The sequence below is a fragment of the Stenella coeruleoalba genome (genome assembly GCF_951394435.1).
Source record: "Stenella coeruleoalba genome assembly, chromosome: 1".
Taxonomy (NCBI): Eukaryota; Metazoa; Chordata; class Mammalia; order Artiodactyla; family Delphinidae; genus Stenella; species Stenella coeruleoalba.
In genome coordinates, this window is record NC_137169.1 from 61,363,371 (window position 1) to 62,516,803 (window position 1,153,433).

Here is a 1,153,433-nt window from a genome sequence, read left to right on the forward strand (position 1 = left end):
CAATGAAGCCTGTTGTTTCAATGAAGGAAAAAAATAAAAGAATGTTGAAGTGAAGCTATGACAGAATTTTTTTTTTTTTAACAGTAAACCACTTTACAGAGAGTTGTACTTGTCTGAACACCAGAGAGGAAGGGTAAGTTATGGAGTTATCATGATACTTCATGGGGTTGCCCATGAGTTTTTACTATAGGTTCCAAGACCACATAGCATGCTTTTCCTTAAAGCATGACTATTATTTCTTGTCTTCATGGGGTACAAAGTGTTGCTTTTATCTGCTACGGTACATTTTAACCTTTGAGCTGGAAGGAGAAAATATGTTCTTTGAATTGTGCATTCTCCTGATGAAATTGTGGCTGTCAACCTAAAGTTTATGTTGTAACTTTTGGTCATTTTGAGTGACAAATGAAAACCTTTCTATGGAAAATTCAGTAGTGCTTTGAGTCTAACCAGCAAATGTGATTACAGAATACTGAGATTGGAAGAAATATCTTGTACATTATGTTGATTATTGTAAAAATCTGAGTTGGATTAATTATGCAGTCTTGAGATGAAAATACTCTTGATGTGTGAGACTTCCAAAAAGGCTTGCTTTCTGTTACTTATCTGTTATGTATTTAGTACTCCAGTTGTTAACTCATGAAAAAAAATTTAGGCAAAATTTTGGTTTCCTTTCAACTTACCACGTCAAAATTTACCTTATCTATAATGATGTTTTCAGATATTAAACAGGACTGCTTGACCTGTGTCAGAACATGGTATTTCATAAATAATATTCTATCAACATAAAAATAAAGGCTGGCTCAGTTTATGTTTCATTTCTCCTTGTTCTTCTGAATATCCCTTCAGCTCATCTCAGACAAACCTAATTATTATCTGTGGTATGCAGTATTCTCAAACTGTGGGTCCTTTCTTTAGCTGCTGAATACTTTCATTTGTTTACTCAGTTATGCTTTCAAGTGTACACTATATAAGTCAGATAACAAATAGCATTTATTTTCGATAATGCTAATTTACTGATATTTATAGATAAATTTTTAAAAATGTATTTCTGCTGTAAAGCTGGGTATCTTGCATGCTTTGTTGGTTTTTTGTTTGGATACATTTTCACCATAGCTAGGGTGACCATATAATTTATTGTCCATAACAGAATACTTTGAGATTAAAAGGGGAACCAGTTAATAATTGGGTCAGGCCAATAGATGCAAAGTGAGTCTGTCCTTGGAAAACTATGTTCCATGGACAAAATCTTGTTCCATGGACCAAATCCAGGCCACCACCTGTTTTTGAACAGCCCACAGATTAAGAATGATTTTTACATTTTTTAATGGTTAGAAAAAATCAAGAGAAGAATATCTTATGAAGTGAAATTATACAGAGTAATTTGTGTACATAAATAAAGTTTTATTGAAACAGGGTCACATCAAGTAATTTAGCCATGGTCTATGGCTGCTTTCATGCTACAATGGCAGAGTTGAATAGTTGCAACACACTATATTGCCTAGAATATTTATTGTTTGATTCTTCAGAGAAAAAGTGTACTGACCCTTGATGTAGAGTAATACTAACCATAGCCCAATTTAGACCATTTGTTTCAATAGGGCAGAATCCTTATTTTCTTATAGTGCCCATGAAATGGTATATCTACAAATAATACTTACATGTATTATTATCTGTATTATAATACTGATGTTGATGATGGTGTTTCTGGTGACATTTTTATCTACTCTGTAGTTTCCTATTGACTAGAGGCTCTTCTAGGTCACATTTTTGGTTCCATCATAAAGTCTTCCAGGAGATCTTTTAGTCCTTCAACAATATACTTTTGCATGTAGTTATTCAAGTTGTTACTTTTGATAGGAAGTAAATATAGTTTTTTCTTCAAGAACCAGATTGCTGCCATTTTCTGTGACATAAAATTATTAGGTGACCTTCAAAGCAGTTTTGGGTTTTTGTCTGAATGCTTTTAAAAGTGTAGGGGTAGAGCAGTGTTTTCAAGTAACCTCATTCTGTCTCTTTAGTATTGAATCGAATGAGTTACAGGAATTCTACCTCATTGTCCAGTGGGCCAGACAAATTTTTCCCTTAAAGTGAGTCATTTATTTATTGGCTAACTAACAAGCCATATACTCTAGTAGAAGTTGGCACAATTGGCCCATTTGCAACATTATTGTCTATTAAGTTTACCTGAACTGTATGGCTATTGACTCTTCACCATGTTTCAGATTAGATTGGATCTGCCAGTAGGTACATGTAGAATATTTTAAAGAACAATTTAAAAATCATGTAGATCTAGAAATTAAATTAATTAAAAGTTAAATTACCAGCACATTAACAACAGATATATTGTCCTTGTACTTTTATTTATGGATTAAATATCCAAATGTTGACTTTTATGAGATATGGAACAATTACCAAATGGCAGCCAGTGTGAGCTTGAAGCCTGTTAAGAATGAGGTCTGAATTAATATTCTCCTGGCACCAAAAATGTGCCATTCATACCTTTTCATTTGTAACACTAATTGCATATAATAATTCTAGGTTTTAGTTTTAAAAAAGAACCCCTCATGTATAGGGTACTGTAGAACTATTCAGTTCATATGTCAACCCTAATTAAAACTTATCTCAGAATTCATTAAAATCTGGCTCAACTGTTTAATATCTCTTACAGCAGTGTACCTTTAGATGAAAAACACTGCACCTTCAATTTTTTCCCTTTTCAGTTTTTGTTGTCTAATTAATAGAAACCATTAATTTGAAGGGATGAATTAAAAATGGAATGAATAGTATAGGCTTTGTGTAATTCTCTAAAGGTTTTATATGCCATAATCATGGTGAAAAAAAATGCTTATTGCAGATGTCCTGAGCTGACAGACTGTATATTTAGAATCATTAAGTCTGTGGTAACTAGTGAAAATAAAATGTATAATGAGGATAAAATTAAATGGATGATAGAATTCAAGCTTTAATGAGTCAAAGAAAAAAAAAAATCCTGTCTCCAGTTCCTAAGTCCATGCTAGTCAAAGGAAATAAAACTCTTCACTTATTTTTTACATTTGGCAAGAAAAATTACTGAATTAAGATGCTTTAAAATTTTATCCAATTTGTAATGTGGTAATGGAAATTTGTTGAAGAAGTGGTTCTAGTAGACATTATAAATATATATGTTAAAGAATACTGAGTCTTTTGCTATTCAGAGAAAAATAAAGGGAAAATATGATTTGCTGAGTAACTGAGAAAGAAAATATATGCTTTCCATGAGGGCAGAAGCATGAGAAGTACTATGTCTTCACATCAATACCAAAGTGTTTTCCTTGCATTCCAGAATAAAACTTTGAGAAGACATCCACAGACAAAAGCCTCACTTATATGGATGTCTATAGTAATATATTGGGTGTCTTATACAAAAATCATTTATTTCTCACAGTTCTGGAGACTGAAAAGTTTAATATCAAGGTGCTGACATATTTGGTATCTGGTGAGAGCTGCTTCCTGGTTCATAGACAGTAGTTTTCTTGCTATTTCCTCACTTGTCAGAAGGAGCAAGAGAGTTCTCTGTGGTCTCTTTTGTAGGGCACTTATCTCATTTATGAGGGTTCCACTCCCGTGATCTAATCACCTCTCAAAGGCCTCACATTAATACCATCATATTGAGGATTAGGATTTCAACATATGAATTTGGGGGGGACACACACTTTCAGTCCATAACAGGACATTAATAACCTTGAAGGTGAATCACAATGAGGCTAATACCTTAGCTTTGCACAGGTTATCCATCAGAGATTAAAACTAATAATGAAGGAGTTAAAATGATAGAGGTGAAAACTAGAGGTAATTGTTTGTTATTCTTTTAAAGAGACATAGACAAAATTTACCATTTGTTGATTTGTTCTGAAAAACTCCATCAAGGAATTTTAGAGATATTTAGGCTGGTCATACTTTACTTCCTGCTCCTGGTTCTACCTTTAACCATAAGGAATGAGCTACGTGTATGTGGAGTCTCCCAGTAAGCTCACATTTTTGCTCCTGTCATTAATCATCCCTTCAGCTGAACTACTACTAGAAGCTGGAATCTGTAGTGCTTTAGTGGAAAACCTATCTTGGAAATTAATGCAGTGGATAACAACACCCTGAAGACTCTGTTCTCACTCTAAGATTGCTCCTGGGATTTCTGCATGAAAAAAAATTCCACACACTAGTCATTCATACATAAATTAAAAAGATAATTTGATTTGATGCTTTGGTACTTTCACCAAAGAATAATTCATATTGTCATAGGAAACATGTTTCTTCTAATGCTTAAACATTTCATTAAGGACACATAGTTGATCACAGTGATATTAAGATTTATTAGTTGATTTCTTAAAAATTCATAAGAATGCATTCATATCCTCTTCCACTCCCCTGAGTCTTGAATATTTCCCAAGATTGGTATGGGTATATAACAATGAAAACTGCCTTTCACGAGCTAAGGGTTTAGTGGGGAAGACAGACAAGAAGCGTGTTCAAAGCACATGATTCTAAAACCAAGCCAAAGAAAGATAAGGCAGAATGAGTCTTTTATTTCTTCAAAACTATGCTATTTGTGTCCTTTTTTTCAGTTTTTGAAATCAAGCTATTATTATTAGAGCAAGATTTCCCAGAAAATGAAATCCTCATGAACATTATATATTTCACACAATTCTAAGATTTCCTTGTCATCGTCTTTTATATCACGAAATCTTAAGACAAAACAAAACAAAAATCTGCCCTCCAAATTGTAATAATCCTTTAAACTTAATAGTTATTGCAGAAATTGGCTGGCTGCTTACCAGACTGGTTTTCCTTTCTGTTAAGTCCTCAACTGGACTTCATTTCTAAGCCTTTCCTGAAGTTGGGTAGGGCCTCATGACTGACGTCTGGCTCACTGGCCCACGGATTGTGAATGGGAATGATATATCCTACTTCTAGGCCTGGATCAAGAAATCAAAGAAAATGAAGTATAGAAATTTGAGAGTAGAAAGGGATGGAAAAATGGCTGCCATTGCACTTCTAAAGATAGGAAATAAAATTGAAATAGCTTTGGAGGGTCCAGTGGCCTACGTCAAGCATCAGATTAAGGATGTGGCCTTCTAACTAAAGTAGGAATCAGACTTCCAAATTCTCTACAGCCCCAAAGGAGGGCCTGATCTCTCATGCCAACTTCAGGTGTGGTGATGAGAATCAAGGAAGAAGTTTTCAAAGGATGGAGAAGGGACCAGGGAGAAAAATGGGTAAAGGAGATGTTCCCAGAAATTAAACTCAGAGCCTAATCAAGAAATTTGCGCCTCCTCGTGTGTAGGGGCCCTTTAAATGGTCAGCTCTGCAGGGCTTCATAAATCCTTGCCATGGCCTCTTTTTCCCTTTCTGAATTGAAGCTTTTATTATGGTTACTTTATTTTTTTAACTACCTTCGTAAAGTGCGTATGTGTATAGTTCGGGAGTAGAGGATGGAAATATGTTGTTTTATGTTCATAAGAGCCACATTTGAACTTAATGGAGAGTTTTTGTATCACTAGAAGATACTAAACTTAATGCTGAATGCAGTGACTGGATAGGACTTTAGGAGAGTGGAAGAATTAGTGCTGTATGTGGCAGAAAAAGGAAAAATGGATATTTAGTGACTAAAAGAGAAGACTGCAGCAGAGACTGGCTAAATTAAAAAAAAAAATCTATTTCTTCTTTGTCTTTGGTACACATTTTCCAGACTTTCTTGTCATAGGTTGAAGCTGGAAGTCTGAGTGCTGGCTGACAGAATGTAGATATGATTTATGCCACGCCTAAGCCTAGCCCATAAAAACTTCCTGCATGCTCCTCTACTCTTTCTCTTCCTTTGCCTGGCAGTAGGATATTGAATGCTTGAGTTGACTGTGGAAGCCATGCTTTGAAGATGGCAGAGGCTTCATCAGCCTGGTCTTTGAATACCTCCATGAAGGAAAGTACCCCTCACCTCAACCGTTCAGCTCTGTATTTGGCTTTGGCATAAATGAAAAATAAACTTAAATTGAGATAAGCCACTGAGATCTCAACTTTTATCTGTTATATAAGTTAGGGCATCTAAAAAAAAAATACCACTCAAAATAGATAGCTTTTAAAAATCCCACTGAAAATAGTAATTTTGAAGATTAAGAAATCTAGCATAGCTTATTTCTGATTTTAATTGAGATTGTTTAAAATTGTAAAATTTTGGATGCTCATCTCAACAACAAAACAACTATTTTGTTTACAATAACGTTGCTATAATTGGCATGGAAAGTCAATAGAGTTAATTTTTTATATTCCAATGGAAATATTTTGTATGAATTTCTGGAAGAAATAGAACATGAAGTGGCAAAAATCACAATATTACACACAAGGTTGACCATATATATTTAGCAAATCCTTCAGTGGAGTGAGTAATCCCAATTAGAAACATCAAAACAAATAAAATGAATCTTTGGCCAGGGTTAAAATTGGGTAAGCTTTTAGGGAAAGTAGAAGAAAAACTGGGAAACACATTCTTTCATGGAAAGAATGACAATATTTGTTAAAGTTCAGCTTCAGAACTGTCACCACCTCAACTTTCAGCTGGAATTCTGGCCTGGGAAGAAATCAGTGTAGACTTTGAGACAGGGATTCATGCCTTGATGTATTGCTCCCTTCCTTCTCCCAGTTGAAAGGGTCTCTGATTTGGCAAGAAATATAAATATTAACACTTCTTTTTTAGTAACTTCCTCAGAGCACAAGAGGAATAAATCCTCAGTACTGATACTGATTTCTATAATCCTGAATCCCTACATTGTATAGCACATATTTATTTAATAAACATTTATTGGGCATCTATTATGTGTCAGGCACTGCTTCTAAATATTAGAGATATAGTAGTGAACAGAACATACAAAAGTCTCTGCCATAATAAAGCATACTCTGATGGGAAAGACAGAGAATAAAAAAGATAAATGGGTAAATTACATAGTGTTAGTTAAAGTGCTAAAGAGAAAAATAAAACAAAGAAGAGGGATACAAATAATTGGGATGGAAATTACAATCTTAGAAAGAGTAAGATTTCACTGAAAAGGTAAAGTTGAGGAAAGACCTAAAGGAAGGTATGGATCTATCCATATTGATCTGCAAGGAAGTTCATTCCAGGTGGAAGGAAGAGCAAGTGTGAATACCTGAAGTGGGAGCATGCTTGGCATGCATGAGAAACAGTATGGAGGCAAGTGAGACTGGAGTCAAATGAATATGGGGAAGAGTTGTAAGGAATTATGATATAGAGAAAATGAGATATTGGATCACGTAGGACTTTGTGATTCATAGCAAAAATTTTGGTTCCACTCAGTGACATGGAGAAATATGAGAGGGTTTTTAGCAGATCTGACAGGATTGCTATGACTCCAATGTTGAAATAGAGTGAAGAAGCCTAGACTAGAATCGGTGACCAGTTAGAAGGTTATTGTGAAAATCCAGGCAAGAGATGATGTGGCTCAGACCAGGGCAGTGAAGGTAATGAGAAGTCATCATGTTCTAGATGTATTTTGAAACTAGAGTTTACAGGACTTAATGATGGACCCAATGTGGAGTCTGAGAGAAAAATGAGTCAAAGATGACTTGAAATTTTAGGGCTTGAACAACTGAAAGGATGGAATTCCATTTCCTGAGATGGGGATGACAGCAGGAGGAGCTAGTTTAGAGGGAAATATGTGGAGATCAGATTTAACATCTTTCAGTGTGGGATGTTTTCTTGACATTACAAGTGGAGTTACTGAGAGTGTGGGTGGGTACATCAGCCTTGAGTTTGATGCTGACTTTTCAGCTAGAGATACAGATGTGGAGCAGCATATAGAGGCTTAAAGCTGAGAGACTGAATAACATTTCTTAGGGATTGAGTATAGCAGGAAAAGAGAAGCAAGGGAATGCACTCTCACATTTATGTATTTGGAAGAAAAGGAGGAATCATCAAAAGAATCTGAGGGTGTCCCTGGTGGCACAGTGGTTGAGTGTCCGCCTGCCGATGCAGGGGACATGGGTTCGTGCCCCGGTCTGAGAAGATCCCACAGGCCGCGGAGCTGCTGGGTCCGTGAGCCATGGCCGCTAAGCCTGCGCGTCCGGAGCCTGTGCTCCGCAACAGGAGAGGCCACAACAGTGAGAGGCCCACGTACCACAAAACAAAAAAAAGAAAAAAAAGAATCTGAAAAGGAAAAGACAGAAAGGAGAAAAATACGCAAATGTGGTTTTATGGAAGCCAAGTATTGAAAATACTTTTAAAATTATTTTTAAGAAGGAGAAAGCAATCCATTAACCAAGTCAAGTAAGACAAGGACTGAGAAATTACATTTGGATTTAGCAACATGGAGGTCATTTATGACAGAGTTTTACCTAACTGTGGGAACAGAAACCTGACTACAGTGAATTCAACAGGGATGGGAAGGAAAAGATAGTTAGAGGCAGTGAGTATCAACTTTGCATTTGATGTATGTAAGTGATAATGTTTTGGCCATAAATTAAAAAGAATTTTAGTGTTTTGACATGAGGACTCAAGCTCATATTTATCAAAATTGTACTGCAGTTTCCAGTCAGCACAAAACTGTCATATTGCAAGATCAAACTTCAGTGTCTCCTTTTCTGTGAAGTCTTTTCTGCCTCCCTCATACAGTTAATTGCTCTGTCTTCTGTGCTCCCCAAACACTTCATAAATACATTTGCAGTGTTTGTGTTTAATACTGTGTTGCAAAATTTGTGTTCTAATCATTTATGTATCCGTCTCTCCCATTACATTGTGATGCCTCATCCTTGTATTACAACTCAGTGTTTTGGTAAAAGTATGCACTCAATAAATGTGTGGTGAATAAATGAATATCACATTTTAAGTCAGGCTAAATGACGTAGGGCAATGCAAAAAGGAAATATATTGAGTATTAAGGATTACAGGTGGATACAGGGTCCTTACTCACTTTTCCAAAGATTTTAAGTCCATTACTTTAGGAAGATAATGGCACCTATTTCTCTGAATGTAGCCGCTCAATGTCCCTTTATTATGAAATAAAGGACCTGTAAAATAATTAGCCATGAATGTGCCATTCAATGAATTATTATGCTTTTATTTTTTTGCTTTTTCAGATTAATAATTTTTTGACTCTTTTTCTCATTATAACATCATTCAAATTATTAATTTAGGAACTATTAATTTAGAATTTAGGTAAAGTTTTTTCTCTAGGACAGAAATCTGGAATTCAGTTCACAGAGTTTTTGAAAATCTCCATATCATCAGAGCTTATCAGTGCTTAAACTAACATTACTATAATTTCAATTTAAAAGAGAGACAGTTGATCTGATTTGGAATACTGGGCTGTTCTGTGAAGCTACTTTCTCAAGGGTGATTAGTTTCAATATTAATTTTTAATATGACCCTTTTACAGCCTTCTTACACACATGATCCTGTTTGATGCATTGAATTAAGAATACAAGAAAAATGCCTATTAAACTAAAATATTAAGGGTGGGGAGGATGGACAGATTGGGAGTTTAGGATTGACATGTACACACTGCTATATTTAAAATAGGTAACCAACAAGGACCTACTGTACAGCACAGGGAACTCTTGTTCAATACTCTGTAATAACCTAAATGGGAAAATAATTTGAAAAAGAATAGGTGTATGTATATGTTTAACTGAATCACTTTGCTGTATATCTGAAACTAACACAACATTGTTAATCAACTCTACTCCAATTAAAAAATTTAAAAAAACTAAAATATTAAATGTGATATAAAATATTTTATGCTTCTCTACATTTAAAACAAATAATTGACATGGAAGCCAGACTACACCTAAGAAAACCCTTACTTGAACTATGCACTGAAAGAAGTATATAGATTCAGGATAATATGCTAATTCAACTCTAAATATTAGACAGATATTTTGAGTGAGGGAGACTTTTTGTCTGGTTTGATTGTTGCTTTTAAAAAGGAAACTTTAAGCAAAGAAATGGCTTTCAAGTTTTTCCCCTACTAGGAAATGTTCATGTTGAGAGAAGTTGTATCTATCTATGTATCTATCTATCAATCTATCTAAATATATCTCCCCAAATTAAATTTTTAGTACTTATGAAATATTAACTTTAGAATTTGTATAAATTCCACTATACTTTTCAAGACTACATCAAATAAAATATAAAATTCTGATAAATTGTTCAATATATTCATTTCAATGAGCAGCCAAAGAACCTTGTGCAGAAAACCCTAACTATGCAGGCATAATTAAACCATTTTCTCAGATAATAGTTAAAATGGAGAATATCCACTAAATTAGGTTGACAGCAAATGTATAATGGCTTTCCATGTACAACATTTTACAAACTCACCTGCTTAGAGGCACGTGTAATGGGCAATTTTCATATTTTGACTAGATAGAATCTGAACACCCTATCACTTTGGAAATAGCTCCTATGAATGGATCTTAGTGAAAGAAAGAGCCCCACCTCATGCTTCTAAAACTCAAGTGAGGTAGATTTTTCCTGCATCTGACAGCTTAGTTCTTGAGTGTAGAAACGTAGGTTTGGTCAACTGCTCAGGTCTTTGGATCTTAGGGAAGTGAAGCAGATATGGGAACAGTTAGATATTACTCAGGGTAGCAATAGTAGAGCTGAGATTCCAATGGAGATGACAGATGTCCATGAAGGTGGTATCCTTACCTGTAGCATGACCTTAGCTGTGTGCTTGGCTGCCTATTGGCTGCACTTTTGGTTGCATTTCCTGTCTTGATGTCATCCTGTTCTCCAGATTTTCCATCATTCTGAGAGCTAGCCAAGATTCTTCCAATGAATTCCTTTTCTGCTCAAATTAGCCAGTTTGTTTCTGTTGTTTGCAACCAAGACTGATAGAGTATGACATATGAATATACTGGTATCACAGATTTATAAAACATTGAGACCCCTTAAAGTTTTACTTTATTTACTTTTGAAAAATATTTTTCACTTTTTCTGAAAGCCTGAAATTAAGAGTTAAATTCTCAGGACTTAAGGGATTTTTTTTCAAACATCACTAAAACTTATTCCTGACAATTACAGAAGATCTGACTCTTTATTTTACTGTGCCTATTTATAAAGTGGTAAACTATTCAAATTCAGCTTTTATTTTCTTACTAAGCAATTTCTTAGGAAAATTCACTATTAACTATCCAAGTCACAGAGCAATGGATGTTTTATCACTTTCATTATAATATGTGATGAAATATTGTCATATTTTCTTGAGAAAACAGTATGATATGCTAACCCAAATATAATTTAAGATGAAGAGTAATTAAACTTTTAAAGAAACAAGAGGAATGACAACTTGGAAAATATAGAATAACAACCTTTATTCACCTCACTGTATTTACTGATTATAAATGTGGAAACTGAAGTCATATTGCGAAGAAAAGACATTGTTGTTCATTATATAATAGATCTGGGCAGCAGTAAGTACACACACCAACACACACACACAGGAAGTCTTTCTTTGGCAATATTTTCCTATTATTTTTCCGAACAGAAAATACACTGTTAATTTCTCTGTCTCTCTGTCTCTCTCTTCCTCCCTCCTCCTTTTCTCCTCCCTCCCTCCCTCCCTCTCCTCCTCCTCTTTTCCCTCTTTTTTCCCTTCTCCTTCTTTCTCTTTTCAGATTTAAGGTGAGGTTGGCTTCCTAGAGAAAGGATTAGAGAAACAGAGAACTTTTGCTCCAGTTTGGTGACTGTCTTCTAAACATCCAGATTAACTCTATCAGATAATTCCTTTTAAAATTCTCTTCGAAGGTTACCAATCACACTTTCCTGTAGGATAAGTGCATGAAAGGATGGATGTCATGTGAACATTTTGAGTTATCTGACAAAAATTAAGGTAAATGTCTTTTTATTCTAAACTAAGTTTATTTTTAACATATCCAAAATCAACAGATGACAGATTCTTCTTGAAATGATACTAGCCTGAGGATGTACCCAAACATAAAAATGAAGCTCATTGTATAATTTCTTGTGTTACTTTGTAAAAGACATTCATTCCTCATATATTAAACTATGAAAATTTTGTTAATATATTGTTACAACTGAATTATGAGAGAATAGAAATTTCTGGACACACATGCTAGTTGTCTATCTATAAATTGGAAATATACATTTCCAGCAAAAAAAAAAATTCCAAATTAAAGAAAAAAACAATCTTTCTCCTTGTCAACATTTAAAATTATTAGACAGTAAGACTTTCAAAAGCATAAACTAGTTACATATCTATCAACAGGAAAAATGTATTTCCAGAAATAAATTTTATTCCAAAAAAATCTGTTTTTCTCCATGTCAGCATTTAAAGCAGGTGCCATCTTCTGAATAATTAAATCACAAGATGTTACTTATGTGAAAATCTTAGCAAATGAAACAAACAGAAACTGCTGGCTGCACTGTTGTCATTTCTTCTTGTTTTTATGAATTATCCAGAACACCACATGGCTGGCTTGGAAGCTTATTTTCCAGATCACTGATAGCAATGTGATTTTTTGTTTGTACGTGTGAGTATGTGCTTTGTTTTGAAAGACATCAGCTTGAAGCAGTTTCAAATCTCTGGCAACAATTTCTTAAGGTGTATGTCATAAATGAGCTGTTGACCACATTTTTGCCAGGTCACTTGTCAAATGTGCTGTAGGGAGATATCAAGTTTCAGGGCAACCACAACCCACATTTATGAAACTACTTAGAAAACTATGTAAGAGTTCTGTGGATTCTATTAGGTGCTTTAGAACAACCAAGAAAACTTTGTTCTTTTTTATTAGCATATTATAGTCTCCAAAGAATATTGTATAAGTTCTTTTTCTAAAATAAGGTCCCCAAATTTTCTCAGGAAATTGCATGTGCTTGGAGTATTTGTTTAAGCACAATTCAAACCTGCAGGAGGTAGAAGTCTGCTGCATTTAGTGTAAAGTTAACTTTTTTGATTGCAAAAAGGTCAAAATTAATGAAGAAACTAGCAAATTCAAAGTTCCACTGAGGAACATCCCAATGATTTTAGCAATTCACTTGAAATGAAGGAGGAAAACCACCCCTTTTAACATTTTGAAGCTTTGAAAGCCTAATGGACCATGCTACCTCCTGTAGTTTTACCAAACCAAAATTTGCAAGGACTGGGCTCATTAGCATTAAGTGGAAGCAGACCATTCAGCTCAGCAGTAGTCTTACAATGTTTTCACCATTACCGTTGATTTTGGTTGAAGAGATATTGCCATCTCAACTGCTACTTCATTTTCCTTATTGCTGTTCATATAAAATTCCTGTTATCCCCTGAATTAAATGCCCCTCCCTCCAAATGACAAAAAAACTTTTTCTTTTAACAAGTGTCCAAAATATATTCATTTTTCAACAAGGTAGATTCTTGAAGCAAGGCCATCCTTGTTATGTTTTGTTTATTTCTCCTTCTGTATGTTCCAAACTATTGGGTAATGGTTTGTGGATTAAGGAAGAAAATGAGTAATTAGAATATGGAGAATGTAGAATATTAGATATATAGATAACTTGTTTTTTTTTTTTCTGAGTCATTGCAAGAGATATTATCGAACCTTAAAATATTGGCAATTCATTAAATTCAACTGCTTTTAAGATTTTTGCATCTCATCATTTTAGGGGAAAATTTGGATTGCAATGAAAAACCCATGCATTATTTAGCACACACCCATCCAGGTTACCTGGTTCTGATTCTGTGGGGACTCCACCTTTCATTGCATTTGAACTATTTTAAAAGTTGTAGATAAATGATAGCAAGGCAAAGTATTTCTTGTCAGTCAACACATAAATAAATTCTGTTGGTCAAAGTTTCAATTGAATTCTTTATTCTGGAAGAAGCCAGTTTTACCTCTATTAGCATATTAATTTCAATATTCTTGATCTATAAATGTGCCTGTTCTTTGGATTATCCTTTTATCTGGTTGTAACATCTTAGTCCTTCATTAATGAATTAATATGTTCATTTTACATGTGTGTGAAAGTTATGCTTTTCATTTTTTTCAAACTAGAGTGATATTCACAGGATTCGCGTTATATTTCTATTTTGACAACAAAATACAAATGTATTCCTTAGGTTGTATATAGTTTAATTTCTAAAATTAGAATCTTTCTCTTGTTCTACTGCCCCAGCACAAACAGATGTGCATATAATTAGTATTTTGATATAAATTGGCTCAAACAACATTGCTCAAGATTAAAATCAGTATTCTATTGTGAATTTAAAAAAATGTGTATATATTCTGCTCTCCATTTCCCTAAGAATTCTGTTGATTGCAGATGCCTAGGAAATAGTCTTAGTGGATTATTCAAAACTTGGCAGGTTTTTGCAAAATGCTATATTAAAAAATACATATGATTATGACAAGATCCTCCATTTAGTGTGATGGGCCTAATATTATCACGGGCTGTGTGTCCAAAGGCAGTTGCACCCCAAAAGTTTTAGATGAGATGTATAATGTGATTTGTCTTTAAACCACATACCCTCTGGAGGCATTGGAAAATAAAAGGATGGCATTAAAGGAAAAAAATTTATCTACATATAAACAGTTACTTATATATAAATATAAATGTACATATAGTTGTTTGTGAAGCTAGTAATGTGATCACATCCTTTTTCTATTTCTAAGAAGGCTCATGGAAACTGAAACAAATTGGGAGTATTTTTGCATTGCACATTTGGCTCAAATCTGCCACTTAGTGGAAGTATAATCTTTAGCAAGTGACTTAAAATTTCTGAATATCATGTTCATCATCAATGAGACAATAATAACGTTTTAAAGTACATTTAAAGTCATAGTAGTAATGTCTGCTGAAGTACTTTGCCATCGTAAAATTCAAGGTAGAGATAGCTGTGACCCTTCAGGAGTAATTCTAACTGCCACATCTGTCTCTGAGGTGGAGCATGTTTCTTAGATTGAAGACCTTGGGGGAGTCATGGTATTCTTAAGAGGACTGTGGGAGGAGATTTTAGGGAGATGACTGAAAACTATTCCTTCTTTCTTCCTCTCCAGGAAGATTGGAAAGTATTTATTTGATTCATTTGCCAATTTTTTTCTTTTTCTACTAAACATGTCAATTCCTAAATATTTTCAGTAAGTTTGGGATTATTAGACAAAAGCTTATATGAATGTGAAGGTATATGCTTCTTCAAAAGTTCGGGGGAGTACATTGACACTCTGGTGTTTGGATCAAATTACATTATCTTGAATGAATTATTCTTGGAAATTTTTCTCTTAAAATTCTTAAATTTCTGCCTGCCAGGCAAAAGCAAGTAATTATTTTCCAAATACCTAAATGTCATTTTGAAGTATCTCTATTTTGACCTATTATGTTCAGTGAGAAAATAGCTCTGCTTCATATGCTAGCTTTCAGGGTCTGAGACTTGATGCTTCTGTTTCCATGTGATTATTTGCAGAATAGAATTTACAAAGGGAGAAATAATGAGCCAGTGGGAAAATCAGATGTTTATTAGTGTGTGTTTTCATTTTTTGAGGGGGAAAGGATTCGGTAGATATGGTTTTCCCAGAATATCAATGACACCCATATTTCAAAATAGCCTGTTACACCAAGTACAGATAGTCTATTGTTTTGTTTATCTACCATATTGTTCCTTTTTATTTGGTTGATGAGCATAAATGGACAGATTTGGAAAAGATGGCTTAAATCATTCATTTGGGGTGGCTCTCATTTGCATATTATAACCATCACAAAAAATGAGCTTTCAACCAAATCACATTTTGTTTGGAAAGCAAGGTGTTTTTTTTACTGAAATTGTATCTGAATGCCTTGAAGTGGAGTATATACTCCCTGTCTTATACCCAGCTGTCTTATGAAATTGTACTATCTGCCTGGATGTTTAGCCTGAAAAACCAACAGGATTTCATCATCAGTCTCTGTTACTAACTTTGATGCATTTCAGCAGGTAAAAGTTCTAAATAATTGATCATAAAATCTTTCCAGAAAATTTCTTCTTTAGGCTAGATGTAGTTCAGCTTGTTAGACTGAACTTTGGGAATCAGCAATAGAGAGAAAGGCTACAAAATGGATCCTTTAAAACTGCATCTAACATTTTCACCTGGTATTTCATTGGAGTATCTGAAAGATGTGAATGTGGTACAGTGGATGCAGCAGAAAATGAAGAAGGGAATAGCAGAAATATGTTTACTATTTCTTCCTTTTTCCCTTAAACTAATAGAGTTTTCAAATGAGTCAAATACATATTTTAATTGATAAACTGACTTTATATTCACCTATTGGAAACAGTACAACATATTTTTACATCAGATTATGAAATACGGATGTTTTACTAAAAGACAGGAAGAGCTTGTTCCAGTCTTTAAAGTAAATACATATTCAAAGGATCTTAAGGCATACCATTTATTCATATTCATATCTATTGAAATACTGTACATCCACATACTTCAATAAATAGTTAAAAACCTGACCTCTTTTTAAATCATTTCTGAGTTTCAAAAAACAATTTTTATTGAAAAGATTAAATAGATAACTTTTGGCTGTGTCACAAAGCTAAGCACAATGGATAAATTAACAATTATTCAGTAAATTTGATCAATATAGATAATTGGCTTTGATAAATTTCTCAGAGTTTTCTGAGTTCACACACTGGGGTATTTTTTTATATATATATATATATATATATATATATATATATATATATATATATATATATATATATAGTCCTGAATTATCTGGTAATTTTCTCAGTTCTCCAGTCTACTTTCTAGATATAGCTTAAAAGTTATGATGAAGCATTAATCTTTCAGTTAAGTCTAAACTCCCCAAAAGTGGCTTTAAGTTTGACATTCTCTCTCTCAAATCTTTTAGTGTCACCCCATAACACAATACTGTAATTTGGGCAGTACTTTTTGTTATATAATTGCTGCATAATAGGAACTTAATGGTGTAACAGGACTTATGTTTCAAATGGGATCGTTGTAAAACATAACTACACCAGTTGCAGTTAAAAGAATGTAAATGTATTAAGTCAGCTACCCTAATATTCTGGTTCCTCCCTCCCTCCTTTCCTTTCTTCTTTCTTTCTTTTTTTTTGCTTCTCCCTTTACCTCTTTCCCTTTTCAGTCTTTTTCTTTTCTTTCTACTCTCCTTTCTCAACGGCTCTTTATTTTTCTTTTTTCTTTCTTTGAAAAAAATTCAGGGGCAACAAAAAGAGTCCCACAAATGAAACCCATGGAAATATAATGCTGAAATGAATAGCTAGAAAAATTGTTATAGATCAAAAGATAAATCAGTTTCATAAAACTGCTATTTTGAAATTGCAACAATCTTGTACAATCAGGACTGATAAAATGGAGTAATCAGACGTTTCATATGTCCATAAATGTAAAATCATCTACTTGAACATTATATGCAATACATTCACACAAGAAAGCAAATACTGTAGCCTTATTTGAACAATATTGAACTCATAAATACTCATGATTTCACTCTGTCCAGGGGCCTAACAACTAGGAATGCTGCTTGATACAGAAAAACATAGTGAATACCTCCTCTATTTAAAAAGTCACTCAAGAAATTCTCTTCTAACATAAAGGCAAATACATATAGCTACTGAGCTATGACTGTACTTCTGTCACATCCTATGGGAAAAACACCAGACTCCACAAATTCGGAATCATGACAACACTTTGAACTAATTATTTGGTTCATCCATAGTTTATACCTCAATTTACCTCACATTTACCCTATAAACCTTACAAAGAGGAGGTATTTTTAACTCTAGGAAAGCGATCACTGTATAATATGCATTCTTGATCTGTTTCTTTCTCCCAAACAATGGTACTGATGGTTAACACTTTTGTGGTAGCACCACTATTTCTAGTAAGTAGATTATCATGGAGTGTGCCACTTTAAAGCTGCAATACACACAAAAAATATTTTGTAGTTTACTCACCAATTCCACAAAGAATATTTTTAGAAAGCAAATCAATAATAATCAAAGTTAAAATGCCATATGTGTTTAAGAAAAACCCTATATCAGTCAAAATAATGTAATAAATTATTACAGTGGGTAAATTTAATAGCATTATGCCATATTATTGCCATTTTATGGAAATATTGTACATTTATGCCTCCTCATCTAGGATTCACATTTCTAATTAAAACAGATTTATGGTGTACTTTGAGACTAAATTTTACTTACATTTTACTTATATTCATTTCTTTCAGGGCAAAATATTAGATATCTTAAATGTATACAATCTCTGTGAAATATCTTGTTTCTAACTATATTAGTAGGTGTTTTGTAGTTATTATGACTTGCAAAAGGGAACTATTTGCAGAAATCTCTCTAGGTATAGTGAAATTGGTAACTTTATTAAACCTGTAAAATGGCTTCCAAGGCTATGGTCTTTCTTTAGTAAAGAGTAACACCAACAAACTATTCTTGTAATATAATGCTTCTTAGAGTAACAGCATTTTCTTTCAAAAATGTAATTTTCATTCTTTATGATAGAAATAATTTAATATCCATGATAAATTAATAATTAGTAGATTTTAAGATATCCTTCATCACTGGTGGCTGGTCTCCATTTGAACACATCTTACATATATCATATAAGAAGAACTAAAGCATGGTAATTTTTTTTTTTTTTCTTTTTGGCCTTGTTTGTTTGAGCTACTGGCTATAGAGAAAGATTTAACTGCAGAATTTGTTATTTCAGAGATTGATCTGTTGCATACCAGCATGAAATATTTGTTATAATATATTTTGGAGCTTTCTAAATACAATATGCATACCAAACTATCAACTGAGTGATGTTTTCAGATGGAAAATAGGCAAAATACACCTATCCACAGGAACACTATATCTAGCATACCAACTTACCTGCCACAGAACCAAAAATTTTGAGTGCTTACCAACTCATGTAATATTAGGTAATTGGACTTTGTGTCCTTTCTGACAAACCATCTTAAAAATTTTGGCCTGGAACAGTGAAAGGAAAAGTTGCTGTATTGCTAGGCAATCCTTTGGATAGACTGTACTATCATTTTAAAGGGAATTATTTCTCATAGTGGATCTAATATTTAGCTACAACTAAAGAAATCATATGGTAGATTTACCTGTACTATGTTAGTTAAATTGTTTTTCATCACAAAACTGAGTCATCGTGGGGCAAAATTCTCAAAATGTGGGAAGAGATTTTTACAGCTTGATAACTCCTTTGTTCTTTAGAGATAGGATATAGTTTAACTTTATCATTGTGGTTTACTTTTGCTTTCAAATTGTAGAATTTGGCAAAAACACTTTTATTAGTTGGAGATGAAGAGAAAATTATTATTTCATGAAGGCACACCCATGCTGAACTTACAGGAAAGAGAAGCAGAGCTGCACAGCCAGTTATATTACAAGGCTCATTCCTGAAACCTGAATATCATGCGAGCAGAAAAATCTAGATATGTTATATTTTGAAGAAATGATCTGAAGGCAGTACTATTTGCTTTTTTATCAAAAAAGAAAAAAATGCATCTTTGTAAATGTGGATTGACTCTTATTGAAACAGGGAAATGAATGCTTGTATTGCAGCCTTAAAGAATCACATATTCACTGCAATATTCGTTTTTTGTAAACTACAGCCTGCAACCTAGCAGACCATGACTGAATGCTTTTGAAAAGTTGTAGATTACAAACATGAAATCACAATTAATATCCTCTAAAAGTAATTTCAGAGCTTTCACATCTTAAAAAAAGGACAATGTGTACTGCTTCACAAGGTAATGTAGCTAATCAAAAAAAGAGTAGAATTAAAGTATTTACATAATGAGCAATTCTACAGAAGGCGATCATCCCCATGTAAGCACTGCTGATTATATCCCACGCTGCTTTTAACAAACTGTACCAGATTGGATCCAGCCATCAGCACTTTCAGAGAATCCTTAAAAGCCTTTTATGGGTCTTTAAATTTATTGTAGAATGGCATTCTTCAGGTAGAATATGCTGGTGAAAGAGGACAGTGTCAACACAAGGTACCAGCAGGAGAAAAGAACGTCAGCGCTCCCGGTAATTCCATACTGGGCTGTACTTGGAGCTGGAAAGAAATGGAAAAGAATAAATCAAAATCTAATTTGTGTCTTTCAAGATCTTAACAATAATCAAAAGGCAGCCGGGTGTACTGGGGAAAACACTGGCATTGGAGTCAGACAGACTTAGGTTCACATCAGGTTCTGCTGTATGACAATGTGTGGCCTATTTGACTAACCTCTCTGAGCTTCACTTTTCTCAAGGGCAAAATAGAAATAATATAATCCACCTGGCAGGGCTGCAGTGAGAATTGGAGATGAAGCACATGTAGCACATTGCACTGGGCTGGACACACACTAAGTATTCAACAAATATCAGCTAACATTATTATTCCTATTATATTCATGCAGATTTCAACTCCAAGATACCTGTTTTTGTTTGTTTGTTTTGATGGCTGCTATTTTCTTGTCAAACTTCTCATTTTGTTCCTGTATTGTTTTCCTAATTTTGTTTTGTTGTCTGTCTGTTTTCTTATAATTAAGAGGATTATTCTGAATTCTTTGACAGTTCATAGATTTCCATTTATCTAGGGTAAGTTATTGGAGCTTTATTAGCGTCCTTTGGTGTTGTCATATTTACCGGATTTTCCATGATCCTTGATTCCTTACATTAGTATCTGTTCATTTGAGTAATGGGGTTACTCTTCATTTTTACAGGTTTGCTTTGGCAGAGACAGTTTTTCACCAGTCAGCTCAGTTTGGATTTATGGGTGTGTTTGCTGGTAAATGTCTTTGAGCAGGTGGGTTCTGCTATTCGGGTCTATTTTGGGTGAGACACCCTTTTAAAGGAGATGAAAGATGCATTGGCCTCTGCCAGTGGGGAGTTTTCTTGACAGTACAATTGTTGATTCTGTGTGAGATTCAAGGGCTGAGACTACTACTCTTTAGTAAACATGGAGCAAAATCAACTATTTGATGTTTTTATTTGCATCACAAATGAGTTTTAAACAAGGAGAAGATGATGAAGAAAATAAGTCTATTGTTGAACAGATAGCTTTTCAAGTTTTGATATGTAAGAAGCCTAATTTAAAACCACAAAACTCCTTAAATTATTTTCTCTTGTTCAAGACCTAGAACGATGTTTTATTTTTTTAATATAAACAAATATTTAATTGGTCTGTTACCTTCTCAGTGACAGCTATTTCAGAGTTGTTTTTGCTGTATTTTTAAGAATCTTGAGTGCAATAAAACTGGTATAATAATACAGGACTAATAATAAGCAAAACACATAAAATGATTTCATAAATAAGAAATAGATCTTAAAAGCCAAGCACACAAAGCAAAGATAACATTTTTATATCATGACAATTTAAATAGTACATTAAGTGGGTAGAGTATAAAAGACTCTCAAAACTCCTTACTCATCCTTTAAAATGCATTTTTGGGGCAATCTTTCCTGAATTCCTTCTATTTCTCCAACAAGCTGAGCAGATTACCCTATTGTGTCATTAGGTCACAATATGTATTCCTTTTTATACAACTATCATACTGCATTGCAAATATTTGTGTACATATCTATTTCTCTCACCAGACTGTAAACTCTCCTAGATCATGTTTTATTTATCTTAGTGTTTCCAGACACAATGTCTGGCAAGTTCTGGTACACAGTGGATATTCAAGAAATATCTGTTCAATGAACAATTCAATTAAATAAATAAATAGGTCAGAGTTAAAAGGAGTATGTCTCTCCTACAAAACAGAATCTCTTCTGAAGCAAGCCATTGTCTATAAGCTAGAGAATCTACCATATGCTTTCTTTCATTCATTCAGCAAATATTTATTAAACTAGGTACCAGGGACTATACTAAGTACTGGAAATACAATATATAATAAGGTGGGTATGATCCTTTTGTTACTCAATTTCATATATCTCCATATATATTCCTTTTTATCATATACCTTAAATGCCATCTTTTTCTCCAATGTGCCTTTGTCTTCTACTCAGCCTCCTATTGTTTTAGACATGACAAATCTATATCATATTTAAAAATTAAATATTACTTTGTAATTAACAGTATATATATTTTTCCATGGATGTCTCAAATGGATGTATTTTTTAGTTGTTTGTGAATGCAATATTTCCATTAGTCCTAAAATAAAGTAGGAGCCTTTTGCAGCACTGTTACTTGCAATTATTGAATATTATCAAAAATGTACTGTAAAGTAGCTATTGACAATTAGTAGGCCCCAAAATAAACAGCAAAGTTAGTTAAGGGAATGTGAGGTCAGATATCTAATGCCAAGTCTTATATCATGTATCATCTTTAAGTATACATCGAGCATCGTTTTTTGGTCCTGGGAATTGAACACAAGGAAAGATAAATAAAACTCAATCTCCTCTCAGGAAAGTTTCATTCTAGTTGGAGATATAAATAAAAAGGCAAATATTGAACATTAGGATTTATATAATCACTATAAGGATAATGAATGAACACGGGAGGGCTCCCCAAGGACTCATGGCAGGTATGTAGTCCAGGCAGCAGACACAGTAACAATTATTTTTTATAAAATGCGGTGATATACACATATTAGTACATATATATATCTCACTTAAAAAAACTACAACATAGTAAAGTAGCCCATTGACTTAGGTATCTTATTATTATGTAATGTTTATCTCATTGACTGATATTTATTATGTGTTTTGGGGGGACTTGTAAACTGAGTGATTTAGAGTACAAGGCTAATGGTACTAAAGTTAGGGGTCTTAGTGCTATTTGGGCCACTTAGATTTGCTTGGCATGTTAAATCCCAATCAGCTATTTAAGAAATTACAGAAAATGTTAAGAAATTAAAGAAAATAACTGTTAGCTATTAGAAATTAGCTTTAAGAATCAATTCAAATATCATCTTTAAAAAGTGAAATGTCTTTATAAAACCATATGAGAAATTAACTTGGCATTATATTTAATATCATATTTACATATCTATCTTTCCGCATTAGACCAAGAATGTCTTCAAGACAAGATTTATTATATGTATATTTTATCACTGGTACAGAACACAGAGTCTAGTACTTAGTAAGTGTTCAATTAAGTATTTGTTGAATGATGATAAAGTTCACATCCATTTCCAATATTATCACCATAAACACATAAGGGGACACAATATCTTGACTTCTTTTTTCAGAAGAATACTTTCATGACCATATTTTATTCTTTCTTCTCTTTCTACTTTTAAACTCATTCTTACCTTCTAAGACCTGTACAGATTCAGAATACCTTCCTTCAGCATTTCAGCAGGACCAGGAAGAAAGATCATGAGGCAGATTATAGGGGAAGAGCATGTATCAAACTTTGTAGCATCATCCTCTTGCAGCAAAAGACAGCGAGTGTAGAGTAACCTGGGCCCCCATATATGGTCCTGAATATGAAGACATCCAACTATGTCTCTGGGATGGTCAGATCTGTTGTATGTTCCCTGCCATGTTTTTAGTTGCCTGTGAATATCATACTGCTACTCATTCTAAGTAGTAGTAGAAGGGAAAGGGCATGTGATCACAGGTGTAGTTGGGCTATAGTGAGGGTTTGGTTTCCTTCTGAGAGATATGAGAAGCCACAAGACAGTTTCATGCAGAGGAGGCTAGCTGAAATTTTAAAATATACTCTTGACTACTCTGTGGACAGTAGATTGTACTAGTGTAGGCAAGAGTAGAAGCCTACGTTAGCCCCAACCTTCAGGGGTTTCCATTGCCTGTGGAGGGAAGCCAAAGTTGTGTAGCTCAGTATTCAGGGACATCTATTATCTGGTTCTAGTCAACTTATCCAGACTCATACACACTGTTAGCTCCAGTCACATGAGCCATTTTCTAAACACATAGAGTGTTTTCATTATTCCCTGTCATTTGCACATACTATATCCTTAAGCCTAAAAGGTGTTACTTCCTATTCTCCTTCTCCACCTATCAAAGTCCTATTCCTCCTTAAAGATCTAAAATACCACCTCCTCCATAAGGCCCCCCCAATCTCTCTAATAAGAATTGTTAGTCTCCTGCTTATACCCGATTTCATAAATATATCCTTTTTTACTTATAATAAATTATATATATGTATAATATATATGTAGAAAGATATTTATATCTTTCTCTTCCACTGGACTATAAGCATGTTGAAATTATGGAACATTCCTCCTTGTCATATGTGCATTTGTATCTTATATCAAATGTGTTTAACAGATGTATTTTGAATTGAATGTGGGAAAATATTCCTAAATATATTTGTGTAATCCATGACCACTTTGATAAAATACCCTATTTCAATAGTTGTTCCTATGATTTCTTACTTTTAAGGCAAAGTGTGGAAGGAGGAAACTTCTGTTTCTTTCTTACTACCTATTTAATTGTCTTTGGTTTCCGAGGAGAAGAATGAAGAGAGGAGAAGACATTTAAATGGAGAAAGAAAGGAGAAAGAAAAGGGAAGGGAAAGGAGGAATAAAACAAAAGGGTGAAGATTTAAAACTAAGAGAGAGAATGAGAATACCCAGCCCTTGAGCAATGTGTTAGATGCTTTCAAGTTTGCCATTTTATTTAAGAAAAAGAAAGAGAAAGAATTAATGAAATGGGGTATGTCAGGGAGGCTACTTTGGTGTGGTTTACAGATCAGAATTTAAAACAAAGAACAGAAAAGGTTGGTTGTTATTCTTCCCACTTTCCTAGTAAAGCTAAAGGCACTCTAGTTTTAAAATATGATGTGCATAATACATGGACGGTAGATCCAGATTTGGTTCAAAGTCCAGCTCCACCTCTTTCTAAATAGACTAACCTAGGCACGTTTCTTAGCTGTGCTTAGTTCAGCATCCTCATCTGCAAATGAGGATTGGTAGTATCTCAAAAGTGATCATGAAGATTAAATGTGCTGATACATTTAAAGTACCCAGTACAATATTTAACACAAGATAAACACTCCCTCAAGTATTATCTAAACGCTATTCATTTGCTCATTCATTTAGCAAATTTAGTGTGTGCTATGTGGGAGGCATTCTCTGAGTCACTGAGCCAAATAGAAATGCCTCCTGTCCCCATAGAGCTTTCTCTTTAGCTTGAGATGTTTTCCCTGGAAAAAGCCTATTTTACATCATTCTTGATCTATACTTGGATAAATCAATGTATCTTTGGTCTTACAAAGCTGTCCTCCATTTTATCTTACAAAAATATTTATTCTCTTCATTACCTTGGCTTCTTTCAGAGGACTTTAATTTAATGCCAATTACTGCTAGATAACTGGCCAGTTTCTTCTGGTTTGCAGGCTCCTTGAAAGCAGGGAGTATGACCTCTTCCATTTCTTCTTTTCCTCTGTCTCTTCCCAAGAGGAACAGTGTGGTGCATGACCTTGGGTGTGGTTTCAGGGCTGATCTAATGCCAAGTTTGGTTTCAGAGGGGCTCTCAGGCATGAAGCAGAAGTGTGTGGGCTATGTGTGGGGTCCAGGCCTTTGGGATTTCTCCCCGTTGCCAACAGGAAGATCCAATCTGCGCTTTAATACATATCTTACATCTTGTCTAATTATGATTATCACTTCCAATTACTTACAGCTGCTGCATATTATTTTCAGTCTTGGCAGTTTTCCCTTGTATTGCTCCAGTTTTTATTTTTAGGCAAAAGCAAATGTAACTGTGAAATATTTAGTTTGGTATAATACCAATTACTTGCCTAGGCAATTTCCTTAAATTACTGAAGCTTTAACTAAACTAGCTTTGAGTCATATTTTTAAGATTCTTGTTGCAATCTTAGGTAGAGTTATTTAGCCACATTAACTTTGCTTCCATAAGAAAAACCTGTCCTCAACTTACATTTTACTAAGGAAGCTTATACCTTAATGGGAAGTGAACTATTTACACCTAAATTAGATTTCAAATAAAAGAAAGTGATTAACGTGGATTCAAAATAGAGTGTATATTAGTCTACTGAGAAATTATGCACCATGGATTCAACCCAAAACACAGTGCAACTCTGTTTCATTACATACTGTGGGAGGAGTTTGCTTGAAAGATAGTTTAATCCTCTCTTTAGCAATGTCCACCACCCCTTAACACCATCAGCTGGTGTCAGGGATAACACATCAGAGGCTAAGATCACACCCAGATTTTTTGCATCATTTAATTCTGCCTAAATACTGGGTGGAGATTAGGGGAAGAGAGGAGCACCAGAATGGGATATGCTTTACAACTGCATGTACAACTTTTGATTATGGTGTCTGGATGAATCATGCAAGCCTTAGCACAGGCAACATCATCTTATTGTTCCTTTCTGCACTATTTCTTATGCAATAAAATGGTCCACGCCCTAAGATGGGATGTTCTGCATTAAAGACACAGCACAAACCATGTCTTCTCAGGAACCATCCCACACCTATGGAACAGTGATTTCCAGCGGGGAGGGTTTTGTTTGTGTCATTACTGCATGTTCCTATACTATAGACCCTCTAAGATCTTCTTCCTCCCCTGGGATTGAAATTGAGGAATGCCTGAGTAGCATAGCTGTCATGTGGTAGGGCTACCAATGTATAGATTTTTAGTTGTTTTTACTCAACACACCTTTATTGTGCCATACATTGTTTGCTGAAATACAGAGAAATAAACATAATATAGTCCACTTTTCAAGCAGCTCTCAGTCCTTCAGAGTAAGGCTTAATTTGTGAGCCTCTACAACAGCTAGCTCCACTCGTATTTAGGGAAAGATTTGGGTAGCTGGCTTCGAATTCCTGCCAGTCAGTCTTCTTTTTTATCTTCTTTAGAAGGAATCAGGCTAACAAGTGCACATTTGTGCGCTTTTCGAAAATTAGAGGCCTAAGTTTATAGAAAATCTGTATTTCGATACTTATCCTAACATTTTAGATTTTTATTTTTCATTTGGTCAAAAACTGAATGCCGATCTTTAGAAAGTTCTGACGTTTTTTACAAACTGATCCTTCACAAGCATAAAAGTGTACAATAATTTTCACAAAAAGTACCTCCATTTTGTGTTATAAACAATGAGCAGAATGGCTAGAGAAATCACACCATTTCTTTCTCTTTTTGACTCATGGAATTTCCCTGCGAGCTTGTTCTTAGTAACTACTAAGGTATTTCTCTGGCAAACCACCATCCTTGAATCCTTTTCTACTTGCTAAATAGCCATTTTGCCAAAGTTCACAGTATATAATCCTATTTACTCAGCATAAACTACATTAGGAATTTTAAACATATGTTTGTCTCTGTTATTACCTATATTCAGAAATCTGCCTATTTGTAGATAAATACTTTTTTTCTGCAAATAACCAGATGAAACTCTCCAAGGCTATTACCTCTAATTTGAGTGAAAGAGAATAGGTAAGCAATCACCCAAATGGAAAGAAATTCTGCTGCCTTTTTTTCTGTCCTTCACAATCATTGAAAAAAAATTTCACTCTGTATTATTCATCAGCATCTTCTAAATGTGTTAGATATTTTTATTTTTTGCAAGTCAGAAGTGATGTACATGAATCTATAGTAGCTCTGTTTTGAAGTATGTTGGCAACAGAGGTAATTTTGTAGAACCCGAAATGGTTCTTTGAACTCGGGCAAAGTCCAGTTTTTCATTCCAGGTTGGTTTGCAAATGGGTTCTTTATAAGTGTCATTACATATTTTGTGTGTATGTGTGTGTATATGTGTTTTAAAAGCTGCCTTTGTTGTGTGAAATATATACACAAACATACAATACAAATTGCCTTGACTATATAGATTTTAGTTTGGCCCTTTAAGGCATCATCTAGCTGAAGAAAGAAGGTTTTACAGAAATAAAAATAGAAACTCAGCTGTGTTCTTAAGGTCACTGATAATCACTGACATTAGCTATATCATTACTGTGACATTGCTAGTTTGGTAAAAATGGGTGAAATTGCAAACTGGTAAACATTTTTGCAAGTGGAAGGAGTTTGTAAGATTATATATGTGTGGCTGTGTGGATGTGAAATTATTTAAGTTTTTATGTAAGTGTTTAAACTTGAAGCTGTAATGATCAAATTTTCTTGTTTACTAAACTTTGTTCTTTTTATCTTTTGCGTTAGGAAAGTTACCCCAAACCAGCTTCTTTTCTGTTATTCTGTAACATTGTTCTCTCAGCATTAAGGATAAAGAATTTCATATGGCATATAGATTATTTTTTTCCAGTTTTTGGAATATTCCATTTACCTTCCAATTTTTTTCTTAGCTTTTCAAATGCAATAAAGACCAGTGATTACCTGGCTCTGTAGTTCTGATTTACTTAAATTGTTCCACTTGTTATGCTCCAGATTCATTCTCAGTTATTCTCAATGATTCTCTAATCATTGCCATTATATTCTGGCTATTTAAAACACCTTAATAAAATCCAGATGCCTTTGTATGGAATTCAAAACCCTCTTTAAACTTTCCCAAAGTTACCTTTCCAGTCCTATTGCTGGCTGCTCTCTGACACAGCAGGCACGCTAGGCAGGAAGGCTCTCCATTCTCAGGGCACACCCAGGCCTTTGCTGTATTTGCAGATTTGCTCACACTCTGCCTTCATCTGGGATGGGCGTCTGCATCGCTACATGTTGGAATAGTACCCATCTTTCAATGCTCATCTCAAATGCAACCTGCTCACAAAGTTAGAACCTGTCAGAACTCTAAGGGATACTGGGGATCGTTTAATGCAAACCTTCACTTTGTAGATGAGGAGATGAGGCTGGTAGAGATTGAATGATGTGCTTAAGTCAGAGGCAAAAATAAGACTAGAACTCAAGTATGCTGAATCTCTATGCTTCTACTCCTATGTGGTATTATTAAATTACTGAATTACCACCTAACTCTAGTTGGAATTCATCTGCCAGTTCCTCTTTTGTCCCATAGCCATTTACTTTTACTTATACTTTATCACTCTGGTGTTCATCTCCTTCAATAGAGTCTAAGTTTCTTGAAAACAATGGTAATATTTAATTTACTTTTGTATCACTCACAGGATTTAATCAAGTGATTGGCACTGTCAAAATATTTATTATAGAGAATTATAAATGAATTATTTTAACTTCTGCAGTTTAATGAGGTTTTACTATAAAGCTCAAGAAAAAGGTAATATCATCAATCAATAATTCAGGATTTGGAAACATTGACTACCATTGCAAAGGAAGGTCGGTTCTAGTTTAGAGAAAAGAAGAAACTTGTATTCTTTGATGTCTCTGAAGACATCATACCATAAACATACAGAGTTAAATACACACACACACACACACACACACACACACACACACACACACACCCTCCAAGAGAACTGTTAAAGAATCCCTCTTGTCTGTGACGTCTACTTGAATTTGTTAGTTATGGATGGAGACTATATTTATAACAATCAAGCACACCATGTACTAGCTTAGCCCCTCTGTGCCTCAGTTTTCTCCAGCTGAACAAAGGGGATAAAAGTATCTTCCTCATAGTGTTGTTGTGATAGGTAAATGAGCCAACTAGGTAAAGTGCTGAATACAGTGCTAATTTAAGTGTTCATTAAATGGTAGCTTTTAAAATACATTGGTACTTATACAAGACATACCAACGGAAGCCCCTACCTTGGTCCAAGAAGAAATATCCAAGGTGTTGGAATAAAGTCTTGTGTGCCTCAAAGTCCTATACATTTGAAACAGTAACAACCATACCAAGAATATGCTCCATTTAAAGCACAGCTCTAAAGGTACAGAGCAGAAAATTCACTCATTAAACAAATAATACTTGATTACCTATTAATACTTATTGAGCACTTCTATGCCCATTGTACTGTTCTGTGTGCTGGGGTACAGTCTTCGTATATTGGTATAATTCCTCACAGTCCTCTAAGTAGATCACAATACTCTGAACAAACTCTATCCTTTACCCCGCTGGGCTGCAATCCTTGTTTCTTCTATTTGGCATCACCCTCTTCCACTTCCTCCCAATTTTCCAGCCTCTGTATGAAATAATTTTCCTTCTCCTTAAGAACTTAGTTCCAGGGTTACCTCTGTGATAACTTACTTGACCCTTTAACCATTAATTCTTCCTCCCTTGAGACTCCTTTGCATTTCAAACTCCTCTCTCCTGACCTTGCTCACAGACTTGCCACCTCACCTAGACTGAGTTCCTAAAGGGCAGGGATCATGTTTTGTTCATCTTTCTTTGCTTCTCTTTTTCTCTTCCCCAGAGGCTAACACAGTGACTGCTCCTAATAAGAGCTTCATAAATAGCTGTTCTTTTTATCTTCATGAGATAAATTTGCCAAGTATGTTTCACTCACCTTTTGTGTCTTGCCTTACATCGTCTCATTACCTTTTTGTTTTAGCTGGTGCTATGACCACCAGCTGTGTGCAGGGCAAAGGATTCTGAGATGCGTTCCACCTGGCTCCTCAGAGGATCCCCAGTGGGATGGAGCCCAGTGACCCACAGCAGGGACCAGCTCAATAACACATTCTTGGACTGGCTTTTCCTCCTTCCCTGTTTAACTTGTTCCAATCTCCCACCACTCTTTCTTGAAATTACTTTCCACAGTAATCACTTATAAGTGAGCTGCTCATTTTGGCAGGACCCAGACAAAGATAACACTCTTCTATGAAGAAGAGAAGAGTAGCAGGTTATTAATACTGTGCAATTTCACATTCCCCCACAGAGCATGGTGCTTTGCACATAATAGGTGTGCAATAAATTAATTTTGGATAAATAAGTCAATTGAAAGTCAACAATTATCCTATCTCTTTGCTTCCAGTTTTCTTGGCTCACGGTAATTCAGTTGCATCACTTTTTTGAGGTTGGCATTAACTATCTTATTAGGCACATACCCTTAATAATGAAAAAGGGGCCTTAAAATCTTAATTAAATCTGATATTTTTTTCCTCATAGATTTTATCCCAGGAATATTATCCACTGTTTTATGCTACCATCATTTTGGTTTCTGCTACAACAGCAACATTGCCTAATGAAAGTTCTGTCTCCTATTATATTTCTTAAATATTTTAAAGCACTTATGGTCCTTATATTTTTATTATGATTTCAGCTATAAAATACTCCTCTCCCTACAACATCAAAATGCTCTTTTCTCAAGCCTCCAGCTTGCCTTACATTTTCTACCTAAAGTGATCCAACTTCTAATATGGGAAAATGGTATATACAACTGCTATGAAAGGAGCCTGAGGACATGCACACAAAAATCACATGCTAGGGAATTCTAGTCCAAAGGACAGTCCAGCAAAGGATGAAAAGAAAAAAGATGGCTGCATTTGCATAGTGATTCTAGCAATGAACATATTCTGCAATCTGGATTCATGTTTATTTTAAAGTATGATTAGTAATTTTCTTTCTGGAAAATATAGACAATATGCTGCTCATAACTTTTCTGGACACTAATCAAGATATTGAAAAAAGAAGGGTGGGGATTTTTTCAACTATTACATCAGAACACCTCACCTCTGCCTCACTTTTATAGATATTGCAAATTTGGCCACTTACATTACTGTTTGAAAGAGTTTTTGACTGAAACTTAAATAAGGCTTCCTGGGACTACATTGATAAGTTATTCAGTCTATCAGCTGATAAGTTTATATCCACAGTCCCTTTGATCACAAAACACTAGGAGAAGCCTTGTCATTTCTTAAGACAAGACTTTATTGAGATTCCTCTACTTTAGCAGTATTTTCAGTTATCCTTAACCTAAATATATGCACTTGAACCTCAAACTGGAAAATTAATCTTAGATAAGTCAGAAAATGAATAACTGACTTTTGTAACAGTAATCACATTATTTATTCAACAAGCCTACTGAGCACCTTCTTTGTGACAGTCATTGTGCTCAGGGTTGAATACACAAGGATAAACAGGACCTAATCTGGGCTTTGAGGAACTTACAGTCAAGTAGAAACAAAACATTCTACTCTAGAAGAAAAGGGATGATTTTCACCAAATCAAATATTAGAATTCTAGGGTTAAAGGAACTTTGAGATTCTATTAGCCTTTGTCAAACTATAATCAAATCAGAAATCTAGTTAGAGAAAGACATTTTAGGGTTATGCCATTTTAAAGCCAGAAGAATCTGAGGCCTAGAGAGGAAAGACCTACGTAGAGAATTAATGCAAGTCTCTAGACTTTGAGTTTGGTGTCCTTTCCAGAACACTGCACTGCCCACATTAATTTATTTAGCATCTTGTTTCACGTTTTTATAGCTCTCACTTGCTTATTAATATTGAATGTATCAAATACAACCTTAAAATGTTTCTAAATAGAAAGTGATAAAAATAATTTTATAGTCTAGTAAACTATACAACAGTGACACACCACTTTAGTCATGTCAATCAATAAGATACAGAATGAGTTTTTCTATATACACGCTAACTATGATACAATTATTTTGAAATATCAAATGTTTGAAATAATTTCTAAGATCTGTAGTCAATGTATGTTTTATTTGCATCTCTCATTAGGTGCTCAACTTGGACTTTTTTCATCCATCCAGCATATGAACCTCATAATAGTTCTTTTCTTTTTTCTTTTGCCTTGAATTAACACATTTTATTGGCAAAAATGAATCACTTGACCACACGTAACTTCAAAGTGGGTGGAGAAGTGCCATCTTCCCAAGCTCTCAGAAGAAGGATAATCAAAATATTTGTTTGATAGCCCTAATGATTACAGCAGTGCATCCTTACGGTCAACAAATATTTGGTTCACTCTTCTTGTCACATGCAAAACATTCTTGCTCTTCTTGTGAGCAGCTATTAGTCAAAAGAGATAGTTGCTCCATGCATCTTCTTCCCCCCCCAGTTTTATTGAGAAATAATTGATGTACATCACTGTATATGTTTAAGGTGTACAGCATGATGGTTTGATTTACATATATTGTAAAATGATTATCACAGTAGATTCAGCTAACATCCATCTTCTCATATAGATACAATTAAAAGAAAAGCAGGAAGAAAAGAATAAAACCCCTTCTCCTTGTAAGGAGAATTCTTAGGATTGCCTCTCTCAACAACTTTCACATATGTCATACAGCAGTGTTAGCTATAGTCATCATGTTGTACATTACATCCCTAGTACTTATTTATCTTATAACTAACCACCTTTCTCCAGTTCCTCTTCTACCCACCCTCTGCCTCTGATAGCCATAAGAGTCTGATCTCTTTTTCTATGAGTTTAGTTTTTTTCTTTCTTTTTTTTCTTTTCTTTTCTTCTTCTTCTTCTTTTTTTTTTGGTAGATTCCATATATAAGTGAGATCATACAGTATTTGTCTTCCTCTGACTTATTTCACTTATCATAACACCTTCCAGGTCCATCTATGTTGTCACAAATGACAAAATTTACTCAGTTTTAAAGTCTGAATAAATTCCATTGTATGTATATATACCACAACTTCTTTATTTGTTCATCCATTGCTGGACACTTAGGTTGTCTCCATGTCTTGGCTATTGTAAACGATGCTGCTCTGAACATGGGGATGTAGATATCTTTCTGAGTTAATGCTCTCATTATCTTTAAATATATTCCCAGAAGTGGAATTGGTGGGTCATAAGGTCATTTTTTTAAATATTTTGAGGATCCTCCAAAGTATTTTCCATAGTGACTGTACCAATTTACAATCCCACTAACAGTGTACAAGGGTTCCCTTTTTACCACATCCATGCCAGCATTTGTTATCTCTTATCTTTTTGATGATGGTCTAACAGGTGTAAGGTGATTATCATTGTGGTTTAAAATTGCATTTCCCTAATGACTGGTGATGTTGAGCATCTTTTCATGTATCTTTTGGCCTTTCAAATATCTTCTTTGGAGAAGTGTCTATTCAGGTCCTTTGCCCATTTTTAAAGTGGGTTACTTATTTATTTATAACTTTTAAACTAGAGTTGTGAGGTATGTACCACTCTTACCATATTGCATAATCTAACTATGACTATATATTTACCATTACCAGTGAGATTTATGCTACCTTTTTGTGTTTTTATGGTGTTAATTAACATTCTTTTACTTCCACTCAGAGAACTCCCTTTAGCATTTCTTGTAAAGCAGGCCCAGGGGTAATAAACTCCCTCAGCTTTTGTTTGTTCGGAAAAGTCTCTATCCCTCCTTCATTTCTGAACGACAGCTTCACCAGGTATAGAATTCTTGGTTGACAATTATTTTCTTTCAATATTTTGAATATGTCATCCCATTCTCTCCTGGTCTGAAAGGTTTCTGTTGAGATATCTGCCAATAATCCTATGGAGATTCCCTTGTATATAATTTCTCTCTTTTCTCTTACTGCTCTTAAAAGTCTTTCATTGTCTTTGACTTATGAAAATTTAATTATAATATATCTCAGTGTAGCTCTAGTTGGCTTCAATCTATTTGGGATCTTTTGGGCCTCACTGATCTGGAGAGCCTGATGGATCTGGGTCCATTTCTCTTTCCAGATTTTGGAAGTTTTCAGCCATTATTGCTTTATACTTTCTGTCCCTTTTTCAATTTCCCATAATGTGAATATTGTTTCTTTTCATTGTGTCTCATAATTCCCATAGGCTTCCTTCACTATTTTTTTTTTCATCCTTTTTTCTTTCTGCTCCTTTGGTTAATTTCCAATGTCCTGTCCTCCGTTTCTGATTCTTTCCTGTGCATGGTTGTGTCTACTTTTGAAACTCTCTATTGAATTCTTCAGTTCAGCTATTGTAGTTTTCAACTCTAAGATACCTGTTTTTGTTTGTTTGTTTTGATGGCTGCTATTTCCTTGTCAAACTTCTCATTTTGTTCCTGTATTGTTTTCCTAATTTTGTTTTGTTGTCTGTCTGTTTTCTTATAATTAAGAGGATTATTCTGAATTCTTTGACAGTTCATAGATTTCCATTTATCTAGGGTAAGTTATTGGAGCTTTATTAGCTTCCTTTGGTGTTGTCATATTTACCGGATTTTCCATGATCCTTGATTCCTTATATTAGTATCTGTTCATTTGAGTAATGGGGTTACTCTTCATATTTTACAGGTTTGCTTTGGCAGAGACAGTTTTTCACCAGTCAGCCCAGTTTGGGTTTATGGGTGTGTTTGCTGGTAAATGTCTTTGAGCAGGTGGGTTCTGCTATTCGGGTCTATTTTGGATTAGACACCCTTTGAGCTTTGAGGATTGGGATTGGGGAGCATGCCACTGGCTGAGAACAGATGGATAGGACTGCTGGTTTGATCTCCTACCCAAGAGAGGCTATAGGATGGGCTCTGAAGTTGCCTGAATTCTCTGGTCAAGCTTACTAGATGGTCAGGACTGGGTACTCTATTTAGTAATAGATGGGACTATGAATTAGCTTTCCTGTCCTGGCCTATACAACTTGTTGTTTGGGGGCCTGAATCAGGCCTGAGTATGCACTGAATTCCCTGGGCAGATAAGACCACCTGTTTTGCTCTACACATAGGCGAAGCCATGGGCTGTGCTCTCTGTTCAAGTGCCACTGTGCATAGGACTATTGGATGGGCTCTGCAGCTTCCTGTGTGCTCTGGTTAGGTTCCCTGGTCAGGCAGGTTAAAAGCTGTCTTCAGTGATGAGCAGGGTAATAAATTAGATTTCCTGCCCAGGCTCAGCAGGAAAAGCAGTTCTAAAAACCTGTAAGCTCTTTGTTGTCTTAGCTCAAGCTGACCCACACCCCAAGTCCCCCAGCTGGACAGGGCCACTGGCTTTGCTTTGCAAACTATAGGCTCTGCCTGCCATTCTCTTGGCTTGAACACTGCTGGTCCACACAGCTTTCAGGTGTTTTCATCAACCCTTCTGGTCAGACACAGCCAAAGACACAGTGAGTGGGGCTATGGCTAGATTATGTCTTGATTCATCAGATTCTCAAAGGTACACATAAAATCAGAAAATTATTTAGAACATCTCTGCATAAAATGCAGGGTTTTGGTTTTTTTCTTCAAGTGAAGGACAAGCTTCAGTTTCTTATTTGTGCTTGGGGTCAGGACATGAAAACTTGAAAAATGGAAAAGGGGTTAAAGGAACCATAGATTATTAGAGAGCAAAGCTTAATTTAAAGACAATTAATGTGTTCATTTGGTTTTATTGCAATAACATTTCTCCACCTTCCTAGTATACCGATAGCTAAGAGTAATTGCTAAAGAAATCAGAAAACCACTTTAAAAATACGTGTTCTAATATACATTTTCCATTTCACACTAAATTTAGTTATGATCACAATTAATAAGAAAATTTAACATCACCCTGGTGGTCAAAATGATTTCCAAATTTCCATGTAAGTTTATGTGTAGAATTTAAGGAAAGCAACCATAATGTCATTTCCTTTCCTGTGTATACTTAGAAACATGTCTTATTATAATAAGGTTTGGGCTACATAATTGCACTTGGGTGTACTTTTATTAATCTTAAAATTAGAAAAGACAGATGATTATTTTCTCCTTTCACCAAAAGGGAAAAGATATTAAATGTTAATATCTCATTGTTACACTTTTTTTTCCCTGAAGATAAAGGGAAATAAAAAGAATGCAATAAGCACTGTGCATGTTCCTAGTAATCTTACCAGAAACTCCTCCTATATTAAACTATTCTTGTCTATCCTATTTAAACTATTCTTCTGATATTCTTCACATATGACCAAGATGATCCTTTGCTAAGTTTAAGCATTATGGCAGCTACCAGCTTAGGAAGAGTAATAGAGCAGCTTTTTCCACATGTGTGAATCAGAAGCAAGAAACTCACCAATAATACAAATAGAATTTTTCATTAAGCAGCATGCCTGTTTATTACAGAGCAACAATAATAAATTTTTTGGATTTCAATTTAACATTGAAAACAAATCCCAATTCCCCCATCTCTTTGATGCAGCTGGCTGCACTGTGCATAATGTCTGGTATACAATGGCAGTGTCTATTGTTACAGAACTGGCTTATTTGTGCATTGAAAGCTTCATTCAAATTTGTATGGTTCAGAATGTTCAATGAAATACACAAATTGACTAGTTCAATATTTCTCAATTTGTCATAGTGGTTTTTATGTGAATGCTTTCCTTATTTATGGCAACCATAATGCCATTTTTATTTCATAGGGAACAAGGCGACAAGTCCCGTGAAGTCTCACAGTCTTGTGTGAAAGGCAGGGCCCTAGGTCAAGCTCAAAGTCACTTTTAGGACCATGAAAACCACCTCAGACTAGATCTGGGCTTAGCAGCTATAGAAAAATAACCCATGGAAAGCCTTATTTTATTGTTTGCTGACAATGAAATGAAATATAATAAGGACGTATTATAAAAAGGATTTTGTAAGTGAAAGGGAGTGATTGAGAAGATGCAAGGTGAGTGTTGGAAAAGATACTGAAACTTAAACGATGTTGGGAGGAAGGAGTCATTCATCCAGGGAGACCCCCATGATTGAAAACATCAGCAGAAGCACAAACATACTCAGTTTGGAGCCCTGCAAATACATGTCTTCACATTGGACATTTTGAGTCATTTTCTATTCCTAGGTATGTTTACTAAATTACATGAATCTAGTAATTCCAATTATCCTTTGAATATCCATCCTAAAATGCATTTTACACCATTGAATTGCATTTGGTTTTGTTTTTAAGTTACAGAAAAGAAATCTTGAGTCAGTAAATATGGTTTGATCTCCAGGTCACTGAATCATGAAAGAAATAGATTCAAAAAGCTATTTTAAAATAAAGGAAAATGATAAAACCCTGGAAGAAAAAGTTGAACGTCACTATTCCTTAGGTGCTAATTAGAGACATGCTTAATCGCATGTTGTTCGTTTGAAGATATTACCTCTTCATCACTTCACTGGTATGTAGAGATCATTGGTCCTTTTCCAGCTGGTTACACATGATGCTGGGAAAACTAGACTCTTCTACTTGACATAGATAACTTACTATTTTAATTCCTGAGGTGACGTATTTCCAGTGTTAAATACAGACCAGAATAACAATTGCATTATAATTATCAAACATTTGAGCAAGGCAAGTAAAGGACTGCCCAGAGTACTCTTTCTTTTTTTTTTTTTAACATTTTTTCACTTCATTTTGTTCTCTGATTACATAAATATTACCCCTCCTTTTCTTTTGCAAAGTAAATTGCTTTCAGAAAATTTTTAGTATAAATAATTAAGACCTTCAACAAAATACTGTGAAGTGCTGTGAACCTCAATTTTCTATCTGTAGGATGGGGTTATTAATACCCATGGGTCATTATGAGTGTTAGAGGAGATAACTACTTGTCATGTATAAATCAGTTTATAAAGGCAATTTTGTTCCAGGGCATAATTCTCAGATGCTGATAATTGGATCTTTAAAGAAAAAAAAAAAAAACCCTCTTAAATTGGTTGTCATTTGTTAAACAAAGAATGGTATGTCTTCAGGTGACCAATCACCTCAATCATGGCTGTAAGGTGAATTGTAATGGCCCCAAACTAACTTATTCGGGTAAAATAAAATTCTACTCACTTGGAGGCTCAGTTTTATCTATTAGTAATTGGCTTGGTAAGATATCTGACTTCTAAAAGTGTCTTTTATCATTCATTCATGCAGGCATTTATGGATCCATATAAGAAATATTTTTTTATTATCCACACGGAACAGAATTGGCTGGGTGTCACAGGTACCCCCCTTCCCCATCTCCCAAGATTTCTATTCCCTGGTTGATCAAGCAACACTAATCTTGGTACTACTGTGAAAGAATTTTGCAGATGTAATTAAAGTCCCAAGTTAGTTGGCCTTAAAATATGGAGATGGTCTGGGTGGGCCTAACCTAGTCTCATGAGTCCCATTAAAAATAGGAACTTTCTGCACTGGTGGCAGAAGAGGAGGTCAGAGACTAAAACCTTGAGGGAGATTTGACTTGATGTTGCTGGCTTGAGGATAGAGGGGCCCACGCGTTTAGAAATGCAAGTGATCTTTAGAAGCAGAGAGTAGCCTTTGTCCAACTGTCAACAAGGAAATGAGACCTCAGTCCCATAATCACAAGGAACTGGATCCTGACAACAACCTGAATAAACCTGAAAGTGACTTCTTCCCTGGAGCCTTATAGACACCTTGATTTCAGCCTGGTGAGATCATACATAGAGAACCCAGTTGAGCCATGTTGCACTTCAGGAGTACAGAACTGAACTGTAAGCTAATAAATTTGTGTTGCTTTTTTAAAACCACTACGTTCATGGAAATTGTTTCATAGCAACAGAAAAAGAAAGCAATCATTGATCTCCTTTCATGCTGTGACACATCACATAAACTACTGAAAATGATGCAAGGGTTAAAGAGGCAAAAGTTAGAAATGGAAAACCAAAAGACATGTCAAGGTGAAATGACTGAGTGTTAAATAAGCAGCACATATAATAAGTGCTCTTAGTTCCAAGAAAGGTGTTTCACAGTGGGCTGGACTGTTTTGAGTTCTTCCTGGAGTAGGGGGGCACAAAAAGCATGGGAAGGTTTGGCAGGGCAGAATTTCTCTTATAGTTTCAAATAAATCTCTCTTTGATCCTATTTGTCTATCTTTAATTCAAGTTTTTGTCTAGATGACATTCTATAATCCTGTGCTATGTCTGTTCTCCATGTTTCTTACACAGCTTTCCTCACCTTTGCAAACAATAAAAACAAAGCCTCCAATCAGAGACTCCAGGGGTCAGTACCATTGTTCCATTGAGTTGAAAGGAAATAATCATAAGCCACTTATAAATCCAAGATTACTCCAATTCCATGCAGAGCCCTGAATGAGATAATATGTGCATATATGTAATCTCTATCCAGAGTACAAGAAAACTTGACCAGAAGCCCTGAGTGTACACTTTTTAAATATAAATGCCTTAATCTGAACACTTATCAATGAATAACTAATCCTAGTAAGCACATCACCATGCTCATTTTCTAACTCCTTTGTGGTCAAATAATGAATACAGATGATACAGAAAATAGGCACCACGGCAAATTTGGACAAATAGAATTTAGAGGCAGTGAGAGAAAGCTTAGTCAAGCATAATGGGCACAAAACAAAAAATAAAAACCAGGACAAAAACCATCAAACATTCCTCAGAGGCTCAGAGGCTCATGATTTCATAAGAGTCTGCCTCTAGAGTCCTTTGGCTTAGTGCGACCTCCTCCTTTTCTAGCAATCACACTCTGACAGCTAAAAGATGTTTGGACTATAACACTCACTATTTACAGTAGCTATTGATGCTGCTAGAATACATACATACATACATACATAAATCAATAAATCAGTAAATAAATATGTAGAAGATAAAGAGTAAAGCCCTGGGTTCATCTTACTTCCCCAAGGTTGCAATCTAATTGTGTTTCCAGTGGGGAAATAGGCACACAAACAGTCTCATAAAAAACATTTTTTTTTACATACAAAAAGTAAAGCCAACGTACTTTTTTTCTTGTACCATCTCTCCATTTAAACTGCTATTTGCTACTTATCATGCATGAATAGAAGAATGGATGGAATGAACAAAGCATGGATTTTTGTTGTTCCTGTCATGTAAAGTTACAGCAAATAAATTGCACAGAGGAAAGAATAAATGTAGAAATAACCTAAACCTTTTTATGTAGATGAAGTGAAAAAGTGGCCTCCTTTAGAATTGCTTCTTTAGATTATAATAGCAATTTATGTTAAAAGTGACTATGACAAATCAGCCCATAATTTATTTTAAGAAGTCAAACTAGCAAGATCAAGTGTACTGGAGGTGGTATTTCATCTTATCATATTAAAACAGTCTTCCCAAATGTAAAAGATAATCTCAACTGCTGTGTTCTGTAAGCAAGCAGAAAATTATGTTAATCTGATTTCCTTACTATGCATTTGCTATCTCTTTAAAGCTTACTAAATCATATCCAGATTTGTAAACACAAAAGCACTGGATCCAAGATACATTTGCTTTTCAAACACTCAGAATGAAAAAAGGTATTTTGCAAGGTGTAATTGAAAAATTCCTATCTGTTTTCAAAAGCTAACAAATCAACGGTTGTGTGAGATTAAAAAAAAAATACAAAACATCACCTCTTAACTTGTTATGGGCTTAATTGCTTCCTCATAATGGACTGTGACAATGTGATTGCAATAAGAATAGCACCTGCCTTGAAAATCACATATCAAAGAGATGCCAGGGAGGAGCAGGAAACCCACACAGCAGCCATGTTGAAGTTCTTCATCTACTCCTTAGTTTGCTCCATTTCTTACCCATCTCCTTTAAGCCTATTTAGACTCATTGCCTGAATAACTGGTGTTTATTCTGTTAGCTCACTTAAAAATATCTGCACCTGTATGAGACAGGACATCTAAGTCCGAGACTTCTAAGACATAGAGACACATGCAAGTAGGTGGGTATTTATCTGAGCCCAAACTCAGAGATTGTCTTCCTTACAGACACAGAAGCCCCCTGCATATGGTCAATCTGCTCTCCTGTGTGAGAGAAGACAAAGCCTATGAGCCAGATTGCACAAGCATCTCGAGTCAATAACCATGCCGAAAGGGTGGATTATCCTCATTCTTCCTTTGATATGAGGAAGAAAATTCTTTGATATTAAGGTTAGTTGGTTAAGTTCATTTCTATTATGGATTTGCATTTGTTTGCATTAACGTAGCTTAATCTTTTCATATATATACATCTAATGCTATGCATTCTTTCACCAATAATTTATTTTGTATTTAGAGTAAGAGAGGAAATCCTTTAATTTTTCTATGAGGAGTTGACCAAGGACAATAAATCAATAGATTAAAAGATATTTAACTTACTACTAGCTATGTTTCAGTTAATAGAAATGTATAGTATTTCATGCACCTTTTAAAAATGAGAATAATAAAAACATACTCTGTTTCCAGTTCCTGGCATACAGGAGGTAGTTAAATGTTTGTTAAGCAAATGAGTAAGCAATAAATTCAGTAAACAAACAAACATACATTTTGGTTCTATGTTAATGAATCGTGTCAACTGTAATAAGTTAATACTCCATCCTAACTCTAATACCCTAGAATTTTAAGTGATAGATTGATTCAATGACATAAAGAGAGTAAAGAAAAGAGTGTTCTGCACTTAGATATGGTATGAGCCATACAAAGAGAATGGCCAACAAAGACAGTAGGAGAAATAATAATGAGAGATGTGCTTAAAGGAAATTATGCAGTTAAACATAACACATAGAGAAACTGACAACACCTCCCCGCCCCACCCCCAAACCCCTCATACGTACCAACGATTCAGAGACACACATAGACACTTATTGAAAGGGCAAAGGGATACTGAGAAATATTATGGGTGGGAGGGAGACAGCCCCAGCATGTGTGTTTATAGGATAATGCTCCAAAAAAATTGCAAGTTCCCTCTTGTATCTTCACAGCTGAAGATATGAATGGCAACAACAACATTTGGTGCTTGCCCTTCTGGCTAGATATTAAGCTGGGTGCATGTTTAGCCTGGGGGCTGAAGGTTTTCACACCTGCTGTAAAAGCAGTCTGTGTTCAGTCACATCGTAAATAGCACACATGCAGTAACAGTGTTCAAACCAAAGCTTCACAAAAATAAGACTTGCCTTTATCCATAAAACTGCTGTAATGGTAAGGCACTGAGTATAAGCCCTAATAATTTCAAATGCTGGGGACATATCGTCAGTGCATCAGTGAAATACACAGCTAAAGAGAAGGAATAATTTGCATATTTGGGTATCTCTGGGACAGAACAAAATAATAAATAGGCCTACTGTGTTTAAATATTGTTCTAAAAACTTTACATATATAAAAGTATTTAATCCTCACAACAGTCTATATTATTTTCTCCATTTTATATATAGGGAAGACTGATACACATAAACATTGGAAATCTGTTTTAACCCAGTCTGTGTGACTTTAAGATCTTTGCTCTTCACCATTTTACTATGCTGCCCCTCAAAGATATAAGCACAAAATATAAAGGTTAAAACAATTTAGAATAAGATCTGCCATTAAAAACAAACAAACAAAACAACCTTTGGAGTTTCTCTAAGAAAGAAAAGGCTACTTTAAAAATTGTTATCACCTACAGGTAATAAAGCCTTTTTAAGACTTCTCTTTTATAAACCAGTATGAAGTAAGGAGAAACCTTGGCATGATCAACATATAACTTTTTGGTTCTATTATTCAGAGGTAACATCTGGGTAATTTTAGAATTTTTTTCATAAACCATATTGACTAGAACTGCTGATACTGGCAAACATAGCCATGTTATTGGCAATGAACTTAGATTCAGTGAACAATCTATTTCTAAAGAAGGAACAAACTACCACCTAATATTTAAATAAATTATTTTACAAGTCAGGAATATACATCACTATGTACCATAGCAGTTTTTATTATTTTTAAGGTAAAATTAAGACCAAAAAAAAGGGCTAAAAGACATGTAAATTCTAACTTGCATTTCATTTTTAATTCAAATGCTCAGTGGATTGCACAATGAAATCCTTATCAGTGAAAGATGGGCTGAGTAAAACTTCTTCTTGTTAGTAGCTTGAGGCAAATCACCTAGAGCCCATGGCCTCTGAGGCAATCTGTCTAGAAAGCCATCCATCTGAAACTTTCTCCATCTGTTAAGTCCACTGTACAGTGCATACCATTTTGCTCTTGCCCTGGGAGCTCTCTAGCCATTCCTAGACCCATCCATACCCCATTATCCTGCAGTCAGACAAACGACAGCAATTATAACATCTTGGTAGGGATGACATACTATGGCATGGTTGAGAAGGCCCTTCCATTTAAAAAAACACTGTTTTGTGGTGCTTAAAACTTTCCAAAGATATTCTTCACATGGAAACTTTGTGTTTTCTTTCAGCTCAAAGTGAATCTGTAAGAGAAATATTTAAGAGACCTGTTTTGTTTTAAATTGAAAAGATCCTTGTGGGTTACCCTTACTTATTTATGAAGGATTCACTGGGAGGGTAATTTACACTTATTATTCAACAAAGTGTGTTGTGGCCTATAAGGTTCAAGGCCCTTTGCCAGCCTCAGTCTTGGTCTTTCTTCTCAGAATACTAATTTCCTGGAAGGACAGGTAAAGCAAAGGCACAAGTAAATGTTACAGAAGTGCCAAGTCCCACTTCTCCTAAGACTGCAGGGCCACCGTTCATGACCAGTACTGCAGTATCAAAAGGAGACAATGTCCTTCTGTTCCACTTGGACAACTCATTTCTGAACAATGAAATTGTTCCATCAGCCTTTGGCCACTGTGGCTTCTGATTCCTGGTTTGAAGACACTTTTCATCTCTGCTTTGACTCTTTGGTCTCATTTGGATCTCAGCTCCTTTCCTGACTTGGCTCCTTCTCCTGGGTTTTGCCCTAATGTATCCTTCTTCTGCAGCTCTCTGCTCTTTTATTTTGGGACTCAACTGGGTGACTGGGAGATGTATTGTGACTTTTTTCTTGTTTTTATTTAAAATGAAATTTCATGTTTTAGATTCTTTCCAATGGAATTGAAATTTCTTATACTTAAAGTAGTCATACCATATTTTCACTCTAAAACTCTTAGATTATCCAGATGTGCCAAAGTTTACAGCACAGAGTTGCTTATAAACCATCCAAATTTTAGCTTGGTAATGCAGAAAGTGTATAATTCACACATTTCAGCTAAATTTTCATAAGTGGTGTGTCATAGCTTTTTACAGCTGTGAGCCTTCATATAAGAATAAAAATAGGATCAATTATTTTTTTGTAATCAGGCAATAGGTACATATTCCCTGGCATTGTTTAGATGTACTCAAAACCCCCCAAAACTGATTTTAAAGCAAATAAAAATGTCTCTGAAAACATGATGCAGCTATAAATCATGAATCCAGTTTATATAAGGTTAAAATACACAAAAATACAGTTTGAATAAAGTAAAAAATGCTTGTAAGCTTCCAATTTTTCTAGTGAAACATGAACTAATGGAAGAAGAAGAGATGAAAAAGGACTATCCAAGATCCTACTACAGAACGTTGGTGATCAAGCCTCCTCATTGCTTCCAATATTTTATCCACTGACTATAAAATGCCAGCTCTAAAACCAGGCTTGTAGTTAGCTTGTCTGATTAGAAAACTCTCTTTTAAATCTTTCAAAGTTTTCTTCAAGTTGAAATCAAATCAAGCATTCTTTTATCTAAATGGACTCATATTATACCATATCAGAAATAATTTTAGAGCTAAAGGCTAATTTGTAGCCCTAAAAACAGAGTTAATCATTTTGAATTATACTCAAAAAAAAAAAATAATAATAAAACAGCCTATAGAAATTCCATACTTCTATTTTGGAGGTATTTTATCTGAAGGGAAGAGGATCAATATTTCTTCTCTTTCATTCATTTACCTATTTGTCCAATTAATCACTCATTCATTCATTCATCCATTCATTCAACATTTATTAAATACCTACTATTACTCCAGTACTACTTAAGCACTAGGGATACAGCAGTACACAAACAAGTTTCTTGCTAGCAGGGAACTTACATGTGGGCAGGAAAAGGGAGAACAATCAGTCAAATGTCAGGTGGTGGTGATGAGTATTAAGAATAGGATAAATGTGGGCTTCCCTGGTGGTGCAGTGGTTGGGAGTCTGCCTGCCGATGCAGGGGATGCAGGTTCGTGCCCCGGGCCGAGAGGGGCTGGGCCTGTGAGCCATGGCCGCTTGAGCCTGCGCGTCCGGAGCCTGTGCTCCGCAACAGGAGAGGCCACAGTGGTGAGGCCCGCGTACCGCAAAAAAAGAAAAAAGAGAATAGGATAAGGGAATAGAAAGTGAATGGGAGGGAAGGGTGCTATATTTTGCATGATCAGGAATTTGGAGATTTTTGACTAGAAATTTGAATAAAGTAACAACATGAGCCATAAAAAGATTTGAGAAAACTGTATTAAACAGAGGGACCAATTAGCACTAATGCCCCAAGGCAGGCGCATGCTTGGTGTGTTTAAAAAACAGCAATAAATCAGAATGGCTGGAGTACAATAGGAGAGGCTGGTGAGAGAATGTTTATGAGAGTTAAGGGTATAGAAGTGGGGACAGTATTATACAGGCCACAGTGGGAACTTTGAATTTTATTTTTAGTGAGACAGAAAGCTATTGGATGGTTTTGAGCAGAGGACAAGTTTTAAATATATCACTCAGGCTCTTTGTGGTAGAGAGTAGATTAAGATGAGGAAATGTGGGAAGTAGGCAGTTGAATTAGGAGTCCATAGCAATAGTCCAAGTGAGACATGTTTTAGCAGTTGCCTTTAAAAAATCTTCAAAGTGGACACAAATCACTGTGCTTCACATTGCCTTAAAACTTCCCTGTGTAATAAAGAAGTATGTGCGTCTGAGACAGAGAGATTGTCTTTCTCTGCAAGCTTAAAGGTTTATTACTGGAAATAGGCATGGCAGGTATCTATATTCCAAAACAACTTCATAAGCAGATGGAAATAATTGAAAATATATTTTAGTAAAAAAATATTTTTTAGTGAAATACATTTTAAAAATATTGAAGTCATATTGAGGTTGAATCAGTAATGAGACAATAAATTAGAAATAAGTGCTGTTTCAATGGCTGGTCAAAGTGTATTTATATATATTCTTAACTATATGTTCATTCATAAAGCTTTAAACACAAACTATAATAGCAGTCCTACAAACATTGTAGGTATATGATGTTGTAAATATATGGCTCGGAGAAACAAAATACTTTTTTAAGAATATGAAATATATTTACTTGTATAAAGTTAATCGGTAAAAATAATGAAAAAATCCTAACATTTCATTTCCATGAAATGCTTAGAGTAGGCAAATATATAGAGACAGAAAGATGAGTGATTGCTTAGGGCTGAGAGGGCTGAGAGGTATGTGTGGGGATGATAGCTAGAGGCTACAGGATTTCTCTTTCATGAGTGCTAAAAGTGTTCTAAAATTGATTGTGGTGATGGGTGCATAACTCTGTGAATGCATATACAGTTGATTCTTGCCCAACACGGGTTTGAATTGCACAAGTCCACTATACACAGATTTTTTTCAGTCAGTACTGTAGCACTACATGATATGTGGTTGGCTGAATCTGTGGATGCGGAACCAGGGATTCAAAGGGCCAACTATAAAGTTATATACGAATTCTCAGTTGGGCAGGGGGTTGGCCACCCTAATTCCTGCATTGTTCAAGGGCCAACTGTATTAAAAACAATAAAATGGTACGCTTTCAATAGGTTAATGGTATGGTGTGAATTATATCTTAATAAAGCTGTTACCCAAAAGATAGTGATAAAACTGATGGATGCAGTCTCATCTATATAAAGCAATGGTCACATAATTCATGTTTTATTTTACATAATTTGTGTTAATTGTGAAAAGCTAACATATCAGTGAGCCAAGAAATTAAAGTGATTCTGTGCTAAATTTCTTGAGAATGTTTACAAACTTTCTGTGCACTTTGCATTTGTGAATGGGTATGTTCATCTATGTATTTTATATTATCTCTGGGAAAATTGGGGAGAAGGGGAGGTCAGATTGAACATGAATTCTTTGGAAAGGAAAAAGTATCACTAATCATTAGTTGACTATCATCTATCGTTAATTAACTGCCCCAAGAAAATTAAGTGTCTGAGTTTGTGTTTGTCTTAGATATGTCTAGAAGAGTTATTTGAAGTATCCTTAGGGCTCTTGGTAAATTTCTGGCAAGGAGTGCTCTCCAAGACAGGCATTGAGAAAGAATGACTTTCTTTAAGTTAAGAAAGACCATCTATAATGAACACAGACTTTCTGAAGCAACACTGCCTTCCAGAGGCTTCTTAAGAATTCTCATTATTAGTAATAAACTTTTATCTGGAGATACTTTCTCACAGGGGCTGCATGCTCTGATGGACATGGTTCTTATACCTACTTCTATTACCAATAGCTGTCAATCCATGGTTCAAAACAGCTACCTACCAAATTACAGTATTTGTTGAGAGTTTTAATAGTAATAAGATCCATCCATGTAGGTTGTCTGGATAGATTTGAGGATGCACAAATATTATTTATGAGCCTTTAGTCAAAGACTGCTGAGCTTGGTGGTGTACAAATGACAAAATAACAGGTGTTCTGATATCTGGGGTTATGCTTACATTTTGCACCAAGAATTAATGGAGCTTATGCAGAGGTACTTAGAACTGCTTCTTGTGAAAAGTACATCTGTACTTACATCCAAACTCCTATAATATTTCCCTATCATGAAGCATTTCTATCAGATTAAAATGATACTTCAAATGTGATGAATCCTAGCACCATTTTCTTTGTGGTGCTGAAAAATTACCCTGCATAATAAACCCTCTAAACAAACATAATTGCTTTCTCATCCCACTGAAAAGAAGGATAAGAACTACTTTCAGGGAAATAAATTAAAGGGTTTGTTGTTGTTGTTTTGTTTTGTTTTAGATTGAAAGAGTACCTGGGCACAATAGTATTTTGTACTGGTTTGGAGCACCAGACAAAAGAAACGGCCCTGGATTAGGGTGCTGTGATGAACTGGTCTCAATCCAAGCTCATAATTCAATGAGGTTGTCAGTGAAGCCTAGACATCTCATACAGACTGTCACAAGTGAAATGGGGCCAGGCACTCTTGAGAGAGCACCTAGTCCCACTGGATGCTATTATGGCTAGAACCTGAATGTGCTGATGTGGAAGATGGGCAAGTGTCCCTGGCCAGTGATGATGCAGTGGAAACCTGGACTGTTCTTGGTACGTGCACAGGAAGAGCAGGCTGTAGAGGCAGGAACACATGTGGACAGGTGCTTACTTATGTGTCTGGCTAAAGTATGTTTCTTTGTGTCCTGCCCTGACCAGGAAATAGCTAACTGTTCACTATCCTTAGCCTCAAATTCACACTAAAATTAAAGTTCCCCTACAGACTTTTCTGAGTGAACAAATCCCCAAATTCCATTTTCTGGAATCTTCACTCCCGATTTCATTTTCTGTTACTGTTTTTATTCTTCTCCAAACTACTTCAATTTTTTAAAAAAATTTATTTATTTTTATTTTTTAACATCTTTTTGGAGTATAATTGCTTTACAATTGTGTGTTAGTTTATGCTTTATAACAAAGTGAATCAGCTATACACATACACAAACTATTTCAGTTAATGATGTCTTTCAAGCACTATATAGGGCTGTAATCGATTCTGAGAAGGGCTCTGTGTTTTAGAAGATGAACTCATTTTACGGAAGCAAAAATTGAGAAAGGTGAGTGGAAAAGTAACTCTGGAGGAAGGAGCAAAAGTGTAAAGTATGACTACAATTTATTTGTTGGGTTTCTAGGCCTTGAATGGAATTTCACCACGTTACCTTTTCTCTCAATAAATTTTAAAATATACTGAAATACTTCCACCTAACATTGATGCCATATGTTTCCCTGACCATGCTTTATTAAAGGTCCTAAACAGGATGCTGGCTGAGAGATTCTTATTTTTTCTTTTATAGACTTCCTTAGCACTTCTCTTCATTTCTTAGGAAAATTAGTGCTTCCTGCATTGTTTTATTATTAATATCCATTTCTGTTCCCTGATTTGTAAGCTTATTGAGGATAGGTGTCATGTGTCATCTACCACTGTTTCACTTACAATACCTATCACCATGTCATGTACCAGTAGGTACTAAATATTTTTGAGTGACTAAAATAAGTGCCAAAATATATTGCACATTATTCTACAAGTAAATTAATACATTTTGTTAGTTAATAAACACAACAACTGATGATTTATTATGAAGTGAGAAATATTGAATTATCAGTAAATTCTCAGGAGCGTTACTTGTCCAGGTGTAATTCTGCATTAATTGCTAACAATCAGAACGTGTGATAAAGCAGTAGTTGCTATTTGATGAATATGATTTATTTTGGTTAGAGATCTATCTCCAAAATATAATTTCTATTTATTTTCATCACATAAAAGTATAGCTGGTCTCTGATATATGAAAAAAAATCTACAATAATTTACGTGTTGAGGTCACTTCTCATTACTTTTTTAAAATGAGGTTTTTAGAAGACTCATGGATAAAGATTTTATTCTGAAAAGGATACTAATAAATCCTTTAGAGTCTTGCCATTTCAGTGTGGTTTGGGCACCAACAGCAATCAACATGACCTGGAATTTACTAAAAAGGTAGATCAGACCTCACCCCAGACTACCGGATCAGAATGTGCATTTTAACAAGATTCCTGGTTGATTCAAAAGCACATTAAAGTTTGAGAGGCACTACCTTAGGTCTTTATTTTTGTCATTGGAATTAGAAATGTCATATTTATAGAACTGAAAGAATCAAATCTTGTTGTGTCTGAATTTGATTGGCCCTATAACCTCAATCAGCTTAGCTGATGCAGGTGAGCGGCTTAGTAAGGTTTTGAATATTAATGCTTCCATATGATCAGAATCATGGAAACATATTGGTCACCTAAATTTTGAAATGGGATAAAGCAGTCAGTTAAAAGGTAGCATTTATAGGGTGCTCGCTGTGTGCAGAAATTTAGGTGAGGGTCTCCAGGTCATCACAAATGAATATGTTTCTTGGAAGACATGCTTCCAAGTACCTACAGCTGAATATAGGACACATAGGTCCAAAATCATTATCATACAAGCGAGGCCAGAATATACTTTTCCCAGGCAAAATGCATGGTCCTGTCTGGGACTGTGGTCAACCACACGACCAATGTGCTGTGTGATTAACAATTACTCAGAAGTAAAGTGAGGATATCAACTATTTTGGAATTAGTGTGGCAGAGTACAGAAAAGAGTCAGGAATCCGAAGAACACAAAATCATATAAATTTGCACATATCCTGGTGTGGTAGATTGTATTATTGGCCCCAGTGCTTTAGTCCTCTCTGTATCTGTGCCCTTTGCCATGTAATTTTCAGGGCCTCCCACTGTGGGTAGCATGTACTTCCCTGCCTCATGACTTTGGTTCAGCTATGAGACTTGCTCTAGTCAGTGACATGAGATAGAAATGACAATGTGCCAGTTCTGACCCTTGGCATCAGAAGAACTTAGTGAATTATGATGAGCACAAGTGCATGAACTGAGGCTGGGGAGATGAGCAGAGGTCAGAGCAATAGTAATAGAATTGGATTTTACTTTTAGTGATCATGGGATTTTACGGATTCCCATTCTGCTAGTAGCATAGCTGTCTGAATGCATGTTATTGTCTATATTAGATTTTTAGCTCCTTGAAGATGGGAATCTATATTATCTATCGTTGAATACTTCCATGGAAGCCCATGGTGGATATTTGGTAAATATGCCAAGAGGTAACTGAAATGGTTACATGTGTTAATATGCTACCAAGAACACAAATATGGACAAGCATTTACAAAAAAAGAAAATCCAATCAGAGGGGGAAAACCCTACAAAATTACAAAAGACTGTTTTATCCTACCCATATCTTTTGTACTTCTGATCCTTGAAGATGGGAATCTAAATTGTCCAACAATGAATATCCTCCATACTTAGCGCAAGGTTGATATTTTGTTAAATATGTCAGATAGTAACCAAAATGGGCACATGTAATTTATAAGTCAATGTTTTTTTAAAATTGCTGATTATTACATCCTATAAAAGAAATTGAACAATTAAAAGTATAGGTGCTCATTTACCATGTTAGAAAACACATTTCCATGACTTACCTTGAAAAAGACATACTTCTACATAGATGCATTAGCAAATAGTAATTCCACTTGTTACATGAACATTCCAATATGAAGCATTTGAAAATACTTTAAATGTTTAAAATAACTTTAAAAAAAACCCTGGATATTATATGCTTCTTTTTTTTTTATCTTCTATAAGCAACACAGGAAATGTGGCACCATCCTAGCAACCTTTTAAAATTGCAGTGGCAGTAAGCCAGGGTAATGGAAATTAGTCATGGTTAGAAAAGCTTAAGCCAAAAAGGTGAGACAGTTCAGAGACAACATCAGGAATCCCTCTACTGGTCATTGTTTAGGTAGAAGTTTATGGTTGACTCCCACCTTTTGTCAGAAGCATTTGAGGGTTACTTTGAACAGTCATCTTCCTTCATGTTAAAGAGTCTGAGGTTTCAGGAAAAATCCTATGTTCCTTTTCTCCCTCTGTTCAGGACCCTACTACGTTCAGGTTAATCTGTGATATCTACACTCTAAGGCACAGCCCTCAGTGGGAGATAGGTGGAAAGTGGGCAGAACTGATGACTCCCACCACTGAGTGGATATTTGTTTTCCTTGAACTTCCTGGTGGATCTAGGGGCAGGTGGATCTAGGCTGGCAATTTTACCTACTGTGTCCTTTCTTTTCAGCTATATAAATTCTTATTTATTTATGCAACCAACATTTACTGGATGTTTATTTACCCTTGAAATTCCTTTGTGAGCCTCTTCTCTACCAGAGAGGCTTCAATGACCACTCTAGATCTCAATGATCCATTCCTCCCCACAACTGTTCCAGCCTTTATTGCCTATATTACTTCTTTGACACTTAAAAAGGAATTGCCTTCAAATGCCTTCTGTTTTAAGTTAATATTAAAACCTTTCACTAGATCTACTTTTATTAACTATATATTATCTCCCCAATTAAAATGTTGCTGAGGGACAGAGACAGTTTCTCATCTGTCTTTGTGTGTCCACAGCACTTAGTACAAAATAGCCATCAAAGCATTTTTGTTGATCAACTGCATAAAGGAATGAATGAGTGGCTTTGTGAGGATCTTCATTAATTCTTTCATTAAATTATATAGTGCTTGTTCTTGTGAAGCTCATATTATAATTGGAAAAAACACACATCCTTGTATTTCTATCACTTGGAAATGTTTCATCTAATTCTAATAATTTTAATAATTTGTGAGAAACATACATTAGCTTACTTTTTTTCTGATGGAGTTAGTAATATTCATTTGATGTTTACAGTTTATAGAAGATGGTAATCTACAGCCAACACTTGATTAACTGATGTATAGAGTTTCTAGATTTTTCATTTGCACCTTCAACTGTGTGGGAGGATAAAAATGAGTAGTTAATTTCAATTTCTGTTGTAAAGAATTGTTGTTGTACAATACACTACTTAATAATGAAGTGATCACTGAAGAAATCAAAGAGGAAATCAAAAAAATACCTAGAAACAAATGACAGTGGAGACACAATGACCCAAAACGTATGGGATGCAGCAAAAGCAGTTCTAAGAGGGAAGTTTATAGCAATACAATCCTAGCTTAAGAAACAGGAAACTTCTCAAATAAACAACCTAACCTTGCACCTAAAGCAATTAGAGAAAGAAGAACAAAAAAACCCCAAAGTTAGCAGAAGGAAAGAAATCATAAAGATCAGATCAGAAATAAATGAAAAAGAAATGAAGGAAATGATAACAAAGATCAATAAAACTAAAAGCTGGTTCTTTGAGAAGATAAATAAAATTGATAAACCATTAGCCAGACTCATCAAGAAAAAAAGGGAGAAGACTCAAATCAATAGAATTAGAAATGAAAAAGAAGTAACTACTGACACTGCAGAAATACAAAGAATCATGAGAAATTACTACAAGCAACTCTATGCCAATAAAATGGACAACCTGGAAGAAATGGACAAATTCTTAGAAATACACAACCTGCCGAGACTGAACCAGGAAGAAATAGAAAATATGAGCAGACCAAACACAAGCACTGAAATTGAAACTGTGATTAAAAATCCTCCAACAAACAAAAGCCCAGGACCAGATGGCTTCACAGGCGAATTGTATCAAACATTTAGAGAAGAGCTAACACCTATCCTTCTCAAACTCTTCCACAATATAGCAGAGGAAGGAGCACTCCCAAACTCATACTATGAAGCCACCATCACCCTGATACCAAAACCAGACAAAGATGTCACAAAGAAAGAAAACTACAGGCCAATATCACTGATGAACATAGATGAAAAAATCCTCAACAAAATACTAACAAACAGAATCTAGCAGCACATTAAAAGGATCATACACCGTGATCAAGTGGAGTTTATTCCAGGAATGCAAGGATTCTTCAATATATGAAAATCAATCAACGTGATACATCATATTAACAAATTGAAGGAGAAAAACCATATGATCATCTCAATACATGCAGAGAAAGCTTTCGACAAAATTCAACACCCATTGATGATAAAAACCCTCCAGAAAGTAGGCATAGAGGGAACTTTCCTCAACATAATAAAGGCCATATATGACAAACCCAACATCGTCCTCAATGGTGAAAAACTGAAACCACTTCCACTAAGATCAGGAAGAAGACAAGGTTGCCCACTCTCACCACTCTTATTCAACATAGTTTTGGAAGTTTTAGCTACAGCAATCAGAGAAGAAAAATAAATAAAAGGAATCCAAACTGGAAAAGAAGAAGTAAAGCTGTCACTGTCTGCAGACGACATGATACTATACATAGAGAATCCTAAAGATGCTACCAGAAAACTACGAGAGCTAATCAATGAATTTGGTAAAGTAGCAGGATACAAAATTAATGCACAGAAATCTGGTGCATTCCTATACACTAATGATGAAAAATCTGAAAGTGAAATTAAGAAAACACTCCCATTTACCACTGCAACAAAAAGAATAAAATATCTGGGGATAAACCTACCTAAGGAGAGAAAATACCTGTATGCAGAAAATTATTAGACACTGATGAAATAAATTAAAGATGATACAAATAGATGGAGAGATATACCATGTTCTTGGATTGGAAGAATCCACATTGTGAAAATGACTCTACTACCCAAAGCAATCTACAGATTCAATGCAATCCCTAGCAAACTACCACTGGCATTTTTCACAGAACTAGAATAAAAAATTTTCACAATTTGTATGGATACACAAAAGACTCTGAATAGCCAAAGCAATCTTGAGAATGAAAAATGGAGCTGGAGGAATCAGGCTCCCTGACTTCAGACTATACTACAAAGCTACAGTAATCAAGAAAGTATGGTACTGGCACAAAACCAGAAATATAGATCAATGGAACAGGATAGAAAGCCCAGAGATAAACCCACGCACATATGGTCACCTTATCTTTGATAAAGGAGGCAAGACTATACAGTGGAGAAAAGACAGCCTGTTGAATAAGTGGTGCTGGGAAAACTGGACAAGTTCATGTAGAAGTATGAAATCAGAACACTCCCTAACACCATACACAAAAATAAACTCAAAATGGATTAAAGACCTAAATGTAAGGCCAGACACTATCAAACTCTTAGAGAAAAACAAACGCAGAATGCTCTATGACATAAATCACAGCAAGATCCTTTTTGACCCACCTCCTAGAGAAATGGAAATAAAAACAAAAATAAACAAATGGGACCTAATGAAACTTAAAAGCTTTTTCACAGCAAAGGAAACCATAAACAAGACCAAAAAGACAAACCTCAGAATGGGAGAAAATATTTGCAAATGAATCAACTGACAAAGGATTAATCTCCAAAATTTACAAGCAGCACATGCAGCTCAATAACAAAATAACAAACAACCCAATCCAAAAATGGCAGAAAACCTAAATAGACATTTCTCCAAAGAAGATATACAGATTGCCAAGAAAAACGTGAAGGAATGCTCAACGTCATTAATCATTAGAGAAATGGAAATCAAAACTACAATGAGATATCATCTCATACCGGTCAAAATGGCCATCATCAAAAAATCGAGAAACAATAAATGCTGGAGAGGGTGTGGAGAAAAGGGAACCCTCTTGCACTGTTGGTGGGAATGTAAGTTGATACAGCCACTATGGAGAACAGTATGGAGGTTCCTTTAAAACTAGAAATACAACTACCATACGACCCAGCAATCCCACTACTGGGCATATACCCTGAGCAAACCATAATTCAAAAAGAGTCACGTACCAATATGTTCATTGCAGCTGTATTTACAATAGCTAGGACATGGAAGCAACCTAAGTGTCCATCAACAGATGAATGGATAAAGAAAATGTGGCACATATATACAATGGAATATTAGTCATAAAAGAAACGAAATAGAGTTATTTGTAGTGAGGTGGATGGACCTAGAGTCTGTCATACAGAGTGAAGTAAGTCATAAAGAGAGAAACAAATACCATATGCTAACACATATATATGGAATCTAAGAAAAAAAAATGGTCCTGAAGTACCTAGGGGTAAGACGGGAATAAAGACACAGACCTACTAGGGCATGGACTTCAGGATATGGGAAGGGGGAAGGGTAAGTTGTGCCAAAGTGAGAGAGTGGCATGGACATATATACACTACCAAACGTAAAATAGATAGCTAGTGGGAAGAAGCTGCATAGCACAGGGAGATCAACTAGATGGTTTGTGACCACCTAGAGGGGTGGGATAGGGAGGGTGGGAGGGAGGGAGTTGCAAGAGGGAAGAGATATGGGAACATATGTATACGTATAACTGAGTCACTTTGTTATAAAACAGAAACTAACACACCATTGTACAGCTATTATACTCCAATAAAGATGTTAAAAAAAATGAATTTTTGTTGTAAAGTTGATAGATGAGAAGCCTAGCCCTATTGATTTATGGGACTCTTGAACATCACCTGTGAACTTCATTTATGTATTTGATTCTTGAATCAATAATTATCAGTAACTTGAGAATTGTGTACTATATTTACAGAATCTCTCCAGCAGGTGTGGAATACCATCTTACTCTTTCTCTCGTATCATTACTAAGTTTAATTATAGGAACCCCGGCTCCAAAAATCTAAAGTTTTGAACTTTTTACATGTTTTCAGGATATGGAGATTGCTGTAATCAGAGAATGTGAGGACAAATTTCCTATTGTTTCCAGCCTTATTTTTCAAAGATTCTGCTATACAATTTATTTAATAGTTGCAACTACTCAACTTTGCCACTAGAACACAAATGCATTCATAGACAATATGAAAATCAGTGGGCATGCCTATGTTCCACTAAAACGTTATTTCCTAGCACTGAAACTTTAAGTTATATAATTTTCAAGTGTCATGGGACTTTTGATTTTTAAAAAACATTTAAAAATCTAAAAACCACTTTTGGCTCAAGGGCCGTATAAAAACTGGGCATGGGTAGCCTGGCTGCCTGTTTATTCCTTTACAGGTTGTCTGTGGCTACTTTTGTGCTGCTACTGCAGCAGAATTGAGTACTTGTAAGAGAGACCATAAGAAACACAGCAAAAACTATTCACGATCTGGCCTTCCAAAGAAAGTTTGCCAATTCCTCATTTAGACAGTCATATATTTCCATCAAAAAGCAGTGAGCATTCAAATGATATGCTGTACACATACAACAAATAAAGTACAATATAAAACACAGTTTTTGCCCAAAAGGCAGCAAACATCCTAACACAATAATATTTATGCACTCAAATAATATGTTTTGAGCAGCTACTACGTGCTGAACACTATTCTAAGCATCAGAGATACTACAACCCAGGTAGGTAAATGGGTGGAATCTCTGCCTTCATGGAGTTTACAGTTTTGGATGAGAACCACATAACACATAAACATGTACACATACAATGCATACATGTAATGTATAGTCAAAAGTGATTTCCACAAACACTTCTGGCTTCTGAGAAATATTGGAAATGATAGAAGCAGTACCAGCAATCCCCTTTTAGGGTTATCCAGGCTCGATGCTACCAGTCTGCCCATTTAAACTCTAATTGGGGTTAATGACTTATCATGAAGACAAGCTTAATCCTTGTCTTCTCAGAAACTACAATAAATCAAGGAGAAAATACAAACTTAATTTTAAGACACAGCCTTAAGGCAATTTTTTTTTAACTGGCTTAAGCTATCAAAACTGTCTTAAAGCAAAGATTGTAGATTATGGGATGATATAATTAGATAAATTTGGAATTCTCTATGGAACCCTAGAAACAAAAATCTCTAAATATTGTTGCACCTGAAGTTAGTTGAGGATTTATGTCCTTAGAGGAGGGGGTTGATGTACTATAAAAAACTGAATTAGAAATGATGACTAGACATAAGGTAAGTGATCTGCTTGGAGTCTGACACACTGACTCCTGAGTGTTCTGACTCTAGAAAAGTTCTCAAAGCAGGTAACTTCAATCTAAACTGAGGAGATCTGAGAGGAATTCAATTTATGATCCTGGGAAAAGAAGACCTAGGAAATTTATATGGCTTTAAATAAAACTAGAAAACCCCAATATGCTTATTCTTATGTTTCAGCAAGTAGTTGACTTCTTGATGGGAACCCGTGTGAGAGAAGTCCAGTGGGCAAGTCCAACGTTGCAGTCATGGTTATGTGACCTACTGTACATTCCCAAGGACATTTAGCAAAAGCTCTATCTGATGTGATTCTGTGGTGCAAAATCTGACACTGAATTTCCTAGCTTTCTGTTATAAGAATTGAAAAGGAATAAAAAAAAAAAAAGGAAAAGAGACTATATTGTATCTTTATTTTCAAATTGTCCATCATATTTTTACATTACTTATTAGATTACCCTTTGTAAGGAATTATCAAAATAGCACTAAAATAAACACTACTATTGTTTTAAAATAGTTAAGACAACTCAGAATATAAAGTTTGAATCATGTTACTATAAAGAGTTATAAGTATAGAAGACTTCATGTGGCCTTTAGTGCATCTATGACCACATTAGAAGATATTTTTCTCTTTACTAGAAGCCATGCTGAATCATTTGTGATGAACTCATTGGAAATCATTTTACAGAAAACTGTGAAGAAGAGGAAGTAGGAGGCGTTTCAAATCAGTTGTGTATCAAATAGATTTCTATTTAGTTTGTTCTGAGACAGCCGTCTCTGGAAAACGGAGCTGGGGAGGTTTTGTGTTGTTTTAGAAGGAAAAAGCTATATTTTCTTAAATGTCATCAAATAGTGAACTGTTTCACAAAATCAGGAGGCAAGCCTCTACAATGTGCTCATTATTTTGCGAGAGTAAAATGAACTATTTTTGACAAAATTGACTTTTAAGAATTGCACACAATATTATTGAGAAGGGGAAGTAATTCAAAACTGACATGTTTTACATGGATTATGTCGCTATGACCAACTTAAGTGACTACAAATTTAGTTGGCATACTTAGATTTTAATTAAAGATGACAATATTAGGCTGTTGTATGTTCATAATAGAATCTAGTTACTCGTATTCCTTTATGTTCTTAATGTAAACTTATAATTGAAATAGATCAGAAATGTGCATAAATTGTAACTGTATAGCATGATAAGTTTTCACAAAGGAAATACAGCCATACAACAGCATCCAGATCGAGAAGCACTCCCGAAGCCACCCTTTTCCCCTTCTAGTAACTAAGCAAATTCCTAAGAGTAATCACTATGTTGACTTCTAATTGTGGCAATGTTTTAACTTTAAATAAATGGAATCAAACAATATATACTCTTTTGTGTCTGACATTTTCATTCAATATTATTTTTGTAACATTCATTCATGATGTTGTGTGTAGCTGTAGTTCATTCATTCTCATTGCTGTATAAGATTCCATCGTATAAATATATCACAACTTGTTTATCTGTTCTGCTGATGGACATTTGTGTTGTTTCTAGATTTGGGCTATTATGAATAACACAACTCTGCACATTCTTGTATATAACTTTTGGTGAACATATGTCTTCATTTCTGTACGTATCCCTAGAAGTGGAATTGCTAGGTCATAGGGTAGGAATATGTTCAACTTGGTTGATATTGTCTAACAGTTTTCCCAAATGGCTGTGCCAATTTACATTCTTATCCAAGTGTCTGAAAATGCAGTTTGATCCTAGCCAACCATTGTACTTTTTTGTCTTTTTCATTTTTGCCACTTTGTTGGGTCTGGAGAGGTTTCAAATTGTGATTTTAATATGCATTTGCCTGATGACTAATGCCATGGAGTGTCTTTTCATATATTTGTTGACTATTTGGATATGCTCTTTTGTGCCTATTCACTTTTTTTTATCCATTTTTCTATCACATGGTCTGCCTTAATCTTATTGTTTATAGGAATTTTTGATATATTCAAGATACAAGTCCTTTCTTGGATATGTGTATTACAAATACATTCTACAAAACTGTAGTTTGCCTTTTTACTTTTTCTGATTGTCTTGTGTCATATTATTGAATAGAGACATTGTCACTTTTTAACATTATCTTCAGTTATTATTTTTCTTTTACTCCCTCATTACAGTAAAACACACTGTGTGTCTGAGTTTTATGAAGCCCCAAATAGGAAGATCTATTTAATCAATGTCCTCAAACTTGGTCCATATTCCAGAATTCCATTTAGGAATTTTGTCCCAAAGGTATGGTTTAGAAAATCAGGCTATATAATATGTGTTTACCTTTTTAATCATCAAATTCATTTCATCCTAGTGTTTTACTTTGAAATTAATTCATACTAAAGTTCATATTTAAAATAGGATCTTTTTCTATTTTAAATATAAAGAAATGCTCAAAAGACTTGCAGATCATTGAAAATAAAAATTATGACATTTTGTTGGCTTTCTGACTATGGATGTCTCATACTCAGTATTTCTATTCCAAAACTTCTTCATCTACTATATGTGATGTGACTCCTTGGAGCCTGTTATATTTTGCATTTTCCTCCTGACTAATATCCCTGTAGTGCCTGCTCCCCCTGTATGTAATCTACCCTCTTCCCTGTTACCAGAAATATCTTTATAAATGTACATTGACATAAAACACTTCTCGGGTCAAAACATTGGGATAAAATTCAAGTCCCTTGGTCCAGCACATGAGATTGTAAATAATATGGTTGCCTCTTCTCCAGTCACCTGACTTTATTTGCAGTTCCTTGAAGAGTCAGGAGGTAGCACCCTTCTGCATTTAGAATGAATTTATCCCCATTTTTTCTGCCTGCCAGACTCTGACTCCTTTAAATCTCAGTTCCTATACATCTGAAAAGCCTTCCCTGACCTTCCTAAGCACAGTGAATTCCACTATCTGTTCTCCTCAAATGTTCTCACATAACCCATATTTATCTCCCTGTTTATACATTTTTCTCTCTAAGAAACTATGACACTTCAGGCAGAGACAAATGTCTTATTCATTTTTGTGTTCACAATGCCTAGAATGGGCCTAACAAAGTGTCCTGTATACGTTTATTGAGCAAGTAAATGAATTTACCATTCTTTCCTGTAAGTTTTTTTTTCCTTTCCAAAATACTTCAAGAATATCAATAAAATTTTATCACAGAAATTACATCTTCTACAATAAGGAATAATTAAAAGATAAAGAATAAAGGTATATATTTGCTATGGGGACTGGAAGAAGAAACTCTTGAATAAACTTGCATTTCTTGATACTTTCACAAGGCTGAACGATAACCCTATGGTAAAGAACAAAATAACCCAAGAGGAGAACAGTATAAACAACTTTTTCCTTTTGTCCACTTAGCCAAGAGAAACCTTGTTTATGGGTTGTCGAAAGGTTATTTAGAAATTTTAGTATCTGGTGCCTTTGGTCAGTGTTGAAAGACAAGTGCTGGAAGATAAAAGTGAGGCTTAACAGAGCTTAGAAGAAAGAGATGGCTTGCAGTGCCTGCTGAGAAAAAAAAATAAAAAGCCATTATTCCTTGCACCCTGTCAGATAAGGGAAGTTCTTGGTAAGAAGTGGCTGAGAGAGATTAGAGAAGATGATGTAATATTCCAGAAGCAGAAAACTCTGAAAGCAGGTGGTAGGGCAAAGTCTCCCAATGGATGCAGGGCAGGCTTACAACAAATACAGTCTGACAAAAACGCAAAGAAGGTTATGGTGCTCCCCAAATTAGATGTGATTTATACAATTGGCTCCAACTGTACCATAGTAAACATTCTGTTACATCATGAAGAGCTTTCTGGAATCTTTTTTTTTGAATTTAATTTAATTTTTTTACACAGCAGGTTCTTATTAGTTATCTATTTTATACAAATTAGTGTATATATGTCAATCTCAATCTCCCAGTTCATCCCACCACCACTGCCCCCGCTTTCCCCCCTTGGAATCTTTGATTAGAGTGACAACTGCACAATACAAGGGCGTAGGATAAAAATCTCTTCTCATTTTTTTCTCCGTTCAAGAGGCTTATAATATGGTTTGATGGTATGTCTTTGTCAAATTTATTTGAGTTGTGAAAGATTAATGTAAGATTGTCACAGAGATAGTCTGAAAGTATGCTCTCCTACTTAGTCTGTGTATGATTCACATGCAGGTGTCATGTTATAATCCATACACCAGGCGATATAGCTGTTAGATACTTCATACAGTCAGCAGCTCTTCTCAACTCTACAAACTCTAACCTGACACAGCAGAATTCATATTCACTATTGCAGTATCAAGGCTGGGAGAGGTATGAGAAAGAGTTAATGCAAAAATTCAGTTGTCCATGTGGACATTTTATTGTTTCACAATATAAGCTAACCTGATTAGGAATTGCTAACGTCAATTAGTTTGACACTATTTACACTGACTAAAACTATATTCAGTGGTACTACATTTAAAGTTTGAAACAAGCATTATTATGGAAAAATAAAACAAAACTGCATTCAAGGCTGTTATTTGGATAGAAAGGTCACCTTACTGATGTTCAAATCTGAGTGTTGAAACCACATCTGAATCTCTTTAACTTGGAAAAATACATGTTTCTTTTTGTTTTTAATAACATCTTTATTGGAGTATAATTTCTTTACAATGTTGTGTTAGTTTCTGATGTATAACAAAGTGAATCAGCTATACGTATACATATATCCCCATATCCCCTCCCTCTTGTGTCTCCCTCCCACCCTCCTATCCCACCCCTCTAGGGGGTCACAAAGCACAGAGCTGATCTCCCTGTACGATGCGGCTGCTTCCCACTAGCTATCTATTTTACATTTGGTAGTGTATATAATGCCAATGCTACTCTCTCACTTCCTCCCAGCTTACCCTTCCTCCTCCCCGTGTCCTCAAGTCCATTCTCTACATCTGCATCTTTATTCCTGTCCTGCCCCTAGGTTCAAAACAAAACAATTTTTGTTTTTTTTTTAGATTCCATATATATATGTTAGCATATGGCATTTGTTTTTCTCTGACTTACTTCACTCTATAAGACAGACTCTAGGTCTATCCACCTCACCTCAAATAACTCAGTTTCGTTCCCTTTTATGGCTGAGTAATATTCCATTGTATATATGTGCCACATCTTCTTTATCCATTCATCTGTTGATGGACACTTAGGTTGCTTCCATGTTCTGGCTATTGTAAAGAGTGCTGCAATGAACATTGTGGTACATGACTCTTTTTGAATTATGGTTTTCTCAGGGTATATGCCCAGTAGTGGGATTGCTGGGTCATATGGTAGTTCTAAAAAATACATGTTTTAAAAGAAAGCGTGTGGCTTCTTCACAGTCTTTGATGTGTTTTAAATCTTTAACCTGGTCTAACCTCCAGTGTATTGGACTTCAGAGAAAAGTTCAATTATTATCTTCTTTTCACCAGACCAGGAATTAACCTTTCATTTCTTAGTCAATTACACCAGTTGGACACTTAGAATATGCCCCTTCAACCCCAAGTACTTCAGAGCTCCCTCAGGTAGGCTAGATCTGCTTCTTCAAGATAGGACCTTTCATAGCAGAAGTTCTTAAATTGTTCTAGGACTGTTTTAACAAAAGTCTGAGTTTCTTTTCTTTAGCCAGGTCTACAGGGGAAAAAATGATCCCTGGAGAGAACCAGCGGAACCAAGAGGTGCCCAGTATGTACCACAGATTTCACAGTAGGTGGTACCACTACTCATTCTATAGCCTGACTACTTACTGATCTTGAGGCCAATACTATGCATATAGAATAGCCAGAGTTCTGTTGTTGTCCTTGAGGAGACTGTGTGAAAACTATGCTAACAGGTTTATAAAAGCAAGTATTTAAAGTTCCTTTGAAAAGGGATATTTTAAATCTGATTATGCCCATTAAAAATATTCAACAATCTTGTTCTATATACTAGCACGTAATCTTGAAAAAAAATGAGTCCTAAGTGTGATTTTATTTTTGAACATGTAATCTTCACTAGACTGTGAATTCTTTCAGGGCAGGGTCCATATCTTACACACATTTACACCCACATCCTATCCCCCAGCATCAGTAGGGGCTCAAAATTATCAGCTGAATTGGATGAATAAATTGAATTCAAACATCATAAGGGAGTCTTCCATGATACACTGAAAATAGTTGTAATTTTACTATGGGAAAAAATACTAGTTCTGATGCCTGACAAATTGTGCCAATTTATAGACCAATCCAATACACACACACACATTCACACCCATAGACTCACGATTAGCATGAACCTTTTTTTTTTTTTGTCCTTTTAAGTATCTGTTTGGATGGCTAATACAGCATTAGATTTTCCTAGTGCAGAGATGCAAAGATAATCCTTAATGATGTCACTACACATGAAACTCTACAAAATATCTTTTTTTTTCTTTACTTTAACAAGCTTTTTGGTTAAAGTAGCCATCTACATTGCTACAAGGTTTGAAAATAATTTGTCTTTTATAACTAAACTGTTGAAGTTTCTCATTTAATGGTCCAGATACAGCAGGGGTTTCCACGGGGGCAATATTAAAAAATTGTCCCTAGACATACTCAGAGAAGGAGAAAATACTTCGTGAAGACGTGATTCATTGGGGAAAACATGGACTTGAGTAGGCACTAAATCCATGCCCTTGTCTCAAAGTAAAATAGGGTTCATACTGTCCTTTCAGTAGTGATTCTGAAGCCCATTTTGACTGACACACCCCCATGCTTTTTTCCTGGCCATCAGATCACATTAACACTGCCTGCCATTTATCAAATTATGAAGTTTCAGAGAAATGAAAGTAGTTATCAATGAGAAAAATTGGCATCCAATCATTTAAAACAACTAAGAAAAGTGCATAAAAGGTAATTGCAGGGAATATACAACAGATAATAGTGCTAGTTCCAACAGTGTCACTTGTACTAACAACCTTTATAAAAATACCTATGGTAGATTTATTTCACTAGCATAAACACTGAAGAGTCCTTTGACTTCCAAGAAGATGAAATAATACGTAGGTCATGAATACATAAGTTTTATTTTTATAACCGAAAGTATTTTACCACTTCCAGAAGTATTTATGAGACAAATTACTGGAATAGTACAGAATTAAATTTGGTTTTATATGGCATCTATCATACCCCAAGTATCTCAATAGCTTTTTGGAAGTACAGAAATGCAGTGACAATTGGAAGCTGAAGAAGCTGGTATACATTTAAGGGCAGATGATACAGGCTTGGATTCAGAGAGGTGCTTTATGGATTCAGAGAACAGGATATTCTCCTACTCATCGTTTACAAGTTCTGTGTCATCTTTATGTTTTACCTGAGCTGCAATCAAGGACATGCAGTGGGGCTTTAGTACAATAGCTCCCTTAATCATACGGTAAACTGTCCCTGGGTTGTGGGGACAGGGTTGCATGCAATATTAGATAGCTTTGGTTATAAGATTTGAATTCCTCAAATCTCTGGCCCTGTAACAATTAAGTCATGATAGTTGGCATAGAATATTCAGTGTAAAATGCCATTCAATATCCAGGATATAAATAAACTTACATTTAATTTCATGGGAAGATGGTAGTGACTAGACCAAGTTTTAATGTCAGGATGGTCAAGAAACGGAAAAATCGGAGACAAATTGGCTTTTCATGTGGTGGAATTACAACTTATACCAGGCTGGAGAAAGATCTGAAATAACACCAGCACCTTTTTCAATATTACATGGGGAAAAGTAATATAAACAAGTGCTATTGCCCTTCATGATATTTTATGCGGCAGAACTGTTTGTAACTGGAAAGTATTGTTCACGTCAGAGAGAAATTCCCAGGGAAATGAAGAGCTAATAAGTATCAGCATGAAATCTGGAATGGTTCTGAGCGATTGTTCACTGATGGGGAGCATTACTAAATGGAAAAAGCCCTACACTCAGCAGTGCAAAGGTTAGAAATCAGAATTGTACACAAAAGAAATAACCTCTGCCCTTTCCCTTTACTCTAAAATAAGCCCCAATTATGCTGCAAATGTTAGTTTCACATTTACCCACAAAAACTGGTGGCTGGCTGCCCCACTATTTTACTTTTTTTCCTTCTCTTCAGCCTTAATTCATGAGCTTGCTTTCTTATTTTTGAACTTAAATCTTATTCCATAGACTTGATTTCTCCATTTCTCAAGGACATTTATAGTCTTAATTTATTCTTGACCACTCTTAAGCAACTCTTTCTCCATCAGTATCAAATGACAGTTTAAATTACACATAATTTTCACTAACTTTAAGCATTCCTGTGCATTTTTGTGTTTAAGAAATTCTTACTAAAGAAGATTTCCTGCTTTCCTTTTCTTTAGAGCTTATGATGCTACGGCTATTGTCAGTAATTCTGGATCGAACTTTTTTTTTTTTCTATTTGATTCAACTTCTTGTCCCATTATTTTATGGGAAGTCTTTGACATCTATAATATCTTCCACATTGATAATTTCAAGGCATTATTTCTACTCTCTGACATTTTCTCATCTTCTGACATTCAATCACATCCCTTCTTTGAAACACTTTTTGTTTTTTTTTTTTTTTTGCGGTACGCGGGCTTCTCACTGTTGTGGCCTCTCCCGTTGCGGAGCACAGGCTCCGGACGCGCAGGCTCAGCGGCCATGGCTCACGGGCCCAGCCGCTCCGCGGCATGTGGGATCTTCCCGGACCGGGGCACGAATCCGTGTCCCCTGCATCGGCAGGCGGACTCTCAACCACTGCGCCACCAGGGAAGCTCTGAAACACTTTTTAATTTTTTTTTTTTTTGACATGGGTCCTTTATCATTTACCCAAATATCCAGCTTTCACTGTGAAGTTTCTTTTATTTACCTTCCACTCCTACAATGTGGATCCTAAAACTCTGAGTTGGGTAGAAATTACTCAAGAGGAGCACAGGAAGAAAAGAGCATTAACATTTGTGACCAGAAGACCTAGCTTCAGGTTTTGGCTCTGCCACTTACAGTGTAAGCTTGGATAAATCACTCCTCTCTATTGTCTTGTCTAGAAAATGAAGGTATTCATACCATTTGCCCTTCCTATACCACAGAGTGAGGTGGAGGATCAAATGTGGTAACAAATGCAAAGAGGCTTTGTAAATTACTGCAGTGGACACTGGATGTGTCATCTTGCTCAGTATCCTTTCTTAGGACACCGTCCCTTCCCTTTTGAAACTTGTGGTTTGGGGGGGGGGGGATGGCTCTAGCCTCCTTCAGCCCTACCCTGGGGGGAGGCATGCTTCCAGGTTTGGCCAATCAGATCCATATCAATTGCTTTAGGGATAGGCACAGCTGCAAGTGAGGCAGTAAGACTGTCTGCCAGAAACTTAAATATCAAATAATAGTTGGGAGTCATTTATTGAGTGAACCCAATGATGGCATTCTGAAGAAGCTATCCATTATTTTCTATGATGTAGATTCCAAGAACTGATTTCCATCCTATTGCAAAGACAAGTTTTTCAATATTTCCTACAAGTCTAAGAGGAACCCAGTATTCAACCCAAAGAATCAACAGTGCTGAGGTTGAGAAACCTTGCCCTAGAGGCTAGTATATAGTGCTTGATACGTAAAACATTCATTCTTTCACTCCTCTCTCAGTATTAATTGAACAACTGAATGACTGAATCAATGAATGTAGGTGATCAAATAGAAATATAATGTCATTGACAGCTTTTTCAAGTTCATGCAGTTAGCTTTTAGCAAAGATGGTACGTGAGTTAAGATCTTCTATCAGGCTGGTGCTTTTATTTACACTTTCGTGGTTACCTTTTCACATCTCTAAATTATAGTTCTTAACTTATAATTCATCACTGTCAAATCATAAATTTATTTTCTTATCTTCTTTCCATTTTCTGTGACTCATAAGCCCAAAGACATCAAACTCCAGGTTACAGTATATGTATGCTTCTCTGATAGATAATGAAGTATTTTGTGTTGCTCCACGGAAATTCCAGTTGGTTCAGAATTTCAAAATACAGATCTTCCTCGGCTTACAATGGGATTATGTCCTGGTAAACCCATCATAATCTGAAAACATTGTAAATTGAAAATGCATCCAATACACCTAACCTACAGAGAACATCATAGCTTAGCCCATCAGCTCGGTGCTTTGTGACCGCCTGGAGCAGTGGGATAGGGAGGGTGGGAGGGAGGGAGATGCAAGAGGGAAGAGACATGGGAACATATGTATATGTATAACTGATTCACTTTGTTATAAAGCAGAAACTAACACGCCATTGTAAAGCAATTATACTCCAATAAAGATGTAAAAAAAAAAAAAACATGCTCAGAACACTTACGTTAGTCTACAGTTGGGCAGGATCATCTAACACAAAGCCTATTTTGTAATGAAATGTTGACTATCTCATGTAGTTTGTTGAATACAGTACCAAAAGTGAAAAACAGAATGGTTGTATGGCTACAGAATGGTTGTAAGTGTATTGGTGGTTTACCTTTGTGATTGTGTGGCTGACTGGGAGCTGTGGCTTTTGGTGCTGCTGGCCAACATCATGAGAGTGTGTCTACCCAGGAAAAACTCATAATTCAAAATTTGAAGTATGGTTTCTACTGAGTGTGTATCCCTTTTGCACCATTGTAAAGTCAAAAAAAAAAAAAATTAAATCCAACCATTGTGTAAATCGAGAATTGAATGTATGGAAAAAGTTCCCTTAGTTATAACAACGACTTTTTCAAAAAAGACATGTACCTTGTAATTCTCAGAAGATGGGATTAAAAAATAATCATGTAGGGCTTCCCTGATGGCGCAGTGGTTGAGAGTCCGCCTGCCGATGCAGGGGACACGGGTTCGTGCCCCGGTCCGGGAAGATCCCACATGCCGCGGAGCGGCTGGGCCCGTGAGCCATGGCCGCTGAGCCTGCGCGTCCAGAGCCTGTGCTCCGCAACGGGAGAGGCCACAACAGTGAGAGGCCCACGTACCGCAAAAAAAAAAAATTAAAAATTAAAAAAAATCATGTAAAGCAATCTCACGAAAATTCAAAACTGGAGTCAAATTAGAAGACTTCTAAGATCTCTTTAAGGTTTAGAAATATAGTTAAATACTTGCTCAAGTACACATAGAAAGATATATCTTGAGCGATTCTAAGAAAAGCACTGAAAAATCTGAGCCCCAAAGGGAATCATGGCTAGGTTTCAGTAAGGGTAATTTTAGTAGAGTGGAGGCTCTGACTGCCGGGTCCCTCTTTGTTCAGAGTGCAAGTAGAGAGCGTGTTGTCCAGCGTAATGAGGCACACACAGATCTGCTCAGATGATGAGAGCCTTGACAATTTTGGAAGGTGGTAAATGTGTCTTAATCATTTATTCTTCCCCACAATGGCTGGCTCATGGCAAGTCTTCCTCACATATTTGTAGGATAGTTCCTAGGCCACTATTGCACAAAACTGTGGAAAGTTGAAAGGAATGAGACTTATCTATACAGAGGTAAAAATGGTGGTGACATGATCACTGGTGCTGCTTATAGTTGTGTGTCATATAAGAAATCTGTGGGATTTTGAGGGTTTCCTTTGCCTCTGAAACTCTTCTGTTCTGGGAAGCTCCTCTTATCTAGGTAAACCAGGATGGTTGGTCACTCTATCTTGCTTCCCCGATTGGTTTCTATTGGAAGCACTAATACCTTCCTCTGGTTTCTAAGAGTTCTTGCACCTTTTACTTCCTTCTCTCTCTCTTCATTTAGTCACTAGGTCCTGGGATTCTTCATTCATAAGGCCTCACATCTACCTTTTCCCCTCCTTCCACTCTCTTGATCCAATTCCTCCTCCCTTCTCCTCACTACCTGGTTGCCAGAACAATATTTGTAATGTACCACTCCATCACATCACTCCTTTGCTTAAGGGCTTTCAGTGATGCTTCACTGCCCAAAAGATAAAGCTAAGAACCAAAGAACAGGAGCAGCCTCAGACTTCAATTTCCAATATTTGGTCTCAGTTTTTTTCTGACGTGAACTTTGCCACAGAAATAGGTCCACTCATGACACCCAAATCCACTTTTAATATTTTCAGTTATTCATCACATGTTTATAGTCATATAAGCTCCAGGAACTAGGGAAAAGAGGAAACAAGAGAGACAGGAACTCTGTCCTTACATAGATTGTTGTCTAGCAGGTTTTTCTTATTGCAGACTTAGTGAGGGAATTCGCATTTTATACATGCATACTTGGACCTGACTTTATATATATTGTTTCCTTTAGTTCTCATAACAACTATGTGAAATAGGACCTCTTATTATTTTTCCTATTTAACAAGAAAGGTAACTAAGGCTTAAAGAAGCTACATCACTACTGAAAAATCACACATCACACACATACATGTGTGTTTTATCTTAGATCTCTTTGCCTGCACGCTCATGTCTTTTTCCGTGTACCAAATCACTACTCTGAGGAGCTCATCTATTCAATCCTAAATGACATGAGACTCTTGGCAAATCCAATTGGTCCATTAAGGTGCAGCTTAATCCAATTGGTCCATTAAGGTGGCTGCTCTATAATGTCTTCCCTTAGAGTCAAATGGTCTCTAAACTCCCATATAGTCTCTGTACCAGTCCTTTGTCATTAGATTAAACATTGTCTTGCTTTAACCTCTTGTGTATTTGTGTCTCCCAAACCCAGACAGGTTATGGGCTCTTGAAGACTGGGATTGAGTTGTTTATTTTACAATGGCCTCTATAATGTCCACCATAGTAGTGCTCACATGTCATAGCAGGTTCTTATTAAATATATATTTTTGATTGTCAAATTGCATTGCTCTGTTCCACATAATTTCCCTGAGATTGTCACTTTGCTGCCCAATTTTGATATGGTTTTAACCATACCAGTAAGCCGTAAGTATCTTGGAAGTTGGGACTATATTAACTTTTGTGAGCCCAGCTCCTATCACAGGGTCTGGCACACCTGACACAGAACACTCATTCCTTAAATGGATGAATGACTGAATTAGGGGCTCTGACTTCCTCATGGAAACACGGGATACATCTTCTAGGTCCTTCTCCAAATGTTAATCAAATATGACTTTGACATGGACTTATATTGGATCCAGGACTTCATCAATTTTACCTAAATGACTTTAACTTTTACTTTAAAGGCTCTCATGCCTCAGTGTCTCCCAGTTTCCATCAGTCTCATATGTCTCTGACAAAATTATCTCCCCTCTGCCTCTTTGATCATGTCATCCCATTTCTCAAAGCTCTCCCCTGACACACAAAACCAAACCAAGTTACATACAGCAAGCTTCAAGTTCTTTATCAGTCCTGGCTATTTTTTTCTTGTCTTGTTTATCTCTTTTCATTGATTTAAGCATCTTCTTTCTTTAAGTAAAAATTAAATTCGCCCCCTTCCATCTTTTAGTTGATATTTTGATACTATTCCAACTTGGGGATACCTTTTCTTCGAATTACAGCCATTCTTAACTTTAAAAGATCAGCTTTGAGATTTTCTCTTCCATAAAGTCTTTTCTGACCCTCTTCTAAGAAAAAAGAAAAAAAAGTCCCTCTTTAGATAACAAGTTAATTTCTCAAATGGTTCACTGAGATTAGAGTGATCACATGCCTCAGTTTTATTTTTTACTCTAATATAAAGCTGCACGATGAAATTTTATAGCTCTAATTATGTCACTTTCCCACTCCATATCCTTCAAAACCTTTCTGCTGCCCATCAGATTGGGCTGGCATTTAAAGCCCCTGATGGGCTAGTCCTAATTTACTCTATATCGTACCTGCCATGCCACTATCCTGGCAAAGCTTTCTTACCTCTGTTTCTTTGCTCTTAAAAAATCCTTCTCCCAGGAATTCTCCCCTTGCCCCACGTCTGCATGTCCGAATCCTGCCAATCCGACAACATACAGGCTAAATGCCAACCCTTCAATGGGGCTTGCCCTAACTACCTCCAGCTAGAACCCCTACCTGAGCACTCAGACTGATTCCTTTGCACAGTTTATCACATTCTGCATTATATATGAATTACTTATGCATGTGTCTTTCCCTACATGCTCCCATACCTAGTATTTTCATACTGCTCTCTTCATGTAGTAAGTTCCTCATCCTTTGGATATTTTAATCATCACTTGCTCAGAATCCTAAGAATAATCTGAACAGGACAAATATCAGTATTACTGTCATTCATAGCACTGTGTACTTGTTCATGGCACTTGTCACAGTTACAATTTACTTTCATTTGTATGATTATTTCATTAACGTCTGTTTCTCCCTCTAGACCATAAAAGCAAGTCACCAGGTCTCTTTTGCCCCGTCAATGTATATATTTCGAACTAGGCACAGTATTTTGATTGTAGCAGTTATTTAATTAACATTAGTTGAATAAATGAATGAGTGATACATCTTTTATTTCAGGCTGAGGATGATGTTTCCTAGAAAGAATAATATATTAAAGTGATTTGTTAATTGAGCAGTATCAACAATATTTCTGAGTTGGTCAGTGTCATTGAATGGACCAAGCACAAGCTCTGGAGCTAGACTGCTTCAGTTCTTTTAAATACTATTTGTGTGACCACGGGCTGCAAGGCCCAGGCTAAGGTAAGCCCAGGGTTAGGGCACAGAATTTATGTAAGTTCTTACTCACAGCTCAGAGAGTAAATACCACCCTAAATTTAGCTTCCTAGGAGCCTTATTTCCTTTAGCCCAGTCTCTTAGCCCTGAGGGGCAATTTCCTTAGCCTCTGTCAGCCCTGGTTTTCTCAATTATAAAATGAAGATTAAAAAAATGCATCTATCCTATAAGGTTGTTTTGAATATTATATGAGATGGTAAGAGAGTGTACCTGGTGTCTAGGGCTTCTCAATAGATACTAGCTTTATTACCCATTGACGCCAAGCCTATAGTAGACTTGAGGCAAAGGGCTTAGGGTAGGTTTGGATGGCATGACTAAGTAGGGAAAATGTTGAAGTTATCTGGAGGAAGAAGTCAAAAAGCACTTTAGATAGTTGGAAGAAATATATAGACACCAGGCATAAGAGAAAGAGGCGTAGAAAAATGCCAGAAACAGATTCATTTGCTTACTGCGCAATTTGCCTGGGCCTGAACAATTTATACTAACAGTAAAAACAAGTGTTGGTGTTTTGGTTTTTGGCTTAATTCCAGTTGTATAATTTTTCAAAACTTATCCCACATGATTGCCATATAATTTTTTTATTTCTTTTGAGGCTGACTGGTATCTGAACCTGGAGTAAACCTATTCTGCCTTTCTCATGGATGATGAACTTTCCACTAAGGCCTTATTTGTCTTTATGATAGAAAAACTGCTGCTTTATTTTCAGTCAATTGGTGTTCACCCAATGTTATCTATTTACAATATAAAGGATAAAACATCTTATTATAAAAATTGTTCATTGCTGTTCTCAAAAAAGCTGTTCCAAGTCTTTGGCTAAATTAACAAAAATATCATACAATTTTTTTTGCCAATCTATCATGTCACAAAGTTTTCTTTTTTTCCCCCAAATCATATGTTAGCCTAATGCATACTTTTTAAAAGTAAGAGAGATCACTTCTAAATGACTGTCCTTAAGATTTGCATAATTAGCTAAACTAAATTAACATCCTAAACTTGGTCATGATTGCTAAATTTGAAGGTCTTCTTCCATTTTTGTTGAAGAAGTTTGAATTAATTATTCCCTTATAAAACTTGAATGCATCATCAGTTTCTAATTTGAATAAGCAAACTGGCCCACAAAATTTTGCAAATTACTCTAATAAGTTCTCTTGGCATTTCCCACAGAAGGCTGAACAAATGTTGACAGAGGGACACACTGTTTGCTTATGTCTAATCTTCCCATCTGACTTATATAAATGTCACAAATGAATCTCAGACACATAGCCAATGTCAAATATCCATAAGGTGGCTCAGGAAAGAGGCAATCTACATTTAGGACTGATTAGAGAAGATGGATTTTTAGCTTGAAAGAAACAGATTATTGGGGTGCAGAGGGTGGGAGAGCATAAAAGTGTGAAGGGAGCTTTGAAGGAGGGTATCGATTCAGAAATACATAAAGATATTGTTGAGAAAGTAGAGCCCATGCCATTTTCTCTCTAATGCCCTGTGATAGGCATTGTTATAAAGGCTATATGTAACTTTTCTCATTTAATCTTCATAGGCCCCTTAGCCTGTGAGAAATGGGATCTTAAAGAGGTCAAATAACAGCCTCAGTTGCCACAGTGGCAGAACAAATGGCAGAATGGGATTTGAACCCTTATTTGTCTCATTCCTGACTTTATGATTTTAAGCACCAAGTCATACAGAAACTATTAACCTGCATCTTTTTTAACCTTGGTGTTGTAAAACAGTTAGCCTTATTAGAGTAGTAGATAACTGCATATAAAACCTTTAAATAAAATCCACTTATAAGTAAAATCAATGATGTAATCTAATGTACTGGGGTAGGGGAGATACTTAGCAGTATTAGACTGAAACACATTAACTGTTTCTTAGGTAGGAATGGCCTAAATTTGTTGTTAGGAATTCCTTTTATCCTTCTTTCAGGATAGGACAACTCTTCTAAGATCAAGTAAAGATTTAATAGCTGGTATTTGGGAAATTCAACAGACCCTTCGGAAGAAGAGGCTTTCATGAAGTGTGCCAGTTAGAGAGCAATGGAGATGCAAAGAGGAAAATCAAGCACTAATAGGTGCTCTTAAGATAGTTCCCTTTTGTAGTGCAAAGCAGGCCTTAGAAAGCAGGGCCTTGCCCAGCAGGATGACTCCCTACCTGTCTGGTGACTGGGAACATCAGGCCAATCATAGAAGAAACTTCAAATGATTTTCTGTGGGAGTGTAGTGAGAGAGGCTTTTGTATTAAAAGCCAGAGATTACACTCGAATTACAGTTAGAGGAGACATTCAGCCATGATGAAAACAATAACCCAACAATTCTGTCATCAGAGAATTTGAGGAGCACTGTTCATCTTTTGGGTGCAGCTTATTTAAAAACAATCAATTAATTGATCAACAAAAGTTTTGGTACCCAATTTCATTTATCATTGTGAGTCTCAAAAGGAATAGTTCATTCATGATGACAAAATTGAGAAGATTTACAAAGATATGTGTACACGTATCTGTTGTGTGTATGCACACATACGTGTGTGTGTTTACAGTAACATTAGATAAAATGTAAGTAGTATATGAGGAAATCAGAGGGGAAAGCCATGGTAAGAAAATAAGGTGAAGCTGGGTGTATGCATGCTGTGAGGATTTGTGTAGTTCATTCATCCTTTTACTTAATACATAGTTATTGAGGGTCTCTTATGTACCTGACGCTCTTCTAGTCACTGGGAAATTTGCAGTGACAAAGAAGATAAAAATGTCTGCCCTCATGTAAATTACAGTGCAGGTTGGATGAGAGTTGGAAGGACGGATAAACATGATACCTCTGTAAATTATACACATTGTACATAAAAAGGTGACAAAAGCCATGGAACAAAATTAAGCAGTGAAAAGGAGACCGGGAAATGCTGGGAGAGGGGCATACCATTTTAAACAGAGTGCTATTTTAGTGTTTAGGGAGATATACTATATCCTTGTTCATCTCCTTCCAGGAACATGATAGGACTGCACTCCCCAACCCTGTTGAATTTTGACTGATCACGTCACCCACAATAAAATGTGAACAGAAATTGTGCATCATATTTGAACAGAAATCTTTTTGAAAAGTTCATGATTCTCCAAGTTTTCTTCCTCCTACTCTGTCAATCACTGACTAGTTGGTACAGGTTCCTGAGTCCAGGGGTAAGAAGACAGGAAGCAGTGCGCTTTGTTAACGCTGATGGTCATGCAATGTGAGCAAGAAACAAACAGACAGATTTGATGGTTATTTGTTATGGCACTATTATACCCATGTGAGAAGCATAGGTGGTCAGAGTCCATTTTAAATAGTTGCTAGAACCAGGCTGCCAAGTTGTTTCTCAGACTACCAGCAGGCAATGTTAAGGGAGGGTGGGAGGGAGACACAAGAGGGAGAGGATATGGGGATATATGTATACATATAGCTGATTCACTTTGTTATACAGCAGAAACTAACACACCACTGTAAAGCAATTATACTCCAATAAAGACGTTAAAAAAAAAAAAAAAAAAGATGGGGTTTAGCAGGGGTCCATAAACTACAGACCAAATCTGATCTGCCACTTGTTTTGTAGGACCTTGGAGTTAAGAGTAGTTTTGACATTTTAAGTAGTTTAAAAAAAATCAAAATATACATCCTATTGTGTGAACCATAAAAATTGTATAGAATTTGAATTTTAGTGTGGATAAATAAAATTTTATTGGAATATAGCCACACCCTTTTAATGTATTGTTTATGGCTGCTTTCCTGATACAGCAGCAGAGTTGAGTAATTGTGATAGGGTTGAGTAGTTGAGTTGAGATTGAAAATCCTAAAACATTACTGGGCCCTTTACAGAAAGTCTTTGCTGCGCCCAGAGCAGTCACACGGCTCATATTATTGCTCAGAAAATGTAGACTAATTGTTCCTGGGCATGAAACCTCTAATGTATGAAACTTTTTCTAAAGATTCTCTTATGGAAGAATTTGGGAAACACAGTTAACAAATTCACTAGGAGAGTTTCTTATCTGCATCTCTTATTGTGGCAAAGTAAACTCATAGTTCATTAAAAGCAATTCTACATTGGGATGAAGCCGTGCAACTACATATTTTGTACAAGGTTCTGTGCTAGACTCTTGCCTTAACCCTGAAGGAATTTATAATCTAATTAGAGAGAAAAGACCCAAAAGAATACTGAAGATAAATAGATGGAGGTACACTAGATGAATGGTAAAGCCAGGAATCCAAGGGAGAATTGATCGCTCAGAAGTGGGGCATGTCTTTATGGAGAAGGTCAGAGTTAGACTCATCTCTTTCCTGGGCTGCTGTTGTTTTTAAATCCCGGTTGGATTTCGAGACATCTGCAAAGGCTCTATGTAGTTAATAAAAGTAGATTAGAGTCAAGTTTTCATCCCCTGTAAACAGCTTGCTTATCTAGTCTCTGCATTAAAGAAATAAAACAAAATAAAACAGAATCTCAGGTCAAATTTGACCCAGTATTGTATCATCAACTCAGGTTGCAAAACTACCATATATTACTATTACTAGGCTACATATGACTAGTACCACATATTATTCTGATTGTGTTTAAGTATGCCTCACAATGATTCAGGAGTGTGGCACATCTGTTGGATTAGGAAAGATTGCAATGGCTTTTTGTTGTCACTGGCAACATGGTAAGTTTAAAAGGGGAAGCAAAATGAACTAAAATTAAAGATAACTAAAGAGCGTGCACCAAAGGAAAGGATTAAGAAAAAGATAAGGAGCAATGAATGATACCTAATCAAATTATAGCTTTATCCTCATTAGTGCCATCCCCATTTTGATTTAACTTTGCCAAGTTAACTAAACCAAAATATTTTTAAAAATCTGCCAGAAATGGAAAATGAAAAATAGAGGTTTTATCACAGAGTACAATAGCCTCCTAAGGATGCAGTCGTGTTGCAGCCTCAAGTCCATACGTAGATGTATATAAATAAAAGAACTTTCTTGGGCTTCCCTGGTGGTACAGTGGTTAAGAATCCACCTGCCAATGCAGGGGGCATGGGTTTGATCCCTGGTCCGGAAAGATCCCACATGCCGTGGAGCAACTAAGCCCATGTGCCTCAACTACTGAGCCTGTGCTCTAGAGCCTGCACGCTGCAACAAGAGAAGCCACCACAATGAGAAACCCACGCACCACAACGAAGAGTAGCCCCTGCTCACCACAACTAGAGAAAGCCTGCGTGCAGCAATGAAGACCCAACGCAGCCAAAAATAAATAAATAAATTTAAAAAAAAAGAGCTTTCTACACAGTAGAGTGCAGAAAATGAAGAGCACCTGTGAACCGATTCATCTGGGAAAATACGCTTACCATAATTAAATAAAAACATGCTGCCTCAATCTTGTGTATACTGTTAACTAGACAGAGCAATTCGCACTGCCAACTGGAGGGTCTTGGTGTTGAGGAAAGTCTACACAATGGAGTCTAATATAATAACAAACCGAAACCTGGCCTCTAATGGTTGAAACAACAAGAAAGGCAGAGGTATACTGTTCTGCAAGGGAGAACGGAGCTTGGCCGTTTATTCACTCTTAAGAAAATCCATGTCAGTTATCATCAGATGACAATTAGGGATTCAAGACAAAGCACTTCAGATCCTTCTTTCATGTGGAAAGGACCATTCTGAGACTGTTTGGATGCCATTTCAGACTTTAGAATTTTTACCATTTATTTCATTAAAGATCTTAAATTCCTGCATCTCTTGCAATGTTACTGTAAATGTTGTACATATAATGGGAAAAAAAAGAGCTAAAAATTAAAGTTTGGATGAGAAGAGTAGCAATAAAAACAATAAAGTATTGATTGATTTTTACTCTGTGCTAGTCACTACAATAGATACTGAAGAAATAGCATGAATAGGATAGTCTCTGACTTCATGGGACTTCCTGGTTGGCTACTGACACCATCTGAAAGTTATCTACTTAATTATTTCTGGAGCAGAATGGAGCAGAAAACTGGTCCCCAGTCTTTCTGCTCAACATTGAAGCAGTTAGGATCTGGGTACTGTATCTACCCCTAGTCTTCTACAACTCATTCTAACAACAAGTACACGTGCTGATTTACAGAAAAGGAGAGATAATCTTTTTGACAACAATGATGGTACTAGGATTACAACCTTTTTTTTTTTTTTTGCGGTTGTTGTGGCCTCTCACTGTTGTGGCCTCTCCCATTGCGGAGCACAGGCTCCGAACGCGCAGGCTCAGCGGCCATGGCTCACGGGCCCAGCCGCTCCGCGGCATGTGGGATCTTCCCAGACCGGGGCACGAACCCGTGTTTCCTGCATCGGCAGGCGTACTCTCAACCACTGCGCCACCAGGGAAGCCCAAGGGTTACAACCTTTTCAAAACTTGATATTCATAAAGCCATTAAGTTATATACAGGACTCAACAGTGTAGACTGCTCATACTCATTTCATTGCTAGTTTCTTCAAGTCCAGCTTTCTTACTCTGTGGGAATTGGGGAGGGAAAGCTGCATCAGTGGATAAGTAAACTGGGGTCATACAATAAAGAGAATATGTGCTTAATGGAGACACATTGGAGGCCTCTGATCAGATTAATGGCATGATTACAGCTGTACTTCAGGCCAATTAAACGAGCACAGGGAACAGAATGGATTGGAGTAGAAAGAGGAATATAAGGAAATTATTCTTAGTTCAAGTGACAAATAATAGGTCCTTGAGTAAAAGTGTATATATAAAGGATATTAAGAAAATAATTATTATTATGACCCACTTTTACCAAATTGATATTAGAGATGAGCATTTTATGTGTTGTCTAATGGTTAATAGTAAAATCTCTGGAGATGGACAGACTCGTGTTCCACTCCCACCTCCTCCATTTCCTAGCTGTGTGACCACTTAAATTCTTTGAATCCCAACCTCTTCATGTGTAAAATGGTGATAATAATATGTAAGTAACAGGGGCATTGAACAGAAACATGATGATTTGTGTGAAACAGTTAATGGTGCCTGGCATACCGTATAAAGGCTTTAGTGAAAGAAGTAGTAGTTGTAGGAATAGTACTACTAAAATGCTTATCCCTGCATGTAATCAATGTTCAGGACTTAAAGCATATGTTTACTGTTTTCAGTTCATTGATTCAAAAGATATCTCTTGACCACTGACTTTCTGCCAGGCCCACCCCGCTCTGGGCCCTGGGGATGCATTTAGTTAACAAAACACCTCCAAATTCCTGTCCTCTCGGAGCTTACGTTCCAGTGGGAGCAGATAGATTATAAAACGTAAGTATTACAAGTAATTAAATTATACATAGAATATGATATGTGTACTATGAAAAATATAGAGCATAAGTGACATGGCACGTTCTGGAAAGTGTAGCCAGTCTACATGCTTGGTCAGAGGTGACCTCAGTGAGAGGGTGATAATTAAAGAAAGATTTGAAAGGAAAGCGGGAGAGTCATGTGATGTCTGGGAGAAGAATGTTGCAAGCAGAGGGAATATAAGCCTGTCTGGTGTGTAACAGGTTGGCAAGGAAGCCAATGTACATGGAGCAGAGCAAGCAAAGGGAATGGGATGAGAGAGCAGCTATGGAGATAACCATGTGGGGGGAACACACAGCAGCCCAAGGACCACGTTTCCACCAATGCTTACTGAGGCTGGAGGAGACGAGAGTCTAAATCCAGTCTGTGGAGTAAAGATTCAGACAACCTTTCACCCTGTCCAGATTGTCCAGCCTGCAGAGTAAACTGTGGGTTGCCCTTGAGCCAGCTCTTGCACAAACCCGGAAACCTCTTTCTTATAACTTTGACAGATTTTTATTTTATAGGTCATAGCCAGATTTAGTCCTTGTCCATTGTCAACATTTATGTGGTAATGCTACAAAACATGTATTCATACAATATTACTTATAAAATTAATAAATAAAAGGAAAATAAGATAAAATTAACCTATGTCTTCTCAGGTCATACATTTTGGCACAAAGCTTGAGACTGGATTGTTTCTTTAGGTTAGTCAGTCAGTTAAATTTAGAACTAAAATTATATGAACGAATCCTGAGGCTGTGTTGGCATTTAAGAGAAGTATACCTGAGGTCTGTTAGTTTGCTAAAGTAGGCATCATGGTGTAAAAATGGAAAACAAGGTAATAAATGAATGCCCAGAGCATAAACTGCATTGCACTTGTTATTTGTCATTTGTGCTTATATTTTAGAGTCAAATTTCAATAATGCTTCGGTAATAGTATGCTAAAGGACTGTTTCATTTTTCACTGTCATATTTTAGAAAGTAAGAGGTTTTTAATATGAAAGGACATTTTAACTAGTGAACTAATTATTTTAATTTGATAGAATTTTTCTCATTTGCATTTTTGACAATTATTTATGACTACTATAGATAATTAGGGGTTGTGTATTTTTCAGAATACTGTAAACAGCATTATAGACATTAGCTGAACCATTAATTTCAACAGAGTATGAAACACTTTCTACTTTTTACCTTTTATAAAATATTCTGCTTGAAAAAAATTGCTTGTCAAAATTATAGTTATCTGTCCAATTGATATCTGCCATTGTAAACAAGCTCTCGACTTACATATAGCATATTTAAATCTAAGTATTTGGTAACCATTGATAATTGTCCTCATAAATCAAACTTCACTGGCTTTGTATATTTGAAATGGAGTCATATAGCATATTGTAAATAATAAGTTGTCATTACCTTTTAGTGAAAATCCTGTGCTTTTCAGCATATTTAATTATCACTCCTCTTAACATATCTAAGGGTGAAAAACTCAAGTTTCTTGTTCCACAGACGAGAAAACAAAATAGATTCCATATATACATATATAACATTAATAACTTAAGATTATCCAGCAGTATTATTTGCCTTTTTCTTTATAATCAAATTAAATGATTTGGGGGAAGACAATGGTATGTGTATATATATATATTTTAGATGATTATTTTGATGTTTCATTGATTATTTCTATTTATTATGTTAGCTTAGACTATGGACTATGTCTAACTCTTACTATTAATGCATTTCCTTATCCATAGATGAGTCTTACACATCTGATGAATCCATTAATGTTAAAAGTCTTACTACCAAAATTAAGCAAACACATTCCCTAAGACCTTATCAACCTTGGCATGGAACAGATGAGCAAAAAGCTGAGTTGAATTGATAAAAGGTATACCAAGTCATTAACTACTAATGATGGAGCTTGTAAAGTACAACATCTCTGGAGAAAGGAACTGACTTGACTTATATGCATCATATTTTTATCTGCATTTCAATACTGCTTAAATATGTACTTCATTACAGGGCACAACTGAAATAGAAGGGCACCTGCTAAGTCAGAGCTATAAAACAGATCTACAGCCTGCTGGCATGTGAAATTTCTCTAATTTATATTTTTTATGAAACTACCCTCACACTATGTGGTTGGCAGCAAAAATAATAAAGCATGTTACTTAAGCAATTTTACATTTACTGTATTAGTAAGTAAATGCAATAGCCACCCTATTCTCAAACAATAAAAACTACCCAGCCTTTTCATGAAAGATGATTCCAATTTCCATTGGCCTGTATATGAAATAAAAAAACATAACTCATCAAAATTTTAGCTATTTTCTCTTAAGATAGAAGAGCATTTTGCTTGAACATTGAACATGATATTAAATATTCATGAAATGAATAGAGTTTAAATACTAAGTAAAGCTCAAATTCTTTTCAACTAGATTGAAATTCTTTTTGAGCCAGGTAAAAACTGCCACTAACCTGAAGAGCTGTTCAAAAACACCATAAAGAGATTGTATAATATGTTCAAAGTGTTATAGTTATTTGGGATTGATTTTTCTGAAAAGCCTGTTCCTCCTCTGAAATTGATTCATGATAACAGCCTCCATTTGGGTCAAACGGTATTTAACCACTTGTAAATTTTAATTAAATGATTTGTCACTTTGAACACATAGTTTGTCATGTTGCAACTAAACGATGTGTCTTTATCAGAAAATGACTCAGGGGGAAGACATTCATCTAATTTGTCACTTGGACACCCATTCAGATAATTTGGTTGTTGCATAGGGATAAAGTTGAAGATTTGTAAAATAGAGTGCATCATTTTTAGTAAGCAGGATCACAATGTAAGCTATTAAATAAACATAATTTCCTCTGTAATTAAATTCTAATAAGTACTTTATTTCTGGTCATTTTTCATTAGCCGATGTTTAACTTTCTGAGAAGAGAAAATCCTCCAGTTGAATCTAGTATCTACAGGAAAATATGGGCTGCACATGAGAAGCAATAAGCTGAATTGGAATTATCTGGGGGAAAAAGCGCTTTCATCAGAAGCATTTACATCACTGTAGACCCAGCTGAGACCTTGTCTAAAGCTTGGATAATATGATCAGAGACAGCCTGGGACAGAGTGAAAGGGACAACTGAGGAATTATTGAGGAAATAGCAGAGGTCATGAAACCTTTTGCTAAAGAGGGCTATATCTGGTAAAAAGGAAGGTATTAAAATATATTAATTTAGTGTCGAAAAGTTATTAAAAATTTAGTGTGTGTATATTTGAGTGCTCAAGTTGAGCAGGCTAGAGTCACTAATCACTGCATATTACAGTGCCCTTTGTCCTTTTCTGCACTGATACAGTGATGACTATATGTTGTTAATATTACCCAATGAGGAACAGATATGTCAGTCAAAATTACAAAGTATGTTCATACATAAATTTATTTTGAAACTGAAAAGTCCAGTCTTTTTAGACCTTTCTAGATTCTCAGAAAGTCCTGAAGGGCATGACAATATCACAGGCTTGTATGAAATAAAGGGAAAGGGACCTTACCTGGAATATCTTTTTCCAACTAAAGTCTAAGTTCCTTGAAGTCAAAGACCAAGCAAGCATTAGATGTCAATATTCCCTGTCAGGATCTATATGCTCACAGTGCATCAAAATCATCTGGGAGCTTTTAAAAAATTCTGATGCCTAGATCCTATGAATGCATTTTCCATAAATGCAGTTTCATTTGTTCTGGAGTACGGGCCAAAGTATTGGTATTTTTATATTCTAATTTGTAGCCAGTGTTAAGAAGCACTGGGCTGATATAGGCAGTGCTGAAGTAATATGTAATGGATGGGACTATCCTCATAAAAGATGTGAGAAATGGGCTTCCCTGGTGGCACAGTGGTTGAGAGTCTGCCTTCCGATGCAGGGTACACGGGTTCGTGCCCCGGTCCGGGAAGATCCCACATGCCGCGGAGCGTCTGGGCCCGTGAGCCATGGCCGCTGAGCCTGCGCGTCCGGAGCCTGTGCTCCGGAACGGGAGGGGCCACAGCAGTGAGACGCCCGAGTACCGCAAAAAAAAAAAGAGGTCTGTTTCTGTTTGTAGTATTAGTGATCTCATAGTCATGCAGATTTAAAATTTAACACTATCTTGAATTTCTCTCTCTTCCTAACATCCTTTAATCTTCCCTCATCCCACTACTACCAACCTACCCAACTGTTTATTCTTCCTCTTTGATATCCTTTTTTCTCCCTCCTCATTTTGTTTCAAATATTCAGGCACATTTACTAATTGCTATTGCAAAAGAATTTCTCAGCTAATGCTGTTCTCTGATACCAAAATCCTCCCTCAGTTTAGTTTTCACTAGAACTTTTGTGGGAAACTTATAATACGGTTAAACAATTAGGATTAGATGATCTCTATGTTTGCTTTGACTTCTTTTACTTTAAGATCTATCCTTGAGTCTGTACCAGCAGTGACATATGGAGTGAAAGATAGAAGGGGCATTGGCTATAAGAATGGAATGACTTTGGTTAATGATAATAAGTATGTCTATGACAAAAATCACCTAACAACTTACTATTTTTTTTCCTAATTTTAAGATATTTACAAACTTGAGCTTTCACTTTACCTTCTCCCACTGTTTGCTGGCAAGTCTGCCTAAATATAGCCTTAGTGAAATATCAATATGCAAACTTTTTGATTCTTCATCCTCAAGGATCCTGATTGTGGTGTGAAAGATGAAATCCAACTGGCCAAGTGAGATGTGTGCCTCATAAAGATGTATTGATTCTTTCTTAGTATTTCAGGATTTTTTCAGAACTTGAAAATTGAAAGCAACTGGATTTATCTGCAGCTCCATTACCTCCCTAGGCTGTAGAACCTAGCTGACAGATCTGTAGATGTCAGATCTTGGTCTCTATTTATTTAGAAAGTGTAGGGCATCGGAAACCTTTTATACTGTATGGAAGTTGGTAGTAGAAAACGGCGATTTTTGTTTCACTCTGATTCTTTTTTTTGTGTGGTATGCGGGCCTCTCACTGTTGTGGCCTCTCCCATTGCGGAGCACAGGCTCCGGACGTGCAGGCTCAGCAGCCATGGCTCATGGGCCCAGCTGCTCCATGGCATGTGGGATCCTCCTGGACAAGGGCACGAACCCGCGTTCTCTGCATCGGCAGGCGGACTCCCAACTACTGCGCCACCAGGGAAGCCCTCACTCTGATTCTTGAAAAAAGAGTACATTTATATTTTCTAAGTGAGAATTCAGACCCAGGGGTCACTTAAACATACATTCAAAAAAAGAAGAAATTATAAAACAAAAAAAAGGTAGAAATGAAAATAAAAGTATAAATATGGAAAATATATTAATGTTCTGAAAGTGAAGAATTAAAACAGACTAAAGATGTGGTGAGCTTTACTTTGGGACAGTGGGAACAGGGAAAACGTGAGCGAGAAGAGAAATTCATAGCCAGAGTGATAAACTGATTTGAAAACGTCTGTGTTCGTGAATATTTGTGTAGTTAAGAAAAACGGAAGGTAGATTGAAGGGCTCCAACAATTGTCTGAAATGAATTTCTGCAGAAGAAAACAGGGAACAATAGGAAAGCAATACCTGATAAAAAACAGATGAGATTTTTCCAGAATTAAATAAACATATGAGTGTTAAGGCTGAAAGGACTCATTGAGCACCAGTTAAGATAAATGAAATTAAATACATGCTCAGACACAGTATAACATTATAATGAACCTGCAAAGGACAATAATAAGGAGACTATCTTAAAAGCTAACAGAAATAGAAGATAGATTACCTACAAAGGAGCAACAATTAGACTGACAGCAAATTTCTCATTAGCAACTAGTGGACGTCAGGAGATTATGAATGACAGCTTCAAAGAACTGAGGGTAAAAACAAAATTAAACACAAAAAAGCCTGTCAACCCGGAATTAGACATCCCATAAAACAACTGGGAGGAAAAGGGTTAACGCCAGTCTGCAACTCTCTCATGCTCTACTGGAAACCTGGTTGAGAGTGGAAGGCTGGGAGTGAATGACCTTCAACTTCCTTCCTTCCTTATGAACATGCTAATGACCTTGAATAGACCTCTTTGCAGGATGATAATGATGTTTACTACAGATAAGGAGTCTTTATTTAGAGAATGCTTTTCCTAGGATGTACTTGGTATAACTAGCTTGCTTATTGTAAATGAACCTGGGCTTTATGGATTTATGGGGCATAGCTTGCTGGAGAATGGGAGTAGTCATCTAAGCATTCTCTCTCTCTCTGTAATTATCAGAGTATAAAACAAAGGGCTCCAAATCCCTAACGGCTTCTTTTGAGAACAATTTAGCATATATTGCTCATCACTATTCTATTTATCTGAAATGAAAACACATCCTAAAGTAGGGAAAGGGACATTTTTGGAAGCTGAATAAGTTGGTTTTGAGCTCCTGCAGGAAATGAATGTTTTGCCTGAGCCTACTGCTTGCCCATGTCCTTTGAATCATTAATAAAGTATGGTGCTAGGTAAGATCTATAATGTGCACGAATGTTCTTTGACAATTCAACCCTTTGGGTTAACACAGCTATCATTCAAAAATCCTGAACAAATTTTCAAGCATACCTAAGGTAAGAAAGCTTGCCACCCACAGACTCACACCGAAAGAACAAAAAAATGTACTTTAATGAAAAGACAAGTTAACTGAGAGGGACAGATGATGTGAAAGAAACAATGGTGAACACAAAAAGTGGTATATTTTAGTAAAGTTAATTAACTGTTGAAAAAGAAAACATAATAAGACTAGTATGTGTCCAGCATGTGTGTGTGTGTGTGTGTGTGTGTGTGTATGTTTGTGTGATTAAATAGCAAAATAAAAATTGAAAACAGCACTAAGAAGACTATGTGTGTATGTTGGGATGAGAGAGGAGGCTGTTCAGTGAGAAAGTAAACCATACTGTTTCTTGTCTTGCTTGGGAAAAGATTACTGAATAAATTTGAGAAAATTAGAAAAATCTATAGTTAACTCAGCATATTAAAATATAAGAGAAACCACTAAAAGAATGGAAATGGAAATACAAATGTATAACTTTCAACTCAGCAGAGAAAAAAATGTAAAAAAAGAAACAGAGTAGGGTAAGGAGAAAGAAAGAGCATGTAAAATTTAGAAACACAATTTCCCGAAATATATATTTTTATGGGTGCATAAAAATACGGTTGGTAAAAATACATCCCAAACTCAGGATCGGGGGAGTACAGGAGAATAGGACAAAGGGAACTGCAACTCTACCACAAAAAGAGATCTGAAGCAAATAATAGTAAACGTTAGCTTTTGTTAAGCCTGATTGGTGTGCACATGGATTTTATATTAATCCCTACTTTTCTGAATAATTGAATGATTTATGATTTTAAAGAATGAAAGTATTACTTTCCAACAATGGCTATTAAGTATTTCATAAATATGATTTGAAACCCATGGAGTAGATAGGCTCTTCTTCAAAGAAGTTACAAGGAAGTTTGAAAAATATTCTGAGTTTATGTTATCAAACAAAGCTTTTCCAAATAGAAAGGAAATACAGAGAATTGGTTATATCATCTGAGATTTTTGTGACAGGAATAGAATATACTTGACATATTTGTATGCTAACAATGTGTAATTTTGTGTAATTTTTGGGGGGTATGTAATAAGTGTTCTGAATTGTATTTCCCCATGTACACTATTGCTCAAAATTATAGAAGTTAAAACAATGACAACAAAAGCTAGCATTATTCTAGCATGTCTGAGTATAATTTTAAAATTTAGAAGTAGCATAAGAGATTTTATATTTATTTGCTTAAGCAAGAGTAAAACATTCCTAACAACATCTTATTTTTAAAATATTATTATTCCTAATTGTGTTTGAAAAATAAATCCTGGCCTAAATTTTAAAACACAAGATGTTATCACCAAGCTCAATTAACCATTTACATTCTCTCTTCCTTTCTGATAAAAATTTGATATTATCTAATTTATTCAATTTATATTCTAATAATTTAGTGTTACATTTTATTCCCATACTGTTTTTCTCTAGGGACTATAATATCTTCAATTATTCTTTATTTCATTCATGTTCACTTGTTCAAGTATTTAGGCTTTAATTTATGAGACTTCATTTAAAGTCTCATAGTAATATGCATCTGGTGTTTATAAAACCTGATTTCTCCTTTGAGAGTTTTGCCTGGAGGTTGTAGTAAGATGGATTTTCTATTTTTTCCAGGCCTCTTTAAAATATATTTTTCTTTAAAGAATATTTAAACATCTTTGATATGTGTCATGTTTTATATAATCTCTTATAAAATTTTTCTTATAGCAACCTGGTCTACCTAGAGAAAATATAAATTACTTGATTTGTTTATAATTGAATGGCAGGAAAAAAAAAAGGAAAGACCATACTGTTCTTTAATAGCTTTAATAAATTGTGGAGTCCACCCTTGATTCATATCTCTCTTTTCTAGCATTGAACTGTCATTTATGACAAGACAAATCAAAATTTAAAAATTATATATAATCACTCATATTTTATTAGGTGTGTGGTTAAGGAATTTAAACCAACGACAGATCTGACCTTTGCTCCTGGCTTCTGAGAAGAACCTCTAAGCCCTTGGAATGCCATGCTTGATAGGAAGGTCTTTGTCTGGGGGTCTTGTGTCAACCAGATAGTAACAAAGTGGCATGAAGGCTTTGAACCACATCAACAATGTGACTTAGGGCAGAAGCTTTGCTTCACAAGGTATCAGCTCCATCTTCTGAAGGGCTGGAAACCGAGATCCATCATGTGGGCAGTCACTTGTGTCTACATGATGGAGTCCTATAAAAGGCTTTGGACACCAAGGTCTAGGTGAGTTTCCCTGGTTGGCAATACGCAGTGCGTGTTGTCACACATCAATACCAGGAAAGTAACTTGGTCTTGACTCTATGGGGGGAGGACAATAGAAGCTCCATGTTCGTAACTTTTCTTGGACGCTGCCCCATGTTCTTCCCTTGGCTGATTTTAATGTGTATCTTTTAGCTGTAATGAACAGTAATCATGAGTACAACAGCTTTCAGTGAGTTTTGTGAGTCCTTCTGGTGAATTACTAAAACTAAGGGTTGAATCCACTGAACTAGTAATAGGTAAAATATTAATGCATGTTCTTGCATGCAATTATAAGTTTATTTCTTTCACCATGGTATGTCAATAATGAGCAAGTATTGTTGAGTGTCAGCTTGATATGTACACTGAGAAGACTGTCCTCTATGAATCAATTTTAACACCAACAAAGGCTATTGGTGAGCATCCCTTATCTTAATAAATTGCTTAATCTGTGCAGTTTTAAAGCGTGTTTTTTTTTTTTTTTTTAAAGCCTGCCTTGCTTAGTATTGATAATATCAGGTAACTGGCAGATATTTCAAAGACTGCTGTTGTGTGTATTTTAGCAGCAAATTTTGTTGACTTTCACTGGAAACCATCTTTAGGGCAGAAAAATTGGCAGATGCTTTTGTTCAGCAGGTTTCTTGACAACCGTATATGGAAAGCTATTTTTTGCCTTTCACAGGGATTGGTCAAAGGCTGAGGTTTGCTTTTGGTGACATTATGTTAATTGTCTCCCTTGAGGCTGCCAGAATGCTGAAGGCAAGTTAGCGTTTCCTGACTCTTGTCTCCTCTGAGTCCACGCTTCTTGCCTTCTAACAGTACTGTTTATGCCTGCAGCGTCTGCCACCCTCCCTAGTTTGCTGGGGTTTCCACTTTCACCTTTTACTTATGCCTCTCTACTGAATTTATGGGAGAAAGTGTGCAGTTCCTTTAGTCTAGTTAGCTGCAGTCAATGCTCTACCAGCAGGGGAGTGGTTTTAGGAAGAAGCAGGGTTAGTAGAAGGTGAAGCCCTTGCTTGAAACTCCATGACCCTACCGCTTGAAGCATTTTGTTTCCTTTAGGAGATTATGGTGCGTCGTTATACTTATTTTCAGTATACATTTTGGGTTTTGATCTCATTTGTCTCACACAGAGACTGAGGAGATATCCCCCAAGTCAGACAACGGTATTTCATGCTGGGAAGTGGTTTTAATTTTTACGTACAAGGTTAAAGATCAAAACCTTGAAGCCATGAGAAATTTTTTTTTAAAAATCACAATGATGTTGTACTTTTCTTGTATCATTTTATCAGTGTTTTCAAATAAGCCGAGGACAGTCTCTGTTGAATTGGGGTGTTTGGGGTGTTTTTTCATAGGTTCCTCACAAGACAAACATATACCTTTATTCTTTGTCCCACTCTACTTTATTCTCTAGGAATTGACCTCTCTCATACTATTGATTTCTTTTGCTATTAAAAAACACTCACTGTAGCAAACTCAAGATGTGTGTGTGTGGGGGGGGCACGCACACAAGTGTATGTGGTATAAAAATACTCTGACCCTTCTAATGAAGGTAAAGGCTGAGCATGTTATTTTCCTGATTTAAGTCCTTCAAAATCCCCATTAGCAAGGGAGAAAATCTCAAATTCCGTGGCATGGCATTTAAAGTATTTCGTGAACTGGCCTCATGAAAAATAGTTCACAGTTACAAAGATTATTTGTGAATACACTGACACTGCTCACTCTCACAGAAAACATTTTTAGTGGTAAATAGGTTGAGCCCTTAAAAAGGATTTCTTAATTGCCTTCCCAGTGTCTGTCTTTTTCTCCTTTGTGCACAGTAAGTAGATGTTTATCTGCAAATGGTACTCTTCTTCATCTCATTTTGGGTAGGATTAATTTCTCTAGACTTAATATATAAGCATATTCTATTTTTCTGGACATAGTAAATGGTTAATGAACTACTTTGGGCCACAGAGTGAAAGCAGGTCCCAGAATATATGATGTAGGAACAACCAGAAGAAATCACTTTTTTGCACCCCTGGATGGTATTATGTGAGAATGAGAAGTCTGTAACTTGTATATCATTTTGCTACTGCAGAGAGAGAATTAAGTTGTTGGATGTTAGTGGAGATGCCTGAGGATGAAGCTGCTATCATACATGATAGAGAGACAAAGGGGAAAAATAATTTCTCAGTGATACTTAATGAGCAGCTATATCAAATCATACCTGAAGCCTATACTCTTATATTTTTTCCAGCTTTATTGCGATACAATTGACATATAACATTGTGTGAGTTTAAGGTGTACAGCACATTGATTTGATACACTTATATGTTGTAAAATGATTACCACCATTGATCAAACCTTATCTGAAGCCAGTCTCATTTATCATTTCAGTTACATGAATCAATATATTCCTTTTATTAAGCCATTTTAGGTTTTTGTCTGACATTTTAAAATACAGCAATACAGTCCTACAAACCAATGCTTAAAACATATAAAATGTGTAATCTAATTATAAAAATTTCTTTATTAATAAAATATTTTTCCATATAAACTAGGTAGAAATGATCATTTCACTTAACTATTATAAAATAATATAGATCAAGGAACCTGACTGAGCTTCTTGAGTTTCCAAATCTTAACACTACTTATCCTAGGGGCTGATTAGCTGTGCTGGTGGTTGCATCTGCTCTAATGATTTTCATTGTGCTTCATTAGTTGTCCTGGATTAGCTTCCTACTATCTTATTTTTGTCTGCTTTTCTTTTCACCTGCTGCATCTCTCTTACCTATGCACTACAGTAATACCCTGACATGGGATAGAAAATCAGAAAACCAGCATCCTATTTTAGCTGGTTGGATGTAATCCAGATAAATTCACTATACAGTAGAATCAATTGGTAGAAAAAAGTCGTTATGAAAGGATGTCTCACTTGTTTTCTCTTCCAGATAAGCTAAATATTTAATAGAAATCCAGGTGTTATTTATTCACTGTTATTAGGTCCTTCTGACATCCAGTCGTACCTTGTGATGGGCAATTAAGGTAAATATATGCTTGAGGGAGAAAACTTTGCTTCTGGGAAACTATTTTCACACCAATCCCAGTCCAAATGATATATGGCTTAAATATCCATTGTTTAAAATCTTTAGTTATAGGTAGTAGATATATTTTAAACTATTTGAATGCTCTCGTCATGAGATAATCAGAAACTCTGACTGGTAGGGGATCTTTCTTCCCTGCCAATATGCAACTAATATTGTCATTGATTTTGTTATCTACAGTGGTGTTGTTGCTTATTAAAGTTTCCTAGTAGCTCTGTGATTGCTTCCATGTAAATAAACTACAACTACACAATTGTTTAGGATGCTTTGAATATCTGTGCTTCCTTTACATGGTTTATCTAAATTATACTTGGCTATGAAATTTTCAAGGACAGCTCACTTTACGTTTTCAGGCTTTTGAAACAGTGAAAATTAGATAATTAGAATAGCTTGAAATCAGTGACGTTGGTAGACTACATTTTAGTCAACCGATATAATTACAGTGGCCATATTTCCCTAACTCCTATTAATAATAATAATAATAGTAGTAGTAATATTAATAACCAATACCTACTAAATTTACTGTGAGTTTACTATGTGCTAGGCATTGTTCCAAGTTCTATACAGGGAATAATTCATTTAAGCATCAAAGCAATTTTATTATTGGCAATACTATTTTGGCAATATTACTGTCCCATTTTGTAGATGAAGAAACTGAGGCCACAGAGGTTAAGTAACTTGCATAAGGTTTTAGGATAATAAGTAACTATTAAGTAAAATTGCAAATCCTCATCCCTTTTACTTTGTACAGTTCACTACTCTTCCCACCTTCCTCTCTTGTTTTTCCCTCTCTCTTTTCCTTTTTTCCTTCTCTCTCTCTATCTCTCTTTCTTAAATAGCATTTATCACCTTCTAATATACTATGTAATTTACTTATTTATTATGTTTATTTTTTGTCTTCCTTTACTAGAAGGGGAGCTCCATAAGGGCATGGAATCTTTGTTTGTTTACTGCTGTATCCCAGTCTATACCAGGAACTATGCTTATCATCTTACAACTCTAATTTCTAATTCTCTCAAAGAACCCTTAAAAGTAAGGACACTTATTCTTAGTTTAGAATTAATGAAGCAGGGTCTCAGAGCAGTCAAATAACTTACCTAAAAGTAATATGACTAATAAAGATTGGAGGCTGAGTCTAATTTGCTTTTTTTCAGTTCTAAATCTTAGGCTCCTTCTATTAAACTCTAATTCCTTTATTTTATATAATAACAATAACTAATGCTTATTAAGAGATAAGCATAATTACAACTGTTTTGCATGCTTATTTCATGTAATAAATTTCATTTCATAACTCCATGAGGTAGACTTTATTATTAAACCTTCACCAGGTAAGGAAATGGATGTAGCACTTGCATGAGTTCACAAGCTGGTGAGTCAGAAAAGCATTTCAGAAAGCCCAAACCCAGGCCACCCTATCTTTCCACTAGAAGTTGCTCCCATAACCCGGCACAGTGGGTACACAGTCAGTGCTCAGCCACTTGAAAAACATGGGACAAAATATGTGATGAATTTAGCATCTATAGACAACTACTTTTAAAAACTGTAATCCTTTCTCTTTACTATAACCATCCTTCATGCAATGTCTTTTTGAGACCTAAATCCTTTGGATAATTGTAATTCTTTTTCTTGGTTTTGTCCACATATATTCAGTATATGTAGATGTCACTTTGCTTCCTCAGTTTTCCCTTTCCAAAATGGCAAAAAAAATGTAAAAATGAACTGTATCTATCAAGTATCAAAATAAAACAAACCCTTTGAGTTGATTGGTATTCTTTGGAGCATGGTCTCATATGAATAGTCTTTAGATATTTAGATATTTCTACCAGTGAACACTTTAGTAACTACCACTTTTCCCCTTTGGTAACTATAAGTTTGTTTTCTATGTCTGTGAGTTTGTGTCTGACTTCAGACTGTACTACAAAGCTACAGTAATCAAAACAGTATGGTAATGGCAAAAAACAAAACAGAAACATTGATCAATGGAAAAGAATAGAAAACCCAGAAATAAACCCACACACCCGTGGTCAATTAATCCATGACAAAAGAGGTAAGATTATACAATGAAGGAAAGACAGTCCTTCAATAAGTGGTGCTGGGAAAATGGGACAGCTAAATTAGAACACTCTCTAACAGTGAGCAAAAAAATAAACTCAAAATAGACTAAAGACCTAAATGTAAGACTGGATACTATAAAACTCCTAGAAGAAAACATAGGCAGGACACTCTTTGACATGTATCAAAACAAGTTCTTTTTGGATCTGTCTCTTAGAGTAATGGAAATAAAAACAAAAATAGACAAATGGGACTTAATTAAACTTAGAAGCTTTTGCACAGCAAAGGAAACCATAAACAAAATGAAAAGACAACATACAGAATGGGAGAAAATATCTGGAAATGATGAAACCGACTAGGGATTAATCTCCAAAATACACAAACAGCTCATACAGCTCAATATAAACAAACAAACAAAAAAACCAACCCAATCAACAAATGGGCAGAAGATCTAAATAAACATTTCTCCAAAGAAGACATACAGATAGCCAAAAGGTACATGAAAAGATACTCAACATCACTAATTATTAGAGAAATGAAAATCAAAACTACAATGAGGTATCACCTCACACCAGTCAGAATGACCATCATCAAAAAAGTCTACAAATAATGAATGCTGGAGAGGGTGTGGAGAAAAGGGAACCCTCCTACACTGTTGGTGGGAATGTAAATTGGTACAACCACTATGGAGAACAGTATGGAGATTCATTAAAAAACTAAAAATAGAGCTACCGCATGATCCTGCAACTCCACTCCTGGACATATATCTGGAGAAAACCATAATTTGAAAAGATACATGCACCTCAATGTTCATAGCAGCACTATTTACAATAGCCAAGACATGGAAGCAACCTAAATGTCCAGTGACAGACGAATGGATAAAGAAGGTGTGGTAAATATATACAAAGGAATATTACTCAGCCATAAAAAAGAATGAAATAATGCCATTTGCAGCAACATGCATGGACCTAGAGATTGGACTAAGTGAAGTAAGACAGACAGAGAAAGACAAATATCATCTGATATCACTTATATGTGGAATCTAAAAATATGATACAAATGAACATATTCATTGTATGTTCTTTTAAAATAAAACCACTTTGTAAACTTTATTGGTAAGAGATGATATAGAATCTTAGACACTGATTTGTTTGATACTCCCCTACCCATTTTTTTCCTTTTAAGTATTTATTTGAGAGACTGCTTTTATAAATATAACTTTTTATTTAAACTGTTTGCCTCTTTTATTTCATTTGCTTGCCTGGTGATGAATTGTTTTTAGTCATTTTGTAGGTAAAAGTTATATTCATGCCATTGGTTTAAAATTTATTGATTTGCCTTTTGCTCCTCTCCTTTATATTTCTGGGCTTTATTTTTCTCACTCTTCCTGTACCCTTATTTTCTAGATACTTGCCTAATCCTGAAGACCAGAAGCCTAAGTTCTGTAGCAAATTATAAACCACTAAGTATCAGAACTAATGTACCATCTCATTTCCAGCATTAGGTCTTTTGATATTGATGAAACACTGGATCAAGAGCAATGAAGATTAAACCCCTGCTTATTTTCTGAAGCACTATTAACTCTTCATACTGATACCTCTACACACTAAGTAGCCAAAAGACAGAAACAAAACCCACACCACAAATAGCTTTGTTGTTACCAAAGTGGAAACATATAAATATTAAACAACTAGTTTAGGAAGCAGTAAGAAAAAGGTATTTTGGGCCGACTTGCTGAAAAACATCTTACATACATAGAATTTTTTTTAACATGAGAGAACTCATTTTTTCTAAACAAAATGAAACAAACTGTTAGGTGGTGGGAAACAGTGAAGAAAAATATTTACCTAATTCACAAAGTCTCTTATGATTAAAAAATCTTTATACTTGTCAAGAAAGTAATTACTATTTTAGACAAACTGCACTATCAAATGTTATGACAGAAATTTCTATGTTCTGCCTTTCCATTTAAAATGTTCATTTCTTTAGTTTTTCATAGAAATTTGTGCTGTTAGAGGATTTTGAGATACTCACCATGAAATAAAAATGTTTTTATAGATATTATTTTTAAGCCACAAATTACAAGTCTCCAAACTGGACACAAGTAGAAGCTGTGTTTATCAAGATTTTCTCACTACCTATTTCACATCTGTATTTCCCTAAGTCATTGTGGGCATAACATTAAATCATTGAGTCATGTAGTCATTAATTCAACAGATAATTGACAGCTAACTATATATCATCTGCACTAGATGCTGGGGATAAACTTGTGAAACAAGCACTGCCGTGTTATAATTTACATTCTAGTTGAGGAGGGAGAAGGCAATTATATAATGCAAAAATTATTTAGTATAAGTGAGATAAAGAAATAAATTAATCAGGGAAGGGAAATTAAGAGTGGTAGGGTGGGACGCAATTAGAAAGAGGGTGGTCAGAGTAGGGCACACCAAGATGGTGAGCAAAGACTTGAAGTCAATGAGAGGCCATGTGGATATCTGGAAGAAGTGTATTCCAGGTAGAGGAATAGCCAGTGTAAAACTCATGAGATGTCTGTCTGGCATGGCATGTTCTAGAACTAGCACAGAGGCCAGTCTGGTTGAAACACATTGACCAAAGCTGGATGGGTTAGGAAATGAAGTCAGAGTAATGGCAGAGTGCCAGATCATGTAGGGTTATAAGGTTTTGAGCTTTTACTCCAAGTGCAAGGGACACCTATGGAGAATTTTGAGTAAAGGAATGAGTTGATATGACTTATGTTTTAATAGTTGCAAATAGACTGGGCGGTGGGGGGGAGCGGGGACAGCAGTAGCATGGGACCCATTTAGGAGGTTTTGAAGTAATCCATGATAACTGGATTTTGAAGTAATCCATGATATCAGCATTATATGTTATTCTCTAGAGCTTATTGGACTCTAATGAGCCATTTGTTTGTATATATACATACGTAGATCTATGCATATGAATGTATCCAACCTTTAAGGCAGGTATGGCTCATAGGCTTTATCTTCAGCGCCAGCTCTCATCTACTGGTAGTGGCTGCCAGGTGTGCTGTGATGAGAAAGAGTCTAAGGCCATATTCAGGCTAAAAGGGAAAGCGTCCCATTGTGAGAGGAGGCAGGGCAGCATGATGTCAGGTATGTTCCACCTCTGTTGAAAGGCAACTGTCATCAGTGGATTTTAAATAGCCAAGACTTTCTTTCTTTTGGCTTAAAACATGTAAAATAAATGAAAGTGCTCAGCATTTAACAGTAATTTCCACAATAGCAGTATCCAAAAGGGTTTTTAAAATGGCACTTTCACTAAGAATTTCCTTCACCTAGATTTCTATTCCTTAGGGCTAAAGAGCAAAAATGTACAGGTCGTTTTCTATGCTCTGGAAAATAACTGGTATGCTCTTGGGGTAAACTTGAAAACCATACGGGTTTTTTAGATAAACTGATCAACTATTTTCATATTCTTCTTAATAGGACTTGAATTTTGAGGCTTGACTGAGAACTAGCTTTGCTGACATCAGCCCTCCATTCTGTCTCAGCTTTTTAAGTAGGCTTTATGTTCACTGATTATCATGGCATTTTGAGTAATTTTAAAGTACTCCATTTGGGGACATGGATAAAATACCAGCTAGATGTTGCCCTCTAGTATTAGGATACTTTTCCCTTTCACATAATGTTATATTTTTCATCCTCAGGGTCAGCTAACTTTATTTATTGCTACTGCCTATAATCCTTAAATATATAAGAATCTCCATATACATCTGTATAAAATAAAGCTTCGAAATTATTTCTTCAAAATAGCAATCATTTGCATTTAGCAGGCAGTGCAAATTTATCTTTCTGTATAATGCTGCTACATCTTAAAAAGGCAATATCATAAATGAGATTATCCCTTCAGAAAGCAATCCCAGACTAAAATAAATCAAGATATGGAAACCTTAGAAATGGTCTTTAATATATTTGATATTACCAGAAAGTGTGTGCAACTCAAATGTTCTAAGACAATTTATTGCTGAATTCTCAATGTACGTTTTTCTTTTAAAAATATATTATCAGCCTCTATCCAATAGTATTAATAATCTCTCATTTTTTCACAGCCTGGAAAATGGGGACAGCATTATACAAATTGAAGTCTCCATTCTCTTTATAAGGATGGGGAAACTGAGGCCCGGGGAAGATGACTGATACTCCAAAATGACACAGTTAGTGAACAACAACGACAAGAAACTACTCCTAACTCACGAAGAACTCTTTTCATGATACTACACTGATCTGATTCAAACTTTTCTTATATAAAACTCTCTCCAGCTTTCATGAGAAATCAAACATAACACAATAAACTTTTAATATTTGGAAGTGATAACTGAACTATACTACTTTTTCGACTAATGGAAAGATTCTACAGTGTTTTCTAACAGCAGACATGAAAAGTACTAATTAAATAACTCTCCAAGATTAAGGTTATTCCAGTGAGATGTGGGACAGGATTCTGACCTTGGTAATTTTAGTCTTTGTTTAGTTAGTAGATAATGGTGGGAATAGATGGAGGGGAGAGAGGAGAAAAGGCAGAGCCGGAGGTGTGTGTGGGAGGAGACGGAGAAAGGAGGAAAGGCAAGTTCACTGCATCTCTTATCCTCCTCCCTTCTGGCCATGTCTGTTACCTTGTGATTTTCATGGTGAAAGAGAAGAAGGCAAAATTCTACCTATCTCTTTAGGCCTAAGATGAATATGAAAGGATTGTGAGGGACCTTTCCTAATGGCCTAATGACCCAGCTGATGCTTCAATTATCTTTAGCATATCCCCAAACAAGGTGACATTCAGACTCAAACATAGCCTACTAGGCACAAAACAGGCCTTGCCCTTTTAGTCTCTGGAACCGTTCTATTGCTAATTCAGCTTCTGCTGTTAGAAAGTTGGGTTTTAATGGAATATCTTTCTGAGGGTACGTTATGTGAGTCCCACACAGACATTTCAGGGTTCGGGGTCTTTTTGTTTTTCCTAAATGCAAACCAAGCAAGAGCTAGAGATAAAAACATGTATGCTGATATTTGTAAAGTATTTAGCACAGTTCCTGGTAACAGTAACAAGTCAATAAATGCCATTAATAATAATAATATTAACAATACTTTAAATTATAATTAACAATGCTATTATTCCTCTTTTCATTATGTAAAATCATACCATCTCTAACATCTTTAGATGTTTTTTTCTCCATGATGCTCTATACAACAGTCGAGATATTGGTCAGACAAAAGACTAATTTGGCTTGATTTTCCAAAACAGCAAGGTGATTTAGGAGTTAAAAAGGTGTTGACCACTTCGACTCCATACAGAAGCAGAAAAATGAAGAAGAAACAGAATACAGAGAAATTTTTTGCACCTCTTAAGCGGTTGAAAAATGAAAGAAGATCTATCTTAAAAACATCCAGTCGTGGGCTTCCCTGGTGGCGCAGTTGTTGAGAGCCTGCCTGCCGATGCAGGAAACACGGGTTCGTGCTCGGTCCGGGAAGATCCCACGTGCCGCGGAGGGGCTGGGCCCGTGAGCCATGGCCGCTGAGCCTGCGCGTCCGGAGCCTGTGCTCCACAACGGGAGAGGCCACAACAGTGAGAGGCCTGCGTGCCGGGGAAAAAAAAAAAACCCAAACCCCATCCAGTCTTTCCTTTATAAGACCACATCACATTTCCAGGGAGTGATCCCTAGTAATCATTTTGACAGCTCAGCAGAGCAATATCAGGAATGTTCTCCATGAAATAGTCCTACATAGTATTGCTTTGTCTAATGACACAATAACATCTGAAAATTCACACTCCTCTTCACCTACTAAGGGACTACTTTCTTTTCTCTTTTCCTCACTGCTGTCTCCCAGGCAGATGATTTTAGTATAATTTCTGTAACTACTCAAGAGCTCTCTCCTCGTGTATATTTTATTCTCTGAACCCTTTTAGGTTGTAGCCCTTCTGATTATTTTTGGTCCCAGAGTTTCATGCCTTTTACACATTGTTATTCTAAATTCCACAAGTCACTTATTTGCTCATAATCCAGGTCTTTCAAACTCTTTTGAGTTTGCACACTCTTTTGCACACTATTTGCCCCCACTTTTGTAACATTAGCCAAATTGAATATAAAAGCTGCTCAGGATGGTTCAAAATGAAAATAATGAGCTAGGTGAGGAGTAAATAATACTGATTTACAAATGACAAAGTTTTGCTCAAAAACTTTGCTTCTGGTGTAAATAGCTTGTTCTGATGCCTACATACTCTAGCATCCAGTAAAACAAACAAATAAAAATACAATATTTTGGTAAAAATGGGCAAAAGTTTCCTTTTGTAAGCAAATGAACTTTTCCTTGAAATTTAAGAAGTCATATTTGCATATTAATTTTCTTTACAATGTAATAAATTTGCAGCAACCAAATTCTATTTGAAATCCACATTTTCTAAAACATGCAAATGATGTGGTAAATAGAACAGATTAGCTTACTTGGCATTTTTTTCCAACTGTCTGATGTGTTTTCTTGTACTGCAGAGGCTGGAAAGCTAAAAGTGACATTCTCTGACTCCTTTGGAATTAGGTTTCAAGACATGATTTATATTCCAAAAATCAAATGTATATGCTCAAGACTGAAATTCAGAACTTAATTTAACAGATAGGAAGGAAGTGGGATGTGAATCTCTTTTGCTCCTAAGAAACTCAGTAGGAATGATGTGGCTCTGGAGTTCACAGTGTCGGCTACTCCCAGCTGATCTCAAGATTCCAATTAAGGCAGGATTTTTCCAGAAGCAATAGTTTTGTGATGGACTTCCTGAATTCTGCAGCTTCCTGACCTTTGCTAGTATAGCAGTTTCCTTGGTGGAAAGGTATACAATGTTCTGGCAGCCAATCCTGGAGGCCAGCCTAGATCCTGTTACTGTAGCATTTTCAAACAATCTTTCAGCCTAATTCCCTGTAAAAAGTCACTTTCTGCTTATGAGTCTAGAGCAGTTTTTTCAATAGAACTCTCACTGATTCAAGTCTGAGGCCTTGAAATTGGGATTTGAAGTACTGAATGTTCTTGAATCATCTCCAAATTTACCATTTCATTCCTCCAGGGTCCACTCTTTCCCCAAACACTGCCATAACTTTTTACCTACGTTGTCATTCAGTAACTCGCAGAAACAGATTCTTCATCAATTACTGGCTAAATTAACCAAATATTTTTATTATTTTGCCACCATGTACCATGACCTACTTGCATCCCTTCTATTATGAACAGATTTCCTCTGACTTTAAACATAAACCATTCAGATAATGTATCCCAGATTCCTATCTTTGAGTGTTGCCTGCAACCAGAAAGATTATATCATTCATAATTCAATAAAATTAGAGAGTTTTTTTCCCCCACAAAGATCATATGGTATAATAAAAAAGACTGTAAAACTTGGAAACAAATGGATCTAGACGTGAAAACTGGCTCCACCATTTTACTTATTATTGGTGCGACTTTGGAATAATTATTTAACCTTTTTTTAAATAAATAAATTTTTAAAATTAATTTAAAAAACCCTTGCCACTTCTACCTACCACTTTTATTTGCAGAGTGCATTACAAAAAGAAAAGGTGCATAAAAGCAAAGTAGGTTGTCAATTATTTAGAATGTTAGTGTTGCTTTAGACCAGTACCAGCCAGTGGAACTCTTTGTGATGGAAGTGTTGTGCTGTCCCATACAGTAACCACTAACTGTGTGACTGAAGAAGTCAATTTTTAACAGTATTTGATTTTAATTAACTTAAATTTAAGTAGCCACATGTGGCTTGTAGCTACCATACTGGACAGCTCAAAAGACTATTAAGATTAAAAGAACCATGGAATTTGCTCAATTGCACTTCCAGATAATGTCATGAATTAACTCATCCTAAATCATCAAGAAACAATTAATTAGTGGTTAAGAGCACAGGCACTGAGGCCAGATACCTGGGTTCACATCTGACATCTGTATAGTTGGTCTAGAGCAAGTTATGTTGCCAATCTCTCTGTAATTTAGTTTCCTCCTTTATATGATGGAGTTAAAGAATAGTGCCTACCCCTTAGGGTGTTTATGACAATTAATTGATTTAGCATATTCAGTGTGCTTAGAATATTGCCTTCTGCCATTAGTAGTACTAATAATAATGCTTTGGCATTCTGTACGGAAGGAGGTAACCTATTCTGGAAGGAAAATTGTAAGAGTTAGTTTCCTTCAGGGTAGCTATAAATATGTTATCCATCACAGCCAGTGTGGCATCACTTGTATCTCTAGAGATTTTTTTTTGTTCAATTTTTGAATTTTATTTTATTTTTTTTTATACAGCAGGTTCTTATTAGTTATCCATTTTATACATATTAGTGTATACATGTCAATCCCAATCTCCCAATTCATCCCACCACCACCACCCCATCCCTGCCACTTCCCCCCTTGGTGTCCATACATTTGTTTTCTACATCTATGTCTCTATTTCTGCCCTGCAAACCAGTTCATCTGTACCATTTTTCTAGGTTCCACATATATGCGTTAAAATACGGTATTTGTTTTTCTCTGACTTACCTCACTCAGTGTGACAGTCTCTAGATCCATCCATGTCTCTACAAGTGACCCAATTTTGTTCCTATATATGGCTGAGTAATATTCCATTGTGTATATGTACCACATCTTCTTTATCCATTCTTATGTCAATGGGCATTTAGGTTGCTTCCATGTCCTGGCTATTGTAAATAGTGCTGCAATGAACATTGGGGTGCATGTGTCTTTTTGAATTATGGTTTTCTCTGGGTATATGCCCAATAGTGGGATTGCTGGGTCATATGGTAATTCTATTTTTCATTTTCTAAGGAACATTCATACTGTTCTCCATAGTGGCTGCATCCATTTACATTCCCACCAACAGTGCAAGAGCATTCCCTTTTTTCCTCACCATCTCCAGCATTTGTTGTTTGTAGATTTTCTGATGATGCCCATTCCAACTGGTGTGAGGTGATACCTCATTGTAGTTTTGATTTGCATTTCTCTAATAATTAGTGATGTTGAGCAGCTTTTCACATGCTACTTGGCCGTCTGTATGTCTTCTTTGGAGAAATGTCTATTTAAGTCTTCTGCACATTTTTGGATTGGGTTGTCTTTTTTAATATTGAGCTGCATGAGCTGTTTATATATTTTGGACATTTGGAAATATTTTCTCCTGTTCTGAGGGTTGTCTTTTCGTCGTTTGTTGTTTCCTTTGCTGTGCAAAAGATTTTAAGTTTCCTTAGGTCCCATTTGTTTATTTCTGTTTTTATTTCCATTACTCTAGGAGGTGGATCAAAAAAGATCTTGCTGTGATTTATGTCAAACTGTTTTTCCTATGTTGTCCTCAAAGAGTTTTATAGTGTCTGGTCTTACATTTAGGTCTCTAATCCATGTTGAGTTAATTTTTGTGTATGGTGTTAGGGAGTGTTCTAATATCATTCTTTTACATGTAGCCGTCCAGTTTTTCCAGCACCAGTAACTGAAGAGACTATCTTTTCTCCATTGTATATCCTTGCCTCCTTTGTCATAGATTAGTTGACCATAGGTGCATGGGTTTATCCCTGGGCTTTCTATCCTGTTCCATTGATCTATATTTCTGTTTTTGTGCCAGAACCATATTGTCTTGATTATCGTAGCTTTGTAGTATAGCCTGAAGTCAGGGAGTCAGATTCCTCCTACTCCGCTTTTTTCCTCTCAAGACCGCTTTGTCTATTCAGGTTGTTTTGTGTCTCCATACAAATTTTAAGATGTTTTGTTCTAGTTCTGTAAAAAATGCCATTGGTAATTTGATAGGGATTGCATTGAATCTGTAGATTGCTTTGGGTAGTGTAGGCATTTTCACAATATTGATTCTTCCAATCCAAGAACATGGAATATCTCTCCCTGTGTTTGTATCACCTTTAATTTCTTTCATCAGTGTCTTATAGTTTTCTGCATATGGGTCTTGGGTTTCCCTAGGTAGGTTTATTCCTAGGTATTTTATTCTTTTTGTTGCAATGGTAAATGGGAGTGTTTCCTTAATTTCTCTTTTAGATTTTTCATCATTAGTGTATACGAATGCAAGAGATTCCTGTGCATTAATTTTGTATCATGCAACTTTACCGAATTCATTGATTAGCTCTAGTTTTCTGGTGGCATCTTTAGGCTTCTCTGTGTATAGTATCATGTCATCTGCAAACAATGAGAATTTTAATTCTTTTCCAATTTGTATTCCTTTTATTTCTTTTTCTTCTCTGTTTGCCGTGGCTAGGACTTCCAAAACTGTTGAATAATAGTGGTGAGAGTGGATATCCTTCTTTTCCTGATCTTAGAGGAAATGCTTTCAGATTTTCACCATTGAGAATGATGTTTGCTGCGGGTTTGTTGTATATGGCCTTTATTATGTTGAGGTAGGTTCCCTCTATGCCCATTTTCTGGAGAGTTTTTATCATAAATATGTGTTGAATTTTGTCAAAAGCTTTTTCTGCATCTATTGAGATGATCATATGGTTTTTATTGTTCAATTTGTCAATATGGCGTATCACATTGATTGATTTGTGTATATTGAAGAATCCTTCCATCCCTGGGATAAATCCCACTTGATCATGGTGTATGATCCTTTTAATGTGTTGTTAGATTCTGTTTGCTAGTATTTTGTTGAGTATGTTTTCATCTATATTCATCAGTGGAATTGGTCTGTAATTTTCTTTTTTTGTTGTATCTTTGTCTGTTTTTGGTATCAGGGTGATGGCGGCCTCATAGATTGAGTTTGGGAGTATTCCTTCCTCCGCAATTTTTTGGAAGAGTTTGAGAAGGGTGGATGTTAGCTCTTCTCTAAATGTTTTATAGAATTGACCTGTGAAGCCATCTGGTCCTGGACTTTTGTTTGTTGGAAGATGTTTAATCACAGTTTCAATTTCATTACTCGTGATTGGTCTGTTCATATTTTCTGCTTCTTCCTTGTTCAGTCTTAGAAGGTTATACCTTTCTACGAATGTGTCCATTTCTTCCAGGTTGTCCATTTTATTGGCATAGAGTTGCTTGTAGTAGTCTCTTAGGATGCTTTGTATTCCTGCGGTGTCTGTTGTAACTTTTCCTTTTTCATTTCTAATTTTATTGATTTAAGTCCTCTCCCTCTTTTTCTTGATGAGTCTGGCTAATGGTTTATCAATTTTGTTTATCTTCTCAAAGAACCAGCTGTTAGTTTTATTGATCTTTGTTATTGTTTTCTTTGTTTCTGTTTCATTTATTTCTGCTCTGATCTTTATGATTTCTTTCCTTCTACTAACTTTGGGTTTTGTTTGTTGTTCTTTCTCTAGTTCCTTTAGGTGTAAGGTTAGATTGTTTATTTGAGATGTTTGTTGTTTCTTGAGGTAGGATTGTATTGCTATAAACTTCCCTCTTAGAACTGCTTTTGCTGCATCCCATAGGTTTTTGATCATTGTGTTTTCATTGTCATTTGTCTCTAGGTATTTTTTGATTTCCTCTTTGATTTCTTCAGTGATCTCTTGGTTATTTAGTAACATAGTGTTTAGCCTCCATGTGTTTGTGTTTTTTTGCCTGTAATTGATTTCTAATCTCATAGCATTGTGGTCAGAAAAGATGCTTGATGTGATTTCAATTTTCTTAAATTTACTGAGGCTTGAATTTTGACCCAAGATGTGATCTATTCTGCAGAATGTTCCATGCACACTTGAGAAGAAAGTGTAATCTGCTGTTTTTGGGTGGAATGTTCTATAAATATTAATTAAATCTATCTGGTCTATTATGTCATTTAAAGCTTGTTTTTCCTTATTAATTTTCTGTTTGGATGATCTGTCCATTGGTGTAAGTGAGGTGTTAAAGTCCCCCACTATTATTGTGTTACTGTCAATTTCTTCTTTTATACCTGTTAGCAGTCTCCTTATGTATTGAGGTGCTCCAGTGTTGGGTGCATATATATTTATAATTGTTGTATCTTCTTCTTGGGTTGATCTCTTGATCATTATGTAGTGTCCGTCCTTGTCTCTTGTAACATTCTTTATTTTAAAGTCTACTTTATCTGATATGAGTATTGCTACTGCAGCTTTCTTATGATTTCCATTTGGATGGAATATCTTTTTCCATCCCCTCACTTTCAGTGTGTATGTCTCCCTAGGTCCGAAGTGGGTCTCTTGTGGACAGCATACATATGGGTTTTGTTTTTGTATCCATTCAGCAAGCCTGTGTCTTTTGGTTGGAGCATTTAATCCATTCACGTTTTAGGTAATTATTGATATGTATGTTCCTATGACCATTTTCTTAATTGTTTTGGGTTTGTTTTTGTAGGTCCTTTTCTTCTTTTGTGTTTCCCACCTAGGGAAGTTCCTTTAGCATTTGTTGTAGAGCTGATTTGGTGGTGCTGGATTCTTTTATCTTTTGCTTGTCTGTAAAGCTTTTGATTTCTCCATCGAATCTGAATGAGATCCTTGTTGGGTAGAGTAATCTTGGTTCTAGGTTCTTCCCTTTAATCATGTGAAATATGTCATGCCACTCCCTTCTGGTTTGTAGAGTTTCTGCTGAGAAATCAGCTGTTAACCTTATGGGGATTCCCTTGTATGTTATTTGTCATTTTTCCCTTGCTGCTTTCAATAATTCTTCTTTGTCTTTAATTTTTGCCTATTTGATTACTATGTGTCTCAGCATGTTTCTCCTTGGGTTTATCCTGTATGGGACTCACTGCGCTTCCTGGACTTGGGTTGCTATTTCCTTTCCCATGTTAGGGAAGTTTTCGACTATAATCTCTTCAAATATTTTCTCTGGTCCTTTCTCTCTCTCTTCTCCTTCTGGAACCCTTATAATGCGAATGTTGTTGTATTTAATGTTGTCTCAGAGGTCTCTTAAGCTGTCTTCATTTCTTTTCATTCTTTTTTCTTTATTCTGTTGCACCCCAGTGTATTCCACCATTCTGTCTTCCAGGTCACTTATCTGTTCTTCTGCCTCAGTTATTCTGCTATTGAGTGTAGTTTTCATTTCAGGTATTGTATTGTTCATCTCTGTTTGTTCTTTTATTCTTCTAGGTCTTTGTTAAACATTTCTTGCATCTTCTCGATCTTTGCCTCCATTCTTTATCCGAGGTCCTGGATCATCTTCCCTATCATTATTCTGAATTCTTTTTCTGGAAGGTTGCTTATCTCCACTTCATTTAGTTGTTTTTCTGGGGTTTTATCTTGTTCCTTCATCTGGAAGGAACTTCATCTACATCCTTCATAGCTCTCTGCCTTTTCATCTTGTCTATCTTTCTGTGAATGTGGCTTTTGTTCCACAGGCTGCAGGATTGTAGTTCTTCTTGCTTCTGCTGTCTGCCCTCTGGTGGATGAGTCTATCTAAGAGGTTTGTGCAAGTTTCCTGATGGGGGGGACTGGTGGTGGCTGGAGCTGGCTGTTGCTCTGGTGGGCAGAACTCAGTAAAACTTTAATCTGCTTTTCTGATGGTGGGTGGGGCTCGGTTCCCTCCCTGTTGTTTGTTTGGCCTGGGGTGACCCAACACTGGAGCCTACCCAGGCTCTTTGTTGGGGCTAATGGCAGACTCTGAAAGGGCTCACACCAAGGAGTACTTCCCAGAACTTCTGCTGCCAGTGTCCTTGTCCTCACGGTGAGACACATCCACCCACACCTCTTCAGGAGACCCTCCAACACTAGCAGGTAGGTTTGGTTCAGTCTCCTATCAGGTCACTGCTCCTTCCCCTGGGTCCCTATGTGCACACTACTTTGTGTGTGCCCTCCAAGAGTGGATTCTCTGTTTCCCCCAGTCCTGTTGAAGTCCTGCAATCAAATCCCTCTAGCCGTCAAAGTCTGATTCTCTAGGAATTCTTCCTCACATTGCCGGACCCCCAGGTCAGGAAGCCTGGCATGGGCTCAGAACCTTCACTCCAGTGGGTGGACTTCTGTGGTATAAGTGTTCTCCAGTCTGTGAGTCACCCACCAAGCAGTTATGGGATTTGATTTTATTGTGATTGTGCCCCTCCTACTGTATCATTGTGGCTTCTCCTTTGTCTTTGGATTATCTTTTTTGGTGAGTTCTATTGTCTTCCTTTCCATGATTGTTCAGCAGTTAGTTGTGATTCCAGTTCTCTTGCAAGAGGGAGTGAGAGCATGCCCTTCTACTCCTCTTGAACCAATCTCCTATTTAACATTTTTTAGTCTATTTCCTGAAATTCAAATGCTTCACAGAGTCCTTGTGATGATTAAATGAGAAATACATGCACATGAACATAACACATGTTTTCCCTATTGGAGAATGACTACTTCTCCTTTGCATGTAGCTTTGTTTACAGAAGTATTAAAGGTAAACATGTTCTACAATATAAGCCAAAAGAGGTAAGTATTTCCTTTGTCTGTCTCAGGCTACATAAGGAACATGTCCAGTGACTAAGTTCAGTGAATCAGAAGCTCCTTCATGAGATTTGAAATCCCCCAGGGAGATTGGAGGTTATTCATTAAAGAGACCAAAGTAGTATCAGGGCAGTACTGCCCAGTCAGTCTTATGCTGAGTTTCCAGTTTCCTAATTTTTGGCTCTCAAGCATTTCCTCCTCCTGGTCTATTCTCAGGCCTGGTTCCCCAGTCTCTTACTGATGTCATTAGCTCCAAAAATATCTTTTCAATAAATTACTTCCTATTTAAGTTCTTCATAGTTTGCTTCTGTTGTTTCCTATAAAGAATACTGATTGATAGAGTACTACTTTTCTATTCTATAAAAGATGAAACTAAGCCACAGAAAGATTGTGTTACTATTCCAAAGTCACAAAGCTAGTAAGTAGTGAAGCCATGATTAAAATTGGGTCTTTCAGAATGCAAAACCCTAGTAAAAGCCATTTTTTCTGCTTAAACAGAGCTGTCTCACTAAGCCCAAATTTGTCTAACTGGCTTTATTTCCCTGGAGTATACCCAGGATGCTCCCATTAAAGCCAATTTGAGTTACTTTAAAATAGGAAGGGCAGAAAACACAAGCCCATACAGTTGTAAAGGAGAAGGATTTCCTGTACTGCTTTCAATTCATCATATCTTGGCACCAAAATGGGATAAAGATGAAATGATTGCACTTTCTGGAGAGAAAAAAAATAGTCCTTCACCTTCAAATAAAGCAATAACCTTATGTTAATCCATGATTTAAACTGAATCACATTATTACTTAAGTACTAATCTATATAATCCACTTAAAATTTAAATGTATGACTCAGATGAATGCTATGTATTGTTCTTTATATTATAAAGTAATCTTGGAAATGTCAATGTGATGTCTATTGCAGATACTGATAAATTTCTTGTTCTTAAATAATGATATATTATTTTCTAAATGATTCTTTTGCAAGACTGTGTTCTTATTTTTATACCAAGATTGTATGATATACAGCCAAAGGTGACAATGACCATTATATATTTGTTTCGATTTTTAAATACAAATTTAGAACATTTGTTACTAACCTAACTGAAACTGAAACTACATTATTCTTATTCAAATAATGTTCATAACAATAGGATACAATGTGCATGGCCAATGACGTTCTTCAAGAAAAACGTGAGATGCACAGTGTGACCTAAATGAGCATTGTTTCTCCAACTTTTCATTGATCTGTTTTATCTTCTAGAATAACATTTATAGATATATAATGTAACCCCCATTAGCCTCAACCAGTCTAGGTAATGTAGTTCCACTTGTGTGTGATAGGTTTAAGAAGGGACTTGTGACAGTTTTGGCAATGAATTAGTTACATCTTAGCAATGACTGAGTCACATCTTAGCAATGACATGTGAAGGGAAGGCAGCCATGGGATTTGGGGAAATGTTTCCTCAAGATGAAAAGAAACACAGAGAAGAAATGGCTCCTTTTCTTCCTTTGGACATGGATGTGTCTACATGGAAAGCCTGGAACTGCAGCAGTCAACCTGTGATGATAAGGGCCATTAGCCCAACACAGAGCAGAATTAATGGAGAGAGCATAATCTTTGAGTCACTAAATTAACTAACTCTGGAGCTGCTTTCTTGTTATGTGAAATAATAATGTTTCCTTATTGTTTAAGGAACTTTGACTTGGCATTTTCTTTTACATGCAGCCCAAAGCACCCTAACTTATACATGGAGCAAGTATTTCACAGAAGATCTCAGTACCTTGACTGGCTCAAAGCAAGTGTTCAAGTAGTATTTATTAAATAAACAATGAATGCAAGGAAGTTAACATTATTTGGGACTTACAGATTGAGGAAACATTAAGAAATCCATATTTATTGGGGATAATGATGATAATAATAGAGAGTGACTACAAGGAAATAATGGATATAAAGTAAGTGGTATGATTGGGGGAAAAGACAGGAAAAGGTACATTTTAGAACCTCTAGTGACCACCTCAGGGCTTGACCCTTTTTTTTTGAAGTGAAAACATGAATTCACAGCAGAGTGTTTTTCTCACCCTCGATCCTAGTGTGGATGGCATTCAATCCTTTCATAGCAAAAGTCAGCCCCTCCACATTTCTAGCACCATACTAGCAAACTTTCTCTCATTCCCAAAGGGCTACAGTTTCAAAATAGAAAAATAGAACAGCCACCAAATGCATAAAATATAAACAAAACAAAAACAAAATAGAAGAATGTGCTTATTGGCTTTTCCTTCTATCAGCATTCTAGGAGAGAGACACTTGTCTCTTGCAGGCTCATTTAGTTGGGCATGGAGAAAATACAAACTGAAATGCAAGGAAGAGTTTCAGATGAGGGAGGAAGGTACAGACAGCACTGAAGAGAGAACCTATCTGCCTCTGTAAGTGTACCTGAGGCACACGGTACATTTTCCTTCTAATGAAAAGTTCTAAACCATTTACAATAATGTCAGTATCTCTTGAAAATTATCCATTAAGCCTTTACTGAAAACACACAAAAGCCTTTTCTCCATCCTCATTATCAAGACCTCATAATCAGCCAGACCTTTGATCTTGAAACTCTCACTTTCAAGTATCCATAACAATGCACTACCCTGATCTTTCTCCTGTTTCTCCAACTCCTAGACTCCTAATTCAGAAAATTTCCCCTCTCTTCTCCAAGCCGTCAGCCCTCTCTTGCTATTTTTTTTCTCCATATGCACTTACATTTTTTATATTTAAGTAATTTAATACCAGAATATTTACTGGAAATGTGCTACACACAAAACTGGTTTGGTAAAATAAAAGAATATATGAAAATTTGACCCCATTCTTAAGAATCTCAAAATCAAGTTTAGGAGAAAGATACTTAAGTAGTTCTAATATAAGACATATTGTGATAAATGCCATAACAAAAGTCTTTAAGCAGGCTTCCCTGGTGGTGCAGTGGTTGAGAGTCCGCCTGCCGATGCAAGGGACACGCATTCGTGCCCCGGTCCGGGAAGATCCCACATGCCGCGGAGCGGCTGGACCCGTGAGCCATGGCCGCTGAGCCTGCGCATCCGGAGCCTGTGCTCCGCAACGGGAGAGGCCACAACAGTGAGAGTCCCGCGTACCGCAAAAAAAAAAAAAAAAAAAAAAAAGTCTTTAAGCAATGAAAATAGAAGTCACTGGCCTCCCACTGGAGTCTAAATGTTAAATGTCTCACCATGTTTAAGAAGACTTCACCATCTTTCCTCCAAAAATTGTTCTCCATTGTGATGACTGTTTCCACTAGCAGTTCCACAGTTAGCCTCGTCACTCACACTTGGAAGATGGGTATTCTTTGCATTTTTCTCAGTTTGCATTTTTCTCAGATTCATGCTCCCCATCTAGCCATTCACCACACTCTGTTCATTTCTTTTTTGAAATGTCTCCTTTATCCTTCTGTTGTATGGTCATTGCCACCTCCCTAGTCCAAAATTGGATCACTTTATACCTATATTCCTGCAGTTTCCTAGCAGATGTCTATGGACCCAGGCCTTTCCTCTCCTAAATTATCCTGTCTATTTCAAAGAACCACAGAATTCTAAAATAGTAAGAGACATTGCCTTCCAATGCAAAAATCTCTACAAATTAATTTGGAAATGTAGGTAAGTAGCCATCCACTACCCGAATACTTATTGATGGAAAAATAATTTCTCAAAACATTTATCATTTTTCTCCCTTCAATCCTAATTTTGCTTATCTGAAATTTGAAATTCCATCAGGCCTTTGAAGAAAGCTATTTTGTCTCTTTAAGTTCTGTTTTTGAAAAATTTATAAATATACACTGTTCCCATTATTGGGCCTGATATAAATTTTAGGCCTCACCATTTTGACTGCTCTCCTGTTCGTACTTTATAATTGCCAGCATTATTTAAAATGTGGGGTCTAGAAATAAAGAGAATACTCTGAAATTGCTTCATGTAGAGTTTTTGTCATTCTGCTTATCCCACAAATTCAAGAATTTTAAATATTTCCAATTGTTATTGCTTCAAAGCAGAACTCCTCAGCTCTACTTGACTTTTAAGGCCATTCAGAATCTGTGTCCTTTGTTCTAGCCCAAATCATTCATCTTCAGTTTTCTATAAAGCATCTCCTTCTTTAGCTAAACTGGGATTCTCATGTTGGCATTCCCTTTCATTGTTTCACTTACATTTCCAAACCTGTCCTTACACTTATCCTTTTGCTTGGAATGACTTACCTCCTCTCTACCTATCTTAATCTTCTCTTTCCTTTAAAACTCAGTTCCAGACTGTATAGTATAGAATCTGGACTCAGCCAAAGAGAGGATTGGACTCTGCCCTTGGCTCCTGGGTGGAGATCTCTAGGCCCCCAGAATGTCCTGCCTGATAGAAGTGTTTTTGTTTGCCTGGGGTCTTTGGCCACCACCAGACAGTCTAATAATGTGATGTAGGACGGGGACCACACTGTATCGGTTCTGACCTCTGGAAGAACTGATGACGAAAGGTAGCCTGACCTCTGTGAGGGGCTGGAGACTGAAAGGTAGTCACATGGGTAGGACATAATTAAGCCTTAATAAAAACTCTGGACACCAAGTGCTCAAATGAGTTTCTCTGGTTGGCAATACCCTGTGTGTATCCTCACACATTGTAGCCAGAGGAGGTAACACTATCCGTGATTCCACAGGGAGAAGATAGCCAGAAGCTGTGCATTTGGACCCTCCCAGACTCTGCCTTATGCATTTCTTCCTTTGGCTGATTTTCTATATCTTTTATTAACCATGAGCATAATAGCTTTCAATGAGTGCTTGAGTCCCTCCAGTGGATTATCAAACCCAAAGATGGATCCTTGAATTCACAGCCAGCTGGTTTGAAGTGATGATGGTCTTGGGGACCCACAAACTTGTGGCTTATGTCTGAAGTAAGGGCAGTCTTACAGGGACTGTTTCCTCAAACTGTACAGTTGGTTAAACACATTGCACAGACCCACTTCCTTCTCGAAGCACGCTTCAAGTACTATCTCCCTCACTGATATCCTCTTCCTCTAACTAACTATAGTATTTATATTAGTATCACAAAATCTGTCACTAACATATATTATTGCAGGTAGGTAATAAACAAACATTCTAAGCAAAGGTTTGGATTTTGGTAACCAAAGAAATTTAGTAATCTGGTAACTTCTGAAATGAGGGGGAAGTAAAAGAAGGGAAGAAATGACTATCTGTATAATGCTATATAAAAGTGTCAGAAAAAGAAGGCGGCAGTGATACCAGCCAGATGATACTAGCATCTTCCTAAGGAACCACTGCATTAAAGAGATAGTTCAACAGTTCTACCAACATTTATTGAGCACATGGTAGACATCGAAAATGTGCCACCAACTCTCTAGGGATGAATACCTAAGGAAGGTAACTGATAATTGTTCCAACATTTTTTTTTAACATCTTTATTGGGGTATAATTGCTTTACAATGGTGGGTTAGTTTCTGTTTATAACAAAGTGAATCAGTTATACATATACATATGTTCCCATATCTCTTCCCTCTTGCATCTCCCTCCCTCCCACCCTCCCTATCCCACCCCTCCAGGTGGTCACAAAGCGCCGAGCCGATATCCCTGTGCCATGTGGCTGCTTCCCACTAGCTATCTACCTTATGTTTGTTAGTGTATATATGTCCATGTCTCTCTCGCGCCCTGCAACATTTTGTTTTTTGACAGAAAATTATTCCTTTCTCTGACTGGTAGCTTAATTCTTTATTAGAATTTTTCTTATCTCCTTTTCCCATGTAAGATGCCAATGGTCAGTGTGGGGCTCCTGCCCAGTTTAACAGAAAGGGATAATTCTATGTGACGTATTATATTCTAAAATATACGGAAAGAGTAGTCATGAGCAATACATAAATAGAGCAAAATGGAAATAGGGCACAAGAAACCAGAAGGAATAGAGGAATTAAATGGCCAGAAGTGGGCTCCATTGGCTTCTGCAACTAATTTGGGGAATACAGCCATGGACACTTAGAAAAGTCCTGAGATCAGAAATGGTGATGAACTGATTCCTGGTTTGAGCACAGCAGCAGGTGGTGAAACAGGGGATGGAAAGAATGAGGTCCTTATTGGCTAGAAGTTTGATATCCTTTCCTTGTATAATACATCTTGCTTTCCTGGTTTTATTTTTACTTCTCTGAGAACTGTAAGGGGATCAGGATTCACATTTCCTTGGGCTGGGATTATGACAAACTACATTCTTTTTTTTTATCCCAAGATAATGTATTTCAGAAAGAAAAACATCTCAAATAGGCATCCTGGAGGGTCCTGAAGGACTCTAAATTGGGACAATTCTGTAAAAACAGAATGTTTGATTATCTGCTTGTTCTCTCAAATAACACTCCAGATCCTGGCTGAGTAAGGGAGATGTGCAGTAGATCAGTAACAAGGCAAGAAATCATTATTTACCTGCTAGAGTCCTATGATAACCTATCCACGGAATAAATGTGTAACTCCCTAATTTATAAGCAGTCATCACATTCCACTAGACCCCTTCATAGATAGTTAAACCACCTGCAACTTTGCTCACATCCACCCTCAATACTGGAAAATGGATCAATCAAAATAAAGCATTCGACTTTGATGTGCTTAATCTGGTTTCTGTTTGAAGCATTAGCTTTTATGAATTAGATAAGCAAAACATAGTGTGTCCAGTTTCATAACGTTATCTGACTCCAACATACTAGAAAGAATTGGGAGAAAAGCTTATTAATGTTGAAATTTCAGATAAGAAATGCATGTTTAGTTGAAGTCATAGCTAGTACTTTACATACTGGGTTGATAAGTACCAATCAACTGGCAGATGGTGCTGTTCTTGGATAAAGAGAAACTGTTCTTTCTGGTTAAAAAAGATGCATTTATTCAGCAAACAAAATATATCTTTATGAGATTCTATATTCAAAAGTTTTCTGAAATAATGCCATATGTTAGTATAAATATATGTGGAAATATCAGGACTAAACCAGCAAATTGTTTGAAATACGTATTTCTATTTTCAGCAGAAAATTTTATAGTTTAAAATTTTTTTCCAAATGTGCTTAAGACAATTTGAGAACCTTTTTGAAGCTGAGGGTTTTTAATATCTTTTATTTCATTTTATTTTTTTTAACATCTTTATTGGGGTATAATTACTTTACAATGGTGTGTTAGTTTCTGCTTTATAACAAAGTGAATCAGTTATACATATACATATGTTCCCATATCTCTTCCCTCTTGCGTCTCCCTCCCTCCCACCCTCCCTATCCCACCCCTCCAGGCTGTCACAAAGCACCGAGCCAATATCCCTGTGCCATGCGGCTGCTTCCCACTAGCTATCTACCTTACTACGTTTGTTAGTGTGTATATGTCCATGACTCTCTCTCGCCCCGTCACAGCTCGCCCTTCCCCCTCCCCATAACCTCAAGTCCGTTCTCTAGGAGGTCTGCGTCTCTATTCCTGCCTTACCCCTAGGTTCTTCATGACACATTTTTTTTTTCTTAAATTCCATATATATGTGTTAGCATACTGTATTTGTCTTTTTCTTTCTGACTTACTTCACTGTGTATGACAGACTCTAGGTCTATCCACCTCATTACAAATAGCTGAATTTCGTTTCTTTTTATGGCTGAGTAATATTCCATTGTATATATGTGCCACATCTTCTTTATCCATTCATCCGATGATGGACACTTAGGTTGTTTCCATCTCCGGGCTATTGTAAATAGAGCTGCGATGAACATTTTGGTACATGACTCTTTTTGAATTTCGGTTTTCTCAGGGTATATGCCCAGTAGTGGGATTGCTGGGTCATATGGTAGTTCTATTTTTAGTTTTTTAAGGAACCTCCATACTGTTCTCCATAGTGGCTGAACCAATTCACATTCCCACCAGCAGTGCAAGAGGGTTCCCTTTTCTCCACACCCTCTCCAGCATTTATTGTTTCTAGATTTTTTGGTGATGGCCATTCTGACTGGTATGAGATGATATCTCATTGTAGTTTTGATTTGCATTTCTCTAATGATTAATGATGTTGAGCATTCTTTCATGTGTTTGTTGGCAGTCTGTATATCTTCTTTGGAGAAATGTCTATTTAGGTCTTCTGCCCATTTTTGGATTGGATTGTTTGTTTTTTTGTTGTTGAGCTTCATGAGCTGCTTGTAAATTTTGGAGATTAATCCTTTGTCGGTTGCTTCATTTGCAAATATTTTCTCCCATTCTGAGGGTTGTCTTTTGGTCTTGTTTAATATCTTTTATGAGATCAGATGACTAAATTACTTTCAAGTAATCAAGGTAGCTGATTCCCCAGAGTAGAACTGATGTGTTGTTTCCCTAAATTTTGGTGGTTTAAGCACTCATATTTTGTTTTGTTTTAAATATATAATCACTACTTACTTAAGAAGCTAAATAGAAAAGATGAAGAAAAAATACATAATTGTAAAATATACAGATGTAAATACCTTCATCATAGGGAAAGAGGAACATAGATCAAACAAAATATCTCAGGTAAAATAAAAGTAATATTTTCTATGAATAAAATCTCCTTTTCCATTTATTAATATCTGTTTCATTCAGAATAGAATGTTAAATTATATAATTTTTATGTTTCATTCAGAATAGGATGCTAAATGAGATGAAAATTTATATCTTTTTTTTTTTTTTTTTTTTTTTTTTTTTTTGCGGTACACGGGCCTCTCACTGTTGTGGCCTCTCCCGTTGCGGAGCACAGGCTCCGGACGCGCAAGGCTCAGCGGCCATGGCTCACGAGCCCAGCCACTGCGCGGCATGTGGGATCTTCCCGGACCGGGGCACAAACCTGTGTCCCCTGCATCGGCAGGCGGACTCTCAACCACTGTGCCACCAGGGAAGCCCAGAATTCATATCTTTTTACATTACAGAAACAAGTGTATGCTGAATTAAAACTTATGAGCTAATAACCCCCATGGTCCCTAACACAGTACTAAAAACTCACATGAGTTTATTAATAATTATTGAAATGAATATTGTTTCTGTAAGTCTGAGCTTAAGCCTGTCTAATAAAATGTACAAACAGAAAAACAGGGACTGCTCTCACAGCTGAGAGGTAGTGGTCATTTAATATCCCATTTTCTTGGAATGGTTTGGCAATTCTCAGCATGTGTTATGATGAAGTTTGTTGCATTCAAAATCACAACACTGAAAACATGCCTTTATCTCTCTCAAACCCTTCCTTCTGGGTTAGGAAGTATCCTGCAGTAAGACAATGTGATGGACTAGTTGACTTCCCAAGTTCTATTAATCTGTGAAGTGAAAATTAATATCCTTTCATCAGACGAGGCTGGTATCCAATTATCAGTAGAGCAGATGTTGTGCTTTTCTGCTGGGTATAAAGAAAAGGGATGTGTATATCATGCTTCAAGAGGTGTACCAATATAAGTAGGACATTCACACTCTGCCTTGCTACTCTCCTGAAGGTAAATTGCTCGAGTGTGCAGCAACCTCCTGCAGTCCCTCCAAATATCAGAAATGAAAAGCACAGCTATGAAAGGTCCAGGTTTGGCTCTCTTCATCAGTAAATTATGGGAATGTAACTCATACAGCTGCTGTGGGTACCTGCTGTCTGCCAGATCCCCTTCTTCCATTTCTTCTGCTCCCTGGGTATAGTCAGTCATTTCCAAAAGGTAATTTGCAGTTGATTATGCAATCTGCCAAACCCAATCAATGTGCTTACTCATGACCACTCATAAGATTATTTGCCTTAATCACAGGAGACCTCCAGGTGATTACACCACCGCAGGGAGTATATTCAGTGGAGATAGTTGTGGGGGGTGCCCACTACCCAGCTGCCTGCTGGGTCTCTTGGCTTCCATTATTTTCATCCTTTGGATGCAGCCTGTTCTATCCAAAGCCGCTTCAAAGGCAAACCCATTCGCTGTCACTGAGAAGCCCTCTGCTGACTACTGACTTCTGAGGCAGCAGGATAAATACAAAGACCTTGAGGACACTTCAGGATTCAGGCCTCTTTTGCTTTATCTCTTTTTAAAAAATATATATTAATATTAGTTTTCAGCAAGAGTTTATTCTCTTCTGTGTAGCAAAATAAACTTTCCTTAGGTGTCTAAAAGAATGATCTTTTAAAAATCAGACCTTTTGTTGGAATTTATTGGGTTTGTGATACCTCTCCATATGTATAAATCACTGTTTGATTTTATTTTGTATTCATAAAATTCTTTTTAAAAAATGAACTGGATCATCATATTTCAACATATACACAGGGATTGTGACTTATAGACCTTGGAAGTAGACAACCACTTAGTGCAGAGAAGGCAAAGATGTACCATGTGTGTTGCTATTCTCCTTTCTCTCTTCACACATCATATATATATATCTATATATATATCTATATATATAGATATATGTATGAAGAAAAAATACATAATTGAAAATATACAGATGTAAATACATTCATCATAGGGAAAGAGGAACAATAGATCAAACAAAATATCTCAGGTAAAATAAAAGAGTACTGTTTTATTATATGAGTAATATTTTACTCATATTAAAAATATCATATTAAAAATATATTACTCAAGGAGTAATATTTTATTATATATATTTATTTTATTATATAATAAAACATTATGTTTTATTAATGTTTATATATATATATATATATATATATATACATATGGCACTATGATAGGCACTAAGGATGCAACAGAAAACAAACAAGACAATGTTCCTGCCCTCATAGTACTTACATTCTAGTGGGGATAGAAACACTGGTACCCTTATCACAGCATCATTTCTTCTTGAGCCCTGACAGAGCTTTCCCAACCTCGGCTTCACTACCAATCAAAGAGCGTGTGCATGCAGAATGATATCTATCAGTCACCTCTGATCTAGTGCAGTCTATCAGTGATAGAGAAGAAGCTCAGCCACAAAACAAAGTTCATACTGCATTATACTGAAACACCCAAATCAAAATATTTAAGCCATAATAAATGCCAGATCAATGTATGGACCACTGACTGTTCAACCAAAACCTCTTCTCAACACTTAGTATTATTGAACCGCCAAATAATGTGATTCTGTTTATTGACTTAAACTTCAATTTTACAAATATAACTGAAAATGTTTATTTGTTAACAAATAACAGAGAAATGTTCATGAACCAAAAACTCAAACATAATACCAAAAAAATCAGTTGTATATTTTCTTCTGTACATACAAGTATATTTCAGGAAAATTATCTGTGATTAAATTTTAACTCAACATGTCATAGATTAATATGGCTACAGTTGTATTATATACATTATTGTCAATGATATCTTAGGTTTTTTTTTTTTTTTTTTTTTTTTTGGTATGTGGGCCTCTCACTGTTGTGACCTCTCCCGTTGTGGAGCACAGGCTCCAGACACGCAGGCTCAGACACGCAGGCTCAGTGGCCATGGCTCACGGGTCCAGCCGCTCCGTGGCATGTGGGATCTTCCTGGACTGGGGCACGAACCCGTGTCCTCTGAATCGGCAGGCGGACTCTCAACCACTGTGCCACCAGGGAAGCCCTTAGTTTTTTTTTTAATTTAATATTTATTTAATATTGGGGTATAGTTGGTTTACAATGTTGTGTTAGTTTCAGTTGTACAGCAAAGTGGTTCAGTTACACATATACATATATTCATTCTTTTTCAGATTCTTTTCCCATATAAGTTATTACAGAATATTGAGTAGGGTTCCCTGTGCTATATAGTAGGTCCTTAGTGATTATCTATTTTATATATAGTAGTATGCATATGTTAATCCCAAACTCCTAATTTATCCCTGATAACTCAATGAATAAAATAAACTTTAACTTACTATGAAGTAAATATTTTCAACAAGATAACGTAATTTGAGGTCTAAATGACCCCACTATCTGGAATATTGTTGAAGGTCTCAACCATCAGTTTTCTGGATTGTCAAATAGATTTGCTCTGAATAGAGAAACATTAAACCAAGATTTTATCACCTGACTCTGCTTCTAATATCTGTATGACTCCAGACAAGTTATTCAGTCTTGAAAATACTTAGTTTATCTATCTATAAAACGGAAACTAGGTGGTCTCTCTGGGCCCTTTACAAATAAAAAACAATGCTTCTGTGTTAATACAAATATGTCTACTCCTTGGTAATATGTCAAAGAATGCCAGAATATATAACATGAGAGCGAAAAAACAACATTCATAGAAATATAAATAGAAAGAAATTTCATGAAGCATAAGTACAAATGAGAAGGAGGAAAAAATACAGGGACCATTTATAAATCTGCTCTCAATAGAATTAATAACGGCTACTGTAAATCACACAAAAACCCTTTGTTAGAATAAAACATATTAATTATTTATATGTTAAAGTTAAATATTGATCAGCATCTTGCCACGTGTACAAAGTTCTCTTTACTTCTTTGTTCCATAAGGGAAAATACATTGAAATAATCAACAATGAAGTAAAAGGGATTCTATTTAAACTTCAGTTTTTTTGTAAATTTGAATATATAGTTAGATATGACCTACGGTTATTTGGTCAGAAACCAAATCTTTTGGAAAAGAAAGCTACGCCCCGAACTGAAGGTTGTAACATCGAGTGTACACGTAATTCTCTCAGGCCTTGACATGCCTCCTAAGGCACAATTTAGTCAGTAAAACTCTTGCGGTCTGAAACAATGTTAAAATGCCCCCCAAGTCTAGGGCTGACTCCTGGGATTGGCTTGATGACTTTGCAGATCCAGGCTACAAAGAACTTTTGGAGCATGACTTGAGAAGAGGGAGTAATATGAAGATAAAGCATTTTGACTGCTTTTGAGGCACCTTAACTGCAATCCACAGCATGTTCAGCCTAATATGCTATGCGAAGCTAGGTGTTGGTTAATACAAAAGGAAGAGTAGCATTCCATGCTTAAGTGAGGTTAGGAAATGCTGAATTAAACAATGTACCAGGTTAGTTTATTGCGGGGTTTTTTTCAGACTCTCTAGTGTGTTTAATGTATAACTTGAATCTTCGAGACAATGATCTAGTACTCAGAGTCTCCAAATCTATTTGGCCAATAGAAACATTTTGTCTTAAAATACGCTGCAAGACTAGTATTTGTGGTCAAGTATATAAATTTCCCTCTATCTTCAAAAGCCTTCGTTTCACTATTACACATCACATGTATTACATTTAATTGTTCATCAGAGGCACAACTAAACAAAGTGGAAAGCGTTTAGTTTTCAAGAGCCCTGAGACTTTCACAGAAGTTCCACAGAGTTGAAACATTATTTTTACTTATTGAATCTATGTAGATCCCTGCCAGGATGTTGTAAAATAAATCATCTGATAGGGAATGCTTCCCTGGTTGTGTTGAGATAAGCTGAATCAAAGAGAGATATGTCCTTTTGTTAATATTCTCATGGTCACAAAATATCAGCCTCTGTATTTACACCGAGATGATTAGTCAAAGACACCCAGAGCCAATGTTAACTATAACTGATGTGAATAGCCTTGTCATGTAAATAAACACATAATAAGGCACATCTTTCTTCCTTTTCATGCAAACTTAAATTGGACAAATTCTATGTCAGGATTTTAGAAAAAAGAAACCTCAAAGAATGCATCCTTTTTAGGATTTCATATTTTAATATCTACAGTATAATTATATTCTGCAGACACAGGTGGACTCATTGGGAATGCGTTAAAGTGGAAATTACTGGAATTTGGTATGTAAGTAAATTATAAAATGTGATGCGTGAGAAACTCCATAATAGTTTTCTTAAAGTAGCATAATTGTTCTTTATTCTCAAACCAAAACCAATATTTTCTCTCAAAATAGAAATATTTCTTCCTTTTGTAGAATCAAATATATCTTAAAAATAACTGTCAATTATGTGAAAATAAATCTTCCTGATATGAAATTTTTCTGTTGGGAATATTAAATGTAAAAATAGTTTTTACCATTCCCCCATAATATATTTGTAAAGAAAACCAGGGCTTCCCTGGTGGCACAGTGGTTGGGAGTCTGCCTGCCGATGCAGGGGACACGCATTCGTGCCCCGGTCCGGGAAGATCCCACATGCCGCGGAGCGGCTGGGCCCGTGAGCCATGGCCGCTGAGCCTGCACGTCCGGAGCCTGTGCTCCGCAACGGGAGAGGCCACAACAGTGAGAGGCCCGCGTACCGCAAAAAAAAAAAAAAAAAAAAAAAAACACCAATAGCAACAATAGCAAAGTATTTAACATAATGCTTTATTAAACAAAAGTAAAACATATTATTTGTGATAACTGGACTATATTTAAGGAAAAATAATCTCTACTTTTTAATGTCTAGTTTCCCACTGTTTTAAATGGTGTGGTGTTTAGTTTGAGTACAGTATATTCAAGGACTGAACATCAGTGACACAAAATTTGTGTATTATCTGTTCAGAGAAAAACTATATACAAAATTTTTAAGCTAAGTAATACTTGGAAACAAATACTAACAAAAATTTTTAAATTGTGTAAGTAAAATATGTTATAGGAATAAAACACAAAAGGAACTAAGGTTATTTAAAAAACTAACAGTTTTGTTGTATATATAACATGGACAAGAAATACCACATATACATAGTAAACTAATAATTATGACAGATTAATTTCTCCTAATAGAAGAGTTGTAGATACAACTATACATATGATTTTGAAAGGCTTAATTCAGAAGAATCTTGTAGTAGTCAGTTGTAATACCTTATAAGTAGATTTTATACAATAACTCAAAAAGTTAAAGTCTGGGGTTTTTTGTGTGTAAGCTGGGCATATTTAGTTCACTAGTTTGTTAAATATATCTTCCTACCTATTTTCTGCCTGACTGATACAGAAATCTGTCTGCATCTCTACTTCCCAAAATAGTGAGCTTATAAGAAAAGCACCCTGAGTGGTTTTTATCTTGGCAAATCAGCCATTACTTACGGTCTGGGTCGTAGTTTTTTGAGACCAGAAACCTATTTTTTTCTATATTCTTTAATTGTCAGAATTGGGTGAGGGAAATTTGCTACATAAATTTAGAAGACACTAAAGAAGATATGCCATTTTCTAAATGTATATTAAAAACATTGTCGTTGATCAGCATCTTTCTCCTGAAAGCAAATGAACATTAACACTGATATTTACCTTTATTAAGTACATTAGAGTTTATATATATTTTATTAAGATATCTCAAAGCCCTAATAGGTATACATTTTTACCTTAATTTTATAGAAGAAACGGAGGCTCAGGGAAGTTAAGTAGCCTGTTTAAGATCACATAGCTAGTAAATCACAGAGTCAAATTCAAACTGAGGTCTTAGCTTATTTTTATACAGTGTTTCCTGAGATATGTATGAATTCTTTTTAAAGCAATAATATGATCCTGTAGACCTGAGAAGACATGCATGGACCTGGAATTTTTTAAACTTGCTCATTATTGACTGTAAAGAGAATGTATTTTTTTTTTCTTTTGTATCTGGTAAAATTATACTTTAACGATTATCATAAAAAAAGGAAAAGACAAATTTCAAACTTCTCATAGAATCTGTGAGCCCTTAACAGTATGGGTGAGAATCTCAGCTGAGAAACTGGTTTATTTTTAAGATCACAGGATTTTGAGTCAGATAAATCCTGACTGCAATGGCTTGCTCACTCATTAGCTCTTGCAGCTTCAGTTTCTTCTGTAAATTGGGAGGAAAATATCCACTGTTAGGGTTGTCATGAAGGTTAACTGAGATAATATGTTTAAAATTATTTAATACAGTGTCTGCCACAGTGTAATTGCTTAATAAATGGTAATGACTGTGATCTGGATTTTCACCTCAGTGCTGTCCACTAAGGCATGCTGGTTATCATAATGCTGCTCGTTAAGCCTGGAATCAGATTCAGCCCCAAGAGTCCATTGTTCTCTGCGATGCAATCCCAGGTACATTTGTCTGCTGAAAAAACTCTCCTGGACAGGACTTAGAAGGGCAATAAATGGTTTTGTCTCAATGATTCCCTTGGCAGGCTACCAATTCACACCCTACATTCTTTAACTGGATACTTTAAAATCTACAAACTGTTTACAAGACAGTCACGGGCCTACAACCCTTCTTTGTTTGTTTGGTCAAGGTAATATTTAAGCCTTAGCTCTTTACTCTTGGAAAGCAGACATATTTCCAAGTTCTTGAAGTAGCACTTAATTTTGTCTCATGTGCACTACTTACTATGAAAAATATCTGGGTGAAAATTATGTTAAATCAGCTAATCCATAGCCCCTCTCTGGTGTTACAGGCATGACTGAGACAGGGAAAGGCAAGAGGGGAGAGCAGATGGAGAAAATGATGGCAAGTCCACCTTAAGAAGGTAAAATGTACCTTCTTTTATTTGCCCAGAGGAACTTTCTGTCACTCCATCCCAATCTAGCAGACTTTGAAAGGGTCATTGATCTGTGGTTAGGTGAGCCCACTGGAAATTTTTACATTTGCATAAGACCCATGGTCTTTGTAATTTGCTAGAGTGATGGACAAGTTAGATGGACTTGCCAGTCTTGGGAATTTTAATTAGTAGCCTAATGGTATGAGAATTTATAGAATTGTTTTCTCTCACTTGAGCTTAGTTTCAGGGCCTCTGACCTGGGCCAGAGATTTATGTCTGAGTTGAATATTCCTCATTCTAAATTCCTGGATTCAGTGCAGATATTTCAGAATAAACTATATTCAGAAAAGTGCTATGTACCCATCTGACTGGGAAATAGTCAATTTAACTAAAAGCTCATAAGGAACGCTAAGGCAATTTCACAGCTGATTTAGACCTATAAACCTTTTATACCCTTTTTACTGGAAAGTCATAGAATTTAAGAGTTGGAAGCAAACTTTAAGATCATCTGGCCCAATCACTCCATTTTACAGTCTATACTCCCAGGAGAATGGGAGTTCCTTGAGGACAGAAACCACAACTTATTCATCAATATTTTGAATGAGTTGAGACATGCCTAAAACTCTAAACTAGCAAAGAACTTGATTTCAGGTGTTTTTGGATAACTAACAATGTCCTAATCACTGTACCATATTGCCTAAGTAGATCATTCTATTTCACTCAGTGCCAAACAAATGAAATATTAAATGCAAATAGATGGTGTGGCATAGTGTGCTTCAGTGCTTCAGTAACCAGGCAATGACTGTATTTTTCATTTTTCAATTGGCAGTGGGTAGGGACAACAATTTCAATATGTTGCTATCAAGTCTATAGAAGCAACCTTTGTTCAAGGGGTTAGTGCATATCACACTCTGATGAATATTACTGTAGGAGGGAAGAAAATAACACAAAATGTCAACACAAATCATTAGTACATGGAAAGGACACCCGCGAGTCTTCAGTAGAGACTATAGCACAGAGGTGTCACCTAGTGACTGCATTCTTCTGGCCCTAAAACGCACACATTTGTTAGTATGGAGAATGAGATTTGTATATATTCAGGTCATCTTTAAATGCATTATAGCACAAAATATCTATTCATAATTTTCTCTGCTCTGTTAAATTCAGAAGATAAAGAGAGTAATGCTCTGCAAGCCTTTAAAAGCCACAAAAGCAAAAGAAAATACAGTGTAAGATGTTTCTGGGTGCACATATCCTCACTTCTAAATAAATCCCATACACAGAATTTCTAACATATAATATAATGAAAAGGATAGAAGACATTCCTGTCTCCACTATTATATTTTAGTATTATCACCTAAGATTATTATTATTTTTTTAATTTATCACAGTGTATAGCACATGGCAGATACTTGATAAAGGATTTTGAACAAGTGAATGCATTAATGAATGGATAACTGCATGAATCTTGAACTTAAGGAAATTCAATAGAGATGACATTACCTTGAAAAGTGTACAGGGAAGATTTGTCCTCACTATCTACGTGACCAGCAGTAAGACAGCCATCTAGGTATCTGGGTATAATCTCATTTTGAAATCTGAGAGAAATCTGGAAATCAAAGAACTTTGGTGATTCAAGTTGAGGAGAGTGGCAGAAGAGGTAAAACCAGAAACAGGCCATAAAAAGGGCTATAAATGAAATATGAGGATTGGTGAGAACTACCACCATTTCTTTCTCCTTCGTAGCAGAAATAACATCTAATAAAATATGCTTATTCATGGTGTGACCTAGTCAAGTTACCATTGTAAAACAGGTATACAAGATGTCCCTGTCTCTCTCTCTCTCTGTCTCTTCTCTCTCTCTTCTCTCCCTCTCTTCTACACACACTCACACACACACACACACACACACACACACACACACACACACACACACAAACGTTTTTAAAGTCAAGTCATTAGTAAAGGCACAGGCTCTTATGCTCACATGTGTGGTTGCCTAACAACCGTAATGCCCTGCTGAATTGATTGGTGCTACTCTGATACAATTAAAAAGCACTAAGTAAATGTGATGGGCAGTTTTTGAATTGGAAAGATTTTGATTGCCTAGCTGCATGATCAGAGGCAGACAGTCCTATAGACAGTCCAGACAGACCCATGAACCAATTAATGGTTTTTTGAAAACCACTAACATTTTCTCTCTTCCAAACCTGTAAGACACAAGATGTGATATTAAAGAACGGCATTTATTTTGTTTGTCTGTTTGTTTCTTTAGATGAGCAAAAGATAGTTGGCACACTTCAGGAAGAAAACTAGTTGGTGTATTATTAGAAAAAAATGCCGAAACGGGCTTCTCAATCTATTAGAACTCAGATTTGTGATCATTATCAAGGAGCCAATCAACCGATGAATCTGGGTTGCTAGATTGTTGTGACAATGGGATGAGAAGGTACGTAAAACCCTAAACATTACGCAGGAAAACTCCTTACAAAAAAATATTTGCTGAGTTTGTAGGTCTTTGGGTAAATTATTTAACCTCCCTAAATTTAAAACTCCTTACCTTTAAAATGTTGATACAAACAATTCATATACCACAAGATTATTTTGAGAAGTAGATGTTTGTTGAAAATATGTTTTAAAGCTGTAATTCACTTTGAAATATGAGTAATGTTTATCACCATCTTCAAACAAGCACAAAAGAGCCTTGTCTATTTGCAAAGTCTTTATTTAGGCTACTTAAGGTAAATAATGGGAAACATGCAAAATCAGATACTACAGCTGATCAGGTGATCAGGCAGAGGCCTGGGATCTGGATCCTTCGATTATTGATTTATGTGCCAATAGAAAGGCTCTTCTGCCTAATAATATTCCTTCAATGTGCACAGTTAACTTTGACATTTGCACCATTAGAAATAACTTATTTAGGGTTAAATAGGTAGCTCCTCTTAAAACACAGATACCCCTAGGATGGTGCATATTGAGGTTCTCATTAAGACTGACACACCAGCATGCACTGGTTTAATAACAGATATACTAATAATAACTGGCTGAAATTTGTTCACTTCAGGCTACAGGCATTGTCCTGGATTCTCAGTACAGTGAGACACTCTGGGCTGGAAGGCCCGACTGAGGATATGGGCATTCTACAGGAGGCAAGGGGCAGTAAAGGGAACACTGTTTCTCCAAAGGTGGTCGAGAAAAACAGAAATTAGAGAGCTTACTTTCTAAGCAATTTTACCCTATTCCCATAAATGCAAAAATCTCCATTAAAACATGTTTTTTCCTTTCCAGTTTGTTTTTAGTATTTTAGAATTAAAGTCAACTTAAAATATATGCATTCCTACTTAGAAGAACTACAGACAAACATTCGCTGGTTGGCTTTTACAGAATTTTGCGTCCAAGAACAAAGGAACTCTTTCCTACATGTATTACTGAGAGACAAATCACTTATTGCACCAAAAGTCATTAAATCCAATTGTTTTAAGATTTCCTAGTATTTCTGATTCTTTCCTATATAGATTCTTTCTCTAATTGACCAGAGAGCCAGTTGGGATTTATCTCACATTAAGAGATTTCAGTCTTCTTTTTATGTGGTGCGTGCATGTGTGCAATATCAGCTCATTTGTTTTATAAAATATTGTAATGATGTTGGCAATAATGTAGCCTGACAAATATAATCTTCTTAATAGATATTTTTACCTCCTCTACAAAGAAATAGAAACATTTATATTTCATTACAAACATTTAATATAAAATCAACGTTCAAATAATTGTTAAAAAAATTCAATATTCCAAAAAATTCTCGAAAACTCGTTACCTGAATATTGGAAAAATCCAAGGAGGCTTGGTAGTTTCTAAGGGAAAATATTAGATGCAGAGAAAAGGAGTTATTTGATCACCTGATGTGTTAGGCAGAATAATGACCTCCCAATGATGACTATATCTTAATTCCTGGAACCTACAAAGTTATTACATTACATGGCAGAGGAGAATTAAGATGACAGATGGAATTATGGTTGCTAATCAACTGACCTTAAAATAGGGAGATTATTCTGGATTATCTGGGTGGGTTCGATGTAATCACAGGGGTCCTTAACTGTCAAAGAGTGAGACAGAAGAGTCAGTGTCACAGTCATGTAATATGAGAAATACTTGAATGGCCATTGCTGGCTTTGAAGATAGAAGAACGTAAATAATGGAACTTGGTCTCTAGAAGCTGGAAAAAGGCAAGAGAACAATTCTCCCATAAAGCGTCCGGAAAAGACTACAGTCCTGATGATACCTTGATTTTAGCCAGTGAGCTTCATTTCAAATTTCTGACCTCCAGAACTATAATATATTTCTGTTGTTTTAAGCCATTATGTTTGTGATAATTTGTTAAAGCAGCAATAGGAAACTAATATGCATTGGAAATCATTCATTCATCCATCCATTTGTCCATTCAACAACCCTAATTGTAATTGTAATCCTAATTGTCTCCTAATTGTAAGACACTGACACATTCATGTAACTAGGGTTCAGCCAGTAGTGCTGCCTTTTGTTGACTTCTGTTTTCTTTCTTTCCACTGGTAAGCCAGGAAGGATTAAATGAGGAATAGATCTTCCCTTTTTCATAGGGATTTTGGGAGGAAATTCTATTTTCCATCAGTGTTTTGTTCTCTCCATTTTTGAGTATATATTATGGGAACTCTCTCCTAATATAAATCTGGGCTCTACATTGGATTTGGTAAAATGCATGCTTATTCCTTTTGCAATATAAAATATAAAGATATGACTTTCAATTCTTCTAACTTTACATCCTGCTAAAATCTTCCTTACAGTAACTCACTGCTTCATGTATGCATTCATTCAATAAGTTTTAATGTTCCAGTCACTCAGACACTGTGATATAAAGATTAAAAGACAAACAAACTGGTCTTCTTCTGTAAAGGATCTTGCAAGCCAGAGGTGTGATAGACACATATCTACAAATATAATGCAAGTCATTAAGTGCTTTTATGATTGTGATATAACCCTATAATTTCTTATACAGTACAATGTACTAATATGTATTTGGTAAATACTTATTAGGAACTCATATTCATAAGTCTATATTATTTTATGTGTATAAAGTAGGATAAGTGGTCATTATTAGTAATCTGAATACTTCTGCTATATATCCATTTTTTTATTTAAAAGCTTGTTATTAGCACGTGAGGTGTTTGACTCTGAGGCATTGATTGGTACGTTTGGTGATGCTTTAATCTGAGCCCAGAGTAAGTCAAAGGACCAATAGCCTAAAATGATATTTAGAGACAGAGCTGAAGATATATCAAGGAAGAAAGGGTTGAATAAATAGTGAGAGCAGAGAGTGGAGAACAACCCACTTTTTTCATCTTTAAAAAGAAGAGCATCATATTCTAAATTGCATCATAGATTTTCTGCTACAGTTTTATCTGGAAATTAATCAACTAATTATGGATAATTATAATTAATATCTGAATTCATTATATTCAGGCATATTAATTAGAATTTGAAATTTATTCTGAGCTGTCTTAAATTCCTTACACTCTAACAATCAGAGAATAATGGAAGCTTGATTGTTTCAAATTAGAGAAAAAAACCCCACAAACCTTAAAATAAATTTTCAAATAATAGCACAAGTTTGAGAGTTATTTTGTAGGAACTCATCACCAGCTTGTAGAGAGCTGTTTGTACTTGGCCGTTTTCCTAAGAGATGGCACCAAACTTGTAACTAGGGACTGTGCTTTCACAGACTTTGCTTGATGCCTCCTCTCCTCTATTCTTCCTTTCCTACTTTCACAGAATTATATTTGCAAAACATCCAGTAATAGTATTTCCCTGTTTAAAACATTGAATCCTTTTCCAAACAACAAGATAAAGTCCAAACCATTTGGTATGATATTTGGATTATTTTTGCTACCTTGGCTGGTGTCCCCACCGTCTACAGAGACAGGTAGAAGCCATCCTTGCTTGACCATCTCTTTGCCCTCCAAATCTAAGCAATAACCAAACCTTGATAAATTTTCCTTCTAAGTAACTTTTGACTAGATTGCATTCTCTCCCTGCTATAACAACTGTCTTATATGAGGCTCTCATCATCTCTCCCTTGATATTATACCTTTCCTGATGCCAGTCTTGCTCATATCAATAAATCCTTCACCCTGACCCTCAGAGTTACATAGGAAGTCTAATAATCAGCCCCACGTCTCAGGTCAAATAGACCAAGCTTCCAAGCGATGTGTATAATGCCCTTCAGGTCTTGCCCTGTCCACCTCCCTAGTCCCATTATACTCTCTGCTGCTCATTTTGCACTCCAGAAATTACCTGGAATTTCTCTCAAACACACTGTGCTGTTTTATGCCTCTGTTCCTTTGCCCATGCTGAGCTCTCTGTCTAGAATGGCTTTTGACTTTACCTCTATGTTTAAACTACCAGAAAGCCTTTTCTGATGTTCCTCAGGCGGGACCAGAGTTCCCAGAGTCCTTTACACATATCTCTATTACAATACATATTGCATTATGTTAATTTCTTCTGCTTCCATGTCTCTCTCATTATTTGGAAGGTAAGATTCTTGACAGACAAGCAGTGGGACAATCCCTTTTGCATCTCTAATACATAGTAAAGTATCTGACACATTCAGGTGCTCTATAAGCACCCTGCAGTTCTTGGAAATTGACAGAAGCTTTGCAAGCTGACTTATTTTTTCAACTTCTGCCAGTATCCTCACTTTTCTTATGCTCTAGCCCTATGGACCACATGTAAGTTTGTTATCCATCCATCTATCCATGGGTAGTCAGGTATATGCCTTTGATCTAGGCATTGAGATTTTTGAATTTCCTATTTGGTAAACCAATGGATAAATTACCCAGCCTTTTCTTGCTCTCATACAATTACTTGATTTTTTATTATTTTCACCCCTCTCTATTCCTGAATGAATTTTACTGAAGCACATTACTATTACTTCTGATATTCTGTAACCATGTGGGCTACATACAGATTTCTAACGTTCATTCCTTCATTCATTTCTTGAGGAAGGATAAGCCGTTGACAAGTGGACATTTTTATTTTCTAGCGTAGAACTTGATGATACAATTAAAAAACTGGTTTAATATCCTTTCTCAATTGCCATGGGAAATCCTACTATAAAAAGTATTTTTTTTAGGAACATTTAATATCTATAGACTGACGCAAGAGAGTGAGTTTGGGTAGTAAATATCAGCTAATATTAATTTTTTTGTTTTTATTTTATTATCTAATTTTTAGATGAGTTAAAAAATGGTAAAAGTTACTTATGACCTAATGTAAACCAAAAGGTGTTATGTAGTGAGTTGTCAGAAAATCTCCTAACTTTTGTATTTAATTTTTGGTTCAAATGTTTTGTTAAGTGGGTTGGTTCAGTATTTTCGTTGAAACCGTCTGGCATACATGGAAAACCTGCTAAGTACCAGTCAGAGTAGTAGATAATAAAGATACAGAAATCAAATGAGATTTTACCCTCAGTTTTCTACACTTTCTACTTCTTTGACTATTCTAGCGTTTCCTTTGCTGGTGATGGTACCCCCATTCTTTGCCAACTATGCCTAATCTATGAAGACCTTGTTCATATATATGATGACTTCCTCCAGGCAAAATTGTCTGCTTGCTTCTCTAGACAGAAATTATGGAATATGTTATTTTAGATAATGATTAGTTACACATATGCCTGTCTCTTTAATAGATTACAAGTCCCTTTAAGATAATAACCTTATGCTCCCAGCACTCAACAAATGATACATTTGTTACTCAATATATATTTGCTAAATGATGAACAGTATCCTTCAGAGGAAGACAGGAAATGGGCTTCCTTGGGTAAGTTGAATAAAAAGCATTCTTCTTTTTTAAAAAAAACAGGAATCCAATAAAGTGAAAAATTATTTGCAAAGTAGAGGAATCAGGAATTATTCAATTTAAAATGGAATTTCTTTACATAATGTGGTATCTTGTGGTGAATTTAACTGATTCTGTTTACAAACTCTATATTCTGTTTTTTTAAAAAATAATTTCTGTTGTTTAAAGTGAGATACACATACTTGATAATCCAGTATTGGGCATTTTAATTTTGGTTTTGGCATGTACTTGCTGAGTGACCTTGGTTAAAACAATCATTTTGTCTCTAAAATGGAGCTAGGCTTGTTGCATGGACTTAAAAATGATCTTAAAACACTGATAAATACAATGGGCTTCACAATAGCCATTATTAAATAGTGAAGTTTTCCAAGTGCAACTGAAGGGTCTGCCTTGACTTTTTCGCTTGTTTCTAGATATGGAAAAATCGTATTTTTAAAGCACTTCCATTTGTCTAAAGATCTATAAATAAAGCAATTTTTGCTATGAATATCAATGGAATAAACTTAACAATTAATTTAACAAATAATTTTAATCGATGGCTTCTAAAGATTATGTCTAGGACAAAGTAAGGGTAAATGTTAGGTGGGACATCTTGTAATACATTAACAAACCCCAGATAGACTAAAAAACGTTGGCAGAATTAATTTGTGTGTGTGTGTGTGTGTCTACATGAAGCCAAGTGAATGCTGGTTTGGTTGGACTTTTCACTTTTTGAATAATCACTTTGATGCTCTGTAGATAGTTAAAACCTAAGAACATAAAACCAGAAGTAGAGCATAACTGTGAATTTGATTCTAGACCAGGAATTTCAGCCTTGATTTGTTGGACTCAAGGTTACAGTAGAGCATACTTGTGTAATGCTCTCAGGCTGCACTAGCAAACCAATAGAAAGTGTTAAGTATATTATTTTATCTTATTCAAGGTAGACAGACTTCAACCTTAATCTCCTTTCCATCCTTTAAGAAATAAAAGTCAAATATCAGTATTAAAATATACTTCAAAAGTGATCACAAAATGTAATTTTAAAAAATTGCGTGGAAATGGTTAAGTTGCTTTAATAGGACTCAGTTGTTATTGGCCTAATGGTAGGCATTTTTAAACTTGAAGACCATTACCTAGAATACCATAGGGTCTAGCATGGCAATCACAATAAAAGTAGTCTAAGTTTTCAAATTCACTGCATATCTCATTCATCACGAAAAATGTCCCTTACCTTTCAAACTTTGAGACCCTGAGACCTATCAAAGAAGGGTTTTCTTTTGTTTTTATTACTTACTATATTCCATGGCCTTTTCTTGAATAATGATGTTAATAATTAAATTTTCATTCCCTTCAACTGAAACAGATTCTGACTTGTCAAGAATATATAAAAATATAAGTTATGACTTCAAGACCTTCATTTCTTTAGAACTTATGTATATAAATGATATAAATCCACTTTCAATATATTTTCAATGTGTCTAATATTTTCATAACTATATCCACTTTATCTTTGCTTTAACTCTCTGTCAGTAATATTACAAAATATGAAATCTGTCTGGAGTTATTTTTAAAATTTTTTTTTGCGGTACGTGGGCCTCTCACTGTTGTGGCCTCTCCCGTTGCGGAGCACAGGCTCCGGAAACGCAGGATCAGCGGCCATGGCTCACGGGCCCAGCCACTCCGCGGCATGTGGGATCTTCCCGGACCGGGGCACGAACCCGTGTCCCATGCATCGGCAGGCGGACTCCCAACCGCTGCACCACCAGGGAAGCCCTGGAGTTATTTTATATTCTGTTTTTCCACCTATGTAGAAGCAATAAATGGACTAGTTAGAAAATCTGATATTTCTTATCCCCTGAATACTTTTGTGAGAATTTTCACTTACTATTTTTATTTGGATAATGTCTTTTTAAAGCTTTGTTTTAAATGACTGGGACTTTTAACAGTTTGGCACTATTCATAGGTTAAATTATTTTCCCATCTACCTTTATGATCTTTTGCTTAGAGTTATATATTGCCAAATTTTTCTTTTTTTGTATCTTGAACGGCAGACTGCACATACTTTTAAAAGCTTTTGTTTATCATTTATACCACTCTTTAAATCCTGCTATAACCACACGTCCAAATCCCTGACTAACCAAACTGTTCTCTGAGGCCTTTAACAAATTCACAATTAACGATGAGTTTCATTGAAAGCTGTGCTTGTTCTTCTACCCTTCAATTCAATTCAACATATATTTATTAATCTTTCCACAATAATCTTTTTTTTTTTTTGCGTTACGCGGGCCTCTCACTGCTGTGGCCTCTCCCGCTGCGGAGCACAGGCTCCGGACGCGCAGACCCAGCGGCCATGGCTCACGAGCCCAGCCTCTCCGCGGCATGTAGGATCCTCCCGGACCGGGGCACGAACCCGTGTCCCCTGCATTGGCAGGTGGACTCTCAACCACTGCGCCACCAGGGAAGTCCCACAATAATCCTTTTTAAAAAAGCTTACATTATCTCCTTCAAAGCTCGCAGTGCTAAGGAATTCAATTTTAAACTATTTTTCATGTGTTCGTAGTTTTGAAACATTGAATCCTAGCAATGAATCGACCAATTTGGGGTCAATGGCTCTTTGATCATTTGAATGGCTGTTGCTTTAGGCATTCTATAGGCATTGGCAATAAGTATAAGGTCTCAGAGTATTTGAGAGACTATATAGTCTAATATATCAATATGTATATATGTTATACATATGTATATTTTATATACATATATGCTATATATATGAATATTTTCCTCAAAATTACTCAATTTTCATAATATGAAATTACTCTATGTAGTGGGTACTATTATTAACCTACCCCCACCCCATTTTACAAATGAAGAATCTGAGGCAGAGAGAGGTTAAGTAACTTGGTTCTCATTTACGCAGCTAAAAGGTAGCAGAGCTAGGATTCAAACCTAGGCAGTTTGTTCGAAAGTCTTGTTCTTAACCCTTATGCTGCACATTGGTTGAAGAAATATGAATCTTTGTAGAGGTAAGAATAACTTCTTTGTTTGCTTTATGACATGTGAAGTTTTTGTAAGAGTTCCTACCATTGAAAGGAACTTGCAGTGAACTTTTGATACAGATGGCCTACTGAAAAAGAGTATTTTTATACTTCAATAAAACTTTCTCCAAAACCACAAAGTTTGCCACCAGACACCACTTCTTAAACTATTTTGCATTCCACTCTTGTTTATTTGAATAGATAAGAAAGGTAATCTATCCTTTTAATTTATGAGGACTTTATTCAATAATTCGGGCAATACCTAGGAAGGAAAGTAAGTACTTATCTAATCTTCACTTCAGTCATCTAGGTGACATAGCGATATGGAAATAATTTAATATCCTCTTTAAAACTGATGGAGAAAAAGAGATCAAAAAGTTTATGAACAAGATTAATAACTCTAAGTTCTCATATAAACCTGAGAATATATAACTCTGTGGAGACCATAAGTATTCATTGCAATCAGACTTAATGAGTTCTTTTATCAGTTAAGAGAAAAATCATATTCAAATGACTGAGCATTCTAATTATATTATCATGACCCTCAAACTTGGGAGGCTATTAACCCTATCTGTAAAATGGAAAACTCCTATTAATCCTATTACTTAAACCTTGTATGTATCAACTATAAAATAATTTAAAGTAGACTACTCAAATATGCTTCAGTTTGAGAGGTTATAAAGACATATTTTATAATCTGACCATAAAGTGTTATCTTATGAGATTCTTTAAATACGTAATCATCGACTTGCTCAAAATTGTTTCATTTGGGGGGTGGGGGTAATTCATAATCATCTAAAGTAATTTTAAGCATTTTTTGATTGATTACAATTTGAGATAGAATTTTTTTTTTAATTTCTAAAACACTCAGTTTCTCAGATCAGCAAATCCTGTTTTAGACTAAAATTTGAGCCATTTCTGGAATGAGAGGAGAAACAACTATTTAATCAACTTATACCTCCTTATGGATCGACAGCATCAACAAATCCTTTAACTCAGCAGTTATAAGAAATCCCTATGAACTTTTCAAAGCTAAATAACTTTAGCAACTCCACTTTCTTCTTTAAATAGCCAGCAGCCCACATTCAAAATGAACTGCTAAATTCCTATATAACAAGATTAGATTTGTTTCTAATACCAATAGCTTTTATCTAAATTTCATGTCACCCAGAAATGTTCACAGTTGAAAACAACACTTAAAAACACGCTTATAGCAATGGCTTATCTTTTCAGACTGAGTATTTATGGTTGAATTAGGAACTATCTGAAAATAAAAGACAATAACTGAAATAAGTCCATGGACTTGACAGTTTCAAGAGACCAAATCTTCCACTATAATATTCCAAGAGTGAAAGTGTAGGTTTTCCCCCAGCTATTGTTCCTTTCAGAAGTGCTAAACACTGTTGTTTCATAATGATTTTATAATAATGAAATACCAAACCATTAGTTTTTTAATAGATACTCAGAAAACCTTGTAAACTCTCTACAGCTCTGTTTGCAAAGATATCGCAGAAGCTAATCACCTTGCAACTATTCCACAATATGACACAGATTTACTGCACAAGCCTTAAAGAATAAAGTAAAAGATGTTAGCCTCAAATCAGGGTCAGATCACAAAATCCAAAGGAAGGGCAAATCACAAATAGACGAGGACAAGTAACAGACATTAGAGCAGTGCCGCAAGCATGCGGCCCACATTCAACTCGGTTTATTTCTATGACAATGCGGAGGTCTTGTTTAATGGAGAAAGTACCCAGACATACTTTGTGAATGTATGTGGATACTGACCTGGACTTGTGACAGGACTAGAGGTAGTAGGCTCAATAATGTCTACAAAAAGGGAAAAGGAAAGAAAAGAAAAACATTTTGTGTGTTATTTACAAAGAAGACAAACACTCATGACACAATCAACAGTCATGCAACATATACACAGGTGGTCTTTTATTTGAAGGCTTCCCTGACCATGGAAACCACTGAACAAAATCCAGTCTCTGAGGGGTACACAGCACATAATCACTGTCTTTGACATTAAGTCATCTTTCATTCCCAGCCAACATTTAGGAGTCATTTTCACATTCTAGTCTATAGCATCAAGTTATGCTGTGCTAAGGTTAAGGACCTCAGAGTTCTCAAGCAACAGTTTTCAAGCCTTTCTTCTAGAAAAATACAAGGAGAATGCCTTCTTCTGAGAGAGCTGATGCCAGCTCCTATAAATCAGTCAGTCATGTGTTACTTCTTAATATGTACTAAAAATTAAATTATGGGTAAAATTCAGATGTTCTCAAAATGTCTTTTTGAAGTAAATCTCATATTTTACGAGGATATCTATAGAATTTGGCCACTGGGAAGACCAGTTATGTCTGCCTTTATGTCTCTGCGTAAAAAAGGAAACACATACACACATACCACATACATATACACGAACATGTACATGTTTTGAATGACCTAAAATATATTTGCATGTCTATAAGACATTGCTGGCTATAATTTACGCATAATTAAAGGGAAACTTTGTCACTTGTGTATAAATATAATTTTCCAGCAGGTATCTAACAAATAATAAACACCACGGCATATATATTTATGGCATATTTTTAAATCATGCTTTTTTTTTTTTTTTTTTTTTTGGCCATGGCACGCTGCTTGTGGAACCTTAGTTCTCCGACCAGGGATTGAACCCAGGCCCTCAGCAATGAGAGTGTGGAGTCCTAACCACTGGACCACCAGGGAATTCCCTAAATCAGGTATGTATTTTTATTTAAGATTTCCATTTTAACTTATCTTTTAATAGGATTCTTTTTCAAGTGTTAAATGATGGTGATCATTAAAAATACAGTAGTATAAAAATTACACATCATAACTGGCAATCCTAAAGGACATGAACAATTTTTAATGAGGGAGAATGAAAATATTAGGAAAACATGGCATTTTTGAGGAACTCTAATAATGTAGCAGCCTGAGAGAATAATTTCAGTATTAATTTCATATAAGTAACATACTCCTCTTTCACCTAGTTAATTAGCAAGCTCTGTGATAGTGAAAAACTAATCTGGATTCTTAGAAACAAACACAGTGAGTATGGCTATAAGAGGTAAAGGCAGACACCCTCATGCAAAATCTTGTCTCTGAGTATGAGATGCTGCAGAGCCAAAAAATAAAAAGTGTTTTGTTTTTTTTATTTGTCAACGTCTTTGGGGCTTGCTTTTGCTGTCTTTCATTGCTTCGTCCACTGATAATGCTATGGCAATTACCAATTCCATTGGTAAGGGGAGAGTGTGAACTCACACTCTTATCTATTAGTCTAGTTCAGCCACTCATTTGAATAATAAAACTCTAGCAAGCATTATGAAATGGAGCTTCCAAAGAACATTTTTGGGTGTCAATAATTTGGGAGACTAAAGTCTGTGTCCTAGTCTACAGGGTTGATTCTCTGAAAGAGGCATTCTCAAGTGGCTAAATAATTAGTCAAATAACAAGCTGCAATTAAAAATTCAAAAGTCTAGCCATCCATCTGGCTGTGTGATTTGGCATTGCTGAGAAGTGGAAACTTACTAAGGCAGCTCTGCATTAGCTTACTTAAAAATGTAAAAGTTTTTCTATTTTCCTTTTTCAAGGAAAGCAATTAATATTCCAATTCCTTCTATGTGTTAAGCAATATTCTAGGTGCTGGGATTACAGTGGCTAATTAAACAGTTAAAACTGCCTGGTCTCATAGAGCCTATGGGTTGTATAATGCAGGGCTTTGAAATATTAAAGTATTCAATCTTTATGTCAAAATTCCATTAATTATAGAAAATTAAAATTTGAAATACAAAATCATAGAGAAATGTTGCTCTCTTTTAGAAACTATTCTTTTGTTAGGCTGACATAAACCCTCAAGTATTTTTATGCTATTCTACTTCTAAGTTTTAAAAAAAGCTCTTTCAAAGATAATGAAAATTTATGGTAAACTTAGTTTAATGCTGTATAGTAATCTCATTAATATACACTAAGGCTGTGTATGTAAGTGAAAGAATTTTATAATCAAAAGAGAAGCACAAAATGAGAAGCACAAAAAGAGAAGCACAAAATGGCTTGAAAGGTAAAAGCTGAATCAGAATGTTTATTCACGGGAAAACTAAATTCAGTAGGACAGTGAACAGAGTTTTCTATATTCAGAAATTTGGACATTTGAACTTCAATTTCTTCAACTGTTTGGCTTCCATTGTTTTGAATTTCTAATGCTGATTTGAGAGTTCATTGAAAAAGATGGCATAGCATAAAACTACAACTTCCTCTCAATACAAGGATGGTAGAAACAAATAGCTATCCCATTGAACCAAGCTCTTCATTGTGCTTGCTTATGTAGAGCAAAATTGCTTATGTAAAGCCACTTGGTCTCACAGAAGGGGCTTTTAAAAGAATACAGGAATTTAGTGCATGAAAAATTACGTTGCACGCAGGATCCACTTCATAATTTTAGTTTCACAGTCAAAACAAGCTATATTTTCCCTACACAGGCCAGGATATAGTAGAATCCCTAGTGAGGTAATTTTATGTAAAACAAGAATTGGGACTAGAGAAGTTGGTTGAGTTGGAGATTCAGATTATAAAAAGCTAGAGGTCACACACAGGGCATGAAGCAGAGAAACCAGAGTGAGGTCAAAGCACCCAGACGAGGAAAAGCTGTGGCTGAGGGTTGTGGACAATGAATGAGAGTCAACTAGAATCCTTGACCTTGATACAGTTTGGTTAGTTAAAAAGGACCAGGTAAAAATGGGATCAGATCTCAAACCTGCTATTTTTCAGCTGCATGATGGTGAGCAAGTTAATGAACCTCTCCAATTCCCCAGTGTCCTCATTTGTTGAACTTAGCTCCTACTTTGTAGGGATACTGGTAGGATTAAAGACACTTTATATAAACAACCAAGTGAGAGTGAGTAGCAGTAGTAGTCTTTATTACTTATAGAAGTGAATGGAAACCTTAGTATCTAAATCAACGAAGAGAAAATTAAGTACAGTGTTGGGATTTGGGAAGAGTTTAACTTTACCAAGAAGAAGCAAAGATGAGAGAGCATCATGAATAACTGAAACTATATAAATAACAAAATTCCACGAAGAATGTGGGCATTAATTTTTACAGTTAAAAGGTTAATATACTATGCTTTGGGGTAGTTATTTAGGAGTCACATTGACTCTTGGAAGATAACTATAGAATCCAAAACATTTTTAACAGTTCTGATTTAGGTAAGAGTAGAAATTTACAGATCAAGATCTTATAATTTTTGTGAAAGACAAATGTGCTTTAATTTTTAAATGGGATTTTTGTGCCAAATTGTAGACATATATTATTAACATAAACAGACATACTTAAATTTAAAAATGTCCCCCTTGTAACTCCAAACAAATTAGAATGATAATATTTTATTACTTAGGAAATATAGTCTGGATAATATTTGAAGCTGACTAGATCGAAATCTGCTATAGATTTTCTTATACTCTTTAAATATCAATTCAATTTTTTATAAACTACTTTTTTTAACAGTTCTTATAACGATAGAAATTATTATTATATTAGTTACAATTGATGACGTATATTGAACTCTTATTATATGCCAGGCACAGTCACCTATATGAACTCATTTCCTTCTCCCAACAACTCTGTGAGGTACATATTATTATTAATTCCCTTTTTTGCAGATGAGATAATGGAGCACAGAGAGGTTAACTATCTTGCTCATAGTCACAGCCAATAAGGAGTAGTGTTGGGGGAGAGTCAGTGCTAGGATATCTTAGCATTTCATTTTCTCACCTTCCAGAATAAATACCATCTTCAGTCTTATTATATATATAATTACTTAAATGGGATATTCTATGCAAGGGATCTTACAACTTTTCACTGATACTAGCTTTCTCAACAATATAGTCTTTCTATTTTAGGTACCTAATAAATGAGTGGCTTCTGTCACCAAAATAGAAGAGAGGCAAATTTAATGTCAATTTCTGGAGGCTTCTATAATAGAGGACTCTGCATAGAGAAAAGGGTTTATAACACATGATTTTCCAATCTTCTTCTCATATTCCAAGCCCACACCAAATATAGTTGTTTGCTTCTGTATAAGCCTTGATGCCATAGAAGGACAATTCTCCAAATAGCTCAGAGGACGTTATCATAACTGGATTACACAATCAAATAAGAATCTTGAACTTGTAAACTCCTACTCTGTCAGCACAGTAGTTTGACCAGAGATTGCTTAGCTTTCAGGAACTTTGGTTGTTTTTACAAGGATCAGATTTGAGCTGTTGTTCCATCATCTTAATAATCAATGTAAGCAGTGAAATATTCTTCAGGAGGCACCAAGTGGGCTCTCCTGATGAACAACAGTAAAGGTTCTCAGTGCGACTTTCTTATGTGTCTCATTATGTGGAGAATCAGAATGAGTGCTCCAGGGTTAATGGCAGAATATATCATCGTGGGCAATTGCATTTACTGTAGGGAATGGTCTCAGCAAAGAGATGATTTTAATTGTACATAAAACAGAGGTGAAGAGAAGTTCACCAAGACAGGCATTTTCAACACTTATGTGGAAAAATGAGGTGTCATGTAAAACAAGATTTTACTTTGTTAGTAAATGTGATTTTGACCGTGACAAGAGGAAATGCTATTATATTAAAACAAGGTATTGAGGACATAGAGTGGTGTTATATGAAGGAGCCATTTGTAATGACCCTTTCTATAGACCTCGTTAATTATCGTTTTATAACTCTGCATGCACAACATATTAGAATTATCCAGTATCAAACCCCTTCATTTCTCTGTATTTTGGAAGGTCATATTTGGTTTTTGGGTTGTTATTTTATCTGGTTGCTATTACACAGCTCTGACGTGTGTGAGTTATCTTTCAGACTGTTGAGAGATAACATGCTTGTGTGTTAAGGCAAGGCAGCAATTAATCCTTTTGGTCGCCATGGTTTCATCAGAAAGCTCTGACTCCCAATCATTGAGGTGTGGAGGTAATGTCATTTTCACAGTAGAATGAAGAGGATGTTGCCCTGGACCAAAGTTAGTGCTGATGGAAGCCACAGAAGACAGACTGTGAGCTAGTTGGACACCAAAGGCAGAAAAGGTGACCCTTCGTTTTTACCTTTATGGAGAGGCCCATAAAGGGTATGTCAGTCCTCTGAGGGCACTGGAATACCAGAGACTTTGTGCAGAGAGGTCAATTTAGGCATTATACTTTTGCCTCCAGGAAAGAAATGCATGATCTGTGAGCATATATGAGTTGTAGTTGACATCAGAGACCACATGGTATTACTGTCTAATATAGACAGCACTGTCCTGGTTGTCAGAAGACTTAGGTTCCATTCCATCTGCCAACCTTAGGTGTATGATTCTAACCCAAGGTCTGGTTTTTACTTTTCTGATGTATAATTAAGAAGTTATATTAGTTGGTCCATATACTTCCCTGGGTTATTTTGGTTCCCATCACATGGTTGTTGTTTAAAAGGTGGTTTAGCACAATGGTTGATAGTAGAGGTTCTGGAGGAAAACTACTTAGGACCAAATCTTGGGTCCAATATTTAGAGGTTACGCCCCCTGTGTAAGTTTACACATTTAATAAAATGGAGATAACAATAACGCCTACTATTCAGTATTGTAGTGAGGGTAAATGAGATAATGCATACAAATCACTTCACACAGTGACTGCCTGGAAAACAACTAATCATGGATCTATAAAAGTTAACTTATTTTTTAAATGAAGTTATGGGAAATGACCTTTAAAGCCATTAGTGCACTATCAACACTTTGTTATTTTAAGTAACTATCATATAATTTAACCTTAAAAGTAAATATTTTTTCCCTCAAGAAAATCATTTCTATTAATGAAAAAAACTATAAAAATATTTCCAAATGTTTACAAGGGAAAGCCTACATGTTAACATTATCTGCGCTCAACCACCAAAAATTCACTGTAACTTTACAAATGCACGAGATTATTCAGCTTTTTTTTTTTTGAGAAGTTTTGTGCCTAGTGAAAGGAATATGCTACATGCAGCTATTGTTTGCCAGTGCTGGGGTGTGTATGTGTATGTGACATGGTAATAGAGGATTCACAGAGGTGTAAGAATTAAAGGGTTGCATTAAATATCTCTGTATGTGTGTATACCTCCAGGATCCATTTGAAAACAAAGCCCTATGTGAAAACTAAGAAAAGCATGTCTGTTAATCATCCTGGTAAATATCCTGAGGCAGTAGAAATGTTACTATACTTAATCTTGGTCAAAACTACTTCTCTGAATATAAAAATATCCTCTCAGTCAACCTAAAGCCAGTTCTGAGTGAGGAAAATGTTTTCTGTAGTAACAGAGGGGCATTAATAACAAAAGGTACATTCATATGCTTAAAAATATTAATACAATAACTTTCTAGACATGTTCACAGTTGCTCCAACATATTTCTCTACCGGATGAGATTTTGAGAGGACAATTTTGGAAAAATTTTGGCCCATGCTTTTAATTCCTAGGGTGAAATGTTTGTTCCAGACTTCTTTTAATAAACTACCAGCTTTTGGTAATTGTAACATTGACTCAAAAGGCCACTGAAGAACTTTGGGTTTTAGTGAATATTTCATATGGCACTGTGATGCCAAAGACTGTGTAATTTTCATCATTATACAGATAATCTTTAAAAAGAATCTGATGAGAGTGTGGTGTTATTTCTGAAACATGCCTCTCAATATCACAGGAGAATAAAAGTCTCAACTTTCAGCAAACACACTTGGTTTTCTCTCTAACACAAATCAGAATAAAAATTAAAGTAAAGGGAATGTAGTTAAGGATACAACAGGATGCAAAAGAGGAGTAGTAACCACTGATATTATAAAAGTCCATTGTATTGATGTCGTGCAAGGAGATGCAGGCCCTAGACACCTGGTAATTAAAACTTGGACTGTTTGTGGTCTTAAACCTATAAAATCCTAATTATCAATACCTTCAAGGGCTGAATTGCAACCTGTGTGCTCTTTCCAGTTCTTCCCCATGTATGACTGGGCAGAGGAATGGCTTTTAGTGGCCACCTTTGGATTTTTGTTGGCATAGGGCTCCCCAAGGAGTTGGCAAATGACCAGATGCTTTGTGATACCCATTTCACTGTATTAGCACACTACTCCTCAGTTTGACATCTTGGCTCTAAAAGGTGGTTTGATGAATTGAAATCAACACTATTACTAAGACTTAGCCAAGTGAAGTATGCCTTTCATATGGTTGGAGTCATAGAGAAATGGATTCAAATCACTGCCACATACTCGCTATGAGATCTTTTACAAGTTAGCAATCATAGGCAAGATCAGTTTTTCATGATGAATCACCAAGATAAGACACCTACCATAGTGACTGACATATAGTAGGATGATACCGAGTTTTGTATCCTTCCTCTCTGATCGACATAAAAAAATTCTGATATCATAGAAGTAAGATCTTAATCTCTAGCTATTCTTAGACCCTATTTGGGCAATATATTTATGAACAAGTGAGTAATAAAGAAAAAAACCTGAAAAGTAGTAATAAAAAGGCAGCTTGAGGATGGTGACAAATGTCCTTCAAGTATTGGCTCCACTGAAAATATGTTAAATGAGTCCACCTGTTGGCCAGTGTGAAATGGCCTACAATGACAAACTGACAAAGAAGGATACTATGGGATATCTCTTTCAGGCAGTAAAGTGGGTTGCACTCACATCCAGCTTCTGTGATCCAGGTGAGTTGAAGGACAGGTTAACCTGGAACAGCAGGAACAGAACAGGCTGGCAGAATACAAGTTACTATGGTCCTCCCGACACTCTGTTTGAAGCCATGTGGCAATGGTACAGCTTTCTCGGATACTAATGCTAGCAGAAAACCAGGCCTGCCAAGGAGCAGCTATGCTATTGGCTCAGCTAAGGAGAAAACACAAAAGGCAGAGCTTTGAGAAGTAACCACAGAGGCTTTCCTAGAGAAGAGCTGCCTGATATTGCCACACTGACAGGTCAGGTTATTATGAAGTTATTAATTCCTTTTTCAACACAAATTTTGAGAATATTCTATTGAATATTTTCCTGACATGCTAGGTGTGTTGATACAGTGGTGAATAAGACAAATTCCCTTCTTTGGAAAATATATTGTAAGCAAGACTGGCAATAAATAAAAACAACAAAATAGTTACATAATTTACACTGTGGTAAAACTATGGAAAATAAATATGGGGTACTTTAGGAGCATGTAGCAGGGGAATCTATCATGGAACTATGATACCTGCTTAGGGAAAACCTCTCTGAAGTCCGAAACACTTAACTTTAGTGTCCATATTTGAATTATGTACTTTGTTCAGGCTGGTGACAGACAACAGAAGGGGATGTCACATGGGTTGATTGCTGGTGCGAGCCTGCTAACAACAATTTTAGCTACAGCATAGTCTGCACTGGGCAATGCTCTTGAGAATATGAGATGTTGAGCGGGCATGACATGCTGTGCTCTTGAGTAGCAAGGTACTGAGTAAATGATCCCAGTTAGAAGTAAAGGATGCTACGGCCTGAAGACATTTTAGAGGCTATTCTGACCCCACCTGTTCATCTAATAGATGAGGAAAATGAGCCCCAGACAGATACAGTGATGTGCCCAAATCATACAGCCAGTATACCACAGAGATGGAATTAGAGGCCCAGTGTTTTTACTCCCAATCCAGCGATAATGAGGAAGAGAGAAACCTTGCAGTGCTCTACTCAGCAACATTAGTCTAAAAATGAAGAATCAAAAGGAGCCAAGTCTTTTTAGTAATGTGCCAGGGTAGGTATATCATAATTTCATTCATGTCATAAAATTTGGTCCTGATAATTCCATAAGGCAAGGAGAGTAGGCAACTAAAGATCAAGGGCCCTGCAACAATTTTACTTGGTGTCAAAGTCTGACCTAACCAATTCTGGAGCACATTTAACTTTGGAAACTTTTCCTTTTTGTCTTAAACTGACTTGAAAAAGTACAATTTTGTACAGATCTTCTCCGATTCATAATGGGGTTTTGTCCCAATAAATCCTTCGTAAGTTTAACATATCATAAATAAAAAAATGCATTTTTAAAATTACACTTAACCTACTGAAAAACATCAAAGCTTAGCCTCGCCTACCTTAAATTTGCTCAGAACACTTACATTAGCTTATAGTTGGACAAAATCATCTAACACAAAGCCTATTTTATCATAAAATATATATATGCAATTTATCAAATACTGTACTGAACGTGAAAAGCGGATGGTTGTATGGGTACAGAATTGGTGTAAGGGTATCAGTTGTTTACCCATGTGATCATATGACTGACTGGGAGCTTCGGCTAGTTGCCGCTGCCCAACATCATAAGACACTATATACCACATGTTGCTATATAGTGGAAAAGATCAAAATTTAAAATTCAAAGTGCAGTTTCTACCAAATATGTTTCACTTTTGCACCTTGGTAAAGTCAAAACATTAGGCCAAACCATTGTAAGTTGGGGACTGTCGGTATGTGTATATATAACAGAGTATATGGTGATATATGTGTGTGTGTATATGTATGTATATACAGTACACATACATGTTTGCACACACTCACACATAAATACATATATGATGTTCACACACATGCACATATATGCATGTACACCCACAGGCATATGTGTGCATGAATATGTGCATTGTGCATATATGCACATGCACACAAGCACATGTATATGCACATGTGCACGTATGTATTATATAAGTACACATAAATGTATGCATGTTGTATGATATGAACATATATGACCTGATAAACATTTTAAAATATTTACTTCTTGCCTTTCTCACTGGAAAATAAAAATCACAAAGGCAGGAACTTTACCTGTCTTGTTATTGTATTCTCATTGCCTAGAACACTGCCTGGCACATAGTAGATACACAATAGAATATTTACTAAGTGATTGAAAGAACATGTGTATAATTGCATATATGTATGGGGTGCATCTGCTCATGTGTGAATGTTCTGATGTGGACATTTGTACACACATACATGTCATGCACATGTGATAATCCTACAAAATCTGCTGGAATAGGAGGATTCGTGGACAGTAGTGACTCAGACACCAACCAAACGTCTTAAGGTTACAATTTAAAATGGGTTCCCAAGATGAGAGGACTTCTATTACTGAGTCCAAATGGGAGTTTCAGCTTTGTTTGCACATGCAAGCTTTTTCAAAAAATGGATTTTCTTTTTAATTAGGCAGAATTGAAGCAGTTACTATTATGCAACTTGAAATAGTAAAGTCTGACCAAGGCTCTTGCTGCCCTGACCATGTGATAATTTTTCTATATTTTATTCTCCTGTCATTTAATTACAAGATGTTTCAGTATCACAAAGAAAGAAAAGATAGATAATGCAGGAGGGCATAATTAGTTGGACATAAATGTGTCCTAATTGCACAATCTACTGTATGTACATATAAAAGACATACAATGTCAGTTAAGTTTGGTTTTAGAGAGCAATCTGGCTTCAGGTTCAGAGCATGTAGGTTTTTCCTGGTCTGTAGCTTCTCGTAAATGTTATTAACACCGATACCTTTAATAAATTCAGAAACAATTTAAGTTTAAAAATTTGAGCAGAATATTAGTTATGACTGATTTTTACCCAAATTACATATTTCAATGAAGCAAGTTATTCTCAGGCACACAAAATTAAGCCCTTGGGAAATGAATCCAGGGTAGAGCACCAGTTGGTTAAGTTGGATAGAACATTTAGCTATTAAAGTTTTATTAGGTTTTCAGCCTTATATAAAGTCAAAACAGTTGTTTGAGCATTTTTTGTTTGTTTGACTTCCTTTGCTCACCACAGCTGTACTTGAGGAAGATGCAGTCATAGAAGCAACTTTCAGAAAACAACCTTGTCTATACGTTGCCTGGCCAAATTCAGTAATCTCTCAACCTTCCTCAAACTTGTAGGCTCTTCTTTCCCTTCCTGCTCACTAAATGTTCCTACTATTTGCTGAAATAGTACATGTATAGTAAGATGTATATTTTTTAAGTGACCGTTTATGTCATGTTCATTTATCTAAGTTATTCGAATAGTACTGTATTTTTGCCAAATAAACACTGGTTTTGCATCAAAAGTGCCCAGAGGAATGGATAAGAAGAAAAGATAATCTATGCTGGCAGTCAGGAAACTTGAGTTCAGGTAGTGTCCTATACTAGTTCAGTAATTTTGGAAAAGTCAAATTCTTTGAGCTTCACGTTGTCACCTAGAAAATTGGGGTAAGTATCTCATAGTGGTAACACTGAATAAATTAATTAACTTCTTTGGGCCTCAGTTTACCCAGCTATAGAATGGGGAAAATAATCACTTGCCTTATAAGATGATTGTGAAAATTAAGTAATTTCTGTAAAGATTTTAGCATAGTGCCTGCTACATAATAGACACTGAAAAAAGTTAGTAATTATTATTAACATAATGTAAATAAGTTTCATAATTATTATTATATTCTATCTATCTAATGATAGACCAGGATGGAAGATTGTTGGGGAGGTGGGTAGGAAGCAGTCTGAATATCTGTGGCTGGTACCAGTAAGTAAGTTTATAATTCCATTGAGATTCAAGTTACCTTACAGCAACACAGCAAAGTACAGTGGAAAGAAGGTGGACTTGGGAATCTATCCTGGCTCTATGATGAACTCTTCAGCCCTGGGCAACTTATCTAACTTCTCTAGGACTGTTTCCTCAATCAAAAATTGGAGCAGACAACCGAGAGAGAGAGAGGGAAAGAAAGAGAGGGAGAGGGAGAAAATGTCAGTTGTTACAACGCTGGTTAGGATCAGAATGAGATAAGAATTCAGATTTTCTGACTGCAAGGTCAGCTCTCCTGCTTTAGCAGCTGATTGGCTGCTGGCTCCACTTGTTAGTTCATGTTCAAAGATTATTAATTATTATATGCCAAGTGCAATGTTAGATGCCAGAAATATAACAGTGTGCAGCAAGAGACAGTATGTCACCCTGGTAAAGCCCAGGCTAGTAGGTTTGGGGGGTGGGGTCCCATGATGGATTTAGAGAACTTGGGCTGAGCTCAAAATCACAGATCAGGATCTGCTTGTCTGCCTTTGACCTGTCTACAGAAGGAACAAGGTGTTGTACTTAGCAGGAAGGAGCATACTACATATGTTCCCTCACCTTTCAGGAGTTTCACTTTGAGCTTTGCTGACTTCCATGGCGACTGCTAAAAAGGTTTTGTGGAAAAGAAAATCTCTCCTGAACTATCTCAGCTTGGAGGTGATTAGACTGCTTTGAAAGCCAATGCCCTTTGCTGATTTCAGGGTTTTATATATCCCTTCTAAATCCCAAGTTGGTTTCTGTTTCTCTGTCTCTGTCTGTCTCTCTCTCCATACTCTTGCCTTAACTTTTTTGCTTTTGTCTTTTAACTGTGTGTGGGCTGTGGCACTTTCATAGACATGATTCATCTTGTGACAAATCTCCCAAAATTTCCATTTCCTATAGATTTGATGAGCAACATGAAGCAGGCGGCCCTGGCAGCTGCCTCTATAGGAAGAATCAGACTTGTTGGGAGAAACTCAGGCTACGTGTAGAGAAGTGAGGCATAACTTGAGGGTTGACAAGGATGGAATCTCTCTCTACAACTTCTCTCATGTACAGGTTTCTATATTTTGGATCCTAATTAACTATGTGATTTTGCCATCATTTGCTTCATTCCTCCCTATAAAATTAGCAATCTGAATGTATGGTATCCATGATAGAATCCAATTCAAAGATATTATGATTTTATGGATCAAATTGTTTTATCTGTGAAGAGGAATCTTGGTCTTATAAGCATATGAGATACACTATCAAAAGCAAAAGTAATCCTTTATTTCTTCGGTCATTAGTGTCTCTACCAAGTTATTTAACCGGGGTTTGGTTGTAGTTAGTGTAAAGATGAATTGACCAGACTTTTCTTTAATCCAAATAAATAAGGAAAGCCCATGGCACACACAGTTTTCAGAAATGCTCATTCATTACATAGAGGGTAAAATAATTTGACAATGAAGAATAAAATCACTTGATTTATTTGTTAATTAATTAATTCATCTATTTATTCAAAAGTCGACTAAGTACCTACTATGCGCCAAGTATTATACTACGCACTGAGGGTACAAAGATAAATAAGACAGCACTCACTTTCAACTGGGGCAAAATAATTAAAGTAAAAATTGATATAACATAAGCATAAAATATAAATTGTTACCAAATAAAGAGGACAAATATGTTTTTAAAGGTGTTGATTTTAGTGGCATATATGTATTCAGTACCTGCCAGGCAACGTTCTAAATGCTAAACACATTAACCCTTCTACTCATCACAACAATCCAGGGAAGTGATTACCATTATAATCCCCATTACTAAAGAGAAGAAAGAACTATGCATCAATAAACTGAGTCACCTGTCTAAGGTGACACAGAAAGTAAGTGGCCTAGCCAGAATTCAAATCCAGAGTGTCTGGACTCACTAGAGCCTGTACACTTAGCAATTAAGCCTTAGTAGGTATTACAGTCCATAGATGCTATTGGGTAAGGGGTATTCCTCTGGACTTAAGGAACACGTGTAATATGAGTGAAGATCTGCATCACCAACTATCAGTTTTCTATATAAAGAAGTGCCCTATTGGTTGGTGCCTCTTATGTAAGTCATTTCCAGCTACTAGCTAATAAGGCCACACATTTAGATGGATCAGAATGAAGTGAAAAACTAGAGGGAGGCTGGCAAATTGGTTTGACACACAAATCTCTGTTAAAGTTGTTTGTAGTTTATTTTTAAAACGAATTTTCTATTATGGTAAATAACTGTGTCTTCCGACTTTCTTTTCTTCCAGAATGTTTTGATGTTTCAGATGTTTTCGTATAGCTAAAGTAAGAGGTGGAAAATCCTTTATGAATAGCTCTCCTATTCTTCTAAGTTTCTTTGTTTGAATCTTCACTTCACTGCCAATTCAAAGCAATAGTCCATTTCCTTGTTGTCTGATACTGTCCATCTAATTTGTTCATTTGTCAAGAGACAGAGACAAGAGACTGGGAAGTATTCGTTTGCGGATAATTAATTGGAAATGAGAGCACATGTATTTTGCAATTTAGCAAAATCACTGGAGAGGAAAGGGGATAGACTGTTTTTGCCACTCATAGTCTATTCTTGTGTCTTTCCTATTTGGGAAGAGGCATTCTAAAAACTGGACTCCTAGCTCTGCAGCTTTAATATGTCTTGCAGAAGAATCAAAACAAGAATGGTCCACTACAGAAAGAGAAGATAAAGTGAAAGATACTTAGAGATGTACAAAAATTTTAAAAGTAAAAACGAGAGATTAATAAATAGGATATTCTTCCATATCAGTGTGATCCTAACAGAAGTGTGGACTGTATGCTCATCTTAGACAACTGGCCCAGCAGAAGGAAAAAAGAGCAGCGAAGAGCACTGTTTTGCCAGTTCTGCTACAGCCATGGCCTCGATGGTGGCCAGCCTTCAAGCTGGCTTCTAACGATCCTGACCTTGGTATTCATGCCATTGTACCAGAGCTGCTGTGTTTGGACCAATAGGCTGTGGCAGAAGTGATAGTATGTCACTTTGCTCTAGATTAAAAAAGCCAACACAGCTTCTGTCTTGAGGGCTTCACCCACTGCCCACCCCTCTGATCAGTAGCTTGGGAAAAGGCATGCTATGAGCAGCTCTATAAAAAAACTCACATGGAAGTGACTGAGGTCTCCTGCCAACAACACTCTGAGTGCCCTTGTAAGCAAATCCTCTAGACTCATCAAACCTCAGATGACTACAGCCTCAGCTGTCACCTCAATTGCTGCCTCATGAGAGACCCTAAGCTAGAACCACCTAGTTAAACCACTCCTGGAATCCTGACCCAGAGACATGAGATAATAAATGTTTGCTGTTTTAAGCCAATAAGTTTGGGGTAGTTTATTATGCAGCAAAATATCACCAGAACAGTCCCACCACCTCTCGTCTTGACATGGGGCTGGTTCTGCCATCATGATGAGACTTTCCATAGCTGGTGCTTTTCTGAGCAGCAACATTCCTGCTGCTTAGGGTATAACACTTCTCTGAGATAGCTTTACACTAAACGACGTCACTCCATGCTGCCGTCCAATGCAACGGATTGTCAAGATGGATTTCATAGGGGTTCAGCCCCCAAGGTCAAAACTGTGCCCTACACATTTCTCAGCTTTCAGAAAAAAGAACACAACATTCTTTCAGGCATTGGGCTCCAATCTGGATTTGACTTCAGCTTCTTGTAGCTGTTGCAAAGACATCTTACATTCTTGGATATTCTTGACGTTTGAATCATGTGTCAAGATGTTGTTGATTCTAGTGATGGCAAAGTCTCATCTCATATGCATAGCAGATTGTTAAAACATGCCGAGGCTGTGGTGCTCCTTTCCATTCTGCTGTTCCCAATTTTATTGTCACTTCAGAAATAAACTACAACATATAAAGGAGCACTGAGAAGGCGGCTTTAAGAGCCCTGGGGTAGAGCTAAAAGCAGCTCCCTTGATTTTATGTTTGAGCCATCTGGTGCTTACATCAGCTACCACTTGTTTTCAAATATATATTATTTGCGACTTTGTGGAGCTGAATAACATGAGCCCCTTTGGTACAGCAAATATTGTCAACGTACAGTGATTTAAATAAAAGAAGGAGCTAGTCATTTCATATGAGTCTGTGTGGAGAGAAGTTGATAGCTTCCTTGTACCGAGAATAAGAGAGTTCTTATACTAAGAGAAACGTCTAAAACTTCAACTTCCTGGACACCGGAAAATAAACTAAGCATTTTCAGAGAAACCATCTGTGTATAGAGTGAAGGCTAGCATTTATTGAGTGTTTGCTATATCCCAGACATTGTGCAAAATACTTTAAATGCTTTATTTAATCCAGAATAAATTAGGCAATGCTGCAGTAATAAGCAATCTTAAAATCTCAAGGAATTAGAATAACAAATATTTATTGTCTTGCTACATGCATATTTATATATCCCTCAGAGATCAGGTTAATTGTCATGCTATTGTACCATTTGGAAAGAACAAATGTTCTCCTTGGTCAACTTGAGAGGGAAAGAGAATGTTATGCATTGGTTCTTCTACACTTTGATATGGAAGCCTCACATATGATTGCTCAAAATCTCATTGTTTGAAACAAGTCATATGATCTTGCCTAAAATGTTGCCATATTCCTGGAAGGAAAAGAGAATCAGATCTAGTTTCTTCTGCTAGAAATCTCTAAAATACGTTCTTTTAGCAGACATTTTATATGTGCAGAAACAAGGACACAGAGAGGTAAAGTGATTTTTCAAGGCCATTTACCTCATAAGTGGTGGAACTGAATAAATTTAAACCTGGGTCTGTTAAAACCCAAAGCTCATGCTCTTGAGCATTACCTATGGAGGAGAGAATTCCTGGCCTATAGCAACACTAATTGAAGGAAGGTGAACGGTCATAAGGTATCTATTCTGCCTGCATAATATTATTTCATGGATTTTTTCAAATATTTATTCTGTATGAGGGCAGGGACCATGTCAGCATTTGACCACCATTGAAAGCTCAAGTTCCTAGTGTACTGCTAGGCACATAGCAAGTGTTCAGTAAATTTTGGTTGAAATCTATCAAATGGATTCTAAATTTGTGACATGAATTACATAGTGTTATACATACCAGAGTCCAGAAAGTACACTTGGTGCTGCTTTAGGAATAATAAGGAAGTTCCTAATGATCTATACTTCTGTCCTCATTTATATAGTAATATAGTAAAATTAAAGTATATTATGAATTGCCCACTCCTCCAAATATGTAGCAGAATTGTAGGACAATCACTTCTACTGTCAAAGGCCAAGTGGTCGAGTGGTCATTTATTCTTTGAGTTTTTTTGGCTTCTCCATCCTTCACCACCTACCATGTGTTGTGTGGAGCTCCTAAGTTCAACACATATTAACTTCTCCATTTATGATCATTTTCATTCTCCTTCTCATTGCCATATTACCTTTCAAGCCCTTCACAGATTTTTTTTTCCTCACTCACGCTATTCTATAAATGGCATAACATTTTAAAGTTGAAACTGTCTGGACCTTGCTGTGCTACGTCCTTAAGAGCTTCTTCCTCTACTAGGTTCTGGAGTTGCCATTTCCTAGAAACACCATTGCTTCAAGAGACCTTTCCAGGTTCTAACTCAGACCTGCTCCACAGGATCCTAAAGCTGATTTTTTGCCTCTAACCCAATTTGTCTCTGTCTACTGCTGTGGACATGACTTTTCTTGAATCCTTTCATGCAGGAACCATGTGACCACAGATATGAAACATTCACGCTCTCATCCAAACCTGAGATGCATGGTTCTGAAATTCTTACTTCCTTCTGTAAAATGCTCTGTATCCATAGTCAGCTGCTGCTCTAGCTCCTAAGACCACAGCCTAGACTAGTGTGCAAGGGATACCCCCCTACCATCCACTTTCAGCTCCTTATCCAAATCAATGGGTAGGAGAGATTGGTCCATACTTTTCCATGGTACAGGAAAATCTACTTGAATTATTTAGAGCAACAATCAGCTTGTGGGATAGGATTTAAGGAATTCTGTCCCCTTTCTGGGGTCCTGAAATATACCACCTAGGCAAAATATGAAGTCAGTCCTACTTACATAATCACCACTTTAAGTGTATAATACATCTCTCTGAATATAACTTAGAACACCTATATCATGGGCATTATGCTGTTGTGGAGACCAGCATTATAAAAGAAATTTACTATACCATAGTGTGGAACTCTACATTTTATGCCCTTAAGAAGAATTTTTATAGATATTATTTATAAGGACTTAATTAAATAATATTGCAAACTCTATTAGGATTGCCAATGGAATTTCTCCTACCTTAACACAAAAGTGTAAGCATTACTCTTTAACAATATGCAAGCATTATACTTTCACAATGATCTTTACTTCTTCAACAAGTGTAAACATTGAAAGTATCCAAAAATAAATCAGATTCCGTTACAGACAAGCATGAAGGAAAAATCAATCATAATTTTATTTAATTGAGGGAATTTTAATTATTTGTTCTCCTATTTTCAAATAAATGAGAAAGAGAAATTGAGAGATGCATTGCCTGATAGGCCACTTGTATAGCTGAGTGTTTCAAAGGCATATTCAGACAACTATACACACATGTACACACATAGATGCTTATAGCATATGAATACGTACACAAAGAATAAATTCAGATATATTATTCAGTGTAATATTTAGAAAAAGGACTAGAAATCAAGAGTCCTGAGGTCTTGTCTTTTCCTGCACTTACTCATGTTTAAGATCCTGGGCAAATTACTTTGTTTAGCGAGCTATAGAATGAAAAAATTAAATCAGGGCAAAGAACACATATGATAGTTTCCTCTCTCCCACACATGGTAGTCACTGCTTAGCCATCAGGGCACTCATTTCCGCTGGCCAGGATGGCAGTCTCAAAACCCTTTCCAGTACTAGGCTCCAGGCAACTCCTCCAGCTGACTTGATTTTACACCTGATACAAAGTTCATTGGTCAGCAGGTACAGATTCAGGGCAGATGACCCAAAGCTTCCTTTTGTAGCTAATTTTTAGAAGTATATTTAGAAGTATATTTGTAGCTAATTTTTAGAAGTATATTCCTTTTGTAGCTAATTTTTAGAAGCTAATTTTTAGAAGAATATACTTTTAGAAGTATATTCCTTTTGTAGCTAATTTTGAAAGGATTTGGAGCCTGAAAATAACTCATTTATACTCATGTGCATAATATTAGCAAAACAAGTGCTATTAGCAGAAGAAGTGTGAAAACTTCTATACCTTTAATCACAGATATACTTTCTTCCTTCCATCTCTTCCTCCTCATCCTTTTGCTCCTTTCTTCCTCTTCTTCTCCATTCCCTTCCTTTTCTCCTCCTTCTTAGAATACATTGTTTATAAATAGGCAAAATAGGTTTTATTTTACACCATATTCTCCAGAGAATTTTACAATTGAAACTCCCCAATTCCTCCACAACATAGAAAACTGGCATTGTCAGGAAAAGATGTTTCTTTGCATTTGACCTAAACATAGTGACATACACTATATGTCATACTTAACTTTTTTTTTTTTTTTTTTTTTTGCGGTACGCGGGCCTCTCACTGTTGTGGCCTCTCCCGTTGCGGAGCACAGGCTCCGGACGCGCAGGCTCAGCGGCCATGGCTCACGGGCCCAGCCGCTCCGCGGCATGTGGGATCTTCCCGGACCGAGGCACGAACCCGTGTCCCCTGCATTGGCAGGCGGACTCTCAACCACTGCGCCACCAGGGAAGCCCCCTATTCTTAACTTTTTATAACATAGATTTTATTTATTTACAGTTCATATCCTTCCACAAAAGAATAAAGTAACCTTGTAAAAATTACATGTACTGATGATGTAATTTCCTGCTTTTTTCTCTTTTCCCCATTATTAAAAATTCTACTGAGTATATACTTTCTAGAAATGAGATTACATTTTGAACTACATTCCTTCCCATAGGATACCTTTCTTAACAGCATATACCATTGTATCTTATATCTTATACTTATCCTCTTTTTAAGTGACCGGTCTCATCTGTAAATTTTCCTATGTCTATAAGTAATGAGGCTATTTCCAGCATTTCAAAATGAGTAATTAATTGCCTAGCCTGGAATTGTCTGATATCAAAGTATTAATGCCTGAATTAATTTTCAACTTATAACTGTTTTCATTTACACCTACTTCCTTGGTAGTTATTTAAGGCGATTTCATCTTCCCCATCTGTGGCTTATATGTTAATGTACTTCATTTTAATGAACCCACTTTAAGCCATTGAAGTAGGCCAGACACTATCAGAATATGTCATAAGAGAAATCTCACTTATAGATAAGCCTTTCAGATGAAAAGGTTTAAAAGGAATGGTACAATGGAGATATTTTTAAGTCATAGCTGAGTCATAAGTCATCTGAAATATATTTCTATAATGGGTTCTATCCTTTTCTAGGAATACAGACAAGGATTCACATCTGTTTGTGCATAGTTTTTAAAGTTTTTACCTGAGACTGTGGTTGTACACACAAACCAATATGCAAATAATAATAATAATAAAGTTTAATAGCTGATGGCTTTCAAAAAATCTTGTTACGTGATTGAACTCAAATTTGAATGTGTAAATACAGCCCAGTGTCTTTATATTATTAGCATACTCCTAATAATTACATTTAATTACATACAAAATTCCTGTCCTTATTTATTTCCTTTTGTTAGTATCAAATATCTTCATCATAGAACATTTTAAAAGTAGGATTTAATAGTAAATTTTGCTTGCATGAAAGGACTTTTATTGCAATAACTAAATCAGCATCCTAAATGAAGATTCATTCCTTTAATTAATACTTTTGAGAATTAATAAAAATAATTTTGTGGTTTGGCTTTCATCTTTATGCCTTTCAGACATATTAGATGCTAGAGTAGGCAAATAAAAATGGTTTATCATTACATAAATAACTTTTTAGCCCTAAAAACATTTCTTTTTTAGAATATTGTTTTTTCTATTACTGAAAAACTGGGCATTAATGAAGTATAAGTGAGACAGGTGTCAGTCAAGTGCTAACTGCATGTTGTATTATTTTGCTGATTAGACAACATTAAGTTGCTAATTAGAGACGTATTTTTAAAGGATGGAATACTAATATAAAAATCAAACAATCTTATTATTCTCTTACTACTTCAGCTAGCAGAGGCTACTTAATTATCATAGGGTGTTCTTTAGTTTCCAAGATAGAGAATTTCTGTCTTTAGGAAGAATGAGTCACTTAATTGTTCAAAAGGTTAAGCGTTCGCAGCCAGAAAATCATTCATTATATTGGGGTTTCTAACCCTCTGCATCCTATTATTGCCCTCAAGTTCCAAGAAGTACAACATAGGGTATTAAATCTCCATTCTGGGATAGGACTTCTTCACAGAGCCTTGCTCTCTTCCTTTTCCTGGTAAAAAGATTTGGACAACCTAGAAGAAAAACTTGAGGCCTAATTCATTATTTCTCTTAATTAGAGAATCATTTGGAGCATCAAGCTCCTGGATTTTTTCTCCTCTGGATTTCATCAATTAGGTTACCAGAACCAAAGATGCCCTGCATGTAGAGCCTGCTAGAAGGTTGAAATGAGAGCAGTTCAAGCATTTAAAGTGGAAGCTTCAGAGATTCTAAAGTCCCAGGAAATCGAGAGCCTTAAACTCAAGATCTTTTCAGTGTTTCCAGTGAAAAACACCAAGAAGTACCCCAAAAGTACTCAACAGTTTTGCTTTTCTCCATCCCTCCTGAAAGTGCAACTCTTTCAAAGGAATCCATTTTTCCTCCAAATGGAGGAAAGCATTACTAGCCTTGTAAGTAATGAATTGAGAAGCCCTAGTTGGATATTGCTGCTCTCTACCTCCCTCAGTCCCATTACAGTTCACATATATTTTATATCATATCCCAGTTTAAACAGCTGATCATTTTCAAATATCTCTAAGCAAATAGATATTTCTTACATGTCAACTATGACTGATTGGTAGTGGATATCTGGAGGCTGCAATTTGCTAAGCAGCAAAAAGGACCAAGGCTGATTAGCAATGTCTTCCAGGGGAGAGAAGAGGAGAGATGTCTGTGTGTCATGTTATCCTCCCCACCTTAGAGAGAGAGAAAATGTCCTTTCTGAATCTTGGTTCATAATATTACCTCCTATATAAGGATAGACATTTTTAGAACATTTACTACTTGCAAAATATATATAGGTAAAGATGACAGATATGTGTCCTCTGCCCATAAGGAAGGAGAAAATGAACCTTCTACTCTAAATAGTTACCAGGAGTGAAAATTTCATGAGTCCAGCTAAGTATACACAGAACATAGGAATAGCCAGTCAATGTTCAAAGTTTAATATTTTGCCAAATTCTATTCCTTTCACAGGTAATTTAGAAAATGAAGTCAGCAAAGATCCATTAAAAGAAAATAAATATTCTTTGGTAAGGCTGTACTCTATCTTTGAATGGATGAGAATCACTTCTGGTGCTCCTTTGTTGCTCTCTGTAGCCCTAGGGATTGAGAGTATCTTCAAGTGTCCTTCACCCTCACTGGGGTATTAGTACTACATAAGTTTGAGGAAAAGATCCTTGTGAAATTCTTTCAGGTTTTTGTTAGGTTTCTATCTGATAATGTTCTTAAATATCAGCCTGTACATTTAGTAAAGGGTATTTTCTATGATGTTATGTAATCTAAGAAAATATGAATATAGGTCATCTCATACTTGACATAACTAGATCATAAAAGATGGTACAAAGTACTGAACTTGACATAGCTATTTAGAGAATATTATTTAATGTACTATAAGATATCAGTTACTAAACCTCTTCTCTTTAGATGAAAAGAACGTAGTTTTTAGATGAATTCTAAGAGCCCAGATTCATCAAACTTTAATGCACAATAGCAGTCTCTACATTGCACTGAAACCTGGAGTTTTCCTGATGGATTTTAGCATTTGAAGCACAGAACTCACATTTCCATGTAATATATCTGAAAATCTTTTGCCTTATATGTCTAAGACAATCTGCTCATCATCTAGTCAAGAGATGGGCCGGACAGAAGGTGGGAAGTATTTGCTGAATAGAGAGGTGCACATAGCTCTATTAGTGAATGGAAAATAATTTCTTTACTGTCTGAAGAATTAATACAATGTGGCCATTATGTCAAATTAAATGTCTTGGTTTAGTTAGCAATTCCAGAAACATTTACTAAGATAATGTATGAATCCTGGTGCACACATTATCTTGGATATACATAAAACTCTACGAAAAATCATCAATGTGCCACAATTCACTGTTCTGTCCTCTCACTGACAATGTTTCGAAATGAATTTTGATCTATTTCCTAATTACACACACAAGTCAATGGACACACATACTCACACTCACACAACCACACTCAGGGAAAATGAAACATAAAAGAAGAGAGAGGGAGAGTTATATTCCCAAAGTGCAAACATGGAGGGGAGGAATATATATTCTGTTCTGAAGGTACATATAAATGTTCAATTAACCTATTTCTCATGTCTTTTTTTATGACTACATATGATGACAAATCTTCCTAATAAGAAGGGTCACAGAACAACAGATGTGTAAAATAGCAAACTGAAAACACCTCAACAGATGTATAATTTTTATTTTGCATGAAATGAATAGGAATGTGGAAAGCACATTTGGCAAAGCATGAAAAGCTCTTAAATTAAGAAGGCTATGAGTTGGAATGGTTTTAGAAATATTCTATGGATTGATTTGAAGAATTCAGGAAAGACCTTCCCCACTGCAGACAGCCACATACTGTAAAGCCTGATAGCTTGTAGTTAAAGAATTAGTTCCATAAGGTAGGTATAGTTCCTCTCCCACATTTCTTTTTGGAAAATGCAAATGCCTTTCCAAAGGGCACATCTGAGAAACAACCTCCTTGAGAATTGCACAAAATAACTGGGAGATATCCTGGCGAGATAAGAAAGTAGCAGAGTCTTAAATCCTGAGTTGGTATGAGAGAGATAGGAAAGTAGCAGAGTCTTAAATCCTGAGTTGGTATGTGAGAGCCTGGAATTGCTGATATTTGAGTATGGTAAAGCCTGGAGAAGTTGGCTCTGTTCCAGATAAGTGCTGGCTGGAGGTTGCATTTAGTTCTCATTTCTCTTTAGTCTCCTCCAGTCTGTGATAGGTATTTGGTGTCTTTCATAACCTTGACACTGAAACTTACTGATTGGTATTTTGCAGAATATTCTTCAATTTGGATTTATATATTTGCGGGAAGAATACCACAGAGCTGATATGCCCTTCTCTGCTTATCATATCAGGGGTACATTATATCAATATGTCTTATTACTGGTGATAGTAACTATAATTGTTTAGTGTGATAGTTTCCACTGTGTGATGTTTTTCCACTGTAAAGTTACTATTTTTCCTCTTTATACTCCATTCATTAGCTGTGAGTCACTAAGTCCAGTCCATAGCAAAGGGGAGAGGAATTAAACTCCACCTCTGAAGGATGGAGTATCAAAGAATTTGTGGACAAATTTTAGAATCAGTACAGTAATGTATACATATTTGGGGGAGATATTTTAAGGATATGCAAATAAATTGTTTCTATTTTAAAATTTTCCACTTATTTTAATATATATCATAGACCATACCTGCAGCAATTACTATTGATACTATGATGTTCTGACAGTGGTTTTAAATTTCTCATTCTTAAATTTGTTAATTGGTATTCTTCTGTAAGGAAGGATTGCTCCTCCCCCTTTTGTCTATGTATTAAATCATTTATTATATCAATATGGACTCATGGATATTAATTTTATTCTTTGAGTTATAATCCAGTACTATCAATATTTATTTTGTAGGTCAAATTGTTCCAGTTTTTGTCATTTGAAGCTCTTTTAGGAAGTTCCTGTGTTTTTTTGACATGTCCCTCATCCTTTTTTCTTAAATCACTTCCTTGCATCTTGGTACCTCAAAATAGTCTAGGCTCACCTTGCATTTTACCAGCCCAGCCCTAGAATCAGCCTTTAATCCAAGGATGCCTGGTTTTGTTTATTGGAGAGTGGTATTAGGAACCAAGATCTGGGTGCTATATGTGCTCATCGCTAATGGGGTATCATGCTTGTAGGCTTCTCAGCAGGCAGTGTCAGGGAATGTGTGGATTTGTATTAACGCATGTATACACACATCTATATTTATTTCTGTATCTATTTGCATATATATTAAAATCAACATAAAATTCCATATTGATATCTCAAACTCCAATAAAGCACCACGTGATTAATTCTGGAATTTTGTCTTTGCTTATTTGTAATTCCTTTCTTAGACAATGGGAAAGCTGACTCTCATTATCTAATACATTTACTTACTTGTTCAACCCTAGTATATATGTAATATTAGTTTCAGAATTGCTAACCATAATCTCATGAGAAATAAATTTACCAGTTTGAGTACAGTTAATTTTTATCTTTAGCCTTACAGTATCAAATCAAAAGACAATTTTACAAAGTTCCTCAGATCAGCTCCTTTCCTCCTCACCTGTTCCATTGTGGGTATGTGATTCATTTGTTACACAGTTAGATTCATGTGTCACAGTCTGCATTCTATCTTGGGTTTTCTCAACATCTTATTTAATTTTTCAGATTTGCATACAATAAGTTCACTTTTTATGGTGTATATTTTTATGGGCTTCGACAAAGACATAAGGTATCTACTACCCCAGTACCATGCAGAATAGTTCCATCATCATGAAAGTTTCCAGCAAAGTACTTAGAAACCAACCAACAAACAAAACAATAATACTTCAAGCTTTTTATCAAATTCCTAAGACATGTATTTGAAGTGCCTGTCAGGGTTAACTGTTATTGGCTCTGGGTGAATCCTACTATTTGCAGGGAATCTACTACTCAGAAAAACACTGTCAAATGTATATTCTTTTACATGCTAATATCTCTTATGCCAATATAGTTCAGATTACCATTCTGGCAAAAAATCATCAGGGATTTCAAATGCTAGGCATATTTTTTGGTCTTCAAAAGACTCCCAAGTTCTGTTTGGACCTGCTTTTTCAACCTCAGATTCTACCGTTCCCCCTTTGCCTATTATATTCTACTCAGTGGTTCTCAAAGTGCTGTCTGAAGATAAACTGCAACACTTTCACTTGAAGTCCACCGTCTATGGTTAACAACTACATGGATAATGTCCTAGTCACAAAGAAGCTGTGGTGATGATGGAGATGATAATGATAGTAACTATATTTGGAATCATTATTTATAAAGAACTTTCATATGCAACTTACAGTGATCATGAGAAATATTAGGAGCACCTATTGTTACAATATCCACTTAAAGGGGAGGAAATTGAGTCTCAGAGATTATCTCTAGGCTAAAAAGCTGATAAACAGCGGAGCTGGGACTTAAATCCAGATATTCTTTTTCAAATTTCTTTCCCTTCCCATTATCTATGTTGAAACCCTTCAGCGCTATCAGGGAGGAGAAGTAATAAAATCAACATTCCCTACATGTGATTTTAATATGTTCCAGGCATTGTATAATTTTCCATCATATATCTAATCCAATTTACTGTCATTCTTTCAATTCTGTAAGGCAAATACTACCAGATGAGGACACTAAGACTTTAGGAGGCAGAAGAAATTTCCCAAAATCACCCACCAGATTTCAATCCCAAGTTGTTTGAGCACAAATTCCATCTTTCTTCCACTAGATCACACTGGATTTTTGTTGAGGTGATTAGAATTACCTTTAGCTCTCAAACCCAACATTTTTTGTCTCATGAAGGACCAGCCAAGATTCTAATAGCTGCTACCTGAGGACAGATTTGATACTATATAAAAGGGTGAGCTAGATATCCATTCTCTTCTCTGAAGTAGGAAAAAAGTCTCCTGACTTTTGCCTCCTAGCCTGATGAAGCCTGGACCTAAGGGAAAAATTCTCAATAGCTTTAAAAAAGAGTGTAGCTTTTGCTAGCTAGAAAGAACTGAGCTGGAATCAGGCTCCACTTTGCACTAGCTATATGGAGTTGGACAAGTTATTTACTATCTCTGAAACTCAATTTTATGTTTTTTAAAATAGAGAAACTATGCCATAATGCTGTAGTAAGGAATAAATAACACACCATCCATAAAGTCCTTAGCACATCCTGTCTGTCATCAATGCCATCAGGTCTCAGGGCAGGCAACTCTTAATCTCACTAAGCCATTTTGACAGCCCCACCTTCCTCTTAGCCAGTAAAGTGACTGAGTGAGTTTAAGAAGTTTCCCATGAACATAATTAAAGCAAGACTCTTAACACCGATCGATGGTCCTATTAATTTTGAGTCAGCATTTATATTCCAGTTGTTCCCATAGCCAGTGTGACTATATGTCCTTGTTTACCTGGGACAATCATTATATAATTTTTAATAGAGCCTTCTTTTACTCTCAGAAGTTTCCCAATTTGGATGATAAACTATATGGTTGTACTACTTAAAAGGTTTTCTGTTTGTTTGTTTGTTTTTGTTTCTAATTCTGTACTCACTAGTTCCAATGTCTTTTACTCCCTAAGGATAAACAAAAGGGACTTTCTTAACTGGAAAATATTATGTGCTCGCTTGAATTGATAAAATACCAACCTTAAGCCAAATTTGAGTGATAACTCTAAACATTTTGTATACTGAAAATAAAGCATCTATTAAAAATAGTCATTTGATAAAGAAATGTTTAGGGTCCCAAATTTTGATATCGTTATTTCTCCATACACTTTGGTGTCCAAATAGCTAAAGGCAACCATGAATCCTGAAAGCACAGACCGTCAAAATCCTGTGTGGCCAATCACGTTGAGTTCTAGAGTTTTCAGAAGAACATATGGCTTAGGTGTCATTTTAGTATCTGTTCTGCCTACATCAAAAAAAGAAAAAAGTGACAAAGTATTCTTTTTATGTTATGTCTTTCTTTCATGAATATGCATAAATATAGAATTCATGAATCACTAAGACGTAGGAGACTGTTAAATTGCATTTTTGCTAGAGTTTAAAAAAACATATGATTAACCATACTTTTCACTGTGAGTAATTACAGTTCCTTATTTAGAGGTCATTTTCTGAATCTGTTCCACTACTGGCTTGTGGGCTGAAGTGAAATGAAGGCATAAAGATACACTAATGATGAATTATTAAAGCTCTTTTTAATTCCTTTGTGGCTAAAAAGCTTTCTAGTTACAATGTAGGTGCCAAAGGTTTGATTCAGATTATCATGAATAAATCACATAATCTGGCAAAATAATATTAATAAAATATAATAATTTTTAAATAATTATAATAAGTAATAATCATAACAAACTTTCTTATCAGATCTTACTCTGCTTTGTTACCTTTTCTGTTGTTATCTTGACATCCATTGGAAAGCATAAATTTTCCCTAGAATCCAGAGAAGTTGTATTTCCTTTTAAAATGCTGCATATAAATCTTCAGGTTTACCTTGTTATTTTTCCTGATTCTAGAACAAGGATAGCAAATGTATTGCAGTGCTTACAATTACTCCCATCACATGCATGACAATATTAATCTATTTTTTTACCATACGCACCTCACCGTCATTTTCCTCCCAAGCATTCAAGACAGGTACTTCCAAGTAAGCACTAGAGCCCAGATGAAATCTGTATACCTTCTCTGGAACAGATTTCCTAAGGCACAAGGCAGAATGTGACCTTTGAGTTCTCACTAACCTTTTAAAATTGCTGTAGACAATTATGTGACTACTTAGCTCATTTTTTATTCTATAGTTGAGAGGTTTCATTCTCCTTTCTTTCAAATCACTTGTATAGGTGTAATGGCACTAATCCAGCCATCTTTTTCTAGATTATGCTGTGGTCTTAAAATCTCAGTGATGGGCTTCCCTGGTGGTGCAGTGGTTGAGAATCTGCCTGCTAATGCAGGGGACACGGGTTTGAGCCCTGGTCTGGGAAGATCCCACACGCCGCGGAGCAACTAGGTCTGTGAGCCATGGCCGCTAAGCCTGCGCGTCTGGAGCCTGTGCTCTGCAATAAGAGAGGCCGCGACAGTGAGAAGCCTGCGCACCGCGATGAAGAGTGGCCCCCGCTTGCCACAACTAGAGAAAATCCTCGCACAGAAATTAAGGCCCAACACGGCCAAAAATAAATAAATAAATAAAAAGCCAAGCATTTGAAGCCCTTTAAAAAAAAAAACAAAAAAAAGGCTTCCCTGGCGGCGCACTGGTTGAGAGTCCGTCTGCCGATGCAGCGTCCCGGTCCGTGAGATCCCACATGCCACGGAGCGTCTGGGCCCGTGAGTCATGGTCGCTGAGCCTGCGCATCCGGAGCCTGTGCTCCGCAACGGGAGAGGCCACAACCGTGAGAGGCCCGCGTATCGAAAAAAAAAAAGAATCTCAGTGACTCTGACAACAAAATTTATTTCTTGCCCACAGGACTTGTTAACTGTAAGTCAGTGGCAACTCTGTTCCTTCCCCATGTGTCTTCTCCGTTTTAGGGCCAGGTTCAAGGAATATCTCTTACCTGGCTCATGACATTCTCATGACAGAGGGGGCCTGAGGCAGAACAATTAATAGTATTGGGGCTTCTGTTCATATGTGGGGCACAAGGATTCTGCTATTTCATTGGCCAAAGCAAGTCACATAATCACTGATATCAATGGAAGGGAGGCCTTGCACATCATTTAGAAATTGGTAGTGATGTATAATCCTCTTGCAGGGAGGGAAGAGAATATTTGTGAAAAATCATAGAATCTCCCACAGGCATGTATTTCTTTGTTTGCTGTTTGTTTTTTAGAGAGTTATTGTTCCATCAACATATTGGGATAGGAAGAGATAGGACTAACTGCTATTTAAGTGCAGGAAGAGAAGATTCCAAGTTTCCTGCTGACCTGGGAGACACTGTCTCCTGGGAGGACATATGTATGGCTTTTGCCTAGGAGCTGGTACATAAATTGGCTAGTGCATGAACCCAAGATATGGTTAATTTTTCCCTCAGTGTTTTTATGCTGCTTTGCATCTGGACTCTATGAGCTAGATCAAAGAAAGCCCACAGAGCATTTTTGCAGAATAATGTCCTAAATGCCCACGTAATTTTAATTACAGACCCAGCTTAAATGGATAATTTAAAATACACTCCAATCATACAGAGGGAGAGTAAATTATCTTCTATTATTTACTGTAAGAACTAGAAAGACAAGTAAATGGTTGCTAGGCCTTTTGCTATCACTTGGAGAAATAGAAAAGCATAAAAATGGTAAAACCGTGAGCCTGGAAGAACGTGAGATTTTTTTGTTGTTGTTACATTTTCTTAACGAAGGAAGTTTGAAAAGCAAAGACAAGCAAAGACAAAGAATTTTACTGAGAATACTTGTCTTTCTGGTGTAAAGGAGAGTGATGCCTTTAATCAATAATTTTTAGCATTTGAGAGCTGGCAGCAGTGGCTGAAAGAAGGAAAGAATCACAGAGCTGAGTGAAAGTTTGGGGAACTTGTCCCAGCAGGTTGACATGCGATGACTTGAAAATGATACACTGTTGGTGTCCTTTGCCTGACTACAGGTGATAGATGACTTTGATACAAAGCAGGCATGCTGATCAGAAAAAAACCAAAACCCCCAAAAACCAAAACCAACCTTCCAATCTATCATTTCAAAGTAAATAAGTACTTATTTTTGAAGGGGAAAAGATGAAGGACAAAGGCACTCTGTGTTTATTAAAAATCTGTACCCCTGCTACTCAAAGCTTTGGTATTATCTGGGAGCTTTTTGAAATGCAGATTCTTAGGCCCCAGCTTAAACCTACTGAATCAGAATCTACATTTTATCAAGATTCCCAGGTGATCTGCATGAGCTTGAAAGTTTTAAGAAGCACTGCTCTAGGATGACGGCTCCTTGCTAGGGAACGTCTGTACATCACCTAACACAATCATCACCACACAGTCATAACATTTGTTTCCAAAATTTAAGAATTAGTGAACTTGATATCAGCTCTCAAAAATTCTACAAAATCATATACATAATAACTAATGAATCCCCTAGTTTTTACTTCCCCCACTCTGTCATCTTCTTTTGTTTTTATTTTTTTTGCTCCGGAAACAGAGAAAAATAAAAGCTCTGCTTCTTTAGCACCTCAATTTTCTACAATTCAAAACCCAGTGCCTCCTCTACTCGTATTCTATCTATCTTCCTCTCCTCCCTTAATGCTCACAGGTACACAGATGTACTCTAGACAGGAAAAAAAAAAAAAAAAAAAACCCTCAAAATTTGATCAAATTTCTCTTTTGTGGTTTAAAGAAATAAGGAAAATTTTATGAATAACTATGTTTTATCAATACCAATAATTTTCATAAAACTGCCAAGGCAACAAATAATGTATGCATATGATAGACTATTTAAAACTATGTCCCACAAGGGTAAAACTGGAACTTGCAGATCATATAGTCATTGACTCAGAGCTAGAATGGGATTTAGAGATAATCTTATCCCACACCTTGAGACTTTAAGGTGACTTTCCAAGCTCTCCTAATGCAAAGCTGTGGTTAAAATCCAGGTCTTCTGATTCTCACTGTGGGGTTTATCCATTTCTACTATATTTCACACTGCCTCTAAGGATAAAAGCTAAGAGCACCTGTCAATTAGAAATCACTAGGGAATCATATAAATTTTGCATGCCATTTTCAGGTGAAGAACCAGTACTGAGATCCTCTCCTCATACCAGTCAATAGCCCATTTATTGAGAGGTAATCAGGTAGAATAAAATGGTAGTAAAGAAAACACTCCCTGATGGTTCCTGGGAGGAAGCCATACTTCCACTGCTTTCAGCCTTTGTATGAATTCTATCCAGAAATAGGGCTGGATCAGATTCCCACTGAGATACTATTTGACTTAATCCTTGGCTTGGGGTTGCTAGAGAAGGCACATTCAAAAGAAAAGGAAAAAAATTAAACAGCTGGAGTTTGTGTGCTTATGCATGCTTCTGTGTATACATACACAATAGGTTAAGCCTGACTAAGACTTTTATGATTCATGTCATTTCCTATATACAGACTGCATCTCAGCTCTTAGCGGTTTTTGGTAATAAGCTATTTGCTTAGCAGGGAAAATAAGTGTTTCTCCCTATGATTGCCAACATTGTATTGGTCTCTGTGCAGAGCATATTTCCTCATCAAGAACTCAGGCCCTCTAAATAGGACAGAGCAACAAGTATTGGCATGCAGACAGGAACATGCTGAGAGCGCCAGCTGACTGTTCAGTTTCTGCACCAGGTACATAGAGAGACAGAAAAAAGAAACAGCACACAAGCTTGAGGAAAGCTTATGATGGAAAATGAATATGATGGATGAAGTGGAAGTTGAAGATATTGAAAAAGAGAGAATACTATTGGGTTTAGCGAGGGAGGAGGTTAGCTGGAGAAGATGGGTTCCTGGAAACACTTTGGGTGTTGTCAAAGAATGGTTATGGGGGTGGAGAGAAAGTGGTTTAGGAAATGTCAGGAGAGTGGACCCTCAAGAGACAACAGTAAGGACAAGATTAGAGGTACCAGGAGCTAATCGGGAGCTGTCTTCTTGCCAGTGAAGAGCCCTGCCTTCAAATTACCTGCAACCCAGCATAAGCCAGGTGATCTCCAGTTCTGCCTGCAGGAGGGAACTCCACATTGTCTTTCCTAACTCGTCAGTTGACTGTACAACACGACTGATCCCAGATGGAGCAAGAGATATCTATGTTCCTTCTTGACTCTTTTTACCCCATGTAGGTACTACATCACCATATTGACAGGCCATCTGGTAAGATCATAGGAGGCCATGGACTCAGCCTCCTATATTTGATGTTATGGGGGTAGAATGTTATGGGGGTAGAATTCCTCATGATATCCCTGAGCTGAGGAAATGTTTATTGATGCCCCCTTGTTAATGTCTTAAAGCTGTGGCTTAGCTTTCATCTCTCTCTTTTAAATCAGATTTACAATTTTAAATGTAAAATAATCAATCTACTATCATGTAAAACTTTTTAATGGACACTGATGCAGAAGTAGAGAATACAGTAAAGTATGCAATCAATGGCTTAAGCACTAGGGGTCTAGAAAAATTTTCTAAATCCTTGAGGACAATTTGAGACTAAAATAAAGAAAGGAAAATGTCTCACTTTTGTTTAGAGAAATGCAAACCAGCCAGCATTATTTTCTTTGTTTTTTGTTGTGTTTTTTACCCCCTTTTGTCCCTATTTCCATTATATTTCCAACCAACCGCTTGAGATAAAATGTATTAGGTATTGCAGAGTTCGGAGCAGTTTCAAAAGTATATTTCTTATTTAGATTCTTCTATGAATGTAGTAGTTGAGTATTAGAAAAATGACTCGAGGGAAGATTGTTCTAAAAATAATATTTCCCAGAAAAGACAGAAATGATACAGGAATTGATAAGCATTTGCTATTACCTATACTTTAATCTAATCATCTGTAATTTTGTTTGAACAGTTTTGTTTTCTAGTAATGATTGTTTATATACAGCTACCTTTCTGCTTTCTTGATACTCAGAATAAAATTTAGGTAAACTGTGCAATTGCTCCACTATCATTTGATTTTCACATAATGGAGAAATATAGGAATTCACAGTTTTCTGTGCTATCCATTCTAGATTTCATATTGTAATTGATTTTTGTCATTGTTCACTCACAATAAAGTATATCAGCATATGCAATGTATGTAAGTTCAAAGATTCATAAAGTGATAACATTTCCATCCCACCCATTCAATCACGTTGTGTGTCAAGAAAAAAGGCACTTTTTGCTTATTGTCAGTTAGAGTACTATTTCCTTGATTGCTTTAGGGAAGTCATTTTATTAACCTGTTTATGAAATGAGCAGATTAGAGGCCTCTTCAAGCTTCCTTGACAGCGAATATGAATTCTACAGCTGAGATCTCCACAGCATGATGAGCTCTAGTGAAGAATCATTTCTGCTAAACGTTTAGCTTTTGCACCACTGATTCTATTCTTTTACCCGTGAGTGATTGTCTAGAGACCCAAGGAGAAAACCTGGGAGAACAGGAACAAGGCTAGGTTTTCAGGAGTCCCCGAGGAGCTTAGAGGTCATTCATACATTCCAGATGAGCAAACTCAGAAAATAAGTAATTTGTTTATTGTTAGTCAAATACTTATTGAAGTTACTGTGTGATGAGTCCTGTGCTGGGAATTAGTTTTCCAATGGTAAATTAAAAACACATAAGCGGGGGTCTTCCCTGGTGGCGCAGTGGTTGAGAGTCCGCCTGCCAATGCAGGGGACACGGGTTCGTGCCCCGGTCCGGGAAGATCCCACATGCCGCAGCTCGGCTGGGCCCCTGAGCCATGGCCGCTGAGCCTGCGCGTCCGGAGCCTGTGCTCCGCAACAGGAGAGGCCACAACAGTGAGAGGCCCACGTACCGCAAAAACAAACACAAAAAAACAACAAAAAATAACATATAAGTGGGGATGTGAATGAACACCCCAAAATAAAAGTATAAAAATCTGTTTTTTGGGGCTTCCCTGGCGGCGCAGTGGTTGAGAGTCCGCCTGCCGATGCAGGGGACACGGGTTCGTGCCCCGGTCTGGGAAGATCCCACATGCCGCGGAGCGGCTGGGCCCGTGAGCCATGGCTGCTGAGCCTGCGCGTCCGGAGCCTGTGCTCCGCAACGGGAGAGGCCACAGCAGTGAGAGGCTCGCGTACAGCAAAAAAAAAAAAAAAAAAAAAAAAAAAAAATCTGTTTTTTTATATATATATAGTATATATATATATATATATATATATATATTTTGTGCGTTACATGTCTATATATGTGCATGCATCTAGATTTGTGTACACGTGGTATATTTAAGAATGATATATAATTCATAGGTGTATGTGTGTATATGTATGTGTTTGTGCACATATATGTGCATTTTATATATACACACACACACACATACTGTTTCTCAGGGGCAAGTTCCCTTTGTTATCTCTTGTTAAAGGTATTGTATAAATTTTAGAATTTTAGATAAATATATGAATCACTTCACGTACGAAAGGAATTAAGAAAGAAAAATTAATAATCTGGTGATGAATGGAGGGGGTGACAAAAAGGGAAGGAAGGAGAAAGAATGTGAGCCAGCACAGCTTGGAAGGGAGACAGAAGAAAACAATATTTGAGCAGTTAACGTGAGGTTGAGTTTCAGAGAGAAATGTAAAGGTTTATTATTATTGCTGTTGGAATGAATAATTTGGTGACTTTCCCACATTCTTAAGAAGATTTTCAGTAAAGATTTAGATGACCGTTTCAAGTTTTCTAAAGTCACATTTGCTTATTTACTTAATTTTAAAACAACATAACACAGTTTTATTGGGGTTACACGTGGTTCTTGCCTTCACTGAGTGTAGACTTGAGATAATAAATATCTGGTGCTTGGACTTTATTTGGGTTACTTCGAGAGAGAGCAGCAGTGTGTCTCCTTGGTGAAAGGAGACAGAACGCATCCTTCCATGTGAAGTCACTGAGGGATTTTCTTCCCAGTTGAGCTATAAACTGGTGACTTCAACCATATTTCAGGTGACCCTCAAAACAGTTCAGACATACATGTTGCTTGCCAATGGGGTCACTCCATCTTCCCCGTTCCTGCTTAAGCACTGTCTATTTCTTTTCCAGTGGTGGTGGTTATAGTGTAACAGGTACTAATTTTTACAAAACAAAGTTCTGGCTTCATAAATGCCACTAATTATTGCTGTGACTTTGGACTACTTAATCCCTTCATGCCTCAGTTTTCTGAAAAACTGGATAAAAGAAGTTCCTATGCAAGATAATTTTGAGAACCAGATAAAGTGTTTTTAGAGTGTATTTAGGTACTTACTATAGTTTGGACAATGCTATCTACTGTTGTTTTTCATAATCTGTTGACACACATAGGAGTTTTCTAACGGCAGCCATTTTTTTTTTTTTTTTTTTTTGTGGTACGCGGTCCTCTCACTGCTGTGGCCTCTCCCGTTGCGGAGCACAGGCTCTGGACGCGCAGGCTCAGCGGCCATGGCTCACGGGCCCAGCCGCTCCGCGGCGTGCGGGATCTTCCCGGACCAGGGCAGGAACCCGTGTTCCCTGCATCGGCAGGTGGACTCAACTATTGCGCCACCAGGGAAGCCTGGCAGCCATGTTTTAAAGAGATTCTAGGAGAGAACAGCTTACAAGTTTTTATGTCTTTTAAAACAAGAAGATGTTTCTAATTTGTTATTATTATAGGCTTGGATTTTTTAATGCACGGTCTTTTCTTTGACAAGTGGCACATAGCTACATTTGTACCTCAATGCCACTGACAATCTCTCAGAACTTTATATTTGTCCTCCCTACCTAAGAATATACATGGCTCATTGGGGGTCTGAATATACGTTTTTTCCACTAGTTCTATACATTAGCCTGAGTAATATACTGGGTGTGCATGGCTTTACAAGTAATAAAATTACCTACATTTATAAATTGGAAAGTGACATATAACTGCTGCCCTGTAGTTACATGTACCTTTCAGGTAAAAGATACCATATGAAATCTTTGTATTGTAAATACTTTTCCTACTTGTACATGCATACTTCCAGTGGTCAAATTATTTTATGCTGCACAGTAAAACTTATCCTTAATAGGACTTATAAACTTTGTTTATACTGGGTACTTATTATTACTTTTTAAAGAAAAATGTTGTGAAATATTACTGTATTTCATACACCTCTTTCTGTTTAATGCATAAAGGCATAACGATTAAATTTTATAGAACAAATCATTGTAGTCCCCAGAGGAAAACTAGCTAACATGTTCATAAGCTTTAACCACATTGAAAGGCTAGAGTTAATAAAGCATTTCCTTTGTAGCAGATGGCTTAGTCCAAAGCTTTTGCAATTTTTGTGGTGCTGATTGTTGTGCTTGTGTGGTTTTTGTTTATCTGTTTCACATTCATGGAAAAAGACAGTTTCCTGATGTCTATCTTTGATTCTAGGGATGTTATCTAATTGCCAAGTTAAACTGATGATGTGTCAAGAAATAAAAGAAGTTTTCATTTTGAACCTTGAATTAAACAAACTAATACATTACTGGATGAAGAGCTTATATATCATGTGACAGTCATATTAGAAAGTGGGACACATTTTAGCCAAAAATAGCATATTACTATTACTTCCTACTTACTATTACTTCCTTCCATACTACTACTCCTTCCTTCTTATATATCATGTGACAGTCATATTAGAAAGTGGGACACATTTTAGCCAAAAATAGCATATTACTATTACTTCCTTCTTAGTCATGAATACAATTTGGGACAGACTTTTATCTAAAGTTTTCTGAAAGTCATGATGGAGGAGCTGCCATGTGTTTAGTTACCTCACAAAGCATATTTAGGAAAGTTGCCATCACATTATTTAATCAGTACAGGACTATTCTCATAATTTTCCCTGAAGTGCAAATACATCTATTGTTAATCATAGTCTCAGTCAGCAACATGAATTTACCATTTTTAAAAATAAATAGTTTTCCATATGATTGACCAAACTGATTTTGTCATGATCCAGGTCAAACACAATAATTGGCAGAAACATGCAAGACTCACAGCAACAAAAACAATAAAAACATGTTCAAATCTGAAATATGAGATGCTTATACACAAAGCTGATGTCTTCAAAGTACACTTTTCAGAACATACATTTTTCAGAAGTCAAGGGTGTGAAACTGTTACAGACTAATATACCTTGCCTACATTGTAGCTAATTTTCATTTGATCGCCAGTATAAGTCTGGAGTGGGGCAGGGATGACAGACAATTCTTTGTACTGTAAATTCGTACCATGTTTAGGCCATATTTTGGAGCTTTAATTTTTCAGATTAACTCTGGGCATCAGCTTTTGTCTCTATATTAGAACACTGATGGTTTCTGGGTTTGTATAAGCTTTGTTTAGCTCTTGCAAGTTGATCTTTAGAGTTTACAATTCTAACAAGCCATCTAAGCATTTTTGACCTCTCTGATCTCCATTCCGTACTCTTAATCACAACTACTGAAAGTGCCCATCAGGTGTGTGACATACAGCAAGTCTAAACAAAGGCAGAAAGCAGGCTGTTGAGGTTCTGGGAAAGTCTTATTGCTCCTAGGGAAGAGGACAAGTAAAAAACGGCAATGCAAGGCTCTGTTCAGACCAAGACCACTTCATCATCATTTCTATTACAAAGGGCTTCTTTGTCTGAGGTGAGCATAAGCTCATAACACATACTTCTTTTCAAGATTCTGAACAGGAGATAATATGCTCAGTACCAGTACCCTGCACATTAACTCCTTTCTCACTATCGAGAAAAGCAAAGCATCTGGTGCTGTTAATTGCAGGGCATTTTATACAACCGCAAACTCTTGCTTAAAGCAGTGATTTCCAATATAGGCACCAGATATGTACACGTGTCAGTGGGTAGAGCTTCTGGGAAAGTTCCTCAAAAGATAGCAGATTCAGTGATCCTATTCCCTTCCCTTCTTACTTGGAACATGGTTGTGATTTTGGAGTGCCATCTGCCCTCTTGTGCACATAAGACAACAAGAATATGCTAGGTAGGTAGAAGGGATTATTGTTTGGTCCCTGTTTACACTGTGGTGCTAACATCATGGACTAGTTTACTTATCTCTAGACTTTCAGTCACACAAGGAAAAAAACACAAAGAAAACAAAACCAAGACACTATTTATCAGGCTTCTTTTACTTGCTATGGAACTTAATCCCTAACTGATATCTATAAAGGTATATAAATGTACATGTGCTCACATAAGAACATGCTAATTAAAGTCTCTGAGTCTAATGCATAATACTACAAATGCATGTTATCTTAAATTAGAACTCTGAATACTATAGTACAAATTATGCCTAACAGAGTAGGTATATTCCATTGTATAATTACTTCTATCCTTGAAGCAATGTTTGTAGGGAGAATCAGGTGATGTGGCTTCTGGTCTGGGCTCTACCACTAACTCTCAGGGAAATGTTGGACTAGTTATTGGGTGTCAATTTCCCCAACCAAAATATTAGGAGTTAGTTAAGATGACCTTTTTAGGACTCTTACGGCCTTTACACCTAGGATTCAACAACTAAATCTTTTCCCTTTGCCTTGTCTTAATCAATCTGTGATTCCACTTTAAGTGAGTCTAAACAAAGACTTAAATTATGGGTTAAATGGACTTTTGTGAACCTGCCTGGGAAATAGTCTTTCTTACCCCGGGAATTTATACATACTGTTTCACCTGAAGTCTTCTAGCCTCTCCATTTTGCCTCATTCTTCAGACTACATATCAATTTCTTCAGAAAGTCATGCTGACCCTTAAGTATCATACTTGTCTGATAACATGTTTATATCAGCCACAGATGATACATTTCTTGAAGATTGGGGCTGTGTCTGTCTTATTGCCATTGTATTACAGCAATTAATGCACATCTGGCACAGAGTTCATATTTAGTAATGAAAAGATGAATAAATACATGAGGGAACATTGTTTCTGTAGAGAAAGGATATTCTAATTTTCAAATAGTGGGCTAAAAAAATAATTGCCAATGAAACATGGTTTATTTGTTTGTAGAGATAGTTTGGCTGTAGTTTTTATGATATACATATGTATAAGATTGAAGCCTTTTCATAGTATTAGGTTTTAGATAAATTTGCTAAGTGCATACAGGTTCTGGATGGATTAGTCATAGAAATTTTATAGGAATATTGAATAATATTTGATATGGTTGAACTGAGGTAGGATAACTCATGTGTGTGGCCTTCAATGGCAGTTTTCCAAAAAGCTCATTTACAATTTTTTATTTGCGAGTATTTGTTTATTCTTACAGGGTCCCCAAATAATCTGTTGAGGAAATAATCTGTTGAGGCAAAAAAACAATTGGCTGGACTTTGACTGAATTATCTTTTGGATGGGCTATACCTCCACCTCACCTGCAGAATTGAAAATGAGGGAAATCACCTGGCCCTCTGAGAGTTAACTTATGAAAGTAACAGATCAAAATAGGTATATGCAAAATTACCTTTTAAAGACAAAAAAGATTCTGCAGTAAACAGAACTTGAAAGAAACCTGATTGAATATATGAACACATCTAAACAAAGAATGTATTACTCTAAAGGGAAGGAAGTGGAGACCTAGGATTTGGTCAGCTGCATACATAGACAAAGGAAAGTCACAGAGGTAAATTGAGATTGGGGGTTGGGGGAAGGATTTGGAGATGGGTGGGATGTATGTACCTCTCAGAGAAAAGGGAGCCAGAATTATTGAACTTAATGCATATTTTGTCCCACTGGTAAAATGGCCATTTTTTGTGAGCTGAATGAAGAAATGCTGATTTTAGATTAATGCCATTTACTGTTTGATTTATTTATCTCCCCTTGTTCTGATTCTATGTTCACCAAACAATCTGCTGCTGATGATTTGGTGTCCTATGCAGGTCTGCTGAGCTTACAGACTTTAAGTATTTTGTGTCCTCAGACAGTGATTTCTCTTGAAAAATTAATAAAATTACTTCTGATTATGATGTGGCTTCTAATATAACTTCATTTTAGGAACAAAATGAGCTGCTCATGCCAATGTGAACATTATAACCCAAGTCAATCTCTTTTGTAAATCGATAAATCAGTATCCAGGGGTCTACTCAGAATATATGTTGTGGTCTCCTATATTTTTTAGCGAGTCCCTCACAGTCTGTTAAGTCCTAGGCAGTGGACTAGAAAGACTTTCTATGGCTTCAAAATAGAAGTCCAGAATCTAGATTATGGCTGCCTATATAAGCCATTCTCAGATGCAACCAGACGTCCCCTGGAGTTTGCTATTTAATGATGTGTGGTTCCCAGACTCACAGCATTAGCATCCCTGGGAACTGGAAGAAACTCAGAACCTCAATCTCTTCCCCAGAATCACTGAATCAGTCTGCATTTTACCGGGGTCCTCAGTATAGCAGTGTGCATAATACAATTTAAGAAGTGCTGCTTTGAGGATAAGTCCACCTTTTTATCTCTCTTTCTCTACAGGTTATTGGGAGACATTCCTTCAGGGGTATTTCCCACTCCACTTGTTTTGCTGAGAATGGCAAGACTGTGAAGTCACAGTAAAAAATAAAGTGTAAATGCTCTTTATTCAGGCCACTTCTTGTGGGATGAGGTAATGCCTCATTCTTAGCAAGCTTGCTTACTGGCTGCCATAAAACACTGGGTTCCTGAGCTCAGTATTCTTGTCTTTTAACAGGAGCTAAGGCATGTGCCAGCATCCATGTAGGTCATCCATGTTGCTCCTGTGGGAATCTGGGGCTCAGGGAACAAATGCAAACATGCTGACTCTCTGGCTACTGTTTTTGCTGCAAGGAATATGGTCTGACCCAGGAGTCTTGTGTTTTCCACCAGCATCCATGGTACTGGGGCAAGCTAACATTAGCCTGTAAGCAGAGTAAAATCTCAGACACTTCAAAGTTGTTGACACAGACTTCTTAGGCCTTTTTTTAGCACAGTTGCAAAAAGCAAAGTGCTAAGAGAACTGAGTTCTTATCCAAGGTCTACCATTAACTAGTTACGGTTACTAGTTATGCCACAGAATAGCTATTACCTCTCCTCTCTGGAATGATTTCTTCATGAATAAAATAAGGGGAGGGGGGAGAGGGATAAAGTAGTTAATGAGAGTTTATAGATCATTAGTTCCTCAGGACAGGGTCCATGTCATAAGGATTCTTCATGATCAACCTTCCTAGTAAGAATCAGCCCATTTCTTTGAATGTGGTGATATCAATAAATACACGCTCTGTTTTGGACACAAAGACTTGAGAAAGGGTTTTTTCTTAGAAAACCCTATTAAGTTATTTTCCTTACCCACTCTAATTCTACATTAAGGTATGTGCCTATGTTCTATGCATGCATGGTGCCTTATTTGGTGAAGATAATTATTTTTCGTTGAACTCAAAATACATGAATTGTTTTGATCATCTCTGATTCAGCTGAACGTTGATAATTTTCCGGTCCCTATTCGTTTGGGGGTATTTTGGAATAAGGACCTCTTTTGAAAAAATTTGTTCAACATATAATATGAAATTCTTCTGAGACTAAACCCACAGATATGGTGATCTTCAAGGAATAGACAGCAATAGGAGACTTTAGAAGGCTAATGTGTGTTGCCTGCATTATGCCACTTTCAGAATCCTGTATTCAGCATAGTGCTAGCTGGTCTATAGAGATGGAAAGGAATGCACCTCTGCTAAAGGGGGAAGCTAGCTGTATCCTACAATCTAAATTGATGGAGAGTCTGGTAACTTATATCTTGCAACACTGCAAAAGCCAATTGCTTCTATCTCCAATTAAAACTGTAAAGAAGTCGCCGCAAAGCATCAGCCTTAACATGAAAGAAGACTAGTGCTCTGTCATGGGAAGTCCGCGAGCTTTGAGGGGACAGACAAGACAAAAGGTATTGCCTTTCCAACCAAACCCACCATTTCAGATCTCTTTAATGTAGCTGCTGTTTGACTGAGAGAGAACAAAGATCATAGTAAGTAAAAGATGGAAGCCATCAGCATTCTAAACTCTTTCTATAAGAAACATTATTCTAAGGTTGCTAACCGATAAAATTAACTAGGGTGGAAGCCTATTCATTTCTTTTTTTTTTTTTTTTTTTTTTTTTTTTTTTGCGGCACGCGGGCCTCTCGCCGCTGGGAGACCGTTGCGGAGCAGAGGCTCCGCACGCGCAGGCCCAGAGGCCATAGCTCATTGGCCCAGCCGCTCCGCGGCATGCAGGATCCTCCCAGACCGGGGCACAAACCCACGTCCCCCGCATCGGTAGGCGAACCCCCAACCACTGTGCCACCAGGGAAGCCCCAGAAGCCTACTCATTTTTTGAGCTTATTGTTTTGTCAAAGAAACCACAAACCTGGTCTACTATTGTAGTTGTTAACCATTAAAGAGACTTCTCTATTCCTAATCTACATCAGCACAAAATAGGCCACACAGGCTATTCAGCCCCCAATGCTTTCTTCAGGTGTAGTCATGGAGCCTACTGTCCAAGAAAGAATTTCCAAAAGGAAAGAGACAAGGGCCACAGAGAACAAGGGACTTGGGAGTTCTTCCCAGAACAAGAATGAGTAGCTGCCTAGTGATCTATCTGAGGAACATACAATACTGCCAGAAAAAGGAGTCTGGATTCTTCAAACTGGCAGGGTCTGATCATTGCCATCGATAAGTGGCTACTGTGGGTTTCCCCTTCTCCCTGTCTCAGAATGGGAGTGCTATCACAGAGTTCTGGTTTATATGCCACCATAGTATATTGGGCTTGTGTGTAGCAGAAAACGTTTGTTTTAATCTCAAGGTGAGCTGACCAGGCCACACTACATTCAGGCTGACAGAAGAGACTGTGCATCACCCAGATATCCTAGACCTCAGCTAGAGTCAATATATGATGGAAGACTATGGTCTTCTACCTTTGCCAGGAGTGGATATGTTCTATATGTAGGAAGAAGGGCATGCCTGGATATTTGGTTCACAAAGAGATCAACTGTGGTAAAGACAGCTAGTTGTCCCTCAGTATCCACAGTATCCTTTAACTATAAGAAAATAACCACAGTTTTTGGCAGAGCATTGACCTGTCGCTAACAAGAATAGTATGCTAAGTGAAATAAGCAGGTAGAAAGAAAACAAAATGACACGATCTCACCTATATGTGGAATTCTAAAAAGTCAAATACACAGAAGCAGAGATCAGAATGGTGGTTACCAGGAGTGGGGAGGTGGGGGAAATAGGGAGATGCTGGTCAAAGGGTACAAAGTTGCAGCTATGTAAGGTGAATGTCTAGAGATCTACTGTACAGCATGCTTACTGTAGTTAATAATCTCATGTTGAATACTGGAAATTTACTATGACAGTAGATTTCGGGGTCTCTCCTCCCACACCCAAAACATGGTAACTATGTGAGAAAAAGATATAATCATTAGATTGACTGTAGGAATCATTTCACTATATATACAAAATCACCATGTTGTATACCTTAAATATATATTTTTTATTAAAAGTGTAAAAATATAAACACTTTTACATGCAAAAAAAGTGTAAGTAGTGTGTACAGATTTGTGGAAGTATTTGTAAAAGAAAAGAGGGAGCCCTTCTCCTTTCCTTTATTTTTCCTACAGCCTAAAGTACAGACATGATGCTGTGAACTGCAGGGGACACCTCTGACCACCGAGTAACTTGGGCATGGGTGCTATGAAGAGGAACAAAATCACACAAGGAGGCTATGTCCTGGATATTATGATGCCATTCTAGTCCTGGATTGTCTATTGCAGGCTTCCATGTGACAGAGAAAGAAAACCATTTTTTTTAAGTCATTATTTTGGATTTTGTCACAACTGTTCTCAATCTTAGCTAGCACAGATGCTTTAGAAAAATTATCTAGCAAGTTACTTATAGATTTAAAAAAATTGTGTTTGCTGTTTACAAGTCTCACAGGATTTTAATAGTAATGAACAAAAAATGATAAGTTAGTTTTTGAAATACTGCCCTTCTGATGGAAGGTCTCTAAGCACTTTGGTTCAACAGAATTTTAGGGTAAAGTAGAATGTAGATAAAATAATTTGCTTTTGTTTCTAGACCTTTGTTTTAAACATTTCATTTTCAAAGGTCATTTTAAATAACAAGTGTCAGAATTTTATTGCTTTAAAGGAACACCTATGAAGAAGCCTATGGCATGGCTGCAACCATCGCTAAGCTATCAACAATGCTGGAGGAACAACCAAGCTCCTTTGAAGTGACAAACATAAACAAGTACTTAAATGACTGTGTGCCTGTTGGTCTTTTAGAATGGGTAGGTTATAAACAATACACATACTGCTGGTCATGAAGAAATGGAATCAGTAATAGGTGATTTTTAGTATAGCTTTATACACACACACAAACACACAAGCATTGTTAAAAGAACAATTTCCATACATTTTAATAAGTTCCATTTTTTTTTTGCTTTCCATCTAGGCAGTAATTAGCCCAATTTCCAACCTGAAATTTTTCTCTGTCTAAGCTTTTCACTTTGCTGCACTTTCATCTATCAATAACAACAGTAACAAGAACAATATAATGTAGCATTTTTCAAAATTGTTAAAAGTTAGGTCCATCTCACATTGAATTCAGCTATTGTAAATCTCAAAAGATAATAAAGTTGTCCTTTGTATTTGAAGATAATGATTCTGAATCACCATCAGCAGAATACTTGCTTGGAGCTTTTTTTTTTTTTTCCCCAGTGCTTTGATACTCACCCTCTCAAAGCCATGATTATCTTATCTAGATATAGCTCTGCATTACATTTTGCCTTTCCTCATTCTCTAAGGGAGCCTAGATACTAAGTCTGATCTCACACCAGCCACAATGAACAGAAGAATGCTGTACTTCTGTCCTAACACTTCTCTTCTCCATACCTTTACCCTCCAGCCATTAAGAGAGTGTGGTATACATAGGCATTTATATTTACTTGCTGATTAATAGTGAGGCTGGATTTATGCTAAACTATCTCATCTCTCACCTGGTTCCTACCATAACCAATTGCAAGATGGTAAACTGGGACTAGAGATATAGGTTATTAAAAACTAAAGCAAAACAAACGAAACACATAAAAAAACAAAGGCAGATTCTCCTAGAGAGCATAACTCTTCTTTGGTGTGTGACTGGGGTAAGTACATATTATGCCACATATTTCATTGGATAGAACAGACTGTCACTTAATTGGTAAAACTATCTTTATGGGCTGTTTTTCAGGACATGGAAATAACTTTTAGTGTTTACCTATCAGCTGTTACCATGATATTACTAGTCAAGTGATTCTATAATAAGAAGATAAGGTGTTATAAACATATATAGGCAAGTTCTCTGTGGGTTACTTCAGGGCTGACAGTATTTAACTTTAATGCATTATTCAGTGATAAAGATTTTGCTCCAAAGTACCTTTGGAGAGCTTTTTTGCAACATCCTGTATAATTGGAAGGAAAAAGAGATTAGACTGAACAATTATGGTATGCATTATTGAACAGATTAACTGTGCTAGAAAAAAAAGTTAGGGAAGGATATATTAGAAAAAGGTTAAACACCTCATTAAATGGTTAAGTACTAATTATTTTACTATTTGATCAGCATAATAGATCAACGGAGTGAAGTAATTGCTCTTCCTTTAAGTAAAATTGGTACAAATATGTATGATTTTCTAGAAACATATGAGGAGGTGCTGAATAAGTAGTGTATGTATCTGAAGAGTGCCAATAGTGGCAGAGGGATTAATGCTCAGACCAAAAGTTGTCTTTATCTTAGCAAGTGAGGTTGTTTCACATACATTGTGAGACATCTTAAGAACCAAAGTATCACTATAATCCGGTAATAAGTATTTGTCTTTTTTGTCACTCACATTTTAAAAGCTATCAGTAGTATATGGAAAAAAAAAAAGGTTTTGGCCAATGACACTTCTGTAACAGGCTAAAGAAGGTAGCATTTGCTTACAAGGCCATTCACAAGCTAGCATCTGCCTTTCTTTCCATCCTCATGTCTGTTTACTTTTCCTTTAATTGTCCTCTGTGCTCCAGCCATATGGGATTTCTTTTATTCATTCATTTTTGTCATTCTCTCACTTACCTCTAGAAATTGACCACATTCTGTGATAGCTGCTTTTGTCCCCAGCTTCTCCTTCAAAAATAGCAGTCTTCAAAAAGTTAGGAATCAATAGGAGTCTTATTAGCTCACCTCTGTATTCCCAACACAGCATGGGACTAGGCATTTAGATAGTCAATAGATTGATAAGTGAATAAATACTAAAGTTTTAAAATTATGGCATTACTGGTTAATCTTATGTCCCAAAGTATGCAGCCTACAAACTACAGTCTTCTTGCTTTAAATGGGTAACAATGAGAAAAAAAAACAATTTTAAGACTTTTTTGGGGTGGGGTGTGCTGATATGGAAGGGAACTGATTCCACACACTTCAAAGCAATTTAAAATATGTATTCCTCCTCCCCTGACTCTGGCCACGTTGGTGGAGAGATACGGAGAGATAACTTTGGATCTGGAACCTACTGTGATGTTAATACAAGACACTGAAAACTTTTTATGACTAGGTAATATATTTTTCTCTCTGGCTTCAGACAATTAAAACTTTACAAGATAAGTATTTCCTGAGAACTCACAACTTTAGATTAAAACGTTGCTTAAAAACCAGTGTGGGGTGAGAATGAGGCATAGTGACAGAGTCAGTTTTAAGGGGAAATGCATTATGTTTCAGCAAATGTAAGTGAGAAATGCTACATGTGTGGATACAGATACACATGAGCTTATCATAGAAACAGAATAAAATCCCATTGTATCAGGGTCATTATATGGATTTGGAGATACTGAATCAAGTCATCCCCATGAGACAGTAAAGTTAAGGAAATTATAGATATAATGAGGGTGATTGAAGTTATATAAGAGGGAAAGGAAAGACAACTAATGTATGAATCCCTACCACAGACCAAGTGCTTTACATATATCTTGTTTAACATAAGATACAGTTGTCCCTTGGTATCTGTGGGGGATTGGATCCAGGACTCCCCACGATATCAAAATCCACAGATGCTCCAGTCCCTTATATAAAATAGTGCAGTACTTGCATATAACCTACACACATCCTCATGTATACTTTAAATCATCTCTAGATTACTTATAATACCAAATACAATGTAAATGCTATGTAAAGTATTATTGGTCGCATGATAAATTCAAGGTTTGCTTTTTTGGAATTTTCTGGAATTTAAAAAATAACATGAATTTTTGATTCATGGTTGGTTGAATCCGTGGATATAGAACCCATAGATATGGATGGCTGATAGTACTTCCACCTTCATGTGAGCAAGGTATTACTGACTTCATTTCACAAGGATAAATTGAAGATAAGAGAGCTTATGTAATTTGCCTAGACTCATGCCATTTGCACATGGAGAAGCCAAATTTTCCTTTATATTTACTCAGGTATAGTGGCATACTGAAACTGGCTTGTACCAGGTCATGAAAGCCAATTGTTAAATTTGAAGGAATTTTGCAAGCAGTTTTTTAAACATGGCCATTGTTTAAATTATATTAAAAACAGATGTAATAACTACTCAACTACATTTTTATTATTATCTATGATCTTCAGTTGTTTTCCATTATGTCTCTATTGTAAAATTATTATATAACGGTGTCATACTGTGCATATTTTCCCAACTCTCTGTTCAGTAACATCACTTGGTAGCTTAAAATCTTCCATAATGAGAATATTGACACCATGGAAATTGGCAAGAGCTCCAAATTAGGGGTTGATTTATTTATTTTTGTTGTTGTTGATTGTCTAGACTTAAGAAAATGATGGAGAAAAATGGAGATTAAACATAAAAATATATTGTGTCTAGCCATTACATTGTGGATAGTGCAAAAAATTGAGAATTTTCTTTCAGGAGTCCAAAACTATTATCTGTTTCAGCAAAAATTTACTTTCATCTTACTCTTTATCATAAATATAAATACCAACCCATCTTCATGTCAGAATAATACTTAGAGTGGGGATACAACTCCATTTGTCAAATCATGGTTAAATTGCAACCATAAGTTGGCTACAGTTACAAGATTTTGGCAAAAATCAATGACACCATTCTATGAGAAGAAATTGGTTATATGGAATTTATGATAAAGTGTATTCTATATTTTATTATTATTTGTAAATTTTGTGATACATATTCTTTTCAGTTACCAACACACCACTAAATATATAAATAGTGAAGCCACCAAAGTATTATTTAATAAACCTAAATAGAAATATGGGGAAGTTTTTGCAAGGTGAAAAATTGAATCTATTGTATTATTATAAATATGTAAAATAAATACATAAAGACAGTAAGGTTTATGTGAAACTAAAAGGAGTTTTGTGAGTAGGGGAGATGATATATGATTAGTATACAGTACAGGGAGGTAAACATGAGAAATAAAAATGCATAACAAAAGTCCGTTATGCCTAGAAGAGTAACTGTAATGTTTCTTAATTACAATCTTATAAAATATTTCAGAAAGGAAAGAGGGAGGTGTTGTCACAGCATACACTCTTATGAAGAAGGTTCATTTGCTTCCATCACAGTAAACATGTTTGTTTTTTAATTTTTACTTCTAAAATTGTAAAACATAATAGTAGAATATTATATTGCCTTACTTTTCCTCATTAATTTCCATTTCCCTTAAATTTTAGTACACATACTGATGAGTTTAGTACACAAACTCATCTTTTTAAAGTCAGTAGAGATTCTCTGGGAGAAGCGAAGTTTTCTCAAATCAAAACCATCATAAAAACAAATAAAATATCCTTTGGGCAGCCCATTCTGTGACTAAGAATATATTTTTTAAAGTACGCCTGCCTTTTCCCAGGAACATATGAGAAAATCTTCCTCCAAATTTCAAGCACAACCAAGTTGCCTCCCAAATTGGCCATTTGCACTCCAGGGCTAGAGCTGAAAGTGTAGAGAATTGCCTAATTCGATTGCAGGCAGAATCGATGCAAGTGTGAGTACTGCCCTGGTCAAAGGTTGGCCCTTAGGCTGCAACTTAAATCAATTGGGGGTAAGCTAAGTTTGATTACATTTTCAGTGATGAAGCTTTCAAAAGCAACTTTGAGCTTGTCTATTCAGAGGCTGTTTGGTTCTATCTTGAACCTATATTCCTGGTTAGAAAAGCATCTATCTACCTATCTGTTTTGGAGATGATTAAGTCCCAGAGTTGAGGAACAATGAGAGAAAGGAAGAGAAAAAAAAAACAACAAAAAAAAGAGGGAATGATCCAGAAAGCAAAAAATAAACAGCAGATGAGAGCCTATCACTAATAATATGTGGGTCATTATTTTATTTTATTTTATCTTTTTAAAAATTTATATAAGACTAAGAGGGAGAAAGAATCAGGGAGCATGCTAACAAGAAAAAAATAATATATGGAAGATTATTATGATAATGATAGGTGGCAGTCTAAGAATACTCTGGCTTATGAGACTCATTCTTTCAGGTGCTGCTGGCAGGAGGGATGTGGGGGAAATACAGTGGTTTGAAGTATGAAGCAAAATGGGTGTAAGAAAGGATGGCAAATATGGACTCCAACAGGCAATGTGCTAGTGTGAGAGAAATGAACCCTTTCAATTTATCTTTTTCCAGTACAGTCACGCCTGCAGTTGTTGTGCATCCATAGCTTATGCAAGTCTTCCTAAAAATGTGTTTCCTCAGTTAAATAGTTTGATTATAGATCTTATCTACGTTTGGGTAAGCATGTTATTATACCATAAACTACAGTGCTCCCAAGAAGTTATGATTTTTTTTTCAGAAAGTATAAATTTCCCCACAGGTATGCAGGTATGACCACTCATTCTTAAAACATAGGCTATTATCCTGCCAGTTTTAGGAAAATATGTTGCTACATTGTGCTTACGAAGTAGTTTAGAAAACTTGCGATTCCTTCTAAGTGGACTGAGTGGTGACCCTAATAGTTCTTTGACAAGAATTATGATCTGCCTTACTAATGAGGCTGCTTCACATATGCACTAACTAGATTGATTTAAAAAATCAAAGAAAGGAAACTGAAGAGCATGCGATTATCTAATACCACAATTTAGAACTGGGTAACTCAAGTTACATCTTTGCCTTAAAACTATCGAAAGAGAAAGCTTTTTTTTTTTTTTTAAAAAAAAGGATAAAGTTGGAAAAATCCTACCTATTGAAAATGTCTGCCCATGTCATAGACGATATAACATTTACATACCAGAAAGTCTTGCTTGCTTTATTCAAATCTTACTTAAATATATACTGGGCAGACACCTAATTTTTGTCTCAGGAGAGAAATCCCAATTGAATTATATTTATAAGGAAGGAAATCTAGCCCATGCTGGATAGACACATTCAATGAGGACATGTGATTTTCAGTCCCTTTCAAAGCAGTTTTATGGCTATTAAGACAGAATTTACAGTGCTTTAGAGAAAGGGTGGTCCACTGAAATATCATTGCTTTCACAATTAATTCTTCCCCTTTTTTCTGTTATCTGGAACACCAAAACAGACCAAAAAAAAAAAAAAAAGCTAATTTCACTTTTCTTTTTGGTGATTTTAATTATGCTTCACATTGCCTGAGGAGAAATGGTAAGTTTAATAATAATAGCACTAGGCACTTCATAATTATCATTTTCTTCACACATAACCATGTATCTTATATTAGGGGTCACATTTAAATTTTTCAGAAAAAGAAATCACAGTGCAGAAGTGGAGGTAGGAGAGCAGCTCAGACAGCTACCATGTAATGTGCTCAAACCATTAGATCGGACTTTAAATCTAGGCACAGCTTCAGGGAAAACAGTGCATGCTGGGTAAATATTCTCTAAGATACTTCTTAGAAGTAATAGGAGGGGAATCTCTCACAGGACCTCCAGTACGCTCTGTCAGAGAAAAGACTAGGGAAGTAGCTGCAGAAGGTAGAGGCTGCTAATATGTTTTCTTTAGGCTGGAAATGTTGGAATGTTCTCATTTTTACAAAGTCTTAATAGCAACAACTCCCATATATATAGTGTCACATTTTGGCCTAAGTTGTTATAGTGTTAGAGCTTTGTGAAATAAAATAGCAAGCAAGGAGGTCTATTCTAGTGCCTTTTCACAGGTTATTGGCTAACAGAATTGAAACTGTGAACATAAAGGAAATTTCCCTGGAGAGTAAAATTATTTGTAGAGATGACAAAATGATTAGGCCAGCAGTGGAAACGCACCAAAGAGAAAAACACATTAAAATACAATTTTTTCTGTCAATAAAAAAATAATTAGGAGTTCAATGACAAAAAATGTACAGAAGGGAAAAATATTGTCAGTATTTCTACTTTGTTAAGAAGTAAGTGTAACTGTTTTTAATAACAATCCATACATAAATACTACTTTTAAAAAACATATATAGATTTCTTAGAATCTTAAAGATTACAGATGAAAGAAAACTTGGAGATTAGATATTCTATTCTCTTCATTTTATAAATGAGGAAACTGAGTCCAGTGAGTTAAGTGCTTTGCTTAAGAACCCCTCCAAGTAAGGGCCAGAAACTAAATTGTCTGACTCTCAGGCTAGAGCTCCTAATAAAATTTTGTGGTTAAATTTGAAACATCTTTTGATCTTTTTGGTACCAAACTTCCACAAGCCTGATACATTTCAAGTCTGATCACTGACAACGGCAAATACCAAATCTCCCTTCTCCCTTTGGCATTTACTGACCCTTGTCAGCTGTATGAATGTATATGCCATCTCAGCAGCTTGAGGATGCAGCTGTCAAATTGCCTCTTAACCTGAGAGAAACACATCAGTAGAGTAATTAATTTTGTACAACCCTCTCTATCAACCTGACCACTTTTTTTTTCATCATTACAAGTGAATACTTATGTGCATAGCTGATTTAATTAATAATTCTAATAAAAAAGACAATATCACAGCAATATATATAAGTGCATTAATAAAGGAATCAAGAACTAGTCTGTTCTCTGATATCTAGTGAGATCAAGTTACAGTTATTGAGGTTATATAGCTCCAAGCCTCTATTGGTTTACTCTTCAACATTTGGATTATATGTAACAGAGAGGACAGAAAAGCAAACTAACATTTAATGAGCACTTTCTCTGGATTAGGTGCTTTATACAACATTTTACATATCCTATCCCAATTAATCATCACAACAACCCTATAAGAATACGTTATTTACCCTATTTTGTAGGTGAGACAACTGAGGTTTAAAGATTGGGTTTGAGAGAACTGTCTAACATCTTGCACGCAGGATTGTGGTTTCAATTCAGATCTGTTTGATTCCAAAGCTTTTGGTGGTTGGCCTAGAGAGTGGAAAGAACACTGGAATGAGAGCAGGAAAACTAAGTTCTAGCTCTAGATCTGCTGTGCAACGTACAACTTTGGGTTCTCAATCACCTTCTTTGGGCCTCAGTCCCCCTCACCTACAAAGTAAAAGGATAGATCTAGCCTGGAAGATTTCAAACCTAATTTTCTGGACAGGCCTGCGGGTCACTATGCATTGTGATATAAAGGAAAAAGATGGGATTTTCCAGATTTACCTCCAAATCAACCAAATGAACTCCGATTTTATCTTTGGTTTATATTAAGGGTTTGCATAAGGTTTTATTTGTGGAAACAAAAGAACGCATTGCTTTAAAAAGTTTGAAAAAATTTGACTAGGTAATATCTGAGACCTACTCTAGCTCCAGAGTTCTGCCATTTGACACGGATAACAAAAGCTCTGTCAGCATCTGTTTTTGGTTCTCACTAGCAGCAATTTGATGAACTGGAACACCACAGGTTTTAACAGTTATTCTAACTGCTTCAACTGTTTAGCAGATTTTGGTCTTGTCCAAAATGTCCATGAGACATTGGTACACGCCAAAAGGTCTTTGATATTTAGTCCTGTCCAATACCATTTGGAAAGGACCAAATACACTTATGGACGTTTTGAATAGGACCAAATTTTAAGGACCTTTTAGTGTAGACCAATTTTTTTGTGGTTGTTTTGTACAGGACCAAATATCCTTTAAGACTTCAAACTGTTGGATATCATCTCTTAAGTATGGCAATGAATGACCATTTTGTGTCTAGCTTCTTGAGAATACATAGGATCTAGGTATGAGGTCAGGGAGCAAAAATTCTCCTCTGGCTGTACTCATAACTCCATTTCAGCAAATTTGTATACATCCACTATTTGTGTGATGATTATGACTGTGCATGTATATTTCAGTTTAGTAGAGTGCCATCTGATAGGCCGATTTAGCTATATCAAAATCTACCTGTATCTGCAAACCTAATTTTTGTCAAATATTTATTGCTAGAGCATCCAAGAGAGGGTTTCCATTAACATCATAAAGCTGTGAGGATAAAGCAAGTTGGCTCACATAGCATGCTGTCTTTAATAATCAACGAGTCTAAATTTATTGCTGCCTCTTTCAACCAAAATGAAAACCCTATCTCTTTTAAGTTGCAGGAGGGGAGATCAATTTCAATCTAAAATATGAATCATTCAAATTCATGGTATCACCTTTCACATGAAATCAGGGTTCATTATAATAGGCAAAAGTAACAGAGCGCATACAGTTGCTTAGTGGCATGTGGGGACATTTGAAGCAAGCAGAGAGCTGAAATATTACTTGCAAGGGCACAGCTGGTTCCATATTCAACAAATCAGTCAAAAAATAAAGTTTGCCTGCATCAGTCAGATCTAAACAGGGAAAAACTGTTATGCTACACACATTCTTTCTCCAATAGTCCTTCTCATTTTCTCTTTGGTTAAGAGCTACTGACTTTTTTTTTTTTTAATCTCAGAGGAGGTGTCCATCAAATTAAATAGACTGGGAAGAAATATTCTCTAAAATGAGAAGAGATTTTCCAGAAAGTTAAATAGCCCTTGATTGTATAAAGCATTTAAAATTGGAACTTCATTATTGTCTCCACAGCGTTACTAAGAGAGGGAAAAGACAAAGTTTTGGTGAGTCCTTTGAATATTTTATGTGTAATATTTCTGAGGTAAATAAATACTTTGTTATTTGAATAAATGCAGATTCATGCATATGTGTGCACACACACACCCCACGCTCACAAGAAAAGGAGATAAGTCCCTGTAGCATCATTAGGACCTATGTTCTAGCAAAATATTTGACACCACCTTTAGGAAACATATTAAAGGGTGGTTTGGCAACCATGCGTTGTAGCAATATTATTGTTACCTATTTGAGACTGTAAGAAAAGATTTTCTTAATATTAAACCTTGAGTTGTTCTAAATACTTTCACATATTAGGTCTCATGAGAAGACTGTATTAAACCAAAGCTATATAAATGTTAAGTATATTGTTTATATAGAGTCCTAAGATTTCTTCCTTCTTAAGTAATTATCTTTCCTTATTTCCCTTTAGATTGAGCCTTATAATATGTGTCCTATAATGAGAAAGTAGGAAACAAAGCATATACATGTTTTACTTATGAAAATGATTTTACTGGTAACTAAATTACTGATCAAATGATGATGCACATTTGATGAACTGGACCCATAGATGGCAGGATGGGACTATTCAGTTCACATTCTTTAAGGAGAAGACTTAGAAGAATCATCTCTTTCAGTTGCTCACGTTCAGGAAGCAAAAAACACGATTTAAAAATAATAATAAAATCCCCAATAATTCTGAATCCCAAATTTTTTACTTAATAAGGAATTTTGCTATGAATAGTTGACACGCTGTCATCCATTATTGTTTGTTAAAGCATTGATCCCTGAGGCTGATCTACAGTGATCTGCAGAATATTTTCCCTTTCTCTCTCCCTCTCTCTCTCTGTCTCTGTCTCTTTCTCTACCTCTCTCTCACAAAGAGACTTTATATAACGCAGACATACTTCAGAAATTTCTGGACACGTAATCTAGAGGATGAGGGATTCATTGTATACTAGCTCTCCTATAGTTTTTTTTCCATAAATTTTGCTTTCCCCTTACTTGAAAAAGTATATACTCTCTACCTGAAGTAATTCTATTGATGAAATTACTGACATCTCTGCTTAGAATGACAGCTCCTCTTACAATTACAGTCTAAAGTCTATAGGTCACGGAAGGCAAAAGAATTTAAGGTGACTTCATATTAAATCAAAGCCATTTCTTGCTTCTCTGGGACCCGAGAAAGATGTGAGAAAAGAGGCTAAGAAACTGGAATGAGGGAGGCTTGCAAAAAAGCAAAAGCATGAGAAGTATTGTTCACCAAAGACTACAGTGCTGCATCTTTGCAGGTCAGGGAGTTGTTGATATACACCTGACCATTAGGCCTATTCGTCAGAAAAGAAGCCCACGTCAGGCCAGCTGATGAAGCATCAAGGCAGATCATCAGTCTGTGTTCTTCCTTTCAGAGCCTAGCCTATAGAAAGAGTATTTAGTACACATGTCTCTATTTCTTCATCAACTAGTTAAATTGAATCTACTTATTTAAATTTAATCTGGCTTCTACTCCCAGTTTTCTATAGAAACTGCTTTGGCAAAGATCACCAGCAGCTGCCAATTGTCAGAGACAGTGGCTGATTTTCAGACTTTCTCTGGCCCGATGTAGCATCAGACACTGCTGACCCTCTCTCTTGCGGACAGGTCTACTCCCATGGCTTCCGTGGCACTGTCCTCCTCTGGCATCTCCATCCACCCCGAATCCACATGCTTCTACAGGATGCTTCTCTTTCTCTCCTCACTCCTCAATGCTGATTTTACTTGGATTTCAGTCTTTGCTCATCTTTTCACTCCACGTGGCCTTCAAGAGAAATCTTATTTACTCTCAGAGTGGAAACTACCACACCCATGCTGAGAGCTTCCAGATCATATCTCCATTCTGGACTTTATAAAGTGCAGCTACCTATTGGACATTGCCTCCAACTGAGTATGTCTAAAGTTAAAAACATTTCTCTTTTTCAATCTCCACCTTCTCTCCAAATATAAAATGGCTAATCCTCCTGTTATGTTCTAGCTTGGTTAATGTCACCCAAACTAAACTTTGGAAGTTATCTAAATTCCCACAATTTCCTTCCCATTCTCTTCAGATTTGGTCATTAACTGTCCTAATTATCTCTCTCATCTCTGTTACTCTTTTTGTGCAGTTAGCCCTCCACATTGCCTAAGAAAGTGTTTCAGAAACTAAATCAGTTTATGTCCTTCCTTTATTAAAATGCTTCAGTGGATCTACAAAACCAGAAGGATAAAGTCCAAACTCATCTGCAGTCCTTTCTGTCCTAAGTCCCCCAACTTGTCCAGTCTCATCTGTTAACATTCTCTTCTCCCAACTTTTACTCTAACCATATTAAAATACTACCGTGTCTTCAAATGTATCAGATTGCTTCATACCGCCATGTCTTTACATGAGCTGTTCCATACAGGAGTATTTTTCTCTCTCCCATTCCCACACCCAGGCTCAACCCAATCACATCCTTATTTCAAGGGTCTCCTCTATAGCTTGCCCTGAGTCATTAAGACTGAGTATATCATTCTTTCATCTGTGTCACTACATTGTGCTCATGATTGTTGTTGAATGCACTCTGCAAAGTTCTGCCTTTGAAAATAAGACAATGATGGCTAAAATAATATTTTGAGTTTTAGCTTAGTTATAATTCATATGGTGATATACCTACTCTAGCTGACAGTCATTTCATGGCCCTCAAACTGGATTAAGAGGCTCTTCTCTGCCCTTGTATGCTACTGTTGACTATACTGCGTTACAGTTATCTGTTTCTTGTACCTCTCCGCTCATTCACTTGAGAACTCTTTGAGGAAGTTCCCTTTCTATGAATACTTTTCTTTCCAACATCTAGCACAGTGTTTTGTACATTGTAGACAGTCAATATATATATTTGATGAATGAATATTGCTATTGAATAAACGATCAGAGCCTCATAGAACAATCGTTTTACTTATGCCTTTACTCTTTAAATCTCCTAGATGTCTGAACCTCTATGCTGTGAACATCATATTTAACCTGGAATTAGTGCCATAAAGTCTGGTTCATGCACTGAGCAAGGGATGAGGTTAAGTTATGAGCTAGAGTTGGGACATTATATCAAATTTGCATGCCTTCTCCCTGGCTTGCCAATGACAACTTACTTTCTAAACCCTCAGTAAAGTACTGGACAGTCAGTCATCAAATAAGTTCAGCCATCTATATATAGTTTTTGAAAACAATTGAACTGAGTGTTCTTTAGGGATGTGATATAATAACAATGACTAGCATTTATTCAATGCTTACTTTGATCCAGGCTAAGTGTTAAGTGCTTTACATGCATCCTCCCATTTAATTTTTATCCCGTAGGTGGGAGCTATTATTGCCCTCATTTTATAAGTGAAGTAACTGAAGCTTTGGCATTTAGGTAACTTACTCAAAATCTCACAACTATATGCGGTAGAACTGTGGTTCACATTATGACCTGCTTGTCTCCCTTTATGTGAAACACACACACACACACACACACACATTTATACACCAAAAAGTGCTACATTCCTTTTTGGATGGTCTTAGTTATGGCAGAACTCTAAACTACAACTTCTTGCCTTTTGCTTTCTTGTTGATCTGGAAAATGTAGGTTATTACAAATCAGGAGTAGATTGTAACAGAGTCAGGATTTATCCTAAATAGTTATAGATGGGGACCTGATTCTCAGTGGATAACACTCAATAGAGTGTTTGCTATGTATAAGCACTATACTAGGAGATTCACATTTATGATTACCTTCTCTTTGAGCATATTAACTATTCATGGATACAAATCATGAAAATATGATTTTTTTTTTTTACTCATGGTATGTTCCACATATCATCATGGACACATGTGGCAGACTCTTTGGAGCCTAACTCTTTTCTCCTAGATTAGAAGATGGGCGAGTTAGTTTTACACACTCCCTTGACTATAGGAAGGGCTGATAGTCAATAAAAGATTTTTTAAAATTCTTTAGCAGGTCATAGGCTAATATTAGATCAGCTTAGGACTGGCCACTAGTTTTGGATCAGTTTAGAGGTTGAAGACCTTCCCATCCACAGACCTTGTGAATATACGACAGGAATTCTTATTAAGGGACACATTGCTCTCTCCAGCTAGTTTCATAAGAACTTTAAGAAAGCTGAAGATTTCAATGAAGACTTACAATGCCTGTGTTGGATAACTGTACCATTCCAAGGAGTTTTAAAATCCCATAAAAATGTGTGTTTAAATGTCTCTGAGTCTCATTTTTAATAATTTTTCAGTCAAACATTAACCCCATTCATCTTTCATATTACTTAAATTTTATATCTGGTGGATGTTGTTTATTTCTAAACATTTATTTAAATAGAGTTTTTATCTATTGAAGAATAACACCCTAAATCATTTAAGTTCATAAAAACCCTAAGAAGGGCAAGCATGTTACATGTAGAGGTATATCTTTCCAAAATATGTTGCAAATGATAAAATTTATCTCCATCGATGGTTTTATGTTTATCATAGTGGGAGACAGTGAAACATAGAAGTTAAAAGCTGAGGCCCTGAACCCAGACTGTCAGGATTCAGATTTTTGCTTTGTCACTTATGAACCATTTGACTTTGGTCAAGCTTTTAACTCTCTTCATCTTGTTTTCCTCATCTGTAAGAAGGGAATTACAGAATTTACCTTTTTGGATTGTGTGAGTATTAAAGGAACAAATCCATATGAAGAGATTAGAATAGGATCTATTCTATAGTAAGCTCACAACAAGTGTTGTCATCACTGTGATATTGCCTTGTATAGCTAGAGATTATAATACACATTCTACAGCTAAAACTCAGTTCATTCATTCATTTATTCATGATACATTCTATCACTTATTCAATGTTTAACTAATTCACTTATTCACTAAAGATTTGCTAATTGTCTATTAAATAGCGGACACTGTGCATAACGATATGGGAGATAAAATGATTAATCAGATATTGATACTGTCTTCTCAACAAATATAATTTGGTGGAGAGATAAAAACTAACAAAAGTAATTAATGTAAAAAATAGAAATGCTTAGTGCAATAAGAGTTTCCGGTGAGGTCATACAAGAGTTTTGAATATACAGATATTTCTTCAAACTTCAGGGCTGTGTTCAAAATTACAGGCAAGATTTGCAGGTCTTTCTTAACGAATTAATCAAATTTCACTAGTAATTCTAAGCACTTCTACCTACAGAAAGCCAGTGGCAAAGGAAGACAATTAGAGTCCATTCTGAAGATACCACATTTAGGAGCCTTTTCAGCAGTGCATTATATCCAGAGGACTGCACTAAGGTTGCCAGGGTAAAGCAAACAGACCAGTGATAATTGTTCCTAATTCGTCACAGTCATTAATGCTTCGGTTTTGAAAATCAGAGTGTGATTTAGAAATTTAAATAGCAAAAGTTAATGTGTTATTAAGCCTTAAATTTGTCTTTATTTTGTTTAATTCATTTACTCCTTCAGGTTCTTGAATATTTAAAACATTTAAAATATTAATAACATACCAAAAGAAGTATCAATATTTACATTAAATTGGAATTCATATTGCTCTATAATATTTTCAATGATATTATTCATAATTACACAAAATAAATAATCCTCATGGAAGAAACTTAAGCAAGTATATTATACTTTGGCTATTGCACAGCAAGCAATGCTTTTCTTTCAGAGTGCGGGATACTAAGAAATACTTCGTAATATTAAGCTGGAATAATAAATGATGTGATGCTTTAAAAGTACATATAGCACAAATCATTTTCAAATGATTATTTTCTATTAACAACCAACTGATATATTTTATTTAACAACAGAGTTTCTTAAATCATGGCAATTCAAAGTTCATAAATCATGAAACTTCTTATTATAGTATGTTTTTAAACAGTAAGGATATTACATATCCCATTCCCCATTTCTGCAAAATAGAAATGATCATGTTTGTGATGAACTCACAGTGTTTTCATTTTTCAGAGACAGCTTACTAACACAGGATGATAACATAAATATACATATGTCAGGTTACTATAAAAATATAAATTATCAAAGATCAGTATGGTTTAGATAACTTTGTGGAACTGAAAAGACCGCGTATTCTCTATAGTTTTCTGTGAACATTTTGAGAAACACTCCACTTCAAAATCAGGAATAGTTTATGGTTATAACAATTTGTTGGTTACTCAGCTTCTGAAAAGCACTAAAACTAATTGTAGGAGAAAACATTAACATATATTTCTTTCCCTTCCACTAATCCTTGTGTTTGCTCTTCTTTTTTCATTTCTAGTCCTTCGGAACTAAGACACATTAGAAATAAAGTACCTATTTTAGTAAAACCTTAAGTTGTATTTCAAAATACACTTTTGAGTAAAAACATTATCTATGTGGATAAAATATTTTGTCCATGATCATTTACTTACTATTTTATCTTGTTTATGGCATGTGAAATTCTCACTATCTCAAGATAAACATCTAAAGAAAGCCAACCAAGAGTAAATTCAATCTAAATTAATCTATGCTGAAATATAACACATTTTTAAAAACAAAACAAAACAAAAACTAAATTCTACCAAACCAACTGTCTTCAGTCAGAAGACATTTTTAGTGGATCCTATTATTTATATGATTTTTCCCTTTTCTCAGATCTAAGATATTTTTCTAAGCACATATGGAATTCTATAGGGATTATAAAATTCTCCAACACGCTGATTATTTTGGGGCCAAATTTCCTGTGTAAGGATATTGTGTAAGGAACATGTCACATCAGGCTGAGCTCTATAGATAGGAGCCAAAAGGCCCTGGGAGCATTTTGGCAACCCTGTGTTACTTACGGTTGAGAGGCAGGCTCGCATTGGTTGTGCCTAGCTTGTTGACAGCCACACAAGTATAGTTGCCGAAGTGCTCCTGTGTCACATTGGTAACAGTGAGAATGGATCTTGTGCTAAAATTCTGAATAATAATTCCTTGTTGGCCACTGAAGAGCCTAAAGGACAAAAATAAACTCTAGGTAAATACGTGTTGTGAATACCATTTTTATCTTAGATGGGGTTGTCATGGCAACACACAGACAGTTTTGACCATGCTGCTGTTAGCATATAACATGATAATAGTGCAATTATATTTCCTTACAGTAGTAGATATTAGGGAAGAGAGGTTGTATGACAGCGGTAGACTGTTCCCATGGGATTATTTGTGCTATATAACAAACAAAGCTTAGATAGCCACATGTCCTATTCATACATTGACTTGTATTTTAGAAAATTAAACACACTACAGCAATGGTATCTCAACTGTTAAAGTCAAGAAAAAGTAAAGGGAATTAAATATAACGATTCCTTTAAAAACACAAACTCATGATTTCTAAAAAGTTGGCTAGAATATGTCTTAGCCATCTCAGATGATATTATTAGGTAACTTTCATGAAAGTTAATCCTACAACTGTGGTGGGATGGTTCTGAGTCCAGGGTCAACACTTACTGCTACTTTGTAGATATAACCCAGACAGATGACTTGCTGTTAAACCTAGGAAAAGCCTGCAGTATAATACTGAGGATCGTATTTAAAGTTGAGTCTTATCTTTGTCACACTTTACTAATGTGTTTCGGAAACTCCTTTAACCTTTCTGGGCCTCCATATAGGATTCAGTTTTACCTGATTCCACCCTGACTACTCAACGTTCTCGCTCCAGACTTACCAGCAGAGGCCCCTACTCTCAGATAGGCCGGCATAGCTCTACTGTTTTCAATGCTTGACAGTCTCGCTTTTGCTTCACACTTTTCCTGAATCTTCCCCCAATGGCCACCATTCCCTTTTATCTCTGAGAACCAGATTCCTCCCTCCTCATTTAAGTCTGACCTATGTCCTATCTCTCCTACTCTACTCTCCTTAAACGACTCTCCTCTCTCTCTGTCTCTGCCTCTTGCTCTACATGTTACTCTCCAAATTGTTGTAGAATTTATAAAACCAAAGCCATATTCTTGCGTTGTTCTCTCTAGCAGCTTCCATACATACGAGTCTACCCAAATAAACTGAATTGTTTTAAATTTCTTAAAAGGCAAGGCCATATGGACATACTTCATTTTATATTTGAGTTCTACCTAGCACTTTAATAGTGGTATCTTGGATATATAATACATAGTTCATAGGTCAGTGGAGTTCGGGTGACAGCCCCACAACACAAGGATTGTTAAGTCCCCTTCAGTGGCCCTGTCAAAAAATTCTCTCTCTAAATATGAATTCTGCTATAATGAGATGCCAACCAAATAATAACTTCTCCCTAACTAACCCCAAAGTTTATTGTGAAAGAAATGTGCTGATCACAATATGTGATATGTAAGCTCATAGCTCAAATGGCAGTTAGCTTTTCTTCTTTAATGTGTTCAAGTCTTAGTACTAAATATTTAATCATGAAGATGCTAATAAATGGCATTCCCCTGAGAGTTTAGGTTGAACACCTTTGCATTATGTTATGTGGCTTGCATCTGAATTTAGATAAAATATACTGTAGTTAAATGCAGATTAAAATAAGCAACCATGCTTGATCATCTGGGAATTATTTGTATTTCATGTAATAGCTGAATTTGGCTTATCCAAATCTCAAACTTTAATCAGATTAATAAAACGTTGAGTTGAATAAATATTAAAAAACTTTAACTTGAGCAATAAACCTAATGACCTCCAACTCTGACACAAGAAAACAGGTTATCAAATATCAAGGATATGACAGCATTTAGTCATCTGTCTCATATTGCAAATCTATCAATATTTATGCTAAAATCCCACAATGGTTATTCCCTACTTTTCTGCATCACATCAATACATTTATTTTTAACCAATTAGTATATGTTATGTATAAAAATTCACAGTTTCATTGTCCTGCAAGCTTCAGCATTATGGCTTAAATCAATTTGCCCATGTCTCTGCTATGGCTACATTCTCCAGAGGACTCAGCAACTCCCAAGACTATTAAACCCCTTTTGTGCCCTATCTCCCAAAACCAAGATTCATTTTGCTACTAAAGAATTGAGAAAAGATTAGTTAGGGTCTTCATTTGGCTAGGCTCTGGGGAGGAAATATCAAGGGAGTGTAATCAGTTACTTCACAGCACTGTTTGCTTATGTTCCTTATGGCTGTCGTTCTGAGTTGGGTTCCAATTCTCTGCCCTTTAACGTGTCTGAAGGCAAGCCCCAGATGGTGCTAAATCATGCAGTGCATCCATGCTCTGTGCATGCAGACCCATTCCTGGCCCGTGTCCAGCAGTGTTATGTGAATTCTTACCAAAGTGGCACATCAGTCACACTTTAGCAGCATCAACTCCTGCTGCTGCGATCAGCCTGGCAGGTGATTATGGTCAATAAAAAAAGGAAAGCATCTTCTCTGGGGGAATGTTCTTCCTCTAGAGGACGTTATCTCTCTGAGATGACTGGAAGAGTCCAAAGCTTCCTTTCATCCATAGTTGGGAGTTTTAGAAGTACTGACTCATCAAGCACCATTTAAGAACCTGTCTTCACCTGGTAGATGACTGGGGCAGCATTTCCAAAGCTGACATTGAGGGAGAGAGACTTCTGAGATGATGTATATCTCTGGAAGGTGTATTTCTGTGATTTTCCTACAGAGATCCTGGGGGTAGTGGTAGATGGAGGGTTTCTCAGCTATTTAAACCAATTCTGAAAATAGTCATTACTTACTACAAAGATGAGTTCTATATTAGGTGATTAGGGGTTAAGCTGGACAACACATAATCTTTGAAGATCTTTCAAGAAGAATCAGATATACAAACAGGTGTTTACAACAGCGGGTGGTTTAGTCACTGTGGGGACCCTTTTAAGATGAATACGTCTACCCTTAGGTATTAGATACAAAAAAATTGAACCATGCCTAGAAATCCCATCATGTATGACCCTAATGTAATTTCACTCCTTGACTAAAAACAAATAAGAAAAGAGCTCTTTAACTGATGACGCTTTTTTTTATGAAACACTTATCCTAATATGTTTGGATATAATTATATTTTCTGAAAAGAAAATCATTCTTTTTTTTATCAAACATGTATTTGACAAACTGAATTGTTATTCTGTGTTAAAGAAAATCCTTGACAGGCTTCAGGCATGTGCACATGAGCCTATTCACAGGATGACCCTCATCCCACTGGATTTTTCATATTTATCCCAGACTTGCTTGAAACCAGACTTCCTTGCATCAGTGATGTGAAATCTGAAAGTGACAACTCAAGCAATAGTTAACAACACACCTTGCAATGAAACCAGGGAACTAAATCCAGAATATTGCCTTTTTAGGAGTTCATTCTCTCTTTTCCTAAATACTTAACTCTTTCAAGTTATAAAAGAATGGTTCTTATACTGACTTAGATTATAGAATGAGAGATGTTTTCTTATAGCCCCTACCCTCAAAAAGAGAGAAACAAATTCTAATAAGCTAGGAATGAAATATGGCATTCCTTTCCTCAGCAGGAGATCAGAAACATATAGTGGTTGCTTAGAAATGCCTGGTCATTTCTATTTTTTGCATTTTTACCATTCAGTGGACCCCATGTATATAAGATTCTTCTATTACTGTGGACTCTGCTGTCCTCTACCCTCTGCCTCCAATAGGAATTTGTTCCAAACCACTATGATCTGACTGTGTCCTCCCAAAATTCATACATTAAAATCCTAAGTCCCAAAGACAATGGGGTTAGTAGGTGGGGTCTTTGTGAGGTGCTTAAAAGTCATGAAGGTGGAAGCTTCATGGTTGAGATGAGTACTTTATAAAAGAGGCTCCAGAGAGATCCTTAGCTTCTTCTGCCATACGAGGATACAATGAAAAGTCTGGGACCCAAAAGAGGACTCTCACTGGACCATGCTGGCACCCTGATCTTGGACTTTTAGCCTCCAGAACTGTGAGATAAATTTCTTTTGTTTATAAGCTACTCAGTCTGTGGTATTTTGTTATAGTAGCTCAAATGGACTAGGACACATACTGAATACCATTGCCCTCCCTCTTCTTTCTTCTGTCTTTTGCTAATGTCTCATAAATCCGTGCACTGCAAGCTATTTGCTTTGCCAGCAGATGCAGCCAACTCATAACTGACATAACCTGACCAACGAACTAGCTCTGAATTAGAATAGTTCTTTACATTTTTTAGTGTCAGTCAGAAGCACCACGTGGAAAACATACTAATAATGACGGTACTTCTATTTCTGACACATGAAATGTTAACAAGCTTCACAATCATAACCTCTCTTAGGCAGTAGCTATCTAGGATGGCCACAACATAACAACAGCAGAACTGACCACATAGCCATTGGCACTGATTGTTGAGGGTGCAAAAATAAATGGAGCAGCTAAACCTGACCTCATTCATTTTCTATATAAATCCAGCCTCACTACACATTTTGGGACTATTGTTTATTATCTGCTTTCCCAGATCAGGAGTAACAATAGATATTTCTAGATAAACAAACTTTCAGGTGCAAATAGTCACAGAAAAACTTCATTGTTGGTATAGGAAACATGTGTGTGTCAGAAAACAACACTGTATTAAAATAACTTGAAATCAGAGTGGGAGAGGTGTTCTTGAATGATAATAGATCTTTTATCAGACTAGAATTGCAAAAGAACAGGATAATAATATATCATGTTGTACAACTGGATAAGATGAATACAGTCTTATTAATTGATATTTGGGTGGTAGCATAGGAAAGATGGAAGACAGTAGGGGAAGGTAAGTAGTTCTGGAGTCATAAGAGTTATATTTACAAAGAAAAGGAACGTTACTTCCAGCATTAGATTTCAGGCTTGTGGGAGTTCCAAGAAGTAGTATGAACTAAAGATATAACTCAAAAAAAAGAGCTTTAGAAAAAGTCATGGGTAATAGTAAGAACTCTGGTATGGTCTTAATGGAAATGAATTTTAATTTAGTTATCAAATGATGAGTAAACGCCTCTTATACTTGATTTAGGAACCAAAGGAAAAAAGACAAATATGACACAGTTACTATCTAAAGGGCCTTAGCTATACCTGAAAATCTGAAGATGACACTGAGGTGGCATATAGGTCCTTGCACAACACACCTTATAATGCCTCTCTCAGTGATAAAGTTCCAGCTTAGGTATATATTTGGCTTTGAATTCATGACTGTATTTCTAGTCTTTTCAGTGTGAGCAGGAATGCTTTATGTATGTAGAAAATGTTAGCTATTCTCAACACATTTATGACTGAAGTAATCTAACATAAAAATTTCAACATTGTACAAAAAAAGTTTAGTGTTAAGAGTGTGGAAAACTGACATTTAAGCATTTTCAAATGTATAACAACTAATCTTCATAGCAATCCTAGGAGGTAAGCATTATTAGTCCCATTTTACAGATGAGAAAAAAAATTTAGAAAAATTAAGTAAATTTATTTTCTACCATCTGATAAGTGGTAGAACCAAAATTCAAATCCAGGTCTTCTGACTATTGGTATCCTCCCAAAGTAGCAATTGATATATTCAGATCACCAAGTAGAAACCAGGATATTGTATTTGAGTTTGGAGAGACAAGTCAGAAATCATGGTTGGTTGAAGGAAATCAAGTTAAACCAGGGAATAAAACCAGTGGAGCTAAATAACAAAGTGCTATGTGGCATTCATGCCAGGAAAGCCAGGTTCAATCCATAAGGTGAAACTAATGGGGTAGAAAGTCAAACAAAAATGTAGGGTCCAGTTCAGCCAGCTGTCTGGAGATTTCCCTGGACTCGAGGCCTTTTAACCATCTATTATGGGCTTAACTCTGTCCATCAGTGCAGCATCTTACAGCAGGTGTCTTTAGCCTCCAATGGAGTCAGCCTTTCAGACTACTCACAGTCCCAAGATGAGAAGCATGAAGTGGGCTTTCACCTCCCTCCTCAGGCTACCTTCCTTGACACACACACACACACACACACACACACACACACACACACACACACACACACACACACACCCCTACATCAATTCTCAGCATCAATTCTCTTTTGTTTTTCTTCCCCTAGGTTCACTAAATATTTGGGTGGTAGTAAATCTCTCCCCACAGTGTATATGCATGCTATATCAAGAATGACAGAAAAAAATAAAACCTAGAAGAGTGTCAAGAATGCAACATTTTTAAGTCCAGAATTGTCTCTAAAGTCCAAATTCTAGTGATGCTATGGAGTTACTTTGTTCTCTCTGACTTGGTCAAATCATGATTATAACATCAAATACGTCTCTTTGTAACACCATTTCAGTTGTAAGTTTTCATATATTTGTGTGACTTTTGATTATGTTCTATATTTCCCATTAGAGTGTAACTCCATTCAGTCAAGTATCCTGGTTGGTTTTGTTATTCATTGTACTCTAAATATGTAGTAGAGCGCTGGGCACTTAATAGTTGCACAGTAAGTAATTATTGCGTGTTCTACTGAATGAATTATGTCTTTACTTTTTTTTAATGCTTAGTTTTTTCATCTGTGAAATGGGAAAAATGAAGCCAATCTCAAAGTGTTGATGTAAGAATGTTTTTTAAATGTATAAAATGTAATATCTATGCATATATATATATATATATATACACACACAAACATATATATCAAATGCAGTAGGCACTAGATATATGATAGGTGTTATTATTGTTCAATGATAGGGTCTGTTTCTTAGAATGGATACATTTCCTCTCAGAGGGCAGGAAAATATTAAAATATTGGCTTACAGGAAATTATTTTTAAAGAAAAGATCTAGGAGAGTGACTGAAAGGATCATGGCATCATGATTTCAAGATGTGCCAAACTCAGTATCAATTACATGCACATTATCAACCTCATCTAGGCTTTTCACAGACGTGCAAGGTAAATTAAAAAAAAAAAAGTAAAAAGAGGGAGGAGTAGGAACTGCTAGAAACCAGCGAGAACATGTGAACATGCTGCTATAGCAACCTATTGGTTTACTGTATTGCTTGGCACTTAAGGCTCAAAAACAATGTATCATTTATTCCCAGGAACAGACTGAAGAATATCATGCATCGCTGTCTTAGCCCCAAGGGGTATCTATCTTTAGTTGTACATTTGAATAAATTAATGTTATTATAATATGTTAGGACATTTTAATGATTTTAGACTTTATTAGCCTATTTAAAATGTATGTCTTATTTATTTTATGAATTTTAATGAAATTAATAATTTTAGATTAGAGACCTTTGGGCTGCCTTACTTGTGACAGATTGATTTGCACAGGGAGGATATTGCCTTTTAACCCTACATCAAATAAACAAAGGCTACAGTGCAGGTGTCAATCTCCCTGACTGCAGTGAGTCCTGTATCCCTGACAACCTGGCCTTGACTAGATTTCTCCTCTCTGCTTGAACTGCTTTTCTAATATCAATGTGCCCATGATTTTAATGTCAAATTTCATCCCACAATATACCAACACAACCACTTTGCAGAGACCACGTTCACAAAGAAGAAATCCTGGGAAGTCAGAATTGAGCAACATATACCAGCTTCTCTTCTGTAATCACACATTGGGTTTACAGTGTTCCTCAGTCTAAGGGGATGATACAATTCTACTAATATTCTCTTATCAATTTGAAAGTGTATTAAAATAAGAATGGCTCTACTTTATCAATATGAAAAGGCCACAATGCTTTCTTGCAACAGAGTGTGTTCCAAACACCATGTTAGATGCTGTGAACATGAGGGTTAACACAGCATCTTTGTGCTTTGACAGAGGTGAGCAAATAGGAGTGCATCTGGAGAGCTTCCTCTTCTAGGAGAAAAGGTTCAGGGTATTTTCTGAGAGAAGGTGACATCTGAATTGAGACTAAAGGCCTAGTGGAAGGCAGCCAGTCAAAGGTAGCCAGGGTTGGGGTATGTGGAAGGGGCTTATAAGCAAAGCGGCCAACATATGAAGAGGCTTGAAAGACAGAGATCATGTCACAGCTTGGGAATTAAATATTTCAGGATGGCTAAACCCCTATTGTGAGACAGCAGAATGGCAAGATTCATAGCCAGAGAGGTCAACAGGTGCTAGAACACAAAGGCCTCCTATGCCATGCTGTGCTGTTAGGACTTGATTCTAGGGACAATCAGAAATCACTGGGGCTTCCCTGGTGGCGCAGTGGTTGAGAGTCCGCCTGCCAATGCAGGGGACACAGGTTCGTGCCCCGGTCCGGGAAGATCCCACATATCTCAGAGTGGCTAGGCCCGTGAGCCATGGCCGCTGAGCCTGCGCGTCTGGAGCCTGTGCTCCGCAACGGGAGAGGCCGCAAGAGTGAGAGGCCCATGTACTGCAAAAAAAAAAAAAAAGAAACCACTGAAGGATTCAAGGACCAAGTGATAAGATCAAATATTTATTTTGGAAATATCGCTATGAATTTTAAGAACACAACCAAAATCCTGCTTGCTGGTGGACTGTGTATCCAGTATTAACACCCGATTTCAGAATGTCCCAAACCAAACTCAGCACTCAGATCTCTTCCAAATCTCTTTTCCTGTGCTCCCAGCCTCAGCTAATAACTTCACTATTCAACCTTGTTATTGAGATAGAAAACTTGGAATTACCTTCAAATTATCCTTTCCTTGTATTTAATCAGACACTGAAACATACAAATACTACCTTTTCTCTCTCTTGATTTTAAACTGCACAACCAATACCCTAGTTTAAGCCATATTTTATCTTTCCCACCCATTCCTCCCAACTGCTTCCAGAAACATTTTGTGAAGATGGGGAGTAGATCATTTTACTATTCTTGCAAAGCCCTCCGATGGCTTCCCAATGCCTATGGAATCCAGCCCAAATGTCTTATCATGACATTTAAGATCCCTCAAGTCTTGCCCTAAGAGACCTTTCTAAACCTACCATCTATTACACCATATTTCACATCCTGTACCCCAGAGTATAAAAAACTCTCCACACAATGCTCAGATGAATTGACTGCGTTCTTTTCTTGCTAATGATTATTCTTCACCCCTTGCGATATTTGGAAATACTATTCATTCTTTCGTGCCCAGCACAAAAGCTACCTTTTCCCTGAAGCACTTGTTAATGCTCTGATTTGAGTTGAATGGACCCTGGTTGTGTACTTTCAAGGACTTAGGATTCCCTTAGGGTTTTCTTAGTACTTATTTCATTTTGGTGATTTTTGTAAGTTGTAAATTCTAAGTCAGGAGATGCAAACTGGAATTGGTCCACTTTCAACTTTGTCTGACTGGCCCAAAGTTTTCAATGTAATAATATGTATTTATGTCTTACATGTACAGGTGCTCTCCAGTTCCCAGTAATTGAGATGCTCCCATTTGTTTCAGATATTTACCCTTTATCATCTTGGCCTTGGATGACCAAGTCATCACAGGGGTGATGGAGTTGTATTGATAAGACTTTGGTTGTAAAAAAGAGTGAAATATCATCAGGATTAAATTAATAAACTAACAAACAAACAAGCAAATACATAATAATGAGATAACATTAGAAATGCAAGTTCTTTCAACACAGGAATTTATTTCCTTTTCAAATTTTGCAGATTATCTCACAGATAAGGGCCCAATGAGAAAGAGTAAAATCTCAGGTCATCAGGGAAGATCATTTTTAACATGGGGTGGCAATGAGGCTATTTCTAGTACCATTCTAAATCAAAATATGTAACTGCTACTCTTATAATAACGGCCTTGCAAATGAGAGGATGAAAGGGGTGATGGGCAGGGGGTGTGTGCGTGTGCGTGTGCATGTGCGTGTGTGTGTGTAGAGAATTATAATTCTAGTCTCTTCCTAATAATCAAAAATATGGTATAAAATCTAGAAAAGAGATATCTTGACACAAGAGTCAGAAAATTAAGGATTTTTTTAAGATTTATTAATTTTTTTTTTAAATTTTTGTATTTTATTTTATTTATTTTTTATACAGTTATCCATTTTATACATATGTTAGGGTTTTTATTGTTTTTTAAATCACTTTATTGAGGTATAATTGATGTATATGAAGTTGTACATATTTTATATATACAACTCAATGAGTTTGGAAATTACTATACACCTGTGAAACCATCCATATCAAGACCATAAACATATCCATTACCTCCCAAGTTCTCCTTGAAATTAGATTTTACTTCCCATTCTGTACTTCCCTTCAACAAGTTATTTTACCTTTATGAGATAGCATTTTTCTCAGGCATAATCTAGTTAGAATTTTGCAAGGAATGGGTAAGTTAGTACATTAAGTTACATAATATGTGTTGTAAGACTGCAAAGTCAGCATGTAGGGTAAAAGTTGCATGTCATTAAAACTGCCCTTGACAATTCCCTAAACGTCTTTACTTTAAACTAACGTACTTTACAAGAGTCTCCAAAATGGAGGGCAAGTACTTCAAGGTGGGTACAAAGTGATCTGTTGGAGTATGAGAAAAAAATAATAAAATGTCCATTTATGTTGCATTTGTATCTCATCTTTTAAATTTTATCTGTTGTCGGTCATTTAATGTAAGCAATATACCAGTTCAGAAATGCATATACATAATTTACAAGTAAGTATGCATATATTGCTAGTTTTGCTAAGTTTCAAATTTTACTCATAGGGATATATGTTCCAAAAATGTTGTGGACCACTGCTTTACATCATTCTCCATGGTTGGGCACTGGGTGAAATAGTTGCTTTTTGTTTTAGAACGATGTTATATTAGATACCCATTTTCCACCTGAGAATCTCACTTAGAATGGAGAGATACACTATCAGAGGCAAATGAGAATGAAGCATGATTGAAGTTTTAGCAAGGAATATGTCTCCTATTGTACATCTTTAGAGTAGCAAGGCCATGTCATTTAAATTGTTACTATTATATATTTATCTCTTTCTCATTTTCTCTCTTATGTAGCACCCAAAGCTTGAAGAGTTGACTCTGCTTAAGTGCAATGTAAAAACGCGCACATTTTGTTAAACTACCGTATATAAAAATGCTTGAAAATCATAACGGGTTATACAAATGTGATGTATTCATAACTTTGACACACATAAATTAAATGAAAAAACAGCAAAGAAGATACAGAAAAATATTTTAACTCATTTTTCTGGTCCCCTTGAAAATAAAAGAAGGAAAGAAGACCCTCCCTCTTACATTCATTCATCAAAGTGAATAACTCAGATGAAATTTATGGCCCATCAAGATGATTCAGTAGTAAATAATCTAGAATAGGAAAAAAGAGAGGAAAGGTCACTCCACTTCACTATGATTTCTCAAGTTCACCTTACCTCTGTAAAGCCAATAGTAAAAAATCATCATTCCTTAAAATGAAAACCTAACCTGATTGAAAAAGGTCATCATACTTCTGTGTAATGTGAACCTGGCATTCTCTACCTGGTTGATTTTGGCATTTTTCTGTCCATTCAGTGGTACCTGTATACATTTTGTGACATGTGCATGCATGTTTTATGCACATAGATAATAAATCCTTTACAATAGGCAATAAGGTAATGCTCATCATATTTCCTCTGAAGCAGTGGTGTAGACTGAACCATTAACAGGATTCTGAAGTGAGAGGTGTGCTGACATGTTATTTGTTGTAAAGAATGACAAAAATTCATAGACTAAATTTGAAATTCATTGCTTAAAAAGTCAAAATATTATAAGTTCTCATCATAAAATGTTCAATTTTTAGATACATGTTTGTTTTTTAACTGATATATTGATCATTTTAATGTTTTATAACATATTTGTTTTTCACTTATGGATGAAATTTGTATTTACTTATTTGTAACATTTGTATCCCTATCTTAAATCATAACAGAGAATTAAGAGAGAAACCCTGTTGTGATTAAAGAACTCTAAAAAGACATTGCTACAATTGTCCATTTACCTAAAAATAGGCAAAGTGAATAAAGTATGTAGTATTTTATAAGATTGGAGCAGTTAAACTCATCATAAAAAATAAGAAGGCATGTCTTTCTAGGTTGCAGGCTTGGATTTGAGGAAAGCTAAAAAAAAATAGGAGGGAATTCAACTAAGTAAACAAATAATAAAATTCTGATCTAAGACAAGATGGTAATACCATCTCCACAAAGTGATACAAAACCTATGTTTTTGCAATACCAATTTAAATGTTAGTCCATTAAGATTTAGGTTATGTTTTTGGTCTTAATCCTAAGTGAATGTACTGTTCTCAAGCTATAGATGAACTTATTTCATGTTATCAAAAACATTATTTACTTAGCGTATTCTGAAGTGTCCTTTCACTGCATATAAGGAGTGTATTTCTTTTTATCAATCTCCTCTGTTATTAAGAAAAAAAAGTTTAAAATTTTGGTTCTCTGTGTAATTGAACTCTGAACTTTAGTTTTCCCAATACTTAAAATGTTTTTATATAGAGAGTAAAATTTAGCCTATTAGAATTTTCCCTGCCAGGTATGCTGAAAGAGAATATAGTGTTAAAAAATGACCATTTTATACAAAGTGATATCTTAATAACAAGTATATAACTTTAGTCTTTCTCATGATGCTTACCCAAACAGTGCAATAGACTAAAGGTCAAATAGCTAATATTTCTAATATATAAACAATTACATCATCCATGAGGGAGACAATGTAACAGCCATCTTTGAAGATGGCATCTGATGATTCTCACCTCTTGATATTTATGTTCCCCTATTACCTCTCCCTTTTTGAATAGAGTCACCTTTTATAACCAATAATATATTGCAGAAAAGATAGAGATTTCTGAGACTAGATCATGAACAGCTTCTATCGTTTCTCTTGAATCACTAGTTCTGGGGAAAGTCAACTGTGTTGCCATGAAGACGTCTAGCAGCCCTATTTATAGGTCTGTATGGTGATTAACAGAGGCCTTCAGTCAATAACAGGCACCAACTTGTAGGACATGTGAGCGAGCTACCTCAGAAGCTGATCCTCCTGCCCTAGGCAAGCCTTCGGAGGATCAGCGCCAGGTGACATTTGACAGGAACTAAGTCAAAGACACTGAGCCATATCCCGCTAACTGCTCCTGGATTCCTGACCCACGGACACTGAGCTAACAAAAGCTTACTGTTTTAAGCTGCTAAATTTTGGGTTGATTTGTACTTCGCAATAGATAACCAATAATGACAATGTATACGAGGGAAAGAACATGGGCTGAGGGGTTGACAAATCTAAAATGTGTCCCGACAGCATCTTTTAATTGAGTGCTCTTAGACAGGTTAAGTCTCTTATGTTTCCGTTTTGCCATCAGTAAATTGAGGATAATAAATCATACCTCACAGAGGTCTGAAGAATAAATGAGAGAGAATTTAAAGGTCCTGGAAAGTGATTTATCCTCAGTAACGTTTCTTTCTTTTCTTTAAATTGTGCTTCATTTTGCAGGTTTTTTTTTTTAAAGGCTTTCAAGCATATTATTCCCAGCACACAGAAACGGATTGTACAGGATGTGGAAGAACTATACGCAGAGATAAGATTAGAGATGATCAGGTACTTCCTCTTGTTTATTTGTTTGTGTTTATTTGTTTATATTTATTTGAATGAAGATCTGGCTTTGAAGATCTTGATTTAAGCGAGATGAGTTTTTATAAACATCCCCTTAAGTATAAGTGAAGAGAGTAAGTTATTTCTGAATGTTTTTTGTAAACCTCAAGTATAAAAGATCTCTAGGAAATAAAACTCAAGATCTTGTAAAAACTATGCTCTGCTCCGACAGTCTCTGTCAGCCTCATGCTCCTGGTAATGACCTTGAGGTCAAGAAAACAACTTGAAAACATGGTGTATCTGTTTCTTTTCTGTCTGGTTACCTTGAATCCATTATTTCTGTGTCTTTGATGAAACCAATTGGGAAAGTATAAGTGAGTGTTCGTACGTGCAGTCTTTTATTTTGCTAACTTGTAAATTACCTGCAATGCATTTACCCTGGCATTTAACATTGATATTTCAAATTATTTTTGATAGACTCTGAGGTCCCATGAACAATACTGGGTGCCATAGCATAAGGGTTAAATCCACAGACTCTGCATGAATATTTGCAAGACTTCCTGGGCTCAAATCCCAGCTCTGTCACTAACTATAGACTTGTGCAAATTACTTAAAAACACTGTGCTTTTGTTTCTCTTCAGCAAAAGGTGAGTAGTATCTATCTTATAGGTTTGTTGTGAAAATAAAATGGGTTAATGTTAAATATCAGGCGCTCATTACATAGTTTTTCTTTGCTTTTTTTTTTTTTTTTTTTTTTTTGTGGTACGTGGGTCTCTCACTGTTGTGGCCTCTCCCGTTAAGGAGCACAGGCTCCGGAAGCGCAGGCTCAGTGGCCATGGCTCACGGGCCCAGCCGCTCCATGGCATGTGGGATCTTCCTGGACCGGGGCACGAACCCGTGTCCCCTGCATCGGCAGGCGGACTCCCAACCACACATAGTTTTTCATTTTGATGAAATAAATATTTTAAATGGCCTGGGCCCTTTAGATATCACGGCAGATGCTCTTAGTGAGTGTAACAACAATCATTCAGCAAGCAGAATTTTTCTCTCTCTTACTCCCTGCATATACTCAAACTTGCTTTTCTATAATTTTAAGAGGAATTTATATATTCTAGTGGTATTTGAGAATTTGAATATTTCCTCAAATATAACTCTAACAAATGATAAATGTATACTTCATTCTGAAGTGAAAATATGTTTGCCTTTGATAAGTGCATTTGATTTTCATAGCGGCTAGATTTTCTCACGTGTGAGTGTATTGGGGAGGGGCACTGACTGGGGGCAATCTATCTACCTTTTTTAGCAGTGATTCTAAACTCCTTTGAAAATCTAATAAAAGCTATAGTCCATCTCCCCACTTGGAAAAACAAAAATCACTGAAGCTATGACTGTGGACACCAATTGGCTCTTTGCTACCTTTGCTATAGGCCAAGAAAGTGGGCTGAGGATTGTTGTTGCCTGTTTTGACAATGGTCACTGAATTTAGGAAAGGGGAAGAGAGAGGTATAGCAAAAAAAATTATTAGAAACAAAATGGACTTTAGCAAAGGAGTTCTCACTTGTGCTGCCAACAATAATTCTGCTTGTTAGCCTTTAAGAAAGGTATGACACAGTTTCAAAAGTGACTTTGAAAGATATGTAAAATAATTTAAGTCAATTTTTAAGACTGTGCTTTGCGGAGAACCAGAGATGGAGAGGAGGGGCTGCAAGGACATCCTAATGGAAGGGCAGGCTCAGAGCAGATGGAACTGAGGCTCCATTCACCTTTACTTTCACAGATATTACATATTGGTCTTCCAAAAAAGATTGCATTTGAACAAAGGGTTTCATAATTTTCAAAGGACTGAGAACCACTCTCCCAGATGTTTATCTCTAAAGACCTCCACAAACTGAAGACTTCCCAGCCTGGATTATCAGAATCTGAGAAATGTTATATTGCCAGATATGTAATCCTGTAACATGGGACAAGGGTGATCACAGACCAGTTTATCTAATTCTAGGTATAGAAAAATATAGGGGCTTCCAGGAAGATACAAAGATTTAGAATTAGTAAAAGCATTAATTAATTAGTAAAAAGAAGTAGTAATTGAGCAGCCCAAATTGTAGAATAGGTTGCATAAAAAACAACTATGAAAATTTTTAGGTAAAACCACTGTCAGTTATCCAAAACAAATGAGATAGCTATGGGGATATCTTTTATTGTTAAGCCTGATGTTGAAAGAGAATATCTTCCATAAATCCTCTTTTGATTACAGTTTAAGAAACAAAATACCTGCTTATGTCACATCCATGCTCATCCATTGTGGCAACATCTAAGTTCTTATGTGATTTCACCTGTTTTCTGTTCAGACGTTTAGCTGTAATTAGTTATGAGCCATGACACTAATAAATAAACCCCATACGTATATGTTGAATAGTATGAGATTGCCAACATTTAGCCTTTTTGACTGAAAAATGGAAAGTTCATATGGTCCAAACTAACATTTTCTTGAATACATCCCTTCCCTAGTTTTGAAGCAAAAAAATATATATTATAGATAATACCCTCCCCTCTGCATTACATCTGCCATTTTACCCAGGGGGGCCTATTCTTCTTTGATGGCTTGATAAGAGCAGGTGAAGAGATCTGACTGAGCCCACTGGTTGAAAGTAAAGAGGAAGTCATCAAGTTCTGTCTTCTCTTGTTCAACAGCTCTTGCTAAGGCTTTCTGAAGCTCCCCAAGCTCCTCTGAAGTTAGAGTAGTCCTCAAATCCCCTTGGTTAGTCATTCAACCATGTATTTTATCCCTCTACAGTCCCTTTAGTGATAGAATACTTAAATGCCACATTCTGTGAAAGAAAATGTTAAAATGACTTGTGGGAGAGGGAAGCAGGTCAAAGGGTTGAGGATTATCAAGGAAGCCAGGTGGAGTCCACAGCTCCTATTGCTTTTGGAGTGCTCTCATGGAAACTGTGCCCAAGTCCTTTAAGAGCTGGTTTATTTCCCAAGTAAACATGGTTGCCGGCAAGAGCAATGGTGTGCTGGCTCAGAAGGGAGGGAAAGAAACGAAATGCACCAGTGATGGGGGATTTGAAAGCATTTCTGAGATCATATAAACCAAAGTGGACATTTCTTCTGGATGCTGTTAGCTACTCATCCCCACCACGTGGGCCTCTTCAGTTTGCCTGCCCGAGAAAAGGCTGCTGAGAATCATTCAAGCCAGTTAAGGAAACTGCTTAAAGTAAATATCTGAAACACAAACACATTAGCTCAAAGTGCTTGAAACAGAGTAATAATCACAAGGTCCTTACTTCTTCTCTCCTTTGTACCATTCAAAGGCCGGAGGCGGCACACCCGCACCTTCACATCTTATCAATCCGCTGCGTCCCGGGGCCACAGTGCCAGATTTAATTTCCTGAATCGTAGGAGCAACTGAAAAAGAAACAAAGAAAGAAAGAAACTGCGGATAAGTTAAAATAATCTTCAACCAAAATATAGAGCACACATAGTTTTATTCCTTCTATATTCAAAGTAATCTTACATCTGATAGGCCAATGCATCACATTTTCAGTGTTTTATGCTTCTCTTACGAAACTAGTCATTTTCAGCTTCATTTTTCAAGTTGGACAATAGATGAATGTTCCCAGGGAGTGCAGAGTAAATGCAATACATTTTGGCCTTGCTTGCTATTGGAAAGTGGCATTGTTGAGGGGAACATTTCATCTGTACTCCAGTCAAACTACACTCCAATAATAGCTCTTATTCACTGAGTGATGGCTGGGAGTAAGTCAGGGGGTTTGGTGCTTTATGTTCATGATTTCCTCACAGAATACTCTAGGCGAGATGGCATTATCCCAATTTTACAGATGTGAGAACTGAAACTCAGAGAGGTTAAATAATTTGTCTAAGGTCACACAGCTACTTAGCTTCAGAGTTTGGATTTGACGTCAGACATGTTGACTCAAAGTCTGAGTTCTTTCCATACTCTGTGGTTTTCCCTACTCCCTATGCTTTAGCACATTAGTGATTTTTTAAAATGTTGTTCCTTCTACCTAGAATGCTATTCTTCACCATTTCTACAGATCCAAGACCCAAATTTAGGGGTCACCATTTCTATACTCTCCCCTGCTGCTCTGGCTGGAAATACCTTTCCCCTTTGAGTAGTTTATCTAAATCTCTCATACAACACACTTTCTATCTTGTATTGTAATTATTTATGGGTATGCCAGGCATCTTTGTCACTGCCTAAAGGCAGGGTAAATATCTGATTCATCTCTGCATATTCAGAGGTCAAAGCACAGTGCTCGGCACAAAATGATGCTTAAAAAGCTTCATTATATATAATATATATATATATTATATATAGCATAGCCATTTCTTTTATTCATCAAATAGTTATTGAGCCATTGATACATACCAGGCCTTTCTCAAGGCACAAGCAGTTAAACTCCCTGACATGATAAAGCTTACATTCTAGACGGGGGTGGGGTGGGGGGTGGGGGTGGGGGTGGGGGTGAATGAGGAGACAGAGTATCAGCAGTAAATAAAATAAATAATTTAAATAAAATGTTAGAAGAAATATCGTAAAAAAAAAAGCATTAGAGCAAAGTAAGAAGAATTAGAGCAAGGAATGGGTTGCAATTTTATAAAAGCTAATCTGAGTAGGACTCATTGACAAGGAAAGATTTAAGCAAAGATGATGTGGATGAGCGAGTTTGCTATGTGAGTATCTGGAGAAAGAGCCTTACTGGTAGAGGAAACAGCTTGTAGTAAGGCTCTGAGGCTGAAGCAAGCCTGGTTCAGTTGAGAAATAGCAAGGAGATCAGTGTGACTGAAGCAAAGAGAAAGAAGGGGCAGTAGCAGGAGACAGAGTGTGATGGTTAATTTTGCGACAACTTGATTGGGTCATAGAGCATTCAGATATTTGCTAAACATTATTTCTGGGTGTGACTGTGAGGGTATTTCTAATGTGATTAGAATTTGAATCAGTGAATTCAGCAGCATACTGCCCTTCCCATATTGGGTGCACATCATACAGTCAATTGAAGGCCAGAATAGAAAAGGCAGAGGAAAAGAGACTGTCCCTTCTCTACCTGACTGCTTGAGCTAAGGTATCAGTCTTCTGCTGTCAAACTGAGATTTACACAACTGGCTCCCCTGGTTCTCAGGCCTTTGGACTTGGACCGAACTACACCACTGACTTTCCTGGGTCTCTAGCTTGCAGACAGTAGTTTGTGGGACTTCTCAGCCAGCTAAGAAGTGAACCATTTCCTCATAATATAATCTCTCTCTGTCTCTGTCTCTCTCTCTATATGTACATCGTATATATATCACATATGTATGTATGTATATGTGTGTATAGGTATGTGTGTGTATATAGATACACACATATATTATGGGTTTTGTTTGTCTGCAGAACCCTGAATAATATATGGAGCCAAAGGAGGAAAGATCAGATAGGACCTTGAGGGCCATTTTAAGGACTTGGCTTCTACTCTGAGTGAAATGGTGAACCACTGCAGAGGAGGGATATAATCTGACTTTTGTTTTAAAAGTATCACATCACTCAGGCTGCCGTGTTGAGAAGCGACCACTGCGAGGTCAGGATGAAAGCTGTTGCAGTAAGAAGACAAGTGATGTTGGGAGCTCATACCTGGGTGGTAGCACCTGAGGCACTGGAAAGTGACCAGCTTTGGGGTCTATTGTGAAGTTGGAGCCAACATGATTTCTGGACAGACTTTTTATAAAAAACGAGGGTGATTTCACTTGACTTAAATAGAAAGTTAGAAATACCAGTTGATTGAGATGGGTTAGACTGGAGGTAGATGAGTTTTGGAGGGAAACATTAGGAGTTGTATGCATGTCTCACTTTTTTTTAATAGACTATTTTTAGAGCAGTTTTAAGTTCACACAAAATTGAGTGGAAGATGCAAAGATTTCCCATATACTCCTTTCCCTAACACATGGATAGCCTCTCCATTGTCAATATCTCCTACCAGAGTGGTACATTTGTTGCAAGTGGTGAACCTGCACTGACACATTATTATGACTTAAAGTCATAGTTTACATTACGGTTCACTCTTGCTGCTGTACATTCTATGGGTTTGGACAAAAGCACAATGACACATATCCATCATCACGATACCGTACGAAGTATTTTCACTGGCCTTAAAACCCTCCTATTCCTAAATTTTCCTATATCTGCCTATTCATTTTTTACTACCTCACCACCCTCATCAACCACTGATTTTTAAATTTTCTCCATAGTTTTGCTTTTTCCAGAATGTTAAATAGTTGGGGTCATATAGCATGTAGCCTTTTCAGCTTGGCTTCTTCACTTAGTAATATGCATTTAAGATTCCTCTACGTCTTTCCATGGCTTGATAACTCATTTCTTTTTAGCCCTGAGTAATATTCCATTGTCTGTATGTACTACAGTTTATCCATCCACCTGCTGAAGAACTTCTTGGTTGCTTCCAAGCATTGGCAATCATATGGAAAGCCACTCTAAACATCTATTTTTTGTGTGGAACTAAGTTTTCAACTATTTTGGGTAAATACCAAGAAGTGTAATTGCTGGATTGTATGGTAAGAGTATGTTTAGTTTTGTAAGAAACTGACAAACTATCTTCCCGCCAGCAACGTATGGGAGTTCCTGTTGCTCCATGTCCTCACTAGCATTTGGAGTTGTCAGTGCTCCAGATTATTCGAATAGATATGTAGTGGTATCTCATTGTTTTAATTTGCATTTCACTGATGATATGATGTGAAGTGTCTTTTCATATGCTTATTTACCATCTGTATATCTTTGGTGAGGTCTTTGGTCCATTTTTAATTGGGTTGTTTGTATTATTTTTATTGTGTTTTATGGTTCTTTGTATATTTTAGATAATAGTCCTTTATCAGATGTGTATTTTGCAAATATTTTCTCTCAGTCTGTGGCTTGTCTTTTTATTTTCTTGATATTGTGTTTCACAGAGTCAAAACTTCTCATTTTAACGAGGTTCAACTTATCAACTATCTCTTCCATGAATTGTGCTTTTGGTATTGTATCTAAAAAGTCATCACCAATCCCAAGGTCATCTAGATTTTCTCCTATGCTATCTTCTAGTTTTATATGCATGTCATTTTCCATAAATATTTTCTTTCCTACCAATTTACATTTAACATAGTACATATTTCAAATAACACTATGGGAAACAGCTCAATACAACAGGAACCTAGAAGGTGCAAATACTAATTCATTCAGACAAAAGATCTGAGTAAGTGTGCACTTTGGATTTATTTTAAGTTTCTTTAGAAAGCAATAAAAAAAGTACAGAGTTTAATGATTTTTCAATATGCAGTGAAAGTGAAAACTGTAAACACTCTTACAACAGAATATTGCCTTTCATTTTAAAAATACCTGAGCAGAGTAATCATTTTCTGTTAAGGGTGATACTTCACTTTGAAATTATAGCACCTCTATTTCTCTGTGAGATTCTTATTCTTAATAGTAAAGGTTCAATTGGAAAAAAACTTGCAAATAAATATTTTTATAAAAGTGCTTGCTAATAACTTGGTGAAAAATAATAAAAAATGATTACCAGAGAAGTTTGAATAAGAAAATGTTATGAGATAATACACATACACACATTTATAAATACACAAATACAAACACATGCATATCTCTAACTCAATATAAGGAACCATTTGATAAATTTTAACTTTCTTTGTTAAGCAAAGATTCACATCCTCCCCTTATAAGGCAATAAAATTACAAAAGATATTCATAAATGAAAACCCTCTTATTGTCAATTAATATGATACTCTTTTGCTTGTGAGAAGTATAAGTAAGATTATATTTTTACTCTTGTTCTCACAGGCTTTCATCTCTTTCTCTCTGTCTGTCACACTAAGAGGCCATAATCTTTTATGATATCCAACTATTATTGAAGATGAAATAACATATGCAACAGGAGATCCATCACAAGCTTCTATTGATAACCTGGTTAGTTTAATTACTCCTTGTTTGTCAATGGGGCCATGACTCATTACAAACAAAACCATGAAATCCGGAACATTGCCTGAAAACTCAGGCATAATGAAACGAAATAAAAATCTAATTTGTCATTAAAAGGCTATTATGCAGTACAGTGTGCATATGGCTCAGCACTAGGTACCATACAAGTTAAAGGGGCATGATCATGTTGTCTAGGGGGTTCACAGGCTGTTGTGAAGGACATGGAAAATGGAGAGATACTAAAATGACATATGGAAGCCTAGATAAAGAACAAAACAGAAATTAACACTTGTGAATAAGAAAAAGGCCTAAGAGCATTTTATGTGTTAGAGAATTAAAGGGCTATGGGGTGTAAGTAATAAATATGGAGAGGGGAGTCTTAAGTAGATTTCATTTTGAGGCTAAAATTATAAACTTGAACTTGAAAGCTGTACTGATTTTTCTTGGGGACATGAATGAACCCTTATGCTATTATTTTGCCTCTTCTGAAAATGACTATTCAAGAGGAAGAGGATTCATCCACTTATTTATTCTTCATTCCTTCATCAATTCAACAAGTATTTTTACTGGGGACTACATTAATGAAAAAGTAACATCCCTGGCCTCACAGGGCTAATATTCTTGACTTTGTATGTGTGTGTGCATGTACATGAATATGCAAACAGTAAATACATAAATACACAGTACAAGAGCCATATGAACTAAGATGGAAACTGAGCAGGGTAAAAGAAAAATGAATGCAAAGTGGGTTATTTTATATGGTGCAGTTACAGAGCTCCTTATTGATAAGGCAATATTTGAGCAGAGAATTAAATGATATGAGGAAAGGAATCATGTGGTTATTTGTAGGAAACTATTAAAATAAGAGGAAACAGAAAAGTCAAAGACCCTGAGTTGAGACCATTGAGGTAGAAACATGCTCAACAAGTTTGAGAAGCAGCAAAATGGTCAACATGACTTGAGCAGGTGAGAGGAAGAATCCAGAAGAGAAGGTTGGGTGGGTAGCTGGAACTCAGATTCGGAGGGTCCGGTAGCCCATCGTAAAGCCTTTGAATTTTATTGTAAGAAGATGAGGTTTTGGAGATTTTGAGCAGAGGTGGGACGTGGTTTGATTAACATTTTATGCAGATTTTTTGGCCAATGTATGGAACATGTTCTGCATAGAGGCAGAAGAGGAAACAGGCGGAACAGCTAGGAAGCTGTTGTAGAAAATCATTGGCCAATCCACAGAAAAGGCAGGAATTGAGAGAAAATTTAATTAAATAGATCATTGGTCACATTGGACCTGAGTCAACTCATTTTAGTTAACTAGCAGTGAGAAGACATTTTTAGTGAAATTCCAAGTTTACACCATTCTGAACCACATTACTTTGTATAAATAAAAGTTATATGGCCACTGAAATGTCTAATTAAACCTAATAGGTTTCTTTTCTAGAGCACATCCTAGAGACTATGATGTCCATATATGCCTTATGAATCTCTTATAGTATGGAGCTTTTCCAAATTTATGAGACCACACAGAATTATAGAAAATTTTATATTGGAGTTTCTGTGGGCCTAATAATTCTTGGGACATATTCTGGATATGCTGGACAGTTGGAAAAGTAGATGTCTAATGTCTATTCCACATCCTATATTATGTGATACATGAGTTTTCAAGTCAACAGTCATCACTGGTTCAACAGACTTCTGTGTGCTTATGAGCTATAATGGACTAATGAGTTTTATGTGATGAAATTATTTGCATCAGAAGGATAGGGTCACTTGTTTGCTAGAAATATATACCTCATAACAATTATGACTAATTAAATCTCCAGCTGGAGCTGTAACAGTGAATTTTATGTATGCTTGGTTAAGTTGTACCAAACACTCATTTTCCACGGGAATGTTCCATGTTTTAGGAAATCATATTGGGCTCTTCCTAGAAAAGACAATCAAATGGTAAAACCTGAGTGGTTGCTCGCAGGGCTTACTTCTTTCACCTTCACTATAGGCATTTTTATTTCTGGAACTGTTTTTCCTTCCACGGAGATAGTTTTTTTATTCTACTCAGATGTAACTTCTTTTAATTACACCAAAGCAGCAAAGAAGGTGATTACTTGGGCCCCTCAAATTCATAAGTACAAAGGCATCCTTTGGAATAGACTGATTTATGTGCAATGCTGAAATTTAGGCATCCCGCCCTTGTATCAAATTGTATATGGTTGTGAGCTGAAACAATTGCACAGTGAAAAAAAATCAATTTCAGACGAATGTTATTGGACAGATGTGGGGAATGGCAAAGGACAGATGTTGGGGAAGGTCAACAGTGAAAGGGTCAAGAAGGGATATTTAACACCTGTGTGATTAGATGCTCATAAAAAAAAATGAGTCTTCCCTTTTCATCTACTCAGTGGGATTATTTCCTTTTATTGTTTAGCCAGTCATTTCAGGATGAAGATAATTAAATGTTCTTCATTCAAAACTCCAGGCTCTGCAGGTGCAAGCAACAGAACCTCTGCGCTTGGCACCCAACAAGCCTAATCCAGATTCAAGTTTTCTTAGTTACATGACAATAGCCACAAAGACCTTCTTCCTCTCTTGCCATCCTCAATGGGAGCTTTGGTTTTGTACAAAGTCTTATTATCAAAAAAAAGAGTGAATTGGAGAATTGCTTTAATAGCTTTAGTGAAGTGAAGTTGCTTCAGTGAAACTTTAGAATTTCAAAGGCAAAAGAATTTGATCACTACCCTGCCACCTCAAAATAATGGACAAAGATAAAGGTGCCATGTTGAATAATTACAACAATAAAGAAGAGTGAGAAATAATAATGAGAAGTGAATCATGAAGAAATCCATCCTAGAGAAGCTACATAGGAGAACACTGTGGTAAATAAGCATGTTGACCTTGGTCTAGATTCTGAAACTTGTGAGCTACATTAAGGCAGCCTTGGTCAAATGCAGTTTTTGAAAAAAAAAAAAAAATTAAGGTTTCCAGTACCTACCAGAGAACACATCATGTAAGACGTGCCTGCTCAACACACTACTGTTACAGGTGAGGATGATGATAGTTGAAAAATTTCTTCCTTGAAGATAGGTTGTAACTCAGGGTGGGAAATATATGAAAATCTTTCCAAGGTTGTCATAGATCTCACAGAAATGGATCACATGATCAATAAAACATTTCTATGAAGCACATATGTCCTTATCTTATGGACTAATTTGATTTTAAAGAAAACTAAGAACTCCATGCTCTTGCTAAGAGAAAATTAAAAAATATATATATCTAGTTAGTTTTTTTTTTTTTTTAATCAAACTACTGTAGTATAGTTAAATCATAGTCTTCATGACATAAAGGACTTTCACATTGATTACACCTCTGGTCAGCTTTCACAGGGAGTGAAAATAATCCAGCTTGTAAGGTACTTCCTGCTTCCCCAAGACCTTAAACATTTACACAGTGGCAAAACAGTGTAGTAAAAAGGCCCCGCTATGCAGTCAAGAAAAAATGGTTCTAACATTTATCATCTGAGTTACTTAACGCTTTTAAACTCCAGTTTTTGCGTCTGTAAATAGTGCCTACTTCATAAGGTTGCTATACAGACAACATAAAACCCTTCTTTTAAAGTGCTTACCCTAGTGTTTTGCACTGAGCAGTCAATAAAATCTTTGGCTATTATTAAACAGAATTATTACAAGTGAATAGGGTATCACAGCTATGTTCCCTTTAAGAGCATAGAATCATGATAAGATACAGATAGAAAAGGAAACTAAGTTTTTTTGTTGTTTTTTGGTTTTTTTTTTTTTGAATCATTGTCTTTGTGCTGCAGGCATGTGATTAATTTAATTCAAAGCTAGACTAGTATATCACTTTTTACTCTCCCAGAATTCCATCATTATCCTTTTTTACTGTAGTTAACCAAGAAAAATTTACCTTGTAATGCATTTGTGGCAGACCTTGTCTTATGTCTCATTGACCAAGAAGTAAGAGACTTGGGTTCAACAATGTGATAGAACATCAAAAGTGTATGGAACACATAGGTGTCCCTTCTAGAAAGATGTGTAACTGTGGAGGTATGTCATGTGTTAGGGCATATACAAAATCAATGTACTAATTCAGTTAAGCATATGATGAGGTCATTTTCTCTTTGAAAAGAATGACAATGATAAGAATTTTGCATGTAAACTAAACTTCAATATTCAATATTCATTATGACAGTGTACTAAGCTGTGATCTCTAATTCCCTTATGTTTACGCAGGTGTGTAAAAAGTAAAATATTTTGTAAAAAAAATCCAGAGCTAAGATCTATAACTGCGTAGTAAGTCCGATTTTAGGGGCATTGGTGAAGGTCCTAGCACTGGTCCCCTAAACCCTCAAAGAAAAATCTGTGCATTGTTTAACATTACAACATAAGGGATTCTTTTCCTAAACTCATGGTTTAACGCTATTGTAATATTTAATCCTTTCAAGGGAGTTGAATATACCTAAGCTTTTATTAGTCAAAAATATTGTGGTGTGAATGATCTTATATTGTGTTATGAGTATACATCTGTGAGAAGCCGTTTAAGGATGGATGATTATGTTATTTGTGACTCATGAAGAAGTAGATAAAAGAACAGGAGAGAAAGGGTTATATAATGAGAAGTTTGTTCGTGATTAGGCAGAATTCATTCATATCATGCTTTTGGCAAGGGTCGGCACTACTGAAATTACAGCCTGAAGTAGCTGTCCCCTTGTAGTCAGCAATGCTCACTCCAGTGATGCATCCACTGTAAAATATGTCTGAGATTTATTGGGCCACTAGCTGTATCAATAGGAATTAAATGGTTCACTGTTTTCCTAGCTGTTCACCAGACTTTCTTTCTTTAGACTTCATTCATGATTTGCTCTCTTCTCTGTTGTCAGTCATGCTGAATTATAGCTGTATGTGATTGATTTGGATACACTGAACAAGTTTGCAAGAACTGTGAAGTTGGGATTCTCTAAAGGCATCTCTTTTCCCAGCACATATGATCCTGTAACAAAAGTTGTCCATCGTACAAACCTTCAAATTCTTAAATATTTGAATGCATTCTTCTCATATTGAAGCTGTTATAAATTTCCTGATATAAAAATTATTTTTTAGTGAATCCTCCCCCCCCCCAAAAAAAACACAGATTAGAAGAATTCAGATGCTTTCTATAGATTACCTGTAAAATATGAAAATATCCTTGGGACTATTTTTCTCATGGGGAAAATTTTCTAGTTGTATTAATCAGTTAAGATATGCTATTTAAGCCTCTATTATGTTTATTGTCATGCTTTAAGTCATGGCACATTTTTTAAAGCTTAATATTTATCTCTCAGAATGTGAATAAACTAGACTTATATATAAATTTAAGATTTTTGCAGTTAATCAGTGTAAAATAAATGATAGCAATAAAGATTTAATCTGTAATAGATGGGGATAGCATTGGTAGAATCTTTCCTTAGGCTAATTTTTAAGCTGTTCATGTTTCCCTCTGGTCTCAGGGCCAGCTTCCTCCAAGGTCCTACTGGTAAATCTGAAGGCACCAAGGACTCTTGGGATGGTATAACTTCTGACCTCTGCAGAATAATCACTGGATCAGATTTCTTAGTTGACTGAATGGTTTATTATTTCTTCTTGTTTCTGTGGCCTTCAATAATCTTAAAATAGCACATTTTAAAATTTGATTAAAATTCAGTTATTAAAATTGTTTAATTCTGAGAGATGAATAATTCATATTACTAATATATTCTAAAGAATTACTTTCCAAACACATTGTCTTGGAGGGAAAGAAAAGAAAGCCTTTGAGTAGCTAGAAAAAAAAAGGGCGGAAATTAAAGAAAAAATAAGATTTATATTACAGAAATCTAATTGTAAACTACCCATTTCTCCCTGCCCACTGCCCTCAAATGTATGAAGGAGAATGTTGGAAGTCTAGCAAGACTATAGGAAATATGTTAAGTGAATGAAATTTTCCAAGACTATAGGCACAGATTCTCTAGTAAGAAGATGAACATTAAACTGAACCACTTTACCTCTTCATTTATTTCGAGTTGTCAATCAGCTGTGTGCTCCGACCTGCAACCTGGAGGTTTTCCTGTTATATTACTTCTACATGGTTCAAAGAGTAAAGCCACAGAGGTCATGACTGTGAAACAGATGTGCTTTATCCATAGACTTGCCATGGACTTATGAACAAGGAGAAAAACAACCTAGCAGGAAGTGATACTAGTTGTAGAATTGAGAGGTAGTTTTTCTTCCTATTTGAAAAACACAGTCTTGGACACTTCTATTTATGGAGAATGAAAGCTAAATCAGAGCAAACACAGTAAGTAGTAACTAAGACCAAAAGAATAAGAAGAAAGCGGGAGAGACATTGTGCCTACAAATAGTGTATCTTAAAGAAATTTAAAGATGTGGGACGGAGGGGTGGTAGAAAAAATGTAATTTTCAGAAACAGTAGTATGGGTTTATTTGGGACTAAGAATGTTTTACAAGGGGAAAAAAATGTCATCCTTCTTGAAATGATTAAATAAAATGTGGTTTGAGAAAACTCTGCCTAACAGCAAAAGCAATTTGACAACTGATGGGTTTGTCAAGAAAGGAGAAGTCTGACTAACAAATAAGAAATTCCATGTCAGCAACAGCAGCACATGAATAAATTATTAGCAAAAATGTTTAGGCTCTTTCCTCTTCTGCTCAGAAATAAAATATATATATATATATATATATATGCAGCTGATACCCTCCTTATAATCTCAGTCTTATTTAGTGCCCTTTAAATCGAAATCACTAGATTCCTCTCTATTTACTGCTCTCATCCTGCAAAGCTTATCTCTGCATTTGATGAACAGTTGGTATTACCAGTTTAACAGTGTCATTACAAAATATTTCAAAGTCTTGAGGGAGTCAATAATATTGTAGGTTCTACCTTTAAAATGCATCTTATCACTCCTCACCACCCCATAACTCTCATGCTGGTGCAAGTTAACACTACTTCTTGCTTAGAATATTGCAAGTCTCCTAACTGGCCCCCTTGCTCTCTCCACAGGCCATTCTCAATATAGCTTATGTTTTTTCATCCCTTTATACTTAGTTAGATGAATATATATGTATAGATAATGCATAATATATATTAATAATAAATAATAAATACATGTTGAATATATTTATTATATATAAATATATTATATTTATTTATATATGTAATTAAATTTAATATATTCCTTATTTAGATATGGTTTGGAACAAAGCATCCGAAATTAAATAGCTAACTTTAGCATTTCATTTGTATGTATTATATACTACCACATGTAGTACTATATAACTCAGCACTAAAATACTACGTACCTGGGAAGCAGAGTTCTAGAAAAAATGCAAGCAGTATTTGTCTATGGCTTCCACCAATATATGGTGCCTAAGAAAGCAATCACAGATAACCTTTAGGCTTATGCCATGTTTCAGTCAGCTATTGCCACAATAATACTATGTAACAAATCACCACCTCATTTTGGTGACATATAACAACCAACATCTATTTCTCACTTATGTGTCTACTCTGTCATAACACCCATTCAAAGCAGTCACATGGTCAAGCCCATCATCAGTGGGGCTGCAAAACAGTATTCCATCTACATTTAGAGGAGGTTGGGAGTCAACATTGCCAAGGAACAATCTAGACTCTTACTTGTAAGTAGAATTTTCTTTTCTTTTGTTTTTTTTTTTGGCCACGCCACACGGCTTGTGGCATCTTAGTTCCCCAACCAGGGATCAAACCTGGGCCCTCAGCAGTGAAAGCATGGAGTCTTTTTTTTTTTTTGTGGTACACGGGCCTCTCACTGTTGTGGTCTCTCCCATTGCAGAGCACAGGCTCCGGATGAGCAGGCTTAACGGCCATGGCTCACGGGCCCAGCCGCTCCGCGGCATGTGGGATCTTCCGGGACCGGGGCACGAACCCACGTCCCCTGCATCGGCAGGCAGACTCTCAACCACTGCGCCACCAGGGAAGCCCAAGCATGGAGTCTTAACCACTGGACTGCCAGGGAATTCCCAAGAATTTTCCAAAGCCATTCGGGCTAAAAGTCTCTTCCATACTTAACGCAAAGAGAGTTATATATGTCTGCCTTGAAAAGGAAAGTTTTTTATCTTCTGCTAAGGAAATGGAGTATCTGAAATGAATTATGGATTTCAGAGTAAGCTAATGTGAGGAATATCTGACTGAAGATATACCATAGAGAACAGAGCTGCCATGGAAACCAAAAGAATAGCAAGTGCTATGCAAACCAAGTACTGTGGAAAGCTAGCATGTCAGGAAGATGTTGTTAGAGCACCCCAGAAAGGCTGATGAGGACTCACTTTAGGAAGACTCCCTGCTTCTTCAGCCATTACAAATGAAATGCATTTGAAAATTGGGAGGTTTTTCCATGTTCCCGTATCATCTACTGACAATAATTTTTCTTGAGTTATTGTCTGTTCTCAATCATTTATTTACTCAGTGCTATTGGTCAAGAATAGATTAAAACAACTCTTGCCTTAGAGAAGCTCAGGGCTCTAGTGGAATTAAAAACTGGCCAACGATGTGTCATAATCTTCTGTGTTTCCTTAACGCCTAGCCCAGTATGAGGGACATAGTGAACACTTAAAAAATGTTCATTGAATAAATGAACGTGATGAATGATAATTTCTATAAAATATTATAATTCTATGACTTGCTATAATTAATCCTCCAGGTTTTTCAGCTCAATACAGTTAATTCCAATGAGTTAGATTCAATGTTGTGTTTATTATGTTCATGTAATATATAATTGATACTTAAGTACATATGTATTATATTGGTAAATATTGACATCATTGCCATTTGTAAATAATGTATATTTCTTAAAGAATTTTCTAATAAAGACATTTTTTTGAGCAGCATATGGAAATAACAAAATTTGGGGCATATTTCACCTAAAATGTAATCTAAAGCTAAAAATTTCTTTGAAAAAGTTCTATGTTCTAGAAATAAAGGGCTGTATGTTGGCCAAATAAATGGATATGCTTGCTAAGGAAATGAGTATTCATTTTGACTAGAAATCCTTGTTGTTAGTTGATCTGAAATATATTTATGAGTCCAAACAATTTATTTACTTTGTGTATAAATTGCAGGATATGATTATAAACTAGAAAGGTGACCTGTATATACTGGGCATATTAGAAGCAGTTTATATGTTTGTGTATAAAAGAAGCAGGATGAATGGTTCCAGAACAATGTTAGAAGCAATGTGTCCTGCTTCTATTATCATTTTGGTTAAATGCTCAGTTTAGGATTTCTGCCTGAATCTGATTTCACCATTTTTTTTTAAAAGTGGAAATTCATAGTAGGAGGTGAGTATGACTATAATGTAAAAAGTGTAAAGACTTGTCAAGACAATGCTCCCTGTTGGGTCTATTATCTTCAGGCTCTTTCCAGTGTGTTCCACTGTGTGCCCCATGAAATAATGGTCCATTATGGTTTTATGTTCTTCTTACTGAAGTAATCCTATGAGGTGGTCTAATAGCATCAAATAACTATTTCAATGTGGTTTTGTGCATGTGTGTGCATGTGTGTATTAGCTCTGTTCCTTCCAAATGGAAATAAGCCTGTATTTGGTAACTAAACCAAATGTTTCCAGGGCATTTTCAATGCATAATTCATAAAAACCAAAAATGGTAAAACAATGTACAGACTCTACTGGCATTCATTTAGCTATAGAAAATATGCAAAACACTAGGTAGAACAGGTTTTGTGTTTTACATTTTAATGAGCTTTGGGATTTTCATGCATATTAGTTATGTTGCCCTAATTACTCATTATAATTCTAATGTGCGTTTTATATTTAATTGCAATGCTTATAAAGATTTGGTATGGACAGTAAATTATTATAACTAGCATGTGCATAACGATTATGAACTGAATTTATTAACTTTTATACCAGGATTCTGTGTTAGTAACTTTCAGTTTCACCTTGGTGATTAACCACATTGTCTGATTAAACAAATATTTGTGTGGAATTAATTGTAAATGTCAAACTTTTTTTGCTTTTTGCCAATTTTCATCAAATTTTATTCTTAGTTTCCTTATTTAATTACTAGACAAACTCATTTCAAAATATTAAAGTGTTATTACTTTTCTTAATTATTTAAAAGACTGTAAACTTGTTAACACATTTCAACAGGGAGCCCAATGTCAGATGATTAGAAGTTTTCTGCTAGGGTAGGTAAAGCTAAATGGTTTTCCAAGATATCAGCTAATTTATATCCTAAACACAAAAGTATGCGATTTAAAAAAATTCTCATATCTTATTATCATTAAGAATTTGGCTTCTATCAACAAGAATTTCTCTTCCCATTTGGCACAGTGCATTTCCACAAGTCTTAAATGTTAAGTTTTTGCCAAATAATTGATAATTAGAATGATAAAATTTTTTCTTGTAAAATTCACATTCATTTTTGGAGGAAAAAGAGTAACCAGAAACTGAATGTGAATTAGACAATAACTTTGTCAGATGAGGTCTATATTTTTTCCCTCCAGATATTTTTTCAGCTACCATATGATCCAGCAATCCCACTACTGACCCAGGTAATATTTATCTTCAGTGAAAAAAAGGAGGGTATAAAAGACAAAGATTATATAAGATTTAGCAAGGAGGTTTTTAATCTGAGAATTTCCTAAATATAAACATCTATATAGTATAGCATTAAGGATTCAATTCGGATCTTAGCTTATGGATAGTTACTAGTTATGGGATGGTAGGCAAATATGGTAACATTTAAAATTTTAATTCCTGCCTATGTAATACAGGGATGATACAATCTACCTCAACAAGTCTTTTTTGTGGCAATTCAATGAGATGTTGTATATAAAGAATGACTATGTCTTCTTTGGAGAAACGTCTATTTAGGTCTTCAGCTCATTTTTGGATTGGGTTATTTGTTTCTTTGATATTGAGCTGTATGAGCTGTTTGTATATTTTGGAGATTAATCCTTTGTCAGCTGTTTCATTTGCAAATGTTTTCTCCCATTCTGAGGGTTGTCTTTTTGTCTTGTTTATGGTTTCCTTTGCTGTGCAAAAGCTTTGAAGTTTCATTAGGTCCCATTTGTTTATTTTTGTTTTTATTTCCATTATTCTGGGAGGTGGTTCAAAAAGGATCTTGCTGTGATTCCTGTCATAGAGTGTTCTGCCTATGTTTTCCTCTAAGAGTTTTATAGTGCCTGGCTTTACACTTAGGTCCTTAATCCATTTTGAGTTTATTTTTGTGTATGGTGTTAGGAAGTGTTCTAATTTCATTCTTTTACATGTAGCTATACAGTTTTATGAGCACCACTTATTGAAGAGGCTCTCTTTTCTCCATTGTAGGCTCTTGACTTCTTTGTCATAAATTAGATGACCATATGTGCATGGGTTTGTCTCTGGGCTTTCTAACCTGTACTATTGATATATATTTCTGTTTTTGTGCCAGCACCATACTGTCTTGATTACTGTAGCTTTGTAGTATAGTCTGAAGTCAGGGAGCCTGCTTCCTCCAGCTCCGTTTACCTTTCTCAAGATTGCTTTGCCTATTCAGGGTCTTTTGTGTTTCCATACAAATTGTAAAATTTTTTGTTCTAATTCTGTGAAGAATGCCATTGGTAATTTGATAGGGATTGCATTGAATCTGTAGATTGCTTTGGGTAGTATGGTCATTTTCACAATATTGCCAACAAACACATGAAAAGATGCTCAGCATCAGTAATCATTAGAGAAATGCAAATCAAAACCACCATTAGGTATCACCTTACACCAGTCAGAATGGCCATCATCAAAAAATCTACAAACAATAAATGTTGGAGAGGGTGTGGAGAAAAGGGAACACTCTTGCATTGTTGGTGGGAATGTAAATTGATACAGCCACTATGGAGAACAGTATAGAGGTTCCTTAAAAAACTAAAAATAGAACTACCATATGATCCAGCAATCCCACTACTGGGCATATACCCTGAGAAAACCATAATTTAAAAAGAGTCATGTACCACAATGTTCATTGCAGCATTATTTACAATAGCCAGGACATGGAAGCAACCTAAATGTCCATCGACAGATGAATTGATAAAGAAGATGTGACACATATATACAATGACATATTATTCAGCCATAAAAAGGAATGAAATTGAGTTATTTGTAGTGAGGTGGATGGACCTAAAGACTGTCATACAGAGTGAAGTAAGTCAGAAAGAGAAAAGCAAATACCATATGCTAACACATATATATGGAATCTAGAAAAATGGTACTGATGAATCTAGTGGCAGGGCAGGAATAGAGATGCAGATGTAGAGAATGGATTTGAGGACACAGGGGGAAGGGAAGGCTGGGACAAAGTGAGAGAGTAGCATTGACATATATACACTATCAAATGTAAAATAGATAGGTAGTGGGAAGCTGCTACACAGCACAGGGAGACCAGCTCGGTGCTTTATGACAACCTAGAGGGGTGGGATAGGGAAGGTTGGAGGGAGGCTCAAGAAGGAGGGGAGGGCTTCCCTGGTGGTGCAGTGGTTGAGAGTCCGCCTGCCGATGCAGGGGACACGGGTTCGTGCCCCGGTCCGGGAAGATCCCATATGCCGCAGAGCGGCTGGGCCTGTGAGCCATGGCCGCTGAGCCTGCACGTCCGGAGCCTGTGCTCCGCAACGGGAGAGGCCACAACAGTGAAAGGCCCGCGTACCGCTAAGAAAGAAAGAAAAAAAAAAAAAAAAAAGAAGGAGGGGATATGGGGTTATATGTATACATATAGCTGATTCACTTTGTTGCACAGTGGAAACTAACACAACATTGTAACACAATTATACTCCAATAAAGATGTAAAAAAAAAAAAAGAACGAGTATAGGGAAGGCCTGGCATATAATGCACATTTGAAAATGTGAGGTGCTTTCACACAAACACTATTGCCACCATGATTCAAAGTGATTATTTTTCAGAGCAATGTAGGCAGCTAACATTCATCTTCCTCAAATCCTCCAGTGTGATCTATCCATTGATGAATGTGGTATGTATATATGTACACATCTAATTACGTATGCATATATGTATTACATATTCATTTGTAGGTTATAGGTACATAAATATATGTATATATTTGCATAAATGTTTTATTAAAAACCACTAACTTGCCATTACTTGACCACTTAGGATACAGATATAAAATCTCATATACTGTTCCATTGTTTACCATGTACTTGAATTCCTAGTTCAACTTTTGCATTACTCTTATGAAAACCATCATCTATAGACTTTATGATATATATTTATGTATGCTATTAAATGATATTGTTGAATTTCTATATCAGTATCATAACTTTAATAGTAAAGCCATTATATATAATTATTATATTACTATGTGCAAATTATATTATACAATTATGTATAGAAAATACATATAGTTGTATAGTAATACAGCATATTATTTTTAGAGCGTCACTATCAATAGTGATGCTATTATCTAATAATGCTATATTATGTATCATAACTACATAAGTCTTTTGAAGTATTTCTAACAAGATTAAATTCTAAAAATTTACTTTTAAATTACCATTGTGCCAAATTGTATATTGTTTGTGGTAATCTATGCACAGCAATACAATAGTAAATTAAAATATCTTTTGTTTGTTTACCCATTTCTTTGTCATCCATGCATTTGATCCAACATGCCCAATCTTACTACTCTCATAACTGAACAGTCTGTACTTTTTCCATACTTGGAGCTCCCTGCTACCAGCAGATGCCCAGGAATTCTTTGTCATCTCTTCAGTAATTAGCTGTTACTGTCTCTTGGCAGTCACAGATCTAATGTTTACACTTCTTAACTTTCACTGAGTTATTTCAAAGGCCCGTGACTTGTACTGTTGGTCATTTTTCTGTGGTGCAAAATTGAATCTTGTGTGATTATATTGTGGGTAGTGTGGACTGGAGAGGTTTGAATCTAAAAATGTGAAATTGGCTCAGCTCACTTCAGCAGTCAAGGGCTGAACTATGGAAGTTTCAACAAGAATGGACAGTCCTGGGGGAAGAAATTAACTGAAGGTGGGAGCTGGGCAGAAGTGTTTATCTTCACGGAGAGTCAAGGATATAGGAGGGATGTCAATTTAATATATTTTGCTTCTCTCTATCCCCTAGGTCACTCCCAGCCAAGTGTAGGAAAGGAATGGCTGTGTATAGATTGACCACCTCTCTCTCTTTGGTCGTGGTCACCAGCTCTCAGCAGGACATAAACATTCTGCTCGGTGACTCCATGGAGGAGTTTTACAAAAGCAGGCAGCCCACGTTGGGCGGCTTGTGGTTTGCTATTTTGTCTGTAATTGGAAGATAAGTTCACTTCTCATGAGTATTATCACCTGGTGCACTGGACCAGAATCCTCAAGGAATAGGCAAGGAGAGGGGTTTAAGGAGCAAAATAAGCATTCAGAGGTAGAGGCTTTTAGAGGGCCCAGGTTGTTTTGGACTTGGAATTACAGGCACTCTGTGGGTAATTTTCATAGTCCTGTGGCTTTCTTTGAACTGCTCTGACCAGAATGCAGCTTTAAGTCTTAGGTGTGAGCTATATGGGATTTTCACACTAGCTTGTGGGTCTTTGTCCTGCATCTTTGCCCTGGGAGAATGACCTTTATGATATAGGTGAGCAGAAAAACTATATAGAAACAGAGCCATTTTTAACTGGAGTGGCCTGAAGCAAGCAGGAAGGCCAAGCCTGACCTTAAGCAAAGAACAGGTGGTCCCAGTGGGTGGCCCTAGCAAAACACTAGAACAATAAGCCAGGCCAAGTATGGCAAAGACAAGCAGCACGAGAAGACCTTGACAGGCACCAGCCAAGCTGGCTTTAATGTGTAGGCTGCTGAAGCTTAACTTGGAACTCTCCCGGCACATGTAGCCTGGTAATGTAGATGCGGTGGGAATCTTCCACATTTCTATTGTGTTTTTTAGCCAGGTCTGTAGGATGAAAGCCCAGAACCTTTTAATAGCAATGATCCTGAGTTCCCAAATAGGTAGAAACTGCTAGTTCAGCTGCAGTTTGGTTTCTCTTTTATGATTTGAATTTGTATCAGGACTCAAAGAGAAGATTCTGAAGGGACTAACCTTGGAAGCATGAGGCTTGTTCACAGCTCTGAAGAGTCATTTCCCACTACTGTGAGGCCAAGTTGAGTCTGGACTTATTAATGACACAGACTCAGGAAACAGCTTTTAATTGCTGAGATACAAATTGTAGCTTTATTCACAGAAGAGCCTTAGATTTTATTAATAAGTAAAAAGGATTAAGGACTCTTATTATAAGGAGAATATTCCATCTTCTTGGATGGAAGTGGAGAAACAATTCAATACTATTGCTGCAGATTCGAGCAATAAAAGAGGTAGTTTTAAAGCCGCCTGGGCAGAAATAAGTAATCAGGTTTGTTCAGAAAGTTAAGGAAGAAATGGAAAGATACAAAACATTTGTTTCGGTCATAACTGAGGAGCAATGGATAATTCAAAACCAAAAAAAGGAATCCAGACTAATTAAATGGTAGAAGAGGAAGAAGGTATCAGCAAACAGTTGAAATCTTAGAAGCCAGTCCAGATAGATATGAAGGAGAACATGACATATTAAAAACCTGAAGATGGTGATATATAGGAAAAAGGAATACTCAGTTTCAATCAGGGTATCAGGAAAGGGACATATGCTAGTTATTTACTAGCTCAAAACAAAACAAGCAACCCCATTCCCCATCAAAAAAACAAAACGAGAATAAAACAAGCTATCACTGGCTGCAGGGTGAATCTAATATTGGAGAGACAGAGGGGATGAGAGGGAAGAGTCAGGAACACATTGTAGCAATTAATAAGGTCGAGGTACAGAAGTTGAGTTACAGTGGTAAAGACAGAAGATAAGGAAGGATTTGGGAGAATTACGTAAGAGGCAAAATGGATAGGACTGGTTATAGATTGGATATAAGGAGAGAGGATGATGGGAATGTTAAAAATTACTCCCGGTTTTTGGCTAGCACAACTGGATGGATGATCATGACAGTGGAAAATAATGTAAGTAGTTGATGATAGAAGGTGCCCGCGAATCCGAAATTCGATCTGGGAATATACTGAGTTTGAGATACTCTTAAGCCATCCAAGAGTCAATATCAAATGAAGAGATGGGTAGAAATGTCTCGAGTCCAGAGGAGAAGCTGGCCCATGTTTTGAATGAGTCACCTGTACAAAGGTATTAATTGATGTCTTAAGTAGGCATGAGACTGCAGGATTGAGAGAGAGATTTTAAAATCTGGTGTCTCCTATTTTGTTACTATGCACTGTAAGAATCCTTCACATTGTCTAAGTCATGCTACTCATATGGTATCTTGATTACCAATAACTATATTAAGTTCTTGCCCTGGAAGAAATAACATTGTACAAAAACAGAGAATCTTAAAAAAAAAAAAAAAAAGCAAGCAAACACTCAAAGACAAACTAATACAAAGATAGAAGTAACTTGTATCTCAGAAGTGCTCTTAATCTTTCTCAGGTACATGCAATGATCTGTATTACACAAATATAGATAAGTTTTTCATACCCTTTAAATATTTTCTGAATAGAAATCCTTAGAGTGGTAGTGTGAGGGGAGACCTAGAAATAACTAAATAATTTGTTTAAAAATACATTACAGGAAGTTCTGAGAAAGAATAGTGTTGGCCTTGTCAAAAGATAAAGTAAATAATAGAAGATAAATAATAAATAAATATTATTTAAAGTAAATAATAGAATAATAATAAAAATTTCAAGAGACATGAAAAAAATAATTTCTCTTTCTAATTGGTTTTGGGGAAATTAATCATCTGAAAATTTTCTACATATATTTCATACCTTCCTAGTCTTCATTAAATCATTTCATTTTTATGTCTTTTAGTTTAGTTTTTTTTTTTTCTCAAAATCGTAGAAATATTTTTTGAAAGGCAAAGGTAAATAGACATCTATGTGATGAGTAAAACAAACTGTGAAGGATTAGAATTACTATCAGGGCAAGATATATCATGGAATGGTAGACTAAGAAGAATTAGCACTGAATCATTACCATCGAAAGGCAAGCTTCTTCATATTGAGAGAAGATTTCATAAGATTCTATCAGATTCTAATGCTTTCTAAGAGACATTTTCAAACAATATTTTCCAGATATACATGGTATATTTGTATTTAATTTTATAGAATGGCTTACTATTTTGATTTGACTACTATATTGTTTGGCATTTAAAAAAAAATTGTGAAACGCTTTACATAACTGAATGTTATCCAGTGGAGACTTTAGTAACAACTATAAAATATGTGCGTTCCATTTAGCAAAAGCAGATGATATTTATAAATGTGCTTGGAGCTCTTTAGAGGAATCTTTCCCCATCAGCCCAAGGTCCTATTTCTTTAAGAGTAGCCCCGTTCTTTGAAGTCAGGGAAAGGACTGGAGTAAATGCAGATCCTTACAAGTACTTATGTGGGAAATAGGAGTAGGGTGAATAAGAAAAAATGTATAAAATGTATAGTGTGAAGAGTACCAACAGATTTGTTCTATGTCTCCCTTTTCAATCAGAGGTGAAAAAATCAGGTTTAACAATGTTTCCCACAGTCATGAGGTTCTAGTAATATAGCGTATGATTCTCTCCACGTCCTGTTGATGTGAACAGCTTTGATAAGCCTCCCTTAATATGCATATGTCTAAACAAACCAAATATGTCAGGGTGTTATTATATACTGTCAAGCTCTGAGTTTTTTTTTAGAAACAAATATTAATTAAGTAACATATGTCCTAGAACTTCAGGGCATTTACAGATGAATAAAATAAATTCCTCTCATTTCAAAAATTTACACATTCCCCATATTATTGTTTGATTATTTACTCAATTATATATGATCACACAAAAGTAAAATACCCTAATATAAAATTAAAGGAGTGCTTAGTTTAACTGAGAGGGGCTTTACAGTGATTATTATCTTTAGGTATATAACTTGGTATTAAGAAATCCGACTTCTATAGATAGCAAGGTAGTGACAGTAGAAGTCTAAATGTTCACTGCTTATAGAAATTATATAAAAATCTATATAAAACTTTTTAGATGCTATGTAATTATAATCACAGTGAAGGTAGAATAGGAAAGCAGTCCCACTGCTGTTACTACAGTTAATCAAAATTTACTAAGTATATCTTTCTTTAGGAGGACTAGGAGAATAAAAGGAGAAGAAAGGAAAGAAGGCGCAAAGGATGATGGGAAAGAGGAAGTAAAAGAAAATCACCTGCGTAATAGGGTTGGTAGAGATTTACAATGGTCACTTAACCCGTGTTACTGTCTCAAGGCATCATAAACCCAATCTCTCCTCATTCACAGTATCCCTAGCCAAATAGTAATCATGATAATTAATGTAAACTAAGCGTATACTATATGTCAGAAATAGCAAAATTCCTTAAAGGCACTCTCTTATTTAAGAATCACATGTGTCTGTTGCTATTTTATTTTTATCTTAAAGATGAAAAGGCTGAAGTTAGAGAGGAAGTTACCTTCCCAAGTTCACTTAGCTGACAAATTAGATTCAAGTCCGGATCTGTCTCACTTAGAAATTCTCATTATAGAGATAAACATAGATTATTCCACAAGCAGTTTGGTCTGTTCAATTAATTTCATCATGAGAGAATATTCTTTTCATTCTCAATTAACATACCACCTCTTCTTTGAAGCCCAACTAAATCTTTCCAGAAAGACATCCTCCCTCCCTCCAGTGTGTTCTCCTCTAATGGATCACTTGGGACCTGTTAGCATGGCAGCACAGTACAGCTCTGAAATGGATTTAAATTCTGTATGAGTCTTTCAGCATGTTCTCTAACTTCCATAATACTGTTTACTCATTAGTTAAATGGGAATGACACTCTCCTTGTAGAATGTTGTAAAAATCGGATCATGAAGATAAAGCATTTAGCAAGTGTCTGGTTCAAAAGAGGAACTCAAAAACAAGAATTTTCTTTTGATGCTTGATTCTCCAAGTAGGACATGAGCTACACAGTGATAAGAACACAGTCATTCTTTATATCCTCAAAATTAACCAGAGAACCCAGTATATATAAGTACAGAAAATTAAAATTTGGCCAATTATATCCCATCCCAATGAAGACAAGGTACGTGACAAAAGCTATCATGGACTGAACATTTATTCTATGCCAGGACCTATTCTAAGCACTTTTCATGTGCCAACTTATTTAACTTTCACAAAGATTCTTTAAGTACTGTTATGATTTACATTTCACAACTGAGGCAAAGAATGTATAATGTATCTGGAATCAAACACTTAAGCACTATTGTCTTATGGATCATAAACCTTTGCATTTAATAACCCTTCATATTCTCAGAGAGAGCCATTATTAGTATACTGTGGCATTTCCCATGTTTCACATGTGGACGTAATACTAGCCATTAATATTTTCTGGATCCTTTAAGAATCCCTTTGTTCCCCACATTCAGAATTTTTCACTGAATGATACCAAAGTGTCTAAATACTGACGGAAAATTGACTTAGCTTTTAACAGCTATACTCATATTCATTTCACCTGGTACAAGGGGAAGGAATGAAATAAAGACACAATGAGTGAGAATAAACCTATACCCCAAATTCACACACTCACACAAGTGCTGAAGCCTCTTGTGGGCAGGCACTACTGTGTCAAAGAAAATGCACATTCATTTTCTCTGCCACATGTGCCAGTGCTCAGAGTACTGTGGGAGTAAACAGACAAATAGACTATCTTTGCAGGGAATGCTTCTGTGTATTTGATGAATATATGTGCGGGGGAAAAGAGGGTACAAAGCACATTCCCTATGCCCAATCACAGGCTTTGTCAACTAGGTGAGTTTATGCTTTATGATTTTCATCAGCAAAATAAAGTTGCAATTACTGAGCATTTTCATAATTCTTCAAGTTGCAGCTACAAAGAACTGGCTCAACAAAGCTCCTTTTCATAGCAAAGGTTCATGCTATTTCTTTTGTTGTTGATCTTGCTGAAGACATTTTGTCAATATTTGCTCAGTTTCTATGTTTCTGGTGGTATGTGGGTTAGTGTGTATGATGGTCTGGCAGTGTGGTAGAAGAATATGTGTGTGTGTGTGTGTGTGTGTGTGTGTGTGTGTGTGTATGTAGGAAGTTGGATGGTGGGACATAGTCCCTGTACATTACTGTATTAAAAGCTTTTCTCAGAGCAAACACTGCACTGCTGGTGAAGGGGGAAATCAGAGTCACCAACTTTTACTCACTTGCTGCAGGCATTTGTGACCTGCCAAGTAATGTCATGTGGGCCCAACAAGTATGCATCATTAACACACCTGAGTACCAGAGGCAGCATGGATGCAGATATACATTTCATCTACAGTGTCTTCGTGATGTATTTAGTAGACCAGTGGAGGAATGGGATGGAAGAACACAAAACCAATCAGGACTTTCCAGGGAGAAAAATCAGGTCACTCATCTTAATACATATTTCCTCATCTCAGTCCTAAATTCACTACTCTCTTTGCAAACAAACATCCATGGATCGAGGCAGAACTTCTCTGCTTCTTTTCTGGAATAGTCAATTCCAGACTTATATATTACCTTCCCTCACAAGTCATACTTTCAGTTACCACAATTATGGGCCTACTGTGTGGTCTCTAATATTATTCCCTAAGAGCAAGTAATGTTTGTAACAGGAATGAAATTCTGTTCAGTCAAAAATTTCCAGTGCAGGAACAGATCATGTGTTAGATGCAGTTCAGTGTGAGAATCTCTCTTGGCTGACTTGTGACCACACTGCTGTCACAATGAGAGTGAAAACCATGGCTACAGAGAGAGTTGTGTGGTATGCAAAATTGGCTCTGTAGCGACTAAGCTTCCTGGAACATGGAGCTCCCTTGAAACTAAAATAATGCTCTTGGTTTCAAAAGACACATTGCAGAGGAGAAGATGTCTCTAGACTGTCAAAGTGAATTACTCCCCTTTCCACCCTTCCCCAGTCTCCTCTAGTGATTCGAGCCAGGGAAACAACAGAAATGGAGTATCCTGGCTCCTGTTATTGGCAGGAAGTTCTTTTCTTAACAAAAGTGATGCAGCATGATAAGTAGTTACTAAATTTTCAGGCTTTGGAATTGAATATTCCCACCAATCTAAATTTCTCCCAAGGAGACAGTTACTTGAAAAATAAACTTGATTAAGAATTCAGTATCAACTAGAGGAAATTATTTCAAGAACTGACTACATAAGAGCTGAAATATTCAACCTCAGATTGGAAAATTAAGAAGTCATTTATTATTTACAAAAAATTGAGAGAGCTCTGACTACAGCACAATGTCTAGACACTCTAGCTTGGAGTGACGAGATATCTGCTTTATTAATAGATTGGAACAAATGGGTGAAAACAGACACTATTCTTATTTCTTTTCATATTCCCAATACTTAAGAGTGGTGAACACATAGTTAAAAACTGAATGGATACTTATGGGATGAATGGTGGGTGACTCCTCACCGCTGGACAATTAATCAAAACTTCTGAAACAAAGAAACTCCTCCAAAATCTTTGTAGAAAACCAGCTGCTAATTCTGCTGGTGTTGATTTTGCAGAACCCATACAACAAAGTATGTAAATCCACTAACTCAGATTGTGTTTCTGAGGACACCGCTCATTACGACTGTATAGTAAATGGGAGTGCACAAGTCACCATTAGCACAGAACAGATTGTTTGGGTAGCAAAGACAGCAGCTGTCACAGCTTGACAGCTTTCTTGTTAGTGAATCAGCTTTACTGACAGCCTGTTTGATTGAAAACCACTGTTCACTGACAGTGTGTTATAGCTGATATACATATGTATCTCATGAAAAATGAGACAGTTGCTGAATACCCATGAAAGGTTGAGAAGCTACAGCTCTATGAACTACATTAAAAAGTAATGAATTTCTTATAAAGCAGGTCTATTAGTGTATAAAAACATTTTGCTTACAGAAAAGCACACACCAACAAAAGTGCATGTGAAATCATGACAGGTGACCCAGCAGAAGGTTTCCAGTGCATTGTTTAAATTAGTCTTCCTGTCATAGAAATTTTATTTGCAACCAAATGAGGCCAATGTGAAAACAGAACCTTTGGGAGACATACACTCATTCCACTTCTTAAGTCTCATGATTGTCATAGAACGAATGTCGGGGTTGGGGGAGGTCCCTTCTCAGGTTTGAACCTGGGGTAGAAGAACCATAAGCAGAATGAGGATGACTTCCGTAAGCAGAACCAGTCATGTATAATGCAGGCAAGTGTGGTGTATGCTACCTAGCACAGACTTGACAATGTACTTCAATGCTGAGAAGTTTCTGTTTCAGCAGCGCGGAGCCTCTGCATGAGTAGAGATATGGGGATAAGAATAGTTCAGATATTCTGGGGTTACCTGAAAAGTGACAAGAATGACATCTTCCTGCAACAGGAAGCACCAGATTCACTCATTTGGACTTTTCTGCAAGGTTCACTAATTTACGTTCCCCAAGGTCTTCCCGAGAATGATCCATATGCTTGGGACCTTAGGAAGTATGGTGAGTTAATGCGTTTACCTTAGAGCTTTGTCCAAGCTCCCATTTGTCTTCATCACATAATTTGGCAGTTTCTGGCCTCTCTACAAATGAGAGGCAGGATCAGGATAGCCAACATGCCTGCAGGTCAGGGAGGCAGAGTAGCTGCACTCAGACATTGATTGGGGTAGGCTGGCAGGGCTGTGCCTCGCACTACTGGCAAAGCCAACTATTCTTGGTGCAGGTGTTGCTAATAATGAGTGCAAACATGGCTGAAAAACAAGTGCTTGAACCAGTGGTGAAATGTTTAAACTGTGGAATAAAGATAAATTATAAAACTGATCGTGTTAAAAAAAGTATAGTGAGGTGTAATTTGGTGAATGTGAGAAAGAAAGAGAGAAGGAAGAGAGGGAGAAAGAGAAAGTGGGAGAAAAAACAGAGAGAAAAAGACAAAATAAGAACAAAAGAGATCATCTGTGTATAAATGAAATACTTTTTAAATGGTAATGAGTCAGAAATCAATTAGGGAATCAGGTTTTTTTTTGTTGTTTTGTTTAATTTGTTCATTCATTTGTTCATTCCCCAGATTCATTAGAGCTAATAAAGTACACTGTTCTTGCTTCAGTATTTAGTATGTGGTAGGAAATCTATAAATGTTTATTATAGCCTAAAGTAGGCAATTTATAAATATCTGTTCTATAAAAGATGACTGTTTCTCCCTCATCTCTTGATATTTCTTTTTCTGAGAGCCTGTGGCAGCAAGAGTCCTAGGCAGATAGATAGTCACTGTTTTATGTGGGATTGGGCTTGTGAGTATCACTGAGATTTTAAGGCAGGGCTAAATTTATTCAGAAGTGAATAAGGAAAGTTAAAAATAAAGAGGGAAAGTAAAAAAGCAAACTTGGTATTGCAAATCCCTTCAAATGGAAATAGTTGCTATTCTGATTTGGGCAACCAGGTCAGCCTAATAAAAAACGGAGCCTCTTCTTTAGTGTAAGATAAGGTGATATGAAACCACAAATACTTCCAAATATTTGCCCTTGCCTTCCCCCAACCTGAACTGAAGTTTCCCTATTTTTCTCCATGTTAGAATTTTCAACAAGTCTATAGAATACAATCACTAAAGTACATTAATGAAACTTTGGGGGCAGAAGTTTCATGTAACATGTCTTTTGAGTGAGGGTGGTGGTGTTGGTGATATAGTGTTTGGAGGAGCATCTTAGGCCAGAGAAAAATGGACCATTGGAAAACTGGTGGTTAAATTTGGGACTTTATTGCAACGACAAGCAGCAAAGGTTACGCCAGATACATATTTCATTGACTTTTCAATTGTACGGGGCTAAACCTTCCTGAAAAAATACCTCATCCTGTTATGTTGTCTCTAAGTTCTTAAGACCCTGCTCTTAGGAAGGAGGAGAGGTAGAGAAGAAAATCAGCATTTCAAAACGAGAAGAGAGAATACTGTTATTCTGAAACTGTCACTATTCCAATCATGATCCAAGCACAAATGTACATGCATGTGGGTGGTTGCTACAATGTGTAAACTCCAAGCGTCTTCAAATTCTGGCTCAGAAATATTGTAATTTTCCTAAATCCAATACAGACTCATTTAGTGGTAAATAGAATGCCTTCAGGACTGGTATTTGATATGATTTGGAATCATAAACAGTCAATAGAAATCATTAATTAGCTTTCTTCACGGATTTTGCAAAAACTGAATCAAATTTAAATGAACAATAAACAATTGATGGCAGTTTTTATTACTTACAGAAAATATGATACGTTTCCTGTGGAAAAGCTATTCATCTGCCTCAGGGAAGCGAACACAAAATAATGAAGCATTCTTCTATTGCCCGGTTTAGGCTGACAATGGCAGAGATCCTAGCAGCCTGAGGGAGCTCCATTTTACCACTGGGATCAAAAGCCAAAACCACTACAATGGCCCTCACCATCACATACATTCACCCTTGTGACTCCGACTGCATCTTCTATTCTTTGACTGATTTCATTCCTCTCCAGCTGCAGTGGTCTCACCTCCAGGCCTCTAGATTTTCCCTGGGGCTGGAATGCTCTTCTCTCCATAGCCACCTGGCTCACTTCCTTCAAGTCCCTGCTCAAATGTCACCTTCTCAAGGAGACCTATGTGGAAAGCTCTATCAAAAACATAATTCCCAACCTCCCATATCTCTTTACCTTTCTACTTTAAAATTGTTTTCCATAGTGCTATTATTTTCTAATATATAATTTACTTTTGTTGTTCTGTTTTTAATGTCAATTGCTTGTTGTCTGTCTTTTGCTAAAGTAGAAGTTTCATGAAGCCAGGTTCTATTTTATCTATTCTTGTATCCCAAGACTCTAAGACAGAGTCTGACATGTAATAAGTACTCAATAAATAGTTGTTGAATGAATATAATAGGTGTGAGTTCTTGAGAAAGGTACTTGAAATATATGCCTCAATTTTTACATCTTTTAAATGGAAATACTGTCTATTGTGGTGAGGATTACATGCAAGAGGTATCAAAGTGCTAATCATCAAGCTTGGTAGAACATGTGTAAAATGTAACATCCTTATTATTAACATTAAAAGTAGCTTCAACATCCTCTTGTGTTATTTCCAGTACTGAGTGATCTTATTCCAGGAGCTTATTCTGACAACTTTCCCATTCTGGTGTCTGTTCAGATATTGTAAAAGAAGGATTCTGCAGTCTGCTAGAAAGAACTAATTTTTCCCCTGTATGCAACTTCCTTCTTTAGTCATTTTCTTACTGGCTTTTCCTACCAGCTGCTCTCATACCATTTATACATTTGTACAACTCTGTATCATGCAATTTTGCTACCTTGACAAGTTATATTAAGACATTTTCTTATGCACCCCACCACTCGAACCCAAATTAGGGTTCCAAACAACCCATGTAATAAGTCAGGTTTGCATCATGCCCTTTCAGCTTTGCTTTTTTCAATTCTAGCACAAATCTTAGATTATGTTCCAGTTTGGATTATTTTTAGAGAAACCACACATTTTCTGACTTTTGAAAAATGCAAGCACTTTTAGAGTGCTTTGCACACAGTATGCATGGAATACACATTTGTTGAACATTAGGTAAATCAAACTCTGCTGTATATTTTGAGCATAATAGCTCAATATACTAAATATCCAAGACAGTGGTATTTCCTCAAAAACTTTAATCCTTGAATGCAGAAAAAAATATAAGCACTTAATAATAGTGTTACTTATCACATACTGAGTTTTATTGATATAACTTAGTTTTAGGAATATAACATATTCCTGAAGTAGGTGTTTTTTCTCATTCCCAAAGCAGCAAATAATAGTAGTCTCTTAATAATTATTTTTATAGTTAAGTGACAAATGAGTGAAATAAATCTTTACCTTAGGACTTTTTATGCTTTTTAAATATTCAGTACAACCATTTTTGAAGCCCATGTTAAGATTTAATTTCTTTTAGAGGAAATGACTAAGCCTGAAGTGTCTGGATGTTTGAAGAATAGACCGGAAGTAAGAGGCTAACATCCATCTCCACATTGTCTGTAGTTCTTTGTCAGATTAGATAGAACAGGAAAAATGGGTATTAAATTTCAGTCAGGGTTAATCAGCAGACACACCTTGGGCTGGTGAGAAGTTGAGTAATTATTGGGAAGTTCCATATTTAATGATTGGCTGGCTGCTTTGCCCTGCATAAATCATGCACTCTTGGCAGGTATTTTTGGATTATAACATTCTTTGGAAAAAAAATGTTTCTCAGAAGGTTATCCTATTCCTCTATTACTGCTCCCCTTACCTTAGAGAAGTGTAAATAGTATTGGCACTTTGCCTCAAAATGTAAAATTTATGAATATAGTATCTTGGTCTTTGAATACTATATATATAGTGTTCAAAAGTATACATATGTATATGTATATGTGTGTATACACACACACACACACACGAATGATATAAACTAATTTTTAAGTGGCATTTCATTTTCTTTTCTGTGGTCTCCTAAGGGTTTAGTGGATCCAAATTGGTAGATCACCCTGAACTAGCATAATATCTCTTCTGGAAAAGGAGCATATCCTAGGAATTTAACTCTAATATAACTCACCTGAACTCTCATTACTTAGGAAAATCTGCCATAGATACCCAGAAATTAACTGATTTTTTAACCTGAGAACTATAGAACATGACAATTACGAGAAGATTAATCTTATGTCAGACCTAAAACACTGGGTTCATCCTGGCTTTCCCACGTTAGAACGTGTACCAGAGAGCAAAGCAATCTGTTTGCGTACAAGAGTATAGTTAATGAGCACTACACATTTGAAAAATGGCTTCTCTCTGAATGTTTAGAAATACATACATTATTTCAAAGTAAGGCATAACTGAGTCTGTTTCTTTTTGACCAGAGGTAACATCTAAGTCTCAGAGAGAAAACCAATCTGTGTCTTGCAGCATTTCTGAGAGGGATCTTCTGGGACTTTCCAACAGAAATATTGAAAGGGTGTGAATGAAACCAAAAGATAACAACTTCTATACTACTGAATTAATGTTTCTAACTTAAAATATTGTCCCTCCATATATTAATTTTTCTACTAATTATTATTATGGATACAAACCATGAGTGCATATGTTAAGAAATTGTTAGTTATGGATATAGTATTTCACTTTAAGGAAAAATAGTCTTCATGTTTAGAATGTGTTGACTCTAGTTATGTCACATTACTTTATTTTAAAAGATATGCTAAAGGAATAAGCTTCTTTCTCCAGTAGAGGCAAAACCAACAATTCTCTATATTGTACCAAATGTGTTCAGGACTCTTTTGATTCAAGCTCAGTCATTCTGCATATGCTATATCCAGTCCCAAGTCTAAGTCACAGGAAAGTTTCTTTTCTCACCATTTTCTGTCTTTGGGAACCAACTGGGTCCCCTGATTCATTTGGTGGGGTTTCTAAATGCTTGCCTGCAGTAATCATTCCTTTCTATCCCAGGGATCCATTAACCTAGCCTTACAAGAAACTTTCAGAAATTTGATCAGCAAAAATTTCACTGCATCTACAGATTTTCCATTGACCTCATCCCTGGTATGGAAGGAGAGCCATACATTTCCCCAATATTCTTAACTACATCACTATTGGTGAAGAGATAGTCATTTGCTCACAATAAACATTTGAGACGACATATAAGTAATTTGGTTCTGTGCTAGTAGATGAACTACCTTTAAGCCATGTTTCTTTTTACTTCCTCCTCCCTCCTAACAAGCTCCCATGACCATTCAGTGATTCATGTGTGAGCTTTTGTTCATTTGTTAGTTTCCCTCCAGTAGTGATAGATTTATACTACGTCCTCTACACCTTCTTCTTTATTCACATTTACAACTAAGTTACTACAAGCAGCTATGGGAGAAGGAGAACCAAAGAATATGAAATGAATGTGTGATCTTAGCCTTGTTAGCACCATACGCTGATCTATGGCTGTCACTTCCAACCAACAAAGGCCAAACAGGTAGCTTCTGACAGTGTCTGCAATTAACACACTATGCACGTGAGCATGTCACTGATATATTTCCATGAAAATCAAATTATGTCATGGCTACTTCAAATATCATCCATAAAAGCATAAGAAGCAAGGAAAATAGGTAAAAATATATATGGGGAAAGCAAAGCAGGACACCTTCAATTATAATGAAAAATAATATTTAATATATCCTACTAGTTTTTCATGAGCCAGAAAAATATGTAGTCAACTAGCACTGTCCCCATTCACAGTTGTTTATAACTTTCTTAAAATAATGCTTTGGGGGCTAAAATATCTCAGAAGTCATCTTGGCCAAGAAACAATTTTGTTCAGAAAATTCAATTTAAAACAAAAAACCAGAGCAGTTTCTGAATTACCTGACCACAGGGAAGAAGAAAGCATTTCAACTATCTAAAAGTGTATATGCAGGGAAACACTTTTTTTTTTTTTTTTTAAGATTAGCATGGCCCAGAAAACAAAGAACTTGAGTGTCAGATATAAGCAGGTAAAATTCAATCATTCTGACAAAAACTAAGAGCGTTCATGTTCATTTGGTCCTGTCTTCTCATTTTAAAGATGAGGAAACTGAGTTTCAGAGAAGTCTTCAGAGAAGAATTAAATAATTCATTCAAGGGACAAACATAACATTACAACTCTCTTTGCTTGAAGATGTTTTAGTCCTGTAAAATTGCTCAGAAAGCATTCAGCTGAGAATGAGGAGGCCTGAATTCTATTTCTGGCTCTTTAAACAAGATGACACCCTAGGCAAAGCACTTAACTGCTCAGTTCCCTCATGTGGAAACTGTACAGTTGAACTAGAACATTTCCAGAAGTCCCTTCCAACTCTGAAGAGCCATGATTCAATCACAGAAATTGCTAGATTGTTTCTCTTTCTTTTAGTTTGTTTTTCCATGAGCCTTTAAGGGTATCCTGACCACCACTCTTCCTGTCAATTACTCACAGAACTGGGAGCAGAAACTTTTACTTGTCTTTTCTAAAAACTATATGTGTTCTCTGATCATCTCAGACGAAATTGATTATTCTTTTCCTTGTCCACAGTTTCTTAATTTTACCACTTTCTATTTAGTTATTTAGATATATGTAGAAATGTCCAAGAAGCATGTGAAAAGTCTTCAATTTTACTTTTAATCAATGAAAATTAAAATTGGATGCTACATTTTACCTATCAAACATGAAATTATTAGGAAGTGATAATATTCAATGTTAGCTGTATGTGCAGGAAAACAAAATTTTCATATTCTGAGAGTGTAATTGTAAACTGGTACGGCCTTTGCAGAAGGATATTTGGCAACACATATCAGAAGGCTAAAATGAGTATCTCATGACCCAAGAAATCCAATTAAAAGAATTTATCTTAAAGACATAAACAAAAATGTACAAAAGAGCAGTGTACATCATAGTATTATTAAATAAGCAAATTAGAAACAACCTATCAAACAATAAAACACTGTTTTAAGTTGTGGTACACCTATATAAGATACCATTCCACCATTAAAAAGCATGTTCATAAAGACAGATTAGGAAAAGGATAAAATGGGAAGGACACAAAACTGTATGTACAAAATGTATGAAAACATAAAATCCAAAATTTTAACAGTGATTGCTTTTGGATGAATATTCTTCTTCTCTTTATTCTCTGATTTGTAAAATCTTTGATGAACCTGTATTAAATAATAATGAGAAGTCAGATATGCTATGTTTTCTCTGGCAGGGTTTCCAAGCCTAGTCAGTTTGAACACAGAGGTGAACACTAGTTGGGAACTCAGAGGTCTATGGCTTCTCTCTTATGTCTCCTATGAGTGGGCTGAAGGCAGGTCAGACAAACTTCCTGACCTTCAGTCTCCACATTTCTGAAATGATGTGATTGGGAAAGGGCAATCTTTTTTATATTCCCAATATCTATTTATTCTATAAGTCCATTAAATACTCAATTTATGAAAGAGAAAAGGAGTGTTATACTCTTGTAAACAAAACATGAAACAAAAATGAGTACACATGAAAAAATACAATGAGGGGTTGGTGATAATAGAGAATATTTTATTCTTAAATCTGACACTTCAGATTTTTAAATATTCCAAATAAAAATAAATGAATGGATGGATCGCAGAAAAATACCTTATTTCTTCCTGATTCATTTATTGGTGGAAAAGTTCTAAACAATTAAATCAGCCCATATGGGAATGCTGTGATGTTAAACAGAACTTCCAGTGACCCTTGCAGAACAGGAGCCCTGATTGCCAGTTTCTTTCTGGTTTGAACTGGAAGTTACAGCTCACACTATTTATGGTGTAATGATGCCATACAGATGGGGAAATCAGATCAAGTGGAATTAGAAATTTGGGTTCTAATTAGATCCAGCTGTTCCATGGAAACTGAATCTTTATCTCTAGGCCTTAAAACTAGTAAGCACAAGTTTCACATTTTAAAGAGCATTTTGAACCTGTGAAGATATAAATGCAGAAATAACAAATTTTGAAATCTTGACTATGTCTGCCTTATAAACAGGTTCTGTGTTTTTACTGCTATTACTGAGAAAAGGTCATTAGCTTTCTGCCTACTGTTTGCTTATGAGAGTATGTGCTACTTTTCGGCCTTGAATATTTTAAGAAAACTTTCTACCAATGAAGCTTTATTCTTTTAGATGTATTTTTCTAAGTTTTGATTAAAATAAATATAATGTAATTACCACATTCACTAAAACAGAGCTGTGATTTTTTTTTTTTTTTGCGGCACACGGGCCTCTCACTGTTGTGGCCTCTCCCGCTGTGAGCACAGGCTCCGGACGCGCAAGCTCAGCGGCCATGGCTCCCGGGCCCAGCTGCTCCGCGGAATGTGGGATCCTCCCGGACCGAGACACGAACCCGTGTCCCCTAAATAGGCAGGCGGACTCTAAACCACTGAGCCACCAGGGAAGTCCCAAGAGCTGTGACTTTTAGTGTAAAAAGAAAAAATTTAAAAGTAAATATCAGCTAATACCAACCATATGGAGATCTCATCTTGTTTTCTTATAACTGTGAGACATCAGTATTTTAATATCTTTATTTTGGAGAATAGATTGATAATTAGATAACAAATGACTTGTACTTTTCTCTGAGAGAAACAGTAACAGTGTTTTAATAATACATTCTTACCTCAATCTTTAAAAAAAATTTTTTTTAAAGAGTAAAAAAACAAACAAACCAAAGCTCATAACTGTGTGGCAAAAATATTTATCTGTTTTATTTACTGATGTATGCCACCCCCTAGAATAGTCATTGCACATGGTAGAAATTCAAAAATATTCTGTGCATGAATAAGGAAATTAAATTCAAATATATAATTATTTTTGATTAATGAATGAAATGTGAGATATAAAAATATTTACCACATCAAAGAGTAAAAGCTGACCTACATGTGGTTATTAAGCTTCTACTAAGCTCCACCTGCTTTCAGAGAGTTTGTATAATGGAGCGGTAATAACACTCACTTTGGAAAATGATCTGAGTTCAATTCCAGGATGAGCACTTTACTTGTATGACCTTGGGAAAGTCATCAAATCTTTTGAATCCAGATTGCTTTTCTACAAAGTATGTATAATAATATCCAGCACACAGGTTACTTTGAGGTCTGAATGAGAAATGAGTAGATTCAATAAACAGTATCATATTAGTTACTACTCACTGTACATACCTATCAAATCCCTGCTTCCTTTCTTTGCTCTTATCCTTTGTTTAATCTTTAACACCTTTCAGCTACTCTAACTGAAATACAATTCATTCTACCTAGACAGCTCAAATGTCATGCCTCTATGAATCCTTTTCTGATTCCCCCAATCAGATGTGACTTCTGTATCTTTGTCATATTATTTGTCACATTCTCTCCTGCACATTTTAAACTCACGGATGAATGTATATAACTTGTGCATTACTCTGTTTAATAATAATAACAACAACAATAACAGAAGCAGCTAATATCAATTGAACATTTACTAGGTGCCAAGCACTGTGCTGAGTGTTTAAGTGCTTTTTTTAATACATTACTCCTATTTAATCTTCACAATCTTACATAAAGTACTATTATTACCTTTTTTTCAACTTTCTGTGTTGAAGTTTAAGTTACCCAACAAGTAAAGAATTACCTGTAAATTCCCTGAGTGCACCTACTGCATTCCAGGAATTATATCAAGTGCTTTACACAAGATCTTTTGCTTAAAGAATATAGCTATTTTATGATGTAGGATTTATCCATATTTTACAAATAGGGCAATTAAGGCTCAGAAAAGTTAAGTAACATTCCCAAGATCATATGACCCATAAACTAACAGTTAAGATGAAAAATTATGTCCAATTTCAATTCTAAAACCGCTATTTTTCTTTTGCCTAACATAGAGCAGTGTCTTCTTTCTACCAAATGCTCAATAAATACTTCTTTTAAAAAACTGTATTTTTTTCTCACACATGTGATCTTTCATTATTTGCACTACGTTGTATTATGAAACTGTATCTTTCTTTATCTAATGTGGGAATATTTGGCTAAAAACAGTTTGGTTATTTATTTTAGCTTGTAATCCGAATAAAATGTTTTCAGGTTAATTCCACATTTTTCTCATTTTCTAACCCAGAAGTCAGCAAACTGTAGTCAAATCCAGCCATCTGATTATATTCATAAATAAAGTTTTATTGAAATATAGCATACCCATCTGTTTACATATTATCTGTGGCTACTTGCACATTATAATATCAGAGTTGAGTAGCTGCAATAGAGACCATAGGACCCACAAAGCCTAAAATATTTACTATTTGGCCCTTTGCAGAAAAAGTTTGCCAGTCCCTGTCTTAAATAATCATGGGTTCTATCTTGTGGTCTTATCTTTAGTAAATTAACTCCTTCTCTTTGAACTCAGTATTTTAAACCACCTTGGCAGAAGTAAAAATTCATTGACTCATAACCCACTCCCCACCACTTCAAAATAGGTTCCAGGTCTTGAGGAGAGGTCTTGGAATTCAAAGTTCTGTCTCAGGTACTTCAAATACAGTGTATAACCAATAATAATGCTAAAAATAATTTTATTTCTTCAATTTTTCTGTTTTAAAATATCAAAAATTTTTAGGCTCATAATTTATTATAATCTTAATAAAAGGCTGAAGAATAATGAGTGACAAAGGTGGCTGCCCATAAACATAGACAGTCTATGAATCTGCAACTCTTGATTCTCCTTTTAATCTATAGTCTTTGATTCAACTATAGCATTTCTTTGGAGTATTTATATGTATTTATATATATATACTTAGTAAATATGAAGTAACTTTAAAATATTTTAGAATAGACTAATATTCATATACAATAAATTTTCTTTCCTGAAACTAAACAACTACATTGAAATTTTAAAAGCCTGCCATTTCAGAAATTCCTATCCAATTAGATGTATTAAATAGGAAATCTTTTCCCACCTCACACCCTTTATTTTGTATGCTTATTATTTTGTATTAGATTGAAGCATTTTATTTTTCATTTATTATATATATATATATTTTTTCATTTGACTGTATAGCCTTATCTGATTGCTATTCATTATTGTACTAATCTATCTGTTTATAAAATAAGTGATGATCACAGCTGCTGAGTCTGTTGCTGTTGGCATGACCAAGTGCTATGCTATGACTTTACATGTTATTTATTATCATGACAATTTCAAGGTAGATATTAATATTTTAATTTGAAAGATGGCAAGCTGCAGCTCTGAGATCTTTGTAAACTGTCCAAGCTCACAGTTAAAACATGGCAAAGCTACTTTTAAAACCCATGGCTAAAGGCTCCAAAGTCTTACTTTTTCCCCTACATGACACCTCAAATAACCCCATTTATTCCTGGAAAACAGCCATTATATAAATATGGCTAAATATTATTTAGCACTTAAATGAGATGAGCTATCAAGACTTGAAAAGACATGGAGCAAACTTAAACACATATTGTTAAGTGAAAGAAGTCAGTCTGCAAAGACTATATATGGTATGATTTTGACTATAAGACATTCTGGAAAAAGCAAAATTATGGAGACAGCAAAAAAGATCAGTAGTTTCCAAGGGTTCAAGGGAAGGGGAAAAGGGATGAATAAATGGAACATAGGGCATATTTAAGGCAATGAAACTACTCTGTGTTATGCTGTAACAGTAGATACCGACATTATATATTTGTCAAAACCACAGTATGTACAATATCAAACTATAGAACCTAATATAAACTATAGACTTAGTTAATATTAACATATCAATATTGGTTCATCAATTGTAACAAACGTACCACACTAATGCAAGATGTTAATAATAGAGCAAACTGGTGGTGGGAGAGGTAGAGGTGATATATGGAACTCTCTATACTTTCTGCACAGTTTTTCTCAAATCTAACACAGGCTCAAAAAAATAAATTCTAGGACTCCCAGTTTCCAGCTCTGCATATAAGGAGCTTGGAAGTCTCTAGTCAGTCCTAAAAATGAGTAAAAAGCTGAACAAAATGAAAAATCAAAAACTATTCTTGTATCTTAAGAAAGGGGAGGACACAGTGCAAACCACTGCACCCAAGATTGGAGAGACAGGTGAATACAGGGAATCATGGCTTACATGAGCAGAAACTGACCAGAGATACAGTGTTGTTACTGGTGAATTTCTGGAAACTTAGTGGGGAAAGCTCTGAGGGTTAAAAATTCTGGGAGGACTTAAAGGGGCCTCCATAGTATTATAAGATTTACTTCTAGGAGGTTAACCAGATTCCCACAGTAAATATCTGAGAAAAATCCCTTCAGGCTTCCAGCAGGGGAAGGGGAAAAGGAACCATTTTGAACTACATAATATACAAATAGAATCTTTGAAATCTGAAAAGCAAAGAGAAAAAAGACTGAACAAAACAGAACAGAGCATTCAAGGACTGTGGGACAACAATAAAGGAGTAACATATGCATAAAGGGAATATCAGAAGGAGAAGAAAGAAAGAAAGGAACAGAGGAAATGTTTGAAACAATAATAACCAAATTTTCTCAGATTAATGTCAGGCAACAAACCACAGATCCAGGGAGCTCAGAGAACACCAAGTATGATAAATACAAAAACAAAACAAAACAGAACAAAAACCCATATAAGCATATCATTTTCAAATTACAGAAAATTAAGCATAAGTAAAAAATCCTGAAAGAATCCAGAGGGAAAAAAACACCTTATCTACAGAGGAACAAAAACAAGAATTACATCTGACTTCTCCTAAGAAACCACATAAACAAGAAGAGAGCAGAGTGAAATATTTAAAGTGCTAAGAGGGGAAAAAAAACCCTAAAATTCTGTACTCTGTGAAATTATCCTTCAAAAGTAAAGGAGGGCTTCCCTGGTGGCGCAGTGGTTGAGAGTCCACCTGCCAATGCAGGGGACATGGGTTCGTGCCCCGGTCTGGGAGGATCCCACATGCCATGGAGCGGCTGGGCCCATGAGCCATGGCCATTGAGCCTGCACCTCCGGAGCCTGTGCTCCACAACAGGAGAGGCCACGGCGGTGAGAGGCCCACATACTGCAAAAAAAAAAAAAAAAAAAAAAAAAAAGTAAAGGAGAAATAAAGACTTTCTCAGACAAACAAAAATTGAGGGAAATTGTTGTCAGTAGACCTACCTTGCCAGAACTGTTAAAAGAAGTTCTTCAGAGAAAAGGAAATTAACACAGGTCAGAAACTCAGATCTACATAAAAAAAGGAAGAACACCAAAGAAAGAAAAATTGAAAGTAAAATAAAAACTTTTATTTTTCTTATTCATAAGTGAGCTAACAGTAACAGTTTGTTCAAAATAATAGTAAAAATGTACTTAATTATTTAAGCTTATGTATTTTATATATATATATATATATATATATGCATATATGTGTGTATGTGTGTGTGTGCTTTATATATAAGCAAAGTGAATGACAGCAATGATACAATGGATGGGAAAAAGGAATTATAATTATTTTGTTATTATAAGGCACTTATACTACCTGTGAGGTGATATGATGTTCTTTGAAAATGGACTTGAATTAGCTGAAAATGTACATTGTAAACTATAGGACAACCATTTAAAAGAAAAGTATAACTGAAATGCTAAGAAAGAAAAGAAAAATGGAATCACATGAAATGCTCAATTAAAACCATAAAAAGCAGAAGAGTAGAAGACAAAAATAGGAACAACAGTCTGGGAACCAAGAGGGCAGAGTAGAAGAATGTGCTCTCACACCCTCTTGTGATAATACGAGAATCACAACTAGCTGCTGGAAAATCATGGGCAGGAGGACACTGGAACTCACCAACAAAGATACCCCACATCCAAAGAAAAAGGAGAAGCCACAATGAGACAGTAGGAGGGGTGCAATCACAGTAAAATCAAATCCCATAACTGCTGGGTGAGTGACTCACAGACTGGAGAACACTTATACCACAGAAGTCCACCCACTGGAGTGAAGGTTCTGAGTCCCACGTCAGGCTCCCCAACCTGGGGGTCCAACAATGGGAGAAGGAATTCCTAGAGAATCAGATCTTGAAGGCTAGCGGGATTTGACTGCAGGACTTTGACAGGACAGGGGGAAACAGAAACTCCACTCTTGGAGGACACACACAAAGTAGTGTGTGCATCAGGACCCAGGGAAGGAGCAGTGACGCCAGGGGACACTGAACTAGACCTACCTGCCAGTGTTGGAGGGTCTCCTGTAGAGGTGGGGGGTGGCTGTGTCTCACTGTGAGGACAAGGACACTGGCAGCAGAAGTTCCGGGAAGTACTCCTTGGCGTGAGCCGCAGAGTCCGCCATTAGCCCCACCAAAGAGCATGGACAGGCTCCAGTGTTGGGTTGCCTCTGGCAAAAAAACCAACAGGGAGGGAACCCAGACCCACCCATGAGCAGTCAAGCAGATTAAAGTTTTACTGAGCTCTGTCCACCAGAGCAACAGTCAGCTCTACCCACCACCAGTCCCTCCCATCAGGAAATGTACACAAGCCTCTTAGATAGCCACATCCACCAAAGGGCAGACAGCAGAAGCAAGAAGACTATAATCCTGCAGGCTGTGGGGAAAAAAAAAAAAAAAAAAACACTTTCACAAAAAGATAGACAAGATGAAAAGGCAGAGGGCTATGTACCAGATGAAGGAACAAGATAAAACCCCAGGAAAACAACTAAATGAAGTGGAGATAGGCAACCTTCCAGAAAAAATAATTCAGAATAATGATAGTGAAGATGATCCAGAACCTCGGAAAAAGAATGGAGGCAAAGATGGAGAAGATGCAAGAAATGTTTAACAAAGACCTGGAAGAATTAAAGAACAAACAAACAGAGATGAACAATACAATAACTGAAATGAAAAATACACTAGAAGGAATCAATAGCAGAATAACTGAGGCAGAAAAACGGATAAGTGACCTGGAAGACAGAATGGTGGACTGCACTGCTGTGCAACAGAATAAAGAAAAAAGAATGAAAAGAAATGAAGACAGCCTAAGAGACCTCTGGAACAACATTAAACATGACAACATTCACATTATAGGGGTCCCAGGAGAAGAGAGAGAGAAAGGACCAGAGAAAATATTTGAAGAGATTATAGTCGAAAACTTCCCTAACATGGGAAAGGAAATAGTCACCCAAGTCCAGGAAGTGCAGTGAGTCCCATATAGGATAAACCCAAAGAGAAACACACCAAGACACATAGTAATAAAACTGGCAAAAATTAAAGACATAGAAGAATTATTGAAAGCAGCAAGGGAAAAATGACAAATAACATACAAAGGAACTCACATAAGTTTAACAGCTGATTTCTCAGCAGAAGCTCTACAAGCCAGAAGGGAGTGGCATGATATACTTAAAGTGATGAAAGGGAAGAACCTACAACCAAGATTACTCTACTGGGCAAGGATCTCATTCAGATTCCATGGAGAAATCAAAAGCTTTACAGACAAGCGAAAGCTACAAGAATTCAGCACCACCAAACTATCTCTACAACAAATGCTAAAGGAACTTCTCTAAGTGGGAAACACAAGAGAAGAAAAGGACCTATAAAAACGAACCCAAAACAATTAAGAAAATGATCATAGGAACATACATATCGATAATTACCTTAAATGTGAATGGATTAAATGCTCCAACCAAAAGACACAGTCTTGCTGAATGGATACAAAAACAAGACCCACATATATACATATATATATGTATACTGTCTACAAGAGACCCACTTCAGATCTAGGGACACATACAGACTGAAAATGAGGGGATGGAAAAAGATATTCCATGCAAATGGAAATCAAAAGAAAGCTGGAGTAGCAATACTCATATCAGATAAAATAGACTTTAAAATAAAGAATGTTACAAGAGACAAGGAAGGACACTACATAATGATCAAGGGATCAATCCAAGGAGAAGATACAACAATTATAAATATATATGCACCCAACATAGGAGCACCTTGTGTTCCTATATAAGGCAACTGTTAACAGCTATAAAAGAGGAAATTGACAGTAATACAATAATAGTGGGGGACTTTAACACCTCACTTACACCAATGGACAGATCATCCAAAATGAAAATAAATAAGGAAACAAAAGCTTTAAATGACACAATACACCAGATAGATTTAATTGATATTTATAGGACATTCCATCCAAAAACGGCAGATTACACCTTCTTCTCAAGTGTGCATGGAACATTCTCCAGGATAGATCACATCCTGCGTCACAAATCAAGCCTCAGCAAATTTAAGAAAATTGAAATCATATCACGCATCTTTTCTGACCACAGTGCTATGAGGTTAGAAATCAATTACAGGGAAAAAAACATAAAAAAACACAAACACATGGAGGCTAAACAATATGTTACTAAATAACCAAGAGATCACTGAAGAAATCAAAGAGGAAATCAAAAAATACCTAGAGACAAATGACAATGAAAACACGACAACCCAAAACCTATGGCATGCAGAAAAAGCAGTTCTAAGAGGGAAGTTTATAGCTATACAAGCCTACCTCAAGAAAGAAGAAAAATCTCAAATAAACAATCTAATCTTACATCTGGAGAAACTAGAGAAAGAAGAACAAACAAAACCCAGAGTTAGCAGAAGGAGAGAAATCATAAAGATCACAGCAGAAATAAATGAAACAGAAACAAAGACAAAAATAGCAAAGATCAATAAAACTAAAAACTGGTTATTTGAGAAGATAAACAAAATTGATAAACCATTAGCCAGACTCATCAAGAAAAAGAGAGAAGACTCAAATCAATAAAATTAGACATGAAAAAGGAATAGTTACAACAGATACCACAGAAATACAAAGCATCCTAACAGACTACTACAAGCAACTCTATGCCAATAAAATGGACAACCTGGAAGAAATGGACAAATTCGTAGAAAGGTATAACCTTCCAAGACTGAACCAGGAAGAAATAGAAAACATGAACAGACCAATCATAAGTAATGAAATTGAAACTGTGATTAAAAATCTTCCAACAAACAAACGTCCAGGACCAGATGGCTTCACAGGTGAATTCTATCCAACATTTAGAGAAGAGCTAACATCCATCCTTCTCAAACTCTTCCAAAATATTGTGGAGGAAGGAACACTCCCAAACTCATTCTATGAGGCCACCATCACCCTGGTACCAAAACCAGACAAAGATACTACAAAAAAAAAAAAAGAAAATTACAGACCAATATCACTGATGATTATAGATGCAAAAATCCTCAACAAAATAATAGCAAACAGAATCCAACAACACATTAAAAGCATCATACACCATGATCAAGTGGGATTTATCCCAGGGATGCAAGGATTCTTCAATATATGCAAATCAATCAGTGTGATACACCATATTAACAAATTGAAGAAGAAAAAACATATGACCATATCAATACATGCAGACAAAGCTTCTGACAAAATTCAACACCTATTTATGATAAAAACTCTCCAGAAAGTGGGCATAGAGGGAACCTACCTCAACATAATAAAGGCCATATATGACAAACCCACAGCAAACATCATTCTCAATGGTGAAAAACTGAAAGCATTTCCTCTAAGATCAGGAAGAAGACAAGGGTGTGCACTCTCACCACTATTATTCAATATAGTTTTGAAGTCCTACCACGGCAATCAGAGAAGAAAAAGAAATAAAAGGAATACAAATTGGAAAAGAAGAAGTAAAACTGTCACTGTTTGCAGATGACATGATACTATACACAGAGAATCCTAAAGATGTCACCAGAAAAATACTAGAGCTAATCAATAAATTTGGTAAAGTTGCAGGATACAAAATTAATGCACAGAAATCTCTGGCATTCCTATGCACTAATGATGAAAAATCTGAAAGAGAAATTAAAGAAACATGCCCATTTACCATTGCAACAAAAAGAATAAAATAACTAGGAATAAACCTACCTAAGGAGACAAAAGACCTGTATGCATAAAACTATAAGACACTGATGAAATAAATTAAATATGATACCAACATATGGAGAGATATACCATGTTCTTGGATTGGAAGAATCAATATTGTGAAAATGACTATATTACCAAAATCAATCTACAGATTCAATGCAATCCCTATCAAATTACCAATGGCATTTTTTAAGGAACTAGAACAAAAAAATTTTAAATTTGTATGGAGACACTTAAGACCTCGAATAGCCAAAGCAGTCTTGAGGGAAAAATACAGAGCTGGAGGAATCAGACTCACTGACTTCAGACTATACTACAAAGCTGCAGGAATCAAGACAATATGGTACTGGCACAAAAACAGATACATAGATCAATGGAAAAAGATAGAAAGCCCAGAGATAAACCCACACACCTATGGTCAACTAATCTATGAAAAAGGAGGCAAGGATATACAATGGAGAAAAGAGAGTCTCTTCAATAAGTGGTGCTGGGAAAACTGGACAGCTACGTGTAAAAGAATGAAATTAGAACATTCCCTAACACCATACACAAAAATAAACTCAAAATGGATTAGAGACCTAAATGTAAGACTGGACACTATAAAACTCTTAGAGGAAAACATAGTAAGAACACTCTTTGACATAAATCACAGCAAGATCTTTTTTGATCCACCTCTTAGAGTAATGGAAATAAAAACAAAAATAAACAAATGAGACCTAATGAAACTTCAAAGCTTTTGCACAGCCAAGGAAACCATAAACAAGATGAAAAGACAACCCTCAGAATGGGAGAAAATATTTGCAAATGAATCAATGGACAAAGGATTAATCTCCAAAATATATAAACAGCTCATGCAGCTCAATTAAAAAAAAATAAAAAACCCAATCCCTAAATGGGCAGAAGACCTAAATAGACATTTCTCCAAAGAAGACATAGAGATGGTCAAGAAGCACATGAAAAGCTGCTGAATATCACTAATTATTAGAGAAATGCAAATGAAAACTACAATGAGGTATCACCTCACACCAGTTAGAATGGGCTTCATCAGATAATCTATAAACAACAAATGCTGGAGAGGGTGTGGAGAAAAGGGAACCCTCTTGCACTGTTGGTGGGAACGTAAATTGATACAGCCACTATGGAGAACAGTATCGAGGTTCCTTAAAAAACTAAAAATACAATTATGATATGATCCAGCAATCCCACTACTGGGCATATATGCAGAGAAAACCATAATTCAGAAAGACACATGTACCTCAATGTTCACTGCAGCAACTATTTACAATAGGTAGGTCATGGAAGCAACCTAAATTACCATTGACAGATGAATGGATAAAGAATATGTGGTACATATATACAGTGGAATATTAGCCATAAAAAGGAACAAATCTGGGTCATTTGTTGAGACATGGATGGATCTAGAGACTGTCATACAGAGTGAAGTAAGTCAGAAAGAGAAAAACAAATATTGTATATTAATGCATATATGTGGAACCGACAAAAATGGTACAGATGAACCAGTTTGCAGGGCAGAAATTGAGACACAGATTTAGAGAACAAATGTATGGATACCAAGGGGGGAAAGCAGCAGGGTGTGGGGTGGGGGTGGGGGTGTGATGAATTGGATGATTGGGATTGAAATTCATACACTGATATGTATAAAATTAATGACAAATAAGAACCTGCTGTATAAAAAATTAAATAAAATTAAAATTTTTTGAAAAAAGAAATAAAAACATATGTCCATACAAAAAAAAAAAAGGCTCTGTAACAAAGACAGCATAGTATTGACAGAAGAAGAGACAAATAGATCAACAGAACAGAACAGAGAGCCCAGGAATACACCCACATAAATATAGTCAACTGATCTTTGACAAAGGAGCAAAGAAAAAAAAATGGAGCAAAGACAGTCTTTTCAACAATGGTACTGGGACAACTGATGTCCACATGCAAATAAATGAATCTAGACTCAGACATTATATCCTTCACAAAAATTCACTCAAAATGGATCACAGGCTTAAACATAAAATGCAAAGCTATAAAACTCCTAGAAGGTAACATAGGAGAATACCTACATGAACTTGGGTATGGCAATGACCTTTTTATGTTGTTTTTTTTGAGGTTGGGTCAGCCAATCTAGAGTGTTTGATCTATTGATTATTTTCTATATACCAGACAGATCATCCAAGGATGCTATAATGTAGGAAAGTGAGACTTAGAGTAAGTGAACGTCCAAAGCCTCAGTGCCGTGAGGAGGGGAGATAGGATTGAAGCCCAAGACTGTCTGGTCTCAGAGCTCATATCTTCTCACCGTGCCCGGGGGACTCTAGATTACCACTTTATTATGCAAGGACATAAGTCAGGAACAGCCAGGTAGAAGAGATGCATAGGGCAAACTATGTGGGAAGTGATGAAGAGCTTCTATACCCTCTCCAGGTGCAACACTGTCCTAGAATCTCTATGTGTTCACCAACCTGGAAGCTTGGTGATGACTTTTTTAGATACAACACCAAAGGCACACAATCCATGAAGTAAATAACTGATAAACGGAACTTTCATTAAAATAAAAATCTTCTGCACTGTGAAAGACAATGTCAAGAGAGTGAGAAAACGAGCCATGGACTGGGAGAAAAGATTTGCAAAAGACACAGCTAATAAAAGACTGTCATCCAAATTATATGAAGAACTCTCAAAACTGAATAAGAAAACAACCTGTTTAAAAAAGTGGGCCACAGACCTTAACACACACCTCACCAAAGAGGATACAGAGATGGCAAATAAGCATATTAAAAGATGTTCCATACCCTCCACATCATATGTTACCAGGGAAATGTAAATTAAAACAGAGAGAATAAAGAGAAGAGTTCAATAAAACTGATAAGAAGAGATCAAAAAACTGATAAGCTTCTAACCAGTCTAAGAAAAAAAGAGAGAACACATAAATTACTAATATCAGAAATGAAAGAGGGGATATCACTCTTTCCCCACAGAACTTAAAAGAATAATAAAGGAATATGATAAACAACTCTATGCCTATAAATTTGATAACCTAGACGAAATAGACCAATTCCTTGACAGGCAAAATCTGAGAAAACTCACATAAAAAGAAGTAGACAATCTGAATAGGCCTATATTTATTAAATCAATTGAATCCATAATTAATTACATTCCAAAACAGAAAGCAGCAGGCCCAAGTTGGTTTACTGGTGAATTCTATCAAATATTTAAGGAATAAATTATACCAATTCTCTACAATCTCTTTCAAAGTATAGAAGTGAAAAGAATACTTCCTAATTTATTTTTTGTGGCCCTAATACTCAAACCAGATGAAAACATTTCAAGAAAAGCTTTACAGACTAATAACTCTCGTGAATGTTGGTGGAAAAATCCTCAAAAAAATTAGCAATTTCAGTTCAAAAATGTACACAAAGAATTATACACCACAATCAAGTTGGTTTTATCCTAGGTAGGCAAGGCTGGTTCAACTTTCAAAAATCAATTAATGTAGTCCATGACATCAACAGACTAAAAAACAAAAATCATACTATGGTATCAAAGATACAAAAAAAAAATCATTTGACAAAATGTGAAACTCATTCATGATAAAAACTCTCAGTAAACTAGGAATAGAAGGGAACTTCCCCAACTTGATAAATACTATCAATAAAAACCCTACAGCCAGGCTTCCCTGGTTGCACAGTGGTTGAGAGTCCTCCTGCTGATGCAGGGAACATGGGTTCATGCCCCGCTCCGGGAAGATCCCACATGCCACGGAGCGGCTGGGCCCGTGAGCCATGGCTGCTGAGCCTGCGCGCCTGGATCCTGTGCTCCGCAACGGGAGAGGCCACAACAGTGAGAGGCCCGCGTACCACAAAAAAAAAAAAAAAAAAAAATCCTACAGCCAACATCATACTTAATGGTGAGGAACTTGCAGCTTTTACTCTAAGATCAGGTACAAAGCAAGAATGTTCTCTCACAACACTCCTTTCAACATCATACTAGAAGTCCTTCCCAATGCAATAACGCAAGTAAAGGAAATAAAATGTAAACAGACTGGGAAGAAAGATATAAACTTGTCTTTATTCACAGATGATAATTATCTATGTATAAAATCAGAAGAATCAATTATAAAAACTGAAACTAATAATTGAGTACAGCAAGGTTGCTGGATACAAGGTAAATATAGAAAAGTCAATTATTTGCCTATATACCAAAAATGAACAAATAGAATTTGAAATTACAAACACAATATCATTTACATTAGCACCTCCCAAAATGAAATAATTAGGTACAAGTCTAATAAAATATATACAGATCTATATGAGGAAACCTACAAAAATCTGATGAATAAACTCAGAGAACTAACTAAATGGAGAGATATTACATATTCATGGGTAGGAGGACTCAATAGTATAAAGATGTCAGGTTTTCCCAACTTTATCTATGGGTTCAATGCAATACAATCAAAAGCCTAACATGTTATTTTATGGATATCAACAACAGAATTCTAAAATGTATATGTATAGGCAAAAGACTCAGAAAAGCCAGTGCAATATTGAAGGACAAGAACAAAGTTGGAGGACTGATACTACTGACTTCAAGACATAAGATGACAGTAGTCAGGATAGTATGGTATTAGCAAAAGAATAAACAAATAGATCAATGGAACAGATAGAGAGCCAATCATTAGACCCCATAAATATAGTCAACTGATCTTTGACAAAGGAGCAAAGGCAAAACAATGAAACAAAGATTGTCTTTTCAACAAAATAGTGCTAGAACTGGACATCAACATGTAGAAAAATGACATAGACCTTACACCCATCAAAAATTAACTCAAAATGAAACCATGACCTAAATGTAAAACACAAAACTATAAAACTCTTAGAAAATAATATAGTAGAAAATCTTAAAGAGCTTGTATATGGTGATGTCTTTTTAGATATAACAACAAAGACACAATCAATGCAAGAAAAAATTGATAAGCTGAACTTGATTAAAGTTTTTTTAAAAAATGGCTCTGTGAAAGACAATGTCAACAGAAAAAAGACCAGCCATAGACTGGGAGAAAATATTTTGCAAAAGTCATGTCTGGAAAGGACTGTTATCCAAATGTCAAAAAAGCCCAACAAACAAAAAACAAAAACCTTTAAAATTCAACACTAAGAAAACAAACAATCCCCTTAAAAAATGGGCCAAAGATCTTAACAGATACCACACCAAAGAAGATACACAGATGGCAAACAGGCATAAGAAAAGATGTTCCACATTATATGACATCATGGGAATGTAAATTAAAACAATGATGAGATATCATTATACTTCTATTAGAATGGCTAAAATCCAGAACACTGACAACACCAAATGCTGGTGAAGATGTGGAGCAACAGGAACTCTTATACATTGCTAGTGTGAATGCATAATTGTACAGCCACTTTGGAAGGTTTCTTACAAAACTAAACTTACTTTTACTATAAGATCCAGCAATCATTCACCTTGGTACTTCCCAAAGGAACTGAAAACTTATGTCCACATAAAATCCTGCAGGCAGATGTTTATAACATCTTTATTCATAATTGCCAAAACTTGAAGGCAATGAAGATGTCCTTCAGTAGGTGAATGAATAAATAAGCTGTGGTACATTCAGACAATGGAATATAATTTAGTGCTAAAAAGAAATGAGTTAACAAACCATGAAAAGATATGGAGGAACTTTAAATGCATATTGCTAAGTTAAAGAAGCCAATCCAAAAAGGCTTCATACTGTATGAGTCCAATGATATATGTCATTCTAGAAAAGGAAAAACTGTGGAGACAATAAAAAAGATCAGTGATTTCCAGCAGTGTAAACAGAAATGAATATGCAAAACACAGAGGATTTTTAGGACAGTGAAAATACTTTGTATGATATTATGATGATGGATGTGTCATTAAACTTTCGTCCAAACCCATAGAATGTACAACACCAAGAGTGAACCCTAAGGTAAATTATGGAGTATGGGTGATTATGATGTGTCAATGTTAAGGTTCATCCTTGGTAAAAAATGTACCCTTCTGGTGAGTGATGTCGATAATGGGGAAGATATGCATGTGTTTGGGGCAGGAGTATAATGAGATATCTCTGTACATTCTTCTCAAGTTTTTTGTAAACCTAAAACTTCTCTAAAATATAAAGTCCTTGGAAAAATAATCTACTAAGAATAAAATAAATCGTAAATATGGTTATGACTTCACTCACAATTAACTCCATTCCTCTGCTCATTATCTGATTTTGAAAGTGCATATTCTGTACCCTGAACATATTCAGTAGGGTGTGGAAAGTCAGTGCCAGCGATGAGATAGGATGCAAGATTTACTGTAGGTTAATATCAAATAAGTCCGTGATAGATAATTTCTGAACTTATTCTGACAGAAATGACTAGTGATACTTTTAACACAAGTAGATACCTTCTAAGCATAAATAAAGTTTTGACATCATGGGGTGCTGGTTTTCAATGAATACATAAATTTGGGAGGGGACTTTCTAACCCATGAGTTCGACGATGGAATACTAAGTATTTTTCCCACTGACAAAAAAAAAATTCAGTAGATAAATGGTGATGGAGAAATACAGCACATTTTATACTGTAAGATTCAGTGTTGAAGTTGCAGGAAAACTGCCCATCACAGCCGGTCTGTATATATTTGAATTTGCACGTTTGTCAAATTGAATTTTTAGTTCTGTTTTTGGCTACGTTCAATTGAAACTCTTCCTATGGCGTCAAAACTACATACTTTTAATTCCATTCAGAGGAGGATTTATTGTTCTTGTATTCATTTACACAAGAAGCATTTATTAAGTATCTTCATTTCAGCAGAGTCCAGAACTAATTGCTGAAGTGGGAGGTTAAAAAGAAATTATAGCGATGTTCTACACCATTAAGAGGCTTACAAAAAGTTGAAGAGCCATCTCAAGCAAAGGAAATGATAGTGTTATGGCCCTGTGTACTGACATATCTGATGTAGAGAAATGATCAGACCAAATGTACGAAACAGGCAGGGATTCCTATGAAAAAAACACCATCTATAGCCTAAAGCCTTAAGATAGACTTAAAAGAATAGATCACTTGAATGAAAATTGTATAGAAACATTTACACTAATATGTTTGCATCCAAATTTAGAGAATTCAGGATTCCCTTTTTCCTACGGTGAATGATTCTTTAGTATTGGTAATCTCCTAGCATTTATGTATACAAACATAAAACATAAATTTTGCACAGGTAACAAGCAGAATAGCTGTATCACAAAGCAGCCTTGCCATCCTAAAGGACAGGAGTATCTGGTAAAGTGTGGATTTTTGCTTTTCCGGGTGCTTGGGAAGGTCCCACACTAAACTGATTCAAATTTCTCTCTTCTTTTTGCCTTGGGAGGACATAGCTTTGCAGTTATGACCCATGGCACAGACTTCTGAAGACCCACTTCTCTCCTTCATTCTCTTCCACTCCACTCTTCCTCTACTATTTCAGAGTTTGAAAAACAGGATAGTTTAGAAGTTTGGGATTAGCAGATGCAAACTATTATATATAAGATAGATAAACAAGGTCCTACAGGATAGCACAGGGCATTATATTCAATATCCTGTAATAAACCATAAGGGAAAAGAATATGAAAAAGAATATATATGTAATGTATAACTGAATCACTTTGCTGTATACCAGAAACTAACATAACATTATAAATCAAGTATACTTCAATAAGAAATAAATTAAAAAAATAAACAATAGTAATATGTATTGTTTATTTTCCATACACTGTGCTAGTTACTTGAGGAGTAGAATGGCAAGCAAGACAGACCTATCCTTGTCCTTCTACAGGTATAGAAGGAACTGAGAAAATTATGACATGAATGACTCTTTAATTAAATTTTTGAAATATACCACAAAGAAATAGTAACAACTGCCATAATGGTCTATTACAAAGCACTATGACTTAATTTTTACCCCAAGGTCTCCTGGGCAGTGACCCTAACAACTTCAGCTTAGTAACATTAAGTACAATTATTACTGCACACATTAACATTATTACTCTTTTGCGGTATTACATACCCTGCCAAATTTTAAGCTAAAAGCACTGTATATATCACTTAACCTTGCACACAGCACCATGGAATTTCCTCCTGTTTAGAAGTGAAGAAAGTGAATAAAGCTTGCCCAGATTCAGAGTATTTAAGAACCAGAACTGAGTTCTCACTTAGGTCTGATTGGTCCCAAAGTCAATTCCGGTACTTCACACCCCCAATCTGGTGCATTGACTGTTTTAAACATCTACTGTATTGGCATAAAAATGGATTCATTATTATTATACCCTAATGGTGTCGTGAAAAGGCAAAATTTCCCAGTAGAAGGCAGAGCAGTTTTGCTGGCCCCTCTGTCCCATCTTCTGTAGGAACGAATTTCTTAACCTTTCTGAGTCTTGGTTTATCTACAAAATGAGAGATTAGGCCAGATATTTCTTAGGCTTTTTCTATCATTGAATTATGAAAGCTTTTATTAATTAGCTTCTACAGACCTGACATAAGGGGAATGTTCCTCATAAAGGAGAGAATTTGGTGATTTGTTTCTATTGATAATTTAAGTAAAACCTTCTGAAACTCAATTATCTGGATGTATCTGGTTATATTCTTGGGGAAGGTTTTGACCCGGATTTTCCAAATAACTGCAACATGTCTCTCTAACTCATTTATTAACACATGAAATGGGTGTCCCCAAATTGGCCCCAAGGTCATGATATTGCAACATGGACATCTAATAATATTGTTCACTTCAAAAATAATAGCTAGGATTTGTCACACAGAATACAGAAAGATGCAAGAGTATTGAGCAAGGAACCCCATGGGTCACTGCAGTTTGATAAAGGAGATCTGAAACAGCAGTCCACAAAGAATATCTTGAAATAGCTTTACACTCAGACAGTGAAGCACAATAGTATAAAGAACTAGTGAATTCTTTAAAAGGCAAACAAAACCTCATGTTTCTTCACAGGAACCATCTCTGGGAATGGGCTCTAACAATGGTTCAAAGGGATATTATCTCGACCTTCACAAAAACTGTAATAAGTGTTGGAAAAAAGTCTAACGATCAAGAATAAAATACAATTCTCTGCCAAACATCTGTCCTTTGGCGAATCAAGTATGCACATTAGTTCAAAACATTACACTAATAAGTAACATTAACATGTACACTGATTTATTTATTGTTTGAAATTACTATAAAGCCAAAACACGAGTCACAAAAGATGCCTGAAGTTTTGTTACTATATTTAGAAAGAAACACTCAGTTTTTTTCTCATGAGAAATGCCCAACATGAAGAAACAAATTTAGAAACAAAAAGATCTTTCAGGAAAGAGGATTTTTATTTAATAATGGCAAAGATAAAAAGGGAAGGTAGCATTAGGGTCTGGCAAGAGAAGGGAGCAGATGCCAACATGTACGGACACAAGCTTACAAAGAGCAGGCTGGGGACACTGGGTGTGAACTTTATACATGCCAGCTTTGATGGTGTGATGTTCCCTGTGGCTTGCCTCCTTTGGCAATAGATAATAAGGAGGAAGTTTGTTACAACAAACTATTTGGAATGCTTAACAAGTGCTTCCACAATAGAGAAAAGGATTATTGTTTTCAAAATCCGTAGCTAGATTTAGAACTGAATTAATAACTACAACAGCACAGCTGAAAACCTTATACTCACTTGTGTAGTAACATTAATCCAGAAACAGGTTCAGTCACTTGTCCAGCATCCCAAAGCTAGGCATTCTTTCTCTATTAAAAGTATAATCTTTTCAGTCACAATTCAAATGTCATTTCCTTCCATGGCCCCTGCACGGCCCTGTCCAAAGCATAATTGCTTCTTGCTTTCTGCATCCATAACATCAGATGCACAGTCCTTTTGTACTGCAAGTTCTCTTTCCATGTTTTACTTTATATTAGAGGGCCAGCTCCTTAGGGGCAGGAAGTGTTCATTTATCATCAGATCCACAATATTCAGCATGGTGCTTGATGCATAGAGATTACTCTACATTAAGGGTTTCCTTTTTTTAAGGGAAACATGAGTATGTGATTAAATTCTTAATTAAATGAGCTACTTTTTGATGCCTACTTGCTTTATTCATTAATTATCTTACGTGGGCAGGAATAAGCCACATTTTTTTTTTTTTCTGCACCAAAGAATTCAGAAACCTGAATTTTCAAGTCTCTGTCAAATGCCTTTGTAAATGTGCCAGACTTCTCAGTCACTTAATGCAGGCCAGGTGAAAGAGCTGCTGAATTGTTTATTATGGCAGATGGTGGCTACTGCACCTCTATCTCATACATGTAATTGCTTTTTCTTCTGGGAAGAACAGTTTTAAGGTGAGGACTCTAATTATATGTAGGTCTATTTAATAATTAAGTAAAATACTAATAAACAATTCGAAAATAGAAAATTAACAAGCGTTTCTACAAGAATATACATTTATTTTACCTATTTTAAAAGAACTCTGGAAAGCTAAAATCTTTAGAGAACTACAGGCTTCTGGATATATTCTACTTTGGTAAGTTTTATACTTGTCAGTTATTGTGAAAGTATTGTAGGCCACAAAATTGTTATTCCAACGAATTGTTCAGCAAAACCATAATGTTAGGTAAGAGGTCTCCATCTAAAAGGTTAGATGATTATTTTTTGTATTATAACTGCGCAGGCTATAAATCTTCCATTTTCTGTAGCAGGCTTGACCCAATATGATGAACAGAATGTAGTGACTTCATGGAAAGTTCATTGGACTTGGCATTGGAAGGCCTTTACTGATGTTCAACTTTCTTACTTATGTTAGCATAAGTTCATGTGCCTGACACACAGTGAGGCCAGACCAACCATAACGTCAGAGTTTGGCACAGAGAAAGGTTTATTGCAGGGCAATGCAAGGAGACGGGTGGCTCATGCTCTAAAAAACCCCTGAGCTCCCCAAAGGGCTTCAGCAAAGCATTTTTAAAAGCCAGGTAAGGGAGGGGGCTCGTGGGGTATGATTAGCTTGTGCACAGATCTCTGATTGGCTGATGGTGAGGTAACAGGGTGGCGTCATAGGGGTTAACATTATCAGCCCTTAGGTCCCAGTAGGCCAGGCGCTATGTGCTCATGGTCATCAAGTAGTTAATGTCTTCCATTTAATGGGGGGGGGGTTCACATCTGTAAAACAACTCAGGAAATGTGCATCAGATACTGTTATCTAGGTACTTCAGAGAGGAGCTAAAGTAGAGAATATGGGGGAAGGGCCTGTCCCAGGAAGGCCCCAGAGGGTCCTGCTCGGTTACAATTATTAGCCATTTGACCCTATTCAAGTTCTTGACTTCTCTGAGTGCCGTTTAAAACAGCCAAAGAAAAGTTTTAATCCTCGGTGTTACTTGAGTGGGGCAACCATAAACAGGTGGTGCAAAGGCACCCATACAAGTGAACAAATGGGCTCAAGATCCAGTCTGTTTTTCAACAACCAAATCAGGAGTCCTGGAGTGGGCTTCATCTGTCAGGAGCAGAGAGGGTATTTTTCTTTCCAAAGTTTCCTTCTGCATACCCAACCTTATACCCTCAGGGCTTCATCTGCCCAGAGAAGGTGCTTTTTTATAGTTCACTCAAAGTTGCCATATAGGCTAGCTGAAGCCCAGGTTATAAAAAACCAAAAACCATAGCTATTGAATCCTACACATATAGAAAATATTATTAATTTTAAACATTTTTTGGCTTTTTATGTGGTCTTTTATAATGCATGTTATGGCAACCAGATCACAAAATCATAGAACAAGTAATTATGCTTTAAATTTATATCATATAATGTAAATAAAGTTTAGTATTTTATGGCTAGTGCAAACTTTTTTTTCATTCTGTAAATCACTGAATGATTTCTAGTAGAGATATTTATCCAAAGGATGGATAAGTGAAAATATAATAGAAATTGTTACCATTTATTGGCCATCTACCACATCACGTATATTATGTATATAGTCTCTAATCCTCATGACAGTTCTGATATATAATTATTATTATGACCATTTCAGAAAAGAACTGAACTCAGAAGAAAGAAATGTTCAAAGTCAGACAGCCAGTATGTGACAAACTGAGAATTAGAACACATCTATCTGATGTTAAATTCTATGTCCTTTCTTTCCATCCTAACATCTTACCTATATTAATAGAGTTAAAATAGTTTTCTATTCTGTTTATTACTAGTTGTATGGCTTTAGGCTAATGGCTTAGAAGAAATGTAGCATGGAGATTAAGATTTTAGGCTCAGGAATCAAAGACCTGGATTTAAAATCTAACTGGCAACTAAATGGCACAGAACTGTGTGACACTGGAAAAAATTATAACCTTTCTTTGTAGAACAAGGATAATGGTAGTACCTACCTCTTAGAGTTGTTGTAAAAATTAAATGAAATAATATATGTAGAGCTGTTAGCACCATTCTTGGCACATCATGAGTGGTCAATAAATTTTTTATGGGAAGCAGTGCAGTATAGTGCTTAAGTGATCAAATTTTGGAGTCTGAAAGAATTTGTAGTTTAAATATAAATCCTGCCATTGACTAGGTGACAGAACCTGAACAAGTTATTTAAGGCTTAAAACTCTAAGCCTCAGTTTTTCTCATCAGTAAATGGGACTAATATCAGTACCTACCTCATTGTGATTGAGAAAGAATCAAACAATCAAATGTAATTAACACAGTGCCAAATGCTAAAGTCTACTGGAATTCTATTTAATTATTTTTGCATATCCTTTGCTTCTGCCAGTTCACTCAGTTGCCACTTTTTAATTTAGCTCATGTCATCTTCTTTCTTACAGCCTTTTAAAATTTTACTGGAGCACCTTATTGAGAAATTGAGCTAAACTCTGTGTCTTTGCCTATTTGAAAATGTCTCTATTTTGCCTTCACACACGATTGATAATTTGGCTTGTATGGAATTCTAGGACCCAAAGTATTGCTTCTCTGTTATATATACACATTATTAAAGGGCTACGTTTACATGCCTGGTTAGCAGTCACGGGTTTTCTCTGAAGGTATGTAAGTTGTCTATTTCTCTATTAGACCTCTCTGTTGAAAAATTAACCACCTCTTTTGAGAGATAATTATGGGGTCTATAAAAGTGGATATACTGACTGTATACTGACTGGCCACTTCCGTTTCATAATGCCTGAAAGTAAAGCTGTCACACATGCTGAGACCTTTTATTGTCAAAATAAGAGTCCATTTTAATTCAGCAATGGAGAACTCCAGTGCGTTTCCCTCTTAAGTACAGTTGACCACTTTTTAATTTTTTTAACTTGTGTTCTCCATGTCTCCTGTTAACATTTAGCATCCTTCTCTTTCTTAGATTCCCCCATCCACATCATAAGTTTATTCTATGCAGAAAATTATCTTCCTAGAATACAGTACTTGGATTTTATCTGTACGTTGAGTGAAAGCAAGTGGGATGAAAAAATGGAGTTCTGCTATCCCAGCTGCTCTAGAAGTAGTTCTTTCATTAATTATCTCCCTAACTGCCAGAAAACTCACTTCTGAAATTGGCATATAATGTTTCTGAACTTGGAAAAGACAGCTCCTATCCTTGTATTTTCTACTTCATTGTTTTCTATTTCAATCTTATTTTGTTTAATATTTTATATTCTAAGTTTTCCTCATAATTTCCAGTTTGCTACTGCTTCCCTTTTCTCACCAAGACTACTATGATTTTCTCAAGTTCTTCATATATATTACATATATTATATATATATATATATATATATATATATATATATATGGGGAGTTTAGAGGAGGAGATAGTTGCATGTCAAGTTTATTATTTTTTGCTAAAATAAATAATATTAAATAAATTAAATTTGCTATTTATTGAACATAATTTACAATGAAATTGTATGAGAATTCATCAAATTTCTTTTTCTCACTATCAATCCAAACCTTGCCTTGTGTTATTTGGCCTCTTAGGGGGGAAAAAAAAAAGATCATATCTCCCTGGCAAGGTTAGGGTATATTGTACAAAGTATCTCTTTGTGTTTCTGACACTCTTTTTACCTTGACATGTTTAAGTTGATCCTATTATTGCAGCAGAATAGCAACAGAGCAGTAGCCTGCCATTTGGACTTACTTTATGTAGAAAAATGTAAGTTTCTAGGATAGATAACCTTTAATAAGAAGGTATAAACACACATATTCTATAAATCTTTCTTTGGAATGACTATCCAAATGTGGAAATGACTTAAATCCAATAAGATCAGGCCAAAGTAAAATAACTGTCAAAAGGTTAGGTCAGCAAAAGAAAATTTAATAACAGCATATCAAATATTTACCAAAGCTATTTGCAAAGTTAAACCATTCATGAAAATATATTAAACACTTTAAAATAGGCTAACTTTCATGTGACAAATGAGGGATACTTAAGAAGAAAGAGTACCATCTTCTGTAATAATAATACTAATTTTTTCTAAAACTATAGTTTCTTTTATAAACAATTTTCATTCATCTTGGCTGTCTGGGGACAAAAATACATATGACTTTAGTTCAATTCTTAAGTTCAATGTACTTCTTACTGACTTTAAGTTATAGGGAAGTAGTGGGGCTTCTGCAAACAAAACAGATGTATAGGTTAAACAGGGAGAAGTGAGCAAGGCTACATGCCTGAAAGATTTCTACTGAGTCTGTGCTATATTCATTCCATAAACATGTGTTGAATATTTCCATGTGATAAACATGCTTATAGATACAAGGGACACAACAAGATTTTTGGCTTTCAGGGACTCATATCAAATTTTGCTTAAACACTTGCAGTGATGTAGCATCCACTCACAGTACTCAGTTTGTTCCAATGCTGCACAGCTCTAAATTAAAAAAATAATGTTTTCCTTTAAATTGAGCTCCATTGTTTTTCATTAAATTCTTATCCACTGGTTCTGATTCTTTTTCTTAGAACTACACAGATGTTTATTCCTCTTTTCACTGTGTAGAATTTCATACATTTAGAGACTAATTATAACTTCCTAAATCTTTGTTTTTCTGAACAGAATATTCCCAGTTATTTCAATTGTAGCTTATAGATCATGTGCTCGAGACCTCATAACACCCTAGCTATCTTCCTCTAAGGTATGCATTTTATTTTCTTTTGAAGCTCTATGGGCTATCTGATGCCTACAAGATAGAGTCTATATTCTAATACAGGGCTCATTCACACCTTAAAATATTAAATGTTATTTGTCAGATTCTGTGCTGTACATTTGGAATACAGTGGTAAACTACAGATAGCCCCTGCCTTCAGGAAGTTACCAGTTCAGTCATCAGTTTCATTTCATCTACTCTTCGTTCACATTAAACACTAACACTGCTCCTCGATGTCAATGCACAGATAAATCTAAAGGCTTCAGAGCATGGGTCTCAAACCCATGGGTTCCTTATGGTAGCCACACACTAAGAAAGCCCTCGAAGCGGGTTTTGTTTGCCTACTTTTGATTGCAAAGTGTGGAAAAGAAAACCCCCCATGGAAATAGAAGAGTTAGTTCTTTTAGAAGCCAAAGCATAGGCAGGCAAACAGCGTTAAAAAAAATGAAACTTACGAACATCCACTCTGGATCTGTTACTGCAGACCTTTAATTTTGATTGGGGCACAGCATAGGCAGTGTTTATCTTTGGAAATGCCATGCAAGCCTTTCACAGACATAAGGACTGCTCCCATTGTGAAATATTTCAAGCCCAAACTGCAAATATGTTGGGATTTACTACAAATCCCCCATCTAGCAATATACCTACTCAGCAGCAAAAGCTCACTCTCCTTTTGTTCTGTAAATTTATGCCAAAGTATAGTTCTTGTTTTACTTCAGAGGTTGAACATACCAGAAGAAGCTCTGCAGACAGGGCTGAATAACTCTGCATTCCATCATCCTTTAAAGTGTAATTTTGAATCATTTTTAAGTTGCATTGTAAACCACATTCCAATCCAAGATTTATTTTGCTACTGAAGCCATTCTATTATTTCCCAACTATAAGAGCCTAAAGAAAAATGTCTCATGACCTCATATTTAACAAACCAATTTCTAGTATTCCAAAGGCATCTGTTGATAGGCTTTGACAAATATTTGGTAAGGTATCAACATTTTGAATATTATTATAGCATACCTTTCTATAGAGAAATATTAATTATTAAGTCTGGTCATAAATTGAAGTCTGTAAGTCAAAAGAAACCAGAGCATGCTGTACAGAGAGGCAGTGTGCTTCACCAATATTAAGTGTTCCCTAACAGAAAAGATGAAAAACATATACTGAGGAAACAGAATCTTACCAAATGCCAAAATTAAATAATTTATTCCTTGGTAGGTTTAAGGCTAGAATTACAAAGGTTTAGTTTTCAATGTAACTGTTGTTAAGTCAGTTGAAAAGTAAATTCAGAATGTTTTGAGTGATCCAATGCAAACTGCCACAATGACAGTAAAAGCTGGTTTCCAAAACGTGATAATGAATTAAGCTCTTATGTGTAATTATGCAATAAAACCGAAGTCTGTGAAATACACATAAGTGAGAATGTGAATAATAATTGCAGAAATACGGTGCCAGATAGAGAAATCAGTGTTGCAATCTGGTGACATGGTGGACAGAGGCCTGATGGGGTCAGGAGATCTGGATTCTAGCTCCAATTCCATGCCTTGGTGTTTGGTGGAGAGAGCTGTCAAAATGGGAGAAACGTAGTACAGAAGAATTACTGGAATGCTCCTAAAGAAAATCTGTTATTTCATAATTTTGAGAGGAAGCCAGAATAAGGTGTCTCAACAGTAGATGGGAGTTTTACTAAAACTCGTCCTTTACTTTTGAATCTGTTATAGCAAAATGATTAAAGGGACAGCCTCCCAAACCAGACTGTCTGGGTTCAAATAGCCTCTTTATAGTCACTAACTTTGTGACTCTGGGCAAGCTACTTAATCTCTCCTATAATTAATTTTCACATCTATAAAATAAGCATCATAGTAGGTTGCGAAGAATTAATAATTGTTCAGTGCTTAGAACAATGTTTGACCTGGTTTAGGCACTATATAAGTTTTAGCTATTATTTTATTATCATTACAGATATCATTAATCTATAGGAAAGTATCGATAGATTTTATCTAATCCATCAGTTTACTCCCTGTTTTCCTTTTTTGCTGAAGTACCTAACATTTTTCCTTTTATTTATTTATTTTTAATACATGCTAGGAATTAGTTTAAAATCATTATTTTAGTTGGTTTTAGCCAAATATTTCTTCCTGATAAGAAAATATTTTTTCTTTTAAATTGAAGTATAGTCGATGTATAATATTATATGTTACAAGTGTACAAAGTACTGATTTATAATTTTTGAAGGTTATACTCTATAGTTATAATGAAACATTGGCTATATTCACTGTGTTATACAATATATCCTTGTAACTTACTTTATACATAATAGTTTGGACCTCTTAAACCCCTACACCTGTATTGCCCCTCCCCCCCTTCCCACAAGAAAATCTTTTTTGTGTTTCATCTGGACATGTTAGAACAGCTATCAGAGTATCAGAGAATTTCATTCAGCTGGTGAATTGCCCATTACTCTTGCTCCTCTTTCTCATGGGAGAAGAATACATCCTCATTTGATCAGAAAAAACTGAAACTCTTGTACTCTCCTTTTATTAGAGAAAGACCTGGGTAATTAAAGCCTGTGCCATTCCCAGAGTAGCAGTGGAAGCAGCCATTGAGAACTAGCATGTCATTTTTTGTGACTCTCAGCTAACAGAGAAGGAAAGAGCCCAGTGCTTTTTAGCACAATGAAGAGGGTATAGGATTACTCAAAGCTAGAGTTAGGGCTCATTCTTGGATAACTATTCTTTCTTCAATTGATAGAATGTTTGTCTTTGAGAGTTAAATGTCACTAAAGAGTTCACTAGCACTGGAAATAGCAGTTCCACGTTCTCACTAATGAAGAATAGAACTTGCCTGAGAGGTCTTATATTCATTTTCTTCTTGGGGCCTAGAATCCATCCTTTACCTAGATCCTGGAAAAATCAGAGTCATCTGGAAGACACCTGGAATTTCCTGGAGACTTAGGAAAGGACCAAAAATGGGAATGCCTTGTTTAAAATAGTTGGTGTTTTCTCAAGGAAGGTGGAGGCGGGGGAGCTCCAGAGAGGGATTCCTGTGATTATAGGTGTGAATACGCAGATGGAAAGCCAAGCCAGGAACGAAGGGAATGTTTCTGAGAGCAGCCTGCTTTGTGTCACATATGTCGCCTGTGTTGTTCTCATCTAATACAGGGTTACTGATTTTGGGTTTGCTTGTTCTACCAGTTATTTATTGAGAGAAGTTTAAGTTCTCCATATAATTGTGGATTTGCCTATATCTCTTTTGAATTGCATTGATTTTTTTCTTTATATATTTCGATGCTGTGTTATTGAGTACATGCAGTTATAAAATTTTGATGTAGTTCTAGTAGTAAACCTCTTTACCATTATGAAATGTTCTTTTCCCCTAATAAAACTTCTTATTTTAAAATCTAATTTGATTTATAGCAGTGAAGTTACACAAACTCTTGTTTTAGTTCATGTTTCTTGGTTTACCTTTCTATCTTTTTGTATTCAGTGCTAAAATCCTTATATTTAAGGTAAGTCTAAACAACCTTAGTCTTTTAATCAGAGCATACATTCCATTTACATTTAATATATTTAAGGAAATATTTAAGTGTATATCTACCATCTTATTATTTGTTTTCTTTAACCTACTTATTTTAAGTTCCATCTAATCTTCTTTCTTACTTCCCTTAGAATACTTAAGTATTCTTATTGTTTTATTTTTCTTCTATCACTTTTTTAGTTTAGGATATTTTACTATCCTTTGGTAGTTTTTCTAGATGTTAAAGCATGCAGTCTTGATTTACTGCAGTCTAATTTAAATAATTATTTTTACCATTTTACGTATAAAACTAGGACCTTAAACACTTTAGTTTTATTAATCTCCTCTCACCTTTAGTGTTGTTGCCATCATATGTTTTAATTTTAGATATGATTTTAATATTCTAAGACATTATTAATGTTTTGTATCATCAATATTCATCTCTATGTACTGCATATTTACTTTCTATTGCTTTTCACCTCTTCCTATATTTTCGTATTACCCTCTGTAATCACTTTTCTTCTGCCTGAAGAACTTTTTTTTTTTAGATTTTTTTTTTTTTTAATGCTCATTTGCCAGTGATGAATTCTCTTAGCTTTGGTTTATCTGAAAGCATTTTGATTTACCTTTATTTCTGAATAGTATTTTTCTGTTATACATTTCTAGTTTGGTGTTATTTTTGTTCAGCATTTACAGTTATTTGCCCATGATCTTTTAGTTCTCATCTTTTTTTTTAATTGAAAAATTATGTTAGTCTTATTGATGCCGTTTTGAAATTATTAACTATTTTTTTCTAGCTGCTTTTAAGATTTTCCTCACTGGTTTCAGTTTTCAGAAGTTTGCCTATGATGTACTTAGCATAGACCTCTTTGTATTTTCCTCCATGTGGTTTATACCTTTTTTGAATTGTGATTTCATGTTTTTCATCAGTTTTGGAAAAATCGTAGCCACTATTTTTTCAAATATTTCTTCTGGTCAGTTATTTCTCTCTTCTCTTGAAATTCCAATTATCCATATATAATTAGTGCTGTGTCTACTATGACTCATATTCTTTTCTATACATTCTGTCTTGTTTTTCTCTCTGGGTTTACTTTGGATATTTGCTATTGACTTATCTTCCAATTCATTAATATTCTCTTCTGCTATGTTTGGTATGTTATTTAACCCATCTGTTGATTTCTTAATTTCAGTTGTCATATTTTTATTTTTTAGAATTTCCACTTGATTCTTTTCCACTGATGTCAATAAGCTGATAAGATTCTCCACCATTTCATCGGTTGACTTAAAAAATATATCCACAACGAGAGAGTTGCGAGTTAAGTTTTGTTTGGGGCAAGATGAGGACTGCAGCCGGGAGACAGTGTTTCAAATAACTCTGAGAAACTGCTCTGAGGAGGTGAGGGGAGAAGCCAGGATATATAGGAGTTTTGCAACAAAGGACAGGTAGTCAGGAACATCAAAGGTTATTGTTAATTAAAGAAACCAGATATCTCAAGTTAAGGAATTTAGCACTTTTCTATGTATGGGCAGATGCAAAAGTCTGGGGTCATTGAAATCATTCCTTTGATATACACCTCAGCTATCTGAGGCCAGTATCCTGACACATCCTGGGTTTCCTCAGGGCTCACCACAGGCAGTGGCTGCAGTCTGATGGCTGCTAGATGGCAGGTATTCTTTTCAGCCCTGAATTTCCTGGCTCACAGGCTCACGTTGGAAGGCTGCAATCGTTGATGACTGTGATATCTTCTGTCTATTGGTATGGCAGAAAATATTCCATTTCTCACATCTATTGCTTTGAAACTATCCATCATAATTACCTTATAGTCATTAACATAGACTGTAACAGTCTGTAACATAGTAACATAGTCTGTTACTTCAGCTTCTGGGTTATGTGTGGGTCTATATCTATTATCTGTTTTTAATCTCTTGGGTTTTGCCATTTGTACCTGTCTTTGGTATGCTATTTTTTACTTGAATATTTGCATATTAAAAATTATAGAGATTTTAGATCATGTTATCTTCCTCCAAAAAAAAAATCACCTTTCTTCTAGAAAAAATAGGGTGGGGAAATGGTTGTTTTAATCAAATATTCTGATCTCAATTAGGTCTGGGTTGAAGTTTTTTTAGAGCCTCCATATATCTCTGGCTGGCCCGCATTCACGGGCATAGCTTTCTGTGAGTACAAAATAAAAGCTGGGGTGCTTACCAGGGTCCTTCTTCTTGGAAGTTCTGGAATACCAAATCTTTTCTCCTTAGTATAGAAAGAATTGTGAAAATTCCACTGTCTTTTTAAAAAATTATTAATTAATTATTATTATTTTTTTTGAGTCTTCCTGTTTAGTTTCTTAAATTTCTGTCCTGTTCATCTTAAGAACTGGCATGTATTTTGAAGGTAACTGGCAGTGTGTCAGGCTTAATTCTTTAATACTGGTTTCTAAAGTTAGTAACCTTGCTGCTGGGAAAATCTGGGTTAATAAACCATAGTCATAATATTATCATTTGTTTAAATTAAGAATGCTTCAGGTGGAGACAAAATAAAATTAATGAAAATTATTATATTCATTAAAAAATTAACCAAGTCACATCTTTGTAACTTTTAGATAAAGATAAAAGATACCCTGGAGTAACACTTTTTAAAAATGTATTTCAAAGGATATTTTTTCCTTGCTGTATTGTAAATTCTATTAACGCAGAGAGCATGTCAGTATTGTTCACCACTATGTATCCAGATCTTTTCATAGTGGTATAGTGTAGGTGCTTAAAAATATTTGTTATATCCATAAATAAATGCAAGAGAAATACTGATGTCAATAATGCCAATCAGTGTTCTATTCTTCACAATCTTTCAGAGCCTTTCATTGGGAAGTTCTCTGTGATTACCCAATACAGGGATAGAATATTCAATGTTTCCCAAACGTAGCTTTCAAAATAGCACGCTGTGGTAAGTACTTTGACAGAGGCTTATTATTATCATTTTTATTTTTAACACAGGCTTATTCTTCGAGACAAAGCTCAATTGACACCAGAAAAAAATGTTGGTATCAATCAATAAATATGAAATAATAAAACTATAGATCATTAATGAGCTAGAATAGGGGATGTTAAATTGGAATTTTTATTGCTTATCACACCACAATTAACTGTATGGCAGGACACTGTGGGGGTTGAACCCAACAAATGCCACTTAGTAACTGTATCCATATGCTATGTCTAGGACATCAACTTATTAGCACACTAATGAGTACCTTTGTAAAAAGTCAACCAGGCATTGAGATGTAGACAAGACAGCCCAAATATATAATCCACTGTTCACCTTTGAACATTCAATATGCTTAGTGCCTTCATCCTGTCAGGTACTGAGGACACAAATACAACTCTGTTCCTGCCTCTATGGAGCTTATGATCTATTATAGAAGACAGCTATAAAAACAAATACTCTAATAAAGCATTATAGGGTTTAGGATGGTTTGTTCATGCATATCAGTCCTCTAAAAATTAGAAACATTATTTTCCTTAAGGGAGAATATTATTTCCTGTAAACATTGAAGGTGAGGTATATGAAAAAAGTGGAAAGCCTCAGTGCATTTTAGACCCAAATAGTCTGTTTTATAAAGTATAAAAGAGGTTTCACTTGACTTCTGATAATATGTGAAACAGCCAAATCAGTGCCGATCATAATCCTACAAAGTCGATATCCACATACATATATTTCCATAACAATATTCTTTTTTTCCCATTCAATAAATATTTGTCAAGAAACTACTATTCTCTAGATACAGTTCTATGAAGTTTAGTCTTTATGGAGAACACAGGCATGCAAACAATTAACAGAGAAATTTAGGGAGGCTACTAAGTGTTAGGAACACACTTTTTGTACATTACTTTTTTTTTTTTTTCTTTGCGGTACTTGGGCCTCTCATTGTTGCGGCCTCTCCCGTTGCGGAGCACAGGCTCCAGAGGCGCAGGCTCAACTGTCATGGCTCACGGACCCAGCCGCTCCGCGGCATGTGGGATCCTCCCAGACCGGGACACGAACCCGTGTCCCCTGCATCGGCAGGCAGACTCTCAACCACTGCGCCACCAGGGAAGCCCTGTACATTACTTTTTAAAATTCATACAATTAAATATTAGTATTAATGTTATATTAATCCAAGAATGCCTTAGTTGGTACTTAATGTGGAAAAATGATCTCTCAATATTTTCTTTCTTAACACCAAAAAAAGAAGCTTTGGAAAATGTATTTATTTCTCAAAAAGCATTTGCCTATAAGGAATAGCATCATTTGTTTCTTCTATTTTAAGGGCAAATAGAGATCTAGACATACTCAACCTTCTCATGTTATTAACAAAGAATGTTTCCAGGAATTATCTAGAAGTCTAACTTCTTTTCACCTTTTGGAAGCATCAATATAAAATCTACACTACTATTTTAAACAGGTCAAAATAATGAAGTTATCACATTCTCCAATTTTTCACTTTCAGAAAGGTCTTGAAAACTACAACATGAACAGTAGATCACTAAATCAGATGCATGGTATAATCCCAAAGTAGGATATGTGAGCACTTCCTATGCATTTATTATTGAATTCAGTTGAAGTTATTTTTCCAGCTACTCCACTCAACCCTTCTTTATTTATAAAAGATGGTTAAGTACTTTTCTGCCTATACTGTGTATATTTTACATTGTGTTGCACGTCTAAAGCTTCTATGCAATGAATCTTTCCATAATCCCATTGGCCCAGTTGATCCACAGATTCTGGAAGCTTTTATAGGGAGGGCGCGTGTCCACACACACATGCACACTCGATGCTGTAATTTAAAATGTGTAATGTCAGGCTAGCCTTCTCAATGAGTTCAAGAGTAGGAATTATAATGATAACCATGCACTGAAAACTAACACTGTATATATGATTGCCTTAAATGAACTGGATATACACATGGTTCTTTCCATTACATGCCTCGATGAAATTCAAATGTAAACTTACCAGAAGGCCTTCTCTGATCATGCTACTTAGAATTTCTCTGTCACTTTCTATCTAATTTTTACCTTTTGTTCCTTCATAGCACTAATCATGATCTGCCATATTATATATTTGTTCATTGCATGTTTTCATCTAACAGAATGTAAGGACCTTAAAACTTATCTGTTTTGTATCCTTAGTGACACCAGCAGTACTTGTAACATTCTAACACTAAGTACCAGTTGAAAAACTGAATATGTGCCAGATATTTTATATATATTACACAGAATTCTGAGAAGCAATATTCAAAGTATGGCCAGTTAACAAATAAGAAAGTTGAACTCAGTTAAGTAACTCTTTAGGTACAGAGTTAGGTATCTTTTAACTCAGGTCTGGAGTGACACCAGACCTAACACCTACTCTGCATATGAGTCTTCTGGATTCCGCAGGTACCCAGGAGTCCTTGCACAGAAAAATCCATGACATCCTGAGCTATTCTGTGGGAACAGTAAAGAGAAAAGAATTTCCCATTCACCACTAGACCAGCAAGAAGAGAGAGGAAGGTATTTTATTTTAGGGAGTGCAGAAAGAACTGTTCTTGGCATCTGGGGTTATGAGCTTGAACTTAGGTTGGAGTTTCAAAACAAATACTGAGAAATTACTATTTAATACTAGGAATAGAGTTTAGATGCAATTAATTAGGTTCTGTGGTCCAGCTGGGAACCAAACATATATATGGTGTATAGTAGAAGGAGCTAACTAGATCTTGTACAAAAATACATTTCAGCCTCAATACTGATACTAAACAGTGGTTTGACTTTCAGCATGTTACTGAATTTTTATAGAAATCAGTTATTCAATCTGCAAAATAGGAAACATAGAATGGTTGCGAGAGTTAAAATGAGATAATGTATATGAAAGTGTTTTGTAAAGTCTAAATTTAAAAAAATCGCATTTTCTTGTTTGAGAAAAGTGTTCCAAGGCACTAAAGACATTTCTGGGTGAGTATACTGTAAATTGGGGCTATCATTATTCTAAAAGTTACTGTCGAGAATGATTTTCTTCTTCTGTGACTCCAAGGTTTTGTGGTTTAATAATGAAAATAAGGGAGTCACTGTCTTCTAAATTTTATCTCTCAACTAAATATTATTAGCAGCTGGTAAGAAAAAAATATCACGAGACCCCCTTATGACATTTTCTCTAAGCCCCAAGCTCCAATGAGCTACAATCAAGCAAATACAGTGGCTGCACAAAGAAATGATTGCTGTAAGACAGGGAAAAAAAAAAAAACAAACAAGGAAGGGAGAGTGACCCCCATGAAGTAGGATATTTCTTTTCTATCAGCACTTTCTTCAGTCCTCATTGGGTGCCTTGCTTGGTACAAATCTCCCAGCCAGTGGTCTCCTCTGCCTTGCTAACCACAATTTTGTTTTAATGTAACCCAAAGGGTACATCGCAGGACGTTTATTATTGTTCTTTTCTTGTAAGATACAGCTATCTGATGAAATAGATGAAAAAGTAAAATAATTCTACTCACTAAGTCTCCCTTGTAAATCATGAAAGGAAGAAAGTGAGAAGAGAGACTTAAAAGAATTCTGAGGGAAAGAGGATATTCCTAAAAAACAGCTGTTAGAAAGTAAATTATAAACGTCATGGCTGGCAAGCACCAAGCACGTTAAGATGCATAGCTAACTTTGCAGATTTTCACTGGAGAGAGTGTAAATAGCAATACAAAGCTTGGGCTTTCCAATCAGAAATATCACACTCCCCATTATGCAGTGTATGACCATGTGTGGGTCTTAAATTCTCAGAACATCATTTCCTTCATCTGTAAAATGGAGATAATAATAGACTCCCTTGGATTGTTGTAAAGATTAAGTGAGATAATGTAAGTAAGTGTTTAGCTCCGGGCTGGTACATTGTTAGTCCTCTATAATGGCAGTCATTATTCTGCCCCACATGTTCTCAGGGCAACCCTCTGTTTCAATTTCCATCCTCCATGATGCATTGATGGTGACAGGAGCCATTTGTTCCCACAATCTGCTCCTTGGATAGGATAAAATTGCAACTTATCACCATCCAGGCAGCATTGTCTTTACTGCACACTTTTTAATGATTAACAATCAATTACAATATCATCCTTTAAATCCAGTCTATAGCACTGTCAAATGATTATGCACTATAATTAAATTAATGATATTGAACTTTAATTTTAGTTGCATGGCTGCTTTTATTTGATGTCCGCTGTACTCTCATTGAGTGAACATTGGGTTCTGGTGTGAAGTTATCGTATTTATTTTACAGCCACAAAAGAGCAAATCCTTTAAAACAATAACCACAAATAGAAATATTTCCACATAAGGCCATTTGGAGGTACACATTTGCTATTCATTAATTTAGGATTTGACAATTTAACATAAGTTAAAATAAAAGCCTGTTTCACGGAGCATGTATCTCATTCTTCACTATCTCAGCATGACCACACTGATTCTCATGTTTAGTAATGTCCTTAAACATAATTTACAAATGAGGAAGTTAGTGGGGCTGGAGTAATGCATATATAACTTGCAGCATAGCTTCCTATGACATTAAAATCTTGTTAATCTGTGAAGGAAGAATCAAAATTATCAAGCATAAACCAGCATTTTCCATATAAAATGTAATCGAAAAATGCTAATAAGATTTATAGGTAACAAGAAATTGGATTATAACATCTATTTTAAGTCAATTTGAAAGTTGGCCTCAAAATTTGTGTCCTGATATAGACTGAGCCTCAGATTCTATTACATTATTTTTTCACAAAGCACATGCAGAAACACAGTAATAGATTTATAAAATACAGTAATAAAAGGAAAAGAATGCACACACCTCTCAAACAATTTATGCAAACAAGTAATACAAAATGTATGCATTATTAAATTTACACTATGAGGAAAGATAAGGAACTGGTCATTTATGTCTATTTAGAGGTAATCAAAAGGAGATAAAGATAATTTAAACCACATACTTTTCTTATGTGTATTTGGAACAGTGAGCAGCTATGATATATGGTAAAATGAATATTCATATTAAAAGCTTTTCTCTTTACTATATTACATTGAAGCTTAGCATCTATTTCATCAGTCAATTACATGGTGTGGTAAGAATATGATTTAATTCATAACAAAATTGGTATAATGCAGGAACTAATGAAGTGTTTATTCAAAATTTATCTAAAATGCTTAACTCTGAACACATTCTGAATGCCTGCTCATTGACAAATTTAGTAATATCTCCTTACAAACTGCTTGTCTGGTCCGCCCAGAGCAAGTTTAGTATAATGGCCACAGCAAAGAATTCAATTGCATATGCATATAAGACCCATGTGTGGAAATTTCCTTGAATTGTGAACAGGCTTTTTAGTAGGAGGGCAGAAAAGGAAGTCTTCAAGATGGTATGTTCAAACACTCAGAGCCAGGAAACCATTGTGAATTCAGGAAACTTTAAGTACCTCTGAATGGGTGGGACATCATACAAAGAAGAATAAGGAACAGGGAGTCTGAAAGGACACTGAGTAAACAGGCAGAGAACAGATCAAGAAGAGAATAGCATGGCACATCAAGAGATTGACACAGAAAGGGAAGCCACAGAAGATTTTAAATAGGACAGTGACAGTATCTGATTTGTATTTTGTAAAGATTATTCTGGAAGTTACATGGAGGAGCTTGAAAATCAAATAGACATGGATTTGAATTTCAACTGTAATGTTTGCCTATTACTTTGTTTCTGGTCTCTCTATCTTTGCTTCCATCCATACCACAGTATCTAAATTATAATGATGTTATACCCCCAATTTTTTTCTTCTTTAGGACTGTCTTAAGTCTTCTTGATTTCTTGCTCCTCCATGTCAATTCTAGAATCAGTTTTTCAAGTTTGACAAAAGTATCTATCGTGATCATGATTGGAATTGTATTTAATTTATAGATCAATCTGGAAACAATTAACATGTTCACTACATTTACAATATTGAGTTTTCAGATCTAAAAATACAACATACTTCTCTATTCATTTCAAGTCTCTTAAATTCATTTTAATAAAGTGTGTAACTTTTTCCATAAAGGGTTTACATATTTTCTCTAATATATATTTATATATATTTACAATTGTAAATGAATTTTTAAAAAATAACTACAGTTTCTGATTGTTGATGGATTATACAGCATCACTGCTAAAATCTCTTATTAATTTTAATAATTTTAATATAGATTATTTTGACTTACAATATAAAGCATGCTATCATCCACAAATAAAAATAATTTGATAAGTGCTTTTTTTTCCTTTTAAGTTTTTACATCTTTTATTTCTTTGTCTTTTTGTACTGCAAGTGTAAGAACCTGCACTAAAATGTTGAATATGGGTGCTAATTGTCAAGTCTTTTTCCCGATCTGAAATGGAAGCATATAATTTTTCAATATTAAGTAAGGTGCTTGATGTAGAAATTTTGTACATGCCTCTCATCAGGTGAAGTTCCCTTCTCTTCATAGTTTACTAAGAGTTTGTATAGTAAATATATGTTGAATTTTATAATATTTTTCTTGAATATACTAAAATTACCTTATGATTTTTCCATATATTTCAATAATACTGAAAATATTCTGAGCCATTTTTTTCTGTATTGACTTTTGCCCACTTCCCCAGTTCTGTGTAACATGTCCTTATGGAATTATATTCTATGTCTTTTAGACATTTATACAATATTCTTCATATCACTTTCTTAAATTCTATCTTTTGTTATCTCTGAATAGTATTCCATATAATTTCTCCAGATCATTGTTTGAATTCACTAATTCTCTCTTTAGCTATAGCTAACCCATTTTTCTGGTTGTGATGTTCTTCATTTCATTTATTCTAATTTTCATATCTGTAAATTCTGTAAGATTTTCATTCATAATTGCTTATTCTTTACTGATATTCAAACTTCATTCTTATGTAAATTTATATTTCTGAAATTCAGAATCTAAAGTTTTTAAGTTTACTTTTCTTGTCTGTTGCTCTTGCTGATTTTCATTCATGTCTCATTATTTCATTGTAAGTTATGTGATTTTTGGCTCTGAGATTTTCATTTTACTTGGCATTTTGCCTAGAGAAATTTTTAAGGAGTAGAATGAAGTCACACTTCTCCTGAGAAGATTTTTGTTTTTGTGTTTAGTTTTACTTTTCCAATTTTTGTTTTTTGAGTTTCCTGTGGACTTCACCTATTTTGGACAAGAGTAAATTCAATTAACACCTTTACATTTTTAAAATAAAACTGCCTATGTGGCTGCAAATAAGTTGAGGTTATAGATTCTCAGAGGATAATTTTCTTCCATGAAATTAGGACAAGGTTTGTGATAGGAAAAATTCCTTAAATCTCCTTTTGAGACATGGAGTACATTTCTCATTCATCCTTATAATACTACAGATCTAGCCTTTTGGGGGTCTTAACTTTATGCAGGAGGGGTCTCCTATAGTTTTAATGAGTATTGAACTTAATCTCCTAATCCTAATAAAAAGCTATTAAAATTATAAAGTTACTCCTGAATATAGTTTTCCTTGAATCTGGTCTTTTTTGCTATATGGTATACTTGCTCCTGCTGTTTCTTAAATGGGCACCAAAAAAAGATATTTAAGAGTTTAATTTTTTATTTTCAGAAGTTTGGGATCTTGTCATTGTAGTTTGGGGATTTAAACATTTATTATTAAAGTTGGATCAGAAAATATGACTCATCCAATTTCTGCTTTGTGAGATCTATTGAGATTTTTTATTTTGTGTCCTGGTAGATAAACACTATTTATAAAAATTCTGTGGTTGCCATTAAACATAGTTTATTCTTTGAGGGTGCAAAATCCAATGTGCATATTAATTTAACATCACTAATATTATTATTAAAATTCTTTATCTTCTTATTTATTTCTACTTGATCTAGCAAAAGATGAGGACTTTTAAGTAAAACTTTCTCCAACCACTTGTGAATTGGTAAATATTTCCTATCTTTCTTTCTAAAAAGACTTGACATATATATATATATGTATACATATATATACACACATATGCACACATGCACACATATGTATTTATATACATACATCCACACATATATTAATATATGTATTTTATATTACTTGACTAATAAGGTTCTTTATTGGCATGGATTATTAGGGAAGGCACTTCCATTTTCCTGACCTTATAATTCTATGTGGAGCGTTTTTCCCCAGAGTAATACTTCTGGCCTGTCTCACCATTCCCATGGGAGGAAGTTAACTGAATGTTGAATTGGAAGAAGGAATTATTCATGTTCTGTTTGGCACCTTCCATGTTTAGAACCATCCTTCCTAAAGAACTCATGCTTTGATTCTTGCACATGCTCTAGTGACAGAGGCAGGCTTTCCGTTTTGTCAAGCTCCTGAATCTCTCTCTCAATTGGTTCCAAACTCATGAGGGAAACATTAATTAGATTATTAATGTTCTCCCTTGAAATGAATATTTTAAAATTATTTTTGCTCCTCTTTTCATTTTCCTTGAATTGCTTTAACAAATCTTTATCCATTCTTTAAGTTAAATTTTTTATGATACTTTGCTTTAGATTTGTCTTATATAGCAATATACCATTGATTATTATTGGATTGGCCAAAAAGTGCCTTTGGTTTTTAAGTAAAAATAAAACACATTTTATATTTTCACCAAGAACTTTATTGAACAAGGTATTCACCCTTTTGTTCCACTACCTTCTGCCATTTTTCAGGCAACTTCATAATCCCATTTTCCCCAAATTTTTATCTTTTTGAGCAAAGAACTGTTCCAGGTACCTTTTCAGTCTTCCAGGGAATTGAAATTTTTTCCATTAAGAGAATTTTGTAAAGCTGGAAATAAATGGAAATCCGAAGGTGCAATGTCTGGTGAATACAGAGGATGAATCAGAACTTCCCAGCCAAGCTGTAACAGTTTTTGCCTGGTCATCAAAGAAATATGCGGTCTGCGTTATCCTGATGGAAGATTATGTGTTTTCTGTTAACTAATTCTGGATGCTTTTCGTTGAGTGCTGCTTTCAGTTGGTCTAACTGGGAGCAGTACTTGTCAGAATTAATCGTTTGGTTTTCTGGAAGGAGTTCATAATAAAAGACTCCTTTCCAATCCCACCAAATACACATCACCTTCTTTGGATGAAGACTGGCCTTTGGTGTGGTTGGTGGTGTTTCATTTCGCTTGCCCCATGATCTCTTCCATTTCACATTATTGTACAGTGTCCACTTTTCATTGCCCATCACAATTTGTTTTAAAAAATGTTATGTTTTAAGTAGAGAATCACATGCAGAAATGCGGTCAAGAAGGTTTTTTTTTGCTTAACTTACGTGGAACCCAAACATCAAAGTGATTAACATAACCAAGCTGGTGCAAATGATTTTCAACACTTGATTTGGATATTTTGAGTATGTCAGCTATCTCCTGTGTGGTATAACATTGATTGTTCTCAATTAATGTCTTGATTTGATCGCTATCAACTTCAACTGGTCTACCCGGCCATGGAGCATTGTCCAGCAAGAAATCTCTATCACGAAAGTTCACAAACCACTTTTGACATGTTTGATCAGTCACAGCACCTTCTCCATACACTGCACAAATCTTTTTTTGCATTTTGATTGTGTTTTTACCTTTCTTGAAATAATAAAGCATAATATGCCAAAAATGTTGCTTTTTTTCTTCCATCTTCAATATTAAAATGGCTATACAAAAATTCACCAATTTTGATGTCTTTTTTTATATGCATGCTGATATGATGGCTGTCACATACAATCTAACAAAATTGCTTCAAATGAAGTTAAAGACAACTAAGTGCTACTGAAGCCATCTTATGGAAAAAAATGAATGAATCTTTTGGCCAACCCAATATATTAGCACATAATAAACAGTAGTGTTTTAAAATACAAACTCACTATTATTTTCCTTTTAAGAGCACCATTAATCATATTAGTTATTTTAACTGATGTTCTCAATTGGTTTTCTCTTTTTTGTGTGTGAGTTCAAGTGTTCATGCTTCATGACTTTCCCTTCTCATTTTACTGTATGTGGAAGAGATTTGCATTCATGCTTCCTGCATATATTTTTATTGGGGTTTACTTTTCACCTTTAACAATATTACTTATGTTTCTTGGATTATCAAAATTCAATAATTAAATTATTTTATTTTCTTTGATAAATGAAAGATAACATTTAGCATGCTCTCTCTGTGTGTCCTCCTGCCTCCCCAATTATTCTGCTCTCCATTCTTCCATTCACCTCAATGTCTCTGTCAATGCTTCATTTGAAGAGTATAATCTGAGCTTTCATACACCGATCTTTTGTATTCAATATATTTACATTATATAGATTTAAATGCAAAACGTTTTTGAAGGAATTTATGAAATCTTGTTTATACCAATTGTTTGGAATTACATCTGAATTTAGCTAGTTTCAAAGACTATTGTCAGTACTTTGATTCTATTGTTTTTCTATTATTTAAACTATTAATGTTAATCTGGCAATTGCAAGCTAGACAGGCCTGTGAAGGGCATATTTGCTGAGATCTTGCCTAGCAATAATCCCTTCCTGTTGTTATCAGACATTAATGATTTGTTCTTACATCACAACATACATCCCCCCAAATTCTATAAGCATTGTTCTATTACCAGTTGTTGTTTAGTACTGTAGAGGAGAAATCTTAGGAGAGTTTAATTTTTTTTTAACTTCTCTGTAGGAATGAATTTTTTTTTTTTTTTTTTTTTTTTTTTTTTTGCTGTATGCGGGCCTCTCACTGTTGTGGCCTCTCCCGTTGTGGAGCACAGGCTCCGGATGCGCAGGCTCAGCGGCCATGGCTCACGGGCCTAGCCACTCCGTGGCATATGGGATCTTCCCGGACTGGGGCACGAACCCATGTCCCCTGCATTGGCAGGCAGACTCTCAACCACTGTGGCACCAGGGAAGCCCTGGACATCTTTCTATATCTTTATGATCCACTAGACTTTCTTCTGCTATGAAATGCCTATCATGTGTCTTTTCATATTATGAGATTTCTTGGTTCATTTTTAATAGATGTTCTTTATATTTTCTGTATATTTAATCTTTGTTGGCTTTATGTATTTCAAAACCTTCCTCAGTTTGTGGCCTTTCTTCTTGCTGTCTTTCATAAAAAAAGTGTTAATTTTAATATGATATAATATATGTCATTGTCTTTATAGTTTTCCTTTTCCTATTTAGTTTAAGGACACTATCCCTACCAAGGGTCAGAAAAATAGTCTCTTATGTTGTTTTTAGAGGATTTTAATGATTTACCTTTCACAATTACATCCTCAGTTTATCTGGAATTGATTTTATGTTGTGAGGTAGAGTTTCATTTCCTTTTGTTTTTTACTTATGAAAACTAATTGTTCCCAACAATTTATTAATGGTTTATTTTTTCCCTACTGATCTACAGTATCTTCTCTTTGATATATCAGAATCCTATATATTCATGGATCTGTTTGGGGGCTCCCTTTTATGCCATAGTTATATATTTGTCTAATATCTCACTTAAAACATCATATAGTTATAATACATTTTGACATCTGGTAGGGTATATTTCCCACCTGATTTTTTTTTTTCCTTAGATGTTTCTTATACTATCAATATACATTTTAGAAATAGCTTGTCAAATTTCATGAAAACAACAAGTTTAATTTTTTATTTGAATTCTAATGAGTCTGTATTTTGTTTTGAGAGTAACAACATCTCTAAATATCCCTGAGTATGCTATACCTCTCCATTTAATTAGGTCTTCTTTAATGTATTTAAATAATACATTGTATATATATATATATATATATATATATATATGTGTGTGTGTGTGTGTGTGTGTGTGTATATATATACACACACATATGTATATATATACACACACATATATGTGTTCGTGTATATATATTTATATCCTCAATACATTTATATTTTGTTGATATTCTAAACATTATTTTTCTTAATTGGACTTGCTTTTCTTGCTGATTTATAGTAATACAACTTAATTTGGTATATTGATTTTATATCTATTAATCATGACAAACTCTTATTTATTCTATTTATCTGCAAATTCTTCTGGGTTTTGTACATAGACAATCACATCATCTTAGAATAATGGCAGTTTTAGTTCTTTTTTTCAAATAATTTTACGTCTAATTTTTTCTTGTTGTCCTGACTTGGCTAGGAAAAGTAATGAAAGGAGTCATCCTTGTCTTAGCTGATTTTAAAGGGAATGTATTTACATTTCTTCCACGTGTATGATACTTGCTGTAGCTTTTTATTGATGTCTTTTGTTAGCTAAATATATTTCTAGTTCACTAAGAGATTCTTTTTTTAAATTGTTCAATTTGGGTAGCATCACATTCTTTTATCATACTTTAATTCTCTTTATTTCTTTGAAGCATATTAATATTTTGTTCATATTCTATTTGGGGTATTTCTAATATTTGTATTATGCACGTCTTATAGTTTGTTTTTCTGCTGGTGGCTTGCTTTCTCATTTGTGCACTGTATTTTTGATTGAGAACTCATTTTACTTAAACACTCCTTATGGAAAAATTTTTTTTTCTTTGGTAGTATGCGGGCCTCTCACTGTTGTGGCCTCTCCCATTGCAGAGCACAGGTTCCGGACACGCAGGCTCAGTGGCCATGGCTCACAGGCCCAGCTGCTCCACGGCATGTGGGATCTTCCCGGACCGGGGCAAGAACCCCTGTCCCCTGCATCAGCAGGCCGACTCTCAACCGCTGTGCCACCAGGGAAGCCCCTCCTTATGGAAAATTTTTGAGGTCTGTGTTTAAAATGTGCTCTATAGAGGGCATTAGTTTCTCTTCTGTCAGACATCTAAGGGGCCAGTCACCCTAGAACCACTTTAAACTAAAATTTCTACTTAGCATGTTTTAGACTTTACAGGGAATGTGAATCCAGTCTCAAATCTATCAATAGATGAGTGAACCTTGTGATTGGGAATTCTCGGAGAATAATTTTCTTTCCTATAACTCCTGTCCTTTGCCCCATACCCTGTATCAAGATGGGCACAGGCATAGCACAGTGAGCTTTTCTGTTTGTTTGCGTTCTGTTTCACCCCTGAGTGTGTTACCCTTTCATTGCTTCACATTTATGGAAGGGGGGGGCATCAGTAATGTGAGTTTCTGTGCCAAAAAGACCCACCTTTTGTGTCAAGTCTCTTAAGATTGGCAAGTTAAAACCAGATTCCACACCTCCAGGGAGCAGCTGGTCAGGGCTCCTTGCCTGATGGAATAGCATTTTGTGATAACTTTCAGGCTTCCAATTTGTTTTTCTTATATTGACACAAGCTTTGCCATGCTGAAAAAGACATATTTTCATGTTCTATATAGTTTCTAGCAATTTCAGATGTTCAATACTGGGAGGGGTTTTTCTCCACATCTAGTATAGTTGATGGTACGAAGTAACAGGTCACCAGCTTTCTCTGCATCACAATTGGTCATTTTTATAATGCACCTTATAGGTTTTTTCCTTCTCCTTTCATCTCAGCCTATTTCCTATGCTTTGTGATATCATTTTTGTGGAGGAAATGCCTTCTTGTTTCATATAAAGTATGTTTAATAAGTTTTTGAACATTTTCTCCCTTTTGCTATAGCCAATCATTTAGATAACATATTCATCTTCAAGTTTTTTAACGTGTACTCTTTTTTTTCTTATTCCAGTGCATATTTGTGTATTTACTTAAGTTCCCCACCACACTGCATTTCTTACTGTGTAGAGTTCTGATTTGAACTGATGCTTCCCAGCACATAGGTATGTAGTTTGTAAATACCCTATTCACTGTCTCCCTGGTTGGATGCATTTTTTAAGCCAAAGTGTAGAGCATGACCATGGTCACAGCTATTCTCCCCTGTCCTGTGTCTAGCAGGATGAATCAAATACAATTTATAGGATCAACTTGAGTTCCTCTCCTACCTCTTGTTCCTGATATTATAATACTTGGAACCAATGGAAAGCTACAATCCCCAACATGGTCTGGTTTTAGTACTCTTCTTTCTCTTCCTACATACAAAGTTTTAAATTCCGAAAACATACCCCATAAAATGCAATGGACCAGTGGATAAAGGAAGGTAGGGTGAGAGCAAGGGAATAATATTCTGACTGCCTTCATAACTGCAACCATATACAGAGAGGAGGATGTCCAGTTTTGTCTTTGGTACAAGTTTTGGTACAAGTCTGGAAGTTTCTAAGCCAGGAAGCAGAAGCTCAGGGAGAAAAATTAAGTTCTCTGTTTTCTTTCAGGAAGGCTGGGCTGTTTCTTCCATGAGGCTAAGCGAGGTATAGCATTGTTTTTTTGTTTGTTTTTTGTGTTCTAACTCCATAAGCTTTTTACTTTGTAGAAATGCCTTCTGAATACTGGCTTTGGGTTAGTATTAAGTTTTGGAGGTTTTCCAACTGTTGTTCCATTTTCTATGTCTCCAAGTCACATTTTGTCAGAAAAGTTCATATCAGAGGTTGATGGCCAGATGCTATTTTGAATCCAGTTGTATTTTTTTAGCAAAATCATATGAAGCCTCAAAGGCATGATATTCATAGATTGTTTTTTTTTTTTTTTTTTTTTACCATGACTAACAAAATTTGCAAATATAAATTCAGTAGGCTATGCTTCATCTTGGAGGAAGAAGAGATCCATTATCTCCTTACTCTTCTCAGGAATCTTTTAATCATTGCTTCTGGCTAGATTTTTTAAGAAAGATATGAGGCAAGAATGTCTAATATATACAGAAGATTTGAGCCCATATCTTTGATTATACTAGTCAGAAGAGGCTCAGCTATGGTAACAAATAGATCCAAATGTGCAATGAGTCGATGAAAAGGAAGGTTATTTCTCATTCACCTAATAGTTCATAATGTTTCAGATCAATGAAAGGTTAGGAGTGAAGTGAGGTAATGAGGTAGGGGTATTCTTTGGCATAAAATCACTCAGTGGCTCAAGATAATGATAGCTTTGTTTTCTTCAACCTGTAGCTTTCCAGATCACCGTGGGGGGTTACTATTCCAACTAGCCAGGAAGAGTAACAAGCATGGAACTGAGCATGGGAAGCTTTATAGGCCAAGCCTGGAAATGGCCCATGTCATTTCTGCTCATATTTCATTCACTGGAACTCAGTCACAGGGCCAAAAGTAACCTTTAAACAGGTTAATCACTGTAGTCCAAGTGGGGAGAGGTGGGGGCTGGGAGTGGGGTAGGGTGTTCTAGAAGGAGATTAAAATAGGTTTTGATAAACAACTTGAAATTTCTACCACCTTGGATAATCTAGAAAATTCTATCAGGACACTAGATTCTTAGAATTATGCAACTTGACTCCTAAAAATCCATAGATTATCAGATTCATCTCTTTCCTGTTAGGTTGTGCAGAACAGCTCATGCCACGCTTTAGCAAAGACTGCATCTGCATGAGAATTGCACTGAGCTTCAAAGTCCTTTCGACACTCACAGAGAAAAATAGAACAGTTTGTAAAACCAATATGCTCACAAATGTGAAACAGCATTAACAAATGTAGTATTTGTGAACTTCAGCTGATTGCTGATACACCTCCTCCATCCTGACATGTCAAGGTACACTAGTTGGTTGAAACAAATGTGGAAACACTCTCAACATCTGTTCTAGGCTACAGAATGCTGATATGTTTGGACTAGGTCAAAGTATGATTTATTGAAGAAAAAAATTAGTATGAATTAAGCTAATATGTCGCACTATATTATTTAAAAACCTAGAAATATTATCCGAATCCCTAACTCTAACTCTGAAACAACTGGGGAGTGGGCATAAGATATAAATTACCACCAAACTACTTTTAAGTTTTTGATAAACTGAATGAAGTATGACCTCATTAAGACTGGAATATACAGAGAGTGTTCTAAATAGGACTTTATCATCTTTCATTTTACCTATGAAAACTGTAACTGTTTAATGCCCCCAGCACAGCGGGCATTTTTTGGGGGGGAGTTGTTTTTATTTTGGGGGGTTTTTACATTGCTGTTACCTTTACTGTGTAGAGCAAGCAGGTAGGTTGCTGAGACTTCATTACATTCACTACTGAACAAAATCTCTTATTTCAGACAATGTATGAACAAACCTATTTTGAGTGCAGCATCATTCCCAAGGATTATTTACTGTGATTGTTTTATCTATTCACTGGAATCCTAATTCCCTCGGTTCTTCACTTTATTTCAGTGACAGCCATTCTGACAGGTAGCACCTGTGTATATTCTCATTATTCAAACCTTTTCCTCATTACCCACAGTGATCCTGTCTCCTTACCCTTCAGACTAGGCTATCTTTCTCAAAGACTCTGAAGTTTACAGAGTTTACTGAAAATAATTAAATCTTATTTTGATTTACATGGAGGCAGGCTGGTATAATGAAATAGCCTCAGACCTAGAATCAGGATTTCAGGATTCCATTTTGAGTGTTTCTGTGAACTCTGTGATCTGATTTCAAAAGCTATCTAAGCATACATCCATAACACAAAGGAACTTGGGTGATCTTACAATACTATCAACTTTCAAATTCCATGTGTGCTTATATTATATTTATTTATTTATTCAACCTATAGACATGGATCACCAGGCAATATGTTAGGTACTGAAATTAAAATAATATGTACTGGGCTTCGCTGGTGGCGTAGTGGTTAAGAAACAGCCTGCCAATGCAGGGGACATGGGTTCGAGCCCTGGTCCGGGAAGATCCCACATGCCACGGAGCAGCTGAGCCCGTGCGCCACAACTACTGAACCTGCTCTCTAGAGCCCACGAGCTACAGCTACTGAGCCCATGTGCCACAATTACTGAAGCCCACATGCCTAGAGCCTGTGCTCTAAAACAGCCACCGCAATGAGAAACCTGCACACCGCAACGAAGAGCAGCCCCCACTTGCCACAACCAGGGAAAAGCCTGCACGCAGCAATGAAGACCCAACACAGCCAAAAAAAGAAAAAAAAAATACTAATATGCACTAAACCTTCTTTATGCCTTAACTTAGTTAAATGCTCAGTCCCCACTTAATAGTTGAAGAAACTGACACACACAAAGCTTAATAATTTGAGCAAGCTGGCATAGTAGTAAGTGGCAGAGCTAGAATTCAAAGCCAAGGTGACCAGCTGCAGAGCCTGTCCTCAAAACTATGTGCATACTGCCTCAAGCACAAAAGTGAATACGAGTTGTCCCCTTCTTCAGAGAGCTCACAGGCCACAAAGGAAGGTTGACATGTAAACAAAAAGGGCAGTGTGATGCGTGCTATATATCAATACTATTACTTACAATGTAGGTTGTTTGCTTTGTGCTAGTTGCACTGTTGTTTTACATATGACACAATTCTCAGAAGAAATCTTCAAGGTAGGTATAATTATCTCCAGTTTTTTGTTTTGTTTTGTTTTGTTTTTTAATGTAAGAAAACTGAGCCTGTGAGAGGTTAACTAATTTTCCCTGTACTCCATAGTTAACAAGTGACTGAGCTGGGATTAGAAATCATGTTTGTCTGATTTCAAATCCTGTTTTTGTTACCCTCTGTCATATTCCACTGCATAAACAGCAACCTTACTTCGAAATTCTCTGAAATTTATTTCTCCATTGTTGTACTTACTCTTTCCATGAAATTACAATTTTAAAGTTAAAAATATAGTTTGCCCAAATTTGCCAACAGTGCATGAGAGAACAAAATTATCATCCTTAATAACTTCTCAAAGAATTTACAAACCAAAAGAATAAGATTATTTAGAATCATTTGACACTAAAGCCAAACAGTTGCTTTAAACCTTTGCTTCCTGTCTGCCTGCAGTTGAATCTACACTGTCCCTAAAAAACTTAGATAGTTGTATCAGAGAAACACATCAGAATCTCAGAATGAGGGAATACCATAGACATGATTACCTCATTTTACAAATGAGGCAATTAATACTAAGAAGTTTAACTACTTTGTCCAATGTTGTATAATAGGTTAAGTAACTAAATTAAAAATAGAATTCAGGGGCTTCCCTGGTGGCGCAGGGTTAAGAATCCGCCCACAAAGGCGAGGGACACAGGTTCAAGCCCTGGTCCGGGAAGATTCCACATGCCACGGAGCAACTAAGCCCGTGCACCACAACTACTGAGCCTGCGCTCTAGAGCCCGTGAGCCACAACTACCGAAGCTCACGTGCCTAGACCCTGTGCTCCGCAACAAGAGAAGCCACCGCAATGAGAAGCCCACGCACTGCAACAAAGAGTAGCCCCCGCTTGACGCAACTAGAGAAAGCCCACGCGCAGCCAAAAATAAATCAAATAAATTAAAGGGCTTCCCTGGTGGTGCAGTGGTTGAGAGTCCGCCTGCCGATGCAGGGAACATGGGTTCGTGCCCCGGTCCCGGAAAATCCCACATGCCACAGAGCGTCTGCACCCGTGAGCCATGGCCACTGAGCCTGCGCGTCCGGAGCCTGTTGCTCCGCAACGGGAGAGGCCACAAAAGTGAGAGGCCCGCGTACCGCAAAAAAATTAATTAATTAATTAATTAATTAATTAAAAAATAGAATTCAGATCTTCAGCCTTTCTGTCTTACACTCATTATGCTGTAATCTCTAAACATACATGTTTACTATAATCACCTAGTAAATTTTCAAATATTTATTCATTTATTTATAAGTAAATATAATAAAGACTGAATAATTCAGTATATTTGGGGAGTGGTTATTCAGGAATCTGTATATTTTAAATATTTCCAAGATGGCAAGGAAATTCATTGCTAATTCCCATTATATAAATGTTTTTTAAAAATTTTGGTTTAGTATTTTTATACATCTGGGTAGAAATAAGAGGAAAGGAAAGGGAAGAAACAAACAGAGAAAAAGATAATGAGAAAAATGTAGCAATGGGCTACTGATGGTGAGAAAGAAAGAGAAAATGCATACAAAAATGAAGGAAGGAAAGAGGGGAGATTGGGGAAGCAAGCTCTAAAGTACAAAGGAAGTTTCCCAACAGTTTGACCCCTTTTTCCAAATTTACCTACCCTAACTCTTCTACATATTGCCTTTGTTTATACTATTTCTACCATATATTTCCCCTAATCTTCACTCCCTTCAAACACACACATACACAAAACACACACATATGTGCAAGAGCAGACATGAGAATACTTGACAATTCTTGTGAAGTTCAATCATGATGATGTGGAAAAGACCCAAGAAGATTAATTCTGTGTTGCTCTCAAGTGTTCCATTAAAAAATAATTCAATTCCATAAATTATCTTGCTTGATATACATGCTCACTGAGGAAATTTGCCAATAAAGTTGGACTTAAATAAATATGGGTTTATAAGCTGTATGTTTGTTTCAAATTCCAAGATCAGTTTGAAGAATATATTCAGAAGGAGGCACCTTGAAGTTTTCAGAGTTTGACCCTTGGGCAGCTTACTAGAGCATGGATCTAGATGAGAACACCATCACAGAAGCAAAAGCACACACAAAAGTGTGTGACAAATATATTTGTTATTTCTTTCCTGACTTTACCACTTTTCTTCGGTTTGGCGTGGAATTATTTTCAACCTAAAGCATTTTCACTTTCAGAAATTGCTTTCTTACTGCTAATTGATGGGCAATCTCTATTATATCTATTACTTGAAAAATATCTTTTTTTTTTTGAAGCAATAAGTGCCAACCCAGGAAGAACAAGACAAACAAAACAAACACAGACTGTCCTCTAGCAAAAAGTCTTGCTCATGCTCATGTACTAAAGCAAGAAAATTGTTTCATCTTTCACTTTTAGAAAAAAATAGGAATAATAAAAATATGCACATTTGGTTACTGCAGATACATTTTGACTTTCTATGAACAAAAGGGTCAAAGATCACTCACCCACCCTTAACACTAAAACTCCTCTCAAAACCTCTGATAAAAGTATGAGAGAATACATTTAAGTTAAATTGGGTAACAGATTAAGTAAAAATAGCCTTGGCACCCTAGTCATTAACTGAAGTGTAAGTCTTAGATTTAAAACAAAGGACCAATTATGTTTCCCTCAATAGAAGAAATCATGTATTCCTTAACTGCATGTTTAATAACAGAGTTTAGCTTCAACTAAGGAATTATATAAACCATAGAATTAAATCTGAACTTTTTATATCATGAAAGTTCTAAGGTGAAAAGAAAAGGTTTAATTTGTAGATATTTATGTCGGTCTATTGAGTAGAAATGTTTTATTTAAAAATGTTTTCTGGGTGATTATCCATACGTTTCTAATATTCAGTGCTCAATATCCATAAGGATTTTCCTTCAAATTTCTTAGTTCCTCATGTCTCTCTTAGCTGTAGTTGTTTTCAATAGTGTCATTTTAATTTTTTCCTTTACCCTTGCAATGACAAAACAGAAACCTTCCAAGTACAATCCATGGATGTAGGGAAGAAAAATATTTAAATACATTTCTTTAATATTCAGATGTGTCTCTGAATAGTTTTATCATCTCAAAGTTATTCTTCTTTGATTGTGAAGCACTGGATCTATGTCTGCCTATGAAAACTCATGAACTCCCATTGAATCTGGCCCTGCCTTCCTCTACACTACCCATCCTCCTTTCTGTTTCCCTTTTTGGTCTCCTTCAGCTCACCGCAGCCTGACAGATCCAGCAGTGCCTTGTCCCCTAATTCCTATGGGGTTAAGCAAATGCTGCTGCTATTGCCACGGAGCCCTCACTCCTTTATTTCCTGTTTTTTTGTTTTTTAGTATCTATCAAATTCAATTTTATCCTTCAGACACCATCAGGGCCAAGGCCTCTTGGAAGCTTTCACTGATACCCCAAGGTGTCTTTATGATAGCCTTGCATAGCACCTTATGATTGGTTTATCAAAGTACTTGCCACACTTTACTACAACTTCATGGTTCTTTTTTTTTTTTTTTGAATTTTTGAATTTTATTTTTATTTTTTTTTTATGCAGCAGGTTCTTATTAGTCATCAATTTTATACACATCAGTGTATACATGTCAATCCCAATTGTCCAATACATCACACCACCATCCCCAGCCCCCCGAGGCTTTCCCCCCTTGGTGTCCATACGTTTGTTCTCTACATCTGTGTCTCAACTTCTGCCCTGTAAACCGGTTCATCTGTACCATTTTTCTAGGTTCCACATACACGTGTTAATATACGATACTTGTTTTTTTCTCTTTCTGACTTACTTCACTCTGTATGACAGTCTCTAGATCCATCCACGTCTCAACAAATGACTCAATTTTGTTCCTTTTTATGGCTGAGTAATATTCCATTATATATATATGTACCACATCTTCTTTATCCATTTGTCTCTCGATGGGCATTTAGATTGCTTCCATGACCTGGCTATTGTAAATAGCACTGTAATGAACATTGGGGTGCATGTGTCTTTTTGAATTATGGTTTTCTCTGGGTATATGCCCAGTAGTGAGATTGCTGGATCATATGGTAATTCTATTTTCAGTTTTATAAGGAACTTCCATACTGTTCTCCATAGTGGCTGTATCAATTTACATTCCCACCAACAGTGCAAGAGGGTTCTCCACACCCTGTCCAGCATTTGTTGTTTGTAGATTTTCTGATGATGCCCATTCTAACTGGTGTGAGGTGATACCTCATTATAGTTTTGATTTGCATTTCTCTAATAATTAGTGATGTTGAGCAGTTTTCATGTTCTTCTTGCCCATCTGTATGTCTTCTTTGAAGAAATGTCTATTTAGATCTTCTGCCCATTTTTGGATTGGGTTGTTTGTTTCTTTAATATTGAGCTGCATGAACTGTTTATATATTTTGGAGATTAATCCTTTGTCCATTGATTCGTTTGCAAATATTTTCTCCCATTCTGAGGGTTGTATTTTCATCTTGTTTATGGTTTCCTTAGCTGTGCAAAAGCTTTTAAGTTTCATTAAGTCCCATTTATTTATTTTTGTTTTTATTTCCATTACTCTAGGAGGTGAGTCTAAAAGGATCTTGCTGTGATTTATGTCATAGAGTGTTCTGCCTATGTTTTCCTCTTTTGTCTTTCTCTTCTCTTAGATGTTGAACTCCTTGAAGACTGATATCCCTGGCCCTAAGACCTCAATAGTATCATAGTAAGCAATAAGTAAATAGGTAAATAAATACATATATAAATGTAGATATACTGAAGTAAATCTTCATTATCACATATGAACTAGTACTTCATTTAGAAGAAAAACAATATGTGGTTTTTAATGTCCTGAGTTGTTCCAGGTAAGTGTTAATTAGCTTATCAAGAAATTTAAAAACAGGAGAGTAGCTTATATTATAAGCAGTATAAAAAGATGAGGAAAATGGAAAATAAAGGTAGGGGCACAAAATGGAACCAGAAGTGAAAACTTAGGTGATAATTGTGAATTCAAATAACTCTCATTTTTCTTCTGGTCCTATGGTAGTATCTTTGTCCAATTCCAACCCCGAATGCTGAGATTTTCTCTTTTTTTAAGGTGATATCTATTTGTCGTCTGCAATTTCTTCTAGTCTTAAGTCTGATGTGTCTGCCTAACTTGCCCAACATTTTGGAGAAAACTTTATGAATAGCCTAAGAAAACTGGTCCCTTCGCTAGAATCTTCTTCCTCCTCTTACCTCTCCCTGATGGCCCCTCATTTCAGGCTTTGATACAATTGTAATAAGTTATACTAATTGGTACATTCTATTCCACATGTTTGGAGCTAGTTATATTGGAAGATAAAGTGCAAATTTGCATAAATGAATATGTATCAGATGCAAAGTAATGTACAAATATGTGCTTGTGATTTACTGGATAAAATCTTAGTTCACAGTGCACTCAGAAATATCTTTACTGTTTGACCATAGGAAGAATTACTCAATTCTATTTTACTGGAAATTGTGTGTGCAAAATAATTTCTGATACCAAATACAATGAATGATCTTACTGACATGAGCGAAAACTGAAATAATATCTAGACCTCTTTTTACCTTAATCTAGTTGACTCTATATTTTTTCTGGTTAATTAATACTTTCCTTTGTTCATGTCTTTTCACCCTTGAAAATCAGGGGTGTTATGAAGTATTTTAATCTCATCAAACTTCAATTTTCTTATCTGTAAAAAAAATGGAATTAATGCTTTCTCCTTCTGGGTGAAAGCACTATATAAACGGCAGGTTATTTTTATTGAATCCACCTGAAAATTTTGGTTAAAAAAATGGTATCAGAAATAAGTTAGTCAACATACCATTCACTTATTGTTCTGGGAGAAAAAAATATATAATTGTGGAACAAACCTAATTATCTCTTTCCTGTTTTGCCTAGTAGAGTAATGCACTTGGTGAATGCTAATCTTTTAAATAATTCATCTGATAACTATTTTTTGAGTGCCTCCTATAAACCTGGTGCCACTCTGTGTGACGGGAACACATCATTGTACAAAGGAAAGGAAAACCCCTTAAGACATAGAGCTTACATTCTAGAGTAAATATGTGCAGAGAGAGATGTATATTTTTTCAATTGCCAACGGTGGGCCAGTCACTGTGATAGGTGCTATGTGTATATTACCTCATTTAATCCTTACCCAAACCCTGAAAATTATCTATTATTGCCCCAAATTTACAGAATTGGAAATTGAGACTCAGAGAGGTAAAGTGGTTTCCCAAGGTCTCAAAGTCCAGTAAATTATAGAACAAGAGTTCAAATAAGTTACACCTGACTATAAGGTCCGTATTTCTAAAAGAGTTCCTCTTAACTGAAAAAGTACATATAAATAGAGTGGAGAAAATACAACCTGTCACAAGATCAGAGAATCCTGCCCCTTTTACCAGCAATATTCATTTTGAAGCGTGAGGTCTTGCAGGCTTTCCTGATTTCTAAATCTGGGATTCTGCTTCCCTATAGAGATCTTTGTTATTTGATTAGTCTATGATACCATCTACATTTTCCAGATTCTAGATTTGGCTTCCATGAATCAACTTTACTGATTATTTAGACCCTGGTCTCTCTTTTCCTGTTTTTCCCAGTTTAATTGAACCCATGGACTTTCTGGACATTCATTCTTCCACTTTTTAATTAACAATACAAATTATGGGACTAATATCCTCTAGGCTGCTTCCAGGGATGGAATACAAATGCAAATAAGACAGAGAATCTATCCAACTCCAATCCACTAGCTCCCTCTGGCTTAGCTAACCAACTGGTTCAAATTTTTTTCTCTCGTGTTATGTGTGTGTATGTGTATTAATTCTCAAGGTCTGTTTATGATAACTGTCATGATTCCTTTTCATTTTTTAGTTTGTTTTTCAATTTGATAAGAAATATATATACATACTTACATATGTAATATATATGTAAGTATATATATACATACATATGTAAAAATGTGTAATATGTATGTAAGTATGTAATATATTTCTTGTCCAATTGTGTGCAGGTGTGTGTCTATACATATATATGCAAACATATAAAGAAATGTACATATTCATATGTTTGTTATAACTATATTATATCATAAATTCATGAATATATTATATTCATATACAAATGAATAAGAGAAAATACAGAGAAAAACAAGGAGAATAATCACCTACAAAATCTCCCTACTCAGAAACAAGCTTTTGTATAAAATCTTACTATCTATAGTAAGGCTTTCTGTAAATAACTCAAAATGAACTTATTTATTCAATCAACCTAGTCCAATCTATACAAAATAAGTCAAATATGCCAATCATTTCACTAAAGTGCTGTTTAATTAAATTAAATAGAAATCCACATGAAAGTGCTATAAGTACAAAGTGTGTGGCAAAATATGATATTTATTATATGTATGAGATATATACATATAGTGAATGTGGCAAAGGTATTAGATGAATACTAAAACATGAAACATTTCTAACTTACAGGGAACCTAAATCTCTTCCTCAAATTGACTTATGGAATAACTGAGTCAACCAGAGCTTATGAAAATTTATTACATTTCATCTTGAAGCCCATTTGGGAACAGGGACAAAGTTTCTCTTCAAATTATAACTCACAAAGCTACTGCAATTTTACATGCACCATCAATATTGATTAATAACCATGAAAAGAAGGGCTGTCTTGAACCTGACATAACTCTATCTTCAGGGAACCTTCAGGTTATCCTGGGACGTGAAGTTTGTGTTTGTTATAGAGCACTGTGCTCAAGTTTGGGTTTTGACAAACTAAAGTTTGTTCAGTAGGTTTTGGCTAATTTCCTTTGGGAAATCAGTTCAGTAAAATCCATGGATAGTGCTTCTAAAGGGGTAAAATCACAGAATTAATACTTTCCAAATTTCCTCATAACCAGGAACATACACACTTACACTCACACACCTATGCTACTTAACTATCACTGGTATACGTGTGATAAAATTATTCCAAACTAAGGCAAATTTTAGATCTTGACCAGAAGTCTGAACAAACTTACATAAAATATTGATTCAAGAGATGTAAATTTAATTGATCAATCAGTATTCAATACAATTCTTCATGGCACATTTAAGAAAATGTGAGCTATCAAAGGTATAATTTGAGAAGAAGCAGAAACAACATTGAATGTTTAAAACCATTTAAAAAATCCTGTTGAGTCCATTCTCTTAATATTTTTAATACTGTGTTGGCACCAACATTTCCACTTATGATTGTACTTTAACTGAAATTAGTTCTTAATAAACATAGTCTGTATTATGACTATAATAAACACATCCTTAACCTTTTTTTTTTTTACTTTCCCCTTTTTCCTTCCGGTTTTCCTTCTTAAGTTAAAGTTGATTAACAACGTTTTCTTTTCTACCGATTTTTAGGTGTCTAAAACCCTGCAAAAGCCACTGAAGCACCCTTTTCAACTGATGGAATGTTTCTAGGCTCTACTTCAAACTTTCCTGCTTCCATTTTGTGTTGGAAGACAATTCTCCACGGGTCTCTTGTGTTTCTGCACATCTTGTGAGCAGAGGCACTGACAGCTTTTGTTCCTGACAATCTTTTCAAGGAAGTTTGTATAGAGAACAGTCTTGGAAGATAGAAGAGGTAGTTCTCTCCATGGAGCAAAGGGCAGGTTTGTTTACAGTCCAGTATAATAAAGATAATTTCTCCCTCTGTGGCAAAGGGCAGGTTTGCTTGCTGCCATTATACAAAAAAAAAAATCGAGTTTCTAAGCTCAGGGAGCCTCAGCTATGACACAAACCCACTGTGTGTATAGGCATCAGCTAGCCCTCATCATATCACCCTGTAGTAATTAGGGCTTGGGGAACGGATGTAAGACAATACTCTGGCTACTGCTATCACTATGAGTAATAAACTGCCCCTTGTCTCTGTCTTCTGCCAGCAACCATGAAATTGTGGCAGATCCTTCATAGTTCTCAACATCTGTTTCCTTAATTTCTGTCCTTCTGCTTTATATATGGATTCTTTTCTCCACACAAATCCTTTAGATGATGACTCATTGGTTGGTGTGTCTTTCTTTCAATTCAATTTCTCTCCAAATATCTGCATCCTTACTTGACCTTTATCAGTCTAAAGTACCCACTTGTCCAGGAAAAAAAAGAGAATCGAATTACATAATAAGTGACAATGAACTAAAGTCAGAGAGATAAAAAGATAGAAAAGAAAGTGTGAATGCAAAAAATAGTGAGGATTATACATGGAGAATAGGCCCATGAAAATCCATATGGCAGCTTGTGTTCAATTGTATCCCCATTGGAGACATAAGTTTAGAGATATGTTGTTTCTGGGGGCTTGAAAGTAGGCTGCATTGCCAGGCTGGGTGCCTTGCTTGTTTGACAGATTGACTCTACCTTTTCTTTTCTTAGTGCTCACTGCTAAAAATATTACTTCCCTTGTACTCCTATTTCTCACCTCTTTTCCCAACCCTCCAACAATAAAATCTGTAGACTCATATTCAGATAAGCATGGTTAGTTATAAAATAATCAGGGATTTTTATTTGCTTATTAACTCTAATTTCAGAGAGTTCCAGAGGGATGAACAGTAACCCTCTGCAAAAGGAGTCCTGAGATTCAATGAGGACTTATCATAAATGCATAATTCCAAGCCGTATACCTCAAGGATTTTGATTCAGTAGGGCTGGTGGGGCACAGAAAATTTCCATTTCTAGTAAGCTTCTTGGGTGCTCTGTGGAAGTTTGTCTCAGAATATTATATGAGAAACTCTGCTACAGAAACTGCCTCCTTCTGGCATTATGCACATTTGCTCAGAGTCAACTCCAAATGTATATCTTAGTCACTGACAAATGTTAGTTGGTTGCAATGATTTGCCCTGGCAGACACTCAACTGCCTAGAGTGTTTTTTTTGTTGTTGTTGTTGTTGTTTTTGGCAGTACGCGGGCCTCTGACTGTTGTGGCCTCTCCTGTTGCAGAGCACAGGCTCTGGACGTGCAGGCTCAGCAGCCATGGCTCACGGGCCCAGCCACTCCGCGGCATGTGGGAGCTGCCCGGACTGGGGCACGAACCCGTGTCCCCTGCATCGGCAGGTGGACTCTCACCCACTGCGCCACTATGGAAGCCCGCCTAGAGTGTTTTGATAGTCATTTTTTGAACCATGAAACTGAGATTCATATTAATATGAAAAAACTGCTTAGTTTTAGCATTTGGGGATATATTTGGAAAATTTTCCTTCTGATCTATGGTACAATACAATGTACTCATTATTAGCAATGGCCATATATAGAAAGATGTATAAATGGGAAGAAAACACATTGGAAGCTATAGTTTGAAACCACTTTTGGTAAAATACTATTACCCCCAAAATATTCTATTTGAATAAGTTAAACCATGTGAAAATTTTTGAGAGAAAGACTAAAAGGGATTGTTTTTGAAAAGTAAAGACTATCGCAGTCATTGCTGTTGAGATCATAAGGTATGAAATAAGATAAATGAAAAAATGACTTTCATCACTGTTTTGAAATATATTTAGAGAAAAGGTATAACATAGGTATCTCCTAATATTCTAATTTCCTACTAATGACGTTCATGGGAAAATTACTTCTTCATTTTCTCAATGTTGTCCAAACTAAATAGAATTAAATACCCACATAATAGGAGTATCACAATAACAGCTTTTCTCTTTAAGTAGAATAGCACACTTCATGTCCATCAAATTTGATTGGGAATTCCACACTTAAATTTAGTCAGAATACACTCCAGGTGAAACCCATGAGAATGAAGATAACACCATGAGTATAGGATGCTTTAGAGATAAGGATACCACAGTTTAGAATGCCAGGGACTAGGATGATAATGGAAACACTGCCATCTAAACATTAAACTGAATTATTGTGGAATTACTTGGGGCAATTGATGTTACATGAACAATTTGATCAATATTCTAACATGTAAACATTTTCACTGCCAATAGGCAGTGTTTATCAATAGACCACCTCTTAAAAAATTGCAACATATGTTTCAGACAGTATTTTTCAGGTGTTTTATCTTTTCTTTGAAATTATGTTGATAAAAGGTTATGGGACTTACAGTTTACGACAATTTTCACTTTTTTCACATCTGGAAATGACACATCATTTTCTGCACTGCATTCATATTCTCCAGCCTGGTCCCGTGTAATTCCATAAATGTCCAAATATTGTCCATTTTCAAATGGTTTCGCTACGTGAAGAAAAAAGTACAGCGTGTTTAATTGTAGCTTCTTGAGGCTTCATTCAAGTAAAACAAAGATGGTGTGTCTTCCTATTAGATATTGCTGACAAAATAATTCCAAATGTAACTGGGGAATTATTAAACCTTTTGTTCTCTTATATTCAGAGGTAAAGTCAGAGAAAAAAGCAGAAACTGAACAAGGGATACTGTAACAACTGTTTCCCCACAACAGGATATACATGTGTTCTTTTTAATTGATTGTGGTCTCCTAACCTCCTCACACATCAAATCAAGCTCTGCACATTTCTGTAATTGAGTTCAACAACCTCCTAGCAGTGTAGATGAAATTCACTAATATGACTTGCTACATATTGACTTTTATACAGTGTAAGCTAGCAACTTGACACTTAACCTAACTAAATGCTACTTTTCTTTTGGGGAAATCTCACACTCATTCTCAAAGTTTCAAGCTAGATGGATTGATAAAAGTATGGAGATATATTAAACCATTGCTATATTTCAGTTTCCATACTTTTAAGATTTCTAAGGGAGGTATACTATATACACTATACATAACCCACCTAATAAACCTCAGGAAAAAACTTTATGATTCTCAAACTAAGAGTTAAGTGGCTGTAAAAACAAACTAAATTACCTTTATTTTTTAATATTCCAGAGAAAACATTCTATTTGACTAAAAGTGACAGATTAAAAATACAGAGACATAATCATGGATAAAAGAATATTCCCAAGTGAATAGGATTTGAAAAGAAGACTCCTTTCTGAAATAATGGAATTTTTATTTATTTGAAAGTAGAGAATCATCGGGCAGGAGGTTCCTGATTAGTAGAGATACTGCAGAGGAAGAATGGGCCTATGTGAATTTTAGGGGGAGGGATTTCATATATAATATCTATGTTAAAATTTTTTTATCCTTTGGGATCCCTTGTCTGAGTATATCAGTTGCTGCATTGTTGCCCTCCAGGTAACTATGACTTTGCTAACTGAAATCTGCAGTGTTTAGAATATAGATGATTAAGTCATTTCTCTGGCTGATCACAATTTGTAGACAGAGGAGAGTTATATTTCTGAGATGATAGTTGGCTGATATGCTATTGTAGGTATACAGAGGTAAGCTCACAAAAGCAGCAGTTGTCTTCAAATTCATGTTCCTAAAATCTGATTTTATAATCATTTTCTTTGCTCAACTTGGTATCTTTATCTGACTCCAAACACTAACATAATATTAAATTTTAATGTTCCCTTCTATTTCTCTTATTTTTAATTCTTACAATGAATATAATCTAGGCCTAAATGTGTCCATAAAAAACTACTGAAATATAGGGAGGACAAAATCTTTATTCATATCTAAGAATTTTTAAAATATAACTTGAATTATAAAGGGGGATATTAAACAGAAATTAAAGTATGGGGAAAATTAATCTACTATATCAGAATTAAATAATCTCATTGGGCAGTATAAAATGAAGCCAATCACAAGTGAAAAGGTATAATATTGTGAAAATTTGTAAAACCAAAATTTATAAGGGTCTAACTTATTTTCAATATTAAAATATTACATGTAAATTCCCATTTTTGTGAAATGACATAATTTTAAGAAATGTTACCCCCCAAACACATGTTTTTGATAAATAAATCATTAAATATGGTGTGTATTAGAGTATGTCATTGTTTAAAGAAAGAAACACATTAGATTTGAAATAATAGCTTTCAGAAATATAAAAAGAAGCAAGCATGTTTTCTCTCTTAAATGGTTAAATGGCAGACTTTGTAAGACTGACAACAACTACAAGAAGCTGTGTGACAAAACATCACCAATATCAAAACCACTACCTCATTCAACTCGAGAGTACCAGTTACATCTATTGAATGTTTGTTCCTAGAGTTCACTGCACAATCTATGCACCCAGATTCAGGGATCCTTCTCCAACCCCACCAGAGTACAATGTCCTTATTTACATACCAGAATTATCAATAGATGTCTATGCATTGCACAAATCAATACCTATAGAGCCAGTGAATGAATGGGTGATATTGCCAACACTAGCTATTGATAATAAGACACTAATATAAAGAAGCATAAATGCATGGTCAACATCTTAATTTTCCCCACTGGATTCCTGATACTTTAAGCCATTCCCTTAATTCCATTCACCATGCATCAGCTCTTCCCAAAGGTGTGCTCTAAGTATTCTCTTGTTTTCACACAACTGTAGTTCTGTTTTCATCCTGAACGCATCTTGCTCTTTTCTCAGTCTAATCTTACCACACTTGAATTTCAGATTTGAAACTTGGAGTTGCTTTGCCTAGAATTTATACCCTGGAGTGTCCTGGTTGTCTGTGATTTGCTTGGTTGCCTCTTTGGCTTTTGTTATACTCAGTTTTCCTGAGTAGTAATTCTTTACCTTAGTTTTAGACCCAAGGAAACCAATCCTGTCCTTGGACACTTGTCAGGGTCTCTCTCTATTTCCATCACTCCCCTAGTAAGGGAAGACGATTTGCGCATAGTACATTGAAATGCAAAGAGTAACATTTCAGTTCATGCAATCTAACTCAACTTATCCCCAGAAACCAGAGGGGAAAGACCAAGGCTAAAGGGATATAGGGAGCTAGTGACTTGGCATCATCACCACTGCCAAGACTTTACAGTGTTTATGAGGGTTATGTACTATCCTAGCCTACTCCTTATAAATCTAGAAGATGTATAAAAATTGTATAATATCTCGTAGGGTACCAATTATAAATGTTGGTGAAACATAAGCCATTGTGACTTGGCAGCCTTCTACTGGTCACAGGTTTTACCATTCTCCATGTGCACAACAACAATTTCTGTTTTGTTTATCTGCATCCCTAGCTCTACCATGGTACTTGAAACAGTATATACTTGGTAAATATTATTGAATAAATAAAAAATACATTGATTAAGGAATTAATAAAGCGCCGTTAGGATAGTGCACAAAGAATCTAAACACATATTTGTAGAAGTTGCCACTTCTCCTTCAGAGTCGAGAAGAAGGGAAAGAACTTTAAAGAATTGTCATCCTTGCTGATGTCTTGTAGTGATAAGTGATGGCAGTGGTGAGAACAGACTCTGGTACAGCTATCACAGATCCTTTTTATGATTATAAAGACTAACAAAAACTTCAAATACAATTTTGAAGAAAAAGCGATAAGTACTTCCTGTAATCTAAACAATAGTTTTCTTTTGTGCTTAGTCTCTTCCAGATGGATAGACTCGTCTCAAAAAAAAATGGAGGGGCTTCCCTGGTGGCGCGGTGGTTGAGAGTCCGCCTGCCAATGCAGGGGACACCGGTTCGTGCCCTGGTCCGGGAAGATCCCACATGCCGCAGAGCGGCTGGGCCCGTGAGTCATGGCCGCTGAGCCTGTGCGTCCGGAGCCGCAATGGGAGAGGCCACAACAGTAAGAGGCCCGCGTACCACAAAAAAAAAAGGAGAACTGGAGAAATTCCACAGGCTTTCAATGATGCCACTATTATCAACATCTTCAAAAGAAAGGCTATAAAACAAGATACAGCTATGCTTTATAATATCTCTCTTATACTGATTTCTGATAAGAATCTGGCAGGAAAGAGTTCTGTATTGGCCATTGAATAATATCTAGATTTGGCTTTATGGTTTGGTAAATCATGTGAAAATTGTTAGTAACAACATTATATTTCTACAAAGTGCTAATATGTTTGAGAAAAACTTTTGACAAAATAAATCTTCCTTCCCTTAACTTCTAGTACATTATCCTTCACTAATTTTCCTCTCACCTCTCTGGCTATTTCTTTTCACTTTTTCAAAACCCTTCACATCTTCACATCTCCCAAATATTGCTTCTGTCCTATGACCTCTCTTTTCCTCATTCAGTACACTTTTAATGATTCAAGGGATTTGTTCATTCATTTTCATCTCACTATTATCTATATATTGATAAGCATCTGATTGATCTATTTATCCTGTATCTATATCCCGAATCTTGGAGACATTTATTTAGCTGGACATCTCCACTTGGATGTCTCACAGGCATCTCAGAATTAAAACACCAAAACCAAACTTACTTTTCCTGCTATACCTGAAACTCCTGCCAAGTTCCAATCTCAGTGAGTGCTCTGATTATCACCTAGTTGCTCAAGACACAAACCTTAGCTTAACTTTGACAGCACATTTTGCTTTAGTCCATAAACCATCAGTCACTGTGCCTTGTCAATTTTACCTCCTAAGTAATTCTCAAAGCCCTTCTAGGAGCCTCTGTGTCTCAGTTACTGATCTCTGAATGCACATACTCGGATGATGTGCCAATGACTACACACTGCTTTGCAGAGTCATTTCAATCATTTCCCAAAACCCTTGCTCAGAAACAGTCATCTCATTTTTCATGGCTGCCCTGAAAGAATATATTTTATTAGGTTCTCATAGCCATTTATTACTAAATAGTACTCTGCAAATGAATTTTAAAATACCCTTTGAATGATTCACTTACATTTATGACTGTAATTATTTCCTGTCAGCTTGTTATACACCAGCATATTTAGTATCATGCAAGTATCTCCTCTATGCATTTTCCCATATTGAGTGGTTAGGGATGTGGGTTCTAGAACTAGCCTATATGGCTTCAAATGGCAGCTCTGCCATTTACAAGCTCTGTGACCTGATACAAGGTATTTGACCAATAGTTTACTCATCTGTGATGTGTGAGGATAATAACAGAACCTGCCTCATACTTATGGTTGTTGTGAGGATTAAGTGGGTTAATGTAAGCAAAGTGCTTAGAACACTGTGTGACACATCATAGGAAATATATATATATGTTGTTATTACAATGCACAGGATTAGGCATGCCAGGAAGGTTAGTTTAGATAAATATTGTTTCTGTGGTGAGAGGTTACTCTATTCAAGGATTGATGCTTCTGTCTTAACATGATATTCAATGGAACTAGAAGTGAAAATAAAGAAGTCGCTGAGAGGTGTTAATAGCAATGACCAGTTAAGTTCTCATATCACTGTAGGAGATCAGTAAATACATCTCTCTTGTAGATCTGTAGATGGATTTGAAGGTTGATCTCATGTTGGAGTCACTTTCTCTCTGCCTGAATTCCCAAGGACAATTCAACCTTAATTCACTTCTTTCCTTTCTTAACAAAGCAAAACAAGAAAGCCTGCACTAATGTTATATGGCATACACATGCTTGCTATCAATAATTTTTCTTTTTTATTGTTTATTGACGTATATTTGACATATAATATTATATTAATTTCATGTATATAACATAGTGATTCAGTATTTATATACATTATACATTGGTCACCAGGATAAGTCTAGTATCCATCCGTCACCGTACAAAATTATTTCAATATTATTGACTATATTCCTTAAACTGTATGTTACATCCCCATGACTTATTTATTTTATAACTAGAAGTTTGTACCTCTTAATCCACTTCACCTATTTTATTCAATCTCCCACTCTCCTCTCCTCTGTTGACCACCAGTTTTTTTCTGTATCTATAAGCCATTTCTGACTAGTTTTGTTTGTTCAGTTTTTATTTTTAGATTCCACAAATAAGTAAAATAATATACTTGTCTTTCTCTGCCTGACTTATTTCACTTAGCATAATACCCTCTAGATTTATCCATGTTGTCACAAATGGAAAGATTTCACTCTTTTTTTATAGATAGTAATATTTCATTGTATATATACCACATCTTCTTTATCCATTCATCTGTCAAACATTCCTCTATTAATGGACACTTAGGTTGCTTCCAAACCTTTATTATTGGTAAATAATGCTGCAATGGACATTAGAATGCAAGTATCTTTTTGAATTAAATTTTTTGTTTTCCTCATATTAATATCCAGAAGTGGAAATGCTGGATGATATGGTAGTTCTAGTTTTAATTTTTTGAGGAATTTCTATGCTGTTTTTCATAGTGGCTGTACCAATTTACATTCCCACCACAGTGCACGAGGGTTCCCTTTTCTCCTCATCTTCACCAACGCTTGTTTCTTGTCTTTTTGATAATAGCCTTTCTGGCAGGTGTGAGGTACTATCTCACACAGAAATCTTACATGTGTTTCCTTGTCTTTACCGAGGACTAGGCTGTACATACATAGCAAGAAATCTCAAAAAGCTGAAGAAAGAACAACTCGGGAGTTTGTAAGCTGAACAATTCCTAGAGCTCAAACAATGTGAGGAGTCATTTGATCTCTGACTATCAAGAATGAAAAGGCCTCTGTAATTATCAGAGAATTCAGTGCAGACTTAAGAGGCTTATGTCTTAGTAGAAAGGTTAAAGAAAAGCTGGAATAGAGATTCTTCTAGATCTGCTCCTTTAAAGCTTAAAAGTAGGATTCCATGGACCAAAATTATCTATAAGTAATATAGCTTCCTGTAAGAAAAAAGCCCAACATTTTTTAAGGGAACAAAATGAAATCTAGACATTCAACAATGTAACAAACAAAATTTCCAGTTTCCCATGGAAAAAATCACTATATATTCAAAGAAGCAGAAAGCTGTGAACAGTGACTAAGATAAAAATGAGTCAACAGAAATAGATCTACAAATGAAAGAGATGATAGAACCATCAGGCAAATATTTTAAAATAGCCAGCTATTATAACTATATTTAAGTATTTAAGGAAAAAATAGTGAATATAATTATGAGAGGAATGGAAAATAGAAAAAAAATTACCAAAATTCTTGACATAAGAACACAAAATATCCAAACGAAATATTAATTGGCTGAAATTAATTGGCAGACTAGATACTGAAGACAAACTTTATTAAACTTGAAAGTATTTATTCAAGCATTTTAGTATTTATCTAAACTGAAGCAGAAGGAGAAAAGAATACAAATAACCAAACAAATAATTAAACAAACAGAGCCTCAGTGATATATGGAAAATATAAATTTCTCTCATATATGGATATTGGAGTTCCCTAAAGGAGATAGAAAAAATATTTGAAGAAATAAAGGAGGATTTTTTTCCAAATTTGATGCATACAATAAAATGTCAAATATAATAAGTTGATAATCTCCAATCAGGATAAACACAAATAAAAATCACTCAAAAGCACATTATAATCAAGTTGCTGAAAACCAGAAAGAAAGAGAAAATTTAAATAGCACCCAAAGACAAAACAAACATTACATGCCAAGAAACAGAAACAATTATTTTCCAGACTTCTTGTCTGAAACTATATAAGCCAGAAGACAGTAGAATACCACCAAAAAAAAAATAAAGGTCTAAAATCAATCCTGTGAGCTTCAACCTTAAGAAGCTAGGAAATGAAGAACAAATGAAACCTAAAGAAAACAGAATTATGAAAGTAATAAAAAGCAGAAATCAGTAAAATTAAAAATGGACAATCAATAGAGAAAATCAATGAAACCAAAGCTAGTCTTTTAAAAGATCACTGAAATGGATAAAGCTTAGCCAGGCTGATAAAAAGTAGAAAGATAACACAAATTACCAATATCAGGGGTGAAAGAGAGGATATAATAACTATAGTCATAAGAAAAATTGAATAGCTACTAAACAAATACTAAGAAAAACTCTCTAACATTTAACTCAAGAATTTAGATTAAATGGGCAAATTCATTGAAACACACAAATCTCAAAACCGACCTAGAAGAAATAGAAAATCTGAATATTCAATATATTTTCAATTATAAGAAATTAAATTTATAACTTAAAATTTCCCACATGGAAAACTCCAGGATCATGTTTATTAAGATTTTAAGGAAGAAATAATGCCAGACTTATACAAAGTCTTTCTGAAAATGGAGAAGGAAAATTCCCCAAAGCATTTTATGAGGCTAACATTACCTCAATATCAAAACTAACAACAACAAAAGAAAAAAAAATCATGAACATAGACACAAAAATCTTTTAACAAAATTTTAGTAAACAAATCCAGTAATATATAAAAATGATAATACACCATGGCCAAGTGTGGTTTATCCCAGAATTGAAAGACTGGTGATACAACTGAAAAATCAAACAATATAATTCACTATATTAAGAACAACAACAATAATCTACAAGTAACTCTAGATACAGGTAAATCATTGAAAACATTCAATATTCATTCAAGATAATATGTTTCAGAAAACTGAGAATTGAAGGGAACTTTCTCAACTTGACAAAAACTTCTGCAAAAACCCTACACACCTAACCTCTTACTTAATGATTTAAGAGTAAATCCTTTCCCCCAAGATGAGGGTCAAGGTTGTCTACTCTGACCCATATCTCACATCTTATACATAAATTAACTCAATAATCATCATTGACCTAAATGTGAATCATAAACCTATAAATATTCTAGAAGAAAACAAGGGGAAAAAAATCTTGGTTTTGGGCTAAGCGTTCTTAGATATGACACTAAAAGCATAAGACATACAAGAAGATATGGATAAACTGGATTTCATCAAAATTAAACAAAACTTTGCCTTACAAAAGACACTATTAATAAAATAGAAAGGCAAGCCATATAATGGGAGAAAACTTTCTAAATCATATTGTACAAAGGTCTTGTATCAAGCATATATAAGGAACTCTCAAAACTCAATAAAAACATACAATCTAATAAATAAATGAACAAAAGATTTAAATAGATGCTTTTTGAAAGAAAATACTCAAGTAGTAAACAGATATGTCAAAAGGTGACAGACATAATTAGTCATTAAGAAAGTTAGGAAAAGCAAAACCAAAATGAGATTCCACTGTACATGTATTAAAATGGCAAACAAACAAACAGAAAACTCACACACAAAACACGCACACGAAAAAACCACTGATTAGTGCTGGTAGAAAGCAGAACACCTGGAGTTCTCCTATATTGCTGGTGGAATGTGAAATGGCACTGTCCCTTTGAAAAACAGTTTGTCAGTTTCGCATAAAATTAAACATGCATTTACCATGTTTCCAAACAATTTTACTCCTTGAGAAATAGAAATCTGCATTTGCATGAAAACCTGTATACAACATTTATATTGGCTTTATTGGCAATGACTAAAAATGAAACAACCCAAATGTCCTTTAAATAGTGAATGAATAAACAAATTGTGGTATATCCATACAATGCAATACCATTTGCCAATAAAATTATTCATATTATATAACATGAATCTCAAATACATTTTACTAAATGAAAGAAACTAGACCCAAAAGACTACATGTATGAGTTAATTTATATAACATTCTAGAAATAGTGAAACTATAGATGTGAAGAATAGATCAGTTTTTGCGAGGGTTGGGGAAGGGAAGGCTGGTTGACTACAGAAGGGCATCATGAAGGAATTTCTTCAAATACTTAAACTGTTTTGTATCTTGATTGTGGTGGTGAATACATGTGGATGTGTTTGTTAAAACCCATAGAATTTTATGCTACAAAGAGTGGTTATTTACTTTATGTAAATTTAAAGACAAAGCATATTGATATGTAGCATACCACTACATACTCAATAAAATGACCAAAATTAAAAAGGCAATACCAAATGTTGATGAGGAAGTGGAGCATATAACACAGCTTTCTCCTAAGAACTAACATGAAAATCCTTCTTTCCCAATCCTTTCAGTCCTACAGGGAAGGAGATAGTTTTAGGAGTATTCTAGTTGGCTGATGGTGAATCATATTTTAGAAGTTTGGCAGAGGTAATGGGAATTACAACTCACTCTGCTATCTGTTGCCTTAGGATCTCAGCTGAAGGTTCCATTTTAGCATCCTATTATATTAGCTTTGTGACCCAAGGCCCTCTGTGAATAATACACTCTGTACTCCAGGGTCCGTCCAGAGAATAGAGCTTTGATTTCTATTATCACAAGTTCACATAGAGAAATAGCATTCATAAGGGATTACATGAAGGAAATTCATTCGTTTCTTCAGCTATTTAAGTTTTTTTCTTTTCAGAATAAGCCAGTATATTAGAAGACTGTCCCCTTTCATTACTTTATTATGGTTCCTATTAAAATTTCCTTTACCAAACTTTGCTTTAGTGTTATCATACCAGTCTTCATTGCAGGACATTATAAGAACGGCCATATGAAATTTCCCATTACATTTTTATTGGAAAAGTTACTGAGGCCCTACTGCTATAATCAATGTGTCCACTTACTGCAGACCCATGGGAGAAATTCATTGTGCATCTTAGTACCAGGAAAAGCTCTACTTCTGACATCCTAATTTGCTTTGATATTATGATACATGATCTTATAAACTGTTTGTTACCCCCTTCATTCTTTTTCCTAGGCCAAGATACAGGAAAATATATTTTTGATTCTCTATATCTAGTATGTTTTGAGTATCATTAAGTAATATGTGGACATCATAAGAAAGAATATAAAGCAAAAGATATTTGCAAAATGGTTATATTACATATAATGGAGCAGAACTGTGTTAAAATAAGTAGATTAGGTAATTTTCTATTGGCTATTACCATAGAGCTTTTGAATCTACTTTGTTTTTTTAAATATTTATTTATTTATTATTTATTTATTTGGTTGCATGGAGTCTTAGTTGCGGCAGGTGGCCTCCTTAGTTGCAGCACGTGGGCTCCTTAGTTGCAACACTCCTTAGTTGCACCTCCAGGGCTTCTTAGTTGGGGCCAACCAGCTCCTTAGTGTGGCACGTGGGTTCCTTAGTTGTGGTTCACAGGCTCCTTAGTTGCAGCATGTGGGATCCTTAGATGTGGCACACAAACTCTTAATTGTGGCATGCATGTGGGGTCTAGTTCCCTGACCAGGGATCGAATGCAGGCCCCCTGCATTGGGAGTGCAGAGTCTTATCCACTGCACCACCAAGGAAGTCCCCTGGATCTACTTTGTTTACAAGCAGAAATATTTGCTGAGCATACAGAAAGCAAAGCAGCATGGTGCCTAATAGGAATGTTACAATAATTATGACACCACCTTGAGATCATCAAATAACATTCAACTAATCATGTTGAGGGTTCTAAAAGTCATTTAGCATCTTGAGGAAATAGACACATACTAACAGTTAACTCTAAATGTGTTCACATCAATACTACAAAGCTACAGTAATCAAAACTATGTGGTATTGGGACAAAAACAGACATATGAATCAATGGAACAGAATAGAGAGCCAGAAATAAACCCACATATCTATGGTCAATTAATCTTTGACAAAGGAGGCATGAATATACAATGAAGAAAAGACAGTCTCTTCAGCAAATGGTGTTAGGAAAGCTGGACATCCACATGTAAATCAATCAAGTTAGAACACCCCCCCCACACACCATATACAAATATAAATTAACTCCAAATGGCTTAAAGACTTAAATATAAGACATGACACCATAAAACTCCTAGAAGAGAACACAAGCAAAACATTCTCTGACTTAAATTGTACCAATGTTTTCTTCGGTCAGTCTCCCAAGGCAATAGAAATTAAAGCAAAAATAAACAAAAGGGACCTAATCAAACTTATAAGCTATTGTACAGCAAAGGAAACCATAAACAAAATAAAAAGACAACTTACAGAATGGGAGAAAATATTTGCAAATGAAGCAAGCAACAAGGGCTTGATTTCCAAACTATACAACCAACTCATACAACTCAACAACAACAAAAAACAAACAACCTGATCGAAAAATGGGCAGAAGACATAAATAGACATTTCTCCAAAGAAGAAACACTGATGGCCAATAGGCACATGAAAAGATGCTCAACATTGTTAATTATTAGAGAAATGCTAATCAAAACTACAATGAGGTACTACCTCGCACAGGTCCAGAATGACCATCATTAAAATGTCTACAAGTAACAAATGCTGGATAGGATGTGGAGAAAAGGGAATCCTCCTACTCTGTTGGTGGGAATGTAAGTTGGTGCAGCCACTGTGGAAAACAGTATGGAGGTTCCTCAAAAAACTAAAAATAGAGTTGCCATATGATCCAGCAATTCCACTCCTGGGCATATATCCAGAGAAAACTCTAATTTGAAAAGACATATGCACCCCAATGTTCATAGCAGCACTACTTACAATAGCCAAGACATGGAAACAATCTAAATGTCCGTTGATGAATGGATAAAGAAGGTGTGGTACATATGCATAATGGAATACTACTCAGCCATAAAATAGAATGAAATAATGCCATGTGCAGCAAGATAGATGGAGCTAGAGATGATCATACTAAGTGAAGTAGGTCAGGCAAAGACAAATATCATATGATATCACTTCTATGTGGAATCTAAAATATGACACAAATTAACTTATTTATGAAAGAGAAACAGACTCACAGACATAGAAAACAAACTTATGGTTACCAAAGTGGAAAGGGGGTGTGGAAGGGACAAAATAGGAGTTTGGGATTAGCAGATACACATTACTATATATAAAATAGATAAACAACAAGGTCCCAATGTACAGCACAAGGAACCATATTCAATATCCTGTAACAAACCACAATGGAAAAGAATATATAAAATATACGTATAACTGAATCATTTTGCTGTACACCAGAAACTAACACAACACTGTAAATCAACTACACTTAGATAATAATAATAGGAAAAAAGAAATAAATATGTTCATATGGATGCCTTTGTCAGGAAAAAAAGAGAGATTTTGTAACAATAATAGGTAAAAAAGTAATTGAGAATGTGGACTTCAGAGTAGATGCACTGGGTTTCGTGTGATCTGGGGTAATATTTTTAACCTCTCTTGGGGTCACTTTCCTCATATGAAGAAAGAAAACAATACCTACCTCATAGAACCATTATAAGCATTAGATGTGAGAATATGTATAAAGTCCTGTGCAAAATTCCAATAAAATTAAAATGAAAATTTTTATTGGTAAAAGTATTAATAAAAATGAAATTGAAATTATGATGTGTTGTTTAGTGCCTATAGTGTTTGTATTTAAGAGGTAGCAATTGTGTTGTGTGATCTCATTACTTAATTTTGATTTTACCCAAAGCCTACAGAGCCAAAAAAAGTAGTTTAAAGTGGAAGAAACAACACCTATGCCTATTCCTGTCATGTAGGGATCAAATTCACTCAATAGAGCCTTAGCAGAGCCATAGCTTTTCTAACTGCCACCTCACATTTGGATTTTGTGACTATTTTTCTGGCCTCTCTACATGTGGTGGCCTGAGACTCATTTTCCCCGGAAAGTAAGAGATTCGATTGAAATGGCAAGTTTAGTCATTGTTTTTCCTTTCAAATTTTAAATTGCAAAAAGAGAAGTGAAATAACATATTGTGCATCATTCTGGGGAAGAATTGCCCCCCCTCCTCCCATGCCCTCCCTGCCTCTAACACACATACCTTCTTCAAGATGGATAAATTATGGAAAGAAAGTACCTGCAAAGGAACAGGCTGTTACTGTTTATGTGGTGGTTTGCAGCTAGGTTCTGTTCTGACCAGGTTGAATCTATTACTAGCAATGCATTATTTACCGTCTTTCTGAATGGAGCCATATGTTATTGGTCTGCACCATGTGAAGTCTCTATTATGTTCCATTTGAAAGTATTATAGCTTACCTGAATGCACTAGTCTACATATGCTGTAGCCTAATAAAACTATCTTCTCCAAGTAACAATAGTCATAGTTATAGAAGGTTCAACTGGGTATCGGAAAATATTGTTTACACTTCCACTATGCCTATAACTAACTCAGTGGCTTTATGTGTCTCTTAGCATATTTGTTCCTTATTTCTGCATCTGCAAGATAGGAATTGCTTTGTTCCTAGTATTACTTTTGCTGAGTAAACCCCAGTCTTATCTTCTCAGTCATGTAAAACAGCCCAGTGCCTATGTAGATCTGCAGAGCTAATCCTAATTTTGTGCCATATCTCTCCTCTGTGTCTGTATATTTTTTCATAGTTTTCATCAAGGTCAAAGACTTAATCTACCAGTAAGTTTTTAAGCTGCACTTAATATCTAAAGTGTTTTGGTTCCAGAAAGAAATCTAATACAATAGATGCTTTTTGACTAACATTGCTGAATGCTATGGGCAGAACTGTGTAACCCCCAAAATTCGTATATTGAAGGACTAACCCCTTCCTCTGCCCAGTGCTTCAGAATGTGACCATATTTTTAGACTGGGTTTTAAAAGAAAGTCTTCAATTAAGTTAAAATGAGGTCATTAGGGTGGACCTTAAGCCAATATGACTAGTGTCTTTATAAAAAGAGGAGAGGACATTTGGACACAGACATGTGCAGAGGGATAACTAGAAGTCATATAGAAAAGATGACTATCTGTAAGCCAAGGAGAGAGGCTTGAAACAGACCTTCCTCATGGCCCTCCGAAGGAACCAACCTCGCCGACACCTTGATCTTGAATTTTTACCTTCCAGAACTGTGAGCATATAAATTTCTGTTAGGCCACCCAGTCTGGTATTTTGTTATGGCAGCTTTAGTAAACTAGTAAAGATGCCATATATGAAGTAGTAAACGTTGTATCTTGTCTCTTAGAATACATTACTCATATTTAAAATGCTAGAAATTTGACATATTGCCTTTTATTCTATTTCAATTTTTTATCAAATTCCAAATATTTTTTCTAGTATTTATCCCCAAACAGCATGTAAGGTATCACAAGATGTATATAAAAGCCAGTCATTTTTTTGTAATGCATTCAGTTTTTCTGTTTACAAAACACTTGCAACATGTAAACGAAATCAAAGCAGTGATCTTTTCATTATTACATTTCTGTCTCCTTTATATTTTCCTCTGTCTCTATTCTTATACTCAATTTTCTTCCCAGTAAACGAGATATCCCTTTCTGTATGCTTAAGAGTCTGCCTATGTGTGCCAATCCCTTGATCCCTCTTACAGAACTTCAGCCAAATTGAAAGAAAAAAATCCACAAGGTTTTCTGTAAAAAGTACTGTCCCTCAGAGTTGAAGCTAGTGCTATGAAAAGGGATAAACTAAGAGTTTAAGTTATAAGGTCTTAGAGAAAAGAGTTTGAGGAAACAAAATTGTGCCACTCTCTGGGGAAATAATTTTTTAAAAAATCCTTCATGTTTTTGCCCCTAACACATTAAGCCTTTGGTTTCTGCAAAAGCCTTTGGGTTAGCCCTTTTTGAACATGAACCAACATGATGATATATGAGGCTTAATGAAAAAGTTCTACTCTTAACTCCCTACTCTCTCTACAGCCAGTAACTTAGAAACTTTGGGAACTCAAAAGTTCTGGCTTATGAATACATATAAAATGTTCATTACATTTGTTACATTAAAGAATGAAAGGTAACTGATTGAAAGAGAAATAGAATGAAACAAGAATAAATGTATGAAGTAATGAACTGCCTGGCCTTTCCAGAGTTTGACCACCAATGCAATTTCCCCCCTACCATATATCCAATATATTATACCCTCTTCTTGGTGGATCTGAAATTAACATCTAAAAATGAAGGCAAAACAATTGTTACCATCATCTTCTGGTGACCTCATTCTAGCAGTGATGGAGAAACCTTCCATCACCATTGCATTCCCATATCTTTCAAATGTTTCTGGACAGATTAGATAAGCCCCCACTATTTCTGAAAAGTCAAGACCAAAGTGATAAAGGAAGATAACTGAGAGTACTTAGAATTAAAAAATATTCTAGTTCTATAAAATATAATTTCATAAACCCATAAAGGAGCATGTGCTCGACATGATGGCTAAATCTCACACAGTGTCCATTCACTAAGAAAAAAGAAAGCTCAACTGAAAAGGCAGTTGCAATGTAGGTATATAGTGGAATATAATCATTTTAATTTTGATTATTTGATATTACTATATGATTAGAAAAGGAAATAAGAAGAAAATGACAACTATATTGAATAAGAAAATAGAATGCAGAAATGATAGATATTCAATAAAAAAGTTTTTAAACAAATAATTCAACTGTTTCCATTGTACAATACTGTGACAGTGTACGGAGAAATATATTGTGATATAAAATAGGGGGCTTCCCTGGTGGCGCAGTGGTTGAGAGTCCGCCTGCAGATGCAGGGGACATAGGTTCGTGCCCCGGTCTGGGAAGATCCCACATGCCGCAAAGCGGCTGGACCCGTGAGCCATGGCTGCTGAGCCTGAGCGTCCGGAGCCTGTGCTCAGCAATGGGAGAGGCCACAACAGTGAGAGGCCCGCGTACCACAAAAAATAAATAAATAAATAAATAAAATAGGTGAAGAAATATACTGGTTCAATAAAAGTGATACAATCTATTGATACTATGAATGACACCTCTATGCAACAGGAAGAAAAAGAAACTCCTTTGAAACCTTAAGTGCCTGTATCTAGCTAAGCTAATCAGAGAGCAGTGTACAAATAATTCATACATATGCATGGGTGATATGATATAACGGGCATCAAAAGCTTTTCCAACTATCAAACATAGCCACTGCTGGTTTTCCTTGTGCCCCAAATTTCTGACATTATTAATTATTCTTTTAATTGAAGGCATTTTTTCCCTAGAAACACTTGTGTAAAATGTAAACGCATTAACTAAGAAGTAACATATATAAACCTATTGGTGCCTGTTTCTTTAACAGACCTAAAGTCAAGTCTTGGCTCCACCACTCTGTGAGCCTAAGCAAATTACTTGACCTCATTTCAACAGCCATGATTTTTGTCTTTGATAAATATGTTATACCAAAGTAACTATTCAGGAGAGAAGAAAATAATAGACAAAATAAAGTAGAACCAGTTTTTTTCATGGGTGCCTGTTGACAGATGCTTTGTTAACTTCCAAATTTCCACTTTTGTCATAATCTGCCTAATATGAGCACCATTATTCACAATCCTTGTTTCCTCTAGATTTTTTTCCCTGCAGAATATCAACTGGTAAAGCTATTACTTTTACTTGAAATAATAAGGTCAGTAGTCATTCTTCCAGGAAAACCATCAGCTAGCATTGTAGTATCCTTTCATATATAACAGGTGGAAACAAGTCAGATTAGATAAAATTTTAATTTATTTATAGCATGACAGAGGGAAAAATCAGAGATGCAACAAGTTTGCACATTTAAGCACAAATCATTGACCTTGCCAGAGATCTGAGAAAGCAGATTTATTTCACAAGCTATGAAAAACATTTTACTCAAAAATCATGTGTGCTTGGCAACTTTCCTTCCCTGAAGATTTCTAGTATTCACGCCATTTTTATTTTTTAAAACTTATAAAAAGTTGACTCCCCTCTCCTTTAGTCTAAAATAGTGCTCTGGGGAAAACATGTCTTCAGCTGATGATGGAGGTCACTTGCGGAAATACTCAACTAGTCCTATATAATGTTTTTAAAGGAAAATGTGGGTGGCATTCAGTTATTTAGTTAATACTTATCAACAAAACATTCTGTGCCAGTCATTACTTTAAGAGCTGGGAATACAAGAGGAAACAACAGAGCTAACGTTCCTGTTCCCATTTGATTTTTAGTCTGCCACGGTAGGAAAAATGAAAGAAAAAAGTAAATGCAGAAGAAAATATCAGGTAATTATACATGATGGGCAGGGAACTAAAATAGAGCAAGTTTTCTGAAATTTGACAATACTGATATTTTTGCCTATGTAATTCTTTGTGTGGGAGGCTGCTGTCCTTTACACTGTGGGATGTTTAGAACATCCTTGACCTCTACTTACTAGATTCCAGTACAGTTACATACCTATCTTAACAAATTCCCCACCCATTTCCTAATGTCCCTTGAGGAGATATATTTTTTCCTCAGTTGAGAATCAGTGAAGTAAAGTAATATGATGGAGAGTGATTGCTTCGTCACTGAATGAGCAGCATTTGATGGTCGCAAAAGGCCATTTAAGGGCTGTCATGGAGGAGTCATCCATGTAAAGATGTGAGGGAGAATGACTGAGGCAAAGGGAACAATTAGTGCAATGGCTCCCAGGCAGGAACAAGAATGGCAGGTTTGAGGGATAGAAAGAAGGCCAGTAAAAGGAACAGAAGCATGAGATGAGAGCAGAGAATAGAAGTCAGTTCACATATGGTTTTTTGCCAGATAGGGAGTTTTTCATTTTAGTCTAAGTATAATGAGATGCCATTGGAGGAATTTTTCACCAAAGAAGTGATATTACCTGTCTTATGTTTTAAAACAATCACTCTAGCGTCTGTCTAGAGAATGAATTGAGGAGGCATGAGTAGAAGATGGAAGAGTAATTAGGAGGCAATAACTGTAGAAAGAGTGAGATGATGATGGTCTCAATTATCTGCAAATATAAATTCTCCCTCAGCAAGCATGATCAGCATTTACACATTTGATGTATTTGTTTTCTTCCCATATCCTTCTCTTGTGCATAGGCCACTCTTCTCTTTCCTATCCTCAGAAATACAATAATTTTTCCTATTGTCAAATATAATAAACCATTAATTTGTTTCCTCTATTCATTTATTTATACAACTTTTTAAAGTTAATTCACTTATTTATTGAATAAAATTGAGCTGCATTAAGGGATTTAAGAAATACAGTATTATCCCTGTCATTAGTTAATCTTTCACAGAGTATAATGTTTCACATGACAACACATTATGTCCATAATTTTTGTTTCCTACAATCAGAAAGATCTTTTAGAATCTGCTCATATTGTCTGCATGACAGAAACAAATAATGGAATAAATGGTCATTAAAGTAGATAGATGTGGGGATTTTTTAGCTAGCCATGGGCAAGTCTTTTTAACATTCCTTGATTTGTTAAACTATCTATAAAATACTGGAAATTTATATTTTGCCTCATGTTGTATGAATTAGAAGAAAAAATGGCCATGTAATGCATATTTTGTTTTTATTTTTAACAGCTTTATTCATACAATAAACTGCACTCACTGAGATATAATTTTATGAGCTTTAAGATATGAATACATCCATTAAACCATCACCACAATCAAGATAATGAGTATATCCATCACCTTCGAAAGTTGCCTCATATACCTTTGTAATACCTCCCTCCTGCTCCCCCATGTATGCCCACTTCCCAGCAACACTGCTTCTCCTGTACACTAGCTTATACTTCCTAGTATTTTATATAAATAGAATCACACTCTTTCCTGCATAGTTCTTACAAAAAAATATACTGTCTTTCTTATCTTTGTTTCTTTATTTTACTGCCCATTTCCCTGAATGCTATTAAGATTTTTCTGTCTTTCACTGTTTTTAGCAATTCGTTTATTATGTACATTGTTGTAGGGTTTTTTTCCCACCTTCCTTGGGCTTGAATTTCATTGACCACTTTTGGTCTCTGAGTGTGGTATAATAGAAAGATATCTGGTCTTCATCCCCAGTTCCTGGAACAGAGCTCCCCAAACCCTTGGAATTTCCTGAGTGATAGAGGTGATAAGAAGGTCTTGGTTCTAATGAAGTGACTCTTGGTAGACCCCTTAGGTTTCTTCAGGATGGGACCTCATCACCAGAAAGACCAAACAATAGTTAGAAGATTGGAACTTTCAGCCTCATCCATCAACCCCCAGAAAGGGAATAGGGGCTGGAGATTGAACTAATCACCAATTGCCGATGATTTAATCAGTCACACCTACTTAAGGAAACTTCCATGAAATACCCTAAATGATGGGGTTCAGACAGCTTCCATGTTGGTGAACACATCCATGTGCCAGAAGGATGGTGTACCTCAACTCCATGGGGTCTAATGCTCTGGTGCTCAGCACCCTTCTGGGTACCTCTTCATTTGGCTGTTCATTTGTATCTTCTATAATAAACTGTAAACATAAGTAAAGTTCTCTTCTGAGTTTTGTAAGCTGTTCTAGCAAATTATTGGATCTGAAGAGGGGGAGTTGTAGGAAGCCTCAGTTTATAGCCAGTCATTCAGAAGCACTGGTTACCTGGGACTTGTGATTGGTGTCTGAAGTGGAGGGAAGTCTTGTGGGACTGAGCCCTTAACTTGTGGAATCTGATGCTAGCTTCAGGTAGGTATCCTCAGGATTGATTGCTAACAGTTACTGTCAGAGAATATGTGGTGTTGGAAAAGACCACACTTATTTGATGTCAGGAGGAAAAAGGAAAAAAATACTTTCCACTGGGTTTATAGTTTTCACTAAGTTTGGAAAATTTTCCATCATAAAGTCCTCAGTTTCTTAACACTTATCCCTCTTTATTAACACTCATCCTTCTCTCCTTTCCTTTGGGGACTCCAGTTACATAAAGATTAGGCTGTTTGCAGTTGTTCCACAGCTTATTGATCCTATGTACATTTATAAAATCCTTTGTTTGAGGGAACCTTCAAGATGGTGGAGGAGTAAGACGTGGAGATCACCTCCCACCTTCCTCCCCACAAATACATCAGAAATACAACTGTGGAACAACTCCTACAGAACACCTACTGAATGCTGGCAAAAGACTTCAGACTTCCCAAAAGGCAAGAAACTCCCCACGTACCTGGGTAGGGCAAAAGAAAAAAGAAAAAACAGAGACAAAAGAATAGGGATGGGACCTGTCCCTCGGGGAGGGAGCTGTGAAGGAGGAAAAGTTTCCACACACTAGGAAGCCCCTTCACTGGCGGAGACGGTCAGGGCAACTTCGGAGCCATGGTGGAGAGTTCAGCAACAGGGGTGCAGAGGGCAAAGAGGAGAGATTTCTGCACAGAGGATTGGTGCCGACCAGCACTCACCAGCCTAAGAGGCTTGTCTGCTCACCCACCAGCACGGGTGGGGGCTGAGAGCTGAGGCTCAAGTTTCGGAGGTCAGAACCCAGGGAGAGGACTGGGGTTGGCTGTGTAAATACAGCCTGTAGGGGGCCAGTGTGGCACAGCTAGCCGGGAGGGAGTCCGGGAAAATGTCTGGACCTGACTAAGAGGCAAGAGACGATTGTTTCCGGGTGCGTGAGGAAAGGGGATTCAGAGTACCATCTAAAAGAGTTCCAGAGATGGGCGCAAGCTGTGGCTATCAGGGAGAGCCCAGAGACGGGCATGAGGTGCCAAGGCTGCTGCTGCAGCCACCAAGAAGCCCGTATGCAAGCACAGGTCACTATCCATACCACCCCTCCGGGGAGCCTGTGCAGCCCACCACTGTCAGGGTCCCGTGATCCAGGGAAAACTTCCCCGGGAGAACACACTGCATGCCTCAGGCTGTTGCAACGTCATGGCAGCCTCTGCTGCCGCAGGCTTGCTCCGCCTTCTGTACCCCTCCCTGCCCCCGGCCTGAGTGATCCAGAGCCCCCTAATCAGCTGCTCCTTTAACCCTGTCCTGTCTGTAACAAACCACAAACAATTAAGAAAATGGTAATATGACCATATGTATCGATAATTACCTTAAACGTGAATGGATTAAATGTTCCAACCAACAGACAAAGACTGAATGAATGGATATAAAAACAAGACCCATATATACGCTGTCTACAAGAGACCCACTTCAGACCTAGGGACACATACACTCTCACCACTATTGTTCACTGAAAGTGAGGGGATGGAAAAGATATTCCACGCAAATGGAAATCCAAAGAAAGCTGGAGTAGCAATTCTCGTATCAGACAAACTAGACTTTAAAATAAAGACTATTACAAGAGACAAAGAAGGACACTACATAATGATCAAGGGATCAATCCAAGAAGAAGATATAACAATTGTAAATATTTATGCACCCAATATAGGAGCACCTCAATACATAAGGCAAATGTTAACAGCCATAAAAGAGAAAATTGACAGTAACACAATAATTGTGGGGGACTTTAACACCCCACTTTCACCAGTGGACAGATCATCCAAAATGAAAATAAATAAGGAAACATAAGCTTTAAATGATATATTAAACAAGATGGACTTAACTGATATTTAGAGGACATTCCATCCAAAAACAACAGAATATACACTTTCTTCTCAAGTGTTCGTGGAATATTCTGCAGTATAGATCATATCTTGGGTCACAAATCAAGCCTTGGGGAATTTAAGAAAATTGAAATCATATCAAGTATCTTTTCTGACCACAACACCATGAGACTAGATATCAATTACAGGAAAAAAAATCTGTAAAAAATACAAGCACCTGGAGGCTAAACAATACACTATTGAAAAACCAAGAGATCACTGAAGAAAACAAGAGGAAATCAAAAAATACATAGAAACAAATGACAATGAAAACACAATGACCCAAAACCTATGGGATGCAGCAAAAGCAGTTTTAAGAGGGAAGTTTACAGCAATACAATGCTACCTGAAGAAACAAGAAACATCTCAAATAAACAACCAAACCTTAAACCTAAAGCAATTAGAGAAAGAAGAACAAAAAACCCCAAAGTTATCAGAAGGAAAGAAATCATAAAAATCAGAAATAAATGAAAAAGATATGAAGGAAACAACAACAAAGATCAGTAAAACTAAAAGCTAGTTTTTGAGAAGATAAACAAACTTGATAAAATATTAGCCAGACTCATCAAGAAAAAAAGGGAGAAGACTCAAATCAATAGAATTAGAAATGAAAAAGGAGAAGTAACAACTGACATTGCAGAAATACAAAGGATCGTGAGAGATTACTACAAGCAACTATATGCCAATAAAATGAATAACATGGAAGAAATAGACAAATTCTTAGAAAAGAAAAATCTTCCAAGACTGAACCAGGGAGAAATAGAAAATATAAACAGACCAATCACAAGCACTGAAATTGAGACTGTATTAAAAATCTTACAACAAACAAAAGCCCAGGACCAGATGGCTTCACACGTGAATTCCATCTAACACTTAGAGAAGAGCTAACCCCTATCCTTCTCACACTCTTCCAACATAGAGCAGAGGGAAGAACACTCCCAAACTCATTCTTCGAGACCACCATCACCCTGATACCAAAACCAGACAAAGATGTCACAAAGAAAGAAAACTACAGGCCAATATCACTGATGAACACAGATGCAAAAATCCTTAACAAAACGCTAGCAAACAGAATCCAACAGCACATTAAAAGGATCATACACCATGATCAAGTGGGGTTTATCCCAAGAATGCAAGGATTCTTCAATATACGCAAATCAATCAATGTGATACACCATATTAACAAATTGAAGGAGAAAAAACATATGATCTTCTCAATAGATGCAGAAAAAGCTTTCGACAAAATTCAACACTGATTTATGATAAAAACCCTCCAGAAAGTAGGCATAGAGAGAACTTACCTCAACATAATAAAGGCCATATATGACAAACCCACAGCAAATATCGTTCTCAATGGTGAAAAACTGAAACCATTTTCACTAAGATCAGGAAAAAGGCAAGGTTGCTCAATCTCACCACTACTGTTCAACATAGTTTTAGAAGTTTTAGCCACAGAAATCAGAGAAGAAAAAGAAATAAAAGGAATCCAAATTGGAATAGAAGAACTAAAGCTGTCACTGTTTGCAGATGACATGATACTATACATAGACAATCCTAAAGTCACTATGAGAAAACTACTAGAGCTAATCAATGAATTTGGTTAAGTAGCAGGATACAAAATTAATGCACAGAAATCTCTTGCATTCCTATACACTGATGATGAAAAATCTGAAAATGAAATTAAGGAAATACTCCCACTTACCATTGCAACAAAAAGAATGAAATACCTAGGAATAAACCTACCTAAGGAGACAAAAGACCTGTATGCAAAAAACTATGAGACACTGATGAAAGAAATTAAAGAGGATACAAACAGATGGAGAGATATACCATGTTTTTGGATTGGGAGAATCAATATTGTGAAATGACTATATTACCCAAAGCAATATACAGATTCAGTGCAATCCCTATCAAACTACCAATGGCATTTTTCACAGAAGTAGAACAAAAAATTTCATAATTTGTATGGAAACACAAAAGACCCCGAATAGCAAAGCAATCTTGATAAAGAAAAATGGAGCTGGAGGAATCAGACTCTGTGACTTCAAACTACACTACAAAGCTACAGTAATCAAGACAGTATGGTACTGGTACAAAAACAGAAAGATAGATCAATGCAACAGGATAGAAAGCCCAGAGATAAACCCATGCACATATGGTCACCTTATTTTTGATAAAGGAGGCAAGAAAATACAATGGATAACAGACAGTCTGTTTAATAAGTGGTGATGGGAAAACTGGACAGCTACATGTAAAGGAATGAAATTAGAACACTCCCTAACACCATACACAAAAATAAACTCAAAATGAATTAAAGACCTAAATGTAAGGCCAGACACTATAAAAGTCTTAGAGGAAAACATAGGCAGAACACTCTATGACATAAATCACAGCAAGATCCTTTTAGACCAACCTCCTAGAGTAATGGAAATAAAAACAAAAATAAATAAATGGGACCTAATGAAACTTAAAAGAAGGAAACCATAAACAATATGAAAAGACAACCCTCAGAATGGGAGAAAATATTTTCAAATGAACCAACTGACAAAAAGCTGTAAATTTTAATCTCCAAAATTTACAAGCAGCTCAGGCAGCTCAATATCAAAAAAAAAAAAAAAAAAAAAAACAAACAACACAATCCAAAAATGGGCAGAAGACCTAAATAGACATTTCTCCAAAGAAGATATACAGATTGCCAACAAACACATGAAAGAATGCTCAATATCACTAATCATTAGAGAAATGTAAATCAAAACTACCATTAGGTATCACCTCACACCAGTCAGAATGACCACCATCAAAAAATCTAGAAACAATAAATGCTGGAGAGGGTGTGAAGAAAAGAGGACCCTCTTGCACTGTTGGTGGGAATGTAAATTGATAGAACCACTTTGGAGAACAATATGGAGGTTCCTTAAAAACCTAAAAATAGAGCTACCATATGATCCAGTAATCTCACTACTGGACATATACCCTGAGAAAACCACAATTCAAAAAGAGTTATGTACCACAATGTTCATTGCAGCTCTATTTACAATATCGAGGACATGGAAGCAACTTAAGTATCCATCGACAGATGAATGGATAAAGAAGATATGGCACATATATACAATGGAATATTACTCAGCCATAAAAAGAAACAAAATTGTATTATTTGTACTGAGGTGGAGGGACCCAGAGTCTGTCATACAGAGTGAAGTAAGTCAGAAAGAGAAAAGCAAATACCATATGCTAACACATATACATGGAATCTAAGAAAAAAAAAATGGTTCAGAAGAACCTAGGGGCAGGACAGGAATAAAGACAAAGATGTAGAGAATGGACTTGAGGACTTGGGGAAGGGGAAGGGTAAGCTGGGACGAATGAGAGAATGGCATGGACTTATGTACACTACCAAATATAAAATAGGTAGCTAGTGGGAAGCAGCCACATAGCACAGGGAGATCAGCTGGGTGCTTTGTGAGCACCTAGAGGGGTGGGTTAGGGAGGGTGGGATGGAGATGCAAGAGGGAGGATATATGGGGATATATGTATATGTATAGCTGATTCACTTTGTTATAAAGCAGAAACTAACACACCATTGTAAAGCAATTACACTCCAATAAAGATGTTTCAAAAAAAAATCCTTTGTTTCATTTCAGATAGTATGTATGGCTATATAATAAAGTATTAATATTTTCTTGTGGAATCTAATCTACCTTTAATTGCATCCAGTACATTTTTCACACCATACATTGTAGTTTTCACCTTTAAAAGTTCATTAATCATCTTTAAAAAATATAGATACATACATACATAGGGATAGCGATATATTCCATGTCTCTACTTATCTTTTCATACATACGGAATACAGGTGTAAAACCTGTTGAATGCTTTATCTGGTAGATCTATGTCAATTCTGGATCAGTTTTAATTAATTGATTTATCTCCTTATTATGGGTTATATTTTTCTGCTTTTTTTGCATTCCTGGCAATTTTATTATTGGATAGCATTCATTGTTAATTTTACTTGACTGATGGGTGGATACTTTTGCATTCTTATAAATATTTTTGAGCCTTGAACTTGGATGTATTTGAGCTACTTGAAAACATTTTGATTTTTTTTTTTTGAGTCTTGCTTTTATGATCTTGTAGATGGGGCCAGCACAGTGCTCAGTCTGGGGCTAATTATTCCCCACTACACCAAGGTATTGTTGCCTTTAATCCTTTTTGGTGATTCTTTCCAGTCTCAGGTAGTTTTCCTCCTATATATGTGCTAAATGTGCTAATACTTAAGAAAGATCCTCTGAAGGTCTCCAACGTGTTCTTCCTTTCTTTCCCTCTCTTTCTCCCTCCCCCTCCCTTTCCAGCTCTCTGTGGTGATCTGTCCTGTGGAGTCAACTACCTTGCTCTCCCTGGACTCTCGGCTTCAATTTTGACCCTCAATGAGTCATCCAGGCTCTGCTTGGGTTTCACCTCCCTGCACTGATCTTGGAGAGTCAGCAGCAGTGAGTGGTGGTTTGAAGCGAGATCTTAGTTCCTTGCCCAGGAATTGGACCTGGGTAGCCTGGAGGAAAGCCAGGAATCCTACCCACTAGTCTAGCAGGGGCTAGAAGCTAGAAGCAAAACCTCCCTGGCTCTTGCCCCCATTGAAAAATGCATTTCTCAAGGAGATAAAAACTGTAAAAACGAGTCCAAAGTTTATTATTAGAGACACAGCACAACAAGTGGGAGAGCACACAGAGAAACGTTTGCTCAGTTAAGATAGAAGCAAGGCAGAAATACCCAGAGAGAATGGGTGTGGGCATCCTCCCTAATGAGGAGGAGTGCAGTAAAGAGGCGGTTAAGTCATTTATATAGGGTAAGTCTTCCAGGTCTTTGTCCACCTTTGGCCAATTATCTGCTTTCTTTTTCCACACCTGACCTGCCCTAGGACCCTCCCCAACATGCATGCACAACTTTTTTCTAAGATGGATTCCAGCCCAGAGGCCTATGGGGGGCCTTGGCATCACATATTATGGGGTGGTGCCCCCTCCTTTTTGACCCCCAAAGAGCCTTTCTGTGCATGTGAAGTATCTCCCTTGCCCCAAGGATGGGAACTATGTGACCTCTTGATCTTTTACTAAAACAGGGTTTAGCCCCTCTCTGTCCCTGCCATAACTGTTATCTTAAAGTGTCCACAGAGGCACAGTCCAGCTATTTACCCTGTTCTTGTTGTTATTTCCATCTCAAAGTGCAAACAGGAGGCTGGTTGTAAATAACTAGCCTAGAACCCACCTGCCTCCTTCCTCAGGAAATGTGTTCTGTATTTTCTCTCTGAGAAGTCATCGTTCTTCATTGCCTAATGTCCAATGTCTTCCAAACCTTTGTTTCATATATTTTGTCAATTTTTTGGTGTGTCGTCAGGAAAGGAAATCTGTTCTCTATTACCCTTGGCTAGAAAGGGAAGTCACAATGTTTTCAAAACACCCTCAAATGGCCCACAGAAGATACTAACAAATAATAATAGCTAAATTAGTATTATTTGTTAATATGTATCAGACTTTTATACTTGGTCTTCTAGGTATACAAGTACCTATACTAGGTCCTTTATGTACATGGTATTTTCTTAGGATGACCCTCTCCCCACTACTCGTTCCATCCATTTCTATTTTATGAGAAGTTTTATGGTTACAGACTCCTCACTTTGATATCTCTTTGAGTATTGCTTGGGGATTTAAATTCCATCCAAACTGATGAACATTAAAGGAATAGGTTAACTGCAACATTAATCATTAGTTAATTCTAAGGCCCTTTTAGTTTTCTACTTAATCTTTGTTTATGAGCATGTAGTTGCATCACGAGTGAAGGAAATACACTGAATTTTAATATTAATCATTTTCTCTTTTAAGTAACTATACCTGCAAATTAAAAACAAACAAACAAACAGACTGTTCAAAACACAATGTTAGTTTTCTCAGGATCTCTGGAGAATTCATTATCAGAGTCCACTATTAGGAAATCTCTGTAGGCTGGGCTTTTGTTGTTAACATTATTATTATTTTTGAGAATACTCTGCGGGATCTAAACTTGCCATCCTTTTCTTCCTTTTCTCGATATACTTCTTAATCCATCTTGATTATGGCACCGTTTCTAGTATTTATTTTGAAGCTTGAATAGGATAATATGCTAAGCCAAATGAGTTCAGTATCAGTGACAAATGAATTGACTTTATCTGCTCAGCATCTCTCTGTCTCCCTGTCTCTCTGTTTCTCTGTCTCGGTCTCTTCTCTCTGTCTCTGTCTTCCTCCTCTCTCTCTCTCTCTCTCCCCATATATATATACACACACACACATGTAATTTGTTCTTGTGTCTGTCAGCAGTCTGGTTGAAAAAGAAATTAACAAAAATGCTATCTTCAGCAAGTGGACATGTGCAGAAGAATTGATCAAACATAGTTTCTCAGTACTGATGTTTGGAAACGACGTTGAATGACAAATTACAGCTGTTGAGTTACTGGAGTTAGTATTTAGAAAACTTTGAGAGTACTTACATGATTCTTATTGAAGTATAGCTGTTACTGTCAAGTATTAGCTATAATCTTTTTTGTCTGTGAAATCCAGACTCTGAGTGTTTTTTTTTTTATACCTTTTGCAAGTAATCATAAAGTATGGATTTGTTTCCCTATACAGTTCTGGCATGAGTGGGAAAAAGGAACTGGAGATTTTTCTCATCTTGCTCTGCTCACCCCACTAATACAATGAATTTTTGTTCTGTAGGGTACCATGTGTAAAATTGTATTAGCCATGATTTTTTCTTTCAAAGATTCAGATATTCACTTTAAACTAAACAAAAAAAAAAAAAAAAAGGAAATTTCACTGTTTTAGGTAATTGAAAAATCCAAAGTTAAAGGCTAGTAGCGAGAACTCAGACATTTGACATCAGAAGTCACAAGGTCTACATTTCTTGGTAATGCTTTCTTTTACGTTACTTTTACTTTCAGGCAGGTTTCTCTATGTGGTAGTAAAGATAGTCCCCATATCTCCAAGTTTATATTGTCTTTAATGCCCTGAATCTCAGAAGTTTGAGACCCTTTCTTTCCAGTATCCAATCAATTTGTCCCCAAAAGCTTTGATAAGCTCTGACGGCATCATATACCAATCTCTAGAGCAATCAGTGAAGCAAAGGGGACGAGGTAATAGGATCATTGAAGCTTCCATCCCATGTTCATTCTGGACAAGACATAGTGAAGTCAGCATATTATGGCCACCTAAGAGAGTTCCTCCCAAGAGTTGACTTCTATTACCAAAAGAGAAAGCAGAAATGCTGGGCATAAAAATGTAGCAAATATCTACATAAGATATGACACTATAAAACTCCTAGAAGAGAGCATAGGCAAAACATTCTCTGACATAATCATACCAATGTTTTCTTAGGTCAGTCTCCTAAGGCAATAGAAATAAAAATAAACAAATGGGACCTAATCAAACTTACAAGCTTTTGCACAGCAAAGGAAACTATAAGAAAAAGAAAAGACAACCTATGTAATGGGAGAAGATATTTGCAAATAATGTGACAGACCAGGACTTAATTTCCAAAATATACAAACAGCTCATACAACTCAACAACAAGAAAAAACAAACAACCCAATCAAAAAAAATGGGCAGAAGACCTTAATAGACGTTTCTCCAAAAAAGACATACAGATAGCCAAGAGGCACATGAAAAGATGCTCAACATCAAATATTATTAGAGAAATGCAAATCAAAACTACAATGAGGTACCACCACACACTGGTCAGAATGGCCATCATTACAAAGTCTACAAATAACAAATGCTGGAGCAGATGTGGAGAAAAGGGAACCTTTCTACACTGCTGGTGGGAATGTAAATTGGTGCAGCCACTATGGAAAACAGTGTAGAGGTTCCTCAGAAAACTAAAAATAGGGTTACTATATGATCCAGAAATCCCACTCCTGGGAATATACCCAGACAAAACTATCATTCAAAAAGATACATGCGGGCTTCCCTGGTGGCGCAGTGGTTGAGAGTCCGCCTGCCGATGCAGGGAACACGGGTTCGTGCCCCGGTCCGGGAAGATCCCACATGCCGCAGAGAGGCTGGGCCCGTGAGCCATGGCCACTGAGCCTGCGCGTCCGGAGCCTGTGCTCCGCAACGGGAGAGGCCACAGCAGTAAGAGGCCTGCGTACCGCAAAAAAAAAAAAAAAAAAAAAAAAAGATACATGCACCCCTATGTTCATAGTAGCCCTATTCACAATAGCCAAAACATGGAAACAACCTAAATGTCCATCGACAGATGAATGGATAAAAAGACGTGGTACATATATACAATGGAACACTACTCAGACATAAAAAAAAAAAAATGACATAATGCCATTTGCAGCAACATGGGTGGAGCTAGAGATTATCATACTAAGTGAAGTAAGTCAGACAGAGAAAGGCAAATACTATATGATATCACTTATATGTGGAATCTAAAATATGGCACAAATAAATCTATCTACAAAACAGAAACAGACTCACAGACATAGAGAACAGACTTGTGGTTGCCAAGGGGGATGGGGTTGTGGGAAGGAAAGAGTGGGAATTTGGGATTAGCAGATGCAAACTCTGAGAGCTGCTGGTGGAGTATGAAGATTTATCAGTATGAAAAGTTAGGAAGAAACTGTACAAGCCAGGATTAAAGTTAGAAAGAGGCACACTGCTGTGTTTAAAATAGGTAACCAATAAGGACCTACTGCATAGCCCAGGGAACTCTGCTCAATACTCTGTAATAACCTAAATGGGGAAAGAATTTAAAAAAGAATAGATATATGTATATGTATACATGAATCACTTTGCTGCACACCTGAAAGTAATGCAACATTGTTAATCGACTATACTCCAATATGAAATAAAAATTTTAAAAAAGAGGCACCAAAGTTGGGCACAGTACAGCTAAGCAGAAAGCCATGACCCTGAACAATTCAGTATGATGAGCTGTGTTTGAAAACCATGCATCAAGTCAGCACTTAGGCTCATGTTTGAATCTCAAAGAGCATAGGAAATGTTCTTGTCTTAGCAGGAAGACCATGACTTGAAGTGTCTAGTGAGAAAGGAGGGCACTGACTGAAGTGGGCTGCTTATGTAAGCAAAGATCCAAGGAGCAAGTGGAGGGTGGAATGTTGGTTCATTTCAATTCAATTCAGCAAATATACAACCAGATTCTGGAAGTAAGAGACTTGTGCAAAGATCTGAAGACATAGAGGGATAAAACAACAGGTTGGGGTCCTGGTAGAATGAGTCAGAAGATGAGGAAACAAAAAGCAGGACTGGCTTTGTTGCTGAGAAAACTACTGCTGAGCTGATGTTTCTTATTTATTCCCCTCTTAAGACTAGAACTGAATCTTGGATGTGAATAAGATGGAGACCACAGACCTAACACATTAGACAGTTTTATATTCTGATTTTCTATCTTTTCTTACATACTTTTAATATATCTTTTATTAATACTCTTGTAAAAAAAAATCTTTCACCAGAATTAACACTGCTTCTTTATCCCCTTGATTTTAAAGTAGGCTTTACTGGCTGTGTGATTTTAGGCAACTTAACCTCTTCAGAGAGGTTCAGAGTATTTCATTCTACTCTTCCATTAAATCAGAAACAATAATGTTTGCTTTTTAGTGTTTTGAAGAGTAAATGATATAAAATATATCCTAGTAAACAACACAAAGTTACACAAAGCACTTGCTCCTTCATGAAAGTTTTCTTCAGTTCTTCACTACTTCCTTTCTTTTTCTTTTTTTCACTCCATGAACTGAAAGATGTAGTTGCTAAGGAAAGCAATGAGCTGAAAAATCAAGTTATTCTTTTCATAGTGGTATCCTATCCTGAGAAAAATCTGCAAGGAGAAGAAGAATCATTGAGCTAGGAGCCAGGGATGTTCTGTGACACTGATGTAATAGTCAGTGGAGAACCACTGCCCAACTCTACCAGGAGAACAGGGTAAAAGAAGAAATGAAAAATCTTCACAATGGCCTAAAAGCTTCTAGTGATCTGGCCTGCTCTGTGTTCTCTCAGATTTGATTTTCTCACCTACTTCCTTTGTTCCCTCTCCTCCAGTCACAGTGGTCTCCTCACCTCTCCCTAAACAGGAGACTCTTCTGCACCAGGGACGTTGCACTGGCTGCTGCCCCTGCTGGGCATGCTCTTCTACCTATGGCTTTGAGGATAAGGTCCTGTCCATCTTTACACCTTTGTTCAAATGTCACCTTCTCAGTGAGGCTACCCTGACACCCATATTTAATTTGCAAAATCATCCTTCCTGCTTCAGCATTCCCAATCCACTCTACTGGGTTTTATTTTTTCCCCATCTAATCTAATCACCTTCTAACATACTATGTGATTCATTATTTATTATTTATGGTCCATCTTCCTTACTGAAATGAAAGCTCTACAAAGACAGAAGCTTTTGTCTGTTTTGTTTAATACTCTATTCCAAGTTGTGGCACATGTTAAGCTCTCTTGTTGAATTAATAAAGGTATTTTTAAGATAAATATGAGAGATTTACATTAGTAACTTAATAGAACTTATTAAGAGATCTGGCTGAATAGTTTTAATGAGAAAATAATTACAGTTTATTTTTAACATCTTTATTGGAGTGTAACTGCTTTACAGTGTTGTGTTACTTTCTGCTGTATAACAAAGTGAATCAGCTATATACATACGTATATCCTCATATCCCCTCCCTCTTACGTCTCCCTCCCACCCTCCCTATCCCACCCCTCTTGGTGGTCACAAAGCACAGAGCTGATCTCCCTGTGCCATGCAGCTGCTTCCCACTAGCTATCTATTTTACTTTTGGTAGTGTATATATGTCAATGCTACTCTCTTACTTCATCCCAGCTTACCCTTCCTCCTCCCCTTGTCCTCAAGCTTTTTGATTGGAAGACAATACTTATGAGAGAGTCCAAAACTAACTTTGAAATGAAATCAGATAAAAGTCAATTAAAGTAATTTCAAATGAGAAAATCTCTGCTAAATCTTTTAATTAAAATGGGGAACAGGAAGATGAATTTGGTGACAGATACAAATTCTTATTGCAAAGGGGCACTGGAGGCCTCTAAAAAATGGTTTTTACAATAAGGAGACACAAACAATCCAAAGTAATTGATTATAAAAATAACTAGCAGGTGTATAGGATACTAGGAATAAATATTATTTCATCCAGTAAGGGGATGGTGACAATCAGAACATCAGAGGGAGGGGCTGAAGTGCTTATTTTTGACTCTGATCAAAGAAAGAGTTGATAACAACAATAGTGCAGAATCAGGATACGATTTGGAAAAAAGAGATAAAATTCAGAAAATCTACAAATAGGTCTACTTGTCTAACCTGCAATTCATGCTCAGATGAGAGTAGTGATGACGGTGATAAAACACACACCCGCCCCCCCAAAAAAAAACAGTTATGGTAAAACTTATAGGCCTTCTTGTTTGAACTAAGTTTTGTGAAAGACAAGTTTTCAAGTCATATGTATAAATTATATATATACAATTTCCTTGTATATATATAAATCTTATCTAGAAAGTTAATCTGACTTTCCAAACTCTGCAAACACATTTTTGAAAAGCATTTTAAATTCACTGCCACATTTTCCAAAACATTATCAAATAGACCATTAACAGCTATAATTATTATGAAAAGCCACAAAATGTAAATAAGAATTCTTTCCAATATTCACAAACATCTGTTTTGATTTAGCTTTAGTAGCCAAGTTGTTTGGTATTTAAATATGAGTCTTAATCCATTCCTCCCAATATAGGGATGTGTGTGTGTGTGTGTGTGTGTGTATTTGCTTTTATAAAGAAATGAGCATGGAAAATAAAGTGAAAGATCAAGAGCAAGTAAGAAGTGGTTTAATTTTGTCATTATTAGTCTTTTTACTTTTTTTTTCTTCTAATAAGTATTGAGGCTCAGAAAACAAGAAAGTTGTGGGATTTTGTTCTCACATGGATTAGTGACTTCAGCAATTTAATGAAGATAAGCCCCAGGAAAACATTCTTATTAACAAGACAATATAAGTCAGGAAGGTCAATTTTACATGATGAATTTTCTGTGGTATGTATCCTACAGCCTCTCTCCTCATTTTTTAAAGCAACATTATGACATATTTTGTAGAATAAAATAGAGAAAACTCAACTCTGAGTACTGCCCTTCAAGGAGCTCCCTCTACTCAAGAGTGGAAAATGGTTATCGCTGCATGATTATGTGATGGTGGAATCCGGCTCTCCTGACTAGCACTTAGGGCGAGGAGCACTCACTCTGATATCTCAGATCACACTTTCCCAACCCATGTGGGATCACTTTTTTTTTTTTTTTTTTTTTTTTTACGGTACGTGGGCCTCTCACTGCTGTGGCCCCTCCCGTTGCGGAGCACAGGCTCCGGACGCGCAGGCTCAGCGGCCATGGCTCACGGGCCCAGCCTCTCCGCGGCATGTGGGATCCTCGCGGACCGGGGCACGAACCCGCATCCCCTGCATCGGCAGGCGGACTCTCAACCACTGCGCCACCAGGGAAGCCCTGGGATCACTTTAAAAAAAAAAAAAGAAAAAAAAAAAAAAAAAGCAGAGAGAATGTACTGAGACGTATTTTAAAACAAAGTTAACAGAAGTATCGCTAACTAGAGGTAATTCTTTTGGTAAAAGCAACGCAAGCGGAAAGAGACAATTTTTTCAGTATGGACTATAGAAACAAGAGTTCCCTTTTTCTTCCTACAAATTTCATTGAAAAAGCATATTGTTTTTCTCTTGGCTCCCTACCAGTGGAGCAGGCAAAATTAGACTTGCCTAAAATAATGGGTACTGTTATATTCTGCTACAGGAAAAGATACAAGACTGACATATTATTTTCATATATGGCATCTCCTGAAGACCAGTGATTTACTAGCACATAACCATTACACAAAACTGGTGTAAAACTGTTGGGATTTAACTTTAAGGTGGTTTAAAGTTTTGGAGCAGTACTTCTGTGAAAACTTGATATCTGTTCCCATTCACAGATGAACAAAGGGAAAAGGGGTGAATCAATAAGCTTGATCACTCATTAGAATTTTATTTACACTTTTATTGGGAAGATATTAATTGATTTAAATTGAAGTCTCCAGTTTTCATGCGACTTTATTACCAATGATAAAGTATTCACATTTCACAAGCATGTATGAATTAAAGATATCTGGATTTTATATCAGGGACCTAGGCTCTGACAATGTGTTTAATTTTATACTCATCAATTACTGTCTTTAATTAATTAGTGCCAAATTATTGAGTGCCTTTTTTTTTTGCCAGCTTCCATGTTATACACTGGAAATATAAAGCATAATAAAACTGCTTACCTAATTAATATGCTGTTGTTTTTCTATAAATGCATATATTGTTTTGTTTTTAGCCTAATATTTGGTAATTTTGGAGAGGCATGAGAAGGGGACATTTAATGCAACATTCTTCCATCAAAAAGTAAAAATGGGGCTTCCCTGGTGGCGCAGTGGCTGAGAGTCCGCCTGCCGATGCAGGGGACACGGGTTCGTGCCCCGGTCCGGGAAGATCCCACAGGCAGCGGAGCAGCTGGGCCCGTAAGCCATGGCTGCTGCTGAGCCTGCGCGTCTGGAGCCTGTGCTCCACAATGGGGGAGGCCACAACAGTGAGAGGCCCGCGTACCGCAAAAAAAAAAAAAAAAAGTTAAAATGTAAGTATCAATTGCATAAGACTGCATTTCATAGTTCATATTAAAGGTACTGGCATTGGCACTGGTAAAACGCAGTGTCTGCTGCTAGTTTGCTTCAAAGCTCTATGAGGACACAGTACCTTTGGAAGAAATCGTTTACTTTTCTGACGCTTTGGAAAGATTTGTCAATTTTCTATTACTAAAATATGAATTTATATGATGAATACATAAACACTCAAGAATGATGAATTTTCTCTTTATCCCTATTGTACCAGAAAGCACAGGGCAAATCAGAGACTGCAACATTGCACAAAATGTGTTTTGGGGGGTGGGTAGGAGATCACAAAACAACTGCCATCAATGAAAATTCATTTTATAAGAAGCTTTCTTAATAGGACTATATAAAAAATATTTTTTCATTTTTTGATAAGCTTGGGAAATACTGGATTAAACAGAAGGAACATATTTCTATATTCCTGGATTTCCTAGAGCCTTTTATATGCTAACATGTATTGTGAAGACAGGTGGGCTCAGCTTTTCTCAAGCCAATTTGGTCACAGGACAGCGCTTTTTTTTTTTTTTTTTTCCTCTACAGATCATCTACTGGAATTATTCTTCCAAAGAAAACACTTTGGGAAAGCTGCACAGTGTGCTGATTAGCTTCAGCGATTAGACTGAGATTTAAAAGGCAAGTGTATCTTCATTTTAATACTGAAACATCTGATATATCGGCTGCTGTTCAGAAGGAAAAACACTGTCTTTGTAGAAAATGATAAGAATCAGTGAGGGTTCTGAGGGTGGTGTTGCTCAGATTGTATTTGCGGGAACAGTTTGCAGATGTGCATTTTAGCATCTGAGAGGCAATGTTCCTCCAGTGAACTTGAATTATATATATTAACCAAATGAATAGGAACACTTCCTTAGGAATTTGGGTCTATTTTCTAACTGCAGTTTACCCTATTCCAAATATTCTCTCATTCACCACAATGCCTCCAGTTTGTTAAAATTGTAAATGTCACTTGCCCAGATTGAGTGGAAGTTAATAAAATAGATGTGATGTATTATTTATATTCCAGATTCACATCACCCTTTTGGCTGAAGAGCTCAAGGCTCTAAGAACTTTTCAATAAAGGAAAAATAAAAGAAGTTAGCATAAGAGTGGAGAATCTAGGATAAAGAGAGTACAAATAAGGGACCTAGGAAAAGTTAAATACTGACAAATTATTCAGAGCTTATTTATTAAAATGGTAGAGTATGAAAACAATAGTAATGTAATAACATACCAAAATAAAGTGGCATAGAATTAGATGTCTTTTTTTTTTTTTTTTACAGTACGCGGGCCTCTCACTGTTGTGGCCTGTCCCGTTGTGGAGCACAGGCTCCGGACGCGCAGGCTCAGTGGCCATGGCTCATGGGCCCAGCTGCTCCGTGGCATGTGGGATCTTCCCGGACCGGGGCACAAACCCGTGTCCCCTGCATTGGCAGGCAGACTCTCAACCACTGCGCAACCAGGGAAGCCCTAGATGTCTTTTCTAATTGTATGTATAGTATCTATTTCAAAAGAAGAGGACATGTCGATGCAGCCTCTTACAAACAAGAAACTTGAGGTGTCATCTGCTCCCTACCCTCAACAGCCCCCATCATGGACAACTTATTTATTCATTTCCAACCACTGTGTTGAAACTCCCCAAATTGGAAAATATTGAATCTCTCAACATTACTAATATCCAGACAATCTGGTCAATTTTAATGCTTTTCATATTTTTATGAGATTCTCATAAATGATCCTAGGCTTTCTCACATTATTGAGACAATCAATTCACTACTGCAGTCTGGGAAGAGGAGAGTGTTGAATTCCAAACATTATTTAGGACACTAAGGATGGGACAGAGTACAGAATAAACAGGGGGAAGCATTTGATTTTCCTCTCAAGTTCAAAATTTTGTTAAAAACAAAAAAAAAACAGAACACAACTGGCAATTAGTAGCTAAAAAAGTAAGAGACACAAAATGGTTTATTTATAGAATTGGAGCTCTGATTCCAGATGACCTCCATTCCAGTTATTTCTCTATCTTTTCCTAGCAGGGTGACTTTGGGCGAGTTATATTTAACCACTTAACCAAACTTCAATGTCCTTACCTGTAAAAAGGATATAAATAATAGCATCTACCTCACAGAATTAGAATATTCTAACTTATTTTACATAAAATGTTGGAAATACTGCCTAGCATACAGCAATAGCTCAATAAATAATTATCATTATTTTGCTTTTATAAGCAACTTTTCTCCTGCTGTCTTGCCATCATTATCTTTGATAAGTTTAAATACCTCCTCTTCATGGAAACCTCTTTGGTCACCTAAAGTGGTTCTTCCCTCCACTTGGGAATTATAGTCATTTTCCCAAGCCTCTACCCTCAGCATCTTTAAGTTCAATCTACATTCTTTCTACCTGAGAATCTTTTTTACTCCTTTAGTTATATATTGGTAACTCCCAAATTTTCTTCACTAGATGTGGCCTATTTCTTCATTTTCAGTTACCAGTTACCTTGACAGTTTCAGGTAGATGCCACATCAGCACCTCTAACTGAGCATGAATTTTCCCATTTCTTGATTCTCTGATTCATCCATTACAATGCTGCCAGATTTAGTATTCATCTTCCAATACAGACTTCAAACTGAACTTCATTTACAAAGCCTTGTAAGTGCTCCAGTTAAATTTTATCAGTACTCCACTCTTCATTTTTATCTCATTCTTATTTGTGATTATTTTTACCTTTATACCAATTTTTAACCCAGTACTAACTGTAAGCTGTTGAGGGCTCAAAAATATCACTATAATTTTCAAAGTACTTAAAAAAATGACAGGGTGAACAAAAAGTCTGATATTTAATGAACAGTTGCTAAATTGGATGGTTAATGTAAAGGGAATCATTACCTCTTAAATGGGAAATGAGATGGAGTGATTACATGATTGGTACAAAAACATATAGGAACATTGTACAATTACAGACATTGGAGTAAAAAACAAGATTCTAATGACTATGATAACAGAAAAAATGAATATTTATATATACCTTTTAATATTTAATGTATATACATATAATTAAATATATAAAATGTTAACCTACAAGATTACTTATGTAAATACATGATGTAAATTGTGTAATATATAAAATATATTTTTGCTTGGTATTTCAGATATGCCATTACCTGTGCTATTTTTGTGATGATAGTATTAGAGGGCAACAACTGAAGATGATTCACCCTAGAATAATATTATGCGCTCAAGGGCATTTGAGAAAAATTACCTTTAAATTGTTGCATATGAATCAAAGGGCTAGGAAGGACTGAGAAAGTCATCTACTTTAAACCCCTGCCTCAGGGTTTAAAGTTTTACATTCTATTGAAATGATCAATTAATATTCAGAGAAAGAGAATATCCATAAAATTCCTGACCACGTGTTTCATGACCTCCCTACATTATTATTGTTTCAATATTTTCATCATTCTCAATGTAAAAGATCAGAATTATCAGGTGCATTGACCAAAGTCAATTAGATTAAATATCTCATTAAAAAAAAAAAAGAAAATACTACCTTCTGTTTGAAATTACATTAAAAATTCTTATTAGCTATTTTCTATTATTACATATAATATTACATATTATAGTATTAGATTTTTTCTACTTTTTATATATTTGTTGAAAACATTTTGATGAATTTTAAGTCCAAAACAGGATCTGGGTTTTGAGATTTCAAGACCTTGTCAAATTATGTATATATATTATATATATATTTAGAAAAATCATTTTTCTTCTTTTGTATACTTTAATTCAGAGATTAGGAAGATGTAAGCAGTACATTTGGCTTTAAATATCTATTCACATTAAATTACCATTCAAAATGCACTTTTTCTTTCTCAGATTCAGCAGCAACATTGGAGAAAATCTTAATGTCTTCAATAATCAGTAATTGGCAAATGTCTTTGTAATTGGAACAGAGTACAGTTTCTAGAAAAGGTACATTTCCTGCCTGAGCCTCTCAGAACTGTTCAAGTTGTGAAGTCATCTACGGTTGCCTCTAGGACATAGTTTGAACGGAATCAGGAAAGTCCTCCTAGACTATAGTTTCCACAGGAGATTAATTTACAACAAGCAATCTCCATTGTAATGTCCTTTGGGTTAATGCCTTCTAGTATCTGGAATAAGAGGAGAACTAAATATTTGCTGAAGAATCTAATGCATTTTTAGACATGCAGAAGGAGAAAAAATATGGATATCTACATGCCTCTTTCACAATTAAGAAATGCACAATTCTGCAATTCTACCCCAACCAAACTAAAACTGCCAAGCAGTATTTAACATTATGAATGCACAGTTTGGATGGGCTCTGTAAGAAGTCGGAGAGGAAAACTTGAGGATACAATGCAACAAAGTTGGATGCTTCCTAAAATTGTTCTCTAATATCTGGATGAGAAGAAATCAGAAACTATTCATGCATGTTTCAAGCAAAAAAAAAAAAAAAAAAAAAAAAAAAAAAAGTGAAAAACCCAGTCTTTCAGCTATAATAAACTCCAAGCAAAAGTAGAGATGTAACCTGAATTCAAAATAAACCCTTTAGATTTTTCAACTTAAAAAAGGAAATGAAACAGGCTCAACCATATTATACCCCAAAATGTCTGTTAAAATGTGACCTTTTACTCAACTAGTTTTTCAATACTTCTAGAATTACAAATTCTGGTCTTGATTTTTCTATATATTTCATATTCAAACACTTCTGGGATGGAGATAAGAAAATAATCTTTGTTTTTGGAGAGGAATGCTAATGCTGGCTAAAGGCGTAGACCTCAGTTTGTTCCATCCCTTAAGATGTTGATAAAGGTGTAGAAATATTATTGTTACAGCAACAAATAAAGAAAGGAAGAAAGTAATGAAGTAGATAGGAGAAGCCTCACACTATACAAGTTGGTCATTTATCTTGCCATTGGTCTTAAGAATTTTTCAGTATAAACATGACAAACAAAATGGAGAGTAAAACATATACTTTTTCACTCTTTCTTCCTTCAGGCAAAGAAAGGCAAAAAAGGGAGCTAATTTTTTAAGAGCTATTTATTAAGAAGGTAGAAGTTAGATTCAGTAGCTGACTCTTCCTCCATAGGCAATACCCCCTCCTTCTTTCTTTATGGGATCTCTCTGACTCAGGTTTACAGACTATACGGCTGGCAAGGTTTATAGTCCCTTTAGGCAACCATCCCCTGCATAGAGTCAGTGCTTGCTACTTACATCAGGTGACTTCCCATCCACCTGTGTAGCTATGGAAGGAGCAGGCCATGCTGGAAAAATAAAGTTTTATCATCCACCTTCCCATTCCTTTCTGGGTTACTATTATCTCATCTCTTTGCCCCTGATGTGGACCTCTAAAACACCTGCTGACTTCACTTGCTCTCTATGCAAAGCCTTTTATGAATCTCAGGGTTTTTGGGGTTTTTTTCAGTTACTGAGATTACACAGAATTACATGACATGAGCTCCCTGCTTTCCTTATTTAATTTAAATTATTACCTCTCTATTTATTATTAGGGACTAAAGAGAGCTCGGGGACAACTTAACAAAATAATAGTACAAAAACAAAACCCTCTTAAATCATTCTCACTCTTTTCAAAAAGCTGGCTATTTCCCTCATACTCTGCCTTTGTGCAATTGCACTTTTGTTCCAATGAATTGTAGGAGTATCTCAAATAAAAGTTTACTTTTCTTTCATAACCTCCACAAAATCAGGAAATTGATTCATTCATTCAATAAAAAATTTACTGGGCACATATTAAGACCTAGGTGACAGAAGTATAATAGTGAACCAAAAGGATAAAGACCATTGCCTTCATACAGGTCTTTCTGCTTCCATATCCCTATAGACTAAATCATCATAAAGCACAATTCAACTTATGTTGTTTCAATGTTCAAAAATATTTAATGGCTTTCAATTTTTACCAAATAAAAAATGATATCTAAGATCCCTACCATTTGCCGCAAGTATCCTCATGCTGTTCCCCAAACAATCCTTTTGTATTACCACTTCATGACATTCCACTCCAGACATTTCCTCCTCTCCTATGATTTCTACTATGGGGAGACTATTACCAACTTCAGATATTTCATGATGACAGATTAAATTTGTCCCTTCTAAATATGGTTTATTTCATCTATGATTTCCCTTGAATTGGATTCATTATTTCTCTTAGGGAATTTACATCATTCATTTCTATAATATAGCTATTTATATCCTTATCTTCCTAATACATAAACTTTCAGACAGTCAATATAGTTTGTTCAGTTTATTCAACCATTCTTTGCATTTGGGCCTCTAATAGAGCATGAAATATAGATCTTAATAAATTGTGAATGACTTACTCCATCTTTGCTATGTAATATGTGTATTATTCTTTAGATTTGCTTCTTTACACTATATATATAGAGATTTTAGATATAGAGATTAATGTAAGTATGATTTAAGAAAGTAATATATAGAAGTAATGGAATTACAAAACTAGTCCACATAAAAAATGTGAAACCTAATTTCCTTCGTGAATAACCCACATCCCAGGAACAAGGTTGGGACCTAAGGAAACAAAATGAGCTTATTCATGCAACAAAGATGTTTCCTGGGACCATAATGGAAGAGCTTGTCTGCTGTACAGAGGAAAATAAAATAAATGCTTGAGAGACTGACACTTAAGATTTAGTAAAGATTTAATTTATAAGATATATAATTCAACATTATCCCCAGCAAATCTCAGGGAACCACAACTTTGGTTTCTTTTGGAACCAGGAGACAGGTACATTTTATTATTATCCTTCATTACCTTCGTAAAAAGTGATGGGTATATTTTAAATAATAAGTCTGCAGTCAAGTTAAGCCACCGGACATTTCAGAACTGACAAGTGAAATTTTATTTTGAGGAATTATTTTGTAAGACCACTGTTTTACTTCAGCATGACTCAGTGTACTGATTTACTATGTCCCAGTTAGGCATTGAACCACATGATTTCATTTTTTACTAAATTTCAGTATATTCACTACTGCTCTAAGGAGAAGACGCCAGAAATCTTGGGTTGATCCGTTAGTTCTCCATGTGGGTCCTTTTTGGGCTGGAGGTTCAGCAATTATAGTTGCAGAACATGGTACAAAATTACACTGACATGAGGGCTCAAAAAAAAATTTAAAACCTTTCTAACAATATGGTGCTCTGTGCCTCTATAAGCATTGCAAAAATAATAGCAATGACAGTGAATATCATCACATTTGTGTTCATCATCTTTTGCTACTACTCATCAGTCTGTTTTTAAGTCATGTGACAGTTACTTCCTCATATCACCCCAACTCTCCCATTCCTTCCTATTTCAAAAGTAAATAATCTGGGCTTTAGTTCTTCCAGGTTTATCTTCCTGGGAAAACTCCTTCATCTCTCCAAATATTGATTCATTCTTCCTATAAGTATTTGCCGTATACATACCATATACATTGCTTCTTAAGTTAGGAGCTATGGAGGATCAAAAATATGTAATGCAGAATTATATTTCTTCAGGAGAGTAAGATGTAGTTGAATGTACTTACAAAATAACTTTTACAGAGATTCAGATAATACATGTAAACTGGGCAATTGCAGTTACCTGGTTTAATCACTAAGATTTTGATTTGGATAGTTTATAATTCAGCTTTCATTGATTTCTTAGGCTTGAGAACAATTTCAACCAAAATTTTCATAACCAGATCAGCCCTTTTGTTAACAAAGAATCTCAATTTTACCTAATGCTTAATATGTTGAATATGAAAATGTCTTTCAGTATAGTTATTATTAAAAATAATGTCACCTATTTTCAAAATGAAACCTTATTTATAGACTCCCTTTAAACGGTACTCTACTGTTCTCTCAGGCACTCTACTCAGGCCCTAACGACCTGAAATATCATCTTCAGTGGGTCAGATCTTCCCCAGGTGTTGGTGTCCTTGCAGATCAGCCTGCAGCTGCGGAGCTCTGTTGCCTTTCTGAGCATCTTTCTTCCCTAATGCTGGGTATAATGCTTGAGTTTCTCATTTAGCTAATTGGCACTTAGGTCTTATGAATTCAATTGTCCTTCCTCAGTCAGATAATTGAAGCAGTAGACTCTACTCAGCTCTTCTTCACTCAATCATCTTCTCTACACTGAAAATTTCTTACAAAATAACTCTATCTTTTCTGTCAAGAATTGGAAATATGATCTGCCTTGCAATTATTTAGCCCTCCCCTCTGGTTAATTCTGCTATCCTTTTCCACTGGTGGCTTAGATGACTTTAGAGTTAATTATCAAAAAAGTGATGCTGATGTAGTTCTATATCTGGGGAGCCAAAGTTGTCAACCAAGCCTGGGCAGATGACATTTGGATGTTATTATTATTAGTTTAAGCCTCAGATATTAACATAAAGAATAAGAGCATGGATTGTATAGTTATAAACCTTAGGTTCCAAGTCCTAACTCTGTTCTTCAGACTTGATTTACCATTTATAAATTAGGGATGATGATAGAATGTTTATAATAGTTAAATGAGATAAGGATATAAAGTGTTTGGCAAGTGTACTATATAGTAAGTGCTCCATAAATATTAAAAATAATGGGTCATATAGGTTTAAAACATATAAGTCAACATCAACACCGTATATTCCTATCCATGACATACAGTTTTAGTTAGTGCAATATCTGCTCATCTTTCACCTCCATTTTTTAAAACAGGAATCAGAAAACTTTTTCTATAAAGAACCATAGAGTAATTATTTTACATTTCGTGGGACATACTGTCTCTGTTGCAGTCACTCAGTTGTGTTGTTATAGTCAATCAATTGTGTTGTTATAAACAATATGTTCCAATGAAACTTTATTCACAAAAAGAGTCAGTATGTTGGATTTAGCCAGCAAGCTAAGCTGTATGTAATTTGTGGGTCGCTATGACTGAATGTTTGTGTCCCCCAGAAATTCAAATGTTAACGCTTAATCCCCAATGTGATGGCATTTGCAAGTACGGCCTTTGGGTGATGAAAGTGGAGCTCTCATAAGTGGGATTACTGCCTTCACAAAAGAGATACCATACAAAACCAAAAACACAACCCATGATACAAATAATTGATAAGCTAGACTTCATTAAAATTAAAAATGTCGGTGCTGCGGAGTGGCTAGGCCCGTGAGGCATGGCCTCTGAGCCTGCGCGTCCGGAGTCTGTACTCCTCAACGGGAGAGGCCATAACAGTGAGAGGCCCGTGTACCGCAAAAAAAAAAAAAAAAAAAAAAAAAATTAAAAATATCGGGCTTCCCTGGTGGCTCAGTGGTTGAGAATCTGCCTACTGATGCAGGGGACACGAGTTCGGGCCCTGGTCTGGGAAGATCCCACATGCCGCGGAGCAACTAGGCCCGTGAGCCACAACTACTGAGCCTGCACATCTGGAGCTTGTGCTCCGCAACAAGAGAGGCCGCAACAGTGAGAGGCCCGCTCATCGCGATGAAGAGTGGACCCCACTCGCCGCAACTAGAGAAAGCCCTCGCACAGAAACGAAGACCCAACACAGACAAAAATAAATAAATTAATTAAAAAAATAAATTTAAAATGTCTGCTTTACAAAAGACAATGTCACGAGAATCAGAACACAAGTCACAAGTTGGGAGAAAATATTTGCAAAAGAAAAACCTAATAAAGGACTGTTATTGAAAATATATAAAGAACTCTTAAAATTCAATAATAAAAAGAAAACAAACAACCCAACTAAAAAATAGGCCAAACACCTGCACAGACGTTTCACCAAAGAAGATATACAGATGGCAAATAAGCGTAGGAAAAGATGTCCCACATATACTATAAAGAAAATACAAGTTAAAACAGCAATGAAATACCACTATACACCTATTAGAACGTCCAATATCTGGAATATTGACACCACCAAATGCTGGATGTAGAGCAACAGGAACTCTCATACATTGTTGATGGGAATGCAAAACGGTACAACCACTTTGGAAAACAGTTTGGCACTTTCTTACAAAACTAAAACTACTCTTAACCATATGATCCAGCTAATTGTGCCCCTTGGTATTTACCCAAAGGAGATGAAAACTTATGTCTACAGAAAAACCTCCATATGGATGTTTATAGCAGCTTTATTCATAATTGCCAAAACTTAGAAGCAACCAAGATGTTCCTCTCTAGGAGAATAAATAAATAAACTGTAATATACCAAACAATGAAATATTATTCAGTGCTAAAAAGAAATGAGCTATCAAGTCATGAAAAGACATGGAGGAATCTTAAATACATATTACTATGTGAAGAAGCCAATCTGGAAAGGCTACATAGTATGATTTCAACTACAAAAAATGCTGGAAAAGGCAAAACTATGGAGATAGTGATTGCCAAGGATGGAGGCAGGGTGGATGAATGAATTGAGAGAACACAGAGAATTTTCAGAGCAGTGGAATACATTGGTATTACATTGATAACTATATATCATTATGCATTTGTCTAGTTCCATAGAATGTACAACACCAAGACTGAACCCTAAGGTAAACTATGAAGTTTGCGTGGTTATGATGTCAATGTAGGTTTACGCTTGGTAACAAATGTACCACTCTGGCAGATGATGAGGTATATGGGTAAATATCTCTGTATCTTCCTCTCAGTTTTGCTGTGAAACTAATAGTGCTCTAAAAAAAAATAACTCTTAAAAAAAGAGACCCCAGAGAGCTCTTTCACTCTCTTTCCTGCCATGTAGGGACATAGCAAAAAGACAACAGTCATGAACCACTGGCTCTCAACTAGATACAGAATCTGCCTGTGCCTTGATCTGGGACTCCCTACCTTCCCAAACTATAAGAAATAAATGTTTATTGTTTAAGGAACCCAGTCTATGGTATTTTTATTATAGCAACCAGGGTGGACTAAGACACTGACCCTCTTCTAAATCATTGGAAGATTTTCACAAAAGTCTCCAATCCACATATCTCCAAAATAATGTTCCTATATCCAACTAGTAAAATGACAAATGCCTGTCTACGATAAAGTTTTATTAGAGAAATGAGAACATGTAATATATTTCTTCAAAAGATAAGATTAAGTTAAAGAGATTTAATTTATTCTGACTGTCCTTTTTTGCGTTAAAACATTTAAATAAATTTGTTTAATCATATAAAAAGATGACTCTATCTACCAACACCACCGCTGTTGGCCAAACAACAGAAGTTGCATGGACAACAGAAGTAGTGCACAATTATTTTAATTTCTAAAGGAAAAAACACTTCATTATTAGATTGCAGAATTACATTACTAAATTTTCTAGGAATTTTAAGGATTTTCAGTACAACCCTTAACCTATGTATGGATTGCCACTCTAGCATACCTCATATATTCCAAATAAGTGAGATGTCCTCTTTAAACACTTCTAATCTCACTACCTCAATGAAGGCTTGGTTTATTTTTCCAGCTATTAATAGAGAACACTCTCTTTTACATAAAAATAACTTCTAGAATATAGATGGCCTTTTGTCCACCCTCCAGGATCACACATAAACAATGAAAAGTCTTGTCCATATAATATCCTTTTGATATTTGAAAACTGTTCTTATCCACAAAATAAAATAGAAAAAAACAAAACAAAAAACCCCCTGCCTTCCACTTACTAAGATAAATTTTTTCCCAGTTCCTTTTTTCTTTCAATCTCCAACACCTATTTCTTATCCTCACTCTTAGCTGATGATTTTCCTTTGTAATTTTATTGATAAAATACAAGGAATCATAAAAGAAATATCACAGGCTCTGATCATAACATATACATACTTATCAGCATTTGTATCTCTATAATCATTACACTGAAAATTTTAACATTTCATTAAAGATGATAAATTAAGATTGCTATTAAAGAAGAAATATATAATGTTCATGGATAGATGAGTTAATCTTGAAAACATGCCAATTCTCCCTATTCAATCCACAAATTCCTGTGGTTTCATTGCTGTTGTTTTTGTTTGAAGAACTTTTCAAAACTTTCATATATACTTACATGAACAAATAAAAGTCAAAAAGGAACTAAGTCATCTTGAAAAAAATACAGGGGGTAATTGTCATACTATAGTCAGGAGTGCTGTAAAGCCATTTTGATAAAAAGTATGGCTAAAGTACAAGGACAGACAATTATACTTTTATGAAAAAGTGTCATCTGCTCAGAATAAAGTATCGCCCCAGAGATCAACAGAGAAAGAATAAATTGTTACATGATGCCAGGGAAGCTGTCTCACCATATAGAAAAAATTATTGTTGGGTACCTCACCTTATGCTATGTACAAAGGTCGTGATGGATTAAATGCCTTAATATGACATATAAAAGTGTGATGCTTAAAAGGTATAGATAAGTATATTTATGACCTAAGAACAACAGCAACAACAAAAACTATAAGGTAAGAAATTAATAGTTTAGCCATATCAAAATTAAGGACTTCTGTTCAACAAAAGAAAATTTAAGCAAAATTAAGATACACATGACAGACTGGGAGGATTATTTAAAATGTCTATGATAAACAAGGAATTTTCAACAAAAGAAAGTTTAAGCAAAATTAATGGAGACTGGGAAAAATTGGAATCAATATCAATAATATACAAAGAATATCATTAAATCATCAATTAAAAGCACTAAAATTTAAAAGAGAGAAATAGTCAAATGTATCAAAAGAAAATCCTCAGAATAGGAAAACTGAATAATTAATGTTATGTATAAATAGATGCTAAAATTCACCCGTAATCAGATAAATTCAAATAAAATAAATGAGATACCATCTTATATCTGTGAAACTGGCAAAAATTACAAAGTTGTTTAACATGAAGTTTTGGCAAGGATGTTTGGGAATGGATCTTTTTAAGTATTGATATTTACATAAATTTAAAACGCCCAGATAATTCTATACACTCTATAAGGATATATTCACATTCATGAATCTATAGTAAACACATCAGAATGAGTAGGATAAGGCAGGAGTGGGAAAGGGGATGAGAATAAAGGGTATAAAATAAAAGTAAAATAAAGGAGGCTTTGTGTGGACCAATAACAGTATGCTGTGAACTGAAGAACAATATTATCTCAGTGTTGTGTACTGGGGTTTTAAAAATTAAATAAATAGCAGAATGGAATTGAAGTACATTTAAATTAAACTTTAAATATTCCAAGAATATTCAATTATAAAATGGGAAATTAAGTTTTTAAAAATAAAGCATGTGCCAACAATTTGCAGGAAAATAAGTCTGAACTATTCTTAACCAGTAAGAAACAGATTTATTTTGAATTCTAGAAAAACATTTTATAGGACAAATGTATTCCATTAAAACCTAATATCAAGAGTAGCTTGAGATTAAAAGAACACTACTTTAAATATATTTTAGTTTCTGAATTGACTCAGTCACCTGTGAGCACAACCCTAGTCATTTGAAAGTAAATATTGCTAATAGAGTACTTGCAAGAGATATTGTGGTACATCCAAACTCAGATGAATCCTTAATTTCAAGCAGTGAATGATTTTAGAGACCAGGGAGGGGATGGAACAGAGAATTAATGAAGAAGCTGGGCATGGGGAGATATGAAAATATTTGAGTTGACTAAAAGGGGCAAATGAACAAGAAGGCTGGCTTCTAGGTTCAAGATTTATAATAATTAAGAAAAAAATGATGTCTATGAGGCAAGAAACAGTGCACTAAAAATAGTTTTACCTTGGCTTACAGAGTTGAAGTTCAAACCGAGGAAAACAGGAACACAACAAGGAAACTGCTGTACCATGATTGCTGTTGGTCATCTATTTGCCTGAAATTTAGCATAGTACCTTTGTGGCAGGCTTTACAAAAATATTTAGTTAATGAATACAGAAAGTAATTAAATTCATTGTTTAGGACTACAGGAGTAAAGAGTTAAAGCTTACCTGGAGGAAGTAGTGGAATTTCTAACAGAAGATAGCAAACCTGAGCAGACTGCTTCAGTAAATCTGAAATACTCTTTTGTCCAAGATTATCTGGTTATACCTGAAAGCTATTAATATATATTAAATATCTTATAATTTATATTTTTTATGCAAAGAAGTGCCGATTATCTTTAACTGCTCATTATCTAAATCCTGAAATGACGACCATATGAGAAAAAAAATTTCCTGTTAATTCTCCTGGGAAGTTAACTTCCAAATTCACAGATAAATCAATTTTCTCTGTTCTACCAATTCTGTCACAACATGCACACAATATCACTTTACCTGAAATGTAAATATCTATCTCTCTATATATTTACATATACTTATGTATTTGTATATTTCCTAAATTTCCAAAATGAAATACATGGATATTTTCTGCAGTTCCATTCCCCCCCCCCTTTTTTTTTTTTTTTTTTTTGTGGTACGCGGGGCTCTCACTGTTGTGGCCTCTCCCATTGTGGAGCACAGGCTCTGGACGCGCAGGCTCAGTGGTCATGGCTCACAGGCCTAGCTGCTCCGCGGCATGTGGGATCTTCCCGGACCGGGGCACGAACCGGTGTCCCCTGTATCGGCAGGCGGACTCTCAACCACTGCGCCACCAGGGAAGCCCTCCATTCCCCTTTTAATTGTATGGCAGATTCCCTCTCTAAACTGCCTTTGAATCTGCCTGGGTATTAGCCATTAAAAATGGAATATCGGTTGTCTCGATTATGTAAAAAGCTTATCTGATTCTAAGGGTCACTAAAGTTTCCAACCCTCTTCTGAAATAAAGGATATAGCTAGTGTAAATGATTTGGCTGCATTACTGGCTTTCAAATGACAATTAAATTGAGTGTAGGAGGGAGGCTATCTTCCTTAAGACTATTTCCTCTAATGAGTAGTAAAATACATCAGCTTTTTACCATATAAAGGGGCAACTGACTTAGTGACAAATAGACACACTTGAAGAGAGCTATTCTGATGTCAGGCATATAAACCTCATTTATAAAAAAAAAAAAAATTTGAAGTATTTTCTCTATAGAAATTTACCAGAAGGGTTCAGACATCTTAGATAGGCAGATCAGTCAGTCAATGTTCTTCCATTAAATCCAGCTCAGTATCGTGCATAGAATCAATATTAAAACACATATAAATATGTGTTGAAATCACTTACTGTCATTACTGAGTGAAAACAGAGGCCTAGGGAAAATTTCTTTCATTGTCTTTATGTAATAATAGAAACCATTTAATACAAGAGGTGGGATGAATTGATTTCTCACTTTTACAATGTTATTTTTAATTCTTTTCCATTCACATCCCACCCTTCACCCTGAATTTTTACATTAAAGTGTTATTTAGAAAATCTAGGTTACAAAGTTTTAGGGAAAAAATAGAGAGAGTTGGGGAAATTAAAACTACTTCCTAGCATTCAAGTCCTTTCAAATACAATTTTATGGGAAGCAATAAGTCTGCCAATATCTTACTTATATCCATTTAAGACTTCTGATTTTAGAAATGCTTTCATGTTGATTATTTCATCTTATTGAAAAAATCCAGTTGGGCAAATTTAACTTTCGTATTCTGATATAAGAAGATTAAATTCTAAAGAGGTTAAGCAGCTTACTCAGTGAGTAAGGCACAATAGCAGAGCTTTGAGAGAAAACAGTTCTTTTGACTCCCAGTCCAGTGCTCTTTCTATTTTTCTTACCTCACCTTACAGAATTTCCAACAGTATATAATTAACTTTTTAAGGAGAGTGCTTCTCTCCAATGTTAGTGTTAAAGTTTCTTGATAATTGTTTATGTTGGTTTACAGTATAGTTCCCTATGGGCAAATGTGAAGCTCATTCTTGATGAAAAATGCAAGTAGGTCAGCACTAAATCATTGAGGAAATATATGTATCAATACTCTTACTCTTTATTTTTGCGGTACGCGGGTCTCTCACTGTCGTGGCCTCTTCCCGTTGCGGAGCACAGGCTCCGGACGCGCAGGCTCAGCGGCCACGGCTCACGGGCCCAGCCGCGCCACGGCTCACGGGCCCAGCCGCTCCGCGGCATGTGGGATCTTCCCGGACCGGGGCACAAACCCGCGTCACCTGTATCGGCAGGCAGACTCTCAACCACTGCACCACCAGGGAAGCCCTACTCTTACTCTTTTAATTAAAAGTTAGACTGCTACCTTTTGGTATATTTTAAAAAAAAACTGTCAGTCTCCATATAAAGGGAGAAATGTGATATATTGAGACCTTATCAATGATGTATGATATCTATATCCTGGAAAAAAGAGATGGAAAGTTCAAAGGCTATGCCCTTTGATTTTGTGTGTTTATTTATTTGAGTGGGTTTACTAGTTTTTAGTTGGCTTATCCCAATGAAATGACTTTCCTGCTTTTATAAAATTTTATTATCATTTTCAGAAAATAATACCCAGGGACTATTTGGTTCTTACATGATGGTATAATTTAAAACAAATGAAATGAAACAAATACAATTTCACTTTGGTATGAAAAATGGACAGTGTCTCTGAAGCTCTAACACATGGAGGGACTGAGTTCTATAAAGGACTATAATATGCTTCTTATGATTCACAAAAGAGGAGGAAAAAAAATGTAGAGACTGATCAAAGAAAATTATTTGAAGAAAAATAGAACCAAATATTGCACAAGGAGAACAGAGCCAAACTAGAAAGAAGGCTCACCAGAAATATTATAACAAGCTCATACTACTATTGTTTTTCTGAAAACGAATAACATTTTAACTTAAAAGGATGCTTTTACTATGTGCTATCAAAATACACTTATATGACCAATAAGTAACCAAAAACCTTGTTTATAATAACAACATCTGGAATGAAGTACTCTGATGCAATTTGGATGGGCATATTTAATTAAGAAAATAGTTCTCTTGCTAATCACTGTTACGGTGATATCACAATTATTCACTGAATCCCATTTGGCTAATTTCACCTTGAACAAAATACTGAATATGATATCATCTCAAGGAAAAAATACTCATAATTCATATGGCAAATTATATAGCAATGATATCTCAACTTAGTATTTCATTTAACCTTTCTAAACCTGTTTGTCTATGAGTAAAATAGACATGATAACACATCTTTTTTTGCGCTGTTACAAGAACATATAATATAGCATGCCTAAAGCATTTAGCAAAGTATCTGGCATGATGTATATACAAGGAATAAATAGATGAAAGAAGGAAAGTAGCTATTTATACTTTCAAGCTCTTGTCTCTGACACCTTATCTTTGCTACCTGGGGCCTTAAACTTTCTTTCATATTTCCTGTCCCTAGATGAGGCTGGCATCTACATCTTGATGCAGTTACTCTGTTTTTTCTTGGGAAGAAACTTTCTGCCTCAGATCTAGCTCCATTTCATAGAATCTGATCAGATAATTCCAACTTCACTTTTAAAGTTTCTGAAGAGCAAATCCTGTTCAAAATTTAGAAAAGACAACTGGTTGTGTTGTCAAATTTTCTCCTCTAGCATTTAAATGTCGTGTCTCTTTATTAAGTTAGACGACTGTAAAGTAACACACTATATGACTCTCCTTCCAAATAGTTGCTTACCTTTAACAGTCACCAAAGATTAATATAGAAACAGTCATTAGAGCCCCGTTGATTGTTTAGTGTCCTATATTGACAGACACTACTGACATATGTAAAAGTTACTCTCAAACCTCACAAAAAAATCAATCTCACCTGACAAAATGTTTTGCTCCCATCTTTTGGACAACAAGCTTTGTATGAGCTATTGTGTTACTCTCTTTGCCCCGTGTGCTAATAAGCTCAGATTTTAGTTTTTTACCAAGCTGATATTTGTCTTCTCAGAAAGCATATCTATTACTTGATTTCTGTCTTTCATATTTTGTTAAGATGCTTTGGTTTGACTGTACCTCAAAGTTTTCTTTAGTCAGATCATGATTCTGTGTACTTGTATGCACATGTATGTGAATTTCACGTATCTGTATTTTAGGACAATGTAATGAGACAGAATTTGTATGCCCTATCTATGGAACTTAGCTTGTAACTAGATTCACAGAATTAAAGGAGTTTGGAGCAGGAAATACCTTAGAGAGTTTCTTATACCTCCATTTTAGGGATGAGAAAGTTGTGTTCTTAAGAAGTTAAGGGGCTTGCCCAAGATCCCATAGTAAGGTGACAGGGCTTAAATTTATGACTTCTTCTTTTTTCATTAACCATACTATCTTGCTCTAAAAAAGATATCTTATCAAATCAGAATATAGTACAATGTTTAGTGTAAATCTGCCATTCTTTGTTGTTTTTATTTTCTCATTCGGCCACATCCTCCAACACAGAGTAATATCCAATGTGATTGAGAAATTCAGTGAGTTTTATCTCCACTTCAGTAAGAGATGAACTCTTAACAAAGGTCAGTAATGAGCATCCCAAGATCTGTTATTTTAATCTGCCATTTCAAATTTATTTACACAGTTTATTTATTTCACCTCTAAAGGATAGAAATAGTACTTATTATAGCTTAAATTGCAGTATACTTTGAACACATCAAGAAATGTATTTGACTCCTGGAACAGTGAGTGATCAACATTTAACACAATGAATCCCCATTTAGGGCAGAAGAGGCTCTGCTGAGGATGTCTCTGAAGATCAATACTATTAAATCACACATTTTCCCATTGTTTGGCTTCCCAAATCCCAGACAGAGGCTTTACTGATTTTACTTGACAACTTTTTCCCCCTACTGTTTACTTCTTGTGCTTTCTCTACCCATTGGATATTGATCAAACAGCAACTTTTATCTTACTATGCGGGAGCTATTCAGCCTAGAGATGCTTCTATGGCTGTTATTCAGTGAAGTCCCACAGGCCTCCTGGGAAAATGTGGCAGCTTCCAACTCTCTTTCCAAGAAAAAAATCTAGACTCACTCAAAAGTGGCCACATACATTGGCTCAGAATTGCATTCTTCCTGGATAAAAGTCCAGAGACGCAATTTTTTTCCTATTAATAGAACAATGCAGTCAGAGATGTAGTCCTTTCAAATTCCGTAATAAAAATCATCTTGGCATAGATGTGGAGGATATTGTCTGAAAGTAACATATAAGAACATGATAATGTGAAATTTTAAACTCAAAGAATTTGAAGGGAATTTAGTGGTCCACTGGTTCACTGGTTGACTGAAACTTGGCAAAATAAAAGAAAAAATGCATATATTTGAAGAATTAGTTGAAGAAGAAATGGAGAAATAGACCTCTATTGGAATTATATAATACCTAGGAAGCTAACCATGAAATGAAATATTGAAATGAAATGAAATATTGGCCTAAATACTAACCATGAAATGAAATATTGGCCTTCTAAAGATGCAATATCAGCCATCTATATTCAGTGTAATATTGAGAAGAAAATCTGTACTAAAAATAGGAGATGGAATCATTTTATAATCTACAGCAGGGGTCAGTAAACTTTTCCTGTAAATGGCCAGATAGTAAATATTTTCAGATGCAGACCCTTAGATGCAGACTTAAGGGTCTCTGTTGCAACAACTCAACTCTGCTGTTGCAGCATGAAAGAAGCCATAGATGATATGGCTATGTTTCAATAAAAATTCATTTGCAGAAACAAGCAGCAGAAGAAATTTGCCCCACAGGCTGTAGTGTGTTGACTCTTAATCTACAGAAAATATATTTTAGGTTTGCTGACAAGATAGATAGACAAACAGATAAGAGTATCTAATGTAAGATTATCAACTATCCATTTTTACACAAGGCAGTCTTTTATACTAAAAGTTTGTCTTGTCTTCTTTATCAACATTAACATCTCATTTTTTAATGAAATAATGGTGACATCAAATGTGTGTATATATCATATATGTATACATTATATATATCAAATATATATCATATATAAACATTAAATAAATTTTATCACTTAGAATCACCATTACATCATTAAAAATGTGTGTTTATATATATTAAACAAAATTTTATTTTAATGTATATAAAATATATAATTTATATATGTGTGTATATATATATACACATATTAAACAAAATTATGCCATTTGGTCTCACTTTTATTACATAAAAATGAGAAGGACATACATTTAGAATAAAAGAAAAAGTACTATGTAAAAGTAAATAGTTAAAAAAAAGTGTGTGTATATATATATATGTGAATATATATATATATTCTATTAGTTCTGTTTCTCTGGAGAACCCTGACTAATACACTGCTCTTTAAATAAAATACTATGATAACAATTGTTAGTGAATCCTTTCACTTTCATAAATGCCAGAGTTCACTTAGGCAGCATTCCTGATAAGAAATTATGCAGTCTTTATTACTATTCCAGTAATAGGGAGCTTATTACCTAATAGTGTTTCAATTCAATTTTACGATAGTTCTCATTGGTGGAAATTGTTCCAGAAAACCTTGGCCATTTTGAGATGAACATCTTTCTAAAATAATAAGCCCAATAGCCAGAAATTTCTAATTTCTAATTTCTAGAATTTCTAGAATTTCTAAATTCTAATTCTAATACTATTAGCATCTCCTTGTAGCCAGTACTTCACATCCTATACCCTCCTTTTAGTGATGGTTAATAGCTTGGGCTTTAAAATCTATCAAAATTTAGTGTGAATTCTAACTCTGAAACATACTAGCTGTGTTCTTGGGAAAATTACTGAATGCTGAGTTCCAGTTTCTCTAGCACAAAAAATACAAATCACACCACCTACAATATAGGGACTTTTTTTGAGGTTTAATTAAGTAAATGAATATAAGTTGCCTGGTAGATAATAAGTGCTCACAAAGGACATTTTTGGTATCATTATTTTTGCCAGTGGTAAAAGAAGAAGAAATCAAATCATTATCTGAAGTCATCAGAAGTATGTTTCAGGTTTTATCATTCATTCAAAAATATTTTTAGGCACCTACTATACGTCAAGCACAATGAAGAATCAGATAGAAGTGGATTCAGCTCTGTGGATTTTATTATACCCTAGCAGAGATAAAAGATGGTGTTGTTTGTATCAACATGAATCTTCAAAAGTGAGCCAAGTCAGTGGGTTTGCTCATTTCAGGAGGAGCATGTCTGAATGAACATGTCTTTTGCCCATGTCTGAATCCTTCCAAAATGATAATCCACATCTCTATCAGCGATCACAGAGCTACATATAGTCTTTTCAACATTCACAGTTGGGAATCACTGATTCCAGTACTGTCTTCAGCCTGTGGATTGTTCACAAGATTCCTCCTCTGATTCTCTAGTGATTGTATGGATACACTTATTTGTATTCTGAGGATGGGCTGCTCCTATATCTTTAGTAGGTCAATATCACCTTTCCTGAGCAGATTTCAAATTTGTGAATGTTTGAGAGATATAAATGAATGAATAATTTTAAAATAATGAAATTGAAAGGCAGTGTATAAGAATACTGATGTTGAAAGATAATCTGAATCACATATCTTAATCTAGGCATGTTTGATGTTTAGTCTAGACATCATGATTAAAGATGATTATGTCAGGGCCTTAACGAGCTTAACATGTGTCCTTCCTCTCTTTAGTGGGGTTTGGAGAAATCACATTCTATTCAACCCCCTTACATTTGATTACCCCATCATCTCACCATCTTTAGGCAGAAATCCCAGAGAGGATACATTTGTGTATTGAAGGCAAGTAAAGGTTGACATCCAATTCCATTACCAAACTACCTGAGTTGGAATTTTCACTCCACCTCAACCCTTTTAGATTACAGTCTTAGAATATGCATGGACTTTATGTACCACAGAAGCAGCATTTGAGAGATTCAACACAAATTTAACAATTTAACAATTGCACCAAACGTGTCATATAAAAGTTTCATTTTTGTATTATAGGCTCACATTATTTGAGTATTTGTCTTATTCAGAGTGAGCTAGTCTACCTGTTACTATACAAATCAGATTCAACAAGTATGTAGACAAAAGCACTTTTTTTCTATCTGGAAACTACATCAAATCACTTTCTTCCTTCTTCTTGATCAAACTTTGTGGATCCAACATATGCTCTGCAACATTTCAGAATTTTGATAGGAGCAGTTGGCAATATGTGATGGCTGCAGAGCAAGAGAACACCTGGGAAGAGAAAGGCTGACTTTTTCGAAGACTGCACCTCCTGTTACAGGCCACAAGGGAAAAGAAAAGGATGGTGATTCCTTTGAGCAATAAACTTCCAGGTGATATTTCCAGGCTGATGCCAATCAGGGCAGCAGACGCCTGGGGTGATGAATTGAGCATAAAGCACACACAATTTCAGGGCAAAGCAATGGAACAGAACTAAGAGACATAGCATGCTATAAAAAGAGGAGAATAGAAGCTTTCCTGAAAGAGCTGGAACTGAGGAGCTTTGTGTTCTTGTAAGTGACAGGAATGTTCCAGTGAGAGAGCCGAGGAGAGAGAGCTTGGGAGCAGCATACAATGCACACCTGAGAGTTTTCAGCTCCTTATGCACTCTGCACTGGTCCATCAGAAGCCTCTATATCATGGGTTTAAGAACAAAACATAAAAGAGAAGAGGATATCACTTTTATAGCTGGTACTATTTGTTTTATGATTCATTGGGGCTTAAATGTTCTGCAATTACTACTGCTTATGGTACTTTTAAAATTAACATTTTTGTAAAAAAAGAAAAAAATCCTCCTGTAAGTTGGAAGAGACAGCACGAATGAACAAAATCAGCCATGCACTGATAATTGCTGAAGCCATATGATATACAGGATAGGTTCTTTGGGTTTGTTATACTATCCGCTTTTAAAAAAAAAAGCATCTCTCCCCTGTACCTTACACAACAGTCCAGCAAACATCCCATTTCTCTTCTCCCCATCATCACAAAATTCCTTGAAAGAGACAAGCTTTCTCCACTTGTTCACCAACACCCACCTGCGTTCCCTGTTTAACCCACCCAGTCTGGCTCCTGTTCCCACAATGTCACTGAAATGGCTTTTATCACAGTCAAACATGATCTCCATATTACCAACACAATAGCTATTTTTCTACCTCTTGCTACATTTCAATTCATTAAATCTCTTTCTAATTACTAAAACAATTTCCTCTCTGAGTTTTATTCTCCTAGGTCTTCATCTTTCACACTAGCAACTCTTTCTAAGTTTCTTCGCTCTCTTTTTGTCCAAATCCTCAGACATTGGTCATGGACCTTCTGTCTGTCTACTTTGCCTCCTTAGGATAAACTTATACTCATGACTTCAAGTCTCATTCTTGTCCTGGCCTCTTCCTTGAGATCAGGCCTCATATATCCAATAATTCACTGACATTTCCATTTGAATGTCTAATATGTCTTATAATTTAACATGGCCAAAATAGAAATCTTGATTTTTCTCCAAATATTGATATATTTGTCTCCTGGTTTTGAGACAGGAAGGAAAGGAGCATGAAGCAACTGCTAGATAAACAAAGAAGGGGTGCAGCTGTTAGGATGTGATAAAAACTGGCTAGAACCGGCTGAAACCAAGGTGGTTTCTTGAATGGTCTGGTCACTGACTTTTAGCTCATTATGCCTTCATTACAGTGCTAAAAATCACTGCCCCTTATGCCATGTCAGTTCCAAAGAGGATCATAAAAGGCCAAAAAGAGGGCAGTGGCCTATTCCCTGGAAATCCCCAAACTTCCCCAAAATAGCAAAACTATTCCTCCCACTCGTTAGCATATGAAACTACTCAGCCCATAAAAACCAACAACCCCATGCCCTGGGACCTCTCTCACTTTCTGAGAAGGTCCACATTCTACCTATGGAGTCTGTATCTCTCTGAATAAACTCACTTTCTCCTTTCTTTGGCTTGCTCTTGAATTCTTTCCTGCATGAAGCCAAAGACCCTCACTTGGTGGCCCTCCCAGGGACTTGTGCAGGTCTCAGGATGTGACTTTTCCTTCTCCTGTAACAGTTTGTCTCATTTCAGTCAACAACAAGCCCATTCTTGAAGTTGATGAAGCCAGAAGACTAAAGGCATTCCCCATCTCCCATCTCTCAGTCTTTAGGTTTTACCTGTATAATCTGGGATTCACCTACTTCTCTTCATCTCCATGGCCATCACCCTTGTTAAGGTCAGCATGGTCTCTCATCTCATATACAACGGTGGTTTCCTAAATTGTCTCCCTGCTATGCTATACTTCAGGCTCCCAGCAACTCATTCTCTAAACAGCACCAAAAGCATCTTCTAAACATTAAAATCAAATCGTTTCACTCTTGTGATCAAAAACTTCCCATGGGTTTCTTTTTCATTCAGGAGAAAAAAAAAGTCTAATCTCACCATGGCCTACAATCCCTAGTTGATCTGATCACCTGACTCAGCTAATCTTCTCCAACCTCACATTAAGCCCTCTTTCTCTTCCCTTTTTCTCAGCTTGTTCCAGGCCCACAAATTTCAGTTTCACAACACACCCAATTCTTTCCTGCCTTCAAGCCTTTACAAATGCTGTTGTCTCCACTTAGAATGCACAACACTGCTTCACACAGCAGCCTCCCTTCCTTTAACTTCAAGGCTTGGTTAAAAGATAACTTCTCAAAGATGCCTTATTATTGTATTCATAGTATTTTAGTTAATGTGTAATTGTTTCCCTCTTCACCTGTATCTATTCCAAGACTGTAAACTCCTTGAAGGTAGTAGCTGTATTTTTTCTTTCGTCTTTATACTCAATGTTCAGCAAACTGTCTGACACATAAGTGCTCAACAGGTGATTTTTGAAGAAAATAGATGTAAAATAATTATTCATAACATAACCTTTAAATAAGGAGTTAGGAATTTTTTACTTTAGAAGTCTAGTTTTGCAAAACATGTAAGACAGACCACATGCTTCTGACTGTCAATGTATTTGTACTATGATGAAACTAAGAGTCTCTCTGTTTTTTAACAGATGAGAGATATCCAAGAAAAATTTATCCTAGTAATAAGACTTATTGATCACTACAGACAGCCCAATCTAGCGGAAATAGTCAGGAGCTGGCTAAGAAGAGCTGTTAGTTTTCTCATTTGTTACCTGTTAATCACTTTTCAGTCAGCTACTGTCTGTGTTTATATATGTTTGAAAAACTTTAAAGTGCCAACTAAGACTTTATTTGGAAGGTAAACATTCCTTTATACTTATCACATTTTAAGAAATCAACCTGTAGATTTACTGTATACCTTAGGTTTATATATTAAATGAATAGCAATACTTATATGACTTTCCACAAAATCAATTAAATGTTTCCAAAAAACCATTCACCTTCTACTGGATCAAACACAGGGTTGAGAAGCCATTTTCTCTTTACAGATGTGTGTTCAAAATCTGTAATTATTCCTTGTCATCTCACAAAAGGAAAAATAGAATATACTTCCATGAAATACTTGGTTATAATCAACTCTACTGAGAGTCTTGCTTTGAGAGTTCTCTCCTTCTTTTTAGCTGCTTCTTTTGTCCTGTAATTGAATTGAATTTTCTCCTCGCCCCATTCCTTCTAGACAGCTTCTCATTTGAGGGCTTTGAAGATGTATTACACTAATATATCGTCAGAATGACAATGCTATGGTGATGCATGGGTATAATACATCTTCAGAGCTTCAGCACTGTCCAGAAACAATACAGCTGGATTAAATTCAAACCTAATGTAAAAGGAAACATTAAGAAAAAAGAAAAACTGGCTAACAAGGAAGGTGGAAAAAGAAAAACCCTAAATAAAAAGTTATTTTAATGAATTCCATACTCCTGTATATTTTGACGGAAAGTTTTCAAGATTTTAGTACAGCCTATTATTAATTTGTAAATTTATGCAAGGGTATGCTCTATAAATATCTTAGTATTATAATGAAACATAGCCTCAGATAAAAAATATACAATAAATCTAGTTTTTTAAGTCTCAGACTCTCAGGCAAAGTTTATATGCAGTAAGTGTTGCATTTTGCCTTTTTTGTAAGTCTGGAAAATTAGTTCCTCAACATTTCATGAGACATTTACATTATGCGTTACACTAGGAGACATTTCATAAATGCTGAACCTCTTCCCTTAGGACAAAATTCCCTTTATAACATTTTCAAATAGGGTGAACGTACTGTTTCTGATAGAAAATATTCCATAAAGTTTTGGAAACATTAATAGGCTGAAATTGGGTTGCAGACTAAACGAGGATTAGAGAATTTATAGATGATGATGATAATAATAATAAAAACAGAAATACAGGGCACCATTATTCATGGTCTCCTGGTCACAGTACCCTTTTCCTCCTTTACCTTGGCTTTGGTAGGTCAGTAATCACACAGAAGTCTCAGAGAGACTTGCTCTTTTACTGTGAAAGCAACCCCTTAGGAATCTACAGCCATGTGAATGACTCTTTACTTTTGTTCTTTATTTTTATAGATTTTTTTTCTACAGCACAGAATGCAACTCAAGAAAACAAATATACCCCTCCTCCAATACACTGTGTTTCTTGTCTTCCTCTCTTGTCACGCACTATTTATTAGAATCTGAATAATTCAAACTTTTGTTTCTCAAAGTCATTCTGGTAGTTTCTCAGTAAACAATCCCTCTTCTACTTTATATGTAGAAAAAACTGAATACAAAATAACGTCTCACTAGTTTAGGTATGCAATCATTACAATACATTTATCTGATTTTTATCACAGTATTTTCATTTCCATCTTTTATTATCTGTCCTCAAGCAACTTTTATGTAAAGATGAATGGTAAAATAAATTTTAATAGTAATAGCTAAGAATTTGGAGCTCTTAATTTTGCCTGAGTATTCTCTTAAACTCTTTATCTGTAATATCTCTTTTATGTAACACTCCTGTGGTATTATTATCAACATCATCATCATCACCATCATCTCTGTTTTGCAGATGAAGAAACTGAGGCACGGAGAGCTTAAAAGATTTGCCCAGGTTAACACACACAGTGAGTGGCAGAGTAAGTAGGGACTTGAAACCAAGTAGTCCAAGTACTAACCATGTCCTTTTAAGCACTCTGCTATATTGCCTTGTTTAATAGGAGTTTGATAATTATAAAAAAGCTATTAGCTTTTTCTATAACCTCTTTGAGGAATGATCTATTCACAAAGGTTATAAATGAAAATAATTATTAGTCAAATTAATTTTAAAACATTAATCAGTTAATATGTTTATTAATCATTAAAAGACTTTATAGTATTCTAAAATATTATATCATTTAACAGATATTTATTGAGCGCCTCCTACGTAGCCATATATGCCTGAATCACAGATCTTAGAGAGCGCACAAAAAGTGAAAGGAATAAAAAGTGTTTACCATAGTTTTATTGATATATTATCCAAGATTACTAAGATGATTCTAATTTTCCACTAATGATGATTATTCCTAATTATGGTCAAACTAATAAAATAATATAACTTTAAAACAAGCTGGAGTTTAATTAAAATTCAATAGTGATATATTAATTTTGAGTTAAGAAAAATGGATATAATGCTATTTTACACTAGAAGTCATTACTCCTTTATAATAATTTATTTCAAGCCAACAATATGCTCATCTATAATTGTCAAGGACACATTAGTCCTTGATTTAAAAAAAATCATTATTAACATATTTTTCCTTACATAATTTTAATAATAATCCAGGAACAGCACTAAAATTCTACTAGGCCTTGTTTGTATAAAAATGTAGTCTTGAGAATAAGATCTTACATTTATGAGGAAGTAAAACCAAGTTGTAACTTCACTGACTGCCAGGGTTCAAATGATTATTAAAACCTGGGTTCAAATGAAAATTATGCTCCTTTCCTCATGAATGTGGAACATGAAATTATAATACTATTTCTTTTTTTTAATTAATTAATTTATTTATTCATTTATTTATTTATTTTTATTTATTTATTTTTGGCTGCATTGGGTCTTCATTGCTGTGCAAGGGCATTCTCTAGTTGCAGCAAGCGGGGGCTCCTCTTCATTTGGTGCACACGCTTCTTATTGCGGTGGCTTGTCTTGTTGCGGAGCTCAGGCTCTAGGTGTGCGGGGTTCAGTAGTTGTGGCTCAGGGGTTTAGTTGCTCCACGGTATGTGGGATCTTTCCGGACCTGGGCACGAACCTGTGTCCCCTGCATTGGCAGGCGGATTCTTAACCACTGCACCACCAGGGAAGCCCTATAATACTATTTCACATTAAACCATTTAACATATGTTAACCTGTGTTAGAACAGTGCCTGGGACATACTAAGTGCTCAATAAACAAGTATTAGTTAGGCTCATTTTATAATTTCACAGTACCTACTCTGCTCTTTCTGAATCTTTATAGGATCTACTTCAGTATTATTAATGCAATTTTTTGCCCATGGAGTCCCACTTCTGAATGAAATAGCATGAAACTCACACCCAAAGTAAAAGCTTCATTTTCTGAGATGATAACCTTCAAAGGAGCCCTAACTTGCTTAGACATAACCATTCTTGTAATACCTTCCTGTAACACATGTAACGTGACATTGAAATTACTTGGGGGAAAAGACTAGAAAATCTAATTCCCAAAATATAAACAGTCTAATGCCAACAATTATCCCTAAATTCAGTCCACTAAGGGGAGACATAATCTAGTGTGGTATTATTATTTATTTTTTTCCTAATGCTCCTGCTCTCTCAGAAAATCAAGTTTCATTTAAAAAGAAAAAGATCTTTTATGAAATGCTTCAAAATGCTTGGTAGGTTCCTGTTTTCTGTTTTATATGGGCAAGCACTTTCCTCTGAGAATAATGGATTATTTTTTATATTGATTCATCATATCATCAGGCTCATTGTTTAGCCTTATATTTGTCTTAAAATACTGAAATTTTTCTTGCTTTCTATATTCAAAGAGCAGGCATTAACAGTTCTGAATACAAACAATTCCGAATAGCCCACTAATGACTGGATAGAAATAGAGGGGCTTTGGATACAGACAAATGAAAGTTAAAATTATAAAGAAAACTCTCAGAGCAAAGAGGCAATTTTAACTGTATATATAAATTATTGGTGTACAATTTTATGGTAAAAGTTTAACTTGCCATCATTATGTAGATTCATTCATTATATAATTATCCATTACGCAAAGCCATTATGAAAATTCACAAAAGCTCCACAAAGAGTGCAATTCAACTACACAAGGGAGGTAGAACCATAGTTTGTAATCTGAAGGTCTGGTATTGTTGAAATGTCATCAGCATAAATTGCTGGTTTTACTCCATTTTCTTCTTCCTAACATTAAAGAGCAAAGTGCAGTGTCAGGCTTGCAAACCTGAAAAAAGACTCTTAAAGAACTATAGTGTTTGGGGGACATGTTGCCAGCTTGCAAGGAGCACACACACAGCCTCTTCATCATATCACCCTTGGTATTGGCCCAGAACTCAAGCATTTCAAAGAAGACTTTCTTTCATGAAAGGGGAATGACAATGGAATTAAAAAGCACTAATAGAAAGTAATATTTTCTAGTTAGTACCTGTGATGACTAAAACTATTTTCAGAATTATTTTAAACAATAGATTTCAGTAGTGTTCATGGCTTTTAGATAATAATTTTCATTTTTTTCAGTCTATTTTTTCTGATAATTAGTAATTAGGATTTTCTATCTTACGATTATATTTAATTACCTTTAAAGATTATGAGAGGTTAAATATGCTAAATCTGTATGTTATGCAGCTGGGAACCTGTTTTAAAACATCTAATGCAAGGGTTAGCAATTCTTTTCTTAAAGGACCAGAGTAAATGGTTTAGGTTTCGTGGGCCATGTGATTTCTATTGCAACTACTCAGCTCTACAATAGCAGTAAGAAAGTAGCCATGGAGAATATGTAAGGTTGTGAGTGTGGCTGTGTTCCAACAATGACAACAAACACTTCATTTACAAAAATAGACAGTAGGCCAGTTTGGTTCACAGGTCTTAGGCTGCTGAAAAATGGTCTAATGAATCCTTGACTATTTACTCTGTTTATCCTGAAACTGCTGTCATTTAAAAACCTTAAAGTCTGGGCTTCCCTGGTGGCGCAGTGGTTGAGAGTCTGCCTGCCGGTGCAGGGGACATGGGTTCAAGCCCCGATCTGGGAAGATCCCACATGCCACGGAGCAACTGGGCCCGTGAGCCACAATTGCTGAGCCTGCGCATCTGGAGCCTGTGCTCTGCAACAAGAGAGGCGGTGATAGTGAGAGGCCCGCGAACCGCGATGAAGAGTGGCCCCCACTTGCCACAACTAGAGAAAGCCCTCGCACAGAAACGAAGACCCAACACAGCCATAAATAAATAAATAAAGCAAACTGTCAACAAGTAAAAATAAAATAAACACTATAAAAAAGAAAATCTTAAAGTCCTTAAAATCTCTTAGTTTGGAAAAGTGTGTTTTATCTTGATTAACAGTTTATATTATTTAACTTATAGCTGAGGTAAACTCATAGCAATATTTATGGAAAGCATGGAAAATACTATTTACTTTTTATTTAAAAGTTTCTATACTTTGATACATGTGATTTCCAAATATTGCCTTATGGCCATTTTAAGGCTACTCGAATGTTAAATAATGACTGACCTGTTTTATTAAACACAATATTCTATTCCAAGCAAAAATATCCTTCCAGAATGAAGACAAAATCAAGGCATTCTCAGATGAAGACTGCTAAGAGAATTTGTCTCCAGTGGACCTACCACACACACAAAAAAAAAGTTTAAAAGAAGTTTTCTAGATAGAAATGAAGGAAACAGAACATCAGGAAGGAAGGAAGAACAATGGTAAAAGTAAAAAATAGATAAATACAAAACACTTTACTTCTCTTGAGTTTTCTAATACATATTTGACAAGTGAAACAAAAACTGTACCATTGTCTGATACAGTTCTCATGGTGTAGAGAAAATATTTAAGATAAGTACATTAGAAAAGTGGGAGAGTAAATAGAGGTAAGGTTTCTATACTTCACTGGAAGTAGTAAGATATGAATACCCACAGACTATGATAAGTTATGTATATATTATATAATTCATAGAGAAAGTACTAAAAAATATATACCAAGAGGCATGCTCTAAAACACTGTGGATAAAACAATGTGGAATTCTAAAAAGTACACAAGTAACACACAGAAAGGCATGATAAAGAAAACAGAAACAAAAAGAAAGGGGGAGAACAAACAGAAAACAAAAGAAAAAGATGTCATACATAAGCCTTAATGAATCAATAATTAAATTAATTTTAAGTGGTCTAAATACACCAATCAAAATATGGATTGTCAGAGTGGATAAAAACATAACTCGGGCTTCCCTGGTGGCACAGTGGTTAAGAGTCCACCTGCCGATGCAGGGGACACGGGTTTGTGCCCTGGTCCAGGAGGATCCCACATGCCGCGGAGCGGCTGGGCCTGTGGGCCATGGCCGCTGAGCCTGCGCGTCCGGAGCCTGTGCTCCACAACGGGAGAGGCCACAGCAGTGAGAGGCCCACATACCACAAAAACAAAAACAAAAACATAACTCATCAATATGCTATCTACAAAAGACTTATTTAAAATATAACAACATATGTGGGTTGGAAAAAAAAAATCAAGGTTTTTCAAAGCAGCTTTATTTGTTATAGCCAAAAACTGGAAACAGCCAAAATATTCTGTAACACATTTATGGCTAAACAAATTGTGGTACATTCATATCACAAAATATTACTCAGCAATAAAAAGGAACAAACTATTGAGGTGTATGATACAACTTAGATAATAAATCTCAAGAGTGAAAGGGCCAATTTCGAAAGGTCACACACTGAATTATTTCATTTACATAACATTCTATAAATGTTAAAATTAAAGAGATGGGAAACAGATTAGTGTTTGTTGGGGCTAGAGATGATGGATGGTGAAGGAGTAGATGTGATGCTAAAAGGATAACATACAGTAAATCTTTGTGCTGAGGGAATAGCTCTGTATCTTGATTGTGATGATGGCTCCACAAATCAACTCATATGACAGAATGATGTAGAACTACATGCACACATTGCACTAATATCCATTCCAAGTTTTGGTGTCATACTACAGTTACATCTAATGTAACATGGGAGAAACTGGGTAAAGGGTATGTGGAAGCTCTCTGCACTAACTTCACAACTTCCTGTGAGCCTATAATTATTTCAAAGTAAAAAGTGGAAAAAAAGAACCTCATATTCATTTGGGGCAATTTATTTAAACAAACTGAGTGCCATGTTCATCTGCACAATGAGGATGACAATACCCTCTGACAGTTCAGTTTTGAGGCTTATATGAGACAAGTACACACAAGTATCTCCCATTTTTCCTAAACTACATAAAGTAATGAATACATGTTAGTTGAACCATATTAACTAAAATTTCTTTGGTGCAAGCTGCTCTTTACATTAATGGAGTTAAAGTGCTGAACCTAATTCCAACATGTTGATGGGGGGTTTCTCATACCACCAAGCAATTATCCAATACCAGCTGGGTGTTCTACAATTTAACTCAATTCTCACACTACCCAGAGAGAGCATGAGATTCCATGGAATAAGGGTTCAGTACTACAAGACTTCCCTGCTCCCCCACCCCCAACAAACGTCAGTAGCAATTCCAGGTTATCACCAGCACTTGAATCTGAAAGGACCCTGTGGGGCCCTCACTGGTACAAAAGCCCCTCTGTGTACCACACTTCTTATTTTTAGAAAAAGGCCTTGGTCTCCTAGGCCTTCTCTGAGTTCCAAAGAGCAGATTCATTCAGTTACTAATTAGTTTAGTGAGGGAATGCAGAAACCAAGGAAAAGCAGTCAAGAAACAATAGTTGGGTGATAAAACAAAATCCTAGTTCCTCCTCAATGAATATACATAACAATCTAAGTATATCTTTGAGTTGTTATGCAGAAACTAAGACCCACCATGCCCAGGAGGAGGAGGATGACTACATGGTGACCATAAGCACATAAACCCCAGACTGGTTGGAACCAGAAGATTGATGATTACGTTTCCTGAAACACCACCTTGTTACCTCACCATCAACCAATCAGAAGAAAGTCATACATCCTGCAGCCTTCACCCAATGTTGTCTTTAAAATCCCTTACCTGGAAGCCATTGAGGAGTCTGGGGTCTTTTGAGCATAAGCTGCCCATTCTCCTTGCTTGGCACCTTCAATAAACACTATACTTTCCTTCACCACATCTGGTGTCAGTAAACTGGCTTTGCTACATGGCAGGTGAGTGGATTCAAAGTTCAGTTCAGTTACATGCTTCCAACCAACGAGCTATAGATTAGAGGTTTCAAAGACCCTGTGTTTGGGTTTGACTAATTTGCTAGAGCAGCTCACAGATCTCAGAGAAACATTTGATTTACTATATCACTGGTTTATTATAAAAGGATATAACTTGGAAACCCCCAGATGAAAGGGATACATAGGGCAAAGTATGGGGAAAGGATGAGGGGAGAAGCTTCCAGGCTCTCTGGGCATACCACTCTTCCTGAATTTCCACATGTATACTGATCTAGGAGTTGTCTAAACTCTGTCCTTTAGCATTTTTTATGGAAGCTTCATTACACTGGCATGATTGATTAAATCATTGGCCATTGAGAACTGATTCAACTTCCAACCCCTCTCCCCTCCCCAGAAGTCAGTGGAGTGGGACTGAAAATTCCAATCCTCTAATCACATAGTTGGTTCTCCTGGCAACCAACCTTAGGTGTGGTCCCAAAGCCACCTCATTAACATAATAAAAACACCTTTATAGCTCACTCCCCTGATATGAAATTCCAGGGTTTTTAGGAGCTGGGTGCCAGAAATGGCATGAAGGTCATATATATATATATATATATATATATATATATATATATTTCTTATAAATCACAGTACCACAGAGGTGCAACCATATTGAAGGCATAAGGGAAATTAAGGGGTGATTCATATTTAGGGGTATGAATTTATATTAGGGGGATATATTAGGGGGATAAAGGTAGTGGGGATAAAGGTGGTGGGGAGATATCAGACAGGAAATACTTGCTTGTGACACTACCATGTTATCTCTTCAAATTTTAATTTCTAGTTCTAAGAAGTCATGTGGGAAGCAAGAACAGAGAGCAGCATCCATTAACTCTGCAGTACTTATGGAGCCCCTATCTTGTGCCAGGTCTTGTGCTAAGCCATGAGTTACAAAGGTCAACAAACACTGTTTCTGGACAGAAGGAGTTCCCTGTCCCATAAGACCATGGACAAACAAAACCAAAGACTACAATTCAGAGAATTAGTCCCACACGAATGGTGGCACAAGGTACTATGTAACTATGGAGAAAGAAGCACCTGATTTTTCTTGGGATGCTCAGGAATAGCTTCATTAAAAGTTGAAAAAGGAGTAAGTTTGACAATTGTAGAGGGGGACAAAAGATATTCCTCACACAAAAAATAATATATGTAAAAGTAGAAAAACAAAATTTTCACCTTGACTAACTGGATTCATAGTTTGCCTCCACATCTAAGTTCTTCACTTCTTATTTGCTCTTTATTCCTCCACAGCTGAGTTTCTGGTCCATTATGTCACTGAATTGTTGCAATGATCACCAAACTATCTAACCCAAAGGTAACTGGTCTGATCTTATTTAACCTGATTGATATTTTTAACCACTCACTGCTCCAGGAATTTTTTCCTCTTTTGGCTTCTTGTAATCATGGCTTTCTGATTCTATTCCTACATCTCTGACCACTTGTTTGTGGTTTCCTTTATAAGTGCTCAATAATTGTTGACTAAACAAAAGTGATGTGTCAAAAGATTGATTTCAGAAAAGAGCGACTTGAGCCTGTTTAAATGTGGACAGGATAAAGTTAATAGAGGAGAAGAGCTTAAAGATGTAGGGAGAAAGAGGATGTTTAATGAAATAAGGACCTGACAAACAGGAAAGAATGGATGGAATATAACAGGATAAAGGGAACTTAACGGAACATTCTTTATCTTGAGTTAGGCAATAATCTTAACTCCTGTGGATAATTAGAATGAGACTATCCTTTCAAAAGGCACTAAGCATATAGAGATTAGAGGAAAAAGAGTTTGAGATACAAAGCCCAGTGTTCATGCTCAAAGTTTGGCTTTGGAGACAAAAGAATATCTTTGCTAGCTTATAAACACCAGCAGGGTAAAATAAGAACATCTCTGGAGATTCCAGATATCAAAGAATAGGAATGAACTAGGAAGCAGAGATTAAGATAAACAGCAATGAATAATAAGTAGAAATTTGACAGAGGCTTTCAAAATGCTTCCATATTTGTCATATACAATCTATGATTTTAAAATTTATCTTTTTAAGTTTTCCTATTTTTTCTGACTGGATCTAGATTTATTAATAAATAATGTGTGATTAAGAATTTTATTTTGTCTTTCTATTCAAAATCAAATGTCTGGTGTAAACTTGTCAGTGTTCTCTAGAAGTTTTAAGTGAGTTTTAGCTTTATGATATCACAGCATTTGAGAGCAGCTATGTGAATTGCATTCAAGAGATGTAAATAGGTCTCTCAATTTCAGAAACAGGGTTGGATATCCTGTGCCTCTGGATATCATTCCCTGAGAAGTTACAGCTTCACTTATTTAATCCCAAATGGACATAACTAGACTCTAATCATGAGGAAACATGAGTCAAATGCAGAATGAGAAATATTCTATTTTTTTAAAAAGTAGAAGGAAGGAAGGAAGACTATGTCAAGGAAGACTAAGAAAAACTAAGGAATAGTCCCCAGACTAAAGAGGACTAAAGTGGTATGACAACTAAATACAATACTAAAGGGAAAAGAATTCTCTAAAGGACACTATTCAATCAGTTGACAAAATTGGAACATGGATAGTAATGGGATAAAAGTATAATGCCAATGTTAAATGTACAAAATTAAAAAACTGCACTGTGGTTACAGAAGAGAATATCCTTCTTCAGAAATGCACACTGAACATCACTAGGGAGAAAGGGGCTTGCTGAATGCAAGCTGTTCTCAAATAATTCAATGAAAAAAAATATTTCTGCATACTTTACACACAGCAAATGTTGAAGCAAATGGGAAAAATGATTGATGAAACTGAGTAAAGGACATAGGGTGTACTTTGCATTATTTCTATAACACTTTTTTTTTCTTACTCGGAGTATTTTTATTATTATTTTTTTAATTTTATTGATGTATAGTTGATTTACAATGTTGTGTTTAATATCTGCTGTACAGCAAAGTGTCAGTTATACACACACACATATATATATATTCTTTTACATGTTCTTTTCCATTATGGTTTATCACAGGATATTGAATATAGTTCTCTGTGCTATACAGTAGGACCTTGTTGTTCATCCATCCTATATATAATAGCTTACATCTGCTAATCCCAAACTTTTTAAATATAAATTTGAAATTAATTTCTACATATAGAATAGAAAATATAGAAAGGAAGAAATCATCACTATAAGTAACTCTAAGGAAGCTCATATATTCAGAAACTTCTCAAGGAAGATATTTTTGGGAAAGTACGCTAAGTTGTTTGAACTAACAAGTGGAATGGCAACTTCAGTTGGTTCAGGCAATGTCTGTGATGTGGTTGAACTCACAACCTAACTTTTCCGTAGATAAGGGAGAAGCTCTGTGGAGCTACCTTCCTGTGACCATCCATTTATAAAAATATCAGCTATGTCTAGCTATTCGTTAGATAATAGTTAATATTTATTCGAATTTTACTCATTTGCTCTGTATGGTAGGATCAGAAAAACAAATCTATGCGCAGTTTAACTTATAAACCCAATCCTTCTTCTTTCAGCTTCATGATGCTATCCATTATCGTCATTCTAATAACTTCATTAACCAACATTCATGGTATTTAATTAAACTAAAATGTATCCAAGCACTTATAAAAAGAATATGCATAATAACAAGCACTGCAAAGAAGGAGAGTTAAATCCAAATTATTAATCTTAAATTGTATGAAGATGGAGATTATGTGCTTCATTCTTACAAAAATTATATTTTCATATCAGATTTAAATCCCTGGAAAGATGATTAAGAATCAACCTTACATTTGCATATCACCTTATACTTTTTAATGCACATTTATGCTTATTATCTTTTTTGAGTCTCACAATAGCCAGGGATTTTTATCATTCGACTTTTGGAAAGTAGGAAACTAGCTGAGGGTAACTGAGGCTAAGAGATTTGCACTAGGATTTGCTGAACTGTTGAATAAGGAAGTTGAGATTGGAGCACATGTATTCTAACTGCTAGTCCTGGGTTTGCCTCACTTACACCCCATGGAGAGTCTTGTCACTAATTCAGTGCTCACATAGCAGTTTTATGATTCTGTAGCCACTCTAGAGAGTGAAATGTTGGCAGTCAAAAGCACACTCATGGTTCAGAAATATTACAGGGACCATAATGCATATTATGTAAGGGTATATTGCTGTTCTATTGATTTTTTTCTCACATTAATAGTCATACTAAGAGTATGATGTGAGTAAGTCTCATTAGTCCTACTGCATAAATGAGGAAACCAAAAGGCACTTAAGGATAAGTGATATTAAAGAAAGCATTAGCAGATAAAATAGATGTTCTAATTGTAATCTTTCTACGCCTATATAATATATGCCTTTTTGATTCCTTTAAAAGAGATTTCCTCATCCTAGCCTTGTTCAAGTTATTTCTACCCAAAATATAAATCAAATATTGTTTATCTGAAATATGGTGGGATCTTATTCATTAAAAGTACCACTCTTACTTCATGGTACATTTAAAGTTATGTAGTTCAAATATTTAGATTTTACACAAATTGATGACTCAGTTAGAGTTGTGGCTGTGAAAATAGACCTGTCTTGATGATGATTATCCCCAGCTTCCTAAAGTTGACAATCTCTTTAGGAGGATGTGCCCTGTATCAGAAGCACCAGACACTGATAAACATGTTATATACCTTAATTTCACCTAGATATGTGATCTTGTACAACTTACTAAACTCTTGGGTTTTTAGATCCCTCATCAGTTAAAATTTAATTCTAACTGCCAAATCCTTGATTTTGAACTGCAGTTTGAAATTAGACGCAGCAAACTCATAATTTGTATAATTTTATTCTCCCCTGATTACCTCAGTAGTTCATGCTGGCCTATTAACATGTGAATGCCGATTGAATAAAAGCCTTACACATTTAAATGAAGATATTTCTCTTGTGATATTTCCATTTGAACCTTTTGTCTATTGATTTGTGATTATCCAGTATACTTCAGGGGAAATAACCTTGCCTAGGAATCAAGAGACCTAAGTTCTACTCTGGGCTCTGACAGAAAGTGTTCATTTAAGTTTTGTGAACTACATGCATTTAGGTATAAAGAATAAGTATAAAAATATGCATCCTGACTACCTCATGAAAAGGATATAAAAAATTAGTTGACTCTTACATTCCGAACAAGTGAGGTTACAGGAAGATATTGAACAGCACGAGCAACACTGATACTTTTCTGCTTTACCTGATGGGGAGATGTGCCTCCAGGAAATGGAAGGCTCTGGTTTCCCAGTGGCCAAACAAGTCAGGGTGACATTGGTTCCTTCATTGATGGTCATATCACTTGAGATGTCATATATCTTCGGAGGAACTGAAATGGCAAAACATGCAGTGGTCAGAAAAAAATGTATAAAATTCTGTTGAACTATATATGATTAACTCCATGATATCATGCAATCAAACTATGGTGGTGAAATGTACTTATGGCCCATGGTCATCACCTAAAAGATAGATTCTCTAGATCCTCAGGATTACCTTAGAGTTTTTTTGTTTGGTTCCAGTTTTCTCTAATATTTGGCTATGAAATATTTTAAGACAAATTAAATATTTAATAACAAAAAGCTTAAATAGTGCTTAAATGATCAATAAATATTGTTGTGAATACTTTGTATTACATAAACTAGAATATAGCCATCTGTCTGTTCCATCCATGTATCTTCACTATAATGATGGTTTTCCTGTTGAAATGATTAAAGAAAAATGGAAATCTGGAAGAAACTTAAACTAGCAGAACAGTTATGCCTACATGGTGATTTAAAGCTAAGTGAGGTAAAACATGTACAGAATTGGGATGTAAGATTTCAGGGTTGCAAAGGCAATTTAGGTATCAGTTTTCTAATCTGCACAGCATGGATATAAGTCCTGTGTCCTCTACAGGCTAGCTGTGTTACCTCAGCCTCAGGTCTTCATCTGCAAGCTGGAGATAATAATAGTGCAAACCCCATATAGCTACCGTGAAGATTAATAAGTCAGCATATGTTAAAGGGTTTAGAAAAGTTCCTGGCATCATTGTTAGCTATCAATATTATTATTAGATGCTTTAAAACACATATTTGGTGTTTAACTTTAATTTCACTACTGCTCTTTTCCCATGCCTTAAAATTGCTCTCAGAAGTTCACCACTTTGACAGTATACACAATGGGCCTGTGACATAAGTTTTGGTTTCCTATATAAAAATATAGTAGAAGTTTCAGGTCAAAGCTAAATAAATGGCAATTAGATACATTGATAGCTATTATAAAAACATGCTTTTTTTTTTTTTTTTTTTTTTTTTGTGGTACGCAGGCCTCTCACTGTTGTGGCCTCTCCCGTTGCGGAGCACGGGCTCCGGTCGCGCAGGCTCAGCGGCCATGACTCATGGGTCTAGCCGCTCCGTGGCATGTGGGATCCTCCCGGACCAGGGCACGAACCCGTGTCCCCTGCATCGGCAGCCGGACTCTCAACCACTGAGCCACCAGGGAAGCCCAAAAACATGCTTTTTAAGTGGAATTTTTCTCATTTTTCCAGTCTTAGGGTTTCTTTCGGCAAGAGATATGTTTTCAGAGTTATTTTAAAAACCAGTAACTAAAATCTGTCATAAGGATAAATTAAATTACTCATACTTTGAATATCATCTTTTATTTTTTAATAGAACCAAAACTCTGCTACATGAAAATCTGGGATGATTTGATTACAAATATAAAGTATTCAATTATAAATAACTGGTGATATGATTGAGGAAAGGGCTTATTCCTAAGTGATATACTGTTTTATCTGTTCCTAAATGACATACTTTAATTGACATTTAAGACATATTATCATTAAACTCTTCATTGAGCTCTTCTCAGGCAAATAATAAAAAATTAAAACCATTCCAAATAGAAGAATCCTTTTAGCTTAACTGAAACAGAACAAAAATAAAAACTTTAAAACACCCTAGGAAGAAAGTAGAGAAAAATGTGCAAGACTTACTGGTGAATTGAAGATTTAATAAAAATAAACTTATAACATTAAAAATATATATATATATCCTTTGGATATATGAATGTATGTATTGGTTTGATATAGTAAACCATGAAATACATGTGTATATACAAACACGTGTGTATATTTATGAATGTGTGTATATATATATATATAAATATACAGACACATATATATCAATGTCTACTATTACAAAAACAAAAAGTTATATGATACTTTCCTTCTTTATGTAGAAGATAGTATACAGACATCAGTCTAGTCTGGTTAGTTTTATTTTAAACATATAACTGATTCAACTTTGGGCAGAGGTGTATATATTTAAGAGAAATGATGGAGTGCCATAAGACCATGCATTCTAGCCTCTAAATTAAATTATTTTGTCAATTTTATCTGGCTTTAAAATAGTTTAGTTTCATCTTTACACATCTACTTATATTTAAAGTGGTAAACTAATATTAAGCACAATATTTGATTTCACAGAGAAATAGCCAAGTCCCTTAGCAATAAACTTAAGATTTAACATTTAACTATGGGAAATTCTGTGGTGGGGGAAGACTGTTGAATTCCAGGTGTGACATGTCAGTTCAGTGATTGCAACCACCTCCCGGGGCCTCATAATTCAGGAAACATCTGGAAAGAGGATGTTAGCAAGGGAAATCCCTCTGGCAAGGCACTTCTCCCCAGAATGCATCACCTGTTGGCAACAGATGTTGTGTGTAGAGAGGGCCAATGAAGTCCTTCACATGCAATGTATGTAGCTTGGGGAGGCAAAAACAGGTGTTGCTTTGCTGAATTGCATATCCAGTTCAAGACTTCAAAGTTTTACTGATTATTATGGAGGGAATAATTCTGGACTCACAGGAAATGCAAAAGTTTCAAAGCATAATCCTTGACCTCGAGGAACTTAAAATTAAAAGAGGGAGGCAGATTGGTAAGTAACTAAGAGAAGACAAATATTTTCCATATTTTCCTTTCTCATTTTACATGAGTAACACAGGTCTACTAGGTATGCCTTCTGGGTTCAAATCATCAGAGATTAATTTTGTGTTTGTTTCTTTTAGAGCAAACCATGAAGGATAGTTTATCCACAAAGTTATTCATTGTGGTGCTATTTATAATACAGAAGAACTATCAGTGACCTCGATGTAAGAAAACAGAAATGGAGATATTGTTAGCTCTGCCTCCAGAATAAGGTGTGGTTTCGAGGAAGGGTTTGGGATGAATCCGGGGAACATTAGGCTAAGATATAAAGGAAAAGAAAAGTGATATTTCTACCGTGGGTTGCAGGAACTTGGAGAATGGTAATGTCTCGAGTGTCTTAAGACCCTCCCATTCTGGATTACAGTTTGTGTATAAATGATGCATGTGCACAGGTGGGAAGAATGTCACTGAACTTTCTAAATGACAAAGCATTTCTTATGGCATGTCCAATATTCTATGTGCTTGCATAGAAAAAAGAAAAATGAGGAGAGTTAAAATATCTTACTATTTTAGACATCTGTTTCTTTTCTATATACCTTATATCAAACTCCTTCAACCTTTTTATTTATAAATTTAACTTAAAAATCAATTGTTTAAAAAGAAGTATGTTCAGTCAATTCAATAATTTTTAAGTCACTAAATAACTCTATATTTTAATGAGTATTTAGGTTGCTGTGCATATTATTTAAGTATTTATGACCTAGAGCAGAATAATAAAGGAATAAGTTATTCATCTAAATATACACTTGTTTAATTTGCAGGAAATAATTATTATAACATTAAAATTGTCATCATCATCATGAAACCATAAATAAAAACACTGAAAGGTAGAAGTTCTAGATTTCTCACTAAATCACAGAATAACTTTTCTTTAATAGGACCCTAACTGGGGATACACACAACTTTACATCTGTGTTAATAATGAACTGTTGCTTATCACCAGTTAGAGACATTGAAGAACATTGGAAACTTTCTAAGCAATAGGGATGGGAGTGGATTTAAAGTCTGTGTTGGAGGGAAATTTTTTTTTTTTAATTCCCACATACATTTAAAGGAATCACTCTTGTACCTTCAAATTCATAACCTTTTTTGCCTTTAATCAATTATTCACTGGACTCAATTTCAACTACTGTTTACCACCCTGTTCTCAACTCCTATTGATGCCATGGTGGGGGGCGGGAAATGATGCATATTTAGATGCATTTATAGATTTAGATTCATTTAAGGTAATTCAAATCTCTTGCTGGTTTCACTTTCATCAAAAAGTATGCAATCTGACTTGCCCCAACTGCCTTCTCCTTTTGGAACCATCTATCACGGTGTCTTCAGGCAGGATGGAGCATTCTTAGTAAGAAAAATCTTAGAATACATATCCAAACAAAATACTAACGATTTCCACACAACCAGCTATTTGGGATTATTCCCTACCATTTGCACTGTGATGGGCAATTGAGTCTGTGAGTGTCCTCATGGTTACTTTCTTTTTTTACTTGTACATAATTTCTGAACTGTATAAATAAAATAAGATTTTGTTTGTTTAGTGAGCAGCCTTCACAGATTTAACTTAAATTTCTTCCAACAACTCATCCTGTAGTGTGGAACATGACCATTAAAAATGTGAGAAGTCAACATAAGGGTGACAAATATGTACAACACAGGAATCATATGAACACGCTCTTTTATTTTATATGAAAAGTCTGTTCAGGGACTGTGGCCAGGACGCTGGTGTGAAGAAGTCAGAGACAAGGAGCCTGGCGTCCTTGGACTACAGCCCTGATTCGTAGCGGGGTGGCAGCTGGTGGAAAATATTTTTTTAAAAATGTCTGTGTAGATGATAATAATTAAAATAGTTCACACCTATATGAAGTTGCATGAGATGTGAGGTGGTGCCACACGTAACAATGAAAATCTTTAGAGGATGTATTTGATGGCTACCTTAACTGTAAATAAATGCAAGACATGGACTATTTGGATCTGGGCAATTTCTTTGGTTTACTAGAATCAATTGAATGCCCCATCAAGTTCTTAAGTTGTAAGAGTCTGTGAAAGACCACAGTACATACAAATCCATTTGGAGGGCTTCTTTAGGCTGCAAGAGCTAAAAGGTGGATGGATTATGTATTTAAGCTGGTCCACAAATACTCACAGATTGTTAAGAAACATCAGTTGATGTTTTATAACCACAGTTGTGGTTATTATAACCACAATATTATAACCAGTTGTGGTTATTACAACCACAATATTCTGGGCCCCAAAATCACCTGATTCCATAGCCAGGGTATAAAAATCACAGCAGTGATTTATAAGCAGGTGTACTATGTGTCTTCCCACTCAGTCTCTGAAGCCATAGGCTCATTACTAAAAACCTTTAAAGGTTTTAATGTATCTAATTGAATTATGCATACACTGGGTCATATGCATAATTCACTGGGTCAAACAAAAAATAAAAATAAAAGCGATTCCATCTCTTTGTGTCCTGCTTGACTCACCTCTCCCATGGTGACTTTCTCCACCTCTAAAGCTTACCACAAAGAAGGAACACTGAAATGTGAATTTCTGAGGGAATGTTAAAGGGTTAAATTTCATCTGAAAGCATTGTGTCACTGATGACTTTGAACATCTTCAAGCAAGATAGATTTTTCTGGGTGTGTGCCTTGTTGAAATAACCATTTACACCCCACAACACGTTGTTCCTTCTCACTCCCCCTCCTCTGGTATCGATAGTTTCTTCTTTATAGTGTTCTTTGCAATCTGTCATTTGTATTTATTTCTTTACTTGTTTATTGCCTGTCTTCTCTTCATGCAACTTAAGTAAAGGTCTTGGGTCAGAACCTTGTTTACCTCATTCAACAGCCTATTATAAGTACCTAGAAAAGAGCCTGACACATATGTGATATTCAACAATATTTGTTGTTTTTTTTTTTTTTATGTGCTGAGCTAATATTTCTTTGGCTTCATAATGATGATTTCCCATAGAATTTCATACCACCGCAAGGATGATATAATATAAATTCTGAGAATATAGTGAAAATGTAATTATAGTGCCAAGTGTCCTATGTGACGGTTTTCAAGGATTCTCCAAGATTGGGGATTCACTATTTCTCTTAACTTATTTAAAAGCATGACATTTCCGTACTGCATTGCCTACTATAGTTTTTGCCATGCAAACCCAGAGAAATAATTGAACAATAATCATAAATTTATTTTCAACAGAATGAGCTGTCACATCCTAGGCAGGACTGTTTATTTTGGTTAGAGTTTTGGTTTTGGTTTTGTTTTTTTTGTTTTTACTTGAGAATCTATGTAAATTAAGGGTCAAAAGTATTTGACTTGACTAATGTGTACATATTATTTCTGCTTTTTTTTCCCTCTCCATAGACTTGGAGTCTGGGTTAGTTCGAATAGCCTATATCTTTGAAGATTTTCCAAACTGCTTGAGTCAACAAGCTAAACACAACTATAAATCTTCGGAGAATTGGCTTGTTTTGAACTCCCACATCTTGTAATGGCTGGCAATATCAAAAGGACAGTCTTTCCTTAGGCTGGCACTTCCCTTTTCAGTCTTGGCCAGCCCCCAGAAAGTGAAAGCAAATCTTCGTTACATAACAAATCTCCTGGAAAAGGTGCTGTTCTCAAACTGAGAGAAGAAATTGTTTCATGAATTTTTTTCCTAAACTGGCTTGCTGATGGGTGCTTGATGGCTTCCTGGCCTGCATCTAACTAGCAACATTGTTTTCTCCAACTCAGAGACTATAAACTGACTTTTTATAGTTTATGGCATTTCAGAGATTTCTATGGTTTCTCCCCTCATCCCATCACTGATAGGAGGAAAAAATAGCTAAGTGTGACTTGTAAATGCAAACTTGCCAGATTTGTGAATTACCTACTGATGGAATATGTCAGAACTGCTTTGGGGGGCAAAGAAAGTGTTTAAAAAAAAATGTATCTTTCAGACTTCAGTTCAAACTTTGAATCATGTTGCTTAACTTAGCGTTTTTCCTTTTTTATAAGACCTATGTATAAATTGTTCTCAGTCTACTATGTCCTTCAGGGGGTCAGCTATATACACTGGCAGAACAAGCAGTGACCTATTTTAATCCATCCATTCATTCATTCAACAAATATTTACTGAGAAACAAACTTGATTTAGGGAGACCAATCTTAAGGAGTCCATGTCTAAAGAGTTAGAAAAACCTAACATTATTAATTATGATGTGGAATCATAAATCCTACAAAGTAGATTCTGTACAGCAAGGTGTTTTGGGAACACAGAGTAGTAAATTTAACTCTGCCTATGGGGTCAGAATTGGAGGGGATACTGATCTTAGATAAGGCTTTATGAAACAGATGACATTTGAGTGGAATTTGATGGTTAAAAACAGTAGTTTCCTATACCCAGATAATCATCGGGATGATCTGGTAAGTTTTTTTTTAGAATCCTGGGGTAGAGAGGGCACAACTTAGGGGATCCTAGACCAGTAGGTTTGGAGTGAGCTCCAAAATCTACAGATTTTGGTAACATTTACAGGACACCAGAAAGTCTTCTCCATAAACTTCCCTCTCCTATTTATTTAAAAACTCCACTCTAGTTAGAGAGCCCTCCTTCAAAGCCTCAGAGCAGTTATTTGCCTGCAAGGGCTTAATATTAAAGTGTAACTATCCCTAGAAGAGATGATACCTTAATAGCTTGTACTCAGTAGAAAGGTGCTATGAGTAACTTTTCCCCACTGTGTTATTTTCCCTTGGGAAAATCTAGAACTGGTTCATGTAGCAGGGGCCAAGTCAATCAGTGATGGAGAGAAGAAAGTGAGCATCTGAGAGTGATAAACCCCACAGGATATAGAGTTATGGAAAAAATCAAAGTTGGTAATGACTTCCTTCTCTCTTTCCTTTCTCTCCATCTTTGCTTGACTACCTAATACATGGATTATACACCAAATAGGATGAAAGAAAGCAAGTAATCCCTAAATTTTAAGACAGATTTCTTACTGAGGAAAGGCCTAGGTGTTCGCTAGGTAGATTTTCAGTGTCAAATATATATAAATACACACACATATGTAAATACACATGTATGTACATATGTTATATTAAGAAGGCTTACCATACATGATAATTTAGTGTGAAAAAAGAATAAAGAAAGGTCATTGGTTTAGAAAGGATAAGTTTTGGAGGCTTAATATTTATTTAATGATTTAAAAATTTTTGGTTGAAGGCAAGTTCCTCACCTGCTGAATAAACAGTTTTAAAGCAGAAATACAGCATTGTTATACAAGAGTTTCAATATTTTAGACTGTAAAGATTTTTATTTTTGCTTCATTTTTGCTGGAGGATCAAGAACCGGCCTCTACACATGAATGTTTACACACCAGAGTTCAAAACCCTGCTGTACCTAAGACTAGCTTCAGCTTCATTTACTTGGATGGTTCAAAGATACAAAATACTGCTTAAAATCAGGACCATAATAACAGCTACTCCCTCAGGCAGCAGCAGCAGCAGGAAGGCTAGAACACACTTACAGCAGTGTTGTATATCACAGGGAATCTACAATGCCTTTGTAACTCATCCGCAGTAGAAAATAGTTGCAAAATACATAGGAAGAACACCACAACTGAAATGCCTTAGAGCACACAAATCTAGGTATCCATACCTAGTGGGGCAGATTTCTTAAGAAACCAACTCTATTATCTTTAAAACCTTCAGTGATGATAACATTTTATTAGGAATTAATAATGAACTTTTTCCTGGAAACAATTCAGCAGTATATTTTAAGAACTTTAAAAAAATCCAACCCAGTGAGCCAATGATTTCCCTTCCAGGAATTTATCTTAAGGAAAGCAGGTACCTCCTTCCAGTATAGTCACTATTCCCACAAACCTGGTGGCCAGCTCCACTGTTCTGTTTGAAAATGTGCCAGCAAATGCCCTCTGGAATGGCTTGGGTGAACTTTTCTTGCCTCATCTTTGGCAGTGAACTATTCTCTACATAAATCAGAGGAAACAGCCCAGCTGTGTCATGCTAGAACCCAGCTGCCTTCTTTGTAAATATTTCCCAGAGCTAAGAGCTTGCTTTAGCATTTTTTGAAACACAAGAGAGTCCAATGTCTACCTTTGGACTCATAGAGTTATATTGAAACACCTGACTCCAGATTTCTTTCTTTTTTTTTTTTTTTTTTTTGCCACGGGCTCTAGGCGCACAGGCTTCAGTAGTTGTGGCTCACAGGCTCTAGAGTGCAGGCTCAGTAGTTGTGGCACCCGGGCCCAGTTGCTCTGCAGCACGTGGGATCCTCCCAGACCAGGGCTCAAACCTGTGTCCCCTGCATTGGCAGGCGGATTCTCAACCACTGCACCACCAGGGAAGCCCCAGATTTCTTGAGGTAAGCCTCTTCCGGTTCAATAGGAGTTCTTTTTGTGAGGCTCAGGTTTCCATAAATGTGTTTTAGTACGTTTTTATATCTAAAGCCTGCTATGCTGCTTTCTGCATTTGCAGAGATGTGTCATGTCAGTGCAATCAGAAAAAATAATGGTTTCTCTGAAGTACTCTGGTTTCTTTGTTATTTGTACATAATATGTATTTTCCTAATTATAAAGGTAGTACACACTTATTGAAAAGAATGTGGAAAATATATAAAGAATGAGGAAGACAAACCCCAAACCACCTATTAGGTTGAAATACCTAAAGTCACCTTTTGGTAGGTCAAAACAAATGTGCATGTGTACACTGGAGACCACCAGTCTAAAGACTGACAATTTCCATTTAGAAATGAAAGTCCAGGTTTGCCAGATTTTTAGATATGAACTATTCTATTATTTTGTACCATACAAATTCATCAAAATATCTGTGGATTTACCTTAGCACCAACTCAAATGGCACCATTCTGGGATTTAGAAAAATTTGCAGCTTACTGAAGACACGTGATCATCACAGCTGGAAAATTGTCATAATGTAGAAATCTACACGGTCTATGAAAATAAACAGTGCCTGTAGGTTTATGTGTGTGCAAAATCCTCACCATCCACTGCAAACCTTTTGTAGTCTGAATGCAGTCACAGAGTCACAACTTGCTATCTATGCCCTGAACTCTGGCAAGCCCTCAGCCTGTTCATTTGCCTTGAAAGACCCATTTTTACATTACATTGCTTGGTTTCTCATAAAAGCTGTGCATTATCACACTAATGTGTGGTTGCTCACCTGTCATGGAATAACCATGATGACATCTCCAGAGTGATCAGAGTTCTGCCTTAGGAAATATTCTGAGAACAGGTCTTATTCAGAAATTTAAATAATAATATTATGATTCACATTAATAGTTTGTTCCCCCACAAATTCTACATTTTTAAATCGTTGTGTTTCTTTATCTGCTTTTCTCAAAGAGAATGCTTTATTTATGCTTAAAATGTAACAACCAAATGTTATTGTGCAATTATATACCCAGATATCTCAGTGCAGTCCTATGGTTACATGCACAGATTCTCTCTAAAATTGGGTTAAAAGGTAATTTGCCATTTGCTGGCCCCTAGATCATTAGTTATAGTGGCCAAAGTGCATTCTCTTATAATTCAATATCAAAGAAATTGCTTTTATGGCATTAACTATATTATATTCAAAATTGTATAAATTATTGAAATGCTATGCCTACTGCCAAGATATAAGACAGTTCACATGGAAAAAGTTCCATTTTAAATTATTCATTGGAAAAATGTCAGTCTCTTGCCAGAAATTGTTTTATACTGGGGCTAGCTTTTGGGACTTACATTTAAATATGAATCACAAGAACTCTGGAAATTACAGATACTCATAATTCTCTTGGCTCTGAATAATTTGTTCATTTAACTTGTTCATTTTCATCAAGTGGATTAAATATTATAAATTTTCTTGTATCTAGGTGCTATTCTAATGAGCATTTTCAGTAGTAGGCAAAGTCTTCATAGGTAATTCCTTGTAAGTCATGATAAAATAATATCAAAAATCCATATAAAAGTACTGAAATTTGGTGACTTACATTCAGTATTTTTGAATAGAACATAGAAACTGTATAATCAGTGAGTTATATATGTTATATATACATATGCACATATATAAATTATATGTATGTGTACATACATGAGTATATACATGTATGTATATTTGTCATATAGTTGATATATATTATATTGGATTGTGTGTATTTTGTAACATAATTATGTGTCATTGCTAATAATAGAATATGGTAGTAACGGGGCAAATCTAATTATAAGACACGTAATTATGTTAACAAAATACACATACACAAACATATGCACACATATCCAATCTATGTATATTTTTCCTGCACATTTCTGGAGAACTCGTATGAATCAAGGAACTATTTTATGTAGATCTCTGAGTATTTCACAAGATCATACTTAGTACATTGTAAGTGCTCAGAAGGTCTTGAATAAGGATTTTTTTTAATCAGTTCTAAATGTTCCTTATTTGAAGAGTTAGTTTTTAACACCCTCATTAAAAAGTCATTCTCCCTCATATTAATTACAACATTCTGAGGAACAAAGATATTTAACTACTTTTCCCTTTTGAATTAAAAAACATTGTGGGTAAACTACTCCCTGGAGTATTAAGTAAGAAATATTGATTTATTTTAGTTTCTCCAAGGTATTAGGTATGTTACTTATCTGCACATCCCAGTTGAAAGTATTGTGGATTTTTATTTTTATTTTCTAGATAACATATTATATTGTTAAGAACTTGAAAATGTGGTTAAGACTGAAAAGTGTTCTCTTGGGCATGTGTGTTCTGTAACTACCTCTCCTACTTGCTAGTCTTTCTTGTTTTGAACACTGCAGTCTCATCACTTGGCAAAAAATAAGCCAAATCCTGTCGTTTTTCTGCCGGTTGGAAAACTCAATCTACCCACTAAGCATTAGCTCTATTATTCTATATTTTTGCCTATACCTTTCATAACTATTTATTCTTTTTTCACAGCTACTACTATAATGGAAGGGCAGAAAGCTTATCTAACTTTTTGGTTGAAGATTGAGATAAATGAAGGGCAAGTGTTAGCCATAGCAAAATGATGAAATTAACCTTTTTGGTATGTTAACTAGCTTAACTGATAAAGGGAATTCTATGAACATATTGAGTGTACATAGATCTCAAGAGTTATTTGACAGTTGTTAATGATAGTTTATGCAATAGAATGGAGAAATATGGACAAGGAACCCACGCAGCCAGGAAGAATACTGTTTGCCCCTACAACCAATGTTGGTGGGTAGATTCATGTAAGTATGAAGGGAGAATGTTAGAGGAAGGCCATGAGGAGCTGGGTCTGGTTCTGTCCTTTCCTCAATTTTAAACGTCTTGGATGAAGCTCTTGGAGACATGCTTATTGATAAAACCATATCAGGGGTCATGTTTTCAGTTATAGTCACTACAATTTAAGAGTGACACACTGGTATGTTATTTTACAATGAGAGGTCAGCCAGAATAGTAAAGTGTCCAGACACAATAACATGTAAAGACACAGCTGAAGGAGCTAGGAATGTTTACATAAAGGTAAGGAATGGAAAGAAGGAAGATTTTTGAATAGACTTGTGGATTTATTCTAGTTTGTTCTTGTGGACAGAATAATGGTAGATTTCAGGTCATTATAGTGAAATATCCTAAACAAGAATGTCCTCACAATGAAATAGATTATTTATGAGAATATAAACTCCCTGTCATCAAAAGATTCTCAGGGAAATATGGAAGACCAGTAGGATTAGACAAGGGATTATTATCAATATATTTGGGTGAATGCTTGGGTCAAATACGCTGATAGGGATTTTCAACTTTTATGTTCTTTGACTCTTTGTCACGAATCCAAGTAAAATACCATGAACATGCTAAAGGGCCTGGGCAAATGGTATTTATGGCTCCTCTGAGTGCTTAAAACATCATAAGACAAAATAAGTTCTTGCTGAACTCTAGGAATGCAAAGAATAGTTGAATAATATCTTTGTAGGAAAAAAAAAGAGACTATTCTCTGATATCTGAAAACTCTGTTGACCAATTATATATTTGCTTTTCCACCATAATATGAATAGAACATCATGTGGTTTTTACCTAAGCAAAATTTTTGTGAGTTTGTGTGCCTTATAGCAGTCACAGTGTATGCATCCAGATCAGTGTGTTAGTATAAACAGATGGAAATATGCTTCTCAGCTGATGAGTAACGTTAAGAGCCCTTCTCATCCTGTTTCACAAAACACCTAAACCCACACACTTTCTGCCCTGGTTTCTCTTTTTTTTTTCCCCATATTTATCTCTGAACTGTTTTTAATTTCCAGAAATGGGATGACCACCTGCCTTTCAAACATACTACAAAACCAGCAGTGATTATGGTTGATTTTTGCTAGTCAGTTATTTTATAGAAAACATGTACCAAATGACAGCAGAGTCACCAGCTGATGAGAAGATTTATTATGTATATAACATTGTGCTTTTCATAGGAGTCAGCAGAATTGTGTTATGACTGTACTACCAAACTGTTTCTATCAGGCTGAGAGCTGTAACATTCAAATGATACCTTAAGGAACCGAGCTGTGTGCTCACTACTGAACACTATTTTTTTAAAAAGGAGGATTAAACAAAATTTATAAGAGAAAAAGATAACTTTTGCAGTTAAGATATATAATCTGTTCCTTTCTGGGGGTAGCAAGGCTGCTACTTGATCAACAAACATGTCCTCTTCTTGGCACATGACTACATTCTGTTTCCCAGAATCCTTTGTAATTGTTTATAACTGAATTTTAAGCAGTGGAATGTGAGCAGACATGATGTGTGCTATTTGGCTTGACTCCCCCAAAATTCCCATGGGTGATCCTCCATGTAATTTCCCCCTACACAGCTTGATGCACGTAGCCTTGGAAATTGGAAATCACATATTGAAGATGATAGAAATACAGTATAGAGGAGAATGAGTTTTTAGAGAATGTAGTCTGCCTATAAGGAACAATTTATTTGGTGGTCATATTAGTAACAGATAAAAAATATGCCCAGACAGTTTTATAAAAGAGATCGACCAATATCTAAGGAACTCTAATCTCTAAGTTTTATAACACACTCAAAAGAAGATTAAAGAAACAAAATGTATGAAAATAATTGTTTTCTTATAAGCCTCTTCCTGAAAATAAAAGGAAGAAAGCACCACCAATTTATTTTATGAAACTGATATAATGTGATATTAAATATGGACACAAACTATACAAGAAATGTAATTTCACTTATGAACCAGAACATTTTAAATTATAATATTGAATCTACCAAGTGAATCCAGAAATGTATATATAAAAAAGTATGCCTTATTCCAAGACTGAGGATACTGTTCAACAATTTATTAATTTAATACTCCACAGAGACAGACTGAAAGAGAAATATATATGATTATGTCAATTGGGATAGAGAACAAATTATATAAGAAAAAAACTATAATTTATAACAAAAAAATTACAAACTAGGAATAGAAACTTTCTTGTACAATGTGACTAAAAGGATCTACCAAAAATTCACAATGATCATCATCTTTAATTGTGAAGTGTTATAGACATGTTTCATTAAAAGTGAAATATGGTAAAGAAGCCCACTTTTACTGCTTCTAATTTACATTATACTGGAGTTCCTACCCAGTTCAGTAAGATTAGGAAATAAGTTAGAAGTGTAGGTATTGGAAACAAAGGTCCAAAAGAGTCATTGACCATACATAATGTAATTCTCTTTGTAGAATATTCAAAAGCAGTTACATACTATTTAAATTGATGAAATTGATAAGAATTCAGCTAGACTACAAAAAAAGATGTTAATTCTTCCTACAATAAATGTACAAATTTGATACAATTATATGAAAACTTCTACTTTTATTCACAGAATTCAATAAGATTAATCTAGTATTAATATTGAAGGGCAACAGACAAAAAATAGCCAAGACAATCCTGATTAAGAAAAAGAAAGAAAGAAACTTATTCTATCATACTATCAAGACAAATTATGAAATGCTGGCAGAAAGATACAAACCAGAATGAAACTAATAGAAACAAAATATACAACATGCACAGAACACACACAGAAGTTTTGAATATGATGATGGAATATAACAAATCAGGGAAAAATAACATACCATACAATCAATGGTGCTAGGACAATGGCTACATTCAAAAAAAAGATAGGGGGTCCAGGGCCACAGATACACCAGAAATACATCTACACGTGGAACAACTCCTACAGAACACCTACTGAACGCTGGCAGAAGACCTCAGACCTCCCAAAGGGCAAGAAACCCCCCACGTACCTCAGTAGGGCAAAAGAAAAAAGAATAAATAGAGACAAAAGAATAGGGATGGGACCTGCACCAGTGGGAGAGAGCAGTGGAGGAAAGGTTTCCACACACTAGGAAGCCCCTTCGCAGGCGGAGACTGCGGGTGGCGGAGGAGGGAAGCTTTGGAGCTGCGGAGGAGAGCAAAGCAACAGGGGTGCGGAGGGCAAAGCGGAGAGATTCCCGCACAGAGGATCAGGGTCGACCGGCACTCACCAGCCCGAGAGGCTTCTCTGCTCACCCGCCAGGGTGGGCGGGGCTGGTGGCTGAGGATTGGGCTTTGGAGCGCTGGGAGAGGACAGGTGTTGGTGGCATGAACACAGCCTGCAGGGGGTTAGTGCACTACGGCTAGCCGGAACGGAGTCTGGGGAAAAGTCTGGACCTGCCGAAGAGGCAAGAGACTTTTTCTTCCCTCTTTGTTTCCTGGTACGTGAGGAGAGGGGATTAAGAGCGCTGCTTAAAGGAGCTCCAGAGACGGGCGCGAGCCGCGGCTAAAACCGCAGATCCCAGAGACGGGCATGAGATGATAAGGCTGCTGCTGCCACCACCAAGAAGCCTGTGTGCGAGCACAGGTCTCTATCCACACCCTCCTTCCAGGGAGCCTGTACAGCCCGCCACTGCCAGGGTCCCAGGATCCAGGGACAACTCCCCCGGGAGAACGCACAGTGCGCCTCAGGCTGGTGCAAAGTCCCGCCACCCTCTGCCTCCGCAGGCTCGCCCCGCACTCCGTGCCCCTCCCTCTCCCTGGCCTGAGTGACCCAGAGCCCCCAAATCAGTGGCTCCTTTAACCCCATCCTGTCTGAGCGAAGAACAGACGCCCTCTGGCAACCTACACGCAGAGGCGGGGCCAAATACAAAGCTGAACCCTGGGAGCTGTGAGAACAAAGAAGAGAAAGGGAAATCTCTCCCAGCAGCCTCAGAAGCAGCGGGTTAAAGCTCCACAATCAACTTGATGTACCCTGCATCTGTGGAATACATGAATAGACAACAAATCATCCCAAATTAAGGAGGTGGACTTTGAGAGCGAGATTTATGATTTTTTCCTCTTTTCCTCTTTTTGTGAGTGTGTATGTGTATGCTTCTGTGTGAGATTTTGTCTGTATAGCTTTGCTTCCACCATTTGTCCGAGGGTTCTATCCATCCTTTTTTTTTTCATTTTTTATCTTTTCTCTTAATAATATTTTTTTTATTTTAATAACTATTATATTTTATCTTACTTTATTTTACTTTATCTTCTTTCCTTCTTTTTTTCCTTCCTTCCCTCCTTCCATCCTCCCTCCCTCCTTTCTTTTTCTTTCTTCTTTGCTTTCTTTCTACTTCTACTAATACTTTCGTTTTACTTTTTCTCCCTTTTATTCTGAGCCGTGTGGATGAAAGGCTCTTGGTGCTGCAGCCAGGAGTCAGTGCTGTGCCTCTGAGGTGGGAGAGCCAACTTCAGGACACTGGTCCACAAGAGACCTCCCAGCTCCACATAATTTCAAATGGCAAAAATCTCCCAGAGATCTCCATCTCAACACCAGCACCCAGCTTCACTCAACGACAAGCAAGCTACAGTGCTGGACACCCTATGCCAAACAACTACCAAGACAGGAACACCACTCCACCCATTAGCAGAGTGGCTGCCTAAAATCATAATAAGGCCACAGACAGCCCAAAACACACCACCAGACATGGAACTGCCCACAAGAAAGACAAGATCCAGCCTCATCCACCAGAACACAGGCACTAGTCCCCTCCACCAGGAAGCCTACACAACCCACTGAACCAACCTTAGCCACTGGGGACAGACACCAAAAACAACGGGAACTACGAACCTGCAGCCTGCAAAAAGGAGACCCCAAACGCAGGAAGATAAGCAAAATGAGAAGACAGAAAAACACACAGCAGATGAAGGAGCAAGATAAAAACCCAGCAGACCTAACAAATGAAGAGGAAATAGGCAGTCTACCTGAAAAAGAATTCAGAATAATGATAGTAAAGATGATCCAAAAGCTTGGAAATAGAATAGAGAACATGCAAGAAACTTTTAGAAAGGACCTAGAAGAACTAAAGAGGAAACAAACAATGATGAACAACACAATAAATGAAATTAAAAATACTCTAGATGGGATCAATAGCAGAATAACTGAGGCAGAAGAATGGATAAGTGACCTGGAAGATAAAATAGCAGAAATAACTACTGCAGAGCAGAATAAAGAGAAAAGAATGAAAAGAACTGAGGATGGTCTCAGAGACCTCTGGGACAACATTAAATGCACCAACATTCGAATTATAGGGGTTCCAGAAGAAGAAGAGAAAAAGAAAGGGACTGAGAAAATATTTGAAGAGATTATAGTTGAAAACTTCCCTAATATGGGAAAGGAAATAGTTAATCAAGTCCAGGAAGCACAGAGTCCCATACAGGATAAATCCAAGGAGAAACATGCCAAGACACATATTAATCAAACTGTCAAAAATTAAATACAAAGAAAACATATTAAAAGCAGCAAGGGGAAAACAACAAATAACACACAAGGGAATCCCAATAAGGTTAACAGCTGATCTTTCAGCAGAAACTCTGCAAGCCAGAAGGGACTGAAAGGACATATTTAAAGTGATGAAGGAGAAAAACCTGCAACCAAGATTACTCTACCTAGCAAGGAACTCATTCAGATTTGATGGAGAAATTAAAACCTTTACAGAAAGCAAAAGCTGAGAGAGTTCAGCACCACCAAACCAGCTTTACAACAACTGCTAAAGGAACTTCTCCAGGCAAGAAACACAAGAGAAGGAAAAGACCTACAATAACAAACAAAAAACAATTAAGAAAATGGCAATAGGAACATACATATCGATAGTTACCTTAAATGTAAATGGACTAAATGCTCCCACCAAAAGACCCAGATTGGCTGAATGGATACAAAAACAAGACCCATATATTTGCTGTCTACAAGAGACCCACTTCACACCTAGAGACACATACAGACTGAAAGTTAGGGGAAGGAAAAAGATATTTCATGCAAATGGAAACCAAAAGAAAGCTGGAGTAGCAATTCTCATGAGACAAAATAGACTTTAAAATAGACAATTAGAAGAGAAAAAGAAGGACACTATATAATGATCAAGGAATCGATCCAAGAAGAAGATATAACTATTGTCAATATTTATGCACCCAACATAGGAGCACCTCAATACATAAGGCAAATACTAACAGCCATAAAAGGGGAAATCAACAGTAACACATTCATAGTAGGGGACTTTAACACCCCACTTTCACCAAAATGATTATCATCCAAAATGAAAATAAATAAGGAAACACAAGCTTTAAATGATACATTCAACAAGATGGACTTAATTGATATTTATAGGACATTCCATCCAAAAACAACAGAATACACATTTTTATCAAGTGCCCGTGGAACATTCTCCAGGACAGATCATATCTTGGATCACAAATCAAGCCTTGGTAAATTTAAGAAAATTGAAATTGTATCAAGTATCTTTTCCAACCACAAGGCTATGAGACTAGATATCAATTACAGGAAAATATCTGTAAAAAATACAAACACATGGAGGCTAAACAATACACTACTTAACAATGAAGTGATCACTGAAGAAATCAAAAAATATGTAGAAAAAAATGACAATGGAGACACGACAACCCAAAACCTATGTGATGCAGCAACAGAAGTTCTAAGAGAGAAGTTTATAGCAATACAATCCTACCTTAAGAAACAGGAAACATCTCGAATAAACAACCTAATCTTGCTCCTAAAGCAATTAGAGGAAGAAGAACGAAAAAACCCCAAAGTTAGCAGAAGGAAAGAAATCATAAAAATCAGATCAGAAATAAATGAAAAATAAATGAAGGAAACGATAGCAAAGATCAATAAAACTAAAAGCTGGTTCTTTGAGAAGATAAACAAAATTGATAAAATATTAGCCAGACTCATCAAGAAAAAAAGGGAGAAGACTCAAATCAATAGAATTAGAAATGAAAAAGGAGAAGTAACAACTGACACTGCAGAAATACAAAGATCATGAGAGATTACTACAAGCAACTCTATGCCAATAAAATGGACAATCTGGAAGAAATGGACAAATTCTTAGAAACACACAACCTGCCAAGACTGAATCAGGAAGAAATAGAAAATATGAACAGACCAATCACAAGCACTGAAATTGAAACTGTGATGAAAAATCTTCCAACAAACAAAAGCCCAGGACCAGATGGCTTCACAGGAGAATTCTATCAAACTTTTAGAGAAGAGCTAACATCTATCCTTCTGAAACTCTTCCAAAATATAGCAGAGGGAGGAACACTCCCAAACTCATTCTACGAGGCCACCATCACCCAGATACCAAAGCCAGACAAGGATGTCACAAAGAAAGAAAACTACAGGCCAATATCACTGATGAGCATAGCTGCAAAAATCCTCAACAAAATCCTAGCAAACAGAATCCAACAGCACATTAAAAGGATCATACATCATGATCAAGTGGTGTTTATTCCAGGAATGCAAGGATTCTTCAATGTACACAAATCAATCAACGTGATACACCATATTAACAAATTGAAGGAGAAAAAACATATGATCATCTCAATAGATGCAGAGAAAGCTTTTGACAAAATTCAACACCCATTTATGATAAAAGCCCTGCAGAAAGTAGGCATAGAGGGAACTTTCCTCAAGATAATAAAGGCCATAGATGACAAACCCACAGACAACATCATCCTCAATGGTGAAAAACTGAAAGCATTTCCACTAAGATCAGGAAGAAGACAAGGTTGCCCACTCTCACCACTATTATTCAACATAGTTTTTGGAAGTATTTGCCACAGTAATCAGAGAAGAAAAAGAAATAAAAGGAATCCAAATTGGAAAAGAAGAAGTAAAGCTGTCACTGTTTGCAGATGACATGATACTATACATAGAGTATCCTAAAGATGCTACCAGAAAACTAGCAGAGCTAATCAATGAATTTGGTAAAGTGGCAGGATACAAAATTAATGCACAGAAACCTCTGGCATTCCTATACAGTAATGATAAATCTGAAAGTGAAATCAAGAAAACACTCCCATTTACCATTGCAACAAAAAGAATAAAATATCTAGGAATAAACCTACCTAAGGATACAAAAGAACTGTATGAAGAAAATTATAAGACACTGATGAAATAAAGTAAAGATGATACAAATAGATGGAGAGATATACCACGTTCTTGGATTGGAAGAATCAACATTGTGAAAATGACTCTACTATCCGAAGCAATCTAGAGATTCAATGCAATCCGTAGCAAACTACCACTGGCATTTTTCACAGAACTAGAACAAAAAATTTCACAGTTTGTATGGAAACACAAAATATCCCGAATAGCTAAAGCAATCTTGAGAACAAAAAATGGAGCTGGAGGAATCAGGCTCCCTGACTTCAGACTATACTACAAAGCTACAGTAATCAAGACAGTGTAGTACTGGCACAAAAACCGAAAGATAGATCAATGGAACAGGATAGAAAACCCAGAGATAAACCCACACACATATGGTCACCCTTATCTTTGATAAAGGAGGCAGGAATGTACAGTGGAGAAAGGACAGCCTCTTCAATAAGTGGTGCTGAGAAAACTTGACAGGTACATGTAAAAGAATGAGATTAGATCATTCCCTAAAACCATACACAAAAATAAGCTCAAAATGGATTAAAGACCTAAATGTAAAGCCGGAAACTATCAAACTCTTAGAGGAAAACATAGGCAGGACACTCTATGCCATAAATCACAGCAAGATCCTTTTTGACCCACCTCCTAGAGAAATGGAAATAAAAACAAAAATAAGAAAATGGGACCTAGTGAAACTTCAAAGCTTTTGCACAGCAAAGGAAACCATAAACAAGACCAAAAGACAACCCTTAGAATGGGAGAAAATATTTTCAAATGAAGCAACTGACAAAGGATTAAGCTACAAAATTTATGAGCAGCTCATGCAGCTCAGTAACAAAAAAACAAACAACCCAATCCAAAAATGGGCAGAACACCTAAATAGACATTTCTCCAAAGAAGATATACAGATTACCAACAAACACATGAAAGAATGCTCAACATCATTAATCATTAGAGAAATGCAAATCAAAACTACAATGAGATATCATCTCACACTGGTCAGAATGGCCATCATCAAAAAATCTAGAAACAATAAATGCTGGAGAGGGTGTGGAGAAAAGGGAACCCTCTTCCATTGTTGGTGGGAATGTAAATTGATACAGCCACTGTGGAGAACAGTATGGAGGTTCCATAAAAAACTACAAATAGAACTACCATATGACCCAGCAATCCCACTACTGGGCATATACCCTGAGAAAACCATAATTCAAAAAGAGTTATGTACCAAAGTGTTCATTGCAGCTCTATTTACAATGGCCCGGAGATGGAAACAACCTACATGTCCATCATCGGATGAAAGGATAAAGAAGCTGTGGCACATATATACAATGGAATATTACTCAGCCATAAAAAGAAATGAAATTGAGCTATTTGTAATGAGGTAGATAGACCTAGAGTCTGTCATACAGTGTGAAGTAAGTCAGAAAGAGAAAGACAAATACCGTAGGCTAACACATATCTAAGAGATTTAAGAAAAAATAATGTCATGAAGAACCTAGGAGTAAGACAGGAATAAAGACACAGACTTACTAGAGAATGGACTTGAGGATATGGGAAAGGGGAAGGGTAAGCTGTGACAAAGCCAGAGAGAAGCATGGACATATATATACACTACCAAACGTAAGGTAGATAGATAGTGGGAAACAGCCGCATAGCACAGGCAGATCAGCTCAGTGCTTTGTGACCGCCTGGAGGGGTGGGATAGGGAGTGTGGGAGGGAGGGAGATGCAAGAGGGAAGAGATATGGGAACATATGTATATGTATAACTGATTCACTTTGTTATAAAGCAGAAACTAACACACCATTGTAAAGCAGTTATACTCCAATAAAGATGTAAAATATATATATATATATATATATAAAAAGTAGATTTTGACCTCACATTATGCACAGAAGTAAGATGGACATATATTAAAAGCCTAAATATTAAAATCTAAATATTTAAATGTTTAAAAATATAGATATTGAAGTTGGAAACGAGTAAGACATAAAACATAGATATTTATGCATATGTGAGACACCATAAAAATTTTAAAAGAAGCCACACATCTGTAGGAGGTATTTATAATGAATGTAAACAAGCAAAAAATATTGGTAACCTGAATATACAAAAATGTCCAACAGTTCAATAAGTAAAAAGAAACAAAAACAAAGAACAGGTTAATAAAAATGGATAAAGGATATAAATAGGAAATTCATAAAAGAGTAAACTTGAATGTTCAATTATTTGAGAAGAAGTAGAAATTCATTAATAGTTAGGAATATTTAAATTAAAACAACACATATTCAAATCCATAATATTGGTAAAGCTTTAAAAGTTAGAGAATACCAAGGTGATGAGGATGCCAGAAAATTAAATATTATACAATGATGAAATCACTATAAATCTGCAAATAATTTGAAAACAGCTAATAAAATTAAAGATGCACATATATCTCTATAATTTCATTTCTAAGTATTTATATACCTAGAGCCTAGTTTCTGTAAAGTGTGGTCCTCCATCACCTGGGAACTTGTTATAAATGCAAAATCTCAGGTGCATCCACATCAACTAATCAAAAGCTGCAATTTAATGAGATCTCCAAGTAATTTATATGTATATTAAAATTTAAGAAGCACTGCCCCAGACAAAAGTACTGGTTCTCAAAATTGGATGCATATCAGGATCACCTGGGATGTTCTTAAAATATTCCAATGCATGGACCCTACTGCAGAAAACTAAATATATTCAAAAGCTTCCCAGATGATTTCATTGTGTATCCATGGTTGAGAACCTGTGTTAAAGAAAATCTCACATATGCCCAGGGAAGTTTATCAAAGATTATATAGTTTGAAAAGGCAAAAACCTGGGTAATTCCATGGATTTATCAACTGTTAGGTTATACAACAGTATCCTCAACTGTAGACAAAATGTTTTAATGGGATCTTATATGTATCAATATTGACTACTGTAAAAAATAATATGTTGAGGGCAAGAAGACAATTGGTGGAGAAAGAACAGGTAAATACATTAACTGAACAGAATAAAAAGCCCAGAAATAGACCCACATAAATATAGTCAACTGATCTTTGACAAAGAAGCCAAGGCTTCTTTGTGTTAATGGAGCAAAGACAGTCTTTTCAAAAAATCATGCTGGAATAACTGGACAACAACATGAAAAAAAATGAATCTAAAAAAGACCTTATGCTTTTCACAAAAATTAACTCAAAGTGTTTATAAACCTAAATGCAAAACTATAAAACTCCTAAAAGATAACATATGAGAAAACCTAGATGACCTTGGGTATGGTAATGACTCTTTAGATACAACACCAAAGGCACAATGCAAGAAAGAAACAATTGGTAAGCTGGATTTCATTAAAATTACAAGCTTCAGCTCTGCAAAAGACAATGTCAAGAGAATCAGAACACATGCCACAGAGTGGAAGAAAATATTTGCAAAAGACACATCTGATAAAAGCCTGTTATCCAAGATGTACAAAGAATTCTTAAAACAACAATAAACAACCCAATTTTAAAAAATGGGCTAAAGATTTTAACAGACACCTCACCGAAGAATATTTATCAATGGCATATAAGCATATGAAAAGATGCTCCACATTATATGTCATCAGGGAAATGCAAATTAAAACAATAAAATACTAAATATTACACACCTATTAGAATGGTCAAAATCGGGAACACTGACAACATCAAATACTGGAGGGGATACGGAGCAATAGGAGCTCTCATACAGTACTGGTGGGAATGTAAAATGGTACAGCCACTTTGGAAGGCAGTTGGTAGTTTTTTTACAAAACTAAACATACTCTTACCATATGATTCGGCAATCATGTTCCTTGATTTACCCAAAGGAGTGGAAGAATATGTCCCCAAAAATCCTGCACCTGAATGTTTATAGTAGCTTTATTCATAATCACCAAAACCTGGAAGTGATCAAAATGTTCTTTAGTAGGTGAATGGATGAATAAACTATGGTACTTCCAGATAATGGAATATTATTTAGTGCTTAAAAGAAATGAGCTATCAAGCCATGAAAAGACTTGGAGGAAACTTAAATGCATATTTCTAAGTGAAAGGAGCAAATCTGAAAAGGCTATATACTGTGTGAGTTCACCAAAATGATACTCTAGAAAAAGCAGAAATAAGGAGACAGTAAGGAGATAAAAGGTTGCCAGGGGTTAAGAGGGTGAGAGAAGCACTGACTAGACAGAGAATATAGGATTTGGGGCCAGTGAAAATTCTTTGTGTAATATTATAATGATGGGTATAGATCATTATACATTTTTCCAAACTCACAGACCAAACAGCACTAAGAGTGAACCATAATGAACATGGACTTTGAGTGATTATGATGTGTGAATGTAGGTTGTCAATTGTAACAAATGTACCACTCTGCTGGGGGATGTTGATAATGCAGGAGGCTGCACATACGTAGAGGCAGATATATGGGAAATCTCTCTACCTTCCTTTCAATTTGCCTGTGACTCTAAAACTGCTCTAAGAAACAAAGCCTTAATATAAAAATTATATGTATTGATCTCACACATATTCTGTAAATTATTATGGTTAAGTATATACAATAAAAATGTGAAAAACACGTGTAGGAAGGATACACACTAAGAGTAGATACAAATAGGAATCCTGGAAGGGAAATAGGAGTAAATATTTAGTTTTATATATTATGTCCATTTTATAAGTGAAGTGAATCAATATTATCAAATGGTTAGTGTATTGGTATATTGATGCTGATATATTTTAAGCTATCTGTGTTTTTCAAATCACAAAAAAATAAAAAAATAAACACTTAAAGCCAATATAGATTAAAAGGGTTCTTATTTCCTAAGGTTGTTGTGAACCTGTAAATGAGATCTGATGCTTGAATGAAGTAATCACTTTGGAAAGTGAATGCTACATAGGTATTAGCTGTCATTAGTAATAAATGTTCTAATGGTAAATGAAACAAAAATCACAATTATTAACTGCTGTTACTAATAAAAATGAAATCCACATAAAATGAACCAAAAGCATTAATCATTTTCCAGCCTCAGTCTTCTCTCAAATGGTTCCTTTTTCCTTTATGCTTTTCCATCTTTCTGTATGTGTTCAACTTAACCTTCCTTCCTTTCCTTACTTTACCCTTCCTTTCTTCTTTTTGTTTTCTTTCTTTTATAATTTCTTGCTTATTACTTTTCCATATGATTTATTCATTTCCTATTTCTCTTTCTTTTTACATTTTTCCTTTTTTCTCAACCAATTATGACTGTGACATGCAGTAATTACACAAGTAAATTATCATATAGTTTTCTTTTTATAAATTTAATTAATTAATTTATTTATTTTTGGCTGCATCGAGTCTTTGTTGCTACATGCGGGCTTTCTCTAGTGGTTGCGAGCGGGGGCTACTCTTGCTTGTGGTGCACAGGCTTTTCATTGCTGTGGCTTCTCTTGTTGTGGAGCACGGGCTCTAGGTGCATGGGCTTCAGTAGTTGTAGCACGCGAGCTCAGTAGCTGTGGCTTGCAGGCTCCAGAGCGCAGGCTCAGCAGCTGTGGCACACAGGCCCAGCTGCTCCGCAGCATGTGGGATCTTCCTGGACCAGGGCTTGAACCCACGTCTCCTGCATTGGCAGGTGGATTCTCAACCACTGCACAACCAGGGAAGCCCTATCATATAGTTTTAATAAGTAATTTCTAGATATCGAACATTAAATGTATTTGACCCAATGGAACCACTAATGTTATGATAAAATTGAAAAATTTAAAACCAAACAATTAATATCAACAAATATGTATATTATACACATAATATATATTTATATATAAACACAAATAACATCAATGAAAAAACATTAATTTTTTGTTGGCTGCATTTCCAGTAAATTCTATGGTGTGTGTGACCAAACATCAGGCCAATGGATTGAGGCAAAGGGAGCATTAAAAAGATATAATTTCCCTAAACTATTGGGAAACTGGAAGTCTACATACTTCAGGAAGGAAGCAGTGTTCCATTTAATGGTGTACTGTGAAAGAACAGCTAAAATTTAGACCAGACCACCTTCGGGAATCATTTCAAAAGTCTCAGTCCCAGAGAACTGGTACATTTCTACAGGTACACATAGGCCTTGGATAAGCCAACTTTCAATCATGAAAATCTAGACTTTGCAGCAATGCTGATGTCAACCTTGCTCTCCTGACTGCATATTAATACAGTTCTAAATTCTAGCTGCATTCAGCCAGCCTGAATTCCCATCAATTCTCTTGAGCTCCCGCCACCACACACACTCATACAATTTTCTAGACATGTAAATAGATGTCTTCTGTGAGCTACCCACCCCTGTCTCAGGAGGCATTACAGAGCCCGGGCTGTGTTTCAGCTGGTGCTGAATGAGTCCTATTATTTACACCTCTCCTTGGGAGGTGCGGAGGGTACTTTGGAGAAGATGCTTTGCCGATGTACAGCATTCTCATCAACCATCTTTATTTTACTCCTTAACTTTGGAGGTAATGATAAAGTTACTGCTCTTTTTCAACCCATCCAAAAACAATTTTGATTTTGTATTTATCATCATGTTTAAGTAATCTATAAAGTGGAGTGAGATTAAAAGCCAGAAGAGAGGTTTGACCAACCCGGATGCAGCGTAACCTAGGGTAATCAACTTGTTTGTTTTAACACAGTGAAGATTAGTTGGAAGAATTTTTCAAAATGAATTCCAGGGTAAAAAATACTTGGGTAAAAAATATAGATCATGTACAAGGTACTGTGCTCTTTTAAACAAGGCACATGTCACACTCCCCTATCATCTCCCAGTGAGCCAGGGGCCATGCAAGTACAAAGAGACATCATAAAGGGAGGAAGTAAAATGCTCCATACCAAATGATAAGATACCAACTAAGGTCTGGAAGAGTTGAGGAACACTTTGCTTAGATTGCTAGGAAAGACTTTTTAAAGGTCATAGGTTTTATATAGGGGCCTGATAAAGATTATTATTGGCCAAAGGGTAGGGACCATGGGCTAGCAATTTTTACAATAGACACTTATATCATTGGAATTCATTAAATATTTGTCACATGGTGGAAGAAAGGCTTTGTATCACTAACGAGGAGAAGGGACTTCAGACAAGCCAGCATTGTTTGCAGAAAGACTGATGGAAATACTAAAGGAGAGAAGGAAATATTTCTTGACTATTTAATATGAGTGAAACATTGTGCTATGTACTTCTTATCCAGTACCTCATTTATTTCTTACAGTCACGTTATGGATTAGGAATTATTAAGCTAATTATTAACTATTAAAATCTGAGAATAATTATTAATTATAAATCTCAGAACACACATATAATAAGCAACAAGACTGCATCTCCTTTACTGTTTGATATACCAAAACATGCTGCCTGCTACATTAAGGATTGAAGCCAGTGAGTCATGCTAATAAGATTCAAATTTAAAATGTCCCATATGCAGTTAAAGGTCATGGACTCTAGAGTTAGGCTGCCTTGAAACTCTGTTGCTCACTATCTTTTTGACATTACACCAGCAATATAAATTCTAAGACCCTTGGTTTCTTCTTGTAAAATCAGAATAATTATAGAAACTACATAGTAGTGTGTTTTTTTTTTGTAAGAATACATGAGATAATATATGTACAGAATGAGAACATTCCCCGGCATAAATTGTATATTTGATAAATGTTAGCTCTGTAGAACTTAAATTCTTGCATTGGATACCTTTGGGAGTCATGTTCTGGTTAATTTTTTTTAATTTCAAAATGATTCTGAATAATGTTTACATTTCTCTCAATGTATTTGTTTTTATTTCCTTCTAGTAACACTCTCTGGCCACTGACTCCTCATCTATGATTAGATAGCCTGCACCTTAAACTTTGTCACACATTTTCTATTTGTGTTGACCATCTTTATGGAGTATCTTTAGAAAAAATAGCAGGGCTTATTTTGTTTGACCTGAATTTCTGTAGTATCTTGTTATAGAATGTGTTCATATATAAAATCTTCATGCTTTCTTTCATTACACATCATTGTCATAAAAAGGAAATATGTCTTTAATATTGGTCAATTGATGGTCAATGATGTTAAAGGACACAAAGAGCCAAACATTCTCACCTTCCAGATCCAGGAGCTCTCTCTCCATATAAAGCACAGCTGGACGGGAGTGAGAGCTGTAGAGAAGCCAGCCCCCTGAAGCTATGACAGGGTTTTGGATATTGCCACTGACTCCAGCCCATTTAGAGGGTAGAATCAGACTTAGAGAAGCAGAGAGTGCCCACAGCCCAAAGATAAACAGAAATTGAAAAACAAAATACAAAGATAGTTATTGTTAAAGAGAAAATTCATGGTGAGGAATCATTTTAAATAAGAAATAAAAGATGCAAAAGAATTAAAATTTTAAAAAAATGAACTCTTACTAAAGAGTAACAAAAAAAAGATTATAAAAAAGAAAGATCATAAAGAAAGCTAAGACTGGGTGGAAAATACAAAATAAAATAACATGCAATAAAAGAATAGGATATAGTGGTAACTAATATTGATTGCATATTCACTATGTGCCAGACACTCTTCTAAACATTTCTACATATTAAAGCATTCCACTCTCTCAATATTTATGAGACATTATTATTTTCATTTTGCTGATGGGGAGACGAGGCAAGTTCATTAACTTGCTCAGATCACTTAGCAGTTAACTGGGAATCTCGGATTCAAACTGAGCTGATCTGACTCAAACCTAATTGTTGTCTCCAAGGCTATACAGGCAGAGAAAGGAAACAAAAGAGATTTATAAAATAAACCCTGAAGAGAAAAGAAGCATATTGCATAGAGAAACCTCAGCAGCTCACAGAGCAATGGAAAAGTCTAGGTGCCCTGCCCTTATAATCCTTTCCAACCTATTTCATGAGTGTAGCCATGAATGCATTCATGACAGGGGTATAGGCACAGCTGCAGCTACTATATGCAGACATTTACATTTACCACTATGCATTATTAAATCTATAGCCTCATGTATAGACTGTGTGCCTTTTGAGGGTAGAGAGAAAGGTCTTGCATTGATCTGTGTTCTTAATCATAGGCAGAATGTGTGATATTTTGTAGGTGCTCAAAAATCCTAGTTTGCTCCTCTCCCCATCCCGTTTCTTTATCCCCATAACACACCATTCATACTCTCATATTACACTTATATTCAAAATTATTTGCTTTCTTCCCACATGTAATTCTCTGTGCCCTTATGCTCTGCCTTCTTCCTTGTTATCAGAGGTGTCCCTCTGTTCCTGTGCAGGCCCAGCCCTCCACTGAGCACTAAGCCCATTCTTATCACCTACTCAAGGGATTCATTACATTAATTCTCCTGTCCTCTCCTACATCACCCTGTATTTCACCTTTATTGGATCATTTCCATAACGTGTTGAGATTTATGCAATCTTAAAAAAAAAAAAAAAAACTAGAAGAACAACAAAAAACCTCTTGAGCCCTCTTTCCCCTCCAAATAGGCATCATTCCAACGGTAAACCTCCTCAAAATTGTGTCTATGCTCATGGTCCCAGTTGTCCTAATATCCTTCTCTCTTGATTTCACTCTAATTAGACTTCCAGCACCACCACTCCTATGCATTACCTTCTCTCTCATTGCTCCATAACTACCCATATGTTGCTTAATCCTGTAGTCAGTTCTCAGTCTTCATTTTACTTGATGTATTACCCAACCTTTGACATAGTTGCTCATTTTCCTCCTCTTGAAACACTTTCTTCACTTTGCTTCCAGCATATCATGTTCTCTTGGTTTTCTCCCTCACTGGCCTCTCTACCATTCAGCTCTGCTGGTCCTTCCTACCTCACCGGCCTCCTCATGTTAGAGCATCTCAGGGATGGATCCTGGAATCTCTCCTTTACCTACATTACTTCTTTAGTGATCCCATGAAATTTCATGGTTTTAGTTACCCCATCAAAATCAGACATCCTTCCCTAAATTATGGACACAGATCTCTCCCAGAGCTGAGTTGTAGGCACAGACATAACTGCCTGCTCATCATCTCCACAGGGTGGGTAATGTACACTCATCCTTAACGTGTCTAATGAGAACTCTTGTTATCCTCACTCACGCATTCCATGCTATCAGCCTTCCTTATCTCAATTAATAATAACTGGTGCTTCCAATTTGCTCAAACCAAAATCCTTGAAGTCACCTTAGGTTCTCTTTCTCTCACACTCCACATCCAGGAACAGTAAATCTCTGATTTTGCCTTAGGAGCTTTCTGACTGCCCGTCCTGTTGCCATTCTTGTCTCCTGCAATCAATTCTCAACGTAGATGCCACAGTAATCCTAATAAAATAAATCAGATTGCATTGCTTTCTGCTCAAAACATTCCAGGGGTTTTCTATGTGTTGTGGACTGAATTGTGTTAGTGGTCGAAGTATGGATGCTAAAGGTGATTCTGATGAGAGCTCAGAAAGAAAAGAGGGGAGCTATACAGAAAGCTTCTACCATCTCAGAGAATACATTGATCATCATGAACAGGATGCTAGTAGAAATGTGAACATTAAGGATGCTTCTGGTAAGGGTTCAGATGGAAATGAAGAACATGTTATTGGAAACTGGAGGAGAGGCTATCCTTGTCATACAGTGGTAAAGAACATGGCTGAATTGTCATCTATTGCTTTGTGGAAGGTAGGACATATAAGCTATTAATTGGATATTTAGCAGAGGAGGTTTCTGAGCAAAGTGTTGAGGGTGAAGTTAGGTTCTCCGTACTACTTACAGTAAAATGCGAGAAGTGAGAAAGGAACTAAAAAGGAGCTCCTCAACAAAAAGAAACCAGAAATTAAAGATTTGGAAAACTTTCAGCCTATCTATCTTGCAAAAACTGAGAATATCTGTTCTGGAAGGAACACCAAGGATGTGGCCCAGATCATAAAGGCCCAGAGGGTAAGGCTCTTCGTTTTTTTTCAGAGCATGAGGCCACATCTTCGCAGGGTCACCCAGGTCACTGGGTCATCTCAAAGAACCAAGGGGATAAGGCAGAAGCCTAGGGCTTGGGGGTGATACTGCCACCCCAGTGGGACCAGAGGGCAGAGGATATAGAGGATTATTCTCAAGCCTTAAAATATAATAGAATTTGCCCTAGCTAAATTTTACATATGCTTGGAACCTGTCACCCCTTTCTTCTGTCTGATTTATTCCTTTTGGAAGGGGAATGCCTAGGCCTGTCTCACCATGGTACTTTGAACACACACTACTTATCTGATTTCACAAGTTCACAGACGGAGGGGAATTTTGGTTCAGGATGAACCACATCTAGAGTCTCATCTATACCTGATTTAGATAATATTTAGATGAGACTTTGGACTTAGAGTTGATGCTAAAATAGGTTAAGACATTTGGGCAGTTGGGATAGGATGAATGTATTTCACATGTAAGATGGATATGAATTTGGGGGAGGAATGGAGGGCAGGATGTTATGCACTGAATCCTGTCCCCATAAAATTCATATATTGAAGCCCTAACCCCCAATATAACTATATTTGGAGATAAGGAGATAAGGTTACATGAGGTCATAAGGATGGGGCTATATCTGACAGAACTTGTGTCCTTATAAGAAGAGGAAAAGGCACTGGAGCTCCCTCTATAAAGAGGTACATGTGCACTGGAGCTCCCTATATAAAGAAGTACATGTGCACAGAGGAAAGGCCGTGTGAGGATGCAGCAAGAAGGCAGGTGTCTGCAAGTCAGGAAAAGGGCTCTCACCAGAAACTGACCCTAATGACACCTTGATCTTGGACTTCCACCCTCCAGAAGTGTGATAAAACCAATGTGTTTTTTTAAATCATTCAATCTCTGGTATCTCACTATGGTAGCCCTAGCAAACCATCACACTCAGAGAAAAAGTTAAAGTCCTTTCAATGGCCAACAATGGCGTTCCCTCCTCATCCTATTACTTTTCTAATATCATATATTACTCTTTTTCCAGCCTGCTTCAGCCCCACTAGCTCCTTGCTTTAAAGCATTCACCTGCCTCAGGGACTATAACTTGTCGTTCCATATATCTGGAGTCTTCCTTTAGATATATGCATAATTTTCTCTTGTGCCTCTTAAATCTTTGGTCAAATGTCACTGTGTAATATTTTTTTCCCCTGATCATTCTATTCACAAGTTTAAGCTTTTTACCTTTCCTTATAAAAGTTCCTCCATAGAACTTATACCTTCTAACATACTATATGAATTACTTACACATTTTGTTTGCTGTCTTTTGCCACTAAAACAAAAGTTCCACGTTAACAAAGATTTTTATCAATCTTTGTCTCTGTTCAATCCTCAGATTCTGTCACATAGTAGATGCTCAATAAACATTTCTTAAATTAATTGAAATGTATTTAGATTTCCTTCTCTGATAGAGAATAATTGCCTTTATCTTTATTCCTAATGCCTATAGGGTGAATATAAAATATTAAATTTTATATTTTATTAAATATAAAATAAAATTAAAGTAATAAACCAAGCATCAGTCTTAAATAAAAGAGTAAATGCTTGATGAGTTTAGGCAGAGGAAACAAGAATCTAAAATCATATTCCTGCCATTTCCATCAATTCTGATATTTATATAAACATTTCTATATAATATTTGAAAATGATTACTAAGAATATGACACTGACTTTAGACTGTTTATTTATTCATGTGTTATAAACATGATACTAAGCAGCAATTACATGCTTTGTTGCCAATCTTCCCAACCACTGTGAACGTTGCAAGGTGAATTAATCAATAAGAACTTGTGTAATGTATTTCTAAGAGACCTGCTGGTATGGTCCAGTGCTATGGACTCATAGCACAGTGTGAAAAAGTACATATTCATCTGTAGACACCAACAAATTTAGGTTCATATGTGGAATCATAGAGATGGCATTATCACTTTCAATGATAATCACTTTCAATGATAATAACATACTAGCACAGTTTTAGAGATAATTGGAATGTTGTGCTTGCTAGAGATTTCATTGCAAGCTCATCATAGTTTGCAAACAATATTTACAATTTCTCATGTTTCCTTTTGTAAAATGCTTAACTACTTGTCTGCTGTAATACATAATAGGAAGAGAACTGAAATCCATGTGCACCTGGTTTATTTAAATGACACATTTTTATTCATGTTCTCAGTAATAGGTATCAAAAGGCAAACAGAAATTAAGTGGTTAATGAAAATATAATGACTATAGAAAATTTGATTTTGCAAACCTCTCATTATCAACAGAAAAATTATTGAAAATAATCTCAAAACAATATAAGAGTTTCAGTCTATTACCTTTTTTTTTTTGCAGTAACTTTGTATGTAAAATATCTACCACCCATCTACTCAGAAATTCCCATTATTATTTCTAAAATTAAGGAATATCCAAGTTAATAACCTAAATTTTGGGATGGACAATAAATAATTAAGGATATGTCATGAAAATTCACATTACTTAAACAAGGTCTTTTCTATCCCCATTCAGAGAGTATTAGTTCCTGGCCTAAGCTTTTTAATCAGTTGCTCTTTCAATCTGGCCAAGGAGACACAGCAAAGATGATATTGAAATTTTTAAGAAAATACATTATAAAATATTCACAAATATAACTCTGAAGCCAAGTACCATTTGAATTAAAAAAAATCTTAAAGTACTGTTTCATACTAAAGTTGGAATAACCATGATTCAGAGCTTAAAATGATCAAAGAGTAGAGCTCTATGGAAATAAAGATTTTTAATACTGTAATATAAGAAGTATCAAATGAATGTGCTGATCTATGCAATGTAAGAAATAATTACACCTCAAAATCCTTTTGGGAATACCCTTCCCCCAATTCCCCACACACACACAAAATCCAGCAGATATTTTTCTCACAGCAGCCACAGTTTCCTCGTGTCAGAACCAGAAACCAGCTGTAATATAAACTGCTGTAATATTAACAATAATTCATATTGATGAAGAATTTATTTTTTTCCCAGAACTGTGTTAAGGGATTTGTATACATTATCTCATTCAGTCTTCACCATGGCCCCATAAGTTGATATTCTTATTATCTCTACTTAGTAGATTAGAAAAAACAATGAGTAGTTGAGTAATCTGCCAAAGTTATAAGACAAGTAAATGTCAGAGTTGGGCTCAGACTTAGATGTCTTTTGGCACTAAAATCCTTGTTCATAATCACCTTTTTTTAATGCTAGTGTACCACACAAATTTAAGTACCACACAGATAGATCTATCTGTTTTTGAAATCAATACTCTATGAAATGTTTTGAAGAATTACTAGAAAGCATATAACATTAAATTTTGTATAATTTTGCACGAAAATATGGCTAATAAAGGCCTTTGATGTAAAATGAAAACTTTGAACATTTATGGACAGAGAGACTAAACATTTTCTGTATTAGGTAAGAAAGTATAACTCAATTGAACAAATGACAATAACAAAAAAATGTCTAGAAAAAAGACTGCCTAGTAGTGGATATAAGTAGAAGTAACAATGCCTGAAAATAGAAATAATAAGATGATATTACATTACATAGCTAATGATTTAATTAATTCCTTATGAAGAGGAACCAAAGTTAATAGAAATCTTTCATGTTTAACTGCATACAATGTTTTATGTGATTCTTAATCTATGGTACAGATTTAATCCAAGTTTCTTTTTTCTTTCTTACATTTACAAAGTCTGAGATAATAAACTATTTTAAAACTTTTAAAATCAACATTTCAACTGAGGACACCCAACTGAGTGCTGTATATACAATTTGAAATTAGAGGGAGTAATCAGGTAAGCAGTTTCTCTTAATAAGGCCTATTCCTACTTCCCACCTGAGCAACTTTCACACTATAGAACCTCATCTGCAACTAAGAGAAAAACAGTGGGTACTATCAGGGACCCCTGAGATTTCTGAGGAGGTCTTTCTTTCTGGAGATGAGATTGGTCATATATAATAATTTGTTATTCTCTACTCCAAAATATCTTATACTCAGTTTCACACCTATATATTATTCTTTAAAATATTTTCAAACATCATTTATCTGTACTAAACAGAAAATATCTGAGGTAGCTGATTATAAGAAAAGATTTTGGTCTTTAGTGTACAAAATTGCAAATGACATCATATAACTTTTTACCAGGAAGAGTAAAACACACCAACCACTCCCTCATAAACATCATCACCAAACAACAAAAAGTTAAAACTCGGAAAAGGGAAAAACACTCTGAAATAATCTAAAATGAGGACTTAAAGGCAATCAAAGTAGAAGAAATACATGTGCCAAGATTTTTCAAACTATAAACTTTGTTACTTTAAATTCTTTGTTATCTACGATAGATTTTTCAGGTTTCATTTTGAAGACTGTTCTAGCCCTCCTATCATCAGTTAGGTATGGAGATGAAAACAAATTTTTTTTATAAGAGCACCAATTAGGTGATTTAAATATATCATTTTACTTCCCATAATCATTGTGCCAGGTAAATACTTTCCCTATTTTATAGGGGCAGAAACTAAGCCTGAGAAGAACAGTTAGGAAGCCTGATGGTCACAACTGGCTCAGGCCTGCAGGTATATTCTACACATATGCATCAAGTCTCTTTATCACGCTTTCTATTATAGCTGCATGATTTTCGTACGAACAAGAGAATGTACTTCGTCTGCTCTGAATCCAAGGTAATACCAGTTCTTCACTTCTAAAAGCATTAAAGTGAAAATGAATAGGATCTTTTGCATAATTACTTCCCCCAACTCCTTGTTACATATTGTTGTTTCAGAAAAAGAGAACAATAGGGGAAAATGAGAGTTTTTTCACAGAGCGGTAGACACCTAAAAAGGATGTGTGATTTTTTTTTCCCCCAAGGGTAAATTATTTAAAGCTTTTAAATCAATGCATATTAAATTGGCTCAAAGCAAATAACAATGACAATAACAATACGTGTCTCTCTGCAGCTTATTTTCTATATATGGCAATTCGTCACTGGCTAGCAAAACCTAACAAAAGAGCGTAGATATGTTTTTTTGCCATTTACATGATTAGATCCTTAACAGCATTGTGATTGAAGAGCATCCCTTTAAAGATCTCCACCTATTGTTTATTAAACATACATCTCCATGTGTGTGAAAGCAGCAGCAGCAGGGGGACTGACAAGATAAGTAATGGCTGCACAGTAAAGAAAAATGGCTATGCCTCCATTCGTTGTTTGTTTCCAATTTATTGGTGTTGCAGAAGCCTGTGGGCCCTCGTGGAAAGTCGTGCTTTTCTGAGGTTTTGATTAACCTGTATCATCATACTTCTCCCATCATCATTACACAAGGCAGTTAAGTAAACAGATATAACAGGCCTTGCTCTCGTCGTTAGAAATTTACTGTCATGGAAATTCAACTAGCTATCTCATTTATCTTACTTTTTCAAAGAGTGATTTAAGTGCCACACACATGGTGCAACAACAGTAAACTAAGTTGCCAGAATCATTCATTCGTTCATTCACAAATATTTCTTGTGCATCAATTATTTCTCACGCTCTGTCCTAGGCATTAATGCTATGAAGATAAATGCATTATGCCCCCAAGTCCTTGCCATGTAATGAATCTAGATGACTAAAAAATACTAATTAAATGCCTAAAATCTAAAAATTATTCTCTTTATCCAAGGTATGGATACAGATAAATAAAAATTTCTCTATTAACTATTCCTTGAGTTTCTAGTGACATCATTGTCATATATGACATATAACTTTCTGCTAAAAGGAAGCTGGCATGTCCATTTAGGTACTGAGAAGTGTATATGTGTGTGTGCGTGCGTACGTGCGTGTGTGTGTGTGTGTGTGTGTGTGTGTGTGTGTGTGTGTGTGTAGATGCTCAACACTTTAAAGGACTTCAGTGTGGCTTGGGTTACAGGTACAAAAGCATAACATATGCCTTCTCAAAGTTGTTTACTCTCTTGTGATCCTAAAACAAGAGAGTAAACAGTAGTTTGTAGTTTGGGAAAAATTGCTTTAAGCAAGTCAAGGGAAAATATAAAATAAAGAAGAAAAGTATTGCTTTGTATGGAGGAAAACTATCTCAGACAAATTGTAATTGTCTATAAAAAGAATTTCCAAAGGGTTTTATTGCCAGTGAACTGTGATGGTTTACCCAAATGAAGTTGATTATAAGCCACGAGCTGCTTTATGTTAGAGGAAATAGTACATTTTCATTTATTCAACCTAACAATCTGCTTTTGGCCTCTCTTGTTGTGGAGCACAGGCTCCGGACGCGCAGGCTCAGCGGCCATGGCTCACGGGCCTAGTTGCTACGTGGCATGTGGGATCCTCCCAGACCAGGGCTCGAACCCGTGTCCCCTGAATTAGCAGGCAGATTCTCAACCACTGCGCCACCAGGGAAGCCCCCATCATTTATTATTTACCTTTCTTTTTTCTTCTCTTCCTTCCTTCCTTCCTTCCTCCCTCCCTCCCTCCCTCCCTTCCTTCCTTCCCTCACTGTACAATCTTTCTCCCTTCTCCACCCCATCACTAGAATGTAATCCTGTGAAAAGAGAACTCGATGTATTTATTGTTGTTTTTGCAGCCTTTTAAAAATTGTCTAGTACTTAGTAGTCACTAATATCTGTTGAATAAATGTGTGCATGTATGAATTAATAAATGAAAATAATAGAGTCAGGATGCAAATCCAGGTCTTTTGATTCAATATCCAACATTCCTGTCACTATATCACACTGCCTACAGATACTTAATTTGAAGATTCCAATCAGTGTCTCTGTTCCTTGTATTGTACATTGGAAACAATTCTCCAGCCTAATGTAGTATTGGTAAAATCAGTCATTGATATTCTCCCCTCCTCTCTTTTTCTACCTATCAATTTCTCTTTGCATTTAAGTCAGCCAGTGATTGCTGATAAACTGGATCATGCTTAGAGATTGAGAAAGGTTTACCATATTCTTTCCTGAATTTTGCAACTTTTTCACTATCAATCAACATCCCCCTTATGTCTTTAATTTGCTTTTTACTCAAATTGGATTTCAAAGTGCATCAGTGAGATCAATTCCTTTCAAACATTCTTAATTCCCTCACCCCAATTATCTTTTATCACATTCATCTAGGAAACTCATAACACCCAATAAGACCCAAATATTTGCCAGCTACTTGCCGTCTGGTCTGAATTCAGATTCATGACCACAAAACTCAAATGAGAATTTAAAAATATGTGTCATTCTACTTCACTTCCTTAACATGATGGCTTTCTTATGCTCAACAATTTCTCACCTTCTATTTCCACAAAATTCCTGTATTATTCTCTTTCCTTTCCACCTCTCCTCCGACCACCCAGGTTTTACCACTTTAGTGGAAAACTTGTTTCATATACTTAAGTAGGAAATCTTTCCTTTTCTCACTCCCAACTCCATCAATTAATCTGCATCTACACTTACACAATATGCCTGCTTGACTATTACCATGGACAAAATATTCCTGATTCTGTCAAAGCCCAGCCCTGCAAATTGTGCCTCTATTACATCCTTTATGCCTTCATAGAACTTTCTTCTTCAAATTATCTTATTTTTTATTAATAGTATCATTTCCTAATTTCTAGAGTATCATCATTTGGTTTCTTTTATTTTTTTTTAAAAGATAAAGTCCATCTTGACCCCTCCATCTCTCCCCCATTCCCTTGTTTGACCTCAGAGTAAACCATCTTGCCAAATTTTTTTATAGTTGCATTCACTCCTTAACCCACTCCAATTAGGTTTTTGCTTCCATCAAGCTAGCAGAGACTCTACATCTGAAGATGACCAATGGCCTCTGTTTAGTGTGCTGCCCCCATTCCTCTTCAAGAAAGGATTCGCTGTGCAGCTGCTGGGGGGGATGGTGAGCAGATGGCATCCAGCTGTCAGCTTCTTCATAGCTGGCATCAGCTGCAGAGACATGCCTGTTCCAAACAGCTGAGATTCAATGCCTGAGCAAGGTAGGAATATAAAGTCCCAGCCATTTCACTGACATGGGAGAATTCTGGTGGCTATTTTAGCTCTCGAATTTCCCCACCAGGTTAGCCAAAGCTTTTAGCAGTCATCACAGTTTGACATATTCCTCAGTCAAGTCCTGCTTCCTTGATCTTTCCTTTCACAGGTGTTTTTCCCTAATAAACATCTTACATTCCAAAGCCAGCATCTGCTTCCAGATAATTGAACTTGCAACAGTCACTACCATGAGCAAAATTGGAGATGGCAGGCTGGAAGGTGGGGTTTGGTGTTTGGAACTGGATGACAAGCATGAGGAAATATGGATAGAAGGGCATACACTAGCAAGCTGATGTTGCCACTGTTGTTGAAACGTATGGGAAAAATAATAGATGCAAAAATAACAGGGTTTGATGGCTATTGCTAAGTGCCACAGTTGCTCTATAGCCATGCTGCCCAATACAATAAGCCACCAGCATGTATAGTTATTGTGAACTTGAAATTTGGCTGGACCAAACTGAGATGTGCTATATATATGTATAACAACCATACCAGATTATAAAAACTCACTACAAAGAAAATGTAAAATATCTCATTAATTTCTTATGCTGATTACATGTTGAAATGATAATATTTTGGATTTATTGTAAATTAATTTCATCTTTTTGTTTTACTTTTTCAAATGTGACTACTAAAAATATTTGAAATTTTTTATGTGGCTCACATTATATTTCTATTGTACAATACTGCTCTATAGAAAAAAAAACAAAAACAGTTTAGATTGAGTTGAAAGCTAGATGTGAAGCCAGTGGGCCTCTTTGGTTTTATACAAAGAAGCTAGTATATGCTCTAGTGAAAGGCTGGAGAAAGCTGAGGGCCCAGTTCTGGATTTAATAGTTAGACTTTACGAACATGAAAGATGTTTAAACACCAACTAACGCCAATGCCAGGACGGAGACACCTGGGTACATGCCCTTAAAAATTGTGACTCCCTAGGCTTTCTGAGTTTTTGGAGCCTGTGCTATGGCCTACCCACCCTACTGAGAGCTTTTACCTGCTGCCAGCCCTGCTGGAAGATAGCGCTAAGTCTTCTTCCACCCAAGACAATATGTACCCACCTCAGGACCCGTCCTCCTCTCCCCTCCTGGTACTGGGCCTGAACCTGTAATAAAGCCATAGCATAACTCAAGTGAAATGAGGTTGTCTGTGCCCCAAAGGAGCTGCCAGATGCAGCTAACCTGTATTAACTGCGTTGGGGTGAGTTCATGTGGGACTGGATTTCGAGGGTGGTTATTCAAGGGGGCTAGTTTATAAAATTCAATAGAAAAAGGTTTATTGACTTGGGTGTGTCCTCTAAAGATACAGGATTTAACTAGCAAGGATCCTCCTCAAAATCTTGTGAGCTCCCTTTAAGGATGACTCCTAGAAACATGGAAAAAGTAGTGGCACATACTGAGCAAAGTTGAAATGCCAGAATTGTCACAGAAAGCTCTGAAGGAAGCGGGGAGAAGGCTTAGGGAAATGCTGGAATGGATGTTCAGTGTACAACTGGAAGACCCAGTAGAAGATCATGCTCCAGACGAAGGTTGGGGGCACATACCATTTACTAAGACCATGAGGAACGTGCTAAAGGCATGGTACCAGTATCAGGAAAGGTTCAGTGGTGGCTCTCTGGACAGGACTGGAAGGAGGAGGGGCTATTACAGATCTTTGCCCACTGATATTAGTATGGATGATAGGACCCCAAAACAATAGAGACTAAGTGGCAGTGTTTAACCACCAGAATCCAAGGGGGGTTACATTTTTGGGGTAATATATGCAATAGCAGAGTGGAAGCCAAGGAAGCCTGACACACAGAGGTTACAGAGCTGTTGTTAATAGAACACAGCATCTTTAGGGGCATGATAGACAGGCTGCCAACAAGAGTACTACTCAGCTTGTACCAGCAAGAAAACTCAAGGTTAGATGGCTAGGAGGATTAGGGCAGCCACACCAATAAAAAATCATGATCCCTTGCCCAATTTGCAGACGTGAGATAGTTTTCAGACAGAGGACCCATTCACTAAGGATGTGGTAAGGTCTCCAAGTGGAAGGACTTCAAAATTGTATGGTAAGTGTACATGGTAATGATGCCTCCAGTTCTTTCCCAAAGGGACGATGGCCATTTACTTGGGGAAAGCAAATACCAAGATATTTTGCTGGTTGTTGGACATAGGGCTTAAGTTAACATTGATATCCAGAGACCATCATCATGGTTTCTGTTAGAGTGAGGACAAATAAGGGTCAGATGATAAATGAATAAGTGGAGTCTTAGTCAATGTCTACCTTATGGTATATCCACTAATGGTCATTTCTCTTATCCTTGAATTTATAATCAGTAATGACACTTAGAAATTGGTGAAACACTTCTATTGGATCTTTGGTCACTGGGTAACACCTATAATACTGGGTAAGGCCAAATGAAAGACACTGGCCCTGTTCTCTCCACCCCCAATCAATAGGAAGTCAAAAACATGATTAAATCCTGAGAGGGGGATAAGGGGTGGGAGATTTGTGCCACCTTTATGGATTTAAAGGATACAGGGTTATTTGTTCTCATAACATCACTATTTAATTCACCTGTCTGAACCCTAGAGAATCAAGATGAATCCTGGAAGATAACTGCAAACCTAACCCAGTGATAGACCTTTTGCAGCTGCCATACCGTGTGTGGTATATTTGCTAGAGCAGATTAATATGGCCTCCAGAACTCTGTATGAAGCCATTATTCTGGAACACACGTTCTTTTCTATATCAATCAGAAAGACCATCAGAAACAGTTCACATTCACATGAATTGACCAACAGTATTAATTTACTGTTTTGCCCAGACCTATATTCACTCTTCCACTTTCTGTCATAATATAGTCTGAAGAGACCTTGACCATCTAGATAACCCATAGTACTTCATATTAATCCATTTCATTGGTGATATTATATTGATATGCCAGATGAGCAAGAAGTAATTGGCATTCTGGAGGCCTTGGTAGGACACATGCATTCCAGAGAGCAGAAGATAGAACCTGTGAAGATAAAGGGGTCTGCCATGTCCAAAACAATCTGAAGGATCCTAAGTAAAGGATACATTATTGCATCTTGCACCTTTATAACACAAAGAAGGAAGTTCAATGTCCTAGTGGGTCTTTTAAAGTTCTAAAATGGAACATATTCATAAAATATTCATTCCATACCTAGAAATATATTGGTTGACACAAAAAGGTTGACACAAATCTGAGTGAAGCCCAGAACAGAAAAGGGCTCAGCGGCAGGTCCAAGATAAGGTACAACAGCTCTACCATTTGGGCTATAGAATCTGGTAGACCCTATAATGTTGGAGCTATCAGTGACGGGACAGGATAGCACATGGAATTTGGTATCCTTTGATACCACAAAGGCCCCATGCCCTAGGGGCCGGTGTTTTGATTTTGCCCAGTGGGAGGATCACAATATAGGCTCCTAGGGTGCTGAAGGAATGCCATGCCATTTGTAGTGGCAAAATTATATACCTTTGGAAAACATCTTCTGGTGTGTTACTGGGTCCTAAGAGAAACAGAGTACCTGATCATGGGATGCCATGTGGTCACTATCAGAAATTACATGATCATGAGCTTGGTTCTTTCAGATCCACCAAGTCCTAAGGATTGTTGCTGTACCTCTCCCTTCAACCATCACAAGATGGAAGTGGTACACTTGGGATGGAGCTTGAGCAGGACAAGAAGACATGAACAAGATGCAGGAGCAGATAGTTCAGAACCCCATGGTACCCAGCACTGTTATAAGAGCATCCCTTCCTCAGACCACATCTAGGCCACAAGGAGATGGAGTGTGACCACTTGACAGAGGGGGAAGTAGTCCCAGTTTGGAATATAGAAAGGTTGTCTTTGTATATGAGTCAAAAACAAAGTGACTATACTATAGACTTAGGATACTCAGGGTACCCTTAAAAGACAGTCTGAGGGAAAATTCTCTCAATTAGTGGAGGTTTCACGCAGTGCTATGGGTCATCTACTTTGTGTGGAAAAAGAAGTGGCCCAAAAAAGGGTTAAGAGGTGGCCTATGAAAATGTCCTGGAAATAAAGGACTGGAATATTATAGACAAGGAGGGATGAGGCAGAGGCACATAGATGGACCTATGGGAATGGCCACAAAGTGAGACCTTTGTATCACATGTTAATATCCACCAGAGAACATTTACAATGGAAGAGACACTAAACAACCAACTAGATAAAATGATCTGGCTAAGCAGATTAAATGAGCCATGTGTCATTGGCCACACATGAGCTGGCACAATGGGCACATAAAGTGGCCCTGATGGCAAATATGAATATTACACCTGGGTCCAAGAGCATCACCTCCCATTTATCAAAGCTGATCTAGCTACTATTGCTGATGTGTCCAACTGCACACAATGGAGACCAATGTTAAGCCCTGGACTGGCACCATTTCTTGAGGGGACTTGCCACTTAATGGCAAGTTGACTGTGTTTTTTCCCTTGTATCCTGGAAGACTAGTGGTTTGTTACCATGGCAATAGGCATCCATTCTCCATATAGGTTTGCCTTTTCTGCTCTTAGGGCCTTAGCCAGCCCCACTATTCAAAGGCTCATAGCATTTTTGAGCCACTGACATGGAATCCCACTGAGCAGGGGTACCCTTTTACAGTAAAGGAGGTACGTGACTAGACTGATGCACTGGTTGAATCCCATAATTCACTCAGACTGCTGACCTTATGATGTGTTAGAATAGCCTTCTGAAGGCACAGCTAAAGGGCCAAGTTGCAGGCACTATTCTGAGAGGAGGGGGTACCATCCTCTAGGAGCCAGAACATGCATTGAATCAAAGCCCTTTATAATTGTGCTCTGTCACTGAATGAAAAATACACAGGTCCAGAAATCAAGGAGTGGAATCACTTGATCCTACTCTAACTCTGTGTAGGCATGACAGCTCCCCTTGAGCACTGAAACACATGCCTCAGATTCAGGCTCAAATATCCCAGGTTTAACAAGTAATGGAGATGCTTGCCAACAGAGTCTGTACTTCTGAGTCACTGCTTTCTCCAGGATTAAACACTTCTTTACTGGATGATGGATAGTGAGTACACCCATTCTTTTCTGAAGTAAACAAAACCCCCACTAAATAGGGTACAGTTGTGCCCCAAATCTAAACAAGATAATTACAAAACTGTTCCTTAATTGAGGATGGTTTTTTCCTCCATATCCATAGTAGCCTTGCTATATTCTTTCTCTCATTCTGGTTAGAAGCAATTGTGATAGGAAATAGAAGTTGAGAGGTAGGGAAACTTTAAATGTTTGGGGAATGTTTACTTTTCTATGTAAAGAAGAAAACAAACTTTGCATTTTCAGGGTGATCCTTGCTGCCAAAACTTACAGGAAATGAACTGGAGGCCTTTTATATATTTTATTCATCATTTTCTGTACACTTTTATTTTATTTTTTTTTACTTCCCAGTATCTCAGGCCTGAACTTATAAGCTATAGTAAGGACAGGTTTCCTAAATCTCAAGAAACTTAACAGCCTTGAGCCAGAGTTTCTAGTCAGTGTTTGGTTTCTTCTTCCATATTTCCGGAATTTTTATTTTCTTAGGAAAAACCTGTACACATAAAGTGTTGAGAACACAGTAGCAATGATAGCAGATTTACCACTTGCTTATTTACTGCCTGCAGATTTATGGCCAATGGAGCCTATTTTGCCATCTGGGTCAAAGTCATATTTTCACTGGAAATATTTTGGTAATTTATTGCTGGCAGTTTTTACATGCAGGTGGTGATCACACAGGTTTGATGGCACTTTCATAACTGCACATCTGACTGAAGTGCACAGAAGCTGATCTTTTGTGTGTCTACAGAAGCGATTCAATGAAATGGAATGTGTTTTATTTATTACATTTACCAGCGCGGGAGGGATTCCTTTAACATAAAATGTAATCTGAGAAAGGTGCCAAGTCATCTTCCCTGGTTGTTTCCAGAGGTATGGATTTTGGTATTTAGAAAAAAACAATTGGCTACTCTTGGACATTGAGGCTAGTGTCACCTGTACAAAGAGAATTTCAGAGTTGCTAGCAGGTATCTGTTAATTTTGATGCTTTAGCCTTTGCACTTTTCTCTTTTAACACTTCTATCATTGGAAAAAATGTTGCAATCTGGTGTTTTGTTTTTTGTGGGTTTTTTGTTTGTTTGTTAATTTCATAGACACATTGTAAGGGAGAGACATGATTATATAAGAGCTATTGGAGAATGAAAAAAAATGACTCAAAATAAGGAGACCATTAGAACTTACTTCTAATGTAAGTTCTATAATCTGAGAGTATTATAGTCTCACCTAACCACCCTGAGCCTCAGTTTTCTCTTTTGTAAATGGAAGAAGGCAGTGATAATAGAAAGTACATATTTTTAAAAAATTTAAATATAATTTACATGCACAGATCTCAAGTGTTAAACACAGTGGATTTTGGCATGTGTACAATTCTGTGTAACCATTATCCAAAAAAAGATATAGAACATTTCCATCACTCCAGAAAATTTAATCATGCCCCTTTCCAATATACCCCTGGCCCTGTCCACACACATAAGAAGCAATCACCTTCTGATTTCTGTTACTGTAGATCGGTTTTGCATATTCTTTTACTTCGTATAAATAGAATCATTTAGTTTCTTTTGCTCAGTATAGTGTCTGTAAAATTTGTCCATGCTGCATGCATCATTCATTTGTTCTTTACTATTGCTGAGTAGTATTCCAATCATGAATATACAACAGCTTGTTTATCCATTCTCCTGTTTATGGATATTTGGGTTATTTTTAATTTTGACTTTTACGAGATAGGTTGTTATGAACATTCCTGTATAAGTCTTTTGTGAACATACATTTTCATTTCTCCTGAGTACATGTCTAGGTGTGGAATTTCTGCAAAATGAGATATACGTGTGTTTAACTTGATAAGAAACTACCAAAACAGTTCTCCAAAACAGTGCTGCCATTTTATACTCTCAGCAGCATTTCTACTGACTCTATATCTACACCTACACTTGGCATTATGAGTCTTTTTTTAGTCATTCTAGGGGGTATGAAATTGTATCTCATTATTGCTTTGATTTGCATTTTCTAGATGACTGATGAGGCGGAGCTTCTTTTCACTGTAAACTCCATAGAACTTAGACATGGCTTAAATCTCCTTCAGAAAACAGTCTAATTTATAGTCTCTTCCTTGTTTTCCTATGGCATTTTATAATTTGCCTATGTAACTTTTAAAAACTGCACAAGCTTTAGCCCTACTTGCAAACATTTTAATTCAGAAGATATGGCATAAGGCCTAGGAATATGATTTTGATTCACAAGTGAACCACTGGATTATGCTCCAGGTGTATGACAGGTTTTTTTTAATACTATTAATCTATTTATCAGATCATAAAAAAAGGCAATATAGAATTATAGTTAAGAGCATAGATGTTAGAATAAAGAAGACTAGATATTGGATCCTAGTTCCTACTTACTGTCTATGGATTTTGGTCAAGTTACATAATCTCTCTAAATCTCAGGTTCTTCATCTATAAATTGAGGGTAATTACAATGCTTAACCCATAAGGTTGTGAAGAGGATCAAATGTGATAACGAATGCAAAATGGTTACCATTGTGCCAAACTCATAATAAACACTCAATCCTCATTAGAAGGAAGGAGAAAAATGTGAGAACATTGTGAAGAAGTTAAAGAAATCCGAACACTTAGTGTTAGTATCTGGATATTATCCCCTTTACTACTACTCTTTAACCTAATCATTTACTTCAGATAATCTTCCAAAAAGTTTTCTTACTTTGTTTCACCTTCCTTTCACCTATGGAATTTTTGTGGATCAAAACGTTACACCAGGTGTTGGCATTCTCCATTTTCATGAACCTGGTGTGTGATGGTGTAGTAGGTGTGTTTCTGCCAAGCTGTTCAACTTACCCCAGTGCAAGTTCATGACCGCTGGTTTCCTCCTCAGTTCCCTGTTCCTGTCTAACGCTCCAGTCTAAAATTGGCTGGTCCTTGTTTCTGGATTCTCATCTCTGTTTTCCCTTCCCTTCATACATTAAATGAAAATATACAATCAAGCATGCCCTCTCCTTCTTTCTTTCTCTATTTTTTCCATCTAGGTATCTATATATCTTCACTCCATTAGCACTTCCATAATGATATTTTTAATTATCAGCATAAAGTTTACCTTTCTTACCACAACAACCATGGTTCTACCTACTAATCACTGCATTCACTAAATCTATTCTCTCCTTTTTAATGAAAACATCTGTTTTACACAATTCAGATTCTGCTTCTGGTTTTTTGTTTGTTTTGCTTTGTTTTCTTTGGGTTTGCAAATCAGTGGTAGTTTCCTATTTAAATGGGCCTTTTTACCTTTATCTGAGCAATTAGTAATCAACATGACATACACTCTCTAAAATGAAGTATAAGAAGATTTTCATTTCCTTAAGATTATGTGAGCCAATGTAAAAGTAAAGAAGAAAGGTTTTCCCCTTTTCACTGTGAAGAGGAGTGTGTTAACAATGTCTTGGTTTCAACCTCACAATAGAGTTGTCTGTTATTTATTCGTATTAAAAGTACACAGCCACACAAAAAAATATTTTTGAATTATTAAAATGTTTGCTTATGAGGAAGGCAGGGTTAGCTACTTACCTACATAACTTTAGTTCTAAAATATCAAGATAGAATGTCTCTCTTAATGGAATGCTTTTGAATGCAGACCTAAGAATATTGACAAAGGCAAAAAGAAGTCTACATTAAAGTAAATGTAGATTTGTCTATTAATAACATTTTATTAATAATATCAGTCAACATCCATTTAGTGAAGAAAGGTGAAAATAACTAACTTTTATTAATAGGGCCTTTAGCAAGTTACTGCTTTTAAGCTTATACTTTTGCTCAGATCAGTTTCCACTATTAGTTTTTCTCCTTTTCTCCTTTCCTCCATTGACATACAGGACACTCGGGGTGAAATTCAGCTGGGCATTACTGCTCAGTAAATATCCAAAAGTTATTAGAAGAGTAAGGAAGCTTTTATTTTTGTTTTCTATTTTATGTATTCAAGAAATGGAACAAAGAAAATGAAATGATTTTCCTTGAGAAATACATAAAGCTTTTTAGTACTAAAAGATAGAAAGAATCCCAACTCTACCTTTGATGGGTAAACTTTCACAGGCTGCTGAAAATCCTCAGAAAAATGACTAGCTTTCCATTTTCCAAGTAAATTAAAGGGTCTACATCTCTTACCAACAGTTATTTTGTCATGCAACTCTGTTCAATCAATGAAGAGGCTGAAAGACTCTGTGGATAATCATTCTTCAATTTCTAATGCCACAGATTTTTCCCTACAGTTTGTGACTCAGTGTTTTCCTGGTAAATGCCAACAGAGAGAAAGGTGACTAGCACCAATACTTGCTGAATCATTTTCATCAGTCTCATATATATTTTTTGTTCTTTTTCTCAATTTATTACCCAGAAAACACAGAAATTAAGAACAAACAAATGACAACACAGAACTCTTCTCTAAAAAATCTGTCTCCAGAGTTAAACTATCCGAAGACAAAAACGAGTAACACAGAATTATCACTTTTTTGTTTTTTCAAATCTATGTTTTGGAAGGATCTTCAAAGCTGATCTTCCTTGGATCAGAATTGTTAAGTAAGTGTGCCAAGAGATCAGCATGCATTAAACAAACAAACAAACTAAAACAGCATAAGATCTTCAAGATTTTCTCTTTATCTGAACTGACCCAGATAAAACTACAAATTCCATGTCAACTATAAATATGCAAAAAAGAAAAAGTGTGAAACCAAATGTAAAATCAAGTCAAAACTTCAGCAAATAAATACTCCATTTCTGACAGTTTCTGGAAGAATTTAACAATTCCTTTCTAACACATATGAAATCTCAGAATCAAATAAAGGACAAAATTACTTTTAAAGCTAGAGGGATATTCAAATTATGAAGTTATACAATTATAACACCATGTAATAAGTACTACCATAAAGATATGAACTAAATATTTTGGGATAATTGGAATGGAATAAATAATTGGTCATTATTACTCTGTATTATAATTATTTACGTCTCTTACTCTCCAACTCTGTAGATTTCAAAGCAAGACTGTGTGTCAATGTGTTTAATTCACTTTTCCGCTTATTGTTAGTACTCAATAAATGTTTAAAATTTTTTTAGTACTAAATTAGTTCTATTTTTCACTCCTTTATGTGGAAGGAAAGGGTAGGAATAGAAGACAAAAAAAAAAGCACATAATAAAGAGAAAAGAACAGTTGTATTTTGGGGATCCAAGAGAACAATGGAGAAACACACCCTGTTGTTGTTACATAGGCTCTTGACCTTTTCTTTTTCTCTTACTACAAAAGATAGTTTTTCTTTCCTTTCCTCTCCTTTCTTTTTATTTTCAAATGTTCACCTATACAGTCCACACAGCTCCCCACAATTCCACTCTGTCTTTTCACTCTTCTAATGAGTATGTCGATCAAGTCCACATTGCTTCATATTTCCCAGTAACCTGTGTCTATTACCATCAGAGACCAAATTCTTGAGATTCTAACTTTCTAGCAAAGTACACCTGCTGTCCTGCACTCCACAGGAGCTGCTGTTTGTTCTGTTTCTGTGTCATTATTTATTGCCTTCAGTGTGAGCTGTGCTCCTTCAAGGAAAAAAGGTTTGGCTTATGTTTTCCTCCCAGTCAATGCACGATGAATACTACCGATGGTTGAGTGATGAGACGTGGCTGAGGTCCGAAAGGCAAGGGCCTGTGTGTTTCAGGGCAGGTTCCACTAACAGAGAGGGAGGAGGGAAACATGATCACATTTGGAAATTGTATAACATAGTATAGTTTAGCCCTCCTTCCTCATCTCACAGTCTATTGCTATTTTCTGTAGTCTGAATCCAAATTAACTTGGAAACAAGCCTTCAACGTACTTTGTGATTGAAAAAAAATGATTCCTGAGTTTGGAGGATACAGAAGTTTGTCTAGATCTGGCTGTTATGTAAAATTAAACTGAAATCAATTAGAATTAAATCCCCAAAGGTGTTTTGTCATACCATAAGTTCCTTTTAGTTCCTTTTCAATGAAAAATTAAACTGAAATCTTCATTTCTTCTGAGGTTGAACAAATACTGGATCCAGCATACCTCTGGCATCACCAAGGAGTAAGTAAGACTCTGTTACATTTCCAGCAATACTCCAAATCTCAATGCAATAAGCTCCTATCAATTTGATGAGGCAGACAGCTACTCTTTTTCAGAGATACCACACTCCAATTATTTCTGGCAAGGGGTTCTGATATATAATCAGAGTGACTGCCTACAGCTCTAGATTCTGAACTTCAAAACAACCTTTTGGTCTCTTGACCTCTGGCTTGCCCCATAATTGGGTGTGCATTTCCATCAAAATACTAACAACCAAAGTGTTATGGCTCAAATGTTTGTGTTCCCCCAAAATTCATATATTGGAATACTAACCTCCAGTGTGATGGTATTAGGAGGTGCTGCCTCTGGGAGATAATTAGGTCATAAAAAATGGATCACTCATGAGTGGAATTAGTGCCCTTACAGCAAGAGAAAGGAGAGAGTTTGCTTCTTCTCTCTCTCTCTCTGCTTTGTTTATGGTAGGATACAGCAAGAAAAATAGCCATCTACAAACCAGGAAGAGAGCTCTCACTAGAATCTGACTGTGTTGGCACCCTGATCTTGGACTTCCAGCCTCCAGAACTATTAGAAATAAATTTCTGTAGTTTATAAACCACCTAGTCTATGATGTTTTATTATAGCAGCCTAAGCTAAGAAACATAGCCAGCAGGGAAAAATCTCTGCTTCCTTTAACATGCTCTTTCCAAGAAGTGAGATTTCACAGTCTAGTTTTGGGGTCCACAGTGAAATGCACAGTTCCATTCTTGATATTGCAGCAAAATCCTTCCCAAGGCAGTGGGGTCAAAGAAATGTCAGGCACAGCCTTTCATTACCCAGATCTCTACTTTCCCTAATAGTTCTACTTACAGCTTGCCCAACATTAGGGGACTTTTCTTTCAGGAAACTTAATTATATTTTCCTCTAGTCTAATCTTGTTTAAAGACATCAGCCCAACAAAAAAATATTTATGCAAAGCAACCTCAACTGTGGGCTAAATTCAAATTCCCTTCTACAGTAACATGGACCCACTATAGATCAAAGAATATGACTAGCTATCTATGCCAGTGTCTCCAAACATTTCAAGACACACAAAGGACCTCTGAAGGCATGGTGGAGTATTATCTAACTAAGTTTTATCTCTGACTTATTTATTTATTATTTCATTATTTCATTTATTTATTATTTCATTCATTCATACAACAGACATTTACTGCATATCTATTGGGCATCAGGTATTGCTCTAGACTAAGAGTTGAAAAAAAATTTTTCTGTAAAGGGCCTGATAGTAAATACTTTTAGCTTTGTGGGCCATAAATTCTGTTGCAACTATTCCATTTTGCTTATTGTAGCACAAGAACAGCCATAGACAATACATAAACTAATGGGAGTAGCTATGTTCAAAAGAACATAAAGGGGTTTAGGGAATGTTTATATGGGCAGGTTTGAAATGTCACTCCATTAGGATACTTCTTTACTTTATTCCACACTGATATTGCCCTCTACACCACTACTAAGTTAGCTCTTAGTTGTTATAATTTGGTCATTGTCTCTGTACTATGTGTAGAATTGCCACGTGTTATGGAAAAACAATTGTATAAGTCAAATTTCTGGCTTTAAAAGGATCACACCATAGTTGCAGGGAAAAACTGTGTACCATTAGCATCATTTGAATCTAAGTGTTCTGGAGATATTTTAACTTGTTAAATTAGGAAACATTTCTGAAGACTGACTCCACATTTTTCAAAGCAGCCTTAACCATGGGCCCATTACATGCACCAATGAAAATAAAACATACAGTAGTCTTCTTTGATTCGCTTGGCCCATATATAAAGAAATAAAGAGAGAAACAGTATTCTATCTTTTAGGACAGTGTTTTAGCTCAGCCAGTAGTTTCTGTGATAAGACACTGGAATCATGTGCTCTAGAAGCCTAAACATTCAAATCACCAGATTCTCAGTTGCCAGCTCTGTCACGGGATCAAAGACACTATCAAAGGATCAAAGGGCTAGTAAGGTATGATTTCTGCCTCTAAGGAGCTTTGGTGGGTGGGTAGGGGGGAACAGTTACAAATAAAACATTGTTCATGAATATTCTTTTATGCTGGGGCCTTGCGTACTAGTCGTTGCATTCCACATCTTCAGATACCTGGCCTATTGCTAAATTTCTCTTCTGGCTTAGAGTTAAGCATTTAGAGAAGGGAGAGATTTATTAAATACATTAACAAATTTTCACTGAGAACTTACTAAGAGTCAAATTCTTTTGGGCACGTGGGGTTACAAGGTTGCACAAGAAAGATTGTTTTCTGTCATCAGAAGGCTCATGATTGAGTGTGAGACACAATCATGTGAGTAGACAGTTATAGCACACTGTGATAGATGCTGTGACAGAGTACTAATGGGTGCTACAGGAGCACAGAGGATGTGAGTGGGGGCTGAAGCCACTTTTCTAACCACTCCAGTTAAAGACCGGAGAAATGGAACTTATGTTGGTCCCTACCTTACTAGGAGTTCTACAAGAGAGGAATTACCAAGGAAATTTGGAGTTGGAAGAAAAACATAAAAAAAGGCAATTAGACAGGAATGAACATGCTATTTATAAATGTGGTGTCCGTGGAGTGCTCTGGGAAGAGTAGGAGTCCTGGTTTGAAGGGAGTAAGACATGCCAGTTATAAGGTGTTTTATAAGATGGTTAAGAGGGAACAGCTCTATGTTACTGAACAAGAAATAACAGAAGGAATATAGGGCTTTAGGAAACTGGACTGGAATAAATATGCAAGATGGATTAGAGATGGTAGAGACTAGAGTGAGAAGAATCAACTGAGCACCCTTGTAATTATCACTAGCCTGGATTGGTGTGGTAGTAATGGGAAAGGAGAGGAAGGCAGAAGCTGAAACACGATTCAGAGGAAGAAATGACAGGATGCAGTGACAGATTGAGCACTAGGTTTGAATGAGAGGGAAGAGTAAAAGATAGTCTGGAAAAATGGTGATACCAGTGACAGAATCAACATAGCACTGTGAACTGAAAACCAGACGATCAAAGCGACAATACCACTTTTGCCATATGTCTGAAAACTCTTCATCAGAGACAGAAAGCTGAAAGGAAAGTTGTCTCTAGATTTTTCTTGCTCAGGAGTCTATGGGTAAATGACGAACTTTACAAAAAGAAGTCCTCTAAGGCACTAGCTGATGTGACCTTGTGTGTCAAACCAAATTAAAGACCCACAGAGTGAGGGTCAGCTCTGATGTCTATACAATTTAGAACTGCAAATAGACATCACATTCTCCTTGTGAAGTTTCATACAGGTCACCTATAAACCATAATAAAACATCAAATAACAATGCTTGGTAGGCCTTCAATAAAGATTTGTTGAACTGGACTGAGGATAAGGGGGTTAACAACAAGTCAGTGGGGATGAGGTCTAACTCTTTAACATTGCACACCATGAAAGCAGAGTGGAGAAAGAACAGCTTTAATAAATCACAAGCCCAATGCCCACTTAGGCAAAATGGGATGGCATCTTCTGAAACTCAGGTGTTAAGTGCATTGTAATGACTCCATGGAGAATTTCAATCAGGAAAGCCCATCACATCTGGAATTTGTTTCCTGTTTTTACTCTATTTACATGGCTGAATTTGAGTAAGTGGTCTTGACTACAAACAACACGTTAAGAACATGTAGTGTTATTATATAACTGGGCACCTATGTATTTGTGAACTCAAAGTGGAAAGAACCAGTTATTCCTTGGGCTCTGAGGTCACACTGATACATGGGGATAAAAGCATCATGTAAAACAGATCTGGAGACATGATACAGAGGGACTGCATTTTCTCTTCAACCAGTAAAGAGAATTTTTTTGTTTTCCTTGACATAGGCTACTATTTTTGAGATCCTCAGAAGATAGAATTCTTATTGTTCACTCTGCATTTATTCACAGTAATATAAGTTAGATACTGTAGAAACATTTTTTTTTTTTTTTACCTGCGAAAAGTACTCCTTGTGCCTGGCAGTGACAAGGTGTTGGGACTTTTCTTTGTAATAGGAAAATAAATTAGATCTTGTAAAATTCTGAGTCAGACACTTTTGTTTTCTGAGGACAAATACCATTAACTCCTATCAATGGTTCCTTCTCAGGAGTTAGAAAGAGAAAATTATACACTGTGAGAGAAAAGAAAATTTATTTCTCCATGTTTGGTCAAGCCTAGAATTCTCTACAGAGAGAATCTTTCTAGAAGAAGCTAGTGTTTTCATGAGAATGAAAGCAGAGCTGCCTACCAAACAAACAGCAAATGCCGTTTTGAGCTGGTGGCTCTAGCCTGCTGGTACTTGGTGTGATTCCCGGTTCTGCCTATGGTGATATATAAAGCTGGGTCGAACTTTCAGTGTTTGACTTGGGCTTACCGCTGTACTATACCTGGTGTTATAAAACAGTTGCAACAAATTTCTACTGCCTTCTCTACAGAGTGGGTTGAAAAAATTTGGTTCCAAGTACCACTCTTAGTATGCTTAATTATTTTGACAAATTGTTTTAGAACTTTATGTGCATTTCCCTTCAGATCCATTGCATTCTCACTGCAGCGTAAGTATAGCATTTAAACTAGGACGTTTGTAATTAGTCTGCATCCTTATGAATAACTTGCCTTATTCTGCCTAAATTGTTCAGCTTAGAGTTGTTTCTGAAATCTTAGATTCTTTTTAAAGTAATTGCATAACAGTGCCAAGCACAGGGCCTAGCATATGGCAGACACTTAATAAATGTTTGTTGAATAAATAAATTAGTTTTGCTTCAGTCTTGGATTTTGGCCTATCTTTTTATAATGTTGACCAAATAAACTGACTTGTGTTGGAATGTGAAGCCACCTCCACGGCTGTTGAATCAAGGCAAGTTCATAAAACTTGCCCTGATTCATGATTTAAAGATTTGAATTGAAAATAAGGAGAAATTTTTTATCTAGATCTTCATTAACTGACAATTGCTTAACTTGTTCCCTTCTTAGAGGAGCAAGACCTGGGCATAAAGTCAAAACTGCAGAGTAAATACTGGCTCTCACCATCACTGTGTTGCTAAAAAAGAGCTTTGTTATCTCTGAAATGTTAATAATACCTACCAAACAGCATTAAGATTTTAGGAGATAACACATAAGGAACACTTATCTATTGCTGCATAAAATACACTCAAAACTTAGTGGCTTATTTATTTTTGCTCACAAGTTTATGAAACATCTGGGCAGTTCTGCTGATTAAGGCCAGGCTTGGCTGGTTTCAACAAGGCTTTCTCAGGGTCTTTGCTTGGCAGTTGGCTAGCTGCCAAGGGAGGGTAATGAGGATAATGGGACTATGCATTTCCATCAACCTTTTCTCATGGTGCGGTAGAGGTTTTGAGACAGAGAATAAATAAATGCTCTGGGTCCTCTTGAAATCAAAACTCAGAAATGGCATAATGTTGCTTCTGCCATATTCTATTGGTCAAAGCAAGTAACAAGGGCAGCAAAGATGTAAGGATTGGGAAAATAGATTCTATCTCTTCGTGCGAAAAACTACAAAATCACATTGCAAAGGGGCAAGGACGGTAGAGACCTGTGGCCAGTTTTGCAATCTACCACAACATAAATAATTGTTACCATAGGACCTGTATATGTGTGTTTAATAAATGGCATTTATTGTTATTATTAGCCTACAACCTATGCTTCCTTGTTAGCCTTTTTCTTTCACTCTCACCTCATCCTTTTATACATTCAATTTCATGATTGTAACAAAAGAGGTCAGTTGATTAAGAAAACCACTCTGGGGACTTCCCTGATGGTGCAGTGGTTAAGTATCTGTCTGCCAATGCAGGGGGCACAGGTTTGAGCCCTGATCCAGGAAGATCCCATATGCCACAGAGCAACTAAGCCAGTGCGCCACAACTACTGAGGCTGCGTGCCTAGAGTCCATGCTCCACAACAAGAGAAGCCACCGCAATGAGAAGCCTGCACACCGCAACGAAGAGTAGCCCCTGCTCGCCTCAACTAGAGAAAGCCCATGCGCAGCAACAAAGACCCAACGCAGACAAAAATTTAAAAAAAAAGAGACCCACTCTGGTTATGCCCTCTGTTGTACCCCCAACCTCACCATTTCAAAAAGCAATTACAAGACAACCTATACCCACAAGGGATGACTCTTGTAACGTTCTTTAATCCTTCAGTCCCTGAATCTTCCAATTCACTGTTGAAGCCAAGGGAGGCATAATGGTATAATGGTTAAACAATAGCCTCTAGATTCAGACGACTTTGGTTTGAATCATGACTGCCAATTTACAATGATGTGACCTTGAGCTAGTTAGTTTATCTCGTTGTATTTGTTTTCTTAACTTTGAAATGGAGTTATTGAGAAGTTTAAATGAGATTTTATACATATATCTGTGCCTGATATATAGTGAGCCTGGTGTGTGTGTGTGTGTGTGTGTGTGTGTGTGTGTGTGTGTGTGTGTTACATTTAATTATTTATTTCAGTGAGGAATAAAATTATGAGTTAGCCCTCTCAGATAATTAGCAGACAACAAGGCAAAGTTTGTGTTGGGTGGCTGACTAGGCTCACTTATTTTATTTTATTTTTTCTTTACATTTATTTAGTTATTTATGGCTGTGTTGGGTCTTCATTGCTGTGTGCGGGCTTTCTCTAGTTGTGGCGAGCCGGGGCTACTCTTTGTTGTGGTTCGCAGGCTTCTCATTGTGATGGCATCTCTTGTTACGGAGCATGGGCTCTAGGCGTGCGGGCTTCAGTAGTTATGGCATGTGGGCTCAGGAGTTGTGGCCTGCGGGCTCTGGAGTGCAGGGTCAGTAGTTGTGGCACACGGGCTTAGTTGCTTCACGGCATGTGGGATCTTCCCGGACCAGGGCACAAACCCATGTCCCCTGCATTGGCAGGTCGATTCTTAACCCCTGCACCACCAGAGAAGCCCTAGGTTCACTTATTTTCTCACACTGTCCCCACCTCCTGGTCTCTGACTATATACCATGTTATTGAATTTTGAGTTAAACTCAATTAGACAAAATCTATGAATGTTAAATCTACATATGCTATCTTGAGAGACTTCTAAGCAGGTAATGAGAGTTTTATTTTTCTTCATCTTGTACTATGCTATTTTATTAGGTTTTATCGTTCACAAAGTCCTATTTTCTATTTTCACTGTCTTAGAAAACACTTTACTCTGGTGAGGCCATAGAAAAAGATTAACTGTACAATTAGATAGCTGTTTTATACATATATGTGTGTGTGTGTGTGTGTGTGTGTGTGTGTGTGTGTGTATATATACATATATATATATCTGCCCTGATAACACAAGGAACTTTGAGAAATTATTCTTCCTCAAGAGTAGTGAAATACAACATTAACCAAAATTATTTTAAGTCAATACTCAGCATAGGCACGGTTTGGGAAAACAGTGTAAGCTGATGAAACATTATTTCTTCTAGTGTATATCAAGACTACCTAAGAAAAAATTAGGACTACAGAGATCCAATTTTTAAAGAGAGAAAGAAAATTCCTACTTGAAAAAGCTTATTACTCTAATCTAAACAATATTACACTTATATTTTTGCCAACAGTTTAATATACATTAATATGCAACATTTTAGTATATAGTACTCCTTGCTGTTGTCAAACCAAGAGCAAGAAACAGAATCTAACCAATGCCTGATTCCCTCTGTGTCATGCATCATTACCCTCCACTGAGAGGGTAATCTGAGAAAAAGATTATCACAAAATCAGACATGATGATTAAATCCCCTGCAGAGGAACACAGCTGTATTTAGCAACATTTCTAAGAAGGAAAGGAAGAACGGGAGGAAAAGAAGGAGGGAGAAAAATAGAAATAAATGTTGTACCTCACTGTATTCAGCAAAATTTGAATTCTACCAAACTCATCCATGTGTGAGTATACTGAATAAAGAGCTGCCTGATCTAGTGTCTTCTGTGGTTAAGCAGCCCCATCCTCTAGACTTCCATCCTCCACCAATACTAACCTACCCACAGGCAACTCTATGATTAGCAATTCCAAGCGGCCTCTATAAGCCTGCTTTGGAATTGCTATGATGAGTATCTGATAAAAAAATAGTAGAAATAATACTAACTTCATTTATAAAAGGACTTCTATATATGTCTGACACCACTACTCCAGGTATGTTACTTATAGTATGCTTGTTCTTAACAATAGTCTAGTAAAGTATATATTATTCCAATATTACATATAGGAAAGAGTCACGGTTGGCCAGCTGATAAGAGTAGGACCTAGATTCAGATACAGGTTTCTCTCAGTCCAGACCTTATGCTCTTATTATAAAAATTCTTGCAAACTGACATTATATTTCTCTTCAGCCTCCTTTTCGCTTGAAATACATTCATTTTTATCTTTTTTCAGAACATTCACTCATGTTTGCTGTCCTCTTATTAACACTCTCCACAGTTTCTGTATCTCTGTTCAATAATAGGCCCCTGATTAAACACAACACTCTATTAATCCTATATTAAGTAAAGAGTAGATAGCCTTATGTTTCCTTCATGAAATGTTCTATTAAGATTCCTGAATATACAATTGCAATGCCCTCCCTGCTCCTGCCACTGGCACAACCCTAATTAACATCCATTTAAAACAGTAAAGCAGGACTTTGCTGGTGGCGCGGTGGTTGACAGTCCGCCTGCCGATGCTGGGGACACGGTTTTATGCCCCGGTCCGGGAAGATCCCACATACCGCGGAGCGGCTGGGCCCATGAGCCATGGCCGCTGAGCCTGCGCGTCCGGAGCCTGTGCTCCGCAACGGGAGAGGCCACAACAGTGAGAGGCCCGCGTACCACAAAAAAAAAAAAAAAAAAAAAACAGTAAAGCAAGGTCCATGGAATAGATATTGAGTTATTGTTAATCACTCACAATTGGATGCTCATCTAATTAGAAAAATACTGAAATATATAATCTAGTTCTCTCATTTCTTTTCTGGATAAATCAATAGGAAGAACATTTTAAAAGTAAGATGAGTTTGGATTTCCTTGATGTTTTAAACATATTAATGTCAGAAAAGGCCATAAAATAAGACTGACAGGATTTATTTTTCTAAAAGTTTTATAACCCCTGGAGAGTATTCCCTTCATTCACATTATTTGACATGCATTTATGAGAAAATATGATCTTATTTTTCCAGTTTCTATGGTTTAGTCTTTCTTTTTTCATCCAAAATAGTATATATTTAATATATGTATTTTGAAAAAGTTACCTTTACAAAAATCATAAATATATGCTTTTGAGAAAAATACTTGCTTTAAAAGAAAATGAATTTGGGTAATATAAATAACCCAGAGGTTAGACACTAAGGGGAAAATAGTAATGTTCTACCATGTAGGTAAAATGCAACATAAATTATTTTCTAAATATAACCTTATAAGAAAGCACATGATTTCATATATTTTGGGAGTTATGTACGCTTTTGAGAATAAATTGTAACACTATGAATGAACCCTTTCTATAAAAAATGCATTTATGCATATATACAAAACCATTAGGGGAAAATCATTATTCATGCCAAATAAAGAACTCCTACTTTTGATGAAGGTAAAATCATTGATATGTTAGGATACTGAGAATCCCATTGGGAAGTATTTAGGTCATAGTAGAAGGTTATATCTAGCTTACTGATGAGCTAAACGGCAAATATAAAGGCATATTGTGAATCTTTGGCAGTGAGTGTGAAGTGTTTTGTTTCATTCAGAGTAGTCTTGAACTCTACTCTGTTAAACATCTTCATAAATGAGCTGCAGTTGGCTGTTAATGACATTAATTAAATTCTCAGATGAGAGAGGATATCAAGCGATGAGACATCATACAATAGCACAAAAAGCTAGAAAAAAATGGCCTGAAATTAATCAAATGAGATTTAATCTTGAATTGCAAAGGCCAGTATTTGATTAAAAAATAGATCCAATAAAAGTTGAAGTAAAAATCAGTTTCAATAAAGAGATATTTCCAATAGTTAATATAAAGTTGATTTGATATTCTGTAATGGGGTTTGAGAAAATGCAAGCTGTTTTAAAAATAGAAATGAATATGAAATTTTCATAGTAATCATCACCTAAAAAATTCCAGTGGCTCTCTGATCACATTGAGAAAACTGAAATGTTGTGGACAATTTGTGCTGTAACAGAACCTTTATGACCACCTGACACCTATCCAACAGAAAGAATAAGAGGTCCCACGAAGAATCCATGGTGAAGAAGATTGAGAGAGAAGTATATAGATGGATGAAAAGACATCGGATTTGTTGTGATAATTTTCTACAAACTCTACAAAAGAACCAAACTTTTCTAAACAAGTGATAAAAATTCAAATCATGGAAAACAAAATCAAAATAGACAAAAAGATATGGCTTTTAGTGAGATAACAGTCATGATTCTGACAAATAGGCTGCTTCCTCATCAGCAAAACTGGTCATATCATTTGCAAATATTCCAGAGGATTTGATTTTAACCAGGGCATTTACACTCTTCTCTGTGATAGAACTTTCACCCTTGTTTCTGCAAAGATTCAAGTATGTTTTTGGAGAAAACATATTCACAAAGGATTCTTCAAAGTGCTTCTTTTGGAATAGTCTCAGAGCCTTCATACTGTTATTCCTTGAAAAAGATACTGAAACTCGAGTTACATAATTACAGCTTAACAAAATATGTCCTCTATTTTGAGGTTCTTAGTGCTGATTTTTTTCTTACTAGTATTAGAATAATGGTGACAGAACATAGCTGCAGGTGATGATGTAAAATAGATACCAAACAAGAATATAATAAGGCTTTTCCATTTTTAGCAAATATGATTATATGCATTATCTCCAGAGCAGATTTCTCTTTTTCTGTAAATATAATTCTTGGAAGAGCTTGCTTTATGGAAGGACCATAGAAGTGAGCTCAGCTTGAGTTTCTCTTTCATACCTGATTTAAGTGAATCAGGAAACATCATATATCAACATCTGTAAGATTATGCACAGTGAGTAAAATATAGTTCAACTGCTGCAAACATGTTTAGAGTTTTACTACCATACATACTCTAAAATGTTCATAATAACCATGTCATTAGATTGTGTTAGAAACCAGTATTTTACATATATTTCAAAATAATTCTTTATCTGATCACCATAATTCTAAAAAAAAAAAATAGTAAAAAGATTTCTAATAACTAGATTCACTCTGCTATTAAGATCCATTCAAGAGACTGAGTCCCTTTTTAATGACATTAATATATGTCTGTGGCATTTCAGATATGAAAACAAAAGCTTTATTTCCTTTCTCCATTTTTATATTGAAAAATAAATGATCTTGCATGCCTAGTTTAATTTTTACTTTAAAAATGTAGACATCACTCTATTAAATAAAGGTTATGATAGTCACAGTAATCGTAACCTATAAAATTCCAGTGGCGGAATGACCACATTGGGACATTTGGAATACTATTGATAGGTTTGTGCCACAACAAAATTTAGCACTTAAATTGGTAGATTTTGACTAAAACAGATTGCTCTCCATAATGTGGGTGGGCCTCATTCAGTCAGTTGAAGGCCTGAATAGAACAAAAGACTGACCTCCCTCAGCAAGAGGGAATTCTACAAGCAGATGGCTTATAAATTTGAACTTCAACAGAAACTTTTCCTTGGATCTCCAGTTTGCTGGCTTACCCTGCACATTTGGGGTTTGCCAAGCTCCATAACCATATGAGCTAGTTCCTTAAAAGAAATCTCTTTGTTTATATACATCCTATTAATTCTGTTTCTCTGGAGAACCCTGAGTAAGACAACATGTATGACCATCAGGTACCCACTCAGTAGAAGGAACAAAGGGATACAAGAGAAATCTTTGGCAAAGGGGATTGCATAAAATATAAATGTCTCCTCCATTTCTGTATAAAAACATAAACTTCAAATATAAATTTATTTTATAAATTTATTTTCAAAAGGAATGGGATTTCCTATGGGAAAAGGAGTTGACTACTTTCTATAATTTCAGTGTCCAAAAACTGACTCGTTAAAGAGTATAACCAAAAATTAGATTGAGTTTGCTGGTTCATTGCACACCATGGTGTCAAATCCCAAATTTGAAAGACTGAGACAGAGAAGCACTTATCTGTGTCTAGCAACAATGATTCCCTAAGTTGCTTTTATAGACACGTTTGTACATATCTTTGCCCTTGGTGACAATAAATTTTCATGCCACCCAGTATAATGTGGTGGTTAGGAGTACCCATTCTGTTGTAAGGTCACAATGTTGTAAGGTTAGGTAAACTCTCAAACCTTCAGGTTCCTTATCTGTAGAATAGGAATAACAGTACCTACTCCACGGGGCCAGTATGAGGATAATGTAAATAATGCTCTTAACATAGAACATTTTTTGCTTTTAGCCTCCTTACAGGGCAAGAATGGTGTCTTACATACATTCCTAACCACTGCACAGATCACCCGATTCAGTGCTTTTCATCTGGTCAATTAGTCAACAACTAAAGATAATTGCTACCAATTATTGTGTGCTTATGATATATCAGAATGATTTTTTTAGAAGTCTCACAAAATTCCTTCAAAGCAGGTGCTATTATCCCCATTTTTGGATGGGGAAGTTGAGACTTTGAGAGCAGTAGCTTTGAAGATCATACAGAGCTACTTAACAGTAGAGTCGACATTTAATTCAGGTCTAACTCAAAGTTGTGCTCACTCTGTATTGCAACTTACTGCCACTACCTATTAGATGATTGGTAACAGGCATTTGCTAGTTTAAAAATCACATGGGAAGTTGCCGTTGATCATAATATTCTTTCCTTTTATTTCCTTTTTATGCTGCTTGATGATCTGGCTCTGTCACACTTTGGAAGCTGGAAGTCTGGCTCTTATGGCTTGTTAGACAGTACAAGAGAGTAAAAGGGAAGGTTATAAAAGTGTGTTCCCTGGTGATTCTTTTGAAGGGAAAATATACTATCTACTGAGCTTAATTTTTAGATTGATCATGCTTGGACAAGATACAAACTCATCATAGACAGCATCTATCTTTCCAGGAGGCTGAAGATAAACAGTGTATGTTCTAAGGATTCTTGCAGACCCCAGGTCTGTGATCTTAACAAAATAAGAAACTATTAAGAAATTTCTCTAAAATTTTTGAAAATGCTTTCCATTATAGCTAATAAATATTATATTGTTATATTCTGGAGAGATGTTCCCATCTATACTGTTAAACATTTCTTTCAACTTTTCACGGAACACTTTCCTGCATGCATTTTAAGTTATAGTAGTATTGAATATTTTATGTAAAAAGAAACCTTGAAAATATTAATCCAGTTCTAAATATTAGTTTTAGTGTAGAGTGATTTCCTCCATTATTAAAAATATTTCAAATTCAAGAGAGTAAAGCATTTGATTGTTAAGATGTGCCCAACAATGTTATCATTAAATAAGTATCATCCTGTATCTTAACTCAGGAGACTCTGTTATAGCCTATAGACTAGTTTTCTTGTAACCAATAGATCTGTTATTTTCAAACACAGGATTTTATTACCAAGTTAAATATAAAATCACACTATTATAATTTGTGAGATAGAAGATTACAGCACTTTCCCAAAACCATGATAATACTGCTATTTTTTAAACTGAACTTCTTTAGGCAATATTCTGCATTTTTGATTTTGTAAAATTATTCTACATTTTTAAGGGAAAGTAATCATGGCATTGCCTGAAGTGTCACGTCAGGTACATCCAAATGGCAAATGAATGTCATTATAGTGTCTATTAGGGAACTCACTCTGATTAAAGAGGACATCCATGCCCAAGGACAGCTGCTGAAGCAACACTCTGTTTGTGGCAAGGGGCAGGGAAGGGCTTGTACTATTGCTTAGAAACATGGGTTCTCTAATCTTTAGAGGGAAATAGACTTAGATATGGAAATAGAACATTAAATGGAAAAGCAAACCAATAAAAACAACAAAAGAACTTGCAAGTTGTTTGGGGAAATTTAAAATAAGTCCATTTCCCATTAGGTCGTGAGAGGACAGAAATTGGGAGTGCTGACTCCTGTGCATGGAAATGGAAGCAAACACGGTGATTTTAGTAGTTACATACTGCCTCAGACAAGCCTACTAGGCAAGGGTTTGTCAAAGGCCAGTTTTATATCCTTCTCTGTTCCTAGTGTTAGAGGGCTTTATCTCAGAACAAATAGATTCTGAAACTAAAGTCACATCCTGTTATTGTAACAGACAGTCGATAACCATCAGGGCTAGAAAAACAATTGTAATAATCCTAAAGACCAAAAGAGAAAAAAGTAGTCTCGTTAGTGAGACCCAAAGCCAACTCTGAAACAAAGACTTCTGAACATCAGCTTTAGTTCAACGTTTGAAAATTTTGAAATTGGCCTATTTTTACACCTCATTGTTTTTCTAATTGAAAAGACAAGCAAGGCACATGAGATGCATTATCTACTCAGAACAGAATCACTCCATTAATTCAATATTCTAGTGAAACCTTAACACTTTTAATTGACAGGAAATTGTGGGCACGATAGCCTGCATTTACTATGTTGGGATATTTAACAGCTCTCTCCCTACCTTTGCTTCAGTTTCCCCAGAAAGCCCGGCTATCATTCTTTTAACTGAACTAGACAGGGAGGGAAAGAACGGATGTCAGCCCGCTCCCACTGATGAGTGTCACATCCAATTGCCACCCTTACCAAAAGGAATGAAACTAGGTTAAGGGGACAGGTTCTGTATTTTAAAAAATTACCTGCCATGTATTTTTTCCCCAAATGTCAGGTGGTGGCCTCTATTAGAGGTAGACCATTAATCAAACTAATGAGAACGATGGATGTAACCATCCCTTAACAAAGACATAATGCCTCAGTGGGAAAGGAGTAGAATGGCAGACTTTTATGAAGTAGGCCTTTCCTCATGAACACTTGGGTTTGAGTCACACCACATGTGCAAATCAGGGCCTCCTGATTCTTATAACAGCTAAAGAAGAATACCATATTACTGAATCAAAATGTTTTATTTATGGTGAAAAAAAAAGAATCACACTTGCTTTGCAACAATAAGGTATTACATAAAACCAGTCTTAATGATCTAAACCTTACTAGTGATCATTCAAGTTTTGAAGAAGCTGCTAAGGACAGAGGAAGTTTTTTTAGGGAAATATGATCTTGTAATTAGTGTTAATATGGGGGCTGTTTTTGATCTTTTTGCACGTCTCTAAACCACTCTGAATAATTCTTCCCTAATTCTAAGTCTAGACCAGAAGAAATGGCATGCAAATCAGGATGTTATGCTTTCAGTACTCAAAAGAAATAAGAAATTCCTCATCAGATCTTTCCAACAGTTTATGGCGAGCCTAATGGAAGAAAATAGCAGAGTTGGGAGACAACAGAAAGAATGAAAGTCAGAACATTAACAGACAGTAATTGGCCTTGGCCAAGCCATGGACAGAGACTCCTTTGACCAACTGGATGTCCTGATGAATCCTTGAACATGCAGAGGAGAAGACCCATGATATACCCAAGAAATGGCACTTCTGAAAAAGTTCACATTTGCAGACAGAAATGATTTTTCAGTTTTTGAGGTTTTGGAAATGCCTATTAAAAATGTTTATTTAAACTTAAACCTTTACTTAAACTAAAGTTATCTCATGTCAATCTGAGGACAAGCTAAATAGAGGTTTCTATTAAAGTTAGGAATAATATACGATGGTTCTTTTTTTCAAACTAAACAGTGAGATCACTCAATTTTTGTAGAAATTAATCTTTATAAATAATGATTTACATCATTTTAACTGCAGAGTATGCAGTTATAACACATTTCCTGTGTTAATTTCTACATAACTATATGGTCAGAGAAAGTAGCTTAGTATGTGTCAATTTTTTGATGATTAATTATAGATTTTTATGTCTGGAAAAATCAGATTGCATGGTATAGAAAACCACATTGTACAAAATAAATAGGCAGAGATAATAATCAGTTTAGTAAATAGTTAAAATGAAAACTTCTCATTATACTTAGAAAAGCAGAATGAAGGGTAGGGGAAAGTGAGAGAAAAGATAAAGTCCCACTTAATGGACTCCATGAAGACTGTTCTCTAACCTAGGGAAAACAAGGACCTCACTTTCTTCACAGGTACACTAAAACTAAGTAATAATACTAAACTAAGTATTAATGAAAAATACTATCTATTGAGCACCTACTCCATGTTAATACCCCATTCTAAAAACTTACTCAATGCAATTTTCACAACAATCCCATAAATAGATAATATTCTTATCCCCATTTTTAAACAAAGGAGAAAACTGAGGCAGAAAGAGATTAAGTTAACCCAATACACACAGTTAAAAAAAAAAAAAGTAGAGCCAGATTCAAACCACGTAGACTGACCCTGGGCCCATGATCTTATTCTCTCTGCCATGGATCTGGGAGCCAGAAATGTTGTTTCCCTCTTCTCTGCTCTAGGGATGTCCTTAGAAGTTGGGTGAATGAAAGGCAAGTGTCCACTCTCAGCTAATCAAAATTCTTCTCATAGTGAAGTGTTTAAATCAGATTGCTTTTCTAACAAGTACCATGGAGTACTGTTAGTCATATCTACCTAAAAGAATAAGAGCTCTTAACTACCTGTACATGATTATCTTTGCTGGTCCTCAGAGCTTCAAACACACACACACACACACACACACACACACACACACAGACACACACACACACAGTTATGGAAGTTAAAAGATTGCTGACATGTTTTTCTGGACAAGAAAAGTAAGCAAAGATTAAAGTTAGTCATTATCAACTTTATACTTTCTTTTATGTCTCTCTTATCTTTGGGTGTCATTGCACCCCATAACACTATGGAACAATTCTAAACATATTGCTTTCTAGCAGTCCACTCTTTCTTTACCACCACCTACATTCAAAGTTCTTATCCAGTGTTTTCTTTTTAGACTGTACCTTCCTTTCAAAAATGAACTCCTCTTGCTTCTTTGCATATTACTATTCCTGTTCACCAGTTTCGTCAAGAAAAACCCCTCATCCCTCAGTATGGACTTCCAAATAAGTAACACCAAGGTTAAGAACATTTTACTACAGTGGGAAATAAGGCCTCATTATGTCTTCTTTGGTGTTGAGATTGACTGTTTGGACTGTTACTGAGAATTTGCCAATTGTAGTGCAAAATAAAGTCCTACACAGCCCTATTAGGAACATCCTCTGCCATACAAATCAGAACTCCTGCTAAGTGAATCTGTATATATTAGCCTCTATATGTCATTTATTTATCTTATTTATTTTGTGGTAGAACGATGGGGAATTATTTCTACTGCTTATGCTTTTGATTTTATAATGCTTTTTTCATGTTAACATAGCAAAGAGAGCACTGAAGTGGGAAAAATTGGGCATCATTAGAATGCTCTAAGAAAACTGTTGTGCATATACGGAATGTAATCTAGTATACTATCTTGGAGTCCTATAGTTGTCTATAAAGATCCCAACCTTATTCTTATATAATCGCCTCAGTAGAGTACACTAAAAAATAACCCCAATCCTAGAGCATTCAAGCCTGAGATTTCTCTGAGTGCTAAGGATATAAAGTCACTTCTGATTCAGAGTTTAGGAGAGGGTAGTCTCTTGGACTGTATGACATCAGGCTACCTATACTTCACCTGACCATCCCTGATGGTTTCAAGATGAATGTCTGTTTCTTGTGGGCATTTGAAAGTGTTGAGTTGGGCTGTTTGAGCAGAGAGGGGATTTTTCCTAACAGATAGCTTTGGCTATCTACATGAGAGAAAAGGAACATTTTGGCAGGAAGCTACATAAGACAGCAGGATACCCTGGTTTGAACAGAATGTTTTTATGCAATGTGTTACAGGGGAATTGGTTTGCATGTTGACACTACTGCCCACATATAAGCCCCGACTTATTTCTTGACCAAATGAGTTTTTTCCTCTTTATGTCTTACAAATACATAGTATGTCTATTTTCTAAACAATCTAATAAACAGTGTTGATGGCTTATACTGAACCAAGGTTTTTAAGCATTACCAGCAAGAGGTATGCTGAGAAATACAGATGTTTTTAAAAGAGCACTTTATTTTTAATTATTATTTTATTACATTTAGACAGACATGCTTCTTGTATCAGAAAATAGATAAAACCCCTTAATTTGTATATTTCTAAGTTAATTTAGCACAATTTTGTCAGGCTCCAACTATGAGCAAGGGGCTGTGCATCATCACAGCATGTTGATCTTGTTTAGTAAAAAAGGATAAATGTAGGCACATTTAAACACAAGGTAGATGAGAGAAATATAAGTAAAGTAATATGGTAGCTCAGTGGAAAAAGAGATTACTTCCAGTGAAGAGGAACAAGGAAACCATTATAGGAAAAGTGGTATTTGAGCTGCCTTTCTTTACTTATTTGTTTATTCATTTTTCTATTTATTTAGTATGGTATAAAGTTTAACAAGAAAGGAGACTCTAGATTTAAGCTGTGTGGATTCATTTTCTGGCCCTACCGCTTAACAGTTTTGTGACTTTAGTCAATTCATATAATAAACTTCCCTTACTTGTAAAATGAGGATAACATTAGTTCCTTTCCCATAAGTTTCTGGAAGAATACATATTATTAGTAGGCATGTATCTGGAAAACAGCAAAGTGTAAGGTGCATAGGCTTTGGAATTAGACAATGCTGTATTTGAATCAACTACCAACCACTGTAACTAAACTTTTCAACCTCTCTGTAACATAAATTTTTCATCTTTTAAATGGATATAATAATCCTACTTCATTAATTGTTGTAGAGAGCAAGTATCAGGTATAGTTTCCATAAAACATAGGCACAGTATCAAAGTTAGATAGTAATAACAAGAGATGACATTGAAAAGAGACAGTGGGGCTAGATTTTGCAGGGCCTCAGAATCCAGGCAACATTACCTGGTCTAACGCTATAGACCAGAATTCACAACCATCGGTCTGCCTTCCATATCTAGCAAGAGTTGTGTATTAGAGCTACAGGCACAGATATATATGTATTTTGTTTTGTACACACAGTATCTTAAAAATTAGAACATTTTATCAAAAAAACAAGCAACCCAGTAGAAAAATGAGCGGAAGACCTAAATAGACATTTCTCCAAAGAAGACATATAGATGGCCAAGATTCACATGAAAAGCTGTTCAACATCACTAATTATTAGAGAAATGCAAATCAAAACTCCAATGAGGTATCACATCACACCAGTTAAAATGGGCATCATCAGAAAATCTACAAACAATAGCTGCTGGAGAGGGTGTGGAGAAAAGAGGACCCTCTTGCACTGTTGGTGGGAACATAAATTGATATAGCCACTATGGAGAACAGTATGGAGATTCCTCAAAAATCTAAAAATAGAATTAACATATGAACCAGCAATCCCACTACTGGGCATATGCTCAGAGAAAACCATAATTCAAAAAGATACATGCACCCCGATGTTAATTGCAGCACTATTTACAATAGCCAGGACATGGAAGCAACCTAAATGTCCATCGACAGATGAATGGATAAAGAAGATGTGGTAAATATATACAATGGAATATTAGCCATAAAAAAGAACCAAACTGGGTCATTTGTAGAGACATGGATGGACCCAGAGACTGTCGTACAGAGTGAAGTAAGTCAGAAGGAGAAAAACAAATATTGTATATTAACGCATATATGTGGAATCTAGAAAAATGGTACAGATGAACTGGTTTGCAAGGCAGAAATAGAGACACAGATGTAAAGACCAAACATATGGACACCAAGGGAGGAAAAGGGGGTGGTGGGATGAATTGGGAGACTGGGATTGACATATATATACTAATATGTATAAAATAGATAACTAATGAGAACCTGCGGTATAGCACAGGGAACTCCTCTTCACTGTACAGTAGAAGCTAACACAACATTGTAAAACAACTATACCTCAATTTTTTTTTAATTAGAAAATTTTATATGTTCTTTTTCTGGAAAAATTTTCAAAAATAACCCTGAATTCCAACAGAAAAACAATCAGCTGGAACTAAGTTCTGTCTGTGTCTTACCTGGGGCCTAGGCCTGCCAGGGTCTCTACCACTCCCTATTGTCTTAATTCTCCCAACTTCACTCATTTTGTTACCTACCTGCCTGCCCTTTTAGGCATTTCAGTTTGTGACTTTTCTGGACAATGGGCCACTACTAATTGTATTTTAACTGAGGGTGGTTTGTACAGATATTTTCAGTATTATTATATCTCTGCAATTTGCACATTTGATTTGGGGAAAGAGAAGACTGGAGGTAAGTAAACAGAAGAGTTTCAGTGGTATAGATGAGAAGCAAATAGATGTCAAGTTAATGCAGAAATGGCCAGAAATGAGTTGCTGTGACAGTTTTTCCAAAAATATAATCAAGAGGACTTTGATAATTGATTATCAAAGGACAACAAAAGACTAGTGTTTCTATATGATAGCTGGTGTATTTAATAGAAATGGAATGAGCCAGACTATGACTAGAGATGACAGAGATTTCATTTTCTGGCATACTGCTGAATTTAGATATTTAAATTTAAGGAAAATTTAATTATCATGAGTCATAGTAAAAATCTATGGGGACCCTCAGAAATGTTTGCAGATCCTTAATCAATGAAAATAAACCGTGAACCTTAAGGCCAAGGGTGGAACTGTACCTACTCATGAAATCCCAGAGCTTGGCAAAGAGTATGCCCTCAGTAAATGTTTATTGAATTAAATTATAGGGAATATGAATAAGTTTTTATCAATCTTTAGAACGGTGGCATATTTTCACAGATCCTGCTCACAATTTTTCTACAGTTAAAAGATAATAATTTGCCATTTTCAAATATATAGCATAGTGACTTTTCAGATACACATGTATACTTGTTAATTATTTCATGTGAAGTGATGACAAATAGGAATTTAATGTGACTTTACTGAGTGATAATTATAAGAATTGGAATTCTTATGTATTTTAATGGACTTCTATGTTTAAAAGTCCATTAAAAGATGCACATTGGGGCTTCCCTGGTGGCGCAGTGGTTGAGAGTCCGCCTGCCGATGCATGGGACACGGGTTCGTGCCCCGGTCCGGGAAGGTCCCACGTGCCGCGGAGCGGCTGGGCCCATGAGCCATGGCCGCTGAGCCTGTGCGTCCGGAGACTGTGCTCCGCAACGGGAGAGGCCACAACAGTGAGAGGCCCGCGTACCGCAAAAAAAAAAAAAAAAGATGCACCTTGGTGTTAAAATTTTCACAGAGACAATTTTGTTGTTTAAAATGGAGAATTCCAGTAAACTGTGTCTTTGTCTTGAGAATTTCATGAGCTATGTAGTACACTAGGGATTTAATTCATTCAGAGTAGCTGAAAAGAGGCAGAAATTAGGAACTCTCACTAGAGAAAATTGAGGGATAACTGGACATATCTTGATTCTCTTTGGTTCATTCCTCTGTGCCTCTGAATTTACAGGCTTTCTGTTCACAACAGCCAGATCCAGAAAAGGGTCAAGAAACAGGAAGAAAGGAGACAAAGGAAGAAAGGAGCTTCCTGTTATCACAAACCAAAATTTCTCTATAATAAGTATGAAAAATTGTCTGTTCTGTCATTGGGAGAGGATTACATTTATGACATTGTACCCACTTTGGTTGTTAGAGTTGCTGGGTGTCTGTTTCAATATGAATGTGTTTAGTTCACAGCAAAATGGAATAATCATGAGATGTGCAAAAATGAATTACTAGACTTGTGATAAGACGGGTGGTTTTTAGTCCTCAGTGCAAAGGGCAGAATGATCTCCAGCTGATGCTGTTGATTCTGTATTTGGGTCTGTTAGGAATTTGATTTTTACTGAGAATGCTTTCTCTGAAAACTTAATCTAATATTATATCTCTTCACCTTTATATATTCTGTTCATTCTGCTTTGCCCTATATTTTGTCAACCTGGAAAAACTCCTATTCACTCATTAAAACCCATCTCAGACCCTACATCCTCTTTGAAACTTCCCTTAATTCCTTCCTTCAAAATTAATTTGGTACCTTTCATATACTTCTATTTCCACATTTAGCATTCTGACCAGATATTACTTCCCCTGTGAGCTCTAGAATTACTTCCTCTAACCATGAGTTCTCATAGTTCAGGCCCAAACTATATTAATCTCTGTATTCCCAGAATCTAGTACAGGGTCTAGAATACAGTAGGTTCTCAATAAATGTATGCTAAATAAATGAGTGAATGAATAAAAGTGTATTTTCTATACCCCCAACATCTAATATAGTGCCTGATAGAAGAGATTTAATAAAAATAGATTCACCCCAATAGCATAAATCAATTGGTCATTCAGGAAATAATGAGAACTATAATCTAAAGTATCAAAACGAGTTGTAACACCCAAGGTATCTTGGAACCAAGACCCAAGCACTTGTGGGATATAAGCACAAGGCAGCTATAAGTCTTCGTATTTACCCTTTCCTTGACCTATGAGTTTTAATGCTAACATTTAAGCTCTTCCACACTTCTTATTGTTAAATACTCCCCAGTGAGTATCAAGTTTAGGCATGTGGAGGTTCTATAAATCACTTTCATTGCCCAAAGTCCCTTTTGAAAAATGTAACTCAGTCACGTATTTCCCCATATGCAGTCTGTCAGGTCAAACTGCAACCAGTTTCATTTTCTTTTGATAAACTCAAATCCCTGACCTGCCAACTTCCTTGTAAGGAAACACGGCAATTAGAAGGCAAAACAACTTTTATTCAATCTATATGTATTTGCTGACAAATCACGTTTGTATAATCCCTGGGCTTTCCTGACGGTCCTTGAAGAGACTTTTTTTTCCACTGGTGGGGTTATCTGGAAGACCCTTAATAATATTTTTTTTCTTTTAAAATGGAACAAATGAATCTGAGGCTCCCTCAGTCCTAGAAGAAAAGCAGTTGATTTATGAAGTGGAAATAGCCAACCCAAGTCTGGAGGAAGTTGCCATGGCCATTTTAACCCCTAGAAGAAAAAATTTTAAAGTTCTTTATAAGATATGGGCATTGATATTTGGATGATGTTGAAAAATTAATTGAAAAAAATGTTTAATATTGAGACCTAGAATGTATTAAGAACAATAAGCTTATTGTTTTGATTATGTTTAATCATCTTATGGCACAGAAACCATAGCTTTGAATTATGTATTTTTAACAGTCTTAAAATTAATAATGTTCTCTTAAATTTGCATTACATTTTTCTTTAAGGTACTCAAAGCATTTTAGAGGACAAACGTAATATGTAAGCTATCATGAAAAAAATCACTGTTTTAGTAGACGATTAGGGATGTTTACAAAGTGAAACTAATTCCATTAGAAAATAGTTGAATTTACAGAAATACATTCCAAGTATGTACAGAAATGAATGTAAATGAATTTACAGAAATACATTCCACTCATGTTGGAAATTTTATGCTTAAAAATATAATTATGGACCATGATTCCAATAAGCAGATATCATTGTGTTCTAGTCTCCAGTCATACCACATGACCCCTCCACCTAACCCCAAAGATGCCTTTTTACAAGTCTGTGTCTTGGCAAGCTGCATTTGCTACACATGTTTACTTCTTACTCCCACCTTTATAAGTCCTTCTATCTAACAGTAGGGACAGGGTAGAAAAAGACAGATATTTACACAGTGTCTATGTTCAAAATACTGAAGTCAAAATAACGAGTAAAAAATAGTGCTATTTTCAAGGAGTGCTTGGTCTAGTGAAAAGTTATCTACCCAATTGAGTGCTCTACCAGGAAGTATATATATCTAAAGAGACACAAGTTCATAAAGAGTCATCCATACAGTATTGAGGGATCACAAGGGAAAAACTGCTTGGGGAGGTGACACCAGGGAAAACTTCATGAAAGAGGAGTTCTCCTATGAGGAAGCATGTGATCCCAGATAGAACTGTTGTACCATTTATTTCTTTATCCTTTTATTTCATCCATTTCATCTATTTATTCATTCATTTAACAAACATGTATCCTCTAAAATGTGCCAGATATGGTGATTAGTAAGATTTTGATCCTTGTCCAAAGGAACTCACAGTCTAATATGCTTCACGTTATGGAAGCAGAGAGGATGTGCTGTTAACAGTTCTGGCCTTAGGCAGGGGAATATAAAGAAAAGTTTCAAAGTGGAAGTGAAGCAGTAATGAGATAAACAGAATTCCAGACTTGTTACAAATATCATCCATCTATCCATCCATTTATTATTTTGTCCATTGAATTGTTTTTTTAAAAATACTCTACACATCCCTAAGTCCTAGCTCAAATGTTAGCTCCTCTATGAGAAATTCAGAATCTAGGGTAAACCCTTAGTGCAATGTAAATTACTTTATTTTTATCAGCATTGGTGATACTGGGATCTGCTGGCATATGGTTCACGTCATCACGAGTTTTTTAAGGTAGAATAATTAGTGCAGAGTTTTTTATGGTGTAATGGAAGGAGCAGGAGTTTTGGAGTCAGAAGAGCTGGATTTCCACACACACCCCTGTACTGAGCTTAGGCAACTATCTCAGACAGTTTCCTCATCTGGAAAATGGAAAGAACAAAGGAGACAGTACAGTGATGACTTGTAAGCAGGGAAGTATAGTAAAAATGGAGGTGGTTAGTGATTCTTTCCCTCTAACTTTTGAGTGCAAAAGTCCAGTATTGCATTTGAATACAATATAGAATCCAGTGATGTAAAAACGAACACAGATATTGAAAAATGTCCTATGTTCGAGTTCAAAGGAATTGGGTTGTAATCCTGGTTCCAAGACTTCACTTAATTTTCCTGAACCAGTTTTCTTACCTGAAAACTATTCTGACCCTTGGTTTGACCCTTAGTCAAAATCTCCTTGGTTTTGTGAGACAGCATATATAAAAATGCTTTATAAATTATAAATTCTGTAGAAATATATGGTACTGTTATTTATCTCTTGGCTATGATAAATTAACTCTATCCAGCTTGGTTTCAACAAAATTTACATTTTCCCTCTATATCAAATATTCTATAAATTCTATGCTGCCCTATAATTTCTAGAGAATCTAATTGATGAGATGATTTTTTAGAAAGGCTTGCTGTAGAAAGTCTTTCTAATTTCCTTCCTTGAAAAGCTAAAGAATCTTGCAGGACTTCTTTTCCCTCAGAATATTCTCTAGGGCGTTGGATTTGGCAGCCTTCGTTTTTCCCTTCAACTCTTTAACACCATGTGTTATAATTTGGCTTTCACTTTCTTGTATCCTAATTTCCATTTTTCTAAACATATTTTCCCTAGTGTTCAGCTGAAGTGGTGGTCATCAATGGGCACCCTCTGCATCAGCACAAACACATATTTGACTAGTTGATCCTTCAGATCAATAGCCTAGAGAAGTACTATTGAGATGTCCTTCTCACACACTTATCCAAAGCTCACAATGGAATATGCTCTTCTTATTTTTATTCTTCCTTTTTAATATTCCTTTCTAAAGCTCAGAACTCTATTGCTCAGACTGCAGTTTCCAGCTATTCTTGCAGGTAAGTTTTAAAAGGCATGATGGCTTTTACATTAGATTAAACAGACTGCCTGCAGAGCAATACATTTGTGTAGCCATATCTGAACTCATCATGTAAAACCTGCACTTCATGGATTTTAATGGGAAATTATTACAGTGGAACCTTGCTAATTTATGCTAGTGTTGGAGATTCCTATTTTAAATTGCCGAACTTCTCATTGATAATTGAAGAAAAGTAAAGGAAAGAGAATGTAAAGGAATTTAGCCATTATTTCCCCCCTTTTTCAGACTGCCTGTATGTTCACAATGGGACATTCAAATCACAGCCAACTTATGGAAAACAAATGAACTAACAAAAACACTTTTAAATCCTAATTAGTAAATACCTTATGACTAGCCTGGCAGATGTTTATGAAGCTAAAGTTATATAACACAAATATACTTGCAGAAATGTAAGAAATAATATTTCATTCTATTTTTAAGTGACATAATTTTATTGCCCTGGATTAAATGAAAGTGGTATTTAATTGGAAATCAGGTCTCTATGGTTATCATTGTTATTTTTTTACCACCTGCATTCATCTTTCTAGGCGCCTCTTCTCATGCTTGGTTCCTGATAACATTTACTAGGAGCTCTCCCACCTCTGGCTTTGTTCCCCACCAGTGTGCTCTCAACTAAGCAGCCAGAGAAAATCCTTTTAAAATGTAAGTCACTTGGTCAAAACCCTCCAAAAGCTTCCCAACTCACTCAGAATACAAGCCAAAGGACTTATGAGGGCCTAAAAGGCCCTACATGATTACTTGATACCTTCTGCCCATTAGTTGATCTCCTACCTCTTTCTCCCTTACTCATTCTGCTCTAGTACATTGGCCTCTCTGCTGCTGTTAGAACATTCCAAGCGTCCTCCTATCTCAAAGCCTATGAACGTTCTGTCCTCTCTGCCTGGTACACTCTTTCCTTAAAAGCTGCATGACTTGCTCTCTCATCTCCTAGTTCTTTACACAAATATTACCTTCTTAATGACTTGTCCTCTGATCACTCTATCTAAAAAATACCCTGTTCTACTCCCCCTTCCTGTATTTAATTTTCCTTCCTTCCTTCCTTCCTTCCTCCCTCCCTCTTCCTTCTTTCCTTCCTTCCTTCCCTCCTTTCCTTTCTTTCTTTTTCTTTCTTTTCTTTTTTATGAATAGAAAGACTTTACTGAAACCCTCCCTAGTTATGCATTTACATAGATGCATCTGTTTTTGTCCTGCTATCACAGAATGTGGATCTCTGATTTCTACACACGTGGCTTATCTGGGTGGTTCTGGGACATGAATGCACCAGCATGACTGTGCATTTCTTTTTTTTTTAACATCTTTATTGGAATATAATTGCTTTACAATGGTGTGTTAGTTTCTGCTGTGTAACAAAGTGAATCAGCTATATGTATATATATATATCCCCATGGATTTATTTTTATTCATACTACTTCCTAGCATCTAATCCAGAGGACAACAGACATTTCTGTAAAAGTACAGATGCAGGCCATAGAGTCTTTGTTGCAAACACTCTGCACTGGCAGCCATAGACAATAGGGGAACGGAGAGCATGACTGTGTTCTGATAAAACTTTACTTACAAAAACAGAACGTAGAGCACTTTTGGCTCTCAGACCCCAATATGCTGACCCTCAATCTAACATAATTTGTATTTTACTTGTTTTATCTATCATCTGTTTCTTGCCACATTTTAGATGTAAACTCCATGAGGCCAAAGGTTTGCCTCACTGCTCTATCACCAGAGCCTACAATAGTACGTAGAAACTAGGTGACAGTAAGTTAATTGTTCAATAAAAACTTTTTATTTATCCATCTAAATATCAAGGTAATGGCTCACTTTCTTGAATGAGGACAGTAGAAGAGGAAGACCTCTCTCCACACCCTTGTTCCCATTTCTCTCAGAAAACAACCCGAGGACCATCTGCCATACTCACAATGATTAATAAGGGAGACAGAGACGCCAACAGTCTGTTTCCAGATTCCTACTGCTCTGCAAATTCTTGAAATATGCCTGAGCATTCCCTTCCCAATTCTGCCCATCCAGGGCATACATGACCCTGCTATCCTTCTGGGTGCACCAAGAAGCTCATAGCCCTATGGTACACGTACTCTTGTGTGGCTGTGGGAGAGTGATAGAAATACTCGTGAACTATCCAGGAATGGGGAGTTTGTGAAGGGCAACATACTCTTGCTTTCTTTCCCTCTTGCACTCACTTCTGAGAATGTGACTTCACAAATCTCTTAAGAGTTAGGAGGGATCATTGCACAACACAACCATTCTTTACATTACTGTCTCTTTATAGTGCTTTCTTTAGGGGTCTATTCACAATGTTTGCCCAGTAGATCTTGTGGACCAGCTGATACTATCCAAGCATGGTGGCAGGTCATTTTTAGAGCACTTTATGTTTCAGGAATGTATGATTCAAGTTTACTGTGTGGCTATATTACAGTAACTCTTTAACCCCAGCATCTAATTAAAATACTTTTTAAAATCACTATGTTACAATTTAGATTATTACAGAATACAATGAGAGACAGTAAGACTTGGAATTTACTATGTGCAAAGCAAAGAACTAGATTTCTGGGATGAGTAGGTACAAAAAGCAAAGCTATATGAAGTTTCAGTCCCACTCATGAAACTACAGAGGGGTAACATATTAGAGTTGAAAGTCTTTACAGATTTAAATTATACCTCTGTTGTTTATATATAGATTAAGAAACTATGTGCCCCCAAAGGATAAACAATCTCCCAAGTCACAGAACATCTCTTTTGGGAGTGGGGAACATACGGGCATGAAAAAAATTGGAGATTATTTTTATAGAATAGCATATCTATATAATCAAATTAAAATAGTATAATTGGGCATCCAATGAAACCAAAGGTGGAAAGAGGCCATAGAAAGGACCACTACTAGTTTGTTAACTAGTAAAATCTAAGAAGTTACATTCTTTCGACTATGGTTTATTTTCATCTTACACCAGGAAAATGGATGATTACATATGAATTGTAAAATGTTTTGCGGAATTTGCATATTGAGAAACAACATAGCTTAATGTTGTAGGTCACAGATTCTGGAGCCAGCAGCCTTGACTTTGAATCACAGCTTCAACACAGAATAGCTGTATGATCTAGAGCAAGTTCCCTAGTCTTTTTGTGACTCAGTTTCTCCACCTATAAAATGAGGATAATAGTAGCGCCTACTTCCTAGAGTCATTGTGAGAATTAAATGTAAAACGCTTAGACGAGTGCCTGGCATACAATAAGCTCTATACACTATTATTACAATCTAAGGGGGTGGCCTGCACAGCTCATTGGCAGGGTTTGGATTGCTTACAAACTTTTTCCATGGAGGGGGGATTTTTTGGCCCCCTCCATTGGCGATGCTAGAAGACACTGCAGTGCCTATGTGCATTGCAAACGACTGGGACTGGAATCAGATTTCCAGGCTCCAAATCCAGTTGTCCAAAGACTTACTCTCTTCCCATGCTCTCCTTCAACACCAATGAGAGCAGAAGAAATAGATCTGTCTTCATCTTTAAACATTAACACAATCCAGTAAGTAATGAGAAAGGAATAACTTTGCTAAGAAAGATGGCTAACCTTTATAAATAAACATTATTTGCAAGCATAAAATGAAATTAATTTTGGATTATTACAGGGGAGACATGAATAAACTGCAGTTATTAGGGCAAAATGCACTCACATTAATTCAAGTTAGTGAGTATCTATCACTGCTTCCATTTTTCTTTTTAACCATTTAAGAGGTCTGACTCAATAGAGTTGAACTGAATGAACCAGATTTCATGCCATGAAAGGAGAAACGATGCATTTAGATAAAGTAAACTCTGCCAGGAGATCATTTATAAAAATCATACCAGTAATTCTAGGACATTATGTCAATTTTACACACACAGGGTGATAATTTGAAGAAATAATTTAGTTATTTAAGACAAACGACAGAATATATCTTAATATTTTAATTTGTGTGTGTGTTCTCAAATTATGTGTAATTCATAATATTGGCTTAATTTTTTCAATATGAATAACCATCAGATTTTTTGAATGTTTATTATATGCAGGTGCTCCTGTAATTATTTCAAAAATCACTTTCTTAAATCTTTACATTGTCCCCTCCGAATTTACTAGGTAAGGAAACTTGAACAAAAAGAGACTAAGGATACATCTAGGAAAGGGCAAAAGAGGGACTCAAACCTAGATGTGTTGACTTTATACCTCACATTCTTTTTATTACAAAGCTATGCTTAAGTTCCCCTTCCATTCTTGTTTCTAATATGCCATTATTCACCCACTTTAAAAAAATTAACATGAGATAATCTCTCACTTTCCCTCACTCTCTTTTCCTAGATGTCTCTTATCCAAAACTGTTCTGGCCTAGTGATTTTACAAACACATCTCAGCCTGCTTCCTGTGTTAGATCTTGACACTGCTTGTAGTTCCTCTACTCTGTACTCCTATTAAAGGGTTGGTGGCTTTCCACTCTATTCCTCTATTCTGTGTAATTTGCTTTACATTTTAGATTATATTGCACTGAAATCAATCAGTTGACATATCTGTGTGCTTCTCAAAGGAGGGGCATACCTTTATTCATCTTCAGAGAAACATCAACACTTAGCACGATGCTGAACACATAATATACCCTCAAAAAATGTATTTGAATACATAGGTGAGTGAAAGAGTATACCTCTTTCTTTTCAATTAGAGTAACTACACGTGGTTATTAAGTTCCCAGAGCAGGTGGGTCCTCCTCTATCAGGAATACTCCCTAAGGGAGGATAACTTTGACTAGTCTGGCAGCCACCCAAAGTGACGATTATATGTAATGAACAGGAATATTGTCCATTATTAATAGGGCATTAAAATACCAATTCTTAACATTTATCATGTGCTAATTACTTTACATATATTACCTTATTCAATCCTCCCCACAACATTTTAAGGTGTTATTTTTTTTTTCATGTTTCTATAGATAAGAAAACTGAGTCAGTCATGTAAATAAATTGCCCAAAGTCACACAGCAGAGCTCAGATACTACCTCATATCTCTCTGACAGTGTTCATATGACACTAAATTATATTCCATCCCTGGTTTCTCCCTCAGTTATGGTGGGCAGCACACACCGACAGAATGACCACATGGTTGCCAGAATGCTGTAGTAGCAAAAGGCTACCTTGGTCCACAGTTCCATGGTATCTCCTATTGATATTACTCAGACCAAGTGATTTGCAATTATTAAGACCGTGCAGCTTATCCCCCCTTGTAGGCCACAGGCATGCAGTTCTTGGTCACAGATGTACCCTGAAAGGGAGGTTTTGTTCTGTTTCCCACTTTATCCCCAGGGCCTAAAGGCTCTAGCATTGGCTAGAGTTTAAACTTAAGAATAATGTGTATAATTTACTGGCTTTCACTACAATTTGATTACATCTAAAAATTAGAAGGTCATCAGGGGAAAACAAGAAAATAAATTTCTCTGTGAGGGAATTGTGACTAAAGTAATTTTTCCTGATACATTGATGAATGTTGTATAGTAGGTAAAAAAGTGTCAGATGCCTTTTTTTTATATCCTTAATTTATTGACACAAGTGCCCTCCAGCCTCCAAAGCACCTTCATCTGACAGAAATTAAACAAAATTTCAAAGAAAAGGGCAACACAAGGCAGGAGTTATTTCCAGTGCTGAAATAGAACAGGAACCACAATAAACAGAAAAATCCTTCCAACAAAGCACACAATAAATAAAACATCAAAAGCACAAACAGAAGAACTCAATTAAAGTAGAAAAGTTTTCAGTCTTCCCCTGAAGGACATAAATACTATTATTTATTATTTATATAGTGCTCTAGGTGCACACGGTTTATATACCAGGTTGAATATCATACAAGCAACAAAAAACAGTGTCCTGTAGGGCTTCTGATTTAGGGACACATTGAGAACAGGAGGACTGTATAGACTATTTCATACGAAGAAAAGCAATGTAATGAAAACAGTTCAGTGAACCACTTTTTAGAGAGGACAGTTTCTAATAGGTTTTTCAATGAAGAGAAGTTCAAAGTCAGATCTGATTTGGATGTTTGCATTACTTTAACAACTAATAACAAGGTGAATAAAAGATGAAAAACAGCAGAAGGGATAAAATAATCGGAACTTTCCAGTGGTCGTTTCTTGATTCCCCATCTTCCTTATTTTCAGCATCAGTTCCCCAGTAGATCAGTTCTGAAATGTTTTTCTAGCCATGCCTGTAGGCTTAATAGAGCTTCTCCAACAAGTCTGTAAGCACCTAATCCCCTGTATCCCTTTGAGTGTAAAATATCTTTAGTGGTTTCTGTTTCTGGTACTGAACAAAGACATATACATCTTAAAACATGTCTTATGAATAATACTATTATACTCTATTGTTCTTCTTCTGTGTTGAAAGTGTTATTTTTTAAATGTCAACATTTAAAATATACCACAATTTTTCTAACCCAGGTTTGACATAACTCCATTTTCTTGCATATGAGCATTCATAAAAAAGGTTGCAAAAAAGAAGCCTTCCCTTTAAAGGAAAGGATGAGGGGGAGGCAAAAGAGGCAAGTTAAACGCCAATAGTAGTCTCTTTTGGGTCAAAAAAATATATATTTGAATAATTAAAAAATCTCTAATTGAATACTTTAAAAAAAATTTAAAAAAATATGAGGAGAATAGTAAAATATCCCCTAACTCCATTAGCAATTATTAGAAAAAAGAATTTTGGCTTCAGAGGCAGAGTTGGAATTGTTTTTGACATGATCTTCCACAGCATATCATATACATCCATTATAATGTCAGGAAGAATAGGCTAATCAAATAATAATGAAGAGCAGACGCTTTCCCAACCATTTAATTCTTTTAATATTTCAGTAGTCAAAAAGTGATAAAAGGCCATATCTATTGTGAATAATGTAAGCTGTACTTTAAATAATGACACAAATAACTGACCCTACCGAGTTTCATACATTTTAATTAAAATGATGGAGATATTAAATTGTTTCTTAAAAAATTTCTTCCAATATTTCCTCCAATATTCCTCCTTTAAATATTCCATACTATGTAGTAACTCACCAATGTTGCTGAAAGTTTATAGATTCATCCTGAGAGGACAAGATTACTTTTATGTTTAGTTTGTGGCTGATTTTATGGTCAGTAAATAATACTTATGAGAGAAAATCTAGTATATTTTAATAACTGTTATATATTTTATAAATAAATGTGTTGAAGAGAGATAGGATAATGGGATGTTCTCTGGTTTCAGTGTCAGAAGATAAGTCAAGGTTCTATACCTACAATTATGAATTTGGTAAATCATTTAACCTTTCTGAACTGTAGTTTCCACCTCTGAAAACTGGAAGTATACTCCCTTTTTATTGCTATGGTTAAATGAGACAGAGTAAATGAAAGTTATTTGTGAGGCATAAAGGTAATACAAATGACAAATGTCAGTATTATTGTGCTTTAGAAAGGGGAAATACTGAAAGAGAGGTACATTATCCTTACCCTAAAGGAGATTTAAATCTACTGGAACGGATAAAATTAACCAAAAATTGTAAACTATTATGTCGTGTAAAATATGGGGAAGGAATTGGGGTTGTTTAAATTAGAGAAACAATATAGAGGTACTTTATGCTATTTTAAAATATTTGAAAGTTGGTCAAATAGGAATAGGGGTAGCCTTCTCCTTGGGGTTGAGAGGACTGATGTGTTAAAGGACTCTCATGATCAGAATGGCCATAATGTAAAACAGAATAACTTTCTATCCATGAAAACAGTCTAGCAGTAAATTGAAAACTCCCATGCATGCTAAAATCAGAAAGGACTGTCTTATTGGATATGGACATATAAGTCCCCTTCCAACTTTAAAAGTGTATGATCTCTTCAAATACGGACAAACAATATCAAAATATCAACATTTGTTCATTTTTTCACAATATGTCTCTACATTTCAATGTCAATTAGTCATTTTACATTCAGTCAAATAAAGGAAAGCACATAGATTGATTTGAAGAAAACTTATTTAGGGAGGCTCCATTTTTCTTTAAACATTAAAACAAACAAACAAATAAACCAAACCCTCTACCCCTTTCTTAGAATATATGGTTTTAAAAATCCAAATCATTAGTAAATGATTAGTAAAATTCAGAATCAATTAGGGATGGTCTATTGGATAATGAAATGAAGTGATGATAAGATTTCTTATAGAAAGATGATTTCTATTTGATACTCAGAGTCAAGGACAAAGATACAACTATAAAAATACTGAGAAATATTAATAAAAAATAATTTAGAAGTATAGGGAGGGGATGAGAAGAGAATGTAAAAATAATTAAAGTGCTTAACTTCCTTTGAAAGAAATGATGATGAAGTTCAATCTGGAAGAGAATTTTAAGCAAAGATAAAGTAAGTTTAAGAAGCAGTGGTGAGGAAAGCAAATTTTTGAGCTATAGAAATATTTTTTTCTTGATTTAGAGAATCCAAATTTGTGTTCATGAGTTTATCATTGTCAATAAATAATTTATCAAAGTACATGCACGCCACCATAATCCTGTAATAAGAAACTGTAGAGGTAAGTGCTCAAATTAATAGCACTAAGGACTAATACCATAGACATTCAGTAAGGAGAGAACAATGAGGCTGAGATATCAAAGGAAGAATTAATGGGTTTGGTGAATTAACCTGGTCTTTAAATAATAAGAGCTACCAACTTCTGAGCACAACTGTGTGCCAGGCAGGGGAAGATCCAATCTTTTGAGGGGCTTTATGAAATTTTGGGGCCCTTATGTAAGAAAAAGAACATAAAATTAGAAGAACAAAATTCAGAAACAAATTAAACATTTATAAAACAAACAAAATCAGAAACATCCCAAATCCAGAAGAATTATAATATTTTTATTAGTTAACTGATTCACCTCCATAATACTTTTCTTCTACACAGTTAACTAGATATGTTTTGCCTCTTACATGACAGTTACTTTGTAATATCATTTTCTAGAGAGAGAAGAGAAGACTATTCCCAATTTTCCCTAAGCAACATTCTTCAGATTTGATTTTATTATTATTGGTTTAGGATAATATATGTCAGCAAACAAACTCAGTATTGGGTATTTTTACTGAAAATAGTTTAGGATTATTATCAAATTTGGAAAGAGCTATATCAATTTTCTATCAGATACAGTCTGCTTGATATCAACTCTTTACTCTTTGAATTGAGGACATCATTAAACAATTTGTGATCTATGTCTTCTTTCTAGTTGTACATGTGAGTTTTACATTATCTTTGTCAATGTCATTATTTCATGTCTAATCAGCAAGAAATTTAAATCTATTTCCAATGAACTTTTAAAGTCCAGTCCTCCTCATTACTTAGTAGTAGTATTTTTGGAAGTTGTCTTCATGGAAATAACTACTAAATACAGAAGTAATTGTGAACCATATAAAAATATCCCCAAATACTTCAATCAAGTGAATCCCCAACTCACTTTCCATTTAGGTGGCCACTCCAATGTCTTCTGACACAAAGGAAAGTGTAGAAAGACACAGTGGTCTTAAGCAATTGAGGTAAAATACCTTATCTTCATAAGTTAAATTGTAGATATATAAATACATTGCTATAGTCCCTCCCAGGGCCGTGGAAACCACTGGTAAAAACATTAACTTTCATTAGCTTCACAGAAAATCCACTTTTGTTGCTAAGCAATGTTTTAAGTACCTTCTATTATGATCTTAGCAGTATCAAACTGCTCCTAGTTCACTGAGAGCAACATCCTATTTCTGAAATGTACTTTTATTCCTTCTTCCCATCCCTGCCTTTACTTTGCACTCCTCCTACCCTCTTCCCTACCCTAACATACACATACATAGTGTCTCTCTGTTTCTCTCATTCACACACACACAGGATGGCAGACTTTTTATCTAGTTCACTCCTCCTTAGCCTTAATGTTTTAGCATAGACATCAATTTCTCTTAGGAATATCCCTCATCTCCAAAATCTTAGCTAGGAGCTTCCTGAGTGCTCTGCATCCTTCACCAGTTTCTATAAAGGCAGGATCCTTCCATGCCCTGTTCATAGATTAATACTATTTAGTATCAAGTAGAGTTCTTGGATTAAAATACTTGTTATGTAAATACCTGATGAATGAGTAAATATATAAGAGGAAGGATTCTAGGAGAAATTAGGTAAACTAGTTATTTAAGTCAATTGATACAGGTCTTCAAAAACTTAATTATATATAGAGAGAAACTGATAAATATAGGTATGTAGAGTGAGCCCATAAATTAAATCTATACTAATATGGGTAAAATAAATGAATAATTGTAAAATAGAGGGAAAAAGTCCTAGATTAAAATAAATCTTAGTGGAAAATATAACAGACAAAGGTGATTACCTTACTAAAATTCTGGAAGACAGACAGATAGTCCATAAGAGAAAGGCAGTTAGTCTCACATTTATTTAATGTGATGGATACTGATTGCTAGGTAACACTGACAGTGCTATATAAAGCTTTTAACATATCATGGAAAAACTCCAATGAACTTTTTGGCCAATCCAATATTTTTCAGGTAGTAGTTGGAAATTTGCCCAGATGATATATTTGTGTAGATAAAGATTAAAATATGATAGAAAAACATATGGAATATATGAATATATATATATTCAATATATATAAGAAAATAATTGCTGTAAAGAATAATTATTTTGATTTCTTTTTCCCTCCTTTCACTTAATAATGAAGGAAATAGTATCATTTTCCTGACAATCTGTGATATGTAACAGTAGTCTTAATATATTAATAGATTTCCCAAACTTGTTTGGATAGTTTTTGTGAAGTATTTGTTAGAAATTGAACATGCTGAATGTATTGGCACTGCAAAACATACCACCTGCTTTAAACATTTTCAGACACAGGAATGCAATATTGACAAAGACCTGGTACAAAAGTTTTAAATTTTCTTTCATTTTTTAACTCTAAAAAAGTGTTCTTTATTATTTTTACATAACAATGTTGGACACATCAGACTTAAAACGATTTTCTAACACCTACTTGTCCACCTGTCTTAATCCAGGTCTCCAGAAATGGCCCCTAAGAACAATACACACATAAAAGTAATTGATTAAGAAAGTAGCCAGGAAAAAGAACTTCTCAATCAGATAAAGAACATCCATGGATAAAATTATATTAAATTGTTAAATATTATAATTTATCTCAAATATTGGGAACAAAAGAAGGATGTCTATTCTAACCACTTCTTTTTTTTAATTTAAAATTTTTATTGAAGTATAGTTGATTTACAATATTTCAGGTATACAGACAAGTGATATATATATATATATATATATATATATATATATATATGTATGTATAAACTTCCCTCTTTAGAACTGCTCTTGCTGCATTCCATAGATTTTGGATTGTAGTTTTTCATTTTCATTTGTCTGTAAAGTATATATTTTTTTATTTCCTCTTTGACTTCTTCAGTGATCCATTGGTTGTTTAGTAACATATTGTTTAGCCTCCAAATGTTTGTGTTTGTTGCAGTTTTTTCTTATAGTTGATTTCTAGTCTCATAGTGTTGTGGTCAGAAAAGATGCTTGAAATGACTTCAATTTTCTTAAATTTACTGAAGCTTGTTTTGTGGCCTAGTATGTGATCTATCCTGGAGAATGTTCAGTGTGCACTTGAAAATAATGTGTATTCTGCTTCTTTTGGGTGGAATGCTCTATAAATATCAATTAAGTCCATTTGTTCTAATGTGTTATTTAAGGGCTGTGTTTCCTTATTGATTACTGTCTGGATAATCTGCCCATTGATGTAAGTGGGGTGTTGAAGCTCCCTACTATTATGTTTTTGTCAATTTTTCCTTTTATGTCTGTTAATATTTGCTTTATATATTGAAGTGCTTCTTTCCTGGGTGCATATATATTTACAATTGTTATATCTTCTTGGCTTGATCCCTTGATCTTTATGTAGTGGCCACTTTGTCTCTTGTAGTGGTCCTTTTTTTAAAGTCTATTTTATCTGATGTAAATATTGCTACTTTGGCTTTCTTTTGATTTCCATTTGTGTGGAATACCTTTTTCCATCTCCTCACTTTCAGTCTATATATGTCTCTAGATCTGAAGTGAGTCTCTTTTAGAGATGGGTCTTGTTTTTGTATCCATCCAGCCAGTCTGTGTCTTTTGTTTGGAGTGTTTAGTCCATTTACATTTAAGGTAACTATCAATATGCATGTTCTTTCTGCCATTTTGTTAATTGTTTGGGATTTGTTTTTGTAGGTCTTTTTTCCTCCTTTCTTCTTTTGTTCTCTTCTCTTGTGATTTGATGACTATCTTTAATGTTATGTTTGGATTCCTTTTTCTTTTTTTGTGTATCTATTATAAATTTTTGGTTTGCAGTTACCTTGAGTTTTTTGTATAGCAGTCTAAATATACATATATACATGATTGTTTTAAGTTGCCGGTCTCTTACTTTCAAACATATTTTAAATACCCTGCATTTGTATTCTCCTCACCTAATGATTACTGTTACTGATATATTTTACATGTAGTTTTGTGTATCCCTTAACTGCTTTTGCCTTTTAACTTCCCTACTAGCTTTGTGTGTGGATGATTTCCTACCTTTACTGTATGTTTGCCTTTACTGGTTAGATTTTTCATTCCATAATTTTCTTGTTTCTAGTTGCGGCCTTTTCTTTTTCACCTAGAGAATTTCCTTTAACATTTGTTGTAAAGCTGGTTTGGTGGTGTTGCCATCTTTTAGTTTTTGATTGTCTGTAAAGCCTCTGATTTCTCCAGCAAATCTGAATGAGAGACTTGCTGGGTAGAGTATTCTTGGTCAAAGTTTTTTTCCCATTCATCACTTTAAATATATCTTGTCACTCCCTTCTGGCCTGCAGAATTTCTGCTGAGAAATCAGCTGGTAAGCTTATGGTAGTTCCCTTGTATGTTATTTGTTGCTTTTCCCTTGCTGCTTTTAGTATTCTCTACATTTTTGTCATTTTGATTATAATGTGTCTGGGTGTATTCCTGGGTTAATCTTGTATGGGACTCTCTGTGCTTCCTGGACTTGGGTGACTATTTCCTTTCCCAAGTTAAGGAGGTTTTCAAGTAATAGCTATTAACAAATATTTTATTGTGCCCTTTCTCTATCTCTTCTTCTGGGTTCCCTATAGTGCAATTAGTGCGTTGGATGTTGTCCCAGATGTCTCTTAAACTGTCCTCATTTCTTTTCTTTTCTTTTCTTTTCTTTAAATTCTGTTCAGTGGCAGTGATTTTCGTTACCCTGTCTTCCAGCTCACTGATCCGTTCTTAATTATTTAGTCTTCTATAGATTCCTTCTAGTGTATTTTTCATTTTGGTTATTATATTCTTCATCTCTATTTGGTTGTTCTTTATATTTTCTATCTCTTTATTAAAAACTTCTAACTTCTCACTCTGTGCATCCATTCTCCTCCTGAGTACTTTGATCATCTTTATGATCATTACTCTGAACTATTTCTTGGGTAGATTGCTTATCGCCACTTCATTTAATTCTTTTCCTGGGATTTTATCTTGTTCCTTTGCCTGGAACGTATTCCTCTGCTGCCTTATTTTGTCTAAGTTGCTATTTGTATTTTTATGTATGTGGTAAGTTAGTTAAGTTTTTCGACTTTGGATAAGTGGCTCTCTGTAGGAGGTGTCCTATGCATAGCAGCAGTACACTCCCCTCTTGTCACCCAAGCAATATGCTCTAGGGGTTCACCCTAAGAGGGCTGAGTTGGTCCTTCTGTTGTAGCAGGCTAATTTTGTGGGTGGTCTCCCAGGCCTTGTGTGGATGCTGCTAGCTGTTGTTTAACGGGGCCTGGTCAAGGGGTGTCTGGCTGTAGAATCCGAGGGGGTCCCAGGGATAGCACTGGCTCACTGGTGGGCAGAGTCAGGGTCCCAAAGTCTCTGGGACTGTGGCCCATCCAGTGGCAGGTGAAGCCAGATCCTGGAGTTAGTGCAGGTTTACTGGAAGGCAGAGGTTGTTCCTGAAGTCTGTCTGCAAGGCCTAGGGATCCAAGAGCTCATGTCAGATCACTGGTGTGGAAGGACAGTTGGTTTCTAACACAGTTGGGTATGGGGTTTGGGGTGTCCTGAAGGTTGTGTTTGCTTGCTAGTGGGCCAGGCCAGGGCCCAGTTGATACCATGGTAGGATCTGACCTGTGTTGTGGGATTGTAGTTTTCTTGCTTTTGGTGTCTGCCCCCTGGTGGATGTGGCTGGTCTAGAGGCTTGGTCAGGCTTCTTGTTGGGAGTGGCCTGTGCCTCGCCACTGGTGCATGGTCTCGCCCCCTGGTGGGCTGGGCCATGTGTAGGGGCAAGCCCAGATGTGACTATGTGCTCTTTATTCAGCCTGTCTGCTGATGGGTGAGGCTGTGTCCCTACCCAGTTAGTTGTTTGGCCAGAGGTGTCCCAGCCTGCAGGCTGTTGCCTGCAGGCTGTTGTGTGGGGCAGGTCTTGGTTCCAGTGAACCAATATGTCAGCCACCAATATCAATGGTGTTCATGTGGGTGAATGTTCCCTAGTATGTCTGTCATCAGTGTCTATCTCCCCAGGGTGAGCTGCAGCTAAACCCTGGTATCTCCAGGATATTCTCCAAGACTACCAGGTAGGTCTGGCCCAGGCTCCTATCAAATTACTTCTTTTACCCTGTGTACCAGTGTGCATGAGATTTTGTGTGTGCTATTAAAGAGTGAAGTCCCTATTTCCCCCAGTAGGGCTCTTGCAATTAAGACCTGCTGGCCTTCAAAGCCAAATACTCTGGGGGCTCATCTTCCCAGTGCCAGACCTCTGAGCTGGGGAGTCTGTTGTGGGGCTCAAAACTCTCACTCCTGTGTAAGAACCTCTGCAATGTAATTATTCTTCCAGGGGGTATGGGATTTGATTATATTGAGAGTCTGCTCTCCTACCTGCCTCATAGTGGTTCTTTCTTTATATCTTTATCTGTAGAAGATGTTTTCTGGTAGGTTCCAGTCTTTTTCATGGATGATTGTTCTGCAGATAGTTGCGATTTTGGTATGCTCAACTCAGGAACAGCCAGATGGAAGAGATGCAGAGGGCAAGGCATGTGGAAAGGGCTCAGAGCTTCCATGCACTTTTCAGGCACACCATTCTCCCCATATCTCCATGTGTTCATCCCAAAAGTTTACAAATTTAAAAGATTAAACATAAGCTATTAAATAGCTCATGCATAATTATATTAGGGGATTATGTAATTAATAGTTAAAGGACGTTCAATAGGTTTAAAAAGACAAGTAGTTAATTCAACAGAATGTACTGTATCAAAACCATCTCAGAAAATCTACCACTTAAGTGCACCTAGAACAAAACATCATTGTCCTTCTGCATATCACACCTCTTCAAAGCAAGTTTTAGGCGAAATTTAATAATATAATTAGCAAAAGATTAATTCAGAAATTCTTTAACAGTTGAATATACTATAGTTTGTCACTAGTTTTATGACATCTCCTATGATTGCCACTGTATATATTTTTTTTCCACTAAATTATTTGGTAGACCAGAGTGCTGAAATTTATAGACCACATAGACTAAAAGTCCAAGGTTTGTGCTGTGGAAAGTGTATGATCCTATGCAAGCAATGTTAAGAGAGTTTGCTGTGACTAACACTTCACACAATTCTTCTCAGAAAGAATAAATTGATATTTCTTTTATTCTCAAATAGAAATAGATCATTTGAACTCAACTTAATAGAAAACAATTCAAGAATGAAAACTAATAGAAACAAGAACCCTCTATAGCAGAGAAAATAAGTTTACTATAAAACAAATAAAAGAAACATACATCTGAATATGAATAAAAACTATTTTGCTGGCAGTAAATAAGGTAATGAGATTTAAAGCCTTCATTACTACTCTCAAGGTTTCAAAGTCTGTTAGCTTCTTATATATCTAGAGTTTAACTCATCATGCCTTGGCATGCCAATATAAAGCATGCTGTTTCATGACTGGTAACAAATGTACAACTGACAGGGTTGCTTAATATGTATTTTGGGCTTGGAATGAACATTAATCAACCACAATAACCAACACACCACGTGAAAAAGCATGTGGTCCTAAATCAATCCACTCACATTTTGACTTTTCTTATGGCACTTAAAATGGTGCCATGATGAGTGCCCTGACAAGGCAAAATTATGCCAAAGCATTGTAGCCCACACACAAACTCTACCTGAAATACCATTTTATCAATTTACAGTGTAAAAAACTACTGGAATTTTAGAGATCTAAGATTTAGATAAGCCCTTCCAAAATGACTACATCACACTTCTGAGACCATTCCTAGGGCTACATCTTTTCATGTCTCAGCTTAGCAGGTCACCTACATTTGTAAACCTACTTAAGTGGCACTTTATAAGATATACTCTGCACTCCCAGTCACTGAAATATTGAAGATAAATAGTAGAGTACTTGTTATTCTTTTCTTATTTTTTTATAATTTGTTTTTTTAATTTAATTTTATTTATTTTTTTATACACCATGTTCTTATTAGTTATCTATTTTATACATATTAGTGTATATATGTCAATCCCAATCTCCCAGATGATCCCACCACTCCCACCACCCCCATCACTTTCCCCCCTTGGTGTCCATACATTTGTTCTATACATCTGTGCCTCAATTTCTGCCCTGCAAACTGGTTCATCTATACCATTTTTCTAGGTTCTACATATATGCATTAAGATACAATATTTGTTTTTCTCTTTCTGACTTACTTCACTCTGTATGACAGTCTCAAGATCCATCCATGTCTCTACAAATGATTCAATTTTGTTCCTTTTAATGGCTAAGTAATATTCCATTGTATATAGGTACCACAACTTCTTTATCCATTTGTCTGTTGATGGGCATTTAGTTTGCTTCCATGTTCTGGCTATTGTAAATAGTGCTGCAATGAACATTGGGGTGCATGTGTCTTTTTGAATTATGGTTTTCTCTGGGTATATGCCCAGGAGCAAGATTGCTGGGTCATATGGTAATTCTATTTTTAGTTTTTTAAGGAACCTCCATACTGTTCTCCATAGTGGCTGTATCAATTTACATTCCCACCAATAGTGCAAGAGGGTTCCCTTTTCTCCATACCCTCTCCACCATTTGTTGTTTGTAGATTTTCTGATGATGCCCATTCTAACTGGTGTGAGGTGATACCTAATTGTAGTTTTGATTTGCATTTCTCTAATAATTAGTGATGTTGAGCAGCTTTTCATGTGCTCCTTGGCCATCTGTATGTCTTCTTTGGAGAAATGTCTACTTAAGTCTTCTGCCCATTTATTGATTGGGTTGTTTGTTTGTTTTAATATTGAGCTGCATGAGCTGTTTATATATTTTGGAGATTAATCCTTTGTCCATTGATTCGTTTGCAAATATTTTCTCCCATTCAGAGGGTTGTCTTTTCGTATTGTTTGTAGTTTGCTTTGCAAAAGCTTTTAGGTTTCATTAGGTCCCATTTGTTTATTTTTGTTTTTATTTCCATTACTCTAGGAGGTGGATCAAAAAAGATCTTGCTGTGATTTATGTCAAAAAGTGTTCTTCCTATATTTTCCTCTAAGAGTTTTATAGTGTCCAGTCTTACATTTAGGCCTATAATCCATTTTGAGTTTATTTTTGTGTATGGTGTTAGGGAGTGTTCTAATTTCATTCTTTTACATGTAGCTGTCCAGTTTTCCCAGCACCATTTATTGAAAAGACTGTCTTTTCTCCATTGTATATCCTTGCCTCCTTTGTAAGAGATTAGTTGACCATAGGTGTGTGGGTTTATCTCTGAGCTTTCTATCCTGTTCCATTGATATATACTTCTGTTTCTGTGCCAGTACCATATTGTCTTGATTACTGTAGCTTTGTAGTATAGTCTGAAGTCAGGGAGTCTGATTCCTCCAGCTCCATTTTATTCCCCCAAGACTGCTTTGGCTATTCAGGGTCTTTTTTGTCTCCATACATATTTTAAGATTTTTATTCCAGTTCAGTAAAAAATGCCATTGGTAATTAGATAGGGATAGCATTGAATCTGTAGATTGCTTTGGGTGGTATAGTCATTTTCACAATATTGATTCTTCCAATCCAAGAACATGGTATATCTCTCCACCTGTTGGTATCATCTTTAATTTCTTTCAGCAGTGTCTTATAGTTTTATGCATACAGGTCTTTTGTCTCCTTAGGTAGGTTTATTCCTAGGTATTTTATTCTTTTTGTTGCAATGGTAAATGGGGGTGTTTTCTTAATTTCTCTTTCAGATTTTTCATCATTAGTGTATAGGAATGCAAGATATTTCTGTTTATTAATTTTGTATCCTGCAACTTTACCAAATTCATTGATTAGCTCTAGTATTTTTCTGGTGGCATCTTTAGGATTCTCTGTGTATAGTATCATGTCATCTGCAAAGAGGGACAGTTTTACTTCTTCTTTTCCAATTTGGATTCCTTTTATTTCTTTTTCTTCTCTGATTGCCGTGGTTAGGACTTCCAAAACTATGTTAACTAATAGTGGTGAGAGTGGACACCCTTGTCTCATTCCTGATCTTAGAGGAAATGCTTTGAGTTTTTCACCATTGAGAATGATGTTTGCTGTGGATTTGTCATATATGGCCTATATTATGTTGAGGTAGGTTCCCTCTATGCCCACTTTCTGGAGAGTTTTTTATCATAAATTGGTGTTGAATTTTTTCAAAAGCTTTTTCTGCATCTATTGAGATGATCATATGGTTTTTCTTCTTCAATTTGTCAATATGGTGTATCACATAGATTGATTTGCATATATTGAAAAATCCTTGCATCCCTGGGATAAATCCCACTTGATCATGGTGTATGATCCTTTTAATGTGTTGTTGGATTCTGTTTGCTAGTATTTGTTGAGGATTTTTGCATCTATATTCATCAGTGAAATTGGTCTGTATTTTTCTTTTTTTGTAGTATCTTTGTCTGGTTTTGGTATTAGGTTGATGGTGGCCTCAGAATGAGTTTGGGAGTATTCCTTCCCCTGTAAATTTTTGGAAGAGTTTGAGAAGGATGGATGTTAGCTCTTCTCTAAATGTTTGATAAAATCCACCTGTGAAGCCATCTGGTCCTGGACTTTTGTTTGTTGGAAGATTTTTAGTCACAGTTTCAATTTCATTACTTGTGACTGGTCTGTTCACATTTTCTATTTCTTCCTGGTTCAGTCTTGGAAGGTTATACTTTTCTAAGAACTTGTCCATTTCTTCCAAGTTTTCCATTTTATTGGCATTGAGTTGCTTGTAATATTCTGTTAGGATGCTTTGTATTTCCGCGGTGTCTGTTGTAACTTCTCCTTTTTCATTTCTAATTTTATTGATTTAAGTCCTCTCCCTCTTTTTCTTGATGAGTCTGGCTAATGGTATATCAATTTTGTTTATCTTCTCAAACCAGCTTTTAGTTTTATTGATCTTTGCTATTGTCTTCTTTGTTTCTATTTCATTTATTTCTGCTCTGATTTTTATGATTTCTTTCCTTCTACTAACTTTGGGTTTTGTTTGCTCTTCTTTCTCTAGTTCTTTTAGGTGTAAAGTTAGGTTGTTTATTTGAGATGTTTGTTGTTTTTTGAGGTAGGATTTTATTGCTATAAACTTCCCTCTTAGAACTGCTTTTGCTGCGTCCCATATAGGTTTTGGATCATCGTGTTTTCATTGTCATCTGTCTCTAGGTATTTTTTTATTTCCTCTTTGATTCCTTTAGTGATCTCTTGGTTATTTAGCAGTGTATTGTTTAGCCTCCATGTGTTTGTGTTTTTTATATTTTTCCCCCTGTAATTGATTTCTAATCTCATAGTGTTGTGGTCAGAAAATATGCTTGATATGATTTCAATTTTCTTAAATTTACTGAGGTTTGATTTGTGACCCAAGATGTGATCTATCCTGGAGAATATTCCATGCACACTTGAGAAGAAAGTGTAATCTGCTGTTTTTGGATGGAATGTCCTTTAAATATCAATTAAGTCCATCTGGTCTGTTGTGTCCTTTAAAGCTTGTATTTCCTTATTAATTTTTTGTTTGGATGATCTGTCCTTTGTTTTAAGTGAGGTGTTAAAATCCCCTACTATTATTTTGTTACTGTCGATTACATCTTTTATAGCTGTTAGTAGTTGCCTTATGTATTGAAGTGCTCCTATGTTGGGTGCATATATATTTATAATTGTTATATCTTCTTCTTGGATTGATCCCTTGATCATTATGTAGTGTAATTCCTTGTCTCTTTTTACATTCTTTATTTTAAAGTCTAATTTATCTGATATGAGTATTGTTACTCCAGTTTTCTTTTGATTTCCGTTTGCATGGAATATCTTTTTCCATCCACTCACTTTCAGTCTGTATGTGTCCCTAGGTCTGAAATGGGTCTCTTGTAGACAGCATATATATGGGTCTTGTTTTTGTATCCATTCAGTGAGCCTGTGTCTTTTGGTTGGAGCATTTAATCCATTCAAGTTTAAGGTAATTATTGATATGTATGTTCCTATTACCATTTCCTTAATTGTTTTGGGTTTGTTTTTGTAGGTGCTTTACTTCTCTTGTGTTTCCTTAGAGAAGTTCCTTTAGCATTTGTTGTCGAGCTGGTTTGGTGGTGCTGATTTCTCTTGGCTTTTGCTTGTCTGTAAAGGTTTTGAGTTCTCTGTCGAACTGAAAGAGGTCCTTGCGGGTAGTGTAATCTTGGTTGTAGGTTCTTCCCTTTCATCACTTTAAATATGTCATACCACTCCCTTCTGGCTTGTAGAGTTTCTGCTGAGAAATCAGCTGTTAACCTTATGGGAGTTCCCTTGTATGTTATTTGTCTTTTTTCCCTTGCTGCTTTCAATCATTTTTCTTTGTCTTTCATTTTTGCCAGTTTGATTACTATGTGTCTTGGTGTGTTTCTCTTTGGGTTTATCCTGTATGGGACTCTCTGTGCTTCCTGGACTTGGGTGGCTATTTCCTTTCCCATGTTAGGAAGTGTTAGACTATAATCTCTTCAAATATTTTCTCAGGTCCTTTCTCTCACTCTTCTCCTTCTGGAACCCATATAATGTGAATGTTGCTGTGTTTAATGCTGTCCCTGAGGTCCCTCAGGCTGTCTTCATTTGTTTTCATTCTTTTTTCTTTATTCTGTTGCGCAGCAGTGAATTCCACCTTTCTGTCTTCCAGGTCACTTATCCGTTCTTCTGCTTCAGTTATTCTGCTATTGATTCCTTCTAGTGTATTTTTCATTTCAGTTATTGTATTGTTCGTCTCTGTTTGTTTGTTCTTTAATTCTTCTAGGTGTTTGCTAAACATTTCTTGGATCTTCTCAATCTTTGCCTCCATTCTTTTTCCAAGGTCCTGGATCATCTTCACTATCATTATTTTGAATTCCTTTTCTGAAAGGTTGCCTATCTCTACTTCATTTAGTTGTTTTTCTGGGGTTTTATCTTGTTCCTTCATCTGGTACATAGCTCTCTGCCTTTTCATCTTGTCTATCTTTCTGTGAATGTGGTTTTTGTTCCACAGGCTGCAGGATTGTAGTTCTTCTTGCCTCTGCTGTCTGCCCTCTGGTGGATCAGGCTATGTAAGAGGCTTGTGCAAGTTTCCTCATGGGAGGGACTGGCAGTGGGTAAGGCTGGCTGTTGCTCTGGTGGGCAGAGCTCAGTAAAACTTTAATCCGCTTGTGTGCTGATGGGTGGGGCTGGGTTCCAGCCCTTGGTTGTTTGACCTGAGGTGACCCAACACTGGAGCTTACCCGGGCTCTTTGGTGTGGTTAATGCTGGACTTTGGGAAGGCTCACACCAAGGAGTACTTCCCAGTACTTCTGCTGCCAGTGTCCTTGTCCTCACAGTGAGACACAGCCACCCCCCACCTCTGCAGGAGACCCTCCAACACTAGCAGATAGGTCTGGTTCAGTCTCCTATGGGGTCACTGCTCCTTCCCCTGGGTCCCAGTGCGCACACTACTCTGTGTGCGCCCTCCAAGAGTGGAGTCTCTGTTTCCCTCAGTCCTGTTGAATTCCTGCAATCAAATCCCTCTGGCCTTCAAAGTCTGATTCTCTATTAATTCCTCCTCCCATTGCCAGACCCCAGTTTGGGAAGCCTGACGTGGAGCTTAGAACCTACACTCCAGTGGGTGGACTTCTGTGGAATTAGCATTCTCCAGTCTGTGAGTCACCCACCCAGCAGTTATGGGATTTGATTTTATTGTGATTGTGCCCCTCCTACCATCTCACTGTGGCTTCTCTTTTGTCTTTGGATGTAGAGTATCTTTTTTGGTGAGTTCCAGTGTCTTCCTGTCGATGATTGTTCAGCAGTTAGTTGTGATTCCAGTGCTCTCGCAAGAGAGAGTAAGAGCACGTCCTTCTACTCTGCCTTTTTCTCTCATTCAGTACTTGTTATTCTTGACACAGTTTGGAGAAGAAGCTCTAAGACGGACGAGAACTTTTGTACAGCTCTTCTACTTAATGCAATCTTGCAATAGAGTTTAGCTTCTGTTAGACTTGCTTCTCACAGCTCTCTTATCCCCAGGTGTTTTTATGAAATCTGAGATTCTTACAAACAAAATATTCTAGACTTCAGGGTGAATTTTCAAAACCTTACTTAGGTGAGGCACTTACAAAATCTGTTAGTATATTGCATTTTGGGTGCAAGTTGCTTCTGCATTGTTTTGAACATTCACCCCTTCAGGTTAGCACAATCGTTAAAAAAAATCTCATGAGTGTGATATGAACTCAAATTTGAGCACACAGATTTGAATGAATAAAAAGGCACTTACAGACCCAGATAACTGTCACACTCATAGGTTTGTGACTTTTCAACCTAGCTCTAGGCCAGCATAATTGCACACAGTGGAACAGAATGAATAGTAAAATTATTACCTCATCCTTAAGATGGTACAGTATCAAATTCTGGAATTAAAAATATGAGACAGCTATACTTAATTATTCCCTCCCCTGATAAAGCTTTAATCATAGTGTAAATAGAGTATGAATTTAATTTAGGCCATTTTTTTAAAAATCTTTAACCTATTTCTGAATTTTAAGATGTTTTTCTCTGATTATTAGCAATTTTTTTAGACTAATAAATATCTGTTCCTTCACCACAGTTCAAAGAAGAAACTATTGAATATCCTTTAACTATTAATTACATATTCCCCTAATATAATTATGCATGAATTATTTTAATTACTTATGTTTAATCTTTTAAAATTGTGAACTTCTGGGGTGAACACATAGAGCTCAAGTAAGGTGTTTTGAGGATTTTGTTTGGTTGGTTTTATTGCAAGAGTCAATTTACCTACTTTTAAAGAATAATATTTATGTTTCTAAAGTAATTTGAGTCTCAGATTTGAAAAAAATAGAAATAAATATATTAAATATATAAAGCCCATGGCAAAATATTACCTTTAACGTTTGTTTTGCAGTGTGGAGGTAAAGTATCTGTTGAGAAGAAAAAAAAATAACTGCAGAAATTTTAAAAGGAGAAATTTTATTGTATCAAGGGTTAGTAGAAAGGTTTTGGTATAAAAAAAAAATAGGTTAAGTCCCTGATGTACAGCTGTCTCACTATATGACCCTGCACCAGTTAATTAGTATATATGGTTTATTATTTTCTTTTATTTTCCTTTAGAAAAAATGACATCTACCTTTACTAATTCAGAGTAGTTATATACAATTAAGATAATGTACATAAAGACACTGTGTATATTCCAAATAATCTACCTATACATGTGAAAATATTACCATACTTTATTGTTGTTTTGTTAATAACTTTTTATAGTGTCCCCCTCAATCTTCTCATACCCCTGAGCCCAACCAATGGAAAAATACAAATACAATAGGATGGGTAATGCCACTAGTGTGTCAAACTACAGTGGGTGTTACTGTAATAGTTCATATTCATCATTGCTTTGGTTGAAAATGTGCATTTAGTTGTGGTTGAATAGTTCACATCAAAACAAAATCTCATCTGTATGACAGAAACTCTGTTGTGTTGGGCTTTGAACATAATCCAAGACACTCAAGACAGTAGCAAAATTAGGCAATTGGAAAAATCAGAGTAAGAAAGGCATTTTTCATGCTTATTTGCTTCAAAGGATGCTCTGATTTTGTTAATTGCCTTAAAGAGTGCTTCGATTTGCTATTTTCTGCAAACAGTATTCTAATCTAGTTTATCCTCTGAGTTGCAGCTGTGTTCAAGTATCCTAATAGATTTGGTGCATGCTGAACTATTCTTCTGCAGTTAATTCACTTGGTTCTTCACGTGAATGATTTACACCTATTTAGAACTAAATTGGAAACCATTCCAATATTGCTTAGGAAGTCATTAAGACAGCTTTTAGATGACGTTAATTTGCACTTAGTACCGTTCATCTAAGGATCTCAAAGCACTCTATGAAAGTACATTATTTAATGGAGGAAAATGGAAAAATTCAATACTGTATTCAGGAATGATGTGCAAAGTAGAATATAAAATTTAAAAAAAATCCTTATGTTTGAGTGTAAAATAGTTATGGTGCTCATTAACTTTATGCTCTACAATCACCAATTTCTCATTTTCTCTCCCTGTCTAGCTAGGTTTGTGGGTCTCCATCTCTTTAATGGCATTCCTGGTGGCCAGCCTCATACTTACAAGCCAACATTGTCTGATTCTTCTACCTTATGGTAGGTCTTCTCCATTATTAATTCCTGCCTTTTAATATGCCAACCTAATATTATAATTAGCCTGTTCTGAAAAGTATTGAAAGGATGTGAATTTGCTTTCAATAAATTGGGTTGAAGCTGCCAGGTCTGCTTCTTATGTGTGTTAGCTTCCTAGCGGTCCAAATGTCTTCAATTAAAAAAATGGTCAACACTAGAAAATGTGGGTTTTCATTCAGCAGCAAAGCAGTATCATAGTAATACGTCAAGGAAATGCCTTGAAGATACTGATTGCCAGGGAAACATTTGGTGTCCACAGCAAATTTTTCTTTTCCATATAAAATATGTTTTTACTAAATCATAAAAACAAATATGAATAAATTGATATGCTTTTACAAGGACAATCTAGTAGACACCATTTTATAATGAGTTTTGAGAAAAATAAATCCTAGCCCCAATTGCCATCCTCTCTATTGTGTTTATTTGCTTTAATTGTGCTAAAGCAGGTCTATGATTAAAAAAAAAAACAAAAAAAAAACTTCTTAAACTAAAACTCATAACTTAGTTGCAGAATAATCCTGCTTCTCTCTTGAAAAGCAGATTCTTTGTTATTCTGTGTCTTTGGAATTTAACCAGTTCATGCTATCAATAGCAGCAGTAGCAGTTGATTATGCCAACTGATTTCAACAGAGCTGCTGCAAATCAGTAAGGAGTTCCATATAAAACTGAAAAGGTGCAGCCCAATGCTAGAGATTATGGTTTGGTGAGATGTGGGCTGAATGAAGCCCCTAACTAGCTCTTTTGGCCAGGCATCTATAAGCAGTTCCATATTGAACAGTTGAACAATCTGAACAGTTCCATGTTGCAGTCCTGGTTTAGATCTTAGAGACTTGGAAACATCTGTATATCAGAGCACACAGTTTAACTACTAGACACGCTAAGTACCAAGATATAATAAAGAACCTAGCCAAATACCTGCACTAACTAGTACCCTCCTCCAGAAAATAACTTTCTCTATATATTGTCCCTAGATCTCTTATTCCAAGCCACAACACAAAGATGGAAAGATTCAGTGAAATTAGACCATTCTGTATCAACCTCATGAACTTGTCTTGACCCAGAAGTAGTGCCTACCAAGTAAAGAAAGTTATACTGTCAGATAGGCTATTTCCTTATTTAGCCTTAATCTTTCCTCTACTTGGCTTCTATACTCTGCTTCTCCCTTGAAGTTGGTACTGTGTTCTCAATTTTTTAAGCTAATGAAGATTATAAGAAATTCTGGCTTCTTTGGTGGGGGGGCATCCATAAGCATTTTAAAAAACATACTGGCCCTAAAATATATGCAGTTCTTGAATATAATAGAGTTTTTCTTTCTAGTCTAATACAGTTCTATACTATGATAATTCTGTGACTCTAAGCTAACAATATGAGAAACAAATCAGTTCATTATACACTGTTATATGAATGACAAAGTTAACATTATTTCAGAAGATGGAACATGTGCAACAATTGTTAAGGAAGATCTTAGGAGAAAGTGGGGTTTGAATTAGACCTCGAAGGGGATTTCTGTGTAGTTTTATTTTCTATTCTCTGTAGAGATAACAATTCATTCACTCATAGCTAGCAACCTGAGGATCCTAGATGTGTCTGATAATTACTTGGGAAGACAATAGGAGTCAGAAATGTATTCCAGTAGGAAGGGAAATCTCTTTGGATTGCCTGAGCATAAGTAGTATGTGGGGGAATGAAAGAAAGTGAAGTTGTTTTCTACAGGTCACGGTTCCAATATTAGGGCATGTGGGGTTCATCATGTAATCAATGAGGAATAAAGCATGGCTTTTAAACTGAACACACTCTAAAATAGGAGGATGAGTGATTTAATGAGATAAATCAGACCTCTGCTTTAGAACACTCATGCTACCCACATATCTGGGGCCAGGCTGGAGTAAGAAGAGACCTAGAGAAAGTGTACCCTATAGAAAGATTCTTACAATAGTTCAGAGAGGGGATGATGAACTATGGCAGTAACAATGAGAATGAAGGGAGTTCCCTGAGGGCATAGTTGTTAGTATTCTTGGCTTTCACTGTCATGGCCTGGGTTCAAACCCCGGTCAGGGAACTATGAATCTGCAAGCCGTGTGGTGCAGCCCCCGCTCCCTCCCCCCCAATAAAATCCCAAAAAACAAAACAAAACAACAAACAAACAAACAAAAACACCAACCCAGTGAGAATGAAAGATGAAAGTAACATATGAAACTCTAGCAACAATGACTATGTGGTTAAGGGGTACAGTGTGAGGGTGGTGAATGATAAAAGAATCAAAACACTTTCAAAGCCATGGCAGCATAACAGAAAGAGCCAAAGGAAAAAAAAGAAAGTTCATGAGAGTAAGCAACAGCAATAGCAGCAGCTCCATCTGGAGAAAACTCTGGCAGGGAACCAGAAGTAGCCGTTTATGGCCTTAGAAGAAGGAGTAACTACAATAATCACTAGACACTGTATTAGTTTGATAGGGTTGTCATAACCAAGAACCACAAACTGGGTGGCTAAAACAACAGAAAGTAACTTTCTCACAGTTCTGGAGGGTAGAATTCAGAGATCAAGTTGTCAGCAGGTTTGGTTTTTTCTGAGGGCTCCCTCCTTGGCCTGTAGATGCCTGTCTTCTATCTCTGTCTTCACATGGTCTTTCCCCTGTGCTTGTGCCTGTCCTAATCATCTTATCTTATAAAGATATCAGTAATATGGGATTAGATTCTGCCTTCAAAATTTCACTTAAGCTTAATCACCTCTTTAAAGACCTATCTCCAAACACAGTCACATTCTGAAGTACTGTGATTGGGACTTCAACATATAAATTATTTGGGGGCAGGGAATTCACTGTTAATGACCAAGAAAGTAGAAGAGACAATAGAGTAGAATTATCTGTGGTTTTAGTTTAATATTTATACTTTTTACAATAATACACATTACTTTTACAAAACAAGAACAATCAAAAATTATTTGGGGATTATTTTGCCACAGCAGACAGTCCATATCCAATGTAAACGTTCTGTTGAGCCTTGACAGAGATGGCTTTATAAGTCTTATATTTTTAGGAAAATATACCATGGTCTGTCATGGCCTGAATTTCATTTAAACTTTATGTTGTGATCTCAGGGCAATAATTTACTGCTTTTGGTCTTCTTAACTCAAATTAGAAATGACTTCAAAATCATACTCTCCAGATAATTTCAAACATTCGAAAAAGTCTGGCCTCACTATTATATTTTCATTTGGTGGGTGGAAGGTAAAGAAATCGTTGAGTAATCTTTAAATCAATAAATGATTTCAAATCACTTCTAAGAATATCAGTAGTTAATGTATTCTTTAACTTAAAAAAATCTATTAGGACATATAAGTTTAAATATGTTTCCCTCATAAAGTTGTTTAGCAAAGATTATCCATCTCTGGATAAACTGCTTTCAATTATCCTTCCCAGCAGTGGTTCTTACACTTTGGTATAAATTAGAAATCACATGGAGAGCTTTTTTATATCACAGACTGCTGGACTGCACCCTGAGTTTCTTATTCATAGTCTGGGGTCAAGCCTGAAAATTTTCATTTTTAACAAGTTCTCAGTTATATTGATACTGCTGGTCCAGGGACTACTCTGTGAAAACCTTTGTTCTATGGTAATGTTTGTAACAGTAAAATCAAATTATCTCATTTTACTTTAAAAAAGTATTTTCCATTATGAAAACATGTCATTTTAATTAAATAAACTCATCAAAGTTATCATTGTGAATGATGAGAAATTGCTGGAAATAATCATGAAATGCATGACATCTTAGAAGATATAAAATTAATTGAAGTTAGCACCAAGCACCAATTCACAGGATTAATAACTCTAAGAAGTCAGTGTATATTTAAAATATTTATTGCTTGACCATATGTCACCTTGGTCTTAGCCACAATAGTGTGAGGACAATAAAAAGGAGTATAGGATCAATATCATATCTATCAGCGAGTTTCTCTAAAAAGAGATATGCCTGAGTCAATGAAATAAATGGGTCTATCACCAGATAGCAATGTATGAGATTTACAACACAATCTGAAAGTTTGAAAACAGCAACAAGTATAACATATGCACATCCTATTAGCCATCAAATAAATTATAAAAATGTGTAAAGAATGATGAGTGGTGAGAGTTATCTCTTTTTCTAGTTGCCCTGGGATAAAGACTAAGGACCAAAGTGAGGATAAAAGATGTCCCTCCCCACACCCATTCGTTAATATAAAAAGAAGACTGAAAGGAAATAGGTTGACAGCCTTTAAGGAGTTTGGTATCTAAGAAAAGAGAATTGTTTTTAAAGACTTAGGGTGCCTTCAATAAGACAAGACCTACTGGCAGGTCAGCTCAAGCCCAGCTATTTTTAGTGAGGCCAAGCAACCAGAGGAGACATTTACAGAAATGGGGACTTTCCTGATGACCCTTACGCTGACACTATAGGTGGAGAGATAATTAAATGCACCATGATAATTATATAACAAACCCCCTTGCTCAAGAGTTTAAGATCCCTAAACATGAAAAAGGCTCTAGTTTATCAAAAGTTATAAGGAATTTCTTTTTTCTCTATGACAAATATTGGGTTGGCCAAAAAGTTGGCTTGGGTTTTTCCATAACATCTTATGGGAAAACACGAACAAAGTTTTTGGCCAACCCAATATCTTAACATAATTTTCTTGTTCTTTTCCAAAGCATTCCACAAAAATCTTAGACATGTCAAGTTTTTAACATGGCATTCACAACATTTCTTTGGGCTATATATATATTTTTTCCTCTATCTTCAGATGGAATACTGAATTAAACTTCAGATTTTTTTCCACTGAAAATCCTCTTTTTAAAGACAAAGTGTAAGAAGACTAAAATTCTCTTTTATTTTCAGATGACCCAATTTAGAAACATTAAATAGACTAATGTAAATCTCAATATGAAGTTATTTCTAAAATTGCTTCAGAAATTGAAGCTTTCATATGAGTTCTATACGAAGATAAACCTTTTCATAACAGCCAAATATGTTAATTTTAGTATGTCTTGTCTTGAAATATTTCAAGATTACCAAGGTAGCTAATAATATAAAATCAATTTCCTTTCCAGTTATTACAGTTTAGAAGTATGTAATACCTTTAAACTTTAGGATTTCATAATAGAGGCATATTTAAGGTCATATTTCAAAACGCCCCCCAGATATCAAGGTGGAAAGCTTTGAGGATATGTTTTCATAATAAAAAATAACAACTTTTATATACAGAGATCTTATAATCTTTCATCTTTTAATTGATAGCTTTCTTAATAAAATGTACTTTTGTTCATATTTCAAAAAAGAATGACTTCATTTTGAAGTACATTTTATACCATCCTCGTAGGGTTAACAAAATTATCACTTTAATCCATTTAAAAGTATATGTCTAGAGATAAAAACGATAATGTTCCCAATTACCCAAATGAATCTTTAACAATATACACAAGCTAGTATTGGCAGAACAAATATTCTTTGCTGATTTTTTTCTTTTGTTGTTCTCTGTTCAAATTTGACAACCTTTTGTTCTAGGGGAATTTTTTTGCAAATATTTGTTTGTTTGTTTGTTTATTTGTGAACTCCTTTGAAATGAGCTTCAAGCACTTTGATACAGATAAAAAACCTCATAGTTTCAATGAAGATTTTCAAAGTACTCTTTACCCTCTAGTAAAATATTATTTTGCAGCTTTCTACCAAGATAACCTACTGCCTTCAATTCTGGCTGTATGCATAAATATTTTTCTTTTTCCTACTCATATATGCATCATCTCAAAAAAGGGTAAGAGTTTTGGACAAAGGCTCTATGCTTATGGCTGCTAACATTTTCCTTAAGACCTCACATCTTCTTGCCACAATAAAGAATAAATAGTGGGTGGGGGGCAATCATTAGATTAGATTTCCAGCCTGAAATTAAACTTCTGGAGTTTCATGAGAATGATAGGCAACATCCAGTAAATATAATAACAACAGAAAATACTCATAATGGCAAAAGATGGGTGGTAATTTTATAAGAAATTTATTTTATAGACTCATCTTGCCTTTGTATCACACTTACACTTTTTACCTATAAAGGATTCTCAAAAGAGTTCTCTTCAATTAGAATCCTTCTTACAGTGTAACATGTTTCAAGCTTTAAGAAAATGTTTCTTCTAAAAAGTATATAGATAACAGGATCCCCAAATTTGTAGATATTTTATGAGAGGCTTTTGTTTGTGACGATAAGGGTTGGATGCAGAAAGGAATCAGAAAAAGAAAAATGGAGAATGATTAGAAGGATGGATAAGAAGGAGAATAATTAGAAGAGGAAGCTATCTGCTTCACAGCAAATTTAGCTTTTAATAAGAATACTAGAATAATAAGAACTATAGATAGTTTCTTCTATAATTATATGCTGATGATATCACCAAAAATTCAGACTTTTGCATGCAAGTTCCCTACAGAATCTTAAATCTCATGCTAAAATAAAGTTTAATTGCTAATTGTTTTGTAAGGTTCACCTTAATTAGGCCTTTGCACAGATTTCTACATTTATATTTCCCTAATTTGTTATTATACCTGTGTATTTGAAAACATATGTAATATTTAAGTATAAACCTACAAATAAACCATTTTAAACAAAGATTTTGCCAGGTGCATTTGCTTGCTCAATTTATTTTCATTTGATTATTGACTTAAATTTGAAGGGGTACGTTTTTGCTATAAAAATGTATGTGGGAAAGAAAATTGCTGTAAACATTTCTTGAATACAATGAGTATCATGTGACTTTCCTCTATTGAAATAATGTGGCAGGTCGCAAGTAAGTTCCCTACTGAGTTATTTTAGTACTAATATATTCTTTTTGAAAGTCTTTCCCCTTCAACCAACGCTTTTTGCTTGTGGTTTTGAGGGTTTGCACTTAATCTTGCTATTTCAGCTATATCTGTGTACTGTAGAAAGCAGCCTCTTAGAATGGCTGATAAACTAGTTGACCTCTGTAATCTACATTTTAGCGAAATACATTTCAGCTGCAGATGTTTCCAAAGGTAGAAAATCAGTGAAGAAAATTAATTTGTAACCTACAGATGTTTTCATATTAGCACAGCTTGGGAATATTCTCTTCCAAACATTTTGCCTTCCTGTGGAATTCAAGAGCGCTGTTATCTCACTCTCCTAAGCTCTTGGATCCTAAAGCATGGCACCAAGATGGACTGTCATCTAAATAAACAGATGTAAACCTTGCTTTGTAGTTAGAGGGTGCAATTTAAATCTGTTGACTTTCACATTTGCTTTTTTCCATTTAATTCAGTTATTTGAGTAACTGCTGATAAAATTTTCCTAAGTCCTGTGGAAGGCACAGTGAGTTGCTTATATCAAAACTCAGAGTCAGTACAAATCTTGGCAGAAGATTTCATCCTATTTGGGCATTTTATAGCATTTTAGGGAATTATTTTTCCCCTAAGGGCTTTATTATTAATGGGAACTGCCCACATGCTTTGAGGGAAGAATGGACTTCCTCATTTAGAAGACCTTTCAAGAGAGTTAACAGAGAATTTATTTTTTCATTTAGGGAAGAGAATGTTTCCCATAAGAACACTGAATCTTTCATGGCTGACTTTTCTTGCAAACTCAATGTGTAAAAATTTTAGTTCCTTAAAAATTAAACAGACACTGTGAAATTTCATAAGGCTTAGAAGGGACTATTTTTAGTACCCCTGTTTTCTCACCACCCTCCCCAAGATAACAGGTTATCTACTCCACATACCAAAAATAACTTCTTCAGAAAAACAAAACAAAACAAAACATGTTGAGTTCTTCCCAAGGAGTCAGTTTCAGTGCTTCTCAATCTAGATCTAAAAGAAGACACAGGAATAATTTTTGCTAACATTTACTATGTGATTATGGATATTTCCTTTGCCTTCAGAAGCTCTGTTATTTCATCTGAAAGCCATATTACCTACTTCACCAGGTTATAAAGATTGGAGAAAATTTATGTAAAATACCTAGCACATGGTAGGTACTTAAAGAGATGCTTTGTAACCATTTGTTAAATGCCACAATATTTACTCCTGTTTAACTCAATTCAACATATGTGAACTTAAAAATAATAATTTCAGCTTTGTTGCTGTTTGGCCTTGGAACGTCCATCTTTCTGGGCCTCAGTTTCTTCTATGTATAAAGCATTACTTCAACAAATGTAAATCACACACATTAATTCATATCATCAATACCACTACGGTAGGATTTATTCATTACAAAAATGTTTTTCCTCAATTACATTCCATTCAGAACATAAAACTGCCACCTTGATTTTATGTTATACATTAGATGCAATAATAAAATGATTTCCATAACTTTGTCTAGATTGAAATACCTGATTTACTATTTAATTGTTACAAACATTAAACTTCTACTCCTGTTTGATAAGCTGTCACATTGGCTAATTTTGGAATTTTTGTTAAATGAATAGAAAAATAAAAGGGCTGATATTTTTGTTCAACTAGCAGCTGTATCACAGACAGATAATTCAAAACAGAAATCACCATTTGATAAACTCCCCAGAAGATACCATTTGTCTAGCATAGTGATAATTACAGGTTAGTTCATTAAAATATAATTTTCAGTGAAACAAAGGAGATATTTCCCCTGAAGTAAAAATTGACTCAACTTGATAACCACACAGAACACAGACTGTTTGCTATTATTGTTAGAAACAACAACAAATATTTAAATAAGATAAAGTTTTGAAATGAATAAACAGAAGGGTTAACAACAGCTTGATTAAAGTGATTTTCTTTACTCTCCTGGATATTGTTACTCTTTAGTGTCCTTAACCATAAAACCATTCTGTCTTTATGCTTTAGTCAAATCAGTGAAATCAAATGGCTCAATTTCTCCATGGGGCCCCTTAAAGACTACTGAAAGTAATTCCATTCATTACCTCCTTACTGTATATCTATCCTAACACTGTCTTTAATTGGCTATTGTTTCCTCCACCTTGGCTTATGAGCAGCTAATACCTTCCTTTTCACTCTGTTGGTTCTTTTGTTTCAAGAGTTATATTTTGCTTCATTTCTTGGGCGACAGGAGTATGAAAATTGTTCAAAGGATTCCTATTGCTCTGCAAGTTATCTTTTACTCATCATAATTGGACTACCCCTACACCCACACATATGGACTCACCCACAGTCTAAATCCATACCCTAATTGATCACTGCATATGTGAATAGATCAAATATTAGTGCATTTGATCAATTAGTTTATAAAACACTTATTTTCTATTTGATAATTGGATTATTAATAAGTGAATCAACAAAACCAAATCAAATGATTAAAATCACAGAATTGAAAACTGAAAGATGTATAAAAATTCATCTAGCTCAAACTCAAATTTCATGCCTCCTTCCCCAGTAAGAGGACTGAATTTCTTATTCTATATCTATGGCATGCAAAAACCAGTACTTGGCAGGTAAGGAATTGAGAACTAGATGACACACTTACCTGAAACAAGTACACCAAGGAAAAGTTACATTTAGAAAAGTATTTTTAAAAAGATATCCAAACTTGAAAAAAAAAGTAATTGTTCATAATGAGACTGGAAGACATGTCAATAAGCAATCACATCCAATGAATCAAAGTAGTTTTCTGGTTATTGATTTAAATTCACATGGGGAAGGGCTGGGCTTGTCCTTGATCTTATTTCTTCTTACAAACATTTTTCTATGTATTTGAGCTAGGAATGTGAAAGAATCTGAAATAATTTACTGAAGGTGCCGTTTTTAAGCTAAGACCAGTGTCAAGTGCTTCCTTAATGTTGTTCACAAAATTCAGAATGGCTTTTGAATCCCTCTGCCTAGGCCAAAACGTAGTTAAACTGTGGAAGGGTGAGTTTGTCTTAGCACAGATACTGGCAATTTTAGTCTCACATCTCCCCAGCTGGGTGATTCTAAGATGTCACAGAATAATGAGCACAGTAAACAATTAGCAGCATCCAAGAAACGGCCCTCAAATAGTCTGTGGCATCTGTTTGTCCCTAGCTCTAAAGCTAATAAGAGCCAGGACTCTCCAAGGTACCTTCCTTTTCAGTTTCAAGTCTAATTACACTTCCTGCATTTGAAACCAGTGAGGTAGTTATGGCTAGGGAGAACACTCACATTATTTTTATAGTAGAAGAAATTAAGAAACCCTGCATAAGTGGGCAGAATGCCAGCTTTCAATCCTCCCAGAACACCTGACTCACACAGCAATGTTTTTGAAGATTTCTACCTGCTTCGATTTTTTAAAGATGTTGGGTTTTTTTGTTTGTTTTTGTTTTTTGCGGTACGTGGGCCTCTCATTGTTGCGGCCTCTCCCGTTGTGGAGCACAGGCTCCGGACGCGCAGGTTCAGTGGCCATGGCTCACGGGCCCAGCCGCTCCACGGCATGTGGGATCTTCCCGGACCGGGACACAAACCCGTGTCCCCTGCATTGGCAGGCAGACTCTCAACCACTGAGCCACCAGGGAAGCCCAAGATTTTTTTATTATAAGGAAAAATGTTCACATTAGCACTTTAAACTTCTGTAGTAAAACACAAAATTAGCAATGCAACTATAAGTAAGAGGATCTGGATGAATAAAAAGACACATGAAGTTTATACATAAAAGCTGAAATATGCAATAAAATCTCCAAACTTTCTAGAAAATTGTTCACAAGCCATTAATTAATCACACTGAAAGTGATTTTTTAATATGCACAGAAACACTAGAGAATAGGGAACTACTCAATATTGTAGGGAATTATTTTTCCTTGATTATACACATTAGCATTATTATGATTTATCCAAATATCTGGTAAAATATTATATGCTTATCTTTAAACTTTGATCTAGGTTTATTTTACCTGGATATTTTTCATAACAAAATATATGGGTATTTACATTCAGCATGAAAACATGTAAAATATGTTTTTCACAGAAATATCTTTATACTATAAGATATAGGAATGCTTTTTTTTTTTTAGGAATGCTTTTTAATAAGCACATAGAAGACTTATTTGAAAAGATTTATACTTAAAATGCTAATTAAATCTTGCAATGAAGTTTCTATATCAAAAGACGACAGCTTTTTCACTTATGCACTTCTGAGAAATGACTATCAACCATTAATGACAAGCCTGAACTCTAATGTTTGCAAGCTTTCAAAGGCATTGCTAATTATACACAAAGGAACAAAAGGGGTTGAAAACTTTAACAAAAAGGCTTAGACTAGTCCAGGGAAGTTTTCTAAAGCTAAAACCAGGCAAACATGTTCTCCTTTGAGAATTATGATTATTATTTATACCTAATAAGAAGTAAATGAAAATGTTAGTGTTTACTTTAGCAGTAATAATCTAAGAACACAAGACTTAGAGTTTATATTGCATTTTTCTTCCATGGTATTACCTGGGGTATTCTGTGAGAATGTTACTATGTATATATTGCCTGTCTTAATGGCCTTAGATTATACTGCAGTGGCCTGTGTATGTACTTAGTACATACACAGAGTATGTACTTAGTCAAGGCTTATGGAAAAAATGACAGAAGGAAGGGAGGGATGGAAGCAGGAATTGAGTGTAGGACAGATAAATTAGTTCTAAGTTCTTCACATCTAATCAGGTGAGTAATTTATAGACACACCCTCACTCTTTAACATCAGTCAGCTTCTGAAATAACACCAGAGGTGGTACGAGGCACACTACACCTTCAACACCACACACCCACTCCCAAACTTGCCTTAACAGAGAGAAACAGCTTCAGTGATGATAAATCAAATAAACTATTTGAGAGGTATTTATTACATTTATATTTGTACACTCACTATACTTAATAGGATTCTGAAATAAGGAAGAGAGAGATGTAAACAAATGAGGTTGGGAGCAGAGAATAGAGGCTGTGTCTACTCCTCTTGTCACTTGGTTATTTTGTATGGACTAGTGCTAAGAGCAAGATTCCATTTGAGGTCCAAAATATTGACTTAGTTATCTAAAAACTTAATATCTTTTTAAAAATCCAAGTTGAGATAGAAGCATATATCTAGTCCTATCTCTTGTACTAGGATTTTTTTAAATGACTTTTTTTTTTAAACTGCTTTGGTTCTTGCTTCCCAATACTGTTTTCTACATCTTCTCTTTGTTACCTAAGAATAAGAAATATATATTCTCTTGGAAAGTCAGGTGGAAATAAACTTTCTAATATGGAATTTCTACAGTCTAACTGATCCCACCCTGCTGGGTGTCCCGTTCACACGTCCAATGGTCCATTGCACCAAGATTGCACATGTTGCTGCAATCTTGGTGCAATGGACAGTACCAAAGCAAGCCAGGGGAGCTCAAACTTTTGAAAGGCCGCATGTTTACATGTCTTCAGAATGACAAACACACGTCTGAATAGCCAGGTAGTTCCATAATCTAGTCTTCATTTTGTCACTCTCCCAGAGTAGAAGTTAGCCAACTTACTCTATCATTTTTAATTCTGAATTATCTCTGAATAGAAAATGAACTAAATTGGAATACAGAAAGTCCAGAACACAAGATCTTTCGGTATTAAGAAGTTCTACAATTAGTTCCAAAACAAAACATCCTTAATAGTTCAAGAGTAAGAGAACATACATCCAAACAGGAATAGGGTCCCTTTGAAAAATACTTCTTCTAGAATTAATAGCAATTAATAATGACAATATTTCCATTTATTGAGCAGTTACCATGCAACAAACACTACACTAATGCTTTGAATGCATGATATCACTTCCCCTTAAAACAACAGTGAGTCGTACGAATTATTATCCTCAGTTTACAGAAACGGAACATAAGACCAAAGAAGTTAAGTAAATATTGGGACACTGTTTGACACTGTCAGGGGTCAAGGATCCTGATTACCAAAGTTAGCTAACTTTTTAAGGACAAATATCTTTCCTTGATAAAACATGAAGTCCTTTAATGAATTTTAAAGAAAGAAAGAAAGAAAGAAAGAAAGAAAGAGAGAGAGAAAGAAAGGAAAGAAAGAAAGAAGGAAGGAAGGAAGGAAGGAAAGAAAGAAAGAAAGAAAGAAAGAAAGAAAGGAATTAAGGAAGGAAGGAAGGAAGGAAGGGCCTACACCAGGAAAGAGACCATACACGGTTTACTGAAACATATAAGGAATATCTATAAACAGTCTTCTCCAGGCATACAGATGGCCTGATTCTGGTATTAACTATCATTGGGTCCTCAATAGACATTTTGGAAGCCCTTGGATAGGAGTGACTAAGGTAATAGGTATATTTAAGTTTTAGTTTAGATCCTAATGTGTTTCCTATTTATGTGCCTCAGTTGGTCCAAGTTTTTGCCATTATTGTCATCAACATTAATGAGTGCTTACTACTTAGTAGGTACAGTGCTTCATACTTCCCTTTTTATATATCATCTCATTTTATTCTCACAACAACCCTTTTAAGTAGATTATTTTTCATTTTTATTGAGATATAAGTTAAATACCATAAAAGTCAACCTTCTGTGTGTACAATTGAATGGTTTTTTTAGAGTATTCACAGAATTTTGCAACCATCGCCATAGTTTCATAATTACAAAAAGAAACACGTTACCCCTTAGCATTAACTCCCTATTTCCCCCCACTCTGGCAACTAATAATCTATTTTCCAACTTTAGGGATTTGCATATTCTAAACATTTTATATAAATGAAATCCTCAATTATGTTGTTTTGGTGTCTGGCTTCTTTCACTTAGTACAATGTTTCGAGGTTCAACCATATTGTAGCATATCAGTCTATTTTTCCTTGCTTTGGCCAAACAACGTTCCATTCTGTTCAGGTATCACATTTGTTTATCTCTTTATCAATTAATGGACCTTTGGGTTGTTTTCACATTTTGGCTATCATCAATGATGCTGCTAAGAACATTCACGTACACATTTTTATGTAAACCTATGTTTTTAGTTCTATTGGATATAAGAACTAGGAGTAGAATTTCTAGGTCTTGTGGTAACCCTGTTTAAGTATTTGAGGAATGGTCACCACCCTATATTTCACAACAGACACACCATTTTACATTCCAACTAGCAATGTATGAGAGTTCCAGTTGCTCTACATCCTTTCTTGCCAATATTTGTTATTGTTCATCATTTTTGTTACAGCCATCTTAGTTTGTGTTACGTGGCATCTTGTGGTTTTGATTTGCATTTACTTATTGATTAATGATACTAAAAAAGTTGTATGTACTTATTGGCCATTTGTATATTTTCTCTGGAGAACTATCTATTCAAATTCTTTGACCATTTTCTAATCAGGTTTACATTTCATTGTTGAGTTATAAGATTTCTTTATATATTTTGGATACTTATCTGATACATGATTTGCAAATATTTTCTCCCTTTCTGCGGTTGTTTCTTTTTTTTTTTTTTGCGGTATGCTGGCCTCTCACTATTGTGGCCTCTCCCGTTGGGGAGCACAGGCTCCGGACGTGCAGGCTCAGCGGCCATGGCTCACGGGCCCAGCCACTCTGCGGCATGTGGGATCTTCCCGGACCGGGGCACGAACCTGTGTCCCCTGCATCAGCAGGCGGACTTAACCACTGCGCCACCAGGGAAGCCCTGTTTCACTTTATTGATGGGATCCTTTGAAGCATAAACATTTTTTTAATTTTGATTAAGTCTAATTTATCTATTTTTTTCCTTTGATGCTTGTGCCCTTGGTGCCACACCTTAGAAACCATTACCTAACCTACCGTCCTGAAGATTTACTACTATGTTTCCTTGTTGGAGTTTTATAGTTGTAGCTCTTACCTTCATGTTTTTAATCCATTTTGAGTAAATTTTTTGCTATATAATCTGTGGTAGGCATCCCACTTCATTCTTTTACATGTGGATATCCAGTTGCTCCAGTACCATTTGTTGGAAAGGCTACTGTTTCCCTATTGAATTGTATTGTCATCCTTATCAAAAATCAATTGACCATAAGTATAAGGGTTTATTTCTGTACTCTCAACTTAGATTATTATCTCCATTTAAGAAATGAAAAAATTGAGGCATATAAAGATTGAGTAACTAGTCAAAGTTAAGAATTTAGTAAGCTGGAATTCAAACTTAGTTGACTTTTAATGCTATGACTCCAAAAGCTGTGTCTTTAAGCATTATTCTGATGCCATTTTACAGGTATCATCTGCACTGATCCCTTACTGGACTGATTCTCTTTTTCAACCTCATAGTTGATAAAATAATTACTGAGTAAATCTCTGTTTAGATTTCAAGTATAGAAATCTCTTTCTATATTTTATAACTCAAAGTATTACTGCCCTTGTTTTCCACTTTGCAAACATTTGTAAATAGAAGAACATCAGATTTCCCCCCACCCACCTGGCTCCTTAACATGAATACCTAGTAAGGATTAAACTCAATATAACACAAAGGTCAAATAAGCCATGACAAGAAGGCAATGTTCTACACTGGATTTAAAATCACAAGAATAGCTCTCAGATCCCAGCTGTGCAGGTAGTTAGTTACTCATCCCTTGATAAATCCCTCAACTGCTTTGTCATAACCTTTTTCACCTGCAAATGGCAAAGTCTAAAATACTAGTCTAAAGTATCTCAGCTCTTCTATATTTATAACCCTAGTTTGAGAGGTGTTTTTTAGAGCTGGTAACAAATGAGGCCTGTAACTTTATATTTGATATTTATACAAAAGGAAGAGAAACACATATGAATCCTACAGTCTTAAAGGTATTAACTCATACTTTAAAACAGAGGTCCCCAACCTTGGGGCCACGGACCGCAACCGGTCCACGGCCTGTTAGGAAGTGGGCCACACAGCAGGAGGTGGCACCGGTGAAGCGAGGGAAGCTTCATCTGCCGCTTTCCGCCACTCTGCATTTGCTCGCATTACCGCCTGAACCTTACTCCTAACCCAGCCCCATGCGTGGAGAAACTGTCTTCCACGAAACTGGTCCCTGGTGCTAAAAAGGCAGGGCACCGCTGCCCTTAAAATACATAGTGAAAAAATATATAGAGAGTAGATTTATTGCCTAGTGTGAAAACTTGCTAGTGGTATAAAAACAAAGTAATTCTACAATACAAATATAAAAAGTATATAAAAACTTCAGGGTTTAAAATGCTTTTTACCCCAAATTTGATCAAACTCTTTGGTACTAGATCCCTAAAAAAATTTGAAGAATTTTAATCTACACTAATAGTTTTAACTATTTGTTCATATAGTAGTTTTGATTAAAACTGAATTTTAAAGAAAGATGAGACATAGCGTAATTCATGAACTCAGAGGAAGAAAAATATTTCTAATTTAGAAATTTTAAGATAATCATTTTTACCCAATAGAGTCAATAGAGGGTTTTGGCTTAGGCATAGTATTTTTTTGAAGGAACTGATACATTTTAAGTTCTCATATTACTAGGGTGTCATATTCATAGTTCTCATATTACTAGGGTGTCATATTCATAGTTCTCATATTACTAGGGTGTTCTTAGTTACTAGGGTATCACTGTTAATAATGAAGACTCATTAGCTGGTAATGAATATGAGTCTGTAAATAGTACCTAATTTATTTTTCTTCTCAAATTTGGCTAAAGGCAATCAATGACATTTTGAAGTCTGTCTGATTGTTGTTTATAATATCAGTCAGGGAGGCTAATATGGCCTTTCTCAGTGGTACAGCTATGACTTTATTTTCTCTCCTTAATATATTTCTATGTCCTCTATCTGCAAAGGATTTATCCTATAAAATGTTTACAGACATCAAAATAATATGTTTTTTTTTAAATGAGAAAACTCCCATGCAGTTTATGTGTATTTTTTTCCATTTAAAATTTAAATAAACTTTTGGAGGGGATAGGAAGATGGCGAAAGACTAGGACGCGGAGATCACCTTCCTCCCCACAGATACATCAGAAATACATCTACACGTGGAACAACTCCTACAGAACACCTACATAATGCTGGCAGAAGACCTCAGACCTCCCAAAAGGCAAGAAACTCCCCACGTGCCTGGGTAGGGCAAAAGAAAAACGAATAAACAGAGACAAAATAATAGGGACGGAACCTGCACCAGTGGGAGGGAGCCATGAAAGAGGAAAGGTTTCCACACACTAGAAGCCCCTTCGTGGGCGGAGACTGCGGGTGGCGGAGGGGGGAGCTTCGGGGCCGTGGAGGAGAGCAAAGCAACAGGGGTGCAGAGGGAAAAGCGGAGAGATTCCCGCACAGAGGATTGGTGCCGACCAGCACTCACCAGCTCGAGAGGCTTGTCTGCTCACCCGCCGGGACGGGGCGGGGGTGGGGGTGGGGGGCTGGGAGCTGAGGCTCCGGCTTCGGGGGGAGCACAGGGAGAGGACTGGCGGCGTGAACACAGCCTGAAGGGGTAAGCGCACCACGGCTAGCCGGGAGTCCGGGGAAAAGTCTGGACCTGCCGAAGAGGCAAGAGACTTTTTCTTCCCTCTTTGTTTCTTGGTGCGCGAGGAGAGGGGATTAAGAGCGCTGCTTAAAGGAGCTCCAGAGACAGGTGCGAGCCGCGGCTATCAGCGCGGACCACAGAGATCAGCATGAGATGCTAAGACTGCTGCTGCAGCCACCAAGAAGCCTGTGTGGGAGCACAGGTCACTCTCCACACCTCCCTTCCGGGGAGCCTGTGCAGCCCGCCACTGCCAGGATCCCGGGATCCAGGGACAACTTCCTCGGGAGAACGCACGGTGCGCCCCAGGCTGGTGCAACGTCATGCTGGCCTCTGCAGCAGCAGGCCTGCCCCGCACTCCGTGCCCCTCCCTCTCCCTGGCCTGAGTGAGTCAGAGCCCCCGAATCAGCGGCTCCTTTAACCCATCCTGTCTGAGCGAAGAACAGACGCACTCCTGCAACCGATACGCAGAGGCGGGGCCAAATCCAAAGCTGAGCCCCGGGAGCTGTGCAAACAAAGAAGAGAAAGGGAAATCTCTCCCAGCAGCCTCAGTAGCAGTGGATTAAAGCTCCACGATCAACTTGATGTATCCTGCATCTGTGGAATACCTGAATAGACAACAAATCATTCGAAATTGAGGAGGTTGACTTTGAGAGCAAGATTTATGATTTTTTTCCCCTTTTACTCTTTTTGTGAGTGTGTATATGTATGCTTCTGTGTGAGATTTTGTCTGTATAGCTTTGCTTTCACCATTTGTTCTAGGGCTCTATCTGTCCTTTTTGTATTGTTTTGTTTTTTACTTAAACATTTTTTTTCCTTAATAATTATTTTTTTAATTTTAATAACGTTATTTTAGTTTACCTAATTTATTTTATTTTCTTTTATCCTCTTTCTTTCTTTCTAGTTTTTCTCCCTTTTATTCTGAGCCGTGTGAATGAAAGGCTCTTGATGCTGCAGCCAGGAGTCAGTGCTGTGCCTCTGAGGTGGGAGAGCCAACTTCAGGACACTGGTCCACAAGAGACCTCCCAGCTCCACATAATATCAAACAGCAAAAAGCTCCCAGAGATCTCCATCTCAACATCAACACCAGCTTCACTCAACGACCAGGAAGCTACAGTGCTGGACACCCTATGCCAAACAACTAGCAAGAGAGGAATACAACCCCACCCATTAGCAGAGTGGCTGCCTAAAATCATAATAAGTCCACAGACACCCCAAAACACACCACCAGACGTGGACCTGCCCACCAGAAAGACAAGATCTAGCCTCATCCACCAGAACACAGGCACTAATCCCCTCCACCAGGAAGCCGACACAACCCACTGAACCAACTTTAACCACTGGGGACAGACACCAAAAACAATGGGAACTACAAACCTGCAGCCTGCAAAAAGGAGACCCTAAATGCAGTAAGATAAGCAAAATGAGAAGACAGAAAAACACACAGCAGATGAAGGAGCAAGATAAAAACCCAGCAGACCTAACAAATGAAGAGGAAATAGGCAGTCTACCTGAAAAAGAATTCAGAATAATGATGGTAAAGAGGATCCAAAATCTTGGAAATAGAATACAGAAAATGCAAGAAACATTTAACAAGGACCTAGAAGAACTAAAGACGAAACAAGCAACGATGAAGAACACAATACATGAAATTAAAAATACTCTAGAAGGGATCAATAGCAGAGTAACTGAGGGAGAAGAACGGATAAGTGACCTGGAAGATAAAATAGCGGAAATAACTACTGCAGAGCAGAATAAAGAAAAAAGAATGAAAAGAACTGAGGACAGTCTCAGAGACCTCTGGAACAACATTAAACACACCAACATTCGAATTATAGGGGTTCCAGAAGAAGAAGAGAAAAAGAAAGGGACTGAGAAAATATTTGAAGAGATTATAGTTGAAAACTTCCCTAATATGGGAAAGGAAATAGTTAATCAAGTCCAGAAAGCACAGAGAGTCCCATACAGGATAAATCCAAGGAGAAACACGCCAAGACACATAATAATCAAACTGTCAAAAATTAAATACAAAGAAAACATATTAAAAGCAGCAAGGGAAAAACAGCAAATAACACACAAGGGAATCCCCATAAGGTTAACAGCTGATCTTTCAGCAGAAACTCTGCAAGCCAGAAGGGACTGGCAGGACATATTTAAAGTGATGAAGGAGAAAAGCCTACAACCAAGATTATTCTACCCAGGAGCAATCTCATTCAGATTTGATGGAGAAATTAAAACCTTTACAGACAAGCAAAAGCTGAGAGAGTTCAGCACCACCAAACCAGCTTTACAACAAATGCTAAAGGATCTTCTTTAGGCAAGAAACACAAGAGAAGGAAAAGACCTACAATAACAAACCCAAAACAATTAAGAAAATGGGAATAGGAACATACATATCGATAATTACCTTAAATGTAAATGGATTAAATGCTCCCACCAAAAGCCACAGACTGGCTGGATGGATACAAAAACAAGACCCATATATTTGCTGTCTACAAGAGACCCACTTCAGACCTAGAGACACATACTGATTGAAAGCGAGAGGATGGAAAAAGATATTCTATGCAAATGGAAACCAAAAGAAAGCTGGAGTAGCAATTCTTATATCAGACAAAATAGACTTTAAAATAAAGATTATTAGAAGAGACAAAGAAGGACACTACATAATGATCAAGGGATCGATCCAAGAAGAAGATATAACAATTGTAAATATTTATGCACCCAACATAGGAGCACCTCCATAAATAAGGCAAATACTAACAGCCATAAAAGGGGAAATTGACAGTAACACATTCAGAGTAGTGAATTTAACACCCCACTTTCACCAATGGACAGATCATCCAAAATGAAAATAAATAAGGGAACACAAGCTTTAAATGATACATTAAACAAGATGGACTTAATTGATATTTATAGGACACTCCATCCAAAAACAACAGAATACACATTTTTCTCAAGTGCTCATGGAACATTCTCCAGAATAGATCATATCTTGGGTCACAAATCAAGCCTTGGTAAATTAAAGAAAATTGAAATTGTATCAAGTATCTTTTCTGACAACAATGCTATGTGTCTAGATATCAATTACAGGAAAAGATCTGTAAAAAATACAAACACATGGAGGCTGAACAATACACTACTTAATAAAGAAGTGATCACTGAATAAATCAAAGAGGAAATTAAAAAAAATACCTAAAAACAAATGACAATAGAGACATGACAACCCAAAACCTATGTGATGCAACAAAAGCAGTTCTAAGAGGGAATATTATAGCAATACAATCCTACCTTAAGAAACAGGAAACATCTCAAATAAACAGCCTAAACTTGCACCTAAAGCAATTAGAGAAAAAAGAACAAAAAAAATACCCCAAAGTTAGCAGAAGGAAAGAAATCATAAAGATCATATCAAAGGTAAATGAAAAAGAAATGAAGGAAACGATAGCAAAGATCAATAAAACTAAAAGCTGGTTCTTTGAGAAGATAAACAAAATTGATAAACCATTAGCCAGACTCATCAAGCAAAAGACAGAGAAGACTCAAATCAAGAGAATTAGAAATGAAAAAGGAGTAGTAACAACTGACACTGCAGAAATAAAAAAGATCATAAGATATTACTACAAGCAACTCTATGCCAATAAAATGGACAACCTAGAAGAAATGGACAAATTCTTAGAAATGCACAACCTTTTGAGACTTAACCAGGAAGAAATAGAAAATATGAACAGACCAATCACAAGCACTAAAATTGAAACTGTGATTAAAAATCTTCCAACAAACACAAGCCCAGGACCAGATGACTTCACAGGCGAATTCTATCAAACATTTAGAGAAGAGCTAACACCTACCCTTCTCAAACTCTTCCATAATAAAACAGAGGGAGGAACACTCCCAAACTCATTCTACAAGGCCACCATCACTGTGATAAAAAACCAGACAAGGATGTCACAAAGAAAGAAAACTACAGGCCAATAACTCTTAAGAACATAGATGCAAAAATCCTCAACAAAATACTAGCAAACAGAATCCAACAGCACATTAAAAGGCTCATACACCATGATCAAGTGGGCTTTATTCCAGGATGCAAGGATTCTTCAATATATGCAAATCAATTAATATGATACACCATATTAACAAATTGAAGGAGAAAAACCATATGGTCATCTCAATAGTTGCAGAGAAAGCTTTCAACAAAATTCAACACCCATTGATGATAAAAACACTCCAGAAAGTAAGCATAGAGGGAACTTTCCTCAACATAATAAAGGCCACATATGACAAACCCACAGCCAACATTGTCCTCAATGGTGAAAAACTGATAACATTTCCACTAAGATCAGGAATAAGAAAAGGTTGCCCACTCTCACCACTCTTATGCAACATAGTTTTGGATGTTTTAGCCATAGCAATCAGAGAAGAAAAGGAAATAAAATGAATCCAAATCAGTAAAGAAGAAGTAAAACTGTCACTGTTTGCAGATGACATGACACTATACATAGAGAATCTTAAAGATGCTACCAGAAAACTACTAGAGCTAATCAATGAATTTGGTAAAGTAGAAGGATAGAAAATTAATGCACAGAAATCTCTGGAATTCCTATACACTAATGATGAAAAATCTGAAAGAAAAATCAAGAAAACACTCCTATTTACCATTGCAACAAAAAGAATAAAATATCTAGGAATAAACCTAGCTAAGGAGACAAAAGATCTGTATGCAGAAAATTATAAGACACTGATGAAAGAAATTAAAGATGATACAAATAGATGGAGAGAGATACCATGTTCTTGGATTGGAAGAATCAACATTGTGAAAATGACTCTACTACCCAAAGCAGTCTACAGATTCAATGCAATCCCTATCAAACTACCACTGGCATTTTTCACAGAACTAGAACAAAAAATTTCACAGTTTGTATGGAAACACAAAATACCCCGAATAGCCAAAGCAATCTTGAGAATGCAAAACGGAGCTGGAGGAATCAGGCTCCCTGATTTCAGACTATACTACAAAGCTACAGTAATCAAGACAGTATGGTACTGGCACAAAAACAGAAATATAGATCAATGGAACAGGATAGAAAGCCCAGAGATAAACCCACACACATATGGTCACCTTATCTTTGATAAAAGAGGCAGGAATGTACAGTGGAGAAAGGACAGCCTCTTCAATAAGTGGTGCTGGGAAAACTGGACAGGTACATGTAAAAGTATGAGATTAGATCACTCCCTAACACCATACACAAAAATACACTCAAAATGGATTAAAGACCTAAATGTAAGGCCAGAAACTGTCAAACTCTTAGAGGAAAAAATAGGCAGAACACTCTATGACATAAATCACAGCAAGATACTTTTTGACCCACCTCCTAGAGAAATGGAAATAAAACAAAAATAAACAAATGGGACATAATGAAACTTAAAAGCTTTTGCACAGCAAAGGAAACCATAAACAAGACAAAAAGACAACCCTCAGAATGGGAGAAAATATTTGCAAATGAAGCAACTGACAAAGGATTAATCTCCAAAATTTACAAGCAGCTCATGCAGCTCAATAACAAAAAAACAAACAACCCAATCCAAAAAATGGGCAGAAGACCTAAATAGACATTTCTCCAAAGAAGATATACAGACTGCCAACAAACACATGAAAGAATGCTCAACATCATTAATAATTAGAGAAATGCAAATCAAAACTACAATGAGATATCATCTCACACCAGTCAGAATGGCCATCATCAAAAAATCTAGAAAAAAATAAATGCTGGAGAGGGTGTGGAGAAAAGGGAATACTCTTGCGTTGCTGGTGGGAATGTGAATTGGTACAACCACTATGGAAAACAGTATGGAGGTTCCTTAAAAAACTACAAATAGACCTACCATATAACCCAGCAATCCCACTACTGGGCATATACACTGAGAAAACCATAATTCAAAAAGAGTCATGTACCAAAATGTTCACTGCAGCTCTAATTACAATAGCCAGGAGATGGAAACAACCTAAGTGCCCATCATCAGATGAATGGATAAAGAAGCTGTGGCACATATATATAATGGAATATTACTCAGCCATAAAAAGAAAGGAAATTGAGCTATTTGTAATGAGGTAGATAGACCTAGAGTCTGTCATACAGAGTGAAGTAAGTCAGAAAGAGAAAGACAAATACCATATGCTAACACATATATATGGAATCTAAGGGAAAAAAATGGTCATGAAGAATCTAAGGGCAAGACAGAAGTAAAGACACAGACCTACTAGAGAATGGACTTGAGGATATGGGGAGGGGGGAGGGTAAGCTGTGACAAAATGAGAGAGTGGCATGGACATATATATACTACCAAACATAAAATAGATAGCTAGTGGGAAGCAGCCACATAGCACAGGGAGACCAGCTTGGTGCTTTGTGACCACCTAGAGTGGTGGGATAGGGAGGGTGGGAGGGATGGAGATGCAAGAGGGAAGAGATATGGGAACATATGTATATGTATAACTGATTCACTTTGTTATAAAGCAGAAACAAACACACCATTGTAAAGCAATTATACTCCACTAAAGATGTAAAATAAATAAATAAATAAACTTTTGCAAGTTTAAAACATATCTTGCAATAATTGAGATTTAAAATTTAGATTCTGCTCGGGCAAAAAGTAGAGCAAGCTTTTACATATATGTCTAGGCCTACCATGGAAAAGATGTCTGCAAACGTAAAATTCCATTTTACGTTTGGGAATGGAAGGGAAGAAGTCCATTTTGCTATCAATTTCAGAAAACTGAGAAATCAAATATTTTTCTCCTACACTGATGCCTGCTACACAGTTGAACAAAGGTATTTGTCATTGGTTTCTGAATTACCTACATATATATACAAAAGTTCAGAATGTAGACCTTAGACTGAAAACTTGGAAAGGGGTGGGTTCAGAGTTGGGACATTACTGATCTTTGAATTTCAGAGTAAGGAGGATGATCCAAGAAAGAGTGAAAAGGAATACGGGCAAGCAAGGCAGACTATATGGGCTGGTCTAAAGGTGGGATCAACAAATAGTAGACAGATGTTCTTGGATACCAGACCAGGGTAAGGAGGTGGGGAAAAGAAGATAGGGATTTGAACCTGCGAGATTCCTTGAGCTGGGGTATTGTCACAATGTAAAGGAAGAAATACTGAGGAAGAAACTATTGAGAGAACAAATATACTAAAAGTTCCAACTTATTGAGACGGTTAAAAATTACACATCTGTATTTCAGTTTTTATAGTATCTGAATATAGCCCCATTTACTGAAATTAAAACTAATATTTCTAAGAGGGGAAAGCGGCAGGGGCTGGGGGTGGTGGTGTGATGAACTGGGAGATTGGGATTAACATGTATTATTCTAATTAAATATAATATAATTTCATTTGTAGAAATATTTTTGATTAGTGTTGGAATGTCTTTAATGCAAGGCCATGTTATTCATAGTAGGAACTACTTTATTCTGATCAGCCACCATTTTATTTCTTCTAATAGCGAGTTTCTAGGAAATTTTCCATATTTGTCTTTTAGTCTCATCCAGACCTCATCAAACATGAACTATCATTTTCTTCATCAAGTGTCCAGAAGGTCAGTGTCATTGTTCAATGGCCCACTGTCACTGGTGCTAATTCTTCTCTGTCCCTGCAGCTCTCCCTATGTCCTCCCAATAGGATAGCCATTGGAGTACTTGAGGTCTTTCCAAAGGGCTACACAGAAAACATGGCTAGTGAAGGAAAACATCTGAGCTATATACAACCAATAAAAAATGTCACTGATGCACTGACTGCTTAATTAGTTTTCCATTTCTCTACTTCCAAATGAACTATACAGTATGTCACTGAGTGAAATCCTGTGGAAATCCTATGCTTTCTTTGATGTGATATATGGAAATTTCCTCACACAGTAAATAGGAGGAGATTAAGAACTCTTATACAGGATGCTACAGTAGAGCTTAATCACAGTAAAGTGTCATAACTTATGAACTAGAAGTTTAGAAGTATAATAATCTATGTTTTCCCCTATTAGTCTCTGTTTAGTATTTGTACAATGTATCCTTTATCCCAATCATGCAAATAAGCACATTACTTATTGTTATGAGGTAAAATTATTTATTGCATTCACTTTATTATATTGAATTGTCCAATTATTTTTGAGGCAATTTAACAATGTAAAAATCCCTAAGCATATTTATTTAGTTTTTTGAAACAGAAATAGTTCATTTTCATTTAATAATATTTAAATTATCTTAATTGCCTTCACTGATACATGTAATGTTTTGAATCTTAATAACTAGAGTTATTTAACTTGCAGGGTAGCCAAGTATGTACTGGAAAATGAGGGCAGGGCTCCAATTAATGTGGGAAAAGAATGTTTGCATGTTTTAATAACTTTTAAGAGGAAACATAAGATTTAAGCTGTAACCACAATTATAGAAGCAAATAAATGTGCTTAACCCATCTCTCAATATAAACAGAATTATTACACACAAAATGTAGGTGTTTTATTTAATTAATATTAATTTGTTCTGGAAAAGATACTTTGAAGGGAAAAGATTCAAACTGAGAAACAAGATCTATTAGTACGCTGTAGTTGTATATTAAGGCATAAAACAGAGAATAGTGAAAGAAAATATATAATCACCATCATCATTATTATAGCTAAGTAGTGTTAAAGTGTTTTAAAATGTTTCCTATTTAATCTTCATATAATATATAAGTAAATGATTTTAACACAGCTCCATCTGACCTTAAAGCTCATGTTTTCTACAGTAAAATCATCTGATGATCACATCTGTGTACCTGTTGAGGTATCAATGAAGCAGCCATATGGAATTATCCAAAGCATATTATCAAGGCACAATTAAAGTTTGAAAATGAAGTTTGAATTTCACGCAATAAGTGGAAACAAAATGATCCAAAAATAAGGAATAGCCTTGATATTTATTTCCCTATGAGCCTATCGCCATTCCTCCTCCTCCGCCTTCTCTTCTTCCTGCTGATAATAGCAGGTACTATTTATTAATTACTTAAGACAGATTGACACTATTCTTCTTATTATTATTTTTATTTATTATGCATCTCATTTCACTAGAATGTAAGCTCCATGAGAGCAGCCTCCTGAGGCTATCTTTATAATGCTGAATCCCTAGCTCCTATACTATATATGGTACAAACTAAGTGCTGAAAACACTATTATTGAATGAACAATGAATTTCATTGATTTCTAGTATAGGCAATTGGTTATAGAAGATGAAACGACCATCATGATGGGATCCTGGGGTTAAAGTTGCCTCCTAGCCACAATAGACATTGTAGTACTTGATGAGTGTCTTTTCAAAGACCTTTTTCCTAAAAATGAGATATAAACTTCTTATATTTGATTTTTAACTATAACATAACAAAAATGGGAAAATAGAATAATTATAGTGTTTATTTTTCTTTAAAAATTATAAATATTTATATTGCTAATTGCATGCGCAGGGAAATTAAGGACGAAAAGGTCTTCTTACACCTATTTCACAGACTTAGATTTGAAAGAGGCAAGCATAGAGGCACACACAAGTTTAAGGATCCAATGGTAATGGCAAGGCTGGACATCATCATTCCAGAGCCCACTGTCTCAGTACTTATTTCTAGATGATAAAATATGAGCGCAGTATGTGATCAGTGTGATTTTAAATTTAACATATTCTGAAGAATCCAAGACATGCATTTATTCATCTTTTCCCATAAGAATTACTTCTTAAATATAGTTGAAGTACATTTTAATTCACAAAATATTCAGAATCATTCATTCTTACAAGAAACCAAAATCTATTATAGCTACTGTAACTTTAACATCTATACTCTATGTGATGATTTGCTTGGTCAGATACTGTCAATTTTTTCTACTTGGAAATGCAGTGCCATTTTGGATCCACCCAGTTTTTGAATTCACATTTAAACTAAACACCTTATTATAAACTGTTATTTTACCTCAAAGAGAAATCCATCACGTCAGAACTTAACACATTTTTCCTTTTCACACTTTAACCCAGTATTTGTAAGGTCATTACCACAATTGTAATAATTTTTAAAATATTCATTGCTAACTATTCTACTAGAAAACATATAATTTATAAATTATTTTAACAAACTTCTTTGGTACGTAAGTACAATATGGGCATAAGATGTTATTGCTAATTCTAAAATACACTTTCAAATATATATTAAATTGTAAAAAAAGTTATTACTTTTTCTAGGTGAGCATTATTCGTAGATTATATTTTTATGTGTGCTTGTGATAATAACTTATTAGCAATGTATTGGAACAGGAAAAACTATTCAAGGCTAAGATATACCAATGAATTATTGAAATGCTATGATTAATCCTCTTTTATTAATTTTTCATTTTTAGACTTATCTATCTATGAAATTTAGTTCCATTAAGCATAGGGATTTTTTTTAATGAAATAAAAATGAAGAAACTTGATCCAAAATATGTAAGCCTCCAGTAACCCAGTTAAAAGATCAGAAAACTAAGTTAAGTCTTCACATTACTACTATTCAAGCCCACATTTGCCTTTGAACACCAGCACAAGCATCTTTGACTTTTGATGCCACTGTGACAGTATATGACCATTTTCTAAATGTATGCTTATATCTTTAGTATGTTTACTAAAATAAGAAATACATGTTATTTAGCTTAAAGTTGTTCTGTTCTCCAGAAAAATGAAAGCAGAAATTTTATTTTCAAGACTATTTTCTATGCACTTCACTCTATAAAATATTAATCAAACTTGACAAAAGATTTTTATATGATGGTAGCATTTCAGCTAAGATATTTAATATGCCAGATATTATTAGTTTTAAATCAGTCAAGAGCACCATTGTGACCTCAATCTTTCATTTAAAGATGTCCCGGAAGTTCCATGACTAAGGTGATGTATTTAACCATGTGACAAGAATAATCATCTATGGATTTTGGTATATATCTAAATACATTTACCTTATATGCTTTTTCTCTTTCTTTAAAGGATACTATAATATGTTTATAATAAATATTTTTATATATAAACATATATATGTTTATTATAATTATTTTCCTTTTCATTAACTAGGCAGATATATGCATGCTAATATTTATTTACTTTATGTTAGTGTACAGAAATGGATTTCTGGACTTATAATTTGTATCAGTCTTATTCTTTCATTTAATAACAATTGATTTATTACTTTGTTTCCCTATTTATATGGTACAAGAACTTATAGTGATGACTCCATGTCATCACTCTGTTATGTATTATATTAAAATCCTTTAGTCTATCTTTTATCTAGCCAAAATGAAATCCAGTATGAAGCAGTGCCTGAGGGAACAAAAGCAATTGTGATGCCATTGCTAAGGAGAGCAACTGTATTTATCAGCATTACACTAAGGGAAAAAGAGGCGGCTTAGGCATGTTTATTAATAACGTGATTTCAAATAGACACCACTAAATAAAATTAATTTATATTACTGACAAAGAAATGTATTGTACATTATCAAATAGCATGATTAGTAAATTTTACGTTCTAATTCTACATAACTGGACGGAATTGTTTGATATTTGTGGTATGATCTCCAAAAAAATAATCAAATTTGCTTTATGGCACTACACAACACTATCATTCTTAAATGAAAGATAATACAATTGCCATGGTAGAGACACAAAGTATGATAAAGTAATATAAACTTAATGTAGTAGCAATGTTCCTTAAGCTTTTGAACACTGTCTTTCAGGATTTATCTCTATGTCTCTTCCAATATAGGACTTGGCAAGACTAGCAGTCTCTTAAGAAAATAAGTAATGTCTGTCTCCATAAAGGTGGCTGGGAACAAATTTAGAGTTTTTATAAGCCAATGCTTATACAAGTGCCTGCTTCTTCAAGCAAACTCACTAAGGAATGGTCACAATTATTAGAGTTTCTACTCACTCAGTATCTACCCACTCAATCTGGTGTCCCGAAAGAATTCAAAATCCAAATGACAGTGGCATCTGGCAATTTTACTATTGATAAAAACATTTATACAGAAGAACAAGGTTGTGTGACCCCACAGTCAGCAGTGTGGATTCTATTATATATCATACCCAAGTTGGCAGCTTGCATGGGAATCCTTGCTACATACAAAGTTCCTGATACAGATATCATAATTCAATCTCTCTAATACAGCCTTTGAGTGAATGCTAAAGCAGCCATCTTAATTCTTTGCATAATTAGAATGCCCTTAAAGGATTGTGAAGAGTTTTTCTTCTTTAATCAGGGCATTTTTGTATAATCAAATTGTTTTTTTCTCATTTTGTAACTCTGTCTTAAGAAGTAGGATATTTGATCAAATATTTTGGTTGAGATATTTGGAAAAGACTCAAAGTATCAATTATATTATTCTTTGATTCTGTTTTTCAATTCAGTTTTTAATGCTTACTTATATGCAAACACAAAAAAGTTAACACTTCCTTTCTTTAAAAGTTATGTTTGGGGACTTCCCTGGTGGCACAGTGGTTAAGAATCTGCCTGCCAATTCAGGGCACACAGGTTCGATCCCTGGTCCGGGAAGATCCCACGTACCACGGAGCAATTAAGCCCGTGTGCCGCAACCACTGAGCCTGCGCTGTAGAGCCCGCAAGCTACAACTACTGAAGCCCGCGCACCTAGAGCCTGTGCTCCACAAAAGAAGCCCCCGCAATGAGAAGCACGCATACCGCAACGAAGAGTAGCCCCTGCTCGCTGCAAGTAGAGAAAGCCCACACATAGCAACGAAAACCCAATGCAGCCAAAAGATAAATAAATAAAATAAATTTATTTTAAAAAAGTTATGTTTAGATATAGTTCATTTATTTTAAAATCATAATATTTTGATTAACAACTTTTGAATGAATTAAATATAAATTCTCTTCATACATTTTAAGATAAATGCTTTTATTTACATTTATATATTATCCATACCAAGGAAATTCACTCTGTATTTGGAATTTTCCTCTTATCCATAATCTAATCCTTGGATCAATGTAAATGTAATCAATAAAACTCAAAATCATGAAGATTATTTATTAAAAGTTAATAAATAGTTAAACAGTATGAAACCCATTGGTCACTAATTAGTCCTTCAGTCTTGGGATGGGGCAAATAAAGTAAAATTTAGCTTCTGAATTTAATAATAGTTTGGGATAGTCACTCTGACCAAGAAAGGGTAAGAAAGCTAACAAAAAGAGAATATGTTTAAAACAGGATCCACTCATAATTGCTTTCCACAGAAATGAAGCCACATATGATAAGAGGTTTAACACATGATCTTCATAGGACAGCAACATTAAAATACACTTTTAAAAATTAAAGTATAATTGATTTACAATTTTGTGTTAGTTTCAAGTGTATAGCAAAATACACTTACAATTTAATAAAATAACATTTTGGAGGCTCACTAGAAATATATGACCTATTAACTTTTTCACTCTGCCAAAATAAAAAGAAAAAACAAACTAAACAACAAAATATAGTATAAAGTGAAGCATATACTTTGGATCCTGTTAACTTGGATTTCAGGTGTTTCTAGTGCTAAACCTAGCCCCTATCTCTTAGCTATACCTAACTCTTTATCTAGTCTTGAGAAGAAATTAGTAAAGAGTCTTCAAGAAGTCAGTTAGAAATCGGGAAGACTCTCGCTTTATTTTCACCACTAAGAATTTCTTGCTTTAATTGCTACTACCATCAGCCCACTAGTCAACTCCATTTGGCTCTAGGAAAAAACATTACAGATCAATTATTTTGTCTTTGCTCTGTCACAGTCAGTCCTTTAACTATCTGTACTTAACTTTATTTTTAAAAAGTTTAAACTGAAAGGGATGATTGATATTTACAACAGAATTTACTATTTCTAATATAGTGCAGATTAAGCAAAAGGCCAAAAGAGAGCACTTTCATAAAGATTTAAAAGTAATTTCTAGGTCTGGTCTCTGTTTGCGTTATTACATCTCCATAGTAGTTGTCTAGAAACTACATGGCACTTATTGACCCCAACTTAATGTGTTAATATAATTGGCCAAAACATTGAATTAACCATTGTTAGAAACATCAAATAATTGATTTGTAACAGATGGAAAATTATCAGAGAGAGAATCTGAAAAACACACCAGTTTAAGTTCCTATGAAACAGTCACTGGGTCTCTTCTATACAACATGACTTAGAATCTCTGCCAGCATAGCTTTCATCCTAATTTAAATGCAAACATTTCCAAAACTTTAACCACAATTATAAGCCTGAATTATGACAATATTTAATTGAAACACTGAACCAATTCTAGCAAATGTGTTATAGTTGAAAGAACTCCAGACAAAAAGTAAAGCAGAAAGGGAAAGGAAGTAATGAGATGAACACTTCACCTTTGACAGGAACCCAGCCTGATGCTTAAATGTCTTAAGGGCTGAACATCAGAAGGTAGACAACTCACCTCAAAAGGCTGAAGAAAGGAGGCTCTGAAAAGTCCTCCAACTAGGAAAGAAACAGATTTTAAACACATGTCTACATGACTCCCTCCGTTAATATCTCTATGAGGTTCCGAAACCATTCAACTCCAGTGGGTCTCAGTGCCGTTATCTGTAAATTGAAACAGTTGATTTCTAAAACCTCTTCCATGTACAAAATCTATTCTTTTAAATCTGTGTAATCAATTGTCACAGTTATTAATCCCTCAGAGCAGCGTCTAAATCATTATTTCTCTTGATTCCAAACTAATGCATGTGTTATTCATTGTTACCAAAGTAGACCCTAAAGAATTTTGGAACTATTTCTATTTCTTTTCTTTTCTTAACTCTAAGGAAATAAGCTGACTTATCTTCCCTTATTTCTTAAATACACATATGTTCTTAAAACAGTGTAAAGTTTAACAATGTTGACAAAGGGCAAATCATTTGAAAGCACTCAGGTTTTTAAACATGGAATTCCCAATAGTATTAATTGAAGTTTAAGGACTCTTGCTGCTGAGGTACTTGGAGAATTCCCTTTGGATTGCTTGTGAAGCTTTCAAAACAATTAAGTCTTTGCAACAGTGCTCTTTGGGCACAATCCTAAAGATGAAAGATGCACTGATCAATTTACAGAGAGTACACTTTAGAGAAGGCATTGCTTCATGCTGCCATATAGCAGGGCATATCTGCAGGAGTCTATTTGAAATGGCTGGTGGTTTTTCTTTCGTAAAGTATTGCACAAATCAGACAAAATAGGACTGGAAATAAAAGAGTGTGGAGTAAATTGGCATGATTCTGAAAATTCAATTATACATTTCTTCAAAGGTATAAACATATACCTGGAATAAAACATAGCTTTTTAATGTTCCTTGTGTTTGTTGACTCTTATTGCTTTGCTATTGTTTGGTTAATCTTACCAAACCACTTCTAAATTCAAGAGAAATTTCTTCCATCTTGCTTTCTTTGCTCTGAGCTAGAACAAGATGATAACAGTGGCTGGCACTAGTGAGTTAATTTTATAACTGAAACTGACATCCCACTCAAGTATCCACAATGTAAGAGTAATGAATTGTCAGTTTTAAGTGAAAAGGGGTTTTTATGTGATTTTAGAAGTCTTTTGAATATTTATTTTGTCCCACTTTACACAAATCTGTATAAGATTTATCTTGTTAGTTCCAAATATTAAGTCTCTCTAGGCAAGATTGGGAAAATAAATTAGGCTTCACAAACACTATGAATACTGAATTGATATATTAATATTGAGGAGGTATTTGAAAGATTTATTTACCACAAAAAGACAGTAAATATTACATCAGAAATATTAAGCATGTTTAATCAAAGTCATCATTGTGGTTCTGCATAGACTCTATAAAAATATAGATATTTACTTAAATGTTAGATTCAATTCATGATTATTTGCTTACAGAAAAAGAAGGAAAATATTAAAACAAAAATCAACAGATGGAATAGGACAGTGCATCTTGTACCTTTTTTTTCTTGTATCTTTCAAAAAAGTTTCTCTCCTCATCATTGATTTTTAAAAGTAACTACACAAAAGCAGACATTATAAGTCAGCCAAGTAATATTCAGTGAAGATTCTCATGTATTCAACAAATATTTAACAAGCGCCTATTGGAGGCCAGCCCACATGCTAGATGCTGATGATAAACTTTAAATAAGACATCATCTCAACTTTTAAGACACCTAGAATCCAGTGGATAAATAGGCAAACAGCTAAAATTGAAGTATGAACATTTAAATACTAGAAAACTTTGGAAAGACTCTTAGTCCAAACCGGTTTTAGAGGTATATGGGTAATGAGATGAAATGCTTAGATACCTATTAGGTGCCGAGAACGCTCAAAGAACACTGATTATACTCATTTTTACAGATGATTAAACTGATCCTGATTGATTATATAACTTGAAATTGTCTACTAAAGGTTACAATGCTAATCACAGTAGAGTGGAAATTGAAGTCCAGGTAATTTGACTTGGAAATCCATTCTATTTCTGTTTTACAGCTCTGCCTACTATTCTAGTCAATAAATACAATTACATTCAAAGCTACATTCAATTTATCTGGCAAAATCATATGCTTCTAGAGGAGGTTAAGTGACCATATCTAAGGCTATTCTAGAGCCTTGACTTTTAGTCAGAATTTCCTGTAGTGCTTTAAAAAAAAAAGAATCCAAGTTTAGCATCATCATAGTAAAAGAAATATCATTCTATTGGTAATCTTTTATTGAACTCCTTCTCCAGATGTAAGCACATCAAACATGTTACAAAAGAAAACTAAGAAAGTATGTTAGTCAATTACATTTCTTTAATGTTTTTGATTAAAGTATACATTGATGACTGGCAATATATTACTTTTATCAGTGCTTAGATTGGTATAGAAAATAAAACATTTTGTAAGAATTTTGTATTGCAATGTTTTTATATGTGTAAAACGGGAATAATGATACTTATTTATTGATCCTCAGGGAATTGTTATAAGTAATGCAGTAAGATGATGGATGCAAAACACTTTTAACTGTAGGCATGAATAAAGCTAAATAATGGATTCAAAACCCCAGGACAGCAGGCACTGTTCTGGGGACCTCAATACCTGAAGGAATTGAGGCCAAGAAATCCAAGATTACTTAGCCAAGGTTATATGGGTATTTAGTAGCAAAGCTGGAATTAGGATCTTTTAGTCTTAAGTGTACTCTCTTTCTACTGTACTAGGGTTTCCCAAAATAAACAGCTACACTGGGAGAGAAATGAAAAGGTTTAGGGTCAAGCAAGTTTGGTAAAAACTGAATTGAATAATAATAAATTTAAAGTATAAATTCTGTAGTCAGTCTTTAATTTGAGCCTCAGCTCTTATAATTCTTATTTGTGTTATTTTGCATAGTTTGCCCAACCTACATTAGTTCCTCCCCAATTTCCTTGTTCATAAAATAGGGATAATTGTAACATTTTATTGCCTTTTGGATTGATTAAATATAATATAATGGATATTAAGCATTTAGCATGGTGTCTGGCATATAGTAATCACTCAAACAGCCATAGCTAGTATTTTAGTTGCCTGTGGCTACTGAAACAAGTTACCAGAAACGTTATGGCTTGAAACAACACAAATTTATTATCTTACATTTCTGTAGGTCAGAAGTCTAACAGTGGGCTTAGGGGCTAAAATCAAAGTGTAGGCATGGTTGCATTCTAGCACTAGCAGTGAATGCATTTTCTTGTTTTGGGCAAATTCTAGAATCTCCTTCTATTCATTGGCTCATGGTTTCTTCCTTTAAATTCAAAGCCAGGTCAGTCTTTCTCACATGAAGTTTTTCTGACCTCATTTTCTATCTTTCTCTTCCAGTTTTATGGGTCCTTGTGATTACACTGAACTTACCCAGATAATCCCTAGAGTAATCTCTCTATTTTAAATTCAGGTCATAATAACTTTAATTCTGTCCACAACCTTAACTCTCCTTTCCCATGAAAGGTAACATATTCACAGTTTCCGGGGATTAAGACATAGACAACTTTGGAGGCCATTATTTTAACTACCACAGATGCTACAATAAAAAAATTGCTCTGGGCTTCCCTGGTGGCACAGTGGTTGAGAATCTGCCTGCCAATGCAGGGGACACGGGTTCGAGCCCTGGTCTGGGAAGATACCACATGCCATGGAGCAACTAGGCCCATGAGCCACAACTACCGAGCCTGCGCGTCTGGAGCTTGTGCTCTGCAACAAGAGAGGCCATGACAGTGAGAGGCCCACATACCGCGATGAAGAGTGGCCCCCGCTTGCCACAACTAGAGAAAGCCCTTGCACAGAAACGAAGACCCAACACAGACAAAAATAAATAAATAAATAAATAAAATTAAAAAAAGAATTGCTTTTAGAGAATTCTATGTACTTTTACTATGAGTATGTTTTAGAGGGGAGTATAGTATTTAAACTTACTCAAGTCCCTTTTACTACGGAAAAAGGTTTAGAACCATTGCTCCAAATAATATATTTTAGGAAATGATCTGGTCTACCATATTCCCTCCAATATATTCTTTATACATACATATATGCAGGTATATTTAGAGATATGTAGTTACTCTTAGATTGAATATTTTTATATACATTGTAATAATTTCCACTTTTATTCTTTAAAATAATTTTCTCTTTCTCTGATGTATCTTGAGCACTAATTATAATTGTTTGATACATGTGATTCAGTACAAGTCTCTGGAGGTAATCCTCATATAAGTTTGAATAATATTAAAGGTATACTGTATACTCTAAATTCAAATATTTCTAGCCTCTCGTATATTTAGTAAAATATAGAAGCAATCTTTTTCTACATTACATTTTCTACTCTTATTTACAATGGACAAGAAGAGAGGTCTGCATGATGTCACTTCTAAACCCATATTTTTTTGCGTGATATGCCTGTTTTGTTCTTATTTTTGGATTTCTCAGTCTTAGAGGTTAGATTCTGAAGGAATGAGACAATATGTTAAAACTGAAAGAAGTTCCAATGCCAAATGACATGCCTTCATCAACTGATGAGAATTTTTTCTATTCATTTTATCCTGATTTCATTTCCAATTATTTTATTTCTAGTTGTTCAGCACTTTCTAATCTTTTATAACAAAGAAATGGATGGCACATACACACAAAAGAAAAAAAATAGAGCTGCCATTCCTGAATTTCATTATTTTACAGTCATTAACACATGGTTGCAAACCCTAGTAACACAAAGTGTTTCTTCTGAAGAAAAGGAGGAAAAAAAAAAAAACACTGAGAAATAAGTATACCCCTTGGTATATGCAAGACAAAGGATATTTTTCCCAGCATGTCTCTAATCCCTCAGTGGTATAAATTTCTCTTTGAAGAGTTGATCACAATACCAACATCCTCTCCATTAACATAAAAAAATGCTAACTTTAAAACAAAGACATTCTAATTTCAACAATATGAGAAGATTGTGAGATATTTCTGGCTTTTGAGACCAGAGTTTATGGCCAACCTAAGATATGATTCTGAGATACCAAACCTGAGTGAGAATTAACTCTTTCAGATCCAACTCACATTACTATCTGTATCCTATCAGAACATACTGGCAGAGCACCCATGAAGAGAGGACCCTGAAACTAACACAACATTGTAAATCAACTACACTTCAAAAAAAAAAAAAAAAAAAAAAAAGACAGGACCCTGGGGCCAGTCTCACCATAGATATACTTCATCCATCCTTTACTTAAACAATCAAAATTTAGGTGATTGTTACATTAATGCACGATCAACTTAATCCTTTTTGGTTTTCTTCCCCCCATTTTTTCTTCCACCTATATTTCACAGAAGAGGTAAGTGAGGCACAACCTTGTTGCTGTGAATGGATAAATTAACTGTAAATACCACTTGCTCCTGAATTTCCAAAGTATGCCAACAAAGTCATAACATCTCTGTAGGCTGCCTCTCAGGAGAGATGAGTATATAAAAATAATATTCATACGGAAATTTGACAACTTAACAAAAAAGGAAACTAAACCAAGCAAATAGAAACAGGTACATAGTTTCTCCCCATTAATCAGAACTTTTGGAAATTCATGAAAAAAATGAATCTACAGAGGTTCAGGATCTTTACATACTAAGTAAACATGTGCTTGTAATACACTATACTATGTTTTTTACCCCCTTTTCACCTATAACTTCTCAAGACTGTGGGACATCTGCTGATGAGATGGTGTAGGTATGGGCAATGAAAACCAGATGCTCTAAATAGCTGCCATTCATCTGATCATCCCACTTTTCATATGATTTTAAGTTTGGTGCTGTCACTTGGTGCTTTTACTCTCATTTACCATTAATGTAAGCCTCTCTGTCTTTCTTATGGAAACTTATGGGTGTTAATTTATTCTTCCCATGATTTTATACAAGCATCCAAGCACTACAGCACTACAGTATTTGGTCCTATAGAAAGATACAATGCTTCCTTCGCACGGCCTCCTGATGGAGGGTAGGAGTTGGGAACTACCACAGTCAATGTAGTCTCTATCTCTTTCCCTTTCACCATCACTGTCTCTCTTTCTCCTTGTTTCTTACTTATGTTATGAGGAAGAAATAACTGTGAAATAATTGTGCCTCCCTTTTGAGTAGTTCCACATAGAAACCCATGCTGACATAATTTTACTAGGAAATCAGTGCCTATTACCACCTATTTTAATTGATGGATTTATTTGCTCTTGTGTTCTTATTTTGGCTATTGGTAATGTTTACCATTTTGTATATAAAAGGCTTTTTGGATGCTGTCACGCCTTTTTTTGTTTCCTTTAGTTGACAACCAAAGTTTTTCCAAAAACATGGTCTACAATTAGTCTGTCATTACGAAAGTTAGAGGCCAAACAATGAAATATACTTTTCTAATTGTTTTGTTTGTCAGGCTGGGAGATGATTGATCTAAATAAAAAGGTTGGCAAGTATCTCATTAGTTCTAATAAGCAACATGGCTGGGTGTCATTTTAACACATTTAGGTCTGATAAGAAGCCTTTTTGTCATTACAAATTTGAAAAATGGCTGGCTTGGTGTATGCAATTTTCTGTGTTGTGCTGTCATCCCCCTCCAAAATAAAAAAAAATAGAAAAACAATAAATTATAGGAACAGGAAGCTAATGACTATTATAATGTAATTCAATACATCTATTAAATAAGAAGTTAGAGGGACAAAAACGAGGAGAAACTGAGGAGTTGAAATGAATCACTGATCTTTTCAACTGACTATAAATGCACATATAAATCTTTCAAAAGAATTTCATGGGCTTCCCTGGTGGCGCAGTGGTTGAGAGTCCGCCTGCCGATGCAAGGGACATGGGTTCGTGCCCCGGTCCGGGAAGATCCCACATGCCGCGGAGCGGCTGGGCCCGTGAGCCATGGCCGCTGAGCCTGCACGTCCGGAGCCTGTGCTCCGCAACGGGAGAGGGCGCAACAGTGAGAGGCCCGTGTACCACCAAAAACAAAAACAAAAAACAAAACAAAAAACAAGAATTTCATTACAAATAGTAATAATAGTGATTTATAACAGTTTATTGAGTGCCGCTTCTGTGTCCAGTACACAACACATTTCATCTTTTAATTCTTAAAGTGAATCTAGGGATTAAGTATCTCAGTCCTGAGTTCACACAGATACTAAGAGGCAGAGCCAAGACCCAGGTTCAGGTCCACCTAACATTTTACCCCTTTCCACTGTGTATGCGCATGGAATGGCACCAAAATGCTGGAGAAGCCATTTTCTCTACAAAGCATGGTTCTATTAGCTGATTCATACCAGTTATTGTTAAGGCAGGCATGTAGCTAGGTATGAGCAGAGCAATGGGGACAGGGGCCAGGTGGCAGGAAATCACGCATCCTATAAACATCATCGTCCATGGGCAAAGAAAAGCAGGAACCTCCAGACTGACAGGAAACCACACATTTTGGGTGATAAGTGAGAGGCAGACAAAGAAAGGTGGGGAAAGTTGAGAATCTCCTGCATCAGAATGTAACCTATTGCTCATTATGCTCTCATTATAATAAAATTAGCCTTGCAGATAAGAAGTACCCATTATGCACTGGCACCATGACACTTGTGATCCGAGCTCAATAAGAACAAAAATCCTTCCTCCCCTCTGGAGGATGGAGTTGGGAATATCAGGGAAAACGATCCCCAAACTTCTTCCCCAGTGAATACTCTGCCCCTTCATTTGTGTGCCCCTCATAACAGGCTTGCCAAAGAAACCCAGAGCAGCAGTTACTCGCCTGTCTGCCCGCTCTGCCTCTGAGAGCATATTCTTGCTTAAATAAATTCTCACTTTACTTTCTTAACCTCCCTATCTTGTCTCTGAATTCTTTCTGCAAAGATGCAAGAACCTTAAGTTCACCAGGAATATCTTGACTGCATAAATTAATTCATTATGAACATATTCATTGAGAACTATAAATAAAACACATTGCCTATCCTCATGTGGTTTACATTTTAGCCAGAAACACAGATATATTAACCAATAATGGGCTATGACAGAAGGGTGGAAAAGGTCAAAGAGGACTCAGAGAAGGGGTGATTAATTCTGCTTAGAGCGCTCAAGAGAGAACAAAAATGCAGAGGTGTGAAACACCAAGGTTCTTTAAGGGCACAGCAAGATAGTCAGTACTTCCACAGGGTAAGAGCGGACAAAGAAGAGAAGGGACAGAAGGGACTGTTGCACTGGGGGAAGCAGGCAGTGAGGGGTTTGCTTGTCATTCTGGCCATACTGCTTCTTAGAGAGACGGCTTCAAAGTCTAATCATTTATTTAAAAGCTTTTTTATACCATTTGATGTTCTCATAAGTCTTTGTTAATTTTGTAATTTGTAAAATCGAATAAAGTATAAGGTGAAAAGCATAATGAGTCTTTTTAGAAACAAAGTGTCTTATATTCTTCTTACTAACCATCAGGATAATAAGCAACAATCAATTTGGTGGCAAATTTCAAGGTGGTATGGAGATCCTTAAAAAGTACTCATTCATCATGAAACACTGAAAATGTGAAGAATACATGTAGAATCCTCAGGTCAAAATATCAAAACCCTGAAATGCTTCAGTCCCAAATACACAGTTCTTTTCATTAGACAGACTATTCTAAATGATAGGCCTAGGGTTTTATTCAGTCACATGCAATATTTTCACTGGGCTCAGGCAAAGGGGATGTATGCGATGGGCGATTTTTGATTATTTGATTGACAATAGAAGTCCAGGAAACAGAGAAAGTTGGAGGTCTGTGTAACATTTTCTTCTCAGTGTTTCATGTATATGCATATGCCTGCTATAGCTCTTGCTGTGCTAATGTTCTTGGTTTTATGTAGTAGTCAGAGAGGACCGTGGCCACTCTTGGCAAAGTGTGCAGCACCTGGGCCCTATGGCTACTCGTAAATATCAATTTATGGTGATGATATGGAATATTAAGTACTGCAGTCAGACAAGGACAGAACTGAAAAATTATGAAGCACATTAAGTCAAACTGGTATAGTTTTCTTTGAATGGTAATATAACATTTTAATAATAAGTATAACAAATAACTCTTGTTCTTTCAGAAGGTGATGGACAGGAAATCTAATCCCTTCACTTATCGTGAAGGGACAAAATAAGAGATAATTTTGCTTCTGAAATATATAGGTCTTCCCATTTGATTAACTCCATATTTTAAGCCTTAAGTACATTCCAAAAACTTTCTGTGAATTCAAAGGTCCAGGGATTCATACATTCCCTCCTTTTAATCTTGATAAGGCCACACCAATTTTTCAACTACATGCAAATGCAAAAAGTAAGTCATATCATATTTTGGCAGCAGCCAACATGGATAACAAACCACACTTCAGAAAGCACAGATTCAGTTAGGTTGCCTTTAAGAGAGACCTCACTGCTGTGTACTGCGGAGTTAAAAGAGGAACATATCATACTGTCAAAGACAAGTGGGCTGTGTGAACTGCAAGCTCAAAAGCCTCGCAGTAATGCCAACCACATGCCAAGTCTCAGAAAGTGGGGCAGTGTCTCCTTTGGAGATGGGAAAAGCACTCGAAGGTATGCAAAGCTGACAACTCTCCACGAGAGATGGATGAGCCGTGGAATGTTTGCTGCCTTCAAATAATTGTTCAAATGCTCTGCAAGGTGTCTTCATCAGCTAAATAAATACCTTTGAGAGCAATTTTTATTCGTTCAGAGCAGACTTAGAGTAACTATTTCCAGGACTCTTTAGGAGGTCAGGCACTTCAAGGGTAGATTTATGTTACTTTGAAAACTACACATAGCTGTTCTGTTAAAATACTCTTTTTATAAAAGAGAGTATGGTATGCCGAACCTAAAAAATTGCATTTTCTCCTTTGTGTTGTTATTCTGACATTTCATTCTTGGTCACTCAAACCCCAATTCACTAATATACTCAAAGCCTGACTCACTTCACTTCATTTCACCATTTGCTCAGAACAGATTGTATAACAGGCAAAGATTGAAGGTCAAGTTTATCGATTAAAACCCACAGCGATGAAGTATCTATTAAAGCCAGGGTAACTGACTACCATGTGGCTCAATCCACGTGGAATTTTTCTAAATGGAGTGATTTTGACAGAAATCAACAACACTATAAGACTGTAGCAAAACAAAAATATTATTAGATATACTAAAATTTAGAAATCAAAGTGGTCACACTTACAAGGTAAACATCTCTACCTCCATACCCTTCTTCCATTTCCATGGTATCCACACTAGTTCTCAGAGGCTCATTCAGGTGTGCACCATCATAATAGTTTTCCAACTGGATTTTCTTTCTCAGGTCCTTACACCAGAATTTTGTTCCATCCAAATAAAAAATTTAAAATCTGTTATTCCGCTTCTATTTCCCCCATTTTACTGAGACTTTTTGGCTCAGCCTATATACTAAGCCAGAAAGATGAAATTCAATCACTAATGCACCTAATGTGGTATATTACCCCACACATTTCAAAAGGGAATCCTCATAGTAATGCTAGATACTGTTCAACATGATGATTGCATAAATTCATCAGCTAAACAATAGTGCCTTTTGTGGTTAAGTTGTTGACAGATGTTACCAAGTTCTCCATTGGCTGACCTTTTCTGTCTTAACGCAAAAAAAAAAAAATCTTAACCTATTTTAGTGTCAGGAACTTTGAGAACAGGATAAAAATGAAAGTCACTCTTCCCAGGGGAAAAATATCAAAACATATCAGATTTCACACATAGTATTAGGGGTCCTAAGGTTAAAGAATCCCTCAATTTACAATTGTATCACCTTGTTTTGGCCAGTATAATAGCTACTCTCTAGGGTAAAAATGTTCCTCAATAAACAAACAAACGACAACAAAAATTCATACCATGCCAGCCAAGGAAGCCTGTGGCAGAGTTTGAAGAAACTTGTTATTTAAAAATCTCAAACCTATTTTGTCAATCTTGTCAATCTTTCATCATTTCTTTATATATGTAAGACTGTGTTTCCACCATTGCCAACTGCCAAGATGGTGGAGCTGGATGGATAACTCTAAAGTTCCCTATGATGACACTCATAACTGCTGCTTCCTGTGGCAGCTTCTTAATCTGAGGAAGTTCCCAGCCGTGGCTCCCCAGGGCTCCCTGCTGAAACTCGTGACAGCTGCTCCTCTCAGCAATGAATAGCTCCAGTCAGCAGTTAAGCCCAGCAATTACAGCCTCCTACAGCTACTCCCCAAGAGTCCCATTGCTTCTCACATGCTCAAACAACCACCAGCAGCATCTTGATCTCTCAGGAGCTGCACATTTGAGCATTTCTTTGTCAGCAGCACTTCTAAAGAATGTCTTATGGCAATGCTCTAATGGAGCCATTCTCCTAATCTGAAGAGCTGGTCTTGTTTTCAAACCACCCATTCCCCCAACCCTCACTTCACTTTATGGAACAAGACACCATGGCATCCTACTTCTAACTGCTTCTTCAGCACTTCTTGGGTCTTGAAGTAGCATCTCATTTAGCTCCGAATGATTTATTATGCATACTAAGAGTAACTTCCAAGTAGTTTCCTATAGCTAACCATTATTTCCTGCCTTGTAATCAAACCTCAAGCCCCTCTCCTCACCAACCGTTTCACTTCAAAAGTTAGCTGTGCCCCTCCACAAAAAGAGGACTACTTCTTTCATATGTACCCTATGTATACATCTGTCCCAGCCCCTATCTAACTTTAGGGCACTCATTTACTTAATGTCAGTATCGCGCCACTGGTTTGTAAGTTCCTTGAAGGGAAAAGCTAATTCTTATTTGTAGAACTTTGTTTTGTTTTCCTAACTCCTAGAACAATGCTTGGCCAAAGGCAAAAACTTAAAGAATGTGCCTTGGTTGCATTAGACTTAGTGTCCAAAGTCAGGTAACTGGTTTACTGGGAAAGAGTCCCAAATTGCTTTTCATTAGTTTTCCCACAAGGCACAGATGCAGCTGTAAAGATCAAGGCCCGGAATATTGCTGGACAGCTCATAGCTCCCAGGGTAAATACACAACCACAGCTCTACAGCCTCTCCTTAAGGTATTTTTCTTAAAGTTGCAGTCTGTGTGGATAATAAAAGACTGCTGTTACCACTCATGCCACTGTGTATGTGTAGTTCTAATATTCACTAAAGATGCAACTGAAATGTTAATGATAATTGCACCCAAAAAGCTAATAAAGAGAAGCCCAAGGCTCACATAAATGCCAGCATTTAATAATTATGCATACTTTTATCTTTTCTCTCTAATTTATCTTACTTTTTGATAATTAGTTTAGTAAATCTGAGATCCCAATATATGTGTAATTAATTTTATGATTTGATTTTAAATTTGCTTTTTATACTCAGGAATTATATATAGATATATATTTTTTCAGAATGTAAAGAGGTAATTATCATTATATAAAATGGTTACCTATATAGATGGTAGAGCTTAAAACATACTTCTTAAGAGTACTTACAAGTAGGAAACACTTGACATTACAGGAAAAATTCTGTATCAGTCAGGATCCAGTCAGGAAAACAGGAACCTATCTAAGTATTTCAAACAAAAGGGGGCTTAATACAGGGAACTATTTACACAGGTAATGAAGGGCTAAGACGACAAAGTATATGAAGATGAGGCAATTCAGAGATCTGTAACAAGAAGCCACTAATACTCCTACAGGCAGGTATCATTACCAGATACCAGAGGTGGGGACTGCTCATCACGAGCTAGATCTACAGCAGGGGACTGCCTGGTGTGAGCTGTGCCAGTGGCAGGATGGGCTGTCCAAGGGAAGCTGGAGCCAAGGAGGAGAAAGGCCTGGGGCAATGAGACAGCAAAATAGCCTGACTTCTCCGTTTGGTCCCAACTCTTGCCAGTGTCTGTCACTGGGTGAATGCTGCTAGAAAACACAGAAGCCTGAACCGTGGGATTCAGCCAACCCCATGATACAAAACATAGCAAAAGAGTTGCAAAGAATGGCTCTGAGATCAAATAGGCAAAATGACTGCCACCATATCTTTTCTTTCATATTAGGTAGTAGTTGTTTTTTTTTTTCCTTAATGTAGAATATTTTTCCAATTACTGTAGCTCAAAACCCTGACATTGGTATAAATTCATTATATTTTTTCACGTGGTTTTTCTCCACAGGAAGGAAGAGTAACTAATTTTACCAATATTTTACAGATCAACTTCATTGTCTAATTCTTAAATAAAAATCACTTGAAATCAATGAGAACAATCTCAATTACATCCCAATTCAAAGGAAAAAAGAGGAAAGAATCTATCTGTACATTATTAGCTCACTGAAAAAAAGAAGGTAAAATCTTTTGAATACCTACTCTGAATCAGACACTTTGAGAAATTTCTTTTATATCTATTTTTTTTTTTAATTTTCACAGTCATCCAGAATGTTAGGTATTATTTTTCACTTCTCAGTGAATGAAATTGAGTCTTAAAGAGATGGTGTCACTTAGAACCAACTTCATATATTTTATAAATATAAGAGCTGGATATCACCTGAGGTCAATCCAATGCCTATGCCACACTGGACTACTTAGGAGAATATTGGTTTTAACTAGTTTCGAAGGGAGATATAACCCAAATAATTACTGAATAAGAAAGAAATTCAGAAGAATTTTGTCTGGTTATTGGCTGGCTTGTATTCTTAAAGGGCTTCACTCATTCATTCTATCACTTATTAAATATTTATTTTAGCCCCAATTACATGACAGCCCCTATTGTGTTCACTAAGCGTAGGGCTTTCAGAGATAAGATCCGTACTTTCATGGAACTTGTTACAACCTGCCACACAGTGGAGAATTAAAGCTTGTGTCTATCTTTTCTACTAGTCCAGTGGTTTTCAACCTGGGGTGATTTTTACCCCAGCAGATGTTTGTTAACATCTAGAGATACTTTGGTGTGTCACAACCAGAGAATGCTACTAGTGTCTTAGGTGCTGAGGCCAGTGTAGCAAGTCTATTTGGGCTGCCATCAGAAAATATCATAAACTGGGTGGCTTACAAACAGCAAATATTCATTTCTTACAGTTCTGTAGGCTGGGAAGTCCAAATTCATGACACCGGCAGATTTGGTGTCTGGTGAGAGCTCATTTCTTAGATGGCTGTCTCTTCACTGTCACCTCACATGGTAGAAACGGGGAGGGATCTCTTTGGGATCTCTCTCATACGAACACTAATTCCATTCTTGAGGGCTCCATCCTTGTGACCTAAGCACTTCCCCAAGGCCCCATGTCCTAATATCATAACTTTGGGCATTAGGTTTCAATATATGAATTTGGGGGGGGGTCACAAATATTCAATATATAGTAGCTGGGGATGCTCTTAAATATTTCACAATATACAGAAATTTTCTTTCCCTCCACCTCATACACACACACACACACACACACACACTCATATGATCCAAAATGTCAATAGTGCCAAGGTTGGGAAACCCTGTTCTACCCTGTTCTAGATAGGTATGAAAGTATTTTATATTTTTGAGAGAGAGAGAGAGAGAGAGAGAGTGTGTGTGTGTGTGTGTGTGTGTGTGTGTGTGCGCGCGCGCGCGCGCATGTGTGTATTAGTTTCCTATTTGCTGCCATAACAAATTACCACAAAGAGTGGCTTAAAACAACACAAATTTATCTTATAATTCTATAGGTTAGATGTCCAAAATAAGTGTCTCTTAGTGAAAATTGAGGTGTTGGCAGAGCTGTGTTTTCTTCTGGAGTCTCTAGTGGATAATCCACTTCCTTAACTTTTCCAGCTTCTAGAGGGTCCTCATATTCCCTTGCTCATTATCCCCTTCCTCTATCTTTAAAGCCAGCAGTGGTGGCTTGAGTACTTCTCACATTCCATCACTGTGATCCACTTCCACAGTCATGTCTCCCTTTGATTCTCTTTTTCTGCCTCACTCTTTCACTTTTAAGCACTTTCATGATTTCATTGGACCCATCTGGATAATCCAAAGTAATGTCCTTATTTTAAGGTCAGCTGATTTGCAATCTTAATTCCCCTTTGAGACATGGTCATTTTTGGGGACCACTATTTTGCTTACCACAAGGAACAATACATGTGCATTTTTTAGCAAAGTTATTTGTACATAGTAGGTATTAAATTAAAGTGGGGTATTGAATTAAAGTGGAACTGCACAAGCATTTTTAAAAAATTAAACTGAGTTAACCCTAGATGTTTTTCAGTACGCGGTCCTCTCACTGTTGTGGCCGGCCTCTCCTGTTGTGGAGCACAGGCTCCGGACGTGCAGGCTCAGCGGCCATGGCTCACGGGCCCAGCCGCTCCGCGGCATGTGGAATCTTCCCGGACCGGGGCACGAACCTGTGTCCCCTGCATTGGCAGGCGGACTCTCAACCACTGTGCCACCAGGGAAGCCCCCTAGATGTCTTTTTAAAACAGACTACCTTTTACAAGGTAGGGTCCTAAGTAGATGAAAACAATATACATGTGTTAACTTTGCACTGACAAATAGCTCTGAAATCTCTCCTCTCTCAAGTCTTCAACATACCGTTTTAAAACACATCCTCACACCCACTTGCTCAAATCAGTATCTGAAAGAATAAGTGGAATACCTGAGAGGAAATTCTAATTGTGTTATTCTTGGCCCTTTTAAAATGTTAGCCCCTTACCTGGGTTTGGCATTAGGAACCCTTGGCTATAATCTTTGTAGTAACTCTGTCCCATATAAAGTATATTTTTATTCTCAAAATAACATTGTTAGGAGAAAATATATTTTTTTTTGTAAAATGCTGGTATCCCATTTATTATTTTTTCACTACAATATGCAATCACTATTCTGCATTTGTGAAAACATGGGGATTAGCAGAGGATAAGGGTGCTATGACCTGGAATAAAAATAAGCAACCTAAGTCATGAATGCCTAACTAATCCTTTTAATTTAAAATTTTTCCTGTTATGTCAGCATTCTTGGTGTTATGCCCTAAAGATAGCATCAATACATTAAGTCACAGCTTAAGCAAAGTGATTGGCATGAAGCCAGGGAGAAAGAAGTACATACACATGTACAACCAATAAGTCTCTATTGAGTCCCTAATATTTGTCAGGCACTGTCTTGGATGTTTGGGAGTCAAAAGGGATTAAGACCCAGTCCGCACCCTCAAGGAGTAAACTGAGGTTCTAATTAGAGTCCATGGATAAATTTAGGGGGTCCATGAGCATTCTGATCACATAAAGAAGTTTGTAAAATGTAGAGGGTATATATACTTTCTATAGACCAGGTCTGCAGGTTTCATCAGATCTTCAAATAGGTTAATGAACACAAAATGTTTAAGAACATTGGTCTAGATTCAAACCTACTAATGTAGGTTAGCAAGCTCTGACAGCTTAGTGCAGGTGCACGATCCACCTTTCCTGTGTCTCTCTACTGCTCTTACTAGATCACTAAAGGAATGCTGAAGGAATGGGAGGGACGTGGTATGGGGCACAGAGGTGTCTGGACATAGAGTGACTCTGATTCTGCAGACTGAACTTTGTCACCAGTCTTAATTGTGCCCATTTTCCTCTTGGCACTAAACATAATTAATTCTTATTGTTCTGCTACAAATCATAAGATAAACAATATCATTAGCAGATTCAAATTTTCTCCTCTGCTAAATTTTATCTTTATGCTACATAAAGGTTACAAGGGGTATGTCATTCAGAATTTAGTTAATGAAAATGGCAAAATCCTAATTGTCTTGGTAGTAATTGTACACATAATTTGGAGAAGAAAACAGTAAAATCATTTCATAGATCAAATCCTATTGTAATGATTTCCTAGGAGAAGACAAATTATTTCACCAGACTTGATTTTATTTGCAAGGTTTCTCAAAATAAGTGGACCAGCTAAAGCTTGGTAATCTTTTATTTATAGAGAGATTTTCATACTGATGGTGTACATTGCACTGGGATTTGACAGGTATTACTTACACAGTTGTTTTCTTTGTTTTTTTTAGGAAAAAATAAAGATACTCTAAGATAGGCAACAAATATAACTGTTCTGAAATACAACACACAAATCCAAAACAGAATTATCAAGAAAATAAAAATATGATCAGTCTGAGCCTTGAGATACTTATCAAACTATGTGCTTCAAGAACCAGAATGAATACACATCAATCATTGAAGGGACTTTTAAAGGGCAGCATATCTTGCTTAAAGGGTTAACTATTTTAAAATACTTTCAAATTGCATTTTTAACACTATGTTACCCAAACCAGAAATACTGATTTACTCAGTCTCAAAATGAGCAATAAATATTGTTCCTCTTCTTATACATCCCATTCTCAGGTATCCTTTTACTTAATACTTGCCAATATGATTCAAAACTTAAACCTTTATGAGAAGGACAAAGGAAAGCAGAATTGCTCCTCAGCAACACTGACCACAAATTATACAACGTTTTGAGATTTCCTTGTCCCTCTTCTACTACCCCTCAAAAAATGATCCAAGTCATGTGTAGAACAGATGTACTGAAGTACAAACTTCCTTGCTGGCACAATTCACTAGTAAAAAAGATGCTTATTCAAATTTTAACACTGTTCCTCTTGTTGTTACCAATTCACAAAATTCAGCAGTAGTTTTCACGAAATTCCTTCTATAGGAAAAATGGGTGGTTCAGATGGAATTCAACAGTATGCAGTTTCTATAAATATTATTTTTTCTTGCACTTTCCCATCTCTCTCTCATTCACAAAGGGCAGCATATTGAAAGTTTATAAGAAAATATCACCAACTTATTAATCCCCTCTGTGTACAGTAGGCAGTATTTTGGATTTTACACAGTTTTGATCTACAATACTGTTCTAATACATCTCTTGTATTAAACAATATATATATATAACTTCATATACTAAGTTTTGGTTAGGAATATATGATCACTACACTTAACAGAGAAAATCTTTTTCAAAGAAAAATACTATTTAATGAAATCTACCTTCTCTTTCTGCTAATGCGTTTATCTCAATTGCAGAAAAGTAATGGCCAGTAATCTTTTCTAAAGACTATAAAAGAAAAAAAAGAAAAAGAATATTTAGAAGAGAAGAAAATATTCATTCTGTAAGAAGTACCAATATTCAAAAGAGAAGTTCACTAAAAATTAGTTCAATTAACTTTATTTCTTATGAACCCTAATAGCTACACCAATAACCTAATCAATGTCAATACATGCACAAATAAAAGTGAGGTAATGCTTTCCAAGAAGCTGGCCTGATATGCAGTGCCATGTAACTATAGCATTTCTAGTCAGACTGGAACATCTGAAATGAAAAATGAAATACTCCACCTGAAAAATACATTAATTTTAAAGGTTTAGGCATTATTTTACTGACTAAAAAGGCCTAGCTCATATTAAGTTCAGATGAGTGGACCTGAGTTTTTCTGTGAAGGTATGTTTGAGTGAATAATTTTGCTGAAGTCTAGATCACAAATGACACCTGAAGGATTTATTTTTTCCAAATTTCACAAATTAGGCATAATTTTTCTAAACTGTTTAGATACCAAACCATTATCTTTCTGGATGTCAATACTATTATCTCATATATATTAACAGATTAAATGTTTCCATTGGATAAACTATCTGGGGAATACAATGACAGTCCTATTAACTAATGAGGGATATGCTCCAAAAAGCTTATAAATTATTTTCTTCCTAACTTACAAATGTACAAGTCTGTATATTTCAGACCAACATAAATAGAAAAATAGGGGGGGTAAGTTAGGTAAGTTTCCACTGTTACTAGTACATCACTGTGGGAAGAATCTGCAAGAACTAATACAACCTTATTTATATCATTTCTCCTACTTAACTGGTCTTTGAACCAGTGATTGTTATATTCAGGTACTGATTAGTCTGCACAGACTCAGTGAATGTTGCCACCCACAGGATCTTTTCCATAATGTGAATTGGGGTAAGCAAAAAATGATTTATGGTAGAATAGGTAGGAATTCCCTGAAGAGGGAATGACAAAGAGTATGTACACCCCTACCCACGTAACTTTGATCTCAATGATTTGATATCACTTGTTACCTAATTTTAGAGAGTAAAGGATTAATATTTTCTTATAAACAGATAATATATATTTAATCATCATATATAAGGTGATCTTAGAAATTTATCTCTGTTATCAAGTTAATGAAATAGACAGATGGATCCTGTACAAAAACTAAGTTCATTTCTGGTGATTTTTTTCCCCTAAAAACAACAACAACAAAAGTGAGCTCATAAATTCAGAGAACAGATTGGTGGCTGGGAGAGAAGAAAGGTAAAATAGGTGAAGGGATTAAAAAGTGTAAACTTCCGGGCTTCCCTGGTGGCGCAGTGGTTGAGGGTCCGCCTGACGATGCAGGGGACATGGGTTCGTGGCCCGGTCCGGGAGGATCCCACATGCTGCGGAGTGGCTGGGCCCGTGAGCCATGGCTGCTGAACCTGCACGTCCGGAGCCTGTGCTCCGCAACGGGAGAGGCCACAGCAGTGAGAGGCCCGCATGCCGCAAAAAAAAAAAAAAAAAGTATAAACTTCCAGCTTAAAGTAAATAAGTCATGGGGATATAATGTACCACATGGTGACTGCTGGACGAGGTCATGGAAAGGACATGACAACAGGTTGACCCTTGGGCTGGACTCAGGCAGTCTGAGGCTCCTCTCCCTCTCCCCCCCGTCCTATATGTTCTGCCCACCGTTTCCACCCTAGGAGCTGTTTCAGTGATGCAGCCTTGAGAGAGCAATGTGTTGTTAGGACCATCTGAACTGAATACATGACTGAACCCTGTTAAGGCCTCTATATATAAACTTTTAAGATTCTAGCGGGTCGGTTTGGAGGTCTACTCGTCTTGCAATCAGCCAAGACAAGCCTCATATATAAGCTTCCTTGTTTCTGAAACCTGCCACCTACCAATCTGAAATGGTCTGCCTCTTTCTTAGGTCTCTCCTTGCCCTCTGTGTAAAGTGACACAGTTTGGGATTTCACCAGAGGAACTCCCAAGGTTGCAAATCAACAGTGATTACAGTTAATAATACTGGATTGCCTATTTGAAAGTTGCTAAGAGAGTAGATCTTAAAATTTTTCTCACAAGGAAAAAGAAAATTTGTAACTATGTATGGCAACCGATGCTGACTAGGCTTACTGCAGCGATCATTTACAATATATACAAATATGGAATCATTAAGTTGCATTCCTAAAACTAACATAATGTTATATGTCAATTAAAATAATAATTTTTAATGTAATATGTTTTACAACTATTGATAAGTATACTATGAAGTTACATCCCTTAAAGCTAAAAGTTCTTTGGCTGGGATAATGAAACATAATTATGTTAAGGAACCATTTTTATTTTGGGTGGTTTATTATTTGTTTCCCAACTAAAAATATTAAGAATATATGCTGTGGGTCTTTATCACTTCTTTGTGTTTTAAAGTAGGTCCAAAATTGGGGTTCCTATATAAAATCTTAATCTCCCCCACAGGTATAAATAGAGATTGAATAAAACAGAGTGGGAGCCAGTCTGAGGGCTTTGTCCTAAACCATTATTGCATTCAGACATTACCTATTTTGACATCTATGGGCTCTGTTAAACTTGTTTTAGTGCTAATATTTTTCTTTGGTTTCCTTTTGTAGCTTTTTGAAAAGTTTGAAGTATTTACTATTGAAAAACAATGACTTGAGTTTTCTAATGGATGTGGTATTTTACCATACTTTTTTGACCATTATAGCTATAGCTTTTCTCCCCTTTGGGTCTTTTGAGGAAGGCGGGCCCATGTCCTGTGATGCTGCGTTATTGCCAGCCAGCTCAACTTGGAGCAGAAGTGTGGTGTCTTTCTCTGCCAGTGTGTTCCTTGTGTGGGCTTTAATATTCATAAAAAGGATGTTAGCATTTGATTAAGATATGCTGGTCTTTAAAGAATATGGCTCTAAACTTGTGGCCACATAGAATAATTGCTCTCCAGATACTCATTGGTAAGTATAATTTTGAACTATCTGTACCTGAATTCCTATTCAAAGACCCACTGAGAGAAATAATATTTGTGAAAGTTTGACTCAGGAAGGATAGGCTCTAAAATTTACTCATAGATTAAGGAATAATCAAAAAGCAATCTCACTGTTATTGAATTAGCATCTTGTTAAATTTATTTTTAGATTAAAAAAAAAATTATACTTCCCTGCACTTCAGGTTACGTTGAGAGGTGTTATAAAGAACAATCCTACGAATGAGTTCTGTGCATGCCATACAGTTACTGTTGAAATATTCCTTACAGTTCACGATGATATTCTGAGATGACTCACGGTCAAATTATTTCCCTGGGTAACAGGACCAGAGCACTAAGAAATAGAAGTTTTAACCTTCAGGGCCATGGAATGAATAACTGCTCTTGTTTCTCTTTCTGTGTTGGGTGCTAGAAATCTTAGAACTAAAATTTTTACCAAGCTCTAAAAATATATAGAAATCATGGCAAAAATTTTATACATTTAATACATTATATATTACATTTAAAAATGTAATAATCTATTACATCTGGCTGCATCCTATTCTTCTTACCTTATCTTTTGCTTCTGATTTCTCCTAATTGCCTTGGTGTACTAAATACTTTGGTATAAGCCACTTTAAATTCCCAACCAATGTAAAACAATGTTAATAATGAATGGTATTTGAATGTGTTGTCTTTCCACTTTACGAAGATTTTCTCTAAATGATGACTAAGCCAGAGGCAAGGATCTAACATGGTCATAGTTACGGATCTTTGAGTTGAAAGGAGATGGAATGTAAAATTAGGATATTTATTAGGGAATAGTCTTGTGATAAATAGCTGGAGAAGGAAAAAGAAGAAGGTAGGATTGAACAGAGCAAGAAGTTGAGCTGTAGTGGATGCTGTTCAATAGCTTCAGCTGCTCTCAAGCCAAAATAGCCCATCAGAGTTATCCTCCTCAGGCTGGAAGGGAGAGGCTTTTATACTCCCGGCTTTAATCAGTCATCAGACGTTGTTGCTCTAGGCAGAACTAGGCTTTGCCTCTCTACAGCTGAGGCTAACTTTGAAAGGGCTGACCACTATATGCTGTCTGCTGATGGCACTCACAGCAGCTAGGAACACAAGCCCATCCTTGAAAAGGGAAGCATAGCACCCCGTCTATCACAAATATTTTAGGTAAGTAAAATACCCTGAGGAAATTAGGACACACTCAGCAAGTTAAACCACCCTTGAGAAATTATTTTGCTCATAGGCTTATGTGCTAGTCATCCCTCCTTCTAACCTGCCTAGAGAAAACCTAGAGTATATCTCCCTGGAAGGGCATGAGTTGAATGATAAACGTTCCATATATTGTGTGTGTGTGAATGTGTTTGTGTATGTGTATGTGTGTGTGTGTGTGTGTGTGTGTGCGCGCGTCTGTGTGTGCGTGTGTGTGTATCTTAAAACAATATACACTTATTATTTCAGTTTCTGTCCTGGCACATCTTAACTATTCAGTCTCACAAGGCTGCAGTCGAGGTGTTGGCTGAGGCTGTTGTATGTATATTCAGTTATTATACAATATTTTGGGGTGTCTATTTTGTGCTGCATACAACTTAGACTCTAGACATGGACTTAAAGTAGAAACCATTGTGTTATATTTTTGAATGGAAAGCATTTACATTTTATGTTTCATTTCAAAACAGTATTGTAATAGGGATCTCCCTTCATAACAAGTATTCAAGCTGCATACATGTTTATACTCATGAACAAGAAGGATACTCTTAGTAAATGCTACACCACATGATTTGAAACACCGGACAATTAGGTAACTTGATTTAACAGCGCTATATACAGGTGATGAAAAATTTATTTTCTTACTAAATCTATCAGCCAGTTTCCACCCCCTTGAAGCAAAACCCCAATTCACCACATTCTTCAAATTTGTGAGTACATACATTGTTCAGCTCAATTGGTGAAAAAAAACATGGAGATAAATAAAGCGCACTTGCAGAATAAATACTAGAAGGAGCTACTGTGTAAAAATTAGTTTGCATGGTTCTCAGTACAAGTGTTATGATTTTTTTTTTCATGTTTTAACTTAAAAAACTTTTTCCCTTTCAAATCAAAAGCAAACAGTCACAGTGGATTTTTTTCCCCCTGTCATTTATCTTTTTGCTTTTGACTAGAACAGACCTTAAGATTTTCTGATCTGAATCCTCGTCCTTCAAATGAGAAAACTAAAGTTTAGAAAGGCTTGAGAATTACCCATTTCGTGAGGGAAAATTCAGGATTGGAATCCAGGTTTTCCGACTCCTACTCCAGTGTCTTTTCTCCCCAATTATTCCATTTATTGATATTAATAGCTCTAAGAAATCAATAACATAAACAAATTTCCCATGCACAAAGTCTGTGTGGGCAAGATATCCTTTTGATTATCCCCTTTCTAAAATGACTTTTTAAAAATAGCTCCCTTGAGTACATAGTTTCAACAATTAAAGATGAGCTTTGTTTTTACCAGCCAATGTGTGTTTGACATTATTGATTGATAATGTCATTGATTAATAAATAGCTTTCTCTCACTTGCTAAATTTCTTTATCTTGTTGAATCAAGGCTTGACAAATTATTAGGCAACGAACATATATTTCAAAATTATCCAAATACTCCTGAGTATCAGACAACCTAACAAATTTAGAGACTGAAGAAATGTGCACATCAGTTTATTTTTGTTCATTGAGAGGAAATGTAGCTTAAGTAGGGTTTGACTTTTTAAGATATTTATTTAGTTCTTGAATTGACTGACAAGCCTATTAATTTGTTCCCTGAACTTTATTAATGTAAATGCCCACATGTCAATCAACTTCTAATAAGTAATTATGTTCATAAGTACTGTAAAATTATTAGCTTTTAATTTGACCCAACCACACACATCAAAACAGTAACACAAATTATATTTTTCTAGAGGAACAAAATATTATACTGATAAAAAATTCAATAAGTGCATTTGTAAAATGTTCTTCCTAAAATGGTACCCAAAAGTTTATACTGGACAGCAAAAATGAGTGCCAAAGTAAGGCATGTAACAGTTTTAAAACTGTGTACAGTATTAAACAACCTATGTAATATAAAGTTATGAAGAAATTCTATGGAAATTAACATTTTCATTAACAGGGCATATATATATATATGTATATATGCATATATATATGTATTTGGGGTCTGGTTAAAAAATATGGGCCTAACAGGGAATAAGAGAGAATAGAAAAAAGGAAAGAGGGATATTTTTAGTGTTCAGAAGTATATTGTTTAAACATATAAGAAGCAAAATGTCTTTATCTCAAGTGACTCAAATATATTACCATCTAAGTGTACTTTTCCTCATGTAATAAAATTTTTTTGCAGTGTTTGAACTAGAAACTCAAGTCAAAAGGCACTGAACTAAACAAGAGAACAGAATTAGGCTTGGATAACTGAAGAAATGTGTTTGTGTCTTGTAATCTCATGTCATTTTTTGAAGCTGGATAAACTGCCCTCTGGAATCTCTGGATAATCTTTGAATGAAGATGGACTTTTATGAAAACTTTATTATTTTCTTATATGCTTTTAAATAAAGAAAATCACCAAAGTCTTCAATGATTTGTAATAAGGAAAACCACTGAGGAAATTCACTGCCTTACTCTTCAATTTATAATTTCCTTCTTAAAGTTAATTGTTTAATAAGTTTAATCATTATCACAAAGTTAAAATATTTACTAATAATTGAAGCTTTGTTTGAATTCAGTTTTACCTTTATGTGAGGAAATAAAGCTCAATTAATAAAGTTGTAGAATAACAATCTTTTCTGAATGTAAACCATGTACCTAAATTAATATTTACTGTTGATTTTTGAAGGGTAAACTCAGAAATAATACAACTAACTTGCAAATTCAGCTTTCCTGATAGGAATAAAACATGCATTCGCTGGCACTACATTATCATATAATTTGTTATTAATTTCACTTAGAAATGCTGCAATGTCATTTTGAGTTCCACAATATACTATTTCTATGCAACCAACACATGGTTTATCTATAAAGCATGAGGATATAATGCAAAAGGGCAAAACTACACATTTTCTATTCTACTAGCATTATAATTATATTTTCCTTGAAACGTATTTGTGTTGAGGATAAACATGCTCTTATATTTTAGTATGCAAGAAAAGTAAAATAATTGGATGATTCTGTTTATATTTGGAGATTGTAAGTTAGCTAGCATGATTTATGATCTACTGAAAGTAAATCAAAGTATAAAGCATTGTGAACCATATTTTTTCAATTATTCTATATTTAAATAAAGTAATTCTAGAAGGCTGCTTCTTTTCATTGTGACTTGAATCAAAGTAAATAGAAGCTGAATTGAGACAGAGTGTTGGAAAGCTTGAGGATTACTTTTAAAGAGTTATTATTCATATTTCAAGAAGTTCTAATATTTTAATGTAGCCATCATAGGCTATCAAAAATTTATTTTAATGTACCAACCATGGGTTCTCAAAGATTTATTGAAGGGGTGACTCATAGGAAGATACAAAATGGATCATATACAAAATAATCATAATGTGATGTTAATGGATAATTTTTGATCTCAGTAAGTGGGGATTTGTATGCCTATAAAAGCCATTATACTTAATGGAATCTAGGAACATAAATCCCTGAAGACAATGACAACATATCTTTCAACATTGTCAGCTACCTCTCAGTCATTTTGATATCTAAATATTGAACATTTCTAAGTGTAGCAGACATGGAAATGCGTACCTTGCACAGTTAGATGCACCTGCATTGTTCTCGGTGTATGTTGAGTCTGAACAGAACATGTGTATGGGCCATCGTCTGTCACATCTACATTCTGTATCTGGAGGCTGTAGTCCCTTTTATTCAATGTTGAAATTGAAACTCGAGGATCCACTGACCACTTATCACCTCCCGCAAAAATAATACTTGACCGGTTCAGCCAGGCACCCTTTGAAGCTCCATCTTCCAAATAACACCTACAAATTACCAGAGACAGAACATTATTAATCAAAATGAAAATGAGAGACAATATTATCTTTGTTCTGAGTGTATTTCCATATGCTGAATTATGGCACTGCATCAAATGCAAACATCAGCTATAAACACAGGAGACATGAACACACTGGTACATTTTTCATTCCCAAAGCAAATATGAAACAATATCTTCCTACAGTTTGGTTTAGTTTTGCTTTTTAAGTGTGTGTGTGTGTGTTTGTGTGTGTGTGTGTGTGTATTTTAATTCAAAGCCAGTCAAAATCCTTTTTTATTCTGTCTGGATGACAAGTAAATTTAAATAAGGTTAAATTAGTTCAAATAACAATTTCAACATTAAAACACATTTCTTTCTTTGAAATTATAAGAAGTAGAATAGGTTCATGAGCTAGCCCGGTTTAACGCAATCCAATTCTGAATATAATGTGCCAGATACATAAAGCACAGAATGGCACCATATACATGTTTATTCTTAAAATTACCTGCATTTGCAGAGCAGTAGACCCGTACACTGAAACTATGAACTGCATTTCACTGATAATATTGCTGTTGTAATTAAATGTAGCGAGGCTAATATAATACTTTTAGTAGCAAATTCTTACAGTCTTTTCAATAAACTGAAATGCTTTCCAGAAAGCATTCATTTATCCAACAAAAACACGTATGGAGCATCTACTATTCATGGATTCAAAGGGTATTGCCTTTGCTCTCCAAAACTTTTAGTCTACTAAGGAGGACAATCTAATTAAGCCAACCAATTAATACTATACAGAAAGAAGAATATTTTTATGAAATCAGGCACAAGGTACATGAGAGACAAACGAGGGTTACTTGACTTAGAAAGGTTGTTGTGAGTACAGAAAAAGGCTTTCTAGAATAGAAAAATGCCTGAGATAAAGAGATGAAGAGTGGAAGATGTGGTGTTCTAGACAGAGGTGCTATATGCAGATAACTCCCGGGAAAGGTGAGAGAGACAGCCAGGCATTTTAAGGAAGTACAGAGAAGCATGGGATATAAGGTAGGAGGGATGAGAGACAAAATTGAAAAGGTAAACTAGAGCTAGATGATAATAGCAAGCATGATGACTACTATTAGATTTTAAGGCCAAATTTGAAGCCATTTATTCAGAGTTGTATTCTATAACAAAATTTAAAAATATAGCTTTGTATCTAATAGGAGTCAGTCATATCAAGATTTAGAACAGAAGGCTGTGGTCATATATCAGTGATTTTGCTGAGGACTGGCATTCTAAGTTTCAACCTGAAAACGTTCTGATACAAATTAAAGACTGGTTCTCTTAAATGAGTACAAAGCACAGCTACAGAATGAAAATACACATACACCGGAATAGTTTGACAGCATTTCTACAGAACACCTTGGGGGATTGAACACAGTGTTTTGAGATTGCTACAAAATTGCAAGCTGAAAGCAACAGGGTAGGCTGCTGCCAACTGTATCAAACTAATCAGTGGGTGAAAAAATAAGGAACAAGGTACATTGCAGAATCTAATTTGCAGTCAGCTTCAGCATCTACAGAATACAAACTAGTAGAAGTCATAAAGGTCATTGTTAATTGAAAAGCTTTTCCTGATGTATTTAATGAAGAAAATAAAACCCACTTTAATGACATAATTAAACAATTATAGTATATTGTCATTCTTAATAACATGCAGAAAGAAGATACAGGGGACATAGTTCCCATTTCACAAGATCACATGTGTACTGGTATAGCATAGAACACTGAAATACCACTACTAGGATTATGATAATTCCGCTGTCTGTATTTAATATCTGGGTTCATCAAATGTTTATTGTGTGACCTCTGCATTTGTGGCCTTCACACTTTTTCCTATCTGGTGCTCATAACAACCCTGTGAGGTATAGATTGCTATGCTCAATTCATCCTTAGAATATAAATGGAATTTTGTGGTTAAATGACTTGCCCAAGCCACACTGTTAGTGGATGGCAAAGTTAAATTCATAATCAAGCCTTCTATTTCCACATTCAATGTCATTTTCACCGTAATGCAGATCACAGACTTTTAAAATAGTTTTCAGAAATGGGAAGATGATTAGAATGTTGCAGACATTACTGCAAGTAATTTCTTATTTATTGAATGTGACCAACTGCTTAACCTGTCCTATTCTAAAGGAAGCAGAAAATTAATCATTAATGGATATTTTACCATGAAAGTCTGATTTAGAACACTCTGCCTGGCATTTCCCTTTCCCTAGAGACAGCAGCAGCTTTACTTTTATTTGGGGGGGCGGTATCAGGAAGACCACAGCGAGTAACTAGTATTTAGATACTAGAGATTTCATAGACCTGATCTGGGTTCTAACTCGTAATCTTAGCATAAGCACTATTCCTCTGTTCTGGCATGCCAGGGACCTTCACAGAAGAAGAGATTCTAACTTCTTCACTAAGAAAAATGAAAAAAAAAAAAGGTGGGGGGGGGCTCTTTGTGTCTCCTCGGCTTGGATAACTATCTTCCATAATTATTATTGGTCCCAACCCAAAGCTTTTCAAGACATACATTAGGAAGACCCTTGAAAGAGACTCAGGGAAAAAAAGAAAATTGGGGTATTATTTCCTTGGACTTCTGTAGAGCAATTCTCAGATTACACTACTGAAGTAGAACCTAAATAACTCAAATTACCATATATAGAATTTTACAAATTGTGAATAGCAAGGCCTAGGAATGACTTTCTATTTTTATAAAAACATAAGATACTTATACATACTGTATGTAGTTTTAAGCTCAACTATAAGATGATTATGTAAAATATATGAAATAGGCATATACACATACGATTCCTTGAGAAAAAGGACTTTGTCTCCTATCTATCTATCTCCTCTTTGTTCTCCACTTCCCCCCTGTTTTGTTTTTGTTTTTTTCATGTACACAAAGAGGTACTGCTAGATATGTGTATGCTGTATTAAGAAGAAATTCTGGAAAGAAGGAAAGTATTTAGGGTGTGATAGAGGGGAGCGGGAGGGTGGGAAAAGGACAGAAGTGGTGAGAATTTCATCTTGTACTCTTTGGGTATCAAACTTTTTTTTTTAGTTGAAGAACACTAATGTGTAAAGATATAATCTGTTGGAATCCTTGCCCACACAGAATTTATAATTTAGCAAGGATGATAAATTATATTCATGATGAACCATCATAAAGAACAGGAAGTGAAAATACAGTAATTAAATTGTTGTTATAATGGATTATTATAATTGTCTGAGGGGCTCTGGCTTCTGCCCTTGACCTTGTTCTCCCCACAATAAACAGAATGAACTTTAGAGTTTAAATCAGATCATCGACAACTCTAAGCCTTCCTATTTCACTCATAAGAAAAATTCTTAATCCCTATAGTGACCAATCGTCCTATGTAATCTGGCCCCTTGATGCTTCTCTGACATTGTCAGTTCCCACTCTTTCCCATTTACTCTGCTCTAGACTCTGGGCCTCCAGCTGTGCTTCCAACAAATCACACTTGATCTTGCCCCAGGAAGTTGGCATTTCTTACTGCTTCTTCTGCCTGGAACTCTCCTCCCCAAGAGGTCTGCATAATATATTACACAGTAGCAAAGTTACACAGTAGCAAATGTGAGGGGTTCTCCTGTTTAGGATGGAGAAATTAATGTGTGAGAGAGAGGTTGGTAAAGCAAAGATGATCAGATCACTGATGAGAGTAGGATGAAGCAATAGTTCTCGGGTCAAAAACTTGGTTCATTTTTCATCTCTGGACTTCCAAATAGAACGTTTTAACAGCTAGTGATGTTAGGATCCCTTTGAAGTCTAGATATTGAAATAATCTGAATAAAATGTTTAATAATGAATATATCCTTTGAGTATGGCACAGCTTTTTTTGAAAGTTTTTCCCCCCCACTTAAAAAAATCTTCTAGACAACCTACTTTATAGGGAGATGACTGAAGCAGTTCCAAAAATACACTCCTCAGCATAAGCTGTGCTAACACCAAGACAAATATCATGACAAACACTTAAATTTTCAATCATCTGGATGTTGTGTAACATAGTTCCAAACATCTGGTTGTTGGAAAATGTATAGAAAATAGCTTTAATACTTCATTTTGTTCAAGATTGTTATTTATTTAAACCCAGGCTTAAGATAGTTAATGCTTTTCTAATAAGACTGACACTGCTGCTTCTGAAATCTTTTAAGGAGCTCCTTTATAAATGACATTTGTACGTATCAGGCAGGTCCTTATTTTGAGGGTATAAAGTCCCTCTTGGTGAGGTGCCAGTTGAACAAAATGATGTTGGAGCAATTCTAACAGACTCTCTCTGTGACACTATCTCCTGTGGTGATTAAATCTGAAAGGTGGACATCAGAGAGCTTAGTGGAAATTAGCATATTTGGCTATTTATTATTTTTTAAACTCGATTAAGAAATTAAGTCTGTGGCTGCTGAAGAATGATTTTTTCCTTTCATATCTCTAAGTTCCCTGTAACACATTCCAAAAACATAAGCCTTAGCGCCATTACCATTACCCCACACAGCAGGATTTATTCCGCTCGATGGAGAAAGACCAGCTTTTCTCAAGACGTGTTGGTTAATGAAAGCCCCTATTAAAGGTACTAACTAATAAGAGAAGAAAAGTACAATTTCCCTTGGAATCAAAGCTAAACCATGTGAAAATGATCTACCTATGAAGGGATTGGCCAGCTACCTTCACAGCTGTCTTTTCATCATATCACAAAGTTCTAAATTTGACAGAAGAAATTTCAAAAGCACACAGAAAAAATTAAAAAATTCAGAACATCATACAACCTCCATGCTAATTCTGCATACAAAGAGAGCTTTGATATCCTGGTTTCAAGGCCAATATGAGGTAAGAAAAGTAAAGTAGAGATTAAATAGAACAGAACAAATTCTATCTCCTCACCCACTTGCCTTTGTTTTTAAGGTTGTTCTCTTCTTAATGTCTTTCATGCCAGTTATTCCTTGGATAATATAATAGATATTGATATGGGTATAGATATGAATATGGATACAGATAATTATAAACATACATGTATACATGTATATTACATAACATGTAGTATTTACTAGACAATAATATCTTTATATATAATATTATGGGTGAAATACTTCCTATTATCTTTCTATTTTGGCAAGTGTAGGGCATGCATGACTTTGTCAAGGGAAATCCATAATTTGGATTTCAAATTGTGGATTTTCAAAGAATCATCAATTTGTCTAATGAACTTATTTAATGAAGCACTCACCCTTATAGATGGTGAAAATTATATTTCAAAATATATTTAAAGAGATTTCTAAGTGAGAAATGCACTTCTGCAGGTAACAGTTCAATACTATTTTGTAGATAATAATATATATACTAACATTACTATCTGCCAGATACTGTTCTAAGCACATGATATCTATTTCTCATTCAATCTTCACAACAACCCTTTGTGATAGGTACCGTCAAGTTATCATTTTGCCGATTTTACAGCGAAGGAAGTGAGGTACAGAGAGGTTATGTAACATATGACTTGCTTATAGAAATTTGTAATGCATCATAATAACCTTATTATGACATAATTTCATTAAACCTCCAGGCATAAGTATGTAAGTAATATTAATGACACATGTACATTTATTTTTAGAATGGGAAATATGCCATGTTGGGCACATTTTACTTTTTTTAAAAAATTTATTAATTTATTAATTTATGGCTGTGTTGGGTCTTCGTTTCTGTGCAAGGGCTTTCTCTAGTTGTGGCAAGCGGGGGCCACTCTTCACAGTGGTATGCGGGCCTCTCTCTATCGCAACCTCTCTTGTTGAGTAGCACAGGCTCCAGACATGCAGGCTCAGTAATTGTGGCTCACGGGCCCAGTTGCTCTGCGGTATGTGGGATCTTCCCAGACCAGGGCTTGAACCCATGTCCCCTGCATTGGCAGGCAGATTCTCAACTACCGCACCACCAGGGAAGCCCAGTATATTTTACTTTTTACATGGTAGCACACACACAAAAAAAAAAAACAGAAAAAACAAACAAAAAAACCCAAATAATGTTGATTTCTTATTTTGTAAGAGAAAGAAATTGATTTTCTATACATTTTACTCTAGTACATCTTTGTAATAATAAAGCCATATTAAAAATGTCTTGGATAAGAGATTGAAAGTTATGAGCTACTATGTAATTATAACAGCAAATTCTCAAACATACGTATTTTTGATATTGTAAAACAGAGAAAAGAACACTGAAAATAATAAAGCTTTTAAAAAATTTTTTTTATTGCTTTTTCATACATTCTATACCTAATTAATGAAAGAAGTGAACTTTAATGTGATCAGGCAATGGTATTAATTCATACCTTTAAGTCTTATTTTAATGCAAAATTTATAGTGTATGTATTTTTTAAAACATATATATATAATATGTATATATATACATATATACATGTATGTGTATATATACATATATAAAACCCAACATATTAAATGCCTAAGAAATAATCAAAATTTGGTTTGGGATTAATCTCTAAATTCCAGACATTGAAATCACTCATTTTAACTGATAATCAAACCATGCTTTTCTATAATACTACAAATTGCTTTATCTTTTTCTTTTCATTGTCTCATTTAAGTCAAGCTTCCACTTTAGCCTGTCTGACCATGTTTAGAAGAGGCAATGCCAAGGAATTTTTACTTTTAGGGTGTTTCAATACATTATTTGTAAATCACTCAACATATGAATTAACATTTATTAAGTAAAATAAGCATGGATAGAGTGAAAGAAAGCCTATATATTGACTAAAGAAAGTAGGAAAGTCTTTGTGCAACGTACTGACATTTTTGGCCTATTACTAAAGTCTAATTATGATCGTCTTGTCTTGATAAGAGTAAGAAATTCCATTTGCTGAATACTGACTATTGGTTAAGTGGTATGGAAAATACTTTCATATATGATCTCATTTAACACTCACAAAAGCATTTTGAGAGGTAGGTAGGTCTTATTATCTCTACATTAAAAATGGTGCATGTATGAATTCAGGATGGATAAATGAGGCAGAGAATGTAAAAAGGAAGAGGAGTTACATATTTGAAAAGTTAGTTTAAGACTAGCTCTGTTCAAATGGCCTTAGGAATCAAACTGGAAATTTCTTTGTCATTTCTACTTTTTAAATTCAACTAAACCACTTGCTTTCTCCCACATGGACTTAAATGTGAGATATTTGGATCTGTAAGGGCTTCAAGATTTTTGTTAACTGGCAGGGCCTCTGAACCGCTGTGGGGAGAATTCTGTCTGCAGTGCTATCTCCCTGGCAGATGCTTCCTGGAGAAGTTGGACTTTCTCCTCAGGAGCTATAAAGGGAATGAACACTACATTCAGAATGCATGCAGGAGGTGTTTAAAACAGCAATATCAGAGAAGAAGAATGCAGCCAGGTCCAAAGAAGTGAAGAGATAATGCTCTAGGCTCCAGGCAAGCCTCTTTATCCCATCTTCTTAGGGATGGAGCTAGATACAGACACCTCACTCTTAAAACAAGGAAAAAAAACACATGGAATCCTGTACCAAAAACAATATCAGCAATTCTACTCCCTTCCATCAAACACCTACTTCCTTCCAGTAAACATCTTTGTGTTTAAATCATTTGGAAAGTATTCTATTTGCATATAAATACAGATGATAAAATAAGAAACAGCAAATGGCTATACAGAAATGTTCTAAACTCAACTATTTTGTCAAATTAATTAAGTATATGCCACTTTACAGCATCAGTAAATACAGATATTTAAAAAACAAAAATAATTATTTCCTCTTTCTCTCTCTGCTTAATGTTGACCTTTAAACTTTCTACTGGTCACCGATGGATTTTTCTTCTTGCCTTTTTTCTAATAAAAGGTATTCTGAGCACAAATTTTACTTTATGAATAAAGAATGGCTACATAGCACAATTAATTAAAACCAGCCTGTGATCATTAACTAAAGTAGCCATTAATCCATATTTACCTGTCCTCTCTTGAGAAAACTAAGCCATATTTCAATATGAGATATGCCTTAAAATACAAATTAGGGAACGTATCCCAGAGGGAAAAAAAATGTAGTTTTTTTCTCATCTGCTTCCTGCAAACAAATTTAAACTGATTATATTTTCTCAAAATATGCTAAAAGTTAAAAATAGTGTCATATTTAAGTTTTTGTTAGATCACAGGGACAAATTATTTGTCCTTGAGAAGCAGCATAATGTAGTGATCAATTATAGTTAATATTGGAGTTCAAATGTTACCTTTCTTGTGCACTAGCAGTGGAACCTGGGGCAAATTAATTTACCTTAGTTTTCTCACCTGTAAAATGGGATTAGTAATATTATTTATTTGATAAGATTGTAATGAGGATTTGTTTGTTAAATGTGCTCAGGATGGAGCCAGATACATGGTAAGTATGTAATTAAGGATAATTATTTTCAATCCACCTTCCTATGGTTAACTTGATATTTAAAACAAAACAAACTACCACCATCATCAATGACCAAAATCCCTTTGTGCTATAAAATATAATTTGAAGGAGGAAAAAAAAAGGCATTCATAGAGCCTGGCTTGATAGAGCAAAGTGTTAGTTATCTATATTGCCATAGCCCAGGGCTGGTTTACAAGAAATAATTTTGCAGATAAATGAATGTCATACCTTAAAGTACTTCTCCTATTTTACCTTCCTTGAACTTCCAGAAAAGATTTTTTTTTAATTGTACTTCCTTCTCTTATAGGCAGAGCATGTTAAAAAAAAGAGAGTTTCAGTGTTACTGCCTTTTTTTAAAGTTATATTGACACTCAAAACTTAAGTTTAGATACCAAGTCCCTGGTTTACTAGCAATTGTTTTGGGCAAGTAACTGGACTCAATTAAAATAACTCTATTAAAGCCTTACTCACGTATTTGCAAAATGGAGATAGCACCACTTGTACTAATTCCTATTTTGGTATAAGATTAAATGAGACTCTGCATGGCAGATAGATTTATAAAGTTATAAGGAAAAATATACATGAAAATACTTTGTAATTATTTTAAGGTTTTATGAGTTAATTTTCCTCATAACTCTAGGACATGATTATGAATCTCTATTTGCAGATTGCATGAGCACAGTGATCTTCTCAAACTCAGCGAGATGAAGTTAAGGTGAGCAATTGTTTTCTTTTTGCTTTTACGGTCCATAAAATGATTTTCTATATAAACTAAATAGAAACTAATAGGTTCTATGTAAACTATTGCATGTTTTTAAATTGTCACCTAATTTTTTTTTTTTTTTTTTTTCTTTTTTGCGGTACGCGGGCCTCTCACTGTTGTGGCCTCTCCCGTTGCAGAGCACAGGCTCCGGACGCGCAGGCTCAGCGGCCATGGCTCACGGGCCCAGCCGCTCCGCGGCATGTGGCATCTTCCCAGACCGGACCGGGGCACGAACCCGTGTCCCCTGTATCGGCAGGCGGACTCTCAACCACTGCGCCACCAGGGAAGCCCTAAAATTTTTTTTGTAAGCTAAGGTCTTTGCAAAAATTATAATTTCTGATTACTATAAACATGGATATTTTAAGATAAAACTGTTAATCCTCACTTTTAAATGTGTTAATTCTCACTTTTAAATGCATCCAAGAAAATCTAAATAACATAGTGATTTGATATTCACTATCAGTCATTTTTTTTAAAAGATGAACAAGATCTGTTTTTTAAAAAAATGCTACATTGTTGCTCTTTCTCCTCAAACTCATATTTTCGTTCCACTTGTGCTATATAATTTGATTCTAATCTAAATTTTTTAAAAATTAAAATCTTTTGATACCTTATCTTCTCTGTAGTAAAATTAAATATGTAAATTGAGTATAAAAATTCTTATGACTGGAAGGATCTAAGTATAAAAAATATTATGGAGGAATTTATTTTTACAATCATTAATAGTATACAACTGATTAAATCATATATATCATACATTTTGATAAATATTGAACTTTTTTATTGCTTTACATAGATAATAATGGATGTCTTAATGAGGTGTCTTTATCTAGACACATGCAAAAAACCTTCTTGTGCAAATAAGGATGCTATTTGCTCACGTGAAATAGAGTTTAGAATCAATTCTACGGAACCTTGTTTTCTTAAATCAAACTATGATAGAAAGAATCCTGTTATAGCAACACCACTCAATTTTTTAACTCCGTCAGAATGATATGATTACAGTAATCTATCATCAAAAACATTCCCAATATCTTTTATAACTCTATTATACCTTCATGTAGATGTTCATGTAGATGTGTTGAAAGAAAATTTGAAACTGCCTAAATTGCAGTAGAATTTAGCAGACTCTAGAATTATTCGTTATATCAAAATCAACACCAATATTTTATTTTATTTTATTTTTTAAGTTAATCTTTATTTTATATTGGAGTATAGTTATTTACAATGTTGTGTTAGTTTCAGCAAAGTGATTCAGTTACCCATATATCCATTCATTTTTAGATTCTCTTCCTATATATGTTATTACAGAATATTGAGTGGAGTTCCCTGTGCTATATAGTAGGTCCTTGTTGACCATATATCCCATATATAGTAGTGTGTATATGTCAGTCCCAAACTCCTAATTCATTCCCTCCACACACATCTTCCCACTTTGGTAACCATAAGTTTGTTTTCAAAGTCTGAGTCTGCTTTGTAAACACGTTCATCAGTATCATCTTTTTGTATTCCACATATAAGTGATATCATACGATATTTGTCTTTCTCTGTCTGACTTAATTCACTTAGTATGACACTCTCTAGGCCCACCCATATTGCTGTAAATGGCATTATTTCATTCTTCTTTATGGCCAAAGAGTAATATTTCATCGTATATATGTACCACGTCTTCTTTATCCATTCCACTGTGGATGGACATTTAGCTTGCTTCCATATCTTAGTTATTGTAAATACTGCTGCAATGAACATTGGGGTGCATGTATCTTTTTGAATTATGGTTTTATCCAGATATATGCTCAGGAGTGGATATGTGGTAACTCTATTTATATTTTTTTAAGGAACCTCCATACTGTTCTTCATAGTTGCTGTACCAATTTACATTCCCACCAACAGTGTAAGAAGCTTCCCTTTCCTCCACACCCTCTCCAGCATTTACTGTTTGTAGATTTTTTGATGATGGCCTTTCTGATCTCCGGTGTGAGGTGATACCTCATTGTAGTTTTGATTTGCATTTCTCTAATAATTAGTGGTGTTGAGCATCTTTTCATGTGTTTGTTGGCCATCTGTATGTCTTCTTTGGAGAAATGTCTATTTAGGTCTTCTGCCTATTTTTGGATTGGGTTGTTTGTTTTTTGATATTGAGCTGCATGAGCCATTTGTATATTTTGGAGATTAATCCATTGTCAGTTGCATCACTTGCAAATATATTCTCCCAATCTGTAGGTTGTATTTTCATTTTGTTTATGGTTTCCTTTGCTGTGCAGAAGCTTTTAAGTTTCATTAGGTCCCATTTGTTTATTTTTGTTTTTATTTTCATTACTCTAGGAGGTGGATCCAAAAAGATATTGCTAAGATTTATGTCAAAGAGTGTTCTGCCTATGTTTTCCTCTAAGAGTTTTATAGTATCCAGTCTTACATTTAAGTCTTTAATACATTTCAAGTTTATTTTTTGTGTATGGTGTTAGAGAAACTTCTAATTTCATTATTTCACACATAGCTTTCCAGTTTTCCCAGCACCACTTATTGAAGAGACTGTCTTTTCTCTATTGTATATTCTTGCCTCCTTTGTTGTAGATTAATTGACCATAAGTGTGTGGGTTTATTTCTGGGTTTATCTTTCTATCCTACTCCATTAATCTATAAGTCTGGCTTTGTGCCAGTACCATACTGTTTTGATTACTGTAGCTTTGTAGTAGTGTCTGAAGTCAGGGAGTCTGATTCTTCTAGCTCTATTCTTCTCTCTCAAGATAAAAAAAAATGCAGGGATCAGATCATGTAAGGCTTTATGGCCCATTATATGAGAATTTGCATTTTTTCCAAGGACAATGAGATATCTTATGGCCAAGGAGAGAGTGAATGGTTCCTAGAGCTAGGATATTTCTGGGTTAGGAGTGGCCTTACAACAAATATCCATGTGGAATCCTCCTACACTGTTGGTGGGAATGTAAATCAGTGCAGCCACTATGGAGAACAGTATGGAGGTTCCTTGGAAAACTAAAAACAGAGTTACCTAATCATCCAGCAATCCTTCTCCTGGGCATATATCTGGAGAAAACTCTAATTCGAAAAGATACATGCACCCCAATGTTCACTTCAGCACTATTTACAATAACCAAGACATGGAAGCAACCTAAACGTCCATTGACAGTGGAATGGGTAGAGAAGTGCTACATGCATATATACAGTGGAATATTACTCAGCCATAAAAAGAATGAAATAATGCCATTTGCAGCAACATGGATGGGCCTAGAGAACACCAACATTTTATATAGTCTCTTTGTTTCATTTCCTGTGGGTTTTACACTTTGGACTATGCTCCATGCTATGATTCTGTATGTTTGAGAGATTTAGTGAAAGATGAATGTAAAAGTAAGAGGTAGGAACTGGAAGCAATTCAACCACAGACCTACACTCTCAGGCAGGTCAATTTTAGGAAAGAAAACATATGAAAATATATGTCAAGAAATTTTAAAAACTTATCTGTTCCTGCACAGGCCTTTGAAAGTCATCATATATCTTTAGGACATTTATACCACAGTTGGAAAATTTTTGATATCTGAAATGCAGTGTTTTGTATCTTTTTCTACTGTTAGCTATTTAACTCTTTATTTAAAGCTATCAGCATTATTTGCCTCTATTTTTTCTCCTTTTCAACCTTCAGCTTCTATTACCTAGGGGTAGGGAATATAGACAACTGAATCTATGTGAGAATTATTAGAATATTAGTTTTCATATTGCCTGTACTGTCCCAAAGACATTCTTCATGAACAACATGGGCTTGTTGAATAATTGCTTAAAAAGTCTGAATTCCTTCTATTTCAAGTGTATGTTTAAAGTGTATGTTAATGTTGCTGGAAATCTGAGCCAGATGCATGGTAATCATCTATTCATCAGTAAATTAAAAATATTTAGCTAGTCTTTTAAAAATGCTGATAATAATATCTTAATTTTGCTAAATGTCCAGAGCTTAATTATTCTTTTTTTGTTTACTCAATATTAAAATACACTTGAAAATTTTTAGCTAATACCTGTGTATTTTAAATATACGTGTTGGTAGTCTTTTGGGTTTCTTTTCTTTTCCAGAAATCTAAAATGTACTTTTCTCTGTGATCAATTCTTTCATTATTGTTAAACCTTTGTTGCTTCAAGAGGTATGTGTGTGCTTCAAGAGTTGTGTGTGTGTGTTGTGAGAGAAGGGAGGAGAGACACATTCAGTGTAAAAATGCACAAGAAGTAAAAATGAATACTTATAATTAAAAGAATAGTAAACAATGGCAAAATCTGAATATGTAACCAACATATAATTTATATTAATTTCATCTGAGCTCTTTCTTACAGAAAGTACCAGAATCTCTCTAAATATTAATGCTTCTCTTGCTAGAGGATCCATCTAGTAGTAGCATCTAGTGGACAGCTGGACCTGTCATATCTCAGTGCCTGGCTGACTCAGGAAAGCATGTGCCTCCGAGGGATGTAAAATTCCACTGTGATTTAGGAAAAGCTGAAATTTCAGCCATGACTTTCTGACTGGATCTCTCCTTACTAGACTGCTGCATATTTTCCTATCTCCGTGACTGAATCATCTCCCAAGGTCAGAATTCTGTGATATTTGTCACTACTTCCTTGAGTCACTATAAAAAGCAAACTTGAAGAGTAAAAAAGGAAACCATCATTATAATGTTCTCTAAAAACAGATGAATTGAAATCTGGGAAAAATACTGATATGGTTTCTCCAAGATAGTTTTACCTTGAATTCAGAACAACATGGAGTTGAATCACAATTCTTATTGACACTAACTAGCCCTAGGAATTTGGGCACTACTTAATTTGTCTAAGCCTTCACATTTGATTCTTTAAAATGAGGATAGTAATATGTACTTAAAGAAGCTATTTTGGGAAGATTAACTGAAATGTTCCAGGTGACAAGACCTAAATACCTCACCTTAGATGTCATTTCTTTGGAAAGCCCTCTGTGAAATCTCTGCTCCAAGGCCCTAGACAGCTTAATGGACCTTTCCTAAAGCTTGCATTTCCCCCATCATGTTAACTACCTTGCTTTATTACCCTGCACTGCAAAATCCCTTGCTTAATTGTATCACCCCTGCTAAACTGTAAAGGACCCTGGTTGACTTATTCACTATGATGACCAGTAATGAGCACAATGTCTGTTACATAGTTGGTGCTTTAAAAAAATGTATTTTGAATAATATGAGGAATTGAAGTAAGATATTGTGCAAATGTTTTATAAAAGAGAAGAAATCAAATTCTTCTGGACACAGAAAAGGGTGGGACTAGGTCAGAGCAGGTTTAGTAGAAGAGGTAGCACTGGCATTCACCTTACTCCCACTGTATTTTAGAGCTTTTGTTCCAGATTATTCTAAATTAAAACACACACATGAATCTCTGGATTTCCTCTATGGTTCCAAAATGGAATATATCATTTGGAACAAACAGGAATGCCCACTGTCTACAGAGTTGTTTTTACCTGCTGTTCATTTAACTATAAAAATTACATAGGCCAAATTCTAAGTTTGATGCACTGAAAGTAGAACAAACTCCTATTTGTCTCAGAAAATACAAATGGAAGCCACTCACATCATGGTATTTTCTTTCCTAAATTTCTGGACATGTGAAAACAGCTCAAGGGCTGGGTTAAGTAGATAAATAGTGAGTAAGGAGGAGGCATAAAGAAAACTCAGTAAATGAACAAATATTTTGTTAAACATGAGAAACTTACTCATTTGGTCTTAATTTGATTGGAGCAATATAATATTTTTAACTGTTATCCTTACACATACAAAGATAGGTCTTTAAATTTTTATTTGATGATCTACAAACATGTTCTTGTTTATCATTGTTTATGTCATTTACTTTGGACTTCCAACTTTAGGTTCCTCCTACGGTAATTCTTTCATTTCTCAGTAAAAGATAAATTTTTCACCCACTGTCCTTAAACGTATCTGCATTTTCTTGCTGAACACACTAGCAATTGCTTTTAGTATAGCTTGTAGTTAGCATATTACATATTTGTGGAATGTAATTAAACATGATAAACATATGGTCATAATGAATTAGAGATGGAAAAGAAGAAGAATGGAACTTGAGTGCTTTTTAAATTAGAAATTTAAAGTGCAGGGCCCCCAGTAATTTTAAGTATTGCTACATTTTTTAAAATATTTATTTGGCTATGTCGGGTCCTAGTTGTGGTATGCGGGATCTTTCGTTGTGGCAGGCGGGCTCAGTAGTTGCAGTGCCCGGGCTCTCTAGTTGTGGCACACGGGCTCTAGAGTGCATAGGTTTAGTTGCCCTGGCATGTGGGATCTTAGTTCTCTGACCAGGGGTCGAACCCACGCCCCCTGCATTGGAAGGTGGATTCTTAACCACTGGACCACCAGGGAAGTCCCAGGGTTGCTACATTTGAAATTCTTTTTTACTTGAAATATTTTCACCCTCGAAGACCCTGTTTTATTCTTGAAATGGTTTCCTATGTAAGAAACTCCGTAGCATTTACTCTACAATTCTCTACCTTAGCCATTAATCTCCCACGTAAGGCTGTCAAAATCTTTTATGAAAATCGAAGTGTACAATATCCACTTTTCTTATCTTTCACAATACATTATTTTCAAGCATCCCAGCAAGTTAGTTAAGTGCAAACTGCCTTGTAAAAATCATGTTAGAAATATAGCCACACTTTCTTCAGCTTTTCTTCTGTTACCAACATTTCACAGTTGTCTTTGCAATCAATACTGAACACACAGGACTGTTGTTTCCTGGCTTGCTTGTCTACTGAGCTCCTTAATTCATGACTCAGTTCTTATTCAAAAGGACTTCATGGATGTCATACTATATACACACATACATCTTTTCTCTCTCTCTCTAATCGGACTCTCTAATTATGAGCCTTTGAAAGAAGCTATCATACCTTTCTTTTTGTTTTCTCTAAAGTACTAGTTTATCATATGTATGTTTCCGGGATTTCAAATCAACACTGCACAATTCTTTAATGGTTCACTTTATTTTTTATGTACTTAGCACAAAAGAAAAAAAGACGCGTTATAAAATAAATATAGGACTTTATGGAGAGCTAATAGATTTTAAAGTGACATTTTACCGAGTTACAAGCAAGTGAATGGATTAAATTTCCTTTGAAACACACACCAGTGCAATAATTAAAGGAAACAATTTCTGGCAAAGTATACGTTTTATTTTTGCCAAACTCCAAATTGTCTTATAAATAATGAGGAATATTTGTCTTTCATCTTTAGCAATGGCTGAAAGTCATCATTATCTAACAGATGCTCAGTGACCCTTGTGAAATAAGTTGGTCATTCAAATCAGCTATTAATGGGCAGGCAGCTATAGCAGGCAAATCACTAATATTACAACTAATTAAACTCCACTTTGTATTTAAACAGAAAACAAGGTGAAACTGAGACATACCTGTCTAATCTTACTGAGAAATAACCAAACTTCAAAATGAATTCAAGATTTTTATTTTGAGATAGAGTCTGAGTCAATTCCCATTTCAATTCCCTCAATAAATTAAAAGGCAAAAACTATTTCCTTGTTTTAGATAAGCTTACAATCAACAATGGAGGATATGCAAAATATTTACACCATGACAGATGTGATAGAAGTGCTATAAGCTACTTAATTGTTTACAGAACTTCAAGAAAGTAGCAATCATAACTCACCACAGTAGAAGAATTAGGAAAGCACCTAGAGAAACAGGGATGTGAGACGGCTCTTTATAGACAAGAATCATTTAGAGAGTTAGATAGGGGGATGAATAAGAGCTGTCAACAGAACAGTTCACAGAAGGAGAGAAGAAGAGAAGCACAGGTAAAGAGGTACAGAATAGGGAATGAGGTTGCAGTATAGCATGCAATCTGATATGATTAAGTAGGAGTGTAGGAGAGAAGTGGGGAATATGGTTCCAAAATTCATCTGGAGGTGAAAGATAATTTCAGATGCTGACCTGTGAATTTTGGAACAATTTCAGTAGGCAATAAAGATATTTTAGAGTAGATAAGGGATATTTTTGAAGGAGTTAGGGAGGAGGGCTTTTTTTTTTTTTTTTAGCATACCCTATGAACTGGATAGTAAGCTAAGTGATTTCATATATACTGTATAATATAATTTTCATAATAACCATCTGAAATATATGTTATTACCCCTTTTATATACTGAAAAAAGAGGCTCCAGAGGTATTAATAATTTCCCCAAGGTAGGAGAATCAGAAAACAGCAGTACTTTAAATGTTCCCTTCATTCATCCAGGCATTATTTTCCACAAGAAGCTATTAAGCTCCCTACTTGTTTTCAGCACTGCCTTATTGGCTAGGGATACTGAGTTGGAAATATACGGTCCCAGAAATTCCAGAAATTCTCAGAATAGTAAGGAGACACAGGGGTAAATAGAATAAAATGATATACTGTGATAGGTAGTATAATGCACATAGGTAAAAAGTCCAAAGAGAGGATAAAAGAAGGAAAGCATAAATCCTCCTTGTGTAGTCTGAATTGAAATGAGGATTCTTAAAACAGGCAGAATATTTAGTTAGAAGCTATGATCTTAGCCTGAAATTATGACAGACTTGATTGGCTTGTCAACAAAGAAAATTTAAAGGAAAAAATAGTTGGGAGAGTCATAGTCAAGGTGGAATTTTTAGTCTTGAAAGAGATAAGGGATCTAGTAAAAAAACAAGACCAAACAGATGACATTGTTTCTAATTGTTTGCACTTAGATATCTCGAAAAATACAAGTACTATTTAAGTCTAGTGAAATTAGAAAAAGGACTTGGCTTAAGGGCAGAGATAATAATTACTTTCTTTTAACATATTGCATTTGAGGCACTGATGACATTGCCAAGAGGAGATGGTCAATAAATGACTATAAATGCAGTCATTAGGAAAGAGACATATTTGGAATTTTTTTATAATTTATGTGGGTTTGATCATGCTATGGGACCTATATGAATAAAGAGGAGTTTAAAGGACAGAAACTTAAGAGATCTTGCATATTTTGGTATTGAGAATAGTAGGAAAAAACATATTTGAACATGAATGTTCTTTATTGTCTAACACTATGAAGTCAAAGAGGAATTGATAAATACATCATTACCTTGAAGATCATTTCTCAGTGACATCACTGAGAGCAGTTTCAGTAGAGTAGTGATGATGTAAGGATGTAAGCCTTTTAAGAGGTTTTATTGGAGAGGAGGATAAACAGAAAACTATAGTTTCATCAGTGCTCAATCATATTTTTTTTATAAGAACTAGATTTATGTAAAATGGGAACTCTTAATAGCTTTCCCAATCTTCCTCCTTTTCAATCTCATTTCATTTTAATGTCTCTAAATATTCATCCTTTAGTTTACTACTTATATACAGTAGGCTTTAATTAGAGATAAAACTGACCAAATAGATGATCTTGTGCATCCTCAAGCCTTTGAAACTATAAAACACAAACTCCCTATTTGGTTATTGTTGAGCTAGCAAGCATCATTTAATTGCCAACAATTTTATTTTAAAAATTTTATTCAAAGTCTGCCTTCAGTCAACTAACATTTTTATATTCAAGTTTCTTTAGCATCTAATCAATATTTCTCTCCTTAGAGTAATATAATTACTGGATCCTTTATTTCCATCTTATTTAACTTATTTAGATAATTTTAAATGTATGGATGTAGGACCAAATTACGACACTGTTTCTTACTCATTTAGCACCTTAAAAAATAATAATACTTAGATTGTTTATTTCCTCCTCATAATTACATTTTCAATTAGTATGTGTGGAGGGGTATTTTTAACCCTTAAACTTTTATGTTCCTCCCTGCTTCTTGCTTGTAGAAATCAAAAATGGTTATTTTATAGCCAGCTGTACTGGGTATATTTGGAGAACAAAGACAAACCAAGGAAGGAAGAAATTACTTTCTTTAAGAAAAAGGGCTTTCACATAAATTGATTTACTGTATACTGATTATCATGAATCCAAATTCTCTATCTTCCTGAGACACCATGCACTACAGTTCATAAATTCAGGTTTTGAAAAATTGAATGAGGTTATTTTAAAGTTGGTTGGATATAAGCCTAAATAAAATGGAAGACTTAAAAAATCTCTCTGACCTAAGCAATTACTGGGATAATTCACGTAGATAATAACCTCAAAATTAACGAACACTAAATTGAAGATGAGGGAAGAGCTGGAATAATCATCATTTTCAACAACCTATGCTTTTCTTACTTCCAAAAAGGAAATTGGAGGAACAAAGATATTAAAAACAAAAATTCATATAAGAACATTGCTGAAAATACACAGTGCAATAATACGATCCTAATAAAAAAGTATTGCAATCTTGTAGTTGTCAATCATAGATAGTAAATGATCAAATAAAGATTACAATCTTTTCATCATTTGTGATATTCTAAACACTAATCTAACATTCAAAAGTACTTTATAAAATTGCTGCTGTTGTTATATTTTACAGAAGAATAAGATGAGTCTTAAGGAAATTAATAGTCTTAAGTTACAAACTAGAAATAGTAAGAGCAGGGATTTGAATTGATGGTCCAACTGAATCCAAATTCCTTGCCCTTTCTACCATACTCTCCAGACTATTACAAAACTCTAATTTTCTAAAGTATCTTTCAATTTACCCATATGTCACTGAGCAGCCTTTCTTGTCCTAGTATATTACAGAAAATTGCCTAAATGAGACCAGGAAAGTAAAAAAAAAAAAAAAAATTTTTTTGTTAGGCTATGGTCAGATCTTGCCTGGGCCCAAGAGCACAGTAACAGAACAGGAGGAAAAAAAATATTGTAATGAAAGTAATTCCCTTATATAGTAGTGGATAAATTCTTGAATATTAATATTGTTCCTTTCCTAGCCTACAGATATAAATGGCAGTGAACTCAGGGCTCTGAAATCATCTGACACAACAGATTGCAAATTCCCTGAAGGCAGCCTTGACCACCAAAGCTTAAGCAGGCCTCCCTACAGAACAAAAGAAGAAACAGCGAAAGGCTCTATTCACTTATACACCTGAATCTTACATAACCTTCCAAATTGTTTGTTCGCTCACTTGTTGTTACTCCAGGGACCGTGAATAGAGACCAAGTCTTTACTCTCCCAAAAGAAGCAGTATCAGCCATTTGTGAGTTGCTCCAGACCAGTCTTCTGCTTTAGCACTAAATGAAGAAAGTTTATTAGTTTCCTGATTTATACATCTGCATTGACTTTTCCCAAAACAGTTTAGCACTGGAAGTTATGAGAGTAATGTTTGTTAAACTATCCAAACCTGAGCTGTAGGACAGCAATGGCACAGATCATGATACACATCTTTAATGTGAGTCCCTTTTGTTTTTTTGTGGTTGAGAGCATGAAACTTCTGCAGAAATTTCAGCTTCAGTTCAGTTAACTATGCTGTTGCCAAGGAAAGAAAGGGCTTATAAACAAATCATACTTCTGTGTGGAGGCTTATGTTCACATCTGTCTCTACAGGATACTTGCTCTATTTTAAAAATGAAGATGTGCTGAAGACAGCATTAAAGTGGATAAACTCAATTTCTTTTCATTTGAGTTTACCAGTAAACCAAGTATATCTTAAGAATATAGGTAAATATTTTAAGAAGGCAGAGCTAATATGGAGTGGTTTGGGTTACCAAATGATATGTCAACAAGTTGAGTTTTTTTTTTCTGATTTATTTCAATACTAAATACAGCTTCTACATGTAAACTTGATTGCCAACTCCTTGAGGACAAGGGTTTTCTTGCTGTCAGTATATTAATAGAGTCTAGCACAGTGTCTGAGATCTACCAAGTGCTCAACAATTATTGGACAGATTACTAATTGAATAAGTCTTCTTTCAGCATGATTATTAATGACATATATTACCTATATATCACATCAAAGTTTATTAAAGTGTATTAAAAACACATCATCAACCTAAAGAAATAATGGTGAAGTAGCATTCTCTTACAAAATTAAATTCTCACCTTTCAATTTCCTCCTTTAAGTATATTTATTGCTAAAGCTGCAGGTACTCTGGGGTAGGTGAAGAACTCTTTCTATATATCATAACAATAATAAGAAATAAGTAACTTGATTAGTAAAAATTTATTACTAAAGTCAATGTGAGAAACAAATAACAATGTTTTTAATGCTGATACTTTAAAAGCTATGAAATGTTTGTGAAATTCTCTGTCAATACCTGTCAGTCACATCAGCAGGAAATATTCCTATTTTACCTTCTGTTCATCTTAATGGTCATGTAAGTTCACTTGGTCTAAATACTAACTGCAGAGATTCGTAGTAACACAGCCTAGTAAAAAGGGCTTGAAAATAAAATCTGAAGAACTGGACTGTAGTTTTCATTTTGCTACCAACTAACTGTTAATCAGGACTTAGTCTCTGAAGATCTAGTTTGCCTTATCTATGAAGTAAAATCAGCATTTTCCAAAATGGGTTGCATGGAGCTATTTCCTTGGGATGTTAAAAAAAAAATCTCTTCAAAATGTAGTTCTGTGTGCATAAAAATTAATTAAAATAATCAGGTTTCCTTACTGCAGAAACTCTCAGAGCATTTAGTATATTAATGTCCATGAGAACTCTGCCATAGAGGTAATACATAGGTATTCCCAAAATGATTCATCTCTGAATATGGTATTCAAAATTAATCTTGCAGAATTAATGCTCCACAGAGGGCACAAAGGATGCCAAACTGAAAGCCATGCCTATATCCTACTGCATACTTCAGTGAGTTTTGCTTTGTCCACTCTGGCTCATTTAGAGGCTTAGTCTATAGTGCAGAAAACTAAATGCCAGTAGCCATAGCACTAGTACTAAATTCAAGGGTAAGCATGATACCATCAAGTATTTGCTCTACTTGGGTACTCCAAGTCTCTAAAATCCAGTTTTACAAGCACTAAAGTTACATCAAACCAATTCTGGGTGGAGAATTTCACACTATATAAAAATGAACTGAAACAAATAGATATAAAATTGGTATTTTTGTCGATAAATACCAATCAATACAGTGATTCACGATCAGTGAAAATAAAACTGTTGAAGACGTATAGCAGGAGAATGCTTATGTTTTTTTCAGTTGGAGGAATAAAGCATACCCTAATTAAGCTCTTTATAAAACAGTGTCTTTTATGTTACCAAAATATTTCCCAATAATCATTCAAACAATAATTACATTTAAGTGTCAGTTGGGTTTTGGAACCAATTCAACACATCTACCCATCTCACTGGTACTGTAAAATTGTTTAACATAGACCAAATGTCCATATGAATAAAACCTTATTGCTGGCAAATCAAAAGCCCTCTTGCCATCAGAGAACTCACTGAGTAAACTTACCACCTTACCACCATTCTAGGAACTTTTATTTGATTAATTATTCTTGAATTCTACTTTGATTATGTAATATTCTGTTTAATATCATCAAATAACTCTTCATTGTCCTTAGAATCAAGTCCAAAAGCATTATTACAGAATTAAAGATATTTTATAACGTGATCTCTATCTACTTTCCAGACATTTCATCTATAACCTTCCAATATGACTGCTCTGTAACAGGCAACTTGTTTTTTTTTCCTTTTTACAAATAATTTTAATTTTAATAATTTTAAGTTTAATAATTAAACTGAGCCGTTAATGATAAATTTGTCTAAAATATCCTCATTTTATTACCACATTTTAGAACTTCATCCGTCCTTGAATGTCCATTATAAATTCTCTCTTTCAAGTTCTCCTTTCTTATCATCCCAAATGAATAGGGTTTTCACTAAACTGCATGCAATTAGTATAGGTCATGAAGGACTTTTTTAACATTTTCTATTTGCCCATATCTTCTGAGTATAACTGTAGCATTTTCATGACAAAAAAGTGAGATGAAATTTAATGCCTCTAGCCTTCCCTTTCTACTATATTTTCCTACTTAGGGACATCCATCCTTTCCCTTAGCACCTACATTCTAATTTTCTAACCTCTTTCCCCAAAGTGGGAGAGAATGGATTTCAAAATGTATATTTATTCACATCTGTATATTAAATTAATCAGACATTTTCACATATAAGCCTAACTTTTAACTGGAAAATGAAGAAAATTTTCTCTCTCTATAAACAAATCCAGAAAAAAAGCTATGAAATAATGGAGATAAAGGAACAACTAAAAGGAGACTTTCTCATAGACCAGGGAATTACATTGCTCCCAAGACTGACTCTGAATATAATACTGATTCATCATTTTCAAAATTTTGATGAGTAGAGTACTTAGTCTCAGAAATTTCAGGGGCATCAATGCACATAATATTTATCTCCCTTTAGTCCTATGCTAGCACTACAAGATGTAATTAATCTTTTAGGACCAAGCCTTTTGGTCATAATGTTGTCATCTATATGAAATTTTCCTTAACTCCTCCCAGACAGATTAAATTACTCCTTTATTGATACTATCTCAGTATCTTTTTTGTTTATACCTTTAAAATCTCATTCATTATGTAAATGCAAAGGACAAACGACCACTGATTTTCCTCCTCTGAGTGATCTAATGCACTTGCATTCTTCTGTTATCAGTTTTATAACATGATGATTCCCAAATCTATACATGTAGCCAACATCTCTCCCTTGAATTCCAGACCTTTGGAGCCAAGCATCCACATCTCCAACAGAATTTTTTAAAAAACTGAACTAATCATTATTCCAAATCCTATATCTCTTCCTATTTTCACTATTTGGCAAACTGGTACCACTATCCACCAGGTCGAACAATACTTTCTTTTTTTTTCCTGGTCCACACCAAAATAAATTTCAAACTTCAATCAATCTAAACTTTTAAAATATCTCCCCTTCCCAACATATGTTTTTCCACAATGTTCCTTAATGGTTAAAGATATGTGTTAGGTAAGTTATTTTATAAACATGTATGGCAAAGTATTTTAAATACAATGTTACATATGGGCATGCTAGATACAGTTTTCTGTGTCTCTGGAGACTAATCTATTTTTGGTCTAAACAAACTTAATTGAATATTTAATTTTGTCATCCTCTTCCTAACATACATACTTCCTAATGGTTTGATTGCCAATGATTTATTTTTCAGGTTGACACAAAGTTTCTAAAGTTCATACCTATTTCTTCATATCTAATGTTTTCTTTCTAATTCTTATTTTAATTATTTTCATGGCAAAAGCTCATTAAGTTATCTAAGACATTATTTTTGACAGATACTTTGTGAAATGAAAACCTTTACACATAGGAAAATTTTTTTTTTCCAGTAGGTTCCACTGACAATTTGGGTAAATAAATAAGAACCCCCAAACAAGGTATTATCAAGAGATGAAAATTCAGTTCAGATTACACTATATATTTTCTTTACCAGCTATGCCAAAAATCACACATCATAGAAATGACATCAAGGTAAATTCACATAAACACTCCTTGATGTCCCAAATCTCAAATTAAGAGCTTTCATAGGTAGGCTCTAAGGTAAATATGTACTCATTCTGAAAGGCACCAACAGATGGCATTAGCATTAGTGTTTGGTACCCTTTGAGGTTAACAAGATTGATTTAAAATATTAAAAAATAATCTATAGAGTATTTTTCATGTTTATATAAATGTTGAAATCTCACACATCTCTTTCAATCAAATTAACTCAGTGACATTTACTGCCTACCTCCTTTGTAAAAGACATTGGGGCTTACCTATGAAACTTCTTTTGTAGTTGGTTCTTGAATAAAAATGTTCTTATAATTGTCCTACTATAAAAAATGTTACTAGTTTCTTTGTGTTTTTATATTCTATGGTCAAAGTTACAAGAAGACATTTGTTAATAAAGTTGATCCTTAAATGTTTATTGCCACACAAATTTGTATCGGATAAAAAGCAGCTACGTATAATTTTACAAGTGTTTCACACTGTCTAGAAAATTATCATAGCATAAAATGGAAATGTAAGTTTCCTTTATTTCTTATTAAAGTTGAATTTTTAATGGCCAGAACAGATTCTCAAATTAATTATTTTACCTAATAAGGTTTTTATTTCTTGTCTCCAACCTAAATTCTCTCCAGCATTCCCATGAACATTACTGGCTCATTAGGAGGCTCAGAGTTAATTTGCTGGGCTAAACATTTGTTCTATCATTAAGGCCTACTTTTTCCAGACTTAGAAATATGCAGGAATCTAACTTTGGTTAATTTTATTGCCGAGGTCATAGTAGTAAACTCAACTCAATCTGGAAACAGTTCTTAGAAAATTACCTTTTATTAAAATGTACTATACATTTTGTAGAAATGCAAAAAAAAAAAAAAAAAAAAAAAAAAAACCATTAAGACAAGATTCCTTGAATGCCAGAATACAAAATAAAATCATGCTCATTTTCTTCAGGTATCATTTAGCATAATATTAACTCCATGGATTGTATAGTTTGATGACTCAACTTTTTCATAAACAAATTATGATAATGCTCATATATCATACTTTTATCAAACACACACAGAGGAGGATTTTATCATATTCTCACAGTGCCTAAGCAATTTCTTGGCAATATTTTAGGCTCACTGAGAAGCACCATTCACTTATTGCTATACACTGAAAGTTTATGTTTTTCCCAAATTCATATGTTGAAATCTAATCCCGATGTGAAGGTATTAGAAGGTAGGGGCTTTGGGAGGTGGGATTAGAGTCCTGATAAAAGAGACCCCAAAGAGCTGACTCACCCCTTTTGCCTTGGGAGGACACAACAAAAAGATGGTTGTCTATGAACCAGCAAGCAGAACCTCATCTGACACCAAATCTGGCAGCACCTTAATCTTGGATTTCCCAATCTCCACCACTGTGAGTAACGAATTTTTGATTTTTGTAAGCAACCCAATCTATGGTATTTTTGTTATAGCAGTCCAAACAGACTAAGATCCTCATGAAGTCCATCAATTTGAACTGAACTTTAGTTATGAGTGAGCAGAAGATTATGCTCAAATCCAGTAATTGCTCATTATTTAGTCCTTTCATCCCCAAAGTTTGTGTCTGATTCTAAATCAAGAATTTCCTCTTCCTAACTCTTGAGGTAGAAGGCTTGAATCAACTCTGATACATGTTTTATTGAACACTATTTGTGCCTGGCTTGAAAGCAGAGCTCCAAAGTGAAATTGTACATTTATAGACAGCATTAATTTTGTCTACTGTGTAAAATGTCAAGAGGATTTAAATATGAGGCATTCTTGTGAGAAGTGATTTTGGAGTCAGTAGATATGAGATCCAGCCCCTGGCACTGCCACTTGCTATTTCTAGTCACTTAACCTATTGGACATGTTGTATGACTGAATGAGATGTTTATAAAAATGTTTGGTAAACTGTAAAGAACTTTGCAAATATAATATCCTTATAAGTAAAAGATGTATAAGAGCAGAGATCTGGAGTCAAACAGACCTAGGCTGGAATCCCATTTTGCCACTTACTAGTTCTGTGAGTTGGGAAAAAAATCACGTAATGTCTCTAAGCTCCAATTTTTTTCACTTGTAAAACTGGGATAATAAATCTGACAGCAGTTTTTGTAAGAATTAATAAAATAATCTTAAATTGGGGGGCAATATCTAAACATCCTATTTTTTAAATTAATATTCTTACTCATCTTAAGAATTTCTTGGGAATGGGGGAAAATGACAGACAAACTCAACTGTTGGCAAGTATAAAGTAAGGCTTTCATGAAAAAAAGATCCAATATAATCTTAAAACGCGATGAATGCCAAAATCTCAGAGAAGGCAGAAGGAAAAGGATCTATTATTACAACCTATTTCCTGAAGACAAGTCCAGTGTGCACTTGTCAACACTAAAGGTCAGTACAATTGTGGGCATCATTTAAGAGGTTATAGGAAACAAATCAGAAAACATGATTTCTTTTTGGTTTTACACAGATATGTCAGGGGATGACGGTAAAGGGAAGTGTATAATTATTGTGACAAAAATCCACAGCATTGGCTTTTACATATTCTCCCTTTAAAAATGATTTCTTCCCTTATTAAACTACCATTTTGCTTGCTGTCATGTAAGATGAGCAGGAATGAACATTTACAAAGGAAATTAAACTCTCTTGATCTAGTGTGGTCAGTGGTCAGACTGTATAAGTGGGGAATTAGCCTGCAATCATTGGTATAATGATATCACTTTGTAATGAAAATCTGCCCTAGTTGGCTCTATTCAATATACTTAAAAATCCTTTAGAAATTAAGATGTACCTATCTCTTAGTTAATGATATGTTAAAGCATATCTCATTATTGCATTTACAAATGCTAATTTAGAAGAATAAAAAATGTCTCCCATTGATTTTCCTCAAAGAATACACTGTTAAAAAATCTTGGACTTCTACTCTGCTCCTTCTAAATTTTTCTTTAAGTACATTTTTCATTTTTCTTACTCTCACGTAAAAAAATGAATTACATTAATGACAGTTGTTCTCAAGCCTGGATGGGCATCAGAATCACTTTCGTAGCATTTTAAACACCACCAACAAAAAATATACTAGTAATTTTAAAAAATAAAAAATATATTTTTAAATGAATGCCCATGGTTTAAAAAAAAATCATACAGAAATAGTCACTCCTGCTCTAAAAGCTCCAGTTTCACTCCTCCAAGAAATTGTTAACTATTTCTTGCATTTCTTTTCAGAAAGTATATAAACAAGAATATTTTATACTTATTTTTATTTAAGATTTTTTGTTAACATAAATAAGATCATCCTATACATAATATACTATAAATAGCTTGCTTACCTTTACAATATACCTAAGATATCTTTCCATAATGCATGCATGTAGATATATCCTCCTTCTTTTAAGTGCTTGAAGAGTCATCCAGGAACTATTTACAGGAAAAGCCCTAGATTATTCATCAATCAGAATGAGGGGTGTATTAAAGAGAAAGCAGCCTACTTGCTCTGAGAAGTCGTCATAAGCACTCATTCTGTTTTACAGAGGGAATGCAGAGCACTGTTAACCTTCATGTCTTTTAGGTGGAGGTTGGTTACTTATCTCCCAGTAAATAGATGTTTTGCTAATCCAGTGCTGCAATGAATAATGTTTGTGCTAAGAATGTAAATATAGCTAAAGCATAAATTTATAGAAGTGGAATTGCTGGGTCAAAGGTTATGTGCACCTTCATTTTGCCACATCACCTTCTCAAATGTTGTGTTAGTTAATACTCCCACAATCCCTATGTTGGTGGGAATATTTTATATATATTTTATGACTGTTTATATTGAATATATATTCATTTTTTAAAAGTTACCAAAGATAATCCTATTGATTAAACATATTTAGAATTGCTTCCTCTTTTGAACCATACTAGATTTGTTACAAACATTACTTGTGGAAATTTATAACCAGAATTTGTGATGCAGTAAATATGAATTGAGGTCCAAAAACAATATATTGTGAATCTCTCTGGTGATTTATACAGCCATGTTGTTCAGGAATTATGGTTCTATGTTACATCTGACTCTATTCTACGTGAAGAATATTGAAAATCAACATCATGAGGGGCAGTACTCCGTTCACTCCTCAAAATATATCTTGAGTTGAAAGTTCAAGTTATACAAAGATCATACCTGAAAATATTTAAGATCATTCGTAGTGCCATTACCAGTTCCATCTCAGTTCTCATCACCTTCATCTTATACTTGTGGCTGATGGTATTTTCTAAAGATGGTAGAAACAACATCTTGTACCCCCATACTCTTCTGCATTAAGACCTTGCCATTCCCTGATCAAACTGTGCAGTTAAAAGTTCCCTTCTCTTAAATCTTGGTTAGCCTTAGTGATTAAATTCTTTCCAATAAAATGTGGTAGAAATGATGCAACAAGAAACCTAAGCCTAGATCAGAGAAAGCCATATGGACTCAGTTTTTTCTTTTGTAATACTCACTCTCCAGATTATTCTTCTTAGAATTTTTTTTTTTTCTCGGAATTCAGTTACCGGGAAAAGGCCACGTATAGATGACCTGGTCAACAGTCCTAGCTGAGCCCAGCCTTTGATCCCTACCAACAGAGGTGTCAGACATATGAATGAAGAGGCCTCCAGATAATTCCAGTCTCCAGTCATTCAAGTCACCCCCAGATATTCAATTCTTCCCAGCTGAGGTCTCAGCCATTTCTGAGAAGACACAAGCTAACCCCATTGTGCCCTGCATGAATTCATGATCCACAGAAACTAAGGGCAAAATAAAATGGTTACTATTTTATGTCACTATGTTTGGGGTGGTTTGTTATGCAATAATGGATAGCTACATCACTGAAAGACTGTTTCATACATGAAGAAAGTAAAAAAAAAAAAAGAATATTTACTTATTTCTTTTACATATAATCACATAAAAACAAAAGAAAATATTCTCCAAAGTGTGTTTGGTGATTGAGAGTTTGTAAAAGAGGGTCCCATGTTCACCCTGAGGAAATACTGGATGCAGTGGACACTATTAGCTGTCTATCCATTAGCCCTAGATGATGATCAGTAATTGGTCTTAATCAAACATGGTGATTCTATTCCTTTTGCTCGTTGTTGGTTTAGCAGTGGGCTTGTACCCTCTAACTTGAATCCAAGTTCTGGCCAATAAAACCAGATTCAGACCCAGTGGAGAAATTATTCTGGGAAATGATTTCCTTCCCTGAGAAAATTATCAAATGTCTCACACAGAATTATTTCCCAGTGTTCTGGCCATCACTGCCTTTGTGCTTTTAAATTTTGCCATAGGAAGACTTGAGATTTAATGCTGGAAGCAGGGGTGGCCATCTTGTGACTATAAAGCCAGGGCCAAGGGAATTATAGAAATTCTGAACCAAATCAAATGTATGACAGTATTGATCCATTAAACAAAACCTAAAATCATGTACAGTCAGCCCTCCCTATCTCTGGATCCCACAGACAGAGGACCAACTTTACTATGCCATTTTAAAGGAACTTGACTGCCGGCAGGCTTTGTTATCCCGGGGAAGTCTGGGAATGAATCCCCTGCAGATACCAAGGGACTACTGTATCGCCCATCTTAAGCAAGATAATGTATGCCTGTATGATTCAATTAGATTTAGTGAGGTTTTGTTGCCTGCAGCTGAATGTATTATAAATGCAATACTGGGTTTAGACAAAGTTACCCTCCACAGATGGCTACTTAGGCAATTCTTCATAATCTGTGACGTGAACGATATACTGGATTTGTGTGAAGCAGTGTCTTTGTCAATATGCATTCTAAATCTTCCATGTGGGTGTCAAAAACTAATTTAATTGTAGAACTGCCCCACCCCCCAACATTTTTCTTTTGGAGAGACATTTTTCTCTGAAAGATATCTTTTGAGAAAGTGCTTTGGAGTCTCTTTCTTAACTTCTAAAGCCTGTGATTTTCCTTAAGCTTTTCCTGACTGATTATACATCCTGGACCTAGGATCTCTGTTTTGAATGGAAGTTTCTGAGGATCAGGGTGATGTGCTTTATTTATTCACTGAAAAGTGCTAAGGAAGACCTAGGTTGTCTGCCTAGCCATTTTTTCTTATAATTTGGCATTTTACATATCATTTCCTATGTTAGAATGTAATGGTTCATTTTCTATTAAGAAAATGTTAACCTTCCCAATAGAACCCAATATAATAAATTAGCTTTTAGAAAGTTACATTTGGGAACTGAATATTGAACTCAGATCTCAATCACCTAGAAAATGTTTGAGAGATTACTCTTTCTCCCTTCCTTAAACAACAGCTTCATTTGATCCTGGTAATAATAATAATAATAATAACAATAATAATAATAATTAAAGCAAATATTCATCTAGCACATTTAGAGAGTAAGAGGTTATAAATGCATCAATGTTTTTCTGGGCTTGTGTAGTATGCCATGTGATAAAAATGGCCAATCTAGGAATAATTACATCTCTTGATTCATTCATTAATTCAGTAACCATGTGCAAAATATTGATGTAGAATGCTAATATTTATGCCATCAAACATTCAATAATTCCCCTCATTGATTCAACTAATATTTGCTATTCATAGAATCCTGAAATAATTTATAGGCTTAAAATTTAAAAATATATCTCTGGGGTTATTTTTTCTTAAGTTTAAAAATAACTACACTTCATGATTCTTAGCACTTCATCAAATTTAGATACCTCTTATTTCATTATAGCACAGCTACCTCTTCAAATGACAGCTAGTTAATCTGACAAACTTTATTCAGTTTAAGGTTTTAACTATTAACTAATTAACACATGTCCTTTGTCCAACTCAGCAATTTTCTTTTAATATGTGCAAGGATCAAAACAATGTATTACGTGTTGAAATTTCACATACTATGACAAAAATAGAATATGACCTAGTGTTCCTTCAACTGAACTGAGTAAACAGCTGTTTATGCCTCCCATATATATTTGAGCTATATTCTCCCTTTCATATATCTACTGATAGTTGCTGTCTGCTAAATTCCTCAAAAGCAAGTTTTAAAATATGTCTTATACTTGGGTTTCCAAGTGTTTTTGCAAGTGATAAACTTCTAATTTATTACTAACTCATAAAAAAGAATAAAATGGCTTTTTAAAGAGTTAAAGTGCACACAAGATCTCACATACTGAGTTCTCAGAGAAACAAAAGCATTATTTGTAGTATGCTGAAAATCAACCATGCTTCAATCACATCAGCAGGCAAGTCAAAAATTCCTGCAGGTGATGACAGCCAATGCAGATGGTAACTTCTCCCCTCTGATTTTCTGCTCTGTGGCATAGGAACAGATATTAAAGGAGTTAAAAAGCAACATACGGTTTGAGACCATAGAAAAGTGGTTGATCATGCCTAAAGGACAAGAAAATAAGCAGCTTTTAAAATTCTTCATAATATTTAACATGCTCACAACTTGGAAGAAGGGTGCAAGTCTATTTTATTATAATTTTATATTCAGTAGGCTAAATCTGGGCTCCACCAGCTGGGTTGTTAATACAGGTCAAGGAATAATTAGCTGCATTTGTTTCAGTTTTAGAAAACCCAAATGAGCTCTGAGTATGTTCAAGGCCTAGAAAGAAACAAAGATTTCCTCACTGATGTAATAGGTCCTGACAAAAACATGAGAACAGAGAACAGAGGATTATTACACTAAGATACACTTATGAAAAAATAATGAATGGAGAACTGATATTATACTTGGAAAATCCAAATAAATGCCACAACTCTGAAATAAATGGATTATGATGGTGGGAAAAGTCCATGCTGGGTGTTCCTACTCAGAGTAAGCAGGCAGGGAAAGAAAATGGAGCAATCCAACCCAACCATTATCCAAAGGCACCAATAGTTTTCCTCTATGGTGCTCCTAGACAATGGTGCATATAAATTTTATGTGACCACAGGCGTTTGTGGGGAAGGAGAAACAGTAAGCTTGAATTTTTAAAGAAATATGATCTCGTATCTTACTTGGAAATCTTTTAACAATATATGGACAAGTTGAATAACTGGAAATCACACATTATTATAATTTTTAAATTTATAAATCAATTATACAGTATAAAACAATCAAAGAAAATTCATCTGCTATTATAATTATACATATAATAAATAAAAAGCATTTCCATACTATCAACAACTCTGGCTTGGTAAATTCCAAAAGAGATAAAATAAAATGAAATAAATAAAATAAAATAAAACAATGTATCTAGGGGATAGTACTAGCCATTATTTCTCCTTCATTTACATGTTTTACTTCAAATGCAAATAATCTATCAGTACTACATTTCTTCATAAAGTGGATGAAGCAAGTACCTGGTGGTACATTATATCATTTTCTTAAAAACCATATGACTGGAGCAGAAGTGGTTGCAAAGGCTTATGGCAAATGCTTATAGTCAATGTTCTCTAAATTACATCGTAACTTTGTTTTCATGTTCTGAAATGGGAAACCATTTTGTAGTACGTAACTTTGTTTTCATGTTCTGAAATGGGAAACCATTTTGTAGTACGTAACTTTGTTTTCATGTTCTGAAATGGGAAACCATTTTGTAGTAACGTCTGGTGATTAGTCACATAGAACACTTGGAAAATAGCCAGACCACATCACTGTAACTATGGAGAACGGCATTGAGGAAGCCAAGCAATTTTCTCAGACTGTCATGTTTTAAACAAATATGCCTTAAAAGATATCACTTTCCCTCTTCAGCCTGCTATTATATCACTTCAACTATCTGCTTTCTGTAACAACTCTGAAACTTTAACAACTTTCCCTTTAGAAATTATATTTGTATAATTATAAGACAATGTACAAGTTGCACTGGGAAGAAGAAACAGGAACTTGTCACTTAGATTTCCATTCCAGTCCTTCACTGTAGCAAAAACTTCTGAAGGGACTCACTTCCTCCTCGATGTGAGACACAATACCCCAATGATATACCTAATGATGGGTTTAAATGGTAAACAATAGATTTCGAAGGTGATATGAAAAATGAAGAATTTAAAAAAACTTCCTTGCTGTGGTCAGTGGATGAGTTAAAGCCAAAGCACATTTCTTTTATATATGTGTATTTTTAAAGTATTTATTGAGTATCTACTATGACTGGTTTCAGACATGGGGGGGGTACATCAGTGAATAGAACACCTACAAATCTTCTGGAACAATCAATTCACAAATTCCCAATTTTCATTAGAGGGGGAATAATCCTTAATGAGCTTAACAATGCTATTAGGAAGAGAGGTTTACCAAACTTTGCATAGAAAAACTTTTACAAAGTATACTGCTAAATAAAGACTGAATGTTCTAAAGGTATTCTTTTTTCCAGAAAAGTAGGTTACCCCTCTATAAATGTGATCTGTTATTTTCTAATTGGAAACAATTAGGCTGCATTATGTACATTAGATCTAGAGACACTCTACACAATGACAAACTGTTTTTGGCGGGGTGGGGGACAAGAAATAAATTGATCAGAGGCCCTGTTTGTAGGTGGTAATGTTTTTCTCAGGGAAAACTGCTTTCTGAACTACATATATCATGTTGTTTCAAAATGGTGTACTCTACCATAGGGGAAGGTGGCTTCCTGGTAAAAAGGTTTTGCATGAATTCTAAATGAGTGCTACCATGCTAGGTGAGTGGAGGTCACATGTCACACATAGAATACTGCAGGTAGTATATGTACATCATCATGTTCTAACAATTGAGATTCCTCAGTTGAAACTGTCAAATAGTACTTCCCTGCCTCGTCATCATATAGTGCTTCCCTTCCTCTTCATTACGAGATTTGGTGAGCTCTGAAGGAAACATATGGTTGAGTTTGGATTTTGTGAAACCCCAGAATGCAGGCAGCACCATGACCAAGCAACAAACTCAATCACCTTCTCAGTCATGCAAATTATTCCTTGTTGCCATACTTTTCTCACTGCATTTCAACACTTTCTATTGAAGTGGGGACAAATGGAGTAAGAAATGTGACTATTCCATGTGAATTCTTAAAGGATGATTAGGAAGTTCTAGACACATGAAAAAAGAGCAGGAGTAAATGACACTAAGGATACATTGATTGTCACCTGCCTCCTGGAAGCCCAGATGTGTTTCCTTCTTGAGGAGCAAGGCACCAAAATGTCAGAATAAGCTTCTTTGAAACAAGATGAAGATACTGTGTTGTGAATTGGTAGGCAGTTTTCTACCTCTGTTTTATCCCATGCATAAAGATATCATGCCTTCCATTTTTAATTCTCTGCATTCATTTACTCTTTCCACCTACGTTTGAGTGTCAGTCACTCTATTTAGGTATTGAAAACTCAGCAGAGAATATACCATTGTGGTGCTTGCTCTCACAAACTGACAGACCATCAAATAAGCAATCATAGCAAGGCACAATGGGTTAAGGTAGGTGCAGCTTAGATTGCTATGGGAGCCCACAGCAGATTCATGGAGGCTACTTTAGGTTTTCAGAAGAGACAACACAGCAGAAGTGGCAAAGTGAGATGGGCAGAGTAGGCAGAAGAAAAATGTTGGCAGGAAGTGCTGTAGGCAGAAAGAATAATGTGAGAGAAAACTTAGAGGCCAGGGTGGGTAGGACATAGAGAGTATTGGGAGGGGAGAGGAAGACATGAGTTGAAGAAGAAGGCAGAGACCAGATGCTGGTGGGCCCTAAAAGTTACCTCAAGGAATTTGATTTTATTCTAAAGAGAGTAGGAATGTATAAAAAAAACTTTTAAGCAGGATAATGGCATGCTTTATATTTTAGAGAAATTTCTCCAAATTGAAATTATGCTGATCTGTGACACATGACCCTGGGCATTCTAACACGTAAAAGAGAGAAAACATGTACCCAGAGGATTAGAATGGGTATTAAATGAAATATGTTCTGAGCACAGTCTGTGGCACAAACATACATATTTAAGGGAACGGACTCTAGAGTATGTTTGCATTTGAATAGAGCCTCCAGCTCCATCATTGTAGTTGGGTGAAGAGCATTCCCCCAAAATTCAATTTCATTCAGAACCTCAGAATGTGATCTTATTTGGAAATAGAGTCTTTGCAGATGTAATTAGTTAAGGATCTTGAGATGAATCCCCCAGGACTTGGTGGAGGAGTGGTGGGCACCTAAATCCAATAACTGGTGTTCTTATAAGGAGAGGAGAGAACACAGAAAGACACACAGGGAAGGACCTATGAAGGAAGGGGCAGAGATTAGATCTGTGCTGCCACAAGCCAAGGAATGCCTGGGGCCACCAAACCTGGAAGAGGCAAGAAAGGATTCTTTCCTAGAGCCTTCAGAGGTAGATTGGCACTGTCAGCACTTAGATTTTGGACTTCTAACCTCCAAAACTCTGATAGAATAATAAATTTCTGCTTTTTTCAAGAAACTCAGTTTGTGGTATTTTGTTATGGCAGCCCTAGGAAATGAATACAACCATGCAATCTTGGTGTGCTCTTGGGTAAGCTACATAACTTTTCTGTGTCTCATTTCCTTCTTTGTACAATTGAGATAATAATACCTAACTCACAGGGTTGCTATGTGAATTATATGAAATTATGCCTGTGAAATATTTAGAGCAGAACTTTGTTAGACACAGAGTAAATAATTAATGTTAGTTCTTATAACTACTGTGAAAATATTACTAGGTAGATATTGTTAAAAAGATTCAAAATATTTTGATTTGTGAAAGACCACATCCAAACTGCTAATTACTTTTTAAATTTTTTCTCAGTATCCATATCATACTCCATGATCTCTAATATTAAAATATTTACTTTTATTGTCAAATTATTGAATAAATTTGTCAGTCTTTAATCAAAATGTGCTCATGCTAAAGAAATATTCAAACTCTGTCCTTAAAGTTGCTTTTTCATTTTTATCAGAATATTTTCAAATACATTTGTTAATACTACGTCTGCTTCCTTCTCTGAATGCAGTTTTCCCCTCTTCATGTAGGAACAACATTGACCCAATAATCTTACTTTAAGAAGGTGCTCCCATTTCAACATAAATCTCGAGATTGTTTTAAGGAAAATAATAGAGTAAATGACAGAAATGAACTATCCACTGCAGTACAATTTGTCATGGAGTGTTGCATACCACTATCTGGAAAACATTCAGTGTAGTAATCACTTGGAATAGTGATAACACATAATTGTATGCTAGTCATAAATTATAGGTGAATGGCAGTTTCAGCTAATGAGTGCCAAATAGCAGTGCAGGCACTGTAGTGATTAGAGAAGATGTGGTTATGAATGCATTTATTATGAGTGTATTACAAAGCTTTTCAGATTATAAATGGCAGGTATATAAATAGACACCTAGACACCATGCTGGAATTTTATATCTATAAAGTAAGATATAGACATAAAAGGAAAGAAAGAGATGAGTGAAAAGCAGAAGAAACTAAGAAAAAAAATCCTCTACTTATACACTCTTTCTATCACATTAAAGTCATTCTCTATTACTTTAGGAAGAACTTGGGCATAACTAATTTCAGCTATATTTTTCTCTCCTTTTACAAATTATATGTAATTTGTGTTGCTTTTCTGATGTGTGTTAAAGGTCACTCTCCATTGGCTGGTAGTATTAGTATTTGTCTCTCTAGAGAAGATTTCAAAATCTTAAAAAACAGCTACAATTTTATTCCCTGCCCCATAGATAGCATATATTCAACCAGTGCCTATTTATATTATACATGGGTTGCTATGAAATTTCTATTTATTTTGATATAGGAGAAATCAAAGTTAATTTATGAGGTAGAACTGAATACAGATGATTTCAGTAGTAATATTCCTTCCCAAGTTGATTCTTCACTTTAAGATACACTGTACACTTTAGTTTATTGTTGCCTTTTGGTTGGAAAATGGAAATACAATAAACACATTTTTAAATTGTAAGACTAAATAGTAATGTTTCCCTCTAAGTTTCATCTTAAGAGTGATGATAAGATTCATTTGCAGAAGTGAGTGAAGAGATAAATACATATCTAACAGTATAGGAAAGGGTAAGGTTTTAAAATATAAATTATGTAATTTTCCCTCAAATTATAATAACATGAGAACACACACAAAGTTAAGATTTTAATTATTCTTACAATTATTCTTGCCTGATTTTGTGCTATAGTCCTTACATTGTTTCTCATAAACTGCCTTACTATTAGATTTCTCTGAGTGGGTTTGGTTATTATTTGGACAAAAATAAACAGGCATGTGGCAAAGTGAAAATTTGGCTTTTGCTGGGAAAGCTTTTATTTCTGAAACTTAACTTTAAAACTTCTTTTCAAGAAATTAATTGTTCACACAAAAGCTATCATATTTTAAAGATTTTTTCCCAAATGTGTGTTTGCAATCCTTACTTTTTTTTTTTTTTTTTTTTTTTTTGCGTTATGCGGGCCTCTCACTGCTGTGGCCTCTCCCGTTGCGGAGCACAGGCTCTGGACACGCAGGCTCAACGGCCATGGCTCACGGGCCTAGCTGCTCCATGGCATGTGGGATCTTCCCGGACCGGGGCACGAACCCGTGTCCCCTGTATCGGCAGGTGGACTCAACCACTGCGCCACGAAGGAAGCCCATGCAATCCTTACTATTAATCAAAATAAAATTCAAGTGTATTCTCTTTTGGTGTCAATATTTCCCTGCTCAAAAAATATAAAAAACATTATAGTAGAACTTCAGGTCTCCAGTCGTACACGTAAGGAGCTTGGAAGTCACCACTCCATCAAAACAATGAGGAACAAGCTGAAAAGACTGAAAAATCAACAATTCTTCCTGGATTGGAATAAAGGTTAAGGATACAGAGCAAACTACTACCCCCAAGATTAGAGAGACAGATGAGCAAATATTGGGAGTCACAGCTTACCAGAGCTGATACTCACAAGTGGAAACCACTGCCATGGTTTGGAAACCTGAACTATAATTGATGATTTGCTATAGGCTTAGTGCAGAAAAGACTGAGGTTAAAAATTTCATGAGTACCCAGTCAGAGAAAGGCCCCCATGCTTTTGTGAGCTTTATCTCCAGAAGCCTGGCCAGATTCTCACAATATTGGAGAAAAGAAGCAAAACTGTTTCAACAAAACAAAACACCAAATTCTACCAGCCCTAAGCTTCCTCAAAAGAGAAGGGAAATACCCAATTACAGCCCACTCTAGCCTTCTATGTTGGAGAGGGTAAATATTCAACTCTTGCTACTCTAGATATTCTGTCCTACATAATTGGAGAGGTGGAGGTGGGGAAGGGGGACACTGAGAAGCACTGGTGAAGTTCAAAGTCCAGAGTCATAGGCTCTATAAAAGACTGACATTAATTGTTGAACTAAAGAACACTTCCCTGCCACACACACAAACACACACACGTACACACATACCTCATCACTACAGTACTAAAAGCCAATTTAGAGCATTTCCTTTACATCATGTCTGGTTACCAAGAAAAAATGATAAAACGCAAAAAAAAAAAAAAAACCCAATAAAGCCCATACATACACAATTTGAAAAGACAAAGCAAGCTTCAGACTCATATATTGGCAGGGATGCTGAAATTATCAGACAGGGAATTTAAAACAATAATGATTAATATGCTCAGGGCTTTAATGGATAAAGTAGACAACATGCAATAACAGACATGCAACATTAGTGAAGAGATGGAAATGCTAAGAAAGAACCAAAAAGAAATGCCAGAAAAACAACCCCAAAACAACAACAACAACAAAACACAACAGTGACAGAAATAAAGAATGCTTGATGGGCTCATTAGTAGATTAGTAGACTGGAATGGTGAAGGAAAGAATGTCTGGGCTTCAAGATATATCAATAGAAACCCCCAAACTGAAAAGCAAAAATAATAAAGACTGATAAGATCAGAACAGAATAAGTTGCTGTGGGACAACTACAAAGGTTTAACATATTTATAATGAGAATACCAAAAGGAGAAAAAGAGAGAAAGAAATTTTCTGAAACAATAACGACTGAGAATTTCTCCAAATTAATGTAAGACACTAAACCACAGTTCAGAGAACACCAGGCAGGATAATGTCAAAAACACCACCTTGGCATATCATTTTAAAACTATAAAAAATCAAAGATTAAGGAAAAATCCTAAAAGAAGCCTGTGGAGGTGGGGAAAGCAAACTTTAAAGTGAAGAAGATTATCAGGGCTAAAGAGGGGCACCACATAATGATAAAGGGGTCAACTGTCCAAGAAGACATAATTCTTAATGTGTATGGGCCTAATAACAGAGTGACAAACTACACAAAGCGAAAACTGATAGAACTTCAAGGAGAAATAGATGGATCCACTATTGTAGCTGGAGACTTCAACACCCTCTCTCAGAAATGGAAAGACCTAGAAGGCAGAAAATCATTAAGGACATAGTTGAAATCATAAATCAACTGGATATAATTTACATCTATAGACTACTTCTCCAACAAAAGCGGAATGCACATTCTTCGCAAGCTCACATGGAACATTTACTAAGATACACCACATTCTGGACCATAAAATACACCTTAACACATTTAAAAGAATGGAAATCATACAGAGCCCAATGGCATTAAACTAGACATTAATAACAGAAAGATAACTGGAGAATCCCCAAATATGTGGAGATTAAAAAAAACACATTTAAATAACATATGAGTCAAAGAAGAAATCTCAAGAGAATTCTAAAAATATTTTGAACTAGATGAAAATGAAAACACAACTTATCAAAATCTGTGGAATGCAGTAAAAGCAGTATGCTTAGAGGGAAATTTATATAATTGAGTGCAGTATTAGAAAAAAAGAAAGATCTAAAATCAGTAATTACATTTGCATCTTAGGAAACTAGAAAAAGAAGAGCAAATTAAAACCAAAGCAAGCAGAAGAAATTAAATAATACAAATTAGAGCAAAAATAAATGAAAGTCAAAAATGGGAAATTGATAGGGAAAATCAATAAAACCAAAAGCTTCTTTGAAAAGACCTCTAAATTTCATAAGCCTTTATCTAAGTTAACTAATAAAAAGAGAGAGAGAGAAACCAAATTACTGATATGAGAAATAAAAGAGGTCTATCCCTAAAGGTCTCACCAACATAATAGGATAATAAAGGAATTGTATTGCATAGAATTGAGCAATTCTATGCTCACAAATTTGATAATGTAGAGAAAATGGACCAATTTCTCAAAAGATCCAAGAGCTTTATATTATCTTATTTAACTTTCACCATAATTATATGAGATAGGAACTGGAACCAGGCCAACCACAGGCCTATTCTCAGGTAGATGACTTCTAGGAAATAATATATATGAAAATTTAAGACCAAGAAATTGCTAAGTGCCTACATAGTCCTTAGAACATTACGATGGACCCTAATGGTATTTGTGCCATATTTGAAGCCTTTGGATTATTGTCATGGTGCCTGGACTACTATATTTTATATCTTTTTCTATTATTGAAATTATTTACCTAATGCCACATAGCAATTGAGTGATGGATTCTGTAATTCAAATCCAGGCCCATATGACTCTGAAACTGATCTTTTTAGCACTTTTGTTCCACTGCTTGCTACAGTTATAGTGAATGCTTCTCATTGGACTGCATACAGAAGAAAAGATTTTTAAATGACCAAAACAAAATCTGGTCCCCAAAAGATGTGTGTGTATCCTAATTCCTGGGATCTGGTAATGTTACCTTATTTGGGGAAAAAAAAAAGTTATTTGCAGATATAGTTAGGTTAGAGACTTTGAGGTATAGAGATCATTCTGGGTTATCCAGGTGGGCCCTAAATCCAATGATGAGTGTTAGGATGAGAGACACACACGAGGTATTTGACATACAGAAGAGGAGGAGGCAAGATGACAGTGGAGGTAGAGATTAGAGTGATGCTTCCATAAACCAGAGAATTCCTGGAACACCCAAGAGATGGAAGAGGCAAGGGACAGAATCTCTCTTTGAGCCTTGGGAGGAAGCACAGCCCTACTTACATTGATTTTGGACTTTTGGCTTCCAGGTTGCAAGAGAATAAATTTGTGTTGTTTTAAGACACCAAGTTTGGAAACTAATACAGATTTTAATTTTAATTCAGAAAACACTGGGATTTTTAATCTACCATGCAAAACAGAAAGGACAAAGCTTTATTTTAAAACACTTTTAAGGAATGTTTGAAAATTATTTGTGAAAATAAAGTGAGTGATCATTATATTTTCCCCCATTACTTAGCAAAATTAATATCACAGGAGACGATAAAAACAAATGCCAAACAAAACAAATTTGTGCCAAAATATGAAAAAACAATTTAAAATTTTATTTGGAAGAATATGCACAGAACATAAGAATAGGGCATTAGAAACTAAAAGGATGCCACAAAGAGACTGCATGGATTCTGTGCCTGCACTGTTAACAGGATGATTTTCTTTTCTCTCCTTTCTTCCTTTCCTTTTCTTTCTTCCCTCCCTCTCTCTCTTCCTTCTTTCCTTCTTTATTTCTTGCTTAACTTTTTTGGAGCAGCCTGGGAGCCCATTCTCACTTTCATGTTGTATTTCCAATTGACTCATTCATCACGCAAAAGAAATTTTACCACAGGAATTTAGTCTTTTACAAAATTCAGTCAAAGAAGTAGAACACTTAGCAAAGCCATCATCTCTACTCACCTAGAGGTCTTTATCTTCTCACTGCAGGTACTCACACCACTGCCTCAGTAATCCAGTCTAAAGAATATGGCCCATGAACATTAACCACATTACCTCAGGATATTCACAACTATTGATTCTGACATACCGATTTTTCTCTATAAAACAGCTCACTATCTGTATTGACATAAAGGAGGTCTGAGGTTTTCCTATATTAATAATAGTTCAGCCAAATTAGCCCCTGATTAATAACATTTTTTCTTGTCTGAATAAATGAATAAAATAAAAATCATACTTCTATACTTTGAGGATATTAAATGAATTTCTATACATTTTTAAGCTGTATTGTTAAACTTAGGTTTTCTTCCTTTGAGCTTTTTATAGAACATTAAATTAAACTATTTTAATAGACTTGCTCAAGATAAAATTATTCCACAAATTGATCATGTATAAAATTTTAATTAAACACATCACTTATTAGTTTTGCATAGAGCATTAATGAAATAACCATTAAAATTTAATGAAAGTAATAGTCATATGTCCAATCTGCTAGCAATATTTAAAAATGATTTAAAGGCAAGATATTTCTGAACTTTATATAATTAACAATTATTTTCATTTTAAAATTAGTGTTTTATATCCAATGATGTATTAATTATTTTTGTAAATGCCTACATATAAATTCATTTAATCAACATCAGAGATTAGCATCTCTTGCTTTTTCCATAAATGACAAAATAATACAGGTGATCTATTAAAAGATGTATATCTTCATCATGATGTCTCACCTTTTTTAATTCAAATTCCCACTGAAATTAATGGAAGCTTTAAGTAGCTCAAGAATAACACAAGACTGAGAATGAATGTTTTCCTCTTTATGCCAAGGTTTCCTTCACTAATATACTTAAATATTCAGTTTGGCGCTCACAGAAAAGACGTCATGCTAATAGGAGTGTAGTGAAAAAACTTAACCTTGGGAGAAGACATATCAACTATCTTCTTCAGTCACTGTTCTCACTTCCAGAAAGAGTTATCTCTACTATATACATGCCAAATCACTGACTGAACAAGCATTACAAATGTCAAAGAGGAATTCAGACTGTTCCTAAGAAGGATTCCAAACGTATTCCTATGACAAGGCAGAATACAGTCAAAATCATTTCAGAGGCAGAAAAGCAATGTAAGTATTTTTCTGGAGGTACGGGGGACTTGATAGTGTCTATGCTCTTTCTGGCCTTTTCTTCTCATTTCTTTTGTCTTCTTATATTTATTTTTGCATTATTCACAGTCCTCTGAAAGTGTGTCTAATATACGGAGGCTATTTTAAGACCTTAAAAATACCACAACTTAAATAGGTACAGATAAATAGAATGAGAAGGATGTGATACCGTGGAATAGAAGCAGTATTATGGAATCAACCTGAATCTCTGTCACTTCTATCAACTGCTCTTTTGTCCCATTTCTCATGCAAAATTTGGAAATCAGCCACATTTTTTTAACATCTTTATTGGAGTATAATTGCTTTACAATGGTGTGTTAGTTTCTGCTTTATAACAAAATGAATCAGTTATACATACACATACGTTCTCATATCTCTTCCCTCTTGCATATCCCTCCCTCCCACCCTCCCTATCCCACCCTTCCAGGCAGTCACAAAGCACCAAGCTGATCTCCCTGTGCTATGCAGCTGCTTCCCACTAGCTATCTACCTTACGTTTGGTAGTGTATATATGTCTATGCCTCTCTCTCGCTCTGTCACAGCTCACCCTTCCCCCTCCCCATATCTTCAAGTCCGTTCTCCAGTAGGTCTGTGTCTCTATTCCTGTCTTACCCCTGGGTTCTTCATGACATTTTTTTTTTCTTCTTAAATTCCATATATATGTGTTAGCATACGGTATTTGTCTTTTTCTTTCTGACTTACTTCACTCTGTATGACAGACTCTAGGTCTATCCACCTCATTACAAATAGCTCAATTTCGTTTCTTTTTATGGCTGAGTAATATTCCATTGTATATATGTGCCCCATCTTCTTTATCCATTCATCCAATGATGGGCACTTAGGTTGTTTCCATCTCTGGGCTATTCTAAATAGAGCTGCAATGAACATTTTGGTACATGACTCTTCTTGAATTATGGTTTTCTCAGTAGTGGGATTGCTGGGTCGTATGGTAGTTCTATGTGTAGTTTTTTAAGGAACCTCCATACTGTTCTCCATAGTGGCTGTATCAATTTACATTCCCACCAACAGTGCAAGAGTGTTCCCTTTTATCCACAGCCTCTCCAGCATTTATTGTTTGTAGATTTTTTGATGATGGCCATTCTGACTGGTGTGAAATTATATCTCACTCTAGTTTTGAATTGCATTTCTCTAATGATTAATGATGTTGAGCATTCTTTCATGTTTTGTTGGCAATCTATATGTCTTCTTTGGAGAAATGTCTATTTAGGTCTTTTGCCCATTTTTGGATTGGGTTGTTTGTTGTTTTGATATTGAGCTGCATGAGCTGCTTGTAAATTTTGGAGATTAATCCTTTGTCAGGTATATCATTTGCAAATATTTTCTCCCATTCTGAGGGTTGTCTTTTCACCTTGTTTATGGTTTCCTTTGCTGTGCAAAAGCTTTTAAGTTTCATTAGGTCTCATTTGTTCATTTTTGTTTTTATTTCCATTTCTCTAGGAGGTGGGTAGACCTCTCTTGGTATTCCATAGGTTTTTGGTGATTATATATTTCACATATATTAGTCTATGTCTGTCAACCCCCATGTCCTTATTTATCCATTCCTCACACCTTTCCATTTGGTTAAATATAATTTTGTGTTCTTAATCCATGAGTGTCCTTCTCTTGGAAATAAGTTCATGGGTATCAATTTTTAGGTAACATCTATATGTGATATCATAGGATATCTGTCTTTTGGTTTCTTTTTTACTTCAAGTTGTGTGAATATCTCCAGGTCATTCTATGGTGGTGCAAACAACACTGTTTCATTCTTTTCCTTGACTAATATTCCACTGTGGACATGAACCACTTCTTTGTGCATTCATCTGTGATGGACATTATGGTTGCTTCCAAGTCTTGGCTATGGTAAATATTGCTGCAGTGCAGGTTGCCAGCCTAGGTCTTTTTTTTTTTTTTTTGTGATACACAGGCCTCTCACTGTTGTGGCCTCTTCCGTTGCGGAGCACAGGCTCTGGACGTTCAGGTTCAGTGGCCATGGCTCATGGGCCCAGCCGTTCCCCGGCATGTGGGATCTTCCTGGACCGGGACACGAACCCGTGTCCCCTGAATCGGCAGGCAGACTCTCAACCACTGCACCACCAGGGAAGCCCCATAGCCTGGGTCTTTTTTATTCTGGTCTTCTCAGGTGGTAGGCTCAGCAGTGGGCTTACCAGATCATATGGTAGCTCAATTTTTACCTTTAAACACACCTCCATTCTATTCTCACTAGTGGCTGTTTCCAGTTTATACCCCAGCAGCAGCTAGAGGGTACACAGTTCTCTAAAATCCCTTCAGCATTTACTGTTTGTAGATTTTTTTTCTGATGATCATTCTCACTGTTGCCAGGTGAACGTTTTTGTAGATTGGATTTGCATGTCTTTCTTAATTCCTGATGTTGAGCATTTTTCCATGCCCTCTCCATTCTCTGATCAAAATATAAAGTTTTCCTTTGCTTCTGAACCAAACTCAGTCTCGTTCTGTTGGCTCCAATGACACTGGGCAGGGGGACACTTGTTGGGACCCACTCTATTCTGCTTAATACAGTCATATCTCTCATGGCACCCCATCATCACCAACACAACCAGAAAGTTCAAACAAAAATGACAGGTATTATCAAGTTGGACAAGAATGTGTATAATCCTTGAATCTCATTCACTGCTGCTGAGGATGTAAATTCATACAAATGTTTTGAAAATATTTAGAAGTATGTGGCTGTAGGTAGGAGGCCTCAGTTCCTTGCCACGTGGATCCCTCCTTAGGGTTACTTGAGTGTCCTCATGACATGGCAGCTGCCTTACCCCAGGATGAGTGATCTGGCCCGCGGTCCCCAGGACTGTCGCAGCTTCAGCTGCTGGGGCCCTTCCAGAGCCAGCAGCCTCAGTGAGGCCACCCTCCCCTCGGGCTCTGGGTCAGTTCAGGGACGGTGGAGGGAAGAGACCCCGAACCAGGAGTTCCTGCTCTTTGGAAACGCAGTCTCCATTCTGGGCGCAGGGGTGGGTCCGCCTGGTATAGTTTTTTTAAAAGTTACATTTAAAATGCTTTCAGAGTTTGTAAGTAAAACAAACAGACATTTTACTGTGCAAATTTACTTTTACAACTTGTTTTTGTCTTTGCAGTAGGACTTTTTGATTAGAAATCTTTCTTTCCAAATACTTTATCTTGCTGCCTTTAAAAGCAACAAATATGTTTTGAATGAAATGTCAGCAGGAAAAAATATATATTTTCAGTACATTCTTCAGTGGATTTAATTGCAGACCTTGCTCACATCAACCATTTAAAAACAGAGACAACTTTAAATTTAGAAAGTTTTGTGCCTCATTGTCTATTTATTTCACCCACTGGAGATATTTTTTAAAAGGCAAATTAAATCTGGAAAATTTATATAATGGTTGTAGAATGCTATGCAGTATAAAGTATAAAACTAGAAAATCCTTGTTTGTTCCTGGATTTCAAAGATTGTAAAACATAAAAGATGTTATTTGCTATTGCTGAGATGCATTCACTGCCTGAAGGAAATCTAGGAACCTTCAAAATGGTCAAAGAGTATACCTCAAAAGTCATTTTTCTAGCTGACCATTTTAAAGACTCCAAAAGACCTGAATCTAGACAACCTTCATTTTTAAAGCTACCTCTATTTAATGTAACATATATAATGCAGGGCACATATTAAATTTCATGCTTTTACTGTATTGTCACTACTGAAAATTTCACAAGAATATTTTCCTTTCTAAAAATCATAACGGACAAAATACTAGGGAAAATAGTGACCAGACAGAACTCAAAAGAGGAATCTCAAGGAACAGAGCAAAGAGAAAAACAAAACAAAAAACAGAAGAAAGAAGACAATAGCATCTTTAAAAGGTAAAATTCAATATCTAATTTCACTATCTACCAGAATAAATTTCTTTGCAAGTAGTGTCTCCTCGGTTGCTGCTGCTGTTGTTTTTAGGTAAGATGGGACAGGTATGAGGGATGAGTTACCAATAGCACAGTGCAGGCAAGCTGCCTATGCTAAACTTATTGGTGGTGAGCATCTCTGAAATTGCTAATCCAACATTTTCAAAGGTGTGTTTAACACAGGATGAGATCTTCTTAGAGCCTTTTATATGAGCTCTACCATTTAAGAAAATAGGAGCCTTTGTTTCATAATCAAAGGTTTCTTCATAATGGTGAGAGAGATGCAGGTCATACTAAACCCTGCCACCCAAGTGCTGCCTGAACACATGTGAGATTCAGCAACAATCGTCACTTAGTTTAAATATGGAGAGTGTTCTGTCCTCTTTGAGTAAGCAAGAGTTATATGTAAAAATTCAATAATGTGGACTGTTCTCGTGAAATGTAAATGACCATTTATTTGTGTCACAATGCTAAAGTTTATTTCTCCATTTCCTATATTTATTTCTGAGGATCTAATAATGTGCCCATGTTTTCTGTTGCTTTCCTATAAGGAACACTAAAGATAAAACCAGACTATGGACCTAAAATTGCCACATAACACTACCAAACCCAACTCAAGAAGCTGTTTCCACAAATTATAAAACAGAGATAATACCTACTCCAACTGTAAAGCATTCCAGATGTCAAATCAGATGATCAAACTAAAAGCATCTTGAAATTTTCAAATGAGGGGTTAAGATTCTAGATTGAAGGTGTTTATATCTACAATTACTCCCACAATCACACTAAAACGTCAATAAAGAATAACCCACGAGGACAATGAGAATAAGAATATATATGACAATAGATGAGAAGAAACTTTTTAGTTGATGGAAAGCTTATGGATGACTGGTCATGAACTTAGTAGAGAAGGTTGAAATCTAAGTTCCTTCTGAGGTTATGACCAAAAAGAAGTAAGCCAATCTTGAGCCACAGAACCTTAGAAGGGCTAGAAAATCAGAGGCACCAGCTCATTTACAAAGTGTGAGTGAGAGGTGGAGCTGAATACTTGGTTTAAATTTGACATAACTTAGACAATTTTCCACCTTATGCTGTCAGGGAAATTATACCAGAGACTCTAAATTCAGTGACACCAAGTCCAACAGTGGATAAGACTTCATAGTGAACACAGAGATAAAATCTGGAAGTTTGCTTTTTAAACAATGAAATGCACAGCTCCTTCAACTGTGCATCTACCAGAAAGCTGACAGACAGGCTCTCAACCCACCCCCCCTACCCAGGGAGAAAATAGGACACTTTTTCTTTGAAGAAAACTTTGGGTCATAGCCTAAAGACATGACCAGGAGATACTGATATTTGGGGGTTCCCAGAGAAACAATTGGATTACATACACTGAATCCTTCAACAGTGAAGCCAACTAGTCCTACACACTGCTCTACTAGTCAGTTACCTAGAGTCTTTTTCTTAATATAATTAAACAGAAAGAATCCTCAAGCCTTTGAGAAAGCAAATGAACCTAACAAAATAAAGAAACACCCAGAAAGGAAGTAGATGCAAAGAAGCAGAACATCATTTAGGAAACAGAAAAAAGGAAAAAAAAAAAAAAAAAAAGAAAGCATGTATCACTAATGGCCTCAGAGAAGTGAAAGAAGATACTGCAGCCATGGAAAACAAAAGATAAGAAAGAGCTACTGGATAAAAACAATACAAGTACACAAGAAAAATAAGCAGAACATCTAAAATGTTGTTAGAAAAACTCCAGACAACTTAAATATAGTTATAAAATATTATGCATGTAAAAAATAAGGACATTTACTAAACATAGTGTTTTTAAAAAGCTGTAAATGAAAGAAAATGTAATTATGGTATAGTATGTAGTTCAGGTGTAAATAATCAGTATAGTAATGATATTCTGGTTAATGATTATTCATTTAACTTCAAAATGTGAAACAGTTATAAGAGGGAGATAGGGAAAGGAGTGGGAAAACACATACAAGTGGGAAGGGGGCAAATCAGCTAAGTTTTCACCTTCCAAATTTATAATGCATTAGAAATGACTCAAATTGAAAAATCCTCAAATAACAGAATATACATATTATTCAGAAAAATGGAAATACATGCTGGAAGCAACAGCTGCAAGAGTTATAAGAGGTTGCTTCTGAGGAGCCAGATGTAGGAGTGGGAAGCCCTGTATTAGTCTTTGACTTTTAAACTATGAATACATAGTACTTTGGTAAAAATAAAAATTCAATTAAAAAACACAGGAAAGGGCTTCCCTGGTGGCGCAGTGGTTGAGAGTCCGCCTGCCGATGCAGGGGACGCGGGTTTGTGCCCTGGTCTGGGAAGATCCCACATGCTGTGGAGCGGCTGGGCCCGTGAGCCATGGTCGCTGAGCCTGCGTGTCCGGAGCCTGTGCTCCGCAACGGGAGAGGCCACAGCAGTGAGAGGCCCGCGTACCGCAAAAAAAATAATAAAAATAAAAAATAAAAACACAAGAAAAATTCAAATGTAAACCTTTACTAGATGATGACACAGTATCAACAAAGGACTCTTTCTCATGCACAGCACTGTTGTTCATTCAACAAAGATTATTGTAAATTTTTCATGTGTTAGGATTTATTCCAGCCAATAGGGGAAAATAACAATATCTAAGTACTATTCCACAGGACGTTATACCTACATTATCTCATTTAACTCTTTCAACAATAAGCCAAATAATAATCCACACATTTTAAAGATGAAGATCCCTCCCTCCACACATACACATACATACTAGCACTCAGCATGTGGCAAAGCTGCAATATAGACAGCACATGTCTGCTTTCAAAGCCCCGATATCATAACCAATCTACACCTTAAACCTTTCAGTGGCTTATTTACGTTTATAAAATGTTCAAGTCCAAGCTCTTTAGCATATATATTAATATCCAAAGCTCAATTCCAATATCACAAACACATAGTATTGTGATCACAAATCAACTCAAGGCTCAAACTCTCTAAGTTGTTTGCCACTTCCTTCCCTATGTACTCAGCTCTGTTAATCAGTCTTTACTAGAACATCATGACTCAAGACTCCTGTGTTCTCTCATTATCCCTCTGCCTAAAATGTTCTCCACCCTACTTTATTTGGCTTCTCATTTTTCATTCTTTATATATAATCCAGTCTATCTATGTGTTATCCCCTCCTAGAAGTTTTCCCAAACTTTAAGGCTGAGTTACCTGTCCCTCTTCCGTACTTCTATAACAACAGTATCCTCATCTGTCTCACCTCTTACACATCAGATGCCTAATAGCTTGTGAGAGACTTTGTCATATTCATCATTGTACCTTGAGAGCTACTGGGAAAAAATGACAATGCTCTCTACCATAAACAACTTAGAATCTAACAGTAGAGACAGAAAAATTACATGGAAAGCTATAATTCTGGACAGACTTTGAGAGTTACTATGAGAAATGGGTAACATTTTTGAGGGTTTGGAGAAAGAAGATATCTCAGAGGGTTTGTTGCATGAGGAAAGCTTGGTTAGGCTGATAACATAATCAAAACAGAGGATAAAATGTCCAGTGAAGGATACAAGAAGATCTTAAGCAATGCCAGCAGAAAACATCAGTCTCCTTCCAAGGAAGAACAGTTTACTTTTATACATGTGCAGGGTGGAAGGTTTAGTTCCAGAGTTTAGAGGAACAGGACTTGGTATTTGAAGAAGTGTTTGACATGTGTGTAGTTGATGGAAATGGAGTTAGTGGTGGAAATGAAACTGTTGAAAAAAGTATTTGTGAAAGTATCATGACATACAAGCGAAGAGGAACAAAGAAGGACTATGGAATACCTATTAGGTGATAGGCTCTACAAGGTTTAATGGGAACTATAATGTGAGTAAGATGGAGATGTCACTATGGATCCAAGATTTTGAATCTCAGTTTCTGGAGAATACAGGACTATAAAGAGTATAGGGCTTACACCTGGTTTCCCCAACGTTTCCAGTCAGTAGAAAGTGAGATCATCCACTGAGATGTGGGGAGGCTTAGAGAGGTTAGATAGAGGCTTCATGGATCACAGGAAAAAAAAATGAAACTTTCTCTGCAGTTTATATTTATGATGTGAACTATTTAAGGATTTTAGCTACACACCTAGATTAGAACCACTCCACTCTCATTGGGAATAATGAATCATATACATCAGCACTGTATACATTGTGGAGGTACCAATAATATTTAATGACCTTTGGTTTTATGCATTTAATGAGCAATGTCCCATAAACAAGTAATTTGTAATATTGCAACTATCTGGTTCTTTCGATTTATAGAAGAAATAAGAGTTTCAAGATATATGATTTAAAAAATATGATGGCAAATTAAAATCTTATTGTTAAAAATTAAATCTTTTGCGCTTCCCTGGTGGCGCAGTGGTTGAGAATATGCCTGCCAATGTAGGGGACACGGGTTCGAGCCCTGGTCTGGGAAGATCCCACATGCCGTGGAGCAACTAGGCCCGTGAGCCACAACTACTGAGCCTGCGAGTCTGGGGCCTGTGCTCCACAACAAGAGAGGCCACGATAGTGAGAGGCCTGCGCACCATGATGAAGAGTGGCCCCCGCTTACCGCAACCAGAGAAAGCCCTTGCACAGAAACGAAGACCCAACACAGCCAAAATTAATTAATTAATTAATTTTAAAAAAAAGAAAGTCATTCTCCTACATACCACAATACCATTATCACACCCAACACAATAAAAAAAAAAATTAAATCTTTCTTTAGGCCTTACAAAATTCAAACTAAGTCCCAGCTATAAATATGGGCTTGTTTTGAACCTGTAAACATCCGAGTTCAATTTTAACCCCCTGTGCATTTACATGATTCTTTGTCTTCAAAGCAACTTTCAGCACATCACAAAGAATCTCTCATTAATCCTCACCAATTCCTGGCTCAAAAGGGTCAGATTCCTTTTCCCTAACTGTTATCTGCCACAGCACAGAAAACACAGCACCCTGATGGCTCAGTACTGTCAGCTTAGACTCCTAACTTCTTTAATTTTAGTTCATTCCTCTCTTCACAAAAGAAATGACAAATTTATTGATTTCGAAATTTCTGTTTCCTGTTTTCTAGTTGCATTCCCAGTTGCATAAAGTTAGCAACTATATCGATTATTTCCTTCAAACAATTCCACAATACTTATTGCATTCCACTGCATACAGCAGGGGTTCAATAAATGTTAACTGATTAACTTGGAGCAGGCTGAACAGTGTTCAGATACATTTAAAACTCCAGGTGGATTCAGACACCCAGACAGAGGGAAAAACAAAGCAAAATTATTTAACTGAATTGGGTTCAATTAGAGAGTGCCTGCCGCCGAGATTAATTAAGTAGGATATGAACAAATACAAATGAAGTATAATTCACAGAAGTCTATTCCTAAGGAGAGAAATCCTTGAAGGGCTAAACATCCAAGATTAAGAAAATGCTGAGCTTCCTTATAACAGCACAGATGGAAAGATAAGTGCATTCAACTTCACATATGCACAATTCACTGGGAATATTTCTCCTCCAGTAACTCTCTTTGCATCATTGTACTTCTTATTAATCCTATACATAACACAAAACCCCTAAACATGCTAGATGGATTTGATAATTTTAAAATAATAACTACACTTTTAAAATTATGTTTAATAGTTTAGCCACAGAGAAAACAACATGAATCATAATCATTTGTTAATCTTTAAGATGACTTTGTAATTGAAATTATTTCACCTCTTGTAGGCAATATGTGTAACACCTTAGAAAAAATACTGATTCAAAGTTAAACTTCAAATAATTAAAACTATTAATCATTATAAAACTTAATAAATAAGTTAAACATAGCAATTTCACTTACATACACTGATAAAGATATAAATACTTGTACACAGTGATATCGGGAAAATGAAATAATGGAAAACACATTTATTTCCCCAAGAGAAAAATCAGATTAAGAAGTTATTTTTTTAATCTAGTGGCAGAGACAAATAAAACGGGATTTTTAACTGACATACTTTACTCCTTTGGACCAGGTATTGGAGGTTTTGCATTTGTAGAGTAGAGCGTAATTCACCACCTTCCAAAAATTTCTGCACCCTGCACAGGAGCTGGACTTGAGTTAGTTTTACTTTCAGCAAATAGAATCAAATTGGGTACACTTTACTCTAACTGCTCTTGACAAGCCTTCAAAAGTTCAGACAGCTTCGAGGTCAAGTAAAGCCTCAGAAAGAAAAGATGTACAAAGAACAACTGACTGTGAATCTCACAAATGGAGGCTGGACAAAGGGATACGTATGCGTGCAAGTGGTGCACATGTGTTCACAAACATGGAATCAATTGAGCCGAATAGTATGACTACAGACGAGGCACCCTGGAGTAACTCCACTTTCATTATAACTGATCAGTTTAATTTTTCTATCCATAACTTAAAAATATACTCAACACATTTTTTATCAGCTCTCCTTTTTCAAATGATTGTGATTTAAAACATCTGTGAAATTCTTCTATGAGTCATAGAATCACATCAAAGGAATGGCAATGCTTTCATTAATCCAAGGATGATAAAATGTGTCTCTTTGAAACATTTTGTGCATTACATTCTATGATATGGACATAAATCTAGCCCTGCGTAAAAGCTCTGAGAAGTTAGTTTGCCATTTCAGTTATCTCCTTGTGCCTTTTGGTTCTCTTCCTCCTCTCCCCTTTCTTCCTCTTTAATGCCTCCTGCCTACCCATAGCCACCTGATCCTAACTTTTGCTCGTTCTGGATCTTAGTCATCACAAACAATTCTCTCAGGTTCTACTACCTGACAAAATAGTTATTCTGTTGAAATAACTTTTAACGTCAATTTTTCCACTTTTAAAACTAACATATGTCCATTATGAGAAATTTGGAAACTACAGAAAAAATTATAATATTTAAATTTGCATAATGTTATGCAGGCTCTGGAATTAGTCTACTTTTGTAGGAATTCTGGTGGCCTTGGTCAAATAATATAACCTCTCAGTCTCAGTTGGATCATCTATAAAATTGCCATAAGGCTTATCTCATAGAGCTGTGGTAAGAAATAATTGAAAGAATCCATGTAAAGTGCATATAAGAATTCCTGGCATATAGTAAGAGCTCAGTAAATGTCCTATTAATATTTTTCAGAGAAACGCTGATATTCTAATAGCAACTTAAATATTTTTAATCACAAGGCCAGAATTCTAGGTCTGTTTACTGCTTTCCAACTGTGTAAACTTAAGCATGCTTTTAATAACATTAATTAACATATAGAGAGTATTTACTATGAGCCACGCATTTTTGTAAGCCCTTTACATATATTATAACTAAACTAATTCTTATAACAACCATAGGCGATAAGTACTATTATTATCCCCATTTTACAGATGAGGAACCTGAGGCACAGAGAGGTTAATCACCCAATATCAGCTAGCTTGTAAGTGGTAATGAAATGCCAGAAGTTGAACCAGGCAGTCTGTCTCCAGGATCTGGGTTCTGAACCTCAGCATCACATTACATTAATGTCTGTGAGCTTCAGATTCTTCCTTATATGATAAGAATAATAATCTCTCCTCACAGGTGAAATCATAATCATAAGTAAAAAGCAGCATAAGTCATGATAATTTGTGAATTATCACATACATTAAAGTGTTTGGAATACTGAAACCATATGAAGATCGGCTGCATTTCCCTTGAACCTTCTCCCTTTATCATACCTTTCAAGTTGTGAAAATATTACCCTGCAATTCTATATAATAAAAATATTCAAAGCACGGTGGTAAACACTTTGTGTGTTAAAGTTCATTTAATCTGCATAGGGTTGTTGTATATGAGGAAACTGGAGTGTAGAGAGAGGTTAAATTACTTGCCCAAGATTCAACCATAGGTAAATCTCAGAATTGAGATTTGGAGGTGGGCAGGCAAACACTGGAGTCCACATAGCTGTCTGTTGTGTTTTACACAGTTTCTATAGGAAATGGGGAGAGTATATTCATGTCCTAGATTTTTCATGTAATAGCTTTGAAAATGTATGGATAAATATGTTAAATTACACAAATATACAGTTTTATGGTTTCTAGAAATGGTAACCATATAGTAATGCATAGAAAAGAAGCAAAAGTACTTTATCTCTTTGAATCCATTAAGAATTCCATTTATTTTACATCAGTGGCTCCCCAGACTATCTAGGATATTACGGTATTTGATAGACTTGTTTATTCACTCTCTAATTGGTAGACAACTCACATTGCTCCACCATACTTGGAAGTGCATTATACTTGATGAAATAATTTTCTCCAACCACCAGGGTTTCTCATGTTTGAAATGAGGATAACTTTGCTCGTGAGAAGGAGATTGGAAAAGAGGACATTCGAAATATGTTAGCAGAGAAAATATATAAGGAAATACTGTAAAAGGGAAAAGCAAAATCTTTAGTACACATGAAACTGAAAAACATATTTATATTTATTTGTTCTCCAATCTCATCTAGAAAGACATAGCTAATTAAATTTGGTTTCAGTGTGTGAGAATTCTATGTGTGGTAGAGTAATTGTTTTTATCATTTCATAAAATATATCTTAGCTACTAAAAACATTTAAACCTCTAAATCCAAGATATTTATCACTAGCTTAAAACTGGGCTCCGGGCCTTCACCACAGCTGGTCATTAATCTACCAGATACGTTCCACACAATAGTGCATTATGAGACTTTAAAAGAAACGTTTGTCTTGGCTGAGCAAATGTTTAAAAGTTTTCTCCAATATTTTGGAGTTACCCTACAACTCGGTAACACTAAGATGTCCTGCCATATCTGGCCTGGCCCTATGGACCAGCCTTCTTCCCTATACCCTTTTGCACTTTCCTGCTGACCTACCTGTTCCTGCTCGTACCCCTCCACACACCTTCGATGTTCTCCTCCAAGAATACATGCCATGAAGGGATTGCAAAGTCCAGATACATGCCAGAGAGGCTCATGAGTTGATCCATGGTATAAAGGTAGTATAGGTAGAAGACTGATGTTTCAAACTAATTTCTAAGTGCCTGGTCTCCCTGTGACATCTGTAATATGACAGACCCTCCCATGACATCCTGACCTACCATACATTGCTTCATTGGACTGTATCAGACCTGTCGATTTTCAGAGTCCACTCGCACAGTGTCTCTGAAGTGCTGCTTTCTAGTAATTCCCCTGCCAGAGATTTTTCAGAGTCCTTCTGTTTTTTGACTCTGCCTTAGTGCAAAGTTCCTGAGAGCAAAAAGGGAATGATAAATTTGCATCAGGGAATTGCAGAAACTAGAGATCATTATAATGACCTATAAAAGTAAAAATTTGCAATGTCTACCTTGATACTGATATTCTGAGGCAGAAACATTTAATTCAAGGCTTCAGTGCTTTAAAGGCAGAATTTTGAGTCTTTTGTGAGCAAGAGATTTCCAGGAAGCAGCATTTCCTTGCTGTCTCTAGAATCAAGCTGCTTGAAAAGTAACTACCTTGCTTTTTCAACAAGATGGGCTCGTCAGCCACACTAGAATTCCTAAAGAGTTAATGTCCAGTTCTCTCCCAGACCTACTTAATCCTGTATGTTCTATAACCTTCACTTACTGAATCTAGATAAAAGAAACAAGATGTAGGAATAGCAAGTGGTAAAAGAACTACTCGAGGGTTTCAATCAAGGCCTGGTGTCAGCTTCATGTCTGGCAAACAAAAAAGAGATAAAGAGACAGGCAGGAGAGAGAGTGGAAAGCAACAGTTACTGGGGAGAAATACAAACCACTCACATGGTAGTGATCTATGGAAAGGGTAGGCAAAGGGGGAGACACTACAGAAATAATACTAAATAATGTCAACCAAATAGTATACTGCTGAGCAAAGAAAGAAAGGGGCAGAAACAGAATGCAGGGCATTGACCCTCTCACTCGCTACTACTGGAACATGAATGCACCTAGTGGTGTTCAATGGTCCAATTTATTTGACTGCACAGGGATAGAGCACATTGGAGAAGATACCATGAAAGCACATCCACCACAGCACTTCAGCTACCATTAACAGTAGGAAAATAAAAACCCCATTTGTGTTACAAAAGGGAAAATTACATCTGTTCATGGCCAGGGGAAAATCTCTGGAAGAGTATGATGAATTGAAGAAATCAGGGGATTTTTATAAAATCTGCTCTTTCAAAGCCGTTTATTTTCTGCGTTTCTTCTTAGTTCCTTTTCTATACAATTAACTCATTGAAAGGATGCGGATGTGTGTGAAATAATCAGTTTTGCCACGCGGATTGAAAGTGTATCCCTTCATAAAGGATGCTTTGGGGGCTGTTTTAAACATCATTTGGAGATTCTTCTCCAGCTCTGAATGTCTCATGAAGAAAGATACTGTGTCTTGTGTCCAAGACCACTCCAAAGCTACAGACGAACATGCAGGAAAGACTAAGACTCTTGTGGCCACTGCCCTATTCACACCAAGAGGAGTTCTCCATGCTGCTGACACACCGTGGCACATATCAGTTGTCATGCACGTGCCAGTTGTCTTTTGGCTACTTTGAATTCTTTTTGAATTCCCTAAGGGAGATGAGTCCTCCCCTTCAAATACACAAACACACACAAAAAGGATAGAGGCCAGAGACATAGAATAAAGGAGGAAGAAAAAAATAAAGTGTCCTGGGGTTGATCTGAACAGGAAGAGGGAGAAAATAACAGGGGAAATAGAATTATAAATATTTCAGTTGAGGAACATATAAGATGGAAGGAAGTATAAAAAGTGAGGAGGCTAAAATGAAAGGGAGAGCAAAGTACTGAGTTGAATATGTGTATGGATTTTACAACTCTCCACATAAAAAGAAAGTCTATTATAAAGAATCACATGGCCAGAGAAATCACAGATAATAAAATGGCTCTGATAATGTAGCTTAACATACATGATTTGGAATGCAAGAAAATCCACATATCCATGTCTTAATCCCTTATTATCAATGATCTCTGAAATGACATCAGTCATTTCTTTGTGTTAAGCCCTGCCTGCCCTCTTCAGAGGTCTTGGTTTGATTGTCTCAGAGTCTTGTAACATATATCAAGGAACTAAGCCTGGTGTAAATTAATTTGGAAGATTGAAACAGAATATTGGGGCTGGGAAGGGAAATGGGATAGAGTTGACTGGCATAGCAGAGGGAAACACTGTGTAAGGGAAGTGAAGTCCCTAAAATGCATAGAACTGTCATCCTGTGCCCTGTGACTCTGATGGGGGAGGGACTGAACACGTGGAATGCAAATTCATGATGTCAAGGCATTGAGCTTTATCATGCTGGGTGGGAAAAGGCTTTTTTGTGCACTGACGAAAAGACTGGGAAGAAAAACAAGACTAAGAAGGGGAAAGAGTATTATTACAAAGTTTTTTCATCTCAAGCATTCAAATTACTTTGTTTCTCTGGGAATACCAAGTGGCAGGAACAGAAAAAACTAAATGCTTGGGGGTAGGTGTTGAAAGAGAAGGGAGAAGTGGAATGAAAACATGTAAAATGCTGAAGAGCTGTTTTGCCATCTAAACAAATTTGCCTAAGACGATTCTGCAGGAATGTACACAGAGGTGCTATGAGTCCCAAAGTACATGTAAACGTAAACACATGTTTACTAGCTTTCCTCTCCCACAGATGTTCAATGAGAACAAAATTAATTAGATCAACATTTAAGAAATGCATCCAGTAGCTATTTGCCCAGGGAAAGAAGACAAGTGGCTATTTCAAAAGCTGACGTACCAGGTCAGAATACTCAATATATGATAAAAATTAATGAGCCAGTAAGTGATCCAGCTGCAGATCTGATCAATCCAGCAACTGCATTTTGTGTTGCCTAAGTAGAACAAATGAGTAATGACATTTTATGGCATGTGCTTACATAACTGTAAATGTTGTTAATGATTTTAATCCATCTTTAAAAATGACCCAAGTCTATTAAAAAAACAAAACAAAACAAAAACCCTGCCACCATGCTTGCTTGTTCTGTACATTTTGGGAAGCCAAAGCCCATAGCTGACCATAAATTGCACCACTAGGTACATTATTGAAATCACTACTAATTATTTCTATCAAATCACGTTGGCCAGTATATTTCTAACAAAGTTAACAACCAAAAGGCTCTACTTTTCTTTTATAATATATAACTTTTATAGGAATAACAGAGACTTTGGATTCATTTCCTATAATAGCTTTCACATTTGTGACTCGCTCAACCAAAACTCCTTGTCTAAGATTTTCTCATTTATATACCTTTGCAAATGTTGTTTTCCAGTAGCTCATCATATGTAAATCTTAATGTAGTTCTATCTTGGCTCTTTTCTCTGAACCTTTTTGATCTCTGATATATAACTTAAAATGAAATAGTCTAACTTGGGCCATGTACAATAAGGATGCATCATTCGATATGGAGTCATTATGTCATTTTACTATTAAAGATTTTCATTTTCTTTGTGCACAAAGCACTTTTGTTATTCACTATTGAAGTGCAGCAGGAAATCATCTTCAGGATTTACAGTGCTGCTTTCCTCACAGAATCCAAATGGTTGAAATAGAAAAGTTTCAATAGTTTTATCTATAAAGAACAGGTTGGATTTATAAAAGTTGTTGATCTTACATAGCAAAGTTGAATTCCATCTATCACAGCTTACATAGAGAAGTTGAATTCCATCTATCACAACTGTTGAATCATCTCAGTAGTTTGGGATTCTTCAATAACATCGTTATTTAATACTGGTAAACAAAAACACTGATCTCTATGGTATATATACCATTTTTATTCAGATTTTTGTAAATGATAGTTAGAATTGAGGGTTATATATTTTGATACCCTTTCCATGATTCCAACCCGTCTTCTCAGTCAGCTTTAAGGGACATCTTAATACCTGATGTTAATACCAATTATGATTTGCTGGGGAAATTGTGGGTCATAGTCATAAAATACATGCCCATAAATATATTTTTATATTTGATTTACATAATTTTGAATAATAGTATGGGCTCCCATCATTTATCATTGGTATAATGATGATAATTTAGTGAAACTACAAAACATCTGTCTTTTAGAACAGTCCTGGGCTACCAAAGCCATAGATTAGTAATTTTGAAAAATGCATAATATGAATTCTCTCTGGATACATCTCTAATATCTCCTAATTTTCATGAAAAGACTTAACTAGTCTCTGGGCCTCTGTTCTTGTCACTCTGCATTTTGTTCCTGAGAGAGCTCAACCCACAAACACATTAATGGAACTATTTTTTAAATAATGACTCTCCCAGTCTGTATCTCCAGGCCCATATATATAATTAATGACTAGATGGTCACAGGAACCTCAAATTCAATGTGTTCAAAATGAATAACTTTCCCTGTACCAATTCTCCTTGTTTCCTTGTATTCTCTATCTTTGAAAATGATATCCTGTAATCCAAGACAGAAATCTAAGTGCTATCCTAGATGTCTATATTTTATTTATTCCCTGCCCTGGCTCTTATGGAATGCAAATTCATTAGCTGAGGTGGTCATAGACTCTTGCCTAGACTACTGCAATAACCTCCTAACTGACTCCCTCTTCTCCCCTTGAAATCTACCTTCAAGTCTTCCATCACAGTTAGCTCACAAGGAGCAAATTTCCCTTCCGTAATACTTCTTATATTATATAATAGATCATCTACTTTTAGAATCACATATTTTAGCATCATCTGTCACAATCTCAGCTCTTGCCACTATTTCCTTCCCTTTCAGCCCCTATTCCCTCTCACCAGTAACAAATTCTCCCTTTGTCTAAGCCATAGAGAATACATTTACTTCCTAAACAGGTCACATTTCATGCCTCAGTGCCTTGGCTAATGCTGTACCTGGACCCTTACCTTTTCTCACCTGATGAACTTTAATTGGTCCACAGAGCTTCTACAACTTAGCTTCAGTTCATCTGGGAATTCATCTCTGCACTCTCATAACAACTTATGTTTACTTCTATCAAAATGCGTTTCTTTACAGTCTCATTAATATTTACCTATTTCATCTACTATATAATGAGGTATTTGAGAAGAACCAAGTATTACCTAACTTTATCTCCCAAATGTAACATATTATAAGCCTTCTTAGAATGTCAGTGAATGAACAAATGAGTATATGGCACTATTAAATATATAACATTATGATCTATCTATTACCTATATAGATGGCATAAGTGTCATTTTCTGAAGAATGATAATATCATGATCAATATTATTTATAGTTTATATATATTATTTTTGTCATAGAAATTGAATTACTGGAAATATTTTAGGAATATATAAATATAAAAATAATTTATTAGACTTGAAATACCAATCACTATAAGACTCCAAATCTTGCACCAATAAACATTTCTTAAATATTTGAAAGAATCACTAATGCATGCTATTCCTTAAGGTATCCATAATTGCATGTAAAAGAGCACTGCCCAATAGAAATATAGTGTGAGCCACATATGTAATCTAAAATTATCTAGTAGCTACTTTTTAAAAAGTTTAAAAAGTGAAATTAATTTTAATATGTTTTATTTAGTTCAATATATGAAAAATATTATCATTTCAACATGTAATCAATGTAAAATCATGAGTGAGATATTATACAAAACATTTTTTATACTAACTCTTCAAATTCTGGTGTGACTTTTACAGTCACAGCACACTTAAATTCAGAAGAGCCACACTTTAACGTTTAGTGACCACATGTAGCTAGTGACTACTATATTGGGATATTCACCAAGACTGTTAGGTTAAAATCCACTCCATGACAAATCAGTTAAACTATAGCTCTTAGTGAAATCTGAATTATAGGGAATTTCACTTTTGTTAGTTTGTTTTTTGAGTAATAACTATGACCAAAGTAAAGTTAAAATTATTTTAAAAGAATTAACCTGGAGGGATATCTTCCATAGAAAATAAGGATGCCTCACAACGTGGTAGATGGGGTTTCCCTGTCACATTATCATAAGTTACACCGAAGAAACAAAACATACTGATTGCAGATTTGAAGGCAAATTAAGACATACCAGCTTTCTCTGCTAGAGATTTCCTGAGGCAGTTTTTAATATAGTACGTGGTTTATTCTACGAAGAAAACTGCTCAGCAGGTTACTTCAAGGCCCAACTTGGTGTGGCTTACTTTGGTAGTTCATACTCTTCTCAATCAGGAACTCGGTCTCCACGTGCTCCTTAGTCATGGACATAAATAACTTCTAAATTATTAGTATATTATGTATTTCCTTAACAACTTTCTTAGAATGTCCAAAAGGACTTTGCAGTTGGCAAAGTAATTCTTCTAAGCCAGTGTGCATGATATAACGGGCACAGAGCAGAGAAGGGAGTTAACAGGGCCAATTTCTGGCTGGAGTAGACCATTGACTGGCAATGTAGGTCAGCAATTTACCTTCTCTGCACCTCACTCTAAACATGACTAAACTTGGGAAGAGAATGCTTCACTTATTTACTTGACAAAAATTTACTTTTAAAAATAATATAATCTGCAAGACTCAAATCTCTGAAAAGTCAAATGTTATATAAAATTAGACTTTTATAGATAAAAAATAAAACTATATTATTTTACCAAGATAAGTATGGATATTAGCTCTGCTTATAAGAAAATGGAGGTTGGATAACATTTAAGAAATAATAACAATAACAGCGACAATGATAACAGCCACGTGTCGTGCTTTCTTTCACAAAATGTGTTAAATGCATTATCTGACTTAATCTTCAGAGCTACACTATAAAGCAGGAATTATTATTATTTTCATTATACAGATGAATAAACTAAGATAAGAGAGCATTTCCTCCATGTCATGCAGTTATCAAGTGGCAGATCCAGTATTTAACTAACTCCAATGCCATGATCTTAATCATAGATACTATCTGAGAAAGCCACCCATAGAGACTTAGAGCATTTTCCAAATCTACATTTCTTAGTGGTTCTTCTTTTCTATCTGGGCATGTCCAATTTAGTCACTAAGACTAGCTATTATAATTTCTCCATTCTAAAATTTCTACCACCTAAAATGTGAAAAAATTTGTAAGTAGTAGGGAGCTTGCCTTTATATCATCAATAGCTAACAGAATGTTCAGCATGATTCTGTAATTAAAGGAATGTATAAACAAATGAATGAATGAGGCCCCATTGAGAGTATCATCAATTACCTCCAAAAATGGCAACCTTCAGTTTGCTATTGTAGAAATATCAAATAAATGAGACAGTACCCATTTCTTTTAGAGTCATGAGCCTAAATGCCATAAGACATTAAATATGATGTATAAAACTCATTAAAAAACTCAAATGTCTACATGTCTTATTTGTTAACATCTACCATTTTTTCACTTGTTCAGAACCAAGAAGTTGAGCAGCAAAAGATTATTAATATTATTATAAAACTTTGGGGGTCACTGTTTATTGGCTTCCACCTAGAACACTTGGAGGGAAGAAAGAAGACAATAAATTCCCCACATGACACAAACTTATACTGAGTGCTTATTTCAATGTTTAGTACCTAGAATCATGGTATTGCTCTGTGAATTTCCTGTTACGACAGTGTCAAGGTCCCTCAGAAGCAGAAGGTATCATGATTCATTTCTTTCACGCTTACCTTGAATTCTATAGCAGCATCAGCAGCTAACACTTAACCCTTCCTGACAGGCATCACTATGTCAGGAGTTACAGCAGAAGAATATAGGATTTAGGGAGTTCCTAAATCCCCCAAATTATAAGAAGAAACAGCTTTCCTACTTAAGGAATCCTCCAAAAATAGCTATCATTTTCTAAAAGAAGACTACCTGAAGTCAAATCTAATTCATGAGCTCAATGTATAAGAAATAGATCCCAGGAATGCCTTTACTTGCAGAGAAAACCTTCAAAGGTAGTAACTGAGTCACATCAGATTTAAAAGCTGGCATTCGTCTATGGATGGAAAGGGTAAGCATAGATGCCAGAAGCTTCAACTGGTGGCACAGTTCAACTCTATTTAGTGGAGATTAGTGGAGAAACTGATGTCTTAAATTCTCTGTACAGCGCCCTTAAGGAAGAGCCTATGAAGGATACCTGGAAACACAATCCCACGCCTTTTGATTAAACAATGAATAACACTGCTATTTTACACATGCCTAGGGAGCCACGGCCAGAGAAAAACCTTTTGGAAAAAATCAGGTTACAGGCAAATACATTAGGGAAATAGTAACAGGCTAAATAAACATGGATCTGAAGAATAGTGGAAATTCTTATATGTTTAATCTTTTCCCATTACATTTTCATTGTACTTAAGGACCAACTGGAATTAGTTTATTTAGAGTGTATCACTATAGACCTTAAATGCATTTTGATTCCTTTCCTTTGTCCTACTTTACCGTTCAGGCCTGAAACATTTTCAAGGAAATGCTGAAAAGATACTACCTATGCTTTCTACGTATGCATAATTATGGTAAAAAAACCTAAACTCATTTTTTAATGCTACAGGCAATCGACATTTTCTTTCTTTGATCACTTCATCAGTCACCGATTATAACTCAGACATGATATTCTAGAACAACTTTCCATATAAAATTAACTGAACTTTTGTTTTTAATAGCATTCATGAAATTCTAAAAAAATCTCCTTTGCTTTTTCTAGTAGCTTGTTCTGTTAAAGATGTTAAATGATTTGACATTATTTTAGAGAATAAATTTCCTCAGAATTGGGGATATCTTTGTATGTATACCTGTCAACTGCAATTGCAAGAAGAGTTAGGGATAGCAATTAACTTGATGGAAAAAAATAATAATACATTGGAAATTTCCTGGAGAAAGCTATTTTCTATATAGTCCCTTGTAGATATTTTCTACCTTTGGGTGTATAATAAAAATGGAGTGACAATGACAACATTATAAAACTATGGGTGTATTTAAAAATCAAGCCAACATGCTCACATTTTATAAAACAAAATATAATTTATTTATGTTATATATATACATATACAGCCCACTTGCTGCCAAATATAACTGTAAGAAGTCACAAAATTATCTTCATTGAAACAGGTTAGGATCATGCTATACTATTACAATAGACTGTCACTATTTTTCCTGCTTATTCATCTGTGCCTATCTATTATTTCCTCAGTCATTTTCAACTCTTTTCTAAACCCCCAAATCTAATCAATTCCATCATTTTCAATAGATGACTTCTCTTTCTACACCATGGAAAATAAATCAAAGTCACTGAGGTGGACACTTTTACAATTTGTCTTTCTAACCACCTCAAAATATTTCTGATATTTTTGCTCAATTTTTCTTTCAGGGAAACTATCCTTAAAGGCTACTTTCTCAACATATGATCTTGATTTCATTCCTTCTCCCCTTCTTTCATCAATCCTCACCTCTGATAAATCTTTAATCTTTCATTCTTACCAAGTTCCAGGAACTATGAAAGGATCAAAAAACGTAACAATAAATAAGATGATCTTTGCTTTCAAAGAGCTCGCTTGCATTGTCATAAGCACCTCTTACTTTTGACGCTTATACTCTGAGTAAAGTGTTTTCTAAACATACTAAAGATCTCTGAAATGACTTCTTCCCAGGTTTTGCTTGTTTGTCCTTGATCTTCTTTTAAGCATGTTCCTTCTTTTATTTCTATAAAACTGTATTTTCAAAAATTCCTTTTCTTTCTAACCTCCATCTGCTTACTACAGTCCACCAAAGGGAAGTGTGCTCCATTTCTTTTTTTTTTTTTATCTGTTTCTAGACAATACAACTGCATTGTATTAATGTCACTTGTATTTGATATCTCTTAACACTAAATATCCAGCCCTCATCTCTATCCTCAGCTTCAGTTTTATAACACAAACTACCTGTTGAATAACCTGCCATTATCTATAATTTGACATGGCTAAAATTGATGTTCTCATTTTACCCATAAAATTATTTGTTTCTGAAGGGGAGCAGAATTTGTCAACCTAAAATACACATGAGGATTATTTTAGGCTGATTATTTTTAAGAAACACCAGACAAAGGAGAAGCTCCATAAACCTAGTAGAGGTTAACCTTTTGTAAGCAACATTTACAATCACTGCTTTCCATGTGTTTTTAGTTTTTTGTCTGTTTTGATTTGTGTTTGCACCATTTTGCTGTCTGTTTATTTCACGTTTACAGAGAAGCTTGAACATCTGTGGAAAAACACCAAAGGTTTATTTCCCTTTTACAAATCTCCATTTGTAATGGTGTTTACCCCTCTGTAACAGAAAGAATGACTAAATTTCTAGAACCTTATCAATGGAGAAGGTTCCTACCTAAATCTGCATAACAACCTTACACTTGTTCACTGTGTTTTTCCCCATAGTTGCCCCAAACTGGCTCCCTTTCCTCAATATCTTTTGCCTTTAGCTAAAGATGGTATTTAAGGTGGTGTCTGGGGCCATTTTGGAGAATTACTGAGTATTCCTGGGTACTTCCCATGTATACAGGAGACACACATGCTGTTAAATTCCCATTTGTTTTTCTCCCATTAACCTGTCTTTTAACCTAACTACAGGGTGGTCTCAGCCGAGAACCTGGAAGGGTAGAAGGGAAATTATTTTTCCTCCTCTACAGTTCTATGTTTCTAAATGTAAAAAAAAAAAAAAAAAAAAAAAAAAAAATTATCCTACTCACCCAGCCTCCAAACTTTGAAGTAATCCTGATTCCTTCCCACAAACCAGTTAGATAACAAATTTCATTGTTTTATCCTCCCATTTATCTCTTGTACTTCAAGATCTCATCACTTCATGCCTAGCTTAATGGAAAATTCTTCTTCTTTTTTTTTTTTACCTCTAATATCTTCTCTCATATTATGAATCCTCTACCTACTGACAGATTAATAGTCATAAGCCATCTATCAGGTGACTCCAAGTTCAAAGACTTTCTACAGATCCATGGAGGCAAAATATTTAATGGAATAAAATCTAAACTCCTTAGGAGGTTATTTCAGGCTCTGCGTGATCAAACTTCAATATGCCTTTTCAAATCTAAATCCCACAATACCTCCTCATTATTCTTCCTAAACTGTAGACCACAATCGACCACTTTCTGCTTTCCAAACTGTAAACATTTTGATCAAAGTCATGCCTCCAATCACAGTGCAATGTCCTTCCCCCAACTGTCCAAGAACAAATCTTATCCATCATTTAAACTCATGTCCTTTCCCCATGAAGTATAATATATCTATAATAATACTACTTTAAATTCTTCAGTAGTGCTTATAATTTTATACCCTATAGTATAGATCTTTGGAATAGGTCCAATGTTCTTCTCTCCTGTGAACTTCCTGAGGACAGAAACCACACGATTTTTGTTTCTCCCTGAGAATCCATTATAGTTAGTACCTTGCATACATTAAGATCCAACAAATGTTCATTTAATGTATTTCTTAAAAATAGCATGGCACCAGAATTCACATATTAATAATCTATATTTATGTCTCTTACATTTTCTTTTTACATGCATAAGTTATCTATTTGGTAGCATTCAATAATTGCTTCCTATCTATTAAATTAGGTATTTTGTCTCAATAATCTCTAACATTTTGCCAGTAATAAGTTTCAAAATTTACATAAGGTTTGACACTATACCACCCCCTACCTGTAGTCATACCAGGTAGAATTAACTTTTTTAAGATTTTGCATTAACATTTCTTAACATTAATAGATTTATCGTTTGTAAAAATTCATAATTTTGAAATGAGTTCTTAATTTTCCCTAACCAAGAAGAAACTTTCCAGGAGTTGTAATTGTGAATGGTTAGGCTAAGAGGCTTGACGTAAGGGATAAATACTAGGACTTTTAAATCAACAACCTGTGTTTGCAATTTACTTAAATTCACTAAATTTCTCTGTACTCATTTGTTAGATGGGGCTAATATTACTACTATCTCAAAGGTTTTTTTGAAGGTTAAACGAAATAATGCATATAAAGTGTTTCCATGATTCTTGACATGCAATTCAATAACTGATGCGTATTTTTATTCATTAATTTTATCTTACTCCCCATCTTCTAGACAGGAGGCTATTTCAATGAAAATAGTTTTATCAGATACCTGTATAATAGGCCAGGTCATAAAAATTAAAATTCAAAGAATACCCTGAAATTTTTTCTTAGCAGTTTTTCTGGCTTTGTCATTTAAGTGAAGCCCCCATTTATATGGTGCAACATTATATTAATAGTATATAAGAAGTAAAATAAGCTAAAGCTATCAGAGTAACTGTGAGGTCTCCTGTAACTTTGTGAATTCTTGTAATTAACAAAGGTCCGTTTTTAAAAGGGAAGAGATCTCTGTGAAAATTTATGAGATCTTCAGTGACTGAGTTCTCAGTTTCCAATTCCTATTGCCACTCCCCTAGTACAGGCTTCTAACATCTCCAGCCTGGACTGTTGAGAAAACTTTCTAAATACTTCACTCCTACCTCTTCCCATTATTGTCATATTTATCTTTCTAACACAAATTCTTGACCATGACTCTCTACTGCTCAGAAAATTCTCATAGCCACCTACTGCTCACAAAATAAAATCCAAAGTCACTGGAATAGAATTAATACCTTCCATAATAGAATTTTAATCTACCATTCCAGCCTTATAATGCTATTGTTTATCTCACACACAGCACAGTAAAGCCAAATAAAAGTTTTTTTTTCTTCTGCACTTTTAAGATAAGACTCATGTTTTTTTTCTTTTCCCTACAATGCCCTCCCTGGCTCCTACTCCTTTCCCTATATAGATTCTTGCTCATACATATTATATATTATGTCTTTATAATATGTTTTAAATATACATATACAATAATGTATATATTTACAAATAAGTTTATATATATTATAATCTCAAGTGTGTATATATATATTATATATAAATAAATTTTTATATAGCACACACACTAGCATTATAATAATTCAGGTACATAACTTTCTATTCCATTAGGTCATAAGCTATGTGAGATATATATCCTGACACATATTAATTGATCAATACAGTTTTCTTAAATTTGTGAACATGTGATTGAATTAGTTACCTTCTATTTTATCATCTACGACACACACAAATGCCAGGCTTTAGTGATTCTCAGTATTGTCTCACTGATATATATCAATTTTTAAGATGTACTTTCTGAGTCTCATTATTTCCACATCACAAAATTATAGGACTGAAAAGGAAAACAAAAATGCCCACCCCAGGATTCAGTGAGGCCATCATTACTTAGGAAAACATCTTCTATTTTAAAAGAGCTCAACTTTGAATAGGATTTTATAACTTGCCCCTTTCACTCAATGCTTTCATGTATAAAAATGTCAACTATTAGTTCCTGCACACAGTCTTGAGATTATTTTTCAAGGTAATGGAAGAATTATTGGTTTTTTTTTCCCTGTCTGGGAAGATGACATAACACCAGAAGATTTTAAGAAAGTTAAATGTATCAGAATTTGCAAGGACTATGACAGATGGGTCTTGGCTTCAGAACTGAAGCTCCTCATCTATTTACAAGCATCTATTTTCATTCAGGTTTATTGATTTTTTTTCTTCTGAAAAATTCAAAGATACACTCTTTCTCATTCCCAAGTTTCCAGTGTATTTGCATTTTGGCCAATGCAACTTTCTTTTCCCTTCAATCTCTCGGCCTTGGCTTTCCCTCACTCACTTTTAATCACTGAATATACATATAACTTTCACTTCATTTACAAAATATTAATAATGCTTATTGACCTTTGAAGGCATCACTCTTAACACTTACCCCTAGATAGGTGTGGTATTTTGATTATTTTGTCACCAATTAATCTGCTTTAATTTTCCCTGTGTTCAAGTTGTCCTTTTTTTCTCTCAAGAGACTTGGGATACAAAGGTAGTATCCATAATCAAGCTTCTAAATTGTTTTGGTCACCATATTGTGAGCTAAACACCCATCACCTTGTTTAGTTCTTAAAATAATACTAAGATTGATGCTAAAACCAAGGCTCATGAAAGCTAAGCAACATAATCAAGGTTCTAGGTGTACACTCAAATCTGACTTCAAAGCCTACATTTTAAAATCCCTACCTTATTGTGAAAACTGGAATATCATGGTGATGACTGTTCTAGAAAAGTCATCATTTATGACCATATTTCGTATGTTTTCTTATTTCTTTTTAATTTTGAACATTGGGGAAAGGTAATAACTATGCTTATAATTAAAATGAATACTATTTATTGAATACTCACTATGTGCTAAGCATATTACTCATATAATCACATTTTATACTCACAATAATACTGTCTCCATTTTACAGATGAGAAAATAGAGTTGGAGGGAAATGTCCAAAAAAACCTGGTGCAGTCTAAGCTTTAATAACTTTGGGATTATAAATACTACACCCTAAACACATAATTTGAAAGTTTATTTAAATTTCTTTTAAATACTTAGTTTCATAAATTTAATAATAATACATTAATTGTTATTTGTTTTAGTCAATATTTATCATCTTATATTATTTTCATCATGTGTCATGTTTTTTGTTTTTTTTTAACTTTTTATTTTATATTGAAGTATAGCCAATTAACAAAGTTATGATAGTTTCATGTACAATGTGTCATGTTCTTAAAAGCAGCTTATTAATTTTTTCTGCAGTCTTATGTCACAGATCCTCTTTCTTTGAAATAGTATCTAACAATGAGCCAATAAGCAATTTCCCAAGCTATCCCAAGGTGAGGGTGCTTTGCAGCACATGTTGTTTATTTTATTGTATCATTTCTACCATTTATTCTCTATTTTTAGAGCCTAACTACTCAAAATGTGCATCACCTGGGATCTTACTGAAATGCAGAATCTCAGGCTCTACACTAGACTCATCAAATCAGAATCTGTATTTTAGCAAGTTCAGCAGGTGATTAGTTTACATATTAATATTGAGAAGCACTCATTTAGGCATCAAATTTGATCTATAATTACAAGATCATGGCAAGTTAATGTACTGGACTTGCCACAGAGAAAGAAAAGTGCTGAATATTAAAATATAAACGTTAACATCAGATGCTATCCAAAACGGGCAGAAGGAAACAAAATGAATGATAGGTAGGCAACTAGGGATTAGTTAAGTCCTTTGAAATTAAGAGGGCACAATAAATATTGCTGGCAATCCTATGCATGGTAGTTACAACAAACTAGCCCAGTGGTGGGTTAGAACTTCAGAAGGTTGAAGAGAATGGAAGAATAACTGGCAAAAAACCATAACAGGGAAAGTGGGCATAGAGGGAACCTACCTCAATATAATAAAGGCCATATATGACAAACCACAACAAACATCATTCTCAATGGTGAAAAATTGAAAGCATTTCCTCCAAGATCAGGAACAAGACAAGGATATTCACTGTTACCACTATTATTCAACATAGTTCTGGAAGTCCTAGCCACAACAATCAGAGAGGAAAAATAAATAAAAGGGATATAAATTTAAAAGAAGTAAAACTGTCACTGTTTGCAGATGACATGATACTATACATAGAAAATCCTAAAAATGCCACCAGAAAACTACTAGACTAATCAATGAATTTAGTAGAATTGCAGGATACAAAATTAATACACAGAAATCTCTTGCATTCCAATACACTAACAACAAATGATCAGGAAGAGAAATTAAGGAAACAATCCCATTTGCTACAGCAACAAAAAGAGTAAAATACCTAGGAATAAACCTACCTAAGGAAGCAAGAGACTTGTAAGCAGAAAACTATAAGACACTGATGAAAGAAATCAAAGATGACACAGATGGAGAAATATACCATGTTCTTGGATCGACTGGAAGAATCAACACTGTGAAAAGGACTACACTACCCAAAGCAATCTATAGATTCAATGAAATCCCTATGAAATTATCAATAGCATTATTCACAGAATTACAACAAAAAAAGTTTACAATTTGTATGGAAATACAAAAGATCCCAAATAGCCAAAGCAATCTTGAAAAATAAAAACGAAGATGGAGGAATCAGTCTCCCTGACTTCAGACTATACTACAAAGCTACAGTCATCAAGACAGTATGGTACTGGCAATAAAACAGAACTATAGATCAGTGGAGCAGGATAGAAAGCCTAGAGATAAACCCACGCACATATGGTATCCTTATCTTTGATAAAGGAGGCAAGAATATATAATGGAGAAAAGACAGCCTCTTCAATAAGTGGTGCTGGAAAAACTGGACAGCTACAAGTAAAAGAATGGAATTAGAACACTCCCTAACACCATACAAAAAAAATAAACTCAAAATGGATTAAAGACCTAAATGTAAGGCCTGACACTATAAAACTCTTAGAAGAAAACATAGGCAAAACACTCTTTGACATAAATCACAGAAAGATCTTTTTTGATCCACCTCCTAGAGTAATAAAAATAAAAACAAAAATAGACAAATGGGACCTAATGAATCTTAAAATCTTTTGCACAGCAAAGGAAATCATAAACAAGACAAAAAGACAACCCTCAGAATGGTAGAAAATATTTGCAAACAAAGCAACTGACAAAGGATTAATCTCCAAAATTTACAAGGAGCTCATGCAGCTCAATATCAAAAAAACAAACAACCCAATCCAAAAATGAACAGAAGACCTAAACAGACATTTCTCCAAAGAAGATATACAGATGGCCAACAAACACATGAAAAGAGGCTCAACATCACTAATTATTAGAGAAGTGCAAGTCAAAACTACAATGAGGTATCACCACACACCAGTCAGAATGGCCATCATCAAAAAATCTACAAAGAATAAATGCTGAAGAGGTTGTGGAGAAAAGGGAACCCTCTTACACTGTGGTGGGAATGTAAGTTGATACAGCCACTATGGAGAACAGTACGGAGGTTCCTTAAAAAACTAAAAATAGAACTACAGTATGACCCAGCAATCCCACTACTGGGCATATACCCAGAGAAAACCATAATTCAAAAAGATACATACACCCCAATGTTAATTGCAGCACTATTTACAATAGCCAGGACATTGAAGCAATCTAAGTGCCCATTGACAGATGAATGGATAAAGAAAATGTGGCACATATATACAATGGAATGTTACTCAGCCATAAAAAGGAATGAAATTATGTCATTTGCAGAGACATGGATGGGCCTAGAGACTGTCATAAAGAGTGAAGTAAATCAGAAAGTGAGAAAAAGTATCGTATATTAACGCATATATGTGGAATCTAGGAAAATGGTATAGATGATCTTATTTGCAAAGCAGAAGTAGAGACAGATGTAGAGAACAAATATATGGATACCAAGGGCAAAAGGAGGGGTGGGATGAATTAGGAGATTGGGATTGACATATATACACTATTATGTATAAAATAGGTAACTAATGAGAACCTACTGTATAGCACAGGGAATTCTACTCAGTGCTCTGTGGTGACCTAAATGGGAAGAAAATCCAAGAAAGAAGGGATATATGTATACATATGGCTGATTCACTTTGTTATATAGCAGAAACTGATATAGAAGTGTAAAGCAACTACACTCCAATAAAAAAAAAAAAAATACCAGAAATGCATCTCCATAGAAGCTACCTTAAAATGAATATACTCTTGATTCACTTACAAGTCATATTCCAAGGAAACTATCCCCTTATGCTAAATAGAATATGGAATTAGAATTACTTGGTAATTCATTTTAGAATTTTCCCTGGGGGGAGGGTGGCATAAATTTTCAGTTTTTAAAATCAAATATATATATATATAATTTGTTACTATATATATCTATATATATATTAAATTGGGGTATGAATCAAATTCTAGTTTACTGCTGTTTTTTTTTCTTTTTGACACTGCTTCTCAAAGTTTAATGTAAGCACTTCTTTGATCATATGTGAAAATTCTTAACTGCTTTGTAAGAAAATTAGTTTCACCCTGGACTTACACTCATTTATTTCCTTCCTTTAAATTGTGCTCTGATGCAGTAGAAGGGGAAAACAAGTTGGGAGACTGGTAATGTAGTCACTTTATTTTTTATTATTATTCTTGTTTTAATAATGTTTCATATAAAGGTGTAGGAAATTTGTTATAAAATCAGAAAAATATAAAATAGAAAATTTAAAAGTACAGCAAGATGATAACTATTGACCTTTTTCCAATTACATACGTTTTAGTTTCCCCCATTGAATTCCTAATAGTCCCCTGACTATAGAAAATGAGTAAAGCACAACTCGACAGTGCTACCTGGGAAAATGAAAAGATGATTCTAATGTCAACTTATTAATAAGAGCTGCTCAACACCTGGGCCAGGATGGCAATGTGATAGAATCTCAAGGAGCCCATGGTCCAGTGAAGTGATAGATATGATCATTAGAGAGTAATAAACGAAAGCATACAGTTGTTTGATAGAATTTTTTTATATGGCCTATAGACTAAATGTTCCATAAAAGTTTAAAGAATTTGGTGGAAGAGTGTTAGAATAATGAAACCATATTACATGAGGAAATGATATTTCAAAAGTTAGTATTCATATTGCTAATCAATAATGTCATGTGGATTGTCCACTTTTAAATGTAAATCAATACTAACGTTCGAAAATGCAATTCAGCAATTCATTAATTATTCTTTACAAATTGCACCAAAGTGTTGACCACAGAACTTTCACAGTTTCCTTAAATCAATGCAAAGGACACATCAAATGTAAAATGCTCCATTCTCCTAAGCTTACTAAAAATAATTGCTGTTAATGGGCTACAGTTTAAATAGCATATGAATAAAAACATTTTGAGAGGTTACACCTATTATTAAGCTGTAAAGTTACTTGAAAGTAGCACTTAAAACCAAGCAACATTCAGATGGACACTTTCAAGGTTAGCAAATCACAACAGAAAAACAGAGATTTACAGAAAAGCTCGAAAGAAATTCAATTCTGTGTTTAGATAGCTGCTTTTTTAGAAACTTCCTGATTCAGGAATAACCTAAAATACTTATTCAAATGATTAAGGTATCCTTTTAGCCTCAATGTCTTTAAACCTACCTGAAATGTTGCAAGTTAGTCTTTACAACCCTGTTGCTATTTTGCCCTGCCTGGTACAATACTGACTTGTATAGGATGCTCTGTGAATATCAACATTTTGTACCTAAACTCAAACTAAAGCAGCACAGCAAAATGCAGCCTGCCAGCAAACATTCAATGTTACTCTAAAGGGATCTTGGCAGAATTTAATGAGATAGTTAAATAAGCAAAGAGGAAATACTGGTGGGAGGATAACACAAGAAAGAGGAGAAGGATGGCAGTGCAAAGTAAAGACATTAAAAAAAAACCCAAAAGTTAATATTTGGGTAAATTTAAGCAGGTAGAAAAATTGGAAACTTGCAAACTAAAAAAGCCAAGAAGGAAGGCATGAAGTTATTGGACTGTAGGATTAAATTTTGTTTTTAGATCAAACTTGGTTACACTAGTAGACATTCCTTATTGTGTTGGGTTTATGTAAACAAGCATGATACAAAAAATGATATAAAATCTTACATAGGAACATCAAATTGAAGGAATATACACTGCATTATTTTTTCCAGAACTAATTCAATATAGGCAAAACCTTAAAGATTGACATGAACATAACTAAAGTGTTTTATTCCACTTCATAATACTATAAAGCTTATATTTTACCTTTGTTATAGTACTGTTTACTCAACTTAGTAAACATAGTTCATTTACAGGAGCCATTTTTCATGTAGTAAGGGAGAAATTAATAGATAAATGATCGAGAAATTAATGGGTAGAAAACTAAAGGTACACTTTCCTCCCAAGTCTTTTATTTTCTATGATCAGCATCTCTTATTAGTTGAGGAGGAAACAAGTTTAGAGAAAATAGATGACTTAGTGCTCTTGCTACAACAAATGCCATAGATGGGGTGGCTTAAACAATAGAAATTTATTTCTCATAATTTTGGAGGTTAGAAAGCCTGAGATCAGGATGCCAGCATAGTCGGGTTCTGACAAGAGCTCTCTTCCTGGTTTGCAGACAGCAGTTTTGCTGTGTTCTCACATGGTGGAGAGAAAAAGGAAGCACGCTCTCTCCTGCTCTTCTTATAAAGACACTAATCCCATCATAATGGCTCCACTTCCACAACTTAATTATCTCCCAAAGGTTCCATTTCCACATACCATCATACTAGGGATTAGTGTTTTAGTGTTTCAACATGTGAATTTTGGGGAGACCCAAACATTCAGTCCATAGCAACAGAGGTACATGAACTTCCCTTAATCAACAACCAGTTTAAGCCACAATTTGATTAGTCCCTTTTCTTTTCCCTTCACCCAATTTACTATGCTTGCATATAATAAAATCAAGAATTCAATTACTAGGATATATACATGCCTCTAAGCCAAATACAAATCCTAATTGATGAGATACTTATTTGACATTAGAAGCAACTTTCACCTATATAATCTGTCTTATAATTATAATTATTAAAGGATACAGTAAAGCATCAAAAGTGTTAATGATTTTTTTAAAAGTAAGCATTCATGTTTTATAATTAAATATATCTAGATTTGTATGTATTTGAAATTTATAAAAGATTATTCTTAAAACTTGGATCCAAATTGCTTTAAAGAGTTTTAGTTGAGTTATAATAAATACATGGTATAATAATATGTTTGTTTTTTATAAATACTGCTTCCATATTTATTTTAGTTAAGTAGTAAGTTTATCATCTGTAAAATGTTTCCAGTAACTTCGATATTTGAAAACATTCAGCAGCAGACTATCATGCAGAGATTCAGGAAAAAATGTTTATTTAGAAAAAGGAACTCCTTAGGAAAACCAACTGTATAATTTTATCTATATTTTGGTTCAATTTATCTTTTACTTCTCCAAAAGTATTAGTAATACACACAGTAATTCTCAAATATACCTTTCAGTGGCCAACCTTTTCCAATAACATTTCACTTACTATTACAGGACAGATACCTTTTTTACCAAAAGAGTAACAAGGATTTAAATTCCTATGAAAAGAAAAATTTGTGATAGGCTACGAGGTATGCCATTGCTATGTCTGTCATTTAATTGTGGTGTTTATTTAATTTCAAAGCTTCTTCAGTGTAACTCACATATATTTGAAATAAAATATGTAAATAAATTCAGTCTCTGGAGAAGGGTAAATTCAACCGTGAAGCAGAATAGATTTCCATTTTCCTAATGCACTTTGGCACTTGTGTGTGTCCACTTACATTAGCCTATGAAAGTATTCCGGCTCTGTCAGCCCCCAAGAATGTGTTAAAATGACATGGTAAATTTAGGGTTCTGAGAGTAAATAAGCCTTGTGTAAAAAAAAGGCCTTTCAGACCACGTAGGTAAAGAGGAAACAGTCCATGCATTTTAAATGCCTACAAATATAATTCTCCAACACAAAATGTAATATATGTTCTATCAGAATAATTATTTCCTCCTATAAATATCCGTGGCACTAAACTTATTGTCTTGCTCACATTCTCTCCTGGTCAGTACACAGCCTAATGCTGGCGAGAGGGATCCATTCAGGTATATTATGTGTTTGGGCATTAAGCACTCAGTGATTAGCCAAGTACCTAAGTGTGCAATGTGCTGAGGGAGAATTAATACAGAAGAAAAGTGTTTCCAAAAAGACCCACTAAAAATAACAACATTAGCAACTAAAATAAAGTGGAGGTAAATCTCCATTTCTAAAGTATTGTCATGAGTTACCATGGTAAAAACTATGCAAAAATAAAATGGTTTGTAAAGGCAAGTTTAGACGGCCTTTAACAGGTTTCTTTGACCCAGTGTCAAATTATCTCTGCAGCATCCTTACCTTCCTTACAGAGCACAGTGGGGATAGGTACATTGTTAACTGTTTTTTTTTTTTTTTTTTTTTTTTCCCATGAAACAACCAAATAGGTTTATTCTGGAAATGTTTTCAACTGAAAAGGAATTTAGTGCTTTTGAAAAGTAACAAAATGACCATATAGTTAAGATATCTCAACAGGTACAAATCAGGCACTAAATACTAACCATGACATACTAAATTAACTTCAGCTTCAGAGCTCTTCATCCTTTTATAAAATTATTTGGTGTCTTATTAAAATTTGTGGTTACCTCTATAGCCCTTATGTTAACTGTTTTTGATGAAAGTGTAAAATGAGAGACCAAGGTCAAAGTTAATGGTGAAAAATTTTTTTGGTTTATTTTTGTATGTTTTAATAAGCCCATATTTCTCCGATATGTCTTTATGTTAGTGAGATCTATTTTTTTTTCCTTTTAAAGGCCCCAAATCTCCATCTAAAATAATTGCTTCCTTTTCACGAGAAAGGAGAGTAAACAGTAACACTGGGGCAATTATAAAAAAGACAGAGAGGGTATCGTTTAAATACCTGGGTTTATCCTAGAAGGAAATTCACTTGCGATCATAAATGTCTTTGGGCTCATTTTTAAGATTCACTATTTCTGTCATAACTTCTCATACATTTCTCACAGTTTGGAGTTTTGTTTTGTTTTAATTAGTATCCCAGAGTGAATTCAGGCATTAAATCCTTCTAAAACGTTTTCTCTAAGTCAAAAGGGTAAAGAAAAGAAAAAAGAAGAAGAAGAAGAAATTTTCTTCTTTCCTATCTAACCTAACCAATTTTCTGGGTCAGGCTCACTGGGAACTGAGTTGATTGGCAGAAGGGGAAGCCAGGGTGCTCCTGAAGAAGGTCATTTCTCTCCACCAGCTCTGACTTTTTTCTGCCACTGTTATGCTTTTATCCATTGTCCTATGGCCAAGATTTGAATAAATGGATATAAGAAGTCAAGTACTACAGACAGTACAAAAAGAAAAGTAGAGAACCAAAACTATAGCTTCCTATATAAAACTGAACTAGTTAAATACAACATTTATTATCATTTTCTTCTGTTCAAAAGCTACATGTTTTAAGTTTGGAAACTTAAAGAAAACCTAATTTCACTGTACAAAATACACTGTGAGGATAAAGGTGATCTTCTATCATTTACTAATTTTAGCCATTTCATTAAGTATATTAATATTTTGCTGAAGACCTGACTCTTACATTTTCTTTGTTTCTCAAAGAAAACATGTCAAGTGAGCCATCTTAATCTTATATTTGGGTAATAATGAGTCACAGGAGGACAGAGGGACTGGTTTTGGACTTTGAAGAAGAATCAGAAGAGGTAAAATGAATTTTTTAATTTTTAAAAGGTAAGTCTATGTGTCTCAGTATTACTTGTTGCTTGAATAAATACTGAGGGATTTTTTTTCCTCTGCAATATTACTTAGAAAACACAAACATCACTTTTGTAAAGATGAAGAAATATTGATGGTGTGGATATAGAAGTTCATTGGTGGTTTTTATAGTATCAGTGTCAATCATTTTTATCCACATTTTCATAGAATAGGAAATTGAGTTCAGTAGTAATGATGTGCCCAAGGTCACACAGTTAATAAATTAATCAAAGCAGGGTTAAAAATTTCCTTCCAGGAGTAGATCTAGACATCTACTCCTATAGGGCCTGTTTTAGTTGTTACAAAGAGACATTTTTTTAACTCTAATAAAATGTATGCACTTTGTGATCTACTAGTATGCATCATTACATTTTTCTAGTCTACATTTAGAGTTTCCCATATATAAGTCTAGAATACAGGGCAAATTGCTTCACTGTACCAAGCTCTTACTTCTCATCTGCAAATGGGAATAGAAATAGTACCTACTTCACTGGGATGTTTTAAGAATTAAGAGAGAGTCTATATAAAGCACTACTTACTATAGGGTCTGACATACAGTAAATGCTCATATATTTTAAATATTATTACTCTGAATTTCCATAACCATCTCTGATAGTAAACTCACAGAAAGTCAAGCCTTGAACTATATAATTCTCTTTGTACAACACTTTGTACAGTCTCATGATTAAGGCAGTGCTTTAATGTACCCTGTACAGAATGACAGGTGATGATACTACAAAAGATAAATCAAAACACGTAAGTGCAGTGTTTCACCTTGATATCGTCTTCATTAGACTTACCTATAGTGTCTGTTAAATGCACAATCCTGGGTTATATCATTGATGTTTTAGAAAACCTCTTTGGATATTACTCTAGTGAAACGATTGAAGTCAAACATATCTGCATTAAAATCCAGTCCTAGCATTTACCAGTATTAAGAACCATTAAGCCTATCTGAACCATCTCTCATCTGAAACAAACAAACAAACAAAAATCCAAACCCACAGAGGGTAGTATAAATAATATCAACTTCACAGAACTGTAATATGGATTAAATGATTAATATGGATCACACATTTTGTTTGATGATATCATTAGGTAACAGATGACAAGCAAGTCTAATCTTTCCTAAAGCCTTCTCTTTATCTTCTATAACAGAAGTAATCAAAACTCAAATATAAGGAGACTCCTTTATTGTCAACTACAGAATCCAGCCTGGAAATCCCCAAAACTATCCAATTACCCTCTACATTTCAGGGACAGTTCCTCTTCTAAGTTCTCCCAATTTTTGTGAAGGTTAGTATATGAATCCTTATATAGTAATGTTCTAATTTTAATTTCATTTAAATCCAAAATTAGCATAGTTTCCCCCAACATATTTTTTCTTTCTTCTTTTTTTAATCATTCTCTTTTTTAAATACAGGGTTTTTTGTTTGTTGATAAAAAGTACAACCTCATGATAAAAATATCCTTTTGGACAAAGTAGCCCTCAAAGTACTACAATCTACAAACATACAAGTAGCATCCTAATGCTTAGGGCAGGGACTATTTCATGATAGTTTCCATATAACCTAAGGGGTTACCCATTCAGGACTGCCAGGTTTGTCTCCACACATCGCTACACACTACATATTCACCTATGTTGTATCTAACTGGCCATTACAGGCTGAGCTATTCAGTAACAGGAACCATGTGTTATTCATACCTTTGGTCCCAACACCCGGTAGCACTGACATATTATAGACACTTATGTTGTCAAAGAATGAATAAAATCCAGGGTAGATATTTGTAACTTTGGGGACATAGCTCAATATGGAGGTCAGACAGTTATTTTAGGCTAGTTGAATCTGGGAAGTGAAAAAAAAATCTTAGCTATTAAAAGCACAGATTGGCATGTACAATAAAAACAATTCCAGCTGTCAAAAGCATACATGGAGGAAATGACAGGTAGAGAATACATTGGCAAAAAAGACACAAAAATAATTTGACTGAAAAGTAAGTCCCCTCTGCCACTGTCCAGCCAGCTTGTCAGTTTAATTTGCAATTGAAGAAAAGGAAGGGAGATGAGTCAAAACATGTGTTTGTTTTTTCCTCTTTTTAATGGGAGAAAATCAAGTGAAAGCATGCTCTGCCAGCTGTGAAAAGCTGAAGACACCTGTGGTTGCCACATCCCATGCTTGTGACATAGGTCAGAAGCAGTTAAAGACACCTGATAAAATGAGGCGAGGATACAGGTACGTGAAGCAAGTCAGAAGAAAAATGGTGCTGGATAAAAACAGAAGAAAAAGAAAGAGCAAATGGCGCCCATAAAATGTCCAATTTCAAAATGTCCATTTTCATCTTTGTATTCTAATTAGTACAAAGTCATACTCTTTCTATTTCCTCCTTCTGTTCACTAAAGAAGATGTGTGAAAATGGATAAAATAAAATTTTTGGCTTATGTGCAGTATACAATTCTATATACCTGCCAGGCTCAACTAAAGCATTGCAATATTCTATGCTGGTTATTTATATTTCTTTTTTTTTCCCTTCATTTTCCCACCCTCCCACCCACACCAACACAGTAAAAATAAAGGATTTATTCTCTATAAGCAGAAATGTGTGGAACTCAAAGGAATCTTGACTTTGGCTACAGCTCTGAGGGGTCATGTCATCACAAGTGTAGGAGGACGTGAGCATTTACTAGTTGCTGGAAGTCTGGGAGAGAACTGGGTGGATGGGAGTGGTTTTGGGGGGCACAGAAGCTCATCGTTTGTCATGATGAAGTTAGATTTTAAAGGTAATTTCAAAATAGTTATACATGGCAACTCATGATAATATGTGCTCTGGCCTTCATCAGTATCTGCATCCTGTGATATCTTGTTCTAAAAGACGCCTTAGAAATAGTACTTCAGGGCAACTGACAATGGAAAATGGAAAAGTGATACCATGAGAATGACTGATTTAAGCTAAAGAATAAAGGAAGATGAGAAAAATTAAGTATGTATTTAAAACTAATATTCCTTTCAAAGTCTTGCTTTTTAATTATCTAATATAGTACCCTCTGCATGATTTTGGTCATGTCGATGAAGAACAATTTGGGCACCATGGGGGTGGATGAACACTCTGAGACTCTACCCAGAAAGAGGGCTGAGGGAGAACATAAGAATTCAAAGGATATTACTGGGCTCACCACGTCTAAGTTCATTACCAGCAAGTGCCTGAATAAGATGCAGTTGGTATTAGAATAATTCAGAAAATCAGTGGGTGAGCTGATATCTTTGGGAAAGGGAAGTTTAGGGTTTGAAAGGACAATCTTTCAATGTTATACAATAGCATGCACATAGGAATAATGACTTAGTAGTTCAAACACTGCCAGATACTAGATGGAAAATTTGGAGGGTTCACACATTTTTAAAGTTAACCTGTCTAATGGAAATATTTCCTAATAAACAGTGAGGTAGATCACAACTAACAACCGTAGATTGAGCAAGATACCAATGAGATGCTAGGAATTAATAGGCCACAATATTTGCCCTCAAAAAACTGATATTCTTAGGAACAAAAAGTCACTCAAACAATTTATTAAAATACAGCATGGTCACTGCAAATAATAGAAATAGTAGTGTGAAATGGGAACATAATTGAATGGTGTTAAATCCAGTTTTTGATTCAGGAGTTAGAGAAGGCTTCCAGAACTGGTGGTATCTTAGTGGAATTTTAAACAATGAGTTAGCTACCAATAACAATATGCACAAAGGCACAGAGGCAAACAAACAAACAAAATACATAAAGTATGCAGGGACCTATAAAAATCTAAGCAGTGAGAGAGCATAAAGTGCTGAAGTACATAGCAGGACTTGTGGTGATGGGGATGGAGAGAGGGCAGGTGCAAGGCTGTGGAGAATCTTATGGTGTGTCAAAGAGCTAGGAGTTACCTTGAAAGCAAAAAATAGTCAGCTGTTTGTTAAAGTGCATCCCTCTGGTGCAATGTGGACAGTGTATTTTCCAAACTGTAGACAGGCAGACCAATTACAATAAATATAATACAAGGTGAATACAGTATTTGAAATTCTAAAACTTAAATTTCAAGTTTATATACAACTAATAAACCTTTTGAACAACCTGGTTTTATAATCGACTATATTAATAATCCATGAATTTTTTGGAGGGCAAAAAATTTTTTGGAGGGCAAGGTAGTATTAGGTAAAACTAATACTTCTTAGTTTTTATAATTATTTTTCTACAAAAATGTAAACTGTTGGAATATAAATATAACTGTACATAGTAAATAATCTCAAGCATTATAATGTAATAATTTTGCTAACATAAAGTAAGTATAAATAAATATTTTATTAATAAATAATTATTAATAATAGAAGGCATTGATGGACTATTATGCTCTGGTGATTATGGGCACTTCTAGAATGGAAAGACTAATTTTGGTACCACTGAAAACTTCATTTCTAAAAATCTGGTTATCAGACTGTCATGTTCATGAAAAAGTTTTTAAACATTCACTATTCTGACATATGACATTTAGTATTTAATTTTTTAAAAAATTCAAGCAGTTGAAAACCTAAGCAGCATTAATTTTACATGAATTATGATTAATAGGTAGGTTTTTACCTAAGAAGTCATTTAAGAAAGTGTGTGGGAAGAATACTAGTCCCAAGAGAAGCTCTGTTAAAAAAAAAAAAAAGAAAAGAAAAAGCAGCTCCAAAGTTAATTAAACTTGGGAACTGTAGAATTTTAAGGGATTCACAATGTATATTAGCATCTTAAAAGCTCTGAGGAACACCAAAGGGAATAAAAGCTGTTTGTCTTTTTTGCATGCAGTGTTTCCAAAATTTCTTTAGCCATATACTTTCTTTTATTTTAAAGTGATTCTTATTAACATTATCATCATAGTACTATTACTTATTGACTACTCTCTTTTTGCTAAGAATTTTGCAGTACAAACATTATCTTGGTTAATAGTCTTGTTATTTATGGGTTATTATAGCTCTGCTCAAATGAGGAACCCAAGGCTCATACAAGGAACTGTCTTGAAGTACCACAAGTGGTAACTGGCAGGACAGGGATTAAGTTGAGTTCCATGAACTATATACTTAGGCATGTAATACTGTTGAGTTCCATGAACTATATACTTAGGCATGTAATACTACTTTACTTACAAAGAAGTTTTGTTCTTTAACTCACTTGAAAAATGCTTTCTGAGGGAGCTTATGTAACATTTCCCAGTTACATTATTATTATTATTTTACTACTAACCTCACTTTATAATTCAGATGATTTAATGCTTTTCTAAGTTATATTAGTCAACATATATTCCTGTACATAGCATAATATGTAAACGTTATTTAAATATTTATGAAAACTTTAAAAGAGTGAACTTTCATTAGATATATTAAAAATATTTATATACCAAGGTTTAGTTTAACAATATATTCAAATAATTATTTTCAGCTTATAAATGCAAATTCAACATATTACATTCTCATTAAGCCAGTGTGGATATTGGGCTATTAAAGGTAGTTCTTCATTTAATTATGATGCATCCATCAAGCCATTAATACTTACTTATATATTCTTTTCAACAGACTTCATAACAATTATTCACAGATCTTGGAGTGAGCAGAAATGTAACAGTTAAGAGGTCTCTGAAATACGCCAAATGAAGATATTCTTTCATAAAGTAATGCACCAAAAGTTCAGGCACTTGGTTGTCATTAAAAGTGTTTTACAGGGAGAGGGGGAAGATGGCGGAAGAGTAAGACGCAGAGATCACCATCCTCCCCACAGATACATCAGAAATACATCTACACATGGAACAACTCCTACAGAACACCTACTGAACGCTGGCAGAAGACCTCAGACCTCTCAAAAGGGAAGAAACTCCCCACGTACCTGGGTAGGGCAAAAGAAAAAGAATAAACAGAGACAAAAGAATAGGGACGGGACCTGCACCAGTGGGAGGGAGCCATGAAGGAGGAAAGGATTCTACACACTAGAAGCCCCTTCGTGGGCGGAGACTGCAGGAGGCGGAGGGGGGAGATTCGGAGCCGCGGAGGAGAGCACAGCAACAGGGGTGCGGAGGGCAAAGCGGAGATATTCTCGCACAGAGGATCGGTGCCGACCAGCACTCACCAGCCCAAGAGGCTTTTCTGCTCATCTGCCGGGGTGGGCGGGGTTGGGAGCTGAGGCTCGGGCTTCGGTTCGCAGGGAGAGGACTGGGGGTGGTGGCGTGAACACAGCCTGCAGGGGGTTAGTGAACCACGGCTAGCTGGGAGGGAGCCCAGGGAAAAGTCTGGACCTACTGAAGAGGCAAGAGACTTTTTCTTCCCTTTTTGTTTCCTGGTGTGCGAGGACAGGGGATTAAGAGCATTGCTTAAAGGAGCTCCAGAGACTGGCGCGAGCCACGGCTATCAGCGCGGACCCCAGAGACGGGCATGAGACGCTAAAGCTGCTGCTGCCGCCACCAAGCAGCCTGTGTGAGAGTACAGGTCACTATCCCCACCTCCCCTCCCGGGAGCCTGTACAGCCCGCCACTGCCAGGGTCCCGGGATCCAGGGACAATTTCCCCGGGAGAACGCACGGCGTGCCTCAGGCTGCTGCAACATCACGCTGGCCTCTGCCGCTGCAGGCTCGCCCCACACTCCGTACCCCAGCCTTCCCCCGGCCTGACTGAGCCAGAGCCCCCAAATCAGTGGCTCCTTTAACCCCGTCCTGTCTGAGCAAAGAATAGACACCTTCCAGCGACCAACACGCCGAGGCGGGGGGCAAATCCAAAGCTGAACGCAGGGAGCTGTGCTAACAAAGAAGAGAAAGGGAAATCTCTCCCAGCAGCCTCAGGAGCAGCAGATTAAATCTCCACAATCAACTTGATGTACCCTACATCTGTGGAATACCTGAATAGACAATGAATCATCCCAAATTGAGGAGGTGGACTTTGAGAGCAAGATTTATTACTTTTTCCCCTTTTCCTCTTTTTGTGAGTGTGTATGTGTATGTGTCTGTGTGAGATTTTGTCTGTATAGCTCTGCTTTCACCATTTGTCCTAGGGTTCTATCCGTTTTTTTTTTTTTTGGTTTGTTTTAATTTTTAAAATTTTTTTTTTATAAATAATTATTTTTTTTTATTTTAATAACTTTATTTTACCTTACTTTATTTTATTTTATCCTCTTTCTTTCTTTCTTTCTACTTTTTCTCCCTTTTATTCTGAGCTGTGTGGATGAAAGGCTTTTGGTGCTACAGCCAGGAGTCAGTGCTGTGCCTCTGAGGTGGGAGAGCCAACTTCAGAACACTGGTCCACAAGAGACCTCCCAGCTCCATGTAATATCAAATGGTGAAAATCTCCCAGAGATCTCCATCTCAACACCAACACCCAGCTTCACTCAATGACCAGCAAGCTACAGTGCTGGACACCCTATGCCAAACAACTAACAAGACAGGAACACAACCCCACCCATTAGCAGAGTGGCTGCCTAAAATCATAATAAGTCCACAGACAGCCCAAAACACACCACCAGATGTGGACCTGCCCACCAGAAAGACAAGATCCAGCCTCATCCACCAGAACACAGGAACTAGTCCCCTCCACCAGGAAGCCTACACAACCCACCGAACCAACTTTAGCCACTGGGGACAGACAACAAAAACAATGGGAACTAGAGACCTGCAACTTGCAAAAAGGAGACCCTAAACACAGTAAGATAAGCAAAATGAGAAGACTGAAAAACACACAGCAGATGAAGGAGCAAGATAAAAACCCACCAGACCTAACAAATGAAGAGGAAATAGGCAGTCTACCTGAAAAAGAATTCAGAATAATGATAGTAAAGATGATCCAAAATCTTGGAAATAGAATAGACAAAATGCAAGAAACATTTAACAAGGAGCTTGAAGAACTAAAGATGAAACAAGCAACAATGAACAACACAATAAATGAAATTAAAAATACTCTAGAAGGGGTCAATAGCAGAATAACTGAGGTAGAAGAACGGATAAGTGACCTGGAAGATAAAATAGTGGAAATAACTATTGCAGAGCAGAATAAAGAAAAAAGAATGAAAAGAACTGAGTACAGTCTCAGAGACCTCTGGAACAACATTAAACGCACCAACATTTGAATTATAGTGGTTTCAGACGAAGAAAAGAAAAAGAAAGGGACTGAGAAAATATCTGAAGAGATTATAGTTGAAAACTTCCCTAATATGGGAAAGGAAATAGTTAATCAAGTCTGGGAAACACAGAGAGTCCCATACAGGATAAATTCAAGGAGAAACATGCCAAGACATATATTAATCAAACTGTCAAAAATTAAATACAAAGAAAACATATTAAAAGCAGCAAGGGAAAAACAACAAATAACACACAAGGGAATCCCCATAAGGTTAACAGCTGATCTTTCAGCAGAAACTCTGCAAGCCAGAAGGGACTGGCAGGACATATTGAAAGTGATGAAGGAGAAAAACCTACAACCAAGATTATTCTACCCAGGAGCGATCTCATTCAGATTTGATGGAAAAATTAAAACCTTTACAGACAAGCAAAAGCTGAGAGAGTTCAGCACCACCAAACCAGCTTTACTACAAATGCTAAAGGATCTTCTCTAGGCAAGAAACACAAGAGAAGGAAAAGACCTATAATAACAAACCAAAAACAATTAAGAAAATGGGAATAGGAACATACATATCGATAATTACCTTAAATGTAAACGGATTAAATGCTCCCACCAAAAAACACAGACTGGCTGAATGGATACAAATACAAGACCCATATATATGCTGTCTACCAGTGACTCACTTCAGACCTAGACACACATACAGACTGAAAGTGAGGGAAAGGAAAAAGATATTCCATGCAAATGGAAACCAAAAGAAAGCTGGAGTAGCAATTCTCATATGAGACAAAAGATTTTAAATAAAGACTATTACAAGAGAAAAAGAAGGACACTACATAATGATCAAGGGATTGATCCAAGAAGATATAAGAATTGTAAATATTTATGCACCCAACATAGGAGCACCTCCATAAATAAGGCAAATACTAACAGCCATAAAAGGGGAAATAGACAGTAATACATTCATAGTAGGGGACTTTAACACCCCACTTTCACCAAAATGAAAATAAATAAGGAAACACAAGCTTTAAATGATACATTAAACAAGATGGACTTAATTGATATTTATAGGACATTCCATCCAAAAACAACAGAATACACATTTTTCTCAAGTGCTCATTGAACATTCTGCAGGACAGATTATATCTTGGGTCACAAATCAAGCCTTGGTAGATTTAAGAAAATTGAAATTGTATCTAGTATATTTTCCGACCACAACGCTATGTGACTAGATATCAATTACAGGAAAATATCTGTAAAAAAATACAAACACATGGAGGCTAAACAATACACTACTTAATAACGAAGTGATCACTGAAGAAATCAAAGAAGAAATTTAAAAATACCTAGAAATAAATTACAATGGAGACACAATGACCAAAAACCTATGGGATACAGCAAAAGCAGTTCTAGGAGGGAAACAATCCAACCTTAAAAAACAAGAACCATCTCGAATAAACAACCTAACCTTGCACCTAAAGCAATTAGAGAAAAAAGAACAACAAAAAAAAAACCACAAAGTTAGCAGAAGGAAAGAAATCATAAAGATCAGATCAGAAATAAATGAAAAAGAAATAAAGGAAACAATAGCAAAGATCAATAAAACTAAAAGCTGGTTCTTTGAGAAGATAAACAAAATGGATAAACCATTAGCCAGACCCATCAAGAAAAAAAGGGAGAAGACTCAAATCAATAGAATTAGAAATGAAAAAGGAGAAGTAACAACTGACACTGCAGAAATACAAAAGATCATGAGAGATTACTACAAGCAACTCTATGCCGATAAAATGGACAACCTGGAAGAAATGGACAAATTCTTAGAAAAGCACAACCTGGCAAGACTGAATCAGGAAGCAATAAAAAATATGAACAGATCAATCACAAGCACTGAAATTTAAACTGTGATTAAAAATTTTCCAACAAACAAAAGCCCAGGACCAGATGACTTCACAGGTGAATTCTATCAAACATTTAGAGAAGAGCTAACAACTATCCTCAAACTCTTCCGAAATATAGCAGAGGGAGGAACACTCCCAAACTCATTCTATGAGGCCACCATCACCCTGATACCAAAACCAGACAAGGATGTCACAAAGAAAGAAAACTACAGGCCAATATCACTGATGAACATAGATGCAAAAATCCTCAACAAAATACTAGCAAACAGAATCCAACAGCACATTAAAAGGATCATACACCATGATCAAGTGGGGTTTATTCCAGGAATGCAAGAATTCTTCAATATACACAAATCAATCAATGTGATACACCATATTAACAAATTGAAGGAGAAAAAACATATGGTCATCTCAACAGATGCAGAGAAAACTTTCAACAAAATTCAACACCCATTTATGATAAAAACCCTGCAGAAAGTAGGCATAGAGGGAACTTTCCTTAACATAATAAAGGCCATATATGACAAACCCACAGCCAACATCATCCTAAATGGTGAAAAACTGAAAGCATTTCCACTAAGATCAGGAAGAAGACAAGGTTGCCCACTCTCACCACTATTATTCAACATAGTTTTGGAAGTTTTAGCCACAGCAATCAGAGAAGAAAAGGAAATAAAAGGAATCCAAATCGGAAAAGAAGAAGTAAAGCTGTCACTGTTTGCAGATGACATGATACTATACATAGAGAATCTAAAAATGCTACCAGAAAACTACTAGAGCTAATCAATGAATTTGGTAAAGTAGCAGGATACAAAATTAATGCACAGAAATCTCTGGCATTCCTATACACTAATGATGAAAAATCTGAAAATGAAATCAAGAGAACACTCCCATTTACCATTGTAACAAAAATAATAAAATATCTAGGAATAAACCTACGTAAGGAGACAAAAGACCTGTATGCAGAAAATTATAAGACACTGATGAAAGAAATTAAAGATGATACAAATAGATGGAGAGATATACCATGTTCTTGGATTGGAAGAATCAACATTGTGAAAATGACTATACTACCCAAAGCAATCTACAGATTCAATGCAATCCTATCAAATGACCACTGGCATTTTTCATAGAACTAGAACAAAAAATTTCACAATTTGTATGGAAACACAAAAGATCCCGAATAGTCAAAGCAATCTTGAAAATGAAAAACAGAGCTGGAGGAATCAGGCTCCCTGACTTCAGACTATACTACAAAGCTACAGTCATCAAGACAGTATGGTACTGGCACAAAAATGGAAATATAAATCAATGGAACAGGATAAAAAGCCCAGAGATAAACCCATGCACATATGCTCACCTTATCTTTGATAAAGGAGGTAGGAATGCACAGTGGAGAAAGGACAGCCTCTTCAAAAAGTGGTGTTGGGAAAACTGGACAGGTACATGTAAAAGTATGAGATTAGATCACTCTCTAACACCATACACCAAAATAAGCTCAGAATTGATTAAAGACCTAAAAGTAAGGCCAGAAACTACTAAACTCTTAGAGGGGAACGTAGGCAGAACACTCTGTGACATAAATCACAGCAAGATCCTTTTTCACCCCCTCCTAGAGAAATGAAAATAAAAACAAAAATAAACAAATGGGACCTAATGAAACTGCAAAGCTTTTGTACAGCAAAGGAAACCATAAACAAGATGAAGAGACAACCCTCAGAATGGGAGAAAATATTTGCAAATGAAGCAACTGACAAAGGATTTATCTCCAAAATTTACAAGCAGCTCATGCAGCTCAATTTCAATAAAACAAACAACTCAATCCAAAAATGGGCAGGAGACCTAAATAGACATTTCTCCAAAGAAGATATATAAACTGCCAACAAGATCTGAAAGAATGCTCAGCATCATTAATTATTAGAGAAATGCAACTAAAAACTACAGTGAGATATCATTTCACACTGGTCAGAATGGCCATCATCAAAAAATCTAGAAACAATAAATGTTGGAGAGGGTGTGGAGAAAAGGGAACACTCTTGCACTGCTGGTGGGAATGTGAATTGGTACAGCCACTATGGAGAACAGTATGGAGGTTCCTTAAAAAACTACAAATAGAACTACCATATGACCCAGCAATCTCACTACTGGGCATATACCCTGAGAAAACCATAATTCAAAAAGAGTCATATACCAAAATGTTCATTGCAGCTCTATTTACAATAGCCAGGAGATGGAAACAACCTAAGTGTCCATGATCAGATGAATGGATAAAGAAGAGGTGGCACATATATACAATGGAATATTACTCAGCCATAAAAAGAAACGAAATTGAGCTATTTGTAATGAGGTGGATGGACCTACAGTCTGTCATACAGAGTGAAGTAAGTCAGAAAGAGAAAGACAAATACCGTATGCTAACACGTATATATGGAATTTAAGAAAAAAAAAATATCATGAAGAACCTAGGGGTAAGACAGCAATAAAGACACAGACTACTAGAGAATGGACTTGAGGATATGGCGAGGGGGAAGGGTAAGCTGTGACAAAGTGAGAAAGTGGCATGGACGTATATACACTACCAAACGTAAAATAGATATATAGTGGGAAGTAGCCGCATAGCACAGGGAGATCAGCCCGGTGCTTTGTGACCACCTAGAGGGTTGAGATAGGGAGGGTGGGAGGGAGGGAGATGCAAGAGGGAAGAGATATAGTAACATATGTATATGTATCACTGATTCGCTTTTTTATAAAGCAGAAACTAACACACCATTGTAAAGCAATTATACTCCAATAAAGATGTAAAAAAAAAAAAAAAAAGTGTATTACAGGGTATCTTCCACACTGTTGTTTTCTAAGGATCTATTTTAAGAAACTCAAGGAAATAAGACTATATTCTATATATTACCACAGTTATCACCTTATTTGTTCCAGTTATAGTCAACATTCAGAAAACATATTTTAGAAAGATACACTAATATAAGTTAAACTATAAAATAGAATTTAAGAAAGAAAATTCAATACTTTAGAATAAAAACTCCTTGAATTTGTCATATAAACATATTTAGAAGAAACACACTGAATGAAAAGACATCACTATTGTGATGCTTTTAAGAGCATAAATGAAATTTGTTACTTGGTCTTGCCTTGTATATATTTTTTTAATCTAAAGTATTTACTGTGATATTTTTTCTTCTGTAAAACAAATACATTGATATAATAAAATTCTACAGTCACAGAAAAATTCACATTTTATTGTCTCATGGTCTTGTGTATATATCTACACTATTCTACTAAAGCTGTTATGTAGATAAATCGTATAAGTCATTTACAACCTTCTTCTTTAGATTTTTTTACCATGGAAATAATGACCATTAATTTTTTTTTGGCTAATTTGTTCGTAACTCCAGTGTCCATGACCAAAACAATCTCAAAGAATATCAGAGTGAAAACAGGCCTTCAAAGTTATCTAGTTAGTTCTAAATATGAATAAGGTACTAGGCTGACATTTTGTTTGGTCCAAAGAGAAATGAGAATAAAAATAGCGCAGTGACTTTTATATAAAGCTAAATTTTCTCAATTTAAGATAGTGTCCTTCATTCTGAGTTCATGTCATCTTATATTTTTGGTTTCAGTGCCCTTTATTTATTAAATAATGTTGTTGTGTCACTGATAAGTATGAATCCAATCTTTGAGGATCAATAACCCAGACTAACCCAAATGAGAACAGGAGATTAAACTCAAAGTAATTGATGTAATATGCAAAAATAAATAAATAAATAAATAAAAAGGTGCAAGAAGAAATTAACATTTGTTATCTACCATCCTTTACAAAAAATGAATAATGCAATCATTTGGAGAAACCTGTGATAAAAAGATTGTGTTCCTATTTTACAAACAGAGAAACTGAGATTTAGAGAAGTTCATTCTTCCAAGGTGGAAAAATCATGAATGACAGAACCAGATTGGAAATTCAGGCCTGTGTGCCTCTGGAGCCCATGTTCCGTCTTCTACACTCCTCTGCTTCCCCAAATGAAAAGGACGAGAAAACCATCCAAGATTTGATAGGACAGGCAGTAAGCTGCAAAACTCATAACGTTCCTGGAATTCCCCCAAATTCTTCCATGATGAAGGTAGAAGGACTGAGTCCAAAATATTTTTCTCTTCAATGTTGAGATTTTGCTTTCATGCACAGGGAAAATACTAACTGGTAAACCTGGAAGAAGGTATACATCAATTTATAAAAGCCCACTTTCCAAGAACTCTGTTGCTTAGATTCACTCTGTCCTTATCTTAGAGGTGAGGCACATGGTTTACCAAACTGTGTTTAATATAATGCTGCAAAGATTTTAATCTTTTCAGAGATTCTGGCTTTGTACCTAGTTAATTACAACCTCAGGTTCTTTTTGTCTTACACCTGAGCAAAGTTATTTATTTGCATTTATTTTGTTTCTTTGGAAGCCTTTCAGGATGATATGTACTTGGATTTACTGGACTTTATTCTAGATTTTTATAATTATAACTCATAGTCATTTAAATTTATTCTATATAATTTGATAAAATATGTGTATTGAGTGAATATGGAATACAATGAAATATAAATATATTTTATATAAGTATAATATAAATGTAATACACATATGCATAAGCTAGAGGAGTTAAAGGATAGTAATAGGAGTAGATAAACAACTATAATAAAAGTAGACTATGTCAGTTGACTCAAAACAAGCTGAATGTTATAAAACATCAAAAGAGGGAGAGATTTTGTGAACTTGTTAAGGGCAAAGGCTAAGTTCAGTTCTATATGCTTCTTTGAAATGTGCAATATTTATTTTATCTATGACATGATATTTGCTATTATTTCTTTACAAAATTAATATGATAAAATGAGCTTTTTAAGAGCAGAGAACACATATTATAATATAACCTTCTGACCTAGCAAAAAACCTAGAAATGTTTACCACCTGGGGATGTTTGTTTAATAAATGGATGAAAAAAATAAATGAATGATCAGTTTGTGTAAAACTCAAATGAACTTTTAAATGATTCCAACACTTTTGCCATTGGGATATCCCAGAGCTATCATTCCAGCTGGCTTTATTCTGCAGACTATGAGCTTTTCTTAACACAGATGTAGTGCATCTTATAAATCTGTTATGATCTAATTATTTTCTTTTTCAGAAAATTGGTTTTCTTTTAATTAGTCATAGTTTAAGAAAGAAAGTATCTTCTGAAATTACTTTGGAAAGTTTTTTTTTTTTAAACAGCAGCATGAAAATAACAGTTCCAATTACATTGAATTAAAGGAGAAGGATTCTTTAAAATAGTTTTAGGACTAGTCCCAAAGAGGTTAAATGGCTTTTCAATGTAGCACACTGAATAATGAAAAATTATTTAAAAGAATTTAAGTTTTCTTATTTCTAAAACTACAATTATCCACAAAATGTACCACCAAGATGAGAATGTAAGTTCTGCAAGGTCAGAGATATTTATTTATTTCACTCTTGATTCCTGAGAGCCTACAATATTATCTGATTCCTTAAATGCACCAAATAAATATTTCTTAAATGAGTGAAAAAACTGAATGAAGGAATGAGAGGTGTAGAGCTTGTTGAATTATATGGAGCCAGTGATACATATTTGTTTATATATTCTAGATGAAAAGAACTATTTTTTTTAAATTATGAACAAATATTTATGAAAAGTTTGCTATGTACCAGGTACTATTCTGAGAGCTAGGAATAGAGTAGTGAAAAAAATAGATAATGCTTAGCCTTTATTGAACTTCTAGACTGTTGAGAGGAAGAAAAAAACAAAAATAAATATACATTGGTCCTCAACTCTGGCTACAGAATTTTTAAATTACCAATGCCTAAGCTGTCTCCTTTCCCCTACCCCACGAAAAGATTCATATATATATAATGTCTCAGGTAATTCTGGTATGTGATAATTCTTGATTTTTGATAACTTCTCAGGTAATTTTGATGGGCAGCTAAGGTAAAGAACATCTACAATAAACAAACAGAAAATATAATGTCAGTTAATAAGTGTTGTGAAGCAAAATAACACAGACTAAGGGAAAAGAAACTGGCAAGGGCTGCTAGAGAGCCCTGTGCTTATCAAAGGAGAAAATTTCAGGGACACAAGAAGGTGACTAAGGCTGGAATGAAGCAGAAAGAAGCATGGCACGTTTTTTTTTTTTTTCCAAAGGAATAGTCAGGGACCACTGCAAGGATTTTGTACTTTCATTTAGGTGTAATGGGAGGACACTGGAGGAACCTTAGTGAAAATAACCTTATCTAACATAGATTTCAAAGACATCTGTCAGACTGCTCTGCAGAGAATATGCTATGGAGAGCAAGAGTAGAAACAGCAAGACAAGGCAGGAAATGCAAGAGATGACGGTGGCTTTGGGGAGGATGGTGGCACTAGAAATAATGAAATATGATTAAATATGTATTTTGATGTTATAAATGAGAGTATATCCCCATGGATGTGATGTAAGGGAAAAGGAGAGTAGTCAAATATGATTCCAGGTTTTTTTAGCTCAAGCAATGAAGTGGCTGGCAGTATTGTGTTCATAACTCTTAGAGTTCACTCATATATTTCCATCTAACTGAAGAAATAAAGATGGGTCTTAGTGTTTTAAAGCAGGATGGTAAAACAATCTATTCAAGTTTCTCTTTCACATCTATATATAGTCCTAATCATATGGACACAGCATACAAGAATATTTGCATTAAGTACATGCACAGCTATAAAACACTCTAAGTTTAAAGAGCTTTTTCTCGTTCCACACTAGAAAATAGTGACAGAAAAAAAAAAAGGGTAGAAGACAGTATTGTGTTATAATGCAGCTCTACCATATCCTGGTTCCATCAGTATGAACCTGAAAATTCTTTCAGAGTAATAAAAGCTAGGAAGAACAAATAAAATGAAAGTATCAAAGATGGACATGAATTCTTGATCAGATCAATGAATAAATTTCAACCCAGTGAAGCTTTGAGACAGTAAAGGCATGTTTAAATTGGCTGTGTATTAATTTTGAAGTTGCCACTTCTTTTTTGATAAAAGCTGAATAAAGGTTGAGCTCCATTACTGTGCCTAATTTGCCATAAAATATCACATTTCCTTATTTTGTTCCATGTATCACTGTAAATTTGAAGTTATACATTTTAACCTAAAATCATTCATAGTGTCATTAGCAGTTTATGATTCATCACATCTAGTTCCCCTTTAAAGGCATTCCTCACTTAAATATTCTTTTTAACATAATAATCTTCATGACTATTAATAATATTAATTACCATTTATTTAGTATGTGGCTATTGATGAGCCAAGGGTTTCACATATTCTAATTATAATAAAAATAACTAATGTTGCAAAACAGGTATGAAAATTCCTATTTTATTTAGATGAAGAAACTAAGGGCCTAAATAAATTAAAAAATTGACTAGGACATTTCTAAACTTTCCTTTGGAGTCTAAGATTTTGAGTCTATATATATATGCACTTTTTTTTAAAAGTAACCCTTTTGTTTCTGGCAATAAAGCATAACAGATTTTGAGAAAACTTGTCCTGATATAGATCACCTAAAAATATTATATGTGTGGTTGAGATGGCAGAAAATTCAGGGAAAGAAAATCTTCAGGGGCCAAAATTATAAGAATGTCTGAAGAAAAAGAAGTAAATCCTAAAAATTTTCTTTTAAGTAGCATAGTTTGGATATCTCAAGCCACTCTCAAAGGTAACAGACAAAACCTGGAACCCAGAAAAGGTAGCAGGTTGAGAGAATTAGTTCTCATAATACCAGACTTCTGAAAAGCAATACTCTTGGTAAGTAAGACAGGAAAAACACTCCCAGAAAAAAGTATAGTAGGCATACTTGCTAAATTGGGCCTTATAAGTAGACCAAACAAAAACTGTTGGACTAGATAAATGTAAACACAGCCCAGCTTTATGCCATTTACAAGAAAATTCCTAAAACATAAATAAGTACACTGGATGTTAAAAGTTGAAGGACAGAAAAAGATATGTCAGGCAAATTCTAAACAAACAAACAAAATCTGATATAGTTACATTAATATCAAAGTAAATCATGAGACAAAATAGTAAAACAAATAACAAGAAAAAAAAACACTAGAGATAATAAGAGTCACTACAAATTGATTTAAGGTTCAATTCAGCACAAAGATAAATACTGCTTAATTTTAGATGGACTGGTAAGACAGTTACAAAATATTTAAACAAAACATTGACACATCTACTAGAATAAAATGACAAATATATCATTATAGTGGAAGATGTTTAACAAGTCTTCTGGTAATTGTTAGATGATGCAGCCTTAAAGAAAAAAAATAGGAAAGTACACAGAAGATGTGAACAAATTAAGTAATGAGACTGACATGACAGTCATAAATGAACTGTGTCCCCAAGAACACAGATTTCCAAGAACCTTCAAATGTTTACAAATATTAAATGCATACTAAAAAGCCCCATCAAATTTCATAATGACTATACTCTGATTACAATAAAATTTTGAAATGAAAAATAGAAAATTTCATTTTTAAAAACCTCATTTGTTGGAAATTTAATAACATACTTCTAAGTAACTTATAAGTTAAAGAAAAATAATAATGAATGTTTAAAAAAAAAAGAACAATACCGACAACTAAATATACTATGTTATCAAAACTTGAGGAATACATACTACATACACAGCACATAGAGAAAAAACTATAGACTCAAATTATTATATTTTGACAGAAGACTGAAAATTAATGCACTAAGCATTTAAATTTATGTCAGAAAAAGAAAAGGGGAACAAATGCAAAGAAAGTAAAAAACAATAAATTAATTTTTAAAAGAGCAGAAATAACATAATAAAAAATCAAATACAACAGAGAGGATCATAATATTCCAAAGAATTAAATGTTAATTCAAGAAAATTAATAAAAATAAAAAATATCTAACAAAGTACATACAGAAAAAAAGAGAACTCATAAAAACCATGTTACAAATGAAAAAAGGAACATAATTATAAGTGTGATAGAAACTGTCTGACAATAAAATAATATTTTGAAAAAGTTATGCCAATACATTTAAGAACATAGGTAAAATGCTAACAGTACTGGAAAAATTTACTCAAAAACTCAAAAATTAAAAGAACTTTTATAATATTCAACTAGTTATTAAAGGAATGAACCATGCCCTAAAGACCATCAAGCTCAGTTTTTGCTGAAAAATTCTTTCAGTTATTTGAAGAACTGATAATCCAATGTTTGACTCTTTCAAAGAATAGAAATGAGGGAAAGACTGTATACTCATTTGTTGAGATAATTATACATTGGCTACCAAAACCAGACAACGAAATTATGATATTGGGAAATTATAACCACATTTCATTAATAAATACAAATGTAAATATTTTAAAGCAAACTGAATCTAGCAGTTTATAAAAAGAATAATGCCACTTGACCACATTGTGTTTTCTTATTTAAGGATCTGGTTACTTTAATAATGATTTTTTTTTAAAGTATAGGATTAGATGAATGGATGCTAACCATACATTCAATAAAATTTATATCTATTTTTGTAAAAAAGCTTAGCAAACTGAAAAAAGCATATAGCTTAAATGCATTAAATGACATACCTAAGACTAATAGTACTGTCAACAATGCAAAAGTAAATTATTTCCTTTAGAACTTGACACAGTATTTGCTACCATCACTTCTTTTTAAAATCTAACAAAAATTTTAGCCAGTACAATGTGACATGACAAACAAATAAGAGCTAAATCTCGTTAAAGAAGTATCCAAATGGTCATTATTCAGATAATATGATTATCTACATGGAGGCACCAAAAGAATTTTAAAATTCATAATTATATTCAAAAATTATTTGGCAAGGTTGTAAAATCAACATAACAGAAAAAAATTGCATTTTTACATACTAGTAGTAATTTTTGAATTATTTAATTTGAAAAAGATACACAACAACAAAACTGCAGGGTATCTAAGAATAAATTAGGCAAGACAACATTTAAAAGTTAATGTGTTAACAAGAGAAGGAAAAGACCTACAATAACAAACCCCAAACAATTAAGAAAATGGTAATAGAAACATACATATCAATAATTACCTTCAATATAAATGGATTAAATGCTCGCACCAAAAGACACAGACTGGCTGAATGGATATAAAGACAAGACCTGTATATATGCTGTCTACAAGAGACCCACTTCAGACCTCGGGACACATACAGACTGAAAGTGAGGGAATGGAAAAAGATATTCCATGCAAATGGAAATCAAAGAAGATTGGAGTAGCAATTCTCATAACAAAAAAATAGACTTTAAAATAAAGACTACTAAAAGAGACAAAGAAGGCCACTGCATAATGATCAAGGGATCAATCCAAGAAGCAGATATAACAATTGTAAATATTTATGCACTAACACAGGAGCACCTCAATATATGAGGCAAATGCTAACAGCCATAAAAGGGGAAATCAACAGTAACACAATCATAGTAGGGGACTTTAAAACCCCACTTTCACCATGGACACATCAACCAAAATGAAAATAAATAAAGAAACACAAGCTTTAAATGATACATTAAACAAGACGGACTTAATTGATATTTATAGGACACTCCATCCAAAAACAATAGATACACTTTTTTCTAAAGTGCTCATGGAGGATTCTCCAGGATAGATCATATCTTGGGTCACAAATCAAGCCTTGGTTAATTTAAGAAAATTGAAATCATATCAAGTATCTTTTCCGACCACAACGCTATGAGAAGAGACATCAACAACAGGAAAAAAAATCTGTAAAAATACGAACACATGGAGGCTAAACAATACACTACTTAAGCAAGAGATCACTGAAGAAATCAAAAGGAAATCAAAAAATACCTAGAAACAAACGACAATGAAAACACGACAAACCAAAACCTATGTGATGCAGCAAAAGCAGTTCTAAGAGGGAATTTTATAGCAATACAATCCTACCTCAAGAAACAAGAAACATCTCAAATAAACAACCTAACCTTACACCTAAATCAATTAGAGAAAGAAGAACAAAAAAAAACCAAAAGTTAACAGAAGGAAAGAAATCATAAAGATCAGACCAGAAATAAATGAAAAAGAAATGAAGGAAACAATAGCAAAGATCAATAAAACTAAAAGCTGGTTCTTTGAGAAGATAAACAAAATGGATAAACAATTAGCCACACCCATCAAGAAAAAAGGGAGAAGACTCAAATCAATAGAATTAGAAATAAAAAGAAGTAACAACACTGACAGTGCAGAAATACAAAAGATCATGAGAGATTACTACAAGCAACTCTATGCCAATAAAAATGGTCAACCTGGAGGAAATGGACAAATCCTTAGAAAAGCAAAACCTTCCAAGACTGAACCAGGAAGAAATAGAAAATATGAACAGACCAATCACAAGCACTGAAATTGAAACTGTGATTAAAAATTTTCCAACAAACAAAAGCCCAGGACCAGATGGCGTCACAGGTGAATGCTACCAAACATTTAGAGAAGAGCTAACACGTATCCTTCTCAAACTCTTCCAAAATACAGCAGAGGGAGAAACACTCCCAAACTCATTCTACGAGGCCACCATCACCCTGATACCAAAAGCAGACAAGGATTTCACAAAGAAAGAAAACTACAGGCCAATAACTCTGAAGAACATAGATGCAAAAACCCTCAACAAAATACTAGGAAACAGAATCCAACAGCACATTAAAAGGATCATACACCATGATCAAGTGGGGTTTATCCCAGGAATGCAAGGATTCTTCAATATATGGAAATCAATCAATGTGATACACCATACTAACAAACTGAAGGAGAAAAACCATATAATTTTCTCAATAGATGCAGATAAAGGTTTTGACAAACTTCAACACACATTTGTGACAAAAACCCTCCAGATAGTAGGCATAGAGGGAATGTACCTCAACATAATAAAGGCCGTATATGACAAACCTACAGCCAACATCATTCTCAATGGTGAAAAACTGAAACCATTTCCTCTATGACCAGGAACAAGACATGGTTGTACACTCTCACGACTATTATTCAGCATAGTTTTGGAAGTTTAAACCACAGCCATCAGAGAATAAAAAGAAATAAAAGGAACACAACTCAGAAAAGAAGTAAAGCTGTCACTGTTTGTAGATGACATGATACTATACATAGAGAATCCTATAGATGCTACCAGAAAACTACTAGACCTAATCAATGAATTGGTAAAGTAGCAGGATACAAAATTAATGCACAGAAATCTCTTTCATTCCTATATACTAATGATGAAAAATCTGAAAGAGAAATTAAGGAAACACCCCCGTTTACCATTGCAACAAAAAGTATAAGATACCTAGGAATAAACGTACCTAAGGAGACGAAAGACTTGTATGCAGAAAACTATAAGACACTGATGAAAGAAATTAAGGACGATACAAACAGATGGAGAGGTATACCATGTTTTTGGATTGGAAGAATCCACATTGTGAAAATGACTATACTACCCAAAGCAATCTACAGACTCAAAGCAATCCCTATCAAACTACCAATGGCATTTTTCACAGAACTAGAACAATAAATTTCGCAATTTGCATGGAAACACAAACGACCCCGAATAGCCAAAGCAATCTTGAGAACGAAAAATGGAGCTGGAGGAATCAGGCTCCTTGACTTCAGACTATACTACAAAGCTACAGTAATGAAGACAGTATGGTACTGGCACAAAAACAGAAATATAGATCAATGGAACAGGGTAGAAAGCCCAGAGATAAACTCACACACATAAGGTCACCTTATTTTTGATAAAGGAGGCAAGAATATACAATGGAGAAAAGACAGCCTCTTCAATAAGTGGTGCTGGGAAAACTGGACAGCTACAAGTAAAAGAATGAAATTAGACACTCTCTAACACCATACACAAAAATAAACTCAAAATGGGTTAAAGACCTAAATGTAAAGACAGACACTATCAAACTCTTAGAGGAAAACATAGGCAGACCACTCTATGACATATATCACAGCAAGATCCTTTTTGACCCACCTCCTAGAGAAATGGAAATAAAAACAAAAATAAACAAATGGGACCTAATGAAACTTCAAAGCTTTTGCACAGCAAAGGAAACCATAAACAAGACGAAAAGACAGCCCTCAGAATGGGAGAAAATATTTGCAAATGAAGCAACTGACAAAGGATTAATCTCCAAAATTTACAAGCAGCTCATGTAGCTCAATATGAAAAAAACAAACAACCCATTCCACAAATGGACAGAAGAGCTAAACAGACATTTCTCCAAAGATATACAGATTGCCAACAAACACATGAAAGGATGCTCAACATGACTAATCACTAGAGAAATGCAAATCAAAACTACAATGAGGTATCACCTCACACCAGTCAGAATGGCCATCATCAAAAAATCTACAAACAATAAATGCTGGAGAGTGTGTGGAGAAAAGGGAACCTTCTTGCACTGTTTGTCGGAATGTAAATTGATACAGCCACTGTGGAGAACAGTATGGAGGTTCCTTAAAAAGAGTAAAAATAGCACTACCATACGACCCAGCAATCCCACTACTGGGTATGTACCCTGAGAAAACCATAATTCAAAAAGAGTCATGTACCACAATGTTCACTGCAGCTCTACGTACAATAGCCAGGATATGGAAGTAACCTAAGTGTCCATTGACAGATGAATGGATAAAGACGATATGGCATATATATACATTGGAATATTACTCAGCCATAAAAAGGAACAAAACTGAGTTATTTGTAGTGAGGTGGATGGACCTAGAGACTGTCATACATAGTGAAGTAAGTTAGAAAGGGCAAAATAAATACTGTATGCTAACACATATATATGGAATCTAAAAAAAGAAAAAGCTTTTGAAAAACCTAGGGCAGGATAGGAATAAATACGCAGACATAGAGAATGGACTTGAGGACATCAGGAGGGGGAAGCTTAAGCTGGGAGGAAGTGAGAGAGTGGCATGGACATATATACACTACCAAATGTAAAATACATAGCTAGTGGGAAGCAGCTGCATGGCACTGGGAGATCAGCTTGGTGCTTTGTGACCACCTACAGGGGTGGGATAGGGAGGGTGGGAGGAAGATGCAAGAGGGAGGAGATATGAGGATATTTGTATATGTATAGCTGATTCACTTTGTTATACAGCAGAAACTAACACACCAATGTAAAGCAATTATATTCCAATAAAGGTATTTAAAAAAAAGTTAATGTGTCAAATATTTTGAATGAAGCAAAGATAAGAAGTTCATTGAATTTGAAATGTTCTTAAGAAGAAATGACAATTTTAAGGTCTTTTAATTTTGTTGTATTTTTTTAAAGTACTTGTGATATAAAACAATGGAAACAGAAAGCATTAAGAATAAAATCTTTACATATCCTACTCCTTTCTTAAATGTTATTTCCATAAGTCATTGCATTTCATTTGAATGAAATGCCCTGAATTAATACAAATATCTGAAGAAGTAAGAATAAAATATGTACATATCCAACTCCTTTTAATTGAAGAGTTTCATTCCCTCAATTCATTGCATTTCAGTGTCATATTCATTGTCATTTTTGTGACAGAAATTTTTGGAAAGAAACTGACATAACTCCTAACTCCTTCTCTGCCTTTGCCCATGAGAAGGTTATTAGGTTTTTATTGTACTGTGGTGGCAGTGGCAGTGGTGGCATTGGAAACTGAGTAGAGCCCTCGACACTTTTCTGATTCAAATTAAACCCAAACCCTTTACACAAATAAAATTACCTCATTTTAATTGCTTATATATCTGTAACTACTTTGCAAAGTGTTTACAGTTTCTCCCCATACCTATTTGCTGGATGAATCCTGAAAGCTAATTTATCAAGGGGATATTAAAAAGGCTTAGTCCTTTAAAATGCAGATGCAAATTCCCCCACATAGAGAGGCCAATAGGCCTGCTTCTGTGTAAATATGAGAGTTATGATGCTAAATCCCCCATAATGAGATTTTAAAAATCTTGTAAATTAAAGCAAGGGATTTTAAAATTAATATAATGCTTCCCTGCTAGATTACATGCCATGTTTAAAACATTTTAATGAAAAAAAATCTTAACAAGAAGCAAAGGAACAATAATTACTAAAATAACAAATTAAAGAGTTGAGCTACATAAAGGCTTTCATATTTGCTGGGGATCAATAAAAATTATAGTGAAAGGGAAAACCCTTTAATGAACTAACAAAATAACATAGTGGGGGTATTAGGGACTAGTAAATGTCATTATATTTTATTACATTCTATCAAATTATGTCACACTGCTGTCTTGATACATTGTACTGTTTAAACAAAAGGGTAATCATAGTCATAGACAATGGCAGTGAACTCAATCGGTTGCTTGCAACTAGGGTACATATCACTTACTTCATCATATTAAAGAAAACAAACCTTTAAAAGCACCATATAAACTGTCATATTTCCAAAGAAAATCACCTTTTATAACCCAGCTCTTATATAAAAGTTATTAATTCTCTCTTAAATCATGGAATCACCCCTGCTAAAATTTAGAATAAAATGTTTGACTTGCACAGGCAATTTCTCATATATAGCCATCTGGCTACATGACTTATTACTGAAGAACATATTAGAAATTATTTGAGAAAAATTCAACGTACTAAAGACTTTAACCATCACATCATTCACTTTTTTTCTCCATTTAAAACAAAAAGTAAAAAGTCTGTAGTGTATAGTATATATTTTCTCATGCTTCTGTGCCAGTTGAAGGAAGAGATGCAGGCTTTACTTTTGTTTACTCAATTTTAAAGGAAACTCTTCCTGTTAAAACTTATGATGAGCTATAAAGTAAACTAAATAAAAATCCTTGGTAAATGGTGTCACAAAAGCACTGCAACATTTTTGAGCATAAATTACATGCTCCAGGAAAAATTATGTATCCACTGGTCCATTTTATTAGGCAATGCAAACAAAATGCTTTTCTGCAAGGCTCTTAATGAGCAAATTTCCAAATAATTTTCCTCAGATTGTTATGAACTTTACATAAAGATGCAAAAAGCCTTTCCCAGAATGTTTCCACAGCCATGTTATACTTAATCAAGGTTATCACTATATTCACTCTGTATTTACTGTCAAAGGAAAGATTCAATCATTATCATGAAAGACAAGTATGCTTCAAGCTCCCTAAACTTGACAATTGCTAATCTTTAAAACCTTTCTTTACACAACACTTGACATCTATAAGCTCACCTCTTGAAAAAGACAATATACATTGATGTATTTGAATGGTAAATTCAGATTTCTGAGCAAAATATGCACATTAGCATAATATAATTGCTTTTGCCTTTAGGGTAGCCAATCAGATTGTGCAAATGCACCTATTCATAGAGCTCTTGAAATGATTTGGCACTTGGGAGTTATAGTGAAACAATCCAATTTAACTTTTCTACAAATGATTTATGTTGGAAAAATCAAGAAAGTCTATTAAACTCTTAAGGAACACTTCAGTCTAGACAATAAAACATAACTCATAAAACATATTGCTAAGTTTTTATGTCTCATATAGTATAACCTTCACATTGACCCCACCAAAAAAAACCCAGACACTGCTTAAATTCCATGTATTTACAACATTTTAAAAATAGGGAGGTCTATATAGTTACTGAACTTCTCACTGAACCCAAATTATCTCAGAATAGTCTTACCATATTGGAGACCAGGTATTTCCAAAATGCCCAATTGGCCTCACAAAACTTATTCACAAAATGTTTTTTAACTAGCTTAATACTACTGTATCATGGTTTTTAAAGCCCTTATTGAGGAATACATTAATTTATTGGTTGAGTCAGTAAATGTCTAGAGAACATCTTCCAAGTTTCCAGACATTATGCTAATCCCTGGAAATCAAAAGTTAACAAGATATTATCCAAACTCTGAGTTCACAATCAATCTCAAACCAGTCAGTAGCACCAAGATAGAAAAAAATAACCAAGGAAGGAACAAACCTAGAGTTAAATTCGGTAAATAAAGCAAAGTTTTAATGTCTGTGATCCACCTGGAATCATGTACTGAATTCTGATTTTCATTTAGCAGCATTTAATAATATTACTGATGCAAAGCAGGGTAATTTTTGTCTTTCTTTGTACTTTCTGCCCAAATCTAAATTCTGAAGAAGGTAGCTTCACTTTCCAGAAGTGATATAATTAATGCAGATGGTTCACTGGATCAAATAAAGTATTATCCCTGTTCCACCAGTGAAGTCATTCCCATTTCAACTGATTTACTATTAAGAATTAAAAGATGGGAAAGAAATGGGAATACAGCATTTGGTCTGGTTGCTTTTAGCAGTTATTTTCCAGTTCTAGTAAATGGATTATTAACGGCAGACTGAAGCTAAAATCTTTGTTTCTACTTCAAATCTATTGAAATCCTAAGGTACTGATTGGAGTCTCCCACACCAAAAAGGAGTAAAAACTAGTTGTCTGCCATACTGAAATTAAAATGCAACTTTAAAAATGAGGTTTTTATGAACTATTTCTCCCTCTTTTATACTATTCACAGTGAAATTCCTTAAACAAACCATCAAAGCACTGTTTTCCCTTCATTCCTTCTAATTTCTCACCTCCCAATTCATTCTTCAAGTCACAGATATCTGGCTTCCTCTGAACTTCTTCCTCTGCTGAAATTGTCTGGAAATAGCCACCAACTGCGTAAGTGCAAAAATTCTAAGGACAATGAATATTGTCTGCCACCATTCTTACTGCCATTGACTGTGAGTTACAATATTGTTGACCACTTCCTCCCAGAAGCCCTCTTTTCTTTTGCTTGCAATAACTTGATGAATTCCTGCCTTTATTTATTCTCCATTTGCTTAGCTGGCTTTTCCTTCTCTACTTACCTTTCAAACAGGTTTGTTCCACAGGGAGCAGCCTTATTTTTCTTCTCATTGTTTATACCCTTCCTTGATTAAAGTACTATAGGTCTGAATGTTCAAGTTCCCTCACTTGCCAATTTGTTTTTATCATATTTTTAAAATTATTTTATTGAAGTATAGTTGATTTACAATGTTGTGTTAATTTTTGCTGTACAGCTATATATATATGTATATACATATATGTTATTTTTCCTATCTTTTCCATTATGGTTTATTACAGGATATTGAATATAGTTCCCTGTGCTATACAGTAGGACCTTGTTGTTTTTGTCATATTTTAAGAAAAGTTTCACCGATTGGTGTAAGAATGAGATCTTTCTCATTGAAGAAGGGGTTGGCCTTTACTGGTGCCATATTTTCAATCCATTAGTTCATCAGAGTCCATGTGAAATATATATATATAAGTTTCTTCCTACATAAACTGCAAATATGAGCTTCTCTGGTTGATAGGCTAAATGAACAAAAGGCAGAATTGAATAAAAAAGTACACTTTAAACTAAATCTTAAGTCTGTCAAGAAAAGCATAATTTGGTTATCCGTTTTATTTTTGTTTTCTTTTATTTTTTGGTTATCCATTTTAAATATAGCAATGTGTACATGTCAATCCCAAACTCCCTATTTAAAATGGATAACCAACAAGGACCTATTGTATAGCACAGGGAACTCTGCTCAGAGTGGCAGCCTGGATGGGAGGAGAGTTTGGGGTAGAATGGATACACGTTTACATATGGCTGAGTCACTCTGTTGTGCACCTGAAACTATCACAACGTTGTTAATTGGCTATACTGCAATATAAAATAAAAAGTTTAAAAGAAAATTAAAAAAGAGTGAAGTAAGTCAGAAAGAGAAAAACAAATACCATATGCTAACACACATATATGGAATCTAAAAAAATGGTACTGATGAACCTAGTGGCAGGGCAGGAATAAAGACGCAGACATAGAGAACGGACTTGAGGACACGGGGTGGGGGATGAGGGGAAGCTGGGATGAAGTGAGAGAGTGGCATTGACATATATACACTACCAAATGTAAAATAGATAGCTAGTGGGAAGCTGCTTCATAGCACAGGGAGATCAGCTTGATGTTCTGTGAAGACCTAGAGGGGTGGGATAGGGAGGTGGGAGGGAGACACAAGAGGGAGGAGATATGGGGATATATGTATATGTATAGCTGATTCACTTTGTTATACAGCAGAAACTAACACACCATTGTAAAGCAATTATACTCCAATAAAGATACTTAAAAAATGCTGTTAAGTGAAAAATACATGATATGGAACCATGTGAAAAGTATGCTTTTTGAGTAATAAAGAGAGGAAATTGAGAATATTAAAAAATGATAAAATAAAATAACGCTAATCACAACTGTAAAAAAAACAATAGCATAATTGGCAATTTTTATTAATGTCTCAAATTTTGGCTTTATATTAAAGATTTTTTAAATTGTTACTCTGCACCAACAATCACTAGCCTGGTTTCAGCTGCACCAATATGCTGAGAACCTGTGAATTTATGTGTCCGGCTCATATCTCTTTGTTGAGTATTAAATCCAACTATCTCTTAGATCCTTGCTCTGCAAAGTATTGTCCATGGACAGACAGCATGGCCATCTCCCAGGGACTTGTCAGACTGTAGAATCTCAGGCCCCAACCCAGACTTAGTGATGCAGAAACTGCATGTGAAGAGGACTCCCTGCTCATCTGTATGTACATTAAGCTTTGAGAAACTTTATACTAGATTTTACCATCTGGATTTTCCATCAACACTGCACATTCATGAAACACTACCTCCAATATATTTCACATTCCCTCCCTGCCCTATCTCCAACTAACTCTTTCTCCTGAAATTTCTATCCTAATAATTGGCTCCACCAATCCCCTCAGCTATCCAAACCAGTTATCTCAGTGACTTCCTCACCCTACACATCCAATCATTTAATCCTATTTAATCAACAGCTTAAATAGTCCTCAAAATCTTTCTTCCTCTCTTTATCACAGCATAGCAGTAATCCAGCCTCCAACCTTCATCATCCCTTAACTTGGCTGTCTCAACAGCTTCCAAATTGATTCTGTCAAACTTGTTCTAATATCTTTCACGTTATATTGAAATTGTTTTTCAAAAGCATAAATCTTATTTACACTCCCTTAATTAAAGGCTTTCACACAAAAGATATCTATTTTCACATAGGAATAAATAAAATTCCCATGAAAATATATGTTATTGACCAGGAGATCTGATAAATGAATTTAAATCAATTTATGCGCTTATTCCTCTCTGCCCATCAGATAAAAATCAAACAACACTCTGTCTCCTGGTACCTACCTATCTCTCCAACCATTTCACCCACAAATCACCGTTTCCTGGGTCTGAAGCATTAAGTCATTGTAAACACTGATACCTTTACATAGAATGCCTTCTCCCACCCTTTTAAATTGGAAATATCCTACTCAATCTTCAAGAGTCTGCTCAAATATTTCTGCCGTTGCCAATTATTTGACCTTCTCCAGATAAACTTTATCACTTTCTGCTTTTTATACTGTATGTTACTCTTCTCTTTATCATAGCACTTTGAAAACTGCAAGAGTTTCAATGTTTATTTCCCTTATTAAACCATGAACTCTTTGAAGTTAAGAACCATGTCTTATATCCCTAACTTACAGCCTGATGCTCAACAAAATGTTTAATAAATGAACTAAATAACATGAAAGGGGCAAAAGAATTGAGCAATCATAAAAATAAAAAGTTAAGAATATTCAATAGTATAAACACCTCTAAAATGTTCAGGGGCAAAGAAAATTGAATCAAATGACTGGTTAAAGAAGATATAAGATCAATCAATTATTTAGATATGCATATCGATTATTTTGATATGCAAAGATTGAATCTTAAAGTCCACAAACACAATTTGAAAATATAGAATAGACTAGTGTAAAGGAGAAAGGGAACAAAATGGGAAAGACATCTATTTAGAGATGGAAAGAAGAAAAGGGAAAGGAACAGAAGCAACTTCAGTATTGCTTTGTATGCTGATCAAGATATAAGAAAAAGCAAGCAAGGGGCATGGCTAGTTAGCAACTGGTATGGCTGTGTGAGCAGGAAGCTCTGGATCATTATGTCTGTGGCACTCATAGAATGGATCATTAACACTCTATCAAGTATTGTGTGCCTATAACAGAGTCATTTTTATGTATTTTTTGACAAGTAATTCTATCTCTTATAGAACATAAGCATATTTCACTGGAAAATATGGGTTTTTAAATAGAAAACAATGTGCCAAGTTAAAAAGAAAATCACAATTTATACTCTGTGCTTCAAAAGTTATACGCCACAAAATGGAAGAAAAAGAAGTATTTGAATAGTATGGAATAATACTAAGGCTCAATGCATATTCCAAGAAATCCTCAATAATGTGCAGAAACTTATGCTTATGCATGATCTAATTAAGGGAATAATATCTTAAAGAGAAATAAGTCTGAAAGTCAAAATATAGTAACCCTATTCAGTCTTTATGCCCTGTGTAATTTGGAAATTGAAGTAGGTTTATGGATAAAAAGTATGTGAATAAAATATAGTTATATTCATATTACAAAATGTAAACCTGCTATAAAAATGGTTACTGATTTCCTTCTCCCTTCTAAAATTTCTAAATGTTAAGAAATGTTAAAAAGGAGATGAAATGCAGAGAAATGCTTATGATTTTGCAAACAGGTGGTAAAAAATATGAAGCCAGTCCTCATATAGCTGCAAAATATGTCAAATCAGCATTCTCTATTGTTCACTTGGCACAAGTGAAAATCTGGATTGTAAAATTCTCACATGTAAGGTCACTACTAGGGATACTACTGAACTACTATCATCTGTTTAAGGTTTAAGAAACATAGACAAGTCTATGGGGAGGCATTTTTAAGACAGAATACCATACATTAATACTTGGTATATGAGTCTCATTAGAAGAAACATACTTTTATAATTTAAAAATTATAATAGTATATGATATGTGGTTATATTTACTCATAGAGTAATAGAGTAATCCTATCAATTATATAAGTAAGATAAAACAACCAGGGCTCTTCCTAAATGTAATCATTATACTGTATTGACAAAAACTAAAGATAATTTTTGTTCAAAGAAGAAAACTGAAACCACATGAGAACACTAACTAAAGCAAATGTAGTTAGAGTCATTGAAATTGTCAAGTCATTGGGATTAACACCCCATACCCTAGGAAAGGATGACAAATATTTTAATGTTCAAAAGAATCATACAAAAATGATTGAAAATTCTACACACTTTCCTGGGAAAGAAGACTGACACAGGAAGAAAACCAACAGAAGGAAAGAGGCTCTCCACATAGTACTCTTAAAACAACCATATTTTGGCCTTAAAAATTTAAGGCAACCAAAATTGCCTTAAATTGTTCTATCGCATGCTTGTTTTCTCTGTTGTTTACATGGAGCTTTTACCACCCTAAAAGGTTTTCCTATTAATTACTAGGATAATCAGTTCTTTGAGAAGTAGGAGAGAGAAAAATAGTAGCCTGAGGCTGCTTTGAAATTAGACCTTTCCTGGGCTTTAAGCCCCTGAGCAGAACAGGTAGCTTACTTTAGTTTACCATAGTTATTGAAAGACCCACCATGAGAACCGTCCCTCGACTTAAAGCAGTGGTTTTTAAATTATGTTTCATAAAATTCAAACTCTCAGTGGAGTTACTTTAAGAGCCATTGGTTATAAGGAAGATGTGGCAGTAGGATAAATCTGAGGCCGAGAAAGCAAGAAGGCCAAGCAGAGAGGTGTCCTCTGTATTTAACCCTACTTTATTCAGGAGCTATTCCACTTGTAATTGTATTGGATATTGAAATTCAGCTTAAGATTTTGCTTAAAAATGAAACGTATTTCTGCCTTAAACATTGTCATCAGAATTACCTCCTTAAAATTGACCCCCCCCAAAATGACAAGTTAGGGGGCAGGAAAATATATTCATATTGTCACCAGCTTCACAGTTACTGAGCAGCAAACTGGGAAAGACTTAAATATGAGAGTGTCACAAAGTATTGCCAAATTTTATAGATAGAAAGGGCTGAAAAATGTCTCCTATGAAATCTTTTCATTTAGGTGAGAAACACTGAGGTCCAGAGAGGTTCTGGGATTTATACCAAGTTACATGAGTCAGAGATCCTGCAGGATACGGAAATAACCAGGAAAGGGCAGACAAGATCTGAATGTAGAAGGTCTGAGCCTAATACAAGGACATTCAATGGAATGAACTGACTCATGTCATATGTTTTCCACCACTGGAATGTTCAATTAGAGAAAGGGAAACATTGTTCATGAAGTATCTACCATGAGGTAAGCACTTTACATGTACTTGAAAAAAAAGAAAAAAAAATCGACCCCCTTGCTCAATGAGGTACATACTATTTTCTCCAATTTTACATATAAGAAAACAGACAAATTGATAAAGTAACTTACCCAAACTCAGAGAGCTAAAACCGTAGCAAAGCTGGCAAATAAACTCAGGTTTGTCTGACTACAAAACACTTGTGTGTCTACATTAACAAGAAGCGTCCTGCGAGCAAAAGACTATTATTTCTTAAATATGTTTTTATAACTGATTCAATTATTTTAAGATAGCTGGGTTTGATAACTCTAAAACGGCTAACATCTAGATTCTGTGGGTATGGGCTAATCTGGGGCAAGCCAGCATAACAATTCTAAATAACTGAGATGCAAATGAAGACTAGAAGCTTGGGAACAGAGAGAGCAGGAACCACAGAGAACTTAGTGCACAGACTAGAGTGGGAAACTGAAAGGAACATTTGCCAACTTTGAAATTATACTTGATCTGTCCTTGCTTATAGTTTCTCTGACCTTGCAATGGCAGAGAGAAAGCTAGCAATAAAGCACTTCAGGTAATTCTTCAGCTTTTCTGTACTCCTCAGCATTAATGAGTCATTTCTAGACTATAAGGTACATGTAAAATAGGACACCAGGACTCAAGTTCATAGTTGACTTTCATCAGTTTTCTTCAGTTTCATTCACACTTAGAATGGAGAGGCCATTTCACACACATAAAATGTTTTCACAGAATGTTATTATTCACATAGTAATATTTAACATCTGTATATTTTCTTTTAAAAAACCATCTTGATTATTTCATATTCATCTTCATTAAATAAATTTTAGCAAAAGCAGAAACTATGAAACTGGCCACATGGACTAGAGTCTTGGCTTAAACATTTCCCAACTGTGTGGCCTTGAATAGTACACCTAAACACTCTCAGACTCAATTTTATCATTTATAAAATGGGACTAGTAATAGAACCTTCCTTATAGGTTTGTTACAGGTATTAAAAGCTTTAATAACTTAAAGTATTTAGAACAGAGCCTGATATAGAAATTGCTATATAAATGTTAGCTATTATTATTATTATTTAAAAAGATATTCTTAAGACATATTTGAGTTTCCAGAACTAAAAATATAATATAAAGTTTCAACAGTTAAATTTCTACCCACAGAATCAAAATTCTTTTGCAATGCACTAGATAAGTTCAAATAATAATGGGAAGAACATTTCTAAAAGCCCAAAATTAAACTTCAGGCTTTGCCACTATTATCAATTAATATATTTACTTAACTTAAGCGACTATGATATCTGTTAATATATGTATGGAATATGCCTGGCATAATAAAAGGGACTGCACTATTTCAGTAATCACATATTTTATTGAAGAGCCTTTGGGCTATTTTAATATTCAAATCAGTTGAATATTTAGCAGTAATAATGTAAGATTAATATTTGTACAGGCACTTGCTCCTTTAACAGCAGACATTACAGTCAAGCTATTACCCTGCAATAATGGAAAGATTTTTTAAAGCACTGTCAAAAGGGAGACTTTTACAGGTTAGAATTTTATTCTGATACTATGTATTACCATAAATGATGCCATTTCTTAAAGTATGAAACGTTAATCATCAATTTTCACACTATTTCACTTTCAAGTAAATTCATACACCTTGAATTTTAAACACATTAACAGAGGCAATCATCTTATGCTCATTTGTCTAGTTTTAATCATTTAATTGATTTTAGGAAATGCAGCAAATTTTTGAGACATCAACAGTATAAGACATCCAACTGGGTTTATGAACAAGACTGTTTTTGCCTTCCTTTTTATACTTTTCTCATCTTTTGCCATGTGTATATCACCTAGTAAAAGCACAGATTTACACGATTTCCTTTTTAAATAAATAAATTATATTTCATGATATTAATATAATACTCCAGGCAGTGCTTTTCAGAGGGATTATTACATGTCCCTGAAGAGGATAAAACCACTTGGACTCAGACTTTAAAATACCTCCTAAGGTGTGCTATAATCACATAGTAATACTGGTCTGCCATGATCTATTGCTTAATTTTCATAGTTTTACTTTAAACAAGATAAGCAACAAAACAATCTCCTTTTGTTGAAGAATGCAAATCCCAATTACTGCATGTGTTTCAGGAAGGTGGGAAAAAAAAACTGAAAAATATTATTTTCTTTCTTCCTTTCACATAATGAAAATAGCACAGCAGCCATGCAGCAGAGGCAGCCTTGAATACAGACAGAGTGAAATAACAGGATTTTTTTGTTTTTTTTGCTTTTTATATACAATTAGCTTCAGAATGCTCTTATTTGAAAACATTTGGCCAGTTACAATATATGGTACTCCTAGACAAAAGCACTCAGGTGCGTTACTTCCTTGTATCACTGTTTTATTTTTTTGGCCCTTGGAAAACACCAGAAGGGGTTCTATTGTGCATGTAGGTTTGATCACCTACTGTGGAGTATAAATTGTAGCTCCTTTTAGATGAGCAGGAAAGGAAAGGGAAGAGTGCTTTTGAGTATTTACTTCCTGGCTTGTCACTAATTAACTCAGTGGTCCATTTTGGGAAAATCAAAACCTCTACATATCTCTGTTTCTCTCTTCTGGTAAACATATTCCATTTCCTTCTCATCCACAAAACCTTACTTTGTGATATGTTATTGAACAGAATCAAATAAAGGAGGTAAGAAGTGTTTCTTGTCCATAAGGAACTGGAATATTAGTGGACAATTGCTGCTACCTCCCTGAGTCCAAGGCCTATTAATAGGCTTTTTCTGGACCATACTGGGAATGACAGTAAGAAATCATAGAGAATTGATGATAGTCTGTAAATGATTTTCACATTACCAGGACTGAGAATTACATCTTCCCCATGATCTCACTGGATTAAGCAGCATTTCCCCTTGTTCATAGATAGAGACAAGGTTCAAGAAGCTTGACTGTGTGTCTAATACATCATGGAGTTCAGACACAAAAGCCTATTTTTTAGAACTTATGTCTAGAGTTATTTCTGAACACCATGACTTAGAAGTGAGCATGGCTGGGGGTGGGGTAAAGAAGCCAGTGGCACCATTTGGAATGCATACTCAGAAAGAAAATATTTAAAGGGTTACATATTCCATAAAAATAAAAATCGCTGCCATAATTGAGAAGGTCTATGAACCAGACCCTGTGCTTGACACATTATTATTTCATTAATCTTCACAAAAAGTCCATATAAGCTTAGGTCCTTTTAAAACCTCTTATTTACTTATGAGGAAACAGAGACCAGAAACTTAAAATAATTTGTGAAAGCTCATGTAGCCCTTGCTTGGTAGAATTAGGATAGCTTTACCTTTCTCCTATCCCTCAAGAAAGTTCTTCCTACGGCCCCATTCACTGTTTCACAATAGTTTCACAAATCACAGGTAGACAGATTTAGGAGTAACTTTACATATAAGGAACTGCATCATAGTTGAAAATTTTTAAGGTAAATGATTCAAAAGTTGTTCTCTCAGATACTATAAATGTTTGATTCTTTCAAATACCATGAAAATAATTCACAATTTCTAAAACGGTCCCCCCCCCATTCTAAAATGTACTTGTACTGACTTAGTGAGCCCTGATGGAATACTGTTAAAAGAGAAATGTTTACAGCAATTTGTCTTCCTAGTCTGACTACTTAGATATTCCATATAAATTATTTATTTATATAGAAATGAATTTAGTCTTAAAATGCAAAACCTCTACAAAAAAGTATGAAGCATCCCAATAAGCATTTAACATTTCTGAATGTCACAAATATTCATATGGCTCTGTGTCCTCCAAGACTATGGTAGCAAAAACTATGCACATCTACTGAGTCACAATTAAAAGCTATATTAAATTTCACAGATGGAAAATTAAATATCTACATTTATTTAAAAATTGTGTCCTATTATGCTATTATATTAGGATGTTCAAAACAAAAAAATATATATATATATATATTTCTAAACTGTTTCTCTCAGCTTTAAAACCAGTTATAAGAAGATAAAAATTAAGGATATTGTAAATAAGGCCAAATAATTTCAAATAACCAACACAGTAATTCTCTTTTTTGCTTAGTAAAAAGGCAGAGTATCATAAAGTACATATTAATTTAAAGCTTATAGCACCAAAGTAGAGGAAAACACAGTAAAACCAGAGCTTTTTAAAATGGACGACGTAAACCTTGTATTTTTTTACTTACGAGGAAGATCACTACTTTTTCAGACACACATCAGATCCACTTAATGGAGCAAAGCTGACGGTGACCCTTGGACTTTGTGTTCTTGCCTATGACAATGTCTTGCCACTCCAACATGAATTTGTATCTGGATATTTATTTTAAATCTATAGATTTTTAAAAATTTACTTATTTATTTTATTTATTTAGTTTGGGCTGGGTTGGGTCTTCCTTGCTGTGTGCGTGCTTTGTGTAGTTGCGGCGAGCGGAAGCTACTCTTCGTTGCAGTGCGCAGGCTTCTCATTGCATTGGCTTCTCTTGTTGAGGAGCACGGGCCCTAGGCATGCGGGCTTCCGTAGTTGTGGCTCACAGGCTTCTGTAGTTGTGGCTCGCAGGCTCAGTAGTTGTGGCTCACGGGCTTTGTTGCTCCACAGCATATGGGAATTTCCCGGACCAGGGCTTGAACCCTTGTCCCCTGCATTGGCAGGCATGGATTCTTAACCACTGCGCCACCAGGGAAGCCCCAAATCTATAGATTTTTTTTTTATCACCTCTGATAAGCATAAAATCCAGGAAACAAACAATGAGACTGACTTGAGTACAAAAGATTTGAATGAAACATAGGGATAGATATTTAATAGAAATTCAAAATATAGTTTAAGACTACCTGAACGTATTTTCATCACGTGTGGCACACATATTACTTAATTTTTATATAATACTATGCAATATGTAACAATGTAACACAAAGTGTAATTCCAGTTTGTAATATTTACCAGGTCATTTATTTTCATTTGCTCCCTGAACCACCTATAATTAACAAAGTGATAGTTTTGGTGTTTGATTACCACTCAAAGTTGTTGCCACCTGCTGGTGGTATTCCCTTATTATAAAAGAGCTAAAGTTTCTTTTGCTAAGCATATTTTCTAGCATAGTAATTCTTTACCATTTTCTAAATACTAGGTTTGCCCACATCAGACCTTAGCAAAGGTGCCACATAACTGGTAAGTAGTATATCAAGGTTTAAAAGGTTTAAAGTATGAATCTAACTGAAGCTGTATGTAAATCACTATGCTACAGTGGCTTCCCTCTTAGAAAAACCTTTAAATAAGTCTGTTACATCCATACCATCAAACGTTCTGCAGTGGCAAATAAGGATAAGCTAGTTCTACACACACAAAGATCAATAACCATGATGCAGCATTAAGATTTAAAAAAAGCAGTTTGCAGAACATTATATACATAAATAACATGATTATATTTATTTAAATAACAAATTATAGATTAATATGCTTAAGCTGAGATTGGAGCTGGGTCTATTCCCATGGGAAGTTCATATTCCTTCCACCAAACCATGATGCTTCAACAAAAAGTAGTTTTCAAGGTCAAGAGAACTATTCAGCATGTTAGGAGACTCAGCTGTTGCATTGTGTTCTGCCTTCTGCCAGTGAATGTACAAGCTCAATCAATTTTTTTAAAAATGTCTCTTATATAATATCTCCATCTGAATATGATTTCTGCTCAAAACACATTGGGGTACAAAGATTACAAAGATCACCTCTGTCTTCAAAAGCTTGTAATCTTTTTAAAATAATCACTTCATTAGTGAGCACTGATGATAATTAAAGTAAAGCTTGCAAATATCTTTGTGTTCCAGGAAACATTAGAAAAATACAGGAAAGATGTTATTATAGATATTCCATGAGTCAACATATTTTAATAAAATAAAGAGATTCCAATGCAACACCAAATAGAAGGCACTGAATACCAGACACTGCTAGATTCTTGAGGGAGGCAACACTCAGGTCCTTGAGTGGAGGATAAGGAGAACACTCACATCTAACTATCAGGTGAGTCAGAATATGACACATTCTTTAATATGACTATAAACAAAATAAACCGGGAATACATGAAAGGGAAATTTTCCCTAAGAATGAAGGCAGTAGAATCTGACCTAGAGTTTGAAAAATTATTAGGATCTTAACAGGTAACAATGTAGGGAATGGCCATCCCAGGCAAACAGAACATAATGAGTCAAGGCATGAAGGTGGAATAGATTGTGAAAAGTTCAGAAAACATCATTATGCAATGTGATTATAGTTTAGTATGTGTTAAGATACTAAACTAAGATACATCTAGTATATGTAGATGATAACAGTGATTGATGTTGAAGGAATGTGAATATTATGTTAAGGAAGATAACTTCTTTCCTGTAAATATGGAGAAGTCATTCAGGCTTCTGATCAGGGAATGGACATGGACCTTCTTCATTTCAGAGAGAACAACATGTAAGCAAATAAAGGATGGATTAATGGATGTGGAATGGCTACTGTAGATATCCAGACACAACTTCATGCTAGCAATAATGGGAAAATTAGCAAGAGAAACTAAGAGATTTATAAAACTATAAAATGAAGAATTACATTTCTTCAGGCATCTAATTTTCCAACATTAATCTATTTTTCATTTAACAGAAAGAACCCCGTGAATGTTGAGGGAAAAAAAAAAAAAAAAAGAATCCTTTGTTTTCCTGGATACCAGTTCAATATTGTGATCAAGAGGACAAAATGGATTTTGGATTTTCTACTATGCAGAGTCCCTGAAGGATATAAAGCATAATAGAGAAACTCTCAGCAACTTGATAAAAGGAATGAATATGGTATCAAGGAATAAATACTCAAGGACTATCTTTCTGTATTAAGTACAAAATACCAAGAGCATGTCAAGAATGTGGAGAGGAGATCTTCAGATTCACAGAAATATGGAATTCTTTTATGATCAGAGGAATCTAAAGACTTATTCAGTTTTTACTTATACTAATAATTGTTGGTAATTCTGGCAAAATATTTAAGAAGAGAATCTGATGAAATAAAATGCTGGTTGTAAGCATTTAACTCAGAAACATATTTCCTATATATCCTGAGGTAAAGAAAAAAGTATCCAATACACAGAGCTGTGAAACATAATTGCTAGACATATAAGCAGCTAAGGAATAAGATATTAAGATGTATACAAAATCTTCAATAATTTCATTTCCTGAAAAATTAACTACTTAAACCACATATTTTTACACTTAACAATTTATCTGTAGATTCTCTATTACATGTTATAACTGTCAATCCCAAAATATATTTGGAACTCCTTGATGGCAAAGGCTTTGTCAAAGTCTTCCCCTGAATCCTGCATAGTGGCTCATAAAGTGCTGGAGGATAATAATGCAAGCCAGATAAACACTTTTTGCATTAGAGAGAAGAAAATTCTCAGGTGAATCTGCAATATACAAGAGCATTACAGTAGCCTAGAATTACATAGAATGAACCATTCTACAGAATCATTCCCTAGGAGGACTGCATTCACAGAGCACAGAGCCAGCACTTAAGCATCACTTACATAAAAACACCTTCTTGAATGAATTGGCAACAATAGACCTTGAGTATAAAATGGAACTGGAATAGATGCTGATTATGATGAATCTGTTAGCCTGCTAACCCTTCGCAGTTAAACTGGTAAGTGCAGTAAGTGCACTGACAAAAAAATCAGAGAACAAGTCCGTCAACTGTGAACCTTCTTAAAAGGGAAGAAATTGTGTGTATATGTGTGTGTGTGTGTGTGTGTGTGTGTGTGTGTGTGTGTGAGAGAGAGAGAGAGAGAGAGAGAGAGAGTGCATGCATACGCATGCAAGAAAGAAGACTAATGACTATTACAAGATTCTTGTAATGAAGTATGTGACTAAGTACATGAAGATTATGATGAATATAAAAGAAAACTCCAATTGAAGTTATGAAAAACAGCACTTTAAATTTGGTTAAATACTGAATCCAACTCAAATAACATCTTGTAACTATTTCCAGGACATCATTTTCAGAATCTTCAACATTCCTTAAGGTAAGCCCAATCAAAGCAGTCTTATCCCCTTTCTGGTTACCAGTTTAATAATCTGGTTTCTGTTTAGGTTCTTCCACATGTCAATGTGTTTCAAGCAGTCAATGGCACTTCAGAGTTCTAACTGAAATTTGTTTCAAAACGGGCGTTTGCCTGAGAATACCAATTTCCTTACAGACAAAGTAGCTACTTTTTTAATCAAAAAGTTAAATTAAGCATAAAATAATTGAAAATAAACTATATGTATATCAGTTTAGTTTTGGCCATCAATTCTTTTTTCTACTTGTTTGTAGTAGACTGGCAAGCAAGAAATTCTACCACTTGCTTGTAATAGGTTGAATTCCAATCCTATAATCACAATCATTTGTCCTTTATTTACTTTTTATATCCCTTTAGATACTTTTCCAGCATGTTTTGCAGGGATTTAGATTGCTTCTTCATGTGTTTAATACTCAGTTAATATGTACCTGTTGCATTTTGTTGTCAATTACAAATATTGAGGATTTTATGCTTTCTTCCTTTTACATGATTTCTAACCCATGTCTTCTATTTCTTCTGCAGTTCTCTTTTTGTCTTACAAAGTTGTACACTCTATTAAAACAGGATGTTTTTCTTCTTTAATTATTTGCATTTTCAAAGACTGAGGATTAAAACATGGATAGCAAGGCACCCTGATGTTCCAAATTGAGATGCTAAATCACCTATGTGCTATTGCTTCCAAGAGAATAATCAAATAATGGTTGATGTTAAAGAGACTGGGAGAGGGGATTTTTTTTTTTTTTTTTTGAGAAATGCTCTCAGGTCTATGGGGTACATCTTTTCACCTCATGTCAGGTAAAATTACCTTCAACACTCATAGTGCATGGGGTCTTTGAGGAAAGGTATTACATCTACCATGTTCCTCAAACAGCAGGAGGTGGTGAGGTACCCAGGTAAGGAATTTCTAACACTTCCTGAGGTTGTCAGAGCAAAGGGGCATGAGTATTTCACTTAGACCATTACTAGACCATGATGGAGAGAAAGCCAGCCTGGGATGACTTAGAGGCATTCTACCTTAAGAAACTGTTTCTTGGGTCATTGTGAACCAACAGCAACTATAGAATGAGGGGTAAAGTCAAAAGAATTCAGCCAGAGAATATACATCCTGCATAAAAGGGAGTGTACCTGGATATCCTCAGTGCAGATATGTCCAAGGAAAATATTCAGGAAAGTATTAGTTTTGGACATCTGCCAAGCACAAAAAACACTGATATCAGAACACAATAGCACAAGTCAAAAAGCAATTTCTTTGCTTCATATCTCTTCTCAGCCCATCGTTGCCCTCATCAACTCTGGAATGTTCAGAAATCACATAAGCACAAGATTAGGAAATAGAGGAATCAAAGTCACCTGACAATCTTCACGCTCTCCTTCCTACAACAGACTATAAGTTTAAGACATGCCAAAGCCGAGGGAATAAGATTTGGAATTTTGTCTATTACATTTGCATAGAAGTAGTAGACACATGAACTCCTAACATACATATGATTTCTGATTAAATGTAACCAGGACACTTTTTTCTTTAAATCACCTTGGGAATTCAAAGGATCTAGCCTAAGTATCACCCAACATGCCTGCTCCGTATAGTAGATTCAAACATGAGAAACACAGATGGAGATAAAACTGCTTTTAAAAGCTGCACTCGGGGCTTCACTGGTGGCGCAGTGGTTGAGAGTCCGCCTGCCAATGCAGGGGACACGGATTCGAGCCCTGGTCTGGGAGGATCCCACATGCCGCAGAGCGGCTGGGCCCATGTGCCACAATTACTGAGGTCCAGGCACCTAGAGCCCATGCTCCGCAACAAGAGAGGCCACCACAGTGGGAAGCTCGTGCACCGCAACTAAGAGTGGTCCCCTGCTCGCTGCAGCTAGAGAAAGCCCGATGCAGCAACGAAGACCCAAAGCAGCCAAAAGCTGCACTCTGCAGAGTTTCAATTTTCAAAGCATACCCAGTCATGTACACATGAATCTGCACTCATTTCTCTATTGGGAAATCTACCAGACCATATATCCCTTACGACCAGTATCAACTGTCTAGTCCACTCCGTTACCTAATGTTGTTTAGGCCACAAAGCCTCTTAGTCTGCAGTCTACAGGTAAGCACAGCTGCCCTGAATTCACTCCTGAACTCTCTTTACAACTTTTTTTTTCTGTAATTAGTAATCTCTGGATTATCTCATATTCCCCTTTTTCCTCTTCTGGCCTTTCCAATACGTTTGTATATCATTTCTTTTATCAAATCTTCTCCGTTTGAAATAACTAGCATTGCTTTAAGCTTCCCTGACTGGGCCCTGACTTACATACTCACCAACTCTGGCTTACAAATCATATTTGACTATATTAATATAAATATAAATGTTGGAGGATAAAGTTGAAATAAAAGTACAAAGTGTTCTTATATAGTATTCATAAATAATTTTAAATGACCAGAATTAATGTCAAATATCAAGTTAACTCATGTAAAATAAGGTAAAAGTCAAGTTGAATACAGAATTCCCCAAAATAAATTTGTATTCTATAGCAAAAAGGTAGCATAATTGTGTTGACACTGCTAAGAACCATGCTATTAGGTGTTTGCAATTACCTGATACTTGAGGATTTTTACCTTTTCAATGTTATTCTGACCTTATTCAGCAAAAGATAACTTGCATTAGACTTCTGCAACTTTAAAATCTCCTACTCTTTTCATAATTGATGCAAGAAAATTATTCCAAGACTCAAGGGGTCAAAAGTAAGATATATTAATGACCACTTGAATGTACATCCTAGTAGCAGAAAGATGAAAATATTATATGAGAAAATCTTTAACATTACATCAAATAATCTATTTAAAACTAGAAAACAAACAAGTTTGATAAGTCAGTGTCTATTTTCATATTTACTTGGAGGGCATCCAAATACACCACATTTCGTAAGTTTCTCTCTTACCAATGACAGGTCAAATTCAAAATCCAGTATGGGAGATCTTGAAGATAATAGTGTAGGAGAGATTAGAAGGAAATATATGTAATTTTCATAGACCTATATACATAACTATATGACATAGTATCTTATAATGACAACATGAGTCCAGATGTATTTTGAAGGAGTAAGAGGAAATATGACTTTATCAGATGCTGTGAATTCCTTTGGTAAATGAATGAAACTTGTTCAAATCTAAAAAAAGATGCATGAGAAGAAAGAAAAGCATCAATGGAAAATATAATAATCTAATAGGGCAAAGAGATTAAAAGCGTCTTAAAAGAGGAAGATTAATGAAAAAAAACCTGTATTTCTGATTGTCAAACAAGTCATCCACCAGAAAGTTCATTCCCATGTATATAATTACTAGACCTAGACCTAAGGAATATAAATGTCCTATAATGAACAAAGGGTAAAGTTTGAGAGTGAGTAAATATTGAAACTGTAGGAAAATTAATTTGACACTTAAAGAATAAAATAATGAAAATTAAATATTTTGAAGATGCATCAAAAGGAATAAAGCCAAGAGAACAAAGAAAGAACTGAGAAAAGTAAGTATATAAGTTTATAATTTTAAGATAGTTTTCTTAAGGAAAAATATATAAGGAACAAGAAACTGACTTTAGAAAGAGATAAGTCCTCAATTCAGAGACATTGAACTTAGATCACTGCAATCCTTCAAAATAATAAATAAATTATAGGTTCTAGATTATAGCCATATAAATGACCTGAAGCAACAGGAATCTACAATAGATTAAATCAGGTAAATGATTCAATTTAGTTATCAGTAAATGAAAGAATCTTTAGTTGTTTAAAACTTGAGCATTAAATAAAAAAAAATCAAAGGAGAATAGGATATAATCCTTTTTCCAATGGTAAGTAAAAGTAGTTTTATACAACTTTTATGGAGTTCTATGTATATTATGCTTTATTTCACCAGCATAAACATAGTTAAATATAACAGACATTAGAAAAAGGACACAATTCAAAATAAGGAAATTTCCCAGAAAGAAACTTGAGGTATAAAAAATGAATCCTAATAAAATGCTCAGAAGGTGTACAATGAGAAACAAAGAAAAATATTACAGTCAAAAATATTGGAATGCTATGTTACAGACTAGGTGGGATGTAGTCTATAACCTATAAACATCTAACCCCTTCTGATAGCTATCATTTTTAAATAGGCAGAATGGTACACAGATTGTATAAAAAGATTAAATGCTCTCCCACACTTACCAACAAAAAAGCTCAGATTACTTTAATCTGACCATTCTTGTACTCCTGGCCTCTGCCCAAGTTCATTTAAAAAAATAGTTTGATTGTTTTCTATTTTTTTTCCATACCAGTATTCTGTTCTTTGCCTTTCAAATACCTACCAATCTTTTTAGCAAGAATTTCAAACATACAGAGGAAGAATAAGATTTAATATTAATGAGATACCCAAAGTTAAATCCCTAGAAAACAATTTCAATATTTATCTCTAAGTATCTCTTGTAACTAAATCAAAAAGAGGAGCAGAAATAGAGTCAAAATCTAAGGAAAGGTCATTCAATTCTAATAAGTAATTATGCTAGGTGATCCTATTTGCTAAAATTGTAGCTAATCCTTGATTTTTAAATAACATATAGATAAATAATTAAAGAAATATACACATTTTAATATAAAACAATGAGCGCTTGATATCCTGCACAATTCAGATACCAGTAAATATAAATTTCATAAATGATCAGTAATACACTAAAGCTCAAAAAAAAAAAAAAAGCTTTTAGGCTTTTCCCCAACTGCAGTGGTAATCCTACATCTTTAAAGTAAAAATATATTCAGAAGGCTAGTTCTTTTGCCTTTACCATATACTTGAACCATTATAAAAAATTAAATCAAACAACTAAACAACCTTAAATATAAAAAAAGAACATCAGAATAGCCATTCTCCCAGTATAATCCTTATACCACCTGCCCAAAATCATATAGGCTGCTTCTTCACTCTAATAATGTAGCCAGAAAAGTATTTAGAAATAAGCAAGAAAATGGTAGGTTGTGCAATTTTATTGATGAACTATATAGGGTAATGATATAGAAAAAATTGGGGGGCCCACTTTAGATAGAGTGGTTGTTAAGATTTATCTGACATTTAAACTGAGAATGGGATATGAAAGTGAACCAGCCTCAGGATGAACGTGAAGACGTTTATTCAAGGCTGAGGAAATATGGCTTGGCCAAAAAGTTTGTTCGGGTGTTTCTGTAAGGTGTTACGGAAGGATATGAACAAACTTTTTGGCCAACCCATAGTAAATGCAAAAATATTTTTACATGACCACAAGTGGTAGCATAGATTATTGATCAGAAACTGAATTTTTCCATGGTTTAAAATGAAATGAACCAACCATGTAAAGTTGTAGAACAGAAAGTTGTCTGCATACAGTTTTGATGTGGATGTGGGGCACCACAGCACAGAGCAGGTAGCCTCAAGCTCATTCCTCTCTGTTCCCACGATCATTGTGCACATGGCTAACATGTATCACCTTAACCAGGGAGCAGGCTAAACAGGGACTTGTCAGTTCCCTACTAAAAGATGAACTTTTTGGGGTAAGAACCATCTCTTAGTCATCTTTGTATTCCAATTCTTAGCATATTGCAGGGCATTAATAAAAACTGAAATGTTGTTGCATTACACCTTATTGTACTCCATAAATTAAGCTAAAGTCCAGAATGGTTGAACCTTTCATAAGACCAAGTCTGAATGGCTAAAGCAATATATATATCAATATAATGGCTAATGTGGAGGAAAGTGCTTACATGTTTTGCTTCTATATTTGGCAGAAAGGCTTTTTGTTGATTTATAGATAGTTGAGTATTTTTGCATTGCTGTATAAAAAAATGGCTGCCAATCTATGACAAAAATAAATTTCATTTACATTATAATATTTGATTCTGTTTTTAGGACACTTCTTTTTAGGACAATGTAGTATTTTTCTATTTTAAAAAGGGAAAGGTCAAAAAATCTAAGAAAATCATAAATGTTTCCCAAATTAATTAACATATTATGTAAAGTTAAATTTAGTTATAATAATGTTAAAATTATATTGGGAAAATAAATTTAAATCTTTAATAAACTAAATGCTTTATAAGTGAATTAGTTGATACACATAATGCACTCATTGATATTGAAAGGTATCTCTACAATAAAAATCAATAATAAGCTTAAATTAAATTGCTTTTAAATCTCAAGTTGGGAACAACAATTGTCACAAAATTGTGTGGCCCATACCATTTCAAATAAAGGTGTGAATATTATTTTTGGTCTGACTGAAAATTTCACTGAAAGTAAGTTGCTGGATCTATTAGCTGACTTACTCCAATTCCTTAAAGAACTAGATTACTCTCTAAAATGTTTTGTCCACTTCAGTTCTAAGTGACTTGGGAAAAAAAAATGATTTTTTATTCTTATCCATGGGTAACTATTCCAGATATTCCACTTGTGCGATGACGGCAATTGTGTATTACCAGACGAGGTATTCTGCCTCTAAAAGAGCTCTCAATAATCTGCATCTTGGTATTCATGTCCTTGTAAAGCTCCTACCCTCACTGAATAAAGCTGTGTTACCAACTGTCTATTAGAGAAAGAACTACATGTGACTTCGGAGGCTGGGACACAAAAGACATTCTGGCTTCTATCTTGTGTTCTCCAGAATTCTTTACTCTGGGGGAAGCTAATGTAATGAGGACACTCCAGGAGCAGTATGAAGAGGCTCATATAGTGAAGAACAGAAGTCTCTACCAGTTCACCAGCCATCTAAGTAAGCCATCTTGGAATCAGATCCTTCAGTCAAATCAAGCCTTCAGATCTCACTTTAAATAATTATAACCTATGATATTTAAAATTTGTTCAAATTGAAACAACAGACTGTCTTCATTTGACATGAAACTATTTTTCCTAGTTAGAAAAGGAAATAGAAAAAATCTACTTTTCTTTTTTGATAGTTGGCTCATAGACCTGAGGAGCTTGCTCACTGATTCTCATCTCATGTTTTGGAGTTGGTCTCTCCCTAATCCCTGAATAGGCTAAGCTTCTACCCTATTAAACTATCCACTATCCTTAAAATCTCACAGGCACTTTCCACTTTTTGCCTTTGCGTGTGACATTCCCTATGCATTTTTTAAAAATTATTAATTTATTTTTATTTTTGGCTGTGTTGGGTCTTCTTTGCTGTGCACAGGCTTTCTCTAGTTGTGGCAAGCGGGGGCTACTCTTCATTGTGGTGCGCAGGCTTCTCATCGCAGTGGCTTCTCTTGTTGCAGAGCACAGGCTCTAGGCACACAGGCTTCATTAGCTGTAGCACACAGGCACAGTAGTTGTGGCTCACAGGCTCTAAAGTGCAGGCTCAGTAGTTGTGGCACACAGGCTTAGTTGCTCCGTGGTATGTGGGATGTTCCCAGACCAGGGCTCGAACCCGTTTCTCCTACATTGGCAGACAGATTCTTAACCATTGGGCCACCAGGGAAGCCCCCTTATGCATTTTAAGTCCAACTTTTATCTGAATGGCTAATGGTGACTCATTCATCATTAAATTTTATAGAACACATAATTAGTGTTTAATGTATAGCAAGAATAGTGAAAAGAAGTCTGATGTCACAAATTTTGATAAAGCATCTTACATTTGTCCATCATGAAAATACACAGTAGAATCAAAATTCCTGTCATGAGAGGACAACTTGATATGAAAGGGATACATTTGTACTTAATCTGGATTTCTCCAATATAAAAACCTTTGTTTTAAGCATTACATTTCAAGCAAAGTAAGAAATACTTCTTTTGGACTGAACATGATGATGCTATGAACCCTGGAAACAATCCAGCTCATTCGTGGTTTGGAGCAAAATAAAATATTGTCAGTGACTGTATCCACAAAACTATTGACATTTCTATCATGATGTATTATTTTTTATAGCACTGAAGAACATTGCCTATTTTCTAGGTCCCCTTTGAAAATAACAAGGGCCAGTGACATGCTTGAAATGTGAAAAGTTTCTTTCCAAGGAAAACTTAGCTTGGAAGAAAAGTCTTGGTAACTCAGAGCACAGAAGGAGCACCTGTGAGGCTTGGCAATATCCATGGTTTTGCTGCCTTGGTGAAGAAAGGAGCCCCACACCACAGTGGGACTCACTGCTTTCGAAGTTGGCATATACTGACAGTAAAAACACTGCCAGCAAGCCTGAGAGGATTTTTGTCTACTGTCCTAAAAGTTGTCAACTTTATCAGAGCCAGGGTCTTGAATCACTGCCTTTTTAAGAAATCTGCCAAGAAGATGAAAAGAGAATACAAAGTTCATTTCCACTACATAGAAATTTGCCAACCTTTCAGAGAACATGTTCCAAAGCCCTTGCTTGAACTTTGAGTAAAAAGTTCAAGAGAAAGCAAGCTCGCCCTCAGAACAATTTTATAGAGCTTCTTAGTGGCTTGACTTACTTGGCACGTATTTCTGGTTGTAAGGATGCATAAACTTTTTCCTGTATGGGCCTGTGATGCCATTCTTGGTAGTAATGATAAACTACAAATTATTTTGTTCAACTTCCTAATTTGGAGAGAAATTTGGAGGTTGACAGCTACATGAACCAAATGCTATAAAAAACACTTCTTCAGGGTTGGTAGTGACAAAACGTTGCCAAATTCTTCCAGGAAAATATCTTTCGACCTCTGGAATCACAACAGAACTCTTATCAGTTCTGTTGAAATGGCTTTAAAATTAAGCACAGACTGAATTAATTCTGATATTGACTTAAAAAACATTAAAGAAGCAGTCCTGGGCCTTCCCTGGTGGCGCAATGGTTGAGAGTCCGCCTGCTGGTGCAGGGGACACGGGTTCGTGCCCCGGTCCGGGAAGATTCCACATGCCGCAGAGCGGCTGGGCCCGTGAGCCATGGCCGCTGAGCCTGCGCGTCCAGAGCCTGTGCTCTGCAACGGGAGAGGCCACAACAGTGAGAGGCCACGTACCGAAAAAAAAAAAAGAAAAAGAAAAAAAAAAGAAGCAGTCCTGGTCAAATCTGACCCCCAAAACTTGTGCACATGAATTCAAATGAAGGATTTTGGAAAACTCTGGTGTTATAGAAAATAGCTAACCCCTCATGAACAGAGCTGAATATGGGGACCCTGTTTCTTTTTGGTATCATTGGCGAGATTTGCAACATTTCCAATCAAAAGGAGGACAACCTCAATTAATGTCAAAGATAATATGTACATAACTGTGTTTCATACACACACACAAAATATACAAATTCAAATTCTTATTCAAGCAGCTGTCTTATCAAGAAAACTAATTTTGAACAGAGTTAAAGTTTATTTAATTTGCATGAGTTCTATTTCTTGTTCTTTCTTATTTATAGAACCGGCCCATTAACTTTTGTGAATAGCTTAACTTGGTATATGAATAAGATACATGCTAATGCACTACATAAACTTTATGAACAATTTTGCATTTATGTTATATCTGCATTTTTCCAGTATGGGGCCTCCATAGATTTCATCAGATTCTCAAAGGATTTGGTAACCGCACTAATTAAGAACCATGCATTTCACCTCATAGGCAGAGCTTGCTTTGACTTTCCTAGACCGAGTCAACATTGCCACCCTCTGTATTCCCACTACACTCTGTTCCTACTTTGTGCTGATCAAGTTTTATTGTAGTTTTTGTTTTATTTCATTTCACTAGATTGTGATATTATTCAGGACAGGAAGTATATATTCAGTACACACATTAATTAGTATGGTCTTACAAATGATAGGTGCTGACAAAATGTTTCATGAGTGAATGAATGCAAATAAACACACTCTTTCTTTTCTTTTATTTATTTGATTTTTTCCCCCCTGGGAGACTGTGAATGGCTATATGTGGGAAAATAGGTCCTTTTTCTTCATTGTTAGTAAAGGGAATTGACCTGTACCTGGTGAAGGCCAATCATACATGAACAAATTAGATGTGATAGTTTAGGATTTTTTTCCCTAATACCAAGTAAGCTGTCAACTGTAAATTATAAAAAATATACTTTACAGTATTTTAAAATAAGAATCAATAGCTTATACATAGGAAAACATAGTAAGCTCATTTCAATTAAATTAAAAACCTATATAGCATGGAGATTTCAAAAAAATCACCTTTCAATTTTTCTCATCCCATAAATTGTGCTTGGTTCTAGATATAATTCACCTGATCCATTCTTTAAGCATAATTGTCAGGAACCACAGTAAGGTAATTAACATTAAACGCAAAGGCCACATATCACCAGCCAAATCCTCTCTCTAATTAGCTAAATTATACAACTTAAAGAAAAATGAGAAATGTTGAATTATTTAGATTACTGCACTTGTTTCTAATCTCTTTTTGCCCTTTAGAGACCTGTCATACATATCTAATAACATACTAGTTTTATTATTATATTTACAATAGAACTTCAGTATCAGTAGATTTTAATTATCTCTAAAATTTAACATGAACTTTTTTCTATTTTAGTTTTATTTAAGGTTTCTTATACGGTATGCATATTAGAACCTCAACTAAATGTTTGTTGAACCTAATTTAATACTCCAAATATTCAGAATGAAACCATCTCTTCTGACAGAAAGCATTGTTCAAGCAATTAGAAGAGTATAAAGCCATAAGGTAAGATGATAAGATCTAAACCTGCTGAAGTTAATTAGCTCTGGGGAATAATTTTTTAAATAATAGGAACATTAGCTAAAGAACATTACAGCAAAATATCTCCTGCATAAAAAATAGGACATGTGGCAAAAATAAAATTGTAAAGAAAATGTCTTTTCTAACCTAGTACAAAGTAAGTCATCAGAGTTTTTTCATATTAAACCAGAAAACCTTCAGTGTGCAGGGAAGCTATTTAGGAAGTTCTCTGCGGCTGAGCAAAGGAATGATGCATTTGACTCTGAATATTCACATCTATAGCTATTTCATGGCATTTTCCATCTGTTTGTGTTTTCTTTCTTTCTTTTATTTTGGCTTTTTTGAACCTTTCCTGAACTTTCAGTCTTAGGCCACAGATTCTTTGGAACAGTTTATTATTCAACTAGCCTGGCTCAGTTCTACAAGCTAAGGTGAATGATTTCAAGCAACTATTTTTTTTTTAACATCTTTATTGGAGTATAATTGCTTTACAGTGTTGTGTTAGTTTCTGCTGTAAAGCAACTAATTTTTGAAAATGAATTTTATTTTTGAAAATTGCTCCCAAACACATCTAATTTATATCTACAAATATCATGGTACCCTATTTAGCAGTAAATACCTATTTAACTGTTTTGATGATAGATTTATTTTGTAAAGTTAGTCTTCTAGTATTTGCCATGTCAAGCTAGTATTCACCATAAACACACAATATTTCATTGTTAATTTGCTGTGGGTTTTACGCAATGTTTGACTTTCCATCTATGCCACCTATACAATTAAAATACCACCTTTGAATACATCATCTTTCCTTATTTGTACATCAAATAAAAACTTTCTTCTTAATATCCATATTTAAAAAAAGAGTTCTTTCTCTGCATTAGTAGGTTGGAATTCTAATGTAAGCTTTGAGAAGTTATGATTTTCAATGTTAGAAGAGGGCAGAAACCACTAATTACCCCTAGATATCAAAGAAATGGTACTTCATTTTCAAATATATTCAATTTATGAAGGCTATAGTACTCAAGTAATAATATTAACACATATGGTACTTCTCATCTTCAGAGTCTTTTTCTGAATATTAAGTAATTAGCAAGATTACACATTGAATAGGTGACATGAGAACCACATACTTTTTATTCTTTTTTTAAAAAAATATGATTTGTTTGTGGTAAACTGTGTACATATTCATTGCAGATACATAATAGCACGACTTTGTATCTCTACTAGTCATTGTAAATATCTGCTCAAGTTCACTAATACAAGAATAGTAAATGAAGGTTAAAGATGAAGTTTACGTTATCTTTGTCCTTAATGATGTACAGGCCTTTTGAACAAGGCATTTACAGTTTCAATTAACACAGCTAAATCTTTACCCTGTATTGGCATCTCTGTCTTCTCCACTGTGATTCTCAGTTGACCCTGTTTAAATTCTCTGCTGTTTAAATGTCTTTCCCTTGATTCTTTGGAGATAAAAATGTAACTTTTTTAAACTTTACTAACAAAATGGTGGAAAATGAAATATGCCTGAATATTCAGGTACATAGATTATGCCTTGATTTCAACATTTAGAAATATCAAACGCTATTTGTTGACAATTTTATGTGAAAAAAGGGTGCTATTCTATTCCCAAGTATAGTAAATGCTTATAGCAAATAATGTTAACAGTTTTAAAAAATCAATAAGGATGTTTTGGGAAGATATAAAATATCATTTGGTTAAAATTTTTTTATAAAATAAAATACACATTATATATGCTATATGTACAACCCAATTATTTAGCCCTATGGAAAGCAAAAGAAACAAAAAGTTCCATAACTAGAAATATGGCTTCTAATACCAGTTCTGAAAATAGCTGTGTTATCATGATTAAATTAATTTTCCTGGTTTCCAGTTTCATCATTACTAAAATTCTGGAGTTAATCCCATGATTTTATGATTTGAATGTGTATTTTTTTCTTCTCAATTTATTTCCTATTTATTATTCTTACCACATTGGTAAGTCAGTAAGCTCTTTGAGCGATATGAGTATGTATTATGTGGGATTTGAGTTCCCAAAGGAGAAATTATGTATAATGGGTCAATAATACTTCTTGATGTTCTGATTTTAGCTAATGATCTACTCTTCTTAAGGAGTTAATCAAACCTTTCTTTTTTTTCTTTGTGAGGGTCTTGCTTGGTTCAGGGTAGAGGCTGAGTGAAGAGAGAGAGACCTTAATTTTGCACATGCCCGAGACAGAATGAGAAATTTATTTACTATTCATTTATTTACTTATTGAATTTTTTTTCTGGCAGTTCAAGGAGCATTACTTTGTTAATGACCACAAAGAAGATCAAAGGGAGATTCTTGGCTGGGCCTGGATAAGAATATGAGAACAGTTTTTTTCTTCAAAACCTCTTGGTGTTAGCATTGTCAGTGTTTTTCCAGATTCTGTGGTGGAAATTGAAATTAGAATAATCTATCTAGTAAGTGAAGTCCTTGCTGGAATTAGAGTCCTTGCTGGAAATATAACTTTAGAAGTTTATCAAAGCGATAAGAATATCATTAGCTTCTCACTGTTATTATTTTAAGAAATATTATTTTCACTGATCTATGTCCTTTGATTACATTTAAAATGTAGAACAGTATCTATGAATTCATTTTTATTGAATTAGTTCCTTTTCATTACACATAACAGTGCTTTAAATAAGAATTAATAGGATGTAAAAGTTAACTTTTGAAGCCTCTTTGAGCCCTATTTTCTCTACTTGCTTGCCAATATGTTGAATCAGTCACCAATTTCTATTTACTCTGCTTCTGAACTGTTGTTCTGATTCCACACGGGTAAATTACACAGTCGTCCCATGTATACTGGTCATTCAGTTACATACTTTGTCAAGACTCCCTGTTCTTGAGACAGAGCCAGTCCTCTCTGCTTCCTGCTCACATAGCTCTTGATACACTGTTTCTACCTCAGCAGTATTCACCCTCTTTAAAGCCACTAACCTCCCACACACACCTCCAGTGCTGAAAGTTCCTGAAAGGGGCAGCACTGCCTTATTAGTATTCTAAGTATCTGGTATTATTGCTGGTACATAAAATTATTTTGGAGATGAAGGATGAATAGATGGATAATATAATGAATTGCAAAAGTTGCTTACCATAGTCTAAATTTTAGCAAAAAGGAATTCCTTGTTAAATTCATGGCTATAAAATTCAGATTGTGCCTTATTGGAATACAACTAAATTCAACTTTAATTTTTTTAAGCATTTTAAATAAATGTTTTCTACACCTTAGACTGGCATGGATAGCACTCTGTACTAGTCCAGGTAACTGGATTCTACAGAAACATTCAAATGCTCACATCTATCATAGTTTCACAGTTTCCTTAGGCCATAGTTTCAAGTAACAGCTTCACAACTCACTTAACTTAGGATCTGGCCAAAGATAAAAGAAAGATTTTTCCATTCTTCACTCCCTAGCCACTAGGTATGATTGAAAGCCTGCTGGGCCTAAGAAACATAAGGTATCTTCCTCAGCTCTGCACAGCTCAAGAGAAGACACCCTCCAAACACTGCCCTAACATTCACTGTATCAATCTGCTTGGTGTGCCGTAACAATACCAAAAAATAGACTAGGTGGCTTAAACAACAGAAATTTATCTTCTCACCGTTCTGGAGACTGGAAGTCCAAGATCAAGGTGCCAGTTGGGTCAGCATATAGTAAGGGCTCTCTCCTTGGGTCACAGATAGTTGCCTTGTTACAGTGTCTTCACACGGCAGAGACAGAGAGCTCTGGTATCTCTTTCTCTTCTTATAAGGGCACCAGCCCTATCGAATTAGGGCCTCTCTCTTACGACCTCATTTAACCTCAATTATCTCCTAAAGGTCTTATCATCCAAATGCAGTCATATTGGGATCTTTGGGTTGGGGATTGGGGTTTGGGGCTTCAACATAAAATTTGGGGGACATGGTTCAGTCTATAACACACATACACACACACACCCCCTTTGATTTTCTCCTACATTTCTTTTCCTGATACTTCTTGACTTAATTGGACACATCTGAACACACTGTACCTAACAAGACACACATTTAAGTTTCACAGGATACATTCACCTTTGGGGTTCCAGATCTGGGCATTCCCTTAACACGCCATTTCACCATCCCCAATATAAGATGAATCTTTGCATGTAATATGACTCAGTCTGGTAATTTGCAAAGAAATGACAGAACCATCACAAATGGAGCTCACAAATTTTGCACATATACACTACCAAACGTAAGGTAGATAGTGGGAAGCAGCCGCATAGCACAGGGAGATCAGCTTGGTGCTTTGTGACCGCCTGGAGGGGTGGGAGAGGGAGGGTGGGAGGGAGGGAGACGCAAGAGGGAAGAGATATGGGAACATATGTATATGTATAACTGATTCACTTTGTTATAAAGCAGAAACTAACACACCATTGTAAAGCAATTATACTCCAATAAAGATGTAAAAAAAAAGAAAGAAAGTGCCAAAAGAAGAAGAACTTGGCAAAGAGTACCACAGGAAAGACTTCCTTTATAACCTCTAACATTAGAACTCAAAGCATGCTTCGATTAGATTCTATGATGTCTGGCATGCTATCTGGTTATCAGCAAGTTGAAGCGTTCCGGGCTGCTGATTCTGTCAAAGGTTTCTGGGAATTCAAGTGGTCTCTAAATAAGCATAGCAGTAAAGTTTGTAATATAGTAAGGAGTTAGAAGGAAAATTTAAATAGTAGTTTTGTGGATGTCTAGTTTGTTCCATGTGTTGCTTTTAAATAACAAATACTATGCTTCATGTTATTATTACAATATTATCTTGGTGAGCTAGGCATCTGTTATAGCTGTTCTTTTAAGTTTTGTGTTGTTAGGTAGGCAAATATTTCATTTATGCAAGGTAAGCTTTACACTGTAGTGCCATTGCCTATCTATTGCCCTGGAAAAAATCTATATGTATTTTAAACTACATATATAACTGTTTTGTGTTTTGGTGCCTAATTCCTCTCCTTGAAATGCATGAAAAGAATTAAAATGTCAAATTGTTTCCTTTGATTTCTTTAATGCACTTCTGTGGGGGGAATTAACCTCCACGCTCTAAAATGATTGTATGTGGAATATTAAAAATGGAACATCTCATTTCCTTTTTATTTCTGTTGTGGGGATTGTAAACACCAGAGGTATCTAATGAAGACCTTACTTTTACAACATCACAAAATGAAAAAGGCACATTGGAAATACAACTAGAAGCTTGTCTTTCAGATTGGTCCCCAGACCTACTGAACACATTGATTTTTTTCCCCCATTTTTTCTTGTTGCTTTTCTCTTACTTCAAACTTCTAGTGAATTTAATGTGACAAGGTGTCAACAAAGCAGCTGCAGAGAGGCTAGCATCTAGATACAACTTGAGGCTGCTTTATTAGAGTCCTTGATTTTCTAGTTTTAAGCCTGGGGGTAAGGATTCTGTGCATCTAAAGTCACTAAATTCTATCTATAATGTAAGTTCACAAAAAATGGTCTAATCACCACTAACATTGAAGACCATCCATCTTTTTTTAGACCCCTTCTCCTGTAGACTCACAGGCCATTCATTTTTTGGGAGGCAGGGGGGTAAAAGTGTTTTTGGCTTCAACTGGCCCAGTTGTTGCTTATCAGATCCAGACACTCTTTCAAATGAAATCTGATTTACTCATTCCACTTTAGAAATAATAACTGTTTTAAGTTTAAAATTATTCCTTTTTTAGTATTGTTGACTTTATCCAATATATAATTATAAGCACATGGACAATCTTGCCAACAATTTTTTCTGATAGTCATACACAATTTTTAATATATAGTTTGAGTAATAATATATACAAGCAACAAAGTGGAACAGAGTAATTTCCTCCCTTTTAAATTTTCAGCTTTAGTCTATTGCAGATTGAACTATCCATGAATATTCATTCAACAAACATGTTTTAATAATTGTGAAATCAAGTACTTCCGATAAATTTGTATGCATGCATGTTAAATCTTAATCATATTTTTACTAATGGATATTTTACAAACATAAAACAAATAGCAAAAATCACATCTGGAAAACAAAGAAAACATTCCTGCTTGACTTGCAATCTTTGTTTCACACATAACACCAGTGTCCCTTCCATGACAGGGCCTGAAGCATTTCAGGCTTCAACATGATTTAGACAGAAACTCAAGCTTTAAAGGATCCATCTTGCAGTCCTCTGACAAAGTAATTGGTTGGAAAAATTATAATAAAATTTTCATAAAGTTCATATTCATGAAGTGACAAAAATTGCTTTTAGGAAATTACAATATTAATAATTTACACTCATGTCAATAGCATTTCCAAAATAACTCAAGCTCTCTACCTTGAAAATTATGAATCTACTTTGATTTTTCTCCCCCACACAGACAAATACGCAGAGACACACTGAGATCTAGATACAGATTATTCATTTAAGAAGATAGCTCCTTGTTTAATTAGAGATTTATCATTTTAACTAGCTGTACTATTGCTCTGAAATAGTTTTCTAGGGTTTGCAGAATTAAAGATGGTAAAAATTGATGAACCTTAGCTGTATTTCCCCCAGAAGGGTACAGACGTTTATTATATTTCAGATGCAAAACACAATTAGCCTCTAACCTAACCATGTTAATCTCCTTGAGTTAAGCTTATGTGTTTCTGCTTGTCTAGAAACTTTTAATGAAAGATCTATGTCTTTTACAGCCGATTTTAATAACCTCTTTATTTGCATCTCTGCCCTTGTTTAGAGGAGGAGTTAATACAATAAGCTCCCAAATTGCAGAACACTCTTTTAAAATTGAGAATAAATAAAATTCTGCAACGGTTCAATTGCAGCAGCACTCAGCAGGAGATGGACATCAACAATAAACATAATATAAGTTCCAAAAGTTTCCATGTAATTAAATAAGATGGATACATTAGTGTCATCCATTAGGTTCCATTCTGTAAACTCCAGACTCCTGGCCATTAAGCAGGGCCATTTTGACAAGACTGAATTTGAAAAATTGATTTAGTTTATGGATAAATAGTCCTTTAAAGGTGATTTGTTTCCTTTTCAGCAACAAAACTGTTGCAACTTACCCTAACATTTTCTGTAGCACATTCTCAAATGCTCACCTACACCCAAACTATATTTTCTGCTGAGCAAAGGTTTTGGTTGGGTAAATTCACCCTGTCTCAAAATGGGAAATAAATGGTCACTTGTGGATTTCCGCACTCTGGGCTAGAATCTATGACATAGCTACTCCATACCTCCAATGAAATGTCTGATAACTATTGTGGGCACTCTAGTTTTATCTTGTTAGAAGGATTTATGTCAGATAAAAAAGAATAAAGAAAGAAAAGGAAAAGAAAATCAACATCCTCCATTTCCACACTGAACTAAAGAGGTAAAAGTTTTCTGTGGTCCACAATTATCTAAAATATGCAAATACACTAACCTGATTAATCTCTCACTATATTGTTGGTCTAGCACAATGTCATCTGTTTTGTTACCAGCAGTGTGCAATTACTTCCTCAAAATGTAATTGAGAAATTGTGCCCTGAAATTACATTTAAAATGGATTTATTTTGTATATTTAATGCAAATTTTTCCAGAAATACCACACATAGAATTTTGAAACATAGAATCATTATAATATTTTCTGACAAATAGCGTCATTTTCTTTTTCAGTTACTTCACAGGGAGATGCCCATAGACAGAGGTTGTGCCTAATTCAGTACCCTACACTTAGCATGGTATCTAACACATGAAAATGAAGACAATCCATAAAGATTTATTGAATGAAGACTGAATACATGATTGAATGAGAAGACTTTTACTCACTCACCAATATATGCCTAGAACAAGATGGAAGAATAACTCTTACAAACATAATTTTCATAAAAAGTTCAGAGAAATTTCAGCCTCATCCAAGTAAGTTATCTAAACTTATTTGTCTTATTGGTCTAAATTTTCTCACCTCATGGAGATTCTTAATGTTCTACAGTCAATAAAATCACATTCTATAAGGAAGAGCTACATGACTCTGCCACTGAATTGCGACAATGTCTATCCTATTGTGTTCCTTTCTCAGATTATTTCACTATTCTTACAATGGACTCCTTGCCTGCAGTCTACACTTAGCTAAATCCCTAACCTCAGGCTATTTCCCACTTTGCTACTGGAGATAATTTTCTGCAACAAGATGTCATCCTTGCCTTTCGCTAATGACAGTTTTCAAACAGCTAGCATACCATTGTTTCAGAAATAAAGTCCAAGCTACACAGCATGTCATTCAAGATCTTTCCTAAGTGGGTCCCAACTTTAACTTCTTGAACCACAACTGTAAACCAAATGTACTTACTGTTTGCATATAAGTGTATTCTTAAGAATTACAAATTTACTTTTCTCTCAGCCTTAGTTTATTTTGTTTCCTCTGCCTACAAAATGTTTCTCAGTTTCCAATTCGCTGTATTCAATTGTCAAACCAAGCTCCAATATTACCCATTCTTTGAAGACTTCCAGAATCCTTCAGGCAGAATTAATCACTCCCTATTCTGTGATACCATACTATTTAATATGTATTTCTGTGACGGGACTGACCACGTTCAATATTAGTATTTATTAGGTGCTTTAACTTGTCCTACATGCATTTATATTTCTCCCTCTTCTGAGAGGAAAAAAACTCTCCTTATTCATCTTTAAATGCCTAGCTTCTAGAATAGTGTGAAGATGAAGAATAGTTCAATAAATATAAACAGAGCATGAAATAAAGTGGTTACAAAGGACTTTGGGGACACACACATTTTGCCTAGTGACTAGACTGATGAACTCCCCGCAGACATGTGCAGCATCTTATAGTCTTTTGTTGTCATTGTCAGAGAAGGAGAGCTCTGCACGTGTCTCAGTGCTGGCAAATAGCTTTCTTTTTGTTTTGTTTTGTTGTTTTTTCAAAAAACTGTTTTATTACCATAATTGTTATTTTACTTATCATTTTATCTGAAAGAACAAGCAGGCAACATAGACAAGAAAATTCACAAAGAGTAATAACAAAATAGTATTCTTGACAGATTTTCAATATATTTGTAGACAAAACAAAGTGACAGCGATGTTGCCTTAAAAACATAGAAAGACAGAGAAAGCTCCTGAAAGGACTCGAGTCCAGTGACAGGTGAGTCCCATGGCGCTAGGACTATGTGGTCCTGTACCCTCAGCCTTGCACAGTGCCTGGTGTCTACACCAAGCCTCTGGGTTTGGGGGAGGCCTGTGGTGTCTCTGCAGTAACGCCTTGTTGGCTGTGCCTTCAGGGGTATGCCCTGGCCCCCTGACTGGAGCCAATCCCTACGGTAGAGTTGGTTCCCTAAACTCACACCTGGTGTCTTAGATATTATTTTGTATTTTTTGTATTTAAGTTCAGAAGCCTGAGCTATCATTTAATTTTTTTCATGGTGCCAAATAGCTTTCTGATGTAAAGTAAATGCAGACTAAGTGCTCCTCTAAACATCTGGGGCAGGAGCCAGTTTGTCAACTGAGCTGCCCGTGGTGGTCTCTGCCTGTCAGACCTCAAGTGGGTTTGTTTTCCCAAGATAGTTGGCATTGAAGAGGAAACCAGGGTCTGCCCAGCAGTCTTATTAACCAATTTTAAAAGGGTGGCCATTTTCAGAGAGAATTTATCTCCAACTCTATTCTTTCTTTATTCAGAAGGACACACATTAGTACATAAGCTGAGTGAAACAAAATCAATGACACTAAAAAGTGAGAAGAAAGGCATAGAAGGAAGCTCTTCCTATATGTTGCAGTTTTAAAGATACATTTATTTTGGAAATCTTTAGTAGATCAGGATGCAGTATTTATTCTGAAACAAATAAGCTCTATTGAGTTCCAAATTATTCATGAATCTGGATCATTAAAAGAAACATTTTATATGATAAATTTATAAGTTTTTAAGCTAAATATTCTCCCTGAGTAATCTATTATTTCCTTGGCTCATAGGCACTGTGTTTCATATATATATATTGACTTGTTTTAGGTCATATTTGGTAAATGACAGAGGCTGAATCCAAACCTGAGTCTCACATATTCTAAAACTACTTTTATTTCTAGCAGACTATGAATCTAGGGTGTGGTTTCTATTATAAATGTAACTATGTAGACTTAAAAATGTAGATGAAATATTTCAGCAGCTCATAAAACCATATGACATGCCATCCTAAAATTAGCATCCAGGGGTAGCCCACCATGTACATATGTGCACATCTGAAATGTGACTGTTAGCCCTCAGTGCAGTAACCAGCTACAAAGCCAAGATTTCAGTGTTGATTACACTTGGCCACATCCTTCTCCTAAGACTTATAACCACAGAATCTCCCTCCAAGATTCATTCTGCCATGTGTTAGGTTTAATGTAGTTTTTGACAGCTACCATCCTGTAAAATAATGCCCAGTGATAAGATGGCTTTACAGCCTGAATTTCAGCTTAAAGAACAATTCAAAAGGTGCATTTATAAATTTTCCTATATTGGGGCAAAAAGAAATATCTAAAAGTAAAAAGAAAAAATTCCTTCTTTCTTGCATTTGTTTTACTCAAAATTGTGCTATCCAGGAGGACAAGGCTTAAGTCAGCCACAGAGAAATGATGGGTAATTAAGTCTGTGTCATTTATTTTGAAGAAAGAAGAGGCCTTTAGCACAACTTGTATTGCCTTTCCAGTCTCTCAGAAAGAACATTTTCACTTTGCCTTTTTCTCTTCAGTTATTAAAAATAAGTCCTCCAAAACCAGAAACCAGACACAGTTACCTAAAGGAAAGAAACCCTCTAATCCTCTCTCCAGCCATGTGGAGGAGCTGAGGCTCCTTTACCTATGCAGCTTTGTTAGTGCCCCAATAACTGAAGTAAGATAAACTCTGACTGAACAAGCAATATGTTGATAGTGTCTGTGCAAAAGCTCCTGTGGCTCGGTCAGCTGGAATCAAACCAGAGCACAGTGGCCCTGAGCACCACAGTTTCCATTATGCTGGCCCCATTCTTTCATTAGCAGTGCCCAAATACAGTCATTCCTGTCAGTTTATGACGCATTTAGTTTAAATTTCTGCCTAGAATGGGCTTTTACTGGGAACTGTGTTTCTAAAGAATATGCTTTACAGAAAAAGCAAAATGTACACTGTATTCCTTAATCATCTGGGATGAGAATCATCATTATGACTTTTATTATTGTCACTAACCCTAATTGTTCTTTTGACCCTGCAAGGTATTTTTATATTTTTCATCCTGTATTATTCCTACAATAATCTTACAAGATAGAGAAGGTCTCTTTTCTTGTTTCCCTTCAATAAATGAGCAAACTAAGAAACAGAAAGTGCACATCACTCAGTCTAGGGTCATGACATTTACTTGCAGCATCTGAATTTTACATTATCATTAACTTCAGGTCCTATTTATCATTATTATGGTTATTATTATTAGACTGTGTATATAACTGTAGATCAAATATCAAACATCCTGAGGAAAAGAAATTCTAAGCATCCTAAGATATAGGTGTACATATATACATATGTATTATATATTTTTTCACATCATACACAGTGAAAACAAGCATACAAATAAGTATAATCATACTAGGCTGCCAACTATTTTTTCACTTTTTTTATGGGACTTCATACTTATATTTTGTGCACTTGTTCTATTACTTTCTAAGGATAAATTATAAGACATGTAACTTCTGGGTCAAAGAGAGGGCAAAGTTGTAAGGACTCTACTAAGCCTGTCGACCCAGTTAAATCACCCAGTTCCTCCTTAAAATTTTATATTTTCTTGGAGATCATTCCTCTACCGCACCCATAATTTAGTGAGTGGCCATAAATGGGGTGACTTGGATTTGTTTCATCAGAATAAGGTGGCTTACCTAAACATTTCTTTCCCACAGATTTTGACATGACACACTGGCACTGCTCATCATGTACCCAAACTTCAGACAAACAAAATCAATCTGCAGAGACTGCTTTGGGAGTCTCCTTTTCCATTTTCCTGCTCAGAACTGTCCCCCAAAGTAGAAGAAAAACCTTGAATTGCAGTAATGGAAGTTAGGAAGACTCTGATTACGGTTCAGGATTGGCTGAATTAAAAAATAAAACAGAGGGTTTCCCTGGTGGCGCAGTGGTTGAGAGTCTGCCCGCCGATGCAAGGGGACACGGGTTCGTGCCCCAGTCTGGGAAGATCCCACATGCCATGGAGTGGCTGGGCCTGTGAGCCATGGCCACTGAGCCTGTGGGTCTGGAGCCTGTGCTCCACACGGGAGAGGCCACAACAGTGAGAGGCCTACATACTGCAAAAAAATAAAATAAAATAATAAATAAATAAATAAAACAGAGCATGAAGCACACTTTTAGTAAACGGTTAAATCAAGGGATGTTCATCTTAATATTTATATAAGTGAAAAGTCATGAGAAATAATTCTCATTTTGTGCCTGGCAATGGTTTGTTTTATCTAAATTACTACATGTAATATTCACAGCACCCCCATGAAGTGCTATTTCTGTCATTTTGCCCATAAGCAAAATTAGGCTTAGAGAGGTTAAGCGACTTCCCAAATGACACCAAGCTGAAAAGTGGTAGAACCGGGATACAAACCAAGGCAGCCTGACACCAGAGTCCACACATTTCACTAACTTGCAATTGGAAACATTTTTTTAAAAAATTCTCCTTCACTTAAAATAAAAGTATTCCTTTAAGTGTTAGAATATGTAGAAAAATATCCTTAATAATAAACATAGCTAATGTTTATAAGGCATTTACTATTTGCCACAAGTTTTTATAATACTTTGTGAATCGCTTTCAAAGCATTACTTATACCAACTTCACAAATAAGAAGACTTAGGTACAGGGAGTAACTTTTCTCAAGGCCTCTCAGACAATGAGTGGTAGGGATGGGATCCAAATCCAGGCAGCCTGGCCTAGATCCAAGGGATTAACTACTAAATTCAATTACTAAACTGCTTCTCATTAACATTCATTTCAATTTAAACATTTTCCACCAGCAAAATAATTGTGTAAAGTGAGGTCTAAATATATGAAATTAGTCCAATACCCATAGAGGCTTGCAAATGAGATCAAATCTTAACTTTTAGTGTAACAAGAGAAAGAACAAATAATGATTGAATGCATGGATCAAGTTTTCTCACTTCAAAATTTGTATGTTGAAGTCCTAATCCCCAATGTGACCATATTTGGAGACAGGGACTTTAAGTAGGTAATTAAGGTTAAATGAGGTTATATAGGTGGGGACCCTAATTCAATAGGACTGGTGGCCTTATAAGAAGAGAGAGAGAGACATCAGGGATGTGCATACACAAAAGAAAGGCATGTGAGGTCACAGTGAGATGATGTCTGCCTGTAAGCTGAGAAGAGGCCTCAGGAGAAACGATTCCTGCTGGCACCTTGATCTTGGACTTCCAGTTGTTGGAACTGGGAGAATATATGTTTCCGTCATTTAAATACCCAGTCTTTGTTATGGGAGCCCTAGCTGACTAAGACTTTTACCAAACTCTAGTAAAAATTTGGTAACTAAAGAACAGTGTGGGAGAGAAGGTCTGAAAAAGAATTTTAAAACAAGATAGAATGCCAGTGAAACATTTCCAGAGCAGGAGAGAATACATTTTAGGCCCTCGACACCCATTGGAAAATTTTCCATAAATTCCCTATATGATCACACGCGCATTCATTTACCCTACATTTATTTCATGCTAGATGTACTGCACCTGGTTAAAGCAGTGAAGAACTATCTTTCTAGTTGTAGCAACATTTGGTGACAAATTAGCAAGTTCTGCAAACATGGGAAGGATCAACTTGATTTGTAAACCAAATTATATACCTTTTAATTTTAAGATCCCAACTTAACTCATGAATCTTTCATGCTTGGTAATATCCTGTACATTAGAGGTTTAAATTTTGTTGTGCTGTAACAGTGTCTGTATATGTTCAATTTCCATTACTCTTAATGACTGTTCTGCACAAACTGGTTTGTAAAAAGTTCACTGTATGAAATGCACTTTGATTTTATGTAAAGATGAGATTCATCATCATACCTCAAGCTCCAAACAGAAGATAAAATGAATATTTTAACACCATAACCATTTCTTACTACAGGAAAAAACTGACTAAATGTCTACTCTAATTTTAAGAAGTACAACTTATTCAATTTATAAAATTTTGAAGATAAGGTACTATAATTTACAGACAATTTACTTGCTCCAAATCCTGCTTGAACTATAGATTTACACTGAGTGATTTTCCTAATCTATGCTCTAGTTTGTCAATTTTGTTGCCCACTGCAACAAGACACACAGTCAGTGATGCATAATAATATCAGGTTTGTGGATTTGAATAGACATGACATTCTGGGAAAGAAAAAAACCCAACTGATCTTAGAATATAGTATTTGAATTACAGTGTCTAACAGATTTATCCTACTTAAGGCATGGGAATAAATGGCTGATATCTATTTTTAAATTTGGTTGAACTGGGTATAATGCCCATTGTTACTGAAGACTGTATTCATTATAAAATATTTGATGGACACTTTCCAGCTGTAAGGTAACAAAGTATTGTTCCTTTATATCTTATGCGTAGGCTTTAGCATTAAGCTGTGAAATGTTTACGGACAAGTTTTTCTTTAGCACCATACTGCTCAGTAAAACTACTACAAGAGAGGATCATCTCTTTTTAATAATCTCACAAAATACAATTAGTCCTTCATTGACTATTGTTCAGTGCACTGTATCATGTCGATGGATACATGGATGGGTAAGAGAATGAAGAAATGGATAGTTCATGAATTTTAGCATGTGCACTTCTACTTTAATGCTTTAAAAAGTTTGCATAAGACACCACAACTTCCTGAAGTAAATACCACTTTATATAATCAGAAGCTATTTTAAAAGAAGAGTACCTGTGTAAGCAGACTGAAAATATTTTATCTGAGTTAATAACTATTGACAATTATCATTAGCAATTACACAATAATTTTATTAAATGATTCCTGTCTCCAAATACCAGCTTGGTATTATCTTTGAGGAATCTGTTAGATACAAGCATATATTGGTATCAAAATACTTAATTAAATTTAACATGTTTATTGTCAATATTATATAAACTTAATAGGAAGAAAATCTAAAGATATATTAAATTAGTAATATTAATTAGTCAACTAAAACCTAGAAAAATTATTCTTTTCCTTAGATAAACCATCATGTTTTATGATTAATATCTTGGCTAATAAAGGAATCTTTGGATTTCAATTAACAACTAAATAAATATGCTAAAATAATTTCCTTTTATTATATATCTTTTGAATCAATGTAAATGTCTAAACTATTCATGTTTGTTATAAGAAAGTATCTTAAGATAATTTATAACATATTGTGTATCCATGTCAGAAGTCTACTTCTATTACCTGCCAGATGAATACCCTCCTCTCTCCACCTCTACCCCGCCACACACACTATCTTTCTGTCTTCTTTTCCTTTCTCTCTTTATTCAATACTCCTTCCAAGTACTTCCTACTGAGATAACACTCTTTAGTACAAAAAGAATGGTCTCCTTTTAAATGAATTTGTTTTGTATCTATAATTGAGTTCTATTGTGTGAACACTGAAACTGCTCTAGAAAGGACATTGAATACTCCACTATATACTTACTAGAATACCTGTGGCACGCCAATGATATAGTCCTTTCAGAACTGCATGATATATTACTTGGCAGTCTCTCAATGTAATTCTCTTTCTTTATGGCATATCAAAACTCAGAAGATAATATCTAATATATCTTTATTTTTTGTTCTATTAAAATAGATTGTATTAATTTTTCATATAGCTACATATGACTCCTGTTAGTAATGTGATGATTTATTTATATCATAATCTATAGCCCAGGATAATTTTAAGATTATTTTAATTCCAAGGAATATTAAAATTTATTTAGCTTTTAAAATATATGTTGCAAAATTCCATAAACTTTGAAAAGCTGATTCTCAGATTACTAATTTTTTTATAGTGTACAAAGAAAAGTAGATAGGTTGCATTAATTAAATTTGCTTCAAGCTTTCCAGAGGTCACCAATAGCTTTTTAAATTACAGCTTAACGCTTCTTTCTTGCACTTGCAAAATTGAAATTTCTCTCCTAATGGCTGTTTCTTTTACTTGTTCTTTCTTTTCCCAAAAGAAACATAGGATTCTCATTTGAAGTTATGTCAATATTAGATATCAGTGGTAACTTGTTCAAGAAAGTTTTCATGTTTAATATTGTAATTTCTTATGTTTCAATTTTATTGCTTTGTTTATTGGCAGTTTTGGACATAATAAAAAAAGAGAGTTGCATTTATGAAGTAATAAAAACATCTAAATATTTAGAGAAAAATAATAAAATATGAGTATTTTATATTAAGTTCTACGGCAGTACAACATAAAAGCTCAGACTAATGCTATGTACATGAACACTAGTATTAGTAACCCCTGACCTCACTATAAAATCAAGGACCCATCCAACTAAACTTTTAATTGCTTAACTTTATTATTTGCTATGTACTAAGGATATTAAGTAATCATAAAAATTAAGATCTCTCAAAAAGCAAGTTATATTTCCTTACAATGAAGATCTACAGTGTAAAAGTTTATGACACCTCCAACTTGTGAAATGCTTCCTTTCATTTTATATAAACTTGTACACCCAGGCAACTTCTAAGAACCAGAACCTCAAAACCCAACTAATTACTGTTTGACATTTCATTTATGTAGCCTCACAACAGTAAGTAGAACATTGTTTTTGAAATAGATACACCTGTCCTTGTATATATATTCCAATCCAACAACATAGTAGTTTTAATGTCAATACCACTGGAAACAACTAGTCCAAATTAACTCAGTACATAATATACTTTCCTTTCAGCAATCACATTTTAGCTGTCAATAATCTAAGACTATAAATGAATGTAGTCCAGGCAAAACAAACAAACAAAAAAACTGCATTAGCTGTTGTTTTGGCCTACTTCTCCACATCTCCATTAGAGAATGTTGTACACACATGCCACCTGATTCCTGATAAAGTATTCTTCTTCTTCCTCGACTCAAGACAAAATCTTACTGCCCTCTTGATTCTCCTCTCTCTCTCATACCACTTTTGTACTATGTCTGATTAGTCTCCTATTCCTTTTGAATCTACCACTGAAATATCTTTCCCAAAAGTTTTTTCCTATTTTCACAATCACTTCCTTAGTTAGAAACTCTAATCTCTCTACAACCAGTGTTTTAAAGGTTCTCCTTGACATCAATGTCTTCAGTCCTTAATTGACTCTCCCAATCCTCCTCTGTGCTACAAGCTTTCTGAAATAAATTTAAACATCATGCTTTCTTGTTTACAAAACTTTTGATGGCTCCTGTGTATTTTAGAATAAAGTCCAAACTCCTCAGCCTGTCTTATATTCTTGTCAGTTCCTTCCAAGAACATTTAGAGAAAACCCCTTTTTTATATGAATATGTTCTGCTTTCATTAACCTCAGTTACTTAGCATTGAAATAGACTTCCTTCTGTCCTTATACAGCAAATTTCTATTTCTTTCCTAGAATCCAGCTCTAACACAATCCCCTTATATTGTAAGACACCCCAACATGCCAGTCTGAGTTTATTATATCTTTTGGAATCACACTGTATTTTTTTTTTTTTTTGCATATCCCTCAAATATACCTTTAACATATTGCATTGTAAGTAGAATAAATTGTCTCCACACCAGGATATTTGGGAACCAGAGCAGTCTTAATCATATTTAATTTCCAATACCTAGAAGAGTGACCAAAAGATGGAAGATTAAATAAGAAACAGTTTCTCATGCCAGCATACAGCTCTTAAAATATTTATGCTAATAAAATAGTGTTTAAAAAATGATACAATATGCAATTTACAAATAAAGTTTATTTGCACACAGAGCAGCATCAATCACTTGGGAAAACAATTTCACAAACAAAATGCTACAGAAATAAAACCAAATTTATTTTGCATACAATCCTTCCCACAGAATAAAAACTAAGAAAAAATAATGGGTTTAATTTAGTCTCTAAAGGCCCCAGATTTGGGCCCTCTGGGTCCGAGAGTCTTCACTTGGTGTTTTCCACTTCACACTCCTTTATCCATCTTGTTCTCAAATGCATGAATCTGTCCCCTAGTTTATGGAAAAGATAATTCCCTTTCATCATTGCTAATTAATAGCAATATTGTTATTGCTAACAGCATGACTCACCAGTGCACTCTTATTCAAATATCGTTAAATAATTGGTGGAGGAATATGCCTAAATTCTTCCTCCACATACAGACAATAATCAAAATATGTTCACCTTGTATTTTGTAGTCCTTGGTGAAGAGAAAACATTTATGTACTTCATTTGTAAATTTTGGTCAGCTTGCTGTCCAGGTTAGGTTTCCCAAGGAGCAGACTTCTAGATGGAGACTTGAAAGCAGGACATTTATTAGGGGATGATCCTGGAATTAAACACTTAGGGGTAGGAGGCAGGACTGAGCAGAGGGAGAATCTGAGCAGTGATACAGTCCAAAGAAAGACTTCAGCCAACTCTATGGGGTACTCTGAATATATGACAGGCCTTCATAGTTATTCCCATTTGGGTCAAGGGCACCAGGCCTTTATATGCCCTGTGATGATCAGTCATTGGATGCAGACTTCCTTAGAAAGATATATGACCTTGAGCAAGGCAGGTTTTTTTTTGTTGTTGTTGTTGTTTTGTTTTGTTTTTCTTTTCACAGCATTTCCAGGAGTTAGAGGAGTAACTTTCATTCCTGAAAATGATCTGGGTGGTACCTCAACCACAGTTACTAAATTTTTATTTGTTTTCATTCTGTACCTATTTTTCTATTATCTATGTATCTATCTTAACGTATTAAGGTGAGATAAGAAAAAGTCTAAAGCTAAAAAATTAGCAATATTACAAGGACTTTGTAATTATAATTATATAAAGGGAGATACAATGTGATACATTAATTTAAAATAATATTTAAATCTTTAACCAAACAGCACACTCATATCATGTCCAGTGCCACAGACATGCCTTCATTCTTAAACTACTACAAAATAAATTGGTTCATAGCCAAAGTTTTTAAAAAAATGGGTGAAAAAAACTGAAGCTTTTCTATGTAATAACTCAGAAAGAGATGTCCTTAATTTTCATTAAAGGGCCACTGCAATAAAATAAAATATTTTCTTTTTCATTTTACAAAATAAGAAGTGACATGAAAAAGCAAAATGGAACCCCATAGGCTATCTGTAGATTTTACATGATACTGAACCACAAAAGAGACAAACTAATATCACAACAAAATGACAAATTTGATAATGGAATATAGAACTTTAAAATGATGAGGCTGAAATGTGGAAGATTAGACACAAGAGGAAGCATATTAAGAAAACGTCACATTTCTTCAATTCTAAGATGTGCTTTTTCACATTTTATTAGCCCTGAAATCAGGATTGAGTTTAGAATTAATAGAGGGTCACTTAATTGGATTTTTTTCTTTCATAGGGAAATGTAAAATAATATTTCTTATAATAGAGGACATCTTAGATTTGATGAAATATGGTATGAGTTCCAAAATTGATAAAGGTGAAAATAATAGACTGAATAGGTCTGATAAATTTATGAATGACTACGCTTTATACCCCTAAAGTTTATTTGTTGGTTAGCTGATTGTAACTTAAGATATAGTTTACCATCTAAGAATTGCTATGAAATAATTGTTAGGTTTTCAGGATGCCTTAGATAAATTTATATAGTTTAACTATACTACTATAAATATTATTCTTTACCATCATTTTTATGTGCAAATATATCACATTTTGTCAGGAAAGGAGAAAAGTATATCTCCGTCCACTACTGCTCCAGTTCTAGAAGGCATTCTCTGTCATTCTTCCCACTAGGTCTTGACAGTGAAAAGGAATATCTCCTACTCTCTTACCCCCATGATACTGAAAGAGCACCAGCTTTTACTTTTTGAGAATGGTATGGTGAACTCCCATAATACATATTCAAAATTGTGAATAAGAATAGATGTTAAATATTTTTATTTCACTCTATATTTTCAAACAGGTCTTTGTTATTGCATAGTATTTACAAAAGATACATTATCATTCTTATATTGTACAACTCAAAAAATAATGCATTATCCATTTCTGGCCTTTCTATAATATATTTTATTATGAATTGACTTTATGACTTCAAACAAGTCTCTTTTCATCTGCTTTTTTTTCCTGAATTCTCACTCCCACACCCCTATATTACCCTTCCCCACCCACACTTGTAACCACTAGTTTGTTCTCTATATCTGTGAGTCTGCTTCTTTTCTGTTATATTCACTACTTTGTTGTATTTTTTAGACTCCACATAAAAGTGATATCTTACAGTATTTGTCTTTCTCTGACTTATTTCACTTAGCATAATGCCCTCCAAGTCCATCTGTGTTTTTGCAAATGCAAAATTTTGTCCTTGTTTTATGACTGATGAGTATTCCATTGCATATATGTATTCCACAGCTTCTTTATCCATTCGTCTATTGATGGACACTTAGGTTGCTTCCATATCCTGACAATTGTAAATGATGCTGCTGTGAACACTGGGGTGCATGTATCTTTTCCAATTAGTGTTTTTGTTGTTTTTGGATATATATACCCAGGAGTGGAATTGCTGGGTCATATGGTAGTTCTACTTTTAGTTTTTTGAGAAACCTCCATACTGTCTTCCACAATGGCTGCACCAATTTACATTCTCACCAACAGTGCAAGAGGGTTTCCTTTTCTCCACATCCTCACAAACATTTGTTATTTGTGTTCTTCTTGATGATAGTCATTCTGACAGGTGTGAGGTGATATCTCATTGTGGTTTTGATTTGCATTTTCCAGATGATTAGCAATGTTGATAATCTTTTCACATGCCTGTTGACCATCTGCATTCCCTCTTTGGAAAAATGTTTATGCAGTTCTGCCCATTTTTAAATCAGGTTGTTTGTCTTTTTGATGTTGAGTTGTAAGAGCTCTTTAAATATGTTGGATATTAATCCCTTATCGGCCATATTGTTTGCAAATACTTTCTCCCATTCGGTGAGCTGTCGTTTCATTTTGTCAATGGTTTCCTTTGCTGTGCAAAAGCTTTTAAGTTTAAACAAAAAAAAATTTGTTTATTATTGCTTTTATTTCCTTTACTTTAGGAGACAGATCCAAAAAAATATTGCTGCAATTTATGTTGAAGAGTGTTCTGCTTATGTTTTCCTCTAGGAGTTTTATAGTATCTGACATTACATTTAGGTCTTTAATCCATTTTTAGTTTATTTTTGTATATGGTCTTAGAGAATGTTCTAATTTTATTCTTTTACATTCTTTTTTTTTTCTTCTTAATGTTTCTAATTTAAATAGGTGGGGATTCTTTTCAGAGTCAGACACATATAGTACATATTTTACCTGATATTATTTTTAATAAATTTATTTTATTTATTTATTTTTGGCTGTGTTGGGTCTTCATTGCTGTGTGCAGGCTTTCTCTAGTTTCGGTGAGTGGGGGCTACTCTTCGTTGCAGTGTGTGTGCTTCTCATTGTGGTGGCTTCTCTTGTTGCGGAGCACCGGCTCTAGGCACGTGGGCTGCAGTAGTTGCAGCACGTGGGCTCAGTAGTTGTGGCTTTCAGGCTCAGTAGCTGTGGTGCACGGGCTTAGTTGCTCCGCAGCATGTGGGATCTTCCCGAACCAGGGCATGAACCCGTGTCCCCTGTATTGGCAGGCGGGTTCTTAACCACTGTGCCACCAGGGAAGCCTTTACCTGACATTTCTAAATTCAGATTTAAGAACATAAATATGGACAATGATTGAACTTAAAATATTGCAGCTTTAATTAATTTTATTCCCAACAAATGTGACATTTGAACCATGGAATGAAATTAGTTAACATTTTTCCCTGTAAATTACTTTTAACCAATTTTAGATATTTTTGAAACATCACAATATTTCAAGCTACCAAATATAGAGAGAAGCTTAGCAAATATTTTATTCATACAAATTAGAATCCCATCATATTATAATTAAAATAGAAAAATTATCTAGATAGCAAAGTAGTGGTATAGCTTTGATGAATTTCTGAAGGAAGTTTGCTTTTTCTGTGTTATATCGAAAAGCATGCTTACCTATAGTGTTTCAGAAAATAGGCAGGCCAGTTTGATGAGGGAGACTACTTTTACTCTATATTCCAATTTACAAAAAAAAGCTTAAGACAATTGTCCTCTAAACATTGCACAATGTGATGATTAGGATTACAGAAGATTATATACTGGAATTAAAACAATTAATATGTAAACAATGGCTTCTCTCTCTGTTTCAAAATAAGAAAGACTCTGAGTTTTCAGCCACTGTAAAAAAAAAAATCATTTCAGCAGTGTCAAGCTGTGAAGCATCTATAGCTCATCTGCATATCCTAATCTTCAACCAAATTTTTATAGTGCTGACCATCTGGATGAATGAATGCTACAGATGACCGCCCAGGTCCTTTCAACAGAAGCTAAAGTTATGCCTACTGCTATGGAAAAATATATTTTGGTTGATCCTTAGGAAGTCTATTTGTCAACATACTGGAAAGTGGAAATGTGCCTGGGTATGTTCTGTACAGAATTTCTCTTCTATGTATTAACTTATGTTTCTATAAACTTTATAAACAAGATTGTCAGTTCCTGATTACTGGTAACGAGGTTAAAAAACTAAGATTGGAGTCAGAGTATAGTACTTGGATTTAAGTCAGGATTTAACACTTTTCCTGTTTTTTGTTTGTTTGTTGTGTGTGTGTGTGTGTGTGTGTGTGTGTGTGTGTGTCTGTAAACTCCAACTCTTTGATCTCCAGGGTGTTCATCTTTAATAGAGACACTAACACATAGTTACCAAATTGTTATAAAAACTGAATCAAAGAACATAAGGAAAACAAAGCAAAAGTTGTTTGTTTATAAAGACTAATAACAATGAAAAATATTTGTAAGACTGATCAAGGAAACAGAGAAGACCAACCTGAAACCATAAAGTCCTAGAAGAAAACATAGGGGAAAAGGTCCTTGACATTGGTTTTGGCAAAGTTTGTTTTTTTGATATGACACAAAAGCACAAGCAACAACAGCAAAAATCAACAAGTGAAATTACATCACAGGAAAAACTACAATAGAAAGAAAGGATCAGAAAAATGAAGTGGCAACCTACAGAACAGGAGAAAATACTTGCAAACTGTAAATCAGATATGGAGTTAATATCCAAAATATATAAAGAACTCAAACAACTCAATAGCAAATGAAAGAAAACAAAACAGAACAGGCAGAGGACCTGAATAGACATGATTCCAAAGAAGACAGAGATGGCCAACAGGTACATGAAAAGATGCTCAGCATCACTAACCTTCTGGAAAATGTAAATCCAAACCAAACTGAGGTATCACCTCACACCTGTTAGAATGGCTAATATCATAAAGACAGGAGATAACAAGTGTTGGAGAGAATGTGGAGAAAAGGGAGTCCTTGTGCACTGTTGGTACAGCCACTATAGAAAACAATATGGAGGTTCCTTGAGAAGTTAAAAATAGAAATACCACATGATCCAGCATTCTTACTTCTGGGTATATATCTAAAGGAAATTAAATTACTCTCTCAAAGAGATATATTTACCCCCATGTTCACTGCAACATTCCTTACAATAGCAAAGACATGGAAACAACTTAAGTATCCACTGATGGATGAATAAATTAATAAAATGTAGCATACATACACACAGACACACACACACACACAAGGGACTATTATTCAGCCATAAAAAGAAGGAAATCCTGCCGTTTGCAGCAACATGGATGGTCACTGAAGGTATTATGCTAAGTGAAATAAGTTAAAGAAAGACTATCTGTATGATCTCACTCACACCTGGAATGGAAAAAGAGCCAAACTCATAGAAACAGAGTAGAATTGCAGTTGCCAGGGTCTGGGGGTGGAGGAAATTCAGAGGTATTGTTCAAGGATACAAACTTCCATTAGAAGATTAATATGTTCTGAGGATCTAATACACAGTGTGGCAACTATAGTTGACAATACTTTACAGTTGACCCTTGAACAACTCAGGGGTTAGGGACACCGACTCCCCATGCAGTAGAATATCTGATTAGCACTTTATAGTAGGTCCTCCATGTCTGAGGTTCTGCATCTGTGATTCAACTAACTGAGGACTGTGTAGTACTGTGTAGTACATATTTATTGAAAAATAATCCATATATGCGTGGACTTGCACAGTTCAAACTTGTGTTGTTCAAGGGTCAACTGTATTATATACCTGAAAGTCACTAAGAGATTAGAGCTTAAATATTCTCACCAAAAAAAAAAAAAAGAAAAAAAGTAATTATGTGAAGTGATGGATGTGTTAATGAACCTTATTGTGGTAATCATTTTACAATATATGTGTGTGTGTGTGTGTGTGTGTGTGTGTGTGTGTATCAAATCATCACTTTGTATACTTTAAACCTACATAAAATCATATGTTACTTGTATCTCAATAAAGCTGGGGGAAAAGAGAAAATAGAGAAGGCCAAATAAATGTCCAGTGAAAGGAAGAACATAAATACATAAAATACACTGTACTTAAAATAATAAACAACTGTTGGAACTAACTTATGCAAATAAATATAAAAATTTAGATTAATTAGACAAGGTTCTAGACAAAATAAGTTATCAAAATTGACTTATGAAAAAGAAAACTTGACTAGCCCTATAACGGTCAAATAATATAAATATGATGAAGAAACTCAAACAGACTTCTGAAAAGCAAAAGAATTTTACTGGTAATCAGGAAAATACAAACTAAAAAGTTATTACTCCACAGATATTAATATCTTATAATTTCAAATAATAATAAGGACTTGAGGTGATGGAAACACTGATAATGGTAAGAGTGTAAGTTTGTGCAACCAATTTGGAGAGGAAATTCCATTAATACTTAGTAACATGAAACATGTACATATTATCCAAGGCAGCAATTTTACTTGTAGATAACTTCCCTAGAGGAAATTCTTGCACATGAGTACAAGGGGACATGAGACAGAATGTCTTGTTGCAGAATTGTAAATAAGAGTAAAATGCTACAACCCTAATATTCTTTCAGTCAGAGAATAGACAGTTAACCTGTTGTTTATTCATTCAATGTAACACTGTACAGCAAAATACATTTTCATATTAACATGGGCAAATCTCAAAAATAGCAAGTTGACTAAAAAAGTAAGTTGAGAATATATGCATACCTCACCATGCTGTTTCTCTACATTTTAAACATCAAACACATCCACACATACTGTTTTATATATGATTCACGTCAACTTCTAGGTAGTTACTTTTGTATATATCTTTATCTATAGGATATAAAGCAAGTAAGACAAATACTAACATTCATTAAATCTTGGACTACGTGTCTGGCATATTACGACAACTATTTTGTTTGTTCAAATGGTTATGTAATTTAAAAGAAAAGCAATCTGTATAAGAAAAATATAAGAATAGCCATAAGAATCATTCATTCATAAATACTTAATATGAACTAGGAGAAAGTAAGTCATAAGATGAAGCCTACCCCTAGTATACAGTTGTAGTCTCTAAATTTAATTTCCTTCTAGAAAGAACTACGATTCCTTTGATGAATGGCTTATTCCGAGGTCTAGGTCAAAAAATGTACAAGATAATCCTACCATGTCACTTTGTATGAGAAAGCAGGGTAACTACAACAGAGTATAGGGACCATGTGATACAAAGGCAGGACCCTTCTAGTTATATTATATACAAGAGTAAGTTAGATGGTGAACAACAGCCATTGGTACACATTTTTTTAATTATGTGTATCTTATTTATTAAACCTTCTGAGAATAGCTGGCTTCATTTCTTACTCTTCCTCTATCCAAATCCCTGAATAATGTTCCAAACATGTAAGGAATTAACGAACCTAATTTGACTCACACTAAATTATGTCTCTCAATCTAGATCATGTTAGTAATTTTGAACTCCCTTTACCTTGTTTTTTTTTGTTTCATTTTTCAATTGGTTAAAAATATATTTATTGGGCCCAGGCATATACTCAGTATGTTTTTGCTAAAATTCCATGAATAAAAAAATATTCTCAAGAAAGGCAGCTGACTCTTCACCCGTAACCCATCACATCAACAATAAAGACAAAGCAGAAGTATCTTTCAGCTCAGAGGAGAAGCTTCACATCATGGCCTAAATTCTTTCCAAACTATTACAATTGCCACCATGGTAGCCTCTTTATTACACCAGTGAAAGCTTAAATGTGAAAAATGATTTATATATTTTAAAAGCTTTACCAGGTTTGGAAGTAACCAAAAAAAAAAAAAAAAAATATATATATATATATATATATATATATATATATATATATATATATATACACACACACATGGAGAAAGCAATATGTCACTGGATCATTTAGTTTCAAAATAAGCTCATTCAAGCACACTTGGCCTAAATCCCCACCTGTCTTCATAGTCAGAAACTATCTTTAAATTTTACTGAAGGTTAAAGTCTAAACTGAATGTCCAGACTCAAAAGAGTGGGTCAAAAGAGAGAAAACAGTTTCCACTTATTCCCGAGTTCTGCCTTTGAAAATCTAGTTTGTCTGAGGTTCAGCCTCTCATCTTCATGAGTAAAAATTCATCCCCCTTCAGGGTACAATCCATACCAGTGTAGCCCATAAGCACTGACTGAAACAGTGACTTCAGTAGGATGGGTTTAACTAACATATTCACAGTTACTGTACATTGTCATTGTGACTATCCAACCTATTCTAAGTCAATATATTTAGAATTTAGAGCTACCTTTATTCTCATTCCAGTGACAATGTGTATTTTACCCAAGCCTATAATCTTGGTAAACAGGGAAGGATAGAGAAATCCCCCCCCACCCTTTTGTGTTTTGGAAAAGGGCTTAACATAAAGAAACATCCTTCCCTACACGGCTTAGATAAGGCTCATGGCTGCTCCCTTGTTGCCTATGGCAAGGCCAGACAGACCTCAAACTCTTATTCTTTGTCTCATAAATGATGAGCTGAACTGTTTTGTCTCCACTGATCAATCAGAATAAAATGCTTGAAAACCAAACTTTCCCCCAGACTGTTGGACTTTGGCCTGCCCTCAACCCTAGTCAGCATAAAACTCCAGAGAACAGGCTGACCCCAGGGTAAAACATTCACTGATCTGCTGTCCGGTCACACCATCCTCCTTCATCCCACTTCCCTACACCTGCTTCTTTCTAGCTTTGTTGACTCCTCCCTAATAAAGAAAAGCCCTTTTGTGATTAACTTTTGAGATGCCTGCAGAGCTCATGGTTGGAGCGTATAAACAAGTGCCCATCCCCCCATTGAAATAGTGCCTTTCACTCTTCTTGCAGTAGTCCTGAGTAAAGTCTCTCCTTGCCTAAGTCTCAATTTGATTTTTATTTGACCCTGTGGAAGAAACTGCTGGTTCCCCCGCAGTGTTCAGTCTCCTCCTTTTCTATAAAGAACTTTGAATTCTTAACTTTGAAATATAATCTACGTTTCCTAGGATCCCCTGCAACCTCTTAATGTAGTCATAACAAAGCATGGCCAATGGTAGGTAAGCAGAACTGGTATTCAACTTTCAGAAACTTCCAAAAACCGTGAATAAAGGGAAGTGTGTGCTTTTTTCATACCCTTTTCACCTTTCTGTTACTGAAACATGAATATGATGCCTGCAGTTGGAGCAGCCACATTGTCAATGAGATATCAGTAGTGTGTTGAGGAAGGTGGGCCAACACAGAATGAGCCACTGTTTGGAGGGGTGGCATGGGCGGGGGAACAAGTTTTATCACTTGCAGCCAAATCTAATGTTACTTGAAGCACAACACTTAAACTCCTTTTCTCCAAATAAAACCTCTACTAGGGCTTCCCTGGTGGCTCAGTGGTTGAGAGTCCGCCTGCCGATGCAGGGCGCACGGGTTCGTGCCCCGGTCCGGGAAGATCCCACATGCCGCGGAGCGGCTTGGTCCGTGAGCCATGGCCGCTGAGCCTGCACGTCCGGAGCCTGTGCTCCGCAATGGGAGAGGCCACAACAGTGAGAGGCCCGCGTAACACACACACAAAAAAGCCTCTACTAAAAACGTTAGAAAAAAATATTCAAACCTTGCCACCTCAGGGTAAATCTCCCTTACTGAATAATTATTTTTAGAACTGTTCTTTTTCAAATCAAGCACAAAGAAGTGGAAGTAAAATTACTAGAAACAAACAATGGAGAGTCCCTAGAAATTAGAATAAATCATCTATTGATTTCTCTGTTTCTGCCGACTTTCTGTATTACAGTGTAGTAAATAATTAGAAATAATCACAACACAGTGGATATGTGGAACAACTAATGACTACTCTGCAGAAAAGATGCATATTCCTTCTTTATTAGCTTGGAACTAACAATGTCTTGGTTCAAAAGAGTATAATTCTGACATCCCTGTCCATTAGACAGCCTGTCTTTTCATTCATGATCAACTATGAGTACTAATTTATTACTCCTTAATTTAACCCAAAGAGTTATCCAAGTCACAGCAAAAGTCAGATGTAGCAGAGATGTTGAAGGTAGTTTATTGGTTTGCAAACATCAAAACCAGAAAAGGTATCTGTAGCATTGCAACATCTCAGTGAGTTCACTTTGCCATAAGGCCACAAAATGACTGAAAGTAACCTGAACATCACTGATTTCTTTCAACCTTTTACCTTTGAGCTAAAAGTCCCATTAAAATTTATACATGGTTCTTTAGAAAGCACATGCACACAAAAATACACACGCACACACATATAAAAACATAACCTTGAAAACTAGATATTCTACTGATCTATTTTGCCTTTGGATATGTGTTCACAAGTTCCACTGATATCAGTTGAAAGAATATGTACTTATTTTAAGTGTGAAAATTCACCAACTGTCACTATAAATTGAAATAAAAAGTATATAGTTATCTATATAATTTATTATCACATGTACTCAAGCACTTATATAATAATACTAATTTTATTTTATTTCCCTTTCAAGACAGAACTCTTGTTTTTGAATAAACCATTAGTTCAAATCATAAATAAGGCTATGGTAATGCATAAAAAATTAGAATAAGTAAATGATACTAATTACTTAGATCACAAACATATGAGCATATTTAATAGATATATGTCAAAGGTTACCTTTAACCATATATATATATATATATATATATATATATCCCCAAATTAAATTAGTGTCATATGTAATATTCACATGTCTATGATTAAAATAATATAAATTCAAGTTAAAAATGACAAGTAATTTCAGCATTCTTAATACTCATTAAGTTAATTTAAGAATGTATCTCCTAAGTGATTTTTGAGTGATGTAGTTGCTTGATAATCAGATTTTACTTTTTTTACTTTCATAAGCAACTCTACAACATCACATCAATTCAAATTTACAGTATATCTCACCTAATTAGTACACCAGTGGGAAAAGAAATATACCAATTAAGTCATTGTCCCAGTTATCAAAGCCATAGGAAAATATTACCCTAGTTGGTAATCATCTTTTTCTTGCATTTTTAAAATAAAAAGCAGTATCAGATTTAGGGATAAATCAGTTCTACTTATAAATCTTAGTACAAGGGCAAAGAAAGTATTAACTACAGAGAAGTCTATATTTTTTCTTAAGAATTGAATAACTAAAATAATGCCAGCCATTATAATACATACGTGTTTTCACATATTTCATATTCAGTATTCAGTCAACACAAATATAGGTAAGATGGGTAATGTGTGAATTATTTCAAAATAATCAAAATTTGGGCCAATTAATTTACTTTTGAATTTAGAGCAATTAAGAAACAAAATAAAGATCTAAATAAACCTCTATAATCTTCCATCTATATAAAATAGAATCACAAACTCTGTTTTGAATATCCATGTATTAAAAAGTGATCTACGATAAGTTTCAAAATGAAGTTGTCTTATTCATTTTAATTATATCCCTCTCTATATCTATTCATATACCTGTATCCATCTACCTATCTAAAACTTTGAGCTAATAAAAAATTGGAGATTATTCAATGACAAACTTAGGTTTTTGAATTCCATTTCACCTGTTAGATGTCTTAATACTATACAAGATTGTATTTGCCTATTTGAAGAAATATCTCCCAACAATTACTATGGCTTCTTTCCCCAAATAGAGAAGTTAGTTCGCTTGAGTCAATAACCCTCCAACTATTTATTTAGCAGTCTATTATTGAGTGCTTCTTTTTTGATAATGTATACAATCTATTACATTCATATGTTGGTGCTGTTATTACTGGTCTTATGTAACTGAGATTCGATGTTATAAACACATCCCTTTGATACCCTTCTAGAGTTTACATTAAGTGTTTCTTTTTTAATTTAAATAAAATATTTAATATCATGATACACTGAAAGTAACCTATTTCTATAACATTTTAGTATTTTGAATGTATTAACCATTTATGTACAAACATCTAGATAGTTTCTTATTGAGATACTCATTCTAGAAGTATGTCTTCAAAAGTTATTGCATTGATTAAACATTTTTTCAGACTCTTAGATACGACACAGGATTCATTAATTTATGCATTTATAAAACATACTTTTCTAGGTACCGTGGATAATAAAAAAAAAACTTAATATGTGGCCTGCTGACAACAATTTCATTTTTAAATATGGAGGCTACATATTTAAATGCTTTTAAAGTACAATGAATTAAGCGTTAAACACTACTCTGAGATAATAAATCAAGTGTTATGAAAATGAAGAAGGACCATGTGATGGTTAAGAGTTGAGATTCGAGAGTTGTACCCCTAAGAGTTATTTTCTGATCTGGTCACGTACCAGCTATGGGTTGCAATTTCCTCATTTGCGAAATGAAAATACCAATAAGAGAAACCATCTCATAGTGTTGAAAAAAGGATAGAAATATAAAAGAGCAGGTTCAAAGAAAATTAGTAGCTTCATGAGGCAATGATATCATATAAATGAAAAGATGCAATGCACTGTGAATAGGTTCTAGCTATTCAAATACTTCCAGTAGTACTGTTCAGAAAAACAAGCCTTGGGCTCAGTTTAGAAGTGACCTGGAGGTCTCTCCTAGAAGTCAAAAAAAGAGGGCAGAGTCTTAAATTCAGGACATGCTGGAAAAACCAAATAAAACAATACTGTAACATGCCTTCCTCAAGCCTAGCCCTTCCTGAAGGCAGAAAATAAGGTTGTCTTTATAATAGAATAAGAGGAGCTTGATGAGGTTTCCCCACCTCTACACACCATTCAAGTATCTCATCCATTGAATCCAAGATTCTATAATTACTCTATAAAATTTTAAATCTGAAAGGTGCCTCAGAAGCTATATAGTCCCAAACCACATAAAACTTTGCTACAGCTCTCTGTAACTTCTCTTCATTGCATTTACCCCATTTTAAAGTTATATATCTGTATAAATACCTGATTAATCTGTCTCTCCCTACTAGAATACGAGCATCATGAGAGTAAGTATTGCATTCTTTTTTTCTCACCATTGCTTCCCAAGAAACAAATACAGTGCAAGGCACATGGGAGGTAGATACTAACTGAATGATTGAATAAATCAATGAGTGTATTTCAAGTCAGGAAACTGAGCCCAAGGGAGTTGTTTTGGTATTTTTCCCTAGTTAACACAGACAGAGTTTGGATCTAGAAGCAGCTCTCCTATTCTCCTGCTTTCTCCTACTCTCAGTACATTGCCACCAGTTAATCATATCCTCTCCCTGACACGTCTTTAGCAATGACAAGTACTTCCTCAAAAGACCGTATTTCAGCCTCTGAAACCTTAAAGTGAGTGAGTGTATCAACCTGTTTTGTCTGTCTTAAAACAGACTCAGAGAAGTTTAGAATTTGGAGATTTTAGCAAAGGGTATAGTAGTGTAAATCGTGAAAAACAGTATTAAACACCAGCTTGGTCCATCTTACAATTTTGCTTAGAACTACATTCAGGATATCACCTTGTTATGATGGAAATAAAATATGTGAGCCCATTTTCCAACTAAATGTTAAAGAATGAGATTCCGCATGCGTTTTCCATTATTCCAGGGCAAGAGTTTTTAAACAAAAAGGACTAGAATAGAAATGAAGAGAGGGGGAGCAGGAAAAGGGAAGGGAAAGAGATACTTCCCCTTGGAAACTGACAGCTATTACCATGAACAGTGTTCAGTAACTATTTGATAATTCTTAAGAAGATGACAATAAAGAATGATTAAAATTAGAAGGGATAATAATGTTATTGTAACTCAAAGATCATTTTTATGAATATGTTAACTTATTATGTTAACTTAACAAGAAGTTACTTATGGTTTCTGTGCCCACAGAAGAACCTACATTCCATCTAAAGATACTTGTTATTCTCTTCAACCACAATTCCGTCTTGCACACAGAAACCACTGCATTATCTGAGGACATACAAAAAGAAAAAAATGTCAAAAAAGAAAACCTTCAGTTTGTTATCCTAGTGTTTCTACCACAACACAGAAGCAGGTATTTTGTTTTCTCAACAATACTTCTTCCTGGGTTATTCATTGAAAGGAAAGAACACTAATAATGTACATAACAAGATTTTATGCTTACAAAACAACAACAAAAACAAAATGAAAAACTAATGGATCATATCAAAGACTATTTTAATCTTCTTTAGATCCTTCTTGCTACATTGTCATATAAAAATATCTCTTAATTAAATATTTTCTTAACCAATTTTTGCATCCATTTCAAGTGTAATTTCCTTCATTCAAAGCCAATAGAAATGGTATCCAAAAATCAAGCTATAATCTAAAGTTTTAACTGTACACCTCAATATTAGAATATGGAATTATGGACTGTATGTGTAACTATTGGTGTATAAATGGTCATTTACTTCATTATAGCAATTGATTTTTCCAAAACACAAAGAAATGCTCTGAATTTCTTTTTAACAAGTGAATTAAAATCAATTAAATTATCAATAGGCCATGACTTTAAAATCTTAAATCAATATTTCTGTATTATAGAGAAAAGTTGAATATGTTAATTCTCCTAATGATATCTACTTATCATTAAAATCTTTAGTATGAATTTATAATAAAGGAAGAAAAGTTTATAAAGTGATAGAGTCTATGCTTGTTTTTAAAAACTAAATTTAAAAAATTAGATATCTGGGACTTCCCTGGTGGTCCAGTGGTTAAGACTCCATGCTTCCAATGCAAGGGGCACGGATTCAATCCCTGGTCAGGGAACTAAGATCCAACGTGCCACTCTTTGCAGCCAAAAAAAAAAAATAGATATCCAAAAGGAACTATCAGAATCAGATTAGGTAAAGAAAAATATTCTCTGATTTTATTTTAGTAGTAGTGGGCATTTGTGATTTGTCTGCCAGCAAATGTTCCCTCCTTTCTCATTAGCATTATTTTTAAGGGGAGGGGGATCTTTCAATGATTTACATATTTTTTAAGTAGACTTTATTTTCTAGAGCAGTTTTAGGTTCACAGAAAAATTGAGAGGAAACTATGGAATTCCCTAACAGTCTGTCCCTACACATGCATAGCCCAAAGTCCATAATTTACATTGAGGTTCACTCTTGGTGTTATACATTCTAAGGGTTTTGACACATGTATATGACATATATCTACCATTTTAGTATCATGCAGAATAGTTTCCCTAAAAATGCTCTGTGTTCTGTCTATTCATCCCTCCCTCCTCCCAGTCCTTGGAAACCACTGATCTTTTTACCATCTCCATAGTTTTGCCTTTTCCAGAATGTAATATAGCTGGAATCATAAACTATGTAGACTTTTCAGCATTATTTTAACTGTCCATTCAGAAATTCACCCATCCTAGTTTTCAGCTTGGGGCGTAGAAAGAAATGACTTCTACCTTCAGCCCAAAAGATGGCTCCTGAGGTTTTAAGCCAAGTGAGTCCATCACATGCCCCAGCCACAGATTCACAGGTATTCACATTTCTATTTATCAACATGGCTCCCTCCTCAGGGCTTCACTTAAATCTTATCTTATTATTGAGACTTTCTCTGGACATTCCATCTAAAACTGTAAAGACCACTCTTCATAACCCTTCGGCTCTTTTCTAAATCATTTTCCATTGTAATTATCATGAATTAAGATAATATATGTCTTACATGTATATTAAGTTTTTGTCTATTTTCCTATACTAGAAAGTGAGTACTATGAGGGCTAAGATTTTTGTCTAGTTTAGTCATACCTATATCCAATATTATTGCCTGGAATGTTTTGCTTAATAATGATGTATTCATGAAAGGAATAAAATATTTACAAAAAAAAGTTTAAAGCAAATCTAATACTTTTGAAGGCACCACACAGTTTAAAAACATGTTCTAAATTAATGACCAATTAATTTTGCATACCTTGAAAGAAATTTATATTGAATTGTTTGAACAGGAAAAGAAAAAAAAACTGATCATGTGTTAGCTAAAATATCTGTTAAAACTTCACATATTGCTAGGATCATAAAGTGAAAATACAGCCACGTTAAAATGATGGGATGGGGCTATATGTATAGGTGAAGCACTTTGTTATAAAGCAGAACCTAACACACCATTGTAAAGCAGTTATACTCCAATAACGATGTTAAAAAATAAATAATAGGGCTTCCCTGGTGGCGCAGTGGTTGAGAGTCTGCCTGCTGATACAGGGGACACGGGTTCATGTCCCGTTCCGGGAAGATCCCACATGCCGTGGAGCAGCTAGGCCCGTGAGCCATGGCCACTGAGCCTGTGTGTCCAGAGTCTGTGTTCTGCAATGGGAGAGGCCACAACAGTGAGAGGCCCTCATACCGCAAAAGAAAAAAATTAAAATAAAAATTAAAAAATAAATAAAAAATAAAATGTTATACTGGGACGAAGTAAGAGAGTATCACTGAAATATATATACTACCAAATGTAAAATAGATAGCTAGTGGGAAACTGTTGCATAGCACAGGGAGATCAGCTCTGTGCTTTGTGACAACCTAGAGGGGTGGGATAGGGAGAATGGGAGGGAGGCTCAAGAGGGAAGGGATATGAGGATATATGTACACATATAACTGAATCACTTTGTGTACAGCAAAAACTAATACAACATTGTAAAGCAACTATACTCCAATAAAGATGTATTAAAAAAAAAGAATGATGGGAAACAATTATGAAAGTAAGCATTGAATTTAGTGAAAACAATACAAATGATTTAGGGTCAAGAAATTTGGAGGAGTTTTCAGACAGATTTACAGGCAAAATGAAAACGTAAATACTACCCAAAGCAATCTACAGATTCAATGCAATCCCTATCAAATTACCAATGGCATTTTTCACAGAACTAGAACAAAAATTTTTGCAATTTGTATGGAAACACAAACGACCCCAAATAGCCAAAGCAATCTTGAGAAAGAAAAATGGAGCTGGAGGAATCAGGCTCCCTGACTTCAGACTATACTACAAAGCTACAGTAATCAAGATAGTATGGTACTGAAACAAAAACAGAAATATAGATCAATGGAACAGGATAGAAAGCCCAGAGATAAACCCACACACCTATGGTCACTTAATCTATGACAAAGGAGGCAAGAATATACAATGGAGAAAAGACAGCCTCTTCAAGAAGGGGTGCTGGGAAAACTGGACTGCTACATGTAAAAGAATGGAATTAGAACACTCCCTAACACCATACAAAATAATAAACTCAAAATAGATTAAAGACCTAAATGTAAGACTGGACACAATAAAACTCAGAGGAAAACATAGGCAGAGCACTCTCTGACATAAATCATCTTTTAAGACCCACCTCCTATAGTAATGAAAATCAGAAGAAAAATAAATAAATGGGACCTAATTAAACTTAAAAGCTTTTGCATAGCAAAGGAAACCATAAACAAGATGAAAAGACAACCCCCAGAATGAGAGAAAATATCTGCAAACGAAGTAACTGACAAAGGATTAATCTCCAAAATATATAAGCAGTTCATGCAGCTCAATATCAAAAAAAACAAAGAACCCAATACAAAAATGGGCAGAAGACCTAAACAGACATTTCTCGAAAGAAGACATTCAGATGGCCAACAAACACATGAAAAGATACTCAACATCACTAATTATTAGAGAAATGCAGATCACAACTACAATGAGGTATCACCTCACACTGATCAGAATGGCCATTATCAAAAAATCTAGGAACAATAAATGCTGGAGAGGGTGTGGAGTAAAGGGAACCCACATGCACTATTGGTGGGATGTAAATTGATAGAGCCACTGTGGAAAACACTATGGAGGTTCCTTAAAAAACTAGAACTACCATATGACCTAGCAATCCCACTACTGGGCATATACCCAGAGAAAACCATAATTCAAAAACACACATGCACCCCAATGTTCATAGCAGCACTATTTACAATAGCCAGGACATGAAAGCAACCTAAATGTCCACCACACAAGAATGGATAAAGAAAATGTGGTACATATATACAACGGAATATTACTCAGCCATAAAAAGGAATGAAATTGGGTCATTTGTAGAAACGGGGTGGACCTAGAGGGTGTCATACAGAGTGAAGTCAGAAAGAGGAAAACAAATATTGTATACTAATGCATGTATGTGGAATCTAGAAAAATGGTATAGATGATCTTATTTGCAAAGCAGAAATAGAGACACAGATGTAGAGAACAAATATATGGATACCAAGGGGGAAAGGGGTGGGGTGGGAGGAGTTTGGAGACTGGGATTGACATATATACATTATTGATACTATGTATAAAATAGACAGCAGATGGGAATATACTGTATAGCATAGGGAACTCTACTTAATGTACTTTGGTAACCTAAATTGGAGAGAAGTCCGATAGGGAGGGGATATCTGTATGTGTATGGCTGATTCATTTTGTTGTGCAGTGGAGGCTAATGCAACATTGTAAAGCAACCATACTCCAGTAAAAATTAGTACTAAATAAATAAATAGTCAGTGACATTAAAATTAATACCAATATCCCCTCCCCACCAAAAAAGTAAGACACCTGTGGGTTGAGCAGATTTTCAGAGTTCAGGTTTTCATAGATAAAGCTGGATTTAGGAAGATGCTTGTCCCAAGAGGTAAAAAGAACAAGAGATTATGTTAGATTATTTTATATTAGCAAGACTGCTTTAATAAAGATGATACATTTCATTAAATAAAATGAATTTGATGCATAATTATAAATATATGCATATATGTTTATATATAGACAGTGGACAATTAAAATGATTAGCATTTGTTATAATATTTTCAGGGAAGGTTTAATCTTATATAAAAAGTCTGCATTATTTGTAGTTTCAGCCTTGAGAGTCTTTTAAGCAATTTTCCTGAGTATTAACTTTGGTCTAGGTATGTGGTAGAATATTTCTTATCATAACCAGTTATTAAAAGACTGCTTACTTTGTAGTTTCAGTTTTGAAGAAGTTTTAAATAATTTTCTTTTATTACCCTCAGTTGCTGTTTTCAGACCAGGTATTATGCTGCACATTTCTCTGTTCTCTTAACCAATTACTTTCTGAGCTATACCACCTTTTGCTTTCTTTCATATTTCCTATTATCTAACACTACTGAATGCTTTACAAATAATACAATCAGGAACTAAAAGAAACTACAAATGCTAATATTGCTCCTTCAAATTTTATATTCCCAACAAATTATATTCCTACAAATAAGAATTCAGAACAGGGCCCTGCACCTCCAACACTGAATGCTTACAAGAGTAACAGCAGTCATATCTCATAAACCACCTACTAAAATAGTGTGCAATTCTCATCTATATGACATTTATGGTCATTTTAATATTAAAATAGAAATATTTGAGTGACCAGTTACGAGTTATGTCACTGAATCATACACAATTATTGCCAACACTACCTATTAACACGCTCTCTCCAAGAGGTAAATAATATGATTTCTTTGGTGAACACAAGACAGCCTATACTAGACTAGCCTCTCCTGGATTTATAAGGGCATAGATGACATTCCATTTGCTTTTTACAATATTTGTTGTTTAGCTATTGCTTTGTTTTCTGAAGCTTTCTATTAAGTATCCTTAAAGTACTTTACAAGACTAAAAATGAGAGAGAAAAAGAGACCGCAATTCTTTCCTAGATTATACTTGTTGTGCAGAACACTGAATGTCCAACTTTATTCATAACTTGAATAAACATTTTGTTTACCACCTGAACTCAGATAACCTGTCAGACTTGCTGCTATCACTCCTTGTGCTGCAAAAATGTTTTACTGAGCAGGTAGTACTGTAACTTCAGACTACTTGGTTTCCTTTATAATTAGTGTTGTTCAGGCCAATTTGATAATTTATTGAATCTTGAATTTGTTGACAGGTCTATTTCAAGTTATGTGAGCCATTTTTGGTATAAGATGATATTATATTCATTTATTTTTTTTTAGGTATATGATCCATTTTGAGTTAATTTTTTTTAACATCTTCATTAGAGTATAATTGCTTTACAATGGCATGTTAGTTTCTGCTTTATAACAAAGTGAATCAGTTATACATATACATATGTTCCCATATCTCTTCCCTCTTGCATCTCCCTCCCTCCCACCCTCCCTATCCCACCCCTCTAGGTGGTCACAAAGCACCGAGCTGATCTCCCTGTGCTATGTGGCTGCTTCCCACTAGCTATCAGTTTTACATTTGGTAGTGTATATATGTCCATACCACTCTCTCACTTCATCCCAGCTTACCCTTCCCCCTCCCCGTGTCCTCAAGTCCACTCTCTAGTAGGTCTGTGTCTTTATTCCCATCCTGCCCCTAGGTTCTTCATGACCTTTTTTGTTTGTTTGTTTTTAGCTTCAATATATGTGTTAGCATATGGTATTTGTTTTTCTCTTTGACTTACTTCACTCTGTATGACAGACTCTAGGTCCATCCACCTCACTACAAATTACTCAATTTCATTTCTTTTTATGGCTGAGTAATATTCCATTGTATATACATGCCACATCTTCTTTATCCATTCATCTGTCGATAGACACTTAGGTTGCTTGATATTATATTTATTATGAGCACATTTTTATTTTTTTTAATTTATTTTTTTCTAATCTTTATCAGTCATCCTGTTGTTTGGCTGGCTTGCCAAAATTGTTACAGAACACAAGTTCATGCACTAAGCAAAATGGGTGGCTTGTGCACAAAAATCCCGAGATCTCCAATGATTTTGGGGGGAAGTTTTTACAGGCAAAATTTGGGGTGAGGGCTGCATGTGTGTGACTTTCTTCTGACTGGTTGGTGATGAGGTAAGTGTGTTCCAGGAATCTTGTGTTCAGCCTGAAGTTACCATCTTCCACTTGGGTCGGGGCCTTAGTTCCTTTAGAAAAACTCAAAGACACATTGTTATGTATATTCCTTTAGCAGGAACCAGGACCCTGCCCCATTGCTGCACTATTGTTTCTGGACTGCTCCTTCTTTGTTTCTCCATTCCCTTACTTCCCTAATTAGAAAGTGTTTGAATCTGCCCTTTGGAACCCAGGGAAGGTCTAGAAGGCTTGAAGCCTTATTCCTACAAACAAGAAATTGGGGACATAAAAAGGCTTTTGTACACAGGAGGGCCCCACAGGGTCCTACTCTGTTTCAATCCAACCTAAAATAACATTGTAACTTTTACTTCGATGCATGTTTAACACCTTTTAAAGATAGTTTAAAAAATTTTGTGACAACACAAACAAGATGTCATTTAGTACAGTAAATTACAGTCTGATAAAAAACACATGGTTAGGATTTAGGAAATATGGGTTGTAATTATTTCATTATATTTCAATTATATGACTAGCTCTGTGATTGTTCATAAGACTCACTAGATAGCATTCATTTGTGAAATGAATGGCTAGGATAGATCCTGAGGGTCTCAACATACTATGACTCTACAGATAAAATATTTTGTCTTCACCTGGTATATCAAAAGTCATATGCACAGTGCAGGTGTTATATTCAAAAAATTTAATGAGAATTAGGATGCTGTTAAGAAATGACACTAGAATGTTGTTAATCCATCAGAACCACATTTGCAGAAACAACCATTACAAACCTACAAGAGCATTTTTGCTTAATATGGAAGTGATGCCTGCTATGGAAGAATAAACAAAATGACTGACTGAAGAGAAATAGTGAATATCTATATTCAAAATACTAGGTGTTCCTCAAGTTCCTAAGAAGTTTGTGTCAAGTGGGTTATAAGTCCACCCAGTTTGGAAAAATCATTTCACTGACTTTGTAGACTCAGCTTTCTCCTGTAGAATGAGATTAGTGTAGCCTGAAACCTTCCTTAACGGCCTATTAAATTAATTTGGGAACTACTGTTGGTAATCAACATAGATGAAATCAGGGAGCAGGAAAGTGACTTGTTAGTGTGGTCCGTAGACCAGCAGCAAGGACGTCACCTGTGAACTTGTTAGAAGCAAAAATTCTCATATCTCACCCCAGACCTACTGAAATCAGAAACTCTGGGGGAGTGAAGTGACAATCACCAAGACCTACAGTGATCCTAATACATGCTAAACTTTAAGAATTACTGATTTAGGCTATCAGTGAGCTAACATTATGAATGATGAAGAAGGCAGCTACTTAGATGGTGTATTTCAGGTACATTGGACCTGATTAATCTCAATTTTATAGATTGGAAAACAAAGTTTAGGTAATTTATGGTCAATTAGCAGGCAAGCAGTGAACCATGTGAATCCAGATCTGCCTTAAACAGGAGTTCAGTTGTGTTACTGCCATTCCACCCATTAAAAAAATAAGAACAAGAATATTAGAATAATACATTGTTGGTTCAACACCCTAAATCTTAGCTTAGAGTTTAACTCCAGTTTTAAATATGCTGGCCTCAAGGAAATTTAAAGTTCCTTTTTTAAAAAACTGAAACATACAATTATCATTTAAGAATATAAAAAACAATATATAATGTAGCTCTAAAAGTGTTTTATGAAGAGACAGTATTTACAGTCATGCTTGTCAAACTTTAATGAATCACCTGAAAACCTTTTAAAATGTAAATGTTGAATCATTAGGCCTGGGGTGAGGCCTAGATTCTGCATTTCTAACAAGCTCCTAGAGGATGCCCGTGCTTGTGTAGAAAGCATATGGAAATGCAGATGGCCTACTCAGGAGTCAGATTGGAACTACTAGCTACCATTTATAACAGTGTGGTTTAAGCAAGTTAGAAAAAAATTCTGGGCCCCACCTGTAAAATACAGATAGGAATATCCCCTATCTTTTAAGTAAAACAATGTTTATCTTTTAATACATATAAAATACTTAGTCTGACACACAATAAGCTAATAATAATTTTTAGCTTTTAATATTTAGATCAAGACGTTACCTGTCACTACAAAATGTATGTCATTTTCAAGCATGACTTCATGTGATTAATTCATATAAGTAACATATAAATATTGCATTTGAAGCAGCAAAGCCAACAGAAAAAAGAATGACTAATTATTAAATTTGTAGAATAATAAAGTTTTATTCCTTATGAAATACTGTTTGAGTCCTTAGCTCAAATTACATATTTTTAGTTCTTGTTTCCGTCTCCATCAATGATATCTCAATAACTTCTACATAAGCCTTTTTTTTTCCCTGATAGTCTTTTCTTTCTTTTCTTTAATTCCATCTCATTAGTTATAGCCTATGTCCACTTGGGGCACTTTAAATAATTTCTTGCCCTGAAGACAGAAGATTAAATTATGGACTATTAAATATATGTATCTAATTAGTCCAGTGATTAATTTCAAATTTAGTTGAGGTAAGAAATCCTAAATCATACCTAACTTCAGGGATTTGTGGTTGAAGAGTCTCCTAATTTCTTAAATAGAAAATGATTACTAATATATTTTATAAGCCTTTTAACCATGTAAGTGGTCAAACTGGAAATTAAAGTCAGAAGTTAGGGATTTGCCAGATGACCAACAGTTTACCATTAGATTTTTAACCTCTATCAAAAATTGGATAAAACTCTAAAATCATTCCTGACTATTCCAAATAACTAACTCACATTTTCATATTAAGAGAATAGAAGTGTATTTCTTTCTTTAAATATATGTACAATCAGGAATCCCTAGAGATTTTACTCACTCCCTCAGGATGTTGCCATTTAGAGTTCCTTAGGTATGTAATCATCATTATATAAATGGAATAATCTAAGGCAAAAAGTTTATTGAAGAGTAATTATATACCTGGGTGTCTGGAGCCAGAGAGGAACAAAAGAGGAAGAGATCTAAAATATTCCAGCTTCAGAGAAGTATTTTTTTTTTCCTTTTAAAAAATAAGAGCTTCTACCATAGATATAAAGGATAACATAGTAAGGGTTTATTTTGTGATTAATATGTATGGAAATTTACACAGTTAATTTACATTCACATTTACAGGAATTACCTCTAACCTACATATTGACAGAAGAAACTCTAATTTTATGAGTCCAAAAAACCTAAGTGCCTAATTTTTTTCTCCATTGCCTTTAATTAAAATACCTTCAGAATCATCTACCTGATAATGTGGATAATTTTTTTTTTAACAGGAAGCAAGTTTGCTCACTGAACACATTTGCTAAGCTTGCCTAATGACAACTTTAGATTCATGAAAATTAAATGAGCACATTCTCAGCGGGCAATAGGCCCACTCACTTGCTTGCCTTCTCTCTGGGTAAACCAGAGAGCTGTGGGACCTTGGGTAAGTCATTTAAGACACCGGCCCTAGTTTTCTCATCTAAAAAATAAGGGACTGAGCTAATCTCTAAGGTGCATCAAGATCATATTCCATGAAATGCTATAGTATCCCTGAAAACATTTTAGGGATTCTCTTGCAGATAATTTTAATAGCTTTCAGTGTCCAAAAAGATACAATTCCCAACTGTGAAGGTTTCTGGAAAAACATATCATCACCTGCCTGTGATACATGAACATATTTAATATTTATTGGACAATCTTTCTTCCCCGAAAATTGTAAAAGATGGTTTCAAACAATTTTTTTCCTTCTAGAAATCTAGAGAATTTTCACTTAGGGACAGGCACAAAGCTACATACAGCCTGCCCCAGTAAGAGAATATGCCACACTTCTATGTTTAAAATTATATTATATTATATTCTCTCAGATATTCTAAGGCATCTATTGTCATGCATATTACACATCCATGATGATGGTGAGGATAATTATGATACCACAGATTTCCTACTTACCAGGTTCTGGCTTCCTTTTTCCTTACTCATCTGTCCTTTCCTCCCTCCCTCCCTTTTCTCCCTCTTCCCTTCCTTCCTTCCTTCCTTCCTTCCTTCCTTCCTTCCTTCCTCCCTTCCTTCCTTCCTTTGTGCAAGACTCTGAACTTGATACCTTCAAGGATATACAACCCCACAGGAAAAAATAGAAATTAATAATTCTAGTAATGGACAATACATTTGGATATTATAGTTGTATGCAAGTCTCATGGGAGTACAAAGTAGGGAGAAATGGATTTTGCTTGGGTAGAAAGTAGGGAGGACTCCAGAGACTTTATCACAGTTTAACTATCTTAGTTCTAAAGAAAAAGCAGACTGATTATATTAGTTGGCTGGGGCTGCCACAACAAAATATCATAGACTGGATAGCCTAAACAGCAGTAATTTAATTTCTCACAGTTCTAGAGGCTGGGACATTCAAGATCACTGTGCTGTCAAGGTAGGTTTTATGCTGAGGCCTCTTCTCTTGGCTTCTAAGTAGCTGCTCTTGTCCTGTGCTCCTGTGACCTTTTGTGAGCCAGGGGAGAGAGAGGGAGGCAGAGGTGTGGGGGGGGGTTCTCTCCTGTCTCTTATTATAAGGATACTAAACCTATTGGATCAGGGCCCCATCTTTATGACCTCATTTAACCTTAATTACCTCCTTATAGGCCCCATATTCAAATATAGTCACATTGGAGATTATGGTCTCAACATATGAATTTTGGGAGGCCATACACATTCAATCCATAACACCAATGAAGAAGGTGAACTTTGTATCATTCCAAGTGAGTGATGGAGGTTGAGGGTTCTATGTCCGAGGCAATACAAACAGTTCACTACAACTAGGGTACAGGTCTGGAAGTGTCAGAAAAAAGACAGGAAGGGTAGAGACTAGCCTGAAATACCCTCCTCAGCAGGTTAGAGGGCATCCTGCACATAAATGAAGCATGAAACAGCTTTTATGATCCTTGGATGGCTACAAGCAAATTTCAACTAGTCCATATTCTCTCTCTACCATTCAGTGAAAAGACTTCTGACTCGTGCTCCACTTCTTGTTAACAACACACTGTGAGGTGCAGATTCAAATGGGGAAGATTTTTAGCTGAAGCAGAAATATATCTATTTATTGTATATTGAGGGTTTTTTTTCTGAAAGAAACATGCCTAAATCTATGTTGTCATATAATTTTAATTTACCTAGAAGAGTTTTACTTAATACAAAGGACACAAACAACAAGTGAAATGCAGTTGTGCTTTTTCTCATTCCCAATCCATAATGAACACATTAGAGATGAGCTCTTTCTCTGTGTTGTACTATACAATATACAGTTTCCACAAATTCTTATTACTGGTGAAACTTTAATTTTTCTTTGCATACTTTGAAAACCTTGTACCTACTACAAAAGTTCCTTAAAAATGAGAGGCTCAAATGTTAAATCAAAAAGTAAAACATTTTAGGAATATGAGTGTAAAAATTTCACATTATATATTTTCTTCCCTTAGCAAACTTTTGCAACTGGCTTCTGACGCTTTAGAGATTTGGGGAAGAAAATATGCGCAAGTCATATTAACACTCACCAGTTACTTACAAATGTGTAAAGACAAGTTATTCTGTGGCCATTATGTATTTGTGATGTCAGGGATTTATTTTTCCAAATGCAAACTATATTTACATATCAAAACCTAATGAGATATGAGAACATTCTAACACTGCACTATTCCATAATGTGCTTTTCTACCTAAAAAGATGTTTGTAAAATAGTGAGGCTCATTAAGGCCATTACTTATAAATTAGCATTTTACTAAAACCACAGCTTGGTTAAATCAAATTTATAAATCTTGTCAGTAAATATTCTCAGTTTGGTGTTCTGATTTCCTAATGAGCTCTTTGCAATAGAAAAGGTTAGACAATTAGCATGCTGGTGTTCAACCAGCATACATTTTAACTTTTCTGTGAAGATGAACATCTAGCTTCAAAAAAGAAAGGAAATCATAGAAGTGATAAATTCATCTCATAAAGAATTGAACAATTTAACAAATTTTGTAGAATTTTGTTGCTTACAAGTCACTAACAATAAAGCATTAAGGTATAAAAGTTTTTACTTATTTCTTCCCTTTTTCTTACAATTTAATGATTAATTGTGTCACTTATCACTCAAATAAGAGAGCATAGTCTCATATAATTTAAAATAGTATGTCTGATATGCTGCTACTTAAACAAAGGAAAAACTGACTTAAAAAAATCTCAAAAATGAATCCATTACAAATTATGGAAAGAGTTATGAAGGAAAGTATCAGACAATTATAAGAGAAAATAATGACAGAAAACTAATTTATGTTTGGTAGGAGATTGTGCAGAAAAAGTCTAAGATTCCAGTGACTAACAGGCATTAACCACAGAAAGAGTGAAGAAGAGTATGCCAGGCAGAGGGAATAGCTTGTGCAAAGGCCCCAAGCTAAGTCAGAAATGAGGTTCCTGCTCTTTCTACCTCAGTGAAATATTCAATGAGCACAGATGCTTTATATAGCTTTCATAATGTGAATTGGCAGTGACTGGACTGATGAATTATGGAGCTCGATTTTCATTATGAAAATACGTTGTGACCCTCACCTACAACAACTGAAAGCCCCAGACAAAATTTATTAGGCTGGCATCACAATTATTTTGTCTGAGTGGTTGATTTGTTGTTTGTTTATCGGTAATAGGAATTTTAAGAAAAGAGGAGCTGATATGATGCTGCTTCGGTGGTGAGAAGGAAAGAAAGGCCATGATACTTGACCAAAAGCCAAATACAATCAAAGGTTGGACTCTCTCAGTGATAATTAAATTGTCTAGCTATACATTTTAGCTATGGAATACCTTTATTTCAGAGATTCCTGCAGAAAAAATAGTTTGCCGTTCAAACTCTGAAAGCCATTAGCTGTTTTCTAATTCCATTTCCCCCATTAAAACATTGCTGTGGAGAATAATTTTTAATAACCCAAGTTTTTTTTTTTTAACACAAATATATTTATTTAGCTTTGGCACTCAATCTTGGAGGTACTCCGTCTGACACAGGTAACTCAGCAGTCTAGTATAGAAAACAAGACTCCTCCCAAAACAACCTCAATGCTTCCTCCTAGCTGTATCCTCCTCTTTCTTGTAAAATATCTATCTATGCTATAAGCATTTGATTGTCTGGTTTCAGTTAAGTGCCTAGCACGCACTCCAGACACTTAATCATTTGCTAATTTTAGCATCTGTTTCTTGGATGGCTATCTACACCTCTCTTTCCCTCTTTTTCTTCTTGTCTTAACAAAACCAAAAAAGGTTTTCCCTCACCTTCACACACATATAACACACGTATCTACTAGTTCAGTTTAAGCTATTGCACTAAATAATTAACTCCGGGAACTATTCTTCCTAATACTCACAGAATTTTCCCCCACTTTCACCACAAATCTGTTTCCATGAATGGCTCAACAGTCATTCAAATTCACTTTACTCAGGTTCTCAGGAATTTTACATTTTTACAAACTACAATGGGCTACTAAAAAGAATTTGGAATTTCTCTTTTCTTTTCTGAGTATGCCTTAACAATTAAAAATTAATGGAACCAAACAAATTATAAAGTCCAATTATTCAATAATAATGTCTTCATAAAAATCCCTATCTCATCAAAAGTAACTTTGAAAGGTACCAATGTTTTAAGAAAGCTAATGTTAGGAAATATATCAATGTTAGCAGAAAATATAAATGTTTATAATCACATAGAGTGGACAAAAAAAAGTGAATTGATAAAACTAGCAAAATATTGGATTTATATGTCTTAAAATATCATAATTCACAAACGTAAACAGCTAGTGCATCATAACTCCCCAAATGTTATGTATGAATGTAATATAGCTTCATCTGGTGAGTTCCCTTTTTAATATAGTAAGTTGCAATATTCCCCAAACCACCAGAATATACAAAAAAAAAAAGATTATTGTACCTGTGGTGACGTCTGAAAACTAAAATGTACAAATTAAAAATAATAAAGTTGTGTTATCCAAACATGAACATGAAATAACACAACTAATTTTTCTAGCTTGCCTTTTTATATTATCTATATAAATCTCCATTAAAAATTCACATTTTAGGATACATACACAGATTAATGGGGACTTGGATTAAAATACTACATTTCAAATAACTAAATAATAATTAACATGTTTATTTTGCACTCAAACACGAATATTACTTTGAAAATCTAAAAGAAAATCTTTTATCCACTCCTAAGAGAATAAAGTCATATTTTTCTTACTTTATCACTGATTTCCTGCTTGGTATTTTTTTGAGCAAAATTATACAACTTGCAAGAGTGTATATCTTGTACTGTAGGAATCAAGTGAAGATGTAGGAACACTTTTGCTAATTGATTAGTGTTTATATTAACTAATGAATCTCTTGTCTCCTACTTACCCCTTGTAATAAAAATCCCTGTTTAGATCAAGTTCTGTTCTTTTGTGAATGCCAGTTTAGCATACTGATCACATTTCTCAAAGTCAGGGCATCTCTCCTTCCCAGTGTGTCTTACGTTAGGTTTTTGTTTTTTATTAGAACCTACAAAGAAACTATTAGATATTTTATGCAATTGATATTTCAATTTTTCTTAAAAAAGTATTTAATAGTTTGTAAAACTTGGAATCCACAAACTCCAGAACTGCTGCCATTTTGACAGCAAGCCTTAACCCCAGCCAATTTCAGGCTATGAATGCCTATTAAGGTTTATCTGTAAGGAAGACAGACTGCTCTTTTTTCTTTCCAAGCTAGGCATGAAAGTATGTCTTTTCAATTCTCCCTTCTACCTCTTATCTCTGCCTCTTCCACTCCCACATTTAATTTTAATAACCAAAATAATAGATTAGAAATGTCTTTTTCTTTAAGCTTTGATCCAAAGTATATGATTCTTAAAGTATGACTAAGCATCTCACTAAGACTTTCACAAGTCTTCAAACCCAGTTTGTAGGACTTTTCTTTTCTCTGTGAATCACATTTCTTTACACATCAAATACAAGTTTTAAATGATCAATTTTCCAATTAAGGTTGAAAAAACACCAAAAAGTTAGAAATGATGTTTGATGTTTCAAGGTGAACCTGAACTTCATTTTATTTTAAATGTTCCTAAAAAGGCAAATGCTTCATTTTGTGCATTTTTTTTTTGTTTTATGAAGACCCCAGACCTTGAGAAAACAGATATGTGAGCAGATAAGACAATAAAGCAAAGAATTATTTTCTCTGTATAAAAAAACCTCAACATAGAATTTAGCTATATGAATAACTGGTTGATTAACTGGACAATTCAGTGAAATTTGGTTAGACTTGTTTAAAAGTTGGCTGTCAAGCTTTGTCCAAATGTGTTTTATTTTCGTATTAAATGAAGTCAAAATAAATGTAGCCTGATATAAAATTCCATATTAAAACACAGTTTTTTGTATAGATCAGAAACTCATAAACACAGTCACTGAAAAGCCTATTAATTACTCTTTCTGACATTTTCACAGTTTAATTCATTTAGAAAAATAATACATTCATGTGTAAAAAGAAAATTCAGATTTTCTTTTAAGTATGTCTCCAAGAAGTCCATAACACTGGGTAAATATTTTAAGGACTTTTTTATTTTAAATTTTCAGGAAAAATAAAATTTTATAAAGTCTTGCAAAGATTGTTTGGTCTTAATTTTTATTTCCTTTTAAAGTCCTACTGACTTTTGACAGGTGGCTATTTTATTCTATTTTATTATAACTTTATTGAGGTATAATTGACATATAAAATTGTAATAAATTTAAAGTGTACAATGTGATGGTTTGAAATATGTATACATTGTGAAAGGAATCCTACAAGTGAGTTAATTAAAGCATCCATTACCTGAGAAGTGGTGTTTTATAATGGTTAAAAGTGGACTTCAAAGGCTGGCTTTGAAACCGTCACCACCACTGCCATCTACTAGCTAAGAGATATTTGGAAGTAATTTAACCTCGCTCTGTCTCAGTAAGGTGGATATTACAACAGTTCCTATCTTTTAGGGTTATTGTGAAGATTAACTGAGTAATATATAAGAAACAGCTTATATGTCTGACGCCCACACAAAGTATAAGTGTTAATTATCATTATCAGACTGTCCAGATTACTTGATAATGTAGATTGTTAAAGGAAAAATCACCAGGCTTTTTCTACCCTGATTCTTTATCTTCTTCGATGGCACAGGTCTCTGGGGCTTCCAGAGTCCAGTTTCACCCATCAGTTTCCCCTTTTAGACAAAGAGATCTTAAATGGTTTAACAGAAAAAGGAAGTCAACTGGGCCTTGATTTGAGTTCAAAATTTTTACCACTGAAGGGAAATTTTGAAGTTTTCTTTGGACCCTGAGCCTTCCTATGTCATGCGTTACAAAAGGCCTAGAAAGTGGGAAGAATCTTACCTGCTCCAGTTCAGAGAATATCAGGAGAATCAGACAATTTCACAAAGACCCAAGAATGCCTTGCCTGAAAGGTTTATGAAATTGAACAAGCTACTTTGCATATAATATTGGCTTAATGAGCTGACTTATTCTTAGGGGATGAATATCATACTCCCATGCTTGCAGAGAGTTCTCTGAGATCATTAAGATGATCTTGAAAATGATCAAAGGAATTAAGAATGTGAGTAATTTGCTTAATACCCCCATATCTCTTTCTGTGTGCTCTTTGTGTTAGAAATGGGATCTGTTATCTTAGTTTCATTTGGAGTAAAATTTGGCTCCTGGATTAAAAACTCTAATTATAGTCCTTCTCTTGGTTTCTGTCTGTATTGCAGGGTCAAATGTGACCTCCCAAGTTTCAAATGCTGCTGCACACCCACCGTCCTGCAAAATGGTAGAATAATTGATCTTTTAATAAGAACAGGAATGGAGAACATCTACCCTCAGAAAACCTATGACCATGACAAATCAAACAACTGTGTAGACCTGGACTGATCATGTCTCCAGACCATAATGGTTTATCTTCCAGTTTAGGCTGAAGAATGACCAAAATGAGGGACAGAGAACTGAAACAACACAACTCCCTGTGCCTGTAGGAAACACTACTAGAACCAGCCATCCTCTCCTGGCCTGATGTTAAACAATACAGGAACCAGGACCACTTTTCTGTCCCTCTGCTAAATACTGTGACCAGTTTTAAAAAATATATAAAAGTGCTGGCTCTAGAAATACCTATTCCTTGGATATGAAATAGTTTGTTCACCAAGGATTACTTCAAGACCCTTACAGTTCTGTGCCCACCAATCCAAAGCTACTAATGATGCAGCTCTACCCAATTCCAATCGATCATTAACTTTGCAAGACCTGTATTAAAATCACCAAGCCTAAAACCTTTAAATACCCTTTCTGATTTTCCAATTTGGGGTATCTACTAAGAATCTACTTACTAAACTAAACCTAATGACCTTAACTTTGCTTGATCAGCAAGTTTTTCTAGTAGCTTTTGGGAAATCTACAATAAATAATATCTAATAATACCAGGTAAATTGCAAGTAAACAGAGTTACATCATAAGTTCTATTCAGATTGTGGCTCATTATGACAAAAAATATTCCAAGTCACAGGATAATTTAGTTATCTTTTCTCTGTCAGTCTAACATGTAACCTTCTTTTAGGGCTACAAATTATTATTATTTTTTTTAGATTTTTAGATTTTTATTTATTTATTTATTTATTTTACTTTTGGCTGTGTTGGGTCTTCATTTCTGTGCAAGGGCTTTCTCCAGTTGCGTTGAGCGGGGGCCACTCTTCATCGCGGTGCACGGGCCTCTCACTGTCGCGGCCTCTCTTGTTGCAGAGCACAAGCTCCAGACGCGCAGGCTCAGCAGTTGTGGCTCACGGGCTTAGTTGCTCCGCGGCATGTGGGATCTTCCCAGACCAGGGCCTGAACCCGTGTCCCTGCATTGGCAGGCAGATTCTCAACCACTGCGCCACCAGGGAAGCTTAGGGCTACAAATTTTTTACAGAACTTTACGTTTGTGTTAAAATTCAGCTTCTGTGGGTGAAATGGCCTTTTCCCTTAAAAGGCGGCAACAAAACAAAATTTTAAAAAAATAAATAAATAAAACTAAGTAAAATAAAAACTTTTAACTTTGATTAAACTTACTAATATTTCACTTTGAAATTAGCAGTAATGTAAGATTTGGAATTTTAAATTTATTTATTTTTGGCTGTGTTGGGTCTTCATTGCTGTGTGCGGGCTTTCTCTAGTTGTGGAGAGCAGGGGCTACTCTTTGTTGTGGTGCGCAGGCTTCTCATTGCTGTGGCTTCTCTTGCTGTGGAGCACAGGTTCCAGGCGCATGGGCATCAGTAGTTGCAGCACGTGGGCTCAGTACTTGTGGCTCACAGACTGTAGTGCACAGGCTCAGTAGTTGTGGCACACGGGCTTAGTTACTCCATGGCATGTGGGATCTTCCCGGACCAGGGCTGGAACCCAGGTCCCCTGCACTGGCAGGCAGATTCTCACTGCGCCACCAGGGAAGCCCAGATTTGGAATTTTAAATCTTATAATTATTCTCAGTTCTTTCAAACTCTTGTAAGTCATTTCAGTAAAGTTTATAGGATAATTTTTAGGAATTTGGGGCTATTTTGAATAATGAATTTAATACTATTTTTCTGTTCCTTATCATTTCTCACTCTGACAGATATTAAAATTCCTTGGTAAGTGAAGATGATTTTGTGTCAAAAATTTTTTTTTCCTAACCTTATACAAATTAGTTGTATACTTTAGTGTATTTTATTACTTAAATATGGGTGAGATGTTGAAAAGAATATGTCCTGTTCACTAAGAATTATAAATTTTTTTGTGACTGTGATTTTTTCTTCTTAAATAGAAAATGGAAAAAAGGGAAATTGTTTCAAGGAAATAAATAAACATATTTGTAAACAGATAGTACCCTTAGGCCTGCTGATTTCCTAGCTGGATGATATAAAAACATCATAAAATAAATAAAACTCTTTTACACTCATGAATTTTTTTTTTTTAGCAATACACAGTAAATGACTTACTCATTCACACTGGGCCTTGTAAGTAAACTCCGTGAAAACGTTTTTCCTCACAGGCCTAATATTTTACTTATTTTGCACAGTGATTTGACCCTTCATACACATTGTAACTTTGATTTCCTTACCAGTTTAATTCTTGCTAATGTAGCTATTAGCATCTAAACTATTTTATATCTGATAAAATGAAACTTAGATGTTACTTTTAAATATTATACATACAAATTTATTTTTGTCTTGTACAAAAAGAATATAAAATATTTTCAACTGATAAACTTTAAGTGAAAATTCAAATATCTTTCTCTAGGTATAACACTTTATAGAATTAGATCTTAAGTGGCAAATGTTTTTTACTAAATGACCACTGAAACTAAATGACCACTGAAATATGAATAAAGCAGCAATAGTGTTCTGGGCATTGCCAACACAGAAGAAAATCAAATTATTTTGTTTTTGGCTTTATAGTATTTAAATTTCAGTCTTCTAAGGACTAAAATAACTCTTTAAAATGCACTTATATGTTCTCTCTGATTGATTCTCTATTTCTGAGGAAAACTTGGAAATGTGGTTGTCACCAAAAGCCCGAGAGTGTAACTAAATCCAAATCAATACTTAATTTTAAAACATTCACAAGGAAAGTTTTAGAAATACAGCGTAAATATTCCATACTAGTCCCTGCAGAGAAAACCACATACATGGATGTCCTTGCTTTATTTCATATTATCATAATCATCCCAAACATTAACTCATTATATATCTGCTCATAAGAAAGAGCAGCACAAGATACAGTTAACCATGTATTCATTCAGTATACTGCAGAGTTCAAAGTTTTGGCACTTTCTTTGTGTATATTTAAACTTGACTGTAACCACATTCATTTTAAGTGCAATTTATTGATATGTTCCAGTTGTGGGAGTATGCCCTGCTTTCCATCATATACCCATATAAAGAGTTTTAAATTATTTGTTATTTAGAAATTATTTTGTGAGTCTTTCATGATATGAAACTTCATCTACTGAAGACAAAATGAGCTAAGACTTAAAGGACAAATATCTGCAGTTATATTCATACTGTATGCTTTTATTAGTCAGCTCAGGCTGCCATAACAGCATACTACAGAGTAGGTGGCTCCAACAACAGAATTTTATTTTCTCACAGTTCTAGAGTCCATGATCAAGGTGCCAGCAAATTCAGTTTCTGATGAGAACTCTCTTCTTGGCCACCTTCTTGCAGTACCCTCATATGTCCTTTCCTTTATGTACCTGCAGAGAGAGCTCTGGTGCCTCTCACTTTTTAATAAGCACAACAACATCATCAGACCAGGGATCCACTCTCAGAAGATCTCACAAGATCTCATAATCTCATCCAATCCTAACTGCCTCTCAAAGTTCTCATCTCAACATACGGATTTGGGCTGGACACAGTTCATTCCATCACAATGCTCAAGCACAACTTATGCAGTTGAATCTGCCTTTCTCTCTTCTCTCTTATAAAACATCCTAAAGAATAACAATCAGTAGAAGGCATCTGTGTAGTTGAGCTTCAACAAAAACAGTAAACAAAATAAAAAACCAACGTGCATAAAAATGAAAATTTATTGCATAACAAAATATATACTGAAGAATTCTTCATCAGGAAAAATTTATCCAGCTGTAAAAGTTCTCTCAACATTTACCATAAAAACTTAACAAGAAGAAAACAAACACTTTTTAACTAATTGCTGAGTGATAAATTTTGAATGTAATAACTATCAAATTAAGTTTAGCTCTTTAAAAATCTAAATTACTAAATCTCTACTCCTACATTAGGATGAAGATTTGAACTAAATAAAATAAACTTAGGGAGGTTGAATTCGCCAAGATTTCAGGACAGTTTTGAGAATTTTTCATTTTCAGGAACTAATAAGAAAAGGAAAATATAGAATTTTTCTTTTAACGTTCAAAGAGAAAGTGAGATGCTTAATTCATAATGATGAACCACATTGAGAGCTTTGTTTCAGATTCTTCCAGAAACAGCAAAAATGTTCCCTCAAACACATCAAAGAACTGGCACTGCTGACTACGGCACTTTTAAGTAAGGAGTTTGAAGGCATTCCTAATTTAGGCACATTAAAATAAATGCCTAAAGTCAAATTAGAAATGGCTACAATTTCTATAGTTGGTTTTCACTCTGTGTTTGCATTAATTGACTTATTGAGGTTTAACATAATGTTGATATTTTAAATACGTTACATCTTCACATATGTTTCAATATCCATCTACCCATCTATCCATCCATTCCTTAATCTCTTATCTAATCCTAAATTGCTGTGCTGACTTTGTGTCTCTAATAGGCAGAATTTGATCACTAGAGGACAGCAGTCAGGAGAAATGAGTTACTCTAGAGAAAACTAAAGACACACTTAGGTTTCTCAACAACTCTCAGTGAAGTGCTCCTTACAAAGAACCAAATAGCTGATTTAGGAAAGAAACATACTTATAAAAAGTTTTATTAGTATGATGAAAAAAAAATGTGTGTTAAGTAATATGATGAGTTAAATGACATAGCTGGTATTTGAATCTCTCTCCTATCCAGACAATTCAATTATGCTCTAAAAAATTCAGAAGCCTTATGGTAAGAGGTCTCCATGGTCTTTATGAGTGTGACCTTCAAAATTAAAATGCTAAATTGAAAAAAGTGTCAATTTGCATAAATATTGCAGTCTTGCTATTTTACAAGCAACTCAGCTATAGGCAATATCCTATGCTATAACTGTGACTGCACCCAGAAAATGGGAGAAAGGAGCATTTAAGTTCAATGAACTACTCCACATTTGGAAGATACTAAAAACAGCCTAGGTCTGTAAACATGGTAGCTATATAACCCTCTGCTAATGAGGCTATAACTGAAAAGCTTTTAAAGTGAGGCTTTTGCTAGCTTAATCCTTACTGAAGCAAACTGAAGTGTCACATCTCATTATAGAACAAAAAAATAAAATATTGTTACGAACATACATAATATACATATGTACACATATTTTACGTCTAAATTTTTAATAGTATTAATATATTTATGTTTACTTACATAGTAATTTTACCTGATTATTGCTCATTTTATTGCTGAAGCAATAACACAGAAAGTCGAGTGAATTCACATCTCAATAAATACCAGATATATTTAAGAGGCAAGCCACTTCAGAAGCAGACTTACTATATGAAATCATTTTTAAAAGAATTTTTTTTCTATGTTTGTTAAATGACAATTGCTTTCAATCAAAACAAAGTGAATAGATAAGGGGGAAAAAAGTGCATAACATAAGCAACAACCCTTTAACTCTTGTTCTTATTGTGCAATGTTCCCCACTACCTGCAACTCTGTTTTTATTTTAATACATACTATTTTGTCTTCCTATTAAAAGTTCTTTTCTTTAAACGTACAACATCACACCATGTCGTTTTTATTTGCTACAAAGTGAAATGAAGTTGTCTAAAATAGCACTGTTGATCATGGATACTTGGCCGTTAAAGTGTTAAAACTCCATGAGCATGTTTCTCATTCTGAGCTATGCCCCATTGAATCTGAGTAAAGACAATGAATGAAGAAAATTAGAAATATGTAGCCTTCATTTCTCCTCGGGCCCAACCCTTCTTTCCTATTACAGTATGCTGATGGAGCATATTTAATTACTTAAAAAAATCATTAGTTAATATACAGTTTTATATTGTTTCCCTTTATGCTTTCTTTAGGGTGAAATCTTGCCCTGCTCATGGAGGAGATATCGGCATGCTTCATGACTTTCCTGCTCATTCATAGATAACAGGCAGTCATTGGGTCACCATCTCAATTTGCTAAGAATGTCAAGTCCAAAATATTAATCAAGACTTTCAACTTGATTTAGTGTTAAGTCACTTCTTCCCTTGACTCAGACTTACTTCGGGCTGGACTTTCTGCAGTGAGACAGGAGAGAGTGGTTAGTTTCTCCCTGTTTTTCAGGTTTATAGTCTTCCTCCTTCCTCTGCTCTCCCTGCCACCCCTTGAGAACCTTTGTCTGACCCAGCCCTGGTAGGGAGGCAGGGTGTGGAAAGGAGTGATAATGAAACAGGAACACTCGAAGGAGAATATTTTTAGTTCGTTTACCCTCTCTAGATCTAGCAGATGATTACAAGTCAACAGGGAATGGTGCTATAAAGATGAAATTGTAAGTTGACTTTGTTAAAAGTTAGATCAGGAATCTTTAAAAAGTGATACATTTGGTTTTTTTTTTTCCTTTTTTTAAATATTTGAATTTTATTTTATTTTTTTATACAGCAGGTTTTTATTAGTTAGATACATTTGATTTTAGGTTACAAATATATGTGTGTTTTCATAGAGGGCTAAGGACTTTGAGACTCCTAACTATGTTCCAAGAATTGGCATTTGGGTCCCACCCTTCTCCCTTGATTCCTTTCTTCTTTCCTTCCTTTCTATAAACCACATCCATATGCCTCTCTTTTGGGTTTTCTGGATTTGGTTCCTTCCAGGGAGAACATACACTTTTGAATACAGAGTCATTATAAATTTTGTTTTTATTCCCATGGTAGGCTGAATAATGGCTCCCTCAAAGATGTCTGTGTCCTAAACTCCAGAACCCAGGAATATGTTACCTCACATGGCAAAGGTGACTTTGCAGGCTTGATTAAGTTAAGAATCTTGGGATCGGGAGATTATCTTGTATTATATGATTGCTCCCAATGCAATTAAAAGGGTCCTTATAAGAAGGAGGCAGGAAGGTCAGAGTCAAAGAAGGAGATGTAACCATGGAAGCAGAGGCCAGAGTGATACCATCACTGGCTTTGAACATGGAAGAGGACCACAACCCAAGGTGTAAGGGTAACCAGTAGAAGGTGGAAAAGGCAAATGCTAGTAGACCCTACCCTTGAGCCTCCTGAAGGAACACAGCCTTGCAGACAACTTCATTTTAGCTCCCTGAGACTTATTATGGACTTCTGACTTCTAAAACTGTAAAATAATAAATTCGTGTTGTTTCAATCTACTACTTTTGTGGTAATATGGTACAGCAACAGAAGGATATTAATAATCTCTTTCTTCCAATCTCTTGTGCAATTTTCGCATATGCAACTCACTTGACATAATCTTTTAGGAGCCTTGAATTTCTGTTTCTTAAATCATTCCATTTAATTTTATAAAAATGAAAACACTTTTTCTTTTTTGCCCTTGTATCTAAATTGCTTAACAGAGTAATAAATTTTCTAATTACAAAAACAAATTGTCATTGGTAAACAAACACAACTCATTGTAAGCATATAACTCAATAAGTGGAAAGAAAAAATTCTAGACTTATTACAGAAAGTAGCCTATTAGCCTGGGGTTTTGTTCAGCCTTGAACTCAGGATGTTTTAAAAAAGAAATGAAAACAGACTCCCATTTGTACAAAGAATAGTTTAAATGGAGTTTTTTTAATAATACTTTTTAGTATAAATGAATAATAATAAGGGACAAAATTGTATCTTTCTCCTTCTCTCTCTTTCTATGTATATACATATATATTATATATATATATATAATATATATATATATATAATATATATGGCAGTGTTCAGCCCCTGTGTTCTCTGTGTACCTTCAGTGCTCATTCTGTTATGCCACAGGTGCCCCTTGCACAAGGGAAAGAGATCTTGGAGGAGCAGACACTTGAGCCAAGTCTTGCATGTTGAATCAGAACTGTTACCAAGCGTAAGACTTATACTCATCCTATACCTATCATTAACTTCACAGTATCCCTGAACTTCCCCCCCATGTTCAAGGGGACAGTGAATTCTTGAGGTTGGAGATTACATTTTGTTCACATTTTTCCTCAGGCCTATCCAAGTGTCTACCACTCAATATTCTTCAAGAAATACATGAATGTGAATATGTTAGAGGGGTCTAACCTAAATATTTGACAAATTTCATTAAAATATGTTAACCTGTAAGTAATAAATATACATGGTAGGCAGGTTTATTGATGAAAATCAACATTACAGCTGCTTATATTTTAAAGTTATACAGCTTCTCTATAGTAGTATATTTGATTTTAATCATCTTACCTCTTGTTTCCAGACAAGGAAATTTTTTTTTAATAAATAAATAAATTTATTTAGTTATTTATTGGCTGCATTGAGTCTTCGTTGCTGCACGCAGGCTTTCTCTCGTTGTGGCGAGTGGGGCCACACTTCGTTGCAGTGTGCTGGCTTCTCATTGCGGTGGCTTCTCTTGTTGCGGAGCACGGGCTCTAGGCATGTGGCCTTCAGTAATTGTGGCACACGGGCTCAGTAGCTGTGGCTTATGGGCTCTAGAGTGCAGTCTCAGTAGTTGTGGTACACGGGCTTAGTTCCTCCACGGCATGTGGGATCTTCCCAGACCAGGGCTCGAACCCATGTTCCCTGCATCGGCAGGTGGATTCTTAACCACTGAACCACCAGGGAAGTCCAGGAAAATGTACTTTTTAAACTTACAACATTAATTTATCCCTAAATCAGTATTTAAATATTTTATTACCCATAAAAATTCATGTTTATTATATATCTGTAGTTACACAGAACTTAATACAGACTATTGAACAAGTTTTAAAAATTAGGTGTGGTAGTATATTTGCCTAAAAGATATTTACTTTTCAAAATATGTTGTACACTCAAGGGAGACAAATACCATAGCCAAGACATTGCCAATCTCATAAGGAAAACTGATGGAGAACTCTTTCTGTCCAGAGGTGATTTACTTCACCTTATGGCATAATTAGCCAAACTCAAAGCACTTAGGACATAATGTACTGAATTGTTAAAAATTAAAGACTAAAACAAAAAAGTCCTATCCTGATATTTGAGAGCTCTTATGTGTACATTCCCTGTTCCTGAGATAAATACATTGACTATGTGAACTAATAAATAGTTCTTCCACAATGCAAATTTAACTTTGGAACCCTGAAATATTTTTTATCAATTTGAATTCCCATTATAGTCTTACGAGTTACTATTGTCAGCTATGCCTTTCTTTGTTTTGCTTTACTTTTTGTTTGCTGGTTTCTTTGTTTGATTTATGGTTGATGTATAACCAAGGAACTCTACTAAGGATTGAATGGATTGATACAACAAAAAAGTTTTATGTTCCCTCATAGTCAATCAAGCAAGTAACTTAAAAATATATACCCTAGGTGTAGAGGATGAGCAGAATATTCACTCATGTCACTTTATAATATAAAAACGCCAAAACTTAACTTTATACAGATAGCTTAAAATTGGGCTTTCCCACTCAAAACCAGGCAACTCAGAACTCTATATGTAATTCAAAACAATTGCAATGGCAATATTTTGTAGGACAAAAAGGTGTCAGGAGAGATTTTTAAGTAATAATTGCATATTTGGGGTTATTTCAGTAGTTCAGCAGAGTAGTAATAAGGTCTTGAATTATGTTGGGGCAGTATAAATGCAAAAGAAAAAAAAGAGTAAATTAGACATTTATTGCAGAAAAATATTTTTAAAAAAACAAGAAAAAAGTGAAATTCAAGTATCACTTTGTTTTTAAATAGTCGTGTCTAGGATAATAGTGGTTCCATTAATCACAGTTTACTGATGATGAGGACAGTTATAAACATCCAGCTGGTAAATGATAAAGTTGAAAGCAATATTGGAGAGAGAGGTAAAGTTGGATATAAAGATATAAGAGTCAGTGGGATAACCTTGGAGGAGGCCTACATTTAAGGAGTAGTTAAAGGAAGAGTAACCACACTGCAAAATACTGAGCATGACTGGTGTGGCAGAGACAGGGGAACTCTCCTAATATTCCATCTGTCTCCCCAGACTTCTCAGTCTCCTGTAGATAGACAGGGTCACATGACTAGTTCTGGTCAATGGGCTGTGGAAGAAGTGACATGTAATTTTCCTGGTTTGTAGCATTAAGAATCTAGTAGTCTCTTCCCCTGAAGTGTCTCTTCAGTGTCTAGTGAAGTGTCTCTTCACCTGAACCAAAAACTGAGACTGTCTTTTGTTCCCGGTGGTATAGCTATATAATTATGAAGTTTCCATCAGCCTGGATAGCTTAGTGATTGTGGATAGCAGAGTCTTGCCAATCTGAGTATAGAGTGAATAAAAATATAAACCTTTGTTTTGTCAAACTAATGGGATTTTGTGGTATCTGTTACTGTATCTAGCTTGTCCTAAAGTGTGTGGTATTAAGAGTCACAGAAGTAAATGATGAAGAAAGTTTTTAAAAGGAGAAAGTGATAGTCAGTGTTAAATATTTTGGAGATGATGGCTGGGAAGAAGACAGAACATATGTGGTGATTCTGAAGTCACCATTGATACTTAAGAGAACAATTTTAAAAAGACAGGAATCTGACTACAGGGAATGAGTGATGAGAAAACTTTGGCAGAATATATAGATTATTTTATCAAGAATGTTTTGAAGTGAAGGAAAAATCAACAGAAAACTAAAAATTAATAAATAACACTTAGGGATCAGCAAGGTTTGCTGAAGTCTTCGGTAGGATGGGGAAAACTTGAAGTATTTTTAAGCATAGAGAAATAGATATATAACTGCACAGATAATGATAGCAGAAGAGGATTAGGGGATGGATAAAGGGTATGGATAGGAAAAAGAAGGAGGGAAGATGGAGGTACATGTTTCACAGCCAAGAAAGGGAAAAAGTTGAGCAAGTTCATATTAAAGATCTTTAACTACCTTAGTAGAAAAAGTTACTTTCATAAATGAGAAGAAAGGGCAATGTTAAGTTTACTAAGAGCAGAAGATTTTTGGAAGTGTTTAATAGAAAACAAAATGGAAGATTTATGAGATACCAGATGACAGTGAAAACCTAGATAAAACCAAGATAAATATGAATTTACCCTCAAAAAAGTAGAATCTAAATTTAATCTTTTGAGCAGGAAGAAAATACTAGATCATAACTTTTCTAAAGTTACTGCATTCAGTTGAAGAAAATGTAAAGAACTGTAAAGATAAGTACTAGCTGATACATTGACTTTAAGCTATAAGGAGACAACAGTGGGAAAGTTAAAGAACATTTAAGAAAGGTAACAATAGCATAGAGTCAATGTTATTGTTATTGTTTGTAAACAATATCAAAGTTACTAAACAAAAGGAACAAGGGAGTTTGATCTCGGTGGTAGATTTGAAATTTAACAGTTAACTTTTCCTGCTATTCTATTCTGTAGCATGGAATTCTGAGATGCCTTGAACACTCAAATTCAATTTGAGGAAGCAGTGACCCAGGAACATGAAATGTGAAAATTTCACTGTCGACTTCCCCAAAGTTCTTTTTTCACAGGCATGCCTCATTACATTGGAAAAGTTCAGCTGATATTGCTAACTATATTAGTTTAAGTTACTTATATTAAATTTCAGATATCTGTTCTCAATCCTGACAATGAAACGGGGAGGCTAGGAGAGGAAAATAAATGGACTTGAATAATAAGGTTTTGATTTCTAGGATGACTGGATTTAGCCTCTAAAATGAGAGGTTATAAATTTATTCCCATTGCCTTGAATGGAAAACTAAAATAAAAAATATGACTAAGGAAAACAGCAATGCATTTAGAATAAGAAACTCATCAAACTTCTTGACAAAGAAGAATTGAATGACCCAGAGCAATGGTAGTTTAGAGATTAATTTACTACTTTGAGATTCTAAATTCTGTATAAATCTTTAGACACAACTGTGAATGAAGTATCATTAGGATTCAGTATTTTCAGTGTTCCCTCTCTATCAAAATCAAAAGTGTCATTAAAATATAGATAAATACAGATTTAGATATATGAAATTTTCCTCTTTCCTGTCATAGTATCAGTAAGAGATATTCAGCTGCTTTGTAACAATCCAAGAAAATTCAAATTACAAAAGGTTCAAGGTTGATTTATACAGCTTCTTCAAGAAACCATTTATTCAGATAAGAAAATTTCTCTTCTTATTAAGTCTATATACAGTGATTTGAATGAAATATCATTAAGGTGGGAAATAATCACACTTCTTATAAGTAGGTTACAATGAATCACCTGATTACAGAACTGCTTTGCAATAATAACATAGGAAGAAAATTAACTTATATTAAGAATATTATTAATTTTGTTATGTGAAATTACCACACTAAAGATTTATAAAACCATACTTATAAATATAATAATCTATTCCAGAAACTTCATAAGTCCTACATATATTTCAGCATATCTAACTGCTAAAGAACAAGGCCGTATGTTGGGGAAAAAAAAATTGTATTGAACAATGTGAAAAAAAATAGTCCGGGAAAAGTATGATAGATGCATAAACGTAATTTTTCAGAAACTTTTTACATTAAAATTTAAAATATGCTAAACACTTTTACCTACTTAAACCCAAGTTTCATGCTTCCTTTGGCTGGGTTTCTAGTCTTATTTCAAAGAAAAGTTAAATTTAGCAGTTTTTAGGCAAAAAGATGTCATATTCATTGTGCTTTGGACTTAAAAAATGTCTTCTTATTCCTAGCATCGCTAAAATTAGTCTTTATTCTCTAAAGCTATTTTGCTTTATTTATTTAAACACATAATTGTATCAATAAAATCTTCAATCACTCACACACAGACACACACACACATATATATATATATATATTTCATTTTGGTACATCTAATAAGTCTATTTCATTCTACATGTGCCATTTTTCTCTAAATCTAGACTACATTGGGCTGAGCCCTTTTCCTATTTCATCTCTTTTATGGCATCTATGGTTCAGTCTGCTAAACATGTCTAATATTCAAGTCTAAAAATTTTTTAGTGTGCAGCAGAGATTTCTAGAAAAAAGGACAATTTCCAGTAAAGGTCAAGATTTTGAGGAACAATATAAAATTTACAGCCAAACAATTTTTAAGACTTCTTAATGAGTAAGCAAAATAACTGAATATTCTTTAAAGCGATCTTGCATTTCCTGCTCATTCACTCATGCTACCATAAAATCAGATACTTGTGACAAAGAGATTCAGAAAGATTTTTCTCAATTTTACAATTAATCATTGTGTTCATTCTTTAAGTGAACATTTCATTACCTTGAACTGTTAACATTCTCTCCTAAGTTCATTAGAGCCCACCTCAGTGAGACCTTCCTCCCTTTTGTTATTTTTCACATTTTATCATAGAGTCGTTTGAGTACTTTCAGAAGTATACCATTACACTGACAAATACAACATATATGCAATATGATTAATCATTCTGGGACTAGATAAATAATACACTATTTGTATTTTAGAACATAAGGTTAGAGTCTGAGGATATATCAAAACAACTCAATATGATTCATTTCTATGTATAAAATTTTTGCAAAAGGAATATTTCATACCATTTCAATAATGAGGCTAGTTTATAAAAAGAAATACATGATAATTTAGAGAAAATATTTTATGTGATTCAGGAATATATGAAGAGTTATTTGCCAAGGAAATCATAATTATGACGAATTAGAGCTAGAATAGACTTTAGAATATTTCACCCTCCTTAGGAATTTAGAGAGATGTCCAAAGCCCTAAAGGTAGTACTGAAACTGAGATGATAAACTCAGTCTCCTAATTCTTAGTGAATTGCTCTTTCCTAAACCACTTTCGGGCCTGCTATGTTAAGTATTTACTTCAATCTGATGCATGCAATAGTTAAGCAGCCATTTCTACCTTTTTTTAGGCCTTGTTTTTCCCCTCCCACTCAAAAACACAATTCTACTTAACAGATTCTAAAAGCAAAGGCTTCTTCTCCTGATTGCAGAGAACCAATAACTTCTCAGGTAAGCAACTGACATTATTAGACAAGGTTATCATGTCTAGAAAACAGGTGGCATTCTATTTCTTTAATCTCATCTTCACATAAGCACATATTCAACAAAGTACAAAATGATCTAATAACCTGATTGGAAAAATTTCTTAATATCACAGCAGCAAGCTTAGAATAACAAGCTTATAGAAAAGTAGTAATTATATGAAATATTTGAAATCGTTTTAAATATTAAAAAACAATTCCAAGAAGATAAAGAAAATAATTCACAATCTATGCTATTATGTCACTATGTTTTATCTCAATCTTTCCTTTTATTCCAATGAAGATTGAGGTTAATGGTTCAGAGGAAAAGAAGGAAGAATCATAAATAAAAATATTTCATCTAATTTTCAACAGGTGTTAAGTACAATGGACTCATACGCTATTCTTTTTTCTCTTTTAACAACTACAGAGATGAGTATTATTAATGAAAAATATTCTTGAAAAGTGGCTACAAACACTTATTAACCTTCAATTGATTCCATGGAGTCTTTTTGAGAAAAAAAATTTGTAATCACTGTTTCTCTTGCATATTCTTTTTATCTTCCAAAACTATAAATGTGTATTATTATTTCTCTATCTCTCTGTTTCAGAAATTTGACTGTTCTTAGTAAAAAGGAAGCAACTTGAGAATTGTCTTTAACTCCTCCCTAAGATCAGGAACCACTATGAGAAAATTAAAACTCACTGACTTCAGTGGTCAGCTCCTAACTGACTTAAACAACGAACCCAAAGTTTGTATTGAGAAAGAACACATTTATTTTCATGTTTTTTAATCAAGAAAATGTGACAATTAGGACAATGGGGAAAATTTGAAGTGGTTTATGCCGTATGCAAAAGCCTGCTTATGTTATCAGAAATTCTTAAAATGTAATTAGAAAACCGTTTTTTTTTTCTATCAAGCTCATAGATAGCAGAATGAAAATACTAATGTTACTGCTTAGAAATCCACAATGTGGAGCTTCTATTGTTCATACAGATAAGAATGCAAAGGTTTAAAAATAAATACTTCTAAAACTTGTCCATTCCCTGGCTGGAGAAACATGTGAGATAATGTAACTATAAAACACTAAAAGATTAATTTTCAGTTTCATGTGAAGATAAAAAGGAGGTATTTTACATATATAATTTCCACCAGTACTTTTAAGATTCATGTGTATAAAAATTATATACAATGCTTAAGAACCTTGTTTCCTATGGTGAGAAAGATTCTACATGCCTGCCTTGTGACACTTGGGAAAGATTCGTTTAATTACAGATGTAGAGTCACAAAAATGAATGCACTTGATAAACTGACAGGTCTAAAGTACAAACAAAATAATAAAGGGATGAAAAAGTAAGAAAAAATCTTTCTCAAAGTTGTTTACCTTTTATTTATTATGGTACCCATGGTAATTAACTGATCTCTATGGGAGGAAGTGATTTTCCAGCATTAGCCACTTTTTGATGCTGAACTATTTTTAAAATTCAGTTTATGCACAATTTAAAAATACTGTAAGCCAAAAACAGCTTTTTTCTCCAATCAAAAGCTATATAATCAACATTTAATTACTTCAAAGAAAATTTCGAAACTTAAGGGTACTGTTAAACCTATAAATAAACATACTTAGAAATAGGATGTGTTTACAAAATGTAAAGATCCCTGAATACCTGGTTTTCACAACTTCCCGTCCTGTTTTCACTTTATATTGCAAATATTATTTCCATGATTTTTCAATACATATGTTAATTCCAATAATTTATTATTTATAGATAAAAAGCTATTTTTATAATCAATATACAGTTAGTAATAACAGGTATTATCTTTGGAAAATAAATAGAAACAGAATATATGAATTAACTATTCTATCCTATTGCATACATAATTGGGTTCTCTGGATTCCGTTTTTACTTATTGAATAGGAGCCAATGGTAGTGACACAAATCTGGTAATTTTATAGAACAACATGCAGATTTCTCAGGCTCCAATGTATACTGAACATGAGCTGCATGATCCTGGGCTCTTATTTTACTTTTCTAAGCTTTAGTTTTCTCATCTGTGCAATGAGGGTAACAATAGTGTCTATATCACTGAGCTGTGAGGATTAAGTCAGGTAACCCTTGAAAACCAGATAGCACAGTGTCTAGCATGTAGCTGGAACTAAAGAATATTAGCTGTTATAATTATAATCATTAGGTTAATTTTGGCTTCTCATACAAGGTTTTATAAAAACTATTTGGCTTCATTTCTTTTCTGTTTTCTTAAAACACAGAATACAAATTTAGTATCATACAAAAAATGATTCATTTATATAATTAAACCAACATGCATAAAGTATCATTATTGTCAATTTAGTAAGTATTAGGCACAGCATCAGACATAGTATGGTACAAAAAGATGAATAAGATATATATAACATGGGTGTACAAAGACACTGGAGTCTAACAGTAACTGACAGATGAAGAACAAACAGATAAAGGACATAACAAATGAATAATGATAAATAGAAAAAAAAACTCATTTTCTTCTGTAATCCAAATTGTGGAAGTTTTTACAACTTGAAGTCATGAAAACTTTTTGTTTCATAAAAACCCCTTATTGATATGAGTAAGAAAATTAATGATTTTGCAAGGGAACTTCTGAGAGTCATGCAAAGAAGAATTGCAGAGAATGATAAGGATTATTGTCCAATATCCTGAAACGTTTGTGTCAGGAATATGTACATACATACATCCTTGTGTTTCCTAAAAGAGCTAAGTAATAAGAAGGTAATCTATTTTTCCTGAGCACCTACCATATGCTAGGTTGTTTTCACTTTGGTGATGATCAAGTCACAGTAATTCTGCAAAGAGAAATTATTCTACAGACAATGAAATGGGATTCAGAGTTGTTAATATGAAGAAGGCCACAGAATGGCTAAGTAGTAGAGTGAGATTTTTAATTCATTTCTGATTTATTGTAAATTCCATGGTATATCCATAACACATGGCAGTCTATTTCATTTCTCCATTTTCATTTTCCAACTTGAGCATTTGTGAAATAGAACTAATTTTTTACAAGTTTTATTTATGTTTGTAATATTGATGGATATGAGTCATATTATCTTTTTCTTATCTACCTCTTTAGCTTATTTTTCTCATATAATTATCTGAAAATTCAAAGTGCTAATCAGAGTCCTATCTTCAGTATATCTTCATAATAGCTTTTATCTTCAATATATTTTCCATAATTCACCAATATTTTTCCATAATATGTTCACTGCTTTCATGTTTTATTTTCTAATACCCTATTTTTTTCTTCCAAATTCCTACCAAGTTTTCTAATCATCAACTGATTCTGAGTTGACATATTATGTGCATGGCTTGGCTAATATGACACATTAATAACTATTTGGTTTCTTTCCCCCTGTATTGAGGCAAATAGATAAGTCTACGCCCATTGAGTGAAAGGAACATGGGTCTTGGTCATAAACATTAAGAGAGATAATTTTTCCTTACTGGAAAATAATTTACCCCAAATTTCCAGCTGTAATATTAATAAATTCTGGGGCTCTAATGTACAGCATGGTGACTATAATTAACAATATCATATTATATATTTGAAAGTTGTCAAGAGAGATCTTAAATGTAATCAACACCAAAAAAAAAGTAATTATGTGAGGGGATGGAAAGTTTACTAATCCTTTTGTGGTAATCATTTAGCAATATATACACATATCAAATCATTGCATTATACACCTAAAACTTACATACATTATATGTAAATAATATCTCAATAAACCTGAAGCAAAAGACACTATTTTAATCTATTAAATAAAAAGACACTATTGCATTAAGTAATTTAAAACATGAACTGGGGTGATGGCAAAGGAGATGGAAAAACAATGGTGTAGACATAAAAGACAGTAACAACATATCTGTACGTGAATATTGAATAACAAGGGCTCTACCACCTTGGTTATGTTGGTGGGAATCAAATATTGTCCTTCTTATAAGCAATGTCTAATCTTGTCATTTAAATGAGCAAAAGGTGTTGAAGAGAGAATAGCATCCAGAAAACACTGGTTTTGTAAAGTCTAATCTATATATAGACAGAAGTGATTTTTGAGGACTGCTTAGTTAGTAATTCAGTAAGAATGACCTCCATACATGAAGTGACATACATAAAGTGACATGTTGAGTGATGAAAAACACAGAAAAAAAAACAAAAAGAATTTCCCTAGACTGGAGGTGGGTGGAGAGAAGATAGAGAGTAGTGTGCAGATTACTAAAGAAAATTGATCTACTCCCTCCTCCCAGGAGCAAAAAAATGGCAGTGTGCAATGTCCCAAACGTGAAAGAATATATCTCATTCTCAGTTTGCTGCTGATTACACAGCCTTCCTTTCATCCTCCACTCCCTTGTTTTCTCTGTTCTCTACCTGAAAAAGCCCTTCAACTAGGCATGGTTATTGGAAATGATGCAAAGGTTTTGGATCTCAGCTTTTGGGAGTACTTCTAGTGGATATAGATAATATATTTATACTCTTGGTTTCTCTTTTTAAGCCTTTAATGTGGTCCCCACTGAAAATCCTTTTATCACCCCACCACCACCACTCACCACCACCTTTGCCAAAGGTATAGTTTGTCATCTTCTTGGCTCACCTCTTAAACAGGTTTCTGATGAGGAATTTGGAGTTTCTCCAAAATTTATCTCTTCCTACTTTTTCTAGTGTTGCCTTTTTAATTTTCCTTCTCTTCAAGTTCCTTCTTTTAGCATCAACTCCGTGGCCACCTACCAAAATTTTATTTAATCCTTCCTTCATTTTGGCACGAAGCTATCTGAGGCTATATCTGACTCAGAATTAGTCTCTGAACTACTTCATTAGTGCTTTGGAACCTGGGAAGTCAGTATTGCATACTCAGCCTTGCCACATGATGCATCTAGGAAAACTGTACCCCAGGGAGGCAGAGTCAACCTGGCACAGAGAGGTACAGAGAGCAGCTAGACCCAAGAGTTTCATAATGACCAGGATAAGGATTTATTATTACTAGCAAACAGTGTGGACTAATGGCCTAAGTCATGGTGCTACATGAGACTCTGAAACTGTGACTCAGCTTTGGAAGTGAGGAAAGACAGAAGAAAAACTGGGTTTATAGCAAACCCAATTGAGTGGTATGTCAAAGTCAGAAATTCAAATAAAGTGGAGAAAGTAAACAAAGTTTATTTGTTGCACATCTGAGTTTGTGGAGCAAGATTTATAGCTGCTATCCCTGGTGAGTGGAGTTATGAATGGCAAAGGCTTTTATAGGGAAAATATGGTGTGTGTGTGTGTGTGTGTGTGTGTGTTTAGAAAAGGAAGAGTATGAGAAGCAATGTCGGAGAAAAAGAAAATAGAAAGTGAGTAGACAAGTAGGTAGAATTTGTCCTCTCAAAGTTAGGTGGCTTTAATTTTCTTCAAATATTGTCAGGCTGTCAGTTTCTGAGCCAAGACAACCTCACACAATACTTAAAACTGAAATTAACTCTTATATATGATAGCACCACACAATCTGACTTATCAATCAGGGCACTACTGCTATTGTATTGTGCTTATTCATTTACCATATAGCTCTGTGAGCTATGGCCTCTATTTTTTTAATGTACAAACATTTATGTAGTATCATATTATCATCTACTAATCATAAAACAATGTATGTTGTACTTTTATGCAGAAAATTTCAGAATTAACTTATTGAAGGTGATGGTTAATTTTATGTATCAATTTGGCTGGGCCACAGTGCCCATATATTTGGTCAAATAATATTCTAGAATTTTCTGTGAAGAATTTTTTTTAGATAAGATTAACATTTAAATCAATAGACATTGAGTAAAGCAGATTACCCTCCCTAGTGTGGGTGGGCTTCATCTAATCAGCTGAAGGCCTTAATAGGACAAAAAACAAGGAGAATGCTGCCTGCAAACTGCCTCTGAATTCAAACTGCAACTCTTCCCCGGGTATATCCTGTGGATCTGGGACTTGTCAGGCCTTTTAATTTGCAACACGGCACAGTTCCCATTACTTCAAACAGTATAGGAGTAGAAAAGAGTCATGTAGCCCATAGCAGAGCTCTCTGCCTCCCAATACATCAAGCCATTCTCCCTCAGAGACCCATGCCCATAGCCAAACTGAACACCTAAACAGGCAAACCCAGGATGAAGTCAACCCTAGACTTCAGCATGCTTCCCCTTACCCCACAGCCCTTCAAGCTTAACTGCAATGTTCTACCCTCTATACCTCCAATCAGGCCAGAAGATATATTTATATATACATATCCATATTTATATCTATCTATATATCTATATCTATATACCTATAGCTATGCCTCCTATTAGTTTTATTTCCCTTGATAACCCTGACTAATACACTGAACATTGCAAAGACTCTGAAGAATATATATATATATATATATATATGCATGTATTATATATACATACAAAACTGAATCACTTTTCTGTACACTTAAAATTAATGCAACATTGTAAATGAACTATATTTCAATTTAAAAAATAAATTATTTCATAAACAAAAATAGATTTTTCTTTGGAAGGAAGTTTTTCACTTCCTTGTAACATTTGAGATTGTGAGAAAACATTCTAGAAAATACTGTTCTTTTGATTTTAAAGATAGAAAATAAGAAACTCTTGAAAGCATTCTTTATTCTATTTCCCACCATCCTCAGGTACAGAAGCACATATTCCTTTGGAGCACACTGATCACACAGAAGAGTAACACTTTTAGTTCACCGAACATGCATTTTATTTGTAAAAAGAAGTTAATGTACTCATGAAAAGTTTCAGTTCTTGACCAAGTTGAGCCTTGTAAGAAGATGTAGTATCATATATGTCACTATCATTTTTGATGCCAAAATTGGATCAGTAGAATCTTGAAAAAGCTGGTTTTCCAGACCTGGAAGCTCTTTTTGTTTTGTGAAAGATAGAGACCTAGACATACCTTTGGTTCAGATTTTTGCTTTGTTAAACTTTCTGGAGTGAATCTTTTAGTTATATCAGTGAAAAGCAAAAGGACATCCTCAGGAATGTAAGTCCTTGAGAAGCTGTGATCAATGCATTGATTTTGGTCTTTTATATTTTTATGTGATTTCTCCATTAAGCATATAGAATAATGTCACACAGCCCTGGGCTGAGATGAATATTTCCCTGAAAAGAATAAGAATTCCCACCATAACTCACAGATCAAAAGTTAGACATGGAGATATCCTGAATGGACCCAAGAAAATGTGGCTGGTATTAGGTTTCATAGTGATATCTAACAGCAAATTTTAAATTTAGTCATATTATAGCTCTCTTCTATTCCTCCAATTGTATGGAAAGTTTTGTTCAAAGTTTCAGCCTGGCCTCAACAATGTGGGTCTCTAATCTTGTTAAGGACAGTGGGACAGTAGCACCTGGGACACGGGGGATATTATTTGTGTCACAAAATCTAGTACTAGCAATGGCTTCTGGACAGAGCAGACATGATCAGATTGCAGTCTGACAAAGGAAGTTAAGTACCTGGGTCTCAAATGGGAGCAATACCTGAAAAGTGTACATGTGGGGAGTAGGGAAGGGTGGTAGTTTTGACTAACTTAGCTGAGAAGGCTGGAGGCATTTAATCGGTGTGTTAGGGATGGTATCATTCTTGCCATATACCTGAAGTAGTCCAGGTGACAATACACTGACTAACCCAAAATCAAGTATGGGCTACCCACTAAAGGGAAGGAAACTTCAAGTATGGATTATGAGCGTTGAGAGTGCAGGTCTTACCTCTTGCCTCTTCTGCCATGCCATCCTAATGGTGAGATGGGTGGTAAGGAAGTTCTGATAACACAAATGTAGAGCCATGAAATCAAGAGAGCAAGGGTTCAACTAGTAATAGAACTTCACTTAAGAAAATCTGGATTACATTTAAACTTTAGATATTTTTTTAAGCTAAAAATATTTTATTTTAATATATAGCCTAAATTTAAAATTAAGCAAAATTTGATCAGCCTCTTAAATACAGAAGGAGCTATTAAGTCAGCAAGGAAACAATCCTGGTTAGTATTATAATATGGTTCTCAGTTTGAAGATTCAGTAGAGGAATAATAGATATTTCTAATCTCAAAACAGATACAGTAATGAAAGGCCCATTCTGGGGAGTGCAATGGAGGGGGGTGCTGGTGTTAGAAGTTTATTTTTTATATAACATTCTGCACTTTAAAATCTTTTTTTCACTTTGTGCACATTAAACATTATTTAGAAGGAAAGTAAAGCCATCAACTTTGAGTTAAAATGTATCTATCTATCCATCAAATCTCTTTGAAAAGTAACTATGATCTGTAAAGCAGCAGATGAATTAGTCATGGCATTTTAAAAGAATTGCTTTGCAAAGCATAGATCCCTTTGAATTGTGAATGATAACATCCAATTTACAATTTCAGATTTAGCAATTTGGAATTTCTTAAAGTTATATGCAGCCTAAATGATTTAGCTAGACAATCATTAGCCCATTGTTGTACATATAGAAGATAATCAATAGATATTCGTTGAATAAAAATAGCCAGAAGTTTTAATTACAGTTAATTTAATCCCTACCTCATGGAAATAAATATCCCAACATGATTCTACCCTTGCACCACACATGCACAGACACACACAGACACACACACAAATACACTTATTTAGTAATGAAGTGCATTAACCATAAGAAGTTATTTTAATTAGTTTGCTTTAAGTAGAGTATTTATACTGACTTTCAAATAACAGCTTAACACTTAAAAACGCATTTAAATTATATAAATGGATAGAGATTAACATTTAAATCTTGAAATGATTAGTTTGTGAAAATATTTATTTTAGTTATTTATTTCCACTTATTTCTTTAGGAACAATCAGCTAACACTAAAATATCCTACAATATCCACAACCATAGGAAATTTTAATAAAGCTTTTCCACTGATCTTGATAATAAAAATATTAATTGAAATGTTCTAATAAGTGGCATAGTAAAATAGTTCACTCAGAGTCATATATCTATATATATATATATACAGATATACACATGTTAGTGTCATATACCTCTGAGACTGCATTTTACCAGAGATTATTACCACTTTCTTGAAAACTCAAGTGAATGCTTATGTAGTTTTCTGTATACTTTGACTCAAAACACAAGTGATGGTATTTTAAACTATGCTGAATTTAATTTATTTCTTCCCTCTATCTTCTTAACTTTATCTCTACTTGATGAGTTTTTCTAACAGATATTAAAAATACAGTGGAACAATGAATTCCCATTCTTTGTATTTTCCTGGAATATTTTATTTACGGTTTTTAAAGTTATGTCTAATTAGATCAGCTATTTTTATTAGATCTAGAGATATTTATGTCTGGCTACTTTTTTGTCTTCAATGATCTCCAAAAGAAAAAGGCTTAGGGTTTATTTTTGTCACTCTATTATTCATATTAGCAGTGTGAGAACGCAGTTTTAACATAAACAAGAATTTAGCAAGACTGACACTGATTTCTGTGCTTTAATCTGCCAGCATTCTAGGCACAAAGAAAACATTTACAAAGACCTGTCTAACCATGTCCTCTGTAAGCAGAAAAAAAAAGAAAATATCCTGGTGCCTGGACAGATCCCATCTCTGCAGACAGTGGAATTTGGGACAGCTTGTCCACTTGCACATGCTATGTTCCTTACAGTGCTAATATTTCAGGAACATTTCTCTGTTTCTCAATCCCTCAAAGACTGAAATATATTCCCCAGTGGAAAATAAATATCTCTTTTTGGTTTGTGGGCAGACTGCTTCGGGGGGTGGACACCTGCTACTTTAACATTCTTTGTATAGGCCAGATTGTAAGTAGAGGGATGTTCACTTGCCTCAAGGTATTTTTGATTTTCAAGTGCCACCTGCTCTAGAAACTGCAGCCAAGTGTTATCTAAGAGAAGTGGCATAAAGTATGGCAAAGATATCCTGTGACGATACAGGACTATCTAAACACTGAAGCTACTAACTCTAGACATTCACCTGCATCACTTTGCTGGAGATGGAAGGAAAGGAAGCCAAGGAGCATGGCTGAGAATTCTCTTCAGGCAACAAACCACTTTCCCCCTTCTAATTCTCAAACTAGATACAATTTTTGAGGGCACAGACTTATTAGTCTCTGTGCCCCAAGACTTGTGTCTCTACAGCACTAAGCTCAGTGGTTTGTGCTGAAGAGCATATGGACTTCATTAAGGAGAATATAGCAGTCTTGTAAACCCACTTTATAAGTTGAGCTATAAAACTCTGGCCTTGGAATCACTCTATTTGTGGACAAATCCTGACTCTACCACTTATAAACTGTAATGAATACAGTTGGTTTCTTCAGTCTTTCTTCTAATCTTTTTGTACCATTTTGTATGGCAAAGAAGGTAGAGTTCAAAACATTTCCCACACTCCCTTGCAGCTGAGACTCCAACAGGGACTTAGGTTCTGTCACTCAGAATTAGGAAGTGGAAAGGGAGGTGGTGGGTCATACTGTGTTCATTTTGATAGTAAGGATCCAGCAGGTATTTTGTGGCTCAAGTGACAACAATTCTGGTAGTAGCTAGAGTGGTGTGTTCCTGGAGTTCCCTACTTCCTAATTGTGGTAAAACAGCAGTCCTGCAATGTTGCTCTAGCAGTCATCACTGGAAGCATAGCCTAGAGCCTGATTCTCCAGGTTTTCTGGCAATTTTAAGCTCCCAGTTTCCTAAATTAAATATCTTTTTGTTTAAAAATGACTACAGGGGTTTCTGTTACCTTAGCTAAACCCTGACAGAAATATATATATCTTTATTAACATATATTTAAATCATAATTTGCATAAATTACATATAATACATTACATGTACATGTTGTATATATATACACACATAAACATTTATATATCTATATTTCTATTTTGGGAGCTATTTCTAAGCAAATTTTAAATAAACATAGTTGTGATTATTAAACATTTTATTTCTTAAGCAACTTTCACAAAATTCAAGCCTATGTAATCTATATAAAAATCTTGAATATTTCTGGATCTTGGTGAAAATGTTTAGTTCAGAGGTTATATCCTAGGATCTTTTAAATTATTATATTTAATCTATTTTGATTTTCAACCAATCTTAAAGTAAAAAAAAAAATTTATTTTATTTTCATCTAATGATCCTTTCCATCAGGTTTCATACTTCAAATATGACATTGAAATTTCTTACATGACTGCTGTGTTGAGTATTAAGCTAGATATTTGTAGTTTGACAATATTTAATCCTCAGTTGGGAAAGTAAATATTAATTTATATTAACAGAAATATAATTAATAAGTTGATTAGGATTTACTTCATTCTAGAATATATGTTACAGTAAGCTAATAGTAAGCAATACATTACAATGTGATGTACTAAATGCAATTATAAATGTTTGAGCAAATTGTTCTAGGAGCATAGGTGAGGAGGATTTTTTTCCCATTAAATGAGTTGTGGAAGGCTCCATCATAATGGGTAAAACTTGGGTCTTGAAGGATGAATAGGAGTTTAACACATGAAGAAAGAAGCCATGAGTATAAATGTCAATTTAAAGAGAATGACATTGTAACTATAACTTCGCTGTACAATGAAAGCAAAATAAATGGAAACAGATAAATATCAAATAAATTTAATGCTCTCAGTAAGTCTTAAGTACCCTAAATAAAACTATAATAATCATTATTTTTTTTGTTTTGGTAAGGATAAAACTGGTCTCAATTTGTTAAATAGGTGAAAAATGACAAAGGCTTATTAGTAAAAGTATTTAGATTAAAATTTATGAGTATCTTTTGAGATTGTCTTTTAAGAAATGGTGAAGTCATACCTTTACCCCCAAAACGTAATATATATGGAAAGATCAATAAGACTTGAATACCTTGGTTTAAAAGAAAGCAGGGTGGAGTGTTTGTGGTTATGAGGATAAAAAAGCAATCTAAGGTAGAAGAAAACCATGTTACTTAGTGACACAAAAACTGCTCGGGTTATCATATTGGGATAAATAGGTCAAAAGTAGTATTTGAGTAGTATTTGTATTGTGTATTTGTATTGTGAATATCAAAATATCTCAGTGATTTTCAATGAGAGATTATTTTATCCTCCCTACCACCCCCAACCCCTCATAAAGGACATTTAGCAATGTCTGGAGATATTCTGGATTGTCACAACAGGGAATTGGTCTTGGTGCGTAATGGGTACAGGATTTGGATACTGCTAAATATCCTACAATGCCCAGGACAGTCCCCCACAACAAAACTGGCATTTTTGGTATCCAGCCCAAAATGTCAATAGGGCCAAATTTGAGAAACATTGGGATATCTTCAAACAGGGTTTTCATAGTGAATTTGCAGACCATAGTCTCACTTGGTCATCATCTAAAATGGTTGGATACACTGGAGGGGAAGAGCTTAACTTATTTGGGTCTCATGGTGAATTTAAAATAATCATGTATAAATGATTAAATAAGAAGAATGACAAATGAATATGAAATCTTGAGCCATAACCTGAAAAAATTAGAAACTTTTGGGATATATGTAGTTTTAATCAAATAGACCTTTAGCTTATCTCATAGCTAACCTATTTCCAGAGAAGTGCTAATGACAAACACACAGAGTCTAAGTTGGCAACTTTTTTGAAAATATGAAACTTTGAAAATACTGAGAGTGTATTATATATTTGAAAGTTACTAATAAAGAAAATCTTAAAAGTTATCAATGCTGGAAAAAATTCATTGTAACTGTGAGCTGATGGATGTTAACTAAACTTATTGTGGCAATCATTTTGTAATACATATATATAAATCAAATTATTATGTTGTACATCTTAAACATACATTGCCATATATCAGCTATATCTCAATAAAGCTACTGACAAAAACCAAAACCAAAAAGCTACAGCTGAAATATTTAATAGTGAAATATTGAATACTCTCCCTCTGAGGTACCAATGCAAAGCTGTGGAAGAAACTATGGTTTATTTCTAACAAATGAGGCTAGAACTTTTGTATATCTATATGGGGGGGGACCCCACAAACTTGACTCCTACCTTACACCATATATAAAAATTAATGAAAGATGACTCATAAGTGTCAAATTAAAATAATCAAGCTTCTAGAATACAACATAGGAGAATATCTTCATGACCTTAAAGTAAGGAAAGGTTTCCTAAACAGGGTACAAAAGACAAAAAACAAAACAAAATAAAAACATAATTGAACTTCATTGACATTAAGAACTTTTGTTTATTAAAAATATCAGTAGGAGGCCAAAATACCTCGACCCTCAGAGTGCAGCCCTGTTAGTGTGGTCTGGGCTCTCTTTCTAGCTGCAGAACCTCCATTTGATGCTAGTCGTCTATGAAAACAGCTTTCTTTTCATCTTCTGGCCAAATAAATAAAGTACATGGAGCATCATTAAGAACTATGTATGCTTGGCAAGAATATTTTCTTAGAATCACCTTCCCTCCTATTCCAGAGTCCTACTAGCAAAACTCTCATATCGGTCAGATCAGACCACCACAGACTTTCTTGTGGACCATGGCAGTTACCTCTAATTGGATGAATACATGAGTAATGAATGATCACTAAAAAGTAAGAGCCGTGTGGATGAAAAGCTCTTGGTGCTGCAGCCAGGAGTCAGTGCTGTGCCTCTGAGGTGGGAGAGCCAACTTCAGGACACTGGTCCACAAGAGACCTCCCAGCTCCACATAGTATCAAATGGCAAAAATCTCCCAGAGATCTCCACCTCAACATCAACACCCAGCTTCACTCAACAATCAGCAAGGTACAGTGTTGGACAACCCTATGCCAAACAACTAGCAAGACAGGAACACAATACCACCCATTAGGAGAGGCTGCCTAAAATCATAATAAGGCCACAGACAGCCTAAAACACACCACCAGACATGGACCTGCCCACCAGAAAGACAAGATCTACCCTCATCCACCAGATCACAGGCACTAGTCCCCTCCACCAGGAAGCCTACAAAACCCACTGAACTAACTTTAGCCACTGGGAACAGACACCAAAAACAATGGGAACTATGAACCTGCAGCCTGCAAAAAGGAGACCCCAAACACAGTAAGATAAGCAAAATGAGAAGACAGAAAAACACACAGCAGATGAAGGAGCAAGATAAAAACCCACCAGACCTAACAAATGAAGAGGAAATAGGCAGTCTACCTGAAAAAGAATTCAGAATAATGATAGTAAAGATGACCCAAAACCTTGGAAATAGAATGGAGAACACGCAAGAAACGTTTAACAAGGACCTAGAAGAACTAAAGATGAAACAAGCAATGATGAACAACATAATAAATGAAATTAAAAATACTCTAGAAGGGGTCAATAGCAGAATAACTGAGGCAGAAGAACGGATAAGTGACCTGGAAGATAAAATAGTGGAAATAACTACTGTAGAGCAGAATAAAGAAAAAAGAATGAAAAGAACTGAGGACAGTCTCAGAGACCTCTGGGACAACATTAAATGCACCAATATTCGAATTATAGGGGTTTCAGAAGAAGAAGAGTAAAAGAAAGGGACTGAGCAAATATTTGAAGAGATTATAGTTGAAAACTTGCCTAATATGGGAAAGGACATAGTTAATCAAGTCCAGGAAGCACAGAGACTCCAATACAGGATAAATCCAGGAGAAACATACCAAGACAAATATTAATCAAACTGTCAAAAAATTAACTACAAAGAAAATGTATTAAAAGCAGCAAGGGAAAAACAACAAATAACACACAAGGGAATCCCCATAAGGTTAACAGCTGATCTTTCAGCAGAGAATCTGCAACCCAGAAGGGACTGGCAGGACATATTGAAAGTGATGAAGGAGAAAAACTTACAACTAAGATTACTCTACCCAGCAAGGAACTCACTCAGATTTGATGGAGCAATTAAAACCTTTACAGACAAGAAAAAAGATGAGAGTACAGTACCATCAAACCAGCTTTACAACAAATGCTAAAGGATCTACTCTAGGCAAGAAACACAAGAGAAGGAAAAGACCTACAATAACAAACCCAAAACAATTAAGAAAATGGGAATAGGAACATACATATAGATAATTACCTTAAATATAAATAGATTAAATGCTCCCACCAAAAGACACAGATTGGCTGAATGGATACAAAAACAAGACCCATATATATGCTGTCTACAAGAGACCCACTTCAGACCTAGAGACACATAGAGACTGAAAGTCAGGGCATGGCAAAAGATATTCCATGCAAATGGAAACCAAAAGAAAGCTGGAGTAGCAATTCTCATATCAGACAAAATAGACTTTAAAATAAAGACTATTAGAAGAGACAAAAAAGGACACTACATAATGATCAAGGGGACGATCCAAGAAGAAGATATAACAATTGTAAATATTTATGCACCCAACATAGGAGCACCTCAATAAATAAGGCAAATACTAACAGCCATAAAAGGGGAAATCGACAGTAACGCATTCATAGTAAGAACTTTAACACCCAACTTTCACCAATGAACAGATCATCCAAAATGAAAATAAATAAGGAAACACAAGCTTTAAATGATGCTTTAAACAAGATGGACTTAATTGATATTTATAGGACATTCCATCCAAAAACAACAGAATACACATTTTTGTCAAGTGCTCATGGAACATTCTCCAGGAGAGATCATATCTTGGGTCACAAATCAAGCCTCGGTAAATTTAAGAAAATTGAAATTATATCAAGTATTTTTTCCGACCACAATGCTATGAGACTAGATATCAATTACAGGAAAAGATCTGTAAAAAATACAAACACATGGAGGCTAAACAATACACTACTTAATAACGAAGTGATCACTGAAGAAATCAAAGAGGAAATCAATAAATACCTAAACACAAATGACAGTGGAGACACGATGACCCAAAACCTATGAGATGCAGCAAAAGCAGTTCTAAGAGGGAAGTTTATAGCAATACAGTCCTACCTTAAGAAACAGGAAACATCTCGAATAAACAACCTAACCTTGCACCTAAAGCAATTAGAGGAAGAAGAACAACAAAAAAAAAAAAAACCCAAAGTTAGCAGAAGGAAAGAAATCATAAATATCAAATCAGAAATAAATGAAAAAGAAATGAAGGAAACAATAGCAGAGATCAATAAATCTAAAAGCTGCTTCTTTGAGAAGATAAACCATTAGCCAGACTCATCAAGAAAAAAAGGGAGAAGACTCAAATCAATAGAATTAGAAATGAAAAAGGAGAAGTAACAACTGACACTGCAGAAATACAAAAGATCAAGAGAGATTACTACAAGCAACTCTATGACAATAAAATGGACAACATGGAAGAAATGGACAAATTCTTAGGAATTCACAACCTGCCAAGACTGAATCAGGAAGAAATAGAAAATATGAACAGACCAATCACAAGCACCGAAATTGAAACTGTGATTAAAAATCTTGCAACAAACAAAAGCCCAGGACCAGATGGCTTCACAGGCGAATTCTATCAAACATTTAGAGAAGAGCTAACACCTACCCTTCTCAAACTCTACCAAAATATACCAGAGGGAGGAACACTCCCAAACTCTTTCTACAAGGCCACCATCACCTTGATACCAAAACCAGACAAGGATGTCACAAAGAAAGAAAACTACAGGCCACTATCACTGATGAACATAGATGCAAAAATCCTCAACAAAATACTAGCAAACAGAATCCAACAGCACATTAAAAGGATCATACACCATGATCAATTGGGGTTTATTCCAGGAATGCAAGGATTCTTCAATATATGCAAATCAATCATTGTGATACACCATATTAACAAATTGAGGAGAAAAAACATATGGTAATCTCAATAGATGCAGAGAAAACTTTCGACAAAATTCAACACTAATTTATGATAAAAACCCTCCAGGATGTAGGCATACAGGGAACTTTCCTCAACATAATAAAGACCATGTATGACAAACTTACAGCCAACATCATTCTCAATGGTGAAAAACTGAAAGCATTTCCACTAAGATCAGGAACAAGACAAGGTTGCCCATTCTCACCATGCTTATTCAACATAGTTTTGGAAGTTTTAGCCACAGCAATCAGAGAAGAAAAGGAATCCAAATCACAAAAGAAGAATTAAAGCTGTCACTGTTTGCAGATGACATGATACTATACACAGAGGATCCTAAAGATGCTAACAGAAAATTATTAGAGCTAATCAATGATTTTGGTAAAGTAGCAGGATACAAAATTAATGCACAGAAATCTCTGACATTCCTGTACACTAATTATGAAAAATCTGAAAGTGAAATCAAGAAAACACTCCCATTTACCATTGCAACAAAAAGAATAAAATATCTAGGAATAAACCTACCTAAGGAGACAGAAGACCTGTATGCAGAAAATTATAAGACACTGATGAAAGAAATTAAAGATGATACAAATAGATGGAGAGATATACCATGTTCTTGGTTTGGAAGAATCAACATTGCAAAAATGACTCTACTACCCAAAGCAATCTACAGATTCAGTGCAATCCCTATCAAACTACCACTGGCATTTTTCACATAACTAGAACAAAAAATTTCACAATTTGTATGGAAACACCAAAGACCCAGAATAGCCAAAGCAATCTTGAGAAAGGAAAACGGAGCTGGAGGAATCAGTCTCCCTGACTTCAGACTATACTACAAAGCTACAGTAATCAAGACAGTATGGTACTGGCACAAAAACAGAAAGATAGGTCAATGTAACAAGACAGAAAGCTCAGAGATAAACCCACGCACATATGGTCACCTTATCTTTGATAAAGGAGGCAGGAATGTACAGTGGAGAAAGGACAGCCTCTTCAATAAGTGGTGCTGGGAAAACTGGACAGGTACATGTAAATGTATGAGATTAGATCACTCCCTAACACCATACACAACAAAAAAGCTCAAAATGGATTAAAGACCTAAATATAAGGCCAGAAACTATCAAACTCTTAGAGGAAAACATAGGCAGAACACTCTATGACATAAATCACAGCAAGATCCTTTTTGACCCACCTCCTAGAGAAATGAAATAAAAACAAAAATAAACAAATGGGACCTAATGAAACTTCAAAGCTTTTGCACAGCAAAGGAATCCATAAACAAGACTAAAAGACAACCCTCAAAATGGGAGAAAATATCTGCAAATGAAGCAACTGACAAAGGATTAATGTCCAAAATTTACAAGCAGCTCATGCAGCTCAATAACAAAAAAACAAACAACCCAATCCAAAAATGGGCAGAAGATCTAAATAGACATTTCTCCAAAGAAGATATACAGACTGCCAACAAACACATGAAAGAATGCTCAACATCATTAATCATTAGGGAAATGCAAATGAGATATCATGTCACACCAGTAAGAATGATCATCAACCAAAAATCTACAAACAATAAATGCTGGAGAGGGTGTGGAGAAAAGGGAACACTCTTGCACTGCTGGTGGGAATGTGAATTGGTACAGCCACTATTCAGAACAGTATGGAGGTTCCTTAAAAAACTACACATAGAACTACCATATGACCCAGTAATCCCACTACTGGGCATATACCCTGAGAAAACCATAATTCAAAAAGAGTCATGTACCAAAATGTTCTTTGCAGCTCTATTCACAATAGCCAGGAGATGGAAACAACCTAAGTGTCCATCATCAGATGAATGGATAAAGAAGATGTGGCACATATATACAATGGAATATTACTCAGCCATAAAAAGGTATGAAATTGAGCTATTTGTAATGAAGTGGATGGACCTAGAGTCTCTCATACAGAGTGAAGTAAGTCAGAAAGAGAAGGACATATACCATATGCTAACACATATATGGAATTTAAGAAAAAAAAATGTCACGAGGAACCTAGAGGTGAGACAGGAATAAAGATGCAGACCTATTAGAGAATGGACTTGAGGATATGGAGCGGGGGAAGGGTAAGCTGTGACAAAGTGAGAGAGTGGCGTGGACATATATACACTACCAAATGTAAAATAGATACCTAGAGGGAAGCAGCCGCATAGCACAGGAGATCAGCTTGGTGCTTTGTGACCACCTAGAGGGGTGAGATATGGAGGGTGGGAGGGAGGGAGACGCAAGAGGGAAGAGTTATGGGAACATATGTATATGTATAACTGAGTCACTTTGTTATAAAGCAGAAACTAACACACCATTGTAAAGCAATTACACTCCAATAAAGATGTTAAAAAAATATATCAGTAGGAGAGTGAAGATGCAATAGGATAATATTTTCATTATCTATCTATCTATCTAATGGGTTATGTCTAGGATGTATAAAGAAGTCACACAAATCAAATAGGACCAAAAATAAATAAATAAAGCATAGTCAAATGGCTTGAACAAGTAGCACATCAAAGATAATGACCAGATGGCCAATAAGCATCGATAAGATGGTCAATATAATTATTCATCAGGGAAATGCATCTTAAAATCACAATATACTATTACACATTTACCAGAAAGTCTAAAATTTCAAAGACTGAAAATACCAAGCATTGGGAAGGATGTGGAATAACTGGAACTCTCCTATGATTACTGGTGGAAGTGTGACTTTGGAAAACTATTAAAACTGTAGCTGTTAAAGCTAAACATATACCTATGCTACGATTCAGCAATTTTACTGCAGGTATACGGCCAAGAGAGATGAGTATATATGCCAAATGAAGCACATAAACAGGAATATTCATACCAAATTTATTCATTATAGTAGAAAACCAGAAGCAACTCAAGTGGCCATCATCAGGAGAATGGAGTACTAATCTATTGTGTATTCTTATAATGGAAAACAAAACAACAATTTAAAAACAATGAACTACTGATAAACACAACAACAGGATGAATCCCACAGATAATATGTTCCAAGCAAAATGAACTGGTGTTGATAGAAATCAGAAGAGTGATTACCCCTGGTGGGTGGCTGGAGTAGCAAGAAAGAGCTTTCTGAGGTAATGGAAATGTTTTGTATCTTGATCAAGATCGTGGTTACTCAAAGGTACTCATATGTGAAAAATCATTGAGGTGTACATTTCAGATTTGTACACTTTCCTATCTCATTATACCTATTTTGGGCATAATTTAAAAGATGCTAAACCTTAAGAAAAGAAAATACTGTGCATAAATATATTGTTGTGAAAAGAATATTTGAAAGGAGGGTTAAACATGTTTTCTTTACATCCAAAAAGTATTTTGACTGCACTGTAAAAAGGAAAAGGTCAATCTGCAAAATATATTTTATGAACAGAAAGAATATATTTTATGAACAGCAAACTTCATTTGCTGATGAAGTTGAATCTTTTAGGAAAGATGTGTAAGTAACTCAAGAGTATAACTGAAAAGATAGGAAGCTGGAATGATACCATGTATCCTGTAAATAAACTCAGCAATTAAGGACGAAATTGGCTAGTCAGTACAAATATCCTATTAATGTTTTATATATATGTGCATAATTTAACACTTCTTAAGATGCTCATTTAACAAAAGCTATTTTTTAAAGATGAAATTAAAGTCTATTAGAAATTCATTCCATTTTTTCCTTACCCTTTGCAATTTGCAGTGAACCATGTATCATTCTGAAGCTGTATGATTTAAAATATTTTTGCAGTTCACTTTAATGCACAATGTTATCATATAAAATCTTGTTTTAAAAAAATGATCAGTGATGAATGTAACTACACTTGATGAAACATAAATCACTGGGGAAGAATAGAACAAATTTTTGCATATCTGTATATATCATGATTATATTTAAACTTTAAATTTGGGGGTATTCAAACAAGTAATTTTTCTTTCATATTTCACTTAGCCATTTTCTTACATTTCTGTTATGTACTTTTAACATAAACAACTTTCATTATAAGCTGCTACAATTTATGATTTCAACTCTTTGTACCACTTAAAACTGCAAAAATTTAGGCTTGTTGATATATCCAAAATTCTATTACATCGTGATACATCTTTTACATTGACATTTGTAAACACACATACACACACTTACCCACAACACACCCACACCTACACCCACACACATTAAAAAGCAAAGGTCAACTTTATCAAATAACAAAACTTCCTCTACTATTTTTAAAAATTGCTGAAATTTTTCAAAAATTAATTGCGTAGAATTCTTAAGAAGTGGAAGTATACATTAGGATTATGAAATAGGCAAAAATGTAAGGGTGTGGAAAGCAAAATATGTTGGCAGGTGAAATAAAGTAGACTTTATTTTATCCTCCCTCTTTTTTTTCCAGAAAAATAATTATTATCCAAAAATCTGTTCCAAGTCCACTCAAATAAATAAGTAGGAATAGGAGAGTTTACCAATTGATCTATGATCATTAAAAAAATCATTACTATACTATACTAATAATCAAAAATTTATTACTACTTTAACCTCTTTTTGTGGGGCAATGCAGAGGATTTTTAAGGTTTATATGAAAAATAACTTTCTAGTACTTTTCTGTAAATATTGTTTACCTAGACAAAAAACTGAATATCAATTGTTCTCCTAAAAGGAGGTTTACTTTAAAGCATGCATAATTATTTTCTTTAGGAAGAATTTGTAATTACCAATGATACCACCACAAACATATTTCCTATGCTTGTTTAGAAAAACCCCAAAAGCCAAAAAACCTCCCTCAATAAGCTCCTAATTGGATTTGCTACAAATACATCAGAACATGTTCTCTTCATCTATTTCCAGAAAACACTAAAACACAGCCCTCAACAAGCTGTTCTCATTTATAATACAATGCATTTGCAGTGTTGGCAAATGGGAAATCCCAGAGCGGGTGTATAAACAGGAAGCTGCATCTAGAGTTAACAATCCCCCAGGACCCTGTTTGTAAAGAAATGGCCTTTGTAAGAACATGCGCAAACGTGCAGTGTCATACTTGGCAGAAAACTTGTGAATTTTATTCCCAATCCATTTAGTAACTTTATGCTTTTTCACATACACAAACATACACAAACTTGTGACTTTGGGCATGTTTATGAAGACCATATATATATATACATATATATGTATGGTGACATATATATGTACATATATATCAGATTATGTATATATATGATTGTGTATATATGACTATATATCATTATGTATGCATACATACATGAATATTGTATTCTATGTACATATGTATATATATATATGATTTAACAGCAGTTCTTAGGGCTTGTGCAATGAGCTCTTTAACTACACAAAATATGAGCATGACATGAAATGGAATGAAACTATACTGGATAGGGTGGTCCACTACCACTGAAGCAGTTTTTAGGTGACTTTATATTTAAAAATCCTTATGAACATCAGAAAGTATTTACAGTAGCAAATGTCACTAGCCCTTAACATGTTGGAGTACAGTCCTTCTCTGCAATTCTATAACCACCTTTAGAGAAAGCAGTGAGGTCCAGTAGCAGTTAAACTGTGATTAGACGAAAACACATTATTTCCAAAATACAAAATAAAACAACTCTACATTTCATAATGACAACTAGTAGTTTGTAGACATATTCTGAGTATGTCTAAATAATGTGAGACAAACTTTGAGAACATGTAATACCTCCTAGAATACTCTTCTAAAGATTTGTTAATTGTTGTACATGATACGCAATGTTTCACGGCAGAAGTTTATTTGGGAGCACTATTCAACCTCCTCGCAAAGTTTCTTAAGCTGATATGCATCTCTTTAATTGTAATCATGGACCCAAATATCTTTTTAATTGCTTCTATCTTTTACTATTAATTTCCAGGCATCTTCAGCTATAATAAAAGAATGTTTTATTTTAAAAGTCAATTTTGGTCATATAAGCAAAAAATTTGGTCACATAAGGAAAAAACTCATGAATAAAGTCATTCTGATAGCATTTTAAGTTTATATTATATAATCCTGAGATGATGTTAGTATAATTCATGTAGGTATATATAACAAGTAGAAAGATAAAACTCCCCTAGAAGCATGTGAGCATGTCCAGAAATATCTTTTGCTTAATATCACATAATGTAAAGTGCTTTAAAAATGCTCTAGGATCACAGCAATCATAAATTCTAACTATAGGTGGTTGGTCATTCATGTGGAGATAAAGGCAAATGCTCTGGGCGTGGGTGAAGAATTCAGCAGTAGACAATACATTACATTTCTAAAAGTTTATGAAGAAAGGTAAAATTTAGAAAATACAAAGAGCTTCTCACAGCTTTCAAGCAATAGAAATCCTTCAGAGGGACATGATGTAGGCAACTGTATCCCTTTTGTATTCTCAGCCTAATAAATTAGTCTTAAATGTGAAAAAATCATTACCTAAAAGGAGGAGGTAACATATTCTTTCATGTAATTGACTTAAAAGATAGAATTTTTTAAATTCCTTATTATAATGACTAGATTTAGGGTTGTGAGCATTTGAACACCAATAAGAGCAGAAGGGGAAGATGGATTTATTTGGTATTATCCACACATGTAAAATTACAGAGGTTAAAGACAACCATTGGCCCAGGGGGATGATTTAGCCTTGGTTAGTACTAGTACTGTTTCAGCCACTGTAAGAAATAGATGTTCTTTTAAAGTTATATATAAATCATCTTTTTTGAAACTAGAAATTTATCATTTATATAGTTTATATAATCTGAGATATAATGTTTGAGGAATTGGAAAAGGAATAAAAACATATTTCTCTCTTCAACTGCAGAAGTTGCTGGCTTGCAAATCTCTTGCCTTGAGGTTTGTTGATGATTAACAGTAAAAAAGTAAGAAAATAGAGAATTTCCACACCATAATCAAGGAGGTTTTTTTGCTCTACCATAATCTCTGTGACTCTCTTCAGTCCTAAATAAATAAATTAAGTAAAATTTATTTTAAGTATAATTAAGTAAAAACAGTGTGCCTTCCATACTAACTGTAAGTTCAAGTTCTCTAGTTGTCTCTTTTTGTTATGGCCATTCTAATTTCCCTCCTTGCTCCCCAGAGAATTCTGGGGAGTCCAGTTAAAGAGAGCTAAAAAAAAAAAAGGTAGCTCAGAGGAAAATCTAATCCTTTAGGATTGGGGTATAAAAAACAGACAAACAAAACAAAATAGCAGGGCTTCCCTGGTGGCGCAGTGGTTGAGAGTCCGCCTGCCAATGCAGGGGACACGGGTTCATGCCCCAGTCTGGGAAGATCCCACATGCCATGGAGTGGCTAGGCCTGTAAGCCATGGCCGCTGAGTCTGCGTGTCCAGAGCCTGTGCTCTGCAACGGGAGAGGCCACAACAGTGAGAGGCCCGCATACCGCAAAAAAAAAAAAAAAAAAAAAAAAGCAAAACAACAACAAAACTTTGAGCAATATAGCAGATAAATTAACTGGAAACACAGTAATACATTTAAGCAGAAAGTAAAGAGCAAATGGCTCACAGATTTGGGATTAATTTAACTAAAATGAATTTGATTGCCTGTAGGGACATACAAGCTTACAAGAAACTTAATTCTATTGTCTCTACTATGTTATATTAATAACTGCCTCTATGTAAGCCTGTGATAGTAATGATAGATGTTAGCTCATTCTTCACACTGAATACTTTTCACTTGTAGAATTAGACTGGACTTTAAAACAGAATCACTGACAAATATATGAGGTATGACACAGAATTAATTTCAAGCTAACATTTTCACTGATCAAAATATTGGGACAAATAATTTGATTTGAAAATACAAAATCACCTGAATGATTAAGGAATTATAATTTCCTTATTATATAACATGAAAGTCACATTTTAGAATAATTACTAATTTTTCACTTATCAAAAATATTTACCAATGATGATAAAATGTTTAAGATTTATAATAAAGTCAGAAGTTATGAAAAAAGGGAAGAGGACCTTCAAGATGGCTGAGGAGTAAGACACAGAGATCACCTTCCTCCCCACAAATACATCAAAAATACATCCACATGTGAAACAACTCCTACAGAACACCTACTGAACACTGGCAGAAGACCTCAGACTTCCCAAAAGGCAAGAAACTCCCCAAATATCTGTACCTGGGTAGGGCAAAAGAAAAAAAGGAAAAACAGAGACAAAAGAATACAGATGGAACCTGCAACTCTGGAAGGGAGCTGTGAAGGAGGAAAAGTTTCCACACAGAAGGAAGCCTCTTAACTGGTGGAGACAGGGGGTGGGTTGGGGGGAAGCTTCGGAGTCATGGAGGACAGCACAGCAACAGGGGTGCAGAGGGCAATGCAGAGAGATTCCCACACAGAGGACCGGTGCCGACCAGCACTCACCAGCCTGAGAGGCTTGTCTGCTCACCGGTCAGGGTGGGTGGGGGCTGGGAGCAGAGGCTCGGGCTTCAGAGATCAGATCCCAGGGAGAGAACTGGGGTTGGCTGCATGAACACAGCCTGAAGGGTGCTAGTGCGCTGCAGCTAGCCAGGAGGGAGTCGGGAAAAATTCTGGACCTGCATAAGAAGCAAGAGACCATTGTTTCGGGGTGTGCAAGGAGAGGGGATTCAGAGCACTGCCTAAATGAGCTCCAGAGACAGGCGCGAGCTGTGGCTATCAGCGCAGACACCAGAGATGGACATGAAACACTAACATTGCTGCCGCTGCCACCAAGAATCCTGGGTACGGGCACAGGTCACTATCCACACTTCCCCTCCTGGGAAACTGTGCATCCCACCACTGCCATGGCCCTGTGATCCAGGGACAACTTCCCTGGGAGAACACATGGTGCACTTCAGTTCATTGTAATGTCACGCCGGCCTCTGCCGTCACAGGCTCGCCTCGCATTCCATACCCCTCCCTCACCCTGGCCTGAGTGAGCCAGATCCCCTAATCAGCCACTCCTTTACTCCCTCCTGTCTGGGCGGGATGTCAGAGGGTGAACTACATGCAGAGGTGGGGCCAAATGTAAAGCTGAACCCCAGGAGCTGTGCGAACAAAGAAGAGAAAGGGAAATCTCTCTGTGCAGCCTCAGGAGCAGTGGATTAAATCTCCACAAACACCTTGATGTACCCTGCATCTGTGGAATACCTGAATAGACAATGAATCAGCCCAAAATTGAGGCAGTAGACTTTGAGAGCAAAGGTAGACTTGAGGTTTGCTTTCTGCATCTAATTCGCTTCTAGTTTTATGTTTACCTTAGCTTAGTATTTAGAGCTTATTATCATTGGAAGATTTGTTTATTGATTTGGTGGCTCTCTTCCTTTTTTTTTTAATAGATGTATATTATTTTTCTTTTCCTTTTTCTCTTTTTGTCAGTGTGTATGTGTATGCTTCTTTGTGTGACTTTTTCTGTATAGGTTTGCTTTTACCATTTGTCCTAGGGTTCAATCTGGCTGTTTTTTTAGTATAGTATTTAGTGCTTGTTAACATTGGAGGATTTCTTTATTGTTTTGATTGCTCTCTTCTTATTTTTTTTTAATTTTTATTTTAATATTTTTTTATTTTTTAATTTTAATAACTTTATTTTATTCATTTATTTATGTTTTCTTTCTTTTATTTCTCCCTTTTCTTCTGAGCTGTGTGGCTGACAAGGTCTTAGTGTTCCGGCCATGTCAGGCCTGAACCTCTGAGGTAGGAGAGCCAAGTTCAAGACACTGGTCGGCCAAGGACTTCCAAGCCCCATGTAATATCAATTGGTGAGAGCTCTCCCAGAGATCTCCAGCACAATGCTAAGACCGAGCTCCACTCAACGACCAGCGAGCTCCAATGCTGGACACCACATGCCAAACAACTAGCAAGGCAGGAACAACCCCCCCCCCCACCCACTAGCAGACAGGCTGCCCAAGATTATAATAGGTTCACAGACACCCCAAAACACACCACTGGACATGGTCCTGCCCACCAGAAAGACAAGATCCAGCTTCATTCACCAGAACACAGGTACCAGTCCCCTCCAAAAGGAAGCCTACAAAACCCACTAAACCAACCTTACCCACTGGGGTCAGACACCAAAAACAACTGGAACTACAAACCTGCAGCCTGTGAAAAGGAGACCTTAAACACAGTAAGTTAAGCAAAATGAGAAGACAGATGCTGATGCAGGAGGAAGTTAAAAACCCACCAGACCAAACAAATGAAGAGGAAATAGGCAATCTACCTGAAACAGAATTCTGAGGAACGATAGGAAAGATGATCCAAAATCTTGGAAATAGAATAGACAAAATGCAAGATACGTTTAACAAGGACACAGAAGAACTAAGGAGCAAACAAACAATAATGAACAACACAATACATGAAATTAGAAATTCTGTAGAAGGAATCAATAGCAGAAAAGTGAGGCAGAAGAACGGATAGGTGACCTGGAAGATAAAATAGTGGTAATAACTACCACAGAGCAGAATAAAGAAAAAAGAATGAAAAGAATTGAGGACAGTTTCAGAGACCTCTGGGACAACATTAAACACACTAACATTCGAATTATAGGGGTCCTAGAAGAAGAAGAGAAAAAGAAAGGGACTGAGAAAATATTTGCAGAGATTATAGTTGAAAACTTCCCTAATATGGGAAAGGAAATAGTCAATCAAGTCCAGGAAGCACAGAGAGTCCCATACAGGATAAATCCAAGAAGAAACACGCCTAGACACATATTAATCAAACTATCAAAAATTAAATATAAAGAAAAATATTGAAAGCAGCAAGGGAAAAGCAACAAATAACATACAAAGGAATCCCCATAAGGTTAACAGCTGATCTTTCAGCAGAAACTCTGCAAGCCAGATGGCTGTTGTAGGACATATTTAAGGGATGAAAGGGAAAAACTTACAACCAAGATTACTCTACCAAGCAAGGATCTCATTCAGATTTGACAGAGAAATTAAAAGCTTTACAGACAAGCAGAATCTAAGAGAATTCAGCACCACCAAACCAGATTTACAACAAAGGATAAAGGAAATTCTCTAGGCAGGAAACACAAGGGAAGGAAAAGACCTACAATAACAAACCCAAAACAGTTAAAAAAATGGTCATAGCAACATACATATCAATAACAACCTTAAATGTAAATGGATTAAATGCTCCAACTAGAAGACACAGACTGGCTGAATGGATATAATAAAAAGATCCATATATATGCTGTCTACAAGACACCCACTTCAGACCTAGGGACACATACAGACTGAAAGTGAGGGGATGGAAAAAGATATTCCATGCAAATGGAAATAAAAAGAAAGCTGGAGTAGTAATTCTCCTATCAGGAAAAATAGAGCTTAAAATAAAGGCTATTACAAGAGACAAAGAAGGACACTACATAATGATCAAGGGATCGATCCAAGAAGAAGATATAACAATTGTAAATATTTATGCACCCAACATTGGAACACCTCAAAATATAATGCAAATGCTAACAGCCATAAAAGGGGAAATTGACAATAACACAATAGTAGGGGACTTTAACACCCCACTTTCACCAATGGACAGATCATCCAAAATGAAAATAAAAAAGGAAACACAGCATTAAAAGACATATTAAAAATGATGAATTTAATTAATATTTATAGGATATTCCATCCAAAAATAAGAGAATACACTTGTCAAGTGCTCACAGAGCATTCTCCAGGATAGATCATATTTTGGGTCACAAATCAAGCCTTGGTAAATTTAAGAAAATTGAAATCGTATCAAGTATCTTTTCTGAACACAACACTATAAGACTAGATATCAATTGCAGGAAAAAAAATTTCAAAAAAAACAAACACATGGAGGCTAAACAATACACTAATAAATAACCAAAAGATAACTTTAGAAATCAAGGAGGAAATCAAAAAAATACCTAGAAACAAATGACAATGAAAACATGACAACCCAAAACCAAAGGAATGCAGCAAAAGCAGTTCTAAGAGGGAAGTTTATAACAATACAATTCTAACTCAAGAAATAAGAAACATCTCAGATAAACGGCCTAAACTTACACCTAAAGCAATTAGAGGAAGAAGAACAAAGAAACCCCAAAGTTAGCAGAAGGAAAGAAATCATAAATATCAGATCAGAAATAAATGAAAAACAAATGAAGGAAATGATAGCAAACATCAATAAAACTAAAAGCTGATTCTTTGAGAAGATAAGAGAATTGATAAACCATTATCCAGACTCATCAAGAATAAACTGGAGAAGACTCAAATCAATAGAATTAGAAATGAAAAAGAAGTAACAACTGACACTGCAGAAATACAAAGGATCATGAGTGATTACTACAAGCAGCTAAATGCCAATAAAATGGACAAACTGGAAGAATTGGACAAATTCTTAGAAAAGCACAATCTTCCGAGACTGAACCAGGAAGAAATAGAAAATATAAACAGACCAATCACAAGTACTGAAATTGAGACTGTGATTAAAAATCTTCCAACAAACAAAAGCCCAGGATCCAATGGCTTCACAGGCAAATTCTATCAAACATTTAGAAAGGAGCTAACACCTAGCCTTCTCAAACTATTCCAAAATAGAGCAGAGGGAGGAACACTCCCAAACTTATCTACGAGGCCACCATCATGTTGATACCAAAACCAGATAAAGCTGTCACAAAAAAAGAAAACTACAGGCCAATATCACTGATTAACATAGATGCAAAATAGCCTCAACAAAATACTAAGAAACAGAATCCAAAAGCACATTAAAAGGATCTTACACCATGAGTAAGTGGGGCTTATCCCAGGAATGCAAGGATTCCTTAATATACACAAATCAATCAATGTGATACACCATATTAACAAATTGAAGGAGAAAAGCCATATGCTCAGCTCAATAGATGCAGAAAAAGGTTTCAACAAAGTTCAACACCCATGTACGATAAAAACTATCCAGAAAGTGGGCATAGAGGGAACTTACCTCAACATAAAAAAGGCCATATATGACAAACCAACAGCCAACATTGTTCTCAATGGTGAAAAATTGAAACCATTTCCACTAAGATCAGGAAGAAGACAAGGATGCCCACTCTCACCACTCTTATTCAACATAGTTTTGGAAGTTTTAGCCTCAGCAATCAGAGAAGAAAAAGAAATAAAATGAGTCCACATCAGAAAAGAAGTAAAGCTGTCACTGTTTGCAGATGACATGATACTATACATAGAGAATCTTTATGATACCACCAGAAAACTACTAGAGCTAATCAAAGAATTTGGTAAAGTAGCAGGATACAAATTAATGCACAGAAATCTCCTGCATACCTATACACTAATGATGAAAAATCTGAAAGAGAAATTAAGGAAACACTCCCATTTACCACTGCAACAAAAAGAATAAAATACCTAGGAATAAACCTACCTAAGGAGACAAAAGACCTGTATGCAAAAAAATATAAGATGTTAATGAAAGAAATTACAGATCATATAAACAGATGTCGAGATATACCATGTTCTTGGATTGGAAGAATCCACATTGTGAAAATGACTATACTATCCAAAGCAACCTACAGATTCAATGCAATCTCTATCAAACTACCACTGGCATTTTTCACAGAACTAGAACAAAAAATTTCACAATTTGTATGGAAACAAAAAAGACCCTGAATAGCCAAAGCAATCTTGAGAAAGAAAAATGGAGCTGGAGGTATCAGGCTCCTGGACTTCAGACTATACTACAAAGCTACAGTAATCAAGACCATATGGTACTGCCACAAAAACAGAAATATAGATCAGTGGAACAGGATAGAAAGCCCAGAGACAAACCCACGCACATATGGTCACCTTATGTCTGATAAAGGAAGCAAGAATATACAATGGAGAAAAGACAGCCTCTTCAATATGTGGTGCTGTGAAAAATGGACAGCTACATGTAAAAGAATGAAGTGAGAACACTCCCTAACACAATACACAAAATTAAACTCAAAATGGATTAAAGACCTAAATGTAAGGCCAGACACTCTAAAACTCTTAGAGGAAAACATAGGCAGAACACTCTATGACATAAATCACAGCAAGATCCTTTTTGACCCACCTCCTAGAGAAATTGAGATTAAAAAACAAACAAACAAACAAATGGGATCTACTGAAACTTAAAAGCTTTTGTACAGCAAAGGAAACAATAAACAAGATGAAAAGACAGCCCTCAGAATGGGAGAAAATATTTGCAAATGAAGCAACTGACAAAGGATTAATCTCCTATATTTACAAGCAGCTCATGCAGCTCAATATCAAAAAAAACAAACAGCCCAATCCAAAAATTGGCAGAAGACCTAAATAGACATTTCTCCAAAGAAGATATACAGATTGCCAACAAACACATGAAAGGATGCTCAACATCACTAATCATTAGAGAAATGCAAATCAGAACTACAATGAGGTATCACCTCACACCAGTCAGAATGAGCATCACCAAAAAATCTGCAAACAATAAATGCTAGAGAGGGTGTGGAGAAAAGGGAACCCTCCTGCACTGTTGGTGGGAATGTAAATTGATACAGCCACTATGGAGAACAGTATGGAGGTTCCTTAAAAAACTACACATAGAACTACCATACGACCCAGCAATCCCACTACTGGGCATATACCCTGAGGAAACCATAATTCAAAAAGAGTCATGTACCAAAATGTTCATTGCAGCTCTATTTACAATAGACAGGACATGGAAGCAAACTAAGTGTCCATCAACAGATGAATGGATAAAAATGTGCCACATATATACAATCGAATATTACTCAGCCCTAAAAAGAAATGAAACTGAGTTATTTGTAGTGAGGTCGATGGACCTGGAGTCTGTCATACAGAGTGAAGTAAGTCAGAAAGAGAAAAACAAATACCATATGCTAACACATATATATATATGGAATCTAAAAAAAAAAACCTGTTTCTGAAGAACCTTAGGGGCAGGACCCGAATAAAGATGCAGACGTAGAGAATGGACTTGAGGACATGGGGAGGGGGAAGGGTAAGTTGGGACGAAGTGAGAGAGTGGTATGGACATATATACACTACGAGATGTAAAATAGATAGCTAGTGGGAAGCAGCCACATCACAGGGAGATCAGTTAGGTGGTTTTTGACCACTTAGAGGGGTGGGATAGGGAGGGTGGGAGGGAGATGCTAGAGGGAGGGGATATTGGTATATATGTATACATATAGTCGATTCACTTTGTTATACAGCAGAAACTAACACACCATTGTTAAGCAATTATACTCCAATAAAGATGTTAAAAAAAATAAAAAAGAAAATAGCTCTATGTAATTGAGACTTGCCAAAAGGAACTTATTGTATCTTCTACATTGAGCTCATATATACTACACATTTCAAGTGTTTCTTAAACATCTTTATTGGAATAATTTTCAATAAAATTAAAATAAATCATTGCTCTCTAGTAGTATACATGACACAAATATAGATGGTAAATGTAAGCAACTAGTTTTTAAATAATCCTGGTTCCTAATCTGTTTTTAATATCACAAGTCCACTTTTTCTTCTATTCATGCAAGAAAGGAAATAAATAGGAAGTGGGAAAATGAAGAGTCAGAAGTTACTCTAACTTACTTATTAGTTCTTATATTTCACTCAATAACATGTTACTCAGTAACAACCTTAGTAAACAAACTGTTAGGATGAAAGAAGTGACATCTGTATAAAATTGCTATTGCTAAATATACTTCTGTGATAGTATGCCATTCAAATTTCCTATTATATTGACCTAACAAAACACAGAGAAATATTATTGTGCAAGCTATTTAAAAAGCCTTCATTCTTATAATGAACAACTGAATGCCCCAAATAAAAGTCTACATGAGCACATAAGCAGGGGCATGTGTATTTTAATTACCTTCACCTTTTTAAGGTTAATTTTTATTTTATTTTAAAGTTTGTTCATGGCTTCTAAAATAGCAATAATAGTAAGAATAACACAATTTTCATAGCACTGTCATTACTATAGGTTTGTTGTTCCTCACAGACAGCTTTCTCAACACTGAAATAATTTTGGCTTATGATAGTAAGAATACTAAATCCTTAACAAAAACTAGTAGAACTATTAGTGATAGTCTACTAGGTGATGTGATTTCCTCCTGAAAGTCATCAGAAAATGCATTTGTGTGTGTATTTATTAGAGAAAGAGAGAGAGAGAGAGAAGCATTTGGGGAGAAAAAAGGTACTGGTGGAAATGAGAGTTTTGTGTTATACTCTCCATATTATTTATTTCTTGATCTTTATAAATTCTAGGAACATAATTTTTAAAAGCAGACTACAATTTTAAAACTGAAGTTACAAAAATCCAAAACAATAATTACAATATTTTTTTAAATGTTCCTTCTATGTTATCTCTATTGAAGATATAACTGAATCTTAATGAATACATATTGTTTTATTAATGACTAAGTCTTCACTACTAAAATTAACTGCCAGAAAGAGTCCTGACTGTGTTTAGTTTCAGTCACTTTCCATGATATCTAAATTTAACATTGTGGGCTAAAAGCTCACCCCACTAGAAGCAACATCATGTAATGGCATAAGCCTAGAACTAGTTTGTCTGTCATTAATGACTTCCAGGGACTTGGGCTAGTTTTTTACCCTGCCTGAGCCTGTTATTTCTTCTACAAAATGATGGTAATGTCAAGAAATGTCAAAGGTCAGAGATTTTATCCTACTTGAAAGTTAATATGTCAGCCTTCCACACTTAAGACTGACAGTAGACATGAGACTCTTGGATCAAAGACAAAGAACTTTATTACTCATTTCATAAGCTTCAGATTCTCATCAATTCCCTTCCACCCCAAGAACCAAGAAAGGAATGCTGAATGACCAAGGTAGATGCTACAAAGTAGGCTTATGTCACAGTGGAGGATTCCTGAATTTAAAAACACCCCAATTCTATAAGAGGGCTTCAAAAAGCCTATTCAACATTTGCCCCAGGGGAGATCTTATCGTGATTATAGTGGACTCAAACAAATCTGCCTTTTGCCCTGGAGGGAGATACTATCTCTTTCTTCCCAGTTGGCTTCAGAAATATCCTTGGAAAGATAGCCAAGGACAAAAGTTGTAACAAGATGTGTAGAAACACCATGGAGAATTGGCTCCCAACAGGTAATAACACCAACTTGGAGAGCCAATATATATGAATAATGGCCCTTAAAAATGTAAAAATTGAAATTTGTTATATGATATTAGTTATCACCACCAGAAATTTTCTAAAAAAACATTAGTTTTTGTATAATGAAATGCTGAAAACTAAAAGCTTCTTAAGTTGGCATAATAGTCTAATTTGTTAAGTAATCCTCAATAAAGGCTGACACTTTACACATATGCATTTTATATGCAAAAAATAGGTTAACAATGTAGCAGCCAACTGTCTTTAGTGTCCCTAAGTCACTGATAAAACAGCCTCTGGAAGACACATAGTGCATCACAATCAAGGAATAACTGACTCACAGTGTTTCTATTTCTAAAAGTAAAGGGAAATAACTTGAAATACAGACAAATATTTACTATACTATACCATACTTTCCAAAGTCTAAATGAGAAAATGGAAGTAAACAATATTGTCTCTAACTGGTTAAAGGAAAACAAAACAAAAAACAAAATCACTGATAAACATTAATTAGAAAAGTATTTTAAGAAGAAAGTAAACGGTATGAGAACATATATTTCTATCAGTCATATGAATATCAATAACTTCCTTTAAAAATAGTGACCTCGCAAAAAAAAAAAAATAGTGACCTTACACAGGCTTAGAGAATCTTAAAGAACTATTAAGGGCTTCCTTGGTGGCGCAGCAGTTGCGAGTCCGCCTGCCGATGCAGGGGACACGGGTTCATGCCCTGGTCCGGGAAGATCCCACATGCCGCGGAGCGGCTGGTCCTGTGAGCCATGACTGCTGAGCCTGTGCTCCGCAATGGGAGAGGCCACAACAGTGAGAGGCCCGAGTTCGACAAAAAAAAAAAAAAAAAAAAAAAAAAAAAGAACTATTAAATCTAAACTTTAAATTATCTGGATAAAAATCTTATGTTCCTTTGATGACCACACTAAGTAAAGCATGAAATATTTCTCATTAGCTACAGGATATAGGTTGTTAAAAGTTCAAAGAGTGTAAAAACATAAGCTAAGATTGCATTAAACAATATAATCACATTGGATCATGATAAAGCATTAGATTAAGGGTTTGCAATGGTGTTAAATCTCTTTAAGGGTAACACATATTCACATGAACAGGTGTGGAACATTTGGGCAATCAAGACAGAAAATATTAAAGTGCACCAATAAATCATGAAATTTGCGTATCTAAAAGATGAATTGCTGCCCTGAGTGTGAAGTATAAAAACAGAGGTGCCACAAAATACACATAACTAATAGTAATAATTTGAAGTTGAAACAAATTATAAAAAATATTCATAAATTGTGTGAAACAAGATTTTCAGAGATATGAATACATATGGCAGTCACTTAAAAGTGACCATTCACGTTAAATCTGAAATAGTTTTGGAAATTCTATATATTTTTAAATAAAATTATTTTACAAAATGTGATAAAATTTTTCTATTAATTTGTTATGATTTCAGTATGCTCAGTCCTTTTAAATGATATTGTTAAATTTCTTGAATAAGGCTAAGAATTTCTGAAGGCATATTTATATTGTTTGATCGATATGTAATTTAGTCACTTGACCAAAATGCATTTGCTTTTCTATATTTAATCATGCTAACAGCAATACATCCTAGAGCAAAAAAGAATAAATCACATTCAGTTAATATCTAAGTTATAATATCCTATACCAAAATCAGTGAAAGTGAATCACAAATAGTGACTGAGAAAGAAATGCAGAGCAAAGACTTTGGGCCAAGCAAAAATAATAAGTGATCTGGAAGTTAATGGGGAAAAGAGTTTCCTAAGAGATCAAAATAATAAAATGCTGGAGGGTAGGCAAGCAGGAAGATATCTGGAGTTCCAATTTATTTTCAGTGTTTGGAGTAGAATCAAACTGCAAAGTTTAAGAGAATGAATGAAATGAATGGAAGTAAATAGTGTTGACTACTCTCTCAGTTAATGACGTCTATTCCACTTATAATTGTTCAAAAGAAATAGCTTAGAGTCATCTTTCATTGCTCCTTTTGCTCTCATACTTCATATAAAATTTATCAGAAAATACTGCTAACTCTGCCTTCAAAATATATTTAGAATATAACCCCTTTCACCATCTGAGCTGTTACTTCCCTGGAGCAATTCACCATTACCTCTTGCCTGGATTACAACACTAGTCTGAAATTTGGTACCTGCTTTGATAGTTTCACCCCTAGAGTCTCTTCTTAATCCTGTTTTCAGAATGGTCTTGTTAAAAATGTAGCTCCGCTATTGGAAGTTCTCTACTCAAACTCTCCAATGCTTCCCACCTCATTTTGAGTCAAAGCCACATCCTTACAGTGGGGGGACATATAACCTGTGCTCCCCCATCCCCATTGCCTCTGAGGTCTCATCTCCTATTAACTTCTTGCTTAATTCAGCCATTCTGACCTCCTCAGTGGTGGCTAAATGACCCCTAAACCCTTCTTCACACCCCAACAGAATAGAAGCTCCATTAGGGCAGGAATACTTATCTAAGCTCCATCTCTAGCACATACAATACTTCCTAACAAGTACATTCTTAATAAATATTTGTTGGCTGGCAGGCTAGATGAATGGATGGATGGATGAATAGGGAATAAAAGAAAGGAAGGAAAGACAGAGAAATAGTTAGGGAAATTGTTCCATAGAGAAACATCTGTCTGTAAGGATCTATTTTTTATAAAACAAATTTTCTGCTGCACCACGTGTTAGGTCATGTTTGTATACATCTAACTGGCAAACACTTTTACATTGTAAAGTCTGTCTCCTGAATCTCTTAATTAACTTTTTAAAATATATCTCTTAATTTGATCAAGATCCTTGATAAGATTAACTTTGTATACTTTAACATCTAGAAATCACCTGCTGTGAACTCTTATCTTTTAATATATCTGATAATACACATTCAACAAATATGCATTATATATTTATTATGTTGTGTCAGGCACTCTGATGTTAACAGAAATAAATCAAGAAGAAACAAAAAATACTATCCCTGGGATCTTCTAGTATAATTGAGGAGCAAGACATGCACACATGCATGAAGGCAGAATACAAGATAAAGCATAAAAATTAAGATACAGAAGAAATAAATTCCAACTGGGAGGGACTAAGGTTTCTAAGCAAAGATGGCCCAGGGTTTAATATTAACATCAATATTTTATTCTCAAATAAAGTGCTTATATATTTGGGGGTAAGTTGAAAGCTAAGAATAATTATAGAAATAGAACAACTTCATTTTTATAAAGTCCGAAAGAGGTATAATGGGAATTTTTAGTAGCCCATTTTTCCCAGATACAATTGTTTAAATCAAAGAGAAAAACACATCTAATAGATTGATATTTAAGACAATCTTTAACATTACAGTATTATATCATATCCCATATATATATATATATATATATATATATCCAATCCATTATATTATTAATGCATTTAAGTGATAAACTTAGGAATATATGACACATGCTTTACACTGCTTATGTCTACATTAGTGAATCCACTGTATAATAGCCTAAGTGACCTTTAGAGCCATTTGACTCCCAGTGTCGATGAACACAAATTAGACACAAATGGAATGGTGAACTAATGAGATGTCCTCACTACTTATGTAATTATGGAGGTAGAAATTCATATTTATTTATTCTCTTTATAGAGAAGTGAATTTTATTTCATAGATTGCTTTGCCTGGAGTGTCATGAAGTAGCCCAGTAAAGAAGAGAGCAAACCTGAGGACTTAAAAATAGAGAGGAGACAAGGATATTCTATAACATGACAGGAGCCTGAGCCTTGGGGGGAAAAGCTTGTAAGCTATAAAGGTTAAGAATAGGATCTTTATGGAGTTCTTCCAACTAAGCCTACAAACCGCTTGGAGGATAACAATGCTTTGGACAGAGAATTGGGAGGTGAAGATATGTAGTCCATTTTTGAAATGACACTTCTTTAATTAATATGATACCACTATTCATGCACTTTACTATTAACATAGGGCAACTTTTAACTCCAGTAAGTGAACAGATGAGAAATCACCTACTCTCAACTGATTTTATAATAAAGAACAAAAATAACATATATATTATGTTCCAAAAGACAGTTGCCACCTTCTATATAAGTAATTTATACTGTAAAATTAAAAGATGATTATTTTAAGATTTAAAATAGAATCTAAAGTGTATAGTGAAAGGGCCAGAGGATTACAAAGATCTATTAGTGAAGTGAAAAACTAGCAAAGAGTGGAGCAGAGCTAATCATTTTTCTTTTCTTACCAAACAGTCATGAAGGATTCTTCAAGCTGTTTTTGAGATTTTATTTATTGGAAGAAAAGATATCTGTTCAGCTAATTTCTCAGATTTCTTTTCTTGAAAAATTACAAGACTTTTTAATGGCTGTAACAATACGTACATACCATTCCTTTAAAATTCAAAAATTAGTTTTTCATGACCATATTCATTTATGAATAAAGACTCATAACCAGAGTTACTAATCAATCCATACCTTTAAATTATCTGGTTTGCCACTTAGGTAGATATGTAGGAAAAAAATCCACCATAAATGTGTTTAGCTTTAAATATATGCTCCGACAGCCTAAATTACTGATTCAAAGCAAAATCTTTTGATATGAATTGATAAATACAAAATTCCTTTCATATCTGAAAAATGTACTTTTTGATGTTAAATTGTACATTTAACAGTGAGAATAATAATGCAATGGGAATTTTTTTTTTTTTTTTTTTTTTTTTTTTGCGGTATGCGGACCTCTCACTGATGTGGCCTCTCCCGTTGCGGACCACAGGCTCCGGACGCACAGGCCCAGCGGCCATGGCTCATGGGCCTATCCGCTCCGCAGCATGTGGGATCTTCCTGGATCGGGGCACGAACCCGTGTCCCCTGCATCGGCAGGCGGACTCTCAACCACTGAGCCACCAGGGAAGCCCGGAAATGTTTGTTTTATATAAAAGTTCTTCTTTCACAGAGGTAAGCTAATGAGAGAAAACAATGTAAAATTTTTTTGTACTGCATAGTAAAATACTATTTTTTCCAGCTTTATTGAGATATAATTGTCACATAACACTGTGTAAGTTTAAGGGGTACTCTGTGTTGATTTGATACAGTTATATAAATCAAAATGATCACCACCATAGAGTTATCTAACACCTCTATCTCTACCACATCTTATATCTACCATTTCTGTTTTTGTGGTGAGAACATTTAAGATGCCAAAAGGAAAAAAAAAATGAGCAAAAGGGGAATAAGGAACAAATAACACAAATGAAAAACAAAGCAAGATCACAGACCTAAATGTAACTATATCAATAATCACGCTAAATAGAAAGCATTCTCAACATCCCAGTTAAAAGGCAGAGATTGTCAAACTGGTTAAAAAGCAAGGACCTATTCTATATTGCCAGGAAGAAATACACCATAAATACAAAGACATAAATAGGTTAAAAGTCAAAGGATGGGCAAACATACTCTATACAACACTAATCAAAAGAAAGTTGGAATGATTATATTAATAACAGAAAAAAATTTACTTCATAGCAAAGAATGTACCACAGATAAAGAAGGTGATTTTATAATTATGAGGTAAATAAATCAAGAGAACATAACCCTAAACTATTTTCACCTAATAACACAGGCTCAAAATACATGGAGCCACACTGCTAAAACTGAAAGAATGAATGACAAATCCACAATTATAGTTAGAGATTTAAATACCTATTTCTCAATAATAATAGAATAAGTAGAAAAAATATCATCAAGGATATGAAACATTTTAACACTATCAATGAATTTGACGTAATTTTACATTTATAGAATACTCTACCAGACAGCAACACAATATACATTCTTTTCAAGTGCACATGAAACATTTATGAAGATAGGCCACATTCTGGGTCATAAAAAATGTCTCAATAGATTTTTAAAAATTCAAGTCATAGAAAGTATTTTCTCTTTCCACAGTGAAATTAAATTATAATTCAGAAAAAGAAAGTTATCTGGAAATTTCCCCAAATTAGAAACTAGATAACGTACTTCTAAATAACTCATGAGTAAAAACAAAAACAAAAAATAAGGAAAATAAATTTATGACATGTTTTTGAGCAGTATTTAGGGGAATTTTATAGCACTACAGGCCTACATTAGAAGTAAAACAGGTCTCAATCCAGTGATTTCAGCCTTCCCCTAAGAAACTTAAAAAGAAGAGAAAATAAGACATAACCTTTTACTGTAAATATTACACAAGGCAATTCAGATTATTAATACATAATAAAACACAACATTAAAGAAAATGGAAGTATGCTCCCCTGTCTTTATTTTTCAAATTCTTATTTCATTGTAATTGAGTATTTTGGGAATTTTTTTAACAGCTTATTTCTGGTCATAAAGTTTTGATGTTGATAATTTATTTAACAAGTGACCTAAATTTAAAATTTGTTTAAATATGTATTGGCAAAAAAGAATACTCAAAACTCATCATCCTAAACATACACACCACACACACACACAAACACACAAACATCCATGCACACATAAAGTGTGACATAAACAATTCTTAAGGCTTCAGATGGCACACACACCATGTCCCTTGCCATAGTAACAAGAATTTTAGTTAGTGATGTTTACGTAATTCTAAGACTTAAGTATGTGGTGAAGCACATCTGACAACAAAGCAGCCTTAGCTGATGTGGAGTCATTTCATATTACAAAAATATAAAATACTAAATTATATATTTTATAAAGCAACTTAGAAATGTTCATGTTTTTGAAGTTCCAAAAATTAGACACAAATGAGAAAATTATCTGATGCCAGAAACAGAATTTAGAGCCACATTTTTTAAACTGAAGTCCAGTTGACATTAATTTCAGGATACATCATATGATTCAATATTTTTATAGATTATACTTCATTTAAAGTTATTACAAAATAATATCTATACTTCCCTGTGCTGTATAATATATCCTGTTGCTTATCTATTTTATACACAGTAGTTTGTATCTCTCACTCCCACACCCCTATCTTGTGAGATTGGGCATGCTTGCCTTGTTCCTGACTTTAGAGGAAAGGGTTTTAGTTTGTCACCACTGAGTATCATGTTAGCTGTGGGTTTGCCATAAATGGCATTTATTATGTTGAGATATGTTCCCTCTACACCCACTTTGATGAGAGTTTTTTAAATCACAAATTGGATGTTGAATTTTGTCAAATGCTTTTTCTGCATCTATTGAGATAATCATGTAATTGCTTGATTGATTTTTTATTGAAGTATAGTTGATTTACAATATTGTGTTAGTTTCAGGTGTACATCAAAGTGATTCAGTTATACATACATGTATATCTAAATTTTTCAGATTTTTTTCTCATCGGTTATTACAAAATATTGAGTATAGTTCCCTGTGCTATATAGTAGGTCCTTGTTGGTTATCTATTTTATGTATAGTAGTATGTATATGTTAATACCAAACTCCTAATTTATCCTTACCCCACTTTCCCGTTTGGTACCCATAAGTTTGTTTTCTATGTCTGTGTGTCCATTTCTGTTTCATTTATAAGTTCATTTGTATCTTTTTTTAAAAAATTCCACATACAAGCGATATCATATATTTGTCTTTGGCTTACTTCACTTAGTATGATAATCTCTAGGTCCATCCATGTTGCTGCAAATGACATTATTTCATTCTTTTTTGTGGCTGAGTAATATTCCATTGTATAAATATACCACATCTTCTTTATCCATTCATCTGTCAATGGATATTTTCGGATCATATGATTTTTATCCCTCATTTTGTGAATGTGGTGTATCACACTGACTGATTTGTGAATATTGAACCATCTTTGATCATGGTGTGTGATCCTTTTTCTGTATTGTTGGATTCGGTTTGCTAATATTTTGTGTAGAATTTTTGTATCTATATTCATCAAAGTTATTGGCCTGTAATTTTCTTTTTTTGTGGTGTTTTTGTCTGGTTTTGTTAACAGGGTATTGATGGACTCATAAAATGAATTTGGGAGTGTTCTGTCCTCTTCAATTTTTTTGGAATAGTTTGAGAATGATAAGTGTTAGCTCTTCTTTATGTTTGGTAGAATTCCCCTGTGAATCTCTTTGGTTCTAGATTTTCCTTTGCTGGGAGTTTTCTTTTCTTTTCTTTTTTTCTTTTCAATTACAAATTCAATTTCACTACTAGTGATCAGTCTGTTCAGATTGTCTGTTACTTCCTGATTCAGTCTTGGCAGGTTGTATATTTCTAGAAATTTGTCCATTTCTTCTAGGTTGTCCAATTTGTTGACATATAACTATAGTAATATTTTTTTTGTATTTCTGTTCTATTAGTTGTTATTTCTCCCTGTTCATTTGTTATTTTGTTTATTTGGGTCCTCTCTTTTCTTCGTGGTGAGACTGGATAATTTTGTTTATCTTTTCAATAAAACAGCTCTTGGTTTTATTGATATTTTCTATTGTTTATTTGGTCTCTATTTTTAAAATTTCCTCTCTGATATTTATTATTTCTGTTCTTCTGCTGATTTGGACTTTGTTTGTTCTGTCTCTAATTCCTCCGGACGAGGGGTCCCCAACCCACAGTCTGTAGCCTGTTAGGAATCAGGCCACACAACAGGAGGTGAACAGCACAGCAAGCAATTGAGTGAAGCTTCATCTGCCACTCTCCATTGCTTGCATTACAGCCTGAACCATTCCCCACACCCCCAGTCCATGGAAAAATTGTCTTCCATGAAACCGGTCCCTGTTGCCATAAAGGTTGGGGATCACTGCTCTAGACAGGTTAGATTTTTTTGAGATTTTTCTTTCTTGAGGAAGGCCTGTATCACCATAAACTTCCTTCATGGAAATGCTTTTCCTGCATCCCTTAGATTTTATTAAGTTGTGTTTCCCATTTTCATTTATCTTGAGGTATTTTCTGATTCCCCTTTGATTTCTTCATTGTCCCATTGGCTTTTTATTAGCATTTTTTTTTTTTAGTTTCCACGCGTTTGTGCCTTTTCCATTTTTATTTCTGAAATTGATTTCTAGTTTCATACCGCTGTGGTTGGAAAAAATGATTGAAATAAGTTCTGTCACCTTAAATTTGTTGAGAGTTGTTTGGGGGCCAAGCAGGTAATCTGTCCTGGAGACTGTTTCATGTGCACCTGCAAAGAATGTGTACTCTGATGTTTTTGAATGGAATGTCCTATAGATATCTATTAAATCCAACTGGTCTATTGTGTCATTTAAGACCACTGTTGCCTTACTGATTTTCTGTCTGGATGATCTGTCCATTTATGTAAGTGGGGTGTTAGAAACCCCTACTATTATTATATTATTGTCAATTTCTCCCTTTATGTCTTTATATATTTGCTTTATAAATTTAGGTGCTCCTTTATTGGGTGTATATATGTAATGAGAGTAATATCCTCTTCTTGTATCAATCCCTTTATCATTATATGATGCTCTTTTTTTTTGTCTTTTGTTATAGCCTTTGTTTTAAAGTCTATTTTGTCTGATATGGGTATTGCTAACCCCATCTTGTTGTTTCCATTTGCATGAAATATCTTTTTCCAACCCCTCACTTTCAGTCTATGTGTCTTTAGTTTTGAAGTAAGTCCCTTGTAAGCAGCATATAGATGGGTCTTGTTTTTTGTTTTTGTTTGTTTGTTTTATCCAATCAGTCACCCTCTGTCTTTTGACTGGAGCATTTAGTACATTGACCTTATTGATACGTATGTACTTATTGCCATTTTAGTACTTGTTTTCCAGTTATTTTTGTAGTTCTTCTCTGATCATTTCTTCTTCTTTTTGTTTCTTCCCTTCTTCTGGTTTGATGGTTTTCTTTAGTGGTATGCTTCTGTTCCTTTCTTTCTTATTTTTTTGTATCTGTAGGTTTTTGATTTGTGGTTACCATAGGGTTCATATATGTTGACCTATAACTATATCTACTTGCTTAAAGTTGGTAGTCTTTTAAGTTCAAACACATTCTAAAAGATCTACATTTTTATTCCCCTCACCCATATTTTGTATTTTTGATGTCATATTTTACATCTTCATGTTATCTTATCACTGTTTATTGTAGCTATAGTTTCTCTTTCAACTAAAACTACAATAGTTATCTTTTAATCTTTGTTCTAGATTATTTAAGTGGTTGATCCTCATCCCTTACTATATATAATATTTGCCTTTCCTAACAGGATCTTTCCTTTCCTACAGATTCTTACTTCTTCTTGTAGCCTTTTCTTTTTCACTTAGAGAAGACTCTTTTAACATTTCTTTTACAGTAGGTTTAGTAATGTTAAACTCTTTTAGTTACTGCTTGTCTTAGAAGTGCTTTATCTCTCCTTCAATTCTGAATGATAATCTTGCTGGGCACAGTATCCAAGGTTTCAGGTTTTTCCCTTTCAGCACTTTGAATATATCCATGTCACTCTCTTCTAGCCTGCAGTTTCTGCAGAAAAATCAGCTGATAGCCTTATGGAGATTCCCTTGTATATGATTCTTTGTTTTCCTCTTGCTACTTTTAGAATTCTCTATTTGTCTTTAAGTTTTGACATTTTAATTATGATACGTTTTGGTGTGGGTCTGTTTGGATTCATCTTGTTTGGGACCCACTGTGCTTCCTGTACATGTATATCTGTTTTCTTCTTCTGGTTTGGCAACTTTTCAGCCATAATTTAATTAAATACATGTTTTGACTCTTTTCTCTCTCTCTTCTCTTTCTGGGACCCCTTGTAATGCAAATGTTGGTATGCTTGATGTTATCCCTGAGATCTCCTAAACTGTGCCCATTAAATGTTTTTTTCTTTTTGCTGTTCTGATTGGATGATTTCCATTATTCTATCTTCCAAATCACTTATGAATTCTTCCATATCACTTAGTCTGCTATTAATTCCTTCTAGTGTGTTTTTAATTTCAATTATTGTATTCTTCAGTTCTGACTTATTCTTTTTTGTATTTTCTAGTTTCTTGATAAAATTATCACTGCATTCATTTATTCTCTTCCCAAATTCAATTATCATTCTTATTACTAATGCTTTGAATTATTTATCTGGTAAATTGTTTATCTCTGTTTCTTTTTTTTTTTTTTCAGGGATTCTCTCTTGCTCTTTCAACTGAGACCAGTTTCTCTACCTTCTCATTTTTTAACTTTCTCTGTCTCTATGAATTTAGGTGAAACAGTTACCTATTGCAGTCTTGAAGTGATATCCTTATGTGGGAGTATCCCTATGCAGTCTGCATGTGCCCAGTGCTTTTTGTGGGAGAGCTGGATTTGATGTGAACACAAGTCAGGTCTTTCTTCATGGTGTGCTGGCAGCTATCACTATGGTGGGAGGTGGGGCTGGAGATGGAGGAGATAGGGCAGGAGGCAGGTGTGAGGTGGGGCTTCCCCTCTGTTCAGTGTCCTTTACCACCTTATTAGGGGAGGGAAGGGGTGGATCCCAGGATGCTGGAGCAGAAGACCTGAAGGTTGGTTCTGAGCTAGTTTTGCTCCCTTTCCCCTCTCCCATCACCAGCACCTTTGCCCCACAGGGGAGTAGTGCCACAGCAAGAAGAGTCTGTGCAGGCTCTTGGTTTGTGACCAGGCACAGGCTATAGTGGGTCTGCCAAAGACAGAGGTCTGGGCTGCTTCCAATGTGTCTCCTATGCAACCAGCAATAGCTGCCTTCACCCTTCTAGACACAGCTTTAGGTCTGAGTCCCCTTTGTCCCTCAGAGCTGATCACCACCGACCCCAAGTCTCTGCTGCCCCCACCCTGTTGTGGAGGAGCACAGAAGGGCAAATGGGGCCCATTTGGGCTCTTGGCTTGTATTGGGTGTGGGCTGTGGCAGTCAGGCCTCTGTCAGAGATTGGGACCACCTGTGATGTGCTGCCTTGGTAAGCACCAGCAGTAGCTGCTCCCAGCTGGATCAGATGCTACCCTGGCGCCAAGTCACCTCTCTATCCCAGAGCCAAGTTCTCTTTCCAGTCACAGCACCCTGCATTCCTGTGCAGACCTGTGATGTGAAATAAGCAGGGATGAAATGTTCACTTGGCTCAGGCTGGGATGTGTGCTGTGGTGGTCAGAGGAAACTGAGTATCCACTCGAGTAGTCCTTAATTTGCTCTCTCTGCCCTGCATCAGGAGGAAACCAGTGCACATGGACTCCTCACAAGCAGAGTCCAGGCTTACCACTGCCCTCCTGTTAGTCCCAGCAGCCCTCCAGCCAACCAAAGGGGGTTCGTCTTCCCTGAGTCAGACCCCAGGACTGGGGCACTCACTATGTGGCTTGAACTGCTCACACCTCAGGGTAAATCCCTGCCTGTGTAATCTTTTTTCTCCAGGTCCCCTCCCAGGCACACATCCCAACTTGATCTCTTCTCAACCCTTCCTACCAGATTCTGTGTGGGTCTTTCTTAGAGCATTTGTATAGCCTTTCTGCATTTCCATTTAGTTTTCAGTGAGAAATGTTCCACACTACATGTATTTTTGATATGTTCATGGTGGGAGGTGAGTTTCACTTTCCCCTACTCTCCATCTTGATGTATCTCCCTAGAGTCAAATTTTTAAAATAATGGTTAACTTCAGAGGTTGAGGGAGTATTGGACCCCTATATAGACTCTAAGACTCTAACAACGCTGGAGTTGTAACTACTATATTGGGATGGAAGACAGGACTTCAGTTGGCAGAGGATGTGGGGCTAGAATGGAGACACCCTAAAATACTATTCCTTTATTGAAGAAAAGCAACAAAGGAAGCTCTTTCCACCTATCCACAGAAGGGTCTATGAGTTTCTTACCACTTAGGCTCTGTGTGAAGAAGATTTCACTGTAAACTTCTCTGAAATATACATCAAAAGTCCATGATGTATGGTCCTCACAAAGAAACAAATAAGCTAATGGAAACAAAACAAAACACTGGTGGATATTCACTTACAATGTAAAATTACAAATCAGATGCAGCAATGAATTAGCACAAGGAAGAGACAACAGATACAACAAATATAATAATTTGCACCTTGAGTCTAAAACAAAGAACAATCTGATAGGAATCATGTTTAAAATAATTAAGTAGATAATGAAGACATCAACCTAGTAATAAACCAAAACCACAAAATCTGTCAAAATAACAGAAAGTGGGCTTCCCTGGTGGCGCAGTTGTTGAGAGTCCGCCTGCTGATGCAGGGGACACGGGTTCATGCCCTGGTCCGGAAAGATCCCACATGCCACGGAGCGGCTAGGCCCGTGAGCCATGGCCACTGAGCCTGCGTGTCCAGAGCCTGTGCTCCACAATGGGAGAGGCCACAACAGTGAGAGGCCCACGTACAGCAAAAAAACAAATAACAGAAAGCACTGAAAAAAAAAACATAGAAAGGAAAATGTATTCACTACATTAAAACTGAATGGAATAGAATAGAATTACCGTATGACCCAGCAATCCCACTACTAGGCATATACCCAGAGAAAACCATAATTCAAAAAGACACATGCACCCCAATGTTCACTGCAGCATTATTTACAATAGCCAGGTCATGGTAGCAACCTAAATGCCCATCAACAGATGAATGGATAAAGAACATGTGGTACATATATACAATGGAATATTACTCAGCCATAAAAAGGAACAGAATTGGGTAATTTGTAGAGACATGGATGGACCTAGAGACAGTCATACAGAGTGAAGTTAAGTCAGAAAGTGAAAAACAAATATCGTACATTAATGCATATATGTGGAACTGAGAAAAATGGTACAGATGAATCAATTTGCAGAGCAGAAATAGAGACACAGATGTAGAGAACAAACATATGGACACCAAGAGGGGAACGTGGTGGGGATAAGGGTGGGGGTGGGATGAATTGGGAGATTGGGATTGACATATATACACTAATATGTATAAAATAGATAACTAATAAGAATGTGCTATATAAAAAATAAATAAAATAAAACTCAAAAATTCAAAAAAAAAACTTAATGAAAAGACTGAACAGTAGATCAATGTTAGTAATCTGGAAGATTAGTAAATGGAAATTATCTGAGATCACCCATGTTACCTAAAGCAAATAGATATAAAGAAACAGTGAAAAATGAAGGGAAAGTTAAGAAACATAAAGGATAGGACAAGATGTCTCAATTCATGTATATTACATATTCCAGAATGTGAGGATAGAATAAGGGAAGGCAATATTGAAATGATAATGGATGTGAATCATCTAAAATTAACAATTAAACCTTCAGATTAAAGAAGTATAGTCAATCAAAATCTATATTTAAAAAAATACATGTCAGTATTTTGTTGAGGATTTTTGCCTCTATTTTCTCCAGTAATATTGGCCTGTAAATTTTTTGTGTGTGATATCTTTGTCTGGTTTTGGTATCAGGGTGATTGTGGCTTTGTAGAATGAGTTTGCAAGTGTTCCACCCTCTGCAATTTTTTGGAAGAGTTTGAGAAGGATAGGTGTTAGCTCTTCACTAAATGCTTGATAGAACTCACCTGTGAAGCCATCTGGTCCTGGACTTTTGTTTGTTAGAAGACTGTTAATCACAGTTTCAATTTCATTACTTATGATTGGTCGATTCATGCTTTCTATTTCCTCCTGGTTCAGTCTTGGAAGGTTGTACTTTTCTAAGAATTTGTCCATTTCTTCCAGGTTGTCCATTTTATTGGCATATAGTTGCTTGTAGTAGTCTCTTTTGATTCTTTATATTTCTGTGGTGCCAGTTGTAAATTCTCCTTTCATTTCTAATTTTATTGATTTCAGTCCTCTCCCTTTTTTTCTTGATGAGTCTGGCTAAAGGTTTATCAACTTTGTTTATCTTCTCAAAGAGCAAGCTTTCAGTTTTCTTTGTTTCTATTTCCTTCATTTCTGCTCTGATATTTCCTTCCTTCTACTAATTTTGGGTTTTGTTTGTTCTTCTTTCTCTAGTTGCTATAGGTGTAAAGTTAGGTTGTTTATTTGAGATTTTTCTTGTTTCTTGAGGTAGGATTGTATTGCTATAAACTTCCCTCTTAGAACTGCTTTTGCTGCATCCCATAGGTTTTGGGTTGTTGTGTTCCCTCAATAAAATACTAGCAAACCGAATCCAACAACATATTAAAAGGATCATACACTATGATCAAGCGGGATTTATCCCAGGGATGCAAGGATTCTTCAATATATGCAAATCAATCACTGTGATACACCATATTAACAAATTGAAGGAGAAAAACCATATGATCACCTCAATAGATACAGAAAATGCTTTCGACAAAATTCAACACCTATTTGTGATTAATAACTCTCAAGAAAATGTGCATAGAGGGAAGCTACCTCAACATAATAAAGGACATATATGACAAACCCACAGCAAAGATTATTCTCAATGGTGAAAAACTGAAAGCAGTTCCTCTAAGATCAGGAACAAAACAAGGGTGTCCAATCTTGCTACTATTATTCAACATGGTTTTGGAAGTCCTAGCCACAGCAATCAGAGAAGAAAAAGTAATAAAAGGAATCCAAATTGGAAAAGAAGAAGTAAAACTGTCACTGCTTGCAGATGACATGATATTATACGTAGGAAATCCTAAAGTAGCTACCAGAAAATTACTAGAGTTAATCAATGAATTTAGTTAGAGTTAATCAATGAATTTAGTAAGGTTGCAGGATACAAAAGTAATATGCAGAAATTCTTGCACTCTGATATACTAACAATCAGAGATCAGAAAGAGAAATTAAGGAAACAATCTCATTTACCTTTGCAACAAAAAGAATAAAATACCTAGGAATAAACCTACCTAAGGAAGCAAAAGATCTGTATGCAGAAAACTATAAGATACTGATGAAAGAAATCAAAGATGACACAAACTGATGGAGAGATATACCAGTTTCTTGGATGGGAAGAATCAATACTGTGAAAATGATTACACTACCCAAAGCAATCCACAGATTCAAGGCAATCCCTATCAAATTATCAAGGGCATTTTTCACAGAACTAGAACAAAATAATTTATAATTTGTATGGAAATACAGAAGACCCCAAATAGCCAAAGCAATCTTGAGTAAGAAAAATGGAGCTCAAGGAATCAGGTTCCCTGACTTCAGACTGTACTACAAAGCTACAGTAATCAAGACAGTATGGTACTGGCACAAAAATAGAAATATAGGTCAATGGAAAAGGATAGAAAGCCCATAGATAAACCCACAAACCTATGGTCACCTAATCTATGATAAGGAGGCAAGAATATACAATGGAGAAAAGACAGACACCTCAAGAAGTAGTGCTGTGAAAACTGTACCGCTACATGTAAAAGAATGGAATTAGAACACTCCCTAACACCATACACAAAAATAACCCAAAATGGATTAAAGACCTAAATGTAAGGCCAGATACTATAAAATTCTTAGATGAAAAGCACAGCAAGATCTTTTTTGACCCACCTCATAGAGTAATGAAAATAAAAACAAAAATAGACAAATGGGACCTAATTAAATTTAAAAGTGTTTTGCACAGCAAAGGAAACCATAAACAAGATGAAAAGACAATCCCCAGAATGGGAGAAAATATTTGCAAATGAAGCAAGTTACAAAGGATTAATCTCCAAAATATACAAGCAGCTCATGCAGCTCAATATCAAAAAAACAAACAACTCTCTCCAAAATGGGTGGAAGACCTAAATAGACATTTCTCCAAAGAAGATATACAGATTGCCAACAAACACATGAAGGGATGTTCACCATCACTAATCATTAGAGAAATGCAAATCAAGACTACAATGAGGTATCACCTCACACCAGTCAGAATGGCCATCTTCAAAAAATCTACAAACAATAAATGTTGGAGACGGTGTGTAGAAAAGGGAACCCTCTTGCACTGTTGGTGGGAATGTAAATTGATACAGTCACTACGGAGAACAGTATAGAGGTTCCTTAAAAATCTAAAAATAGAACTACCATATGACCCAGCAATCCCACTACTGCGTATGTACCCTGAGAAAACCATAATTCAAAAAGAGTCATGTATCACAATGTTCATTGCAGCTCTATTTACAATAGCAAGAACATGGAAGCAACCTAATTGTCCATCAACAGATGAATGGATAAAGAAGATGTGGTACAGATATACAACGGAATATTACTCAGCCATTAAAAGGAATGAATCTGGGTAATTTGTAGAGATGTGTGGACCTAGAAATGTCATACAGAGCAAAGTAAGCCAGAAAGAGGAAAAAAAAATATCCTACACTAATACATATACGTAGAATCTAGAAAAATGGTAAAGATGATATTATTTGTAAAGCAGAAATAGAGACACAGAAATAAAGAACAAATGTACGGATATCAAGGAGGAAAGGAGGGGTGGGAGGAATTGGGAGCTTGGGATTGACCATATACACTGTTGATACTATGTATAAAATAGACAACTAATGAGAACATACTGTATAGCACAGGGACCTCTACTTAATGTACTGTGGTGGCCTAATTGGGAAGGAAATCCAAAATAGAGTGGATATATGTATATGTATAGGTGATTCATTTTGCTGTGCAGTAGAAATACAATATTGTAAAGCAAGTATACTCCAATAAAAACTAGTTTTAAAAAATATACAGACTGCCAACAAACACATGAAAGAATGCTCAACATCATTAATCATTAGAGAAATGCAAATCAAAACTACAATGAGATATCATCTCACACCGGTCAGAATGGCCATCATTAAAAAAAATCTAGACACAGTAAATGCTGGAGAGGGTGTGGAGAAAAGGGAACACTCTTGCACTGCTGGTGGGAATGTGAATTGGTACAGCCACTATGGAGAACAGTATGGAGGTTCCTTAAAAAACTACAAATAGAACTACCATATGACCCAGCAATCCCACTACTGGGCATATACCCTGAGAAAAACATAATTCAAAAAGAGTCATGTACCAAAATGTTCATTGCAGCTTTATTTACAATATCCAGTAGACAGAAACAACCTAAGTGTCCATCATCAGATGAATGGATAAAGAAGATGTGGCACATATATACAATGGAATATTACTGAGCCATAAAAAGAAACGAAATGGAGCTATTTGTAATGAGGTGGAAAGACCTGGAGTCTGTCATACAGAGTGAAGTAAGTCAGAAAGAGAAAGACAAATACTGTGTGCTAACACATATACATGGAATTTAAGAAAAAAAAATGTCATGAAAAACCTAGGGGTAAGACAGGAATAAAGACACAGACCTACTAGAGAATGGACTTGAGGATATGGGGAGGGGGAAGGGTAAACTGTGACAAAGCGAGAGAGAGGCATGGATATATATACACTACCAAACCTAAGGTAGATAGCTAGTGGGAAGCAGCTGCATAACACAGGGAGATCAGCTCAGTGCTTTGTGACTACCTGGAGGGGTGGGATAGGGAGGGTGAGAGGGAGGGAGATGCAAGAGGGAGGAGATATGGACACATATGTATAACTGATTCACTTTGTTATAAAGCAGAAACTAACACACCATTGTAAAGCAATTATACTCCAATAAAGATGTAAAAAAAAAAAAAAAAAAGTATCTACTCCAAAAATAGCAGAGCACCAAAGACAGAAAAATCAGAATACATACAGAGGAACAACAATTAGATTAGCAGGTGACTTTTAACCAACAACATTAATAAACAATATAATATGATTCAATTTGCAAGTTGCTTAAGGAAAATATCTATGACCTTTGAATTCTAGACCCATCTGAACTAACCCTGAAGAGTCAGGGAAAAATGAAGACGTTTTCTGATAAAATAGAATGTTCTTTGTATAGTCTTGCTGAATATGCAAAGGATGGAAAAGGAAGGAATAAACATAATTTAGGTGAAGGGAGTAGTGTGAAAAAATCAACAGTAAGCATAGAAATTAATACGTTCTTGGTAAATCTCAATATGCACAGCAATACTTTCCATAGTGGATTAAAACTACATAGAATTAAGACAAAGTAGAATAACATCAAAGGTTTCATGTGAGGCAAATCAGTATTCAAGCATTCTGAATCCTGTTATGTTTAGGTGCAGGGTAAAGCTACTAAAAACTTTTGTATATTGTCAAGTTGAAAATATTTGTTAAAATAAGACCAGAAATATGCACAATTTAAAAGTGGTATCATGGGAAAAGGAATCATTAGACTGAAGGCATAACAACAACAAAAATTCTAAAAAAGGAAGGAAGAAATGAAGGGAGGGAGAAAGGAAGGAATAATGAAAAATATCCTGGAAAATATATTCATACAATACTATAAAGCAGATAACATGAAAGAACTAGAGCATTATTTTAAACATGAATACGTCACCAAAACGGCATGTTAGTGGAAAAAAAGCAAATGGCCAAAATACAGCTAATGTATGGTACAATTTATGTATTTTTTAAAAGTACATTAAACAGTTATTATTATATATAATATAAAAACATAGGAGGCACAGATGCATGCCAACTTCAGGTTGCTTATGAAATAACTCAAGGTTAGGAGAAAAGGAAATTAGATGGAGGGAAAGATTCCTAGTTTTATTTATAATATTTTATTCTTTATAATTTTCTTGCTGTAATAATATGTTATTCCTATAAAAACAAAGGATGCAAAATAAGTATTGCAAAGTGTCAGCAGTTGTTAAATCTATTCGGTGGGTACAGTGTTACATTATTCTTTATACTTTTCTTTATTCTTCATTTATTTATTTATTTTTATTTTTATTTTTTTTGCGGTATGTGGGCCTCTCACTGTTGTGGTCTCTCCCATTGAGGAGCACAGGCTCCGGACGCGCAGGCTCAATGGCCATGGCTCACAGGCCCTGCCTCTCCGCAGCAGGGCCTGTGAGCCTCCCGTACCAGGGCACGAACACGTGTCCCCTACATCAGCAGGTGGACTCTCAACCACTGCGCCACCAGGGAAGCCCTTCATTTATTTTTAATCATAAAAATATTTTAAACTGAGGCAGTAGAGCTTAAACGTTACAAAAGTTTCAAAATTAATCATAGAAGAAGTTATAAAACAGGAGTATTTATTTCCTTAGACCATATCTCTGTTATATATTGCAAGTAATCTCAATTAAATTACTTATTTTCTGTTTCACATACCTCTTTTGACAATAACTAGGTTTGGACTAAAATTTTCACTAACCTCTTTTGGATGTTTAGTGCTGGTAACTACAGCTGATCTTACATTTTCCTTTGTTCTTGGAGTGCAGCCAATAGCTAGGTTTACCACCTCATTGTTGCTTGCTTGTCTCTAGAAGCATCACATTATTAAACTGTATCCAATAATCAAAGATTAAATGGTCAAATAATTTTGAGAGCGACCTCTAGTTGTGAAAAACTGAACCACATAGAGAAACTGGTTATGAAGGAAGGATTTGATTTCTGAATCCATGTCATCCTATCAATTCCCCAGCCTCGGTTTCTTTTTGTGGCTGTACTCTGAGCTTCAAATGACTTAAGACGACTGCATATTTGTGGAAAAAAAAAAAAGAGAGAATCATTGAGAATCACATTTATTGTCTTTATTGAGATACTAAAAATTTTTCATTTACTGAAAATTTTCCCATATTTTATTCTATTTTTTTTAATATTTATTTATTTGGCTGCGCTGGGCCTTAGTTGCAGCATGTGGGATCTTTCGTTGACACGTGTGAACTCTTAGTTGTGGCATGTGAGTGTGGCATGTGAGTTTCCTGACCAGGTATCGAACCCAGGCTCCCTGCACTGGGAGCACAGAGTCTTAGCCACTGGACCACCAGGGAAGTCCCCCCATATTTTATTTTAAAAGTATATTTTTACTAAAAAATAATAAATTTCCTCTTGTTTAAGTGATAGATGGTTGGAATTGTTAATTTTGTTTTCATGAAATTCACATCTAACCTGTAGTAAAAGGAATGAGTTCAATAGTAAGATAATACAAGAAATGAGTTGGAATTGGGCAAAGACTTACATTTTGGGGCAAAGCTCTATCTTGCTTCCAAAAAGACATTTATATTTTTAGTAATTTATTTTTAGAGACAGTCTATAATACATGTATACTTACTACAGGGAATTTAGTTTTATACCAAGTAATATGAGCATATAAAAACTGCTTTTCCCTAGACAGTTGTTTTCCATATAAATTATAAATTTTCTTTAATGTAAACTAAAATTAATTCTGTTAAATTTTTGTAAAGAAATAATGCAGTCAGTTCTCTGTATGCAACGCAATAGATACAATATAATAATTAATTCCGGGGCATCATCAATTAGACATGACATATTATTAATAACTAATATAGCTAGAATAGGAAGAAAATGTTCACCTTGTCATTCTTTCCATAGAATTTTATAAGAGATATATTTATATTTAAATGGAAGTTACAGTTATTATTTTTTTCAATAAAGTTATCTTGAACACCTAACATGTGCCAGATAATTTTCTGTTTTATATGAATATAAAGATTAAAGATGTAGACCCAACAATTATATACAGCAAAATTATATGAATGCCATGTAATATAATAAGTCCTAACAGAAGTATGCACAAAGTATTTGGGAGCATATTAACTTAAAAATAGTATGTTAGAAAGGGTAAGGAGAGAGACACTCCAAGGAATAAGACTCATGTGTGTAATTCATATGTGATGCATGTGGTGGATTCAGGAAACTAGTTCAGTAGTATAGAAACACATGACGTGAATACCAAAGATAGAACTGGAAACACATGGACCAATCCAAGGAGATGGCTTATTTATGAAATAAACAAGTTTCTGTAAGTGTCATTTCCAAGGAATTATAAAAATATAAATGATACATTTTATCCAGATTTTCTAGTATTGACATGACATGAATTTACACCAGGGCATTAGATTAAAAAATATAAAAAATATCATACATTCAGTAAATAGAATTATCCATTCATCCTTACTGTATGTATTATCTTGAACTTATTTGGAAGTTGATTACTAAAATTTGAATAATTTATTCTTATTAAAATACTCTTCAATCAATGAAATTGATACTAAATTTATTGGGAGCCTTTATTAAACTTTATTTTAACAAATCAATGACAATATTGGGCAAAGGGTGACAGCTTAATTAAAACAATATATTTTTCTAGGATTTGATTAGTGGAACTCTGTTTAAATGATGGTAACTACACCTCTTTGACAAAATCTACAGGCTCTCAATAAACAGTTTTTGAAAAATAAACCTGGAAACATACACATTCCCTTGGGCTGAATTGCCACAAAAGACGGGCTTTTCTTAAATGCACTGTGTCCCTTAGTTTATGGCTGTCTAGCATGGTACGGGTTTAGCAAAAGTAAATCTCCATAACAGCTAGTCAAATAATGACGCTTAATAGAAGTTTTACTCAGTGCTATCAAGGTAACAATTAACAATTTATAGCAAAAAGAAGAAGCTTGATAATAAAAAAGTCAGAAGCTAATAAAGAAAAGGGATGAAGTAACTGCATGAACACTGTACCCATGCAATCAAAATAATTAAATTGATAGTGTAACCATCCCTTTAACAAAGCAACTCTGTATCAGAGAATCAAACAGCAGAAACTGCAAAGGAACCATATTTCATCATTCATTCTACTTCACCAAACTCCAACTCCATGCCCTCCTGACCACAGTGGTAATTGATACTTAGATTTTATAATTTAATGCTTTGTTAGGGAGGTCCCCCTCTGTCAAGCCGCTGAGCCTGCGCGTGCGGAGCCTGTGCTCTGCAACCGGAGAGGCCACAACAGTGAGAGGCCCACGTACCGCAAATAAATAAATAAATAAATAAATAAATAAATAAATAAATAAACAATTTCCTACTAAGCAAAAGGTAATTCTAAACCATTATCAGAGACACGCGGAAATAGAGATTCATGGATATGAAAAATATAAGACTGATCTTCAACATAAGTAACCCAATTTTCATCTATTGAATATAATTTTAAGACACAATGAAGTTCATGATACCAAACATTTGGCCCACAGTATGCTATGATGTGGATGATTCAACATAAAAGACAGAGTTTCCCACTACCAGAGCCACTTTAGTTGGGCAATAAGATAGGCCAATTACTAATCACAATAATCTGATTAATTGATTGATAGAGATAGATTGGGGAGCTAGAGAGAGAGAGAAAGAGAAATTGAGAGAGTACATATCACTTTATGGTTTTAAAATACTTTCATATGTTTTGCCTCATTTAAAAACATAATCAATTTGTTGAATATCTATTATTTTCCAGGGAACCTTAAATACACAGTCTCATTTAATTCTAACTGTGACAGTGATTCAAATACTAAATCTGGCTTAAATATGTTTTCTTTTTTAGTTCCTGGTCCAATCATCTTTATGTGAAACCATATCGCTTTGGATAAAATGCATGATACCTAGAAAGAAGGAGAAGATCCAAGATCTCCTTTTAGAACATTTCTCACTAGCACTTTTCAATTAATTGCATTATCTGATGAGTGATTCATAATCTTTGAATGTGCGTGCATGTGTGAGTGTCTGTGTGGCAACTGTGTCTGTGTTGCAAGCAAGCAGAAATAGTAACTGAGGGATGTCAGAGAGCACTGGCAAGTGGAGAATGAATGGGTGACAAGTGATGGAGACGGCCGGTGGGGTTAGACTCAGTGGAGACAGGGATTATGTTTGTCATTTGTTGTGTTGTTTTATTTCTGCATCTGATACAGTGACTGGAGAGTGAGTGCTTCATAAATATGTTTCATGATTGATAGAGAATCATAATGAAGGTCACCACATTAAACAAATTTCACAAATTTTGCTCTTCCTGCACCATATGGAATGAGACTTCACATATGACATTGTGTTTTGTTTTGATTTTGTTTAGCCTTTAATAATAAATAAGTAACTAATTCTCTTTATGTACCTTAGCTCTTCCTCACTCTTCAGGTAATCAAACTCAGGAAACTAACACGTAGGAGGTAGTGAATGAGATAGTAAAAAGTACATGAACAAACACAATCTGAATAACATGCGTGATGAAATATTAAAATACGTCTCATTATTTGGAAATAAATACTTCCTCATCATCTATTAGGTAATGGCAGAGGGAACCACATATTGACTGAGAAATAAAATGATGGAAATCATCATTCATCCATGATCATTTATTTATAAAAGTCTTTTCAGAGAGGCAGTATTCCAATTGGTTAAGATCACAGACTCCAGAGCCACATTGTGTGGATTCATAACCCACCTCCAAAACTTGCTGGGTAATGTGTGAAAATTTATTAATTTCTATGTGCCTACCTTTCTCTAGTGTACAACGGGATTATAATAGTGTTGATCTTATAGGATATAGTGAGGATTAAATTATTATTATGCAGGATTTATGTTCAGCCAAATAAATAAATGCTTAGTCACACTACATAAAAGATAAGGTAACATATATCCAAAAAGTTCAAAGTATACAGAGTTCCACTTGTGGAGCTATTAATCTTCAAGTGGCAAGCAATAAGCTTTAAACAATTGAAATTAATTAACAAAAAATATAAAGCTCATTATGGATCAACATTGCTGTGAATCTTACTACATTCTTCTGATTTTTGGAAATTTTTAGTGACATGTAGATTTTAGCCTAAACAGCCCCCACACTCAAATTCAGCTCATTCCTTTCCCAAGAGAATGTTTGGACTGGACTTTCCATCCAGTCGCCTTCCAGCTCTGTTCCTTTTTTGGGTTTTCTCTGATCTGAACCAGCAGCAGGAGCTGTTAGCCAGAGGTCCTCACGGTTCCTCATGTGCACTTGCTGTTTTCCTTATTTCATGGGTACAGTGTTTTCCCTAAGGTGCTCCTCTCCTAAGCCCAGTGGAAACCATGGCCAAGTTTCCTGGAGGCCACATGCCCTCACGCACTTCCCAATAGACACCCTGGATATTTCCCATGCTCAAATTCAGTAAAACACAAACATCAAGATAGAAGATAACATAGTATTTAATAATTTTGAAACAAAAGTGAAAATTAAAAAAAAAAAACAGCTGCAGCAGCTTCTATTGTCTTTACTCTTAGGTTTATTAATGAAATGAATTATCTTCATCTCATATGTAAATGTCCATAAAACTTCATAGTTTTAAAAATGTGTTTAAGTTTACTCATTCATTAATTCAATAGATATGTATAGAAAGCTTATCATATGCCTATAATACAGAAGGCATTCTGTGAGGATTTGTTGAATATTCTTTTCAAGACTTTCTATCAGCTCTGCTAGACAATAATACAATGAGAATATATGTTGTCATGCCATTACTCTTTATGATAAAGGGGTAGTGGCTTGGTGATGTGTAAAATCAAGAAGTAAATAAAGGTAAACTACATTTAACTATATTAATCTAGTGATGAGCATTCAGACAGCTAGATGGAATATATATACATTTTTTTCCCTTGAAATCAAAGAAGGAACTTTTATAAAAGTTTGATGGAAATGTGAAAAGCTGTACAAATCCCATCAAAGCCAATCTTCTAAATATTGGGGGCAAAAATGTTCTGATTAAAATACTGAAATAAAAGCTTCCTTCTCTCTGCTTTGTTTTGTTTTGTTTAATATTAACACCTACTTCCCAACAAGGAAGCCCAAAATCAGATGGTATAACTGGTGAACTATATCAAACACTTAAAGAATTAACACTAATACTCAAAATCTCCCCCCAAAATGGAAAAGTAGGGAACACTTCATAACTCATTTTACGAAGCCAGAATTACCCTGACACCAAAGCCAGACAAAGACAACAAGGACACCACAGAAGAAGAAAACTACAGGCCCAAATCTCTGATGAACATAAATGTAAAAATCCTCAACAAAATACTAGCAAAATATACAAACAGCTCATACAACTCAATACCAAAAAAACAAACAACCTAATCGAGAAATGGGCAGATCTAAATAGACATTTTTCCAAGAAGCCATACAGATGCCAACAGGCACAAGAAAAGATGCTCTGCATTGCTAATTGTTAGAGAAATGCAAACTGAAATAAAAATGAGGTATCACCTCACACCAGTCAGAATGGCCATCGGCAGTGGATTCAACCAATTGCTAATGTATAGCATAGTGGTATTACTATGGAAAAAAATCCACATATAGGTGAATCTGCACAGTTCAAACCTCTGTAGTTTAAGAGGCAACTCTAGTTTATTGTTTTTCTGATTAACTTTCTGTAGGATTTCCATCTCATGATTAAATAGCTACTTTCTCTGACTTACAAAAGAATATCCTTTAAGGCAGTCATTTTTCTACCCAATAGTGAAAATATTTAAAATAATTATGAAAAGCAATAGAAAAATCTTGTTCTAGGTATACATTTTATTTAATATTGATAGTGTTTTAGTATTCAATTATATTGTGAATTGAAGTCACTCTGGCTTTATTTCAAGAAAATGTACTGACAACAAAGGAAATGGTTTTAAATGTACATATTCATTAATTTAGTACTTTTCATTGGGGAAGGACCTGTCAGAATGACTTGGGACTTTCTCGATGCCCTTTCCTCTTTTTATGGAGAAGTGTTGTATCCCTCAGGTTTTGGCATAGAATTGTTTTTTAAAGGAAAATCACTGCTTAAAGTGAATAGGATTCCGAAAAATAGTGCATAATCAATCCTGAGTTGAATGTTCCAAACATACATGTACTTTCTACTCACTCTAAATTATGCAAACATTATATGACTTGCATGCAATCCAAATTCTATCTCATTCATTCATTCATTCATTTTTCTTAAAAATATATGATTGAATAGCTAGTTATGTGCTAGGCTATGGGGCTCCATATGGGGATACAATGGTGAGTGAAATGACATAATTAGTTAATATTATCTTATATTTTTAATATTATTTGCATTTGACATATTTAGTACTAATGTAGAGAGAATATAATCACAAAACTATAAGAAATCTTGTTAAAAATAGGTGATTAATGAATCATATATATGCATATAAACTATAATTACTATGGTATAGGAATTGGAAATTCAGTACACAGAATTTATATGTACATGTAGCATAATTCTTATAATCAGATATCCACATATTTCACATGTGAAAGAAGCAAAGCAAAAACATTTTAGAGTCTAAACAAAGTTGGTACTACTTAACAGTCCACTATTTATAAACGAACTGCACAAACTTGAACACCTTTCCACAGACAGTTTCTCAACTCTGATAATATACACATTTCAGAGATGAGAAGATCATTGAAGAGGGGTTTGTTGATCTCTACACTTTAGAAGGGATGCATCTGCCTTTTTTTGAAATATTCTGTTTCTCTGACTTCACCCCTATAGCCCCCAGAACCAATACCATCTGATTTCTTTATAATTTTTATTACCTTAGAAAATTCCAAGGCAAGACTTGATCCTGGTCCTTCATTCAAATCTAGATATGCAGCTCAACACCCTCGCTTTGACTGTCCTACTATAATTTGTATATATTATTTATATGCTTTTAAAATGAACTCTTGATAAAAGCATGTCAGAGTCATGCAGTTGTCAGTTTTACCAAAAAACTGTATGGAAGACATTGTAATTCACAATAGTGAATCTGGAGTTTTATAGAGAGTGATTAAAAAATGTCTGTTTATGTGGGATAAGATAATACTAATATTTCTCAAGTGTTCTGAAGAGTAAGTAGAAAGACATACTCAAAAAAAGGTATCCTCAGAGTCAACTTCTTAAAATTTATATTGTGTGTGTTCCTCTGACTTCATTAAGGTATGCCTACGTAGTTTTATTTTTATTCCAGGTACAGTAATCATTGAGAGTTCATTTAAAGTGAATCGAGTTGTTGAACAGCAATTTTGTTAGCTGTGAACACTAAACATAATAGTAGAAGATATAATTTTCAAGGTGGTGTGAAACAGGGGAAAAAAAACAGTTTTTTTCTGGTCACTGAAGCAGCTATGTGTAAACCTGAAGTTGACAGGTGAGCATACATACATCATGCTTTTCTAAAATATATGTTGTTTTGGTGTGCTCTGTAAAGTAGGGTATTTTGGTATTAAGTTTTTCTGGGCTAGGCTGATAAAAATTGATTTTTTCCCTCTCCATAGATAAGTGGGCATTTGGTGGTACAAGGCCCATCTCACAAGACATCAATATCCTAGAATAATTTTGTTTCAACTTTGTGTTTTTCTGTGTGATCTCCTTCCAATGTTTATTCTCCCCTTTGTTATTTTCCATTTTTTCCCTTATTCAATATTATAATAAAACAACACTCCTAAATATCACTGTTTCTTCTTTTAAAGTATTTTTTCCTTGGTAATTGTCACTCCAATTGGGCCTTCTTTTTACTAATTCCACCCACTTTTCATACCTAATTTTATTTTCTACTCACATATGAAGAGTTTTATCTGCTATGGCTTGTATTATTCTGGAATGGAATTACTTTCATCTTTCTTTGAAAATTGAAGGACTTTATTCAGAATTCTCAGAGTTTCTATTTTTTCTAGATGCTGTGTGATTTTATCATTTCTTTTTTCTGTTTACTGTGGTGGTAGGAAGTGGGGTGAGATGTCTTCACAAAACTACATTTTAATTCATGGCAGAGCAAATTCTTGCACTATGTCAATAGCAATGCTATACTGTAAAGCTGTTTTAATTTGCCATTTTAACACTAGTGGGTAGGTGGCATAAGTGAACATAGCAGATGTCATTTGTGTGCATTCACAGAATTCAAAGACTGCATTTATAAGTAGAATGTATTGCGGATTCGGGTAAAAGAGGGATTTCTTACTATATGATGGTGTGTAATTTCTTTCAAATCCACAGGGACTCATTATACTCTCTTCATTGACCTATACTTCTAATTAATTCACTTTGGTTATGGATGGCTTAGCTAATCTCACTTACTATTAGAAACAGCACAATGTGTGTGTGTGTATTTTATGTATATGTTTGTATTTGTAAGCATAATGCAAAATTTTATTTTATTTTAAAATTGCATAGTTAGAAATATAAAAGTACATAAAAAAGAATCTTCATTGATATATTTCCTAAATTACTTATGAAATTTTCTAAAACAAATACAGAAAGTTCCTAAAATCTTCAGGAGTTCTATACCATATGCTATTTATATACTAAATTTAAAATAAACATTGAGAAATAATATGCCTTAACATATAACCTTGTTCAGAAAAAGTGAAACACGTACCAATTAACCCTACCTAAAAAGTTAGTATTTTAAATCTACCAATTACTAATATCCTTATATAGTACCTATAAGACCAGCTTATAACTTGAATGTCAGACTTACATCCAAAAAGTCTGTTACACATATCTTTGTGTTGTTCTCTTCATGTATCACTACTCTGGATCGTCTCATAATTTGCCTAGTAGCAATTCATTTTTATGGACATTAAAGTTCCAAAGCTCAGTGTCTTGGAGAAGATTCTGCAGAATTCTTCTACCTCTCATTTATTATTCTTTACTATTAATTTGAATCATCACCAGTCTTGACACCTGTCATGAAGCAAAAGTCTTTCAAGCTACAAAGGTACTATGAATTTGTAACTGACACGTATTGATTTGAGAAAAAAAGCCACTCATTGCTCCTTTTAAAAAAGAATGTATAATAAAGGAGGCAAACTGGCTGAATTTCCTCTTAAGAGTGTGAAGTTTAGGAGACTGTGATAGGAATTTTTGCTTCTACAATGAGTAAATGTAACTATTACAAAAATGAACTGAAATACATTTGAAAAGGTTAATATTTCTAATAACTATTTGATGATTGCCAAACAAAACTAAATGAGTTTACCTAGCACCTTAGCAAATGTCAAAGACAATATATCAAATTATGTCTATTTCAAATCTCAAATTTTGGAACTGAGATATTTTTGGTGGTATTTGGCTAGCAGTCACTTTGTAAAATGAATGGTTTTGTAACATGGTTGATTAGAGTTTGTGGAAAAGCCTGGACTTCTGCAGCCCTAACTGGCCAGAAACTGTAACACGTTAAGATTTTTTGATGATTTTTAGGTTTTGAAAATATTCACATTAACGTTTACACTATAAAATGAGACTCTAAAAGTTGTGCAAACCCAAAATGGTAATTTTAATTATTTTCACATAACTTTCACAATGCCACTCTGCAACTTGAACAACAAAAACATAATAATAACAACACAAAGCTTACATAATCACCATCTTCCTGACTCACTTGTTTTTTTGTTGCTTGGTTTATACCTTGGTCCATCAATAACACTTATGACTCTTCGGCAAGTATTATTTTAAAAAGACAAAAATAAAACAAAAACAACAACAACAAAAACCAGCCAACTAAACAAACTCCTCTTTCAGAAAACACTATTTTAACAAATTCAGAGAAATAATTTGTTGAAATGAAAACAAAAACAACTCCCAAAATAATGATCAAAAGTTTGTACAACGATTTTCCCATTATCTATTATTTAGCGCATAAACACTTGCTTCTGATGGCATATATTTCTTCATTTACTCATTTATTTAATGAATACTCAATTAATATGTATCATATATTAGGTATTATGCTAGCCAGTGAATATATAATGGTTTTTAAAAAAAGGATATTCCCATGAAGGAATTTACAACTTAAAAGGTTGTTGGACAGATAAATAGGAAATGACAATACAATAGTATATAAAATTATATGTACTCATACACATACATACATACTCGCATATGCATAATCCTTGATGGTAAAATATTAAAAACATTCCATAGAGTTAAACACCTTAAAAGAGTAAGGACACTTACTATCATTATTACTATGCAAAGTGTACTTAAGTTGCAGTCAATACGATAAGACAAGAGAAACAAAGGGAAGATATAATAATTATTTAAAAAATTAACAGTATTGCCAACATCTCAGACAATATGGAAAATGTTTCTATGACCTCAGAAAAAGAGTTGATTTATTTAATAAGACAAAAATCAGGCAAATCATAATTTTATGAATATTACTACTGCACAAGAGTGCCATTATATAATGATGAAAAGGTCAATCCATTCAGAAGATATAATAATCCCCACAGTGCATATACTTAATAAAAAAAGCAAAACTTTTATACACAAGAATTGATAGTACCAGAAGAAAATTTATATAGTAATTACCAAAGCACAAGATATCAATGTGTTTCTCTCAATATTGATAGGTTGTGTTGGAAAAAAATATAGTATAGATATAAAATATTTAAAGAACACAATTAATAACATATATTTAACGGACATATATGGAATATATAAAGAATACTCATCCTTCTCAAGCTTATATAAGGCAATTACAAAAATGTCCACATACTAGTACTTAAGTATAGAACTGATCTAAAGAAATGGCAAAGAATTATGTTCTGTGACCATAATCCAATTAACTTTTTAAAAATAAATAACAAAAAATATTAAAATTATACATTAATTAAAATACACATAAACAACATATTATCAAAGCATAAATCATAATGGGATTTTTCAAAGACTTAGAATCAAATGATAACAAAAATACTACATCTCAATTGTTGAGGAATGCAGTGAAAAATGTACTTAAAGGGACATTCACAGGTTTAAATAAATAAATATATTAGAAAAGAAGAAAGGCAGACATAAATAAGCTAGTATCCAACTTAATAAGTGGGAAAACAGAATTGTCTAAATAAGGAAAATAGAAGAATTGGCAAAGTGAAGCTGTGAAGCAAAAAATAATGAAATTGGGAACAAATACACAATAGAGCAGATCAATGATGCCATAGGATGATCTGGAAAAGTGTAAAAAGCTTCCCAGATGAGTGGAAAGAGGTAATGTAGTACCTGGGATAGATTTGGGATGAGGGAAGATTGGTGTGTGAATTTGGTCATTTTCAAATTTTGGCAAGAGATGAGCACGTATATATACCAACAAGTATGAAGCAATAAAAAGGGAAAGGTTTAAGACACAGAAGTGAACATTTTAAGGGATGAGGTGCAGTCCCTGGCAATCTAGGAATTTGTTTCAACCAAATTCACTGACACTCAAATCAGGACCCAAATAATTTTTCCTGACCTCGAGTCCACGATTGGCTCATTGTTGTTAAAGTCAGTCCTTCCAGACTTCTTATAGAATTCATTTCTGTCATCAAGGTAACTCAGAAAGCTCTGTTTCCTTAAGGTCACAATGGGATTATTTAAATTTCAAGAGTAGAAGCATAACAAATACCCTTCTACTGGGAAAGATCCCAGGAAGGTCCAAATGAAGTAAACACAAACAAAAATCTGAAAATTTTTTGAGTTGCTTCAAACATCAACAAAATGTTAGAGATTGTAAACGTCATGAAAACGTTTACTTCACTGAGAATATGAGTGTGCCATAATGACATCTTAGCGTCACATCTTAAGATGGTACATAACTTTAGGTTAATATTTTTTACATATGACTCACAGGGCAAATCTGAGCCCTACTGTTTTAGCAGTTATTATATGTCTACAGGTCAGAGTACATTAATACATTAATAAATTATCCTTCAGAATGGATGTCAGCATGCCATATTTTAACAGGATAGATGAAAGATGAGCCTATTATTAGAGGAATGGTTATGAATAACTCTATTGTTTGGATATAATAATAAACAAAACATAATATATACAATGGTAAATATTAGAGAATAATTCTGCAAATGTGTCCCCTAGGGGGGGAAAAATACATGATAGAAAAAACAATACTTAAATGAAGTTTGTGATTTAAAATTAATGTGTTCTTTTATTATTTTAATTCTACTTTTTCTCCAATCATTTGAAACTGTTTCATAATGTACCAGAAATTCATACATCTCAATTATGCCATGAGTACTTTCTAATTGTTCTAACCTTTTCATCACTGCTAAAACCACTATGACTCTTATCCAGTAGTGGTTGCCAGAGCATCTCTCTTTAGTAATAAAAATGTTCACTTCAAATGTTAGCAGTTAAGGGACACTGAAAAATTAACTATCAACTTCCGTGAAAGAAGCCCATCCTTCATAATATTTCCAAATCACAATTTAAGGGAAGAAATGTCATGAACGGACAAATCACATAACCTAGTGACCTAGTCAATTATCCTAGAACAATTAGATTTCCATTTTGAAATATTTAACATTTTATGTAGGATAGTATCTCTTTATAGCTTGTCGTTTTATCATAATTCAAATTTTTCAAAAATCATATATTAACCCCATTGTGATTCATAAAATATTTGGATATTTTCACCTACTAAGATTATAAATTGAAAATAAAATATTTGTCTTCATTGTCCTTTTATATAAAATACTTTTGAATATATTTGCTAAGCCAGGAATAATCTATTCTACTATTCACAGAGCCATTTTAGGCTTTCAAGCTCTTTACAGGCATCATGATGTGTTGAAGTAAGAGCACATAACTTGGACAGACTCTTTATTTAATCTAAGCCTCAGTTTTCTCATATGCAAAATGAAGATATTAACAAGTACTTCATAGACACTATATGAGATCACGAAAGTAATGTAACATTGGTGCCTGATATACAGAAAATGTTCAATAGTGAATAAGCTATTAACAGGAAACATCAAACATTAAATTGACAGACAAGATGTAGAAAAAGTGAGGAAGCAGATATGAATGAAGTGTCACATTTGATTTATCCAAGAAATAGGGAGGCCTGCAGCAAAATTGGATACTTCTCCATTTCACTTTTTGGGTCTTCTAGCTATGCCTGGTCATTCTGACATACCTTGGACACTTAACTAAAAAGTGTTCACAGGGACAAAAAAAAAAAAGACTGAATGGGGATACAGGAACTAACACTCATTTACAAATATATTGCAAATACCTGCTTTGTGCCAAGCCTGCAGTGCTAATTGTCATTGACACATACACAGTCCTTGCCTCTATGGATCTTATAACATTTGTTATATTTTATTCCTGGAAGGTCATTTTTGCATCCTCCCAAAAATAAACCAAGATAACCAAATCAAGCCAAGCCAAACTAAGCAAATCAAAGTAAAGCAAAAGAAACAAACAAAAGGCCTTTGCAGGATGCTCTCTAGGTCTAGGCATAAGGGTGGTCCTGTTTATAAAGGAGTTTCACATATAAGAAAATTATCTGAACTATAACACCTGAAAATAACTGCTACCCCTTGAAGAAGGTAACATGAATCTCCTGGGAGGAGGATATTCTATAATAAACAGATGTATTAATATAGGAGTAAAGATTTTAGAAACTTTCACAGATGTATTCCAAGTCCACTTGTTTCAACCATCTTTTATTATGCTTTATACATTATATTCTGAGAATATATCAGAATAATATAATAATATAATAATATTTATTATATAACAATACAATAATATCAGATCCTCTTGCAGATCTTCAATTTATATAAAAATCACTCTTTAGCACTTAACACTGTTTTGGGGTTTAAGAGTCAATAAGGGTATCTAGTATTGTTTTTTTAAGGTTTTAAAGGAATTATTCAACATCGGTCTTGAATAAGAAGTAAAACCCTATTTTTGAAAGCAGTAGAAAAAATCACCATCTATTGTAAATAAATTGTTTTATCTTTTGAATGTACTTTGCTAATAAGCAAAATATTCTTCCTTTTCTAAAGTGAGAAATTGACTTTTCTTGATACCATTGTAGCGTGTCTATGGCAGATTCCACACACAAAGACTATTTATTTAATCAATGGAAAAGTTAAAATTTTATTGCTGTTTTTTAATCATTGCTGTTATTACCATAGTCTTTTATTTATTTATTTATTTTAACCAAGGCACTACAGTGCTTCTGGGATGGTTCTCCTTCCGTTTCATAAATTCTGTCCAATATAAACCAGTTAGCAGCATTACTAGACTAGAACAAATGGAAGAGAATAAAGTTTCACACAAATGAATAAACACAAATAAACAATGACAAATATTTTCTTTTTCTGAACATAAAAAATTTGTTTTATATTGTCTGCTTTTTCAATTTTTTGACAACAAAGAAATTACCTGTACTATATTTGATGTAAAATTTCCTACTCTTTCAGATTACTTGTTCTACTCCAAATAATATAGAGCTCACATGGTTTCTTTCTTTTGTTTAATGTTATATTGGAGATTAGTAGAAATGCTTCAAACTTCCAAAATATAAAGACATTTTCATTGATACATCAGTGATAAACATTATGATAAAGATATTTAATATAAATTCAATCTCTAATTTCAGCATTTTGAACACTTACTTTTATAACAGTGAGGTACAGATTCTGCATGTTGTGACCCTGAGTATATTTCTTATACACAGATACATATGTAAGTTTAACTGGGGAGCTCTTTACACTTACAGGTGGGTGCACAATTGTAAAAGCAGTGTGCTTATTATGAAGATGGTATTTGTTAAATTTGAGGAAGGCTAGGTTGAACATTCTATGTAATGTGAACACATCAGCTGAACTACCATAATGAAGACACTGACTAAAGGAACTTTGTGGGGTCCTATCACAGCCATTGCTTGCTATGAATCCAAGGCCACACCACCCCTTCACATGGGACTAAGTATGAAGATGGCCATTCATCAATACTGACACACATGCTATTTGATGCCCTTTGAAGACTTTTCCATTCCCCATACAGGCCAAGAGCAGAAGCCAACCTGATAGACAAAGTGATCAGTGCCGCATACCTACTTAAGAACAGAGCTACACACGATACCCTGTCCAAGAGTACAGAAAATAGCTGCTGTCAGAATGAACATCTGGCATTATTTGCTTGAGTAAATCTCCTGCATTTTCACTATATGATCCATGGAAGTCCTGGAAGATAGAGTAAAGTCTCCCCAAACCAGAGTATAGGCCTATACAGAAAAAAGCATGTGGAGATTAGCCATGGAAGGGATTAGAAATTCGGAATTGCTCTTCGGTAGCACATATGAAAAGCTCTACGCTAAAGCCACGCATCCTTTGCCACCTGAGAGAGAATGTATGCTGTCATCTGTGAAATATGGGCACTTAAAGTCTTTGAAGTGTTGGCTCAAGGTCAAAAGACATCCTGAGGAAATATTCTATGAATATAATATTCTGTAACATTGGCAGGATGTAAAGTGTCTTAGATGATGTAGTACAGGAAACAGGATATTCTGTGGAAATTGTACCCTTTAGTGGAGCTCTCAAGTGCTGGTGTAGTACTTGCCCAGCTGCTCTATGGGCAGGCCAGGCAGCAGGCCCACTTTCCTACTGGTGTGACTAGTGACTAGTGACTGAGGATACTTTACTACCTTTTATACAGCACGGTGGCTCCACTCCCTCACCAGCTTCTGTATAGCACACTCAATGATCCTCGCTTCTTCTCTTCCCCCTTTCTCTCTTTGCCGCTGCATGATGCATTCACTTCTAAAATTTTGGATTCAATTTTAAATCAGATAGAACTGAAATAGAGCTGTCTCTATGGAAATAAAAATGAAGACTTTTTTCTAGGTCACCACATTCCAGATTGGAAGGCCATTTTTGCAGTAAACTGAGTTATCATATGAAAATGAATAATAAAAACTGTAATCTACAGTATATATTAGTTGATCAAGTTTCCCATAATCATTACTTTGGTTGAGTTTAAAAATATAATGACCAGAATTGAAATGAAGATATTGCTCTGTGTGTGTGTGCGTGTTTGTGTGTGTGTTTTATCATAAATACGCTGTGGCATGAACTGTCTAAGGATTCAGTTGATAATGAGGATAACTAAGATCTAATTCAACATGTTAAACCGAACCTGAAATGAAATCAAACACAGGTGTAAGGTCCTTATGTGGCTGAATAATACATCTGCTGAGGCTGCAGGTGGGGAGTACTTTGGCTAGATAATGTGAAATTAGTATAGTAGATCCTATAGGTCTACTAAAGCTTAGACATGAGCATTTTCCTCTGTGCTAGTAGATGTCTATTGCCATTCCAATTTTTATACTTTGGTTTCAAAATCCACTTAGGTTATACTCTCAGCTGTAAACTTTTATTTCTAGCAGAGAATCAGAGTATTTAAGATTAGGAGGAGTCTTTCCAATAATCTCACTTTTCTGTAACCTCTATCCTTCATAAGTGAGAGAAGAAACTCTTATCTCTAAGAAAACGATAGGCCAAAACATATAGGTCTTGGTTGATTAAACACAACACCTTGAATATCACTCAGAGGTAAAACAGGCACTGCAGAGCACAGGTGCGATATTGGGTTCACATTCGTAAAGTAAATGGGTCACTGAATTCTGCACAACACAAAACCTCCCCATGGTCTTCAAGGACAGCTCCAAGTTTAAAGTATTACAGGACTTCAGTAAGGAGGACAATTGCTGGCTAACTTCAAACATTAAATACTGAAAGCAGTGTCACATACCCATTCTCCACAAATGAAATTCTTCAATCTCAATGAATTTAAAGAACACAAAGGAATGCAGAGATTTCCTTAGGCATTATGTATTTCAATATTCCTTGTGTCTGATGCCACACATTTTATTTGAATATAATAATATGTTATTAGATGCTATGATTATTTTCTAAGCACTTTTGAATATTTTGAGGGGACATTATGATTCATATTCAAATGGATACTGTTAGACTGTCAGAAAGACACAAATGGGCACATGCACAAATCTTATGGATAGAAGAACATTTTAGGCTTTACATTTTATATATTTAAATTAATTTAGCTTTTGAATAAAAACATAAATTCACAAACTATGCATATTATAAATGAACCTAAAATTAAGACGTATTGTAACTTCCAAAAGCATTTCCTGCCTCTTTGACACTATGATAATGTGTAACCTTGGGTAAATTAAATAGATTTTATACAATTTGTTCATTACATATATATTTTTGAAAGTGTTTCTTCATATGTTTATAACTATTCATTTTTGAATGAATAACCAAAGTTTCTGCAAGCAATATCTCACTTTCTTCCGAAAGATAAGTTGGATTTTCAGAAGCTGGCTGAGCTCATTATACAGCAGTACTGAGTGTGAAAGTATCAAGGTTTCATTCCTTTTTCCAACTCAAACAGCTGTTACCATCTTGGAAGAAGCAGGTGTTGATGCGTGAACAATATTAGCACTAAAAAGAACAGATCGTTTGGTGGTGACTTTTCTCCCTGAAATATTATATCAAAATACTTTTAAATTCCCCCAAGTGCCCAGGTGAAAAAGCAAATTAAACTTTAAAAAATCTAAAAATATCTCAATAGTTTCATTAGTTCTCCTTATCAATCCAATATGCAATTATACAAATTATAACTTTAAAAAGGAAATTATATTTCAGGAATTTTATAGTTTATATGACTCTATATGAAGATATTTTTAAATAAAAAAGTCTATTTCAATAGTAGAGATACCAGAGAAGCAGCTGAAATAAATCAAATAGTCCAAACATTAAAATCCAAATTTGGAACTTTAAAATAAACTCAGTTTCCAATAATATATACATAGATTCTATCATGACAATGTCATGTCACTGAAAATACTAACAAAAGAGGTTTCCCTTGTGTTGTTTTTCCAGAAAGGTCATTAGAAAGCCTTTTATATAAATGGAGCATTCTCGGAATGTTAAAAAGTGCCATTTTATTAACAAAACATTCTTTTTGAGGCTAGAATTTAAGACTCTATGAAGGTAGAACAATGCTATATAAAAATGTGAAGTAAGGCTAAGAGTTGGATTTTTATATTTGTTGTCAGTCCTTTCGTACTTAGGGAAATACAGATAAAAACACCACGCTGAAACTATTATTTAAGTATCTCCACAGCAAAAATCTATCCATGTTTCATGGCGGATTGAATTCTGTGAAAGAAGCAGAGAATTGCTGTGCTTAGCACTGTTCAGTTATGTGGATACTTTTTATTATGTACTTACTGAGTCATAAGCTGCTACTTTGTGCAGTTGTTTCAGGAACTCCAGAGTTTGAATGAAAATAATTTACTACTAAAGGGACGTGAAGCCCTGAGAGTTTTTTCATCATAATCTGGGACAGATTTTGAAAAGAGATGGACTTGCGGGGCACAAGGATCCATGCTTTGGGAAGAGGCCATTTCTGGGGCAGCAAAGAAGATACTAGGTGGTGGCCCTTAGACTGGTTTGAGAAAGAACCTCTAACAACCATTGTGGAAGTTTAGGTGTGAATTCTTAGGTATGTGATGGCTTGAAGTATTTCTAGGGATAGACGTAAGCTTGTCCTTATCCCCAAATTAATAGATCTCAATCATGAGTTTTGCTCCCCAGAGGCATTTAGCAATGTCTGGAGACATTTGTGATTGCTATGGCTGGGAAGGATGCTACTGGCATCTAGGTGATGGAAGCTACCAAATGTCCTACAAGGCATAGGGCAGCTACCTAGTAAAAGAATATCTAGTCAAAAATGTCCATATTACAGCTGTTGTGAAACCCAGCCCTACATGAAGGCCAAGAATGATGCTTCTCTGTGTTTTATACTTTTCCTGTATGTCCTTAATTATTCATTCAACTAGTGTTAAAGTTATAGTTTAGGCTTAGTTGTGCTGTCAGGAATTATGGAAAAGGTAATAACCACAGCCAGCTTTAGATTATTTAATTCAGTTAAATTAAAGTATATATTCATTGAGTGCACAAGGAAAAGACAGAAAAACAAAGCCATTGCCCCACTGCCCCAAGTCAAGAGTGACCACCATCAATGAAAACTACTGTGCCCAGCAATGACATCTTATGTAACGTGGGCAGCAAACATAGCAATATATTCAAGACAATGGGAGGCCAGAGTATAACATAAGATTTGTTCTTAGAAGCCCATCTCCAGGACACGCCAAAAATTACCAGGAGACAGGTTGAAACAGGATCCTAAATACTAATAATTTGGGCATTAAGTCATCATGATCTCATTATGTGACCTCATATAGGCAGCAAAAGCTAGAACCATTTAAGTGATACTTCATTCAAAAACAAATTCTTAAAAATCTACATCTATAATATAATAAACACTGCCTGAGCCCTAGGAATACAGTGTAAAAAAGAAAAACGACTGCTCTCTTAATGGAAACATTAAAAAGCAATTGCAATAATGTACACCTAAGTAAATCATAATTAATTAAAATATCATTAGTGATAATTTCACATTTTTGAGAAAGATATAGTTTTCTGATAAGATAGGAATGCTATGTCTTAGACAATTTTTCCAGTAATGTTACAGATTGCTGGTGTTTAGAAAATACAGATTTATATTATCTCTCATTTATTTTGCATTCCTGAAATAAAACCATACAATAGAATTTTATAAAAGCCAGTTTTTCTTGGGAAAAAGATTAGAAAAATATTGTGAGTCACCAAAAATGTTGTAATGCACTAATTCATCAGTATTCTAAAATGGTGCCATCCCAAATTTAAGCATGTTACTAGTTTTCTGGATTATATTTATTTTACAGTAAGTATATGAAGATGATTACACATATTGAGCAATCATTAAATTGTCAGTTAATCCTTGTAACAGATACCAACATTGTTCCTGCTTTCTATATAAGGAAACAGCATATATGACCTCCCTAAGGTCATCTTTTTGTTAAGCAATGAGGCCCAGATCCTAACCTTGCCTCCAGAGCCTATACTGCTAACCTGTGACAGGAAGTTAAATATTTGCAGTAAAGCCTTTGGTTAATAACCATATGTTTTAAAAGCATTCTTGCTATTATTTTATGCTTATTTTTCTTGTATTTGCTTTCTTTCTACCATGCCCTAGACCATAAACACACAAATGTGATTAGAAAGCATTAGCTACTGAAAATAGTCAAGCTGGAAATTTGAGTAACATATAAACCAAATGGAGTTTTATGAGAATGTTGTATTAGAACAATTTAGTTGCTAAACTAGGCTTAGAGTAGAGTTGACCCACTTATCTGATTTATTAAGCTATCTGAAGGTGTCACTTTACAAAAGCCAATTCGAAACTTTGAAACATGAATTTTGTCCTTCTCTGAAACAATGTCAAGGCAAATGATACACTATTCTCCTTGGACCATATATGCACATATACTTTTTGTTTTCCTTTTTGTTTTCAATTCTTAACATAAGAAAGTAGAAATAAAGTGTGTTATTTGATTATTGCATCATGGGTCATGTTTTTGACTATGAAATGGAAAATGAACAATTGCAAAAACAGAATAAGAACAGCATCATAGGCAGTGAGCATTTTCTTGTAAGTACAGTTTCATGTATGGCATTCAGAGATACCACAGGAGTAAATACCCCCAGGATACAAGGACTATAAAACAATTATAACTTACATAAATCTTCAGACAAGCATATATATATAGATAGATAGATAGATAGATAGATAGATAGATGATAGATAGATATTTAATTTTAAGTAAAGATAATACCATTTAAAAGTTTTAAATATCATAGGGTGAATGTGAAGCTAGGCTTCCATCAAGTTCAGCAAGTGTGCAGGCCACTGAATTAAGTGTCCCTTGAGCCTGGCATGGAGCCTATTATTTCCTTTAAGCTACAGCTTATCTTGTGTTGAACTGCTGCCCTGACAGCCTAAATGACCCTTTAGAGGACCTAATGCATTTCTAAAAGAATGTAGCTTACATTCAGAATGTAACTCGTTGACTTGAAAACTGTTTTCTCTTTGCATGTGTGACAAAAGCAGGAATATTCTTGAGTGGCCTAAGCCCAGGTATGACTGCCGTTTATCATCCCTACTCATTGCCTCTACCTGCTGTCTTCACTCTAAAGACCAACTTTCTCAAGGGCTGTCTCACAAGCATCTGAAACCAGCTGATATTTCCCCAATATTCCACTTTGTACTTTGTGAGCCCACTTCAAATGATATCCAATCCTTTTTCAGCTTCCAAATGTTAATCATTTTACTCATACAAATACTTTAAGATCCAACTGAAAATCTCATGAAATATCTGTGCAATTTAAATATTTTCCGTGCTTTTAGAATTTACACTTTTTCTGTAGAGTACCTAATGCTTATAATTGTCTAGATCATCAGGGTCTCGAATATTTACATTTACAGCTCTCTATTCTTGTTTTGCTATCTCCCCCATTTTTTCTCACTTCTTTTACCATAACAGAAAGAAAATCAAGGTAGGAGGAACCAAATTAAGTGCACCTATTTGGGATTTTTAAACTAATGCAATAGTTAGACTTATTGGTATAACACTGAAAATCTGACAGACAAGAAGAAGCTTTTTAAATTAAAATATCATTTGCTTATAGTACGGATTACTGTAAATAACTCCCCAGTCAAAGGTAAATAAAATGTTTTTTTCTCTATTTTTACAAACACCCTTTAAAATCTGACACTCTAATTTTTTCTCACATTAATATAACCATTTGCTCTTTTGTGGAATTGTTGGAGCAGACGGCATGAGTTTTGACATAGTTCATGATATTAGATCTATCATTATAGCTATTATATTAAACAATTATGATTTATCAGAACAATACCTGTTGGGAAATTACCATTAACAACTAAAAGTACTGAAAAAAGGAATAGCAAAACATCAACAACAGTGTCTCCAACTATTACATGGAATGTAGCATTAGACATTTTAATTAGCAAGGTCCCTCTTGTTGAGAAAAGAGTTTTGTGGTGAAGCATATTTTGGTATACAGAAGATATATTGTTTACGTAGAGGAAAACAGTGGGTCAAACAAAATATTAAATATATTAATTAATAAAATATGAATTCATGAAAACAAGTGAGAAAGTGAGGATATCTGTATATACAGGTTTCCATCAGCATTTTTAGAACCAATGATTCTACTGTAGCTACAACACCAGGTTTCCTAGATTATTAATCCAACAGCACACCCAGGGAATTCTGGAGAGGATGGAACATTGCAAATTTCCTTTAGGTGCCATCTTTGGTGTACCTGCGACAGGACAAGAAGAGCTTCCTACTCTGTCCTCTTTCATTGCCATACTCTTCTCTAGGCAACTCTCCTTCCTTCTACCTCTTTCATATTTTTTAAGCAATTGCCTCCTCTTTACCAAGTCTGACTTCTTGAAAGCTTGAAATAGATTTTGTAGCAAGGCATGATGTCCATCTTCAGCATCTAAATATTTATAAAATTGGCAGTAGTACTATGTTTGTTGAATAAAATATATCCCTTGATTTGGGAAGTATCCTCCCCACTATTTTCAGTCTTTAGGTGCTGCTACCTTGGGAGACAGGTAGCAAGAGGGAAAGGAAGACTATGGATAATTTCTAAATGTGTGTCTCACTGATATCAACTAGCACATCAGCTTTTGATTAGATATGAATGAATAAGTGATATTTTTGCTTGGCTAACTGTCTTATTAGGAACATTTTCAATTTCCAGGATCAGGAATACAAATTGAACTACTTTAGAAAGAAAGAGTTGTTATAATTAGGAAAGGAAATGGTACAGAGTTGATTAAATTAGAGACCAGGTGTTTTCTCTCTACCTTCTCTCCTTTTCATTGTATGCCTTGTTCTCTTCAACAAGAAAGCTCAAAATAGTGATTTTTCTTCAAATTTGGAGCCAGTGAAGATTTGGGCTCTCATCTTTCATTTTATCGCTAAAAAGTAAAGGGAATTTTACTGCCAAGAATCAGGTTGAAAAGATAAAATCTCAGATTAAAAAAAAAAGTTTCGTTCAAATGACTGTCTCCTGAATTAATTTTTATAGTCAAAAATGATCAAGTGCTATGAGTGACCAACCTTAGCTTAGACACAAATGCCTTAGAAACCCCCTGTGGGTACAGGGATGAGATTTATGAACTCATGGCCGTTATCACTCAGACAATATTGCTAGCTTGAGGTGGGAAGCAATTCCTCAAAACAAGGAGATGCTATCCCAACAATGAGAAAGGAGTTCTGTCTGGCCAAACTACAATGTCCTACCATGTTAGCTGTATCACAAACAAAGCCTCCTAGTCTTTTCTTTGACTACGTTTCCCTTAGGCTTCACTCTTTAAAGTATAAAGTGATATGAAAATATCATAAAATAAAGAGAAATTAAAAAAAATCACTCAGCTATTTTATAATACAGAGAAGTTAAAGAAAAAATTCAGGAAATATAATTTTTAAATTATTGAATTGTGGGTAAATAAGTACTTGAGAATTGAATAATTTCACACAATATTACAGTATTTTCAAAGTAAATAAAAATTTTTAGTAAACCAAATAAAATAAATAATTGTTAAATGCAGCATAGAGTGGTATACAATATATGAGAATTTGTACAAATTAAAATGATCAAATCAATATGTCTAAAGCAAAAGGGGAAAATGTAAATGATATTTCGCTTTCTAGTGCTTCTTATTGGCACTGTAAAACTACCCTCTAATTTCAGGTTTCTTGCATCTTTTCAACAGAAACTTTTGTTTGCTCAAGACAGTTTATTTTAATTGAGCTCTGTCTATAAAGTGAAATTTAAATTAACCTTGAAAGATTTTCACTTAATATCCTATGAAGTTTTAAGAATTACATAGTATTCTCACTTTAGAATCAACTGCTTTCCTTCAAACGAATGCATCACTCTGTATTCATTGGTTTATATAAATTCATCTCATTAATTGTTCCAAATTTACAACTGAGGGTTTTCACAAATTTTGCAGTAACTCATATTCCAGAAAGAGAAAAGCATGGCCATTATTTAGAAGGTATTTACATTAAATCTTGGAGAGAAATTGATGAAGTGAAAGAAAAATCAGTCTCTTCTTTTGTTTCTTGCCCGCTTTCTCTTTTCCTTTTCTCTCTGTCTAAATACACAAAGTATATATACATGAACTATTTTGAAGAGAAGAAAATGAAAATATTTTCTTTTGACCCTGACTAGTGTGGCTACGAAAAAGAAGGTAATACGGATTTAGGTAGGATTAGTGGGATTCTCTTTTCAGGAAAGCACCCTGCTCTACTAGGGAGTAGCCATGGGGGTGACCTCAGTCTTCAGAAACTGTGAGGTAGGGAAAGTGACTACACATTTGGTGGGTTTGGAAACTTTATCTAATGCATAGTAGCTGAGATAATTAGGGTGAAACTGAGAATAATGGAAGATGCAAAAGAGAAAGAAGAGGATATAACAATGGTTTTTGAATTTTTAAAAAATCTGGGGTAAGAAAAATACATTAAACTTATTTCCACAATAATATATCAGGGTAATTAGTAGGAAGTTGAAAGGAGTCAGATATTTATACATATTCAGCAGTTATTATGAAGAAAATTCATTAAGTGTTGTTGAAAAAAATTCTTATAATGCCTATATTAGGAAAGTGTTAAATGTAAATTAGACCTTTAAAGATAATACTCATATTTTTGAATCAGCTTTAAACAACTTTCTCCCTGAACATCAGCAAGGTGCAACTTTCAGGACATTCTATTAAATATTGTCCTACTGGACTTTAAAATGACTTCAGCTGTCCTTGATAAACAATTTATTATTTTATATATTAATTTCATAATAGATATATTGCTGTATAGCAGTTTAATTCCTATTTTTAACTAAATAATCTATTCTAAGATATTTTGCCTCAGGCCTGGACTGAGTGTGTAATCTTATAACTTAGGAATTAAGTATATTATCTCTATTGAGTTCTTCTTTATGGTTTTAAATATTATTTCTGCTTCTGACCTTTTACAAGATTCAACATGTTAATGAAGTATAAACTCTCCAATGGTTATCTTTATGCAAATGTTCTTTTTTTTATGCAAGTTTTTTTTTTATGTGATGAAAAATTTATGCCAAGCTCTCCATTAAATGGATCTATACTGATGAGGTTTTACTTCTGACCCTTTGTTTTTAACACAGAATTATTTCTGACACTTCTTAATCCTTGAGAATCTTTTCCAAATTTAGTGAGCTTTAACAAATGTCAGTTAAAGGTTCACTGACACATTAGAGGTGAATAGAAAGACAAATGAAATATTTAACACAAAAATGTTCAATAGAAGAGGAATACGAGGTATCGCTTGAGACCACCATATTGGAAAATAAAAAAAAAGTGTAGGATCATTAATACTGGTTTCAGGAGTTTATAATTAATCAGAGAATTCCAATCTGCATTTCCTTATGTTTTCTATAATGTAAATTGTTTTATTTAGACACATACAAAATTCCCTCATTTGTACCTCTTTTAAAACCTCTTTTGTGATATTCTATGTCCTGATAGGATATAAGCCCTCCAGGGATTAGAAATCTTTCCCCTGCCTTAGGTAGTTCTGTGCTACTCCAAAGCATTCAGAGTCTCACACTTCCTAGCACTCAAATATTTTTTTGAATTAAGGAATGAATGTTTCGACTACGTCTTTGCTACTTTTTAATTGACATGAATCTATATTCCAGACCTGTCCTTAAATATAACCTTTTCAAGATTTTTCTTGACCATGCTATTTGAAATTTCAAACTCATTTTTATCCTGATTTATTTCATAGAACTTATTACCATCTAAAACACTATATGCTTTAACTCATTTATTTCTCTACTGTCTGTCTCCCCACAGCTAGAATATAAGCTCCATGAGGACAAGGTACTGGGCTGTTGTGATCTCTACAGTAACACGAGTGCCTAGCCCATGGTAGGTGTTCAAAATGCAATGTGGAATGAACAGATAAATGCAAATTTTATCACTCTTAAAACTCAAAAACTTTTAGGGGTTGCAGAGCCAGGAAAGTACTTAATTTTTTAAATATGCATCTTTACAAGCCCTATGTTTATTTTCAATGAGCAATGGAAAAAATGCATTTGTTTACAATTTTACATCTAAGTACCTAAGTTTGCTAATTTGCCATATTTACTGCTTGCCATAGTTGTAGGTATCAGAAGCTAACATTTCCTCTGTGTCCTTGTTTGTGTATCCCCTGTGGTCTTTGAGTTTCCACCGAGACTTCTTATTGAATAAAATCTGACGTACACAGTTCTTTCAGTTCATTCACCTGTTATTTATTAAACAGGAACCTTATTGATGTGGTGGTGAGTTGTGGTGGGAAAGGAAGCATTTTGCATTCCTGTGATTAAGTCTCAGTCTTTTAATGAGACTGTGCCCCTTGGCTGTGACCTAAACAAGTACTTCTAATTCCCCTGTTCCCCCAACCCACCCTTACATGAAATAGGAAGACTACAGGAGACCGGAGTTGGGTATTTCCATTTCTCCAAGTTAGGTAGGCTCTGGTAAAATACTTTCCATTGAGGGAAGGCCTTGTTAAAGAGAACAGAGTCTCAAAAATGGCTACTTTCCCCCTCTTCCTGTGAGAAGCAGGAAGGGATATTTCTCCAAACTAATTTAATGTAGAAAAATAAATTAAAAGAAAAAGTGCCTATTCAAGAAATAGAATCTAATAGTTTCTACATATATTACTTTGTTTACAAGAATTTCAGTATAAAGATATTAGAATGCTCTATTTCTCTAAATCTGGGTGTATATACTGAGGATCAAAAATCCTCATGTGGTTCATGGGTATAAGAACACACAAAAGTATCCCTTTGTCCTTACTGGTATCTATTGGAGATTCTATCAAAGAAACGCTGAGTAAGGTCAAGTTCAGAAGCTGCTGACAAGTAAAATTAGCATTGTTAGTTAAATGTTTGCCTACGAGAAACAGACTGTGATTCTTAAACTTAGGTTTCTGAAGTTTAATGAGATCAATTTTTGCTGCCAATTCTTTATCTGCTGTTATTTTAAATAATTTCTGATTCCTCTCCAAGGACTGTTTTTTTGTTTTTTGGGTTTTTTGCCATAGATATTGTTGTAATTTACTCTTGACAAATACTACTGATATCCTACTTATACAGGATAAAAGTAAGTTATTTATGAAAACATCGATACTTGAATGTTGGCAAACTGTTATGCATTTTTAATTTTTTTAAAAAAAATTATTTTATTTTTGGCTGCGTTGGGTCTTTGCTGCTGCACACGGGCTTTCTCTAGTTGCGGTGAGCAGGGTTACTCTTTGTTGCGGTGCACGGGCTTCTCATTGCGGCGGCTTCTCTTGTTGCAGAATGTGGGCTCTAGGTGTGCGGGCTTCAGTATTTGTGGTGCGTGGGCTCAGTACTTGTGACTCGCGGGCTCTAGAGCACAGGCTCAGTAGTTGTGGCGCATGGGCCTAGTGGCGGCATGTGGGATCTTCCCGGACCAGGGCTCGAACCACCGTCCCTGAATTGGCAGGCGGATTCTTAACCACTGTGCCACCAGGGAAGCCCTGTGGGCAAACTTTTATTTAGAATCAACTTTAGAACTCCAAATTAAAAAAGAGAAAAATCAATAAATTTCCAAGAACTGTTATAGGAATATTAATACATTTTCTGAAGTTTTATAGGAAAATATCAAAAATTATGTGAAATGCATATTAAAATATCAAACTTTCCTTTCAACAACTAAATATCAGTCATTCAGAATTGATCTGCTTGTAAACCCAGTATTTTTTATAGTTAAACTTTTGTAATGTCAAAATGTCCTTCTAGAGAGATGACTGGAGACCAATTTGTCAAGCCATTAATTTTAAAGTAAAGTTGTCTTAAGAGGAAACTGAAGGGAAAAACTGGTGGACTGAAACAAAGTATTTTGATATTGTGAAATGAGCATTGGTACTGGATGGCAGAATGGAGAAGTCACCAGGATTACAGAATGTCAGTGATTTAGGTGGTATCTTTGATGAAACTGATGAGCCTATATTGACCCATCATTATCACCCAAAGTATATAATTTACATTAGGGTTGAATCTTGATGTTGTACATTCTATGAGTTTTGACAAATGTATAATGGCATAATGGCATATACTGACCGTTATAGTATTATACAGAGTAGTTTCACTGCTCTAAAAACCCTCTGTGCTCTGCCTATTCATCCCTCCATCTCTGCTTACCCCTGACACACACTGATCTTTTTACTGTCTCCATAGTTTTGCTACACTAGGCTTTATTTTAAATCCTACATTACAGGTGAGTTAACTGAGACCTGAGAGGTTCACTGCTATTCCTCAAGCCACCTAGCTAGTCAAGTGTCTTGATCTCAATTAATAACAAAGATATTTTGATCCTACTAACTTAAGTGCCTTTATTTTTATTTATTTTTTTGCCGTACGTGGGCCTCTCACTGTTGTGGCCTCTCCCGTTGTGGAGCACAGGCTCCGGACGCGCAGGCTCAGCGGCCATGGCTCACGGGCCTAGCCGCTCTGCGGCATGTGGGATCTTCCCGGACCGGGGCACGAACCCGTGACCCCTGCATCGGCAGGCGGACTCTCAACCACTGTGCTACCAGGGAAGCCCAGTGCCTTTATTTTAAACCACATTACTCTTTCCAAATGATGTTATAAGTTTGCATCCAAATATTTATGGATCAAAAGGCCAGGATGTTATTTTATGTAAAACTTAAAAAGATGAAAAAGAAAATCTTTACACAACTTTAATCCTCTATTTTATTGCACTACCATGATGCAAGGAAGGCAGTGTGGGGTATTGAAAAAAAGAAAAGCACAGAATTAGAAGGCAAGAGTTCACTAAGCTTTTGCAGATTCTTCCAGCTTTCTGAGACTTGATCTGCGATGTGTGGACAATATTTTCTATCACTAAGTACTGTGTAGATTAGGTCTAGATGTGGTGCATCTGAAATCACTTTGTAAATTATAAAGTTCTTTTAAGTATAATGGATCACTATAATTATTAGATGTGCTTATGCAACTACCCATCAATAAAGAATGAATACAGTCTGAGTTGATTCAGGCAATGCTCATAAATTGAATGATCACAAAAGAATGTCAGAAGCTAGTCACTGTCCAAAATTAACCAATAGAAAAGAGAAATAGTATCTAGAAGATACCACTGGTCTCCTGATTCCAATCAATGTTCTGTCCCATCCTGCCCTTTCCTCTATTTATGACAATGATAAGTTTAATAGTCTAATTGAGCTTTCAAATGTGGTTTCCAAAAGCCACCTAAAAGGCAGAATGTTTACTTTCCCTCTTTGTAACTGTCTAAAATTGCTACTAATGTGATAGCATCATGATTGATTGGAGTTCTCTAGGAAATAGTCCATTACTCAAAAGTGCTGAGATAAAATATATTGGAGATTAAAACTATGAGTTAGTTTCAAATAAGTGTTTAAACTGGGGGTAAACTTAAGAGTCATATGTGAATACAAGTGCTGATATTCTCTATCTATAAGAAAATTATTGATTACAATTTTTAGAAATATTACAGAATCAAATATTATAGAAATATTACAGAATTAAATTTGAGATTATAGCTATTTTTCTCCAAAATGGATTTTTTATGCTTTTTAAATTGAGATTCCATACACTTCACATCTTACACTAACCTTGCATTGAGGCAATGCACTGTGAATACAACTATTGTATGCCATTGCTTTGAATGTATCTACGTAGCCCTTATGTATATAACAGCAGAGAAGAGAAGATTTATGAACACTGTAAGATATTTTGTAGGCCTTTAGAAGACAGTTAAAAATCAGGAGATGACTAAATCTTTTTGAAGATTTTCTAAGAAAGGTACATACATTGCACTAGTACTGAAATATATTAAATAATTTGTCTTAGAAATTAATTGGAAAATTAATATAAAGATATTCATAAATCAACAATTTTTCACCTCTGATTTTTTACAGAGTTCTAACAGTGGAATGTAGAATGCTATATAGAATTTTGTTCCTTGCTTTCTTTCACCTCATAAGATGTCACAAACATTTCCTACGACTATATAACTTTTCATAACTATCTTTACAATATTCATAACAATTATATCCAATCAACATTCATTGTTCAAAGCATTTCTAGAACAGCTACTATGCTCTAAGCACTGTGTCAGGCACAAGGGATACATAATCCTAAGAATTTAATATCACTGTACTCAAACTCTACTGGGAAGAAGGACACCAGATAATTAAAATACAAGGTAGTAGATGTGATGATAGTGCTACACAGAATCATGAGAATCCAGAGAAGGGACACCTAACTAAGCCAAGCTCCAGGAGGATGTCAAACTCATAGAGCTAACTGTTGGTGGGTGAGTAGAAGTTAATCAGTCAATGTTAAGTGTGGATGAGTATTCCCAGGCAAAGGAGACATAGATAAATGCATTTGGCTTAAGAAAAACAGCCTGGCATTCCATGAAAGAAACGATAAACAATTTAGGATGGCTTGAGCACGAAATAGAATACAGAGTGGTGAGAAATGGCTTGAGGTTGTAAGCAGGGACAATCGTGGGAAGACTACGTGCCCTGACATGTAAGTCAGGGAGGATTGCCGAGAAGTTTAAAGCAGGAAAATAAAATGGCCAAACCTAGATAGTTCATATACTGGTTACAAAATAGGAGCTAGATTTAAGTGGACAAAAAGGCAAAGTCTGGAAACAGTTAAAAGTCAGTTTCAAGATGAATTCAATGAACTTTCTGCATATAAAATGGAATGACTATAGAAATGATTACACCATCATCTTCATAATAGTGAAAAGTAATATTTCATTGAGGAGCTATCATCTGTCAGACACTGACTGAAGTGCTGTAGCTATAAGATCTTGTTTAACCTAATGAGTTGGGTACTACTGTTATTCTTATTTCACAAATGAAGAAACTGAGTCATGGAGAAGGTATGGATCTTTACTTATGGTGCATAGTTAGCAATTGGCAGAGTGAAGATTCAAAACCAGGCACATGTGATGTGATGCGATGAGTAAGAAAACAGGTCAAGGATAATGTCTAGTTTCTAGTTAAATTGACTAGAATGCAGTGCCTCCAACTGAGGTTAAGAAATGATTAGAGAAGCTCATTTTAGTGCATATCACAGTTTAACCATTTTCCTATTATTGGATATTTATTTATTTCCAATATTTTATTATAAGTAATATTGCATTGGATATCAGTATACATATATAATTCATGTTTTGAATTATTTTCTTCTTATAGAAATCAATGCATATATTTTTAATCTTTATACCAACTGTTTATGAAAGTAATAATTTCTTCAAAAAGTTTACTCATATTGGCTATTTTTTTCTTCCTAAAGCATTAATAGTCTGACCTTCTGGATAAAAAACAACCCCTCTTCCCAACACAACAACAACACTATTTAAATGTGGAAAACAGCCTTTTTTTCTTTTCTTTCTCCAAGCCTCCTAAAAATGTCAGTACATTCACAGATTATTTTTACAATCACTAGAGGACATCTACAACATACAGTGCAAGGAGGGCCAATAAGGTCTCTTGTTGAGAAGTGCATGATGACAATGAGAAGAAGCTTAGCTTGCTGCTTTTTAGATTCTAACTATGGCCTTTGAAAAATGCACACTTTTCTAGAAGCTCAGGATCTTAAAAATTAAAAAGAGCAGTATTAACCAATTTCTCAGAAGTCTTTAAAAGGAGAGTTTTTTTCAAAGACATACACAGAATTTATTTAATACAGTGAAACTGGAAGTCAAGGATATTGCACAAATATTTTCTTTTTTCTATTTTGCTTCTGTTCATTTTTTAGTGGGAGGGGTTTAGACTCAAGGAAACAATTTGTCAAGTTTAATCAAAATAATGACCACTCTTTCCTCTTTTATCCTCTGTCCTTAATTTTATTAAAAAATCACAGATGTTGGGGCTTCCCTGGTGGCACAGTGGTTGAGAGTCCGCCTGTCGATGCAGGGGTCACGGGTTCCTGCCCCAGTCCGGGAGGATCCCACATGCCGCGGACCGGCTGGGCCCGTGAGCCATGGCTGCTGAGCCTGCGCGTCCGGAGTCTGTGCTCCGCAACGGGAGAGGCCACAACAGTGAGAGGCCCGCGTACCGCAAAAAAAAAAAAAAAAAATCACAGATGTTGAATGTGTGATCAATAGCCAATTGTATGTCATGGATTTTATGGTCAGTCCCTAAAGACAGTGTATTCCATTAGCTGATCTACTCCTCTGAACCTCACATATCCATTGGCTTGGAGAATCTCAATTAGTTCTCTCCTCAGTGGCACCCTGTCACAGCACTTCTCTTGCCCTCTACTGATTCTGCTTGACAGCTGGCATGAACAAGTAGGCTAAATCAGGACACCAATGACTCACAGAGGTTTGAGGTCCCATACAGCTCTTCTTCCTTACACTGTGTCTAGCAATGTTGTAACACTTCTTTTTCTCCCATGTGTTAGAATTCCCTAGCTCTAACAATTATCTGCTCATTAGATGTGTTAGTTACATTTTTTTATCATCCTGCCAGGTACATGACATATTGAGATTCTGTATAGAATTTACTCAGCCACCTGATGAAATAGATCAAAGAATGTTGTCAAAATGCATTAGATATAGACTGGAATGCTCTAGCATTATATTATTATTACTATCATTATCAACTGCTTGCTGACCCTATTCTCCATGCTGGTAACCACTGTGCTACCTTTATTCATTTCTAAACTTTTCAATGATCTATTTTATTTCCATTTCTATCCTCTCCAGCTACTCATTCTTTTCTTTCAAGTCAAACATCAAGAATTTATTGGAAACAGCACCCTTTTAGGTCAAAAATACCCTTAAAAAAATCAAACCCAATAATTTTTTGTAGATGTGTTTGTAGCGTTGGAGGCAATTACACATTTTAATATTTCACCTGCTCTTAGTGTCTGCTCCCTATACATCCTGCTTCTGGTGTCCTGATAATGACATTTCTGCTCCTTTTAGGATCACCCCTTTCATCATCCCCATTCTCCAAATGCAGGATTTGTTTCATTCCTGATCCTCAGCTCTTTCTTACATACCAATCCTCCAATATTTATCTTGTAGCTTTAACTCAAACCCCACAGTAAATGATGCTTAAAACTTCCATCCTTCTCTATTTATGAACTCTAGCTCCTAATTTCTAATTCTCTGATATAACTCTATTATTATCTAAAACTCAACATATCCAAAACCAAAATCAGCATCTTTCTCCCAGGAACCCAGACCCCTTTCCTAGTATTCCTGTTTCAACACATAGTTTCCTTATGCGCAAGCTCAAACCCTTGTGGTTAAATTCATTTATTCCCAGGCATTTTCTCCAGTATGGGATATGTCAACAAGTCTATTTATTTTTCATTCCCAATGTGTCCCTACAACAGTTCTTTCATTTCTTATACCATCTAAGTTTGGGCTTTTTAATATTATATCAATACAAAACAATAATCATCCAGCTGGTTTCTCAACATTACGTACAGCCCACAACAATCAATTCTCTCCAAGTGTCAGACTTATCACTAATCCCGGTTTCTACAACCAGATACCCTATGTCTTTTTTTGAATTATGTTGGTTCTGGTCTACCCATTGTCCCCCAAACATATGGCCATATCTGATTGTATTCCATTATTTTCTTATGTAAAATGCTATTTTTCCTTCTATCTGATTATTTAAATTCTAGCCATGTTTCACAGTCTACTTCCAGTTCCTCAGCCTACAATACTGACTTTTTCTATGCTTCCATAGCAATTATTGAAAATTCTATTATTTTCCTAAATCATATACTACTTGCATGCTCTGTTTATGTTAAGGTTATACCTTTGTCATATTTTCAACAAGACGTAAGCCTCCTGAAAGTTGGGGAAGGTTTTTAACTTTTTTTGGATGCCTTATGTTCCTCATCTATAAAATGAGAATGAGAAAAAATTACTTACCTTTTCGTGTATGTGTTATATTGCATTATTGGTCTCAATAACTCATCTCTCCCTACAGTCATACACTTTGCCATGAACTTTGCAGGACATTTCTACTGTGGACATGCCTTACTTCTTTGTGTCTTGACTACTTGGGCTTGTGTTAATGAGGTTGACAGTGGGCTAGTTCTAGACTTTAAAATGCCTTCAGTGTTTTTATTTACTCATTAGCACTTTTGACATAACGAAAAAAAAAAGATCATGTCTGGGCTACTCTCCTAGTCCCAGAACAAAGGTTCTGAATAGATCAACGAATTCCTCAGCCAAAAATTAAAAACTGTTCTGTAGATTTGTGGCCTCAATATATACTTATTCTTCAATATGACTGAGTTCCTGTATTTATTTTCTACACTGTATTTTTTATGACAATAACTAACCAATACAGGATAGTTAGAAGTGAAATGCTCAGAACAGTGCTATTATGTGCTTAATAAATATTAAAGCATTATTTAGCTATTTGCATTGGTTTTTCCAGAATACCAAGAACAGTGTTTATAAGGAAACTGCAATAAATTTTATAAAAGTAAATTGATAAAAAATTCTGAAAATTAGTTTAGCATAAAGGGCTAGATACTTTATTCTATTTTCCAGTCAAAGGTAAGGATGTAATTTCTATTTCAATTTTGAATGTTCTAATGAAGAACGCACCCCTAATGAAGAAACTTGCCAAGGAAGAATATATACCCAACTGTGCAAATGTACAAACATTCCTTAAAACTAAAATCTGGTTCCGTGAGGTCTGAACTGGAATGATTTTGAAAATACAAATTTTACATTATTATAAATAAATAAATAAATAAATATATATATATACAGTTAATTAACCATATATAGTTAAAAAAGGGAAAGGGCCAACAGGAAGGCCTGTTTTGTGGCCTGGAAGAATAGTCCTGCTTGTGGCACTTTATATTTCCCTTAAAATGGAAACAAAGCATTTTATATAATATTATATAGAAGAAAACTCAAGCACACATGGTATAGTGACACGCAGAATTCATACTACTACGTATTAAAAGCAAGACCAAAATCTAGGTCTCCTCCTCCTAATTTGGTATTACTGGCATAATGATTTTAAAGGTAACTGCTTCCTCCACCAATACATTAACCTAGCGAGAATGCAAAGAGAAATATTCTATTAAAGCACTGCATGGTGGTGGAGAGATGGGCACCTCAAAACTTCCTTTAAGAGATTCTGCTACAGAGAGTATGCTTGATTGACAATTCCCAGCTGTGCACCTTCACATCCACCATGGTATTTATGCCAAGGCCAAGCTTTCTGAGCTTCTTCCAGTTAATGACAAAGCACAGGGATACTAGAACTAAGTCATTTCTCACTGTTGGGGGTCTCCTCTGACCTTTGCTCAGGGACTTAACACCAGTAAGGCCAAGAACTCTCAGAACTGCATTGCATTCTAAGACTCTACTTCCTCAATCCTTCTTCCATCCATCTCTCCTTCCACAGGTGTCAGGCCTGTGTCAGTGTCAGAAGGCTCTCTCTATCTACTTCTACCTCATCTCCTTTACCCTTCTCAAGTGTTCCCTCTTATAGGTATTGCACATCCAACCCTGGGTTGAAGACTGCTTCTCAGAGGACCTAAAGTGATACACTATAAATAAATAAATCAACCACCTGCTGATCACCAACTCTGTCTAATACCAGATGCTGAATATCAGGTCAATAAGTAAGAAAAACTGTCTTAACTTACGGGGCTTAAAGTTTAGTATCAGTGGCAGTTATTTGTATCACCTTCAGTACAGTTTGCTAAATCCTGTAACCCAAACGTCTACAAAATGCATAAAAACTTGAGGAGATGTTATTTCTTCTGCCAGAGAAGAAGATATAAAAGATTTCACAAATGAGCTGACATTTGACACTGGCCTTCAAGTATGAATAATATTTCTTAAATGGAAAATAGTGATGGGGAAAGAGGTTGGAAGATAGCATTCCAAGTAGCAGGATAAGCATGAATATAGATAAAGCCATATGAAAGTACATGACATGTTTAAAGGGATATCCAACAACTTTAACTTTTAGTTGAGCTATAATGAAAAAACATGTATGAGGTGTTTCCAAGAGCAAATTTTATTGATTTACTTTCTTTTAACTTTTTTTCTTAGTTGTCTTAGCAGACAAATGTTCCTTCTCTCTATCGAACTGGTTAAGAAAAGAACTTCAGGCTTTACACAGAGGGCAGTTTTTGTGCCAATACTGGAAGGAGCTTTGAGGGAAAGTCAGAGTTTCACATGCTGTGAGCAAGAATGAAAGAAGCTATAAGAGAGTGCATTCAGTATGAAGATTTATCTCTGTGCTTAGTTGGGTCAGTAGCAGCGACAGCCACACCACTGGCAACAGAGAGGCTGTTTAGACTGCAGGACACAGAAGATATCTGCAAGAAGTCAGCAAAAAGACATTTAGCAAAGGACATACCAAGTAAGAGAGCTGGAGAGAAAGCTGGCAAAATCAAAAGGGACAATGTTCAAGAGAACTGAGGAAAGAGTACAGGAAAAAAGATTTAAAGAAAGGATAAATTTTATGAACTGAAAGAGAGAGCATGACAAATCAAAGCTTTGGGAAGGAAATCGCACATGAGAGAAAGAACAATGGTTGGGTCCTGAATAATTGAGGAGTAAGCGATCCTCATGCAATGCACTAAAAATGACAGGAGGAGAAGATGGAAAGAACATTAGAGATGCCAGATAACAGGCTTGGACCAGCAGGACTGGATTTCCTGGCTAAGAGTTTTGATTTTCTCTTTGTGTGATTTAAGCTAAATCCTCATGTTAGCTGTACAAAATTCACTCTTTTTTTTTTTTTTTTTTTTTTTTTTGTGGTACGCGGGCCTCTCACTGTTGTGGCCTCTCCCGTTGTGGAGCACAGGTTCCGGGCGCGAAGGCTCAGCGGCCACTCATATTAATTATACCATACTTTTATAAACTTGTATCAAACAAACTCCAGCAAGGATCCTCAATATCTGATTGATCTTTGTGAACCATGTGGTCCTTGTACTAGTTACTATGCTCTGAATCCCTGCTAAGCAATTCTACTTAGTTTGTCAATTCAGTCAATTATTTAACTTCTCTGTAGTTTCTTCACCTGTACAAGTGGATAAAATCAATACTTACTTCACAGGGCTATTCTGAGAATTAAATGAGGTAACACATGAAAAAGGGCTTAGCTCAGTCATAATATATAGGATATTCTCAACAAAAGCTATTATTACCAGTTTAATTGTCTTTGGCAAGTCACTTAACCTTTCTGAACCTCAAATACCTTATTTTTAAATTGAGTATAACAACACCAGTTTTTAATGTTGTAAGGATTAAAGACAATGAGTACAAAGCAATTCCCATGGTTCCTGGCACATGGCAGGCTTTTAATTCATACTTCTCTTGCCTCCTTTTGCTTCTCTTTTAATCTTCATTCTCTCCCTTAATTATCACTAATATCGTTGTTCTTATTTTGCCACTGATTAGATAAACCTGGATACCTATCCAATTATTAAAGGAAAAGATAATTTGAATGTTCAGAATAAAAACAATTACATTATGCAGTTTTGCAGTTGTATTTCCCTTTGCCTTAAAGAACTATGAGCACAAGGAAGACTGAATAATAGTTCAACAAAATATAGTATAAGCCAAGAGCTGAACTTTCCAAAGTAATCAATCAAATATGAATATACCTTTTGTGACTGACTAATAAACTTAGCAATTTCTTGTGCAGGGTGTGTGAACTTAGAAACAGTAGGAGCTGCCTCTTCCCAGGAGAGCTGTAGAATGGCTGAGAGATAAGTAGGAGAAAGACTATGCAAATGGAAATGAAATTCATTGAGATATTTCCATGGGTTAAAGAGGGCTTTCCAAAATTACCATGGTGTTTCCTACATGAGGTCACCAACAGGAGGGGAGATTAGATGAAAAATAAATAAATAAATAAAATCTAACCTAATATTTTATTAGGTCAAAACCTGAAATGAAAAGCAGTATCTGGTGGGAATTATTCTTAAATTACTATTTGGATGTTTCTTAATATATTGCATTCAGCTGTATAATAAATGCAGACGTGCTAAAGACCCATATTTATAATAAATCCTCCTGCACCCAAAGCAATGGAGATGATTCATAAAACCCTTCTATCACTGGTTAACTTAAAGGCTACACACACATGAACTATATTCATCCAAATAGGGGAAAAAATAAATGCTCTATGTTGGCATTGTTATGTTTTCATTCTTTAGATCTGATGTAATGTGAAATACAAAAGATCATGTAGAGTGAGGCTTTAGATTTAAAAGTTTACTAAATTTACTAAACACTAGTTGCAACCGTCAGGATCATCAGAAGTGATTAACTATTACCCATTCTGTAACCTGTCAACCCAGAAATCTGTCTTAGGAGACAGAACAGATCTATCTCCACCCAGTGAAAAAACATCTCTCTGGTAGGAGCTGCTCTTTCCACTTCTAACTTGGAGCACCTCATCTAACAAAGTTTAGATCATTCTGCTACCTTTGAGTTGCCCAAAGCTAGCTAAAGTTCAACGTGCCGTTTTGCCATCTTCCTACATGATTTTCAAAAAGTTAACTAAAATCAAGTTCTGTCACAAATTTTTCCCTATTCATAGAAATTTATGTTAGGTGCTTCTCACAAAAACATGTAATTCCTGAATATCTATCATCTGTTTTCCACTCATTCTGTTCTCCTTACTCAAGCTAAGTAGCTTTTATTGGGCAGTCTGTATTGTTAAGAATGGTTCATCTTATGATCTTATTTGCAAAGCAGAAATAGAGATGCTGACACAGAGAACAAATATGGATACCAAGGGGAAAGGGAGTTGTGGGATGAACTGGGAGATTGGGATTGACACATATACACTACTGATACTATGTATAAAATAGATAACTAATGAGAACCTACCGTATAGCACAGGGAACTCTACTCAGTGCTCTGTGGTGACCTAAATGGGAAGGAAATCCAAAAAAGAGGGGATATATGTATACACATAGCTGATTCACTTTGCTGTACAGTAGAAACTAACACAACATTTTAAAGCAATTATACTCCAATAAATAAATAAATAAAAATTAATAAAACACACACACACACACACACACACACACACACACACACACACACAAGAATGGTTCATCTTGGATATCACATTAATTCCTGACTAAGGTAATGTATATCCTAAACCATTCCAGAGAGACAGCAACAGAAAAAAAAAAAGACTGGGCCAGATGATACTCTTCCAATGCTAGTCTCAGTTTAGCTACGTATTAGACAGAAATGACACAAGCTGAGATAATGTAATCATTATAATGGGTTTTAAGGTACTACTGAGGCTATTCCACCTCATTTACATAAGCTCAAGAAACTCAAAAAGCTAATTAATGTGAAAAAATTGTCTTAATTTGAGGCTTCCCAACTCTCCATTTATTAGTCTTAGAATTGCACTCTATTCTGTCTTAAGAATCTGCTTCCTCATCTTTAGAGATAAAACCTCATAGGATCCTTTGAGAACTCAATGAGATAAAACATTTAGAAACCCTTTGAAAATGTTTATAAAATAAATGTTCTGCAAAAGACTGTCATCAGTCTTCTGATAGCCTACTCCTTGGTGTCCTTTATAGGATCTTCACTCGCCAATAGAGGGAAGTGATACCCATATCAGTTATTGTTGTTATTGTTTTCGTTGTTTCTTTCTTTCTCTCTCTCAAGTAAAATGCTTGCCAATTTTCCTCGTAAACAGGAAAAAAAAATCTGCGTCAATTTTCTCTTCTTTTGCTGCTTCAAAGGCAACCACTGTTGTGGTCTAATGCTCTGGACTTAGGATGCTGTCATTTTAGGTGGCCAATTTCAATGCACTGAAAACAGATTTTCTTCTTTTACTAGAGAGATGGTATTCGGGTTCCCAGTGTCATTCTTTTTAACTAGGTAGGATTTCTTTATTTGAGGTTTATCCCCACCCATCACAATTTGCCAGTTGAGAGTTCTATAGAACTCAGCCTTTAATAATAACATTTCTTAATCTTCAAAAGTTTATCAGCAAGCTCTACCATTTTTGGTCACCTGAGGGACATATATATGTTTAATTTGTATTAGACATTTTTTCTAGAAAGTACTTATTGAAATAACATAGATGAGATCCTAAAACAGTATTCAATCCTGTCAAGTATTCAGTGATCATTTGCTGAGTCTTAATTCTCAACTTATTTGATTTGATCAGTTAAATCAAAGAGTTGGCCTTAGGAATTTCTTAAATGCTGCACACAACAGCTTACAACTGATAATACAACCTAGTCTGGGTTTTGCTATGTTTTCCTGGGTTCGGGCTATAACATTTTGAGCTTCTTTTACTTTTTATTCTTATTAAATGCTCAGGAGATAAAAATTACAAATTTATAAACATGCTATGTAAGACCCAATCAAAGTTAGTATATTTTAAAGGAGTGTAATAATAGCAACAAATATTTACTGAACCACAGGCCAGGTAGAGAGGTAAGAGCTTTCCACATGCATGATCTTATTAAATCTTTACCAAAACCCTGTTGGGTTAGGTACTTTTTTAACTCCTATTTTGAAGAATAGGTAACTGAGACAAAGAAATTGAGTGGTGGTAGAGCCACTATTCAAATTTAGGCATGTATGGCTGTAGTAAAAATGTCTTAATTACTATGATACACTTCCTTACTTACATAAATGCTTCATGCAATGTTCCTTCTGACCACTCCACTCTGGTCAACTTAATCAATGCATAAGGAAGAGTTTAATACTATCAAGAATATTTAAATCATTCTAAGCCTTAGGACAGCTTTGGTTCCTTGAGCCAAAGAAATGTTAAATTGATGTTAAATACTGATCTCTTTACTCTCATGAGATGAATATGAAGGCACTCACACTAGCTACCCTATGCTATTCTCTAGCTGTGTCTTTGCTTGAAAATGGCATAATTAAGTTTCAAAGCCAAGCAATTTCAGAAAGATGAACCTTTCAAAAGGTTCAGTTTTATCAGTAAATTATGAACTTATAGAGATCAAGAAGGTTGGGATTTTTCTCAATAACTGTGGGCATAAATTTCTGTTTCAGTGTGACCACCAATGTCACACCTCCTTTTAAATCTTCACATGCTCTATATTTAATACTTTAGCTGCCTGCAGGTTATACCTCCTATGGAATTGACGTTGTTTAATTCTTGGCAACAGTTTGTTAATTGGAGGAAAATGAATCATATTCTTCCTTTTAGTGCCTATACTTCTAAAAAATGAGTTTCTTTAGTGACTTTTTATTTAAAGTCAATGGTATCTATTTCTCCTGAATATCTGAGATACTGTCCGTAGCCTTCTGTGTCCTATATGTTATTACTATTTATCATGGGAAATGTTTGCAAAATTTACATTATTTGCATGATTCACAAAAATCTCAAAGAATTGTTTTCATATGAAACTTAGCTATCACCCTTCCGCTTCATAGTGATATTAAATTTGGATATTTTCTGAGCTCTACATTTCTACTATTCTAATAAGAATTAAATGATTATTTTGAGTTTACTTAAACAATAGTCAGGCCATCAAGTCGGAATTGGCATTTAATTTTTGAATGGTTTAGTGCCAGCTCTGGACAGCAGTTAAAAACAAAACAATAAACGAGTTAATCCTTAACATATATTATGTCTTCAATATCTGTTCCTAGATCCATAAATATATGTTCATTAGCCATTAAATCTTCCCCTCAAAGTCTAACACAAAAATATGATATTTTATAAATATAACACACTTTCAAGTTCACTTTCAATAGTTTGCCAACAGCCAGCTTGATGCCCACTCTCTCATTTTTCTTTTAGTTCCAGGAAAAGTGTCTTTATTTAAACGATAAAGTGTACTTTTTGTCACATTATAAAAATCTATTACTGTATCTTCTCTTTAAACATATAATTATGTTTTTGAGCTATGCACTAATTCTCAGAAAGTTCTCCCCCAAAAGCAGTAGAATGTAGCAATTCCCCTTACCTTTCTCTTACACTTCATTTTCTATAAAATACAACTGATGTGCTTGAAATTTCAGACTATTTCTCACCTCCTTAGGTTTACTCATACTAATCTCATACTCCTTCCCCCAGCATCCAGAAAATTCCAATTTATCTTTTAAAACTCAGCTCAAGGATATGATTTTTTAAAGTCTTCTTAAGTTCTTCATGCTATGGTATGTACCTCTGTTCTGGGCTCTCAGAATTATGTCATTTTATATTTCCCCTCACTGTATATATGTCTTTCACTCTTGCAATGAGCTCTTAAGTGCTTGGATGCATTTTATTCAACTCTATATCCTGAGCAACTAGTATTATGGAGGTCCAAAACTCTGATGAAATGGTGTTTGTTCAATGATTGGATTAGTGAAGCCATAAATTATAACCTGTCTAAGAAGGTAAAGGTTACACTGCTTGAAAGATATTTACTTCCATGTTTTACACATTTTCTTTTTACAAAGAAGATAAATATAGTAATGGGAGTCATATAATAAGAACAATTGACATTAAGTTGCTCATGATACAAGTTTGTATTCCTCATGTCATTTGCTGAAGAACATAAGTTTGAAGAGGTGGAGAAAGGGTTCAAAGGCAGGACTATCTGATCTAACCATCTTATCTTGGTCTTTCATGTGAGATAGTGAAATGTAAAATGCATGTCTGTTCATTTCTTCTCTCCTTTTCCTCTCTTCTTTTCCCAATCCTCATTTATTTATTTCTTTAATGCATAGCATTAAGAAGTCACTGCCTTAGAATTTTGTCTCAGTATAATAAAATGTTTAAATATATTATTAATAAAGAGAAATATTAGTACACTAGCCAATATAAATTATACATGAATGGAAATTTTGAATCCCATTGGTCAATTACAGCTATATTAAATATTATTAATGAGAAGCAGAGTCGGAATAAATGGATACATGTTGTAATTACACCAAATATCACGTATATTTTCTTAGGAATATTAACTTAAACCCTCTAATCCTCAGCTATGTGTGTGTTTGTGTGTGTTTATTTCTAAAGAAAATAGTTAATGTAACAACTTTATACAGGTTTTGTGAAAGTATAAGATATAATTTACATGAAATGACTTCATAAATGCTAAAGATATGAAAAATGCTTGCTGATAATTACTAATAAATGTCCACTAACAGAGAGACATAAATAGAAATATGGCTTTGAATATTTATTCAAATATTATTTTTTCCATTGAAATTGGAAAAATAGATTTTTAATCCATAATGCAGAGATATAATCACATATTTTGACTTCTTACCAACAAAAAATGGTGTTCCTAAACATTAATTTCAGATTGTGTTCTATTATGTCAATATAACAAAAATCAAGTGTTATCTCTATAAAATTAACATTTTGGTTTAACTTTTCATCAAAGCAAGAAAGTATACATCTGCTAATATAACTGAATAACTAATAATGATGCATGATATAAACAGAGTCACTAAATGGTTCTTTGGAAATAAATTACCTGCAATCCCATTGGATGGAATATAACTACTTAATCATTTTTAAAATTTTATAAGAATTCATTTAAAATATTGATATATGATAACACATATGATAGACAATGATTAAATAATTTCTCCATTAAATTATTCTGCATTTACCATTTAGTTTTTGTTACGCAGATTCTGCTACCTATTTTGTTGTCTTTTTGCTGACTTTTGATACTGTCAACTATGTATAAATAGTGGCTCAATTAATTTTATATATTTCCATGTTAGTAAAAGGTTTATTTAGAGTAAAATTTTACATGATAACTCGGTAACTATCAATCCCTATACAAACAGATCATTTGATCTGTTTTAGGGAATTGATCATTTATCAATTCCCTAAAACTTCCAACATGCACACAGGGTTCTATATCCATAATATTCTACTAACTTTCTCCTAATAATAATAATCTGTCCCTCCAACTGATTTACAGAACATTGGTAAATGTGTACACATATGATGATGAGAGTGTGAACTGATCCTCTCTCTTTAAAATGATAGGTTCATTTTGATCCTGTCATTGTTTCTATGAGGTCAAAAGTTCCATGAATGATTTCTAAAGTGAAGTTAATTTTTACGATTATGAGGCATTATCTGATTGATTATGTTAACATAAAACCAGAAGCACACACACACATATACACACACAAAGAAGAGAAACTTGTAGCATCAAAGCTTATTTCAATTGGTTTGTTTGAATAAGCACATAAAAATCTAACATGCATGCTTAGCCTTCAGGACATACATTTCTTACAGCAAAAACCATCCATTTGGCATATGTGTACATCACAGTAAGTTTTTACACATTCTTGAATCCCTTTTTCTCTTATTTACCCTTACCGAACTCACACACATATTATCATTTTATGAATACATTTTATCAAAGTACATATCAAAGACCACCTTTAAACTATGATTGAAAATGTGGCAGCATGTAGCCTAAATAGAGCACTGCAGGAAAGGATAACTTTTTGCTAGGCCATTCATCTCAACTATATCTCCACTGCTTTGGCCATGGGGCATAGGGAAGCAGACTGGGCCGGTCCAGCACTTAGTATGACTTGCAGCACCAGCTGGCAGTGCCACTTTCCTCTTCCACAAATCAATATTCAGAAACAAACGCCTAGTCCCGCCTAGTAACTCAGGTAATCCTCCCTGGAGATCTTTCTGTTTATCACTGAATAGTTATTGTTTTACCTCATTTGAAATTATAGTGTTTGCTTATTTTATTTTAAGAAGATTCATTTATAAAATAGTTTTGGAACATTACAAACATTTTATTTAAATGGGTGACTCAAGCATGTTGGTTTAAATTAAACCACATGCTTGGGATATTCACGGAGCTATGTAAGGACTATATTTTATGAAAATGCAGGGTGCTGAGCAGCAAAATTTAATCTGGAGGGCACTTGTCCTCAGTCATGCAAGACAAGATGTATTAGCCATGAATGGATTGCAGCAGTGCTACTTGAGTTTCTTTAATTTTCTAAACCAAGATTGTAAAAAGAATCAGTGCTATTGAATCCCACTGGCTATGGTAAAAAGGTACTGCTCAGAGATAAAGAACAATTTTTCTTCTGCTGTCAAAGAGAACAGTTTTGGCAGATAGTAAAATGTATCACAGTATAATATACTCTAGGAAGAACATTAGAAAATATGGATTTTTTCTTAAAATTTTAAGAGTACTGATTCAGTATACTTTCCTAAATAAAAGGCAAATGATAGTGTTAATTGCAAATTATAAATGTTAAAAATGTAAATTACAGTCTAGGAGGGCATATGCATATGTCTTTATGAGACATATTCTTAGCAATGATTCAGTAAGAAGAATATTTCACTTATACAACTAAAATACTAATTAAGTTTCAAATATTCTACGTATTACCACTATTAAATCAAATTAGGTAATGCCAAATTGGAATTTTTTTTTTTTTTAGCTATTACTTTGACTCACCAGGTTATAGTTTATGAATTATAGGGTATATCACATCCATATTTTTAACAAATTCTGGGGATTCTAGCATTGGATTGTAGGATAGTTTCCCCTTGGTTTAAATTCCTGATTTTTAGTTTTTTTCCATGTATAAGGTTATTGATGACTTGATTATCTCTCTTGTTTATTATTTCTTTTCAGTACATCAGTAATATTTAACACATTTTTAAAGTAAAAGAACATTAATTTCTAGGTTATGGTTTTTAAACTCGATGAAGAAGGAGACAAATACTTTTTCTAAAGTAATAGAACTAGTATGTGATGGAAACACTCACTAAGTATATGCTTACTTAATCTTTCTGTGCCTAAAATAAAAGGAGGGAATACCTCCATCAGACAACAGAACTTTCATTTTTGTCTGATTTTTCAGTAATTGAATACGTATAGTTTTTGTTTTGTCTGTGTCACCAAGGTAACACTAGTATTAGGATGCTTTATAATTTAAAAACAGAAGGCATTTTGTCTACCTTTGTAATAATTTCATACAGAATAATCAAGAAAGTTCAGTACATAAAAAAATCTGATAATCAATCCAAACATAATGTAATAGAAAATATCAGTCAAACAGGTACACACTCCTTAATATCACTTTAGTGTTGGTATCTTTGTGACTCAAAATGGAAAATCTAGGAACTATATTATCCTGTCACTCCTTCTAAACACTCACATTGCTGAGATTATTGGCACCAAAGAATTGCACACACAGAATCCTTAAAAAGTAAAAATATATTTTAAGGCCAGAGATGTCATTTAATTACCTTTCTAACTTAGTATCAGGGACATGATTTTTTCATGTAATATATTCCTTTATTACTAGATTATATGGTATTCTTTATTATAGGAACTTATATGCATATTTTGTTAAAACAGTTCATTTTTAATCACCTATAGATGTATCCCATGTCAAATTATAACCCTGAAAACATATGTACACTATACCATTTTAACTCTTTGGGACTAAGCTCTATACATCAACTCCAAGGGTTTACCATCATAACATAAAGTTCTTCTTAGGGAATACAAAATCTAGGGATGATATAAAATGTACTGATGATATTGGTCAAAGGTATTATTTCATTACTTTAATTCAGTGAGAAGCAACATAAAGAAAATAATACATAAAGTAAATATTTTAATATTACTATGAAAATTTGAAAAGCGTATAAGACTGGAAAATCCATTAAAATCACCAGGAAATTCAATCCATCACTTGAAATTACAGAAGAAAGTATTTGAACACAATAAATGGCATTGATATTTGTCCAAATGTTTATCTCTCTCACAACTTTCCTGTATGTATGAAAACAGGGGCCTATTTCTTTACTAGAAGAAGATAAATGTTACAGGGCCACAATGTCTTGCTCTCCTTTATATATACATAAATCAGAATGATAAAGGGAAGAGAGCTAATATTTTCATACGTTTATTTTGTATAAAGTACTAAACTACAGGATGAAACAAATGAGAAGTTTTTATTCTTTGTGGTAGCATGCTGTTATAAATAAATATCTCATGTGACATCTAAGTTTGAGAATCAAAAGTAAGGAAATTTTTATCAGAAAGTAATCCCTGTTAGAGTCAAAGTACAGAGCAAACATGTTCTGGGAAGTTGTCAAGATTCACAAGCTGGTTCTCTCGAAAACATGAAAATGAATTATATGACTTTGAACTAGTCTGCAAGCAGGCTTATACATTTGGCTTTCCAAGGGGATAGTAAACGGGGAAATTAACCATGAATCTCCACAACCTCACAGTAAAGACTGTTTTCTTCCGCACACAGGAGGGTTCTGGTATCATGAAAACTTCCGATAAACATGAAGATCTGGTCAGGATTTAGGGAAGCTCACTGTGTCTTTCACACAGGGAATTTTTAAATTTCTCTTGTTTCTCTCTGTTTTTCTGAAGATCCTGGTATTGTGACTACATGTCATATGAATGTCAAAAAAGAGGTTCTCAAAGTTTCTAATTTGATCTTCATGTTTTACAGATGTTGTCATTGGTCCCAGCTCCTTCTCATGTCCTGGAAGCCCAGGCAGATGGGTCCCAAATAAGGAAAATGCTTGCTACATGATCTGCTATATGGCATGATTTCCATAGGCACACTATGCACGCACAGTACATTGTATCTTGAAAATTAAAAGGACTCCTCTCTCATACACATATCTGTTGGCATTTTTCCATCAATCATATCACAGTCCCATCATGACAATGAGACACAGAGATATATCAAGGATAGTCACATAGCACTTTATTCAATACCCACACTTACCCACTGCAATAGGCTAATGGCCTAATTGAAGGAGGCTCATGATCATGACATAATTAAAGAAACACAACCAAAGTATTTTAGAAAAGTGAGTACATTGTTTAGAGGGTGAAGAGTTACTGCTCCTGGTGTTTACTCAATATTTCCTAATAATAGAAAATTTTATCACTGTAATTCTAGTGACCCATTTCTAATTTCCAGTACACAGTTCAGATAAATTATTTTCCTAGGGGGTGGTAGATCTAAACTGCTTCTACATTTATAGTTGCCAAGCATAAATTCCTTTAAACACCTATGTTAATTTTAACTAAAATTATTCTTCTAAGATGTAATAACTTAGATTTTTTTTGTTATGCAATGAAATATGTTAATTTAAAAACTAGCAACCTGACCCCCCGCCCCCTCCAAAAAAAGCAAGATTTAAATCTTGGAGATAAAAATGAGGTATTTTTATAAAAACATGAACAGAAATCCAAATATTTAATTGTGTATTTCTGAAACGGCCTACAAGATATAGTCAGTGTACTTTTTTTTTTGTCTTTTTGGTGGGGCAAGGCTTTTTCCCACTGTATCATGATATTCAGGGATCACATCCAATGTGAAATTCCTAGAAATACAAAGAGAATTAGGAATGACTGAAGCCTTTCATCTACAGATTGAGAAACAATGCATATCTTATGTGGGCAACAATTATAAGGTGGTATGCACTGTGTCCTAAAAATTAAAACCAAGGGCAATTTTTCTTATTGTTGTTGTGATGGTGGCAATTCAAGTTGGAGGAAAACCGAGAGCAGTTATGCAGACATAACCCAAAGGTATTTCCAGTATCAGCTTTCAGGAAATTAGTGTCTTCTTCCTCCCTCAGGTTCACCCACTCCCTGCCTTCTCCCCTCTCCAAATGAGTTAAACTGGGTATTACTAGGAGCAATATACAATCTAAAAAATTTGTGTCATGCCAGTGAAGGAAGCATTTGGGGAAGGGGTTAAGAGTACCACAGGAAATTCTTGGTAATGGTCTATTTGTTTCAAGTTTGAACTTTATTTTCACATTTATTTATTTTTGCCTTAATACATGCTGAAATACTAACTACAATATGCACCTATGTGAAAATTACAGGGAAGATACAATTTTGTACTTGCAAAATAATCACTGAAGGAGAGAAAATGACATACATTTAACTATAATAAAATGATTTCTAGCAAATTGAGATAAGACATAGTCTCACAAGAAGTCATTTTAATAATTGAGATTAAAATTAAAAATTTAATAACTTTTTCTCCTTTCCCTGTGTTCCATGTAACAGTGGCAAGTAGATTTGAAACAACTTAATGTGTAATTTGGGATAATTAATTAGAGAATATAGCATCAAACTTCCATCTCAGTAGAACATTACAAGACACTTCTTAGACTATGTAGTTAAAATTTTCTGAATATTTTAATGATATTACCTGGGTCACAGAAATTGAGGAAAATGCAAAAAGCTATATAATACGGGTCTTTTATGTTCTACCAACAGTCAATGTTTTATTGCTCCTTCTCTCAAAATATGGTGGCAAGATAAAAGGAAATAAGTGCTCAAATTAATTTTAGTCATTATAGTACTAAAAATACTAGCCAAAGATTAGAAAATCTTATTTATTAGTATTAAAAAAACAAGAGCAGAAGATTACATAAAACACCTTAATTTATTCAGTCTTATTTTGCAAAGTGGCATGGTTGAAAATAAAACCTTAATCAACAGAAGTTCTACTTTCACCATTTTACTTTTAGACTTCAAAACAGTATATTTTACATATTGAACTTTACAATAATAACTATTTTAATCAATCACTTAACTCAGCCATCTCTTTGACAAAAGAAGTAGATTCTTATATACTGAAGATTATATATTTTAAAATGAGCTTTTTAAAAGCAATTATTCATATACTGGTTAACAATATATAGTTATAAATCTGCCACTTAATTCACTAGCACAGTGTCAGCCCACACCCCAACACTTGGCAACATATGCTTCTAAATGCTGAAACTTTTTCTACTTTCATTTATAAGAAAAATCATCTTCTACATGATATTCCAACAAGGAAAAGCATTTAAATTCCCAACTTACAGATCTAAGAATACAAGACCACAGCAAAGGAGTAAATTAAAATGCTTTGCTTAACAGTGGAAAAAGACACATCTACATTTGGTAAGAGTTTATGATCTAAAAACTAAATAAGACTTTTCCATTGCTACAGGGTCAATTTAAATGATTCATATCCAAAGCAGATTTTGATGAAACTAGTTAAAATTCAGTTCAGTATTTAGATTTGCAATTTTTATTTTAAAGTGTCAGGACCACTGTACTGCACAGCTCTGTGAGGACCATTCATATGATATTCAACTTGAATGGTAATCCTGAAACTGTTCAAAAAGGTGGTAACATAAGTACCAAGCACAGAATTATTAATGAATAAATATTTATTAAATGAAATGAGCATTAAGACACTTAAGGAATAACATAAGCCCTGATGGCAAATTAATATTATATTTATCTCAAACATTTTAAGCAAAATAAGACAAAAATTCTTCTCTTGATGGAAACCATAATGTTTCATTGCTCTCTTGGTTGCCAAAAGATCTCCTATGATTGGCGGGAAGATGAGCCAGAGGCTTTCCCAACCAGTTCTCTCCTTCTTGAGCTGAAAAAGCACCTCTACTTTTTAGTTGGCTACCCATAATAAAGATCACATTTCTCAGCCTTCTGCACAGGCAGGGGCACACATATGACTAAGTTCTGGCCTAAGCATTTGAGGTGGAGGAAAGGGAAAGCACAATTTGTCTGGCAAAATGGGGGAATGTATGGCTTTCTCCTTTCCTGTCCTCTTTCCCAGTGGTTGGAATGATACTGTGATATTGGCACTGGAGAGACATTAAGCCATGAGGTCACTTTGGGGATAAAGAAGATGTAAACCCTAACAACAACGTGGAAGGAGTCTGGTTCTGTGACAGTCAGGAATACCACACTAGACCTGAACCACCTACCTCTGAAAATTAATATGTGACAGAAATCCGTTTCTATCTTGTTTTAACAACTGTCATTTAATGTTTTCTATCACTTGTAGCCAAATTTATTCCTGATATAGAAGTGAATACTCAATATGTTTTTTCTTAAAAATATTGTTTTCTGGTTTATCATTTTCTTTTATCTTTTTCTACTTTATGCTGTCTTTGACTAGAAGAACAATTAGAAAAGTTTAAATAGATCATACCAGCTTGGAAAACAATTTGATAAATTTGGAGAAACTGCTGGTCTGCAAATGTAGAAGAGGTGATGAATGACATTGTTACCTTATACTTAAATAGGAATGCAATATATACAAAATTAAAAAGCACCCCAAATATTTGGAATTTAAGGCAACTAAGGATTTTGACAATAATGTAAGATAGATTATTTTAAGTTATAATCTTTCATCTTAATTTTTCAGTAAAGAATTCATTTAGATAGAGTGTATTTTATTTTAGCATTTACATATTCCAGTAATTCTTAGTTTCCTGTAATTGTAACATGGACCCTGCCTTTATGCACTACAAGTGATGAAAATTCTCCCTATGTGCTATTATAAAATGACTTAACAAGTTATACTTGATATACGAATGGTTAATATCAGCTCTATAAACTGTGAATTTTTTTCATTTAGTCCAAAGGATCTGCCAATGTCTACTGCCTTCATTAATTTGTGTGGAAATGTCATACAATTATATTACAAATATTTCAGTAACAATGACACATCTTCAATTAATTGTATCTTCCTTTGTTAGATCTTATAAGGTACTTGCTTATAGCTTTAAAAGTATATTAATTCCTCTAATATTGAATATTTGTTCCACTAATATCAAATTTGTACCTTTTTGTTCTTTTTTCATGTCTTCTGGGAAAAGAATACTCATAAATTTACTTTAACATCATTAGTGCAATATTTGAAAACATTTTAAATGGTAACTAAACTTCACTCTTGTACTCTTTAACAATGCACATAACTCAAATGAAGTGACAAAAATAAGCATAGCTTGGATGAAGTCTGTACATGCACATGCAAAGACTACTGTCTGACTGACCACAAGTGTAAGATTCATGGATCTTAAGACATATCATTATTTTAAAGATGTTAAAATGTGGGAAGGGTGTGGGGGAGTGTCTAAAAATCAGTTAAATGCAGCGTATGTATTTTCTAAGTAGTTATTTTATGCTTAAAAGTTGAGTAAATTCACCTTAATGAAACATCTAATTTTAATAGAAAAGTATGAGAAATTAAAATTGGAATGGTCATGATCACCAAATCCCCCAACCTTAATATGACTGGCTTAATTTTACCAAACAGCCACACAGTAAAATGTCAGGATAAGAATAAAATGCTAGAAGGCTAAAATTGCATATAACAAAGTTATACGGTGATGACTTTATGACAAATTGAATTATGTAAATGGCTGCAAAATGCTTTTCTTGCCTATAATCACAAAGATCATTCAGTAGGTTCCTTGTAAAGGTCTTTAGATTTTCTAAACTCTCCATTTAATGAGAAAAAAATTCACCATTTCCTCCTTCCTCACCATTTTCTTTTTTTTTCATCTTCAGCACGCAAGCTCCAAATCTCAAAATTGATTTTAAGAATAAAAGAATCTTTAGAGAGATAAACCATAAGCCAATAAATGCTATCCAATCCAGCCATTTCAGTCAATAGTCATCATATCAGTAGAACCTTAGCGTTTTTCAGTTCCCTAAGCAGTGATGTGTGAAAAGTCAAGAATGTTGAGATTTTAAGTGGAAAAAACTGTTGATTCTTGCTATCTTTTACAGCACTGTGGCTCGCTCACAGTTCACAGCATGTGAAACAGTACAATCTGTTTTTCATATATCCAGACTAATTACATGCTGACTTCTTTCCAGTATTGTTCCAGTTTGTGTTAAAAAGACAAAAAAAAAAAATCTGTGTAAAAATAATCAAAGTAGTGTAAATGAGCTATATGATGTACATATACATACACATTGATTCTCACTTCTACTCCAAAGCTATTATACATAACAATTAAGAGTCTTACATTTACTTTCAAAATGAGAATAAAATGTTATGGAATTAAAGATGTTACTAGGTTATAGCCATCAATTCTGATTTATGAGAAACACTCAAAATATTTTCAGTCTCCCTTTTACAACTTGTCATGGAAGATTTAAATCAAGTTGTCAGAACTGCTGGGACATATAACAATGTTTAAAAATAAAATTATATGCCCTCGTAGAATACAATATAAAACAATAAGCAAATATGAAACTATATTGAGGACAGTCAAAGCTAAGTGCTTGAAGTATGATTTACTTTATTATATTGCAAATGCAGAACTTTTCTGACACAGGATCAGAATTGGAAAGACAACAAACATAAATAATTTTCTTTAGGAAAAAAGGTCACAAAATTTCACTGCTATATGTAATTACATATATGTAATATGTAATTTTTTTTTTTTTGCAGTACGCGGGCCTCTCAACCGTTGTGGTCTCCCCCGCCGTGGAGCACAGGCTCCGGACGCGCAGGCCCAGTGGCCATGGCCCATGGGCGCAGCCGCTCTGCGGCATCCTCCTGGACCGGGCATGAACCCGCGTCCCCCGCATCGGCAGGCGGACTCCCAACCACTGCGCCACCAGGGAAGCCTTAATATGTAATTTGAAAGTGATTTTTAGTTAAAATACTGAGGCTCAATTTGCAGTGACCAGGTTCTTCTTATTTTCCATGTCTTCTTCATTCTCACCCAACCCACATATTGATATTGGAAGGTCTCCTTGCTCTAAGTCACTACCTACTTGAATTTCCAGGTATCAGAAAACCCGATTGGGTTGACACAGCAAGACTCTAAGAGCCAGAAGCATGAGGGACTGACTTTCTGACATTCATCTATTTAAATGTTGCCTTGAAGATAACACTGGACAAATATTAGACGTGCAGGTTCAAGCCTAGTTATATTTCTATTAAACTGATATCAGAACTTGAATTTTGTTAATCTTCTAATCTTTACACTTACAATCCTTTGTTATTTTTTTAAACAAACTTTCATCCTCAAGAGTGATATGCAACAGGTGACTTTTGTTAACTAAAAAGAAAATACTTCCATTCATTTACTGGATTGCTTTTCAAAAAAAATGCAGATACTATCCTACTGAATGTCTACTATGTGCTAGACATGATGCCACAGCTGGTGGAGATACAGAGACAAATGAGATATCTCTATTCTCGTGGGCACATGGTTTAATGGGAAAAACAAAGAGACATACAGCTAACTCTAATGCAATGTGATGTGAGAAATGTTAGACCAGAAGTATGATTAAATACAATGTGAGCACAGATGGCATGATTAATTCTGTGGAGGAGGAAGGTCAGGCAATTTTGTGAGTGTGTATGGGAAATGCTATTTTTAAAAACGTCAAATACACATTGTTACCAGATGATTATACTTGAGTTTTGGCACAAACCTATTTCTGAAAAATGTGGCAAAATGTAAGAAGAAAACACAAGTAATTTCAACATTTATGAAATGTTGGTTTCTATTTGAACAAATAGGAACACTGACTATTCAAGAAATAGCAGTGTCCTAAACTTCATTGCACACAAGTACCCCATGATACTAATTCTGTATGGGGTGTTAAAGTGCCTCATAATTTGATGCTGCTATTTATATGACTTGCTATCTTTCTACATTTACAATCTTGACCTTATTTAATGACCATATCTTCCAATGAACTAACCTTAACATTTTATTTTGTTCTCACTCTACAAGTTGATTTTTTTTTTTAGTACACAGGTATGAGCAATGAGTTAGAGACCAAAGAGGCTGGATCCTCACAGTTGAGACCATCATTAAAAAAGAAGAGGAGAATCATTCATGTTACATTTTATGACATTATATCTCATTTTCATTTTCATTCACGAGGGCATAATACTATAGCTGGTGTTTTAAAGTGACTTATCTTTATTTTGTTCTCAGTGCAAAAAACTTTAAAAAAATGGTTCTGAGTTTGCCTTTTAATTGCTTCAAGATCTCAAAAAGATGTATCTTATTAGCCCTTTTTCCTGATTATGTATGATGCCCTCAGCCATTTCAAAGTACTTAAGGAGATACGAATTAGATAGGTGTAAAAATGGACATATACTCTGCCTATGAACTATTTGGAATGAGATAATTCAAAAAAAGTGGGGGCTAGGACAGAGATAGAACATATAGTAAAGAGGCTGAGGGTACTGTATGTGCTCTCACAGGGAGGTCTTTGATCTTCTAATTAAAACAAAAATTGAAGTCATTTTTTGAGACAGAAAAAATTGAGAACAGATAAGCTGGTGATTTAAGATTTAGAAGAGCTTTTGTGGATAAAACAATCAGAAACAGTAAACACATTTTCATAAAACCAAATTATTGGTAAACTATGCTTATTAAGAATCCATTTATATTAAACTGATATACTATGTATAGCACTTTAACAATATTTTCCAAATATCTGGAGTCCAAGTTCAACAAAATATTAATTTTATACTTTGGGAAAGTTGATTGTTGAGAAAATGTTGATATATAATGGATTGGATATGCTGTCCTGTTCAGTGTCTGTCTATGGGCATCTCTTAAAAAATATTTATTGAATGACTGTCAATTAAATCTCTTGGATTAAAAAAACAATTTATTGGAAAACATAGCTAATAACTTTTTAACCAATAATTTACATACACATATATTTCAGAAAAATATTTATCCTAATGATTTAATATACTTAAGGGAGCAAATTGAACAATCCCCCTTATAAAAATACTTTTCAATAATTTTATTGATACTGTTGAATAAATGTGGAGATTCAATACAGTCAAAATAGAGAACTATAAGGAACTGGACATAATTCCATTTGATTGTAAGACTAATTTTGCATGATCTGGGAAAAAGTTTATATCTCTACTGTTTTTCATCTGTAAATTAGAGATCCTTCACCTGGGAATATATTCTACACTAAAGAATGTAGTATATTTAGCAGTAATAGAATGGAATGGAGATAATTATATACATAGAGAACTTGGCAAACTATGAAATACTGATATAAATGTCAAATATTAGTTCATATAATTTTAGATGTAAAAATACAGATAAACCAGAACAAGTATACCTTTAGGGTTTTTTGTTTTGTTTTGTTTATTTTTGGCTACCTTGCATCTGCGTTGCTGCATGCAGGCTTTCTTTAGTTGCGGGGGCTACTCTTCCACCACTTCTCATTGCAGTGGCTTCTCTTGTTGCAGAGCATGGGCTCTAGGCTCGCGGTCTCAGTAGTTGTGGCTCGTGGGCTCTACAGCACAGGCTCAGTCATTGTGGTGCAGGGCCTTAGCTGCTCTGAGGCATGTGGGATCTTCCCAGACCAGGGCTCAAACCATTGTCTCCTGCATTGGCAGGCAGATTCTTAACCACTGCGCCACTAGGGAAGCCCCTACCTTTAGTTTTATGTCAACATATTTCTGCTACATTGTGATAAGATTTTGTTATTAACTCTCTGAATAGAAATGGAATTTTGTTTTATTTTACATTAAATTTATTCACTCAAATAATGAACTAGAGTTACATATTTTCAGCTCTCCACAGAAATCTGCAGATATTTTTTTCTTCCTATATAATTTTTATGTAGAAGGACTTGAATATCTAGAACGGAATTCCTAATAAGGCTCTTTTAGAAATATAAGTACTGGTATCTTTTCAATGATAGGGATATTACAATAAAGTAGATTATAATTAGTTAAAGAGCATCACCTATAAAAACATGGCTTAATTAAGTAATGAGAAAACATTTTTTCATTACAGTCTATACCAGTCTCCTGAGGCAATCTAGTTTCAAAGAGAAATGTATCATTATTTTCTTTTGTCAATTATGGAATGATTTAAAGTGCTTCTTTAGTTAGGCTATTTTAAATGTTTATGTGTTCTAACAAAGTGCTAGCTATTTTATATTCAATGCCACTAGAAAATAATTTGATATGTATGATTACAAGACACAAAATTAAGCAGTCAAGTTCTGCCTTACTTTGATAAAGTATATTGCCAGAATTTTAAAAACAATGGGTGATTCACCAGTTAAAAATATCCATTAGCAAAAACAAACCAAAAAAACCCCCAAAAAACAGTTAAGTGCTTGTCACCTCTTCCTCCACAACACAGTTATTGATACAGTCATTTCTAAAGTTTTTGAAAACTTTACCTTTCCATTTATTTTGTGAAGATGTAAAATCAAATGGGAAAAAAAAAGATGCACTTATTTCAGAGTAACTGGGCATTTTTATTTTCTGGCTAGTTTGAAGAGATATACCTCTTCAATACCAACAGAGATTTATGAATCTTTTTCTTCTTATTTGACTCCTTTTTCTCCTATCACTTTTCTAAGTAAATATTGAAAGTATAGATTGAAGTTAAAGGCAAAGTCTTAATCTTTTGTCTCAGTTTCCTTATCTATAAAAGAAGGACAATGGTAGTACTGACTTGATAGATTATTGTAAGGAATCAATGTACTTTATAGTACCAAGATCTATGTGTCAGACACATACTGTGTACTCAGTAAATGGTAGCCATGAATATAATAATAACAATTATTATTTTAGCACATTTCCTTGTACTAATGAAACCACGGAAATATAATACTCACTGAATTGCATTTGGTCTTTTAGGCCCATGATTCACTTTTATATAATAAAGTTTAGGTGATGAAGGAATGAACTAGACTCTGGAATACATTCCAACAGTAACAGAAAAGTTTAATTTTTATTCTTTAGTGCAGCAGTTCTCAAACTGTGGTCTATAGACCCCTGGGAGTCCCCAAGTCTCACTTACTCCATCAGTAAAAAGTAGTTTCATAATAATAATGAGACTTTTTTGCCTTTTTCACTATGCTGACATTTGCAAATATCTTGCAAAAGCAATAGTAGGTAAAACCCCTGAAATTTTAGCAATAATCAACTCAGAGACATGGTATGTGCCACTGGGTTGAAAAGAATACTAAAACCTTAAGTAAACATTTTTAATATTCTAGAAGATGAAATGGGAGGTATGCATAAAGTATTATACTTTTGCTGAATTTCAAATTACAGTGATTGTCTCAAGGAAAAGTACTTGGGTGATTGAGAATCAAGCTGAATTAGTCACATTTTTCACGAAGCATCATTTTTACTTAAAGGAATAACTGATGGACAAATCATGGTTATACAGAGTTAGGTTTTTGGCAGGCATTTGGTTGGAGATAAAGCACTGTCTTTTACAACAGTTTTTGTTATAAAGATGAAAACCAGCAAAAATTAAAATTTCTGACATCTTGATTCTGCTATCATAATCTTGAGAGCTTTCTAGTTCATATAGTATTGTTCAGATGATATTAGTGGCAATAGTCACAAATATAATTATTTTTCTGATATTTTCTAATGTAATTGTGGAATAAGTGCATAACTCAGTGAACCAATATTTTCTAATTGACCAATACATGACCTTAGAAATTCAAGCATGGGTAAAGATGTATTCAAAGTGCAGGATAAAACAATGAATTTTTATGTAATAGAGCAGAAAAAGTTCATTGATATGGTTTGAGATTTCATATTGTAATCAATCATTTCAAAAATACCACTTGTTGAGTTCTGATGGAATATAAAAGAAGAATATCAAAATTTTCTGAAAACACTATTAATGTACTCATTCTTTTTCAACTCTATATTTGATAAGGCAAGATTTTCTTTCTATATTCAACCAAATATAATATTGTTACAGACTAAATGCAGAATAAAAATGAGAATCCAGCTGTCTTCTACTAAGGCAGACATTAAAGAGTTATTAAAAGCATTAAAAGTGTAAGAGAGAGCCACTCATCTCATTAAAACAATATATATGTATATATATAACATTATAATAATATGTTTTTATACAGTATTAATATTTAGCGGGTTTGGCTTGTATACGACAAACAATAACTTCATGTTTGACTTTTGCAGCAGGGTCACAGAGTATTTTTTTTCAAACAATATTTTTTTACTTTATTAAATTAACATTTTTTTGCCCAAATAATTCCTAAGCCATATTCGCCTTTTGTCATGTTGTGCTTTGAAATAATCTTCTTCTCAGTACTTATACCCAGGGTGGCAGATGGCTCATAGGTTAGGTGCCTAAAACGGACAAGACCAAATTAACACATTTGGCTGGAACTTATCTCAGGAAGCCAAGCTTGGTGGTGGGCAGCTGGACACCAAATTTATCAAAAATCCAACAACAATGGAAGCGAAGATTAAGCTCTAAAGATAGAAATGTTCAATTTCTGAAGAGATTCTTATAATCCAGATCAGCACTTAACATTCATCTTTCATTATCACTTAAATTATGAGCACTTAATTGTTCATAAACTTTTCTATCTAAGCAAATAGAAAAAAAAAGAAGGTGATAATCAAAATAGTCAGTGTTCACATGAAAACTGTATGGAATGTGATAAATATAAAATTAGGAAAGATCAAATAAGAATTTTTAAATCTTTCCATTCACACAACAATGAATATAAGATATCAATGAATATAAAATATCAGTGAATATAAGATAGAGAAAGATGACTGGCCATGAGTTAGATAAAAAGAAACATAAAATATCCCCACTTCCTGAAATGTAAAACATTTTAATGTGAGTAAGACTTAGGAAGTCACCATAGAAAAAAAAAAGTACAAAGGAAAGAGCCTTTAAAAGATAGGCCATGCTATATGTCAGGTATATGATGGACACTCAGTACTATCATGGAACAGACAGAGAAGACTATATAAGACAAGCCAATTGAGGTAGTCAATCAGGAAGGCAGTGGAGTGGTGGGTAGAAGGAAGGGTTGGAGGGAATTCATGGTGAATAGGCATAGCCTAAGGCATGGAAATAAGAATAATTCTGATGGAGAGGAATAAACCTTGCATCTTTCTGATCACACTGGAAAAAGTTAATGATGTATAAAAGTTCTAAAGCTATTAATTGCAGTCAAATGTTCAGATTATTTTCTGGTAATTTAATTGGGGAGCAGAAGACAGGGTGGGCATATTGTAGAACCAAGGTGTAATTCACAAGAGTCAATGAAGACAAATTCATTATTTATGGAGCCAGATATATTTTTGTTCTGTTGATTTTTATAAAACGTTTGCAAAACTGACTCAGTCTTTCCATATGATTAGATCATTTTGTTGTTGTTTTTGTTCTTACAACAAAAAAATACACATGGATCTGACATGGTGATAAATTAGGCAGTGTACAAAAATCCTTAACTAAAAGTTTCATGTTAGGAATTATGAAGACGCTCATGGACTTAATTCACAAAAAAATACTTCTACTCATAATCACATCTCTAGTTAGTATGAACTATTAAATCACCTTCCTGTGAGAAAGAATCCAGGTATATTATATTACAGGGAGCAAGGGTAGATTGAAAATGAAATATTCCAAGCACCAATAAATGTGGTTAATTAAGAAATTAAGTATATTGCTCATATAATGGAATACTTTGGTGACATTTTTTTAAATATGTTTTAATCTTATATTATAAATCTTCTCAGTAGATAATTATTTCCTAATAGTACAAAATTGTAAATAACTTGTAGTTCCACAAATCTACCACATAAAGAAACTATGCCTGTCATTACAGAGAAGGAATCCAGTCATAATTACCACCTGAATTCACAAATGCACATAAACACAAATGTCAGGACTGGAGATGGCACTCTCTCTTCAGCAAAGCCTTGTCTTCTCCACACATGAGATCCTCCTTCCTCATACTCACACAGCACTCCTGCTTACCTCTAATACAGCCCTCATCACACTGGATTGAAGTTGCCCAACTATGTATTTTCTCATACTATTAGGGTGACATTCAGATATGCATTTGGCAGTAGGTTTTCAACAACTTTTTATTGAATGGATGAGTAACCACTGTTGCCAGGGCCATAAAATAATTACAAAACATCATCTCCAAGCAAACAGAATTTGTATAGCTTGGACTTCTTGACATAGATAATAAACATTTATGGGCATGTTTTTAATATTTTCTATGTTCTTAAAAATTAATACTAATTATAATTGCCACATTATACAATGTTTTATATCTAATTTCTCATTTATAACAATAGTGTTATATAGTGAATTTACTTATAGTACCAAGACAATCTTGGCATTTTGCAAATACTTTTTTTATAAATTGAAATTAATTTAAGCAATCCTATTCTGAGTTATATATGGATTCTATGGGAAGAAAATACTAGTTGATACTTTATATTCAGGTAAACTAAACTATTTAGAAACCTATGAGCAGAAGCAAGAAGAACTACAATCCTGCAGCGTGTGGGACAAAAACCACATTCACAGAAAGACAGAAAAGATGAAAAGGCAGAGGGCTATATACCAGATGAAGTAACAAGATAAACCCCCAGAAAAACAACTAAATGAAGTGGAGATAGGCACCCTTCCAGAAAAAGAATTCAGATTAATGATAGTGAAGATGATCCAGGACCTCGGTAAAAGAATGGAGGCAATGATCGAGAAGATGCAAGAAATGTTTAACAAAGACCTAGAAGAATTAAAGAACAATCAAACAGAGATGAACGATACAATAACTGAAATGAAAACTACACTAGAAGGAATCAATAGCAGAAGAAGAGATAAGTGACCTGGAAGACAGAATGGTGGAATTCACTGCTGCTCAACAGAATAAAGAAAAAAGAATAAAAAGAAATGAAGACACCCTAAGAGACCTCTGGGACAACATGAAACACAACAACATTCACATTATAGGGGTCCCAGAAGGAGAAGTGAGAGAGAAAGGACCTGAGAAAATATTTGAAGAGATTATAGTTGAAAACTTCCCTAACATGGGAAAGGAAATAGCCACCTAAGTCCAGGAAGCTCAGCAAGTCCCATACAGGATAAAGCCAAGGAGAAACATGCCGAGACACATAGAAATCAAATTGGCAAAAATTAAATACAAAGAAAAATTATTAAAAGCAGCAAGGGAAAAATGACAAATAACATAGAAGGGAACTCCCATAAGGTTAACAGCTGATTTCTCAGCAGAAACTCAACAAGCCAGAAGGGAGTGGCAGGATATACTTAAAGTGATAAAAGGGAAGAAACTAGTACCAAGACTACTCTACCCAGCAAGGATCTCATTCAGATTTGATGGAGAAATCAAAAGCTTTACTGACAAGTGAAAGCTAAGAGAATTCAGCACCACCAAACCAGCTCTACAACAAATGCTAAAGGAACTTCTCTAAGTGGAAAACACAAGAGAAGAAAAGGACCTACAAAAACAAACCCAAAACAATTAAGAAAATGGTCACAGGAACATACATATCGATAATTACCTTAAACGTGAATGGACTAAATGCTCCAACCAAAAGACACAGGCTTGCTGAAGGGATACAAAAACAAGACCCATATATATGCTGTCTACAAGAGACCCACTTCATACCTAGGGACACATAGAGACTGAAAGTGAGGGGATGGAAAAAGATATCCCATGCAAATGTAAATCAAAAGAAAGCTGGAGTAGCCATACTCATATGAGATAAAATAGACTTTAAAATAAAGAATGTTACAAGAGACAAGGACAGAGACTACATAATGATCAAGGGATCAATCCAAGAAGAAGATATAACAATTATAAATATATATGCACCCAACATAGCAGCACCTCAATACATAAGGCAACTGCTAAAATCTATAAAAGAGAAACTCAACAATAATACAATAATAGTGGGGGACCTCAACACCTCATTTACACCAATGGACAGATCATCCAAGATGAAAATAAATAAGGAAACAGTAGCTTTAAATGATACAACAGACCAGATAGATTTAATTGATATTTATAGGACATTCTATCCCAAAACAGAAGATTACACTTTCTTCTCAAGTGTGAATGGAAAATTCTCCAGGATAGATCACATCTTGGGTCACAAATCAAGCCTCAGTAAATTTAAGACAATTGAAATCATATCAAGCATCTTTTCTGACCACAACGCTATGAGATTAGAAATGAATTACAGGGAAAAAAATGAAAAAAACACACAAACACATAGATATTAAACAATATGTTACTAAATAACCAAGAGATCACTAAAGAAATCAAAGAGGAAATCAAAAAATATCTAGAGACAAATAACAATGAAAACACGACAATCCAAAACCTATGGGATGCAGCAAAAGCAGTTCTAAGAGGAAAGATTATAGCTATATAAGCCTAACTCAAGAAACAAGAAAAATCTCAAGTAAACAATCTAACCTTACACCTAAAGGAACTAGAGGAAGAAGAACAAACAAAACCCAAAGTTAGCAGAAGGAAAGAAATCATAAAGATCAGAGCAGAAATAAATGAAATAGAAACAAAGAAAACAATAGCAAAGATCAATAAAACTAAAACCTGGTTCTTTGAGAAGATAAACAAAATTGATAAACCATTAGCCAGACTCATCAAGAAAAGAGGGAGGAGACTCAAATCAATAAAATTAGAAATGAAGAAGGAGAAGTCACAACAGACACTGCAGAAATACAAAGCATCATAAGAGACTACTACAAGCAACTGTATGCCAATAAAGTGGACAACCTGGAAGAAATGGACAAATTCTTAGAAAGGTATAACCTTCCAAGACTGAACCAGGACGAAACAGAAAATATTAACAGACCAATCACAAGTAATGAAATTGCAACTGTGATTAAAAATCTTCAAACAAACAGAAGTCCAGGACCAGATGGATTCACAGATGAATTCTATCAAACATTTACAGAAGAGCTAACACCCATCCTTTTCAAACTCTTCCAAAAAATTGAAGAGGAAGGAACACTCCCAAACTCATTCTATGAAGCCACTATCACCCTGACACCAAAACCAGACAAAGATACTACAAAAAAAGAAAATTACAGACCAATATCACTGATGAATATAGATGCAAAAATCCTCAATATAATACTAGAAAACAGAATCCAACAACACATTGAAGATGACATGATACTATACATAGAGAATCCTAAAGATGCTACCAGAAAACAACTAGAGCTAATCAATGAATTTGGTAAAGTAGCAGGATACAAAATTAATGCACATAAATCTCTGGCATTCTTATACACTAATGATGAAAAATCTGAAAGTGAAATTAAGAAAACACTCCCATTTACCACTGCAACAAAAAAAATAAAATATCTAGGAATAAACCTACGTAAGGAGACAAAAGACCTGTATGCAGAAAATTATAAGACACTGATGAAAGAAATTAAAGATGATACAAATAGATGGAGAGATATAACATGTTCTTGAACTGGAAGAATCAACACTGTGAAAATGACTCTACTACCCAAAGCAATCTACAGATTCAATGCAATCCCTATCAAACTACCAATGGCATTTTTCACAGAACTAGAACAAAAAATTTCACAATTTGTATGGAAACACAAAAGACCCCGATGGCCACAGGAATCTTGAGAACGAAAAATGGAGCTGCAGGGGGCTTCCCTGGTGGCACCATGGTTGAGAGTCCGCATGCTGATGCAGGGGACATGGGTTTGTATCCTGGTCTGGGAAGATCCCACATGCTGCGGAGCGGCTGGTCCCGTGAGCCATGGCTGCTGAGCCTGTGCATCCAGAGCATGTGCTCTGCAATGGGAGAGGCCACAACAGTGATAGGCCCGCATACCACAAAAAAAAAAAAACAAAAAAGAAAGAAAAGAAAAATGGAGTTGGAGGAATCAGGCTTCCTGACTTCAGACTATACTACAAAGCTACAGTAATTAAGACAGTATGGTACTGGCACAAAAACAGAAATATAGATCAATGGAACAGGAAAGCTGAGAGATAAATCAACGCACATATGTTCACCTTACCTTTGATAAAGGAGGCAAGAATATACAGTGGAGAAAAGACAGCCTCTTCAATCAGTGGTGCTGGGAAACTGGGCAGGTACATGTAAAAGAATGATATTAGAACACTCCCTAACACCATACACAAAAATAAACACAAAATGGATTAAAGACCTAAATGTAAGGCCAGACACTCTAAAACGCTTAGAGGAAAACATAGGCAGAACACTCTATGACATAAATCACAGCAAGATCCTTTTTGACCCACCTCCTAGAGAAATGGAAGTAAAAACAAAAATAAACAAATGGGAGCTAATGAAACTTCAAAGCTTTTGCACAGCAAAGGAAACCACAAACAAGACCAAAAGACAACCTACAGAATGGGAGAAAATATTTGCAAATGAAGCAACTGACAAAGGATTAATCTCCAATATTTACAAGCAGCTCATGCAGCTCAATATCAGAAAAACAAACTCCCCAATCCAAAAATGGGCAGAAGACCTAAATAGACATTTCTCCAAAGAAGTTATGCAGATTGCCAACAAACACATGAAAGAATGCTCAACATCATTAAGCATTAGAGAAATGCAAATCAAAACTACAATGAGATATCATCTCACACTGGTCAGAATGGCCATCATCAAAAAATCTAGAAAGAATAAATGCCGGAGAGGGTGTGGAGAAAAGGGAACCTTCTTGCACTGTTCGTGGGAATGTAAATTGATACAGCCACTATGGAGAACAGTATGGAGGCTCCTTAAAAAACTACACATAGAACTACCATATGACCCAGTAATTCCACTACTGGGCATATACCCTGAGAAAACCATAATTCAAAAAGTGTCATGTACCAAAATGTTCATTGCAGCTCTATTTACAATAGCCAGGACATGGAAGCAACCTAAGTGTCCGTCAACAGATGAATGGGTAAAGATGTGGCACATATATACAATGGAATATTACTCAGCCATTAAAAGAAATGAAATTGAGTTATTTGTAGTGAGGTGGATAGACCTAGAGTCTGTTATACAGAGTGAAGTAAGTCAGAAGGAGAAAAACAAATGCCGTATGCTAACACATATATATGGAATCTAAGAAAAAAATGTCATGAAGAACCTAGGGGTAAGACAGGAATAAAGACACATACGTACTAGAACATGGACTTGAGCACATGGGGAGGAGGAAGGGTGGGCTGTTACAAAGTGAGAGAGTGTCATGGACATATATACATTACCAATCGTACAACAGAGAGCTAGTGGGAAGCAGCTGTATAGCTCAGGGAGATCAGATCAGCTCGGTGGTTTGTGACCACCTAGAGGGGTGGGATAGGCAGGGTGGGAGGGAGGGAGACACAAGAAGGAAGAGATATGGAAACATATGTATATGTATAACTGATTCACTTTGTTATAAAGCAGAAACTAACACACCATTGTAAAGCAATTATATGCCAATAAAGATGTTAAAAAAAAAAAAAGAATCTGACAACACATTAAAAGGATCATACACCATGATAAAGTTGGATTTATCCCAGGGATGCAAGGATTCTTCAATATATGCAAATCAATCAATGTGATACAGCATATTGACAAATGGAAGAATAAAAACCATATGATCATCTCAATAGATGCAGAAAAAGCTTTCGATAAAATTCAACACCCATTTATGATTAAAAAAAAACTCTCCAGAAAGTGGTCATAGAGGGAACCTACCTCAACATAATAAAGGCCATATATGACAAACCCACAGCAAACTTCATTCTCAATGGTGAAAACCTGAAAGCATTTCGTCTAAGATCAGGAACAAGACAAGGATGTCCACTCTCACCACTATCTTTTTTTTTTTTTTTTTTTTTTTTTTCACTCTCACCACTATTATTCAACATAGTTTTGGAAGTCCTAGCCATGGCAATCGGAGAAGAAAAAGAAATAAAAGGAATACAAATTGGAAAAGAAGAAGTAAAACTCTCACTGTTTGCAGATGACATGATAATATACATAGAGAATCCTAAAAATGCCACCAGAACACTACTAGAGCTAATCAATAAATCTGGTAAAGTTGCAGGATACAAAATTAATGCACAGAAATCTCTTGCATTCCTATACACTAACGATGAAAAATCTGAAAGAGAAATTATGGAAACACTCCCATTCACCATTGCAACAAAAAGAATAAAATACCTAGGAATAAACCTACCTAGGGAGAAAAAAGACCTGTATGCAGAAAACTATAAGACACTGATGAAAGGAATTAAAGATGATACCAACAGATGGAGAGATATACCACGTTCTTGGATTGGAAGAATCAATATTGTGAAAATGACTATACTACCCAAAGCAATCTACAGATTCAATGCAATCCCTTTCAAATTACCAATGGCATTTTTTACAGAGCTAGAACAAATCATCTTAAAATTTGTATGGAGACACAAAAGACTGCAAATAGCCAAAGCAGTCTTGAAGGAAAAAAATGGAGCTGGAGCAATCAGTCTCCCTGACTTCAGACTATACTACAAAGCTACAGTAATCAAGACAATATGGTACTGGCACAAAAACAGAAACATAGATCAGTGGAACAAGATAGAAAGCCCAGAGATAAACCCATACACCTATCATCAACTAATCTATGATGAAGGAGGCAAAGATATATAATGAAGAAAAGACAGTCTCTTCAATAGGTGGTGCTGGGAAAACTGGACAGCTAACATGTAAAAGAATGAAATTAGAACACTCTCTAACACCATACACAAAAATAAACTCAAAATGGATTCAAGACCTAAATGTAAGACTGGACACTCTAAAACTCTTAGAGGAAAACATAGGTAGAACACTCTTTGACATAAATCACAGCAAGATCTTTTTTGATCCACCTCCTAGAGTAATGGAAATAAAAACAAAAATAAACAAATGGGACCTAATGAAACTTCAAAGCATTTGCACAGCAAAGGAAACCATAAACAAGACGAAAAGACAACTCTCAGAATGGGAGAAAATATTTGCAAATGAATCAATGGACAAACGATTAATCTCAAAAATATATAAACAGCTCATGCACCTCAATATTAAAGAAACAAACAACCTATCCAAAAATGGGCAGAAGACCTAAATAGACATTTCTCCAAAGAAGACATACAGATGGCCAAGAAGCACATGAAAAGCTGCTCAACGTCACTAACTGTTAGAGAAATGCAAATCAAAACTACAAAGAGGTATCACGTTACACCAGTTAGAATGGGCATCATCAGAAAATCTACAAACAACAAATGCTAGAGAGGGTGTGGAGAAAAGGGCACCCTCTTGCACTGTTGGTGGGAATGTAAACTGATACAGCCACTATGGACAACAGTATTGACGTTCCTTAAAAAACTAGATATAGAATTACCATATGATCCAGCAATCCCACTGCTGGACATATACCCAGAGAAAACCATAATTCAAAAAGACACATGCACCCCAATGTTCATTGCAGCACTATTTACAATAGCCAGGTCATGGAAGCAACCTAAATGCCCATCGGCAGACAAATGGATAAAGAAGTTGTTGTACATATATACAATGGAATAGTACTCAGCCATAAAAAGGAACGAAATTGAGTCATTTGTTGAGATGTTGTTGGATCTAAAGACTGTCATACAGAGTGAAGTAAGTCAGAAAGAGAAAAACAAATATTGTATATTAATGCATGTATGTGGAACCTAGAAAAATGGTACAGATGAACCGGTTTGCAGGGCAGAAGTTGAGACACAGATATAGAGAACAAACGTATGGACACCAAGGGGGGAAAACCGCAGTGGGGTGGGGATGATGGTGTGCTGAATTGGGCGATTGTGATTGACATGTATACACTGATGTGTATAAAATTGATGACTAATAAGAACATGCAGTATAAAAGAACAAAAAACAAACAAAAAACAACTAATACTAAACTTTCTTTGGGTTATTTGTATGGAAATATGTTAATATAAATGTCTCAGACATTACATGAAATTTCTAAAAATCTTATATGCTCTTTTATAATGTTAGATGTCATAATTCTAGCTATTACTTTATAATGCATATCTCAGACATAACTAAATTTCCTTGTCAATTGCATTATTATGAACTTTCATCAACTCTTTAACCATGGCCATTTTAAAGTCTTTTGTCATTTACAGACAGTTCTGGGTGTACTTTGATGCTTTTGCAAAAATGTTCCTATAAGAGGGTTTCATCTTCAAGGAATTCATGGAAAAGACTCTGACAAGTACAGGTTTCTGGTAACTGACTATACTGCTGAACTGAATGAATAAGCATTTTCAGTACTCTAATGGAAAACTGATGAATTTATAAAAGTGCTAACAAAAGATCAAGATGAAAATAAAATTAATTACATGGGACTGAGTGAACTGATGAGGATGATTATAATTTTTGTGACTTTCTGTTTGAATAAAAAAAAAATCCCATGAGGACTCAGAGGCAAAAAATATACAAATCAATTTTCATTGCAAAGTAAAGGAGCTGTTACAGTGGAGGATTACTGTACTGAATGTCAATATTATGACATAGTATGAGTGTGTTTGTTAATTGCAATCATTCTTGCTTTTGTTGTGGTCATCCATTTACAATGCTTGGTGTCAGTTTATCTCTTGTAAAAATAAAATACAGTGTGTGTGTGTGTGAAAAAAAGAAAGTTATCTGTTTATATCTAATACATGACTTATTACATGTCAGTCTTACCTCTGGACACCATAGGTATATAAGAATAGACATGTTTATATGAAAAGGATCTTGCATATGGCTATGATACTATCAACCCCAAACTTGACTTTGTTATAATTACAGTAATGCTGACAAATAGTGCATGAACCTAACAAATGATCTTCAATTTTAAAGTTTAAAAACTAGTGGAACAATCATTTTGGGGATAGTGAAGAGTTCATCATCAGTCTATTGTGTGTTTAATTTGTAACATTATTTCTTTTGGTTGTACAAATAGAAATGACATTGATGTTAGTACCTACATTCCCTTGCTCTAAAGACAAACTGCTTTTATGATTTCTTCATGCAATATCCACTTACCTATTGCTTTAAGCCTAAAATTCCTTTGACTATATTCTTACTGAAGCCATTCTGTCTACATAGCTTTATATTTAGTACAATTCCCATGTTAATATTGTCATTTTAACTGTCTACAGTGTGATTTTACTAATAAACTCACACTTTTAAATTAAAACATGTAACAGCTCTCAATAGTTACTTGTAATTCCTATTAGATCTCAGAAAAAAAATGAATAAAATAATTTTACTTTTGGCAAAAATAATTTTCTTAAGAGAAGAAGAAATTCACTACTCTATCCAGTCTAATAAAATAGGATTCAAATAACAAAAGTTTATGTACAAGATAGGCTTTTTCAGGAAATAAGGGCAATATAATAAAATCACAGGATTTAAAAAATTGAAGAAAACTCAGCCCAGCATTTTCCAGATTTTCCTTTGTAGAACTTTGTTACCAGATGTGAATAAGTACTGATTTACTAACATACACCTTGGGCTTCCCTGGTGGCTTAGTGGTTTAGAATCCACCTGCCAATGCAGGGGACACAGTTTTGAGCCCTGGTCCGGGAAGATCCCACATCCCCGTGGAACAACTAAGACCGTGAGCCACAACTACTGAGCCCGCACCCTAGAGCCCACGAGCCACAACTACTAAAGCCTGCACGCCTAGATCCCTTGCTCCGCAACGAGAGGCCACCGCAATGAGAAGCCTGCACACCGCAATGAAGAGTAGCCCCCGCTTGCCACAACTCACAACTAGAGAAAGTTCGCGTGAAGCAATGAAGACCCAATGCAACCAAAAATAAAATAAATTTATATTAAAAAATAAAATATGCCTTGATAAAATGCAGTTGGTAACCACAGCATACAATGCCATCTTAGAAATTAACTTTGAACACTAGCACACTAAATACCATAAAAATCCTAAGTGTTGAATTTTGTTTAAATGAAATCTTCTTTATTTGATCACTGAGACCTTTCCCATCATGTCTATAAATATCTAGTTTTCCAAAGCACCATTTGTGATACAAAGATTTAGTCTGTGATGGTTCTAAACCATGACCTCAGAGTATCTGACACACCTCCCATTTAGAAGTCTCCCCATACCTTGAGTCTAGTGTCTTGTTACTGGTGGGCTTATTATTTGTCCAGTAAAGTAAGGCATGATGACCTATGTGACTTATGATGTTAAGTCCCAAAAGGCCATGCAGCTTCAGTCTGGTACAAATGCATGCACTTGAGATGCTCCCTCTCAGATCTCAGCTTCCATGCTCTAAGAACCCTAAATAGAAATTTTTCGTCTATACACTTTAGTCAATAATCTCAGCTGTTCCCAACCTTTGAGTCATCCCAGGCTACATGTTAGACATATGAGTGAAGATGCTTCTACATTAGTTCTGTGCAAGAGAACATTCTGTGATGATGGAAATGTTTTATATGTATGCACTGGCCAACAGGGTCGTCACTAGCCACATGTGGCTATTGAACATTTGAAATATGGCTAGTGTGACTGAACACTAAATTATTAATTATATTTAGTTAATGTAAATTTAAATACAAATAGTTCCTACTCTATTGGACAGTGGGCAGATAATTCTAGACCCCGGCATTTGAAATCACCCTCTGCTGACTCCCCAGAGATCATGGAGCGAAGACAAGTCATCCTGCTTTATCTTTTCCAAATTCATGACCTACATATTCTATAAACATTTCTATCCTCTCCACAAAGTTTGGAGTAATTTGTCATGAGCAATAGATAACTGAAACCTCTTAAGTATTATAGATAAACAAACTGAGGTCCAAAAATTGTGCTGTGCACAAAGTTCTGTGACTGGTTTCCTGAAAAACTTAGAATATAATTCAGGAAAGAGAGTTCTGAAAATTCTACCAGCAATGGACTCTTTCAATAATAAGTTATCAAACTTGGAAGGATTATAATAAGTGATAGTTCTCTTCTACGTAATTTATTCCTGAAACATGGTGTATGAGTGTCCATATGAATGACTATAATTCTGTTAGTCAAATACAGATCCTGCCTATTTTATAATATTATCTTCCCTTAAAATGCAAAAATTTGAAATAAAACTACTTCCATAGAAATTATAACACTAAATAGCAAGTGATGCTTATTTGTTAAACATTAACAAAAAAAATTACAATAATTCTGATACTCCTCTCCCACTCCTCAAAAAACTGTTGTGATTAGTTTACCAATTAAGGCTTCAATACAGTTTATTAAGTGAAATATCTTTTTTTCATTTCTTATATATTCAGTATATTAGTTAAAACTATCAGATAGTAAATTAGCAACACAAATCAGCAAACATCCCCATCTATCAGCAGCTTGACAGCCTTGTTATGGTTTACATTCCCCAAGGAAAGTCTCAGCACCAAGATATTGATTTGCACTTCTGCACTTTTCTGACTAATTATTATCAGTGCAGACTGTCTAGTTAATCAGTTCATTCTCACAGTAAGAGTGGCCTTCACTTTAAATTCATTATGCTGATAAATGACAACATTACGGCATGACAATTGCTTTAATTAAAAATATTTTTTTACAAAGATTAGAGGACTATTGCATGCTTAAGTATACCAAATTGACTACTGAAGTTTCTGTTCCCAGGAACTGAGGGTTTCACTGATGTATGCATTCAACATTTCTGTCTAAGTTTTAAAAAGGAGGTTCCTCTTTAATAACATTTATCTTGAGAACTATGTCAGTAGGAATAACCCTGTAAAGAAAATTGGTTAGGAAAGACGTCAAATTCATTGACCTCTTTTCCTAATGTATGGCCAGGTTATTTGAGAGGTAATGAAGGTAGGCGGGAAAGTGGAGGATGCTATTTAAAACGGGGTTAAGAAAATTCTCTCTGATAAAGTGCCTTGAGTATCTGCAAGAAGAGTTCCATGCAGGAGATACAGAAAAACAAATACACTGAATTATGTGCTCTTTACATGTAATATTTTATATAATTCTCATAACTTCCCCATGAGGTAGGTCCTATTAAGATTATTCTTATTCCTGTATGAATAAATCCAAGCTTACACAACTAAGTAACTTGCAACCTCACTGAGGTTATATAGTGTGTTACAATCTTAAGTAAAAGATGTTTCTTTTTACAGAGCTCATTCTATCAACTGCAAAATGATGCTTCCTCTAATACTTGAAAGAGAGGCAGAGAAAGAGACAGAGACAGAGATACAGAGAAATACAGAGAGAGAGATAAAAACTAGAGTACATCTGAAATATACTTGTTAATTAATTTTCATCTAAAGACAGTCTATTTCTAGGTTTAACATAATATATCAAAGATGAGTTAAGTAAACAACATTATGCAAAGGCATGAATGATTATTATAACTATTAATTATAATGAACACCATGATTTATATTACAGACTATAATTTTCCCAATGGCTTTAAAAGCTATGCATTTCAATTTATTTTGGAATGTTTTCCAGTAGTTTTCCTAATAGTTTTCAATAAGGGAGTGAATGAAGACATCTGAACATCAAGGAAAGATCTGATTACGAAGCTGAATCTTATCACCCTGTGTTTCTCCAACAGACAGCAGAAATCTAACAGATGTGCATTGACTAAGTGAATGTCCATGCTTTTAAACACATGCTGGGGGTATTAGCTGAGGCTTTCAGACTAGAATCTACGTCATATAGTCAAAAAAAAAAAAAAAAAGCACTGCTTATAATTTAAATAAAAAGGGCATTATCATTCCTTTTAAGAATTCTCTATTCTGTTACTGCATATGAGCACAAAAAATAAGAATCAATATTCTTGGTAATGATTCTGTCATTTTATTTTATTATTATTATTTTATTTTATTTTATTATTATTATTTTTTTCGGTATGCGGGCCTCTCACTGTTGTGGCCTCTCCCGTTGCGGAGCACAGGCTCCGGACGCGCAGGCCCAGCGGCCATGGATCACGGGCCCAGCCGCTCCGCGGCATGTGGGATCTTCCCGGACCGGGGCACGAACCCATGTCCCCTGCATCGGCAGGCGGACTCTCAACCACTGCGCCACCAGGGAAGCCCAATTTTTAATATTTTAACATATTTTGCTTACCAAGTAAACAAATTGGTAATACATGTTAGAAAGTATTCATAAAAATGATTTAAAAAGAAAATATCTGGGCTTTGATTAAGACAATCTTAAAATATCTTAAAAAATTATGTTAAAATTACAGATTCAGTATTATAATTGCCATGTGCCATGTATATACTTCCTCATATAATTCCCACAATTGCCTTGTGGAAATATCTATTATTATTTACAGATAAGTGAACTGAGGAACAGAGAAGTAACTTAGTAAAGATCTCCTCAGGAGTAAATGACAGAACCTTATGTGAATTCAGGACTGCCTGATGCAAGTGACTGTAAATTATAATTCACATCACACTGTCCATTTCTCATCAGAGCTGGATTAAATAATTTCATAGTGTATTTTTCATAATAAAGTTAGTTTATGATGTCACAACTAAAATGTAACTCAAACTATTTTATTTAAATATGAGTTTTGCACTAGTACTATATTTGGAGTATCTTGTATTTATATTTTTAAAAACAAAAATCAACTTTAATATATTTAAAATTACTTCTCATCCTATGAAATAATGACTTTATAAAAGAAATCATTCACCAAAATTCCCCTAACATCATATCCTGTGCTTTGCAGATTATGTCTCTGAACAGAAACAGAAGGCTAAAAAATAAGGAAAATATATAGTTAAGAAACTAAGGCTATTCCTAAATATTTGCCATTTATACATTTACATATTAGGTATATGTTCAATATCATTAATAGGCATCTAGTATTTTTTTTTTCCTAAGGGGCTCTATCTAAATTTTAATAGTCTATCTTGATTAGTAATTTTTATTTCTTTAGAACTGGTCATTTCATGTAGTTATTTATTGTAAGACAAGAAAATCAGATCTTGGTCAGGAAAGTTACCCTTCCCAATAGTTAGTATCAAATTTAACCCAGATAACTCCCAGTTTTGACTTAAAATGATTGGTGTTTGATAATTTTGAAAGAGAGTATGTTTTTGAGGATTTATAGAATTACTTAAGATGAACTCAATTAGAAAGGAACTGACTTAGCAAGGAAAGTATATTGTAGAATAAAAGACCTAGGAAGACAAAGTCTAGGAAAAAAAATAATTTATGGATTAAAAGTATTGTAAACTAAATAGCCATAAATATTGTTAGAGTGGAAGTACAAGAATAACAAATATTCAGAATATCTACTGGCTTAAACAGGATCTAAACTTTTATGGAAATGGGTATCTCTGTTATGTATCACTAAAATATAACTACAAATTATGGATTTTTTAATTATTCAAAAGGGAACTTTATTGTTATATAGAAAATTATAGACATATTACAAACGTTATTTTACTATCATGGATCTTTTTTAAAAAATAAGAACATCAGGAATAAATGCCTATAAAAATGAGAGATCAAGCAAAGCGTTAGTATCGAAAAGTTACATTTTACAAATGACACATGTGCCCTCTTTGTGTTCAAAATCAATACTTCACAGTGGACATATACCTGGTTTCTGAATCATCAGTATCACAGTATCACAGATTTTATTGAATATCTAGAGAATAATGATTTTCTCAATGGCAAATGTTATAACCTTCAATTCCTAATTATCTAGGGAGAGTTTACATTTGACTCCAACCATAAATTCATATATTCAGGAATTCTTCAGTTACATTAGATTGATTTGACCTTTGGTCACAACCAACTATATTTATCACTTACATATAGCTATTAAAAATAAATATTTATGTTCACAATATATTGTTCCAATGTTTATTTCTTGGTAAAATGATTGTATTCCCATTCATAATGCCTTTTGAAATTCAGAAAAGGAAGTGATTCAGAAAATAAATTATCTTTTTCATGTATATTTACTTTTATATTTCTGAGCTCTATATTTCTAACAAAACAAAACAAAACATACTTTCTGTTACACTTCTATAACTTTAAAAATGGTACTAAGAACTATAAGGGCTCAATTATAATTATAATTTAGCAGGCAAATTGGCCATCCATTCCATTTTCAACGAACAGCTACCAAGTTGATCTCCTTCAGAGGAAAAGAGGACCTGTATGCATGCAAAGCATTTGATTACAAAATACTATGGTTGAATAACAAATTTAAAAATAATCATGACCTAAATGAGAAGACACCATTGGAAAGAGTCTGAACTTTGGAATCAAGAGCTGGGACATGCACTGTTGCACTTGATTTGTTTGAAACCTTGGAAAAGTGAATTAATCTTCTTGGAACTTAATTTCCATCTCTAAAATGAGAATGATAAAAGCCTACCTCGTGGGAAAAATAGAGTGAGAAGCAATGTTATAAAACACAGTGCCTCATAAATAATGAGCACCTAATGAGTGGTAAAGAAAGTTGTTTAAACTGAATCATCCTGATTGCTATTCCCAGAGTTCTCTAAAGGTGTGAAGTGCTTGCTGGGAAAATACTGCCAAGTTAGATAGACTGAGGTAGAAGATACCATCTGATGGTGAGGCAACAACAGAGGCCATTAAAGAAACAGCTTGGGAAGAGAGTGCTTTGCATGAGACAAGAAGGATCATTGTGCTCCCAATAGGGAAGGATCAAGAAAACCAGGATTGATATTACAAAGCTGGAGACTGTAGAGGGAAACAGGCACTGGAGTGAAGTGTGTTGGAGTGAAGGAGCTAAAAAGAAAAAATTCTGAGAATCTGAATGTTTATGTCACATTTGTAGTGTTTGTCTTTGCTAAGTTTAGACCCTCCTTTACCATAACAAATCTTTTGTTATAAACAGGGTCTTTTCCCTTATGGAAATCAAGTAAGAGACACTGGTTGATGTGGTATGGATAAGCAATTGCATATTTGCAAATGAGCAGAAGTGACATTAAAAATAATTACTGTGAATTCACAAAGTATTGGAGAAAGCTCTGATTTCATAGGATGTGTACCCGTAATTTTAGCCTGAGAGCACAGTGAGTAAGATTCCAGACAAGGGAGTCATACTTTCCAACTTAGAATACTGGCTTCTCCTACTACTGTATGTCCTTGGGCAAGTTACTTAATCTCTCTGTGTCTCATTTTCTTCGTTGTAATTATAACAGTACCTGACTGATAATAATGTAGGCATTACAAGAGTTAATACATGTAATGTTTTTAAAACAATGCCTGATACATACAAAGAACTTTAAATATAGACTTACTGCTATTATTGGGAAAAATCCAGCTGATCTTCTATCAGTAGGTATTATTGTGATGTAAAATATAGTGAGTGGCATAAAAATCTTAAAGGTCTCAAAAAGGAAGTCTTGAGACAACTATGGACCAAAGGTGATCAGAGACATTTGAATAGTAAAGTTCCCATGTCTTCATTTAGCTGTATTCCTTTGAGGAAAATGAAACTCAAATAGTCTAATCCTGTGGCATTTCAATAAAGTTTTGCTTCTCACTATTTAGCTTCTTAAGATGGAGGTTATAATTAGGGGGACAGAAACAGAAAAAGGGAATTATCACCAAAATTCACATTGCTGACTATACTGTTGTCACCATATTGTTTAAATGTCTATTCCAAAAAAAAAAAAAAAAATCAAAGAAGGATCTGAGTAGTAGTCAGCTTTAATCTATCCTGTTCCACCTCTCTCTTCTCAAAGAATAAATGTTGAGGTTTACATTTCCATATATGCAGGTCATTAAATCATCAATTTTATATTTTTTAAAACCATTACCAAAATTGTTTTCTCAACTCCACTAGTAGAAAAGCCCATCGAGTTTTGGCATGAACAGTATCACCCATGCTACAGTAATGCTTAAGCAAGGTGATCCTGGAATCTATAGTATTAGCTCTCATTGATATTTTTATAGTCAGACAATTACACAGAGAGATATGAACATATATGAATCAATATCATGATTGTAAATGACTGTTTAGTTATCAAGAGTAAACTCTATCACCTAATATTTTTAACTAGGCCAGAATTATATAATAAATTTCATATTTTTCCAAAATAAATGATCTAAATTTCCACAAAGGTAACATTTATCTATTGAGAGTTTGTAATCTTTATTACAAAAACAGTGCTCAAGTCTGAGACAAGTAAAATTACGATCTGGAAGATATACTTAAACTAATTGTTAAGTCCTTTAGTGTTACATTCATGTTAATCAATATATTGTTTTATTCCCTTTTTTTTTTCAGTTGATTTTTAAAGAGATGTAATGATCACAGTTTTTAATGTATTCTAAAATGCCTGTAAATGAAAATTTGTTTAGAGAATTAGATTCAGCCTCTGATTTCAAAGATGTTTTCCCAAATAAGAAAATCTGTTCCAAAATGTAATGCAAATTACATTTCTAAATTCCACAATCTTCTAAGACATTCTGTTTTTATCAAAAAGCAGATTTTATACAATGAATTGTACACTATGTAATTTTTCTACTCATTCCCTTTAAGAAGTAAGTAAAATGAACAATCAATCCACATGATCTTTACACATTTGCTCAGTACGTTAGAATATATCATACAGATAATCACTAGTTCAGTGGGAGTTCTTTGATTGCAGAGGACTTAACTATTTAAGTAACCACATTGGGTAGGATACGTTGCAGATTTCACTGCTGGAAATATCACATGAATCATTTGATAGCACAAGAAGCAAACTAATTCTAGCAAAGCAAGCAGTCCAAAGTTCAAATTAAAAGTTAAAATCTGCTCTTTAAGAATGGAATTACCTGTATCCCTCACAAATTCTCTTTAGCATAATGATATAATTGATTTCAAAAATTATTTATACCTAATACCTAACTTTTAAAAAAAATGTAGTGCTGATTGCTACAAATGACACTTATGAAGTTATCTGTATAACTTTATTTCTAGAAACTGATTTGCTGATATAAGGTAATCCCAGACACATTTCAAATGCATTTCACAGGTCATCAAATAGATAATCAAATTATGGTGCTCTTCATACAAACAAAAATATAAACCTGTTGAATTAATATAAACAAAGCAAAAATGGCCTTTAGCTAGTCCTTGAATCTCAGATTTCTTTCTAAAATATTTCTGTTAGCTAGTCACTCTCCATATTTTTGTTTATCTTATAAATCCAAACTACTGCATTGGTCCCATTCATTATTTCTTTAACTTGTCAAAATCATTTCAATTCTAATCTCATGGTATCCAAGATTCCGTCAACTGTATTCAAATTCCTGTCATCCAAAACATAATAAGCAGACTCTTGTTTTAGCCTCCCAAATAGTGAATTTTATGAAATAATACTGATCCTGGAACTACATCCTGCCATCTAAGATTCAATATAGCCTTTTGGGTCAACATTAAGTTGTTCACAAATATACATTATTAAACTATCCTAATAAGATGTTCACTTTGCTAATAATCATTAGTATTTCTAAAAGTTTTTGTTGTAATCTCTAACAGTCATGGTAGAATTCCAAAGGTGTCCAGGAGGGTCTACATCAGTGATTCATACCCTGTTCAGAATAACAAAGTGAGTTCAGGCTTCCCTGGTGATGCAGTGGTTAAGAATCCGCCTGCCAATGCAGGGGAGAAGGGTTCAAGCCCTGGTCCGAGAAGATCCCACATGCTGCGGAGCAACTAAGCCCGTGCGCCACAGCTACTGAGCCTGTGCTCTAGAGCCCACAAGCCACAACTACTGAGCCCATGCACTGCCATGACTGAAGCCCCCGCACTCTAGAGACTGTGCCCCACAGCAAGAGAAGCCACCAGAATGAGAAACCCATGCACCACAATGAAGACCCAACACAGCCAAAAATAATAAATTATTTAAAATAAATAAATTTAAAAAACAAATAAACAAAGAAAAACAAAGTGAGCTCATGACAAACAAATGCATGCAACTTGTTGGCTAGAGAACCAAGCAAGGAGAGCGGGGACAAAAGAGATAGACTGTCACTGTATTTATATCCATTACATATCCATTCCTTCGGACAAACTCTTAAAGACTGCCCTGCCAACAATTTCCACAGCTTCTTTTCACATTTCCCTTTCTTTCTTCTCTTTTTGTGAAATAATTTTTCCTTCCCTTTACTATCTGCTAAAATAGTGCCTCCTTTGTAAATACTTTTTGAGTAAGAGAACAAGTTCTGAATCAAGATTGCTTGGATATGGGTCCTTGCTCCCCCATTCAAGACTGAGAACTGCAACAAGTAATTGACCTCATTTTGCATCTCATTCCTCACATTTAACATGGGGATAATGGTAGTACTTATCTCAGGATTGTTCTGAAGATTAAATGAGTTATTATATAAAAGAACTTACAACTATAGTACTACTTGAGTGTTTGCTATTATTATTCTTTTTATAATATTGATGTTACGTGAGAGCTTGTTCACCTTGACAGAATTTATTACTTTATCATGTTTCTTCCAAATGACTTTGTACCTATCTATTCCAGAACATATGACTTTGTAATAATTTTGATTTTTTAATTTGTGTGGTTCCTGTATACTGTGAACAACTAGACAGCAGGAGCCATGTTACATTAATCACATGATCTTCTGAACATAGATGGTCCTTATTTAATTAACTTTACTTTTAGGAAGAATGGGAAATAAAAGGAATGAAGGAATAAATAGAGCTTTGTGAAGGAAGTACAGTTTTGGTCTTGCTTTGTAGCATAAATTTGGCAAGGTCCTCAGATGATTCACTAATACACAATCTCCCTCATACAGAGGGAGATGCATACAGATGCAGAAGGAATCTAGTACTTAATGCTGGTTCATAAATTGCCTGCATCTGGATCATATGGCAGATGGGTATTTTAAAAACTACAAACAGGACATGCATCTCTTAGAGTAGCCTTAGAGTCTATATTTTAACAAGCTTTCAAGGTAATTCTAATGCACAGTCTGGCACACAAACCATATCTATGCTACATTTTAATCCATTCAGGTAAGGACATTCAGCTTCCTTTGAGAGAAGGTGAGACAGAGAAATCTCCTTAGGTAACTGAATGAGCTGTGTTACCAACCATTACCATGGTCATAACTGTGTTATAGCCTGGCCTTGAAAAACAATGTCTACAAAACCGTCCGTGCTCTGGGATATATTTTTGAGTAATACTTTCCCTTAACGTAATAGAAGATAATTTCAATTGTGTCATAGGGCCCTGTTTTTCTGCTTTTTTTCTTTTCTTTCCTCTTTTTTGGTGGTGGTGTTTTAACTTTTATCAAATTTCTTTTGTATATCTCTGAGGATAAATAATATACACTCCACTTTGTGGAGCTGGATAGGGCAGAAGCAAGGGGAAAATAGATGACTAAAACACTATAGAGCATTACTCATGCTTCTATTTCCACTAATTTCATCCTGTTACCACACAAGTATGAAGTTACCTAACCTGTTCAGCGCCTCTTTTTTCTGCCCTCTAATGAAAACAGACAGACAGGAGACACCTGAAAGGTAGGAAAATGAAAGTGAATTAAAAGGCATGCACAGTAACGTCTTGAAAAATAGCCAGCTGGCTGTGCAGCCAGGTTCTCATTTCTCAATACAGATAGTTACAGGGTAAAGATATCTCTGTCACATGTTTGTTTTCACCAAATTTTAACAAGCATTTATAATCTGACTACATACAGAATAATGTAGATATACTGAACTGTAGAGAAATATAATATAGCTTCCATCCTCAAGGAATTAGAAATTTACAAAGAGATGTTGACGCATACAGGTCCCTGTTAAAAGCAAAGCGTAAAAGCTAAGGTAGTCTTGAGGAAGGAGTAGCAATCTGTCATGGCTGCCCTTACCAGGAAACTTTTACACAGGAAGTTGTATTTCTTTCTGGCCTAGAAAATGCACTGAATATGAAGAGAATAGGGAGAGGATAAAAGGAGAAAGATATCATTGTACATTTCAGCAGAAAACTGTGAGCTAAGGCACAGAAATGGGAAAGCATAACCGTTCTTGGAGTATATCAACATATAGTGTGGTAGAATACTGAGTGTCTGTGAAGGCTGGTCTGTCTTGAAAGAAAGAATGGGAGGGTAGCAAGAAGATACAAAAATACAATCATATTTGTAAAAGCAGTTTTTAAATTATGAAATAGAAAGCATGAGTAAAACAGAATTATTATTTTTCAGGAGGAAGGAACAGAAAATGAGTAAGGCCTGGAGGCAGGAAGTGTGGTACCTTAAATAGTAAAGAGAATTACTTATTGAGCATAGAAAATAAACAATAATGAGAGAGGTGAATAAGGTGAGTTCTGAGGAGTCCCCTACTAATTTCATTGGTAAGAGGAAGCCACTCTAGGTCCTGTGCACAAAGTTACATGATTAATTATGTGTTGAGACAACTAAGAACTGGGAATAATCTTAAGCAAAACATATTTATGAAGGTGAACCTTTTAAAGTGAGATCATAGAGATTGAAAAACCAAATGTGAAGTCTTTGAACAAACACAGTTTTAACATACCTATGCTAATATCTAGTCCCAAACTGGAAATAATAAATAATTGGCTCTCTTTTGTGTATTGGGTCATGCATATAAATTATGATTTTATCATTTCAATATTAACTTTGATTATGGGCTATTTCTCTATGAAAAGGTGCTCTCTGTGCTATAACAGAGGAATGAGAGGAGAAAAGGGTATTAACAAGTTTATCTTTGGGTTCCCTTTCCACTGGCATCCTTGAAAGTCTGAACAAGTCACTTTCTGTTTGTCTAGGCTTTTTCTAATGTGATAAGATTCAATTTTCTAATATTTCAGAGTACAATTTTTGTTTAGATGTACAAAATAATCTACAGAGATTTCTGTTATGAAGAAAGAGCTATTAAGATTCAAGTGATAGTGTGTGCTATGCAGCTAAGGATTCTAACCCAAGGTTAAATTCTATTGTTCTAATTCTAGTTTCTGTTTGCTCAGGACAGTAAACAAATATTTTCTATACTATGCCGATTTTCCTAATAAAACATACATTTCTGGCTTTAATTAGAAAATGTAAAATTCCAACCTTTACTCTTCACATTTTATTTCTTATTTAATGTATCATCTTACATGAATTTTTCTAAGTGTTTTCACAAATTATGAAGGTTAAAATTGGGAATGGTCATATCAACATATAGATCTTTCTGAGTCCTACACCACACTAGTAGTGTTAAGTATTTTTGAATGTGAGACATACGTGAATGTTTTTAAAAAGTTATAACATACATCTTAATTTTTCATAGATTAAACTTGCATATGAAAAACCAAAGTAAATTCCAGAATTACAAATCTTTAAAGCAAGCGTGATTCTATAGTTTACTATGGGATTCAAGCTTCCTCTAAATAGGGAGCTACTCTATTACATGTGAAGGTTTGTTTACAGGTTAGCAGTGACCTGATGAGGATTCTTAAACCAGAGAATTTAAAATCAATACCAATTAGATATAAATCAGACTAAAATTTTTGATTTGCACATATTCAGAATATTATAAAATGAGAGACATTGTTACTCAGTTTCCAATTATTAAAAGTGTGAAAGAGAAATGTCTGCAACTTTCTTATACTAAACCCCTTCTTTCCAGAGTACTTTATTAGGGAGACTCGTGGTGTAGAGAAATTTGGAAGGCCTAGAGATGTGTGTTCTCTTTTTGGTTTTGATGTATACTAGTCACATGGCCTTAGGCAAGTTACATACAAATAATACATATGTGCGGAGGAGTTAATAACTTCCTTATGTGGGGTTGCTGTAAGCATTAAATGAGATAATTTAGTAAAGTTCCAGTACACAGTAGGTGCTCAATAATTGTTTTCCTTACTTCCTTCTCTCTCCCACCTTGAAGACCATATTTCATTTTTTGTTTCCTACCTAAAATTAGTTATTATTTGTGATTTAAATGTCTAAAACTCTACAGCTGGTTAATTTCCTTCAATTGCTCTCACAGATGTCAAATCATCACTTTTATGCAACCCATTCAGTAAGGGCCCTATAAGGAATCCCTAATAACTTCCTCTTTCCTCCTTCATCATACAACAGCCATTTCCTCGGCACTGTGGTAAATGTTAACAACACTAAGAAGGATAGCATATGGTCCCTGCTCTTAAGAACCTCAGCCTCTAGTAAAAGAGACAGACATGCAAACAAACAATTAAAATATAATTGAATAAATGATCATTTAAATACAAGCAAAGTTTAAACCATCCCTCAGTTTTACAGCGTACTCTATAAACCATGTAAATATCCATATCAAATTGATAAATCAAATATTTACTTATTACCTTGCTATGTGCTAGGCTGATAAAATTTTAAAAAAAGAAAAGAAAAAAAACAGTCTGTACAAGGACATGAAGTTTTGGGGACCATAATGAAAGTCGAGAAGTACATGACTCAGGAATGTCAGTACAGTGATCCTGAGACACTGATGTCACCTTCCATCTGTCACTGGAGATGTAGCAGTGTGATTTAGGATAGAGACTTTTGTATCCTACAGTCCTCACTTCTTTGATGATGCAATCGTACAGCATTTCATCTGTAATAATCATTCATAGGCTTCAGTGTTCCCTCCTTCCACTCTTCATAAAGAGCCCCATGCTGGTACAAACCAGCAAGGTACCTGTCTTCCCCAAACTTACACAAAATGTAAAGAGTGAATAAGAGGAATATAAAGTACTGAAATTGGACAGAATAAAACCTGTGGAGCAGAACTATTCAGTGTACTTCATATCACAGAGCCTAGTAAGCACTTCACATTGAGTTATAGAAAAAAAAGACACTTCGCAGTAAGATACTTTTCCTAAAAGGTTTGCACTGCATTCTCCTTCCAAATATTGTTCATGAGCCTCACTTCCACATTATAAAGTCTTCCAAACCACTGGGAGAAATCTTATTTTCTCAACTAAGAAAAAAGGCAAAGAACAAATTGAAAGATGGCAACGTCAGCCAAGCATTCTTTGGTATGAAAACTTAATTCTGACATGAGGAGAATATACTCCTGATCTTTGTTCCTTTTCCAGGATCAAAAAAGTTTTATCCCAAAATATATCAAAGCGCAAATGAAAGCAGTCAACTCTCTGCATTCAGGAAAATAAGACAGAATATTTTTATATGCTTATTTTGTTTGTACTTTTGTTTTTCTGTTTAAATTTAGAAAAAGCTTTAGAGATAAACCTTTTAAGTATTTCAACACAGTGATTTATTGATTATTTTATTTTTATGCTACTTAATTTTGTTGTTCACATAAATTTCTATTGTTTTGAGCAGCCAAATACTATTCTGAAGTTAAAATCTGAAAAGGCGATCTGAACTGAAGCTATAAAATTTCATCCAACAAAACTGCAAAGTTCCTCAAATATAATAACAAAAATATATTAAAGGAGGAAATATTAAAATTAGGAATAGAATTTACCTAAAAATACTCCTACAGTCTTCCATCATTTTGTGCTAGAAGGGATTATCAAAACAATAATAATAAAAAAAAAAAGTTAGAACTGACTTTAAACTGACTTTTTCTTACTGTATTCAGTAAAAAAAAAAAATCTAATGAGAAAAGTCTGACTCCTTCCCTCCATAATCTACATAAATGCCACATGGAAAGAATGGAAATGGAAACAGAACCATGGTAATTTTATAAAAAACATTTGCTTTTTTAGTACAAGAAAATTTCTAAAACATGGTATTTTGATTTGGAAATTAAATAGTATTTGTTGCTATACTTGTAGAATCATCATGAACTATATCATCATATCATGATGAACATATCATCATATAACTCTAGAAATGAGGACTTCCCTTGTTTGTTTTAACAGAAGAAAATACTGAGTCCTAGAGATTAAGTGAATTACTTAAATTCAAGTCACAAATAGGGCCAGAACCCAGGTCTCCAGATACCCATTTTCCCTCTCCACCACAGTTATAAGTAGGCTAATTCAGCGTTAACTAATTAATTCTATGTGAGAACTTTAGAATGAATATATTTTTTTTCTTTCGAACTCTGAGTATGTGGAACAACTTCTCGTCTTCTACAAAATTCATGAAACAGAGCTCACAAATACTTTTCCTCTTACACACTAACTCTGACCAGTGTTTAGAGGCTGCCAAGATGTGTTAAGAGTCTGAAGCTGTGCCTTGGTTATAATCAGTAGGCAGTATCTGCACAATCATATGCATTAGAGTGATACTACATGTTCTAGATAGTTTAAATCCTTGAACTATTTTTTCTTGAGCTGTTACTTTACCCAGAAACCATTCAAACTAAAAATCGCCTTCATCATAAAATGAAATTTATAAAATGACAGCACAGATCTAATTTTACTTTAGATTTTACTTTAATACTTGTATAGAGCTATTGAACAACTAATGACTAATAAGTATAATAAGCCTTAAACTTGCAAGATAAATCCATCTAATGCATATTATTAAACAATCTTTAAAATGGGTCTTTACCATATTTTACAGTTGGAAATATGTTGTCATTACGTGTTACTCTTTTACATATTTTTAGGCCTTTAATAAAATAATGAAAAAGATAAAAAAGGAGAGTTAAATCCAAACTTAGTGAATCTTAATATCCTCTATATTCAGATTATCCAAAATAAAACAATTCCGTTATAGAGACAGTGTGGCATAGAGGTGGTAACAATACAAATTCTGGAGCCAGATTTGAGTTCTACCTCTATCACCAGATTGTGAATGAGGACATATTACTTAGCCTCATTTTATTTCCATTTCTTTATCTGTTAATGTGTGTAATTATAACACCTACTTAAGAGAGTTATTGTGAGGATTTAAGATGATATATCTGGAAAACCCTCAAAACAACACTCAGAATATACTAAGCATTAGTGTTGATACATTAATTATTATTTAAAGAAGAAAACATTTTTGTCTGCAGTGAGCTCTTATAGTTATGGCTTCTTTTTATTATTATTTTTATTTTTTACTTCCTTCCAAAAGTTAAAGGTGGATGGGAGGAATAATGATGTGGTTTATAATGTATACAATGTATAATGTTTATAATGTGTACAATGTATATAATGTATATGAGAAATAAAATAAAGGTGAACTTATCATGTTGTCATCATTGTGGAATATACTTGATGCTATATAACTTATTATTCTTGATATGTCACACATTTATTATTCAAAGTAAATTACAAATTGAATAATTATCCTCTTGATATCATTTATTTAAAAATAAGCAATTTCTACATTTCTAGTTGCAATAAAATGAATTGAGGTGCTAAAAATATAATTTGTGATGGAAAAAAATTAAGCTGCAAAGCACTGGTAAATAGTCATATACCAAAAATGTAATATATTATATATAAATATATACACATACGTATATATTTCATTTTATTTTCACTATTAGATTTTAAATACCATGATGTCAAAGATCAGATCTGTCTTGTTCTTTATGCTATCTCCAGGGCTCAGCAGCACACAGTTATTCAATAAATATCTCTCAACTTATTTTAGGTCCATATGATTAGTAAGAGCTTTCATTCATTCATTCAGTAGCTCTTTATTGGATCTCTGATGGGTTCATTAATCTCTAATACCTTGAGCTAGTAATTTACTCATGATATTTTATATAAAATATGCTTATGGTAATAATAATTGCTAACACTTACCAGGAACATATATCCTAGACTGTTTTACTAGATCAAACATATTCTTTAATTTAATCCCTACCACAAAGCTATGAAATACTTTATTTCCATTTGTCTGATGAGAAAAATCAAAGCACAGATAGGTTAATTGTATTGCCCAAAGTTACTATACAACTAAGATTCAAACTCCCATTCTGGGTCTGCCTTACACAACTGCAAAGAGTTAGAGCTACAGAGAAAGAGGGCACTAGCTCTGCCTGGAGGCAAATTAAAATCTTTAACTGTAAATATTCCTATAGCATATTGTTATTAAGTCCCCAGGGTACAATGTTATGCTTCTATAAAGTAAGATAATATATTTATAGAAAGACAAAAGGTTGGTTTATATTAATATGGTATTTGAAAAACATTATGTAATATTCTTAGTGAAAGTAATGTTAATTACATCATGCTATTATAACAGATAAATGTATTAACTATAAATTAAGATTAAAAATGAATAATAAATAAAATGTGCTCTTATTTTTCATTACTTATGTATCTTAAAATAATTTTCAATAACATGTTCTATATCTCTTTAAGTATGACTCATAATATTTAGAATGACATAGAGTTATTTAGTTGCTTTAATGAAGATAGGTCATATAAATTGTATCAAATTATTTGCACACCATAAAGGTATAATTCTTGCCTCAATTAAATTTACGAAACATGTCCTTACAAACACTAAACTTACAAGGGTTACTTCGATTCTTTAAAGGAATAAATCTTAGATAAGTGGATGAATAGCTTTAATTTACTGGGGAAAAAATAGTATTTATCTCATATGGTTATTTTGAGGGTTAAATACGAAATAATCTTGAATTTTAAGAATGGTTTATGTGTCTGTTTTCACTATCAGACTTTGGAAAAGTCTGTCATAGTCACATTTCTGTCTTACTATCCAAGCACTTTTGATGCTACTACTAATTTTTTTTTTCTTTTTTTTTTTTGCGATACGCGGGCCTCTCACTGCTGATGCCTCTCCCGTTGCGGAGCACAGGCTCCAGACACGCAGGCCCAGCGGCCATGGCTCACGGGCCCCGCTGCTCTGAGGCACGTGGGATCCTCCTGGACTGGGGCACAAACCCAGGTTGCCTGCATCGGCAGGCGGACTCTCAACCACTGCGCCACCAGGGAAGCCTGATGCTACTACTAATTTATTTTTCCAATAAATAATACAAAAACAAAAGCATAACAACAATTATAACAGTGTAGAAAAATGGAATCTGTTATGTGTATAAACTTATTGGATTATACCTAATATATTTTTTTTAACATCTTTATTGGAGTATAATTGCTTTACAATGTTGTGTTACTTTCTGCTGTATAACAAAGTGAATCAGCTATACATATACATATATCCCCATTTCCCCTCCCTATTGCGTCTCCCTCCCAACCTCCCTATCCCAGCCCTCTAGGTGGTCACAAAGCACCTAGCTGATCTCCCTGTGCTATGTGGCTGCTTCCCACTAGCTATCAGTTTTACATTTGGTAGTGTATATATGTTAACAGCACTCTCTCACTTCATCCCAGCTTACCCTTTCCCCTCCCCGTGTCCTCAAGTCCATTCTCTATGTCTGCATCTTTAGTCCTGTCCTGCCCCTAGATTCTTCAGAACCATTTTTTTTTTTTTTTAGATTCCATATATATGTGCTAGCATATGGTATTTGTTATTCTCTTTCTGACTTACTGCACTCTGTATGACAGACTCTAGGTTCATCCACCTCACTACAAATAACTCAATTTCGTTTCTTTTTATGGCTAATATTCCAGTGCATATACGTGACACATTTTCTTTATCCATTCATCTGATGATGCACACTTAGGTTGCTTCCATGTCCTGGCTGTTGTAAATAGTGCTGCAATGAACATTGTGGTATATGACTCTTTTTGAATTATGGTTTTCTCAGGGTATATGCCCAGTAGTGGGACTGCTGGGTCATAGAGTAATTCTATTTTTAGTTTTTTAAGGAACATCTATACTGTTCTCCATAGTGACTGTATCAATTTACATTACCATCAAGAGTGCAAGAGGGTTCCATTTTCTCCACACCCTCTCCAGCATTTATCATTTGTAGATTTTTTGATGATGGCCATTCTGATCAGTGTGAGGTGATATCACACTGTAGTTTTGATTTGCATTTCTCTAATGATTAGTGATGTTGAGCATCCTTTCATGTGTTTGTTGGCAATCTGTATATCTTCTTTGGAGAAATGTCTATATAGTTCTTTGCCAATTTTTGGATTGGGTTGTTTGTTTTTTTGATATTGACCTGGATGAGCTGCTTGTATATTTTGGAGATTAATCCTTTGTCAGTTGCATCATTTGCAAATATTTTCTCTAACTCTGAGGGTTGTCTTTTGTTCTTGTTTATGGTTTCCTTTGCTGTGCAAAAGCTTTTAAGTTTCATTAGGTCACATTTGTTCATTTTTGTTTTTATTTCCATTTCTCTAGGAGGTGGGTCAAAGAGGATCTGCTGTGATTTATGTCATAGAGTTTCTGCCTATGTTTTCCTCTAAGAGTTTTAAAGTGTCTGGCCTTACATTTAGGTCTTTAATACATTTTGAGTTTACTTTTGTGTATGGTGTTAGGGAGTGTTCTCATTTCATTCCATCACATGTAGCTGTCCAGTTTTCCCAGCATGATTTATAGTAGAGGTTGTCTTTCCTCCATTGTATATGCTTGCCTCCTTTATCAAAGATAAGGTGACCATATGTGTGTGGATATATCTCTGGGGTTTCTATCCTGTTCCATTGATCTATATTTCTGTTTTTGTGCCAGTACCATACTGTCTTGATTACTGTAGCTTTGCAGTTTAGTCTGAAGTCAGGGAGCCTCATTCCTCCAGCTCCATCTTTCTTTCTCAAGATTGCTTTGGCTATTCGGGGTCTTTTGTGTTTCCATACAAATTGTGAAATTTTTTGTTCTAGTTCTGTGGAAAATGCCAGTGGTAGTTTGAGAGGGATTGCACTGAATCTGCAGATTGCATTTGGGTAATATAGTCATTTTCACAATGTTGATTCTTCCAATCCAAGAACATGGTATATCTCTCTATCTGTTTGTATCATCTTTAATTTCTTTCATCAATGTCATAATTTTCTGCATACAGGTATTTTGTCTTCTTAGGTAGGTATATTACTAGGTATTGTATTCTTTTTGTTGCAATGGTAAATGGAAGTGTTTCCTTCTCTTTCAGATTTTTCATCATTAGTATATAGGAATGAAAGATTTCTGTGCATTAATTTTGTATCCTGCTACTTAACCAAATTCATTGATTAGCTCTAGTAGTTTTCTGGTTGCATCTTTAGGATTCTCTGTGTATAGTATCATGTCATCTGCAAACAGTGAGAGTTTTACTTGTTCTTTTCCAATTTGGATTCCTTTTATTTCTTTTTTGTCTCTGATTGCTGTGGCTAAATCTTCCAAAACCATGTTGAATAACAGTGGTGAGAGTCAGCAACCCTGTCTTGTTCCTGGTTTTAGTGGAAATGGTTTCAGTTTTTCACCATTGAGAAGGATGTTGGCTGTGGGTTTGTCATATATGGCCTTTATTATGTTGAGATAAGTTCCCTCTATGCCTACTTTCTGGAGAGTTTGTATCATAAATGGGTGTTGAATTTTGTTGAAAGCTTTTTCTGCATCTATTGAGATAATCATATGTTTTTTTTGGACATATATACACTATCAAATGTAGGATGTATAGCTAGTGGGAAGCATCCGCATGGAACAGGGAGATCAGTTAGGTGGTTTGTGACCACCTAGAGCGGTGTGATAGGGAGGGTGGGAGGGAGGGAGAAGCAAGAGGGAAGAGATATGGGAACATATGTGTATGAATAAGTGATTCACTTTGTTGTAAAGCAGAAATTAACACATCATTGTAAAGCAGCTATACTCCAATAAAGATGTTAGAAAAATCATATGGTTTTTATCCTTCAATTTGTTAATATGGTGTATCACATTGATTGATTTACGTATATTGAAGAATCCTTGCATTCTTGGGATAAACCCCACTTGATCATGGTGTATAATCCTTTTAATGTGCTGTCGGATTCTGTCTGCTAGGATTTTGTTGAGGAATTTTGCATCTATGTTCATCACTGATACTGGCCTGTAGTTTTCTTTTCTTGTGACACCTTTGTCTGGTTTTGGTATCAGGGTGATAGTGGCCTCGTAGAATGAGTTGAATATTACTCCCTCTGCTATATTTTGGAAGAGTTTGAGAAGGATAGGTGTTAGCTCTTCTCTAAATGTTTGATAGAATTCGCCTGTGAAGCCACCTGGTCCTGGGCTTTTGTTTGTTGGAAGATTTTAATCACAGTTTCAATTTCAGTGCTTGTGATTGGTCTATTAATATTTTCTACTTCTTCCTGGTTTAGTCTCGGAAGGTTGTGCTTTTCTAAGAATTTGTCCATTTCTTCCAGGTTGTCCATTTTATTGGCATACAGTTGCTTGTAGTAACCTCTCATGATCCTTTGTATTTCTGCAGTGTCAGTTGTTACTTCTCCTTTTTCATTTCTAATTCTATTTAATTGAGTCTTCTCCCTTTTTTTCTTGATGAGTCTGGCTAATGGTTTATCAATTTTGTTTATCTTCTCAAAGAACCAGCTTTTAGTTTCATTGATCTTTGCTATTGTTTCTTTCATTTCTTTTTTCATTTATTTCTGATCTGATCTTTATGATTTCTTTCCTTCTGCTAACTTTGGGGGTTTTTTTGTTTGTTTTTTTTTTGTCCTTCTTACTCCAACTGCTTTAGGTGTAAGGTTAGGTTGTTTACTTGAGATTTTTCTTGTTTCTTGAGGTAGGATTGTATTGCTGTAAACTTCCCTCTTAGAACTGCTTTTGGTGCATCCCATAGGTTTTGGGTCCTCGTGTTTTCATTGTCATTTGTTTCTAGGTATTTTTTGATTTCCTCTTTGATTTCTTCAGTGTTTTCTTGGTATTTTACTAGCATATTGTTTAGCCCCAATGTGTTTGTATTTTTTACAGTTTTGTTTCTGTAACTGATGTCTAGTCTCATAGCGCTGTGGTTGGAAAAGATATCTGATACGATTTCAATTTTCTTAAATTAACCAAGGCTTGATTTGTCATCCAAGATATGATCTATACTGGACAATATTCCATATGAGCACTTGAGAAGAAAGTGTATTCTGTTGTTTTTGTTCTATAAATATCAATTAAGTCCATCTCATTGAAAGTGTCATCTAAAGCTTGTGTTTCCTTATTCATTTTAATTTTGGATGATCTTTCTATTGGTGATGTGGGGTGTTAAAGTTACCTACTATTACTGTGTTACTGTTGATTTCCCCTTTTATATCTGTTAGCATTTTCCTTATGTATTGAGGTGCTGCTATGTTGGGTGCATAAATATTTACAATTGTTATGTCTTCTTCTTGGATTGAGTCCTTGATCATTATGTAGTGTCCTTCTTTGTCTCTTGTAATAGTCTTTATTTTAAAGTATATTTTGTCTGATATGAGAATTGTTACTCCAGCTTTTGATTTCCATTTGCATGCAATATCTTTCTCCATCCCCTCACTTTCAGTCTGTATGTGTTCCTAGGTCTGAAGTGGGTCTCTTGTAGACAGCATATATATGGGTCTTGTTTTTGTATCCATTCAGCCAGTCTATGTCTTTTGGTTGGAACATTTAAGCCGTTTACATTTAAGGTAGTTATCGATATGTATGTTCCTATTACCATTTTCTTAACTGTTCTGGGTTTGTTATTGTAGGTCTTTTCCTTCTCTTGTGATTCCTGTCTAGAGCAGTTCCTTTAGCATTTGTAGTAAAGCTGGTTTGGTGGTGCTGAATTCTCTTACCTTTTGCTTATCTGTAAAGGTTTTAATTTCTCTGTTGAATCTGAATGAGATCCTTGTTGGGTAGAGTAATCTTAGTTGTAGGTTTCTCTCTTTCATCACTTTAAATATGTTGTGCCACTCCCTTCTGGCTTGCAGAGGTTCTGCTGAAAGATCAGCTGTTAACTTTATGGGGATTCTCTTGTATGTTATTTGTTGCTTTTCCCTTGCTGCTTTCAATATTTTTTTCTTTGTATTTAATTTTTGATAGTTTTATTAATATGTGTCTTGGTATGTTTCTTCTTGGATTTATCCTATATGGGACTCTCTGCACTTCCTGCACTTACTTCCTTTCCCATATTAGGGAAGTTTTCAACTATAATCTCTTTAAATATTTTCTCAGTCCCTTTCTTTTTCTCTTCTTCTTCTGGAACCCCTATAATTCCAATGTTGGTGCATTTAATGTTGTCCCAGAGGTCTCTGAGACTGTCTTCAATTATTTTCATTCTCTTTCTTTATTCTGCTCTGTGGTAGTTATTTCCACTATTTTATCTTCCAGGTCACTTATCCATTCTTCTGCCTCAGTTATTCTGCTATTGATTCCCTCTAGAGAAATTTAATTTCATTTATTGTGTTGTTCATCATTGTTTGTTTGCTCTTTAGTTCTTCTAGGTCCTTGTTAAAAATGTTTTGTATTTTCTCCAATCTATTTCCAAGATTTTGGATCAACTTTACTGTCATTACTCTGAATTATTTTTCTGGTAGACTGCCTATTTCCTCTTCATTTGTTTGGTCTAGTGGGTTTTTACTTTTCTCCTTCATTTGCTGTGTATTTCTCTGTCTTCTCATTTTGCTTAACTTACTGTGTTTGGGGTCTCCTTTTCGCAGGCTGCAGGTTCGTATTTCCAGTTGTTTTTGGTGTCTGCTCCCAGTGTGTAAGGTTGGTTCAGTGGGTTGTGTAGGCTTCCTGGTGGAAGGGACTGGTGCCTGTGTTCTGGTGGATGAGGTTGCATCTTGTCTTTCTGGTGGGCAGAACCATATCCAGTGGTATGTTTTGGTGTTTCTGTGAAGTTATTGTGATTTTAGGTAGCCTATCTGTTAATGGGTGGGGTCGTGTTCCTGTCTTGCTAGTTGTTTGGCATGGAGTGTCTAGCACTGGAGCTTGCTGGTCATTGAGTGGAGCTGGGTCTTAGCGTTGAGATGGAGGTCTCTGGGAGAGCTCTTGCTGATTGATATTACATGGAACTAGGAGGTCTCTGTTGGTCCAATGTCCTGAACTTGGCTCTCCCACCTCAGAGGCTCAGGCCTGACACCCGGCCAGAGCACCAATATCCTTTTGGGAAGTCTGAGGTCTTCTGCCAGCGTTCAATAGGTGTTCTGTAGGAGTTGTTACACATGTATATGTATTTCTGATGTATTTGTGGGGAGGAAGCTGATCTCCACATCTTACTCCTCCACCATCTTGAAGGTCCTCTCTATACCTACTATAATTAATTCTCATTATCTAATTATATGCATTAAAAATCTCATATTACATCACTTATAGTACTACTTTATGCCACTCCACATTATTTCTAAAAAGAAGTATGTTAATTTCTGTATTATGTGATGTCTGGATAAATAAATTTTTGTTATTAGTATATACTTGATCAAGGTTTTTAATTTAAATTTGAATTGGACATTAAATTATCTTTGTTTTAGGCTAATAGGAGATTTATAGGGAAAGCTAGATTTATCCTTTCAGATTTACCTAAGTATAGCATCTTAATCTGATTTTGCAGTACACCACATTTAGTCCCTGATCCCAAGTTAATTCTATGTGTCTCATTAATAATTTATTTTATTCAGTATTCTTGTTTTGTTTTGTTTCGGTAACAAACGTGGTAGAAAAAACTTTTTCCATGTACATGTGAGTTCCTTATTGTTCACATTCAAAATATATATTCCAGGATGCAAGGGGGGATTACTGCATCTAGGCTGCTACAAATGCCTTAGCTTTTCAGTTATTAATTTTGAGATGTATACCTTTTTATAACTTTCAATCTCTGACATCACCTATCTTATTTTAAGATAAGAGAGTAAGAAATTTTAGATCTGTTAGGTTTTGTCAATCTGTTTTTTCTACTTTACATATAGGATGATATATGATATATGATTCAGGAATTTTCTACCCCACAGTATGAATTCATACACATTTTCAACTTTGCTTAATATATTATGTATGAAAGCAAAACATCTCTTATGTGTCTTCTACCTCACACAGCCAAAGTTACTAGCTGGAAATTGTAAATACAGTTAATTCTCATTATTCATGGTGGTTTATGTTTTATTAAGTTGCTGCAACCAATGAGTTAGCAAATAGTGAACTATTGCCTGAGGGGAAAACACAAAATTAGGTTCCTGGGGGCCTCTGGTCCCAATATTTTCATCACCTGATCAACATATAACATTTGTGTGTCAGTTTTTGTCTAAAGAACCCTTAAGATTTTAAGGCATTAAAACTCACAGCCTTAACATGAGTTGAGGCCTAATTAACTCATTGATCTCACGGCGAACAGCACTATAATTCATGCCTGAGTGAAACTTACCTAAGACACATATTTTCTGCATAAGATACATCACAGCCTTCTGCACTGAGGAACACTTTACAGCACTTCAGCACTATGCTTGGGAGCATTTTAAACAGTGAAATCATGAACAAAAACAATGAAAAAAAAGAGACTGTAAACAGACTGCAAAAACGACCCTTGTTTACAGTATGAGAGCTGAAAAAAGACAGAGAATCACCTTGTTTGATCTCACCTGGGAACGTGCACAATGATTGACTCAAATTTTTGCTGCTCTGCATTTGTCTACAAATGACTGTTAAGTGCCCTGAGTATTGATTTGGGGGATACAAATAAAGAGAATTTTCAAATATGGGATACTATTTGCAGATAAAATAATAAGGATCAACTGTATATTGTCTGAATTTCCATGCTGGTCATCCAGCCCAATAAAGCTTTCTAATTGGTTGAGAAGTGAATAGATTTTAAATAATGTATTTAGTAAATGAACTAAAATTTGTTAAAGAAATGTATAGGAGTAAAAGGCTTATGATGCTATTTCTACTGGAACAGTATGAGCTACAGCAGAAAATATTCTTCCACATCACAAGTTCTACTAAGCTTCTGAGTTAATGGTACGTTCATGCACTAATAATTCCTAAAAGATGGCAGCACATTTTAATGTAATATGGCATCAATTTATGTTTTAATAAATTGGATTGTGCAATACAGTATTCAAATATGCATCAACTACTAAATCATATTATTTCAAAATAATGTAGAAGAATTCTATTGGCTATAAGAAAATAAAATTGCTATTCATTTAGAAGATCCAAACATTAATTTTAAATATAGGAGAAATACATTTAGATGAGAGAAATATTTTATCTTGGCCAAAAATTCTCTTCATATCCAGTGATGAAATATGATAGTAACATTTCATTTTAACAAAATTGCTAAGTAAATATTCCATTAATCAAAAGAAACTCTAAATTCTATACTTCTGTTTCTAGACTAAGTTTTATAACCCAACACTCTCTAAACTAAGTTTCAACAAGTTATTGACAAAAAACTATACGTTATAAAAAACAAAATCACAAATAAAAGTAAATTAATAGGTTATACAAATGAAATATAAGTTTTAAAGTAAGAAATCAAAATATTGACTATGTTCTACCCTACTAAAATTCTTCTCAGTATTTGTCATAAAGTGCTTGTGTCCTTAACATATTTAAATTCCATTTTTACAATGAGATGAATTACAGTTATCTTATCATAGAAAGCATTTTACCCCATTCAACAAACTAAAATTGATTTTGTCTGCCCATTGACTGTTTGCAATAACTTAAACTAACAATCCAACTTCCAGTATTTTGCTGTTTCTTTCCAGCAGTTACTCTTCTAAAATATAATCCTAACCAGATAATTCTGATGCTTGGAACAATTCACAGACAGCAAATTAAAACCCAAATAATCACCAGTCTTAAAGATCCCTTTATGATAGTGTCCTTGTCTAGTTTTCAAGCCTCACTTCTTGCCATGCCTCCTCCACACATTACACCCTAATAATAATATAACTTTGACCCCAAATCATGCTATTGTTTTATATCTCCATTCCTTACATCTCTATCTTAGAATCTCTTTCCCTTTAGCCTGCGTTAAGAACTCTTATTTAAAAATCAGCTCCATCATTGCCTTCTCTATGAAGCTTTGCCTGTTTGCTTTGTGAAACAGGTTGACCATTTTTCACTTTAGAACTTTTCATATCCATTTGTCAGTCCTTTGTCAAATAGAAGTAAGCTTCCAAAAGACTTAGAGTGTCATTATTTATTAATATTTTTTATTTTGTGTTATTTATTTTGTAACCCAAATATTAGCACAGTGCTCATCACAATGTAGGTGATCAATAAATGTGTACTGAATGACAAAATGAAATTAAAAAGACCCTTTTTCCACTCCATATTCACTGTTAATTTGTTTTAATACAAAACACAACAGTAGTGTGATAATTCTCCACTCAATATTCATCAGTAATAACAGAATATGGGGAAATATTTTCATTATACATATTAGCAAAAGCCACATTAAAAGGATGAAAAATATTAAGCACTTGATGGGAAGTTCATAAATATCACTAAATGACCTTAGATTTATTTCTGTCTCAGATTTAAATACCATCTACTTTCAAAATCCTTGAAGTATTGTGTAAGAGTAGAAATTAAATGCAAGAAAATATAGGGCACATAACAGCTAACAAAGAATGCTTTTATCAGCTGGGCACTCTTCTAAGTACTTTAGTTATATTGATTAATTTAATCTTCATGACATGAAGTTACATAGATGCTAGTTTCTCTATTCTCACTACAGACAAATTAAAATGAAGACAGATAAGTTAAAAATAAATAAAACAAAACACTTGCCCCAAATTACTCAGCCAGTGGGTGCAAGAGCCAGAATCAAATTCAGTACTTCCACTCCAGAGCTCATGCTCTTAATCACTAGATACTCTCTCTGGTTCAGGTGAAAGAAAGATGCAGTAGATGTCACTAGACTCTTGCTATAAAAGGACAGTTAGACTTGGCCATTAAATTACAGTCTACAATTTCTTTGAATCATTGCAAATACAAATAATTTTTGATTATTGAGATCTTATTCTGAACCAAATACTTTACATATTATTCTATAAAACAATTCTGTAAAACAGTATTTTACTACACGGACACGTAGTATTATTTTAATCAATACTATTTGTTGACTAAATGAATAAAAGAGAGAGTTTTAACATAGTTTTAGCATTTTATTTTTGAGAAAAGAGAGCAAATTTAGGTAATTTGCTCATTGTCAAACAGTAAACAATTTTGCCAGGGTGGAAATTTAGATGCTTCCAAGACATGATGACTTACTGAGTATAAAATTTACACATTAAACTGAGTTTCAGTAAGTATTTTTACTTCTGTAGGTAATTAAGCTAAAATTACCCAAATTCTTTAGTTCTGATGTTATAACTTACTGTGAGGAATAAGTTTAACGTATCTAGAGCTATAAATAGAGAGCACACCTATTAAACCTTCTCTCAAATATCCATTCATTCATTCAACAAATGTTTACTGCACACTTCGTATCAGATGCTTTTTTAACTGCCAGGGATACAGCAGCAAACAAATCAAACAAAATCCCTTCCCTTATGAGCTTATATACTATATCCAAAAGTAAACAAATAAACATATACAAATATAATATGTCAAGTGGTGATAAGCACTGGTCAGAAAAGTGTAATTTGACAAAGTGACCCTTGATTAGAAACCAGAAGGAAGGAAGCAAGCCATGGAGATGATTAGGGAAACAATGTTTCAAGAGTAACATGTGCAAAGGTCTTGAGGCAAGAGCATGGTTAGCTAGGATGGCAAAAATTAGAGGCAGAGCAGTAGGAAATGAAATCAAATAAATTGCCGGCAGATTATACAGAGCCTTCTTAGGCATTTTAAGGTCTTTGGATCTTACATCTGATGAGCAGGAAAGTAATTAGAAGAGTCTGAGCAGAGGATTGACATTTTCTGACTTACACATTAAGAAAGGATTGTTCAACATTTTGCTACAGTGTTGAGAAATGATTGTTGGAGGGTCCCGGTAGAAAAGCTTAGCAGGGAGAGTAGTGAGGTAGCAGATATTGCAGGTTTTAGGCAAATGTAGACAACTGCTGAAAGCTTTTGTCACATACATTCTACACAAAAATAGCAATAAATGCTTTTCTCTTGTTCTTCTATTTAATTAACAAGCATAAGTCTTTTGCTGCTCTTCCAAATAAGGCATATCTTCAGAATACTTTGCCCTATGATAAATGATAAAACTTTTCATCCCATGTATTTATTTATTAATAAAATATTTGGCTATGGACTGACAAAAAGAGAGTCAGCAAGACATGGTGCAAAAAATTATAAACTCTGCAGCCAAACACATGCAGAAAACCAATCTCTTCCACTTCCTAGTTCTATGATGTCAATAAATTAATGTACTCCTCTTGTCTTTGCTCTCTAAAACTATAAAACATGTATAATCCATTCTTAAATTTAATTAAAATAAATTTAATTGAAAGCTTATTATGTGCTAGGCCCTGTGATAGGTGTTGAGTGGATATGGGTAAACTCTGGCCCTTGCTCTGTAGAAGTCTAATGAGTGAGACTGGCATTAGATAAATATTCACACAAATAACTGTATACTTTAAAATTTAGTAAATATAATTGAAAACACACAGAATGTCTTGTGAGAAGAAAACAAGGAAATACAATTAATGATAATATTAGTAACACACACTGAATACTTTATAGAGTACTAGTCTATAACTTTAGTGTTTCATGGATGGAATGAAGTATTTTAAATAATGATCAAAGAAGATCAAAGAGCTTGGAGATGTTCTATCATTCTGAATCTGTTCTAACACACACACACACACAAACTGAATAAATAAAAGTTCCTGATAAGTATCTCAGAAATGTTCATCTCCCCAAGGAAAGCATATGAGCTTGTTTATATAGCAATATGAAAATTTAGTGACTTTAAATAATTTTAAGGTATCTATGCATTCATAAAACATTTAATGAGATTTTCTAAAAATATTCCTGATAATTTCTGTTAAAACTTCTAGGGAAAAAAATAAATTTGTTACATAAATTAATGATTGGTCTAGTATTTAAACTCATAGGGTAATAAAAATTCATAGATTAGTGAATTTGATTGAATAGAATCATATTTTAAACACATATACTTACCAAACATATAATAACTCCCTTAATGTGTTGTAATTTTACTCTTTTGGCCATTTATTGAAGGGAAAAATGTATGAACATGGCAAATAATCTCAGAGGAAGGAATTCTTATTTTTCTCTTTAAAGAATACTAATTTTTTTTTAAAATAAGGTAACAATCTGAAAGTTGTTGCAAAGTATTTGATTTATTTATTTATTTTGGCTGTGTTGGGTCTTCGTTTCTGTGCGAAGGCTTTCTCTAGCTGTGGCAAGTGGGGGCCATTCTTCATCACGGTGCACGGGCCTCTCACTATCGCGGCCTCTCTTGTTGTGGAGCACAGGCTCCAGACGCGCAGGCTCAGTAATTGTGGCTCACGGGCCTAGTTGCTCCGTGGCATGTGGGATCCTCCCAGACCAGGGCTCGAACCCGTGTCCCCTGCATTAGCAGGCAGATTCTCAACCACTGCACCACCAGGGAAGCCCAAAGAATATGCTAATTTTGTCTTAACAAATAAATAATATTAGGACAAAAAGAACCACAATGTAATTTCTACTTAGTATATATTTAATGCATTTTTGTATTAACATATTACTTTTATAGATTACTAAATAGTTACCTTTGAACATTATTGAGAGATGAATGTGAGCATGGAATAGTAAACAATACTTAATATTTATACTGAAGTTTAATTGGATTGAGTTTAAATAGGGAAAAAGAGAGAGGAGAAATGTAGGTCAGGCAAAGAAGCATAGGTTAAAAAAAAAGAAGGAAAGAAAAGAAAAAGAAAGAAATAATACATCATGTTTCCTAGACAGAAGTCAGATTCATTTTGATATCTGATTCCTTTTTCTTACAAATGCCCCAAATATTCCATTCAATACTTGGGAGATGTGCATTGATATCAGAGATGACAAAACTTGTTTTTTACTACTTGAGTCTGTTAATCTTATGTGTCAACTTGGCTGGGCTATGGCACCCAGTTGTTTGGCCAAAGCCAGTCTAGATTTTGCTGTGAAAGTACTTTTCAAGTGTAATTAACATTTAAAACAGTAGACTGAGTAAAGCAGATTACCCTCTATAAAGTGGGTGGGCCTCATCCAATCAGTTGAAAGCATTCAGAACAAAGACTGAGGTTTCCCAAAGAAAGAATTCTCCTTCAAGACTGCAACATTGGTGGGTAGATAGATCAATAGATAGATAGATACACTCACACAGAATATACACACATATACAGGATATATACATATATCCCATTGATTCCATTTCTCCAGAGAACTCAGACTAATACACTATCCTTGAATTGTAACTAATTACTTTTCTAATTAGTAAGAAGAAAATGATTTTAAGCCTTAACATATACATGCATATTTTGCCATTCAGAAGAAGAGAAATGATAGTTGTTAAAATAAATAATTGTTTGGTAATTTAACTGTTATTTTGTTTAATTTGGGACAATGAAATACAAATTCCTACTTTCAGGTAATAAATAATCATATCTAAAAAATATGCAAAACAAGTCAATGAAGACTATCTACTTTCTTATTTGCCATTGTGCCTAAAGACACAGCATATACAGCATAAAATATTATTTAATAATCTTGGAATCCTGTAATACCTTCATACATTAGAGAGCTTTAATAAGAGAATGATACATTTAACTGTGAAATTTCTTTCTTTGTCCATTTTTATTAGAACTTTTATAGTGATTATATGTACTCTTTTTGACATAATTAAAGTCTCAGCCACTGAAATACATTTAAAGTAATATGGAAACCAAGAAGAATGTGGTTTTTCTCTGCCAGCAACAATCCCAAATAGGGCCGTATCTATACAGACTAAACTGGTCACTCCCACTGGGAAATAGCAACCTCCCCATTATGGAGATGGCATTATTTTTCAAGATGATCTGTTCCATGTACTGCTACCCAGCATGCTATCCATAACACTCCAGATAAATTTAAGGGACTGAAAGACTGATGAACTCATGAATTATTTTCTTGTAGGGAACCCCAGCAGAATTCACCAGAGAATTTCTTATGCCTATGTGAAGATCCTTTAGCAAAACAGAAAAAGTGTGGAAAGAGTAATGAGACGTTAAAATAGACTCCTATTTACTAGAAATTCTCTTGTGAATGTATACAAGGAGGAGCCTAGGACTATATTATACCTTGCAAGGTCATACTGTATCTTAAAAGGGGCATATTATGTATTGCTGACCACTATATCTTTTATCAGTTTCACATTGATTTTTTAAGCAAGGGATTATCTTAAACAAAAGAGACTTTATGCATTATTCAGATCTTATTCTTCCAATTAATTACATATCATAAAAATTAGATTAGGGCTTCCCTGGTGGCGCAGTGGTTGAGAGTCCGCCTGCTGATGCAGGGGACGCGGGTTTGTGCCCGGGTCCGGGAGGATCCCGCGTGCCGCGGAGCGGCTGGGCCCGTGGGCCATGGCCGCTGAGCCTGTGCGTCTGGAGCCTGTGCTCTGCAACGGGAGAGGCCACAACAGTGAGAGGCCCGCATACCACAAAGAAGAAAAAACATAAATAAATTTGTTTAAAAAATAAAAATTAGATTAGCAATCTGTTAATAGATAATAATTGCAAATTATTTACTTTACAAAAATATATTTTCAAAAACAACACAAAATTAAAGACAAACAAAAACACACACTATTTTGTTTGAATGATTTAATTATAGTCATACAATGAAACAATTTTCTCATAATATTTCTTCAAAACAATTTTCCTTTATGCTAAAGGATACTGTCCAGACAAACTTAGTAAATTTCTTCCTCAAAAAGATGATTGATCAGAAAAGAGAGTTTTATTTAGAAAAATTTTACACATTATTTTGTATTTTTGCAGATATCATGATATTTTGGCTACAAACATTTGACTATATAAAAGCACATTTTCACATTAGCCATATTTTATTTGAATCTTCCCATAGCGTCCATTTCTGAATTTTTACATAAAAATGCATACAATCTAACCTCTTAGGGGGTTGCCAGTGAATTTATTAAAAAATTCTGTTACCACTGTGGTCTTATGTCAAGGTCGTCTCAGGTCTCAAACACCACTTCAAACATTAGTGTACCAAGCCCTACCACCATGACTTGGATTTGATAAACTCCTCTCTCACTTAGCAATTCTAGAATGCTTATGTCTGTAACACATTTGTTGATTTCTTTTCTTCCATAACTAAGTTCTGTTACTTTACAATTCCTATGTAGAGTGGTAGAGTGTAGAGTGGACTCTATAGTTTATAGATTAATTTATCTTTAAAAATTTTTTCAGAGAGGAGGCATGTTTCTGTGTGTGTGTGTCCGTGTGTGTCCGTGTGTGTGTGTGTGTGTGTGTGTGTGTGTGTGTGTGTGACAGAGAGAGACAGAGAGACAGAGAGAGGACAGTTTTAATACAGTGTTTCTTTAGGTGCTCCAAATTAATCAGGCTGAGTGCTCATTTGAGGGTCTACAGATACAGCTCCCTAAAAGTAGTATATGATCTATACTCTACAGTATACAGATTTATAGATCTAACAGTATATGCTATAACCTCACACAATCCAGTTCAGATCTCTGATTATAAATGGTCATATTTAAGGCAAGGTGGCATTTTCTAAGATTAGAATGTAATTAAACTGCTAAGGGACAATGAATTGGTGATGCCTACTGAAAAGGGATACACATTTGCAGGTTGTTTTATTGTCGTTGTTGTGTTTGTTTGTTTTAATTAAAGAACCTTTTTACCTCAAGCAATAGTTTGACAAGTATAAATATTTACTATAGAGGTTTTAGGTAGTTGGGTGCATTGGCTCATATAGGTCCAAAGATATGGAGATTTTTCAAATTATCTGATGATGTAGCTGCCTGAATTCATTAGATAGTGTTTTTTGTTTAAGGTATGGGGCTATAATTCATCCAACATCTCTTATTGTTGACAAAGCATCTCTAATAGTAACATATCATTCTCTCTCTTTTGAAAATTCTTGAAGAATTGAAAAGTTCATGTTAGGATGCTTTGGGTACTCTCTAGGAAATGCTTCCATTTCATTAGGCTAGGTGCCCAGAAGTTTAAGCATGAAGTAATACAATGAATTTCAGATCAAGTCACAGAATCAGCATACTTTTATGGACTGACAATAAGCCTGAAGAGGGACTAAATAATAAATCAACACCCATCTTCACTTCCATACATAATTCTTTCTGCCATATCTTGGGACACAGACAAGTATGAATCTTTTCCAATCAACTACTTTTCTCTTCAACTAAGAAGAGAGCATGGAGACATAGAAAAATGCCAGGAATAGGTGTATATAGGAAGTGCTCATACAGGAATAAGTAAGTGTTCATATAGGAGGAGAAAAATACTAGAACACTGTGTTGCCAGTAATGAAAATGAGGAATCATAACAGATTTCAAAGTCATTCCTAATTAAATAGAGATAAGGAAAAGGTACAGGAAAAGTTTAAGCCAATACATATGTCTTTAATTGAAATCTATAGAAATATTATTTGGATATCAGGATATTGTCAACAGAGTCAATAATAATCCCTAAAAAAAGCATAATGAATGTGTACCAAGTCCATGATACTGAAATGAAAATTTCACGAAATTGGGACTTGTCTTGGATATTTTGTTGGAAGAAACAGTAATCAGCAAAGAGAAACTTAGCTGAAGCTGAAATGCAAGACTAATTCAACATGAAAACCTTGAAACATAGAATTTTTTTAATTCCATCATTTTAGGGCTTCCCTGATGACGCAGTGGTTGAGAGTCCGCCTGCCGATGCAGGGGACACGGGTTTGTGCTCTGGTCCGGGAAGATCCCACATGCCGCAGAGCGGCTGGGCCTGTGAGCCATGGCTGCTGAGCCTGCGCGTCCAGAGCCTGTGCTCCGCAACGGGAGAGGCCACAATAGTGAGAGACCCGCGTACCACAAAAAAAAAAAAAAAAAAAAAAAAAAAAAAAAATTCCATCATTTTACAGATGAAAAATTGAAACCTGAAGTAGTTATAAATGCTTTTCCCACAGCCAAATAAATGAATTTCCCAAGGCAAAGTTAGATAACATTATCTAATGGAACCAAGACTAATTTATATTCTGTCCTTACCCAAATTCTACACATACCCCAGGGTCCACCTCAAATCTTACTTTGCTTCTAAGTTTCTATATCACATGTACTCCCTCTCCTCTCAATTTAAGTATCTGTATTGTCTTTATTATGCACTTGGTATGTACTGCACTGATAACTCTTCCATGGGTGTGTTTCTTACTGCTACAAATCAAATACTATTCTACTGGACAACATCTTTACAACTTTCGCTCAAGACCTAGTAGAATTGTATGTATTTAGGAGGCACTCAAAGAATGCTTGCAGCCTGGATGAAATGAACGAAGGAGGAACACTGCTGCCTTTCAAGCCATCAAGTTAAAGTCCTGACAGCTTCTGTGTTTTCAAAAATGATACTTCGAAAAAAAAATGATACTTCAGCCTCCACTCAGGTACACACCAAGAAACAGCATTTTATGCAACATATGGTTAAACATGTTACAATAGCCAGTAAAATGCTGATACATATTATATAAAGTACTTTATCTTTTTCTTTATATTGAACTATATTTTCTCCTTCTTTAAAAACTTATCTCTCTCATTTTACTTCTAGTGAATTTTCCCAGAAACTTCATAGCCATTCTTATTTTTTTCAGATAATTCCTTAGAAGACTTATATATCTAAGTCTGTAAGTGTAGTTAAAATGCATATATTTCTTCCTATTTACATTTTAATATATTTTTAGTTTTTCGTGTTTTTCCCCTCATTATCTACTTTAGTTTTTTGGTTTTCTCAAATGCTCAGGCAATCTTTCATTATGGCAGTCTGTCAGTTCTACTTACAGTTCATCACAGTTAGTATGCCTTCAAATGAAGCTGAAGCCTTATGAAAAATAAACCTATGATCAGGTCCATTTTTTTACTAGATAAGTTAAATACTCCCCTTGTGTACAAGTTTAACATGCAAACCATTATTAACATAATTTCATTTACTGTTGGAGTAACTGATTTCACTTACATGATTTGAATAAGATAATAGATAGTATGAGTGTAATTCAGATCGAATTCATGAAAACCAGTTATTTTATTCATTTGCAGCAAAATGAAATGATAGTTAAACAGCTGGCATATATTAGGTGTTGAAGAAATATTTATTTATTGAATGAATGAATAAATGAACAGATGTCCATAATACAGTTAAAACATCAGGACACTAACTTAACTTACTCTGGGTATTAGTGTACTCTATTTCACATACGGTGCTTAAAATTTGCTCATTTAAGAATGTCTACTCTAATTTATCAAAAATACGCATTAATTTTAAAACATTAAACTTTCATGGAAATCTAGTGAATATTATTTTTTCTGAAAATTAAATAATAGCTTAAAATTATATGAAGAGCAATCTGGAAGTCTGTATGTTGAATTTTATATGGTAATCGCACAATAATATGAACTGCAATAAACAGAGTTAAACTATTTGACCCACTCTTAAACAAATAATAGAAATTGGAATGCTATCACTGGGAAACATAAATTTTATAAAACAATGTACAGCATCTGTCTTGTTTACACCTAAACTATCACCAAAACATTAAGGCTTCGTAGCTTGTAGTTTAGGTTAACAATTGAGCATGCATTGCATATACTGTATAGATTTTCATCTTTCCCACTGAAGAGTGTTCACCAGATGATAATTAGTATCTGCTAAGGGCTCTTCAGACTAACATGATATCATCGAGAAATATCAGAAAAGTGTTGACACAATGCTCATCCAGCTGAAGATTCCAAACACGTCTGTTTTTACTGCCATTTACTGTAAATTTTAACTCTGCGCCAGCTGGCCAGACCCTTTTCCTTTACCCCACCCTCAACAGTGGAGAACAAGAATGTGCCTTTTGTTTGTTTATATAATGTGTCTAGTTTAAATGCACGAGGAGATAGAAAGTGAACATTTAAAGCTAAAACTGAATTATGAATTACAATTACTCTAATGATGTAACTTCAATACTTTATACATATCAAACATAATTTGTTTCCTAACATCTATTTCATTATTGCAGTTCACAGAAAGAAAAGAAATTCAGTGAGCCAAAATGCATGTAAAAACTGGAATATATATTCTGTGTGTAAACAAAAGTTTTAGTTACTGTTTTAATCAAAATTTATTTATTTGATTAGAGAAATAATACAGCTTAACTATGAAATTTGAATCTATATTAAAGGATAAATAAAACAAAACTGGAACATGCATATAAAATCTATGTGATGAAGCAGTTAACTAAATACATTCTAGAGTTATTTTGCTCACTAGGGACATTTGACAGTATGTGGGGACCTTTTTGGTTGCTATAACTCAGGGGGTTAGGTGCTACTGGTACCGAGAGGATAGAGGTCTAGGATACTGCTAAACAGCTTCAACATGCAGTACAGCTCCCACTACAAAGAATTAACCAGCCCAAAACATCAACAGTGCTAAGACTGCACAATTCAAGTGGGCTTTCAGAGGTATATGATGGCCATGTGGGTATGTTTGAACATTTGCTGACCCCCACCCCCAGGACCTTTGTTTTCATGAAGATTATCAGGAAGAAGTATAGCCCCAAAAGAAAAAAGATATTAATTATACATAAATAAGCTGTAGGCATTTATGAAATAAAATTAGTTATTACCCTGAAGCCCACAGGGTATTATGACAAAATTAATATATGTACCATAAGTTTGTAATGAATGTGATACAAATATATAGAATGTAAGTACTTAGTTATTTTGCAACTCTACCTTAAGAAAAAAAAAGAGAATAATGAGTATGGAGAAAATAGCCTATAATTGGAAAATAATCTAACATATTAAATTCTAAAAGTACTAACATATTTTTGTGCGTTAAAATAAACCCTTCACTTTTTTAGTTTCATAAAAACAATAGATTAGGAGACAGGATATCTCCATTTTAGGTTGTTTACTTTATAGCTACATGACCTTGGTTATTTTATTTCTTTTACAATTCTCCCCACATTGAGCCTTTCTGAAGATCACAAGAAAGAATAAATTATGCAAGTTCTTTAAAAAGTGTATCTCAATATAAAATATGAAAATGTTTTTCTGCTCACTTCCAAGCTCTTTACTGTTATACTTTTTTAAATTGTTTGTTTTTTCCTGTTTTAAATCATGTGATCCGAACCATGACAACACCACATATTTAAATGGTTTATGACTAGTCCTAAGCAAGCCAAAGTTTGCAGTGTAGGATATGTCAACGTTTACCAAGTATGTAAGATCAGCATTGGAAAATTATATTAAAGACAAAAAGCAATGAATAGTAATCAGTTCAATTCAATTTAATTCAATGCAGTAAACTTAATTAAGGCATTGTGCTAGGTGCTGAGAATACAATAGGGAAACAGTCAGCTTCCTGAAGAGATCATTGAGATCATTAACAGATGAGAATAAAGTAGGTATGAGTTTAGATAGCACCTAAGAGTTCTCTCCATACTACTATTTTCTCTCCTCTTTTCCTTTTATACATTGACATATATTATTAGTTCAGCAAATCCATTTTTCCCTTTACACACTCAGTCAAATTGTGACTGCTTGTGTAACTGAAGATATGCTTTATGGCTCATCAAGGAATCAACTAAATCATGGTAGAGGATTCTAGTACTTAAAGGCTATTTCTCAAAGCCAGAGGGAGAGTTTTATCTCATCTGTAATGAGAGTTGAAATTTTTACTATTTTATAATATTCCACAGCAACACAGAACAGTTTTCCAACATACAAACTTAGTATAGAAAGGAAGGTTATACATAGAAAGAATACATCTCATTACATTCTTCTAAAGGGTAAGTATTGTGTCTATTTAATGAACCCTTACAAGAGCATGAACATAGGTAAGCCTAATAAATGTTCATTGACAATAATAAGATACAAATAAAATTATTCTTGACCTTAGGCAAAATTGCAAAGCAGGTAACGTTTATGTTTTCTCAGAGCTCATCTCTTTCACTGTTCTTACTCTTCAGTTTTTCGTAGTAATTCTTTGGATTTTTACCTTGTGTCTTTTGTGTTTTTAGATTTGTTTCGTTTTTCATTTAAGACTATTTTCTGAAATAATTAGCTAACTGTAAAGTTAAAACAATAATAATACTAGCAATAATAACAAAAACTTATCAATGGCTTACTATCCTTCACTGCCATGAAGTGCTTTATGTAAATTTCCTCTTTTATCCTTATAGAAATTCTGTGAAGTATAGATTAATCCCCACTTTATAGATAACATGGCTTTGAAATGTTAAGTGAACTGCCTGAATACACCACAACTAGGACGTAAATAAACGGCTATGGAAACATATAACTTTTTACTACCATTTTACAGATTTTTTGTCATTTAAGTTCATAACCAGTGTGGAGATAGTTTTGTGATTTTGGCACCTAACATGATGCGTTAAAGATATTCTGTTTCATCACTTTTTATAATAAAATTTAATAGGCAAACCTTCTAATGTATGTGTAAGTTACACAGAACACTGCTTTGAAGGTACTTCTTAGAAAAAAAGAATCCAAGATAAAATGGTTTTGATAAAGCTACATATTTGGTAAAATGAATATTTAACAGCATCATGTTAAATATTGAGAAGTCCTGCAATTTAAAAAATCTCCTAAAAATTAATTTTTCTGTCAACAAAACAGCAGATATCACTTGTGATTAAAGTTCCACACTGTCTTTCTTGTACCCCATAGTGCTCAAATTAAGACGATCAGACTTTCAGTTTCTTGTTCTTCAAAGTGGAATGAAAATTTAAAGACATTTGTGAAGCATTCTAAATGTAGAATGCATCTAGATTTTAATTATTTTACAATAAATATTACAAAATACAAATATTACTCCACCTACATCTATTCAAACATAATTATTTTTAACAATGGTCTTTATCAAGTATTTTCAAAAAATATTTCATATTTTAACTGACTCTGCTAACCTCAGAATTCAACTCACAGGAAGAAACTTCCATGTACATATTAAAGAGAAATTTACTGCCTGCTGAGGGCACCAGTTAGAATTTTTTAGAAGAAATAAGAGTGTTGATTTCAGGTCACCTGAAAGAGCTTATTTTGTAGTAATATTGTATAGATTAGCTTTCCCCATAACACCATTGGAGGAAGTCCTGATAAAGAGTGATCAAAGTCCTTTATTTTATTATTGGAAATTACCTATACAAATTGGATGTTTTATTTCTCCAAAAGGAATGTTTCATTTCTTTTTTACGTTTAAGTAGTTTGTTTTTGATTTTTTAACTAATAAGGTAAGGAAAATCTGTTGTTAAAGTTAAATATATGCTTAATAAAAACCACCTTAAATAATATATATTTCTTAACTTGTGATGAATGTAAAATATCTAGTCAAAACAAAACAAAATAAAAAGATGAAAAACAATTCCTGTAGAATTTAAAGTTCTCTTTACTTGAATAGTCTGTTCTCTCTCTCTCAAACTACTGCTATGTAGGCACTACTTTCTGTAAGGAATTATCTCCCTCTGATCTCCTAACCCCAAATTAAGTGAAGTGGTTAAGATTATTTCTCCATTGTGCAACTGGCTAAAGAACCAGCATTTAGAGTTATTCATCATCTCCAGGTACTTTCTTCTTTTGGGGTGCAGAGTGAAGGAAGAAGGCATCAAAGCAAAAAAGAAAAAAAATGACAATGACAAAAGAGAATGGCAATACTGTAATAGTAGGAAAAGATTGTCATGTTCACTTCATTATTTTTCCCTAATTTTATTTTCTTCATGTGATTTCATTTCTTCTTAGAAGTTTCCATTATTTACTCAACACATATTTTTTTCAGTGGGAATGGGTAAAATGTGATGGAGAATAGATCAAAATAGGAAAAAGTGGTCCCTGGAAGTTAGAGGTATCACTTAGTTATGACAGGTATATTCAATATGGAGGCCAAAATGAAATGTTCTAGAGTCCCTTTAAATTAAACTCTATACCACTGACTAGTTTATGTCTATGTAATCAGTAATATGAAGAAAGTATACTAAACAAGAATTCAGACTGAGTTCCTGTCCAAGCTTTAATATTATCAAGACATAATTATTATTCATAACCAATAAGAAGTCATTAAGCATCTAAGCCTGAGTTTATTCATTTGTAAAATTGAAATTTTAAAACTTGTCCTGCTTCCCTCATAAGTATGCTATGATATTTAAATAAAACATATAAGCAATATTTTAATACACAATTATTATTTTGCAAGTATGAAATAAATATAAGTCCAAATTTTAATTCAAAATTTATAATATATATTTATAATCATATTTGATTTCTACTTTAATGAAATTATTTAATTTTTAAATAACTAGAGACTCTAAATTGAAGGCTTTTGAATGTAGAGAAACTAATACTAAAAATAATTAAATATATTTTAACAATAATGACATTTTTGTTTTTAGAAATCCATTATCCTAGAATGTCTTTTCTTTTACTGTTTACTATTCAAAGTAAAATAATATATGGATACTAAATAATTTTATAGTAATATTTAAAATTCCTCAAACTTTAAGTTTTTTATAATATAAATTATATTTTATATATAAATTGAGAAATTATTTTTAATAACAGAAAATATAGCCCCTACTGACACCCATAAAATGTTTAATAATATATAGACTTTTTTGTTATTGGCAAAATTCATCATTCAAAATGCCACTATTTTATTTCTTCTTAGAAAACTCTCTTCTTGAACATTAAAAAAAAAATTGAAAAACTGTACCAAGGTCTAGTTTTTCTATATATGTAAAACAGTAGCAAGAATTTATTTTATATATTGGTTTTAAGAGTATTTACATTAAATTAATGCATTTATAGTTCATTATATAAACTACTATGCCAAGTAAGTTTTAAGTATTCAATTTTCATTTCTTCATAGAATAGTTCAATAACTCTACATAATATACTATTCTATTTTTAATCAAAGTTGTATAACTATACCATTAGTACTAATTTATGTATACATTATATGTCAGATTTTTTTCTGTATGCTACATTAACTCTAAACTCCTGGACAAAATTTTGCTTTAATTATGCATGACTAATGACGACTGTCTGCCTTTCTGACTACCAGCCTATCTGGTAACACTAAATGAAAATAATTTAAAATAGATAATAAATTGACTTCTATTGAGGAGATAGTTTTTGTTAGTCTTTAATTTTATTAGCTTTGTGGTTCTAAAGTCAATCAATTTCAATATTTCCATTTAATCTTAGAGTATATCAAACCTCCTCTTTTGAATTTTCTCTAAGAAAAATAACTGAGATGCAAATGCCACAATTTAATTTAACTATTAAGAATTAATTTTTAAATTAAAGTATTCCTAATTTACTAGGAATAACAAGTCAGTGTTTAAGAGTAGTTCAAAGAAATGTAAAACAATCAATTGATAAACTATTTATTGAGTGTTTCACTAAGTGTTTGGTAACATTTAATTACTAAATGAGAAAGGCATCAAAAACCAAAAGTTCTTTACCTTTAAAACCAAACTAAGGGATGGGGAGTGGAGTCAAGATGGCAGTGTGGGATGACGGCGAGTTAGTGTCTCCCAACTAGGGCAGCTGCCGGCCACTGGTGGGGAACCCTGATGCCCAAAGAGACAGGAGGAACCCCCAAGTGAACCAGTAGGATGTGGGGGGACTGAGGGTGGGAGTAGAAGTGGAGGCCAGACAGGATCAACACCCCAGAGGACAGTAAGATTAGGAGAGACAGACGGGAGGGGCCCTCCAGAACCAGAGGAGCAGGAGAGGAGAGGAGGGTGTTTGCCCTGCCCATTTGAGCCCAGGAAGCCTGCTGGTCTCCCAGGTGAGGTCCCTGGCCCTCTGAGACCAGGGGTGGGGGGCATGCCAGGGCCCCTCCTGTTCCATTGAACCTAAGCCCCACCCCACATAGCCCCCAGGGCCTTTTCCAGCTGTCTGGGTCTTAAGCATAGGCCTCGCCCACCACTCAAACCTCACGCTTGCTTAGGCCCTGCCCTCCACAGCCAAGGCCTTCACCCACTTTTTTCTTTTTTTTTTTTTCTTTTCTCTCCTCCTCTTTTTTACTATCATGGTACTGTTATACCTTCCAGTGGTTGTTGATTCATCTATATTTTTATATTCTTTCTAACATATCTATTAGTTTCCTAGTCTAATTTTATTTTTTACTTTGTTATTGTTCTCCCCTTTTATTTTTTGCCACTCCACATGGCTTGTGGGATCTTGGTTCACGAGCCTGGGGTCGGGCCAAAGCTCCCGTGGTGGGAGCTCCGAATCCAAACCACTGGAATAACAAAGAACATCAGACCCCAGGGAATATTCATCCGAGTGGGGTCTCAGATAGGTCCTCATCTCAGCACCAAGACCCAGCTCTACCCAACAGCCTATAAACTCCAGTGTTGGAAGCTTCAGGCCAAACAACCATTAAGACAGGAACACAGTCCCACTTTTAAAAAAAAAAAAAAAAGAGAGTGCAAAATATATGTCACAGATGAAGGAGCAAGGTAAAAACCTACAAGACAAAATAAATGAACAGGGAAGAAATAGGCAAACTACCTGAAAAAGAATTCAGAGTAATGATAGTAAAGATGATCCAGAATCTCGGAAAAAGAATAGAGGGATGGATTAAGAAGATATAAGAAATGTTTAACAAAGATCTAGGAGAACTAAAGAACAAACAAATGGAGATGAACAACACAACTGAAATGAAAAATACATTAGAAGGAATCAATAACAGAATAACAGAGGCAGAAGAACGGATAAGTGAGCTGGAATACAAAATGGTGGAAATAACTGCTGAGGAGCAGAATAAAGAAAAAAGAACGAAAGAATTGAAGACAATTTCAGTGACCTCTGGGACAACATTAAATGCACCAATATTCGAATTACAGGGGTCCCAGAAGAAGAAGAGAAAAAGAAAGGGTCTGAGAAAATATTTGAAGAGATTACAGTCAAAAACTTCCCTAACATGGGAAAGGAAATAGTCATCCAAGTCCTGGAAGCACAGAGAGTCCCATACTAGATAAACCCTAGGAAAAACACACCAAGACAAACATTAATCAAACTAACAAAAATTAAATCCAAAGAAAAAAATATTAAAAGCAGAAAGAGAGAAAAAAAAAAAAAAACATACAAAGGAATCCCCATAAGGCTATCAGCTGATTTTTCAGCAGAAACTCTTCAGATCAGAAGGGAGGGGCAGGATATACCTAAAGTGATAAAAGGCAAACACCTACAACCAAGATTACTCTACCCAGCAAGAATCTCATTCAGATTCGACAGAAAAATTAAAACCTTTACAGACAAGCAAAAGCTAAGAGAATTCAGCACCACCAAATCAGCTTTACAACAAATGCTAAAGAAACTTTTCAAGGTGGGAAACACAAGGGAAGAAAAAGACGCACAAAAACAAACCCAAAACAATTAAGAAAATGGTAATAGGAACATACATATAGATAATAACCTTGAATGTAAATGGATTAAATGCTCCAACCAAAAGGCATAGACTGGCTGAATGGATACAAAAACAATACCCACATATATGCTGTCTAGAAGAGACCTACTTCAGACCTAGGGACACATACAGACTGAAAGTGAAGGGACGGAAAAAGATATTCCATGCAAATGGAAATTAAAAGAAAGCTGGAGTAGCAATACTCGTATCAGACAAAATAGACTTTAAAATAAAGACTGTTATGAGATAAGGAAGGACGCTACATAATGATCAAGGGATCAATCCAAGAAAAAGATATAACAAAAAAAGATATAACAATTATAATTGTTCACACACCCAACATAGGAGCACCTCAATACATAAGGCAAATGCTAACAACCATGAAAGAAGAAATTGACAGTAACACAATAAAAGTAGGGGACTTTAACACCCCACTTACACCAAAGGACAGATCATCCAAACAGAAGATAAATAAGGAAACACAAGCTTTAAACAACACAATAAATCAGATACATTTAATTGATATTTATAGAACATTCCACCCAGAAGCGGCAGAATACACTTTCTTCTCAAGTGTACATGGAACATTCTCCAGAAGAGATCACATCTCGGGTCACAAATCAAGCCTCGGAAAATTTAAGAAAATTGAAATCATATCAAGCATCTTTTCTGAACACAACGTTATGAGACTGGAAAGCAATTACAGGAAAAAAACTGTAAAAAACACAAATACATGAAGGCTAAACAGTGCACTACTAAATAACCAAGAGATCACTGAAGAAATCAAAAAATACATAGAAACAAATGACAACAAAAACAGGATGACCCAAAACCTATGGGATGCAGCAAAAACAGTTCTAAGAGGGAAGTTTATAGCAATTCAATCTCACCTCAAGAAACAAGAAAAATCTCAAATAAATAATCTAACCCTACACTTAAAACAACTAGAGAAAGAAGAACAAAGAATACCCAAAGTCAGTAGAAGGAAAGAAATCATAAAGATCAGAGCAGAAATAAATGACATAGAAATGAAGAAAACAATAGCAAAGATCAATAAAACTAAATGCTGGTTCTTTGAGAAGATAAACAAAATTGATAAATGCTTAGCTGGGCTCATCAAAAAAAAAAAAAGGGAGAGGACACAAATCAATAAAATTAAAAATGAAAAAGGAGAAACCACAACTGACACCACAGAAATACAAAAGATTATAAGAGACCACTACAAACAACTATATGCCAATAAAATGGACAACCACATAGAAATGGACAAATTCTTAGCCACGGCAATCAGAGGAGAAAAAGAAATAAAAGGAATACAAATTGGAAAAGAAGTAAAGCTGTTACTGTTTGCAGATGACATGATACTATACATAGAAAGTCCTAAAGATGCCATCCGAAAACCACTAGAAGTAATCAATGAATTTGGTGAGGTTTCAGGATACAAAATTAATGCATAGAAATCTCTGACAATACTATACACCAACAGCGAAAAATCAGAAAGAGAAATTAAGGAAACAATCCCATTTACCATCGCAACAAAAAGAATAAAATACCTAGGAATAAACCTGCCTAAGGAAACAAAAGACTTGTACTCAGAAAACTATAAAACACTGATGAAAGAAATCAAAGATGACATAAACAGATGGAGAAACATACCATGTTCTTGGATTGGAAGAATCAATATTATGAAAATGACTATACTACCCAAAGCAATCTACAGATTCAATGCAATCCCTTTCAAACTATGGCATTCTTCACAGAATTAGAACAAAAATTTTACAGTTCGTATGGAAACACAAAAGACCCTGAAGAGCCAAAGCAATCTTGAGAAAGAAAAATGGAGTTGGAGGAATCAGGCTCCCCGATTTTAAACTATCCCACAAACCTACAGTAACCAAGGCAGTATGGTAGTGGCACAAAAACAGAAATATAGATCAATGGTATGGGATAGAATGCCCAATGGTATGGGATAGAATGCCCAGAGATAAACCCAAGCACCTATGGTCCCCTAATTTACAACAAAGGAGGCAAGAACATACAATGGAGAAAAGGCAGCCTCTTCAATAAGTGGTGCTGGGAAAACTGGACAGCCACATGTAAAAGAATAAAATTAGAACACTCCCTAACACCATACACAAAAATAAACTCAAAATGGATTAAAAACCTAAATGTAAGATCAGACACTATAAAACTCTTAGAGGAAAAATTAGGCATAACACTCTTGGACATAAATCACACAAAGATCTTTGTTGACCCATTTCTTAGGATAATGAAAATAAAAACAAAAATAAACAAATGGGACCTAATTAAATTTAAAACCCTTAGCACAGCAAAGGAAAACATAAACAAGACAAAAAGACAACCCTCAGAATGGGATAAAATATTTGCAAATGAAACAACAAATGATTAACCTCCAAAATATACAAACAGCTAATGGAACTGAATATCAAAAAAACAAACAATCCAGTTAAAAAATGGATGGAAGACCTAAATAGACATTTCACCAAGGATATACAGATGGCCAAGAGGCACATGAAAAGATGCTCAACATCACTAATTATTAGAGAAATGCAAATCAAAACTACAATGAGGTATTACCTCACACAGGTCAGAATGGCCACAACCCTCAGAATGGGATAAAATATTTGCAAATGAAGCAACTGACAAAGGACTAATCTCCAAAATTTACAAGCAGCTCATGCAGCTCAATAACAAAAAAACAAACAACCCAATCCAAAAATGGGCAGAAGACCTAAATAGACATTTCTCCAAAGAAGATATACAGACTGCCAACAAACACATGAAAGAATTCTCAACTTCATTAATCATTAGAAAAATGCAAATCAAAACTACAATGAGATATCATCTCACACCAGTCAGAATGGCCATCATCAAAAAATCTAGAAACAGTAAATGCTGGAAAGGGTGTGGTGAAAAGGGAACCCTCCTGCACTGTTCCTGGGAATGTAAACTGATACAACCACTATGGAAAACAGTATGGAGGCTCCTTAAAAAACTAAAAATAGAACTACCATATGACCCAGCAATTCCAGTGCTGGGCATATACCCTGAGAAAACCATAATTCAAAAAGAGACATGTACCACAATGTTCATTGCAGCACTATTTACAATTGCCAGGACATGGAACCAAACTAAATGTTCATCAACAGATGAATAGATAAAGAAGATGTGGCATATATATACAATGGAATATTACTCAGCCATAAAAAGAAACGAAATTGACTTATTTGTATTGAGGTGGATGGACCTAGAGTCTGTCATACAGAGTGAAGTAAGTCAAAAAGAGAAAAACAAATACCATGTGTTAACACATATATATGGAATAAAAAAAAAATTGTACTGATGAACCTAGTTGCAGGGCAGTAATAAAGATGTAGACACAGAGAATGGACCTGAGGACACGGGGTGGGAGGGAGAAGCTGGGGCACTGTAAGAGTAGCACCAACATATATACTCCACCAGATGTAAAATATTTAGCTAGTGGGAAGCAGCAGCATAGCACAGGGAGATCAGCTTGGCGCTTTGCGATGACCTAGAGGGGTGGGAGAGGGAGGATGGGAGGGAGGCTCAAGAGGGAGGGGATATGGGGGCATATGTATGCACATGGCTGATTCACTTTGGTGTACAACAGAAACTAATGTGGTACTGTGAAGCAATTATACTCCAATAAAGATTAAAAAAAAAAAAAACTGAGGGCTCTATTTCTTAAATCCCTAAGGCATGAAATATTATGTATACCTATTAGGAACTTATTAGACATTTGAAAAGCCTCCAATGAGCTGCCTGCCTAATTTTATGAATTTAAAAATTATTTTCTTATTAGGCTACAGCAATCATAGGTATTATCTTCATTATCATAACACAATATTCATCACAATGTTACCACTCTGAAATGTATCTGACTGGCCCCTTTACCTTTAAATTGTAACTTAATTCTTCCTCCTAACTTGCGATAACCTATTTATGATCTTCTACTCAAAAAAATTAGGGGGAAAGACACTACAGCACCATTCACTCTAGAATTCAAGTGATTTTGTTTAACCAAATACCAAAAATTCTTATTTTTAGGTAGTGTTACTTACAAAAATAATAACAACACACTGATTAATTCCTGAAATGATCTTTGGTGCAACTATTTCCCATCCATGTTATTGTATCATTATAATGTTATTGATATTAATATTTTCAGGAGTACGGCAGTAATATTTACAAGGCAAACATGTCCCCATGTCTCATAAAATTTCTGGCAAGTGATCTATATAACACTAAAATGAACACTAAGGAATGGAGATGTGGATATATATTCACCTCAACCTCTACTCCAAGAGGGACTTGTGTATAAAATGTTAATTAACAGCAAACTATAATAAATTCACAAATTAAAAGTATCTGTATCTCATAAATAGATACTTCACAAACCAGACATGCAAAACTCTATTGTGAGAAACTGGTTTTTTGTAGATTCATTTACTTATTTCCACGAATATTTTTCTACTCACCAAGACGTTCAAGGCCCCAGGGGATACAAGGGCAATTAAGGTAGCAATTCTTCCTTCTCAAGGCCTAGAGTCGGGTAGAGGTATCCTATAAAACATGTATATAAATAACTAAAATACAAGAAAGGAGCTGCTTATGTTCACCAAACATATTTTCTTCAGTCCAGCAATAATGCAAGGTAATTATTTGGGCTTACAAAAGTGTGAAATAAATAAATTTTTAAATATGTACATGTATGTATATATTTGTGTATATAAATTTGGGGATATATATACCCCCATGTGTTTACATTTTTCTTTCATCTCTTAAATTCTGAGCAATTAATAAAGATTCCATGAAAAAAATTAGCATTGAGCTACATTTAGAAAATGAATAGAACTTGGAAATTACTGAAAAGCCATTTTGGAAAATCACCTGTTGAGGAGAAGAAAGTCCCACAAGATAGGGCAATAGAAAGAAGACCTATCTGAAATAAAGAATAATTAATGAAGTAAGTCCCTAAAGTATCCTGCAGTGTATAGAAGTAAACATATTACCAGAGGATCTTGATTTTGGCTGCTGTCAGCTAATTCCCTAAATTATTAATGAAGGTCTATTGTTAATGATATTTATAAAAATCATTATAGCTAAAATTTATTGTTTATTTTGTACCATATGCAAACCTTATCTCATTTAATTCTCATAGCCTATAGGTTGGATACTATCATTAACCCACTTTATAGAGAGGTAACTAATCTTAATCAGTTTCCTGATCCAAGTTTTTTTAATGATTCAAAGAAATATGATGCTTTTTTAAAAAGAGCCCAACTTAAAAGCCTATGTATAGGTAGCTGGAAGTAGAAAAATGATGAAGATATTGAAAGGTTTAGAAGGAATTTGAAAAAGCACAGTATTCTTGTATAGGAGAAGAGAGGTGAATAGAGATTTTAATGTAAATGAAGAAAATTAACAATAATTTACATTTTAGTGATTTCCCCATATAAAATCATGCAAATTGTATGCTACTTGAAGCTAGGTGATATAGAAAAGTTTAAATATTGTCTGCCAGAAATCAGGGATTATACATGTCAAATATGATGAGACTTTTTTAGAATGCCCAGGAAGTCAGAAAATCAGCTCATCAATTATTGAAATTAGAGAGAAGTGTTATACTTTCTATTGGGAGTAGAAGGTCAAATTAATTCATAAAATGAAGTGGCTAAAGCAGGGAAGTACTATTTCAATGAAGAATTATTGGCAGAATAATTTCAAATACTGTTTGCTCTGTTGATCAAACAGAGGAACAGGTGATAATTACAAAGTGTTCCTTATAAATTACCCTTCCAACCAAGAAAAATGATAAAGTAAGTACATTGAGAAAAGTGTGGGATTTTAGAAGAAACATATAATGATGATAAGAAGGTTTAGATGCAAACAGAAGCAACTGTCAGGAAGAAAATACATTCTTCATGGAAATTCAGAATATGTCAAAAACTAACAATAAATTTAGGGGAAAATCCATGTACAAAAGTAGAAAAGAGAGGACAGTACAAAGGCAAAGCAACTCAGATGAAGAAAAAAGTGATTCCAAGAAATAGAAATAAGATGAATGATGTTATCATATGTTCAGATTAACTCTACTTTTTCAAGGTACCACAGAGCTGCCTTGAACTAAAAGTAGGTGAGCCTCAGAAGGTATTAGGTAACAAACAGAAACACAGGAAGCACAATATAACATGTAACAATTACTTTAACTAGATAGTCCTGGCTGTAAATTACATCTATAATATTAAAGCAAGGGTGGGAAAGAGAGAAAGAAAAGACACTGACATTGAGCACCAACTATGTGCTGAATACTGTGAATACATTCACATGCATTATTAGTAGGATTTAGAAAAGTATAGGAGTAGCTATAAGTATTTCTATTTTACAGACAAGAAAACTGAGTCTCATAAAACCCACATAACTTGCCTGTGACCACAGAGCTAATAGCTGGTGAAGTAAAAAGTCAAATATAAGTTTTCTACACAACACTGTTTAAAGACACATGTTGAACTAGAACATAAATTCAATAGACAAGACCTTATCTCTTATATCACTGTATCTCAAACTCATAGAAAGTGTCTAGCATATGACAGGCACTCAATAAACATGTTGGGCTTCCCTGGTGGCTCAGTGGTTAAGAATCTGCCTGCCAACACAGGGGACACGGGTTTGAGCCCTGGTCTGGGGAGATCCCACATGCTGCCGAGCAACTAAGCCCGTGCACCACAACTACTGAGCCCGTGTTCTAAAGCCCGTGAGCCACACCTACTGAGCCCACGTGCCACAACTACTGAACCCCGTTCTGCAACAAAAGCCACAGCAATAAGCCCGCGCACCACAATGAAGAGTAGTAGCCTCCACTCTAGAGAAAAGCCACAGCTAGAGAAAAGCCCGCGTGCAGCAACGAAGACCCAATGCAGCCAAAAATAAATAAAATAAAATAAATAAATAAATTTTAAAATAAATAAATAAATACATGTTGAAAAATTGGTGAATGAATGCCTGAAAGAACATGTTTCTACAGAAAAAGAACTACACAATGAATGGGAAAAATACAAAACAAATTCCTGAAAGACGAAAGGAAAATAAAAAATCAATTCAAGTATCTCAGAATTTAGTAAACATATTCTATACAAATACAAAGTTCTTGAAGAATTTGCAACAATAGAAGTGAGTGACTATTATATAAGACAATGGCTGTTACAGTCTTTTGCAAAGTCAAAATAGATAACAATATACTGTAATGTGAAATTGATAAAATAAACAAAATAAAATGGATAGGTGTAGGCATTCAGAGAGGGAAGAGTTAGAATTGGGTTATAGAGGGTTGAAAATGTTCTTGAATGATATGAGACAAAAACAGGACTTTATATTGGGAAAGCTTTGCGTAACCAAAGAACAAGTCGTCATGAAGTATACTCTCCTCTTGGGTGCACACATAAAATCTACAGAAAGTGGATATGTAACACATTTAAGAAAATTCTTAAATTACACAGGATCAGATAAAAACAAGTTTTCGTTCAATTATGCTCTAAAACCTACATACTCCTACCAGCTATCAGAAAAAGGAAAACTGTCTAATTCTAATGTTTCATTTTATTGATTAACTGAAATTAAACATAAGACTCTTAACATATTACTGACATGTTTAATGAAATTGGAATAACAGCATCTTTTATAGGTCCCTGAATTTTTTTTTTTGATCTTCCCATCTATTTTGGGAAATAACAGTGCTCAACACTCTAGGCTGCCTACCCCTTTTCAAAGCGGGGGCGGGGGGGGTTCTAATTCAACTTGATTCAGCTGTTCAGTTACACCAGAATTAGCATTCAAAAGATTAATTTGGGGACTTGGAATACAATAGCAAGTAATGGCTTCTTTCCTTTCTGTTAAGGACTACAGTATACAAAAAACTCCAAGAAATATTATGGCTTTAAAAAAAAAAATGAGCAAGGGCTTTGGAGACTCATAGGCCTAGAATCAACCCCTGGTTATGCCATTAACAAGCTGTATTAAGGCTCAGAAAGATATTCATCTTCATCTTCTATGAGTTTGTTTCTCCACTTACAAAGGAGAAAAACTGTAGGTTGTTTCAAGGTTTCGAGGAAGTAACCAATGTATAATGCCTAACTATAAAGGGCATTCAAAAGCTGTTCATTTTCTTTTCTCGTATTATCAGTAGCTTGTAATCATTAGGGATAAAATCATTTTGAGATGAGAGGGTTTCTTTTTTTTCTAGAATATTTATAGTTTTAAGAATTCACTATTTTCCAACTAGTAAATACTTATGACTATGTAATGTATTCTAAGTACTTACTCTCATTTAAAATAATTTCACATTTTTCATCAAATCCATGACATGTCTTCTTGGTTTTAATCATTATCAACTTAGTAACTAAAATGCAGCTTGTGCTTAATAATGTTTAATAGTGTAGTAAGCAATAAATTTATCAATTATTTTGATCTTTTCTTAGGGAGAGATGCAAGATAATAAAGTCATGGAGCTTGGAATAAAAGTACCTAGATTGGAATTCCAGCTCAGCCACTACCTATTCCACTTGGGGCAAGTTACATTACTTTTTCAAGTTTGAATTTACTTGGCTATAAAACTGGAAAAGCAATACCTCATTGCATATTGTTGTGAAAGTATGTCATATATAGTCGGTACTTAATATGTGTTAGTTGAATCTGAATCATGATGTTGATGGCTCCGTCATGATTATAAACTTAAATCATTCTGCTGTGCATTTGGCAAATGTTCAGTATTAGAGCAAGCATTCATATTTTCTGAGCTTCTACTGAATATATTGTCTGTAGATAAAAATAGCAATATAGACAGAAAGTTCTTGCCCATTACAGACTACTTCTGAACTGCACTGCCTTCAGCATAACATATAGATGCCTTAAGAAACCATAAGGGCATCTCTAACCCTGAATAATTATTTGCTACCTTACCCAGAATATATAGCCTTTTTTTTTTTTTTTTTAGCGGTACGTGGGCCTCTCACTGTTGTGGCCTCTCCCATTGTGGAGCACAGGCTCCGGACGCGCAGGCTCAACGGCTATGGCTCACGGGCCCAGCCGCTCCGCGGCATGTGGGATCTTCTGGGACCGGGGCACGAACCCATGTCCCCTGCATCAGCAGGCGGACTCTCAACCACTGAGCCACCAGGGAGGCCTTATATAGCCATTTTTTAAAATTTTAACCCTCTTATCGACAAGTCCAATGTTGTCACCAGTTATCACCTCTGCCATTCTAAACTCTGTCACAAATGTTAATCTAACTCCTCCACTGCCATCTCATTGTACTTTCTAATCCCTCTAATTTCTTCTCTTCTGTCTCTTTTCATTTTTTTCTTCTGTCTTTGATGTTTCAAGTGAACATCCAATTACAATGATCTCTTACTTCTGGTAAGTGAATCAAATTACCATCAGTTTGTTGAGAATAAAATTTGAGGTTTCACTGCTACTGAGTTCTCTGGGTCTGCACCCTATTAGATAAAAACCTCTTTTTGGTGTGTTTCTACTTCCAGATTTGGAGTCCTCTCACTTGCTTGTTGGGCTCAACAACAACAACAAATACAAGTATGCCCATTAAATAGAATCTTTAAAATATAAAATATAAAATGTCAAAATTTAGCTAAACTACTCTATGCTATTCCTGCCTGGGCATCCACTTTGTGTGACCAAGTGGGCGCCAAGTGGGCCAAAGGGACCTTGAACTGACACTAGCCCCTCCAGCCAGTGCATGTCCTAGATAAGGTGAGAAGACTAACAAGCAAATGTAAGGTCCCAACATCACTTCCCCAGTAGCCCCTGTGAGCAACATTCTCCTCTGTTTACCATGTGTGCCTTCCCCTTGTGCATCCCTTAGATCCCTACTCTTTTTGGTTTGAATGGACCAGTCTGGCCTTAGCCAGGGAACCCAAAAGCACCCCATCCAGGAACCCTAATAAAGTCATGTGCCCCAGGTCCTGCCAGTCTCTCTGCAGGCATCCTGCCTTGACCTCTCCATGCAACCCCTGGAGGTATGCCGTGTACTTCCTCCAAGCCCTGTGAGAAACAAACTTTTCTATTTCAATTTTCCCTGCAGTCTTCTGTTGAACCAAGGTTCAGCTCACCATTTGATATTACAAGGTTTTACTTAAGTGTTATTTTAACAACATCACAACAAAAATATATGTTCAATGAATATTATACAGTGGGTTCACAAATGATTGGTAAAATGATTTACATGGGGAGAAATATACCCATATCAGTAAGTAACGAATTTCATACTGAGACTAGCAGAAGAAAAGCAGATAAAATTATTAGCTAATATAAATGTAGTGCTTACTAAATGGCAGATAATATGTTAGCATTTTACATGTATTATCTCACATAATCCATGTCATTCTGCCAGGGAGGTACGAAGTGAAGAAGGTAAGGCATTCATTCAAGGTCACATAGCCAGTAAGCAGAGCAGTAGGTATTCACACTCTCTTCACTCCCATCCTAGACACCTCAAAGCATGACAGGTTTCAGTGCAACTAAACAATTACAACAGAAGATAAACTCTGTGCATAAGCAAAAGTAACTCTTTATACCTATTATTTCATATAAGTGATGTGTGAGCAAGAAAAATGATCGACATATGCTCAAGAAGACAGGGGAGCAGTTACACAAAGACTTGTATATAATTTCTTTTTGTGAACATATTCCCCCAAATTCGCCCCCGATCCAACTACAGGCCAAGGTAAAATGCTACTATCTATCTTTTAAAATAAACACAAATGGACTAGTAACATGGAAGGAAGACATATACTTGAGTGTAAAATACTTTTTCAGAACTTCAGTGTGTACGATGTATATCACTTCCTCATGGGAAGGATGTAGGCTTAAGATTATTCCAATTATTTAATGAATCACATGAAATAAGATTTATTCCTTTTTATTATAATTATTCCATGTAGTACAATATGGGCTGAATTTTATGTATCCCAGTGATCCAAAGTTTTAGATTTTGATTAGAAGTCACTCATATATCGCAACATACTTTCTTCCCACCCTTTCTTCCTCTCTCCTTTCCTCCCTCTTTCCTTCAATTCCTTCATTCAACATTCAGAATTTTTTTAACAGCTTTTTTGTAGTATAATTGCTTTACAATGGTGTGTTAGTTTCTGCTTTATAACAAAATGAATCAGCTATACACATACATATATCCTCTAGGGGCAGGACAGGAATAAAAACAGATTTTGAGCACTAACAATGTGCCAGCAATATGTTAAGTAGTAGAGATACCATTTTCTATTTAGCTGATCAAGTACCAAGACATTAATTTGAAACTAGGTTATTTACAAATCAGATATATCTAAGTATGATCTTCTATAAGAAATATTATATCTATAACATTAGGGAAACTTTATGATCCCTTCGATTTATTCATGTAATATTCTGATACAAGAGTATGTGATGTTATTGGAGAGAATATATAAACAATACTCTCTGCCTTCTGATTATAGCTCTTATGTTCATAATATCTCTTAAATCCTTTTAATATCTCTAAATTTACTTTAGTTGCATGAGAGTAAAGCGGTTTCCGAAGACAACAGAACACATTTTTTCCCATTGCCCTTTAAATCATCCAAAATCTTTCAATACTTTATGGCAGTAGTTATAGTTTTAAATCAGCCCTATCTTATAGCTTCAGCATGGGCACTGGACCTGTGTCCAAACAACTTAGTGAAATTCAGTGAAGAGCAATTTACTTCTGGACCAAAAAGTGTTATAAACATCTTCCTTAAATTGAACAAATACCAGCTATCTGGAAAGTATAATGTATTGGCTTCCGTTCAAAAGAGCAACACTTAATGCTGGCAACACTGCCAAATTCCTCCTTTCCTATATTCCCCTTTTCCTAAAGAAAGTGATTAAAAGACCAAATTCCATGCCAGTTGGGTGCTTAGGAGCATCAAAGGTCCTCTGTCAGGATTCAGAACTTGATATGGCTTAGAAACTACAATGCTAATAGATAACCTCCTCAACATTATAAATCAAAGCCACGTGACCACATTAAAATTCTATCAGCTAGTATCAATACCCTGTGGTTTATAAAGTAATGTTGACCTACCTCTGAGAGACAGAATGATACAAAAGTTATGCTCTGGCTTGGGGAGTGTAACTACTTTTCACAATTGAGAGTTATTCATTCAAAGCAAATAGCCAATTCTCTCGACCTCTGTATCTTTATTGATTTTATTTAATTGAAGCCTTAGAAGAAAGGAAGAGGAGGCTCCATGAGTTGAGGTAGAAACAGAAAAAATGTCAGAAGGTTACAACAGATATTTTGCAATTTCGAACTGTTCCTGTTATCTGTTGATTATAATTGCAAAGAGCAAAAACCTACCTATATAATTTAAAATCTTAGATCTTCTTAAAACTATAAGTACATCTCAATAATCTTACAACTGTATCATTGCATTCCAAACATTTTCTGCTGAAACCCACAGTAAAATATATATATACATATATATATATATATATATATATCTAAAATCTTGACACAGTACACACACACAAACACACAAAATAAAAGTTTAATTAAATGATACTTATCTTTATTATGTAAAATGCTTTCTACCCTATTTTAGTATATTTTATTTTTTTTTAAATAGTTTTAGTATACAGTATATTTTCTTCAAGACCCACTAGTAGATTGTGTCCTGAATTTAAAGACACTGAATGATTCCAATGTGTATGTCTCAACCCACTAGGACTTCTGCAGGAATTATTTAAGGCAGAGACCACTGATAAATGGATTCGATAAAAAATACTTAAATCACTATAAACACACAGATCTATCATAGTATTAAAGATATTACAATATTATTAAATTTGAAACAATTAATAAACCAAGGAACAAATACATTTAATCCTTCGCTTATCCTTCCAAAAAATTCATTAATTTAAAATATAGTGGATGTTGGCCTGATATATGCAAGGTTCAACGTTAAAGCCCTAGAAATAGATGAACAACAGTCACAGAGCTTACAAACCCTTGTGTTTTTTTTTTTTTTTTTTTTTTTTTGCGGTACGCGGGCCTCTCACTGTCGTGGCCTCTCCCGTTGTGGAGCACAGGCTCCAGACGCGCAGGCTCAGTGGCCATGGCTCACAGGCCCAGCCGCTCCACGGCATGTGGGATCTTCCCGGACCGGGGCACGAACCCGTGTCCCCTGCATCGGCAGGCGGACTCTCAACCACTGCGCCACCAGGGAAGCCCAACCCTTGTGTTTTGACAACCAAAATTAATACAGTAAAAAACAGAAAGTACTTTAACAAAATGTCAAAAAACTTCTTACTAATATTAAATTTCTCCAACATCTTGTAAATCGTCGTATTTTTAGATACAGTGGACTAATTAAAATCCAATTTGATAATGATTATGCCCGTGTAGAAAAATCCTAGATTTTACTCTCTAGTAGTTTGGGAAGTTTGTTTCCATTGGTGAACTTGAAACACATAAAATACCTGACAAAATAGCATGTGGCCCAATTTAAAGTTTCCTGTACAAAAGCCAAAAGGCAGGTAATATGATGTTCCAAGGAAAAACGGAGCAATACATTTTATTTTCTCTTATACACAGAAAATGTCCATGACAATCTATAATGGATCAGCAAAACTTTGAGAAGAATGAGTTAAGCATGACTTCCTTCCCAACTCAGGAATCCTCTCTTGAGCATTCTTTAGAGATGGTCATTGCATTAATTATGGTTTTAAATTACCATCTTTCCTGCAAAAATGTGGGGAAAGTCACCAAAAGTAGGACTTTATGGTGACTGCTTGTTTATATTGGAGCCAGACACCTACAAAATATCTTTTAGAAAGAATTTTGAAGAATGTAAGGGGAAGCTCACCACATCATCTAATAGTTAAGCGGGAGAGTAAAAACAAACAATTCCGACTAATAAAGCTTCCCTTAGCTCTTCCATGTTAGTGATGTGATGTCTATAATGTCTTAGTGTATGACATTTTGAATAGGATATGGTAGAAAAGTGATCTGATTTCTAACAAAAAGTTTCAAATGACTTGAGAGACTAATTTCTACAGTGGTTATGTGTACTGTTATGATCACATACTTCATAAGAAACTGGAAACTTTGATTTGCTCTTCAGGTATTAAGCTACATAAAAGAAAGGCCTTTAATTCCTATTGATTTCAATAGTCAACACTGTAGGAATTAGTTCAACATTTTGACCACATATCCACAAACAGAGTTTAGCCCTGGTTCTCTTTTGCTCAGTGGGGGAAAAAAACAAAAACAAAAACAAAAACAGTATTATTGATTCTTGCCAATTTATATTCTTCAACTACTTTATTTTCCTATGCATAGCATCTTTACATTTTTTCTTCTGAAATTAATTATTCAATCATATATTTAACTAAATATTTATATAATTGGTTTATTGTGCTCACCATAATCTGGGTGTGGACAATACCCCAAATATCCATTTTTCTTCTTCGTAATATGCCCCAGTGTTGTTATAGTTCTATGCCTACCTCCTTAAACAACTATTATATCCAGTTCTAGGAAGCAACATTTATGTTACCATGAGCAAAACAGTAATTCAACCCAATATATTTAAAATCACTGAAACTATTACTTTTCACCATGTATCAATCAGGGTTCTACCAGCAAAATGTAAACCATTCTGAATATTTAAAACAGAGGGAATTTAATGCAGGGAATTGATTGCAAAGAGGATGGAAAAGTTGAGAAGAAGAACACATGATGATAAGACAGCCCAACAGTTAGAACAGCAGGAAGCCATTGCTACTTTTAGGATGGAAGAACAAATGGGTGAGGCAGTATACAGAAGCCCAAGAGCCGTTTATCTAGTGGGAGATGGAGACACTGCTGAACACTGCCCAAAGCAATGAAGGAAGGGAGAAACACCTTGGCCTCTCACTCATCATATCCTCCCTTCTCCTAAAACTACCTTCCATTGGACAACCACAGCCTGAAGACAGCTGACGTGGACAACTGGGAAATGCAGCCTGGGGATTAGTTTCATCATCTATCTCCAATAGCACAGCATAGGAGAAGGATGAAGGTTGGATCTGGTTAATCAGGCCTAGAACTGTCACATACAGGATGTGAACATTTCTCCAAACATTCCAAAAGTCAGGTATTTCAGAATTAACTTATCTCATGGAGCTATTTAATTGTAAATCCAATCTATTTAAAATAAGTAGTTCATTAACATATGCTTGTGCTCAAAGACATACAACCACATGGGCTTATCAGATCTTCTAAACTAAAAAAAATTGGACAAAAATAAATTTATCTAGAAAATTTAAAAATACTATGTTGTTCTTTAATATAATGAATGATTATGTATTAATGTATCAAGTAATGTGTCATGCTAATAGAACAGCTCTGCAAATCACTACAGGTAACACTGTAGCATTTTATTCCATATTTTGGAGTGCATTTTTCCAAAATGACTCAGCATGACTATCTATTACCACTTCTCCTTTAAAGAAGGAAAAAAACCTCAGAATTTTAAAAATATTTGTTCAATGACACTATTTAATAAGGATGTAGGTTTTTAAATAGTGCCTTAATGTTCTAAACTGAAAATGCCTATATAGTTGAACAGTACATATGGAATATGTGATGCATCAATGTGTAGGGATGACTTAACAGATGAGTTTGAAGAGCCTCACTGAAGAGACTCTTCAATGATATTCCAAAAGTACAGTATAATCGACTCTATTGTTATTGGTAATTCTGCATTCTCATACATAAATCATTTACTTTCTTGTATCCAATAGCATACATTTTAAACCAAAACTAATTAACGTAATCAAAAGGCAAATGTATTGGACAAATAGGCTGAGAAGTAATAAATGCTTGTCATATCCATTTATAAATCTACTTGTAAAAGTTTTGTGACTTCCAATGGAAATATCTTCTGCATAAATGTGCTCTATGCTGTATGCTTGAAGCAAAAGTCTTCTGCCTTATTACAATATCATTATTAGGATCTCATATAACTTCCATTCAAATCTATTGCATTAAAATGACAAAGTTGTGTTCAACTTTGCTAAAGAAGATATCACATTTAAGAAAAGAACCTTCCTTCCTACCTTCGATTAAAGCACGACAAACAGAGAATAGGATATTTTGAATTCATATCAGGATGGCAGCTTAAAATGTACAAAATTCATAGATGAGTTGAAGTAGAAACAGATGAAAGAACTAGCTTAAAAATGACATGTCTTTTTAAAAACTGGGATGATATAAATGAGGCTATTCCTTGCATTATCTCCAAAGAATATTAAACATTTTTGGACATGTTAACATAATTGTATTTGTTAATAAGGTAAGAATAAAGTGACTGATTCACATTAAAGTAGCTTCAAAACTATAAAAAAAAAAAAAGTCATCTGAAATTAATGTATTGAGCCAGAGCAGAATTATGTTCCCCTTGATTTTCTAGGTCTAGAAACACTGGGTCCTGAAGCATGACCAATGTGGTTCTAGCATCTCCTGTTCTTTGCTATGTCACCTCATGAAGCATTAACTCAGATCTTCCATGTACTTTAAAATGCAATTTGAAGACTAGAGAAGAAGTTAATTTCTCTATACACAAATTAACAAGTTCTGTTAAGCATAAAATAGCAATAAGTATTAAATGTGGTAGCAATCTAATATCTAGTATCTCATAAGTTAATGAAAATATTAATTTGTATTGGTAGCAAATTACAATGTACTCTAGACATCCATGCATTCATTTAAAGTTTAGGTAAGGGAAGTACCAAAGTTATTGTATTGAATAGATGCATCATTAAATACTTTATCAAGAATGTCCAAATACCTCATGTGAATCCTTCAGAGATTTATCAGTGAATATCATTATTAGAAATAATGGACATTTTGACATTTAATATATTGTTTCACTAACCTTAAGAGGCAAAGTTAAAATGATAAGAATGTTGAAATAACTAAATGGAACTTCAGTATAAGTCCTCTATTTAAGCCAAATAGAGAAGATGATTTACAAAATGATAGATACAGTTTGTGGATCACAGAATGAATTCCCTTTTGTATGATAACACCACTTAAGGGAAGTTTTGCTTTTCTTGATTCTTTTCTCTAAAACAGACATTCTGGCATTTAGGATATAAAAACGTATGATTTGACCTTTAAACTTCTGTTTCATTAACGTAACCACAAGCAACAGAGTCACTGACTGACACGTTTGCACTTTCAGGCCTTTAGCACTTAGTTATTTGATAACTTTTATGCCACTATTTGCTTTTTATTAGAGATACTTTGAGGAATGCGTTACATTAAAAATAGAGTATACTGTGTAAAGCTTAATAAATGAACTCATGTAATTCAGTAAAGTGTTCTCTTGAGTACTAGATTTCTGTACTTTGACGTGAGGGTGTGTATGTATTTGGGAAGATTTTGTTTTGTTTGTTTTGTTTTCTAATGAATTAGATAATTAGATCAAATACAATTCCAAGTATCCAAAGTGAAAACATAAACTATAACTCTGTTTCATTACTTTTGATGAAAAGTATGTCACCTGACTTACACTCAATTAGTCCTTAAGCTCTTCTGTACTGGTCTATGAAGAGAGCAAATACCAGTTGCAGATGAGTCAAGAAAAATAACTGACACAATTTAACATCTGTTTTAAGAGAAAGAGGATTTCTTATAAATATACACGTTAAGAGTGTTTAAAACCTGTGGGCAAAGTAAAAAAGATAAAAAATAGGATACTCCCTAGAGAATTCTAGAATTACTGTAAGCAAATTATTCTGAGTAAAAAATAATGCAGATTGGATTTGCTTCATATGACAAAAAAAAAAGATTCTGTTTATTTTAAAAAACATTGTAATTGGTTAGAAACATTATTCAGAAGAGACAGAGGTTGTATTCTCTTTTAAAAGTTTAAAAGTCAGAAGTTCCCTAAACTAAGATATGACAAAACTCAGGATATAGCATATAAATGGATGAGGTACAGTGCACACAAGTAAATGAGGACTGCACCAAAACAACAAACCAGGAAGGATATTGGTGTCACTAGTTAGAGAAGCTTCACTATTGGAAGCAATGACTGAACTAAACATAGGTCTCCTAGAGGCAGAACATGGGTTCAGTTATTTTAATAGAAACAAAACACCTAAGATATACCATTAAAAGACAAGCAGTCTATCAAATCCTTTAGATTGAAAGTGTTAATGCTCATTACAAATAGGCAATATACTGCTACAAACATATAGATCACAGTTCCAATGATAAGTGTTTGCAACCTCTAAAGATAGCACTTCATCCTTACTGTTGTTTAAACTTCCAAAACAAACTTAATATAAAGAACATAAACAAGGATTTAATTTATATTCCGTGTGTGACCAAAAGTTCATCTCTTTTACCAACAATGAAAGGTATTTTACTAAGTTATAACAAATCATTTGTTACTTTTGTATACATCCAGTGGCATTTTGCATTTACAGTAGAGATAGCATATATTATAAAAGCACGTTATTAATGTATATTAGAAACTACAATAGTATTCCAGATGAATTTGGACTCATAAGCATGTTTTAGAAGGTGTAAATCATTTACCACACCCAGATCCCAGATCATTAAATTTAAAATATATTGCATGACTCAAATAAAACATAGCCCACTCTGTTTCACCTTAGACATGCCACATATACTGACTTTGTGCAATCTGCACTTACAAGCCAACTACCACCCAGTGGAGAGAAAGAAGATCTTTCAGGGAGATTTGAGATATATGTCAGGTGGAAGTGTCATGGGGTGAAGGGAGGGCAATGGGAAATGAAGGAATAAGGGCATTTAGCCTTGTTTAGATCTAAGCACCGCTGATTATCAATTTATATTTTCACAGGAGAAAAAAATGTTTCTAGAAGCTTATCTGCAGTGTTGTTTAAAGATAAAATTAGTCTATGGATGTTCATTAATAACAAAACATTTTGATGCTCAAGCTTGGGGAAAAGAAGGGAAGAAGGGAGAGTGAGCAAAAGCAAAACTTAAAATGGGAAAAGGGAGGAAAAGGGAAAGATGAGGGGATAGAGAGAGGAAAGAGAGAGACTGTGTGTACACATGTGTGAGTGACAATGTGTGCAACAGTGAAGTAGTGTGTGCCTTTTAGACAGTAGAAGAGAATCTGAATGTGAAAGTGGTTGTTAGGGAGAGTATGGAAGTGCCAGCATGTGTGAGAATGTGAAACAGAGTATGTGAGGGAGTGTGGTTAAGAAAGAGATTTGTGAGGGTGAGAAAATGGTACTGGAAGGGGTTAGAGGGAACATACGTGTGTCTGACAGGGATGGGAACCGAGATGGGGAAAGAGATGGGAAATGTGAGTCAAAAAGAGAAAGAGAGAGAGACAGAGGGAGACAGAGAGAGAGACAGAGAGAGAGAGAGAGGGAGAGAGAGAGAGAGATCACAGAACAGGGATATTAATGAAGAAGAAAAATGGGGAATGGAGAAAGGTAAAGAGTGGAGAAAAGTGGGTTAAATAAGAGGTGAGAAATTAGAGTGATTGAGAGAAATTAGAGATAAAAAAGAAAATATGAGGAGAAAAAAGGGAGGAAAAATAGAAAAGGAATGAAAAGAGGCAAAGGAAGAAGGGGGGAGATGGAAAAAAGAAAAGAAAACGAAGGGAGAAAAAGAAAAGGGAGAAAGCGGTAAGAGGAAAGAAAGAAAACTGAAAAGGGAGAAATTGAGCCTAAGTGTCCAAGTGAGAGGGAAAATACATGGGAGCAGGGAGCCAGCCATCAGTTTGAAAAAGTCGCTTAGGCTGCAGTAAAATAGAAACAACCTGATAAACTTGTCAGACTCTCCAAGAGTACCCCATGACAATAAAACAGAGACCTTGTGAATTTAGTTTCCAAGTGGCACCTGCTCCTCTTAAACCTCACACTTCACTCATCCCCGGGCTACCTGTCGTTCCGGCAAAGTGCTTTAGCATCACCAGTCCGGCTTGCTACCTGCCCCGGGGTTAAGGGGCCATGGCTCCACGCAGAATCTGCAACTGAATTTCCTGAAATGTAGTCTTTTGATAGTGATCACCACCAGCATCATTACTTGGTTTAAAAAGAAGGCAAGAAAGGTGGAAAGAGAGACAGAAAGACAGACTGAGACAAGTACGAAAAAGCACGACGTTCTTCCTACCTAAGCACCGCCGTGTCCCCTTTTCTGACCATCATGTTGTCCACAGCAGCCCAGGGGAAGTCCACACTCTGTCCAGCCGGGAGGCAGGAGGGTAGCAGGCAGCACAGGCTGAGGAGCACCGCCGCCAGCCACTGGTTCGAGCAACAAGCACCCTGCACCAACAGCATCATGTCCATCCCTGCTAGGGCTGCTCACTCTCCAGCAGCTTTCAGCTCGCACTCCCCCACCCCCTGGTGCTGGCTAGTCTTCCCGGGAACCAGGCAGCGCGCCACAGGATTTTTTTTTTTTCTTTCTATTTTTTTTTTTTTTTAATTTGGTGGATGGGTGGGTTTCTTTTCTTTCTTCCCCCCCACCCCCCTCTAGTTGTTGGGTGTTGTTTCTCTCTTTTTTGCCTCCCCTCCTCCTCGTCTTTGCTTTCCCTCCCTCCCTCCCCTCCCACCCCCTAGCACCACACTACACCTCCTCTCGGTTGCTTTTAGCCGAGTCCGGAGAGTGGCTAATTCTCGGGCGGCTCGCGCACTATCTAGCGAGAAGGCGAGCGCGCCGGCGAGTGAGGGAGGAGGAGCGGCGGCGGCGGAGGCTGGGCGAGCGGCGGCGGCAGCGGCGGCGGCTGTAATCGCGGCTGCACCCTCAGCAGAAGCAGCGCGGGGCTCAGCGGCGGCCGGCGGCCCCAGGCTCGCGCGCGTTGCCAAGCGGCCGTTTCCTTAGCAACCCCGCCCGGGGACTGGGGATGCAGCAGGGAGGGGGGAAACGAATTGGGGCGGGGGGGTGGCAGGAAGAAAAGAAAGAAAACGAAAAAAAAAATCAGTAAGAGGTATATCACAATTATGCAAACTGTGAGGAAAAAAGCGACGCAACGGAGACAGAACGCTTCCCTTCCTGTCATACGCAGTAGAGTGATGCTTTGCTAGAAAAGTCTCCTGGTCGGGGCTGAGGTGAACAGAGCAGAGGGGCGCTTTGCTTTCCCTCTTCGGTGCGTTTTACCTCTTGAGGCACCGTAACTTTTAAGTCCTCCAAGTTGTGGTCGGCGCCATCATGACGCCAGGGACTGTGAGGTGGTGTTGTTTCTTTTCTTTCCAATCTCGCCGGGGCGGCCGCGCTACAGTTGACAAGCGGCCAACTAGTTCACTCTTTACCTCTTTTCGGATATAGGTAGGGACGGTGACGGGGGGGAGGGGCTGCTTTTTGAGGGGACAAGATGGGGGTGCTTGCAAGGCCTGGCGGTAGAGCAGCTGGCGCGTCTAATGGGTCAGTCGCTAAGGATTGGACGGCGGTCCCCCTACACCCCGCACCTCGTGCATGTTGACACTAAATTGTGTGTGTGTGTGAGAGAAAGGTATAATCAAAGTGGAGAGCGCATGGACGTGTGTGTGAGTGTGTAGTAAGCGCGCGCCCGTGTATGCGCGCGAGTCGAGCTCGCGGGGCCTGTACGCGCGCGGCACGCAGGCGCGCAGGGAGGGGCAGGGAGGGTCGTGAAGGGATGGAGTCGGGAAGAGACTGCAATCAAGCGTTTTAATTGTGTGCAGCCAGGCAGTCCTGTTATGTAAGAGGCAGTTTAACCCGTTTGAGCCTATCAGGCGGAATGATAAGCGCGTTCGAATCTAGGCAGGGCAAAGTTACCGGGTTTAACGAGTCACAGGTTTGTATTTTTTAACAGCCTCCAAACCCGTTTGGATAGGCTTCCTACTCCGCGGCGCAGAGCGGCTACCCTCTCTTCTTACGCCGCCGCATCCACGTAGCAGCTCGCCCCTACGCTGCGAGCCGCTGTCCTGGCCCAAGGCAGAGTGAGGTGCTGGGCATGGGGCCGCCGCCTACCCTTTTTTACTTCTTCCCTTCTTGAACTCCTTTCCAGATTCAGGATCCTTTAGCTATTCCAGTCCATTCGCAGATCAATGCGAGAACCGAGACTAGAGTCGATAGCAGTTACGCCGATCAATCTTGCTCAGTGAGGAGTTTGGGAAGCAGAGCGGGGAGGTGAAGGAGAGAAACAAGTAATTAAAAAATATGCTCACCCCTCCCCTTCCTCCAACCCTATCCCCCTTAAGCAGTCTTGGAAGATTTTCTTAGGCTGACCCCAGTCCTTCATCCCTTGGAGGAAATAAATACAGCAAAACCTCGCACATCCCTAACTCGTTTTCCATAATGCTAGCAGGGTCCTTTGGCAAAGCGCAGAAGCAATAATCTCTGCAGGGGTCAGCATCCGGCTGCCTCCCCAGACTGAGCTCTTTACGAGGCAGGCAGGGAGTCGTTTTGCTTGGCGGTAGCGGTGCTCAGAGTGATTTTTATCGCAGTGCTTGAGGATATATGGGGAAGGGAAAGGTTCCCATCACCTGTGACCACCCAGACTGACTGATCGAAGAGCCCCTAACCAGCATCACCTCCCTGCTGAAGTGACAAGTGACACTCCAAGGCCCGAGCCGTTTGCAGCAGGAGTTGCTGATGTTACTAGTATTCAAGCTTAACTCTCAAATCCGGCTCGGAAATTGAGAGTGCAACAGTATTCAACCGCGTTTTGAAACATCAATAAAATGTTAGTCATTTGCGGATGAATGAAAACATTTTCTTTACCGTCTGGTATGCTAGGGGAATAATTGTCAAATGACAGACTCTTGCTAATACTGAAGCCAGATACCTAGGTAACACTGTTGTCTTGTTAACTGCGTTTTTCTCTCTTGCGTGGTACACTAATGGATAAAGCTTAAAATTATCTAGGGCAAACGGGGGATTAGAAGAATCGACATGTCGTATACATAGGCAAAACTTCGCAGTATTATTTAGTATTTTCACTAGAAATTATCTAGATTCCATTAAAGAGAAGCAGAAGGCACAGCTTCCAGCATTGTGACTCAGTTTAGTGCTATTTTATGCAGGGATGGGGTGGCAGCGTTTTCTAGTACAAGCTGTGAAAAGCATCCTTTTGTAACCGCTGTTTCTCAGAGATCTGACATCTTCAGTGAGGAGGGGGGGAAGGAGGGGGGAATCTATGACCAGGGATGGAGCTACGCAGCAGTTTTAATATGTACAACAACCCTTCAGGCTTGTGAAAGGAAACTGGGACCACTTCTCTTTAAAGGCAAAGAGTTTATTTTCTTTATTTCTAGTTTTTATCTCAACTTCCATTCACTGATCACAAAACACTTAAATCTCACAAAACCCATCCAGAGGAAGCAATAATTGAACCTAGTTTATAGATGCATGGACAATTGGAAAGCTTATTTACATGTGCATGCATCACTATTATTTAAAGTGAGTGCAAGAATGCTGAGTGGGGTAGGTAGCCTTATTACTGCATGTACTTTCACTGTCCTTCTGACTGGGAAGGGAAATGATTTTCAAAGCTTTTATTACTTTCTTTTCTCCTCAACCTTTCTATGGGCATATATCTGAGAGGATTTTACAGGGTTTCTAGTATTTGCTTTTGAGGTCCTAGATTTCTTTCAAGCAGAGACTTAAATCCTATAAGTCTTGGCTCCTGAGAGGAAACCAGAACAAAAACAAAGAACAATGAAATGAAAGAAAGAACACCTCCCAGCTCAGATAGCACATTGTTCCTTAGTAGAATTTTTGTTTGTTTGTTTGTTTTTTAATAAGTATTGAGAATAGGTAGCAGTATTGTTGGAACATTTTAGATAATGAGGGTTGGAGTGGGTATAGTACGATAATCCCTTGGTCAGAGTTTTTAGAAATTGACATTGGAATGAATTACTACTACTACTACTTCCTCTTGAATCATGTGCTCTTACTTTGTTTTCAAAGCTCAACTTCAAATATTTGAAGAAATGTGGTGACCAATATTGAAGGAGAAAGGTGGAGCCTGACTTTAATAATTGATTATGCCTTTAACTAGACTGGTTTACACCCCCTGTTTTTCATGTCCTCTGACCTCAGGGGGGTTGGAAGGGTAATGTTGTAAGGAAGATTCTTATGCTTCTTTTGTTTAATAAACTTGATTTTTAATTGACAGTGTAAATGAGATTATTTTGGAAAAAAATTGAATATAAATTCAGGTTTATTTTCTGATAACAAGTAAACCCAGATACATCTTTCATTCTATTACTGTGTAGGCATGAGAAATTTTAGGCAAGACAGGTCCCAGGACCTAATCAGAGCTAATGAGAGTACTTTGTAATCCCTGAAAGAGTCCGTCAGGAAGCCCTTTTAAACAGGACATATGAATAATAGCTCTTAAACTTGGGCCATAATTGAGTCTCTATTTGAATTAAGCTGGTTTAAGCTTGGAGAACCTTGCCAACTTAAACTGGCCTATAGTGGTGATTTGCAGGTCGTTATGAGAACTACAAAGCTTAGGATATTTGTTGGGGCTGGGGGCGGGGCGGGGGAGAATATTTCTTTATAGAAAGGTTTCTCAACCTAGGAACTTTTTTATGGAATTATAGTTGATTTACATTATTGTATTAAATATCAGGTATGCAACAAAGTGATTCAGATATATTATATATATATATATATATATATATATATATATATATATATATATATATATATTCAACCACTTAGAACACATTCCACAGGCAGAGTGTGGGCCATCTCAGAAGTCAGGAGGCCCCAGGGTATGGGGTGGTTGGTTTTTATGGGCTGGGTAATTTCTTTTTTTTTTTTACTTCCTAAATTTTATTTATTTATTTATTTATTTATTATACAGCAGGTTCTTATTAGTTGTCTGTTTTATACATATTAGTGTATACATGTCAATCCCAATCTCCCAGTTCATCCCACCACCACCACCCCACACACACACTTTCCTCCCTTGGTGTCCATACATTTGTTCTCTACATCTGTGTCTCTATTTTTGCCTTGCAAACCGGTTCACATGTACCATTTTTCTAGATTCCACATATATGCATTAATATATGATATTTGTTTTTCTCTTTCTGACTTACTTCACTCTGTATGACAGTCCCTAGGTCCATCCACATCTCTACAAATGACCCAATTTCGTTCATTTTTATGGCTGAGTAATATTCCATTGTATATATGTACCACATCTTCTTTACCCATTCATCTGTTGATGGGTATTTAGGTTGCTTCCATGACCTGGCTATTGTAAATAGTGCTGCAGTGAACATTGGGGTGCGTGTGTCTTTTTGAATTATGGTTTTCTCAGGGTATATGCCCAGTAGTGGGATTGCTGGGTCATATGGTAGTTCTATTTTTAGTTGTTTTTGTTTGTTTGTTTGCGGTACGCGGGCCTCTTACTGTTGTGGCCTCTCCCGTTGCGGAGCACAGGCTCCGGACGCGCAGGCTCAGCGGCCATGGCTCACGGGCCCAGCCGCTCCACGGCATGTGGGATCTTCCCAGACCAGGGCACGAACCCGTGTCCCCTGCATCGGCAGGCGGACTCTCAACCACTACGCCACCAGGGAAGCCCCTATTTTTAGTTTTTTAAGGAACGTCCATACTGTTCTCCATAGTGGCTGTATCAATTTACATTCCCACTAACAGTGCAAGAGGGTTCCCTTTTCTCTATACCCTCTCCAGCATTTGTTGTTTGTAGATTTTCTGATGATGCCCATTCTAACCAGGGTGAGGTGATGCCTCATTGTAGTTTTGATTTGCATTTTGTCTAATAATTAGTGATGTTGAGCAGCTTTTCATGTGCCTCTTGGTCATCTGTATGTCTTCTTTAACCTAGGCATTTTTAATAATTTGGGCCAGGTAATTCTTTGTTGTGGAGACTTCCCTGTGCATAGGAAAATGTTTAGCAGCATCCCAGGTCTCTAGTTACTAGATGCCAGTAGCACCAGTAGATGCCAGTAGCTGTGATAACCAAAATTTCTTCAGACATTGCTAAATGCTGTGTGGACCAGTGTAGAGGGGTGGCAAAAATTACCCTAGGTTGAGAAACTCTCCATTATAGGTTAATTTTTTTCAAATATATACCATCTTGTGCTTTTCAAACAAAATAATAAAGCAGATTGTGGTCAAAACAAAAGTATTTTATTTGAATTCTATAGCTGCAAAGTAGCTTCTCCTCCTCATCTATTCAGTATCTGCATTTACCTGCTATGTGATTGAGTAGCCCAGGTTAGTGGGAGTGTAATTAATTGAATGGCTGAACATAAATATCGTTTCATGATGTTCCCATTGGAGCTCTTTTATTTAAGTCAGAGCTGAATGGATATTTCTCATTTTTAAAAGAAATTGTCATTTTGTGGTGGTTTAAATAAGAGTATGAGTCAATGGTGAGCTTCTTTTGAGCAAGAACTAACTTAAATCTTTGTATTCTTTACATAGTGACAGCTACAGGGTATGCACTCGGGAAATGACTATTGAATAAAGGAGAGGAAGAACAAAGTAATTTCCCTTTTAGATAACTCTATGCAAAAATCACATATTCACTCATTTACCTTTTTTATTATCTTATCTATTAAAATACCAGCCTTGATGATAAGTAAAGAGGTAAGAACTGTGGGCTGGAGGGATGTTTCAAGGATACTTTCAAAGCTCTTCAAACTATTCCCATAGTCTGGCCCTGAAAATTTCACCTAAGTGCTTAAACCAGAATGAGAAGTCTTAGGATAAGTGTGGATGGAAATTATTTTTGAAGTACTGAATTTTTTTTATTTTTTTCACTTGTAAGGTAGTGAGTGCATATCAACTACATACCCTTATATATTTTCATGGGTTCTGGAGAAACTAATAAATACCTCTATCCTTATTCATTTAAGATTTATTTAAGAGTTTTACTTCCAAAATGACTTTAGGAACCTCAAGTACATGTACGTGAAAGTAAATGTCAAATTTAATATTTTCTATTTGACTATCAGAAATGTAAAATATTACACTCTGAAACTAGTATTCATTTTTTATGCTATTTCTTGTTATTTCCTAAAGGTTTCTGATTCTGACTGCAGAGATTTTTACCTGTATACATTTGACCCTTCAACAACACGGGTTTGAACTGTGTAGGTCCACTTGTATGCAGATTGTTTTCAATAACTGCTATAGTACCACCCTATAGTGTAATGGCTGAGTTCCTGGATGTGGAACCTCAGAAATGGAGGACTGACTATAAAGCTGTAAACGGATTTTCCACAACGCAGGGGTCAGTGCCCTTTACCCACCACATTATTCAAGGGCAAACTGTATATATTTTTAATGACTTTACTTTTTTTAGAGCAGTTGTAGGATTACAACAAAATTTAAAGGAGGGTATAAAGATTTCCCATATATACCCTGCCCTCAAACATGTATAGCCTCCCCCAGTAACTACATCACTCACCAGAATGGCACTTTTTTTTTTCAGCAAGGATAAACCTACATTGGGACATCATAATCACCCCAAGTCCATAGTTTTCCTTATGGCTCACTCTTGGTGTTATACATTTTATGAGTTTAGACAAATATATAATGACATGTAGCTATCATTTTAATATCGTATGGTAAAAATCCTCTGTGCTCTGACTATTCAGTTCTCCCCTGGCAACCTCTAATTTTTATTTTTTAATTGTCTCCGTAGTTTTGCCTTTCCCAGAATGTCATATGCTTGGAATAATACAGAATGTAGGCTTTTGTCAGATTGGCTTCTTTTACCTAGTAACATGCATTTAAGATTCCTTCATGTCTTGTCATGACTTGGTTGCTCATTTCTTTTCAGTGCTGAATAATATTCCATTGTCTGGATATACACAGTCTATTTATTCTCCCACTTGGGGACATCTTGGTTGTTTCCAAGTTTTGGCATTATAAATAAAGCTGCTATAAACATCCATATGCAGGTTTTTGTGTGGACGTAAGTTTTCAGCTCTTCAGGTGAATACCAAGGAGCATGATTGCTGCACCATATGGTAAGAGTATGTTTGGTTTTTAAGAAAACCCCCAAATTCCCTCCAAAGTGACTGTACCATTGGGTATACATTCCCACTAGTAAATGAACAAGAGGTCTTGTTGCCACATAACCTCACAAGCATTTGGTATTGTCAGAGTTCCAGATTTTGGCCACTCTTGTAGGTGTGTGGTGGTGTCTCATTGATGCTTTAATTTGCATTTCCCTGGTGATATATGATGTGCTGTATCTTTTCATATACTTATTTGCCATCTGTATCTTCTTTGATGAAGTGTCTGTTAAGGTCTTTGGCTCATTTTTAATCAGTTTTTCTTTTTATTGTTGAGTTTTGAGAGTTCTTTGTATGTTTTGGGTAATGGTGCTTTATCAGGTGTGTCTTTTTTTTTTTTTTTTTTTTTTTTTTTCTTGCGGTACGCGGGCCTCTCCCGTGTCGGAGCACAGGCTCCGGACGCGCAGGCTCAGCGGCCATGGCTCACGGGCCCAGCCGCTCCGCGGCATGTGGGATCTTCCCGGACCAGGGCACGAACCCGTGACCCCTGCATCGGCAGGCGGACTCTCAACCACTGCGCCACCAGGGAATCCCTATCAGGTGTGTCTTTTGCAAATATTTTCTCCCAGTTTGTGGCTTGTCTTCTCATTGTCTTGACATTGTCTTTCGCAGAGTGGAAGTTTTTAATTTTAATGAAGTACAGCTTATCAATTATTTCTTTCATGGATTGTGTCTTTTGTGTTGTGTCTAAAAAGACATCACAATACCCAAGTTCATCTAGGTTTTCTCCGATGTTATCTTTGAGGAGTTTTATAGTGTTACACTTGGGTCTATGACCTTTTTTTGAGTTAATGGTTGTAAATTGTATAGTTATCGATGTGTTTTCAAACTCTATTAAGACTTGTGAATTTTACCCTTTTATCATATTTTGCTATAATTGATCATGTGTAAATAGTATCTATCATATAATATAAAAATAGCAGGGGAGGTACCTCATTGTATTAATTTATGAAGCCATCTTTACTGGAATTCGTAATTTTTTATTTTGATGAATTTGTACTACTAATATACTTTTCATAACAAAAAGAATATATATATATATATATATATGAATCACTTTGCTGTACAGCAGAAATTAACACAACATTGTAAATCAACTATACTTCAATTAAAAAAAAAAATCTGGTCCTAAGCAGAAAGAAATTAGTTATTACTGTTTCATTCCATGACCACTTCTAGCAACTACTGGGATTTTTATTGCTCTTGTAGTAAATTATGATATTCATAGTGAAGTAAATCATTGTTTTTTCCTAATATTAGAGAAAACCAGACAGGTTTAAAGTGGAATAACTTTAAAGGACTATACGAAATACCTTTCCAAATTTATAAAAGCCACATGTATTCAGGATATTTTTTATTTTTGTTCTGACAAACAGCGCACTTTTCACAATAAACCTTCAGAAAGTGCATAAAATATGAAAGTGCATCTTAGACAAGTATTAAAGTTAACATCTACTTGATTCCACCCAGATTAAGAAACAGAAAATTGCCAGTATCCCAGAAACCTCCTGGAAGCCCTTTCTCAATGACAACCCCAATTTTCTCCCTAAAAGTAACCACTATGAGGTCCTCCTTTCCTCATTTTCTTTATATTTTTACTACTTAGTTTTGCATTCTTCTGAAACAATGACTTGCTTTTCTACATACTCATACAAAGTCATATCAATCATACAATATGTAATTATACAGTATATCCTTTTCTGTATCTGAACTCTTCTGCTGAATATCATATTTTAAGATTCCTCTGTGCTGTTGTGCAACTGTTTGCCCTTCATTTTTGTATCTATGTAACTTTGTATAGTATAAATATACAATTATATATTCGTGCATTATATTGTTAACAGACATTATGTTTTACATTACTTGTCTATTATAGACAATGATGGCATGAACATTTTTGAACATCAGTGCTGAAAACTTCCCCCAGATTGTATAAAACTGGCCTGCAAGATTGTTGGGAACCAGAGAGAGACAGAGGGAGAGAGAGACAGAGACAGAGACATTTTAAGGAATTGACTTATCGTGAAACTGGCAAGTTCAAAATCTGCAGGCTAGGCAGGCAGGCTGGAGACCCAGGGAAGGTTTGATGTTGCAACTTGCATCCGTAGACAGTCTAAAGACAGAATTCCCTCTGCTTCAAGGAACCTCAGCCTGTTTGGCTTAAGGCCTTCAATGGAATGAGTCCAACCCACATTATGGAGGGTTATCTGCTTTACTCAAAGTCCACTGATTTAAATGTTAATCTCATCGAAAGAATAACTTCACAATAACATCCAGAGTGGTATTTTAACAAATATCTGGGTTCTATAGCCTTTTCAATTTGACCCATAAAATCAACCATCACACTGGTTTACTTCCAGTTAACTGCTATGTTGGTGGGTTAACTGCTTCCTCATCTCAGCGTAAAGTAAGAGGTTTTATTAAGATACCAACCCTTAGCTGTCCCATACTCTTTTTTCTCACCCCAATCTTTTGAAACTGACAAATTTTCAAGTGAGTCTTAACTATAAATTCTCTTGGTGCTTAGAATCAGATATATGAGATTAAGAAAACTTCCTTTTCCTTAAACCGTATTAAATGAAGGATATCAGAAAAAAACTTATTTTGTTGTTTGTTGTTGATAATGTTATCTGTATTTATTTTAATCACAGACCTTTAAAATCTTTGCTGTTTGACACTGTATCAAAATTGTAATAGCAGGTAAACCAACTTAGAAGGGAACAAATCAGAATGCTGAAGCATCACTACTTTGAACTAATAGACCCACTTCTGTTAGGACCAATCAAATCCTATGAATTGAGTGTAATACTCATGCATTGTTCTGAAAGACTGTATTTCCAAACAGAGCATTCTCTTGCCCAGCAAGTTTACTAAGATCAGCTTTATCTTTCAGTCGGCCTTATTATCTTATCAACACTAGTCTCTCAGTCACCTCTAGAATTTGAACCACCACTAATTTGTTCTCCATTGCTATTATTTTGTCAATTTGAGGATGTTATATAAATGGAATCATATAGGATGTGTCCTTTTGAAGGTGACTTTTATTTATGCAGCTTAAGGCCCTTGAGATGGATCCAAATTATTTCTGTATCAATAGTTTCCTCCATTTAGTGTTGAGTAGTCATGGAATGTATGTATCACAATTTGTTTAACCATTCACCTATTTTAGGACATTTCAGTTATTGCCAACTTGGGACTATTACAAATAAAGCCACTATGAATAATCATATCCAGGCTTTTGTGGGGACTTATTTTCATTTCTATGGAATAAATAATCAGAAATGTGATTATGAGGTCATGTGGGAAATGTCTGTTTAGTTTTGTTTGTTTGTTGAAAAAACTTCCAAACTGTATTGCAGAGTGGCTCTACTGTTTTACATTCCAACAGCAGTGTGTGAGAGATCCACTTTCTACACATCCTCACAGCATTTTGTATTGTCACTGTTTTACCTCTTCTAACAGGCTTATAGTGATATTTAATTCACTGTGATTTTCATTTCATATTTCATTTCTTGTGATTTTCATTTCACGTTTCATTCATTGTGGTTTTCATTTGCATTTTCCTAATGACTGATAATGTTGGATATCTTTTCATGTACTTATTTACCATCCTTATAATCTCTTCACTGAAATGTATCTTCATGTCTTTTGCCCATTTTCTAATTGAATTGTTTGTTTTTCTTACTGTTAAGTTTGAATTTTTTAAAATACATTCTGGATATGAATTCTTTACCAGATATGTGGTTTGCAAATATTTTCTCCCAGAATCTACTTTTCTTTCTTTTTGTTCCTGTTTTTTAAAAAATTGGTTTATAACCTTATATATTTTATGTATATAATATTATGACTTCTGTGTACACTACAGTGTACCCAACATCAAAGGTTTAGTTTCCATCCATCACCATACCGTTGACCCCAGTGATGCATTTTGCTCTCCTGCCACATCCCTTTCCTCTGGTAACAACTACTGTGTTCTCTGTATCAATGTGTTTGTTTTTATTTGGTTGGATTTGTTTATTTTATTTTATTTTTTGTATATATTCTACATATGACTGAAACCATGTGGTGTTTGTCTTTGTCTGACCTATTTCACTTAGCATAGTGCCCTCTATGTCCATCCATGTTGTTGCAAACGGCAACATTTCATCTATGTTATGACTGTATGACTGAGTAGAATTTCATTTTATATGTATATATATATATATATATCTCACATCATTTTTATCCATTCATTTGTAGATGGGCACTTAATGTTTCCATATCTTGGCTATTGTAAATCATACTGCAGTGGATATAGAGGTGCATGTATCTTTTTGAGTTAGTTTTTTTGTTGTTGTTTTGTTTTCTTTGGATAAATACCAAGAAGTGAAATAACTGGGTAATAAGTTTTTGAGGAATCTCCATACTGTTTTCCATAGTGACTACACTAATTCACATTCCCACCAACGGTATATGAGGGTTCCCTTTTCTCCACATCTTCTCCAACATTTGTTGTGTGAGGTGATATCTCGTGGTTTTGATTTGCATTTCTCTAATAATTAGTGGTGTTGAACATCTTTGCATGTGCCTCTTTGCCATCTGTATGTCTTCTTTGTAAAAATTTGTATTCAGCTCCTCCTCCCATTTTTTAATCAGGTTGTTTTTTGTTGTTTAGTTGTGTGAGTTCTTTACATATTTTGGATATTAACCTCTATCAAACATATGATTTGCAAATATCTTCTCCCATTCAGTAGATTGTCTTTTTGTTTTGTTGATTGTTTCCTTTGTTTTATAGAAGCTTTTTAGTTTGATGTAGTCCCACTTGTTTATTTTTGCTTTTCTTTCCCTTGATTGAGGAGAAACATCCAGAAAGAAACTTTTAAGACTGAGATAAGAGAGTATACTGCCTATGTTTTCTTCTAGAAGTTTTCTGGTTTCAGGTTTTATAATCAAGTTTTTAACCAATTTTGAGTTGATATTTATGTATGGTGTGAGATAGTGGTCTAGTTTCAATTTTTTTGCATGTGGTTATCCAGTTTTCCAGCGCCATTTATTGAAGGACTATTCTCTGTCCCTTGTATTTTCTTTGTTCCTTTATCATAAATTAATTGTCCATATATGTGTGGGTTTATTTCTGGGCTCTCAGTGATGTTTCATTGATTTCTGTGTCTGTTTTTCTGCCAATAAAATGTTGTTTTAATTACTATAGATTTGTCATATATTTTGAAATCAGTGAGTGTGATACCTCCAGCTTTGTGCTTTATTCTCAGGAATGCTTTGGCTATTCAGGGTTTTTTGTGGTTCCATATAAATTATAAGATTTTTTTTTGGGTTCTATTTCTATGAAAATTGTTATTGGGATTTTGATAGCGATTGTATTGAATCTGTATTTTACTTTAGGTAATATGGACATTTTAACAATGTTAATTCTTCCAGTCCATAAGCACAGAATATCTTTCCATTTCTTTGTGTCTTCTTCAGTTTCTTTCAACAATGTTTTATAGTTTTCAGTGTATACATCTTTCACCTCCTTGATGAAATTTATTCCCAGATATTTTATTCTTTTTGTTATGATTGTAAATGAGATTGTTTTCTTAATTTCTTTTTCTGCTTGTTCATTGTTAGTGTATAGAAACACAGTGGATTTTTATGTGTTGATTTTGTACCCTGCAACTTTATTTGTTTACTATATTTCTAATAGTTTTTTGGTAGGGAGTGTAGAGTTTTCTATATATAAAGTCATGTCATCCACTAACAGTGAAAGTTTTACTTCCATCTTTCTAATCTGCGTACATTTTATTTCTTTTTCTTGCATAATTCTTCTGGCTAGGACTTCCAATTCAATGTTGAATAAGGTTGGTAAGAGTGGGCATCCTTGTCTTAATGCTAATATTAAAGGAATATCTTTCACTTTTTCACCATTGAGTATGGTGTTAACTGTGGTTTTATCATATCTGGCCTTTATTATATTGAGTTATGTTCCTTCTATACCCGTTTTATTCAGAGATTTTATTTTAAATGGGTGTTGAATCTTATCAAATGCATTTTCTGCATCTATTGAGATAATTATATGACTTCTATCCTTCATTTTGTTAGTGTGGTGTATCATGTTGATTGACTTGCAGGTGTTGAACCATCCTTGCATCCCTGGAATAAATCCCACCTGTTCATAGTGTATGATCTTTTTAATATATTGTTGTTTTTAGTTTGCTAATATTTTACTGAGGATTTTTGCATCTGAATTCAGCAGAAATATTGGCCTATAATTTTCTTTTTTTTTCAGTTGTCTTTGTCTGGTTTTGGTATCAGGGTAATGTTGGCCTCATAAAATGAGTTAGGAAGTGTTCCTTCCTCTTCAACTTTTGATTTCTCCTTTGATTTTTTCATTGATCCAATAGTTTTCAGTAGCATGCTATTTAGTATACACATATTTGTGATTTTCCAGCTTTCTTCTTGTAGCTGATATCTAGTTTCATACCACTGTGATCTGAAAAGATCTTTGAAATGATTTCAATCTTAAATTTATTGAGGCTTGTTTGTGTCCCAGCATATGATCTATCCTTGAGAATGTTCCATGTGCACTTGCGTAGAATGTGTTTCTCCTTTATATCTAAATGATATCTTCACTCTATAAAGTATTTTTGTCTGACAGTTGTTATCTTTCAATATATTGAGTATGTCAATTCACTCTCTTCTGGCCTGTAGAGTTTCTGCTGAGAAATCTGCTGATAGCTTAATGGGGGTTCCTTTGTAGGTTACCATTCTTTGGCTGCCTTTAAAATTCTTCCTTTGTCATTAATGTTTGACATTTTTAACATAATGTATCTTGGAGCAATTATTTTTGCACTGAGATAATTAGGAGTTCTCTTAGCTTCATGAACTTGTGTATCCTGTTCCTTCTCCAGGTTTGGGAAGTTCTCAGCTATTATCTCTCTAAATAAACTCTCTGCTTCTTTCTCCCTCTCTTCTCCTTCTGGAAGCTCAATGCTCTAATGTTGCCCTTCCTAATAGAGTCAGTATTTTCTCATAGAATTTCATCCTTTTTAAATTTTTTAAAAGTTTTCAAAGATTATACTCTATTTATAGTTATTATAAATTATTGGATAGATTCCCTGTGTTGTGCAATATAGCTTTGTAACTTATTTTATACATAATATTTTGTATGTCTTCCTTTTTTCATTTTTTTATTTATTTAATTTTTATTATTTTTTTGCAGTACGTGGGTGTCTCATCGCTGTGGCCCCTCCCTCCATGGAGCACAGGCTCCAGACGCGCAGGCCCAGCGGCCATGGCTCACAGACCCAGCTGCTCCGTGGCACGTGGGATCCTCCCGGACTGGGGCATGAACCCGCGTCCCCCGCATCGGCAGGCAGACTCTCAACCACTGCACCACCAGGGAAACCCGTCATCCTTTTTTTAGATATTAATTCTCTCTCACCTAGCTGTACCATTTCTAGATTTCTGTATTCAAGCTCACTAATTCTCTCTTCCACATGGTCTGCCCTGTTTTCAGTGCTTTCTAATTCATTCTTCATTTTGTTTATTGAGTTCTTCAGCTACAGAATTTCTTCTTTGTTCTTTTTAGAGTTTTTATCTCTCTGATGAAGTATTCCTTTTGTTTATTCAGTTTATTCCTAAGTTTATTGATCTTTCTGTTTTCTTGTAGCTCATTGAGTTTCTTCCTGATAGCTATTTGAATTCTCTATCAGTAGATCACAATACTCAGTGACTTGAAATTCAGTTTCTGGCGATTTACAGTTTTCTTTTGTGGTGCTGTGCTACTGTGCTTCTTCATGGTGCTTGATGAGATGTTCCTTTGCTGGTGCATTTGAAATAGTGAGCACCTTTCTTCTTGAAGCAAAGCTTTTCTTTTCTTTCTTTCTTTCTTTTTTAAAATTTTTTTTTAAACTTGATTCTAAAGATTTAACAGGTTAGTAATTAGAAGCCTTTCTTCTTTTTCCAGTAGGTGCCACTATAGCACAAGCTTTTAGTTTCTTCTACCTGAGCTTTCTCCAGTTATATTTGAAAGGAGGCACTTTCCACCCTCCATGCATCTGTCAGAGGTGTCACGTGATGCCCTTGTTGTCACTGCTTGTGCCTTTGGAATTATTGGTACCTTGCTGTTGCTGGCACAATTGACAACATCTTCTGGGAACTTGGTTGGTGGGTGCCTCCACCGTGTCTGGGGTCTCCTGGATGGCAGGCTCCACTGCCACAGGGGAAAGGGCAGGGTGAAGCTGGGGTTGCAAGTATGTCTTCTGTGACCAGGGTTGTCTAATTTTTGTGTGCCACCACTCTGGGTGGTGGGGGAAGAGCCACAGGCACCTCCACAACTGGAGGGACAGGGTCATAGACCCCACTGCCACTGCTATCTGATTCTCCATGGTCAGGAGGCCAGTGACATGTGCACTGTCTCTCCCGATGCTCCTAGGTTCTCTGGGACTGTGGGCTCAACCTCTGTGGCAGAGGGTCTCACAGACACCACCTCCACTGTTCCCATGTATTCCCCTCCATTATATGTTCCAATCCACCCACCCTTACATGTTCAGCTGTGTGCAATTCTCTGGTGTCCTGTTGTTTGGTGCAGAGGTACTTTTGTTGAGTTATGGATGTTTTACTGGTTGTAGATTGAAGGGGATAGACAAAGGGAGCATCTCAAGCCAACATGATGCTTCCATCGCTCTGTACTTTTCATCTTCTTAATAAAGATTTTCATAAAGCAAAAGTTTTTTTTTTATTTTAATGAAGTTTAGTTTATTATTATTTTTGTAATTGTATGGATCCTACTTTTGGTATTATATCTAAGAATTCTTACCAAGCACTAGGTCCTAAAGATTTTCTACTATGTTTCCTTCTAAACGTTTTTTGGTTTTCTGTCTAAATCTATGATTTGAGTCCATTTTTATACAAGGTGTGAGGTTTGAGTAAAGTTCTTTTTTAAAAAAATCTGCTTATTGATAGTAAATTACTGCAACACTGTTTGTTAAAAAGGCTATACTTCCCGCATTGAATTCTTTTTGTACCTTTAAAAAAAATCAGTTCTGTGGGTCTATTTCTGGGTTCTCCATTCTGTTCAATTGATCTATGTATCTACCCCTCCACCATTATTATAGCTGTTTAAGTCTTCAAATGAAGCACAGTGATTTCTCTCACTTTATTCCGTTTTATCAAAATTATTTTAACTGTTCTAGTTCCTTTGCCTTCTTATATACATTTTGGAAAAATCTTGCATATATATACAAAAAATTTTTAGTATTTTGATAAGAATTTTGTTAAAACTATATATCAATTTGGGGGGAATTGATCTTTTTACTGTATAGAAACTTCCAGTCCATGAACATGGCATATCTCTCCATTTTCTTAGACCTTCTTTGAGTTCTTGCAACAACATTGGCTAGTTTTCAGAACACAGCTTCTTTGTTTAATTAGATTTATATCCAAGTATTTTACTTTTATTTTAAACAATTTAACGTGACATTGCATATTTAATTTCAGTTTCCACATATCCATTGTTAGTATATGGAAATACAATTGATTTTTTAAAATTTTAACCTTGTATGCTGTGACTGAACTCACTTATTCTAAGAAATTTATTTTTTACATTTCTTGGGATTTTCTATATAGACCATTATTTTATCTACAAATAGGGACAATTTTCAGCTTCATTTCTTTCTATCCAATCTGTATATCTTTTGTTTATTTATTTTGCCTTATTTTGATGACGAGGACTTTCAGTACTATGATAAATTGCAGTAGTGAGTGTGAACATCCTTCCCTTGTTCCCAATCTTTGGGTGAAAGCATTCAGTCTTTCACCATTAAGTATGATATTAGCTGTAGGATCTTTTTGGTAAATATTCTGTATCAAGTTGAGGAAGTTCTACTCTATTCTTAGTTTTGTGAAATATCACAAATTGCTGTTCAATTTTGTTGAATGCTTTTTCTGCATCAATTGCTGTATTGAGATTTTTTTTGTAGTCTATTTATATGGAGGATTACATTGACTGATTTTTGAATATTGACCAAGCCATTTTTCTATTGTTCTATAAAATGTTAGATGGATGTTATGGTTTCCAACTATAATTTTAGATTTGTCTATTTCTCCTTTTAGTTCTATCAGTTTTTGGTTAATACATTTTAGAACTCTGTTGTTGGAATTGCTGCATTTTTTTAATGGATTGGCACTTTTCTCCTTAAGTAATGTTTCTCTCTGCCTCTCTGTCTTTGGTGATTTTCTTTGCTCTGATGTCTACTTTATTTGATGTGAATAGAGCCCCTTCTGCTCTTGTCTGATTCATGTTTGTATGGCATATTTTTCTCTTTCTTTCATTCAACCAACCTATTTTATTACATTCAAAGTGACTTTCTTACAGAAAATATATAGTTGGTTCATTTTTTTTTAATCCACACTATTGATCTACATTGTTTATTGATGCATTTAGACCATTTACATTTAATTTACTTATTTACAAGTCAGGATAAATTCTTCTACTTTATTTTTTTGTTTGTTTTCTGTTTGATTCCTCTGTTTTATTGTTTCTGTTTACTTTTGCCTGCCTTCCAGTGGGTTATTTTTCACTTTCTAGAATAGCATTTTGATTTAGTATAATATTTTTTAGTTTATTTCTTTGTATACCATTTTAGTGATTATTCGAATTATTATATTTATATACCAAATTTATCACAGTCTACTAATTTCAACATCTTACCATTATAAGCTAAGTGTAGAAAACTTACCTCTCTTTAAATCCATTCACCTTCCCCATTTATAGTATAACTGCCTTAAGTATTTTTTCTACATACATTGAGATCAACATCAGATGATATTATGTTTTGCTTCAACCATCAAAATAATTTAGACAACACAAGATGAGAAAGAAAGTTTATTATTTTTACCCATGTATTTGTTCTTTGTGCTGTTCTTTGTTCCTTCCTGATGGCAATAAATTATCTTTTTTTTTTTTTTTCCTCGGAGAATGTCTTGATTTTAGCACTTGAAAAATGTGCCACTTCTTTCTGGACTCCATGGTTTCTGATGAGAGATCCACTTTCAGTCAAATTGTTTTTCTCCTACAGGCAAAGTGTTATTTTTCATGTGCTATTTAAAAAATAATTTATTTTGTTTTAGTTTTCGGAAGTTCTACTGTGGTTTTTCTTCTATGAATTTTGTGGGGCTTGACCCTTTTGGGGTTTGCTAAGTCTCTTGAACCTGTAGATTTATGTCTTATGCCAAATTTGGGACATTATCAGTCATTATTTCTTCAAATATTTTTTTTAGTACCACTGTCTTCATCCTGTGTTTCTGAGACCCTCCATGATATAAATGTTAGATCTTTTGTTAAAATCCCACAAGTCCTTAAGGATATGTTTTATATTTTTGTTTTATTTTTCCAGTGTATTTTCTTTCTGTTGAACAGACTAGGTAATTTATATTCTATGTTTGAGTTTATTGATTCTTTACTCCGTCCTCTCCATTCTTCTGTTGAGCCCATTCTTTGAGTTTTCAATTTAGGTTATTGCATTTTTTTGTTCTAAAATTTCATTTTAGGGAATTCCCTGGCAGTCCAGTGGTTAGGACTCCGCATGTTCCCTGATGAGGATGTGGGTTCAATCCCAGGTCAAAGAACTAAGATCCCGCAAGCTGCACACACGGCATGGCCAAAAAAGAGAAGAAAAAAAATTAATTAAAAATAAAATAAAATTTTTGTTCTTCTTTGTATCTTCTATTTCTTTGCTGAGACTCTGTTTCTTTGTTGAGACTTTTTTTTTTCCATTTATTTCCAGCATGTTCTTCATTGTTCATTGGAGCATTTTTATGATAACTGCTGTAAAATCCTTTTCAGATAATTCTGACATCTGTGTCATCTTAGTGCTGATATCTATTGATTTCTTTTTCTCATTCAAGTTGAAGTTTTTCTGCTTCATGGTATGTATGATGAATGATTTTTTTAATTGAAAATTGATTTTTTCAGTATTATGAGATTCTGGAAATTATTTAAATCATGTTTTAGTAGCCTTCTTCTGTCACCTTTCCACTGGGGAAAGGGATACCACCTCTTTAGTGCCAGATGAGGGTAGAAGTCTTTGTTCCCACACAGAAAGGAGGTCTGGTATGAAATTTCAGGTCTCCACTAGGCCTCACTGATTACACTGGCTGGAAGGGGAGCCGTACCTTGTTACTACTCTCCACATGGCTTCCATGGACACAACAGTGCAGGGAGTGGTAGTGAATTTTTTCCACCCATTAAGCCTCCTCTGACACCACCATAGCAGGGAGGGACAGGATATGTCACTACTGCCCGGTGGGGTTGAGAATCCTGGCTCCTCAACTCAACTTTTTTTAATATCACCACTTTCCCCTCCCCACCCAGGCAAGGAAGGAGGTTTCAGAAGCTTTGTTGCAGCCTGGTGAGATTAGAAGTTTAGTCTCCTCATGGGCCTGGGCTGGCAAAAGTGGGATGGGGTGGTGATTATTGTATTTTGGTAGTATTTGGCCAGATTAGAACAATTATTGTCTGAAAGCTTTCTTCTTGCCAGGTTTCCCCTTTTCTGGTACTTTGGCTAGAGAGAGCAGACTTTTGTTTGGCCTTTGTATTTGTCATTGCTTATTGGCATTTCTGAGTTGCCAGCTTCTCTTGCACCCAGTCTGGCATGATACATGAAGCAAAAGGAAAACCCAGGGAACAACAGCCACGTGGCTCCTCAGGTCCTCAGCTTCATAACCATTCTGCCTTCTTTTCCCCACCTTGCAGAATTATCTTGTTTGTTTTATATATAATGTCAGTGCTTTTAGTGTGCTTAGTGGGAAGAATAGGGAAAAGTACATGTAATCCATCTTTCCTGATGCATAACCCTATTAACTTTTTTTTTCATTATAAATTTATTTTTTCTAGTAATCTCTGTTTCTATCAATCTATATTTTTGTGTTTCTGTCAATATTGCTGATTGTCCATGAAACTTTGTGGCAATATAAGTAAAATAGAAAATGGCTACATATAGTGGAAAAACCTCATGGTTAGAAATGAAGAAAAAATCAAATTTGTCCTGGATGTAGTTAATTTTACATCAGTACTTTTAAATTAAATGATCATTATAACTTGAATGAAAACTGAAAGAGAGGATAGAAGACCTCAATTCTTATCAAGTTTTAGCCACTAAATGGTGAAGGACCAAAGACAGATCTCTTTCCTTGGACTCCATTCCAGCTCTTGCGTGGTAGGGGGACTGGAATAATGTGTCATCTTTAAGGTTTCTTTCAGAATAACCTGATGGGGAATTCCCTGGTGGTCCACTGGTTAGGACTCCGCGTTTCCACTGAAGAGGGCACAGGTTTGATCCCAGTCAGGGAACTAAGATCACGCAAGCCACAGGGCACGGCCAAAAAAAATGCAGAATAATCAGATGAACTATGTATGCTTACTGATTAAATAGTGTAGGTTAATGCTACTTGATCACAAGTCATCTCAGTTCTTCTTGTGCCCTCAGTGCTTACTCTCCATCTCTCAATCCCTCTGGATATGATGACTAGACATGAGTTGTCCAGGCAATTAGTTTCTGTTTTATTATTATTATTTAAATATTATAGTTAGAAAGAATACATCATTCAATCTAAGTGACATGTAAGGTCATTTTTTTTTTTCTTGGAGTATAAGGGAGAAATTTATTTAGACTATGACATGGGGATTTGTACACATGGATAGATTATGAGTAATAGAGAGTCAAAGCTGGATTTACAGAATTTAAAGAATTAGAATTTCTACAGACATGTAATTTTGGTAGGAAAGCAAATGTTTTCCTTTTATCCTGGTACCTATTCTTTCCTGGCATGCACATGCAATAATGCATGGGTACCCACACACCCACATTATTAATAATGCAGGATATTTAAGAGACTGGCGTTGGTTTAAAGAGCAGTTTAATGGAATTCATGCAAATATTTTTATAACTGAGACAAGTTTGCAGTCTAAATGATATTTGCCCACCCCCCACAATCTCTACATGAGGCATGTAAATGATCAGGTCTTAGAACAAATAAAATTATGCTCTATTTCCATAATTATAATCCAGGGGCTACTCTTACACTTACATCAGTCAGTTTTAACTGGATGTATCTGTTGTCACTTATGGATAATCAAATTTTCCATTACCCAGAAAGCAAATCCTGATGCTATCAGGAACTCTTAATGATATTTAGTCCTGACTCCTCTAAGAAAGGAAAGAAGGGTTATGGACAGACAATAGCAAAATTTCTTATAGTATGATTAGCTCATCTTTTTCCAAATGCTTTTTCTGTTGGCCATATTACCATTCAGAATCCGATTTTGGCATTCTCAAATGACTCATTTATCTGGATTATTCATATATAATGAGTGTGTTATTTTTTGGTGCAGGATCATAAGGCTTTTGGAGACTGAAACAAGCTTTATTTCACTATGACTGATGTTCTAATGTTCCACACAATTTTTATTGCAGAATGGAGGTGGCAACAAGGAGGTGGTGATGGATTAATATCTATTATAATTATTTCTCAAATAATTGCTATTTATTTGTCTTGATTCCACCTCACAAATGTATTTATTTCAAAAACATTTGTGTTCTAGATGATTAGTGATTTCTCCAAATTATCTTGTGACCTGGGACACTATTATCACACTCAACTTTAAGAAGAGATTAAAGGGGCTACATACAGTGGCCAAGTCAAGAGGATTTAAGGCAAAACAGATACAATGTATGAAAAAACATAATTTAAAACCCACCAGGAACATTCACTGAGGATTTATGTGCCAAATGTGGTAAGTTTTTTTTATGAACTCATTTTATATATTATTATTGGATATATTTGTATATTACGTATATTTTAGTTTGGAAAACAAACTACATGTTAAAAACAGAAGTAATGTACATTTATTTTAAAATATTTGTTAATCATAGATATAATGTAAAGCTTTAAGTTATAAAACAATTTAATCAACAAAATTTTCTTTGTTTCAACATCATTCTGAAACCTATTATTCTTTTTATTTTAGTTAAGTATAATAAATTTGTCATTATTGGATTTTTCATCAAGACCTTTATAATATCTCAGAATTAATATTCTAAGTCTAAATATTTTTTAAAATTATTTTAGTCTATATCAAGCCCTAATTAAAAAAAAGAATAAATACTTAGAGTTTTATCTGCTATTTGCCATTTACCAACAAAAATTAATTGAAAAATCTTCATCTCCGTTCCACATAAAATGATGATTCTCTCTTGCCTTAATAATCTAACTGGTCTCTAACATTACTTTTTGCTTACCTACAATCTAATATTTCAGAGTATTTCTTATTGAACACAAAAATTATCATGTTACCTCTTTTCTTAAGCTTTTCTATGGCTTCACCTTTTATTGGGAGAAATACCAAATCCGTATCACAGTCTGCAGGCTACAGGGTATGATTCTCCTCTTCTTCACCAACTTCTCCATCATGGTCTATTAGTTGGTAGGACTGTCATAACAAAATAGCACAGACTGGGTGGCTTAAACAACAGAAGTTTATTTTCTCAGTTATGGAGGCTGGAAATCCAAGATCAAGGTACCAGTAAGGCTAATTTCTCCTGAGGCTTCTGTCTTTGGCATGCTCTCTCTTGGCTTTTAGATGGATGGATGCCTTCTTATGGTGTCCTCTCATGACCCTTTCCTCTGTGTGCATGCATCCCTGCTCTCTTCTGTTTCTTATAATGACACCAGTCATATTGGATTAGGGCCCCACCCTTATGACCTCATTTTACCTTAATTACCTTAAAAGCCCTGTCTCCATTCCAAATACAATCATATTAGAGGCTAGGGCTTCAGCATATGAATGGAGGAAGGCACAATTCGGTCCTTAACAGTCCATGCTCCATTAGGTCTCTGTCTTACTCTTGTAACCCCAGAGTCTATCATAATATCTTACATGTAGAAGAGGCTCAAGAAATATCTGTTGAAAGAATTAGAGAATGAGTGCACTTAAATATTCAACATGTAATATGCCTAAGCACTCTACGTGTCTCTAGAAATAAGATGAAGACCTATTTTCACAGAGCTCAAACACACACACACACACACACACACACACACACACACACACACCCCTACATAAAGTAACATGTAAACAAATTTTAGTTGTTAGTTGCTAGGCACAGATTTTTCCACCTGTAAAATGGGCATATTTTCACTTCCAGAGGAAGAGCCCCAGACATACAAAGAAGAACTAGACATAAACAATCATTGCCCTTGAGAATGACTCTGGATGGACCAAGTTCCCACTCCAGTCCTGTTCAGTGTGCCTTTGGTAGCTATCACAGTTTTGACCTAGGCTGACCTATGGGAGTCCAGTAGTTCTCTTTATGGGAATTTACTGCATTGGCATACCCTTTCTTATGTGGATCAGAGTTCTCTCAGAACACACATATATATACCATTACCATTACCATTCAGAAATCAAAGGAAACTTTGGATGTACTGAGCCATCTTTCTTAGAAGTAAAGGGAAATTATAAATATTTTCATTTATCATTTATCATCATCATCATTATCATCATCTATCTATCCATATCATGTGCTTCTCTCTGAGCTTCTCCCTGAGCAAGCAATCCAAGAGACCAAGATGGGATGCCTTTATGAGCTAGCACCATAATTCTGTCATGCACAAATGGCTATACAGTCTATCTGTGATTCAGTGTGGGAAGGAACTCCTTGAATATCAGGAGGCAAGATCACTCTGAGAGCCATCCTGGAGGCTGGCAACTACATATGTTTATTTGAATTTATAAAATTAAGATCATTTTATAAATATTTTAATATATTAAAATATTTTAATTTATTCAACTTTTAAAGTCATTAATATACTTTTAAATGTTATGTTTAATTCTAGAATAATAGTTCATTGTGTAGCTGTGGGCAATTGTGTAGTTATAATTTTTTTTTCTTTTTTTTTTTGTGGTACACGGGCCTCTCACTGTTGTGGCTTCTCCCGTTGCAGAGCACAGGCTCTGGATGCACAGGCTCAGCGGCCATGGCTCATGGGCCTAGCCACTCTGAGGCATGTGGGATCTTCCCGGACTGGGGCACGAACCTGTGTCCCCTGCATCCGCAGGCAGACTCTCAACCACTGCGCCACCAGGGAAGCCCATTATAATTATTTAGCATATCTCCTATTATTGGAACATTTAGGATGTTTAATTGTTTGCCATTTTAAAACAATCAATGAGAAAATAGTGCTAAATCTTTACACAGAAATAAATTAAAATGTATTCTTAAAATGCATTACTAGAATTAGAGTCTCTGGGTCCAGTGGCACAAACCTGAATAAGTTTTGGATAATTGGAAAATTATTCTCAAAAAATTTGTTTTTATTTATTTTCCTATAACCAGAGAATTGTGGGTTATCTGTATTTTGTCTGATTTAATAATCAATGAATAGTCTTAATTTTAAATTATTATTTCTTTGATTACTAATTCTGCTGAAATTTATTCATAAGCTCATTGGTGATTCATATTTTGGGAAATGCATATATATATACACATTCATATGCAAATATGCATAGATATACATATATAGATCATTCTAAAGTTTTCTGTTTCACTCTTTTTAATGAATTCTTAGAATCATTAAAAGTATAAATCTTGTTTTTTAGTAAACTTCTTGTTAGAACAATTTTAGATTTACAGAAAAATTGAGAAGATATAGTTTTCTTATATTAACACCTTACATTAGTAGGATACATTTGTTACAATTAATGAGCCACTGTTGACGGATTATCATTAGTTAAAGTCCAGGTTTCCTTGGTTTTTACCTAACATCCTTTTTCTGCTACAGGATCCCATTTAGGATACCACATTACCTTTAGTTGTCACGTCTCCTAAGCTTCCTCTTTGCTGTGACAATTTCTCAGATTTTCGTTGTTTTTGATTACCTGGCCGGCTTTAATGAGTAGTGATTGGGTGTCTTGTAGAATGCTCTTCCATTGGTATTTGTCTGATGTCTTCTTTTATGGTTAGACTACAGTTATAGGTTTTTAATAAAAAGACTTCAGAGGCAAAGTGCCATTTTCATCACACCATGTCAAGGATACATATTATCAAAATGATTTATCACTGTTGATGTTGACCTTGGTTATCTGGCATAAGTGATGTTTGTCAGATTTCTCCACTATAAAGATTCTCTTTTTATTTATTTATTTTTTACTTTGTGTAGTTCACATGGAAAGAATGAGAAATTATGCTCCTTTCATTGAGGGTAGAATATCTACATAAAACATTTCTAATTCTTCTACATGGGAGATTTGATTCATCTCACTTATTTATTTACTTACTTATTCAATCATCAATATATATATTATTATGGGCACATAGATATGTGTTTTATACTTTAGATTATTACTTTATTTATTGCTCAAATTATTTGAGCTTTGGCCATTGGGAGCTCTTTTAGTGGATCCTTTGATTTACTTCTGTCAATCAAGGTGTTTTGTTTTTGTGTTTTCTGAATTTTTTTTTTTTTATATTTTGGCAGTATTAGAGGTTCCAGACCTCTAGGTTCATCTTGTATATTTCCTGCATCAATACAAGAGGCAGGAGTCCTCCATAGAAACTCTTTTTTGGTTTGTTTAGTTGGGTTTTTTTTGTTGTTTTTTTGTTTTTTCTTTTATAGTTGAAGAATGGTATGAGAAACAAAGATATGGGTACTAGGTATCCTCATTCCTACCAGGGTTTTGTTTCTAGGGCCAATCAGCTGATGGAGCAAATAAATGTATGTGTCTATGATAGTTCATTTACCATATGTATAAATATTTCTATTTTTAACAGTATATATATACATATATATATTTTAACTAAACATGAGTTCCTACTGATATCTCCAACTCTAATTCATTAACATATGGATCATTTTAACCTTTTCCTCTTAATTATCTAGTAATTCTCACTCCAAATAGTGAGAAACCTAACTTCTACTGTCTGCCATTCAGTTACTTAATTGTTCATTTATCCTTTCTGTATATATGTATAAAAATATCAGAATTGTTAGTCCATTCATCCATGGGAAACTGCTTTATTAACTAGAATGCAGGGCTTATGTGCACTTCTCTTGACTTTAGTTTTATAATTCCATTCATTTCCAAAGTTACTTAGGGCAACACCTTTTCCTCCTACCCTCTTCAGTGAGGTTGTTTCATACCTTTGAAATAGCAAATTCTTTTGTTTTTTGTCTTTTTCCATCCTGGGATCCCTGGACTTCTTAAATGAGGTTTTTAAAATTTACATACATTAACTTTCACATTTTGTGCTATAAAGGTCTATAGGTTTTGGCCAATGTGTAATATCATATATCCACCATTGCATTATCATACAAAATAATTTTACTGTCTTCAAAATTCCTTTGTATTTCAACTATTTAATCCACTTCCAAACCTCTGGCAATCACTGATCTGTTTACTGTCTCTATGTTTTCCAATTTCCAAAATGTTATGTAACTGGAATCATATAGTATGGAGCCTACTCACATTGGTTCTTTCATGTAGTAATGTACTTTGAGGGTTCATATGTGTCTTATTGTGGCTAAATAGCTCATTTCTTTATATGGATGCACCATAGTTTGTTTATCCATTCACCTATTAAAGGACATCTTAGTTGTTTCTAAGTGATTTTGAATAAAACTGTTATAAACATTTGTGTGCAGGTTTTTATGTGGACATAAAGTTTCAATTCATTGGGATGAATACCTAGGAGCATGATTGCTGGTTTTAGTGTAAGACTATGTGCAGATTTATGAGAAACTGCTGAACTGTCTTCTGAAGTTGGTGTACAATTTTGCATTTCCACCAGCAACAAATTAGAGTTATTTTGGTTCTGCATCCTTGCCAGCATACAGTATTATTAAGGTTTTGGGGGTTTTAGCCATCTAATAGGTATGAAGTGCTATCTTGTTGCTATTTAAATTTCCAATTCCCTAATTACAAATGGTGTTGAGCATATTTTCATGTCTTTATTTGTTATGTGTTTATCCTCTTTGGTGGACTGTCTGTTCAGACCATTTTGCCCATTTTGATTTGGTTTGTTTGTTTTATTACTGTTGAGTGTTAAGTGATTTTTGTTTTATTTGGATACAACACCTTTATCATGTATGTTTCACAAATATCTTCTCCCATTTTGTGGCTTGTATTTTCATTCTCTTTACAGTGTATTTTTCAGAACAGAAAATGGATCATCTTTTGGTTTTGTATCTGAAAACTCATCACCAAACCCATGGCCACCTAGATTTTCTATGTTCTCTATTAGAATTTTTATATTTTTCCATTTTCCATTTAGGCCTATGATCCATTTTGAATTCATTTTTATGACAGATATAAGGTTTCTTTCTTTCTTTCTTTCTTTCTTTCTTTCTTTCTTTCTTCCTTCCTTCCTTCCTTCCTTCCTTCCTTCCTTCCTTCCTTCCTTCCTTCCTTCTTTCTATACATATGAGGTCTGATTGTTCAGCAACATTTATGGAAAAGATTTTCTTTCTTCATTGAATTGTCTTTGCCCAGTTGTCAAAGATCGGTTGACTGTATTTGTGTGGGTTTATTTCTGGGATCTCTGTTCTGTTTCATTTATCTATGTGTCCTTTTTTCTCACCAGTACCACCTTGTCTTGTTAACTGCAGCTTTATAGTAAGTCATGAAGTCAGGTAGTGCGAGTCCTCCAGCTTTGTTCTATTTCTTCAGTATTGTGTTGACTTTTCTGTGTCTTTATTTCCCATATAAACTTGAAAATAAGTTTGGAAATATGTATAAAATAGCTTGCCGAGATTTGATTGCAATCTCATTGAATATATAGGTTAATTTTGATAGAGCTGTCATCTTAACAATAATGCCTCCTCCAGTCCATGAATACTGAGTATAAAAATAATGCCTTTGTCTGTCTTTGGTTCATGCAGTGATGTAGTAATTTATGTTATAGTTTATATTTATATGGTTTGATTTTGGAACTGTTAATATGTAAATTTATGAAGGTTTTTTTTGGTATATGAGTTAATGAAGCAATTAATCCTTTTGTTTTTGCTTCATACTCTGATCTGTAAATTCCTATTTATCAAGTGCTAATTTTTATACCCCAGAGGTGTCTGTGTCTTCCTTTTTAACATTGCTTTAATACTATGGTTTTTATAATGTTTTTTATAGTTATGCCTTTGTTAAACTTTCTGATGGTTAGTGGGGCTGATACTCCATTGTTACTCTTTCATATCTAAAACATACTTGCCTAATTCTATGAAGTCCTGTTAGAATGTTAGAATCCTAAGGTGTTATTTTTTATGAGAGACCGAAAAATACTCTCTTTCTCCCCATTAGAATCCCTGTCTCCTCCAATCAATCACAAATTCTATAACCATTATAAGATAGTAATCTCTAGGCTCAAGGGGAGGGGCGGGTAGGAGGGAGGATGAGAGAAGACTGAGTAGAAACTTATGAATTACTAGCCATATATTCTTATAGTCTCCCAAGTTAGAGGTTTGATTTTGAAATGATATTCACAGAAAGAATAATATTGTAGAAATGCTTTACAGGAAATGTAATTTTATTGTACGTTGTGAGCTCAGAAAATAAGCATTAAGATGCTTTGGTACATCAAAGTGACATTAGGTGAATGTCAGGTAGAAATTGGAATTGGATTGGTAGTTGTCCTTAAATATCAACACTTGATCTGTAAATCTAAGTAGACTTGATAGCAGCAGTTCTAAACTTGAAAGCTTAATGAAAGAACATGAATTTAAACAAACAAACGAACAACAACAAAACTGCTACTGGATCCAAAAGAAAAAAGTTTAATATTTTATGTTTTCCTCAATAAAATGGGAGAAATCCATACTTATATAAAGTAGAATCCAAATTCTCTACGGAAAGAATCCAATGAGATGAAAATAAACAAAACAAAGCAGAACTAGATGAAAAGGGAGATGAAAGGGAATTACCCTAAAGGATTGCAGGGAAATAAAAAAGAAAGTAGGGCTTCCCTGGTGGCGCAGTGGTTGAGAGTCCGCCTGCCGATGCAGGGGACACAGGTTCGCGCCCCGGTCCGGGAAGATCCCACATGCCGTGGAGCGGCTAGGTCCATGAGCCATGGCAGCTGAGCCTGCGTGTCCGGAGCCTGTGCTCTGCAACGGGAGAGGCCACAACAGTGAGAGGCCCGCGTACCGCAAAAAAAAAAGAAAGTAGTAAAATTTGAATTTAAAACATTATAGATTAAAACTGATAAAGCCTAAATGAATCAGTGACATGGAGAACAAATTGGAAATACTCTTCCAGAACACAGAATAAAATGATGTAGTTATAAAAATATTAACTGAATTGTGTTTTTTGTGAGTACAAACAACTAAGAAACTATTTTCATTAATTTATTTCAATACATATGTCACATATGCACATAAATACATAGATATTCATATAGTTATTGTATTCTCTCCAGCATATCAAGGATAGCAAAGGCTGCAGACAAATATATGATGTACTGCAATGATAAAAATATTTTTAAAATCTATGTTGCTATAATGGCTGTCCATTAGCCACAAGTGATCACTGTACACTTAAAATGTGGCTAGAGCAAGTGGAAAACTAAACTTTTACTTTCATATAATTTTAGCTAAATTTAAACAGCTACACATAGCTAGTAGCTACATTTTAGACAGCACAGAATAGAAATTAATTAGGGGCATTGTAAACTTATTGATTAAATCATTTGATTTTCAAAAGATCATCTATCCAGGCTTTCTCTAATTACCTGCCTCCTATCAATTCTCTAATTTTTTGAGGAATATTTTACATATGCACAAATCTAAAGTGTACAGCTAAATAATTTTTTTACATATGTCAAAATCCATATAAACACTACCCAGATCAAGATTTAGAATACTTTCATCATTTCAGAAGGTTTCCTTGTTCCCCTTTTTAGTTAGTATCCCCTTTGAAGAGTAATCACTATCCTGACATTTAGCATTATATTTTGGCTTGTTTTGAAGTAATATAGATAAAGCAATAATTTGTAATTTTTTGTATCTAGCTTCTCTCTCTCACTGTGGTTGAGATGCATGCATTCTGTATATAACAGTAGTATGGTGTTTTCTATTACTGTGTTGTGTTGAACTTTATAAATATTCATACATAATATATTTTTTTACCATCTAGGGTGGGGACATTTGTTATGCTTACAGTATTAGACTATTATGAATAAAGCTGCGAGTATATTCTTCTACATGTTTTACATGTTCTGATAGATAGATCAATCTCCAAAACAAAAACTTTATTTGAATGTTAAAAAACCTATAAGAGAGTTTCCAAAGGGGTTTGTACCAATGTACATTCCTACTAAAAATGTAAAAAAGAACATATTTTAAATATCGAGTAACTGAGTTATAGAAAATTAAGTAATTTGACCAACATCATAGCCAGTAAATGCCAGAGCTGGGATTTAAACGAGGAAATGTAGAACTAGAGACTGTCCTCTTAACCACCAAATTATTCCACAAACTACTAAACAAACAAAAAATTACCAAACTGACACAAAAAGAAGCAGAAAATCTGACTTATCCTAATAGCAATAAAATAATTGAAGCAATATTTTTTAAAAAACACACAAATGAAATTCTAGTATTAGATTTCTTCTTTGGTTGGTGCTACAAATAATTAAGGGAATAGATATTTCTAATTTTATGCAAGTTTTTCTAGATAATTGGAAGAAAGAATACTCTTCAATCTGTATTGTTAGCCCAGTATAATTTTGATACATAATCCAAAAGGATATTATTTCAAGGACAATGGAGCCCAATCACACTCATGAATATGCAAATATATTATTCAATATATTAGAAACTGAAACTCCCAAATAAGGAAAATGATATCTCATGACCACATTTTATTTATATCAGGAATGCAAAATTCTTTAGACATTAGATAATTAAGTAATTCACCATATTAACTATTAAAAATATAAAGCTATATACTCATTTATAATCATCTCTATAGAGGTAGCAAAGGCATTTATAAAATCCAATATCCGTTAGTGATTTTAAAAAGGCTTAAAAAGCAAGCAAACAGAAGGTAGTTTACATAACCTGATAATAATTACAAAAATTCCACAGTGAACATCTCACTTAATTGTCAAATATTGATATAATTCCTACTGAATTCAAGAATAAAGTAAGAATATTGTCTATTACAATTTCTATTTAACATTTTACTCAAGCTTCTAGCCAAAATAGTAAGACAAGAAAAAAATAAAGTTAAAAATGCTATAGCTGAATTACACTAATTTTTAATGATATATATAATCTAAAAGGATCTAAGGATAAAAATTTAAATTAATAAAAAAGTCACAAACTTGCTGGAAAGAAAATAATATATGCATATATTTACGTATATAATATACATCTTATTTCTATCAACTAGATACAAACAAAAAATAAAAGCACTATAATAGCATCAAAATATTATATACCTATGAATAATTTTTACAATTATGCAAGACTTCCATGCAGAAAATTATAGAAGTTCCAACTCAATAGCAGCCCAGTAAATCTAGAAGGATAACAAAAAGCTGCATCAGCCATAACATATATAGAGACTTAATAAAATATGATAATTAACATAATGTGATAATGCTTTGATGTAGAAAAATTTTATTGAAAAACATAATAGTGCTAAAAGTAAATGAGCTACTAAGCTATGAAAAGACGTGGAGGATCCTTAAATGCATATTACTAAGCAATAGAAGCCAATCTGAAGAGGCTACATAATATATAGAAGTGTACGATTCCAACTATATGACATTCTGGCAAAGCTATGGAGACAATAAAAAGATCAGTGTTTGCCAGAGATGGAGGAAGGGAAGATAAACAGGCAAAGCACAGAGGATTTTTAGGGCAGTAAAAATAATCTGTATGTTATTATAATGACAACTGTATGTCGTTATACATTTGTGCAAACCCATAGAGTATACTGCACTAAGAGTGAACCTTAAGATAAACTATGGACTTTGAGTGATTAGGATGTGTCAATGTAGGTTCATTCTCGGTAACAAATGTACCACTCTGGTAATTGATATTGATAATGGGGAAGGCTATGCCCGTGTGTAGGCAGAGAGTGTAAGGGAAATCTCTTTACCTTCCTCTCAATTTTGTTTTGAACCTAAAACTGTTCTAAAAAAATGAAATCTTTAAAAAATTAAATGTAAGAATTTTAAAATAAATGTTATCTTGTAATATACAACAAACAACTCCTTAAAAACAAAATTGTCCTAAAAATTAAAGAGTATTTTTTTTAAAGACAATAATAATAGTCAAGATAGTGTGGTAATGCTTTGGAGTAGATAAATAAAACAATAAGACAAAAGTGATCCAGAAAGATAAGCAAATATATATGGGTGCTTGATATATGGCAAAGACATACATTTGCAAGTAATTAAAGAAAGGACTGACTTTTCAACAAATGTTGCTGACTATTGGATGACAATTCTCTCTAGGTCTCTCATGTTTTTCTGCATGTCTTTTGAGCAGAGGCACCAACTGCCTTTGGTTTAGACTCTTTTCAAGGATTTTTGTATAGCAAACAGACTTGAAAGTTAGCGATACTATCTCCACCACACCCTTATCCCCCAACAAAGAGCAAGTTTCTTTACTATCCCGTATATTAAATGTAATGTCTTCTGGGGCTAAACCGAAGAATACTTGCTGCCCATTATAACAAAGATACGTTCTTTAAGCTCAGAGTGCTCTCCTGTAATGTACCCCACTGCATGTGTGGGTGTTATCTGGCCCTCTTCAAATTTCCTTTTGGGAAAGAGGAATTGGAAAACTTGTACACATGCTAATTCTCTGGCTACTGCTAATGCTGTGGTTAGACAACTATACTTTGTCTCTGACACAGAAGCCGTTTCTTTTGCTAACATCCATGAAACTGTGGTACGCTAACTTGTTGACTTGAAATTAAGAGAAAATTTCGGTTCATTTTCCATTTTTGTCACTGTCCTTATTGCATATCCATAAGGAAATTAAAATATTGGGAAAAATCAAGGAAGTGGCTAGCACAAAACTCAAGATTATAGTTATCTCTGGGAGAGAAAAGCAAGGAAGATTTGATTAGAGAGAGGTACTCAGTGGAGTTTCTGGTATGTGGACAATATTCTGCTTCCTCACCTGTGTAGTAGTTAAATGGATGTTGAATTTATAATCTTTGTTTAAACTATGCATATGTGTTTTATGCACTTTTCTCTATGTTATAATAAAAATTGTTAAAGTAATAAATTAGGTGCTCAGTGAGGGTAATATATTTAAGCATTTAGAACTTTGCATACAGTAAATACTAGATAAATTTTAAAAAGAAAGCAGCATGTGCATATTTTATGTTTATCACAATACTTAATTGTATAAAATGTAAAATAATAACCCTAGAAGAAAATAAAACCAAATGCTAATAATATTTATCTCTGAATGGTATGAATACAGGCTTTCTTTTGCCTCATATCTTTATATATATTTTTTTAATTTTTACAATAATTAGTATGTAAGCGGGATATAAAAGTTTCTTTAAGTTAACAAAAACAAAACAAAGAATCTAAAAATTTTCTCTATCACATGTATTACTCTATGGATAACCTGTAAAAAATATGCTGATATATGGAAACAATTACCCATTTATGAGAGATTAAGATAATAGGAATCATACAAAATTCTTCACACTAAAAGCATAAGGCAAGATTCAAGAACTGCAAGAGATAATTCAGTCTAAACATCTAAATCAGAAACTCAGAAAGGACTAGATCAGATAGAGGGGTTTACCAGGACCCTATGTGAAGCAAAGTGTATGACTAGCATAGAATGCTCACAGCAGTCATTAAAATGTTCTTTCACTTGCTTTAGTAAAAATAATGATATATTAATAAAATTATAATGATTTTAATATGCAACAAAATATCATTTTATTGAGTATTTACTTCGAGAGAAGCACTATGCCAGCAATTCACATGCATCATCTCATTTAATTCTCTTGGCAACTCAGTGAAGACAACTCCTAGTCCCATTTTACTTATATGGAATAACTGAGATTAGAGGCTTTTAAAGTAACTAGTCTCAGGTCACACAGCTAGTATGTGAGGAATCATGGCAGAAACTCAGGCTGTCTGAGTCTAGAACCAGAACTTATTCTAATACAAAATGAAATATGAAAATATTTTTCATTCATGAAAATATGAAGCCAAGAATACTGACATATTGTTTTAATCAAATGAAAGATATCCAGAATCTTTGGAATAATACACTTTTCTGCCTTACCCATTCTCAACCTCTGGGGCATGACTTCACTTTTTCTTTTATTTGTTAGTTTAGGAAGACAATAAAAATTAAGACTGTCCTTGGGAAATATTGCATGAAAATATATTGTAATAATAATATCTCCCAACGTTTGACTATTGATATATCGTACTTTTTAAAGTCAGACAGGTACATACAGAATCCTGTTGCTGCCTTAAAATCTTTGGTTGTGTTATAATAGCTCACTGATACTCAACTTCCTCATCTGCAAAATTTTCATAATAAAATTCCGAAAGTGGTTATACTAAAATGGGATAATTTAAATGAAAAAAAAATGTCTAGTTTTATAAATAACTATTTTTTTTCTGTTTGATAGAGAGAAGAGACAGGGTAAGAAAGTGAAGGGAAGAATCCTTCCCTTATGGAGGCCTCCCTACCTCCACAGATTTTCTACCCACAACATTCTCTAATCAATTCACCTCACAGTGAAAAACTATACCAAATTATTGGTGGCGAGGCTAGATTGTTTAATGTGAAAATCATAATGTGCAACAGTTATTTGTTAGTTACTGTACTCCAACTTGTGTGTTTTTTCCATACCACCAAGTAATCCCGATGACAGCTGGGTATCCTACAGTTCAAGTCATTTATGACACTGTCTATGTAATACTCTATCATTTGTTCCCACATGTTAAGGGTCCAGTCCTACAAAACTTCCCCCCACACCCTTCAGATATCAATCTCAAGTCCATGTTATCACCTGTGCTTCTGACCACCCTGCTATAGATTGGAGGTTCCTACGACCCCCTCCTTGGGCTGGATTAATTTGCTAGAATGGCTTACAGAACTCAGAGAAACATTTTACTTACTAGAGTACCTGTTTATTATAAAAGGATGTAACTCAGAGACAGCCAGATGAAAGAGAGGCATAGGGCAAGTTAGGTGGGAAGGGGTAAGGAGCTTCCATGCTCTCTGAGTGAAGCACTCTCCCCAGAACTCCATGTGTTCAAAAACCCAGAGTCTGTCTGAACCCAGTCCTTTGGTTGTATTTTTCTCTTCTTTTTTTTTTTGAGCCTTCATTTCATAGGGATGATTGACTTAAACATTATCTTAGGAGATTCATTAAACTTCCAGTACCCTCTCCTCACTCGGATGGGACTGAAATTCCAACCCTCTAATCAAGTTGTTGGTTCCCTTAGCAGCCAGCAGCTGCCATCATAAGGTGCAATTCAAAAGTCACCTTATTAACAAATACTTAGGCATGGTTGAAAGGAGCTTGTTGTGAATATCAAGACACCTTTATAGCAGTTACCACTTAGGAAATACCAAGAGTTTTAGGAGCTCTGTGCCAGGAAAGCAACACAGACCAAATATATATTTCTTATTATAAATTACATCACATATACATACTCATATATGCATGTAGATTGTGTGTGTGTATGTGTGTGTGTATTTCTTCTTTTTTTTTAAATTGGAGTATAGTTGTTTTAAAATGTGGTGTTACTTTCTGCTGTACAGCAAAGTGAATCAGTTATACATATATCCATTCTTTTATTTTAGCCTCTTTTCCCATATAGGTTATTACAGAGTACTGAGAAGAGTTCACTGTGCTATTAGTTACCTATTTTTATATATTCTAGTGTGTATATGTCAATCCCAGTCTCCAAGTTTATCCCTACTCCTTACCCCCTGGTAACCATAAGTTTGTTTTCTATATCTGTGACTCTATTTTTGTTTTGTAAATAAGTTCATTTGTACCACTTTTTTAGATTCCACATATAAGCGATATTATGTCATATTTGTCTTTCTCTGCCTGACTTACTTCACTCAGTATGACAACCTCTAGGTCCATCCATGTTGCTGCAGATGACATTATTTTGTTCATTTTTTATGGTTGAGTAATATTCCATTGTATGTATGTACTGCATCTTCTTTATCCATTTGTCTGTTGATGAACATTTAGGTTGCTTCCATGTCCTGGCTATTGTAAATAGTGCTGCAGTGAACATTGAGGTGCATGTATCTTTTTGAATTATGTTTTTCTATGGATATATGCCCAGGAGTGGGATTACAGGATCATATGGTAGCTCTAATTTTAGTTTTTTAAGGAACCTCTATACTGTTCTCCAGAATGGTTGTACCAATTAATATTCCCACCAACAGTGTAGGAGGGTTCCCTTTTCTCCACATCCTCTCCAGCATTTATTGTTTGTAGATTTTTTGATGATGGCCATTCTGACTGTTGTGAGGTGATACCTCATTGTAATTTTGATATGCATTTCTCTAATAATTAGTGATGTTGAACATCTTTGTGTGTATTTCTTATCACTTATGTAAACTCTATGAGATTATTATGGAGAAAAATGTTAGCTCAAAATGTTAAGTTTAGGTGGCTGAAGACATGTTCCAAGAAAAAAAAAGTCTGCAATACTGAACAACAACAACAAAATCTGCCAAAGCAGTAGATACAGAGGGTAAAGAGGAATGGTGGAGAGGTCCCCCAAAATGTAATGAATGGACAACAGGATCCTCATCCTGGTTGTAGATTTGTAAACCTGGGATGGAAAATATATCCTCCTGGCATTAACATTATATATGAAAGTAAACCCAAATGAGAATTAAAGATTTTGATCAATGAACTCCCTCGTAGAGCAGCTTTGGGGATAATAGTCATCTCTGAATTTCCCAAAGAATTCACTAACTTGGTTTACTGTCTACCTGTGAGGCCTATCAGATTGCTCAGGTTTATAAAATAATATGCAAGGTACTACACATTTTGTCCATGAAACAGAATTAAATATTTTATACTTTCTACTTCCTGAGCCATCTTCCATCTTTTTTTAGTTATTGCCATGTGGATTTTGGTGATGTTTGTGAAGTGTGTGTATGTGTGTGTGCATGTGTGTGCTGTTTCTGTTTGTGTAAGATATAGGGAGTGATGGTGTTAGTGGGGAAATAAAGAAATTTGAGATGTATTTAACTTTTGTTTTCAGATCGACCCTAAGTAGTATTGGGACAAAGCTGTCTTTACACATAAAGTGATTCAGATTCTTAATTTGTCTTTGAAATTCAAATTCAACAAAATACTAAATACAGTTACAATAATTATTATATTTTTATATTGTATTATTAACATAATAAATAATTCAAAAATTAGTGATTCTAAAGCACCCCTTTTAATAACAGCTCAAAAACCTTAAACATGCTGAGTTATGTTTACTAAAGAGCTTAATAAACTGCTGCTGAAATCATAGGATATGGTAATCTCTATCATGGTTTAATGCACAGGAAACACCATAGGAGATAGGTTTATAAATGCTGATGTGAAGCATAAAATACTGATAAACAAATGACTAAATGAGTTATATTGAAACCATTTTGCAGAATGTTTTGAGATTTTTCATTAGAAATCAAGGACTGAGTAAAAACAAATGTAGAACACAAAAGTTTCATCATAAAACATCTTGGAATAAATATTGCTGACTTTGTTCATGCACCATTGCCCAGATGGTGAATAGAAACCTGCAGTCCTTGTCTATATTTTACTTTTCTGAAAATTTAAAACACCTGAAGGTAAGTATTTTGAATAAAGAATTGTGTGTTATGAGCATGAGAGATTGTAAAGTAGTAAATAAGGCAACAGAGATTATAGTGGAATGAGGAAAATCCGGCAAAGAAAGAAAAATGCCACTCAGAAGACTGCACACTACTGATAAATTGAAAATGCTTCAATTTACAGAATTAAAAAATTGACTGTAAGTATGGTAATTGACATGTAGCTTGTAGGAAATGGTGAAACAACAGAAACTAGCATTAGCAGTTTGTTTCCAGTTTTTTAATACCAGGTTCTCTATCGTAAGTGGTCGGAAGGTTGTAAAGATTCAAAAAATGAAGGGGAAAGGGCTTATGGTTAATGGGGGAAAACTGTCCAGGTTACAATTATCTCAGAAACACTTTTCTTGCTCAAAGTTAGAAAGTTATACACAACCTAGGGGAAAAAAAACATAACAGTAATAACATTTTTGACTGTTAAGAACTGTGAAGCATCTGACCCTTAATTTTACTGGCTAGCTTACAAGGTATATCACCATTTTTTCATGAATGCTAGAAGATATGAGTCAGAGGCAAGAGAAAGTTTTCTGCTTACTGTATTAGTAGTAGCCAAAGTGCCAATATTTTCTTGTGCCTATTCTCCAAGTCCCAATTCCCACAAGAAAACAAGGGTTATGTCTGCACACAGTGTGTTTGCATCACAGCTGAGGAATCCCAAGCTAAGGGGAACCCAAACTTTATAATGAGCTTTCAGCAAACGTGCTAACACTTTGCCCAGAGGGAGACATCTTTATTTTATGGACAGTAAATAAATCTTCCCTTTTATCAGGATGGAGACACTATATCAATATTCCAAGGCTGTTCACTCTCAAACATCCTTGAAAAGATAGTCTGGAAGAAAACAGTCAGTACCTCTGCTCACAGGACATGCAGAAACATGAGAGCTCCCTAGAGAATTATCTCCCAATACTAACATTTCACTATGTGTCTAGCACAGTTACAAACATCTTTTTTTCCGTTAACTGATTTTATCCTCAGAACAGCTTTGTGACATGGGAGCTCTCATTATCCTCATTTTCATGAAGAGGAAAATTAAGCACAGAGAGGTAAGTAATTATCAACTGGTATGTGGTTGTCTGGCTCCGAAGCCATACCTCAAACACTAAGCTATCCTGCAGTACGAATGTTTTTGGAAGAACTTTGGGTAAATCCATTCCCATATGTGTGTATGTGTGTGTGTGTGTGTGTGTGTATATATATTATATTACATGAAATATTAAGAGAATACACTTCATGGGATAGTCACTTCTTCCACATTTTTGGTGTGGCAGATGTACACAACGAGAAAAAGAAAACGAAAACATCAGGATATCCATGTGCCCTAAAAAAACTGACCAATTATAAAATGCAGTATTGAAAATAACAAGAAAATATTGGGAATTTGGATTGAAACACAGAAAGAGTCGTTTAAATGAATAATATATAACCAGGAAGAAGAAAAGAAAATGGATGGAGACCAATTAAGTTCCCACTGTTTGCCAGTTCATACTAAGGAAATTATAGGAGTTATTATAGAAAGACAATGTAGTATGGCAGTGTTTTTGTTATGGTTTAGTCTACATTTATATTCAAATTAAATGTTTAATTAGTTGCACCTGAATATTTATAGAATGACTTCCATATTCTAAACCATTTATTTTGCTATATTTTAATTTAACAAAAATTCACTTAGTTGCTAGTGCTAGCCAGTGTTCTAGGTGCTGGGGGGAAAGTGGTGAATAAGATAAAGTCTTTGCAATTGTTGAGCTTACATTTTAGTGGGGAAGACAGGCAATAAACAGAAAATCAGATATGGAATATAAATAATTAAAACACTATGAAGAAAAATACAGCAGGGTAATGGAAACAACAATGAGTAACTGGTATTTTAAATAGGGTGTTCACGTAAAGCTCATACAATAAAGTGTTTCTTGGAAACAAACAATCTAAAATGTCTTTCTAAAGTACATAACTAATGAATTAGTTTAGTAGAAGTATGCAGAAGTACCTATCTAGGTGGCCCATACAACCACTTCTACAACATGGTGTGTCATGTATTTTAGAAACAATGACAAGAATAAAGAGTAATCAGTGTGAAAATTAGTAGTCAAGATGGGGAATTATGGTTTTAACTAGAAATCATAATTTTTCCAGTTAGCTTGCCTTTTGTGATTGATTAATCTTCAGTTGCCTAATTTTGTTCTGTTCCAAGCCACAGATCCCACTCATGCGTCTTATGATTTGCCTTGTCATTACACATAAAATCAACCCTTTATAGCTCTTCCTGTTGTGCATGGTCAGAAATGAATGTCTCTTTATCTATAATGTAGTCTGTGTGCTCTGGGAAATCTTGCTCCCCAACTGCCATACAATTTTCAGGAAAGTTCTTAGCTTTTATTAAATGATCCAAAATAATAAATGTGGTGTATGGTGCCCAGGCGTATATATATATATATATATATATATATATATATATATACACACACACCCCCACACACACATATATATATATATATTTATTTACTTATTTATTTATCTCCCAGCAGCCACCTTTGAGAGGGAATTTGAATTCACTTTCAGTTAGGTTCTCAAAATAGTTGAGATGACAGAAAGACATCAGGAGTCCTCAAAGGGCATTGTGGTAATTTTGACAGAGTAGGCCAGATTGATTAAGAGGGCTAAATTTAAGGGAACCAAAACAGGTATGAATTATCCTTGGACACAGCCACTATATAGAAGTGTATGATTTATTTTTCAAATAACACCAATCATTCCTTAACATGATTATAGACTTGTTTATGTCTATTTAACCCTTAGGTCAAGAACTTTATTTTGTTTCTTACTGTTGTTCCGGTATCTAGCAAAACATGGTACAAAGTAGACATTCAATAAATATTTGCTGAATAAGTGAGTTAATTCTGTAAACTTTTGATATTCAGATATTTGAATCAATTTTTAAACATAATATTCTAATTAGTTCTCTAACTTTTCAAATGACGAGACAGAAAGGAAAATTGCAAAGCTGTAAAAAAAAAATGCTAGCCCACTTGTAACTATTTTCTTTGCTCAAATGGGCTAGAATTACAAAAGAAAGAAAGAGGTGGGGGAGGAAGGGGAGAAGGGGGAGGGGGTGGAAGAAGGAAAGAAGGAAGATAGAAAACACAACATAAAACAAAAAAATTAGCTCAGCAACAGAGGCATAAGCTTTAAAAACTAAGAAAAATTAAACAAAATCAAAATGAAATGATTGCTGTTACAATTTTGAAACTGGAAAATATATCACAAAATGACATTATGAAGTAATAGTTGAGAAAAAAGAGAAGATAGATAAACCACATTTTTTTTTCCTAATGCTGTTTGGTAGAATTACCTACTTTTCTCTATTACTCTCCTGGGTTCTTGTCAAAATCTGAAAAGTCAGGCACCATTACTTTAATGGACTAGATACAAAGGAGGCTGGTTATAATATTGACTTTGGAACCAAACAAAGTTGGTTTTGAATCCTGACTCTCACACTTTCTGGCTGGTTACCTTGAACAAGAAACTTACCTAAGCCTCAGATTTCATAGTATTAAAATAAGTATAGCAATAGCTAACTCAGAGTGTTGCTATGAATACTACTTGTAATAAATCATATAATGGTTAGCTAATGACTATCTCATTAGTGATCAATAGCTGGTGTTTATTATTGTTATAGGTAATGTTCTAGAGATACATAAAGAAAATTGATTTTGGAATGAATAAGATGGTTCTTTTTCATTAGTGTTAATAACACTGAAAGACCTCTGGGGCCTATGGGAACAGTAGGTTAGGGAACATGAACACGTGAGTACCTCTGCCACCACTGTCCAGCCTTATTAACTTGACTGTATATTAGCATCAAATCCTGAGTTAAATCTAAGGGTTATCAAATGTGGGTGCAAGGGAAAGGAATTAACATGCTCTGTGCACTTACTATGTGTCAAATACCATTCAAGCCACATGACAAGTATATCTCATTTAATTTATTTCTCATACTGATACATTTGCCCTGTTTTTCACAGGGAAAAGAATATGACTCGGAGCAATAAATTAACTTGTCCAAGATCATGCGTATAGTTAATGGAGAATTTGGGGTTTGAAACTAGAGCCATCTAGCTCAAAACTGCATTCTCTTCATACTCTGACATGCTGACTTATCTATGCCTTGGATTCACTGGATTTTGCTCTAATTCTGAAACATCTGTCTCAGGGATGAGAAATCAACTGAATCAAACTGATTGTTTGATACCCAGAAAGCAGCAAAATATATACAGTGAAATGCAGATTTGGTCCAAATTCCCGAAGTATTTGTCTTTTTACCCAAGTAAATTTGTCTATTTTTAATGTTTTATTTTAAGAGCATGTACTTATTTTCATAGTAAAGCATTATAATATTTCCTCTATAGAGGAACTACAAAGAGTCATTGTATTCTGCAAGCTAAGGTGGCTGTCTACCAGCATTATCTAGTGGACCTGGAATACTATGGTACCCCAAAGCCAGAGAATCATCCTTGCAGGATTTTAAAAATGGTTATGAACTCAAAACAATGGCCTTTCACACCCACCCTTTCAAAATAATACACATTTTATTACTGTGCATAACTGCAACAATCTAGGCAGCTTAAGGATATGATGAATTTCTTAATTATACATTGGAGTATCTCACAGAACTCAAGCACAGGAATGAAACCAGCCCTCAACCAGAGGGACTCAATTAGAGTATGGAAAGTACTCCAGAATCCACTCTCTTTTATCTCTGCTTCTGTGGTATTGTGGAATAAACAGTTTTTGCTGTTTCTCTTTTCACTTTGTGAGATATGGCCGTATAATGTACATAATGTATATGTTACATTTTGGAACGTATAAACCTCTAGCCGCTCACTCACTGTCTCTGAATCCTAATTCCAAATTATAGGAAAGGAGAATCTGAATAATCAACTTTAGCCATGGACCTGAGGTAATGTACAAAAAAGCATGTACACTCATTCCTGTGGGATGAGGAATGCTCTCGTGGAAGGGAGTGACTTCTATAGAAAGCAGCTATCTAACTTCTCTACAACATGTGTGTATATCAAATATTTTACTTATAATTTCAGACACCTCACTACCCATTCATAGATTTGGGTTAAAAGATCATAAAAACCTTCTCCCAGTCATAGCTATTCCCGCCCCCAGTGGATGTGTGTCTATATATGTGTGTGCATATTAATGGTGCAGAAATTGTTTTGCCTCATTTTACAAAAGTGGAGTATGTTGTTTTAAACAGCAGCTGGATCATTTTCTGTATGTAAACATAGAGTCATTTTACTGACGTAAAGAAAACTTGGGCTAGACAAGGGAAAGGAAAGGCAAAGAGTATGTCCAGGAAGATATATTGTGTGTAATCACTTGAGTTTTCCTGGCAGATGGAAGCTCAGTAAACAAAAATGCTGTAATAATATTTGCACCCTGTGCAATTCCACACTAGTTCCATCTTGCCTTTGCCTTTGCTGCAGTCAGCACATATCTGCCTTTGCAATGTGAAGTCAGAGGTGCCAGCTGTAGTGAAAGAGAGACGGTGTTATAGATGTCTCTCTATTAAGAACCAAGTAATGACATCTACACTTTTATGTATGCTTGCTGACAGGCATTTATGATAATGAATTGTAAGGTTTGCTGACCTGGTTTGACTTGATCTGTTTATTTCTGATTTATCCATTCCCATTAGAATGTTTGTTTATGGATGCAAGTATTATTGTTAAAGAGAATGCTAAAATATATCTTTTAAAATAATGTCCTAGCAAATGCTAAATATTAAGTTGATAAGCGTTTATTTTCCTCTATATGATTCTGTGAGCCTTAAAATCTAAATACTAACTTAGCAAAAAGCAAATATTTTTCATGTGAATAACCAACACATCACACTTTTTAATAGTATGCCTATCATTATAGAATATTAAGTTTATGGGGGGGGATGCTCTTAATTTATTCAAGTGATAATTTTACTCATCCATAGATTCATATTTAAGGTTTATGTATATGTAGCTACATATATATAGTTTATAGCTTTATAAACAAAAATGAGATTTCTAATTTATTTTTCTTAGTTCTAAAGAAATATATGTATATATATTAAATATATTCAGCAAAAGATTTTAATGAGGATTTATATAATTTATGGTAGGAATTAAGAACAATGTAATGTTAGGGTTTAGACTTTCATTCTTAGCTATATTTCTTTCTATAAGATGCTTAAATTCCTTTGTATCAGCTTCCCAACTAAAATGGCAAATAGAGATTTGTGAAAACCTAAAGTGTTGTCATATAGCTGAAAAAAATTAATATATATTTTGTGTAATTACTAGCATTAATAATGATTATAAGGATAATGTAAAATTAAAGATAGTATTAACTAATAACTAGTGATTTTTAAAAAATTTTTATTGGAGTATAGTTGCTTTACAATGTTGTGTTAGTTTCTACCATACAGCAAAGTGAATCAGCTATACATATAAATATATCCCCTCTTTTTTTGGATTTCTTTCCCATTTAGGTCACCACAGAGCATTGAGTAGAGTTCCCTGTGATATACAGTAGGTTCTCATTACTTATCTATTTTATACATAGTATCAATAATGTATATATGTCAATCTCCATCTCCCAATATGTGTGTCTGACAACTGTTTCCCCTTGGTATCCACACATTTGTTCTCTACATCTGTGTCTCTATCCCTACTTTACAGATAAGATCATCTATACCATTTTTCTAGATTCCACATGTATGGGTTAATATTTGATATTTGTTTTTCTCTTTCTGACTTACTTCACTCTGTATGACAATCTCTAGGTCCATCCATGTCTCTACAGATGACCCAATTTTGTTCCTTTTTATGGCTGAGTAATATTCCATTGTATATACATAGCACATCTTATTTATCCACTCCTCTGTTGATGGACATTAGGTTGCTTCCATGTCCTGGCTATTGTAAATAGTGCTACAATGAACATTGCGGTGCATGTGTCTCTTTGAATTATAGTTTTCTCAGGATATATGCCTAGTAGTGGGATTGCTGGGTCATATGTTAATTCTATTTTTAGTTTTTTAAGGAACCTCCATACTGTTCTCCATAGTGGTTGTATCAATTTATATTCCCACCAACAGTCCAAGAGAGTTCCCTTTTCTCCACACCTTCAGCATTCATTGTTTGTAGATTTGTTGATGATGGCCATTCTGACTGGTGTGAGGTGATACCTCATTGTAAATTTGATGTCCGTTTCCCTAACAATTAGTGATGTTGAACACATTTTCATGTGCCTCTTGGCCATCTGTATGTCTCCTTTGGAGAAATGTCTATTTAGATCTGCCCATTTTTTGACTGGGTTATTTGTGTTTTTAATACTGAGCTGCATGAGCTGTTTATATATTTTGGAGATTAATCCTTTGTCAATTGCTTCCTTTGCAAATATTTTTTTTCCCATTCAGAGGGTTGTCTTTTCATCTTGTTTATGGTTTCCTTTGCTGTGCAAAAGCTTTTAAGTTTAATTAGGTCCTATTTGTTTCTTTTTGTTTTTATTTTCATTACTCTAAGGCATGGGTCAACAAAGATCTTTCTGTGATTTATGCCAAAGAATGTATGCCTAATTTTTCCTCTAAGAGTTTTAGAGTGTCTGGCCTTACATTTAGGTCTTTAATCCATTTTGAGTTTATTTTTGTGTATGGTGTTAGGGAGTGTTCTAATTTCATTCTTTTACATATGGCTGTCCAGTTTTTGCAGCACCACTTATTGAAGAGGCTGTCTTTTCTCCATTGTATATTATTGCCTCATTTGTCATAGATTAAGTGACCATAGGTGCATGAATTTGTCTCTGGGCTTTCTATCCTGTTCCATTGATCTATATTTCTGTTTTTGTGCCAGTGGCATACTGCCTTGATTATTGTAGCTTTGTAGTACAGTCTGAAGTCAGGGAGCCTGATTCCTCCAGCTCGTTTTTTCTTTCTCAAGATTGTTTTGGCTCTTCAGGATCCTTTTTGTTTCCATATACATTGTAAACTTTTTGTTCTAGTTCTGTGAAAAATGTCATTGGTAATTTGATAGGGATTGCGCTGAATTTGTAGATTGCTTTGGATAGTATATTTAATAACTAATGATAAGTTAATAGTACTACAGTAATAAACTATACAAGAAAGAGATGATGAATTCTAAAAAAAAGTTGATACTATTTCAGTAAATATAGTCATTTCTAAATACATCTCATTGCTCACCTCCCATCACCAAATTAAACTGATTATTATACTGATGCAATGAATATGGCCAGAATATGAAATAAGAAGATTTATCTTTTGTTAATAGCAATTCTTGTAAGTTGAATAAACAAGCAAGAAAAGGAAGAAAATCACCTTGAGAACACAGTATATTTATCCTAAAGACTTAATGAAATTAACTTAGAGGGACAATACCAAGAAATAAATTTTGTCTTTTGTAAACTTAGAGATTTCTGAAAAAAATATTTTAAACTATACATAAGAAAATACTATTTTAAAATTTATTTTTACACCTGGAAGAGATTTAAAAGTCATCTAAAAAACATCTGTTTTATAAAACATTTGGAAGAATAAAGTAAAGAGAAAAGAGAACGTCATATTCTAAAGGAAAGATAAAAATGAACTCTCCCTGATTCTTCTTCTTTTTCTTTTTTAATCAAAGAGATACAGGCAACAACATGAACTGGGAATTAGAAAGACCTTATGAAGATGGAGAAAGCACACACAACAATGAAGACCCAACACAGCCAAAAATAAATTAATTTTTTTAAAAAAAGAAATGGAGATAAGTGATTTACCTGATAAAGAGTTCAAAACAATGGTTATAAAGAATGTTCCCTGTGGTCAGGAGAACAATGCTTGAACAAAGTGAGAATTTTAACAAAGAGATAGAAAATATAAGTAACAATTAGATCATAGAGCTGAAGAATCCAGTAACTGAACTGAAAAATTCAATATAGGTGTTTAACGAGACTAGTTGAAGTGGAAGGAAGGATCAGTGAACTCAAAGACAGCGTGGTGGCATTCATCCATCAGAGGAGCAGAAAGAAAAAAAAAAATGAAAAAGAGTGAAAGTAGCCTAAGGGTAAATATTAACAGAACTGAAAGGAGAAATAGATAACAATAAATAATAGTAAAGAAGTTCAATAATCCACTTTTAACAATGGATATATCATCTAAAAAGAAAATCAATAAGGCAATATTGGACTTAAATTTCATGTTAGACCAGATGGACATAACAGACATTTACAGAACATTTCATCCAACAGCAGCACAGTACACATTCTTCTCAATCACACATGGAACATTCTCCACTATAGAACATATGATATGTCACAAAACAGATCTTAATAAATTTAAGAATATTAGAATTATATTAAGCATCTTTTCTGTTCACAATGATATGGAACTAGAAATTAGTGATAAGACAAAAACTGGAAAATTCACAAATATATGTAGGCAAGAAAACACATACTGAACATAGTACTGAACAAATACTGGGTCAAAGAAGCAATCAAAAGAGAAATTAAAAAAAAAAAAATCTCAAGACATGAAAATAGAAACACAACATACCAAAACTTATGAGATACAGAAAAAAGCAGTTCTCAAAAAGGAGTTCATAGGAATAAATGCCTTAATTAAGGGAAAGAAAACAAAAAACAACAACAACAACAACAAAAAAAAAACAGAAGGATCTCAAATAAACAACCTAACTTGACACCTAAAGGAATTGGAAAAAGAACAAAGCCCAAATTTAGTAATAGGAAGGAAATGTCAAAGATCAGGGTGGAAATAATAATAGAGACTAAAAAGACAATAGAAAAGATCAATGAAACTAAGAGCTGTTATTTTTGAAAAGGTAAACAAAATTGACAAATATTTTGCTAAACTCATGAAAAAAAAAAAGGACAAGACTCAGATAAGATCAGAAATGAAAGAGGTGACGTTACAACTGATACCACAGAAATAACAAAGTGTTAAGAGACTACTGTGAACAATTTTGGCCAACATATTGGACATCCTAGAGGAAATGCATAAATTCCTAGAAACATATAACCTATGAAGACTGAATCATGAAGATATAGAAAATCTGCACAAATTACTAGAAACGAGATTGAATTCATAATAAAAAATCTCCCTATAAACAAAAGCCCAGGACCAGGTGGCTTCACTGGTGAATTCTACCAAACATTTAAAGAAGAAATAATACCAATCCTTCTCAAACTCTCCCAAAAATAGAAGAGAAACATTTTCAAACTCATTTTATGAGGCCAGTGTTACCCTGATACCAAAACCAGACAAAGAAAAGGCCAATATTTCTGATGAACATAGATGCAAAAATCCTCCACCAAATATTAGCAAACTAAATTCACCAAGTAAAATACTAAAGGATCATGCACCACAGTCAAGTGGGATTTATTCCAGAGATGTAAGGATGTTTCAGTGTCATCAGATCAATCAGTGTGATACACCACATTAACAAAGTGAAGGATAAAAATCATATGATCATCTAAGAGATGCAGAAAAAGCATTTCACAAAATTCAACTACATTTATGATAAAATTCTCAATAAGCCAGTCATAGAGGGAACTACCTCAAAATAATAAAGGCCATATATGTCAGGCCCATAGTAAATATCATACTCAATGGTGAAAGGCTGACAACTTTTCCTCTAAGATCAGGAACAACACAATGTGCCTACTCTTGCCACTTTTATTCAACAGAGTACTTGAAGTCCTAGCAAGAACAATTAGGCAAGAAAAAGAAATAAAAAGCATCCAAATCAGAAGGGAGGAAGTAGTAATAAAACCATCTCTATTTGCCGATGACATGGTATTACACATAGAAAACCCTAAAATCTCTACCAAAAGATCATTAGAATTACTAAACAAGTTCAGTAAATTTGCAGGATATATAATCAATATACAAAAATCAGTTGCATTTCTCTACGCTAACAATAAATTATCACAAAGAGAAATTAAGAAAACAGTCCTATTTACAGTTGCATTAAAAAGAATAAAATACCTAGGGATAAATTTAACTGAGCAGAGAAAGATATTTTCACTGAAATCTATGAGACTTTGAAGAAAGTTGACACAGATAAATAGATATTCTGTGCTTTTGGACTGAAAGAATTAATATTTTTAAATTGCCCATACTACAAAAAGTGATCTACAGATTCAAGGCAATCCCTATCAGAATTCCAATGGCATTTTTCACAGAAGTAGAACAAACAATCCTAAAATGTCTATGGAACCACAAAAGGCGTGCAATAGCCAAAGCAGTCTTGAGAAAGAAGAACAAAGCTGGAGACACCACATTTTCTGATTTCAAACTAGATTTAAAAACTATAGTTATTGGGCTTCCCTGGTGGCACAGTGGTTGGGAGTCTGCCTGCCGATGCAGGGGACACGGGTTCGTGCCCCTGTCTGGGAGGATCCCACATGCCACGGAGCGGCTGGACCCATGAGCCTGTGCTCCACAACGGGAGAGACCACAACGTTGAGAGGGCTGCGTACCGCAAAAAAAAAAAACAAAAAACAAAAAACAAAAAACTATAGTTATTAAAACAGTACGATATTGACATGAAAACTGGCTCATAGATAAATGGAACAGGATAGAGAGCCCCCAAATAAACTCACATGTGCAGTCAATTAATTTATGACAAATGAGCAAAGAATATACAATAGGGAAAGGATAGTCTCTTTAATAAGTGATGTTGGGAAAACTGTAGAGCCACATGCCAAAGAATGAAACTGGACCCATCTCTTACACCATACACAAATATCAACTCAAAATTGATAGAAGACTTGAACTTAAGACTTGAAACCATAAAACTCCTAGAAGAACACAAGGGGAAATTGCGTGATTTTTTAAAAAATTTGACACCAAAAGCAGAGACAACGAAAGCAAAAATACACAAATGAGACTACATCAAACTAAAATAGGTTTTAAGGACTCTCTTCTTCTGCATTTGTAAAAACTGTAATCCTGGAACTCTGAAATGTGTGTTCATTCACAGCAGAAGATCTTTTGAAAAGGCTCTTAATGTTGAGAACACAGAGTAAAGTGATACACAGACAAGTCCTGAGAACATTGCTTGAATATTCCTTTAGCCAACTCTACCCTTCTTATGTGAAAGTTAAAGAGACAGTAAATTCTTTTTTAGCTTAAAGTGGATTGAATTGGACTTGTGTTACTTGCAACTAAAAATGCTAAGTGACATAACTGTTTGCCAGCTCTCTCCTCCTGAGGTTGAATTACAAAGAAACCCCTCTATGTTTTATTTTCCCCAATTTTTTCCATCTAGTTTGTTCTAGTAGTGTAGGACTCTAACGTTAATTATTACCCTGTGATTTTTTCTTTCCTTTTTGAAGAGGGATATGATAAGGGAAAAAATTGAGACACTACTTAGAGAAACAATCAGGAAGTGTTCGGTGTAAACCTTTATATCGTCATGACAACAACTTTATTGACTGAGTGTGTACAGTGCACAGATCATGCTTTTAGATATTTTACACTCACTATAACTTCATTTAAGCATAATGAAGCATCACTTTGCAAGGTTTGTATTAATAGAATAGTTACTGGCATTTTACAGAGGAAAAATTTGAAACTTACAGAGATTAAATAATATTGACAACTTTGCTTTTCTAGTAGAAGGTTAAGATTCAAACCAGGTCAGTCTGATTCCAAAGGCAATATTATTCCCATTAGGCTCTGCTACTGATGGGGAAGTCATAATATCCTAGAAATGGTGGCATTTTATGAAGAATATTTAACACTGTGCAGATATTAAAAGTTTAGTTCTTTAAAACACTGCATGTCTTTGCAGACAATATTGTGAGATTTAGCCAAGATGGAGAAAAGGGAAGTTTTCCTTTGCTGCTTACATTGAGTATAAAATAGAGACATGGCTATGAATATGTTGTAAAGGCTTTCTCATTAAAGTAGTATTTGTCATATTTACATCTACATAGCAATTCTAGGTGAACTATTTACCATATGGGGACTAACCTCACATTGTTGAACAGAATAATTTAATACTTGCTGAATAGAATTTTGCGTGTGCTATCATTTTTCCAGTGAGCATTCCTGAATTCAACAAAACTAAAACATGTCTATTCTATATTTATGTTATATTGAGTATGATAAATACAAATAAGAATAAAGATAGATATTTATATTCCGGGAGTGACTCCTGCAAAGAAAGTATATCAATCACATAAAATTAAGCTGTCACTTCCTAATTTAGAAAGAACTATTCCACACTATACCAGCAAATGTAAATATCAAATAAACAAAGTTTTGGAAAACAAAACAATGCAAATGCCCTCTATTGCTATTGTAACTGAAATTAGGGTCAGTGTTCCCTTTACATTTACTTTCCAGGTGTAACAAGTAGATATTTTATTAGCTACAAGAGCTAACATGTTTCAAGCAAACCATTTTACACTGAATCTGGGCTGGAATTGTGTACTTACCTGAAAAAAGTTTATGACTTCCCCCTGGTTCAAATATAAAATTGATCTTTGAAGCAAAATTTATAGTTAATCTTAGTCACATCCTTGAGCTGTCTTCTAGGACACAGGAGTGAACCAGACAAATGAAAGTCACATGTACTTGTATAAAATTTGATATGGTACTTGTTGGACTACTCAGATTTATGGGATAACTTTCATTGGCCTAACCATATTCAGTTTAGAGCTATGAGATAAAGCGTTTACTCCTTAAAAGGTTAGTAAGTTGCTTATACACCACTATTTATGTCATCCCAATCAAAAACAACAACTACAGCAAGCAGCTATATTAAATCCTCCTAAGAATATCTGATATAAAGTTGGAGAATGTTGAAAATTTTTTTCAAAGATTTATTTTTGTTTAATTACTTTTGGGTGACTTACTGATAAAGGAAGGCAGGCAAGGCAAAATTCATTTTTCTACACAAAAGGAATATTACAATCTTGCCTAGTATGTTGCAATATATAATCTCAAAAGGGACAATATGGGAGATATGAAGACATATAAAATATAAAACATTATAATGACTTCTCTACAAAATGAATATATATTCATGGGCACTCTAAAAATGTGACAGTGTAAAATGTTGAATTTTTGTATTACATTTGGCTGGTTAGAAAAATAGAAGGATTAAAGGCAGGTAGAAGGCAATTTACGGAGGGCTGAAGGGTGGCCATTTATTGAGAGCAAAATAATCAAACCCTGAATGATCTTGATGGAGAAGTGAAGTTTACGTAGGACTGAAAGGACAAAATGGAGAACTTTGTGAGAGGCATAAGAAATCATGATATCTTATTCCTTCTCACAACTGCTTTCCCCATTCAAAGAGAAGAAAATCGTCTGGAGATCCTATAATAAGGGTGATATGATGGAGATTAGGTCAAATTGAATTCTATACAGGACTCCTTAATATTGGAGAAACAGAGGATGGGTATGTCTGGGTGCTGCACACAATTTCATTCAGAATCAGTGACACCAAGAAGTGATAATAAATTCTTAGCTTATCCTCTGTGAGGTAGAAGAATATACTGACACTGCAGGGGAACGTGAAAGGAGAAGTGCCATGAATCTAATACCTTCCAATTGGTTTCACCCTGTGAGTTTTATTTTTTTCTCTAAATTGTTAAGCCTTGGTCACCAAGACAAAGGCCTCTCCAGTGTTTATGTTTCATTTCAACTGGCTAATTACAAATAAGATGGGGAAAAAAACTATGATCTTTCTTTTTCAATACATCTAGCATTGATTTATTGATGTGTTAGGGAGAAAAGTATCCCATAGTTACGGTGTGACACTTTCTAGGACAACATTTTTTATGACAAAACTTCAAGTGGGAGGCATATAAAAATAATGATGAGAGAAATCTGTGCACAGTATAAAGATGTAAGTGTCTTCATAAATCTGTGAGAAGTACATGTCTGTTTGAACAGTAGTCAAGGAAGCAATGTACTCTCAAAATGAGGATAGAAATAAGGTCTTGTACTCATACTTCTAAATCTGAGTCTGATAATCTTTAGGATGAAGCTGTCTGAGCCTTGAAATTTTTTATGGTTATGCCTCCATGAATCCAAACACTCATTTTATGTTTTATCTAGAAGACACTTGTTGATCACCAACTATACATAAGGAATTGTGAAAGATTAAAAAGAAATCTTTGGCATTCCTATACACTAATGATGAAAAATCTGAAAGTAAAATCAAGAAAACACTCCCATTTACCATTGCAACAAAAAGAATAAAGTATCTAGGAATAAACCTACCTAAGGAGACAAAAGACCTGTATGCAGAAAATTATAAGACACTGATGAAAGTAATTAAAGACGATACAAATAGATGGAGAGATATACCATGTTCTTGGATTGGAAGAATCAATATTGTGAAAATGACTCTGCTACCCAAAGCAATCTACAGATTCAATGCAATCCCTATCAAATTACCACTGGCATTTTTCACAGAACTAGAACAAAAAAGTTCACAATTTGTATGGAAACACCAAAGACCCCGAATAGCCAAAGCACTCTTGAGAACGAAAAATGGAGCTGGAGGAATCAGGCTCCCTGACTTCAGACTATACTACAAAGCTACAGTAATGAAGACAGTATGGTACTGGCACAAAAACAGAAATATAGATCAATGGAACAGGATAGAAAGCCCAGATAAACCCACACACATATGGTCACCTTATCAATGATAAAGGAGGCAGGAATGTACACTGGAGAAAGAACAGCCTCTTCAATAAGTGGTGCTGGAAAAAGTGGACAGGTACATGTAAAAGTATGAGATTAGATCACTCTCTAACACCATACACAAAAATAAGCTCAAAATGGATTAAAGACCTAAATGTAAGGCCAGAAACTATCAAACTCTTAGGGGAAAACATAGGCAGAACACTCTATGACATAAATCACAGCAAGATCCTTTTTGACCCACCTCCTAGAGAAATGGAAATAAAAACAAAAATAAACAAATGGGACCTAATGAAACTTCAAAGCTTTTGCACAGCAAAGGACACCATAAACATGACCAAAAGACAACCCTCAGAATGGGGGAAAATATTTGCAAATGAAGCAACTGACAAGGGATTAATCTCCAAAATTTATAAGCAGCTCATGCAGCTCAATAACAAGCAACCCAATCCAAAAATGGGCAGAAGACCTAAATAAACATTTCTCCAAAGAAGATATACAGACTGCCAACAAACACATGAAAGAATTCTCAACATCATTAATGATTAGAGAAATGCAAATCAAAACCACAAGGAGACATCATCTCACGCCAGTCAGAATGGCCATCATCAAAAAATCTAGAAACAATAAATGTTGGAGAGGGTGTGGAGAAAAGGGAACACTCTTGCACTGCTGGTGGGAATGTGAATTGGTACAGCCACTAGGGAGAACTGTACAGAGGTTCCTTAAAAAACTATAAATAGAACTACCATATAACCCAGCAATCCCACTACTGGGCATATACCCTGAGAAAATCATAATTCAAAATGAGTCATGTACCAAAATGTTCATTGCAGCTCTATTTACAATAGCCCGGAGATGGAAACAACCTAAGTGTCCATCATTGGATGAATGGATAAAGAAGATGTGGCACATATATACAATGGAATATTACTCAGCCATAAAAAGAAATGAAATTGAGCTATTTGTAATGAGGTGGATGGACCTAGAGTCTGTCATACAGAGTAAAGTAAGTCAGAAAGAGAAAGACAAATACCGTATGATAACACATATATATGGAATTTAAGAAAAAAAATGTCATGAAGAACCAAGGGGTAAGACAGGAATAAAGACACAGACCTACTAGAGAACAGATTTGAGGATATGGAGCGGGGGAAGGGTAAGCTGTGACAAAGCGAGAGAGAGCCATGGACATATATACGCTACTAAACGTAAAATAGATAGCTAATGGGAAGCAGCCGCATAGCACAGGGAGATCAGCTTGGTGCTTTGTGACCACCTAGAGGGGTGGGATAGGGAGGGTGGGAGGGAGGCAGACACAAGAGGGAAGAGATATGGGAACATATGTATATGTATAACTGATTCACTTTGTTATAAAGCAGAAACTAACACACCATTGTAAAGCAATTATACTCCAATAAAGATGTAAAAAAAAGAAAGTTATCTTAAACCTTGCTATCAAAAATTTTTAGTAGCACTCAGTGAGAAATAAGATATGTACTCAAAGTCAACAGAGAAAAAGGCATTATCTGTGAAGTATCATAAGATGTTCAAGTGCTGTATGTTTATTCTGTGATTCTTTTATTTTCTTCTTTTTTTTTACATCTTTATTGGACATTCTTGTCTGGTTTTCATATCAAGGTGATGGTGGCCTCGTAGAATGAGTTTGGGAGTGTTCCTCCCTCTGCTATATTCTGGAAGAGTTTGAGAAGGATAGGCATTAGCTCTTCTCTAAATGTTTGATAGAATTCGCCTGTGAAGCCATCTGGTCCTGGGCTTTTGTTTGTTGGAAGATATTTAATCACAGTTTCAATTTCAGTGCTTGTGATTGGTCTGTTCATATTTTCTATTTCTTCCTGATTCAGTCTTGGCAAGTTGTGAATTTCTAAGAATATGTCCATTTCTTCCAGGTTATCCATTTATTGGCATAGAGTTGCTTGTAGTAATCTCTCATGATCTTTTGTATTTCTGCAGTGTCAGTTGTTACTTCTTTTTCATTTTTAATTCTATTGATTTGAGTCTTCTCCCTTTATTTCTTGATGAGTCTGGCTAATGGTTTATCAATTTTGTTTATCTTCTCAAAGAACCAGCTTTTAGTTTTATTGTTCTTTGCTATTGTTTCCTTCATTTCTTTTTCTTTTATTTCTGATCTGATTTTTATGATTTCTTTCCTTCTGCTAACTTTAGGGTTTTTTTTTTTTCTTTGTCTAATTGCTTTAGCTGCAAGGTTAGGTTGTTTATTCGAGATGTTTCCTGTTTCTTAATGTAGGATTGTATTGCTATAAACTTCCCTCTTAGAACTGCTTTTGCTGCATCCCATAGGTTTTGGGTCGTTGTGTCGCCATTGTCATTTGTTTCTAGGTATTTTTTGATTTCCTCTTTGATTTCTTCAGTGATCACTTCACTATTAAGTAGTGGATTGTTTAGCCTCCATGTGTTTGTATTTTTTACAGATCTTTTCCTGTAATTGATTTTTCTGTCTCATAGTGTTGTGGTCGGAAAAGATACTTGATACAATTTCAATTTTCTTAAATTTACCAAGGCTTGATTTGTGACCCAAGATATGATCTCTCCTGGAGAATGTTCCATGAGCACTTGAGAAAAATATGTATTCTGTTGTTTTGGGATGGAATGTTCTACAAATATCAATTAAGTCCATCTTGTTTAATGTATCATTTAAAGCTTGTGTTTCCTTATTTATTTTCATTTTGGATGCTCTGTCCATTGGTGAAACTGGGTTGTTAAAGTCCCCTACTATGAATGTGTTACTGTCGATTTCTCCTTTTATGGCTGTTAGTATTTGCCTTATGTATTGAGGTGTTCCTATGTTGGGTGCATAAATATTTACAATTGTTATATCTTCTTCTTGGATCGATCCCTTGATCATTATGTAGTGACCTCTTTGTCTCTTCTAATAGTCTTTATTTTAAAGTCTATTTTGTCTGATATGAGAATTGCTACTCCACCTTTCTTTTGGTTTCCATTTTCATGGAATATCTTTTTCCATCCCATTACTTTCAATCTGTATGTGTCTCTAGGTCTGAAGTGGGTCTCTTGTAGACAGCATATATATAGGTCTTGTTTTTGTTTCCATTCAGCCCATCTGTGTCTTTTGGTTGGAGAATTTAATCCATTTACACTTAAGGTAATTATCGATATGTATGTTCCTATTCCCATTTTCTTAATTGTTTTGGGTTCATTATTGTAGGTATTTTCCTTTTCTTGTGTTTCTTGCCTAGATAAGTTCCTTTAGCATTTGTTGTAAAGCTGGTTTGGTGGTGCTGAACTCTCTCAGCTTCTGCTTGTCTGTAAAGGTATTAATTTCTCCATCAAATCTGAATGAGATCCTTGCTGGGTAGAGTAATCTTGGTTGTAGGTTTTTCTCCTTCATCATTTTAAATATGTCCTGCCAGTCCCTTCTGGCTTGCAGAGTTTCTGCTGAAAGATCAGTTGTTAACCTTATGGGGATTCCCTTGTGTGTTATTTGTTGTTTTTCCCTTGCTGCTTTTAATATGTTTTCTTTGTATTTAATTTTTGACAGATTGATTAATATGTGTCTTGGCATATTTCTCCTTGGATTTATCCTGTATGGGACCCTCTGTGCTTCCTGGATTTGATTAATTATTTCCTTCCCCATATTAGGGAAGTTTTCAACTATAATCTCTCCAAATATTTTCTCAGTCCATTTCTTTTTCTCTTCTTCTTCTGGAACCCCTATAATTCGAATGTTGGTGCATTTAATGTTGTCCCAGAGGTCTCTGAGACTGTCCTCAGTTCTTTTCATTCTTTTTCTTTATTCTGCTCTGCAGTAGTTATTTCCACTATTTCATCTTCCAGGTCACTTATCCATTCTTCTGCCTCAGTTATTCTGGTACTGATCCCATCTAGAGTATTTTTAATTTCATTTATTGTGTTCATCATTGTTTGTTTCATCTTTAGTTCTTCTAGGTCCTTGTTAAATGTTTCCTGCATGTTGTCTGTTCTATTTCCAAGATTTTGGATCATCTTTACTGTCATTATTCTGAATTCTTTTTCAGGTAGACTGCCTATTTCCTCTTCATTTGTTAGGTCTGGTGGGTGTCTATCTTGCTCCTTTATCTGCTGTGTGTTTTTCTGTCTTCACATTTTGCTTATCTTACTATGTTTGGGGTCTCCTTTTTGCAGGCTGCATGTTCGTAGTTCCCGTTGTTCTTGGTGTCTGTCCCCAGTGGCTAAGGTTGGTTCAGTGGGTTGTGTAGGCTTCCTGGTGGAGGGGACTAGTGCCTGTGTTCTGGTGGATGAGGCTGGATCTTGTCTTTCTGGTGGGCAGGTCCACGTCTGGTTGTGTGTTTTGGAGTGTCTGTGGACTTATTATGATTTTAGGCAGCCTCTCTGCTAATGGGTGGGGTTGTGTTCCTGTCTTGCTAATTGTTTGGCATAGGGTGTCCAACACTGTAGCTTACTGGTCGTTAAGTGAAGCTGGGTGCTGGTGTTGAGATGGAGATCTCTGGGAGATTTTTGCCGTTTGATATTATGTGGAGCTGGGAGGTGTCTTGTGGATCAGTGTCCTGAAGTTGGCTCTCCCACCTCAGAGGAACAGCACTGACTCCTGGCTGCAGCACCAAGAGCCTTTCATCCACACGGCTCAGAATAAAAGAAAGAAAAAGTAGAAAGAAAGAATTAGTAGAAGTAGAAAGAAAGAAAGAAAGAAAGAAAGAAAGAAAGAAAGAAAGAAAGAAAGAAAGAAAAGGGAGGGAGGGATGAAGGAAGGAAGGAAGGAGGGAAGGAAGGAAGAAAAGAAAGATAAAGTAAAATAAAATAAGATAAAATATAATAAAGTTATTAAAATAAAAAATAATTATTAAGAAAAACAAACAAACAAACAAAAATGGACAGAGAGAACCCTAGGACAAATGGTGGAAACAAAGCTATACAGACAAAATCTCACACAGAAGCATACACATACACACTCACAAAAAGAGGAAAAGGGGAAAAAATCATAAATCTTTCTCTCAAAGTCCACCTCCTCAATTTGGGATGATTCGTTGTCTATTCAGGTATTCCACAGATGCAGGGTACCTCAAGTTGATTGTGGAGATTTAATCCGCTGCTTCTGAGGCTGCTGGGAGAGACTTCCCTTTCTCTTCTTTGTTTGCACAGCTCCTGGGGTTCAGCTTTGGATTTGGCCCCGCCTCTGCGTGTAGGTCGCCGGAGGGCGTCTGTTCTTCACTCAGGACGGGGTTAAAGGGGCAGCCACTTCGGGGACTCTGGCTCACTCAGGCCGGGGGCAGGGAGGGGCACAGAGTGTGGGGCGGGCCTGCGGCAGCAGAGGCCAGTGTGACGTTGCACCAGCCTGAGGCGCGCCGTGCGTTCTCCCGGGGAAGTTGTCCCTGGATCCCTGTACCCTGGCCTTGGCGGGCTCCACAGGCTCCCCGGAAGGGGGATGTGGACAGTGACCTGTGCTTGCACACAGGCTTCTTGGTGGCGGCAGCAGCAGCCTTAGCGTTTCATGCACTCTCTGGGGTCCGCGCTTTTAGCCATGGCTTGCGCCCGTCTCTGGAGCTCCTTTAAGCAGCGCTCTTAATCCCCTCTCCTCGCACACCAGGAAACAAAGAGGGAAGAAAAAGTCTCTTGCCTCTTCAGCACGTCCAGACTTTTCCCTGGACTCCCTCCCGGCTAGCCGTGGTGCACTAAACCCCTGCAAGCTGTGTTCTCGCTGCCAACTCCAGTCCTCTCCCTGCGCTGTGACTGAAGCCGAAGCCTCAGCTCCCAGCCCCGCCCACCCCGGCGGGTGAGCAGACAAGCCTCTCGGGCTGGTGAGTGCCGGTCGGCACTGATCCACTGTGTGGGAATCTCTCCGCTTTGCCCTCCACACCGTGTGGCTGAGCTCTCCTCTGTGACTCCGAAGCTTTCCCCCTCCGCCACCCGCAGTCTCTGCCTCAAAGGGGCTTTCTAGTGTGTGGAAACCTTTCCTCCTTCACAGCTCCCTCCCACTGGTGCAGGTCCCGTGCCTATTCTTTTGTCTCTGTTTTTCCTTTTTTCTTTTGCCCTACCCAGGTACGAGGGGAGTTTCTTGCCTTTTGGGAGGTCTGAGCTCTTCTGCCAGCATTCAGTAGGTGTTCTATAGGAGTTATTCCACGTGTAGATGTATTTCTGGTGTATCTGTGGGGAGGAAGCTGATGTCCACGTCTTACTCTTCTGCCATCTTCTGGTAAGTCCTATTTTGTGATTCTTAAAGAGCAAAGTATATTGGAATTCAGGAGGTCATGTTTAAAGCCCAGCCATGGTATTTTTAAAAACCTTTCCTTCTCTGCTTGGCCTTAAAATATAGACATTCTTCTGAATTCTTAACTGGGTCTCCTTTTCTACTCACTGTACAGTAATATTATATTATACATTCAAAAGTCTTGAGTTGTGAGGAAGGATATATAAATATGTAAAGAGGCAGAATGAAAATAATATGGAGTACTGGGGTTTACGGCAAACTAGGTATGTCATTCAAACTCAATTTCAAATGATCACGTTCAGGTTTACAAAAGGCTTTCTTTGTTCAAACAAAACAAGCCTGTTGGCCACATTTGTCCCAGAGTTCAACAGTTGTTACTTTATATTCTCTTTAAGTATCTAATTCACTCCCCATTGTTCGATTGACATCTATATTTTCTAAATCTTATATAATACTAATTAATCAACACCCACAGCTATTTGTACCTAATATATATGTATTAGGTTCCATATAAGACCGTGAACATAAGAAAGGTCAAAGGGCTTCCCTGGTGGCGAAGTGGTTGAGAGTCCGCCTGTCGATGCAGGAGACGCGGGTTCGTGCCCCAGTCCGGGAAGATCCCACATGCCGCGGAGTGGCTGGGGCCGTGAGCCATGGCTGCTGGGCCTGCGCCTCCGGAGCCTGTGCTCTGCAATGGGAGAGGCTACAACGGTTAGAGGCCTGTGTACCGCAAAAAAAAAAAAAAAGAAAAAAGAAAGGTCAAGACTGATATGGGCCTTGCATTTCTGGAGCTTGAGACCTACCTCTGACAGACAATAAATAAATCAGTAAATAAATAAATGATTACAAATTAAAATATGTGTTCTGAAGGGAATGAAGATAATGAAATAATAGAGTATAATTAGACAGCACCTAATTAGAGAATATGGTAAGGAAAAGCTCTTAGACTGAGGTAAAATTTCTGTGAGTGCTTCTTTTGTGTCCCCCTCATATTACCAGGGAATGGAGCATTCCCCACCCCTTCTCATGCAGAAGGGAAGAGAAAAGTCAGGACTTTTTCTACCTTACTATGAATTCCTGTTAACCTCTAGCTTTCACTTAAATAGGCTGAAGTGATGGGATAAATGGGGATATTGGAAAAATCTTACCTCTTAATATCTGGTAAGGATGTTTCTAGATGATAACTATAAATTTTTGGATACTTGCCAACTATTGTTCTTAAATTTGGAGATTTTATTCTGAGTTAAGAGTAAATTTATTATTTAAAACCCTACTACAGGTATTTTTACTGAGCGAGTAATATGATCTGATTTATGATTTCTAAAGATCAATTTACTCAGAGAAAAATAGTTTGCAGGGAGGATAGATTGAACCTGCAACACAAGTTAGGTGACTTTGTTGGTAATCTAGGCCTTGCTATTTAATGGGTGATCCATGGAATACCAGGGGCAGTTCACCTGGGAACTTGTAAGAAATGATGAATCTCAGATGCTACATCAACTTACTAAAGCAGAAATATATATTTTAACAAGATCCCCAGGTAATTTGTATGCTTGTTAGAATTTGTGAAGGACATGTCTAGATGAGACATGATGGTTGCTTTGGCTAGAGTGATGAGTGTGTAAATGAGAAGAGAACAGATACAATATATATTTTTGAGAGAGAATTTTCCTATGACTTGAATATGATGAGTGAGGAAATCCAGAATGATGACTTGTTTCTAGCTTGAGAAACGTAATGGTGGCTTATGATATTTGAGAGAGGAATATACTTGGTGGAAATTAAGGACAAGAGTTCCCATTTGGTCACATCAAGTTAAAATCATCGGAAAAATATCTTAATTGCTATACCTTGACTCATGCCTACCTTCTACTGGTATTAGCCCCATTATCTTTCTGTTTCACCCTAACTCCCTGGTGAAAAAGTATGATTAGTCTGGTCAATAACAATCCTAAGTAGACCATTTCTATGGTTTCATTTTTTTTACAATTTTTATTGGAGTATAGTTGATTTACAATGTTATGTTAGTTTCAGATGTACAGCAAAGTGAATCATTTATATATATGTATATATATCCACATATATCCACTCCTTTTTATTTTAGATTCTTTTCCCATGTAGGACATTACAGAGCATTGAGTAGAGTTCCCTGTGCTATACAATAGGTTCTTATGAGTTATCTATTTTATGGTTTCACAGTTTTAAAAAATACAAAATTTTCCCAAAAGTGTCATTTAATTTATTTTTTTCCATTACTTGACAATTCTATCCTGGTAATCATAATTTAGTTAATGGTAACTCTTTCCTTTGTTGCTGATTCCATCTTCTGTGAGCTAAAATTATTGTCCAGACAAGACAAAACTGTTTCAGATCCCCATTCTAGAGTGTTAGAATTTTGAAAGGAAAATATTTTTATTATTATTCAGAAAAAGGAAATAAAAACAAAGCAAATGCAAAAGAAGTCACTTCTGTGTCTAATATAATCTTTATTTTCTTTTGTACAGCTTTCATAATCAATGGCAACTATACAAAATCAGTACTACTTCTAAAAGTGTTAGTAGGTAATTTGTGAATACCCATTGGTCGATGTGGGTAATCATCTCTGATTAGTATATATTAGATTGTACATCTTTTTTTTTTTTTTTTTTTGCGGTACACGGGCCTCTCACTGTTGTGGCCTCTCCCATTGCAGAGCACAGGCTCCGGACGCGCAGGCTCAGTGGCCATGGCTCACGGGCCCAGCCGCTCCGTGGCATGATGTGATCTTCCCAGACCAGGGCACGAACCCGTATCCCCTGCGTTGGCAGGTGGACTCTCAACCACTGCGCCACCAGAGAAGCCCAGATTGTACATCTTTTTAATTGCTATGTGTTTTCTGGCTTCCTGGTCAACAAAGAGATACTTATCTACCACCTAAAGAACAATACATCACCATTGGCAGGGCAACATCGTTGGGAATAAATCCCGAGGCAGAGCATCATAAGGATTTTGTGATTTCCATGGTGGCTAAGGGAAAATTAAAAAGTGATTCTCTAAGGTGGGCTACAAGAAGGCTACAAAATGCTATCAAATACCCCTTTCAATGTGCACTATTTTATTAATAATACTGTGCATTTAATGAGTTTCCCTCTATAGGGGTTTCTTTCCCGTTATATCTTGAGCTGCATTAAGAATAGGGATGGAAAAACTTGTTCAAACAACAAGATCAGAGCCACTTTTTTTAAAATTTATAAACAATTAAAAAGTAAAAAATACATTTTAGGCCTACTGCTAAATATTGCAACATCTAACATTTACAGGGATACTATTCATATTCTGATTTAGAGTTGAGGAAGCAAAGGTACTGAGGGACTAAATAACTTCTCCAGCTCATTCTACTAATAAGTACCAGAGCTGGAATTAAAGCCCAGGCAGTCTGGCTTCTGAACTGTATTCTTAACCTCATGCTAAAACTGCCTCAGCTGGGTTATGCAACATACACACACACACGCAAACACACACACACACACACACACACGCACACACACAATTCTGAACACAGAGCAGGTATAGGATCATTTCAGTGATGTCACAAAATTTTGTTCTCTATTTTTGAACTGTTCAGAATGATTTGCATGCCACATTAGTTAAATTCCCCTGATTATATGTCTCTCTATCAGTCTTTCTCCTTAGTAAGAAACATGTAAACACATATAGTTTACATGCTTTGAAATTATATAAATGAGCATCTTTAATCATGATTTAATGATTGTATATAATACTTATATAGCCATTTCCTTGAAATTTTATCTCTTGATTAGATGCAATAAAAACCTTTGCAAATATTTGCTGAATAATTTCTACTATGGTAATTTGGTGAGGCTGGGATAGAAGTCAGAAGATATAGTAATCTCCAGTAGAGTTTACAACCATTTTTTTTTTAAATTTACATTATGTTTACTATGACTCCCAAGGCACAAAGTACAGGCTGGTTTAGGGTCATGTATTTTACAGATACTAAGCAAATCCATTTCCCAAAATATCTACTAAACTTGAGGTAATGGTTTCCTCCTCCAGACCCCTTCTAAGTATACAGTGCTACTCAGTGGGGTTTCTGTTAGCATATTCGGTGGGAAAATTCTTCATTCTGTATAGCTCTCATACATATTGTAGGACATTTAGCATATATGTCCCCTGGTCGCTGTAAGCCAGTGATAACTAAAACTGCCCTCACATTTCTGAATCACCTTGATGGAGGACAACCAAAGGAATTAGGGGAAAATGAAAAATAAACATTTCTACCACTTGCCTATCCACTTTCCTCTCCTTCTCCATATATAGCAGACCAATTTGAGCACTCAATAGGAGACACTTAACAAAAGGGGAAAGAGGCCTATTATGTATAATTAAGAAAAAATGAAAAGAAGCAAATGATAATACCTCCTCTCAAGAAAGGCACTCACGATCCAGACATTCTCCATCATGATGGATGCAGCTGGTTAGAGACAGCATATTAATGACCACTTTTGCACCATGACTTGATGGCTATAGCACTGTCTTTTCCAGTAGTTTGTTTTTAAAAATGAATGCCATAGAAAGGGTGTATTGTCATGGAGAATCATCCAAAAAGTTGTGCACAACAATATCCTCACTTTTGGCCAAGGCTTCAGTCCTACCATAGTCCTCTTTGCATGCCTTTCTGCAAAAAGACATTGCTTTTGTCCATCACAGCTGGGTCTGGTGGTCACAGGGTGCTCTCCCCTAGGATTTGGGAGCTTAATTCTTACTAACTGATTTGCTTCATTTTAATTATAGAGAGCATAGTAGCACTTTGAGCTGTAAATATTTTCAAATGTATTCTGAGAAGTATAAAATTATCTCTAATTCAATGTCTGTTTAAAACCAAAACCTTAAAACATAGTCTATATCTTAATTTAATGTAAATTTAAGCATATTCAGTGTAATTCTCAATTTAACTTTCCTAACATGAAATCATCATGTCCAGAGCACTTAATGCAATTATCATCTACATAGGTTACTTTAATCATGGGCTAACATGTCAAATTTTCTTTTGTTATCTTGAATTATTATTGGAAGTTACTTAACTTTTCATTGATTGTAATCTCTAAGTAATCAGGAGCTGTGCTTTATTCTTCTTTGTGTTACCCACAGTTCCTGGCACAAGACCAGGAGAGGGAATGCTCAATATATATTTTTTATTTGAAATATTTGTGTTTTTGTTCAGCTTTCAACATGATATGCAAGATTATCTTCTGTGAAATCTCTTCACTCTCTTGCACTCATCTAAAGCCAATTGTTAAGACATCCATGTTCTATGTCAGTAAGATGTACAGCATTATGATTTACCAGTCAACTTCATTACTAGCTTTGGCACTGTCAGTTTTTTTAACGAACTACTAACAGATAAAGTAATAAGAGTAATAGAAAATACATTGCTGTAGGAGCTGTCGTTATTGAGGGCAAAAGGGAAGGGAGTTTATACATTTCCCAGAAATATTAATAATTAAAAATTCCCTCAAATTTGACTCACCTTGTAGCTGAAGCCACATCTCTGAAAAAAAAAAAGTTTTTGCCATGGCTTCTACTTGAAGCTTTATTATGCAACTTAATCATAGGTGTCATGCCAACTCAAGGTGTTTAAAATGCATTTATTATGATGAGTTGATGCATGGTCATTTTTCAATTATGTTAATTAGTTAAATTACTAATAATGATAATGTGAATAAAACTTCATTTGTTTTTCCTACATAAATCGCAACCAAATCTGGAACTACTTTAGAAACTGCTTACTCAGACCAGTATCATTAATTTGCATGGCAGAGTATTTTTTGGTAACATTGCCCTATTATTTTAATTTTTAAAGAATGAAAGTGATGTCCTGAATATTGAATAAATAAAGAGCAATTTATGTTACTGGCTGTTAGGGCTTACCTTAAGCAAAATTGTGAACATTCTAGAAAGGCCAAAAAGACATCAGTTGTCGTTATGAGAACATATGCATTGGTTTTCAGGTATATCCACCAATAATTCAGGAACATCTTTGCTTGGGCTTGTCTCTGGTTCATGTGTCACATTCTCATCTAATTTGCCATATTACTATCAACGTTACTCTGTCTGTGTCATATCTGCTTAGAGTCTTTCTCTCTTAAGAAACTAACTAATATAATAAACACTAGCTAATTGTTTCACACATAAACCCATTACCCCATTCTAGGAACCATATTTATTCTTTGAGAGAAGTTTAGTGGACACCTAATCATTTGCTCTCCCTTTCCTGGTAGATTTCCAGAGTAGTGGCTAAGTGCCTGGCACACTCAATCTCCCTTCTGAAGAACGTGACCAGAAACAGGATACTTTCCACAGTGGTCAGGTTTTTAATCACCTGACTGCCACCGTGATACAACATATTAGACCAGGAATCTGCACCCTAGCAAAGACAACTGTTTCTAAGCTGTCTTCGAACTAGAAAGACAAGCTGACTAGGTCACTGGTCAGTAAGGCTGATATTGGTGCTCCAGAACTGCTACTGCATCCTGTATGGCAAAGGGTACTGACTGAAGTTTCAGGGTGAGACTCTTTCTTGGGTTCTCTTTTTTCCATGTAGCTTTATAATAATCCCCCTTTATACAAGGTAGCCTCTTTATCACTGTTCTACTATGCAATTGACCCCTGAACAATCAGGGGGGTTAGGGGCACCCAGCCCTTCCTTGCACAGTTGAAAATCTATGTATAACTTTATAGTCAGCCCTCCACTCAATGGTTCTGCCACCTCAATTCAACCAGCTGCAGATAGTATAGTACTGCAGTATTTATTGAAAAAAATCTGCCTGTAAGTGTACCTGCAAAGTTGAAACCCGTATTGTTCAGTGGTCACCTGTAATCTGTAAAACCTCAGCTAATAACCTTTCTCTATTGGTCCTTTCACAACTGTACAGTTTTTATAGTATTATATCTGCAAAGGCATGTAATTTCATACCAGCGCTCATGAGAGAGCCTAGCTGGATAACTCTGGTTGCCACTACTGATTTCATCTACAGCACAGGTACCCTCTAATTTATAATTCCAAAGTCCTGGTGCTTTGGATTAAGACTAGAGTTTGTTTAACTTGATATTAACTATCATCATGCACAATTACAGAAACATTGCTTCTATTGTTTTTATCATTATTTTTTTTTCTGAATCTTTATTTGTATCAGTAACATTTAGTAAGCTCTTAAGGAATATATAATATGGTTTTTATTGCCTTTGGAAGCAGACACTGTCCATACCTCACCCATATTCCCTTGACATTCACCGTAACTGTGTACTGGACTGTGTGAGGGCCTCCTCTGACAGCAGGTGCACTCTGCCCCTCACATGGAAGATGTGGAAGTACAGGTGACAGACAGAACACACCCTGGAGTTGCTTTCTTCCAATGATGAATGAGAGTTGGCAAATATATACACCAACTTCCTGGCCCCTCTGTTTGGGATCATTTCTAACTCATGTGGGGTATGTTATATGTAGTCTGCCAGATGTTCCCAGTGGGACTGAGCCCTAGCTGCTGAAAGTTGTATCTCACTCATTAATATCCTATATTGGCTTTCTTATCTTTCTTCTTTCCCCACTACTCTACTGATACTTTCTGGAATTGCCTCAAATATTTGTCTCAGAGTGTTTCTGGGGAACGCAACTGAAAATACTCTGTTCCCTTTCAATGCCGTTTTATAGTTGGAACTTAGGCAAAGCTCTCATGTATAAAATGTATGACATTTCCTTATTTTAAGAGTAATATGTAAATCTCCATATAGTCTGAAATGAAGAGATGTAGCTGGCAAATCATAGAATATCACATGTAAGCAAATATCTTTCATCACTAGTTTTATTAAAGTATAAAAACATGCAAACAAACATCTTAACACTTGCTCTTCTATTCTTTCCTAAAGTTAAACTAGAACATGAAATTTCTAATTTAGGTTATCATCTAGAGAAGGGACATGCTTACAGGATAACTGACTTTGCTATGCCACTCTTACTGTCTCAGTTACCTTATAGGATATAGTTCCAAAGTCCTAGAACTTTTTGTAGAGAATATGTAAACTTCAAAATGACAAGTTTCTTTGTCTTATATAAATATATATATATAAAGAACTTATGAATCTTGAATAGTTTATAATGATCTCAAAACTGTGCTGAAGTCCATGGTTATGTATTTAGTTGAAATAATTTGTAGCAATAAATTTTAACAACTTTATTGAGGAATGTGTCATATATAATAAGTTGCACCTCTTTAAATTGTACAATTGATAAGTCTTGACATTGGTTTATAGCCATGAAACCAGGACTACAAGTAAGAAAATTAACATATTTATCACTACCAAATTTCTTTCTGCCCCTGTATCATCTCTCTCTCCCGCTCTCCCATATGCAGGCAAACACTGATCTGCTTTCTGACACTGGAGGTTATTAAGAATCTTCCAGAATTTTACATAAATAAAATTGCACACTTTATTTCTGGCTTCTTTTACTTGAAATGATTATATATTAAGATTCTTCCACTTTGTAGCTTGTAGTTCATTATTTTTTTTATTGCTGAGTAGTATAACATCATATGGATATACCAGTTTTTTTATTCATTCACTTGTTGGCTTTTAGGTTGTTATCAGTCTTTTGGATGTTATAAGTAAGCTTTATGTGAACAGTCATCCACAAGTCTTCTCTATGAACATATGCTCTTATTTATATTGAGTAAAAGCTAGGAGAGGAATGGTTAGATTTCATGTTAGTTGTATGCTTTTCAGGTGTATTTATTTAAGAAACTGTTTTCCGAAGTAATTGTGCCATTTTGTATCCTTAACATGAATGTAGAACAATTCTAGTTCTTCTGTATCCTCATTAACATGTTGCCAGGCCAGTCCTTATATATGCATGTATGTATGTACATATGCGTATATTTATTATTTTAGCATAAGAGGTACATAGTGGAGTCTCACTGTAGTTATAATTTTCATTTAACAAATAACTAATTGTGTTGGTTATCTTTTCCTGAGATCATTTGATGTCTATATGTCATCTAACTATCTATCTATCTAATCTAGCTGTATTTTTGTTGTTGCTGTTGAAGTGTCTGTTCAAATCTTTTACCCATTTAAAAAAATTAGGTTGTTTCTTTCCTGATTATTGAGTTTTGAGGATTTTTTATATAGTCTACGTAACAGTCTTTTTTTAGCATATATTTCTCCCAGTGGCTCCTCTTTTCATTATTCTGATATTTTCTTTGGAAGAGCAGACGTTTTTAATTTGATGAAGCCAAAGTTAAAATATTTTTTCTATTACAGATTATACTTTGTTATCATATTTTAAAATTCGTAGCTAACTCAACATCCCAAATGTTCTCCCATATTTACTCTAAAATTTTTATAGTTCTCAATTTTATATTAAGGTCTGTGAACCTTTTAATATATTTGTGTATGGTACAATGTATGTAACTCTTTATTTTTTGCATATCCAGTTGTTTCTATACCATTGAAAAGACTGTCATTTCTCCATTGAATTGCCTTTGCACCTTTGTCAAAAATAAGTTGTTTATATATGCCAAACCTATTCCTGAACTCTTTATACAATTCTCTTAATGTAATTGTGTATCTTAATGACAACACTACACGGTCTTGATTCTAATATGTTTTTAAAACCTTAAAATAGGTTTATTTTGATTTTCCAAAATTGTTTTTCATATTTCCATATGATTTTCTGGAACAGTTTTCAATTTCTACAGAAGAAAGCCTGCTCAATTTTAGACTGGAACTTCATTAAATTTATAGATCTATTTGGAGAGAATTTGCATCTTAATGATATTGGGTCTTCTAACTTATGACTAAGGTATATCTCCCCTTAGGTACATTTTTCAGCAATATTTTCTAGTAGTTATTGTATAAATATTTTACATTTTTCTTTTATCCCTAGATATTTCATATTTCTGGTGCTATTTTAAATAGTATTTTTAAATTTTATTTTCTGATTACTTTTTCTGATGTTGTTAGTAAGTGCAAATGTAACTAACTTTTTGTATCGATCTTCTCTCTTGGGGCCTTGTTAAACTTACTTAACTGTCGTAGTTTACTTTTTTTTTTAAAGATTCCATCAGATTTTCTACAGAGATGATCATGTTGTCTGCAAATAAAGAGTTTTACTTCTGTTTCAGTCTTGATATCTTTCTTTCTCTTTCTCTCTCTCTTTATTTTTCTTTCTATTACCTTATTGCATTGGCTAGGAGCTCTAATACAATGTTAAATAGAAGTACTGCAAATAGATAATTTTGTTACTGACGTTAGGTAGAACGCATTTGGTCTTTCCCTATTAAGATGTTACATGTAGGGTTTTCATATATACTCTTTACTGAGTTGAAGACGTTTCTCTTCGCTGTAGTTTTTGTATAATGTCTGACTGCTTTTGGTATCAGGATAACTCTAGCTTAGTAAAAATAGTTAGAAAGTCTTATCTCCTTTTCAGTTTTTTGTAAGAGTTCATGCCAAATTGATATTATTTCCTCCTTAAATTGGTAAAATTACCAGTGAACCCATTTGGGCTTGCCTTTTGTTTTTATTGTTGGAAGGTTTTTTATTACAAATGCAATTTCTGTAACAGATAAAAAGATACTTATAGGCTGTTTCTGAATGAGCTTTTGTTTTTGAGGAAGAATTCGTCATTTCATCTAAGCTGTCAAACTTATTAGCATATGGTTTTTCATGATGGGTTCTTATTATCACTTTAATATCTGTAGAATCTCTAGTGAAGTCTCTCTTTTTCATGATCAGTTTGACTAGGAGTTTATTAATTTAATGATCTACCGAAAGACACAACTTTGCATTTCACTGGTTTTCTATATTCGTTTTATTTTCATCTATTTCCTTTATTTCTGCTCTGACCTTTATATGTTTCTATATTCTGTTTACTTTGGGTATTTACAAAATAGCTTCTATGATTTTCCCTAAGTTTTTAAACAGATAGAATACAATTATAATTCTTATAATGTTTGCTTACTCTAGCACGTGTATTAGTTCTAGGGTGGCTTTTTCTTACTCTTTGCATGCTTGGTAACTGTGCATGTTGTTTGTTGGCTGTTGGATATTTTTGAATTTCTATAAATACTTTTGAGCTTTCTTCTGGGACTCAGAATAACTTGAAATAGCTTGAAAATAGTTTTGCCCTTTCAAATTTGGCTTCTAAGAATTTTTAAGAATGCCCAGAGCTGTGCTCAGTTTAAGGCTAATTACTCCTCATCACTGAATTTACCCTCTGTATACTCTACCAAATGCCTTATGTATTGTGAAGTTTTCTCTGCAGTAATTTGGAATAAAATGGAGCTCACAACATTTGTTTACTATCTCTCGGGGATCACTAAACTTCATTTTCTGATATCTGGAGTCTTACAAAAAAGTGTTTTTTGTTTTTTGTGTGTGTGTTTTTTTGCGGTATGCGGGCCTCTCACTGCTGTGGCCTCTCCCGTTGCAGCACAGGCTCCGGACGCGCAGGCTCAGTGGCCATGGCTCACGGGCCCAGCCGCTCCGCGACATGTGGGATCTTCGTGGACCGGGGCACGAACCCATGTCCCCGGCATCGGCAGGCGAACTCTCAACCACTGCGCCGCAAGGGAAGCCCCAAAAAAGTGTTTTATATATTCTATCTGATATCGGTTTATTTTAGTATGTAGAGAAAATCTAGTCATTTTTATTCCATCTTGGCCAGAAATGGAAATCTGTTGGCATAATATTTTAAATGTTCAGTTACTCAGAAAATGTGATAACTAAATATTACATTTAACATCCAAGGCTCTTTAAACTTATATATATATATGTATATATCTATCTCTGTAGGCAAATCTCATTCACGCTTCACAATATTGTTTATAAAAAGTCTCTATTTCAAGTAACATTTAATATCATTAGTGCTTAAAAGTTTTAAATATGAAGAGTCCCAGAATGCATATAGAAATAAGGTTACATATACTGGCTGAAGGTGTTTGTTCAATAAGCACACACAAAAAATCACTAAATTGTCTTATGGTGATTTAAGTAATCAGTTATTTAATTAAATGAATATATGTATAAGTGTATACATATGTGCCACAGAGGGACAGGCCACTGGTTGGGAATCATTGCTCTAAAGGTTTTCTGTAAAGCACAGATGGAGTTAATATAAGCTACTGAGAGAAATAGAGCACTTTTTACTTATTTCCAAACAAAGATAATTTGTTAAACAAAAAGTTTTAAATGAAGTTATATTCTGCATGTAACTAAGGTATTGTTATTCCTTTCTGTCACTGTAAAAAAATTATCTTTAATAGCTCCTATTTTTCTTTTCCTTTTTACTTTGTTTTTTTGAGTTGGAGTTTCAGAAGCACAGCCAACAATTAAGGAAATATAGAAAATAAAAGTGTCTGGAATTGTGAATCATTTTCTGTTAATACCAGTATAATCCTATAACAGAAATAGTATTAATATATGTTATATACGTATTAAGACATTCATTCACTGACCAAAAAGAAATAGAAATTTGCATTTTATAGTTTTGACAATTCATTTGTATTTAGTCCAAATCTTTGTTAAACTTTCTTTTATAAAAGCAAGGACTGTTTTTTTCTGATTATTAGTTTTTTAATACATGCAGAGGAGTTTTACTAGTAAGGGCTTTCTTTTCAACTTCTTCTACTGGACGTATAGTATGAATACTTTATTAGTTGTCAACAGATTGGCTTGTAGACATGTGCCTATGTTTCCTGTTTAAAACATTATGTCTCCCAGAAATGTATTTGCTAGCTAGAGGCAGTTTGACATGTGCACATCTCTTGATGCTGTAGACAGGTAAAATGTGACATCACAAGAGCAGAATATGAGAATGAGCATTCTAAGGCAAATATCACATATCTCTCATTTCTAGTAACAAATAATGTCAACAAGAAGCTCAATTATTTTGCTCAAATTGAAAAATACAAAGTGAATAAATACTTTAAAAAAGAGCCTTATTTATGGAAATAATATTGCCTGTAGCTGAAAACTTGAAGGTACGTGTCAGATTTTGACAGCATATTTTCCAATACACCTCTTCAAACGTAAAATCTAATCATATTCACCCTTTCCCATGCCATTTAATCCCCCTCCTTGATATATCCTGCTTCCCCAAATGCTATAATGAAAACCAGAGTTCATGGCAAAACTCAAGCCTCTCTGAGCTCCCTTATCTCTCATTAGTTGAACTCAGCTTTGTAAAATTTTATTCCTTCAGCACTCTCCTGTGGCCTAAGTGAAATTCAGACATCTATTGATATAAAAAAGTAAAGGGAATAGCAGGGTAATTTCCTCCCAAAAGAAATATAGTGCAGTTTAATAATATATAGGGAACATGTGGCCAGGTCAGCCAGTTATTTATCCTTTTGGCTAGGCTATTTTATTTAGAAGTCAGTAGAAATAAAACAAGAGCATTCCATATAGAATGATTCAGTTATCATTTACTAGTTTTTGTGTTAAAAAAAAAACTGAAGGGCTTCCCTTGTGGCGCAGTGGTTGAGGGTCAGCCTGCCGATGGGGGGTACGCGGGTTCGTGCCCCAGTCCGGGAGGATCCCATGTGCCGCGGGGCGGCTGCACCCGTGTGCCATGGCCTCTGGGCCTGCGCTTCCGGAGCCTGTGCTCTGCAGCGGGAGAGGCCACAGCAGTGAGATGCCCGCGAACCGCAAAAAAAAAAAAAAAATTGAAGAAAATTATTTTCCATTTTTCTGATTTGATTTGCATCTGCTTGAAATTCACCTGATAGAGATTAGGAATAAAATGGAAAATATTTAGAAAAGTACCAAAGTCAGTTTCCACATGGAATAATGTAACATAATTTTTAATACTTAAACTTCTCCAGAAATAGAATAGGCTGCCTAGTAAGTCAGTGAATAAACTGCCAAAAGGAATTTTTAAAGCATTGTCCTGAATACTGTAGAAAGAAAGACTTTTGTCTTTGGAAATCTCTGCCGTCTCATAAAACTTTTTCTTCTGGAATCTAACATCACATTCTTTTCTGAATATTATATGGGTATATTTCTTAATTTCCTTACTGAGATATAACTAGAGAGTTGTTCACATAATTTACTCATTCTTTTCATCACAGAGCCTTATTCATACCAGACTCTCAATAAATATATTTAATTTAGTAATAATAATATTAGTGTATACAATTTATCAGAAAATATCTTGTATACTTAGCATTGATTATTTTGTTGAATATTTATGAAAATCTTAGAAGGCAAGTACTATTATTTTCATCAAAGAAAATAACCATTAGGGATTTTAAATGAAACCAAGTATGAATAAATATATAAATTAGTTAGTAAATAAACATATGGATAAATGAATATATGAATGTGAAGTTGGACTAGATTATATAGGAAATATATTCTTTGTATGTACGTAAGAGATTTATGTTCTATGTCTATTAATATAAGAGCTATATATTAAGGTTTAATGAAATAATTATATATATTATCATCACCACTCCTGTAATTTCTCATTTTAGCATCTTTTGCATTGCTTATCACAGATGTATACATTAATAATTTCATCTTTGTTGCTATAAATATGAAGGAGAGGGGAGAGTGCAGAGATAAATTATGTAGAAATTAATACAACATCTACATATTCACGTTTACCAACAGATTTTGGCTTTGCTCCCAATTAAATTCCTTTCAGTAAACATTTAATGGGCCTCTGCAAGGTATTGAATAATACAATGAAACATTCTTATTACTTAGAGTTGTAGGCTGTAGACTCATTGAAACAGTCTCTCTTGGAGTTATATGTGACATCAAATAGCCCTGCTGATTTGTTTTTTTATTGGATTACTAGTAGCTGAGTATTATTAAACAGCAAGAAAATGAATCTTTACTGAAGACCAGTGTGATACCCTTTGACATAATGGAAAATAATGTAACCTTATAGTAATGTTGATCTACCCTACGTAAGGAGGACTTTAGATGTTTTTATTTTTCCTGTGTTATTAAGCATGTTATATTATAATTTTATAGTTGGAGGATAAATTACGTATGATTTTTGAAGGTTGTATTTTTCATCTTCAAGTGTCTTTATTGCTTTTTCCTATCTCAGAAGGAACTAGAAGATTATTTGAAAGAAAATAAAATATTTAGAGACATCAGTTACAATTCAGTGGAAGCATAAGCAGGAAGGAGACTGAGACTTGTCAGAAAATGGATTTTTTATTAAACAAATAACAATATATTATCACTAAGATCAAAGAGTATTGGTTCTGATTATCAGTCAGAGCTGTCACAATCTAAAATGAAGCCATAAATTGAGACCTCTGCCACTTTATAACAAACATTTGTTTTCACTCCCATTGGTATTTTAGAACTATTATACCTTTATACTCTGAATTCACAATTCTGTCCCTTATTTGCTCTGTGAACCTTGTTTTATTTCTTAAACTCACTGAGTCTGTTTTATTAATTTCTAAATTGGCAGGCCTAAGAATCAGATAATAAATGTGAAATGATTAGCACAGTGCTAGATATGTAGCTGATGTTCATAAATAAGTTTTTATTTTTCCATCATTCAAAATTTCACCATTTTCTAATCCAATCTTCCATGAATGTTTGTTTAGTAGACCAATCCACAATGATGCTACTGTCTTCTACTCACTTTTAAAGTTTGTGCTACATGTATTTAATTATTATTCTGAGTCCTCTCCATGTATTATTTATAACTCTTTCATGTATACTGAACTTTGTCTCAGAAACTGTAACTGACAAGATGCAAGCCTATCTAACCTCTAAGAACATGAAAGAGATGCAGGCATTTGTAGGGATTTCTGGATTTTAGAGGACTTTTATTCCCCACCTGGCACAGTGCTTCCATCCTTTATACTGTGTGGTAAAGAAAAATCACATGTCAGATTGGGGATCAGTGCAGCAAGCCACCTCTGAGAAGGCAAAAATACTAGTGAAGCAGATTAAAGCTCTGAGCATCTTCCAAGCAGGGCTACCATTTGAGTTAGATGTATCTGTGACTCCAGAAGGTATGCATTGGACACTACAGCAAAAACAACAGAGGAGAGAGTACCACTAGGATTTTGGTCCCAGCTCTAGAAGGAGATAGAAAGACAATATATCCCCATAGAGCAACAGCTTCTAGCAGTGTACACAGTGCTTCTCCAAGTGGAGCCTCTTAGGAAGGAACAGCATTTCATGGTAAGAACTTCCCTTTCTTATCAAGGGCTGGGTTGAGAAGATCTTCCATTGACATATCTCTGCCATGGCTCGGACTCCCACTTTAACTAAGTGATGTGCTTATTTGCAGCAGAGGAACACCCTGTCCTCCAGCACACCATCTCTAGAAATGTGGGTGCTACTAGGCCCTGTAGAGTATGTGGATACTCCAAATTCTCTTACCCCTATTCCTATGGAAGCCCCTTGGCCTATAGAGAGGGAATGAGGTAAATTCCCACCAGTGCCTGGTATACAGATGGGTCTAATATGGGTAACTTGCCCACAGGGACTGCAGTCACTATTCAGCCCAATATTGATACAATCTGGATGGAAACAGGAACAAAGTACAATAGCCAGTGGGTAATCACACATGAGCCCTGACCATTAACACTTTGCACTGACAATTGGGCTGTTCTAAAGGAATTAACCCTATGTCTTGGATAGTGGGAAGCCAAGGAATAGATGATCATGAATAAACCCTTGTGGGATCATGATATGTGGAAAGACATTTGGGTTCACCTGCAAGAACCTGAGAGGGTCCTCACTGTCTTTCACAGCTCATGAGGAGCTGACAACGCTGGCAATCAGGAAGCTTAATATTCCTTAGCTCAGGTATGAGCCCTAATAACTGACCCTTTAGGAGATATGGCAGATTGAGTACATACAAAAAGTGAACACCATAGCGCCCTAGTAGGATGGTGTATTGCCAAAGATGCCAGATTGCTCTTGAAATACAACTTTGTTAATGCATCAGCAGCATATCCTATATGTTCTAAACAATGTCCAAGACAACTGTCAAAGAAGTCTGGGGCCATTCACCAGAGTTCCCAACCAGTGAGTGATTGACAAAATGATTATATTGGTCCCCTCCACCAAGTAAGCCTTCTAGATATGCTTTCATTTGTGTGGACACTGTGGCTGGCATAACCCAAGCTTTCCCCTGTCACCACACAAACCAGGCTGCCACCCTGAGGGATTCAGAAAGGCTGAGAACCAACTATGGCTACCCTCTTCATCACATAGACAGTGACTGTGGGTCACATTTCAAAGGTCATGATGTTCAAGAATGGACAAAAGAACATGACATTGAATGGAGCTTCCATCTGCCTTATAACCCACAAGCAACAGGGTTGGTAGAAAGGAAAAATGAAATATTAAGGCAGCAAATTAAATTACTAATAGGTAAAATCACCTTGGCTGGGTGGACTCAAGTACTGTTCCAGGCTTTAATACATTTGAATGATTGACCATTAGGGCCTGTTGCCCCATATGCCAAGACTGAGGGCCCCTGCTAAGACATCCAATACTGTAAAGGTATGGAGGTGGCAGGAAACAGCCAGTGCCCCAATTCTCACCATAGATCAAAGTGCTATGCTGTTGAGAACACCAAGCCCCATCATGTCTGGGAAAGGCGTTATCCCCTGGAATTTGCAATGGAATGTCCCACCCAAATGCGTGAGTTACTTCACATCGCTGGGCAAGGGAGAACTACTCAATCTCCACTGGTATCCCATCGTCCTGCTGCAAGTCAGGCCTACTGAAATGTGTTATACCTAGGATGGAGCATGCACCATTGAAAGAGGAGAGAGAATGGGGTATCCTGTTCTGGTATATCCTGCCCCTAGTTCATTTCCTCACACCAGTGCTGCCTTCCCAAGACAACATGTATGGTATACACAATCATGCCAAGTTCCCAAAATTGCCAACTCCCTCTCAAGGCCAGAGGGCACATTCTATTTTCCACTGTACAATCATTTGGCCACCATCTTTGTTCCCTCCATTGGCCTGGAGGACATATTAGCTCACAGAGAAGTCCTTACTGAATGCACCCATCAAGCCTTAAATGATAGCTGACAAAGCCTGTCTTTCCTGAACACCGAAATGTCTCTAATGAGAAAAGTCCTACAAAAGAGGATGACCTTGGACCATATTACTACTCATAAGGAGGCACCTGTGCCTTTATCCAAACGGAATGTTATATGTTCTTACCTAATGAGCCTGCATCTTTATTAAATCACATGAGAATACAAATAACACCTTTGTGATCCAACCTCCAACCTAGTGGATTTAATAAATCAGTGGTCTGGATCACAGGGTTCTTGGTGGGAAAAAAAAAACGGTTACTTAGTTTGGGAATCATTATCTTAATCTGTGTTTTTTTCTTGTGTGTGCCTATATTGTCTCTATGGTATCTGCCTTCAGTGCAGCTATATAGCTGCCAAATGAACCACCTCCATGCTATGAAACCCTTGCTGACCATTCAGGGTACATTGCTGAAGAGGGGGGCATATACATTTGTAAGAGCCAGTCATGAGGGAGAATGTTGGAGGGATCATTGAGAGGACATGACAGCTGGTTGACCCAGGGGCTGGACACAGGCAATTGGAGGCTGCTCATCCCTCCCCCTGTCCTTGGAATATACATTCTGCCCACTGTTCCCACAGTGTGAGATATTTTCAAGGATGAAACATTGAGAGAGCAAGGTGTTGTTGAGATCATCTGGACTGAATATGTGACTGAACCCAGTTAAGGCCTCTGTATAAACTTTTAAGATTCTGGCAGGTGAGTGCAGAGATCTACTCATATTGCAGCTGCCCAAGACAAGTCTCATATGTAAATTAACTTGCTTGTTAACTGCCACCTACAAATCTAGAGTGATATGCCTCTTTCTTCAGTCTCTCCTTGCCCTCTGCATATGGGAACCAATTTGCAAACCAACAAACTGTAATAAATTGGCCAGAAATCTGTTGTAGTTCTAAAAGCCATTCTAATGTTAGAATAAGTAGGAATAAAACCAAGATGGAACAGTACTAAAAAGTGCAAAATGGTTTTTTGCACCTAGTTATTTTAATGTGATTCCAAAAGTTTCAAAGATTTTGTTGTTATTTTTGTTGTTCCAAAGACTAGTTTTATTTATTTATTTTTTCACTTGTCCACATTTCTGTATGTGATAGTCCTTTCCTTTTCTAACTTTCACTTTAAGTGCCTGTTCAACCTATTTTGTATTTTTGGATCCCTTCAACCCCTTTTAGCTTGGAATCCCTCTCCTGGGTTTTTTCTTAGCATATAGTAACTGGAAAACCATTCTAGGCTGGAGTCCCTAGAAGATTCAGTTTGGTGACAGCCTGTGTGCAAATGCCTTATGTGAAAGCACACCCCCAGAAGTGAAAAATAAGGAAAAAGAAGAAAGAGACTGTGAAAAGGAGAGAATGAATAAATGGGAGTGTGTTTCCAAGCTGTCCACAGCTCTGTAACAAGCATAACTGATCATTTGTTTTTGAAGGGAGTCTTCTGAGGATCTGTGTAAACTGTTGTTTTTTTGAACAGACCATCTTGGAAGAGCAAGGAATTGTTACTGTGACTTTGTTAGCCAAATTTCAGAATCAAGGCAAGTGCTAGAACCTGAGGTGATATGAAATAGTGAGTATGCTGCCCATTCTGGTCTGACCAATGTGGCTTCTGGTTTCTTCACTGCTATGTTGCCTACTTTGATCTCTTAACCACTCCTAAAGTATAAAATATAATGGTATACTTAATATTGTGATTAGATTTTCTCCTTAGATAGTATATAACAAAGTGTTTATGTGCACAAATTGTAGGTTCTGATAGCAGAAATTATTTCTCATGTTTTATGAGGTGGCATGAGAGTGACTTTCAACATGTAGGATATTAGAAAAATTTGAGAATATTTCATAAAACCACAAAAAATATAAAACCATACAGCAAATAAAAGATCCATTTATCTTAGTGTTTTTAAAGAACTATATTCACAGACATGACAGCAACACTTTCCTAGGAGATGATAATTATATTGTATTATTTTGCTGCTGATGGCAGAATTGACTTGATGGAATGTGAAAATTTATTTAGTTAGATAATATGGTTTTTAGTTAGATTATTGTATTAGATTTTTTTAATGATAATTGTAATGTCTCTCACTAGTGATAACTATTGGTTACAAGCAGAGTGAAAATGGCTCTAAAGGAACTTTAGCTATATTTTATGTAGCTGTTTAATTTAGTGTCTTAAAGCCTTCTTAGCGCACTGGGCAGCATGTCAGTTTCATAATTTAGTGCCTAAGCTGTGTTTGGCATGGAGCACACAGCACAAATGTTAGAAAATCAAAAGTTTTATTTTATTCTCTGTTTGGCAGTGGTGTAGATAGTGGTTATTTATTGATTGATTGTTTATTAAAATTATTTGGGAACAATCTCTTTCCATTAAATCAGTGTATACTTCTGAGCTGCTGTCTAACCCCTTAATTATATATGGGGGTATGTAACTTTTCCTACCTAAAATTTAGCAGACACTAATGGAATCAGGGAGATGAATTACTTCTCTACCCCTTATAGAATTATTTTGAGAAACAAAGTTGTGGTGATAGTAATTACAACATAAAATAAACACATGATAAAGCGGGGAAAAAAGAATTGGTCCACAATCAAACTGACAATACTTATTCTGTACTTCTATTTCTGAACATTCTGAATATTCTTATGTGCTGGTCATTGACAAATGTAATCCAGACTCTAATATCTAGGATATTAGTTTTATTCTATCCATTTTCTCATGACATTTTAAGAATATATAATGTGATCCAAAAAAAAAACCCTTTCTTATAAATGCACATTTTGATGGAAAAAATAATAAAGGCCCTGAAGAAAACAAAAATCACAAAAGAACTACAAATGGTCTCTAAGCAGATAAAAATATATTCAATTTTACTAGTAACTGACTGACAAATGGAAAAAAAAAAGAAAATCCAGTCACAAATGGACAAAAAAAAAAAAAAACCTCCTATTTTCCATGTTGGAAGAGTTTTTGATGGCTTGGTGTGGGGAAATGAAAACTCCCAAAAAGTGCTAATGGCAGTGTGAATTACTTTAGTCTTTTTAGAGGGAAATTCACAGTGCATATAAAAAATCTTAAAGTTGTCTCGCTTTTGTTTCTAATAGAAATTAATCATAAGCAGTAGAGCTTTAACTACTAAGATGTTAGTTTCCTTTAAAAAATAGTAAATTTTTTCAGTGGCTATAGGAAATTAGTAATTAGGGCTATTCCATATAATAAAATACTTTAATATCATTTAAATGATTGTGTAGTAGAATATTTAATAAAATGAAAATATATTTATAGCATAATTTTAGCAAAAGAAGATTAAAATTCTAAATACTGTCATCATTGATTTCAAAGTTACATACAAAAATGCCAGTGTTAATTAATTTATTTGCCAATTCATTAACTGAGCAAATAAATTTAAAAAAGTATTTTTTTAACCCCCTATTATGTGTGAGTTATACACAAGTGATGAAGTGGTGGGTTCTTGTATTTTCTTTTTCCTTATCAACATTTAAAAAATTCTCTATAGTAAACATGTTCTATATTATTTTCATATTAGAGAGACAGTATTTATGAACCAAAAGAATAAAATTAAAATGTTTTTAGTTTATTATTTTAACTATAGTATGTTTTTAGTTATAGTAAGTTGAGAGTGTTAGCTAGTCTCCAAAAATGGCCTCCCAATGAGACACATGTCCCAATATCCAGGTCCGTGTTCATGTATATTTCCTTACGCTTGAATCTGGATTTGCCCCGTAAATTGCTTTTGACCAATAGGATGCTGTGGAAGTGGTGATGTTTAACATCAAAGTCATGAGAAGCTTACGGCTTCTACCTGAGTCTTTTAAAACTCTTGTTCTTGGGACTTTCCCTCTTGAGATGATCTTTTTGGAACTCAGTTGCCATGCTGTGAGAATCCCAAATCCCAAAGAATGGCCAAATGTAGACATTCTGGTTTATGCCCCCAGTTCAACATTGAGCTAAAAGCCAGCATCAATTGTCAAACATGTAAGTTAAATGTCCAACCCAGCTGAGTCTTCAGAGAACTGCAGCTCCAGCTGACATCTGTCTAACGGCACGAAAGACCCCAAACAAAACCTACTCAGCTGAGATCAGTCAACCCACAAAGCCATAAGAGGTGTTAATATATTTTTGCTCTAAATCACTAAGATTTAGGGTGGTTTGTTACCCAATAAGCAGAACAGAAAATTTTGACCTAAAATACTTAATAAGACTTTTGTGGGAATTCCCTGACAGGCCAGTGATTAGGACTCAGCACTCCCACTGCATCGGGCACTGGTTAAGAAAAAAAAAACATTTTGTGGCTTAATGTGATCTATCTTCTAATGCTTCTTAAAATAGATCTACAATTGCTTCTCCTCTTCAGATCCACATTGCTAAGTGCTTTCCATGTGTATGGAATGCTTTTTTCATGCCTTCCTCCTCCCTTACCCTCATACAGGGTATCCATAGCTACTATGGAATATTCTGGAGGACTTGGAAATTTTCTGGACTATTTAAGGACAGCTTATGTAGTAGGGGAGAACAAGATTTTTGAACTCTTCCTGTTTTGAGAATCCCTTTGGCTTTATTTTTGAGTACTCTGTGAGAAAAGCCCTTCCTCTCCCTTCTACTTGCCAGACTCCATATTATCTAGTCTCACAGACTTTTAAAGTTAGAATGCTTCAAGGATCAGTTCTCACAACTCCTCTCCTCTCTTCCTCATCCTCATGGCTTCAAATAACTTTTACATATGGCAAGGAGGAGTCTGAAACGTATATAATGAACTTGAACCTTTCCTCTGAATTTTAGTTTCACATTAAACCATCTTTCACACCTCCATTTAAATGTGTATTAAACGAATTGAATTCCTAAATTCCTGATTCTTCCCACCCACCAACCACCATCACAACCAAAGTTGTTCTTCCCACATAATTAGCAATTTTAATAAATAACAATTCTGTTCTTCTAGTTGTCAGGCCAAAACCTTAGGAGCCATTCTTGACTGCACTTTCATTTTGCCTCACATACAAGCATGCCTCGTTTTATTATACTTCACATTATTGAGTCCCAAAGATATTGTGTTCTTTACAAACTGAAGGTTTTGGCAGCCCTGCATCGAGAGTCTGTGGTGCCATTTTCCAATAGCATTTGCTCACCTCAAGTCTCTGTGTCACATTTTGGTAATTCTCGCAATATTTCAAGCTTTTTCATTATTATCGTATTTGTTATGGTGATCAGTAGTCGGTGATTTTTGATATTACCATTGCAAAAAAATTACAACTTGCTGAAGGCTCAGATGATGGCTAACATTTTTTAGCAATACAGTATTTTTAAATTAAGGTTTGTACATTGTTTTTTAGACATAATGCTATATTCCACATTTAGTAGACTACAGTAGAGTGTAAACATAACTTTTATATGCACTGGAAAACCTAAAAATTTCTGTGACTTGTTTATTGCAATACTCGCTTTATTGTGGTGATGCAATATCTCTGTACAGGCATCCTAATTGATTTCCGTCATCCCATATCTGCCTCTGCCCTCCCAACTCTCTCCACAAAATACAAGAGCTATCCTAACAAAAATAAGATAATCTCACTCCTCTGCTTAAAACTGTTTGAGATTTACATTTTCACTTACTAAATACCGAATTATTTATAGTGGTTCTAAGGATGTAGTCAATTGAGATTGCCACTACCTCTTTAATACTCTTCTCTGTGCTACCTCTCATCCACCTCAGTCCAGTACTACTAGTCTATTTCTTGTTCCTTGGCCTCACCTAGCAGGCTCCTGCCTCAATATCTTTGTACACCATTTCCCTCTGTTTGTAATGCTTTTCCCACTGATGTTTGCATAGTTTCCTTCCCCATTTACTTTCAGTCTTTTTTCACATTCTACCTTTTCAATGATATCTTCACTTACCATCCTAAATAACAGTAGTAATGAAGATGATTATGAGATTATGATGACAACAGTAACAACATTTTTGGTGTAATAACACTATGCATTGGGCCCTTTCTAAATATTTCATGAGTTTTAATCTTAAGTAACATTACTTTGGTTACATCTAGGCATTCCGACTTGAGTCAGCATTCTTAATCATTTTATTACACCACTTCCCAATAAAATAGCAACATTCTTCCCTCCTGTGGCATTCTTTATCCATTTCACCACATTTAACTTTTCTTTAAAGCTCTTAGTACCTAACAGATCATTCACTTAATTTTTATTGCCTCTGGCCCCTTCCTTCAAAAGCAATGTAAGTTCTAAGAGTGCTTGGACGTTTGTTTTGTTCACCACTATATCCATATCACCTAGAACAGTATAGTAGGCACTCAATAAATCTTAGTCTAAGCACAAACAAAGTTTCCTAATCCCTTAGTGTGCTTTCTCTTCCCCAGCGACATTACCCTTTGTTCAGTTGTTTGAACATGCTACTCAGTGCTATTTTAAGACCCATTCAAACAAGTGCTGCTTCCTCTTGCCTGAAATAATCTTTTTTCACATTATAATATGTATCCCCTGTTTATTTTCAGACCCAGTTCACTCCTATGTACACTCTATGCCCTGCCTTTCATCATGTTTATCATGCTTATAATTATTTGATAGCCGAAGTCCCCACCAGAACATAAGAGTGCTATGTTGTGCCTCTTCACATTCTGACATCAAGCACAATGCCTTTCTAGAGTAGGCACTCATTAGATTTTAAGCAAGTGGTTGAGTGACTCTACCAGTGAATGAGTGAAATAAGAACAAGTATTAGAGAAAGTAATCTTACTGATCTGGATCATTAAAATCAACTAACAACTTGTTACAGTTTTTTTTCAGAGAAATTTTTTTATGAATCTTGAATTTTTTCTCAAAGGTCCTATTGAATACAATGCTTATCACTTGAAGACTTTTAAATATTTGTTGAATGAAAAACATAAATGCATTAAAAGGTGCATATACATTCATGTTTTGTTAGTATAATTGTTATACGTGCATTTTGTTTGCAAGTATACGTTTGGTGAATTTCCAGACTTGGTGAATGATGTATGTTTTTTGGATGGATATTCTTCCCATTAGTGATTTAGTAATGTAATAGAATATGAGTGTATTTTGGAAATATTATGATTTAGTATAAACTCTGTTTTAAAAAGTTATATTTGAGGTATTTGATGAAGATATGTTTTTAATTAATTGAGGTAAAATTTTCTTATAACATTATATGTTTCATGCATGCATTATATTTTTGTATACTCTACAGTGTGTTCAACACCAAAAGTTTAGTTTCTATCTGTCACCATACAGTTGACCCACTTTATTCGTTTTGCCCTCCCCCTGCCCCCTTCCCATCTAGTAACCACTAATCTGTTCTATCTATGCCTTAGTTTAATTTGTTCATTTATTTTTTTTAATATTCCACATATGAGTGAAATCATACAGCATTTGTCTTTCTCCATATGTCTTATTTGACTTAGCATAATACCCTCAAGGTCCATCCATGTTGTCACAAATGGCAATGTTCCATCTTTTTATGGCTGAGTAGTATTCCATTTAGTGTGTGTGTGTGTGTGTGTGTGTGTGTGTGTGTGTGTGTGTGTATCACATCTTCTTATCCATTCATCTGTCAATGGACACATCTATACTTCAGGACAAACTCTAGATATAAGTGTTGTGATATTTTTGGCCAACATAAATATCATGCAGAAATTGATGGTTGATTGGGAGCAAGATTTGAGTATATTTTTCTCTCATCTAAATATTAGAGCAAATGTTCTTATTATTGTTTTCCTTTCTGTGTATTGATCTATAGGTGTATTACCAATCTGTATATATACAGTGATAGAAGAATCAATAGCAACCCTATAAAAACTGTATCTATATTTTTCTAATTCCAGAGATAGAGGTTTTGTGAAAAGAGGAAAGCTGTGTAACATCCATCTTATTGAAATATCAATGCACTGAGTATTCAGAAAGCTTGGGTTACATGGAAAGAGACTTAATGGAAGAAAGGCCATTGAATGAAAGATTAATTATAAAAGTTTACAAAGGGGTTTTAATTTAAAATATACTTGGGCCTATAACTGACTAGCTTTAATGCTTGCAGTTTATAAAAATTTAGAAAATTGTAATTCAAAACTGCAGCTTAATATTTGATTCATAAGGAACTTTAGCTAATGTTTGTTCACCAGCTACTTACTGTTCAGTGAACAGCTGTACAGAACTTATTAAAATTCAGAATCCAAGACTACTCCCACTATGCATGATATCATGGACAGAAACAATATGGAGGATTCCAAATGAGCCAGTTAATGTGAAGCAGCAAAAACTCACTTAGAAGAAGTGTTTCAATTAAATGCCACATAATTATTATAATCAGATTCTAAATAATTTAATAGTATAAATCACTGTGAACCCAGATATTTTTGGTCAATACATGAAACAGTAAAATAAGTTTAAAGATTTGCTTAGAAAATTCCACCTGATCATAATTTCAAAATCATCATTTCTTAATGTTTCATATTTCTTTGTTTGAATTTAAAGCTGTTTACATACATGCAGAAGCATGACACCAAGTAATATATTTGAATACAGTGCAATGTATAAAATATTTTGTTTGTATTTGTTACTTGTCATTCCAAGATGACAGCAGTAGTCTTATTTTGCAAAGCTTTCTTTCCTTATAAACTTTATTTTTTATGTAAGTCCAAAAGATGCTTTTGTGATTGAGGTATCTTTAAAAAAAAAACGACCTTAGAAATACCTTGCAAATAAATTCACAAAACTATTGTAGTGTATTAGACATATCTAAATATCAGTGGCTTAGAGTTCAGAAACTTTCCTCTATGGGGACATTCAAATTTTTTTAAATGTACATCAAATTTTAAAAGGTACATCAAATTCAGCATCCTGATTTTTTTCAACTCATATTTTTGATAATCAAGCAATGGATTGTTTATCACACACACAAAAAAATGCATCTTAAATGGTATAAAGTCAGGGAAAGAGTGAGTATAGCTCCAAAAATGGACCTAGAAAAGGAAAAGAATAAAATTTAGAATGTAGAATGCAATCTGAGATTGGGAAAATTATGAGAAATAGAAAGGATCTACCATATAAATATTTACCCTTTTAAACTTAAACTATATTGCTGTAAAAAACACTGGGATGGTTGGGGTCTGGATCAATATGGCGGAGTAGGAAGATCCTGAACTCACTACCTCCCACAGCCCACCAAAATTACAGCTACTTACAGAGCAACTATCTCTGAGAATGACCTGAATTCTAGCCGAGGAGATTTTCTGAACTAAAGATATGAAGAAGGAGCCACAACAAAAACTGTAGGAGGGGTAGAGATAGAGTCTAGTCAGGACCCACAGCCCCAGCACAGAGACCCACAAGCAAGAAGAAAATCACAACCACAGAGATCTTCCCCTAGGAGCAAGGAGTCTGATCCCCACATCTGTCTCCCCAGCATGGGAGTCTTGCACTGGGCAGATGAACCTCCAAAACATCTGGCTTTGAAAACCATCAGAACTTAGATTAGAGAGAAACAGAGAGCATAGAAAACCTAGATTTCTGTCTTAAAGGGGGCATGCAAAAACTCTCACTCCAGGTCCCAGTACAGAGGCAGCAGATTGAGAGGCTTTGAGAGAGATCCACTTGTTGGTCTTGGAGAGACTCCAGAAGAGGCAGGAATCTGCCTGGCAGAGTCAACTCCCAGAGACTAAGACACAGCCACTTTTGTGATCTCATTCTACCATGCAGATACCAGCACTGGTGGGTGCCATTTTGCAACCTTCCCTCTAGCCTATTAATGACAGCACCTGCCCCACCCCAAAGGTATTTGTATCAATTGCATGCCACTGTGTCTCTCAGTAAGTTGCACCAAAGACCTGCCCCATCGACCAGCATGCCCACAGCAACTACACAGTGATTGTTACCATGCAGATACCAGCACTGGTGAGCACCATTTTGCAGCCTTCCCTCTAGCCTATTAATGACAGGACCTGCCCCACCCAAAAGGTATTTGTATCAATTGCATGCCACTGGGCCTCTCAGTAAGTTGCACCAAGGGCCTGCCCCATTGACCAGCATGCCCATAGCAATCACACAGTGCAGGGCCATGCAATCAGCTGTGCCAGGGACCTATTCTGCCCTCCATCATGCCTGTAGGAGTTGTGCAGCCAGCCACACCAGAATGCCCACAGCAACCATCATGCCCACAGCAACCACACAAGGCAGGGCCTTGTAGCCAGTCAGACCAGGGGCTGGGCCTGCATACCAGTGCCCCTGCAACAGCTGACTCCATCACAACCAAAAGATGCAAGCAACCCACATAGGGAACACATGAAGCATTTGGTTCTGGTAGCCAGAGAGGAGTATACTGCTAGGCTGCATAGGAAATCTCCTACATAAGTCTATTTCTCCAAGATTGGGAAATGTAATGAGCCTGCTTAGTACAAAGAAATAAACAGAGAATTAGGCAAAATGAGGAAACGTTTTTCATTATGTTGAAAAATGAAAGAACAAGATAAAACTCCAGGAAAAGAACTAAATGAAATGGAAATAAGCATTCTACCAGATAAAGAGTGCAAGGTAAAATCATAAAGATGCTCATGGAACGTGGAGAAGAATGGATGAGCACCATGAGAAATTCAACAAAGAGTTAGAATATATAAAAAAAGAATCAATCAGAGTACTACAGTAACCAGTTAAGGGATACACAAATAAAAAGACAAAGTAGACATCAAAACAAAGACTAGCAAGAGACAAAGAAGGGCATTACATAATGATAAAGGGATCAATCCAACAAGAGGATAAACTCTTGTAGGTATCTATGCACCCAACATAAGAGCAACTAAATACATAAAGCAAATATTAACAGACATAAAGGGAGAAATAGACAGCGACATAATAGTAGATCATCCAGATAAAAGAAAATCAATAAGGAAACATTGGCTTTAAACACTTTATACCAGATAACCTTAATAGATATGTACAGAACATTTCTTCCAAAAGCAGTAGAATACACATTTTTTCAAGTGCATATGGAACATTCTCCAAGATAGATCACATGCTAGGTCACAAAACATATTGCACATGCTAGGTCTGACTACAACTGTTTAAAACTGGAAATAACTACAAGAAGAAAACTGGAAAAAAACACAAACACAGGGAGGCTAAACAATCAATACGTCAAGAAAGAAATCAAGGAGAAAATTTTTTTAAATACATTATACAAATGAAAACAGAAATACAACCTACCAAAATCTATGGGATGCAGGAAAAGCAGTTCTAAGAGAGGAGTTCATAGTGATACAGGCCTGCCTCAAGAAAAATCTCAAATAAACAGTCTAACCTTACAAGTAAAAGGACAAACAAAGCCAAAGTTTAGAGGGAGGAAAAAATAAAGATCAGAATGGTAATAAATGAAATAGAAACTACAAGGAAAAAAAATAGAGAAGATAAATGAAACTAAGAGCTGGTTCTTTGAAAAGATATATGAAATTGATAAACCTTTAGCTAGACTCAGCATGAAGAATAGAGAGAAGGCCCAAATATATAAAATTAGAAAAGAAAGAGGAGAAGTTAACTGACACCACAGAAATACAAAGGATCATAAGAGATTACTACAAAAAATTGTACACCAACAAATTGGACAACCTAGAAGAAATGGATAAATCCCTAGAAACATACAATTTTCTAAGACTGAATTGTGAATAAATAAAAAATCTGAACAGACCTAATATTAGTAATGGAATTGAATCAATAATTTCAAAAAAAACTTCCAACTAACAAAAGTCTAAGACCAATTGGCTCACCAGTGAATTATATGAAACATCTAAAGAAGATTTAATACCTGTCCTCCTCATATTATTTTTAAAACTTGAAGAGGAAAGATCACTCCCAAATCTGTTCTATGAGGCCAGTGTTAACCCAAAACCAAAACAAAAGACACTACAATAAAAGAAAATTACAGGCCATTATCCCTGATCAACATACATACAAAAATCCTCAACAAAGTATTATGAACTAAATTTAAAATACATTAAAAGGAACAAACATTCAAGTGGGATTTTCCCCAGGGATGCAAGGATGGTTCAGTATCTGCAAAGCAGTCAATGTTATATACCACATTTATGACAAAAGATAAAAATGATGTGATCATCTAAATATGAGAAGAAAAAATATTTGATAAAATTGAACACGCATTTATGACAAAACTCCAAACAAAGTGGGTCTGAAGGGAACTTACCTTAACTTAATAAAGCTACATATGGCAAACCCATAGCTAACATCATAATCAATGGAGAAAAAAATATCTGGAACAAGACAAGGATAACCACTCTCACCACTTTTATTCAACATAGTATTGGAAGTCCTAGCTAGAGCAATCAGACAAGAAAAAGCAATGAAAAGCATCCAGACTGGAAATGAAGAAATGAAACTGTCACTATTTGCAGATAACATGATAACTATTATAGAAAACCATAAAGACTCCTCCAAAAAAATGTATTAGAATGAATAAATGAATTCAGTAAAGTTGCAGAACACAAAATTAATATAAAGAAATCTGTTGCATTTTATACACAAATAAAGACTTTTCAGAAAGAGAAAGCAAGAAAAAATTCCATTGACAATTGCACGAAAATGAATAAAATACCTAGGAATAAATTTAACCAAGGATGTGAAAGACTTGAACAGAAAACTATAAGACATTAATGAAAGAAATTGAAGATGACACAAATAAATGGAAAGATATACCATGCTAATGGACTGGAAAAATTAATATAGTTTAAAAGTTCACACTACACAATCTAAAGATTCGATGCAATCCCTATCAAAATACCAATTGTATTTTTTCACAGTACTAGAAAAAATAATCCTAAAATTTGTAAGGAACTACAAAAGATCCTGAAAGGCCAACGTTATCTTAAGAAGAACAAAGTTGGAGGTATCACACTCCCTGATTTCAAACTATACTACAATTACAGTCATCAAAACAGTATGGTACTGGCAAAAAAGACATATACATAGGTCAATGCAACAGAATAGAGAGCCCCAAAATAAACCAATTCTTATAATGTCAATTAATTTATGACAAAGTAGGCAAAAATATAAAGTGAGGAAAAAACATTTTCTTCAATATATGTTGAGAACACAGGACAGATAAATACAAAAGAATGAAACTGGACCACTTTCTTACACCATATTAAAAAAAATAAATTCAAAATGGTTTAAAGACTTACATGTAAAAAAAGACCTGAAACCATACAACTACTAGAAGAAAACATAGGCAGTAAACTCTTTGACATTAGTCTTAGCAATATCATTTTTGATATCTTCTCTCTTCAGGCAAGACCAACAAGAGCAATAATAAACAAGTGAGACAACATCAAAGTAAAAATCTTTTGCACAGCAAAAGAAATAATCAACCAAATGAAAAGGCAGCCTACTGAGTGGGAAAAGATATTTGCAAATGAAATATCCAATATGGGTTAATATCCAAAATATACAAAGAACTCATACAACTCAATAACAAAAAAGCAAGAAATCTGATTTTATTTATTTATTTATTTATAACATCTTTATTGGAGTAAAATTGCTTTACATTGTTGTGTTAGTTTCTGCTGTATAACAAAGTGAATCAGGTATATGTACACATATATCCCCATATCCCCTCCCTCTTGCATCTCCTTCCTACCCTCCCTATCCCACCACTCTAGGTGGTCACAAAGCACCAAGCTGATCTCCCTGTGTTATGCGGCTGCTTCCCGGTTGCTATCTGTTTTACATTTGGTATTGTATATATGTCAACGCCACTCTCTCACTTCTTCCCAGCTAACCCTTCCCACTCCCCATGTCCTCAAGTCCATTCTCTACATCTGTGTCTTTATTCCTGTCCTGCCCCTAGTTTCTTCAGAACCATTTTTTTTTTCTTTTAGATTTGATATATATGTGGTAGCATAGGGTATGTATTTTTCCCTTTCTGACTTACTTCACTCTGTATGACAGACTCTATGTCCATCCACCTCACTACAAATAACTCAACTTCATTTCTTTTTATGGGTGAGTAATATTCCATTGTATACATGTGTCACATCTCCTTTATCCATTCATCTGTCGATGGAACTTAGGTTGCTTCCATCTCCTGGCTATTGTAAATAGTGCTGCAATGAACACTGTGGTACATGACTCTTTTTGAATTAAGGTTTTCTCAAGGTATATGCCCAGTAGTGAGATTGCTGGGCCATATGGTAGTTCTCTTTGTAGTTTTTTAAGGAACCTCCATACTGTTCTCCATAGTGGCTGTATCAATTTACATCCCCACCAATAGTGCAAGAGGGTTCCCTTTTCTCCACACCCTCTCCAGCATTTATTGTTTGTAGATTTTTTTGATAATGGCCATTCTGACTGGTGTGAGGTGATACCTCATTGTAGTTTTGATTTGCATTTCTCTAATGATTAGTGATGTTGAGCATCCTTTCATGTGTTTGTTGGCAATCTGTATATATTCTTTGGAGAAATGTCTATTTAGGTCTTCTGCCCATTTTTGGATTGGGTTGTTTGTTTCTTTGATATTGAGCTGCATGAGCTGCTTGTATACTTTGGAGATTAATCCTTTGTCAGTTGCTTCATTTGCAAATATTTTCACCCATTCTGAGGGTTGTCTTTTGGTCTTGTTTATGGTTTCCTTTGCTGTTCAAAAGCTTTTAAATTTCATTAGGTCCCATTTGTTTATTTTTGTTTTTATTTCCATTTCTCTAGGAGGTGGGTCAGAAAGGATCTTCCTGTGATTTATGTCATAGTGTTCTGCCTATGTTTTCCTCTAATAGCTTTTATAGTGTCTGGCCTTACATTTAGGTCTTTAATCTATTTTGAGTTTTTTTTTTTGTATATGGTGTTAAGGAGTGTTATAATTCCATTCTTTTACATGTAGCTGTCCAGTTTTCCCAGCACCACTTATTGAAAAGGCTGTCTTTTCTCCATTGCATATTCTTACCTCCTTAATCAAAGATAATGTGACCAAATGTGCATGGGTTTATCTCTGGGCTTTCTATCCTGTTCCATTGATCTATATTTCTGTTTTTTTACCATTACCATAGTGTCTTGATTACTGTAGCTTTGTAGTATAATCTGAAGTCAGGGAGCCTGATTCCTCTGCCTCTGTTTTTCTTTCTGAAGAAGGAGATCTAATTTAAAAAATGGGCAGAGGACATGATTAAACATTTTTCTAAAGATATACAGATGGCCAACTGACACATGAAAAGATACTTAATGTAACTAATTATAGGGAACTGCAAATCAAAACCCAATGCAATATCACCTCACACCTATTACAGTGACAATTGTCAAAAAGACAACAAATAATTTTTTGGCAAGTTCTTGGAGAATTAGGAACACTCATATACTCTTGGTGGGAATATAAATTGGTGTAGCCACTATGAAAAATGGTATGGAGCTTCCTCAAAAAATTAAAAATAGAACTGTCAACATGATCTAGCAATTCCATTCCTGGGTATCTATCTCAAGAAAATGAAAGCACTAATTTGAAGACATACATGCCCTCCTGTGTTCATCACAGCATTTTTTACAATAGCCAAGATATGGAAGCAACCTAAGTGTCCATCAATAGATGAAAGGATAAAGAAGAAATGGCACACACACACACACACACACACACACGCACACACGAGCACACAATGGAATATTAATAAAACGTAAGACAGAATGAAATCTTGCCATTTGTGACAATGTGGATGGACCTAGAGTGTACTGTGCTAAGCAAAATAAATCAGGCAGAGAAAGACAAATACCATATTACTTCACTCGTATGTGGAATCTAAAAATACAAAACAAATGAACAATGACAAGAAAAAACAGAAACATACTCATAGATACAGAGAAAAAACTGGTCGTTGCCAGAGGAGACTGGCTGGGGGATGCACATAATATGGAAGGAGATTAAGAGTTACAAACTTCAAGAAATATAATAAATAAGGTGTGGTGATATAATGTACAGCATAGGGAACATAGTCAACAGTATTGTAATAACTTTGTATGGTGACACATGGTTAGTAGACTTACACATCATTTCATAATATGTATAAATGTTGAACCATTTGTTGTATACCTGAAACTAATACTATATGTCAACTATACTTCAGTAAAAATAAAGTAACACTAGAACAAAAATCTTATTGAAAACAAATTTCTAAACCTCAGCCACTTGCCTAATTCAAGTAAAGAAGGGAACTCATGCATTATGTAAGACTTTAAAATTCACATTTTCTTCCCTTTTCCATTTATATTTAGGATCTAGTTCAAGTACACCTTTTGCATTCCTGTTGCTGTGGCCATTATTCATCCAAATGGATCTGTAGAGGGGACAACTTCCTAAATATATAATTACAGTGGCCATACCTTAAGGACTGTGCTTGAACTGAAAATGAATTTCTAATAAATCAGAGGTGGAAGGTGAAGGGATTCTAAAGCTTTTATAATGCGTGGTAACTCCTCCCTTCCTTTCTACCTCCTTTTCCTTCCTCCCTCCCTCCCTCCCTTTTTTTCTTCCTTCTTTCCTTCTTTCCATCCTTCTATAATTTCTTCTTCCTCTCCATCATCAGTCTGTTTCTCATATACCCATTCTGCCTTCCTTTTCCACTTTTAAGGATCCCTGTTGGGGATCCCTGTGGACCCACTCAAATAACCAAGGATAACCAAGGATAATTTCTCTGTTTTAAGGTCAGCTTAATTCCACATTGCCATATAATAGTGCATTCACATGTTCTAGACAACTTTGGTAGGGGTGGGGGCATTCTGCCTACCACAGTGAACAGCACATTATATTTATTTTTCATATGCTACTTCTCCACTAATCCTTATGTGATATAGAGTTGAAAGAAGGCATTTTGTAAAACTAAGAATGTGGAAGTTTTATTCTTTATTTCATATTTTTTATACAATTTTAAAAGTTACTTTCCATTTACAGTTATTACAAAATATCGGCTATATTCCCCATTTTGTACAGTACATCCTTGAGCCTATCTTACACCCAATAGTTTGTACCTCCCACTCCCCCACTCCTATATTGCCCCTACCCTCTCCCCACTTGTAACCACTAGTTTGTTCTCTGTGAGCCTACTTCTTTTTTGTTATATTCAGTAGTTTGTTGTACTTTTTAGATTCCATGTATAAGTGATATCATACAGTATTTGTCTTTCTCTGACTAATTTCACTTAGCATAATGCCCTCCAAGCCCATCCATGTTGCTGCAAATGGCAAAATTTCATATATATATATATATATATATATATATATATATATATATACCACATCTTCTTAATCCATTCATCTGTTGATGTGCACTTAAGTTGCTTTCATATCTTGGCAATTGTAGAGAATGCTGCTATGAACATTGGGATTCATGTATCTTTTTGAGTTAATGTTTTTGTTTTTCTGAATAAAAAGCTTTTTAAGTTTAATTTGGTCCCATTTGTTTATTTTTGCTTTTATGTCCTTTAGGAGATAGATAAAAAAAATATTGCTGTGATTTATCATTTATTTTAAAACACTTATTTACAAATTAGTTAAAATGTATTGACACAGATAGTATTTTCTTGGCTTATAAAATAAATTATTTGTGAGATATAAATCTTCCCTTGATGTGGCATTTACCTAGAAAAGTTAAATCACCACTAAAAATGACAAGACGCCAAGTCTGATAGAAGTCAACTATTGAATCTGAAGTCACACTTTCCTGAATTGACTGGTTTTCTTTTGATGACAGGTGCATTATGCACATTGTTTGGCCAAGGCATGTATCCAGTATATGTTTACTTAATAAATAACTTCTTCTTTTTTTGGTACGTGGGCCTCTCACTGTTGTGTCTTCTCCCATTGCGGAACGCAGGCTCCAGACGCACAGGCTCAGCGGCCATGGCTCACAGGCTCAGCCGCTCCACGGCATGTGGGATCTTCCCAGACCAGGGCACGAACCCGTGTCCCCGGCATTGGCAGGTGGACTCTCAACCACTGTGCCACCAGGGAAGCCCAAATAACTTCTTTTTATTGGAGTTTTATATTAGAAATGTATTTCTACAAAAAAATATTATGATTCCTTATTATAATAATGAATAGTATTTTATTGTTCTCCTCGGATTTCTATTAAGATGTTTGAGGAAAAGGTACTATATTTCCTTCCCTTAGGCCCTTAATATATTTAGGTTGACTAGATTAACATCCAAATGATAGTCAGATTTTTACCTCATTATTTTACTGTCTTCTCCAAGGGAGTTTTTTTTTGTTGTCACATTTACCAAGGATAGGTCAAAATAGTTTAAAGTAAAGATTAATTGAGAGATATGAAACATTTTTAAGAATATTTTTTCAAATAGTACACAGAGCCTGTTCTGAATCAAGGCTATCTTAGCATCAGGAAGGTAAAAATTATGCCTCTTACAGAGACTTCAGAAACGCAGTTGCCGTATATGGGAGATAGGTAAATTATAATTATCCCTGTCTATCAGCCAACTGTTTCTGTATACTTAAACTTATCAGATTATCTTGACAACTTCATTGTGTTTAAATGTCTTCTTAAAATCATAAATTGGTTTAAAGTTAATGGGTTAATACAAATTCTATTTTTGCAAAATATGCCTACATATTAATATGAAATATTTTTTAATGCTAGAACTTATGGAAATAAGGGGAGAAATATGAGAGAAGTGGAGAAAGTTCTGAGTGAACCGAAAGTTAAATTACTTTCTAAGCTCTGCTTGGTAGGCCAAGCTTAATTATTAGGAAGCTACTAATTGTTATTCTGTGAAGAACCCAGTATCTGCCTTCCTTTTGCATTTGTTACAAGCAGATAATGAGCTAAACTTGCTATGAAGCAAAAAGTTATGACTAATGTCTCATCTAATGATTTTGAATCTAAATTTAACCCTTTCTTTGATTATGTTTCCTAAGACTGGATTATATAAAAAGGTGATGAGTATATAACGTTAAAATATTTGCAACATTTCTCTGTTCATTTGTTAAAAATGCCCAGAATTCATGATTTTTTTCCTGTTTCTCAAAGTGAAGAGTGTTTTTTTTGCGGTATGTGGGCCCCCACTGTTGTGGCCTCTCCCGTTGCGGAGCACAGGCTCTGGACACGCAGCCTCAGCAGCCATGGCTCACGGGCCCAGCCGCTCCGCGGCATGTGGGATCTTCCCGGACCAGGGCACGAACCCGTGTCCCCTGAATCGGCAGGCGTACTCTCAACCACTGCACCACCAGGGAAGCCCTGAAGAGTGTTTTTTTTTTCCCCGTTATAAAAGTAACATTAACACTGAAAGTAATTCAAATTCTAAAGGAATTAAAAGGAAGATTTTAAAAAATCACTAAATATTCTATCATCTAAATACTTTCAGATATTTTCTTTCATGTACATAGAAATTATTAAATGACCATATTTTACATGAGGCTTGTAACCTATTAATTTATGAAACAAATTGTAGGTGCATTTCAATGGCGATAACTATATATCTACATTATGATCTATTGTTCCATGTCAGGTCTTCCATTCTGTGCCTATGATATTGCCGTTTTAACCAGCCCCCAAATGATGGACATTTAAATAGTTGCCAATATTTTTAATGATCTAGGATCCTGAGAGATGCACACAACTACATCATCCAACTATACAGTTAGCATCAGTACCTAAAAATATAATTAACTGATCAAAATATATGCCATTCTAAAATTTGGGTATGCATTTGGACTTCTAATGGTATATCTATTTCATTACTCCTAGACCACCTAGGTTTGAATGTTGGTTTTACAACTTGCTAACTCTGTGATGCTGGATAGTTTCTTTAATCTTTCTGTGTCTGAATTCCCTCATCTGTAAAATGGGAATAATAACAGTATTTACCTCTTAGATTTGTGGTAAGAGTTAATTATACTGGTCAGTTCTTAGAACAATACCTGACACATAGTAAATAAATGGATTATGTTAGCTATTATTGTTATTAGTCTTTAATTTGAATAAAGAATACATGAAAACCCTATGTTTTGAGTACTGCTCTAAATCTCATCAGTTTCACTTCAAACTATACTTTTTCTTATAACTTTCTAGTTAATTTATAATTTTATTTTGTTTTCCTCATTTATACAAGGATTATTTAGGAGAGTATTTTTTAGAAGTTGAAATTTGGGGGTCATACTTTAATAATTCATTTTAATTTTATATATTATGTTCAAAGAATATAGCCTATGAATTCTCTACTTAAAACAAAATTAATAAGTTTTTTGTGGTCAAGTGGGTGATTTAATGTTTGTAATTGTTTCATGGATCTAAGGATTTATTCCATTAATATAATTATTTAATTTGTGAAAATATTTGTTTATTGATAGTGACTGGAACATTCAAATCCATTATAGCTGCTCTATTTTAATAAATAAGATTTGCCAAAATTGAGAAACAGATGTGTTGAATTCTCCCAATTACAATTATTTTTCAGAAATAAACTTTTTACAAATTTGTTTTATCCATTTATCTGTCAATGGATATTTAGGTTATTTCCAATATCTTTGATATTGTGAATAATACTACAATGAATGTGATATAAGCCTACAATGGAATATTATTCAGGCTTAAAAAAAAGAGGAAATCTTATCATCTTATCATATATGGAAAAATCTGAAGGACATTACACTAAGAGAAATAGTCACAGAAGGATAGTCACTCATGATTCCACTTATATATGGTATCCAAAATAATCAAATTTGTAGAAACAGAAAATAGAATGGTGGTTGCCAGGGACTAGTAAAATGGAGAAATGGGGAGCTGCTGTTCAATGGAGCTAAATCTTCAGTTATGCAAAATGAATAAGTTCTAGAGATCTTCTGTATGACATTGTGTCTATAGTTAATGCTGTATTGTGTGTTTGAAAATTTAAGAAAGTAGATCTCATGTTAAGTGTTCTTACCATAATAAAAAAAAATCTATTCAATGCTCATGTCTAAAAAACAGAGTATTTTTAAGTAAATATTAATATTATTAAAAAAGAAAGTTTATGTACATATTTGCTACCTTGTTCAATATTTGAAGTTTTAAGTCTGTTCTTTGAAAATTTAAACTTTTTATCTTATATATAATGATTTTTTACCTTGTTGAATGCTTTTGTACATAGATTCCAGTGTGCTGGAAATATTGTCAGGTCTTTTTTTCTATTGTTTATTATTGTCTAGGAATTTTTTTGCCCATCTCTTATTTCTAACTTGTTTTTATCACTTTATTTTATTTTTTTTTGTGTAAACAACATATGTGTAGATTTTGTTTTTTACCCATTCTGACAAGAAATTCAGCATGTTTACATTTAGTGTTATAAATGATATAACTGTTTTTATTACTTGCATTTTATTTTATGTTGGCTATTTATTTTACTTTGTGGTTGTTCTCTTTTTCCTTTTTATTACTTTTCTGACTTTATTATACTTGTATTATTTCCCTTTCTGCCTTGCAAATTATATGCTACTATGCTTTTCAATATGGTTATGCTTATCTTCCCATTCCTAACAATCATAATTTAATATGTCTTTTTTCTTTATCATATTAAACAACAATCCAAGATAAAAGCTTTAGAAAACTTTAACTTTCCCACTTCTGTTTTTTGCTTCTTGTACTATTCAGGGTAAGCTAAGTTAGGCTATATAGGGGATCTCAGAATTTCAGTTACTTCACACATTCTAGTTTATTGTCAGTTATGCAGTCTGTAGGAGCTTTAAAAGCTCTTAAGGGAAGCTCCCTCTGAATGGAGATTCAGTAATTTAAGGTGTTTTCATTTTTGCCTCGACCATCTCATCTTGTGGCCCCCTCAATGGCTGTGGCAGAGAAAGAGAAAGCTGAAGCTTCAAAGAATGTGTTTACATACTTCATTTCCACTCATATTTCATCATCCTGAATTAGTCACATGGCCCCACTATAACGCAAGACATTCTGGAAAATATTGTTTTCACTTGTTCTTAAAGGAAATGATGTCAATACATAGTACTGTCTCTGCCTACCTTCCCACGCTTATGAATTGTTTCTTGAAATAATTTAAAACTTTTAGTTTAGGCTAGTATTGTTTTTCACATATCTCATATGTACATAACATTTTTGTGAGCAATTAGAAATCAGAAGGAAAAGTTATTTTTCTTAAGGAGGAAAATTTAGGTTTATTTTTTGGAAATAAGGAAACATTAAGAAAAACAGACCATTACTGGGGAAGATACCACATTGGTTTATAATCTTTCACCCATAAAAGTAGGTAGGTCAGGAACATAGAGCTCAACCAAATAGAATGGGAAGTCCAAGTGCAAATCCCATTACCAGTGGCCTGGGTTGCATGTTCTTCCTCATGTCAATAATGGTTTGTTAAGAGAAGCAAAAAACCACAAGGAACTTTTGGTGTGGTAAATTGGTTGTCTGACTAGCTCCATGTTAGTTAGGATAATTCCTATGAGAAATCTGAGAGGGCTTCAGACAAATGATGAAATTATAAGGAAGTGCTTTGAGTTTTAAATAAGAGGAATTTGTTTTTAAGCCTGAGAACTTGCGAACTTCTTGGTTATGGAAGAACTATTGCATCTCACATAATATGGTTCAAGTCACTGTAAATGAACAACTGGACTTGTTGCATAAGGGGAGACTGTGGGACTGGGAATAGTAAATTTTGTGATATGACTTGCTTTATTAGCCACGTATCTGCTTGCTACTTTGAAATCTTCTGCTCCTTACTGTCAACAAGGTGATTGAACTCATCCCAAGGTGATAGGATAATTAAAAGATAGAGTAAAAAAAAATTTTTTTTTAAATACTAGTGCCATTCATTCATACGTGTCGGTGCACATACACACACACACACACACACACACACACGCATGCAGTCTCATACAGATATATACACAGGTATAGATGATTTTGTTTATTTTTATCTTTTGCATTTTGAGGATCTATGTTCTTATTCAATTTTTACTTAGTTAAAAGAATGCATCAAGTATGCTGACAGTCTCTCTACAATTTTCATAGTACTATCTTTCTTTCTTTTTGATAGGGGAATGGTATCTTATCTTGGCTATAGAATTCTTGAAAGGCAAATCATTTTCTCTCAGTAGACTGCAGACATTATTTGATCATCATCTTGTTTTCTGTACCTGATATGAAAAATCTGATCATCATTCCCTGATAAGAATCTTGTTCCTTCTGTAGGGAAGTTTGTAAGATTCTCTCCTTATATTTGTTATTCATGAATTTCAATAACATGTGTCTAGGTCTCATTTTTTAAATTAATCTTACTTGAATCTCAAAGAGCCCTTTCAATCTGAAGAAGCCAATCTTTTTTCTTATAAAGATAAATAATATCTTATTATTTGCTTATTTGTTACTATTTCTGTACCTTACTCATTCTGGATGTTATATCTTCTGAAGCTATTCTTTAGGTTTCTCATCTTTACCTTTATTAGTTCTATATTTTTCTTTAGTTTGACGCATGTTTTGGCATTATACATGACATTCTAATCCATTAATTCTCAATATTGATCATCCTATATTTTTAGTTTGTTGATTGAATTTTAAATTATAAAGTTATTAAAAATATATTAAAAACACTATTTTTTTAAATGTTGAGATTTTTTTTAAATGTTGAGATTTTTTTTTACTGTTTTTTAGTTGAAAATCTCACCTTCATCCTTAATCAGCTTTATTTACTTTTTCTAGGGATTTATCTTGTCCTTTCTTCCTCTAGTTCTTTAATGTCTGAAGTTGTTATTTCTCTTTACTTGCTTATGGTTTTGTGTGTCCTCACTTGGCAAACTAGGCCATTAGTGTTTGGTGGCCATCACAGCAATTTCTATTCTTGTGGACTGGTTGTGACCCATGTAGATTGAACTCAGATCACCAGTGATCCTCCTCCAGGTGTTCATAAGTGATCAAGGACTTCCCTTTCCAGAATCATTTGCAAGCATGACAGGGAAACAAGCCAGGGTAGGCCTCCTCAATACTATTGACAGTGTTCTGTTGTCTCCAGGAGCTCTTTCAATGAATTCATTCCCAGGGACATTATCTGTGGTTATGCAGGAGTCACACTGCACAAAAACGACTACTGAGGAGATGAGTAGGGCCAGAAAACCAGCTCATGCCCCTCTTGGCTAAGCCATATACCCAAGAAGGAAGGAGTGTAGCCAGCTTTTTTTCTAATTTTCAGGAAGATCCCACATGGAATAATACTGGTTCTGCTTAAAGCTTTGTCCATGGTCTGAAAGCTAGATAAGCTCTCTTTTAGGCCTCAGGACCCTCAGAGCCCACCAGGATAAAAGAAGAATGACATATCATTGTCTTTGTCTCCCTGAGGTTGTATGGACCTGTTTAGTTACTCTCCCAGGTTTCTGCTAGTGTGTTTATCCAAGTGATAGTCTTACTCCAGAAAGGAAAATAGGCAGCTAGGAGGATGAAGAATTCAGAAACATCTACATATGTTACCATCTTGGTAGGAGCTACATATTTTTTGCTTTTAAATAGCACTTTATTAGACATATAATTATTTATCTGCTTTACATTTTGCAAGTATATATATCACAATTATTTTCTTACATTTATTCTAGAGGGTTTGGTGTGTCTATGAGTGTATTTGAATGTGTGTGTGTATTGCCATATGTAATTTTTTAATTTAAAATGTACCAATAGTTTCCTTTATGATTTCTGAGTTTGATAACAAATGAGATTTTATTATACCAACTGATTCTTAAGAATCGTCCTGATTCTTATGTGTGTTCATACACACATAGAGACCTCCCTGACTGGTTTTAATGATTGGATATTTCAATATATTATAAATATGATTTAACTGATCCCCTATTGTTTTATATTTTGCTTGTTTCCAACATTTTATTTTTTCAATACTGTTTTAATGAGGCTTTTGTAAATATACCTTTTCACAAACAGTATGAACAAGTATTTATTGAATATCTACCAGGGAATGTGTACTTACTGTTCAGGGGTACAAGGATCAAGAGTGAAATGTTTCTTTATTTAAACTCCTAAAAAGATATTTTTGGATCAAACTCCAGATTACTTAAAAATTTCCAAAATATTACCAAATCCTTCATAAGTTAGTATCTACTTATACAGTTATTATAATATAAAATGTTGCTTGTTTCTCCATACCTTTTCTCATAGTGGATAGTATCCCTCTTTTTCATGTTGTCAATTTAAAAGGTGAAAAATGATAACACCTTATCTCTTTAATTTGATTTTTTTTTTTAATTTGAGTATGATCACAAATCTTCTCATATGCTTAATCCTTATAAATACATGTTCTCAAGTGAATTGCTTCTTTTTAACTGGGGTATTTATCTCTTACTTATGGATTTACGGAAGTTCTTTATACATTAAAAATAGTAACTGTCATGTAAATTAAATATCATTTTTTCCAGTATATAACTAGGAACTCAGTGGCAGAAAAGTGTCAACACTAATGGGATAAATGAGAATGGGATTTCTGTGGCTTACAAAGACCTTACCTTTGTCAGGGCTTAGGAACATCATTGAAGCATGAGCTGTATGAACGACCCCCAGAGGCATACTACCAAGCTGGACTGCCATGGGTGCTGCTGCTTTTGGATAACCTGATTTGCTGAATTGGAAAGCAGCCACTCCATACCTCAGTCCAGAACCATGCTCTCTCTGGTACCCCAGGCCCTCTCACCCTGCATTTAACTGAGAGCTGAATTCAGTCCTTATCTAAGTTCAATTGCATAATACAAACCAAACCCACCCAGAGGCCTAGTTTCAAGGAAACAACCAGGCAGATAACAGGCCCTGTGTACAGCAAGACACATGAGAAATTGGTTGTAATGAACACCATGAGTGTAATTTGCTTAATTTCATTTTTAATGTCATTAGCCACACAGGAATTTTAAATATTTAAATCACCAATGTTTTCTTAGTGGAAAAAAATTGTGTACCTTTCTCAGAAAGTGATCACACATTTTAAGACATATATTTTCTTTCAATATTATTTTTTAAGTATTTTGAAATATTTGAATTTTTAAATTAATTTTTATTGGAGTATAGTTGCTTTACACTGCTTTGTCAGTTTCTGCTGTACAGCAAAGTGAATCAGCTATATGTATACATATATCCCCTCTTTTTGGGATTTCCTTCCTATTTAGGTCACCACAGAGCACTGAGTAGAGCTGCCTGTGCTATACATAGGTTCTCATTCGCTATCTATTTTATACATGGTAGTGTATATAGGTCAAGAAATTTTTTTGAATGTTGCTAGCATTGCAAAAATGTTGTAAAGAATACAATGAATTCTTATGTACTATCTGATTGCTCCATCAATTTACTTATATTCCCTATGAACTATATTAAAAAATGAATCAGCTTTATTGAGGTATAAGTCATATAATATAAAATTCACTTGTTTTCAGTACACAATGTAATATTCTTAGTAAATTCCAGACTTGTTCAACTATCACCAAAATCAAATTTTAGAATATTTGCAGTCTTTCCTTATGTCCAATTTGTCATATTTTCTTGTAGCTCATATTTCATAGTCATATCTAAGAACCATTGCCTAAGAAAATATAAGAAACACAGGGTCACAAATATTTACTTCTATGTTTTCTGCTAAGAGATTTTTGTATTATGCTCTTATGTTTAAATTTATGATCCATCTTTTTTTTTTCTTATTGAGGTATAATTGACATATAATATTATTTCAGGTGTACAACATAATGATTTTTTTTACATAGTTTTACATCTTTACTGGAGTATAATTGCTTTACAATGGTGTGTTACTATCTGCTTTATAACAAAGTGAATCAGTTATACATATACATGTGTTCCCATATCTCTTCCCTCTTGCATCTGCCACACTCCTACCCTCCCTATCCCACCCCTCTAGGTAGTCACAAAGCACCAAGTTGATCTCCCTGTGCTATGTGGCTGCTTCCCACTAGCTATCTATTTTACGTTTGGTAGTGTATATATGTCCATGCCAGTCTCTCGCTTTGTCACAGCTTACCCTTCCTCCACCCCATATCCGCAAGTCCATTCTCTAGTAGGTCTGTGTCTTTATTCCTGTCTTAACCCTATGTCCTTCATGACATTATTTTTTCTAGATACCATATATGTGTGTTAGCATACGGTATTTGTCTTTCTCTTTCTGACTTACTTCACTCTGTATGACAGACTCTAGGTCCATCCACCTCACTACAAATAACCCAATTTTGTTTCTTTATATGGCTGAGTAATATTCCATTGTATATGTGCCACATCTTCTTTATCCATTCATCTGATGATGGACACTTAGATTGTTTCCATCTCCTGGCTATTGTAAATAGAGCTGCAATGAACATTTTGGTACATGACTCTTTTTGAATTATGGTTTTCTCAGGGTATATGCCCAGTAGTGGGATTGCTGGGTCATATGGTAGTTCTAGTTGAAGTTTTTTAAGGAACCTCCAAACTGTTCTCCATAGTGGCTGTATCAATTTACATTCCCACCAACAGTGCAAGAGTGTTCCCTTTTCTCCACACCCTCTCCAGCATTTATTGTTTGCAGATTTTTTGATGATGGCCATTTTGACTGGTGTGAGATGATATCTCATTGTAGTTTTGATTTGCATTTCTCTAATGATTAATGATGTTGAGCATTCTTTCATGTGTTTGTTAGCAGTGTGTATATCTTCTTTGGAGAAATGTCTATTTAGGTCTTCTGCCCATTTTTGGAGAGGGTTGTTTGTTTTTCTGATATTGAGCTGCATGTGCTGCTTGTAAATTTTGGAGATTAATCCTTTGTCAGTTGTTTCATTTGCAAATATTTTCTCCCATTCTGAGGGTTGTCTTTTGGTCTTGTTTATGGTTTCCTTTGCTGTGCAAAAGCTTTGAAGTTTCATTAGGTCCCATTTGTTTATTTTTGTTTTTATTTCCATTTCTCTAGGAGGTGGGTCAGAAAGGATCTTCCTGTGATTTATGTCATAGAGTGTTCTGCCTATGTTTTCCTCTAAGAGTTTGATAGTTACTGGCCTTACATTTAGGTCTTGAATCCATTTTGAGCTTATTTTTTTGTATGGTGTTAGGGAGTGATCTAATCTCATACTTTTACATGTAGCTGTCCAGTTTTCCCAGCACCACTTATTGAAGAGGCTGTCCTTTCTCCACTGTACATTCCTGCCTCCTTTATCAAAGATAAGGTGACCATATGTGCATGGGTTTATCTCTGGGCTTTCTATCCTGTTCCATTGATCTATATTTCTGTTTTTGTGCCAGTACCATACTGTCTTGATTACTGTAGCTTTGTAGTACAGTCTGAAGTCAGGGAGCCTGATTCCTCCAGCTCCGTTTTTCATTCTCAAGATTGCTTTGGCTATTATGGGTATTTTGTGTTTCCATACAAATTGTGAAATTTTTTGTTCTAGTTCTGTGAAAGATGCCAGTGGTAGTTTGATAGGGATTGCATTGAATCTGTAGATTGCTTTGGGTAGTAGAGTCATTTTTAAAAATGTTGATTCTTCCAATCCAGGAACATGGTATATCTCTCCATCTATTTGTAACATCTTTAATTTTTTTCATCAGTGTCTTATAATTTTCTGCATACAGGTCTTTTGTCTCCTTAGGTAGGTTTAACCTACATATTTTATTCTTTTTGTTGCAATGGTAAATGGGGTTGTTTTCTTGATTTTACTTTTAGATTTTCATCATTAGTTTATAGGAATGCCAGAGATTTCTGTGCATTAGTTTTGTACCCTGCTACTTTACCAAATTCATAGATTAGATCTAGTAGTTTTCCGGTAGCATCTTTAGGATTCTCTATGTATAGTATCATGTCATCTGCAAACAGTGACAGCTTTACTTCTTCTTTTCTATTTTGGATTCCTTTTATTTCCTTTTCTTCTCTGATTGCTGTGGCTAAAACTTCCAAAAGTATGTTGAATAAGAGTGGTGAGAGTGGGCATCCTTGTCTTGTTCCTGATCTTAGTTGAAATGGTTTCAGTTTTTCACCATTGAGGACAATGTTGGCTGTGGATTTGTCATATATGGCCTTTATTATGTTGAGGAAATTTTCCTCTATGCCTACTTTCTGGAGGTTTTTTATCATAAATGGGTATTGAATTTTGTCGAAAGCTTTCTTTGCATCTATTGAGATGACCATATGGTTTTTCTCTTTCAGTTTGTTAATATGGTGTATCACATTGATTGATTTGAATATATTGAAGAATCCTTGCATTCCTGAAATAAACCCCACTTGATCATAGTGTATGATCCTTTTCATATACCATGCTGTTGGATTCTGTTTGCTAGTATTTTGTTGAGGATTTTTGCATCTATGTTCATCAGTGATAGTGGCCTGTAGTTTTCTTTCTTTGTGACATCCTCTTCTGGCTTTGGTATCAGGGTGATGGTGGCCTCGAAGACTGAGTTTGGGAGTGTTCCTCCCTCTGATATATTTTGGAAGAGTTTGAGAAGGATAGGTGTTAGCTCTTCTCTAAATGTTTGATAGAATTCGCCTGTGAAGCCATCTGGTCCTGGGCTTGTGTTTGTTGGAAGATTTTTAATCACAGTTTCAATTTCAGTGCTTGTGATTGGTCTTTTCATATTTTCTATTTCTTCCTGATTCAGTCTTGGCAGGTTGTGCGTTTCTAAGAATTTGTCTATTTCTTCCAGGTTGTCCATTTTATTGGCATAGAGTTGTTTGTAGTACTCTCTCATGATACTTTGTATTTCTGCAGTGTCAGTTGTTACTTCTCCTTTTTCATTTCTAATTCTATTGGTTTGAGTCTTCTCCCTTTTTTTCTTGATGAGTCTGGCTAATGGTTTATCAATTTTGTTTATCTTCTCAAAGAACCAGCTTTTAGTTTTATTCATCTTTGCTATCATTTCCTTCATTTCTTTTTCATTTATTTCTGATCTGAACTTTATGATTTCTTTCCTTCTGCTAACTTTGGGTTTTTTTGTTCTTCTTTCTCTAATTTCTTTAGGTGCAAGGTTAGGTTGTTTATTCGAGATGTTTCCTGTTTCTTAAGGTAGAATTGTATTGCTATAAACTTCCCTCTTAGAAATGCCTTAGCTGCATCCCATAGGTTTTGGGTCGTTGGGTCTCCATTGTCATTTGTTTCTAGGTATTTTTTGTTTCCTCTTTGATTTCTTCAGTGATCACTTCGTTATTAAGTAGTGGATTGTTTAGCCTCCATGTGTTTGTATTTTTTACAGATCTTTTCCTGTAATTTATATCTAGTCTCAAAGTGTTGTGGTCAGAAAAGATATTTGATACAATTGCAATTTTCTTAAATTTACCAAAGCTTGATTTGTGACCCAAGATATGATCTATTCCAGAGAATGTTCCATGAGCACTTGAGAAAAATGTATATTTTGTTGTTTTTGGATGGAATGTCCTATAAATATCCATTAAGTCCATCTTGTTTAATGTATCATTTAAAGCTTGTGTTTCCTTATTTATTTTCATTTTGGATGATCTGCCTATTGGTGAAAGTGGGGTCTTAAAGTCGCCTACTATGAATGTGTTACTGTCAATTTCCCATTTTATGGCTGTTAGCATTTGCCTTATGTATCGAGGTGCTTCTATGTTGGGTGCATAAATATTTACAATTGTTATATCTTCTTCTTGGATCAATCCCTTGATCATCATGTAGTGTCCTTCTTTGTCTCTTCTAATAGTCTTTATTTTAAAGTCTATTTTGTCTGATATGAGAATTGCTACTCCTGCTTTCTTTTGGTTTCCATTTGCATGGAATATCTTTTTCCATCCCCTCACTTTCAGTCTGTATGTGTCTCTAGGTCTGAAGTGGGTCTCTTGTAGACAGCATATATATGGGTCTTGTTTTTTTATCCATTCAGCAAGTCTGTGTCTTTTGGTGGGAGCATTTCATCCATTTACATGTAAGGTAATTATCGATATGTATGTTCCTATTCCCATTTTCTTAATTGTTTTGGGTTTGTTATTATAGGTCTTTTCCTTCTCTTGTGTTTCCTGCCTAGAGAAGATCCTTTAGCATTTGTTGTAAAGCTGGTTTGGTGGTGCTGAACTCTCTCAGCTTTTGCTTGTCTGTAAAAGTTTTAATTTCTCCATCAAATCTGAATGAGATCCTTGCTGGGTAGAGTGATCTTGGTTGCAGGTTTTTGTCCTTCATCACTTTCAATATGTCCTGACAGTCCCTTCTGGCTTGCAGAGTTTCTGCTGAAAGATCAGCTGTTAACCTTATGGGGATTCCCTTGTGTGTTATTTGTTGTTTTTCCCTTGCTGCTTTTAATATGTTTTCTTTGTATTTAATTTTTGACAGTTTGATTAATATGTGTCTTGGAGTGTTTCTCCTTGGATTTATCCTGTATGGGACTCTCTGTGCTTCCTGGATTTGATTGACTATTACCTTTCCCATATTAGGGAAGTTTTCAACTATAATCTCTTTAAATATTTTCTCAGTCCCTTTCTTTTTCTCTTCTTCTTCTGGAACCCCTATAATTCGAATGTTGTTGTGTTTAATGTTGTCCCAAAGTTCTTTGAGACTGTCCTCAGTTATTTTCATTCTTTTTTCTTTATTCTGCTCTACAGTAGTTATTTCTACTCTTTTATCTTCCAAGTCAGTTATCCGTTCTTCTGCCTCAATTATTCTGCTATTGATTCCTTCTAGAGTATTTTTAATTTCATTTATTGCGTTGTTCATCATTGCTTGTTTCATCTTTAGTTCTTCTTGGTCCTTGTTAAATGTTTCTTGCATTTTGTCTATTCTATTTCCAACATTTTGGATCATATTTACTATCATTATTCTGAATTCTTTTTCAGGTAGACTGCCTATTTCCTCTTCATTTGTTAGGTCTGATGGGTTTTTATCTTGCTCCTACATTTGCTGTTCATTTTTCTCTCTTTTCATTTTGCTTATCTCATTGTGTTTGGGGATCTCCTTTTTGCAGGCTGCAGGTTTGTAGTTCCCATTGTTTTTGGTGTCTGTCTCCAGTGGCTAAATTTGGTTCAATGGGTTGTGTAGGCTTCCTGGTGGAGGGGACTAGTGCCTGTGTTCTGGTGGATGAGGCTAGATCTTGTTTTTCTGGTTGGCAGGTCTATGTCTGGTGGTGTGTTTTGGGGTGTCTGTGGACTTAATATGATTTTAGGCAGCCTCTCTGCTAATGGGTGGTGTTGTGTTCCTGTCTTGCTAGTTGTTTGGCATAGGGTGTCCAGCACTTAAGCTTGCTGGTCATTGAGTGAAGCTGGGTGTTGTTGTTGAGACAGAGATCTCTGGGAGATTTTCGCCGTGTGGTATTACATGGAGCTGGGAGGTCTCTTGTGGACCAGTGTCCTGAAATTGGGTTTCCCACCTCAGAGGCAGAGCACTGACTCCTGGCTGCAGCACCAAGAGCCTTTCATCCACACAGCTCAGAAAAAGAAGGAGAAAAAGTAGAAATAAAGAAAGAAAGGAAGAAAGAAAGAAAGAAGGAGGATAAAATAAAATAAAATAAAGATAAAATAAAATAAAGTTATTACAATAAAAAATAATTATTAAGAAAAAACATTTTTTTTAAAGGGAGAAAAAAGAGCTTCCCTGGTGGCGCAGTGGTTGAGAGTTTGTCTGCCCATGCAGGGAACACAGGTTTGTGCCCCAGTCCGGGAAGATCCCACATGCCACGGAGCGGCTGGGCCTGTGAGCCATGGCCGCTGAGCCTGTGCATCCGGAGGCTGTGCTCCACAATGGGAGAGGCCACAAAAGTGAGAGGCCCGTGTACCGCAAAAAAAAAAAAAAAAAAAAAAAAAAAAAAAAAGGATGGATAGAACCCTAGGACAAATAGTGAAAGCAAATCTATACAGACAAAGTCTCACACAGAAGCATACACATACACACTCACAAAAAGAGGAAAAGGGGAAGAAATCATAAATCTTGCTCTCAAAGTCCACCTCCTCAATTTGGGATGAATCATTGTCTATTCAGGTATTCCACAGATGCAGGGTACATCAAGTTGATTGTGGAGATTTAATCTGCTGCTTCTGAGGCTCCTGGGAGAGATTTCCCTTTCTCTTTTTTTCACACAGCTCCCTGGGCTCAGCTTTGGATTTCGCCCCGCCTCTGCGTGTAGGTCGCTGGAAGGCGTCTTTTCTTCACTCAGACAGGATGGGGTTAAAGGAGCAGCTGATTCCGGGGCTCTGGCTCCTTGAGGCCGGGGAGAGGGAGGGGCACGATGCGGGGGGAGCCTGCGGCGGTAGAGGCCGGCGTGACGTTGCACCAGCCTGAGGCGTGTCGTGCGTTCTCCCGGGGAAGTTGTCCCTGGATCCCGGGACCCTGGCAGTGGCGGGTTGCACAGGCTCCCTGGAAGGGAGGTGTGGAGAGTGACCTGTGCTCGCACACAGGCTTCTTGGTGGCGGCAGCAGCAGCCTTTGTGTCTCATGCCCATCTCTGGGGTCCGCGCTGTTAGCCATGGCTTGCGCCCGTCTCTGGAGCTCCTTTAAGTGGTGCTCTTAATCCCCTCTCCTCTCGCACCAGGAAACAAAGAGGGAAGAAAATGTCTCTTGCCTCTTCGGCAGGTCCAGACTTTTCCCCGGACTCCCTCCCGGCTAGCCGTGGTGCTCTAACCCCCGCAGGCTATGTTCATGCATCCAGTCCTCTCCCTACGCGAAGCCTGAGCCTCAGCTCCCAGCCCTGCTCGCCCTGGCGGGTAAGCAGACAAGCCTCTCAGGCTGGTGAGTGCTGGTCGGCACTGATCCTCTATGCGGGAATCTCTCCACTTTTCCCTCTGCACCCCTGTTGCTGCGCTCTCCTCCGCGGCTCTGAAGCTTCCCCCTTCCACCATCCGCAGTGTCTGCCATGAAGGGGCTTCTAGTGTGTGGAAACCTTTCCTCCTTCACAGCTCCCTCCCACTGGTGCAGGTCCCGTCCCTATTCTTTTGTCTCTGTTTATTCATTTTTCTTTTGCCCTACCCAGGTACGTGGGGAGTTTCTTGCCTTTTGGGATGTCTGAGGTCTTCTGCCAGCGTTCAGTAGGTGTTCTGTAGGAGCTGTTCCACGTGTAGATGTGTTTCTGATGTATCTGTGGGGAGGAAGGTGATCTCCATGTCTTACTCTTCTGTCATCTTACCCCGGCCTCCAATATAATCTATGATCCATCTTGAATTTTTTTTGTATGGTGTGAGGTAAAGGTCTAATTTCATCTTTTTGCATATGAATTTCTGATTTCTCAATTATATTTTATTGAATTCTATGATTATTCTTTGTCAGTACTTCTCTTTCTTCATTATTACTATTGTGTAGTAGTTTTTGAAATTTGTAAGTGTATGTTCTCTGACTTTATTCTTCTATTTAAGAACATATTGTTATTTTTGGCTACTTTTCATTTCCATACAAATTTTAGGGTCAACTTTTCAATTTCTTCAAAGAATTTCTATGAAAAAAGCCAGCTGGGATTTTGATAGAGTTTGTGTTGAATCTGTGGATCAATTTGGGAAGTATTACCATTTTAACAATATTAAGTATCTCTATTTATGAACATGGGATATCTTTCTATTAATTAAGGTCTTTAATTTTTTAAGGTAACGTTCAGTAGTTTTAATAGTGTAAATTTTGACTTCTTTGTTAAATTTGTTCCAAAATATTTTATTGGTAATATGTAGAAATCAAACTAATGTATGTTGATCTTATATTCTGTGACTTTTTTATACATTGTAGTATATTTCTTTGTGTACTTCTTTGACTAGGTTCATACAGGATCATATTATGTATAAATAGGACAGTTTTACTTCTTCCTTTCTAGTCTGGATGCCTTTTATTTCTGTTTCTTCCCTGATTGCACTGAAATTTCAGTGTAGTGCTGAATAGAAGTTGTGAGACAGATATACTTGTATTCTTCTCAGTTATGGGGAAAATATTTAGCTGTAAATATTATGTAGAATGCTAATTTTGAGTTTTTATAGATACCCTTTATCAGTTTGAGGAAGTTCCATTTCATTTCTAGGTTCTTGTGCTTTTTTTAACAAATCATATATAGATGGTGGATATTATAATTTTTTTCTGTATCTGTTGAAATGATCATATAGTTCTTACCTCTTAATCTATTAATATGTTGTGTTACATTAATTTTCAGCTATTACTCTTACCTTGTATTCCCATGACAACCCCACTTGGTTATGGTATGTAATCCTTTTATGTTTGCGGGATTTGGTTTGTTTATATTTTTGCATCTATATTTATGAAGCATATTGTTTTATAGTTTTCTTGTGATGTCTGTCTTGTTTGGTATCAGGGTAATACTGATCTCTTAAAATAAGTTGAGACATGTTCACTTCTCCTCAGTTTTCTGAAAAATTTTGGGAAAAGTTGGTATTATTTCTTCTTTACTATTTTAGTAGAATTCACCTACAAAGCAATCTAAGCCTGTGTTCTTTTCTATAAGAAGAGTTTTTAATTACTGATTTTTGATTATTAATTTCATTTCTTTATGTGTTGGTCTATTCAAATTTTTCTCTTTCTCCTTTAATCTGATCAACTGGTGTGTTATATATTATATAAATTATCCACCTATGGTAATGGTTGCATGATATTTAGAAGTGTCATATCACCTAGTTAAACTGACCTTTCTTTCGGTGTTAAATGCTCCCTTTTAGCTTTCAAAATATTTTGTCTTACCATGTATTTTGCCACATAGCTTTTTTCTTTGTGCTTTTATGGTACATATCTCCACTTTCTTTTGCATTTAACTTTTTGTCTTATAATTAAAATTTGTCTCCTTTAAGCAGCAGATAGTTTTGGTTTGGGTGCTGTTATACATTCTGACTATCTCCATATTTTACCTAGAGTATGTAGTCTAGTAAATTCCATGTGAGTACTGATTTAATTTATTTCTTTTCTCTTTTGGATTAGCCAAGTATTTTCGGTACTTTATTTATTTATTTGTTGTACAGTATTTTACCAGTTATCCTAACCTACAGAGTATAATGTGCATCTTTGGCTTATTACAATCTATTGTAAATTAGTACTGTTACTGCTTTTCCAACAATGTAAGGCCATATAAAGTTTAAATTCATTTACTTCCTATGTGTTTGCTATTTTAAATATATTTTACTTATGTATTTATGTTATACATTCCCAAAGAAATAGTTACCATGTATGCTTTAAACATTCAATATTCTTTTTATATTTACCTTTTCAATGTTCTTCACTCCTTTGGCAGTTTCTTGCTTCCATCCTGGATTTGTTCCCTGCAGTCTGAAGAATTTCCTCTAGATTACCTTGTAATACAGTTCATTGGAGAGGAATTCTCTTTGCTTTTTTTTTTGGTCTAAATTTATATTTATTTCATCTTTATTTAAGGGTACTTTTCTGGTTACAGAATTCTACTTGGAAGTTGTTGTTTTTTCAGTCATCACTTTAAAAATATTGTTTCATTATTTTCTGGCTTTTCTAGTCTGTGTGGAAAAGTTACCCACACTCATTGATATTTGAGGGTGATGATGTCATATTTCCTCTGACTGCCATTAAGACTTTTTCCTCTTTTTCTTTGAGATTTTTGCATTTTGACTATAAAGTGCCTCGATGTGATTTTCTTTGCATAGAGTTTGTTGATGTTCTCTAGAAAATTCTCAGCGTTTATATAATCTGATACTGCTTTTTTTGTATTCTCTCTTTCTTCTGCCATTTCTATTACGTATATTTAGCCCTTGCCTATGTTCCTCATATCTATTCTGCTATTACCTTATTTTCCTATGTTTTCCCCTTGGTGCTTCAGGTTAAGTATTTTCCTTCACTCTGACTTTAGATTTACTAATTTTTCCACTGAAATGTTCAGTCTGCTCTTAAATCTGTCTAGTGAATTGTTTCTTCCAGTTTTATGTAGATATAATTGCCACACAGCACTGTATAAGTTTAAGCTGTACAGCATAATGATTTGACTTACATATATCATGAAATGATTACCACAATAAGGTTAGGGGACATCCATCATCTCATATAGATACAAAATAAAAGAAAAAGCAAAAATAGTTTTTCCTTTTGATGAAAAGTCTCAGGACTTGCTCTCTTAACATTCATATATAATACAGCAGTGTTAATTATATTAATCATGTTTTACATTACATCCTTAGTACTTATTTATCTTATAACTGTAAATTTGTGAATCCAAGGGTAGTTATCAGTTAGCCATAAATAAATTATAAACTGTAGGGCTTCCCTGGTGGCACAGTGGTTAAGAATCCATCTGCCAATGCAGGGGACACAGGTTCGACCACTGGTCCAGGAAGATCCCACATGCCACGGAGCAACTAAGCCCATGCGCCACAAATACTGAGCCTGCACTCTAGAGCCCACAAGCCACAACTACTAAAGCCCACGTGCCACAAGTACTGAAGCCCACGCCTAGAGCCTGTGCTCTGCAACAAGAGTAGCCACCGCAGTGAGAAGCCCACGTACTGCAACGAAGAGTAGCCCCCACTCGCTGCAACTAGAGAAAGCCCACGTGCAGCAATGAAGACCCAACTCAGCCAAAAATAAATGATTAAATAAATAAATAAAAGGAAACAATTATAAACTGTAACCTGCCTTCACAGACCAACCTCCTTTTAATTGTGTTTGTAAAAACTTGCATGTCCTCCAAGCATCATGTAGCCTAAACAATAAAATGTTTGCCTGAGTTGTTTTTCAGAAACTGGGGATCAGCAGTGCCCAGTCCAAGCTCAATCCAGTTAAGACTGGTTAGAATCACTTACCCTGAAACTGGGCATGTGTGTGTGTGTCAGTGGCTCTTTGACCAAAAGGTCAGAGGACCAAAAACTCCACCCTCAGAATATGCTACCGCGGCCATATTCTGAAAATGCATCCCATGAAGAAGACTGTAGCTTACTTGTGCCTGCACAGAATCACACTTATCTCACTGTTTTCTTATCTCCAGTTACCTTTCCCTATGTTCCTATGCCTCAGCTTTATCTCATAAGTATCCTGAGCCCCTTGCCTTTGGAGAGACAGATGAGATTTGTTCTCCTGACTTCTCGTTTGGCTGCCTTGTGAATAAATCTTTTCTCTGCTGCAAACCTTGGTGTCTCAGTGTTTGGCTTGCTGCTCATTGGGCAAACAAACTTGGTTCGGTAACATTTATACCTTTTGACCACCTTCATCCAGTTCTCTCTCCCCTCCACCCCCCACCTCTGGTAACCACAAGTCGGATCTATTTTTCTATGAGTTTTTTTTGTTTTTTGAAGTATAATTGACCTCCAACACAATGTTAGTTCCTGGTGCACAGCATAGTGATTTGATATTTCTATACACTACAAAATGATCACCACAAAAAGTCTAGTTACCATCTATCAGCATACAAAGATATGTTATTATTGACTATCTTCCCCATGCTGTAGTTTCATCCTTGTGACTCATTTATTTTGTAACTGGAAGTTTGTACCTCTTAATTTCCCTTTCCTATTTCACTATTAATTCTTAATTTTAGATATATTACTTTAGACCTGGAATATATATATTTGATTATTTTATTAAAAGTTTCAATTTTCTATTGAAATTTTTCACCTCTTCATCTATTTTGCTATTTCTTTTAAGTTCTCATAGTCATCATAATTATTAAGCCCATATTTGATACGGTAAATAAGTTAATTGCTGTGAGTTGTATTCCTTTATCTTTTTTTCTTTGTTTTTTTATTTAATAGATACAATTTTTAGCATGCTTAAATTTTTGTGTAGGTGTTGAATATTCTGGATACTGTTATATTTCCTCCAAATGAGATTAACTTTTCTATTAGCAGCATATAGAATACTAGTGGATTATCTGCTGAGACCTGGTCTTAGAATTTTTTAGAGTTGGTCTTGAGTTTTGCTGTCTTGGTAAGCATACTTAGTGCTTTTAGGGCATGGCCCTTACTTCTTGGATGTATGCTCTTGACTAAAATCCAGGATGTTTTCTTCTACCTTGGTGTGACTTCAATCCAACTCCCCCTTTCGTGAGTCAAGAGTCTTCTCTCATCTCCACTCAGCTCCCACCTACAAAAATTTGGATTTCTTAGAACCTGTTCATGTGAATGTCCAGGTTAAGAGTTGAACAATGACATAATTGGAACCTATATTCATATTATTGGGCTTCTTTGTGTTTTTGTTGTCTTTCCAAGACCTTTAGGACCTTACAAGTTTGGTTACCCCAGACTTGAATTTCTAGAATCTCCAGTTCTGTAGGACTGCTTCTCTCTACTTGGCGCAAATATGCTGCACTGCAAAATATAGAGAAAGGCTTTGTTGGGGCTTCCCTGGTGGCGCAGTGGTTGAGAGTCTGCCTGCCGATGCAGGGGACACAGGTTCGTGCCCCGGTCTGGGAAGATCCCACATGCCGCGGAGCGGCTGGGCTCGTGAGCCATGGTCGCTGAGCCTGCGCATACAGAGCCTGTGCTCCAAAGGCTTTGTTGAACATGCTGAGATGACTGTGGAACTAACTATATGTGCTTCCCTTTTTTTATAGATTCTGACCCTTCAGATTCTTATCTATGTTGGATGCTCCCAATAACTTTCATAGAGATGTATTTTTAAATATGTATTTTACCTTACCTATTTTCTATAGTTTAAATGGGAACCTTAGTGCTATCTACTCTGTTATGGCTGGAATTGGAATTCTACTATCTAAAAGTATTTTTATATTTTTATTTCATAAATATCTGTGGTCGTATCTCATCTCCCATTTCTAATGGTAGACATTAAGGATATTACATATTTTATTTTTTCCCCCTAAAAACCTTCATTGTAATTTTGTCTGTATTACTTATTATTGTCAAAGAGTCCACACTGAGTGCCATTTATATATGCTATTCTTGTTTTACTTTTTATTTAATCAGTTTATGGATTTATATTTATTAGTGTCCTAAGTTAAATTTTACATGGTTATGATTTGTTGTCCTTTTTCTTGTTTATTTTTCTGAATATCCATATTTTATTTTGAAAAAAATGTACATATAATGTTTATTTTTATAAAGTTTTATTTGCATTTCATAGGTTTAATGTTAAACATACTCATTGTGACATTTAAAATTTTTTCCATAATTTCATTTTTGTATCCTTGTCCAAATAATAACTTAACTTTTAATGGTTATTTATGATCATATCATTTTTATCTATTTTAGGTTATTAATTTCTGTATATTTTCCACTATGATCAAAGAATAGGGCATAAACCATTAGTACAGTTTTTTACAATTATTCAGATTTTTAGCCCTTGATCAATCCTAGACAGTGTACAATGGGTAATGAATTGTGGTCCAAATCTTCTATAATGTCATTCATTTTAATTTGTCTCAATCTGCCAAATTCTATGGGAGGTGCATTAAATTGATTATAAACAATTTGCATATTTAGTAATTTTTCATAATCATTTCTTTGTCTATGAACTAATATATTTGTAGTGAATTTTAGCATTTTTGAATTAAGAACATTCAATCTGAGACTACAGTTTTCCCCAAATCATGTGCATGAGATCTCCTTAAGTGTTCTTCCTAGCTACCACAAGAATTTTTCTTGGATTACTTGGTCCAAATTGTATTCTATTTAGTAGATGTGGGACTGTTTTCTAATTACAGTAAAGATAAATTTTTATTTAGTTTTGGCTCTCTTTATTTTGCAGTTTGAAGACTTTCAGAGAGAGGAAATGTAAAACTATAGATATTTTGGAACAATCACTTCTGAAGTTTTGGTTGTTGTGTTCTTTTGACATACTCCATTGTTCCTTTACATGATAAGGGGTCAATATATATTTACATTGACTAACTTGACTAACATTGTTATCTTGTGATATTGTTTTCCAAAATGTCTTCAAATGTTTTAGAGATTATGAATTATTTTACTGGAGTGGTTTTGAAAAGTTATAAGAATAGGACAAGAAATCAAATAACAATAATTACTACTTTTTGCTATATACCTAATATGTACTAGGCACTGTACTAAACATTTGACTGAATAGTTCTCATTTAAATCTTATAATGTCCTATGAAGTTGTTGCTGTTATATTCATTTCTTTTTATCAACACAAAAACTTAAAATCAGAGAGGCCGAATATCTTACCTAATTTCCACAACATACAAGTCTTGAATTTGAATTCAGGTTTGTCTGTTTCCAGAGCCCACCCTCTTAGTCATTGTGTTGTACAGATGGTTAGAGAGAATTAGTGTTTTTAACCATGCAGGAATGATCATGTATATATTTTTTTTGTTTCTAATATATCTTTTTTTTTAAGTTAGTTTTTTTTGGCTGCACCGTGCAGCATGTGGGATCTTAGTTCCCCAGCTAGGGATCGAACCTGCACCCCCCCCCCCCACGCAGTGGAATTGTGGAGTCTTAACCACTGGGATGCCAGGGAAGTCTCCATCATGTATATTTTGAAAATAAATTTACAAAATAGTTGTGAACTAGAGAATAATGTATTATGAGATTTCATGGTTTAGAGAATCAATGGTGGCTGAAAATATGCCTACTTGACATGATTCATTCATTTATTCATTCAACAAATAAACATATCTGTGTCTCTTGTTCTGAAAAGCAATACTCTAAATGCTGAAAAGAATGGCAAAAAAGAATTATCCTCAGAATTTGCTTTCAGAGACTTATAGTTTAAGAGAACTACTATATAGCCTAGTACATCTATACAACTATAATATAGTTTACAGAAGAGGTGGACACTATTTCTTTGATATCACCCAATACCTTTTCTAATAAGTAGTTTAAGTTTTATTCAAATTTTGCTAGAAAGCAGTTTTCAAGATTGGCTGATAATCCCTGACTACAAATTTAGCAGTATCCCATTATGATTTGCATTTTTACTACCATATTGTATCTTCTCATTTCTCATATACATGCCAGCATTAAAATCTTGGAAAAAATTTATTTATCTTTCAAAAATATTTATAATATACACTTTTGATAAATAAATTCTGCTTTTTAATTAATGTGTTATTATTGGATCTTATCATTTCCTATATTCAAAGCAGACAAATATATATATATTTTCAGTTTGCTGATCTTGATTTATTTGCAAAACCTGGAGGATTCATATTGCTGAGGTATGCCATCTGTGTAATGAGAAAATGGTCTTGTGGACAAATCATAACAACCATTAATGATGAAGATTCTATTCTATTTCTTTTTCTGGCTTGTGATGGCACCTTCTCTCTTTATGTCACTATATTCTTCTCTAAGTAACAATATTAACCATGCTGTCTTCACTTACTTCAAAGAAATTTTAGAAAGTTTCCTGTGCTCTAACTCTTGAGGTAACAAAAATCACTGATGAGGTCAAGCTGCAAAACATAAATGTTAAATACAAATTGATATGCCTCCAACTTTATCACCCCCTAAATATGAAGATTGGATGCTAAGAATCTTATATTTTTCATAGCCAAATTCAGCACCAGGAGAAAGGCATATGATAAAACAACATATGAGAGATGAATGCCAATTACCACTCAAAGGACGAAACACAAAATTTCAGAAAGAATATAATATACAATCAGGAAACTAGAACAAAATTGTGTTTTCATTGTAGAGAAACAATTTAAATCTTGCCACATTTACACATGTTGATGGCAAAACATGTAGCTGAATGACTGTCAGTACAGATGGATATGTCTATAAATGGATAAATTTTGGAAGGATTTTAATGATCCACTCCACATTCCTTTTAATGAGCTACATCAACTTGTTTACCTCAACATTATAATGAATTCAGAGAATCTTGAACTTGAATCCTTATTTTGGTCTTTTGTGCTTATGTGTAAAATTACATAATTTATATATTTATGGAAAAAGAATATATTTTACTACCAGTTTTGTATGAGTATATGGAAATAAGTAAAAACATGGTAAATATCATACAAATAAGTTGCTAACTTTAAATCCATAGTGCTTCTCATGACACTTTAGGTTATTAAAATATCAAGACCACTACAGTTTAAAGGGTCAGCTTACATGTACGAAACTTGCCTTGGGCATTCTTAATGCATATCAGGTATTTATACATTTTGAGATTTAAAATTCATAAGTTTATGTGAGTAATCATTAAGATATTGATAATGTTACTGATTAACTATATAAACTATAAAAAGATTTGGGACATAAAAATCTAGAAGGCCGTGGTCAATTCATGTAAATATTCTGAGTGTTTTACATTTTAACAGTTTGGATTTCTGATCCACAATGATGCCTGAATTACTAGATCGTTTTATTTTCTAATTTATTGCTTTTGTCAATGTACTCAGGCACAACTGTACCTGGCAGTATAAACATAGTTTATTAGTGAAAACAGCAAAATTGGAAGAAAAGAAGTTTTAGGATTACAAAACTCATATATTTTCTGTGTCTCAGGTGCATGGCTTTGGGTGGTTTTTAATGTCTAATAGGGTTATGCAGCTTTATTGGGTATTTTATTTTTGCAGCAATATGTGAATGGGTGAGAGATTCAGCAATGCCAAATCATTTACTATAGATAACAATTATTACTAGTGGTAGTGGTTGAAAATTCAAAATTGAAGTCTGAGTAATGAGTTTAAAGGAATTTCCTGTCAGAGAGTAGGTAAAAAGTAAGCTTACTTCCAGAACCTGCCGGCATGGAAGCATCCCTCTTTGACCCACATCTGTATCAAAGATATTATCAAATATGTCTTCAGGAAGTATGAAACAAATGACTTTTATCCTTATCCAAGATAGAAGAAAGGAGTAGGTTATTTTCAACCTTTTCTTAGCTTCAGACTCTTTTACAGTGGCCTAAAAACTGTAAATATATCTCCAATTACGTTTTCATCATAGAGAGATAAGAAAGCAAAAGGACTAGTCAAAGAATTCAAAGTTCTTAGTTGAGGTCTCTGGAAAGGAGATGATGACAGTAGTGGAAAAGTATTCTCTGCCACCCTAATCCAACAGTCACCAATAATAGTAAAAAATGTGACAATCCAAATCCAAAAGCCTTTTAGAACAGACCCCAAACCTCAAGTTATAGTCAGCACCTGATCAACCTTAAATATACAGCTCTGGCTTATTTACATTTTCCTTTGGTGGTGAGGCAGACAATATTTTTTTCTTCTCTTCTCATTCATCATGTGTGCCTTCATTGCCCAAACCATCAGTTTTAACAGTGGTCTCATACGACATGCTTTCTGCAAGTCAACAATCCATGAACTGAGCAGATCTATCAGTTAAAAAATTATGCAGGGACTCAAATTGATGATCCAGTTTAATTTGGCAAGCAGCCTCATTGATCTCATCTGACTATGAATCAATTTGTTGCCAAATATGTATGTGTGTGTTTCAGTTACACTACTATTCAGTTAAAAATATGTATGTTTCAGTTTTACACTAGTAAAAAATTGATTTTTTTCAGAGACCTGGTGTTCAACAAGCCATTCTAGATGACCATTCTAGATGACTCTTCCTAAGAAACTGGTAAGTATATATGGATTTTGGAAATTTGCATATTTGAAATAAAGGCAAGGTTTTTAGCTGTCATTTGTGTTGAGAATTTGGAGAGGTAGTGTTGCAAGAAAAGTGTTTTTACCATGCTTAATTATAATATGTAGTAGAAGTAATGCAGACAGGCAATGGCAATCCAACTACTTTACACCTGTCTGTACAAAAGGGACATATTCAATTATTAGGGTTTTTTTCTTTGTGAAAATATTAACATTATAGTCAGTAACTAGTCTTTAGCCTTATAAGTGGAGGATTTTAGTAAATTTTAAAACGGATTTTATAATGATAAAACTAAGTTCTATGGTGATTTCCAGTACAGCAGGGATTCAGTTTTCATTATTGCATTTTGGTCTCCCTTCACAGTTTCTTGTTAATTTTGCATGGGATTGATCTGTCCTTTTGTTGACCACTAAAAGCATATTTTGTTTCTTCCTTGCAATCTGAAATGAAAAAAGCTATTCAGTTTATCTCACTATCACTTTCTGCCTTGTATTTCTTTGTTAGAATTACACATGGGCACATCTTATCCCTTCACACCATCTGTTTCTGATAAACATGAATCATACCATTGGAGAATGTATTAGTTTCTGTTTAATGTTGTAACAAATTACCACAAACTTGGTAGCTTAAAAATACAAATTCATTCACTTGTAGTTCTGGATGTCAAAAATTCTCACTGGTTAAAATCAAATTGTCAGCAGAGCTGCCTTCCTTCTGGAGACTCTAGAGGATGATATATTTCTTTGCCTTTTCTGGTTTCTAGAGGCTGCCCACATTCTTTTAATCATCCAAACTCTGCCTCCACTGTCACATCATTTTTTCTGAATCTGGTTCTTCTGCTTCCTCCTCATAAAGGCCCTTGTGATTGCATTGGGGTCACGCAGATTTTCCAGGGAAATCTCATCACAAAATCCTTAAATTAATCATATCTGCAAAGTCCCGATTGTCATTTAATGTAACATATTCACAGGTTCCAGGGTTAGGGTGTGTACATGTTTGGGGGAACCATTATTTTGTGTTTATTTTGCCTAACACAGAGAGGTAGTCACATAGAAAGGGTTCCACAGTTTTTAAAAGAATTGAATAAAAGGTTTTCAATTTCATGCACATGTTTATATTTCTTATTTTATAAAGTGGGTTTACAATGTAAGTTTTGAATATTTGGTGTTTCCTGGCTCAATTTCTCATTTCTTTATATTTTTTTTATGTATTTATTTGTTGGCTTTTAAATTTTGTTGATCTTCTCTATATCCTGGCATTTCTTTGTTTAGGGGAGGAAGCAACAGAGTTAGTTAAACTTTTTAATATTATAAGAATAAATTATCCATAAATATTTCACAGATTAACAGTATTTTACTTCAAGTAAAGACTCCTGTTGCCCACAAAGACTCTTGGAGCCCACATTTTAGTAGGTCCTGTATTACTTGTAGAGAATCTCTATAACACTGTACAAAATAATTTTGTTAACTGTTTTCAGCCCTCCTTTCTCCACAACCACAGTCTCATTCTTGTCGGTTCCCATGACAAATCCTGATCCAAAGCACAAGGGCTCAAAGAAATCTATTCTGAACCTGTGAAGCTCATCACAAAGTGCTTCTTGCTACTAGAGTAAATTTTACTTCATCCCTATTTAGGAAATTCAACATCTGCCTTATTTTTTATCTTTGTACCTGAGTCCTTTTATTGATCTGCTTGGCATGTAAGTTCCTGCAGACTAGGATCCGGCTTCAATTTTCCCAGCACCCCAACCCGAGGATAGTAGTTCTGATATGTAATTGCAGCCAAGTGACTGGGACCTGTCTATCTGCTGCCAGAGTTTGATAATGCTAACTTCCTGCTAACTTTCCTTCCTTTTTAAGTAGCATCCACTCCTCTATTTCTTATTGACATCCTCGGGCTTGCTCAGACATATATACACTACCATGTGTAAAATAGATACCTAGTGAGAACCTGCTGTATAGCTCAGCTCAGGGCTCTGTGATGACCTAGATGGGTGGTACGGGGTTGAGGGGTGGGAGAGGTCCAAGAGGGAGGGGATATATGTATACATATAGTTCATTCATTTCGTTGTACAGCAGACACTAACACAATGTTGTAAAGCAGCTATACTCCAATTTAAAAAAAAAAGTTTTTTTAAAAAAAGGCATGGTGAGCTTAAAGTAACTTAATATTCAGTCTCCAGAGTCAATTCTTGGCTCCATCATTTTTAGCTGTGTGGCTCTAAGGCCATTACTAACATTTTTGGTTCTAGTTTGCTCATCCCTAAATAATAATGATAACAACAATAAAAATATTTCGGTTTTTCTGTGTGCCAGGAACATGAGGGAAAAATATTAGAAAATAAATACTTTAAATTACAAAATCAAAAGTTGTGTCAAAAATCTATGAGATTATAAAGAACTAAAAGGCTACAAATTAATGCTTATAATCTTTCTGTTCCTCTGTTGAGATTTTATATTGGAGGTGAGGTGTCATGATATGGGGTGTTGTAACACTGAAATCAGACAGGAGTCAGAGAAGAACTGAGTGAATACTGGAATCCAAGAGGCATAGATGGGGGGGAAACCATGGTCAAGTGTGGTTTGATCTAGAAACGTGTCAAAAAAGGAGCCAAGAACAGAAGCCAAGTTGAAATATCTAGGAAATCAGGTGAGATGACTGGAAACTGCACCTGGGGAAACAATCACTAGAGCCATTTAATTATGAAGATTGACATCTCTTGCCTCAAATCTAGTTTTAATGAGCCTGGAATCTGGGTGGCTGTGAATTCTTTGGCAGCCGTGCTATCAGGTGCCCAACACCTAACAAGAGAAGCAGAATCTATAAAATCCTGAGTCCACTGTAATGTCAGAAAGTCACACAATCACCCACAATTTCCTCACTTTCCTTTCACACCAGAGTACCAATTTTTCATTGTTGGCGTACATTTCATTCTAAAAGTTCCAAATGTTTCAAAGATTCTAATGTGCAATATAGATAAAGTGGGAAAATTATCTGTGTGACGCCCTTTTATTGAGATATGTACTCTCACCAAATCAAGTTTAATCCCCACATTGATCATCAGAGAGAAGAAAAGTAAATTTCTAATATTTTTTCTTGATACAATTAAGAAACAAACATAAGTTGAGGTTACAATTTTGCACAAATCCTGCAGTGGCTTTGGTTCAACTTTAGGGAAACAGAATCTTAGTTAACCGAAGGAAGATGAAAGTTTCTATTGTTCCTCAAATGAAGAGGATATCAATTTTAGACTGAGGAAACATGTCTGTCTCTTCTTTTTTTTTCTTCTAGATTTATTTTTTTTATTGAGATATAGTTGATATACAATATTATATGTTATAGGTATATAACAGTGATTCACAATTTTTAAAGGTTTTACTCCATTTTGTCTCTTCTTTTTAGGAAAGAAGATATGGGAGGTGTGAAAGTGTAGGCATGTGTGTGTGCGTGTGTGTGTGTGTGTGTGGCGAGGCCAGTGAGAGTAGTATAAGGGACAATTCTAGAGTCCTTATCAAGAGTAATCAGTAATAAACTGCAAATGAACCAACTTTTATGTACCACTCTCACTATTCCTAAAGGCTATTCTGGTTTGTATAATTCAGTGAGCTTCCTTCAAGGCCATAGCCTCATCAAAAAGTCAAGGAAAATTTCAATGCAGTGGCTGGATTGATGTACATATTAGAAATGATTAGATGCATTCATGAATCTATAATCACACCTGCAAATGAGGAATAAATCTATAGAAATAGGAAGCATTTTCAAAGTCTTGAATATGCATGCAGTGTGTGTTGCAAGAAATATCATAATAAAAATAGTTTGTAAGTATCCAGGATCCAATAATACTTTTATTTTCCAGATGTCAGAACTCAGCCATTTTGACTAAGATAATAAACCTGATATGGGGATATAAGTATATGTATAGCTGATTCATTTTGTTATACAGCAGAAACTATCACACCATTGTAAAGAAATTCTTCTCCAATAAAGATGTTAAAAAAATTTAAAATAAAAAATAAAATAAACCTGAAGTTCAAAATTTAGAAGTCACCATTCCTGGGGCTCATTTCAGAAAAGCCAGTTTTATTTGTGTTGAAGAAGCATAGGTGATACTGACATGTGGTTTCAGGAATACCAGGAAGGTTCAATGCCCACTCTTCCCACAATAGAATATTTATATGTTGGCTGGTGCCTGGACTTCCTTCGTTAAAACTTTACTTTTAGTTTATTAAGGCTTTGTTCATAAATATAATTGGAAAAGATGGAAGAAACCAAACCTACAAATTTATGTCAAGGAGACACACCATCAGTCTTTTAGCCACAAAATATTTGAGTCACAGATTCTTAGGGGTATTTTCAACAGAGAGTATTACAGAAACCATGAGGTCATTGTGATGTTGGGGGCTTGGCTAAATATGTTGTAGTAGTGTGGTTCAGTCCAGTTAAATGTATTATGGATACCTGAACACAAACAGAACTTTCTAATTCTCTAGTCTTTCATTCATAAGATTGCCTTTGCAAAGTCATTATTTCGTTATTAATGGTAACTAAGAAATATGAGTGTATGAAAATGAGGCTTATTCAGAGCAAGCAGGAACACACTTAAGACTTCAGAGACATTAAGAAGTTACTTTTTTTTCCTTCTAATCATATTGGTTTTGTCTTCTCTAGATGTAGAGCTTAAATTACCAACTTCTTTGTGAATCATACATCGATGTTACTGATACTCATTAGTGTTACAAACCTCTGTGGGAAAAGCAGTGACACAGTCTTAGATACATGCAGTTTTGTGGAACACTGATTAACCCAATAAATATGTGCCAAAGGGGAGGATCCTTTGGAAATGGCTGTTTCATTAAAATCCATACTTTGTATTCTAATAGATCACTTTGCTATCTGGAGAAGACATACTAATTAAAACAAGAAGTATTTCTTCCCTTTAACAAGTTAGGTGTCTTTCTTTGAAAAATAGATTTTCTGTGGGCAAAACTTCCCCTTATTTTACCTAATGAAATTAGGAGAGAAATTGAGTGATAAATGAAATGTGATCCTAACAATGCAACTACGTACTTAGATATTAGTTCAGTCTTAGAATCATGACATCATACAATATGAGAATGAGAAGCAACTTAAATGAAATTTTTTTTTAAGATCTATTTTAGGCCAGTTGCTGCCTTAAGTGCTAACTGTTCAATGATGAAAGTGAGGAATCTATGGCCTTTTAGATTCCAGAGTCTACAGAGGGAAACCAACAAATACCCAGTCAGCACACAAGATAATGTGATATCTAATATTATAAGGAAATGCAAGGTACTATGGTGACACTACTAAAATACTCAATAAAATTTATCACTTTCTATAAAATTTCAATTAAAATGTTTGCATTTTCTGCTTCTGGACAAGATGGGACTTGATATATCTTCCTGCCTGAAACAAAAATAAACAAAACATATGAAACAATGGTTTTTAAAAAACTGGATATCAGGCAGTGAATGGCAGTGATCACTGAGGGATGGAAAACAAATTAAGTGAATCCAGTTATTACTGCTATGAGGATAGCAGGATATGAAATAGAAGATAAACCCATGCAGAGAGTTCAGCAGACTCCTTGAATTGAGGAGATGAGCTGAGAGTCAGGGAAGATCAAGGCAGCTGGAGTTTGCAAAGCAGAGTACCAGAAAAGAAACAGCTGTATAGAAGGAGAACTCAGAGACATAAAGAAAATCCTTCTCAAATAGTCCAGTGAGTACTGATATACACATGTATGAGTACTGATATACACATGTATGATATACCAGAGTCCAGGGAAAGAATTACAAAAAGTATTACAGGTAGTAGTATCTGGTACTAATGCAGATTTGGGAATACTGCTTGCTCTACCACATAGAAAAGAAAATTTTATGACTATTAAAACATTGGGTAGAGTATATGAATGGGTCTTGTTTAAGTAACAGGGAATAATTTGGTCTAGATTGAGCAATATTCTATTTCCTAACAAATCCTAAAAGACAAGCTCCAGAAGAATGAAACCCTTTAAAAGAAGCTTAACCAAGTTACATAAAAAGATTTCAAGAATACTTATAAAAAGTACAATTTAAATGTATTTTATCCCATAGTACTAGAAAACCCTAAAATCTCCATCAAAAAGCTATTAGAACTAATAAATGAATTCAGTAAAGTTGCAGAATAAATATTAATATACAAAAATATGTTGCTTTTCTATACACTAATAATGAACTATTAGAAAGAGAAAGCAAGAAAACAATCCCGTTTAAAATCACATCAAAAAATAAATAAATAAATAAACTACCTAGGAGTAAACTTAACCAGGGACAAGAAAGGTGTATAATGTGAAAACTATAAAACAATGATAAAAGAAATTGAAGATGATACAAAGAAATGGAAAGGTATCCCATGTTCATGGATTGGAAGAATTAGTATTGTTAAAATGTCCATACTCCCCAAAGCAATCTACAGATTTAATACAATCCCTATCAAAATACCCATGATATTTTCCACATAACTAAAACAAACAATTCTTAAATTTATATGGAATCACAAAAGGTTCCAAATAGCCAAAGCAAACTTGAGAAAAAGAACAAAGCTAGAGTTGTCATGGTCTCTGACTTCAGTCTATACTACAAAGCTACAGTAATCAAAACAGTGTGATACTGGCACAAAAACAAACACATAGATCAATGGAACAGAATAGAGAGCCTGGAAATAAACCCAAACTCTTATGGTAAATTCCTCTATGATAAAGGAAGCAAGAATATACGATGGAGAAAAGACAGTTTCTTCAATAAATAGTGCCAGGAAAACCGTACAGTGACACATAAAAGAATGAAATTAGGACATTTTCCCACACCATATGCAAAAATAAACCCCAAATGCATTAAAGATCTAAATGTAAGACCGTAAACCATAAAAATTCTAGGAGAAAATATAGAACACTCTTTGACATAAATCACAGCAATATTTTTGGGGATCTATCTCCTAAGACAAAGGAACCAAAAGCAAAAATAAACAAATGGGACCTAATTAAATATAAAAGCTTTTGCACAGCAAAGGAAACCATTAACAAAATGAAAAGAAAACCTACTGAATGGGAGAAAATATTTGCAAATGATATGACCCATAAGGGATTAATACCCAAAATACATAAACATCTCATACAATTCAACATCAGAAACACAAACAAATCAATTAAAAAATGAGCAGAAAACCTGAATAGACATCTTTGCAAAGAGATATACAGATGGCCAACAGGCACATGTAAAGATGCTCAACACCAGCAATCATTAAAGAAATTCAAGTCAATGAAAACCTTTCAGAATGGCTATCATCAAAAAGACTAAAAATACATTTTGGCAAGGATGTGGAGAGAAGGGAAACCTAGTACACTGTTGGTGGGAATGTAAATTGGTTTAGCCACTATGGAAAACAGTATGGAAGTTCCTCAAAAAGCTAAAAATACTACTGCCATGTAATCCAGCAATTCCACTCCTAGGTATTTATCCAAAGAAAATGAAAACACTAATTCGAAAATATACATACACCCCAATGTTCATAGCAGCATTATTTACAATAATGAAGATATTTAAACAACCTAAGTGTTCTTCAACAGATTAATGGATAAAGAAGATGTGAAGTGATTATATATATATATATATATATATATATATACACACATACATATACATATATACAGTGGAATATTACTCAGCCCTAAATAAGAAGAGAAATTTTGCCAGTTGCAACAACATGGATGGACCTAGGTTATTATGCTCAGTGAATTAAGTAAGACTGAGATAGAAAATATGGTATGTTATCACTTATATGTGGAATCTAAAAAATAAAATGAATGAATATAACAAAAGAGAAACAGATATAGATAGATATAGATATAGAGAACAAACCAGTAGTTACTAGTGGAGAGAGGGCAGAGGGGAAGGGCAAGATAGGGGTAGGGGATTAAGAGGTAAAGACTACTATGTAGAAAATAAATAAGCTACAAGGAAATATTGTAATGCACAGGGAATATAGTCAATGCTTTATAATAACTCTAAATAGAGTATAACCTATAAAAATTTTGAATCATGATGTACACTTGAAACTAATATAATGAAATCATCTCTATTTTAATAAAAAGTAAAATAATTAAAAAAATAAGATGTATTAATTCAATAAAAAATTACCAAACAGGAAAATACTACTCCTAATGTGGAGAAAGTCATACAATTTAAATTGCTATTGAACTAATACAGACATTACAAGTAGTAGACAAGTGCACTAAAACAATTATTATAACTACATTTTATATGTTCAGAAAGTTGAGTAAATATGTGGAAGACATAAAAGAACCAAAAATCAATCTTTCAGAGTTGAAAACTAGAAATCAATAATGGAAATATCTCTAAAATATCTCCAAATATTTAGAAACTAAATAACACACTTGTGAATAACCAAAGGTCAAAGAAGAAAATTAAAATATAAATCAGAAAAATGTTTTAAATATAGTGAAAATATAAACATGACATATAAAATATGTGATACAGCTAAGGCAGTGCATAGGGGAAATTTTATGTCATTATATACCTACTTTAAAGGGAAAATATATCAAATTAATGACATCAGTTTCATCTTTAAAAGAAAAACTAAAACTAGAAAAAGTAAGCAATCCTAAGGTAAGTAAAAGGAAGAAATAATAAAGATCAGATTGAAATAAATTAAACAGAAATGGAGAAAAACAGACAAATATGAAACCAAAAGCTCGTTTGTTAAAAAGATCAATGAAGTTGATAAACCTCTGGCTTAACTGGCAAGAAAAAATAAAAGGGAGAAGAAACAAGTTACTAATATCAGGAATGAGAGAGATGAAATGGTTATATATTCTACAGATATTAATTTAATACAAGATAATATTATGAACAACTTTATTCCTATAAATTTGTCAATATAAATACAATGAATAAACTCATTAAAGATACAACCCACCCAAAGGTTACTCAAGAAGAAATAGATAACCTGAATATTTATATATCTCTTAAACAGATTGAAACTGTAGTTTAAAACTTTCTGCAAAGAAAAAAATCACTTTCAAATTGCTTCATATATGAATTTAGGAAAGAAATAATATCAATTCTATACCAACTCCGGCAAAAATTTTAAAAGGTGGGGATCCTTCTGTAGCATAAGCAGCCATAATTACCCTAATAATCCTACAAAGCCATTACAAGAAAAAAGAACTATAGATCAATATCCCCAGATGAACATAGATGCAAAAATTCTAAATATAAGTTTTGCAAAGTGAATTCCAAATAAGTTTTAGGAAAGGATAAAACATCACAATCATTAATACATTTATCCAAAGAATGTAAGGTTGATTTACCTCTCAAAAGTCAAATGTTGAGAGGTGCACTTTGGAACAGTGGCATGAGGAGCTCCATGGAGACAGTCACAACTGGTGAAAATTATAATAAACAACAATTTAATACCATTTATGCTAATATCAGAAACCAATGTACTTAGGTATAAATCTAATCAAACATGCATAAGATCTATATGAGGGAAATTCCAAAACTCTGATGAAAGGAATCTAAGAAGAACTAAATAAATGAAGAGATATCCCATGTTCATGGATAGGAAGATTCAATATTGTTAAGATGTCAGTTCTTCCCAACTTTATCTATAAATTCCATGCAATCCTAATTAAAATTTTAATCCCTAATTAAAATCACAGCAAATTATTTTGGGACTATAGACAAACTGATTTTGAAGTTTATATGAGAGGCAAAAGACCCAGAAGAGTCAATAAAATATTGAAGGAGAAAACAAGGTTGGAGGGCTAACACTACCCAACTTCAAGACAGTGCAGTATTAACAAGGGAAAACAGAAAAATAGGTAAGACTTGGTAACTAATGTGTGGGTAATTGTTATGAAGGAATCAAAGATCTTCCAGAATTCTCATTTGGGAAACTGAGCAGGTGGTTTTATACATTAAAGATATTGCTGCTGGGACTCCTCTGATGGTCCAGTGGTTATGAATCCACCTTCCAATACAGGGGACGTGGATTCAATCCCTGGTTGGGGAATTAAGATCCCATATGCTGCAGGGCAACTAAGCCCACACACCACAACTACTGAGCCCACGTGCCACAATAGACAGCCCATGCACCACAACTAGAGAGAAGCCTGTGTGCCACAACTAGAGAGAAGCCCATACACCACAACTAAGAGCCCACATGCCACAGCTAAGACCCAACACAGCCAAAAAAAAAAGAGAAAAAAATTTTTTTAAAAATAAAAAAAGACATTGCTGCTTTCATAGAAAATTTTTGTTTCATTTTAATCAAGGCAATGCAGAGAATTTAGTGACAAATTTGGAGGATCATGTGATGTTGTGTGAGACTATAGAACATATACCTCAGTAGGAAGATTGAAACAGATTAGGATGGATAACCATAGAGAGTCATAGTCTATAATATGAACAAGATAACAGGGATATGAGACATGTAGGGTTTTTTCACTATAAGATCTCCCCAAAAATCATCCCAGGAATTCCCAATAGTACTGGAGTATTGAGTCAAGGAGTTAGTTGTCTAGTCTCTAGGTGCTTTTACATCATCTGATATACATCTTACCAAGTGTAGGCATCTACTCTGTAAAGTAATTATTATCCTTCTGCATGAAAATGTACATGAACAGGAAGAGCTCTCTGGGAAGAGCAGTTTGTCTCAAATAGCTGCTAAAGTTAAAGATCCAACTATTATATTAAATTCAAAATATACTCCCTCATTAATTCAATTTGGATATTATTCCAGGTCTATTATATTGGAGTACTACATGAAACACTATGATTAGATAGAGTAAGAAATAAGAAAGAAATTATACCTATCCTTAACTGGCTCTTAACTTACTGAATTCCTTACTGATCCTTCTTTGTCTATAAAAGTACAAGATTTAAGTTGTATTTATTCTGCATATTAGTTCTTTAAGTATTTGAAAACAATGTTCAAATCCATAATAGTTCTACTTAGGTTAAATATTTTAAGTTTCCCAACTTTTCTTGAAAAACCGTATCTTGAGTTGTACCTGATATTTATTATATAGGTAATGCTTCAGTTTATTAATGTCCTCCTAAAGTGTCACAAAAGTCCAATTACAAATTCAAATATGATTTGCAAATATTAATAAAACTTAACATTGTTTCAGATCATATGTCCAGCAGAATCACTGCTGTGTCACTTTCAGGCCTAAAACAAATGAATATGCAGTGATGAAAAAACAGCTGCTTTATTATTTAGTGTCCTTACTTACAGTCAATAGAATCCACTTAAATTTAAGCTGAAAAAGCATTATTTAGGGATATATAGATAAGTCACTGAATCATGGGAGGGCTAAAGAGACAAACTCCAGGTGGAGATTCCTGGGGTGGCTTTTAGCCCCTCACCCCTCTTTTCACCAGGGAAGTGAAAATACTAGCTAATGCAATAAGACAAGAAAAAGAAATGAGAGGTATAGAGTTTGGGAAGAAAGAAATAAAGCAGTCTTTCTTCATGTACCACATGATTGTCTATGTAGAAAATCTGAAAGGACTGATATAAAGACTCCTGGGACTAATAAGTGATTATAGCAAGTTTTTAGGATATAATGTTAATATATAATAGTCAGTTGGTATCCTTTATACCAGCAGTGAGGAAGTGGGATTTGAAATTACAATAACACCTCATATTACTAAGTGAAAGAGGCCAATTTGAAAAGACTGCAATCTGTATGATTCAAATTATACAACATTCTGGAAAAGACAAAACTATGGAGATGGTAAAAAAGATCAGGGGTTATAAGAAGGGATGAATGAGTAGGCAGAGCACAGAGGATTTTTAGAGCTGCAAAACTATTCTGTATGATACTATAATTGTGCATGAATTTCATTCTACATTTGTCCAAACCTATAGGATGTAACACACCATGAGTGAACCCTAATGTAGACTATGGACTCTGAGTGATAATTATGTGTCAAGGGAGGATCATTAGTTGCAACTAATGTACCACTCTGGTGGGGAATAGTGATAAAGGGGGAGGTAATGCGTTTGTAGGGGCTAGGGTTTATTAGAAATCTCTGTCGCTTATGCTTAATTTTGAAATGAACCTAAAACTCGTCTGAAAAATGAAGTCTACCTAAAAAGTAGATGGCTCATTGTGTGCCTCTTTTCCCATAAAACAGCTCTGAGTCATTGTCATGAACATTAGTATATGATTGCCAAAACCCAAGTTACTCAAATGCATCCTAGCTGCTAGGGTACCAGACAGTGTAGTTTGATAGATTCCACTTTGGGAAAATGAGATTTTGCCATTCTGGGAAGAAAGGTCAACAAGATTTGCAGTAAATTGATGTCCATTATATTCTTTCTCATAAGTGTTTAACATAAGATGCATACATCTTTATATATAAAATTCAGTAACATCAGAACACATTCCTGCCTATCTTGGCCACAAGTAAACCCTGTGAATTGTCTCTCTGATCTTCTCCAGAAATATCTGTGGTCATTTAACCACAGTGACTTTACACTGGGAAAAGTAGTACTCAGAATTTCCAGGATATAAAATATATTGATCTTAATCTCTAGAGAACTGAAAAACCATTGTGTGTTCCACAGGTCATCTTGGGACTTCTGGTGTCAGGAGATCAATGGAATTGTCATTCAGGTCAGCCTTTCAGTAAGTTTAGTGGGAACACAGACCAATCCTATGGCTTTTTTAAAGCCCCAGCAGGTGGATTGGCAATAATGGACAAAAAAAACACATGAGTTACCCTACTAGTGTGAGGATGTAGGAAGAGCCTAGTATAGGGCTCTGAAATAACCCTGCCACACTTACCTACTTCTAAGATTTCAATACTATATCCCTGGGGGAAATTACAGAGATAAGTACCAAAATTAAAGAATTAAAGATGCAGTTGTGATTCCTATCCTATTTCTATTTTCTCTCCATATTTGACCCATGAGTAAGCCCAGTATGTCATGGGGAATAACTGTAGATTATCTAAAATGCAATCAGATGGTGATGCCAATCAAAGCTGCAATTCTTGATGTGGTATCTTTATAGGAGCAAATAAACATGGCCCCTAGTATCCATTATCTAGTTACAGACCCAGAAAAAAATGTTCTTCTCATCATTATTATAATAGATAATCAGAAATAATGGTAGGGAAAAAAGTCTTGCCTTAGGCTATGCCAAAGACTCCCCCATCTCTGTCATAATGTAAGCTGGAGAGATGTTGAGCTCCATGATATCTCAAATAACATCATGCTTGTCATTACATTGATAATATTACACTAATAGGATCTACTGAACAGGAAATAGAAAAAACTCCACACGCCTTAGGAGTCTGCCCCATAGGTAAAGTTTCAACTTGTCTAGTTATCTGTTGCTAAGACAATCTACTTCAAGGTGTGAAATACATTGCTGTACCTTGCACGCCTGACACAAATGAAAAAGCAGACTTCGTGTGTCTCATATTTTGAAGATAATATGTACCACATTTGGGAATGTTGCTCTGATTCATTTACTGGTTTACATGAAAGGCTTAGCACTGAATTGATCTCCAAACAAGAAAAGACACTGCTTCAGTTCTACACTGGCTCAAATTGTCCAGCTACTTGGCCTTTATGACCTAGTAGACCCAATGGTATTGGAAGTATTTGGTAGATGGAGCAGTAGTGTGGAACTTCTGGAAAACCATCATAAAAGTATAACAATGTAGACCTCTAAAGTTTTGGAATAAAACTATGCATTTATCTACAAATAACTATTCTCCATTTGAAATATAACTCTACTTTGTTACTGGGAGTTTGTAGAGTGAACACCTGTTCATGGGATACCACAACTATGCAACTTGTATTGCACATCATGAATTGTGTGATCTGATTCACTGAACCATAAAATTGGATGTGCATGGTAACATTCCATTATAAAATGAAAATAGTATATATTAGACTTGGCCACGTATGTCCAGCAAGTCACAAATATACTGTATAAACAAATGGCTCAGACTCCCATGGTACCTGCTTCTACTGCTTCACTGCCTCTCCCTAAACTACAGATGTGACCTCATGGGGTGTTTCCCATGACCAGTTAATAGAGTACAAAAAGTTTGAGTCTGATTTTCGTTTACATCTCCAAGATATACTGTTACTGGCTGGAAGTAGACTTCCACTGCTTACAGTTGTACTCAGTGAAAGCTCTTGAAAATAGTGGTGAAGTAAAAACTTTCTGATGTTTCACTTCCTATAGGAGAGATGGCCTAAAATATGCATCTACAATGATTTATGTAAGAGTGGCTAATGAATTGGCTATCCAAGTCCCTGACAGACTTGAAACAAAACAAAACAAAAAAAACAAGGTAGGAATACTCTCCAAGGAGATCTGGAGAATAAGAATATGGATGGACATTTTAGAATGGACGTAGTGTGGAGACATACATGTTCTTGCTAAATTCCTACTAGGAAAAAGTTTAGGGCTTCCCTGGTGGTGCAGTGGTTGAGAGTCCGCCTGCCGATGCAGGGGACACAGGTTCGTGCCCCAGTCAGGGAAGATCCCACGTGCCACAGAGCGGCTGGGTCCGTGAGCCATGGCCGCTGAGCCTGCGCGTCCGGAGCCTGTGCTCCGCAACGGGAGAGGCCGCAACGGTGAGAAGCCCGCGTACCGAAAAAAAAAGTTTACATTAGTGTAAACTATCAATAATCTAGTAGACAACTTGATTCATCATTTGGATAAGTGTATGCTTTTCCCAAAGTCATATTTTTCACCTAATGAGTCCATGAACAAATTGGCCATGGTAGAGATTGTGTATGTTTTTTACAATATAGACTCCCCCTCAAACAAATTAATCTCAGAGAATGAGTCCCCAATATTGGATTATTCTCTAGGAATCCAGGCAGGCATCTACCTGGAAACGTTGATTATTTTCAATCATTTCATCATGGCTGAGCAGCATTTTGTCCTTTATAAGAATAGCCCAAAACACTTCAATCAACACCAATTTTCATAGATTTAGATAATTCCTTACGTTACTATTTTATCTCACATACATCATATCTGATTAAAGAACAAACTTTATGAGAAAGGCAGTAGGTAAAGATACTCATGTCAAGAGTATTCAGTAGTCTTACCACATGCCCAGTGACCCCAAATTAGTTGGCTTGATAGAATGAACCTGCTGAAGTCTCAGGTATGGCCTGATTAGGAAGAACTTCTGAAATTATAACCTTCGACAGGTAGCGAAATGTTACTTTCTTTCTCATTTTAATGGAGAAAAGTAAGACTCATAGAGGTGAAGTGATTTTTATCCTGACATACCCATTAAGTGGCATAGCTGGAATATTAGTCAATATCTACAATTTTAAACTTATACCCGTTTATTATGTGGCATCTGAAAACTTCTTAAAATTTTATCCAATGTACCTATTGAACTTTAACTTCCATGACTACCTTCAAAAGACCCTGTATTTTATTCCCATCAAAGCAGTTTTTATTCTGGCCAAAAAATATATTTGTACCACTCTATGTTGCAACTACTCTGTGAAATGCCAGGGATACAGAAATGTGTAGTTCCTACCTCCAAGGAAAACACAGCTTCGTGTGTTAAGTGTCAGCCTGCATGAGTTATATGAGCATACTACTTACTTCATTCAACAAATACTCACCAGACATTGACTATGCAAAGATATTCTGGTAAGTTCCAGGGGTAAACAAAGCTGAAAAGCATTTTAATTATTTAATTACTTAATATCAAGAAATAAATAAGTAGGAAAACTGTAATACAAGGTAGAATATGATAAAGGACCAAGAAGAATGCAATGTGAAAATATGGAGTTTATATCAAGATGTGTCATGATCCAGTTTCTGATTATTCTGGATGAAGTTTGTCTTTTGTGTTAAGAAAGGGCATACTCATTGGATATGTCATGACTATCATTTATAAATGGCAAAACACAAAATTGAAGAAGGCTGACATACCATCCTTAAATTTTAACTTTTGGCATCTGTCAAAGAACTTATAATTTAAGCTAGTTTAAATATAGGGTGGTTACTTCCTTTTTTCTCTTTTTTTTTTCTTTTTAAATGGAAACAATAAAAAGAATGATTGATAGGTGTTTTTTTCAAGTAATAGGAAATGGAGGAACTTTAGTACAAATCTTAAATCTTAATACCACCTAACAGTTTAAGTCATTAATATAGCTCAGTTGGGTTTCTTTTTAAGTATTTTGAAAATAAAATTTGACAGAGAAGTTGTGGGAGATAAAACAGAATTTCCAAGATCTAGAGAGAATTATGTCTTAATGGTGGGGAAATAACGAGCATACCTAGGCTATTGAGTCATTGTAGGTGGAGTTGTGGAGGTGGAATTGTAAACTAATGTTTTTTTATATAAGTTCTAAATTGGGAAGAATATGTGCAAACATTTATTACCTATAGTTTGACTATTAATACCCTTGAGTCAGAATGGAAAACCCAAACTATCAAAGCAAGTTACTTTGGCTACAGAGTCAAGATCTTAACACTAATAAAATCCTACAGAAATATATCAAGATGAATTTTAGATTTGCTGATTTTGATTTATATTTCTCCAATTTTTTTATTATTCTGAGATGGTAAAACTATAACAACTATCTGGTTTAATACTATCAGTCACTAAGAGTTCAATTCTGTGTATTAAACCATTCTAATCTATTCTGCATATTAAACCAGTCTTATGACACATTATCAAAGACTCTTATGCCTGTATAAGTTTCATATAAAACATCTGACTCATTGGCAATGTCACTAGTAATAAGTACAATTTTTGAGTATTTTAAGATGTTTAAAAATAATCTAATATGTAAGAAAATCAGACTTGACTTTTTCATAACTGCTTTCCTGAAATAAGCCTCTGTAAAATTAACCTAATAATTTCTGAGAATTTACTTTCTGGACACTATGCTTAACACTTTAGTGGAATACCTAGTTTGAGTCTCAGACAACTTCATTATTATCTGATCCATTTTATGTATTTATTCAGACTCAGAATGGTTACACTATTATTATGTTGTAGAGCCTATACTTTGCCAAAAGCAGGGGTTTTTATTTCTATGTTTACTGTTGTCTTCTGTATTTCAGCATTTTCTCTTGGCTTTCCTTTTATCTTTATTTATCATTTGGTTAGCCTAGCTTTCTTCCTATTTTCAGATCCCCACCTTCAAATCTTTATTTCCATAACCCTTGTCTTATCTGTTAAAAATTTCTACTTAGGTATCTTATTCATTTTTTAATTCCTAGCACTTAGTACATAAACATTTGTGAAATAAAATTATAAATATTACACTATTAAAAGATAAATGTTGAATAAATAGATAATAGAAGCAATCCTTTTCCTAAACAGAACTAATTCCAACTTCTCTAATTTTACAATTTACACAAACAACCAAAATCAAACATTAAGCTTCTAATGTTACTTTATAGTCGAATATCTTTACTTGAATTTATATTCATATCTTCCAGTTACCAATATTTATATATCATTTATTATATGATATACAATTTATGTATATAATATATAATTTTGCTTGCTAGACTCTAGTTTGTAGCCCCTCATTATTTTTAACATTAATTGTATCTTGGATATCTTTATTTACATTTGTGATTCCAGATTCCTTTCCATTTAACTTATTTTGTATATTTATGTCAGATAAATCTTCACCAGGTATTAAAGTGCCAAACACCTACTCAAATTGTTTAAATAATTCTTATCCCTTTCTGAGTTAGGCCAAGAAAAGAACTGGCAAGTCATTTGTAGTGAAAACAATTTTCATATTTTAATTCAATAATAAATTGCAGTCTTAGAGAGGTTTACATTTAATATTTGATTGAATATGATACTATTCTTAACTCCTCTGTCTTGAGAGTTACCAACTAATGATATTTGCAAACATTTTTATTAATTTTAACCACATCGGCTGTTAAAAAGAACTTTGTCTTTAAAGGTAATTAAGTACATGCTATTGTATATCAAAGTCAGCATTTTAAAAATGAACAATCTAGGTAGAAACTATGCTAGTTTCATCATTATTGGTGTGAATGCTGTATTTGTTTAACTATGGAAGTTAAATTTAATAATTTATTAATTTACCAGGTAACCCTTACTCTGTTTATTTCACTTACAAAGTATATGTTTGACATGAAAAGATTCAGATTAAGATAGTTGCTACTATTTTAATTTACCAATGAAATTAATAAAGGAGAGAAGGAAGGAAGAAAATTGACTATAATGCATAATAAGGCTTAAACATATCGTTAATCAAATATGATACTATTTTTAACTTTTAGAATATGGGGGATACATAAACTCTTTAAAATAGTTCATTTTAACCAAAGTAACTTATGTATTGACTTATAATTTCCATTAATATTGGGCACATGGTATTTGTCTTCTCAAAACAGAGATATGAAATTTTACAAAACAGGGTGATACTGTTTATGGAAATCTTTTGTAGGCCTATGATATACAAAAGAACTAGTCTCATACTTAAAGTGTTAAATTATAAAAGTTTGTGTACTGGTTCTTGGAACTAGTCATGCTTTGCATGAAAAAAAGCTATTATATTTTCCCAAATGTATTACAGAAACCAGAGATTTATAATCAACTGCAATAAAAGTCCCAACAGTGGCCTGGGAAAATGGGAGGGAAATGGCAAATCTAGTCCAGGAAATGGGATTGGCAAGAACTATCTCAAGAAAATAATCTAATTCCCAGGTTCACTCACTGGATTTAGAGTAGCAGGGTTTTTTGACAACATTTGCTTAGTTTTCGCCTACAAGAATTTTCAAAAATGATGTACCTCCCCACAGGTTTTAATATAGACACATAAAAAATTCAATTAAGTTTTTAAGATTTTAGCACTCTACTGTCAGTGCTCTGGATAGCACAGGCAAAAATACTGAATGGAAATGCACCAATTCAAAAGCTATGAACTGAAATTTGACTCAGAAGAGTTGGATTATAAATGTGAAGATGATTTAGGAATTCTGTAACCAATTGTTTTTGCACATATTTTTCTACACAAGAGTGCATCATGATAAAAATATATGTATAAATAAGTTTAAAATATCACAGTAGGTATAAACATTCTTGCTGATTAGAATATATTGTATTGTTATTTAATTGGCAGCATGTTTTTCACTTTCTTGGTTCTTCATAATAACATTATGGTTTACAGTCTGTGAACTTTTATATGTTATGAAATAGGCAGTCCCTCTAGTAGCTGAGCAAGGGATGGATTTGAGGGAATTTGACTGAAACTGAAAACAAATAAACAAAAAACAGATAAGGAGCTCTCAGTGAGAGGTGATGGTGAGCTTAAATGAAGGACAATGGGGAGTGGGATGAACAATACAAGGTCCATCTGAGAGAACTATGTAGGAAGTAAAATAATAAAAAAAAAAAACTTTAGTGATAGATTGATGTGTCATGGGTAAGAGACAAGAAAGATTTAGAGATAACTGCCTGGACTGCTAGTAACTATTAATATATTTTAGGGATAATATAATTATTTTAAAATGTTAAATATCTATAAGAGCATAGTACAAGAAGATGTATGTAATTGGAAAATGAACAAAATAGAATACAAAGTAGTATGTGATACTGATTATAGTAATGCTTGTACAAGGGTAAGCATAGGAGGGGTCATAGAGATTAATAAATCAATGTGTTTTGACTAAGGAGTTCTTTGCATTTTTGTTAATCTTTTACTTTGAAGGCAGTTAATTATGTGTAAACAAAGCATGTTCACCAAGGGCAATATGGGAGTGAGTCTCTGGGATATGTCAACAAATTATCTAAAAATTAATCTAACTTTGTTCATCTGTAGAGTATTACTCTAGTCTCTTTTATTTAGAAATAAACAATGAATACTTTTCCAGAGTCTCCTGTTACATGTTTGAAATAATTTCACAATACTCTACCTGTTTATAAATATGGAAAATGTTGAAATGAGAATCCATTAACAGAAATGCTACACTCTCTAATCACTTTTTTATAGCCTTGATTTTCTACTTCATATTTTTAATTTTAAATTACTTTAGAATAAAAATGTTTGCTAAATCTTATTTTAATGCTTAGAGCCTTATTTTATTGATTGGAGAGCTATGCCTCTAGCTAAAAAGGATGTGCATTGTTTGTTTTATTTGAAAGATGCTTTATTCACACATTGTAGTAAGTCATATTGTTCAACTGGCTACTCTTCCAGCTGGGGCATTAACCATTGTTTCCTAATGAACAGTATAAACTGCCAAGCGTCTGTTCATTGCTAAGGATTTCCCAGTCCTTTGATGAAAATATAATATGATTTATTCACTGTGCACATCTGGCAAAGAGGTTTGCAGATTTCTTTGGGGGCTCAAACTCACTCATCACTGCTTTGTTGGTTTGTGTAATAACAAGAACTTATTTATCTCATAGAGTGTCTTACATTGTAAAGTAGTATACATTGCCCAAATACATTAAGCTTTAAAGGCTAAATAATGGATATTAATTTGTGAATTAAGTACAGTTAATTTTCCTAAGAGAGAACATATCCAAGGTAATAGAAAATAGGGACTCAGGTTAGGTACATATTTGTTTCCAACATGTATGAAAACATGAGAAAGATCTGAATGACCATGAGAATCAAACCATATAACTCTGATGAACTGTTCTTTGGTGGTTTCAGTTCAACTCTTTACTATCAAATCTTTTCTCTGCTCTTGGACCAATCTATCATATTACTAATGCTTTTCAGTGTTCACCTTCCACTTTAACTTTTTCTCTTGGGGAAAACAATGGAATCTTGTTACTACACTTTTGACCCTGTGAGAAAAATGGATAATATGCCACACTTTTGTCTTGAGTTTGAGAACTTTCAATGGCTTTCACCATATTGAGTTTCTGTAGTGCTTGATTTACAGCAAATTTAAGATAAATTTCCACTTTCACTTTCAAAGTAGATTGATAATTCTTAATCTTTAGAGTGTTTACACAGTCACAAACAGTAAAGTTCTTTCTATAAAGGTGCCATTTAGATAGACTTATTGACAAAAAGCATGACAGGGAAGGATAAAAATTATAATTTTGTTTTGCTTTGTTTTCCTTTTACATACAACATTGATTTCTAAAAACTCCTCCTGCTTTCATAAAAGCCGTTAATCATAACAATTTTCTCTAAGCAAGGACCCTAATTTAGATTCGAAAACATTGAGAATTTTGGACATACTACAAGAACCAACTACTTTTATGTAAAATAAAATAAAAATCCAAGAATTAGTGTTTACAAATGGTCATTTGCAATTGCTACATGCAAGAGGGAATGAAGATGAGGCAAGCCAAATCTGGATGACTATCACACCTCAGTTTCTTTGACAGCACATTGCCAAGTGTGTAGGAATGTCCACAAAACAGTGCAGTAAAAATTGGAAAATTGATTTTCTGTAAGCGCACAAACAAGAGTCTTTGATCATGATATAATATTTCCATATTTTGAAATATTCTGTAATATTGACTATGATTGATCCATTATTTAGCTATCTTTAAGAATTGTATGTCAAAAGTGTTGATACCAAAATTTGAAAGGGTACCAAAATATTTTCCAAAGTGTAAAAGAAATTAGTCATTCAATTGTGTTGAAAGTTTAGGAGTGTCTCTAATTGGCAGTCTATTTGAATATAATGGGCTTTAACTTCATCAAATCTGTTCACTTCATTGCAATTTGTAATCAAATTGACATGATACAATTATCTTTACAAAGTGTTGCTCTTTTGTTTCCATATTGTCCTTTTTTGATAAGAAATTTGTTTAGAACATTTTAAGGAAGTGTAATATTTCTGTTATTATATATGATATTGTGAGTGTGCATGGTTGTGGGCATAGGACTAGTGTTGGGCAAGCCTAGACAAGGATGAGTATACTAAATCCATTGCTGACACAATGTATAGGAAAATATGATTCAATAAATACAAATAGGAAAGAAAAATAATATGTCAAAGAATTTGACAAAAATAAAAAGAAGTTGAGCTATTGAATAGTGTTGTGGAAATAAAATAATTTTCATTTTATACCTGATGAATTAGAGACAGTGATAGCCTATTCAAATGGAAGCGTTCTACTCAATCAAAAACACCCATTGGGGCTTCCCTGGTGGCGCAGTGGTTGAGAGTCCGCCTGCCGATGCAGGGGACGTGGGTTCGTGCCCCGGTCCGGGAAGATCCCACATGCCACGGAGCGGCTGGGCCCGTGAGCCATGGCCGCTGAGCCTGCGCGTCCGGAGCCTGTGCTCCGCAATGGGAGAGGCCACAACAGTGAGAGGCTCGCATACCGCAAAACAAACAAACAAACAAACAAAAAAACACCCATTGAAGAGGCATTTAGATTAGCGCTTGAAGTGAAGTTGAAGAATTAGAGAATCATATATTAAAAAAAAAAGACATTCATATAAAAAAGAGTAGAAATGGATATTTAAAGAATGTGAATCATTGGATTGTCTCAGAAAGAAAATGTAAGTACAAATAAAAAAACCCACCAGTATTAAAAATTAAGTTTTGAAAAAAAACTACACAGTTTATTAGAGAAGAAATATAGAAACAGTGATATCATTGGAAAGACAGAAAAATAACCCAAATAATGTATTGTTAGAAGTAAAAGAGAACCTAAAGAGAACTTATGTATTTTCTTACTAGTGTCTTTCATTCTAATTTTTTAAAAGTTTAATTTTTTAATTAGGCTATGAATAAATGAGTAGAGAATTTAGTCTTTAATTCTTTTTCTTCATTTCTGTCTCTCTGTCTCTCTCTCAATAATTTTTTCTTTCTTTCTTTTTGGTAGGGTGAGGGCTCTCCTTCCCATTTGTGTCACATTTCTCACAATTTCCTAGTACAAGCCTGTAACTGCTTAACTGCTTGCAGACTTGGCCAATCTCCTCACAGCACTTCTGAATCTCTGATTTTGGTCAGGCCTTTTCTTTCTATTCATCCAAATATTTTAACTAATCAATGGTCATCTACCCCATATATCTACTATTCCTAATAACTCCAGACCTAGTGATATTTTCTTTCTTCAAACTCTCATAATAATGGATTCACTTCTAAATTTAGGAATTAAATAGAAACTTACTTGTATGTTATCTAGTCACTTATAATTTAAAATCAGTTTTGTGTCCATATTTTTTGAGGAACAGTCTAGAAAATATATTTTACCATCCTTCATACAGTATGTAGCAGGATATTGAATACAGAGTTGGCCCTTAGTACATATATATGAAGTTATTTCAGAGTGGCCTTTCAATATTTACCAAATGATATGACTTAAATCAAGGGAATGAAATTATTTGTGCTTGTCCAAATTTACTCCATTAAAATACACAAGCCTTAATTTTTCTTTTAAAATCTTATCTCCATTGGCTCTTTTAATTCACTGGGTAAAAATGCATTGGTTGGCATGCAGAACTTTCCCTTCAGTTTAGGTGCTTGGATACAACTGAAAGGATAAAGACTGAGACTCAAATTAAAGCAGAATTAGTGTTCTGATAAGCCTTTTTTATTTTATATGATATTTTGATGCACTTTAAAAGGGAGTGAATCTCAAGCTTTCTCTAATGTGGTTAATTTTAAAGATGGATATCTAAAACCAGCTCTGAAATAGAATTATGGCAATGAAATAATAAGGCAATTATATATTGCCTACGTGCATATGTCTGCATGTTCTTCACAAAAGTGTTCCTTCTAAAAAACAGGCACTTAATGAAATTCTTAGCTCAGTCCACAATAACTTCATTGACAGAGTGAAGTTGTTAGAAAGACATAAGCAGAGCCATTATAAGAAGCTGATGATTAATAATAACTTCTTATGAATACATAGTAGCTATTTATTGTGGAGTTAGAAGTTGATTATATACTAAGTCCATTGTACAATGCTTCAGTATAAATTAGGCGAATGGTTTTCTTGTTAAGAATTTTAAAGGGCAGATAACATTGACTGTATTTATATAGCTAGAGGCCAATAAAACAAACATTTATTATTATTCAAGCCAAGAGCTAAAGGGATATTTTAAATACACTGCATTTTTAGATGGGCATCTGAATTTTGGGTCAAATCTCTTCATTAAGGTACCAGTCAGGCTTAACTTTTATGACAGACATGTCATAAGCAGCATAACCCACAAAATCTCTGGATACATATTTAAAAGGTCAGGCATATGCCATACAAATCTACAAAATGCCTTTCATTTTTTTTTAATAGTCATTTTTTATAGTCAATTCTCATCCTCCAAGGAAAGTTCCCTTAATGTAAAGTTATAATACAAATAGAGAGATGTATGTAGCCACAAGCATTGATGTTTCCTTACAAGTAAAATAGATGTTTTGCATTTGTTTTGGCAAGCTAAGTGCAGATGCTTCAAAGATACTTTCATAAAGAGAAAAATGAAAAGTTTGGTTTGATTAAAATGCATTTACTCAACCTAATAACAAGCTATTGTTAGTATTTGTATGCTCTGCATTCTCTGCATACTATCATTTTGAAGGAGCCAGTGTGCTTTAAAGCTCTCCTAAATAAATCTCCCTAGTGAAAACTCCACAGGAAGGGAACACACATCCATAGGGTGAGCCCAGGGCAAAATTGTGACATAGACTCAAACAAAAAGCAAAGAAATAAAATCAACCTTTGATAGCTTCTTATTTACCAAATTAGTTCTCTCATTTATCCTTCCACCTTTTACTGAGGAAGATAATTTTTAATATCAATTTCCTGTTGGTGGTAAGGCCTGACAACCTCATGACTCCATTTGCAGCACTTCTACTCAGGTTTCACCTATTCTGAAGCACTTCAGGCTCTAAACGAATCCCTTCCCGTGGGGTCACCCCTTAGGTTCTAGCTTGTGTAGATTGTTCCCTGTATCATGATACCCAGCTAAGGGGTCAATTATGAGCAGAAGTCCATTCAGCTTCCAGTTGCTATGTCAATGTTGGCCCTGCTTTCATATTCCCTCTATAGCCTACCTCTGTTTTCTACATAAGATCTACCATAATTTTCTGAAATCTATTTCTGCAAAATACCCTTATGTGGTACAGATGAACCTATTTGGAGGGCAGGAATAGAGACACAGATGTAGAGAATGGACATGTGGACACGGGGGTGGAGGGAAGGGGGTTGGGATGAATTGGGAGATTGACATATATACACTACTATGTGTAAAACAGATAGTTAGTAGGAACCTGTTGTATAGCACAGGGAGCTCAGCTTGGTGCTCTGTGATTACCTAGATGGGTGGGATGGGGGATGTGTGAGAGGGAGGTCCAAGGGGAAGGGGATATATGTATACACATAGCTGATTCACTTTGTTGTACAGCAGAAACTAACACAACATTGTAAAGCAACTATACCCCAATTAAAAAAAAATAGCTTCAATCTAATGAGCTTTATTCCCTGAAAGTAGCAACATCTTAACAGATGTTCAGAAACTTACTTTCATAATCCCAAGAATCAAACCTGTAAGTAGTGAAATTTATGTACTGAAGTAGGCCAATGTGGCAATTTTTTTTAGGACTGTGGATACCATAGTGTTACTTGTTATCATTTACTGGTTTATCTATTAAAACATATAAACTGAATATATATTAATTCTTTCTTTCATATTTTTGTGTAAGAAAATCAATGAACTCTTTACTTTAGCTTTAAGGTGAACTGGACAAAACCATAAAATCTGAAATGAATCTGAGATGTTAAAAGTCTTTCTGGGAAAATGAGTATATCTGTGTTTATAAAGCCTAACCATCCTAACTGCTTTCTTACTAAAGTTCTTTTCTTCCCTTTCCTTTAAACTGATAGGCATTATGTCCAAACACAGGGAGGAGAATATAATTCTTGGGAGAGAGGTCAAACTCCAATATTATGTAGAAATGATGCAGGAAGTTTATTGTGTATACAAAACAAACAGAAGATTCATCTACTGCTTAATATTATTCTTGCCAAATTGCGTGGAACCTAATTGCTGTAAGAGTAGGTAATCTGTGTACTTCTTTTCATTCTCACTAATGAACAATATTTAAATTGCTGAAATACTTCCTTTAATTTTCTTATTTCTTTCTAACCTACTTTCCTCTATTCCATTCAGAACAGGTTTTATTTAATTGAGTCTTTATTTCACTACTTGGCTCACCTCTGTCTTGTGAGTTCCTCAGAAGGAGAGATCACTCTATATTTTTTGAACAGGTGCTTCATTATGGGAGGTGAGTAGCTCAGTTACATAGCCATTTCACCTTTTCCCCCTTGTCTGGCAGTTGGTGTGGGCTGTTAAACAGCCTTAATAGAAGATGAGACCAGTCTCTAGCTCTAAGGGCATGAAAACTTTTTTTTTAAATTGGTCTCAGTATCTTCATGGTTCGTTAAATACAATGTAGAGTCATTTTATTGCAGCTAGTGGACCCCAGAAGGACCTGACAGTTAAATGAAAGTTGTCAGTCTTCTTTCTGCTGTAGCTAAATTGGGTATTAAAAGGCCAGAACCTGGAAATGAGGACCAGAGCTGAGATCAATGTGCTAAACAAATAAAAGAAATGTAATGAGTTCTTGAGAAATGCAGCATAAGAAGGCATAGGTATTTAAGTGTCTAGACAAATAGAGGCCAGTGGTAATAAATCTATAATGAATGGCTCTAAGAATTACAACTGTGCTTTGCATAATAGATAAGTGGAAAGCTTGTGGTCTAAAATTTACAAAGAGGATTCTGATAAACTGCAATGAAAAAAGAGCCTTTGAGTATAGACTCTACTAAGAAATTATTAACAATTATAGTTCATTCTTCATCAGAAATATAAAGAATTTGAGATTGTCGATATCTGTCCTTACTCAAAGCAACAGAATAAATAACATTCCATTGAATTGACTTGCATTTTTTAAAAATAAAGTTCCAATGACTGATCATGATTGTATACATAAATAAAGAAATGATTCTTCAGTTAGAAAACATTTCCCTGCTTAGCATCATGCAGTATTTCTAAATAAAACATCAGAATTTGTTGAAAATATCACTGCAGAAAAAAATTATAAAGAGTTTAAAGAGTCCACATAGGATTTTCTTTCATGTCTGCCAAAATTTAGGGCAGAATATATGCTATAGTTAAGAAAGAACTCTTAAACTTCCCTCCCCAAATTATAATTAATTAACACAACTTGACCTTTATATTTTCTGTGTCCAAATTCTATAATTTACTTTATAAGCCTTGAAGCTCAAAGGTGATACTTTCTAATATTTGTATTAGTGGAGCAAAAAAAGAGGTGAGACAGAACTGGCATTAAGTTTTCATTCATTAAAATATAAGAACTATCATTATTAAAAAATGATTCATCCTATTTAAAGAATTCTAGAACAATTATCAAGAATTATTGATAAACTTATGGCACTTACATAAGTTTAAGTAAGTAAGTGAATGTTATATTTATAATTCTAATTTAATCCTCACATCACCTTCGATAAAATTGTGAAAAAAATGGTGTCAATATGTGGGCGATTGGTAAGGAAAAACTGAGACACCAAAAAGCAGTTTAATTTAAATTACATGATTTGCTTTTTTTTTTTTTTTTACATTTGAAGCCAAAATCATTTGAAAATACTTTACTTTCTCTATATAGACATACCAAGATAAATTTGGGGGGACTTATTTTTATCCTTAAGATTTGAAGCCAAACCATATTTTCAAAGAAAGCTGTTGGTACTCATGGTCCCCTTGATGTTTTAGATCAATACCGTCACACAGAATTTACCACAATGATGGAAATGTTCTATATCTCTACTGTTCAGTAGGATAGCTACTTGTCATATATGGCTATAGCTAATTTGAAATGTGGTTAGTGTGACTGAGAAATTGAATTTTTTATTTAGTAATTTTTATTAATTTAAATATTAATCTAAAATTAGTGGCTACAATATTAGTGCAGAGTTGAACTGTCTGTACAAATGTCATCAACATTGTTTGTTGATTCTAAAGTCTTTGTCCAGCTCATCATGAATTTCTCTATTATGGTGATGCATGACAAGTGAAAGAACTCAAAAGAAGTGGTCCTCATATTTTAATTTCATTCAGATGGTTGTCAAATGATTTAACTTACCAATTTTGATTCTCCTACATCCAATATTCTCTGTGAAAACAACCTAACCATACTTACCTGGTATATTATCTGGGTTCTCCAAAAAAACAGAATCCATATTTCATATATGTAACCATATATTCCATATATATATAATTGGCTTATGCAGTTCTTATGGAGGCTGAGAAGTTCTACTATCTGCACTTGGCAAGCTGGAGACCCAGGAGAGCACATGATAAAATTACAGTGAGTCTTAATCTGAAGGCAGAAGATCAATGTCCTGGCTCAAACACACTTGGGCAGAGAATAAATTATCCCTTACCCATCCTTTTTTGTTCTATTCAGGCCTCCAGTAGATTAGAAATGACCCATCCACATAGGGAAGGGCAACCTGCTTTACTCAGTTTACTGACAAAAAATGTTAATCTTATCCAGAAACACCCTCACAGACATACTCGGAGTAATGTTTAACTGAATATTAAGGCATCCTGTGGCCCAGTCAAGTTGATACATAAAGTTAACTATCACAACTGGTTTTATGAAGAAATATCTTTTCTCTTCCTTCAACCCCCACCACCTTCAATAATTAATATTGAAATTAAAAGGGCCTCTTTATCCAGTTAATTTAACTATGACTTCTCTACAACAGTCCTAAACAGTTGAAGAGGTTTTCTAAAGAAAAGGAATAGCCTACTGTGTTGTGAGTTCCCAGACTTTGTTTTATTACATTCTCTCATTTTCAGTTCTTAACACAATGCCTAGAACTGTTCCTAGCACATTGTTTGTTCTGGGAAATATTCGTTGACTAAATGAATTAATGACTAGTACCTGATATTGGAGAATAATATTTGCTGTTGTATAATGGTCTGTCAGCAAATGCTTTGGCTTTTCATTCAACTCTCTCATAAGCTTCCTGTTTGACAGGTATTCCCAAGTGACTTCGATTACTAAACATATTTTGGAGCAATGTTTTTCAATATTTAATGTGTGTATGAGTCACTTCTATTAAAATGCAATTCAGTCAATAAGTATAGGGTGGAGGCTGGTGTTCTGGAATTATAATAAGCTCCCAGATAATGTCATTAAGGATGTGAAGACCACATTTTAAGTAGCAAGGATTTTGAGAATACTCTGAAGGAAGAGAAGGAACAGAACATTATATATAAATAATAGTCATCAGAGCATTTAGCTTGTCTAAGATATGGGAGAATCAAGAATCTTCACAAAGCAAAATTCATTCATTCACTCATTCAATCAACAAATATTGCTTGAGTATCTAGTATATGGAAGATATCGTGCTAAGCTCCAGAGAAAGAAAACTATAATTTTTGCCCTCAAAGTGGATATAGATTAGTGAGGGATAGGGGATCAAAAGCAAATCTATACATATGCACACACAATTAGCAAGTTCTTTGATAAGGTTACCCATCAGAACAGGATTTTATGGAAATTCAAAATTGGGACAATAATTTCAAAGTTAGTACGCCCCCCAAGGAGATGGTATCTAACTTCAATTTTGAAGGAAGAATTGCAATGATGTAATGAGTACATTCTAGATAAAAGTAGCCATAGAAAATACATGGAAATGACATGGGGAAGCAATAGATAGGAAAATTCTATGGATTGAAGTTCTACAGTTTTCCTTCTCATGTCTACTATCTTTATTTGTTAAGTGAAAGATTTGATCAACTGTTACATGTAAGGCTGGTAGTGAAATGATGGCATAGGGATTTGAGAAGATATAGAAAGTATGAAATGTGAGGATTAATAAAGGAGACAGTTTACATCAAAGACCCAGTTGAAGTTTAAGCATAAAGTGTATTGGCACTAACATGTATGGTTGTGTGGTTTTTCCCTGAAGCCTGAGTTTTGGAGGAAAAACCATGGTCAGTAAGGTTGATCTTAGCCTAAGATTTGACCAGAAGTATGTAATGGAAGAATAAAAAATCAAAAAAAATATGAAGTTTCCTCTGTAATGGGAAAAAGATGGAAGAAGGCTAGTAAATTGGGTAACAATAATAATCAATGAAGAGTAGGGTAGAAGAAGGCAGAAAAGTATGTATAGAATGACTGAATGAGATAATTGAATGATAGGAGATTATGGTGATAGAAAGAGAAGTTTGAAATTGAAATTTGAGAAGTAGGGTAACTTAATGCTGCTGAAAGGATAATTCAACTGGGATTGGCTCCCACTATGTATTTGTGTCTAGTACCTGGACAGTGAACTAACACATTTTACTTTCTTACAAATAAAGGTCTAATTGGTGGACATAATGCAACAAAGGGGATTTCCTTTTGAACATGGACATTTTTTATTAATTTTTTTCAGTTTAATTATCTTTTTATCCTTAATTATCTAAAAATTTTTTCAGCTAATAATTATCCTCCCTTCATGCTTTTTTTTTGGCTGAAATAAATTATATCTACAAGTGAAAAAATGTTTGGTGATCTGCAACCTCACCATTACAAGAATCATTATAATATGCAGAGTTTCTGAAGTAAAGCTAATAATATCCACTGTTCAAGAATACAGAATGTGATGAACACAAAATAACTGGGATAAAATGTCATTATTTAGATAGATTTTAAAAATACTCCATTATATATTCAACTTGTACTGATTTTCTACAGAAAACAACATTAATCAAGTGGTTATTCTCTCATTTAAACCTCTTTTCTTATTTAATCCATTTATTCTAGGATAAGTACTACTATTTTCTTATTTTTTCTTGATGAGTAAACTAAGGCACAGACAAATTCAAGGCCAGAGAACTAGTATAAATAGTATTTGAATGTAGGCAGAGGTTCTTCAGAACCTTAAAACTTAAATACTATCTACAATGAACTTTGAATGTAAAAGTTCATTCAGTACTTCTTAAGCTTTCTTTTTTAATTTAATTTAATTTTTTTAATTCTTTTTTTTAAACATCTTTATTGGAGTAAAATTGTTTTACAATAGTGTGTTAGTTTCTGCTTTATAACAAAGTGAATCAGTTATACATATACATATGTTCCCATATCTCTTCCCTCTTGCATCTCCCTCCCTCCTACCCTCCCTATCCCACCTCTCTAGGTGGTCACAAACCACCTAGTTGATGTCCCTCTGCTATACGGCTGCTTCTCACTAGCTATCAATTTTATATTTGGTAGTATATATATGTCCATGCCACTCTCTCACTTTGTCATAGCTTACCCTTCCCCCTCCCCATATTGTCAAGTCCATGCTCTAGTAAGTCTTTGTCTTTACTCCCGTCTTACCCCTAGGTACTTCATGACTTTTTTTTTTTTTTCCTTAGATTCCATATATATGTGTTAGCATACGGTATTTGTCTTTCTCTTTCTGACTTACTTCACTCTGTATGATAGACTCTAGGTCCATCCACCACACTACAAATAACTCAATTTTATTTCTTTTTATGGCTGACTAATATTCCATTGTATATATGTGCCACATCTTCTTTATCCATTCATCTGTTGATGGACACTTAGGTTGCTTCCATGTCCTGGATATTGTAAATAGAGCAGCAGTGAACATATTGGTACATGACTCTTTATGAATTATGGTTTGCTCAGGGTACATGCCCAGTAATGGGATTGCTGGGTCATATGGTAGTTCTATGTGTAGTTTTTTAAGGGACCTCCATACTGTTTTCCATTGGCTGTATCAATTTACATTCCCACCAACAGTGCAAGAGTGTTCCCTTTTCTCCACACCCTCTCCAGCATTTATTGTTTCTAGATTTTTTGATGATGGCCATTCTGACTGGTGTGAGATGATATCTCCTTGTAGTTTTGATTTGCATTTCTCTAATTATTAATGATGTTGAGCATTCTTTCATGTGTTTGTTGGCAGTCTGTATATCTTCTTTGGAGAAATGTCTATATAGGTCTTCTGCCCATTTTTAGATTGGGTTTTTTGTTTTTCTGACATTGAGCTGCATGAGCTGCTTGTAAATTTTGGAGATTAATCCTTTGTCAGTTGCTTCATTTGCAAATATTTTCTCCCATTCTGAGGGTTGTCTTTTGATCTTGTTTATGGTTTCCTTTGCTGTGCAAAAGCTTTGAAGTTTCATTAGGTCCCATTTGTTTATTTTTGTTTTTTATTTTAATTTCTCTAGGAGGTGGGTCAAAAAGGATCTTCCTGTGATTTATGTCATAGAGTGTTCTGCCTATGTTCTCCTCTAAGAGTTTGACAGTGTCTGGCCTTACATATAGTTCTTTAATCCATTTTGAGTTTATTTTTGTGTATGGTGTTAGGGAATGTTCTAATTTCATTCTTTTACATGTAGCTGTCCAATTTTCCCAGCACCACTTATTGAAGAGGCTGTATTTTCTCCATTGTATGCTCTTGTCTCCTTTATCAAAGATAAGGTGACCATATGTGTGTGGGTTTATCTCTGGGCTTTCTATGCTGTTCCATTGATCTATATTTCTGTTTTTGTGCCAGTACCATACTGTCTTGATTACTGTAGCTTTGTAGTATAGTCTGAAGTCAGGGAGCCTGATTCCTCCAGCCTCGTTTTTCTTTCTCAAGATTGATTTGGCTAGTCGGGGACTTTAGTATTTCCATACAAATTGTGAAATTTTTTGTTCTAGTTCTGTGAAAAATGCCAGTGGTAGTTTGATAGGGATTGCATTGAATATGTAGATTGCTTTGGGTAGTAGAGTCATTTTCACAATGCTGATTCTTCCAATCCAAGAACATGGTATATCTCTCCATCTATTTGTATCATCTTTTATTTTTTTCATCAGTGTCTTATAATTTTCTGCATACAGGTCTTTTGTCTCCTTAGGTAGGTTTATTCCTAGAAATTTTATTAGTTTTGCTGCAATGGTAAGTGGGAGTGTTTTCTTGATTTTACTTTCAGATTTTTCATCATTAGTGTATAGGAATGCCAGAGATTTCTGTGCATTAATTTTGTATCCTGCTACTTTAGCAAATTCATTGATTAGCTCCAGTAGTTTTCTGGTATGTAGCATCTTTAGGATTCTCTATGTATAGTATCACGTCATCTGCAAACAGTGACAACTTTACTTCTTCTTTAACAATTTGGATTCCTTTTATGTCTTCTTCTCTAATTGCTGTGGCTAAAACTTCCAAAACTATGTTGAATTATAGTGGTGACAGTGGGCAACCTTTTATTTTTCCTGATCTTAGTGGAAGTGGTTTCAGTTTTTCACCATTGTGACGTGGTTAGCTATGGGTTTGTCATATATGGCCTTTATTATGTTGAGTTAAGTTCCCTCTATGCCTACTTTCTGGAGGGTTTTTTGTCATAAATGGGTGTTGAATTTTGTCAAAAGTTTTCTCTGCATCTATTGAGATGATCATATGGTTTTTCTCCTTCAATTTGTTAGTATAGTTTATCACATTGGTTTGTGTTTATTGAAGAATCCTTGCATTACTGGGATAAACCTCACTTGATTATGGTGTATGATCCTTTTAACGTGCTGTTGGATTCTGTTTGCTAGTATTTTGTTGAGGATTTTTGCATCTATATTCATCAGTGATATCGGCCTGTAGTTTTCTTTCTTTGTGACATCTTTGTCTGGTTTTGGTATCAGGGTGATGGTGGCCTTGTAGAATGAGTTTGGGAGTGTTCCTCCCTCTGGTATATTTTGGAAGAGTTTAAGAAGGGTAGGTGTTAGCTCTTCTCTAAATGTTTGATAGAATTCGCCTGTGAAGCCACCTGGTCCTGGGCTTTTGTTTGTTGGAAGATTTTTAATCACAGTTTCAATTTCAGTGCTTGTGATTGGTCTGTTCATATCTTCCATTTCATCATGGTTCAGTCTTGGCAGGTTGTGCATTTCTAAGAATTTGTCCATTTCTTCCAGGTTGTCCATTTTATTGGCATATTGTTATCTCTCATGATCCTTTGTATTTCTGCAGTGTCAGTTGTTACTTGTCCTTTTTCATTTCTAATTCTATTGATTTGAGTCTTCTCCTTTTTTCTCTTGATGAGTCTGGCTAATGTTTATCAAGTTTATTTATTTTCTCAAAGAACCAGCTTTTAGTTTTATTGATCTTTGCTGTCGTTTCCTTCATTCCTTTTTCATTTATTTCTAATCTGATCTTTATGATTTCTTTCCTTCTGCTAACTCTGGGGTTTTCTTGTTATTCTTACTCTACTTGCTTTAGGCGTAAGGTTAGGTTGTTTATTTGAGATGTTCCTTGTTACTTAAGGTAGGATTGTATCGCTATAAACTTCCCTCTTAGAACGGCTTTTGCTGCATTCCATAGTTTTTGGGTCATCACGTTTTCATTGTCATTTGTTTCTAGCTATTTTTTGATTTCCTCTTTGATTTCTTCAGTGATCTCTTGGTTATTAAGTAGTGTATTGTTTAGCCTCCATGTGTTTGTATTCTTTTACAGATTTTTTCCTGTAATTGTTATCTAGTCTCATAGCTTTGTGGTCGGAAATGATACTTGATACTACTTCAAATTTCTTAAATTTACCAAGGCTTGATTTGTGACCCAAGATATGAACTATCCTGGAGTAAGTTCCATGAGCACTTGAGAAGAATGTGTATTCCTTTGTTTTTGGATGGAATGTCCTATAAATATCAATTAAGCCCATTTCATTGAATGTGTCATTTAAAGCTTGTGTTTCCTTATTTATTTTCATTTTGGATGATCTGTCCATTGGTGAAAGTGGGGTGTTAAAATCCCTGCTATGATTGTGTTACTGTTGATTTCCCCTTTTATGGCTGTTAGTATTTGCCTTATGTATTGAAGTGCTCCTATGTTGGGTGCATAAATGTTTACAATTGTTATATCTTCTTCTTGGATCGATCCCTTGATGATTATGTAGTGTCCTTCTTTGTCTCTTGTAATAGTCTTTGTTTTGAACTCTATTTTGTCTGATATGAGAATTGCTACTCCAGCTTTTTTTTTTTTTTATTTCCATTTGCATGGAATATCTTTTTCCATCTCCTCACTTTCAGTCTGTATGTGTCCCTAGATCTGAGGTGGATCTCTTGTAGACAGCATATATTCATGTCTTGTTTTTGTATCCATTCAGCCAGTCTATGTCTTTTGGTTGGAGCATTTAATCCATTTACATTTAAGGTCATTGTCAATATGTATGTTCCTATTACCATATTCTTAATTGTTTTAGGTTTGTTACTGCAGGTCTTTTCCTTCTCTTGTTTTCCCTGCCTATAGAAGTTCCTTTAGCATTTTTTGTAAAGCTGGTCTGGTGGTGCTGAATTCTCTCAGCTTTCACTTGTCTGTAAAGGTTTTAATTTCTCCATCAAATCTGAATGAGATCCTTGCTGGGTAGAGTAATCTTGGTTGTAGGTTTTTCTCCTTCATCACTTTAAATGTGCCTTGCCAGTCCCTTCTAGCTTGCAGAGTTTCTGCTGAAAGATCAGCTGTTAACCTTATGGGGATTCCCTTGTGTGTTATTTGTTGTTTTTCCCTTGCTGCTTTTAATATTTTTTCTTCACATTTAATTTTTGATAGTTTGATTAATATGTGTCTTGGCATGTTTCTCCTTGGATTTATCCTGTATGGGACTCTCTGTGCTTCCTGGAGTTGATTAACTATTTCCTTTCCCATATTAGGGAAGTTTTCCACTATAATCTCTTCAAATATTTTCTCAGTCCCTTTCTTTTTCTTTTCTTCTTCTGGGACCCCTATAATTCGAATATTTGTGCATTTAATGTTGTCCCAGAGGTCTCTGAGACTGTCCTCAATTCTTTTCATTCTTTTTTCTTTATTCTGCTCTGTAGTAGTTATTTCCACTATTTTATCTTCCACTTATACATTCTTCTGCCTCAGTTATTCTGCTATTGATCCCTTCTAGAGAATTTTTAATTTCATTTATGTTGTTGTTCGTCACTGTTTTTTTGCTCTTTAGTTCTTCTAGGTCCTGGTTTAATGTCTCTTTTATTTTCTCCTTTCTATTTCCAAGATTTTGGATCATCTTTACTATCATTATTCTGAATTCTTTTTCAGGTAGACTGATATTTTCTCTTCCTTTGTTAGGTCTGGTGGGTTTTAGCCTTATTCCTTTTTCTGCTGTGTTTTTCTCTGTCTTCTCATTTTGCTTAACTTACTGTGTTTGGGGTCTCCTTTTCACAGGCTGCAGGTTCATAGTTCCCATTATTTTTGGTGTCTGTCCCCAGTGGCTATGGTTGGTTCAGTGGGTTGTGTAGGCTTCCTGTCGGAGGGGATTAGTGCCTGTGTTCTGGATGATGAGCCTGGATCTTGTCTTTCTGGTGGGCAGGTCCACATCTGGTGGTGTGTTTTGGGGTGTCTGTGGACTTATTATAATTTTAGGCAGCCTCTCTGCTAATGGATGGGGTTGTGTTCCTGTCTTGCTAGTTGTTTGACTTAGGGTGTCCAGCACTCTAGCTTGCTGGTCGTTGAATGGAGCTGGGTCTTGACATTGAGATGGAGATATCTGGGAGATTTTTGCCATTTGATATTACATGGAGCTGGGAGGTCTCTTTTGGACCAGTGTCCTGAACTTGGCTCCCCCACCTCAGAGGCACAGCCCTGATGCCTGGCTGGACCACCAAAAGCCTGTCAACCACACAACTTGGAATAAAAGGGAGAAAATAAAGAAATAAAGAAAATAGAAGATAAAATAAAATACAATAAAATAAAGTAAAATAAAATAAAGTTATTAAAATAAAAATAAACAATAATTAACAAAAAAATTTAATTAATAAAAAAAATTTAAAAAAGGAAAGAAAGAAGAGAGCAGCCAAGCCAAAAAACAAATCCACCAATGATAACAAGTGCTAAAAACTATACTAAAGAAAAACAAAAAAAACAAAAACGGACAGACAGAATCCTAGGACAAATGGTAAAAGCAAAGCTATACAGACAAAATCACACTCAGAAGCATACATATACTCACTCACAAAAGGAGAAAAAGGGAAAAAAATATATATCATTGCTCCCAAAGTCCACTTCCTCAATTTGGGATGATTCGTTGTCTATTCAGGTATTCCAGATGCAGGGTACATCAAATTGGTTGTGGAGATTTAATCCGCTGCTCCTGAGGCTGCTGGGAGAAATTTCCCTTTCTCTTCTTTGTTCACACTGTTCCTGGGGTTCAACTTTGGATTTGGCCCCGCCTCTGCGTGTAGGTCCCCTGAGGGCGTCTTTTCTTCACTCAGACAGGACGGGGTTAAAGGAGCAGCTGATTCGGGGTTTCTGGCTCACTCAGGCTGGGGGGAGGGAGGGGTACGGTGTGCGGGACTAGCCTGCGGCGGCAGAGGCCGGCGTGAAGTTTCACCAGCCTGAGGCGCGCCGTGTGTTCTCCCGGGGAAGTTGTCCCTGGATTACGGGACCCTGGCACTGGTGGACTGCACAGGCTCCCGGGACGGGGGTGTGGATAGTGACCTGTGCTTGCACACAGGCTTCTTGGTGGCTGCAGTAGCAGCCTTAGCATCTCATGCCCGTCTCTGGGGTCCATGCTGATAGCCGCGGCTCGCGCCCGTCTCTGGAGCTCCTTTAAGCAGCGCTCTTAATCCCCTCTCCTCGCGCACCAGGAAAATAAGAGGCAAGAAAAAGTCTCTTGCCTCTTCGGCAGCTCCAGACTTTTCCCGGACTCCCTCCCGGCTAGTCGTGGCGCACTAACCCCTTCAGGCTGTGTTCACGCCGCTGATCCCAGTTCTCTCCCTGGGATCTAAGCTCCGAAGCCCGAGCCTCAGCTCCCAGCCCCCGCCCGTCCCGGCGTGTGAGCAGACAAGCATCTTGGGCTGGTGAGTGCTGGTCAGCACCGATCCTCTGTGCGGGAATCTCTCCGCTTTGCCCTCTGCACCCCGGTTGCTGCGCTCTCCTCTGTGGCTCCGAAGCTTCCCCCCTCCGCCACCCGCAGTCCCCACCCATGAAGGGGCTTCTAGTGTGTGGAAACCTTTCCTCCTTGCAACTCCCTCCCACTGGTGCAAGTCCCGTCCCTATCATTTTGCCTGTTTTTTTTTTTTTTTCTTTTTTCTTTTGCCTTACCCAGGTATGTGGGGAGTTTCTTGCCTTTTGGGAGGTCTGAGGTCTTCTGCCAGCGTTCAGTAGGTGTTCTGTAGGAGTTGTTCCACATTTAGATGTATTTCTGATGTATTTGTCGGGAGGAAGGTGATCTCCACGTCTTACTCTTCCGCTGTCTTGAAGCTCCCCTTGCAATTACTCTTATGTTTTTGTTCTCTTCTGAACTTTATTTATTCTCAGTTGCAACTTAATTTCCATTACTTATAAGAAACCTTCCTTGAGCATGCCCGTAATAGTGATTTCTGACTACTTTTGCAGTTCTATATTATTCATAATGGAACCGTGGAATTTCTACGCCATATGCAACTTAGACATTTTGTTTGGCAAATATGTATTTTTTTGTACAGCAGCTTTGCTTTCTTCATTTATGGCAGGCACTAATAACAGCAGCATACTTTTGCATTTATCCTAGGGAAGGCCTTAGTTTCCTTAAAGTACTGTTTTAGGAACACTCCAATGAAGACTTCAGAGCTAGAACTCAAGATGAAACACCATTTTTTTCTTCTTCTTTTTTTTTTTTTTTTTGTGGTACGCGGGCCTCTCACTGTTGTGGCCTCTCCCGTTGTGGAGCACAGGCTCCGGATGCGCAGGCTCAGCAGCCATGGCTCACGAGCCTAGCCGCTCCGCGGCATGTAGGATCCTCCCGCACCGGGGCACGAACCCGTGTCCTCTGCATCGGCAGGCGGACTCTCAACCACTGCACAACCAGGGAAGCCCCCAATTATTATTTTAAAGATGATGAAATGTAGGTCCAGTGACTTGTGGAAGGTCATAAAAGTGAACAGCACAGCTAGGCCCTTTATTTTTTTGCCTTTGGTGAACATTTTTCTGAACCTCGTATCTGGTCCCTAATGCAATTTTATGAACAGTAAGGTAGAATATTTAGAAGTATAAGCGTACTAAAAAAATCGGATGGAAGATTGCTATAAATAAAATAATCTAGAGCTCTATTTTTCTCTTGTACTCTCTCACTCTTAAATATTTTTTTAAACTCTGTGCCAGGCAAATTCAATAGATATTTTGCTTTTTGTTGAAACTTCTTTTCACCTGCATCTAGATTATAAGTTCACTGAGAGCAAGAAGCAAACCAATAATATTTGTCATATAACAAAGACTCAAAGATGGGTCATAATATAATTTTACTTGGCTTGGTAAATAGAAAACATTAAACAAAGAGAAATTAGAATTCTTTAGGAGCACCCAAAACATGCGTTTTTAGCTATGTTTTAATTATATGAAATGTTTTCCCTATTTTCAGTCTTCCTGTGTTTTTAGACTCCCACTTTGCTTTTAGATATAACTTTCTTTCCCGCTAGGAAACCTGTTTTATAGCCATAATATATTTCCAGCAGAAATATGAGTAATAAACCTCCTGTTGATAGAAAGTAATATTTATGTACTTGGCAATTATTCTCACATCATTTAAAACTTTCTGCAACATTATTTTACCTGTATTCTTCATTTTGATTATTATGCCACTTTTGGGTGTTGGCAGGGTTAGCAGAGTTACATATCTTTTATACTTGAATGGTTTTGAATGGTCTCTCTCTCTCTCTTTGTCTCTAATTTACAAACAGGAGTCATGAACAGCTTTTTAAAATGATCATTCATTTGGTAAGAAGCAAAAGATTTCAACACATTTTATTTTTGATTGAGATAATGTGATTTTACCTAAAAGTTTCAAGTCAGTGGTATGGTCAAACATTAAAAATGAGAAGGTATATTTTCCTTTTGTAAAATATGTCAGATTTTATAACTAGCCTTAATATTTTCCACTTAACAAAAGACATGCAAAATAAACAGCTGAACTTGTACAGTGTTTTACAGTTACCAGCTTTTTCTCAAATGCCATCTTAAGTTGATCCTAAACATAATCATGGTCTCACTGTTATTTGTTTGCCAACTCCCTCCCTCTTATTAGAAAATTGAGGCCCTGGGAAGTTAAGTTGTTTGTTTCTTCAGCTAATTTTCGGCAGAGCTAGAATCTGAACCCAGGTTTCCTGAAAAAATTCATTGCTGTTGCTACTACATTATATTACCTTCCTGTGTATAAATACAGTTATGCACAGAGGCCCAGGCATTGTTTCCTTTTGTAGATTCTACACAGCTGTTCACTGTAGCTTATTAGCTACATAACATTCTGATTAATTTTGTTTTGGAAGAGAAGTGTTTTTTTCACGATCTGCGTAGTTACTTAAGCAGATGCTCTGATGTCTGAAAATTATTGTACATGTGTGGGAGGTTTTACATGTTCATGTATTGTCAAACACTCTCCCTATGAATTACATATAAACCCAAGGTAGAGCTAGAATCTGAAAGAATGAATGATGTGTATTTTCATTGATTTTAATGTAAAATAGATTAACCTGCATTTTAAATTTGGTCAGATGATTTCACATAGACAAACCTGCATTTTCCACAGTGACTTTCTCAGAACACTGTCTCTGGAGGACATGGATAGATTTTCTATGGGGAGAAAAAAGGTTAAGTTTTTAGATCTTGGTTGTTGTTGAATTACACAATTTTAAACAGATGTACTTATTCCAGGACATAATAATGCACTGAGGGCCTTCAAGTGGGGAGAGACAGTAGACTTTCCTCAAAGTTATTTAAACATGTAAAATGTTTTCATAGAGCATCTCACAGGTAACTCATCTACCTAAAATATTTACATAAGGGATTGTTTTTTCCCCGCTGGAGGCAATTTATATAGTACAATTTGACCAAGTTAAATCTAAATTTATGTTTCTTTTGCATTTGATTTTTCCAGAATTCATCCTTTCCTTTTCTTTTATTTTTCCAATTGATGAATCTTAAATGAGTAGTACAAAAATAACAAAAAGACATCGGTTTTGATATTAAATGGTAAGCATAATTCACATTCTATTTCATATTCATACACAAAATAAATTAGAAAATTTTTAACATTTACATCAATCTACCCGATTCCAGTAGTAACATGGCTTTCATCTAGGAAAGGATCTATAGTCTGTAATCCACAAATTCCCAGTCCTTACATAACCTTACTTCATCTGAATATCGTAATTTTTCACTTAAAAAAAAAAAAACTGAGCAGGAATAGTCACTTATTGTTTTAAATTTACCATTTACCAGATCAGAAGGGGGTGGCCATTGCATTAGGTGACAGAATTAAATTTCAACGTAATTTTTGTTGCCTAGAATGATGGACCCAAATTAGCAGAAGAGAGTATTGAAGTTAGGTTAAAACAAATCAGTTACATAAGCATAATCTATGAAAATCTGACTAGACTGCAGTTTTTGTTTAAAAGAAAGACACAGATAAAACATAGGATTTACTGACTTGCATTTTCAGTATGAGCCAACAGTGTGGTACAACTGCCAAAATGATAATTCATTCCAAGACTGCATTTATGGAATATAAGGAACTTCTTAATGAGATGAAAGATACAGGAGAAGCAAAAAAGCCTAAAGAATTTTATTTTTCAATAGGCAAATAACTTGGGACATTTTACAGTTTTTTCCATCCCTCTCCTCAACAAACCCAGCAATGAGAGATATGATCTGAATTATTGGATGAAAAATGTATAATCAATAATTGTGTTATTCTGAATTTGTAGCTGGTTTTTATTATGTTAAACACACAATAGAAACTGTATATGTAGATTTAATAAACTATTACTTTTTTGAGATTTGGAAAAATATAATAAACCTAGAAAGAGAAATTGTTAGTTTCTGTGGGCAAACATCTGACATTTCTGACATATATTTTTGGATTATACACAAATCCTGGATTCCACTAGCTCAACAAATAAAATGAAATCCCCCTCTGATGTTATTTCTATTCCTGCCTCTTAGATAAGACATCAGATAATTTGTCAAAAATTATATCACAGGGCTTCCCTGGTGGCACAGTGGTTGAGAGTCCGCCTGCCGATGCAGGGAACACAGGTTCGTGCCCCGGTCCGGGAAGATCCCACATGCCGCAGAGCGGCTGGGCCCGTGAGCCATGGCCGCTGAGCCTGAGTGTCCGGAGCCTGTGCTCCGCAACGGGAGAGGCCACAGTAGTGAGAGGCCCGCATACCGCAAAAAAAAAAAAAAAAAAAAAAAAATTATATCACAAGAGGCTAAATGAGCTATTATTTATGCCAAAGTAATCTGTGAGACTTGTGTCGGTATAAGTTCAAGTCCAAGGGACAGAGGAGGCCTCCCAGTAGCCTGCCTGTCACTGCCAAAGGAAGGAAGATTAGGAAAGCAGATGCTAAAGACAGAAGAAGCGCTGCTTCCTGGGCTTCTCTTGTTTTTTAATAGTGATTGTGAATCTGACCTACTCAATGTGGGTCACTTAACAAATATAACCTCAGAGGGGAGTACATATCCTCTGGTTTTCAATTTACCGTAGGTAATCTACCAGGGAAGGTAGATGATGGAAAGTCAGAGCTGCAAGCATTTCCTTCTATAAGAAAACCCAATATACAAAACAAAAAAAACATGTAAAGTAAATAGAGGAAAAAGCATTATTATTTGCCTTACCATAATATTGACAGATTTTTTTCAAAATAATGAAAATTTACAGTACCCTTGTATTTTTCCAGGAACCAGAAGAATCATCAATTTCACAAACATCTATTGAGTGGCTGCTACATGTAAGTTACTATGTCAGACCTTTGGAAGATATATAAATGATGACAACATTGCCACACAAAGGAGTTGTGAAGTGTGTCAACAAATGTTTGTTCACTGGAATGGAAACTAAACATAATTTCATGAGGGAGAAAAACAGTGGCACATATATTGTACCACTAGGCAAAATATGATTTTAAAAATCCATGACAAAAGTTCAAAAAGAGGATTTGTATAAAAATACAAGGATAAAATTTTAACTGGAGGAATCATCAACAGCTTCATAACAAAAAATATCATTATATCATTTCTATTAGAACTTACATAGATAAATAGGATATGGAGAGAAAGAAACTGAGAATGCAAGAACAGACCAAAAAGTGTAAGGTGAGTTTAGAACAAGTCCAGCAATACACTTTAGAGAAGCAGGGGAATAATTTGACCAAGATTTTCCTAATAGAGAAAATTTTAATTTCAATGGAGATAGATGATAAGCAACTAAAAACAAATATTGAATTATAGATGGTGATAAGTATTATGAAGAAAAATAAAAATCAGCCAGAAAGAAAAAGACTAAGTGAAAAAAGGCAGTGCATTCACTATTTTACTGCTGGGAGTGTTATTTTGGAGGAGATAGCATTTAAGCACAAACCTAAATAAATAAAATGAGAGTACACATCATATAAAGTCTTGGGGAAGAACATTTCTGGAGGAGGAAGGAGTAAGGGCAAAGAAACTGATTTGGGAATAAGTGAGAATTATAGTCAGAAAGGCCCATTTCCTGGAAACAGAATAGCAGAAGAGTTTAGAAATATAGAGGCTCTGTCATGCAGGTGGGGAAGGTAAGTAAAATGGGTTTGGGAGGAAAGCAAAAATCAAGTTTGTATATGCTTAGCTTTTAGATGTGTCTGAGGCCTTCAAATGTAGATGTTTGGTAAGAAGTTGGGAAATAAGACTCTGGAACTCAACAGAGGGGTCAGGACTGTAAATATACGTTCGATAGAGTGTAATGGCTATTGTTACCAGCTTGGGAGACAAGCTGCCAGAATCTGAAACCCTAAACTACTATGTACTAGCTTTGCAAATTTGGCCAAGATATTATATTTCTTTAGTACTCAGTTTTATTACCTGCAAAGTAAAATTAATTTTGCTCTGAGGATTAAATTCATCAATATATTTACATTAATTATAACAGTGCTCATTACATCATCATCATCATCATTATTATTATTATTGATAAATGATGATTAAAGCCATGAGATTAGATGAGACCATCTGGGAAGTAAGTATAGAAAGAAAGCTCCCAGGACCCTGGAAGTCTCATATTTAGAGGTCAGGAAAAGATGGATGAGGCAATAAAGCCAAAAAATAGAGTGCTCAGTGAAATAGGAGGGAAATCAGGAGTGTTGTGTTGTCTTGTCAAAGAGAAAAAAAAGTTCTTTGAGAAGAAAAGATTGGTGGTTGAAAATTGCTAAGCGTTTGAGTAAAATGAGGAAAGAGGATTATCTAAAGGCTTGTTTCAACAGAGTAGATTCATTGGCATCTTGGACAAAAGTGATTTCTGTTCAGTATGGGAAATGAAAGCTATAGTGGAGTGATTTAAGGGTGAACAGGAGGCAAGGTAGTCAGGATGGAGTATAGACGCAACTCTGGAATTCTGTTCCAAAGGGGAGCAGAGAGATTAGAAGGTACCTATAGAGTGACATGGTATCAAGCGAGTCGCTCTTTTCCTTTAAGACATGAACAAGTCCCTAGGCTGATAGAAGTGATACAATAAATAGCAGAAAGAAGAATTCTGAGTTGGTGTTATTAGATCGTTTCCAAAGCACAAGCGGGAGCGTTGATCTTAAATAGAAACCTGGATAATTTGTGCACTGAGCATGTAAAAATGGCAGAAGATATGAATACGGGGGGTTTTGGTGAATTTTGTACTAAGAATATGACCTTTGGAAGAGGAAAGACTATTCAAGTTATAGTTTTCAGTTAAAAGCATGTCCCCATGGTTCCTCAATGTATTTCTAATGTTTTTTCTACAATTTTTTGAAGTTCATATAGACATGGAAAAGAGGATTAGCAGGTGTATACAAGGTAGGATATTAAGGCAAATATGCCCAGTAGTACTTTAATGAGAGTGTAGAGCTAAAAAACATAAGGGGAGGCTAGAGGTATACAGTAATTAAGAAATCATTGCCTATCAAATCACTGTTGTGCATGCAATTATCTATAGAGAGAACGCAGAGAGAAATGAAGAGAAGACTGGAAAAATTTTTTTGGAGCAATTCCTCTATTTAGGAATTTTTGAGAAAACAAAACAGAAGAAGACTGAAACAGTGGTCAGAAGGTTAGAAGACAAAGCAGGACAAGGTAGTAAGTGATAAATTAAGACCAAAGTTTCAAATAAAATTTGTCAATATATCTAGTTTTCAAGGTAGTCAAAATGATAAGGAGTATTAAAAGGACATTTGATTATTAATGGCTTAAGGTAAACCCATATCTCATGAGTCATGAAATTAACAAAATAGAACATATAATCTGTATATTTTCTTGGAATTCACAAAACTTTTAGTAAAAATACTGGAAATTCAGGAGTTCACGTAAAGAATTAATAGGTGCCAAGAAAGAGTAATTATGCAACATGACTCAGGGGTTCTAAAATTTTCAATGAATTGTTATAAAATGGGCATAGTAAAAGAAAAACTAACTGAATAAACAAAAGCATAACATTTTTTTGGCCACTATGCAAATATCACTTTCAAATTTGTTTTATATTCAGATAGCTAGAAAGACAAATTTTACCTTATTGTAAAACAAATTAAAAAGTTCTCCTACAAGACAAAAATATATTCCATACTCTGAACTCCAGGCTCATTACCCTGGAAGGAATGTATAATATATCTTCACTTTTCTCCTTCTGTAGCTAAAAGTCTCTTGCATCAAAGAACACTATAAACTGTCCTGGGTGTTGGTAAGGTTAAAGGATGAAAAAAAAAAAAAAAAAGATTACATACCTTACAAGAAAAGAACTTACTGAAATGTGATCATTGTTATTCAGATTAAAAAAATAAAGAGGATGCATTATATGTTGGGTTAAATATACTTAGGTAGTTCAGGAAAACATAAAATCACAAAAACATAAAATAATGCCAGTGAATTGAAAAAAAGTGCTGCTTTGAGCTAGTCCAAATTTACAAGTTACTTCCTGAAAACTTCTATGGTAAAAGCTGCATCTTAAAATTAAATTATACATAGTCAGATGAAGCCACAAAAGAGAAGTATCATTTCTCAGATAAAAGTTAAGTGCCTGTAAGAAAGCATGATGGCTTAAAAAATTTATCCCAAAGAAAATTGTTAATGGAATGTCATAAGGTGGCTTGAGCTATTATCTTCGATAAAGCCCTTAGAGACTTATCTAGCTATTGTACTGACTTTAAATTCTATGTCCTCAACTAATCCTAGTACAGACAATATATGTATAACACATATCTTTTAAATAAAAGTACCTTTTATAAAAAAAATTCAGAGCATATACATGGCTCCCTGGAGTTGTGCAGAGAATTTTTCGGGAGCAGATTTGCTCCCTTACAAACTGTCAGTAATACGTAATCACAGCAGAGTTATTTTTGTGTTTGTGTGGGAAAGCAATAAATGTAACTCATGCAATTTCTAATGCAAATCAAAATATTTTTAAAAAAATGATTTCAAGGGAAGGAATAAGATTTTTTGATTAAAGTATAATATTTTAAATAAATTTCAATCTGTTATGAGATTTTAAAGTGATCATTTTATTAAGACACACAGATTTTAAGGAAAACTTAGGCAGTTGTTCATTCCCTTTTAATCATTTGCTCTCACCTGCAGAACTTGAAGTATTAGGTTTTGGGAGGGTCTGAAACAAATAAGAATGGGAAAGTTTCTTCTCCCACGAATTCTGAACATTGTTACTGCCCAGGAGGAAAAAAAAGGAAAGGAAACAACTAGCATTTATTGAATTTATTCACCTTTACATTATTCTTCAAATTCAAAAATATCACTAGGCCATAAGAATATGGCTAAAACTCCCAGCCCAACACTAAAGCTTTTTCTTTTACTAAGATCACTATGGGGACTTCCCTGGTGGTCCAGTGGTAAAGAATCTGCCTTACAATGCAGAGGACTCAGGTTCCATCCCTGGTCAGGGAACTAAGATCCCACATGCCGTGGGGCAACTAACCCCCGCACACCACAACTACTGAGTTCGCATGCCTCAACTAGAGAACCTGCGTGCCACAAACTACAGAGCCCACACGCTCTGGAACCCGTGTGCCACAACTACAGAGCCTGGAGCCTGCATGCCACAACTAGAGAGAGAAAACCCGCGTGTTGCAACTAGAGAGAAGCCTGCAAGACACAAGGAAAGATCTCAAATGCTTCAACGAAGATCCTGTGTGCCGCAACTGAGACCCAACACAGCCAAAAATAATAAAATAAAATAAATAATATGTAAAGATCACTATAGTTCTAATTGCTGCTAAAAGCAAGAGACACATAGTTTATCACACTCCAAATATCAAAGAATGTAATTATTAATCTCTCCTTTTTATGTTATGTTTAAATGTTGTTCATCTCTCCTTAAAATGCTCCATTTTCCTGTTGTCATGATACCACACGCTCCTGCTACCCTTCTTTTCTAACTGCTACCCATCTTCATTTTTTGCCCATCTCAAAAAATATACTAGATCCCAGTTTTTACTTATATGCTGAACTAAAATAGGTATATCTAGAGACTAGTTCAGAGTTCCAGTTACTAACACCACTGACAGCTTCACATGATATTCCATTGGGTCTGTTCTGAAGGAAAGTTTTCATCTTTACCCTGTCATGGCACTTACTATATGTCTTCTTTGTTCAGTTCAGCACATCTAATCTAAATAAGGAACCCAGAATCAAACTTGACTTGTCATCTTCCCTTATTCCTCCCTCATCCCTGAAACCCAATCCCAAATCATCTAGATTTCATAGCAGAGGAGATATTTCTGCCTCTCTGCTCACCCACGTAAGATAATTCTATCATTTCTCCTTTCTCCCAAACAAAAGGTATTATAATTCTGATGGAACAGTCTAGGCTGCTGATTGATCCCTCTTCACAAATGGGCACAATCCCTGTGCATGATCAGGAATGATGCCCTCTGGTTCCTCTTTTTTGTGTTAACATATTATTCCCTGCTTTGGGTTCCTTTACCGTACAGTCAGCTAGAAGGTAGCACTATAAGACAGTTGGGTTTGGACTTAAGGGAATTTAGGACACATGTAAATTAAAACTGAACTCTCAATTTTCTTCCATTATTCTGTGCATCTCTCTTTTTTTTCCCCTTAGGAAAGAGCACCATAAATAACCCAGTTGCTTATAAGAACTTGGCAATAATCCTTTTGATTTCCTGATCCCTTCTTTTGTCTCCATATTTAATTAACCTACAGGTCTTACACTATAGAATATACCTCCTTAGTATATATCAAATCAGTCAATTTCTTCCCTCCTCTGTAGCCACTTATTCTAAGTGATCAACTTCTCTAATCTTTTGAAATCCTCTTCAATTTGTCTCTCTACTTCCATGCCAGCCCCCACTCTGATCCATTCTCTATGTAGCAGAAAGAATGAGATTCATTAACACATGAAATAACAACATACTACTAGTAAAAGTGAAAGAAAAGAAGTAAGGGAGATAAGGAGAATAGAGAAAAATCAGTACTGCCTATATCCCCTTTCACTTCTCCTTGTAAACTGGCCAATATTCTTTTCTGCTAAATGATTACATGTTTTTCCAAAAATCTTGCTATACACAGCAAATAACAATCATTATGTACTAACATTTTGAGTTTTTCTGAATCTGTGAGGCATTTTCTTGGACTTTGAAATGATTCCAAGCTATAGTCTTACTTAATGTCTTGCTAGAAAATCACAGATAACCAGTTTTCCAGTCTGTTGTATTTTTTTTTTCCGATTTTGAGGATTTTTCCACCCTTTGAGAACTTATCATCTGCATCTAGATAGCACAGGGAGAAAGACACATTGTATCACACTTCTCCTTAATAGCCTTGGCCTAGAGAAGATACATAAAATTTCCAATCTCATACCATTGGAGGAAACTCAGCCCCATGATGCCACCTACTGCAAGAGTGTCTGGGAATTGTACTATTGCTCTGTGTTCAGGAAAAAAATAAGTAAAAAAATAATATTTTTGCTTGAAAAAGTGAGCAGTCACTAGATCAAGAAAGAATACTGTAACTTTTAGAGTAATCTCTAAAAGCTAAAAACAGTTTTGTAGTTTACAATCTAACACAGGGGGAAAACATCCACCTAGGATGATAAATTTAACAAAAACAATAAAAAAAGTCAAGAAAGGAGAGAAAATGAAACATAAAAAGATGGGATGAATATAAAGCACAAAATAAGGCAGATTAAATCTAAGTATATCAGTACTTGCATTAAATATAAATGTATGAAATTTTCCAATTAAATGACAGTTTATGAGATTGAATTTAAACACACACACACACAGACACACATCAATCAGACTATGAGCAGTTTATAACAGTCACTAAAACAAAAAGATGTAGAAAGGTTGAAACCAAAAACAGTATAAAAAGTGTATAATATGGAAATAATGAAAGAGATCTGTCAATGCTATTGCAATATTAAAGAAAAAAGTATAATACAAAAAGCATAATTAGCGATAAGGAGATTTTATGAGCTAAAATGCACAATTATTTATTTATTAAATTTATAATCAGGCAAAATATCAGAAAATGTAAATATATAATGTTTGAATACTACTATAAACAAGCTTGAACTTACAGGATATATAGGAAATAATGTACACAACAGTGGAAAAATACCCATTTTAAAGGCCATATAGATCATAAAAAATATACTGAAACAAACAGAATCTCAAAAAATTTCAAAGGATTTAAATCATATATAAAGTATTCTTTGACATTATTACTGTTTTTACATATTAAAAGAAAAAGTATAACTAGAAAATTCCCATATGTTTGGTAAGTTTTATTTTAATGATATTCTAACTATCCTTGGGGCAATGGAATAATCATAATGGGAATTAGAAAATATTTTTAACTCAATTATAATAAAGAATTGCTGGAACTGTTTTAATTGTATTTAATACAGTTTTCAACCTTGAATGTATTTATTAGAAAATAAGTCTGAAAACATAGTGAACTAAGTTTTTGTTTAGAGAAATAATAATAATAAAACCCTAGCAACATGAACTCCAAAAACAATGGGAGTAATATAATACTAATATGAGGAACAAAATTAATAAAATAGAATAAATGCAGTAAAGAGACTCAACAAGCCAATTTGGAAAGGTAATGAGTTGGTAAACTTGTGGCAAGACCAATGATAAAAAGGGAAAAAATAGTATTTGAAATTACAAAAAGAAATAGCTCCACAGGTACTACAAAATTAAAAAAAATAAAAATAAATAAGGGAATATTATGTATAACTTTATACCAATAAAGTAGAAACTGCCTTCTCAGGTTTTATTGGATTCAATCTCCCAAAACTGACAAAAGGAGAAATGGAAAACAAATAATTCAATTACTATTAAAGAAATCAAATCAATAATTTGAAATATTTTTAAAAGAAAACTCAAGGCCTACATGGCTTCACTGAGGACATCTCAACTAAACAATTAATTAAGAATTAACTCTTATCTTACACAAATTACTCTAGGACTATTTACTAATTACTCTTCAGGATAGCATAACCTTAATACCAAAACCCCCAGATGGCAGCAAAATATTAACAAAAGGAAAATTATAGGCTAAACTTTTGTGTTAACATTGATGCAAAAATCTTAGCAAATGATCTCATTAAACCTAAGAGCTTATTCAATTCAGTGTCATAAAAAGAATTATCAAGAACAAGTTGCTTTTATAAAAGAAATAAAATGGTAGTTTAACTTAGAAAAGCAATCAATGAAATTTTCCATTCCATATTTAAGGAGAAAAATCACATGATCTTCTCTAATAAAAATATACTTGATAAAATTCAAAATCCATTTATGATTTAAAAACCTCCTCTTAACTAACTAGGAATAAAGAATAGAATAGATAATAGAAATAGAAGGAAGACTTTTTAGTCTTATAAAAGGCGACTAATGAAAATCTACCACCAATACCAAACTGAGTGTGGAAATATAGAATACATACAGATACAAATGCCTTCTATTACCTATCCCATAAAATAAGGGAAGCGAATGTTATTAGGATTAGAAAGGAAGAAACAAAACCATCATATGTGCAGATATTATAATTCTGAACATAGAAATTCTAATTAATGTACAAACTATTACAATTAGTAAGTTAGCTTAACAAAATGCTGGAAACAAATTAGTTGCATTTATTTACAGAACTAACAATCAAAATTAATACTTTAAAAAAGTAATCCACAATAGTTATAAAATGTTAGGTACTTGGAACTAAATGTAATTAATCTGTGCAAGACCTCTCTGTGAAGAGAAAAAAGAAAATAAAAACAAAACTATGCATCATATTATGTCACATACCTGCTTAAAATTCTTCTGTGCAACTTCTTTAGAAATACAGGATTTGATAATTCCTGAGTGCTTTGTATAATACCATGAAATTCCTAGAAAATCCCATCTAAACATTAATTCTAACCAGATATTTACTCTTACATTTGTTTACTTTTTCAGAGTATTCCAAATCATCAAATTTGTCTCCATGCCAATGGTGTTTGCCTCTATCCACTTTCTAAAACTGCAAACAGTTAATTTTTTTTTTTTTTTTTCGGTACGTGGGCCTCTAACTGTTGTGGCCTCTTCCGTTGCAGAGCACAGGCTCCAGATGGGCAGGCTCAGTGGCCATGGCTCACGGGCCTAGCCACTCCGCGGCATGTGGGATCTTCACGGACCGGGGCACGAACCCATGTCCCCTGCATTGGCAGGCAGACTCCCAACCACTGCACCACCAGGGAAGCCCAACAGTTAATATTTTTAATGACTAATTTGGTTATCTTACTTTGGTGCAAAAAAACCTGCTCTATGTGTACCCACACTACTTTTGGTATAATAAATTCAGTTTTCTGGACCACGGCTTATACGGCTGTGCATAGACTGGTCCCTGCTCAGCTTTCTAACTGCATTTCTCTGCCTTCTTCTGCATAATGCTCCCAACACTGAACTACTGAAGTTCTGGAAAGAAGTGTTCTCAGTGATCATGCTTTTTTTTTTTTTTTTTTGCGTTATGCGGGCCTCTCACTGTTGTGGCCTCTCCCGTTGCAGAGCACAGGCTCCAGACGCGCTGGCTCAGCGGCCATGGCTCACGGGCCTAGCAGCTCCGCGGCATGTGGGATCTTCCCGGACCGGGGCACGAGCCCATGTCCCCTGCATCGGCAGGCGGACTCTCAACCACTGCGCCACCAAGGAAGCCCAGTGATCATGCTTTTGCAATTATTATCCCTATTTCTGGAACATTCTTCTCCTCCTTCCCTCCTTGCTTATTAAGGTCCACTCATTTTCCAGATTTCATCTCCAGGTCTTTTCCTCCCAGAAAGCCTTCCCTGAATTCCTGAGCCCTGGTTAGGAGACCTATCTATATGCAATTATTTCATCATAATATTTACTGTATTGTAATTGTTTTTCATTTGTTATCCACAACTACATTGTAGAAATTGGGTCTTACTAATGTATTCAGGGTTTAGCTTAGAGCTTGTCTCACATAGTGGGTAATACATTTTTTCCAGGAAGAGAGAGAGAGGGAAGGAAGGAAGGAAGGAAGGAAAGGAGAGAGGAAGAAAAAAACACATTAGGCAATGCATTAGAGCAGTGGTTGACGAACTTTTCCTCTAAAGGGTCAGATGGTAAGTATTTTAGACTTTGTGGACCATATGGGCTCTGCCCTATACTCAACTCTGCCCTTGTAACATAGAAATATGCTATGTTCCAATAAAACTTCATTTATAAAAAATAAGTAGCAAGATAGATTTGGCCTGAGGGCTATAGTTTTCTGGCCACTGCATTAGAGACTTTATTTACATTATTCAGTTAATTCTAACAACTTTTCATGGACAATGAGTCAAAATAGATTATGTAATTTGTCCAAATCCACAGCATTAATAGTACTGAAGACCTAGGTCTGCTTAACTCCACAGAGAAAAAAGAAGAGAAAGTGAGAGCCAGAATACTATGGACTATTCACTTTTGTATTCCTTTTTTATAAATTAGAAATCTTCAGCTTAATAAAATTTACTCAAGTTCCTACAGGTAGTATTTAAATTTATTTCTTATTAATGAAATACCTCAAACTCTTAACCATTAGTGCATGCCAATTTTATTGAATTAAAATCTCTCTCATTTCTGAATTTTCTGCTATTTTAGAAAACTGTTGATCTGAAAAAGCTATTGTAACAATTTGAAAATTTAATTTATCTCCTGTTCTTCCTTTTGGTCCTCTTAATACAAAATACTACCTAAATTAATGATTTAACTATTGCAGGAAAGTAAGTAGCCAGTAAATATTGCTTAACTTCTACATTTAAACAAAATAGAACCATATTATCTAGCATCCAGGAGGTTGGATAAGCATGAAGAAAGAGTACATTTTATATAGGTTCAGAGATCATTATTCGTGAGATAAGAATTTTAGACAAAGGGTTTTTAAATGGATTTATGTATCTATGCCAATGAATGAAAGGAATAAGAGAATGAATATTGAATAAAGCTGAAAAGTATCAAAATAAAATAGGTGCTGAACATATCATTGTAAGTTGTACTCCATGTCGCTTGGATTCTATTGACATGGCATTCCTCAGTTTGTGAAAGTGAAGGATGATGTACTAGAATAAATAGCTCAATAACCCAATGTAGAGAAGAGGCAATCCAGGAACTTGTGCGAGCCAGAAGTGCTGAATTTGAGTCCCCAAACTTTTAAAACTTATGGACCTTAATATTTGCCCTATTACTATGTATGGGGCCTTGGACAATTAATTTAACTACTTTAAATCTTGAGTTCCTAATCTGTGAAACAGGGATGCCTACAAGTTGTAAAGTTCAAATGCTATTATAATAGCAATGTCAGCTGAATCCACTAATTCCATCATTTTCTAGCTGTATTAAAGAACCTAAATTATTTTTGGTTTCTTTGAGTTTGATTTTGGCTAAAGGAATGGTTCATTCATCACTAGTAACTTAAGCTGAATGACAGGTATGATAATAAAAATTCACATCCTTTGCTACAGTCTTTGGAACAAAGCTTCATAAACAGAATTAATAGTTTCATTAGTAAAAAATGAGATGTTCACATATCAACAAAACACTCCTACCTACTGGGGGCTGGCAGTGGAAAGGATGAGTGTTCCCAGGAGTGGGGATAGAGTTAGGGATAAGATACTGTATATCCTTTTGCAACCAATGAAAGGCTGAGTTAAGAGTAGAGCCTTTGGCCAGGAGAAAGAGCAATGTTAATGAGAACCTGTACCAAGACAACAGAAGAAATAATGGTTTAGATTAGCCTAACCAGTCACAGATAATTAAAAAATTATATATATATATATATATATGTATATGTATATCCTAATAATTAAATATTTTGGTGTAAAAATATTCTACAGTGTACTCACATCAGTGAGAAGTACTTGATCTCGCATTTCTTGGCTAGAACAGTGTAAAATGAAACTTAGTTCTAAGAGGCTTGTTTGTAGTTCTGATACAGCTATTAATCATTTTTATTTATATGGTTAATTATGATTAAATACAAGTACTTTGTCCAGTTCTACTGTTAACTCAAGAAAGTTGGACTAGGTAATACTAATATAATTATGTGTTCAATCCATGCTAAATGCCTCATTAAGCACTTCACATTCAGTATCTCCTTTAATTCTTAAAACAACTTATATCACATAGGTATTTTATTTCCATTTTATTGTTGAACAAACTGGGGGTGGGGCGGGGTATCGTGTAGCTGAATTACCTTGCCTAAGGCCACATGGCTGGTGTTTGATCCAGGCATTTCCAGCTGCCAAGCCCACCCAAACTCTTAATCAACATACTGTATTACTTTAAGTGGCTCATTATTTCGGACATGCTGGCACTTTAACAGTTTACATATTCCATAAGAATTTTTGTGACTGCTATTATAGTTATGTGGATGAAGGAAAAAAGTTTCTGATCAAAACAATCGAGAAACCAGCTTAGCTGGAATTAGTTAGTAATGCCAGGTGAGACTTTGTTCACCCAGCTGTCATAAGTGGCTAAAACTAAAATGTGATCCTCTATCTGGTGAAATATTACATAATTTAAATATGTCTGGAGAAAACCTATTAAAAGGTGAATTATTCACCAAGAGAAGAGAAATTCTTTTTCTTCTTACTATTCCTCTTTTAACAAACTGTCACACTAAACTTAACCATTCCTCCAAAACATGAAACCAAGCCTTTTTGAGCAATTTCAAACTTTTCCACAAATGAATAGACATAGCAATGCATCATGAAATCTTGCTAATTTGCAATGCCTACGTTACTTCACAATAATATATTTCTTTATTTAAAAGCTATTTTCTTGCCTCTTTACAGTTTTCAACGTGCATTTCTCTTCCCATTATAAAAAGCAGTAATATGAGGAGAAAGGTGTCAGCTGAAGCACAGGTTGTATGGGTTCCAATTTCCAGTGAACATAACAAATCACACTGATCACAACTCTGGGGAAAATCCTCTGTAAAATTACTTTTTGCATATTTTTAAATATTATTCACAATGGAAAATCTTTTCTATAGAAATGCTTTAAAATAATATGGCTGACTGCTACCATGTGAATGCTTTTTTTCAAACATAGCCTTTTATAATCACATATACTCTTTATCATTTTCCATTTTATTTCTCTCTTGGTAAAAATGAACAAAATACAAAATTCAGGATAATTTTATCATTCACATTAGCAAGAGAACAATGGGAAGTGGCTTTGAACTACTCTTCCATCTGGCACTTCAGTTACTGTTTAGATTAATAGGTACAATAGGAGTTGAAATTTTCTGGGCCAGAGTTTGATGGTGCTCAGCACTGCTCCTTTCTGAAAAGACCCATCCACCTGTGGACAAAGCCTTCTGCCTGTTAACCATGGCCCTGAATAAAGTGACTGATGAGCATGTGAGTCTGTTTCAAGTTGCAAAAACAAAGAACTTAAATTCCAGTTAACTACACTGTCTCTTCCTGATACGAATTATGCCAGCTGAGGTAATCAATAACTTATCAGGCTGCTGAGAGCCCATTAGCATGTGATTAACATGCTAGTGTTCACGGCAATATTCTTCAATGTGGGAAGTGGCCCTTTGGTATAACACACTTCAATAGTTTAAGCTCAATAATAATAACTCTTGTTTAACAAGATATTAGATTGACTCTTATAAATTAGAAGATTGTTTTCACGATCTATGTAATCTACTCTATCAATAAAATAGAACTGAAGGCTCTTGGCACATTTCATTTCTCACTTCCACTTACAAGTGGCCTCTAAATATAAGGAATCAGGCTTGCCCAATTAGTCACAGCCCTGAACAAGGTGCCTACCTGAAAAGAATGTAAAACCACTACTAGTAGAAAGTTTAATTTAAGCCTAGCGCTAAATTAAAGAGCTTTTCAAATACAGAGATTATTGTCTGGTAATAGCAAAACACATTTACCTTTTTTTTTTTAACTCCATTTTAGGAAATTATTTTCAGAAACAAAGAAATATAGCAATTTGCTAAATCATTTGAAAGGGGTTGACTCTTACTGCTGTCACATTTTAGCATGAAAAAGAAAATGGCAAGAAGAAATAAAAACAGTGCTGTAAGAAGTGGTTAAGATCCAAAGGTTTTCATTTACATCCTCCGAGTGACAAAGACAAGGATTTGCATCTGGTATCTGTGTACTAACTGAATTTTCCTCTGTCTACTCCTTAAATGCAATTCTGATTGTGCAGCCTTAAGAAAGAACAGCTAAGTGAATGAGCAGGATGCGGTATTTCATGTACTGTTCCCACTTTGGGATTGTCATATTGCATCTGTGGGATTGAATCTATTAAGGAGTTGTCAAATTTAATTGGCGAATTTGCACAGTTCTGATTTACTGGATATATCACACCACCAAGATCTTTTTCTTTTATCACCTTATGTTAACTCCATGATTTAAATATTGCCATCTGTGAACAAAGCCTACAGAATTAAGAAAACAGCTTTAGTAAATTAAAATCTTAACTGATGCACAGTTTGAAGATTTTAACATTGTTTATTTAATATTTGGTGTATTTATCTTTCTCTTCTCGTGGCAGGTATTGTATTTTGTACATGTTCAGTATAGTAGAATGCCCTATAAACACTTCAATAGGCTTAAAGACTATAAAAAAAGAAGAGCAGAATCTGTAACATCAACAACAGACACCCAGTCCTTTCAAGAATAAGGACAAATGCTTCAAATAAATATTCTAAATGAAATCCAACATTTTTCTCTACCTATGAATCCTGCATTGTCTGAGACCTAACACTCTGTCTCTCATTCCATCTACTAAATTTGCTTTCCCTGCCTTACACATCCAAGCTCTTCAGTTTTTTTATATTTGTGGCTTCTCTTCAGGTCTTGGCTAGAATGCAACTTCCACAGAAATACAGAGAGCCTTGCCAAACATCCTAAGTTGACCTCCTCTAGTTATTCCCAAAAGTGTTTTTCCTTCAAACAATTATCAAAAATTATAATTTTCTATTTACAATTTGGTTTCTCCATATTTTATATGTTTACTCACAGAATGTGAATTCCATAAGGACAGGGACAATTATTTTGTTTTGTTTGCCTTTTGTTTGTTTGTTTCTGTCAGTGCAGACCCAGCATCTAGTGGATTGCTAGCAAGTAGTGGTGGTGGTAGTGAAAGGAGGAGAAGTAGGAATAATAAAATTATTTAATAGTGAAACTAATACATATAATACCTAAGATTTCCTGAGCTTTTATACCAAGCACTGTGCAAGGGGATTTTCACTATTTCATTTAATTGTTAAAACAATCCTTGGCAGTAGATGCTTGTGTTATATAATTTTGACAGAGGGAGATTTGAGGCTTAGAGAGGTTACATAAGTTATTCAGGTCACCAAATTAATTAAGTTGGTGCCAGGATTCATACCCTGGACATCCCACTCCAGAGCTCACATGAAAGACTTTATTAAATAAGTGAGTGGATGCGTGAATAAAAGAGGAAAGCAGGAAAGAAGGAAGGGAGGAAGGAAGGAAAGAAGGGGGAAAGGAAGGAAGAAAGAGAGGAAGAAAGAAAGAAGGAAAGAGAGGCATGCTACCTACTGTAATGAATGACATGCTGGAAAATTTTATTTTCATGAATTCAGACCAGTCAAATATCTAGCAACTTTAATAACCTACCATTTTAAACTACAGGTTCTGAGGATGAGACGTTGTAAGACTTGCCAAATAACGATCTCAGGTAAAATAATACTCAACAGGTTTAGCTATCTTTGTTAACAATGACCATCATAGATCACTTTTGAGAATCAACATTGTGAATTATATACCTAACAATAAAGCAACTATAGTTATTTCACTAAGCCACATGACAGGCAGAACATTTCAGCCCAGACATGAAGAATGCAGTGATAACAATCCCAATATTGAATTAGTGTTTGTATGTGTCAATTTTGCACTAAGCCCTTTACTTCTGCATGTTCTCCTTTAATTCTCATACAGTCCTAGGAGGTGAGCACAGAATCAAAAGGCCAGCAAGACTTGAACCCTGGATTCAGATGCAGACATTCTGATTCCAGAGCTATACACCTTAAGAAGTCACTCTCTAGTGGTCTTGGACCATTTCTATGTAAAATTCAAAGCCATGGAAATAGAGTGGATTGTAAGAAATTGTGAAGTTTATAGGTAGGCATTATATGTTCATTGCTTCAACAAATCCTCTCAACACTTGCAACATTTTTTATTTGACAAGTGGGAAAATGAAACTCATAGAAGCTGAGTAATTTGCTGAAGTTTCCCTAGCCAGTAAATGGATGAACTAGGATTTGATCCCAGGCCTGTGTTTACAAAACTCATGCTCATTTTTAAAAAGCCACACTATTTCCTGGAGCTTATTATCTACTGTAGTCATTAACAGAAAGGAGAAGCAGCCATTGCTTACTATAGTATTCCTAGTCTCCAGCTGAATCATTTGAATGCTATTTCTGGCATAACTCTGAATAGCTGAAACGCCTGAACTTGCTCCTTTTGAGAATGGTTATTTTCTTTAGATATATGATATATGTAACTGCAGGAACTGCTATGAAATGATGGTGATGCTATGCTAGCATCATCCTCAAGAATGAGCTCTTTTCCAGTGTTGGAAAACTGCATCTTAAAGTTAAAAAAAAGTTAACTTTGAATATGCCCATTCCAAAAATATATATAAACATAGTCATTATTATTATCATTATTTTTTTTTCGGTACGCGGACCTCTCACTGCTGTGGCCTCTCCCGTTGCGGAGCACAGGCTCCGGACGCGCAGGCTCAGCGGCCATGGCTCACAGGCCCAGCCACTCTGCAGCACATGGGACCTTCCCGGACTGGGGCACGAACCCATGTCCCCTGCATTGGCAGGCGGACTCTAAACCACTGCGCCACCAGGGAAGCCCCACAGTCATTATTTTAACAACTAAATATTCATACATTGATAATAAATGAAGTATTATCTGAAACATGGCTTTTGAAAGATCGGAGTATACAAGCACTGATATATAAACATGGAAATGTGACCAAAATCTTTTTTATAACTAAAGTCCTATAATATTATGAAATGGATATACTGTGTATAAACTAAATTATGAATAGTTTATTGAGCAGCTCATATGATATTCACCATGAGGTGATTAAATACTTAGATCTTGAGCTATTATTGTTTGAAGATATATAATGATATAAAAAAAGAAGGTGTCATGTGCTGGATGTATGCAGATTTCTGTCTAGTATTGTTTTAAAGGCTTTTGCCATCATATTGGATGTCACAATAACACCAGTTTCACAGTCTAATGGAGGAAGCACTAAAGTAGAAGGCCTCTGAACTGCAGCAGCCATCATGATTTTAGCAGCTGGCTCAGCTCAGTGGCATAGAAAGACGATGCACAATCCTGAGTTCTCTCCTTCAGGTAGGAGAGAGAAAAGTAGAATTTACACCCAACATTCCAGTGCACTGCCCAAGGGAAAAGGGGCAGGTGGCTCTTAGCACAAAGCATGGCTCTGTGGGATTTGGAGAAGGTGAATAATTCTGAGGATTCTCCCCCAGAAGGGAGGGAGAGTAATGGAACATACACAGCCATTAAAAAAAAAGGGGATTTGGAAACTCCCACAATCTCTAGCCAGCTGAATTGGTAAAGGTCTTTCCCTGCAAAGCCAATTCATGAAAACTGGAACAGGTGGCTGCTTCTTCTTCACATGCACAGATACCAATACAAATCCACAAGAAACATAAAGAATCAGGAAAAATTAATCAATAGCAACCTACCTTAAAGAAATGGAGATCTGTGAATTGCCTGACAAGAATTCAAAATAATTGTCTTCAGGAAGCTCAGTAAGCTACAAGAGAGCACAGATAGACAACCAAACAAAATCAAGAAGATGATACATGAACAAAATGAGAATATCAACAAAGAGAAACTATAAAAATGAACCAACCAGAATTCTGGAGCTAAAGAATACAATAACTGAACTGAAAAATCCAATAGAGAGCTTCACTATCAGACTTGATCAAGCAGAAGAAAGAATCAGTGAACTTAAAAACAGGTCATTTGAAATTATCCAGTCAGAGGAACAAAAAGAAAAAAGAGCAAAGAGAATGCCTAAGTTAGAGAAATAGAGGGCAGCAATGTTACACAATCATAACTCGCATATTGAAGAGTATATTTCTGAAGAACCAATCTCTACATAAAACTTTAGTGAGTAAAGACATTACCATAAGGTAGTAGGAAATAGGAACCATAGGTCAGAAGAACATATTCCAGGGAAATCAGACTCACCAAAATGACCCAGATTCAGAACTGTTTCTTAAGCCATAATAAATCTCAGTTATTATGAGTTTCCTGGATAGGAAGTGGATAAACCTTTATAATTCATTTTATATAACTATCTGTAGAAATATATGTAGTATTCATAATATTTTATATATCCATTTGTGATAAATTTTTATTTGAATATGACAAATTCCAAATTAAAGAAATAGCTTAAATTTTGTTTTAATTAGATTCTGATAGTGTTAGAGTGCATCTAAATATTATAGCCTACAATTAATATAACTAAGAATATTTCTGCTTTCAGGTATGCAAGGAAAATTCTCAAATGATAGACATATCATTTAAAATATCAACTAACAGATATGTTGTTACAAATGGTGTACAATTGGATTTACATTGTGGAATAGTGTAAATAAAATCTAGTATTACATTTTAAATAATGAATGCATCCTTTAAAAAGTCATAGATTTTTAAAATGGCATTTTAGAATCAGTAATAACTTAAAAATCACTCACAACCTGATTCATAATATTAAGTTTTCACTTTATTTGACCTTGAAGCTACTTAATTATTCAGGCTTTCATTTTTTTTTAAGAACATGGCTTTCTTTTGTGTGGATGAAATAATGTGAAAATTAGGAAAGAATGCTTATCTGAAGTTTGAAAGACCTTACCTAGAAAAAAACCCCATTTTCAAACACTAGATTTTTCATGAAGCTTTTTCAAAATTTTTTGAACCAGAGGCAGTATAATTTGATTTTAATCCTTAGCTTTGAAGTCAAACATTGCTTCAGATTAGCACAAAATAAAGTGGATGGGGTGAAGAAGAAAAAACCCATTATAATATATGACATCATCATTTTTGCATAACCTGAAACTATCACATACAGTGAAAATGTTTAAGTTGTGCCCTGATCTGATGGTAGATCTACCTACGCCCATTTCAATATGAAACAAAGAATAAGGATCCTGATTCCTATCACTTACCAGTTACGTAAAGTTAGACAACTTATATTTTGTCACTGCACTTCAGTTTCCTGATCTATCAAATGAGATTATAATATTACTTCCCAAACACAACTGGCACATAGTAAATGCTCAATTAATGGAAGTGATTTGTAAAGTATTATTTTATATTTTCTTCCTTTGAACCCCCATAACACTTTCTGGCATCAGGGCAGATCTCCTGTTTTATTTGTCTCTGTATCCTAAGAACCTCCAGGCTTTCAATGAGTATTTGATGCAGCTTGGTACAGTGCAGTGGCTTTCAGACATCAGCATGAATCAGAATCATAAGGAGAGCTTGTTAAAAAACAGATTCCTGGACTGCACCCCTATGTTTTCTGATTAGTAGGTTTGTGGTGAAGGTCTGATAATTTGTATTTCTTACAATTTCCTAAGTGATGTTGATGCTTCTGGTCTGGGACTGAAGTTTGAGGACATTTATATACAGTAAGAAATTAAATTGATGTTGGACTCAAATATACTAGTATTACAATCCTTTGCCAGTTACTTCAATTCCTTTAGAGTGCCACTCCTTTCCTGCAGGTAAATAAAGTGACCATTCAGTATGAAATTCATCTTTCTCAGAATCCAATGAATTAGCTGTTCCTTCCCTAGTCCTAAGATTGGATGGTGTGTGACACCCTCACACCCATCTCAATAGCAGTACCTTTCCAAGGCCCAATTGTTCCTCTGTACTCCTCCTGACTTTTGATAGCTAAGTAGAAGCTCTGTTTATAATCCCCAATCAGCCCAAATCCCTGCTCTGCTCTACTATCCTCCAGTCCCAGGATGAGACTTTATCTTATTCATTCTTCTCTTTTCAACTTAGATTTAACTCTTAACATGATACTGGCTCAGAATCTACTCCCCAGTCAGAGGATATATTGTCCCAGGAACTGTGCCAGGTACTGTGCTTTGGTGAGTAAGATACATTTTTGAAAAGTATACAGTCTGGTGAATTTAAGAGAGGTTGAAACTTATGTAAATAAATTGAGTATTATCTGCACAATGATAGTTGACATAAGGAGAAATCCCAGAAAGAGAGTAAAGAGAAATAGCACAATGCAGTTAAGGACAGACACTTAGAAGAAAACCAAATTTTTCTAGAAGGAAGAAAGTTGTATACCTAACTACACTACACTGCTAACTGCTATACTTGTTTGTCACTCAGATTTAAAATCACTTGTAAAGATTTGGAAAAATTAACCTTCATCTCTGGCTAAGATCACATCTAACTATTTGGAGAAAATCTAAGATTCACTTAAGACTGTCTGGAATATAGACATGACAATCCTGTTTTTCTCCCATCACGTGAGAATGAGCTCAGCTCTATCAGAGACCCCGTAGTTTTAACTTCACCATTTCACTATATACTTATGACTGTACATAAAAATGTGTTCTCATATTGTAGGTATTTTCACTTTTTTGTTTTGCAAAAATTCTTAACCAAGATATGAAAAGATGAAAGGCTGACTTATTTTGGTTTGTATTTTGAAGACTTCTACATTAGAGCACATTTACATATGAACAGTAATAAAATGAATTTCACTGTTTTCTGGTTTTCCTTACTGCCATTTTCTTATAAAAGGAGACCAACATAATTGTAGCTGTTCACTCAAAAAAGTTCGGGGATGGTAATATGCAGTGAAGTGAGGCAAACATATCAACAAAGGGAAAGGACCACATCTTCAAAGAATTGGCAGGAAACATATTAATGAATTATTTGTTTCTAAGGTCCCAGTGCCTTAAGGCATGTTCAGGATCCAGACCTAAAAGCAATGTGCTTTTGAAAAACTAAAAGTGACAGGACAAAATCTGGATGGCTTATCACTGCTGAAAACAGGTGCCTGCCACCTCTTTCATTACACTGACACATGTTCTGCACTATTCATCAACCTTATTCTTTTCTTCTCTAGTCTAACCTTTTGGTGACAGTAAACATGACTTGACAGAGGGTCCAACACAGAAATTACACAGTCTTTAACCTTTTTCTGATTTGTGACAGTTTGGGGACACATCCGAACTAATCCATCAGGGAGGAAAAATATCTTTGGAATTATAATCTGACAGTGATCTTCAGGAGCAAACGGTTATGTGTGTGTCAAGTCTTTTCCAGTTTAAGTCCCCATGAACATAAAAATAATAATTTTCTACCTAAAGAGGATCATTTACTTAGAGTAAAGGGAAACTTTGCCATCAAATGAAAGACAATAATAGTTCAGCATGCATTTTTAAAATGCTTATGTAGCAAAAACATATTCTGGAAAATAGATTATAAATTAATTCTTATGCCTTTAATATTAAATAGAGATATGTTTGTAACCAAGAAAATAAAGATACTGTAGACATCTGTGGAATTTAGGCATTTGCAAAGTTGAGTCTGTTGGTATAAATATATGTTCGTATAAATATATCTGTAACTGAAAATGTCCTTATAAATGAAGAGCATTTTAACTATTTATTTCTGCAGAAAATTTTGTCTGATAAAATATGCAACTAAATACTGATGGAGCTACTACCTAGTTGTGAATGAAAGGGAAGAAATATATTCAGTGGGAAACATTTAAAATTCCCCTGTGCTTTGGGGCAAAAACAGGTGTTTTCTAATCTCTTTTTTTTTTTTCTTTTTAACCAGGCAAATTTGTATCAGAATAATCGTATGCTGAACTACCAAAAAATCATGGAAATCTAACCCATTAATCTCTCAGCAAAAGTAGGGAAAATGAGACGTTTTACCTCTATTAAACACTGTACTATTTTCAATGCTTTTACTCATGTTGCATATAACTTTGCACATTGAACTACCAAACCACAATTTCCCACACAGTTAAGCAAAATGTTTCTACCCCTCACACTTCTCTCCATTTTGTCTGGCTTTCCCAGATGACAAAGAAAAAGCAGGGTCTCTACTGTCTTACATCCCAGTAAAATTGAAATCCTTCCATTTACTTTATTAGGGTAAAGTCCTTACATATGTGATTACAATAAAATTTTAATAACAATTTGGAGAGTGAATGCAGAGCATACTCAGGCAACTTAGCAATTTGTCACCTAGTACATGCCATGATAGTATATTCCTAATGTGTAGAATGGAGATGCTCTGCCCAGCCTAAAGTAAATTTTAGTTATAATCATTTCGTATAGCCAAAATGTATAAATGTTCTTATTATTAGTTATAGAAGAATTAATAGGGATCCATTTTAACAATACTGATTAAATTGCTAAGTTATTTTTCTAAAAATAGAAATAAAGATGAGAATTATGATCATGGGATACCATCCATAGTTCACTATGTTCCTCAGCTCCATTTTTTAGATGATTCTAAAGATGCATTTTATAAATACGTATTTTGGATTTCAGGTTATACTTCTCAGTTTCAAATGAAGGCTTTGTTTTGATTCTGGCATTCACTTAATATTAGACACTTGTAAAATAATATTTAAGTACATATGGATATTTCTAAATTAAATTGGGTTCAAAAAGTCTCTTTTATTCCATTTTCATTCAGAATTAATTTAATATGCATTTGTGAAATAATGTACTTACTACACTTAAAAAATCAAAATGACTTCCTAATTAGTTACTGTCCTCTATTTGTTGACCTCTAGGATACAGTGAGGAATATTGCTATTTAGCTAAAACTTCAGTTTAAAAATCAGTATCAAGTTCATACAGTAGTGAAAGATTTTCATTTGTAAAAACTGCCTCATAAAATATTCTTAAAGATGTGTAGGTTCTGTGCTTATGAAAGGCCCAGTGGAAAGCAAATGGGGAGGCCTTGGGGGAAAATTTCCAGGAATAATGGCAAGAGATAGACAGATGTTGGCATTTTGCCTAGAATTTATCCTGAGCTCTTTACAGAAAATGTAACTGACTCTCATGATTGGTCACAGAGTATGGAGTAAGGCCAAGAGGTTGGATGGGGATTGTGTACTGACCAGCAATTTGTTGACAATATGAGCTTCAGATTGGGGGAAATTCTGAGTTTCCAAATGAGTCAACCCGTGTGGAGACTTGAAAACAGTTCAGCAAATTCCACATGGTCCTGGGCCATCTCTTGTTGGGTTCACTTTTCTAAACCTAGTTTGGAACTGCACATAGTGTTGGCACAGCCAAGTGCAATGTAGATAAGATTTAGTAATCCTATATAATATCCTCCATGATTGCCATTTGGCACTTTGAGCCATCCCAATAAACATACCTCCTAAGAAAAACTAGTATCTTTGCTAAACAAACATATCTTCAAGATAGTCCTTTAAACCTGTTTCCACAACAATTTCATTTCTGGGTATATATCTAAAGGGAACAAAATCACTGTCATGAAGAGATATCTGCACCCCGTTCATAGCAGAATTCTTTATAAAAGCCAGGGCATGGAAACAACCTAAGTGTCCATTAACAAGTGACTGGATAAAGAAAATGTGCTGTATATATAGATATGCAATGGAATACTATTCAGTCATTAAAATGAAAGAAGGAAATCCTGCCATTTTCAACAACATGGATGGACCTTGAGGACATTATGCTAAGTGAGATAAGTCAGACAGAGAAAGACAAATACTGTATGATCTCGCTTATGTGTGGAATCTGCAAAAAATAAACTCATGGAAACAGAGGCCATATTAGTATTTGCCAGAGGCAGGGGTGAGCAGTGGGGAAATTGGATGAAAACAGTCTAAAGGTAAAATCTTCCAGTTGTAAGGTATATAAAATCTGGAGATGTAATGTACGGCATAATGACTATAGTTAACAATACTGGATTGTATATTTGAAAGTTGCTAAGAGAGTAGATCTTAAACGTTTTCATCATAAGGAAAAAAATTGTAATTACATGAAATAATAAATGTTAATTAAATTGATTGTAGTGATCACAATATATATTTGGATATATAAATCATTATGATGTATACCTTAAATGTATACAGTGTTATATGTCAATTATATCTCAATAACTCTGGGAGAAAAAAAATAAACTTATGTACAGAAGCTTTCAACAACGGTATAAAGTAGATGCTCAAGAAATACTGTTGACTGAACAAAAGTGTTAATGAACGGGTGAGATGAGTGTGGAGACACTGGGCCAGACTACAGGTTCCTAGTTTAAAATGATCCACCTTTAAGTCTTAGGATTTTTTCTGGTGTTAGTGTGAAGATAGGGCAGTAGTGTGCTTTATAAATGTTTTAACAAATGGCTGGCAAACCTATGTTAGAGTAATCAACGCAGCCATTTGAGCTGAATTAAGTTACGTGAGAACCTTTTTGTATAATGTTAAGTTGATTTAGTCAACATAGCATTCTTGACAATATTCAGAATTTGTTTTCAAGTATGTAGTATCAACAAATAAAATTAAATCAGGGTTTTCTGAAAGAATTTTCAAAAGCTTTGAAAAAGACTTAGATTGTTACCTAACAATACATAACAATGAGATTCTCCTTTCTCAGGTAGGGGAAGGAGAATTGCTGGGTTTAGGATTATAATAAGGGATAGTGATATATAAAAATGGAAGGCAACCGTATTTCATAGGAGGTAAGCCGACTAACTGCAAAATCCTTAGCATTTTCTGTTAATGGTAGACTGTACAGCAAGAAGGAACAACAAAGAGGCATCCTAGAACTAAGTCTGCCACAGATTCCACAAGCTTTGTAGCTGCTACTATATCTCTTAAAAAAGGGGAATGTGCTTCAGTTGTTATACCATCAAAGTACATCTAGTGTCTGACTAGAATATAAATGATCAAAAGGATATGTGGTAATTAGGCAACCCTAAAGTTGTGGGTTGTTGACCATTGAACTAGTTTGAATTGCCCTTACCAAATGCTTTTTCATGTTTAATTTCCCCTAAATAAAATTCAAGACTTAGAGATCAATTACCTAAATGAGATGAAGTCTTAGAAAAACTTGACACAAAATACCCTCAATACCCTGCTAGCTAGTGATAAAAATTCCCAGAGTTCATTTTGGAGTTGATCTAGAAAAATTCTAGATATGTACAATCTCTTAGAGGTTAGGGATTTACCTCTTGGGATATATTATGTTCTCAATAATGAACTTTTGTTGGTAGAATTACAATTTCTTTGTAGGCTTTATATCTCTCCTGAATTAATGATTTTAATAAATGAATGGAAACTATTTTAATTTTATCTTCTGGGCTTTACAAAAGACCATCTATATATTATGAAAGACAGAAGTCACAAGGAAATTTTATAACCTTTCGGTCTTGACTGAGAGAAGTAGAAGAGGGCTTCTGTAAATCATTGCTGTATAATAGACCTGGCATGTTGTTGATTTTCTCATGATAAGGCAAATAAATATTGACTGTTGAGATTTAGAAGGATAGTAGAAGGAAATAGCACAAGTACATAATACTAAAGTAGATGGGTTTAGGTAGTACTGAGAATAAAAGGATATTTGGGTTTGGGACCAGTGAGAAATAGTAGATCACATGTTATTTATAACACTAATCTTGCACAAATCTATATCTATACATTTTAGGTGTTTTTTTTTTCCTACAAGCAACATAGGAATATTACAGGTGCTGATATAAAGAATAAAAGGATCCCTTTTTGACATATATTCCATAATAGAATCAGTCCTTCCCTTGCTTTGGGCTTCAAAGGATATTGGGCAAGATTGGGTAAAGGCTTGGATAAGTTATTTATTATTTAAATGGGATCAGCCCCTAATATTTTCAAGATATCAGAGATTCTTGGCCCAAGGGTATCTGGGACCTCAAGTAATTCCTCAAGTTGGGATTGGATTAAGTACACAGTATTGAAAACCAAACATCCACTTGAAATATTAGGAGCCCAATTTTTCATTAACGTAAGCCTTTTATGTAGTATCTGGTAGGAGTTCATGTAACACCAAATTTCTTATTACTTTTTAACTCCTTTATTTATTTTTACCATGTGCCAAGCACTGTTCTGACCTTTAGACATATAATAGTGTTGAAAACAAACAAACAAAAAGAAAATTCTTGCTGTCCTACTGGAGTTTTTATTCTAGTGTTCTAGTGGAAGAGACAGAATACAAGCAATAAATAACTAAATATATTTTGGGCAATAACTAATGCTATGAGACAAATAAAGAAGGATAAGGTGACAAAGGGCTACAGAGGGGGATTTGGTAGAGGTACTATTTTAAAGAATCAACAGGATGGCTTCTCTGAAGTGGCAATGTTGAGCAAAGATCTGAGTGAAGGAAAGGAGTGAACATTTTGAAGATCTAAGGGAATAAATTGTGTTGCAAGCAGAGAGAACAGGATAGAGTCCAGAGTGGCTAGAGAAGAATAAGATGGAGAGTGTAATGAGATGAGGTCAGGGAGATAAGCAGTAACTAGATCATATGGAGTCTTGTAGAGTGTGATAAAGGGTTTGGATTTCCTCCTCAGTTGTGAGAGATTATGAAAGGTCATGGGAGTTTTTGAGCACGAGATTGATACAATCTGATTTTTCTTTTTTATAGATTATTCTGGTTGCTGTGTATAAAACTGGCAATAGGAGGTGTGAGTGAAAGAGATAGAAGTCTGCTGTGATGATCAACATGAGAGATGACAGTGAATTGACCAGAATGATGATAGAGTTATCAGATGTGCTTGTTGACAGTGTCTGCATTGAAACTAGAGTCAAAAGGACTTGCCGATGGATAAAATATAGTGATTATAGAGAAGAATAAAGACTGATGCCTGAGTTGGGCCAAATAAACTAAACGAATAGTGGAGCTATTTCAGAATGGGGGAACTGGGAGGGAATGAAGGGTTGGGAGAAAACTCAAGAGTTCTGTTTTGGAAGTGCTATGCTTGACATGATTCTTGGACATCTATATGTCACTGTCAGATAGGCTCAAGGGAGTGGGAGGAACTGGGGATATGCCAGGAGCCATCAGTGTATAGATAGGAATTAAAGCTGCAAACAGAGGCGGTCACTTGGGGATAAGTGTATAAACAGATATAAAAAGGGGGCTGAGTTCTGGGACACTCCAAAATATAGAATTCAGGGAGAGGAAAACATTCCAGCAAAAGACACAAAATGGAGCAGATAGTGAGGTAGAAAATAATCCAGAGTGCATGATTTACTGAGAGCAAACTGAAGACAGTGATTCTCACCAAGAGAATGATCAAATGAGACTCCAGTGTACTTCTCCGACCTGTTGTAGGGCACCTTTTAGAAGCTTTCAAAATATGTCTCTTGGAGCAAGCAAAATAATTCAGATTATATTACTGATTGACTAGATATATATCATAAATATTATACTTTCTAATAAATTCTATTTTAATTTGATGACACAAAAATTAAAATATTTTGTACTTTTACAGTATTAGAGATGTGGATCGGTAAGTAAGATTGGTCAGTTAAATTAGGGAAGGGGGCTTCAACATTAGGGAGAGATCATAAAGTTCTGCTTGAATCTCTTCCATGTCATTTTCCTTAATCCCCTAAACATTATCTCTAGCATGCCAGGTGAATCAATTTAAATAACTGGAATCAAAGTATACACAGTACTAGCAAGTTTTAAAAGTATTATTTATAATTTTCTGAAACGCTTTGTTAAAAGAACATTCTTATTTAGGTTAATTCCAATACTTTGTTTCCTTAGCCTTTACCTAATAGTCCTAAATTTCCCCACGAGGTAAAACAAAATAGGCTTAAGTCTTGTTCATTATATCAAAAATTATGCTCAAATTAAACCTACTACAAGCAATATGTGACATGCTTTTAACTATTATGGCAATCAAATTTTGATCATCATCCATTTTGTGAATTTTTTCTTTTAAACATCACTACCAAAATGGACAATGGAGGGAATTAGGACTAATATTCCCTCTCCATTTTGTGGGAAATATACTTCTATTAATGCTACTAGTCACATTATTATTATTATTGTTAGCAATAACAACAGCTGCTGCAGATATAGTAATACTAGTAGAGGTAATATTGTTATTATTTTCTGGTTTAATATATGTCACTATTTGTATCCTTCTGAGCTTCCAGATGTAAAACTCTTAAGTGTATGTTCCACTCCAAGCAGGGATTACTGGATAGCCACATTTGTTCCCATGCTAGACTTGTGCTATTAGCTTTGTATGTGTTATCCTTGCAATTTCCAAAACCGGAATCTCTTAATTTCACCTTTACATACGAGGGGCACTATAGCATGGTAGTTAGAAATATGTGCTTTCTACTGGCTTCAAATCCTAGACCCAGTATTTACTGTATAACTTTGGACAAGTCAATTACATTTCCATACAACATTATTTCATTTTTTTTTAACTAGAGAATTGTTGCTTTACACTGCTTTGTCAGTTTCTGCTGTACAACAAAGTGAATCAGCCATACGTATACATATATCCCCTCTTTTTTGGATTTCCTTTACATTTAGGTCACCACAGAGCACCAAGTAGAGTTGCCTTTGCTATGCAGTAGGTTCTCATTAGTTATCTATTTTATACATCATGGTGTATATATGTCAATCCCAATCTCCCAATTCATCCCTCCCCACCACTTTCCCCCTTGGTACCATATGGTTGTTCGCTACATCTGTGTCTCTTTCTGCTTTGCAAATAAAATCATCTATACCATTTTTCTAGATTCCACATATATGCGCTGATATACAATAGTTGTTTTTCTCTTTCTGACTTACTTCACTCTGTATGACAGTCTCTAGGTCCATCCACATCTCTACAAATGACCCAGTTTCATTCCTTTGTATGGCTGAGTAATATTCCATTGTATATATGTACCACATCTTCTTTATCCATTCCTCTGTCAAGGGACATTTAGGTTGCTTCCATGTCCTGGCTATTGGAAATAGTTCTGCAATGAACATTGGGGTGCATGTATCTTTCTGAATTATGGTTTTCTCTGGGTATATGCCCAGTAGTGGGATTGCTGTATCATATGGTAGTTCTATTTTTAGTCTTTTAAGGAAGCTCCATACTGTGCTCCATAGTGGCTGTATCAATTTACATTCTACCAACAGTGCAGGAGGGTTCCCTTTTCTCCACACCCTCTTCGGGATTTATTGTTTGTAGATTTTTTGATGATGGCCATTCTGACTGGTGTGAAGTGATACCTCATTGTAGTTTTGATTTGAATTTAACTAATAATTTGTTATGTTGAGCATCTTTTCATGTGTTTGTTGGCCATCTGTATGCCTTCTTTGGAGAAATGTCTATTTAGGTCTTCCACCCATTTTTTGATTGGGTTGTTTGTTTTTTTGGTATTGAGCTGCATGAGCTGTTTGTATATTTTGGAGATTAATCCTTTGTCAGGTTATTCATTTGCAAATAATTTCTCCCATTCTGAGGGTTGTGACTTTGTCTAGTTTATGGTTTCCTTTGCTGTACAAAAGCTTTTAAGTTTCATTAGGTCCCATTTGTTTATTTATGTTTTTATTTTCATTACTCTAGGAGATGGGTCAAAAAAAATCTTGTTGCTATTTATGTCAAAGAGTGTTCTGCCTATGTTTTCCTCTAAGAGTTTTATAGTGTCTGGCCTTACATTTAGGTCTCTAATCCATTTTGAGTTTATTTTTGTGTATGGTGTTAGGGAGTGTTCTAATTTCATTCTTTTGCATGTAGCTGTCCAGTTTTTCCACTTATTGAAGAGACTGTCTTTTCTCCATTGTATATACTAGCCTCATTTGTCATAGGTTAGGCGACCATATGTGCATGGGTTTATATCTGGACTTTCTATCCTGTTCCATTGATCTATATTTCTGTTTTTGTGCCAGTACCATACTGTCTTGATTACTGTAGCTTTGTAGTATAGTTTGAAGTCAGGGAGCCTGATTCCTCCAGCTCCATTTTTCTTTCTCAAGATTGCTTTGGCTATTTGGGGTCTTTTGGGTTTCCATACAAATTGTGCAATTTTTTGATCTAGTTCTGTAAAAAATGCCATTGGTAGTTTGATAGGGATTGCACTGAATCTGTAGATTGCTTTGGGTAGTATACTCATTTTCACAATATTGATTCTTCCAGTCTAAGAACATGGTATATCTCTCTATCTGTTTGTGTCATCTTTGATTTCTTTCTTTTGCCTCCTTATGTAGTTTTATTCCTAGGTAGTTTTTCTTTTTGTTGCAATGGTAAATGGTATTGTTTCCTTAATTTCTCTTTCTGATCTTTTGTTGTTAGTGTATAGGAATACAAGAGACTTCTGTGTATTAATTTTGTATCCTGCACCTTTACTAAATTCATTGACTAGCTCTAGAAGTTTTCTAATGGCATCTTTAGGCTTTTCTTTTTATACTATCATGTCATCTGCAAACAGTGACAGTTTTACTTCTTCTTTCTAATTTGGATCCTTTTTATTTCTTTTTCTTCTCTGATAGCTGTGGCTGGAACTTCCAAAACTATGTTGAATAATAATGGTGAGAGTGGACATCCTTGTCTTGTTCATGATCTTAGAGGGAATGCTTTCAGTTTTTCACCATTGAGAATGATGTTTGCTGTGGGTTTGTCATATATGACCTTTATTATGTTGAGGTAGGTTCCCTCTGTGTCTGGAGAGTTTTTATCATAAATGTGTGTTGAATTTTGTCAAAAGCTTTTTCTGCATCTATTGAGATGATCACATGGTTTTTATCCTTCAATGTGTTAATATGGTGTATCACATTGATTAATTTGGTATATTGAAGAATCCTTACATCCCTGGGATAAATCCCACTTGATCATGGTGTATGATCCTTTCAATGTATGTTGGATTCTGCTTGCTAGTATTTTATTGAGGTGATTTGTATCCATGTTCCTCAGTAATATTGGCCTGTAATTTTCTTCTTTTTTCATATCTTTGTCTGATTTTGGTATCAGGGTGATGGTGGCCTCATAGAATGAGTTTGGGAGTGTTTCCCCCTCTGCAATTTTTTGGAAGAGTTTGAGAAGGATAGGTGTTACCTATTCTCTAAATGTTTGATAGAATTCACTTGTGAAGCCATCTGCTCCTGAACTTTTGTTTGTTGGAAGATTTTTAATCACAGTTTCAATTTCATTACTTGTGTTTGGTCTGTTCATATTTTCTATTTCTTCCTGGTTCAGTCTTGGAAGGTTGTACTTTTCTAAGAATTTGTCCACTTCTTCCAGGTTTTCCATTTTATTGGCATATCGTTGCTTTTAGTATTCTCTTATGATCCTCAGTATTTCTGTGGTGTCAGTTGTAGCTTCTCCATTTTCATTTCTAATTTTATTGATTTGAGTCCTCTCCCTTTTTTTCTGGATGAGTCTGGCTAAAGGTTTATGAATTTTATCTCCTCCAAGAACCAGCTTTTAATTTCATTGATCTTTGCTTCGTTTCTATTTCATTTATTTCTACTCTGATGTTTACGATTTCTTTCCTTCTACTAACTTTGGGGTTTTTTTGTTCTTCTTTCTCTAGTTGCTTTAGGTGTAAGTTTATGCTGTTGGTTTTTTTTTCCATTTTTTTAGTGAAGTATAGTTGATTTACAATGTTGTGTTAATTTCTGCTGTACAGCAAAGTGATTCAGTCTTACGTATATATACACTTTTTTATATTCCTTTCCATTATGTTTTATCACAGAATATTGAATATGGTTCCCTGTGCTATGCAGTCAGGTTGTTTATTTGAGGTTTTTCTTGTTTCTTGAGGTAGGATTGTATTGCTATAAACTTCCCTCTTAAAATTGCATTTGCTGCATCCCATAGGTTTTGGGTCATCGTGTTTTCATTGTCATTTTTTTCTGGGTATTTTTTAAATTTTCTTTTTGATTTCTTCAGTGATCTCTTGGTTACTTAGTAGCATATTGTTTTGCCTCCATGTGTTTGTATTTTTTACAGTTTTTCTCCTGTAATTGACTTCTAATCTTATAGCATTGTGGTTAGAAAAGATGCTTAATATGATTTCAATTTTCTTAAATTTACTAAGGCTTGATTTGTGACCCAAGTTGTGATCTACCCTGGAGAATGTTCCATGTGCACTTGAGAAGAAAGTGTATTGTTCTGTTACAACATTATTTCTTTATCCATAAAATGAAGATAAGGAAATAAATATTTATCACCCCTTATATCACTGGAAATCTATGTTTGCAAATTGGTTTTTTACTTGTTTGTCCTGTAAACATGACTGCAATAACTGGTCTGCTGCTGCATTCCCTTGCACTCAAGTCCCTGCTTTGATAAGGCAAATGCTTTTCTTTTCTACTTGCCAGTCCTGAAAGCACTATTACTGAATCCCTTTGATGTCCCATTTAAACTATATCATAACTTACCCACGTGGACAACTACTTGGCCGTGCCTTGCACCTATCTGCCCTAACACTAACAATTATATCAATAAAAATGATGTATTGTGAATTGATATATACCAACCTCTTGAGACAATTTTATCATCTTATCATTTAATTTTCATAACTCAAGAATTAGGACTGTTATTATTTTCTCTTTATCCATAAAGAAAATGAGACTTGGGGAGGCTAATTCAACTGCCCCAAGTCATTATTAGCAAGTGATAAAACAGTATTTAAACCAAAGGCTGTGTGACCCCCAAATCTAAAGTAGTTTATACTGCCTTCATAAAGGGGTATTGAACTTAGGCTTGAACTGTAAACTTCAATAAATGTGTCAGCATGAGATTCCTGCTAAACAGGAACCTATAGGAATCTCATGTTGACACATTTATTGTTTTTGCTGCTTTGAGAATCGTCACCGCGTTCTTCAGATAACTCACAGTGAAAATGCAACACTCTAGACGTTGGGATTTTTCCAGGTCCTGATCCTTCCATGTCTCGACTGCTTCTCCCTTTTATAAGGTACCATTCTCTTGCCCTATTTGAGTAGGTATGAGTAGCTAGGTAACTGGTTATATGATCATGCAGGAGAGATCCACTCATTTGATGTCAGAAAGTATTGTAACATTGTGTACCACACTCACTTATAGCCCATTAATAGAGCCAGGAACTTTAAACCTAAGAATATTTTGTGGCAAGTAGTTTGTCACTGTTGAATGTAGGCTTACTTCCACTGTTCATATTTTTCTTTTGTGTCTATGTTATACATAACATGAGGGATGCTTTTTCTAACAAAAATGTTTCATGTCAAATTTTCCCAGCACCATTTGGGAAAGTCATTGAATAAACTAATAGTAGGCTTCCACGCCAAGAGTAATTATGTTACATTGCTCTTTTTCTGGCAGAGAGCTATTTTTGCCTGTAAATGAAGTACTTTAACATAAGCACACTTTTATACTACAAAGTGGAGGAAGATTTGATGCAGATATCTTTCAGGTTTGATACAAGATCATATTTTTCCCACTTCTAGATTAATGTAATGTAGTGATCAATCAATTACTCAATCAACTTAGTTTTCCTGGTAATCACTATAGCAGATAGTGATTAGAAATGGAAACATATACTTGTAAAAGTTAATTTTTTTATTTTTTATTGAAATATATTTGACATACAATATTATATTAGTTTCAGGTGTACTATGTAGTGATTTGGCATTTATATACAATATGAAATGATCACCAAGATAAGTCTAGCAACCATCTGTCTGCATACAAAGTTTTTACAATAGATAGCTGAACATTATGTGACATTTTATATTCAGAAAACACTTTAAAATCATTCATATTAGTTTTTCCTGTAAGCTGAATTTTGAGAAGAGTTATTTCTCTGATTGCCATTTTTAAAGGAGCAAACTGGTTCAGGAGTGTTAAAATAACTTGCCCAAATATGGTTAGTAACTTGATGACAAAAGTGGAGCTAGCAATCAAGTTTGTAGCCCATCTATTTTAGCATAGGTCACTATAACAGATGTGTTATCTTCATTTCTCATTTTCTCCAGAAGAGAAACTTGAAGACATCATGAAAGTCTATGAAATGGAGTTTACACATTGTGAGGGTCAAGAAAAGCCCATTTTATAAATTTATATCATTTTCATATTAATATATACAGTTAACATTTATAGGGGAAAGGACTAAGGGTTTAAATACATATTTCAAATACAGAAATATTTTGAACAAATGTTTACTTGGGAGTCCATAAATTATCTTCGGGAAATAATTATAGCTAACATGTATTGATAGTTTATAAGGTAGCATTCAGTATGCCAAGCACTTAAATGATCTTATTTGAATCTCATTAAACACTATGGGCAAGTACTGTTATTCATATTTTAAAGTGAAGAAATTGAGGATGACATACGCAATTTCCTCAAGGTCACAGATAAAAAGGGTTAGAGACAGGGCAGAGAAAAATGTCTGTCTATTGTTCTGAAGACCAAATGCTTAAGCCCTAAATGATATTGCTTCCTACTGCAGTCTCCTCCTTTAGGTAAATTATACCCTCTGTCTATTAACTTCCAATTTATATTATGGGAGTGTATTTACCTTTACAATATTGGAACAGATGATCCCACTGTCTTGTTAATCAATGAACAACTATTTCAGAACGCACTACCTTCTAGAAAATCTGCTATCTGCTGATTCTAAAATTGTTTTGTACACAGAAAATGCACTTGTGTGTATATGTAATAGTATTATAGTGGATATCATACAGTACATCACACAGTACATCAGAACTAAGGCCAAACTTAGACGAATGACTAGCCAGGCCAAAAATTTAGCACACCTTTAGAATATGATAGTAAAAGTTAATACAATATATAATCTGCATTGAGACTGAGTACTACAAAGAATCAGTTTGGGAAGGATTGCTTGGGGCAATATTTGTTCTTTGTATTGCCTTGAGCTACTTGGTTCTGACTAAAAATTTGCATTCTCCCACAAAACAGAAAAACATGCAATTAATCAGACCCACCATTCTTATAAGGCCATTTTAAGAACTTTCACTATTTGTGCATACGGTCCATAGCCTCTTGCCCATCACTCTCCTCCCCCAAGCAGCTAAAAAAAAAATTTCCTTCCACTCATATAAGTACTATTCCTAAGAGGAGGCTTCCTTCCAAGTGATAAAATTCCAGTGATTCATAGTATCTTTGTAGAGTAACACTCATGTCAGGGGTCTCCTTGATTTACATAGTTAAATTTCCTTTGATACAAGAGACTTAGAAGACTTCCCTAAGATGGCACATGTATCAGTTAAGTTGGCACTAGCTGCTGTAACAACAACAAAAACAAAATTCGTAATGACTTTATACAGCAAACACCTATTTCTTGAGCACATAAAGTCTAAATGGTATTTTCTGATTGGTGGGTGGTTCACATCCAAATGAGCACCTTTTCTTCTTGTGTCCCAGCAATTTCCTAAGAGCTCAGATACTCTGAATTTAGCCTACAGATAGGGAAGAAAGATTGGGGGTGGGAGGCACATCCACTTTTAACCACTTTTTCTAAGAAATGGCATATCATTCTGCTCCTATTCTATTGTTGTGAATATGTTACATTGCCTCACACAGATCCAAATGGGCCTGGGGACTGTAGAAGCTGAGTGGGCATCCTCTTCCTGGCAACAAGTCTACACCTATGAAAGAACAGCATTTAAATATTTTCTCTGCCAAAGGATGCAGAGGTGGCATGGAGTGATTAGACATTAACCAAGTGAAGAGCAGAGGGCGGGCATTAAACGGAAAGGAGGCAGTAAGCTCAAAGATTGTGAAAGCATAATTACAAAATATTGTTATAAAAATGGGAGCTCAGAAGGGGCAGTTACTAATGCCCACTCTGATTCAATCAGGAAATATTGAGCACTATACTTGTGTTCACCATTTTGTACTAGAAGAGGAGAATATGGAGTTTAACAAAATGCAGCCACTGCCATAAAGACACTTCTGAGTCTTGTGTGAGAGACAGAATCTCTCACACAACTTTTTCCCAAGTCACAGTCAACCAACTATTTTTCCCAAGGTTTCTTCTACTTTTGATTTCTAATATATCTTGAGTTACTAGAATCAATGTTTACTTCAACATTTTGATTTCTTGGAAAATTATGTGCTAGCTATTACTTAATTGATTAATTTATCCAAAACTCAGTTTTATGGAATGTTTACAAAATGCTGAATTATCTAGGTGCAAGAGATAAGGTGGTAAACAAGACAGACAGTATCCCAGCTCACATAGAAGTCCCATACTTGTGGAAGTTATATGAACTGGGAATAATTTCTAAATCGACTGACAGCTGGTTTGAGTTTGAAGTAGGCATATTATTAGTATAAACAGAAATGGCATCTTATTATATGAGGCCCTTCATGTGTAGCTTTCCATTATTATTTTACAGGTTTCCAGAAGATGATTTCTCAGTGAACAGCATTACTAAAATAATATACAAAATCAAGACTCACAAATAGAGCTGTTTTAATGATACCCTGGAATCATTGTTTTTCTTTGTACCCTGGAATCTAAAATAAATGTTAAACAATGAGATTAGAATGAACTACTAGATGAATATTTTAAACTACTTTATTCTTAGGAGCAGGTATTTGATGATTAAATTAGAGATGGGCTAGATATTTCATGGAGAGAATTAACCTGATGCATTTGATTAGATCTAAATCTTCACATATGTATAATTCAATATAACTTTAAAGGCAACTGATTTCTATTTGTTGATTCCAGTTGCTGAAATATGAATTAGAAGTCTTTCCATTTAAATGCAGATTCACACTTTCCACCTGAGGGGCAAAATCAGTCATTTCTTTTGACTGAAATATATATAGGAAATATATGTATAGGGAAGTTTCATTTACATGAATATCCCTTCCCAACACAGGAGATCTTTTTCTTGTGATATCTAGAATATTTATTGCAATAATTTTATAACCTCCTTGTATTTACTTCATTGTTTTGTGATACAATTTCATGTGCTGAATAATGAAGATAAATAAACGTTAAACTTTCAGTGGGCATTGGAAAGGTGTGTGGAATTTTAAAATAGAAGTGACGAATTAAACAGCACCGAGTGACCAAATCAAAATTGAAATAGAGGATGCTGAAAAGCTAAGCACATTAATATACTGACAGAGATATAATATGTAGAGCCATTTTATGCCTTTTTCTTTTTTTTATTCTTCAAAAAATGAATCCTGGTAAGATGTTTTAAAATATAAAGCCCTGGGTTATGTATGTCAACTCATCTAATGTATACCTGAAAAGCTGCTACACTCATTTCCAATGTGGAGATTTATAACAGAGAAAATCAGAGTGGAGATAAATCATTGTAAAAGAGTCATATTAGCATCTTATTAAATGATTTCTTGTACTGAATAATAGTTAAATAGATAGTTCCATTTTAATAAGAAAGCATGACAATTTTTGCCAGTTCAAATGTTATGAGAATCTAAGTCCAAATATATATATATAAAATAACCATTTTTATAAGAAAATATTTACATGTGAACAAAATTTAAAGTTAACAAACAATATTTACCTCACATATTTAGTAGAAAATTTTACAAAATTATATTTTTATAATGTACCTCCTCCCTCAGAACAGATTCCATCTGGAAGAATATTATTTATGGCAAATAGTACAATTTGTCATTACTATGGCTTGAATACTTTCATGCATTCATTAAACAAAAAAATTTGAATACATCTTATGTGCTAGGTACTGGAGATTTAGAATTTAAACAGCCAATCTCTGAAGCACGTAGCATACAACCTAAGTAAAAAGCAAACTTTCAGTACTGTGTATTTTAAAAGATTTCATTTGGAACATCTAAATCTGAAACACTATAACCTTGGTTTCCCTGACACCATCCTCATCTGGTTTTATGATTATTCCGGTAGTTCCTTCAAGTTTCTCCAGGGACTCCATTTCCTTTGGTAATATTCTCTATTATTCTGAACTATGTGCTGTTGTTACACTGTACTGTCCTTGGGTGATACTATCCAGGTACACCCCTTCATCCATCATCTCTATCAGGGATTTTCAAACTTCACTGTATAAGAATCATCTGGATGCTTGTGATAAATTTAGATTTGGCAGGTCTGGTTGGGGCTCAAGAATTGTAACATGAATCCATGGTGATTTTGATGCAGTTCATCTGAAACCACACTTTGAGTAACATTTATCTACGACCTAGCAGTACCCAATCTATTGCTGAAGCCCAGATCTCTCATCTGGGCTTCACTGACATATAAACAATTACTACTAGAAATCTCCTCTTGGGTGTTGCAAATGCCCGTCATAACTTACAAACCTCCCCACATCACAATGCCATGGCTCCCCAGCATATTTTTCATACTACATTCCCTGACTTAGAGAATTCAACCTTAATACTCTTATATGATAAATTAGAAAGGTATTATCCCTAACTCTTCCTGTTACTTTATTTCCCTCATATGATCAATTACAAGATCCTATTGATAGCTCTTAAATAAATCCTGAATTTGCTCCATTCTCTCCTTACTGATTCCTCTGCTCTTACATTGCTGCCATCTCTCCTGTTTACACAATCATCATTTCTCAGTATATTGTATATGTTGACTCCAAAATGTTCTCTGACCCTCCAAAATTAAACTTACACTACACACTATAAGCCAGATGATATTTCAAGAAAACAAATCAGAAAAAAAGTTAAATATAGATAAATTTAAAAGTCCTTACCATAGTTATTCGTCCATGCATGATAGGGCCCCAGCTTAACTCTCTAATCTCCTGTCTTGCCATTCTCCTTGCTACCTCACTGAACTTACTATACTCCTCCAAATGCACTCTACTCTTCTTTACCTTCTGGTCTTTGCATATGCTGTTCTTTCTACCTACAATTCTCATCATCACTTGTCTAACTCCTTCCCTACTTGGATGGCATATCTTTGGTGAAGGCTTCCTTCTATAGGAAGTTTAGCTTGGATCCATTTTCCACAGATTGCCTGTTAAGTTTATCTCCCATGGAATATTTGGGACATCTTTATACTACAAAATTGTTCATTACTTATCTGAAATTAAAATTTAACTGGGAAGCTTATATCCAGTCTGGCAACCCTAACATGTCCCATATAATTTACTATATCACAATTGCTCTTTGCTACTTGTATCTTTTAAGAAACTGTAAATTCCTCATGGCAGAAACTATGTCTCCATTTTTCTACATTGTGACACTACCCTTTTTGGGTAGTGCCCGGCAGTTAAAAATACTTGATAAAAGAATGAAATAATGTACTCAGTATTCAAACCTTATTACTTCTATTTTTCACTATACCATGTTGCTTCTAAATCATAACAGAAATTTTGCATTTAGTAAATATGAATACTCTAAATATAAAAAATACTACTTAATTCTTAACAGAGACTAGGATTTCATATGGTAACATGACCTATGAATGATTATACTTTGGGTGTAATTTACCCCTGTGCAACAAATATAATTCAAGGAATCATTTTATGAACCCAAAGCTCTACGAGGTCAGTTGTCTCAAAGACTCACAAAAACATGTTAAATAATGATGTGGACTGTCATTGTTAAAGCTTATTTCAATGAGACGTAAGACTTTTAAGAGAAAGCATTAGAAAGAAATTGAGTTGAATTTTTCCCATTTGTACTCAACGGAAGTCCATTGTTCTCAATTTTCAGATTTTCAAAACTTTAAAGAAAATGTTCTTTGAAAAAAGAGTCATTTAAACAGTTTTCTGAGACTAAATTTAGAGTTTTCTATGTACTGTGACTGAAAGCAATGATCTGGATATTCCGAGTAAATTCTAAAATTAGAAAATACCAATATCAATTATAGGTCCATTAAAACAAAGCTTTTTGTAATTGACTCTAGTAGCAATTGATCTCCAAATGTCACAAGAAGCCATGAGGCTTTTAGAATTGATGATGGATAGCAATTTTAGCAAAATTAGGCATAGCTATCACAAAGCAGAAATAGCATCTGTTACATGATAAGGAGTTATTGGCGTATGAAAAGAGCTGAAAAACAATATTTTGGAACTAGTTGGGAAAATGTGCATTTTTCCCCTCCAGTGGTATTTGAAAGTAAAGGAATAAGTAATCAAGAAATAGCAGATAATGGTAAATGGTATTTATTCATTGAACAAATGCTTATTGAGGCCCGGCTGTGTGCCTGACAGTATTCTTTGCTTTGAGTGGGATATAGATAGGTAGCCAACAAAGAACAGAGCAACTAACTTTTGATTCAGCGATGCCAATTATTCCTCAGTTGATAACTTGTAATTCCTAGATTTGAGGGCACTAAGAATACTGATGGCCACTGAGTTTCTATTTTGTGTTTAATGCTTTTGTAAATAAAGCAAATTGGTTTATCTCCACCCAAGAATGTGTGGTAACACAATCCTCAAGCTGTTAGGTACCACAGCAACCTTACCTCCACCATCTCCTCTCAGATATTCTCTTCATCTGGCTCCATTTCTACTGCTGTCCTTTCTGTAGAGGCTGTCTTGTTTTATTTTTTGTTCTAATTTTCTAGCTCTTATATTTCAAGTCAGTGTAACAAGTAATTTGTCATCCTTGCTCCCAGTTGCAACTTCCAAAATATTTCACCCCCTTTAAGAAGTATACAGACAGGAAAATCAAAATAATAATGGCAGCAAATTCCTTATCCTTTTGAAGCTCATGCCATGCACCTCAGTTGCTCACTACCCTTCCTCTTTGCCCTTTTATTCTGACCTCTTATCCATTCCTCTCATTAACTGAAGAATTTAATTTTTAAATTATAGTCTTTTTCTGCATCCTTACTCTTATCTCCATTCTAATGACTTCAATATTTAGTAAGTGAAACATCCAAGTTCTTATACTATTGATTCCTTTACTTCTTTACCTCCAGTGCACATTTCTTCCACTTCATTCAGTCTTTCACTTCCTATGAGGCAGGCTATGTTCAGACCTTATCATTAGCTGAAATTGTATCACTTCTGAGTTCTCTATTTCAAATATTTCCCTCTCCAACCACATTTTTCTATTCTTTTAGCTCACTGGTTTAATTACCTTTAACAACACGATTCTTTGGTTACATTGACCTTGCCAGTACATTAATCATATTTATCTCTCACTTTCTACCACAGCCCCTTCTCTCTTGACCTCCCAAATTCAGGTAATTATAATCAGTCCAGTGCAAATACCATGAGCTCACTTGCTTCCCTCTCTTTGTCTTACTCACTTGGTAATTTCCCAGCCCTGAATGATCCATGCAGCTGAAAAATTACATCGTCTTTGAGAAAATCACATGATTATTTTAAGCTGGCTGGTATCATTTTAAAATTAGCAAAGTCATTGTGAAATGGACTAGCATTCTTACATATTTAGTTTATGTATTCATCGGATATGTTTTGGTAATGTTTTATGGACCAGGAGCTATTCTAGGTATTAGAGTTATGAGTGAAAATTTTGAAGCAGATCTTGTTTTTTTTGTTTTTTCGGTTTTTTTTTTGCGGTACGCGGGCCTGTCACTGTTGTGGTCTCTCTCGTTGCGGAGCACAGGCTCCGGACGCGCAGGCTCAGCGGCCATGGCTCACGGGTCCAGCCGCTCCGCGGCACGTGGGACCTTCCCAGACCGGGGCACGAACCCGTGTCCCCTGCATCGGCAGGCGGACTCTCAACCACTGCGCCACCAGGGAGGCCCAGATCTTGGTTTTTATGTGGTTTATATTCCATTGGGTCTAGAAAGAAAGGCAGACAAAACCTGAGTAAATAAATAAGGATTCAGAGAACAGAAGATAGTACTAAAGGATATTTATTCACTGAAAAAAAAATGTATTGAGCACCTGCTATCTGTCAGGCATGCCATTATATAAAAAAAAAAAAAAAAAACCTTAAAATAGGGTAATGATATAGAAAGGCCTGGAGTGGAGGGGAGACTTTATAAACTCTATAATGCCCCCCTTATGGGGAGATATTTTTGCTGACACCTGAATTGTAGAGGCTGGTAGAAGAGTTTTTCATGATGGAAAGTTTAGTCTTCCAAACCCCTGAACTGGGGAAAAAACATGTCCTGTCCAAAAACAGAAAGAAAACACAGAAGGAAAATCTGGCTGCTCTTTGTGGCCCTGGGAAAGAGTGATGTAAGCTGAGGTTGGAGAGATAGGAAGGGATGATGGTGTGATATTTTTCAGTTTCCCCTTTGGTAGAGAGCTATGAAGGCAGAAAGGAAGCACTGACTCTCCTTCCTCAAACACCTTCAACCTTCCCATTTCATTCTAAGCAAATGCTCTATCTCTCTGTAATAACCAAGAACTCTGAGACTTTCTTTCTAGCATTAGTTGCCTGGTTGGTCAAGTAAGGCCCTGTGTTGAAAAGTAAAATATCCTAATTATAATATAGAATAAATCTATATTTTAATCAAGAACATCATTGGAATCCCACTTTCAACATGTGTATGTGTTGTGTGTATGCATTAGTCTTCAAGATAATTTAAGAAAAAATGTATATACTCATATACATAAGACAATATAAAGGCTGTGCTCTGCATAAGTGACTGATATAATTTGTATGTATGTGGTCTAATGATCTTAATCTCTCAGTGTTACATACAGAAATGTCTCTTCCATAATTTTCTGACTTAAATCTTTCCCCCACTTCACCTCCTGTTTGTTGATCAGAAGGGGTCTTCTTCTGCAGAATTCAAAGTAGAACTGGGTTTTACAAAGCAATGCAACTCTGGAAGCCAAAAAAAGAAACAAAGTGGAAAATAATTGACAGATATTTTAAAGCAAGAATTTCTTATGCTCATGACATTTTAAATGACTGAATTTTTCCAGAGTACCTGAAATTCAAAGTAGATAATTTCTTTCAACATTTTGTTTTAGATTAAATAAATTTTTAAAGTAATCTCAGTATGTTTGGTTTTTAATGCCTCTTTCTCTGTCAACTATTTTTTTATTTTTTTTAATTTATTTATTTTTTTAGTAGCCCAAAGCAGGCTTTTAAAAAGTGTAGTGTTGTAATTGCTTTATTCTGACAGGAACTTCCATACGCTGAAGATGTGAACATAATTCCTTGGTCTATTCAGAAGTAAACATGCCCAGTGGTTAAATGAGTTCAGATTATTAATCATTTTCTGAATAGTTATATTTTTGTGAAATTGGCAATGAGATTTTACATTTTTTCTCCTTCTACCTGTCAGAGATAACTGGTCAACATGAGGACATGTTTGAGAGGTTTGGTAGTGTTGTAAGATAAGGTGGTTTCCCATTTTCTCCACTGACAGCTATGGGCAGCAGGGTTCTTTGTCAAGTTTCTGTACTATTTTAGTTCCTCCAGACCACTGACAACCATGTAGTTTTCAGAGTTTTCTTGGCTTTGCATTATAGACTGCTCAGATCCCCAGACGTCAGTATCAAGCTAGTGTTTACATCTAAATGGCTTCCTTCATTAAACTCCAGCTTTGATTTTCAATCTATTAAATTTGTGTGCTGTTCAAAGGAATAAAATGATCTCAAGCATTTATTTAATAGGCTTTGTTTGTACAATTATTAAATTAAGATCATCACTGAGTATTACTTCATCTGGAATGATAATTTCAAAGCTGTCATTTTACAAGCAGTGTCAAGAGAATAACAGAATTTTGAAATCAATTTTAGTGAATAAAAGTTTTTTTCTTACTGTAGGATACAGTAAAACTGAACCAAATAATTTAATTTGGAAGTAAAGCCAAAGTGAATTCACAAAATGCGTAAACTCTAGAGCATTGTTAAGAGATTAGTGTTGCTAATTTAAGGTACTTCAGACTTACTTCACTGCATGTATACAGATCATTTGAATTAAGCACTTTTTCTGTTTATAAGTAAATGATCATGATCATTCTAAGCTGCTAGAAGGAAGTTTCTTCTGTTAAGTAGGTTTTACATTCCAAATAGTTTTACATATTTTAATTTACTAAGTAAATATTTTATGCAAAAACAATGCAAAGATAAATTTGATCATGGATTCTACATTTCAAAAAAGTTATTGTCCTATGCTTTAGTGTATATTGGGATATCTTTATAAATAACACATTGATCATAAAAAGGAAATGGATTTCTTTTTAATAATATTACAGCATGGTCATGTTTAAATGCCTATTTAAAGAGAACCTATTCCAGATGAAAGGGAATGGAATGTAGATAGATTCACCTTCCATTATCATATGATAAGAGCCGAGGAATGACCTTCAATGTCTTCCTAAACCTGAGATAAAATGGCTTTCTCTGGATACATAGAAAAAAACAAAACAAAATGAGACAAAGCCATGGTTTCCATTTACTCTGCCAATTCATCTCCTGTAATCTATCAGAAATGGTCAAATTGGGATTATCAAGGACTCATTTTAATCTTGGTTTCAATTTCTTTTTCCAGAAGCATTTTGCCAGAGAAAACAAAAGTAGCAGTTTCCTGCTCTCACTTGCAACTTACATCTTTTTCTCTTTCCTTACATCCAGATTAAGGACAAAATCTGAAAGACTTTGGAATTATTTTTAGCCTCTTCACCATTTCATATTGAAACTGTGCAGGACCCTGTGGGTCCCTCTTGGGTACAAAAGCCTCTCCATGTCCCTGGTTTCTTGTTTGTAGCAAAAAAATAAAAAGAGAGTGCTTTAGTTTCCCAGGCTTTCCCAGAGTTCCAAAGAGCAGATTCAAATAGTTAATGATTAGGACAATAGAGTCACAGGACTCCTAGTTCCTCCTGAAGGGATGCAGATAACAATCTGATGCATATCTTTGAGTTGTTCTATAGAAACTAAGATCTCCACTCAGGTGGAGGATGGTGAGTACATGCTGACCACAAGCACTAGACCCTGGACTGGTTGGAACCAGAATGTTGAGTTTCTGGAAACGTGATCCCTGAACCTCACCACCAACCAATCAGAAGGTCCAGGACCTCATCATGTATCCTAAGATCCTCTCCCCTAACTCTGTCTTTAAAAACCCTTGTCTGAAAGTCACTGGGAGTCCTGGTCTTTTGAGTGTGAGCCACCCATTCTCCTTGCTTGGCCCTTGCAATAAACTTTTCTCTGCCCCGAACTCTGGCCTCACTGTGCACTGTGCACAGGAACTTGGGTTCAACAAATTTTTGTTCTTTTTTTTTTTTATAAATATCTCTTCATTTATTTCAGCCAAGATCTCAAAAACAATAAAACCAAATTTTACCAGAAAGTGTCAGCAAAAATTCTCTCTCTCTTAGGAAGTCTGTAATATTCCAAAGTTACTGGGTGTGAGCACAACTTTGTGTGCAGGAGCACATTGTGCTGCCAGGTGTCCTCTGGAGGAGGATATCTAGATGTGGGACAAGGGAAGAATCCAACTCTAGGATCTTGAGCCATGTTAAGACATGGTCACCTCTTGGGCTGGAAAATTCAGATACCAATACCAGAGATACCAATACCAATACCAATACCAGATACCAATACCAATACCAATACCAGATACCATATCATGTCCAAAAATGATCTGAGTTGAAGCTTAGCAATAGGTTTGGAATCCTAGGAAGATCTGGTAGTTTTATTCTTGGCCCTGATCTCTGAATTATAAAGAGTGTTATTTGGTTAGGCAATAGGACTGTGAAAAGAAGGACTACCACAGAGAAGCCAGTAGTTGGTCAGGAAAGTCAAGCATCCACATTCCACGTCCTTATGCATCACAGATGTGACCAGCTGTGAGCAAACCAGGTTCATTTCTTCTTTTCAGCCATCTTCATCAGCTGATGCTCTAAGTCTTGATTTAAGGATCAATGGAGACCAAGCAATAGCAAGGGTTTTAGAATTAGTTTCCTTCTAACGACAGTTTTACTATAAAATGGATACAAATAAACCAACCCACCAATGGAAAACTGTGAAAAACTGGTGATATCTGTAACAGCTATGATAGTTGTAAATTGTTTACATGATTTTATCATTGAAATGTATGTCACTTGCTTTGAAATAAGGCAGTAGCTTAAAGAAATGATGACTTACCTATCTCTAGCATCTAAAAGCATCCTATATCAAGACTGATAAGCAGTCAATTCTGTCTGTGACCTACCCTGAATACTATAGACTACGTACCATAATGTTTTGCCCTCAACAGGTAAAGAACAAATGTATGTGACAAATGTGAATATACCATTTCCCCTGTTCAAGTGAATAAAATTACACCCACTATATTCTACCTTCCTGCTGACCCGACCTTCAATTTTTAGAGAATTAGGCATGTCTACGTGTTGAAATGAGTACAACTCTTTGTGTTATAGGAAGATAAGATCAGAGACTAATTCAGAAGCCTATACTTAATATTTATGAATCATACGGAAATACTTGGAATGGGTACCATTTTCAGTCACAGAACTTATTTTTAAATTAATTTTAAAGACCCCAAGATTAAAGTTTAAAAAACAAAAACAAAACAAAAAGAGAACATGAACAGATATAGCTGTCCCTATGCTACTAATTCTAGCAGCCAGAGAGGAATTCCACCAAATGTCATGAGGCAAAGGGCCTTGGTATTTGTTGTTGGCTGTCTTGGAGGAATCCATCAGTCACTCTCCCATTTAATGGGTCTCTGATCTTAACCTATCAAAGCATCTCTTTCCCTAGAGGAAAAGACTAGTAATAAATACTTAAGTATAGTGTGTTATCTAACGTCCTTTATTATCATCCTAGAAAGTCTCAGTAAATATAAACATGAACTACTTATTGGAGTAAGTAGTGCCTGTCAGTGATCACTCTATACTGATTTATTGAATGAGGAATACCTTGAACTTGAACTTCACTTGTTGCTCTCCCATCTTGGAAACGAAACTTAAGACATTGATTAAGCCCCACTGGTAACTAACTTAGTGACTAATTCAAACGGGCCCCGGCAGGGGCTAAAGCATAAGGCTTATGACATTAGTACTCAAGGCATCCTAAAGCCTTTATCTGAGCCAACATAACTTACCTAGTTACTTATGCAAACTCCACCCCACAGCCTAAATCTGGAAAAATCAGCGGGGGGTGGGGGGAGGGAGATCAGCACCCATAACATATTGCATGTCACTCCTTCTGCAACTATTCCTAGCCAGCACGTGGGAAAGATTTTATTTGTCATTGCATTTCACTTTTCCTTGATCCTCTACTTTCTTAATGGCTGCTTGGATAGCCTCTTGGTTGCCCAGGAACTGGTGAGGTCCAACAGCATGCAGGTTCTCATCCAGTTCCAGGGGAATGGGGACTCCAGTAGGACAAGTAATGTTGATAATGTCTTCATCTGAGATAACTTCCAGATGTTTCAAGAGTGCCTGGCTGCTATTTCCATGAGCAGACATCAGAATGGTTTTACTACTTAATACTTCAGGAGCAATCCTTTTGTTCCAATAAGGAAGGAGTCTCTCCAGAACATCCTTTAAGCTCTCGGATCGTGGCAGCTGATCCAAAGGAATGGCACACACTTTGTACCTCCAGTCATTGTAGATTTCATGGTAGTAAGGATGGGACTCCTTTATGGGTGGTGGGGTCACATTGTAGCTCTTTCTCCACAGCCTCACTTGTTCCTTGCCATGATTCAAAACAATTTGCTCCCTGTTGAGACCGATCAAGGCTCCATAGTGACACTCACTGAGATGCCAGGAGCTTTCCACGGAAACCTGCTCCTGCCCCAGCTCTTCTAGGATCAGCCAGGCTGTGAGGATGGACCGGTTCAGGATGGATGTGAACACAGGACCAAACTCAAAGTTTAGTGCTTTGAGTTACTGCCCACAGTTCTGAGCTTCTTCCATTCTTTCACTGTTAAGTTTTTGATCCACCCAGCTACAAAAACAGTTCTCTTTATCCCAAGCACCCTCTCCATGTCTTAACATAATCAGTTTGTACTTGGACATACTGATGGCTGAGCTTCTCTAGTGCTTTCCAATGGGCCAGTGTTCAGTGACAGCAATACGTCTGCAAAAAGGCCACCAGCGGCAGGCACTCCTTGGAAGCACTGAGCAGCCAGTGCCTCCCAGGACTCCTCACTGCGGCCGGCGTCAACTCTCTTTTCTAGCCCAGGAGCCAGAAGGGGCAGGTCCTAACAAAAATATTTTCAATATCTTCTAGATGTGAAAAGGAGAAATAGAATCACTGATCCAGGACTTTTAGAATATCCATGGTTAAATTTACTTTGAAGACATCAGTTTTCTATTTCAAAAGCAGCCCCTCATTCTGTGATTTGTAACAAAAATTATTAAAACTAGAAGATGCCTCATATATATGATTTTACATTAAAGATCAAATTTCAGATTTTTGCTTCATAAATTACACAACATGTCATATGGAAAAGGCCAATATTTTGGTTCACTTGTCAATGCTCTCAGTGTTTAATGAAGCAAAGTGTAGCTGTGTTGATATTTTTATTGTGGCACTTGATCATATTTTCATTGGCAGACCCACAGATGGCCATTTTTAATCCAGAAAATATCTGGCTAGATACATTTTAGTTTTGATCTACTTGTTGTTCACACATGTTTGGAAATCTCTGCTACCTTTGCTTTCTATAATGGAAGCTTTTTTAAAAATTAATTAATTAATTTATTTATTTTTATTTTGCGGTACGCGGGCCTCTCACCGTTGTGGCCTCTTCCATTGTGGAGCACAGGCTCCCGACGCGCAGGCCCAGCGGCCATGGCCCACGGGCCCAACCGCTCCGCGGCACGTGGGATCCTCCTGGACAGGGGCACGAACCCGTGTCCCCTGCATCGGCAGGTGGACTGTCAACCACTGCGCCACCAGGGAAGCCCCAATGGGAGCTTTTATAATGAAATATTTACATTGACTTCCTAGCTTTTTTGAAAGTCCTCCCCAATCTGAGTCTCAACCTACATTTCCAAACTTTATTTTACTGCTCCCTTCGTATGTCCTCTGCTTTAGCTAAATTGAACTGATCATCATTCTATATGAAAATATGTCTTTGTTCCTTCATTCCTGGGCCTCCCTTCACTGGAATTTTCCTGACCTCCAACAACTCACCCTAACCCTTATCTCAAGCATTATTGCCACCTATTAAAGTACCATTTGTCCAAAAGGACTAATCTCCAAAATATATAAACAGCTCATGCAGCTCAGTATTAAAAAAACACAAACAATCCAATCAGAAAATGGGCAGAAGACCTAAATAGACATTTCTGCAAAGAAGACAGCATATGAAAAGCTGCTCAACATCACTAATTATTAGAGAAATGCAAATCAAAACTACAATGAGGTATCACCTCACACCAGTTAGAATGGGCATCATCAGAAAATCTACAAACAACAAACGTTGGAGAGGGTGTGGAGCAAAGGGAACCCTCTTTCACTGTTGGTGGGAATGTAAACTGATACAGCCACTATGCAGAGCAGTATGGAGGTTCCTTAAAAAACTAAAAATAGAATTACCATATGACCCAGCGATCCCACTCCTGGGCATATACCCAGAGAAAACCATAATTCAAAAAGACACATACACCCCAATATTCATTGTAGCACTATTTACAATAGCCAGGTCATGGAAGCAACCTAAATGCCCACTGACAGACAAATGGATAAAGAAGATGTGGTACATATATACAATGGAATATTACCCAGCCATAAAAAGGAATGAAATTGGGTCATTTGTAGAGATGTGGATGGACCTAGAGACCGTCATACAGAATGAAGTAAGTCAGAAAGAGAAAAATTAATATCATATATTAACACATATATGTGGAATCTAGAAAAATGGTACAGATGAACCAGTTTGCAAGGCAGAAATAGAGACACAGATGTAGAGAACAAACATATGGACACCAAGGGGAGAAATCGGGGCTGGGAGTGGTGGTGGGATGAATTAGGATATTGGGATTGATATATATACACTAATAGTATAAAATAGATAACTAATAAGAACGTGCTGTATAAAAAATAAATTAAAATTTAAAAAATAAAATAAAGTACCATATGTCTAATCTTTCAACTCCATAAGTGCTGCACTAACTTTTGCAGATTTTTTTCCTTCCTTGAACTCTGGAAGTATTGTCTTATTTCTTAGGACAAATTTCTGTTTACAAACTATAAGCTTCTTGTTATCTTTCTCCTTTCAGAGTACTTATTCACATACTCTCACTACAACTGTTCAGCAGTATAGTCACCTCCTTTCTTCCTTTTCCTGACCCCTCTACTTTGCATCAATCTTTACAACTCTCCTTTCTCTTTTTTAACTTGAACTTCTTGGCACCCTTAATATTATTCATACCCCCTAGAGCTTATTTCTTTATTTTAAGCCCAAATTTGAATGAATCAATTCATGTTCCCTGTGACTTATTCTGCTCTGTGGAAAAAAAAAGTAGAAGCCACCGGACGGTCTCCCTGATCCACCTACATGCATCCCATTTTACTAGTAAAGAATTGTTCATGTGCCAGTCTGAAGAAAATCTCCCCACCTGGCTGTAGATCCCGTCTACTCCTATAGTCACAAGTACTTTATCCTTCTCTGATAATTCTATCCTTTCTCTCATACATTCAACTTCTTCTCATTGCCCCAGAGATCTTAAACATAGTCAAATTTATTTAATTAGTTAAACAAACAAAGAAAAACCCAAATCCAAGCTTTATTCTCCCTTTCCTTCCTCTCCAGTTACAGACTTATCTCTCTTCTTTCCTTTATAGCTAGAAGGTCAGATAGTGAACTATACCCAAGGTCGCGATTTCTTTTGTTCCAACTCACTGCCCTACTCATGCTAACATGCCTTCAATCATCATGATTCCATGAAGTAATTTTCACCAGTGTGACTAATAATTTCATGTTGATAAAGATAATGGATATGTTTAAAGTACTTATTTCATATCTTTGTAGTATTTGAGCCAATTAACCACTATCTTAAAACACTTTCCTTCCCTTCATTTCCGTGACATGATTTCTCCTAGTTTTCTCGTAACCCTCTGGCTGCTCCTTCCCTGTCTCATTGGTCCTCTCACCCTCCTTTACCTAGCCATTAGATTTAGAGTGCCTCAAGGTTCAGTCCAAAACCTTCTCCTCTCTCATTTAATATTCTCTTCACAGGTAATCTCAACCACACTCAGAGGGGTAATCACCATCAATGCTCATCTCAGCCTCAGATTTCTCACCTGGGCTAGATCTACTACTCTGAGTCTTAGCCAGTCTATTTTCCACACCATAGCTAGAGAGAGATTTAAAACATCAGAATCTGAAATTGTCTTTCCAGACCCTCTCCTCCAAATTTTCCACTCCTGATTAAAATTCTTCAATCCTTTCCCTTTGTGATCTTCCCACGCTAGGCTTTCTTCACTTCAATCACTCAGGCCTCATTTTAGTTCATAGTGATCACCATGATTTCTCCAATTACTAGTAATTTACACATGCTATTTCTTTTTTCCTAGATGCTCTCCTCTTCTCCCTTTAACTTAAGTACAACTCATCCTTCAAATTTCAACTAAAATAGAACTTTGTCAAGGAAGATTGTCCTGACCGTTCTGACTAGAAGACCCCCTCACTTACATACGGCATATCTCTCCTTCACAACACTTAGAAGAATTGTCAATTTTTCTCTGATAGTGAGAGTATTAGATTAATATCTCTCTTCCTTCCCAAGGGCAGTTACATGGTTGTTTTTTCCTTGAAAATAAATCTCCACTATCTAGAACAGAACCTAATAGAAAATAGTAGTTCAATAAATATTTGGTCCGGGCTTCCCTAATGGCGCAGTGGTTGAGAGTCCGCCTGCCGATGCAGGGGACACAGGTTCGTGCCCCAGTCCAGGAAGATCCCACATGTCGTGGAGCAGCTGGGCCCGTGAGCCATGGCCGCTGAGCCTGCGCGTCCAGAGCCTGTGCTCCACAACGGGAGAGGCCACAACAGTGAGAGGGCCGCGTACCATAAATAAATAAATAAATAAATAAATAAATAAATAAATAAATAAATAAATAAATATTTGGTCAATGAATAAATGAATACATGATGAATTCCTCTTTCAGTATACGTCACTCATCAAAATATACTATACACCTTGCCCTTAGTAAGGGTTCTACAAGTAGTTATTGTATTGTATTAAGTGATATATATATATCATATAAGTGATATATATCATATATATTCAAATATATTTATATATGATATATATAATATGTATTTATATACATTTGAATGATTGAATGCTATTTGAAAGAAAACAAAAATAGAGTAGAATCTGTAACTCAGAGCAACACATTGATATTCAATTCAACTCTGTTCATGATTATTTCCATACTGTTTTGTGTGGTATTTGAACAAGAGCCATGGCAATTGGTTTTCTTTTGGATTAAGAAGTTTGCAACAATGTCCTTCAGCTCATTTATTAGAACATCTGATTAAGGTTGGCTGCAGCCGTTTCTGTTTAAATTGAAATGTCACTTTGTTGTCCCTTTTAGACTGACATGAATTGACTAATCATTTATATTTTACATTATGTTAAACTCCAAGTTCTTTGAATGAAATAGCTAATACTGTCACACTTTTGGAGTGTGGTTTTGATGAATATATTTGTCCTACTCCCTAGGAAGAAAATGGTTATAAAAGCTCAATATAACATTATTCATTTTCCTGGCTTACCCCACATCTTGTTTTTGAGAGCAGTATGCATAAAACAGTAACAAAAAGTTATTTTTTAAGGATGATTCATTTTAGCACATTTTGAAGTAATCATTAGTTTGTGATCTCCTATTAATAGAGGAGATGCAAAAACCACAAGCAATAACCACTAATTACTAATTAAAGTCACTGATGAGAGAAATTTGAAAGAAACACTTTACATTTGCTCTGGAAGAAAATTCAGAAGTATGGCAGGGCTCTGGTTAAGTTTACAAATTTTACCTAGTCCAGGATATCTAATATCCAAATTGTACATTCTATATTAATCACTATTTCTAATTAAAGTTTGAAAATATAATATTGCCTTTTTATTAAACAAAAATGAATGTTGATTTCCACTAATTAAAAAGGAACTTATCACAGGATGGGGTTCCAGGAAATTCTAAAATATTTGCCAGGTTGATTCTGTAATAAATATTTTAATACAAACATCAATGAAATTATATTAAACAATTAAAATGAATGATGGCCTAAAAGCACTTTACTTCTTATCTAATTATAAAGTAACAATCTCCTGACTGGTCTTTCTGCCTGCAGTCTGGCTATATCTAAGCTCTACTGCTCCTTGCAAGCAGAATGGTCTTTCTACATGCTAAGCAGATTGTGTCTTTTTCTTTGTTCAAGTTCTTTGATTTCTCCCCTAGCATTCAAAAGTAAGTCCAATGTCTTCAATTAAAAACCCTGGACCTTCATGATCCAGATAGAACCTGTCTCTCATTCCAGCTTTAGTTAAAGCCATTTATAGAAACACACACACACACACACACACACACACACACACACACACACACACACACACATACAACCTCTCCCTCCAGGCAATGGAACTGCCTACATTTCCCAAATGCTTTATATTGTTCCTTTCTCTGGTCATTCATAGGGTGTTTGTACTACAGGAGAAAGCCTCTCCCTTTCTTCACCTAATTCCTGCTTATTTTTCAAAGCATTTTCCAAATTAAACTGAATATAATACAGTTAAAATATCACCTCCTGCAGGATGCCAACTCCTGATGCTCCAGTTTCTTTTAGGACCCCAGAGCACTTTGCAGTAAACCTCAGTCACAAGACTTTATAACTATAAGCATCAATTTGCTTGTCTGACTTGTGGCAAAAATATATATATTTTGAGGACTAAATTTTCTTTAATTGAGTATCTACTGGCCCTTGGCATACCAAATTCACTTGCCAAATACTTATCTATCTGGTGGGATGTGCCAGTCCCTTAGGTTGGAGCTACAGACACAGAGATTAAAGACACATGGGCCCCATCCCTGAGGAGTGGATCATGCATAGATAAACAGTAGAGACTCAATACTTAGTTGCTAATTGAATTAATAAACAAAGAAATCTCAATTCTGAAAACTGTCTAAAGAGAAAGCTAAAAACTTTAATTACAAAATGGTGAGAATGACAAATTATTACAATTTATTACAATATATGATTAAATGCATGCACTCTAAATCACTGACTATATTACACAAATTTAAGTTAACTGCATGAACCAAAATTGAAACTCAGCTCCTCTCCTTCTTTGTCTTTTACTCATTCCTATGATAAATGGCATATGGAGTATTTTGTTTATTGGAATCTTTGGTTTCAAGGATCACACCCACCCAGCCACCTTGTTGATATCTCCTTCCTAATCTGGCAGTGTAAATGTCAAAGACTAAGACAAAAGCATTAGTCTGATTTCTAACTTGGAAGCTTCATAGAGAATTTTAGCACTGGTGGTAGAAACAGAGATTGGTGTTGGGTGGGGACAGAAATAACTTGATGCTGCCCCGGCTAATTACTGACTCCATAGGCAAATGAAACACTTGCTACTGGCACCTTTCCAAGCCTACCCGTAGTAGATATTTGTGACATTTATTAATATGTCCAAAACTATTAATGTTGCATGTCAACACCACTTTTGCCTACTTCAGTACCAACTACCATCTGCTTTGCCCATTTGTCAAGAACAAAGCTTTTGTCCCAGTGTGTGCTGGCAGCTGCTCTGTCAATGGAAGGATTACCACTCAAATACCAGCTTTCTATCAGGATACCCCTAGGTTGAGGATTTGTCTCCAGAACAAAAGGATTGCTACTTCCAGAGTACATCCAAAACAATGTGCAACATGCAGTATCAGGGAGAGGCAATCTTGTTACTTAAGGTAAACTTGATGGGGAAATTACTGTGGGCATCACCTGACGGTCCACTATGGTCGATTTTTCCATCAGTGACTGGAGAAGGACACATTTGATTCATTTCAGCCCAAAAGCATTCTCTAAAGTGTTATAGATGTGTTTAACATCACTCCTAAGAGAAGGGAGACAGGCAATTTGCTTTATCTGTTTCAAAATAGTATTATTCTTATTGTGCAACTCAGGTAGCTCTACCATTAGGTGGTACATAGATATTTGAATAGGTTTCCTGATATAATTTGAGAGAGATTTTGATGAAACTGGTCAGCAATAACCTCTTTGGTTGGTTAATTTTACAAAAAATGCCTGTGAACATTTGCTTAAAAATGAAATTGTAATAGAAAAAAGATGAATTCACATAAAGTACCTTGTAAAATGTGTTTAACTGGATCTTCAGGGATTCTTTTTCTCTTTGTACATTTTTGGATGATTGGGACAGGATACAGAATATTTTTCTGAGTTATTTTATCCTTTCAGAGCAGAGATACAAAAAATCCTAATCAAAGTTCCTGTATATTGTGTGGCAAGGTGCCCTATGAGGATACAGAAGCAAGTAACTCCACATATTGCATAGATCTTGAAATGAGGGGAACTCTATGCTACCGAAAACTTATTTAAAAAAAAAAAATCTGGCATTGTTCCTAGAGCTTATGGCTTTGTGCCACTTAATGAAACACTCATGATAGATGAGCACTCTCCCTGTCATGTCTATAAAGGAATGCTTGATGATTTTATTAACACAGGCAGTGTTGAAACCTCTCTTTGATGAACATTCTAATAAGGATGCCCTCTATGCTAGCAAAAGTTCAGGGAAATAACAAGGAAGAACAAACAGATGAAAGGAAACATCACAACATTGAAACACATGACAGGTATCTGACTTCAGTAATCATGTGCTCTGAAACAGTATGCAATATATAGAATTATGTATAGCAATATATTATATATATAGGTCCAAAGAAAGAGAGATTCTGATTTTCAACTTGCAACTGGCAATGGTACCAAAATGTAGTCCCCCTTACAAAGCAATATCTTGATTTTGAGAATTTGTGTTATTTAAATCACAATCTGAATTTTTTAAAATTTTAGTGTCTTATTGTAGTTGAAAATTTCTTCACTGGAATTAGCAAGTAAAACACAAAATGAGCTAAGAAAAGTTTCACTTGTTCAAAGAGAAACCAATAAGCCAATTCAGGAGTCTGCAGAAATCATGGCAGTCTAGACATGGAAATTTTTGCCTAAAGTCTATTGCTATTTAGATGAAAACTTTAGACTTGGTGGTTAGCTGTTAATAAGGAATATTCTGGAAATGAGGGAATTGCAAATGTGCAAACGCCATACCTGTTTGTGTTTGACCTGTCTTTTCATTGCAAAACTATTAATGTTGCATGTCAACACCACTTTTGCCTACTTCAATACCAACTACCATCTGCTTTGCCCATTCCTGCCAATCCCTTACTATCTAGTTTAGAAGTCATACATTCTTTTTTTTTTAACGTCTTTATTAGAGTATAATTGCTTTACAATGGGGTGTTAGTTTCGGCTTTATAACAAAGTGAATCAGCTATACATGTACATATATCCCCATATCTCCTCCCTCTTGCATCTCCCTCCCACCCTCCCTATCCCACCCCTGTAGGTGGTCACAAAGCACCGAGCTGATCTCCCTGTGCTATGTGGCTGCTTCCCACTAGCTATCTATTTTACATTTGGTAGTGTATATATGTCCATGCCACTCTCTCACTTTGTCCCAGCTTACCCTTCCCCCTCCCTGTGTCCTCAAGTCCATTCTCTATGTCTGCATCTTTATTCCTATCCTGCCCCTTGGTTCTTCAGAATCATTTTTTTTTTTTAGATTCCATATATATGTGTTAGCATATGGTATTTGTTTTTCTCTTTCTGACTTACATCATACATTCTTGGAAGCTTCCTTTAAACCCCACAGCTGCCTCTCTGATATACTCCTCTAACTTTATCTTCTTTATATCACCTCTTATACTGTATCTAAATTGCCTGTTTACTTGCTTGCCACAATGAGATTATGACCTCCTAGAGGACAGAACAGTTGTCCTATTTGAAATTATAACCCAGAGTTTAAAACCTAACATAATATTTTTGAATGAATACATTAATGAAGATATAAATGAATATCTGCATTCATTATATAAGCCAATAGTGACTTATAAAATCATATTTAAAATACGTTCTGAAGTAACACATGTATTTCAGGAACTATCATAGAGTTGAAGTGAAACATTTATTTGACTATAAAATACCTGATCATAATGCATTCAGTCTCTCTGGAATACACAAATACACATGTTTGTATGGGTTATATATATATACCTTTTTCTATATCTCCCATATATCCTAACAGGTATTAATATAGATAGATAGATATATAGATATATCTTCATCAAAATCTCTGCAATATTAGCATTTATTATACCACAAAACTTATGATATATTTACTCTCTTGGACATGGACATCCAGAAAAATCTTATTTATCTCAGCTCTATAAAAATGAAATATATTGAATAATATTTTATTTTATCCCAAAACAAAACATAAAAGTCTTGAAAGATACACATTTTAAGACATAAATTCTTATTTGGTTAAATCCAAGTAACTCTTTAAATTCAGCTTTAGCCATAATTAGAAGAATTTAATTGTTGTTTCTTTTCTTTGGAGAGGATTGTTTTATCAATATAAAAATATTTATATATTATTCATTTCAGACCTTACACTGAATTTCACTGAGAAAGGAAATTCTTTTTTAGCAAAAGTTATGAGCTTAATTATAAAATATATAATATTTTGAAGACATTACACTGGAGGTACAAGTTTATGATACAATAAAAATTTGATGAATGTATATGATACTAAATGCATTAATTAATTTGTGTGTTATACCATACATTTGTAAATATATAATTTACAATGTTGCCAATTACATTAGTAAAACCATTCATCTTTGACAAACAATTTGTGTACATTAGCTTCTTTTTTCTTTGTAACTATTACTTTGAAGTACTCTTGGAAAATATTTACTTTACTTTTGGAGACGATATAGTATATGTACTAAAATATTTTCAGGGCTTCCCTGGTGGTGCAGTGGTTGAGAGTCCGCCTGCCGATGCAGGGGACACGGGTTCGTGCCCTGGTCCGGGAAGATCCCACATGCCGCGGAGCGGCTGGGCCCGTGAGCCATGGCCTCTGAGCCTGCGCATCCGGAGCCTGTGCTCCCCAACGGGAGAGGCCACAACAGTGAGAGCCCCGCGTACCAAAAAAAAAAAAAAAAAAAAAAAAATTCAAAATAAATACAGAAGCACAAAACAATAATTTATATGTTCAGTCTTGTTCTGTCATTAAAAATAATATCAATTTCACTATTAATTCAAATTATATATGTAAACAATCATACTATTTCAATTCATGATTTCAATGATTCGTCTTATGAAGAAAGTATATTTCCCTCAAGATAATAGGATAAGCCTATAATACCGAGGTTTTCAAAATATTTGAAATCTGATTCAACATTTTGTGAACTTAGAAATACTCTACTATTAGGTTTGTAGCAGAATTTTTCTTTTTGTTGACTATCAAAGATGATATCTTTGTTAGTTATATTACTCTGCATTTATACAAAGGCTGTTTAAAATTTAAGGTAGAGGTAGTAGATACAAAAGTATTTAACAAGGTCGTTTTTCAAATTTGAAGAGTTCCAGCACTTTGCAATGCATCAAAAAGCAATTTGTAATTGACAGTTTTCTTACCTAGAGTGTTTCTCAGTCAAGAGATTGTTCTCCAAAGACAGTCAGCTGGGTAAATGTCAGAAGCTCAAAAAGTAAATTATAGTACAAATAGTGTTGATATTTCTATGAAATGGAAGAAAAGCATATTTATTTTTAAAATATAGAATTTTATTTAAAACAAGTGAAAACCTCCTATTGTGACCTTTACGAGATGCCAAACAGTGACGAATTTGGTCATTACAAATAACCTTT

General features: G+C 35.2%; 1 protein-coding gene, 1 long non-coding RNA gene and 1 pseudogene across 4 annotated transcripts; 1 reads left to right on the forward strand and 2 right to left on the reverse strand.

Annotated features, from left to right (window-relative positions):
• Nucleotides 1-19,881: 19,881 nt before the first annotated feature.
• Nucleotides 19,882-929,118, reverse strand: NEGR1 (neuronal growth regulator 1). The gene is made up of 7 exons (XM_079923776.1): nucleotides 928,816-929,118; nucleotides 542,926-543,158; nucleotides 384,650-384,775; nucleotides 310,615-310,746; nucleotides 215,316-215,436; nucleotides 198,426-198,577; nucleotides 19,882-20,082 (listed from the first exon to the last, which is right to left on the reverse strand). Exons 1-7 carry the CDS (start codon nucleotides 928,989-928,991, stop codon nucleotides 19,958-19,960), a joined length of 1,065 nt encoding a protein of 354 aa, XP_079779902.1. The 5' UTR covers nucleotides 928,992-929,118; the 3' UTR covers nucleotides 19,882-19,957.
• Nucleotides 929,119-929,843: 725 nt separating this feature from the next.
• LOC307196890 lies at nucleotides 929,844-968,602 on the forward strand. Of its 2 annotated transcripts, none has more exons than XR_013831266.1 (3): nucleotides 929,844-929,967; nucleotides 951,250-951,441; nucleotides 968,535-968,602. It is a non-coding gene; the product is annotated as an uncharacterized lncRNA (long non-coding RNA). The 2 variants fall into 2 exon arrangements; XR_013831267.1 differs by lacking the exon at nucleotides 968,535-968,602 and adding an exon at nucleotides 953,652-954,049.
• Nucleotides 968,603-1,141,707: 173,105 nt separating this feature from the next.
• On the reverse strand, nucleotides 1,141,708-1,142,558 carry LOC307193869 (bisphosphoglycerate mutase-like; annotated as a pseudogene). The gene has a single exon. The product of its transcript is annotated as a bisphosphoglycerate mutase-like (transcript).
• Nucleotides 1,142,559-1,153,433: the final 10,875 nt, after the last annotated feature.

What these genes read in the sequence shown, in the direction of transcription:
- NEGR1 (XM_079923776.1), bottom strand. Translation starts at nt 928,991, where the DNA reads ATGGACATGATGCTGTTGGTGCAGGGTGCTTGTTGCTCGAACCAGTGG. An exon ending in AGTGAAAATTGTCGTAAACT is followed by an intron (nt 215,437 to 310,614) that starts GTAAGTCCCATA and finishes TTTCTTTTTCAG; the next exon opens with TTGCTCCTACGATTCAGGAA. An exon ending in TGGTACAAAGGAGAGAAGAA is followed by an intron (nt 198,578 to 215,315) that starts GTAAGGACCTTG and finishes TTTGTCCTTTAG; the next exon opens with GCTCTTCAGTGGCCAACAAG.